Here is a 940036-nt window from a genome sequence, read left to right on the forward strand (position 1 = left end):
TGTCTTTTTTTTTTTTTTTTTTTTTTTATTCTACAGAAAGTTTCTAAAGGAATGGATTTAAAGTCAGACGATGGATCAAATATCCCTTATGCCCTGAGCTCTTGTCCCAAATAAAGAATCAACGATCATGCAGTGCGTCCATTTTTTGAGGACCTTCTCAACATTCTACTTTTTTGGGTGTAATACAGAAAATTTCCATCATTACGGCATGACGACTGCAGAAAATGATAAATTACCAATACGTGGGACCTAAGCTTATAACTAACTATTCTTGAGAAACATAACTTTATATAAAATAATGTGATCATTCTGTATTTTCTTGGCCTTTTCCTTTTTTTTTTTTTTTAAACTCAAGGTTCCTTGGGTAGCCATTTCTTTTTTTTTCCCCCTTTTCACTGGGCCTAACCGAGTTGACTCGAAGAAGGAAGTGAAACGGTCAAGTCAATGATATAACACCTAAGCAATAGAAAAAACGTATTTCAATTAAACACACAAACACAAAACTCTCAACAAGCCCAACAAAATAAATAAAAAAAAAAAAAAATTCTGCTCGGGGGAGGGGAGATAGAAACACACACTTTTTTTCCTCTTTAAAAAAGAAAAAAAGGTGACATCCATGCCATACAGTAACGATTCTCTTTTTACTAAAACCGGAAAAAGGATGTCCACCGTGATGAAAAGCCTAGAGATCTCGTCCATGAAACTTTGATAAAGACCAATGAAAAAAAAATGGCATTGAATAAGGGTTTAGGGGCTCGTGAAATGGATGCATGTGCGAATAAAAAACTAATTTGTATGTTGAAGTTTTTAGATTTGAATGTTTAGGGTTTTTAAAAAGGAATCCGATAGGAAGCATAAAAGAAAAAAATAATAAGTCTATCACTTTTCCCCGTGTCAACACTCAATTTCTGCCCCTCGCCTTTTGGTTTCTTTTTTTGCGTACACGTGATCTATTCGAGGATCACAGAGGCTCAGAGGTATGTACGCTGGATTGGCATGCGTTATCATTCTTGAAATTCATTCCAGAGACTTTATCCCATCTTTATCGAATCGTTTGACAATCTAACCACACTTGTAGTGTCCTAAAAGAGCAAGTGCATACTGATGCCGCGAGTGTTTTGCTTTTTTTGCACCTAGACATTATATATGCCTGCATCCTACAGTGACTCCATCACTCATGCTGAATAAGGTGAATGCCTGTAGAAGGGGTAAAAAGAACATTGTGAATGCCTTTCTGCTAACACACAGAAACAATTCAAAGTACGATGAAAGTACATCTCCTTTGTTGATGAAAGCCATCGATAGGGGCTGTACCTGATAGGATCATATATACATCAAAAAGCTCTTTTTCCCTTGAATCAAGTCACGTTCAATTAAAAAGCAAGACGTCCCAAAATTATGCAAAAAAAAACAAAAAAATAAAAAAATAAAATTAAAATAGTCTATACCAACCGCGCGACTCTTTCATTGTATTTAAATGCATCCCAACTTGAAAGCATAGAGTGCATACCCTACATTACCCTGATAAATATCTCTACAATATCCATTGATACTACAACTGATTTTATTCTGCATACACTATTTATTTATTTCCCCGTCTATTTGCTCAGATTTCATTCATTGACACGCCCCCATCATGACGACAACAACAACAGACATTACTAATGAGCAATGGATCGCTTTTTTAGAAAACAATCATATTGTTGAAACTCAGGAAGAGGCCTTGAAAAGGTGAGTCAGATACTACTGTTGTTTGAGAAAAGAGTTCTTTGTATTTATCAGTCGTCTTTCACGGACTCGCCCTCTCATAGGAGAAGGGTGATCAATTTATTGGAAAAGATATTGCCCAATTTCGTCGAGTCGGTTTTGATGGACAATCCAGACAACAAGTTCAACCCACCTACATGTCATCTGGCACCCTTTGGCTCTTACGCTTTAGGTGGCTATACGAGGAGCTCTGATATTGATTGTGTTTTACTCTGTCCTTGGTCCATTCGCAGACAGGATTTCTTTCAATATTTTCCTCGCCATCTTAAAAAAATGGCCACCGTCCTTGATGTAGAGGTAAGGAAACACAAATAGCTCTCTTCGTCCCCTTCCACCTGACTGATATTCCTTAATTTACTCTTCTGTCATGGGGGGTGGGGGGGAGGAATCCATAGCTAGTACGTCGAGCGACGGTTCCCATCATCAAATGCGTCATTGACAATATTTCTGTGGATATCTCCTTTGTTCGATTGAGATTACCGACCATTGTTAAAGACAACCTCGACCTTCTCGATGACAACCTCCTGGAAGGGATCGACCCCACTTGTGTCGCAAGTATGGACGGTCCTCGCGTTTGTCAATTCATCCAATCCCACATCAAACCAGAACACAGACTGCTTTTCAACTCGTGCTTGCAAATCATCAAACACTGGGCGAGTCAACGTCAAATCTACAACAAACCTTTAGGCTACTTGAATGGCAGCACCTGGACATTACTCCTGCTTAAAATATACATGACCCATCGGCAAGCACCCAATTTAGATATCTCGCAGTTATTGATTCGATTTTATGATACCTGGGCTGATTGGCCATGGCCAACGCCAGTCCTCTTTACAGACAAAATACCAGGACGTAACCAAAAGCTGGAATACAAAATGTTGAAAGAATTTGAGGAAGCTGTCATGCCGATAGTGTCCCCTTGTTATCCAGTGTCTAATGCAGCACCCTATGTGACTAAATCCACCAAAACCATCATGACGAGAGAATTCGAAAGAGGTATTGTATTTTATAGAGAAAAATGTGGCATTCACAAGTAGGCAGGAAAAAGGATATATCAATAGATAGATCTACTTACTGGTGTGTGTGTTGTTTTTTTTCTTTTACGTCATTCGTTGGCTAGCATCCATTATACTGAATACCCAAGTCAGTCCATTGAAAAAACTCAACAAATTTTTTAATGCAGTGAATTACTTTAAAAGATACCATCACTTTTTAACCATTACAACAAGTTGTACAACAGCGAATAACCATGAACATTGGTAAAAAATCATCTATTTTCAAGAGGACGGTCGTCTTCTTCTTACGATAGTAAAGCAAAACAGACAAACTAATTTTTTCGTTGCGTTGAAATGATGGGGGGCTACTTAGGATTAGACGCATGGCACATAATATACCAGTCTTTATCGGGTTATTGGAAAAATCACGATTTATCCGATTGATGCAACCTGCCAGCAAAGAAATAACCAGTATATATAATTACCGGACTCATTCAGAAAAGGAAGCCTTACGAAACAACTATACCATGGAAGAGGTCAAATCGTTACAGAACACAGGCATTTTCACACCAGGTACTCTGTATTTGACTTACTACTTTATCGGTATAGAAGTCGAGGAAGGCTGTAAATGTGTGGACTTGTCCGATATAGTAACGGCATTCCTTGATGTGCTGAAGAGCAAAAAGCAAAAGAATGAAGATGTACATTGGCATATACAGCATATGACGAAACGTAGGGTGGCTGCCATTTTAGGAGTGCCTACCGATGAACGAACAAACAACACCTCGAAAGAATAAACACAAACCTTTCCCTCCGTCTCTTTCAAATCAATGGCCTTTCTTTTCGAATTGTTTTTTACCTTCTCAACGTTTGTTTATTCATTTTTTCATCCTTTGACACGGTGTCAACAGTATCTATAAATCCAACCAAGATATATCTTTCTCCTTTCGTTATATCCACGCCACTATGTAAGACATGGGCATCATGATAAGCGCAATCCCCTTGCTTCAAATAAACAATGTCATCCATGTTTTTGAAATAAGTGCCTCCGCCTTCAAAATCATCTTCATGACTGATGAGTAACGTAATGGAAAACAAACATCCGTCTGTATGCAGTTTCAAGCCCCTTTGAGCACAAGCCGAGTATTTTACCAAGAAAATATCTCGAAATGCCAGGTCGGACGCCTTGAATCCATAATGGTCGGCAAGTTCATCAAATAAACGTGTCTTTACAAGATCTTCCAAGTGGCGTAACTGGTCATCATGACGGACGGGAATGTCAGTAGTAGGAAAAGCGGAATGACGATCGGTCGTCCACTGATGGCTATCGGCTTTCTGAGCTCTGCACACGTCAAGGACATGTTGACATTCTTGTCGTGAAAGTAATTGACGGTGCTGACCAGGTCGTGCAAACTTTTCCTCACGGACGTGATTAAAAATGAAGCGATTTTCACTCATCGATCGTTGCTTTGGATCTGCTGGCAAAGCAGCGATCTGTTTTTCAATATCGACATTAAATTGTTTTTTTCTATTGTCTAATTCTTGTTGCTCTTCAACAGTTATTTCTTCAAATAGATCGAAAGTAGTGGCAGTGGGCATATCGTTTTCTTCTTTTTTTGAATGATTTAAAAAAAAAAAAAAAAAAGAAAAATCCGCTTTGACATTTCTTTTATTGGATAACTAAGACCCTGAGATCATCTCGACCAACAGCGGCATAGGTACTTTGTGTAGCAAAAGAAAAGAATCAAAGACCCTTACCATCATCAACGGATTCCCCTTTTTTTATTTTTTTTCCTCATCTTTCTCTCATTCACTTTCAAACCATTGATTTCCAATGAGTGAGGAGCAAGAAAATTTGCTCTCCTCCTCTTTAGAACATAGAGACGACTGTATTATCGATAAAGACAGTGACAATGGGGCCGATACAGATTCAATCGAGCAAAACAACAGCCAACAACCAAAAAACTACAAGTTTGACATGCTGTTTTTCAGCAGACTCTTTTCTGTCTTGAAAATACTGTTCAAAAGCAACGCTATCTATCCTTGCTGGTCAACAAAAAAGAAAGCTCGACAAAATAGTTTATTCTGGCTTTATATTCTGTTCGTCACCCTGGCTGTACTTTACGAAATACTTGTTTATTTCGTGGGCATGATACCGAGCCAGTTTTATACTATACTTACTACCAAGGATAAAGCAAAATTTGGTACCTTCATCATCCCATGTCTGTTGCTTGTATTTGTGATTGCTATTGTAAAGAAACACTTTTTTATGAAGACCCATTTTCTATTGTCATGCTCACATTCAGAAAACAGAGACAAAATGACTGACACTTTGTATCCCCTTTCCACAACTCCCCCAATGCTTACGTTTTTTGAATAGTGCAAAAGTTTGTTGAATTTCATGGGAGGTTTGTTTGCTTTGAAAGCGAGAGAATTGCTCACGATCCATATCCAAAATCAATATCTACGATCCAAAGCCATGTATACCCTTTTGACAAAGTATAACAAGATTGATAATCCGTAAAGTGTGCAATCTACTTTTATAGATTTGTATCTTTTTTCTTCTCTAACCTACGCCCTCCCCCCCCACCCCCTATCTCAACGCCCTACGTGATAGAGATCAACGTATAACGCAAGATATAGAAAAGTTCTCCGAAACACTACGACAAATAGTTACCAACCTGATTATTGCGCCCATCATGGTCGTCTATTATACTTACAAGTGCACCATGGTCACGGGTATCTCTGGACCTTTATTCATCTACACCTATTTTGTTGTGGGTTCTTACCTAAGTCAAAAGTATATTCAACCTTTGGTCAATGCTGTCTTTTTTAAAGAACTACAAGAAGGAAACTTTAGATATTTGCACGTTCGATTAAGAGACTTTGTAGAATCCATTGCTTTTTGTGCAGGAGAAGACGATGAGAGGATGAGAGCGCAACAGAGTTTGGATACACTACTTGCCTATCAGAAAACCATTGTGAATAAAGAGTTCCCTTTGAAAGGTAAAAGACGATGTACACTTGTATTTCTATCCTGCGCTTCGTTCAGGAGGTCAGAATGCACAACCAATACATGATTATTTTTCATTAGTGGCAAATGAAAGTTTCTCTTATTTGGGGTCGGTGCTTAGTTATTTGATCATTTCTATTCCCCTATTCATGGGAGTGTTTGACGGAAAAGATGCTTCAGAATTGAGTTCGATCATCAGTGCAGTAAAACAAAAACTCTTTCGTTCACAATGGAAAAAGGAATAGGTACGGGTGACTGATCTCTTCATTTTTGCTCTTCTTTACCATACATCAGAATTCTTTCGTGGCCATGTATTTGATTTATCTATTTTCAACCATCCTGGAGCAATCAAGTAAAGTTTCTGATCTTGCAGGCTATACTGCTCGTATAAGTGAGCTTTTGGAAACACTGAATGAAATAAACGAAAAAGCAGATGAAGAATGCAGACAAAGTGAAAAATTGAGTACGAGTAGTGGTAGCAACAGGAATAGCATTCAAACTACAGCTCACACCAGCAACCATAGCAACGCACCTACGACGGCTGCTATTACCTTCAGAGACGTCTCTCTTTCTACACCTCATGAGCGTCGTCGTCGTCTCAAGAAGTTGATAGTACAACATTTCAATCTAACCATTCACGTGGGTGAAAGTGTGGCTATCGTTGGTCCAAATGGTTCTGGAAAAACGTCTCTTCTTCGTGCCTTAGCGAGTCTATGGCCTTGTGACGAAGGTTCTATAGAAATTTCTGGTGCTTCCGATGTAGGCAAGAATATCATCTATTTACCTCAAACGCCTTACTTGATTGTGGGCTCTTTGAGAGAACAACTCATATATCCTAGCAGTCCTACTGGCAACAATGGGCGATGTGATAGTAGCCGGATTTCATCTTCCACTGTGAAAAGTATGTTCCTACTCTTGAAGAATATAGACAACTTGACTAACACTATACGCATATACATACTTTTATGCGTTCTTTAGTTACAGACGAGGAAGTGCTTGAGCTCTTGGATAAAGTTCACCTACGTCACTTGTCAGGGCTTATTGAATCTTACGATACAATTTATGGTGAAGAATGGAATAGCTTGCTGTCTCCTGGCGAGAGGCAACGACTAGCGTTTGCTCGTATATTTTACTGGAAACCCCGTTTTACAGGTAGATCAGTGAAAATGAAATTGAGAGACAAATTATAGTCATGCCCCTCTCTCGCTTTCTATTAAATTACATCATTTTCTCATTCATATAGTGTTGGATGAAGCAACAAGTGCAGTAGATGCAGAAACCAGTGAATACTTTTACAATGCTTTGAAAACACTAGGAACTACAATTATTAGTGTCAGCCACGACCCTTCTATTGTAAATCTTCACGACACCATTGTGAGTTTAGAAGGCTTTGGTGAATATTCCATTCAGAGTAATACAGTGAATACGCCTTTAGTCACTGTGTAAAGCCGCTGATAGGTAACTAGTGATATTCTTCGTATATATACCACCCCCAAAAAAAAACCATAAAAATTCAATTTAATTTCATATTGGAAATTATAACAATCTATTATCGTTCAGTTTCATAGATATGTACAGTTGATGATTTAATGTAATATGAGGTCGTTAAATAAAAGCATTTGGCCAAACTTCTTCTATCATAGGATTGCTCATTAGTCCTTTAATAAAACCTCGCCATACAGCGCTTTTCGTTACTGTGCCGTCCCAAGCGGTAAATCGTGTTCCTTCAACGATCTGTGGCTCGTCTACCACTGCTATTGATTTTTTCCTCTCGGTACGATGACTACTTTCATCGTTATCATGGCTATTGCTGTTATTGATGTACAAGTCATTGAAGAACAGTTTTCCAAGCTTGCTGACTGTTTCATCTCTGTTCTGCATTAAAACCAAACAATCACTTGTAAATACACCAAGCGTCTGTCCTTGGAAGTATGACATGTTTTTTTCTGCACAATGATGAAGGCTCGACGGTAATACATCCTGTAGCAAGCATCTCAATAGATTGATACAGCTGTTATATCGATTGGCTGAGTATAATAAAGGTGTTGTGATAAGGCAAGAGCCCAATTCAGCTATATACGTCGATGTGTGAAAGAAGGCCAAGGAGTCGTGTTAGAGCCTCCGTCAGCAAGGGAAAGCTGTCTGAACTTTTTTAACTTTTTTTCTTTTTTCCTCACAAACATCTTTCATCCCATTCTCTCTTACCTGCTCTAGCAGCGCCTCCACTTCTCCCTGCTTCTAATACTTGATCTACAATCATATTGACAAACCAATGACCACCACCAATTTCTAGAGCGGTTTCAAATAAAGTCATATCCAAGCAATGAGAAACAACTTGCATTTTTGTAGGCGCTTGATCATCCCACAGGGCATTGGTGTCTGTATCTACATCACCCATGTACAACGAGCGACCGCTCTTCACAATATAGCGAAACATGGTAGATGCCTTTTCAAATAAGGTTGAGGGTATCACACCGGTCGTCACCGTTTCCACATGCATCATAGAATGGTCTTCTGTTAATTTATCCAATTTGTTGTCCGTATGAATATATTGCATAAGTTCAGACATGCCCTTTACCAATTGAATATCCTCCTCATTTTCTGTTGTCGAGAAAGCGGCCTCTTGACGCTTAAATTCTAATAAGGATTCTAGTGATCCCAAAACAGGATGGAGACTGATATCACGCGAAAGAGGCGAGCAGTTATTGTTCTCGTTATTACAACCCATAATGTACTGACGCAAGCATAAAAGAGCAATAGCAGATTGTCCGTTCAAAAGTTCTTCACAAAGGATATTGAAAATACCCGATAAAGTAAAGTCCAACACAGGCTTTTGGAAATAAGAAATGATACGGACAAACGTGTCATTGTCCATTTGCTTATTGCTATAAAGTAAAATAGCACGTTGGATAATGCTAGGGAAAATCTTCAGGAGAATTTGAGGGCTTGACGACTTGAGCAAATCTTCGGATAACTCGTCTCCTGCTGCGAGACCGCTCATCCAATTCTCAATATAGACTTCCATAGAATCATCCAAGATATCAATACCATAAATAGTTGGTCCCTCGGCAAAGTATGTATAGAGGAGGCCAGATTTATCGATGAAGACCTTATCTAAATCTCTATAAAGCTGAATAGATTTTTTCTTGACGTCAGAATATAGTTCGGGTTGGAGGAAAGAATAGGGACGAGGAGGGAGAGCATTCTTTCATGCTTTCTTACTTTGTTACCTTGAATCTTTTCACTACTGAAATTACAAAATTCCAGATTCTGCCGTATTTTTGATAGAGTAAGTGCCCTCCACTTAGTTTCTCCTTGCTTTCTTCAGTTGTTAGAATTGTTAATTCATCTATCATTTCTGTTTGGTAGCCATTGGGGTCCCAATTGTTGCAGATATTCTCTAAAGGGCTGAGCAATTCTTGCGGGGTATAAAGCTGAAGAATCAAATCGACGCTGCAAGGGCATTGTGCTAGAACATCACAAATTGTGGAAAGTGAATAGAAATCATTCGCAATAGATTTCTCTTTCAACAGAGCTAAAATGAAGTCAATAATCTTTCTCAGATGAATAGGTGATACTAATCCAATATGTATCAATTCCAGCAAAGCAGTAGATGACAATTTCTCTTTAATGCTTTTAAATCGCACATCGATATTCTGGGAAACACGCATGAAGAAAAGAGTTAGGAAGCTCCTTTCTTACAAGTTTCATCAATCTATTCTTCAATTCACCTGATCAACAGCAGCAACGGGAGTTAATTCCCCTAAATCATTATCGATGTCCATGCTATCATTTTGTTCTTTCACTTTTCTCTTTTGTAAAAGCTCTTCTACAACCTCTGACCGCACAAATCCATGTCTGTGACAAACAAGCACAATATTTGTGAATATGTCATTATTGCTTAAAGCATGCAAATACTTCAAAATTGGTCCATTCAAATCGTCAGCTGTAGAATCCATCTCATTGATCATATTCATGAAATCGTCTTCAGCCTCTAGATTTTCTGTTCCTTTTTCTCCCGCTATCATTTTATCCACAAGTGACGAGCACGTCGAATCTGGTGCATAATATTCCGTGCAGCATGCCGGGATGCTACAAGCATTGATAAGGCCAGTAAATGCTTCCAGTTTCATTAAGGCTGACTCAAAGGCATTATATGACTACAACAATGGTGTAAATAGCCTTGCTGGTCAAAAATAAGCCGCACCAAAACTATATCCTAGAAATGACTCACCTCATCAGTACCTGTCAGCTTAATGCCTTTATCTCGCTTTAAATGCTGTAATTTGTCCAACAAATCAGGCAACTAAAAAATCACATACTTCTTCAGTTAGACTCCCTAAAAAAATGACTATGCAATGCCTCGTTTGTTCTTCTGTTTTGTCTTTTTTACCTTGACTAAGACTATACTCTTCCATAGAAGTCTATTCGTAGCCACAACAGAGTTACAATTCTGGTTCGTGTTGCCTTTTGATATAATGTTCTCTTTCTCGATCATAGGGGGAATTTGGCAACTCGTATTCAACGATGCTTCTCGAAGGCCACCAAGGGCTGTTAGCCAAATCTCCAAGAAAAATGACTCATCAAAAGAACCTTTTATTGTCTGTAGCTTAACCAAGTGATCCAAAATATAATCATCGTCAAGAGAAGGCCTGATTTGCACCATATGATATAAAAGACCCATGACCCCCGCACTTGGCATGGCTCTTGCTGTGCCTTCATCTTCCAATTCATGATATTTCATATGTACAGCCATTCTTCGTTCTATATCCCTATCTGTCAATTTTTGTACTAACGTTAAAGCCCGTTGAATGATTGAGTTCTGAGAGGCTTCATTTGATCTGCACGCTTTGATAGCAGGGTTTTTGGGGTCTAATTTAATTTGGCATTCGATCCATGGTTCAAATGCATTACTGCTACCGTTGTTGTTGTCGTGCTGTGTGGTATCATTTGCACCTTCTATCCCTTCTTCTGTCTTTTGCTCTAGCTGTCGTTTTAGGTTATGTTGCAATTCGAAAATACGTTTGACATCTTTTTTTTCTATCAACATAATCATAATTTGCGCTGCTAGAACAGCATTCTCAATAACTGCTGAGTTCGTCTTACTAAGTTCTCTTCCTGCCTTGCTCTTCTGACTGTCGCTTTTGCCATCGGCCATACTCGGGTCCTTCTTTAGTCTGGCTTCGCCGCCGGTTTCTACTCCCTCGTTATTGTCCAGCATCACTATACCATCGTCTTCTATTTGAACCTGTGTATTATCGATATCGAGTGTCGCATCAATTCCTCCATCCCCCAAATCTATCGAAGTCTGAGACACAAATGAGAATTGAGAATCGAACGCAGGTTGTGTATTATTATTATTGTAATTTTCATTGTTTTGAAATGACATGGTAGCTGCAAGCGGCGCATTGGTGCTACCAGATATTCTATTAGTACTGTCAGTAGCCTTAATATACCAATCGTGATACAACCCCGTGGCAAGTATATGTGACAGAAGTTTGAAAACATCAATAAGGATCTCGACTAGCGAATTTTCTTTTCCTCTTTGCAAATCAACAATAATCCGATCGGAATCAAGCGGGGCTAGTATATATGATAAAAGTCTCAGTAAAAAGGTCCAATGGTGAGATTGTTCAAAGTTGCCGCTGGTTGTTGTAGATTCGAGGAATGGTAGCAGTTGAGTTATAAAAGTATCTATTTCAATAAGAGGCTTTATACTAGTATCCATGTCGCTCTGAAGATTATTATTGGCGGATAGCGTAGCGTTCGTTGAGTTTAGTGTTGCTCGCCCAATTATTGATATAGTTAAGTATTCCTCAATCAAAGCATCGGCAATTCGCGTTGTTGAAAACAAGAAAGTTAGCAGTAGATCTAAAGCCAAGGCCAATGAGCAACTGAGTACATTTATTGAATAAATCGATTTTTCTGTAAGGTTTACCGCATAGTTCTACAGTTGTGCTGCCAGCTTCAAGGCATTCTTTCGTCGGCTCTATCCACTTTATGCACGTTGGTAAATTGAAGCCAATCCAGACAACTTCAAATGATCTATTTTTCGTTTTACCTGTTCAGCTTTGCAACAGTGCAATAAGGCATATCGAAGAACAATTTCAAGTGTATTGGCCGAAGTCATTGGCGAGTTTGCTACTTCAGAAAGAAGTAGATCCTCCTTTTTCTTCCTTCTTCATTGTCCATGAAGAGGAAGCCGTGGCTGCAAATTAAAGTTCCGCAAAAATTGATCTGGTAACAAACGTGATACGTACTTATAAGACAAGATATACGGTACACATTATCATAACAGAAGCATAGGATTAGTATTGGTTCCATGGCTCGTCTTTTTTATTACGAGTTTATAAGATTAGTTCATGAAGTTTAAGTTTACGTAATAATAATAATACTGTAATCGCGTGTTCTAAGTTCTTAATTATTTCCTTCGTCGCTCAACATAGACCTTCATTCCTTCTTTCATAGGCAATGTTAAAGAGACTTGATAGGTAATGTTCTGTCCAGGAACTAGCGTTAGCTTGTAGTCTTTTACAATATAAGCAAGAGCTACCAAAGCTTCCAATGTAGCTAAATTCTGACCGAGACATACGCGAGGGCCGCCATGGAATGCTGGCCATTGACCCTGAGTTTCTCTTTTTAGTTCACCATTTGGCATAATCCATCTCTCTGGTTTAAATTGCTTTGCGTCTGGTCCCCAAACAATTTCAGACCGACCTTGAGCCCATGGACTCCACGTAACATAATCACCCTTCTGGATTTGTGTTCCATCAGGCCATACATCATTGTTCAAAGCATACTTCTGGTTATTTGGGACCGAAGGGAACAATCTCAAAACTTCATAAAAGCTGTATTGAGTGTTTAGCGAAGAAACAAAAAAGCGGTTAGATGGTGTGATAAGAACAACCGCAATAATAATCAACTTACATAGCATGGGCGTAATTCATTTTTTTTATCACATTATATAGTTCAGCAGGTTCGTTTTTCATGTCATGAGATATGCTAATATTAACTTCTTGCAGCAGCTTCTTCTCGATGCGTGGATGCAGCATAAGCATATAAAATGTCCAGGATAACGCTTGAGCTGTTGTGTCTCTTCCAGCAATGACAAAATTCAAGACTACATCTCTTAGTTCTTTATCATTGAGTAGTTCATTGTGCTCATTCCTTGCCTCCATGAATCTGGACAATAGGTCAAGATGGATTTCACCCTTTTCCAGCTGCTTTCGCCGAAGCTCAATTACTTCTCGAGCAAATTCATTCACCGTATGTAAGTGCTGACTGAGACTCTTCTTCCAAGGCTGTAGTAAATGTGCGAGAGGTTCTGTCAATTTCCAACTTGGGTTGACAAAGCGCTTGAAACTGTTTAATTGGCATTCGTCAAAAGAGGCTGCAAACGGAACTTTTTCTTTGCTACTTAAAGCATTTAGTTGTACACCGAAACCGATACTAGAGTTAAATGTTGAATATGAATGTCATTATTAGTCTGAAGGTAACTTGACGCTCCATTTTTCTCTTTACAGAATGAAGGAATCCAAGGTAAATTTGAACATGATATCGTGGAAATCAACGATCTGATTAGTGTCTGCTGCTTTATCCAGAATGCCTGCGCTCATGATATCCAGTTCTTCTACGAACACACTAAAATTAGAAAGATCACAGTTACTGCTTTATCCAAAGACAATGGCTGCAATGTAGTGTTTTGATGACCTACGCAGTGAAATGATCTCTAAAATTCTTCACATTAAAAATATGACTCGCTGTTTTTCTTTGATATTTCCATTTCTCTCCATTTGCATTAAATATACCATGGCCTAATAGATCTCCGGTTGCAGAATTCAACTGTGGACCTTTAACATAATTTTCAAAGTTGTCTAAAGAACAGAAAATGAAGGGCAGCACCTTGTCAATAATCAGATATTACTTGTCAGCATGAATATAATTTGCTGAGGTGTTATCTTATTTTTACATTTCAAAATATGCTCCACATTCCTGGGGTCGATCGTAAAAATGGATCGCGGTAAACCTAATGATGAAGCCGTCCTTCAATTTGATATAGAAGATTTATGTTAACAACCTTACATATTTGAGCAACAGTTCAGCTAGATGACTTTACCCAGTCAGCCTTTCTTTGAAGCCATCCAATAAGAATTCATGCAATTTTTCTGCATTAGATACGATGGCTGGCAGGCTACCAACAAGAGGCCATCCTTTGCGGTTATTGATTCCCTCACGATATTCATCAAAAATGGCTCGGTCAGGATATTTAAGTGCCAGCAATCCTGTAAGAAAGACTAATGAAACACTGATAGTTTGTGCAAAAGCGATAGGCGCTAGAGCGCTGTTGTTATTTGATGCAAACAGTCCTAGCGCTGGCATTAGTTATTGATCGATGATTATAAACAAATAGAGTTGATAGAGAAAAAAGAAAGATTTAGCAGCTTTTATATACCTGCATTCACATGCAACAAGAATGTGTAACTTATTTTTTTTTTCCCTATAGTTTGCCAACATAAGCATTGGGGAATGCATTTACTAGCTTATACAACAACCATTCTGCCCTTGATGCATATGGAAAATCGCAATTGTTTGCCAGGCAAAATACACCTTGAGTTGCTATAAATATGCATATTTCAATGACTAGCATATTTGAGCTATGTAGGTTATATTTCAATAAATATTATGAAAAGTGTGATCGTAAGATCAGTACGAGTAATGGATAGTACAAAGAAGTCTGTCATTGCTATTGTTCCAAATCAAGCTAATAAAATCTGAGCGTTGTATGTTGTACAGAGCGCATCAACAGACATACTGCCAACACTTAATATACTTCATCGATAATATTACAGTACTAGCTGTTACGTACTTGCTACTCAGACCTCAAAAATTCCGAACTACATAATCAGTTAATACGAAACCCCTGCCTTCTGCTTAAATCTGCTGATCATCAAAGTGTTAATCTTTCAAATCAATGTCCTGTACAGGCACTTGTAGTTTCAGTTCTATTTAAAAAAAACCTCAAAAGGCTTATTTGACAATCACAAAAACTAAAACAGAAATGGGGCATCCTTTTTTAATATGAAGAAACAGAAAGAGCCGATAACTCTGTTGATAGCACTTGGTCAATAATAACCCAAACATAATCTACTTCGTAAGGAAAATACTACTTTTTAAAGCATGCCCGGAACACTGTTTGTAGGGTTACTGCTCCTGAAATCAATTTACTCCATCTTTATAGAAGCTGGATTAATACATGCCATTGATTTGTGATGCACTGATAAAGCTGGCAAGTTTAGCCATTCAGTCAAGTAAGAAGTCTTGATTGCTGCATTTCTCTTCGCTTTTTGTTAGCAGAGGATTTCAACAGAATACAAAAGAAAGAGATAGATAAAGCAAAGTGAAGACGAGAAGAAAAACAGCTTCTCTGTGCGCAAAAGAAGGACTTTAAAATTCGTACTTTTTTTTTTATATTATGCTCTAATGCCGTCTTCGCGTGCTGTTGTACCTGTTTGTGTTTTGAAATGGAAAAAAGACCCCTATTTTGGACATTAACGAAAACAATATGCTTTTGCCTTTTTTAATAAATCCGAATTAAAACAAAAAAAAAAGGCCAGTTTTCTGCTTCCTCATCAACAAGCTATTTCCCTTTCCTTTCCTTCTTCTACAATCTGCTCAACTTTTCGTTTTCTATCGTTTTATATGACAAACACCAATACCAGCCATAATCAAAAAAGGAAGAAATACAGAAACCTATTTTCCAACTGGTTTTCAAAGTCAAAAAGTAACGACTTGTGTTTTCAAAATGATGTACCTGTGAAAGGTATGTAGAATGTACCTAAATAACCACAATCAACCGAGGCATTTGCTTAAACAGCGTTGGTTTCAGGCATCTTTGGAGTTCCATTATGTGACGCTTCGAAACTAGGTACCAAATTATGGGAATTGAAAGTACCCAGCCCTGTTGCTATTTGTTTCGAAGAGATAACAAAAAGAGGTATATATTCAAAAGAGTGCATGAACCAGAGTTTATGTATGATAGGTTGCTGATGCGTTTCTCTTCTTTTTTTTTTTTTCATTGTCTGAAAAGGCTTAACTACGGAAGGTATATTTCGGTTATCTGGATCAGCTTCAGAAGTAAATCTGCTCAAAGAAAAATTAGATACTGCACATGAACAGCAGGATATAAACTTCGACGCTTCACAATTTGATATCCATACTCTCGCTAGTCTCGTTAAAAAGTATTTACGTGAACTGCCTGAACCAGTTATACCTGTCACTTTCCACGATCAATTTCAATACCTCGTATCATTATCCTCCGCTTCTTCCATACTTGTAGACGAACAAAAATATCGTACCGCTATCAATGTAAAAGATTTAGTCAGTATAATCTTACAGCTACCATATTATCATCGACAGTTACTGCATGCGATCTTACTCATGACAGCTCAGGTACAACATCATGTCAAAGCCAACAAGATGTGTCCCGAGGCTTTGGCTACGGTATTAGCACCTGTTTGTACCGGCTTTGAGCAATCACTCCTGGATCATACAGCTACCACATTCCGTAAACGAAGGAAGAGAGGCAGTTCTAATAACAAAAAGATCAATATACTCGAGCAATCTTCTGCATTGATCGCTCAGCAAACTATCAAGAATAAACAATGGACTTTGATATGGAAAGCAATGATTGAACAGCATGAAAGCCTGATAGCTATTTTGGATAAGCATATGTATCAACAAGAACATCAACCTTACCAATTCTCTTACAACTCTCTACCTTCATTTCCGTCCCCTTTTTCAACCGGCAATAGTCATATGTTACCAACCCCAAATCAAATATTAATGGCCCAATTTTACCCAATTTCCAATGAAGAAGATAATATAAAGATTGCAAAGCAAACAGCTTCTCATAATGCTTTAACGTTACCTACTACTGCTGATGATTATATCCGTGGCGATAGTGACAATAACGACAGTAATGGCCATATGGAAGCGGATAAAGCGTCAGAGAAATCGTCTACATCAGCTGCATCATTCTTTTTTCAAAAGTCGAGTACGTTAAGACGGATTTTATCGGCAAGTACACTTAGTCGGTAATTGGACCCTTGCCTTCTGAGGCAATAAACCAAAAAAAAAAAAGAAAAAAAAAAAAGAATCAAGACAAAGGATTCTACTCCTTCTGTATACATCCAATGGTCACTTTTCTTTATCCATCTGTATGCCTCTCTTTTTCGCTCTCATTCCATTTCCTTTCTTCATAATGGTTCTGTACTTTACGTGAGATTGTATATTGTATAAATAACATTTACTAATTTATGTCCTTCATCATATGATTATCAGTTTCTATTTTTCTTTTTTTTTTATATGCATCTTCAAATAAAAGATTATTATTGTTAATTTATCATGCTTGAACGATACACGTTCTGTAATATGCTTATTGTTTGAACTGTACCTGAGAACCGAGAAAAAATAAATAATTGTGCAATGTGTATTTCACAGACATCTCGAACAAGAAATGAGGGCCAAGGGGCCGGCCAACATCTTATACTTTGCTATATAAGACTCTACTATCTCAGCTTTTTTAAATCTTTCCTTTCTTCTTTCCTTCTCTAACTTTTAACCTTTGAGATCACCCTAAAGCATCCCAATTTCTGAAACCTAATTGCACATAAACAATTACAATGAACTCTTGTTATCGTGTCTTTGCTATCCTTTTCGTTGGTTTTCTCTTTCTGGCCATAACTGTTTCAGCTTTGCCTTTGGCAAACCCTGATAACACAACATCAAACATTGCTTCCACTGACGCTGCATCAGATTCATCCGCTATCGGTACATTGCCTGCATTAAGATTACACAAAGGTTTACCATTCAAGGATGCTAAATTGGGTTTGGCAGATACTCGGCAAAATAACAGTAATACCAACGGAAAGCAGGACGCAAGCACTTAATAAGCAACAACAGCTGCAACAAACTCGTTTCCTTGGCTACTATATGCTTCTTACTGGTCAATGTAAGTGATATATATGAAATAATATATCACTTTTAAATAGAAGAACAGTAAAATTCCTTTCTTTATGAAACCTGTATCTATTTAATTGTTGACGAAATAAACTAATGGGATCTCAATTAAAAAAACTTTTCTCTTCTAACTGCTGAGACTACAATAATCTTCATTTCCTTACTTTCGTTTAAAAACAGTCTCTAATGAGATGTCAAGCAGGAATATACTGTGTAAAGTACAATAACAAATGACAGGTATTTGACCTAAACGCTTCCAGCAGTGAAATTCCATTGTTAGCGAATATATTACGGCTTTCGCTATATAAGCACGAAAACAGTTACTACATGTGTCCAATAGTTCTGGAATATATGTAAATGTTACCGATACCCGGTGCAGCTGGGTAACAATACCATGGAGTCGGATACTATAAAAATCTTGATCATTCAATCGGCTTGACGAAAGGCTCTCAAATTTCCATATGAGAAAGACCTTGTCATTAACCCGTGCATACCATAGGTGAGAGACATACACTTATAAGTAGTATAGCTGTATTGCAGACACCTTTACTACCATCATTATGCATATAGATGGTAGAGAAACGTCGATTGTTTCGATTATTTCGGCTTTCGCCAGATCAGTTAGAGAAAAGGATCACCTTGCCATAAGCGACGTCGAAATCTGTCTATTACTATAGATTCTCCTATTTCAGTCCATTGCTATTTTGAGCTTCAAATAAGTGCTTTAGCTGCATCACTCATTATTGTATTTCAATGGTTACTGTTATAATCGTAAGTTATATATGCTTGGAAAAAGAAAAAACGCCAACGTAAATGGTCACTAAATAATTCTTGGATCGATCTATTTTAGTTATACCGTACTTTATAAATCTTCCAGAATGACTGAAGTGTACTATTAGAATTATATAAGAGTGTGATCAAAAGGTATCAGTACTGGGATCATACTCAAGATTTAGACAGCTGAGCATATTTACATTCAATAAACTGCTTTTTATTTAGCAGCACATATTTGCTGGCTTTGATAGGCTGATTGCGTCTGGAACATATAAATTGTGCTTTGTTCGTTTTGTTTAGACTTTCTATCAATATGTTGCCCTATAAAATGACTTTAATACTAAAAAAGATAGCAGAGCTTCTTTAAGGGAGTGTATTTTTGTAGGAAATATACCTTTCAAAATGAAGAACAGGAGTTTTTAAAAACTTAGCGGACTGTAAGAGCTACTTCTCCAAGATCCTTTTTGAATAAGCGTTTCCAGCCTTATTGAGAAGCAACATAAAAGGATGATCCTTTGCAGGTCAAAGGTGCTGTTAAAAACCTAACAATTCTCCATTAGTCTCTTATTAGAAATTGTGCAAAAGTTCTTCAAAAGAGCACATATGTACAGTCAAGGAAGGATTGCATCAAATTTTATTGAAAAGAAATATGAATGACTGCGCGTAGATTGGTATGTTTGTAAGAGCGATTGCATTTTCTTTGATGAGGCAGTATCTCGTCGATAGCGTGGTCCAATCAAGGAACAAAAGCAGTAGTTTTTACTCTTGTAATTGAAGCTAGAGTTACACCTATTTTAGGAGCTATAGCACCCCATGGTATTGTCACTATAAAAGTCGGTGCTTTGCCTAGATAAGCATGAGCAATAAACCCATCACATAATTATGGATAATGCACTGATTTCATTTACATGAAGAATATCTAGACGCATTATTGTTCGCCGTGAATTACTGCTACGTCTATCTCCATCAATATTCACCAAAATTTAATCCAATCAAACAACTTGGAGCATTATTAAAAGTAAGTTCGAAGGCATAAGCTTTTTGACTAATGAAACTTTCACAAGTCGAATTTATAAAGCTTGCAATGCCATTCACAAAGGACCGCTATTTGGATTTCGAAGGTCTTGTCTGATTTTTGTTCCTCTCGGAATTATTTTTTCACTTTTGTGCCCAATTAAAATTTTGCAGAGTGTGTTAACTCGATTATGAAGATCGTGCCAAAAATTATGGGGAAATAGTGTCATTTTAACCGAAGAGATGGGCAATCTCTGCAATTACGGAATCTACGGAATAGCGAAATGATCACCAAAGGGCTTTAAAGCTGTAATTTTTAGATTATTACAGCTGTTGATTATGCTTAACAGAAATGTAATAGCAGCGATCGTTCGTCGGGATTATACATGCAATTGGCTGACGCCTCTTGTTCCTGGATCAAATATCGTGTGAAACCATCAGACGCAATATAGAGAATGCACAATTAAAAAAAAGGAAACAAAGTCAAAAGGTCATGTTTCAGCCGTATGGCTCTCAAAAAGATGAAAGTTGTGCTTATAACTTTAACAGCTAATATATAAGTTACACATGGAAGTCGCTCCTGGCATGTGACCCAAATCGAGAAGGAGTTGAATCTGATTGGATGGTAAACCTGATTTTCTAAATGTATATTTTTTCAGTGCTGCTATTTGCCATCTTTTTTTCTCTTTTCCATCTTTTTAGCCTTCCATAATTTGTTACTATACCCTTCTCCTTCTTGCCGTTTCATACTTTTGATACTTCTAGTGTCTTAGTTGAATAGTTCACATAATTATCAGACAGTGATGCCACCAAATACTTCTATTGGTCCAGCCGATACACCAAGCACTTTGGCGGAAGAAGAAAGCTTGAAGCAGCTGATCGAGACAACCCCATTCTTCGACGTTGAGATTTCAAAAGATGCACTTTTTGATGGAGCATTCAAAGTAGTTTCTTGCGTTTTTCCCCACTGGAAATATGAAGACATTCAATTTTTTCAGTGTAAAGACGGTATTACCAATCAATGTAAGGCGAGCAATCTATGACTCTGTTTTGTGCTAGTCAAATACATATTTGAGCCTGATTTCTGACACTATACTCTGCCTTATCATTAGTGGTTCGAGTAACATATATGCCCACTGCTTTTTCAGTGCTAGTACGCGCTTATGGCAAAGGTTCTGAGCGCTTAATTGACCGCAAACAGGAAATTATTGTATGTAACTTCTGTATTATAGCAATTGTTCTTGGTATTTATGATAGATCGAATCTCTGACCTTGAAGCAATTATTCTTTCCATTAGAATATCATCACCTTGGCTTCGCAGAATATGTGTCCACCACTATATGCTAGATTCAAAAATGGTCTTGTGTACGGTTTTATAAAAGGAAAGGTCTCCACAGTTGAAGAATTAGGGCAAGAAAAAACAGCCGAATGGATAGCTAAAAAGCTTGCAAAATGGCATAAAGTTAAACTACCTCAAACACAACATCATCCAGGGAGTGACAAGAAAGAACAGCAAAAATTATGGGCAACTATGTATAAATGGTTAGAACAAGGTATGTATGGATAGGGGCTACAACTTGGAAGTATATTCTTGGTTCACAAAGTCTTTATGTTGTTTTTATTTTTCAGTACCTGAAAAATATGAAAATGCAAGCACGCAGTCGATTTTTGAAACAAATTTCGACATGAAAAAGATTAGATCAGAGGTAAATTAGTCGTCGATATGAAGCCGTTTCACTTTCTGTTGACATGACTGACATAGATGACTCGCTTTTAGTTGGAGACGTTGATCGAATCATTAGAAACACTTGAGTCGCCTATTGTTTTCTCGCATAATGATTTACTATATGGAAACATTATTTTTGATGAAGAAAAGGGTACGGAAAAAAAAACAAACAAATTAAAAGCCTCTACTTCTGTTGGATTTCGAATAACATTTTTTGCCCATCCAATAGAGGAAGCCAACTTTATAGACTATGAATATGGCTGTTATGCTTTCCGTGGCTTCGATATTGGCAACCACTTCAATGAATTTGCTGGATTCGAGTGCGAATATTGGAGATACCCTTCAAAAGAATTTCAATTAAAATGGTTTGATTGGTATCTAACGGAATACAACAATGGAGGTACAGTCAATCGAAGCGCTTCACCATGATTTGCAATTTTTTGCGATTAATTTCTAACAACTTTTTTATTCTTTTCAAATTGCAGTTGAACCAACAAAAGAGGAAAAATTGAAATTATATAAAGAAGTAAACGGATTTGCATTAGCATCGCATTATTATTGGGGATTATGGGCAATGATACAAGCAATGGTTTCTGATATTGATTTCAACTATATGGAATATGCAGTGTTGAGATTTGAAGAGTACGAAAAACGCAAGAATGAAGTTCTATTGAAAAATCTGACTGTGTAAATGCATGCCTATATACATATATCCAGACAGCGGTTGTTACTAAGGTGGTAGAAGTACTAGTAGCAGCAGCAGTAGTAGTATAAGCTGTAGGAGTAATAACTCAAAATAACTATTTATAAAACCAGTTCTAATGTTTTGTATATGCTGGATTTTTCTTGAAAACATGATTTAAAATATCAATCAAATGCTGCAATGCATCCAACCATTCCTTCATCATCTTGGTGTTTTCTTCTGTTGTTACGTCAATTCTTTCATAAAAATCTTTTCTCCAAGGACATGCATTCATAGCGAGCTGTATTCCGGGACAGAAAAAAAGGGTTAGTTTGATATACAGATTTCTGTTTAGTTTAATGAAGAGTGGTACTTGCATTGAATATAGGTCGCACTAGAAAATTATGATGAGGTTTCAATGTCTTTTCATAGGCTTGTGAAAAGGATGTCTTCAACTCATCGTTAGGGTTTTGAAGACTGTGAAGTAAGGATTGTGATGTAAATTCAAGACCTCGCTTCAACCATAGTAAAGCTTCTGTAGCTGTTCTCTTTTTCAAATGAGCTTCTTTTGCCATTAGTTTCTCCAAGGTATCGTATTCAACAGGATTCTCCATAAATCGGGTTCTTATCTTTTTCACGTTGTTACGCATATCATTTTGAACCACACTAAAAGCAGCACTGCCGAATAAATCTATAGCGTAGTAGGTGCATCATTAACATTTGCCCTAAACATGATTGGCAAAAAGGATACACAGAATGCTTTTCTCCACTTACCAAACATTTTGATCAGGCCATCAGTCGCTTCTAAAAATTGATCAGTGTTGATGCCTTCATCGATCACTTCAACATCTATGAATGAGCGTGTAATAATTTTTTGAAAAGCTGGCAGTTCTGTAGTAGTCATAGCGAGCTTTGTGAATAGAAAGAAAGAAAATAATCAGCAAGCGAGCAAAAAGTTGGTGTTGCCTATATCATTGACTTTATTTCAAAATGCAGAAACGGGAAAATGCCTTAGTCAGCAAAGCGTTTTCTTAATTTGCAGCATGTTTGGGCATATAGTATATCGTCTAGTTCCACATGCAAGGCTTCCTTTCCTCCCTTACCATTAAGATACATGATTCTGCATCTAATGATTCTAATTTCGTTCACTGCGTTGCAATTTTGTATTATTTTTTGCCTTAAACAGATATATTATTGAAGCGACAATTCTTGCGCTAAAGATCAGAAAATGCCGTTTACCTACAATGGGTACACCTTTTTGGGGAGTGGACATCACCCTCTTCTTCAGCATTCTATAACTGGTATCCATTGTTTATAATCCAATATCTTTATCCGTTCTGACTTTACACGTTCGTTATCATGCATCCCCCAATTCACCTTACAAGAAAGTAGCCATCCCGCTGTCCTTGTTTCGCAGGGATGACGCTGCTTTGCGGATGTTGGCGTATGGTCAAGTGCAAGTTACCCCTCTCTTTTCCGATCATGAAAATTGATCACCTAACTTAGCTTCAGCAATTTTTGTAAAACATAAATGAGTGATAACTTGCACATTCATATACTAAAAATATGTTAAAGTAGGTGAAAATATGCTCAATGTAATCTTTTTGCCTTTAGTTCTATTCTTTTTCTTTCTTAGGCAACCGCTACCCTGCGAAGAAGAGGATTTAATAAAGATAAAGCAATGAAACTTTAACAAAAGATAGCACGTGAAATCAATCAATGCTGTTCTTTGTTCCTTTTCGAAAGTGTAATAGACTTTTTCAATTGTACTAGTAAGATTTGCACAAAGATAATTATATCTTTTTTTTCTCTTTTTTTTTTTCATTTACTATTTGAATTATAATATAAAAAAAAGGTGTTGATGTTCTAGCCTACTCTCTAGGAAAGTAGTTGCCCAGGCAGCCCCCACGAGGAGAGACATCAACATGGCTGCCCATGGGGCTGGTTGACATTAACCTTATGCTACCGGCTCACGAGGAACCGACAGACACCTATTTCAGGCAAGTGGTAACAACCAGCATTACACATGAATAGAAGGACCATTATGATACAATAGGAGTACTAGGCCCATCTACACAGAGGAAACCAGTTTAGAAATCAAAGCTACTGCAATATCTGTGCTGAGCTGATTTCTGAGTGAAGAAAAAAGAAGCGGAAATTCAGAAAAATGAGCGCCTTTATATACTTTTTGAAAACAATTGTAACTCCTTTTGAATGATTGCTATTTAAACCAATAGAAGTTATAATTTCTGTATCTCCTATTTAATATATTTTAATTCCGTGCAAACGGCTTTAAAAAGTTGATAACGATGAATTTTACCTTTTCGTAAGGATTGATGGTAGTTGTGGTGTCAGAGTTCATTTAGTTCTTCAAAATTCATCAAGAAAGATTGAGGACATAAAATTTGTGTTCTATAAAACTGATGCCATTGTTTGCTTTATTACACTTTTACGATATTGTCAATAAACCACTTTTATTTACGGATATGCTCACTACCCAGACCAATGTAACATTGAGATAGTAGGTCAACAAAGCGGAGTGAACGTCGTGGGCTCTTTTAGGCAGGAACAAACATCTACTCTTCTACTGATTTTTACTTGCGGAACAGCAGGGTTTCAGTCCATAATCTGCCACTGATGTCGTATTAGTTGAAGTTAAAAGGCAATCGCACGCAACTATGTTTGGTCCATAGGAAAATGTATTGTATCAAGTGAAAAGAAGGGGATACTGTAGTTCACAGAGCTCAAATTATCTGGTGCCATCTACGTTGTATCTCAGCTTGGTCTTCACAGCAGTTGAAATGATGTATCCATACTGTAGGGTAAACTACTCGTTTTCAAGGCACGGCAAAGACATATTTTACAGTCGAAACACAATAGTGTTCTTCTAGAGTACAATATAGGAATTGGCAATAAAGGCTATATAACAGAGGTTAGTAGCAGGGGTAGATAAAAAGTTTCTACAATAGTTACTCGCAAGGTTGATGATTTTATTTAAAAAGGAAAAAAAAGCCAGTATTTAGCCTGAATACATTAGTGACAGATAATTTATTTATCTTTTCAAGTGTGCATACGTTTAATAAACGCATCAAAGAAAGAATAACCATGCATGACGCATGCTATGGTACCATTTCTATTTCTAGAACGAGCATTGAGCTTTTGTCCTTTTGGTTAGAGCAGACGGACTGATGCTGATGAAAAGTTTCGAATGAAGGAATCGTTATAGGAAAACTGCCAAATGAAGAATCCACACATATCACGCCGTAGTTATAGCAGAGGCTTTATGCTGGATGACAGATTGACACTTTTCGCACATAAGCATCGCTTTCTCGTGGGCAACAACATGCTCCCTTTTTTAAGCACTTGTGAACAATGGTTGATACCAAATTCTGTTATTCATCATGTTAAGGAACCCATTTTTCTTAAAAAAATTCTTTCTTTGTAAGCTTTTCGTATTTTATCTTTTTTTATTATTGATTTCTCGATGGTAAATATCAGTCAAGATGGTTATTAAGCTTGTCAGTCCTTGTAAAAAGCCATCGTCTGGGCTTTGAGAGCCTCTCTCGGGTGGGTATGTCATATTCTTCTGGTTTTCTTCAAGTTCCTTTTTCGTTATACAGTGCGTGAAATCGATCAAGTTCATAGTGATTTGGTTCTGTGGGCTATTCTTATGCTGTTTATTTACAGTGGGTGACGGAGGTGATTTTGTTGTTGCGTTTGTCGGTTTAGAGAAATTAGTATGGGTACGTGTGGTAGTATTATAACTATTTACATTAAGTGCATCATATACAATCAATAGGCTTGAGCCATAGAATCGATAGCCAACCATTTTCTCAATTTCAACGTATAATTGCTGTAATTTTTCAATCAGAACGGGTATAAAATCGATCAACAATTCAATACCATTATGTAGGAAGTGATACACAGTATCTTGGAAAAATTCAGGCGTCAAGGTACGTCCCACGTATTTATCCTGAACACTGTAGGTGTGTACATCTAATTGATAGACCTATACGAAAGAAACCCACCCCCCATGATTTTAAGTAAACAAATTACTAAAATGATATAGGCTTCACGACAACTTTACCTGCATCCCACATACTCGAACGCCTAGCTGTTTACTTGTGGACTGCTCACATTTGAACTTTTGACTTGCCATCTTTTCAGGTGTCACATAAACACCATGTTGTCGAACACCCATCTTCAAGTCTAATATACACGGCTTCTTCAGACCGAGTGTTAAGTCGTCCATGACCATAAATGCTTCGCCTATGGCATCTGATTTGGTTGGTGTCGGATTCGCATCCACTGTCGTATTATGAAGTGTTGTCGGTGGCGTTGTGGGTGGAGAAGGTGATGGTGATGGAGACGGAGAAGGTGAAGGTGACGGCATCACAGGTTGTTGCTGCTGGAATTGACATAATCGTCGACGATCACTTTCCAGAGCAATCTCAGGACAACCTTGCTGGTTATAAGATACATGAATTACACCCATATATCTAGGTAGAAAAGCTTTTAATCCACCATGTCGTAAGAGATCCTTATAGAAAGCGTCTTCATTGGTTTTGATGGCCTTACATAAAGGCCCATTGGATAAACGAAACATGGCTACATGACCACCCGCTTTATGTTTTAAGGGTAAAAGTGTAAAATTGCTAATCTTTCCAGGGTCATTGTAAGAAGAGGATGTCTCATTCGAGTGGTTATTGTCATGAAAACCTTTCATTTCATTTTACTTTCACAATAGATGCTTCCTAAAGATTAAGGTCAAAAAAGAAAGAAAAGCAAAAAAAAAAAAAAGCAAAAAAATGACGCAGCTAAACTTTTTTTTTTTTTGTTTTTTGTTTGTCTTTTTTTCTGATTTTTCTGATTTTTGACATTATATATGAAACTTGTCGAATGAAATTCAAGCCATTGTAAAAGATTGACAGAAAAAAAAGTTTTCGTATAGTTTACAAAAAGGAACTATTATACTTCAACGACATTCAAACATGGTCTCAGGCCACATGACCACAGGTCCATAGGCTAGTCTCCACTGTAATCGATAACAGAAGAAAAAGTAGGATGAGGTGTATTGTTTGAGACCCTTTCTGGCCACTTTGCATATTTCCACTCCACTTTTTCAGACTCAAAAAAGGGAAAGTAAACAGTGCAACAAAAAAAAAAAAAAAAAAAAAAAGGCATTTCATTCCGTTTCCTATTTATCTACATTTTCTTTTTCGATCATGCTCTATTCAAAGCCATGTCATCGCTCTATATCAGCCATAAGACGACGAGCTTTTTCAGCAACAACAACCTGTTCCTATGCCAACCTTGTAAGATACCATTTTGACACATTCAAATTTGTCGAAAGACTAGAACAACAAAACTTTACAAGGCAGCAGAGTGAGGCTATTATGGCTTGCTTACGTAAAATCATGAACGAAAGCCTGACAGACATGGCCAAACCATTAGTAACAAAATCAGAACAAGAAAAAGTATGTATGGCACTTCTAAAAAGCGACCTTGACTTTCCGACATGCCCTCATTACGTACTGAATTAGATTTTATACATGTATAAAGTCGACTTTGCCAAGCTAAAAGCAGAAGTTCAATTGTTGGAAAAGAACGATTTTTCGACAATGAAATTAGAAAACGAGAGACTACAAGCACAAGTTGAGAAGTTGAAGCAAAAACTAAAGGATGAAATAAGCAAATCACAAGCGAGTGTGCGATTAGATCTTAATTTAGAGAAGGGACGTCTTCGCGATGAATCGAGTGCGCAAGAGATTAGAATGAAAGAAACTGTAACCAGAATCGAAAGCGAAATAGCTGGGTTAAGAACTCAAATGGAAGCAACTAAATTCCAGATCCTGCAATATCTCATTGCAACAGTAACAGGTACAGGCGCCTTATTCCTGGCTTATTTGAGAATGTTCCGGTAACGTTTAAGAGATATTTTATTACAATAAAATTTTACCCAATGAGCACACAGATAACTACTTACCAAAATTGGAGGTTCAAGGAAAAGTGTGAGGAGAATTGAAAAACTTTAGCGGGACAAAGGATAATCGTATTATACTGTTTTTTTCGCTTGACTTTTGCACGAAATGGCTTTTAAATTGAGACTATATTACAATTAAAAATCAGACTAATTTACAAATTATTTTGGATGAAAAGTATCATACCTTTTTTGTCAAAATGCTCAATGCCAAATGTGCGAACTACTCTTACTCAAACGGTAAATATACTGTGCCGAAGCACAGAATATCTACCCTGTGTGAGTGTGTAGTAGCTTCAAGCAGCAGTTAATAAAAACTTCAAAAACGTACAGTGAGAAATTTCACAAGATGGACTCACCTAAACGCGTACAGATCTTTAAGCCGTCGGTTCCAGAGAACCTGCGGCACCATTTTCGTTATGGCAATATCGACAGAAGATTTCGGGTCGACCATTGCTGTTCCATATGGAATTTGCAATATGAAGCATGTTCTTTGCTGCATTCACATCGCACTGCCATACGATACTGCAACAAATGCGTGCAAAAAGAGGCGGGCCTCAGATGTTTACTACAAGTGTCCAAATGTAAAAAGTAACTAGTCCGAAAATAATAACTTAAAATTTTCTGAATTAAATCAATAAAAATACCCAATTTTGTGTACAAAAAAGTCCAAAAATACTGTAGTAACAATTGGGGGGCTAGCCTCCGGTGGAGGTAGTTAGCACCTTGGCTTTCCAAACCAACGATTGTTGGTTCGATGCCTGTACGCCGCTGATATTTCTTCAGCTTTGATCCCTTTCTCTCTGCTTCCTAGGGTTTTTTAATGCCGCTATCAAGGTGGTTCTCCCTCGGTGTTGGTGTTTAAACAAATGATGAAGAATTGTGGTGCCCGCCCAAAGTCTTAGCCTACCAATTATAATGATGAGTTTAGCCCCTTCCCCTTCCCCCCACTTAGATAGTGTATGCTTTTTCGCCCACCACGGCACCCTGACCGACACTATGCATCGCTCTATTCTCAAATCGAGCTGCCCCGGGGCAATTTTCTGATATGTAGTTTATCTGTGTGCCCATTGGGATTAAAAAATTGTCAGTAATAAAAATCCTTGTTTAAAAGTAGTAAAGTCCCTTTTTTTCGGCCGAACTTGGAAAAATTCAAGCGAAAAAAGGGGAGCGCCATCACGAATAGCAATTTAGACTTTTGTAAAATTAATGCAGCTCAGGCAGGAAAAATAAAATGTACACTGTATTAAGCATCCCCCAGCAGGAAAGAAAAAAAAAAAAAATAAAAAAAAAAAAAGGCAGCAGATGATGACAATAATAGAATCGTCAATGGAATAATCTTTTTCTCAATTATTACAAACATTTTTTAATGGCATTACCGAAACGTAGTTGCCCTTTTTTTTCCCTTTTCTCTTGTTAATTGTTACTGCAAGAAAAAAAAAAAAGTCATTTGCTTTGACAATGATGAAGTCAACTACTACTTTTCATCCCATCGAGAGATATCCTTCTATGAATACTACTCTATCTCCTATCGACTGTTTTCAAGCGACTCATGCTGACAATAGTAATGGCAGTGCGAGCAAACATCATCAAACAGCTTCCACTCTATATGATTTATTCAAAGTTATCTATGAACAAGACGACAAAGACGAAGAACACCCTCACACATTGCAGAACTCTTCATCTCCATATCACTTACAACAGCAGCGAACTACGGATGATGCACTGCCTTCTTACTTACTGTTAATGAACGATAACCGCAGAAACTCATTCAATACATTCTCAAGTTTGGAAACCATTTACGAAGAAGAAGAACCTCAGAAATCGAATCAGCAATTATTTTGAAATCGATTTGAGATCAAAAAAAAAAAAAAAAATAAAAAAAAATATGCCCCTCCCCTTATTTATTGTTACTTGTATATGTATCCATTACTTATTTAAAAATTTTATTAATGTCTTGTCCTATTATGTTACCACGCTTTTTGTCTAGTTAATTCTCAGCATTTTATCAATCAATAAAAATGAAATGAATAACAAGATGTCTTTTTGCTTTCCTTTTTTTTTTTTTTTTTTTTTTTTTTTTTTGTTCCAAAAGGAAAATGCAAATGTATGTACACGTACCTACATTATGCGCTTTAATTTCATTCATGCTGAGAGTCGTATGCAAAGCGTCTGCCCCTGTGATGATTTGCATGTTTGCTATTAATAATTGACATGGATACAGATACAATAATGCATAAGAGAATATGACTTTCTTTTATTATCATTTTACAAATAAAAAGAAAAATAGTACGGAATGCCAATGTATGAAAGAATTAATATGTCGAGTGGATGTGGGTAGTAATAATAATAGTAATAGTACGAGTAATAAGATTAAGAAGAATACAAGTTATTTATCTTTTCATCTAATGCCCGGATGAAAAGGTTTGCTGTTGCGGAAGACTTGCAGCATCTGATGCGGGTCTATAAGCAAGCGAACTTAAAGCAGCCTTGACCGCTTCATCACAACTCCAATGGAAAAAGGGATATTTGTCTCTTGGTAAGGGTATAGAAGATCTCACTGTCTTCAAACTGCTGCCTGATTTGCCATCTGTCTCTACTCTTTCGTCTATGTGAGTATGGACGACCTCTCTATGCTCTGAAATCATCATGTCTGCTTCAATATCATTTGCCTTTTGTTGGTGGTAGTGAGATGGACGGCGGTTCAGATGAGAGTATTCAGGACCGTCTTGAGACGCTGGTACAATCGGCAAGATCTCTCTATGTTGCGTTGTAGCAGTAGCGGCACTGATGCTTTCTTTGTCATGAATGCCAGCACCCTCTTGTTCAATATCATGAGCACCGAGAGTATCATTGGGATCACCATCGCTGTCAAGTCCGGCTCGTGGCTGATTGGCAAATCCAGAGACAATAAGCGATCGTCTGATCGCAGGATGCAGGATATTGGCAAAGTGGAATTCGACGTGGTGACCAGAGTAACGATTCAGCGCATTCTGAGCATCCACGATAGCTTGCAGACCGCTGGAGTCCAAGCGGTTCACGCTGCTGAAATCAATAATCAAAGCATGCAGACGAGGAAACAAAGCAGCACGTTCAGCGTCTTTTTCCGCATTCGACGCATCGTTCCAGGCCCGATCTGCTTGACTGAGAACTGCAGACGACGATTGCTGACGGCGAGTACGTTCTTTACAATAGCTAATAATACGATCAGAGATAAAACCACTGTTGGGATACGTGAACGATTCGTCCACACGGCACATGAGAATACCAGCAGGAAGATCTTCCACAAGATCACGGAGAGAAGGATGGTTATGAGGAACGTAAAGGTAAGGTGTAGCTGCATCTTTTTCAAGAGGATGCTTCTCTTTCACAGCGGCAGCAGCACCACCAAAATCGTTCGACTTTTCTTTTGTAACACCACCACCACCACCACCACCACCACCAGCAGCAGCAGCAGCAAGAGGAATGCGTCCCAAGCCCCAGAATCGAGGACGAGCAATTCTGAACAAGAGAATGACAATGGATAACCCCACCGAGACATAAATACCATACTCCACCGTAGTGAAAAACGTGATGATGACACCTGCAACAAAGACGAACAGTTCCCAGACCGATACCTTGGCTAGTTTCTTCATATATTTAGGTCCGCTCACCAGATCAGACACAGCATGAATAACCACGGCTGCTAATGTACTGTCAGGAATGTAGTAAAATGCTGGTGTCAAAGCATACAAGGCCAAAACGACCACAAGGCCAGAAAAGATACCAGCAAGGGGTGTCTTCACTCCCGAACGCGCCTTGATGGCTGTTCTGGAAAAGGAACCTGTAGAAGGATAAGCACCAAAGAAGCTTGCCCATATATTGGTAAACCCAATAGCAATGATTTCTTGGTTGGGGTTAATGACATAGTCGTTAATACGCCCAAAGGACTTGGCAATAGCAACATGTTCCAGAATTAAAATGATTACGCCAGACGGAAGTGAACTAGCTACTGCTGAAATGGTGTCGGTCGTGACATGGGGCACAGACATGGCCTGAAAACCGGCTGGCACCGTTTTTAAAATGCTGATGGGGCTCGTTTGTTTGCCAATATTCATCAAAAAAGCGATAAGGGTGGCGAAAATGATGAGAATACCGTTACGCATGATGCTCATAAAGAAGAGATGGGTTGCGTATTTGGGATATCGTCTCGACAACCATTGGCATCCATAGCGCATGCCGTACAACCATAAGAGACCTGTAAGGCCAAAAGCAACGTCGAGCTTCGTATTAGGGAGATGCTTGAAAAAGTTACCAAAAATGAGATAGGAGCTGTCTTGAGTACTGACACCTTTGATACCAAACAGCTTAGGCCATTGACCAATACAGATAGTGATAGCTGAACCAGTCATAAAGCCGGCAATGGCTGGGCCGGGGATAAAATCGACGAGGATACCAAGACGTACGAGTCCAAGAAACATAGCAATTGCACCGGTGAGCAAACTTAGTGCTACAGCAATTTGTGGTCCGGTGATGGTAGAAAGCGGATCAGACGTGATTTTGGTAACGGTTTGACCAACTAATAAAGACATGACAGCTATTATGGTTTTTTCAATAAGGCATCAGTCATCATTGATTAGAATTTTCTTCTTCTACTCTACTGCTTGCATAAATACAATCACGAATGAATTACCTGTAGGACCAATACTGATATCCTTTGATGTAGCGAACAAACAATACACACAGAGACCTACGAATGCAGTGCTATTTGTTTCAGTTAGTTTCAATGTCGTTTTCTGGGTTTTTTGTTTCTATCATTTTGAACTACTTTACTATAAACCATACTGAGGTGGCAGCTCAGCAATTTTGGCATAACCCATAGATTGAGGCACAACTACAACACCAACAGTTAAGCCAGCAATTAAATCGCGAAACAACCATTGAAGATTATATCGATGGATCCATGTGCCAATAGGAAATAAACTGATAATATATTCTTGAATATAGTGAGGTAAGTGGTGAAGGAATTCTTGTGTTTGTTGACGATATGAATCCTGTTCGTAATCTATAATAATATCTTCAGTATGTCTGAAAATGGTACTGTTAGACGATCGTTTGTCTGCAGCTGAGGTAGTAGATGCCATGTATTTTGCAAATGATGAGGAGAGCAATATTAGTATTAATTCTTTATATGTTTGTCTAAATGATAAGTGAAGAAGGAACAGTGAAGGATTTGGGAGATGGAGAAAACGGACGAGTGGTGAAAAAATTGAACAAACAAGCTTGGCTTTTTATATGGAACAAGGTAAGATATTGCCTTATATTCTTACCATATTTGCCTAACACGTCAAGACCACTCAGTAAACTTCTTTCACTACGGTTTCTATGTGTAACAGCACACCACATATTGCGCAATCGATTTAACTAATCACATCTTTTTGTCAATTTACCGCGTAAATCTTGAGAGCTCTAACTACAACTTTCTGTTTAGAAACTAGACCAGTAGCTCTATTCTTTTAAATTATTTGAGAATATATTTGAGACAAACTAATTCTGTAGATCAACAAAGACTTTCGACAATTTACCAGTCAAATATAAAACTTATTGAAAGTAACCAGCGTCGATGCAGCGACGTATAATGGAATTCACTATATAGCCTGCCAAAAATGTTGATTCACCATCTTCCCAAGCAGCTCCATCGCCGTTTCTGCTGGCACTGATGTCCCTCTGCCGCTGTTGTTCAAATATTCTCATAGTCCGTATTGCTGATAGAGATAATCTTGTTCACGTTTAGCTGTATCTGACTTAACAGATCTGATACTTTTTTCAAATGCCCGTCTGTAGGCCTTTCCTTCAATCTCAATTTTAGCGTGGATGTTTCTTTGCATTCTGCAATTCATTATTAATCGCGTCAAAAAACCAGCACTTCATACAAAATGAATAAACAATTATATATACTCCTTGGGAGGAAATTCTGTTCCTTTAATGTTCTTTTTGCAAGGGCTTATGTGACAATTCAAGCACATCGCGTAACAAGGCTATTCTGAGGACAAGCAGATGTGAAATCTTTTACAAAAAGTCTTTTTACAAGAATTGGGTCTGAAAGAACGTCGTTGCTAGCTTTCTTTACTAAATGACTTGATCTTATTTACAACAACCATCGAAAGAATCTTGCAATATTTCTGAAAGCATTCAATTTTTTCTGAACAAGTATCCAAAAAATAAACTTTATTGTTTTATTCTTAGAATAAATTAAAAAAAAAAAAAAAAAAGACATTTACGAATGATACGTTTTCTGCTGTTGATTCAATTCCAAAAAGTACGAATTTATGTGAAGACCCACGTTATGGACTACATGTTTGAACCCTTCCAGATTCTTTGGCTACAAAGTCTATCAGCTCACAGCAAAAAACCACAGGGCATCATTTGTATTCAAAATGTCGTGATTATGTCATACTTCATTTTTGCACTTGTTGATTTGATTAGATCTTCAAGCTTGAAGGCTTATAATGGAAAAATTGTAAAGATTGATTTTTTTGGAATAAAGGACTAAATTGTTTGTTCAATCATATACTTCGATTTATGCTATATACAATGCAAGATCGACCACTCTTCGTTACCGTACAGATAAAATTTATGATTGGTAAATTCCTTTAATATTTTTTGTGTCGCTTTGTCCTGAACATATTTCCATGAGTAACCATATCTATCTCTTTTTTAATCTTTTCTTCGTTAGCGTTATCATTACTTTTTATATAAAAACTCAAATTGCTGGTTTTTTTTTGTAGCTTTTACCACTTATGGTAGTTGCTCTTTTTTAATCAGTAAAACGTTCAATATCATTTGTTGGTAAAATGAGCATCTACTGTATTACACGTATTTTTTACACGTAGTCCAGGTATTTTTTTGTGCACAAAAAAAGCATAAGTATTGACAGGTGACAATCAATTTCTTTGCACAGTCAAATCAAAGTTTCAAAATCTTGGCTGATAACAACAAGCGAATCCAATCATTTTGATAAATTTTTGTCGTGCTACACAAAGACCAACATATGAATTTTTGAAGATCTTTTCAGCCTATATACGATTGGTTGATCAGTGATTTGTTTAATACAGAAGTTGAGAAGTCGTATGAGTTTTACTTCTTAATGGTAGGACACATGGGTGGCTAAACGCCAAAATAGAATATGAACTTTGATTCTTAGTCGGGCCTAATTTTATTAGCCATCCTCAACCTCCCGAGAGGTATCTTCACACTTTTATGCTTTGAAAGCTGTTTAATATTTCCAAATGTAACCAACTTTGCAATTTATCAGACCCAGATAACTCTTGTAAAACCTCAACAGTCCATTTGTTTTTCTTAGTGGATACCGCACTTTCAATTCGTGATATCAATGGCGCCTCTTTCGAATAAATTGGCACAGAATATCTTCATTTAAAACGTTTTACTTGTCAGTGAAGGACATAGCTTTATGAAAAACATAAAACGATTGATTAAAGCATATCAGGAAGCTTATTTTTGAAAGCCCATTGACGTTGTTGTAGCACGGTACCTATGTATAGCTGTTGCTGTTTGTTAACCTGCTTCAATTAATGCTCAACTCATTTCTTTACTGACTCTCCTGCTTATATCGCTACATTTTTATCTATATTCTTTGGCAGTATTGTCCTACTTAACACTACACCTTTAGCCGCATCCAGTTCATTTCCAGGGTTGTTGGCTTGCTGAATCTCTTCGATCAAATTTTGCCAAAGTTCATCATCAAGGGCTCTCAAGAGTTTGTCTACGAAACTTCTTCTAAATTCGTCAGACGGGCATTTCGTACCTCAGGGCTTTCAAGTAGACTTTTCATTAATTTAAGAAGCTTCAATATGAAGAGTTGAGTTTTACTACGCATATTGTGCTTTAATCTGGTGATATTGAACGTTAAGCAATTTGTAAAGAGGTATTAGGATCAAAGAGAAATGCCTTGACGACTTTTTTTCACCTTGAGCATCGCCACCAACATATAATTATTTTTAAAGCTCTTCATTTTTTATCAATGCCTTCCCACTATTAACTCATTGCATTGGCATGGAACAACGAAACTTTCTTTATTAATCTCTTGGCCCTCTGTTGCAACTATCGATTAATAATTTTGGGACTTTCTTGCGTACTCCACAATGTTGCATCTCTCCCTCTCGAGATTTTGAACAAATAACTGTAAGTGAAGCGACTTATCCATTATTTTTGGCTGCATCTTATAAAAAACAGACCAATACAGTTAAACGTTATCTGACAAATATAATGCCCTTTTGCAACAAACGGTGAGCGTACGTTGACTTCTTGACTGTCACTACTTTTTCTTTTTAGATACTTACTGGCGATAAAGGTCTTTTTGTAGTTAATCAGTTATTTCCAAACCATTAGAAAGTATGTCGCTATTGGTTAAGGAAATGCATACAAAGACTTCTTTTCTCATCGGATCACTTTACAAGTATACTATGCTGATATTTTAAAAATAGGCATGTTGACTGTCTAACAGAAATGAATTAAAAAAGAAGGTATAGTCAAGAACCACCAGCTATCACCCATCATTATCAAACTGAACTTGTGTCTCACTGGAGGACATATCCATGAATACGGATTTACCTGAATATATATCTGACTCAATATAGTCAAGTTGTATTAATTATTTCTTCAGTGTTTTTTTTTTTTCCTTTTCTAAAAACACATAGTAAACCTAACCTTTACGTAACAATATTCTGCTTAGTGTTTATACCTATGTCAAACTTGGTTCCCGACTTACTATGCTAAATAGCTTTTATACTCGTCATACCCTTGGCAACAGAATATACATACTGCTCGTAAAGATAGGCATTTTGCAATACGACTAATGGAAAGCAAAGAAAGGAGAGGCCTTTCTTCCGTGTTGAACACTGTTAATCGTGCACGGGATATACGTTTGACATGCAACATCCTGTAGAATACTTCCTATTTACTTCTAAGCTCTGATTGGCTTAATTAATGGAGTTTTCCCTAGCAAGTTTTTTTCTTTAGTTTATCTGTCTTCACCAGTTTAACACTACAGATAACACGTATGAGTCAACAACAAGAACAGCATCAGGATAAGAGACAAAATAGTAGTAGGATTTTAAGCAACAATTCTTACATAGCCAGCAATAGCTCTATTCTCAGTCTACCTAACTCAACTGATATTGCTGCTTTGCCAAACGATCTATTTGACTTCTTATTTGAAGATAACTACACTAATTCGGTTTCTAATGCCACCTTCACCTTACCAACGAGCAGTTATGTCCCCATTGCGCCTGCAATTCAGGAAAATCAAACCCAATTTAATCGCCAACAACGGCAGCCAGTACAAACATTAACACACAAACAGCATTTTAGCCCTTCCGAAGATGACGAAGAGGGATTGGATGAGCAATCTTTGAAACAGCTACCCGTTAAAGAAAGAAGACAAATCAGGAACAAAATATCAGCAAGGAACTTTCGTAATCGAAGGAAAGGTAAGCATTCATATGCTATTCCTCTGTTTACCATACACCTGGAAGCAGGCTTTAATTTGGAAATCAAACTATGCCTGTAGAATACGTGACTAAATTGGAAGGTGAACTGGAGTCGTATAAGATACAAAATAGTCGTTTTGCAGTCGAAGTCCAATGGCTCAAAGAAATGATGGGCAAATTACAACAAGAAAATGATCGTTTACGTCTAGAACTTCTACTCTGTAAAAATGGTATTTCCATTGACAGTATTGATATGAACACATTCAATTCAACCTTGAATGCAACTATAACTGATGGTAGTAGTAGAAGTAGTAACAATAATAACAATAACAGCAGTAGCAGCAATGACAGTACATGTAGCACCCCGCCTTCCAACATTCAAAATAACAACTGTACAGCATCAGGAACAATCGTAGCTATACCCCTAACTGCCTCGCCTACAACGCCACCGAATCTTCCGATGAACCCAACCTCCACCACTGAGGATACTAATTCTCATCACGCAATAGAAACCATGGACATGATGACACCCCTTAGTCTGATTAATTCCTCTGTATCTTCATCTCGAGCGTCTGAGTCGCTTAGTAATACGGAGCAGCAGCAACTCTACATCTCGCATACAACTATTCCAGAGTGGGACTTTACAGACTTATATGATAACAAAAAGTTAAGCGACAAAACTGACATTATGGCAATAAATCTAGCGAAGGATATATTGAAAGAAGAAGTGCATGTACAAGATGGCGAGAATAAGTCAGCAAGTATTTTGATGCAAAAATATCCTTTACTTGTACCAGCCGTTATGTCTATTGTTATACATCAAATGATGATGATGATGGTGGTAATGGCAACAATGGCTTCAACTACGGTTATTGATGGAAAGAAGAAAAGCTTAACGACTACCTTGCCTGCCATTGGTCTGAAAAGCGGTGATCTTAAAGAGGCAGAAACAGAAGTTAAGCATGATACGCAATCAGTAAAAGGTACTACAACTGAAGATAATAAGGAAGATGAAGATTGCCCTCTCGAATGGTTGAGAAAATTCCTTTGTCAGTGCGTTATACTTCGTTCATTAGCACGATATCCCAAATTAGACAGAGTTGTGAGAACATATTATCCTCTTTGTAAAAAATATCGAACCGAAGTATAATTTAATTAGAAAAAAATGATAAATAAACTGGTATATTGTCATGCATGCAAGCTGATTTTAGTTCTGAGTGATCGTTATTTCATTTAGATTTTCCATCCATTCAGTGCTAGTACCGTCTCCATCGCCACCAAGCACAAAATCGTCATCATCAGCGTCACCACCGTTGCTATTCTTTTGTACGCCTTGTATACTAAGTTCCTTTTCATTGGCTAAGTGCAATAGACAGATGAAACAAAAAGGCACTGAGATATCTTTCATTGTCTTTGGCGAATAAAGCTTTTTTAGATTGTGAACAATATCAGTGAATTTCTGTACACCTTGAACTTTGTCCGTTCGAATAATTCGTTGTCGTTGTGGATGCTGCTCTGTTAGAGCGCTATCAGTGTCTTCCTTCTCACCACTGCTGGTTGTCACAGTGGTGGTAGTAAGCACTTTCCATAAGTTATCCTTCAATTTCTTTACGTCCACTCTCTTTGCTTGTCGCGCATAATTCACATACAAAGGTTTTGTTTTTTTCAAACTATGACTTGTAATCAATTCATCACCATAAAGTTTGGCACTTTCAGCATCTAATATATCGTCATCACCATTTTCGAACAAATTGAATCCTGACACTACATTAGCATCTGCTCCATGAGCAAAGGAAGTATCTTCAAAAGCGGTCAACATTGTTTGCGACATTTGTGTTCCCTCATCATCATAATTATCTGTAGGCATGTCTCCGTAGTCTATTTCATCACCATAATCCTGTCCCTGGTCAGCCCAAAAGTTGATATCAGGGTTGTTAGGGTCTCCATCCTCTGCTGGTGAGTTATTTTGTGAGGCTGATGATTGTGGGATATTGCATTTATCTGTGTCATGATTCGAGCGTTTTTTAGCTTTGTTCTAAATCAATTACATAGTTAATATATGCTACTTTCATTACCATGTAGGCATTAAAAAATAGTACTTACAGGGAAGGTTGGCTTCAATGAATATTGTAACAATAACTTGGACGAAAACTGAATATCATCTGGTAGTTGGTTATCGGCCATTTTCGCGATCATTTCTTTAGTAAGAGAAGGCTTTTTTGTCATTGGCTCGAAAGTATGTTCATCATCATCTACAGTCTCTGTACTGATTTCCATATCTTCGCCGTTAGTGTCTTTTTCAGCTTCGTCGTCGTCGTCCTTCTTCACTGCATTGAGTAGTTTATCAAACGGAATCGAAAAGTCAACAATTTTGGCTCTCTTCTTCGACTTTTCAACGGTTGCTGATGTGCCATCCGCAGTAGTTCTATCAGTGGGTGTTTTAACGGTTGAAGTAGTTACAGGTCTACGCAGCTTCCAATGCTCGGGGCCCGCCCAGTTCTTCTTTAAGGTAAAATCGAAATAGTCTAACATTTCTTTGTCTTCGCCATGTTGAATCAAAGCTGATAGAAAATCATATTCATTGGACTCAGCTACGTTGCCTTCTTTTTGTTGCTGTATTTGCTGACTATTGCCATCATTCTCATCGTCTGCATTTATATTGAAGTTAGCTTGTGTGTCAAAAGGATCAAGATTTGCATTCATATCGTCAAAGTCCATTCCGAATCCATCATCTGCTTCATCAAAATGGAACGCATCGTCGGCTATGTCAGTATAGTTATTATCAGATGGGGCAGGGTTCGCATTATTCTGCTGTAGCAAATCTTCTGCATCGTCTAGATCGTCCAAATCTGGTATTGTCATTTCATTATCATTGTCAGCAAAAAAGTTGTATCCTTTCAGAAAGGGAACAATATGAAAACTCGGTAGCGCATCAAATTTAGGTAATCTAGACTTGAGTCGTGCAATTTCAATAGGTTTAAGCCTGTCCTTATCCGATTCATTTTCTTCTTTTTGTTCCTCTTTATCCTTCTGTGTCTCCTCGACATCCAACTCCATAGCTTCCTGGTTCTTCTCCGCATTCTCATCTTCTGCTTCCATTGGGTCGTCTTTTGCTTGCTCATCAATGTCGTTATCCTCTTCCATTTTTTCTCCAGCATCTCCATTAGTTTCCATAATTTGATCCATATGAGCTACTATCGAATGTTCACCATCTAACTCATCTATATCTGCTTCTATAGTGGCGTCAGAGGCATCGAAGATGATTTTGCAATTTTGATCCAAACCTAGATGATTCAATAACAATCCTCTAGCGCCTCCTTCATCAAAATCGGCAGATGTCTTTTTAAATAAAGGATCAATGGCGAAATCTAGATCAAACTTTTTCAATGCAATTGATGAGAAGTCCTTTAATAAAGTAGCTTCAGATCGGTTGGTCTAAAAATATAAAATTACAGGTAATCAGTTTTCAAAATTGTTACAGGAAACCTAGAAAAAAAGTTGTTTTTATTGTGTAAAGGAATAGCGAAAGAAAAATACGTACTCTTTTTCTGGTTCGTCTTTCGCCTGGTTGTCTTCCATTTTCATCGTCTACATCGGCATCTACAAATAGAGCCAAGAAAATAAATATATCTTTGATTATGAAAATAATTCTTGAAAAAAAGATGAATGTAAGCTTACTTGTATTACTATCAGCTAAACCACTTAACAATTTGCCTGTTTCGTTTGCAACAGAATCGACACGCGAAGTATAAATTTTGACGCAACCATCCAAAGTACAAGAAGCTTTTTGGAAGTTGATTGAGTCGCCTTCTTTCAAAAATGTCATTTCATGAAAATAATCAATCAAAGCAAAGTTCCAAGTATTTGTAGAGTTTACTTTCTGTAATGACGTTCATAAGTATTGAGTTTTAGTTAATTTGCTACGATTCATTGTGTTAAAGAATCAGGGCCTATTTACATTATCAGTACACATCTTTATCCACTCTTCAAAATTAGAATACATCTGGGCTGGTGTCAAAGCAGGTACACTAGGCTGCATATTCATATTGACTGGTCGGTTACCAGTGGTGGGTGGGTGGTTGATGTTGTTATTAGTTCGTGAAATGGCGGGTATACTAGGTTGTACACCTAAAGTCTCATTCGACGTTAGGTGTCGCTTATTGACAGATCGAGGATCATATCGATTTGCATGAGATAAATCACTATTCGAAGTGTCCACTATAGCATTGCTGGAGCGGCGCATGTGCGGTTCTCTGACCATTAGGATTGTTTTCGAAAGAAGGGGAAAAGTAAAGGGCGACAAATGAAAAATGTCAAATGAGTCGCGGCTATTTGTACCCGATCAAAATAAAAAAAAAAAAAAAAAATAATAAAAAAAGAAATTCTGATCGTGTCTTATACACGTCAAATTTTGCTTTTTAGACAAAACACCTTGGATCCTCGAATTTCATTTTAGCATATTCAAGCATGTTCAAAGATAATCTCTTACCAAATTACCAAATTATAAATGATAACTGCTCCTCAAAGTTCCTTTTAGAATTGTGAATTTTTATATCGTAACATTATTAGCTACATTTATGAACTTCCAGATTAAGCACTTTATAGTTTCAGTATCAATTTTTCGCAGACTAACTCGTAATTCAAATCCGAAGGATGACCTTATACGTTAAGGTTCTCTGACAATTTATATATATTTGCTTGGTAAATCAACTCATCCGTTAGACTTGAATGATTCACCTTAAATGAACGTTCTGACTCAATTGCTTTTTAATCCAACCATGCTGCAATTCATTGGACGTTTAAAGCTGCTTTAACTCAACGAAGAAGGCTTCAAAGTTGAGCATATAACAGTTTGGCATATTGATGACCTTCTATGAAGACCTTCTATGATGACTAAAATATTCAGGAAAACACTTCTCATACGGTTTGGACGTTGAAAATTACTGCTATTCTCAGTTATACACAACGTACATTGGCTATTTCGGTCAAACGGAATAAACAACTTGAGAAGCACTGAAGAGAGTACCGAACAAAAAATGAACTTTTGAACAATATTATATATTTTACGATTGACACTATAGCTTTCCATTCTGTTTTTGAAATTTGGTTATTGTTTCTTACAGTCTTAATTACTTTGGCCAGCTTCTAACATTAAATTATAGTTCAACCTTTTTATGTAGCTGCAGTAAGTAAGGAAAGATCTTTACAGAATGTTTACTGTTACTATACAATTACTTCTTCAAGAATCGTCCTTATGTCAAAAACATTAGACAAAACCGTTCCTTTTTCGAAAGCAAATGTAGCTTTTGAATGCTTTGAACAGAAAACCAGAACAATCACATCACATCAAAGGTACTGAAGTCACCACATAAGCATGAGACGTTTCTAAATTGACAAAAAGGAAAAATGGAGACACCGGGGTTTGAACCCGGGGCCTTTCGCATGCAAAGCGAATGTGATAGCCACTACACCATGTCCCCTGATATTTTGATTTTAAAATTTGCTTGAATATCATGTAAAATATTCACATGCAACATGTGACTGTGCAAGACGATTCAAAAGCTGGCCGACGCGGAGGAAGGGGTTAGGGTTTTTTTCCCCTTACTTTCAAAATACATGATTTAATACACGAATTCATGTGTACTGTTTACTGTTGCAAGCATTTTAGATCATTTAACTTTCGGAACGAATAATTATAGCGACTTTCTTTTGGAACGGTTCAAGTTATTCAAAAAACTATAAGAGTTTAGGTACTTTTGCAATCATTGACCAATTAAGTGCTACAGCGTGGATGTACCTTTTCTGCAATATTGTAGAACTATGTGTCTGGCTGTTTATTTGGTAGTAATGCATTGTAGGCGCAAGAATAAATTAGATAGCAATGAAGTATCTTAAAAGAGAATTTTAAAGAGCATGTATGCTTTCGTTAAGCAGTGTATATATCTTTCTGTTCGCCAAGTGTCATCAATTTGAATGGTTATTGTTTACTTTAAATTTTTAATGCGGGTTTGTTCTCCCCTTTTTTTATCTTTTACCTCTTCAGTTTCCGCATAAATAGGCTTTTGCCCATCTTCTTTCATCATCAGAAGTTTTGTGTCTTAAAATGTTTGGGGAATTGCGTCGAATGAACATGCGACAGGTACTTACCTCTCGAATATCATAATATCGATAATCCGCTTAGTCTTGACATATTGACGCGTGAATGTACCGTCTTTTCTAATTCGATCGGACATTAGGTCGCATCGCAAGTGCTGAATATTTTAACCATCGCAGCTTCAGCACTTATGATATGGAAAGGACTATCGATTATTACGAATACAGAAAGCCCGGTTGTTGTTGTTCTGAGGTAAAAATAAATGAAAAAAGATATGTATGTAGACTTCTATAACATTATTCTTTTTAATTGTTATTTTTTCAACAGTGGAAGCATGGAGCCAGCCTTCCACCGTGGTGATTTATTATTCTTAACTCTTCCTAAAGATGCACCCATTCAAATCAATGATATTACTGTATTCAAACTGCCAGAAAGAAGCATTCCTATTGTCCATAGAGTGATAAAAATACATGAAGAGTAAGTCCTTCAGCAAGCAAAAAATACGTTACTAAATTCTCGACAATTAGAGTTACGTTAACTAAAAGCAACTTACTGCTACAATGTATTGAATGCTGTTAGTGCTAATACCGGAAAAGAATATATACTTACAAAGGGCGATCATAATAGCAGAGATGATCGTGTCTTATACAATAGAGGACAAATGTGGATTCACAGGGAGCATATCGTTGGCAAAGTCAGAGGGTAAGATATACCTGAACAATTATATACTCTTGTAAAGCTCGACCATCTCATTCGTATTTCTCTGTTATTAGTTTCTTACCCTATCTTGGTATGGTAACTATTGTTATGAATGATTACCCTTGGGTGAAATTTGCATTATTAGGCGTATTGGGCCTTTTTGTATTGATTCACAGGGAATAATCCATACATTGAAGAGATAAGCATTGTATTAAACTTCTAAACTCTTTATCGTTTTGCATACTTGTCTAAATTTTACATAAAACCATAAAACATTGCGATAGCTGTATTTAAGTTCGAAGTTACGAATCTCAGGACCTGGTTTTGGTTGTTGTTTTTTTTTTTTTCTTTCTGTTTTTGTTTTTTCTTATCAAGAAGAAAAAGCGCCAAAGATGTGGCATAGCGGTTTATTCATGTATTAAAAAAAGAAAGGAGGTTTCAAGTAAGAGTGGTAGTAGTAGTGGCAGTCGGAGCAATACCACTAATGTCATAAGTGTAGTTGAGATGATGGGGACTCGTGATGGTAGCCGCCCACGAATTCCTACATCTGTTATTCTGCTTGCCGACGCTGCTGTTAGAAGTTCTTGTAGCGATAAGTGCCGACCTAGGCCTTGCCCTTTCGTTCATATTGTGAATAGACGAAGGATAATGCTGTGATAATTGAAGAGGTTTTCTGCTATTTAAATCAACACTTTGTAATGATCTTCGAATATCCTCCAAGCAAACATTTTCATCGTGGTCATCATCATTTCTGCTACCACTGTCACTGCTGTTGAGTTCAATATATTTTTCATGCTTAGCTTCTTCTGTAGTGTTATAAGTGTAATTTACGTTCTTTCTCAAGCATTCTAACGGTTGGTGATGGTCTTTTGGAGAAGCTTGCTGCCTTTGATTAATATGCAGTGGAAGGCTATCGATAGGGATTGTAGGTGCGGTCAAAAATTGATAGTTAGATGTACTGTTACGTATAATTTTGACAGGGTGTGCTCGGAATGAGTTATGGTATTTAAGTGAATGCTTTGCAATTTCTTTCTTTATGAAGCGATTTCCTATTTTTATACTGTTATTATTGTTCACAATAGATAGATTTAACTTGAGATTGGTGGCATTAGTATCAACACTAGCAACATTAGCAGCTGTGTTAGTAGTTGATTCATCGGTTTGTACAGTATTGGCGTCTTGAAAAAAATCAATGTATCTGTCATCATTAATTTTAGCGATGAGATTACCAGCAGAAGCAGATCGGGGATAGCTCTTTCTATTGTTGCTCTTTCTACTTTCAGCTTTCAGTGATTTAATACTTGTGGAAGAAGGCGCCTGTGTAAGTACTGTTTGCTGATTTGCGTGCCGAGAAGGAATAGCTGTACTAGGCTGTACGGGTATAATGTGTCTGCGCTTTACGGATTCGCTTCGTTGACGAATGGATGGAGAGCGCTGATGAACGGCACGGTATCGTAGTGAAGATTTCCTGATACTTTGTTGTGGGACAGATGTACTTCTCTTTTGCTTTTCAACATTATGAATACTGGGCACAGGGCTACTTAGTTCTGTCATATAATCCAATTCTTCTGCTTTACGCGTCTGCAATGCTGCTAAAGATTTTACCCACTCCTCAATCCACAGCGTTTTTTCCCTTGAGAGCATTATATGTTTGTTATTGCTATGGCTACTTTCCGTTGTTGCTTCATTCATCTGGTTCTTTTGGTAAAAGCGACTTATATCACTTTTTGCAGTATAAAAGCAATCTTTTTTCCTCTCTGTTGCTATTATATTGTCCAGATCTAGAGGGAAGCTGTTTACACTTTCGTTTAAGCTCATAGAGAGCCTAGCTGTGGGTGAAAGCTGAGGATCTGATGACGTGGATGGGTGGTATTGCGGTGTTAGTGATACAGATATTGCTGGCTCTGTATGGTGATACATGTGGCGTGCAGCTTGAGCGAATCTCCACATTTTCGCCAGAACAAAGACCCATCTTTCAAAATCTCTCTGTTTGTGGGCTCTTAAATTGTAACATTTCCCGTCGTACGTACAAATGGAGAAGCATTTTAATTTAGTTTGGGATGCAGTATGTTTGTGGAGACTATTGCTAATATTACTGATGGGTAGCAATGTATGTTTAAGGCTCTTTACTCGTATAGTCGCCGTTGGTTTGATCTGGTTCGGTTTCAAAATTGATATTGAAGAAACATTGATCATTTGGACTGTCCATTTCGGCAATTGATAGTAGCTTGCCACGGGTGCTGTGCAGAGATTGTTTTTATTGTTTGCTGGAGTGGTAATTCTAGCTGATTTGTCCTTTAGTGTTGCATACAAAGGTGATGTGAGAGAGGTAGTTGATGTATTTTGACTCAAGAAACTCAAATGCTGACGTTCGTTATTGGTGGGGATTGTAACAGCTGGTGCATCTAAAAGGGTATGAGGCGGTAATTTATACTTCTTCGACGATAGGCAAGTCAAGCATAAACCGTCAAATCGAAATAGTCTCCATAACCATTTGTTCGTGTTATCGTCCTTTAGATAGAGGTAGCCTTCAAATATATGCGCTGCAATTGGCAGACTATCACTGATGGTGGCTTCAATTTTGTTACTCCCGTTAATATTTTTCATCGTTGTAAATACGTTTGCTTTTTTTCTAAATAAAAAAAAAAAAAAAGAATGTTGCAGGAAAAGAAAAAGGAAAAGGAAAGGAAGAAACTCACTCAACAAACAGCAGAGATGTGAAAAAAAGCTGATAAATCTATTCTTAGAAACGCTTAATAGCGTCGTCGTCAAGAATCTTTGCAGAGGAATGTTTTTGTTCTGCTGCAAAAGTTGCTTTGTTTTTGTGTGGAAGTCATTGCACAACTGCTAAAAGGGGAAACTTGTCTCTTATTTTTTCCCTGAACAAACGGCTCGATTTCTGCACTTCTTTCGTCTTTTTCCTTTCGGTGTGTTAACAAAAACTCAGCCTGATTTTCTAACATACCACTACTATTATTACATTCTGGAGAAATTCACGTTCATAACGTTTTATGTATGTCCAAGTTGCTGTACGCGATTGGAATTAAAAGTTGTAACCATCTTTAGGGTTGACTAGCAATGTGCTACGTGTAATGAACTGTATCTCAGCGGAAAACTCTAACGAGCAAGTGAGGAACGAGAACAGAGTCTGAAGAATTAAGTTTGGGCATTTTGTGTCAAACTGACATCAGTACTCAGTGAACGTTTTCTTGAAGATCTAAAAAGATAATAGAGAACACGTGTTATTCGAGTCTCTCGTGCTGAAAGTAGGAATGTCGTTTTCCCATCAGCGAAATGGGAAGCTGTATTCCATACAAAGGAAAATGGAGTGTCTCCAGCTTTTCGAGAAACCAGTGTCAGTCTAGCAATTGTCTAAAGTGCTGAGAAGCTCTCATGGTTAATTGCATTGATCGTCGTATCCCATTTCTTCCGTTCTAGCCTTTGCTGTACAATCGTGCATGGTTTCAAATCAATATATCGTAGTCGCTAAATATAGTAGCAAAACTATTTGGAGCTAATTCGACTTGTCCTCTATCTTCATATCAAGAATTGAATAGAAACAAGGATATTCTATTGTTTTTTAAAAAAATACATAAGAAAAAAAAGAAAGGCATTGAAGAGACTACATATTTCTTTCTTAGTTTTTTAGTAGAAAGAAGTGTGTTCTATTTTTAGAAAATTTGAGTGCTAGGATTTTTTAAACCGCGACTGGAGGAAGTTTGTCCGATACTCAAAGAGACAACACTCGGTTGAAGCAGATGTTATCTTGCTGCCTGCTATAATGCAGATCATAACTCAAAATAAAAACATAAACAAAATAAGCAGAAAAAAAAAAGAGAGTACAGTTGTACGACATTGTCAAACGATAGAGAGTCTGCTTCTTCTTCAAATAAAAAACGGGGTGTAGCACTGCAACCATAGCAGCTCCTCTTCCATCATACTATTGCTGCTCTCTTACGACGATCTATATGTTTGTCTCTAGTAACGCTTTCGATGAAAAGAATATATATGTTTGCTCAGCTTTAGGAAGTGTTGGTACAGGAAAGTCGAGTCTTCTTAATGCCATTACTGGCGAATATGTATTTGAAGTTGGCGATGGAGTAGATGTAAAGATCTATAAAGCAATCTCTCAATTGTACAACTGCCAAAATTATGTAATACGACTCGTCATTTTTCTATATAGGCTAAAACGCAAACAGTCGAGGGAAAAATAATAGAATGGAAGTTTACACCATCAAAACAATATTGTCATTTAATAGATACTCCAGGCTTCGTCGATTCAAATATAGAAGATCGCCATACAATACATGAAATTACCAAATATTTCAAGTCTCTACAATATGGGGTCAGCGCATTTTTCTTGGTCTTTAACATTAATGATATCAGGTACAAACGAAGAAAGGATGAACACGAAAGTTATATAAGTCGAGAAACTGAAAAACAAAAACAATTTTTCAATTGAATGCCTAATAACAAGGTTGGATGCTTATACCCAAAATATGCTGATTTTATTCCACGAACTGCTTGGGAAAGACTTTTGGAATTTTGTAATTATCGTATTTACTCATGTGGATGAAGACGTTAGAGATGATTTAGAGGATAACATGGATGCAGTACTCGAGGACCACGGTAAAATGTTATATCCCAGAAATAGGTCTACGTTTTAATTATTAGTAACGCCTATTTATAATTCGATCTACTGATTATTCAGACGGGTTCGTTGCTGAGATCAGAAGGATCTACAAATTACCCAAATTATTCCAGCCTTCTGTCATATTCACGTCTACTCAAAATGTAAGATCAAGTAGCTACACACGGAGATATATAGTAGAATTATACCACGCAGTTGGCATGTGCGAGGCTCGTAATAATGGAAAACGGTTCACCTGTACATGGCTCCGACAGATTCTGATGATTACTAATGAAGAGCAAAAAACAAATTTTGTTAAAGAAAGCATTAGAGAAGCTTGGTCTTCCATGTCCAATGCTTGTCAAATACAGTAACGGAAAAATCGTTGTAGCTGTATATCCGAAAAAAGTTTAGGCGTTTAAAAGTTCAATGCTCGGTTTCAAAAAATAAAAAAAAAAAAAAAAAAAATAAATCGAAAAAAAAACCCGTTTTCTTTTTCACAATAGCTGACATAAACTCTCTCTTTTTCTTACTCTTTGCAAGGGAACAACCTGTCAAGCATTAACTAAGCTTTCGAACTGACACTTTATTTTTCATACAATGAAATTCGCCCATTCACTTGTGCTAAATGCTGTACCAGAATGGCTTGATCAATATGTCGAGTAAGCGTTTGTACACACAGAAATTGACATAAATACCCATTTATGGTAAAATTATGTTTTAAAAGTTTGGGCAATAATTTGCTTACACTATATCTTTCTGCTTCAACAACAGCTATGATCGCTTAAAAAAGATACTTTATCAGGCTGAGAGGCAGAAGATGGACCAGCGAAATCTCAATGCCAAGAGCCAAATGGACAAAGTTGAATCTGGTCTGAAAAGTGAGAAAGAAGCTATCAATATACAAGCATCCTCTTCCGAAAAGCAGCCTTTCAATATTACTGTTAATGCTGAAAACGAAGAGTTTATAAAAGAATTAGATACACAATTGGACAAAGTATCCAGCTTTTTTTTGATGAAAGAAGAAGAATTTTTGAGCGATGCTGAGGATTTATTTGAAGAATTTCAAACGTTCAATATTCCTTTACCGGATGAAAGTAAACAGCCTGTAATCGAAACCATTCCCACAAAAAGTGCATTGGAAAAGCTAGACTCTGGGTTTTCAGGACGTTTCCGTTCTAGAAGAGTTTCTAGAGATTCTTATACTACTATGTCCACCTCTATCGCTGAATCGGACAATGAAGATGAGGGTCAGAATCTTACAGCAAGAGAAAGGCAGTCATCCGCCGCTAATACTTCAACTGTCAGACAAAGCGGTTCAGAAACGTTACGTAATCAAAACCAACCAAATTATATACAATTAGACGATGATGATAGCGCGTCCAAAAAATCTGTACCTACTGGTACGTCAGTGTCACCGACAACACACCCTCCCGCACGGTCGAATACAGTGAGCGTCAGTAATTTGCGCTCGCGTCGTGGCTCTGCTATAGAAAGAACGCTAAGTCAGCACGAAAATATGCCGGCTTATGCAGAAGAATTACCACCCAAACCTCCCACCCGTATTATGCAAACGGTTGGGCTAAGATTTGGGCGTAGACGAGGCTCTCATGTCTCCATGGGGCAACCTGACACTGTCAGCGAATTTAATCAATATTACAACTTTCGCGTACGATGCGCAGCAACCTATATTTCTCTAACAGAACTTAAGCAGTATGCTAGCACAAACCGAACAGCTTTTGAGAAAATTTTGAAGAAATGGGACAAAGTAATGGAATCCAATCTTCGTGAAGCTTATTTTCAGAAAGTGGTTAAAACGACAGACGCATTTACTCCCGAAAACAAAGTACGCTTAGAAAATGCTTTGGAACAAGTCCTTGGAATGTATGCCGCTGTCTTCACCATGGGTAAAAAACATAACGCTGAAATTGAATTGAAAATGCATATGCGTGATCATATCCAATTTGAGCGAACATCGGTTTGGAAAGATATGGTGGGAAAGGAACGTCAAACGCTTGATGCGCATGCAGCCATTGTCCAAAAAGGTTTTCATATACCTTATATAAATTGTTTTGTTAGTCGAAAAACGATCCAGAATATTATTGGCTTTCTCATCAGTATTATATTATATATTGTCTTGATGTGCGTCGATACTATGGGTCAGTACGAAGCGAGTAAATGTCTGGCTCTTCTGATTTTTGCTGCCCTCATGTGGGCTTTTGAAGTAAGTGCTTCCCTTTTAATTTTTATTTTTTTCGTGTCATCATGTAACAGAAAGAGATCACATTGCTAATGTTACTTATCATGGTCTTAGTGTATTCCCTTGTTTGCTACAGCTTTTCTTATTCCCCTCATGATCGTTCCAATGCATATTATAAAGGATAGCAATGGAAATGTTTTACCTGCACCTACTGCTGCAGGGTTGGTGTTCAATCAAATGTTCAATGATACTATTATGGTTCTTCTCGGTGGCTTTGCTATCGCTGCTGCTCTCAGTAAACACGGTGTTGCCAAGGCATTCGCTTCCACGATTTTAAGTAAAGCTGGCTCTAGACCGCGCTGGGTCATCTTGACAAATATGTGTCTCGCCACTTTTCTGAGTATGTGGATCAGTAATGTTGCAACTCCCGTGCTATGTTTCTCTTTGGTTGATGTAAGTTTACAAAGATAACCCTAAAAAGTCGAGACCTTACTAACCGGAAGGTTTTTTGATTTGCGACATTATTTACTCTATGTATATAGCCTATTTTGAGAACACTGAAGCCAAACTCAAAGGTTGCGCCTTGCTTGCTCATGGGTATTGCCCTTGCTAGTTGTATCGGCGGTCTTTCCTCACCCATTTCTTCTCCTCAAAATATTGTCACTATCAACTTGATGAACCCTAACCCAGGATGGGGCATTTGGTTTGGTGGTGCTTTACCATGTGCTGTCGTCTGTATTCTGACCACCTGGCTGCTGCTTCTTCTTTATTTCCGTCCTGACCGCGATACACCTCATCTCAATGTCATCAAATCCCAAGGCTTTTCCAGACCTACTTATGCTCAAGTTTGGGTCTGTATCGTGTGTGCTGCTACTATTGCTTTATGGTGTGCTGAATCTTCCATTTCTGGTTTCTTTGGTAACAATGGTGTTATTGCTGCCATTCCTTTTGTATTGCTATTTGGTACCAACATGTTGAATAAAACCGACTTGAACAACTTTTTATGGTCCGTGGTTACTCTAGCGCAAGGTGGTATGGCTCTTGGTTATGCCGTTAGAACATCTGGTCTTTTGAATGTGATCGGTCATAATATTGCTTCCAACGTGAATCATCTCTCCGCTTTATCTGTCATATTTATTTTTGGCATGCTTGTTCTGGTTTTCGCCACATTCGTCAGTCATACGGTGGCGGCTTTGGTTATTTTACCTATTGTTCAGCAAGTGGGTCAAAACTTACCTGTTCCACGACCGAACTTAATGGTTATGGTTACTGGCCTCGTATCTTCTGTTGCAATGGGTTTGCCTGTCTCTGGGTATGCATTCATTTTTTTTTTGTTAGTTTTCCCACTAAAGCGAGTTCATACTAATGTTTTTTTATTATTATTATTTGCAGTTTCCCCAATATGAATGCTATTATGCTTGAGGACCCTACTGGTAAACCTTACCTCACAATCAAAGATTTCTTACTGTGTGGTGTTCCCTCATCCATTGTAGCTGCTGTCCTGACTATCTGCTTGGGCTATGGTATCGTCAGCGGTGTCGGCTATTAGATTCGTAAACGTTGTTTCTACCTTATCATTTTCATAAACTGTATTATTCATGTGTATATTATTATTATTCCTTTGTATATATCGCTTGTATACTATAAAGTTACTTTTCTTTTGTACTTGTTAATAAAGCAACTTTCAGGAATTTTGCTTTCAAACAATTGTATAGTATATTTTACAAAGATAAAGAAATGTTATAGATGTCTATTGGAAAATATGACATGTATAGGTTTTATGTAAATATGCTAATAAACGGAGGAACCTTTTTTCTTCTCCTTAAAATCAAATATGTCTAGTCTATAATGGGGTTGAATTTAATGCAGTTTAAAGATAATTGTACATAATCTAAGCAGTAAAGCTAGTGAATGGTTCATACTTAAACCCATTCAGTGATATCTTTTTCTTGCCAGGTGCTGGTATTGTATTTGATAATAAGTCTATCATCATCAGTGATATTAATAAGTCCCTTGACATGGTAACTGGTTTCTCCTCTCAATAATTTCTCTGCCTTAATTCTTGTCAAACGATATTGCTGAGCCAATTTCAAACGATCCATAGCATCTTCAGCGCCTGAAGCACTCGACTTGGCCCATTGCTGTGTTGCTGCTTCATACTCTTTAATCATATTATGGTATGCTTGCATACGAGGATCAGCTTCGTGTGGGGATAGACAACCAGGTTCTGCCTCACGTGGTGCTTTAAGATCATCCAATGCTGGTCTACTTTCATCGCCAGTAATGATAACAGGTAAGCAATCTTTGTCGATGTGCTTTTCGAGTTCGTTTACATCCTTTGTGAAGAGAATCTTGCTGGCAACAACAGGGTCCAAGATAGGAGTAATCAAATTCCAGACTAATAGAAAAAGAAAGTTATATGAGCCCATGCACATCTGTTATACATTAAATTTGATTTGAAAACCTACTCTTAGTGAAAACCCAAGGGGCTTTATGCACACAGCAAAGGCCTAATGTTTCTGGATAATAAGCTTGGAAGCAATTGACCAAGAACTTTACAACTTCAAAATCCTGAAAGGGTCGGGAGAAAAAAAAATAATTGTCGTAAGTTGTCAGCCTTCAATATTCTATCTCTTTTCTTTCATCCCTACCATATTGGCCATAGTGAAGTTTTCAAGGTTGAAGACAAGACAGACAGTATCCATAGGATAATCGCAAACGAGACGGGATGTTTCCATGATATAAACAGTCAACAATTTCATAATTTCCAAAGGTTGAGCATCTTTGTGATGTACTTGGACGTTAATAAAACTGTACAATTAAATACGACTAAATTTTAAGTGGAAAATATATTTTCATGATCTGTCACTCTCTTAACGACATACCAAACACCACGTGCGTCCTTATCAGGACCACCTAATGTAACCATTTTGAGCGCCAATTGCTTTTTAAAAGCATCACCTAGACCTTTCTTAGCTTTTTCTAATTCCTCATACAATCCATTTTCACCGAGAGAGATGATCTCGTTGACTCTCATCGAAATACGCCAGCGTAGAGTGTTTGCCAACATATCAAAAGCCGCATTGAGATCCCACTTTCTTGCGCGCAAAAATCTCAAAACAGTGGCATCAGGATTAGTGAGGTGCACCATTCCCCAAAAGGCTTCATGTAGCTTTTTGCCTGGAATCATAGGCAGAGCTTTATCTAACGGTTGACTTGTCCAACGAGGATCTGACGTAGCACCTAAGAAATAATCTTGGGCAGGTTCTTCTTTTTTTGCAGTGAAGGAACTGAAAAAACCGCCTTTCTTCTTTGGTTGTGCATCTTCTGCGTTACGATTTGGTAATTGCACAGGTTCGCCAGATTGCTCGAAGAGAGCCAAAAGACGTGACCACATCTGCTTCAACTTTTGTGTTTGTTCCTCTGTAAGATTACCGGCATGGCCTGATCTACGATTTTCGAGGTTGAGACTTGTTGGAAATACTACTGTCATCTTTTACTGCTGCCTAAATGAAAAGAAAAATAAGGGAAAAACGAATACTTTACACTTAAAGGAGATGCGAACAGACAATTCTAGCCGCAAATTACATTTGTTTCACTGAGTTCATAAGATTATGTTTTGAGTAAGGGGAGGAAGAACAATTACACTATTGTTCAATAGACATAGGGTGCTTTAAATTTACAAACAATGACAATGAATACGCCTCTTTTGTATACAATAGAACAATAGAGCAAATAGACCACCTGATGTATACAGCTCAGAAAATATATGCTATAAATATGTCGAGTGGATGGCTATTATCCTTTATGTTGTATGCTCAGCAGCTATCGTTGGTGGGCCTTACTCTCTTTTGTCAGCTACAATACCCAAAAAGAAAAAATAATATAATACTCAAGCGTGTTTCCGTCAAAGAAGCATGTATGAATGCACGAACAATGTGTATAACATCATGGCCCTCATCATCGCCACTAGAATTTTTAAAAATGTACACGCATCAAATTAACAATATTATCAAAGGGCTAGCAAAGTATACATACTTCATCATTCCCCAAAAAAAAAAAAAAAAATATCATGAAGAAAAAGGTATATTACTGTGTAAACGAACTTGTAGTTTAATTCATACAAATTTGAACACAAATTTGTCACTAGAAGCGTGCTGTTCATGTATGCAACTTTAACTAACACCGTATACTTTGGCAAGCTTTGTAATCACATTACTATCTAAAGACTGGCTATTTCTTAGTAAACCGAATAACGACCGTAAAACTAATAGTACAAGTGAAAGTTTGCGGTTAATTTGATGATCACAATAGCATCGCATTTCTCATAATATAACAAATTCTCACCTTGTTGATGCTTTTTCCCTAAAAACATAACCAGCATATCAATTCGTTTTACTTTTGAAAAGCCCTTCAGAACATCCATAATGTCTTCTGGCGTTTTCTCTTTAATATATTTTGTTTCCAGTAGCTCAAGAATCTTTTCAAATTGTTCTGATTCCAACGAGGATTTGAAAATATTAGCATAAGAAGAGGGTGGGATAATGAGGAAGTACTGGTATAAAATATCGTCGCCCCTAGCTTTATACGTTTTCCAGTCCCTTTCAAATTCGAAATTTGTAATAGGACATTTGAATGTTGGAAGTGCTGCTATAGCAGTTTTTTGTTTTTTCGCTGTAGATGTATGTGCTTTTACATTATCGGTCACTTCCACTTTTTCTTTGTTGTTAAGAGAGCTGTTTGAGACTTCAATTTGCTGTGATGATTGCTGCTTTTCTGCGTCCATAGTTGGCTTCTCAATAACTTTGTCGAAGTCCGTCTTCTTCGGTTTGTTAAAAGTTGGCTTTTCTGTCAATTCAACTGTTTGTATTTTGTTCGCATCTATATATTCTTCATCCAATACATGAATGGGTAATCTTTTCTTAGTTTCCTTAGAAGGCGTATGTTTCTGTCGATTAACCGCCGTTTCTGAATTTGAGCTAGTCTTCTTAGTAGCATCCGGTTGCTTCAGTACTGGTAATTTCTCCAACTCCTCCAGCACAGCTTTATTGTTCGGTTCAATCTTCAAAGCAGACTCAAAATCTAGAAAGGTATGATTAAGAGTAACCTCGTTATTTATCAACAGTAACTGAGGAAGAAATAGTAGCTTTACACTTTACCTTTTCGAGCTTCATTCATTCGACCTAGTTCTTTCAATGCAATACCCCTTCTCCAAAAGGCTTTGACGTTGTTAGGTTGTAGTTGAATACCTCTTGTGCAATCTCTTTCTGCTTCTAAAAAGCTGCCGTGTGGATTTATTGATAGATAAAGTCAGTTTTCAAATGCTCTATCATGGTCTAAAAATCGATCTTTCTGTACCAATTTGTTTTCAGAAAAGCCATTGCACGATTGACAAAGTATACAGGCTTTGTCGGATCCATTTCAATAGCCTTTCCATAGTGTAATATAGCATTTTTATAATCCTTCTTGGCGAAATATACGTTGCCCTGGAAATACATAATTCACTTTAATATTACCCACAAAAATTGTTTACTGTTGATGGAAAATATTACTTTTGCTTTCTCTGCTTCGGCTTTCTCTGCTCGCGATAAAGTTGTCGTTTTGTTTGGTGAGACAGTGTGTGTTGTAGCTCCTGTCTATATATACATCAGTTAGATAAAACCACCACATGTCCGGACTATCTTTTATGGTGCTATTGTAAGCTGTCATACCTTTTGCTTACTGTATAACTTTTGTAAACCAGTTGCTTCAGCCTCGTCTAGTAGGATGTCGGCTGATTTTTGAACAGGCGGTAAAACCTTTGAGCATTAGAATGAGTTCAGTGGGATGCAATCTTTATGACATGGTGAGACTATAACGTAAGTAGCAGGTACAATTAAAAGCTACCTGGTCGTGCATGAGCTTTCTTTTTGATAAACTCTCGTCTTTTTTACTAATTTCTTTCTCCCATTCAACAAGATCGTCCCATATTTTGGATAGATCTGCTGAAGTCGCCATTTTGAAAGTGAAAGGTTTGAAAGAAGAAAAAAAAAAACACAGCATAAAAATTTCTCGAATTGCCAATTTATGCCATACACAACGGAATGAAAAATATCTATTATAACAGCTTTACAGGATTAGTCCCTTCTACACATATACAGTAGTGGCATTTAACGGCAGTATGTTCTATGTCTCGTCTCTGATAGACTTTTAACGAGCGACTATCTCAAGACAATAGTATATGAAAAAGAATGGTTGGAAGAGTCTGATTATTTCTTTTTCCAAATAGCTATCTTTTCCATGCCAAACCTTTCAGCGTGTCCGATAGCGTCGTTGATGTACATTAACTCAAAATTATCGGCCAATAGATCGTGGTAACTAGAAGGAACAGATAATGATCAGAAATTGCTATGGACGAGCCAGGTGCAATCATTACTAAATGTGCTTACATTTCTTCGCTCAGGGGAAACGGAGGAGGTCCGCCTTCTTCTTCTTGACCGTTTACTGGGTACATTAGAGTAATCAAAACACCATCTTTAGCAATAATTTCATTCATTCTCTTAGCCCATTGAGGACGCAAATAGGGCTCCATCGCACACAAAAACCTATTTCATATCCATCAGTTACATTCTTTTCATTAAAGATGACAAGAAGTTCAACATACGTGTAATCATAAACTAAGTTGTATTTCTGCTCAGGTACTTCAAAATCGAAAAAATCAGCACATATAAAGTCAAAATTCTCTTCTTTTGCATTGGGGTATTTCTATCAAAAATTCAAATTAGCCTACTGCTATCCAACCTCACGTTTGCTTACGTACCTGATTTAGCAGGTCAACGCATGTTTGGCTAATTTCTAAGCCTCTCATATGTCTCTTTTCACTGGCAAAAAACTCGACGTCGTAACCTGTTTGTGCGTATATGTAAGGGTTCCATGGGTAAATCAATGGATTATTACTTCATTGTAGTGTTTGCCAATTTTTTGCTTATGTTTACCATGACCACAGCCCGGAACCAAGCCCAATCCACTGGCCGGTATCAGTACCCTCGCTTCTTCAGTTTGCAGTAAAGTTACAAGAGCTGGACTTGGTTGACCATAGTCCCACCTAGAACGACCTTGTTGCCATTTCTTTTCCCAATCTGCTAAGAGATAAATTGTTAAAAGCGCATGTCATAATTTGCAAACCTACTTTTTTACTCCTGCCTATATTTGTTCGTAACTGATCTTCCGACATGGCTGTACAAATTTGTGAGTGGTACGGGGCAGAAAAAGAAAAAAGGTTTGACAACAAACTTTTTCGGTTAATTTGTTCTAGAAGTCTAAAAGCTTTATTTTAGCCAATGATGCGGAGCGAAAAATTTAAGCCTACTTCGCAGTAACAGATTTGGGGCATGGCATTGGAATTGAAAAGGGGGATGGCTACCATTATTAGCAGGAAAAGATACATCAAACCTACACGCGCATAGTATGTTCCAATGATGAATTGGAGTAGAAGTTATTTGAACCGAGGACATCGATTTGTTCTCTTGATTTGTGTACAACTACCAAAGCTTGATAAATAGCGACTTAATGTTCATCGTTCTCCCATTTTTAAAGAAGTGTAAATGGAAGGAAGTTGTAACAATATGAAAAACGGTCTCCTCAGAATGAAATGTAGTACACATAACATCAGCGCATTTTACTTAACGAAATACAGATATTTTGATGCACTTTGCTATTCCTTCGATCTTGTGCTGTATTTTTTTTTGGCTTGAAAATAAGGTGGTAGTACACTTTCCGTACTAATAAGTTGTACCTATACGCTTCTGAGTTTGCTATTGAGTCTTTTCTTGTAAAAAACGTACATGATGCTGTATGCATTATATTGCATTTCACTCCGCGTTAGTGAAGCTATTCAAAAGTAACATCCAGACAGGCTTAAATCAATTTTAAAAAAAGTATAATCTCCATTTCGAGAGCTAAAGTTCAGATATCAAAATCACCGCTTTGTATTGACTAAGAGACATTAAAAAACATGCAGTCGAGAAACAACTATTGAATATGCCCTCTTTTCTCTTTTGCTAAATTAGGAAGAGTTTGCTTTTTTCCATTGCGTATTCATTGCCATTGCAGAAGATACCACACTATTGAAAGGCCATCAAATGAGTCCCAAATAGTTCGAAGAAAGCATAAGTAAATGGTAAAATGTGGGTAACTTACCCGGCAATTCCAATAGCTGCCTCATTCAGCTTGAGCCATTTTAAACTTCCTACTGGTATACATATGTCAAAGAAATCTTGACACAATTGATAACGGACAGCATCTATTTGTCTACACGAAAGATCAAAAGATGGCTCGTTAGCATTTTGTATTTACCATGGACGTTCAATCAACTGTTTTTACTTTTTCATCTTTTTCTGCTCAAGTTTGGAGTCTCCTTTGTCGTCTAATGTTTTTCTATCGTCTACACGAACAGAAAGTTTTCTAAGTTGGTATAGTCCGGATAAAATAGATGCTATCAAGGAAATAAGCCAGCACTTGAGGCCTAATCGATTGATTCTTTTGATGTTTCTCAATTTAAGAAAGTTGACAGTATCCACCTATTCGTAGAAATCAGTAAGCCAACTTTAGCAACCAGCTGAGTTCCAGCTTTAGGGTCTTCATTCAATATCATGCTATTACCAAACTCAAGGCTTCAAGATTGAAATAAAAGAAATTGCTTGCAAACTTGATAAAATGTAGCATTCTAAGTACAGGATCTTCTAACGAAAGGCTTTTAATACTTGATTGCGCAAGCTCCAAGGGCTTTAAAAGTCGAAACAATTTACGGCCTGTGGCCAAATGTGTTTTCAAATCTGTCCATTGTTGTATAGTCTTTTGAGAAGCGCCTTTTTGCAGTAAATAAAAAGCATAAAATCGTGCAAAATATTGAACAAGTCTGCATAATTTTTCTCGACCATTGGTTACACTAAGGTATTTGTTCAAAGCCGTAATTTGACTGTCTGAAATCATCCTGTGGCAGTTGGACTCGTTCTAGCACAATTACGCGAAAAATCAATTATACCAGAAGAAAGAAGCCTCTTTGAATACCTAACCCAAAATGGTTCTGGAAAAAAGGCTAAGTGATAAAGGTGACTACTGTTTATTGTTCAATTTATGATCCGATTACATAAGCAATAGTTTCATGAATACTTGGAAATCGATACGGTAGGTTATAAAGAATGGCTTCTTTTCAATTCACAAAGAACAACAAAAGCCGTTTATAATTGATGTAGCTCTTGATTTTGTCTGGGTATTTTGACTGTGTAAGTCGCAAAGTGGCCGTTAATAAGAGTGGTAAAAGTTAAATAACCGTCTTCCGTAGAACATATATCTGAGGAGGAAATGAGTGAGCTGGGTTCTTTCTTGTGTGTCGTGGTTTTTCTACACTGAGTGTAATGTCTGAGCTGTTTAGATCCGGTAGTAATGTTACTTACAGTAGAGTTTATATCTGATGAGGAGCGAATACTGCTATCAAGGCCTCCAGTTACCATTTGCTGTTTTGATAAAGCCCTGCGGGTGCGATTTTTTGGCCTACCACTAAGCTGCTGTTTTTCGACTTTTTCTCTATTGTTATTTTGCAGACTGTTTACCGAACCGCTTTGACTCATTGCCCAGTCTTCATAACGTTTTGTGGATCTTTGGCAAATCTCAGTATGATTCAGCCGTGTCTCTGTATATCTTCGCTTCTTCTCTTTGATGCGCTTTTGTTTAGCATCTTCTAGTTGCATTATATCCGCCCAACTGCAATCCAACCTACTATCGAAAACTGATGAGGTGCTTTGGATATTGGCCACCTCAGTGTTTACAATCCCATCCAGTGGAAAGCTCTTTTCTTTGCTTAAAGTTTCAGTTTCTCCATCAGTATCTGTGCTTATAGATCCAACTGGCGTTGATAGCGAGCTATCCGAAGAAATATGCAAGGGTGAAATCACATCTTCCCGATCGCACTCTGTCTTCGCTGTCGTTTTCAGGTTTTCAAGAAATTGTGTCGCAAAATCTGAAAATTCCCTCTTCTGATCTTCCCATACTTTTCGTAAAGCATCTGTGTGTAACTGGAAAAGCTCAGCTCGAAGTTGGTCGAAGTACTGCTTAAGCTTGAACTCAACCATGTTATCTATTTTTTTGAGCAATTGCTGGTGCATGTCTTCAATAATAAAAGAGGCATTCTTTTCTTCCGCTAAAGTCTGTTGCTGTTGGTAGCATGCGTTGGATTGAACATTAGCAAACTGTGAAGGTAACTATGCATATTTCAAATAGAATTTAGAAACAAAATTCTTAACACGACTTGCGTTTGTACAATCATCAATACCTACAACTGAAACGTCGCTTAGTTTTCGAAACGCCATGAACCTGGGACTAACAGCACTGTGATAAAGGTCTGAATTTGATAGACTGCGCACAAATGAAGCTTTTCTCTTACTACCACTTCCATTGTCAAGAGAAGGTTCAGTATCACTTGTTGAATGCTGTATGTGGGGCACACTCACGTTTGTAGCAAAACTGAAACCGCTGCTGATCGGTTTTCTTGAAAGTCTTCTTGTTTTCTGAATATGCGAAGGAGGGCATAAAGCGTTTGGCGTCATTATTTCTTGATGCAGCGACAAGTTTACGACTTTTTCATTCATATGCTGGCTACTCCTTGTTAACGTCTCTTCATCATTACCATTCGGGCTTGATTCTAATTGAGCTATTAGTTGGTCAATCTTTGTCAGAGTCTTAGCGTTTCAGCTATTTGATCTCTCAAACCTCCTTTTGCATTCGCTGTTGCAGCGTTTATCTCATCAAATAGGATGTGTGGAGGATAAAGGTATTTATCAGACACTTCATCGCTCTATGTATACCCATCAGCATTCATAAATAAATATGAGAAGTCTGTTAAACTTTCATCAAAGTACAAAAAATGGCATTACTTTGTTCACAAGTGTTTCACGCTGTTTGCTTCTTGAGGGTGACTATTGTTGAGAGAGACGTTAGATTGAACAGTTGACGTATCATTAATTCACTGTACGTTTACCATCAACGGACTATCAGTAAAAGGTACATTATTATTTTCGCACGTCTTAACAATTGCAGGCATGCTTTTTTATTTTTTTTTTTGCTTTGGTTGTGTGCGATTCGTCAAAGTTAGAAATATGAAGTTCTCGAGCAGTTAAAAAGAAGAAGCAGGAAAAAGAAAAGCCTCTCTACATTGTTGTTTATAATGTCAAAGAAGCAGAATCATGTATGACAGATCTGTCACAATAAACTCTACATAATCAGCCCACACATCAAATATCTGTATGAAAACCAAAACGAAAAACGTGGCAAATATAATCGGTTACGCAAATGCAATTTGCTCATCCAAAAAAAAAAAGCTGAACTGCAGTATTAGTACGTCTAATATCCGTGTTGTACTCGAGCCTCTGTGTACTCAATCACAATTACACTAGAACACGCTAAATAATGAAAAAAAGGAAAGCCTAAAGTAGATGGCTGCCAAAATAAACCATGACCTGTGCATAATTGATTTTATATCTTCCGAGTCATGGTGTGCAATAAGTGTTCTCGTCAATTAAGGTCAACCACTGTATCTTTTTCTATCTCACTGTAAGCAGGGGGCGGTATATCAGATTCTTCAAATGGATTTCTTGACGAGTACCTGTCGTCGGTGACTACAATGAAAGTAATATGATATGAAATAAGCACTTATGTAGGAATAATGATGAAGTGTGGTATCCCTACCGTTAAATGAAGACTGCTGCGCTTGCTCTGTATGATATCTTAGATGTTGCCGTCTCTCTGGAAATGGTGGCGGTAACGGAGTTATTATAGTTGTAGATGTTGGTAGAAATGGGTTTGTGGTACCTGATAAGTGGATCAGTCAGTAATGACACAGATCAGGATGTGCAACTATTCAACTTACTGAGCTCGTGCTGGGGAATCGACTGGTTTTGACTTCTTGGTGGCAAATCAGGTAATGGTCGTCTTCTTAATGGTTCTGTTGGGTGATGAAGGCTGTTATTGAGGGTGAGAGTATTGTCGTCGTTTTGATCTATAATAACGTAATCACATTAGCAATCTGTAGGTTTTACAATACTAAGCAGCATGAATAAAGCTTTACTTCTTGAAGAGAGGGTTGCAGTCGGCACATTCCTAATATTTGATCTGTTTATACTTCTGCGCCCTACACCTGAGCATGTCAATTTGCGTTTACTTCATCAATAAATAAATGCTGAACGTACCTCGACTAAACAATCCTCTGATACCTTCTTGAGTTTCGTCTGCTTTTCAATTATTTTATTTTTTTTTGCAAGTGTTACACATTGTCACATAACGTAAAAAAGAGTCAACCTGTACGCTTAGCAGATACTTACAGTTATTTCTACTGACTATAGCTGGAGTAGACACAGTAGTTCTAATTGCGTTCATTGTTGGCCTTCGTTGTTGTGCTATGCTTTCTCGTTGAAGTTCTTGGCGCCACCGAATCAATTCTTCTCGTACTGTCAACGGCTTGCCGTTCTATTGGAAGTCGAATAGGATTTTTCTCAGCAGCCAGAAATAAACAACAAATCTCTTTGCAATTGTCCTTTTGATAACTTACCGTAAAAGGATTAGTAGAGACGGATCCTGCCATGTGGTTATCAATTCCTTTGTGGGGTAGAGTTCGTACTGTCTAGAGTGGGATTTTACTCAAGATTTATCAACATGGTTGATGATGATTGATTGCAAACCTACCTGTACGATAGCCCTACGATCGCGGTTGTCAATAATAGGAGTATGTGGTAACGATCTCGATGTGGGTATACTGCTTTGCTGATGTATAGATTGATTGAAGCCAGTGGTAATGGTGTGTTGTTCTTGACTCATACTTAAAAGCAAGTCCAACACATCACTTAGGTCATCTTTATCTGTAGACCAAACTATATCCTCTATTACAGCAGCATCAATCTCAGGAAATGCTTCTTTCAAGACTTCTATGGTTGTCGTTGTTGTCTGATTCGAAGAATGCTGCATCAATAGAAAAATTGAAAACGAAAGAAAAAGGAAACGCTTAAACGTCAATAAAAACACTTTTATTATTTCAAGTCAGCTTATTGCCTCAAGACAATCTATTTTTACTTTTATGCAAAAGTTGAAAATCTGTAAATAATTTAGCCGTAACGAACGCCTACATAAAAACCAACCAAGAAAGTTGACTTGAATTGGATGTTGTTTGTTAAGAAGTTGACAAAACCTTGCCATTTCGTATGAATATCACGTCTGGTGACTCTGCCGTCCTTGTCAAGATCTAATGTCTTATTGTATCCGCTTTCCAATCTGTCCCAATGAATTGTGACATAACCTTGTTGTGACAAATACTATAGTAAAGGATTCATATTTAGTGCTGTGCCCTTTTAATTTCGTCAATGGATAAAAAGCGTGTTCCAAATACCTGTAAAAATATAAAACCTGTACCAACAAAGGCAGCAAAGACCTTGCCTACTTTCTTAACCAAATAGCCTGTACATAGTCCAAGGAAAGTGCCAAATGTAAGTTCGCCTCGACGCAATAGACGTTCCTGGTCTTTGGTTGATACTTTGGTGTCAAGAGGTGGTGTGGTGGTAGCAGTAGCAACCGAAGAACGAGCAAAGGCAGCTATTGTCCGTATAATTCTCCGAATTTAGTTCAGTCTTGTTATTAAACGAAGGCAAATTTCAATTACCTTCACAATGAACAGGTGCCTTATAAAGCAAGGGTGTAGCAAAAGTTGTAGTAGCTGCAGCCACAGCGAGTATTTTAGATGGCTTTGGTGTGAATTGAATAAAGGTTGGCTTAATAGGCTTGGCAAATGCGTCTAGTGTGAAGGAAAAGGGTATATTAAGCTACAAAACCAAATAAGCCTTTATTTTTGATACACAAATTAAATTCAAACCTTTGTTAAAAACTTTGCTAGCTATTGAATATTGTCTTGCTGGAGGAGAGCGAAGTGCATTATTTAAATTTTGCCGACTGCAGAGCTTAACAGCATCATTATGAATAATACGTGTTGTATAACGAAGCATGACTATAAAAATTGATAGAAAATGAGTGAAAAAGAAAAGGCCATTCTTTCTAACAATTTCGCATAAAACGGACGATCCAAAAGCGGGGGGAACGACCAGTTCGAAAAGCTACAATTTCATTGGACATAATCGAGCAGCGAACGTTTGACATTTCGTCATTGTGTAAATTTTTTATTTATAAGCTTTCTGCTGCAATATGATATAGTGATACTTGTTTGATTCGAGAAAATTTGAAACGACAAAAAAGAAAAAAAAAAAAAGGAAAAAAAAAAAGAGAAAAGGCAGAAAGAAATAGGGCTATTCTTTAATATTTATGTAAAATAAACGATGAGTGTGCTATTTCAGTAGATTTGCTTAAGAAGTCATGTAAGAGTTGATATCAACTTCCTCAGGTAATGATTCAATATTGACTTCGAATCGGCCTTGTACATCATTCAAAATACCTGTATCCCTTTCGTCAGAAATGAAGGTGATACCTAAACCTTTGGTACCAAAACGACCGGCACGACCCACTCTGTGGAGATAGGTATCAGCACTATCGGGCATATCATAATTGATAACGATATTGACACGTTCAATATCGATACCACGACCAAAGATATCAGTAGCAACCATAATACGCTTTTCGAAATCCTTGAAGGATTTATAGCGCTTGATACGTTCTTCTTGGCTCATTTGAGAGTGAATACAGATACTGGGGAAGTTACAGTCAGTCAAAATACGGTTCAGTTCATTGGCACGAGACACAGAACGGACAAAGATACAGACTTGATTGAATTCTAGAGTATCGAGTAAATCATTCAATTTGCGGTTCTTTTCTCTTTCTTCTAACTTGATGTAAAATTGTTGGAGACCATGAAGAGTCAACTTGGCTTCATCATCAACATAAATTTCAAGAGGATTTTGCATGAATTTCTTGCAGACAGGACGCATTGCTTTAGCCAAAGTAGCAGAGAACATCATGACTTGCTTGTGATGCGGCGTAGAGCGGAAAATATCTTGAACATCACGACGCATGTCTAATTGTTCCAACATTTTATCACATTCATCCAAAACAAAGTGTTTAACGTTGGCTAGCTTAAGACTATTATCACGGATTAAAGCGAGAACACGGCCGGGAGTACCCACAAGGATATGAGGGCACTTATTTTTATCCTTCAAGATTTCAACGTCTTTTGCCATAGGAACACCACCATAAAAGACTTCCGTACGAATATCAGGAAGGTATTTAGAGAAACGAGCGTATTCGTTTTTGATTTGGAAAGCTAATTCACGAGTATGACAGAGGACAATAACGGATACTTCACCGTTGACAGGTTCGAGTTGTTGAAGAGTGGCAAGAACGAACACAGCTGTCTTACCCATACCAGACTTGGCTTGACATAGGACGTCCATACCCAAGATAGATTGAGGAATACATTCTTGTTGAACTGTTGAGTTAAAAATAGCGATGTGGTTAACAAAATATCCTTGGGCTTTCTATTGACTTTTGATAGTGATTTGTACCTTCTGAAGGGTGTTCAAAACCACAGTCAACGATACTTCTCAACAATTCGGGCTTCAATAAGAAATCACGGAAACCGGTAGAATGAATACCGACGTAAGAACCCTTTTTATCTTTTTTGTCATCATCTTCGTTTAAGGAATCAACTTGCTGGGCAGCAGCAGTTTCCTGTTGAAGAGTTTGTTCATCTTCTTCTTCGTAATCAATGAGGTCATCGGCATGGTCGGTAGTAGACATGTTGTGATACTGATGAGACGATAAGGAGAAGAATAGGGTTGTGTGAGTAAAGTCAATTCAAAAACGATTTTACAAATCAAAGCAACTATAAGTAGCGGCTTCTTTTGGCTGGCTGTTCTCGACGTTTTACTACTCCAACGATCCATTTGAAGTGGATATTTTCTCCATATTGAATGGCTTTTGATTCTCGGATAATTTTTCCTTTTTATGTTCCTATTGAGAATCATCTTGAACTGCAAAGATCAACACAGAGTCGTCAATGTAATGAAAAGATGGAGTCTATCTACAAAAGGGGATCTATTCTAAGGGAATATTCGTTGCTGTAGCGTAAAATAACGTAAACAGTGTATAGCCGCGATAGAATATATCGAAGTATATCTGAATACAGAACAGTAGTTTTGTAGCTATTTTGATTGTGTGTTGTGTTGTATTTCCCGAAAAAAACAAACAATATACGGAACACCAGCTGGTTTATAACTGACTGGAAACCTTCTACTAATTTTGTATCCAATCCGCAGAACCAAAGTTGTGAAAATGGGTAAACTTAAAATGATGGCAAAGCGAAAACGAGAAGGAAAAGTGTGCATTTCGTGTATAATTATAGGTTTTTAAGTGTGTCTTTTCATTAACATTTCCAAGCCATGTGTTGAACTTGTTTCAACTGCTATTGTCGTTGATCTTTGTTTTCAATTTGCCATTTTAACGTTCTTCATCCGAAATTTTGGAGATGACGCGTCACCTTTCAACTTTTTGCTTGCAATTTACATACAAAAACACCGAAGCCAATTGAAATCGAAGGAGACGTGTAGAGCGATACGCACGAGCCAGTTGCCAAAGAGTTCGACAACATACCTTTTAAATACTTTGTTGGATGGAGTTGTAAGAGTTGAAAAGAAGCCGTAGAGGGTCTTTTTTATAAGAAAGGAAAATGGATGGATGTGGTCGAAAATGAAAGAAAAAGAGAAAAAAGAGCGTTAAATTGTTTATCTCAACATAACCCACACACTACCCCCCCTGTCTGATTGTCCGTTTGCATTCTTGACATTTCCGACCCGAAAGTTTCAAGTTACCGAGGCGTCGGGATTTTGTCGGACAAACGTTGATGACATTTGGATCAATCCTACGTAGTACATAGGTAAGAACTAAACCAAAAGGAGAGATCGAAACCATCAAAACTTTAAGTTAGAAACCTGGGAAAGCCTTCTAACTTCCTTTGCTTTTTCCTTCTTTATTTTTGTTTACAGAGTAAAAATTTTAAAGACAACACGACAATGGCGAACAAAATTATCATACTTGGTATGAAAATCATATCAGAATTGCTAAACATATATGCTAATTAGCACGAGTGGTCTGATCCTTATTGCAGGCGGTGGTGTTACTGGCTTAACTACTGCTATTTGTCTTTTGAAAAACGGTTATAGAGATGTGTTGGTACTGGCTAAACTTTTACCAGGCGATTTGACAACCGAGTATACATCGCCTTGGGCTGGTGCAGCAATGGTTACAGCTGCTGAGCCAAACGATATCAGACTCCAAGGTTAGTAATTGCTTTACAGTATGCCACAGCTTACCACAACCATAAAATTTGACAAATTTACTTCTCACGACAGAAATGGACATGCACTCAATAAAAGAATTTGAACGGCTCGCTAATACCGAAGCAGATGCTCATGTTATGCATTGTCCCGGCGTGCAATATGTTCAGGCACCTAATGGTGGTATGAGCCCTGATGAGGACGTCTACTGGGCTCGCAAGCTCTACTCAAATTTCAAGGTGATCCCAAAGGAAAAGTTAGTTTCGAAAACCGATTATGGTTACACATTTGATTCCTGTAAGACCCTGCTTCTGATTTTCTCAAGCTTACTTTGCTACTAATTTTCTGTAAACGGATCAACTTGCCTATACTCAATAGTCACAGTTAATGTACCAAAGTACTTAAAATGGCTTTTAAAAACAGTTCAAAGCCTTGGTGGATGTGTAGAAAGGAAGAGTTTCAATAGCATTCAGCAAATAGTGGATGAATATCCTGAGTATGATACAGTTGTCAACTGCACTGCTTTGGGCTCTAAATATCTTGAAGATGTCAAAGATCAAAGCCTGTATCCTGTACGTGGGCAAACTATTCTTGTTCGCGCTCCTCATATTAAGGTTGGTTTGGTTGTAGAGAAAAAACAATTTTTGATTTGGATAAGGAACTCAAGTGCTATTTTATTTACTTTACAATGTAATGATAAGACACAACAATTTATTGACTGCCCAGATTCCTGGACGTATGTCATTCCCAGAGATGATGGCACTGTTATTTGCGGTGGAACTGTAGACAGAGAAAACAGCCAAAGCCAACCGGATGAAGCTATTACCAAAGATATTTTGGAACGCGTTTACCGCCTGTGTCCTGAAATAACACACAACAAAAAGGGCATACAGAATTTTGATATTGTTTCCATCAATGTTGGTTTCAGGCCAGCCCGCCAAAACGGTATACGCCTCGAAAAAGAATACAAGTGTAAGTATAACAACATTTCAAAGAAGAATATTTGCATTGTGGAATTTTTCCTTTGAAAGCCACGTTCCTCAACAAAGTATATCCTTAAACCGATTTAGACCGATCTAATGGACAAAAGATAACGGTGTGTCATAATTATGGCCATGGATCTTATGGTGAGTAAACGAGAAAACTTCCATTACCCAACCATTCTTTTTCCTTCCTTGAAAGGGTACTGAAAAAAAAAAACCAAAACATTTAGGCTACCAAACAAGCTGGGGATCAAGTATGAAGTTGGTGGAATTACTTTCTAATGATCATGTCAGTAAGCTTTGAACAACTGATGAATATCAGAGCAGAGATCTGTGATAAACAAATTCTAAGAAAGATACACCACAATATTGTATATTTTGTATTTTTGATATCGTTTAAATAAAGCAGGATGAATGCAATATCATTTAATTTATAAAGCAACAAGGTAATATACCACTATACTATCTATATAAAAGTAGAAATCCCATCCATTCACTGAACTGTTAGATATGATGATGTGCATTGGAAGTTGTTGAACCATCCGATAAAGAAATGCGCGTAACTGCTGCGGTAATACTTCCGTTACGAGTAATTGCTCTGGCAGCCATTGTTGACGTACGTCGACGAAGTGCATTAGCTTCCTCCTCTTCGGGGGTGATGCCCAACATACGATGCTCACGAACCATAGCTTTTTCGAATAATAAATCTGGAAGAGTACAGGTGCCGAGTGCACGACGCATTTGCGTAGTAAGATAGCTAAGGCCGACTTGGTAAGATGCATTCATCCATCCAAAGCCTTCGCGAGGGACACACTTGAAATCTGTACCTACATTTCCATACTCGACTTCTACCTTATGTGATAAGCTGACGACATCAAATTTCTCAGGTACTACACCATTGAAATCAACAAAGCCTTTGGTGATACTAGTAAAAGAAGGTAGAAAAAAGGTTAAGCCTCCTATTACCTCACGGAGATTAATCCATTATTACCAAATGTGCTTACGTGAATAGCCATCGGTAAGCCAATCTGGCCGCTGTATCTCTCATACCATATCTATCTAATCCAACCCACGCCAACATTTGATGAGGTGCCCAGCCAAAAGGAAAATCCCATTGCCGGTTAGGTCTTTCCAAAGAAATAGTGCCGCGTGACGCTTCGGTACCCGAAACGAGGCCCCCTAACACTTCAAACTTGGGTAGCGAATGCTTCACCATTTCCTGTGCTTGATGATCACTAGCAACGCCAGCCCATAGAGCCCAAAACGAAGTAACACTTTCATACGTCGTTTGCTCTTCTTTGACAGTATCATAGTCAAAGTATAAGGACTCTCTTTCATTCCACAAATACTTATCCATACGCTCACGTCTTTGCTTGGCTCTTTCCAACCATTCTTCGGCGTTCTGCTTGACACCGTCAAAATCCTCCAAATCGCCATCTAAAAGATCACGTATAGCGCCTGCAATGTCAATCTCGTATTTGTATAGCAAACAGTTCAAATCAACAGTAGCAAGGTTTGCACAGACTTTCTCGAATCGGTAAGTAGTATCATGGCCTGATTCACGGACAGCACGATCATGCAAAAAATATTCATCGAGTTCTGGTTCTTTGATATCACCATCATTGTATTTTTGATTGAACTCTTCGACCGAAATGTTGTGTTTTGCGGCAAAGGGTTCGATAATATGAACAAAGTGAGAAGCTTCTGTTTCTGGAGGAATGCCCGATCCATCTGGACGATACCTCGAAAGCATGGTCTTTTTATCTAACCTAGGCTCACTCATCCACACTTCCCAATACTCCTTAATTGCTGATTTTAATATCCTTCTGAGCCAAGCTTTGTTTTCTTGTTCATCGTCAGGGTGAAGCCTTTCGTAAACCTTTATTGCCATATCCGTTAAAAAGGGAGGCTGAGAACGGGCGAGATAATACGAACGGTTTGCATTCAAGATTTTTCCATAATGCTTGATTTGGTATGCAAAATTTTCTATCATACTTCTCACCAATCCGATACGTCTATCTTCCAACAAGCCTAATGCTGAAAAGTAAGAGTCCCACCCATACATTTCGTTGAAGCGACCACCAGGAACGACGAAAGGCTCGCCTGTTAATGTCATTTCACCAGCCATCTCATTTTTTACTTTTTTCATGGCCAAGGTGAGTAAGCCAGGCCGCTCATTAATGCTTTTCACATATTCAGCAGTGATTTCCTTTGGTAAATATTCCACCTCCAAATTCATATGCTTCCGTTTTTCTGCTACTTCTTTGTAAAATGTATATGCCTCTACATCACCAAAAGGGACATAGATACGAGGATTTTTGTTGCTGGAACGATTCTTTGGATCTGGGCAAATGACCTCCAAAGAATCGGCACTAATGCTCCGTGTCAGACCGTCCCAGAAATTATGACGTATCATACGAGATAATCTATCTACTGGGTTTTCATTCAATCTTGCTTCATCCAATACAATGTGCTTTCTTCCGTAATCATTCGCAAGCGCTAATTCTTGTAACAGATTGGACAGCATATAAGTTCCTCGAATGTCTATTTTACGGTAGCCACCAGAGTCAGCTGTACCAAGGGCCATCGTTTTAGGGCCCAAATCATTAATGGTAATTTGGAAGTCACCGTCCGTATCTTCTTGTTCAAGAATTTTCCTTTGTGTCTCCTCCACGTCAATCAAAAAACGACGAGCTTTACTCTTATCATCTATAAATTTGTAGACTCGGTTGGTTTGCTTCACATCCCTTGAGTGTATGAACCTATTGAAAAAGACCAAGCTACTTACCATGCGATGCACGTCGTTTACGAAACCCTTCAATATTGCTTCCACCGACTGGTATATTGCCATGGCTTCTCTAAAACGGATAACAAAGAAAAGAAGAGAATTAAACATAAAGAAGGAATATTACAGTGTTGAACTTCTTTATAGGGCATATCCACGATTGATACAGCTAGCTGCCTTTACATTGTAGGTTCTTGTTCTATGCCTTGCATTGTCGCCTGTAGTATAGTAAGTTGATGCAGGAGCGTGAGCATCGACACTTGGGCTCACTTCAAAGGTTGGTAGCTTTGTCATCTTGATAGAAGATTAAAAGAGGGAGAAGGAAAAGACGAAAAGAAAGAAAAACCAAAACAAACAAAAAGAGGCATTGTTAGAAATTTAAATAGGCTTTCTTTATAAATGCAGAGGGACAGCAGTGAGTTGCAAAAAAGGGGATATCTCGTTCGAGCAGGAAATTTCTCAGCGGATAATCCTATCCTAATGGGAAGAAGGAACCTATGATGTAAAGTTGTCATATCCCAATATTGAGTTTTTATTTTGTTTTTTTTTCCTCTTCACCTTTTTTTTTTTTTTTTTTTTGTTTTTCTTTTGTCTTTTAACAAATGCTTTGAACATTTAGGTTTATGATTCCTGATTAGTATGTCCAGCATCACTACAATTGTTGGCAGCAAATAAATAAGCGATTAGAGTGCCATCAAGTCTCTTGTTGAAAAACTTGAAAAGAAATCCCATTTTTAACTTTATAAAATTGCTCCAGTGCAAACGAACAGAAGTCTAGGTGCCCTTAAATACTCAAAATTGAATTGCCTCGAATACTATCTATTAAACATAACTTCTTCAGAGGCTATTCTACATTCTTAGATTTGGTAACTCTTTAAGTAAGCTTAGTCTGAGCAAGAACAGTACATGCAGTTGTCAAATTGTATAACCAGTGAACATTTGCATTAAAAAACAGTAGTGAGTTGGATCTGTTACTATATATAGCGGGTTTGTGAACCTTGAGTCTTAAATGCAGACTAAGAAGTGCGTTTAATCGTTTTTGAATATGAATAAAGCATAGCGGCAGACATCTATGCTTAAAGAGGTCATATTCCTCTAAACAATAATCAAAGAAGTACTAAAGTACACAGACAAGTAATAAGTAGTGGTGGAAAGTAAGAAGAGAAGCAACAGGCAGGTAAGAGCATGCTTCTCTTAAATGCTTGTGTAAACAGTCAAATTACTGAAACACCCCAAACTATGCAGGCATACGTTTTGACTATAACATGGCCGAAAAGAAACAGGGACGTCCCTTTTTAGGTCATGTAAGCCACTCTCAATTGGCTGGCTAATTACTTACACTTGCGATTAAAACCTTAGTATCCGTCGTAAAACTCTCTCCTATTTATGCCCGCATACTCCTCATAAGCTTGAAATTTTCTTAGCGAGCGACTGGTCAGATGTTCAAATTTCAAAAGCTGGATAGTAGTTTATTTCTTTTGAGGACCAGAGTCATCTAACCATATATGATATAATTCAGAAAGTAGTTTAAATGACTACGACAACGAAACAAAATAGCAATACAATAAATATCGAAAACGCTATTGCGAACTGCCTTATCTGATAGATGACAAATAACTTACCCGGACTCGCTGCCGACGTTAAAATCCGTAGAAATACAATTTTTCAATTTTTTCTGCGCCCTTCTTTTTCTATTTTGTTTGTTTGTTTCTTCAAACCTATCTTGCACATTGGCCCTTTCTACTTTTTCTTAGTGCAAGAACAATCTGTACCTATTATATAAAATATATGTTGCTCAGCCTATCTTCAACTTTGTAACATCTGCAATTCACAGTCAATCGGTTCCAACAATTATACAATCAAACTGGCCCATTCAACAAAAAGAATTTTTATAGATCTGAGACCTTTGGATTTAAGGTACCCACCTGATGCTGAATATTGCACCATACATAGCAAAAGTAAGGAACAACCAAATCTTTCTCGGAACATTCAGTCTCTTACTGGGAACCTTAACAACTAATTGCTTTGTAAAAAAAGTATATACGATCATTACATGCGCGCAATGATACTTTAGAAATCCCTTATACTCAAACTCAATTCGGCGTCGTGTTGATGGTTGACGTAGTTGGTAAATAATATGAAAAAGCAATAATCTCACTTTCTAGCGCCTATATACCTAAATAATTTGCTAACTTGACTATTATAACTGTATATCTTAGGCTTCAGTTCTGTATGTATGCTACATTAATATATATTCAAATTACGATAATTTTGGAAGGCTGAACCATAGTATTTTTTCGCTTTCTTGCATATTCTGTAGCTGACCACCTTAGCAGGCGAAAAGGGCGATTCTGGTGCCGAAGCGATAGCACTGGAAATTGGTTGCTATATGGGAGAGGTACGGTATAAGCGGTATTGTAAGCTTCCTCATTCTTAATAACCAACATATCTAAATAATTATTAGTGTATTGAGATCATCGAACATTTTGGGGGAGATGTCGTCAAAGTGAGTAAATCAGTTGAAGTATTGCTATTCCATTCCATTTGTATTTACAAATATGTCATTATTACAATAGTTTCTCGGAGATGCAGTTTTGGTCAGTTTCCAGCCCAATAATTTTGACGATGACCAAATGGATATCAGCAACGATCCTACAGCCAAAGACAAACTTGCCAGGCAGAAAAATTTATTAGTGAGACGAGCTGTGGAATGTGGTCTACAATTACTAGCTAGACAATCACATTATCGAGTTTATTTAACAGCCGAGGAACGAACAAAGCATAGGTCATCATTGACCGGCGAAATTGACCGAAGAGGATCGGCTGCAAAAAATCAACGTTTTTTTCTATTTGATGGAGGCAGTGCTAATACTGCAGATAGTGAAGCGTCTACCTCGAGAGATAGTCTGCATTTATCACCAGTCCCTGATCTAGACCATAGTTACCCAGAGGAATACTCAACATCATTCAATTTTTGGAACCTTATATCTTTGCTATTCAGTAAAAACAAAAATAACAAAGTGCATACAGCTAGAAGGGCTTGCGGTGACGCGTTAGAATCTTCTGCAAATCAAGAGAAGCCAAACGCCATTGATTTAGATTTGCATATAGCACTTTCATGTGGGGACGTTACCAACATTGTTATAGGGGAAGCCAACGTTTCACTTGAAAGCCATGCAAGACGGAATAGTACTTATATGAAAGAGAGTAATGTGGAAAGTTTGACAATTTATCCTTTGGAATATACTGGACGACTCGAATATGCCATTTGTGGACCTGCCGTCGAATCTTTGGAAGATGCGTTATCGGCAGCCAAAGCGGGCGAAATGAGTATCACACCTGAAGCTTACGAATTATTTCAAAACCAAACAATGAGTTTAGTATGCGAGAAGCGTAACCAGTTTTACGTAGTAAAAAGTTCTGAAACAACAACCATATCAAAACGAGGAGGAGCAATTGGAGGCGTGGCAAGCCGACAATTTCACTCTTCATCCCATCAAAAAACACCATCTATACCCAATGCCACCTATCTGGCCGATCGACCAGGATTAAAAACACGAGCTGCAACACTTAATATTGAACCCTTGATACCACGTACTAGAGAGATGAATTATTGGAAAGCTGAGTCTGATCCAAATCCGAATTATTTTAAATACATCAATCACAGTGCACTTTATCGATTACAACATAGCCCAGATGATAATTTTCCTGCTCAATTTCGTGATGCAACAGTCATGTTTATTAGTCTGGGCAAGTTGAATCCTGCAACACCAGAAGGCTTAAGTATTGCACAGAAAGCTACTTATACAACTATACGAATATTGATAAAATATGAAGGTTAGTTATTCTAGGCAGCTTAAAAATTAAATATCTACTTCGTTACTTACAAAATTATGGAATCAATTGGGAATATTCAATCATTGGTTCTATTAGGAATTCTACAACAATTTGCAGTGGATGATAAAGGTAAAAAAAAAAAATTGATTGAGCTTCGTCGAATCCATTTATGGCCATATTGACCGTTTTTAAATTTCATTTTACTCCAGGCGCTACTTTGCTGGCTGTTTTTGGACTTCCACCACTCTCTCACGAAAGAGAAGCAGTATTTGCAGCAAAAGCTGCTATCGAGCTTCGTGATGACTTCAAGGATTTTTTGGATGATTTTGCTATTTCTTTATCCACAGGTGTCATTTTTAATTCTGTTCTACCTCAAGGCAATCCTTATCGTCGTGATCCTGCCATTGCTGGTGATACGATTATTTTGGCTGTTCGTATGCTCAAATTCCCGTTTTCACAAAAGGGTATTGTTTGTGATTTTGCTACCAAGCAACAAATAGGTCGAACTTGTGAATTTGTAGATTTTGGCGAGAAATTTGTTAAGGGTAAAGTAAAGCCGGTCTCCATCTACGGCATTGTTCGGTTTGCAGCAGTAAAGGCAAAGCGAATTTCTGCTCAAAGCCAGGAAAAAATATCTGATTTTATCGGGTACAAATCGGAAATGGCAGCTGCAACGGACTGCGTCGATGAATGGGGTGAAGTGCCTAATCATCATTTGTTGGTTATTTCTGGTCCGTCGGGTGTTGGTAAAAGTTTCTTCTGCCACGCTCTCAGTAAGAAAATAAGTTCGCGAAGTACCACCTGTTGTTGGTCGTCGTCTACAGAAGGTAAAAGATGATTTGAAGAAAGAAGGACTATCGTGAAGAAACACCAATAACCGTCCTCGTTTCTTTTATATAGTGGAGAAAAGCTCAAAATATTATCTGGTCAAGAATATTTTGATGGCACTTTTTGAAATAGTTGAATCAGATCAGGTTCCGCAAAATGTACGACGAAAAGCACCTCATTTAAGTGGATCAAGTACAGGCATACATTTTCATAGTTCTTCCAATCGGTCCAACTCTACAGCGACAGAAAACTCAACCACTAACTCGTCACAATCTTCCGTTGTACCTTCTCCCACCACTACAACTCGAGATACTATCAGCCATCCTAGTTTTCAAAACACAACGGCTACCGTCGCCACAGGTACTACCACGACTACCACGACTGCAACCTTTGAACATGTACAACAATTCGTATCAAATTCTACCACATCTAGATCCTCGGGAGGCTATCGATCTAACGATCACAGTGATGGTTCGAATGAGTTGGCTGAATTGATCACTCGGTGTTTGAGAAAATGTGGTGAAGAAGAAGGGTTATTGCCTTTGTTCAAAGTAGTGTTCGCAAATTTGGGTGATATCGAGGATAATAGGTACACTCTTCGACTAGACGGTCGTGCCAGAGATATTTTATTGTCGGGTATCATCACGCGTATGATCAAATATGTGTCCGAACACGTTTCACTCGTTTTTATATCAGATGATTGTCAATGTAAGTAAAAAGGATTACGTCGCTTTATGTAGCGACTAATATTACATTTAAACTAATGATCTCTTCTTCATCTTATTTAGGGGCCGATTCTGCGTCCATTCGTCTGTTGCAGCATATTCACGAGCAATGTCAGAGAGTTTTGCTTGTACTCGCTACTCGTCCGGTCAAAGACTATAATGTTACTTTTATTGATGATTTCAAAACAACTGGTGTCTCTGAAGAGATTCAACTAAATGGCTTGGGTGCCAAAGAAATTGGGGAAATTATCCTGCAGACTTTTCAAACAGCCGGTGTAACAAGTGTAAGCCCTGAAATTGTACGAGTGATTCAAAAGCGTACTGCTGGTAATCCACTCTACGTCAAGTAAGTCATCACCTTCATTGCTATTAATGGTTTAGACTACTGGACGGATTGCTAACTGCACCTATTCTTTTCAGAAATATGGCTATCGTGCTTAAAGATTTCAACCACGTTTCTGTGGTCGAAAGTGTACTTGTACCTAGTAGCAATCAATTCGATCTGGAAGACCTATTGGGCAATTTTGACTACAAGCGTATCATCAAAATGCAATTCGATCGGGTTGAAGCTAGTTTTCAAGAATTCTTAACCGTAGCCAGTTGCTTAGATCAGTATTTCACAATAGAAGAGGTGCAAGCTGTTATTAAAGATAACAATTCAGACTTTAAATATGCCGATGATAAAGCTGTTATTGAAAAGATCAAGAAGTACGATGTTTATCACTTTATTCAAAGGGTTGAAGATTACAGTAACACCACTGCAGCGTTTATTAGCAATACAGAAACACCCAGAGAAACGTTTACTTTTACTCATATTACTATCCCACAAAGTATCTACGACATGGTATCTTACGAAAGCCGTATATTACTTCATCGAATGCTTGCTAAATACTACGAAAGTCAATTGACGCGAGAAAATTACACGGATCTACTCGGCAAAGTGACTCGTCATTACTTACAGACAGATTGGCTTGACAAGCAACTGTATTATTTGGAAGCGCTCGCTGATTTAAATATGAGATCCTACTTATTACCGGAAGCAACTGTTAATCTAGAACAAGTTGTAAAAATCCTCAATGAGAACCAAGACCTTGCTGCTCAATTCGGCCGTATCCATCTGAGCGATATCTACCGCCGTCTAGGCATGTGCTTTACGATGCGTACAAAATTGAAAGAAGGTGAAAAGTTCTTGTTTCAAGCGCTAGAGTGTTTAGGAGAACCGTGGCCTCAAAGCGAGCCCGAATTTCTCTACAAGTTTTGGGTCAATCGTCTCACTCAATTCCGTCATCGCAAAATACAAATGCTTCGCAAAGCTGACAAGTACCTTCTAAAAAAAGAAATCAGTAAACGTGTCGTTGAAATTATGGCCCAGCTCTCCAATATCTACTTTTATACAGGAAAGGGCCGTTCCTTTGTATATACTTGCCTTGTCGGGTTGAACGCTTGTGAACGCTTAAATGAAGTAGGCCCTAATTATACCCTGTTCCTAGCACGAAACTCCTTGTTGAGCTGGCTCAACGACGATAAAGAACAAAGTATCTTTTACATTACAAAGGCTTTACGGTATATGGACGAAAAGAATGATGCAGATACGCTGACAATATGTTCTCATTTGTGTTTTGCTGCTGGAAAGTTCAAAAATGCAAGAGATCTGTTGTATCAATCGATCGAAGCGGTGAAAACGCTAGGTGTAATTACAGATTGTCAAGCATTTTATCGGTCAGTTGGCATGGTGATAACAATGCGTATTTTCGAAGGCACTTTGGATAATTCACCTAATGACTTGATTTTGTTGAAGCAAATGGCAAATACAGCGCATAGTAACTGTGATTTTGAAGCAGAGATTTGGTTGAGTGTGTATAATATTGGCAATGCTTTAATTATGGATCGACTACGCGAATGTGAGCCATTCGTCGCGTTGTTAGAAACTCATTTGAAACAGTCAGCTGATTACAACCGAATTGCCATACATGGTACTTTGATCTGTTATTACGCCAGAATCAGGAACTATGAGTTCGCAAGAAGACATACTCGAAGCTTAGTGGCCATTTTACCTTTATTAACAGTTACACGTAAGTTTATTTTTCTTCATCTGAAGACTCTGACTTCTTTTTGTTCTAACGGCAACTCTATTTGTTATATAATAGCCAATATATTTCCTATTTTTGGGCTTATTTTTGCTACCATGGGTATGTACTGTATGATTGAGGATGAACAAGTGGACTTTGTGTCGACAGGCGATTCCAAAAACTACGATCGATTTATACTGGGTGTTTCACGTATCAATCACGCCTTCCAACAAGTGAAGTTCTGGGAATTTACTCAACCTTGTCTCTATCTAGCGAGAGCTTTACCCTATATCAGTACAGGAAGAACTGTAGAAGGTTTCATGGTTTTACAGCACGGTGTGATGGAAATGCGATTCATCCAAGAGATTCGATTCCTGAAAGCATACTACTGGGCAAATCTCGGCAAATACGCGTTTACGCCTAGTGATCGTATTGAATGGACTGAAAGAGCGAAAATGGATTTAGAAAGTCTCAAGATACCAGCACATGTGTATTGTAATCCTGATCCAGCCAATTCGTATTTGCGTAATATCCCTTCTGATGCTATAGTTTAATCATTGTATTATTTCAATCATCCAGCATTCCTAATTTTGTAAATAGCTTCATTTTCACGATTACTTCTACTACTATTACTCTTATTCTCATTTGTTACATCATTATTTTAATTCCATATCCCTTTTTCTGTTTTGTTTTTCAACTTGTATTTTTTTTTATCCATTTTCGTTATATGTAAATTTGTGTATGTGTATGTGTCCTTAATGTTCTTAAAGATTTTCTTCTCATTTTTAGACTATCATCGATCTGTTATGTATCAATAAAGAGGGTTACTCTCCGTTTATAGGGGCTGCTGGAAGTTTTTTAGACGCCAAGAACTCCAGTTAGAAGCAATATATTAGTTCCAGCTTTACTTTACATTAGACTGTATCCATGTGTTGTATTGGAAAATAAAATAAAATAATATAGAATTGCTCATTCGAAGTCGTTATTTGATCTTGCAGACGAACCACCCAATAAACAGAACAAAATCGGTTCGGAAAATGCCTGCCGTTTGGAAAAAATTGCTCACACGTAGTAAAGTACCAACTAATTCTTTGTTCGATTGCTTTTTTTGGTTTCTTCGACGGTATCAACAGTATTAAGTCAAGTAGCAAATTGGTACACATTTATACAAATATATCTAAGCGATAAACTTGCTCTTTTTAATCGACTTACCCACCGAGGCTAAATCAATTAACTTTCCAGATGGATTTCAAAGGAAGTATACCAGGCCCATCGTCTTTGGACCACTTGGATTATATGTCAGAATTGAAGCACCAACTCAGAAACGCTCCAAGGGTAGTCAACGCTGCTTAAAAACATTTTAAAGGCACGGCCGTCTCTACAGAATACAGGCATAATTGTATTTTTATTTTTTTTTTTTGCATACTTTCACGATGATTTTTAAAAGCAGAAGAAACCAACGGCATACTAGAGAGCAGGCTTAGTAACAGATATTGCTGAATAGTATGGATAAAGCGGCACCCAAATTGCGTTGAATAACTTCACAAACAAGCTTTCTACGCGTATAGATCACAGTAGATATATATTTTTTGTTAAAAGACTAGATTTTATTGACAGAGAGGCCGAGAGAGCTGGCGTCTTTCATGCAGCATTTCATTGACAAGTTATACTTTTTTGGCACTGTTAAGTTCATCGAAAATTAGGGTTCTGCAGGTTTCCCGACCCAAATTAGGGCATTCATTTCTTTTTTCTTCAAATTCCGTCTCTGCCCATCAAAGAAGCATTGTTCGAAAGGCAGACTGTAGACGCTGTATAACACCATGTGTGCTCGATACGACATTATAATAGATGTATACAACGGAATTGTCATATAGAAATCTTAATACGGAAAGCCAATACTTGGCGAAATCGGGCAGATAACAGTGCGTCATGCACACCGCGTGGCAATCAGCGGGTGTGGAAATTGTGTGCACTGGTGCGTGCTTGGGCCACATGAACTGTTGGAAAAATAAAAATAAAAACTCCACCCAATCCGTCTCTTCATCAATCATTAACCAATACCAGCATAATTGCATCTAATTACTGAATTTTTCAATAAGAGAAAGGCAAAGGAAGGGCTTACCAATGTCATTTAGAAAAGCAGATGGCTCATCCATAACTATACGGCTGACCTTTCCCGATCATAAAAAAAAAGGAAAAAATTTTCAGAGGCCACAAAAACAACTATGCCGTAGCCGTTGAAACCCAACAAAAAAAAAGCCTAATGAGAAAGAAAATATCCATAGTCAGCAGAGAAAATGAAAAAGTTACTAACAACGGTACTGTCAGGATTTATTCGGATATCATTTTTCAATGAGTATCACATATGTGATGAGAATTTTCTTCTCTTATTCTTCTGTTATAAGGATAGCTCTTTTCGTTTTTGTAAAAGTGGAATGTGATATAAAATGATATGTATAATATAGGATAAACATAGGGATATTGGATAATTCTCTGGGTCATAATTGTAATATTGTCATCATAGTGATAGGTACTCGTATGAAGAGCCTATTGCCAAAATCTACAATGCTTTTTATCGCTAATACTGCTACTGCTGCTTGCACTGGAACTGTTTAAATGATCGAATTTTCTTTTCAATGAGTAATAACGTACAGGCGAAATTTGAGTGATGGGAGTTTGAGGAGTAGGTGATGATGATAATGAACGGAGAGAAGAGAGAGAGTGATTGGGTATGATAGACAATGGTGAACATTGAGAACATGAACAATAATTATTGCATACAGTAGTGGTGACAGTTGTTGTCGTAGTAGTAGTAGCAGCGGCAGCAGCAGCAACAGGCGGTGTGGATGCAGCCATTGAAGTTGTAGCTGTATTTATAGTGGATAAGGATAAAGGAGAGGAATAGTAAAAAACTGTAGCTGGTTTATCAGTTGAAATGTTTATATTTGTAATAGGTGATATTGAGGAAGAATAAGAGTGAACTAATGTTGGTGTTGATGGTTCACTTGTACTGTTGGTATTGGTATTGATACTTGGGTATGCCATATTTAGGGTAGGGGTAATTGGAGTAATAGAAGTAGAATCAGTGAAAGTAGTTGCTGTTGCCATGATATCATTGTTTGGACATGGCGCAAAAGATAAACAAGTCGAAAGATCAAGAACTGAAATTGGTATATTATGCATTCTTGCTTGCGTTCTAAGATGTAACAGTCGATGCCAACGATCAAAAATAGGTAGGTCAATATAGAGTCTGTAATCCAATAAAGACAAGAAATAACGTTCGGCTGTGTTAATCTCGTTCACGGATAATCCTGCAATTTTTGCCCAGGCTGAATTACGATATGTTTTATCTTGAACGAATTTGGAAGCAACCACAAGACTTGCAAGAAACATACGTCTTCCACAACTGATGTAAGCATTGCATTGCCAGTCGCAATCATGGCTCCTTTTCTTTTGTTGTTGTTGTTGTTGCTGCTGCTGCTGCTGCAAATGTTGTACAATAATAGGTCTTGAACGAAATAAATAAAATAATGCAGTTTGTAAAGTGGAGTAAGTCGTTCGAGATCGCTTGAGGACCTCTTGTATAAAAGTCCGCAATGGCACAACCGGCGATATTCGGGAATCTTTCTGCGTCGATAAAGTGGTTGTAGATAGGGTTGCAGTTTTTGGGTACCAAATAGACTCGATTACTACTGCATTAATATCTTTTAAGAGACCATATTTAGTATACTCAATTAATAGAGACGCTTCAACAATTGCCTACCAACTTACCAACCAACGCTTCTACATAAGCTAATCTATTCGTACTCACGAGTTGATTCGGACGAAGTGGTGGAGGTGGTGGAGTCATTGGCTCCGTTGTTGCGACTGTTTGTTGCTGCTGTTGTGCCTGGTATATTTTCTTGTTGTAATTATTGTACATTGAATTATATAGGAAGTATTGTTCATTTTGGTTGCTATGGTGGTTGCTATAGTAATGTTGGTGATATCTTTTTTTGCTTAATGCATAAAGGTTCGGATCGGTGTTGGCTGTTGCTGGAGTTGCCATGGTAACGTAATTGGTATCCATGATATGGGGTTGTTGTAGATGAGTCGTAACATCAGTGTAAGTTTGATTCATTAGCAAATGTCTCGATAGTTGACGTTAAATAAGAAAATAAATAAGTTTCTCCAACTGAAAACCCCGAGAAGGAAGAAAATCCAAAAGAAAAAAAGTCGAAAGGAAGAAGAATGGAAAAAGTAAGTAGAAGAAAAGAAAAAGGTTAAAATAATAGAAAAGGAAAAAAGATTATAAAAAGAAACGAGGAAGGGGGAAGGGGTTTCAAAATATAGAGGGGCAAGCTGCAAAAACTCATGCTGGTGTGGTTTAATGGCGTGTGTATGTGTGTGCCGTATGTGTGTGTATCCAGGAAGGCGTGTTTCGGGTTGGAGAAAAATGCGTGTTTTTCTTCTACGGAGTGTGTGGGTGAAAAAAGAAAAAAAGCGTGGTGACACTAAAAATTTTTTCAAATCCGTTTAGAGTCGGGGAATAAAAAGGAAGTGAGACAATTTTCAGCCCACATACAGAATTACATAAAAGAGTATGCTAGTACATGACACTGTTCATCATTTAAACTGTATTAGAAATAGCAAGCACACTTATTCTGAAAAAAAAGCAAGCTTATTTTTGATCTTCAAATCCCCTTTTCCGGATTTTTTATATCCCCTTTGAATCTATTTAAGATTCGGTTAGGAGTATATTGCGTTTAACCCAGTGTAATTTTCAAACACAAAAAGAACATGTGAGGTAGAACAACTGTATTTATCATAACATTATTATGTGCGTGGCTATTATATTCTATCATATTTCTATACAATGCACTCTCAAATGTATTATTTTTATTGAGAAATAAAAATGGTAATTTGTAACAACTCACGTGTGTTTAAATTCGTATTTGAATGCTAAAAAAGGCGGTTTATTTTTGGGCTGGCATTCACAAATATTCCAGATACACGGCTTCTTTCACTTATTCTAATAACATAATGACATATAAGCATGGGATAAACATGAGGGAATAACATAAACAAAGAAAAGAAAAAGGTTATCTTTCATCTGTTATAATTTTTGTTCTTTCTATTTAAAGTGACAGGAAAAATAGTATGTATTTCTGAAAATATAGATAGATATATCTGTTGTTTATTTTTTTTAAGTTGGACATTATATCATAAAAATTAACTAATAAACGCGTAAAAATTGATATAATTGATGCACTTGCCTTTAGAGTGTTTATATCAGAAGTTTATACAATCAGAATAATAAAACTGTTCTTTCTTTAAAAAAGAGCGTCGTGTAAGTTTGTGAGCGGAACAGCGATGATTTAACGCCAGTCATTTTTTCTTTTTTACAAATAACAAATGGTTAATCATAACGGCGGCTTCTTACTGGTGAGCGAGAACGGGATCTACGATCATCATAGTAATCGCGACGAGATGTTCTTCTACTGTAACGATCTAATTCACCGGAGAAATCATCATCAGTTGAGGTATGTGTTTGAGCAGCCGGGGCTGGTGGGGGTGGCAAATCCTTACGATCACGACTACGGTGATAATGTTGACGCTGGTCATATCTACTACCGCCTTCCCTGCTATATCCTCTGTTATCATTACTGTAACGTCGATAATCTCTATGCCTACCTCCATCACGGCGATCATAATCATAACGTTGACGTGAATAAGATTGATTATCTCTGCCGTCTCTATGACTATGGCTTGATTGGCGACTTTGCTGTAATATTACAAAGAAATCAGTCTCAAATTCATTACTACTCCAAAGATCTTTAAAGTCCTGACACAAATATACTTACTCTCATTTTTTCAATGGTTTCCCGGATTTTCAGATAGCCTTGATGTTGTTTACCTTGATAATGAGCCTCTAATCTATCAGAAGAATCGTTGGTTACCAAAAAAGCGCCACAAACATCGCATACCTCCATTCTTTTTTCTCGGATATTATCAGCGTTCTACGATAAAATCAAATTGTGAGCTATTGAACTACAACCAAGTAGGGTAGCCAACGTGAAATATTTACCTCTTTGAACTGTTCTAATTCTTCCTGCAGCTTATCTACTTGAGCTTGTAAATCAGTGGCTTCCTGAACACGGCCTTCTTCGCCTGCCTCTTCCACTTTTTGTAATAGTTCCTTAATCTTGACATCCAACAATACCATCTTTTCTTCTCGTTCTTCTTTACGTAATTCCGCAGCTTTATCATCTGCTTGTATGTTTAAGCGACCCATGCCTTGGCGAATTTTTCGAGATAGATCGGAAATGAGTTTGTTGAGATAGTCATAAAAGTCTTCTTCGTAAGGATAATTGTGTTTATCAGGAGACTTTTGATAACGTTCCTTCAAACGATCATTATGAATTTTATCACAGCCGCCTATAGATGTGCGCATGTTAGATGCAGTTCAATAAAGTATACTATGACCATCACATGTCAAAAACAATAACTTTACCGAGATCGGACTTGGTGTTGGTAAATAATTGAGAAGGACAAAAGGCAACAAGATAATGCTTACACACCTGTACATGTATAAGACAATATAAAATGGTTCATAGCTAAGGTTAGCAAAGGCACATTATTATTACTGGCATTCACATAGTAGACTAACTTACACTGTCATCCCAAAAGTCTTTGTTGTCAACGTCTACATATTGAGACATGAGCTCTTCCAGCATCGCCTTTTGATAGTCTTTAATAAATAGGACATTTAGTATGCTATTGTAGTAAAGAATAGGATAATAGTTTATCATTACCCATTTCGCCGTTTAAGTATGAAAAAAGTGTAAAAGAGGGAATTGATATCTTTTTCTTTTCGTTTGCTACGGCCTCAAAATGACGCGGAATAAATCACTTTTTTATTTTGTAAGCCAATCAAAATTTTCTGAAAAATTCGTTCTTCTTCGATGTTGAAGCCCTTATTAACGCGATCTGGCCGGTAACTTAAATGACCTTTTCATATGAAGCCTTTTTGACACTCTACAGAATTTGTATGCTCAAATCGCGGCTTAATATGCCTAGGATAACATTTAGCAGACTTACATCCATATAAATGTTTGGTACGACTTATTCAAGCGATTGCATGAGTAGCGTGCCTAGGAGGTGGTTACCTATTCTATTCACGATCATTGATCATAAAAACTTCAATATGTCTTTAGTCAATAAAGCTAGTGAACGGTATGCATACTAATATACTGATCGAGTCCGGTTCATCTCACTTTATAACTCAGTGGTAAAAATTCAGAAACATGACAGCATTATTGCATAATATGCAAGGATTTGCGTATAAAATGTTAGAGGGTTAGGCGACAATGGTTGCTGCTTTCTTTTTGTTAATACTGTATTTTGTGTACAATCTACAGCCACTCTAAATCTCACGTTTCCAAATCAGCTTATATCGTACATAATGAAAAAAACCTACAGAATAGGATTAGGAAATACATTAGCCATCGGCTTTATCGCAGGTGCTGTTGGTGTAGGCGTAATGACATTCTCTGAAAAAATAGAACAATTCTTCACAGGCAGACCCAACTCTTACGTCCCTGCTCATACATTGGAACGCATTTTACGCTTACCTTATAGGCCAGATTCAGAGAGAGTGTGTCTGAATCTTGGTATGCATTATGGTCAAGGCGCTGCTGCTGGTTGTATAAGAGCTCTTATGGCAACATATGGCGTGATAGGTCCATTCTCTTCCTTCATTTTCACATTCATTCGCTTAGCAATTGACCAAACATTGGAGAATGCCACTGGCGTCGGTGCTCCACCTTGGACGTGGCCTTTTAAAGAGCAAGTGATTGATATTTTGCACAAGTTTGTTTATGCCTTCACTACAGGAGCTATTGCTGACTATATAATTACTAAAAAGTTTATCAAATACGATTAATAAAGTACTGTTACAAAATTTATTCCAAACAGAATTGTAAAAAAGAGGTAGGGATGGTAGAAATGGTAGAAGTAGCTACTCTTCTTTCTTTTTTCGAATGAAATGTTTCCAATTTACATTTGAAGAGATACTTTACATTTATCTACATCATTCCCTTTGTTCTTCAATTTCACATTTTGGCTGCTTCTTTTTAACTCGGGTGTGCAGCTTTCCGATTTTGTTATATACCCAACATGTATTCAGCAAAAAATGGTTTTCGACAGACGATTCTTTGTAACGATCTGTTCTAAACCATGACTAAATACTGTGAGAGAGGAAATTAAGCGTAAGTGGTTACTACGAGGTAGCTTATTCTTCGAATTTTAAAAGATGGTTTCGTTAGGTATACTTTCTAACTCGGAAGTTCCGCGATCATATGCAGTTTTTCTTTTATTTTTATTTTTATTATTATTTTTTTTCTTTTTCTTTTTCTTTTGAAATAGCAAAACAATCAGAAAGCATGAAACATCAACAACGTTTATAAAATCAAATTTTGAAAATACCAGAGCTACATTATTGAACAATTTTGAAACTGCTTCTGGCGATCTATAGTGGGTCAAGCCAATAAATCTTTTAGAGTCTGAGTTTTATTACTGCCATGTTGCTTTTGTGTGTTTTGAACTGTTGCCTGATGTGGGGAAGCTTCTTCCCAGTCGGCTTTTATCCATTGTCAACAGATAAAAGCATATTTTAAAGCATATTTTGGAAAAATAATGCTACTTCTACAGAGACAAATAAATAGATCCGCACTATGCTGTCACTACCTTCTGCAAACTGCAAAGTATTCGACAGTGCCAAAAGTTGCGGCGGGAAGCTTCACAAGTAATAAACTGATCAACTCATCACGGAATGACGATTTCAATAATGTTCAAAGAACACTAGTATATATAGGTTGGCTATAAAAATATATAAATCTTACAACTATACTTAACTAATTTTGACAATTTTCATTGACTGTACTAAGGGCCTTTGTCTGAGACGCTAAAAAGATATAAACTGACAGCTTCTTTTTTTGGCATCTGTGGCTGTATTGCTGTGCCTGCATTATTATTTTCAGGGCATGCACCACCACTCAGTATAGCACTTGGTAATAATAAAAAAAAAAACTCTCCAAAGGTACTGTAAAATTGATGGTAGTTACATACTTTTATATTTTAATAGCCGGTGTGTCAGCTGTTGCTCCTTCCTTGTTTGTCCATTTCTATACGAAAGGCTACGTGACAAAATTGATCGTTTATGATGATATCAAAAATGTCGAAAAGGAAAGGAAACAACCAAAAACGATAAAAGACAAATTCATCAGTTTGGAGACGATATCCTTTCTTGGCAGGTCAAAGCAGGAGACCATGTGGTTATCACAGCTTGCATATGTATCTAGTGTAAAAGCGCTTATTTGGAAACAGAAAGTTGGGGCAAGACACACCTTCACATTAGAGAGACCGGTCATGGAAGCAGATGCTTACCTAAGAGCTCTAGTGAAACGAGTGCAAAGTCGAGAGGTAGCCTGAAAACCTGTACATGTACAGATCCTAACCTTATTTCACAGTTCATTTTAATTTTAAAATTCATGGTGGTGCAAACCAATGACTCTTAATAAAATGATTTGGATGCCACTATTGCTGTAAAATCTTTTCTCTTCTCTTTCCCTGCTGTAACTTTTTTCTCGAATCGTCCCTATTTTGGTTGCGTCCTTTATGCTTCAGATATCTTCCAAAAGCACTTCCGATAGAGCCAGTGATATAACGATAAAATGTAAACCTTCTCGTTTAAACCTTTCCACTTCCAAGTTAGCATATAAGAATGATAGCAGTAGGGTCGCTTCCAATGAATCGATAGCGTCTTCAACATCGCCGGCAGCAGGGCTTTTGTCACCTCGTTCGCCTAAATCAATAACAAAAACACGACGGTCTTCAGTTACAACAGACCATCATTTAAACGCACCACAAAGTTTTGTGGTCCAACAACAAGATTTTCGATCAAAATCTCAACGTAATAGCATGGTACATGTAACACCACAGCAAATGCCTTCCTCTCCAACAGCTACTTTGTCCGAAAAATTAGAGACCTTTAATTTTAATTACAAGCATAAAAATCATTCTTCTTCTTCTTCAAATACAATAGAAAATAGCGGGAGTAGTAATCGTAGTAACGCTACAGATAGTCGTAGTACCCGATCTTCTTCCTCCAAAAGCTCTTCAGAGTCTGTTACAGAAAATTTCATCATCAATCCTTTAGCTATACAAGCCATTAATAGTTTAAATGGACATTCGTCTTCTACAGTGCACAAAAATAAATCAACACGTTCAGCCAAAAAATTAGACCAGTTTTTTGTAAAACATCAGCAATCGACAAAGGAAATACTATGTTTAGAAGAAATTAAAAAAAGAGGTTTAAAAGCCATATTAGAATCAAAAGCACCTTTGTGTTATTTTTTGTACCATTCTTTAGAAGAATACAACAGTGAGAATTTGGTAAGCAATAACATTTTTTTGAATAGTTTCTTATCAGAAAACTGAGGTGCTTTTATCAATGTGACATTACAATATATAATTAGTTTTTCTACTTAGAATTACGACAGTATGAATTGTTTACTTACTCTTCTTTGGGTCAACAAACGGCTACAGCAAAACATATATTCGATACATATTTGACAAATAACAGCTTCTTAGAAGTGAATTTGGACGACGATATTCGCGTTACCATATTTAAATTGATCGAAAAGCGACAGCCAACTCTTTGCTTTGATACTGCGAAGGGTGCCATTTTTAATTTGTTAGAGTCAAGTTACATGCGATTTCAGAATACAGAAACATTTCAAGAAATGCTACATTATTGCTGCTGTGGTAAAATTAGTTCGTAATCAATCTGCTAACGTAAAACAAGATTATAACATGAGCATTATTCTCTGTTGCTTCATATAGACTGCGAAACAGCGGTAACAACGGCCTCCACATCCTCATCTTCTTCGTACTGTAGTGGCAGTAGTAATCATCATCATCACCATCATCGCCATCCTAACGAGAATAAGGCGGTAAAGGTTGCAATAAAAAAGCTGAAAAGTTACATAGAATTTGAGCATCGACGTATTTTTGCAGAGAAAGCGGTTTTGACCATGCCAGCCATCAGAAAGACAATGCTAAAGAGACATGAGCTGTTGAAATCGATGATAGTCGAGTTTTGTAAAAGCTTCATGGGAACAGAAATCTCAATAAAATGAATCAGGCATGTGGTCCCCGTTAAGAAATCAATGCCTCTTGTATCCTCTGTCTCATGTATTTTCATGCCAAAGAAAGGTAACTTTACCATAGACTTGCTCTCAAGAAAAAGGTCACATTCAGGCGCATATCACTAGCCCCATACGATGCGTATTGATCAACATGTTGACTTATCGGATAATTCTTCCTTTTTGGATGTTATGATGATCTCTACATTCATTTTCTCTCCTCTCTCTGTCATTTTTGAGCATATAACCTTACAATAAATATTCAGTAATGTTTGGAAAACATTAAATACTATATGGCCACAATAGATAATGCTGGATATATTGAACCGCTCATTACAAATATTGTATTTGATGAAGATGGACTGATTGTTTTGCTTTTTTAAAAATGACACAGAAAATGTGCGCTTTTTAACAGTTATCCTAAAAATGAGAAAAGCAGAAGAAGATGGAGCCTGATACGAAACATAAAGAAAGCTTTTAATACATTTTAAGAAGATTATGCGTGATGACAGATAACAATATGATGTATGTCTATAAGGCAATTAATGGTAACTATTTCAAAAATTGAAATTGCTTTCGCTACCAACGCAAACAGCGGGGTATTGAACAGAATATTGTAAACAATTGAACGGATTGCCTCCAAGAAAAAAAAAAGGACAGCAATACTGTAATGCAAGTATCATTGGAGGCGAATATCGAAGCTATGGATGTACTTTTGTTGTCCGGTCTCAGGGATAAGAATATATCTTTTTCATAATGTTTGAAAAAACAAAAAGAAAGATGGGTGAATTCTAGCATCTGTAAATAGCTGTGGTCCAGCACATGCGCGCGGTCTGTATTTATGCTTGTTACTCCTCAGTTAAAGGAAACAGTTCGTTTGTGTCAAAAATATCAACATGATTAGGTGGTGGAAAGTAAGGTTGTAATGGCACGCCATGCTGCTGTTGACGACGGCTCGATTGAAGTGAATACGTTGTTGTACTAGCTGAAACTGCTTTTTCTATTGAATCCAAGTTTTCAGCTACTGCATTATACGTTTCTTTAACTTTATTAATAATGCCCTACAAAAGGTGGATGTTATAATGATATTTGTCTTCTTGGGCTTCTTCTCCAAAAGTAATATTCTATACCTCTATGCGATCAATTTGATCAAAGACTGCTTCAAGCTGGTCTTGTTTTTCAATCAAAGCTTTTAATAGTTCGCTCAACTTCTCGTCTTTTTTGACAACCTGTAGCGTAACAAAACCTCAGTTACGTATTGACTCTTTTGCCGTCTATTTTAAATAGTAATTTACTACCTCATCTGTTTGTCGTTTTTTAACTTCAACTCTGTCGGAAAAGCCTTCAATCTTCTTGTTGATTGAGGCAACCTATGATTGACAATTTAGAAAGGAGGATGAACTGACTATATACTGATATGACAGGCTATTTAGAACCTACTGCTGTCGAGAAAACTGTATCTACAGAAAGACGATTGGCCAATTCCGCTGAAGATTCGCTGACAAGCGAATCCATTTCTATGTCTATTATTGCTTATTATAGAGCAGGAAAAAAGTTGAATTATTTCTTTAAAATTGCTGATGTGCAGAAAGCAAAAAAAAAGCAGACAACCAATCAAATGCTAGGCTTTCATTTATTAACACGTTTTAAGATTGCTTCACCGTTCATATTGTAACTTTCGTTTCTCTAACTCGCAGATTAACGTATAAGCAAGGGATAGATGGGTTCTTCAGATCTTAATTTAAAGAAATCGTGGCATCCCGCTACGTTCAAGAATCAGGAAAGAGTATGGAAAGAAGAACAGAAGAAAAAGGAAGAGGATCGTAAGATCGAGCAAATGAGGAAGGAGTTAGCTGAAGAGAAGCAGTTACAAGAATTGCAACGAATGCAGGAAGAAGCAGGCACAAAGTAAGAACAGTATCAATTCTGTAAGGTTCCTTTGAAATGACATAACCGCCTAACCTCTTTGTAGGAAACGATCAAATAAGTTAGATTGGATGTATGCTTCACCCAACGCTAATTTGAGTGGAAATGCAAACAATAGTATGGAGGAGTTTCTCCTCGGAAAAAAGAATGTAGATGATCTATTGCGTCAGAAGCAAAAAGAACAAGTGGTAACCAGTGATTGAAAGATAATCATTATTATAACGGAGTTATTAACAATAAGTTTCATTACCTTAGCAAGCAGCCACAGCAGCTGAAGAAGCACGATTTACTTTATCCAACTCAAATGCTAATACGGAGCGAGATATTCAAGCTAAAATTCGTGAAGATCCGCTGCTTATGATTAAAAAACGAGAGCAAATGGCATTAAAAGCAATTGTAGAAAATCCACTAAAATTGAAAGAACTCAAGAAAAAAGACAAGAAGGATAAAAAGGATAAAACGAAGAAAAGCAGCAATGGTAACAGTAGTTCGGAACATAAACATCGACACCATCATCATAGTCCCAGCAGTAGAAACAGGGATCGTAGCAAAGACCATCATCGAAGCCGCTCAAGTCGATACGATCACGATACAAGTAGACATTATAGTCCTGAGTCACGATCAAGGCGTAGAAGTCGTAGTAGAGATGATTCTTATGATAGAAAGAGACGAAGACGAAGCAGATCACCACGTCGCTATTAATAGCAAAAACAATCTTAGTAAATGAGAGCACTGGTGCATTAGCGCTGTTTAAGTTTTATTGTCGTTTATGTACAAATGGAGGTTCATTAAAGAAAGGTGAATAATACAGGATTTTTTTGTTATGCTTTCTGAGGGAGTAATTTTACAGCACTTTGTGGTTCACATGCTCAATGTTTAATGATGTTTGGTAGATGAGAGCCAGGTCTTTAAGAGTTGAATCTGCTTCAATACGGAAGATTTTGCTGTACCGCCGGGTGTATCACGATTTTCGATTGAGGTCTCAAAGTTCCAAACGGACTTCACATCTTCTTCGAAAGACGAATGAATTGATTTGAGATCGTCAAGTGTAAGTTCGCTTATAGAAGAGTTTTGATCTTCTGCCATTTTTACAGCAGCACCAGAGATATGATGCGTTTCACGGAATGGCACACCCTTTCTAACTAGATATTCTGCCAGATCCGTTGCCAACAAGTCTGCACTTAAACTAGCACGCATCTTTTCTGGGAAAATTTGCATGGTATTGACAACACCAGCTGTGATTTGCAATGAGCCCGACAAAATGTGTGCAGCATCAAACATAGGCACTTTGTCTTCTTGCAGATCTTTGTTGTAAGTGCTGGGAAGCTTTGAATACATACACATAAACCCAGTCATCTAGTAGTTATCCAAAGTTGTTTTTCAGTAAAATGATAACAAGTAAACCTTCTTTGCCATATCTGATAAAATACTTACATCACCAAAAACAGTTCCGCATTTACCACGCAATAATTCTAAGCTATCAGGGTTTTTCTTTTGAGGCATCAAACTAGACCCTGTACTGTATGCATCTGCCAATTTGACAAATCCAAACTCACTTGTAGAATAGATAATCAAATCTTCAGAGAGACGAGAGATATGAACCATGGTCATGTTGGCCCAGAACAAAAACTCTGCAATGAAATCACGATCGCTCACCGCATACATCGAATTATGAATAATATCGCGGAATCCTAATTCTTTCGCCAAAAATTCACGGTCTATTTTGAAAGCATGACCTGCTAAAGCACCACAACCCAATGGTAAGACGTTCAAACGATCAAGTAACTGCTCTAACCTTTGGGCATCTGATTGCAAGGACCAAGCATAGGAACATAAGAAGTGAGACCATCGGATGGGTTGTGCTCGTTGTAAATGGGTATAACCAGGCATAATCACGTCTATTTCCTTTTCGGCACGAGCTATTACAACAGCAATTAATTCCTTCAGATGGGCCAACAATTGAGTGGCGGTTTCACGCAACCAAAGTCGCATATCCGTGGCTACTTGATCATTTCGAGAACGACCTGTATGCAACTTTCCAGCAATATGGGTGCCGATGATCTCTCCTAGACGACGTTCGTTGGCTGTATGTATATCTTCATCACCAGGCTGTATCTTGAATTGTCCCTGAGACCACTCTTCCATGACTTGAGTTAAACCACGAACCAGTTCGTCACGTTCATGTTCAGTGAGAATGTTATTCTTGGCAAGAGCTTTGGCATAAGCAATAGATCCAATGCAGTCGGCTTCATACATGCACTTGTCGAATTTGATAGAAGCATTAAATTCGTCCATGAGAGGATCCACAGCTCCAGAAAATCGACCTCCCCAAAGCTTTTTCGGTGTGTTGGTATTGTTGGTCATAGTACTATCTTTTAATTTTTAGAGAAGAAAGTGCAAAAGAAGATGCTTTTCGATATTGAAAAAACGAGTCTACTTAAACTCGGTTTTTATCCAAAATTTCGACAGATGACTCACATTTCATAACAGGTTTGTAACTCAATTTTTTCAAACTCCTCATAATGTGGGGTAAAGAAGGAACGAAAGATAGCAGAAAAAAATTTATCACAAAGATACGACTTGATAAACATATAAATACAAAGTAGATTAATAAACGTATAGTACAAGCAAACGAAATTCTAAAGATCTATCTACAGAAATAAAATAATGTTATATAGCTTAAAGAGAGCGAAAGAGAAAATTAAGAGAAGGTGCTCTTCTATTTACGTAAAAATCACCATAGGAGTTACTGTTTCACGGAAGACGGATCCTAGCATGTTTTCGTTTTTCAGGTATTCTAAAGGGAATTGAACAAGATGCCCGCGAATTTTAAATAATTTTTGTCGAATATCACGCCCATGTAACTCGGTATCAGCAATATGGCCATGAGGAACTATGGTAGGGTCTGGTAAAAATTTACGATGTTGTTCAAAAGTGTGAACAGTATCATCTGGAACACAGCGAAACAGTTCTCTATAAATAAGTGTATTACTCTTTGCTGTTCCATCCCAAATGGTGTTGAAAAAGTGAGAGTCCAATGGGTCTAAAGCTTTTGCTGCCATGAGTTGCACATGCCCTTCAGCACCGTTGTTGACATTACCAAAGTCATCTTCATGGTCATTTTTACTTTTGTTGACATGGATAGGATAGTGGGTGCCTGATCTCCGTTGGTGTTCTAATACTTTGTTAGGTCCTAATGATTCAACTGCACGAATTTCCTCTTCTGTTACTTTCTCATTGGTATGATGCGTTTCAATTGGTTTATCAACGTCAATGTTAGGCTTCAACCGTGCTTTGTCCTCGATAAGGTCTTCCCAATTGTCAAAATCCAAAAGGCCTAAATGCTCTTTAAATAGTTGCATACGTAGAGACAAGGCGAATTTAGCTGCTTTAAATTCTTTACCATTCATGTAAGAAGGCACCATATCAGTATCTTCAATTATCATAGCAATCTCTGAATCACGATTGCCAAGCATGGATCGGTCATTGATATTAGCTGAGCCAACAATTACTATACGATCGTCAACAATCATGATTTTATCATGTATATAGACCAAGTCGCACACATAATATTCCTTATCATCATCGTCCCCAATCGATTTTTCAGAAGGTGCTTTGACTGAAGGTTGCGAAGCGGCTGAATGGGTATCGTTTAAAGAGCTATCATGTAATTTTGTTGATGAGTTGGTATTACAACCGCTATTGTTGCTATCGGGGCTATTATCGTTGTGCTGATTTATCCACTGGGTAGGGTTCAGTTTGGTAGTTGCAGATGCGCCTCCTTCACCTATTCCTCCAGCGGCAGCAGCGGCAGCCACACCAGCAATCATAGACGAGGAAGCTCGACTCGTTGTTCTCGGAACAGTGGTTGGTTTATCACTACCTGAAGTCATTGACTTTTTCCGAGGGATCAATTTATCCCAATTACGCAAACTGTACCAATGAATGTAGTCGGAAGCTTTAATTCCGGCTTCTTGCAACTTCTCTATGATAGACCTACCACCACGACAAATAGTCATATATTGAAAGTGCATTACATTTCGAGCTGCTGCTGCGTCTTTCGAAGCCAAATCACCTTCAAATGCTGGAATCAACGGCATGAGCACTATAACTTTGAAATTTTCTCCTTTTTCATGTGCTTTCTTGATACGTTCCACGATCGCCTGTGCAAGTTTGTTACGCAGCAATCTGTCTTGGCCTGTTGCACTAACTATGGATGGAGAGGGTATGAATATACAGTTATCAAACTAAGAAAAAGAATTCATCGAGGCCCATAAACTTACTGAAGAATTGATTTTCAATGTAAATGAAATGCTTTGCTTTTGTTATGCATTCCATATAAGCGTTGTAAATTGAATGCTCGCGTTCGATGCCTGAGCTCCACTGTGCTGAACTACGTAGAATTTGCACACGACAAGTGCCTTTGAATGCAGACTCATCACGGGCAGCTACATACTCACCCTTAGGCATCAAAAATGGGACTGAAGGTCGATGCATACCTTTACTTGCTTTTAAGAAATTCCAACGCTGAATGAAGTGCCGAGCTACATCTCTAGCAACTGGTCCTACCATACCAACATTCATATCATGCCACGGTAAGCGTGGTGTTACGTTTCTATCAATGAGGGTCAGGTCATATTGAGCAACTATAAAACAACATGTTAGATTTAAATGCTAAGAACGCATAAACAGTATAAAGCATAGGCATGAATGCTTCTATGTCTTACCGCTGATAAAGTCTTTAACGCGAGGGTTTGAGTAATCTTGACCTGGAAACACTTCATCCGTATGTCCTTCTGCAGGATAATCAGTTAAGCGATGCTTTTGTGAATCATAACGACTATAAGTGGATGTGAGAAAAAAATATGAGGCTTTCGCTGTTTGTTGGTTCTTTGATATGGACGTACCCCCAGCAAAGATCAAGGCCGCCAAGGAAAGCTAATCGATTATCTACCACCACAATTTTCTATTTAAAAATTCATACTACAAGGTTTAGCATACATAAATCAAACTTTGAGCTAAAATCCGAATTTCTGGAATGAAAGTTTATACCTCATGATGTGACCAAAAGAGGACATTATTGTCAATTGAACGATGATCTGGATGTCGTACAACTATAAAATCAAAGAGTAAGTTGCGTTGATCTACATATGTTATGTAGATCGTTTTCAATAAACTGGTATCTTACCGACAATATTTTTATGCAGGCTTTGAAGCCAAGACTTTGTGTGGGCAGAATTTATACTAAGTGCAACCGACATTTCTTTGTAAATGATAATATAGACTTTTACACCTTCTTCTGCTTTACGTTGCAATAATCGATCCAATCTAAACTCCTGGTTCTTTTCTGGTGGTCTGCGTAAATACTAGATTAGATAGAGCATATAGTCAGCGTTAAAATTACATAAGAATTCGTACACCTTTATCAGCTTGACATTGTTACCAACTCAGGTGATAGCCACCAATCACAGATATAAATTTCAGATTTTGCTGACAAAATAGCTTCGCCGATCGCATTAAAATGATCTTCACCATCAATAAACCATCTAATTTTTGAATTATGCCTTACAGGAGCAAAGGAGCCGAAACGGTGATTTTTAAGCCAAGGACTGTTGTTCAAAACGCGCTGTATACTTTCCATCCACTCCTCCACCTCTCTTCGTCCACCCTTGATTTCGATACGTCTGAATCGATTTGCTAATGTAATGTGATTATGGTATTTGCCCAGAAGTCCTGGCTTCTTATTCTGCACAACTAACGATTTATCAAATAGAAACACATCATTGACTGTTGTTGATGCTATATCCGATATAAAGGCAATATAAGAATCACGCAATAGCACCCATTGTGTGTTCCAAAAGTGAGGCTTTAAAACATGGCATAACCGTGGCACGACAAAATTGACCTTGTTTTCTAAAAACCCTTCCTTGCCTTTCCATCCCATATCCTCAACAATACTGACAGCGGATATTTCCAAGAATTCACAAAGATCGTAGTTGGGCATCATGTGTGATCTGAGCAAGAGTTGACGTAGATATTTTGTTAATGCTTTTCGACGTCGTAAGGCCACTTCGTATTTCTCTCTTTCTAAGTCAGAATCTCTCTTTTCACCGGCATGGGCTGCTGTGGTAGTAACATCAGCATGGTTTTGCTGAAGGATCGAGCCTTTGGCACTTGTTAGCCAAGCTTGTAGCTGATTTGGAAAATTAGGTGGACTTGGTACGGTATCTCTAAGCCTGGATTTGAATTTAAGCGTATAATGGAGACTGACAAAATCGGCAATGGTGCGCTTGATCACCCATTTTATATCGCCATACTGTAATTCGATACGAAAAACCCATTGATTTATACCCTGGGTGAGTAATTCCGAATCTGTAACTGCCAACTATTTCAAATACGGATGTATCAATGAGATTTTTGTTACTGGCGTTGAGAATAGAACAATGATGTAATCGTACCTTTAGAAATGGAAGTAAAACAGCTGGCTGATAGAGACGTAAGCAATTTATCAAAAAGAGAGTAGTTTGTTCGTTAATTGGAAAAGATCCTCGCGATACAAAAGAGTCGCCTTTTCTATCTTTCTATTCTAATAGTAATTTCTTACCCAAGGTTTTTCATGTTGGTCTTCGCCAAAAGCAATGAATATCGGATCAAATAATGGTGGGTAAAAAGGAATCAGTGCTGAAGATGATACTGTGGGCTGTTCAATTTGATGAGGTAACGTATGAAGATTAGCAATTAACCGAACTTTGTCTAACGTCTTTCCCCAATGCTTTTTGGCTGCTCTCAAACTGCTTCCTCTTGTTGGTGGTTGTGGTCTATTTTCAATATTTGAGGCAGGTAGAACAGCTTGATCTTCTTCATTTACTACATCTGTAGATGGCGCTGTAGTATCATGAAGATGAACTTCACTTTCTCTCCTTTTCCGTAATTCGTTTAATTTTTTCTTGAGTAGTTTCGATTTGCTTTTATCGCCTCTTTCTTCAACGTTAGTAGCTGCCACGGTGGCAGGTTCCAGTGTAGGTGTGGCAGGACCGGAGCTCTCAGCAGTTGAAATTGTTTCATTTAAATTTGGCGAAGAAGTTTCAAAGGGTTTGGTGAAATAACTTGGTTCCTCCTGCTGTTGGTCTGTTGGTTCTCCTATGTCATCCTGCTGAGTTGTCCTGGTTGTCTGTTGATGCAAATCAGATGTGTCTGGTAAAATATCGTCTTCATTTTCCATACCGTAAGGCTGAGTCGTCATCTCGTACGATTCACCGCTTGTCTTGCTACCAGCATTGACAAGCTTTTGTCGAAGACGGCGTCGAAAATCATGCAAACGACTATCATTGTCGAATTGACTAGTATCGTCTGTAGCTGATTCATACGCATCAGAGTCTTCGTCTTCACTACTACTTCTTACCCTACTATGACGGTTATGTCGATGATGACCGTGTACACTAGGTAAACGATTCAATACTTTCTTCCACTGCTGTTTAGGATCAAAATCGGTTGGGTTATGCTGTTGATGCTGTTGGGAGAATGGCCGACGGCTATATTTTACAGAGCCGGGCGACTTGCGGCCATTCGATGAGGAGGAAGCATCGTAATCGCCCTTTTGCGTGGTGATTCCTGGATTAGGATCGAGCTTCTGCTGTCGTGCTCTTTCAGCAAAATACTCTTGTGAATCAGCAATGGGGTTCGACATGAATCGTCCAAATGTCGCTTATTGAAAAAAACTGAACGTGGGCTTCCGTCTGCAAACGGTCTCTGAAAAGGACGATAAACAAAAGAGATGGATGAAATGTAGAGTAATGAAAATAACAGGTTTTTTACAATAAAAATGACATTTAAAAAAAAAAAAAGTAAACAAAAGTTCAACAACTGAGTTTGACCCAAAAAATACCAAAAAAGAGGGCACAAGACCCTTTTTTCCATTTATGGCAACCGCTTTTTTGCATTATTTTCTTTTTCTTACAAACAAAGCAATAAAAATAGCCTTTTGTGTGTATATGTTAGAGCAATTACAGCAAAAAAAGAGATCAAATGCATATCAATGTCTATTTTTGTCGACTGATTTTTCTCGTGATATTGATGAGATCATGATTTTGCTGTTACACCCTTTTAGTTGCACAATTAAATGCATGAACGGGCAGAAAATTCAATACAATATTTTAGCTCGTATTTTAGATGATTTACAATTCTTAATGGACAATTACATTTAAATTTAAATTTATTAAAATAAATTTTAGAATAAAGTTTATAGTATTTTGGATATCGAATTTGGATAATCAATTATTCAGTGATATCCAAGCAGCATTAAGGATGTCATACAATCGAACCCTAGAAATGAGTCTCTATCAGTAAGAAAGTTGCCAATAATGGTTTTATTGACGTTATCTTGCAATAGATTGAACTACAAAAAGCTTGACAACTTTTTCATGATATGATGATGTGTTCCAACAAAGGTTTGATTCAACCTCAAAGAATACTATTTGTGTGAGAAGTGTCAGGAAGTGGAGGCTTGAGAAGTACTCGGAATCACTCAGAATGGTACCACTGATTGTGTTTGGTGCTGGTATGTTTGGCAAAGATGCAGTGAAGTTGAAAGGGCAAAGATGCGGTGTTGTCGGTAAACCTTTTGCAACTCTGAGGAAACGTGAAGCTAAAGGTCAATTGATGGTTGTCACAATCGATGAATTTAAAACCTCTAAAACATGCAGCCTCTGTTTCTATGATGATATGCAAATTGTTGATACTCCTGGATTCAAAGGTACCGGCGTTCTTCATTACAAACAATGTCTAAAACTATGGCAGAGAAACATTAACGCCGCTATCAATATGATGACTATATCTCAAGCAGTTTGGTCTGGAGCGGGAAGACCCGACGTTTTCAATCCAGCGAACAAGAAGAATGTATCGCCGTAATAAACACGGTTTCCTTATATTTTAAGGATTTAGATCATTACAGGTGAGGAATAGTACCCTTTTTTTTTTCCTGTTTCGCATTACTGACAAGTTTTTGAATTTGAATCATTGTTTGAACGGTTTATATTTTCGTCTACAACACAATTTCAACTTGTCTAAAATGAAAATATTAATCGTCCAAAAAAAAAAGTATTTTAAAATACAGTTTTTGCGTTGCCAACACTACTCAATTGAAATACAGCTTTCGAATTATGCTATGCCAACATTCAATATGGCTTTAACATCTTGAATAGTATATGATCATTTGCTGCAGAAATGGTTACATTATAACCGGTAATCATACTGCAAGCAAGTCAGGCATAAATAAATGATATAATTTTTTGATACAGTATCCATGTTAACTTTTAAAATCCAATGTCATTTCAGCTGTTCAGTTTATTAAAAAGAACAGGGCAGCATTCAGAAATAGTGATTAGTTCAGTAGCTTTAAGAAGCAGACATACTACTCGAACCAATCTATGTACAATCTAACGTGGTCTCGAAGGCTACCAAAGTGGCGGTTGTTCTGTTGATTGCGGCTGGATTATTGTATGTTGATGTTGTGGAAGGAATGGATTGTGCGATGTAGTTGAAATGATAGGTAGAGTGCTGGCTCGGATGGGCCCGTTATGCCTAGAATCAGAATATAAATGTTGTTGCTGGGTATTAACGCTGTTATTGCTTGATACAGCTATTGAAAGGAAAAGTGAATAATACAAATCAGCATCCACGAAAAGAACTGGGCTTCATTACTTTTCGTTTTCACTCACCATTATCAACAAGGTCTTGCGACGATGTGTGTGCATATGATCTAAAAGGATTGTTGTTATTGAAGGTGCTATGAGCATTGTTATTGCTACTGTTCACTAAAATATTAAATGGATTTGCAGGGTTCAAAGTAGTAGGCATTGTGGCTGAGCGAGAATAATACTTTGTAGGTGATTGCTGTTCTACTGTTGTAGAAGTACTAGGGAGCTGCGACTGTGACGATGAATATAAAGATATACTAGGGGGAGGCACCTGATGTTGTTGCGTCGATGATAGTTGTCGTCCTTGTGGTACGGGTGAAGATATTTCAGAACTCTCTGTGCTACTTAATGTTGGCGTCGGTACAATATGCTCTTCTGTTATTTCAAGTTGCTCTTGGAATAGCTTCTTTTCCCATTTATCTCTTATAAACTTCTCCATTAATCTAATAGATGTGTAAATACATTAGAACTTTAAGCTTTTCAGTAGATGGATCGTGCTCTGTAAAACATCAAACTGTACAAATCATCATCCGTTGTCAGGGGCAATTTTGCTTTGAAGTTGACATGCTTATTGACTGCCTGGTTTCCGCCGAGCGCTTCTATATTCTGTGGTGACAAAACAGAAAAATTAAATGAAAGTAATAAAAAAAAAAGCTCATTTCGGAAGAACCGTATACCTGAATCTCTTGCAATGTCCAACAGTCCATACTCACTGACTTTACTTTAGAGATATGTGTACCCATTTTCCTATGTAGACTAGCACATCGTACGCATAAGAGCACACCTAACGAGTAAGATGCCCAGCGTGGATCTTTTTATATTGGTCAGTTGAATTCCATTTATGAGGGCTCTTGTGGACCTCTACACAAATCTTACTTCTCGCTCCACAGTCAGCACAACGATCATTTCCCGGTAATTTGAAAAGCTTGTCGAGTTCTCTTTCGACTCTTATTTGGTAAGCTTTAGATTGTTTTTGGTGCATTTCAGTGTATTTTATAAAATTACTAACGAAATAGAAAAGAAAAACGATGATCCCCACCATTCTTTGGCAAAAATGGAATTTTGTTTGTTGCACATCATTGAGTTTGAAATAGAATGTGAAAACGAGATAATTTTGCATTTTCATAAGAAATATTACTGCTTGTCCTCTCCCTTTATTATCATTACTATAAGAATTAAAACAGCAAATGCATGCTAGAAATAAAATGCCCTTGTCAGGTATCAATGTCTTTGAAATGGCAGGCCTTGCACCAGCTCCTTTTGCTGGCTTGATTTTAGCTGATTTTGGTGCAAACGTTATTCGTATTGACAAGACGGAAAGTTTCAATGCAGACGTTTTAAACAGGTGATAGCAGAGAATCAAGGTTTCAGAACAAAGCACTCCATTTCTCAACATGTATTGGGTATTCTATAGGAACAAGCGTTCCATTGCTCTAGATTTGAAAAACAAACTATCCATTGAGACGTTGTTAGAGCTTTTCAAAAAAGCAGATGTTTTGTTAGATCCATACCGTCCTGGTGTCATGGAGAAACTAGGACTTGGCCCTGACACTCTTCTCAAAAATAATCCCCGCTTGATCTATGCAAGGTTAAGTGGATATGGACAGTCTGGATCAACAGCAGCAGGGCACGATATCAATTATTTGGCAATTTCTGGTGCCTTGAGCGTAAGTATCAGTGAAATTTTCTGTGTGTTGACCAAAAGGTCCATCCATACTTGGAGCTCAATGTACCACGTAGTTTATGGGTAGGAAGAGTGAAGCTCCCTTCTTTCCAGCGAACATGTTGGCGGATTTCGCAGGCGGGGGACTTATGTGCGTAATGGGTATCTTGATGGCTCTTTTTGAGCGTACACGGTCGGGTTTAGGTCAGGTGATTGATGCCAATCTAGTAAGTCTGACTTTCATGCGATTTCAATTTACTTAATGAGTTTGTGCCATGTGTAAATCTTATGAATAAATAAGACTGCAGGCACGGCCTATTTGGCTACGTTCCCATATCTGATGCAGAAATTTGGTTTAATCTGGGAGGGTAAAAGAGGAAGCAATATGCTGGATGGCGGCGCACACTTTTACGAGACTTATCAAACAAAAGATGGCCTTTATATGGCAGTGTAAGTGTAATTAGAAACTTTATATATATATATATATGTATATCATGTCTGGCGATTGAGAGTCTCTAATAATAACCAAACCCTATTGCACAGAATAGTGGTGCAATAGAACCACAATTTTACGCCGCCCTAATTGGCAAACTTGGATTAGATCAAGCTACCTTACCGAATCAAATGGATAGAGAAACATGGCCCTCAATGAAAAAGCGTTTCCAAGACATCTTTTTGACAAAGACGCAAAGCGAATGGACTTCTATCTTTGAGGGATCGGATGCATGCGTAACACCGGTCTTATCCTTCAACGATACGAAAGACCACAGTCATACTACTACCAAGCTTAATGACAATAGTCAGCAATGGCCGAGGCAAGCTGCACCACCGCAACCTGCACCCATTCTACATCGAACGCCTGCCATCAAAAGCACTTCAGCCGATACGGATCTCGATCATGCGTTTCTTGAGCCTGGAAAGAATTCTATGGAAGTGCTACTGGAATTCAAGATTGAAGAAAATCTGATAAGAAGACTTCTTGCATCAGGTGCCTTGAAAAGCAAGTCAATGCTGTAGCGATGAACAGGGGGCGAAGTAGATGGTTAAGGAAATCTGATAAACTTTTCTAGACCCTTTTTATCATGCAACCTTAATCGGTAATCGTTTAATTCTCAGCAGGAATATCACTCCATTCCGTAATAAAAAGAGCGGTTCTTTTTGTCCTCAGATAGATTATGAAAACCCAAAGCTATGACAGGATCTGCTAAGCGCAGATGATACTCAACGACTATCATCTCCGGTTTTTCAATCAGTCTTGATACCCAATTTGATACATAGGATTGCTTGGCATTATCACTGCTAAAGCTGTAGCTTCCTTATCCGAGCAAATATGAAACGTGGCACTAAAATTAATGCCGTCATTGTTTGGTTCCTGCCATATCTAACACATTGAAATTGTTCAGAATAATTTTTCTTGGTGTTTTTACATGAGCTTACTTTATTTTTTCCCTTTTTCCTTTTATCCAACGACATTCACCTAGCCATACCTCATTAGCAAATGAGTGAAAATCGACATTCACCACCGACAGATCAGCCGCCGGGTTCACCGCCTCCTCCTGAATTACCTCCAAGAAGAACCACACCACAATCGTCTTTTATTGAGGAAGAAAAGGCAACTCCTGAACCTCCTCAACGCCCACAGAAACAACCACAGTTATCTTCTTTACCTACAGTCGATGAGCAGCCTACCATCCCTCCTGCTCTACCACAACGCCATTCTATCACGCCTACTACAAATTTGCCTACCTCAATTGATACAGCTACCCTTACAACAGCAATACCTCCCGCATCCATCACTGCACCAAACGAACTACGACATCGACAGCAACAGCAAAAAACAGTCATAGCTGATATTGTACCTGATTTACATGGAATAGCACCGAGTCAAGGTCTCTCTACAGACATCCACACACATGATGCGAGCGATACACGGCAAACCATTAAAGTAGCAGAGCGAAAATCAGTGCCTCCGTTTCCAGGCACTTATCAGACACAGCAAAACTCGCGCCGCCCAGATTGGTACCGTATAGGTTGGAATGCAGCAAATAAAAAACGTCGCAGAAAAAATGGAGGAGGGGCAAAATACGATGCTTTGGACGAATGGCTGCCTGACTTTTTTTATGGAGCATGGTACCATCACGGTATAGCACTCTATCTCACGGCTTTCGTTGCTTTCTTCCTGGCAAAATTCAATGCAGGAATAGGGTCTTTAATCTTGTTCTGCTTATGCATAGGTAATTGAAAAAAAGTGTCGTTGTTTTCTGTTCCAAGCACGCAACAAAGTCCTAAACCCGTCCCACCCCCCAACCCCTTTCTTTTTTCTTTTTTAAAAGCCAATTACTATAGAACGAGTATAAGACGATTTCGTGCAAATGCTCGTGACGATATACAAAGAGAAATATCGAAATACAGAATGGAATCAGACGAAGAAACCGTCGAATGGATGAACAATTTTATCGAAAAATTCTGGCTGATATTTGAGCCAGTCTTGAGTGCACTGGTTGTTGAAAACTTGGACAACTATATCACGGACTATTTACCATCATTTTTGGATTCCATTCGCTTGTCAACATTTACTTTGGGCTCAAAGCCGTTCCGAGTTGAAACAATCAAAACCTACGCCGACGCTGAGCCGGACACTGTGGTAAGATAAATAGGAAAGGGGAACAACCTTTGTGAATCAGGTCAGCAGCAATTATCTAATGTGCTTATCCTAGTCTATGGACTGTAAAGTATCATTTATTTCGCATGATCTAAGTGATTTATCTTCTGAAGAATTGAATAGCAAAGTGAACCCTAAAATTATAATGCAGGTGCGTTTCGGAGGTCGACGTGTTGGTGCAGGATTTCCTGTCCTATTGGAGGATTTAACCTTTGCAGGCCATTTAAGGGTCAAAATCAAGCTTATGAGTCGATACCCCTTCATGAAAACACTTGAAGTTAGCTTTTTGGATAAACCCGAATTTGACTACGTTTTAAAACCTCTGGGAACAGATACCTTTGGATTGGATGTCAACTTTATCCCAGGTTTGCAGAGCTTCATTCGTGAGCAAGTGCATAACATTCTAGGTCCTTTGATGTACGCGCCTAACGTTCTTACTGTCGATGCTGAAAAAGTTTTAGCTGGTGATTTCGATTTTTGTAAGTGATATTCATTGATTATTAGCCGGGCACTTTTCCAATTGTAATGACAATATTCATTCGCCATTGTAGCTTCTGCAAACGGACTGCTCGCAGTAACAGTTTACTCAGCTGAACGCATAAAAAATATTGATGATCTTGTCGATGAAGCACCCAACCCTTACGTTCGATTTTATTTGGACCATGGACAAGAGTTGGATCGCACTTCAGTCTGCGAAAATACTTATTCACCCGTTTGGAATGAGACACGGTATCTCAAGCTGAATAACTTGAATTCTCTTTTATCTATGGAATTGAAAACTTCTCGAAACGGATTCAAAGATAGACGTTTGGCGACAGCTAATTTCGATCTGTCTCAGCTGGATGATGAAAGTCAGGCTGAACAGGAGGGATTGTGAGTATCCAAGCATTACAATTTTGGTGTCCATCGTTGTATATGCGAGATATTGATGGATCTTTTTGAAATAGGAACCTATTGTTATTGCGTAATGGCAAGCATGTGAGTGATCTTCGCGTGGATATTCGCTATTTGCCTATTTCCAAATCTACGAAACGGGATGACGGTACTATTGAGCCTGCTGTTGATTCTAGTAAGTAAATCCTTGCGTACGCGATAAGCCTTGAGAAGAGCCCCTACTGACTTTTTAACTATTTCCAATAAGACTCTGGTGTTCTTCGCTTAGTCATTCATGAATGCCGTGATCTCCAGTCACTTCATGGCAGTATCAGCCCCTTTGTTCGTATCATTGTCAATGGAGTTGAAAAAAAGAAAACAGCTGTTATGAAAAACAAACGAGATCCTAAATACGAAGAACCTTACGAAATTGTGGTTTTGGACAAAACAAGCTTTTTTATACGAGCTGAGATTATAGATCATGCTAACAATGACAAGTTATTGGGCACTTTCACTTCTTACTTATCAGATATGATGCAACTACAAACAACAAACTCCAGTTGGTGGAAGCTCATGCATGAGGACAAACAAGTTGGAGAGTTGCGGTTAAGCGCAGAATGGAAGCCAGTGATGATGACAGGTCTTTCAGATATCGCTAATATTCATGGCTTTGATCGTAAGTAGTGATTTTATTCATTGAGAGTTTTCAAGTACTTACTGATTCCAACAACCTTAATCAAAATTCAAAGAAGCACCTATTGGTGCTATACGCTTCACCTTTTGGGAAGCTCGCGACCTGCGTAATGCTGGTATGGGAGGCAAGAGTGATCCCTATATTCGTGTGTTATCCGGCTCCCAAATAAGAGCTCGTACTGAAGTTGTTGAAAATAATCTTAATCCAGAATGGGGTGCAAGTCTATATGTACCTGTCCATTCTCTCAAGGAGATTTTTGTACTCGAAGCCATGGACTGGAATGCAAAGTCGAAGGATAAATCATTGGGTATGACGGAATTTAAGGCGTCTGAAATTATTCAACAACAAATAGGCAACCAAAGTGTCAACCCTGATGTATGGTATGAAGCGAACGCAGCCAACTTTAACAAGTAAGAAATATCTGATTTTTTTCACGCAATTTTGACAGAGTGAAATGTACCTTTAAACTGTTTTGTTTCTTTATTGCAGATGGCAGCGTCTTCGTTCCATTGATAGGCGTAGTACTAAAGGCGAGCTTCACTTTTCTGCCGAGTTCTTCCCAGTACTTACTTTACCAAAGTCTGTCGAAGAAATTAGCTCGATAAATAATCAGGCTTCTTCTCGCATAGAAAATTCAACAAGCACCAACGATACCCATAATGTTGCAACTGTATCTGCAATGCCTTTGCGAGGACTTCACGGTTCTTATATTCGATATACACCTGATGACTTGGTAGATCTTGGTTCCTATAATTCAGGTGTTCTGAAAATTAAGATAATGGACGTACAACTCTCCAGCACTGCCTATTGTTATTGTCAGGTTATTGTGGACTCGCTTATGCCTTGTTACAAAACTGCCAAGCTACGTGGTTTTGATTTAAAATTCGATGAATATGCCGATGCCTTTATCAAAGAGGCTGACTTTTCGCGAATTGCTATTGAGGTTAAACCTGCGCATTCTACTGAAAAAGATATTCATAAGTTAGGTCATTGGATAGATTCTGGATCGGCTATCATCCGTCGTATCATGAAACGCAAACGTTTAGGATTAGCTGATGACGATGAAGGCACTTGGTTCAATTTAATAGGAACAGATGGCCCAGCCAGAATTAAGCTTAGTTTTAGATATGATCCCATGGAAAGCTTCGTGCTAAACCCCGATGAGAGCTTAGACAGTAAGTTAAACGCAAGCTATCATTCAGATGCATTGGATTGGAGTCGCTCATAAGTTATTGACTGTATCTTTTGTTGCGAACCTCAGATCAAGGTAATTTGACGGTGGATCTTCTCAGCGCTAAAAATCTTATGGCTGCCGATAAGTCGGGTACAAGTGACCCTTATGTTGTCTTTACGGTCAACGGCGAAAAAGTGCATAAAAGTGAAACCATAAAGAAAACTCTAAACCCTAAATGGCGTAACGAACGGTTTACCGTCCCTATTGTAAGTAACAATTGTGCTGTATGACACAAAACCAATGAAATGGCTAAACATAATCTACTATTTTTTTTTTCTAAACGATAGCAATCGAGAGTTACCGCAAGTATTAGAATCGAAGTATTTGATTGGAACCAAGTCAAGGGCCATACAAGCATCGGCTCTGGTGGTATCACTCTGCGCGGTGACGCTGTTGAATCCTTTGGTTCACGTCTAGTTGATATACCCCTCGATGGTATTGCAGGTGTTTCAGGCACTGTGCAGGTTCGTTTTACATGGCAGCCACAATTGTTAGCTTCTAATAAGCGGCAGAAAACATCGGTACTAGCAACAACACGTACTTACCTTCATGACGATGTTAATCTTGAAGCATCAGGTCCACTTATCCGTGATTCTCGATTGACAGTTGGTACAGTCGGAAGCAGCGGTATTTCATCCACAATTGAAAGCGAGGGGGGTGGAATAATCACTTCGCCAAGGTCGTCCTACGAGGAATCTAATCAATCACGAGCAAGTTTCGATGATAATGCATCTATAAGTGCACTCAGCTTTGCTGACACAGCAGCCTTAAGTGACGCCACTGGTAAACCAGGTATTGTAACGATAACACTTATCGAAGCTCGTGGTTTACGTGGCGTCGATAGAAGCGGAACAAGCGATCCTTACGTCCGTGTCTCAACAAATCGTGGACAAATATACAAGACAAAAATCATTCCCAAAACATTAGCTCCAGTGTGGTAAGTAGAGACTCTCTCTTTCAATACGCCAAAGAAGACGATAGTAATGATTTACCCTTACGTTAGGAATGAAACATTCAATCACGGAGTAGGTGGAGAGCCTTTCGTTTTTGATTTTAAGGTCAAGGACCATAACAAATTTAAATCATCCGTCGATCTTGGTCATAGCACGATCAATATTTGGGATTTGATTAAGCCGGATCTACCTGGCGGTGATACCTTTAGTCAATGGTTACCATTATTCCCTCCTGGAAGCGGTGAGATTGCGGTACATGTTCAGTTTAAACCAACTATGTGAAACTTTTAACATAGAGGTTGACCTCTCTTTTCTTAAGGTAATGCTATGCTTCGGTTTAATTCTAATAGTTGGGCTTTTATTATTATATCTAATCGATGTGAGCAAAGGTATAAAATTTTGGAGGAGGGAGAAAATACTTAGATGTTAAATACTATATATATACATATATAAAAACTGCACGTGGAATGTAAAACAATCCACATACTTTTAAAAGTGTCATTTCTATTTACAAAAGTGATGCTTATTTCAAGTTATTCACGCGTCGATATTTGAATGCAGTCTTCTTCGGATCCCTGCGGCAAAGCTGCAGTAACTTTTCTTTCGCTTCTTCATCTTCTAATTGTATTGTTTTATTGTATGCTGGCAATATTTCGCTTAATAAAGGAAGATTCATTGCACAGCGATTTATTTCAGTTGACAAAATACTGATTGCATTCTTTAGGTTATCCGCTCTACGAAGAGTTTGTTTGGTTAGTTTCGTCTTAATTATTAGCAGAAATTGATCTTACCTCGCTAAAGTGTTTGTCATCAAAACAGCCATCTTCTGCTGCTGTTCTGGAGTCCACCCTTCGCTGAATGCAAGCGCATATTGCTTGGCTTCGACCGCTTTTTTGTTGATTAAACTTTGATCCTCATCGCTGTCATCTTTGATCCTCTTTTCCAAGAATTCTTGGTAGTCCTCCCAAACCTTCCAAGCCATTATGGTATCCTTCTGCTTATAACAATAATCGAGCATATGGAAAAAGGTGAATGCATTACGTTCAACATCATACTTGTCAAAAAGATCGTCATAAATATGGATGATTTTACGTGCTGGTTGTTTCTGGGAGATATGTACAGTAAGATAGGCGGTTAATAGTGGTGTTGTAACCAAACTCTTATCTATAATTTGGTTGAAAAGCCATTCGGCTTCTTTGACCACTAGAGATCGCTTATGGGGCATATCCACAGGTAAAATATGCCGTTCTGTTGATATAGCTGTATTCATATTGTCTATATTTTTCTGTTTCTTCTGCTGTGGAATGGGTCGATAGCTAGCATAGCACCAGAACATATTAGTATATGTATGACTATCTGGAACCAACAGAGATTGCTCTTCTCTTTTTTTTTCCACATCTTTTAACATGGCTTCTAAAATTTTCCTTGCTTGTTTTAAGTCCTTATTTCTTGCACAAGCAGTTAACAAAGTGTTGAAAGTGAATTTATCCGGTTTGAATCCGTAAGTAAGTTGCATTTGATGCAATAGGTTGAATGCTTCGTGATAGTAATCAGGGCGTTTTGCGCAGGCGTGAATGAGCGTATTAAATGTGACTTCGGTTGGATACAGATTATAACCAGCCATATCTTCGAACAAGTTTAATGCACGTTCTATTTCTCCTCTTTTTGCGCAAGCATGTAGCATCAAAGTGAAGCTGACCTCGTCGGGCTGATGGTATGAAAGTCTCATTGCGTCAAATATATCCCAAGCTTTATCAATATTATTTACTTTTAAGTATCCACTGATCAGAGTAGAGAAGATAGGCTAAAAGTGATTTTTGCAAAAGGTTAATGTTATAGAAAGATCTTTTGATTATAATGAATTCACATTTACCTGAGTCGGAACAACAGAGGATTTTTTGATTTGTTCAAAAACTACCATAGCATCGTCCATTCGCTTGTTTGCTACGAATGCCTTAATCAATATGCCATAACTATATACATCTGGTTTCAAATTGAACTCTTTCAACCTTTTAAAGATAGCAATTGTCTGGTTCAAATCATTGGTATTTGCATAAGCATCCATTAAATGGTTAACAGATTTAACACTTGGACTGATATTGTAATCCTAAAGGAACATTGTGAGGAAGTTGCTGATGCGATTAATTGCAAGGTATATAGTAAATAGCCATACCTTCATCAGTTCGAACGCTTTTTCTGCTTCTGCGGGTCGTTTAGCGAGTGAATTCACATAGATCAATTGCTCGAAATCTTGGAGACTATATTCCTGCATACTATTTTCTCCTCCAGGGCATGCTGTTTTATTAGCATCTTCGTCATTGATTTTGAGCTGTTGTTGGAACAATGCCGCTGAAGAAGGTAGCTGAGCAGGTGCTGTAGTTCTATCTATCTGATTTGACCGAGTATCCAAAAATCGAATTCTTAGCTTTTCCAAATAATCAGTGTTTATCTTTGGTCGAACACCAATTGGTGCGGACACTTCTTTATAAATTTCTGCTATATCTTTGTCATTGATCGGCTGTAAATTTGTTGCTCTCTTGTGAAAGCCAAAACGTACAAGAACAGTGAGTTATATTGTGGTGTTTTTTTTTTTTTTTTTTTTTTTGACTTTCTGATATAAAGTACTTTACAGACTTTGTCTTCGTCTCCAAATCGTATTCTAGTTTTTTGATTTCTTCTATCACCTTTTTGGTTCGATCATCTGTGAGTCCTGATCTAACAATTAAAGAATGTCAACGATTAAGTCAGCCAAGCTTCCCTCTTATCAGACCCACCTCGTTGAAAATACTCGCGTTAATCTGTTCAATGGTGTATGACGAAAGGTAAATGTATTTTTCAGCAGACAATTTCTAAAAGACATCTTATGTGAAGATTAAAAAAAAAGCAAAAAAAAAAAGCTTAATGTGTCAACTACCCCTAGTTTTAAAGGAACAGACTATGTAGGCATAAATTTTGACCGGCTCCGGAAGCGGGGGAAAACAAGACTGCAGTTTAAAATTTGACAGAAAAAGAAATTTATTCGTACATTTCAATGATGGCCTCCATCCTTTTCACCTATTACATTCCATATATACTTGATACTGTTCCACAGGTAACTAAAGGGTTTATGACATGCCTAGACCGTATCTCATAGCCGTTCATTAGCTTCTTATCCTGTTTGTGAAAAGTGTTAATGACGACGAAGTTGTATACTGAACAACGACTTCAAGATAGATGGACAACGATTTGAGAATACATGGTCCTAATACCGCGTTGTAAATTGCTGTGGCATTTAAGACATTTCCCGCTATTTGTTTGCATGGTTATGTTGTTGTTGCTGTAAGCTTGCTTCATATTCGTTCTTCTTTTTTATTAGTAAAGCCAGACGCTCTTCCTAAATCGACATACTCAATTAATCATGGGTTTCAATATTTTGGTATTATTGTTTTTTGGAGTACCTTTGATCGTATTTTGTACATTTCCAAAAAGTAAAAACCGGCAGCTCCACCTGCTAACGCCCCAAAAGAAACTGATAAAGCTTTACCAATATTCGCCATATGTAACTATCTTGCTCGATATAGGTTGAATGATGAGATAATGAGAAGAATCAGCAAACAAAATCTAAGATAAGCAAGAAACGTGGGGTTAACCAACTCATTCTGAAAGTAAATGGCAATGGGCGTCACTTCCTACTCCGATTTTTCATTTTCCGAACTGTTTGCTGGAAGCGGTTTAGATTTAGAAGTACGAAGCTGTTTACATAAAGTAGCAAGCGTATTCAGTACGCTTCCTCTGTTCTGTTGAATTTCCAGTAGTATTTAACTAATCTATCACTACCTATATTAAGCGGATATTTGAAGGTTCGTCTTAATGCCATTCAATAACTTTTCCCCCCTCTTTCTGCCAACTGGAAATCGTGTTATATGCAGGAGCTCAACTTATCGGCTGCAAAAAGCAAATGAGAAAGTCATTCCTAAACTAGCTTTCAAGAAGAGAATATAACCTTTTTAAACGAAAAATAGTCAAAAATTTTGATCTTAAAAAAGCTTCTCTTTTGGGCTGGCTAAAGACCTCTATATAAAAGTTCTCTTTACTGAAAGGGCAAGCTGCAACTAATAAAGTCATATGTACAAATTTCATGAAATTTTGAGAGATTAAGAAGAGCTGGAAAGCTTCTTTCATATGACGCTGTAAATGAATATTACTCTCACAGTTCCCTTCCTCAATGTTTCTTTTCGGTTGCCTTCGAAGCCGTGGAATCCAAACGACCCATATGCATTTCATAGCGGTATCCAACTATACATTCTCTGCTGTTGGAGTGGTTTAACAACAATCTATTTCACTTCAGGAATCATTGGGTTGCAACCATTCATCATCTAACTGTTAGGTCCCTGAATTTTGTGCATTGACAAAAATAGTTAACCGTCGTCTATACAATGTTTGAGCAACCTTGCTACATCATTATAAAAATGATGATGTAGTAGCTAATACTACTATATGTTATACTTAGTCACAATTTCGTATTGACATGCACATACACTTATTAACGAAGATCTAGAATTTGAAGTCTTGTCCTATCCAAGTATATGCGTATGTATCTCCAAAATATCATCTCAAAACTTGATTATCCGGATTGATTATCACTAACAAAATCTATATAAAATTTGCAGTTATCGATGGTCACAGTATTGTATATTATGCGGCAATAGTTAGTATGAAGTGTCTATTTGTTATAGACTCGGAATGGATTCAAGCAATTCATAAAACATCAATATGTCTGCTATTCAATTATCTATATCTACTACATCCAGTTTTCATTAAAATAGTGAAATCTATCTCTAAAGGTAGCATTCCCTTTTTCTTCCCAATTTGAGATGTCTTCTAAAATAGTTTTGCCATTCAGCAGGCCTTCCAGCTCCACTCCAGCCGCGATAGTCAATAATCGATTATCATGTTTATTCCTACTTTTTGAACGTGGAATCGAGTCAACAAATTGTCGTTCAGCCGAAGTTAAATCTGTTCTATTTGTCATATTGTTCAGAACATCGTTGACATTGTCAAACGTAAGGTAGGAAGGTGTCAGATTATTAGGAAGCACGTCATGGTATTGACTGCTGTGTGCATTAGAAAGCAAACCCTTCTTCTCAACCTGGCGTGGCGGTGGGGATAATTCCACTGGGTATAATGGTTGTGTATTTTTTTTGTACTGGGTGGACTCCTCAAACACTGGCAATGCTGTATTCTTCCTTATACGGAAAGGTGGATTTCGAGTAAAGGTCGATTTAACAACACTTTCGTTGTTTCTCAACTCTTTCGTAATAGATGTACTATCATTAATGGGTTCTTCATCTTTTTCTATCTGTCTTTCCAACAAACATGTGCCATCTATTGTTCCCGTCTCGCTGTGCTTTGGAATTCGAGGCACATCTCCGCTTGTTTCATCAGAAATGGGACTCATGAATTTTCCTCTTTCTACAATCTTTGATCTTGCTAAATTAGATACAAGTTTTTTCGGCCCTTCTCCCAAGGTTTTCTTCCTCGTTGCTGATGACCATGATGAAAAACTAGGTAAAGAGTCAAATTCTCGCTTACGTTCTTTACTTCGTTGTAGGTCAGCAATAGAAATACTAATGACACGTTTCATTTGTATTGGATGATGATTGTCGAACGCCGTGCCTTCGCCAAAACTATTCGACCGTTTGCGGCGAAACATAGTAGATGTGAGGCCTACGGTATCAAAGCGGCTCGTTTTTCGATGCTGTTGCTGTTGTGGTATTGAAAATTTTTCTTGAGTTGATGCCCTTCCTTCCTCTAAGGATTCTAAACTAGGTGTAGAGGCTGGTAGAGAAGTCTGGGGCTCCAATTGCAATGGATGGGTCGCAGTTGTACTAGGCCGCGAAATTGCCAAAGAACTATTTTGACGTTGCTGTTGTTGTATAATAGGAGAAACTGGGTCTGGAGCATCTGTATAGTCATGGAAATGACGTTGATTTATTGCCCCTGTTCCAGTACTTTGTTCTGTAGTGGTATTTTCTCCTTCGCGGCTGCATAATGGTGTTACTTTAAATATCGTTACAAGCATCCAATGTATGAAACAAGCTATACGAGGTTTTCCGTAAGGAACCAACGTTTCTACGTTGTCCATATTTTTTGAATAACTGTCAAAACGTTGGTATGGTCCAACAAAACGATCAGAGCCCCTTGACGGATCCTCTGATTTCATCATTTCGGGCTGAATTTCTTGGTCCAAGCGTCTCATTGGGATGATTAAATACTGTGTTCCTTTCTTGCGTTTTTTCTTACTCTCAGTAGTATTATTCGAATCATCATCGACAACTTTGGGTACGAATTCATTACCTTTGGCAGATCTGACATATATTATTGTTAATTGTCTCGACTGTAATGAATCGTGTGTCTTTTTTTTCCCCTCTTCTATGTCCAAAGTCATTTTGGGCAAATGCGCTATCGAAGGATCATTTCTGGACGGCCGTTCCCTCAAGGGCATTATACTTTGCTGCATACTGAGAGGTGATATTTCTAAGGGGTTTAATAGTAGGTTTTCCTCCTTCAAAACTGGCGTGTGAGTTGCCACACTATGCTTTGGTATAAGTTTGGAGGTTGAGGAGCGAGAACTTGGAGCAATTTTAACAATTCTCGGTAATTGACAATCAGGTTCACTGTCAAATCCTTCTCCGGGTAGCATTTTCAACGTGAAATAATCATAAACATACCGCTTCTTCAATGACTCTAGACCGCCTTTAAAGACTGCTTCAATGGCTGGATCGGTAAAATAAATAACGCTAACCATCAGACCTAGCAGAACAGTAACAATATGGAGAGATAAACTCGACATTATTACTCATTGTGAATCAAATGGTTTCCAAGGAATATAAACCTCATACCGATAGAACTGGCAAATAATCGATCCAAAACAAAAATGGCGTAAGGTATAGGGGCATTCAATGTTGCTGCAATTTCAATGCTCACTCCCCAGGATTTTGATATTAAAGGAACTATTATGACGAAAGAGAAAGATGGGCATAATGAACAAGCTCTTCATATCGCAAAATTACTTGATTACCTAAAGGATAACAGACGCATCTTTTTGCAATTTTTCTGAAGACATCCGTGTTATCATTTGCATACCTTCGTAAAATAGCCATAGTCACCTGATCTTTCTTTGAAGCTTTACTAGTGAACATATCCATTGCTCCTGCAAAATTTTCATGTCTTTTCCTGATGAATTTAATTGATACAATGGCGCAAACTGCAGCAAATGCTAATGAGAACAGTAGCCAGCTGTAGTACCATAGCTATTTTTCACACAAGACAATATTAATAGAAGAAATACATGAAAGCAATATAGTTTCAGAATTGTTACCCAATTGAATATGTTCTGCCGGCGTCCGTAATGATAATAGTACCTATAAGTAGTATGACTTTTGTAAGTACGGGAAAGTATCATTATAAGGTATTTTCTTCCTGTAAGATTTTACCAGCATTTAGACGGATCGTCTGGCTCCGATGGCCCAAATGTCTTTTCGCCACTTACTAGCGAAACGATTGCCACCAGAATACCCGACGCTGCCACTATGAGATAATATAGTAACTCCAACTTCAAGCTGCGCGATACTTTGACGACAAATACCATGACCAAGCTGAGACCCACCATAGCTAAACACATACACGACATCACATCCGTTGCTGATAGGACATAAGTTAGTCGATGACATTGAATATTCGTGCCCAATATATGATATGTCACCGATTGACATGCATTATAGACTATATTTAGTACACATGAGCAAACAATCATACGTAATGACAAACGGCTGACAATATTTGGTCGATACCACATAATGGAAAAGTGTACAATTATAACGCATATATTGGCGGCAAATGAGATTGTTGCAGCAACTGAGCCACTAACTACTAGACCCGTCCATTCGCTACTTGTAAACTCCCAGTCAGTATACCCAATATTTTCGTCAGGTGGCATTGTTTATTATACACATAATTGTTCTTTAAAGATCAAACGACTTGTTAGAAACCAAGAGGAGTAAACAAAGTTTAAATATCCACATCCCCAATTTCGCTTTAGTAGTCTCAGGTTCATCTGCGTGAAACCAATTCTAAAATCCAAACAATAGGAAATTTTTTTTTTATTATGCAACTTCCCATCAATGAGAGACAATTCAAAGTGTAATGAACGGTCTGAAATTCAATTATAGAGGGATTGTAGAGACAGTTGTGGGAATCGTGAGACAGAAGACAATTATTCGTTTATCTCAATATCTTTCCAATTTCGCGTTTGGTTGATTGATCCAGAGTAAGCAATATCGAGCTATAATCTAGAGTCAAATTGACTTACATTAGCAATTCAGTGTATACCTTTAATTTGAAAGGTTTCTTTGGGATACTTTTGCTGCCCTTGGGCTAATGACTCATGAATTAATTATTTCAAACATTTTGCATTTATACATAGCTATATTTTCAAAAATATCTAGTACATAGTCATTATTATCTCCCTACGCTTTCCACGGACATACAACAATCATTTGAATAGTAGGCTCATTCGTGTCTCCATTTTTGCATGCATATACTTCCAGGTTATGTCTCAGTTTTCTTTAAAGAGTGGAGTAGTCAAGATGTGGATACATCACCACCATGAAAGAACGCTCCTTCATCCTACAAGCTAGGTTCCTATTACGCTCTACCTCACTGCCTACTGATACTTTAATTTCAATACTACTCCCATATATAGGTCAGCAACAGAGTAAATCGGTATATTGCAAGCTTGCTTGTTCTCCAATCTGGTAAGATTACACTTCTTCTCCACTCAATCAACGGTCCGAATCAGCTGCTCTGCGACGCTGTATCGCTAACTTCCGTACTAGCTCCTTCACATGCAGTAATCGAACTGTCCCAAGTACAAGCTTGGATTTTTCAATGGCCCTTACTTTGTCACATTTTGCTTGAACTCGATTATTTACACTTCTCCCAAGAGCCGTCTTCAACTCCTCTGTTAGGGCATCCATTGCTCGACTGGTTATCCTCTTCTCCCTCGCCTTCTAATATATCATAATCCTTTTTACCCTTGAGCTCTAAGGGGTTTTTAGATACCAGTGAGCCTTTGGAGCTGCCCCGAACAATTTGGATATGTTTCATATCTCGTGTCCGTGTTTTACAAGATTCCAACAGCTGGAATTCAAAAATCTCGAGAAGCTTTTTGCTTGAAGAAAGGAAGTACACTTTAGACGATCTGATCTGATTAAAATCAAGGAATTAAATGCAACATCTTCGTCAGCTGGAGTTTTATTCAGGGATTGGCGGTATGGTAAATACATACTGACAACATTCAATGTGGATGACTTTTGAGTTAACGGCTCTTTCAAACAGCATTATGCCGCCGAGCTTGCCGATTGGAACGTTGAGATCGTCAAAGCTTTTGACATTAACACAGTAGCGAATGAGGTACGCTGACAAACAACTTGCTTTATTATTTATTTGTACTAAAATATTCCTGACATATAGATTTATAAACACAATTTCAACCCAAAAATCGTTGGACAGGTTTGACTTACCCTTTCAACTGTTGGTACATCAAGTTACGGTTGTAGCTCACGTATGTCATAGAATCTTATAGAGACTTTATCAACAAAGTACTATGACGATATTGCAGCTGATGTTTGGACCATGTCGCCACCTTGTCAACCTTACACAAGAGTCGGTTTACAGCAGGGCAGTGAGGATGCTCGTGCAAAAAGTTTTTTGCACTTATTAAAAGTGCTTACGGAAATGAAGAATAAGCCCAAGTACATTTTACTTGAAAATGTGAAAGGGTTTGAGGTAAAACACAAAAATGCTTAGTTCTTCGTAGTCTGGTTAATTAGACATTCTTTTATCTCGACCTTTAGGAATCTGATTCACACGATCTGTTACTTGAGACCCTAAATCAATGCGGTTACGACTATCAAGAGTTCCTATTGACACCACTGCAACTAGGTATCCCAAATTCTAGAATGAGATATTATCTGCTAGCAAAATTGAAGCCATTACAATTTGCACATCCTGTGACGAAGGATATCATCAATTACATTCCTTTATCAGAAAATCTGTCAAAAGAATTTGTAGATTCCAGAAATTTGAATGATGAAGAAAAGCTCGCATGTAAAGCAGCAAGTAGTATCGATCCTTTGTCGAAATTTCTGGAGCATGAGATCCATTTTGAGAAGTACCTTGTGCCTGATAAAGTTTTGTTGAAAAATAGCCATGTTTTCGATATTGTCAAACCTGACGGGTATCGCAGCTGTTGTTTCACAAAAGGTTATTATCATTATGCTCAAGGGACTGGATCTATCTTGCAGATGAATATGGATGTCAATGTAAGTTTGTTCGCGCTATACTACAATTCGCTATGGACGTACAGGTGTTCATATGAGAACTCTTTTGCATAAATAGACGGAAGAGACATTTAGTAGGGCAAACGAATATAAAGGAATCGATGACGAGAAACAGCTAAGGTTACTACGTGGGCTCAAACTAAGATATTTTAGTCCTAGGGAGGTTGCTAACCTTATGGGATTTCCTGAAAAGTTTGAGTTTCCTGCTTCTAGTAGTATTAAACAAAGATATCGAACTCTGGGTAATAGTATAAATGTTAAGGTGGTATCAGAATTGATGCGATATCTTGTAAAAGAGAATCATTCTAGTATGTAATAAAGGATTCTATTTTAATCCCTTTTAAAAGTTTCAAAGGTAGCTATTACTTGCTAAACAGCAGCCTGCAAAATACCAGGATCTCGTTACGGACAGATCAGAGTCTTGGGTCTTTCTCTTTTTTGTGGTTTGCCACTTTCAAATTCAGCTAGTAGCAGCTGTCAAAAATTATGAACAGAATGCTTGCTTTTTCTCATTGCTTCTCAGTTTATACGACGAAAAGCTATTTTATAAAAAATGAAGTGTGTTCGCGTCAATATTGATAATTTTGATGAAGAAACCCGCAAAGCCGTTGAAACGAAGCAACCTGTTTTCGTTCTCTTCTTCGGTACGGAGGATCCCGAAACTTCTGAATCATGGTGCCCTGATTGTGTCATTGCCGATCCTCGTATTCGTAAGGCCGTCTCTACTGTTGAGAATTCTATTTTACTAGAAGCGCCGGTTGGTGGCCGTAACGATTGGAAGGGAAACGCTGATCACCCTTATCGTGTCCGTTTCAATGTCCCTGCAATTCCTACTTTATTTAAATGGACAGCTGTAAGTTTCTCGTAAACATACCCCGAATGTACTACGAACCGGAGTAGAAGTATAAAGACTTTACTGATGTTAACTTTTTCCACATCACACTGAATTTAGGCTGGTCCTGGCGATAAGTTGGTCGAAGAAGAATGTGCAGATGATGATAAATTATATAAGTTTGTATCCGTTTGAAACTTAGAATATCAACAATAAAGACATGCAAATAGAATTTTTAAAAAGAACTTTTATCAGTTATTGAGGTTTTTTGGAAGCCAAATCTTTTTAAATTGTTAATGATGAGACATTTTCCTCGACAAGTGTCACAATCAAGATATAACCTAGTATCATTAGGGAGTCTCAGCGTTTGAAAGTGTAGTGGTGCATTTGCTAAAGCCTATTATTGCGCTTGAAGGAATCTGTGGGGACAAACCAAATGAAGAGAATGGATACGTCTGCTATAATTCGTTTAGTGACTTGATTTCCGCTCTGAATTTTTAGAAAAAAAAATTAGTTTTCCCCTTTGCCTGGCTTTTTTCTTACCTTCCCTTAAAAATATTGAAAATGGCTGATAACACCAACACTGCTGCCACTGATAAGAAGAAGCCTGCTGAAACTGTCCTTGACGTTTCTGACAGCAATGTTCAATCCAAATATAAGGATGCTGGCAAGATCGCTGACGGTAAATAGTCAAAGATCAATGTTGAAATGAAGACCTCGTTTTATTACGCGTTCTGTTTAGCTTTGCACTTCATTGACATTCGTGGCTCATCAGTTTATTTCCGTTTCAACAGATGTTCTTGATAAAGTTATTAAGCTTTGCGTTCCTGGTGCCAAAATTCTTGATGTATGTATTGAAGGTGATAAGCTTATTACAGCTGCTACTGGTGCCATTTATAATAAGAAGAAGATGTCCAAGGGTAAAAGCAGAAATACAGAGCATGAATTTGGTGGCTGAGTTGCATTGTTTATTGATTCATTTTCAATCATAAATATAGGTATCGGTTTCCCCACATCTATTTCTGTCAACAACTGTGTTGCCCACTTCTCACCTCTTCCCTCAGATCCCGAAGCCTTTGCTACTTTGAAAGAAGGTGATGTTGCTAAGATGTAAGTTTAATAGTTGGAAGCTTTTTGTACGAAAGGTGAATGACAAATAAACTCACTTATACATTTGTGATAGTCAATTGGGTGCTCAATTTGATGGTTACTGTTCGACTGTTGCTACTACTATCGTTGTTGGTGCTAAGGAGCCCGTCACTGGCCCTAAGGCTGATGTTATCAAGGCTGCTGAGACTGCTTTAGAAGCCGCTATCCGTATGATCCGTCCTGGAAACAAGGTAAACAGAATCATGAGAAGAGAAACAGAGCTTTGGGAGTTGAAGAGCGAGCTAACAGTAATAATCTGCTGGTTTTTCCTTTATAGAACATGGATATTACTAAAACTGTCGATCAAATTGCCGAAGATTTCGGTGTTAAGGCAGTTGAAGGTATGCTCTCTCACAACCAACTCAAGGATAAGACTGATGGTGAAAAGCAAATTATCCTCAACCCTACCGAAGCTCAACTCCGTGACTTCAAGCGTTGTGAATTTGCTGAAAATGAAGTCTATGCCATCGACATCCTCATTTCTACTGGTGAAGGTAAGGTGCGCCCCTTGAAGACCCGTACCACCATCTACAAGAAGACCGGTGTTCGTTATCAACTCAAGATGGCCGCTTCTCGTGCCGTCTTCTCTGAAATTCAAACCAAGGCCGGTGCTTTCCCTTTCACTTTGCGTTCTCTTGAGGATGAACGTAAGGCTCGTATGGGTATTGTCGAAGCTGCCAAACATCAAACTGTCTTGCCTTATGATGTCGTCTATGAACGTGATGATGCTGTTGTTGCTCAATACTTGGCTACTATCATGGTCACAAAGAACGGTAATACTTTGTTGACAAACCCTCGTTTCGATGCTGTTCAAGTTCAAACTGACAAGAAGGTCAAGGATGAAGAAATCAACAAGCTTCTTGCTAGTTCTTATGCCCCTCCCAAGAAGGAAAAGAAATAAATTACGAGCCTCGCATCAATTTAAACATTCATTAACAAGTTGTTTAAGCAAGCAATTGGAAGAGATATCTCACTCTTATATCTTTCAGCTTTTTTCCAACCTTTGTATTCTTAATACTATTTTGTCAATTTAGTTTCGGTTTCCTTTTTACATATGGTAGAATGAAAGAAAATAAAATAATCGTTGAAAAAGGATGTTGTTTATCGTAACAAGTGGATAATGGACGAAAATATAGAATGTTTTTTCATGGTATATGTATAATAGATGTTAATATATTATTCAATTTAAATCTTTGTATCGATGTGAAAAGTTCAAGAGTGACCTAATGCAATGCATATATAACAAGAAAATTGTATTTAGAATTGGTATATATACATCACATTATCATCCTTCGCTTACATTCTAGATGTTCCTTGATTAAACTTCGATAGGAAGGCCTCTTCTAGAGCGGATTGAGTGATAGAAGAATCAGATAAGTCACTGAAAGAGGATCCGATTGAATTTAACGCACTTTCATTGCTTGTTGAACCGGGAGCAGTTGATATTGTTGCTGCGACGGCAGTAGCTGCATTGTTAATCATTGTAGAAGAATGCGAAGAAACAGGCTGTAGATCAGGTTGTGATAGTTGCTGTAGTGTATATGGAGAAGGCGTTGAAGAAGTCAGAGCAGCGTTTGCCGGTGTATTATCATATACAGCGTTGAGTGTAACAGAGGAATTATTGTCGGTCGTTTTGAACGAAGTTTGAGATGTGGAGGATGGCGAACGACTGGTGGATACAGATGACGTATTTGTAGGATTAGCTAACGATAGATTAATATTGTTACTGTTTCTTCTCAGGCTTTGTATTGACATAGATAGCTGTTGTCGACTGTTACGTAAATTGTGGGAGGAAGAAGAAGATGATAATGTGTGCTGAGGTAAGAAGGCTGGCTCTTCTATTTGTAATTTCATTCTTTCGAAATGGTTACTGAACTCTTCTTCCCCTTCAATAGATTTTTCTTGTTGCTGTAGGTCTTTGTGCTGTGGTTTCACTTCATCTATACTGCTGCCATTATCTTCAGCATCGCTGAAGCCATCTTCAATGCTTCTGTATTTTTTTATACTGTCGTGTGTGCTTTTTTTAGTGCTGACTGTATCATTCTTATGTTTAAATTGTTGTGATTGCGATTCTTCTGCGTTTACAGTTGCTGTCAAGGGATAATTTGCGTAATCTCGAGTTTTGACCGTGGTATTACTATTATTACTATTAGCAGGATTGGACATCATCGTTGAGCTTTTGCACACACTGCTGTGATTTGATAGTGAAGATTTTGCTGATTTGTTATCGATTGTTTGCAAACATGAGGAAGATACAGTATTGGAGTGTTGTAGTAAGCTACTATTGCTATCTACTGATTGTTGCTGTAGCTGCTGTTGTGGTTGCTGAGATAGATAACTTTGAGAACTTTTGGAAGAGTAACGTATAGACGCTAGAAAGGAAAAGAAATTAGTGGATCCTCACCAGGTACTAGAATCTTTCATTTATGAAAACAATACTTCTTGTTTTCAGTGAAGCTGTAGGGCTCTTTGTGTTTCTGCTATTTAGACTGATATTGTTTGTATTTATCCTCAATTGTTGATGAATGCCTCGCAATTGTGTTTCATAGATGAAAGCAGCATGTCTAACCACGTACGTTGTAGGCACACCCAACTGTTCCGCAATGCTGTTCCCTGACGACATGTAAAAAATTACAGTGCTTCAGTAGAGCTTCTTTCACAATAAAATGCTTGCTATGGCCTTTTTTTTGCTTTCGCTTTACAATCTCTGTTCTTTTGGCTCATATACTGCCAAAGTTGATGCTCCATTTCGTCAGTCCATATTATCTAATGTACGTCAATGCAAAGGCATTTTGATGAGAAAAATATACTTGTCAAACGAACTAAAGTGTTCCTCTTTTTACCGAGGGTGGCTCTATGAACCCTTCAGGTCTTTTGAAAGGAAGCCTGATAACAACATGATAAGTATCGTCTTCAATTCCCATTGCAGTACCTTTTGCGGGGAAGGAAGAAAGACAAAAAAAGAATTGTCACTTTCGGTCATTAACCGCCGAAACTGGTAGAGCGGGGAAGTCCCCCAAAAAAAAAAAAAAAAAAAAAAAAAAGAAAGAAAAAAAAGCATGCACTTATTGGTGTACCTGAATCAGCATACTTACAATACTTAGTTCTAGCATTTCAGTAGGAAACAATCCCATGATGGAGGAATCGATACAATAAAGAAACACCATTGAATCCTACAATGAAAATCTTAAAGAACCTCTGGCTGGCGACTTTCCATTTATAATCATAGACAGTCATGCAAGCAATGTATCCAGTCTATTAAACAGCAGACGTGCATATGTTCTCCTGCAATCCTTCATATCATTTCTGCCATACAGAACTCGCTTTCGTTGGGCAGGGAAGCTTCCAAAACGGAGTATGTGGGGCAATCGGACACAAACCTTAAAATTTACCAATCAAGGGTCTCTTAAACTTCTGGAAAGCTTATAAAGACCACTAGGTATTGAAATTAGTCTTCTCTTTTTCTTTCAACTTATCATTAAACTGCCCCAATGTCAGCTCTCCCTTCTATCGATCAACTTAATCGTGAAACTAATCCTGATGACTTCGTCCAAGTCGTCAATACTCTTTTCGAGGCCGCACCACCTCTTGCCAAAAAGCTTTTGGATGCTCGCCCCTTCACTTCTTATAACCAGCTCATCGATTATGCCGAGAAAGTGTGCTTATCCCCCGATGATTTGACTGAAGCCGAGAAGCTTGAAGTTATGAACGCCCACCCTCGCATCGGTGCTGCCAAAACTGGTTTATCCGCTAATTCAATGAAGGAACAAGGTTATTCTTCCACTTCTCAATTGAGCGCTGAAGACGAAAAGGTCAATGCTGAATTGGCCAAGTTAAATAAGGAATATGAGGATAAGTATGGATTCAAGTTTGTCGTATTTGTTAATGGTCGTCCGCGTCATCAAATAATTCCTGTTATTAAAGAAAGAATTGCGTCTGGAGATAAGGAAAAGGAATTCCATACTGGTATTACAGATATGATGTTGATTGCTAGAGATCGTTTGAAGAAGGCAACCGTTAGCAAGATCTAAAGTAGAAGCTGCTAATAGCGATACAATTCTAAAACTCAACGAGGACAAGTAGTAGACTATCTTGTATCTCATTTTCTTTGTATATTAAAGTGTAGACTTAGTATTTACATGTTTATTGTAACTGTATATTAAATCAATAAAATATACCTTTTCTGTTAGCTGTGGGGTATATTTGTATTGAAAATGTTACAATGCAAAAAACAATTTAAAGCCCGCTGAGCACGGACTTGGGTCGACAATGACAGAAGCAACTTAAAGGGTCAAGTAGTATGTATTAAGTTATTTATTAAATTGGTTGTTCTACTTAAAAAGAAATTGTACTATTATTTGAAGGGTTATCCTATGCAGCTAGTTTGAAATTATTGTTATGAGAAATTGTGGTCGTATTATTATTGTTTGAACTCATCATATTCATCTTAGTAGCTCGTTTGTACATCAGTCTTTCCGTCCTGTATTGTTCGTAATGTCGTTCAACTGTGTCTAACTGTAAAAATCGTCTATGAGAAGATAATAAAATATGCTTCAACTTCATGAAATCGCTGTATTTATCATCAAGACAATCAATTGTTCCCCAGCCAAAATCGCGACCCAGCTGTATCTTATGTACAGTCATATCAACAGGTTGTCCGTTTTGAGGATTTTCTTCGTAAGCAATAAAAGTAAAAGGCACTGTATACAAATAGTCAAGTATGCTTTGGGTTTCCTTGTCTTCATTGTTGTAGTCGTATTCTGATAGAAATTGCTCTAATGTTTCTCTTTTCTTTTCTGCTGCAGACGATTTCTTACTGTTCTTTCTATCTACTTTTTGTTCATTGCCAACATCCTCAGTCTTTTCGTCATCTATATCTTCGTTGTCATCTTCATCTTCAGGCATACCGTAAATAGGGATTTTGAATGTAGTGTAGATGTCTTTTAAAATTGCTGGCTTTAATCTGTTCCTTTGCGCTATGGTTAATTGATCTGCTTTTCCAATGATAGGTATAACATTCACGCGATTTGCTAATTTCTTGAGAATGTGAATATCAAATTCATCCAGACTGGCCTTCCTTGGGTCAATAAAATATAAACAGCAATGAACTTGAGTATCGACAGCTCGAGGATTACGTTTTACTTTTGATTCCTAATCATCAAGACTATATCAGTGAGTCTATTGTACGTAGTTTGTGCAGTTTTGAAGATCTCACCTCTGCTAGTGTCAGATCAAATTGATGCTCAATGTATTTTAGTATATCATGCAGTTGCCTATCAACTAGATATTCTGCCGAAAAACCTGGGGTATCGATTAACGTCAAAAGTACTTTATTCTCTTTTTTATCCACCACTTCCACTTCTCTAGAGATTGTATAAGGTTGTAATGTCTTTTCAATAGGTCCTTCTAGCGCATGTTCATCATGGTAATACTGACTGCCGATATTATTGTTACTTTTGGACGAGTGTTCACTTATGAATGAATCACGCCTACTATTACTCTTCTTATTGTTGCTGCTATTGTTATCATCTATCTGCTGTTTCTCACTGACCGTATTCTCATTAGCTATTATGCTTGTATCATTGCCTGCTCTTCTTTTTTCTTCAATAGAAAGAGTTTCCAACAGTGTTCTGACAAAGGCGGTTTTGCCAACACCAGTAAACCCTACTACCATAATATTAAGATTAGACACATGGCTTTTTCTTGGTCGGGGAACCATGATAAGTTAGTGAACGCAAATTGTCGTATATTGAAAGTGGAGTTAAACGTTATGTTAGAGAGGAAAAGAGAACAAAAGAAAAAATAGTTCGGATAAAAATGGAAAGAATAAAGCAACTAAAAAGGTGAAATCAACAAACAAGTCTTCTTTCTTTGTTACTTTAGGATCTGATATTGCAACAAGAACACACATTTAATATTTTTTATGTACTACCGTAGAATTTTAAACTTTTTAAATTGTGGGTGTTGTGTATTCAAGGAAAAATCAGTGTTAAATATTAGGTTACATGAATTTTATTGTGATTTAATGAGAAAGAGGTTAAAGTTCACTGACATTGACATCACAGTTTTCAAATAAACCAAGGTAGTCCTCGGTTAATTTTTGTTGCCTGTGCCATTTAAACCAATTGTTTGTTGCTTAACTACTTCAGCCCGTATCGAGACAAAAACAATTAAAGTGACACAGATCAAATTCATGGTAAAAACGCATATTGTTTCGAGATATGTATGGCTGCTGTAGAATTAAAACAATTTGAGCATAACTGTTAAGATACGTTGACCAAATTAAAGCTGCTCAAGCCAAATGAATCGCAGGAATTTCATAGAATAAGTTCTACGGTCAAAACTGTCATGTATCTAGCAGTAGTATGAAAAATATCCCATCATCCCATTCACGAAAATAGACATTCCAAAATCGGTAGTCATTCAATAAGGAATTCTTGGGCAATCGGTTCCTAAAGATCGCATGTGCTAACCAGATCATATTAGTTCAGCTTCCTCAATAGATACTTACAAAAAGAGGAGAAATACAGTATTCGTGGATCGCTTGCATGTATTTCCAGCGATTACCGATAGTAAATGAAAAAAGAGTTCCGACTCAAGGCAAGGTTCCCACTTCATGGTTATGAAGAAAAGTATTGTATAATTCAGGTTTCAGAGTAAATATAGACGTTTAATAGAATATTTAATGAATTTAGATACTGAACACATGCGTTGATCAAATGTATGAATAATATCCTTAGATCAATATAGTTGAACAGAGGATACTCAAATAGGTTCTTAAACATGTTCTTCCAGTGTCGTATATAATGTCCGTTCGTTATGTCGCACTGAAAAACATGACAGGAAAGATCTGATATAGATAAGTTTCATACAATATTTTATGGTAATAGTAGAGGATTGAGCGAAGAAGATGCCATAGATTGTAATTTTGTGATATAACGCATTGGAGGATACAAAGTGAATTAAGCTACAATCTTTCTTAAGCTGCTCTTGAATGGACATACAACGAAGAATCTTTATACAACCAAAAGTTCGTTTATTTGTATATCATCGTCTGTTAGCAAGCAAGCATTGAAATACATCTTTTTGGAGAGGATATATAATTGCCTTCTGGTGGTAATTTATTCACATGAAGATGTGAGAAATACGATGATCTTGAAACGGAAAAACTTAGCCCTAACTCGGAAGTAAGATGAAATTTATCATGCTTTTTCAAGGCGCGTGGGTGAACGAAGATGATCTGGTAAGGCTGCACGGTAATTAGAATAGAAGCACTGTCTTCTCTAGATATCAATTCAACTTTGACTACGTTAAAAGTTCGTAACATTGCTCATCTTTTGATCACTGATAACAACGTTCAGAAAGAAAGAAAAAAAAAGGTAATGAGCGCAAGATGTCTAGGTTTATGGCAAGTGGAATATATGAAAAATAATGTCAAAAGACTTGAGGCTATAAAATATAGTGCTTTATTAAGCTGTTTGTATGTATAATAATGGTAAAGAATAGTCATAATAGAACCACAGGATATAGTATGTATAGTTAGAGGATATAGATGCCGGAAAGAAAGAAATTTTATGGTTATTCTGAAATACAAATAAGAATAAATAAGGGGGCTATATGAAGAAATATTGCATTAAAAGAACAAGTATGTCTTGTATGTCAAACTTGATCATTTGATTAAAAATCCATGAGTATTTCCTATAGGTACATCGCGCTTAGATTATTAGTAGGTGAATGATAATCAATAGGCGAGGCTGAGGGTGGAGGTGTTGGTAAACCAACTTGAGGGTAATAATAGTAAATATTCTGCTGTTGCTGCTGTTGTTGCTGTTGTTGTGGATTAATTTCATTGTTTGGTACGAAAGGTGGGGCATGAATTGAAGTCATCGATATTCTACGAATGTTATCACTTCCATTACTGACGGTGTTATTACTACTTTTGCAAATAGTTCCTTCAGTGTATCGTTGCTGTTGCTGCTGTTGGTTATAGCTATAGAGGCCTTTATACTGATTATGCGTATTACTGCAGCCTTGCGTTAGGTTAACATTTGACCTTGAATACCTTTTATCGTAATTCGCTGTTGAAGAAGGTCTATTGTCTTTCAGGCTGCTTGTACTTGTCATTCGGCGTAAGGAAGGTTGCTGCTGTTGTTGTGATTGATTGTGAGAATAATAATGACTATTACTATGTCTCTTAAAGTTATTACTATTGTGTCTAGGATGGGAATATTGCTGTTGTTGATAATATTGTTGGCCATGACCATCCAGTGACATACGCTGTGTTAACTCGCAAACTCGTTCCATATCATTTTTACGTGCCACATCAAATGAACTGGATCGGCTATGCCGAAAAGCTGCAGGTTTCCTCATCTCCTGAATATATCCAACCTTTAATAATTGATCTCCATACTTTTGCAATTCGCTTATAGGTACTGTCAAGTTATAGCCGTTCAATTTTAAGAACTCTATTTCGAGACTGTTTAGTTCGTTAACAGGCAATCCACCAACCTATGAAGAACATTTGGTAAATAAAATATATAAATAACCATTCATAATATATTGATGTCTCCTTTTTTTATGTTCCATTTTAACTTACTTTAGCATATCTAGTGTTTGTATAAAATACATCACTGAAAAATTTACTAGATACCATTACTCCGGCTATGATGAGTCGATGTATATTAAAAGAGTCGATTGTGAACGGTTTTCCTGTTAACACCATAGAATTTTTTGACATACGATCGAAGTACACCAATAGGCTTAAAAAGCACTCGTTCGCACACGGACAGTACTTTAAAATACGAGACAAATAAGAGTAGATATCGATGGAAGGGACAAGTCTAGCGTGAAATCGAGTGTAAACCGGTACTAAAGAGTTTCGTCTGTTAGACGTCTGTGTAGAGGATGAGCACTGATGTTGCTGTTTACTCAACAAGTCGTTAGCAATGGTCATCCTTTCAAGTAATGCTGCTAATAAACGAATGGTGTCGATCGTTGGATATTTTGCCAAATCGAAGGTGATGGGCAACATCTCAGAAATGAACTTTCGAAACAATGATAAAAAAAGGAGCGGGTGTAAATGATCAATGTGCTTTACAATTACTTTGATGCTGTTCTCTCTCGTTGAAATTCGTACTGGAAGAGTTTAGGTGCTGTCAATAAAAAGAAAAAAAAAACAAGGAAAGAAAAAGTGATTTAAAGAAAAGATAGATGCACGGAGAACGCTTTGATTTTTGCTGCTGCCTTCAATATTGAATTTTCCCCCTCAAAAACAATTGAAAAATCATGGTCATTGAATAGCACGTGGCTCAAACAAACTGTTATGAAGTTACACATTTCTTTTTTTTGTACTCCAAATATACAATGTTTTTAATTTATAAGATTTCTGGCGTATTCTATTAACGATCTCGTGGGACGGCCTAAGATTTCAAACAGGTAATGTTATGTCAGTTCCTTGTCAATCCTGCTATAATATATACAGTTTATCCCTTACCGCTCATGCCTTTAATGTTGTAACCAATTGTCGACGAACTTTCCATCACACCGGCAATATCGATGTGTGCCCAAGCCGTCTTGTTAACATCAGCAACAAACTCTTTCAAAAAGGCTGCAGCTGAACAAGCACCACCTGATCTACCTTTACCTAAATTGTTCAAATCAGCTACAAGCGAGTCTTTCATCTCTTCTACGTATCCATCATCTAGTGGCATTCTCCAGAAGGGATCCGATGTCTGCTTGCCAGCTTTCTCCAAACTATTCCATAACTTGTCACAGTTAGTGAATACACCTGCGTATACATCACCTAATGCAACATCCATAGCGCCAGTCAATGTAGCAAGATCAATCATACTTTCTGGCGAGTATTCTGAACTCAAGTAGTACAATGCATCGGCCTAAATGAAATATATAATCATTTGAGTCTATGATAATCGAAGCGGTCGGCTTTTCGTTTTACCAATACTAAGCGGCCTTCTGCATCTGTGTCTAAGATTTCGATAGATTTTCCATTCATGGCTTTAATGACATCCCCCGGCTTACTTGCTTTACCGGAAGGCATGTTTTCGCACAACGGAAGCATAGCAATCATATTGATGGGAAGTTGCAATTTACTAATACCATACAGCGCACCCGCTACTGTAGCCGCTCCTCCCATATCTCCTTTCATAAGAGCCAAACCATTAGAGGGCTTCAATGAAATACCTCCGCTGTCAAACGTGATGCCTTTTCCTACCAAACCATGGCACCTATCTCCTTCTTTACCCCCTTTATAATGAATCTCTAGCAACCTTAATGGTTCGTCACTATGCATGTAAGATAATGCATTAGTGTATGAATCGTATTGCATATTGGCAGTTGTAGTCAAATAATTTACCTGCCCCTAGCTACCGATAAGAAGGCATTCATATTTTTTCGCCTCACCCAATCCTCGTCCCTTACTATTACTTCTACGTTTTCCAAGCCTGCTAGTAGGTAGGCAATTTCCTCTGAAAACAGTTTCGGTGTCATTAAATTTGCAGGTGCAGTCATCAACATACGAGCGACATTTTGCGAGGCTCCATAGATTTGTCCAGTTTCCCAGTCTTTATTAATTGAAGAATTGGCTGAACCAGCAGCAGACACTGAAGCCCAAGGACCCATTTCTATATTATCTTCCTTTTCAATAGCAGTAGGAGACTTCAGCTTACTAAAGGAAAACTGTGACAACACGGAGCCTTCGGCTGCACCTTGAACATTCATAGAAACATCGACACCAACACGTTTAGCGCCTAGAGGTTTCAAAGCCTGCAATCCGAGGGCTGTCTATATGTTAGAAAAATTGGCAACTTATTGTGTCAATTGCAGGTTTTGGTTGAAGTGCTTCTTTTTCTGTACTGATTAGTAAGATACTTCACGGCTTTACGCGCTGCCTCCTGTTCCTCTGCAAGTGTTTTAGGCTGTTCTTCTCCAACTGATACAATAGTTACTCGAGAGACTCCGCCTACATTGTATATGGTACGAACGTCTCCTAGTTTCTTGAAATTGGAGATTCCTAGCTGCTCTTCAATAGCTTGCCGAGTGTTATTGGAAATGTCCTTTGACGAAGCGATTAAGCTAGGTTTACCGTTTTTGGGAGTATAAGCGTTCAAAATTAAACTATCATAATTATTAATATTGGAAAATAAACGCTTTGGTACAAATTGCTGTCGTTGGCGAAGGAAGCACTGTCTGTTCACAGCGCGATTTAGTCTGAACATGTCAAAGCGTCCAAGGATTGATAAGGAAGGAAATTTTTTAAATTTTCCAGATTTATTCGGGGGTATTCAATTCAGTTACCAGTAAACTTTATTTTACAAGTTATTATTTCATGCGATTTGAAGCATATTATATGTCTAAGCAATTTTTTTAATTAGTGAATTAACTGTACAAAGAGAAGAAAAAAAATTCCGCAGCGTGGATATAAACACAGTTGGATCATTTGTGTATGTTATGTGTACAAATATATTTTAGAAACTGTCACCAACCCATTGGCGAGCATTACAGAACATCCTCAACCAAGGACCTACTTGTCCCCAACTGTTATCTGTAGGATACCAAGAATTACTTTCCTTCAATACAACACGTTCAGGATGAGGCATCATGATTAAAACACGACCGTCTAATGAAGAAACACCAGCAATACCAAGAGGGGAGCCATTAGGATTGAAAGGATATTGCTGTGTCACTTTACCATAGTTGTCTACGTAAGCCGTAGCAATCATGGTATCTTTCTTTTCGAGAAATTGTTCAAAAGCCTTTTCATCTTTGAAAGTAGCTCGACCTTCTCCATGAGCTACAGCAATAGGTAAAATAGAGCCTTCCATACCCTTAAAAAATACAGAATTGGTTGTCGAAGAGATTTCGACAAGAGAGGTACGGCCTTCAAACTGTTCAGATTCATTACGAGCAAAGCGTGGCCAGTGAGCAGCACCAGGAATCAATTCAGCTAATTGACTTAAGAATTGGCAACCATTGCATACACCCAATGCAAATGTATTTTCCCGAGAAAAGAAGTTAGCAAATTCAGCACGGGCATGAGAGTTCAGCAGAATAGTGCGAGCCCAACCAGAACCGGCGCCTAGAACGTCACCATAAGAGAAGCCACCACAAGCGGCAATACCAATAAATTCATTTAATGCGACTTTCCCGGAAATAATGTCTGTCATATGAACATCCACGGATTCGAAGCCAGCCTCGTGGAAAGCAAAGGCCATTTCAATTTGCCCATTGACACCTTGATCACGGAGAATAGCTACCTTCGGGCGATTTTGTTGTTGCTTACTCAACGCAAATTCTTCGGCAGGGTTAAAAGTCAATCGGTATTGCAGCCCCGGATTGTTTGCGTCCAGAACAGCATCATACTCTTGCTGAGCGCAAATTGCATTGTCTCGAGATGATTGCATAAGGAAAGAGACTTCAGACCAAGCACGATAAAGGTCAATTCGGGAAGCACTATAAATTTCTTGATTATTTGAATTGAAAGAAACGATATCCTGAGCATCATGTTCCGTAACACAACCGATTTTATGAATAACACTAGAAGGAACACCAGTATTTTGCATGATGCTGAGGAATTCTTCGAAGCGGCAAGATTCAATTTGAATAACAGCACCCAATTCCTCATTGAAGAGGGCAGAGACAATGTCAGTATTAACATCAGATATCAAGCTATCCAACGTAATGCGTGCACCCACATGACCAGCAAAACACATTTCAGCCACTGTAGTAAACAAACCACCGTCTGAACGATCATGATAGGCTAATACGAGAGGATTCTTTTGTTCTTTTAGACGTTGCATAGCATTGAAAAAGTTTCTAAGAAGTTCAGCATCCTCAACATCCGGCACCTCGTGACCTATTTCCTTGAATACTTGGGCAATCGCTGAGCCACCCATGCGCTGTTTACCAGCAGCCAAATCAATCAAAACAAGTTCTGTAGCAGTTCGATTGACCAATTGTGGTGTCCAAGTGTTGTGATTGTTGGACACTGCACCAAAGGCTGTAATAATCAGAGACAAAGGTGCCGTCACTTCTTTATCTTCCCATTTCATTTTCATCGACATTGAGTCTTTACCAACTGGAATGGCAATACCCAATTTGGGGCAGAGATCAATACCAACTGCTTGAACAGCCTCATAAAGTCCAGCACCTTCACCAGGATGATCAGCTGCACACATCCAATTGGCCGACATGATAACATCCTTTATGTTCTTGATGTGGGCAGCTGCCAAGTTAGTCAATGCCTCACCAACAGCCATACGAGCAGAAGCGGCTTGAGATATAAGAGCAATAGGTGTACGTTCACCCATTGCCATGGCTTCACCTGTGACAATATCAAGACCGAGAGAGGAAGTCGTCACAGCTACGTCCGCAACAGGCACTTGCCATGGCCCTACAAATTGATCTCGAGCTACCATACCAGTAATAGAACGATCACCAATGGTTACCAAGAAAGATTTGGAGGCAACAGAAGGTAGATGAAGAACACGAGACACCGCTTCAGATAGAATAGCTCTCGTAGTCTTCACAGCAGTAGGTAAATATGATTTTAATGTGGTATCGAAAGGGCGCCTGTAAGGTTTCTGTGAAGTTGTTTTTCTAGACATTTTGGGTGGTTTGCCAAATAAGACAGGCATAGGTAAATCAATGGGTGTGTTGTTGAGGAGTGGGTCACGTACAACTAATCGTTTTTCAGTTGTGGCAGTACCAACAACCGCATAAGGACAGCGTTCACGAGCACAGAAGGCTTCAAATTGAGCCAATTTATCGGATGCTATCGCCAATACGTAGCGTTCTTGAGATTCATTGCACCAAATAGCCATTGGAGACATGGAAGCGTCGTCACAAGGAATTTTACGCAGATCGATCTCAGCACCCAAATCACTATCATGAACAATTTCTGGTAAAGCGTTAGAAAGACCACCAGCACCAACATCGTGAATAGACTGTATAGGCGTGTCTTCTCCAAGAGCTGTACAAGCATCAATGACTTGCTGAGCACGACGTTGCATTTCAGGATTCTCACGTTGAACGGAAGCAAAATCTAACTCAGCACTGGACTGGCCAGATGCCATAGATGAGGCAGCACCACCACCCAAACCAATGAGCATACCAGGGCCACCCAAGACAATTAAATAAGAACCAGGGGTAATTGGTTTTTTAAAGACATGAGTAGGACGAACGGTGCCAACGCCACCAGCAATCATGATGGGTTTATGGTAACCACGAACTTCTGTTGTACTTTCGGTCACATGAACAGTTTCGGCAAATGTACGGAAGTAACCTGTCAGCGCAGGACGACCAAATTCATTATTGAAGGCTGCTCCACCTAATGGAGCTTCCAACATGATGTCAAATGCAGAAGCAACATGGCCAGGCTTACCAAAGTCAGTTTCCCATGGCTGAATGTGTCCAGGAATCAATAAGTTGGAAGTTGTAAAGCCAACGAGGCCTGCCTTGGGTTTAGAGCCTTGTCCAACAGCCCCCTCATCACGAATTTCACCTCCTGAACCAGTGGATGCACCAGGAAAAGGTGATACCGCAGTAGGATGGTTGTGTGTTTCAACCTAAAACAAGCAGTCTGGTTTAGTTTTCACATTTTAATTATAGCAATGGTAGTTCCTCTTCTACTTTTTATCAAACCATGCCTTTGCAAGATAATGCACTTCTTCCTCGAAATGCTCGTAAATGTTCCCCTTTGTTGTATTTGGAGCAAATCGTGTTGCTTTGAATCCTTTGAGTACAGCTGCATTATCTGAATAAGCTGATAATGTTGCGTCCGGATGCAATTTATGTGTATTTCTAATCATCCCAAATAACGAATGAGGCTTCAATTCACCGTCAATAGTCCAATCGGCACCAAATATTTTGTGGCGACAATGTTCTGAATTCACTTGAGCAAACATAAACAGCTCCACATCTGTTGGATTACGCTGAAGCCCTTCTGATGATTCGCTCCCAACGAAAGCATCAATTAAATAGTCAATCTCATCTTCAGCTAAAGCCAGCCCTAACGTCTTATTTGCTTCCATTAATAAACCACGAGCTTCATCTGTAGTTCGACTTTTATCACTGCTGCCATCATTCCTCTTTTGTTTCTTGTTCATCATCAAATCCACAACTGTTAAAGGAGCTGGTTGGCCATGATGGAACACTGATTCAGGCTCAGGCAAACATAAATCTACAGATTGAGTCATACGATCATGGATTAAACTAGCGATGCGGGATATTTCTTCGCTGCTAAGTTGATGATCTTCCGTCACAATACGGTACGCAACGCCACGTTCAATACGTTCGACATAATCGAAAAGGTTACAAAGATGAGCAATATTGGTGGCTTTGGATGACCATGGCGAGATAGTACCAGCACGGGGTGAAACAACAATGATAGTGCTGTTTCCCTCTTTCTCCTGTGCATTGGATTTCAGGAAAGATTCGATCGACGTCTTCTCTTCAGCCTCAATAGAATAATAGCCATAGTTCAATAGATTGTGTAAAATTTGGCTGGGTTCGGTTGATGCCGTTTTCAAGACTTCTTTCTGACCTGAACGAGGTTGAACAAAATGAAGGAAAATGGCTGAGACTGATACTGCATTAGGAATCGACTTTTGAATAGACTTTAACAAGCTGTCGCTCTTGAAGGAGGAAAGAGCGGATGTCCCAGGAAGAACCAACATTTGCTTTTTTCGTTGGAAGAGTTAGAATAGAGAATTTAACGTTCTAACGAGAACAGAAGAAAGGAAGGAAGCAAATGAAAGGACAAGTTTTTGTAGTGTGTGGTTTTTTTTTTTTTGGTTTTTTTTTTTTTTTGATAGATGATGATGGGGTATTACTTTCTCGGAATCAAATCAGGTCGAATTTAGCTGTCTCCCCGCAAAATGACAAGAGAAAAGTAGTCCCAATGACTCAGTCGTAGAAAGATTTCTGATGTGGGGCAGGATTTTGACCGATTCGGAATTTTCCAGCAGAGCCAAAATGGCTAAGACGTACCTAACCATGAGCAACGCAAGTCATTAACGGACAAGTGCTTTGTTACTGTTAACCTTAAAGCGATAAACAATGGTAAGCGTCGAGGTTTTAACGAATAATAGTTGATAGTTTTCTTTTTTTTTTTCTTTTTTTTTCTCGGGTCATTATGCTGCAATTTTACCTTTTTTTTTTTAGCAACACAGTACGCTAACACCAAAGGATAATGTTGATAGAGACTCACTGTAGTCGTGATAAGACTTCAAGACTATATAAGCTTCTGAAACTGTTCTTTTGATAAGCTGGATTTTTCAAATGATACTTTTTATAAGGGATAGCTTATAAATCAAACTTCTGTTTTAATTGAACGAGAAGGAGTTTATTATGGACAATGTTCAGAAATTTGCGGAGTACATCATGATATCTTCATGCTAATACTGCTTCATTCTTTTTCTTATTTGTATATTTACATATAAATATAAAAATATAATTCTAGTTCATTCTTATTTAGCTCGAGCAGTTTCTTTAGGTGTTCGATTAGGTAAAATAGGTCCACCTTCAACAGCTTTTATTGTGAATGTAGAAATAATTTTTAATAAAGAATGTCCTGCAATTATATTAGCGCTTTAATTGTTATTGCTGGATCAATAACTTCATCCATAAGATAAAGTAATTTAAAACTAGGAAAAGCAATTAAAAGATTATTAACTTATAGTACAATTTCTCATGTAGGATTTTTATTATTAGTAATTGAGATAAGACAGTAATTTGGTACAGCAATATTGGGAGGATATTTACGTGTCGGATGAACTTTCCATAAGATTACCAATAGGTACAGATTTAAGCCTCTTATACATTCTCATTATTGTCATCCTGAACTTATACAGTATCGACTGCGATACGATTGGCCTTCCTCATACCAATATCCATTTCAAGTATCAATCTAACTCAAAGAAAATTAACGTTGAGAAATTACTAAATGAAATGATTGATCATGGTGTATAACAACTCCTAAAGGTTGCACCACTTTGTATAGTGCTGACCTGGGTTATTATAGTTTGAGTTTCCAATTGTAATGCTTGCATAGCGCCCAATATTTTCGCACCAAATACAACCATCGTCGCATGAGTATTTCCTCAATATTAATACACCCTGTGATAGCCTTGTTCTGATAGGTTTAGCATAGACTGATAGTATTATCGTACCGTGTATTAAACTAACATACTCTCATGAAGAGGTTGGTTACATATAACTCTCGGCTTTGCACGATATAAATACAGTACAATCCATTGACGAATTTTCTTTTCTTGCTAAACCGGCACTATTGCTTTTTATTGATTTTATGAATCTCTGTTTATTTTCTCTTGATTGCTGTATAATAAAATGTGGTCGATATAAATTTCAGGCACAATGAGTATATTGGCAGTAAAACACTTTATAAATCATATTCGCTGTGATGTTTTTCATCTGTCCCATGTAATGAGTGGTTGTTCCTATCAACGATGATATCGGTGGTAATAAGCTCGATAGCATCAATTCAATCAAGATTGAACATATACGTAACCTTCCAGTTTCTCGTACATATATATTGTTCATCTGCTCGTTTTCTCAGTTCTCGGTTCAATAATTGCTTTCGAGAGCCCTTCTCGCATAGAAAAAATTTTTTCTGGAGATCATTTAAAGGGATGATAATAAATCATCGTTGTTTTACTATAAGGCAAACGTCTTTATAAAAAAAAATCTATTAACAAAATAATATCGATGTTAAAACCTTATAAAAATGATTCTTTTTCTACTGTTCTAGATAGCAACTGATTAATTAGAGTAGCCATTCCTCTTTGAAGTTTTTGTTCCTCTTTACCGTCGAAACTGTAGCAAGGCCTCAAAATCCAATTTAAAGGAGTTTAAGCATTTGATAAACTGTCCAAACTCTAGATTGGGATGTTTAAAGATTTGTCAATAAAAATAAAAGGGAAGTGGCGAATTGCCTAGGAGTACAATATGCATAATGATGAAATGTTTTGGAAGGCAACAGACAGCAACCATGGCTGTATGGGAAAATAAGTAAAAAAGGCTATCTACCTTTTTGAATTCATTAATCTCTGTGGAAAAATGTAAGCATCCTTTGAGCTATGTATGCTACTATCACTTACTTCCTGAAAAGTTGAATTGTCAGTAAAAGGAAAAAGCATGGATCCGAAAAGTCAGACGTGTGTGCCCACATGGAGACAGGTTGATTTATCCTGATGAAGATAAGTGTGTAAATTACTCTCACAGTGAGGTTGATGATTGGCAGATTTTAAGCGTTTGTTCAAAAGATTTGTACGATGGGCAAAAAATTGTCCGTTATATAATCTTTGGAATTTGTTAGCAGCTGGTCCAGCTCAAAAAAAGAAAAGAATAAGGATTTGTATATTATCCAACCATTACTGTAATTATAATCGGATTTGTATCCAGGAAAAGTACAAGAAGAATGAAGAAGTTGCTATAGATAAATGTCCCTGAACTTTTCGTGAGTGTATTCAACATGCGATTGACACTGTATACAAAAATGTCAATCAACGACTTACACATCTGATAATCCTCATTCAATAATCACCGCAGAACATCATTTCTAATTTGACAGTTGTGTAACAACATGATACAGAAAGGGAAACGAAAAAGAATGCCAAAAGAAATTATGACATCCTTAAATGAATGAATGAAAAGCTTCTTTAAGAAACGTAAATGTTGAGTATCCAGGGATGATTGAGTAAAAACTGAAAAATCACTAGTATATTGGAGCGTATTATGCTATTAAAGTGAAGAGCTATGGGAATGTGCCTCTCCCTTTCAGCCATTTTCTTTAGTTGTGGTATATCAGGAACATTCTATTACGGAGTGAGTCTGTTCAGTAAATTTGCATTTATCTGAATTCACTAGCATAAGAACCTTATTAAAAGTTGCAAATCGATCAGCATGGAGTTAGAACAGAGCAATATGTAAGAGATATGCGCAGAAGACGAGGCGTAATACGGCTAATATAGCTCGTTATATTCTACCTTAAGTAGTAGTATTCAGGGGAAATTTGTCGAGGCGAAGTGATAACGAAACGATGTCGAATAAGTAATTTAGTTATATGTTAAGCTTACATGAGATTGGTAGATCGATGAGGAGGTAACTTATGAGCAAAGATTCCTAATGTTCAAAGAGAAATATATATTTTTTTACCACTTCCTAAAAAGGTTTTAGCAAAAAAAGAAAAACTCATGTTTGTATATTTGCGTGGAGGTGCGAGAAAAGTGCGAGAAACATACGCCAGACAAACAAACAATAGCAAAAATCGAAGAAATGCATGTATCTCTTCGATTCCAATAACTTGTTGCACAGTTTTAAAGAACAGTTTTGGACAGAAATATTCAAAGTTGTAAGGAAAGCTTAATATTGAAGTGTAACCAAAATGATTTAATTGAATAATTTGATTGTGGCCCTATCAGAGGTAATTGAACCGTTTCAAGCGTGAAAAAAAAAAAAAAAAAAAAAGTCTTTACATACAACCATTTCATTTTAAAGCAGAAGAGGATTTAGATTGTATAGCATCCTGCAGATCGATCTATCTTCTTAGACGGCCCTTTCTCCTATATTCAAGCTTAAAGTACTTAACCTTGGATTCCATTACATTGTTGTGAGTCTTTTTTACATAAGCGAAAGGCATGCACATACTCCGATATGCACATTGAACATTACACCAAATCCGTAAAACTTCAAAAAAACTTACCGTTGTCATGCTTTCAGAGATTAGCATACACATCCACTCTCCCCAACCCTCCCCCAATCTCCCACCCCCCATTAGACACCTCTCACCTCCCCCCCCCACCCCCAAGAACGAGAAGTTGTTAAAAATGTATATAAAATGGAGGCAAAATTTTTTTGATTCTTTCATTATCTTCATTCTCATTCAGCCTCAATTCTCTGCGCATCCATTGTCATCAATCTATTCATTACCTCTACGTCTTTGTTTCTAAGCTCTGTACTATTAGACTTTATATAACGGGTTATATAAGCTAATCTTACCTCAAGGAAAAAAGATCCTATCATATCCAGCATTCTATATACCAAGTATTTTCATATTTCATGCAACAAAAAGGTCCGACCTTCAATTCATCGTCAAATACTATTACTGAATCACCACAACAACATCAAATGACCTCTACTGTAGCCAGCAACATTCCTATGATCAATACTAATAACTACGCTACATACGGCATCGCGTTTCCTGACACGGTTCACAATATAGTAAGCGAGAGGTGATTATATTAAGGAATTGGTTAATGACAATGAATCGAACCCTTATTCTAATCTCCGTTTCCTTCTATAGGGACGAAACGGAACATGTCGACAAACGATCTGCTCATAACGCACTTGAACGCCAAAGAAGAGAAGGATTGAACAACAAATTACAAGAGCTTGCTCTTGCCTTGCCCGCTTTACAAGAGATTCGCAGACCAAGTAAAAGCATGATTGTTGGGAAATCTTTAGAATTCGGTGAGTATTCAGACTTGATTGGCAGTACCAGGACCGCTCTTTCTAAATATAGTCTTGTTCTAATGGTTCTTACTGATAATTATTTAGTAACTGACGCTGAAAAGAGAGAATTGAGGTTTAAGAGCCAAATCAATCAACTTCGTAGAGAACATCAGCAGCTGATTAGGCAAGCTAATCTCTCAAGAAAACGAATGAAGAAGCGTGCTGAACAACAACAAGATGATAAGCTCGCTACTACTAGCAATGGTAAGCAGCAGTCATTAACGACCAGCCCTTCAAACCAAACTGTTGTAAAGGTTTCCTCAAAGCTCAAGAAACGCCAAAAGAAGCAGTCATCAGCCTCTCCTCCTTCCTGTTCCACCAAACGTGAGCCCAGCCCTGGTGGGAGTGATTTCTCCAAAACAGCAACCAGAAAGAGACCCAGAGACTCTACCCCTCAAGTTCTTAATAGTTCTTCTGCTAAGCTTTTCGAAGATTTGACATTATCGCATAAGCAAGATATCGCTATTGGTTCTTCTATCACTACTGCAGGCGCAAGCAAGAGAAGGAAACGCCATTCTCCTATTATGGCATCGTCTCCTTCCTCTTCTGTTGGTGGTGATAATATTGCACCTGTTCGTAATGGATGTCTCATCCTGGACAACAGCAATTGTTACAACAGTGTTACCGCACGTATTGCTGCTGACAGTACGCATAGTGGTACAAGTGGAGATCAACCTTATTCTTCTTCAGTTCAAAAGCAAAATCCCCGCCAAAACCAACAGCAGTCATTACGCCGTCAATCTGTTGGTATTATTATTTCCCCTAGTACTAGTACAACAACCATCGACACGACATCAGCAGCTATTCCTACCACTACTCCCGTATCAACCTCTCTTCATATTATGTCACCCTCCACATCAACGTTTGATTCTTTTACAGAAGGTTTTATTATACCCACTCAAACAAATACAATCATACCCTCGTCTTTCGGTCATCAAGAACATATCTTTTATAATTCATCATTTGATATCATTAGTTCCGTTCCTGCTTTAGGAATTCCAACCACTGGCAACCTTCAACAACAACAATATCATCAGCAACAAAGCGCAAGCGCTGGAGTTGCTATTGATCCTATGCATCATTCACCTCATAGCCAACATCACTATTCTCATCCTCAAGACATTGATAATTTATTTAATTCCCTTATACAGCAACCGCAACGAACGACTACCAGTACTATCAGTACTGCTTCTTCACCTTTATCTAATGAGAGCTTGTACAGGTTTGCTTTTTAAGATTATGTTTGAATAGATCATAACATTCACAAAATTCTCTTATGTGTCCTTTCTAATGATTACATTTTTAACAAAAAAAAAAAAAAAAAAAAAAAAAAAAAAAACTCTTCTATGCCCTCATCTCCATATCATTTTTTTTAAAAAAAAAAGTGACAGAAGAGGCTTGCTTCTTAGTTACTTTATTCAGCAGAAAAACTATTTCACCTTTTATGTACTTTTACTCAGATTGTCCAATAAAGCAATAATCTTTTTTTAAGATAATATAAAGTAAACTATATTATGTCAAGATGTAGGCATTTTTTTTCCCTTTCTGATCTGAGTGTGCTGTCAACGTGGAGTGCATGTGGAACTAGTTTGGTAACAGCTGTCTCTTTCATGCTTTTTGCACTCAGAAAAACAGTCGGAGAGTGATGAAAACCGATTTTCCCTTCCTTCTCGTGCTTTTCCCTTTTATGGCAAAAACAAACAGAATCTGAGCAGTTGCTCATTTTGAAGTGTATGTGGTTGGCGGAAATAATTGCAAACGGTATGATAGAGTATTAAGAGTCTCGGTATATGTATGTAGCAGTAGGATAGTATTGTTTTGTGTTAAATTGAAAGCGGTAAAGATGTACTCTGAGCCATGAAGTAATCCTTAGACCACCAGTGGACACGTCTTAATCTTAGCAAGCGTATCTTCTCTGTATTATCACTATCTATCATTGTTGTTCCAGTATGAGTAGTGGTTTTCGATTTCCCCGTTTGATAGTCAAATAGAATATCAATAAGTATATTCTTCTGATTATTGTTCCTCTTACTGCCATTAGCGTTATGTATGCTTTCCATTATCATTTCGTCAGCTGCTTCTCTCTCTTCTTCTGCTTGCTCGTATTGCTGTTGAGTCAGTGAGTAGATATATTCAGTCAGTTGCTTACTTAATGGCACCTCAAGATCAGTAAATCCCAGTTTTTTTACTCGTTCAATACCCTTTGACGTTTGCTCGTCTAATTGTATCCAAGTCGTAGATGTGCTCTTTTCAGGGCATCCTGGATGCGCCACTGGCCATTCAATCTCGTAATAAGTTCTATGAGGAAGCAGCAGTCGCTTCAAACTAGCAGAAAGTTCTTTCTTGTCATGATAGTTTGGGTGGTCGTAGGTTGGTATTTGATGAATGGTAACAGAGGAAGTGTTATTGGTAAGGAAATCTGTGACTGATAAAGGTTTTTTGACAGCAGTAGTTTTCAATTTTTCTTCATCATCATCGCTGCTGCTGCTGCTGCTGCTGCTGCCCAAGCTGTAGGATGAGGATAGTAATGAAGAAGCAGTGGTGGTATAATTGGAGGTAATAATTGTAGATGAAACATCAGGGTATATATCGTTAGATTCTTCATTTTCATACAGTGTGGGTAAGCTTTGATTAGTCTATCATAGATCCATATCCACTTAGTTCATACGCATGATTTAGCGAATAAAATATTCCTAATAGTACTGTGTACCTTGCCATAATGAGAATACGGATGGGATTTCGCTAGGATATCCAATTGTGGTGGTTGTGTTTGATTATGTGGGAATGAAGAGGGCGGAAAGAGTACAGCGTCTACTTTCCGATACCATCTCTTTTCTTTCAACATTATTTGTCGACACTTAAAAATGGAGTTGTAAGATAAACAAAAGTTAAAGAAGAGAGTGGAAGTATTTATACTAATGACATTCGATTTTAGAGAAGCTGTCAAAATTGAGACAGCAAAAAAACAAACATTGATTCGCTGGTCTTACTCGAACTCTAAGCACTTCCGAGCTCGATCAAACGTATCGTTACTATTCAGAGTCTCTCTACAAAGACTCTTTATTTTGCTCCACATGGGTCACTAAGATTTTTAAGGCCAAGATGTAATGATTTCTACCAAAACTTTCTTATATTGTGAGAATGCATCTCAATGATATATCTTCCACTGCTGAATTAGTCCTTTTGTTTGTGATTATCCACTTCAAGCCAGTCACCTGTTATTGGAGAAGAAACATCTTTTTCAAAAAAAAAGGCGGAGCTGACAAGGCAGTATGTTTAGCCCTTTGCCTTTTTAGCCCTCTGCAGATTCAGTTCCTATCCTTGCTTGTTGCTAGAAATCCTCAAAACAAAGCGGCATACTTTTACACAAGACCTTTTCATTGCATTTTTCTTACAGTAACATAAAAAGTTTTGCCTCACTGCGAGCCACAATTTATGGCTCTTTACAGTTTCTCAATACATATCAAGAATACTGAAACTGAGTCTTAATTTTCTGGAACTCATTTGTCCCATACGTCCCGATAGAGTGTTCTTTATCTGACAGATCCACTTTGCAGATGGCTAAACGATCTTAATCGTAAAGATGACATTGCTCAAAAGCTTGGCTACACGCTTGTATACTCAAAGATGTATAGCTCTCATTTATAATTTTACCAAATAAAAGTATGGGCAGGGGATAAGGGGGTTCACTTCTTTTAACTGCATGTGTTTTATATAACAGCTCATACACCAGGGTCCTTCTCAATTTATATTCACTGGCCTTATTGTGAAAGGTACACTAAACGCAGTAAACAGAGATATCAGGGCACCTGAGTAAATTGACGAATTATATGACTCTGTTTCTCATTTTTGTCGTATTTCAGTAAATGCACTTATTGTAACTTTAATAAGTACGTTAATCCTCAACACCCTCCTCATGATCGTTTGATAAACGCCTATAAATCCGAACTTCAGTATTACTTTTCAAATGAAGCAAAATATAAGCTGAAAAAGCGAAAAGTACATTCGGTTTACTTTGGTGGCGGAACTCCTAGTAAGTTTTGGGACCATTATAGTATTGTTGTATACCTCAAATAAGCAGTCTTTTTACACGCTTAATGATGCAAAAAGGTCTTATGAAGCCCTCAGGAGTTCGAGCCATTCTGGAGACAATCGACCAGCGGCTAGGATTGAATAATGATATGGAAGTAACTTTGGAAGCCAACCCAACCGTAACTATAACAATCGTGTTCCAGAGAAAAAAACTGAATAGTCCATATTTACTAATAAGCTTGACGAAAAAGTCGATAGAATCATTCAAATTACGAGACTTTAAACGGGCCGGCATAAATAGAGTCTCTCTAGGAATTCAATCATTGATAACTGAAGATCTTAGATTATTGGGACGGGATCATTCAGGGCAAGAATCAATCAAAGCACTCTTATTGGCTAAAGAAATTTTTGGTGAGAAAAGAGTTACGTTTGATATGATCTATGGTCGTCCAGGGCAAACCGCAAAAGGTAGTAAAAACGCTATTGAATATTTATATAAATAATAGCAAGAAAGAGAACTGTTCTAATAGCAACTGCATAGGTTGGGTACAAGAATTGAAGGTATTGCAAATTTATTGCCAAAGGAAATTACGCTTTTTGTCCTAGCAATAAGATAGTAATAACGCATATTATGCCAGCAAGCACTTGAACTAGCAGGAGACCATGTATCTATATATCAGCTGACTGTTGAAAGGAGTACACCGTAAGAACATTTAAGTAGCTCTGACTATCGTTCATATAGACATTGACAGCTTTTCCGAAAACAAAAAGGTTGCATAAACAGTCGTTAAAGAAACAATTACCACATATACCAGATGTAGACACGGCAGCGGACATGTATGAAAAGACTGTACAAATAATGAAAGATTACGGCTATACACAGTATGAAGTCTCCAACTATGCTAAGCATCAAGAGGCTATCAGTCGACATAATTTTTCTTATTGGCAAGGCATGGACTATCTAGGGATAGGTCCTGGTGCTCATGGTCGCTTAGCAGATTTTGAGCTGAAACAAAAAGTTAGGACTTTTGGTGTAAGTCATACTAAAGAATAGTAGGTCTTTCGAAGCGAAAAGTATCGTTAAACATCTTTTTTTTTTTTAATTTCTGCTTCCAATTTTTACAGGAATTTCATCCAAACAAGTATATAAATTTATGTGAACAAGAAGGCGAAGGGTAAACAAAATAATTGTTGTTATGGCTCTTAAGGCTGATACAGGACTGATATTTTTCAATTACGATTAGACTTCGTAAAATAGAACCTGTTCCATTAACCATTTTGGCTGAGGTAAGTCTGAAGAGTTCTTTCTTTTTACTTCACTTATTTGATGAATCTTGGATGTGATTAAATTCTCGTATCTAGGAAATGATCATGTTTGGACTGCGTACACGTATGGGCATACCCAGAACACGATTCACCGATACAACTGGTATGGTTTTGGATAATGTACGATATAAAGCAATACACATTAATTGGTTCAGGAAGTTATCAAGGAAATATTTACTCAATTTTGACGATCATTCTTTATACCTTCTTTTTGTTATAGTTTCTCGACCGGGATGCTTTAAAAATGTTCATTGACTTAAAATTGCTGGTGGATGAAGCTACAATCATGGATAAAAAAATACATAACTACACGCCTAAGGAGCTTATACAGGAATGGAACACCTCGGGTGGTATACGACCTACAGATGCAGGCTTAGAAAAGATAGATTACATACTTCCCAGAATTTTAAAAACAAGAGAAGGATAAATTAAAGATAGAATGCTTTATTGAGGGGTTTTGACTATATGTAATGCGAAATGAAAAGAAAGATCTATAGTAACAATAAAAGAGAACATAGCGTATGCACTTGTTTATACATTAAAACATTTGTTTGGTAAGTAATGACTCAAGGAAGTTGGGGACGGGTATATTCCAAAGTTTGAGTTGTAATAAGAGCTTAAATATCAACTTGTACGCACGTTGAGTCAAATGTTCAACTGGTTTTACTGCTTCAGGTGCGTTATTTTTGTCAATGTACATCTTTCTGAATGTTTTGATAGAGTGAATACTTTCTGAGAATCTATTGAAAGTGTTGAATAGTGCAACAATTTCATTTCTTTCAAAAAGATCAGGATTCGTGACAGGACTACACGAAAAAAAAAGGCAAGATGATAACATTCAGTGCTTAGTTAAGATAATGCTATATATTAAGAAATTCTAATTTGTCAAACTTACTCTAATGATTTATCTTCATAAGAAAATAGGACCTTCAATGCGGTACCCAAACCAACAGTTTGCAATTTACCCCAGAGTCGACACTTTTCACAGCCAACGCAATCCATAATGCTAGACACATTACGGAAATGATCTCTGAATTCTTTCTTAAGCGCATATGCTCCAGGGCCCTTGAACATAGCATTCTCATCGAACGTAGAAGGACACGTATCAATGCTTTTCACAAGATTCTTGATCATCGATCGCGTTCTGTCATCTTCTTCTACGCTACCTGTACGCCATTCGTATGTCTCAAGGTAAGGTTCTACCTTTTGAACAGCTCTCAAGAGAAGGGCATAGGTAAAGTAAATATTCTGAAGACGTTCAGGGTGAGAACCGATTCTGTTGACAAAACAATCCAGGTTAGGGCCCTATCAATCGATTGCATACATCAATGGAGTTTATTAGTACATGCTTTTCTTTTTTCTCTTTCCTCAAGCTTGATAAATTTTTACCCAAAGATTTTTGTCCTTATAAAACCATTCGTTACAAATGTGGATTGAAATGGAAGAATGTAATCCAGAAATCAATCTGTAATAAACGCGCTTTTCCAAGCACACTTCATCTTTACTGTCCTCACCACCATCAGGCTCTTCTGCCAAATCATTCAAAAATTGCTTCAGTTCTGATCGCTTGGATGGTACTTCGGCAAATGGATTGGATGACTTTTTGACCACGGCCTGGTCAGCACTTCTAGCAGCTTCAGCACGTTGATTACCCAGATTCATAATGTTATTACAAGTCTCACATCCTTCTGTCATCTTGTGGACAATATCAAAACAATTTTCTTCGTATATAGCCTTCCATATTCTGCCGGATGATGGACCTGCATATCCAGTAAAACGTTCCGGATTCTCGGTTAAGTCTAAATAAATAACATTGTCTGAATCCAGTTGATCGTCTACGAGACAGAAATCCTGATCTTTGTAGGTACATTTATGTTGGAAAGGTTGAAATAGCTTTAAAATAATGAAAACAATTTCGGTATAAGTATAAAGCATGTATGACTGACTAGGAAACATAAGCAAGTAAGGAAAATGTATCAAGTATCACTTACAGATCCTTGAGGTGAGACCTGGACGGCACTTGCAGCCTTTCGCCAATCTGCTGGTAACATATTCTACTCACAATTAAAAGTGAGAAAACTTAATACAGGTTTCGTTCATCATTCACTTATTCTTTACTATTTACCTCGTCAGTGGTTGCGACCGAGCAATCGCGGTTAGTGCATAATGCCTCTTCATTCCAAAAAGGGCATTCCTTCCATAAGTTAGCCTACAAATACAATAGAGATGAATAACTGTCATCCGACGAAACGTGAAACATGTATAATTACCCTATAATAACGGAAGAATTTACTATGCACTAATTCTTGAATTTTGTCAAATACATCGTTTTGAATAGTTTCGATGCTCTGATAATCACAACAAGTATCCCTAATTTGACCTTGAGGCTAAAAGAGAGGTTAATAAAAACTAGCTATAAGGAAATACATGTTTCCTAAAAGTTGTTCTGAATTACATTGCAGTAGTCATTGCCATTAGTACTTGTCAAAATATTTTCTACAAAGTTGACAGGTTGGGGATCTTGTAAAGGGCGCTGAGGGCCTTTCACTACTGCTTCTTGGAAACTAGGGCATACAGCTATCGAAGCTAATGCTAAAGCAATGAAGGAACTTTTCATCCTCGTTCTTCTTTCTTCTTTTCTTTTTGCGTCAGTAAAAGCGACGATATAAAGTGGAAAAGAAGAGTAAACGCTTCGCAGCATCGTTTTTAATGAATTGTAATATTACAACGTCTGCCTTTTTTGGAAATGATTGTGTAATTATAACCCAGCGGGTTTCAAATGGTTGTCCATTACGTGTAATGCAGACAATCCTTAAAGCATTCTCCTAATTTTCACCGTCATTAGCCTAAATACTGCTGCATAAAAAATACAGCCTTTATAATATATGATGGTCATTATAGAGGTGCTTGCAAAATACAAACTGCGTGACTAAGCTGCTATGTGGGAACCTTCGTTGAAGTTATTATCAAGAAGCAGTAGTCATTACTAAGCAGTGCTTCTCCTTTAATTGAACCCACTTGTTAAGTAAAATCAAAGGCGTCTGTTTACGGATATAATAGTGTCTATACAATAGCGATATAAAATATAGTACTAAGTGGTATATGTGTAAAAGCAATGTACATTGATTATGAGTAATCTTGAATTCTAGCAGTATTAAAATGGTTGAAAGTAAGCCTTGCTTTTGCAATATTTGAAGTCATGCCTATAATTAAGTGAATACAGTTAGTTATACGGACGCTCCGTTTTACCAAATTTCCGTTGGGCTATTACATTACTTTTGGTGCATATATAACTGAGTTTTAAGAAATTCCATCTCTTCCTTCAAATTGTTCAACACTTGCTTCAAATATTCATTTTCTTTTGACATTCGCTCAGCTTTGTGCGCTAGTTTTTCCATCCATTCCTTTTTGCGCTGCCTACATTTAGAAGCTGATGCACAATTTTATGTTAAAACCTTACGAATAGCATAAAAACATTCTGATTTCTTACCAGCCAATCTGTTCCGTTCTAAATTCTTTTGTCGAAGTTCTTCTTCGTCCTCCAATGATTCGTCACCAGTTCCTGGCGAAGCAATAGTACCAGTGATATGACTAACCGTTAATTTGGCGGATTGTCTGGACATTTTTTTCTCATTCGACTTTTTTAAAGCAGTAGAATTCATGAAAGTATCAAAAGCTATGTCTTCAGGAACTGAAGACATACTCGAAGAAGAGGATAAATCGGAGATAGGCGATAAACACAGCCTGTCAATATAGTCTGCCTCTGTGCTAATGTCTGAAATTCCAGAATATACACCAAATCTGTAGCTGCTCTGGTCACCAGGAGTGACAGCAGTGCTAAATGGCTGCAGCAAGTTTAATTGATGCTGGGTCGAGGTAGAATATTGTTGTTGATCATTATAATTATTACTGTTGCCAAAGGGATCGGGCGTGATGGCAGTCTCTGAAGGGTAAACCATTCGATTAGAAGAAATAGCTGAATACTTCTTGTTTATATAGATCTGGTAAAATGATAATTCAGTAGTAACGAGGAAAAGAGAAAAGAAAGAGGTCGATAATGAATGGTTTGCATAAATATGAATTTGTTCCTTTTACAAAAAGCAGGGTAATCAAAATATCAAAGAGGCTTTAAGCGGCGTTTCCAAGCAGCAAATATGTTTCATAAGTTTTTTGCTTTCTTTGTTCTTAATTAAGAATGTGCAAACCAAACAAATAATTGAAAACTGACAAACAGCAACAAATAAAGCACTGGCTGGACAAAATGGAGGTAAATCCGCCCATACTTATCTGCTTTAGGAAGCTTACTAAAGCAATTAGTTAACAGCTTAATGCGTATTATGGAACGATACAAGATTGTAATTGCTTAAAAACTCAAACAAAAAAGAAAACCTTCAAAGAAGGGGGCCACTGATGCAATAAACAAACGCACCACTCCCAAACCATTTAGGTAAACGGTTCATGATTAAGGTATGTTTTCAACCGCATGCTGAAAACAATTCCTAAGAACTTAGAAGCAAACCTTTAACACTATATTTTGAGGGGTGGGGTGGTTTAGGGCGTTTTTATCGCTCTCTGACATTTCAAATTACCAATATCATTGTCATAAATAAGATGGCTGTAGATACGATTTTCTTTTTGCTTACTCAACAGATGCATTGAGAGAAGACGAAAACCACTCAAAACTGAAACAGTTTCTTGTTGCTTCACCTAAGAAAGTTGGTTCTTATGGTGTTCCTGGACATCTTAAATAAAATGAAACAGTTTGAATATATCACCCTATATCTGCCTTTCATGAATCATTCTATAGCAAAGCTTCTTAACCAATTATAAGCATTTTAATACCTTTACTCCCAACTCATGAATAGAATCATTGCAAAATGCTTGTATTCTAGAAACTCGATCCCAACGATTTGGTCTTGGACTAAGTACTGTACGGTTCGTCATTTTACCTGTCAATTATTAAAAAAATCAGCAATAGCACAAAGACGACTGATCAATAGCCAAATACACAACAATCATTCAAAAACAAATTTGTGATGGTTAGTTCATGTCTCAACGAAGGATTAATAACTGTTGAGACTACTTCAGTCAACGAACTCTATAATTGATTTTCTTTATTCGGTTAAGTGAAAAGCTGGGCCGGGACCAGTCTTTCGTAGTCCATTCAGCTTCCATCGCGTTGACCTTTACCAGAATTATTATAGGCTGACCACAAACGAACGCTAGAATCATCCAACAAACATCGACTTGAAAACTGTAAAGCTTGTTATACGGATACATTGCGGTATTCATGGTCATGAATCCAGCTACTATTAATCTCCCCACATCTGCTTTTATAATTGCTTCTGATATATAACTAAACCATGAGGCTTGAATTACGGTCATCAAGACAAGGAAAATGTGGAGGGTCAAAAACACCAACCCAGTAAGAACGAATTTCGTTCGAAACAAATTTACAGCGTTTTTGTAACGTAAATGTTAATCGGTAGAAGCAAATTAAGGAGTGTTAAAAGTACATATTCCTTTGTTCAACAAATTGAATATTGCCATAATAAAAGCTGTTATTGCGCAACGCCTCCATGCAACATACGTGACATAAATACACTAACAATATTAAAAAAGCCTTTGTGACAAATACAAAAGTCTGAATACGTGGCTGTTAGATTTCAGTTTTAGCTCACAAAGCAAACCAAATTTTAACTGCATAAATTATATAATAATAGCCTAAGAACAAGGATGAAGTAGAGAATACAACCAATTCAAATCTTGGGTACTCATAGCAGAGAATAGAACAGGAAATAACATTATGGCAAGCAAAGCACTACTTGCTATTCTTGCGGTATTGTATGCGAAAACCGACAGATGTATTTAAAGACACTTTCAATGCATAAGTCCGCTATTCTTTAAACATTTCCTTCAAATTTGATTATGTCTTCTGTGAACAATATTGGAGAGCCGGTTAATGCAAGGTTGTCGTCAACGGCAAATAGACAGCTGAACGCTATTTCAGTCTTTATGGATCATGTCAAGCAAGTATTTTCAACAACCCCACCCATAACGAGGTTTACACTTTATGCACCCGTCATCATGTACATTGTTGACAAGCTTATTCTTCCGTTAATACACGTACAACTCGATCTGTCATCATGGACATGCCTAAACTATAAAGACACCATAGCAAAATTCCAGAGTAAATTTTTTCGCGAAGTGCTGAAGTTTGAGTCTTGCACTCGAATGCCAAGATGACAGTAATTTGATCGATGTTTGAACTAACTTATTATTCATCAGTTTATAGATTTTTAACATACCCTATTTCTACCGTCCCTTTTGTTCAAATTTTCATTACGGCTTTATGGTTGATACCAGAAATGTTCAAACTCGAAAAAAGACAGGGTTCTCTTCGATTTTTATGGATCATGACAGTTGTTTTTACGTTATTGCCTGGTTTTATTTACGTAGCAAGCATGAAATTGCTCTTCTGGAGTTGGCCAAGTTATGGTAACACACGTGAGCAAGAATTTGCGTTTCGTGGTATGACAGGTTGGGTAGTAGGCTTGATCTTTTGGGCTTACTTGGGAGACGAAAATGATGGGCAACAAGAGCAACAAGATCGAATGTAAGCTGAAACGATGAAGAAAAAAGATAGATTACCTTTGTGAATTAACCGATATGTTTACAAAATGTAGGATAGCAGGTGCTATTCGCTTGCCGAACAGGTTGTGGCCAGCTTTAGTCTTCATTTTCTTCGTATTCCTAGGAACTGATTCATCCATCGTGCTCAACCTTGTAGCCTCGATCATCGGATTTCTCTGTAAGCAACAAGCATAAATAGCAGCCAGATTAAAACAACTTAAATACTAACTTTTTTTTGTTTTCGTTTTACAGACGCCAAAAAAAGGCTAAGCTTTTTGATACCATCAGATGAAAAATTCTTAGAATATGAAGGCAAGACATGGCTTCGAACTTTGACTAACTCTCCTAACTACGTCTCTATTGACTCTGCTGGTGAAGGTTATCTACCTATTTTCATACCCACAGCATACCCTCCAAACAGTTCGACAACATCGCATAACAGCAATAACTCACCGCGAACTCCTAATTCGAGTTTTCCTGGCCAAGGATATCGATTGGATAGTTAAAGGTGAAATTACTTTTACTTCAATATAATATATGCAAGAAAAAACTCCAAAAACCACAAAATACGGTTCCGTATATATAGTATAGAATATGTATTATAATTTATGTTTGCTTTTGTAAGTATATTTTATCTAAGCTAAATCGGCTTCCTCGGCCTGGCTTCTCTCTGCTTTCAATCTCTCAGCTACAGGATTCAAAGGAACGGTTACTTGGGTCAAAATATCCACTAAATTGTCTTGAGCTTCGAGAGCCTTCAATTCTTCGTCGGATTTACACAGCATCAAACCAGCAATAGCCAAAGAATTAAGTGAGAAATCGTATTTCTTTCCTTCATGCTCAATAGTAGCTACCTCTTTTAAACGAGGTACGAGCATCATAAAGTCTTGAGTCAATAAGAAATTGTAAGACATAGTCATTGGGCTGTCGTTTTCACGTAATTGCTGAATCATGGCATCCAAAAGGCCAAAGAAGGTTTCGGCCAAATAATCAGTGAGGGTTTCTTTAGTGTTAGCCTTGGTTTGAATAGTGTTGTGGTCAAGGGGGATAATAACGTGCACGAAAGGGAGTCTATTCAAGGCGTAAATTTGGCCAATTTGGCGGTCGCCGATGAGGTCGAAGAGGGCTTTAATTGGTGGTTGAGCACCTTCGTTCTTCAAAGGAATGACTTGAAGATGCTTGTGGCCTTGACTGTATATTGAGGTAAAATAAAAATGAGATGGTTATGACCGATTATAAGTAAACCCTGTGTTGATAAACATTATCAAAGCTTAGCTGAAATACCTTGCACCTGATTCAGAACCGCAGTTGTAAAATGCAAGAGAGGGTACTGAACCGAAGTTTTGAATGATTTTGAAAGCTTCATATATATCATTTGGTAAAAGAGGATCGGATTGCTTATGGAATTCTATGGTTGAGAGAAATATTTAGATGTGAGGATAGGTATAAGAGTACATTACTATGGCTGCAAATACTACCTTTCGTGGTAATGAGCAAATGGTTGGGTACAACTGAGAATTTATTCAAAAGAAGATTATGTTGATCAAGTTCCTTAACGAACAATTTAGGGTTGGGATTCAAAAAAGGATTGCTGTTTTCTTTGTCCTTATTCTTTTCTTTTTCCTCGTTCTTTTTTTGTGAAAGACCAGGTACTAAAGTGATTAAGAACTTGTGTAGTGTAGTAGCAAATGGCAGTTTGTTAATAATCGCGTGTAATGTACAGCGATCGGAACTGAAGCAGACTGGTCTGTACCTTGATTTTATCACATTCTTTCTCAACCTCTGTAGTATTGAAAGAGATCAAATCTTCGCTTTCTTTAGCAGCGTTAAACTTAGCTTCGACTTCTTGCAAAAATGACATTCTTCGTATGCTTACAACTGAATGATGCGATTAAAGCAGGATAAGAAAGTTTTGTGTAATGACCGGAGTGCCTTAATGGGAGGATTCTAGAAAAAAAAAAAATTAACACACTTGGTTTGGAAGCGGCGCTTCAAAACTACTGCATCGACTGTAAATGATCCCAGCCACTCATTATTGTTCATCATCTGTTTATACGCTATGTATCTTGTTATTTAATATGGATTACACGAAAGATAAATTAGATAGAAATACTATATTATACATTATTTAAGGATAGTTGTCAACAATTTCGTAGCCAAACCCTCCAATGATCTTGATTTCCTTAGTGTATTTTTCTTCTCCTTCGTAAAAACGCTATCTGAAATGACAAACTTGCTTTCTTGACAAGGAATGCAAGCTATATCATAAAATTTAACAGGATGGTTACTACTAGCAGCATTCAGTCCGTGAGAGAGTGGTGATGAGCTGTTGCTATCAAACGACCATGCTATTCCTCGCTGTACAGATACCATCATCGGCCCACTGATTTGTGATTGTTTGTACAGTGTAAGAATTTCATCCGCTGCAGTAGTGTCTTGTTTCGGTCCTGCTATTGATGTTTGCATTTGCTGACCGCTAGTGCCTTGCTGCTCCTGTTTTTGTTGTGAAGCAGCCATTGTAGCCGTGTTCTTAGAGAAAAGTAGAGCATACTGTCCATCCATTTTCAACTGATTCTTAACATCAAATGCAATCCAAGTTGAAGTTGTAGTAGTGGTACTAGTATTGGCTTCCTGTCGATACTGTGGTCTATAACACCATAGATACTGTCTTTTGCGTAACTCACTGGCTTTCCGGAAAAGTTTTAGTGAGGTTCGTCTTGAAAGTCGATTCAAATTGGCACTGCTCTCACTCAAGGGAGCAACATTTTCGGACGTAGTAAAAGAAGGATTCGACGTAGGCGAGAAGGTAGCAGCCTTGCTGATATCATCATTGCCTGAACTATTTTCAATACATGAAGTTGATGCAGTAGCAGCAACTTTTGTTGGAAGCTGTTCCCGTGATATATCCTCCTGATAGCCTACGTAATTGTTGTGGTTTGACGAATGGCCAGGCTGTAAAAGAGACATTGAAGAGAGAATATTTTCCATCACGGAACGCCTACGCTGTGGAATGCTGTTAGATGGGTGAGCAGCTGTGACAGATGATGTTAAATTTATACTTTCTGAAGAATTAACTGATGGAGAAGTGGAAGAATGTAGCCCTTCGACGGGTGTCTGCTCGTTGCTGGTATTAGGTTTGCTTGAGTTATCAGTTTTTTTTTCTATGACGGATGCTTGTGGCAGACCGAGGAAATTAGTAGGATTCAGAAACGCAGAAGGCAGTGTGAGTTCCTGCTGTGGTTGCTGTAGTAGGTTCAATGATGGCGAAGTGAAAAATTGCTGTGGAAATGCTGGGAAAGAAGTTGGTTGGTTGGACGTCATATTTAGAAAGCAGGGCTGATTCTGGATATGATGTGCAGAATGAAGTGGGTGTATAACGGAAACATTTTGCAAATGAGAAATCGGAGGTACTACCAAGTTGTTGTTGCCTGGCTTGCTCAAGGGGCTAGCCGCTGTCATGGGCATTTGGGGAGGAGAAAGCAGCCGTCCAGGCATGAGATCTGTTGTACAAATGCCTAAAATTTGCTGTTGATGTTGCTGGTAATGTGGTTGTGTCAGCACGGGATCAACTAGCATCATGGGTTGGGTGACATATACGGCAGATTGTGGCCAAGGCACTGCATCATCTTTACTTTTATGGTGAAGCCGCGAAACTTGTTGCATTTCTCGGGTTTGCCTTATATGAGGAATTGAAGCTAATCTTGTCATTTCTGGATACTGATCACTGTGATAAAACTTTCTGCTGCCATAATGGTTGGATGAATGTGGGTCATATTCACCTTCCTCAGCTTCCTCCTCAGAAAACAAGTAGGGGCTACCTTCGCCATAGTAATGCCTGTCATTATATCGACTATTGCCTATTGAAAAGGTGTAATTAACTGTTAGATTTTCTTTACATTAAATCAATTGTTAAAATTTATTGTACCTCTTGATTCAAATTTTCGTCTCATAATTGGGTGTTCATATCTATGCTTCCCGCTAACTGGATGCACAAAAGATTCCCTTAGCTTTACATTATCCATAGTATGGAATGATATTTTATGCGGATATGGATGCTGCCAGTAAGGATCGAAGTAGTTCGGGTATTGGCTTGTCGTTAAATAGTTAGTTTCATATATCATAATTCTGGGCTTATTTTAGAAGGATAAGAAATAGTGGTTTCTATTCTAACAGAAGTACAAGAAAAAGAGAAAGCTTAAGGATTTTTCGACGAAACGTTTAAAATTAACGCATTCAAAGCCGAAATAACATATCTCAATTTAACCTCATGGTTAATGCTGTACTACAGAATTCAAATCTTCTATCAAAAAAAAAAAAAAAAAAAAAAAAGAAGGGGTCATCTATTATTTGGTAGTCTCTGATCAGTTTATACGTTAATGAGATCTGAAGAATATGGATATACATACACAACTATTATAGACATACTGCGTATTTACTAGAAAGAAAAATGCCATATCATCCATTCGAATCATAGCTCTTATGGTAAAAGAGAGTATAAAAGTCAATAAGGCATGACGGGCTGTGTACAATTTTTAACGAGACAATAATGGTAATCTATTTGAGCAATAATGAAATATTATACCAAGCATCTTGGCATGGCTTAGTAGGTATCACGTCTATCTTCGTGTCTTAGCTTCATTCTTTTCAAAGGTTTGTTTCTAATTTCCAAATGATCCATTTCTTCTGGTTCAGTATCTTCCTCTTCCGCTTCCGATTGGACTCTGCTGTTTGCTCTACTACTTTCGGCGCTATCTGTAATTCCTCCTCTATTACGATTACGATATTTCCAGATCTTACCCACCATATCTTCTGTTGAGGCACCGAAGACTTTATTGAAGCCACGAATGAAGTCATGACTCTTATCTTCCCATAGCAGAAGCGTATCATTAATCGCTCCTTTAATATTCTTTTTGAAATCGTCGATCGATTTTTTGGTTTTGATTCTTCTTTCCTTTAAAAATGAAATATTGAGCTCTTTAGCAGTAACACCTCTTTCTAAGTTTCGTCGCAAGTAAGCGTCATAGTCTCGCACAATACGCGTGATCAAGTCGGACGTTGAAATACCGTCAGTGCGTTCTGTGGGGAAAAAGCGACCTTGATCTTTGACAAAAGCGTAGACATCACCTGATTCTTTACTTTGGTAAGGCTCAGCATCGTGAGCAACATAGTCGATTTCATGGCGATCAAGAAAATCCTGATCCACAAACCATGGTGCATCTTCAATTACTTTGTCCACCCATTTGCAATGTCTGACAGATTCATATCGTTCGGCTTCATTCATGACCGTTTTACCTTTACGTTTATGAGTTTCCGCATCACTACAGACTATTAATACATAATTTGTAGTCAGTTAATTTGTGGATTTGGCTTGATACAACAATAGGATGGTCGTTCTTACCGCCAACCATAAGATATACATTAGGAAATGCTTTTTTGGCTTGTTCGAGTGCTTTAGCATGACCAAAATGGAACATATCATAGATACCTGAAGAATGAGATATTTTAATAAACTAGAGCTCAAACGCTTTCAAGATCATGGACAAAATTCTCATTACCATCACAGTACATTCTTACGGGTCTACCAATTGGTGGCTAATATATAGAAATACTACTTGAGTTTTCGAACTTCAACAGATTATCTTCTTCAAGGGATTCTTCAACTTACAGGATTGATTTTAAAGCCATACTTCTTTTCTATTCCAACGGGTAAGCCAACAGCTGTAGTTGCTGAAGCATTATCTGTTTCTTCATCACTAGTGCTCGATATCATGGAAGAACTCATGGGTCGAGACCTTTTGACAGCTGTCGTGGTATCTGCCTTTGTTGTAAAAGAAGAAGGGTTGTTGACGCCGGAAATAGAAGTGTCCGTATTATCTTCATCTATTAGAACAACGTAGAGGGTACACTATTTAGTTGTTGAATAACAGTGGGTTCCAACAGTTTTTTCATCCATCTATTTTACCAGAGGCATCGCGTGATGTGGGTTGGTCAATTGTTCCAACATTTCTCTCTTCTTCTTCTTGTTCGTCTACATGTCTCTTCCTTTTTGTTAGACGACGACTCTCAGAGGGTGCAGTAAAGGTACTCATCGCTATTAGGAAATTGCTTGACAAGAGTCAAAAAGGAAACAACTTTGGGCAGGGACAAAAAAAAATGTCAGAATTAAAGCAGCTCACCAAAACGAAAAAAGTGTGGAAGAAAATCAGAAAAATTTGAAACCTTTTATTTTTAAACTATTTTTAATACGTTTGATCTCTAAACAGCTGTTAATATCACGGTCGCCATTTGCTAAAGACTACTACTTATATTTAAGAATAGAAAAAAAAAAAAAAAAAAGGTGAGTATAGAATGTAGAGATATGAATATTGTTTGTTGAATTATTGTTGTGTTAGGTGTTCATCTCCTTTCGTATTCAATGACAGTCTAAGATAAGCAATTTTTGAATCAGTTGCTGATCATTTGTAGAAAGTGCTCTACGAAGTTATCAATGTTCTCAATGCATCCACTTCTTTATTCATCCAAGCGCTTCTTTTCTTTTTTCTGAATCAAGTGTACGAATACTATCTCCGTTTGACGTTGGAGACCTTTCACGACGCGATGTGCTGCTACAACTGGCAAAGAGAGAGTTTTCGTAATCAAATTTTGGCATAACTCTTTCTGTTTGTGCAGATAGTAAAAGATCTTTTTTAATACGAAAATCTGTGATGGGCGGGATTTGGAGCGGGAGGAAGCAGAGCAAGTATTGTAAAAAATTGGTCAAATTACAAGTTAACCGTGGGCCTTTTTAATGTAAAAAGAGCTTGTTGATGCACTTGATCAGATCAGAGACGACAATAAGATTGTTTTATCTTTGCCAACCGAGAAGAAGCTCTTGACTGATCCATGAGATACAGCACTGAACTGACCGTAGTGTTGCTGTGTTACTGATTAATATACGTCTATAGTTTAAACCCTGGATGGAGCAGAAAATTAATGATATGACTTGGTCTTCAAGCATAATTCAATTAATAATCAATATATATGCAATCAGTTGCGAGTTTTATAGTGAAGTATGAGCTTACACATACCGCGCCATTTTCATGAGCATTTATTGAAATATTGCTATATTATACTTAGCAATTGCTAAGCATCCTTCATTTTTTCTATTTTCTTTATCAAACAATCTTCCTCGCGACTTTTATACTTAAAAGAAAAAGACTGTAGCTGATCGATATTCAATAAGTCGGAATCGAACCTTTTTTGAGCGAAACTGATTAAGTATCTGCAAAAGAGAAAGAAAATGTCATACGATAGCTTTTATCTCTATAGCTGATGTCTACCTTGTAGCTTTCTTGGGAACTTTAAAACCTTACAATAATAAAGACGGTTTGTTGATGTATGAGTTGAAATGAGCAATAAAGCACGTGTGTACACTATAAGGGTTACTGCCATATCATTGGATATGTAAACTTACAGTAGGACTTTCAAGAAATCATTCAATGACCAATTTTATAAGGGTAGAGAGTAAGGAACGACACTAGTCAGTTTAATGAATAAATAAGTCTACAATTGCTACCAAGTTTGCATGAAGATATGTAAAGTAACTTTTCTATGGATGAATCAGTGATCCTTGGAGAAAATATCAAATTTCTTTACTAGACTGTCGATCTGATCCGTAGTATACCCGCTACTAATGATATCTCTGGCTTCCTGAACCTTTCCAAAGACATTAAAGAGGACTAATCCTACTATTTTTTGATCCCGAGTATAAAAAACAAGACCTTTACCGAATTTTTCATCCTTAAAGATTACATCGTTCTTTTGAGTAGTTTCGGAAGCATCTTCAGTAGATGTATTAATGCTTGTAACATCCGTCTCGCCTGGAGCCAGGCGAGGACTACTAGTCTCAGTCGAAGCAGCAGCAGCAGCAGGTGTATCTTCTTTAGTAGCTTTAGCCCACACACTGACTGTTGATAATTGTGAATCAACTAAGCCTACCGCTTCATAGCCAATCTCAGGGCCTAAATCTGACCAAAACATGGACTGATGTTTATAAGCTCGATGTCCGCCCACCATATTTTCACCAGCATGACGACCACTGAGCACGGCATGATCATGATGCTCGATACGGCGACGTCCAAGTTGGATATCATGGAAAGAAACCATATCACCAGCGGCATAAACATCAGTACGTGCTTCAAGTTCAGCATTGACAACAACACCTGAATGTTTTTCGTCAATTTCGAGACCAGCATCGCGAGCTAAGTCCACACGAGGCTTAATACCAATGGCAATGATAACATGGTCCACTTCGACGGTTTCGCCATTACTGAGTTGAATAGTTGTCTTTTCATCCTTAGAAGAGTAAATGCTTTCTACGGAGCACTTCTCCTTAACGTTTACGCCCACTGTTTAACGGGTCAATTTCTAATTATAACATACTGTTCAATATCAGTTTCGAAACTTGAACTTACATTTACGGACACGACCTGTAGTCCATTTCGTTAGATAAGCTGGGAAAACCTTGGCCATATTTCCATCTGAGAAGTCGCAAAGCAATTTTGTGAATAAGGATATCTTCAATAATTATATTGCGAATACAGTAGATTCTATTACTATACCTTCAGGGAAGATTTGAGTCACCTTCAAATTTTCTTTGCCAGCTTTAATATATTAGGATGAACCATATTGCAGTACATTAGGATACATATTTAACAAAAAAAAAAAAAGTCTATACTTTTGAAGAATATTATACTTACCTCTATGTGCTAGAGCAACAGCTAGCTCTGAACCAAGGAAGCCACCGCCGATGACAGCAATATGAGCACCGTCTTTAGCAACCTTGTCCAATGTCTTGAAATCACTAATATTACGGAAGGTAGTAATATGCTTGCTGTCGGCTGCTGGTTGATTAGGTAAAGTCTTGGGTTCACCTCCAGTGGCCAATAAAACTTTGTTATAGTATATCATGCTCCCATCGTTTAAAGTGACAGTGTGATCATCAATGTTGAGTTTAGTGACGGATTTGTTGAGTAGCAATTTGATCTTATCATTGGTTTCGATATCTGAGCCAGAGGCGTCTGAAATTAGTTCATATTCAGAAATGTTTTGATAGATGGTACTACAAAATGATGGGTTAGTGTTTCCATCAGCAAAGAATACGCTTAATTATTGATTCAGTATATACGCACTTTCTCTCCTTTCCGGACCACTGTTAGTAATGTTTCAATTAGTAAGCGTTTTTTGCATGATGAACACAATCCATATTTCCTTTTGATCAACTTACATCTTTGAAAGTTAAATTCTCTACCTCAGGTTTTTCAGAAAACCAAAGCTCTTTTGATAGAGGAGGTCTATTACAATTACAATAACTTTACATTAGCGAAACGATACTGGATATAATGTAAGATGTATTATCAATTGGTAGCTGTTTTTACCTCATATAAGGTGCATAGGCTTCATCACCAATGATAATGACCTGTCATCGAAGCGTGAAAAAAATATGTTGATTCAATCCCTTCAAGCAGGCAGTTTCCTTTTTTTACTCTGAGAAACCACTTACATTGGCTTGAGGATCCTTCTCTTTTATGGCTTTGGCAGCAGCAAATGAAGCAGTACCTGCACCTATGAGAACGTAAGGCTTCTGGATTTTGCTCTTTTCAACTACACTTACAATAGGTGGTGTTTGTAGCCGATCATTCTCTCCAGCAGGCTTTTTATCAGCAGCAGCTTCGGCAGGTGAAACGTGTTGAGTAAGGTCGTGGTTGATAGCAGACCTTTTTTTGGAAGGTGGCGGAGAGGTCAACTTGAACAAAATAGGACCGAAAACAAGCAGTGAGCCGATGGCCCAGGGAATGTTGCTTCCACTGTCTTTGACATGAGGGGTAGGTGTGGAGTATAAGCGAACTTGTTGTCTAAAAAGTTGTCGTTGTTGTTGTTGCTGCAAGAAGCTTTTTGTTAAAGAACTTGAGCCTTTTCTTTGAAAGAAACGGGTTGAGCGACCTGTAACCTTTAAGCAGTTCATAATGGCTTTGTCTCTAAAATGTGAAAGAGACGAAAATTTAAACTTTTCTTTTACATAAACGTTAATTGACAATAGAGTTATGGTACCTGAGAGGGGGCAAAAAAGTGACGTCGGCGCCTTAATCAAAGCAGACTCAGAGATTAATAGTGGTTAACTTTATTTATATAATGTTGATAGGGAAAACGATATGTGTATAAATGTCGAAAAGAACGTTATTTTTCTTACTCCAAAAAAAGATATAATAAAATTATACGTAAGAAAAAGAGAGGGAGACGGAAGCATACTATAATAAAAATGATATACGAAGAAAAGTTTCTGTTTACAAAATAGTAAAAATAAGAGAGAGAGAGAGTGTGTGTGTGTGTTAAAAAGAGATATGTTACAGGAGTTTATACATATATACACCCACTCCTGTGGGATAAAACGTTCAAAAATTACAAAATATGGATTGGAATAAATATTGTAAGTCGTCCACGCGTCTAATGATTTTGAGCAACTACAAATTACTCTCTACATCACTGCCAGTGGTCATCTTTTCAACCTTTTCAATTACAGTATTGACTTTCTGTTGAACTTCAGTGTTACTCATGACACTCTCGACGTTTGATTGCGTATTCAATTCTTGTTGTTCTTGATTTTCATTCTCTTGCTTGTCAGACTCATTTGTAAGGGCTGGGTCCTGAAGGTTATATGTTAAACCCATCTTTTCTACTTCTATTGATTAAAAAGTTATGCTCAACGTTAGCTTTAAATCTCATTACCATGCATTCAGGGGATGGCTTACTCTGTATAAGATGTTTGCCGTAGGTATACTTCTTTAAAGAATGTAAATGAGGTCTAATTTTGTTGACAAGCATTTCACGTTGATTATCATCCACTACATCCAGCATTTTCTGAACAACGTAGTTTGCATATTGATCCTTCATCATAGTAATCAAAGGATAGGTTCTATAGATGTAAACAGCGCGCTTTTTAGTTTATCATCAAGCTTTCGATTTATGTTGACTAAATAGCCCGTTACCCATCAGGTTTAGTTTGAAGAACTTCTTCAATCAAAAGTTGTCTATCCCGTTTTGAACCAAAGTCGACGCATTTTTCCACTACATTGCTAGCAAATTTATGCTTACTCAAAGATAAGATTTGTCCGAAAATTTTCTCGACAATTTTGGCTTTATCTTCAAGACGACCTCTTTCTAAGATATGTTGAATTACATAATTACCATATTGATCTTGAACAAGCTGAGCAGTACATTGATGAAGTTCCTCTAAGAGTGGTCCTGTTTGTGCATCCGTGCAATGCTCAAACATACGTTGAATAACACGACATCCATATGGATGTGTTGCTAGATTATATACCTGTCCATGAAAGGCATCAATAATAAACTGGATGTGTTGCGCAGGCACGCGTTCGATTGCCTTTTGTATGACGTGATTGCCATTTTGATCTTTGATGCATTTCAGTACACACCCATCCAACTCGCCTACTAGTTTGGCTTGTTGTTCCGTCAAAACATGCTCTAATGCTTTTTGTACGACTCGACAGCCGTACATTTGAAGAGAAAGAGAAAGCACGTGGCCTTCCATTTGCTTGGCCAAGATGGACTTTTGCATTTGATTTCCATGTTCGAAAAATTTTTGTAAGACGTAGTTTCCAAATACATCCGTCATAAGCTGCAATGCATTAGGTAACACTTCTTCAAATACCAATTGCTTTTCTTCGCTGTTGGCGGTTTCGAGCTTCTGCTGAATAAATCGGGATCCATGCTGATCACCACTAAACTCAACAATATGACTAGCAATGTCCTTCAATTCGTATTTTTTGTTCTTGGAATTTCTGAATTCTTCCAAAAGAGGAGAACGGATACACAGAGTAAGGTCTTGAGCAGCAGTTGTTGACTTGACAGAGGGAGCGGCGTTTCCACTTCCCTGCTGTTGCTGTTGATGATGATGCTGGTTATGGTGCTGGTTTTGGCGAGAGCGATTGTTACCATTACTGTGATGGCTATTGCGCTGATGATGGCTATTGTGATGGTGGTTATTACTATGATTGTTACTATACCCACGTTGGTTATGATGCTGTTGCTGCTGTTGCTGCTGTTGAAGGATTAAATGTTGGCGTGCAGCCAATAATTGTTGTTGTTGCTGTCTGATCAATAGCTGCTGATGCTGAAGTTGTAATGCACGAAGCTTTTTATCTGTATTACTCAAACTATCGCCTATGGGAAAACCAACAGGGTCATAAGGGGCTGGTGCAGTTAAGGGTCCTCCTTGTTTGCTCATGCGCAAAAGATATGCATTGGCTGCTGCATCTTCACTTGACCATTTCCCATAAATGGATTCGTAATCGACGCCTCCTCTTGTTTCATTACTACCCATGCTTCCACCACCATCAAGGCCATTTGGCATGGAAGCCAAATCAAGAGCAGCATTTGAAAAGGAACGACTCAAAGGATGTTGCTGTACCTGTGGATCATCAAGCTGCAGTTGACTGTAATAAGGATACAGGGAAGTTGGAGCTTGTAGTTTTGCTTGCTGTTGTTGAGCACTGTAATGAAGATAATCATCATCATCCACCAAGCCGAATGAGCTCAGCTGTCTTAAAAGAGTAGTATCATCTTGTAACAATAAATCATTGCCACTACCAGCCGATGTCAAAGAAGTTGCTGCCACTGTGTTATCGTAACCATAATTACTACTATTGCTACTATTGCTGCTATTGATGTCCATTGGACGACATGTAGGAGGTGTAGAGTTTGAACGTGTAGGAGCAAACTGTGGGGATATGGCTAATCTAAGTGCATTGATCCTTGCAGGCAAAGCTGCGGTGCTACTGGTAGATAATGCTTGCAATTGCTGATGTTGGTGTTGCGATAACTGAGATTGTTTCAAAAAACTATCTTGCGTGGTAGTACCATTCACAATAATATCATTGGTCTTCAATTTATTAGGATTTATTTCAGCAGTACCATGATGCTGGAAAGGGTACATAGGTGAAGGGGTATGGGAAAACTCCTTAAAAACACACAGATACATGTTACATTAAGTTTATCGTTAGTTGTGCAACTTTTACTATACTATCGTTCATTATAATTCTTTTTTTTTTTTTTTATTCTTTTTTTAAACATCAACTTACTGGCTGAATGAAATCAACAAATTTTCCTTTAGAACGAAGTAAATCATTTGGATTTGTACTATCACCAATGCTGCCAGCTCTACTGGCGCTTGCTGATTGCTGAAATCCAGTAGGGTCGGGTGTAGCGAGGTCTTTATATGTTATATGAGTATGAATCCATACAAACTTGTATATAAATAAACGAAACTGTTCGTTTTCTCTCTTACCGTTGGTATCATTCCAAAATTTCCATGCCTGACTGGCATCATACACAGAAGGCGTAGACTGCTGAGAAGTTGCTGCAGCTACTGCAGAAGCAAACTTTACATCACGTGTTCTGTGCAAACCTTGAAGAGGAGGTGGTGCGCTGCTGGAACGGTCATCACCAGCGCCAGTAGGGAAAAGAGATGACGCGCTCGACCGACCACCACTAAATAAATTGTAGTCAAAGTCAGATTGCATAAAGGCTCCAGCCTATTCGTAAATGTCAGAAGGTCAAGGTATTTTAGTCAGAATTCAACAATTGAACAATTGAGAACCTTGAATTTAAAACGTACCTGACGCTCTTTAGGGGCATTGGTGGTTTGAGAGGTTTGTTGAATATTCTCATTCCTTCTTGGTGACAGAGGGTCACTCATTAAACCTGGTATCATTCTTCTATGTTTTCCTTCTCTTTGTTCCCGTTGTCTACTATTCACAAATGACAATGTATATCTCTTCCTTGAATAACTTAAATAGAAGAATAGCAATACTTATTTGGGAAAAATAAAGGAAAAAAAATTATTTACAAATTTACAGGAATTTACAAATGTACAAGAAGGAAGAGAATGTAAGGAAATTTATACAATGAAATAAAACGGAAGAAAAATAACGAGAAAGGGGAAAATTGAGAAATTTTGGTTTTTTTTCTTTTTTTTTTTTTTTTTTTTGGTGAGCAACGTTAGCTGGCTTAATTGGAGGACAATATGACATGCAGACGCTCCTCGTTCCAAGCGAGCTTTTGAGCTGACTCTCACACAGAGCGACCAGAGGTAGATGCAAGTCACTCTTCGGGAATTGTAGGTATGTGTGTTTTTAACAGTCATTGGCTCGAGCGCTCCCCATCATCGAGACAATAGATCTTGCATATGCGTCTTTCTCGGATCTTCTGCATTGAAACGCTTGGGTGCACAGTCGCATGCTTATCTTACCTAATAACTTAGCAGTAGCCAATGTTAACTTGATCTCATTATTATCTTCAAAAGCAGAAAAATGCTTTCTCACATGCTTATGAAGATCAAAGTGTCCCCAATGTTCAATGTGATTCATGGCGGTCAGCTACGCAGTTACGTCATATTTGTTGTGCAGATTATCCTTTCTAAAAGCCTTACGGCTACCTTCGTGTTTGTAGGCTGTTGTATAATGCCGCGTCCTTGTACAACAGTCTGCCTTTAAATGTAACGTTTTTTTACGTTGAAATTGCGCCTTTTGCTTTTCTTTTAATTTTCTCCTACTTTGGGCTTGTTCATTTGACTAGTTTAGACGCCCCTTTGTAACTTCTCTAACATAATGTTCCCAATAACAAGCATATTAAATGAACAGGGAGAATACATCAAGGGTATTCTCGTTGAGAAAACCCCAATAGCAGAAAACAATCGATTAGTCCTTCTCTTACATGGTGAACAGGGGCATAAAGATGCGCTTTATCAACCAGTTTTGGCCGAAAGATTACCATTCAGCAGCTTTCGCTTTGATTTTCATGGTTGTGGAGATAGTGAAGGAAAGCCTGATTATGGCAGAATTGCGGTAAGATTGATTTGTGATGAAAACATTTATCCATAGGTATATACTCCTTTAGAGACATCTCATCGTTCGCATTTTGCCCACTTCTATAGAGAGATGTTGATGATATTCGAGCTGTCGTAGCATATTTCGAAGGTTTAGGATATGAGATTTTTGCCATTATCGGCTATAGTAAAGGTAAGATATGATAAATATCCATACATGGTTCTTTGTCCCGCCTTTCATTCCTTTACAAATAAAAATCGAAAATTTATTAATCCTCATTATAGGGTCATTGAGCGGTTTAAAATATGCAACATCCTGTGAAAAGCCGTTATCTCATTACATTAACATTGCAGCACCCTATAATAACAAATCTGCCGTCAGAGCAGATGACAATCAAGTATGTATTCGTTGGTCCATTCGAGTGATTCCAACAACAAAAAAAACTATAATATACAGTAGGATGAAGCGAGATTTCCTCGTCTAACAGCAGGCCTATTTTTCTAGGAATGGAAGGTATACCGTGAAGGAGAGCTTATGACATATAATATCAGTTCGGAAGAGCTTGAACTATACCAAAGTTGGGACAATTCGCACGGTAAGCTTATTAGTGCATCAATCCGTCGGTACGCCACCATAAAATGGATCTGCTGATGCGAATTCGTTTTCATTCAAAAAAGTAATTCGAATGCCCTTGACAACGTGTGTACATACGATTCATGGGATTAAGGATACGGTATGCGCACATACGATATGAAAGTAAGTGTGCCAATTATCGTTCTAATTGAATCTATCCTCTATCTCCCTTTCCATAACCACATTAACAGGCAGTATCTGCATCACATGCTGCTGATTATGCCAACAGTATTTCGAACCATACATTAACTTTAATACCTGATGCGGATCACGAATTTACAGGTCAACAGAATGCGTTAATCACCACTATCGTTGAGCATTTTGAACAGCACGAGAGAGATGCTTATCAAAAGGCACTTTCTATGAGGCAGCACGTTAGTGTATGCATACCACGTTGGATTGATATACCAGGCGTAAAGAATTTTAGAGATATTGGAGGGTGGCCATTGAAAGATGGAAGTGGGTATATCAGAGAAAGAATTGTATTCAGATGTGGCCAGTACGCTTGAAGCTAGTATAAGCATTTTATTACAATTTCGAAAGTTTATCTACAGTAGCACTCAATGCAAAAATATATATTTGTAGCCTGGTCAACATCACAGACGAAGGCATTAGAAGGCTAAAGAGGCTGAACGTGATTGCAGCGTTTGATTTTCGCTCAGATCCTGAAATCGAAAAGCAAGGCATTATGCCGTAGGTGAAATTTTGACATGCAACAAATTACCCTATTAACACCGAATATCAACTTTGTAGTGAAATTGAAGGTATCATTCGCTACCCATCAGCTATGTTCACCAAAGCAGATTTCTCCCCTACTGCCTTAGCGTCTCGATGGATGGGCTACTTTGAAGGCCCCTCCGGTTTCCCAAAAGTTTATGCAGTAATATTGGAAAAGGCTGCAGTACAATATAGAAAGATATTTCTTCATTTAATTGAACATCACTCTGTTCTATCAACAAACAGTATCATTGTTCATTGCACAGCAGGAAAAGATCGAACAGGCATATTTGTAATGCTGCTATTAGGAATGTGCGGTGTGGATGAAGAAATCATAGCAAATGAGTACGCACTAAGTAATTTGGGATATTGGGGTAAATTTGATTGTTGTAGGCTTAGTACTGTTATAGGAATGAAGAACTGAAATACAACTATATTGTTATCTACATTGGCTTGTACTATCTATTGGACACATAGAACCTGAAGCAGAACTAGAAAAAAAAGCCAAGATGTTGAATGTTACAGTTGATGATATGCGAATGGTGATGTCAGCTCCGTAAGTTTGTTGGATTTATTTTCTTTGTTTGCAAAAATTAGTCTGTTAATAATTGTTATTTACACCAAATAATATCGCATCACCTTAGATATTTTGGTATGAAGGAAACGATCCGTCAAATGAAAGAAAAATATGGATCAATTGAAGGCTATATCCGCGACGAATGTAAGTTAACTACTGAAGAAATTCAGAAATTGAAAGACCTTATGATTGTACCTATCCGGTTTGAAGAAAGACAGTTGTATAGACCAAGAATTTAGATATCAGACTAGCTTTTTGTTCTCTCTCAAGATGATTATTTTTATCCAATTTGCATGTAATAAATTTTCCGGGTAAACATCTCTAGCTGTTTGTTTGTTTTTGAGCGTTTGGTCGTTCAAATAACTCACGAGAAATTAACCAATCTTGACGCACATTTGGTCACTTTTCAATAAATTTCGTTGGATTTTTACTTTGCCATATTATAAACGTGCCAAACATGTCCTAAAAAAACGATACCTTGATGCTTTTACCGTATTGGGGTGTAATTCCTCTACGGCTTGCTTCTTAATGTAGGGATCGAAGACTCTTCTGAATGCAGAAATCGCACAAAAGGGGCAAATAAAAAAAATATGACCAAATCAGGTTCAAGTGATCGGCCAATTAAAAGCTCGATTCTCTTGTAATTTTTGGGATGAACTAGCTGGTCTTGGAAGCACTGTTAATCTTGTAAGCAGTTACAGAAGTGAACAATGAAATGCTTTCTTGCACTATAGCATTCATATTAAAAAATAACAGTTGCTTGTATTAGAGACTACTTTTCCGAATTCATTGTTCGGTGGTATCAACCCTTAATATTTAAGTTCGTGGTAATTCATGAATTGTCCGTTGCGTTTCCTTAATATGTAACATATAGCATCTTTTCATTAGAAGAATGAATGGGAATAATAAAATCAACGACGGAAAAGAGAAAGCATATTAAGACAGAAAACTTCCGTGCATTTGTTTAATCTGATGTTTAAGAACAACTTGTTCTTTTTTCCTTTACTCTTTTCAAATTCTTTCCATCTCCTTCAAACTACCAGAAGCAACAGCTATACGCTCAGACATCCTACAATCGAATTGTATTCAAGCCCTATCATCGAGAACAATAATCAGCCTTTGTACAAAAATATATACTTAAAGTCATATTCTAGATTTATAACCGAACATGTTCAATGATAACATACAGCAGAATGAATCAGTAGAGAAGAAATCTAAAAGTGCCCACTTGGCTTTACAGCTTCCCGAAATCGTCGATCGTATCATGTACTTCTTAACAGTTCCCATTCATATGATAGACGAGCAGCACAAGCACAAATTGTATGAAAATATATACCCTTGCCTCTTTATAAACGGGCTATGGCATGATTGTGCTGTACGGTGGATATGGAAGCATGTTACTTTTGAAGATAGCAAATCAGAGTTCGATGCTTTGCTTAGATTCTGCTATACAGTTGGAGGAAATGACACGCAAGATTATGCACCGCCTCATCCCATGCGCTCTTCTTCAACAGCTGCCAATCTAGCTATTGCCAGTTCTCCAAACGTTTCGTTAGCACCATGCTCAAATATGGATAGCAGTATCAATAACGAGGGACTGCCATCGTCGTCTTCAGCCAGCAGTCTGACGCATCAATTTGTACAAAAATTGGAAAGACATCGATTTAAATACAAGCTAAATTTCAACTCTTACCAAGCGTTCAATAGCAATTCAAGTATCAATAGCATTTACAAAGGCATTGATAAAGAGAAAAATGAAGACCCGCTTTCAACAGGAAACATTACGGATTTAATAGATCAGCAGAACCAGCAGCAGCCTCAATCAAATATGAAAGAGACCAGTCGCAATAGAAACAACAGTGGTATTGATAATAGTACGATCCGATATTATCCCTCTTTCTATTCTCCTTACGCCCACTACACTCAACACAGAAAAGCGATTCGCTCTATCACATTACGTAAAATAAAAGACAAAGCGATCAACAAACCATTGATGCAAATAGGCCGCTATACCCAGCGACTAGAAAAGCTTGACATCTACATTTGTGACCATCTTGCAGACAGCTCAGTTCATACCTTTATCACTTACAACCACAATTCCCTTACCTTTCTTTCTCTCGCTGGCTGTAACCGTATCACTGACGAAGCCATTATCAGTGTTGCTCATCACTGCCCAAAATTGATGCACTTGGACCTGCGTGCATGTGGTTTAATCTCTGACGTATCCATCAAGGCTATTGCCACCCATTGCCCCAACCTCTTTCATCTGAACGTAGGTCGTGTCCGCGATCGAGAGAAAATCACCATGGCCTCTATTAATTTGGTCGCTCAACAAACGCAAGTGGGCGTCTTAGGGCTAGCTGGGTGCGATATCACAGATGAATGTTTGATTTTACTGGCACAGGCGAGGAACAAGGGACTGGAAAGAATTTCTGTTAACAATTGCTATCGGATCACCAATCGGTCGTTACGAGCATATGTCACTTATTGTCCAAACTTATCCGTATTTGAGATGAAGGAATGTCATAGAATCAATGACTGGAGTGCAGTGGCAGAGTTAGTGCAGCGTAAAGTGCTGCTGACCTTGTGTGAACAGCAAAATAAATCGTGCTTAGAATGGGCACGACAGAGAGGCAGGGTCTTAACAGTAAAGCCACCCATCAAATCACCCTGAAAAGACAAATAGAACGTTACACCCATCTTTCTGCTTTAAACCATTCCTTTGCAATTAAAAAATAGCAAACATAGATTAGAATAAACTCTTTAGATTCCATATTTCGGATTCACAATCAATTTCACTGTTCTCTTTTTTCCAACTGTTCAAAGTGCCTTCTGATGATGATTAACAATGGCGCTGTGGATATATATAGTGTATACATGCGCATCATTTTATTATTAGGTACAATAGGCAGAAATGTTGATGTGATGTATAGCTCCCAGCCATAATAAATATATACATAATTATGTTCATCTATTGCCATGCATGTTTTCCTAATTTACGTTTTTCTGCTTTTGCTTTCGCTATTTCTATTTTTTTCTCTTCCTTATCCATAACAGTCATTGCTTTGGCAATCTTTTGCTTTTGTTTCTTTGTCAATCCTTTCTTATTAGCTGCTTTCTTTATCTTACTGCTGCTATTATTACTACTATTATTCGTCTTTTTTAGATCTGTTATAGCTTGTTTCCGCACATGTAATAACCGTAGCTCATTTTGTATACGCTCCTTTGCTACAAAAAAAAGTGTTGTGTCGTCAGAAAGCAAATACTCCTCAAAGGACATGGTCAACTTTCTAAGTTTTTTTTTACCATTCTGAGGTTCATCGTTAATATCTGCTGGGTTGACTGTGGCCCATTTTGAAGCCTTAGCGCCGGTAACTATAAAATAATTGAAAATTAGGTTGATTTAATACAAGTATTCAATCACATCATTAGGGCCTGAGCTCTCATTACTTTTAGACATGTTAAAAGGCCTTAAGAAAATATAAAGATTGAATGTCAAACAATTTTAATGCAGCTGTCGAAAAAGTGGCTTGGGGTCTAAATTGTCGGGAATTGGATTTAAAGCAAGAAGAAAAAGCAAAGAGGGTAATTTTATTGGCATTAAAAATGTGAGTATTGAGCGGGCGTGATATATGGGGGGTGGGGTGTGTATAAAGCTAAAGGAGGGTAATAAGTAATAATTATCTCTATGTTATTATATATTATTCTTTATGTTTATTACTATTTACAGATGCTGGGTGATTTCTTTTTAGTGAACTGATAAAGGCATACGCCTGTATCATCCAAGATCGAAGTCTGTTCAAAGAAGGGGTGGTTACTGTTTCTGGGAGTTAGTTCACTAGCAAATGTCGATACTGTCATTTTTGTAATATTCATATACATGCGGCAGTCGTTGAAAAATAGATCCTCCTCGTTCTTTTTCAAACCTCTTGGTTTATAGCCCATAATGATGACAGTCTCTTTGTTCGATCTGCTGCTACAGTAAACGAGTTGACGGAAGGTGGCAACAAGGGCAGGAAAATCCATGGTGTTGTACAAAACATCTGAGATAAAGATATAATCAAAAGGTCGATCACCGATGATACGATGAATATCACTGCCGCTTCCCCATTTCAACTTTTTGACGTGAACATTACGGGTGATGCAGTTCAAGGTCTTGTTACTGTTTATTAGTGGAAGTGCATCCTCTAGATCTGTCATGACGATTTCTGGAGGGTTAGTGGTATTGTAGAGTCGACAGTTTTGAGCAATGGATAAACCCATAGTACCAGTTCTAGTAAAGTAATAGTGTCGATATGTTTAAGTTGCTTTTGCTCTCTTTTTCAAGTTGCTATTTCATCTCCTCCAACAATTACAAACAGCTACAATTACTACATACCCAGCACTCAAATCCAAGATACGCTTCCCTGAAAGAAAAGTCTTATCCAGCTGGAACATGATATTGAACAGGTTGATCATCACTAATGCTGAATCCCATAATTTTCCTGGTGTTCCATTATCCCAAATTTCTTGACAGATTAAATAACTGTTGGGTACAGCTAAGGGAAGGGCTCGATACATTTTGACAAGACTTTTGCTAGCGTACTCATCCCAGAGAAGTAAAGGCTGTCGAGCGTTGCATGTATCTGCTTTTTCTTCCTGCTCAACCAATTGAAAAGGCCCCAGACACAATGAAAGTGCCTTCTGTTGATTGTACTGACGTCCATTGCTACTATTGCATTCGGCTTTCCCTTGATCCTCTTGTTGTAACAAATGTTCTGCATTTTTGATTTTTTCGTTTTTAGGTTCAATTTGAATGTAAATATTGTCTGCAGTAAGACACTGTGAATTCAAACAAGTAATTCTATATTGAATCAAAATGTGATCATCCGCTTCTTGGGGTTTTTCATAGGTTATCTTCCACTGATCCTTCTCCACATACAAACGACATTCAATTTTCAGAGTGGAGGAAGTGATGAAGCGCTTAGCTGCAGATGAGCCATCTTTTCTACTATGCTGAAGTTGTAATATCTGACAAGTGATTGGTAGTTCTTCCATTTGATTATAAGGCAACATACCCTGAGGCGGTAAACCGAATTCAGTTACCAATTTCAGGTTCATGATATGCCATTTATTTAACGCCAGTTTGGAATAACGGATGTGTTCGCCTAGGATGATACGATAGATTTTTGAGTTGCGATACAAACCTTCCTTAAAGTTTTGAAAGTCATTCTTGCAATTATCGGCACGAAGGATAACGGTAGCGGCAGTGGCGCTGCTATGACGGTGAGGGTTCGATAGGTCGACAATGCTAGAATGAGATGTCGTCTGTAACATGACGAAAGGGTGAATGACTGCTGATAGGTAATGTGTCTTTGAAGAGGTTTATGAAAAGAAGAAAGAAGAAAAGAAAAGAAATAGTAAATTGAAATTAACGATAACGATGATTATTTTATTGGTTTAAGTATATCTATTGTAGTTACTTATGAAGCAAAAGCCACATGAATTTTGTCCTTATTGCACGCATAATCTTTCTCTTTGTTTGAGTTTCGAGCTGAGTTGGGCTGGTGTTGGCACCATAGTGCTCTTCTTTTTCCATTTTCTTCCTCCTTTCTCTTCCGGGAAGTCTACGTATAGTATTCATGAAGATACACATTTCTATGCTAGAACAATGGATTGATTAAGATTTGAACCAATAAATACATTAGCATCCAATGAGCAATGACAAATCCACGGAAATTATAATTATAATACTTTTGTTTTAAAATTTTACTATTCATTGTTCTCTTCTTAGAATTCTAACGCCCCTTTCTTGTTGATCATTATATTCAGGCAATCAATCACACATTCTCATGTTTCGTGTTTAAGATCAGTTTTATGAATTTGAAATTTCAATAGGCAACTATTTGCATAATGATTTAATTGTTCCAGTACGCGTATTTGTACCTGGATTTCGTCAATTCTCATTTTCGTATGCACAAAGAAAGAGGGGGGGAGCGCAACGCAGGATGCCCTTAAAATTTAAAAATTGAGAGACGCAAATTTCTCAAAACAGCTCTTTATCGCTCAAACACACTCCGCATGTGCTGTTTTTTGTGTAATATGTGTGTAATGCAATAAAAAATGCAGAATGAGTCAAATAAGCATAAAGAATTCCAACATAAGCTGCTTTTCACTTTTTAAAGCAACATGTAGCACAAATACCACATGTTGCTGACTTCCATTTTGATGACCAAAAACAGAAAATGCAGAACTTATAACGACCTTTTCATAGCCTTGCAATCCCTTTTCTTTTCTAGGTACTTCACGTTTCTATTTACTTTCTTTGAATTTCTTTTTCATTTAGCTAATAGAATTGACAAAATGTCAAATATATTTGATAACAACAGAACAGTACAACAAGTAGTAGTAGCAGGTGCTGCTGTTTCAGCCATACTTACTCTTTTGGCTGCCAAATACAATGATCGACCTATTGGCTATGAGCATCCAAAGGGTATTCCTTACAAAAGTGGTCTACCCTTACTGGGTAACTTACCGCTCTTGCTGAACAATAAGGAGCGTATCTACGATTTCCAATTGGACTTGCTAGAAGAACTTGACACGCTGACAATGTACCATTATTCTTCGTTGGAAACTAATAACGGATTATTCACGATGTTCGGCTTACTAAAGTCTTAATAATAACATTAGGACCTTACCTGTAGCTGGTAATCCTACAGCGGTATTAACAATTGATCCTCAAAATGTCAACTATTTTCTGAAAGGTACTAGTAGCCCCCAGATGGAAGATAAATCACGCAAATAGTAATCTCCCTCCCCCCCCCATGCATGATAAATGATATATAGAAAACTTTAAAAACTATTTGAAAGGTCCCAAATTCAAACAGTCCTTAGGTGAATTGCTCGGAAATGGTATTTTCAATGCTAATGGCGAGCAGTGGAGATACCAGCGCAAAACTGCCTCTCATATTTTCAATGTAAAAAATTTTAGGGATGACTTCACTGAGTAAGCCTCACCTATAGTTGTTCATAGAGAGATTGCTGTTGCTAACTTATCTTTGTTCAGTGTTTTTGTGAAAGAAATGTTGGTCATGTGCAGTCAAATCATGGATAAAGCAGCCAAGCAAAGAACTGTTATTGACTTTCATGATCTAATGTTTAAATTCACGTTAGACTCCTTTGTATAGTAAGTTTGAATCATGATGGATATCAAAGATATCATTGCGATTAAAATTCGTTCTTGTATGTCGTAAATAGCCTCGGTTTTGGTGTTCAATTAAACTCACTTCTTCAAGAAAACAAGGTTCCATTCGCAGTTTCTTTCGATCATCTACAGCGCTTGGGTGCTCTACGTTTTATTGATCCATTTCGACCACTCATTGAAACCGCTACTCGCTTTATTCCCTGGAAAATGTCGACACAGGACCATATCCGTGTTATCGACAAATTTGCAGCTGACGTTATCGCACAACGCAGGAAGGAGATCGCGGAAGGGAAGACCGACCACAAAGATCTTCTGTCACGCTTCATGAACACAGATAATGAAAATGGCGAAAAACTCAACGATGTTGAACTACGTGACACAGTGTTAAACTTTATCATTGCTGGTCGTGACACCACAGCCCAAGCACTTTCATGGTTATTCTACAACATTTCGTTGCAGCCCAGAATTGAACAAAAGATGTTGGAAGAAATCGAAAAAAATAACATTACGGACGAATTAGAAAAGGACTCACCAGCTTTATATGAGGTCATCAGTAATATGCATTACCTTCATGCTGTGTATGTTTCATATTTCTTCCTTTTTCCGCTTTTCAGAGCTGAAGTTATACATACTTTTATGGTACAAATCCCTAATCGACTCTTTTATATTTACAATGTTAGGTTTTACGAAACCCTCCGATTGCATCCTTCTGTCCCTTCTAATCAAAAATATGCTTTAGAAGACGATGTGTGGCCTGATGGAACCGTCATTAAAGCCGGTTATTATATTAATTGGACTCCTTATGCTCAAGGAAGAAGTACTAAGATTTGGGGTCCCAACGCGAAAGAATTTTATCCTGAGCGATGGATAGACGAAGAAGGTCATCTTCGTAGAGAAAACGCGGGCAAGTGGCCTGTTTTCCACGCTGGTCCACGCGTCTGCTTAGGTAAAATATGTGAAAACATTGCACTAAAGGTGTATTGATCATTTGTGAGCAATCGGCTAAACTCCTTTGTTTCTACTTTCTTCCCTTGTAGGACAAAACTTGGCAACGCTTGAAGCATTGGTTTGCGTCGCTATGTTATTGAAACGGTATAGTTTTGATATTGTAGCTGACCAAACAGTTACTTATGATCTATCCTTGACTCTGCCGATGAAGTATGGCTTGAAGCTTTATGTTCGAGAACGGTCTACATCTTCTACTACAGTTTAGGCCACATACCCTCACTTACCAGCATTAGTGCATAACGCTGTCTTTTCCATGAAGGAACTACGTCGTTCATCGTAATTCAAAAATTTTCACAATTTTGCATCGCTTAATAAACAATATCAGCCAATCCATACATTACTAGTTTCCTTTATTTATGTTGTACATGAACTGTTTCTATCACTGTCTTTTGTCGTATTACGACGTAAATATCTACCCAAAAACGCATGCTGCTAGTTTCTCTCAAGAATTACTATATGACTAAACCACAACAATCTCGCCATTAGCCACTCCTTCCATAGTTTTCTTGTGGGCAAGGTAAAGATTGAAATAATACGTGAATAGTGAAACAAGTGCAATACTAACGTAGCAAACAGTTCATCATCAGTCATTAACTTACAGTAAACATATTTAGCACGTGTACATTAATACAACTTACAAAGTACCGCTATTGCTTAAACTATCTTTTGCTTTGAAGGTTTTCCTAGAATTCAGAGTGCCCGTTAGACCAAAATAAGCAGCTATCCATGGAATCATCTTGAAACGGTGCTGTATACAGAACAGGAAAGACATTTATGATGCTTGATTAAATTTTCGCTTCAACATTAATTTTGCCAAGTATTATGTAATACATACTCTAAAAACAATACTACCCATAGCTTTAAAGAAGAGTAGAGTTTGCTCATCAGTTTCCCAAAGATGAAACATTAACAATTTGTTCAATATACTTACAAATGAAGGTAGCTATCATTTGTGAATAATCTTCTTCTTCTTCGTTTCTACGAGGAAAGTGAAAGGGCACAATAGCATCCTCGCGACGAGGATCTGAAGACTTTGTAGTTGACATTGGTATGATGGCTTAAATGAAGAAAGCTTCGGTTACCATTTATCACTATTGCCCTTCTTGTTTCTCCCGGCCAATCAAAATCTAAAACTCAGCTTCGTACTTTTTCCTTTTCGTGTGGCAGCTTTTTTGCATTCTTTCTTCTTTTCAAAAATACTAAACATACTCTAACAGCAATGTCGAAAAGGTATTTCTATATGTAAAGCTAGCAGTTTGTCTATTCAGAATATTAATATTTTTAAACTTGCACTTTTGCAGTAAATTTCATTCTGATTACATTTGTCGTGTTCGCTACCGCAATACTTTACCAGCATTGCCTCATGCACCAAAAATGCTTACGATTCCCTCCCTAATCAACAGACACGTTGCCTACAGCTCTAATAATCTTGTTGAAAAACTACCCTATCCATTAATAATGGATCCTGGTCAAACAATTCCAGCTGATCAGGCTATCGTTGACTATTTAGACGCTATGGAAACAAACCCTGATGATGGTATGCTTTCAATCTCTTTTCCATTTACAGTTCCCAATTAAACTCAACTCAATCTCTATTTTTTTTTTTTTTTTTTGCTCTTACTTTCTTGAAAAAGTTAATAATGCTATAGCAGAAGTAGCAGAAGAGGACAGAATTTTATTAACTCGACCCCGCGATGAGCAATCCAAAACCAGTAACGGCAGTAGCTCACTATATACCCATAAGAAACCCAATGTCACATGGCTTCGCCGCTCTGAGTACATTTCCGCCGCTCATGACACACGTTCAACACCCATTCGTAAAGAAGGTGTTGAAAACAAATTTGCGATGTCTGCAGCTGCAGCAAAGAAGCACAGTTATAATACGCGTCAAGCACAAATTGCTGGTATCGAAAATACTTTCAAACGTCCTGAAGTAGAAAACTTGCGACATCCTCAAACAAAAGCAAAAGCAGTCAAGACTACCCCTCTGTTGCCGGATATGGAGTGCTGGGAAAATATATATACAATTGGGCAGTTCAATACAGACCCTGCTGATGAGAAGAGGTTACAAAAGAGAAAAGCACCAGAGGAAGAGCAGAGCATCGAAGAGCAGAGCAATAAGAGAGCTCGTTGGTCAGAAAGAGATGCAACAGATCGTGGTATCTTAAGGCCTATGGTTAATCCTCATGATCCTGAAGATACATACTTAGTATGGTTCTTGCCTGACGAAGACAGCACAAAGAGATTAGTGAACCAAAAAGAATATCCATTAGATGGTCTATCTGAAGAAGTAAGTGAAATCGACGTTGCATAAAACCTGATGAAAAGATAACGACATGTTATTCAACAAAATTCTCTTTTGTTTTCAACAAAAATTAGCCTTTAACTTTCCATGCTGTGCGTGATTATGAATATCAAAACGATACTGGTCTTAATAATAAATACTTGATGATCGCCTCTCACTGTGACGATCTTGGCGAAAAGGCAACTTACTCTCCTATTAGAAGTAGAATGATTGTTCGTAAGAAGAGAGCATTGGTAAGAAGCTATTATTCATCTTTTAAAAAGAGAGAAGAAAAGCTTACTGACACGAATCTCTCTTGGATTGAACGTAAAATAGAGCTCTCGATACAAGTACTTGGACGACTATGAAAAGCCTAATATTTTAACGGTCACTTATCAAAAGGAATAGTTTAATTTGCTGTAAACTCAAAATATTATTATACCATAAAGATTCAGGGTAAAAGTACCGCCGAATTTAAATTGGGTTTTGGTAATCATGTTCAACTGTGGGGAAAACCAAATAAAGACAATTCACAGATTGAATGCGACTGACATACTCCTCCTTCCAACCTTATCTGACTCCTTGTTTTACTTATTTTTTACTATTTTTTTGAAACTATATCTCAAATGGCAATTTCTTTTCCTAAGCATTTAAAGCCTTTAGAGCCTTCAGGCACTGTTCTTTTACAAGAAGAACGTAAAAAAGCTACCTTTCAAACCGCTCAGCTCACAAACTTTATATATGGAACAGAATACCTTGAAAAGAAGAATCGTATACAAAGCATCATGGAGAATGACCCTATCCTTGCTGATAAATCACACCGCTATTACAGTGGAAGACTGGTTCGCTTCAGAAAGTCTTTGGCCGCGGCGAAGAGGCTTGTTGAATTGTTAAAGTAAGATTAGCTAAGCAAAACAAAAGAATGTAATACAAGCGAGAGGCTCAAAGACAATTCCTGCGTATAGAGAGCACAATTGGACGGATGAAGAATATGGGATTGCCGATCTTCTGTTTGACGAGTCGAGTGCTGTAAGTAGATACTATACGAGAGACGTAGATCTGACGGAAACAACAAGTGTTGCCAGTTTAACTAACATTTTGTTTATTGCAGTTTCGTCTACATCGAAGTATGTTCATGCCTACGATTTTAAATCAAGGTACTGAAGAGCAACAAAAAATGTACCTGGAACCTGCCAGACGATATGAGATTATTGGTTGCTATGCTCAAACAGAGGTAATGCCAGCAAAAAATTGATTCCCATTGCTAACAACGGGAACTGACTGTTATTGATATCTTTGAATTTAAATAGTTAGGTCATGGCTCAAACGTCAGAGGGCTCGAAACAACTGCTACATATCATCCAGTAACAGAAACCTTCGAACTTAACTCACCTACATTGACTTCCGCAAAATGGTGGATTGGTGGGTTGGGTGTCGCTGCAACTCATGCCATAGTTATGGCGCGTTTGATCAGCCAAGGTAAAGATTTCGGACCTCATCCTTTCATTGTGCAAATTAGAAACCTTGCGAACCATGAACCTTTAGAAGGTATCACAGTCGGTGACATAGGACCTAAATTTGGTTTTAATACCGTTGATAATGGGTTCATTTTATTTGATCATGTTCGGATTCCCCATTTTGCTATGTTGGCACGCTATGCTCGCATTGAGAAGAAGACAGGTGAATATATAACACCTCCTAATTCTAAATTAGCGTATGGTACTATGGTTTATGTTCGAGCCAATATCGTGCTAGGTAAAAGCATAGAAAAATTTAAATGACTTTCCTTCGATGTTGCTGTATTCTAATTCTAGACACCACGATAATTTACTGAATAAATAGAATCCCGTAATGTGATTGCTAGGGCAGCCACAGTAGCTGTTCGTTATTCAGCCGTTCGTATTCAAGGATCAGATGCCTCTAACCCCAAGAGAATAACAGCTGCTGATGGATCAGAAAAGATTGTCGAAACACCGGTTTTAGATTATACTATGCAACAGTTCAGATTATTTCCCATCATTGCTCAAGCATATGCTTGTCATTTCACAGGAAAAGAAATGCATCGTATGTATCATGAGAATCAGGAGCGAATGGCTCAAGGTGATTTCTCTTACTTGGCTGATTTGCATGCCTCTTCTTCTGGTCTGAAAAGTTTAGTAACTACTTTGGGAGTCAACGCTATTGAAGAGTGCCGCAGAGCATGCGGCGGACATGGTTATTCCCTCTTTTCAGGTCTTGGTCAATTCTATCAAGACTATCTTCCTAAGGCTACTGTAAGTACACTGTTACTATTAATCTTTCGTTGTTTTGGAAAACATCTCAAATTTCATTTATTTTAGTGGGAGGGTGACAACTATTTACTGACACAACAAACAGCCCGCCATTTGTTCAAGACTTTCCGCTCTGTTCGTGCTGGCAAGATTAACGACAAAAGCTCCACTTTCTCCTCAAAGTACATTGCAGAATACTTATCATTTCCTCAGGCGCAGCTCCCCGCCGCTTCCCCTCAAGACTTCAGTAATTCTGAGGTTCTGCTGTCGGCATTTAAATACCGCACTGCCTATTTGATAGCTAAGGCCATTCATGCTATCGATATAGAAAAAATAACTTGGAATGATATGTTGGTGGATATCTACCGTATTTCACGCGCTCACTGTCAGTTGCTAATGGTTTACAACTTTATCAATGCAACATTTAACCGCAGCAGCAATAATAATACAAATGCAGCCATCACGCCTCCTGTGAAAGAGGTGCTTCAACAAATGGCCATTTTATTCAGTCTATCGGTTTTAGACCAAGAAGCTGCTGATTTCTTAACTTCCGGATATATCTCATCAACGCAATTCACCATGGCGAGAAAGCAACTCATAACTGTTATCAAGTCTATAAGACCCAATGCTGTAGCTTTGGTTGATGCTTTTGATTTGCCTGATTATTTGCTTAATTCAGCACTAGGTGGGAGTAACGGTAATGTTTATGAAGTGATGACAGCGATGGCTGAACGAGAACCACTTAATCATAAAAAGGTGGCAGATGGTTATGACGAGTTCATTCGTCCACTAATCCATCAAGGAAAAGCTTGTTGGTCTGTGGATCAAAGGGGTGTTGCTCGCCTTTAACCGCGACTTCTACATAAGAATAATCAAAATCCTGAATATCCATGAATCATAGAAGACGGGGTTAGACAGGATCATTCAATCTAGTATAAGATAACAAAATTAGATCACTAACAATAAAGCTTAACAGTTTCAATTAAACGTACTTCATTATAAAAACGTTCTGCTTACAGAAAGCTTTCAATAATTGTTCAAAAATATGGCAATTAAAACAATTTTTGTTAATAATGAATTTGTTGAATCCTGTTGAGGGTTATAGTGCTAATTGGTATGGCTCAAAGATAGAGTAACGGTATCAGAATTCCTTTTATAGCGATAATCAGTTAAAGGCATTACATGGTGCTAGCCAACAATTAATATGGAGATAGTGAACATCAAGTTTTAAAGTAACAATGTTACAAATTTGACTAACACGAGATTGAAAGTAACAAGTCAATATATGAATTTATTGGGAGACTTTTATTCAAGAGAGTAAATCAAATGATTTCAAAGAAAAACAATCAAACCAGATTCACTGGAAGTAGACAATGAAATCTAAAGTATACTAAAACGAAATTTCAGTCTACGAACCAATTTAAATACTCAACCCATTGTTTATTCTTCACTAAAACGTGTTGATTGAAAATAAATAATAGATATGGAAGTGTCTATAATTCTACTTGAATGATAAGAAAATTTTCAAGAGTTGCAAATAGAGAAGCTTTCATCAGTAGTTGATGATTTGTAAACAACAGTATAATACAACAGCAACAGACAATTGTTGAAGGTTTTTACGCGAAAGAGAGCAAGGATGATAAAAAATGATATGTTTAACAAAAATAGGTCACATAAATGAGGTTGATAATGTCAAATTGTTACAAGGTTAGATGATTTACATATAAAATGTGAACTTTGAATGGATGAATCTCTATAATTTAAATGGCAATCCATTTTAACGAGGATAAAGGTGATTAAAATGAATAGAAACGATGTAGACTCGAATACTATGAGTACAGTGAACTAAGTGCTATCAAGTTAACAGGATGATATGGGGTGAGAAGTAGGAAAGGGATACAAAATAAATGATGACTTTTATATGAGAATAGCTACTTTATATAAGGTTGAGCAGGTTACCATTTTTTACTTATTTTACCATAACACATTCCTTTAAGGCGTTCGGTACGTAGTATAAGTAGTATCTGGACATGTAGCAATTATTACTTCAAGATTGAGGCATAGTAGGTTATAGGTTTTTTTCACTGCCTTAAGCATAAAGAAAGATTATAAGGCCACACCCTTAATTTTTTCTTTACGATATCTAACTCAAAACACCACGCACGAATGTTATTTTGTTATTTAGTACTACTTCCTGCAAGCAGTATTGCATGATAGCTAGTACAGGGAAATAGGATAGTTGCTGACTACGAGGTCAAATCATGAATGCTTTTACAAGCCCACCCTCTCTGGGTGGATGCGTAGACTTCACAAATGTATATTGTATTATTTTACGGTTGCGAAGACATATGTCTATCATCAATATATTAGCTCCGTTGACAGTTTAAAGGTTCTGATTTTTGCAGTAGATATCTTATCTAGTTATAGCTTGAATCGATAAAGTTTAGCAACAGGCTTTTGATTTCTTGAAACTTTTTGTAATGATTTCACCGTGCTATTTTGCCACCTGGCAAGTTGTCAAATATCACATTAATCCCTTTGAATACATTAATTGAAACAATACACAAGCTTCGAAGTTATCAACTAGAGACATTATATACGAAATCATGTGGTGCTCACTATTCTTTGAATAGCCAACTACTGGGTATTTCAATAACTCTCAGCTTTTCTTATTTTGACTCTCTGTTGTATACGATAAGATAAAGTATATGAAAAAAGGAAACAAAAGGAAATCAGTGAAGACCAAGTTATCTTCTTTTATTAAGTAGAATATTCTGATAAAGAACTCAAGACAAAAACCATGTAGGAAAAAAGTACTTCTATTTATATTTGTGGATATTGTAAAAAACTTTTTCTATCGAGACTCTTAGGTACAAGATGACCTGATGATAAAAGAAAAGACATACCCAATTGTTACTGCACGGTTCATCATGCTATAGCGGTGCCTTGACCGATTGGATCGGTGACAGGAGGTAAGTGGGTTGATCTAACTAAAGGTTCCTTTGACCTGTACTTCAGCAGTTTCAATATAACTAACGTGACGGACAGGATAAACTATTCCTTAATTCTGCCGGACGTCTACGTTTCAATCTTATTGAATTCTGTCCGAATGTAAAGGGTTAAAGTAAGGATCAACAAGTTAGATAATAGCTAGATTAGATTTATGTATTGTGGTTTGATGTGCTAAATAAAGTTATCTGATTTAATCAAATCCAAATACTATAATATCTTATTTCTAAATGAAGTCAATTACTCATCCAATGTTGTCTCGATATACAGATGAGATATTCTTCCGCAAAAGAAAAGAATTGTTCTAACAAATCTATCACTCTCGGTTATTCTAACCTTCATAAGGATCCGCAATCTCTTCTTTCAGTATTATGTAATAATCCAAGAGTAATATGCTGTTGGATACAACACTCTCGTCGTGGCTATTGCAATAAGTTTAGATTTTGTTTATAAACCTTTCAATGACTAGGATCTGCCAGAACAGCAAGGATCCTGACTTTACATTATATTCTTCATTTTGATAGCATCAGTACTGTTACATAATCTGCAAGCTCATAAATAACCCTGTAGCATAGCACGTATAAGGCTAAAAAGTTTGTGACGTGTCTTATAGTACTTGAAAAAAGAAAAATATAAACCGATGCCGATGGGACTCGAACCCACAATCTTTAGATTCGAAGTCTAATGCGTTATCCATTACGCTACGGCATCTGGTATGACTAAATTTTTTATTAGGATATGATTATGCGGTATAATATCACGTGACGTTTTCCCGCAATTTTTGTGAAATAAATGTATTCTCGAGTCGGATTCTTCTCTTACAGTTGTTTTGACACAACGACACTGTGGGAGTTTTGGCACTAAGGGCGGCTCGAAATTTTTTGGCATACAATCTCTTTATGTCAATTGCAAACATACCCGTCATCAACTTTGATGCTGAACGTAACGATGAGGTTATTAAAGAGCTTTATGAAATAAAGAGCAATTTACCAAAAGAGCTTCGATGTAAAGACTACATATTGGAAAACGGTCAGATCTGGACGAGTTGGACGGTACGCGAAAGCGTTTATAGAAAAAAATATGCATCTTTCCCAACCATGGCAAGAGGTCTCTTTACGCAAGTGACCAACGACGATCAGCAATACATTGTTGCACGTGGGTATGATAAGTTTTTCAATATATTGGAGACTGGATTTACGCAAGTATGGGCTTAACAAGTTTAACGGAGTGGACATACTATCCTATGCTGACAACATTGGTTATTTTCTTCATTGCTCATTTCTGTTTTATTGAATAAAAAAGTGGCCAGCGTTGTTTAAAGATACAGAAGGGCCATATGAGATTACAGCGAAAGAAAATGGATGTATCATATTCATTGCTGCCTTAACACCTGCAGAAGTAGTTGTAACTTCTAAACATGCAATTCCTGCTGTAAAAACAGATCCTACTGCCCACGGTGGTGTAGGCTACAATTGGTTGCTACGACACCTTTCTTTGGTTGGGAAAACTGAAAAGGATTTAGCAGAATGGCTATACGATAAACGAATTACTTTGATAGCAGAAGTATGGTCTAATGCTTCGATACACATGAATGGCTACAAATACTAATCAATGATTTTTTGCGAGTAGTTATGTGACGATGAGTTTGAACAGCATATCCTCCCTTATACCGGCAAAGATCGAGGATTATATCTTCATGGTATCAATTACAACACACACGATCTAAACACATTACCCGCTTCTACCGTTCAACAAGTTGCTATAGATTTCGGATTTCATACAATCGACTACCATCTGTTTGACAATATTTCTCAAGTTAAAGAATTTGGAGAAAATATGCAGCAAATAGGGTTATATAAGGAGAGAGAGGTGGAAGGTGTCGTTGTTCGATGTAAGCGGCAAGGGAAGGATTTCATGTTCAAGATAAAGAATGAAAAATACCTGCTATATCGAGAATATAGGGAAGTCACTAATGCCATGTTAGAAAGCAAGGATGGTGATGTTCGTATTATAGAACCGAAAAAAACTTTGAAATTAAATTATGAGAAAACACAGTATTATATTGAATGGCTACGGAAACGCGTTGTAAGTAATCCAGACTGGTTCAAGAATTATAAGGCTCAAAAAGGCATCATCTTCGTTCGCCAGGAGTTTGAAAAGTTCTGGAATGAAGGGAAAATTTCCGAAGAATAAAACATTAAAAGATTTCGATGCCTCTCAATCCTTTAAATTGAATCGATGATTTGAGAACTTACAAACGGTTGAACATGTCCATCGAAGATTTTAAAAGAGACAAAATAGAATCAGTACACAAACTATTAGGCTTATACCCAGGTTTTCAATTCGCTGAAAGTTTGACAGCTGCTTTTGTTGTGAAGGGTGAAAGAGAAGCTGGTACAGGAAGGCATCAACTGTCTAAAGCATAATCAAAATAAACTGAGTCTAAGTTATTTCCATAGTCCAGCCTATTTGGTTGAAGAAAACTGAACCCGAACGCCTTGAACCTGTTATAATATCCTTTTTATTATTGCTTGTATAAAAATCTAACTTGCTAAATGCCATCATGATTATCCTTAACTTTCAATATAAGTTGAGCAAGATCGAATCCGACCACACTTAACACAAACAAAAGAAACACCTGAATCTATAGTTAGACAGCGAAGCGACGTTTCTATGGAAGATGTCGGCGATCTATCTTCGCTATTGGAATCACTTCAATTGCTAACCGTTGCAAATAATTCACAGATTCAAAACCAAAACAAACTTACAGCCTTACGCAAACTGGCGAACTTGCCATATGCAAAGGTATTTACTTGCTTCAGAACAACTAGAATTGCATGTTGGCTGAATTTTACGGTATTATGCGGGTACTGTGTAGTTGGAAGCCATTGTAGCAGCTATAAAGTTCGAATCTTGGTCAGATGACTTAATTTCCGATCTTTTCAATGAAATAACTGACGGACAAGACGCGACGAGCATTACATCTATACTACTCGTTCATGCAGCAGCTTTTACTAAGGTTTCTATTTGAGGGTAGTCCTCAACGCTGTTTTATGTGGTCATACTAGTTCATTATTAACATAATACTTGTTATAGATAACTACTTTGACTTCTAGCGCATCAAGATTGCTCGTGAATAGTTTGATTCAAGTAGCCAAAAATAACGGAAGATGTGTTGTATTTGGCTTACTCCTTCCATTGTTATTTCAAAGTGAACTTAAAAAGCCTCAATCCGAATTGATTTCAAAAGTAGTATCTGAAGCATTGAATCCGTTGTATAAAACTACTATTCTTCAGTAAGTCTTTTTTTTCTCCATCTGATATCGCACTGTACGTATACTAATAGTAAAATTCAGAGCTATACTTTCGGATGGAGAGACTTATTTTACAAGCAATTTATTCGTGTTTACGCACCTAGAACGTAAATTCCTGAGACCATGGACTAATGAAGCGTTCCAAATTATTCATAGCTTATGCACTTCACAACCTTTGATCGTGTTTACAAAAAGTCTACTATTTGATCTTTTAAAATCGCTGCAAGTTATTGTACAGTCTAATCCCAAAGATAAACCATCCATGCAGTTATTGCTGGCACTTGCGAACAAACATCATCAAGCTGTTATGGAACCGGAAGCAATCAATTTGGTGGAGGCAATTTGTGAAGCAAGCACCATGTTCTTGAAACGAGCAGTATCGGCTCAATTGACATTGCTCAAAAAAAGAAACTGATAATTACCAGATTATTGATGTTATAACGCATGTAACTAATAGATGTAAACCAATCATCATGTATATATCATACAATCTCTATTTATTCAAAGGTTAGAGACACTCTTTTCTACATATATACCGCTTCTTTAGCCCCCCTTTTTTTTCTTTTTTCTTTTGCTGTGTATATTCAATAAATTTTAGCGATGAGATAAATCCTTAATGTGTCACATTTACAAACGATTGGATTTTGAATACGCAGGTGATTCACCCTTTTCATCCTTGAGGCCTGCCCCAAGTACGAATTTTGCCTCTTCTATCAGTAGTTATCAGTGTATTTTCTTTGAATGTTAACGATAGACATGGATCACTATGAATTGTTCTGACAGTGGTGGGTAATAAAATAGCTGCCTGACTCTTTTTCACGACAGGATGCATTACAGGCGCGTGCTGTTGAAAAGCATCGCCACTTAAAACTTCATCATGGTAGTCGTTGCCAGTATTATTGAATATGTTGCTGGATCTTGATGATCTCTTTCTGAACCGATTAAATGAAGAACCATTGCCGCTACTTGTACTAAAAAGAGGGTTGCTGCTATTAGTATTGCTGTCAGAGCTTGAAAATCCACGAAACAGTCTATGATTGCGTAAAGATTTTTTACGCTCCATTTGATTTGGAAATGTTGGCGAGGGTATAATAGCAGAAACGGGTGGTTCAGCTGTAGTTGCTGCCACTGGTGCGATTGTAGGCGGGGGTAAGGATTGAGCTGTGGATGTTGTTGGTATTGTTGTTCGAGGCTGTTCGAAGAGGATGTACATTTATGAGTATCCTTTCCGATCTAATTTCATGAAATGCGTGTTAACTTACATGCTTTGGCTTTTGAAGCGCACTATAAGAGAAATCCCACAGTACTAAATTGCAATCTTCTCCTACGCTACCAAAACGATAAGTCTCAGCATCACATCTCCACCGGTCAAAAGCGACTCCTGTAACCCATGATTTATGTCCTTGGCACCGTGCCACCATTTTCTTTTCATTAAACGACCATAATGTAACAAGATCATCCTCTCCACCTGTCTATATAATGAAGAGTACGTTTCAGAAAAAAAATAATTTAAGGTTCAATCGAGAAATCAAACTTACCAGAATATAGCGACCATCAGGACTCCAATCGACACAGCTTAATTTACCGTAATAGCTGCAAAATATGTCCGTTAATCTAAAATGAAAACAGTTTGAACGAAAGGGTGGATGAGTACTATTACTTTTTCACTCTTTCATCCTGTCAAAACCAACCTTTCGTTTCTGTAGTCAATGATACGTAATTGTCCATCAACACCTGTAATTGCTAAATGTACACCATCCGGCGCAAACGCTATATCCGTTAGACCTCGTTCACTGACTTTCCAGAAGGAAACAGGATTATATTTAGAGCTTCTATGAGGGCGAACAGCATGAAATCTAGAGAAAATGATACTCATTAGTCCTATCATGCTGCTTTCGCTCTTTTTTGTATAGTACTTGCGTCTGCAATGGTGGCAATGCCGGAAGCACTTACTCTGATTTTTCCCATGATGATGCTTCGGGTATAATGAAGGATTGATCATCTCTTTCTCTATCCATGATTAAAGCTGTACCATTGCTGAATATGGCGATGAATAAATCTTCCGATCCAGGAATCCATCTTATCATAGTGACAGGTGAGGCGACCATGGCACCGCCTTTGTTCAGTCTGACATACTTACAACTTGGAGGATCATACCATATGATATCACCTGTTGAGAAGCCAATGATGAAATCTAAATGATCTTCACAGCGTGTTGTTTCATTCATGTCATGGCAGATAGGATATGATTTGGAAAAGATAATTCTTGATAAAGGTTCCTTTGGTGAATTCTTAGCATCCATCCAAATAAAACTCGAGCCCATATTTAAAAATAAAAAATTATCGTCGGCTCCTTTTGTGGTCAATAGCTTCTGCAAATTCTCATGGATTAGAAACCTCAACACAAAGGTTGAATTAGTCTTCATTAAATGATTCTTGGGTTTACTGCCGCTGCTGCTACTGTTATTATAGCTGAAGCTGTTACCCATACTACGGGCTATCGACGATGATAATTGTGAAGTGGATTTGCTACTTATCATATTGGAACTTGTCACGTTAGTAGCTCTACCGAATAGTGATGAGATAGAGCTTACACTACCCGTTTGAGTGTGATGTGACTGTGCACTGTTATGGTTGATATTAAACGAAGTCGAAATGTGTGGCTCAGTATTGCCATGGCTTTGTTGGCTGACGGACAAGTCAGCAAACCCGCCTAAATCATGAGATGTGCTCAACATATATGATCCAGAAGCAAACTGCTGATGTGGTTGATAAGAATTGGCTACTTGATGTGATTGAGGGATATTCTGTAAGTGTGAGCCAGTGTTTGATGTTGCAGAGAAAGACGGCGAGAAAGGTGAGTAAGGACTTGCGCTGTTTCCATTCGAATTGTTCGGTATCATCAGCTTCTGCGGAGAGGTCAGTATTTGGAGTCCAGGATTATTTGTACGATTAAAACTGGTGCTAATAGAGTCAGAAGATGGTTGAACTGCTGTACGCGACATTTTGATTGTCGAAGCCGCATTGGGGATAGGGAGAGCTGCCGACTTGATAGGTGTTATGGAGAGCGATCCACCCATAATTAAGCCTTCATCTTCAGATGATTCCGTTGTCATTGTTCCATTGTACAGCTGATTCTCATCCTTTACTTTAACAACTGTTGCCCTTGTGCCAATATTATACTGTGGTGCAATTGTCTCATAAAAAGTTTCGTGTAACAAAGGATAAATGCCATCTGGGGTATGTATTTCCGTGCAACTGAAATCTTTGTTTGATGGAGGAAAGTGAGGCACGGTTCTGGTAACCTGAGCTACTGCGTTAGTGGCATTATTTCTGCTGATATTTTGCTGTAAACTATTAGCTACGAATGTCTAAGCACCCGTTTAGAATTTGAACAGCATTAAAGAGATTAAACACTTTAGCACAAACATAAATCTTGAAATTTAAGATGTGCATACCGATTGTAGGTAACCGTCCATGTAGATCTATTTGCATCCAAAGCACTCTTTTGATTTTTTCTAAAAAAAAAAGAAGTGGTAATAAAGCACACTGGAGGCTTGACGAATTAAGCGTTTTGTTTTGATGCAAAAGGAAGCCCAAGAAAAAAGTTTTTGTATTGATAAACCGTCTTTTATGTTGACTGTAGTAAAGGTAAGACAACACCCTTCGCACGCTGGTCTGTATGTTTCTGCATTGCCCGGAAATTGGTCGTCAAAAATTTAATTCCGCAAGTTTGAATGATGAAAAGAAGCCTAAAAGTCTTAAGCAGATATTTCGTTGATGGCATTTGTACATCCTTTTGGTATGGTGAGTTTGATCACGAACACCTTCTGACGATAAGCCTCTATAATTTCTACTGTAACTAGCTCTCAACTTAGTTGGCTTACATGATTAACCAGCCATATCAGCCTTTTGCCAGTCATTGTACAACAAATTTTTTAAAAGCATGTATAAAATGTAATGTTAGTGCTTTGTCAAGAGGAGAATAATCAAAACCCTACAGTAATAACCTATCAAAATCGTTAATTGGGTGTCATTTTGATAATGAAGTTGAGCATTATAGAGTTATAAAACCTTCAGTTGTAGTAAGGATATAATTGAAAATTGATATGGAACGACTTTCGTAAAATATCGATGTTGATCAATTACTGTGTCTGGGACACCCTCTTTTTTATCAGTTGCTTTTGAATACATGTAAAAGTCTCATTCAGCAGGATGATTTGAGGCGGAAGCTCCAATACTGTCTGTTTGGATAATTCTTCCATCGGAAGTTAATTTTCCCGAAATGTTTGCATCTTATAATTACACACAACTGTTCTGGCCATAACTCTTTTTTAATCAATGAGAGCGAGCTTGGGCAGTTATCCAGACATTACGTACCTTATGCCATTTTTGATCAGTCAACTGCAATTGTCAAGCCGCTAAAAAATCAGACAGGAGATGCTATGGATGTTATAAGACTCTTGTAATCTCTTTGTATATTGATAGTTCACAATATATTCATGATGAGACTGACCTCAACCACTCTTATTCTTTTAACAAAGATCCTTATGAGGCTACTGCCGTGTAGGGCTCTTTTAATGACGATATTGCACCACAGTATTTTTACATCAACGACAACGTAGTACAAAAAATTTTAACATAGGCACGTTACACTATATTCTATAGTTCAATTGCAAAAGAGTTTGTGGTATAATTTTACAGTGTTGAACATTGAAGTAAAGTTTACCTCACATATTCACAAATAAACATTGTATCATCATTCGGTAATGTGTATACTAATTGTAAAATGTGTATAGAGATGTTTTACTTCTCAAGTGAGTTATAACCATCTTGAAATATATTGTATGTATAACTTAATAATGGGAATTAAAGGAAAAAAAGAACGTAATAACATAATAAAAAATGTAGAATTTTGAAGAAAAGAATTATAAATTAATTAGAATAATGAATTTTCTTTTGTTTCTGTATTGATATGTAATATCAGATTTAAAGCAAAGCAGCGACAACGGCACCAGCAACAGCGGCAACGCCGACAGCAGCAGCGTTCTTGTTAGCAGCAGAGCTTTCTGTAGGGGAGGCAGCACCAGAGCTGGCAGCCTTAGTGGGAGTAGCAGCGGCAGAAGAAGCCTTTGAGTTGACAGAAGAGACAGCATCAGCAGCAGGGGTTCCGGCAGGCTTAGCAGCGGAAGGAGTAGCGGCAGCGGAAGGAGTAGCGGCAGCGGAAGAAGTGGCGGCAGCGGTAGCACCAGTGCCGGAGGCAGCAGCAGAACCAGAAGCAGAGGTGTTAGCGGAAGCACCACCTAAATGGTTACGGATAGTTAGTAACTTCGTACATTGGTTCAATTGTTATCAATTTGAACGCTTACCAGAAGCAGCTTGAATAGCGAAGAAGGGAGTGTAGCTGACATTGGGGCTTTGACCGAAAGAAAGTGCATCTATTGTAGAGAAAGATTTACGCTATTAATAAAGTTGACTAAAAGTTGTCTTGAGGTTGACTCAGTTCCTTCTTTTTCTTCCGGTTTTTCTGTCTATCATAATTTTTCGTTTGAAATTTGCGTCACTAAAGAACTTACAATCAGAGCCAGCAGCGATGGAAGTAGGGATGTTCCAAGCATAAGAACCGGTGCTAGCGGGAACGTTGGTTGCTACGTTTTGAACAAAAGTAAGGGCAGAAGCATCACCCTTGCGAAGATCAATGGTAGCAATAGTGCCTTCAACAGGATTCCAAACAATTTGAGCAGTAGTACCAGCAACGAGAACTTGGTTGGTGGTAGGTTGGCTGGTAACAATTTGCTGAGCAGAGACAACAGAGGCAGCAATGGCAGCGATGGCAGCGATAACAGACTTCATTTTGCTATAAATGTGCGTTTGTTGTAAATGAAAAGGAGAGAAAGAGATGAAAACAGAAATAAGCTGAAAAGTGAAAGAGAAAAGAAAGAGAAGATTGCAGCAAGATAAGAAGACGTTGTTGTTTATTTTTATATCAAAATAAAAGTAATACAAGCTTGATATCCTCATCTTTGGCTTTTTAACTGGGTACTCGGTGATCTGATGTAGAAAAAATATTTCCTGTCTCCAATGTGTCACGTAAAGCATTTTCCAAGTTGTCTAACAAAACCTAGATCAACCAATTAGAATAGATGATGAAGGAAAACTTTTTGCAAGATCGCCCACAAACTGTTATATGTGAAATAAGAGGGTGTGCGCACACACCTTTCTTAGTTCAACAGCATGAGACTTGCCTTTTTTCACAAGCAATGTATGACAATGGAAAAAGTTATTTATAAAAGCAAGGTGTACCATTCTATTGTTCTTCATTTACCTTCGAAAATAACGTGATGAAAACGTAATATACGAACAGTTGCAATTGCTACCTACTCTAGTGTTGTGTACTGAATGCAAAAAAACAGGAGTAGTGAATATCCAAAATATATAGAAAGACGTGTTATATTAGTCTATGCCAAGAGAAGTAACTTGGATCAAATGGCTGCCCAATTACAAAAATTCAAACCGACATCTAAATAAGCTTGCGACTCCACTTTGCCTCAGGGGAAATGTTCCACTCTTTTCCTATCATCTTCAGCTACTTAGAAACTAAGTATATATAAGCTTTAATTGTTAAATGCACTTGCACACACATTAAAAATTTCATTATCAATAGAAGGGAAAATTTTCCCAATTGTTCATAATCTTGCTCTTTTCTTTTTTTTTTTTTTTGTTTCACACCATTTGGTTATATCATCCGTTTTATCTTATCCTTATTACCCCTAGCATAATCAATTTAACAATACTAAATTGTAAGGCTTTAATTCTTTTTGAGATTTTTCATACCCTTTAGTTTCTCCGAAATCTTGAAAGTCCATTTCTAAGATTGCAATTAAGAGATGTCCGCTATAAATGGCGAAGTTAGTCTTGAAGCACAGTTGTGGGACGATGACCGTTCATGGGTAGAGCAGCAACCAGAAGCAAAAGAATTCACCGAAAAAGATGTTCTGCCTTTTTTGTTACAAGCACAAGATATCATTTCTAAGTTAGAATCCAGAGTGGTGGAACTGGAAAATGATTTGTCTGTAAGAGAAAGCAATATCAAACAATCTAGGGAAGTTTTGCTTACTGAAAAACCTTTTCTAACATTCCAGACTATCTACGGCAAATATGAACACGATAGAAAAGAATGGTTAACAGGCTTATCTCAAAAAGATGATTATATAACACATCTATCAAGTAGACTATCAAAAACAGAATTCAATAGCCGGGAAGCAATCACTTTACTAGGCGACTTATTAGGCGAAAATCATAATACTTTATCATCGACCAACACGGAGCATATACAGTCAACCATAAGATTATGCCTTCACTACCTGAGAATGCAACAAACATCACAATATGAATCTGTACTCTATCTGAACGAACTAAGCGAAGAAACAACAACAACAGCAATAACAAAGCACAACAACGATCATCCCAACCAATCATGTGATATCGCAGAGGAGGAGCTACTGCCTTATTCTTTAACCGCATCGTTTAGTACCACCACTGCTTCATCCTTCCAATCATCATCATTAAGACACTCTGAGGAGCAACATATGCAACTCTCTTCGATATACACAGAATCATCGTTTACCTTACCTTCTTCAAGTTCTATGTCCGTTCCAAAGGAGCTTGAGGAAGTGGTCGATGCCACCACAACAAGATCAGCACGGGTCAACTCCTTTTCTTCATTTTGCACGAATTGCAAACAATTATTATCTCAACTCGACGCTCAAGTGGAGAAGCAAGCCTTTCTCAAAAGGGATCTTGATTCTCTCGCTTCCGCCTTAAACGACGAAGAGCAAACTCGTCTATTGATCGAACAAGACAAATTGGAATTAGAGCATGATGTCGAAGTTATAACATGTTCACTGTTTACTTATCTGAACGAAATGCTAATGGACGAAATGAATAACAGGAAAGAGCTGATACAGTTGGACCGTGACTTAAAGGGGAAGTTGTTTCAAATGGTAGATGCATGGAATGTACGCGGAGAAAGACTTAAACAAATGAAGGAATTATTAGTAGAATTAGACTCCACAGTTCACCAGAGCTCCAACCTAACCAGTTGTGCATCTGTAAGACGTGCTTCTTTCCATCAGCGATATCATCAGCAGAAACGATCATCCTTTTCTTCGACATCAACTGCAGTCACGCAGTCTTCCTTATCTGACAGTAGCAGCAATACTAATAGGCATGATAGCTCTTTAGCATGGTACAGCAATGAATCAAACGCGACACAAACAAATGTCATACGACTGGACGGGATTATGCTGCAGGAGTTCAAAGACCATTTAAACACTTTATGTGATGCAAAGAATGACCTACTAATACCTTCTACACCCTTTGCCAAGCGAGTATTTTCAGAAGATGTCGAACCTTGTTTGTTTTTCAATTCAAGCAAGCAATTCTCACAGAAGAGCTGGTGGTGGGGATCGGGTTGGTTTAAAAGAAGACTCTTAGATGCCATTTTGAAGAACGAATGTGACATACAGTATTGGACCTATCATCGAAATTATTCTTATACGCAGACAGCTTCGGAATCCAGGACCAGTGATAATCCTTCTCCTTTAACGACTTCTATCGGTAATATGAATGCATTGAGAGAGCACGATGATGAGGTAAATTTTAAGGCACAACAACAACAACAACAGCCTCCAAAATTCAAGTGTGCATGTTGTAACATGTTAAGACCATGCGAGTTTAGGCTGAAGTTACCCAACATTATCAATGGTAACAGTAGCAGCAGGCAGCAGCAGCAGATAAAGCAACAAGAAGAGTATTGGTTGCCTATTGACCGGTTCTGTAGAGATCGTGTGGTGGCTGTCTGCAGCTATTACAGCTTCATGTCTCACTTGAAATTTACGGCTTTTGCATCAAATGCACCCAATATCATATTTCTATTCAAACAAGTGCTACATTTTCGTCGGAAAATGGCTGCGGCAAAAGTGGGATCAGTTGAGTTATTTGATTTGGACGAGAGAGAAGAGGAAGAAAAGACAAAGAGGTTAATTATACAGACAGAAGCTCTAAAGCGAAAGTCCAGCATATTTGTGCCAGCCACTAATACTAGCAGTATACATAAGAGATGGACTTTTCAGCAACAGCAAAGGCAAAGAGGTAATAAGCATAGTCATATCTCTAAACTGACAGACAATAGCAGTGCTACCAGTCATCATAATTCATCGACAACTTTAGTGGAGGTCGTAGGAAATCAACAATTCATTATTGTCAAGTAAGACGAAAAGTGGATAAGTACCGAAAGATTTCAGTATCCTGACCTTGGCAATGATGGAGTAAAAGGCGATTCATTGTCCTCAGTGTACACAACATGGCTTATTCAAATAGGCACACTTTCCATAAAAAATTGTTCTCCACGTATTTATGTTATACCATAATCGTTTCTCTCTAACCGTTCACCTCTCTTTTACCTTTGAAAACCAGAGGTGGCTTCTTTTAATGTTTTATTCTCCATCTATGGTTAGTATTAATTAAACACAGGTTTATACCAGTTTTTGACTTCTCTTATTCAAAGAAACGATAGCGTAACAATGTTAGGGAAAGAATGCCAGTTTAAAATTTTGGTCGTATTGACCTTTCACAAATGAAGGCTTCTCGCGAAATTTCATCCAAATGTTTTCTTATTTCACATGCTTCTTCCATTCCTTAAAAAATACAACTTTTAAAAAGGTTATTTTAATGAAAGCTTGTATGCTTATTGCTAAATGCACTGCATGCCATTGATAGCTTATGTTTACAACTTATTCCGAGAAAGTAAGCAGTCAGATATGAATTTTTTTTTTGTAACAATCCAAACAACCAAACTACAATTCCTGCCGATTTGAGTTAGTGGCGTATCGAAGGAGATTGAAATGGCTTTGTAGCATATAAAAGGGGCGACGAAGTAGAGTTGGAGATCATCGTTAAAAAAATCACAGGAGGATGTCTGCGAAAAGATGCTTAGCTTACCACGGGCTGACAGGTAGAATTATCCCTGTATAGCATCGAAAATTAAAACCAGTGTTGTATTTTGAGGACTTTTGCAATGAAAGCGTTCCATTGGATTACAGTTTTCTTAAATACAGTTTTCAGCGTTCGTCCAAAACTTGCTGTCATATGTTCAGTCACTACCAACATAATGGGTAGTCATTTATCAGCTTGATATGGACGATTGGACAACAATAATATGGAGAGGGACGTTGACTCTTTTATACCATTACTAAGCCAATGAATAAACCGATCATCAATAAAAACCAGCATTGTACAACTCCAGCGCAACTTTTAAAGGTAATTATGCATATATTTGAGTTTATAATCTATTGAAATAATAATAATCAATACTATGACAATTAAATCAGATCTGAGACGAACAATACAGTATCTTAATGAGTACGTTAAAGGCACTTCTCAATCAAGCATGGGTGATTTGAGGAACTCATATGGTAATCAAGTTAAAGTCATAATAGTAAAGGTAAATAATGTGAAGAGAAGGCCGTTTAGGCTAACTACAGAAATGTTTTGGAGTTCATATATGTTCTTTTATTGTCATCAGATAATCATCAATCCAACTACCTATCTAAGCCAAACGTTAAGTGCGGGCTGAAATAGTTTCACAAACCCTTACAGCAGCAGTATATCTTTTCAGAAAGCATTATTGATCCCTTGATATTAGTTGTTGTGAACTCTATATATTAGATATCAAGCCTCAGCTGCGACAAAAAGCAGGCTGATCAATTCAAAGGGTTGAGAGAAAGTTTGAACGACCAATGAAGGACACCTGGTGCTGCAATAAATGATATTCAATGAAGGTTTCTTCTTTCTCAATTGCCCGCTGCATGGAAGAGCTATTTGAGTATTGTTTTTAAACTGTCAGTGAACAGTGACGATACTGCTATTTGTTGTTATTGGTGTTGTAGGAAATCAGAGGGTCTGCCTTCCGTTGACTCTGAAAAGTTTATTGCGGTTGGTGGAGCGCGGATCTTTCTAATAAAAAAAAAGGTTACTGACATTTGAACCTTAACACGCTCAATGCTTGGATGATGCTAAAAGATCAGACGATTTGATCGTTTCCCTATTGCTTCTATTCTTTTAATGTGTTGTAAAAGCTGCCCATCTATCGCAACAATAACATCCTGCTTCGATAGTGAAGCTGTTGATGTGTAATTAATGATGTCTTTTGAAGTAAGGTAATTTAATGCTTGCTTCACCGTGATTCTTTTGGCGTAAGTGAGCCAGCACTACATAATTCATGCAAAGATTAGTGCCCTTTATTTTAGAACACTATTTTAATTGCTTTAAAGTATGTCGATTGAGTTAGACAATACAACAAATAAGCTTTCAAATTGCATAAATTGTTGGCTATGTTGGATAGACAGAGTTACTGTCGACTCTCATTGGCAATTTGGTTTACAAAAAACTGGGAATATCCTTTATTGCGTGTACTCCACTCATTCAAATGGTTCAATTCCGAAATGCAGAGACTGTCTATCAATAATTAAATAGGAGATACACATATTATGACTTCTATTGGTTAAATAGCAGTCATTTAAAAGGAGTTACAATTGTTTTTAAAAAGTATATAAAGACGCTCATTTTTCTGAATTTCCGCTTCTTTTTTCTTCACTCAGAAATCAGCTCAGCACAAATGTTGCAGTAGCTTTGATTTCTAAATTGGTTTCCTCTGTGTAGATGGGCCTAGTACTCCTATTGTATCATAATGGTCCTTCTATTCATGTGTAATGCTGGTTGTTGCCACTTGCCTGAAATAGGTGTCTGTCGGTTCCTCGTAAGCCGGTAGCATAAGGTTAATGTCAACCAGCCCCATGGGCAGCCATGTTGATGTCTCTCCTCGTGGGGGCTGCCTGGGCAACTTCTCTGCTAGAGAGTAGGCTAGAACATCAACACCTTTTTTTTATATTATAATTCAAATAGTAAATGAAAAAAAAAAGAGAAAAAAAAAGATATAATTATCTTTTGTGCAAATCTTACTAGTACAATTGAAAAAGTCTATTACACTTTCGAAAAGGAACAAATAACAGCAAGGCAGATATAGCCTTACTGTTGGTATGTAGATGCGCAATTTATCACACATTATGTTTTACGAAAAGTCCTAAAACTCAGTAAGGTGGTCAATTTTCTTGAATGGAAAGAGAGTGGAACTTGCACTTTACTATAAGCTATCATCCGCAAGGCAGCGTCATCCCTGCGAAACAAGTACAGAGGTATGGCTTCTTTAATACAAGTTAAATTGGAACAGTCTCGTAAAGAGTAAATTCAACAAACGTGATTTATGGTTTAGCTATGAACTGTGATGCTTTCTAGTTGTTGTTGATTTTGAACAAATAGTGGTTTTACCCCCAATGAGACAATATATATTTGATTTCATTATGAAAAGCCGCTGTATAGGTATTCATTTCGTGTCAGAAGAACCAGAATAGCAAGAATTATAGAAAGAGAGTAGTTAACGAAGCAATTAATTAAAGATGGAAACATTTTTAAAATGCAATGCAAAAAGAACAATCAGAATCGACGCTGACGCCTTGTGACAATATTACAGTTGTAATGTATTAGTTTTATCTTTACTTTCATCACGGTTACAATGTTTTGATGGTTGAACTGTTAAATATGGAATCATATATTTCCTCAAGAGTGATTCTTTCGTATATGTAAATCTTTTGCTTTACCAAGAGCTTTTCCAATCTATAATAGATTTATTGTTCTCATTACCCATCGAATAATTGTCGATAGTAGCCATCCATTCGCCATTTTCAAACTTTCAATATCGTGCTAGAAAATGCACTTGAGTTGGTATATCTACATGGATATAGCATGAAAAGTGCTTTTAGGATGGTATATATCAGAGGAATTTGAACAAATGCCATTGGGCGTTAATTAGCGAAGATATTAATGTAAAGATTAAATGTATATATATAATTGCTATCATTATTGTCGATGATATCTTATCAATAATTACAAATAAGTATTACGAACAGTAGTTGTCCATAGGAAGTACTAGTGTGTATTCAGCGTATACTTCTCAATCAATTCATCGAGTGGCCGACAAGTTGCTGATAGAATATTTCTTGGTAGAGGCAGATTTCATTATCCATGGATGCTTTAATGCTTCGTCTGGTCTCATACGTTGATCAGGATCCCATTGTAAGCATTTGTCCACAAAGTCGATGAAATCCTCATCACTCGCTTTTAAAGCGTGTGCCAATGGTTTCGTACCAGGCCTTCGTTTTCTTCCTTTGGAATTAGGCTGAATACGTGGATTATTTTGTGAGTCTAGGAGAAAAATAAATAGTCTCAGTTCTTACGTGTCATACACTATCTATTGGTGAAGCCACTTTCGCATTCTTACCGAAAAACAGTTTTCTTCGACTACTCTTCTCTATGATGTACATTTCTGGAATACCTTGTATTTCCATGATACATGCTAATTGATCTTGTTCGTTTTCGCCAGGAAACACGGGGTAACCAGTATGCAATTCACCTAAAATGCAGCCTAAACTCCACATATCAATAGGCAATCCATAGTTCATGCCCAGGATAACTTCTGGTGATCGATAAAAGCGACTTTGAATATAGGTGTAAACCTTTTCGTTTTCCAAGCAAGAGCTGCCAAAATCAATTACTTTTATTGCACTTTTTGTAGGATGCTTAAGGAGAATATTCTAATAGACATGATTTAAATGTTAGAGGTCTACAGTTCTTTTCTTTGCTTCGTGTGTTTATTACCTCTGGCTTTAGGTCGCAGTGTATCAACTTGTGCTTCTGTAACAATGTCAATGAGTTCAACAATTGTATAGCAAACCTAGCATGAGATTGAATGATTAATTACCAATTTGACTTATTTTTCTTTCTTTATATTTTCATTTCTATACCTTCTAATTAATCCCATGCTGAAACCTTGGAAATTATTACTCTTAATAAACTCATACAAATTCATACTGAGACACTCAAATACAATACACAAATGATTTCTAAACAAGAAATTTCCCGTCATTCTAACATTATGATAACGATCTTCAGGGTCCCAACATATCAGGTTCTCCAGAATTTTAACTTCCACCATTGCTTGAGCATGGAAACGTCGTTTATTACGGATCATCTTAACCGCAACTTTCTGACCCGTTCGATGATCGAAACATCGTAACACTTGACCAAAGCTGCCTTTACCCATTAATTCCAAAATTTCATAACGGTATTGCAGATGATCGCGTAGAGTGATATAATAATCGCCACGCTCATCGTCATAGCCATAATTGTTGGTAGGCGGTGTGGAACTACCCGATGCTGTCGCTGGTGCGTCAATGGGTCGTTTATTGGCATGGTGACCTACGAAATAAATTCGATCATAGGAAAATATTTCCTGCTTTTCATAAGCGGTAAGATTGAATTGATAGAGTTTAAGAGCAGCTTCTGGAGTCATGGCTACTCTCATCATGATTTTTCTACTCGGCGTTAATTGTTGGTGATGAAGATAACTGTTGCTGGTATCCATATTAGCGGGAGAAGTAGTCGAAGTAGCATTAGTAGAGGTTCCTTGACCTCGCAGGACAATTTTTTTGTCAGTGAATTGAGCTGTTCCGCTCTTGCCATTGTTACTGGAATATTTAGACTCTCTTTCCATCCATGTCTTATTGTTGCTTTCATCCACTAGTCCTTGCAAACGTTCTTGTAAAGTAGGAATCTTTTTCTTTGTTGTTATTGTTGACGAAGGAACTGTGAAAATTTAACCAGAGTATAAAAAGTGAGTGTAATGAAAAAAAAAAAAAAAATGATACAGCAGAGATAATACTTACCCAAACTTGATTTAATTGATTTCGAGTGCATATCATTACTACCAATCACTAAACCTCCTACAGAACCATTACTGTTTAACGCTGACTTATTATAGAGCGTATTAGTTGAAGTAGCAGTTGAGGAAGAAGACGAGATGGATGAGTTGGATGTTATTGATTTATGCCTTGATAAAATATGATTTTCATCTGCACTTTTGTTGGATCGACTAGCTTGTAGTTTGAAAGCCATAGGGCAGCCATTGTTATTCGTAATGGTTGAGTTGGATTTAGGTTTCCTTAAAGATCGTCGGTAATTTTTATTACTGAATAACGATGATTTGTCTTCTGTTATCATGTCCGATTTTTTGGTGCTAGTAGTCGAGGTATTAAATCTATGGGTAGTAGTAACGGAAAGAGTGCTGTTGCCATTGATGTTGGTAGTAGAAGATGGTAAAGGTATACGAGTAGGCGTTTTGGCGGTGTTTCTTGATAAAGTTGCTGCTGGTTTATTCACATACTGATGCGCGGCTGGGATATTCAACGGTTCCACTTTCATAGGTGGTAAGGATAAAGGTGCAATTGAAGAAGAAGAAGATGTGCATTGCAATGCTGCTGAACCACCTGTAAATGTCTATAATTTATATTTAGTCTTAGTTTTTCTCCTTTAGAACCCTTAAAGGTTTTATTTCGTAATTTTTGCTTTAATAGTTTCAACTACCTTTCCCCTTTTGCGCCTTGTTGCTGTTGCATTGTTAATAGCAGCAGTAGGAGCAGCGGTGGTCATACTACTATGGTTGGGATATATGGCGGTGGTCGGTGTATTCGACCCCGCTGCAGATATTGAAGAATGAAATAGATCTTGCTGGTTTGCCGTTTTAGTCGATATGCTCAAGTTTTTTTTATTACGTCTTTCTCCATCAGGCTGAGTATTCGTCGTTTTACCTAATGTGGAAGAGTATAGAGTTGTGCCTGATTTTTTAATTGCACTACTGCTACTAATGCTATTATGAGCAATGGCAGTGCTTGTAGATTTCTCGATTTGCTGCTCTTGCTTTTGACGGTTTTTTAACGACGCAAGTGTATTCAACTTTCTGCTTCGAACAGAGGATATGGATGTTTCTAAGCTTTGCTGACAATCGTTGTTAACTGTACTGGTTGTTGTAGATAGTTTCATAGGTTTCTTACGCAATTGTTGTTGCTGCGAAGTACGACGTGACGACGACACTGTGGAAGAGTTTGGTTTTGTGGGAGAGTGATTCGATTGTTTGGGTGTTGTAAATGCCACTAAATCATGATTGTGTTTGCTCCTTCTTAAGCTTCTTGACGGAATATTGGTCTCTGCAGTTTTTCGTTGGCTGGCCACTGTTACTGCATTAGAAGAAGTGACAATGGTGTTGGGTATAATGCTAGAGGAAGAGGATGATATACTAGACGCAGTTGGGGATATCGTTGCCAGCGAAGTGCTTGCAGTTGATGTAGAGGATAAATGGTTGGATAAAAAGTCATTTAAAGAAAAGGACGACAAGCTACTGGAGTTATTATGCTCTGTTGTGCTAGTCATTGTAGTAGCGGTTGCAGTTGGCGGTGTCAAAAGGGTGCTATTACTTTTTAATACGGTAGAGGAGGTGGAGGTAGATATAGGTTGATCTTTTTCGAAAATACTTTTTAGCCTAGAATAAGAAGACGTAGTACCGGGCTTTATTGTCCTTCTTTCCTTTTCTCTATTGTCTGCTACGACTACTTCTACTAAAGAAGTTGAGGAAGCGGCAGAGGGCGGAGAAGAGGATGCTGACGTCGATGGTGTCGTGGAAGACAGAAAATCTTTCCATTTATTGTCGCTTAATAACGTTGTTGTTGTACTGGAGGAAGATGGGTCATTTTGCTGCTGCTGAGATGATTTTTGGTTTCTTAATCGATAACTTGCCAATCTTTTTGCCGAAGCTGCAATAAGGTCTTCAAGATCTTCTAAAGTGGCATCTCCTAAATCTAATCTGCGTTCAGATTTGTATAAGGAATTTGATGTTGTTATTGCCTTAAAATTATAGCTGCTGCTTTCCTTAAAATTGTTAAAATTAGCTTTATTATCGTCGTTTTCTTTTTCTTTACAACTGTAACTGTTGTGACGAGTCGAAGTCATGTCTAGTTCTTCTTTTCTTCTAGCCGACAAATGCGTTGACTCAATTACTTGCTTTTCTAATTCTTTAAGCTGACGCATGCGTTCATTTTGTAAATGCTTTCTTTTCGCTATATAGCTTGTTTGTATTTTATTCCAAGAGCCGTTCTCCTGAGTAATAGGGGAAATGGATTCAGTAGCTGTAGTAATAGCTGTATGAGACGGTAAAGTCAAATCATCTTTATTTGTATTCACAAATAAGTCTGAAGAAGAAGACATTGAGGTAGAGTGTTGAAAGCCTATTATTGAGGCAAAGAGAATTTTATAACCAAGCAAATAGAGGTTAAGTTAATATTTAGTTGAAGTCGAAGAGTCAATCAATAGAAACGATAGCAATTATAAATTGTAACATGATAATGAAAGAAGAAAGACCAGTTTAGAATACAATGATCTTTTCGTTCTTTTTTATTATTTCATTTCTATATTCGGCAATATGCATAGCTTAAATTCTTTCACTTTACCCTGAAAAGTTGTGTAATAATGGTTATAGCTGTGAATATACTAGCAATGAAAATTGTTCATTCAAAGTGTTTATAGACGCTGTTGAAAAAATAGCGATTAATTTGAAAAGAGGGCAAATGAACAAAAGAGGAAATATTATGAACAAGAGAGGAAAAAGTGAAATCAGGAGAGTTTGCGAGTCCTGCCAATGATCAAAGCAAAAACGGAAACGCATTGCTGCACACATAACCACATTCACAGTGCAACAAACACATGTTTATACATTTTATATGGCGAGCTTGTGTACACGAAAAAGGTACTCCTGATGAGTGAATAGGCAGAGCCTTGTCTTCAGGAACAGTGCCCCTGATTTTATTGTTTGGTCTTCTGCATGTTTCTCAAAAAGGATGTCTTGCGCTAAGAGCACCAGTCCAGTAAAAAGGTATAAGGATCTGTTCATATGTGTGATACGTGCATATTTTTTTCTTGAAAAAGGAAGTTTATTTGTAACAAATAACAAAGCGGTAGCATAATCATAAAGATATCGGTATGACAAACGAACAAAAAGAAGGCATATTATGGTAGAAAGGACTTATTGTTGGGTATAAATTATTGTGAAAGATAAGCATACTTGGCATCTGCAAAGGAAAGCTGTTTTTCAATTACAGATAGAGAGCATAATAATGTGAAAGAATGTCACCAGACTTGTGGTTGTGAAATATGACGTTGTTTTCATTAAGCTTCCATTTGCTACTGCTGCTTTCTTGATGAAGAAAATAATGATAAATGAAATGTTTTTACATGCTTTCTCAATGACCTTGAGTGATAATACGCTTTGTCACAACCAGGTGCAGAGCATAAATAGTTACGTTGGTTAGAGTGCGTTCTCATATGTAACGTTAAAGAATCAGGTCTAGAGAAATTCTTATGGCAGCCTAATATTGTGAACTCAATTTTTAATCATCATTACATATGTTAAAAATAAAGATATGGTACTGTATACGCTACCTGAAACTTTGCATATGAAGGGCTTTTCACCAGTGTGCGTTCTGATATGATTATGTATCTTGTGTCTTTTCATAAATGGACGCAGCGAGCCTCGCTCGCAATTTCTCCATTCACAGGTATAGTAAGCTCTTCCGCTGCCAACGTGAACTTGACAAATATGACTCATGAGCTTCTCTAACGACGATTCTACGGCATTACACCCATGCCAATGACAGGAATAAGCAGGAGAAGGAAGCGAAGGAACAGCAGCGGTAGAGTTAATAGTCGTAGTATCTTTTTCTTCGTCTATTTCACTATCTTCTTTTATTTGTTCAACTTCGAACGTCGCCCGTTCTTTGTCATTTTCATTTATTTCGAGGCCTGGAATGGGTGTTTGATTAGGTGACACGTTGCTATTTTTCCTACTATAGCCTCGGTAATGCATCTTTTCTGATTCTAACTCGACTATACGTTGGATCAATTGCTTGCGTGATAATCGACAAAGATAACTGTAGTCATTTTCATGAATAATAGCAACGGCAGGAGAATCGGTAATATCTTTTTGGTAATAAGGTTGTTCTTGTACCTGCTGGAAATAGGTGAAATGACTATCCGAGAAATCTGCGGAATACCGTTTTTGTAATAACATCATCTGGTTCTATTATTTGTGTTGCAAAAAATCAGAAAAGGAGTAAGTTAATGTCAGTGCATCATCATTGGATGTTGATACATAAACAGGATTAAGACTTACCGAAGAAGTGCAAGAAGTACTCTGAGTGGGTGACGAAGGAAAAAGTGCAGGCATCATTAAGTTATCGTTAGACATGTTTATTGTCGACGTTATGGCAGTAGTAGTGGAGGGGCATATTTGTAAAAATTGCTGTTGAGTATCCGGTGTACGTATACCCAACGAAGATATTTCTGAAGTGTTCTCATTATTGACTTGATGCTGGTTTTGATAATGATACTGGTACTGATGATGATAATAAGAGGTTGTCAAGTCCGATGTAGGCTCTACTAAAATAGGCTGACATAGAGCCATTTTTAAGCTGCTGCTTGTAATGACAGAAGGAGGAGATATAACATCTAATATACAATTGTATAAGCGACTGCTATTATAGACGACCGAAAGATAACTCTGTACGATTTACCTGTATGCATTCGTTGCATCCTTATAGACGGGTGAACTTGGTTTGCTGCTGGTTGTTCGTGACGTGTTGGGTCAAAATGGAAGGAGGATATATTATCATAGTTCAGATAGACTGGGATGCTGCACATAGTGGTTTAAAAGAAATTAGACAATGGGTCCTAGGAATGTAAGTAATATTGAAGTAAAGAAAGCGAGAAGAAGAACAACGACTGAATTTATATAGCTTTATTTTATGGCAGTTTTGGAACGTCTCAAATCAGTTAGCAGAATTGATCATTACAAATAAATCTGCTCGTTGCTTCTTTTGTAGCTTAGTGGTATAATAGAATACTATGCGAATAAACTCCTTCTTTTTGTTGTAAAACCTACTCTTTTTGTCAATTGACATTTGATCAATACTTTATTGTGTCTGAACAACAAACAGGCACATGTAAGATTCTCGAGTGTAACTTTGTAACCTCAAAGAAATGCGGATGACATTAACTTGATACTCTTCTTTCTTAACTCCCCTAGAAAGTTCAGCATAAGTCCCTGTTTAAATCTTGTTCTCTTCACATGGAAATGTAAAGTAGACTTTCATTGCTAGAATAGGATCACAACCCGCGATCTTAGCATAGTAGGAAAGAGGGGTGATGATTCTACATGTATTTTTACCAGGTTTAGTACAGGATTTTTACGTCAGCGTTTTTTGTACAGGCACTCTAAACCACTATTTTAATTTTTTGAACGCCACAAGCATTCAGGATATCTGATTGTCCTATGGTTTATATTGCTTGTGTAATGCGCAATAGTTAAGAATCCAGCCTTTTCCTTCATCCACATTTTCAAAGGATAAATTTGGTAAAGAGCCGACATCATCATCTTACTGCCTTTAACTTTAAACAGCATTACGCTTATTGATTAGTGTAACTGTAAATCCCCTTTTCTTTGCTCATTCACTACTCCTCTTTACCGTCTGTGAAATACGACGCTGCACACCATCGCTCTGTTTCTGCTCGAGCGTACAGTATTCAAGAAAGCTCATACAACGAGAAGCGCACAAAATTTTATACCGAATTCATAGTCACCTTAAGCATTTCGTCTATTACAATTTCTAAACGAATATTTCTCATTTATGTCATTTTAAGAGAAACAAAGGCATTCCAGACTTCGTTTACATTTGTTCTTACCACGTTCTCTTAGGGTATTGTGTGATGCAGAGTATATTTGGACATCCTACTTCAACTACATATACTATACTTTTTTAGGAAGAATTAAAAATACGGATTAAAGCCTGTCACAGAATTATTCGCTAAGGCTACTATTACTGGCATAGGTAAAATGAGGGAGTAAGCTCACTTTCACATTCAGAAAATGGCAGCAGACGTACAACGTAAAAGTAGCACTCGTTCATACGGTCGCACCCTTCCATACTAGTTGTTACTTCCAACGTTACTGATAGGCTTCAATCTCTAAAGACCTCTGATTATAGAATTATGTTATTTAGTCAATCGAACTATTGGCGTTAAGTAGCCCAAAGGCCATACTGCTTTCTGTGGAAAACTCAAAGAACGCTTTCTGATTAATTCCAGCTCTAACCGGGTTATTTGTTCCAAGCCAACAAAATTTGTTGCATAATTATTATCTGAGGGTTGCTTTCTTTCCAGTAATTACATTTTTAGATTATTGAGAATAGATAAGATAAGGAAACATTTATCTAGCAATCTACCATTGTAAAGGTATCTCAAAGGACATTTCATACTTTAATCAAATTATCCATATATCCATATAGTCAAAAATCAGACTCTCAATTAAAACATCCATGAATGCTTTATAAAATTGTAGTACAATTAGCTTTTATACAAAGAAAGTTCAGACATATCCTTTTGTTTAAATTATAGATGAAGAAAGTATGACCTTTAGATATAGACCACTTGCTTTCTTAAGTTTCCTTCCACACCAATTTCATATAGAAAAATGGAGATTCATATAATAAAAATAATTAATTTTTTTTAAAAAAAAGGTTCTTCTCGTTAGTCTTAATGATTTAACTACCCTTTCTTTTAATTCTGAATAACACGATCCTTTTAAAGAGCAGATGCACCAGTAATAATATCAATCAATTCGTTGGTAATAACGGCTTGACGACCACGGTTGAAAGTCATTGTCAACTTTTGAATCATTTCACCAGCATTCTTTGTAGCGTTCTCCATAGCAGCACGCTTAGCACACATTTCAGCAGCATGGCCTTCTACCATAGCCCAATAGACACCATTGGCAAAAGTAAATTCTTGCAAGTTAGCCAACACATCATCTTCGATTTCATAAACAGAGAAGTTGGGTGAGGCCTTGAAGGTCTCTTCAGAGTAGACAGGAATGACATCAGCTTCATAAGAGACAACTGAGTTGAACTTGTTATAAATAATATTGACAGAGTCGAAGTCGACATCACCGTTGGCGCGAATAGTATCGACAACAGAACAGGCTTCTTCAAAGGTAGGAAGACCTTTGCCAATTTGATTGAAACTGTAAACGATATTGTTACGAAGAACACGGCTGAGTTGAGCCTTGGGCTTATCGCCAAGAATGACAAGAGGAGCAGTTTCAGAGGCAGGGTTTTCGCTGACAATACGACGAGTTGCTTTGGAAATGCTGGAATGAATACCACCGCAGAGACCACGATCAGAAGAAGAAGCAATGTAAAGGATCTTGCCATCAGTGGCTGCCTTAGTTTCAGCATTTTGGAAAAGAGCTATATAAACATTAATAGGGTGTTGTATGTATAAGCATAATATAAAGATAGAAAATTTGATTAGTTTATTTCTGATCTTTTCCATGGGAGAATTTTCCCCGCATTTTCTGTTTGAGAAAAGAATCCAGCCCCCTTCAAGCTTCACTAACTATAAACCTCATTCCAACAACGTATAGTGTTTTTATGTTTCAGTTGACACTTTACCGTTAGAAGATTCACCAAAAGTACGAGCTGATTCCATACCACGTTGAGCCTTGCTAACCTTAGTTGAAGCAATCATTTTCATAGATTTGGTGATCTTTTCAATATTTTGAACAGACTTCAAACGTTGCTGAACTACATTTGTACAAATTAAAATATAGGATGTATAGTGTTATGAGTTTTCTAAGTAACGTTCGATTGTTGTATTTTTTATGCTATATCTCATTGTGGGCTGACAGATTACTTTCTTTCAAGGTAGCCATGTTACGAGCTTGAATGGCCTTGCTAAAATGGAGTGAGCGGTAAGCTTGTTGCTAAATGTTAAATGACACAACCTTTTTTAATTCAGCTATATAGTACCTGACAGGAGCAGCTGCAGGGCGAGCAACACGAGAGATAGTGAACAACATGACACTGATATCTATAGTATTCTAAAGGTTGATTGAAAAAAAAAAAGAAAGCAATTCCAATATGTGTGCCTTTTTTCTTGTGCCTACTAGCTGACCTTATTTTAGGGCAATAAATCTTTCAGAAAAGGTACCTTTGACGAATCTGCCTGTGGGGCCATCCCCGGACTTAAGAAAATTCGCAGTCTACGTCATTTGGCTGTGGATTCTCTTTTTTGCTCAAACTGTCCACCTTCAAAGTACACTATGCAGGTTCTCCATCCATATAGTAAAGAACAGATGAGAAGACTCTAACTGCTTTTAGTAAGTAGAGCTACATCCTAATTTCAATTACAAGTTTACTATTCATATGTTTTATTTATCTAAAGTTTTTCCATACTTTTGACTCATAATATTTTTCACTTTTTGATATTCTCTGTCTAATTTCTGTTTTTCAGTCATGCCTTTTCTTTCCCTATTACGTTTCCTGCCGTCGCCCAGCTTAACGCCAAACTGAAAAGCACTTTTTGGGTGGATTTCTATTGAGTCTTTATACTTTTGCCACTCTTCTTCTGTATCAAAGTCCCACCGTGTTAACTGTGCTTTCTTATTGCGATTTGTACCTTGATCCATCATTTGTGTAGCACTATCATTTTCATTTTCTTCATCATTGTCACTACTGTCGCCTGACTCATAGGCAGCAACTGCTCTTTTGTGTTCTTCAAAGGAAGTTGGTAACGCAGAAGAACTTAAACCAAACATATCGATGTCCGCTTCATCTGCATCCATATTCAGTATTGACGTTGATGCAGATATTGGAGCGGAAACATCATTATCATGGCTATACTTCATTTTTTTTGTTGGTAATGTTCCTTCTTCGACCTCGTCTTCCTTTGCTTCTCCTCCTTCACTTAAGCCTTTTAAATTTATGCTTCTGATATTTGAACTTGTTGCTTTCGTAAGCAGTGCATTGACAGCATTATCCGTCGCTGCATCAGCAGCCTCAGCCATTTCATCATCGTCATTGTTTGCTAAGCCTTGGAAGTAACCGCCCCTTTCCATTTTCGTTGCTGGTGGTAATGTTTCTGATGTTTCAGTGGTACTGACATGACTCTCATCTAATTGATAATCTCGTCCTACGTCTGCAAAGATATCGCCATCAAATCCATCTTCACTCATAGCAACTGGCTCACTTATCAATTGCGTTGCTTTTGTCAGTGTTGCTGCTTGCTGATGTTTTGTCAGATTATCGCTCTTTCCTCTCAAGTCATTTATTGTTCTCTGTTTCTGCTGTTGCTGCATGCCGCGTTCACCTCGTCGCACTCCTGCCATTACCTGAGACACTTTTTCAATAACGAAGTCGGCCTCCGATTGATTCTCTTCTGACCATCCTCCTCTGGAAGATATCTTTGCCGCCATATCTGCTTTACTTCGGATAACAGACGTAGGAATCGCAAAAGGATCCGTATAATTGCCTACTTCATCAGCTAACTCAAAAACATATGCCATACGGCCTGATTCAAATAGGTCCGTCCTTTGCATTTGTTTATCATTCGCAGATTGTTGAACTGCTATTTCTACAATATTTCTAGCCATCACAGTACGAAAATTTCGTTTATCCATTAAGCCGAGAGTATCGTCTTGAGCATGCTCATCATTACGTATTGTCTCGCCTCGCTCAAATTTATCCAAAACATCGTCTAGTTCTTCGTCTTCATTATCATTTCCGTCTTCCATCTCTTCGTCAGTGTCTCGATTTTTTTCTTTATTTCTATGCTCTAAATCTTTCCTTACTTTCTGTAATAAAGCATAATCCAATCCTTTGACGAGATGAGTATGATCAACGTCACCACCCAAATATTTCGATTGTTCATAAAGTTGTTTTGCATCTAACTCCTGATCTCGCTCAGCTTGTGTTCTTTTTAAGAGTTCCTCAGTACTAAGTTGCGAGTAGTCGTCAGCTGCTTTAGCTACTGAGAAGCCTACAGGAGCTTCCGATTCTGCCGCTGCTAGCTCTTGCTGTCGTCTTTCTGCTGCTCTATCACGATATGGCGTTTGAGGAACAGTTTCAATTTCCTCTTCTTTTTTTGCCTTGTTGAAACTGGGAAGAGAGAATAATACAACGTGAATAAGTGCAATCAAATTGCGACGTCAAAAATGATCTTAGTCAATCAGAGTTCTACTTTACTTTTTCTTTCTCATCGATCGTGGTTGTGCAAATATTGCAGCACCGGCATTACGTCTATATTGAAAATAATAGTCTTTCAGGATCATCTGTTTAACGTTTATTATAATACAGCTATATAAATTTAGGAACTAACGGTGTTCGAGGTGCAGGCATCTTAAACTTGGGTGCTGTTATCGGTATGGCACTACCATCACTGTCATTATGACGAGGCGGTCGTGGGGTAGCTAAGAGTTTACGAAAGTCATCTTGATTCAGGCTATTCCGGTATAAGGTTGTCGTTGAGTCTTATAGTCAAATATCTCTTCAATGACAATTGCTAATTTACCCTTCACTCATTTTATCAACAATTTTACTCAACTTAGAGGAATGCACATGAACTTTGAAGGGACAAATTTGTTGGCTGAAATTCAAAAAAAAAGCCAGAAAGTTTATGCATCCGAAAAAAGCCCTTTTTCACTTTTCGCACATCCTGTGTATCTCATTCATCAATTGTTCCATCATGGCAGGCAGAACCGGGATTGACCTTTATAAACGAAAGCCGTGACTATGAGATGAGGGCTAAATGCAAAATCTTGATGCAGATGCGTCCTATAATCTATTATCTAGTAAGTGATAAGTATGCAACAGAAGTATTGGTATTAAAATTGTAGAATACACACAATTAGTCTTCTTCGTATCAACATATAATAGTATGAAAAGTGGTATTTGTTTTTATTAGTTGACTTTTGCTATCACGAATATGATCATTTTACTAAAAAATGATGAATTGACTATCTATGCTTTAAATGATCCTCTTCCTGACCTCTTCGTCTGTTAAAAAATTCTGTGTCACAAAGCTGATCAAACCATTATCCCAGGCAATAGCCAATAAAGCTCCCCCTTTGAATGTCGATGAATATGAAATATAGATAGGCTTTGTATCTTTCAAGGCTTTAATAGATAATAATTCAGTGCTGCAATCAATATTGGCTCCACGTATAAAACCGCTAGCAAATACATAGATGGGTGCTTGGTTAGTGATGAGCGATGTTCTGTAGCGTTTACAGTTTATACTTACAGTGATAATAGCATATCATGATCATGCATATTGGATGGAGTGATCTGCTTAACAGAGTATATTGCGATCAATTCTGAATTCTCAAATGCTACACTTAACCGTTGACCATTTCTAGGATCGATACACATATCGCGAATGACGCCACCTACTTCAGTAGGAGTACCAGATACGCTGTTGATGGTAGTTGCAGGCATGGATAAGATTTCGTTTTCTATAATGGTTGATTTAGCAGGAGTGCCTGTAATGTGCAATAAATGAATCGTACTTTTCCCGCTCATGGAGTAGAAAAGGGTTCGACTGTCCACTGACCAACAAGCAGCTTGGACCCATAGGCCTGCGGGATTATTGATAGGTCGCGAATCCCAGCTTCTTGTATCCCATAAGCGTGAAATGCCGCCCGATCCACCGACAAACAGCCATTCGCCACTTGGGCTCCATTGAAGAATGTGATTGCCCCCTCTACCGTAGCGTTTTAAGGGGATGGTACGGTTCAATAATAGATCATGAACAACGAGTGTACTCGAAGTGGCAGAGACAGTCGCTAGTAATTGACTGCCCGGTGTTGGGTCCCATGCGATGGAACTGATATAACTTTGGTTGTGGTACGTTAAATAGCGCATAGTAGCTGAAGGATGATATCTTATGGTTTGTTTTGGTTGTTGGTCGTCTGCCGTTGTCTTTGGTAATTTCCAGACGCAAACGCCTTCTTTACATCCAACAGCTAGAGTTCCGCCAGCATTCCTCTTCCATTCCATACATCGAATATGTTGCATTTTTTGATGAGATAATACTTGACATATCCAAAGATTGTTATCCAATTTTTCATAGACATAGACTTGATTATCGCCGTGTCCAACTGCCAGTCTATCTTGGTGAGGATGCCATGCTAGGCATTTTAATACATTGGTTTGTTCTCTTTCGAATTGAAGGTGCTCTTTCATAGCGTTATTTTCTTGAAGGTAGTTTTTGTAAACGTAATCGAATAGTTGCTTAGCTGGTTTATAAATCGGTAGACTTTCTAACATTGGGCGTCTATATTGACAAAATAACGTATATCTAAATCAGAGATAAAAGCTTTGTGAAAGTTTCTCAAAAATCTTTACCTTTCGTCCCATTGGCTGCGTAAAGCTGCTTTGATGTCCTTCACTGTAGCGTCATAAAAGTTACTGTCGACGTCCATTAAATGAGTATTGTCAAAGTCAGCAGGATCGTTTTTCAAAGGCGTGACACTGATAGAAGGGTATAAATGTGTCTGTAAATGAAAAAAAGAGAAACAGCATGTATGAGTATGTCAGAAAATTGTCTTTTGGAACAGAAAATGCTCCTTACACTGTTGTTTCTAAGCTCTTCCATTAACGGATTATGTTCATTCTCCACATGAACTAAAGGGTAGTAAAAGATTGAAAGAGACCTTTAAAACATTGTTCAGTAAAGTTATTGGATGCATCACTTTTCTATACCTAAGTTGCCGTTGAGTTCAGCGATGGTTCCATAGTTCGGGTCAGGTGTAGGTGTCAAAGCCTGCATTTAAGTTTTCTTTGATATTGAGACTGTTAGGGTTTGTCAAAAAAAGGAAAGTGCAAATGAAGAAAGTAGGAATGAACACGCGAGCGCGATTAGTGCCCCCCCCCAAGCCTCAAATCAGTGGTTAATGTGACTGATCAGTCGAGATTCATACTTCCCCGCCCAGAAAAAGGGAAGTTCATGCCCACCTTTTTTTAACGCAAAGCATTTTCTGTAAGGCAAAAAAAGATGCGGACAAAGAGCTTATAGATTACCCACAAAAAATACACAATGTTCGATAGAATGGGGCCTGCAGTTTTTACCTATGCGAATCATATTTGTCAGTTTGTGTAAGAACAACAACTACCTTTCCAAGAAGAAAGTTTTATTTGGATTTTTATCCACAGAAGCATCGGCTCAGAATCCAAAATATCTTTCCAAAAAATGACAAAATGAAGTAGAATGCTTCCTTCCCGCTTTTGTGAATTGCAGTGAACTCATTATATGAGCCTTGATTTTCGAAACAAAAAAAGTTCATTTGATATATGGTAAGTTTTGTATCCATCACTTTGAACAAAGTTCTTGGAATTCAAGGTCTTCGTATAGCGGCGTTATACATGATTGTGTTACACTGTTAAGTGTATCCATAATATCATGAATGAATGGCATGAATGCTCGTTTGCGCTTACCAGCCTTTGCATTTTTACGTTTTCCGCTTTCACTTTCTTCATTATTGTTTCTTTTCTTTATTCTACATCCCCTCACCAAAAATTGTGCGAAAACAACTTTTGTAGAATCTGCCAAATAATGTTCTGGATACTGAGTTTTTAAAAGTCTTTTGATCGCTTGGGAAAATGAATCTTGGGTTCAAAGTTGTTATTCAGTTGGGAACAAATAAGCGAGCTCAGTCACCTTCGGTACTCGAGACGAGATGAACCGCAAATTTGGATGTTGATCTCTTTTAGACATCCCCTTCGCTAGCTGCTGTTTAGTTGATGTCATCAAAGGGTCTCGAAACAAAAATAGTTCATGAAGTTTATCCTTCTACGACAAGGTTTTCGGCGAACTATTAAGTTGTATGTGCTCATTATTTGCAGCTATTACTTTCGTACTATTACAGTCTCTTTTTTTGTATTCTTAAATTCTTTTCTCTATGTAAAAGCAAGGTTTTGAGGTGAATGGCAAGACGCCTCCTGTATATCGAAATAGTTATACAAGTTGTTTTGTTCAAATAGGGAAGTAGCATTGTCATCCGGTTCAAAGCGTCAAGCGTTGATTAACACCCGTCTGTGAATGCTGCCTTGCAATTTGTTCATTCGTTGCCTTTTAAGCATGTCGATTGCCCAGACATAAGACAGATAATTCTAGTTTTTTTTTTTTTTTTTTTTTTTTTTAGTTTTTTCCGTTTGGCATCAATATTCATATGGCTATAATGGTGAATGAAACTCCCTGGTTGATGATATCTTTACTAATGATTCGGAAAACTATATTTTAAGCACTATCATTTTACCTTAACGTCCTGAACCCTACTGAAAAACAAAACAAAAAAATGCACTGCGTTGATTCAACCATTCGTTTTCACTGATAAAGAGAGGAAGTAAATTCCAAAAATTGTAATCCGTGTATCCTTTCAGCTTTGAGGACTCAGCAGCGCACTTTGAAGTTTGTGATAGTAATCTATGTATCTCCTCTTGCTCTTTACATGCCTCAACAGCTCATTGTTTTTCCTACGTTGTTGCACGGTCATAGCGAGCATCGGAACCCCTTTTTTACCGAAAAGCGCGATAAGAAGGATATACTCAGTGCGATGAGGGTGATGGTGACTGATAACAAAGAAGAATGACCTGTTAAACATAGGGAGGGTGTGATAGTTTTAGCACGTGCTCTGCTTGATCTTTTTACGATACACTACTATTGGCACTGTATGCAGCATCATAGTCACGAAGAAGCTATTCCACTTTTTCTAGGATGATCGTAACTATGGATAGATGTCATTCGGGTAACTTTATACCGATCATCCCATCTTCCTTTTTTGGTTTACTGAAGGGGTAAAGAGCTGTAAACGAGGCAGATACAAGTCTTGTGTTGCAGATACTGAGATAAAGCACTTGATAATTAGGTCAAACGGCAAAAACTTTCCAAAGACCCTGGATTTAGGTAGGAGAACAGAGGCTCGGAAATACGAATGCCAAAAGCTTCACCACGAAGCGATTTTGTGAAACGGACCTAAAAGATGGGAATCCCTATTTCCAAATGGAGTAATTGTAATGGAGTAGGTTCATAATCAAAAAAGGGTCCACTATAATAGAATAAGGATCTGGAAGTACAAGCCAAAAAAATATCCGCTTATTACTCATGTTTATCCGAAAGAGCTCATTCGATAGAGTGAAATGAGTGCCAAAGCGTTCTCTCCTTTCAGCTATGTAACATTCAACTATTTTTCGCATGCTACCGACAGACATCCACTCATTTCATCTGTCCTACCGATGGATCATTGCTGCACAGATGACAATAACAACCTTGGAAAGAACTGTCCTCTTTGGGTTGGTGAACCCATCGCATGTTCATGTCTGAGGAATAGCAGCTCTACACATCAGTGTCCGCCTAAAGGTTTTTGCGTAAATCCAATGTGAGAGGATGAAACAAAAAAAAAAAAAAAAAAAAAAAAAAAAAAGGCCCAAAAAACAAATCTTGAGCGGATTTATTGTTTCGGATTAATAAAAAAAAGGGTCGCTTTTTTTTTTTCGCTTATCTTTGTGAGCATGTAGAGCCAATGACACATTATTATTTTTTTTTTAACTACGTTTTTTATTTGTTTTCTCAATAAAGAAAATCGGATTGTCAAATAAAAGCTACAACTCATTTGAACTTTTCCTTTCTCATTGGAAATGATAAAAATAAATAGTTGAAAGAGCAGCAGAAACCTTGATGCGCAGGTGTGCGTTCTTCACAGATGGCGATCATGTTATGTTGATTGCACTCGACGTTCATTCAACCATCATTGGCGTTCTTGTGAAAGATGCGATGAGAGTATCGATTTCAATCTATTTCGTTATTTATCAACAAAAAACTCTAGGAAGCATACGCTCCTATTCTTTATTTACATTGCTTAATGATAACAGTGTGTATCTATGTACAGGATGCATGGGTTCGAAAATAGATAAGAGGATAGATATATAAAACAAATAAATAATCTGTAATGCTTGGATATAAAGGAAGGGTGTGGGAGGGGGGGGTATATAAAAATCAGTGATTACAACTTTTTTTACAGATTATTTTTTTGGAGGCTGTTCCATTATCTGTCAGCCGTTACTGTTGTTGTTGTTGTTGTTGTTGTTGTATGTACAGTATCATTGATGGGGCGGGTAGTGGTGCTGATATCTTCATAACTAGGTGGAAACTCACTGAATTTACGATCCAATCCAGTAGATTCAAGGCAGACATGTTGTTGTTGAGATGGAGATAGGCCGTACACAGCTTCATCAAAAGAGGGGGGAGCATCGTAGGTAGGCAACTTGAATGCTTCCAATTCGCCTACGGTCTCGTCTAGAATATCAATATGGGTTTGAAAGCTAAGCGTCTTTTGAACACGGCTGGATGTGAAGCGACCCGAGCCACCAGGAACAGATAAAGTGATAGAAATCAATAAGGTATGACTGATATTGAATTCGGAATACTCTTGGGTGGAGTGAGATAAGGCTTTGTTTTCAGGGATAGAATAATAGACGGTGCCTTCCCATGCATGGCCAGCGGTCAAAGCTGTGTTGAGAGGTAATACATCGCCACCGTTGAGTTGGTTGTTCGCTGAAGGTTGGATAGTGAAAATGGAATGGCTGGTATGTGGAGTTGAGTTACTTCTGAAAAGATCACGACGCTCTAGCATTTGTATTGACACGCGATCCATCGTCACTTCGTCTTCAGCATCGGCAGGCGTCAGTCGAAAAGTGATGGGTAAGTCAGAACCAAGAGCAACCGCCTTTTTGTTGATTAAAATCTGATAGTTCAGCCAGCGGGAGCGATGTGTACGCGAATCAATGGGGTCTGCCATGGAGTCACCGAGTAAGAGATTACAGTAAGGGAGACGAGCCACACGGATAGGCTGTTTGGCAAAGGCTTTAATGTAGCGACCGTTTTTATTGTTGTACGAGCCACGATTGTAAGTACGACCGAGTTGCTGCAAAAGAGTAGAGGCTGTTGAAGAGTTTCGGCTGTAGTATTCCAAGACGGCAGTGACATTGTAATTGACTTTGATATCAGAACACTCGATCGTTTCTGGAAGTTTGGAAGGGATTTGCATCTCGAAACCAAATTGAGTAAGACCTGCATTCATGACCAAAGGACGGTTGACGGTTTCCTCTGGCTGTCCGAGCAGGTTGGGATAAAGAACAAGTCGTTGACGAGCAAGCGGTTTACGTTGCGCATAAGCACCAGCTTCTACAGATGCAAACGTGTAACCTTTCGTTTCCATGACGCCATCGAAGCGAACAGAGATCGATTTAACAGTAGTCGTACGAGGCAAGTTAATGTTGACGGTACCACGAACGACATTGAAGTTATCGCTATTGGGTTCAATATAAATCGTGGGCTCTAATAAATTGACCGATACGTACGATGATTTTGGAAGCATCATGAGGTGAAAAGCGCTAAAACAAAATTAGGCAACAGGCCGGAAAATGAAACGTGCAAGAAATAGGGAAAATGACAGGCGTAAACGTCAGATAAATAGATAGAGACAAAGAAGAAAAAAAAAAAAACCAAAGGATTCTCAGAAATATAGGAAAAAACGAAATTGAATAGAACGAGAATGTGTTCCTATTTATATGAAAGCCATTTTAAAGTTTTATCTGTCAAACAAAGGTTTTTTCTTTTTTTTTTTTTTTTTTTTTTTTTTTAGTAGCGATAGATAACAATGGGGGAGTTTTTTTTTTTTTTTAGTCAAATTGAGCAAAGAAGGCAAGTTCGCAGAAATTCCAGGCACAGAAATTGATCAGTGGTGGTCAAGCAAACAACTCAAAAAATCTCTTGGCCTAAAATTTAAAAAACTGACCCAACTAATTTTTTTTTTTGTCCTAGATGATATCACCTTAATTTTTTTTGTGCTACTTCATTAAAACTTTGTATTTTTAAAGCTGAGATCGAAAAGTGATCCTGTCTGTTTTCGTGTCTAAATTAGCGCACGGGCTAAAGGTACAACTTTTTAGCAAATTTTTTGTTGAACATCAACAGTTTTGTTGGCCGGGAGTAAACATTGATTCTCCTATTTTGGGCAGGGAGTATTTAACTTCAGTTAGATAGCTTAACTGTATTTCCTTGAATATGACAAAAGATGATATAGCCCAGATTCACACCTACTATTTGATATTAGGTGATTATGAATAGTAGTGTTTCAATGAAACTTAAAAGCAGAAAGGTATTGTTCATACACCACTCATTGTCTACCTCGGAAAAGGTTGTCATGTACAATAACTTACCGCGGAAAACAAAAAATTTTAGTTAGCAAAATAATTAACTTTAAGGAGATAGCTCGTTTTTGTATAGGTCCCATAAAATGACGGACACAAAAAAAAAAAAAAAAAAAAAATAGTGTCAATAGTATGCGGGGAAGTGGGGGGGGGGAGGGATCAGCATAAATTCTGTAACAATACAGTAGATGATTATGCGTTGACATAATATTGTGGAACAACGATCTATAATCCAATAGGAGGATGATGTTCAATTTTCGTGGATTCCCGCATTACTGGAAAACTGACTGCTGGAATAAGGTTTACGATGGAATACACTATCATTTGTCAGTTTTCATACCAATGACCATGAAAAAGATGCCTCGTTCAAACCAAACCCATCCATACAACCAGCTTCAATCCAAAGGCTATCGATGACAAAGCTTAACGAGCTTTATATCAAGCTGGATGTTTGGTTTTTAGTGATTAGCGGTTGCTATGGATTGCTATTCTCAATCTCACAACAAAAAAGCATCTTGGATCCTCATGTGCTTACATAATAATCGCATCTTTTGTAGATAGAAATGCTCTACCGTTTCCTTTGAGATAGAACAAAACTGGGTAAACTTAACAAGAAAATATCAGATCGAAAGCTATAAAATTTAGCATTTACAGTTGAAACACTCGAAGGTTGAACGGATAAGCAGGCCTTAAGTTTAAACCGAAGAGGTGCAGCTACTTTTTCATAATCACGTAAATATATAAATAGAATAAAACCTACGCGGTGTACCGTATCTATTTTGTAAGCCAAAGACGAGTTGTTGTATGTGGTAATCACTTCAGTTTCTGGAGGGCACATTTGAAATTCATATTGCCAATTGTAAATAGCTTATAGACGAATCAAGTGAATAAATGCAGGGTTACCCAGCATATGGAGCTGCATAAAATCGAAGGCTGCGATAGATAGGGTAAATGCTGCCTTTATGGCGGACCTTTCGACAACACTTCAGCGTACCGATTCAGTTTTTTTTCTGTTGACAGTAAAAGAGGAGCATACGGTTAGATGTAGGAACATATAAGATCTGTGGTTTCTTAAATGTTTTTGATTCAGGTTCGTATCGGTTTCGCATAAGTGCTATTGTGTTACCTTCTTTTTGAGGAGAAAAAAAAGAAAAAGTTGGCCACTTTCAAGCTTCTAATGAGTCTATAATAGGCTGCTATTCGAACTTAATTTGGAAAGAGCTTACGAAAGATATATGCTTACGACAAAGAAAGCAATTTTTAAAGTTTATTTAACGCATCCAGACTTTGCAAGACAGACACTGTAAAATAGGTTCAGAAACAAAATGTACTGGTCTGGGGGGGGGAAGAAATTCTATCTTGACCTATTTGTATCAATCGCCGTGATCTTTTTTTTAAAAAAAACTATGTCTGTTTGAAAAGCAAGCCATAACATATACCGAATGAACTGATCGAATAAGGCAAGGCTATTAAAATATATACAAAGTCTTCTTGGGAATAGATCTACAGCGATGTGGTTATTCATATGCTATGAAAAGGGTGCCTTACCATAGAATTGGACTAGAAGAATAAAGAGACTACTAACGTATTAACCTCAATTTATGAGCCAGGAGGAGGTTGTAGGCATGAAAGACATTAAGACAAGCTTTTATTCTCTTTGATGATATAAATGCAACAGTTATGAACATGCGTCGAGACAAAATGATATTCAACGGATTTACTCTTTGTTATAATACAAACTAAACGCATCTAATGAAGTTGTAATGACTGCCACCAAGATTTCCATACCAATCAACCAAATAACAATCCATTCCAAGTGCTCACCTATAATGGAACACATAACGGATCAGTTAGTTTCCGTGTTATTTTTCTCTTTAGTAAAAAAAAAAAAAAAAAAAAAAAAAAAAAAACAAACAAACTTTTATATCCTACTTTACCATGGGAGCTATTCAAATGGTCCTTCAGCATCTCCAGCAGGTCACTGATGACTTCTACTCTCTGATTTAACAATTCTACACGCTGGGATATTTCCAAGTAGCCACGTATAGCACTATACAGTGGCTCCAACGTAGGCTCTGACCAGAAAATTTCTGGTGTGTCCAAGATATTCGACACTAAATTCACGTTGATTCTCATTATAAATAGTTGGCCAATCTTCTTTGTAATAGCCGTTCTAGGGAAAAAGACAGACATAGAAAAGGGGGAGATGAACTACCTATGCCATACGATCCATGACGAATAGGACTGTATTGACTTGCTTACCGTGACAGTTGAATGTTACCATCTTCAGCCATTACTTGAGGAATATATTTGGTTTCATTGATGGTATCATCAATCAATCTTTCAAAGAGCGTCATTTTCACACTTTGAGCAATGGCATGAGATATAGTCAATTTAATGAGATAATTCGAAGGGTGTCTTAATGTGATGATGTCGTTGTAGATACGAGGTTGATAAGATTCATTGTAGTAGTAATGGAACTCTTCTGTTTCAACATCGTCCACGTCTAGTTTTTCCTCTTCAAAAGGAACAAGTAGTTTCAAAACCCTCTGTTCCTCTTTCAATGTCATGCCCCAGAATACAATGACACCGTAATCAAATAAAAACATCTCAGGTATCTTTTGACTTGTCGCTGCCGACATAGGTGCCGAAGCTGTACTATTTGTACTCGTGTTATTATTGTTACTATCGGAGGTAGTTGTCTTGGTGTTGTTGCTGTTGTATGTATAGCTAGGTGGTGCCATTGGATAGGTAAATGAATAGGGTGTATATAAACACTCATCGAATCTCTTGGGCGCTGTGCCGTTGCTTTTCTTTTTGGATTGCAAGAACTTGACTAAATCATCCATGCGATAAGCTCTATTTTTTATGTTTAATGAACCCAGATTAAGTATTTTAAAAAGTCATCAGTTATCCGACCAAGGGAAAAAGCACTTACGAAGCTGTACAGTAAGCTGTCATTCTGTTGAGCTCACTACGATCCATCTTGTTCAATAATTTGGCTTCTTGTCTTGCTTTACCATGAGGAATCTTTGCAATCTGGTTATAAACATCGTTATCCAGTTCTTCCGACGATTCTTCATCTTCTTCTGAGGGTTCTGCAAATAGTTGTTCATCTTCAGGGAATAATTTTAATTTTTGTGATATTTTGGTCGTACGCATAGGCAATTTATTTCTAGCGGCAGCGGCAGCAGCATTGCTCTGTTGTTGATGACCAAACGTTGAATTAGTAGTAGACTGACCCGGTGGTAGAATATGCCCCACGATACGCTTTGGTGGAGGCTGTTGGGCTTGCTGCTGTTGTAAGAGAGCCTGTGTGTGCTGTTGTTTTTGTCTTTGTTGATATTGTTGCTGCTGCTGCTGTTCGATGAAGGTATTGTAATAGGAATGACTTTGAGGGAAAGACCGAGACGTATTGTACTTGGGTGATTTACTATAGGAACCAGCAGGTGTATTTGGAATGTCTCGATGGCCAACAAATGATTGACTAGCGGTTGAAGTATTATTCAACAAAGGTGTTGTCAAATCGTCATCATCCTCCCTTCTGGTATTGATTAAGCTGCTCTTTCTTTGTGGCGGCTGTGACATGAGGACTAGGTTTTATACACTTCTTTCTGTTGCACCAGAGGAAGACGCAAAACTGATAACAAAAATGGCTCGGGAAGAAAAAAAAAAAGCATGCTCCATATTACGCACAAAAAAAAAAAAAATGGTTTCGGAACAAGTTTGTTATTATTGTAACCCCGCACTCGCTTTTTTGAGTAATTGTCATCTTTCTTAAATTAGCATTAACAAAGTGGTGCATTTGACGCCCCAAATAATGCCATGCTATTGTCGATGTCCGAACAGTATATAGTAGAGGAAGAAAATTAGGAATGTAATAAAAGCGATCAGATAGACTAAAGCTTACTCTTTCCATTTTACTTGGAAACCCTTCAATACAAATGACAGTACCATTGTAGGATTGCAACAAGTAGGTTAACGGCACTTTGACAATCAAGCAGAAGCTACTCCCTTTGAGGCTTACATCACTACTAAGATGATCTGCCTATTATTATCTAAGGTGTGATCGATTTCTGCTTGTGATATCAAATCTATAAAACTCCACTTTGACTTTCCACTAACAGAACTCTCCAATTGCTTTTGTGAACAGACATTTTTCTTAAATTTTTTAAGTATCGATATCATCATGAAAAATCAATAGCGATGGAATTGGCGATAGACTCCATTTCTCCCATCCATTTGTTTCCTAACTTTATTGTTTCCTCTTTAGCATCTGTCGAATGCTCCTCATTGGGATATGCAATCAAACCTTGGAATGTGACACCTTTCTTATTGCTAGCGACGCCAAAGCCACTTTGTCCACAAGCTTGACCTCTTCCATATTGAGAGCAGATTTTGGATATCCGTTATTGCTGCCATTATTCATAAACAATTGTTTCTGCTTCGCGAGTAACATCACTCGATGCCTACGCCAAGTCTGCTCCAAGGCTAACTTTGCACTATCAGCATAGGAGGGCTCTTTGTTACCAGCTCAGAACAGTAAAGATGAAAAAAACCCACTGCTTCTAGGATTCAAGTAATCAATTTCTATACTCGAGCTCTAAACTCAGTTCAGAATCTTTTTTGAATAAACATTTCTATATGAGCGTTCCATCGCATCACTTGATTTACTAGTAACATTACTATTTGTTTTTCTCTTTCTTTGCCACATTTTGATTGGCACTGTACGAACCCAACTCCAAGTACATATTGTCCTTTAATTGCTGTTATATAGAGCGACTATTGTTTCCATCACTGTAACCTATTTGCAAAGTTCGGATTATATCAATATCTTTATGTAAAGCTATCTAAAAGCTTTATCCCAGATTCTTGAAATGGCTCTTTTGTTCCTACCACGATCATTGTCAACCGTCCGAGCATCATTTGCATTATTCTGTACCACAAACCTTATGCTGTTGACACAAATTCTCTTCCCCCGCTCCCTTCAGTGAATATTTTCACATCTTGGATTTTTTGATTGGTCAAAAAGGTCATATTTAATTTCAAATTCCGTTCTGGGCCTGTTTGCATAAATCATTTTTCGAAGGATTCCATTCTCTCCTTTTCTAAAAAAAAAAAAAATTAAATAAATCAAAGAACGACCTCTTATCTTTCAGAAGACAAAAAAAAAAAAAAAAAAACTGAAACGGAACTTCGTTTTGATATGTACAAGCAACAGCCTGGCTATACTGGTACAGAATCCATGATGACTTTGAGAACCAATTTAAATCAATATTCAAAGCAAGAACTGCGTCAAATCAGAGATAGGAATCTACAGTTGCTGAATAATAGGTCAATGGAAAACTAAAAAGAGACTGTTTTAGATAGCTTAGCTGACGTACAAACTGTATTACATATATAGCTTTATTATTGGCACCTTACCTGATAAAGGTGCTAAGTTAAAAGAAACTAATGAAATAATTGAAAAATTATTATTAAAACCGAATATTTATGATGATGATATTTGTGTTGAAAATACACATAGTCATTTAGAATGCCCTCTAACGAAAAAGTTGGAAGAGCTAACTGTACTCACGCCACGTCAGGGTGCAAGAAAGAGATCAGTTGACTTGGCTAATCAACAACAGGCTATTTATAACATTAGACCTGTGAAGCATAAGCAACATCATCATCCTTTGGTAAGTGCTCCTATTACTTCGCTACTGTAAAACGAAAAATAGTTACTAACATAGCAAAAATATGGCAGCCAAAGGTCAAAATGCTTAGCCTAAAAGAGTCTATGTTACTACAAACTGAGCAACAAACGTCAGTTCGAAAGGTATAAAAAATGAAAGCGATGCTCTACTTTAACAAATAAAAAACTCATACCAACTCACCTTTACTTAACGCATCCATATAGTCGGACGCTTCCTTCAATTATGACCAACCCAGCCAAGGAATATTACAATCACTCAAGTAGGTTTAGCACTAGGATTTATTCAAGGTTGATTTCTCTTACTAAAAAAGAAGACTTTTTTCTCTTTTTCTGTTTCATATCCTTTAGCCTTTCTTATCATGTCATCCGTGAAGCAAATCTGAACGATATTATGCTACCAATGACAGAAGAACTAGAAGAGGATGAAGAGGACGAATGCAGTATGTCTGATACAGTGGAGAGCATGATTTTAGACTAGGCCAATGTGAATATTTGCATTATACCTTAATCTCCTTGTAACCATATACCTCACCACCCCCTTTTCCTGAATAGTGGATACAATCCGGACAATTAGTTTATCCGTTGTAGATCCCTCTCTATCCTCAACCCAACCAGACATATGAAGATTCTCTCTTTTCTCTGTACATATTCGTTATCTTTTACACTTACTATTCCAAATTCCCTTCTTTCTTTTTTACGAACCCTCTTCAATTTCACTAATAATTACAAATATATGATCTTATTATTGCTCGGTTATTTGTGCTTGATTGGCTTATTTTACATCGAATATCGGTTCGAATCATCGCGACTTACCACAACATTACAAACGTCCGCCGATGACAGAGGCACCACCAGATTACTGATCCTCAGCTACTTCCTTTCTATATTTGTTGCACCTCTATGGCTCTTACTTTTTTCCACTTCTCTAGCCCCCAACTTTGCTATGGCTATCACTATGCCAACCTTTTTCGGTTGGTTGGGTCTCAGTGTGATGGTTCTTAGTCTAATTTTATTGTATTGGGCGACGTTCGTCAATCCATTCTATTTACGTGCACTAGCGACGACAGATGACCATTTTATTTGTACAGATGGTCCCTATCAGTACATTAGGCATCCGGGGTATCTAGCGTTTATGCTGGCATGGATTGGGTTTGCGTTTGTCACACAGAATTGGATCAGTTTTGGTATGATTACTGTATTAATGACCTGGGTTTATGTCTTAAGAATAAGAGCTGAGGAGCAAATGATGTTGGATCGATTTGGCGTAGATTATCAGCAGTATATAAATGAAACGAGAAGGTAACATGCTCAGCATGATGGGAAAAAAAATGAAGCCCAAGTTGAAAGCCCAAGTCCACTAACTCAATATCGTTTGTTGTTGCAATGATAGATTAATACCAGTTATTTATTAAATTAAGAAAAAGTGTATATACAAGCCCATTATATCCGTTGGCAACAGCAAAATTTTCTTGTTTCTTTTTTTCTTTTTCGTATACATGTGTAGAATAAAAATTTTGAATTGTTTGTTAAACCCATATAACTTATCATTTCGTGTCATTTTCCCAATAAATCCTTTCTTCGGTTCCTTGCAGAAGGCGCATTTTGATGCAACTTCCAGTCCGTTCGTCCATTTCTGTGCCTGTGGTATCTTTTTCATTTTCCTGGATAATAGCATGCTGCTCATTAAAGTAAGCACAAATCCTTTGAGCATCGTCAGCGGTATTCAATCGAATATGAACGCTAGCGAGTCCCTTTTTTTTCACTCCCATGAAAGGAATCTTTACATCAGCACGCGATTCTAGTAGTTTCAAAGCAATAGTTTTTGGACATTGAAGGTGTAAATTGTCGACAAACACGATAACACCTTTTGGATACTCATCAGTCTTGACTGCTTTCGACGAGGTGGTTTTATCAGTTTGAGAGCCATTTTTATACTTTTTGGTGGCAGGCACATCATCGTCTACAATACCATGAGGGCCCCGTTTTTGTGATACTCTGGCTTCTCGCTTATCACCATCATGTTGACTCTCTCCATTGTCTTCTTGTTGTTGCTCATTATTGTAATCATCCCAAAGTTTCTTAAAACCTGCTTTCTTCTCTGCCAATAACTCCACATATTCATCTCGCAATCTATTCCATTCTAATCTATAACAAGTAAAAGGATTACATTCAATTGCTAGGCATATCATCAACGCTGCACGTATCTTATTACTTTACTTGGATATCACTCGAAGATCCAGTTTTCTAAGAAGCTTTGCTTGATTTTCATCCAACATGACCTCATCTTCATTTTTGCGGTGAGCCTTACCGTCGTTACCCTTTTGTTCGCTAAACAAATGTATGGCTTTCTCTACATACATTTTATCGTCAAATTCAAGAAAGCAATAACCATAAAATGCCGTTGAGCCTTGTTGGTTCGGTGGAACAGAATAGAAAGAGACATGTCCACCCGTCAAGGTATGAAATAATTCTTTAATCTTGAATTCTTCATGATAAGGTTTTGTGAGCCCTTCAACGTAGATGGACCATTCATCAAGTACTTCTTTTTTGTTGGGCACATAAGGTCTGATTCGACCTATTTTTGTTTTATCTTCATTGAGCTATAGGATAAGACAGAGGAGACAGTTGAGTGAGGAGGTTTAATTGATTGCACAGGTGCTGATACATTGCATGCGTACTTTACTTGTAACCGCGTCAAGCTGTGCTTTTCTATATAGCTCAATAACTCTTCGTCTGTTACTTGAAATGAGCGCAACTTGGGTAACTTGACAAGCTCAGTGAGGGATACCACTACATATTCAATCCATACATGATCAATATTGAAAAATATTTGCCCGACAGATAAGGATAGACAAATGTGTTTTTGCTGACAGTTGAAACACACATACTTCCTTGAGGATTTGACATTATTTTTTGCTGCATAACTTTATCCCACAATAAAGAAGCATCACTGAAATAGGTCTCTAAGGCATTGATAATTCTACGTTCTCTGTCATCTGCTGCATCTACTGATGGTACACTGATTGAACTCATGACAAAACGATGATCTGTATGAAAAAAGAAGAAGAAGAAGAATAGTGTGGTATTTCCGAAAAGGAAAAAAGAAGTTTAATAAAGATTTAATGCAAGAACTATTTCAACACTTCTTTTTTTCTGTCATCTGTCAAAGGGTTATTTGTTACCAGCAAATGAACGATTCTGCCAATGATACAGTTCCTACTGAGCTATTAGTAGATCTTCATGTCAAATACATACAGTCATTAGATACTAGAAAAGATGAGCTTGAATATTGGTTAACTGAACATCTACGTCTGAATGGCATTTATTGGGGACTCAACGCGCTGGACTTGATGGGTCACATCGATGCTCTACCTCGGCAAAAAGTGATAGATTACGTATCCAGTCTTCAACACGCCAATGGCGGTTTTGGAGGCGATACTCATCACGATCCTCATCTCATATATACAGTATCAGCTGTACAAATCTTAGTTATGTTGGACGCTCTAGATGCCATCAACGTTGAGAAGGTTGTCGACTGTAAAGTTTATATAAAGAAAAAATGAACATGAATTCACCGTTTTGATGGCGAAGAACTCACCAAAACAGTATACCGACCTAATAGATGTTAAAGGGTTACAAAATGAAGATGGTTCTTTCAAAGGTGACGAATGGGGAGAAGTAGATACTCGATTCTCATATATTGCCCTCAATATCCTCTCTCTCCTTCACCGTCTTGATGCCATTAACATAGAAAAAACAGTAGAATGGATTTTATTATGCAAAAACTATGATGGAGGATTTGGAGCACGACCTGGCGCAGAGTCTCATGCAGGTCAAATCTTTTGTTGTGTAGCTGCATTAGCCATCGCCAACGCTCTTCACCACGTGGATAAAGATCTCTTATGCTGGTGGTTGTGTGAACGACAACTTAAAAATGGCGGATTGAACGGCCGGCCTGAAAAGTTGGAAGATGTGTGTTACAGTTGGTGGGTGCTTTCTGCCTTGGCGATATTGAGAAGAACACATTGGATTGACCGGGACAAATTGATAATGTTTATCCTGTCAGCGCAAGATCCCGAAAATGGAGGCATATCGGATCGACGAGGCGATATGGTGGATGTCTTTCATACTAATTTCGGAATTGCGGGTTTATCATTGTTGGGTTACAAAGGGTTAAAAAAAGTAGATCCAGTTTATTGCTTGCCAAGTTATGTTATTGATAGAATAGGTTTGCCAAGTAAATATGTATAAATTTATAGAAATATGAATGAGAAAAAAAAAAAAAAAAGAGGTATAGTTGCTTCTAGGCATCTGTAGAGAGCTTCAAAGCAATTGTGAAGGGAATAGGATATGTTTTGATCGCACTATGTGAGATAAATGAAAATTTTGCTAATCCTCGGATTCATCTTTGAACCAAGACAAATCGGTTACGCATGCTTGCTTTGCGGTTTTGAGAATTTCAAAAATGATATGCTTTAAAGACGTATGGTTATGGAACTGGTTACGATAAACCTTGGGAACTTGCGAAACCGGCGCTATGCGGTATTTTAGCAAATCAGAGTATTTAAAACTCATTTGTAACACATCAAATCCACCGGTTTCTTTGTTGGCACGAAAAACAGTGGCAGGAGTCAAAGTTTGTATGCTTTCGGGCGATATATGGCGACTTCTAATAATATCTAGCGCGTTTTTGTTATGAACAACAATATAACCAAATGTATTGCTGTTGAAGGAATCGTTTCCAGGTCTAGATTCGTATCTCAAATCAGGCCAATCTATACCCTGTTGTTCTTCAAGTATTTCCACCGCCTCGACTAGAATAAAGTTGTTAAATGGGTGACGTAAAGCTACTTCAGGCTCCGTAGCATCGATGGTTCCTATTGAATCCATGACAGGAGGTGAGGCTTCCAAGACGCGAGACGTTAACCTTTTCACCGCACATCTTGCCGCTCCTCTGGCATCTAATTTAACCAAATTGGAACAATGTTTTGCAAACAGCCAAATGATACGTGCAGTTACCCACTCACAGTGCCGTACTATCACTTCTTCTAAATGTGGGCAATTTTCGCCAAAAGACTGAATAGCCTCTTCAACATGTATCTTGATACATGTGAGTTCAGTTGCATTGCGACGAGGCAGTAAGCTTTCTCGAGAATCATTGAATATATGAGATCTCATTTTCGATCCACCAGTTCTCAAAATGCTATCCGTAATACTTCTGCGGGAGGAAGAATAATAAAACTCTCCTGTTTCAACGATATACCTATCTTGCAGCAAACTCGTAAAAGAGAGGTTCAAACAAGTAAGGTTTTTACAATTCCTTGACAATTGCAGTAAAGATGATGTGGTTAGAATAACAAAAGTGGGCGGATCTTCTTCATAAGTTGAAGTTGCTGACGATAAAGCTGGTGTTACTGTTATATTGCTTTCAACAGGCGGTAATGAGGATATAGGATGTCCTGTCATGTTCTGCTGTTCAGAAAATTCGTACGATGCTATACTAACGTAGTCGGTTTGCGTGTTCGCGTCTGTGTTCGAGTTGGCATCAATTATGTCGTACAATCCAGGCGTTGATGTTCTTGCATGAGATAATGAAGTTAGCCTTTTGCAGAAATTTTGAACCTTCATGTAGTCTATAAAGTAAAATCAATTGTTAAGATGATGAGATTTATTAACCTCCCTATAAACAGCTATGGCGTATTGTTCTTGAACGTTTTGTTGATTTACCCATGGAACATTCTTTGGAAATATCAATAGATTTCACAAAATCACCGTATATGAAGGATTTCTTTTTCCTTGTTAGTGCCAATATGAAGTTTGCCCAACTCAATGTATCTGTCATCTTTGGGTGACTATATAATATGGGTGTAGCGCAATAAAACCATTGCTTGCAGACAAGTGACATATTGTACAAGGTGGATTGACAATCAGAGACATACTTAAAAATTTCTAAGAGTATCTCTGCAGGAAGAGCGGTTTCATTGACAAAACTGGTATTGATGGAAGTAGTTGTGGTGGCAATAGGCTGTATTGTTGTTAATCTATCCCTTTTGGCGTTAGCGTCCATTTTAACGTCTTTATCAAAAGGACTGTAGAGGCTACCACAGTTGCCAATACCATTGCTTCGTTCGCTGGTATAGTAGTCGGTGCTAAGCTGTATAGGTCTTAAAGGAATTGGGCAATCCATACCAGCAGCGGAATAGTGTCAAAGAAGTTTGAAGCAAGAAAAACAGAAGTGCTTAAGAAGGGGAAGGAAGACAATAGGTCTCAACAGATAAATCGAATAAAAAGAATACGAAAAAAAAAAAAAAAAAACTTGAGAAACATTCTTGCATTGTGGGCAACTCCGCAGTGCTTCATACCACCAATGCAAACTACCTTAGAATGAACTTAATCTCTCATAAAATCAATTCAACGAGCAGCAAAGAATTTCTTGATATCTTTAATATTGTAGACGCAATAAAGATTATTTTCGGTGCAGTAACTGAGTACTCAAAAAAAACCCATCAAATAGCCAAAACGATAATATAGTTTTCTTTTCTTTCTATTTTCTAGCAGATATCGTAAAATTCACTCTAATTGGGCAATCTGTAGAGGTCCATCCATTTAAAGACTAGTCTCTCTCTTACTCCTGTCTTTATTAACCGAGAAACAAACCGTGTTTCATCAAAATATAGATTTGCTATTTAGGGAAATTCTGACAGCTCAATTCTTATTTTGTATGGTGAATACTTTATGTACTCGTATTGCAATTGTATTATATCAATCTGGTAACATTACTAATTTGTAGTAGAAAAGAAAAACCAAGTTTTTATCGTCTTTTATTAATAGATAAAGCAACTTATATATGTACAATGAATTAAAAAGGTATCTTCCTTCCAGATGCATTAACAGTATGAATTAAAGTAAATTCATGCTTATTCGTTCTAGAAGAATATATGGTATGAAAGAAAGTGGATATGTATATCTACAAAAATAATACAAGTGACTTTCGGTATTTTACATAATGAATCTGAAGAAAGAGATCCAGCTTAAAACACAAAGAACGAGATAAATCGAGCCATACAAGTAATTAGCCTTGATGGGTTTCACCACCCTATTCAGAGTCGATGCGTTTTGATGGCTCAAGTTGCCTAATTTGTTTTCATCTTGTTGTTTGTCTCGTAGATACATTTCTCTACCGGAACGATCCAAAACAGATCCATATACATGATGATCCATCAGGCAAAGGACAAGACCGGCAATGACCGCGAGAGTTGAAATTGTTATGAAGAAAACAATAACACTATCATAACCTTTGTTTGAATCATGATCCTGCAAATATCCCGTAGAAATATCAAATAGGGCTGCACCAATGTTAGTGCCCGATTTTATAAGACCCATACCAGTTCCAACCAAAGAGATAGGTAAGATAACAGGAACGGAAGAGACAAGGCCGACGGGGCCCAGAGAAAGACTGGCGCTGAACAGAAGCATACCAAACAAAGGAGAAATACGTGTGTACTCCAGAAAAACCATACTGAGTAGCATGCAGACACCACTACCGATCATCATCCACGTGCGCTTGCCAAATCTATCTACACAAACCCCTAGAAAAGGCATCAACACAATCGGCAAGATTTGTGCGACGCTAGCGGTTGCTGCTGCATTAGCATCACTATAATCAAACCTAAATTTGACGTATTCACTACATAAAATTGATTACAAAATTATATGTATTAGTATATCTCAAAGCATAGATTGACCAGGAAAAAAGGTCATTGTTACTGCTGATTATTTTTACCTATTTATATGAAGGAAGCATCCCCATCCACCGCCCAGTAAGAATTCCATAGAAGCAATAAGCCAGTATGAATGAGGGAGATACATTAACTTTGCCCAGCTAAATGATTTCTTGCGTTTCATCACTTCGAACGGTTTGCGACAATTAGCAGCTGCTTTAAACACAGTTTTTAACAATCCAATATATACAAAAGTGACAATCATAGAGAATATACATAAAATAGCGCAGAACTATGCTCAAACAAATAAATGTTAATGATGTGTTCTTATAACTGCAAACCTGCTGTTCGCAATCTTTACCCATAAACCATAACCGTACCAGCCGGTCCAATTAGCAATAGGTACAACAGTAGCCTGTGCACAGAAAGACGCCTAAGTAGCCAAGAGGTTCTTGTTAGTATTAACTATTTTTCTTTTGATCATATTCTAAGTAAAAAATAGAAAAAAATATCTACCAGCCGACTAACTGTTAGCATCAGTGCGACAACACCAGCAAGGCTTCTACCTCTGAACCATTGACTCAAGATGGTTTCTTGCACAATCACCACAGTGCCACTACCAATACCATAGAGTATACGTCCCAGAATCATCATATAAAGTGATGAATACGATGCGGATAGAGCCACCAACACATTGCCCGACGTGATGAGCAACGTAGTGATTAAAGCACCTGGAATGGTACCGAAAGCGTCGATAAATATACCACCTAGCACAGGTAAGATGGTATTGACAATAGCAACGCTGGATTGTATTACACCATATTGCGAATTGCTAATATTAAATTCACGTTTGATTGTGCTTTTCATTGCACCCAATGTATGGGCTGCAAAATGGCTACCGACTATATAAGTTGAATATGGATCAATAAAGGCAGTGCGATAATCAAGTCAAAGTACGTAAGCCATCGAGTTGAAAAGATGAAGGCATCAAAGGTTGATTTGATAGTAAGACAAACAGAAAATAGATCAGATAAGAATAAAATAATAGATTAGTTTCTGACAATAATCGAATTTAAATGAGTAATACTTACTGGCTAGTAAAATGGCACATGCTAGGGCTACTGCTTTATATTTCCATTTTTGATTTGCTAAAAAGCAGGAGACATCTTCAGCAGTACCGGTCTCACTTGTAGGCAAGATTGCTCCATGGTGCATCCGTCGATTGGCACAACAACCTGACGATTGACCGCGGCAAGAAGATTGAGCATGTGAATGGCTGTTTATAACTGTTTCGTCAAGTTTTTTTACGTCTACATTCTCTAGTAGCGGAGTACGCTCATCCATTTCTGCTGTAATCTGCGAATTATCCTGTAGCAGTAGAAGAGTGTATATTTCTTGACAGGATACAAAACAAAAAACAAAATAAAAAGATGAAAAAAGATGAAAATCACGGTGGGAGATTGCGACGTTGAATCAATTCTTTTGCCTTATTTATACAATAATGCTTAAACCGGGGTTGGAAAACCTTGATTATCACCATAGGCTCATTTGTTTCATCTCAGACGAGTTTTTATCGTTCGATTTTTCAGTGCTTTTTTTTCGCTTTAGCTCTTCAATTTACTAGCAGTGCGTCTATCAGAAACCAGGAACAACAGATGATAGAATGAAAAGAACCAGTAGTAATAAGAAACTCAAATTGAGAATATTTGAGTTTCATCATTGGAGCTTACATCCAATATTTTCATTCGTAATTATTCTGAGCAAATGATTTCCAAAATTTAAAGTTGAGCAATCTGATAACTATGTTCACGCCCCGTTGTCATGGCAACTTTGTCAAAGAATTACTGTTGACGCTGCTGTGCTTAAAAAAAAGTATAACAGTCGCAACGAAGATATTCAATCGACTCAGACATGCTACAAGAGCAATGGCATGTTTATTGCTATAGGAAGATACCGCTTGGCTGTTATCGAAAAATGGCCAATTCTGAAAGTGGTGAATCCATTTAAACGAAATTACGGGTTCGTTTTGCACAATATCAAGTGCCTTTAATAAAGGAATTCACTCAGAGTTTAAGAACATACGCATGTAATCAACGGAAAATATATTATTCGTTCAATGCTTGTGGTTTTTTTTTTCATTTATACAATCATTTACTGATAATCCACCCAATAAACTAAAATGAAGTATTCCGACGGATCATATATATGTCTATATAATGGAAACAGAACGAAGACAACCAAAAATGAGTTTCTCGGCGAGCTATTAGGTATGATATGCCTGGCACTATCTCTCAAAAAAGGTAAAACTACAATTTGATCCGAGTTATACATGTTTCAAGATGGTTAAACGTCTGAGGTGGTCACTAATTCTAGTAGTAATTTCGACCTACTTGTTAGAGTAAGTTTGAAAACGCGTTGGACTTTCAAAGGAGGAACAGATAAAAGCATTTAACCACAACTCAGGAACCGTGCCTGCGCTATAAAAAAGCTTACAGTATCAATTTGACGATCGCTTACTCGACACTGTACTATTTTATCGTAATGAGCTGATTGATTGCATAATTTAAACACATTATCAAATAGTCAGTTTTAAAAACTCTACAAAATGTTTCGAAACTATCGAATCAAAGAATAAGAAGCTGTAACCTGGGAACGTGCCCTTTCGGCTGTGCTGGGATGAAATTGATTATTCCTTATTCCACCAGCACAATTTGATGTCGGCATTACTATTCTTCTTCATAGCTGCCATGAATGTATACCTCTTCACTGTAAAACCTCTACCGGTTATTGCGTCTAATAGTAAATCGACATTATCGAAGTTTGTTCTCAACTTACTGTTTAGACTATAAGGATTACAATCAATTTTTGCTTTTTGTGTGCTCGACTTAATTGAGATCGTAGCAATGCTTCGTAAATAAAACATCCGTTTTGCATTTCTATAATGAATGGATAAAGAATAGGCTCATTCAAGTCTTGAAAAAGATTATTTTGCACTATATTGAAACTTGCAGTAGCAGTTAGAACTTTAAGTATCTTCGTGTTTTCTCATTGTAAGCTACTTCAGTCTAGCCAACCCTTATTAAACATTCGTATTCTCCAGCTCTCTATTTAATGGCGAGTTATATATTGCTTTAGGAAACATTTAATTGCGATTGCAACCTAAAGATTTACCGCAAAACGTTGTAAAGAAAGGTACTGCTTTAAAGGGTGATTTAATGCATATGAATAGATCGACTATTTATTATAGTATATCTGCCTCAAGCAGGATGAAAAGATCAGCGCGAAGTGAAGGAAAAGCGAATAGAAACAATTTCGCAATAGTTGTTATATACAAATACAATATGTACTCAAAGAGAGTTGATGCCGTGTAATTTCTACAAAAACGAATTTTCACTGTTTTCCCAGTATAAGGGAACGTTTTTGTGCAATATTTCACTGAATTTCTTAGCGACCTCCATAATTGTTCCGGCATTTTCGTCTGTACTGGCCAAGAAATCTCTTAACGTCCAGCTAGGGGCCTCTCCAATTCGTAATGTTAAGTTCTCCGCAAAACGGTTAACCCATGCCTCTTTGTATAAAGAAACCTTGAAGAGAATGCGGTGAGGGTCAACCAAACTGAGATCTAACGGCAACTCATGATCTGGTCTTTCGATTCTATTCATATCCCAAATCTCGTCCTGGCAGATCTCAATTACATAACCTTTCCAGTCGTACTTCCATTTTGTCTGCTGTGTGACAATTTTGGGTATATAATCGCTGGAGGTGAGCATAATTAATCTGTTATTTTTGCTCACTCGCAATAAATCAGCAAACTTTTCATGAGGGGATTCAATGTCATCAGTTGGTAATCTACGAGCATACTGTAGTCTAAGGTCCCATGAATAATTTCCTTCCAAATTCGTACAGTTAACATCGACCAAATTCGTACAGTCCGTCATTGTCACCCAAAGACGGCGTTGGCCCTTTTCGGTGAATGAAATATTCATGACAGTTTCCCACATATCGCCGCGAGGTGGTGCACGTTGACCAGGCATCCGTGGAGGTGCTGCTTGTGGATATTGATCTGCTGTGATGACAAAGGACGTTTGTGGATTATCCGAAAACTCGACTGCATTAGGGTCATCTCCAAGCGCTTCAAATAGGTTTTGAAGCCCTGCCCTTGTTTTACTGATACATGGTGCAAGAGCTGATTTGAACATTGGCTTTTTGAACATTTTTTCACTGACGTCTTCAATAGTCAAGAATTTGCCATCCTTTTTAGGATAATCAATGAGACAAATTTGGCCAAAACGAATCTTCATACGAATAGCCCAATCAATCAAACGTAAACTCTCCAAACCGTTGATGAGCGCAGACTCAATTTGCTCCTTGTTACGAGCATCTAATGTTTGCGCGCGTTCTGATGGTAAAGCGGCGCTCCCATCATCATTTAAGTTGATTAAGTCATAAAGATGAAGTGAGGGTAACGCACCACCAGTACTGAGGGCTTCCAGCATACGATGTTTTTCCAACATGTTTTGCTCTCTCTCTGGATCGGCATATTCATAAGTGATCAATCCTGGGGGTAACTTCCTGTATTTTATGACATAGTTTTGTTTGGGCTGCTGCAACAATCTTAAAGTAGCGCCTTGAGGTGTACGGCAACAGCGCAAATACCAATTTCGGACTCGAGTGGTTGCTGTTTTCACTGCTTCTTCCGTATCTGCTGCCACTCTTACCAGATTTCCCTTCTCAACATACCATATATAAGCTTTACAGTCTGCTCTGATTTGGTTCCAGAATGCTTCATTTTCCCCTGTCAGGCGAAGTAAAGGTAATCTAAAGTCTGGTAATGGAAGAGAAGCATTATAGTGCTGAGGAACCGCAGGTATACCGTGATACTTTTTCTCTTCTTCGATTTTCGCTTGTCTCTTTTCAGCTCGTCTTCTTTCTTTCTCTGTTAATTCTCGTTCTGGTCTGCCCCATTTCTTTGTCTTTCTTTGGAAACGTTCATGGCGCTCTTGAAGACGCTCAACAATCATATTAAGATAATCCTTGGTTTTTTGAATGGCTTCTGCATCGCCCCATATATCTATTTGATTTAATCCAGGATTAAATTCGATAAACGAGCCGGATGCTTTCTGAATCTCAGTAATGCGTGCTTGTTTCAGGCCTAATATGTCAGCTGATTTAAGATAAGCAGGAAGAACCCAATGATCATCGGCGTTGCGATGACTTGTATCAGGTGTGGCTGTAGAATCGATGTAAGAACTGCTCGCTGAATGATTATTGAGAGGGCTTAATGGAGACGAAGCTGACGTGATAGGGCTATAACTCAAAGTAGCAAAATTGGTAAAGTTGATAGACGTTGCATTTATAGGTGTTTCTTGCAAGGAAGGATCTCTCCATTCTCCATCGGAATCAGAGGAATCTTCTTGTGGGGTATATGGAATGTCTGGTTCGATCGACATTGCTTTTAATCATACAACACAGATAGAGATTAAGCAAGCAAGCAATGATTTGCAAAAAACTGGCTATTTCTAATCCGATTTTTGGTGCCCGCCAATCAAAATATTCAATTTTCTGTCGCTTTACTCTCTGAAATCAAATATCACGACCCCTAAATACATTTTTAAGAACATCTTTTAAAAGAGAACAGCTTTTTAGAAGAGCCTTGAATTTTTTCAGAGCATTCCAGATAGAAAGAGCAAATGTTTGTCAAGCTCTCATGAAATCTAAAATCAAATATTCAAACAGAACAGCCATATGTTCAAATATATGTCAAGGTTAAAAATTGCGTCAGTTACCTTATGATTATCAGTTTATTCGATTAAGATGATGAACAGTGGTGTGAATTTATCAGTCATCTACAAAGTTCCGTGTTTAAGGGATATAAAATTAAAGGCTACTACTACTTACTTCAGAACGCCTCCTAACAAGGCTCGTTGGAAGTTGTTGCAATTCTGAGCTTCGCGCGTTCGATTACGAGCAGATGCTGTTACGGAAACTTATACAAGCACAGACGTGATATCTGTGCAGTACAATATAACAGTATATACTCAATATATCATGAACTCGTAAATTTTGCCTTCCATCATGTCCTACTACTGCTACTACTATTGTTGTTGTTTAACTAACCCTCTATCAAGATAATTTTTTCAAAAAAAAATACTTCCTTTCATTCGTCACACACTCGCAGTCCTTCTCTTTCTTTCCTGACAAAATAATCATGTCCAATGCTCAAAGAAGAGGTTCAGTATTTCTAAAAGAAAATCGCTTGAAAAACAAGATAAAGCTTACAAAGGATAATACACGTGTTATACGTTTTATTAATCATTGTCTAACTGAAGTGGTATGCAATTGTAAACAGCCTACGCAGACGCGCTTCCTGAAGATTATAAGACTTGGGACAACAGTTATTGAAGCAATATGTAGATTTCAACGGTGCTTTCAGCGACAGCGTAAATAGAGAAAACGATGTGGTGACTTTTGCTTCATGTCGATGAATTTAGAACTTCAAAGATTTGGAAGTTAAATTTGTCTTATAGCCTACCTAATCATTTGGAAAATATAGGCAAGTCATTGTATAATAAATTGCCTTTCTCAGAAGCAAGCACAGAGTTGAATAGCTGTCTCGTCTGCCAAAGTTGTAGAATATTATGGCGACTTGATGTCAATGCCTCGAAAAACATTTTCGAAACCTCACTCGCTATAGTTAGTTGTCAAGGTCGTCCAAGCATTTTGCAGAAGCAAAGCAATGCTATTATTTTACATACATTGCCGTACCGACCACGGTTTATCTTTTCTAAAGAGATTTAAAGATTTACTTGTGCTCACTGCTTCCAAATTCTCTCTCATATTTACAGCGAAAACCCAGTAGCTAGCATCATTAAACTGTAATAATCCTTCTTAAAAGCATTCTGATTTGTGGATGGTTGTTTGGAAGAGTTACAAGAATTACTTTATTCACGATTTGTTCACTTGTAGTTTTAATCCTCCATTTCATCATCTGAAGATTCTTTCGCCAATGTCTCTGCTTCTAATTTTATATCCTTTGGTACGAATTGATGTCTGTAATTTGATTCTGCGCAAATCCAACTTAATTCCAACTCGAAATCTTTATCTTTTGCATCGTCATGGCATGTATAGATTCTATTAAAAAGTATACGGCGCTATGAGTATAAATATATAAACCCAAACGATATATTGTGACTATGACATTTTATAGTACTTTACATTCTTGTAATATGATTAACTGCTTCTCGAACTGTCATATTATCCAAATCGAGCTTTTCGATTTCTGTCTTGGCAACAGACTTTCCTTTTCCAATGGCGCATCCTCGGTAACCCTATATAACTCATACTGTTACAAAACGTTTACAAAACATATACAGCTATTCTAACATTTCATACCCAATATACACCAGAAGGCTCAATCATGTATAATGAAGGTCCTGCTTTTTCGGTCATTGTACCAACAATAGTGCTAGAGCCAAAAGGTCTGACACTTGAATATAATGTGTAAGCTGAAACATATTGTCCCAAACGATCAGCAATTGTCTTTCCTGGAATAGGTTGTTTGTAAATATCCCTCCAAGATTGAGCTTCATCACGAGCTCTGTTGATAATATGTCGACCATCAGCCAATAAACCAGCAGTAGCCTAATTATGCATTACATTTATATGGCAAAAAATGTCGAACAATAAGTTTGAAGGTTATCGAAATAAAGTTTTTCGATGGGATTGCTTAGTGCTGCTAATGATTATGTGATTTCATTTAACTTACAATACCGATGTGAAGGTCGGCGCTTTGAAGACGTCGATTAGCACCTTCTACTAAGAGCTTGGATTGAACGAGCTTTTCAACGCCCAAAACGATACCATCTTTCACACGAAGGCCAATAGCAGTACTTTCAAAATATATTAAAGCGTTAATGTCTGAGGAGGAGAGATTAGGACGGAAAAAGGTAGTTGCTCACTTTACCCACTGTTATCGACTGCTTTGTTGGCATACTCCACTTGAAAAACGCGTCCATCAGGAGAGTAAGTTGAGACAGATAAATCGTACTATTAAGTAGTTCATGGTTGGAAACTGTTATAAGATATATACGATCTTAACGGAAAGCTGACTTACTCCTGTACCGATGGATGTCATTTTTTTCTAATTAGACAAATTATTTGTAAAAAGGTATAACCTGAAAGGTTGCAGTTACGAAATGCGAAAAGATGAAGGCCGCGCGTTCGTCACTCTAAATTTTAACGCCAACAATTTTTCAAATTGGGGTGCAAATAAACAAGGAAGATTCAATACTACTTCCATTTCTTCACAATACTGTTCCCTCTTTTATTGCCAGTTCTGTTCGATTTGAATAATGTCTTCAGCCTATTACTATAATCAACAACAAACAGGATCAGTACCACCGCATATGGCACAGCAAAATTTAGCAGCACGAGGAATTCCAGGTCAAATTGGACTCAATCCTTTACAAGGTCAATACGTTCAGCAACAACAGCAGCCACAATATAGGAATCAGCCTTCTATGATGGACAGTAGAAAGCGAGGACATAGCAAAGTAGATAGTCAATAGTTGGAAGCAAATACCAAACATCTTACACTATACTCTCAATTTCATAGGCGACAAGACAGAACTTGCCAGTGCCGGAAGATGTCGATGAACCTTCTGGTGGTATGTTACAAAATTGTCGCGAAATGAATCAAGTAGATCTGGTCGTTAATACAGATTGAATGTGATTCCTTTAGATGAGTTGGATGACATTTCTGCTCGTGATATTGCGATGGCAAGATATAAACGTAACCATGATTATTTATCCGAAATATTCACTCCATACAATGCAGGTACATAAATCACAGTTTGAAAGGGTTTATTGAAGCGATGAAGCCTGACATTCCTCTTTAGAATTCATTGTATCACCGCCTTTAGATATTGTACAAACAAAAGAGGAACTTGAAAAGCAAATTGTAAGAAATATATTATTCATTTAGCAGTTTGGATAACACAGCTGGAGATGATAACATCAACAATTGTATAGGACGACTATAAGGAAAGAGCAGAAAAGAGAAAAAAGATATTTGAGGATAAGCTAGCATCGATTGAACAAGAGCAAAATAAGTATTGGGCATTATTGAGCAAATTGAACGAAGCGAAGGCCTTGCAGGTAGATCAGACATTGTACCCCCAATTCTACATCTCATAATCACTCACGAACGATTATCTATATCCTTGATTTACAGGATATTGACAAAAGCTCGGAAGATTTAGCGAAAGAATTGGGTGTCAAAATAGAACATACAAATAAAAGCATTAGAGTTCAATCAATACCCGGAATCGAAGAAGACCATCCTGCTGAGCCAATAGCAAACCAATCCTCATCGGCAGCATCTTACAAATTAGAAGAGCAGATTAACGCAGGCAGTAATAGCAACAATATTAATAATAACCAAGCTATGGGAACGAATAACGGCATTACAAATACCACACTTAATACTGGCAATGCAGACCATCAACAAAATATTGATGTCAACACCAATGATAACAGCAAGCCAGAAATGAATACTGACATTTCAGGTAGCAGTGACCCTAGTGGTGGCAATAACCTGTCGAAGCAAGACGAAGATACAAGCATGGACGATAGCTTCTTCAATGAGATGGTGAACGCAGAAGATGATTCAGCTGTCAATGAGTTTCTTAACACAGAATAATTTCTGTCCAATAAAAATCAATTACCTTTTTCTTTTTGCTGTTGTCCTGAGTCTGTTAGAGCTGCATCTTTTCTAAACTCTGATCAGCAAAAAGCATCTACATGTGTCCATATAGATTATAATATTTGTTATATAATATTTCATTGACAATACTTGTAAATACGATTAATATATAATAACAGTTGCTCATCAAATACAGCAGCCAGCATTTTGTTCAATCTTTACACAAAAAAAAAGACGCTCAGTCCATGGCACAGGTAACAACTGCTATTCTTGCTTTTGTGCCAAATACTATTACAGTTTACCAATTACTATTGTATAGACAATCATATTACCTTTTCTCCGGCAAAAAAAGTCTAAAAAAGCCAATTTAAACGTACCAAGTCGATATGAGTTACCGCTTTCAATAATACGATCTTTCAGCTTTTTGCCATCTCTATTCAATTTAGTGCATAACCTCAAGCAGCTCTCTCAATTATCGTACCCAGCTGTTAGCGATGTTAAGATACTCAGGACAGAAACTTATGTTGCATGTTTATGGGTACTTACAATTGCATATTACCACAAGAAATGCGACAATTGAAACTTACCTTCAATTTTTGTAATACAGTGCTTATTGTCAGGTTATTGGACTTGGACCCTAAGTAGGGCCATGTTAGATCGCTGGTTATATACCTATGAGGTAAAAAACGCTGCTACTCGACTTTTAGTATTCATCATTGTTACTGGATACGTTCTCAACCTCATCAGCTCATCATTCGTGGCCCAACAAAAACCACTACTTGGGCAATTAATAATCTGCTTCGCCTTACTCAGTTTCAACGTGTTAAAGCTTAAATTTACAACTGATTGGAAATATCAGAAAATGGAGGACGTTCTACCGACCAGCAAAAGAAAGTCTGACTTATCGTCAAGAAATAGCAGCAGCATCTACAATAATACTGCTGCCCGTGTTCTCTTGCTTCCTCTAGTGATAGTAATGGGATTATCCATATTGGTTCTATCAGATCAGGTTTATCTGAGTCATCACCGTAATGTTGCCCTTATAGATGACGAAAACTTCCTTCTTGATCATGATCTGGCCAGTGGTATCGAAGCAATAAGCACCGCTGGCGGTGCAGCCACTATCCTTGTGCTTATAATATCCTCATGGTCAAGCGAAGCGGCTCAAAGGCGACATGCGTTGAGAGAAACCACTATAAATTGGATAAATGCTAATAGACCAGATTCATCTAATATTATCTATCGCTTTGTAATCGGCCAGCCACCATCATACAGTGCGCAACGAGAAAGGGCAGCTGCTATTTTAAAAGAATCAGAAAAGTATCATGACATGTTGATGGTCCCTGCTTCAGACCTCCGTGTGGATAAAAGTCAAAAACTTTTCCAAGCGTTACGCTGGACATCTATTGCACAAATCAAATATGATTACTTGGTCAAGACGGATGATGATGTGTTCATACGATTTGATAAATTACGTGAAGAATATACAAAAGTTCAAGATAACCACTGGAGGGGATTTGTTTACAGGTATGGTTTCATAGCTTTTGATAGATCACTGATATAAATCTCATAAGGCTCACACTGCTTTTCACCAGAAATTTACCGACAACTTATTTCAGACCGAGCAAATTTGAAAGAGAGGTTGATTATACTCTGCCTATTTTACCCAAGTTCACTTCAGGAACATTTATTCTACTATCCAGCAACGTTGTTAAAATGATCATTGAAACCAACTATCCTCAGAAGTTTGTTGAGAAAGATGATGTTAACCTTTCCTTATGGTTGTTCGGTTTTAATGTCAACCCTACTCATGATAAACGTATACAAGATGATAGTGACGTATGTGAAGAGGACTTCTTAGCACAGCGCATGAGTTCTTTGCAGCAACTCAAAACAATGTACAGCAATATTATCAATCAAAAACCTCAATGCACTGGTTTGAATAGCCAAAATAAGTGTGCCTTGTGCTATTCCTGTTATGAGAAGGCGACTAATTGGCGTGCTGAAAATTTCCATTGTACTGATGAGCAAGGGGTTTCTTTTACATATCAGCCTGAATTTAAGAAAATCGCATCGCCTAATGTCAAAGATCCTGCCATACCTTCTATTATTGGAGTGAATGACGAATGGATAATAAAGGATGTTTTATCTGCGCGTACATCAGTCTACACAGAAGATGAGGAGAACTGGCATTTGCTTTACTGGGTCTGCTGGACAAGTGACCCCTCTACCTTTACTGATCGCCACTGGCGCGCTTTGGAAATGGTTTGGATACATGAACCAAATGCTGTCATATTCATGATTTCCAACTCTTTACCCCAGGATTTTTTCAACGACTACACTCGCCGTGGTTATCGAATTCATGTTGTTAACTTCAATAAGGAGAACCTATTACGATGGCATTGGTATTTTGGCGCTGGCACCTTAGATTGGATCAAAGATTGGGAAAAATGGGAAAACGGTAAATTCTTCTACTGGCATTTGACCGATTACATTCGCTGCCTATTATTGTACAATTACGGAGGCACTTATATGGATATGGATGCTCTTTGGATACGAGTCCCACCCAACAATCAACTGGAATTCATCGGGTCTGATTACTCCCAAATTTTGTCAGATCGTGCCTGGACTTTAAATGATAAGGGCCTTTACCTACCTCAGGGCGTTATGCGGTTCAAACGCGGGTGGAAATTATTCAGAGAAATGGCAGAGAATGCTTTTACAGCATACGCTTATGATCCTGATTGTTTCAATTGTGGCGGCCCCAAAGCTATCACATCTTACGTTCGTGATCGCCGTATGGTGCTCGAAGAAGCCGGATTCACCATTTTACCACCTGAGGTGCTTTATCCTATCAACTATCTTGATATTCACAAGCTTTTAGAGCCAGATCCTTTGGCAGAACAAGAGCTAAGGTCCTCTATTGCACCTTTCACTTGGAATATCCATTTGTTCGGTAAAATGACGAATCACTTGCCTATTCAGCCAGTTAGTGTGATTGACTACGTGTTTAAGAAATTTGACTTGGATATTCCTCACCGAGACACTACTACATCCAAATATATCTCCTCCACAGGTACTTCAGATGTACCTCTACGTCTAATGGGTCCTCGTGACTATATTTATCGAGCTATTTCTGAAACTATGCTTAAGGAAGATGAACAAAAAGGGAACTCACTGAAATTACAATCTGTTCCTGGTAAATTCCAAGGTTTGGATATAATTTACATACGAGGAGGCCCTGATCGTATCCCGAGATTAACTATCGAAGCGGAAGCAGCCGTTGCTAATTTGCATTTGAGTACTGATGTCAATAACAATAGCGGCTCTTATGAAAGACGCATCAGATATAATTTAGAAGATGTATCTATGCAAGAAGTCAATGCAGTTCTAAACTCTATTGAATATCGACCCACAAATCTTATGCTAGCGAACGGAGGGCGAGACCATATTACTGTGAAGATTATATTTGAAGATGAAAAAGGTGCCATACGTGAGCAGCAGCAGTTAGACATTTCCGTCGTTGTTATAGAGCCTGCAGAAGAGGATGTACTGCTAAATTCAGACATCGATATCGATATAGAAAATTAATCCAACAACTAGCTTTCATTATATCACAAAAGTACCTATATAGATGTTTGTTATAGAGTGTATATGAATAAATAATCATACAGTGTGGACTTCCAGATATTCTGCAATGGATGGAAAGCTGTGCGTCTTCAGGCCTGTTCTATGTGAATAATGTGACTAATGAACACCACATGTCTTTATGCTCAAATAATCATTGCGAAAAGCTACTTCTTGCTTATTATGTAAACTATTTCATCCAATATTTTCAACTTGAGAGATAAGCTCACGTCAGTCAAAAAATTATAGCTTAGGCAATCATTGTGTGAGAAGTTTGCAACATACATTATGATTTAAGTCCTGGTAAGCAGATTCATGGAGCATCTTTATGTACGATATAAATGATATAAGTTTATACGGGCTGTAAGTGTGTAAAATGTTTGTAAAATGGATTGGTATGTTTAAAGCAATAAAAATGGGGATAGCCATAACCGCTTACAGGACATCTATTTAGATGGATAAGGCAAAGCACCGGCAGATAATAAAGCTTGCTCTAGATCTTCCAAAAGATCTTCCACGTCTTCAATACCCACGCACAGACGAATCAAATCTTCGGGAAGAGCTCTTTCTGCGCGTACATGGGCTGGAATAGATGCGTGAGACATTCTACATGGCATACTGATCAAGGAATTGACACATCCAAATGACACACTAATACTCCAAAGTTTTGTTCCCTCTACAATTCTTTCTGAAATTCCAATGTCGCCCGTTTCAAAACTGAGTACAGCTCCTGGACCTGCTGATATAGATCGATGTAAATGATATTGAGGATGGGACAGGAGCCCAGGGAAATGTACTCTAAATCCTTGTGTTTCCAAATAATTGGCAATACGGATACAACTGGCTTGTTGCTTATCCATACGCACCGCTAAAGTTTTAACACCACGCAATAAAAGCCATGAGTCAAAGGGGCTTAATCCACATCCAGTTGCGTTGATTACATAGTATAACTGATCTCCCACGCTTGTATCTTTTACACCAATGACACCAGCCATCAAATCATGATGACCCGATAGGTATTTTGTACCAGAGTGGTAAGATATATCTGCTCCCAGTTCCAGAGGGCGTTGTAGGTAAGGTGACATCATAGTATTATCTACCACCACTAAAGCGTTGGGACATCGCTCATGAACATATTTGGCGATAGTAGGTATATCTGAAATTTTAATAAGAGGATTTGTAGGGGATTCAAGCAGTACCAAGCGAGTCTTGTCAGAAAGATAAGGAAGAACGGACTCGGCTTTTGTGGTATCGACATGATGGGTTTTCACATTTTGAGATTGTGCCAAAAAGCTTAGAAGACGATTGGTGCCACCGTAAAGATCATCGCCTGCTATAATTTCTTCTCCTGATCGAACTAGACGTGTAATAACATCTAAGGCCCCCATACCACTTGTAACGACCAATGCTCTTTCAGCTCCCATAATTTTTGCCAAATGATTCTCTATATTTTTGCGCGCAATACGTTAAGGTGCTGTTAGTAACGCTTTTTTACAATACTCTCGTATATATTATGTTCGAACATACCAACATGAGTCCGGGTAGGATTACCACTACGGGTATAATCATACTCTCCGGATGCAGTCGCACCCTTCTGTTTAAAGGTTGCACTCTGATAAATGGGCACTGAAGCAGCATTGTGCGGATCGTCTGAATTGTCTACTGTTACTACTTCAGTTGCAAAACGATATCGTCGAGTGCTAACAACGGAAGCAGCTGGTGAGCTTGGGAAGATATCTGTCATCTTTGGATTGCTTTTAAGATTTAGGCTAATAAGTTGTATAATTTAAACGGAAGAACCAGAACTAGGAGGCTTTAATATAAATAAGTTCAGTCAAGTTTTGTGAATCAACAAAAAAAAAAAAAAAAGAAAAAAAGAGATGATAGATGTAAAGTTTGATTTAAATAGAAGCACAGAGAGTGGGCCATTTTAGTGAGGGGTTGGATCTATCAATGGTGAGTTTTACCCAATTAGAATTGCTGAAGATGGCTAAATCATAATTGAAGCATGAAAAGTTGCACAAAGGGAAGATTGAAATTAACTGCATGTCAAAAAGCAACTACTTCGTGAGATACAGTTTTTTAACTGCGGGTTTAGACGCAGCTTAAAAATAACTGGATGGAATGACCAAAATTTTGAGACGATTGAGTTAGAGTTTGAAGATCGAACTACACTAAAATGGAGACGTTTACCTGTAAATATCAAGCCAGTTTCGTTCTGGCGATAATAAAAATCAAAAGACTAAGAAGTTGTCTTCCGGCTGAACTCCGTAGGACGTTCCTTGTCTTTCCATACCGAAATGCTGATGGCCATCATGTTTTTTGCTGCATTGACATCGCGGTTCCATAGTATCTTACAGGTTTTGCAAACAAGGATACTACAGCCACGCACGGTGTCTAATGCTTTCAATGTGTCTGAGCGACAACAATTGCATATGCGTGATGTCAAGTATTCATCAATTGTCACGGCAAGGAGATCACCAGCAGCCTCTCTTCGCTTCAATGCACGCCACAAAACACCAACGACACCAGTTCTAAGGCCTTTTAGATGAACGGCGGATTTATTGAACATGCCGTCACCAAATACAACCAGAGGAACTTTTTTGCGATCACTCAGCCTGAATTTCTCAGGGGCCCATCGTCTGTTGAAGGAAGACAGTAGATTGAGTATACACAAATTCAGTGGACAGTTAATCGCTACAGACTTACCGAACGTGGTTATCGCTCTTTGTCTCTTCTTCTTCCCGGATCTCCTTCTCATTCTCTTCTTCCTGTTTTACTTTCACTTTCTGTTTCGTCTTCTTTCTTCTTTTTTTATGCTTAATTTTGCCCTTCTTCTTTGGCCATTTCATCTGTTCTTCCTTTCTTTTCTTCCGTAATTCTTTGTCGTATTTGATCCCTCCATCGACAAGCATGTTCACCATCATGTCTGCAGCACGCTGTCTGCCTTGATGCAGACGGAACCTTGGTTCACCCATACCTGGCCCATAGAATGAGAACAGGATCTCTAAATGTTGTAGTATGTAAATAATATATCTCTTATACTGTTCAGGCGAGCCTGTTTTACTACTTGGTATATTGCTTTCTATCGCTTTTATCATACAACCGGCCTTTTTCCTTTCTAATTCTGCATTGACACGAGTACTACCCGTCATGTGATAATATTCTTTTGTCGAGCAGCGCCGTATCTCATGTCTGTTTGTTTCTAACCCGATTGCTGCTGTAAATACGGTCTTTCGGCCAGGATCAACAAATGTGGGTCTGTAGTTTGTCGTGATTTCTTCATAGGAGAAGTCTTCCAACGTCAAGTCATGATGATCAATGATGGCGTCTTCTTTTGGTTTCTTCTTACGACTAAATAGGAAGTCTACAGTGAAGCCATCAGATCGAATGAGATTCCTGAAGAGCATACTTGTGTTTGTCTTTAACTCAGCAATACTATGATATAAGTGAAAGAATAATCTTGAGAACAGAGTCTTTTAGCAGAGTGCTATTTACTTTACCTTCTGAAGCCTAACTTTTTGAAGTTGAACACTTTCCAAAATTGTTCAAGTTGATTCCAATAACCCTTTACAAGTCTTCCAGGAAATAAAAAAGGAGCAAGGGCATTTATGCTGATGGTAATGAAGCGCCATGATACTGAGGGTGTTGGAAAAGGGAAGAAGCGATGAGGTAATGGTAACCTACGAACATCGTAGGCAAGATGATTAGAATGCTCTTCTTCGTAGTAGTCTTGGATAAACCACAAGGGCTTGACAAATTTGACAGGATCGGCCGCCAATGATAAAAGTGTAACCTTTTCCTCCACAAGGTCTGCAAAGTTCTTGCACAAATTATCTATTCTTAATTTGTCATCACTGCTTAACTTGACTTTATCAGGCCATTCGGGTTCGCCTTTGCAAATCACTTGATAGCAGTATTTTGTTGCGATTTCGTCAACATCGCGCTTTACCATGCTCTAAAGAGAAAAGAATATTGAGTTTGCTGCTGTTTGGTTTAATGTAAAGTTATTCCTTACCGGGAACATATTCTGCAAGGTATAGTATAGATATTTGAGCATTCGCTGCTCAAAAAGCTCAACAATGCTGTTTGTATATGTGGTACTGAGCTCTTTACAAGCTTCTGTCAAGCATTGGCTATAGCCTTTGGTGAAGCTATAACTTACTTCGACAGCTGGATGCTTCTCTTTGAACTGCTTATAGAAGTTTTTCATGGAATCATTTATTGCTTTCTTGTTGGTTACTGTTTTACCTGTTACAAGTTGTCCAACCGAATACCAGAACTATTGGGTGAAAATTTCTTTTGGTGTGTCTTTCTTATTATGGATGAGATAAGCGTTAACAAATAGTTGCGAACGAAACACAATAGCCCTAATGTCATTGCAGCACGAAATGACTCTTTCTCTGAATTTCTCGCGGAAGGTTGGTAACACCGCACTGTCGATGGGAAGCTTTCTTGTGAATACAGTAGCATCATCACCAAGAACAGATGAAATGAGTTCTTCTTTTGAAGGCGTGTGTTTGAGGCATTGCGGCGAACGAGCAGTGGTATGGCCATCTTGTCCACAGCTGAGGCACTTTGCAGCTTGTGCGGTGGTCTTTTTCCGTTTAACTGCTTTCTTCTTCTCTTTCACTTGGTCACTCTGTTTTCTCTTTTTGCCACTGCTACCAACTTTTAGGAGGTTACTCACAAGCAATTAAGTGCTGTGTGTAAGATAGATTTAGGTTTATTGCTTACCATCATCAGCTTTTACGGCTTTGTAATACTTGCATTTGTAATAACGCTTGTCAAAATGACCTGGTTCATAGCAGTCTCGACACTTGGTATGTTCTAAAAAGTTGCAACAAATATCAAAATCCTTATATCTTGATCTGACGGTTCTCCTACAATTATCAAGCATTTTACCAAATGGGTTCCTTTTAACCTGGTTCTTATGCTTTTCTTTAATAGATCTAATCTTCTGTATAATGAAACTTTTGTACATGAATAGAGCTGTAAGTTACAAAAAGCGAAATACGGAAAAGAAGGGATCTTATTCTCGTTTAAAAGAACCTCTTCATTATAATTTAACTTTGACAACAAAACGCGAGAAAAGAAAGACACGTCTTTATCATTGGGCAAAGTTCCGAAAAAGGCACTGACGAACATCTGGTTGGGTCTTATAACACATCGTCATTTGACGAAAAAGTTGTCAAGCTTTTTGTAGCTCGTCCTATTGCAAAGTCACGCCAATAAGAGTTTTCTTAGCGACTTCCTTACTATGAAGACTCATTTTTAGGACTAGCTTGTACGCCATCCTTAATGCTGCTTGGATGATATTGGATAATCGATTATCAGCGAAATCGTCCAAGAATAATATACCGCTTCATCGTAAAATAATTGAAAGTTGTCTAAATTAAGATTTAATAGTGTCCAATAAAATTTGTGAAAAGTCTGAAATAGTAGTTAAAACACTGTATTTAGATCGTAAATCAAAAAGTCTCGAATACTATAAAATGTATAAAGTGAAATTAAATCCGAGTTGCCTTGTCTGGGGAATCGAGCTTTTCTTGAGTTACAGCATTCTTATTCAAAACTGGGATCGGTGGAATTGATGGATTTTCTACTGAATCTTCATCGTTAGGCGTAGGATGTATATTTGGTTGTTCTGCAGTGGTATCATTGTTTGTATCACTAGTGGATATAGTTGCTGTGGTATTGGTCTTCATGACTGATAATTCATCTAGTTCCGCCAAAGATTCTGATGTGAATTTAACATCAAAAATTTCCAAAATATATTTGCGAACAGTGCTTCTAAAGTGATAACTGCCCAGCAATTGGCATACTGAGTAATATAAATCGATTCTCTTGAATGATTCAGGGTATAAATGTCGCAATCTGTTTGGAAGAAAGAAAGAAATCTTTGTTACAAGGAGAAGCTTATACACTGTCGTTTCAAGAATTTAGTTGTTCTACCTTGCTAAATTTTTTGATGCTTCATTTGCAAGAATATGATTGCTCATGTCACCAGTATGCTTTAGTATATCTGAGGCTATTGCATCCGTAGTAGCAGACCGAGGTAACTGCGGGGATGCGGACAATGCTGGCTTATACGTCCAATTTTGGATCTGACGCAAGTTAGAGAGTAAGACGCAAGTCTAAAGTCAATATTACACATGAGATCATTACTTACTGTCAAAAAACGACACAGATTAATTGGTACACATAGTCCTTCAGGCTCCATATTTGAAGAGACAACGCTTTCCCATCCAAATTCACTTAATAATTCAACACCTTGCTGTGTTTTAGCTATTAGGCCCAAAACAAAGTAGCAAGTTCTATATTGTTTTTTAGTAAAGAGAAATCGAAGATAAACTACCGCTAGCAGTTGATTATTCACTCAATAAATACAAGAATCATACCCTTTTAATGACAAAATTTCGCTAGTCTCTGCCATTTCCACTATGTCCTTTATAACATTTTCCTCTTCTAAGAATGGTAAGCCGTTTTTTGTTGCACCTATGTTACCCAACGCCCACAACACCGCCTTCAGCTGGCTCAAGGAGGTGTCAGATTCTTTGAATTTGTTCGAGGAAGAATTTCGCACGTAGTCTGCAAACAGCCTGAAGTGACCCTTTTCTCTCAACAAGTTGCAGCCTTCTTCTGTTTTTGTCAGTTCACCGTAAAAGTGTGGTGGCGATAAACCATCTCCAGGTTGTCTAAATCGCAACATTAATACATCCGGTTAGTTGATTAATTTTTCTACTTAGCAAAAAAAAAAAAAAAAAAAAAAAAAAAAAAAAAAAAAAAAAAAATTACAGCATTTCAAAGTCGTTCTCACTATCTACACGCTCTTCGAATGGATTGAAAGCTTTCTTCTCAGGTGTGTTGGCTAAAGCCCTCGCCAGCGAGATCTCTAATTGTGTTACATAGTTTTGGTTACCTCTCTATTTTGAAGGTTGAAGATCAATAGATTGTTATGGTTGAGAGATAGCATTAATGGTGTGGTTACTAACCTCAAACCAATCATCCATCTCTTTTTGAACATAGCCCAAAGCATTAAGATATCGAAAACCAGTCGATGTTGACAAGAAGCGCAGTAGTAATGGGTTACCAATCTCACCTAAATGACCCAAACTAGGTCTATACCGTACCAATAACTCAAGGTTTGCTTGCTTTTGACATGCCTCATCCAACAACTGAACAGCCGTTTGACACACTTCTAGGTTAGTATCGTATAATTGTGTCACTAGTAATCGTATCACCCAATCATTGCATTCGGCTTCTGACTGTCGCATAATCACACCAATATGTTGTGTTGCAAATAAACGAATTGGGTTATAACCAGATGTCATGATCTTTGATAACAGCACTCGAGGATGACCGTCGAGAGTATAATCCAGGTTAGTTATCATTGCTACTTTTAGGTCTGTTCGATTTTTCAGTTCAGATATATGGTAAAAGCAACTGAAAATTTTGAAGCGTTCCATAATCCTAACCCCTTCCTTGTATTTAGAAATGGTGCCCAACAAAGCAAAATAACCGCACGTTAGAGTGTTTTCCATACGTTCTTTTGAAAATATAGGCTCTGTCTCCTTGCGCGTATCATCTCCACCACCGCTGCCTGCTGCTTTCGATGATAACGAACTTTGTTGCAGCATCAACAGAGGGTCTAATTCATTGAAAGCGTTCGCAATATCCTGCAGTAGTTTGTTTTCACTTAAATAGCGTACACCATCTGGGTTACTTAATATTATGGAAAGTAAAGTACAGCCTGTTTTAACATAACGATGAATAGTTCCTTTTGTTGCATTCATATCTGAAAACTGATGTTTAAAGGGTCGATAAAAAGCCAATAAGCGTTTAATGAATTTCTTGCCCCGCATAGCTTCTTCTAACCGTCGTGGATTCAGCAAAGGACCTTGTAGAAGCTCAATAATACTATCCCAGTTCCATTTGGTATGATCCTTCGTGTTAAGGACCTGTGAATCCATCAAAAGTTGTCTAAAGTGGGTATCGTCGATGGCATAGCCAATTTTGAGCTTGACTTCATGAACTTTCTCTTGCGTACGTTTTGGAGGTGCTGCAATAGTGTTAAGCAATCGCTCATTATTTCCACTGCTGCCTTTGTAAGCATTGATTATGAAAGAAGATGACGTTGATGAGGTAAGGGAAGGTGTTTCTCTGATAGAGGCCATATAACGTGCACGCGCTCTGGTAAGTCGATCTATATGCGCTAAGGCTGCAGTAGCATTATGTCGTACTTGCTCGTCCTCGAAATTAGAGGCTAAGGAGAAGAGTTTAGGTAATGATTGAACCTGGATTGCCATCATTATAGGTAAGTGACGAGTAGACAGCTGTAAAATCTCTCCGATAAGAAGAGTTGCCTTTCTCGACATATATATGTCGTCAGATTTAACCATATCCACGAGAGCCATTAGAATATCGGATTCAATAAAAATGATAATAATAATACTTAAATGGTGATCTAGCATTTTGAGCCTTTCAGAGTTACTTGCAGTAGTCGCGCCTCGTTGAGATGTGCATCTAGCATAAGAGTCGGGGTTAATACCGCCTGCCGTCATTAAGTTAGTCATCACTGGTCCATGCAACAGTGTCAAGGGACCAGAAGATGAGGATTTTTCAGGCTCCGTATGTGTTGCAGGTGCCATTTGGATTGTATGCTGTCTTCCTGATAAATAGCCCTGATGATCTTTGGGTAATTTGGTTCTGAAAATTTCAAAAAACATATCCAGCACCAGTTTTTGAGTTTCAGGAACGGGCATCCTTAACGCCTGTACGACGGATCTCGCCGCTCTCATATTATTGGCACTCATATAAAAGATACCTGCCCAATTTTTGATCAATGTAATGACCATTCTCGCACTATTTTTCAATCGTTCCTCATGGCTGGTCCCACTGCCGGGTTCGGTGAAAGGAGCAATTATGATTTCCAATTCTACGCCTGGCCGAAGATAGCATCGTTTGTCTGGTGTATCCAATACGTATAGAACAGCTTGAATTAGCACTTCAGATATACCTTGTTGACCATCAATTAATGCTTGTAATAAAACTCTTAAACCGCCTGATCTCACTGTCAATGCCACATTCAAAATAGCTACGCGTAACAAATTTAAAAATACAGCGTTTTAGTTCAAATATACCCTTTTCTTTCTATACATGTTCAAACCTACTCAATTCAGCTAAGGTTTCTAATGCAATATTCCTCAATCGTGCATCCTGCTGCTCTGCAATAGCAACTATAGATCTAACGATGTTTTGATTAAGATGCTTGACGCCTCCATACTCTATGAATGCTCTAATCAATTTGAGAGTTTGTTCCCTTTCTGGCTCAGACTTTTCCGGATCGCGTGCTAAGGCCCTTTTTACAATTAATCACACATCAATTATTTGCGTGTTAAAAGTTAGTTTACAACTTGACTGTTCCCCTACCTAACACAAAAAATATCTATTTGAAATGCCATTATTTGCTGTACATCGTTCGGGCCTTCCACTAATAATCTGAGTGCACGTAAGCCTTGTAATCTAATTTCTCGATAGGGACTAACTATGCACCGCCGTAAACTATTGAGAATAAGAAAACTTTCGGTTAAGCTGTCCTGCTTAGTGGAGAATTGTACTCTTGCTTGAAATGCTAGAGTACCCTTTGATCAAACTATTTTTCGAGCAATGTGCTTCAATGCCTGTTGTGTTCTTTAATATGCGAATTAATGTTTCGAGCTTTTCCAATTTCGTATCTTTGATCGAATCGAGAGTTTTTTGAGAGGGTTCACCGTTATCTTTTCCATCAATTATCTTCCATTCATCCACTTCAAGGTTCTCCAAAATATGTTTTAATCGCTGATCTAATGGCCAGGCATCTAATTTCGAGCAAACGCAATATCTCTTCAGCAATCTTCAGCTTTTAAGCATGTTTTACTTTGATCGTTTTTTTATTACCGTCGTATGGATAAGATACGTTCTCAATATTTGCATTTTCTTTTCCTTTTAAATGGTCCTTATTTGATCTTAATTTTGATCGCGTTTGCACAAGTGCTGAAGGTGTAATGGCATCAGAGAAACTTGTTCCGGTGTATTTGTAAGTTTTTAACAGTCGAGCTACTTCAATTATATTCGTGCCTGAATTAACTGCATAAATGGTTTGCTTAACTGATGCTCCTATGCACATATCAATCAATTCTATCCCACTTTGGATTTATTCTTACCAGCACTGGTTCGTATATGATCTATGCGTTTCGTAGTATGGTCAATTGCTGTATTATAGACATCGAGCTGTGCTTCTAATTCTTTAGTCCTCTTCTTATCTTTTATATAAACTTCTAACATATTCTCTACACCAGCTTTCATTTTGATTTCCTTATCGAGTCTAACTAACAGCTCTTCCAACTAATAAGAACATCAACAATAGGATAGACGAGAGTAAGCCGTTTATTTTGCTGATGACTTTCGTACTCCAAAGTGCATTTTAACAGATTATTACTCCAAACTCCATCCCTCGTATAGGAATCTTTTTTACCTCTTTCACTACGGCTGTATCCAATTTCTCAGATTTTGACGACGCCGTTTGGGATTGCTGTTGTGAAGTCGGCTGAGCTGTTCTGTCAATCGTTACATTAGCTGTTCTAGTTTGGGAGGTAGAAGAGTGATTATGTTGTACGGTTTGAAATTTGGAAACACTGTGTGTTTCGGCATTATTAAATGAAGGGCTATTATGGATAGATATTTGACTATCTGCATATTTGCTGGAAGAATGTGGTGAGGAGGATAATGTCGTTGAGGAAGGAGAAGGGCTCATTACATTCGGTTATAAAAAAACGATAAGTGTGAAGTTCAACAGTTGAAGAAAAAGTAAAGAAAACGGTAATGTGCCGTCTAAATGTAAAATGGAGCTTTTATACAAAAATGCTACCCTCCTAATGGGCTTTAATGATTAACAGAGGGTGCGTAGCAAAACGAACAAGTATTACTGTTGACTGAATCTGTATAGCAGAAAGAAGAGATTCCATAGACCGTCTTTCAAATACAGAGGGCTCAAAAATGAGACAGCCCCGCACGTGATATTCCGCTTTGCGCCCTCAATGAATTGACAATCGACTTCCAAGTCAAAAAGTGATAAACATAAGCAAAATTAGGCAATTGAAGGTTAATGAGGATTTGTATTATCTGAAGCATGATATTCCACATCACACTATAAGAAAATTGTGTAAGCAATTACGCAAAATTTCTTGCTATTGAAGCGTTATTTATTGGTGGAAAGCTGGTTTTCCCCTATATATTTGTCCAGAATAAGACGAATATGCTTTTTGAGATGCAATGCAAGAGATTTACTGCCTACAAACTGATTAAACTAGTTGAAAACATTTGGCAACTCTCAGGACCCAATATCAGGAATTAGTATAAAGTTTACTTATGTTTGCTTGATTAACCTCCACAATAACGAGTAAAAATATTTTGGTAGCGGTTTAATGTTCTACCGCAGTGGTAATAGTACAAAATAAAGTATTGAATAGATGAGTTACTGAACTGGTTGATAGTTAGGCTTGCCTTTTCCTATTATATATTTTTAATGTTAGCTCATTAGTCCAAATTCAAGCTGTCATCAAAGAACAACTTACTTGCACGGAATTCAGCGATATCTTTCTGGATTTCGACTGTTATTTCTTTGTAGAGCTCAGGACGATAGCCAAAGAAAAATAGGACTTCAAAAAAGACAAAGTAGGGTGCTGATACGAGTGCTACAACATTATGTGTGACACAAAGGAACACGTTATTTGAGTGGTTTTTACAATTTTATGGCATAAATTATAAATGATAAAGTCATATACCTTGTACGAGATTATCAAACACTTTTGGGCGTCTTTTCTCGGCCACACCATGACCAATAAACTGAAAAATCCAGGAAGCAATATGGATGTAGAGAGCAATTCTATTAGCATTAGGAGTCGTTTGCAGAAATTTGGTGGCTGTATAGCTCATAAGCAAGAGAATAGGAGAGGCTAATGACTGTATCAAGCACAGTAAGTCCCAGTGTTTCCAAATTATCATCTTTAGGATCTCAGAGTTACAATTACTTACTGCAGCAATAGGATCCAAAATTGCATAATAAATCGAATAGAAAACAATCGTGAAGAATGCGAGATTCGGGCCGAATGGTTTTAAAGAACTAAATACAGTACCGTCAACATTGATGAGAGGACCAGTATTTGAAACGAGGACGAGCGCTATTCATTTAAAGAAAAATATTAAATGACTGCTTGCTAAGAGTATATGAATTCTCTTTATCGTACCGGTCCAAAGGATAGTTGGGACAAATATCATATGAATCGCTACGTTTATCTTATTATTATGGTGTGCCCCGTATATAATAAGTTGCTTCTTTAAACAGAAGATATCTGATGCCATTGTGAATAAAGTGTGCAAATAAAAAAAAATAAAAAAAAAAAAGAAAAAGAAAAGAAAAAGTTTAAAAACGCTGCATTAGGAAAAAATAAATCAAAATGAAGGCTGAAATGTGGTAAATGCTGTCAGAACCACGTTTTATTTTCAGGTTAAGTAAAGACTTTGGGGAAAAGGGACTTGGGAGCTACAATTCTATTCTTTAGTTGTGTGCAATTCAACTTTTTTCAAAAGGAGGGTCGTAATATCATACTTTAACAGATTTCTTATATGAATTGTTCGATTGTTCGGCTTTCGGTCAATTCTAAATTCCCGAATTTGAAAACTGTGTTCACTTACTGATGACGTCCAGGTTTTTATAAAGGGTTAATACGAAGAATTAAGTGAATGCTTTTTCAATCAGATTAACTTCTATATAAACTCTAAATTAAACATTACCTTGATAAGCTTCCTGTATATATGTTTTCTTTTAGCTTTTCTTTATCAATCTTTTATTGTGTTGTAACAGCTATTCCTATTAGTAGCCCAATACAACTTGCTATATCAAACACGCCATCTTATTCCCTTGGCTCTAACAAAGCTCAAGGTTGGAGAAAACTTATAGGTAACAGGCCGAACAATAGGAGGGTTAATATCATTTAGGTCTGCATCTAATTGATATGGTACAATGGCGTTCTGAACTCGATTTGCTGTTCACCTGTATACGCTAACACTCACGTTATGTAAATGAAAAAATAATCGAGAAGCCTTTTCACCATAATACTGATCACTACCGCATGTATTTTTATCTATCTGTTCCGCCAACTTTGAGCTTGCACATGTTCACTTCATCCATCATTTCTTTTTCAGCTACTTTAAACTTTTTATTCACCTAATATTCTTTGTATGAATCTCTCACACTGAATTGGTCCACCGTGGAAATGGTCATTGTCACGGTTAAAAGGAGATGCTGACGCTTAATTTGAAAATTTGAATGATGAACGATGAAAGATGCACACGACTTTGGCCCTTATGCGTACATAGAGTTCCTTAGGCGCTAATTAAGCACAGTGGAAATTAGCACCCAACGTCTATATTGCAACATCAATTGTCTGCTTCAGAATGTATTCGATTGAATGTCTCTCATAAAAATTTACCATACACTTAACGTATCTATATCGAAATGAAACAATGAAGGACAGAATTGTATCATGCAATGCACTATTTAGAGAGCTATTAGTCGGATATCTTTGCAAGTGACAGTGACTCTATTTGTAATAAAGTGTCCTTGTCTACTGTTTTCACACTTCATATTATTGGCATGTCTGTTTAGAAGTGTTTTTTTTGAAAAACTCAAGCGCTTTCTGCATTCTCTCATTTTTGTACAAATTCCATCTGATTCTTAAATAGCAATGATAATGGGTTTTATGAGTACCTGCAGTAGTTGTAGTAGTAGTAATGTGCATTTTGGTAATTATAGCAACTGCTGTCGAAACCAAGTTTAGATACTTTTGTACTTTAGCTTAGTGTAAAGATTTATATCAGACTAGATTTCAGAATAAGAAGCAAAGAGCTCGTTATTCAAGCCTACTTTAAATGCTGGATGTTCGTATAAAAGTACTCCTTGATACTGAATACTGAATCACTTTAATGTACCAGATGGTTTTTAGGTATAGACACTATAAATTTATATAGATGCCTGTAAGCAGTACCATATCAGTAAAGTTTCGTCTCGGATTACCGCGCTCCTTTATAAATAGAACTCACTATAGTGCTAAAACATGGCCTGTGCCTTTGTGAACAATAAAATTTATCAGCTTTTTTATTTTCCTTTTGCAGCAATATGAATCCATGATGATAAAAAGAAAAAAAAGGGGGTTTTTTCAAACTAAGACTGGATTTGAGATTCCTCTTTTCTTCATCGTCTCAGTTACAATAAGTGAGAGATGGGTAATTCACAGTCTATTGAAAAAGTTGGACAAGCTATCAAAACTGGTGTTGACATCTATAAAACTGTCAAGGGTCAGCAAGACAAACTTAATCATGAACAACAACAGTTTCATAACCCTAATAACCACGTAACTGCCAGTCACCATATTTCTTATGATGTGGACGACGATGAGGAATATATTCGACTGCGTGCCCTTGCACATGAAGAAGCAGAAAAAAGAAATAGTTGCTATGCTAAGAGCCAAGAAGCATACAAAAATGGTGATGGAGCAGAAGGTAATAATTGTCTATAGAGATAAAGAGCGGAATGTATGCATTGTTTAACCTGTTCTTCTTTTATCATATCACTACGAATAGCAAAGGAATTATCGAATAGGGGACATGAACACGATGCTCTAATGAAAAAGTATAATAAACAAGCTGCTGATCATATCTTTGCAGGTGAGAACGCCCAACAATTTCTTTGTGATGTGATGATCTGAAACTGATAATTTGATACTCTGTTGAATGTATATTACCATTACCATTAGTGAAAAATCAAGGCCGCCCAGCGAATGAAATTGATTTGCACGGCTTGTTTGTAAAGGAAGCATCGGATAAAGTTGAAGAGGCAATTCAACATTGTCAACAAATTGGCGCAAAGGACCTAATCATCATTGTAGGCAAAGGCTTACATAGTCCTGGGCAAATCGCTAAATTAAAGCCTGCCATCATTGAATTGGTTAAGAAGTACAAGGTGACTTGTCAGCCCAATATACCCAACCCGGGCTGTCTTTATGTTGAATTCGGTAAAGGTACCGGCGATCTTTCCTGGTTGGATCAAATCACTGACAAGTTGGATGACCAATGTGTTATTATGTAAAAAAGTATACGATTGACTGCATTCATTGTCAAAGCATTCGTAACTTATCATTGTTATCACTGTCACCGCTCCTTATTATCTTACACTCTCGCACCAGTTTTGTGAACATACCATGTCATTGCTAATTCGGTCCTTGTATTTCATATTCTTTGTATATATACATACTTGTAAATTTTTTTACAACTTTTTACAACTTTTTACAACTTTTTACAACTTTTTACAACTTCATCATTCAAGGTCATTTAGCGCACTGAGTTTACTAAGCTATAGTTACATAAAATGAAGGGATCATCAGACGCATTTTTTGATCTACGACCAGTCGAATTCCATTTGCAAATATCGATGACTGGGCTATAAATACTTAGGGGTTGAATTGCAAATAGAGAATTATATATATGTATATACATAGGTAAATCATAAAGAGTAGGCTTTTGAATTAGTTGATTTGCTATAAGTTTTCAGCAATAAATGGAATGAGTAAAGTGTTCTACCAGCTCTCATCAAACAGTCCAGGAATCACCAAGGCTTCTGACAACTCAGGAAGAGTGTTACTCCTTGCCACACGTGTTAGATAAATTATTTTCTCTTTACGCTCTTTGCGTATTTCTATTTGCGCAGGTATTGTTGGAATGCTAAAGTAGTTTGGTGGATCGTCCCGCGGTGTTGATGTTAACAAAGCTGCTTGAATTGACCCCATCAACTCACTAGGTAATGCGGTTTGTTCTGGCGGTTCGTCTAATGTGGGATCAAAGAATAACGGTAACTCTTTGTTATTTTTGTAAAAGGCAATAGACGTCAAGCCTGGAATTCGTAAAAGTTGATCGTAAGGTAAATTCGCGACGGTGATAGGCACAGCAAAATCGTATGTATGAGTCGTCTTTATGAACCCCCCGTGTTCTATGAAAACCTGGAAATATATATCGTAATAGACTCTAGTATGATGGGAGATGAATGATGGAGAAACAAGTCGCGTAGGAATATCAAATGCGATATCCTCTTGGAAGGTCGTTTCGCTGCTCGTTACAGGTATTTGTCCTTGTAACACGATTCGAATGTGTTCTTTAAAGGCTGTGCCCTTCTGCACTAGCATTTTACCCTCATGGTGTTTCCTAAATTTGAATATCACGTTTGTAATTCGAGAATCTGGCTGACATAAATTGATATTGAGACTCATTAAAAACGGCTCATCTATTTGTTTGCCAAAAGGGGGTTAAGCCCACATCTCATCCATTCTGCACCCATTTATGATATTATATACTTGCTCATTTACCAGGGCAGTAAGATTGTTTAAGTAGTTTTCCTTCCACTTCAGCAACTACTGTCTTTCTATCTTTCAATAATTTTGTTTTGTAATCCCATTGACGGTCTATTTGTACAGCAAAATGTCAACGTACGGGCTTCAACTCCTTGCCTTTGATTCGTCCCAATGCATGTATACCTGGTGTAGACACAATTATCGGTCTATATGGTGTGAGATATTCTCTACTTTTTAGTCCAGTTTGTAAAGCTGGGCCGTCTACTTGTGCAGTCCATGCATATCTGATACTGAATCCCTTAGGTTCTTCCATTGACGGTGGGTAATTGACATTGGGAAACTATCGTCGATCGTTACTACGGCAGTACATCTTTTGTATACTATCTTTTTCTTTACCTTTAAGGCGAATGGAAATTCATATTTGCCCGGCTTCAATTCATCCCATGCAGCCTGTGAATAGGCTACTATACTCATGAGTCTCAAAGACACAGTTATCCGTGTAGTTGTTCCGTCTCGTTCATATACGTTACCTTCATTACTATTACCCCATAACTTCCAATCCGTTTCAAAAAATGTGGTGATAGTTTCATGCAAGCGGTCTCCACTTTTATTATCTCCTCCTTCATCAATTTTAACCAATGCAATTTCCTCAGCGCGAAACTGTCATTGGATGTTTATTTTAGTAACACAAAAATTCTTGCGTGAGTATGAAGTTATTTGAATTACCTTGATTCGAACTCTAGTGACATAAATGCGTTCAACCACTGTCAGAGTAACCTTGCCTATTCAGGAAAGAGCATTTACTTCATTGTGTTTTAACTTTTTCAAACTGTCCAAAAACATGTATACCTCGAATGATACGGTTAGGTCTAACAATAACGTGGTTTCCTCCTTCAAACTCTATAATTATATTGTTGGAAGGTCCATCTAAAGGACTTAGGTTGACTTGTGAATTGCGACGATGAGCTAGATTGGACAATGAGCTACTATTATGAAGAGACCCACTGTTTGTAGGATTGATTCCTTGCAGATGCGAAGAATGATTAGGAGCGCTATGAGAATACTCGGCTGACATGCGGTGGATTTGCTGTTGGTCCAAACTGGGAACATTTGTATGTTGAGGCGGCTGTGGTATAGGTAAAGAGGCCATGCTACCGTTTGTGCGTCCCACAGAGGCATTGCTGTTGCTATGACGTGTTGTGGCAGCACGGGCCAAATTGCCTATGTTTGTTTCCAGACTGTCGGCCAAACCTGATAATGTATTTGGCATTTATTTCGAAGGAGGAGAAATGAAAAAGAGACAGGAAGAAGGTAGTAATGCAACTCAAACATGGGACTTGAGATATTTTATTTATTTTTTGCTGCTGAAAAGAAAAAAAAAAAAAAAAAAAAAAAAAAAAAAAAATCCAGAAAGATGGGTTTTGTCCGACCAATCCTGTCGTATGTACAAAACTTTTTTTTTCTTTATAAGTTTATTACATTTAAAAGTCGAGAGGAGAGGGGCTAACGTTGCAGCAGAAACGGTTATACCACAAATTTTTCGTGTTTGTACAAAACTTGATCTAGCATGTGTAAACCAAGTCCTTCATCACCTACTCTCTTGATCTGTGTATAGCCTTTTGTAAGATTCTCTATCGTTTTTAACTTGTACCTCAAATGCTTGCCTCTGTCATTAATGGGGTGTTAAGAACAAAGCATGGCTTCCACACATAAGCAAAAGTAGTGCTAGCTAAAGACTTACTTTAAAATGTGACGTAAATGAGAATCTTCGTTATTGATGGCCAGGTGTGTCAACATTATCAACGATTTATTTACATCTTTTTCAAGGGATAAACAGGTTTCAATTGCATTCGAAACTGATTGCCAATCATTCTATGTGATAAAATAGATGAGTAACGTGATGATTCGTACATTTACTTGGTTAAAAAATGTATTATTTGTATTGAAGTAACTATTTATACCAAAGGTTGAGGAATCGAACCAATAATGCATACGCCGCCTCTCGTTATTTGATAATCAATCAAGTATCGTGCCATTTCACCCTCATGTTCTGCCCGTTCAAGGAAATACTTTACAAAACCCTTTTTATGATGAACGTTATTGCTTATTAGAGCGTTTCTTAGGATCTATATGGAACATGGGGAAAATGAAAGACGTCGAGCTTACAGGTAATGCCACATCCGCCTTGTCAAAATAAGCTGCTGCTGCTAGATATGTCTGTTGAGATAGCTGATACATTTGAATCTGTTGGTTCAATGCCTCTTCGATAGTGCTTTGAAAATTCTGTCGTGCCAAAGATGGAATCATCCTATTCATTTTGAAAAAAATTGCAACTGATGTAGTTACTGTTCGATAGTTGGATGAGAGTAAAAAAGTAGAGAGGAAAGGAATAACAGAACGAAAGCCTGATATTGAGATTTAAGGCATGAAGTTGTGTAACTTTAAGTGAACTGCACTTTTGAAGGCTTTAAAAATACCCGGATCCCAAAGTCTTTATGCATAAAGAAGCCTCTGCTAATCAGTATGAGACAGTCTTGCCATAAGCGTAGCAACATTTTTTTATTTTGCTGTAATCAAGTAATAATGGGCGCTGCTTTTCTTAGTTTTACAAGAAATGCAGTATGGCCCTTTACGTCAAAATTCTTTGGGCGGCAAACCCATGCATCTGTAGGCAAGCCTGCTGTAATATCCATATCTTCTGTAGAAATGTTATTCTCCATGCGCTCCCTCAGCTTACTCCTGATATGAGTTGCTCTCACTTCCCATTCCTTCCATTCTGTTTCGATGCAATCCTCCAACACAAGTGGCAAGTCTATTATACATTTGGCTAACGAAAGCACCTGCGTTATGTTTGGCAAATAACATACAATAAATCGATCGTTTTTCAAATAAGGCAAGAGTCGTGGTATTTCCGCATTGGGTTCTGGCATATCTAGCGCAACAGCATCATATTGTTCGTTAGGCATCATCATTTCTGAAAGCTTGTCGGCCACGGAACCTATATGAAGCGAAATGATTGAGCTATATCGTCGTCGAGCATAGCGTTCAATATGTTTTTTGGCGGTTTTTGAATGGTTCTCCCGCACATCGAAACTGTCAATTCGACCGCTGCTATCGCTCTCTTCTCCCTTGCCTGCTACAGCTCTTGCCATGTATAAGCTGAGCGAGCCATTGCCTGTCCCTGCTTCTATCACTTTATGTCCTGGTTCTAAATCCAACAGTTGAACCTAAATAAATTGGCCAAATGGACTTTTTGATTTATCTCGCTGCTGAAACAAAAAGTCGAGAATAAGAACTTACAATAGCTGAGGCATCTTTGGGGTATATGGGTGTACAAGCTCTAGGAACGTTCACCACATATCTAGAAAATTACAAATACTTTGACCTAAGTTATCTGCTTTTCTCTAAAGTTCAGTATATTTTCGAAACTGTATCTTTACTCGTCCAAGGTGGGAAAGTGAAGCATATATCGCTGTCTTTCTATTAAAAACCCATGAGTTTGGGATTCCTTCATACATCATTTCTAGTATAAAAATCTATTTCTCCATTTGATACCTTTTACCGTCGTCAACACAGTTCGAGGTCTTTTGCCAACTATCTCGTCGTGGTATACAGGGACACCTTTGATACTTTTTTGATTTCCTGCTTCTAGTGGGCCAACAAAGTAAGTCTTATTTGACTTTGTTTGTCGCAACATACAAAAGTCTCCATACTGGAAGCTGCTGTAGTTACGAATGAATTTTTTTAGATGAGTTAGCGATTTCTTCGTGCAGATCAGGAATGTCATTGATGAGAATAGATCAAACTTGAATGGAGGAGTGCTAGCTCAGTCGCCTTGAAACTCCACACCCCCGCCCCTCCCCTCACCTCTCTTTTCGAGAAAGAATTTAGCACACAATCACCAACAGAATGTCTGCATAAATTATTATCCTTTTTTTTATTTCGTGGTTATTGAGACAAATGAACCGCTTTACGGATGATTATGAGACAAATGACGACATTATACGGGGAACCAATGACGATGCAACAGTTAGTAGACTGTAAATGTGCTGTAGAAAAGACGGAAAAAGAAGCATTCCTCATTTATGCTTACTAAAACGTTCGCAAATTAAAAGATCCGCTGTCGATGTCGGTTATTTGGAGGATCCTTTTGTCAAGCTATTCGTAAAACGACCTGATCGACGATCGCCTATCATCAATAGAGGTAAGGGTCTATAGTTCTTGTAAGCAGCAGCTTTTTGTTCTTTTTGATTAATAATAATAAAAATCAAAAGGGAGCTTTATTCGTAGCTATGCCATAAACTCGCTCGTGTCTCAGTTTTTAACGCTTTCAGGATGCGATAAAAAGCAAATTGTTGCTTTAGGTGCAGGTTTTGATACAAGATATTTCAATATTAAGGTAGATTCAATCGTTTAGTGAGGTTTTGCTAAGGTTTAATAAGCCTACCAGGAATTCTGCTTTCTAATAATGCTACATGTTGTTTCAACGCGTCAAACAAACAAAAAAGGCGAATGTTTTGGATAAAGAAGGACGCAGCAATCTTTCAAAACATTTATTAAGATATTATGAAATAGACTTTCCAGAGATTACAATGAAAAAAGCCATGACTATAAAGCGACAAAAAGTGTTCAGCCAGCTATTAGCAGGAGATGTTAAATTGGAAAGGGGAGGCATGGATTTAAAATGTTCTGATTACTGCCTATTGGGAGGTGATTTGAGGAATTGGCATGAAATTGTACGAAAACTCGAAGAAGCTGGATTGGACAAAAAGTAAGCCCGAGTTAATTTCAAAGCGACACGCTCAAAGGCTATGGCAGAAATGGATTAATAAGTTCTATTTATGCGATGTAGCGCACCCACATTATTTCTGTCAGAATGTGTATTCATCTATATCTCCCCAGACGCATCAAGTACCATTCTTGAATGGATTACACAAAATATGACAAACACAATGTTTGCACTGTACGAACAAATACGACCTAACGATGCCTTTGGTAAAATGATGATTCGCAATTTGAAGACGCGTCATATAGAACTAAAGGGATTACAGGCTTTCCCCGACCTAGCAGATCAAGAAGAAAGGTTCAAAAACCTTGGTTGGCAGACGGCAAAAGCCGTAGATATCAATACTATTCATGATGACTATCTTAGCAAATCCGAATTGGCGAGGTAAGGGCTCTAGAAGAGTACAAGACAGATCGCATAAACAGGACTTGACTTTTGTTTCTGATTTGCTTATCAAAGGTTGGCAAGATTAGAAATTCTAGACGAATTTGAAGAATGGCACCTTTTAGCAGCACATTACTGTGTCGTCTGGGCTACTAAAAGTAAAGTTTACGGAAAGGAAATGGAACAAATATCACTGTAATGGCAAATTCAAGCAATAGTGAACAGAAAAAATTGAAAGTATCAGCGACATTCCTAGGGCAAATGTCGTAATCATGTTCTTATGTCAGCATTTAGGGTTAAATTTTGGACGTTTAAAAAACCCTGATGTTATTTGAAAATTTATTACATAATGCATGGCCTTGGAGGGGATTTTCGGAACTGTTTAAAACCATCAGTTCAGTGCTCAGTTGCAACTGTTCTTCGGGTCATGATGCTGTATGACAATCATATTCAATAAATATTTTAGATAATTGACGAAAAAGAAACAAACGACGCGATTTTTTGTAATTCATGATGTGTGAAGAAACAACCGGGTAAGGGTTTATGCCTGCCATTGACAGGTCCGCGGTTGATGGTCTTTCCCGCTATTTACCATTCCACAAATCTGTATAGAATAGCTCCGAGACACACTCTTTTTGCAATAATGCAGAACGACAAAGATTTCCCCGCATTGCTGTAAATAGCGGGGAAATCATCCAATAAGTTGGAATGGTGTAAACCCCATACTTCTCTAGCAGCATGATGTTTTTCAAAGTTTTCCTATCTTGCGCGCTTTTTAACGTTTAGACGCTGATTTCATTCATCGTGAAGAAGAACGCTTGTAAAAGAAATAGCAATCTATTGTCATAGTAATATTTTTCAGTTTTTGCCTGTGCCGTTTCGCTTATTATCGAAATGAATTCATGGGTACAAATTAACGCTATGTTACAAAACAAAGATTGATTTGCTATTCCCCTAACTTATTCGCATGTTTGAGACAATTGAATAGCCCCTCTCAATGTTTTCTTTTGAGGTTTTTGGACGGATCTTGGTTACCAATCTGGTGATTTGGGGGAGAGCCTATTTTATGCTCAATGTCCCATCAGATAATTTCCTATTGGAAGGCTTAAAACGACGCCCATTAGTAAACTTATATGCAATTTATATTTTCAAAACCATAGTATGGAAAGGTAGCTGAAAGAACTTTTTGGATTGACCTTATATAAAGTGGAAACTGTTTTCGATACTTTAGCTTCTCTTCTTTTTAGTTTTTCTATCAGTTTATATACATATTCCATTATCCATTTTTACACTTCCCGCGATGTCCAAAGAAGCGAATAATCTTTCTCAGGACAGTATGGAAAATTCAACGGCTGTTCCTGATCAGCCAGAAATTATCGAGATCGATCCTAAAGTGCAGAAGCGGTTATTAAGAAAGCTTGATCTTCGCCTGATCTCTTTTGCCTTCTTTTCTTATTTCACCAGTAATCTTGTTCGTAATAATATGCGTAAGTTATTCCGTGCACAACTGGATGCAGCGCAAAGTTATCGTTGTCATTTTGTCTAACTTGGTTTTTTTTTTTTTTTTTCTTTAGAAAACGCGTATACCAATGGTATGGACAGAGATGTCAATATCACCTCCGAAGCATACAATTGGTGTGTTACGTTTTTCTTCATCGGTTATATTATTCCACAGATTCCTACAAACATGGTTGTTGCTCGACTTTTACCGCGCTATTTCCTTCCAACTGCTGAACTTATTTGGGGTGCTGTCACCTGCTTCATTGCCCTTGTCAAAACTGCTAATGGCGTTTGGGGCCTTCGATTTATTCAAGGTTTAGCTCAAGCTACCTTCGTGCCTTCCATGGTGTTTATCATTGGTTCCTGGTATACCAGTAAAGAACTTGCTACACGTACTGCTATTTTTATGGCAGGTAATCAACTCTCAGGCGCTATCGGTGGAATTATTGCTGCTGGTATCAATTCCCATTTGAATGGTGCAGGTGGACTCGCTAGCTGGCAGTGGCTTTTTATCATCGAAGGTTTAATGTCTGTTGCTGTTGGTGTTGTTGGATATTGGCTTTTACCCAACTACCCCCATAATACTAGCTGGATCAAAGGCGAAGAAAAAGAATGCGCTATTGCTCGATTAAAAAGTCAAGGCAAACAAATCAAGTCGGAAAAATACACCTGGGAAACTTTCTTGAATGTTTTGGCAACCCCTTATGCTTACATTCTGACTTTGGATTTTATTTGCCTGAACATTGGCAATCAATTTATTTTGAATTTCTCCATCATTTTGAAGGGCATGGGATGGAGCAAAGAACTTGCCAACTATTTGGTGTCACCTATCTATGGCTGGGCTGCTCTTACTGTCGTTGGTTTCGGTAAACTATCTGATCATCTTGGTGAACGTGCCTGGATTATCATCATCGTGCAAATCATTGTATCTGTTTTTTATCTGTTATTGTTCGCAATCAACCATGGTGCTACACCTTTCTGGCTCGTTATGCTTTCCGGCTTTGTCATTGTTAACAATATCTCCATGTTCTCCATTGTCTTTACTTTCATCAATGAGATCTTCGCTTTGGACGCGAACACTCGTGCTTTGGCCATTGCTTGTATCAACTGTATCGGTAACTTGATCCCAAACTTTATCAGTGTGGGGGCTTGGGTCGTTAGCGACGCCCCTAACTTCTACAAAGGCAAAATTGTTAACTTTGCACTATCCGTTGCCTCTATATTGCTCACCTTCGGTTGCTGGTGGTGTCTCAAGAAACAGTACCATCTTCCTGGCTCACATAGAAAAGCGCAAGCTTTTGAAGTTACGGATGTTGAGGAAAAGGCTGACTACGAGAATAAAAAAGATGAGGAGTAATTACGCCTTTTGTCTGTCAAGCTTAAATCATTCTAATTTTATCAACACGGACCAAAGCTACTGTTATAACGTTCGTATCTTTATCAATATCTGTAAGCCTAGCTAATAGCAAAATTTCCTGGCTTTTGTCAGTAATTAATGTATTATAGTATTTATGTGCTTTTTTTATTTCCTTTTATTATGTATTTCTCTTTTAAAAGGATGAATAAAATCCAGTTTTTTTGAATAAAAAAGAAATCATGCCACAATTCTGTCTTTGACAAGGCAAATCAGACTTGCGTGATAATTTGTTCATCCCCGCCCCCCAAAAGCTTAAATTAACGCACGCTATATAATGATTGAAGTGAGTATTTAAGCAAAAGGAACGCACCATTTGCTTCATCTCATACACGATCGAAGTCAAAAGACTACAGCTCCAATGACTATTGCGGTGAAATGTTGGCTAAAAGTAAAACGCTAGCGTGGTAAAATATGCAACCCGGCCGGAAAATCTGCGCGGTTCTAAATGCCATGGATAGTCACGTGCTCCTCTTGATTTATTTGCAATATAAATTAATTTACTAGTTTAAAAAAATATAAAGCAACATGGCGCAGCAGGAAGCGCGCAGGGCTCATAACCCTGAGGTCGTCTGATCGAAACGGACTGTTGCTATCTTTTTTTTATTTGTGCGTTATTTCGTTGTACGTTTCCAATATAGCGTCCAGTTTACCTCCAGTCAATTAGATGGATTTCTCTCCACTATTATGCTTACCTTTCTTTTTTTTTTGGGCCTATCATTACTTAGTGTATAACAATAGATACTTTTGCTCTTTTACGGGTTCTATCGTGCTATAAAAAGATAGATATCACTCTGACCGTTTTGTCATATATGAACATTTTGTATATGTATATGAATAGTCCAGGTTTCCAAAAGAGAGTTCTCTTCGATTGAGTATTGGTCTCTACCTACATAAATTATAAGCTCGGCCTCAACCATCGTTCAGGACAACATGGTTTGAATATAAGTAGGTAGGATAACTTTTAGTAATGAATATTAGGGACAGGTGTTATGAACTGTTCGCTTGCAAGCGTCACCATATCGATGTAAGTGTTTGAGATTCGTTACGATTGGTCTGCTTCAACAAGTCTAGTTTTGAACATGTATATTAAATAGTATTATTCCCACTTTAATCTCACTGAAGAATACTCTGAGGTTTTCATCATCTACCTATTCAATCATATTCATTCTTCTTACCCAAATTATCTCTTTTTAACGACCACGAGAATGTTTCTTTATTAGTGTAATCTAAAAGATATGATATTATACACTTGACTAAACCTCTTTTTGTCATACTACTAGTCAAACCGTATTTCGGATGATATCATATGGTTGGATGTTCTGATACTAGATTAAACAGAAAGGAAGATACAAGAATATCAAACGGAACGATACCTTTGAGCCAATGAATTACCTGAAATCTACCCATTATCTACATTTTCCTTATTTTGAACTGATTGCTTCCCCTGTATTATTATCGTTAAGACTGAAACGTCGATTCTGTGGTTTTCTATTATCTCTCTATTTTCATCTCTCTTTATTATTTCATTCATATCTATTTATACGATTCGCTATCTCATACGTAGTGTTCAATACTCTCAATTGAAAAACCCCCCAAGTAACCTATCACGTTAGACCTAGTCAAATATACCTTAACCACATCAGCAGAAACTTAACCCACAACAACGATATAGAAAATATTACAATCTGTGAATCACTGCCAGAATTCTTTCATCTGTCGGATGTAGTCCTTTGTAATTATGGCGTAACCGCAGAGACGGCTTCCTATAATGAATTTTTCAAAACCATGCGTTTACAAGGTAACTTTATCAAAAAGCATTACGTATACAATGTGTTATTGCATACAGTATCCTTAGTGTATATACTATATGTATCAATAAAGATCTTTCACCATTTAACAACATTCAATGTTTACTTTATAGTCCATGTGGTACAGTTATTATCAAATGTCGTCTCTGATGCTTTATAACAAATTCTTCTCCAAGATAGAGTTAGAAAAGGAGTTTTACGGTGTCCTACCTACAGAAAGTCTTGCAAAAGCTTCAATTGACCTTGGAAATAACTTTGTCTCTGGTTGAGGTACTCCATTTTATCATTAATGTAGTGCTCTAACTCTTTCTTCTTATCTTCAATAGACCTGAGAAAAGAGATCTCAGCACGTTAAAACATTATCTGCTATTTTCAAAAAACAAAAACACCATCAAAGTTATATTTACTGTTTGATTTGTCTATGTTCCTCCATGAATATCTGGAATTCATCAGCGAGGCTTTGAGAAGCTATAAAGTTTTCTCGGTTATTCAACCCTGTTTTCTCTTCTCTATGCTATATAGAGATAGTAAAATGATATTACCACGATTAAGAGAAGTACACTTGTGTTCATCAACGGTCTGCAGCTGATGATTCCCATTTTTGCTTTGCGGATGAGTGACAGTGACAAGAACATTCTTACAGTCATTGTTGTCACTAGTAACACTCGCAGTAGAACTTTTTTCAGGCCTCACATTATCAAGTTGCATCAATTCCTCTTCAGAAAAGTCGAGGATATTCTCATCTTCTTTGCTGACTTTTTGTAAAGACTGGCATTTTTGATCTTTCTGGTTTAAAAGTTCATTGTTATTAGACTCAGATGTTAATTGCTCTTGAGAGTCCTTTTGATGGTAAGCTTCAGTGCCTTTGAGCGTGGCAGCAGTTGTTGTACCATTCATCATATTATGATTGACTTCAACCGTATTGTGAATGGCTTGCTGTTGTTGCTGTTGTTGTTGTTGTTGTTGAGGAGGAAGAATGTGAGTAGAAGGATGTTGAGAAGGCGGAGACGCTGGCTGATACTGAATTTGGTATTGTGGATCAAACTCTGGTTGAACAGAACCCGAGCCATTGACAACAGATGCACCTATTGTATTGTCCTTCGTTCCACCTTCTACTCCAAGGGTGCTATTGTCGTTCATTATCGAAGAGCAGATGGAGAATGTGGAGGGTGCCGCAGTATTATTTTCGGTTATCAAATCGAAACTGTTGTCATGGATGTTATTCATCCTGTTTCTAAGACCAAGAGAAGCTAAAGCAGCAGCAGCAGCAGCAGGCACATGAGTACTATCATTGTTGTGATGTAAGGTGAATATCGTTGGTTTATTTCTTTTGCTAATCTTTGAACGTGTCAGCCAACTTCCGGGTAACGAATCAGGAAGTATAAGAGAAGGAGTCTTTGGCATTGATTCAGATTGGCACGTTGAAAAGAAAAAAGCGTTAAAACGGAAAAGAAAAAAAGACACTAATGTAAGTCAATCGAACAAACACCGTTTTCAACAAGGCTAGTAAACTGAATGCTTGATGCTGGCCTTGTCAGGGCTGAGATAGAATAGGCACTCTTTCTTCTTTTCTATTCTCATTATGCAGCAACATTTCAGGCTGAACAGGGCCCAAACGACGGTGAAAGGTGTGACACACCAAACAACGGTTCGCTTTTTAATAGGTTGGAGGCAGTAGCAATCATAGAGAGGAATGTCTTTTTTTTTTTTTTTTTATTTTCGAACCAAATTTGGGTTTTGCTCTTTTTAGCCTCATTAACAGAACATTTTTTTTTTTTTTTTTTTTTTTTTTTTTTTGCTGCATGAATTTCTTCGCATTGAGAAACTTTAATTCGTTCGTTCTTTCCTTTCTTTTCCCACTATCCTTAACATAACTTTCACATTTTTCTTTCGACATTCAGTCGATTTACCAACAAGCCTGAATTTCAAATGAGTAAACAACGAAGAAATTCTACCGATCACCGTCATCTCTACAAACGCAATAGTATCTCAAGAAGCCCCGATGAGACTATTAAGCGACGTGTAGCTTTAAATGAGACTTTGCGTAGGAAACATAGGGAGCAGTTAATTACTGCAAAACGTTTCCGCAATTTGACTCGCCAAGAAGAATACGAGAGTACAGGTGAAGAAGAGCCTGAAGATGAAAAGAATGAAAATGATGGTAACAAGAAAGAGATAGCATTACAAAAAATGCGGGGGGGGGTTAACACTCGTAAATTGAAATATTATGTTTTCTTTCAGAGGACATTAGTCCCTATTACAGACTCACGAAAGCCCAAGTAGAAGGCCTTTCAAAAGACTTGAATAGCGATCAACGCAACGTCCGTGTGTTTGCTGCACAGCATATCAGCAAATTCGTATTAGAGCCTGCTCAAGCTCTCATCAAATTTATTACAGAAGGCAACTGCATTGAGGCATTAACTGTAAAGTATTCGAGCATGATTGGTTGAATAGCAGGCAATTCCATAGAATTAGGCTCAACCATGTCTTTAATGCTTGTACTTTGTCTTGTTTTAGCGAATGCTGTCCAGTGCAGACATAGAAGAAAAAATCGAAGCCGCGCAAACTATTTCCAGTGAGTCGGCATAAAAAAAAGGCTGGTTGAGGTTTACTTGCTTTTCTGATCAATGACACATGCTTTATATGCTTTAGATATTGCTGCAGGTCCCTATGATCTCTGGATAAAATCAACATCGACTGTGCCTTACCTCATTTCTCTTCTTAACTCTGATAATATGGTAAGAAGAGAAACATTTTTTTTTACAAAAAAAGCGGAGACGGCCCTTCTATTCCCCATAGTTTTGCTGGGATAACTGATGGGTCCTTTTCATTCCTTCTTCTTTTGAATGGTCGTGTTACGTACACATTGTCTGTATTTAGAATCTGAGGGAAATAGCAGCTGGTGCGCTAGGTAATATGGCAGCCGAAGACCTAGGGGATATGAACGACGAGGATGACAAGGTTCGCGAAACTATTCGTAATAACGGAGCCATTAAACCGTTGATTCGTATGCTTGATTCCAATGATACACGTCTTGTTACTTCTGCCTGCTTTGCATTAGCCAACCTGGCTCGGGGTGAAGAAGCGCAGTTGAAAGATTTCTTTACAACGAAAATTTCGGATAAATTACTGAAGAATCTAGAGAACGAGGAAACTGCCACCGAGGTTTGCTGGGTCATCAGTTATTTGACAGCTGGAAGTGAAAGCTTTCGCCGAGAAATAATGCAGAAAGAATTTGCCGCGCCTTTAGTGAAGAGTTTGGCTCTTCTAGCTGAACAAGGACCTGTCGTTTTGCCGGTTCTCCGAACTTTGGGTAATTTAGTGGCAACGGACGAGTATCTGGAAACCATAGCAGAACATGATGACTTTTTGCCTAACGTGCTCAAATTAGTGCGATCGGATCAAAGGTGAGTTGAATGAAAGAATAAACTATAAAAGAACAGAGGGGGCGTCTTTGATTCATATACTCTACATTTTTTTATTTTTTTTTCCCCTCCACATATTGTCTAACAAAGTAGGGCCTTGAAGAAAGAAGCATTGTGGGTTCTGTCAAATGTTACTTCAACGTGAGTTTTTATACCTACTATCCATGCTGGCATTTGTTTCAATTTGCTAACGGGTCTCGTAGGTCAAATAATCGTATCATCGAAAAATTGCAAGAACTAGATGCTATTAAAAGCCTATCGGAGCTTGTGCTTCGAGGAGCGTTTGATATTCGTAAAGGTGTAAGTAAACATTAAAAAACATCACCACAGCTAGCATCTATTAGTAACATACCGTCCATACCATTGATAGGCCGCATACTGTATCATGAACATTGCAAACCATGGAGCCGAATATCTAAGCAAATTAAAACATAAAGAACTACTCCCAGCCTTCTTGGAGCTGCTAAAATCGCAAGATGCTGATATGATGAGATTAGCTCTTGGATATATTGAATTGCTTTTGACTCAATTGCCAAATGTAAGATAGACTAAATGATGTTGAACGCAGGGATTACAGAATTTTCTTACACTAGTCATCATTTCTTAATCTGAAGGGAAAGGAAATCATTGAAAATGTACCTGATTGTATGGAGGCTTTGGCAGCTGTTGCTCCAGCACCGGATCCAGAATTATATGATTTTGCGAACCGACTCGTTGATCAATACTATAATGAGTCCCCAGATATGCAAGAGTAAGAATAAGAAAACATGAAGCAGTAGGTATAGTATCAGTAGAATTTCATGTAGATCGTATATGTAAAAAAAACCTTACCTTAGCTAGCTCATGAGATTTTTTTCAATAAGTCATCATTCTTACATAAGCGAAATATTGAATAAAAAACATACCAACTTCAAAATACAACACTCTTAGAAGACTTTCACATAGGGTAAATTGATAGTGTTGAAAGAAGCAGCATTGATAATTCTAATGAAAGGCCCGCAAATGCGGTTATTTACCTGTAGTAGTACTACGGGCACAGCGTAAGGCAAAGGCTTAAAAGGGCTCAAAGCCTACTTATCTTTGTTGAAGTAATTGCTTTTATGACATGATTTTAACAAAAAAAACGGATGAAGAGCTCGGCTGTATAGTTGAACTTGTCTTTGGTTACAGCCTTATAAAGCAGGCTCAGCCTCTGTCTCGCATTGCTGCTCAAAATCGAAATATATATAACCTTTATAAAGAGAACCTGTACTATCATCTACATGCTGTATTTACAGTTCCTTGACTCCGCAATTTCTTTTCTGTCTTTTTGATCAAGAATTGTCACAAGCTGCGACTTTTGCATAACTTTGTTGAAATAGAGGATGGAGAACAGTGAAAAATTCCCCATTCAAAATAAACAAGCAGCTATCACTCTCAATGGAGTTCATACAGAGATCTTTCTAACGGGATTTGCAGACAAGATCTTTGTTGTAATCACTCAGTATGGAAAGATTGGCAGTCTTGTAAGAACTATTCACCTCAAAATTAAAAAAGATCAAGTAAAAAATGCCACTAATTACGCTTTTGCAAATACTCAATGTAATACATAAGATTCAAACATCTCTAGACATTGCACCTCAGTTAGCAGCTAATCCTTCTGCGATACCTACGACAAGTCAAGTGCTCATGGGTGAATCAATTGGCGAGCAGTGCGACCTATATATGTTGTATTCCACTTCAATTATTCAAGCTATTGCAGCCATGAATCCACAAGAAAAGCGACCGCTATTGTTGGGAATTGCATTAAAACCAGTAGATGACATAAAGCAACGAAAAGAGATTTTTAACGCCATCATTGATCAAGTGATTGCTCATCCAGTGTGGTAGATTTCGCTGATTCCTATCTTAGCTAATCCTATGTACAGATCCTTTATTATACATAATATATAAATGTAAGAACGCGTAAAACTGCAATGTTAAAAAAACTATAATACATAAATCATCTTCAATAACAGTATGGACTTATTCATCAAACATCTCATCAAATGTGTCTTTATCTAATTTGCCCTTTTTAACCTTTTTGAACATTCTTTCTTCTTTAGCCAACTCTTCCCATTCATCCACGTCTTCTTCCATTTGTCGCTTTTTGTTCTCTGCTTCTTCTTCTGCTTTTCTTTTCAGATACTCTTTCTTTGCTTGCTTCTTCTCTTTTCGTACTTGCTTTCGTTTTTGTGCTTCCTGCTTCTCCGACCAAGCGACAGACTTCTTTTTCGGCTGATGACTGTTAGCTTTCTGTTGAGGTCCTTTTTCCTGATACTCTTTCAATTCTCTCAAACGTTTCGCTTCTCTCTGTTTATCGAGATACTTAAATGTATCCCAGTTGATCTCTTCTTCCACAAACTTATTCGTCGCGCCCTCCGACGACAACTGTGTCTTAAGTTCAGGCATTTTGGGCAGCTTTAACAGACCGAACCCCATTGCCAATTGACACAGATCAATATCTTTAATTCTAAAGATATAGCTGGCTTCATGTTTTGAGTAGGAACGAGCCCAAGATACAAATGCTTTCAACGATCGATCGCTGATATCTCTATCTGTTTTGACAATCGCTCGTATGGATTGAATGAATGGCATCACTTCCTCATCTTCGACCTTTACTGAAGTTGCCTTTTCGTCCACTTCCATCTCATGCTTACTATTGTCACGCTGCACGCTATTGTCAAAGACCGTCAAATCAGGCATGATGTATGGTTTGCGTTGTATGGGTATTTTTCTCAGTTTTAACAAATCAATGTAAAGCTCTTCTCTTCCTCTCACTAAAATCACTGTAGCATGACCCTTTCGTCCTGCACGTCCTGCACGCCCACAGCGATGAGAGAAAGCCTTGGGGTCTTGTGGTGGGTCGACTTGTATCACATAGTCTAAATCTGAAATATCCAATCCTCTCGAAGCGACATCTGTGCATAATAGAACGGCAGGTATGGCAGGCGATAATTCCGTAAAACTGGTGTAGGTCAGTGATCGACGCTTGGTGTCCATTTGTCCATGTAATGAGTGAAAGGAGAAGGGTTTGAGTTGTGGTAATCTACTGAGAATTTTATAAAAGTAATCGACCATGGCACACGTGGCGAAATAGACAATAAATTTACGAGCTCCATCTTCTTCATTTTGTAATTCACTTAATAAGATACGTGTCATTTGTAATAGTTTCTGATCAGCATCGCAGACAACATAATCAATATCCAGAGTCGTAGGTGTACGTTGTACTTCTCCTTTGTTTGCCAAATCCTCTACTTTCACCACAATACGTACAGGATTACGAAGGCCTGCACGTACCAACTCTGAAATAGCATCTGTCATTGTAGCAGAAAAGAGACCCGTACGTCGCTGTTTGGGAAGCTGTGCAATAATGCTGTTAAGCTGCTTTGAAAATCCCATATCCAACAGCCGATCGGCCTCGTCCATCACTAAAACTTCCAACTCTTTTGTATTGACCAAGTGTTGTCCAGCTCTTAGTAATTCGTCCAAACGACCAGGCGTACCGATCAAAATACGTGGATGCTGTTCCTTGAATGATTTGATATCGTCGATAATTGAGTTGGATCCACCAATAAATAGTCCAGATTGAATCTCTTCTTGCTTTTCATCGTCAAACTCATCGACAAAAGTCTGGCAAACAGAATGAATTTGCTGTGCCAACTCTCGAGTAGGTGTAATGATGATAGCGCCAATTTCATAGTTCTTAAGAGGTTCTTCTCGTCTCAATAGCTTTTCAAGAATCGGAATAACGAAGGAGAGTGTTTTACCGGAACCTGTTACAGCTTCGACAACAACATCCTTATTTTTCATAAACAGCGGAATAGCGCCCGCTTGAACAGGTGTCATGGTTTCAAAGCCCATATTATCTAAAGTGGCTAAACTACAAAAATGGAAGCAGATCGAATTAGCTCATCGATCAACAAAACCCACAGACTAAGATGAACCATGCTCTCTTATTACATTGTGTCATTCAAAGGTATTTCTAAGGATCGCCAGGATCCAGCATGATTAGGAACTGCAGACATGGTATAAACTAAGTTTGTGAAGAATCAAGTATAAATGGCGGATCTTGACCAGTAATTTATTGTTGTAGTGCATTATATAAGCCACTGCTTCTGGGTTTATTAACAAAAAAGGGATGCATAAAATCGGTAAATAGCAGACGGCAGAATAATTCGTCTTTGATTCGAATTCAAACCTGCGTGAATAGTGTCCTGACAGGACCTTTGCAATTCATTTAATCTCTCCACGAACTTACTCACAGTACTCACAAAATTTACTACATCTAATCGATTTAATCCGTTCTTATCCATTGCTTGATATAGAATATAAATCTGTTCTAATAGTGTATTCACGATGGCCATTTCTTCGAGCTGATATTGCTGTAGTTGCTTTGTGATCTCTTGCTGCTGATAGCTGCTATGTATTTGTTGTTCCCGCTGATGATGTTGTTGCTGACTTATTTGGGCACATTGACAAATATATTGAGCCTCACCAAAAATCATAAAAAAATACTCGCTAAAAGGGCCATTGAATTCCGTCATATGTGCAATGGCAGGCGGTCCTACGGGTGTCGTGGCGGTACTAATGTTATCGTTATATGCTGAAGCAGTAGGTGCCATTACGGGCGTCGTTGAAGGTATTGTACCTGTAGCTACAGAAACAGTAGCAGTAGAAGAGCCCGTGGGTGTCGGTTCTAAAAGGTTTTCTTCGAGCATTGAGTATTCAGGCTCTACTGCTGCGGAAGGGCTTGCCATCCATGAGTCTGATAGATAGTCATATAATAAAAAACCATCAATCCTTCTCTTCTTGCCACGCAAAACAAGTGCCGAAGAGGATGGTGATGCGTATCTCTGATGTTGAGGGGCCAAATGAAAGGAGCTGACTTTAATATAGTATGGTAAACCTGCTGTAGCAGGAGCCAGAAAAACGCCTTTGAGGCGTATTAAATCCCCAGTACGAATCTGATTTCGATGGATATAGTCAATGTTTTCCGGACGATGTACTTGGCATTGGATCGAAAGGTTTGATAGAGCAATATTAAAAATGGCAGTATTCTTATCGTCATAAACAGGATCGGAAGTAAGGTGAGTTTCTGTATAAATAACAGTCATAATAAGTTGAGTACTACTGACAGGACACTGACAGAATTGTGGCAGAAATACTTGAAGAAAAGATGTTAAGGATCAAAGGTTGAAAAAACTGGTTTAAAAAAAGAAACAAACCATAGATTTTGTTTAATAAAACTTTGTGTCAAGGGACAATGGAGCCATATTTACCGTTCATTGGCTCCCATCTCTTTTATCAACGGTCTTTTGCAAAAAGGAAAACAATAAATAAATAAGCCTTTCTGTATTGTTTCCCATTATTATCACTTCCTGGCAGTATCTGAATTGTTTAAATCGGTATCTGATGCAAAGAAGACGAATACGGTAAGGGTAAATTATAGAAAAGAAAAGTTATTGATCTTTTTTCATTGTTTATGTCGTTCTATTTAAATCAGACAACTGTTCGAAACGGGCTTGTAACTTGGGTATTTCCAGTAGCTTTGCTTCAATCTGTCAGAAAAAAATTACAACGTTACTAAGCATAATTATACTAAAAGTTGTTTCACACCCGCCATATTATCTTATTCCTCTTACTTGATTCCTTTCTTCTTGCAGTGCTAATCTCTTTTCCGCATCCAATCGAGTAAAGACATATCCACCTTGACCATCATACTGTAAAATAAAGTTATGATACTTCCATAAAGAAGGACGGTGAGATACTGTCAATAACGAAATACCCAACGATGTAGCGTGCGTATACATGATCTTCTCTATGTCCATGCTGACAGCACTTGTACATTCATCCAGGATGGCATAACGAGGAGCATGATAAAAAAGCCTAGCCATAGCAATCTAATGGTAACCATATTAAGGGTAACACTCAGTACTCGTGCTTTCCTATCTGGTCAGATATTAATAACCTACACGCTGCTTATCACCACCTGAAAGAGCCAATCCCCACTCCTTTTCAGCATCCCAACCACCTTCTCTTTCAACGATATGTTCAATATGAACAATTTTAAGAATATCTAGCAAGGCTTGATCTGACACATTTTTCTCTTTCATTTCTTTGACAGTATCAGGATATAAAATTCTATTTGGCAGTAAAATAAAATAGTCAAGAAACAAATGATGCAATCCCCGAGGGTAGGTAACTACCCTTGATTTTATGCTACTTACTGGTCTCTCAATGTACCCAATGATAAATAGGGTCTTTGAGGTATGTAAAAAATGTCTCTATGATCAGGCTTATGGACTGTACCGCCGTAAATAGGCCATAAACCTCCGAGGATACGAAATAGAGAGGATTTACCACAACCGTTTGGACCAACAATTAGCAAATGCATCTATTTGAAGTTCAAAATTCATCACTAAAAAGTTCGAAATGCATAATTGTTCGCGACTTCACTTACTCCTGGCTTCACATGAAAAGTTAACTTCGGTACGAGTATATCTCCATTGGGACTGATGATAGGAACATCAATAAATTCAATATTGTCACTCATAACAATTCTTCCACGACCATCAAGTGCACCTACACCGTGCTCTCTTTCTCCATGGAATTGCTTGGCTGATTTATTGGAGGAAGAAACCAAGTTCTTTTGATATTGGCCCTTTTTCACATCATCAAAAACTTGCAGCAAATCGTGAACTCTTGCGGTGTAACCTGCCAACTCGGTAATCTCTTTATAGGCATACATGATACGGCCGACTGCATCAGATGAACTCATCAATAAGCGACGGTTGGTAACAAAACCTTCTGTTCTTCCGCCCACATCATCGAGTGTCTGCTTCGTTGATGAAATTGCAGTATATTTATTCAAACCGGGAACATCGAAGAATACAGGTACTGAACATAATACCAACCCGCAAGCGCCCCAGAAATACTTAATGACAAAATCCTCCAGCATACCATGCGGTACTCTTAATTTGAATACACGATTCACATGACGTATCAACTTCAAATATGAATGATCAAGCTCATGCTTCTCAATTGTTTGACCATTCAAAAATGATATCTCTTCGGCATTGTCGATCAGACGAGAATGGCGAAACCGGAATTCACCTTCTAACTTTTGTTCATCAGCTACCATAGAACCGAAGCTAGGTGTGTATTTTCGCATTAAGATTGATGACAGATGAATTATCAACGACCCTAGAAACACTGCTTCGAAACCTACATTGCGTGCCAATTGGAAATTGTAGATATACACATCCAAAATAGGTTTAGCAAGGTTAGAATATAGCTCAGCCAAAGAAGTAGAGAATTTGGATATATCAACAGTAATACACTGATCCACATTTTTTATGCGATCATCCAGATTACCCACGGCGTAAAATGTCATGTCGCTTAAGTATTTGTTGTGAATATAAGTAGTGAGACGAGTGCGGAACTGAATAGCTAGTTTACTTTGCATATAGGTCAACTGATGATATCAGCGTGTTTAGACGTCAACGTTGATCGAGAATATGAAGTTCTTATGATTACTTACCATACTATTTGTATAGGTTGCAGGAATTGCTACGATCATCCACCATGCGATACCTAGCATAAATTCTTTTAAATGTCCTCGAACCAGTGCGCTAACAATTCTGCCATCCAAAGAAGCTATATACACTGACAAGACTGTTCTAAAAACTAGAAAGATAAAATGATTTTGCTGGTGAACCAGTGCCAAAAAAAAATGGGAGCGTGTGCTAAAAAGCCTTATATGAAACTTACTCAAGAAGCCTGAGTGAATAATCAGCATCCAAAATTCTTTCGATCTGATACCAGGCATAGCTATTTTCAAAATTCTGTAGAGCTGTTTAAAGAAAATTATATCAACCTAGCATATTGTTCACAAGTTACGCACTTGTAAGGTTATAATTTCTTTGATTCCTTGTATAATATTCTATTTCTATTTATCTCTTTACTTCAACTTTTCTTTTCTCTTTATCGTTGAATTCCCTGCCTTTTCTTTGGTTTGCCTTTGCTGAAGAAAATTGGTTTGTAGCCTTCGTTTTCTCATCGTCTGTAAGATCTTTAAGTTTTCGCAACTGCTGAATGAGCTTCTTTAAGGACAGAAAGGATCGGACCAATAAGTATAATAATATAGACCGCCGTATAAGTATTCTATTGTTCGAATAGAGCTTAAATAATTTGTTTAAGGAAGGCGACGAATCCACCCAGTGTTGAAAATCAGCCAACTTTGATAATACACCTGGCATTGAGACGATAGCAACTGGTTTCTTATATTTTTTAAAAAGGAGAATGAAAAAGACAGATAAACCGAAAATGTAGAGAACCTTTTATCACTGTTTGCTGATTATGTTCTTTATTTATTGAACTGCATATTTATTTACACGTGAAAATTTTGTTCACTTGATTTTGATATTCTACGGGTATCCACTCCAACAGCTGGCTTAAGGTCTCCTTGATCTATTACAGTAAATCAAGCGCTAAGCATTAAATTGGAAATTCGATGTCGCTGCTTTAAAAAAAAAGTGAAAGTACGCTACCTGCTTTTTCAGCTGTTCTTTATATTTAATTTCGTTGAAGCTTCCTTGCTCATCATCCTTCAATAAACGGTCCCAGGCTTTCAAAATAGCCGAAACAATGGACGTCAGTTGGTCACCATACTGTTCAGGAAGTTTAGGCGTGCTTAATGCTAGACATGCATTAATTCTCACTTTGTAGTTTTTACAGTTTAACAGTGCATCCATTAATGATGAAAAAACCATATGCGTCCATGGGTATACACTCCTTGTATCAGTTTGATAACCAATAGGGAACTGTAAATTCATTAATACATTACTGGTGGCATGACAAGCATTCCACCGTACTTTAAGAGAGGAGCCACCTTCAATATTCTTGACCAAGGCTTGGATGGCTCTCTTAACAAGAGACATGATTCGTGTATTTTCAAAGTACTCTTTGGGAGTAATTCTTAAAAGACTACCTATTGAGCGAGCAGAATTGGATTTCAATTTCTCATTATCCAAAGCACCATTAGTCGCCATATCAATGATATTAATCCATTCTGTAATGGTCATGTATTCACGCAAAGCAAACTCTTCTTTTTCACTAAGTAAATGAAAAATTAAGTTCAATGATTGTTTTGAAAATGTGCGGCATATCTTCTTTACCTTTCGAGCACAAGTGCATCGCATAAGTTTGCCATAGCCCAACTTGCTCTGACTCTAATTAAAACAGTCTTCTCATCTTTCTGACTCAAAAGAGACTTGATCATCTCTGATACAAAAAGTGGATCTTCCCGTAATGATGGAAATAATATAAAGATACCAAGCGTCCGATAAGCTGCTGCTCTCACGTATTTATTCATGTCTGCTGCCAAAGAGAATAATAAAGTAATAGCCAGTCGCTGAAACCTAACAGACAGGCCTTCAAATACTTCTTGAGACAAAGCTGCAAAACAATCACATGCAGCGGACCGTATTTCTTGTTCTTCGCGACGTTCACCGTTTTTTTCGATGCTTTTATCACTCTTAGCCTCGATTTTTGTCGCTGTTTCCTGTATTTCTGTTACCGAGATTTCAGAAGAGGTTGCAGAACATGCTTTTGCAAGGTAGCCAGCCAATACCTTCTGCCACCAAATTACTTGATTGTCAAGCGGCTCATTATACTCGTTCATAGCGACAGCATAAGTTTCCAAAAATTTGATACTTGAAGATGAGAATAAGCTTTCAGTTGTAGTTACAGTTACTGCTTGCTGCGCTTGTTTTCCTTCTTGCGGACTCTTTGGTAGATAGCGATGTTCCAGTAAATTCCATAAAGCTGGCATACATTCCTTATAATAAACGCTTGTTAGCGTATTACATAATTGCCATACGTGCTCTTGATTAGTATACTGTCTGTTCTCCATAGCCACCACAATGATTGAATCATTTCCGCGGATAAAGTCCCTGTCAATATATTCAACCAGGTTGTATTGATAAATACTGAAAATCGACTTAAAAGCTTTGAGCATTGCTGCCTGATACTGTTGCTGTTGCATATTAGTGACTTTTTCTTTTAGCGATTGATTAACTTTCCAATATGGTAGAATAGCAGTATACATCCACGGTAAGTACTCTTTTGAGAGTTTATCGAATGTACAATTATCAATGAACACACTAATGGCTTGCATAATCCATGTCAACACTTGTTGATTGCTAGGATCAGTTGATGATAACACATAGTAGAAGGCTTGAAATATATCGTGAACAATAGATCCTAGTTTGGTAGAGAGAGAGGTGAATGAAGTAGAAGATGATGGCTTCTGATTGCTGTTGGTACTCTCATCTACTGCTAGACTTAGGTATTGTTTCGAGCCTTGAAAAAAAGTCATAAGCGTATTACAAACGGCTACCTGTACATGAGGATTAGGATCATAAAGTAAGATGGTAAATAGAGAATAAGGCTGATTATCTGATTTCAGAGTTGATGATAGTGTAAAAGCAGTGTCTCTATTGTCTTTATCATTTTGCCGTTTTGCACTAATACTGTTGTTTAAAAGAAAAATGGAAAACGTATCTGGCAAGAATTTATGCCAATGAGGGTATAGTTCTTTAGGAGCAACCTACATTATTAAAGTCAAAAAGATCAGCTACTATATTCTTTTTCAAGCCAGCATTAGCAAGACACCTTACAGTAGCTATAGCCGACAAACATAATAAAGCATTTATACGGATTTTGGACAAATCTCTTTGTCTTCGTGGAGATAATTCTAAGTTACTTGTGGCATCTGATAGTTCAGATTCTGAACTCGTAACTATTGAAGACGATCGATAATGATGCATTGGTTTCCATAAAGAAGGATATAGAGATTGCCGGGTATTGGATGATATGGTGGAGAATGATGCTAATGATGATTTTGATACTCGTTTGGTTAGGTTTGACAATTTCAGTGCTGTAGCTGAAGTGGAGGAAGAAATAATGCTGCTGGCAGTTGAAATAGAGTAAGATTGTACGTTGACATGCATAAAAATGAATGTATGTACAATTTGCACAATATCACAAAGTGTGTTCATTACTAGTGATTTATCTTGTAACAATAAGTAGGACAGAGCTCTCAAAGTAGAGCTAGCTACTTTACGTACATTTGCATCGTTCAAATCTAATGTTGCCAATGGGGCACCGTCTATGGTAGCTGCAGTTACCATTAGAGTGCCTTGATCTGTACGACGTACTTCGCAGATATTACTTAGTAAGCAAGCATACAATTCTTCGAAATAGGGCTGTATCCTATTACCACTACCAGTAGCATTGTTATTATTTGTTGAAGAAGTTGATGTGCTAGCTACTGACGTATTCGTGGCGCATAAATTGCCAATGCAGTTGATGGCCATGCGACGTACTTCGACTGAACTATTTTGTGCAGGATCGGCTAGAGTCAGTAAAATAGATGATAACCTTTTGATGGAGCGTTGAGTATGATGCATGTTATCAAATAAAAGAGCTGAAAGTGCACGTAATAAGTCAACTTTATACTGGCAGTCAATGTTGCTTGTAACGCTATTATTGTTCGCTAATCTTTTTGCGGACTCAATGCCGTCCATTAAGTAGTTGATACATATGTCAAACTGATTCGATCGAAAACTACCTGTCCGAATCTTACAAATTGAATTAAATTACTCGAAGCATTGCCAAGGTAGTGAGTCAAGTATTGTCCTTACTTGTTTGGTGAACTTTTTATACATGAAGAGACAGAATGATCGTGCAAGCGTAGCATTTTGTTCGTGGCTAATTCCTTTACAACCTTGAACGATAACATCAACTACAAGCTATCGTAAAGTTATAGAGTTACTTTTATACGTTTCTTTATCGGAAAAATACGATAAATGGCCTGATCTTTGATTACCTGATCAGGGATCGATTTCACTTGATCAACGGTTTGTAGTAAATCCAACGTTTTGACAGGACTGTCCTCTATATTGGTCAATTCAGGAAAAACAGACTGCTTGTATTCATCAAGTAGTGAATAAAAATGTTCCAATTTCTTCTTCTTCTCTTGAGCCATTTTTTGCTCTACTTTATATTATTGACAATACACGGCAAGATAAAAAGATCAGATGCCAAGTCCATAGTAAATCACTTTGCCTTTCCGTCAATTTTTCACAGACAGCATTTATTAACAAATTGAGTCTCCTCAGACATCGAACTTCTGGAAGTTCCATTACGCTGGCAATTAGCTACGTCCCATTGATAAACACAGAACTAACCAAGGCATGCTTTAGCAGTTCTAGCCTCCTGTTTTGTCAAATATACTCGGTCTTCATTGCTTTGATACGATATAGCAGAAAAATGCATTCGGCGGAGTTGTTTCCTCCTTAACAACACCTCTTGCATAAATTGGACGATCCAGATAGAAAAGATATTAAATGCTTGCTAATAAACAACTGATCAGAAAAGCTCAAGGCAGACACTAACGAAAGCTACATGAACTATATTAGATAGATATCTTTATCATATACATACCACATGCTAATCAACCGAGCAAGAAAAAGTCATAAAATGACCTTGATACAGTCACGGGCTATTATATTTGGAACAAATTATCCATAATTTGGATTCTCTTTTTTTTTCCCCACATAGATATTTTTTGTTCAACTGCAAAAGTTCTCATTGCATAATTCACATGGAACGATCGTTACCCAACTTTGCAAGAGAAACCATATCAACGTTGAAGAATAGTTTCCTTTTCCAAGGAAGAGGAGGTTACTATGCACAAATGGATCAAGAATCAGATAACGAAGAAGACGACGACAACAACAATAATACTATATCTCATAGCTTATTCTATTCTGTGCGACAAAATGATACAGACATCAATGAAGATAGCATACCTTTAACTCTCTCAAACGCCTACTCTGATAGAAGCCAGCTATTGTTCGATCAAGAGCAAGAGGAAGAAGCTGTAGCAGCAGCCACATCCAGAGTTGATATACCTCAACACTCATACGTTTCTCAAAATCAATATGCCAATGATGTCGAGAGCCTGGTAAGGGTTTTCTGTGCTATTCTCAGCAAGCAGTTATGATAGCTTAATTGTAAATGATGTTTTTAGAAACCATCATCCATATATCTCGATGAACCACTTTCAGCGGAACCTTCTCAGGGAATCATTTACCCAAACCCTTTATCGGAATCATTGCTACCTACTTCAGCATCAGTAAGTATATTTTTACATTATATTCAGTAGGACAAAGGCTTGACAAATCTGACACCTTTGGTAGATACCACGGAAAATCACAAACAGGTGCAACGATAGGAAACTGAGAGATCCATTTTTCGCAGTATTATACGCTTTATGCTTTTCAATATTCACTCTATCAGGAATTATCATCTTATTCACCACCGACGTAAGCAAGGAAACTTCAAATACAGCATATAATGACGAGATAAATGATTATGTACATTTTTCTTTTTGGTAGAGTCATGCAATTGAAAAGTATCTTAAAGGGACAACGTTTGAAACGATTAAAGGCAGTGCAGGTAAGATTCATAGTGTTACCATTTGGTAGAAGCCACAGTTGAATTGAACTTTCCATTGAACATAAAATAGGCTTTTTAACAGTTACCATATCACTCGCATTGATTGCTGGCGTACTTTGTTTGTACGTGCTACGAACCTTCACGAAGGTATTGTGATTAAACAAAACAAGCTTTAAATGACAATATCTTGTAATGAACTCACTTACTCCATTATTTTCGATAGACGTTTGTATGGAGCTCTATAGTGCTTGTTCCAGTGGCTTTAGTTAGTGTATTTATATGGTCTTTAGTAGAATCCTTGCAAAAAAATTATGTAGTGGAGGACGGGAAGCGATTATCAGCAACAGACAAAGGGTACAGTGGACAAAAGCTCATTTATAGTGATTCTCTCATCTTACTCATGTGCTTTTTTTGTTAGATTGACACTTATGTCCTTCATACCATTTATGCTGAACCTTATCTATCTGAAAGTTGTTTTTGACAATAAATCGAGGATTAACAGAACCATTACAGTAATCGAGGTAAGTTTTCGTTTACTTTTAGTAGGAAAATGGTTGACTTATACTATTTTACGGCATCTTGATTTTTTTAGCTTGCATGCGATGTGGTACGATTCAACCCCGGCCTATTTCTGGTGTTGGTGCTATTATTAGGTGTCTTTATAGGCTTTTCAATTATTTGGCTTGTACTGTTCAATCGGTTATGGCTAATTGGCCACCTCAGTGATAAATCATCTGCAACAGGTAAGAGTAGAGAGTGATAAAACTTTGCTTATGCTTACATTGTTTATTGAATTGTCTTAAACAGGGGCCACGTGGATTGTCAACAACTATGTTTACTCCATTGCAGCTTTTTATGTATTTATATTCATGTGGACAGCCAAATTACTAGTATATATGGAGAGGTTAGTAGGTTGAAGAATATTAAAAAAAAACTTTTCATGTTGCAGTCCTACTAATAAGTATATAATGAATCAGGTTCGCAGTATCAGCCATAGCAGCACAATGGTATTTTCATCGCAATGAGCCCTCTAGTGACTCTGATGTTAATCCACCTTGGAAGGCAGCTATTGTACGTGCATCGACCACTTCTTTTGGTACGCTCGCGTTAGGAAGTTTGATTTTAGCAATAATACAATTTTTGCAGTTCACTGTTAGACTACTGAAGAAGGTAATGCTTACTATTACAGCAAAGAAATCGTATATTTCAATGTTACTAATCTTCAATTAAAACAGTACTCTAAAACAGCTCGACCTTTTTCTGCAATAGCCGCTGTTATTTTGAGATTTATTCAGGTTCTTGTCAGTACTTTTAGCAATTATACCATCACTCTAGCTGGAATTACTGGTGATGGCTTTTTTTCGGCAGCCTCAACGGCTACCAAAATTTTCAGACGTAATTTGTTGACAGGTTTATTTGGAGGTATTATCTTCAGAAAAAGAAAGGTAGATTGAGTGATAAGTTGACTTATACGAGTTCTATAATTGTCTGGTGCTGTTTTAGATCTCTTAACCCAGGTTATTCTGTACATTGGCACAGGTGTTGTTGCAGTGTCGTCAGGTTTAGGTGCTTATATATACGCTACACACAATCTTCATTCACCTCATGGGTTTGTCGTTGGCCTTGTCGGTACATTGTTGCCCTGGTACCTATCCCAGTTTTTCTCCTACCTTTTAATGAGCATGTAAGAAATTGTAATGTTTTAGTCAGTATTTTACTATGTGCGATTACTAACTCAGGATGTCGCTTTATGTTTAGAATTGATGCGGTGTTTATTTGCTACGCTATTGATCTTGACACAGGCACAATTCATTTGTCGGCAGCACATACAGCATTTTCAAGTTTTGAATAGAGAGGCATAGCAACTATCAAACCTGCATGGAACATATTCAATACGAGCATAGATGCTTTTGACAGAAGCGTATTTGTCATTCTTCATGAATTCATTCTTTCATACATATTTATTTTTTTACTTAATTTTCATCGAGCTTTATTACCCACAATTAATACCTTGTATAAATAATTTTTCCTTTTTAACATTCTCCTTTCATTTGTGTAGTCAGTACTAGTTTTATTATGTGTCTGGCAGCATAGTGATAAAGAGTCCTGAGCTATTTACACATGGACTTTTCAATTACGGATTAATAGCTTATATATACTTTAAGTGAATAGTAGGATGAAGGGAAAAAGATACTAGATTTTGCTGTCAGCCAGCTTCGTAAATGTACAATACAATTTCTGCTTTCTCGAAGTAAGCAGAGTAAAATTTTTCTTTGGGGAAATAGTGGGCATGTTCTATGTTTACAGAGTCTTTTTTAGACGTTCTACTGGGCGCTTTTTTGCAAGGTAAGAGTGTACAGGACCAATTATAACAACCTTTTCCCAAAGAAGTGCTGTGAAAAGATTGGCAACACATAGACCCCACAGCTTCCATCTAAAGTCCCGAGGCATTACATTGTGTCCAGTCGGTGAGTTGTAGGGCATAACATAAGACGAAGGTGAATGATAGCCAATCTGCTCTAACACTTCACGCGTCCCGCAGTTGAAACGGAACAGACAACCAAAGGAATTGGGATCAGCTAGGGTCCAATAAGAACAAATAACTAGATAAGCAACCCATAGCACGCAGAGGATGTAATTTCTGCAGAAACTGCGTCTAAATTTGTAACCGAAATTGAAGACAGCGGCGTTGTTGATGAATTGGAAAAGGCACACGATAGCCAATACCTCGCCTTCGAAATTGTCGGCCAAGAGATACCATTTGGACATATCAGCAGCACGTGCATCATGTTCGTGACAAAGAAACCAATCTAATTCGCAAATCATACAAAAGAAGGCTGGTTAGTGAATGGATTCATATGAGTATAGAAGATAAAGTGTATGACTCTTTGTTTCTTTCCATTCAAAAGAGAAAATACATTACTTTGTTTGTAAAGCATAACAAAAGCAGCAATTAAATATAACCAATTGATAGCCACCAAGCCCATGGCAGAAGCTAATGTTTGAGGGCCTAACAGCCTCGCAGTGGGACGTTGTGGCGCGAGTTTATCAGCAGCCTTCGATTGAGAAACAGCCCACGTCAAGAGTACTGTAATAAACACATCAATGAAAATCCAAATGTTTTGAGGTACTGAAATATCAAAGTAAAAGTTGAAGATCTTGAGAGCCATCATCACCTGACCGTACATAATGAGATATTTGTAATTTGTAATAGAAGTAGCCAAAGCGCCACGACCTTCTCTGATCAATTCAACACAAGAGCGAACACTGCGAACGCTGGTACTGAAGGGAGACACAATAGATGCTTCCGCATCTGACATTGCAAGGCCGACGTGAGCAGCACGGAGGGCGCCACAATCATTTCCACCATCACCTGTCATTGCTGTGATTCCGCGCTCCATATGAAGTTGCACGCATTCGACCTTACCTTGAGGTGTCATACGAGCAAAAACACGGATGTACAGCAAATATTTACGTATCATGTTATTGTCAACGAGCCATTGGAAAGCCTTTCCAGTTACTGCCAACTCCACCGGCGAGTGGTCGTGGTTCATTAAGTGCTCGTCAACGTTGACGTCAGAGAAGGTCTCAGGATCATCGACATCGCTCCAAACAACACGGCCTAATTGACTATCCAGATCACCCAACAAAACTTTATTCGTAGGGGAGATAGTCATACCGCATTGGCGAGCAATAAAAACGCCCGTCAAGGCTGTATCGCCGGTAATCATAATCGTACGAGTATCACCGCGCTTCAATTCATAGATATGTTCAGCTGTATCGGGCTTCAACTGGTTCTTGAAAATGATAAGACCCAGAAAATTGATACTCTCTTCCATCTGGTCACGAGTCCAGTGATTGAACTCGTCAAGACCATGTGACAATCCATTCAAGCTGATTTCACGATGAGCTAATGCAAGTACATAACAGCCTTGTCGTGCCTTATCTGAAGTTATACGATCGTAGTCAGCAGGAATAGAACTTGGGTTGGACAAGTCTTTGATTTTTTCGTAAGCACCCTTAACAAATATATGAACCTTGTTGGTGCTCGTATCCAAAACAGCAACAGACATAGACATTCTAGCATGAACAAACTCGAAGCGTTTCAAAACATGTATAGCAGCAGGGTTGGGTGTACTTTCAGGTGGTGTTAGGGTATCGACGTAGTCAGAGGTGTCATTCAAGTGCCATTGGGAAGCCTTGAACATTTCAATATCAACTGGATTACCGATAAATTGGCCGTTCAAAATTGTTACAGCATGACAAGTGGCAATACCTATCTGCATTAAACGAGGAATTTTTTCGATATCTCGTTCATGTTTATCAAATTCTGGGATAGGTTGTTTCTCTGGTATCGTTTTTTGTGCTTCGTCATAGTTAGAAATCGTCTGCGCACCGAAAAATTCAAGACCCTCTTTCGTTAAGGTGCCGGTTTTGTCAAAGCAGAAGAGTTGAACTACAGCAGGTGGAGTAAATACGCGGTTGAAAGATCAATTTGATTCTACGCAATTGCCAGTTGTAATACTTACTCTTTCCTGCCATTAAAATACGAGGCAAATCAACACTAAAGATGTTCTTTTTCCTTAACCGACTAGCAGCAACAGATTGACCGACCACCAAACCAGCTGGTAGCAAAGGAGAAATCAATTGACAAATTACAAACATTGCATAGAACCAAGCACCTAATATACACATCAAACGAAGCGGTGGGGGTTAAGTCATTTGTCATGTTTTTCGTACGTTCTGTGGCCTTGCTCCATGGAATGAACAGCTACTTACTAGTGCCTTTCGCATACATCCATATGGCTAAAGCCAAACAAACCATTGCACAACACAGCAGAATCAAAATAACAATTTTAATTTGCTGGTTGAAGATGAATGATACCTGGGTAGGAAACAAAATCTTCTTTACCAATTCTCCCTTATCAGTAGCTGTACCGATATGGGTTACTAAAGCTGTGACCTTACTATGCTTCTCTGTAGGCTGAGCTTGAGAAATAAAAGTGCCGGAGAAAATAGTAAAAGTTTTACCACTACCCATACGATCATAAGTAACATCAACATCATCTCTACGCAAGGGGAATTTACGAATAGGTAAGGGTTCACCAGTAAGAGAGCTTTCATCTGCCACAATATTGCCGGATAAAACAATGGCATCACAAGGTGCTGTTATACCTTCAGTGACTTCAAAAATATCACCCGGTAAAAGATCAGCAGTGGACTTGTCAACCCATTTGCCATCGCGATATATTTGAACACGGTCAGTGAACTCTGCCATTTCTTTTATACGTCTCTCCGAACGGAGTCGTACAACCACCTTGACCAACGCAGAAAGAAGAATAACACAAGTATCAGCAATACCCACTTGCCCTATAATGTTCCATAAAGAAAAAAAAAGTGTGTGTTGGTGTATGTGCGTCAATAAGAAATAGTCTTGAGAATGTGCTCTTTGTTCAATTTGAAATGGACTTACAATAGGCAAAGTAGTAGAAAAGCCAAAGGACGGTAAATTGATAAATGTAAAAAAAGGAAGAAAATTCTTGGAACAGTGCGACCAAAAAGTTGGGAACGTACACTTCGATAAAATTGGGACCGATCAGTTCTTCTCTTCGTCTTGCTTCATCTGTTGTTAAGCCTTGATCCAAAGCGGCCAATTGTCCGATGGTGCCACCCAAATCAATTTGGTGAGGGGTGAAGAAATCTGTTTCAGCGTGATAGATATAGCGGGTGCATTGATAGATGAAATATTTGGTGCCGCTCGACGTTTGTTTCAAGGGTGCACTGTTCACTACAACATCCAAACCAAGAATATGTTTCGCCTTCTTTTCCAATCTGCGAACCAAATTCATGACCCCATCAGACTCATCGTCTAAAAAGATCATAGCAGCTTCTTTGCGTTCAACTTGTACGTAGTGGCCTTGAGAATAAAGGCAACGAATTCTGAAGAAATTGGGAATTCGGTGACGGAAAATCGTCAAACTGGCAAACCAAAAGAATAGAATATACCACATCCCCATGAAGGTACTAGCTTGGATTTCTCCATAACCGCGGAAGAGAGCATAATTCATGTAGTAATCTTTCACCATCATGATCATGTAACAAATTTGGCCAAGGGTTTGTATACTAAAGATAACTGCAGCACATATTCCAAACCGGTCTCGTTTATAAGCGTGAATGGTCATCTCTTCTTCTTCTTCCTCAACAGAAGACATATCATCATCATCTGTACTACTGGATTGGCTCACAGTATCTTTATGATCTAACTTTTCAAAGTCATTCTTCTTTGAGAGAACAATATCATTATTTTTGTTGATGTATTCATCATTGTGGAATTCCTTGGCTTTGTTCAAATTGGCTTTCACGGACTACATAGAACATGGAGGAAAAAAGGGGGTGAGGAGAGGAAAGAGAAGAGGAGAGAGGAGATACGGCATAAGGATGGTTAGATGATTTGACGGACAGGAATTTATTTGGCTTTACATTTCGGTTGTACAACTTCTCCCTTACCTTTTCGCGATAGAGTTTGTATAAAGTCCATACTGCCAATAATACAAAGCAGGAACCATAATATGCATACAAAGCAAGGAATACTGGCTCTGTAAATGTCAACGCACCATAATCAGGCGTCGGACATTCATGCCACATAGCAGACTCAGGATTAGGTATCCAATTAGGAATCTTGCCTTGCAGATTGGCAGCTCTTGCACATGCTTCTGCACTTTGGTTGTTTTTGTTCTCGACCACAAAATTCTCAATGTTAGTGTGTATAGTAGCAGTACCGCATGAATAGATATTACCAACTAATGCAGGGGCGCCAGGACAACTGCAAGCAGAGATCAAGTTAGAAGGACATGTTTCACGACAGTGGCCATCTACACAATAAGTCGTACCAGCAGGGCAAGGGGCAGGTCTATAATTGTGTGGACACATAGAAATATCACGAACGCAAAGCTTGGGACACGGATAAGCGTAATACGTAGGCAAAGGGCATTTATTTCCATACGCATCATAATCATTCACTGAAAAAAAAAAGGGAGTTGGATGTTACCAATGCGCGCACTTTTGGCATAATTGCATTTGCAGGTCTTTTCAGTTACCAGTATGAAATTGCGGAGATGCCAGCGAATTTGTTGTAAACCAGGCAAGTATTAGTAAAGGTATGTACATTGTAGCAGCGGCTGTTAAAGTATATGGCATCCGTTTGATGAAAGGACTCATCATGCAAGAGGTTCAACCTGTAAGATAGGTTTTGTATGTATGAACAAAAGAAAAAGGCCAACAAACAAATCTCAAAGGAGGCAGAGAATAAAGACAATTAAAAGAAAAAATCCACAGAATATTCAGAAGAGCATTGCAACGATGAACTCAAAGAAGTCGATTTATATCCTAACATTTCAAGCATAATGAAGATCAAAAACAAGGTTTTTGCTTTATGAATTTGCATCTGGGTTTCAACTGATAAGATAATTTAGCTTGCTTTGACCTAGTACCGACGCCTCGCTTAATCAACTACTTATAAATTTGATTGCCCGGTGCTTGCATTTTTTCAATCAACTTGATTGCGTTTGGTCCTCGGTTTGGTCCTCCAAAAAGAAAAGCATAAAAATGGTACTTTTTCTGTAGTTTAAAAGCTTCTACAGTTTTATAACATATATAAGTATATATTTTTTGAATTATATTGAAATCTATATATTCGTTTATATGTGAGAACGATAGTTCATTTTTTTTGCCTGTAGAGAATTTCTTTTTAAAGCTGTTTTTTTCTCTTTTCCCCACATTTTTGTTCGTTGTCTGCGATCTGATTTCTTTGTTCCTGAAATGATTCATTCAAAGTTTTCCGGGTACCTCTGTCTATCTCTATCTCACTCTTATTGCTTACATAATTGCTATTGAAGTTTATCATATTTCTCCAATACGTTTCTCCTGTAACGTCATTTTGTAACATTAGCTTGTACTCACATTATGAGCTAGAAACTTGAGAAACCGAACTGTATTTTTTTTTTTTTATTTATTGACTGCTGCAATTTTGTTCATGGAGTGTGGTTGAAAGAAGGATGTCTGGTATGCATGTACATTCTTTGGCCAAAGACAAGCATTAGATAAGATTGTCAAATTTACTGTCTGAGACTCAATTAATCTTGTCATTTGGCTCTGAGGCATTATCTGTCCAACAAAACTCAATCACACTATGAAACTCTATTTCATTGATTCTAACATGGTCATTGATGAAGCCTACTACGCTTCTCACTACTGATACGAAGTATAATTGTGTTGAAGGTTATTTGAGGTTATCTTGTACTATATAAGCGTGTCAGATGTACAGTCTTTTTTCTCATTGCTAGCGTTGTATCTCATTTCGTGGTGAAACGTCGTAACCTTTTACATCAATGATGCAGCCAAAACTCATTTGTTGCTATCGGCTTTGTTGAAAAAGCCGTTATCTCCATCTATTACCCGCTATCTAAATTAGGAAAAGAAGTCCAAACCCTTTGAAAGCAAATTCATGATAATTGTTTAAATTCCTTTCTCAGATTCGATGGAAAGGCTTTTCATAGAAGTTAGACTAAGCTTTTATCGTGTAGAAAGCAAAAGAAATGATTATTTTTGTTTAGTAAAAAAAATGCACCTCTACAAGCTTAAGAGCCGTAACAGGTTAGTACACGCATAGAACGAATCATACTAATCATCAAAGATAATATACTCATCCTTACGCATGGATAAATGGAAGTATTACATTAGAAAGATCATTAGTACAGAATGAGTGTATCTTTCTCAATACAATTTTAGCGAACAACAGCGAAAATACGCACTATGTATACAGATGAAAGCGGCTTCTTCGGAAACAGAACAAATCTAGCAAAACCATCTTTGTTATGTTATATAAGTACAATGTAAAATTAGTTTATTGTATATTTAGTTTTACAGCTTAAAATCTGCGTTTGGCAGCTCTTCTAGCAGCAGCAGCGGCTTGTTGTCTTTCACGAAGAGCACGGTCTTTTTCCTTCTTTTCATACAATTTTGTTTGCTCTTTGAAATTGTCCATGAATGATTTTGGTTTACCTAATGCTTCTTTAGGCTTCAAGGCTAATTTTGGAATATTCAAAGCTGAACGAATAGCAGGGTTTTTTAATGCAATCATTTGTCCCATAGAATAGATATTTGATGTGATCCAATAGACGAATACACCCTATACAAAAAAAGAAAAAAAAAAAAAGGCATTTAGTAAATCTCCTATCATCTTCTCTGTCATCAAGCTTGTATGCAACAATTGCCATCTAAATATTTACACTGGGCATCCAATAAGTAAAAGGCACCGTCAAAAGAGCCATACCACGGAAGAACTTCTTCATGCTGGCACCCTGAGGATTCACAGCACCTGCATCAGCGCCTGTTTCCAGCACAGCCAACATCGAAGCGGCACTTAGAGCCGGTAAAATGTAATAGGGGTCCTGTTGTGACAAATTTTGAAACCAAAACAGACCTTGATTCTCCAATCCAGGTACAGGAATCTCTGCCATACCACGAATGGCCATGAAGAAAGAAATCATCACGGGCATTTGCATGAAGGGTAATCCCAAGGATTTCATCGGATGGCATTTGTTCTTTTTGAACAAGTTTTGCACCTCCATTGAGTACTTTTGAGTAGCCAAGGTATCGCCGCTGGCCTGAGCCGTCTTAATATTGTTCATGAGACGAGTGACATCTGGGTTAATATTCATCAGGATAGCGTTATTGCGCTGAATTTTGATCATAAGTGGAAGGAGAGCGGTACGAACAAGGACAGTGGCAAGGGCAATGGTGCCCCACCAAGGAAGACCGCTGTACACATGAATGTACTCAAACATAGCCTCCAGCGCACCGACAGGCGTATAATTGCAAAGTCCTAACGCACTAAAGTCACCAATCTGAGGTGCCAGATGGGATAAGACTTCACTGGCAGAACTCACAACGGCATCGGGTGTCGTCTGACTGGCTTGTTCTAATATTTGTTCGCTTTGGTCTAATAGTGTAGGTTCTACAGGGTGTAATGGTTGCTGTACTTCTGGGATTGTCTCAGTATGTGTGGTGTTGGTTGGAGGGGTTGTCGATGTGGTTGTCGATGTGGTTGTTGCAGGTGTGTCTTCATTACTATTGAGTGTCGTTGTTGTTGTTGGTGGTGGTGGTGGTGAATTTACATTCTGTTCAGAGCTCAGAAACCGTTTCATACCCATATTAAAGCCCACTTTGGATAATTGGTTTGGTGTCATAGCTCTTTGTGCAATCAATCCTAGCGATAGGGGTATCGTTCTCTGGCTGCTTTGCGGCATACGCAATGATGATAACTAAGCAGTTGAATAACCCTTTTTTCAGTCACGTATTCCTTTATCTATCACCCTGCTGTCTCATATTCGGGCTTCATTAGAATATCTTACCATTCGACGACTACAAGATATGGTATTTGCACTATAAACATAAAATTGATATACATCCTTTATTATCAATATAACAGTCTCTTTGTTAATAATGCAAATATGCACCACTTTTTCTTACTTTTTATGAATGAGCCTAGTAGTGATTCGGAACATATTGTTGTTGAAAAGAAGGTGGGGTTTTTTCAAAAAAGCTAAAAGAGCTAGGGTGGAGAAGATCCAAAAGAATGAAAGATCAAAAAAAAATTAGGGTAAGGGACTTTGACAGCAGCCCACTAAAAAGTCACGGACCTTAACTTCTATTCCCAAGTTTGCATTTGTGCTGGGCCCTTTTTTTTTCTTATTTCCCGTGCTCAATTCAATTGAACTGAATTGCATACCATTCATAAGCAAACAATGCTCTCCAATATCTCGAGACAAGTTCTAAGAAACACTTATAACCAAAAAAAACGTTGGTCACAACCTATTGTTCAGCTCAATCGTAATGCTACAGTCTACAACAATGGTAACTGAACGACTAAAAAACTTTCCTCAAAAATCTGGGGTAGAAAATAGGCTAAAAATAAAATTGGGTGGCATAATAGTGCACTTTAAGTTTTATACAGCCCAGGTCAAAGCAACGGTTGACTTTGAAGCTAAATATGCCGATAAGATCAAGAAAATAGCTCAAAAGTAAAGAAGAGTTTACTCTAGAAGCAGAAATAGCTAGGAATTAAACTTTCAAATGCCTGTTGTCTTTTTATTAGAGAAGGGCTCACCGTGGAGCAATTAAAGCAAAAGATTAAAGATGAAGCGGCCAAGAAATTGAAAGCCGCAAAGCCTAAGAAAGTTGTAAATCCAATAGCAAAAGAAACAAGCAACAACAGTCATGTGAGCGCTGCGTCCACAATGCCAGGAAAAACACAGATGCCATACGACTCCTCTGCTCCTGTATGTAGACAAGAAAAAAAAGGAATGATAATCAGCTTTCAAGCTCACTGAATCTTTTCTTGCTGTTTTGCGCGTCATCCATAGACGTTGGATAAATTAGTCAAGCTGGATCTACTGGAAAAAGAAACACCTGAAAATATAGCCAAGATTTGGAATGCAGGTCATGCCAATCAAGACTGTATCACTGCTGTTATTCCTAGTGAGACATACGATACACTTTATAAACGAGGACAAGAGTATCCAATGGTAAACAGAAAACAGAACACATCCTCTCTATACTACAAATCATTTTTAGTTCTAATAGGACAAATTACGGTTGTTTTGTGTAGTTCGTCGTTCCTATGCCTAGAGAGCAGGGTGTCGAGTTCTTCTTTTTACAATTCAACTACAACCAATGCAACTTCACATCTCTACTGGAGTATAAAACAAAAGGCACGGAAGCTCGACCTTTCTTGACACTCACACATTTTCCAGAACTTCAGCAATCCAAGGGTATCGTGTTGATGAAGGGCGAAATCAATAAGGATCCAAAGATGCTGGACACCGCCAATGCTCAATTCTTAGCTTTTGCCTTACAGCACTTTTATGTTACAGGTGGAGACGAAAAATTCAAGTTGGTAGAAAAGTTTCACAAGTCGCCCGGTGATTTTGATTTCAATGAATTGATCAAAGCCGTTGAAACACTCGTCTAGAATAATAAAAGAGGAAGCCCTATTTGTTCAGAGCTAGTTCCTTTGATTTCGTGTAAGAAAGCTTTGATCTTTGCGTAAGTGCGTGTTTCCTAAGTCGGTATGTAGAGTGTTGGTGGGAAGTCTGTGCGTTGAATTGTCACTGGCCAGAGACCCCTGACAGTTGCATTATATAGATATATACTGTTTATATGCATAAATACGTATATACACACATGTACATATGTACATTTATGTATAAAGCCAAGACTTTTTGAATTTGAACTGTAGGAGGGAACGTTTCTTCTTTTTATTTCTGGAGATACAGAGTCTTTCTGCATGCATGCAGATAGAAATTTTTTTTAAAAAAATGGTATAAGATAAATAGAAGAAGAAAAAAGCCGGACCCTTTTTTCCCGAAACGAATATATCTACATGTAAGAACGCATTTAATAAATAACCATTAGACGACTGCTTTCGATGAAGACGACGTCGTTTGTTGTTGTTGCTTCAATATTTTCTTCTTGTTAGCGCCTCGTTTCGCTGTAAGATCGCGCCAAACAAAACAAAAGTTGCCTGCCAATTGTACTTTGGGTCTTCTGCCTCGCTTTTTTGTTGGTATTAAATCTAGCGTCGTCGTGTTCATATCAGCATGACTAATTTGTGCCGGTTGTTTTGATGGCTGTGAGGGTAAAGAGGAAGCGTGCATAGTCGTAAAAGGAGATGGTGGAGAAGATGAAGACGACGAAGAAGAAGCTGGCCAATCGTTTGTATTTATAGAGTGGGTAGCTGTATTACCGCTACCGCTGGAGGGTGAGGGGGGAGGTACTTCCTTGCCTTTCACATTCCAAACAGTGGGTGTCAAAAAAGTAAGTTGATTTCCCCCGTTCTGCTGCTGTCCAGGAAGATGGGTTTCTATAAAATGATGACCTTGTTGTGGTGGCTGATAGGTTTGCTGTTGTTGTTGCTGGTGATGTGAAGAGGATACTGGCAACAGAGAAGGTGATGTCTGGAATAAACTGGTATTAGGAGGTCTTCCTCTCTTTCTTTTGATATAAGGCGTTGTACTCGTCATGGCTAGTTTTGTTTTCGAATGACTCTTATTCACTTTCATTGAAGATGGTGACACAGGAAGAGCTGTCGAAGTAGTTGTACTAGTACTGTGATTGCTGGTATAGGATTCAATAGTTGAAAAGGAACAAGTAGAGACTGAAGATGCATTTGAGAGTGATCTGGATCTGCGGCTGTTCGTAGGAGGAGGCAGCAATAATAGCTGACTATGCGAAGGATGTGGTGACGTTTGCGGTGAGAGTAAAGGCTGTTGCTGATAATTTCCTCTGGTGGAGTTGCTCGCAGTAGCAATAGGAGAAGAAGAAGAAATAGTAGTAGTAGTAGTAGTAGTAGTAGAAGTGTTGGAGGTAGTTGGAGACGTAGTCTCTATCAATGAGAGTGCGCCAAAAAAAGGTGATAAAGAAGAAGGTGATGTCACTGCCGTTGTATGGTTCTGATGATGATGAGGGTTATTGCTGTTTTCATAACCAGAACTTATATCTAATGGCTCAGGTTCGAGTATTACTGAGTTTCTTGAAGAAGAGATCGATGGTGAAGGTAAAGAAATAAGCGGTAAATCACTAGTCAAGACTGATCTGCTATCATTTTCGCCATCTGTTGCGTACGACAATAAAGAACTGATAGAGGGTAACTTAGTAATGCAACAGCTAGGACTATCATGATGAAAAGTTGTGTCTGCATTGTTTAGAGACTCTTTGGTTTGTACAGGGGATGGCGGATGTACGTAAAATTCTATCTGTTGCGCTGTCATATCTGTTTTGTTATTAACTATGAAAAATAGGGGATGATGAAAAAAAAAAAAAAAAAAGAATGAAAAGAACCAGAAAAAAAATAGTGATTTTCCCTATTTAAATACACATACTCACCTTTTTCCCTTTTTTAATTTGTATTTTTGGACAAATTTTACCTCTTTTGGTATTTTGAAATTGAAAAGAATTTAAGGAAACTTCTATCCATATTCTTTTCTGTTTTGAATGATCACAAAGGCATCAGTGAACCAACTCAAATTCACGCCCCTCACCATATCTTTTTATCATTCAGAAATAACAGAGCCGCAGACATCATTTTCATTCAAAAAATTTCTGTGTGCCTGATAAGAAATAAACTGCTTTATTTTCAATTCAAGTAAACGCCTTTCATTTCGGGCCGCTAAATTTCATACTAGTCGAAAGAAAGTAAAGTAATTCTTTCTACATCATATTTTCCTTTGCTTTCATTTTTCAAATGTACGATCCATCTATGTAAGACTAGGAAACAGCTACTTTCCCTTTCTATTTCTACCATCACGACACTGATATGAAAATGTAAAAGACCTTATTTATTTAAAGATAGTGATGTTCTTGAAAAAGAACTACAGGCAAGAAACGACTTGAAGACGGATCAGTCCTTGATGAATTCAACATGTGAATATTTGAGTCAAGATCTGAATAGATTAAAAAAATTTGGCACCATCTTGCTGCATCACATTCTGTCTCCTAAAGTTGATTTCGATATTGTCACCAAGTTGAAGTTTATAGATACTTATTTTGTGCCCTCCACAACAGAAAGCGAACAAAGGAACACCCAAACCAAAAGATTGAAGCAACAACAAGCGATGAAGCAGGCTTTTACAGATGACAACAACAAAACCGACGACGATCACTTTCCAACAAGGTTTCTCCACGTGATTTTTTCTTTCTGTTTAAAGGTCCGGTAATAACATAATTTACCTATTTTTGGAAAAAAACGGACACAACTCTCATTCTCTTTAATAGATACGCGACAGTGGACAGGATCTATCCAATATCGAGGTTTATCAATTGTTATACTCTGTATTAGATCAGTGCGCGCCCTTCATACCGCTCAATGCTTGGAGAACTGAGCTTGAGTCTCTGTCAATGGAAAGAGAAAGGAAAATGTACATTTTCAAGCGTAGAAGAACCTTTAAAATAATAAGGGACGTAAGGTATTCACATATTTGTTTGTTCTTTTATCGTAGATTAGCAGACTGTGACAATAAGATAGACGAATATATCTCTTCTCCAGCCTTATATCCACAAGGTCTTCATATAAAAGAGTATTGCAAAGAATTCGGCTATAACAAAAATATTGAAAAGATTTTGAGTGTCAAGTAAACTATGTGCACAATAGGCTCATTTTCGTGTCGATAGTTACTCACCTTTCGCAAATAACATAGGATCGCATTATACAATATTCTATATGAAGAAGAACTATCGCCCATCAGCTTACAGAACCATTTTGCGTTTTCTGAAGCTTGGGTTTCTTTTTTACAAACAATTCGTACATCGCTTTCTACCAAAATGTTCACATTACATGCAGAATCAATAGAAAATGATTTATTCTCGTTTCCAGCAAAAGCAGAAAAAGAGCTGCATATGATACCCTTTAGAAAGGATGTGACCAATATGTTCTGCTTCAATTTTGAAAATCAGCAAACATTGGAGACCACCTTTAAAGAATGCATACAATCTTTAAAATATGCACACACAAAATACATAACAACTTTAGTTTATGCCCTTTATCAGTTAATATTGTACGCTTTTAAGGGCGATATGCATGCAACTGCACAGGTAAAAAAAAAGTAAACCATGGATTTTTGGCTGAAATGGTACCTAATAACCCAAAAACCCTAATTTGTCCAACTTCTCGTTTACTCCCTCAAATCTCTGTATGTAAAATAGAAGGACCCCCTGCGCTTCGACCTACTGAGAATAAGTCAAAGTACCGTTTGGTTTGAACTCTATGAGGATGTATTAAAGCAAATCGTTTTTGAATCAAAGCCGTACAAAGAGTCTCCTTACATCCAAAAGTTAATCAAATTGGCCGCTTGCTACCTGCAATTTCGCTTTATGCTTAAGACAGACAATATTTGTCAACAACAGGAAGATGATAGAATCCTTTTGAAGGCTGTCTGGGATCATTACTACCTACAAAGGTCTGTCTTTCTGAAATCAATCAAAGATGAGCAATTACAACTCGAGAAACAGACGGAATTACGATGGGTGGAGAAAATCGTTTTCACAAGTGCTTGCTCGCCAGTTTGATATATATCTTGACACTGTTCACGCTACCTCACATCTTTTTTCTTTTTTTTTTCCTCCTTTTTGCCAAGAGAAAGGTACATCAAATGAGTATAATGTAAGGAATATACAGACTTTTTCTATTTAAAGAAAAGGGCACAGATAGTTTAGTTGTACTTCTGAAACACATAATTAAATAAACCTGTTATTCGAATATTTCTATATGCCTTTACCGTAACTAAATCAGTGCATTTGCTAAATTGCAATACACATCAGGATTCTCCCAGCATATACCGCTATACTGCTTAAACCACAATACAATCTTTCCATCGCCAAATGGAGACAGTTTGAGCGAACAAATTTGAAAAAAAAAATGAAAGTAGGAATGTCTGAAGGAGACAATTTTATTTATGTACGTTCATTTATGAAGCCTTTTTGATGTCCAGTTATTTTACAACATTGACAAAAGACCCAGCTCAAAAACTACTTGCTTTTGAAAACGTGTTTTTTACAACCATGCGTTACGACGCTATAAATATAACAATTGGTACTAGTGAATATGTGATGGCTAGTCGACCATAGACTATTTCTGAATTGGTTAGAATATACACCAGTAAGTACTGTTCAATGGAAAATTATAACGATAACGCTTTCACTCGAAGTTCTCTATTCAATTATAAAGGGGCACAAATGACTCTTTTTGTTTCAATTCATATTACTCTTGAGTGGCGCTGAAAGCACCGCGTTAAGAGCCTCAGGGTCATTTATGACTCATCCCTAGGGCTGTCACATGACTCCATTAAGGGCATCTTGAGCGATCGCATTCGTTAAGAAGCCTTTATCAACGCCTACAGCAATATAAAAGTAAATAGGTGTGTTAATAGTGGGATTCAATTGTGCGCTCCGTAAACTATGACAGTAATTTGGAAATCTCTATCGATGTATAAGCAATCCCATCTTCTATTCTTCAGCTTCTTCCAGCCATTGACTCACCATATTAACAGCATTTTCTTTTGTTATTTGCGAGCCTTGATGATTTTTTACCTGTTTTCTGCTGTTCAATATTCCTGAAGAACTTTCTCCCCACGGCAATTCATGCGTGCATATATATTTACTCAACGAAATAACGATAGTCTATGACAGTCAAGGCTTCTGTATGCGATGTATGTGTTTCTAAATCTTTACCACCGTTTCTTTATTTTTTAACTTGTGTTCCTGCGCTGAGATTGGAAGAACCAGAACTATTAGCACTCACTCTGGAACATTCGGAAGATGATTTCTGTTTCGGAGGAAACATGATACTCAACTACACGATAGGAACCGCTTGGGATAGTGCGAAATAAGTATCAATTTTTCTGTTGTGAAATTTGACAAGCTAAGTTCAATCGCGCTATAAAGGTTTTGAGGGAGATACCTGGGTAAGTGCCCATGGTTTCGGGCATAGTATGACAAATCACACAGACTTGGCTTAGGAATTAATTCAATCCGTACTGCATTGTTTTGAATCAAATACTTTTACAGCAGCGCCGTGATGATTAGTATCGATATGTTTTATACTTAAGCTGGGTTAGACGTCTATTGAGAGAGAAGTTTCATATTTTTTTTTGGGGTTTATTTTTGGCCACCTCATAATCTTTGCTTCCGAGAAAAGTACATCTTTATGAGCAGAATTGCAGCTTCTCGATGAACAGTTACCAAAAGATTTGAAAAAAACAAGGATTTCGAGACTAAGATGTCTTCAGTTTCAGTTAGTGAGTGTTTTTATCGAGACGTCTGACTGGTCCCAAATCCTCAAAACTTGACATAGCAAAGAATAAGTTAGATTATGAAGTGCTAATTTTTCTGAGTTCATTTGATTAAGCCCTCTGCAGCCTGTCTCTGATGTTGTCTAACTTGAACAATCAACGCTTCTTTTTATATCGCAAACGAAAACATCACCCACACCATTAATGGTCTTTAGGTGACCAAACTGCTCAAGAGGTGCATAAAGTGAAGGAGCTCAAAATTATGATTACGATATTTGTTTTCATATGCCAAGTTGTCGAATACATTGTTTGTAATAAGTGATAATGAGCTTCGCTTGATTGCAACTTCTTCAAAGGATCTCAGTTTCTTGAGTATTCTAATCAAGGCTATTTACAAATATCCACTAACCTTCATCAATGCCTTTAAAGGCATTCATTTTTTTTTTTTCTAATTTTATGAATGATCGGCTGTGTTGCAGTAAAATTGAAAAGGAGATGGACATGTGATGAACACGACTAAAGGAAGCGCACGGTGATATACATATGCAGGACTGCCTAAATAACAAAAATAGGTAAAATTCCATAAGAAATATGCAAATCTCTTAGTCTTCTTCTGTAAGCAGCAGTTCTGCTTGTTTCGGTCTCTTAACAACCTTTTTCACATTCAATTACTGCATGTTAAGCAGTGAATTCTGCTTCTCTTCCGACCTGTAACAATTCTTATGCTTTTAAAATAATCATCACTTACTATCATCAAATTAGATTCCATTTATCATGCTGTTTGGTATGATAAATGGATAGTTTTGTTACTTGATGATGTTTTATCTTTCAACTTGCGCCCAAACGAGTTCAATGATAGCCAACACGATTCCTCTCTAGTAAAATTGTCAAAATATGGAGTTGTTTCGTACGCTACGTCTTTGAAGCTGCAGAAATAACAATCGCTGAATTGTATAAAAAAGTCAGCAGTGATCCTATATGAATAAATAACTTTAATACTCTAAGGGTAGTTTTTGAGATAATTGCAAACTGGCTTGAGCTTTGTCTCGTCCAATATGCGAAAAGAGATCTCCTCGTGCCCTAGTTTAGAACTTCAGGACGCGGAGTGTCATCCAACTAATGTTTGGGCTGATTCAAATTTTTCCATAAAAGTTCCTGAGCTGTGACCAGCTTTAAAACCCCAGGTTTTCGATCTTCCTTTTTCTTAAATTTTGACATGATCGTCACCTTTAGCAGCAATTCTTAAACGATCGAAAAGCAGTAAATGAAATTACCATTCGGTTTAAAGAAGCCTTCAAAAGGCACAGTAATCTTCAGTGGTATAGCTGGCGCTGTTAGTGGAATTGTTTACGTCAGTAATAAGAAAGCCGAAGAAGCCAGAAAAATCAATGCTTCAAAAGTATCATTTCTTGCTGATAGACCTTGTGGGGTGCACGTGAGTTAGCCTTTTTCAAAACCATTTAATACGATTTGTATTAAAACACTCAAACATGTCTGCGTATTACATTAGGAAATGCCTAGGAAAGTATTGGTTTTCATATCTCCTCCACCTGGAGATAGTATTGAGAAGAGTAGAAACTGGTTCCGCGAATATGTCAAGGTACACAGAAGTCAACATCGTGAGTGAATGAATGTGTACATCGTTATTAACACATAATGTATGATAGCCAGTACTTGTTGCTGGGGCAGTGGATTATGAAGTCAAAGAAGCAAAAGAACCAGGGCAGATTGAAAATTCAGTGATTGAGGAAATTGTTAAGCGCCGACGTGAAGATAGGGCATCCATAGTTGATAATACGACGCTAGATAATAGTAATGGAAATTTTAAGGAAACAACCACACCAACTACAGCAATGTCGGTCAATCTCGTACCTGAAGTTTCTTTGAAAAAAGAAATTTATTATGATGGTATCTTAGCAATAGGCAGAAATGCATATAAGGAAGTTTTAAGCGGCTTTGCTAAAGGATGTGATGCCAGTCTTACTGTGACCGAGAACAAGTCCACAGGTGATTCATCAGCAGCAGCTACGGATTTAAAGGAGATAAGCAATTCTTCTTCAGAATCGACTGATAATGGTAGTGACGGAGCAGAAGAAGTTAGCAACGAACCATTACCTGTCATCAAGAACGAAGACGTTCTGCAAGAATCGCATGATTTAATAGAAGACGAAATAAGCTTCTCCCTTCCCTCTAAGTTCTCACCAGTAATGTATATTCCACATGTCAATATTATTGGTTGGTCAAACATACCCTTCAGGCTGTATATGTGGTATGCAGACTATAAACGGATTCAGGACGTTGGTAAATATGTTGTGGCTGCAGTGTTGAATCAAACAAGGCCTATTGAGCCCAGAGACGCAGACTTAGGTCAAAACGAAAAGAAGTATTGGATCGGCGATGATGAAGTTAAAGAGTTAAAAGAGAATGATAAACCAATTGTTATAGATGAAAGAATTAGAGATAAATTGACTACCTATACAAGTGATGAACTACCGTAATTTTCAATACATCAGTCATCAACAGTAAGCATCAGACTGGGATTTTTATTCTCAGCGTTAAAGTGCAAAATAAAAAGTTTGTAAAGGACGTCCACATTCACTTTTCTCTTGTTCATTCGTCTTCGGACAACATGGCTCGTGGTGCTCAAAAAGAACAAGCTAGGTAAATTAGTCTGAGTCATAGCAGCCTTAGTTTTTTAGTGAGCTTCCGTAAATGCTAACTGCCGAAAATTACTCTCCTTAGACAAAAGGCTCAAAAAGAAGCTGCCAAACGTAATAAGGCCGGTTCACAATTAGCTGCTCGTGCTGCTGGTCTTCAGGTATGCCTAATCCGCAAAGTCAGTATATATACCCCTTTCCATAGAACTTACCAGCTTTCAACTTGAAATAGATCAAATGCCCCAAGTGCTTCATTGCTCTTGCAAACTATAAATTACTGGTTCAACATTTCGATGTATGTTTACTTACATTATACGTTTTTTGGCATCTCGATCGTTTTTGACATTTGTTTCCTTTGTTTTTTCTTCTTCCAGGCAAAGCATCCAAAGGATTCTGTTCCTCCTGAAAGCGACTTCGCTGCCAAATAAGGTTCAACTTTCCTATTATGATAGACAAATTGATTTTACAATCAATGATAAAGGTTTATACCTATAGACTTCAATTTCCCAAAGGAAATAAAAACATTAAACGCAGTTAGAACAATAAGATGAAGGGCTTTGGCTTTGTTTTATGCCTGCTAATTGGCATGCGTGAGACAGTGCCTTTTATACGGATGGCTATAATCATAATAGACACGCGCTCTTCACGAAACACAATGGATGCCAATACATGACAATGATCAAATTAGAAGTACAGTGCGGGTAACACATCTTTTGGAAAAAACTGAGAAAGGTGCCACATGGACTCATGATAACACTTTTTAACTGAATAATTGTGACCGAGAATAAGCTTTTTTATCCCATTATTTCGCATGTTTTGTTGCTGCCCGCCAGTAGTGCAAGAAAAGATTTGCGTTTTTTGCACCATAAAAGCCTCTATTGAAACCAGAATAGTAGCAGAGGTACTACATTAGGGGAATATATGTATTATTTTTGATTTTAGCTCATATGAAAGTTGCTGGTTGTTTATTTCAGACAGATGATCTATTGGCTTTCAAAGATCGATCGCCCTCAGCAAATGTTCATTTGCTCATCATACCCAAACACCATATAGGAACAGTTAGAAACCTTACTCAAGACGATATACCCTTATGTAATTATATGTTAATCGTAACAGTTTCCATTCAATAAATGTGATACATTATAGCACTAACCCTTTAAAAATCAAACAGTAGAAAAAATGCTAATCTTAGGCAAGCAATTACTGCGTGAACAAGGCTATGATGTAGAAAATATGTCTCAAATTAGGTAATCTTGCCTGTCGTTTAATGCATTTCGCTGTGTGTTATCGACTAACGATAAGGAATATTCTGTGGTGCTGCCATAATCAAAAAATCAAAAAAAAAAAATTAGACTCGGTTTCCATGTTCCGCCTTTCAATTCAGTAAATCATTTGCACATGCATGCCATAGGTTTGCCATTCATAAATGGACTTAGAAAGTGCAAATATCAGCCAAGAACTATTTGGTATGCGGATGCGAAGACTGTGTTAGAACGTCTCAAAGAGAGGATGAAACCAATTTGAATGATATCATCCATGTCTAAGGTGCCGAGAATTATTCATATTTGTTGCGAATCATACCGGGCAGTAAAAGGGATAGCCTGAACCCTGTCCCCGCGTCCTTACTTTTTATTTGATTTTAGCATAATTCATGCATCCACATGGTGCGCGCACAAACACAAACAAAGGAAATTTTCGAAGCCTAAGTTTAAAATGTTTAGGGTTATCGTATTTCTAGCTTAATAGAATAAAGTACCGCTTTTCGTGCTTTCTTTCTTTTTATCAGTACTAGTATTTTGATATTTACCAAATAATCTTTTATTGATAAAGACCTTCGTTATTGGAGCTTATCTAATGCCATAGTAGTAATCTAATATGCCCATATTGAACCAAATCAAAAAAATATTTCGCAATTCGGCCTCTCAAAAAGCAGATATGGATCTTTTAGACGACGATGAAAGGGAGGCTTTCTGAAAGTTAGAGTTGCCTCGCTATGATGCTTTGGCTAAGCAATATATCGTAGTCAAGAAATTGGGAGCGTATGTTGGGAAACACTAAACAGCATTATTCGGAAAAAGATCATTAATCCCCTTTGTATGTATGATAGTGGTGCATTCTCTCAGGTCTACAAGGCTATCGATAAAAAAACTGGTCAACGTGTCGCAATAAAAGTAGTTAGAAAGTATGAAATGAATTTATTAAAGGTTGGATAGTGTTTATGCTCAAAAAGATCACGGGTACTTATCGTACAACAGTACAACCGTATCACTTATATTATTTTCTTATTTCCATACCATGTAGAGGACCAGCGTGCAGAAAGAAGCTGAGATATTGCGTAGCCTGGATCATCCTTGTATTACCAAGTTACTCGCATTTGAAGAAACCAAAGACGTAAGATATATAGTATCCTTTTTCTGAAGGAAACGCGTTTTTGATTCTGACGCGAACTACCTTCAACATTCATGCGCTGGTCCATAAATATTTTTGTTTCGGCATCACGAAACAGTACTTTTTCTTAGTTATAGAATTGCTGAATGGTGGTGGTGAAATATTTCAAGAAATTGTTCGCCTGACTTATTTCAGTGAGAATCTTGCTCGGCATTGTATACAACAAGTAGCGGAAGCTATTCGCTACCTTCACGAAGAAAGAGGAGTTGTACACCGAGACATTAAGCCAGAGAATATTTTATTTGAATTTATTCCATCTTCCATATTCCATACAAGGGCTTCGGTACCTTCAGCGGCAGTCGAAGCATACAACAAGACGGATGGTGAGTATGCCAACAAAAGAGATGAAGCCCTATGTTCCTTGGGTATAGGTTGTGGAAGTATTGGCAAGGTTAAACTTGCTGATTTCGGCTTATCAAAAGTTATTTGGAACGAACAAACCATGACTCCTTGTGGTACAGTTGGCTATACAGCACCCGAAATCTTATTAGAAAGTTGCTATTCCAAATCGGTCGATATGTGGGCTCTTGGTTGTGTACTTTACTCGATGTTGTGTGGTTTCCCACCTTTTTACGATGAGAGTGTACCTGTCTTGACTCAGAAAGTCGCCTCTGGACGTTATACTTTTATGAGCCCCTGGTGGGATGATGTGTCACTAGAAGCCAAAGATCTCATCAGCCATCTTTTGGAAACTAACTCAAAAAAACGGTATACAATCAGTCAAGTTCTACGTCATCCTTGGATGAACAAGCAAGTAAGCATTGTTTTGGAATAACTTTCACTTTAGATACATAAGGTACTTTTATGACACTAACTAGATAACAACTGCCATTCTATCTATTTTACAAGAACATATCATTTCAATCGCAGCCTACAACTATTGATTCCTCATCGAACAACTTGGATACAATCATAAGTAGAGCAAGTAAAGGAAATGCAGAACTACAACAACTGGAAAAGAACATTTTGCAAGCAGGCAGATATTCTGTGAAAAGCCGCTCTGCTGATTCAGTGCACTCTATTCCATCCTTTCCAGTCACTACTTCCACACCTACCTTAGCGGAAGATACCATGACCACGAGTACGAATACAACAGCAGCAAACTATATAGTAAACCCACCACCTATGGTGCCCTTAGTTCATTCATTACCTAGAGACATCCCAGGTACGACGTTTCGGAAGATGGATGACTACCATTATAATTTTCTTCCTAGTAGTCCAGTGGCAATGAAAGAATCATTTAGCATTTCTTATAATGTTCGTCGAATGGAGGAAGAGCGAGTGCAACAAGTAATCAACAGAAATGGGTTACGGAATTTTGCAGTTGATAATCTCAGAGCCTTCCAAACCTCGTCGTCTTTTCTTTCAGTCAATGAAAAGAATGAAGATGACAGCAGTTATAGTGTCTGTAGCATGCAACATGATGAGAATTTACGTCAAAAAAGTGGAGCAAGTGACCAGCTACCACAACAAACGCAGGCTTATCTACATGATGATATGTCCACTGAAGAAATTGTGTTAAGCAACGGCTTTCTACAGATGGGGCTTACTGCTAACCCCAACAAAACACATAAGCATATAGTGTTGAAGAGCTTGACTGCTGAAAAAAATCAAGCAGCTAATGCAATGAACCGAACAATGAAAGCTACTTTCGATCTGAACTTGAAGGATTCAACACTGTTTGATCGGCGAAAGAAGAGTTCATCTATTATATGAGCAAGATACTAATTTTGTTAAAGAATACAAGCATTCGAACAAATGCATATTGTTCAGAAATGTTCTAAATATGACAAATGGCCTTCCATAGCAAAGTTTTACGAACAATGTCGTAACTGTTTTGGTTTAGGAATTTTACTTTACTTATTCTTTACACGCAAAAAAGCCTCTTGATCAAAATGAAGATGGGCACTCTTCTGATTGACAAAAGTGAAAAGCCTTATTGCCACGGACCAAGTGCTGGTATTAATAAATGGTAACAGTTTATGAATTTGAATTTGAATTTGAATTTCCTTTTTTCTTTTTTTGTTCGAAAGTGTCCTTCACTTTTTCTGTATACATGTATGTGTGTGTTTGTATATATCTGTGTATTGTGAACAGCGAATATAGACTATAGTATCTAGTTGAACAAAGCTAATTTCAGGAGTACTCCGTCCTCGAAATCTTAAAAATTGTTCTTCCAATACTTCGCTGCGGTAATTTAGCAAACATTTTCTTGACCAGAAGCTTTGGTGTTGAGGATCAAAGCAACGATAAGACCATAAAGGCCTAAAACTTCGGCGAAAATCAAGATCAAGACCTATACACATATGTACAGTTAAGCAATTGAATTAGCTACCACAAATGCTCATAGATTAGTGCACTCGCGTCAATGTTCTTCTCTGATTTACCATGCCGACGAACATTCTGGGTTGCTGAGCGGTAGCACGGACACCAGCATCACCCGTAATACCAATAGCGATACCAGCTAATATAAATTTCCAACACATCAGTTCAGCAATGCTGAGGTATCCCATATACATAAGTAAAAAAGAACATCTTACCAGCAAGACATGAAAGACCAACAGAAAGACCAGCAGCCATTTGAATAAAACCAGTAAAAAGCGTTTGCTTCATAGCAACTAGATTCGAAACAAATGTAAATAAATGTGTTGAAACACTCAAGGGTGAGAAAGACGATACTCACGACCACCAGACAAAAGGACAGAAACAACGACACCATAAATACCCAAGATACCAGCCATGACAACAGGAATAATACACTTCAATACTAAATCAGGACGTAAAACACCCATAGCGGAAAGACCAACACCAGATTTAGCTGTACCATAAGCGGCACCGAGACCTATAAAAAAGACAGCATGGATTCGTTTTTAAAAATTTAGGTTAACATGAGTGTCACCCAAAATGACTAGGCTAAAAAAAATAACTCTCATTGTCTTTAAGAATATATGTAAAGTCAACAGTAAAAAACGGCAGTTAGAGTCAACAAGTGTCCCGCAGAAATAATGGACATGAAAAGTATTGACTTCAGAATTGTTTACACGCGTATATAATTTAATACGTGATTGTGGAGCATTCCGCTTCGGGATGCTTCAACTGCCCCTTTTCTGTTTCTTCTTTACTGATGCAAGATGTCAAATAACTTACAGCTGAAAACAATTGCAGCAGCACAACCCATAGTACCAAAGAAAGGTGCGTAAACAGGACTTGAAAAAAAAGTATAAAAGAAGTTTCTTTAGCTTTCAATGATGCAGATGAAACAAAAAAGTTAAGTGTTGTGAAATGTCAGAACTTACCAGTATTCACTCATTTTATATGTATTATATCTAGGCACTGTGTGGTAAAAATAAAAATTTTATAGATATGAATTCACTTAGTCCTAACTTTACATTAAAAGCTCAACTCACAGAAACTGTAACGTTGCTAAAAGCTGTGTTGTCAAGATGCGTTTAAAGTTGAAGAAGAAAAAGAAGAAGGGAAAAAATTTGGAACACTCATCTTTATCGCACTTTCAACCCACATATTGACGTCGTCGCTGCTGCAGTTTTGATTGTTTGAATCTCCGTTACGTTTGCATTCCATTGCTAAGGATGCCTGTTCGTCGAGTAGATAACCACAGCGCAAAACAAAAAAAAGGTAAGGCCGAGAACTTCAAGCCATATAAACTAAGGTAAGCTCTATAAAGCGAAAACTTTACTTAATATGTATTGCTTTCTACTGAGCTAGTCTACGGGTATTATAAGCATATTATATTACAATTGAGATTATAGATATTTCAACTATAGTGCAGGAGCGCTATTAATGATGTAAATAATGATTATGGGTTTTGAAAATTAATAAAGATGGAGAAATAAATTGAACTTTGCTGATATGAAAAGGAAATCACTTGTTCACTAAGACTTTTGACTGTGGAAGTCTCTGTTCAAGGCCTCAATTGATGAAATAGTGCCAAAAATTAAACCAACCACGCCGATCAATATGGTCAAAACCGCCAACACGTAGTCCCACCAAGCCTTGCCGCGGATACCTGTAAGCTTATAATAAAAGATTACAGGAAGCAGGAATACTACTGCACAGTTCGCAAACGCACCTAAAAGAGACATAAAATCACCAAAGAAGGGTACAAAAACAGCGATGACGCAGATTGCGACTATAAGACAGCCACGGAGCAGGAAACGTAGACCCCATTCTACGAAAAAAGAGCGATGTTCAGGGTTGATTTTCAACATCTTTTCAACATCAATTGAGAAGGAGGTGAGTAAAATAGGTGTAGTCAGAATCAGATGAATGGTGATGATAATGATAGAGGCGAATTTTGGGGCTTTGTAGGTGTTGGAAAGTGAGTCGTAAATAGGTGATTTGGCTGCGACACCGTATACGTAATAGCCTGGAACAGCAGCTAGAAAATAGATAAGAAGACAGAAACTAAGGCTGGCAGTGATAGTCCAAAACCAATGATGACGATTACGCATGCTGCCTTCAATATGAGGATACACAGGGTTGCCACCAAAACTGAAAGAGATAGAACTAAGAGCAATTGGGAACATGTTCCAGATAACATTATCGTGATGCACGCCTACATGATCTGGCGCTTCTTGAACTGCTACGCCCAAAACAATCAAAATAACCACAACAGTAGACAACATACCAAATATGCCTAGTAAACTGATCTCTTTCAAATTTCTGAAAAATAAATAGGGTGCTGCGCAAATAGCTGTACAAATAATCGTCCAAATGGGAAAGGTCAACTCTGCTGATGTGCCTTGCGCTACTGTATGTAAATTTTGCCCGGAAAGTAGAAGATAGAGTACAGGTACACCGACCAAAATAATCGAGGTAAAGAAGAACGATAGCCAGCCGCCAATCTTTCCGAAAGCCTCTTCAGCAATTTCTTGATAGGAACCCAAACGCTTCTGTCCATCATAATACATGGAACGTACCAAAATAAGGGCGGTATCTATTTTTTTTTTTTTTTTTTTTTTTTTGTATGAGTAAAAAAAAGTAAAAACTTTCCCTTAATCTTTGGTTGCCTTACAAATTGCTAAGATCCAACTAAGAACCAAAATGAAAAGACCGATCCAACCTCCTAGAGCTAATGCGTAAGGCAGACCAAGAGCACCTGTACCGGCAACAACACAGACAATGTTGAAAAATGCTGCAAAACTGGAACCTTGATTTGATCTATCAATACCAAATTCTACATTGCCGTTAACAGTCGCTGAATCTTCATCTGTTATCACTTCTTCTAGCACAGAAATCAAGAATTGGAAAAAAAAAATTTATTGTTATTCATGGTTAAGCCCTTCATCATCTTAGATACAAGCTTAATAAACCATACCCGCTGATTGGTACTCATTGATGTTTTGTTCATCTTTGTCCTTTATCGGTGACGAGAAACTCGCTTTCTTTTCTGTTATAAAGCCTCTCAATCTGTTCATGTATTTGTAAGTTGTACCGATCAGAGATAGTGGAATCTGACGCTTGCTGCGATTGTTATGTGATTTACAAGAATTGAAAAAGAATAAAAAGCAATGAGAGAGAGAAAATCTACAAAGATATATTAACAATATAGTTGAGAAGATAAGAAAAAAAAAGAAAAAAAAAGAATAATACTGAAGAGAAGGGCCCTAATTCAAATATGACATGTAGTTGACAATTATAGGCGGAGAGAGCGGCAATTCACTCCTGCTCTCCTGTAAAACCTGTAACTGTCTGAGACAAACGAGAGAGGCAGCAACTGTTTGGTAAAAAAAAATTTTTAACTTCTGGAGACCGAAACATGAAGAGTCATGATGATTCTGCTTTTAAATTTTTTTAAAATGTATTATAAACAAAACAAGTAATGTCAACGTATCAAGGATCCGTTTTTGTAAGTTATCTGATCTAGTCTTTTTCATTTGCTGCTTCATTTCTTGATCCATGGATTGACGTGATTGTACGCCATATTGCCTTTTCACCGTCCAGACCACGAACCTTATCCAATTGTCATACCAAACATTATTATCTTTCTCACGAGTCAAAAATAAAATTGCTGTGCAGGTAAATCCCTCACTCTGTCGCCTGCATGCGTTTAAAATTTAAAATACGCACGAGTTCGGTTACAATGGCTTTTGCTGGACTTCTGAGCGTGCAACGAAGATGCTCTTTTGTGATATACAAATGCCAACGTATCGGCAAATTTTCAGTCTATACTAACGTATGTTAAGATAGGCATTCCTTTTCCTCCAAATATATATCTGTCATGAATGTTGTTTCGTGTATGAACGGATTTGTTGCAAAAGCTGCCGTCTCTTCTGAGAGACTATGTTTCATTTGCAACAATGCTTGCTTACTACTAATCTAACTGATTGAATAATTCGGGAAGCCAGTAATCCGACATTTATTGAAGGAATCCCGACCCGAGTAATTTTCCATTAATAATGTTCTCTGAACGTTCGTTATTGCATGTACAAGGAATAGAGAGGTGGCTGCTGTTTGATAATTATAGAACTTCAGTACCACTTTATGGTAGCCTCAAATCTCATTTTTGGTACTTATCGAAAACCGTATTAAACCGAAGCATAATGATGCATTAACCAGAAATGACTTTTATTATAACCAAAGAACTAGAGATAATGATAAGCAAGTATTACAAGAGGGTTGGTTTTTCCGTTTTTCTATTGTATAATTATGAAAGACTATTATCAAGGAGACTAATGGTACTGGGAATAAAATGACGTAGCTACTGGAGTGGTCGAACGTTGTTGTTGATGGTATTGGTAAGAGCTATGATACTGTTGGTTGTTGGACGGCAACTCACTTCCAGGCCTGCTATTCATGGAGAACGCCTGTTGTGGTGATGGTGACATCATATACGTATTACCATTACTATTATTCATGTAAGGCATTTGATACAAGCCATTACCATTCCCTGCAGTGATGCTCATAGTAGGTGGCTGTTGTTGGTAATAATAATCGTATAGCGGGTAACTGTCGTTGCCCAATAGCATCTGTTGTTGTTGAGTAGCTGCAGCCATTTGTTGTTGAAACTGCTGTTGCTCCTTTTTATACTTTTTCATTTGCTCTTCATGCTGTTGTTGTACTTGCTGGAAGTTAATATTGTGAGTACCCTGTTGAGGTAATCTGCTCAACAAACCGCCTTCGAATTTAGCTTCCATTTGAGCTGGATTCATTAATCGTGGTAATTTATTGTTCTGTCTTTTTGCGTCAGCTTTTTCTTGTTCCCTTTGCTTGATAAGGTCCATACCAGATAAAGCGCGCATCTGTTGTTGATGATGCTGATAATGCTGATGATGTTTCTTTTGCTGTTGCAGTTGGGGCGTTGCGCTAGTATTGGTCGAAGTTGTGCCATTTGGATGATGGTGATGATGATGATGTTGGAAGTAATGTGAAGGATAAAAAGAATGTTGCTGCTGCTGCATAGAGAGGTGCATTTTAGGGGATGAATGAGAAGATGAAGAAGCGGCGGAAGAAGCTATCTGCTGTCTACTAGTCAAAGTGTGGTCCTCCTCGCCCCCATCGCCTCCTTCTGCGCCTCCACCTCCTCTGCGACTATGACTACTGCTGTTGCTGCCACTGCTAATTCCTCTGTTACCATAGATATTGTATCTGCTCAAGTCTTCTGTAGAGATCGATCGATTTCCTAGCATGATTTGAGGTATACTGCTACTACTATTTGTTACTGCTGCAGTATGATGGTAATTTATTTGCTTATAATGGCTGCTATCACTGGAGTGGCGTTGCTGTTGTGGTTTCTGTGGTTGAGTTTGATATGCTTGTTGTGCCAAAGTGGGTGCAGATTTGTTGAAAGGCAGCATTAGATTCAATCCGTTGCTTACAAGCTGGGGTGCGGCTAATTGCAAAGATCGATTTTTGTTCAAAGTATTGTTGAGCTTTACAGAGAGTAGGATATCATTGTCGTCGTCATCGTCTTCTTCTTCATCCTCTTCATGATCTTCCAATTCGTCGTCTATATTAAGAAAGGGATTTTAAAATAAGTTTAAAGTTTAGCTATATTTGCAATTCTATAAGAGAAGATGATAAATTAGGATAGAAAAAAATACAAATGGATAGAAGGAGATGTGAACGCGGCTTGTCTATCTTTGTACACATAAAAAGGGGATGACAATAAACAACCTTTTGGTTGTTGACATAATGAATTACCTGTGCTGACTTCATCATCGCTTGGTAAGGGCACCTTGGACCTCTTATTTGTTGCCACTTCATTTACTAATTTCTTTGTCTTGTTGTTGAAGTTTGCTTTCAAGCGAGCCTTTTCAAATGCTTCCTCTAGTACTTCGTCTTCTTCATTATCAGAGCTTTGGTAAACGTCCTGTTCGTCTTCGTCTTCTTCATCTTCACTCGGTACACATTGCGTGTTACGACTACGAGGCCTATATGAATCTAGACGTTTACAGCTGTCAGTAAATATGGTTAGAAATCAGTCGGATCGGATGCTGGAAAATTTTACCTCCTCTAGGTAACGAATTTGTAGTATTAGCAGGGTTGTTGGTAGTCGTAGAATCAGCATCAAAACGGATATGATGGAACGCTTCTATCAAAGTCTGGTCAATGACAGTAGAAGACATTTACCACTTTAGTGAGTTAGGGATTGGAAGCGAAAGAAAAAAAAAAAAAGAAAAAAAGGGCAAGGGTATCAGGAATAAGAAAATAAAAAAAGATGAAAGAATTTAAGGTTATTAGACAAAAATAGCAAATTTATATGTTTGCACAGAAGGGTGGAATATCAACGCAGCCATAGAAAATGAGAAATGCATGCTTGCTTAACATGAGGTCTCGTTTTTTGACACTGTTTTAAGTGCCAAACTCCCCCTTTTTATGTAAATAACCTACAAGTAATCCATTCGTTCAATTTGTGGGGTTACACATACATCACAGAGCAGCAGCAGCAACAGCATGCATGTTAAAAAAATGAAATGTCGCACACGACTTTCTCTTTTGATACAGTACTTTGCTTCCAATACTCAAATTTTTGTTGCGGATTTCATCTTGTTAGCCATAGTGATCTGTCGACCAGTTTATTGATTCTATATTAATATTGCCTCCATCTTCATACATTGCTAAAGGATTTTTTTGAGTGGCGAATCCATCTCTTACAGTTTTCCGCTATAACCATTTTAGCTGCGTCTTCGATACTGTCGGATTCATATTGCGAACTTCCCTCAAACATTCTATAACGGGTTTCAGCATGGGTGAGTATGGCGGTAATAATAATGCATCGTGGCCATAATGCGTATTGCTTAATCTACTCGTATGTTATTGGGAACTGTTGCATTATTAATTACATTATACATATTATGCAACCTCAATTTGTTCAACACGACTGCCATTTCTCACATAAAACCAAAACTTTTACCTTAACTGGCCCCATGGAAGAGGCCCCTTTTATCAATGGCTACCTTCTGCTTTTTGCAACCTTTGAGAATTGGCTCTCACACCACAATGGAACCTTAGACGGACAGGCATTAGAATGGTCGAGTTCGAACCTTCAAGTTGGGTGATTCTTTCTTCAACCATGCGGACGCAGCAGTTAATTTTGCCAAATAGTGTAAAGCAGTGAAACGCATTACCTATCATAAACAATGCTATTTTCCTGTAGAACGCTTTTTATCACTAGAATGTTTAGCTGATATGGAACTTACCGGTTATGTAGCGATGAACAGTAAATTGAGTAACTAGAGAGTGTTCTTTCTTGATCTGAATATTGTCTCTTTTTCCTGACTATGTTATCGTTACCTTCCTTATTCATTATTGAATTTCTAAGCCATGGAATATTCAATTCTAACCTGTAGCAGCTTTAAAACGCTTTCATATTCCTGTTTAGTTAAAGAAATGAACTGAACGATCTTCGATAGTTTGTACGTGCAGACCATATCTGAGTAGTACTTGGCTTAGATTACGTCCATCCCATATCTCAGTATATGCAAGTAAACCGTGTTTTAGTGTCACTAATGGCTTTAATATTTGTTCTAGAACCAGCAGCTTTATTCATTATTTTTATTCTGTGTAACTAATGAAATATACAAAGATCTTTACTAATTAGTTCATTCTATAATTTGACGTTTGGGTCACTTTTCAGTATGCCAAAGAGAGAAAGAGCTAATTACTGACAGTGAAAATTGTATACAAAGCTTAGGGAGCGTCTCTTAAACGGCACATGACCACCAGCTGTGTATAAGGGACATATAAGTAACTTCTTGAGCACCTTCTTAATTAAGTCAGCAAAACGGACGAGACATAACAAAAAGTTTACTTACCTAAAGTGTTGGCAGTGACTCTGTATTGTGTGAAAACGAGCATAATAACTGGTGTTATATCATTCATACAGCTGAGCAATAACCTTTGACTGAGGAAAAAAGATCGTAGTAATAAGCGGGCATCAAAACAAATGTGCTTCAGATCATGAAGTTACTGAGGTCGTTCTATAGTTAGTTTGCTGTAGCATTTCGAATACAGCATGCAGATAACATTACTGGTATTGAAAAACTGAAAAAGTTCTATTAACCACAATCAAGCTGTTCAAACAGTAAGAGCAAAAAATTTTCGAGAATGTTCAATTAATATTAGTTTGTGTCTTGAATTAATTAAGAAGTAAAAAGCATTTTCAAAAAGAAAGCAGTATTCGGCATAAATCTCTCCAGGCTTCTGTGGAGAATAGGATGAATGGGCTAAGAATGACATCAGCTAAAGAGAAGTACAAGCAATTGCTATAGAACCATAAAATTCTTTAAAATGATGTTTATAAGGATGTATGGCTGCTCATTAGGGTAAATTTTCTTTAAAGAGGTAAACTGTTTACTATGCATAATGTTTTGATCCAAGTTAGATTGAATTCGGGGGGTATCGCAAGTCTCATTCTGAGCTTGTTCAGTACTCCATCACAAGCGAAACGTGATGTCAAGACGTAAATAGTGTATGGGTTGAATATAGAGTTTGGTATATACAAATCTCTTGACTATTTCAATTATTTAGTAGATGAGCTTGGAAGATTCACAACAATGTTCGATTGTTCAGTGAAAGTGAATACAGAGGCACAACGGCCCACGTTTTCGGTCCAGTACTCAAAAACTATCGCTCCATTAGCTACGCTAAACCCATTTGGTCACAATTGAGTCAGATTTTACATTGGAAATATTAGATTTTATTCAACTAAAGCATTTGAAATTAAATGGATTTTGTACAATAGCTAAAAGTAGCTTACAAATATCTTTCACAAAAGTTTCTGTCAAACAATCAGTCCAACGTGGGACACAGTTCGCAGGTGGCACTATGTAGTTCTTGACGGACTGCCTTCTGGTTAGCCTACCTTATTTATGGTATTGATATCATGGAAAACAGATCTGATTGTTGAAATGGGAAAAAAGAATACCAGGAATATATCAACTACGTTAGGTTATCTGTCTCTACACTTAATTGACTCAACGTAGGCAAATACTTCTTACAATGCAACGCAACAAGAATCTATCAACTTGCAAGAGCATGCTGTCAAATATTGCTTGTTTTACCTCTCGGAACAAGATTGATCTTTGTGAGTAAGCTCACTTTGTTTTATCACATTTGATAATGTTTCTCTCAACCGATGTATTCTCTGGATCTTTTAAAATACTTTTTCAATTTTGCTATCTGAATAAGGCCGTATTTGGTACAAGAGTTGCTGATATTTATGCATCTAATAATAAAAAAGATATGGATGATATCCGAAGGTGTGTTTTAACAAATGCATTATTAATAATTGAACTATCCAACTTTCCACAGTTATATTGTCAAGCAGGCAAAGGGACCAGAAGGAGACTAATTGCAACTCCTGAGCAAAAATACACACCAAACTTGTCGTTTATTTTGAGTGCTAAAATATGCTTATAAATGTGATAGAAATTATCAACTTTCTATCTATCAACTGTAAACAGCAACACCTTATCTTTCGTCATAATAGCTGGCTACAATTGGAAGAAGATATAGAGTGTTCAATGAAACTTAAAAGTTGACACCTGAGTAATTTGGCTTTAGATTTGAAAGTTCTGTTAGTGAGGCATTTATATGAAGCTGGTTTTTTTTTTTTTTGGTATATGATGGAAGTAATAAATGAGGGAGAACAAAATTGCAAGAGAAGGGGACTATAGAGACTGGCTATATGAAATACTGTAACAACTACTAAGAATGTTAATCTTGGCCAGATAAGTAAGAAGTAAGCGCTCAGAGTAGCGGTTGAGAGGAATAGTGGCTTCGAAAGCATACTTTCACTAACAATTCCAAAATTGGGTCGTAAACATAACTAACATGAACGTAGCAGGGTTGGGGACGATAGATTGCAAAGAAAGATCGATCAGAGTACAGTCGACAATTTTACGTAAATCTGAAGCCATGGAATTTGCAGCACGTTGGACCAGAATGTACCATTCTTTAAAACGATCAAAATCGTCGTAATTCTTCTGCAATTAAGTAACAAAGAAAACAGACAGTATTGGTTATGACGTGGTATAGAACCAAAACGTTCAAGGACGGGCCATATCGTGTAATAATGTGATAGCAGATTGTGCAGTCTTGATGATACACTGGAATATACGAAGGCAATAGATCATATATTGCTTTGCTAGTAGCTTTGTTAGTAAGCTACCTGCTAAATATAGTTCGAACGTGCTTTTAATACAGAGAAGGCGTAAGCTTCGTCCATTTGTTTCGTCGGCGAGTGGTAGCAGCGAGTTGGCATACAATCCTGGGTATCTTTGTATTTTTTATTTTTTTTTTCAAAAGCATAGACACTATCGTTGAGAAAGCCTTTTCATTGAAAGGTAATAAATCTGCAAGTTGCACTTTTGAGACACAGAATGAACAGCCGAAGGAAAAGAATGAGGACCAAATATTGAAATTAGATTGGAGAAGGATCGCGATAGCTATCATTTTTATGGTAAAAAGTGACATAGTTGGTGGTTTTGTTGGGTACAATGTTAAGTTAGATATTCTGTATTCAATTGTATAACATTGATATATTGAATAACAGGATCAACGAAGAAGAAAAAGAAAAAGGAAAAAAAAACAACTTATGCTTATAAAGCTGTAGCTGGCACGCAAGAGAATACATTTACTAAGAGGATAAAGGATGGTTATTTACCAGTGTATGAAGCTGTCCTTAAAGGAGTAATCTGTGGGTATGTTGATAAATCTTCTTATCGGGAAGCTGAAGAATCTTATCGGATACTGATGTAATTTACTTGTAGGCTGCGAAGATCAATCATTCATGAGCCACGGGATAACAAGAGAATTTAGCATATATACGAAATTTGAGAATTGTATGATTTTGTACGGGAATTGACTGACGGAATATATCGCGTCTATAGAGTTGAGATATGATCGATCAAATCAAGAGTGGCCAGCAGCATATCACATATGGGCCAAATTTGGGAAGCTGTAGTAGAAAAAATTACAAGTAGAATGATTCGGCCATTTTCTAATTATAAGGCAACCACCTGTGAATAGGAGTCTGGCCACTTTACCGGGAGTATACTTTAATGATTGAGTGGCTGCAATTTGATTACTATTTCAACTTTACTTTCTATCTTGAGGTTACGTTGTTGATATTTTTTGGTTATAGATAATGTACCCTTTGATAACAATTTTTGCACTGGAGGATGGCATAGTATAATATGTGGCCTATCAAATTGTTAAAACAATACTATAAGAGGATAAGATAGACATAGGGTCTATAACCTAATGCAATGATAAGCTTTTCCTATCCCAAATCTCGGATAGAAGGCAGTTAATTCGACAAAAAATTGCATCTCCGTATTGAAATGACTCTGTGTTTGTAAATGGGACATAAGCCACGGCGTGCCTGTTGGTGGACTGAGATAGCCAATCAGTTTTAGATTTGATTTGTTCATTACAGATAAAACTATACTACCAGTAGCTTTATAAAAAGCTTACAAATACTACAAGAGTTAAGCATATGATAGTAATAGATAAGCAATTTATGCATAGAATGATATAATTTAGAGAAAAAATAGGTAATGGGTATATTCAAAAGATTCACGCAGCACGTTCTTGAGCCTGTATTTTATTGCCATGCTTTTAAAGTCACTGTATACTATAGATATTGCTGAAATATGATGGGATCAATTAAAGGTCATCCTATCACAATCCAATCATTCATTAGACGGGCATGTTTGTATCACAGCTTATTTGGCTGATTGTAATTCCCAGTTGCCTTAAAAGGTTATTTTTACTTTTGAATTTCTAACATTAGTGTATATAGCAAAAGGTGAAGAAATCAAGTGCACATTTGCAGCTTTTTTAGAAGTGATGAGGCTCTCATACAGTTGTGTATCAAACAACTGCCGCCGCTATTACATAATTTACTGGTAAGAAAGTTCAAGGCGGGTAATTCAGATCAAATAAGGGCAATAATTTCAATCCTGAAACGTGGAAAAAAAAAGGTCTAAATCAGGGCTTTAAAAAGCGGGGTAAAAATTAAAACTCCACGTAACAAACCCAGGAGATGACACACAGGGCATGTGTTAATTTCCACCAAACAAAACTGAAATATACCATTAGGAGTAAGGAAAATATATTCAGATCCAACAATACAGTTTTTTTTCCTAATACGTTTTATTTATTAGGGCCCTTTTCCTTTCCTTCTTTTTTTTTTTTCTTTATAGTTTTACGCTAATATACTATGTTTTTGTCAACACGAATCTCAACCTCGATGAGCAATGCCATCCGACATGGTCAAAGATTATGTCGTCGTCATTATGGTTTACCTGCTTCAGCTATTAGTATGGGATCTGATCCCCGAAAAGATAAAAATGTACAACTGACTCCTTTGAGAGGCGTCAACGTCTTACACGATCCCTTACTCTCAAAAGGTAGGTAGCACTTAAGTGGCTCCAATGAACAATCCTTATCTTAACGTACCTCATCTGCATCAACTCAGGTACGGCTTTTAGCTTGGCCGAGAGAGAACGTCTTTCAATTCGTGGATTGGTTCCTCCTCGCTGTCAAGAAATGGATAAACAGCTTTTACGAATTAAACGTAATTTGGATGCTTTGGGCACACCGTTGGCCAAATTTGTTTTCTTGACTGCCCTTCAGGATCGTAACGAAACACTATTTTACAAGCTATTGATAACCTACTTGGATGAATTAGCCAGTGTCATTTATACCCCTACAGGTAAAGTAAGAAAAAAATTTTTATTTTTTTCTGTTTCTAATTAGAGTAACACTAGCTTTACTCGAAATTTTTCGTTATGATTATCCTAACTTTCATGATCTACATCGAAATAGTGGGCGAAGCATGTTTAATGTCACATTCTATATATCGTCGTCCCCGTGGTATGTATTTCTCGTCCCAAGATAGAGGTGTTATGTCCGCCATGGTACACAACTGGCCCCATGATGAAGTTGATGTCATCGTCGTTACAGATGGTTCTCGTGTATTGGGCTTGGGTGATTTAGGTGCCAATGGTATGCAGATCCCCATTGGTAAACTAAGTTTGGTAAGTCTGCATGAATAAGATGAGGAGTATAGAGACTACATTTGCTAAACAAATATGTTTCGCAAATCAAAAGTACGTTGCTGCAGGTGGTATTCGTCCTCGTTCAGTCCTTCCTGTTGTTTTGGATGTAGGTACCAGCAATGAAAAACTCTTAAACGATCCTTTATATCTTGGTATGGGACATCCTCGACTAGAAGGCGATGATTATTACTCTTTTGTTGATGAATGGGTGACGGCTATTCAAAGCAGATGGCCCAGTAAGTATTACTTATAATTCACAACTATGAAATGGATATAGATTACCAATAAGTTTTACTGATGAACTTTCTTTTTGATGATAAAAATAGATGCACTTATTCAATTTGAGGATTTCAAGTACCCTCATGCTTACAACTTGTTGAACAAATGTAAGTTCTTGCTTGCATAATTGTGACACTTAAACACAAAAATACGTTTATAGAATTGAACAGCTGCTAATCTCTATTTTTTTTAATTTCAATCGATGGACTTTTTAATTATTCTTCAATAGATCAAGATAAGATTACTTGTTTCAATGACGACATCCAATCTACTTCTGCTATTACATTAGCTGGTATTTTGGCTTCTCTTAAAGCTCGTGGCCGCCCTGCGGAAGCCTTGAATGAAGAACGTATTGTTTGTGTTGGAGCAGGCTCCGCTGGTGTCGGTGTGTGTGAAGGCATTATCGATGCTATGGTATCTCAAGGAAAGGTTAAATCACGAGAAGAAGCCTATTCACGTATCTATATGTTGGATCAACATGGCCTTTTGGGCAACCCTGCGTTGGCTAGAGATGAAGGGGAAGAGCAATCCATTGTAGGTCATGGTGAGCGCCAATTAGATGAACGTCAACGTTGTTACGTTAAAGCCAATTTAAGCGATCGTTTAAGTCTTGAGCAAGTCATTGAAAAAGTGAAGCCTACTGTTATTTTGGGCTTGACCGGTGTTCCTGGTGTATTTTCTGAAAAGGCTATTCGTACTATGGCAAAATACCAAGAAAAACCCGTTGTCTTCCCTTTGAGTAATCCTGATACCCGTGCTGAATGCACAGCTGAACAAGCTTTTAAATGGACAGATGGTCGCGCTATCTTTGCTTCTGGTAGTCCTTTCGCTGATGTTCCTTTACCTAGTGGTCGAATTGGAAGAACCAATCAATGTAACAACTCTTATAGTTTCCCCGGCCTCGGATTGGGTGTCACTGTTTCAAGAGCCACTCGCGTAACCCCTAACATGTTCTTGGAAACTGCCAAGACCATTGCTAACATGGCCACTCCTGACCAATTGAAAGAAGGTACATTATTCCCTGGTGTTCGCCAATTACGTGATGTTGCTTTGGCTGTTGCTACACGTGTATGCGAGGTTGCTTATGAGGAAAATGTCGCTACGGCACGTTTGAAAGAAGGCGAAATTTTGACAGATGTCGTCCAGAGTTCCATGTTTGTTCCTGAATATGTTCCTTTGGTCCATTCTCCCAACACTCATTAAAATCATCAAGAACAATCATCCAACAGCTATAGTTGCTGACATTCATGACATTCTCCCTGTCTTGTAACACTATACTCGATTTGGGGGCGTTTATTGCTAGATGAATAACATTTTATCAACAAATGCTATCTCCTTACCATTATATATAGATATTCATATTGTTAATCATAATTCCATAGACATATTTATACAATAATAAATTTTCGATCAAGTCATTCTAAGCATATAAACTCAAATTTTCCCTTATTGCATGAACAGTCAATGACGTCGCAAAACCTTACCCCTTCTCAACACCACTAATGTATTTGGCAACATACCCCCCCACCCCTCATCCATTACGCCACCCTTCAAAAAATATAGTACGGGGCCCTCCATCTGCACATTTACTGATGCATTTAATGATTTGGAATTGAGTGTTCCTTTTTGATAAATTATGTATGCGTAAAGAAGCTTCTTTTCTAAATATATATATATAAAATTACAAATTTTTTCCACAAGCAAAATTATCTTGTCTACGCTAGCTACTACGTATAGCCACTGTTTCCATTTTCTTTTACTCAGGAGCGTGAGAGAAAAGATAAGAGACTGATTCACCATTATGTGTTCTACGGATAGCTTCCGCAAGTGTAGGTGAGATGTCAATAACATCAAGTTTGGGACATAAGGCCTAGGTAAGAAGAACAACAGTAAGCACATATTACCAAAATCAAATCGAAAATCCTTTCTAAAATACTTACCATTTTGTCTTGGTGAGGAATGGTATTTGTAACAACCAATTTTTCGATGACAGATTCATTAATCACCTTAATAGCCTTGCCAGAAAGAATACCGTGGGCAACAATGGCGTAGACCTTAGTAGCACCGTTTTCAACAAGTGTTTTAGCGGCTAAACCAAGTGTACCGCAAGTATCGGCCATATCATCAACCAAGATGGCGATCTTACCAGAAACGTCACCAACCAAAACCATACGAGAGACTTCATTGGCACGCTTACGTTCTTTATGAATTAAAGCAAAATCGAGTTCGAGACGATCCGCAATTGAAGTAGCACTGATAAAGAATATTTAAATTAGTACAAACCACAACTCCCTTTGTTCTAATACGAGGGAAAGGAGACCCGGTAGTTAATATCTTACCGCTTGGCGCCACCAGCATCTGGGGAAACAATAATTGCATTTGTCCAGTCAGGGATTTGTGTTCTAATGTATTTGACCATAGATGGCTCACAATACAAATTGTCAACAGGGATATTGAAGAAACCTTGAATTTGAGAGGCATGCAAATCCATGGTAATCACATGATTAGCGCCAGCCACCGTCAACATATTGGCGGTCAACTTGGCAGTGATAGGAGCACGACTCTTGTCCTTTTTATCTTGACGAGCATAAGGAAAACAAGGAATGACGGCCGTGATGCGACGAGCAGAAGCAGTCTTACAGGCATTGATCAAAATCAAAAGTTCCATCAAATTATCGTTGATTTCACCACAACCAGATTGGATAATAAAGACGTCTTCGTCACGAACAGATTCACCGACAGTGACAGACGTTTCCTGATTGGAGTATTTCATTACAACAGCCTTGGCCAATTCAATACCAATACGTTTAGCAACGAGCTTGGCTAACTCAGGATGAGAGTTGCCGGTGAAAACTTTGATAGCGTTATCAGACATGATTTGTTTTTGTTAAATGAATGCTAGCTAGTTGGAAAGTAAGGTGCGAGAAGAAACTGAATTCTTTCGATAAAATGTGTTTGCTTTAAAGAAATTGGGAACTGCTGATGAGAGCGAGATATAAACTCGTTTTTCGTCTTCCCTTTTCGCTTTCGAAGGCTGTTAGTTGACGTTTTATTGTAAGAAAAATAGAAAGGAAAAAAAAAAAATTGTTCCAACAGCTGAAAAGGCTATAAAGAAAAAAAAAAAAAAACCCAAAAAAAAACAAGTCATGCGATTCAAACTCAACCAGATCATGGAATGCCTTTGTCATTGTTCCTACCACAATACTTTTTTGTTTTACATATCAAAGACTTTATTTTAGATAGCAATAAATTACAGTATTGAATGACAGAGGATACAAGTGTGAATGATATATAAAATTCTAACAAAAATGAGAAGTCTGTGGATTGACAGACCTTTCGGTAAAGTAAGCTTTTAAATCGATATATCATAAGTGATCCCTACTTGACGGAGACGATCAATCAAATCAGTTTGCCAAAATGCTGTGGCAGGAGTAAGTACACCATTTGGTATTGTGTTTTCCGATTTTTGGTTATATAATATTGTCAAGGCACATTGCAATACAATTCTTGGAGTTGCGACGTACCCTAATTCCGGACCACGCACTACGACCTTAAACGAGCGATTAGGCGGAACGTTATATTTAGGGGTCAAAGAGTGATCGTAACCTTTTGAACGAAGAATAATCTCAAATGACGTTTGTTCCAGCTGATTTTTTGTGGGATGGTTTCTTGAGAATATACCATATGAGAAGAATTCAGGATTTTTGAGTAACAGATTGCGTCCCCATGGACGACTAGCCAAAAATGAAAAGATGTAGCCGAAAACGGTAAATAAGATAACGGCCCATAATGAAGGTAGCAGAAGATAGGCAGCAAATTGAACTGGAGGTGGGACGGCATTCTGTGATTTATGGCTGTCTGTGAACGCTAGGTTATTGTAGAAGATTTGTTGTGATAAACGGACAATGGAGGGATCAGCGAAAAAGAAGGGAACGTGGTAACCAAATTCCTTATCGTAATGAACACCCTTATGGAATACAAGCTTTTGTCCGTCTGGATGAGGCAGTGGCTTCATCACGGAGGCTTTTCTTATTTCTTTGAGAAGCTTTGCTGAGCCAAACCCATGAACCGCTGATTCGAATGTCGCAAAGCCTCCTCGTAAGCCAGCAGGTCCTGTATGTATCTTGAGAAACATTTCAATCTGATTAGGCTTCCAGCCGTGCTTTGTATAGAGGCTCTTTGTATAGAGCACACCTATATCGGTTGGGACCTGCGTGCAAGAAAATAACCATATTGACGTTTGGATTAGCTTGGCATTCTAAACAAAGTTGTTCGTAGTCTTTAAAAATTGATGCTTTACACTATCAAATCCACAAGAATGAACAATGGTAACTTTATTAGCTTTGGCTTTATCTTGATATGTACGCTGCATACGTTCAACAAATTCTGGTTCTCCTATTAACCGAAAGCAGTTGTTCAGAATTTTGGATGGTTCCTTCTGACCAATAACCCGCGCTATCGCTTTTCTACTGCTTCCTTATCCCTTACCTGTGACATCAACATAATGACAGCCGTTTTCTACACATGCTCGAACAACATATTCGCCCATAAAGCGGAAGGGGCCAACTGCATTAATTAATACTTTGGTTTGACGGGTCATATCATTCAATTGTTCTCTTTGCGTCACATTGACGATGAGGATACTAGGACGTGAAACACTAGCATTCGGAAATAGTTGCTCCATCTCTTCAATGACTTGCTCAAGTCCATGCTTGTTTCTTCCCGCAATGGCCCAACGAAATGAAGCACCACTGTTGTCAGGAGCGTTAGCTGCTTTGTAAAATTCAGGTTTATTGAGTGAAAGTTCGTAGATATGTTTGACAATATTTTTGCCAGTAAGCCCAGTAGCACCGAACACAGTTATATCAAATGCTTTATTCATGAGAGGAGTATGATGGTAAGGACAGAATACAGAAAAAAAAAAAAAAAAAAAAAAAAAAAAAAAAAAAAAGCAAGATGGAGTTTAAATACTTCAACTGCTGCCATCTGAAGTACGGAAATATTGTTATGTCGGTATCTGGCCTTGTGAAAGCCAGGATTAGGAGGCTCCTAACGTTTTACCGTAGAATGTCTTTTAAGTCTTATGATGAATGCATATATTGTTGGTGAAAGTGTATCCTATGAACTTTGAATTATTGGATCGGTGGCAATCTGTTTTTTCATACTACGGCTTTCCGTTTGAATGGTTCCATTGTTTGACACTGTATCGACATTGTTAATCCTCGATGGCTTATTCTTCTTCTCCCATTTATTCGGGTCTACGGTCTTATTTTTATTCTTTTTCTTGGGCTTCTTAATCAATTCACTTTGGCAAAGTAATTCAAGGCCTTGATTTTTGGTCCACATGGGGTACACTTCTTTTTCTAACTTTTCTATTTCCTCTGCTGTAAATTTGCCAAGTACGAACGCTGCTACTACCTCATAAGAGCGATCATCTATTTCCGGTGGGGGGCGACCAATACCAATTCTGACTCGCTTAAAAGCGTCTGTTTTCAGGTTGTCCATGACTGATTTGATACCATTATGTCCAGCTGCTGAACCACCATATTTTAACTGTACTTTTCCCAAGTCTCGTTGCATGTCGTCATGAAAGACATATAAATTGTTCAATGAAACACCCAGTTCCAGAGCTATAAGCAACATTTAGCCAGAAAACTCCTGTGTAATTTCTATTTGAAAATTGTCCTTTTACCTGCTTGAGCTACACAGGACCCACTGATATTCATTAATTTTCTCGGTTTCAACAAGGTGATGTGGTATTCCTGCGTTACATTGTCTTTGGTAGGTACTGTAATGACGGTATCTGTTATGTCCGATTTCCACCCACGTCGTTGAGTCCAGCTCAAGTTGAGATGTTTGGCAATGGCGTCGACAGTCATCATACCGACATTATGTCGAGTGCCTGGTAATGTCTTATTACCTAAACCAACAAGCTTGCTTTTACAATTTGCTCTTAAATTCATGTGTAAGCTATCTTCATTTTTGTGCACTATACTCATTACTTACCAAAATCCTGATCATCACTCAACAATATGATGCTTTAAAAAAGGAAAAGAGGATCGCTATGAAATACTACTGTAAGATCGGTAATATGTAGCTGTTTTTTAATTGGAAGGTGGGGGGGGGGAGGAAATAAAGAAACTGACAGAAGGAAATTTTAAAAAAATCAGGAGAACAGAGCAGGCAGAAAACGCGCTTTCCGAAAAGCAAGAAAAGTTTTAAATCGACTCTTTTCACCTTTATCTTACTTTTTCTCGAAACAAAGAAACAAAATGCAGGCACCTGTTCTTGTTATGAGTATGTTTTTTGTTCGATCGTGCTTTAACGGTTCACTTTTTTAAGTGGATGTTAGGAATCAGTAGTATTAAATGACTTACAAACTCTTTGCAATTGAAATTTTTAATGGTAGATACAAATATGGAACGTGAGTCAGGGCGTAAAGCTCAACTCTCCAACATTACAGCTGCAAAGGTATTCAGACATTGATTCAAGAAAATAGCCGAACTTGATCAACTAACAATAAGTGCTTTTTCGCAACATAACTCACTTAACAGACAGTTGCCGACGTTATCCGTACTTGCCTTGGTCCTCGATCTATGCTTAAAATGCTACTCGATCCAATGGGTGGTATTTTATTAACTAACGACGGAAATGCTATTCTTCGAGAAATTGAAGTAGATCATCCTGCTGCAAAGAGTATGATTGAGTTGTCTAGAACGCAAGATGAAGAAGTAGGGGATGGTACCACCAGTGTTATTATTCTCGGTAAGTTTGACAGGCAGTCGATGACTCGATAAACAGATGCATTCCTAAGAAATTCATTTGCATTATTGGGCATTTATACACACTTCATTTATGTCAAACAGCTGGTGAAGTCTTAGCTGGAGCTTTACCTCATATTCAAAACAATATTCACCCTATCGTCATCATCAGTGCGTTCAAAAAAGCGCTTGAGGATGCTTTGAAGATTATTGAAGAAATTTCCAATCCTGTGGATGTGAGCAATACCGAAGAGATGATGTCTCTCATTAAATCTTCTATTGGAACAAAATTTGTCAATACTTGGAGTGATTTGATGTGTAAATTGGCTCTGGATGCTGTTCGTTGTGTAGCTATTGAAGAAGAAAACACTGGTAAAATGGAAGTGGACTTGAAAAGATATGCCCGTGTTGAAAAGGTAAAGAACTGTTGGATTTCGCAAAGAAAAGCAAAAGGGATTTCTCACTTTCCTATTACTTTTGCTTTCTTTCAATATCAACATTAGATTCCTGGTGGTGAGATCGAACAATCCAAGGTTTTGGATGGTATTATTTTGAATAAGGATGTTACTCACCCAAAGATGCGTCGTCGTATCGAAAATCCTCGAGTTATTTTATTGGATTGCCCTCTTGAATACAAAAAGGGCGAATCACAAACAAACATTGAAATAACGAAGGAGGCTGACTGGAATCGTATCCTTCAGATCGAAGAAGAACAAGTGAAAGCTATGTGTGATAAGATCATCGAATTGAAGCCAGACTTGGTCTTTACCGAGAAGGGCGTTTCAGGTAAAGGATATATGTATAGTTAGGGCAACGCGGGGAAGTCATTGGGAAGCTTTACAGTATCATAAAATATAGATGGCAAAAGGGCTGTATTCAGTGGCTAATTCATTTATTATGTTTGTAATAGATCTTGCTCAGCATTATTTTGTCAAGGCTAATATCACAGCTATCCGTCGTGTTCGTAAGACAGACAATAACCGTATTGCCCGTGCTGTAGGGGCCACGATTGTCAACCGTGTTGATGATCTCCGCGAATCAGATGTTGGCACCAAATGTGGTTTATTTAACATTGAAAAAATCGGTGACGAGTACTTTACCTTCTTAACGCAATGCGAAGACCCTAAGGCATGTTCCATTATCTTACGTGGACCTAGTAAAGATATTATCAATGAAATAGAGCGAAATTTACAAGATGCCATGTGTGTAGCTCGTAATGTTTTCTACAGTGCCAAGTTAGCCCCTGGAGGTGGTGCTACAGAAATGGCTGTGTCAGTGGGCTTGGAAGAGAAGGCAAAGTTGATTGAAGGCGTGGAACAATGGCCTTATCGTGCTGTGGCAGAGGCCATGGAAGTCATCCCTCGTACATTAGTGCAAAACTGTGGTGGCAATGCCATTAAAATATTAACCCAATTGAGAGCCAAGCATGCTCAAGGGGAACATTCATATGGTATTGATGGTGAAGCTGGTAAAGTAGTTGATATGAAGGACTATGGCGTTTGGGAACCAACAGCTGTTAAAGTACAAACTGTCAAGACTGCTATTGAGGTAAGCGTTTTTTCTTATAGAATTTCGGATTGCTTTTAGCAATTATAGAGAAGCAGAAATAGCATCAACTGATATTTTCAAATTTGTTGAACTGTTAGTCTGCATGTCTGTTATTACGAGTCGATGATATTGTTTCTGGTCTCTCAAAGAATAAGAACGCCGGTCAAAGCGGTGCGCCAGAAGTAGTAAGTTGATTACAGACCTGCCGCCTCAGGAATGACAGTGATTAACTGACTAAAACATTGCTTTTACGTACTTAGATGGAACACTAAGTTAATTGATTGTAAATTTGTCTTTTTCTTTTTACTTTTCAGCAATTAGAATATCTATATATCTTTTTGAAACCAACAATAAATGAAAAACTAAGCAATATCATAGTGCTTTGTTGTGAACAAAAAAGTGCTTCATTTTTCATCAGCTAGCATCAGTGTTTTCTGTGTGTTGTCTGCGTTTGAATCAGAAGTAGATGCTTTTGTCTGCAAGAGCATTTTTATTTTGGGGTTAGATTGACAGTGCAAAAGGCCCTCAAGGATAATAGGCACAAACTGCAGATAAACTTGACGTACGGTTTTTGGAGATTATCCTGCACGAAAGCAAGAAAAAATAATTTTTCCGTATGTCGTAAAGTGAAGGACCTTCAGCAGCTCACTTACTTTCCATACAGTATTGACGAAAGCGATGACTGATGAGTTTGAAAATATCTTCCATGCATGAAATACCGTGGCATATCAAAGCCTTTTGACTTTTCAGTCATTGTCTAGAACAGTGCGGATATTCTAAAAAAACCAAAAAAAAACCATGTTTCTCGATAAAAACAGTGCTCCGTTAAGAATCGGCCTTCTTTATCAAGGCATTTTCTGAGGGAGGAATTATCGATTGTCCAAAACTTAACATGCGATAAAATGTAAGCACAGCAATGCTAATTAGCATAAGAACAGACAGAATAGTAATCATAAAATTGACAGGTCAAGCACAGATAAAAGTTTAGTGAGCCATTTGACTCTAGCTCCTTTCTATAATTGGCACCGCTCTGAGGGTTATTTGCAAATTTTCCTAGTTTATCTGCCTTCTTTTTTCATTGAAAATGGCACAACCATTTCTAAACGACGGTGTTATCATAATGTATGGTTTTCTGTTGGGTTCTCATTGTCTCCGCACTAATCATAACAAAAAAAAAGCATGTACTCTCCCAGAAGCTTAACGCTTGAAAAGACAAACGTAGGCTCTGCACTGTGAACAGGCCAGCAGGCAGCTTGTACATTGCCTGTTTGATGCGTATAACTATTCCTTTGGGCTTTCTCCTGCTTGGCATTTGTTGATATGATATACACGTGTTTATTGTAACGCAAATGAGCGAATAGGTAAACGATAACTGTCGCGTTGACAATTGAATATACATGAAGCAGGATCCTATTTCCCTTTCTCTTTATCTTCAGCGCCTCCACTTTGGGTTCTATAGTAATAGAATTCAGTCATGGGTTCTTTCTGTGACCAAAAATCACTTCGTTTGTCCCAAGCTACACTTGAGAAATCGTCCTTCCTTTTTATTTATTTAGAAAAAAATTATGACGGTACGCGTTATTTGGCTGAACACTTTCCTTGATTTTTGTTTTTTTGACTTTCTGGGCTTCATTTGAATTGTTTCATTTTGATGTTTATGTTCTTTTCTCAAAAGTTTACCTTGGTCTAGAAAATGTAAGTGTCGATGCTGGTTTGACACTGTCTGGGTCGACTCTAGGATTCCAAAAAGTTGGGGTACTTTTTCCCGACATTTTCTTCACAATTAGTGAATTGCTGGCAGTAGATATCGTTATCTCGAGAAAGAGGTTGAAGAGGAAAGAAAAGAAATATTAGGATAAAAGTATTCTAAATACATGCTACGGTGATCCCATGATCAACATCCAACGTTCCAATGGGTACCATGGTTACACTACGTCATTCGGGCTTTTGGTGTTTCCTTCATTGAATTGAACTCTTTATTATCCATCAACAGAAGAAGGAACTAAAAACCCTACCAAACATTTTTCCAAGAGGAAATCGACGTTTACCCATGAATGTGTCAGCACTGTAAAAGAAGCGAAAAGGCAAAAACTTTTAACATGATGTTTCGTTAAAAGTCATCAGGTAAATCAATACTTTACTGAATAGCTTCGTGCCATCCCTGCCTGCACAACGCATCAAATCTCTTACTCCACCAGGATGAAATTTTAAATAAGGTGTGATATTGTAAACTTTTCCGTGAATGGCTGTCCAAGCATCGTCTTCTGTTTTATGTTTTTTTAGATCGTCTAATGTATATCTGCTTAGTTGCGTTACTCCCTAGATTGAAAGAATATCAGTTTTGATATCAATATCATTATCAAAGTTCGTTTCATGATGCTTCTTTGCTTACTCTGAGATCTTTCCCTGAGGAGCATAACTTGGCCCAGTCTAGTGGTGAATGACCTGGCTCTAATCTAACTTTTTGTCGATTTTTTGGTTGTTTTGTTGCCGCTGCTACTAATCGTTGAGGGCCATCACGAGCTGGGAATATAGGAACATCAAGTGTTGTTTGATCTATCAATCAAAATGTTATTTATGGAATCTCAGGAATAATTGTTCTCAAAGGTCTATTGTGGTATAACGCTGTCAAAATCAACATGTTGGGATAAAACAATTACTTTGTGGGTTTGTAAGATTGAGTTTTGGTGGGTTTGTATCTTCATCGTCAGCAAGAGTCACCATGATAGCTTACTGTTGTAGTGATACAACAAAAAAGTAAATGGAAAAGTAAAGGAAAAGAAAAAACTTTTTTTTTTTTCGTTTCGCACAAATACACTGACAGGGACAATAGCAGATTCTTACTTTCTTAAGAATTATCATCAGCATTATTATTAGTGGTAATAGTAGTAGTAGCAGTAGTGATAATAATAGTAGTAGCGCTTCTTATGGAAGCAGACACTGTGCAGTTGGGCATTAAGAATAGGCACTCCAATCAATAGATGGTTTGTCAACAAGTCCCAAGCATAGTTCAATATGAGTAGAAGTGGGTTTTGTGATAACATCACGAATAGGTCGATCTAAGGGATAGATTCTTTCTGACGAAAGATCGGATATCACAATACGTTTTCCCGGTGGGGGAGGTGAGCCTTGGATATCGACTTCAGCCAACAAATCACGGAATGTAAAGTTATCTGTGATGGCTAGATTACGAAAATAATACCGAGCATTGTAATTGTTATCATCTGTAGTAGCTGCCGTTGCTGCTGATCCCACTGCTGCAGTGTAAGGGCTTGTGGGGTTTGGATGAGGTGGCAAGCTAGGTCTGAGCGAGACTGTCTCAATTATCAGCCTATCATTGTCCTCTTCGTGCTTGCTTGACTTACTATGGCTACTATTCGGTCTATTGATCGTGGGACCCATAGAAACATTGTTGACACTGCTCGTACTGTCATGGCTTTTTGGACTTGTTGCGATAACATCTTCGCTTTCGTGCTGTTGGGAATGAACTTGGCTATGCTTGCTATTGTTTGCTGCAGTGCCACTAAATGAATAGGGTGAAGAAGACAGTTGAGGATGCTGCATGATAGAAATGGAAGATGGAGGTATCATGGATGGTGAGGGTAGAGTGTGACTCATGCTACTAACACAGGAAGTAGCATTAGCAGTGGGATATGGCTGTACCAGTGAATAATGAGGTTGGATAGGTACAGGTTGATGTATTTGTTCCGATGACTTGGCCGATGTTGTTGCTGTGATCTTATTATTGTTCTTATCGCTGAAATGATGGGATGTTTGCAACGGAGGTAACTGAGAGGAAGAAAAACGGTCTAATAAATACTGCTGAGAAGGTATGGTATGTACAGGCGGGGTAATATTGTTATCAGTAGCGTTCATAGTAGAATTAGGAGTAGAGGTATTGTTGTGGTGTGGCTGCGGCTTTTTTATAAATAAATGATTACGTGTCAAGGCGTTAGAGGGGTGCCTATCCCCATTGTAAATAGATGTTGACTGATGAGGGGAGAGTTTTGGCTGATTGTGATGTTGAGCTTGTACTATAAAACTTGTGTTTATCTTATTCGGTGATTGTGTACGATGATGTTGGTAAGCCGCTCTTTTACGTTTGTGGCTCAAGCTCGTGTTCATGTCACCCATAATTGTATTCGTATCGGAAGACTGAAACGTTGATGGTATCATTCTCATTAAAGAATATTCACTTGATGTGGACAGTGGCTGATGTGGTAAGTGATTACCCATACGCGGTAGAGTTGCTTTGACAGCTGATACGCTGCTGTCCTCCTCCATATTCGTATGTTGAGGACAACTGTCTGCAGGAGAAACTGGTGTTTGTGGTTGCACTATGGTCGCCGTTACTTCCGTTGACGCAAATTCATTATTGCTATCAGCGCTCGTATGATGGATATCTTCTTCCTTATTCCTTTCGTGCCTCTTTTTTGCTCTATACAGCGTACTAGAATGTGCCTTACAGAGGGAAACCTCCGAGAGATCTCGTAAGCCAACCACTTCATTGTGTTTGTTGCGGTACATAGGATGAGCATTTTCACTGATCCATTGAATAGAGAACTCGTAGTCCTGACGGTCTTCACGGTGTAGCTTTTTAGCTCTAGAGTCGAGCCCGCCTTCGGGCAGGTTTTTGCCTCTTCTCGGTTGAACTTCAGGACATTGACAATCAATACCATAGAACTTTTGGAGAAGGGGAAAGAAGGAACAAAAGAAAAAGGTCAGCGGTTTCCGCCCGGAAAAAAAGAGGATAGATATCAAACTTACTTTTGCGCAAGTGAAACAAATACTGCATACAACACAAGCATTCTAGAAAGAGATAATAAAGAGCAAAGCATGGTTAGAAAATGTCGTGAAGAGCGCTTATCAATTTCGCGTCTTCTACCTTTCGAATTTTCATATCTATCAGCTCGGGTTTATTTTGCAGCATGGTGGTTTTTGTTTGATTTTTCTGCTGAGGAGCAATAATGGGATGTGAGGTAGGTGGTGGATGAGGTTGGGCTGTGACGGACTCTGTCACAGAAGTAGGCGTGGGTGTAGGAAATTGCGTTTGCTGGCCCGCAGGTGAGGATGGCGTAAGTAAAGAAGCAGTCTGTGACGCGTTAGGTTGCTGTTGCTGTTGCTGTCGGCCAACAGAAATAGTGGTAGAGATCAAAGGAGGTAAGGAAGGAGATGTAGGAGTTGGTGGCGGCAACTGATACTGATACTTTTGCTGTGGTTCTTTTTCAGATAGATTGTTGTTCTCTTCTATCTTTACATCAGATGTTATTCGTTTGATTTGAAAAGGGTTAAATTCGGCCATAACAACATCAAAGATGACGTGGAAATCAGCAAAATACAAGCAAAAACACGTTGAATAAAATAGCTAAGAATAAAGAAAGAAAGAAGGCAAGAAACCGAAAATGACTTTATTTATTGTCTGTAGCCAAAAGAACAGCCTTTTCTGTTAACATAAATTGGCATTTTTGGGTGGTTTTCTTTTCATGAATTTTTTTTTGGGACTTTTTGCAACACCCACACGTCTGATGGCAATCTTGCTTAGGCCAACAAAAAAAAAAGAATGCTGTTGTTTCTGAAACCCTTTTTTTTTCCCTACTCCCGTAGCACTTTTTTTTATACACACGTTCCTGCCATCAGTTTACTGTTCTGATTTGTGATAATGACTACTGTGGTGCGCGATGTGCCAAATAAGGTGAGCTACCGCTACTGTCTCTAGCGTTCGGTCTTTCAGGACCACATTCATTTTTAGCTTTGAAGGTGAATTCTCACTGTCTTGATCTCCTTGTTCAGGTAAGCAGAACTCGGTGGAAGCTGCGATCAATCCTCTTGCTTTCTTTTTGAACTGGCGCCAAAGAAAAGAAAAAGTTGAGTATTTCATGTTTGATCTTTGCATTTTCCTTATGAAAACAGACCCGTCTCACTTTATTTGATCTGAACCAAATAAAAAAAAAAAAAAAAAAAAAAAATCATATGAACTTACATCAATTTTCAATGAGACCAAATCTGTATCTGATATATCGTCCTTTAAGCTGCTCAATAAAGCCAATTCACCCACAGATTCGGCAAATGTAGCAAGTGCTGTAGCATGAAGGCTAAAATGGCAGTTATAAACTAATGAGTATCCACCTGATTTCTGACAATAGCCCTTTATTAGTAAACAAACCTTTTAAACGGATTTCGATTGACTTGTCTGTCCTAGAATAATTTTTTTCAGACAGGTTTTTACGTGAGCCTCGAATTTAATGAAACATTAGAAAACTTACCCGCATAAATCCTGTGCAAAATCCTTTGGATAACGTTGTGATAGTCATATCTATAAAAACAGAAACTCACTTGTCATTGAATACAATTTCATATTTTTCTGCTAGGACAAATACGGACGAACTTTACCAATGGATGTTGTATATGGATTCATGCCGCCTAATAGAAAAGCAAATAATCTCGGTCGGAACAGCTTGATGATGGGCTTATTCAACTTCTCCCAAATCACAAGTGGTCTACGAGTGTGTCGAAGAGTAAACATCAAATACACAATAGACAAGAAAGTGGCTACTACCACTCCCACTGTAAACCGAGTAAACACCGTCCATTCCAGTGCCAAAGCTACTTTTGTCAGTTGCACAGTAGCTTGCACGTGTTGATAAAATGCATCTTTCAAAAGCGTTGTATTTGCACTTTCAGGTAAGTGAGGTAAATTATTATTAAGCAGGTTCGTCGTCATCTTTTCTGTGTATGAACCGGATAAAGAAACAAATAAAACAAATGTGGGGGAGAAAGAATCGGAAAAAATATAGGAAAAAAGTTTAAATGGCTTTGAATTTATTGTGCTTCAAAAATAGATAAACTCATCATCATCGAACGAATCTGTAGCTTGATGCGAATATTCAACTTTGTAGCTTTTCACAGGACTGAAAAAGTAAGGTTTCAGCAATTTCAAATCATATTCGTGATACTTATATCTCTCATCTTCATCAACGTCATCAATGTCTTCAAATGTGTTGTTGTCTTCCATGCCATACGTTGAGATACTATAGTACTTATTCCAAACCAGCTTATTATGTTTTCCTCTATGGGTTGTTTTGATTTTCAGCTTTAGATAGAACATTTCTTGTGGCAAAGTTGAATCCTTCATTTGTATCGCTATGTTTTCATCACTCTTTTGTTCATATCGACCACGAAACACTTGTTTTGTTCGAAATCCTCTCTGTAGTAGCTTCACAACATGCTTCGGCTCTTCCGTGTTGACATGCTTCAAAATTGTTCCATCCGGGAAAAATCTTAGATATCGATAATAGGTGACAAAATGTATTGGCTGATTGCTCCATGATGTATCCGATGTACCTGGTCGAATATAATGACAAGTGGATATATACACGCCATCAAACCTGATGCGCGGCCGATCGATGAACATCTTTAACCAATTGCCTGCAAATTGTCGATAAACATGTTCTGTCTGTACTTTCTTGGATTGTTCTAAAGACATGTCGGGACGTTTAAACAGTTGTACACAGCCATACTGCCAAATGGAAGGATCACGGGTAAGTAGAAAGAACTTTTTGCACACAAGGGCAAAATACGGTATGGTTGAGACAGAATGCAGAACCAAGTATTTCAATATGTAAAGTAAAATCTCACTAGGTAATTTCGCAATATGCACTGGTTTATAGTCTACTTTCGGTATATACTCTAAGCTCTCTTCACTATGCAGGAACTGTTCTATTAGATCGGATAATGTATCCTTTTCTATGTCTTTTCTATCTACATTTTTGGGCGGCGTGTATTCTCTACCAATAGGTACAAAATGCTTAAACTCGTCGTGTTCTTTGATAGGCACATTTTCTTTATCGCTCTGTTGAATAGCTGGTAATATATTGTTCTGAAAATGTTTTTTGTATTTAAAATCGATATTAGGATCCAATTTAAAGGCTCGGCGATAACTATCCAATGCTTATTTAAAGTATTTTAGGAGCTCATTCTCTGTCTTCTTTTGACCCCAACATTCTCTATTTTCATTACCTTTGCCTAGTTTTCCCTGTCGTTCGTTATCAACAGCTATCACATAATGGTCCATTGCTGTCACAGGCTGCTTGACGTCTCCAGATTCTTGTGTTGCAAGTGCTTCGGTAGCGTCAATCAACTCTTGAACACTTTTTTCCTCTGTATCAGCTCTATTTAATGAATGTAGAGGCTGTCTAATGGAATGCCGCCTTTTTCCATCGATAACTACACTTTGTCTGCGAAGTGATTGCTGTTGCTGCTCCAACGCTGGCTGCGACGATTGCAATGGATGCTGTTTTTGCTGAACTTCTTTCTTCCAAGCATTTCTAAAATCTTCCAACTCTTTTTCTTGTTCTGTTCTATTCACATCACCACTGCTCATTATAGTATCAAAAAATATTCAACTTCGAAGAAAAAAAAAGCCTCTAATTGTCACAAAAGGCGCAAAGAGTGCTTTTCTCCTCATATATTTTTCCTACCTTTCATGCAATCCTTTTTTTTTTCTGTACTCCGAAATGCCTGTGTAAAGTTTTTAAACTTGTGCTGTTGTTTATAAACTCTACAGTGTTTTTTACTCGTGGTGGAGACGGGTAAAAATATTACACTACAGACTAGGGAAGATTTTGGTGTTTAGAATTCCGTAGCAAAATTACGAGCCGCCAGTACAATTTTCTGAACTTAGGGTCTACCTGTAGAAATCGGACCAGTTTCGTGCTGGCGATTAGTAGGATGCTGTTAAGCGGTCGATGCGGGTTAGTAGGTCATCCCGACGGTTAAGCATGCGGGGTCTTTTAAAATCGCATAAAAGCAGCAACCAACGTCAGGAACAATACTTAACCCTGGGTATTCCTAAGCACTCAAAATTTCACACCTGATTTCAAAAAATATGTATGCAACAGGATATCATCCGATGAGTTTCAAGGAAGAAGGGTGTTTTTTGGTCAAAAGCCTTTCTGAAAAGAAACAGATAGAACATCATCTCTATCGGCATTTGGATGACCATTATGATTTTGACACACAGGTTTTCGATAAGCATAAGCTGAAGATAATGGAGGTACACACAATAATACCAGTTACAGCTAAATACCAATTTTCTTCAACAATATCAAGTATTCGTTTTCAAAATTTAAATGATGCTCCTTATACTGACTTTTTTGATTATCGTTAAGCAGTGTTTGTTTGAACAGTCAGTGGAAAAGGGGGTCATTCTCAACCATAATATGTTTCATTTATAATGTCTTTACCTAAAGAATAGCGCTGCTGTTGAAGGTCAAGCAACAAGGAATAAGCCCATCAAAATTTTAATACGGCATCGCGATTAAGTTAGAAGTAAAGTATTATTTTCAAGTTAAACATAAAACAACAACCCCTTCCCTCTCCCACGCAAACACACAAAAACAGTTATTTTCACGTGAAAACATTTGAAAACAGTAGCAGAAATAAGACCATGACAAAAAGGAATATGTAAATGATAGCATTGAGTTAGCTTATCCCAGGACTCGAACCTGAATAAGAGTAAAAATAATTACTCTTGTTTTAACCATTTAAACTAGATAAGCAAATATGGGAATCTTGGCCTGAGGTTTCCTCATAATCCTTAAAAAATGTAACACTTGCTCAAAAGAAAGAAAACTATGGAACGTGGAGAGGCTTGGATTATAAAAGTTGAAGTCCTAAGCTAGGTCATAAAAAGTACTCTGCCAAAAAAGCAGGTGTTCGGTTTGCTCCCCTCGCCAAGCGCTTCGCGATTATGATTAAAGCTTCAGACAGACAAAACAACTCTTGATAACCAAGTGGCATATAAGGGGAAACATAAAAAGGGGAAGGTGTGAAGGCAATAACAAACAATCTACCGCCGTCCTTCAGTGTTAGGATCCCAGAACACGACAGATGACCGCTCAACCCCAACACTAGCGACAGAGGGATTTACAAGGCCCAGTGAAACTGTCCTATGGTCTGCCGGTGTCAATTAAGAACAAGATCAATGGGAATAAAGAACAGAGTTTGTAGTAGACTGCCACCAAAGCCGAGGAGCAAGCGTTACAGAGGATATAAGTAAACGAAGGCCGTTAATGTATGAAAAAAGAAGAGAAGAAAAGAGACCTCCAAAGAGAAAACATGGGGGCTTTTTATAAGAAAATTTTCTTCTTGTCACGCGACGTCCAAACAGTCAACGATACAAGCCTCCCTATTCTTATGTAAGTAGTCTCTTCTTAACGAGTACCTATGCCTACAAATTATCGTGGGATACTTTTGAACTGAAATTCGGTTACAAAATTCTGACTGATATTGGCGCTATTCAACTAACTGACCAGGCTGAAGAAGATGTGACGCTATGTGAATACCTATATATTAATCAAACGTGATGTTATTCAGTTGCATTTTCTTATTCTGATTTCGACATAACACTTTTTCAGTATTGTACCAACAACTTTATATATGCATCTTCTTTTGAAGATGTCGTCAAACGAAGTACACCTACAATGCTCTCTGCAATTTATACATTGTTTCTATTCATAATGCAAGTTCTATCTTTAATGCCCCTCCCCCAAACGATCATATCAGCACAAATAAAACCCCCAAGAATCGCATATGGTGTTGATTATGGTCTTGGTTTTGACTATGATCTCAATACTCAATGTTTAAAGAAGAGGTTGATATCCAGTTCTCATATGATTCCAACGTACGACCATCGAGCGTATGTCCAGCAAAAACCAGTATATACCAAAAATTTGATAATTTGGAATGTAGTTAACGCCCCAAGTAGTTGTTGAACCCTTAAGCAGTGTTGACACACCGGCTCCAAAGTACCGAGCAGGTTTTGCACGCAAGGATACTTTGGCCGAGAAGAGCCTTCAATGCTTCAACAGTGTCGTAACTGTAATTGTTGCATATTCGAGAGGTTAGGTATTCATCAATAGTTATAGCGAGTAAATCAAAGAACTCCAATAACATCATTTTTGTGGCCTTTGATGAGCGCAGCAGATTTCCCGAAAATGCCACTACCAAACAATATGAGGGATCTTTCTAGCGTCGCCTACACTGGAAGGATCAGGCCTCCACTTGATCTTTACGGAATTACTGTGGAAAACATGTATTCTATCAATATTTTCTGCAGATAGTGGATAATGTGCTCGTCATTTGAAAACCTTTCCTATCTTTATTTGCAATAACTTTGTTTAATTCTCTCACTTCGTCTTTTTCTTCTTTCTGCATTTAGAAGAAACCATTCTGTCGGTATTATTCTCTGGCCATTTGCCTCAATCCTGCCACCGATTAATTTTTAGCGAGATTGTGGCTTTGTACATTGATAAGTAATAGCTAACAAAATGAAGTAGAAAGTGTGGAAGAAAGTCAAAGTACAACAACCATTATCTACAAGCGGAAGAACTCGTTTGGGATCCGTTTTACGCGTAGATTAATTCATTGATCCTCTTTGCTGGAAGGACCTTAAATAAAGTCTTTTAAACCTCAACTCTGTGTCTATTGCTAATAAGATTTGTGTGCTGCTTACATGTTCAGTGCGTCTCGTATATTTAGACGTAGTATCCCCATCGTTTAAAAAATGTTTACTGACCCTCATCAAATAAAGTGTTTTGAACTCCGTTAGAGCCGTCCCTATCTCCGATTAGGTATAGCACTCTTAAAGGAGTTTTTCATGTACCTTACAATCGAATCTGCCTATCTCATGTCCATAGATCTTTTTTAAAACTGAAAAAAAGAAATAAGATTTTTTACAATAAGATCTCTTTCTACAAATGAAAACTTCCAAATGTCTTTAAAAACCACTGCGAAACCGTATAAGTAACTGGTTTTCCTTAGAAAATGAGAGGCACTTTAGGCTTTTGTACTTTTTAGATTAAAGTGTTCCCTGCAGAACCGTATAAATGATTGGGTTTCCTAGAGAACAATAAGGTTACTTAAAGGGGGTGTCGCAGTTTTGCAAACAATTATATAAATGGAAATGTAATACTTGAAGAAGTCTTTTCTATTTCAGGACACGGGACGGATCTTGGCGCTGGTTTTATTTTAAATTGCAAATCTTTGTTCCTTTTACGAGTGTGCTAGTAACAATAATAATTTGTTGTCTTTACATATAAGGTCTTTAGTAGATTGTTAGGTGAAATATTTGGATTAAAATTGATTAGATGACCTACTCTTCAACTCCTCCACCGCTTCCAGCTCACAACTTCAACAATAGACAAAGTCAAGACAATTACCATCATGCAAATTATTATTACAAAACAGCTGAAAATGAAGCACAGATACCGCTAAATGAAAGATACACTGCCTCACCATTACAATCTCGTCAACAATATTTCCAAAATTCTACTCCTTCAACACCGGGACATCCGCATCAATCGTTAAGTGTTCAACATCCCTTCCATGCTGGATACGATTATAGCCAGAATTACCATTATGCTCCGGAACAAACATCACCACCACATCGATTTCAAGGAAACGAACGTATAGGTACAAATTGGGTAAAGGAAGACGACGATCGAGCATTCAACAGAAGATATGGCGGGGAGAAACAACGAAATCCCATTACAAGCTTTCTTATTGGACCTGTTAGAGTCCCAATTTTCAGCTACGTATCGGCTACAGTGATGGTAGCCATGCTCATATACGAATTCGTACGATATCATCAACTAACAGGCGGAGTCATTGAACAAAACCCCTTTAACCCTATGATCGGACCAAGTTTTCAGGTATTAGAATAAATATGGCAACATCATTCTTTTATCCACCTCGCTTAAAATAAAAATACTTATCAACAATTAGGTACTGGTAAATACAGGTGCTCGATTTACGCCATGTATACGAAGTGTTCCAAGCCTACCGAGCAACACTACAATTGGAAACTGTTACCGAACCGCTCAGGACGTCTGCACGTTAGAGGAACTATGTGGATTCAACGAGCAAACCGGACAGAGCTTTCGATTCGTATTGCCGATCATTATGCATGCAGGCGTTATTCACTTTTTACTCAATATGTTGACGCATTTACGGTTGGGAGTGGATTTAGAAAGAGCACTGGGTACAGTTCGATATTTTGTATTGTATGCTTGCGCTGGAATCTACGGCTTTATTTTATCGGCAATGCTTTCGCAGAACTTGACAGCGTCTACAGGCTGTTCGGGAGCCTTGTTTGGTTTAATTGGTTACATGTTTATTGATGTGCTCGTCAATTGGAAGTTTTTGCCGCATCCTATAAGAGATTTGATGGGCTTACTAATATCTACCATTATATCATTGGTATTGGGATTATTGCCTGGTTTGGATAATTTTGCACATGTTGGTGGGTTTGCAGTTGGTATATTTATGGGTATGCTGATTGCGCCTATGCGTCCTATGGCTACAAGGAGAGTAATGGTCTTTACTTGGATGATGCGAATCATAGCTTTAGTTGTTATTATCGTATTATTCACAGTATCCCTAAAGCAATTCTATTCTGCCGAGGATCCCAGCAAGGTAAGTTCAGAGAATATAAATGAAGACTTTAATTTCTGTGATTTATTAAACATTTCTCATTTCATTTCCTACTAGATCTGTCCCAATTGTAAATATCTATCCTGCCTACCAGTGAATGGCTGGTGTGATGTATGAAGTGAGAATTTGGAGAGATGAAACTATTTTTACACCTATACTATATAACTACCATAACCATGTAACAATTATGCAATATACCAATTGTAAAAAATAATACAATACACCTTACTGTTTAGCTGCATTAAATAACTCTCTTGTTTTATTCATGTAAATCGTACAATTGGGCGCTCAATGAATTAATCTTTATTATGTTGGTGGCTGATTTGCTTCATTACTACACACCTTCAAGATATATTCGCTCAATATCCTATAAGCAACCAATATATACATAATGACTGATCATGAAAACTGTTTCGATAGCGAAGGATTTTAGAACTTTTTATTGACTTCATTAAAAATCTATTGTCGTTCTACTTGCTGTGATCGAAATGGGTTATTGATATTATGAGATACATATTGCTCGTTGTTGTTACTGCTGATGTTACTTGTGTCAAGATTTACATAGTGGCTAGGCGGTGTTGGAGGTTGCGGAAATGCCGGCGGATGCTGTGAATCAGGAAGATTAGTTGAAGTAGTAGTAGAGAGAATAGTAGGAGTTATATTATCGAGTGTAAATGAAGTACTGACATTGGTATCGGGACTATATATATGTCTAGTACTGTTTGTATTATTGTAATCGTGACGGTTTGCCACTGGTGACAAACTTGATGATGCTGTTTCAGCTATTGGATCACTTATTGAAAGATTAGAAAAAGACGACAGAGGAGTCATATCTTGTGGGATAACGGGCAAATGCTGATTTTGTTGATGTTCTGGATGATCTATTGACTGCTGGTGCTGTTGGTGCTGTCCATCAGAAGGTACAGTGGGAGCTTCATACATAGGTGGAGGTGGTAGGTCGCTGATTTCATTTTGATAACTGCTGGAAAGTATATCGGGTATAGGAGCAGCCAAGGTTGAGGGTTCCGCTGCTCTTGCTGCTGTTGTCTGATCTAAATTATTATAATTATACAATACAGTTTCAATGATCCTTTGTCGTTCTGCGAACAGTGACTTTTTTACATCCTCGACAGCTTTTTCCAAACGGATCAATGCCCCTTGCGCATACTCTTTATACTGCTTTACCCAATTGATTGAGTTCTGCGTATTTTTATAAACTGTAGCCAATAAACCGAAACACTGAGTAGCTTTGGCTATAAATTGATGAAAAGAGAGCTTAATGCTAATCTTGGTCTTTTTCGTCAATACTACCAGAATTATCTTACCTCTCCATGCACTGTCTATATAGTTGGCGTTCAAGTGCATTTGTAATAAAGGATTATTCGTCACTACATCCAACGTTTGCGGGTATGGTATCTCTGGTAAAACTGTTCGTGCCTTATTCAATAAACGTTGGACTTCCCATGTCCTTTTTCGAGCAGCTTCAATCAAATTGAATCCCAGAACAAAAGAAATTAACTTAGAGCTCTATTTATCGATAAATCAGATATTTCCAATTGATATCTTACCTTCTAGGTAAGTTACTTGTTCTTCATCAATGATTGGGCCAGCAAAAAGCTCAAATGGTACATAATGAACAACCTCATCTATCAATCTAATCGCTTTTTTAACATCTACTAAGGCTTTTGCAAGCGCATTTTCTGCTTCCCGAAATCTTTCATTGTCACGATTTGCCTAATAGTGGATCAATGTCGCTCAGTAAAAGGTATAATGTATAGAGATTTCCTACTTATTTATCACATTTACCAATCTTTTCTGTTCTTTGTAATTGACCAACTCAGCTTTCAAGCGTGGTTCCGAAGGGAAATCAGGATCTTCAGAAACAAAAATCTTCCATTGTGCGATAGAAGAAAACAATAAATCAGTAAGTGATAAGAGCAGGGTAAGATACTACCCTTGTAAGCAACTGGAAACAATCTAGTTTACCTGTTCCAAAAGTGATTCAAATTTGCTTCGACCATCCTTGAATTGACTTCTTTGTCGACTTAGTGTTTCTTCTTTCAGAAGTAGAGCCTGGTAACTAGCCGTTAATTTGTCCAACTCTCTCTTCGACCGTTGCTCGTTTTCAAAGGCTAATTGATATTTGGCTTCTTTTTTGGCCTTCTTTTCTTTTTTTTTGCCTGATAATGTGGCTGCAGCTGATCGTATAGATAAATGTCTCATATCTCGTACATCACGGTATTCCTTTTTACTTTCAATTTCATTATATATACATTTTAGTAACACAATCCTAAAATTTTCAACGGTGACTTATAGCACTTTACGAGTTCTCTTCCAGAGCGATAATTTCAGCTTTCTTGATACGAATCTGATTTTCTAATTCTTGTCTATGTGCTCTCACTTGTACAAGTTCATTTTCAATATTTTTTTCGCTATCAAGTTCAATTTTTAATTTTCTATAGTAAGCTGACTGATCTAAAATACTTTGTACAAGTGCCATAGAAGTAATAAAACGTTGATTATCGTTTTCAATCACTCAAAACCGAGAGAATGAAAAGAAAGAAGTGCTGTAATGGCGAACATTCTCTTAATTTTTTTTATTTTTTTTTTGTTTACCTGTTTGCAGGAATTTGAAAATTTTTAACTCCAGTGGTTTTTGTGAAGCATGTTCATTTGTGAAGTTCAAGTTCTTTTGTATTTGCAAAGGATCACCAAATCGTTAAAAAGTTAAATATCGTTTAGAAATACACGAAAGAGTATGAGAGCAACTACATTTCTGAAAGATATAGCAACAACCACAATCTTTCTATATTTTAAACACGGGCCTGCTGCTGCTATCTATCGATGTAAATCAACTTCCAATTACATGCGACCATCAATTTTTGTGCGTAAAGTCATAGTGGATAAACTCTACTTAAAATGAACTACATTCACTTCGTTCGATGGTGCTTAGATCTCCAAGCAACCCATGTTTATTTTACACGAGATAATATGATGTACTCTTCATGTCATTAATGTTTTCTGTACGAAAGAAGAAAAGGAAAGTGGTAATATAGTGGTTAGGAGAAACTGGGTCTAAAGCAACCATAAGCGAAAAAGCTCACAGAAAAGAAGGCAGGAAAAGGAAAAGGCCAAAGCCAAAGTCAAAAGATCTTTTAACAGAAGATCTAGCGCGATCTCTACCATCAAATCATCTAAAAAATATCGCGATAAATGGAAACACGGGCTACAAAGTTGATGTACGGAACCATGTGTTATAAAATGAGCGTAAAAAGCTGCGAACATATATCTCTTGCTTGCAACTGCTATAGCATACCAAACAGTACAAGTCTCAAAACAATACATATACGGCAGCAGAGGTGCTCTTATGGGTTGCAATCTCCCAAACATTTCAGCCTTCAAGACAAAGCCATTGAAACTCGCGCTTACATTTTGGGCCATGCTATTGCTAAGTTAAGGTTATCTAATCCTGTTCTTTGATTCGACCTTCCCAATTTCTTACGGATCTTATCCATCAATTGAAATCAAATCATTTAAAAAGAGGCGTCAATTTCTTAGAAAGAGGGTGAGAAGCAATAGCAATGCTGTTATTAGGGCTGCAGATTTCAAAAGGATAATTATAGAACCTTTATTTTGTGACTGTATCTTCATGGTACACGTTTGAGTTCCCCCAAACTAATTTCTTTGGCTTTACAATTATCAAACATTTCAATGTCTCACCAAAGCGGTATTCAAGGTAGAAGGATGAAGTCTATCTCATGATATATATGAAAGCAGTTGAGGCTGATAATAAATTGTACGAAATATTATAGTTTCGGAGGAACTCTCTAAAGCCTTCACAGATGCTGTTTCTAATGGCAATGTTCGTGTTATTCGTGTTTCTATTGACAATGGTAACCGCTTAAAAGCCAGACTATAAAGGCAAACATTGAATACTTACTGCATAACTCATTTACAATATAAGAATCACTTGTCCCAAGTGGTATATCGTCCGTTCAAAGTGATTTCGAAAGCGGTAATCCGTTGTGTGCATTCAGCAGCTGACTGTTGAGAATACCTCTTTATTAACCCTTATCGCACGACTTATTTCAGACTACAAAAGTTATGTTAGTGACTATCTTGAAACAACTACACCCGCTTATATATTTGTTCGTTTGGACGAGAGAACAACTTCCACTGGAGAATACAAGTGGCTTTTTCTCTGTTACGTACCTGATAATGCTAAAGTCAGAGATAAAATGCTCTATGCTTCCACAAGGGCTACTTTAACTAAGGAATTAGGTGATTATAGATTTGTTGACAATATTTATGGTACGGAAAAGGTGAGGAAAAGGATAAAGAATAGAAATGTGGGGCCATGAGAAAAGGCTAAATGTAAGAAAAACAATCCCTAAATGTTAAAAAATTGTTAAGGCTGAGTTCACATGGGAAGGCTACAAAAGGCACTTGGCTCACAAAGCGGCAGAAGCACCATTGACAAGACGAGAACAAGAGCTTGCAGAAATCAAAGCTGAAGAGGTATGAGAAACCATAAACTGTCAAAAAGACGAAGGAAGCCTTTTAATAACCCAAATTGCCAAAAAAAAAAGGCGAAAACAGTATCTAGTTATCAGGGAACAAGTACCAGAAAGAGCTATGCTCCAGGAGTTGCCTTTCCATTGACTGAAAAAGCTATTGAAGCTCTTTGTTCATTGCAAGCCGAAAAAGAGCATCGATCTCACAACTTCGTCTCATTGGTAAGAATGGCTCAAGACTTACGAAACTATTAATTTAGCAGTTCTAATGCATTAAAATAGTGTTTAGATAATGAAAGGATAGACTTGGTCGACGTGCAGAATATTGGAATTGACGATTTGAGTAAAACTATTTCTCAAAACTCTCCTAGATTTACCTTCTATAACTATGATAATGGAGCAGAAGAAACAATAGGTAGATAGGAGAACATCAAATAGCTGAACGGGAATCAGTTGTGCCTTGGTTTGGAACTTATACGGGTGTTATATTTCTTGTAGTGTTCATTTATACATGCCCTTCACAATCAAAAATCAGAGAACGCATGTTGTATTCGTCATCGAAATCAAATGTTATCGCAGCAGCAGAAAACAATGCTTCTATTCACGTTTGTAAAAAGGTAATTGGAAATTGAAGGAACATTCACAAAAATAAGATCCGCTGCGTGTTTGCTAAGGACTTTTACATAATCAGTTTGAAACAAGCGATCTGGAAGACTTAACCAAAGCTTATTTTGAAGAAGAATTGAAGATTGGCGCCAGTAAGTCATCCGGTTTCGATTCACCACACTCCACTGGTAGTATTGTAGGAAATAGAATTCAAATGCTTGGAGGAGCAAGGCAGGGTTTTAAGAGACCTGTTGCGCCTGGCAGAAGAAGACCAGCTTCAACTAATTCAGCCAACTCTAATACGACTTCAAGCTTAAGCTAGGGCGGAAGAATTAACACTACCTTTCTTTGACCAAACTGTACTGCAGAGCACCATTGATGTTCAAAAATTACAATTTTCTTGTTTTAAATCGGGCTTGTTGAATATAGTACAATACGAATAAAAGGGATTCTAGAACAATAGATAACAAATACGTCTTGTGAAAACGTTTCATGATCAATTATGTTAAGAGACAATACTGATGGTTGGCAGCAAATTGTCAATAGAGAGTCAAATAAAATTTCATGGTCGTAAATATGAATTCCAAGCTGCATTTTTATTCCCAAGACTGACACTTTAAATCGAATAAACGACAATTATTTGTGTGTTTTCTTCTTCTTCTTTGCATGACCTTTTGTTTGCTCATCGTGTAAGTTCTATTTTGAAATGGAACAAAATTCGAATTATGCACACGCAGTGGAAGGTTGCAATTTTGAAATCCTTACCATACTGGCCACACGCTTAGCTGCTGTTACTTCTGACAATTTTTCTAGGATTTCATTCTCATCCACATCATATTTTTCCATTTGTTTACCTAAACAGAATGATGGAATGAAGAAGCAAAATGTTTAGCATCTAACCTGAACTCCCACACTTAAAAAAGAGCAGCCAAGCTTACCTATACGAGCTTCAATAGCTTGTACTAGTTGGATATCTTTCTCGGCTACAATTGATATAGCTTTACCACCTCGACCAGCACGAGCTGTACGACCGACACGATGAATATAGTCTGTAGGATCTCGGGGTATATCATAATTCAAAACACATTCGACGGAAGGAATATCCAGACCACTAGTAATATAGACTACTGTCAGTTATCTTCAATTGCCAGTGTATCTAATGCTTCGACTTTACCGAGAGCCAACATCTGTTGAAATTAGGATCTTTATCACTTCAGCTCTGAATTTTCCTAGAGAATTTAATCGCTCCTGCTGTGTCATTTCCGAGTGAAGAGCTGTACACCTAATGCCAAGTTCTTTCAAAGTATCTGTCATTAATTGTGCTGTCGAGCATCTGCCGCAAAAGATAATCACTGATTTTTCCTTCAGGTCGTCAGTACGCAGCAGATGTGCTAAATAAACCATCTTCACTTGTGAAGGGACAAAGATGTAATACTGATCTAATGTGGCAACAGTCGATACCGACATGTCACAGACATGAACAAATGGCTTTTTTTTAGGATCTTCTTCAGCATCTCTCAGAGCTAATATAGATTCTGTCATAGTAGCTGTGAATAATAAAGTCTGTCGTTGTTTGGGTAATAAAGGTAATATCACTTCTAATTCGGAAACGAATGTTGGTGACAGCATACGATCTGCTTCGTCCATGACCAAAAATTTACATCGTCTTAAATCTACTGCCCCTGAACTGCTTCTGATATGATCTCGAAGCCGCCCTGGTGTTGCAATAATAACATGTGGTTTTTTGGACAGCTCTAAAGCTTGCTTCATCATATCTAATATGGAACATGAAAATTTTGAGCATACGACCATATTACACCAAAGAAAGATACAATGACAGTTGAAATACATTAGCCTTAACTTACCCATGCCACCTACAACAACACATTCTTTCACTCCAACTCCTTTTCCCAACACTCTGAACTGTTCAGCAATTTGAAAAGCCAACTCTCTCGTTGGAGTGAGTACCAATGCAAACGGTCCATAAGGATCATCCGATAGTTTTTGTAAGATCGGCAAGGCAAATGCTGCTGTTTTACCGGAACCGGTCTTTGCACCACCAATAACGTCCTTGCCGGCAAGAATGGGAGGAATACATTCTCTTTGAATTTCTGTAGGCTCCTTAATTGCCATTGCTTTCAGTGTGTCACATAACCAATCGTCGAGTCCAAGATCGCTAAAGCTGGTTTTTTTTTCGACAAACGACTTTGATATATTCTTCCCAGAAGCTAATCCTTTTTTTTGCGATGCTGCAACTCTACTGAGGGTTCGGGTTTCTGTCATTGTAACTATTGAGATCAGATCTTGCTGAGAACAATGGCATAATTAGAAGCCACAGCGGACTAAATTTTAAACTGTTCGGTTTACTGAAGCTTGTCTCGTACAACAGAATGATCCGGCATCCCACAAAAATTGGACGCTGATTGACCAGCGGCTGTTCATTCATTAATAACTCCGTTTCGAGCTACCCGAACAGGATCAAGGGCTACTTCTGATCACGTGAGCTAACTCTTATCATTACCACGACAATTATTTACTATTAAATTAATTTAAATAGTCGCTTTGGCGGAGTGGTTAACGCGGCAGCCTGCTAAGCTGTTTCCTTCCAGGAGCGCAGGTTCGAATCCTGCAGGCGACGTTTTTGCCTTGACGTTTATGTAGTGTCTGTAGCGTTTTATTTTATTTTATTTTTCTTTCAGGGAAAATGTTGCCTACTAAAGATCACAATAACATGTCGCGCACTGAGTTAACAATATAACAAGGGTACTCTTATAATAAACACTAAGTTTTAGAAAGGAGATAAAAGATGATTCTTTATTCTCTTAAGACAGCTATGTTCCTTTTATACTGTATAATAAATCACCGTTATAACACGACAAAAGCACTTGAATTAAACAAAAAAAAAAAAAAAAAAACTACTACAGGGAACACTGGCAAGTTATTTTGTAGGAGTTACCTTTAGCATTCTCTTTTCCTGTAAATTGTTCAATTTGTCAACAGTTCTTGTACCATTTTCGAAGTCGTAGGTTTATTCAACTAAAATGCTTTATTTGCCCCTTTTTATCAATACCGATATGGAGGCTTTTCAAAAACGGATGGCTTCAGAATAAGACAAGTAACTCTCGTTTCAAGCAGCTAATTGCCACTTCAAAGCACGACTACGGGAATGCGACCTTAAAATTGAACATTATTTTTAAGAGGTCGATGGTATCTGCTAAAACGTGACAGCAGCGGCTAATTGACGACAGTCAAAACCACCCACGGCTGCAAGCGGTAAATATATGATTTTTCTCCGGGTTTAAAGCACAACGAGACAAATTAGTTTCTTTCTGATAACATACCCACTTCTTCTATACTCCATATTGTTTATAACAAACCATATTGATGTCTGACATGCTTTTGTATAAATTGACAGCTATCATAAATTCGTTATATTTCTTAATCTCTCCCAAACGCCAGTTCGTGCACTTCTGTCGCATAATGTAAGGATTGAGTGACCTATAAAGGCAGTTCATCATGTCGTGACGCCAAGGAATTGAAGATATTGAGAATAAAGAAAATAATTTTAGAGAGATGCCTTCCCTTTCTCATTCTTGAGTTAGCGGTGATCATCCTTATGCAAAATTACAATTTTGCAAACATATCTTCTTGTATTCTCAAAGAGGTTTTCGTGGATTATAGTCTTAATGCCTTTTTTATTTTACATAACTATATAGAGCCATGTACTACTACCGGAAGGGTCTTTTCTTTGTATCCTTAACCCTTGTTTCCGTTTTATTATTTGCAACGTGGGCACGTAGTGTAGACCTGACTTTTCTTTGAACATTGTTTAAGAATAAACTGCTAAAGTAAGCTTAGCAAAAGATGTGAATAAGTAGGCATAGAAAGTTTGAAATCTTTCTCTTATAACCACTTTTATGAGAATAATCATCATATATGATTTTTATAACAATATTCAACTTCGTTTTTCTGATGGTCTTTTTTTTTTTTTTTTTTTTTTTTTTGAACATTTAATTGTGTCTGATTCTAAAGCAAGAAGTCTATTTTTTTTATTTTTTTTTTTATGCAGCAACTGTGAACTTGCGACAATAGATCTCTTTTACGATCCACGAGCGATGAATTCTGAAAACTTTGGCTTTCCTTTTGAACCTTATAACATTCAATATGATTTCATGAAGGAGCTATATGAGACACTTTCCGCCGGCAAGATCGGCATCTTCGAAAGCCCTACAGGAACTGTAATATACCAGAGCCAACTTCTTCTCAACGTGCTTCCGAAATATTCAATGTAACAACCGCTTTTCTTAGGGTAAATCACTTAGTTTGATATGTGGATCTTTAAAATGGTTAAAAGACGATGATGAAAAACAATCTCAACCGACGAAAACAACAATCACTTCGAAAGGTAGATCTACCATATAGGCGATTTTAAATGATCCATTCGCGGACTGATGTTCTATGTTCATAATGTTATGACATAGCCGAACAACCTTCCTGGATCGCTGCACTGAAAGGACAAACAGAAGAAGTTATAGCGCAAGAAGAACTAAGGAAACAGAAATCTGATTTGAAGGAGCGCGTTGAAAGAGCGAGACTCCTTAAGAGAAATAAAGACCTTTACTATGTTACCATACACAAAGACAGCAAAAAACGAAGAAATGTCAAAACAGAAAATGCAATTATTGACGAGTTTCTTCTGGATGATTACGACAGTGATCAGGAAGATACTTCCTCCAGCGGTAGTCGTAAACCTAAAGCAGAAGTTGACAGCAATTTATCTAAGGAGGTTCAAGCTCTTCTGGCAAAGTAATGGCTACGATAAGTCTAAATAAATGTTAATTCTTGATGCTCTTTAGTCATTATGGCTCATGCAGCGTATTCACTAGGCTGGAAACCAAGTCGAAGCCAACAGTTGCTTACGATAAAGATGAGAATAACGATGAGAATATCGAACTCGAAAACGAAACGAAAATATTTTACGCATCAAGAACTCATTCTCAGTTATCACAATTCGTTCATGAAGTCAGAAAAACTGTTTATGCATCCGATGTCTTTGAGGTATCACTTGCCTCCAGAAATCATCTTTGTATAAATGAAGAGGTCAGACAGTTGGGCAATGTGCAAAAAATCAATGAAGCTTGTTTGGATCTACAAAAGAAAGGTGAGTTATAACGGTAGACGAACAGTAGGGAAAGAATGATCATGCTGAGCAGTTTGTTCAGCATCAAAGAAAGGGCCGTGCCCTTATTTATTAGCAGTGGACAATACATCAAAGTGGAATGAATTCCGAGATCATGCCTTGGTAAGGTAGACAATTTATGAAAACGGCAACGATAATCGTCCACTGATGCAGCTCAATAGGCTGAGGTTGGGGACATTGAAGATTTGGCTGCAGTTGGTGAGAGGCTTCAAATTTGCCCTTACTACGGAACTAGACATACGGTGAAGACAGCTAGAGTAAGGATCTCCAATAAAATAATGACTCCAGGCGCGAGATGGCTCTATGACCTTAAGAGCCACTATCCTTCCGCAGAGTTAGATATGTTCTTTTCAATTCAACAAGTACAACGCGAGCAGGAAATCTCATCCATATCTTAATTTAGTTAATAGTGCTACCTTATCAAAATCTGCTTCATGCAAATACTCGTGAATCGTTGGGTATATCTTTAAAGAACAACGTTGTTATCCTTGATGAGGCGCATAATTTGATGGAAACCATAACCTCGCTTCATACTGTACAGTTATCATTATCACAGATAACACTGGCGGGTAATCAATTGAAACTGTACGTTGAGAAATACAGAGCAAGACTCGCAGGTAAAAACGTAGTCTACATTAGACAAATCTTGCTCATCATCCGAGCTCTAGTGAACCATTTGAGTCCGAAAGATGTGATGCAGAGAAAAGACAGTGTTTTACGTGTAAATGACTTCTTGCATGCGCTTTCTATCGATCACATCAATATGTTTAAAATTCAACGTTATCTTGAAGTCAGCAGCCTTTCGCGCAAGCTGAATGGGTTTCTTGATATGGCCCGTGAGAAAGAAGAAGAAGAAAGGCAAAAACAGCTTCTGAAAGATCCTAAAGCCGATTTAACACCACCCACAGAGGTCTTGAAAACCTCTACTTTGACTCTTACACAAATTGAGGCATTTTTGATGACCTTAACCAATTCAGACAAAGATGGCCGTATTGTGACGACCTTTGGTGACGCTGAAAGTTCGATACCTGCTGTGAAATACATGCTGTTAAATCCTGCTGATGCGTTCAGCCCAATAGTAGAAGAAGCGAGGAGCGTCATTTTAGCAGGCGGTACAATGGAACCAGTACGTGAATTGCTAAAACGTGGTATAAAATGACACTGCCTCTTGAATAACAACATGACAATTTTTGACACGTTCATAGATTACGGACTTCATGAACTACTTATTCCCTTCTGTGCCAAAAGATAGGATAACCCATTTTTCTTGTGGGCATATTATTCCGCCTACAAACCTGTTAACCGTTAGTCTAGAGCATGGTCCGACAGGAAAACCGCTACTGTTCAATTTTGAGAGTAGGCAAGATGTTAAACTGGTAAGCCCTTTGATTCATAATGATATTGAACGCGGGCCATTTACTAAAACAACTAAAACAGATAGATGAAGCAGGTCTGTCGATAGCCAATTTATGTAACATTATACCTGATGGCGTTGTATGCTTCTTCCCTAGCTTCACATTCTTAGAACAAGCCTACAAACGTTGGCTATCGGTTGAAAGTGGCAATATTCTATCTAGAGTGAAACAGAAGAAAAAGGTCTTCATAGAGCCGAGAGAAAGCAAGAAAGTTGATTCTACATTGAGAGATTATACTTTACAAATCGAATCAACGGACAACAACTTGGGAGCACTGTTGTTGTGTGTCGTAAATGGTAAAATGTCGGAAGGTATTAATTTCTCGGATAGACTGGGAAGGTAAGAAAGAAAAGAACCCTAAGAAATTGTCGCTTTACGTTCCATAATTTAAAATTTTTATTCAACTCTGTACAGAGGGGTTATCATGGTAGGGCTTCCTTTCGCTAACCGAGGTTCCGTGGAATTAATCGAAAAAATCAAGTTTGCACAACAGAGCACGGTAAGCTGGACAATTTATTGCATGTCTGTGATGAATAAACTGTAAAAATAGATCTTTAATATACTCTACATCGATAGAAGGATGAAAATATCAACGCTGGAAAGGAGTATTACGAAAATCTCTGTATGCGAGGTGTCAACCAATCTATCGGTAGAGCTATTCGTCATCGTGGAGATTATGCTACTATTATTTTACTAGATAAACGATATTCAACTATGCGCATCCAAAAAAAATTACCCAAATGGATTGGTAGCCATATAGAGCATTCAGACAAATTTGGTAAGGTTATGAACAAAGTGTCGACATTCTTTCGAGGGAAGAGAAATATGTAGGCTCAAGAACCAAAAAAAAAAAAAAAACGAAAAAAATCAACAAAAAAAATAAGTAATGGCAAGAAACATCTTGTATGCAGAACTTTTATAGCAAGCATCCCTTATGGATTCTAGCACACTATTCGTGATTGTACCTGGATTTTACGATTTAGGACAGATACCAATTTTCAACTAAAATAATAAATTCGTAACCACTACAATTTATTGCTTACTTAATTAGTGATGAAAATTGTCAAATGCGTTAAGACATGTGTCTAGTGAGAGAGCCGCAATGACAATATCTAAGGATGTAACCACATTTTGATATGTGGTGTGCCAGCTTCTTCGAACACTTGATCTTGGCCTTCTTTGGCAGAAAAGCCGCATTTTTCATAAAATCCACGTCTAGGGTATTGTGAATGCAAGACAATGGTATGGAAACCGTTCTCTTTACAGTAAGCAATGAAGGCATCGACTAACTTTTTGCCAATACTGAGGCCTCTGCCGCATGGTAGAACTGCAAGGCGTCCTAATTTTGCAACACCTTCTTCCTTAGGTATTAAGCGGACCACCCCAATATCAAAATTGTGCTCGATTGTCCCGTCTTCATTAATTTTATCACAAGTAGCTACCCAATGTTGTGCTGTATCATCTTGACTGATAGAATGGGTATAATATTTTAGCAACACGTCGATCCGATTTTATTACTTCAAATAAAACGAATAAATACATTTTGAGCATACCCATCAAGTTCTATTTCCATAGAATAGCCCTGTTCAACATGAAAAACTTGTTTCCGTATACGTAAAGCTCTATCAAGCTCCTCCGGGTTTTTCAGATGAACTACAGATATATTGATATAATTTGGCATATCTCGATTACGCTGTTTGCAAGGAGGAAATATCTGTGACATTTTCCCTCCCAAATCATCGATCTTTTTATCTCAGAAATATGCGTGACTGGATAGTAAGCATAGAATTGGTGACAAGGAAGCTGTGGTTTTTAATATATTGTATCCGCTTCTTTTGATGGTTGTGAAAAGATACGCTACGGTATTTTGAGTATTGGTAGACTATTTGCCTGGAATTTTTCATGCACACCTTCAAGGATCAAGAAAGCATTATAAAATAGCCGCGTATTTGATAGAGTAGAACAGTTATAGTACGTTTGCAACTTGATTTTATGGACAATATTATTTTCACCCGATGGGCACACAAAAAGTTACACTAGAAACTGTTTGAACAGTTCATAAAGGAAGATTGGATTTGAGAAAAAGCTTTTATGGAAACGAAATGGGAAAATTGTATGGTATCACCGTGCAGGCCAGGTGATAATGGATTGAGTATTGGGGGGGCGCAAAAAGCAAATCTAATAGGCGCCGCGCAACGTTTTCTGACGGGGAAGGGGGCGTTTTCTCACGTTGAAAATAGTTGGCCTCGTGAAGTAAGAGCAACGATGAGCCATGCTGTGCTCTAAGAGACCGAAGCCGCGGTACTATGTTTAATATGTCAGGTCCGGAGCTTCTTCAACAGATGAAAAATTGTGTCAGAACAGTGCGTTGCAGCTGACGGCGGTTATGCATATTTAAAAATTGAATGGTAAAATTTTTTGTGAGAATGCGTGTGGGATATCGCTGTATTCACTTGAGTGGTTGTTTGGAAGCTAACCTAATTGCCATCTAAGGCGGCGGCTACGCTCGGTAAATGTCGTTGGAAGCAAAATAATTGGGTCAAAACAGATTGTTGATCGGCACTGCTTGATCAAGTTGGAGTGTGTGGTTGAGGTTAAGGCAACCAGATCGTTTTGAGGGTATGCTTAATGGCTATGCGCAGAGTTTTACTAACGCCGACTAGCTGTTCCAAATTGGATTGAACAGGACATTTGGAACCATAGGGATTCACTTTCAGGTTGGATAATTTTCGGGATAAGGTATTTCAGCAGGGCTTTATCGGATACTGTTTGGAGACGAAGCAGAAGCTTGTATTTAAGAATATGTCCGTTCTCGCGCAATCGGTTACTTCAGCAGTTGGCACATGATGGTTACTGAACCATCAAAGGTTCTACGAAGGCAGTTATTTTCAACTTTCCAAGGTGATCAATGACAGAATTTCTATTTATGATAGCTAAACCGTATTCCAGTAAAGAATCAAATGATATGCGTATTTGTCCGCTTTCTTTTGTTTTTGCAGAAACGGGCAGTTAATAGTCATCACTATACGTGTCTGATAAAAAAAAGACTGTACTCTTACAATTCTGACTGTTAAAACTCAAAAGTTAATCAATGCTGCCCGAATTATCAATAGGTCCTTTTATTGCAAACAAACAAATACGGCATAAGAGCGATGTCCTACGAATCGGTCAATACAGAAATCGTTGACGATGAAATAGACGCAGTAGTTACTACTGATACAGAAAGCTCAACGACATTCAACCTCGAACATTTACCCGTGTCCTTTAAAACATTTCTGGAAAAGAATCAGATCGATCCTAAAATTTATACAATCAAAGAGCTTCCTCGATTTGTTCGAGTAAACACTCACTTGCCCTTGAATCGAAGACCATCCGTTGAAGATCTTCGTTCTCAGTTAAAAACCGATAAAGTCTATCCAGTCGAAGGCTTGGAAGATTTCTTCAGCATTTATTTGAACGACACCAAACAGCGAATCTCTGATATTCCAGCGTACGTGTTTTAAAGCAAATCAAATACACAACCACACGCAGTTGCTATAATTCATTTACTCAGTATAAACCTAAAGTTATAAAGAACGTTCTATATTTGGTATAGATGTTAGTTCAGCCATTGCTGTGAAAGCTCTTCAAATAGAGAAAGATGACCAGATACTTGATATGTGCTGTGCACCCGGTGCTAAATTGTGTATGATTGCCAATTTACTTGGAAGGGACGGCACTGGCACTGCTACTGGAGTGGATATAGCACACCACCGCCTTTCGACTTGTAGATCTCTGATAAAAAAATACAAGGTAGGCGAGAAGTTGAGATTATTCGAAGCGGATAGTACAACTTTTGCCATACGACCGCCTTCGAGACTCGGCAACAGAATTATTGAATATGACTCATTGACCGAAGGCAGCAATAAACCATGTGATGATGAGACTGATGATGACAGCTTGATTAAGAAGAAACGTCAAAAAACTGAGTATTTAAAACCATTCTACGCATCCAAAATGCTGAGATTTGACGATCAACAAATGATGAGTGAAAAGCAATTGTATAATAAAGTTTTAGTAGATGCTGAATGTACTCATGATGGCAGTATTTTGCATATTCTGAAGGTAAATACTACTAATGTTGTCAAATATATCCAACTCAGACTTTTAAAGACTTTTTGTGCTTTCTATAGTATGAGAAATGGGGATGGGACAAGTTTGAAGAGAACTTCATGGATCCAAAAAGATTATCAAATATAGTTAACCTACAGGTACTGAATATTTGGCCAACTTTATTTCGAATACAGTGATTCATAAAACTAATATATTGTCTAGCGTAAATTGATGGAGCAAGGATGGTTGATGTTGAAAGAAGGTGGTATAATGGTATACAGTACGTGCTCTTTGTCAATCTCGCAAAATGAAGAGAACGTCGCTTGGTTTCTGAAGAATTTTACAAACGCAAAGCTGGAAAATATACCCAATTTCAATATCAAGCCTGCTAAAATTAAAACACAAAGTATCGATAGGAGGCTGCAGAATGATATAGCCACTTACTGCCTACGATTTGATCCAATCCATAGCCGTACAAGCGGTTTTTTTGTAGCTCGTTTCAAGAAGCTTTATTAAATGATAAAGTATGCAGTCTTATTTACAATTACTTAATTTTTTTTTTTTTTTTTTTTTTTTTTTTATTATGTGAAGTTTTCATTCAAAATTTCCATTATGTGACTCCTCGTCACACACTTCATTCATCATATCCCATTCTTTGTCCAGTAATTTTGATTCAGCTATTGAGGCACTGACTGGGTTCGTTGACGCACTATGATGAAAGCTGTCATCCGGGCCAGCTTCAAAGATTTTTGATTCAATCGTTTCTGCTTGTTTGTTACCTTCTATTAAGGTAACGCTTTCTTTAAGCTGCTCACGTTCCTGTCGTTGTATTTCCTCGCTATTCTTTGCCATTTCCGCCTCTTCAGCCTCCTCCTTTCGTAAGGCCTCATCAAGAATACCCAAGGCAACTTCCTTATTCAAATCCTTCAGGAAGCGTTCAATGCGCCGATAATTCCCAAATAACATATTGAAAGTACGAACCATTGGTTGTTTGATAACACCTTGTTCTGTAATCTTCAAAACTACAGCTCTTTCTTCTTCTTCCACAGGCTTAAGAACGAATGTCCATGAACCGCTAAACGTTGTATTTGCTTTACTAGTTGATTCAGTTTCACCTGGCATAATATACGGTCGCTCTTCCACAACTCTCAACAACTTTCTTCCGGGTTCTTGTTCAATGTTAATCACAGTGGTGCGCTTGTTTTTCCGTGTATATTCTGTGAATGTTACGCGGCGTTCGTCCTCATACTTATTGATATCATTTTCATAATCATCTTGTCTTACAACTATTTTGCTAATATTTGACCGCCAGGCTGGGTAATCTTCTATACTTGTCAAAATGGTCCACAAGATTCCAGCAGTTGTATTGTATTTGAAAGAGCGTGAGACGATATGGCTCTCAGGCAGTAGACGACCAATGGCATATAATACCAATGGTATGGTGGGTATCAAAATTAAGCAGGTTATGATTGCCGCAAATGTACTGACCATCACGTAAAAAAGTGTATAAAATGAGGTAATGAGCAACAGAAAGAAGAAACAAGATAAACGGCGGGGGAAAAATCAATATTGAAAATGGAAAATCTCAAATTAAGTTAATACAAGAGGTTTGAAACCGTTCAGGTCCAAATCCGCCCTTATTCTTCTACCAACATCAAAATACCAGGTACAAAAGAAAAATACTTATATAACAGTTATTATAGTATAACTAACTCTATAAGCTCTTTTAGGAATGGACCCGTATATTGTTCATATTTTGACAGGTAATAGATCATTATCAATGCATGATTTTATCCGTCTGGAAACTGACAGAATACTGTAATAGTCAGTGACACGGCTTCTCAAGACGGACGTGCTGATAAAAGTGGGCCTCTGTTAAAGAAAATACTAGAGGCTAGCGGCAGATTCAATGTCAAAAAGGACTCTATCCTTCCGGACGATCTGGAGTCGATACGGTCAATCATTCAGAATTGGGCTGAACACGATCAGCCAAATCTCATTCTCACAACTGGAGGAACTGGCTTTGCTGAGCGCGATGTCACACCCGAAGCGATCAAACCTGTATTAGACCGAGAAACGTTAGGGCTTACGCATCTTTTATTATCGTCATCTATATCAATCACACCGTTTGCTGCTTTGTCTCGCCCTGTTACGGGAATTCTTAAAAAGACATTGATTGTTACTTTACCTGGCAGTCCGAAGGCCTGTGAAGAGAATTTGGGAGCCATTATGCCGGTACTACCCCATGCTCTTGATCTGTTACTGGCACGTGAGACTGTTAAAAAGCAACATAGTGAGATACAAGATCGGCAAATCAGTGGTGTTTCGAACGTCCGTGCAGCTGCTAAAATTCAATCTTCATCAGGACAGCATACCTGTTCACACCATGAACATGATTTACATTCGGATGAAGCAGATATACCACAATCAGGCCTTTCGACGCCGCTAGAAACTCCAGGTAATACAGCATAGCTGCTAAATAGTTCAGAAGATGTTAAATTAACTTGTTCTATTATGTAAAGTCTCAAGACGCGCTCGTAAATCGCCTTACCCGGTAATATCTGTAGAGAGAGCCAAAGAAATCATTGAAGAGAACATCAAGACATTAAATATCATTAGTTTGCCAGTATCGCAGTACTTGCTTAATTATATCCTCGCGGAAGATGTCTTCGCTATGGAACCAGTACCTGGCTACCGAGCATCTGTAGTTGACGGGTATGCTGTTCATGGTATGTGAAATGAAGCCAATTGTACTTTAGCTAATTATGCTAACGATAATAAAAATATACTCTTTACTGAACAGCGGAAGATGGAATTGGTATATATCCCGTTGAATCAGTTTCGCTCGCAAATGTTGGCATAAGAGGGAAAGAATTAAATAAAGGAAAAATTACTCGTATAACAACGGGTGGTATGGTTCCAGAAGGTGCCAATGCAGTCATTATGGTTGAGGATACCAAACTTATCAAAGCTTCGCCAACCAATAAGAATGAGGAGCTAGAAATTGAAATTTTGGCTCAGGCTCGATTTGGTGATAATATTCGCGAAGTAGGTGTGGATTGCCAGGTAGGCGAATTGGTAGCAAAAAAAGGACACAGGATTAGCACCGAAGATATAGGTTTACTAGCTTCAGTGGGAGTGCGTCATGTCAAAGTTTACCGTAAACCACGTGTCGGTGTATTGTCAACAGGAAATGAAGTTGTAGACCATATCCATACAGATACCTTAAAACCTGGCCAAATTCGAGATACCAATCGTATCACTTTATTGTCAGCTGTGCAATCCGCAGGTTTCGAAGCCGTTGATTTGGGTATTGTTGGTGACAAAGTAGATGAAATGACAGAATGCTTGGAAGAAGCCCTAGATCAGGTTGATGTTCTTATTACTACAGGTGGAGTGTCGATGGGAGAGGCTGATTTTGTTAAGCCTATATTAGAGCAAAAATTAGGAGCTACTCTCCACTTCGGTCGCATTCTGATGAAGCCCGGAAAACCCACAACTTTTGCAACACTTCAGTTGGGTCCTGAAAATAAAAGACCGCCTAAAATAATATTTGCTTTACCTGGCAACCCTGTATCTGCTAGCGTGGGGCTTTATCTCTTTGTTGTTCCAAGTCTACGTCGTATGGCAGGATGGACAGGTCCTAGTCATACAACAGTTCCTGTCAAGATAAAGCATGATATATACTTGGATAGTCGTCCTGAATACCACCGTGTACAAGTATGTGTCGATTCAGAGGATGGGACACTAACCGCTCAGTCCACCGGTAATCAACAGAGTAGTCGCATGCTGAGTATGGTTAATGCCAATGGTCTGTTGGCATTACCATCAAAGAAGCCAGATCTGACAGTATTGACTGAAGGTGCTACAGTTCCTTGTATTTTGATTGGCCCTTTGGTAAATGAAATAAACTAACAGCTCAGTCAACTTCCTCCCATGGCAAAATTTATATAACATCCTTTTCAAAAATTCCGCTTGCTACTCATAGTATGTAATATACTTTTTCTCAGAGAAATTAGAATCGTGGCATAAGGCTTATCAAAATTTAACAGTAATAACCACGCTTGTCTTTTGGTCAGTTTTTGCATTATAGCTATAATTATCATTCAATCTTGTTGCTCAACAATGAACCAATAAGCAGTATCAAATGATTGGGGTTAGACTTTCACTAGGCCTTATAGCCTGTCTGGTCGAAGATTAGCTTTGGTTAGATTGATAAACCTGGTTAGCCAGCTGCCTGGTCAGTCATCAAAAAGCATCTTTTCACTTATTGATGTTCATTGCTTTGCTTTACGCTGGAAAAAGGCTTATGTTGACCTGCTAATACCATCTGACTTTGCTAGAACTCAAAAAAAAAAAGACACGGTTTTGCGACCACAATCGATGCTAACAATGACCTTTTAACATCTCTTCCCCTCCCCCCCATTTTCAGTTGGCGAGGGTAAGGGTGATGGTGGTTAAATCTATTCTTGTCAATCATTTGCGTCATAGCAATGATTGTTTCAACAAAAAGAGATGTTCTTCATATATTTGAAGCGCACGAGCTGAAAACAAATCAAAGACCATTCATAGTCGCAAAAATGTGTACAAGCCATTAATTTAATTTAATGATCTTCGTTCCTGAAACTCTATGTACGCGGCATACTATATTCCATTTTTTGCCAATAATCATAACAACAAATGGTCCGTCAAGAGCAAGCCGGGAGAATAGTAAAAATTATCGAGACAGGCTTAAAGCAAGGACATAATGGAAGTGAAAAACTACTCTTCTTTTAGTAACAAAAGAAGAAAAATAAGTACTCTCATGCTAAGAGACGAAGCGTTCATTCGCATCAACAAAAAAGTATTAAATAAGCACTGGTGAAATAGGTATTGTTCTTTCAAACACATACAAAGTATAAAAAGCAAGAATACTTCAAATTGGATTCCTATAATGACTGTCATATCTTTCCATTGAAGCTATTTACGTAAAAACTCTTCTGTTGATGATTTACTTTCATTCATATTTACACTGATAATGATAAGCTGGTATTGATAACTGTCGGCCTGAAATCATACTATTTTTCTCTCCCCTGAGCCCTTTGAGTTAAATTACATGATGCTTTTAAGATTATATCGAACTATCATTGTTATTGTTAATTGCTCTCATAGAATTGCCACAAGTGATGTTCAAATTATAGGCAAATGGAGCAATACATTGGATGACTTTCTACTGCCATGAGTTTTGCATATTGGATCATCCTTGAGGAGTCCCGCGGGCCCATCCTCACATACGGGTATCGGTCGGCAGCGCCGGCCTAGCCATGCAGCTTCTATTGAATAAAGCGTATCTTACCGCAGTTTAATGAAATAACATGAAAACGAAAGCGCCTAAATCTTTAGGATCATAGCAATAAGAAGAAGATATAGATTACTTTTATACACCACTGAATTGTACTTGATCGTCATATCTCATTGCCGATGATATCATAAACGTGAAGTAGGAAAAGTATAAGAAATAAGTAATGACTCTTACAAGGGATCAGCTACCTCGCTTAGGATTGCACAGGCTGTCATTTAGGATGTATAGTTTACTTATTTTACTAGGATACAATGCTATTATAACATTGTCTATAGCAGTTGTATGGGTATGTAGAAATTATTAACTCAACCTCAAGATATACCAGAAAAAGATCATAAAGACTGTTCACTGCCTTTGTATATAGAATGGTTACAAGGTAGTGAGATTTGATCATCCTTCACATAACTGTTTACTAACCTCAAATCCACATACGAATGTGATTTTTTTCATCGAAAATAATTCTTGTAAGTACTGCTGCATGATGGGTAGACTCCACAAGGGATAGTCCTATTCTTTGGCGGTTGAAAAGACATAATTCTTCAATAAGTAGAATCTCAGCTGTCAGCTTTTATAATCCGGTAATATGAAGAAGATATTGAACTTTTTCTAGTAACTATTTTTCTTTCTTTTTAGTTACAACTTGATTAAATAAAGTTTTACCTAGTCTGGTCTTGTTGAGCTCTTTGTAGTAATTTCACGTGCTGCTACATACCACCTCGTCAAATATCCAGTAACAAGTACATTGGTCATTGTCAACAAATGTTATTCTTGTTGTATACAGCACAAAAAAAAAATAGTAAGAGCACATGCACTAGTTTATCAGTCTTGAAGAGTTGACAACTCAACAGGCCAAATTGAAAAGGCCATTTTACTGTTATACTCGACTAACCACAACATATAATTAGAAGAGTGCTAACAATTTGCAATTTTATTGTACGCTTCCATATTAATTTACATATACTTTTCTATTCTATTATTTCATTATTCCCCAAGACCTCTTCTATTTTTGAACATTATTGGAAACAACTAGGCTAGAGGCTGGAAAAATCAGGAACAATTCGATCTTGCCGTTAAGCCTCAGTGCTTATAGGCACATTTTTTGAGGTATTACGCTGACCGGTCAATTCCGATCCGGAAAAATTTTAATTCGAAAGGTGATACTGCTTGCTGTCGCTGCGTATCAGCAAAGCGCTTGCATGTAACCGTGTTATTCTTTCTCTTTTGGCATACAGTTGAATCAACATGGTATGTGTCCATCCATTCGACCTATCCATAGTAGAAAACGATATATCCGTTCAAAGATTGGAGGGTAGATTACATCCTTGAAAAAACCTCGCTTTACAACACATCGAATGATATTGGCAGATAGAAGATCTTAGCAGTCTAGAATGTGCTTACAATTACAGCATCATTTGTATAGACTTTATTTTGTCCATTTCACATTGATGCGACTCCTGCAACAATTAACAAAAAAAAAAAAGAAAATCATATTCTCCAATCTTTGAACGTCATCAACGAAAAACCAGTTTACATTCAAACGTTTGCTTATTTTAATCTTTACTTTTTTCTGTTATTGAACAGGTCAATATTCCTAAGACCCGTAACACCTTCTGTAAGGGCTCCAAGTGTAGAAAGCACACTCCTCACAAGGTCACTCAATACAAGGCTGGTAAGGCTTCTCTCTTTGCCCAAGGTAAGAGACGTTACGACCGTAAGCAATCCGGTTATGGTGGTCAAACCAAGCCCGTTTTCCACAAGAAGGCCAAGACTACCAAGAAGATCGTTCTTCGTCTTGAATGTACTGGTAAGTATATTTTTAGTGAAAGATGTCTCTTAAATTTATTATGAGTTGAAAGTGGTTTACTAATGATACTGTCTGCTAATCTTAGCTTGTAAGTACAAGATGCAACTTGCTATCAAGAGATGTAAGCATTTCGAATTGGGTGGTGACAAGAAGACCAAGGGTGCTGCTCTTGTTTTCTAAATTATTCAGCTTATATTATGCATGTAATAAAAGATATGAATTATGATGTCCTCTTTCTGCTCTCTTGAATCCCGTATTATGAAGTTTGGAGAGTTTATATCTTGTCGAATATGTAATGTCGAAGTTTGAATATACGAACAATTACGGTAAAGTCGAGGGAATTCATGTGCATGGATCGGTATTAGAACGCTTTTGAAAGCCAACATTTTCTGTTTGCCATGATGAAGAAGGTTTCTCCTGGTTTTATTTTTTTTTTTCTTCAAACCAATGGAAGTTAGATCATAGGTTAAAATCTTTAGCGATTATTATTTTGAAAAAGGTCAACTTTGAATTTCTCACAAGTTGAGCCGTAATGGTTGTCGAACTAGGTCATCTTTGATAACCAAGGTCTCCATACTCTAGCAGAAGATGAGATCATTTCACTTTCTATACAAGTGTTTGCAAACATCATAACAGAAGAAGCACTATTGCTATCAAAAAACTCTTTGCTTCACTATACTGATACTCAGTTGAGTACTCCATCATTTCTGTTAAGAGAGTATACCATGATTATATATCAAGCGGGAATGTTTGGTTGAATCATAGCTCAAGTAAGTGACCGGAACACGATGAATATCTCACAAAGCAGAGGAAAAAAAATCTTAATTTGTAGAGTCGTTTAAATATAATTATTGTCATCTAAATTATTTAAACCTACTTGCTTTTATCACACTTCCAAATGCATACAATGATCATAACAACATATTCTATAGTCAATAAGCCGTTATCATTTCCTAGAAAATCTAATAAATCACAGCAATAACGGATTGAAGCCAAGGATAACTGCGATGAACTATAAATCACAGAAGTGTTAGTTGGATTGTCTTTTCTTTTCCTCTTCACTTTATCGCATAACAGTGCTCGTCGCATATTTCATCTCTCTACTCTCTCCTAGCGCCAGCGTTAAACCTGCGACAGTTGAACGTACGCGTATAATAGATTTTCTTACGTATCTCAAACTTACTAACAGTGTAGTAGTAAAGCATTGATTTGCCACTTCGTTCAAGGAAGGGCAATGTGAGTTGTTTTGATTGCCCACTGTTGAATAGTATGCAGCACAGCCGATTTTGACTTACAATCGTAGATTCTTACCGTTTTACTATCCAGTAGCCATACTTTCAAAATTTTCATACTGTTGATTGCTGCATCCTTTTGTTTCTCAACGACTGAGCCAATCGTTTTCTTTGAATCATTGTGCATAATCAGCTCCAAAAGCAACCATTTATTGTTTTTTCCGGAATATCAGCAAAGATTTAGGACGCTTAACAAAACAATTTGACCTTCCTTACCCAATTTATACAGTATAACTGAAGTCAGTACTTGTAACAAAATTGTTACGAAATTCCTTGAAAAAATGAAAGGTCTCTTGATAGACTGTATTTGTCATAATATAGGCTGCTTTTGTAAGCACATATTTTACTGAAATGTGTTGAAAAAGCACCATTATTTCTCGAAGGGAAAGCTGCCAGTCCTTTCTATACGATGCAGCAATCAGCAGCAATACTTTGTAGCAAGACGAAGGTATTCAGGTTGGCAAAAATATCAAAAACGCGAACAGGCCATTGGACAAAAACTGCAACAGCCGTAGAGTATTTGACGATATGCTTACATAAATTACTTTACTGCTGGTGAAAGCTTTGAAAAGAAAGAACTACTTGGTAAAACTAAGCATTATAAATTCTGTAAACATTCACAGTCCGATAGAACGCAAGCTGAACAAATTTTGTCCGGAAAACCTAGGCTAAAAATATATAAATTGTTTTTTGAATTACTGTAACCAAGTTATTGAAAAATAAATAAATTATATGATATGAGCGTTCTAGAGTTTCTGACTATGCTGTCCGTATGTCAATTCTGTTTCAAATGTTACTCTTCCTCCATCATCTGGCTTTGAAATGCAAATAGGTATTTTTCAATTGGACTAAATTTCGAAATTGAGGGGCAGCTCAGTTGTCAAAAAACTAGGGTTGACAATCATCTGTCCCTTTGAATAACTTCATCGAATAATGCCAGCAACCAATACACAAATATACCTTCAAACTAGATTGTGTACAAGATATGTGCCAGCTAAATTATATAAGCATGCAACAAGGCATTATGCAACTGCTCGTCATACATCGTCTGTCAATTTTGCTGCAATCGAAAGCAAGTGGAGAGATCGATGGCAACAGAAAAACGACCTTGCTAAATCTCAACTAATTGAGTCCCACTCCAGTAAACCAAATTTCTACGCCCTATCCATGTTTCCATATCCGAGCGGTATGCTTCACATGGGGCATGTGAGAGTCTACACTATTAGTGACTCAATTCAGCGTGCTCGCAAAATGATGGGATATAATGTGATACATCCAATGGGTTGGGACGCGTTTGGCTTGCCGGCTGAAAATGCTGCTATTGAGAGAGGAATACACCCAGCAGTTTGGACAACGAAGAATATTGCAGCTATGAAAGAACAAATGGCGAAATTATGTATTGACTTTGACTGGTCTAGAGTAAAAATTTCATATTGTTGACGAGAAGCTGTATGAGATTGAGTGAGCTAAACACAAAGTCACTTTTCCATTTTCTGATTGATAAAAAGGAAGTGACGACATGTGCTCCTGATTATTACAAATGGACGCAGTATATATTTTTGGAATTGTATAATGCTGGATTAGCATATCAGAAAGAGGCTGTCGTTAATTGGGATCCTGTCGATAAGACCGTTTTAGCCAATGAACAAGTGGATCACGAAGGGAAATCATGGCGGTCAGGAGCACTTGTTGAGAGAAAAAAGCTAAAACAATGGTTTTTCAAAGTAACAGAATTTGCTGATGTAGGTTCTGTAATTAACTTCCTACTATGTGATATAATCGACCCAAGCAAACCTAATCAAACATGAATCTGATAGGAACTTTTGAAAGATATCGAGAAATTAGATAACTGGCCTGAGAGAGTAAAGCAGATGCAACGTAACTGGATCGGAAAATCGATAGGTGCAGAGTTCGATTTTCAAATTGTAAGTTGATGCCTAAAAGTTAAAGAGAAAATGCTTTCTTTCATGCAAAATTTTTGATTTATGATCTGCATCTTCATATTAGAACTCAGCTTCTGCGATTCAATCTTTGAAAGTTTTCACTAGTAGACCTGACACTATCTATGGCGTCCAATACTTAGTAGTTGCACCAGAGCACCCCCTTATAACAAGAGAGTAAATAATATCATTCTTATTTACCATTTCCTAAATTACCAACTATTATTTATTTATACAGGAATCTGCCGGAGAAACAGTCTGATGCTGTTCTAAACTTCGTCAAAGAATTGAATAAAAAGCAAAATATGGATGCAGCAGAGCAAAGCAAGCAAGGTAAAAAGAAAGTATACATTAATTGTAGGTTATCGGCTTTTTAAAACTGAGAACATGCAACGAAAATAATATATAGGAGCTTTCACTGGACTCTACGCTGAGAATCCTTTTACAAAGGAAAATATACCCATATATGTTGCACCTTACGTGCTTTCAGACTACGGCACTGGAGCCGTCATGGGAGTACCAGCACATGATAAACGTGATTTTGAGTTTTGTAAAATAAACAAAATAGTAGACAACGTTAAATTTGTGGTTGAGCCTGCCATCAAGGAGATGAACGAACCAATAGATCATACCACAGCATATACAGCAGAAGGAATTTTGAATGAATTATCAGGCCCTTATGCAGGATTGAAGTCTGAAGAAGCCAGCAAAGCTATTATTCAGGAGGCGACCAAGCTAGGATTTGGTCGTCAGGCAGTTCAAGTATTTGACAATATTAAATCAATATCTTAATTATATATCGAGGCATCTTGAAAAGGTTGACAGGACATTATTTCTTTCTAGTATCGATTAAGAGATTGGCTACTATCTAGACAGAGATACTGGGGTGCACCTATACCTATTATCCATTGCCCAACTTGTAAGGTAAGGTATCAAATATTGATGTTGTCTATCAACTGTCAGCAAAAGGGAAATTCTGAAGCTACGTATTATCTGAACAATGTAGGCGGTTCCTGTGCCCAAGGAAGAGCTCCCAGTTTTATTGCCGTTGGAAGTTGAATTTACTGGCAAAGGGATGTCACCATTGGCAAATAAAGAGAATTGGGTGAACTGCACCTGCCCAAAGTATATTGATAATAAACAGTTGTATTAATGAATAGATTAAACAACTTACATCTAGCATCTAAAATTTTAGATGTCAAGGTCCTGCAAAGCGTGAGACAGATACTATGGACACATTTGTAGACTCTTCGTGGTACTTTATGCGCTATACAGATCCTACAAACGCGTTATTGTAAGTTAAAACCCTGAAAAAAAAAATTCTATTTTTCAAATATCAATACTGAAAGCTTGATGTATCTCCTTTGTCTATGTACAGACCATTTGATTCCGAAAAAGCTTCTGCATTATTGCCCGTGGATATCTATATTGGTGGCGTAGAACATGCTATACTCCATTTGCTATATTCCCGCTTTATTTCAAAAGCACTCCTTAAACAAGGTCTTTTCAACGAGCGTGAAAATAGCAAACCCGGGAACGGAGAACCATTCAATACGTTATTAACACAAGTAAAGAACTTCATGGTATTAATTTTGATGACATTACGAGCTCAAAGTTTTAAATAGTAAGATCTTTCATAGGGGATGGTACATGGAAAAACTTTTAAAGATCCAAATACTCAAAGATTCCTTAAACCTGAGGAGGTTGACGTATCAGGTACGGATATACATGCACGCTTAGATCAAAGGGGGGTTATAGAAAGCTTAAATCCTTCATACTTCTCTATTTTGACTAGACCCTGCAGCTCCAAAAATAATTGCGACAGGAGACACACCTTTGATAAGTTTTGAAAAAATGTCAAAGAGTAAATACAACGGAATTGATCCTAGCGTACGTATATACATTATAACAATGATAGTTTCTCTTAATATGAAGCACATTTAGGAGTTAGCTAATCGTAACTTATTTTCCTGCATAGACTGTCATAGAAAAATGTGGCGTTGACCCCACACGATTGCATATATTGTATAAAGCACCCCCTTCCGAAGTACTCGAATGGGAAGATTCTAGTATAATTGGGATGCAAAGATGGCTTGCTAAAGTACTCAAACTATCACAAAATTTGCCTAAACCTGCATGTACATTACCTTCCACAATAAATCAGATTACCAAGGAAGAAAAAGAAATGTATCGATTCACTCATCAAACAATCAAGCAGGTGACAGAAGCCATGACATCAACATACTCCTTCAATACCGCAATTTCCGATCTCATCAAGCTATCGAATCATATCAGTTCCGCAAAAGTAAAACCAGATTCCTCAGTATATCATTTTGCTCTAACATCGCTGATAAAAATGATGGCACCCATGGCACCATCTACCAGTGAAGAATGCTGGGAATCTATTTCTACAAAAACAAACTGTCAAAGTAGCATATTTGAGCAAACATGGCCCATCGTTGATCCTCAAGCACTGGAGACTGATGAGATAAAATGCATCATTCAGGTAAAAGGACGGGAATAGCTGCTTTTATTCGTTACAAATGTTCTTGACATTTTTTATGACTTTTAAAATGTTTATCAAAGGTCAATGGGAAAACAAGAATGACTATAATGATGCCAAAAGATTTGGCGGAAAATTCGGAGGAAATTGAAAGACGTTTCCGAGATTCAGAAACTGGGCGTAAATGGCTCGGTGCTAAACCTCTCAAGAGATTGATTATTGCAAAGAAAGGCGAACTTGCAAATTTCGTAGTATAGGAATTTATGTACCTTTTTTTTATTGTATTTTTAATAATGCATACTATTATAACACACTCAAAATTGAGAACAACAACTCTTGGTTAGATGGTATAGATTCTATCTAAAAATGCATGCTTTGATTTTTTGACGACCGCCTTCGTAGTGCTTGAAGAAGATGATTTCAAGAATATTAATTTCATTGAAGGGTATCTTTTAATTTGGGAAGTTATGATACCTATATTTTCAATGTGTACCGTTTAGAGACAATTCTTTATGAAATAGTTCTTTTTTTTTCGATATAACACTTTACCATAAAACCAGAATAAGTGCAACGGGAAGACCGCTACTGCCAGTAACCACAGTATCTCCAAACGATGATTTCTCTTCAAAGCAAAGATCATGTAGGAGTGAAATACGAGTCTTAAAACAAAGAAAGTTGAAGCAAACAATAAATCACATCGCCAGCGCTCTCTGAAAGAACCCAGTGCTAATATTAAGGTAGGTAGCTCAAGCAAACAGCTAGTTGTGAAGAAGGAGGATGATCTACACCGCAGCAGCCAAAATAAGATACCGATGTAAAGAGGATGATGAACCCAACCTGTTAGCACTGTAATGCGATCTTTATAGTACAAAGAACCGAGAGACAGATCAAGTGTCAAATAGCTGATGAAAAAGCATACCATAGCGATATGGAGATTGGAATCAGTGCTTAGAAGATTCATATCGAAGTCGTGTAAGCAAAATTGAGCAAAATAAGGAATTGACACCACTGTACATACTAAGCTACTGGCAAAGGTTAAAATCCAACTGATCTGTTTGTCTGTTTTCGTGAACCCGGTCTTGATACAGAAGAAAAAGAACCCAATAAGACTAATAAAGCTAACTGCGAACGAGACAGGTACAATTGGTTGTAGAAAGACTTGACCGATGCTTAGTTTCATCATCTTTTCTTTGTATGGAAATATTAAAAAGACAATCGAGCGTAATTGTTGACGTGGGGTAATTGTAGCAGAAGTGAGCGTACTGAGAAGTATAAGATGCGAGAGAGAAACGAAGACAAAGTGCCGAGTAAAGGATAATTAAGAACTACTTATATATACAGGATAGACAGAGCAGCCAACATATAAAAAGATGGTATACGCAAGTGTTTATGTAAGGCGATGTCCATATTTTCTGGTGTGTTCAGGGGAAAACCATCAAAATGGAACTAGATGCATAATCTGTAAAAAGAAATCTACTCCATAAAACGCGCGTATTTGTTCTCCTATCTACAAAAGAATAGCTCTTTTTTGAAAGTTGATTTTCCCCTTCCTGTGGGTGAGTGGCAAAATAGAGAACACATTATTGACAAATGGTTGACTTGAACTGATAATTTAGATTCCAAATTGCAGTTGCTTCTCTTCCTTATTGTCAAATTTCGAGTCATGTGCGTTTAATTTGTTTTCTTTATGCTTGTTAACCTGTCCAAAAAATAATGTCTAATGGCTAACGAGAAATACTGGTTTAGTTTTACTGTCGACCTTAGATGCAATACTCCCCTTGTTTATAGTTGTACGGTACTGGGCACCATACAAATACTTCTCCTCAAAATAAAAAAAGAAATTAGTGACTACAACAACTTTCCCTTTCATTAAAGGGATTTCTTTCACTCTACTTCATTATAGCTCTTAGAGTAATAATAACCAAAGAATTCTTAAGTTAAGCACTGCCGCTTTCGTCACAATGACCATCGTTGTTCTTCTGAATTATACACGAATTATGTTTCACCTAGCATTCATATAGCTACTAATTGCATATATAAAAAATCTATTACCATAATATACTCATCTCTTGAAACAGTGAATGGTATATTGAGTAAAGCCCAACTATGTTAAACTAAGAGCAAATTTCGAGCTACTAAATTTAAGCGCAAAGCAACAATGGCGATATTGCTTGTATTTCCAAAATGTGACAAAGAATTTTGCCATAAAATGTATATATCAACTTTCCTTTCTATATAAAATGTTCACTTCCTCCTTCGCATTGTTTCATAGCCTCATGTAGCAGATATCCGTTTTGCTGATTGATCAATCTGAAGAAACGAGGATGGATCAATGAAGCGGTTTACTGTAATTTTCGTATTCAAATTCCGAAAGTGCGTACAGAAGAAAACAAAGCACAAAGTGGCATAAAAATTGCGTTTTTTTTTGTCAACGTTCACGAAGAATTGTTTTGAATTAACAAATAAAATAACGCAAAGTCATGGACAGCTTGTGGACCGAAGTTCAGCATATATGTGATACGGATTTGAATAAAGTATCACCGGTCTCTTCACTTTGTTGGGATCCTTACCATGAACTTTTGTGGGTTGGCAATGACGCTGTAAATATCAATATCATACAAATACTCAATGCAACGTTTTGAAATGGACACCATTTCACAATGAAGTAAAAAAAAGTGTCAACAATAGCCGTCCAAAGTTTATGAATATGCTTTTTTATTTGCTTGAATTTGAATTAGGGTCGAGTATGCTCATATTATGGAAAAGGATTACAAAAATACACTTCTTGGAAAGCACATAAAGACGAGCAAGTTCGGCAAATAAGAGTGACGGACAGAGGAGTTATCAGTGTCAGTTCAAAAAGTATACATATGAGAGATAGGCGAGGATTAGTAAATTGGAATATAAGGTAAGCATGCGCCGAATAAGCATTACGTTATTAAATAAGCAGGTTATATAGATCATAATTACCTTTCTCTCGAATAGCAATGAATCAACAAAAAATTTGCATTGCATGACATCAACGACTCTAGCCAATGGGGAAATTTTAGTTGCTGGGCAACAAGATGATATGTTGGTTGTGAGTACAGCTAGAGGCGCCATTACCAGAAAAATTGCAGGTGCATCCAACATTGTAGTCATGAAAAGTCTATCAAGATCCATTTGTGCTGGCTCGTTATTAGGCGAAGTTACCTTAAGAGATACGAGAACAATGAAAGTAGAACAGCGAGTCCAGGCACATACAGCTACATTATCCGATTTAGATGTGTCAGGCAATCTATTACTAACTTGTGGATTTTCACAAAGGTATGTGACAATTAGCAATTCACCAGTCCCATTACAGGTATATAATATTGTATCTTTATAGGCAAGGATCTCTAATTATGGACCCACTGGTTAAAGTTTACGACATAAGAATGGCAGTGAGAACATTAGCGCCTATTCCATTTCCTAGCGGGCCAATGTTTTTGAAAATGCACCCAACTCTCAGCACTACTTGCCTTGTAGCATCACAAACAGGACAGTTCCAAATGTGTGATGTATCGAGTCTCGTCATGGGCTCTTATGCTGCACCTGCTCAATTTCATCAAATTCAAACGCAAACATATATTACAGCCATGGATATATCAGCTTCAGCTCAAACATTAGCGTTTGCAGATGGAGCAAGTTTTGTCTATCAATATGCAGACCGTGAAGAATTCGCTGTGAACCCTTACTCTCTACCTATTGTCACACCTGATCCACCCATTGCTGATAGTTCAAATCAATTGATCATTGATGATAATGCATCTCTTTCATCAGTAGGTTTGCCATACTATACTGAACAACTTCTATCTGTTTGGCCTAGCAACAAAGTGTACGAAGTTGGAGCAAAGCCTATAGCAATTGATGACGATATCTTGAAAAACATGAAAACCATTGATTTTGTAGGTTATGCACGAAACCCAGGGAACATTCACCGTAACCAAGTCCCCCGTAAGAAAAAAACTCTTACAAAAAAGTCCGGCCCCAAATTCAGATCAGAGCAGGAAAGAGAACTTTTGCTGCAACAGCAGCAAGGAACAGGAAGTATTGACAGCAGTACCAGCTTTGCTCTACATAACGAAGAAGGAAGTCTTCAGAGCGGTGATGGACAACTGCCTTATTTTGTCGGCACTTCGTCTTCGTTTGGCTCAACAAATAACAGACGATCCTCATCTATTGGCGACCTACAGCTCGCTGCTGTTGATCCAGCCGTCATTAATATGCCAAGATATTATCAGCGTGTGGAAATTCAATATAGTAAATTTGGCGTGGATGATTTCGACTTTGGATATTATAATGCAACTTGTTATGGAGGTTTAGAAACACATATACGAAACTCGTACTGTAATTCATTTTTACAGGTCCTTTATTTCATTTTACCGTTACGAAAATATGCGAAATACCATATAAAGGTCGCGTGTCCTAAAGATAATTGTCTGCTATGCGAATTGGGTTTCTTGTTTCGTATGTTGGAAGACTCAAAGGGTCAAAACTGCCAGGCTACCAACTTTTTACGTGCTTTCAGCACAATCCCTCAGGGTAAGCTACTATTTATTGAGTAAATTGATAGTTTGAATAATGCACATTCAAAGTGATTTACGAACGTTATATAGCGGCAGCACTAGGATTATTCGAGCCAGAAACACCCGGCCGTAATTTATCTTTTTCTACCCTTATGCAAAACTTTACGAGATTTATTATGGAGCAATTGCACCAGGAATCGAATTCAGCATCAGGAAATCCACTACTTTCGAAAGTTTTACGAAGAGATATCAATATGAATCAAAAGACGAACATTAATAGTAAAAACAACAAGAAAAATAACAGCACAGATGAAGTTATTGAAGAAAATGAAAAAGATAACACGACTGCCGAGGAAAAGAGCTCATCTACGACGTTGCCTACATTAGAAGTGCCCTCTCCAATGCAGCAATTATTCGGCCTACAGACTCTTAGCCAAAGTAAGTGTGGTATTTGTAAGCAAGATGTTTCGCGTATTACCTACCCCTTTGTCGTCGATTTGTTATATCCGAAAAAGAATGATCGTAAATTTCGCAAGCGATCCTTTACAAATATTTTGAAAGCAAGCATGTACCGTGAAAATCAAACAAAAGCCTGGTGCGCCCATTGTAAACAGTATACACCTACAACTACAAAAAAAATTATTTGTGGCCTACCAGGGATCATGTTGATTAACTCAGGCGCAGCTAATCGAGATGAGTCTTTCTTATGGAAACAAAATGGTCCGAACAGCCCCAAACAGACAGTTAACCAGCATGAAGGAGGCGCGTCGACAGAAAATAGTGACCAAGGATCTGCAAATGAAGACACAACACCAACTGTGAATACATATGCTTCCTGGTTGCCCGAGAGGCGAGTTAAAGATACTAAACAATCGATAGGAAAAGCGCAGAATAGTAATGCCTTCTTTTTTCTTCATGTATATCCAGGTTTGGTATATATATCAATGGTACAGAATTGGTGATCAAAGCATTACCAAATGGCAAGGAAATTCCTCCCGAGTTCAAAGGATCACCCGAAACATGTGCTATATACGAACTATCGTCCACTATTCTACAAATTCAAGCTGACGAAGAAGAGACAACACACTTAGTGTCGCAAATCAAAAGTATGTTTACAAAAAAAGAAAAAAAAGAATTAAGGAGTCTGAAGGCGAAGCACGTCAGCTCACTCTATCTTTGGCAATAGTTCCTGAAACAGAATTGTCAGAATCAGATAATAAGACATCACCCAATTGGTATCTATTCAACGATTTTCTTGTGCGAAAAATTCGACCTGAAGAAGTTTTCTCATTCAAGGGTACATGGAAAACACCTGCTGTCCTTCAGTACAGCCGCGTCGATTTAGACAAACTATTGGATTTGACCATCCTTCCCTCCGAAGTTGATTACTCACTCTTGTTTGATGATATATCTGTTGCTCATCATCCCAATAACCATCCTCGTCACAAAATTCTCACTGAAGAAGAAATGCCAAAACCAGGCACGTTAGTGGCCATTGACGCTGAGTTCGTAGCTTTACAACAAGAAGAAACAGAAATTCGTAGCGATGGCACAAAATCGCTGATTAGACCAAGTACTCTAACCTTAGCTCGTGTCAGCGTGCTGAGAGGCGATGATGGACCTAAGGAAGGCATACCGTTCATTGATGATTATATTGCCACAAACGAGCCTATTGTAGATTACCTGACAGAATACAGCGGTATTATGAAGGGTGATCTCGACCGAGCTCAGTCTAAATATACACTAGTACCGCTAAAGGTGGCTTACAAGAAACTGAGGTTGTTAGTAGATTTGGGATGCATATTTATTGGTCATGGTTTAAACAAAGATTTTAGAATTATCAGTAAGTTACTCGGAGTTGGTTGCAATGGTTTATTAGTCTAATAACTCTTTCGTTCTTTTTGTAGATATTCTGGTGCCTCCAGAACAGATTATTGATACTGTGGACATTTACCATATTCGAAATAGGCAAAGAAAGATCTCACTGCGATTTTTAGCTTGGCATCTATTGAACCAGGATATTCAATCGGAAACTCACGATAGTATCGAAGATGCGCGAACAGTAAGAATAATTCTTTTGGTAAAAGACGATTCTTTAAGTTACTTAAAACACGTTTTTTGTATTTTATTTAGGCTCTTGTGCTATACAAGAAATATTTAGAATTTAAAAATAATGGTACATTCGGACAAGTATTAGAAGATGTTTACGAAGCAGGTCATAAAGCGAATTGGCTAAAGGGCACAAAAGAGTCACTATCAAGAATTTCAAGCCAACAGCAAATGAATAATTTAATTAATGTTACTGCCATCAACACTAGTGCTAATGCTACCAACTCTTTATTTACTACCGGACGATCCATCTCTTAGTGAATATTGGATGTAGACAATCTTAGAAAATAACCAAAAATGTCAAAAAAAAATTCATATAAAACGCTGAAGAATACGATATGTTTTGCCATGCCTTCACATTGGTATAGAGAATGTGCTCCATAAAATAATGCTCTCATAGTGTTGAAAAATAGACAGTTCAATTGCTGTGGTTGCTTAAACATATAACCTGTTCGAAACACGCTTTTGATATGACATTTAACAGCGTCCCAAACCTATAGATTCGAGGCATTATTACAAATTATTTCAGCAGGTTTTTCTTCCTGCTTTATTCATGCTATTATACAATACCAAGTATCGAATCCCATTAGATTACTGATACAGAAAGGGGGCCGCTACACATCCTTTTGCTGAGAATTTAACATATTCAGGTAAAGTACTGAAACCGGCTAATACAAGATAGGCTAATGCGTTCATAAATAAACGGATAGCTGGCAGTTATGCATATGGTGTCAGAATATATGCTTCTATTGTACTCATAATGATTTAACTCCTCCCAAAGCAACGCCTGATATGTACCAGCTTAACTGTGGTTGGTTTATGGTCAAATGAGAGGCAAGTGGGCGGGATTTTCTTTTAATTTCGCACTATTCAGTTTCGGTTTTTTGAAGCTGCTGTAAGGCAGTTCAAGAGCACTGGAAGTGTCTATATAAAGTGACATTAGAATGATCCAAAAGAGTTGGTGGCTATGGTTTTTCTTTGATCGTTTATTTGAAAGCTTTTATTGTAAATGGTGGTATGGTGTACTTGTTCACGGTGCATTGACTGCTCTGTGCAGTAACTTCAACAAATTCACATTTTGATATTAGTAACGATTGATATTACTTGGCTCAAAAAAGATCTTACTTATTAGAATGGTACAGAAGTTTAAAGTACGTGTAAGAGGACGGAATATGGAGTCTATACTCTGTAAGCATGTTTATCTCAAAGAAGAATGAACATACGCTTCACAACTCTTTTTACTTTTCTTTAGGAAAAGGTTTTTGACAACTGAGGTAGATTGAAGGCCCGATGTTAAATATTGATAAGGAAAATCTTCATTTTTTCAAAGTGGTTTTCCAACATTGCATCCTGCCACGATGTCCAGTGAAACTCAAAACAAGAACAAAAGGCGAAAAGTGGAATATAAATGCCAGTTTTGTGATAAAACGTACAGGAAGCCCAGTAAAGTGATTGAACATGAGAGATCTCACACAGGAGAGGTTTGATTTCACCAAAAGAGTATTTGTAAACACTGCGAATATGTTTTGATTGCTTATTTTTGTATCCACCGTTTCTTCAGAGACCGTACATTTGCAATTATCCTGGCTGTGGCAAATCTTATATGAGATCAACTCACTTAAGTATTCATCAGCAAACACATAAAAATGTTAAGGAATTTGTATGTTCATATGAAAACTGCACAAAAGCTTATACCCTCAAACAACATTTACAACGTCATGAAAAAACTCATATCTCACCTTTACTTGAAGTAAGCCAAACATTCTTTAGATCACTTAATCATATATTTTTATCAACTGGTTCTTCATAACTCAATATAGTGCGATTATCCTGGTTGTGAAGCAAAATTTGCAAAACGTTATCAGTTACGTTGGCATAAAGCTTCACATGAAAAAGGCAATTATATTTGCGATGTATGCCAAGCAGCTTTAAATTCTTTGCCAGCTTTGGAAAAGCATAAGAGCAGAATGCATGAGAGTAAGTTCAAGAATTTGTTATAATGATAATGAATAAAACAATTTAACGTTGCCTTTTATCTTTCATTATACATAGATCCGGTAATATACAACTGTAGCAGCTGTGAAATGGATTTCAACAAATGGTCAGATTTAAGAAAGCATATTCACGATGAACACCCAGCCAAATGTACTATATGCGATAAGACATTCTCTAGGACAGCGAATTTGAAACAACATATCAGAGAAAAACATACCGATCTTTACCAAATCAAATGCGATTGGCCTGGCTGTAAAGCTACACTCAATAATAAACGTAGTTATAAAACTCACGTCGCCTTAGTGCATGAACAAGACATTCGATATAAATGTGATGTTTGTGAAAAAGGGTTCCCTTATAAATCTCAGCTTGAAAGACACATGGAATCTCATACGTTGGTAAGTTTCATTTCGTATATTGCAACTTCGAAAGGACAACATCATTCTAATTTGTTTGCTTGTACAAACCATCAGAAATTAAAGAAGCCAAAATCACCAAAACGACAAAAGTCTATCATAGAAGAGATCACTGGCCACAATTACTATGCTAAAGCTGATACTAAATATGAATGCCCTATTCCAAACTGCCAATTTAAATTCACCAATACTTATTTATTGCAACGCCATCTTGAAGGTAGCCTACATAAAGATGATATAAAAGCACTCAAAATAGCCAAAGCTTCGAATGTATCACCCCAATGATGGCCTTGAAAAAGAGCATTAACTGAAGCCCGCCTTGCAAACTGTACATAGTATTTATAGTAAACAAAATTGTAATTTTAGACTTATTGCTGCATCACTTCAGCAGGATTTTGGATAACTATCAGTAAATATTCATGATCTATGAATATAAACGCAAATGAATTAGTTAGCACATGACTGCCCTTATCTCTTTCTTTAAACGGTTTCTTTACCGGGAGCAATCATAATTTCATGCTTCTTGGTTCTAACTCTCAAAAAGGTCAATTCATTCTAAAGACAAAGTTTGTATTAGGTGATCTGCTACCTTTGACTATTATCTATTCTATGTGCTTATCTGTATTGACTACCTGCTCATCAAGAGCCAGTACTGTCGTTTTCGCTTGTTCCACGAGTTTGGATATTAATTGACCGTATTGTTTTGCTAAATCACGATCTAGAGTGGATCGAATAGATTGACCCTCACTGTTTAAAATGACAACACCCTTTACACCTTTTTTGTTGGAGATTCTTTTCAGCGTTTCATCAACATCAATGGTCTACATTACACTCTAAAAATCAATATATCTCTTCTTTTCATTACGTTTCCTTCTAACTGCAATACAGTACCATCTCTGTGGGGGGTATATCTGGGAAGTAAAGATAAAGCAAAAGAGAGCGAAATTTGAAAAGGATAGCATTGGTTGGTGACTTTTTATGCAATTTTGCTAAAGCATAATTTCCCAAATTTAGTGGGAATAACACACAATGAGCTATATGAAAGGAAGATCAAAAATAAACTGAAACTGCATGCATAGAAAAATGTACCTTTTTCCCTTTCGTCTACACCCCCCCCCTATATATATTTTATTGCAAAAGAACCATAAATTAGAGATATTTGCTTTCGGTATTCTTGATTATTTAGATTAACATAACATACAGCTCGTTCAATCAAGAAATGGTTGACCAAAGTGAATCTGCATATCGCCATTTAGTTATTATTGTTTCTGGAGTAGATCTATAGTTCTTCCATTACGATTAAGGGTAACCATATGAACTCTTTGCCGTTTCTGCCTTCAGTTTCATGCTGGTTAACGAGATATTTGTCAAAGTAAATAATAATAGAATAGAATACAATACATACGAGTGAAGGGTGCAATGATATAATAAGTTCCAAACATTTTTCGGATATGTTTACTTCCTTATGCTAGCCCGACTCAAACAGATGGTCTGGTCATACAGCCAGAAGTCAGAAAAATGACAGACTGCAGGTTTTTTTATACTTAATGCTAGAAAGTATCTTTTAATAAATTTCGTTCTTCACACAACAGATTCTTTATAACAAAATATTATGAAAAGACTATGTCGCATAAATGATTGTTTATCAGATAGGACGGCCTGTAAGGCAGTTATCTTTAATGACTGGGGAACTTGCTTTCTGGCATCTGCAATTATTCGAGGAGGATAGGTTGAATAAGCTTCAACCTATCTAATTCTATACAGCGCGCAAAGCCTCGGTTCTCAGCATAAAAAAGCCCTTTCCCCTTTGCCCTCGTTTCATAACTATAATTATACAGACATATACTATAGAATAAAAACAAAAGTGTAATTATTGCGGAGGAGTGGGAACCGTAACAAAACAGAGAATATAAAATTATGTGTATTTTGTCTTTGTTTTCACTTTCTTAGAATTATGAGGGAGCAATATAGTTCAAGTTTAACAAAGACTGATATGGTTCAGGACACTATTTAGCTGTAGGTTTGAAGTCCCTCATGTGCATTGCCTCTTTATCATTCGCAAATAATTGGCGAGTACAGAAAGCTAAGATCTAGTACGTGGTTCAAGATAATACACAAATCATTCATTGAACTATTTGAAGTGTTCTTTCTTACGAAGTAGAATCGTTGTGGAACACATACTTATTTTTTAGCCACGTATTACTATGAAAATAGATAAAGAATTATATATTTATACGAGCATAGAACAATTTCAATGTGAAAAGATGTAATGTGAAGAGTATAATAGCTGACCGATGAAGCGGCATCTGTCTGAATATCATTCCTGTGCCGTCCTTTATCGATTTTACTTAAAGTTGAACAACTCGGGCCTTAAGTTTTGTTTTCATCCACCATGTTTTTTATGTTCGCTCTCGATATGTAGATGCTAAGAGAAACTTCTAAGTTTGTACGCGTATTAAAGAGGTATTTATTTAAAGTAAATAATATACTACTAGCGTGAAAGTAATACAGATGAGTATATTATTACACAGTTGTATTATAGAAATACTTAAGCAATATATTGTAAGTTAAGAAAGCCCAAACTAAGAAAGTGCAGCATATAACAAGACACAAGCGTTTTATAAGAATCACACATCAAACATCTGAACCTGAAATTAGTGTCTAGCATACGCGTACTCAATCTAATATAATTCCCATCCAGACCTTGCATAGTAAGAATCGTGCTACTTCATCCAAAGAATAATATAAACACCAAGTGCATAGTCATCGACTTGTAACAATTATCAGTTATCTCAACTAATCCCCTGGATTGAAAAATGGGTATCATCTTGTCAATCCAGAAGATTCGCTCATGCTTCGGTTCAAATAGTTGTGGTCGATTGCATAAACTGCAAAGTCCGTCAAGGTAAATTGAATTATTTTGATTCTCTGTTCCTCTTCCATGTCTGTGAGTATTGACTGACTCTATAGGTACTTAGGTAGAGAGTCTCTAGATTTTTCTAAAGCACTCTTTAGCAAATCAAAAGCATTTTTGAGAAATTTCAAAGATGCCAACGAGGCTTGTTCAGTCAAATTCTCTTCCGATTTAAGTCTGAGGTTGCTACTGATATTACGGTTGTAACCTGCAGAAATTGTAACCAAAGGTTGCAAGATTTTGATCGTTTCTGCTGCCAATTTTGGTTGATGTGAAGCATGGAGATTATCAGCCACCGTAAATACAATGATGTTCGTGCAGTGAGGACTGATATATTATCAGTGCAAGCTTTTTTTTCGGCGATTCTCTGGTTCAAGGTCACTGTGTGATTTCTTTTACTACTATAATGCTGGGCTTCAACGTGTTTCTTAAGGTCTTCTTTTAGTTCTGAGCTATATAGACAAGACGGGCAACATTTGGATGATTCAGCCTTTGAGAAATGTACATAATTTCATTTATATCCTTATGTTTCAGTCTAATGTTGCGGCTAGGCATTATAGGTTGTGGAATCTGAGATGATGCTTCCTCAAGTTTTGCCCGGGTATTACAGTCTATTTCAGGACAAATGAAACAACTATTTCTAAGTGACACTAGTTGAGCTGGTGGTAGAGGAAATGTCATGTGTGAGTGGTTATGGTAAAGTGGGAGTCTCAGGTTCTCACTTTTTTATTTTGGTTGTTTTTGAGATATTTGATTAGTTGAAGTTGATAACTGTTATAAGTCGATAACTATGAACTTAGCGTCTTTATTATTCTTCAAAGGAACAAGAAGAAAAAGAAAGATTGTTGCTAGTGGGAATTTATATTATTGTGGGGACGCGTATGCTAGTCACTAATTTCAGGTTTAGATGCTTCTTGCGTAACTGTTAATACTTGCAATCCTCTATCTTGGTATATACTTGTACATAACCTGTATTAGTTGCAATATAGATAGATCGTAATAGAAACTACTTGGTTGTACGTAATCGAGTATTGTAGTTGTCATCTCATCAAACATTTCAGTTTTCTGTGTAATAGCATAACAGCTTTTGCTCAAAGTAATGAAAATGACGTTAGTCGTTTTGTTTTCAGTGTTTATTGTGAGGACTTGAAATAATAAATTTATAATTTTCATTATTTAACAGCTAAGGAAATTGGAGGGGCTCATTGTAACAACATAAAGTTACGTAATATATATTTCAAATACTACGTATAGGCAAAACCCTTTGTGCTCTTTAAAGTTATATAGGTTGTGCCTACACAGCCTATCCAACTTTCACTTAAAAAAACCAGCTTGTCCAGTCATCTTTTGATGACTGCCTTGCAGGCTGGCCTATTTGATAAACAATTATGCATTGCGATATTTTTTTCAAATTGCGACACTTTTATCTTTTTTTTTTTTTTTTTTTTTTTTTTTTTTTTTTTGCGACATCATTTTGGCAAAGGTGTGTATCCTGATCAAGCGTTTACAAATGAGTGCTCAGCAAACAAATGACGGCTTTGCCAAACCTTTTGCAATGCCTGTCAAGCGAACAAAAGAATTGACATCGCAGCAAAATTCCGACAACAACAACACTAGGAAAGAAGCAGTACCTCCTCATATACCCAAATTACCATACGAAAAGCCTTCTTGGAGCGCCAAACCTACTTTCAATTACTCTTTGGAGGTATTGAAAAATGGTGCCAGCATTGAAACAATCAAAGGGTCAGAAAATAAAGAATTTGTTACTATCGGGCGATTACCTATTTGCGATATTTTAATGGAGCATCCTGTACGTGTAATTTATAAGATGGTTTGAAGTCAACCGGAGCGAGTGAGAAACAGAAAACTGAACGAAGCGCTTGTTTCTAACCTCAGCTTCTGATTTTCCGGGTAATATACAGTCAATCTCTCGTTATCATGCTGTTATTCAATTTGATCGAGATGGTGAAGCTTATTTGTACGATATGGGCAGTGCGCATGGAACCAAAATCAACAAACAGGAAATTCCTAAACGAGAGTATCGTCCATTGAAGCCTGGTGATCAGATTCGATTTGGCGAAAGTACGCGTATTTACATTTTCGATTCAGGTAAACCGTATGACCCCGAACAAGAAGCCTTGGAACGAAGGGAGAAAATGTTGAAAGAAAGAATAGCGAGGGCAACCCGTGGGGAACCTATGTCAGGTACAAAGAACTCTATTGAGGATCACGTCAAAAATAATGATGAAGAAGATGATGGTGTCTCTTGGGGTTTTGGTGAAGATGCAGTAGAAGAGGAAGAGGATGAGGAGGAGAATAATAATCCAGAGAGCAGCAAAAAGTATTTGGAAGAGGCATTAAATATATCATCAACGTCGGGCGATGCAGATTTATTAAGCGTCGAAGCACAGAAACAAGCTTTCGAGGATGCCAAAAGACGACGGGAGGATTTGGAAATCATGTATGGTGAAGATAGCGACGAAGAGCTATATGATAAAACAGGTATGGGGATGTATGGGCTTATTTGACAAGCGATGATTTATAGAACGCTCTATATTGAAATACCTCTTTGTTGTTTAACGCAGCCCGGAAGAAGAGCAAAAAGATAACAGATAAGGCTCTGACATACGATGATTTGCTTCAACAGCAGAACGAAACTGAAGCAAAACTGAAGGTGGTAGAAAAGAAATTAGAGGAAAAACGACTTAGAGAACAAGAAGAAGCCAGTCAAGCCAAGGATGAAGATGAAGATCTGGATGCATATATGAAGAATTTATCAAGAAAACCATTAGAAGATGACAAGTCTATATTCTCGCTTCAGAAAGAATTGGCACAATTAAAAAAGGTAAAATACAGTACATGGATGCGGTTGGTAGTGATAGGAGTGCGCAGTGGATTAACCAGCTTCTTTCACTCTGTTTTAAGGATTACGAACGTCTTGTAAAATTAGTAAAGCTCACCAAGCCGTCTGATGTGCTATAACTTGATTTTCAAAGCAAATTCTGCTCTTTCAAATACTCTAATGCCATCCAGCTTGTTTGCACAGAAGGCAGCATCATTTCTGCTCTTGTGATTATATTTCTTAGTTCATCTACAGCGACGTCATGTACCACTTCCATATATTCTTCCGCATCTCTTGCCATTGGAGTGTCGTCTTTTACGGGATCCAAACATAGAAATGGAATAAAGCGGTTCTTACCCCATTTTAACTCACTGATACCATCAGGAGAATGCGTTTTTGGCAGTAGGTTGATATAAGTACCGCCTTTTAACCTTGCTTCTTCAGAAAGTTCATGTTCCACAGTTTCTTCGATATACCGATGCTTTCTACGGTCATAAGAACCTGCCACACAAGTATATTTCTTCATAGGACACCCTTAGTCTAACTTTTGCCGAAATTCTTTGTTTAAACAGTAAAAAGTGACTTACTATCTCATTTGTGCCTTGTACATATTCTTTTAATAAACAAGTAGTTTTCTATTTTACCCAAATTCTGATGTTAAATAGTAGCGCTTGGCAGAGTGATATGCTCATGAATTTTTTTGTGTCAAACATTACGGTCTTTGTGTTATAGGTGAACACAACTACAAAAGTTGGATAAGGTGAATCGTGCCCGACAATATCCCATTGAATGATCCGACCATCATCAAATTGCGTTGTGCGATCCCAAACTGTAATGTACCTGAAAATTGAGATTGAGTAGGCAGAATAAAAGTAGTGTCTCGTCTTTTCTTTTTACCTTTTGTGCGCAACTCTTTCAGAAAGAATCGTGGCTGCTGTTCCTTCAGTATTAATATTAAGTGACATGGTTCGGAGGAGAGGATGAGCTTTTAAAACTATATATGGCACTTACGGCAATTTTTACCTTTGTTGTGTCTTACAAGCGCCCGCTCCTCAACAATTTTAGCGATACAATTCTTTATTTTTTTATTTTTTTTGACAGCGGCTATAGATTTTAAGCGCTAATTTCATAAAATGGGGTTTATTTGGTATTTGTAATATGTCATAATATACGTTATATACACATTTATCTAACAACAAAAATATATTTGTGAACTCAGGTAAATATCTATGATGAGGAGGATGGCGGTGGCGACGGCGGTGGTACTAGCTGTTGCCGAGGTATGAAGGTATTTGTGGGAGCGGTAGTGTTAGCAGCATGGATCATGATACTACTACTATTATTATTGATATTAACTTTATTGGTGTGGTTGTTTGCGGGTGTCCCAAATGAACCTATCCGGAAAACATTTGTCTGTGGTTGCAAGTTGTTCTTATTTCCTATCGAGTGTCTTCTTTGTCTTTTCAGTGAATTATTCATACTGCTGCTACTGCTATTCATGGCATGACTGTTACTTGTAGAATTCCAACGGGATGTAGTAAAGGCTGGTATTGGTATAGTTGGCTTCTGATGTGAAAATTGTGTTGTGGAGGAGGGTGATGGGGTACCCGTTGTAGTAATTGCTGTGGCATTCGTCGTAGTAGCGTGGAAAGGTGCAATGCCAATCATATGGGTTGTAGTCATGGATTGTCTTTTATTATTGTTGAAGGTAGTGGACGAGGTGGCGGGTAGTGTCATTGCCTGCGCCTCTTGTGGTAATTGCTGCTGATGATTCATGTTCTTATTGGCATTATTAATATTGTTGGTATTATTACCACCGTTACGATTCCGCTTTTTGATAACATCTGTTTTGAGACTCAAGGGACGAACAACACCATGCAGTTTTAAGAATAAACCACAGGCATTACATAAGGGTTGCCCTTCAGGATTACGGCGCCATAAAGGTGTAGTGGTCGTCCCACAGTTCGTACATTTGGTATTAGAATTAGCACCCTCTTTTTTGCTCGACTTGGCGGTAGTAGTCGTCGTCGTCGTCGTCGTCGTCGTGTTCGTCTTACTCGCCGTGCTCGCCGTGCTCGTTGCGGAAGTGGTCGGAGCCATGGAAGACGAAGAGTTATTATTATTGCTGCCTTTTTGTTCGGTAGTATGGTTGTCTTGAGTTGTACTACTGCTGCTATTATTATTTACAAAGGGAACAATTCGACTATTCGTCTTTGGTGAACTGACTGCAGATGATTGCTGCTGAACTTGTAGATAGGTAGCCGTATTCAGCGTGTGGCCACTCAAAGATGTACCTAACGGCGATGCACTGACAGGAGATTGACCATGACCAGAGACCGTACCTTTGGATATTTAAAGAAATTATTCAGTATCAACCTCAATGACTTTAAATGCTCGCAAGATAATGAACTCAATTTACCTTGAGAGTGTGGCAAAGAAAAAGACAATTGAGGAATCAAGGATCGAGCATGTCGATTGCTCATCGCTTCATTCTTATCACTCATGCTTTCTGTACTATTACTATTTCCCATCACAATATCCATAGAAGCTGTTGTATCGTTATTATTATTGCTGGTACCGATATTGATAGGTGACGTGCCCGTCATGGCTACAGCGGCAGCTGCGGCAGCCGCCGCGGCAGCCGGATTGTTATGGCCGCCGTTCACGTAATACATGGCTAATAATTCTTCAAAACTCATTGCACCTGCGTTCAGACCTGCTGGCGAAGGCGTATTTTCGTTAGGTGTAGAAGGAAAGAAAGCGGGCTGCTGCTGCTGCTGTTGTTGATTGTTATTGGTGTTGCTGTTCGTTGACGGTAAAGAGGAAGCAAGTTGCGGAAAGAGGCCAAGACCCTGTTGTATACTAGACTCACCCGGGCTTATTGCTGTTGTAGCATTTCCTGTGGTTGTTGCTGTGGTTGTATTCGACGTTGTATGGCTAGTATAATTATAGCTTGATACAGACTGACTAAAATAATTGTTGAATGCTTGATTTTGATTGGTAGTGGACTCTAAAGAGGTGGAAGGCTGGAAGGTAGAAGTGGCTGACAACGGAGAGACAGTGTCATCTCTTGGTTGTTGTGAGTCATGTTGAAAATCTTCGGTTATATCCATATCCACAGGAATTGTAATACTGTTTGTTCCATAAATATTAGCAGAAAATGGTGGTTGTTGTTGTTGGTGTTGTTGTTGTTGTTGTTGTTGGTGTTGACTTGTCTGACTAGCACTACTACCAGTGCTATGACTAATGTTAATGTGTCCAGTGTTACCAGCGTTAGCCGTTCCGTTACTCGTATTGTTATCAGTGGTATAGCCTCTTGAGATGTTTGTCATGAAAATGTTGGCAGGTGTAGTTGCTTTAGCAGAGCCATAAATCATGACATTTCTCTTCTGTTGTTGCTGAATTTGCTCAAAAGGTGAACTTGATTGTAAAGGATAATGTTGCTGAAGAAATTGCTGTTGCTGTTGTTGCTGCAGCAGTTGAAGATGATGTTGCCGAGATTGCTGTTGTTGATAAGCCGTCATGTTCAACATTACATTAGCATTGTCAGGATTGTTGAAATCAAATGTATAAGGAGGAGCGGAAGATGATAAAAAGGTCGTAGTGTCATCGGGCGGCGGCGGAGACGAAGGACGAGATGTAGCAGGTGTATTGGATAAATCCATGACACTATCTTCATCTACTGCTTCGCTTTTGACGGCTGTTTCTGTTGCTGCTGCTGCTGCTGCTGCTGCTGCTTGCTGTTGTTCTTCAGCTTTCTTCTTTTTATTTAAAGTCATGGCCATCATACGCCAAGTCAAATTTTCTAATCTTGAGCCATTGGGTAAAGTGTCTTTTGCTTTTGTATACAGTCTCCAGACTTGGGTTGCTAAAGGGTCTTCTTTCCGACTCTTATTCTCCTCATCGTCGTCTTCGTCCTCCTCGCTACCAGAGGTATTACTATCATCCATATCGTTTGAACTGGTTTTCATTTTGTTGGATTTCGGTTTTCTAGGAGGAAATAAGGAATCTGATAAAAGAGCAGCTGTTACGGCAGGTGGTGTTTTTGGAGAAAGTGCTTCTGTGAGAGCACTCTTACTGCTATTCTTTTTTTTCTGAGCAATCAAACCATTCAATCGAACATTGTCGTTATTGCTACTACTACTGTTCTTATTACTGTTGCTACTGTAGTTATTTACTGTTGTTGTAAATGGACTTGGTTGCATGTCACCTCCAATTGCTGTTGAAGGTTGGAGAGAAAAGCTTCCAAAAGAATGATGTGAAAAAAAGTAAAGGAGAAAAAGGGGTGTAAAAAGTGAGGGGTTGGGTTTACTATTTGAGATTTGTCAGTATTGTGACTTGAGATCTATTGATGTTAACTTTTTTCAAATTCGGGTTTTTTGTTAAAGTTGCTGATATGGGATGATTTCAATATATTTTTGGGATAAATTTCTATATTATAACAAATGTATTTATTTATATTAGCAGCAGTGAAAGACGGTATGAAGGTTCAAAGGTAAGTTTGAAAAATAAAAAAAAGGGAAATCTTAAAAAAGATGCTGGTGAGCGAAAACGATCTCTTTTTTTTTTCTTGTCTGGCTGATCATAGGGAAACTGAGCCATTTCAAAAGGAGAAAGAAAAATCACACGCAAGAAACATCATTTGAACCAATCATTGAAGGCGGATTGAATTTAACAAAATTGACAATTATGGAAAATGGATGGAAATCATTTCCCGCATATCATTAAGAGGGGATTGTCCTTTCTCGAAACACCTGCTGGTTTCAGCGGGAAAGGATCCTCCTCCGTCCCCTCCCCCCATCTTTGTCATCAGTCCCTGAAGTCCCCATTGAACATGACCCTAAAGTAATTACATAATGCTTTTGCGACTTTTTTTTTCATTTCGCGAATTATTCCGTAGGTACCTATAAGAAAGATGTTGAAACTTTATAAAAGACATCCACACATAAGGTGACATTGCGGAGTCTTGTTTGATTCAAGTCAACCACGATATCAGTGAACAAAAATATTATTGAAAGCAAAAATGCATACATCATAGATACTATAGAGGTAAATGTGTACAGATAAATGTACATATAAATGTATATATGTAAATGTATATATGTATATGTTTGTGTTTTGTGCAAACTGTAGTAGAGTCGTCTCTCCCTAGCTTTAACTGCAATGTCGGATAAGATTGACCAGCTGTGACCACGCCATACGTTCAGCTTCCTTCTTTCGCCTTGCCATACCGTAGCAGCGGATGAAATAGGCAGGATGCTTATTGTACTTTACCACGACCTCAGAGCTGAATAAGGGACAGTGAGCGTCACCTATTTGATCCACCTTTGACTCAACATCCACTTTGTCATTGTACTTCATGATTAAAGTGCGAAAGACAGACTGGAAATCAACTTCACGCGTTTGGTTCAAGAGTTTACGATCAGACATGAAAATTCTAGCAAACAGTTGGATCACTTTGTCGGCAATTTCTGGCGAATAAAACTGCGGTTGCTGTAAAGAAGACGTAGGCTGTTGTTGCTGTTGTTGTAGTGGTTGATTCACCTGTTGACCAGGCGTCAAAGGAGCCGTTGAATAGGTATTTAGCGAAGCAGCTGTATTGAAAGCACCCGTGTTGAGAATGCTTTCTTGCTCTGCTTCTATTTTGACTTGTGGTTCTAGTAGGCTCGTTGTACATGGTTCTTCCTTCATGGGAACAATGGGATCAGAAACCGTTGGCGCAGATGCAACATTGCTGGTTCGTAGTCGTTTGTTATTCTGATTCATCTCTTCCATGTCTACATCACTCGTTTTATTTGCGATGCTCATAGCAGAACCACTCACTGATAAAGTGCCATTTCCCAAGATAAGTTCAGACATGAGTCGAATGGTTTCTTCATCACTCGTGTCATTGATATGAAATCGATTGTTGCTAAAGTCGCCTTGCCAGTCACTGGTCTTTAATTGAACATGATCGGAACATGTCGAAGCTGGTATAAAAGGAAGGGTAGTCTGATCTGTGGACATACTCTCTGGTTCAGTCTTGACGAAGCTTGGGATAGTAGAATCTTGTTGCGTCACAGGCATGGCCATTGCAGAAGGCAGTGTAAAAACAACCTGTTGATCCTCGGGATGAGCAGGTTTTTCCAGTTCATTCAATATGTCAGGTTGCTGGTGTAGTAGATCCAAAATCTGCTGAGCTGCACTAGACTTAGACTCGTGTTTATTCTTGCCCATTGCTTGATGGCTGTAGATACGAGAATTAGGTGTTAACTGAAATCTGAGTTCACATCGCCAGTTTCCGTTGGGAAGTAGACTATAGACAGGGTCCATCCGACCTCGGTATCTCTGTAAAAGGATATGAAATTTCGAGATGGCATTCAACTCTCGATTCAAGATAGCATGTTTAAGTTTGTAAGGTAAGTTCTGATTGAGTTCTTTTTCAGCATGCGTGATGACACTATCATACAATATACACTCTATTGCTTTATTCCCATAATGGATATAAAGCACACTAAGAAAAATTTACATGTGAGGCATTTGAAAAAACCAAGGAGGACTTCGTGAGGAAAAAGAAAAAGAAAAAAGCTTACCCCATGAGGGCATTCATTGTTTCCACAAGATCGAAATGAGCTTTTAACAAGGATGATATATTGAGCTGCTTTCTGACCAATTTATATGGCTGAGAGAGGTTGCCTTGCTGTTTTTTCGTTAATGCTCTTAATATACTGTCGTCGATATCAGGGTACTTTTTGTGTAGAATACAAGGAATAGCAAATTGGGCTGCTGCTTCACCTAAAAATTTGTATCTCTTATGGTTTAAGGGAAACGTCAGTTTCTACTTAGATCGGTGCCTCTTTTCCACACATTTGTCAACGATTGAAGCTTACTCTAATGCGACTATCCACAGTGGCCGTGGATATCACGAACTTTAAATCGGGCAATGCTGATCTGACATCGAGCTTCAAACCATTCTCATCTTTGACATTAGAAATTGATTCAATCAGAATTTGGTCCACTTCTTGTTCGCTAAACGTAACTCTCGATGGTGACGTTGGTGACGGTTGCATAGTTGGCTGCATGGATGCTGCTATGGATGTTGGAGCTGACGCAGTTGCCGATATCATGTGTTGAATGGTGTTATAGTAACCCAAAACGGAATGGTATTGTTTACTAGCGAAGGGGAGAAGAAAGAAAAGAGAAAGAGAGACAGATACTTGGATACAGACAATTTCCTTAATGGGCGGGGAATGTTGCATACATTTTTTTCTTTTTTGGATTCACGAAAAATTCAAGTTTTGCTTTACAACTTGTGAAGAAGAACAGCCCTGCTTTCCTTATATTCCCTATTGAACACATTACGTAAAGAGGCAGTTGTGTTAACGTACCGTAATAGTATGGTATGCAGTTTTGCTCTGACAGGATGAAAGCTTCTTTCCCTATGGACATAGATGCGTATATATTGTCAAACACGAAGTTTCGTCATTTATCGTCAAAGATATACGAGGTCCATAATGGATGGATGTAAGCTGATAAATCAGTGATGAACTGATATCCCAATGTTTGTACTAGTGGTATATTTACTTTTTCGGTTCTTGAACAGATATATGACGTTTTCAACTCTAGAGTACGTCTTTATAGTAGATCCTCTCGCCTTTTCTATATTACATTCCACCCAGCCATTTCATTGGACGGAGAACAAAAAACCGTAAAATACGCATAAATGCAAAAAAAAAAAAAAAAGCATCGAACAGTGTCATTCGGGGAAAGCAAGTTTTTGCACAATACAATTAAACGCTTTTCCCTTTCTTTTCCGTCCTTCCCCTTCCTTTTTCATTTTCGTAATTTTTTTTCGTTTTTAAAGACCACCGTTTATTAAATATTGGAACAGTCAGTCAATGTCGAGACCATTCGGATCGTCCAAAAAAGAGCATTCTCAACATGCCACACAACCGCCTGCCAATCCAGCCGATCCCTCTAACTGGGGCGATATTGAATACAACAGAATCATAGATGCTGTAAAGAAAGTCTACAGACAGAAAATCAAACCTTTAGAAACCACTTATAATTTTGAAGGTAGCACTTCTATACGAAAACCTTCGAAATAGTATTCAAATTTAATGCGTGTCCTTCCTGTCCTTTTTATGAAATAGGCTTTCATTCTGCTCCTTTGACAGACTCAGATATTGAAGCTAAGCCGATGGTCCTCTTAATTGGTCAATATTCTACCGTAAAGCATCCCCTCCCCCCCCCCTTCGCATGACAATGTCGATTCAGTGGCACAAGAATAGAAATCCTGTCATCTTTAACGATTTTTTCCTTCTATTCTCGTAGGGTAAAACTACTTTCGTACGTTATTTGTTAGATAAACGCTATCCAGGTGAACATATCGGTGTCGAACCTACCACGGATAGATTTTTGGCTGTCATGAACGGCCCTGAGGACCGTGTCATTCCTGGTAATGCAGCTGCTGTAAACCAAGAGTTACCTTTCCGTGGTTTGAATGCTTTCGGCCAAGCTTTTCTGTCCAGATTTCAGGTAAATTAAAGAAAGGAGGGCTGAGTCTTGCAACATGGATAGGCTGGGAGAGGAAGGGTCCTTTATCGACTGACCTTGACACCGCCCCCTCGTCGTTTCATTTTGAATATAGGTGTCGCAAACTCCTTCACCTGTATTAGAAAACATGACCATTATTGACACACCTGGTATTCTTGCCGGCGACAAACAAAGAATTGAACGTGGTTACGATTTCATCCAAGTCACTGAATGGTTTGCTCAGCGTGCCGACCTTATTTTATTGATGTTTGATTCTTATAAATTGGATATCTCCAATGAATTCAAGATGGCCATTCAATGTTTAAGAGGCCAAGAAGAAAAGATTCGCGTCATTCTGAATAAGAGTGATATGGTTAGCCAGCAACAATTGATGCGTGTTTATGGTGCTATGATGTGGTCTTTGGGTAAAGTCGTGCAAACTCCAGAAGTGATGCGAGTCTATTTAAGTTCCTTCTGGACAGAAAAGCCCCCGAACAGTTTCGAAGATTGCCGTGATTTGATCGAAGCCGAATCGAAGGATTTATTAAGAGATTTGAAAGAATTGCGAAGAAATGCAGCTATTAGAAAAGTGAATGAGATTGTAAAAAGAGCGCGTTTGGCAAAGGTAAAAAAACGAAAAAATACACCCTCCTGCTCCATTTATTCATATGAATGCGTACCACGGTCATTTTTTGCCTTTGTGATTGTAACACAATATCGAAACGCTAAACGTATACAAATGATTAGGTTCATGCATTGATCATCAGTCATCTCAAGAAAGAAATGCCTTCCATGTTTGGTAAGAAGAAGGCACAAGGAAAGTTACTCGCTAATTTGCCCCAAGAATTTATCAAAATTCAAAACAAGTACCATTTGCCCGCTGGAGACTTTCCTAATCCTGAACGATTCCGTCAAAATCTTGCACTTTACGACATGGATAAGTTCAAATCTCTCAAAGAAGATCTATTAGCAAACGTGGAGGAAGCTTTGTCCGTGGATCTGCCCAAGATATTGTCGAGATTTCCTACCTCGAATCCCGAACTCGCCAAAACGCAACTCAACCCTTTCGACAATATGCAAGACACCAGCCCTGATCAAGTCATCAACGGTCAGCTACCACCTTCCTTCTGGGATTACAATAATTTGGACAAAAACTCTTTCCTGCCTCAGTTTATGAGTTTGCATCCTCGTGACGGTTTAGTATCGGGTGCTCAGATCAAGCCTATTCTCATGAAGAGTGGCCTACCCAATGATATGCTGGCTCAAATTTGGCGTTTGGCTGATTGGGACAATGATGGCTATATGGATATTGATCAATTTGGCGTTGCCTTACATTTGATTAAGGCTGTGGAATTGGGTGCTCAACTACCCGAAAAACTACCCCCTTCTATCATTCCTAATCGTAAAATCTAAGTCATTTGAGGGGGCCCACAATTTTTTTTTTTTGTTTTAACACATTTGCATCAAGTTCTTTCCATCTTTCCCATCTACAATTATTTTACAACTATTTACAATTTACAGAAATGTCCTTTTATTCTTGTTATTTAATAGAAATGACAAAACATGTTGAAAAAAATCTATCTTACTACTATTCTGTTGATGATAAAGATGAAGGTGATGATTGTTGCTTTATGAAATGACAACTAACCACGTTATCACGAAATAAAACAAAACAAGTGGATAGACCTATATATATAAAACCATCGTATTTTATATCAGCACATGTGGTCGCCTGTTACTAACCGATCAAAAATACACTCTTACCGCCAATGCACGTCTATTTTGTAGATGAATCTGCGATTCTGACATAAAGGCAACGGATGCCCAAGTCGACCAAACAAATGTCACAATAGACACAGGTACTCGTACCCAAATATAATCGATACACGTTGCAACAATCGCTGCCACCACAATAGGGAATAAACAATAGCCCATCACACAGACGGATTGAAAGAAACTGACAGCGCCGCCGAGCATTTTGGCATTCAAGGTGACTACAGCAGCACCTATCCATACTATCACAAAAACTCCCGTAAAAATAGGTACGGCTTGATGTTCAGGAGCTCTTATACTTAATACACTATTGTTTATAAAAAAGAAAAATCATCAGTCCCTCTCTGTCTAGTTTCAACATAATTGGGTGAGGAAAGAGCTTACATGGCTAATGTAAGGCATAGGATGAGTGGGCCCCAAAGATCCCCTATGAAACGTAAACAATATCAAACGGTTGAGTATGATACTTTCTTTCATCCGCCCCTTCTTTTTTGACAAACCCCTACAATCTCTGAGTACGTGTCGATCGCCCTTTGGATGCAAAACTTGTAATAACTTATTGCCCACCTTTTTCAAATCGCGCATCTATAACAAAACAATGAGCTCAATCTACAAGGTCCATCGGCAAGCAATCGAAAACCTTTTTTCTTACAATGGTCACTGTAACTGGTTCGTCCAAGGTGTCCTGACCTGAATAGCTATTATAGGAACTTTGGTTATTGCTGCTCTGTTGCTGACTGATGTTGGTTCCTGATAACAAGGCTTCTTCCTCTTCTTCTCTTTGCGAGGTCAAAGGTGGTACTGGTGGGGAAGGTGCATGTTGCTGTGTTTGAGTTGATTGACCCGTCAAATCGACATCCGGTTCAATATAACTGTCCTCAAAAGGATTCAAAAGGGCTGCATCCTCAAAAGGTTTATCATACCGGTCGCTCCCGCTTCGACCTAAACCAGTGGAAGGCATCATTGTTTCGTTTTACAAGTGGTATTTGAGTACAATAGAGACGCTTTATGAAGATACAAAAAAAAAGAGAGGAAGTTTCGGCTGCATTAAAATTGATCAGATAATTGCCAGTTCACCTGGATGCACTTTCACAACCGACAAAGTCAAATTTCGTACTGACCCGGTAACACACTGTTTATCTTGACTTTCTATCACCCCCAAATACCACAACCCCACCATGTCCAATCCCACGCATCATAATGAGTCCAACATAGTCAATACAAAGCTTATCAACAGTAGTCTGGACGATAGCAGCAATCCTAATCACTTTGTGAGCGAAACTTGCATGGATCTATTTCTGATAGAAATGGTGGACACCATTTGTCGAACAACTATTGCTGAAGAAACGGATGACGGTAACAGTGACGCGATCTATTACAAGTTAGAATCGATAGGCTATGCAGTGGGGCAACGCTTAGTGGAACGCTTTACAAAAGATAGACCACGATTTGTCGATACTTTGGATGTAGTCAAGTTTATTTGTAAAGATTTATGGACCATCATGTTTAAGAAACAGATTGACAATTTAAAGACAAACCACAGAGTGAGTCGATTACTGAGAGAGAGAGAGAGAGAGGATGTGGAAATATATGTTATTCGATGGATGACTTGATTCATACTAACTTTCTATCCCAAAATGATTCATGATTTGTGCGGAACTGACTGTAGGGAATATACGTGTTGCAGGATAACGGATTTCGTTGGTTCATGCGGATGTCAACCGATATTGGAGGAGCTGATTCAGCAAAAAAAGCTATGCCAGTAGAGTATAAGAGTAGAAAGGATCATACAATGTTTGAATGGGGGTATTTAACCGTTTGCTACATATCATTTATTTAGTATGTTTGGTTTCCTTGCGGTCTTATAAGGGGCGCTCTTGCTAATTTAGGCGTGCCAACAGTAGTTGTGGCCGAAACAACAAATCTACCTCAATGTAAGCATTTAGTAGCTATATCAAACACCAGTTTTGCGTATCGTACTGATTTGTGCACATTTATTGGTCTATTTTCTTTCAGGTACATTCCAAATCAAGATTGTAAAGCAACAATAAAAAATACCTCCGGATTCTTTTTTTTTTTTTTTTTTTTTTTTTTTTTCTTTTGTCTTCAACTCTCCAACTCTTTGGACGAGAGAGATGGAGCCGTTATAAAGTGATATGTTTTCGTATACATTTTAATAGATGGTATTATACGTGGTATCAATAAGTCTATTTTGAGTAATGCTAACGTCTTTCAAAGAGTTAGAACAAACCTTAATGATGTGGTTTCTTTAGACTAGCCCCTGATATACTTGTTGTAGCTTGTCTCCAAAATGAAGACACATGAGACCTTGCTTGGGCAGCCGCTGTAGTAGAACTGGCGGAAGGCATTGTGTAAGAGTGATTAGGACTGCTGTTTGGAAAATACAAAGTTGAATTAGAGGGTGTGACTCTGGGCGACGGTGATATGGACGATAAAGGGAATGGATGTTGTAGATCGTAATTGTGTTGTTCAGAATGGCTACGACTACTATATTGGAGAGCAACTTGCTGAGCTGCCGATAGTTGTCTCATCCGAAAATTAGGAAGCTTTATTGTGGCACCACTATTCTTTGTTGCTGTTCCAGCAGGGTTATTCGACATGACATCAAACGCCGATCCCGACTGCTGCAGTTGTTGTTGTAACATATAGCTAGCATGGTTGGATTGTTGAAATTGTGTCTGTGAAATATTTGGAGTATTTGAACGTGTACTTTCTCTTGAGGATGAAGTGGACGATGTTAGCTTCAATTCTTGAATCAGTCTGTTGCTATTGGATGGGGTAGGCAAAATGGCACTCGAGTTGACTAAAGAAGAAGAAGGGGCCACCGTATTCAGGGACGCTTCAGCACTACTGTTTTGTTGCACCTGCAGCAGTTGATGGCTATTGTTATCATGGATCAATATCGTTTGCTGCTGATTTTGTCTCTCTAATATTTTTTGTCTCTGCATCATTTTTTTCGCATTGATCATTACTCTCAGAGCACGAATTTGCAACGAAACGGTATCGGAAAGTGCTGCTGATTCGTAAATCATTGCCGCTGTCTGGATGTTCAGCATTTGATGCAAAGCATGTGTAGTAAGTGCCTTCAATCGAGGTATATCGAATAAATTTGAAATAAACAGTAGCCTTGTCAAAATTTGTGGTTGATGCTGCTGAGCAGTGACTAGATGGTCTGTGTAAATGAACTGCAAAAAAGCAACAAGTACAACGTATGTGTCCGGGAACAGTAGCTCTCGTTTTTCCATGTCTAGTAAGTCAATCTTTTCCACCCTAGGCGAAAGAATAGGTCCCAATAGTCTATTGACAGAGGGCCATCGTTGCGACAACACGGCTGAATTGACCAAAATATGTTGTTGATCCGTCGATGTAATCTTCAAGTCGGCCAACACAGGATCTTTTAATAAAGCCAATCCCAGTCCTTGCGCAAACCCACTGAATGTAGATGGCGGTGGTTTATATATACCAAAAATCTCCATGTCCACACATGCAAAGTGAGTAAAACTCTGTACACGGTCCCTATAATCTTGCTGCATTGATCTATCCGGATGGCCGAATACAATGAATTTGTTACAATAATCACATAGAAGACCCTTTAACCATGACCCTCGTGCCAGTAATTGTCCCGCTTCAATTTTAGTCCACTGAAAAGTTGTCATGTCTAATGCCCAGATTTGAAATTGCTGATAAGTGGCTGTAATGTGTGGTCCTGCCAAAATAAAATGCTGGCCTAACAAAAATGCTGAAGGAAACTTGAGGGGTGGTGGAGATGGAATAGTTGTTCCTGCTCGTATGATACTTCCTGATAAATCTTGTACTTCGATGAGCTTATTGGCTGCCTCACGATTATTGTTAAATTTCCAGGTATGAAATGTACGTTGTTGATGATATTGCTGCTGTTGTTGTTGCTGTTGCTCTTGTTGTTGTTGCTGTTGCTCTTGTTGTTGTTGTTGTTGTTGTTGTTGTTGTTGTTGTTGTACAGCTATTGGATTAATGGTGTTATGAAAGTTTGAATAGACATGAATATAGAATTCAGTAGGTGAAATGGTATCTTTTGAAAGTTGTAATGCATCCTCTTCATCCTCCAAATCCATAGCTAAAGGAGAATATTGTTGGAAGTCCAAGGCAGGCGCTGAAGGTGGTATAAATTCAGCTGGCGAAACAGCCACAGCAGCTGATCTATAAGCTCCATACTGATGCTGTTTTGAAGATATGGGTGAAGCGCACCATTCCTTTCGCTTAATATCAAAAATGTGAATTTCTTCCACATAGCGATTTTGTGCATCCTGCCCTCCAAGAATGGTCAGTTGGTCATTCACCAAGGTAGAAAGGTGCGCATAACGAGGTTTAGGTAAGCTTTGATGCAGAAGGCTGGGGTATTCCCAAGACATATTTTTGAGATCTAGAAAGACAATATCGTTTAGAGCTGTTGTCGTATAGACCTCTGTTACTGGATCAGTAAATTGCTGTCTTTTCCTTTCTTTGATTACACCCATGCCACCAAAGTAGATAATATGGTAATTACCATATTGGTTGGCAGAATGAAAATATCGAGGAGCAGGTGGTTTATTCTGCGGTTGGAGATGTCTCCACGCTTTCGTCTCCAGGTCTAAAATATAGACTTTATTGGACAATTGCCGAGTAGACTGAAGACGACCACCAAACACATAAATATGTTGCCCAGCCAGGGTGGCTGTTGCCCCAATAAGTGGTGGTGGTATATCACCGATAGTTTTGTGAAAATCGGTGATAAGTTCAGCAATTGAGTGGGTACCTTGCTGTGACCTATTGTTACTACTACTTGCAGTTGCAGTAATAACCATGTATATGAATTTTCGATTGCACTTATATCTGGGTTATTTAATGATGGAAGGATTGAAAGGGCAACAAATTTGTAATGGCCATATAAAATCTACAGTTGGACAATATAAGACGAGAGAAAGCAAGTAAATTTATGACTATTGAAAACGACTGCTGTAGAAAAATGGTGTACTAAAGGATGTGCAACCTGAACCTAATGTTGTGTTACAAATTGGCGTTTGAAACCTCACCACACCATTTTTAATTATTTTATTTTTCCATTTATGACTACAACAACAGTGACGTCTCCTCGTTGAGAGTTATAACGTTTTGCACACTAGTCAACTGTTGAATAAGCATTGCTTAGTATTGGTCCTGTTACTGCATCAGATTAAATCCTTAAGTTAACATCTATTCTTTGTACATTATTAATATAAAATAAAATGTATATGATCGTATATCTGTACACAGAAAATAGGCATCATTTATTATACTTGGATTCTTCTACCCTGATAAGTAATCGAGGGCGAGTTGATTTAAAAAAGCACAGTGTAGAATTGTAACTATACATACGATTGCACATGTCGAAAGCAAGCCGGAAAGAACAGCAAACAATTGTGCTCAATCAGTACGAAATATCCAGGTTGCTGATGATGTGCTTGCTCAGTACATGATTTTCAGCTGCTTTGTACAATGGCGTCAGTACAGGTGCTATAAAAGTACATTTGTGTAGTAACTATTAAAGGGTTCTAAATGCATGAGCGTCATAACCAGCCAAAGTCAATTCAAGTCATGAAGTAAAGATGCGAAACTGAATTCTGTAATACAAAGACCTGCTCATCTTTGTGTAATATACATGATCATCCATTAATGTTAAATTTGATCAAAAAAGAACCACTATATCTGCCGTTATAAATACCCTTACTCTAAGTACAGTTATACTTTATGACAGGTGCCTTTTAAGCGTCGCTGCATATAATATTTTCAATTTCAGGTGCGGTAAAGACGTACAAATGCAAGAGTTGAATTCTCTTTTTTGATAATACATGTAAAACCACAGCAGCCGTGATGGATCTTCAAATATCGAACTACAGTTGTCCTATCGGACCTCCTATATTGTTTTCGAAAGATAATATTTTGTCTCCTTGTTACTGTTTGTGATCAGCATTTAAGGGACTTTCTTTTGTGACTTATTGTAATGCATATACATGGTAAGACGAGGTGTCTGTGATTCTACATGCATCTTCATGTATACACGTAAACTCTATTGTACCTGATGAATGGTCTTCCATAAAAAATGAAACGCTCAAAAAAGAATATGTTCTGAAAGATATGCTATATAATGATTAAACTGTATTGTCGTGATGTAATCAAGAGAGATACTGCTGCTTTTGAAGACCCATTAGAAGGTCTGTGCGTAAATGAAAAAGGTTCGAACTATTAAATACTCTTTGATTATAATAATTACAGATGGTAGCTTACAAGCTGCTATTCTTGAGATTCCTTCTTCATGGTCTTGATTCCTTAAACAATAGTAGTTTCTACTTTTGGAGTTTAGGGCGGCGCGTCAAAAAAAGATCTCCATACCATTTTTTCCCTTTTCATGTCTGTATAAAAAAGGATTTTTCTTCCCCCAAAATCTATCTTTGCTTTTTCGAAGTTTCTTGTTCTTATTGTCATATTAAATGTGCTTGAAAAAGTGAACTCATGAATAAATATTTGCATCAAGTGGTCACATATTTCAGGACGCTAGGAAGGTTCATTGGACCTGGGTTCATGATAGCCGTTGGATAGTAAACATCAGCCATTTTACAAACTACCATTAAGTTACTTACCATTCCCTTGTTTTCTTTTTTTTTAAAAAAAACGCGTTTGATTAAAGTTTGGATCCAGGCAATTGGGCAACAGATATGGAGGGTGGCTCTTCGTTTGGATATAGACTCTTATTCATTATCTTAATATCAAACTTGATTGCTGTCTTTTTACAAAATTTGACCATTCGTTTGGGAACGGTTTCAAATATGGATCTCGCCAGTGCGTCAAGGAAACTTCTACCCCGCTGGTTAAACCTGTTTCTGTACTTTTTGGCGGAAATAGCGATTATTGCATGTGACCTTGCGGAAGTTATTGGATCCGCCATCGCTCTCAATTTGCTATTCCCAGCTCTCCCACTTCCTGCCGGCGTTGCTATTACAGCCGTAGATGTCTTTATCATTCTTCTGTTTTACAACGAAGAGGAACAGCAAGATCAGGCTACAAATACCCATGAAGAATCTCATAGTCAGAAAACAGTTCGCTTTTTTGAAATGTTTGTCATGCTGCTTGTTGTAGCAGTTGGTATTTGTTTCATTATAGAGTTGGCATACTCAGATATAGTAGCCGTGGATGTATTCAAAGGATTTTTACCTACAAAAGAAATCTTTACACAGCCCGATATATTGTATGTGGCTATTGGTATTATAGGCGCTACAGGTAACATGCAGTTAGATCAATATATTTATGTGTGTGCCTAGGTACCTCCAGGCTAATCAGCCTTTTTATTACTTGCTTTCACAGTTATGCCACACAATTTATACCTACACAGTTTTGTTGTACAAGCGCGTTGTAAACAATGGCGCCAGCATCGTCCCAAGGTTATCAAAACAGATTCAGCTTGGGTTGTGAAAAGAAACCCACTACATGAAAAGGAAGAGCTCGTACTCAACCATTTCGAAACAGTACCTACAGAAACAGAGAATCATAAACAGTCCAATGTTTGTGACACATCACCAACTTTTAACGACTCACGGCAATGCCATACAAATGTGACCATTGATGATTCGGTTATTGACGACGTGGATCACTGTACTATAACAACTATAACTACAAGGCATATGACGAATGAAGAAGGACCCCTTGATTTCAATAGAATTTCCAAGTATCTTGACTCGTCTGTAAAGCACCATCTACATTATGGATTAGTCGACTTGGTCGTTGCTTTGACATTTGCCTTTTTCGTAAATTGTGCTATTCTTATTGTTGCTTCCGCTAATTTTTATTATGGGCCCAAAAGCAGCGACAACGAGTCTGCTGTCGTTCAAGACCTATTTAGTGCTCATGCATTACTAATGCAATATCTTGGACCACCAGCAGCTATAACTTTCGCACTCGCTCTATTATGTGCTGGTCAGTCAAGTACATTGACTGCGACATTGGCAGGTCAAGGTAACTCCTTTTTTTTCTTACTTTTTTGGAACTATTTTAACCATTGACACATTCTCTAATCTATTTATTTTTGGTCAATATTAATAGTTGTGATGAGTGGTTTTTTGGGTATGACGACTCGACCTTGGGTGCGGCGAATAGTGACACGTTTGATTGCAATCACTCCAGCGATGGTTGCGGCCTGCGTTGCTGGTAGAGATGGATTGAGCAATATGCTTGTTGCAAGTCAAGTGGTTCTCAGTATACAATTACCTTTTGCAGTTGTTCCTTTGGTTTACTTCACTTCTACAAAAAAAGCAATGAAACTTGACTTGGTTGTGGAAACAACAGTAAATACGCCAAAGGAAAACTCAGAAAAAACAGTCCTTCATCATCATCGTCAACAACAACAGCAGAAGCCTTTGACTTTTTTCGATCGTATTTTACTAAAATTGAAGCAGAAGCAAATACAAGAACAGCATCAACAGCAGCCATTATGCGGTCAAAAGGGCTTCTTTTCCGACTGGCGATCATTAAAATGGATGAACTTGAAAACGATAAAGAATTATTGTTTTAGGTCTTACCATGATACCCCAGCAGCAATGAACATTCATAGCAGCACCAGTCCGTCAACTATCCAAAACCTGAGCTTAGACGGTTTAGATATACAATCTATGGAAGAGTTGGACAGCTGGCCTGAACCTTTGACTTACCCCAATAATCTATGCGTTAAAGTTGTTGCTGTGGCTATTTCACTTTTACTCATTGGTCTAAACGGTTATTTAGTTGTTTCCTTATTCTTACAAATCTAAATTCTTTTGCCAATGTATATGTACATGTTAGATATCATTATTTATAGATACCCTTTTCTTTGGTTTATAGTTACATTGTATTGATTTTTCCGCGATTTCACGCGATTCCCTATATCTCTAGCTGACAATAATAAAGTATTATCATACATGCTGTTTTGCTCACATTTACTGAGAATACTGTTCCTGCTTGTACGTCGGCCTTCCAACATCCGAATAAATGAGTTTGAATTTTTCGTTTTTGGCAAAAGCAGGTGTCTGATTTTTTTTAGACTTCCCATTCTTTCCATTTGCACCTCCCTTTCTTCCCTTCCCTCATTTTTTCCTATTTTGAGAGTGTTGAGAGGAACGAAGCTGACTACGTCTTTCTACTTATAACTATTTAATATTCTAAAATGTCAGCAGCAGAGTATAAGAAGAAGCTTTACGATATTCAAAGAACTGGAGAGAACAAGAACTGCTTTGACTGTGGGGCTCCCAACCCTCAGTGGGCCAGTATATCGTACGGTATCTTTATTTGTTTGGATTGTTCAGGTATACATCGTTCTTTCGGTGTACATATCAGGTAGAGTTGAACTTTGTTACTTATATAGAATCAACAGAAAATAAATAAATAAATAAATAAGCAAAGAATACTGATGACGCTATTTGCGGTATAAAATAGTTTTGTACGGTCCATCACCATGGATAAGTGGTTTGATGATCAATTGAAGAAGATGGAGGTAAATGAAATTTTGGTACAAAAAAGGGAAAGATTGAGAAAATCAAAATTAAAAGATACGTCTATCAAAAAGATTGGAGGAAATGAAAAGGCAAGAATTTTCTTTGAGTCCCAACCTGATTATTCACCAAATATGTCCACACAAGAAAAATATCATACGCATTGCGCAGAATTATATCGCGATAAGGTACTATCAATGAACTCAACTCATTTCAAGGAAAAACTCAAGGGCAGCGAGCTAAAATTTCATTTAACAGTTATCAGCCGAGGCTGAAGGTCGCCCTTGGACTCCTACACCTTCGGCACGATCTGCTAACAAATCTCCCGTCACAAATGCATCAGCAAACAAAACGAGAATAGCTAACGGCGCCACACGCTCCTTAAACAGTCAGGGCAGCCGTTTTGGTTCCGCTAGTCATTTGACAAATCAACGCTCAAACTCATCCGTTTCAGTATCGGGTGGTTTTGGAAATGATATCAATAACAGTGACAATTATACCGATGGAAGATCAAATGGCCTTGACAGTGGTGATGGCGATATGAATAGAAAGGCTCGTAATGAGCATTATTTTGCACAACTTGGTCAAGCCAACGAAAGTAGACCAGAGTAAGTTATAGGGAAAAAAGGATACGTCTAAGAAGGATACTTTTCAAAATACTGACTGATATGTTCGAATTCGTGTATGTACAGTCATATACCACCTAATCAGGGCGGCAAATTTACCGGTTTTGGTAATCCTCAATGTAAGTAGTTTCAGATGTACATTGTTGTGTATTTTCTTGGTACTGTGGCTGGGTTGACTTTTAACGCGCTTGTCTCCAACGAAAGTCGAAAATGAATATAGAAGGAATGCCTCTAACGATTTCGGAGCTAATTTGGGAGATCTTCGAGAAGTGATTAATGACCCAAAAGTGGCTATTGAAAAGGGTTTATCCCTTTTGTCATACGTTGGTAAAGCTGCTGTGGAATTTGGTCGTTATGCTAACAATAATTATGTGAAACCTGCTGCTGCTCAGTTAGCCGATCCCAATTTTAGAGAGCATCTTCGTGAAAACGTCAACAGTTATGTCAGTTCTTTCACTCAACCTAGAGTAAGTCAGGAATGTAAAGAAAGGGGGAGGAGGAAAAAACCAAGTAAAAATCTGGCAATTGGTATTAACCTATTCGCTTTTTATAGTCATCATCCTCTTCGCCTTATGGTTATCAAAGCTATAGTAATGGTGGATCAGGGTCCTCCACTCCTACTTCATTACGTTATTCTACATTAAACTCATCCACTCATACATCCGCCAAAGATATCCAAGATGACGAAGACTTTTTCAATTCACATCTCAACAATTTACATATTTCAGATAATAACAATAACAGCCCTAGATATTCACCTACCACAAGCAGCACGCCACCCGCCAAGATGAATAGCAGTACCAGAAGTCCATCTTCAACAATAACCAACGTGCGTGCTAGAGCCAATTCTGGAGCTAACAGAAAGAAAGCACATACAACAAATTCTGACGATGAATGGGGAGCTTGGTAACCTAAGTTATAGGACAGATCTGAATATGATTGAAAAAAGGATCAATTAGATTTTAGAAAGTTAAACATATTTACCAATATTGCAGTCAAAAAGTATCAGAGACACGCGCTTGTAGTTCTAATCTATCAACATATTAACGATTTTATAAAGTATTTTACATGCATTTTTCTTTTTAAAAAAAAAATTCTCCTTTGTACCTCGCTTTTTTACTGGTTTTTTTTTTTTGCTTGACCTTCAATGAATGGCTATCAAATTGAGACTATCTTACAATCAAAATTCAGACTAATCCAAAGAATTATTTTGGATGACAAGTATAATTTTTGGGATCATACCTTTTCTGTCAAAACGCTCAATGCCAAATGTGCGAACTACTACTACTCAAACAAGATAAATATACTGCGCCAAAGCACAGAATACCTACCCTTTGTGAGTATGTAGTAACGTCAAGCAGCAGTTGATAAAACCTCAGGAATGTACGGTGAGAAATTTCACAAGATGAACTCACCTAAACGCGTAAAATCTTTAAGCCGTCGGTTTGGAACCTGCAGCACCATTTTTGTTATGGCGATGGCGAGAGAAAATTTCGAGGGCGGCCATTGTGTTCCAATATGAAGTTTGCAATAGTAAGCATATTTTTTGCCGCATTGACATCTCGTTGCCATATTACACCACAGGTTTTGCAGGCCTTGGTATCATAGACGCTGGAGCCGTCCGCAATTTGTATTTTTTTCATTTCGACACCATTACAATTGTTACAGACCTATGAAAATGACGTTACTTCTAGAGATGGGCGATAAATTTGGCAATTGGGGACCCACCTTTGAGGTTTTGAACTCGTTGATGTCGACCACCGCAGCAAGGAAGCAGCGCTGTCTTCTTAAGAGAGTACGATATCTGTGACGCCGGATGAATGCCCTTTAAATCGGACATTATCTTTGTTGCGCATACCGTCACCGAAAACAATAAGAGGGAGTTTGGTGAAGTTTTCAGAAAACGTTGCGACAGTCCGTCTGTTGGCCTTTTTTGATTTGTACCTAAATATGACATATCGAGTGAATGACATAAATGCAGAGTTGAGATACAGGTATTTGTGACTCACCTTTGGCTTGAGATTTGTGGTTTCTTTGCCTTCTTCTGCGACTCCCCCTGCGACTCTTTCCGCGCTCGCGCTTTCGCAGCTTTATCTACCCTTACCTTGCTTCTTACTGCTTTTTGTCCTTTTGGACGCTTTCTTTTTCTACGTTTGTTCTCGTTGATCTTTTTCCGCTTACTTATGTTATCTTTTTTCCTCCACAAATTAAGCATATTGGTCATTTGCTCATTGGCTCTTAGGCGGCCTTGGTAATTATTGAAGTTAAATTTAGCGGACTTAAGCCATAGAAGTCATGAAGAGCCTAGAGACGTTGCAAAACGTTTGAGAGGTGTAGTTGGATCGACGAGACACATTGACGAACCGCTCATCATTGTCGGACTTTTAACCCTCTAACTTATGGTAATTTAATGCCGTGTTAATGTGTAGATCAAGAGGCCGAATATCATGATGCCGCTTCAGTATTGATTGGCTAAATAACTGTGGGCTACGTTGTAAAATACCTCACTTTGATCAGTATAACCATCAACTTCTGTGATTTATATTTTTGCCAGCAGCACCTACATTGTCACTTTGACGTCAATCTCCGTCTTTGCAAATAAGTACATAAATTACAATCTTCAAAAGTCGAACCGCCAATGAAACATTCAGATTTTTCCAATTGATCGAACTTTTTTTGTTTCTTGTTTCTCCCTTTTTATAACCATATCCTACACTTCCTCATAAATCATATTCAATTACCCTTCAAGCATCCAACAACGAAGAGACAATATGTTATCTTTTTGGAAGAAAAGAACGGTACCAGAATTACCGGAAAGAGACCAAATAGTGCTAGATGAATATACGCGCAAAATGAAGAAATATGAGGAAATGATTAAAATCTGCTGTTGTTGGATAGGTTATGATGTATTATTCGGTAATGCTAATCAGTAAACGGTAGATTTAGATGATATGCATAGAAGCAAAGTTTTCTTTAGCATCTAACAGGGCTAGATGTCTATAGAGTTTATTCCTGTGGTTGGCAAAGTGATATCTTTAGGATTTGCTATATCAATGTTCCGTCTAGCTTGTCAATGCGAGTTACCTACATCCGTCAAACGTAGGATGTTATACCATATTACTGTTGATTTTCTAGTAAGAGTATCCAGCTACTAATCTTGTCGCATCAGGACAATAATATTGATATGCATTTTCTATCCCAACAAATCTACACCCTGCCCCAATAGATCGGACTCATCCCTATATTGGGATTTTTTCTTACAATGTTATATCGAGCGCACAGTAAGAACGCACGTATTTTAAGAAAATTTCTTTATGAAAGAGCAAGACAAGGTGCAGCAAAGGCAGAGAAAGAAGCGTTGAAGATTGGTCATGGAAATGAGCATATACCACTTTCAGAACCTACGGATAAAATCATGGAAAGGGATGAGCTTGAGCCTTTACCTCAACGTCCTAGTGCCATAAAAAAAGGAGAAGAGGTCATTGCCTTGACAGAGTCACAAAGAAGTGTCAATGTCTTTAAAAAGGAAAATGAAAATAGGTACGGGCCTGTTTCACAGCCGGTACAGCAACAACTACAGCAGAAGACAGAATATGACGCTACAGTGTCTCGCAACAACAAACTCGAATAAAATATGCAACTAAATATTCAATCTGTGGAAGCAGGAATACATTTTTTTGTATTTTGCATTGTGATGTGCAAATGCCTCTATTGCTGCTAAATTTTAAGGCTGCCTCTAACAAATTGAGATATAAGCACATCTTTCTTTCGCCATTATACAGTAAATATTATCGCAGTTGAGATCAATTATTCGACTATATCATCACATTAATTTAATATGAGAACCGGTGCTCCGATTTTTTGACAGATTAGAGATGCCTGTAACCCACGATCACTTTCTAAACTAATTACTCAGTTCCAGTTGTTCTCGAAACGAGCGTCGCGATTTTTTGGCTCAGAAATGAATGTCCAAATACAGGTCTCAATAATGAGAGTATGGAAACGAGAATGAACAAGCCGAAGAGAGCTATCGAAGCCGTATATACCACTTAAAGGAGTGAGTATACGACAAACATAACAAAATTGTGTCTGGCTGAACAATACGTAAAAGTGTCAAATTGTATAAACAGCACAGATCAAATTTCTGCAAATTATGAACTCAAGGGGATACAAAGTTGTACTTTCAGAACCGGAAAAAAAAAAAAGGATTTTTAGGTTTTTGAGGTTAACCAATTTAAGGATTCGGATTGCACGTTCTATTTACCAGTTTTTTTGTAATTCACTCGCTCATTTACAGTAGTAAAGTCTGGTAAAGCTTCACTATTTATGACAGGAAAACATTCGTATACTTCATTTGTTTGCAAAGGCTAATGATACTGCATTCCGGTTCAAAAAGACGTTTATTCTTCCACGACTATGAATAGTGCCCTTGTCGACAGAAAAAGCGAAGAGAATACCTTTGATGATGTTACAAATGGTTCAATCCAAACTGCTACAGCAGGAATAAACGATACAAGTGTAGGCAAGAGCAACTTGGTAGCTGAACAGCAAAAACCACAGCAACAAACTCAAGCACCAATATCGCCAACTTCAATGAAGGAAACTACTGCTGACGAGAATAGATCTGTTGTGGCCAATCCTACACTCAGTAATCCAACTACATCGAACCGTCACTACACTAATATGCTAGTAGCTGAGATTAATCAAAAAAAGCGAATGATTCAGCAACTGGATGAAGAGATTTTCTATTATCGTCACGTTAATTCAGAGTTAACTGAAAGAGTGAACGGCACGCAAGAACGTATGCTTATGAGACAGAAGGATCAAAGGCAACTGTTGGACAATTACAATGAACATGTACGCTCTCGAAGAGCTACAAATGATGATGTGGCGTCTATTCACAAAAAGCTATTAGAGCTCAAATACAATATCAAGCAATTAAGTGCAGCATTAGTACGAAATAATGACTACGACCCCATGTTGACTACACAAGCCATCAGCAAATTTTGGGTCAATCTTCACGACGCTATCAAAAGATTAGGTGAACCATTACCACCGCATCGGATTCAAATGCTGATCGAAAAGTTTTTGATGGATGTGCTTGTACAAAATATGAACTACAATGCTTTTACTGGTCTCAAGATTTCTCAACCCTATACCCAGTTACAAATGTGGTTTGAACGATATGACCCTAGTTTTTGCACACGTTTGAGACAAGAAATAGCCAAGGTGGTTGTTCTTCATGATGTTCCTGGCTCTGATGTGGCACAAGAGATTCAGAAGCTAAACAAGCGTATGTATACATCTTTGTATACATCACTGCTGAAGGCCTTTCCCTCAATTGAAAAGAATGACCAACAGTTACAACAGCAGCAGCAACAAAAATTGGACATGAATGAGAATAAACAACAACAACATCAGTATTCGATCATGCTCCGATCAATGGTAGAACAAGCATCACACATTGGTTATGCTATGCGTGGACAAGAAGTCGAGATAGCTGCCGCTGCTGTTGGAGAAGGAACAGAGATTTTTGATTCAAAAACAATGATCGATGAAGACGGGCAAACTTCAGGCATTATACAATTTTGCATATGTCCGCCATTCATCTTATATGCTAATCGCGTAGAACTATTAGAGAAAGCTCGCGTCTTATGCTTTACTCCAGTATCTTCCAAATAACCGAAGAGCGGGAAATTGGTAGTGTTAATGAATAAGCCCCTACATACCATCCTTATATACGATACACTTAACTTATTTATTGAGCAATAAAGGGAGCATATATTGCTCGACTATCTACATACAATACAGGTTTTTTCTTAAAAAAAGTTGACTTAATTAAGATTACTACAATAGTGGTCGATTTACAATTTCAAACAGTTTCAAAGATGTACAGAAGGTTTGAATATTCACATTTTTGTACGTTCGCCAGTCCCGAAAAACTTTCTAATATTTCCTTTATATTCGTACGGTAAGAATGGTGGCTCACGTATTGTGAAAACTTCATCCAGCTTCAAATTCTTGGGCAACCAGATTCTGAAGCTTGCATTTTCAAACATGCCGCTTAATGCTACCCAGCCAATACCTGCAAAACTAAAATCGACTGAAGCATGAGATGGATGCACTCCTCTTACTTTCACAATTTCGTTTAAAGGAGTCAATAGACTTGTCTTCAGAATGCTTTCATTATTTAGTTGTCGCGGATGCTGTGCCGGCTGCTGATCGTAATATGCTGATGGAAGTTTTTCAGTTTTTGTCAAATGTGGTGCTAATGGACTGAACAATGTCATTAAAACAGGGTTGCTTGCTTCTATTAGATCGATGCGTACAAGAGGCTTTAATAGAAATGATTTTCCCGGTTCTAAACGGAAAGTAATAGGCTTCATTTCCCTTTGAGCGGCCAACTTTTTTTGTTCTTCATAAGATAATAAGTGAAATAGTTGTTGATCGTTAATTAGCCCTGGTGTATCTATAAGATATCGGTTTCGAGTGACTAAACGATTTCCTTTTCTACTCGCTTCTATCTCTTCTGGTGTAAGCATGCCTAAAGCGTACAATGGTATTTTGATGCGTCCCATTGTTGTACCAGGTGCCGCAGAACTGGTGATTTTGTATTGTGCTTTCAGATCTTCCTTTAGCCGTTTACCTTGCTCGTCTAATGAACCTCTTATTTGAGTCATGAATTTATTGATAATCGCAGACTTTCCAACGTTTGTGCAGCCCACCATATATACATCATCTACAGGTCGTCGCTCCTGGTCGATTTTGCGCATCAAAGCAGATATACCCCAACCTTTTTTTGCACTTACCATAGTTACGGAGAGAATTTGTTTAGTTGAAATGCCGACTGATTTCATATGCTGTATGATCCAATCTCGAATACGATTTTCATGATGTCTCGCTTTTGCTGGTAATATGTCGAACTTATTGGCAGCAAGTATTAGACGAGCACTGGGATTCTTTTGAATCAGTTGTGGTAATTTTCCTAACGAGCCAGGCAGATCAGTGATATCAAATACAGCGACAATAAGTGGTGAGTTTTTTGTTTTAAGAAAGTCAAGAGAGCCATACTGCTGTGATTGTCTAAGAAATTGAGGCGTAGATTCTGTAATGGGATTGTTATGATATTGAAGTTGATAACAACGCTGACATATTATACGGTCTGCTTTCTTTACTTTATCTGATTCTGCTGTGCCTTGCGCAAAATTGTTTGTGTCGACATTCTCAAATTCATTTTCTTTTGGTTGCATATCATCTCTACCTGTATTATCAGCACACTGTAGAGACTCATCTTCTTCTGCTCCATTCAATAATGCTTGAAGTTCTGGATCATTACGAAGCATGTTTTCGTACTCCTCATTAGTTATCTCCTTTGTGTTGGATTTCTTTAGGTAGTCGCTTTTTGGCTTAGCAGGCTTCCTTTCAACGTAATAACCTGGTTGCTTAGGATCAGACGTCTGGAAAGGAGCACCACATCCAGGACAATCTCCCACTGGTATATTTTGCCGTTCTTTTGTTACTGCAGTACTGTATAGCACTTTAAACGGCGAGCCGAATGCCCTTGTGACAATCTGCTGATGTGCAACTTCGCGATTGACAATCAAGGGTTGCAAAGCTGATCTAAAAGTTGGTAAAGCATATCTCGCTTGGAAAACGTTTTTGAATGTATAGTAATTTTTCAATACAGGAAGTTTGGTGGAAGATCGACGCATTAAGAAGTTGATCGATCGCTATATTTTCTATTGATGAAAGAACCAGGGACATCAATACTCTGGAGATATCGATAGCAGCGAATTGATTGGAACTCCTCCTGCGCTCATGCATAAATTTCCGATTTCCATTAGAAAAAAGCTCCAATAGTAGTAACTAGAATATGCAGGTCCATCAGAACAGGACCAAGTTTCTAGATGAATACTGCAAAAGTTTTCAAAGTTCAAACTACTTGGTTTTTTTATTGAGAAAAATTAACGACGAAATGTCTCGTGCTAATATTCAGTAAACCAGCTACAGCAGTAAAGGATATATTAGACATGCAGGTTATCTATTGTTCTAGCTAAGCTTGGATACGTGAACTCCCAAAAGGTAGCAGATACAACATTAGGATAGTGATTGCTAGTGTATTTGATAAAAGCGGAAAAAACTAAAAGATTTATTTACAATTATATCATTGTAGTACTATTATACTGTTGAAATCAAAAAATAATGATATAGTATATTATGTATTATGCGTCAGTTGGCATCACTGTAGGAGTACTACTGGCTTCTATCTGCTGTCTTTCCTCCCAAGCTACGATTTTACCACTTTTCAATCTTTCGATTGCTTTCCCAACATTCTCTATATGCATTTCTAGCGGCAACGTATCTGGGATAAGTATAGGTGCTACTACCTGTGATCGTAGTTCCTCTAAATCCATTTGGAACGCTTCCATTCTGTCTAGCATTACCATCAACTGCTGTGCAGCTTGACTTCTTTGCATATCAAAATTTACCAACAAATCCAGATTTTCCTTTACTAAAGGGCGACGCATTCCCTTTCCTCTGACCATATTGACGACATCACCAAGAATATGTGGTTTTTCAGATTGTTGATATGATTTCTCTTGGACGCAAATCTCATGTATCGCATACAGATCTTCTTCCAATTCGTCCAACGAGCTCTGGGCCTTCTCGATCGATAATATTAATCGCTTTGCTTCTTTCTCCACCAGGCTCATAGCATGCTCATAAATCACTCGAAGATCCTGTCGGCTTGCTTTTTTACTTTCGACATCTGATAATTTTTTAAATGTGAACGTATTGTAGGTTATAAGGTTGTCAATAACACCCTTAGTCTGTGCTTGCAAACTCTGTATATCCTTTCCAAATCGTCTAGAGCGCACCAAATAGTCACCTAGTTTTGAATTAAGCAATTCATGGCTTTGTAGGTTGGAAAACTTAACCATAGCTTGTAAATCGCGAGTGGCCAATTCAACTTTTTTGAGTTCAAGTGCTGAAATTGCTTCTTCCCCAACTGATTGCGAGAGCATGCCATCGTATAAATTTTCTTGAATCTTTACCAAGTGTGTGAAATCAGGTATATTAGGTATATAATTATTGCAAATTGGTAAATATGAGCTCAAAAGTGGTATCGGGCATATCGTATCAAGCACCAAGTCCTGGCATTTACGATATCCGTAATTGAAAATGCCGATCATTATAGCTCCTGCTCCCAGCAAGATGACGATCGGTTTGATGACAATAAGTGATCCCATGAAAACCTCTTAAGTGAATGTGTTATATAGCAAAAGAAAAGATTGGACAAAAAAAATAATAGAAGAATTAGTTATTATCAGAACAAAAACTATGATTTGATGCTTCTTCTGCTGGTAGGTTACCTAGCAAATACCGAAAGAAAAAGAGGATATAGTTTGGTGATTCGCTCACTCTTTCTGATTCTGGGGCGCCATCGTTGGCCGCTGTCTTCCGTTTACGATGCGTATTTGCTACTGATTTAAAGTTTCGTTTCTTACGAGATGGAATCATGGTTTCGAAAGTGTAATTAATGTGAAAGAATTATCTTTCGAGCGGTTCAAACACATTTTTCGAGAAAAATGGTCAGTTTAACTGTTTCTGAGCGTCTCGAAAAGGGAACTCTCATATCTCACGACTTTCATCATCATTCTTGGTTTCAGAGATGTAATAGTTTCTAACAAAGAAGTGTTAGTGGGTTATCCCAGCATTTCAAAAGTACGTGAAAGCGTTACATCGGAAAGGTCGCCAATAACTAACTTAGCACTTCTGCTATGGTTTGCTCTTGGACACAGCATTTCCCTTCCACTCATGCAGCTTTGTTTTCAGCCAATGAAACAAAAAATTTTGTAAATACAAAACATTGCTATGGCAAATCACACTGGCAAAAAGTATTGCAGTTATTAATTATATTTTTTAGTTACAGGTTCGCTCATCTTTTATTTTGAAGGCAGAAATACAGTGTCGCAGGTATAAAATAAATTGTACTAAGAGAATAGGGAGCTACAAGAAAGATAATACACATTTAACAGTTTGGAAGAAAAGAGCAGAAAGGAGGAAACGTTCTAAAATGGCGGATCACGTAAATTGCACAATAGAATTACAAACAATTTAAACAGCAGATGTGCCACTGAAACGTAAATAGAAGTTGATAACGATGGCACCCACCAATAGAACACAAAGAACAGCAGGACCCCAAAGATCATCATATCGACCGTCAATACGACGATTGATCATCCTATATACAAAAACCAATCCAGATCGGTTAATGATTACATTAAGATAAAAAAGTAGATTAAGGGACATACCATGCACGCTTTTCGAATCGGTACAGCGCATAGATAGCGATAGCAGCCGCCAAACCAATAAAGATACCACCTACAATACGAGATACTTGATCACCAAAGTTTAACAAGTTCAATGCTACCGACAACAGTAAGGCACAGAATTGTAACCATGAAATGAAAGTACGTTCATTGGCAAAAAATGTCTTGGGTTCAACTTTCACCTTCGTTTTGAATTTTTTATCTCCTCCTTTGCCTTCTTCTAAGTCTCCTAAAACACATGGTTCAACTGGTATACCGATATTTTGCTGTTGTAGTCGTCGCTCTTTCTGCTGTTCTGCTTTTGTCAATTTTTTGTTGTTGGCCAAAAGATGGTTCGTACTGCTATCAATATCACCATCGACAACTGGGTAGAATTTATTAATGGGGGTATTAGGAGATGTGTTTTTGCTATCATACATACTATCACTGCGTCTAAAATGCCCTGCATCAAATTTGTTGGTTGTTGGCAGAGGGCTTTTTGGCATATTCAGGCTTAAATTAGGAGCGGAATTGAGATCAATCAGGGTATATTCTTCTCTCTTCGAATTATCTGTATTGGTGGTGGCAGGAGTCATGTTTCTGTTGGCAGTAGGCCTCAATGCAGCGGCCGCCTTATCGTCCAATTCTACTGACCTTCGCCTGTTCAGCTCTTGTGCAGCGCCTTTTTTGCTTGCTTCAGATTCTTCTTGAATCACAGCTTCTTTATTTGCACGCTCTTTTTCTTCAATCATAGCACGTCTGTATCGACCGTCGATCAATGGTTTGAAACTCTTTGAACGGGTAAGGCCAAGGTTCTGTGCGCGTGGTTTACGAATATCGACGTTCATTTCGGAGAGCCACCACGGAAGTAAAGGAAGCCTGTCCTGAAAGAAATGGCAAGCACCATGGAGGTACTTTGAGAAGCGAGGTACTTCATGTACCAAAGGGCCTTCGATCAAGGCTGTTAGCCATGCGGGCGGTTCTTGACCCAAATGAGTTTGTAGCTTGGTTTCCAAAATAGCATAAGGAAAACGTAAAATCTCATTATCTTGCAAATACGAGAAAGGAGTATCAATGCCTATATCATTGCGCCGCCAATTGTTGTTCCAACGTCTTTGAACGCCATCCAAATGGTCTTCGCGAATAAAAGTAAGATCAGTATCCAATGAAATACGCACTTTTTGAGAGTCTGGTAGTTGAAAGGCTGTACGGTTGTAAAAGACGCGAAGGACTGGCTCTAACTGTTTTTCTTTGAATGATGTTTGCACACCGGTGGCGATGAAATGTGTATCTTTGATCATGCTTTCTTCTGTGCCTTTGTTGCGTAGCTCGTTGGCAATTTGATCCGCTGTGTAGTCGCCATTTACAAAAGAATTGACACGATCTTCGTTAATTCGGAAGCGATCTTTGACAGAGGCACCATCTAACCAAACAGCATGATGTGTTTTTCTTTCAATAAAAACATTTTTTGACGAAGTAGGTCCGTACCTAAAAAGTATATTAGAAATGAAGGGGGTGTGCAGGGTCAGCTTTGGGTAAATTCTTTATCAATTAAGGTTATCATAATTGACAGTTTTCATTTTTCATTGCTTCCAAAAGCTTGGATTCCAACTTGTTCCCTTTCTCATTTTTTCCCTTCAACCCCGTACGTTCAAATAAACGTTGATTCACTCTTCTGGTATAAAAAGCCCCTTGCATGAACAGTAAAAAGTTCGAAATGAACATTTAAATGCCCATCAAAATCCGTGAAAATAGAAAAATATTTACCATCTGAATCGAATAGCTTCAGCCATTTCATCTCTTTGAAGACGACCATTGTACAAATCAAAATTGGAATTGTCAAAGTATATACTTGATACAGCTGAGTCTGATGCTTCATATTTTTTGCTGGTATCGAAAACCAGCACTGGCAAATGAAGCATAATGATGGCTTTGACTTCCGTAACATTGTCAGGATGAATCCAATACTTAGCAGTAGCTCTTTCAAATGCATTTTGATCGCCACCAGAAGCACTGTTACCAGGTGACTTTTTTCCTCTGTTTCTGCAAATATCATGAAGGGCTGAGATATAAACGATAGCGACATCAAAACGCTGTTTGTCCAAAGGTTTTTCTCTAAGCTTCGCAACGTAGGATTGCTTCAAATTGAGTCCAGTCCATCGATCATGCTTTTTTAAAATCTTTTGGATAGCAGTAAAGTTGATGCGAGTAAATTTTGATAAGTCATTGACATCGAATAGGATATCAGTAAGTGCTTCGTCCATTATACTATAATTAGCATCTGAATTCATTGTGGCATTCTTTTGTAATGTTTGAATTGTTCTCTCGCAATAGAGTATTCTAGCATCAATTTCTGCGAGTTTGGCATTGATGAAATCGTAGACTTTGGTGAGTTCGTTGTCTAAAAGATGCACGAAATCGGCTTCATCTTTGTTGGTCCATCCATGATCTAACTGTCTTGTCTTCAATTCCTGCTTTAAAATATCGTAAGCTACGTAGGATAATCTCCAGGGAGGAAAGATGTTTTCTTGCAATTCAAGACCGTATTTCATGCTGTAAGAACAGTAATATTGCTAATGGTTACGAATGAAAATAGTTAGGAGAACAGTAAATAGCAATAGAATGAGAAAAAGAAAAAGAAAAGAAGAATGTTACAAAAATGCTTTAGAAGGAAGAGGAAAGAAAGCTTAAAAGATGGTGGATCCCAATGATGTATTACAAAAGGTAATAAAGACTTTCTTAAAAAAAGCGGGTTTAGGGGTATCTGATATGGTGTGAAGGGCTATTTATAACTTTTTTAAGAAGGGAAGTAGAGAAATTCTTAAATGGGAAAGGCAAGAGACAAGCTCGATTGATCATCCACAGCACTGTTTGTTTCCATTTATCCATTAAGTAACAGATGCTTTATGCTTTATTTACTCATTGTTAATCTGGTAGAGTTCTTTCATTATCAATAGGAGAGGATCACTACATGAAGAATGCTGATGTAATCATTGCAATTCTAGTTTGTTCCTTTACTGCTGCTAAGCCTTCTGTCTTGAACGCTAAGCAATATGTATCTCAATTTCTCAATACACATCATTTTGATAGCATCAAACCTAACCAATTCTATAGTCTACTATTTTAAGGTTCAACAAATGTAACAATAAAGTGTTATTGTTTGTACAATTGTTGGTTGGTAACAATCATTGTAGCACACAAGCATAGCTTGTACATCGGCACCGGACCTCACGTCTATTTGAATCTTCGAATAAAATGAAGAAAACAGTGGTTCCACAGTTACACATATTATCATTGATAGAAGTCCTATATATACACAGGTCCAAGGTTTTTTTGGAATTGATGGAAATGGGAATTACTTAGCCACAACTACATCTGTTATCTTTCATTATGAACAAATCTCGTATAAACATAAGATGAAACATGAACAGCTGTGCTTATTTGGTAGATCAGCCTCGGATATTTTGAATAGATTGGCATTGCTTCTTGAGTGAATTGATATGGTCAAAGCACAACATGTATCTGTATGCCTTGCTCTTCAGCTGTAAACGAAGCATAATCTTCCCAACTGTAAACTATTTAATTGTCATTTCCATTACTTCTATAGATACACAAAAAAACTTGAACCTTTTAACTGTACGTATACAAGGAAGGTATATTTCATCAAGGACTATTTGGATCGTCTTCCTCTTCCAATGGAACTACATGTCCATGTTTATCTAACTTTGTTAATGTCGCTATAGCTTGTTGACCATTATTACCATTACTATAAGTAGCAGCAGCGGTCGTGGTCGGTGTTGGCGTCGCTGCCAATTTCCTGTTATTGCTATCTGTAATGTCCTCTGTTCTGGAAGGTACCAACGGCTTATTATCTTGGATAATACCCAGGCTATCTGCAGTGTTGTCTGTTGTTGTATTGTAAGAAAATAGACTAGGACTGGTTGGCAGTGGTTGACTTACACGTAAGCCAAGATTAATAAATAAAGCCAGCACAATCACCAAACATAAAACAGCTGGTCCGAGCATATCATCAAATCGTGCATTACTCCGGAATTTAATCTGCCATGCTCTATATTGATACCTCAGTTGAGCATAACCTGCCATGATGATAGACACAATGATGAAAAAGGCTCCGCTGCCCTTCGAAACATTATCACCGAAATTCATAAGGCCAAGGGATACAGCAAGCAGAAGGGCACAGAATTGAAGCCAATTGATGAACGTGCGCTCATTGGCGAAATGTATCTTCGGTTCTATCTTGCTCTTTTTGTTACCATTGGATTTTTCACCTCTACCAGTGATTGTATTTTTTGACATGGTTGTCTGAGATGGATTTTCCATACTGTTCAAGTTGGTAGCAGAAGACGCTTGGCTCAGTAAGATAGATTCATTGTTTGTGAATTTTGCATAAAGCCAAGTCATCATACTTATATTATTGGCATCATTGTTTTTTGAATGGTGATTTCCGTGATATATTTCCCTTAGCAGTTTTATTTTGCTTACAATGGGATTTGCTAACAATGAACCGACTGCTTTGTTATTATAGCCATTTTGGCTATTTTTGTTATATCTAATGCCTCCTTCAATGAATGCATTGCTACTATGACCTAATAAATCAACCTGACTGTTTTCTGTCGCTGTACAGGATGTTTGATGATGCATAAGCATTTTTTCCTCATCATCTATGGGCGCTCTTGAGAATTGGTGATTGTCATTGTTGAAATACCCATTATTGGAAGGAAGAAATGATCCCACGTTTATGTTTTGTTGCTGTTGCTGCTGTAGTGGAAGGATTTGCCTTTGAAAATTTTGCGATGGTTGAATAGTGATTATAGGTGTGTTTGGCACTTTGCGTCTTATATCTTTATCCAGCTCGTGTAGCCACCAAGGAAGCATAGCCAAGCGGTTGCGATAAAAGTGGGATGCCCCATGAAGGTATTTTGAGAAGTAAGGAATCTCATAGACGAGTGAACTTGCTAATAGCTTTTCAAGCCAGGTGGGTAATGGACCATTTGAGAGAGTTTTGGTCTCAAGTACAGCATAAGGGAAGATATAAACATCATTTGAATTGAGATGGTCGAATGGATAAGTATCATCACCGATATCGCTTCGTCTCCAATCAGGACCTATTTCCTTTACGAAGGCTATTTTTGTATCAAGAGAAACGCAGAAGTTGTGATCTTTTTGATAAGTAGTACGGTGCTGATAGCACCGCAAAACTGATTTCAGTTCGAGATTTTGTATATCGTCTTTGAAAATAGAATTGGCGATTTCCTTTTGTGGACCGAGATATTCACCATCGGATAAGTAGTTACGAACTAGAGGATGCTTCATGTCGATCCTTTCCCTTTGGTACATATCCTTGTTATTTACCCAAGAATCTGAGTATATCATTCGCTCGATATAGACGTCCGAAATGAAGCCATGCCTGACATACGCACGATCGATGTTACTGGTTAGCGATAAACACAACCTAATAAAAGTCAAGAATTTAGCTTACCATCTGGCACGTACAAGCCGTGCTGCTTCTTTTCTTTGTAATAATTCTGAATACAACTGGAACCTATTCAAGTCTTCAAAATAGATGGTATTCATTATATTGCTTCCTGGGCTATTGGCATTGTTGTTCACAACGGGGAGATGAAAATGAAGTATTGCCTGTACTTCATTCAAGTTGTCAGGATGGATCCAATATTTGGATGTTGTTACTTTTTTGCCGATGCTACTGGTGCTTCCTGACGAAGTGCCACTATTGGCACTATTTTGTCTACTATGGTAATCTGTTATTGCCTTTCCTATTATTTCTGCTAATGGTGGTGATTTTTGCAGCAGCAAATCGTTTAACTGAGAAATAAAAGTGTCCTCAAATTGCTGTTGAATACGATGGAATTGCAAAGATTCTTGCAAGTGTATCTTGGTCCATTTATCATGCTTTTTAATAATCTTGCTAAATCCAGTTGCATTCAATTTGATAAAGTTCGTGAGGTCAGTGACCTTCATTGATATGTCTTCCGGAGATTCTTGGTCTAATAGTGATTGTATTTGGTTGATTTTCCATTGAATAAACTTTTTCACTCTGTCTAGCTCTGGTTTTAGAAAATTCTCGAGAAAGTACACTTCATCCATCTGTGTCCAGTTGCCTTTACATATTTGGGTGTCTTTCAAAAACACCTTCATCTGATCGTATTGAAGATATTCATTTTTCCAAGGCGGAAATTGGTGTTGATAGAGATACAAGCCGAATTTCATTGTTAAAGAGAAGTCTATAATTAATATATTGAGGAATGAAAGACTTAAGACAAAGTTAACGATGAATTAAATGAATGAAAGCTATAGAAATGGAAAGAACAAGAAAAGAAAAAGCGAAAATAAAGAAAACGAAAATCATCATGCCCTTTTCTTTCCTATCCAAACTAATTCTATTGCATTAAATCGTTCATATTAAGCTCTCTTTTATGCTCCTTCAAAATAAAGATTGTGATCTACTTTTTGGTCAACTCCTATTTTGGCTGCAGTAGCTTTTTTTCTTACCGACCAATTTGGAGTTTTTGGCTCCTTACGGAGCTCTCTTCTAAGAAGTATAATAAAAATCATTTGCGTCAAATTTTTAAACTTGCTTTAACGTGAACTAGGATCAAAATTCAGAATGCCAGTTCATTTCTGATAATCGACTGCATTTATATTGGTAAGTATTTATTGGATATGGTTAATAAAAGCTCTCGACCATTGACAGGCTCTATGTCAAAAGGATGAATATCCTTTGTTTCTTAAATCAGCTGCCCGTTCACGACCAAACTGTGGACTTGATTTCTAGTTTTTCTTATTTTTATGAGCAGATTGACCAGCAATAAAACGCTGTTAGAAGTTTCAGTAATCACATAACTCATTTAAAAAAAATAAAGGTATAATATCTATATCTCAAAGAATAGGTATCAAAATCATATAGTGAGGTAAAAGTGTTAGAGGCACACATTTCACAAGTCTGCGAAATGCCAAGCTGATATCGATGTTTTCTCCGAGCGGTATCAATAAGCTATAAAGGTCCTTTAGAAGCGCAATTGTCAATTTATGTGTTGATGATAGTCTCCTATTTGAAGAGCAATAGAAGATAGAATTTTACTTATTCAAGTTTTCATGATTGGATACTATATACTGATCATTGAAGGCTTCCTTTGATTTTGTTTCAAGGCTAATCAGCTACAAACAGCCTTTTAGGATGAGATAATAACTGGAAGAAAAGCAACTTTACATAAGGAAAGAGGTTTAAGGGATAGCGGTTTTATGAAATACGCATCTATGCATGTCAAAATGCCGAATGTTAACCATTTTTCAAAGTTCAAAGCAGCTAAAGAAGCGCCTTATGTAGATAGAAAACGCACAAATTTAGTAAAAATCTAAAGCGAAGGAGACGAACATTATTTATTTCTAATTTTACACACTATGTTCATTCATGGATTACCATATTTGATTCTATAGATAAATTACCCAAATAAGCATAGTGAGTATTTAATGGATTATCCTTTTCGCTATTGTTGCGGAAGCAAATGTAGCCCATATTATTCTTGAGCGGCTCCCCATCGGTAAAGAATTTGCGCCATGTCTGAAAGATCTAACAATACCCAATTTGATGGGCCCTACAGCTTTAAATGGAGTCAGATATCGCCATTACCCAAATTGGCTTCTCAATTATTATTATGTCTAGCAGCAGATCAGTGTTTCATAAAGCAGCAAGAAATATCAACATCAACAGAGACGTTGACGCCTTTGCTGCTGAATATTAGCATCGAAGACGAGACGCCTCAATAAAACAAGCGTACTACACTACACGTTGTGGTTACCAGACAGCATTTTGAACGGTAAGCATGATATGTATCATGTATTTCACTGAAACGATGAGTTTATACTTCCCAAACATGTAGTCTTAGTAAAGTCGTATTTTAGCGCAAGCAAACGTCTCTGAAGAAAACAGATAGAACCAGAAAGTGACTTATTTGTATCACAAAGGGAATCAACAAATACTTTTCAGCATAATGATACATATTTGCTCTTCAGACTCTGATTGCTTTTTCAAGTTAAGAAGCTAATGCCGGAATATGGGTTGCTCTTACTTTTAGGCTAGCCCAGGTAAGCGAATCGCTTCTACATTGTTAAAGTTAGCATGCAGATTCATTCGAACTGAAAAACTTTTTAGCTTGGCTCCGGCATATCGTAACTCACATCTCGCACGAAATTCTGATCATCTGACTTTTTAAGCATCTAGAAGCTGGTGGTGAAAATAAATAATTCATATGTGCATACATAATCGTACATACTCATCTTAGAGCACACTTGCGACTGCACTAAATAAGTTTGATTTGGCAGGCGGTAAAACAAGAATATGAATTAACATAGCATAGAAATAAAGCCTCTATCACGCAGATATTTCTAGCCTTTCGCCTGCAGTGCTTCAAGTCGTTTTGAAAAAGCCCCCTCTCAGGCATGAATTAGAACAGTGTTGCCAAGACGAAAAGAAAGGATAACAGTGGATAGAAAAGGGATGTAGCCGAGATGACTAACGACGGCAAAGGACTCAGGAGGATAGACTAGTGTAGTTGATGTAAAACCAGCTTCCAGAGATACACCAACTGCTTAACTAATTAAGTTTGTAGAGAGCTCCTTAATATTATGGATGAGGATAAATCATTCAAGGACAGTTATTTAATAATGGATAATGGAGTATTCACAAGTCGAAATCAACGATTTGAAAATTGAGGCCAGAGGTTATCCGCTCGAATTAGTGATGCATGTGATGACTACCATTTAGTGATCTTTATGGCTTTTATCTTCATTTCAAATAGCAAATTTATGATTTGCTTCACACGAGCTCCATTTTTTTTCAAGTCTTTCGTTGAATAATATCTACTAACTTAAGCTACATATCAATGAAGTGTAACGATTACTAAAACATTAAATTCTCACAATTAAAATATGGTTAAGCGCTATGAATTAAACTTAACAGCATCTTTTCTTCATGTAACGGTACGATACGGTACGCTTTCTTTTGTTTATTATTAAGGTACTGTAGCATTTGACGACTACTTAGGAGTAGATAGCATGTGAGATTAAAACCAAAGCTTAATGAGATCAAATTAGTTAAAACTTTATCTATTCAGGTAATCTAGATAAGAAAGATATCTACTGCAAAAATTTAGAACTAGGAACTGAGAGCTAAGTTATACTGCTCAATGAAGATGTGCGTCTTCTCATCTATGAAAGATTAAGATCCCCCCCCCCTCCCTTGGGGAACACATCTACTAAAAAGCGGATGAACTTGTGAAAGTATTCACGGCTTGATCTGATGATCATGCAACTAACCTATTTTCCCGTACTGACTATTACACAGCATGGTATGCAGAAACTAGTATTAATTAGGAAATATGCCGAAGGCAGTGAACAGTACTTATTACCTCTTATATCCTTGGGTGTTGGATCAACGTATTCAGCATTTCTATACATTTATTCTACTATGTATCAAGATCATATCGTAATGTAATATTTAAAATAAGTAAACAATAAACTGTTCAATTCTATACGAGGTAGCCAGTCTCGTAGTAAAACCATACTCCACTTTTACCATTTAAGCAATAATGAGGTGTGATGCTCTCGTACAACTTGTGTAGGACATCATTGCATCTCATATGATGCTGTCAACCAAATACAACACTTGATTCCTGATACTCATATTTTAGAATTTACATAGTTTACATTCATTTTCTGGTCTGTAATATTGCGTAATTCGTCTTTATTCTGAATAAAGGTGAGTAATCGCCAATATTAAGTTTATCATCTACGCTCAAATATGATAGAGATTTTATACTACTTGGATTTGAGTACATCAGATAACTTTTATTTTGCAGATCAAACCATAAAATACAAATCTATCTTACTTGAGCTATTGGATAAACTTGTTGAACATAACCTTAACTCTTAATGCATTCTGACAGAATTCATAAGACCTGAATGAGATATTCTATTCATGCTGAACAAGAGTCGAGGAATAGTTTATCCTGTTTCTCGCATCATTCTTAATGGGGTCTGCTAGAAATGTTGGTTAAAGGAACCTTCAGTCAGATTAGCTTACCCATCTTATCTTGTGTCTCCATATGCATCACCGCTTACGTATATATCATCCTCAATTTTCGTTTCATGGTCCCATGTTCTTAACCAGCTCCCTACTCGCCTCTTTGTCATGGACAATTTAGCTAAGCTTCAAAATCCCCTCTTCATCGAGTGCTATACATTATCTCTATTTGTATTAAACATTTTGCTTAAACGTATATAATGTGATAGAAATTTTGGTATATGATTTCAAAACTCTATGTATACTTGCTAATCCGATACGCTGCTGTTTTTACCTGCCTTCAGAACGGTTTTATTGAGAAGTTTTGAGACGATTATCGTCTTGAAGGCCGGTTCTTTCAATATCTTCTCTCGTGCCGGCGACCGATAACATGATACTAATTAACCGTGGCATAAATTCCAGTTTTCTGTTGAAGAAGCAGCCACAGAGTTTCGGGCAAAGGTACTTCAACTGATATTTATACGTACCATTTCTGCCAGCTACCTTTGTATAGAAGAGTCAAAATGGTGGGCAATGATACCTTAGCTCGGATAAAAAATACCCTCCGAGGTATAACTTACTTGAAGCGGCAATCCAATACAATTAATTTTTACTTTTCGTGCAGGAAAACGAGTACTCTTGGCTGATTTTTGTCAATGCATAATGCTTTTCCTTTGAGTTTATCACACTTTTCCATTCGGCAGTAGCTACTATAAACAATTCGCTTAAGCTTCCTTAAAATTTTGTTATTTGTTTTTGGCTGAAGAGTATGTTGGACTTGTAGTCGGTCCAAGTGACAATGACAACCCATGCTAATTCAAAAAGTCTGACATTTCCCCACACATAGTCATTTCAATACATTTCGAGAAACAATCCTACTATTGATACATCCCTAAAGATAACTTTTTTCCAAAAAGATTATGAGCACTTCAATGAAACTAACAGGACGTCGAGAAGATACAGATATAGTGTTAACAGAGCAAATTGCAAGTGCGGTATGTAGGGTCAATTTCTAACTTGTACGCTATACGTGTTCTCTGGTATTGTTTTTTCATTGACAGATACGATTATTTCCTGCACTATTAGCTAAAAGCGGAATTACCACGACGTTATCGATTGGCGCCAGAAATGACCCTGCTTTACAGTATTGATCAGCATGGTATAAGTCTGCACTCTCTGTATAGATTAGCGAAGAATAATAAAGGCCCGTGTGTTCTATCGATTAAAGATGCCAATAATAACGTAGGATGCAGAGAAGGGTATAAAGAGAGGAGAAAAAGCATCTAGCTGAAAAATATTATTCTCATGGTCAATGTCTGCTTTTGATTAGATATTTGGAGCCTTTTTGAACGAGACATTAAAACCGGGGACACGATATTACGGAACAGGAGAAAGGTAAAATATTCTACGCATGTAGCCAAGCCAAGTTTATAACAGCTTCTAATGGTATCAACTCGTAATCTAGTTTTTTATGGAAATGGAGCAAAGCAGAATCCAAACTAATAACCTATAAATGGACCGGTAAAAACGATTATATCATTTTGTCAGACATGGAGTTTATCGCAGTGGGTGGAGGGTAAGGCAAAAGAACAAAACTGTCAAAGCCGGGAGACGATAACTACAGGAGCTAATTGACTGCTGCGTTTGATGTTACAAATAGTGAAGGCGTATTTGGACTATGGATCAATTCCGAGCTGGAAAAAGGTTATAGTCAAACATGTCCTACATTTGATAACGAACAGCTGTCCAAGAACCCAGAGTTCGAGTGTGTAGAATTGGAAATTTGGGGATTCAAATTGTAAATATCAATAAATTAGTAAGACTATTGCAGTTTTGAGCGAGCCTTTTTCAAAAACAAAAAAAGAAAACTAGCTATAGCTGTTTAAAGCTCGTCCATCCTACAGCTTGAAAGAAAAAAAAATTGGATGGTAGACACATTTATAATGTTTACTTGTATAACTGGATCTTTTAGTGAAGTGGGAAATGCACAGTCTGTCCCATCCAATGAAAATGAAGAAAGCAAGCTGTCTGGTGAACAGTTTAAAAAATGCTCAAAATATTGATTGCTATGAGAAACATACGATGGTACAATTATTTACCGCTATAATGCAGTGGAAAATCTGACATCCAAAACCCCCCCCCCCTCTCCACCCATTGAGTGATGAAGTCTCATTTTCAATTGGTGCATGAAAGAGCGTTACATAATGCTTGATAAACGAAATGAGAAAAATGGGCTTTTTATGGCAGTCAAGATTGATAAGATTAACTCTAACTGACCTCCAGACTTTGCAACTGAATGCAAAAAGAAAGGAAAGGGAAGCTTAAATCTGGTGATACGCAGCATTCTTGTGAATCTTTTCTTGCAATTGATTACTCATCCTTTCCAAACAAGAGAGTAACTTGTCTCATATCTATACATTTAAATTTATCTCTCTCTCTCTCTCTCTCTCTCTGTCATTAAAGGAAGTAATACGCGTCAGAGAATTGTCTTGTTTATGAACATCAATGACATTGCTTAGAGCCTGTCTTTTACTCTGTTATGAATCGAACATTATCTTAGTGCATAGTAGGTTTAGTGTAACTGTTTAACAAAAGAGTGATTGTAAACAAGAGTTTTTTGTTTCGCTTGCTGGCTTATCTTTGCCCACGTCAACTCTTGGTCTGTAAAGCAGAACATAAGGTTGTGATCATACCTCTTTTTTCCTCAAAGTATGACCAGCCTCTTTCAAGCAATTGCTTTTTGTTCTTTATATAACGCTTAGTATATTGTCTTTTTCGATTTTACCCCACGGGTGGACATAAGGAGCCCTTCAAGATGGGAGGACTGAAAAGTGAAAATAGAGCAGAGTCGCCCATGACGTCTTCCCAGTCATTAATAAGCAATTTTGAAATAGCGAAAGCAATGCAAATTGCCTCATTCATTTTTTTTTTTCATGATGGACTCTGCTTTCTGCGCGCTGCCTCGATTTACTGGGCTTTTTTTTTTTTTTTTTTTTTTCGAGAAAAGTGAGGAGCTTATAAATAGAAATGGAAACTTACTAAATTTTTTTTTTTTTCACTCTTTCTTCCCTTCTCTTTTCACGGGTAAAAGATCAACTCTTTTTTATATCCTTTTCTTCCTTTCTATCTATCGCAACACACTATGGCTACTGCTGTTCAATATCTTCGTGATCAAGTAACCAAAGAACTTCAAGGTTCTGTCACCATCGTTGGTAAGTGGAAGGAGTTGTTTCCGATTTTACAGTGCCAGACAAAGAAAATTCATGCATGCAACTTTAAAACATGATGAAGTAATGATTTGATTTTAGTTCGTCTACTAACTTCATATACTCGCTCGTTTTAACATAGTGCTCGGTGCTTCGGGTGACCTTGCCAAGAAAAAAACCTATCCCGCTTTATTTGGACTTTATCGTAATGGCTTCTTACCCGAGAATGTGCACATTACTGGTTATGCACGTACCAAAATGGAACATGAAGAATACATCAATCGTGTGACTCAATTCATCAAGTTGAGAAAGAATGAAGAAGAAGAAGATCGAAAGAAGTTAGAAGAGTTTAAAAAGATCACCAATTACATCTCTGGACAATACGACCAAGATGCTTCTTATCAAACGTTAAGGGAGTATATTGAAAAGTGTGAAAATGAACGAGGTGTGAAAGACGGTCAAAGAAATCGTGTATTTTACATGGCCCTTCCTCCTTCCGTTTTTATCCCTGTCGCTCAAGGCTTAAAACGTAATGTATACACAACCGAAGGTAGTGTGCGTTTAATTGTCGAAAAACCTTTCGGTAAAGATACAGACAGCTCCAACCATTTGGCCCACGAATTGGGTAAACTCTTCAAAGAAAATGAGGTGAGTCTATTAATAACAAGTGTGAGTCAAGACCCCCCCCCCACTTTCCTAACCTAAGCCTGATGGAAAAACCTACTATAGATCTATCGTATCGATCATTATCTCGGTAAAGAAATGGTCAAAAACATTATGAATTTACGTTTTGCCAATGTGCTCTTTGGACATGCTTGGAACCGTACCTATATCGACAACGTACAAATCACTTTCAAAGAACCTTTCGGCACAGAAGGTCGTGGTGGTTATTTCGACGAGTTTGGTATCATTCGTGATGTTATTCAGAACCGTAAAGTCTTTCTCTCTTCAGCCTCTACAGGAACTTGAAAACGAATATTGTCTAATATCCACCTTTCCTTCTTTTTTCCCGAATTGCATAGATTTGCTTCAAGTCTTAACCTTGGTTGCTATGGAGAGACCTATCTCTACAGATGCGGAAGCTATTCGCGACGAGAAGGTAAAGGTTTTAAAGTGCATTGAACCTATTCGTATTGAAAACACGTTGTTGGGTCAATACGTCGGTGATGGTGATAAGCCCGGATATAAAGACGATGAATCCTTGAAGGATAAGGACAGTTTGACTCCTACTTTTGCTGCTGTTGCTTGCTTCATTAACAATGAGCGCTGGGAAGGTGTTCCTTTCATCTTGAAAGCAGGTAAAGCCCTCAATGAAGCCAAGGTCGAGGTCCGTTTACAATTCCACCGTGTCGCTGGTAACCTCTTTGGCAGTTCCGCACGTAACGAGCTTGTCATTCGTATTCAGCCTAACGAAGCTGTGTATATGAAATTCAACAACAAACAACCTGGTTTATCTTATCAAACAATCACAACAGATTTAGATTTGTCTTACCATGAGCGTTATACAGATTTGGCTATCCCCGATGCTTACGAATCTTTGATTTTAGACGTTTTGCGTAACGACCATTCCAACTTTGTTCGTGATGATGAGTTGGAAAGAGCTTGGAAGATCTTTACACCATTACTTCATAAGATTGATAACAGAGAATCAGATGTCGAGATTAAACATTATCGCTATGGTTCAAGAGGTCCTAAGGAATTGGATGATTTCGTCAAGAAATTCGGATATCATCGTGAAAATGCCAACTACGAATGGCCTCGTCAAAATGTCAATCCTGCTTCTAACAAGCTTTAAAAGAGAAATTTCGAAATACATACGCACACTACAATACACACACACATACACATACAACATACTCTCTGTCTCTTCTCTCTCTTTTTCTTTTTCAATACCTTGTAAAAAAACTTGTCTCTATTCCTATCTCATGAAGCATACATCATTTCATTTTTGCTGTACACATTTTTAAAATCTCGCAACTCGGCTTTATAGCACCATATCATCTAATTTGAAACAGAAGGATTGTCATGCTGATCCCTATTTTTTATATAAAGGTTTTTTTTTTACTTTCAGCATATTGTTTACGATTTCTCATTTTATTAATAAGTGTGGCAGATGAACTTTGGAATGCATTATAAACTTAAAATGAGCATTTTTATTGGATAAGCTGTTTAAACCAATGAACAGCATCTAACTCCATGCTACGTTAATTTCGGTTTGAAAAAATTAAACGAAGAAGTAAGTGGCAGCCTGAAAGGTTTTGAAAACAAAAATCGATGCCACTTGTTATATGTGGTGATGGTATGTATGGGAAGGATACTGTACAAATGAGGGGACATATCACTGGAGTCACCGGTATATTGTATAAAGAGCTATTGAGGAGACAACGGACGTTTCTAACTGCTGTTGTTGGTATTGCCGAATTTCGCACATCAAAAGTAAGTATGCTGGACTGACTATTACTACATATTTGATAAGTAACTTGATAGTCTTCCTTATTAGATTTGTTACAACTGCAAGAGTGACGATATGGAAGACGTAAAAATCCAAGATGGCTCAAGACTCTACAGTACTAAAATGTGTAAAACTTGCCAAGTGCTGTGACAACATAATGTTAATGCCTGAAAAAACACTATCACCATTGTCAAGGCCATCTGGATTGGACAGGAAAGACTTGGCCCTTACAACAGAGGTCGCCGTACCCGAAGGCGGTGCTGTCAGCTCTTCGAAACAGACAGCTTAAAGATATTTACATGTTTAGGTGAGTTCATCTTGTATGAATTACTACTGTGTATTTTTTACAGTTTTATTAATTGATGCTTGGAATTCCTAAAAGCACAGTATATTTTATCTTGTCTAAGTATGAGTAAGCCGCACATTTGGCATTGAGCATTTTGACAGAAAAGGGATAAGCCCAAAAACTAAGCTTTTCATCCCAAAATCTTGTTGATAAATCTAATTTAAATAGTAAAAATGTTTTTCAATTTTTTAACCATTTTGTGCGAAAGTCAAGCGAAAAAAACAGTACTTTAATTTCGTCAATGCGACTCTCCTTTATTTCTTCACACATAACAGATATAATATTCAGAATGCGCATTCTTTACTTTAACACTGACAAAAAAGAGAATCATGACCCTTTCACCCTTCTATACGACAGTAATAACACTTCTATGTCACACTTCATTTCGCCGTCTCGGTCTCTTGACTTTCCACCTGAGATCATTCAAAAGATCGTCCACTTTATTCCGCGATCCAGTTTGACCGCTGCCGTCAGCGTCAACCGCACATGGTACTCATTAGCTATGCCCATTCTTTATCGCCATCTTTACGTACGAACGCTACCGCATTGGCTTTTACTCATGCGCACTTTTTCAGATTCAGCGTTTGCAGCTCAATTCGGGCCGCATGTCAGATCACTTGTATTGAAACCTTCCCCACCTTTAATATCTTCTCAATTAACGAGCTATATAAACCACCGTGTCATAGAAAATGACGATAACTTACAACCCTCATTGAGAGGTTATGTAAGGCTTGAGCGCGTAAACTTCAATCATACTGGATTAGAAGGGGTAGAGACACCCATGTTCGACGATAAGGACGACAACAGCGTTACTTTTAGCCGTCCAGATGAGCAACGACACGATGCAGCTGCAGCAGACAGAGAAGACGAACAAGTCGGAAGACTGCATGAAAATTACCAAGAAATGGACACTACTCAAAAAGAAGCAGAATGGTTATCTTTTGTTACAGACGCACAAGTCAACTCCATCTTGGATTATGCACCACAGATAGAATACCTCAACTTATCAGGCTGTGAAAATATCACAGAAGAGATTTTAATACATATGGCTTCCATAAAGAGAGCGGCAACAGCCACCAAAGCTAGGCCCTTAAAAGGACTGTGGTTGAGTTTGTTGAGAAATATGACTGCACGCGCTCTGGAGAGTGTGATGCAGGCTGAAATCGACCTTTTCCCTACAGCATCCACAAACCAAAGACAGCTAAAGCATTTGGATTTAGGATTTCAGGTCAATATAACAGATGAAACAATCTATAAACTTGTGCAATGCTGGGGTTCTTCTTTGACTCATTTACGTCTCAATTCCATGTACGAACTTACAGATGCCGCTGTGCATTCAATAAGTACCTATTGCCCGAATTTACGATTATTACATTTGGTGCGATGCTGGAAAATTAATAATGACTCACTCCAGTTGCTGTCTAGAAACTGTAAGCACCTCACTTATATTTCTATTGCTTTCTTGAGCCGAACAGATGAAGAAGGTATCAAACATTTAATCTATTCCTGCCCTGAATTAAGGTGGTTGGACGTGACAAATTGTGGAATCTCAACCTTCTTTAAAAATGTTATTTTGGAGGCATGGCATAATTATCGACGAGATCATGGTTTATCACCTGTAAAAATTCTGGATCGCACTATGTTTCTCCTATAAAACAATAAAATAATCTTGCCATTTGGTCTTTTTTCCATCTCACGTTGAAAGACGAATATTGATCTGCTGCTGATGGTGGGGTTATCTGAGTGTTTCATTTGATACTCCGCCAAGGTTCATTTGCGCGTGTGTTTTTCAATGGCTCTTTTCCATTTTCTGTAAACTGCTTTTTTCTTGACATTGAGTACCTGAAGACAACTGAGCAGTCCTTCCTGTCCCTGAAAACTTTGTATAAAAACAGTTCAATATGGCTTCAGCAAGTAGGTTTTTGTTCTATGAAAATGGATGGCCTGTTACCTCTTTTTGCGTCAACAGTTATAGTTATACCTTCATCATCTGTTTATAATAGTCTTCATACTTGACCTTAAAGGAAAGGTTCTAATTTCTCGTAACTACAGAGGAGACATACCAATGAGTGCAGTAGAAAAATTCATGCCTCTTGTAAGGATAAAAAGCAGCTTTACGAAACTTACAACAACAACTTCAACAACAACGATGACAGTTCCCCACTGATGCACTCAACTATGACACTTTTCATATTATAGATTTCAGAAGCAGAAGATGAGCAAATTCCTTTACCTTGCTTCACACACGACGGCATCAATTATTTATACCTCAAGCATAGTAACCTTTACCGTAAGCGCTCTATCTATTTATTCTGGCATACAATAGTAGCGAGCTTCTTTTTAACATTATGTGATCCTTTTTTGGGGGCGGGGGTAACAAATACAAATTAGTCTTAGCGTTAACGAGGAAGAATACAAATGCAGCTTCTATCATGCTTTACCTCCATAAACTGACAGAAGTCTTTTCAGAATACTTTAAAGAGCTAGAGGAAGAATCCATTCGAGATAACTTTGTTATAGTATATGAATTATTGGATGAAATGATGGATTTTGGATATCCTCAAACGACAGAAACAAAAATTTTGCAAGAATATATCACACAAGATGCACACAAGCTGGAAGTGCAAGTGCGTCCGCCTATGGCTGTTACAAATGCTGTTTCATGGCGTTCAGAAGGTATCAAGTACAAGAAGAATGAAGTCTTCTTGGATGTGATTGAAAGCGTGAATTTATTGGTAAGTAATCATGTAGCAGTCGATACACAAGCTGTTTGCATAAGTGATCAATCAAGCTATACTGATCTGCATAATCCGTACGTTGTTAATATAGGTTAACTCTAACGGTAATGTGTTGAGAAGTGAAGTCTTGGGCGCTGTCAAGATGAGGTGTTATTTGTCCGGTATGCCTGAACTTCGTTTAGGTCTAAACGATAAAGTAATGTTTGAAGCTACTGGCAGAGGTAAATGGACGTTGAGATGATCGAATCAGAGAACAAGAAAAAGAGGAGAGAAGAGATGGCTTACATTATCTGATGTTTTGATTCAGGTAACTCTTCAACAAAGGCAATTGAAATGGAAGACGTCAAATTTCATCAGTGTGTGCGTTTATCAAGATTTGAAAATGATCGTACAATTAGTTTTATTCCACCTGATGGTGATTTCGAACTCATGAGTTACCGTTTACAAACCAGCGTGAAGCCTTTGATTTGGGTTGAGGCAGTGGTTGAATCATATGCAGGCTCACGCGTAGAATATCTCGTAAAAGCTAAAGCACAATTTAAGCGTAAAAGTACAGCGAATAATGTAGAAATTGAAGTACCAGTACCGGACGATGCAGATACACCTAAATTTAAGAGTAGTAATGGTTCTGTCTCCTACAAACCCGAGCGATCATGCTTAGTCTGGAAGATCAAGCAATTTCAAGGTGGAAAAGAGTTTATCATGCGTGCACATTTCGGTTTGCCCTCAGTTCAAGCAGGTAAAGTAGACCCTGTTTCTAGCAATATCCTCATCACAATGCTGATGTTTACATGTTTGTTATTCTAGCCGAGGAAACGGACAAAAAGCCACCTATTAACATTAGATTTGAAATACCTTACTTCACTGTATCCGGTATCCAAGTCAGATACTTGAAGATTGTTGAAAAGAGCGGATACCAAGCATTACCTTGGGTCAGATACATCACACAGAATGGAGGTAAAGTATCAATAGAAAATTTTTCTTCTCATTCGCCTTAATTGCCAAAACTGAATACGCTATTTTAATGCATCTCCCTCTAAATTATAGATTATCAAATGAGAATGCCTGAGTCAATTAAGGCTTCTAAACATACTGCTACGAATGATTACTGATCCATGATATAAATGCCATTATTTCAACCTGATGGCACACCCAACCTCATCTTCATCCTAATGTTCTATATATAAATAATTCAAAACAGAAGACTATTGTAAAACTTGCCAGACTGCACAAACACCCCCTTTTTATCTTTTTTGGACCTTATTAACATTATACACCTTTCCTGCCCTTTTCGTATGCATGAAATCTTTACATTTCCAAACCCATCTCTTTAAATAAAGGCATAATTGTTATTGTTAGGAAAGTGACAAAAAGAAATAAGAAAAAAGTCACTCTATAAGATTTGGCTCTTACTATAATGCACTAATAAAACATCTCAAAGCGAGAGATTACATTTCTTTTTCATCTCTTTTAAACTTTTGGACCCTTCGTTGCTTGTCTCGTTTCTTATTTTCCGTACGATATTTTCCGTTACACGCACATTGTAAAATTTAGGTACGGGCAGATCAAATATGATATTGAGAACCAGCAAAAAATTCCCTAACATTTCAAAAAGCCATTCTCACATAGAAGAATAAGAGTATTATGACAAACATAACACAGACTCATCTAGAATATGGTCTTGAAACAAAAGAAGCACTCAGCCAATATCAGGATCAGCAGCTAAAACACTCAGAAACAGATATACCATCAACGCAGAAATTATCATTGACAGACTTTCTATCAAAGAGGAAAAAACACCTAATATTTTTCACTATTGCAACTGTGCTCATTGTAATAGTTGCTATTGCTGTCCCATTATCACTTATACAAGCTCGAAATCAACATCTTCATGACGGTAGTGCACTCTCCAGTATTAGTAGTAAATCCGTTATGGATCCTGATAACGAGAATAGCGCGACTAACAGTACATCTAATACTTCTTCTCAATCTCCCACACCCTCTCCACCTTATCCATCAATAGATACAGAAAGCCTTGACAACAGAAATAGAACTAACAATGGCACTGTACCTTACAGAGAATTCACTACCCTTATTACATTGCCTGATGAACAGCAACAAAGTCTCCACCCTCCTCATTACGCTCATCCTATCTCGCCGTACGCTAACCTCATCCGTATAAAACAGCTTTATCCTGCCACTAACAGTCGTATTTTTATCATGGGCGATATTCACGGCTGCTTAACAGAAATGAACAAACTCCTAGACAAAGTTCATTTCCAACCCAACTCGAAGGATATTTTGATCATTGCGGGGGATCTCGTGTTCAGAGGCGAGGATTCGATTGGTGTGATTCGTAAGGCTCGGGAATTAGGCGCGTACTGCGTTCGTGGCAATCATGACGATAAAGTTGTCCGATTGAAGACGTACGAGATGCAACACAGTGCAAGCGAAATGGCAGTACATCCAGCAGAAGACGTCTTACCTGAGGGCAATGTGCATGATCCACTTAAATTCGGTAACAAGCATTTACAGATTGCGAAGTAAGTATTGCTGCTGCTGCTGCTGTTATTGTTGTTATTGTTGTTGTTGTGAAGAAAGCAAGATCACTTTATGTTATTTTTCCCTGATGCAGTTCTTACAATGCATTTTATCTGATTTTATTGAGTTCCCCGTCCTAATTTTTTCATCTACAATGAACATTACTTTGCTTGGGTTTGACCAGCAAAAATGCAGCCCCCTTTTACCGAATTTTTAGTACGTCAGCACTGAACCATATGTATCAACATGTTGTTACTTTTTTTAGACACTTGCTTATTTGTTTACTGCATTCAACATCATAGACTAACTTTTAAATCTATTATGCAAAAAAAGGAATATGAACGTGGACGATTATAATTATCTGGCTGGTTGCCCTTTGGTTCTCGACATACCTGATTTAAATGCACGTATAGTTCACGGTGGTGTTGATCCCTCAATTCCCAATGTCGTTGACAATGATCCCTGGGCAGTAATGAATATGCGCGAGTTCGATGAACATAATGAACCTTCCAAACTAAAATTATCCAAGCATGCGTCAGAAAATAGTTCTGTTAAACATTGGACAACTGTCTACGATCAATACTTTCACAACTCCCAGGCTACAAAACAAAGACAACAATTTGGAACAGCAGCAGAGGGTGGCTTAAATCATACAACTAACAGTATCACTGATATATCCTCTGCAAACGGAACCATTACTGCTATTGCTAATACAACCAATACTACAACCATTAATATTACTAATACGACCGATGCTACCATTCCTGTAAATAATTCAACCATTACAACTATTTATTATGGTCATGATGCTTCTCGTGGCTTTCAAATTGGAAATGATACAGTGGGCCTAGATAGTGGTTGTGTTTATGGTCGTCAGCTTACCACGATTGAAATCAAGTCAAAGAATGTCACACAAATCGATTGTACAGGAAGAACGTATAAAAAGAAGAAGCACGGTGATAATGATGACGACGATGACAGCGATGACAAGAAAGATGATGGTCATACTGAAGAGAATAAGAGTGCAATTCAAGAGCCATCAAATGATAAGAAACAGCACAGCGGCGATAGTGATGGTAATAATAACAATAACTCTTGATTTATTAAACCCCACCCCAACCCATCTAAGCAATCGTTTAAACTAATTTAAATCATATTTCAATGTTAGCCATATAAAATAAATCCTTTTGTTATTTGATTTTCCTATCATAATTATGTTCTTCGTAAGGCACTGCTAGGCAATTTGCTTGTTCCTGGGACACACCGTACCTTTTAAAGCATTTGCTTCGTTTTCAAATAAGGGCTGTTTCTGCACGAGGCGATTTTTAAGCCAACTTATAAGTGGAAAGCTAAATCATAGTTCTTCTGTTCTTCTTTGCCACATCAGGGATAGGGGAGGAAGGGGAGGCAGGTGTAAAAAGTGGCTAATTGATATTTGGGACAGTCTGATCTGTAAAAGAACGATAAACTAAAAAGATATCATGTAGTATAGTATTTCGACAGTTAACCAAGAAAGTCTTTGCCGTCATAGGCAAAAACATTATATTTTGTTGAAAGGTATATATGAGATTTCATGTAAAATATATCGTAACATTTACGTTTTACTGTTATGGCATAATGACAAGATTTTCGATGATACGGGAACAAAGGTTTACGAACCAAGGAGAGTGTATCAAAACCATTTGACTTCACCAAACAATAAAAAAACTTTGTAAGATTTGTGCGTCCAGAATCTCGGGACCTTTTTGGCAGATAATTATTAACATTATGGCTGAAAGTGGAAGATCATAAATCAATATGGATTGGTTGACGATCTAGAAAGCTTGTACTTTTGTGTCCAAAGTATTGATCAAGAAATACTCGTCTATCTACATATGGAGGAGAGTTTGTTATATTTGCATGAATCTGAAAATCTTGGTAAAGCAGCATTAAGGTTCTAGAATCCATTGCTTAGAACTCATCATTACAAACAACTAGTGGCACGTTGAAGAGCAGTATCAGTTGTGCTCAAAAGTGTGTATCAGTGAATATAAATAAATGCACTCATTGTAGTGTTACTGTAGCCATTGACAAAAGCTAATATAACATCTTCTGCACTGTCTCTCTGAAGCAATTGTCCTTAGATCATGATATAAGTATAACCTTTGGCTCTTCTTCGTGTGTTGGCTGCTGCTGTGGATCCTCACCTTCTGCTTGGTCGAGTTCTTCAACGTAGACATTGCTGTAAGTTTAAACAAATTCTTTAAACAAATTTCATGGATTTGCGTAACCATCAAGCGAATACAAAACTCTTCACACTTTAGATTTGATTGGAGTAGACTCATCATAACATTTTAAAGACCATTAAGATACGATTTTTTGACAGCCGTATCTTTTTTAATTTGGTTCCTTTCTTTCTCTTGGTCTACATTATCTTGAGAACATGCTTCTTACACAAACTAGCATCAAGCATTTACGATACAAATTAGCAGGTAACAAGCTTTATGAAACATTTACATACAATACAATTCGTATTAAATCTTTTCAAAGGCTCTATAACGAAGAGATCAATAGAGTCGAGTGTTTTAAAGCCCTTGACTGGTATACGAGTGCTTGAACTTGGGCAGGTAAAGTCTTATATGTGCAAATAAGTTTATTTCGGTAGCAGCTCAAGCTTCCCCTCATATATTTAATTGACCTCTCAAAGCTTATTGCCGGCCCTTTCTGTGGGTCTATCCTTGGGTAAAGCAAGGAAACAGTATCACATTCATGTACTAGCAGATATCTCACATTTTCCACCCTTCTTATTTTAAAACTCTCAAAACAGCTATTACGGTGCAGGTAAGAAAAAAAACCAGAAGCCAATTTATTGAAGAAATTTGCTTTTTTAAAAGGTTATCTTTTCTCTGATTGTTTGCATCTAGAGGTGGTAAGAATTAAAAATATTGATCAATGCGCCTAAACAATAAAAGCTGGATATTGAAAGCTATTTAGATTAAAATAGAACCACCAAAAGTAGGCGATCCTCTTCGCCAATGGCGGCATTTAGATGTGGATGGGCAAAGCCCTTGGTTTCGGTCCATGGCAAGGAATAAAAAATCGGTGTGTATAGATTTGAAGACACAGGAAGGACGAAGGTATGCTTTTCTTTTTCGTTTTTCTTGTTATCTCTACTGATTGGTATAATCTTTTAACCTCTACATTGTATATTAGTTTAGTGAAGCGTTTAGCAGATCAGTCAGATGTGTTATTGGAGAATTTTAAACCAGGGACTATGGAAAAATGGGGTTTGGGCCCAGGTCAGCATTAGGAACTGTGTGTGTATATGTGCAAATACATTACTGATGAACAATATTATTAAACCTGTAGAGGACATGTATTCATCCAACCCAAAACTAATCTATACGCGCATTTCGGGATATGGACAAACAGGGCCTTATTCTAAAAAACCTGGCTACGCTTCGGTTTGTGAGGGAATTGGAGGATTCCGATTTGTTAATGGGCATCCAGGTCAACCGCCAGTACGACCAAATATCAGTCTGGGCGATTCATTAGCAGGATTACATGCAGCACTTGGTGTGCTTTTAGGTCTAATAGCAAGGGATAAAATTAAGAAAGGAGCAGCGGATGCTATTAGAAAGACAGGACAAGTAGTGGACGTGGCTATTTATGAAAGTGTCCTGAATATGATGGAGAGTATTATACCTGAATATGACAGGTTCAAGCAGGTAGGGTCAAAGTCAATATACCAGACACGCTCGTAGCTGTAGCTGTTCTAGCAATCAACTACTTAAAACCAGATTAGGGAACCGTCTGGAACTACAGTAACAGGCATTGTGCCTACGAACACGTATCCTTGTAAAGATGGAAAGCATGTAATAATTGGAGGCAATGGCGACAGCATATATATTAGACTCATGAATGCAATAGGCCGTAGTGACTTGGTAAGTAAAGTATAGTGCTGGAAAGTTCTTTTGCTTTGATATGTTATTGAATGAATTGTGGTAGACGGGCGACAACTATAAAGACAACATAGCCAGGGTAAGGTGCCAAACAGAAATTGATGAAGCTATCTGTAAGTAATTATGGTAAATGCGGTCGCCTTATTATAACTAAAGTTGTAAAAAATTTATTGCATTTATGCGTTTTTGCAGCTGACTGGACCTCCAAAAATACGGCAGACGAAGTTCTGTCCGTCCTACAACAAGTTTCTGTACCCGTGGGGAAAATCTACGACGCCAAAGATATAGTTGAAGATGAACATATCAACGCCAGAGGAATGATCGAGGAAGTCCGTGTAGGAACAGAACGTGAAGATGGAGGGTGGACGGTGAAGGTAAGCATTTAATTACAATGCTGCAACTGAATTCTCAGTAAACAGTGATGCTTTTATTGATCAATTAGGTGCCGGGGATGTCACCGATCCTCGAAACAACACCAGGATCAACTGAATGGGCAGGTAAGTTAAGATTTTTCCAAAAATATGATTTTCGTTGCTTACACTAGCATTTATTGTCCAAAGGTCCTGATTTAGGCGTACATACACAAGAAGTGCTACAAGGTATTCTCCATTTGTCCGATGAAGAGATTTTTAGTTTAGACAGCAAAGGAGTTATAAAAAAGGCTGCTATTTAAAGTACTTTGTTTCGAGAAGTCACGAGTAATAAAGGTGAAATTGTACGATTGCATCAGAAGAAAGAGCGGATTGACAATACATAGTGTTCAGTTATTATAACTTTCCCAACATTTACATGCTAAGGGTACATGAACGGTTATATCGATGACTTAGATGAAAATCCTCCAGCAAGAACTATTAAAATGGAGAACAAAGAAAGAAAAAACTTAGAATAAGATCAAGTCAATATGACTGTTTAGAGCGAGGAAACGTATGGTTTTTCCCTCAATAAGTGTAAGCGCAACTACATCAATTGTAGTTTTGACAAATTTGAAAAACTGTGTACTGCGTACGCCTTTTTCAAATTTGTAATTTCTAACAGGTTATAATGAAGGTAGTACTAGGCGAACCTTAGTAGCAATTTGAACTAGCTAGAGGGGCAGGCATAAATTGTGGTGATAACATTAAAGTTCAAAAACTTCGTCAGTAATTTTGTGAAGAACTCATCTGTAACATAAAGCAACGAAGAAAAAGGATAAGTAGATATAAATTGTCTCATACTATATTGTTGGCTGAGTGTGCAATTTCCAAAGCCAGGGAAAGAAATAATAGAATATGTTTGTTTTGAAGAAAGAAGTTCATCTATTCGAAAAAGCATCAGAAATAGATATCATGTCATTTATTCATTTGTAGAACACAGAACGATAAATTTCACATTACTTGAATCAAGCTAACAACGGATAAACCGTACGTTTTCTTACCGACTTTTTTTGACTGTGTTTAAGAAGAATTGTACTTTATGCAGGATAACACCACTTAAAATCCTTGATTATAGAAACTACAGTAGATTGCTTGATAAAATGAGCAGCTGATTATTGATTTAAGTGTTATGTCAAAAATGTGGCTTGAGGCTGTTTAAAATATTACCATAAGACTCCACTTGTACTTGTAATTATATTTCCTTTATACATCTCTCATTGCAGTGCTTGCGGCCTCAGTTGGCTGCTTCTGATTTTCCGGTAGTGGTATCTAAGAATTCATTTTGCGTATTGTTAAGATTCAACTGGCGTAATTGAAATTTCCAAATAGCAAGTTAAGCTTATCAATTGGCGTTCTACAATTTCAATTAATTATGCCTATTTGAAAAGAAAACTCACGTATTGTAGAAGACTTATAAGACGTGAGCAATTGACAGCCTTCAAAAGTAGTTGAAAGCTGGGCTTAGTAAAACAAGACAACCAGATATAAACAAGCCAGCGTAGTTAAATTTAAACGATCATATCAAGCTCGCTTCTAAAGGATTTCTGCTACGGACTACCGCGGATAAATATATTTCTTGCCAACATTTCGAACACGTTAATTAACTAAAAGGAATGATCTCCAAAAGATAGAATGAAAGCCTAGTTTGTATTGTATGACTACTTCAATTATAGTAGCTCGATTCTACCAAGTCCAGTTTAGGAATTTCCCAAAGGCTGTATTTGTCAAAAGCAATTTGAACGCTTTGTGCTCTCATCTAGTCTTGAGCGATCATTCAATCACATCAGACCGCTCTTTAAAAGAAAATAGGAAAAAGAGGTTCTCATACATGATTTTCAATACATGTTTTAATGAAAAATTTCAAATGGTCAAAAATTACACATACTAAATGTATATTTTGGGCAATAAAATTATAAAGAGGTTAAGAGTGTTTGCTTAGATGATAAATGTACAGAGGGGAATATTTCAGCAAAGGATTTATATGATGAAGGGGGGTGGTGAGTAAGAAGAAAATCTTGGAATATGATTACGCTTATAGGTTAGAAAAGAGAAGGCATAATTTGTTCTTCAGTGGGTTTGTCTGCTTTAGTAGGCTTTTCATCTTCAGAAACAGTAGTAGGCTCTTCCTTGTGGGTTTTGTGAGTTGAACTGAGGTAAACCTTGGTCGAAGTAGACTCCTCTACAGTAGTAGTAGGCTTGTCATCGTCGAAAACAGAGGTAGCAGGATCGTCGTTGTCGATTTTGTGAGTTGAACTGTGGTGAACCTTGGTCGAGGTAGACTCCTCTACAGTAGTAGTAGGCTTGTCACCTTCGGAAACAGAAGTAGTAGGATCGTCTTCGTGTGCTTCATGAACAGAGCTTGGCAGTGTGTCCTTGGTGGCAGTTTCAGTTTCACGAGAAATAGTATCTGAGAGAACCTTGGTCGAAGTAGCAGTTGGCTCAACCTTGGAAGCGGTTTCACTCTTGGTTATAGATATGGGCTTTACCTTGGTAGCAGTTTCTGTGGATTGAGAAGAGGTACCGGGTAGAGTCTTAATCAAGGAAGCAGTAGGCTTGATATCATAAGTAGATTCACTTTTAGAGAGAGAGGTAGGCTTGATCTTAGTGGCAGACTTGCTCACAGATGTAGGCGTGGCAGTAGTAGCTGATTTACTAGAGTGTGAATTAGCGCCAGTGAGAGTCTTGGTCCAAGTTTCAGAAAGTGTCTCTTTGATAGCAGTTTCAGTTTGATGAGAGATACTGCCCTTAGGAGCCTTTGTCCATGTGTCAGGAAAACTTTCCTTTGTAGCCGTAGGGTGACGAGTAGAATCTGAACGAGTATTTGTCCACGTATCAGTGGGCTTAATCTTGGAAGAAGTAGGTTGAAGCCTGGATGAAGATTTTGTGGAAGTGATATGTTTAACAGTAGTGGCAGACGAAGTAGGCTCATCGGAAATTGTAGTGAGAAAGGTAGGCTTGGCTGTGGTGATAGGCTCAACATAGGTTGTGGTATGTCGAGGCTTGACAGATGTTCGAATGTTACCATCCTTGGTTATAGTAACAGTCTTTGGAGGCTCAATGACAGTAACAGTTGAAACAGGATAAGCTTGAGTCTTTGTTTTAGTGCTTTTAGGCTTTATGCTGGTGGAGGTTTTGTGGTCATTTGTAACGGTAACAGTTTGAGCAGGCTCAATGATGATAACTGTTTGAATGTTATCGTGCTTGCCATGGTGTTTTCCGTGATGCCAGCCGTGACTGAGGGTCTTGGTGATAGGCTTTCTAGATTTAGTCTTAGTCTTAGTCTTGCTACTACTTGTCTGGGACTGGGATTCGGATTTAGACTTTGAAATAAACTTAGAAGCAGACTTTGAAGAGGCAGATTTCTTTGGGACTAAACCCTTAGTGACAGTGACGGTGGTTGTAACGGTAGCCTTGGGTTTCTCATTGTATACAGTGGTTGTAACGGCAGCCTTAGTTTTCCTGTTGTAGACAGTTTTCGTAATGGTTGCCTTGTGTTTCTTTCTGTAGACAGTTTCTGTCACAGTTGCGGTTGGTTTACATTGGCGTTCTAATTCGGCAGCAAAATTGTGGGTGTTATTTTGGTTTATATTTGAGGAGACAGTTAAGTCAGAATGAGCTGTGACAGGATTGGCTAATGCAGCAGAACAAAAGGCTGATAAACCTAACAAAACAATAGCAGGAATACGAGCCATTGTATTTATTTCTTCAACTGAAATAAAAGAGTATGATAATCGAGTTCTCTCGTTGCTAGTTACGGCGAATATTTATATATGTTTATGATCATGTAATTGGCTTATTTAAAATGTTGATTACATTATATTGACATTAATTTGTTGATCCTCAAATTTTTGCTGATACTCAGCAAAAGTTGTCGATTTGAAATAATAAACATTCGTAGTAAGGAAGTCCAGTGAAACCAATAATGAATCAAAATGATAACTGACAAAATTACGTCAAAAATTACAGTAAAATAGCTTCGACATATATGTTATTGATATGTAAGTCAGTTATTCTACTCTTGATATAGAAAGGTCTCATTTTAGTACGCGCTTTACCAATATACCAAATGAAGAAAAATCCGCTTGAGTGTAAAAATTGTATTGTCTGTCGGAGGCATTAATTTATTTGTGGTCCCTGCTTGCTTGCAAATGTTCCATAGACGGAACTGACAGACTAAAATGAAACCCCAAGGGCAATATTATTAGATGCTGCTAAAACCGAATTTATTTTCGTTTCAAGCCTTCCAGAGTGCTTCTTCGCAAAAGTTCTAGATATAATACCAAGGCGTTCCAAGAAATGATCAAATGGTGCAAAATTTTCAACTGTATTTTCCCACTACATACTGTTTTTCTCGCTTGACTTTCGCACGAAATGGCTATTAAATTGAGATTATCTTACAATTAAATTCAGACTAATTTAAAAAATTATTTAGATGAAATGTATAGTTTTTTCAGATCATACCTTTTCTGTCCAAATGCTCAATGCCAAATGCATGGCTCTTCCCAACTCCCAACATTTTTCTTGGTCAGCGGAGTCCAACTCGGCCTCCAAGCCCAAAAATCATTCTAAACGCTCCTATGCCCAAGTGGTCACGGCGTCTAAACGTGTTTCGCTGATGCATAAAGGCATCGAAGCTCCTGATATTGATAAAGGCACGACTTATGCGACCTGAACAACTTTATCAGTTTTAGAAATAATTAACGACCAATTTGTATCGGAAATTAACATTTTGCGGCAATTGAAAAAGCACCATCATTCGAATAACCTTCGTTTTCAAGGAACAACATAAGACAGCGGATTTGCCACTTAATGTAAAATTGTGGATAAATACAAAAAGCTATTAGGAGAACAAATACTGTACGCTATAAGTGTATTATACAATTCTTTAATAATAGCGGCTAAAGAACAACTAGTATTAGCAGACTTCATTTTTAAATTAGAAGTGCAACTCTAGACATTTTGTTGGCTGACGGCATACAATCTTTTCCAGAGCCGGCATAATTTCGTATTAAGCGTACTTGCTTAAATTATAAGTTTCACATTGGAAGGCTCAAATGTGGAAGGCAGCAATTTAGAGAGAAAAAAAAAAAAGCACTTTGAAACTCTAATTCAAAGCGACGACGGCACATTGGCCATTTTTGAGCTTCGCAGAAATAGCTTACATGGAATAGCAGGGAAAAACCCTGAACCATTTTATAAAATATACGCTATTATGTAGTAACTATAAATATATTGTAAACTGGCTTTACATTTGATGTGTAGAATTTGATTGCGGCTACAGACGAATATATTTGAATACATCACTTATCAGCATCAATGCTCACAGTTTATTAATGATAAGCACTTTTAATTCTGTCAGATCTTTTAGAGAAAAGAATTAGGATGGTTAATTTAAACACATTACTGCAATAAGTGCTAGTAGAACAGTGATCATGGATCCATTCGTTAGGGAAGCATCACTTGTATGTAATAGGACCGGACGCGATCTAAGCCTGAGCCCCTCTTTATAGAAGGCAGTTTCAGCAGTCTCAGTTACAGTCAACCAGAAAGTTTTGTTTAAACCATGTGGAACAGACCAAGTATAAGTATCGTTCAAAAGGAACGCCAAATGAACACCAGTTGAATTGCCCGATTTAATTCCATGATCTATTGCTATATTCGAGATAGGGATTGTGACGGCAGCATCTTGCCACAACTGAATGTCGACCGTGTAATTCCCTTTACCCATATTTTGATAACGATACACTATATCAACTTTGCCTCCAGCTGGTACAGTTCCATTCTGTTCTGGTGAAATAATCTGTGGTCCAAGCTGTGCAGCAATCAATGAAATGTTGCTGAAAAATAAGATCAACAAAACGAAATAAGCAGCTGCTTTATTATTGGTGCACATAATATGATCTAGATTAATTGATCCGGTAAAATTAGTTGTACATGTATTTAAGGAATGGATAGTTGTTAGGTTATGCGTGTAATATACGCAGTAATGAGTTGAGAGAAGCAGTAAAGAGAGAAAAGATGGAGAAAGAACCCATTTGATGGTGATTTCGACCAACGTCAACACATGTGGACTGATGGTTTGAGCAAAAGTACAATTGTAGTACAGCGTAACATGAAGTGTTCATCTATCTATAGGCCCTAATACCACTGTCAAGGTGTCTTTGTACAATGTCTTACAGAAAGTCTAGAAGTCAATCTAAGAAGACATTTTTTTTGCCCCCCCCTTCATTTAAAACTGTTGTTTGTTACGGCAGCTTCATCTAAGCTCCCCACCACCGTAAACAAATACTATGAATGCGAAGTCTCAATCTTATCACTTAAGAAACGTTTAGAACACTTGCAGATCCACAATGTATTTGCACATCGCAAATTTATGGGGATTTCAAAGAAGAACAACGAGCAATATACCTCTGAGAAGTATGTAAACGGCCACGTTCTGATTAAAGCACACTGAGATATTTGCTTGTTTTATTGGTAGCTGTAGCGGGTCGATAACTGTAAACTTAATGTCTTTATTACTCTTCACAAGAGGTGGAAGATTCTTTACCCTGTACATTCTGACGGCAATTATCTTATTATAAAGACGCGTATGCTAATCACTAATTTCAGGTTCAGCCCAGTCCATATGTAATTATTTATACTGGGGCCCTCTAACTTTTTGAATATTGTACGTAAGCCATATTAGTTGCAATATGGATAGATCGTGATAAAATATATACTTAATCTAAGTCTACATACTTGAGTATTGTAATTGTTATCTCACTAAACAGGTCATATACGCCGATACCCAGCTTGTTCCGCGCATTATGCAGACTAAAAGAATTGAAAGACCATTTACAAATTTGTTATCATCGATCTTTAGCTGATCGACCCCAGCTTCCAAAATCGCAGTCGACAGCACAACAGCAGCAGAACAACGGTCGAAATCAGGAGCCATCGTCATTACGACAATGAGAGGAAAGCAGCCACTAATGGCCTGGCTGAGTTAGTTAAACTTACCTCGGGTGCCAGTTGAAGAGGATGTGAACGCATCCAAGCCTAATACCCGAGTCGTAGATCTGTTTTTATGTGGCCTGATCGATGATCGCGAAAGAAGGGTGTTTCCTGTTGGGCCTTAGAAGCATGAAAAAACGAAACCTTGTGAACTTGTCGTGCCGATCTTACCATAGCAAAGCTTGAGTAGGTGTCAAATGACCGGCCAGCCGCAGATATAGCGAATTTTGGAACAATACGTCCGTGCGCCAAGTACATCTCCCAAAAAAAGGCCAACTCAACACTTATTTGAACAATGAACTCGCATGATTGGCTGCGAATGTCGGCCAGCTGGAAAACTGAAACACTTATACTGCCCTGTTTTTCATTGTTAATTTTTTTTTTTTTTTTTTTTTGGTTTTGATTTTTTTTATTAAACTACGCGAGAAATGATTTATAACTTAGAAGGAGAATTTTTTATGTCCAGAAGCATCCAGAATACCATAATGGGATTCAACACTATCGCCTTTCCAAGACGAATCTTGCCATTCAAAAAAGTAATAAGGTATACCTGATTCGGCCATTGCAGAAGCCAAAGCTGCTTCAGCTTCAACACTAGGATGAGCAGGCCCAATATCATTACCACTGGTTGGCCAGCCAACCTCAGCAATGAGGACTTCTTTGCCTTCAGCCTTTTCCTGCAAGGCTTCATAGCGAGCACGTACATTAGCCATTGCTTCTTCAGCGCTTACTGGAGCATAAAAAGGTTGTATGTTAACGGCAACGAAATCACTGGCATCTATCAAGTCCTGTGAGTAAAGCTCGGGAATATCAACTGTTCCAACTGGAATACCATTTGCAATTGATTTGACTGCATTTATCTTTTCTGCCAAAGCTCCAGAGGACAACCAACCATTGTAGAGAACTTCATTACCAACGACTATACCATTAATAGCACCTGTATTATCTGCTGTTTCCAATACATGTTTGAGTTTAGTAATTTCACTTTCATCATTAGAAGAACCTTGCACCCAGACCGCAGCCAGTACGGTCATGTCGACACCAAGAGATTTGATGGATGTTAATATGGTAGCAAGTGTGTCGCAATCTTGAGCATAGGTGCGGACACGTCGAATACCGTTCTGACTCATTAACTTGATTGTATTCTTGATTTCATCATATGACTGACAGGAGCCATCAGGGTTACGAAAATTGAAAGCAATACCGCTCACACTTGCTTCAGTACGACGTTGAAGTGGAAATGCTTGGACAAAAGTAGCGAGTGTAAGAACAAATGTAAAGTAGGGTAGCAATTGCATTTTGAACGCGTCTTTTTTAATGAAATGTGGAAAGACTACAGGTAAAAAAAGTATCGTAACTGAAAAACAGGGTAAAGACGAGGAGAAAAAAGAAAGAAACAGATACGGCAAGACTAGTCTGTGATGATAGTGAAAAGTTCTTTCTGACAATAAAAGACGGGTACAGATTTTAATAGACGATACTGTCATTGAACCTATTTATATACCTGAAACTGACAACGGGCCCCACCAGTAAGTTGAAAAACAGTACATTGCGAAGATTCTGAAAGTGGAACGTTGAGCCAATGAATCTCTGAGCATTGTCTTCAAACAGCATGGAAAAACTGGACTATGAATCGATAGCACTTCATGTATAGCAAAATGTCGATTTTAACTTACTTTAACAGTGAGTAGATATGACCGTGTTGTTATGAACAAAAAATAAGTTGGATCCGGTTCATGGTGCCCAGAAATATAATTGCATAGGTTTCAGGTCCCATTCCCTGATTTTTAAAGTAAATTGGAAACGCGAAAAATTTTCTGCAGATCTTTTGTTTGCTGTATACGAATATAATCGAAAACGATGAGTAGAGCAGTTTATTATATATAAAGAGCGAGGAACCAATAACCAGGTTGTTTGCTTGGAAAATGAGACTTTATTCGAAAGTTATTGCAGCACAGCACACAAGTCCATGTGTCCGGTCCTATTATCGGGTTTGTTTTCTCGATTTATTATGAAATATCATATATAAAAGTACGGTGAGTCACTGCGAAAATAAATGAGCAGTAAGAAAAACGATTAAAAATTAAGAAATGATAAAGTAAAATTAAATTTAACGGGTATAGTAGGCAGATGGTTGCCGTTGTAGCTTTTGGACATTGTAGAGTTCATTTTTTCTTCTTTCTTGAATGGAAGCTAAAACTTTCTTGGCCGACTCGGTAACGTACTCAGCGCTAAGTTTTCGACTTAAACGTTTTGCACTGGTGTTTGCCCGACTGTCTGTAGCATAGCGATCGTAAAGCGGTCGGCTAGGTGCATCATAACGGTGTGCTGGAACGGCTGGAGGCAATGGATATTCTGCTATTGCTGAGGATCTCATTGGATTACGGTACCCGTCACTTGTAGTAACAGTTGAGTGATTCAGATGGGGCGCAGTTGAATGATATTTTGTTGATGAGGGGTCATAGCCCTCTACTTGTGACTTATTTTTATTATAAGTTTGACCGTCGTCTGCTATAACACGGTGCCGACGAGGCAGAGTGTTGTAAACAACACCAATATCCTCTGAAGCTGCAGGGATGGGCCGGTGCTGTCTCCGAGGTAAAGTATGGTAAAAAACAGGTGAAGTGGCATCGTAATTGTTGTAAACCTCTTCTTCCTCCTCTGGATGGTAACCCACCTCGTCACTTTGGTGGTCCTGTGTACCAAAGAAAGCTGGCGGAGGAGACAAGTTAAGAATGTCATAAACATCGCTATAACCATCTGAGGATGGTGCTGTGTTAACTTCTGAAATACGACCTAAGTGACGATTGTAACGGTGATGATCAAATTTGTTGCTGTTTGAATACAGTTGCTGTACAGGGATATCATTTGAATCCATTAACGGCATAGAATTCCTTTTAATATAAGCAGGGGTAGACGTAATAAGAGCTGCATGTGTAGGTGGAGTTGGTGGATCCCGATAAACCCCTCCTCCGCCTCCGTCTCCTCTGCCGCTCGTATAAGAAGAGGAAGAGGCGGTAGAGTTAGAAAAGCCACTGCTACTTTCGGATGGAAGTAAGTGAAGGTCGTTCGATTGTTGATTTTCATTGTTATTCAATACTGAAAACCGACCAACTTGCGGAGGATCAAATCTGGAGGATAATAAAGTTGTTGTTGCATGTTGCGATGGCTCAATCATGGATTTTCGGTACCTGATAGTTGAAGAAGAAGGTTCTGCTGCTGCTGTTTTATCAAAGGGCATTGAAGTAGGGCGGTTTTCTACGGCGTTTTTTAATTGTAAGTTAGAATGACTCCCAGGAACGGATAAGGCTCTTTGGCGTCGCTGGTGTTGTTGTGTAACGGTAGATGTAGTAACCTCCTTTTTAATGATCGGCCGAAAGGAAAAGTGATGTTGATGTCGGGCAGAGGGTTCAACTATTGGAGTTCTATTATCATAAGTAGCTGTTCCCTGAAATGATAATCGCTTCGAACGTTTATCTAGCAATGTTGGATAGTTGTTTGAAGGAGGCGTGGTAGTCAAAATGCTATTCTCTGTTTCTGCCAATGGAAAAGAGTTACGCTCTTTTTGTGTGGTATTAAAGCGAACGGTATGACGCCGTTGAAGCTTCCTCTCATTTTCCGATTGAATTACTGTTTCTGATACCACTGCATTCTTATTTTGCTGATTATGCTCCTGCTGCTTGAATAAAAGATAACCGTGAATGGATGCTCTCTTTTTTACGGCCGCAGTTGGCATATCAGTCTTATTCAGTAAGGCGATTCTTTGGTTATACTGATCGATATCTTCTTGTGTGCGTTCTCGTTCATTGGTAGAATCAACGTTGTTTTTATGTAGCAGAGAAGCCAATAATTTTGGCTTATCCGATTTTAAAGAAGACATTCGCTTAACTGCTACTTTTATAGGTTTTTTGGTTGCTGTGGTAACAGTATTATGAGTTGGCTTCGTAGGAGTAGCTGTATTAATCGCGTTGTTACGTCTTGGTACTTGTACTGATGTTGATTGTTCCGCTAGGTTCAAAGACGCTAATCTATTGATAACTGGTGCTTCCATTTGTCTACTACCGCCCTGTTCGGGAATATAACTGCTCCAGCGCCTTTTATCAGTTTGTTGTTTGGTCATATTATCAGTTCTAGAAGGAACATTTTTGATTGCTTTATAAGCTGCTACAGGGCGTGGTTTATTGGTGGTTACTGCTATTGAAGTGTCCAATGGCTTTAATACAAAGCTTGAAGTTAAGCGCTTTACGTTACTTGCTTTCTGCTGCTGTTGTTGAAGTTTTGATAGACCATCTGCATCAATACTGTATCTGTTTGTTGCAGGCCTTTTAGTAGATTGGTCTCGTGGTGCATTAATACTTGCTGACGGAACAGGTTGCTTCTGTATGTTATTGCTTTGTGGAACCCTATTTGTGTAATTATAACTATTGCAAAATATTTAGTATACTTTGTATTGTAAGTTACGAGCTAAAAAAAAAGCTTACCTTGATGTATTCTGGTCATTGGAATTTTCTTGGTGTAGAAGCGTGACATCATCTTCTAAATCAATGTTCTTCATTATTTCATCAAGATTTGTATAAGCAAAATCAAGAATATTGTTATCTGAACAAAAAAAGAAAATATATTTAATGTTATGGTTGGCTTTGTTTCATGTCATTCATGCCGGTGCTTTTTTTTTCATTTTTTTTTTATTTTGCAAGTTTTTCATGTTCAGTTGTAGTACCTTGATCACTCAAATTTCTGAATAAAGCAATGCTCTCAGCATAGCATGAGTTAGTAGGACTTTTTAAAAAGGAATGAAATTCGGGCGAAGCAGTTTGCTTGGATGCAGATGATCTTTGAGGAACAGGAGTCACTAGTGAGCGACGAATTCTTTCTGCCTCGTGTGTATCTATGCTTTTCAAGCTGATTTTGTTATATTCAGGTGTAGCATTCAACGATCGCAATTCTTCTTCAAGCAAAGCTGTATTTAGGTCAATAAACTCATCGGTATTGATTGTTAGAGAGGAGTCATCGAAATGAAGGTTGTTCATTCCGTTCTTTTTTGTCAAAATGAGTTTCAGTAAATTTAGGAAAGGAGAAAAGGAAGAAAGAAGAAAGAAAGAATGAAAGGAGATGAAAGTTTACTGACAAAAGTAAGGGGTAGGGTGTCGAATTTTGCAGTTTTCCTGCTGCTGTGTGTTTGTGTGTATGGTTGGTCTGATCTCTTAGGCTTTCCACTGTGTTGCAAACGGGGAAAAAAAACTTTTCGTGTGGTTACAGTTACTTTTTACGGAAAAGACAACAACAAGAGCACAGAGTGATCTGATGCATTTGAAATTCAGAAATGCACTGTCCTTTTGGAGTAACATTGTGTCTGATTTCATTGTTTATTGTTGCCTTGAAAAGTTAAAACAGTTTTCGAAATCGGGGCTGTTAATCAAAGCCGCTTCAAAATGATAATTAGCATATTTTTGTATTAAGCCGTGCATTTTATCCCTCCTTCGATCTCTTTGATTTTTTTTTTTTCTTTGCTGCTGCAATAAATGCACTGTCTGCATTATTGTGTGCAGTTTTGTATACTTGAGCTTTGTTCAATGGTAATTATCAACTGAAGATTGTTCCAATTCTGTCTAAACATAATTTACAAAGGGTAAATCAATAACCGTGATCCGTAAAATGATGACGGCAAGTTTTTTAGTCTTAAATTTTCATTGGGCGGTATAGTTCTTTCCCTTTGCACTGTGTGTTTTTTCCAACCAAAATGTCAGTAATCGAACTCCTAAACAACATCGCAAACGATGAACAAAACTTGACAAATGACTACTGGTATCTCATTGCGGTAGTATATCAGTTAACAACGTAGTGTTTGAAAAATGAGAAAGCAAAGGGACTATTGTATTGTATTGATGCCGTCCCCTTTTGGAATAGGCTATCGTTATGAGTTCAGTGAATAAGCCAGAAGATATTCAGTATATATATCAAACGATTGAAGCTAAAATAGATAATCTATCGCAGCAGAATGAAAGTAAGAAAAATAATATTCTGTCAAGCATAGTACTGAGGCTAAGGGAAGCCGTCTTAAAGAGTCACGTTATCATTGGTTTTCCGAAGGTGTTGTATAAGATAACTTTGACTATTTTTTTGATTGCTTCTGAAAAAGCTAATAAAGCCATCTTTGTTGCAGACAATCAACACGTTACAGCAGTTGTCGATCGTGACGCCTGATCATGTGAAAGCGCTGTTGCCAAAAAAACCGTTAAGGTAATGACAATAAAATAAGCATTGGCTGTCTTGAAGCATTCTAAAACATGTTTATTTTTGGGGACTTAAAATACCAGAAATGAGGAAAAGTGGGCCGATGTTCAATTTCAGAGACAGAGGGGAAAAGCCTTATTCAACAAAATATACGATCGACACGCCGAAAAAGTTATGAATAACATGTACCAAACTCATCCAGATTTAGCGCAGACAGCCCTACATCATCTTTACGGTCCCACTCTGAGTGAAACGAGCATATTAGATGCAAAGGAAACCAGCTTGATAACAGTGGCAGGTTTAATGATACAAAATATACCTTTACAATTGAAAGGGCATAGCTATGGTGCACTTCATAACGGTGCGACGGAGGATGACCTTCGACGCGTACAGTCCATAGTAACCATACTGAGTGAACATTACCAATGTACCATTGCGAAATTGTAGGACATAATGATATATTAAAACCCTTTATCGATTTTGTATGTTATATGTATAAATAAAATAGAATTGTAACATTAAAGTGAAGCGAAAATTTCTCATCTGACTCGAAGACAAACTTTTATCATTTTAGAGCAAACTGCTCAATTAATTTTAGGTCTTGGAGCGGAAAAAAGAACAAAATGCCTGCAAAATTAGACTGAAACCGTGAATAGAATCTACTTAGGATGAAACATTATACTGCAGAAAAGCTATGAAGCATTATGTCAGTAAAGAGGGCTAGAAACGACAACTGATGGCTGGAAAGATGCTTAAAAGCACCGATTTGCTAGCAGCAATTAATACACACGATACACAGCGGCATTCACTATTAAAAATGATTGTTTTTCCTTTATTCCTCTCATTGTAAAGCATTTTCATGTTCATTTACTGATTCCTATAAAAGAAAAAAGTAATCTATTTGGAACGTGCCAAAACAAGCACTGTCAAAAGTGTGAGTCCCGAATAGAATTCTAAACGATTGGATAACTCTTACATAACAGCTATATACTAACTTAGCAAGCCAGCCTCATTTCTATGCTTTCTTCATCAACCTGTCTTACACTTTTTAAAGTCCTTCAATTTTGACAAATCTGTCACTCACTTGTTTTAACAAACAAATAAACGTCAATTACAAACAAATGAAGATAAAAAACCAAAATTAGATGCGCACAAACGATCCAGTAGCAAAAGAAAGTTATCAGGAAGGATGTAAGTTTCGCCTATTATCTCTGCCGTATATTGGACGATCGTTTAATGTCTAGAGCGAACAAAGAGCATGTAACATAGATGATTCGCCCTGAATAAATTTTTGGGGCTACAATCCTTCTGACAAACAAATCTTAGGAAAGCGATATCAAATTGACGTGATAATTCATTTACTATCTTTAGCCATATTCCGCAACGCTTAATATGGGCAAAGAGCATTACAACAGCGGAAAAGATTGCCATTGTTCTATCTTGTTCGACAGGTTTCGGTTATCAGCTATAACAGAAAAAAAAAAAAAGACGGCAGAATAAATAGTTCGGTGTTCGGTTGACATATTGTATTATTAAGAGGTAATTGCCCTGTTTAAAGAAAATATGCGGCCCAGGCGTAGACACTCATAAGTATGCTAACAGTACTAATTATTTACTACTATCAAAATCACAAATATTGTATTATATTGTCAGCATTTACTTTCTCTTGTTCACATTTCACTCTGATAGTGTAGTGTGTTGATTTAAAGTGTATCTGTTAGCTTCAGAGCCGGCGAGTAAAAAGAATACAGTTTTTGTTGGCTTTCTTTTCTTTTTTTCGGTTTCCTCTTTTGTTTTTCGAAATTCATCTCAGTTTTGATGCCTCTAATTCTGATACGATTTTGCTATTGTTTCTTGGGTGTATATTCTATCCGTCGGGTTTATGGCTCTGTTACTTCTTTCCTTCTATCTCTCTTTCTTTTTTTCTTTTTCCTTTTCGTTTAATACTGTGCCTGTGAGGCCATTTCATTCGCCTCTCCATCAGTCATAATCAAGTCAATTTTTAGAAACGCCCTTTCATGCCATTAAGATGCATGAGCTGCATCAAGCGTTAGGCGGTGAACCGACAGAGCCAATCTTCGATTACACTAGAGATCAATTGGTCTCACTGAAACACGCCACAATAATAACTTCATCCATGTCACTCGTCTCTTCATGTCTGATTATCATTGTCTATTTTTATATGCTTATCTATCATCGTAAAGAGGCAAATCAAGTTTCCCTTCGCTGTGTCTTTTTATTTTGTCTTTCCGATACGCTCAACTCCATCCTCAACATTATCATTACCTTTGAAAGGGGCGATATTGGACTATGTCGAGCTGCTGGCGTGCTGATTGGGTTCTCTGTCGTTTACAGTACATCGTTATTGACAATAGTAGGGATCAATTTAATCTTGATCTTCGTTATAAATGTGAAACGCCGAGATCGCCTTGAACGAATTTATTATACCGCCGCATTCCTATATTCCACGATCAGCATATCTGTTTCAATTTATAATCAAGCTACGGCTGACTCTAATTCATATTCAAAGCTAACATGTTGGTATCTAAGATACATTCAGGACAGAACTTACAGTATGTTTGCTTGGGTAAGTAGCAGCACGAAAGCGGACCAATAGCCATCGTCTCTATTTCTTTTTCTAACTTGGTGAATTTTATAGATGTGGTTCTACGCGTTCATATTTTTTGCAAATTTAACTGCTATCGTCTGTTCAATAGCAGCAATGACCAAATTGGTCCTGGAGCAAAGAATGCTTGCTATTAGCATGCAACACATTAACAAAGACTCAATTATCATCAATCGGACTCCTCAAGATAATAGCTTCAAAAAAAAGATGACTAAGGTGCTGACAAAGGTTGTTTTGCGTTGTATCGCGTATCCACTAGGTAAAAGCAAAAAGTTAGGATCTCTGTTACGCAAAACCAGAAAAGCATTTAACTTTTCTAAAAATGTATCATCCACCTCAAACTAGTTCCTTTTCTTGCGAATATTTTCGGCTTCACTTTACAGATGATTATTACGACGACTACAACAATGACACCTCCATTTGCATTCGTTATGCTGGATACTGTTTTTTCTTGCTCGGGTGGAGTTTTTATTACTGTTGTCTTTTTCACAGATCCAGTTATAGCGAACGTCTTGAGCTCTACCTACAAAGGATGGTACACAAAATATGTAGAAGAATATACACTTATACCTGCGGATGGTTGTGTGCCCCTCCAAAACGATAGATTCATGACTGCAAACTCTACAAGTTCTTCCCTCGTCTTTGAAAATGAAATGCCCTTCATACTTACAAACAGCATGCCCAAGTGTTCCTTGAAGGAGCATACAGGCGGTGCTATGCCTCATGTAGGTCTACTAACAACTGCTGAATTCACGAGCGACAGCAAAAATCAATTTAGACACGCGACAAAAATGACACCCATGCGGAAGTTTCGTCTTTTACATCGTGATTTTACAGACAATTCGCAAAGAAATCGATTAAATTCAACAGTAGTATCAACTATTATACCTCCACGCGCAATCATAGCCAGAAACGGTCGCCACTTTCAACGACATCAGCAACAAATGCACTCTTTAATACCTTTGATGTCACCCGACCTCCACAATATCTATATACCCTACAGATTTCCTTCGATCGCAACATATATACATAATGTATTAGTAGCATTGGATCGGTTTCGAACATTTAAATTGAGAAAAAGAGAAGAGCACTTTGCAACTGACCAAAGCAATAGAAACCGAGAATCGCAATTTAGAGATAACCGCCAGAAACATCCGAACCAACATTATTCACTATCTAAAGATCGTCAAGAGTCTAATATTACTCTATGTATCAACCCTACTGAGTGCACCACTGCTACAGAAACTGTTAGTAATAATAATCTTGATCAGACGCTCACTAATATACCCTTAGTTATGTATAACAATTTGCATACTTCAGCAATTACTTCACCTCTTATTGATGTTAATTATAATCGTAATAACGACCGTTGTTCGGTTGACTCTATGACTGAGTCAATCTAACTTGATCAATTAAACGGCAACCATAGAACTAATGTGTAATACCATCTATGATACCAAGCCTCTTCCTACTGAGAAATAAAGGCAACACTAGTTATTTTCTTCCTTACAAACAAAAATTGTTTTCGCCGTCAAGCCGAGGTTTAGAGAAGAAGCTCACCAAGGTTTTTTTTTCTTTCCTTTTATCTTTTCTTAATGTTGCAGAGTAGCATTTTTTCGTCGTAACCCACTAACCAAAAACAAGAAAGTCAATTATGGATGAAAAATGAAGGAAACAACTTAAACAATGGATAGACACTGTCGACGTAATACTTATCAATACAGATTGATATGGCGGTATAGCTTCTGGGGGTCTATCTCATTAAAAGTGAGCTAGTGCAAATAATACCGAATCGAAAGGGTGGACTGTTATTGCTTGCAATCAAGATCTAAAGTGAAAGAACGATCTTGCACATACATCGACTTCTGGCTGTGTCTTTTAGTTCTATTGTTCAACCTTCAAGCTTTCTGCTTCTTCACCCGCTTGAAGCTACCATTTGAAGTTTACTGGTTGTCAGGTTTCACAGGCACAGTTTCAAAGGTCATTTTTTTTAAACCTAAAACAGAGAGACCTACTGTCAACTTGTGAAAGTAAAAGTCTTAAAGGGAACTTCGTTTCCCACCCATTTTTGTTCTTGCTTATCCTCAAGTTACAATAAAGAACAATGTCCACTTCGACGCTAGGAGAAGGTAGATCAGAAGTCTTCTATATTCCTGATTTTACGTTGGAACAAAAGAGGGTCTTATTTGAGAAGATAAACAATACAATCTGGCCGAATGAACTAGAAAAAATTTATGGATGGAGCCTCGGTGCACCCACATGGGCAGTCAAACCATTAGTAGAGCAGTGGGTGAATACATATAATTGGGAAGCGACTAAAACTGAATTAGACCGTTGGCATCATTATCGAATACAAATTGAAGGCTTGAAATTACACTATATTCATGAAGAATCTACACAGACCAACGCTATACCAATTGTTTTACTTCATGGATGGCCTTCAACGTTTTATGAGTTCCACAAATTGATTGAACCGCTGCGTGATGGTGCCAATCAAGGCCAGGTAAAGAAAACAAATGTTCAAATAGCATGCAAGGATACTAATACTATCAATCCGTGTGTATACCGCTAATTGCCCTCCTGCTCTCATAAATGTTTTGCCTTTTCAGCCATTTCATGTAGTTGTGCCAAGTTTACCTGGATTCGGTTTTTCAGAAGCACCAAAAGAGAAGGGCTACGGTGTTGAAAAAGTGGCTAAAATGATAAACGCACTTATGGTCCACCTTGGCTATGAAAAATACAGTAAGCTTTTATTAAAAGAAGCAGGAAACAAGGTTACGACGCGACTATATTCATGAAACCATGCATTTTCTATCAATAAGTGTACCATGGAGGAGATTGGGGAGCCATCATAGGTAAATGGATTGCCACTAGGCATAACGCTAATTGCAAAGCCTATCATACGAACCTTCCAATGTCAATTCCACCACTGCCAACACTACGCAACTTGATTTTCCATCCGCTCAAGGTGGCTAAATTTTTAACAAGCTTAGTATTGGGGTTTGATGCGGTTTATGGTGTAGGTAAAACAGTTATTGGCGGTGCTACGTTCGCAAATGCAGAGTTGAATAAAGAATGCGGTTATCGTGCCATTCAAGGTACAAAACCGTATACTCTAGCTTTTGGCCTGACGGATAGTCCTGTGGGATTATTAGGTAGGAGAGTTAAAAGGAAATCTGTCCGAATTTAAATCTTTTTTTCGGATCCGACCAAAACTAAACATACGTGCTTCTATCATCATCAATAGGCTGGATGTTGGAAAAATATCACGATTGGTCATACCTTCCAGATGATGTAAGGGCTGCCCAAGCATTACCAGATACCATTAGTTCAAAGGAGTTCTTGACCCAAGTGACTATCTATTGGTTAACGAACACCATGTCTTCTTCGATTCGATTATATTATGAATGCCTACACCAAAAGGAAATGTTGAAGGTGGTTTTGCCGCGCGTCAAGATTCCAGTCGCAGTTTGTGCATTCGCGCATGATATTTTCAAGGTAAATTAATCCTGTTTTAATTATCAAAATAATTAGGAATAATTGAAGCATTATTGTTACGGATTCGCTATAAGATGCCAAAGGAATGGTTAGAAACATCAACTGATCTTCATCAGTTTAGTGAAATGCCATCAGTACGTTCAAAATATCAATTTTTTTTTCCATTCACATTACTTATATTCATTATACTATAAATGAAAGGGTGGGCATTTTCCTGCATTGGAAGAACCTCAATTGTTGTTGAATGATTTGCAAGCTTTCGGCAAAATGATCAAACATTCGAAGATTTTGGATTGATCAATGCGTGTTAGATTTTCAACAGCCCTTGACTTCTGTTTTTATAGGCATAAAGTTGGGATAAATCACGTAGCTAAACCTTTGTATCGCCCTCAGAATTCTCCCCCTATTATATTGTCTATTTATACCTTTATTATTGTTGCATTTCGAATTTAAAAGAGACAGATGATGATTATGAGATAGAAACGCGACTCTCGCTACGAGTAATAAAGGATGAATATGAAATGGTCTGTACTTTGGACTCTTACAGCTGCACTATCTGAGGAGGGTCTAAGACTAGTTACCTCACAACTCGTTTTATGATACCTCTCATTGATAGCGATCTCTGTTAGGCTTAAATATATTCGCAGGAAACGCAAAGGGTGCGTGAATATGCATGTTGAGGCGTTCGGTCAAGAGAGAATACTCTGAATGTAAAGTGCTCCATGTTGACGAACTGAAGTTGTTACTTTTTTTTTTTTTTTGTTTAGAGAGTAGAGTTTGTTTGTTTTTTGTTTAAATTCAGGTTACAATTTTATTATTTGATATGAATCCAAAAGGGCAGTAGATAAATAGTTAAGTGTTTAAATGTAAGAAAGGAAACGTTAAGGTGAAGTAGTACACATACGGTATATAAAGTTTCAGCAAGACAGCTAGCCTGTAACTTGCTGGGGTAGAGGCTCTCCACTTTGTAGAGTGATCTTAAGGGTAACCGAGGACTGAAGCCGTTGTAAAGCGTTGTCAGTAGACCAGGATCCGACACTAACGATCGTGTACCAGTGATATTTCCATAGAGTTTCCAATATGCTGCCTATCAATTCTAGTCCGACACTATGCATCGCTCTATTCTCAAAAAATGGAGCTGCCCCGGGCAATTTAGATAAGCTTTAATATCTCGTGTCCATTGGGCTTAAAAATGTCAGTAATAAAAATCCTTGTTTAAACGTATTGAAGACAATTTCCAGATACTCTTCTGAGTATGAAATTCTGCATTGTCGGCAGGAGAGACATCAGTTTTCATGCTTCACACACTGTTGAGGCCTAAATCGAACTTTTTTCCTTAAAGCGATTCATTCCTTTAATTAGTCATTCCTTCATCCGTGATGTCCTCTTGCCTTCCTTGCGTAAAAGTTAAACATCGAACATATGTCAACAATTGCTATCCTCCGTTAAAAGACAATAATACACAACCTCGATCCTCTGAATTAAGTTACCTTACGTTTTATGCGAGTTCAAGACCTGCCAAATTGACGAAAGTGGGATCCTATTTACAAAAAAAAGTAGAAAAAGACATAAGAAAAGGTCGAAAGACGTAAGTCTATGTGCTTTGATAATGTCTTTTTTCATTACATATTTTCTGACAGTTGTAATTGGTTTCTGGTTCTTTTACGACCTTCAAAGACAGAATTTAGTATCTCTCAGAATCATTAAAGAATTAATACAAACCTGTCACCGAAATTTGAACATATTCTCGAAAAATGTTGTAAGGATATTAAATGAAATGCTCGATACAAGAGATATAGAGCTGCTCGACTTCACTTGTGAAACTGTGAGTATTTCTAGGTGGTTTTTCCGTTTGCCACATTGGCGTTTAAGTTGCAGTTAGATTCACCATTATGCACATATATGTTTAATGGATAGTTTATCACTTTATGTCGCTACCTTGACTGCACTTCAATGGCCGTTGATTCAGATTTCATGAACGATTATCAAAGATTGATAGGAAGTTTTGCCGGTTTCTGCAATTATTCGACCAAGGACAATTCATTGGACTTGAAGTAAAGTCAATCAAAGTTAGATGTCTTTTTTAAGTGATAATTACTGATTAAAGTCTGTGATTAATCAACCAGGATGCGTTATATCGGTCATCGTGCTCTCCAAGCAGCCGTGACATCAAATGGTCTTCAGGCATCCAATTTTAAATCACAATTGAGCATACTACTACCTCCCTTGATGAATACATTAGCTTCCACGCGACATTCTGTGAATTTTACTCATCTGGGGTAATTTTTCAGCTATCTTTCTATCGAGCCCCTTCATTTTGTCTAATGAGGTAATTTCTTCTAGTGATGGAACAGTAGTGGACATTGAAGAATCAGCGTTGGATAATGAAAAGATCAACCTTCAAGCTATCGAGTCAATAGCAGCACATACAGTTTCACTCCTATTCAGTAAAGTAACGGGACCATTTGTTCGACGTTCTCTAACTCCTTTGTTTAGGTAAGGAGAGAAGGTTGGAATTTTAGAAAATCAGAATTCTATAAATGAGTCAACAATTTCTAATTACATAATAGTTACCTGGACGAAAATAAGAAGTGGTGGCCTCCTTATCTCGCTATCAATATTCTTAAGTTAGTGTTGGAATCACTCCAGGTAACCGGACTATCTGTATTTAGTGTATGTCGATGGTTTTCTCATTCATCTCTTCCAACAATAGCCTCAATATAGATATCTATTGGTCTCTGAAGTTTTACAGCAATTGGATGATAGCGCTGATAATACTAACAGTAATATTGTGAACGATAAGCACACAGCACTTGTTTGTGTATTAGATACAATTTTGAATGCAAACGTGTCTTTGGTCGGCATCTCAGTTTTGGAGATCCTCAACTATCTCTTTTCATTTTTGATCAAGACCACTAAACACAATGTGTTCGAACCAGACGCAGACATAGATCACGAAAGCAGCAATGAAATCCATAATTCGAACGACTTAGAAAAGTACAATCGAGAACATGCCAACATAATGCAGCATAAATTGATCCATTCGATTGGAGGACTAGCGACCCAAATTTATTATAGCAATCAATTAAATGATATGTTTAATTATCTAACTTCAAAATTAAGGACAAATACGACTTTGGACGAAGTTGACAATTTACCCATTCATGACTATCGTTTGATTGTCTTGACATGTATGGAAAGTATTATTCATAGTTCAGCGAAAGATATCGATTCATTGAACGCTTCAAGCAGTGAATCAGCTACTGACCAGGTTATGATTAAGTCTTCAACCATTTCTTCGGAAACATGGAACTCTGCACTTGGGTTATTACAAGACAATGATCCAAGAACAAGAAATAACTGTAGCAGATGCCTTTGTGAATATCTGCAGACAAAACCCTCTGTCAAGCGAATTGATGGCCTTATGTAAGTGTGCGAAGACTTGATTTTTTATTCAACATCTCTACTAACACATATCCCCTTTTCTTCGTCCAAAAATCAGTAAACGTCCTTTAACGGCCGACCCTTCGGAGTTGATTTTCATGGAGCGTCTTGTGTACACTATGTATGATTGGGCTATGCTGCCTCAGTTCAACCAAGCAGACCTTAGATACTTTTATTCCTTTTTATGTTTGCTCAACTACAAATTTGGCATTGATGCGACTCTCCTTATTATACCTTTGGTGTTCAAAATACAGCAATGTATTCAGGACAACAGAATTACGATAAATACAAGACAAAAAGCCCTTCAAAGCGCTCTAGTTGCTTGGTTTAAATCAACTGCTGAATTCTACAATATAGAATCACTACACAATTACGTAACAACATTGGAAGATGAAGGAGCAGAGGCCAAGTTAGATTTGCCGGATATCAAGAATGAAAGTGAAAAAATGATTGCAAATTATCCAAATGATATGTTTGAAGAAAATGATGATATCAATATGGATGATGTCGGATTGATCGACCGTAGCGTTATTGTGGAATTGATGTCGAACGACGGCAATCTGCGCGATGAAATAGATACTTACGGATTAGACCTAGAAGCAAAGCTATTTGCTGAATGGGGATCAGATGCTTACCTAGCAAGAAGGATTAACCATGGCCAGTTCAGAAATATCCACAGCAGGCTATTACAAGATACAGACGAGGATGTATCAATACCAGTTGTAGGGATAAATAAGTTGAAACCTAAGTTAGTTAGCCCATGGCTTTATAAGAACGATGACTATCTATCGCCAACCAGATCTTCGCTGCTTAATTCTTCAGCTGAAGATAAGCAACCGCAGTGCAGCAAAGGGGATGACATTAGGGTTTCAACGCTTAAGGATGCATTGGTGAGACAGCAGGCTCCTCCGACGGATGATGATTCATTGAGCGGTACTCAATCAAACAGCAACAGAAACAATCATTCAAAAGCGACTTCTTTATCTAGAGACATTGATGATATATTGAACGAGCTGCACTTGGATCAAAAGACGACTACTACTATGTCGTTGGTCAACCCACCATATCAATCCATATTGAGTTAAGCTTGGCCATAAATCATTATTTATAACCAATACATATAATTTTAATTTTACTTAATAGTGAACAATAAATATAGCTTTATTTTATACTTGCTACAGCATGGAAAGACTGCTTTATACAGCGTATTTTTGCTGAAATCGAAAGACCTTGTTCAGTAATTACATAGATAATAAGTAATCTATAGCTGCTTGGACATTTCCTCCTGTAGCTAATAAAGCACGAATATTGGTACTTTTTTCTGAGAAACCCATTTCCTCTAACTGCGCTAATTGATCTCTAAATCGTACTTCAGGAGGCTCTGCTGGAATTTGAGACTGCTGTTGCTGCTGTTGTCGCTGTGGTGGTATAAAAGCAGGAAAGCTAAAACACAACATAAAGATAACAATTATTGAGTAACGAGTATACAAAAGCACCAAAAAACAATAAGCCATTTTACCCTCCTGATCCTTGTCCCATACCGCCCATTCCCATCAGCATTTGTTCAAAAAAATTGGTATTAGTGGCTGGTGCTGTTGTATTAGTATTAGTAGCACTGGTGGAGGAAGTATTATTGGTAGTGGTATTATTATCATTGTTTTGATTTTGTGCTCCCATCATCGCTTGCTGTAATCTCATGCTTGCTTGAATGAAATTGGGATCTAACCAGAATGGTGTCTGTTGCTGTTGTTGCTGCTGCTGCTGTTGCTGCTGCTGCTGCTGCTGAGGCTGTCCAAAAGGAAAAATAGACCCAGAATTAGAACCACCAGATCCCCCAAACAGAGTTGCAAACGGGTTGGTAGCAGCGGCAGTTGTGGCTGTATCACTATTACTAGCTGCGTTAAGGTTATTTCTGGTAGTATTGCTATTCGCATTGCTATTGTTGTTGACAGCCCAAGGATTCGGTAATGCTTGTGTATTCAACGTATTCTCAGGCACACTTTCTACATTGAGCTGTCTGGCTAAGCGCTCATTATCAGCCTCATCACCACTTCTTCCTCCTGCATTTCCTGAAAATGCACTTTCCATTGGGCTTTGAAAATTGTGATACATTCGACGTAAATGGTTGAATCCACCAGGAATTGCCTCAATATTGGACAGTGCACGGTCGTTATTTCGTTGCATTTCACGCATTAATTCAGGGTTACGCATCATTTCCATCGACTGTCTGATGAATGAAGGGTCACTGATAACATGGCCAAGTTCAGGGTTTTCTTCGACGAGTCTTTTCATTTGAGGGTTGCTCATAATGATAGAGCGAACAAAATCTAAAAGAAAAACAAATGTTTTCCTTCAACTGTCTACAAATTGCTCACAATTGTAACTGTGCTTAAGTTTGACACGTTCTGTTATATACCTGTATTGTTCATTAAACTTTGCATAAAAGGTGAGTCCATCATTTGACGCATGACCTCGGGATCTAACTCAGGCATCTGCATGTTATCACCAAAAGGTGAAGATCCGACGTTATTAAGAGAAAAGAGATTTGATGCGGAAGGCGCAACTGGATTGGTTGTATTAGTAAAGGTCGCTGGTGTAGAGGCTGATGATGCTGTTACTGTTGCTGTCGCTGACGGATCAGTGGTGTTACTAACCCCAGAAGTGTTGATTTGGCTGCTACACGACTTTGGAGCTTTATTAGCTCCTGAACGAACAACATGAACTGTGCAACCTGTAACAATTTCTAGAAGGATAAATCATGGAATTGCATTAAGAACCTGAACTTATTAATAACACAGGGTTTTCTTTTCAATCATACTGCTAGTATTAATTATATCTTCGTTCTTCAGAATCCTTCCAGAAAAAACAAGCTTTAAAGTAGATGGGGCGATGTCGCCCATTTGCTTAGCAATAATTTCCTTCAGTTCCTGAACTGTGCTTTCATCGTTAATGTCGACTTTAAACGTTTCGCCAGTGGAAGGTCTGATATTGATTGTAATGTTTGGCATTTGCTTCTAGCTGACCAATTACTTTTTTTTGGTGTAAGTGAAATGCTCTCAGAAAAGTATTCGCTGATTCAAGGTAATGTTACCTATTAGTGCAGTATAGCGTTTTTTTTGGAATAGTAGAAGAACCAACTAGGAATTGTATAAAGCGAACCAAAATTTGTGATTTCTTTCAAGTGACGTTATTTGGCTGTGAATCATTTTTGTGTTATACAAAATCAGAAGTACATTTAGTATTTGTGTGGTGATGCGCACAAAAAGGATAATCTCACTTGTCCCAATGTTTTGATCTGGTCAGCCAAAATAGGAATTTATACGGAAGTACATCCAACAGATTTATGAAGAACTGTCTAATTGAGCAAACATATTACTTTTTGCTCTTGATTGTTATTGAACTTGACTAATTTCTAAACTATCGCAAAGATGACTGATTTACCCCCGCCACCACAACCAAAACCAGCCAATATGCCGCCTATGACAGACGCAGATAAAGTTAGACTAGGGATTGCGGGAGGATACAGTAACGGACACGCTGCATCACCACCGCCAATGATAGTAGGTGCTCCCATGGGTTACCCTCCAATGGTGGGTGGTATGGGTCCTAATTTAGTCTTCAATTTCTACCAACCTTATGGAATGATGCCAATGATGCCACCACCACCGGAAGCAGGTGAAGAAGAAGAAAAACCGAAAGAAGAGAAATGCAAAGTAATTACTGTACAAGCTAATCCGACTTGGCGAGACCCACGAATGCCTGTCAAAAAGGGACAACCACTGAAGAGTGATCCATGTGTTATTATGTAACTTATTTGAAGCACATGTCAACAACTAACTTTAATTTGCCTAACTTTGAGATTAATGAATACCCCCGAGAATATTATATTCGAACCCTATTTATTTTATTCAAAATCATTAAATAAGGATGATAGTTGTTGTTCCTCCAGAAAAGGTCATTGAAAAGGTCTCTACATTACTGATATACTTGCTGTATAAAAATTCATATAATCCACGACTGCAATTCTTAGTAGATACCTGAAAAAACCCATTTCGTTTGGTATCTCTTTGAACATAATATAAGAGTCGACTTTGTCTGTACGCTTAAGTTCCAATGTAGCGTAATTTTCATTGATAACAGCTGCATGTTTGTTTTAGCAAGGTAATGAGATTAATCAACTTAATTTGCACTCGTAGAGCCTAATCATCAATAGTTAATACTTACACATCACTTGCTCAGGCGTGGGATATTTGATGTTTTTCTTTGCTTGCCATTTATCGATGGCAGGCTTGAAGTGGTTACAAATCAACTGTATATTATAAAATTCATTCGCTGTGATCGTCATTGGTCCTCTTTCTTTTTCTACTGATTTTTCGTAATTAACTGAAAATAAAAATTGCCAACGTCTCAGTCATGTGGTGAGGATGCTATGTTGGTTTCAAATAGGCTCGCGAACTTACCGTATTCAGCGATCGAGACGAAGAAATTGGTTGATCTAATCACTTCATAGTAAAGCCGATCGTAACTTTTAGTATCTGATAAGAACGTTTCGCCATATGTAAGACATATATTAAACACGCTGATAAACTTGATAACAGATTCATCGAATTGTCGTAAGTAAAATTGCGAGCTGCAGTAAAACATATTTTGAATTGAGATTGGTTTGATACTACATACCGAGAGAAGATAGAGACTACACTCTCCTCTATTTTTTAATTCATCCAAATGTGATGCAGTAAACTGTACGATAGACGTGAGCGTAGTCCACAGTTCTACCCAGTGATAATCCAGTCTAAGATTATGCTTATTTAAATAGCAAAGTACTTTGTAAATGACCGAAAATGCATATCTATGAATGTTATGAATAGGTTAAAATGACACTATGTAAAGGTTTTACGGTTAGCAGCAAAAAAACACTCAATAGGAACGCTCACCTGTAGGAAACCAAGTCTAGCTTATTCTTAATGTTATGCCTGATGAACAATAACATCGTATCTAGAACGGCGCAAAATAGAGATTGTATTTTTGATGTAGTAGAAGGCAATAGAGGCGGGCGTTGTCGGCATAATCTAATAGATGTTGCTGATCTTTCTTTGGCAAAATAATCCATAACATCACTTTCTGTTGTTATTATCAGTAAAATGATGAGCAGTAATCTGGAGTAAATGTTGGCTCTTTCTGTACGATTGTTTTGGAATAAATAGGATGAGAATGATAGTAATGAGGTGATGATGGTTACTTTCTGTTGTTCATTATCGTCTGTTACTTTCAAATCAGTTTGAGTACATGTATCAACCATTATTTTAATGAAGTTTGGATTATTTAGAAAATCGTAAAAAGGCAATAGCAGTGCTGCTTGTGCAGAGGGTCTACAGCCAATAATGTTTTAGTAAAAGCTCATAAACTTCGAAGAATGTTCAAAATACACCACATACTTACAATCCAGCAAACAACTCGGACTTTTCATCGGTTGGTGAGGAAACGAAAGAGTCTTCTTTTTTTGATGACAAATCTTTAGAGGAACCAAACCATTTTGACATAAAGGATATAATTGAAGTTGAAATCGTCTCATTCTCATTATTCACATTGATGTATCGATCGGTAAGGCTGTGTAGGGTTTTCGTGTACATATACATAATGTTCTTTAGCAAAAATAAATTTTAAGTTTAAATTTTTGTTCATTTGACATTGATGCTTTGATATCACAGTTGCGAATACCTTGAATACATTTAAATTTTGTAACGTTCTGATCTTTGACAAGTAGATATTCTTTGTTTCGTATCTGTTGTAATTTGACAGGATACCCAAAAGCATTGCAATATCCTGAAAATCATTCTCATTGAGCTGATTTTCTTCATTTATTATCTTTTGATTTGATTAGAATATTGCAATGATAGAAAACTAAGGCGAAGGATCTTTGACAACTTACATTGACTAGTGTACTGAAAATATCACTGCTCATGAAGTAGCCATTCAAACCGTTTTCATTCACATTATCATTACCACAGACCAAAATCAAGGTCAACTGCAAAGTTTTGGATCTCAATGCGTTATTATTGAACAAAAGTAAACTTTCTACAGCCTTTAACAAACGCTTAAATAAGACATGTGCGTCATCAATCTGCTCTTTTGTCAAGATGGACAGTAGGTTGAAATGATTTAGACGCTTCTTCAAGAATAAACTACGGAACAATACGGTTAATATGGTGATAGCATTTCGCTGGCGAACTATTTCATTGGAGTTCGATGGCTGTTGCTGCTGTAGATCCTCATTGCTTTGCTGCTGCTGTAGATCTAGTTTATTCAGGCACATTACAAAAAGTGTGCTCAAATTTTTTTTCAAATTCAAGAGACTTTCTTCAGTTTGATCTAATATTAAACGCGTTAAGCATTTGGTGTTAACTGGTAAGAGGAAGTAGTCGTCCCAAAATGAATCTGTGATGGGTAAGATGGAACTGTCCTAATGCATTATTAAATTACATTAACGTTTAGTAAAAGAAACCTAAAAATTCAATGTTGTTCTGGCTACCTTGAAAATCTCTTCTGATAGCTCAACAAATTTTTCTTTGAATTCGGGCCGCTTCATTGCTATTGTCATAGACGACTTGCAGCTTCAAAGAAAGCGATAGTGATTGATAGACAGGAACCAGTTGTGTAACTGAAACAAATGAAATTTTATGCCAATTGTTGAGCTAATTTTTCAGAGGGCAGTTTGTAAATAAGCTTAATCAAATGGATGGAAAGTCTCTACTTAGTACGATATTCATAAGAACTGTTTAAAGACCAAAAAAAAATAAAAATAGAAAATAACTGGAAACATCTTTCTGTTATGCTTTTCAGTCCCGAAAGACTTGGCAACAGCGTTTATCATTAACATTAAATAACTTAGTACAGTAAAAGGATTTACTCTACAACGGCAAATGTCCGTATGGTTACCGCTTTCCCAAGCGAGTTCGAGCATAATTTCAATATCAGCTCTGATTTTGAAAAACAATTAATGATCGTGTCTGTGCTAAATGATGAACGAATTTAATTGTTTGGAGATGGCAAAGGACTAAAAATACATTTAAAAATAAAATAAAATATAATATCAAGGGATCATACTCATGTTACTATCTATTGTCTCTTTTCAGCTTCTTCAAGTTCCTTCATACGTCTACGCTTGATCATTGTGTTCATGTAGGTTCCGAAAACTAGAATTATAAATAAACAAGCCAAATTAATAAACCTCTGCTTCCTCTCAACTCGGACAATTATAAACGTTCTTACGGAAAGCAATGAAATTGAAAAAGGGGACCCAGGTAGTAGGCGCTAAAAAGTTTTGAGCAAAGATCATGCTGCAGGGAGACATAACCCAAGAAATCTTTTGCATGCGCAAAAGGCCCTGCTTAAGATTAGCCTTCAACTTGGCAGGTGAGGTGACACCTGCGATAACAGCCATGGCAGTCAAGTAAACTAGAATGTAAAAAACGTTGCTTAGAGCCAATGAACTTTCCTCTTCCCGCAAAACACTTATCAATAATCCGCTAATCAAAAACTGTACCTGAGTTCATCGTAGGCGAAATGATCAAATTAGCGAACAATAATTGAGCAATCTTGAGACCTTTCCCTGGTGGTTTGCCAGCAAACAACCTGCCCAGAATTGCATTCATAAGTTCATACAGATAATGATTCAATGGTCCAGAGATGAATAAGCCTAGCAGAACAAAGAAGAAAATCGTTATATATGTGTAAACGCTCTCCTTCATCAGTTTTGCTGTTATTTACCATATGCAGCCATTTGAATGATTCTTTTATCGAACTTCTTCGCTCCTGATAATTTTTGCGCTGTTAATTCCTGTAAACCTGACAAGAAACCCGATGTACATGCTTTTGTACGAAGAGGAGCTGCAGCCAAATTGGATAAATACCAAGCGAGTGCTAATTTTGCGTTACTGGACATATCTGATACGAACTTAGTGTAAGCTGAAAGAAACGGAGGGCAATAGAATAGTGGGATTAAAAAGAAAAAAAGATATAGTATAAGAAAAAGAGAAGATAGGTTACTCACGTTATCTAATTGAATCACAAAATAAGACCCGCAGATATAGCTTTACCCCAGACTTAATATATTTTTTTTTCTTTTTTCTTAGCGGAGAACAATCTTATTTTTTGCACACACAATTGGGAATGCTTTATAAAAATGACAATGTGAGAAATTGGCACAGCAATGGTTTGGGTTACACCTTTTTACTCTTTTTTTATTTTTTTTTATTTCTTTTTGTACAGGCGAATAAAATATCTCATATTTTGAACATCTATGGGATATTTTAAATTGTCTGGATGTCTAGGAAAATGTGGCATTGATATAGTGAGAAATGAGGAAAAACGGCACTTATATTTAACCTTTCAAACTTACCTATACCACCGTGAATCTTCCCCAACTACCAATTCCAAATCCTGAATAGCATCCAATAACGTGTATACCATGTATGTTTTGTTTCCAACCTTTAAATGAGAAAATGAACCAGCAGATTCTACCACCTGACAGGAAAAATCCCAGAGTATGTTAGTAAATATTCCCTTTTGGTCGCAAAAGGTCCATCCTTTATTCTTACCAACAAGTGCGCTCCTCTTTTCATTGTTCTCACAATTCTCTGTATTAATGCTAATGCTGCTGCTTTTTTGACAAAGAGTTCGTTCATAACAAACATGAAGGTAATCAGATCCGACTCTGCTAGCCTTTTGTCAATAAGCTCATTGCTGCTGTCAAGGATATCACCTTGCTCGTAACTACATTGCAGCTGCTCTTGTGTTAAAAGCCACTTTTCACGAATTGTTTGTTCTATTGAAGCCAAAACTGACTGGTAATCACCAATATCCTGCATTACTAGGTTCACTTTCTGACGTTCTGCTGGTAGTCGAGTCATAGCAGCGGCAATAGCTGTCAATTCTGATCCTGATCCAGAACCGACACAATATAAATTACTGCGCTTTGCTAGGATTTTGAGCAGCTGTGGTCTTTTAGTAAAAATTTCATAATAGCAAAGAGCTCTCCCAGGAATGTAAGCTGCTGTGTAGACTGCCAAGTTGATAGGATCTGTAAATATGCCTTCATAATCGCGTTGTACAAAGCTCTGCTTAATACTGGATAAAATGCTGAAAAAATCCTCTCTAGCGAACGTTTCCATACATGCTTTACGAATCATCGATAGTATATCTATGATGGTAGTATATCATTTTTCATGAGTATCCAACTTTTCCAAAAGTCAATCAGCTACATCAACCCACTTTGTTCAGGATCTGCTCCTAACAGCTTCCACCGTTCTCTCAAAGCAGCCTTATCGAACTTGGGTTTATCATTATCTGAGGTTTCATTGTTTTTCTCTTTCACCGTGAGTTTTTTTAGTGGCTCTGTAAGTTGTTCAATAGAGCTCATTTGCTTATAAAGTTGAAATGCGATGTTACTTAAGCTGAGGGTGTGAAATTGCAAGATAAGCCACTCTATGCGATCTTTTCCTCCATTACTTCCTTATTAGGCGCACCAACTTTACGGACGTTGAATCCATTTTAACGTCAACAAAGAAACTTTTACTTTTTAAATCTCTTTTGGTCCCTTTGAATAAACCACCTTTTTGGCAAATGCCCGAAATAGCCGAAGTAAGCATGGAGAACATCAGTTTTCTTTTTTCTTTTTTTTTCATTACTTACAGATCCTTGGCTAAAATGAAAAATTCAGGTTGAGAGGGCTCGTTTACGCATTCACAGACAGTGCATAAATCATAAGATTACACATGTAGAAGTGGTAAAAGCTTGCTTTTGATTATTCCCAAAGCACAACAAAGTACTGATTTGTTATTGAGCTAGGCAGATGACACAATTGTATACAAAGACATTAAACCAGACGAGTTTGCTAAGTCAGTATTGAATAAAACACTTGTTGATACTAAAAGATATGGAAAATACTTCATTCTGAGTAAATTATGCAAGCTCAACAAGTCTGAGTAAAAAGGGAAAATCAGGAATTAACGTTACACGTTATTTGGCAGTGCTTGATGATGGTGAAGGCCCTCATATAGTTGCTCATTTTGGAATGACGGGGGCTATCCGTGTAAGTTTGAACTGCAGGTTTTTAAACTGACAATCAGTAAAGTAAAAATCGTATTACTAATTGAGAGATATGGCAGTTTAAACACGAAGAAAGCGAGTGGCCACCTCGCTTTTATAAGCTATTAATCACCTTTACAGATCCAAAAACAAATGAAAATGTTCATTTTGGTTTCAGAGACCCACGTCGCCTAGCTAGATTACGACTTGTCAAAGCAATGGATCCACTTCAGCTACCCCCACTTAACAAGTTGGGATTCGACCCTGTACTAAGTCTGCCCAAGTTTGAGCACTTCAGACAGTTAGTGGTCAAACGTGCTGTGCCTCTGAAAGCCCTTCTTTTGGATCAAGCATTTTCTGCCGGCGTCGGAAACTGGGTTGCGGACGAAGTGTTATATCAATCAAGGATACATCCTGCTCAATATTCAAATACATTGACCGACGATGAACTGCAACGGTTGTATGCCAATCTAAGATACGTTTGTGAGACAGCTGTGCGTTTAGAAGCCAATGAAGAAAAGTTTCCAAAAGATTGGCTTATGAAGCATCGATGGCATAAAGGAAAGAAAAACCAATTAGAAGGCTGCTTACCCAATGGGACCATTTTACAGTTTGAGACGGTAATTGGAAGAGGTGATGAAAGAAGGAACGTATCCAGAACAGTCGTGATTAATGCCCATGATTTACATTGTATATTTTAGATTGGTGGAAGAACCACAGCATTTGCACCCGCATTGCAAAAATTAAGAGTTACTGAAACTACTACTACCACTACTTCGACGACGACAACAGTAACCACAAAGAAAACTGTGAAAAAAAGAAAAAAAGGACTTGTTAAGAATGAAAGCGAAGCTGAGGATGCTGGTTCAGACAAGGAAATACCTGTAAAGAAGACGGCTATTAAAAAAGCAATAAAACGAGTGAAGAAAGAGGCAATGATTAAGACTGAAGTTGAAGATGACCAACTCGAGAAAAAAATCTTGGAGAAACCGACACGTACAGTGTCTTCCAGATATAACTTTAGAAGGCCATAAGTACGATTACAATAAACCCTATATACATCATCCTTAATTTGGTCGGATGCGGACTTTGACATTTTTTGATTGTGCGTATACCAAATCAGGGCGAAATATATCCATTTTACTCTACTGTGAACAACTTTAAGCTAAATCTGACTATGCAAAAGGAAGCTATTGCTCTAATCGCGGGCTTGATCATAAGCCATTACATATTCAAAGAAAAGCCTAATCGCAAACGGAACATTCAACCAAATCAAGAACGTGTTGTCATCGTCGGCTGCTCTTCCGGCATTGGAAGAGAATGCGCTTTGCAGTACGCTAAGCGAGGAGCAAAACTTGTTTTATTCGCTCGTCGTAAAGAATTACTAGAAAGCTTGAAGAAAGAATGTCTCAACTTGGGCTCTTCGAATGTTGAAATTGTTGTTGGCGATGTCACGCTGCAGACAGATTTGACTCGTTTAGCAACTGTGAGCAGAGAGACCTTTCACAGTAACAATTCGGTTGAACAAACAGGTGGTGTTGATACTGTTATATATTGTGCAGGCATGATTTCGGTTAGACCATTTTTAGAAGCTTGTGGACACAAACTCATCACGGACAATAAGGGAAACGCTACAACTATAGAAAAGCATAAGGACGACGATACCAGCTTCACTAATAACGATATGAGCATAGCATTACAAAAGATTACTACAGTCAATTATTTCGCAGCCATCGAAGTAGCTCGTTTATTCATACCACTCTTGAAAGGTGATTCAGTAGCACCGAATTTTTTGATCGTCTCGTCCATGGCAGGCAAAGTAGGTGCGCCGACACGAGCATTATATGCCGGATCAAAACATGCATTGCATGGATTTTTTGACTCTTTAAGAATAGAAGTAGCTCCATTAAATATCCATATTGGCTTGATCTGTCCTGCAACGGTTGAAACGGATTTAAGATTATCAGCTGTCGATATGAATATGGGCGGAAGTGGCTCTGAAATAGCAGGATCGAACAAAAACAAGTTGAGACCAGAGCAGGTAGCCAAATGTATTATTAAGGCTTCAGATTTAAGGGAACGAGAAGTGTACATACCGGCATTATTTGGTTACAGTGCATTATGGGCAAAACTTTTAGCAAGTCGATTGGTGGACTATTTTGCTATGAAGAAATATAAAGTTTAAACTTTCTCTGCTGTTTACACGTGCCTGAATTTTATTTCTTTTGAAAAAAAGGAATCATGTAAAAAAGAAAATAGATAACAAAACAAAAAAAATAAAATAAAGCACGTGCATTTATTAGGAAAACTGTTTAAAAAGACAACTTAGCTCTTTCTTTTCTTCCCCACTTCTTTAACATTTCAGCGCTTATTAGATATCTTCTATTACGAAAATGGTTCCATCAAGGAATGAGCTATTTAACCCTTCTTCTATATCAGCAATGGATGCAGACATTTCGGAAAAGCGTACTTTTCCGCATAGTTCACATTTCAATCACAGTTCAGGCAGCTCAGAACATAGCTCTCCTTCTCCTACCTTCAGTAAACCACAGTCTCCTGCTTTCGATTTACAGAGACCCACCATTAGCTTGCTTCAACAGCACTGTTCGATTAATCGACGAGAGTCTCTTCCTTCTATCTCATATATCACTCAACCTCTGATCAGTCAGAAAAACAACGGTCGTCGGCATTCAATTGCCAGTCGCGAGATTTCCGTATCCTTTTTCTCGTCAACGTTAACAGACAACAGGCTGTCGCTGCAGAATAAAAGCGACTGTAGGCTTCATTATGGAAGTACCAACGGATCCAGTGTCTATACGCGTTCACCGGAATTGAAAATCAGTCATAAATTAGCAGAAAGAAAGAGGCGTAAAGAGATGAAGAACCTCTTCGATGACTTGAGAGATGCATTATTCATTGATAAGAATATAAAAGTGAGTAAGTGGGAAATACTCAGTAGAGGTAAGTGTTGGGTCAACTTTATCAACTTCTCAGGCCAAAAGGAATAGATCGATTTGACTGACTTATTTTGCCATACAGCGGTTAAACATATTGATCATTTAAAGAAAAGGGAAGCGCAGCATTTGGTTGAAAAAGAGCAAATGCAGAAAGAAATCAAAGAAATGAAGCATGTTTATCACCAATGATTATTTCCGATAACAGTACTTCCGACGACTTTTCTCAGTAAGGGCTATTTTTATTATTTTATCCCCTTTTTGACGGGTGTACACCTCCTTTGTTTTCTATGAAGTCGCAGCGTTTGCCTCCTCCAACTCTCTATTTAACCCCAATTCTTTATTCCTTGGCCCTCTTCACATCCTCTCTTTTTTTTCCATTTCCTTTTCAACGCACATGATCTGATAAGGTCAAACAATAACGAAATACAGCAACATTTACTTATATATATCCACAGCTCTGAAAAGAAATGCGTCTCTATACCCGCCTTATCATCTTTACTTTTCTACAATATTGCATACTTTGTGAAGCTCAAGAAAACGAAAACACTGACATAACCAACTTTATACCAACACCAACCACTACTTTTTCAACATCAGTAAACAATACAGGAGATGCAAGCAGCACTATCAGTAGCACAACTACTGTAGAAGTTTTGCCAACGAACTCTGGAAGCGACGGTAGCGGCAGTACAGCAACTAGTACGAATGAGACCTCAGCAAATTTTTCCACACCCGTCTCATTTACAGCTTCTCCCACGTCATCTGTACTCACCTATTTCCCTTTTCCTACGCGTACAGGCTCAAGTACTTCCATTATTTCCAGCGGTAGGCCTTCGCCTTCTGCGCCTTTCCCTGATGATACTGTTGGTAAAAATGGGAGGTTGCACGTATCCAAGGCTTCAACTGCATTGCAAATTCCTGGTTATACTTACTACTGCAATATTATTACTTTTTGCCTAATACTTTTAACTACTTCACTCGTATTACTCTCTTTTTGATATCAATAAAAAGTTATTGCTTTGTTTTCCTCTAACATTATTTTTGAAATACCTCGTATAGGTCATAATGGCACTAATGAAAAAGAAAGACCCAATATATTATTAAAAAAAAAGGCTTTTCGGCGATAATTAACAATAGTGGTAACTCAATTCGACAATATAAAACTAATAGCTGCTTGCTGTTAAAGTATCTTGGGAAATGATAATGCTTATTGAAGCTTGTCATGAGTTTCTTTATAATATAGATAAGTTTTCAGCCCACGTAAAGTATAAATTCTTATACCAATTTCAATGTTTGTGCACCATTTGTGCTTGCCCTAAGTTGAGTTGTTCAATGAAAATGCCTGTAATAAGTTATTAGCCAATAACTACAATGGTCTTTCACAATATTATGCTCTTCGATTGACGGAGTATTATTATCGCATTTCCGACTACCCCTCGTAAATGCTCTATATGTTATACATTGCCTTGCTTATGGTCAATGGATCTCTGATTCTTCAATATTGAGCATCCAAATTTGTCGTGCGGACGAACATCGCACGGCAGAATCGTTCTTAGAAAAGTAAGGATGAAGGTGAGTGTAGAATACTGTTATCACGTCGTATAAATTGTTAGTGATAAATGCTGTTAACTCAGTACGGAACTCACTGTTCATTCCTACATTATACTCTTCGAATCTGCCAAATATCTTATGGTTAGGGTTTTATTGTTACTCTTACTGCTTGGTATACTGACAAAACTTGCTCATACTTTATTTACATGGAAATGAAACCAAAAGATCGGTAACTCTGGATGAACTCTCCAACTCATTTGGGTTTACAACAAAAATTATATACAGATTCGACGGGCAAGCTCCTTAGTCCAAAAGTCATCATAAGTGAAATTATTACGAAAAAATACCACTAATGACCAGTTGTGAGTTTCTCTTCGTTCTCCTACCTATAGCTTGGCAGGCTGACTTCTGTATTCTCATAGATTCTGTGCGGATGAAACGAAATTCAAATAACACTCGTCAGCACTATGGATTTATCTTGATAGTCTAATTATAATAGTTATATGTAATCCGAAATTCACGTCCACCCTTTGTTGATAAACATAAGTTGCGTTGACAAGCAGCAGATGTCACACGTAACAGAACTTCAGAAATACGGTGTACGATGCGATCACTAACAACTTTCGAACAGAGATAACTAATAAGGTTGCCGGTGCAGCCGATTGAATTATCTTCGTACAAGAATAATCAGCCCTGCCTTTGAAGAATTTCTTATTTCTGTGAGCCTAACTTGATAATAACGGCCACGTGTTCAGTATCAAATCTATGCCAAGTTATAGGCTTGGAATGCAAACAATCGTCCTATAATCGGGACTAACGTTTAATTGTTTATTGCTTGCATCTGCATCCGCTTGGTTGCGCATGAAGAGTAGTGTCAACAAATGATCCATTTTATTGATGTTATAATGGTATACACCAATGGCGGGGTATATTTTTGCACAAGATGATGCCAAAGCCACAGATAGAGTCATGAATCTGACAAAGTTTGAACGACTAATGCCGATAAAATGTACGTAATGTAAATGAGGAACAGGAATAGGGGGATGCACATGTTTGGTTTTTTTTTTCCAAATGGAAGTGTTGATATTTATCCCAAAGCCCGATCTACGTCAACAAGCGAAATGATAATTGTAAATTGTTCGCTTCGAGATTGCGTCACTGTCAAAAACTTTTGCCGGAACTGATTGACAGGAAATTGAGCTTTTTGGCAGTAGAGACCGAATAGTTTGGTGCACAGCTCAACCTTTTTTTTTTTTCCCTTTTTATTTCTTTTCTGTGTTGCTTTGCATTTAAGTCCTGTATTTCATAAATTTCTTGAAAAAGGAAACAGCAGACCCTTATTTACTTAATTGTTATCAAAGAGGTACCCTTTGTTTTCAATAAATTGTTTTGACATTGAGATATATTGCTAACAATAGAATCAACAATAATTTAAGGATTTGTTGCTCTTTTTTGATATTTTAAACGGGCTGTTTACGAGGACTAGTTATCAGTGAAGAACAACCAAATATCAGTAGGTTTTTTAAGGCACTTCTCAATCAGCAAGGAAGAACTCGAAAAACTCTCATACAAACGTAACCCTTATGGACGACTGGTCACTGAGGGAAAACAGTGACTCCCATGTTGGGGTCAACGGCTATGTCGATAATATGCAATTTTTATGGAAGTTTCAGCCTTTGATTCCAGCGAATGAAGGCGATGCTTCACAATCCTTTGCCGATCTCAATACATCTAATTCTACGACAGATCTTCCAGACGAAAATGATGATTTAGTAGATAAGCTGTTTCGAGAGAGCTTGGCTATGCAAAGTGAGGATCAAAAAAAAAAAAAAAAGAAACAATTGCTTACGAAGTATATTAAAGTTGATCTATTTTTTATGACTTTTTTTTTCTCTTTTGTTTTTATTGATGGAAACAGACATACAAGAACCTGAGGCAACGGATTTGAACAGTCATAATCACCAGCAACAAGTACAACAGCCACAACAATCCCAGCAATCACAGAACAATACACTCCAGATGCTGTTGTCCTCCCCTCCTCATCCTATTCATATGGATTTGAATTCAACGCCCGAGAAAATTAATGATACGGCATCTGTTATCGGTAGCAAACGTCCAAGGTCTCCCGTGCTGATGGATGAATATCCATTTACTCGTAACCCGCTACCAGCTGTCTCGTCGCAATCGATACCACAGCCACCGCAATCTGTACCAGCACAGACAGCGATGCGAACACGGGGCTCTATAGAGCCCTTATCTCATCCACAGCAAAATCACTTCCTTCAAAATCAAACGACAGAAACGTTCTCTCCATTTAGTCAACATAAACCCAATACAGGATATAATTCAATATCGCCCATGCAACACCATCTACCTGCTGTTCAAGCGTCTTCTTCTACACCGACTGCAGGAATTACAGCTACAAAAGTAATGGATGCAACGGCTACTAACACATCAGCCGCTGCTTCTTCAATTAGTAGTAACTATAATCAGAAACAATCAGATGGAACCTATAATAACACTATCGTAAACACCTCACCTGTGAACCCTTCATACCAGCAGTTAACATTGAACCCTCCATCGCCTCACACACCAGTTAATTATAATTCTCCTACAGTATCGTATCGAAACAACCATGTACCAACAACTCTCGCTGAAACGAGCACCGTATCACAATTCCCTTTTTCTGCTTCTAATGGAGGCTCAATGAATACAGTAGTATCTCCTTCATCTCCACCACCAATTTCCTCGGGCACAACAAAATCTATGGCAGCACAACCATATATTTTACAAAATCAGCATCACCAGCAGCAGCAGCAATATCAACAGCAACAGCAACAGCAACAGCAACAGCAACCGCAACCGCAACAGCAACCGCAACCGCAACCGCAACAGCAACCGCAACAGCAACCGCACCAGCAGCCCCAGCAACCGCACCAGCAGCCCCAGCAACCGCACCAACAATATCAGCAACGGCCACAGCAGCAACAGTTTTTGCAAAAACCACAAGCACAGCAGTATCAACAAACTCTGCAACAGCAACAATTAAAGCATAATCAGTCTTTTCAACAACAACAGCCTCAGCAACCAGCACAACTGACACAACCGCAATTGTCACAGCCATCACAACAACCGATGCCACAAACTTCGGCTTACATCCCACAACATATACCACAGCGACCCACGCAGCAGGCTTCGCAGCAGACAGCACAGCAATCCTCACAGCAATTTTCGCAGCAGTCAACGCAGCCTTTGCAATCGCCACTTTTACGGATCCAGCAACAACCATTACCTTCACCGCAACCAGTGATACCTCCTAGACCACAGTTGCGTTTACATTTGAAGAAACAGGATCCATTTGATTCAGCTAACTTTGATGAAAACAAAGACCCAATGAAACCTGATCTTGATGTAACAAATTTGCGTCGTTTAACGATAGCCACGCTTCGCAGCCTGGGAGTTTCTGTTTCCTTTGACGAACTACCCAATGTGGAAATCGAAGATGCTTCACCTACCGACTCGCATCAAGTGTTGCCAGCAGCAGCTATGCACCTTATCACTACCATGGTGCTGGGTACCTCGGGTGATAAGGACGTATCGCAAACATTGGGGTCACAAATATCCAATGGTGATTTAGTAGCATTACAGCGTATGATAGTTGCTGGTTTACGCAGCAAAAACATTGTTATTCACACTGTCTTGACCGAACAGCAAAATACAAATGAGGCATCGAGTCAAGAATATGTTCCAAGAGCAGCAAAAGCGGATGATACGCTCATTGATCTGTCTAATGTCAAATATGAGCCGCCTCATAATGTAACCCGCCTTTTTTTACGACTATACCGATTCATCATCAACATGCTATTGTCTACACCGGATTGTTGGCCATTTATTCAGCCTGTTCCGGAGACAGCCTTCCTTTATCACCAGGAAATAAAAAACCCAATGGATTTACAAACAATCGAAGAGAATGTGTGGTGTGGAAAATACACAAAATTTGCTAGGTTTGAACGGGATATGCAGCTTATTTGGAAGAATGCGAGGACATTTCATCGAAATACAGGCACGATTCCTAAACATGCTGATAATCTACAAAAACTCTTTGTCAAAATTGTGAGAGACATAAAGAAACAAATCAGGTAAAATAGATTCTATCATGATTTTTAGAAGAATCTGACTCTATTGTAGACTATGTGTATAACTTTGCTTACCATTTGATTGCTTTTTCTTGTTCCAGACCGAAACAGCAGCCCTCAGGCTCTCATGATTTCAAATTCGATCCAACATATACCCTACCAGAAGAATCTGATTTCTCCTATCCACCCATTGAACAAGTCTTTTCCGAACAAAGCACAGTATATGCTATATCTGCTCTGTCACCTTATGAGCCCAAGGGTCGTAAGCCTAAAGGTCTTACAAACGAAAAATTACTTTATTTACAATTGAATGGACCATTTTTTCAGGCAGTCGAAAGGATGAAATCTGATTTGGATGGCAACCACTCTATAGTTCCCCGATTTTACATTGCTAAAAATCGTACTCTTCTTCGTCAGATACGTTCACAAGGTGTCCTGGCTATTTTCTATAACACTAAAACCACTCGCATACGTTTCAGCAAGATGATGAATATTGAGACAGACATGATAATAGCTTATCCAGCCAGTGATCTTTTTGATATTGATCAAATCAATGAATGTACAGACGATTTCGCACCAAAAGCTTGGATACATCTGCGGCCTTTGCGTGTCGTGAATAAGATTGTTTTTGAAGTGAACGAGCCTATCGAACGTGATTACTTTAAAAGGATGTTCGCAACGTCAAAGATGGCCATCGATGACAAGAACACACACCATAATTCAGACACGAAGAGACTATTGCGAAAAGTAGTAAGAAAGATCTTATGCTTATCTGAAGTAAGCGGTACCAAAGATCAAGGCGACATTTCCTCGGCTTCAATGCCGACTGGTGCTGCTGTTAAAAGAGAGATCAATGAAGAAAAGCACAGACCAGTACATCAGCAACGGCTCCCTAGAACGAAAGAAGACGAAGCTATGGAAGTGGATAAGGGATCCGACGATGAGAAGCTTACACCAAGATCCACAGCAGGGAGTAGCGAGAAAATGGAAGTAGATGTGAAAGCTGAAATAGCTAACTCGTCAAATGCTGAGAGATTAGGCAAGAAAGAAATTGATCATGAAATTTGGAAGAAATTGTTTAATGTGTGCAGAAGCAAAGGGATTGAAATCAAAAATATAACTTCGCATGGCAATATCAATTGGAACTCGCCTAATTCTGAAGGTTTCTTCAAGCGCGTTTATTTCTTTGAGAATATTGTAGTACAAGCTTTTCGACAGATGACGATGTATCAGAGAATTACTGAAGTCGCTTGCCTTATGTAAGTATATATTCTTCAACAGCTACGGTTTAATGATGAAAGTGTGACAAGAAAGCTAATACGAGGTATTCACTAATGAAGGAAATTGAGAAATTTGCCACATATGGCACAAATGAAGGAAGTACTATTCAATGATAATGGGGATGTAGCCGGTCTATCTATGGAAAGGTGAGTGCTTTTATGTAACTCATGGCCCTTTTAAGCAGCAATCAAGTACTTATTCTGGATTATGGCACCTTATTTTAGATATCAAACAACATTGAAACAATATGCACATGCACATTCACATCATCGTTTGTCAGCTTACCAAAAATATGATGTGATACAGCAAATGCTGATCTGCATGAAAACAATTCACGAGGCTGGCCTTGCTCACAGAGATCTATCGGAAGTCAACATTATGGTTGACGTCGTACAAGGTCAACATTTGGAAGATGGAAGTGAAAAAGTATGTTTATATTTAATCGATTTTGGTAAAGCCGTATTTTGCCGGGCAGATGATGTTCGCGACTGGTTTGTGGATGTGCCCCGTGCTGAATGGGAATATGATGGAGATGTTGTCCCAGAAACAAAAGAAGAGCTAGAGGCTTGGTGTGAATCTTTGCCTTGGGTTAAAGGTAAACCTGATCATGGTTACCGAATGTATAGGTAATTAGTGTTTTGAATGCATATTCGATCACGTTTGTAACAAACTTGAAATTGATTCTAATCATAACTTGTTAAAGGTCAATTCAAACGCTTCCGAAAACCAGATCTGATAATCAGATACTTCCTTGGTTGATTCATCCCCAAGCTGAAGATATGTATTCCATCGGTGTCATGATATGGAAAGTGTTTACGGATACAGAACCATGGAGAGGGATCTTAGATACAGATTTACAAGGCTTACGATATGTAGCTGAAGATGATTATCGTATTCAACGCGCATTGGAAGGTGAAGTCCACGGTGAACTTAGTCGTCAATTATTACTAAAGTGCCTCAGGACGCGACCACAAGATAGAGAAACTGCCAAAGATTTGCTGGAGTGGATCAGTCAACAGCACGTGCGCGATGGTTTGATTGGAGAATGGAAGATGTATTCTTCAGATACAAGAGCCTCTCGTAGAGCTAAGACATATTATGGATTTGAGGATGATGAAGATGAGAAAAAGAAACCGAGAAAACGAACCAACACAGGAGGTACCAAAACTAGAGGTAGACCTAAAACTGTGAAAGAGCCACCAGCACCAGCTCAAGCTCAAACACAACCTCAAGCTCAAGCTCAAGCACAAGCACAAGCACAAGCACAAGCACAAGCACAGAGTCAAACGCAACAGCGGCCGTTGCAGGCGGAACAATTGCAATCGCAGCTTCAGCTCCAATCGCAACAGCACGGTATCATAAATAACAACTACAAATTCTTTTAATTCAAAAAAAAAAAGCACTAGCAAAGCACTAATATAAACCTTGTAAGAAATTTCCCCCTTTTCATGCATTCTATATTTCTATTTACCACTACATAATTCAATCATAAGTATTCCCCCCCCAACCCAATTTTCGAATCACCATTTCATTTGTACATAAACTAATACAGAAGCCTTTTTGTCTTTCACATTCTGATGTTAACAAAATGTATGCTTCAGTGTTGCAGAGAGACTTAAAAGGATTGACCCTCGATGCATGACTGTAAAAGAGGGACAGCATTTAGATTGAGTATACACGCTATAGAGTGGAAGACATCCAATCGATCCTATACATTGAAGGCAATGATGATCGTTTATAAAGCAGCTAATAAGAGGAACACTTGTTAGGCTGCTACTGGCATCTTTACCCTCGCTTCCTTTGTTTATTTTCTTTTGTTCCTTTTTGAGCGCTTTGTTATAAAAAATGGAGATGAACTATCAAGATACGCTTTCCGCTCATCTACCAATGCTGTGTGTCAATGGAAGAATATTGATAATTTGGCCCTGAGCATCGACTTTTCATTGGGTTTCAGCAACAACGCTGTTTCTCACTGGATTGATAAACTTCATATATACGGACATCATATTATGGATCTGGATTACGCAGAAGAAGGGCGTGCCTTTCAGTATATGACCGCACTGACATTCACTGGGTTACATACTTACCAAATCGTGATATACTTAAGAGATGCATTAACTTACCAAATTCGAGAATATAATAATAGCAACTGTATATGTGAACATTTCGTTTCATCTTTTTCAATGAAAACGGTTACTGTTTATACCGTATAAATTTGCAGTCAGTGACCTATTGCAGTTGTATGGTATCTTTCAATTATAGGCATTGGAGTGTTTGGAATGGTCCAAACACACAGATTTCGAAATCATATCTGCTATGGCACTATACAAGGAATTAATGATGATAGTAATGAAGCTACTGATGAAGGCTCAAGCAATGACTTTCAAAAGAATGATATCTCTACCAAAGCTTCTAACAGGATCGAAGCGGTATAATATTAATGACTTGATATTTTAATTCATGTAATTTAAACTGTTTAGAAAAAAAATGATTACTATTAACAAAAAGTGGTAGGGGATGTTCTGGATAATTATATAATAAATAAACTATCAATTAGCCCTTCTCAGTCCTTCTTCTTAGGCTGCGGTTTAGGACGTACAAATGCATCCTCAGAACCAACGATATAATACATATGATAAGAGCTTTGATCGATCTTATATTGTAGTTTGGAGCGAACTAAGATCTTGTTTAAATGCTCATCTTGTGGCCTCAGATTACTACATATAGCAAGGAATAATGGTTCAGTTGCTTACGATTTTGAAAGTTATACAGAAAAACGCCAAAAGACTTACCGTGTTAAAAAGGTTGGCGTCATGTTTGAAGTATCCACACCTTCTGTAGTGTTCACCCAATCCATGTAGCTTGCAACGTAATCCTCGTACTTATCCTCTGCTGTTGGTTCCATCATGTAATCATCGGAACCGATCAGTTGGATAGTCATCACTTTGAGTTCATTGTTCTGCAAATAAAAAAAGATTGATTGTGAGCTTTTTTTAACTCCAATGACCTAACGATCAACCCATTCCATGTACTACTTACAAAGTTTATTCTGTATAAATTTTCCTCAGAACCAACAATATCTTCAGCTTTTAAACGGTAAACGGATAAAATCCTGGGTGACATGGCCTCTAAAGCTTTATCACTGCGGAATAATCGAATCAGCTCGACCGACTTGGGATCAACTGTAATGGCTTGAATCTATTGTTTGCAAAATTATTTATCAGTTAGGAAAGGGGCTCATACAAATACAGAGAGAGTTCCATGATCTGTTTTACCTGCTTAATCATCGAATGAACAAGTTTATCAATTGTGAAAATAAGGTAGGCGTCAGTTGTAAATATGTAACGAGAATATTCTTCAAAAACTTGCTGATCAACATCATTATCAAAGAAACGATCAATAAGTTCCAGAATGAAGTTGTAATATCCTTTTGATACGTCAACATCATCAAAACGACTACTGTATAAACCAAGATCGCGAGCCACTTTGTTGACGCGTTTGCCCATATTAGGGTCTTGCTTCATCTTTTCATTAAGAGAATGAAGCCTTGCAAGTCTTGAATAGAGCATCTAAAGAAAAACAAGAAATGAATCGCTCAATGAGAACTTGTCTTTTCCATTCGACTAAACATGCTCATCTTATCCCACCTCATAGTGTCTAAAAAAACAATAGAAGGTTGTATTACAGAAGAAGCTATATAATGTTCTTTCCTTCACTCCAGGTGCAATAGCTGCAGCTGCGACTGCTAATAAGTCTTTGCCGGCTGGCTCGGTGTTAGTTGCAGTGCTGGAGGCTGCATAGGATGAAGAAGCTGAAGCTTCCATCATGTCGGCATCCTCATTCATTTTCGCCGCGAGAGCATTATTCGATTCATCTTCCTCGGCCTTGACCTGTGTTTCTTCGATTTGCTTACTAGTAGAGTCTGCATTAGAAGCAGGCGTTGGTGATCTTGAACGAGCACCGGATAGGATTGTTTTTTCGTCAATAGCATTTTGATTTTTTGTCAAAACGTCGCGCAACAAATCCATGGTGTGTTCCTCGTCGGCTTGTGAGCGGTTACTTCTACCCGATCGGCGACGAGAGGGTGACCGGCTTCGTTTACTGGGTGAACGTCCCATGTCAGATTCAGAATCGTTTGTGTCAGTCGAATTGTTATCATCGTCGTCCTCTGCTACTTCATCCTCATCCATATCTTCATAGTTTGGCAATCCCTCTGGCACAACGTTATCAATTTGGAAACAAAGTGGAATGAAGGATTTAATGAAGGTTCTTATCTTTTCGCGGTCCTGACCACTAAAACCAGACTGCCGATCGATATAAGAATAAATAACACGGGTAACGTCTTTGAAAACTTCGGTATTTTCGAAGGGAAATTTGAACTGGTAATTTTCGGTGGTGGGCAGAGCTTTACAGGAAAGGAAGCTGTTGTCTTTCATCTTTTTTTCTTCTTGAAGACTTTCAATTTCGCTCACAAGCGCTTTGGGTGCCATGGCCTTACGATCGGTACTCTTGAAGGTAATACCTTGGTAATCTAAGGCTCTGTAAAAGTTCTTGGCATCCATTTCGCGCCATATCTTGTTCCATTCGCGCTAATGAAGGAAGCAGGGGAAGGTGAGACACCATCTTTCATCCGTTCAAATAATCATTTATTTTTCTTTTCTTACCTGAGCTTTCTTCCACTCCTCATCCTTTATCTTCAAACGTCTCAATAAAATGGGTATAACTTGAGCAGGATTTGTATATAACATTTCAATAATCTTACTTCCACGTTCCTTATCATATATTTTTTTGATGATACGCTCATAAATAGTGACGGTTTGACCACCCAATCCTGGTTTGAGAGTGAAATTAGCACGTTCTTCAGGTGTCATCATCTCAATTTTCTGGTTGATAGGTTCCAACAGAGCAATGACATTCAAATTAGCGTCAATATGCATATTATAGTCATAACGTTCTTCCTCACAACGATGCATCGCCTCTTCATATTGACTCTTTTTGGAGGCGACGAAACCGTCATCTTCACTCGCCCAGATGGGATGGGACACATATTCATCATTGAGTACTTCCCAGGCAATTTGATCCCTTCCAGAGCAAGGTTGTGTTTGCCACTAGAGAAGAAAAGTGAGGTGAATATTCAACAAAGACCTTAATCTGTAGATGGATAAGTGGGTTTACCTCCTTGGGTACAATACGGTAACTAGGACTCTCTAGTGTTGCTTTGCAATGAGCAAGGTCTGGCTTTGGTACAGGATTAGCAGGTTTCTCTATAGGATGCTCCTTGGGCTCATAACCCACGATGGCTTTAAACCAATCATACAGTTCCTTATTGTTTCCAATAAAAATGCCTACTTGCTGCACCAAAGTATTCAAGTCCAAGATTTGCTCTGTATACAGGTTCAATGTCTTTAAAAATTCCTCATAAGAAGGCTTATTGCCGATGTGTTTGCGAATGCGATCAAAGAGCTCAATTTCTTCTGATGAAACGGAGGGTCGAACAGGATCGAAAGGCGAACTGGGATAGCTATAAGGATCACGCATAGCTACATCAGCATTCACCCCAGGACCATGTCCACCCACGACACTACCACCTTGTGCCACTTCTTTTTGATATAATTTGGATTTCTTTGTATTTCCCTTAAAAAGCAACTGCTATTTTAGAATAGCGTTAAAAAAAATATAATTGGCCAAAAACTATCTTACATGTGTGGTTCTCTTTTTCTTTCCAGGAGGAAGTATACCATTTGCTGGAGGCAGTTCAGCACCACGTTTATTACCCGCAGTGGTTGTAGCCGTGTTATTATAAAAGTTGGGAGATGACATGGTATCGAATAATACGCTGGGTGATTGTCCAGTGATATCGGGCAAAAACTGCTTAAACTCATCCAACAAATCCGGCGCTCCATTAAAAAGATATTGAACATGAGCATATACGTCTTGAATAGGTTTAGAATCCTTTTGATATGTTTGTAATATTTCAAGGAATTGTTTGTAGACTTCTGGCTCATTCGCAAATCGATTTTTGATTTTGTTGACATAGTTGATGGCCTGATTGAATTCAATGGGAGAACGCTTCTCGGAGATGGTGGATGGGGTTGGACTGCTCACAACACCGCCGTGGTGAGAAATGGTTGGGGGTGGAGGCTGTGGATGGCCGATAGAAGCAGGTTGCTGCTGTTGCTGTTGCTGTTGCTGTTGTTGTTGTTGTTGTTGTTGTTGTTGTGTATGCTGTGCACGGAGGGGCGGGGGCGGGTGTTGCGGTTGGTGTTGCTGTGGATGATGATACAATGGTTGGCTCATCATAGACGGGTGAGGCGGAGGGGGCATAGAAGAGGGAGGAGGTTGCTGTTGTTGCTGAATGGGAGGTGGAGGTGGTGGTTGATGCATATGATGACTATAGGGATAGTACGATTGCGATGGAGGTGGCGGAGGTCCTTGATGTGGATGCTGATGATGTGAAGGGGGTGGAGGAGGGTGACCATGGTGATGGTGATGTTGATGGTTTGGAGGAGGAAGCCCTGCATGATGAGCCTGTGGAAGCGATGGTGGTGCAACATTGCTGTTTGAGGGCGGTAACGAGGGGTGTCCATGCATGGAGGAGTTCTCCATTGCTTCCATACGAAGTCGATTATTTCCTCCTCCTGTAGTTGTAGTTGTAACGCCATTGGGGGTTGTGACGGTGATCAAATCTGGTTCACGGGGATCTGTAGAGCATTCAATACGGTAGCCGGGTGGTAAAAAGGTATTAAAACCTGATATCAATGCAGGATGACCTTGGAACAACGTAGACACACGTTCAATAACACCAGGTGTATCAATACTGCAGCGAACAAAAAAAAAAAGAAAAAAAAAAAAGAAAAAGTTATCATACAAAGTTTAAAGTCAAACCAAATAAAAAGCAGCTTTCATCACTTACGCCTGACTTTTGAAATCTTTCATTATATCCAAAAAGCGGTTGTAAACATCTGGTTGATCTGAGAATCGAACTTTGACTTGATCAAGGTAGGTCAAAGCATCTCTGACATTCAGGGGACGGTAATTACCCTCTGCAGCAACAGAAGCAGCATTAGCGCTATTCGTATTCGCAGCAGGCATCATGGGTTGCGTTGGAGGCGCGGGAACTGCGATTGCAGGTGCTGGAGAAGACCGCTGTTGCTGTGGTTGAACTTGTGGATGGGGTGATGAAGAGGATGGAGATGAGTTCGATGGTGGTGGCGGTGGTGGTGGTTGGATAGAGGAAGGTGGAGGTGGATGGACGATACTTGATCTACGCTCAGTATAGGGGGAGGTTGAAGAATTACGTGGCGAGATAGGTGGTAATACAGGATTACTACTACTATTGGGTGCATTATGGCCACCTTTACTGGGAAGCTGCTGCTCAGTAGAAAATGAGCTAGCAGGAGGTAAAGACGGATGTTGACGATGCTGTTGTTGCTGTGAGAGATATGAAGGCGAAGTACCACGTGGTGAAGAAGAAGATAATAGAGAGGGAAGTTCAGTAACTCTTGAAGGAGGAGGTAGTGAAACATTACTACTGGTGGTATTTGGCTGCTGGCTTGTAGGCGGCTGACTAGTTGCCATTGGTAAATTAGGTGGCGTAAGGTGATGAGCATAGGGAGATGGTAATGCATTAGCGTTAGGTTGAGAAATAGGTGGTTGCGATGAGACAGAAGGTGACCTAGTAAAATAAAGCAATGTTGAAAAGGAGTGATGAGTAAAACATATTTGTTAACGTAAAGAAAAGAGAACCTTATGGGCGATACTACCGCATGTTTGGTGGAGGTGGTTGAAGAGGAGAAGACATTTGAACTATATGTTTTCCTTGCTCTAATTCTTAAGCTGCTTGAATACGGTATACACAGTGTGTATAGACTGTAATTATGGATGTCGTTTTATTCAATATCCTACGGAAAAAAAAAAAAGGGAAAGAGAAAAGAGTAAACAAAAGGGTTGCCGAAATGCACTTTTTCCCAGTTCCTCGCTTTTGAACATCTCCAGAGTTTCTTCTCGACTGCTGCTGAAGGTGAATTTGAAGGGAGTATGAATCTCCGAAAAACATCGGAAGAAGCCACTTACAATGAAATACAGGACATGATGACTGCCTTTACTGCAGGTATGCCGCAAAAACAGCATCTGTATCAGACAAGGGCTCATTCAAATAATTTCTTTGGTTTAGAGATACAAGGGCTGTATCGATAGGTTTTTACATCAAAATATATCAAAAAGGGTTTGCTCATAGATTCTGAAAGAGACTTCATTCTTGTATTGAAGAAGCTCATCAAGTTCGGGATTAGAAATACACGTAATAAAAAAAAAAAAGAAAGACTTTTTTATCTCCAACAGGACATTATTGCTTACTTAGTAGATTTTTGATATTATATCTTTATGGAAAAAAAAATCAATACAATACTATGGGTATGCTTTGCAAGATATCGTGAGCATTCATTGTTGAATTGTGTAACTTATTTGTAGTAAATTCAAATGCGTTTCATTGAACAATAATAAATTGATAAGTACTTCTTTGCCAGACACATACACATTTTGGCGTTGATTCAAAGGTTAATCATAACAAAAATGGACATTTTGTGATACAATTAGTGCTGCAGAGATTATGAAAAGGGACGCTTAATTGAATCAAGAAAAGCAACAGTCGAAAAGAAGGATCTAAGCTTGTTCTTTTCTTGGTTTTTTTTTTTTTTTTTTTTTTTTTGATATAGCTCTTTGTCTCAATATTGTTTCAAGTCACGATCAGAAGGTCAAAAGATATCCAGAACTGATAAGCATGTGGTTTTTTTTTGGTTTTTTTGTTGAGGCTACTTCTTTTTCTGGTTCATTTCTTCTCCGTCTCCCCTTTCTGTACCTCTCACTGTCAGTTTTCGTCTTATAAAATGTCATCAGCACAACAACGGCTATTAGAACCTACATCAGGCAAAAGAATTGCATTACCAGTGAGGATAGAGCCAAAAGTGTTTTTCGCCAATGAGCGAACTTTCTTATCGTGGCTCAACTTTACTGTCGTTCTTGGTGGATTGGCAGTAGGGTTACTCAATTTTGGTGACCGTATCAGTCGAATGTCAGCCGTCCTGTTTACATTAACAGCTATGTTTGTGATGTTGTACGCATTATATACTTTTCATTGGAGAGCCAATAAGATTAGGAGCAGGGAAGCAGCTGCTTACGATGATCGAGTAGGTCCAACTGTTTTATGTATATTTCTGATCATTGCAGTAGCCTATAACTTTTATTGTAAGCTCAGAATTTCCGTAAAGTAGATGAATAAAGATAACATTACTAACGTCCCACTTTACTATTCTCTATCTATGCATAGTACGTATGACCCTGAATCCAGAGCCATAATGTCATCTTTGTAAAACGATCCTATCTATGAAATCGTTGACTTCTAAACATATACATACCTAATAAAGCTATACTCATAATTTGTATAATGTACATGCAAAAAGAAAAAGACGTTTGGGAAGAGGAAATTTATTTTTTTTCCCTTTCTTTCATATTAGAAAGACGTTTTGTGAGGATATATGGAGAGAAGGAAAAAATGACTCACTCTTTATCGTCTCCATTGGATGACACTAAAAATGACAGCAAATCCATCTTCATCATCATTTAAAATTCCGACGCTTGAATGAGACAAAAAGTGGAGTAAGAAGGCCCCTTTCTTTGATTTCATTCTAGGTTCTATCACTATTCGTTCCAATTCATTCTTTCCTCTCTTTTTCTATCCAACTCTCCTGTTCAACAAAGAAAATAAAGACATGAAAGCAATTCTTAAAAAATTAATACACACGCCAGATCAATTTTCAGGCAAGGACGCAGAAGAAGCTGTGCATGAAATAATGAAAGGCACAGCGACACCCAGCCAGATCTCGGCCTTCCTCATTTCACTTCGGTTGCAAGACAAAGATCGCGACCCACACATTGTAGCGTCTTGTGCGAAAGCGATGCGTACTCATGCCAAAAGAATTGAATATACAGGTTATGAACATTTATGTCAACATGTCGTCGATATTGTGGGGACGGGCGGAGATGGACATGATACGTATAATGTGTCGACCACTGCATCTATCGTAGCAGCGGGAGCAGGAGCAAAAGTAGCCAAGGTAAGGCAGGTGGTGAACAAAGAAGGGATCAAGAAGCAATTCACTGCAGAGAGGGATGTTTTCATTTGTGTATTGACGTTTTCATTACTTTGTGTTGTCTGTCATAGCATGGTAACCGAGCTTCTTCTTCAAAATCAGGATCGGCGGACCTCATGGAAGCACACGGCTGTCAGATTGCTCTTGTTCAACCAGACCAAGTGGCAGGGATTTTAGAACGAACCAATTTCTGCTTTTTGTTTTCACAAATCTATCATCCTGCCATGAAGCATGTGGCGTCCATTCGGAAAGAAATTGCGGTCCCTACTGTATTTAATATGCTGGGACCAATGTCAAACCCTGCAAAACCAGCACGGATGGTTGTAGGTGTTCATTCACCGGAAATTGGTGAATTAATGGCTCAAGCTTTGAAATTGACGGGTGTCCAAGATGCTTTAGTTGTTTGCGGATCGGAAAAATTAGATGAAATCAGTCCTTCAGGTGAAACAAATGTAAGGATGATGCCCCGTTTTTTTGGTTGTTTTTTTTTGGCTTTATTGGCTTTGCATGTGCTAATTAATTTTTATTATTGATAGTACTGGAGAGTACGAGGGACAAATGAAGAATTGATCAGTGGTACACTTCATCCTACACGTGATTTTGGTTTAAAGACACATCCCTTAACTGAGGTAAAAGGAGGCGATTGCTACGACAATGCAGAAATATTACAACAATTACTTAATGATGAATTACACGAAGACCATCCCATATTGGATTTTGTTCTGTTGAACGCGTCCGCTTTATTAGTAGTCGCGGGTATCGCAAAGGACTTTAGAGAAGGTGTAGTGAAGGCACGCGAATCTATCAAGCAAGGAAAAGCGAAAGAAGTCTTGGAGACGTTTAGAAAAGAGAGTTTGCTATTTCACTTGCCACAATCACCACCTCAAGAAGAGTCTGCTAAAAATTGAGCTAAATCTGTTGCAACAGCTATTCTACGTTGAGCATTATTCCCCCGAGTTACACCGAGTTGAGCGATCAGTTGCATCATTTTGTCATGGCAACTCTCGCCCATGATAGTTACCATGCCAACGTTACCTTCATCTGCATTCTCTTTTAGCGTGCATTTATGTAGCATTCCAAGTATTACATTTCTGGATAACCCGAATAGATCAAATATATGATCATTTGCACTGTTGCAGACTAATAATAAAGAAGCATCTTCGTTTGAAAAAATCGAGTCACTTAATTGGGTACAGAATGTCTAATAGTGCAGAATTAAATTTAGAGGGTCGTGCAAAAAAAAAAAAGAAAAAAAAAATTAGTGCCTTTTGCGCGGTCATTAGCATTAGCATAAACTTCACCTTGATAAATCGTATAAATGTTGGTCGTATCACTTTTATCTTTAGATAATGTGAAAAATAGACTCGTAAGGCCTCGTTTGATGTGAGAAGCATTGGATTGGTTCCTAAAGGATGGTTGTTTGTATTTAGAAAAATGCCATTTTCTTCGTAGTTTTTACTGCTGCACCAAATATAGTCAGAAAAGAAATCAAAAATGACGTTTTTTTTCGGTACTTTACTTATCATTTCTAAATTATGGCGTTGTATTAAGAGCGGGGCATCATTAGCAGTATTAAATCTCCATTCAACTGAATATGATTCTGATATCCTCCCAAAAGATGACTGCTGTGGTCCTTCCGAAAGCTGGTATTGACAAGCAATGCGTAAATTGTTTGTCAAATCATACAGACTGATATCAGGTAATAAGGTGAACTGTATATAGAAACTCAATAAATCGTCGCTGTTGTCTTTTGGAGCAGTGATCGCCGCTGTATTATAATGGACAGTTTCGGGCAGAAATTTGTTGGGTAAGCAAGAAAGACGTGCTTGGGTTACGCTCACCACAACTTTCTTATCATCATGAAGACGTTGACTTTTCAGATAAAAGACAGAAAAAAGTTAGCTTTTCAGCATGAAGGCAGATGTCTTGCCTTTTTTTTTTTGGGTATAGGAAGGCATAGGACGTTTCATTATCTATTTCAAGATGACCTAGGAAAAAAAAAAAAAAATACTTACATCATCACTCTGCCTCGCGCTTGAATCCAAATTTTGTCTTTATCATAAACCCAGCCTTGACAATCCACTAATTCTATTAGCACATCATCGTTACTGTCTGTCTTTCTATCGTTATTGAGTTGAATTTTTCTCTTTTCGTTTGCATTTTCATATAAAGCTTCTTTTAGATCCTTTTGAAGAATAAATTGAGATTCTTTCAGCAATGCTTTTTTTGTCGACATCTAGACTCATTTTAAAGGCATGCGAGAAACATAGTATAGAGATGGTCAACATGAAACGAAATGAGCAAAAAAAAAAAATAAAAAAATATATAGAACAAGTGCATATGGACTGTTGCCAAGAATTTCCAACTTTAAAAAAATAAAAAACCTTTACTTTTCTTAGAACATCATTTTTCTCATCTTGACACTGAGCAAGTTTATCTTGCAGTATAGTCAAAGTGTTTAATAGTTCTTTGGTGCCATTGGCTGTATTTGGGAATAATGATGTTGATGATGTCGCCATTTGATAATGTTAAGCAATAGAAAATGTCTTGCATTTATTTTGGGGGGAGCAGAAAAAAAAAGATCTACAAGTTCCTCACATTAAATGAACCTATGCAAAAAGGAAATGTGACACACACCTTTGAGTTCTAAAGATAGAAAGGAAAGTGGTGTAGTGACAGTTTCTGATTGGCTGGTAACAGAATTAAGGTCGGTTTCAGGAAAAAAAGGCCTGTGCTACAGCGATTATGTTTTGTTGCTTTTTGGGCGAATGTTGAATTTTTTTCGTTTCTTTTTTGTTTACTTTGCTTTAGAGGCGTATAAAACAGACACATATCATTTTCTACTCTTTTCTTCTCCTTTCCTTTCTTTTCCCTTCTTTATTTCTTTGACTTATTCAACACACCCTATTTCTTTCTTTTTTTTTCCTATTTATTCTTAATAATGAAAGCTCTTATTCTCGTTGGTGGTAAGTGGACGACAACAACCTTGAGACTTTTTAGTTGAAAAGAAAACGGCATCGTTGACTGGGTCTTTTTTTTTGGACACATTGGCTCTATCTCGTTTTCTAGGTTTCGGTACTCGTCTTAGACCTCTTACTCTTACCCTTCCTAAACCACTTGTTGAATTTGCCAACAGACCTATGATTCTGCACCAAATTGAAAATCTTGCCAAGGTAGGATGAGTAAGACGAATAAACTAAATTCGTTAGCGCCCTCAAATTAAATAGTAACTTCTCAATAGGCCGGTGTCACTGATATTGTCTTGGCAGTCAACTACAGACCTGAAATCATGGTCTCTGTCTTGAAAGAATATGAAAAAGAATATGGTGTTAATATTACTTTCTCTGTCGAAACTGAACCTTTGGGCACTGCTGGTCCTTTGGCCTTGGCTAGAGAAATCCTTGCCAAGGACGATTCCCCTTTTTTCGTATTGAACAGTGATGTCATTTGTGATTATCCTTTTGAACAAGTGAGAGACTTTCACAACTCTCATGGTAACGAAGGTACCATCATCGTTACCAAGGTAGATGATCCTTCCAAGTACGGTGTTGTCGTCAACTATCCTGACTCCACCAAGATTGAGCGTTTTGTTGAAAAGCCTCAACAATTTATCTCCAACAAGATTAATGCTGGTATTTATCTGTTCAATCCTAGTGTTTTGGATCGTATTGAGGTATCGTATTATTATATATGACGTGCGCGTAATTTGATGTTTACAGAATAGTGTGAGTGACGTGTTTCGCTAAAACCAAAAAAAAAAAAAAAAATCTGTGTCGATCTTTTTTTTGCCTTTGCTAGTTGAAACCTACTTCCATTGAAAAGGAAATCTTTCCTGGCATTGCCAAGGACGGTGAACTTCACACATTCGATTTAGATGGTTTTTGGATGGATGTAGGTCAACCCAAGGATTATTTGACGGGTACTTGCCTCTACCTTTCTCATTTGGCCAAGAACAAACCACAGGATTTAGCCAATCCTTCATGCGAATATGTTCATAAGGGTAACGTCATGGTTCATCCTACAGCAAAGATCGGTAAGGGCTGTCGTATTGGTCCCAACGTCGTTGTTGGCCCCAACGTTGTCATCGGTGACGGTGTGAGACTTCAACGCTGTGTTATTATGGAAGGCGCCAAGGTGAAAGACTATGCCTGGGTTCAATCCAGCATTGTTGGCTGGCATTCCTCTGTGGGTCGTTGGTCTAGATTAGAAGGTTGCTCTGTCTTGGGTGATGATGTTTCTATCGCTGACGAAATCTATGTCAATGGTGGTTCCATCTTACCTCATAAATCCATCTCCTCAAACATTACTGAACCCCAAATTATCATGTAAATAATTTTTTCCTTATTCATTTTTGTCTTGATCATTCTCCCGTTTACACATGTCACCTCTCTCCTATACACACACCCTCTCTCTCTCTCTTTCTCTATCTCTCTACCGTAAAGCATTTCTTCTTTTTAAACTAATCTAATACGCTTATTATTTCATTATTTTAACTATTTTCCCTCTATTATAATATATATCTATATATACGCATACACGCAACTTATTTCTATGCCTTGCTTTTACAAGACACACACAAAAAAAAAAGAAACAAGTTTTTAAAAAAAAATATGACAATCCTAGATCCCCAATTAATTTACACGAGGAAAGATTGGATCCATGGATCATATTCTATGGCCGACATGGGTATGCGTGCAGAAGGATCTCGTTGTAACAATTTCAACATAAATTCTTTGGCTCCTGAGCTCAGATCGTCAGGGAATTGAATTTGGGCTTCCACAATACGTTGGTACACTCTTTCAGGATTGACAAAATCTTCTCTCAAGTTTGCCACGTCTTCAAAAGGAGCTATACCCACTAAGAGTTCATAACAAATAACGCCTAAAGCCCACACATCAACGGCTTGACCATAAGCTTTACGTTGGATCATTTCAGGCGGTAGATAATCTAATGTACCACAAAATGTACGCCTTCTATTAACATTTTTTCCATTAATTTCCGAGCCCCTCCAACGCGTTATCATTCTTAAGCGTACGTTTTCATACTTTACCTTGGATTGGGATCGTAAACGGCCCAGCCAAAATCTGCTATTTTTAGATTGCCATCTTTACTAATCAGGACTTTTGTTTTTTTTTTTTGGGAAAGAAACGGGTGATCAATTTGTGATGTAACAAAAAGGGAAATGGCCTACCAAAAGGAAAAAAGACATTGTTTCATTAAGTAGCTTACCGTTTTCTAATTTGAGATCCCGATGGATCACTCCCAAACCATGCATATAGACCAACGCATCCGCAATCTCGACAATAAACTGCGTGCAAACATAAAAAAAAAGAAAAAAAGAATAGCTCTATTCAATCATCCACTTGATCTCTACAAATACAATAAAAAGATGCTTTTTACATTGGCCGCTTCAGCTTCGGTAAATCGTTTATGTGTTGATAAACAGGTGTATAAATCACTATCGCCACCGTATTCCATGACAAGAACGACGGTGTCCCTGTTGTGAAAATATCCAAATAGCTTTGCAATGTTGGGATGACTGCAGTACATAGGAAAAAAAGGACATTAACATGGAAAGCTCATCATCCATCATTGTGAATATACTCACTCTAGATGATATTGGATCTCTATTTCTCTTTTGAGGAATTGTATCACCGATGCCTCTTCCAACTCTTTCTTCTTCATGATTTTCAAGGCTACAATTTGCCCTGACCTTTTCTCTCGCGCTTTGTATACTGTACCAAATTTTCCTGTACCAAGGTTTTCACCCACTATAAAGTCATGAATGCTCCAATCTTCTCTTCTAGATTTATCGCGAAAGCAAGAGCGGATGGATATTCGCAAATGAAACCATACAATCTCTAACCCTGTACATCCAGTGAGCCTTACCTTTCCATGGACTTCTTTCCTGATGTCAGAGCATTGTTCCATGCCTCCACATCCACGACGCGTTCATTGACTCCAAAATGCCTTCTCACAGCCGGTGAATCCATCACATTCATCCCTTCTTCCAAGTAACTTTGATCTTCTGTTGCTGCCAACTGCTGGTATAATAGAGTCCTTTTCTCTCTCGCAAAAGTAAGTTGGTTGGATATCATGTTTTTCTCGCTTGTGGTATAATCATCATAGATAGTATCGTTGTGGTCGTCATAATGATAGTTGAACGGGGTTCCTCCTGCTGAACTTTGTCCCTTCAAATAAGCGGGCGTTCTCATACCCACTCGTCTTGGTGTGTAGTCAACGTAATTTATATCTTTGGCATTGCTGTCAATGGCTGATGTGTACATTGGGTTCATCATGGAGATTCCAACATGCAGACGGTTGGTTTTTTTTCTTCCCTAACACACTCTTCTCCCTTGATTCAGATACTACGCCTTTCAAGAGAATGTTGAAACAATGAAACAAGATACGCAAATGACCAAAGGCTGCGCAAAGTGGGTGGAAAACGGTGCTTGTTTATTTGCAAAAAGAAAAAAAAAAACCAAAAAACCCCCCCCACTAAAACGGCATGATTTGAAACGCGAAATGACTATAGAACGTGTTTTTTTAATTCGTATATCGCGTACTGAAAGAGCATTATGCAACAGGAATCCTTAAAAGATAGTGTTTTTCAATCACATCACTCATTCCCAATTCTTTGAAAAAAAAAATACGCACTCTATTCTTTTGGCAAACTCGTCTCATGGAACTCATGTAATAAACTGTTGTCTATTTCCTTGAAAAGACAACAAGAAAAGCTCCTCAAAAAGCACTTTATGCCCAATAACTGTTATCCACCCCTTAACAATGCAGTTTATTGATGCTTTAGCAACGTCTTATTCATTAAGCCTATTCTGATCGTCGTCTCTTTCCTTTTGCGTCGAGCCTTTTTCTTTTTCGTAATGAGGCAACGACCGATCGTATGATCCATAGAGTGCACAAAACAACAATCAAGAATGTACCGATAAACACAAGAGAACGATCCTTTCCTCTGCCCACAGGTACATATAATTCAAGTGGCGGTGTTGAAGACACGCTATTTGTCAGCGCTGTAAAACGAGCTGTTGTTGTCGCTGCTGTCAAAGGCAGATCGGCTAAAAGTGAATACTTTTCTCGAAGGGGTGTGGGGTAACTACTTTCATTGCTATCACCACCGCAGGTCCAGCCTGCATAAGGTGCTTGTATTGTAATCGATTGACTTTCTTTGTTATTCGAAGGTTGTTGGTATCTGAGATGAAGTGGTAATTCTAAATGTATAGCTGGCTTGACATGATGTTGCCGTAAAAACACAATGCTTCCTCTTTCGTCTTTGATTTTTTCGAGAGGCAATTCTAGGTCATGTTCGCCGATAACGGTGGCGGTTCCTATTGTGGAAACGAGATCGCGTAATTGATACGGATCGACAAATACGCTGGGAGGCAAAACGTAAACTATGTCTAGGTGGCAATCGAGGAACGGATCAAGCTCATCCTTTTTGTTGAACTGTAAATAAGTTGTTATTTTAGGATGAAGACTGTCTGCCTGCACAATTTTCGACGCTATTTGTACCATGTCCTACAATTATTATACGACGAGTAAGCTGTATAATTCTCTCAATGGAACAGAAAAGACAAAAGAGTCAGAGAGACTTGTTCTTCCAAAGCGTGTATTGCGGCATTTGAATGAAAGGGGAAATGGGTAGCAAAAAGCGTCAACATCACCGACTGTCAGAATAATGGATGCCAAGAGGGCATAAAAACAAAGCTTTTCAAAATTTGAAAAAGACAATAAAGAAAACAGAATGGTTTAACAAACGTTGATGTAGGAACTAGAGTGGTCTCGATCTTCTTTGTAATGGTTGTTATTGTTGTCTTTTTTATAGCTTCTTCAGCGCACCGCTTTTTCATCCAACCAGAAAAGTCTTAATGTGGGTGGGAGCGGGGGAGTCACAGCAACCGCTGTGATTGGTCTATATTTGTCATCGCCCATGCTTTCTTTTTCAACCCCTCCAAAGTCTGGTTGGAAAGCTGGCAGACATTCATCTTTTTTTTTTTTTTTTTTTTTTTTTCCTACTTCCCTTATCAAAAACTTTATACTACAATTTATTACAATGGCACAAATTCTTGGAACAATAGCTAAGTGGGCAATCCCTGTTGGTCTCGCTGCTGGTGGTATTCAATCTGCCATGTACGATGGTAAGCAAAATGAGGAACAATTGTAACAGCATGGGCGTAAAAAAAAACCTTGCAAAGCAACGATCTTGACATGTGCTGCTTTTTTATGATTTAGTTCAGGGGGGTTACAGAGCTGTCATTTTCGATCGTATTCAAGGTGTTAAACCTGCTTCTGTTGGTGAAGGTACTCACTTCTTAGTTCCTTGGCTTCAACGTGCTGTTTTATTTGATGTTCGTACCAGACCTCGTAATATCTCCACCACCACCGGTTCAAAGGATATGCAAATGGTTTCTTTGACATTGCGTGTTTTACATCGCCCAGAAATCAGAAACTTGCCTCAAATTTATCAAAACTTGGGTTTGGATTATGACGAAAGAGTGTTGCCATCCATTGGTAACGAAGTTTTGAAGGCTGTTGTTGCTCAATTTGATGCTTCCGAATTGATTACTCAAAGAGAAGTCGTTTCTGCAAAGATCCGTGAAGAATTATATAAGCGTGCCAAGGACTTCAACTTGGCATTGGAAGATGTTTCTATTGTAAATGAAGAGCCTTATGTGACAAAAAAAAAAAGAAAGAGTCAATTTGGAAAAGAATTGTTTCGTTAACCCAATCTATCTATCTTGCCCTTGTCTTTTCTTATAGACCCATATGACTTTCGGTAAAGAGTTTACTAACGCCGTTGAACAAAAGCAAATTGCTCAACAAGAAGCTGAACGTGCCAGATTTGTTGTCGAACGTGCTGAACAAGAAAAGCAAGCTGCCATCATTCGTGCTGAAGGTGATGCAGAAGCTGCCGAAATGATTTCTGCTGCTTTGGCCAAGGCTGGTGAAGGGTAAAGGATTGAATGAAATGCTGGAGTCATTTGCAACATGATCAAACACTAAAACAAATCGCTTCTTTTATTGTAAAAAATAGTCTTATTGCTTTCCGTAGAATCGAAGCCAGTAAAGACATCGCTCAAACACTCTCTCAAGCCCGCAATGTCACTTATTTACCAAGCAGTGCTAACGGTGGCAGTAACCTTCTTTTGGGTATCAATGGTGCTTAAACGTTCACTTGTATTATAATGTAATAGATTAAAATGTACTTCTTCCTTTTCCTTTTTTTTACCCTCGGTCGTTTGTAGGCATCACGAACCACGTATTTAAATATTAACTCTAATAAAAACTTTGAATAAATGCATTGAGATCCAAACGATTGAATAAACTATGGCATTTTTGCCATATGATAATGATCTGTTACAAGTAAAAAAAAGGAGGAAAACCTCAACCGCAAGATCATCAACATCCACGAAATCCTTTCAACACTGCTGTTGTTTTCTCGTCGAAAGCACCTGTCTAGTTTGTCTTTTTGACCTATTACCTCCATATTTAAAAAAACTTGGCCCTGAGTATTAACTTGACTCACTCGCAAAAGCTATAATTGAATTAGCTACCCATCCTAATATAACTTGGCGCATCATTCATTGGTCCACCCTTTGACTTTAAACATGGCACGCAAACGGGATGTAATGAACGAAGGGGCGATTGTATACAGAAAGATATTACAGAAATTCATCGGGACCTTTATGGGGATAGACAAGACAGTGCTATAAACCATTGCTATTAGGCTGCTCATCAATAAGCACTTATTCAATGATCTAAGGTAGTGTTTAAAGCCAATGGCTGAGAAATACAATATACCATGCTTAGGCATCATTTTCATGGGCAATATTCAAAATGCGCTTTGTTTGTTAGGATTATGTACGATTCATATGCCGCAGCAGTGATAGAACACTTGTATGTTTGTGGTTCATTGTTCGTCACTTGGGTGTTTTCATTCTCTCTCAATGTTTAACGGTGCACGAATTCGTAGGAAATGCGTTTCAAAAATAAGATGCTTCATTACTTTTTTTTTTTCTCTTTTGATCTGATTTGGCCCCGCCAAATTCGACAAAATACCTTGTTATAGTTTAGTTCAAAAACTATACAAACAGTAATCAAAAGGCAATTTTAACCTATATGGCAGTTTTTCCCTCTCTTTCACAACTAAAAACTAAGGCCTAATAACTGCAAAAAAAACATATAGAACGATAATTGTACCTTTAAGTAAGTATTATCATAGAAGTAACTCATAATTAATCTCTACTAACATTTTCAATAAAAGTTGTCTTTAAACAAGAAAAGAAATAGTTTTTGTTGATTGAAATTCAGATCTACGATTATCGGACTATGAAATTCGATCCGCGAACTCGGGCAAAAATCGTACGAGAAACGTCGCAATGTAAAAGTTTATACAAACGTATGCGAAATCAAGTAATAATTTCCCAATGTTAAGAGAGAGAAAAATGCCCAATGAACAGGGCCAGAATGGCTAATATTCACGCTAGTTTCAAAAATAAGTATGCGCTCGACTGCTCACTATTTTTATCCTATTGACGAGTTTAGTTTGAACTAGTGTTTGCTTCGTAACCGGGATTCATTTGAAAAAGTCACTGTATCTTATAAAAATACCAGACAAAAAAAAAAAAAAAAAAAAAAGAAAAAAAGAAATAGAGATGCAGCCTCCAATAGTTTAATGTAGGTTTCAAAGGTGCCTGTCAGGTCAGCCGACGTGGTTGTTTAGAAACCAATTTTTATAGTTCAGCCCAGGAACCCCATTTCTTGTTCAGTTTTAATACGTGGAAGTTAGCGTACTTCACCTTGAACATCAAGAATGAGCTCATAAATAAGTATTTGCTATTATAAAGCTCCTGTTTTATACAGCCTACTTTTGTAAAGAGCTATGCTCGATTAGATACACCGTTCCTGTAATACAACACGACAGGTCTGTCAATGAGGGACACGTCAATTTCTACTCAACCCATATGTGTAACTATATTCGTCTTATCATTTCAGGACTGGCATCATAATCTATTGCAGTTTAAACGAAAAGCAATTCACTGTGAAATGTAAATTTCAATACCCTTTTCCATTGGCTTTTGCTTGTATTATAACTGGACGCAGACGACCGGATGGCCAAGGCGTTCAGTTACACATAATATGCGAACTTTAAATCTGCATTGAAGAAATCTTTAAATCTGCTATCAATTACAGTATACGACATAAGTTTTGATATGGGGAATAGTAACCAAGTAATGAAGCCTGCTGCTCGTTATCAAAAAAGAACCCCTTTTTCTGAGCAGTCGGTCATCCAAAAAATCCTAATGTTTCTGATGCCATAAAAATTTTCTTTTGACGTTTCTGTCAACTTTTGGGGAGTCTAACGATTGATCGCTTTAAATCAACTTTTTTTTGGCCTGACAGCTCTTCATTCCTTTGTACATCTTTTTGCCTAACATCTACGAAAACGCCCTTTACAATCTTTATTGGGGAATAAAGCTTTGTATATACAATTATTATTAACGGGCGTGTCTTTTTCATCTTTACCGTTTATATCTCTTTTTTAATTCTTTGATACCATCTTGCATTTTTGTTTTATTCTTAATTTGTTTCTGTTTGAAAACCAAAAAAGGTATTAGCAAAAGAAGGAATAAAGCGTGTATTTTACGTGTACATACATCTAAACTTCCCTTTGCCATCAGCTTCTAAAGCATACATAATATTAGGCAATGTCATCTATTGAAGAATCAGTTCGTCCTGTGTCATTTAAACATGGAGAGACAGAGATTACTCTCCTTGTGCCAGACAACCTCGCTGGATTTACTGAACAACTCAAAAAGGATCTCTCTCTTGAAGACGCCATCGAAATATCAAATGAAATTGACCTTATGGCCGAATTTTTAACATTAGCTGCCAACCGTGCTATCCATGAGCCAGTTTATTATAAGATCACTTCGCATCTCTTCAACTACTTCTGCGAACATTATGTCAAAGAGGACAATGTGCATGCTATCACTCGTGATTTGACAATTGATTCGAGAAAGTCCATCATCAAATCGTATTATTCAACACTTTCATTACTGCAAACAAAAGGCATGGAAGCACTTGAACATAGATCGACCAAAAAATCAGCATTGTACGAGGCAGCAATAGCAGGGAAAGCTGATTTGTTTGCTATATTCGGTGGACAGGGCAATGTTGAAGAATATTTTGACGAACTAGTAGAGATTTGGGACACATATAGGCCTATTGTGAAGGACGTGGTAAAAAGAATGTCAGCTGTCTTACACGAAGAAGCACGCACACTTGAGGCTAAAGATGCCCACCCGAAAGGCTTTGACTTATTACAGTGGTTGGAGAATGCTGAAGTCAGGCCTGATGTACAATACCTTCTTTGTGCACCTGTCAGTTTGCCGTTGATTGGACTGATTCAACTCTTACATTATTATATTATGACACGGGTCATGGATATTGATTTTGATGAGCTCAGGAGCTTATGGAAAGGTGAGTACTTTTTTCTTTCTTTTATTTTTAATCCTCATCAATGACCGGCAGTGAACATAATAGCTGATCTGTTATTCCTCATGGAAAAAAAAAGGTACAAGCGGTCATAGTCAAGGCATTATTAGCTCTATTGTTATTTCTGCCTCATGCTCCGAAAAGCAGTTTATAGACAATGTAGAGAAAGCTATCCGTCTCCTCTTCTGGGTGGGCACCAGAGCACAACAAGAATATCCCATTTTCACCTTGAGCCCAACCATCATTGAAGACTCTGCTAGCAATAATGAAGGCAATCCTACACCTATGCTTGTTGTCACAGGTCTGAAAGAAGATCAATTAATCAAATTCGTCAATGAAACCAATTCTCACTTAGAAACTGATCGTCAAATCGAAGTTGCTTTACGCAATGGCCCTGTTTCTTTTGTCTGTACTGGCCCTCCTCAATCTTTGTATGGCTTAAATCTTGGACTGCGTAAGATCAAGGCCCCCTCTGGCCTTGATCAATCCCGCGTTCCTCACTCCCAGCGCAAGCTTAAATTCTCTTCTCGCTTTTTGCCTATCACTGCTCGATTCCACAGTGTCTACTTAAAATCAACTGTCAACATTATTATGGAGGATGTTCAAAAGAATGGCTTGATGTTTGACTCTGCTGATTTGAAAATCCCCGTTTTTTCTATGAATTCAGGTAGGAGCGTGAATTCTTGCAAAGTGGGGCTTTGGGGGCGGGATGGGGAAGAGACCAGAGAACTAGAAAGGAGTGATACAGATACTAAACAATTTTACATCGTGAATGTAGGAAATGATTTGAGGGGCATCAGTAATCTTACTAAAGAATTAGTCGAGTTGATCTGTGTACAACATGTCGACTGGGAAAAAGCAATTCCCATAAAGAATTTAACTCATATTGTCGATTTCGGACCTGGTGGAGTTTCTGGCATTGGAAGCTTAACACACCGCAATAAAGAGGGTACAGGTGTACAAGTGGTATTGGCAGGCGTTTTGGAAGGAGCCAATGATGATTTATCCTACAAAGCTGATCTTTTCGATACCAACGCTCAATCGATTAAATATTCACCTAACTGGGCCAACCTTTACCAACCTAAACTGGTCGAGACCAGCAGGTAAAATTGATCATTTTATTCTTCACAAAAATAGCTAGTAGTAAAGTGAATAAGAAGAGTCCTAAACTCCTCTCCTCCCCCGCCTTCAATTTATAGTGGCCGTATCCATATCGATACGAAGATGTCTCGTTTGTTGGGCAAACCACCGCTCATGGTAGCTGGTATGACTCCTAGTACGGTAAATGAAAAATTTGTCTCTGCCGTTATGAATGCAGGCTATCATGTAGAACTTGCTGGTGGTGGACATTTCAACGAAAAGGTTCTCCGTGACAAGGTGGATAAGATTATGCAGCTAACACGCCCTGGAGAAGGTATCACATTAAACATTATCTTTTTGAACGTTCTTCAGTGGGGCTTCCAATATCCTCTTGTGCAGGTTATGCGTAAAGAGGGCTTACCCATGGAAGGCCTCTGTATTGCTGCAGGTGTTCCCAGTATTGATAATGCGAATGAAATTATTGCTAACCTTCAGTCTGCTGGTATTCGTCATGTTGCGTTCAAGCCTGGTAGTATCGATGCTATCCGCCAAGTGATTGCTATTGCAGTTGCCAATCCCACGATGCCAATTATGTTGCAGTGGACTGGTGGTCGTGCAGGTGGCCATCATGGTTTTGAAGATTTCCATCAACCTATTCTCGAAACCTATGCCGCTATTCGTCGTCAATCCAATATTATCCTTGTTGGTGGTTCTGGTTTCGGTGGTGCTGAGGACACTTTACCTTACATGAATGGTGACTGGTCTGTAGCATTTGGTTATCCTCCTATGCCTTTTGATGGTATTCTCTTTGGTTCACGTATGATGGTTGCTAAGGAAGGATTAGCTTCTACCGCAGCTAAACAAGCCATGGTGGATGCCCCTGGTGTCTCTGATAGCGAATGGGAAAAAAGTTATAAGGGGCCTGCTGGTGGTGTTATTACCGTTCTTTCTGAAATGGGCGAACCTATTCATAAAATAGCTACTCGTGGCGTTAAATTATGGAAAGAGCTTGATGACACCATTTTCAGTTTACCCAAAGAAAAACGTCTACCTGCTTTACTGAAGAAGAAGGATTACCTTATCAGGCGATTAAACAGTGATTTTCAGAAAGTTTGGTTTGGTCAGAAAAAGACAGGAGAAGCAGCCGATTTGGAAGATATGACATATTCAGAAGTAATCCATAGATTGATCAGCCTACTTTATGTGAAACAAGAATGCCGTTGGATCGATATCACTCTAAGAGACTTGGTTGGCGATTTCATCTTGAGGGCTGAAGAGCGTTTCTGCAACAGTTCGAAACCGTCTATCCTCCAAAACTACGAACAATTAGACAAACCTATGACATTTGTGGAAAAATTCACTGAAGAATACCCAGAGAGTGAGGATCAACTTCTCACGTCTGAAGATGTTATGTACTTCCTCTCATTATGTAAGCGTCCAAATCAGAAGCCTGTACCTTTCATTCCCATCATGGACAATGATTTTGAAGTATGGTTCAAGAAGGACTCTTTGTGGCAGTCCGAAGATCTTGCTGCTGTAGTTGACCAAGATATTCAACGTTGTTGCATTCTTCACGGGCCTGTCGCTGCTAAGCATGTCAATGCCGTTGATCAACCTGTTGGTGAAATTTTGGATGATATATATGAAAGCCATATTCATAGCATTAAGGAAAAGTTCTACAAGAATAAGCCAATTCCCAAAGCAGAGTATCTTAGCTGTGTACCTATCAAAGCAACAGCCATTCAGCCCACAATTTCAACGGAAACTGAAAGAGTTTATGATGTTCAATCTGACGATTTACCGTCTGAGGACGAATGGATAGAAGCCATTGCTGGACCTCACTACAATTGGTTGCGTGCTTTGTTAACCTCACCCTTCATTGTACAGTACAAAAAGTTCTCGGACAATATTGTTAGACATGTCTGTAGACCTCGACATGGACAAAAAGTCATTGTTTCATCATCAAAGTCGAATGGTGATATTATTTCTGTAGATATTCAAGATAGACGTGCTTGGAGCAGCAACGGACCCAGCACACAGTATGAAACATCTATCAAAATCATAGCCGAGGGTGACAGAATCAGTATGACTTTGCTCGAACAATGCAAAGGCCATACTCTACCCTTACGTTTTGAGTATCTTTACAAGCCTGAGATCGGTTATGCACCCATTCATGAAATTATGGATGGTAGAAATCTACGAATCAAACAGTTCTACTTTAAACTTTGGTACGGTTTTGATAATGATGAAGACTTCATCAATATGGATGTTGATAAGAAGATTGTTTACAGAAACGAAGTGGTCAAATATGAAGATATTGCAGAATTCTGCCGAGCGGTTGGAAATCAAGCCGAACTTTATGGACACCGCGACCATGACATTGTAAGAGCGCCAATGGATTTTGCAGTTGTTTTTGGTTGGAAGGCTATCATGAAGAGTCTTTTCCCTAGAATTGCTGAGGGCGATCTATTAAAACTTGTTCATTCTGGTTTTAATTTCCGTATGATGGAAGGTGAAGATCTCCTTAAAGTTGGTGATGTTGTTGATATTGAAGCAAACATCATTGCTGTAGTGAATACACAATCTGGAAAACTCGTTAAATCCAAGGGTATGATTATTCGCGATGGCAAACCTGTCATGGAAATTGCTAGTCAATCCCTCTATCGTGGCAAATTCACTGATTACGAGACAACTTTTGAGAATAAGGCGGAAGCTCCGATGGAATATCATATTCAAGGAAAGAAGGAATTGGCCATTCTCAAATCCAAGGACTGGATTCATTGGACTGATGCAGCTGAAAAGCATAATGTTGGTCCTGGAAATTCTTTAATTTTCCGTTTGGAAAGCAAACTCAAGTACAAGAATAGCAATATGTACTCATCTGTAAAGACATTCGGCTCTGTCACAATGCAAGTCTCCACCAAGGAATTTGTTGAGGTGGCTCGTATAGAATACGAATCCGGAGAAAGTTACGGTAATCCAGTCATTGAATTCTTGAAACGTCATGCGAAGGAAATCGAACAGGCAAACTACTTTGCAAATGGCGGCTATTCCATCACCCCTGATCGCTCCATTTATCAGTCTGTCGTTCATGCACCTGTTTCCAATGAACCCTATGCCAACATCTCCAGAGACTTCAATCCTATCCATGTTAACCCTTACTTTGCTGATATTGGCCGTTTCCCCAGCACAATTACTCATGGCATGTGGACTAGTGCCGCTGCTCGTAAATTCGTGGAAATCTTTGCTGCTGATAATGTCCCTCGTCGTGTCGTATCGTATGATGTCAAATTTGTTGGTATGGTCTTCCCTAACGATACTCTTGAAACCAAACTATCACATATTGGTATGAAGAACGGCCGTAAAATAATCAAGGTAGAAACAATAAATCAGAGCGGTGAAAAGGTTCTCGAAGGTATTTCTGAAGTCGAACAACCGATCACTGCTTATGTCTTTACTGGTCAAGGCTCCCAAGAAAAAGGGATGGGTATGGAATTGTATGAACGCTCTCCTATCGCCAAAGCTATTTGGGATCAAGCTGATGAACACTTTTTGGAGAATTATGGATTCTCTATTATTGATATTGTAAAAAATAATCCTAAAGAAAAGGTCATTTATTTCGGTGGACCAAAGGGCGAAAAGGTGCGTCAGAATTATATGAGCATGGTTCACGATGTCATTGCAGATGACGGTACAGTTCAAAGCAAGCGTTTGTTCCCTGAAATCGATGAATACACACCATTTTATAAGTTTATTTCCTCCAACGGTTTGCTCAATTCCACCCAATTTACTCAGCCTGCCTTGACATTAATGGAGACAGCTGCTTTTGAGGATATGCGTTCTAAAGAATTGATTCAAAAAGATTGTGCCTTTGCCGGTCACTCTCTTGGCGAATACTCTGCTTTAGCTGCTGTTGCGAAGATTCTACCAATCAATACCTTGGTCGATGTCGTCTTTTATCGTGGTATGGCTATGCAATCCGCAGTTAAACGAGATGAGTTAAGTCGTTCTGATTATAGTATGGTTGCTGTCAATCCCTCTCGTGTGTCTAAGTCATTTGATGATGCTACTCTCCGATTTGTTGTAGACTGCATTGCTAGCCGTAATGGTGGCCTTTTGGAAATTGTCAACTACAATGTTGAAAACTGGCAATACGTTGCAGCCGGAGATCTTACAAACTTGGATACTCTTGCAAATGTATTGAATCAAATCAGTAGCAGTAAGATTGATGTACAACAAATGCTCAGCATTGAACCTGCAGAAACAGTTAAGAATAAGCTTAACAATGTAATTGATACTGCTCTCCAAAAGACAAAGCTGAAGCAAACCGATGGCTTCATTCATCTCGAACGTGGTAAAGCTACTATCCCACTTTCTGGTATTGATGTTCCTTTCCACTCCAGGTTTTTAATTAATGGTGTCAATCCTTATCGTAAGATCCTGCTTCAGAAGTTTGATCCTTCCAATATTGACGTTTCTCAATTGAAGTCAAAATTCATCCCAAATCTGGTTGCTCAGCCATTTGATATTAGTAAGGAATACATTGAAAATGTCTACCGCTTAACTTCTAGCTCTCGCCTTGGTGACATCCTTAATAACTGGTCTGAGGAAAAGTACGCTACTCCTGTACAACAACAACAACTGGGCTATATACTTTTGATTGAGTTACTTGCCTATCAGTTCGCTTCACCAGTTCGTTGGATTGAAACTCAAGATATCTTTTTCAAACAGTTCAATATTGAACGCTTGGTGGAAGTTGGTCCAGCTCCAGTCCTTAAGGGTATGGCTAACCGTACCTTGGCTCTCAAATATCAATCTTATGACACTGCTCTAAATTATCAGCGCCAACTCCTTTGTACATCAAAAGATTCCAAGGATATTTACTACGACTTTGAAGACGTGGCTGAAATGAAGGATGAACCTTCTACTTCAGCGTCAACACCGGCTCCTGTAGCAATTCCTACACTTGCACCAACGCCAGCGGCAATCATTGCACCTGTTCCGGCTGCGCCAATTGCACCAGCTACATCAGTAGTAGACGTTCCAATTACTACTGCGGAAGTCTTATGTTCTGTTGTTGCTCAGAAATTGAAGAAACCCATCAATGATGTTTCTATGGCCTCCAGCATCAAGGATTTGGTTAGTGGTAAATCTACTCTTCAAAATGAAATTCTAGGTGATCTTCAAAAAGAATTCAACAATACTGTTCCTGAGAAAGCTGAGGAAGTATCTTTGCAAGACCTTTCCGTTGCTTTGAACGGCACCTTCTCTGGAGGTTTGGGTAAACATACTGGAAGCATGATAGCTAAAATGATCAGTTCTAAAATGCCTGGTGGTTTTACATTGAATACAGCAAAGAATTATCTGAGTACTGCTTATGGCTTAGGTTCTGGTCGTACGGATGGTGCACTTTTGGTTGCTGTTACTATGGAACCTCCTGCTCGATTGGCATCCGAAGCTGAAGCTAAATCATGGTTGGATACAGTAGCAACAACTTATGCTGCAAACTCTGGTATTACCCTCTCTGCAACTAATGCCGCCCCTGCTCCGGCTACTTCAGCTGTTGTTGCAGCAGCACCTGCAACGTCAAGTCCTGTTAGCGCTGTTAGTGATATTCCTGTTACTGCTAGTGAGGTAATTCATGCCATTGTTGCTCAAAAATTGAAGAAGTCCATATCAGAAGTTCCTCTTTCCAAATCAGTGAAGGATCTTGTAAGTGGCAAATCTACTCTTCAAAACGAAATCATTGGTGATATGCAAAAGGAATTCAACAACGCTGTTCCTGAAAAGGCTGAAGAAAGCACTTTAGAAGAATTGGGCTCTGCGTTGAGCAGTGTATTCAATGGCAATCTTGGTAAACATACTAGCAGTCTCGTTGCTAAGTTAATTGGCTCTAAGATGCCTGGCGGATTTACTTTGAACAATGCCAAAACGTACCTCAACATGACCTACGGTTTGGGTAGTGGAAGAACAGATGCGGCTCTCCTTGTAGGTGTGACAATGGAACCTACTAACCGTCTTGGTTCTGAAGCTGATGCTAAGGCCTGGTTGGATTCAGTGGCTTCTGCATATGCCTCCAAGTCGGGCATCTCTCTCTCAAGCTCAGGTGCAAATTCCGCGAACGGTCCTGCTGTAACTACTGCTGGTGCTGTTACTATGATTAATAATGCCGATCTTGAAGCATTGAAAGCCAAACAAGATAGTTTGATTTATCAACAGCTTAATCTATATGCCAAATACCTTCAGTTAGATCTACGTGAAGGTGCGAAGAAATACGAAGAAGAGAAGCTAATCAATAAAAAATTACAAGCTGAACTCGACGTATGGTTAACAGAACACGGTGATATTTATTCAGAAGGTATCAAACCCTCTTTCTCTCCCTTAAAGGCTCGCCATTATGATTCCTACTGGAATTGGGCTCGCCAAGATGCGTTAGAATTGTGGTACGACTTGGTTTTCGATAAATTAGCTGTTGTTGATCGTGAGGTTACCGCGAAGTGTATCAGCATAATGAATCGTGCTCACCCCAAAATGATCGATTTTATTCGTTATAAAATCGAAAATTCAGCTGGTGATAAGAGCAAGACTTACGACATTGCTAAAGATTTCTGTCAAGCTTTGATTGAACAATGCGCTGAAGTTTTGCTTGAAAAGCCCCGCTTTAAGGGTGTTGCTACTCCTACTTGCCCAAAGACTACTGTCACCGAGAAGGGTGGTATTCAATACACTGAAACTCCCCGTCCTAACGAAGAAAACCTCGCTGATTATGTCAAAGATATGACTGCAGGCTCAGAAATCTCTAAATACTCAAACTATCAACAAATCCAACGTAATCTTGGCCGTATTTATGAAATAATTCAGAGACAAAATAATGCAACTGAAGATGACAAGAAGCTCATGGAAAACGCCTATGGTGATATTCTTCGTGCCATGTCTATGTCCAGCAATGTGTTGAATCAAAATGCAGCCTTCAGCGCTGAAAACCAAGCTGAGAATTTGAAGGAAACCATTCCATTCTTGCACCTCAAGAGAAAGAGTCTTACAGTTCCTGGCAATGGATGGGAGTTCAGCAAGAAGCTTACCTCTGTTTATCTTGATGCATTGAGAGAGATGTCTGGAAAGGGCATTACCTTCTCAGATAAATTTGTACTGTTAACTGGTGCAGGAAGAGACTCTATTGGTTCTGAAGTTTTGAAAGGTCTCCTTTCTGGTGGTGCCAAGGTTATTGTCACCACTTCTCGTTTTAGTCTTCAAGTGACTCAATATTTCCAAGATATTTACAAGACCTTTGGTGCTAAGGGTTCAAAACTCGTTTTAGTTCCTTTCAATCAGGGCGCTAAGAAGGATGTAGATGCCTTGGTAGAATATATTTATAGTCCCAATGGTCTTAACTGGGATCTCGATTATGTCATTCCCTTCGCAGCCATTTCAGAAAACGGCCGCGAATTGGACAGTATTGACTCTAAATCTGAACTTGCTCATCGTATTATGCTGACCAACCTTCTGCGTATTTTGGGTAATATTAAGACTCACAAGCAAAAGAATGGATATACCGCACGACCCGCTCAAGTGATATTACCATTATCTCCCAACCATGGAACATTCGGTGGTGACGGTCTCTATGGTGAATCTAAGATCTCCTTGGAGACACTTTTCGAACGCTGGTATTCTGAAAGTTGGGCGAACTATCTCTGTATCACTGGTGCAGTTATCGGCTGGACCAGAGGTACTGGTTTGATGAATGCCAGTAATATTGTTGCCGAAGGTGTTGAGAAACTTGGTGTCAGAACTTTCTCTACTGTAGAAATGGCCTTTAATATTCTTGGCTTGATGCATCCCACAATTACGAAAATTTGTCAAAGCGAGCCAGTCTATGCTGATCTCAATGGTGGTCTTCAGTTCATCCCCAATCTCAAAGAAGTAACCAACAAGCTTCGTGCTGAGATACGCGAGACTGCTGAGATCCGTAAGTCCATTGATGCTGAAAATTCTCTTGATTATAAGACGATCTTTGGTGAAGACGCAGAACGTAAATATTTACCGCGTACTGTTGCTCCCCGTTCCAACATGAAATTTGCTTTTCCCAGGTTGAAGCCATATGATGATATGAAGCACGTCAATTACCTGAAGGGTATGCTGGATCTTGATAAGGTCATTGTTGTTGCAGGTTTTGGTGAAGTCTCACCTTGGGGTAATGCTAGAACTCGATGGGAGATGGAGGCTTACGGTAAATTCTCTCTCGAAGGTTGTATTGAGCTTGCATGGATGATGGGTTATATAAAACATTCAAATGTTCGATTGAAGAATGGCAAGGAATATACTGGTTGGGTTGACACTGCTACAGGTGAACCTGTTGAGGATAAAGATATAAAGGCTAAGTATGAGAAGAAGATTTTGGAGCATACTGGTGTTCGTCTCATCGGTAAGTAGACGTTTTATAAAATGCAAAGCACGTAAGAACTGTCATTTGTCTTACTTTCATACTATTTATTTCGTAGAATCCGAAATTATGGATGGCTATGATCCCAATAAGAAAATGCTATTGCAGGAAGTTGTTGTTGATCACGATCTTGAGCCTTTTGAATGTTCCGCAGAAGAGGCTGAACATTTCAAACATCAACAAGGTGATAAGGCTGACATTTACGAATCCGGAAATGGCAGTTGGTTTGTTCGCATTCATAAGGGTGCTACTTTATTTATTCCCAAGGCACTTCGTTTCGATCGACTTGTTGCTGGTCAAATTCCTACTGGTTGGAATGCGGCTCGCTACGGTGTTCCCAAGGATATTATTGATCAAGTTGATCCTGTCACTGTTTATAATATTGTTTCAACTGTTGAAGCTTTTGTCTCAGCCGGTATAACCGATCCCTATGAATTCTTCAAGTATATTCATGTTTCTGAAATGGGTAATACCATTGGTTCTGGCGTGGGTGGCCAATCTTCAATTAGGGGTTTCTATCGTGATCGTTTCTTGGACAGGCCAGTTCAAAGTGACATTCTCCAAGAATCTCAAATCAACACTATGCCCGCTTGGATCAACATGTTGTTAATTTCATCGTCTGGCCCTATCAAGACACCTGTTAATGCCTGTGCTACTGCTGCTGTCTCAGTTGAAATGGCATGTGAATCTCTTTTGGCTGGAAAGGCCAAAATCATGGTTGCTGGTTCATCTGAAGAAACCACTGAAGAATCCAGTTATGAATTTGCCAATATGAAGGCCACCTCTAATGCCGTTGATGAAATTGCTAGGGGTCGTGATCCTTCGGAAATTTCCCGTCCAACCACCTCAACTAGGAATGGTTTTACTGAATCCCATGGTTCCGGTACTCTTATCTTGATGACAGCCACAACTGCTTTTGAAATTGGTTGTCCTATTTACGGTATCATTGCTTCTAGCAGTACAGCGACAGATAAAGAAGGCCGTTCTGTTCCAGCTCCCGGTGCTGGTATTTTGACAACTGCTCGTGAAAGCAAGTCTACTGGTGCCTCACATATGCTCAATTTTAATTACCGTGCCAAGCAAATCAACCGTCGACGTGCTCAAATCAAGGCCTGGGTTGAATGTGAATATGAGGACCTGAGAGAGGAATTGCAAGAACTCAAGGATGCAGGCGAGATAGCCGAAGAAAACATTAAAGCATGGCTTGAAGAGCGCACTGAACTTATTCACAAGCAAGCCAAACGTCAAGAAAAGGAAGCATTAGCTACTTTCCAACACCAATTTTATCAAAATGATTCAAGCATCTCTCCTTTACGTGGTGCACTTGCTGTTTTTGGCCTCACAATTGACGATGTTGGCGTTGTCTCTTTCCATGGTACTTCCACCAAGGCAAATGATAAGAATGAAACGCGTGTCATTAATACCCAAATGAAGCATCTCGGTCGTACTGAAGGTAATGCTCTCTTAGCTATTTGTCAAAAGTATCTTACTGGTCATCCCAAGGGCCCTGCTGCTGCTTGGATGGCGAATGGTATGATGCAATGCTTAAATAGCGGTATTGTTCCCGGAAATCGTAACGCTGATAATATCGATGCACTACTTGAAGACAATGACTATATTGTTTATCCCTGTCATACAATTCAAACTGATGGTTTGAAGGCCGGTCTTCTAAAGTCTTTCGGTTTCGGTCAAGCAGGTGGTGAAATCTTGATTCTTCATCCTGACTATGTTCTCGGTGCTCTTGATGAAAACCAATACAATGAGTATAAGGCCAAGAATAACCAGCGTAATGCCAAGGCTTACCGCTATTTTCATGATACTCTCACTGGTGTTCATGACTTTGTTCAATTGAAGAATGAACCTCCATATTCCGAGGATTTAGAATACACAGTTTACCTAAACCCTAATGCTCGCACGGAATACTCTAAAGAAAAGAAATCATGGCACTTTACTGAGAGCTCTGCTTCTCAGCCTGCTCCTACTTTTGGTGAAGTTGGAGCAACAGAAAATATTCTTGCTTCTCTTACAGAACAACAAGCTGGAAAAAAGGGTATGGGTGTTGACGTTGAACTCACCAGTGCTATCAACGTTGATAATACTACCTTCATTGAACGTAATTTCACACCTACTGAAATTGCTTATTGCCAAAGCCGTCCCGATCCCCAAGCAAGTTTTAGTGGACGTTGGTCTGCTAAAGAAGCAATCTTTAAGGCTATTTCTTCTTACGGCAAGATACCATCCTCGGGTGCTGGTGCTCCTTTGTTGGACATTGAGGTTGCTAATGATAGTGTAGGCGCGCCACAAGTTAATTTGCATGGTAAACTTAAAGCAGCAGCAGTCTCCGCAGGTATAAAAAGCATAAGTGTTTCTATTAGTCATAGTGGGGCTTATAGCGTTGCTGTTGCCATGGCTCAATAACTTATATCTCATATTCTTTTCATACATACTATTCATCATGATATTGATTGATCATCCCTTACTTCATTATTCTAATAATTTACTCCCGCCTTTAGGCAAAAGATGTGTACATACAATAAATATATATCCCTTCTCCCCAGTATGACGATGAATTGTCTCAACTCTTTCTTAGTATGCAGGCATTGGCTTGCTTTCAAGCAGCGAAGTAAGACTGATGACACCTGATAAATTTAGACTCCAACTTGGACTTAATCTTTAGAGAGTTTACAGACTGTACCTTGTTGATTTTTTTTTTAAATCTCAGGCTATTCTGTCCTCTGCCTTGTCAATTTTGACCTGAGGCTTATCTCAACAATGGCTATTAGGACTGGAGAGCGTACAGCATGCATGTTCTCAAAAATGTTACGGACAATCTAAGCTGCCGATTCTTAACACATGTCGAAATTTGCTACAGACGATCCCTGTAAAACCAATTTTGTGCAATCGAAGTTGAAATTTTCGTAAGCTCTGGTGTTCTCAGTATCCTGCCTTACTAAAGAGCAAAATAAACCAGCTCCCAGTTAAATAATGGCTTTGATATTTTGTTTCTTAATAAAGCTAAATTGATCCTAAGGCTTTCATCTCAACTTCTTTTCGAGCAAGATAGAGAACAGGATAACCTGAGATTAAAAAATAACAGGACAAGCATTTCCAGCAATGATCAAAATTTTCTACTGCTTGACAATTTCAGAATTTTATAGCTAAATAAAAAATTTTGTTTTCTTGACCAACGCAAAATCACTGTATTTCTTACCGACTTTACACTCACCCAAACATTACATTATCTTATCAGTTGAATCCGACTATTGAATGGGCTTACCACTTTGGAAACCAAGAGAAATAGAAGATGAAGAGCTCAATCAATTGAATAAATTGGAATTAAAGCGTTTGAATGATTCTCAGCAGTTATCTCAACGACGGCATCATCAGCGCCTTCATAATATCAGTTTTCGATCGAATAACAACACTAGCAATTTAAATGAGATTTCTGCTCCGTTTCAGCCTCGTATAAGGCCAAGAGTATCAACAGCCAGAAGACATAGTGCAGCAAGCGCAACAACAATGGAAAGACGAGGAAGTTTACGGCCTGACCCATCCTCCTCTGTTGAGGAAAGCTTTGCTGAAAGAATGAGAAGGGCGGAAAGACAAAGAGCAGAAAGAAGAATGGCAGCACGATTGAGAATAGCACAACAGGAGCGAATGGATAGAAGGTTAGCTGAGCAACATAGAAGAGAGAGAGAGGCGGCAGCAGAAGCACTGCAAAATACTAGGCCGCCATCTCCATTAACAGGGCGAGATGTATTCAGGCAACAATTAGATCAACGTTTACAACAGCGACTATCCTACAAAGAGGATCTTCTACAACAACTCAGAGCTACAATTGCTTTGTTGGATCAGTTTTTGTTAGCTGGAGCAGCAGTAGGATCTGAAATTGTAGTTCTACCATCTTTCATTTTGTCAGGTAAAAGCCATTGGAACAATTTTTTCCCTTTAAATTCTAGCCTATCCTAACCTTTAGCTTAATATGGTGCTCCTTTCATTTTTTTTTTTTTTTAGCGTTGCCTGATGTAATTGAATCAGCTTGTTCTTTAGCAGACATGACGACAGTTCTTCTTTCACCCAATCGTGAGGTAACAGCAGCAACAGCAGAAGAAAGCAATGATTCTCTAGCGCTTCATGATATGGTCAATCGCTTGCTACAAATTCCACCTTACTCGACTTTAAATCAGAATATAGATAATAATATTCTTTCCGCCCATCGGCGTATTAGAGAGCAATTAGAGCAATTCGCTAACATTGGGTTCAATATTTCTGCACGACAGCAAGACAACAATATTAATCCTTAATTTACAATGATCAATTTTCTTTTCAAATATACCAATGAATCCTCATGATTACTATCTATTTACTGTGTCGAGCCTTTTCTTTTTCAGTAACATGCAACTTTATTATCATATATATACCAGAGAAATAATGTAATATATACAAATATATATATATATATACATGTATATATAAAATGAAGTTATAACAAATTGCGACAGTATTTAATCCTTTTCAGGTTATACAACTCATGTTCGTAAGTAGGTGGTTTTTTTTATTTTATTTAATCCTAATAAAGTTACAAAATACACAAGAACAATCTTTAAAGAAAAGGAACATGATACAGATATGGAGAAAAAGAGATCTACATTGTTAAAAGGGTTCCTCTAAGTTCCCAGGGAGTTAAATAGAGAAATTCGCTGAATTCAATGATGAAAAATTAACCATACGGTTATTACCATGACACCCAGTCATTCTTATGGCTACTATAAGGAGCAGTAGTAGCAGTACTTGAGGAAGTGTCCTGGTTAGATTCATCTTGCCATTGTTGAGTGGTAGCAGCAGCATTGTTGTGTTGGGTATTTTCAGAATGACTAGATGTCCAAGCACTATTTGTGTGGTCACTCTGGAGTAGATTCACTTCATCGGGAATATAGTTGGGATGATCGTTTGTAGACCATTCTCGAATGTTGGAAACAGTATCTGCATTAGAGTGCAGAGGGTTGGACACCCATCCATTCGAGTTGGTATGATCACTATTCAGAAGCTCAATTTCTTCAAGTGCCCAATCAGCCGCGGCATTGCTATGTTGTTCTTGAGTCGACGGTGATGTAGTGACCCAGTTGGCCAAGTTAATATGAGGGGTATTTTTACTGTCTTCAGATGTCCATTCAACATCATTGTGATGATAAGTGGAGTGCTCTTCCGCAGAATGCTCAACATCTTCGGACTCCCATTCGGCAGCATTGTTATGAATGCTGTTGTTGTCTTCGTTTGAAAACCACTCCGCCTTGTTAATGTGATAGTTCGGATGAGATTTTTCTTCGGTAGTCCACCCATTCTCTATGGTAATAGAAGCAGCGTTGCTGTGTTGGTTATTGTTGTTATCCTCAGAGACCCATTCCACAGTATTTTGGTGATAGTTGGCATGATCCTCCTTAGACAAAGGTGTATCTTCTGAATTCCATTCAGTGGCATTATCATGTAAAGCATGATCAACATTGTCAGCTTCTGTTTCCCACTCGGTATCATTGCTATGATAATTGTTGTGGTTTGCGGCAACAGCATCAGTAGAAACAGCATCTTCAGAGAGCCATTCGGCCTTGTTAATATGGTAGTTAGGGTGGACTTCTGCGGCAAGGTCAGTATCCTTACTTTCCCAACCAGTGGCATCGGTGTGTTCGTTATCGCTTTCTTCAGAAACCCATTCGACGTCATTGAGATGGTAATTGTGATGTTCTTCAGCTGTAACCTCTGTATCATCAGATGTCCAACCAGCGGCATTCGTATGACTATTATTACTGTTTTCAGAAATCCATTCAACATCATTGATGTGATAGTTCTGGTGTTCTTCAGCAGTAAGTTCTGCCTCTTCAGATTCCCATTCAGAGTCATTACGATGGTAGTTGTTATTTTCAGCACTAATAACATCGATATCGTTTGACTCCCACTCAGCACCATTGCTATGCTGAGCAGCTGAGCTGGCTTCTTCTCCGTCACCGGTCCATTCAGCAAAATTGGCATGAGAAAGCTTGAATTCTTCATCAACTTCTTCCGAGACCCATTCTGAATCATTCTGATGATAGTTGGCATGTATGGGTTCGACATCAATTTCATCAGAGGTCCAGCCGTTGGTGTGCGTGTCGTCGTCTTCAGATTGCCACTCAGAGTCGTTAATATGAGACGAGTTCCATTCATCGTTATTTAAATGGTCATCAGCTTCAAGAAGATGGTCTTCAGAAGTCCAGCCATTCATATGTTGTTGGGGCTCATCATTGCTTTCTTCAGCAATCCATTCAGTATCATTTTGGTGCGTCTGAGAGGCATTGGAAGTTTGGTATTCATTGGTAAAGTAATTATCGGCATCGTTAGAATGCCAAGTTTTTGTACTTTTGTCGTTGGGAAGAGATGAAGCAGCATCATCAGAATGCCACGTGTTTTCAACAGCAGCATTTTTATGCTTTGTTGTACGGTCTTCATTAGTAAAATAAAGACTACTAGCGTCATCCGAATGCCATGTTTTTTCAACTTTATTGCTATGTTGGCTTGTACGATCTTCATTGGTGAAATACGGATTGGCGCCTAAATCGTTTTTATGGGTAACGGCCACATTTTCAGTCTCTTTGTTTTTATGGATATACTTTCTATAATCTTGATCAAGGCTATTGATATAATCAAAGAACGACTGACCTTTGTCTGTGGGAGTAGAAGTTGAAGTAGTGGCATCATTTTGATGCTGTTGTTTTCCGGATGAATCCCGAGTGAAAGAGGCTACATTATCTAGAGCATCATTCCACGTTGTATCATCATTATGAGGATTGCTGCTATCGCTGGCTGAGCTATTAGCTTGGATATTCTCAAGTATATGGTTGACTTCTTCATCATTTAAAGCCGAACCAGAAGATGACGCTTCAGTTTCCGCCTGTAGTTGACGTTTATTAATTTGAAATGTGGATGAATCAGCTTCACAAAAACTACTGTCACCAAGACCAGCAAGATGAAAATGGAATTCACCAGCGTCCTGATTTTTAAGTGATAAAGTTACTTCTTCTGTTGCTCCACGGTTGGCGTCTATTAAAGATGGGGTCAGTTCGTCGGACTATGGACGTAAAATTTTGTGTTCAATTTGTTTCTGATTTTACCGTAAGTGCCAATATACGCTTGGTTAGATGGGTTGGCATTATCAACCATGGTAATATTAACTTGTTTCATTCCTTTAGGTGCTTGCCAAGCAATGACATGCTTACTATTGTCTTCAAAAGAAATATCTGTAGATCCGAAAATATTATACCCAGTTAATAAATAGAGTCGATTGTTAGGCAGAACATTAAATGTTTTTTCTATTTTTATTACCGCTATTTGAAGGAAAAGTGACCCTGAAATCTACAAATACCAAGTGTGTCTGGATCAGTATCATCAATATACTACGTTCTGACTTTATACGTACCTTGACAATTGGGATTTAATGAGGCATCGTTGTTGTGAGTAGAGGATGTGGCGGGTACGCTGAAAAAAGGTGTTGCAGTTACAAAACTACCAGTTTGCAACAATAAAGTAGCAGTTATTGACAAACTGGCCAAGTTGGAGATCAACTTCATATTTTTCCTCTTTTTTATTGCGTTGTATTGTTAAGGCTGAGAAGCTGGTATACGTAAAACGAATGTAAAAAGCAAGGAAAAAAATTGGGAGTAAGAGAGAGAAGAAAAAGCGACGGGAAACACAAAGTTAATAAATGAAAATAAAGTTCATTAGCCTTTTAAAGTCTGTTTTCGCTACAAATCGCAGCCTATTTTTGTCAGTATTGCTTTTTGTTACACATTGCAAATTGATTGTTAAACCCGCCATTTCTTCGTCCAAACAAGCCTGCTCTTCTATAGGTGCGAAGGGCTAAAATTGCAAACTCAAGCAAATGACCGTTCATTCACTTGAGACGGAGGCTTTTTGAATTATTAAGCTACATGTAAAGTTACTATGTAGGCCTAATGTTACAAAAAAAAAAAAACTCTACAATTGTTCCAAGTTCCTGAAAAGGGAAACTCATAGTGAACAAAAGCCATTATTTTTAGCCATCCACTAGTGCTGTGCTCGATAAAGGGTATCACATACCGCATTTGGGCTTTACTCCTTCATTGGTGTCATTGACTATCTCTGAGTCTGGAAATGTACTAGTATGGCAGCAATTCATTTGCTTCATGCACCATTTTTGCCTTTATCGTTCAGTCTTCGGGATTAATAATGCAGCATTCGGATCCTTTCCCAGTTCTCGACGCATGTAAAATGTAGAAAGAGCGGATTCATATATTTAGATTACGGTGTACAATTTTTTTTAAACAACGGGCGGTCAGTCTTGCTTTAAACAACAATAACAATATCACGTCCTCCTGCAGCGAACAAGCAGCAGCTACTTAATTAGAAATTATGTCATTTCGTGGCTGCAACTGCTTGGCCGAAATCTCGAACAATTCTTCGCAAACGAGACTCTCACTATTATCATATCTTTAAATTGTAATAAATTAATGGAAAATGAGAAAATTCTGCTGCTATTAATGGAAGTAGGCAGGATCATCAAAAAAAAAAAAATTATAACTGCGAATTTTAATGAAGCCTCTCCATAGCCGCCAATTGTAACGCGAACAGAGAATGAAATATGCACAATGTATATCAACATTTGCTATGATATATTGATATGCAAGATATGACCAGTATAGTTATCTCCAATGCTGAAGAGAGTAATCGCAGCGTATAAGCTTGTTATTATAGAACCGAGCATCCACATTAAAATTAGTTTGGCTATACATCTTCGTACTGGTAACAAATATTAACATCAATGGGAAAACTAAAAACGCGTGCTTTTAATCTCGATTACTATACTGCATCTTCATTATGGTTAAGAAAAAAAAACAATTTGCAAAATTATATGGGAAGTTCTTGTTATTTTCTTCAAGAACCATGATCAACGCTCTCTTCTTTCGTTTCTCTTTTCCCGCACCTCTGAATTAAATCATTCAGTTAGTGACAGGGTTTATTTCAACCTGTATTTGATACTTTATTAAGGATGAACTCAGAACAACTAGAAAAAGCGCTCAGAGACCTTCCTCCTCAATCGCTAATTACTGAGATTCCAGAGATTCAAAATGCCATTGCTCATCTGCTGACATCTAACCAAGAAATGCGAGAGTTTGATCCAGAAAAGAAAGATCCTGATTTCACTCAAGCAATAAAAGAGAACTTAGAACTGATAAAAAGAAAAGAGGAGCAAATTGACATAACACTCAAAGTAATACGCGAAAAACTGGGTGAAGCAGCTTGGCGTGAAATGGGAAGCAACGTGCGAGAGTTCAGACAAATACACTCAAAGCAGCTCGAAGAACAGCTACAAAAGCAGCAGGAAGAAGAAGGAATCTTCCTTTGAAAGAAGAATAAAACAAACTTCTTGTTTTCATTCAAATATTTCATATGTAAACTAGTACAATAGCAATTTGCTGTAAAACTGGAATTGTTTGCTGTGCTAATAAAGCAGGTATAAAAGAAGTATTAATAAGCGTATAGAGTAAGAATGTAGTTAGTACATATATCCAATAAAAAAAGCATAATATCAGATCTCATAGGAATAGCGTAAGTGCAACAATATATACATTGTATACAAAGGGAATGATAGATTTGAGTTTTTTTGAATTTCCATACAATTAATTTCCAACTGGTTGACCAGGCCAAGCTGGTTTCTCGGAGCCATCGAATTCGCCATAAAAGCGATTAGACTGAAGCACCTTGTGCTGGGTGCCACCAATCGGTGCATCACATTCCGGACACTTTGAAATCTGTGTTGCTCCACCGCAATCACCAACAAAATAAGGATGTTGATTTTCACAGACAAACCAGCGGCCACCGACAATGTTGTGGTTAATCTGTTGCGCAGTTTCTTCATTCATTGCTTTGATAATTTGCTGTCGTTCATGGTGTGTTAATTGGTTTCTTTCTTGCTCTATTCTCAGCTTTATCTTATTGACAAGCGCAATCTCCGTCTTAATATATTGATTATAGCGAAGGGCCCTGTATATTGTCTTTCCACATGTAGGGCATCCCCAAAGTTTGATAGCCGTATGCTCCCCGTTTTTAGCCTGATTTTCAAAGTATAAATCCAAATTTTCAACAGAGAAGACTACATTGTATATACGTTAATGGAGCATTTATAACACTACAGTATGATCACTTTAGCTTAGAACAATTAACTTACCACATCCACATTCTGGTAACATATACAAGCGTTCACCTTCGTCAAATTCAGACAGAAAACGAAGGGAAATAGAGCATTCATGTTTATTACCCTCACAAATAACGCATGGGGGACAGGGCTCACCGCACAAACCGGCACAAGGATGCTTACAATGGAGAATTTTTCGACATGGAAAGTTACATGGTGGTCTATCACATTTCTGTTTAAGCAATACTTAGGTTACTAAAACAAATGTTACAAGCAAATCATCGAAAAGATAGGAAAGACGTTACCTCATAGCATTTTCTAGTGCACTTGTAATGTTCACAGCGATAAGGGCATTCACTTACACAGCGGGTACAGTCTCTCCAGCATTCTCTGCTACATTTATACCCATGTGAGCATACGTAGCGACACTTTTCCATACATCTTTCAGTATGGTTATCTGGATTAGCGCAACCATTAGCACAATAATGTCCACAAATAAGTTGCTTTGGACAATTCGCAACGCATGAACTACGTTTATGATCATGGTATACACCACACTATGGAATACAGTCGCTTTAGTAAATATTCAAAATTGTGCTCAAAAGCCGTTTGGTTCCAAAAATAAGTTGTACGTACCATCTCTGGGCATTTATGGCCACATTCCAAATTCTTAGGGCACATTTCTGAACAAATGGGTTTAACACCACATGTTGTTTCTACTGCATGACCACAAACCAGCTGCACTTTGCACTTTTCCTTACATTGCAAATTTGCGTTTCTATCGGAGCAGGCAACAGTAATGGTATGCCCACATGGCAAACTAACATCTACAGATTCTTCGCACCTCACATTTTCGATATCCTGAAGCTCATGACAAATTCCCTCTTTTATATGGCCACAATTCAACGTTATTGATAACTGTTCTTGACATGGGGGACAAGCACCTTGTTTAGAGCATTCGAAGCATTTCCTTTTACAAGCATGGGTACAGTTACGGGGTCTTGGTCGATTGCACGGTTCTTGGCATTTGACTTCTTCATGAGACAAGAAATGGCAATCTTCTTTGCAAGCATGGCCCTCAGCCATGAGAGAGCCACAAGGGCGTTGGCAGCCGCCATTCTTCACCTTATCGAAGTCATTAGCCTGCTTTGCGGCAATTTGATCACCATGAGTCGTGCAAGTTAAAAGTAAGGAATGACCATACAGTTCGCGTTCCTCCATGTATTTTGCAAATTTTTGCCAACTTGGATGAACTTTGTCAGTTTCAGGTTTACCTATGATGTATAAACCATACCTGGCACGAGTTACCGCGCGAGAAACATTGTCGTATTGGAGAGCAGAAGTAGATCCGGGTGTCGCTGTAGAAATAATCACATAATCATACTCTCTTCCTCCTTGGAAATCGACCATTTCAAGGTGTAATTTTTTTAGCTGGCTCGTAAAGCAGGTACGAGTAGGAACCTCTTCACGTAAAATATGTCTGATCATAGCCTTTTGGAGCGGTGATAAAGTTATTATACCAATGCTTGTCTTCATGTATGGTTGTTGAGACAAATAAACGGCTAAAAATGAAACATAGCGAGCTTCATCCACATTTGACTGTGTGATAGGTAAGCGAAACTTCTCGGTATACACTTCATCAAGACCGTCATCGTCGAATTCACTTTTGTAATGTATGTAGTAAGCTCTTTCAGTGACGCCATGGAGCTTTTCTTGGACCGCATTTTTACCGTCGACCCTATTTTCATTACAGGAGGCAACAGGTGCGGTAATCAATAATGTTGATGGAGTATGTTTATTGTTGCGCGAACCGTTAAATTGATCATGGATTGTGGCCACGCCTGAGTGCATGCGCCATTGCTCTTCAAGTAAAACTATTTCACCCGTAGAAGCTTTCCAGCGTTCAAATAAAGATACATCAAAGTTTCGAGGCTCACCAACCAAGGAGGGATTTGTTAAAGGGACTCGAGAGACACTGTCACCAGTACCAAGAAGTATAACATGTTCCGTACGAAATCCCGAAATGCTAGGCGCCAAAGTTGTTTCAAGAATTTCTGACGCTTCGTCGACGATAACAGTGCGTGGCCATAAATTGGAGACCCATCTGTTATTCGCTGCTGCGAAATCAGCTGTCATGCCGATCACATTTTTGAATCTACATAAATATGTCAACTTTTGAATTAGCATATCATCGATAGTACGACCAATTTCAGATTGCTCTTGAAGCAAGCTTTGAATCTCTTCATCAACAAAGCGTAACAAAGTGTCTTCTAAATTTTCTGCAATCTTTTTTCTATCGGTAACTGGAATCTCCCAAACCTGATCAGAAGGCAGCTGATTCCAGACGAGATTCAAAGCATATCGAACGTCCGTAGCGCGACGAGCAGAACTGTCAAAGGGCCAATGATGAGCTGTACCAATCGGTTGTATAGGTGTAAAGGTATTGCGTGAATGGTTGAAACGACTCTTAACAGTATTGCTATCTAATAGAGGCATAATACCTCGGCCACCGATTCGCAAATGTAAGTCTTCAATTTCAGCTTGGATGGTTTTTGCTTCATTGTAATTATTTTCAAGCTGCTGAGCATAATCAGGCAAATTTTCGGGGTTTGCTGAGTCATCATCAAGCCAAAGGGACCAAACAGTAGAAAGATTAGCAGATGCATTGTTGTAGTATGTGTAACCTTTCTGAAGGGCTCCGAGATATTTAGGTGCGGCAGCAGAGCAAATAACTCTGGGATCATGATTTACAATCTGATTTCGATATTTCAATAAGGTTTCCAAATGACATTGATTCTTGTTCAGTCGCCTGTCAAGACTGATGAATTGACGGTAATTGCTGTCGGTAGAATTAGGTAAACAAAGACTTGTTGCTTGACTGCTCTTCAAAGATTCCGAAACGGATGGAGGCCCAAAGCGTACTATATCTTTTACAGATTGAGCCACATTAAGAAGGATACTATCCAAGCATTCTTGTGATTTGCTAATCACAAGAACCGGCTGATGGAATTGTCCTTGCACAAGTGCACGGCTTGTAATGATTGCGAGTTTAGCTGCCAAGTATGTTTTACCAGTACCTGCTGCACCAGAAATGGCAGCTATACGATGGGTCAGTGCAAACTGCACGGCTTTTATTTGACTGGACGATAGGTTGTATATAGGAATACGTTTAGAAGGAGCCACATGTTCCCAACCACTTGCGTAACGGGGCCATAAATTTTGGCCTGGCCTTGCCGTTTGTGGAGCATTTTTGTACGTTATGCAAGAAATATCGATTTCAGCATCCGCCAGATATTCAGGAACAGAACGGCCATTGGCAGCAGGATTTTGATTATGCTTTCCTTCGGCCCATGAAATTAATTGATTCTCCATAAGCTTGTTCTGAGCTGTCAAAATTCTAGGTGTTAGGACAGCTGAAAAACGTGTAATGTCTGACCTGTTAAATTCTTCAAAAAGCCAAGATAAGGTTGACAAGACAGAACGGGCGTTGATTTTCGAGGAGATTAATGTGTACTTATCTGACCAACGTAACCTGCTAACATCGTCGTTAAGGATATGAACAGAGATCAAACGGACAAGATCACCAGCAGAATTAATTGTGCGGTAGGTCCGAATGACCTGCGCCAACATGCACTGGTTAGCGGCACCTTCTAAAATCATATCGTCCAGTTCCTTTGCAGAGTGGTTGTACGAATGCTTTAAACCATTATCAACAACATCTTCAGACATAAGCATGACAAAAGAGCCTTCAGTTAAGTGATATGCGATGTCGTTACGCATCAGTTCAATATTTGCAGAATCGTAGTCAAATTGAAATATTATGCCTGGTTCAGATGTAACCATCGACAACGTAGTATATTTAGGAACACAGCTGCCATAAATAGCACAATCAGGTAAAGAATTCTCATTGCCATCCCCGCAATACAAGCTTTTGATAATGCTTTTTATAGGTTCGGTCAACTCTTGCCGTAACAAAAAATAATGTGTCGAAAGATACTTCTGCAGATCACAATTAGGCCAAGGACTATATATTTGATTTGTAATAGTACTTCCAGACTTGGATTCATATATTTGTAAAGGATTGATTTTCTCGACTATTTCCATTACGATATCTTTGGCAGTGGGTATTTCTGGCAGAAGAGTTGCCGGCATATTATTGGTTTCTTCAATATTTTGTTCTTCAAATGTGTAGCCAGTAATCATACTCAGCGACTTTTGGCAAGCATGTAAGATATCAGGAGGCATATGAGGTTTCATTCGTCTATACACCACTACAAGGTTCTGCAAGAGCTCATTATCAATAAGTTTAGGAAAGAAATCTGTAAGGTCAATTGTAAAGCGTAGAACGTTTTGAAAATCATCAAATGATGCCATCCAATAATTGATATAACGGTGAAGAGCAAGCTTGAAGGTAGTCCAATAAGTATAAATTTTGCGCGGTGTATCTGCCAAAGAATGATTCTTTTCGTAGTCCATAGTATCAACAATTGCATTTAATAAATGATGAAATTGGCCATCCGCTAATCTAAGTAGATCATTTTGCAATATATGCTCTAGTTTTTTTTGAAAGGTATACAAAGTGCAAGACATACTTTTTTTTTGTCGAACGGAAATAAGGTAATTTATTAATTCATAATCTGGAAATCGCTTAATAGCTGGTATATACTCATCAGACGTTGTTTTATTACTGAATGAGGTTGAAGCTGGATCATATACTGTCTGTTTAAACTGAGGCAATTGAGTCATATCGTTGTCTGCAAAAGATGATCCCCGGTTATATGTTCGATCAGAAGTATCTTTGACTAAGTGAGTAGGTCCTTCCTCCACAGCCCAAGCCGGTGTATTTGAATCGACAATTTGAGCGTAAGTTTGCCTAGCTGTGTTAAGACTGCTAGCTGGTTCAGAAGTTGAACTTGATTGAGGCATACATGATTCATTGTACTGCTGGGCATGATAGTTGGGATTGAAAATAGAAGTTGATGGATTTGTTCCTTCTTGTTGCTTTACAGATTTGAGGTTTTCAAAGTCACTGAGAGACATCCATTCCGCCTTCTTCTTCGCTTGTTTAGTTTCCAGCTGGACGTCAACGCCAGCTGTCCAAGAATTAACAGCTTCTGTTTTGACATCATCAAATGCAGTAGTGGTAGATGCAATTTTGATGAAAGACGAAAGGCTACTCGTGTTGTTACGATTCGACGTTGAGGATTCAAAGTCTTCCAAAGAATCGCAATCTTCCACTGAACCATTCTCTCCTTTTTTTATGTTCTCTGTGGCTTTTGTACAATATTCTGTATCTTCACTTTTAAGGAAACAAGATTGATAAGTTTCGCATATCATAGATCAGCGTCTAACAATTAGTCCTGATAATTTATCCTACCTGTTTTCATTGGGAATGTAAATACTTGCTGGACTATCCAAAAGACCAGAAGTTTTACTGATACCGATTGTCAGGGAAAAAAAATCTCAGTCAATAAGTTAACCCGATTCTCAACAGCATAACTTCGTACCTGTTGGCAATACTTTGCCAAGAACTATTTGCTGTCCGAGTCGTGGAAACGTCATAGTTGGATTCAAAGGAAATATTTTCAAGGTTATCGGAACGTGTTGCTACATTCGAATTTGAGATCTGATCATAAGCCGAGATCGGACTATGCACTGAAGCTTTTGTAGTTTGGCCTCTTTCACTTAGTAGTTGCCTATATATTTTTGACCTTCTTTGGCCTATTCTCTCAATAGAATCAATATTCAGAAACATTGAACGAGACAACTTAAGAATAGTCACTTCAATGGAAAAGATTTCTAAAAATAAAGCAAAAAAGGTAAAGCGGAAAAAGGAGTACACTTCATTTCTGGAACTCTTGCTTTGCTGAAGTCGCTTGTTAAATCCTGCAAAAAAAACATGAGACACATGAAGCCACTCCCACAGCATTTCTGTTTTCATGCTTACTTATTAAAAGCAGCAAAAGGATGACAGACGCATAGAAACGTACGTCAATATATATGACTACATATTTAGTTTTACTTCAAAGAAAAAAGAAAGCATGGATTAAGAACGTTAAGTGAAGAAATGTTTTTACTTATACGTATGATGACCATGCTTCACCAACAACTAAAAGTGAGAACGGTTCAAAATGTTACTTCTATCGGCAATAATGTTGATAATTAAGCCTGAACAGTCTGAAATTGCGTGCTATACCTACAGAAGATTTTTCATGCTGTATAGCTTTTTAGAAAATTCTATCAATTGTATCCACACCAGTTGTTCGAGTACACTACGCTCAATCAATTTTTTTTTTACTTTCAAAAAACTGTACCCAACATCGGATCCTGACTTGCTCATAAAGTTCAATGAAAGAAAAAGTTCTTTCTATAGCATCCAATGTTATATATTCGGTAATACCATATCTTTGATTTAAAGTAATCCGCTGCACAATAGTCAAGCCTTGTAGCAGGTACGTCATAGAATTATTATCGAGGCTTGAAATTAATGACAAAAGACATATAGCTAATACACAGAGTGATGGCGAGAAGAGGTTAACACTATAGAAGGAGAAAGCCGCCGGAACAACCTTTCGCTGCAGTCGCTCAATTGTATGGGTGATTCGCTAACCTACATTGATTAAAGAGGAAACTTGTTCATCAAAAAAAAAAAAAAAAAAAAAAAAAAAAAAAATTCAAAGCGCCTGTGGTTCACAGGTAGAACTGCAATAAGAGGCAAATTTTAGTAGAGTGCTTGAGGTTTGCGCAACAGATTTATTCCCATTATATCACTGATAATATGAAGTGACAACTATAAATCATTAACGCATAGAAAATTCAGAATTTTCTTCCATTTGCTGCTCATAAAGGATACTCATGACTTAAGTATCTTAAAGAAATCAAAGAGGCACAAGAGAAACATAGCTGTATTTCTTGATACGAACAAGAGGGAGAGGCTTCTTTAACAATAGAAGCACCCCGAAACCGCACAAAATGCGGTTATATTACTGTTGTTAAAATCACGTACTAGAAATGTAACAATCTAACTTTGAACAATCTTCCCTCCCAAATAAGTGCTAATCTGGTACGGTAAATAGCAATAGGGATAGTTTTTGCCATGTAAAAAAAAAATAATTGGAAAATAAGCATATAAGATGGAGGTTAAAGAGTCTTATAAAATATTGCAAAAAAATAGGTTCACATAGCACATACATCACTTAAATATGTGTTAACGCTGGTATGATTAGCCTCGGATGATACTGGCAAGATTTCTCCACTTTGTGCATCGACATTGAACCATTTTCTTTAAATACGATCTTTATGGATATTATAGCATGGACCTTGATGTATACAAAAAAAAAAATTGAAAAATGAAAAAAAGCGTGGATAAAAGAGACGAGATTGACCAATTAATAGCGGTGGTATGAATACATAGCCCCAACCAGACTAAATATGTGATAAGTCTTCGACATGGCAGACCACGGACCACACCTTCTGCCTATCTGATCTTCGAAATGGTACACAGAGGCAAAATACAGTTCAAAACCATTTTCGTTCCCAGACTACTCGCTCTTTTGTCAACTAACCTACAACGCCGACCTGTAAGACAAGATAGAAGTTCAATATACTTCTTTGGAAAGTAACTAACTTTTTATACGAATCATATTTGCTTGATTGCTGAGTGTCTAAATTTCATTTTTAATTTTTTTTTCCTCTAAAAGGTTTGACACGCAAAAGGGAACACTTCCTTAATTGTGAAGGCTTCCAAAGGTAACGAACTTATGTTCTGTGAAAGCAGCCCTAGTACTAATTGTGACGATAGGCAACAGGCATTTCCTTCTCCGTTCAGACTCGCATCATTGAAAAGTCAACAAAAGCTATTGTAGATGGTAAAGCGGGGCTGAAAAGTGAGGCATTCGTTGCTCCTTTCGTGTTAAGAAAAACCTTAAATAAAACTCCTCTGTTCCTTCTTTTCCCAAATCCTGTCCTGCTTTTTTATCATCAATTCTTTCCTTTTCATTTCAGTTCTGTATATCCCACTATTTTATATCCTCCTTTAGATTATCTTTCAAGCATACGATTCCCTTTATTCCATCACAATACTCAGATATACAATATAAATAATGGGTCAACAAGCCAGTAGAGAACATGCACCTTTAACTTTTGGTTATGTCAACCACGCCAATGATGACGAAACGGATACGAATACAATAGCCGATGACAAAGATACAGATGGAAGACATATATCTCAGGAACAAAACGATTTTATACTAGCAAATCCTCATCTGTATCGCCTTCAAGCAGTATGCGATAAATGCTCAAAGTCCTCTGACAGCAACGGTGGAGTTGTTGTATCAATTCTAGGGGAAGCATGTCCAAAATGCCTACAACAAAAAAGATTGTCTATAGTTAAAAAAGATTTAGCAGATGATCTCGAGTATATTGATCAGACGTATTATCCAGATTTAGTACATTATAACTATTATAATGATGATAATGGCAGAACACCAGCAGCAGCTCGCCAGCAACGTCCGGATCCCATGGAGGAAGAATTGATTCAGTTTGAAAAAGATGCTAACACCAACCAACAGCAATGGTCTAGATTAACAATTGGAGAAGCCACCACACCAGGAGGTACGAAAAGAAGACCAAGACGACTGACAGGACCATCTATGGCTGTGGATTTATCTGATAGATCACTGGTCAAGCTGAGTCCAAGCATTGGTTATTTGGATAGTCTGACTAAACTTAATCTGTAAGTATAAATCACTATTACAAAATTCACCAAAAATCAATAATACTTACGCTGTCCATGCCATATGACCCCTTCTTCTTATTATTGGGGTTATCATTAATACTGTCGACTCTTGTCATCGTTTGCAGCTCCAATAATCAAATGACGAGCCTACCTCAAGAATTAGGTTACCTCAAGAATCTTCGTGTATTGAATATATCCAATAATATATTGGAGGAGCTGCCCAAGACCATTGCGTATTTAACAAAATTAAAAGCTTTGAACGTCGCCCAGAATAGGCTTGTGGAACTCCCTGCTTCTATAGGACACTTACCAAAATTGGTTATTATTATTGCTAATGATAACTGCTTAGAAGCGTTGCCTCGAGATTTTGCTCAATTGACCAATTTGATTTCGCTCAATGTTTCCAACAACCCTCTCAAATCATTACCATCAGAAATTGCTGAACTTGGATCGCTCAGAAAGTTATTGACTGACGATTGCCCCTTCGAAGACGAATACAGCTATGATTTACGCCATGATCCTCCTTCTTTATTCGAATCTTGTGCACGTATTGCAGTGCGCCATCGTTTGAGAGCGAGTAGTGCTAGCAGTCAATTACCCGAACATATCCAACATTATCTCTCCAATCCTGACACTTGTTCTTATTGTAAAGGCCCCTTTTTTGAAAGCTCCCTTACACGTGTTCGATTCATCGAAAGGAGAGCCGGACAGCCGATGGCTCTACAGTACACTCTTTGCAAAGCGCATTGGTCAACAGAAGAGGATCGTTTGCTCGCTATGTTTTCTCAGCCTTCACATATTCCAAATACGTTATCTAACAAAGGAATTGATACCAATGGCTTGGACACAGACTTAAGAGCTCCTAATAATACGAGTTACAATAGACATCGTGCTTACAGTGATAGTACGACAGTCTTGTTATCGCCCAATTCATCTTCTCTTTCACGAAGAGGGACCAACAACGTTAATTTATTGATAACAGAGCACCAGCATAGCGATTATTTCTCAGCCCCAATGTCATCATCGTCAACAAATACTACTCCTAACCTATCATTAGCAAAGAACAATACTCTTCTTGAATTGCCGCCGCTTCCAAATTATTCCTCTTCATCATCCATCAACAATAATGGAAGAAGTAATAATAATAGGCCACGAGCCTCCTCTGCAGCATCTGTCACAAAACGACTGACAGACTTTATTCGATCCAATAGTAGTAACAATATGAACAACGGACGTCTCAAAAATCGAGATAGAAGTTACAGCAGCTCATCTCTACGATTGCAGCATAATCTTACCAACAATACCCCTTCAACCTCATCTCCTTTAACAACGCCTATGCCTCAAGAGCAACAAATTCCGCGAAACTTGAACACAAATAATGAGTTCCGGCCACAGTTACAGAGAGATTTATACAGTTGGGCAGAAACTATACAAAGGGCAACAGCTGCAGCTGCAGAAACAATTGGTACAGAAGAACAACAGAATCAAATCGAGCATTTTATATCTACAAGTCAAAATACTTCTGCTATTTCTCATAATTGAAGGGTAGATAGTACATTTACGAAAAGTTGACCTTAATCACTGTTGTATTTTTATACGCTTGTTCTTCCCTATTTCTGATACAGCCCGTTTGCTATATCACAATACCCTTCGCTTTTCATTTCCTTTCTTTTGTTCAGTGATAATAACTGGACATTATATTGTCATGAATTAAGCACAAATGTAGCTGCTATTGTTCAAACCTTTGCATGATTAGATAAACTTGAAATCAAAAGGCATAGTTATGAGCTATTAAATCTAGGTTTCCCAGTTTGACGACTGTATAATGCTATTGTAATAAAGAGTAAAGTAACGATGAACTAAACTCTTCGAAACAATAAGAAACCAATCATCTAGTCTCGGAATTCTGCCATTGAATAAGCGCTACGCATAACAACACAAACCATAGATGGAAAGGATAAGTTGTGTCAGTTACAATGATTTGAGAAATGAATTTATTATACAGAGAATACTATCAACGTAAAGATTCTATTAAATTATACTATCATCGCGTTAGCATTATAAATATACGGATTTTTTTTTTTTTGTTGTGCCAACTTACTATTACATATACATCATAATAATGCTAGGAAGGAATCAACACAAGTACATCATCTTCACCTCGAAATATATCTAAAAGTCGCTTGCTCATTTGTTTAGGGCTGATAGGAATGGTTACTTTTCCATTATTCCTGGAAACACTAAATGCTTCTGGTAAGGCATCCAATTCATCTTTGATCTGCTTTATGACGGCATCCATGCTTTCGTTTCGTAAAAAGACAGAACCAATTAAATTATCATCTGATCGTTCGTTTAGATAAACCAAAACCTCTTTCTCATTAACGGTGTTATGAACATCTATTCTACTGTGTTGTGGCGCTGATGTTGTTGACTGTTTCGTTGTACTGTCATTCGCCAATGCTTCGGCTGCTTTTTCTCTCCTCACCACATTTTCAATCTTGTTTTCAGAGAATTCGTCCGGCATTAACCAAGTCTTTTCCAAATCAGGGTTTTTTATATAAGTAGGTACAATAGGTAATGCTGGCTCAGGTCCTACAGATACTTTAGCTTGGTCTCCCATTGCTAATTTCAAAATTTTTGTTACAGGTTCGTACTTGACAGCCAAGTCCAACGCGGTTTGTCCTTTATTCGTTTTGAGAAAGGGATCAGCCCCACTTCTCAACAACGCTGTAACAACGTGCTCATGGCCTCTATGAGCTGCCCAATGTAAAGCTGACCTGTTGGGAAAAGGGATTGAGGGTAATTGTGAGCTTCCAACACATGGGGTTTCATCATTAATGAGACCCTCTTACCAGCCATTCATTGCATTTTGAGAATTGATGTTAACGCCCGAATGAGCTAGGTGAAGTGTTGCTTTTATATTGCCTAAAGCAGCTACTTCTCTTAGGGTATGCTCTCTTTCGTCACCCAAGGGCATTTCAACAACTAGCTATAGAACAATTTTATATGGTTATTTGAACACAAAAGAACTTCTTTCCGATAAGAATTGCTCGATCTTTTTTTTTTTCTTTTTTTTTTTTTTGTTGAGAATCTGCTGAGGTTTACTGATATTTAGAAGAAATAGTACTTTTGAGAGCTTGAAAATCTTCCTTTTTTTGAAATCGTGTAAGAGATTAAGTGAGTCATTTCCTATAGAAGACGAATGTTCACGAGCTATACGAATAAACAGTTTCTAATCTAGAGTGCGAGTAAATGATATTGATGAATGATATGATGAATGAAGGGTATTTTCGTATAAAATTGATGTTGACGTCTGAGCTTCAATTAACAATATATTGATGGCTTTTGGTTAAGAGTCATAACATGACCAGTTTCTGCCTTTAACTGAAATTAAGAATTGTTAGGGTTGTGGTGAACAGTCTCTCTTCTACCCTTCCATTTAGTTTTGAGAAGCAAATTAAAGCTCTTAGGAAGATCAATGCATCTATATTCTCTTTTAGCTATGTTTTCGACTATTTTTAAGTATTGACAAAAGGTAGATTGTTCGCAACTATGTATTGAACAAACAGCACAAGAAGGTAAACTAGTTCATCCACGGGTTTTTTTAGGAGATTCAATAACGCTTAAGAGTAACTTAATTATTACCTGTCAGTGTATTCCTTTTCGCGACTTTTTCCTTTTAAAATGCTTCGATACCTACCACTTCTTGCTGTTTTTAAGGTTTCAGTCATTAACACAATCAATAAAAGTGAAAGACACCCTGTGCCGTACGAGGCGTCGGGCTTATGAGAGAAGTCCCTAATTGGCGCCGTGCCTTAACGTTTATTTACTTGCATACTGACAAAATAAAGTTCCCCTTTACTCTAAACTTGAACCAACCGAGACTGCACTCACTTATCAAGAGATAATAAAAGTTCTTTTTCTTTTTTTTTTAAGCGACAGTCGAACGCGCTTGTGGGTTATTAATGAAAATCATAAGGTGAGCTTTATACGTTTAATCAATTGAGGCTCAAGCTTCCGAGGATCCCCACCTTTTACTCTTTCAAAGTCATTCGACCGATCTTTGTGCCCTTCTCTCATTGACACTACCTACTAAACGACCAAGTCAATTGTACTGAACAACTTTATTCTATGAAAACATGCAAAAAGAAATTTGATCATTTAGGTTTTTATTGTAGTACCTGATCTGTTATCATTGTGCCTGAAATTCTGTAATGCTCGCACTCAACTTCCCATCAGTAAATGCTTGTCCCTCTCCTTGTATTCAATAATATTATAAATGCAAGCTTCAGTTGTAGTTGCCAAATTAAAAAAAAAAAAAAACAATTTACCACATCCTAACTTATGACATCGTCCTCATCTTGATACACGACCTCTCCTTTAATTCTATCAGAAAAAACGAGTACGTAGATGAAAGTTTTTAATAGAAAGCTTCTATTAAGTTAGAGTGTGGAATAAAAACCGTACTATGATTGTTGAGCGGTTATATAGTCGTACAAAAGCCCAGACGAGAATATAGAGTTTGTGAATCGTATGATTATTGATCTTTCAATTAAAAGCACTGCATGCGAAGGAACGTATGCTTGATTTTTTGTATCACATTGAATAACAACGGAAAGGCACGTCCTTGTCAATTTACGATACCTTGTTGGAAAATCAGAAGTCTGTGAACAAAATTGCCGATTTCAAAAGCCTCTTTTTTAAGAAATCAAGTTGTTATTTCTCGTTGGAAGCAAAAGAATCATTTATAAAAAGTAAAATAGGTCTGTCTCTGAGTTCATTTTTCTTTTTATTTTGCCCTCCTTATTTTTTCATATTTCTTCTTTTGCTTTTTACGTTGAGTCATATCCATATCTTTATCTTACGTAATTGTAAATATTAGTTCCGTTCATTATTATATTCTTAGCTATTCTCATAAAGATCACAGTACATAAAAAAAAGAAAAAAACAATGCCCAAAACCGATACTAATTTCTCGACTTACACCTCCATGATGAGAGTAACTAAAGGAGGGAGACCATATACAAAGGTATGTCTCCTACAGTCTGTAACTGAAGACTTTGAAAAAGTATAATGAAATCTATACCTCAAACTTCTTATATTAATGGCGCAAACAATAGGATTTATACGATATGTTTGCAGCTGTTCTATTGCAAATAAACCTTAAGGATCATCGAGTAATGTTCCGTACTTACCCGTTTACATTTACAACAGATGAAGCTGCTAAAGTTATGTCTTGCCTAACATTCATTTACATCCACCGTAAACCTGATCCTATTGATCCCACCAGACAAATTGCTACAAGAACAACCACCACTTTTAGCATGGATGTGACCACAGCTAAAAACATACTTCAGCTCTTCTTATCTGCTCGACTTATATGCAGTGCAACTGATCCAACAAACTGGTCTATTAGAGATAAAGGGCTATGGTGCCCTACAATGAAAGGCAAATATGTAATGGAGGAGTTTGCAGATACAACCCAAGTTGAAATGTCAGCAACGTTAATAGCAGCCTTGAACGCCCCCTATATGGCTCTTAATACATCTTGCGGTAGTAGTACAGGGAGCCGTATCATTACACTAGATCGTTTAATAGAAAATGATGATCAAATTACTTTTTCCCGGCCGAACATGACAGCTGTGTTTAAAGCCATGATGAGCAGTTTGCCTCGAGATACACTGCTAGTCGATGATGTTCCGGGCATCGATAAGAAAAGCCTTGATAAATACGAGTACACGTTTGTGGGTACGTACTGTATTGAATGGCTTTGTGAACGGTTAACAATCAATTCTGAACAAGAAGCAGAGAGTGTTGCTGCACAATTTGTTCTGTTCGGTTGGATTGCGCAAATACAAGACAGATCGAATAAGTCTCATAGTGATTTGGACGAGAGTGTTATATTCAAAACAGGACGTTACATTTTTTACTATGTCACAGAGAGAGGATGCTTGATTCTTGGTTGGAAGCTACCCAAACAAATTAGCGAACCGGTCATACACTCAAGTACTCATAGTATCAGTAGCGGATTCTCGCTTGAATCGGATAACAGTAGTCTCAATAAAACGTCAAAAAAACCGGTCCTTTATAAGCCGTTATCAAAGCCTGGAACAGATACAGCTTCGAAATTTACGCAACAAGCCACGCCACCATCATCAATAGAATTAAGCCCACCGGCAGACAGGCCAGCACCTGAACCTCCTGGAGTCAGTACTACGCAGATGATGCGCCAAGATTCTGGAGCAATGCTATTTGGACAGGTACATTCTCAATCCTCAATTTCACAAGATAGTTCGTGTGCCGAAATTAACATACCAACACAAGAACGACATCACACATCTCCACGCCCTCCAAGCATGTCGATTACCGACTCTGCTTTGTCACACACCAGCTCCAATTCTGCATCCAACAATAACTATCATCAACACACCAACAAAGATAATTCTAATTGGAACAAGCTTACACAGATACTAGAATCACCTTTGATTCGTATGTACTTCAGAAACTTCTTAAGAGAGAACTATGCTGCTGAAAACATCAATTTTTGGGTCGAGCATGATAAACTACTACGCAATTTTAAGCAAAACAACCGGTCCCTACAAGAACAACTAGCTGAATGCTATACAATATACGACACCTACTTAGGGCCTAACGCCACAACAGATGTCAATATAGACCATTCCTTACATCAAGAAATCATTAAATTCGTCGCTACTGTCTTTACTACTATGTCCACGAAACCACCGCCACCCACTCCTACCAATAGCTCCTCATCACTCAGTGACGATACGACTAATGAACCCTTTTACTTTACGGTCCCTTCAAATCTTGTTCTTAATGCTTCACTAAACAAGCCAAGTAATTCAATAGCGTCATCGAACCGCCTGCTATTGATGCCGCCTCAAACGGTTGCTGCTGATTTGAAGCAACGTATCATTCGTGTCCGCGGAATACCTCCGGAAAAGTGTCTCATAAAAATGCTTAGATTGCTCAGTAAAGTCAATGATCACTTGTGTCGAATGATGGCGGAAGATTCTGTTCCTAAATTCATCAAAACTGAAAAGTATAAAGAACTTATGGAAGCACAAAGACAGCAAAAAGACAAAGTCGACGAAGCAGAATTGAGTGACGATGAATTGTCTTTTGAAGATAGCAGTGATGATGAGAAAGAAAGAAGAAGACTTCGTTTCACAACAGCTTTATCGGCTCAAAGGTCTGTTATGGATCACCAAAGACATAAATCAACTGCTACTACCACCACATAACGAAGAATAACAATTGAACACTTTTGCGTGGCAGCAGCACCTTGTCTACGGTGATTGTTTCCTCCTCCCATCCCCTTTCTTCTTGCAGAAGTTAGGCTTACGAAAAAGATTGCTTCAACTTACAGCCATTTCGGCTTTAACCTTTATCTTGTACAATTCTCTCCTTCAAAATTTTTTTTCTCGTACCTGTATAACGCATATGCTTTATTTGATTTCATGTAACCATACCACCTCCCGCAAAAGAAAAAGAATTCTAAATTGTTATTATGTTTGTCCCCATTCCAAGCCTGCCATTTTTAACTAACCCTTTATTGTTTTAACTGTATACCTAATCACTCACATATATCCCTTCATTGATAACATCAATAAACTGTATTGCTACATTTTTACTATGATTGAAAAAATGACGGTTAAGGACACTAATTTAAGGATTCGTCGGTAATAATTGTATTGCATTTGTAGGAAATAAAATACATCTGGCGTGTATTATTGACAAATTAGTTATGTGCACTGCGCGAAAAGATAGACCATGTTTTCCAGGCACAACGCGTTAGAAATAACTATCTTCCTCGGAAAAGACGGCTTACTGTATAAAACGATAGAGTTGTTGTAGAAGCCCAATCTAGTGGCTGGCGTCGTTTTCTCTCCATCCCCTACTTTTTCTGAGTTCTCTGCCTTGTCTTACTCTCCTTTTCACACGAGTTATTCATTTACCCTTTTGCAAAAAATCAAAGACAAATACAGTTAGCGGACGATGAATGGTCGGCGATACTGACTCTGTCACAATAAGGCAACTTGATATTTTTTACCAGCAAATAAATGAAATATAGCTGATGCGACCAGCCTAAAATAATGCGAAAACGGATTCCGCTTGTTATACTATCGTTTGCCTCTGTATACATTATAAGATGAATGCCTTTGTTAGTGATTGGACGGTTTGTTATTAATTGATGACATTTCTTGCTCAATGAACAGCTTGTTTTAGTTATGAATGATAGGAAAAGGGTCAAAATCGCACCAAAGAATTTGATAAATAGTGTTCCCTTGCATTGATGTTAAATGATGACCAGAATGCTTACTGTTAAAATATCGTTCCAAGCTAGAGCACTTAGAGCAAAGTAGCCGTATGATGAGTAAGGCGCTAAATAGCGTTAGAGTGCTTTCTTTGGGCTCAACATATCAAAAAGAATCTTTTAAAAACGCCTATTCTTCTTGACGTGTCACACATATCAATTGAGAAGAAAGATGCAACCACATGACATCATTTGTGGGCCTCATGGTCTTTCAAATAGAGTCCGTTCTCGACGAGCAAAAAAAAAAAAAAAAAAAAAAAAAAAAAAAAAAAAAAAGTGTGTATGGAGTGGGGAGGAAGGGAGGACGCAAAAGTCAAAATATTAAAGCAGAAAGAAGCCATTACATAATCTCTATCTGCTGACTTATTTAATAGAACGTTTGCCATTTTAAACAGAGCATGTGACAAGTTTTAGGGCTGGATTTACTGAAGAATTGTCAATATAAGTCGAATAGCAGGACTGTTAAACCTTTGGAATGCACACATATATTGCTTCTGACTGTTGTAGAAATATGTAATAGAGTGTTTCTATAGTTGGTAATCTACACCGTATACGATAAATCATACATAGATTACACGTTATGAAACCCAAGTGGTATACCAATGGTTGGTCTATCACGTAATTATTGCAAATGAAAATAGATTTAATGTCGGTGTATAATATCTGATGATAATAGCATATTTCGTTGTACGTTTTCGCGGAGATAGCAGAGGGATTTGTTGACGATTTCTGCCCACTGATACATGCATATGTCATCTCTAACACTCACTGCTAACAGTGCTCTTAAAGCAATATAGACGGATTTGAGACAGATTGTTGAAAAAGGTAGCTACTCCTTTTCGCTGGATGGATTAGACTAGAGAGATTAAACCTGCGTAGGTCTTTGAGACGAACATTAGTAGGGATCCAGTTGCAGTAGAAGTCATTGCCAAGAAAGTGGGGTTCAATAATAAACAGAAAAACAGAAACATAGAGAAAGATCTTATGGCCCTTGTACAGCTTAAAAAAACACCAACAAATATCGACGCGATTACACCCCAGATAACAGTAACACTTGAACCTGATGGTACTTATATGGGAATATAGAGATTACTGTCGCTGAAGCTTTTCTTAATAAGCATTAGCTCTTTCTGAAGCAAAAGAGAAAGCATATCAGGTTACAACGAGTATTAAGCCTCTGATGCTGCTGCTACTTTGTGTGTCGAAATCCAATACAAGAACCAGGTGAAAGTCGCATTAAGGAAGCACTTCCATTGATAATAGAACCTTATATGAGATCTATTGCGGTATATCAAAGTAAAAAGGGCTTCTGCGAACACAGCAAAGCATACACCTAACCGACAGATGATAAGAAAAAGCAGCTATTCAATCTTTTGCTAACTGGTTTCCGGTGAACAGTGCAATTGAAGATGAGTCAAAAGTTAGAGACTAATGCTTGTTTAATTTGTTTGGGTTTGAGTGCACAGATTAGCATGAAGATAGCCTACAGAGCTGATAAAGGCATCTTAACGAAACCTATTTTTCGACGTTCCGAAGTATAAACTCTCGTCTCATCATATCAGAGTAATAACTCTGTTTAATCTTCTTTTCTATGGTATATCGTATATCATATCACAACGTATGCTTCAGAAAAGGGTTGTTTTTTTTTTGTTTTTTTTTTTGTCAAACCGGGTTAGGTCGTGCATATGAGGCGAACAACGATTACCAATTGTTATTCAATTACTTGAACTTACTGGTATTCAACATCTTTTAATACTTCATGTGGCTATTATTGTCTGATTTAGAGCATTGCCACGCTAAAGGGGGAGAGAAAAACTGACAAAGCTGACACCAACTTCAAGTTTATATACAGTTGCATAGTAGATGTAACTGTTCTTTATCCATTGGCAATTACATTTGCTATAAGATCCGGAAAAGACTACATTATGAACTATGGTTGGAGGTATACACTATATATAGCAAGCTGGCATCTTCTGACATATTCTTTACAAAACTATGAATTATACACATTGATGTGTCTGACTAAATCTAAGGAGCAAGCATAAAGAATCTACCCTTTATTCTAAAAGCATACGCCTCAACTAATAGACTTTGTTCATGCTTGTGGAAGATCTTCCACGTGTTTGAGAAGGATACAGTGACTGATGGCGCTATGATTCAGCCAATGCAAAAATTAAACTCTTTTTTTTTGCCCTGCACAATGCAGGCTTCAGTACTATGCGTTGTAAGAAGTAATACCCCTGAATCAATTTGCAAATGGTTTTATTGCGGCTACTAAATATACGGGAATAAGCAAAGGGTATGGATAAGATAATTGTAGGCATAATTACACTGTATTACATATAATGGTAAATGGTATTCATAAAAGGTATAAGAGTTTAAAAAATGGTATATAAGCTATAATGTAAGGGTATGTTATTCAATAAATATATGTATAGTTGATGGATAGACCACTTTAATGTTATGGGTGGAATGCCAAATGCAATAGGTTGTGTAAGGATAAGTGAACTGTATCAATACTGCTACTACTTTCCTTTGGAATGTAACTATGGATAAGCTGTTGCTTTTCGTGCTTTTTGCCGCCTATGTCTAGCATAGTTACCCGCAGCGAGGGCACATGTTGAAAGGCTAATGAGGACTGCAGTATTAGTGTAAGATTTTGTTGTACTATTATCCTCGGCAGCGGGGATTCCCAATAACTTTTGTAACGTTGTGTAATATTCAGGTGTGTATCTGCTGATTAGATGATCGGTTGGAGGCGTAGTAACGATGTCATTTTCATTAATGTGATCATCAACTTTGTCATTATCATAGTTAACACAGTGCTGTATGTTCTCCAAGTCTGTAAACGAAGGGTCTTCAGGATAGATAAAGCTCACTAGAGCTGTACCAGGTGAGAATAGAGTATCAGTCGTAGTTGCAGTGGATAAGCTTGTCAATGAAGGCTGACGTTGAGTATTATCATTCATATCGTGTGCGCTAAAGCAATCTTCAATGGCAGCGTACTTTTCATTGTTTCTGCAGCTCATCAGTTCTAATGGAGCAGAGATAACGGTGGCTGTGCTGGGTAATGTGAAGTGTTTCTTTCTGCCGAAACCGTAACGAACTTTATTGAGTTTATCAGAGGTGTAACGCTTGCAAGTAGTGGACAAGCTTTGTGATTTCGTTGTCTCTGTCACTGGTTGGACTTTGGTTGGTCCAAAAGTGTATTGTAAACTGCAAGTCATGGCTTTATAGCTCTAAGCAAAAGTGAAAATGAAAAAGATCAACAAAGAAAAAAACAAGTATAGCGCCAGTTGCTTTTTATACAGAAACTGATTGACAACAAAAACGAAAAAAAGTTGTCAATGGCCTTAAAAAGGTAATTTATGGCATTGTTCCTACTTTAAATTTCTTGTTCGACTTTTATTAGCTGCGGAAGAGCTCCTTTCCCCTTAAATGACACAAATTCATTCGCCCAGATTTCGCCTCTTATTGACACGGGCCGCTTCTTTCGGATTCATTTAAAATCAAACATACAATGAATAATGAAGCACGGTCATAGTGTTGTAGATGATAATAGAAAAGTCTGTATCGTTGTGTTTGGAGCTATGCTAAGGAACAGAAAAAGTTGTTTAAAGTAAGGTTTATTATTGACTTCTAAATGTTTCAGATGGTTGCTGTGTATGTATACGCTCTCCCTAAAAAGAATAAATCCCCATTTTGCTGCAAACTATTGGGGGGTTTTACACCCAGTTGATTTGCTTCTCTATCTACACACTGTTAATAAAGCCCACTGTATAATTTGAGGCATTCAAAAAGACGGAACTGTTTATAAAAGGCGACCTGCTATGAACAATTCTTTCACCAATGTTGGCTTCAAAGTACATCATTTGAGGTTCCCTAGATACGTCTTGCAGTACGATAACCGAAGAATGATAGTGGTTATGGTAATATGCTAATGGAGCTTAGGCATAGTATTTCTTTGAAGCAAAGCCTTGCGTTGGTATAGAGCCCTTTACCCAATCATGAAGCATAGTTATAAGAGTATATTTGGAAATGAAGCACGCTTAAAGAAAATGTTAGGGATGTTCCATGTGTTTAAGTTTAGATAAACATTGATCACCGCCCTTCTCAGTTGTATGACCATCTAAATGTAAACATGCGTATAGTTGGTAACATATCAAGGTATGTCTGGCAGAAAAGATGACAGAGGTAAAAAAAAAAAAAAAAAAAAAAAAAAAAAAAAAAAAAAGTACACTGTGAGGGCGCCAACTGTAGCTGTTTTCTGTGATCGATGCGTATGATTGTATAGTGGCGTAATATTGGCTACAGAAAGGGATGTTAAAATTGTCCATTAACCTTATATACTCCCTAAAAGTTCATGAGCATTGAACACAGACCAGGGAGTTCAAATCTCGCATGTATTATGTTGATCAGAAAGGTCAGTGATTTCACTATGATTCACCTTCGCTTTAAAACGTATGACTGCTTAAAGATCTCTCAAACGCCAATTCAAATACAAAGGAGATCTCTTTTCTTTGAGAGGAAACGCCATTATCACGTCATTTGTCAATGGTATATCACAGGGCAAACTTTGATGCCAAGACGCCAAAATTTTGAAGGACTATTATAATAATAGCGATAATTTATTTGTCAAATGTCTGTAAGAAAAACATTGTAAAAAGATTGGAACAGTAAGAACAGAGGTACGGCAGTAACGCAACTATCTCGCTGATAATAAAGGCGTTATTTCTGCTGCTATGGTGGATTTTAAAGCAATATCACGTTTACATATAGGACACTATATGTGGAAAAGGAGGTTAGCGTAAAAGCAAAGTCTATTACCCAATTATAGCGTATTTTTCCAAAAGTAAAAACTTACAAATCTCTTTTGCGTAGTGAGCCAGGTATCTACACACGATAGGTGAAAAGCGTGCTTACATGGCAGCACTCTAAGCATGTCATTTTCTCGGTAACTTTCTAAACATATTGAGCACTCTTCTTCATCATCGTAGCCGGTTACATTTTCAGCTGATGACTTTTTTTCGCGACGAAAGCATCTTTTATCCAAGTTTGCAATATCTTCTGACGAAGCTATCTCTTGTCTTCGCATTTTCTTTTGTTTTACGAGCCAAGAATATAATACAAACATCATCACTATGCTGGGTGATACGAATATGATGAGTAGCAAATCAAGCAATGGCCTGTTTAAAGATCAAGGGTTGCGAAAAGACTTATGTAGTCAGCAATTTGATGCTACTCAATTGTCGTTTAATACGTGAGGATTAAAGTAGACATACCATGTCATGAATCCATCTGCTTGTAATATAACCATCAAAGGCATGTCTTCCGCCATCTTTGACAAATAATGCAGCGTGGTATATTCCTTCTTAGTGATGAAAAGACTAGGAATTTTGATATCAGAGGTATTATCTAGGAAGTTCATACAATTTTGCATGTAAAACAAAAAGGCAAAACGGATAAATTGGTGAATGGAATCCAGCATCCTGTTGCTTACGAAAAATGTTTACATGGCTGTAAACTAACCTGGTGTATACATTGTCACCCAACCCGAACGGTTTTCGGGATCGCCCACGACAACGGCAATAGCGCCAGACTCTTGCATCTTCCTAACCTTCGTTACGAACGAGCATCCCCCTCTTCTTACCAACGCAATCCAATCTGTAGAGATAGGCGGGTACACTAGATTACAGCCTGTACGGTCAGAGGAAGGCTCTACAAGGTATCCTACCTTGCCATTTTCGGATAAGCGGGGTCCAAACGCTGCTGCACGATCGGCATAAGTTTCATTACTTCCCTAAACGATAGAAATTTCTGTTAAATGGGTTTTTACTGGGCTTCAAAGACTTACAGTTTATACCAAACTGCTACTAACAATGACGAGTATCGAAGCTTGCACGACACTCTTTATATAAAGATTTGCAATGATAAGTGACCAAAACCAGAAGTACAAAATCATATATTTGTATATATCCGATAACTTTTAGAGGTAAAAGTATTAAAGAGGGCAAAGAAAAAAGTAGCTCATCGGGATGTGAGTGGTAAATAAGGGGATAAAAATGCCCAAAGGAGGATTAATCCAAATTCTTAACGTCTTTGGCTGAGCGAAAAAAAAAAAATGAACTCTATCAACTGCGCTTGTTTCTGTTACATTCCTTTTCTCTTGATACTGTTCAAAACATTTTTTTTTTTTGTTTCGCCGATTCATAAATTGTACTTTCAATCTTTGTCGATTGCTCATCAGCAGACAACTACAAACAACCAGAAAAGTGAAACCCAAGTCTTTTTTTTCCTTGCAAAATACGAAACCTCTCGAAACGTTTCAGTAATATAGAACAGTAATGACAACTGAGCTGCCTTATCATTTAAGAAACGGCACGTCAAAGGTTATCGTGACAAAGACATTGGTTAAATCTTACGATCCGCAAACAGGCAATAAACTCATTAACAACTACATGCTTTTGAACGAAATTGGAAGAGGCGTTCATGGTAAAGTCAAATTAGCACAAAATATTCAAACTGGGGAACTGGTTGTAAGACATATAATTCTATCTACAAGTTTATAAAAGAATCCTATTGTTCATCTATTCATTTTCATTCACTGAATCAAATTGCTTCTATTTCCATTTATTTCTCGTTTAGGCACTGAAAATAGTCGATAAAAGGAATCGAAAAAGACAAATGGGATATGGTTTGTTAAGGGGAAGCCATCATCAAAATGGGTCAGATAACAACGCACCAAAAGAGTATGAGCAGAAGATTATAAGGGAGATATTGATTTTACAAAAATGCCTTCACCCAAACGTGGTGCGACTTTATGAGGTCATTGATATACCAGAAAATAGAAAAATATATATGGCCTTAGAATATACCGAAAATGGAGAGATTGAATGGAGAGATGATAATGATAAACCAATCATGTCGAGTGAGCAATCTAGAAAGATATTTCGGGATATTGTGAACGGTCTGGACTACTGTAAGCTATTACCTGCTCTGCTTAGCGTTACATTAAGAAGTAGATGATTGACATATCAGTTTATTTTACGATGATTCAGTACATTATCAGGGAGTGCTTCATAGAGATATTAAACCAGCCAACCTACTGTTGACACAAGATGGGACGGCCAAGATTTCTGATTTTGGTGTATCTTACTATAATGAATTGTTAGCAGCCTATAACAAAAGAACGCCAACTCCAAATGAATTGTCAAAGATGGAAAAGGAGCTATCTGAAACTGTGGGGACGCCTGCATTTTTCGCTCCTGAACTATGCTCCGCTGTAGACAACTTCAGCACACATACTGCAGGAACACTACGAATATCAAAGCCAATAGATGTTTGGGCATTGGGCGTGACACTTTACTGCTTTATTTTTGGGCGTTGTCCCTTTTTGGCCTCAACAGAGTTTGAGTTATTCGACACAATACCCACACAACCTTTAAGATTTCCTAAAAAAGAAGATGTCGGATTTGAAATTGGAAAAGATCTAGAAGATTTACTTTTGCGGTTATTAACAAAAAATCCTGAAGATCGGATCACATTAGATCAAGTCAAGGTAGTTAAGTTCATTCTGAGCGAAAATTTACTTTGAGCTGTTAGATTTAATACTTGAAATTCACAATGTGGCTTTATCATTGTAGGTTCAACCTTGGGTCACGGAAGATTTGGAAAATCCTCAAGAATGGCTCATCAGAACACAACCGCAAAATTATTCAGCTGGGCAAATAGTTCAGACACCTACACTATTGAGCGAAACTGACAATGCGGGCATTATGGAACGATTAAGGCAGTCAATTAAAAGACTTTCTATCTTTGGAAACAAACGCAAAAGTATAAAACAGTTAATCCCTTCATCATCTCAATTACCGCTACCAACTACTAGTGCAGCTGCTATTTCATCATCTTCTTTTCAAACCAATGATGAAAGTGCTATAACCAATGATACCTATGCCTCTTCCCTACCTCGTTATTCTCAATCCTATATTAGCAGGCATCAACCCCTTCATTCGCAGATAACAACGTCTGTGACACCAGCAACTTCATTAATAACTGAAGCTACAACAGCTACGGGTGGCTCGCAATTACTGCCGATAAACAATGGTATATCTCATTCTAGAATGCGACAATCGATATTGTCAAATGTCTCAGTTCGAGAAGGAAGTTGTTTGGATGATGACAGAAGCCTAGAAGATTTTAACGCATCGATACCCTCTTCTTTCAAACGACCCCAGATAAGTCGACAAACTTCCTCTGCTTCCTCAGCATCTTCAGGGATGGGCTTAACCTTTGGCAACTATCGCAATAGAATGACACCAATTTCATAACAGCTATGAAGATGGTTCTTACTTATTAACATTGAAAAATTCTGCTTATTCTACAAACTATACCTATTCTTTTTATCTTCACAAGAATCATTTGTCACGATGGCAAAACGTAAATAAATCAATTAACGCCACAGTTGTTTTGGGGGTTTTTTTTTTCAACAAAAAAAAACCTGGTTTTACTTCTACTTGTATGAACTATGTACAATACTTTTAAAATGATCACAAAATATTACAAAATCTGATCTGACCCATTATTTTCGCTTTAAAAGACAATAATCTCCCCATTCAATACCGGGAGCACCTGGGACCCAGAAGGCTCTTAAATAAGGATGCGAGTTTTCTGCATCCATGAATGGATAACAATCTAACACTTCCCAATGCTTTGTATCTTCAATATAACGAGGTTCGAGATCAGACTCAGGACGGAGGGGGAAGTTGGTGTCTACCAGGTAATCACATTCTTCCTCGCTGACATAGACGCTAGGATCTTCCAGATTCAAATCGTTGAATCCTTCTGGTGCTTTACGAGCACCATACCAGCCATAAACACGACGTCTATAAAAACTCTCCTCTCCATCCACTTCATAGGTGGCAACTTTGATATCTTCCTCAAATGTTTTGGGTAATTGACCTTCAAAATTTGTCTTTAAAAATTGAAGACGCGTATCACTTGGCAAAAAGAATTGTGAGGGGAAGCGATACCATTCCTTACCCACACATACGTTCTTTGTTTTGAGGTCAACATCGTTAGGAAACTCTTCTTGGATGTAGTTGCGGTTGACAAGTTGATCAGGAGCTTGTTCCTTCCAAATTGAGCTGTAGACGTCGAAGGGAGCACGATAACGGGTCAAAGTGGCCAAAATACGAGAGACGGATAAAGAGGCAAAGACGGCAAGAATAAGGGCGGCAGTGTACTGGAAGACAAGGACACGAACCTTGGGACTGGCACCCATGTATCCGGTGAATCGACTGATCCAACTACGGATTAAGTAGATAGAGATACCAGCATTTAAAGCAAGAACAGGATAAGCAACGTACATGAAGCGTTCTTCTTTGTGAGCTTGTAAGGAAAATACAACAAACCAGAGATAAAAGGGGATGAGTTTTAGACCTAATGTAATATAGGGCCATACTTGATCCATTTTAGTTTTTCCTGGTACACGTTTACGATCAATGTAGGCAGTGATAAGCTGTGGAAATAGCATAAAGTTGAATACAAAAGGAACCATTATTTCGCTGATTCAACGTAAGCTACTTGAGTTGGACTTACCACACAAACTACTGAACCCAAAGCTAACAAGAATGCAATATTGAAGTTCAAGACACCATTCAATATATAGTAATACCATGGCTCTGTACCATAGAGTTCAGGTCCACGACCTTCGGCTGCAGAAAAAATATTATATTTGATAATATTCCAAGCAACAACAGTATATTGACGGTAAAACATTTGATCCATGAGCATGACAATAAAAGCAATGCCCACCCCGCAAATAACTGTAGCTTCCATTAAACGGACAAGTCGTCTTAAACGCCAGTTTTTACTTGCGATAGAACGAACGATAGTACCGTCTTCTTTCTTCATTGTATCACGGCCAAAAATAAGTAATTCTTCAATGGCGAAGGGAACACCGATCAACGCAGCAAATGGCCAGCCACCGATAGCACCTAATCCAATCCAAAAAATTGTTTTGTATGTACGAGAATTATCCACATCAGAGACTGGTCTCAAAGCATAAGAGAATGCCATGAATACACAGTACATGGCAAACGTCGATGGCAAGTAAGCTATGCAATTAAATTTGTATTTGCGTCAGACTTTCCTGGCCAAAAAAAGTATCAACGATGCTTTCATACAGTAACAGATTGTTACTTACCTGTGGAAGCATTGAACATGCCTGCACTGAAGAATAAAATGGCGTAAACGTAGTGTCCCACATGTGGGTTGATCTCCTCTGTAATTGTTCGATAAAATCTGGCTTCAACATATGAGCAAATCGCTGCCAAGAATAGACGGATAAGGTAAAACACTTGTAGCTATAGAGCAGATCATTTCTTATTGAGTTATTGGCTGCTATTATTGCATAGTTCACTTTCTTTCCCTATTTAATCTCTTTCTACCTTTGTGGAGGCGATCACTCTGGACACGGCTCCAATAACTGCGTTCACAAATACGAATGCCCAACTTCTGATCTTATAGTCTGTTGAATACTCCCATGTCTCACGTCCATAACCGTATAGTAGATAGTGTGTAGGTTCCCAATAATTATATACTTCGTCACAATCATCGATAATTCTGAATAGTGCAGAGCAACAACGGATGATAAATAAGATACGGAATGCCGATAATAGTGATAGTGTAAAAGTTCCTTGTTCACTCAAGAATGATTGCGCTTCTCTATCCAAAGAAGAGAACTATTTAGAAAGCTTTTTCTTTACAATACATATAAAGAAAGAAACACTAAGGCTTCAGTAAGAAAATAGTTCATTGGTTTTACCTAACAGCCTTAATTTCTGAAGGTGACGGTTTGGGGACAGTGGTCTCGCTAACAGGAGCTGCATTTGCTGAGGGCTTCTGCGCTGCTGTATCTTTCTTCGCTTTCTTATTATTCGTTGAACGCGATCGTACGTTCGATGTTGCCATGATGTACGGATGAGTTTTGGCACAAAAAGAAAGAAAAAAAATTAAAATAATAATAAATAATTAAGCGAAAAGATGACAGGCAAGTGTCAAATAAACACGTAAATATTCCGCTATTGAAAGTTTAAAATTTTCCTTCGGTAAAAGGTTTTGGAGCCTTGGATAATACCTCCCGAAAAGAATTATGTCACGAGTGGTCTCCACATGAAGTGGTGGTATACCTTGAAACTCTGCGTGATGAGCTACCAGTCATACACAACCTAGGATTCTCGTACTAAAATATTCTTTATTGATGATGACTCAATTTTGAGCAGTATTCCAAGTAAAAAGCTTATTGTTTTAGAATAAATTGAATACGTTCACTAACTGAACCATCAAATAATAATTACAGGCAATTCCTTTTCTCAGTGCTGCCGTAACAGTAAGGTTTTTGAATTTTGGTGAACATTAAATCGAGGCGTGTATTATATTACTTGGAGCACATCCTTTCTTTTAAATTTCATATTTAGGAGGTATAAACCTGGTTTATTTGTTTATTGTGCTTTATTTATAAAGCACCCTGTTAGCTTGGAATAAGACGTTGGTTCAATCCTTCTTGTGCTGATTTACCACGTTGTGATTATCATGATAAACACTTAGAGTGGCTTGCGTTTAAATGAAAACGAAAGTGTGTTGTCCGCTACCCGTTAAGACGATGTACTGATTGTTTTGAATTTTCTGTATACTCTCCCATAGCTGTATTTAAAAGCGAAAAGCACTGAAAAACAACGAACTCTGGAGATTAAGGTCATACATGTAGGGACACAACAAATAAAAAGAGATTGCCAGTTTCATTTAACAAGGTTATTCATCTCATTTATATCTTTTTTCAGCCGTTGTGATATTGACCTTATTTTGCACTTGTCCATTTTCTTGCGTAGTTAAACTGAACATCGATCGAATTTGCTGATGGTTGCTATATTGTTAATGTCTTACTCTTTACAGTACACTTGATAGTTATGTGCTGGTTAAACATCAAATACTTAAACTCACCATTGAAATGAATAATGAACACTAATTGACGATACGTGAAGTCAGTCTTCCAACTGTTGCCCTTTTGATATATACATTGTTCGGTTTAGAGTACTGATGTACCGAATAAACCAAAAATGGCTCGATCCACGGCAATAGTATCATCTTCCATGATAGCTATTGCCATTATAGGAACATGAGAAACTTCTTAGTAACAACTTGATGACAAGAATGCAGCAACAAAGATGCCAGAAATGGTATTTGATGGCTATGTAAGTCTTAAGAATAGGCATTGATGAGACTCCTCCGAGCAGTTGGAACCCTTCCGTGATTAGTGTTCTGCAATGATTTGATCAGAATACTTTCCATGACTGTTGAATTTTTACGCATACACTAAACAAATAAAAATGGAAGAACTCTTCACTGCGAATGGAAGTGAAATGTGCTGAATATTATAAGTTGCGTATACTGTATGTAGGAGAGTAATAGGAAGCTACTCGTAAATTATAGACGCGAGAACTGTTGTAGTCTACCCACCCACTAACAGCGTATCAACTGTTTGGTTGTAACAGTAAAAAGGCGGAATAAAGTTATGTGTTCCATCTGTAAACATGCTTCTGAAAAAAAAAGACACGCTCGGGCAGTACAAGGAAAGCAATCATGTACTACTGAGTATCTTTTGATCCTGACTGTCAACAAGTGTTCCAGCGATCAAAAGTGGCAGAAATGCATTGGTTGCGCATTCATCTTGATTATGAAAGAATTGAGATAAATGCTGTTGGTTTGTGATGAACCCCATCTGTAAATCATTTTAATAAATGGGGTCTAAGCCTATGAAATCTTACGATAGGTCATTAAGATGATTTTCCTCAATGCTTGTACATTCAAAGGAGTGCATTCACATTGTGTAATTTTCCGCAGAGGTGTTGAACCAATCACTTTCTGAAAGCAATAGGGTCATTGCGCTGAATCGGTGTGGTGCAGGCGTAAAATCATTTCCTTTTCTCATTTTGAGATCAAAACGACAATATAAGCTGGTGTGGAAAATAACACACTTACAAATTCTACTTGCGTATAAGGTAAGCCCTGTGGGCAATTCCCACGACTAACATAGCAAAATACCATATAAAAAATGACAGCTTCTACTCACTCCTTTTCCATTTTTACTTTTTACAACACTTACATTAGCCAAAAACTCTCTTTGCTTTATTACTTTTATTGTACATTAGATAAAAAATGCTGTCAAGATTCTCCCGGCCCTCAGTTATAAATCGTGTCAATTATATGGCAGTAAACCATATACGCGCTCGAACACTTGCATCTGTCAAGTCTTCTTTCTTTCCAGATGAACCTACAAAACCAGTTGTCAAAACTGCTATACCTGGGCCTAAATCTAAAGAGCTGTTGACCAAGTTAGACCAATACCAAGATACACGTACTGCCTTTTTTGTAGCAGGTAAGGGATAGTTGTATTACTTGGAATAAAGCGATCCGAGACGAGAGCAATGAACAACTTATGCATTGCGATTTTGGGTGCTCTTATTGTATTCTATAGACTTTGCAAACTCCAAAGGAAACTATATTACTGATGCTGATGGAAATGTTTTGCTCGACGTCTTTGCTCAAATTGCATCCATTCCAGTTGGCTACAATAATCCTGCATTCTTATCCTTATCACAAAATCAAGCTTTTCAAACAGCTTTGGCAAACAGGTAAAATATAAAAGAGTCTTGGCCTACATTCAAGCAAAAAGGATGAAAAATAATAATTGTGTGGTCATCAAAACATAGAGCCGCTCTTGGTGTAAATCCTAACGTCGATTGGGTGGATTCCCTTGAAAAAGCTTTCATGGCTGTCGCTCCTAAAGGAATGACGAATGTATTTACCGTCATGTGCGGTTCTTGCGCCAACGAGAACGCCTTTAAAACAGCATTCATGTACAAAGCAGCTCAACGTCGCGGTCAACGCGACTTCAACCCTGAAGAACTCAACTCGTGCATGCGCAACCAAGCACCAGGATCACCTGATGATATGTCCATTTTGAGTTTTACACAAGCATTCCATGGTCGTCTATTTGGCTCTTTGACAGCAACTGCTAGTAAAGCAATCCATAAGGTTGACATACCCGCCTTTGATTGGCCCAAAGCACCTTTCCCTCAACTGAAATACCCATTGAATGAAAACGTAGAATATAACAAACAAGTTGAAAAGGAATCATTAGATCAGGTGGAGGATTTAATTGTGAATGCTAAGAAGCCTGTAGCTGCTGTTATAGTTGAACCTGTTCAATCAGAAGGCGGTGATAATCATGGTAAGTGCGCGAGTAGTAAAATTGAAGAATCGTTAGATTCGGTAAAATGAGGATAAAACGATGGATAGTCATATTTACTAACGTTTAATAAAAAAAATTAGCCTCTCCTGAATATTTCAGAAAATTACAAGCTATCTGTCAAAAGAATGATGTATTGTTCATTGTAGACGAAGTTCAAACTGGTGTAGGTGCTACTGGTACCTTCTGGGCACATGAGGCATGGAATTTACCTTCTTCACCCGATATGGTCACTTTCTCAAAGAAATTCCAAGCTGCTGGCTTCTATCTCAGTCCCAAATTACGTCCCTCGCATCCTTACCGTTTGTACAACACTTGGATGGGCGACCCAGTCCGTGCCATGCAAGCAGCTGCTATTGTCAATGAAATTAAAGATAAGAATTTGTTGGATAATGTGAAAGATGTGGGTCAATACTTGCAGGACAATTTAGCCAAAATGCAATCAACAACACCTATAAAGAATGTTCGCGGTCAGGGTACTTTTATCGCTTTCGATCTGCCTGACGGTGCTAAACGTGACAAATTCTTAGTTGACATGCGCCAACGAGGAGTTAATATTGGTGGCTCTGGTGATCGAACTGTGCGTCTTCGTCCTATGCTGACTTTCCAACGTCATCATGCTGATATTCTACTTGATACTATGAAAGATACCTTTGCTGCTACTGCTTAACAAAAAGAAAAAAAAAAAAAAAAAAAAAAAGTGATTTTCACTAATAAAATGAACTGGAATGAGTGTGATAATAGCATTTAGAACTCACATTCAAAAATCTGCCATCGATCTGAAGCCATGATACAAGGAGCTTTTTTCATTTCCTTTAGCGGTGTTGAAATATATTAATTAAAAAAAGTTGAGACCTGATGTTACCAAAACGCAATTTCAATCCATTTCCTGTTGTGGAGATGTACTCATTTTTTTGGATTGAACGGGTTTTCTTTTGGGGATTTCAGTGTTTCTTTTTCATATTTCATTCGCGAAACTTGGAAGAAGTGCATACTCTCTTTCTTTCCTCTCAAACATAATGTCGGATATGGAAGTGAGGCAAAGAAAACTGGCTGGTATACCGACAAAAGAAGGCAGCTCCCATAATTATGCGGAAGAGGAAGATGATAAAGTGAAGAAATCATTTAGACATCGAGACAACAAGCAGGACTTCTCCATAGTAGCTATCCTTTTTGCAGCAGCAGCATTTTTGCGCTTTAGAGGCATAAGTACACCAAGTGAAGCTGTGTAAGTTCTGACTGTAGACATTCACACTTCTTTTGACAATGCGTTCTGACATGAGTGATCTTGCCATATTCCCTTTTGTTCTTTTTTTTTTGGGGGGGGAATAAAATGCAGATTCGACGAAGTTCATTTTGGTGAATTTGCCGCTCAGTATATCAAAAGAAGCTTTTTCTTCGATGTGCATCCTCCTGTAAGCTATCTAATTTTTATAATCAAACTAGGATAGCTTGGAACGCAGACATGTTCAAACAAAGGTTCTTCTTTTGTTATACTGTAGCTAGCAAAAATGCTAATTGCATTTGTTGGCTGGATATTTGGGTTCAATGGAGATTATGTTTTTCCAGACATCGGCAGGTATGTTTGTGTTGGAGACGTGAAAGCGTAGTTGATATGTGTGGGTTAACAGTAAAAACAGTGAAATACCCAAAGATGTGCCTTATACAGCTATGCGCGGATTTGGAGCATTTTTAGGTTCCATGATAATACCTCTATCTTATTTAACACTTCGGACTGCTGGACATTCACGAACTGCTGCCATTTTTACAGCGTTGACACTTTGCTTTGGTAATACAGGATCTGCAAAATGAATGAGACCGACGTTTTTAACATAGTTTTCTAAACTAAACATTCCTACTAGAAAATGGATTAGTTACAAATAATCGTTTGGTTATGTTGGACTCATACCTCTTATTCTTCACTGCACTATCAATATACTTTTGGCTACAATCTTCACGTCAAAGGTAAAACAAATGACATTATTGGATTACTTCGTTGTATGCTTGTTTTTTTCCACTAAAGCAGTCTTTGATGTCACTCTGAGACAGGACTTTTAGCCAAGGATGGTGGTGTTGGCTTGTATTGACAGGTTTGGCATTGGGATGCACAGTCAGCACAAAGTGGGTTGGTTTATTTACTATTGCTACAATCGGCTTACCTATGCTGATAAACCTTTGGACTACACTTGGAAATATTTATATTGCTAAGGTAAAGGTTAAAAAATCCTACTGCGCGTGATATCAATGATAAGTCTTACAAAACTATTTAATTCATAGCGCACGTATGCTATTCTTTTCACAGCAAAGATATTCTGTATCTTTATTATCCCTGTCATTGTTTATGTTGCTTCGTTTTTTGTTCATTTCAAGATTTTGTCACATTCTGGCTCAGGTGATAGTTTTATGGCCTTTGAAACGCAAAATGAGTTGAAGGGTGAGGACCCCATAGATACACCATTGCGTAAGTACAGGATGATAGAAAGTGAGACAGGAGAGAGGGAGTTAAATAGAGAAAAGAAACGGATAAAGTGCTCAACCATTACATTTTATAGCCATCACGTACGGCTCAGTTTTAACCATTCGACATCTTGCCACCAGAGGAGGATATCTACACTCTCATTATGCATACTATCCTGAAGGATCCAATCAACAGCAGGTTACTTTATATCCTTTCAAAGACCAGAATAATTGGTGGAGAATTCTCAAGGCGAATGTGAATGTAACAGACGAACTAGAATCGTCAGGCGACTTGTTGGGAAACGATAATAATACTTGGTTGGAATATGTGCGTAATGGCGATTTTATTCGTCTAGAACATGTTACAACATCACCAAGAAAACTTCATAGCCATAACTTTCCAGCACCTGTTACTGAAACGGATTATCATTATGAAGTCAGGTAAAGTTTGAGAATCAAAGCGAGGGAAATCGTTGGGATGTAGCCACCTTTTCTTTAACGAAAAGAAACATATATCTGTAGTGGCTATGGTTTTCCTGATTTTGATGGCGATTCAAATGACTTTTGGCAAGTACAAATCGAACCCAACAACAAGAAGTCTCCCGAAGCAGGTGATATTTTGCAGGCTCGTCATAGCAAGTTCCGATTATATCATCGAAACATGAACTGCCATTTATTTTCTAAAGAGGAAAATTTACCTGACTGGGGATTTAACCAACAAGAAGTATCATGTATTGAAGAAGGTCTTAAACCAAAAACACTCTGGATGGTGGATGAGCAAGATAATCCATTATTACCCGCTGACGTACCCATCGTGCACGAAGATAGACCCGGTTTCCTAAGCAAATTGATCACACTTAACAAGGTGATGTGGGATGCAAACAAGGAAATGACGGAAGAGCATGATTATGGATCGCGCCCCGAAACATGGCCCGTACTTCACACCAGCATTCCATTCTGGGTTTCGCGACCTTTACAAATTGTCTTACTGGGCAATCCTCTCGTCTTCTGGGGCTCTACCGTCAGCGTGTTTACCTACTTTATTCTTTGGAGCGTTTTCCAAATCCTTGATAAGCGTGGCATTAGCTATAACTTCGATGGTATGCGTTCTACGTATGAGAAAACGGCTGGATTTTTTGTGATCGGTTGGGCATTCCATTACTTTCCTTTTTTCTTTATGCATCGTCAGCTCTTCCTTCATCATTATATGGTTTCCCTGTATTTTGCTGTCTTGGTCATGGGTGTGGGTGTCGAGTTTGTCACGAAACGCTTCCCTCCTCAGAACAGGCTCGTGTTTTGTTTCGTTTTGATGGCATGCATTGTATTTACCTACTACGTTTACAGTCCCATTACATACGGTGAAAAGTGGTCTTTGGCTGCATGCCAAAATGCTAGGTTATCAAAAGCTTGGGAATTCAGTTGCTCGATTTACGATGAATCATCATTTAACAAAGTAAAACCAAACCAGGCGAGAGTAAATACTGTGCAAAACGACATGGAAGACGGAATAGCAAATATCCTTTATGAGGATGCTAATGATAACCATGATGTTGATACCAAATTCGCTTCCTATTCTGGGGGATCACCTGAGCCTTTTGATGAAGATTATTTGGAAGACGAAGAAGGTCCTATGGATGAGCCTACTGAAGAGCCTATCTATGAAGAACCTGGGCCCGAATTTGTTGATGGTAAGGAGGTATACGGAGAAGACGACGAAGATGAAGACGACTGGCCCAAGACGATTTACGGAGAGGATCCTAACGCTGAGGATGATGCTGAGGCAGATCCCTCGCCTTTGAAACCTAAGGATATTCCCGCAACAGTACATCATTAGACTGTTTTCATCACATTACTTTCCCTTTCATAGACCTCCTTTTTTTCATTTTCTCAACCTCTTTCTTCATGTATATATGTGTACATTTAAAATAAATTGCCTACATAGATTGTATTCATGTTTTACATAAAGTGAAAGGCACGAAACAGTTGCTTTGCCTCAGTCGCAGGTACATTCTTCGAGTTCTGCAGTTGTACTGTAGCCATACCCACTGATCTGGATCATAACCTGTCGCCTTGAAAATAAAGCATCATTTTAACTTCAGCACGCTGTCCACTCAGAGAAAAGTGAAGAAGGGGCGAGTCATGGAGGCACCAAAAAAAAAGAGGACTTTTTCTCAATTGCAATAAATACAATAAGAGATGGAATCAACAAAATCGAGAGAAGTCAAAGAGACAATTGATAGTAAATGAGTCAGCTTATATATAGGGGAGTGGTTTGTATTTGGACGCTTTCATACTGACGTTGTCTTTCAGTTCTGCTCGATATGGCAACAATGCTGAATACAGGCTTAGACAGAGATACGTTAAGTTTATGTATATCCTTATGTGAGAAAGGTGTCAATCCCGAAGCATTAGCAGTGAGTATGATTAGGTTATTTCAGAATCGTTTGACAAAGAAAAAAACTAAACAGCATTGCTTAGACCGTCATCAAGGAGTTACGTCAGTTGCGAAATACAAACAGTCAATAACCAGAAAAAAAGAAAACTGCATTAATTTCACCTTTGCCTACTAATCGCTCTGTATACCCGTCCCCGCTTCCCCTCCGCCTTTTCTCTTTTTACTAAATATACTATTCATTCCATCAAGATCGGATAAACATCAATCGCTTATGAAACGAGAAGGATCGTCAGTACCCACGAATGACAATAAAAAACTCAAAAAAGGTTGACTATCGAAGTTTATATTTTGTTCTTTCTTTTTTCATTTGTTCCTTTGACGTTGATCACTCATTCTGATACATCATTGTTATCGATCCTCAAAGAACACCCTTTTTTCAACATGAAAGCCAAAAAACCAATTGAATGGATGAATGTTCTCAATAGTGTTTTGATAGCACGAAGTAAAGATGTTGCAAAGAACAAGATCGCTGCCTTTGATCTGGTACTTTTTCGAGCTAAAAAAATGATCCGTCAAGTTTTTGATACTTATACAGATTTCTCTATCAGGACGGTACGTTAATTGCTACCAAAAGTGGACGCGTTTTTCCTAAAGACGAATACGACTGGCGATGGTGGGATCCATGCATACCCAAGTGCCTCGAGAAATTGCATAGTGAAGGGTAAAAAGAACGGAGAAGAATAAAGGAATAAAAAAGCCCCAAGCCTAATTAGAACCAACAACAACGAATTGTTGTATCATTCTCTTAGTTATAAGCTTGTCATTATTTCCAATCAAAATGGTTTAAACAGTGAAAAGAAGATTAAAAGTTTCAAGACGAAAATAGAAGCCATATTGAATCAAATAGAGCCCCCCATCTTACTTTTGGCTGCTATGGAAAAGGATCGATATAGAAAGCCTATGACAGGAATGTGGGACTGGTTAATGAAGAATAACAGCAACTTAGAAGTGAACAAAAGTCAGTGCTTTTACGTGGGTGATGCGGCTGGACGAGGCGACGGTTGGAAGCTGAAGAGAAAGAAGGATCACTCTTGCTCAGATCGTAAATTTGCAGATAACGTGCAGATCAAGTTTTATACACCCGAGGAATACTTTTTGAAAGAAGCGCCAGCCAAATTCACCTGGGGAGGCTTCAATGCGAAGGAACATTTGGCTTTAGCGTGTAAGATCTGCGACATCTTGTAAAAGACAAAGACACAAGTGATCTAAAACTTTTCCATTCCTCATAGTACCGCAGTACAGTGCTGAAGATACACCACTTGTCCCTGTGGATGCGAGACAAGAACTGGTTGTTTGTGTAGGCTATCCAGCGTCGGGCAAAAGTAGCTTTGTTAAAAGGTACTTGGTGCCCAAGGGTTACATTTACGTCAATCAAGATTCTTTAAAATCGAGAGAGAAATGTGTGACGGCCTGCCAGGTAGCCATATCAGGAAAGAAATCTGTTGTAGTGGACAATACCAATCCAGACAGGGCGACGCGCGCTGTATATATCAAACTCGCCCAAAATGCTGGTGTACCGGTGCGCTGTTTCTACTTTGGTGACAATGAAGATCTGGCGCTACACAATAATTTTTATAGAGCTATTCATAGACCAGATGAGAAAAGAGATGTACTAAGTACTATTGCTTTCCGCACATTTAAATCAAAACTTCAAGAACCTACTACGATGGAAGGATTTAGTGAAGTGAAGAAGATTAACTTTGTATTTGAAGGAACGGAACAAGATAAAGAAGCCTGGCAAAAGTGGTGGCATTGATTCCAATGGAATAGTTAAAGGGCTGATGGCAGATCCCTTCATCCGTCCTTCAAAACAGGAAGTTTGTGCCACGTTTAAATGGGTAACAAGTAAAGAGAAAACGGCTCTCAGAACCAATAAATGGTTCATGCGAATTTCTTATTAATAAAAAGCAAGGTACTTAAAGATTCTGTCATACTAAGTAATACTGCCCCTGTGTCAATTTTGTATGTGGGGTTAAACAAAATATATATACTCATCTTTGATTGGGAAATGCTGACTCGTGGGTTAGCATTTGGAAGATGGCGTCAACCCAAGTGGGTCGCCCTTGATTAACGTCTGGGTGTTTTTTTGCATAGAGAATGGTTAAGAAATCAAACATACATCTGTTGTACATTGCATTGATGGTTATGACCGCTCTTTCTCTTTACCAAAAGAAAAAGTAAAGGTAAATTCGGTTAAATTTTTGGTCGTTCATTGTCGGGAAAAATGAAACTGTTTTTACCAGGCCCATTCTCTAATCCGATAATATCCTTAGTAATAAAACATCACATTACAGCCCGTGAAGGATTTCGAATTGTGAGATCCAGGGCAAAAAGGTACCATCTGCATTATATCGTTTGACAACGTGCCCTGAATTCATCATCTGCAGGTTATGCATAGTCAAGCAATCAATTTTACCCGCCCTAAAACTGTTAAGATTTGGGTTTATAAGCGACCTTTGCAAAAGTTAATCCGCAAGTTCCGTTCATTATTCTTTAGCGAATTCTCTACAGTCATACGTCACAAAGTAAGAATTGCCTTTTTTGTAATCCCTTAAAAAAAACTGATTTTACCTTTTTACACACTCACTCTTCGTTTGTTTTTTACCCCACACATTAACTAATTTCACCACCCTTCTCTTTATTTATTTTTTTTTTTGAAATTTTTGATTTTTATTCAAAAAAATGTATCGATTATCAGCACTCAATAGAGTGTCGAGTGTCGTTCGACCTACTATTAGAAGACATGCCAGCATTGCGAATGCAGTAACTCGTTCCTCATTACTGCGTCCAACCAGCAGCTTGGCCAGTTTCCACACAACAGCAAGAAGCTCAGCTGCCGCACCTCCTGAATCAACCGACGCCTTTTTACAAGGCAACGCTGCTAATTATATCGAAGAAATGTACGAAGCCTGGTTGAAGGATCCTTCTTCGGTACATTTATCATGGCAAGTTTACTTTAAAAACATGAGCAACGGTGTTCCTCCCGGTCAAGCCTATACTCCACCCCCGACCATTGTTCCCTCAGCCAGTGCTCGTTTGCCCGTGTTGCCTGGTGACGGCATTTTGGGTGGCAAAGCAGGTGGAGCCTCTTCAGAAGTCATTGATCACATGAAGATCCAATTGTTAACAAGAGCTTATCAAGTGAGAGGACATCATATTGCTAATTTGGATCCTCTGGGTATTCAACACGCTGGGCTCAACTCCTCAACACCACCTGAATTAGAACACACTTACTATGGATTTAAGGACAGTGATTTGGACAGAACTTTCACCATTGGTCCTGGTATCTTGCCAGCCTTTGCAAAGAATGGAGGAACTTTGACTTTACGTGAAATCATCTCTCATCTTAAGAAAATCTACTGTAAGTGCTTACTTTTAATGTGACGGGATCAGAGGAGGGCCAACTTTTACTATTTGAATGTGCGATCATGTGCCTTTGAGAGAATAAGGAGCTCTGATTTGCTAATGAAATCAATGAATTTTAAATATAGGCGGCTCCATTGGTGTAGAGTATATTCATATTCCTGATCGTGCTCAATGTGATTGGATTCGTGAACGTATCGAAACCCCACAACCTTACAAATATTCTGCTGATGAAAAGCGTGTCATTTTTGATCGTTTGACTTGGTCTGACAGTTTTGAAAGATTCGTTGCTTCTAAATATCCTTCAGAAAAGCGTTTTGGTTTAGAAGGTGGTGAAACGTTGATTCCTGGTATGAAAGCAATGGTAAGTGAATAGATGAGATAAAAAAAACAAAAAAAAATAAAAAAAAGAGGGCCAGCGGAAAAAAAACAAAGCGAAAATGGGCTTAGAGACACTGACTGATGGTTGTTGTTTATAAAAATGATAGATTGATCGCTCCGTTGATTTGGGTGTTGAATCTATTGTCATTGGTATGCCTCACCGTGGTCGTCTCAATGTCCTTTCTAATGTGGTTCGTAAGCCCAATGAATCCATCTTTTGTGAATTCAGTGGATCTCTTGAACCTTCCGAAGAAGGTTCCGGTGATGTCAAATACCATCTTGGTATGAACTATGTCCGTCCTACTCCTTCTGGTAAGCGTGTCCACCTTTCACTGGTTGCCAATCCTTCTCATTTAGAAGCTGTAAACCCTGTTGTTTTGGGTAAGACACATGCTCTTCAATTCTATGGTAAGGATACCAACGGCGACCATGCTATGGCTGTTTTGATCCATGGTGATGCTGCTTTCGCTGGTCAAGGTATCGTTTACGAAACCATGGGCTTCCATGACCTGCCTTCTTATTCTACTGGCGGTACGATCCATGTTGTTGTCAACAACCAAATTGGTTTCACGACCGATCCTCGTTATGGTCGATCCACACCCTACTGTACGGATATTGCCAAGTCCATCAACGCTCCTATCTTCCATGTCAACGGCGATGATGCTGAAGCAGTTACTTATGTGATGCAGCTCGCCGCTGAATGGCGTCAAACATTCCACAAGGATGTCGTTATTGATTTAGTGTGCTACCGTAAGCATGGCCACAATGAAACGGATCAGCCCATGTTCACTCAACCCCGTATGTACGAAGCAATTGCCAAGCAAAAGCCCGTTGCCAAAATTTATGAAGAACAACTGAAGAAGGAAGGTTCTCTTACCGACAGCGAAATCACTGAGAATAAGAAGCGTGTCTGGGATATTTTAGAAGAAAGCTATGCTCGTAGTAAGAATTACAAGCCCACCTCGAGTGAATGGCTATCGAGCTCATGGCCTGGTTTCAAATCACCCAAGGAATTGGCTGAAGAAAACCTGCCCCACTATCCCACCGGTCTCCCCTTGGAGACGCTTCAAAATGTGGGTAAGGCTCTCAATACCCTCCCCCACAACTTCAACATTCATCGTAACTTGAAGCGTATCCTTCAAAACCGCGAAAAGGCCCTGGTCGAAGGTAAGGACATTGACTGGTCTACTGCCGAAGCTTTAGCTTGGGGTTCTTTGCTTGTGGAAGGTAGACACGTTCGTGTGTCTGGTCAAGATGTAGAACGTGGTACTTTCTCCCAACGTCACGCTGTTCTTCACGACCAAAAGGACGGTAGCCGCTATACCCTTTTGAATCACATCAATCCTGAGCAAGGCGTGCTGTCAATCTCCAACTCTTCCTTGTCAGAATATGGTGTTCTTGGTTTCGAATTAGGTTACTCTCTCGTCAATCCTGAATCTTTGGTGATGTGGGAAGCTCAATTTGGTGACTTTGCCAACACGGCCCAAGTGATCATTGATCAATTTTTAGCTGCTGGCGAACAGAAATGGCTCCAACGTTCTGGTCTTGTCCTATCGCTTCCTCATGGCTACGATGGCCAAGGACCTGAGCACTCTTCTGCCAGAATTGAACGTTACCTCCAACTCTGCGATGATAACCCATACATTTACCCCAGTGAAGAAAAACTGTCCCGCCAACACCAAGACTGCAACATGCAAGTGGTGTACGCCTCCACACCTTCTCAATACTTCCATGTCTTACGTCGCCAAATCCACCGTCAGTTCCGTAAGCCATTGATTCTTCCTTTCTCGAAATCCTTACTTCGCCACCCGTTAGCTAAATCCTCTCTTGAGGAAATGACGGGAGACAGCCACTTCCAATTGTATCTTCCTGAATCACATCCTGAACATTTGGTAGCTCCTGAAAAGATTACCAAGCACATCTTCTGTTCTGGACAAGTCTACTATGCTTTATTGAAAGCGCGCGAACAAAACAAGATGAATGATATTGCCATTTCTCGTATTGAACAACTAAATCCTTTCCCCTATGAGCAGATCAAGGAGCATGCGGATAAATACCCTCATGCGGAGATTGTTTGGTGCCAAGAAGAACCCTTGAATATGGGTCCATGGCAACATGTGCAACCTCGTATTGCTACTTCTTTGTCTCAAACACAACATCATGCTGGTAAATCACCTCGTTATGCAGGTCGTCCACCTTCTGCCTCTGTTGCCACTGGTAATAAGAAGAAGCATTACCAAGAAGAATATGGTCTCTTGAGCGAAGCTTTAACAGGAGATCATTTACAACCCAAAGAAATCGCTCAAGGTGTACCTATTTGGTGAAAAACAAAAAACAAAAAAACAAAATAAATCAAAATAAAACTAATTTAGATGATCATTTCTTTTTTATGGTGATAAATAAAAAAGCTTTGTTAAACGGGGAATACAACTTTTCGTTAAAAATAAATTGTTCGTACACTTCGGTAGGATTGAATTACACAGAAGCATCTGCTGTGTTTGGGAGAGTTTCGTTTTGTGCAAAGATTCTCCTGGATATTGCGGATCTGCTCTGAAGCGAGTAGTATGTCTCGCTGTGACTTTCTTATTAGACCCTTTCCCAATTATACAATCAACTTATCCCCAAAAAAGAACCAAGAATGTTTCTTAAAGGGAAAGCTTTGTCCTTTTATTTGATTTTATCATACCATATTTCACTTTACGATTTCAAACTTCTTTATAAAATGCAGACATCGTGGTCATCTAAGCAGCCATTATATGCAACCAATACATCGGATCAGTTATCATGACATGGTACTGTTTGTATGAAGAGTTAGCCTACATTTGTGTGCTCTTTCGATTGGTTTTTTTTTTTCTTAAAAAACCGACCCTGCATCACTGATGGAGTTCTTTGTTAGAGTCCACAAGCCGTCCTTCAGAATAGAAAAAAAATTCCAAAACCCGCCCTTTGTGTGAAAATTCATTAGCCGCCCTTACGGTGTTGGAACGACTGCATGAATGTATGTGCGTGCATGGTGTGCAAAGAACAGTAGTTGTACATTGCTTATTCCATGAACACGAGATGTACTCTCTGTTTGGAGGGTGTGCACACTTCTTCTTATTTCTTAAGAAAAGGGGGGAGGGTTGGGATGAGGCACTGATTTTACTTTGCAGCAGCCGTGGAATAGAAGCCCCTTTTCTAAGAAGAAAAAAAAAAGAAAATTGCCATGAAAAACTGCTGTATTCCGGGTAATTCTGTCGATGATTGCATATTTGAAGAAGAGCAGCAAAAACTGAATAAGAACACAAAATCTATACATTTGGAGCCAAGTTGCACAAAATGACGATAAAGCTACAAAGTCATAAATAAGAAAATTGGTCTCGGGCTTTTTTTTTGATACTATAAAGCCGTGAAATTGAATCAGTGGGCTTTTTTTTTTGTCTCAAAGGATGGTCCAGTAGAAAGCATAGAGTGATAAGTTGAGCTTAGTGGACGGAAACGATTCTTTTCAAAGAGTAAAAATAGCCATAAGAACAAAGGAAACAAAGGAAAAAAAGAAAAAAGTAATGTGACGGGAAAAAAAGGAAGTTTAACGGATTTTTATAGTTTCCCTTCATCAGACAAAGTGTAAAGCAGACAGAAAAAGAGAGACATAGTGAGAGAGGGACAGGACACAGCGACAGAGAGCACAGGTGAACTTTATATAACACATTTTAAATGTTTAAAGTCATTTTTTTCTTTCCTTTTCTTCTTTTTTTTTATTTTTATTTCTCTTTCTAACCTATCTGGTTTTTTATTATAAAATGGTAAAATTCAAACTTTTTGCAGCCTTTTCTGAAGCAACACTTTACTGAGCATTTGTTTCCTTTTAGACTGGCTCTGCTCTTACTGACGCTGAAATCAACCATTTACATGCTAAATTCGAATCACTTACCAGAGGCCATGGATTCACTGTCGATAGTCTAAGAGAAGTGTATAAGCTTGCTAAAGTGAATGTCACCGAAGCCGAGCTTCAAGCTCAGGTAATTTTCCTTTCTAAATAAAGTACAATTGACATAGTAGTTGCCTTCTAACACAAACAGCCTCGTGCATAGATCCATGCTGCCGACTCTAAAAACCATGGTAAAGTCGATTTTGACGATTTTCTATCAGTGATGACCAAGGTAAAAAGGAAGACGGCCACTCCTTTGATTTTTTTTTTTTCTATCTTTTCCACATCCTGTTACTCCTCATCCCTTGTTACCTTTATATGATGTCTTCCCCCAAGCTTCTTTTTCTGACGTACTTTTACTTATTGATATTAGCAACACGACGTCAATGCTGAAGAAGGTGTTTCCAAAGTGTTTGAATTACTTGATACTGACAACGACGGACAACTTACAGGCGACGATTTGAAGAGGGGCGTTTCTTTATTCGGTAATATATCTACCCTTTATAAAGGGGTGGGCTAGCGGTCTATGGAAGAGGGCAAGAGAAGAGAAGGACCCTCACCGATTTTACTAATATTTCATTTTGAACGTTTATCTCCCTTGACTCGATTTCATCATTAGGCAATTCCATTACTGAAGCCGATGTCGAAGAAATGATGTTTTCTGCAGATGTTGATGGTGATGGCTATATCAATTATGAAGAATTCTTAAAGATCATGGTAAGAATATTGATAGTTATTGCTATAGAGTCTGCCAACAATCTCTTTCTTTCTATTTTTTTTGCTAATATTTCAATATTATCTTCTACAGACTCCTTCCAAGGTCAATGGACAAACTACTTTCTAAGCCCAATCATAAAAGATTAAAGATCAACGATACTATCATAACCATTATATTTATACTAGTTACCTTTTCAATACAATACAAATAAATCCACTTTTTGATATTTCTTTTCTTTTTTTTTTCCTTTTTGCATTTGGGAACACCTTACTGCACTTGTATAGATCGCTTTTTGAATTCAGACTGCTTGCCTAACTTTTTGATGGTGCGGTACCGAACCTTATTGCGATCAGCGGCAGAGTAACGATCTTATTCATTGGCATATGATAAGTGTCATTTAACCATTCCAGAAGAAGGATTGTACGTTTGTCTCATACTATTACCAACGCTGCTGACGACGCTAGCTATACCCACCACCTCCATGAACGCTTCTAGATTATCTATTTTTACTGTGAAATTAAAATGTTTCTCGATCTACAGTTGGTTAAAACACACCCTCATAAATGGATATGCCTATGAGCAAACCATCATCATTCCGCATCAATTTTATCTCTCTCTCTTTTTCCACAAAAAAAAGAAAAAGAAAAAAACAACAAAACACATAAAAAAGCAGTAATGTTCACACTCAACGTAATAACTTTGTAAGCTCTATATACTTTATCTTGGAACGAAGACAAACTGGGTTATTCGACAGACGAGCACAAAAGAAAAACCCCCTCCCATAATGTCAGAAGTCAATAGATATTGGTCAGAAGAGTGTTATACAGTATGTAAGCGAATCTGTTGCTTAAGGTCAAGTCGTAAATCAAGATGTGTTTGCTTCACATCCTTTACTATTTGGGCAATATCTTGTACAAAATATCAATATCAAACTTAGAAAAATATTATTTATGACGGATATGTGTGTTCCCTAGTTTATCTTGAATATATTCCACTTCTGAATCATTGCCATTTTCATCAGCTATGTCACTATCCGAATGCTGTTCGGAGCTGGTGTCGTCTTCGTCGCTACTCTCTTCCTCCTCTTCGTCATTACTATCATCTTCATCATCGTCAAATACGGTGAATGCATTATTTCTGTTTGTATTTTTAAACAACATGTCATCATCGTCACTATCTCCTTCTTCGGCTTGAACCGCATTCTCCTGTTTTTGACGTTCATCTTCTTCCAATTTAGCCAAATACTCGTTTTGCACAGCTATAACTTCAGTCGAGTCTTTACATTTTGCATAGCGTGACAATAACCCACTGTGAGAAAGAGAAAAAGGACAGTCTCAGACACTCATCATTTATGTATCTACCCAACCAACCAACCCATTTGTTCTTGCAAATACCTTACCCGTTTACTTTTGCAAATGCATGTCCCCATTTAAACTTTGCCAAGAGAGCTTCTCCATGTTCAGGATACCCTGTAATATAAAAGATCGCCGCTAATGCCTCTGCACAATTCAATCTCCAAGGTTTACCATAATTCACTGGGTTCGTAGCCACTAAATAAGGTAATAGCCGATCCGTAGGCCCTCTAATTTTAGTAAAGGGAACTTCATCTACACGAGCCCAGGAGCAATCCACAACAGCTGCACCATACATTTCAACAATCTTTCTATCTGCTGGTGAAACTGCTTTTTCTCCTATAGGACTTTATGTGTATATATTGTTGATAAGTCAAGGACTATGTTTGTGATGTCCTTAAGAAAAAAAAAAAAATCTTGATCTTTTTACCTTGCTACAATGCCACGGAAACGTTGTGTTAATTTGAGTGTTTTCAACATATTACAACGAGCCAATTTGACACCTGAACAACGCTTAGGATCACAGTGCTTAAAGTCCTTTTATGAAATAGAAAATGATATGGATTGTTGTTATGTTTTTTTCTTCTTGCCTTAATGTGACAGGTATATTGAAAACGTTACCCACATAGCTACTGGCATAGGAATGGTTGAAGCATTCTCTGTAAACGTTTCAAACAGTAAAGATTGAGTGTCGACTTTATCTATTATGTTGAAAAGATTTTTTTTTTCCTTTTTACCCTCATTGTTCTGAACTTCGTCTTCACCAAAAGGTGTATTAGTGTAGCGATCATATCGAGAACCTTTCCCACTTTATTATTTCAAGCGATAAAGCTTAAGCATTAGATCACTCAAGATTATTGATCTGTGAGCACATAATTTGTCTCTATACCTCGATGGATGAGATTTGCTGTGTGATTTTGTTGATTTATGACTGTGCGATTTTGAAGATGATCGGCTATAGTCCTCAGAGTTCTTTTTACCCATGATGGATGTATTCTATTTGAAAAATCTCGTGAAAAATAACCAAAAGAACAATTCCTTTCAGCAAAAAAAAAAAAAAAAAAAAAAAAAAGATAATTATATTTGAGGCTCAAATTTGTGTGTGGATCCTCCGCAAAACAAAAATCAACTCGTTTTAACTCGTTTTTATTGATTAAATTGTGGTGTTGTATTTTCAGACCACCAGTCAGGTATAAAAGGTTTGAGACGAATAGACTCATTATTAGGAATCATAAAAGAGGTATTCTTTTGAGATTCCTCCTCGTTCTCTCCAGAAGTAACAGACTTTACATGCTCTAAACGCATCAGAGCTAACCCGATATTATGTATGCCTGAGCACAGCTTGCCAATACTACGAGTCTTTGTCGTAGCTTCCTCTGTAGATGCGCCATCCAATTTGATATCGGTCTGCGGTGGTAGTATATCGGATGGGAAGGAGTGGTTTCGATCCACACTTAGGCTTTCAGGCACACTAAATGATTAAACAAAAATAGGGTCGCGGGGGTATGCTCAGTCTTTTCTTCTTTTTTATATATCACAGAAATGCTCATGGATACTTTTTGGAGATACTTACGCTTCGTCTTTCTTGTAAATCTGTACAGGCACTATACGTTTACGCACAACGCCTGTGTGATAGGTTCGAATGGTCAACTCTTGGCCAACATAACAGCCCTTACGGAAATCAACTGTTACAAGAGACAAAGAGAGAAAGAAGAGTTGGTTAGTATTACGCACTTTTTTTTTTTTTTGTTGAAAAAGATGGCGATTCATTCTCTCTTCTGCTTATTACCTCCATTCATATAATCAAGATTTGACTCTAACGGTAACGAAGATTCTGGCCAAAAGTCATCCACACCCTCTGGCACACCATGTAGAATACGTCTAATTGTATACTCATCCGAGTCCAACTTTGTAAAGTCTCCAGAGGATGGTAAAATGTTTTCAATATCTACGGTATAGATCGTAAGAATAAGAAAAGACATTTTAAAAGCAAAAGAGAAGGCTTCATAAGCATCTCTCTTACCTTCATTCGCTTTTACAAGTGCCCTATAGCCAAATCCAGGTACTCTCGGATCAAAACAACCAATATCTGTCAATCGTCTATCCTTTTTGATTAAAATAGGATCGCCATCGGACAAAGGACCACTACCGCTACTATGGCCACTAATACTACTACTACTACTATTAAGGCTGCTCGTATCCATCAATAATCTCTTATTCTTATCGGACCAAATATTCCAAAGTGTGTATTCCTCAGAACAATCTCTCACTTTTACTTTTGCTCTTAAAATATACCGCTTTATATGTCGAATGAAGTTTGCTTTGCTGGCAGTAGGGCATTCAATGATAAATCGAGGATGAGGAAAATTGACACCGACATTGACGGGATAAATAAAGGTATCATACAACATTCTACCCTATTGCATTAGTAAGAACGGGAAAAAAAAAGGGATGAGCTTCTTGTCTTTTTATATTATCAGTCTTGATACCATCGAAAAGATGCAATTTACAGTGGGTGTCAGAAAGGCAGCATAAAATCCATCTCCTCCAACTGATATTTTTGGCATATGATTAGTTATCAAACCTTGTAAAAATTTGGCTGTATCCGGTCCTTCCAATTCTACATAGCTGCGATGAGGAACAGCGCAGTAATGGTCGCCTTCGTGAAATTTATCTTTTTCTTGAAATTGAAGAGTAGGTGTAGTTGAAACACACCTATGTATACAGCTTGCTAAAAATAGTCAAAAAAAGGTGGAGGAATGAGGAACAAGATCAGGCAATGAACGTTTTTGCGCTCATATAAAGATGGCGCAAAAGACAAAAAGTAGGAGGAAGGGTTAATGGATTACATTTTGAGAAGCGTGCGCTTAATAAAAGTGTTGCGCTTTTAGTTGTTAAGCGTCTTGTCAACATGTTGTATGTAACTGAGAGGTGTTCAGGAAAGAAAGAGAGATTCACTGCAAAATAAGCTTTTCTAACACCCCACGTTTTTCCCTCTTAAAATTTCCAATTGAGCGAACCAAAATTGCGTTTTCAAATACAGCCAAAGGACAATGCTTAATCATACTTTTGCTTAGCAGCATGTTAACAAACTTACTAACTCGATGATAGTTACTGATGTCAACGGCTCTCAACTAAAATATAGCCGATACAGATATCTATATACAAACAAGAAGCATGTGAGTACCTTCACTAGGGGAGTCACAGACACACATACAAGCACACACACACGCATACACACACAGGGCCAGGAAAAAAAAAAGCGGGGTTGAACCGCATTAGGGTTTTTTTTTTAATTTTTTGACATCCCAGGGTCGAGTTTTCAAAAAAGTTGTTCATACGTTACATAGTATTGACCTTATTATTTAAAGAATGCATCACGGCAAACATTACCGACGTTTAAATCGTACATCATCACACAGACAAGCTCTACTTCGTAACCTGGTCTCTTCACTTATCGAACATGGTCGAATTGAAACAACCATTGCCAAAGCTAAAACCATTCAACCCATTGCTGAAGCCATGATCACCCTAGGCAAAAAAGGAGATGCCGAAGCCAAAAAGAAAGCTATTGCCTTTTTAAATGTAAGCTATTTGTCAGAAATAATAGTCCTATAATTGATGATTAGCTTCAATATTGATCTTGCTCGCTCAAAAATGATATAGTCAAGAGATATCACATTGCCTAAATTATTCGATGAATATGCAAAGCGTTTTGCCAATAGACAAGGTGGTTATACTCGCATTCAGAGAATCGGTAGCAGAACGGGCGATAAAGCGCCTATGGCTGTTATTGAATATATCGATGGACCTACAGACCTTAAAAAGGAAACAGTGACCAATGTCCTAGCACGAGCTTTTCGAGACCGCACTACAGCAACCGGATCATCATCATCATCGATACCGTCAGTAAAACAACTATTGGAAAATGAAAAGGCTATAGAAGAATTAGGCTTACCCAAAAAGGTGATACGTGATTTGAAAAAGGTCCAATTTTCAAATTCTGTAGCTATCATTGATAAAGTGATTCAGGAAAAGATGGCCAACTTGAAAGTTTAAAAACTGATATAAAAAGACTTTACTCTGAAACTATAAAATTTCAATAGATGTGTGATTATGGAAAAAAGAAAAAAGGGAAGACATGATGAAGCCATATGTGTAAAAATCAATAGTGTTACTTTTTTTTAAATGATTTTCTGTTTAAAAGCTATGAGATTTCCCCCTCCCCCAGGATATCACCGACTTGGGAAGTATGTAATTATACGAAAAATTTAAGAAACAGTAGTAGGTTCAGTATTCGTTGTCGTATTGGCAGGATTGCTTGGTCTTCTGCTCCCACTACCAATTTCAGGTACCATTAAGTGTCCGCTTGCATCTTGAATTGAGCTATCGTAATTTATTGTACCATTACGACCACTGAAAAGAGTATTATCGTCCTCATCCATATCCACCTCATCATCGTTCAATCGGAATGAATTGGAAGGCGAAACAGAATAAGGACGGTCCAATGTAGGATAGTTGACAGGACTTGGTACAGGCGATTCGATGTTAGGTATAAACGTAGGCAGTTCAACTTCATCCGTCGACATTGCCGCTTCAGTCGCTGCTATTGTACCTTCTTCTGTTGCAATAGTGACACCTATTGGAAACTCCGGTGGCACAGTGGTAATTTTGACGGGTAGTTTGATGAGCGAGGCAGCGGCAGCAGCAGCAATACCTGCACCATGTTGATCACTGCCGCTCACAGTGTTATTGGGGGTAAAGAAATGAAGCGACGACTGTTGATTTAAAGCAGGAATAGTGATAACGACTTCATACTTTATCTCCAGATGTCTTCCTACCATGTTACTCGTGAATGTAGGTACAATATAACGCGGTAAATCGAATTTAAAAATATCATGATGGCCCTCATTGATGTCTTTACTATTGCTAGGAAAAGTCAAGTAAAAAGTGTCAGAGAAGAGGGTATGGCGTTGGTGTTGCATTTGGTCGAGTGAGGGTGTAAGAGTTGACATGATTTCAACAAACGAAATTTGGACATGTTTAATTTTGGTAGCGCGAGACATATTGTTTATCATCATTTTGACCGTACAAACATCGCCTAACATCATGCATGTGCATTAGCATAAAATCCATCGATAAATAGAGAAAGTTTATAAAGGGGATGTGAGAAGGTTTTTTTTTCCTTACCAGGACAATAGGAAGCCTTGACTAACTCTGCCGTTACTTTGATTTTTTTACCATTATTCTCAAAAGTACGTCGTTGTTGCGTAACATAGGATGTATTATTGTCACAAACAATTAAAGGCAAGTATAAGATAGGCACAGTCTCTGTAAAAATAGGTTTGGTTGCTGCTGAAGCCGGCTCTATGACTCCTGTCAATGTATAATTTATACGGCGGCCGAAAATTGAATGGTGCATTGAGGGCGGATAGTTTACCTGGGGTAGTCGAATAGCAAATAAGAACATATGACTACCCTTTGATAAAAGTACCGCACTATCACCAGCACGACCTCCGTTTTGATTAGTAATGCTGCAGAGAGTCGTGGCTACAGAAAACAAAACGGTAGAATTATTTTTGGCACTTTCTTCAATGCATTTGAAGACAACACGGATGCTACTATAAGATTCCAAGATAGGTTTATCTAGTGTTATCATCAATGAACCTATGGAATTTGTTTTTAGTTGATACACCACTCCATCTGATAATGACAGCATTTCTTCCCCGGATGGTTTCAGATTAATCTTTTGTTTTTTACCATTAATAATCGAGCCTGGCCCATAAGCAATTGGGCTATCTTGAACACCTGAACTCGTGCTGATATGGAAGTTTCTTATCGATAAGGAATCTGGATTTTTTTGAAAAAACATTTTTTTTCCTGCCCTCGTATAACTATAACTGTATAAAATGGATTGACAAAAGCGGGGAAAAGTACTGAGTTGAAAGATAATCCTTATCAGATTTCGATAATTTCTACAATTGTAAAAGATGAAAGAGGGGAGAGAAAATTAAGAGAAGAGACGTAATTATATAGGAAGATTTATTTAGAATTCTTGGCGTGATGAGGAAAAAGTGCCATGTGTAAATACCGAAGATAAACAACAGTAAATATTGATATCGCACATCGCCTGCTGCTTGCCCCGTGATCAAAATGATAGAAAGTCCTGGTCTAACTAGCTCGCCACTTCATTTGAGAAACTAAGCCGTCCGTTTACGTAATAATTCCGTTTTATCTATTTTTTCCCCTCCTCCTCCCTTTTTTAACTCATTGTCCAAATGCGAGCTTAACGATTGGATAAAGCTGACTCATTGAACAGTGAAGAAATTTTTTTTTTTTTGGCTCAGGGCTTGGAAATCAAAAAAAAAAGACAGCTCGGTTTTTATATAAAAACGGATGTGTCAAAAAATTGAGTGTCTCTTCTTTCTCTCTATAGCCAAAAACTTTTAAAAAGCTTTCCTTTTCTTGTACGTCTTCTTTATTTACGGAATACGCTCATTTCATCATTAATAGCCATGTATCCTCGCTTCCTACGTTCCCTTGCTACAAAGAAGACTGCCTACTCTCTGGCTGCTGGTTCTGCTGTTTTTTTATATGCACAAGAATGCAAGAATGATGTGATCTACTTTGTCAAATCCACTAAATGATTATAAATCAACAAATAACTAAGATCTTCTCTGTCGATTCTCAATACCTCAATTAATTTTGTACAAACTACGCGCTAGCTAATAGAAACAAGTAGAACTACGATCCACTTTATAGATAGTTCACTATTAATCTTTTCACACCTCATTTACATCCTCTGTCATAATTTATTTGCTTCGTTAATATGTATTTTTTTCATTGCATTTTAATTGATTCGCTCTGTATATTATTGCACTACCATTGCAATTCCTAATTTGCATCTATGAATAAACGAAATGTTATTCTCTCACTATTATTAGAATAACTGTTATAATAAGAAAGTCTTTCGTCAATTTCAAAATTACACTTCTTGAAATCATCTTCTACATTCTGTCACTAAAACATTCTTTTTACATGCGCAACTTTTCTTTTTGTATTTACTTTTTTTTTTTTTTTTTTGGCCGTACGAGTATGCGTTCCTTTGCTTAAACTTGTGCATCCTACAAATTAACGTAAGGCTGAAAATCAGGTTATTTTCTCAATTTTTTAATGATTGTCATATGTTGACCCATATGAAATCCTGTGCACAATTGTACAACAATGCCAAAAATAGTATAATAGATATCTTTTTCTTTTATCTTCCTGACTCACCATGGCTTGTCATACCAAATATTCCACGCTTCTTCTATTTTGGGACGCTAGTGAAAGATGTACAGTGCAAACGGTAAACTTTGTTACTTTTGAGAAAATTAAATGTCCTTTTGAACTAAAAGAAATTTCACAATAAGTGGAATCAAGTTGACCCAAAATGGATATGTATTTTTGACTTCAAAACAAATAGAATGGCGTTTTATTGTAACATTGAATGATTTGTCGTTTTGATTGACAGGTAAAGTTGTATGAATTTTCAGCAGTCATGGCATTACATGCCTCAGTCAACAGTTTGTGGCGTTTCAATTTTCCTCTTAAGGTTGCCTATTCAATTGGGTTTAATTCAGGGGAATATGGATGTAGACATATCAGATTATAGCCATGACTTTCGGTTTTCCTCATCATCGGTTTGATTTATGTATAGTGCAGTTATCCGTCACCAAGTAATTAAGATCCAAGACACAAAGCAGAACATTCATGGATTTGAAAAAGTGTGCAGTTGTCGTACCTTTTGACATCGATTCTGTACTACGTTGTGCATTGCTCTCGTTATTATCATCTACATACTCTGTAGCTGGTTCTTCTATAATAAACTCATCTGTAGTATATTTTTTGTCCTTTACTACTATTCTAAAAAAAGTCCTCGTTCCTTAATTTCTCAGCCAGTAATAATGCAGCATTATATATGCGCATCTTTAGAAATACAAGATGGCGTGTACAAGTGTTATTATGATTCTATGATCATGATAACGAGTCAAATGCTTGAAGGTGTGTCTAATTCGTCTTTACATATTATAGGAGGTATGAAAATACCACAGAAGCCATGCTTCTGACACTCTTCTTTTGGATTTTGAATGTATTTTATAAGCTGTGTTTCCAATTGAAGGGTTGATGAGGTGGGTGAGACCAGTGGGATGCTTGAGGATGGTGAGATAGGTGATATGGGTGAGATGGCGGGTGATAGTAAAGACATTGATGAGTTAGAAGAGACTGATGTCACTTCATTCTAAAACAGGATGTCTTTCTTATCAATATATCGTTTAGATCAGATTACGAAAGTCCTGATACTGTACCTGTCTTTGAGCATCTCTTAAATTCGAACTGATAAAGTCGGATTGAACGTTGCATGCTTGATATAAAATCTCTGCACCCTTCTTTAGTGTTTTTCCTGTCGTGTATTTGTATACTTGGTAGAACTTTCGCTTCAGCGCTGCTGTTGCTTCCTTGTAGTCTGTGTAAAATTCGAACCATGTTGCAATCATCTTTCTGTGGCCATCGATTTGAACAAGCCCGTGAATGTGGATTTTGCTTTACGCTGTTCGCAATACTCTTTCAATGCTATGTACACAAATAGTCAAATTATCGAGATATAGTATATGTAATACGTGCGTGCTTACCTTTTGTCAAACCAGACATGAAGAATAAATAAAGATGAGAACAGTCAGGATGAGAACAACGCGTAATTTTTTATTTTTTTTTTTTGTTATTTGTAAGTATTATATTTCAAATTAAGACAAGTTGCAATTGTGTTGTAGACGAAAATATAAACCGTTCAAACAATGATTCAAATTCAATAACTTGTCAGTAGTGCGAAATAAAACAAACAAAAAAAACCGTACTATTCCTCACCTGTAATGATCTAAATCCTTAAAATATAAGGAAAACCGTGTTTATTACGGCGATACTTTCTTCTTCTTCGCTGGCATGAAAACGTCGGGTCTTCCGGCTCCATACCAAACTGCTCGAGATAGGGTCATCCTATTGATAGCGGCGTTAACGTCTCTCTGCCATAGCTTTAGATATTACTTGCAATGAAGAACGCCTGTACCCTTGAATCCAGGAGTATCCATAGAAACGAAGGCTGCAAGTTTTAGAGGTTTTAAATTCATCGATTGTGACAACCATCAATTGACCTTTAGCTTCACGTTTCTTCAGAGTTGCAAAAGGTTTACCGACAACACCACATCGTTGCCCTTCCAACTTGACTACATCTTTGCCAAACATTCCAGCACCAGACACAATCAGTGGTACCCTTCTAGGGAATTCGAGTACTTATCAGCCTTCCACTTCTGAACGCATCGATTTATGTCCTGGCTGTTTGCATTTGGTACAACATGCATTGTCTTTATCTGGTTCTTCATTCTTCTCTTTCCTTGCTTTTTTCTTTTCTTTCTTGATTTCAAAGTTCTGTTTGCGTTTTCTGCCTTTCTAACCAACTATAGGTACAATAAGGTCGCGTACTAATGATGAATTTACCAACTTTTAAAGCCACATGAGGTGCTTACCTTGATCTGCAGTTTCCGGCTCATATAATTCACATTTAAAGTAATGTTTGGTGTAATGACTCCCTTTACCGCAATCAATACACGTTACATCTAACAGTACACGATGATTAATCTATACGTATATATATGATTAGGTAGATAGGCTTTCAAAAGGCAAGTTACCATTAACAGCACTTGATTTTTTCTTTTCAAAAATTTGCTTTTTCTTTTCATAAATTATTGTTTTGAACATGGGTCATAGTATGTATCATAAAACGTGAAATAGAAGCGAAAGAGACAACATTTGAGTATAAGAAAGCAATATATTTTATAATGCTTATCTTTGAAAGTCACCCATGAACGCACACAAAAACATTGACAACAGATAATATAACCATCCCATTCCGCTATGGTATCTTTATACTATGGCCCTCAGCCCTCTATCAATGGTTTGATGTCAATCAATTCAAAGTTGACCTTTTTTGGAACTCTGTGAAAACTGCAGCCCCACTAAACTTCGGAAATGGCTCAAGTCCCCGCATTGAATGTAATTTTCAGGCAAAACCGGATTTAACCTTATATTTTTCTTTCTTCAATTTCCCGTAGGATGTACCGCACCTTAATAAACCGCCCATTCCTCCACCCGCGTATATTTTCTTCTTTACATAATCCTTGATGGTATAATCATAATTCTACGAGAAGGATCGTTCAAAGTTCTTGCATAAAAAGTAGGCTTACGTTATCACTAAGACTGTCGCCCTTCCGAAAAAGGGCGCATTTCTTTTGGAATACAATTTTTTAGCTTATATTTTAGTTATAATTTTTAATGGACAATATGTATTTTTAATTTAGATTTAGTTTAAACATTTTTAGAATAAGAGTTCATAGTATTTTGGATTTAGATACTCAATTATTCAGTGATATCCAACAGCATTAAGGATGACATACAATCGAACCCAAGAAATGAGTCTCTATCAGTAAGAAAGTCGCCAATAATGGTCTTACTGACGTTATCTTGCAATAGGCCAAATTACAAACAACTTGACAACTTTTTTATTCAATAACGATGTGTTCCGGGACCAACCAGATATTAGTCGGTGCCTTTTTTTTTGACAAGCCAAGGCATATGAAAATTGAAGGGGTAACATTACACGACACTTAAAGCTGCTTTGGGCCATTAATAACCTGTTTTTGCCGTTCGATTTAGCATTTTTCATAGTATGACAAACTTACATAAGCGTATGAATAGAAAACTCAATCTATCAAAACAGCGTAGGTACTACTGAAGGATTTCGATATAGTACGTTACATTTAGAAGTCTGTGAGGACATGACAAAGCTCAATTGAATGCATCATGTACTTAAATGACAACCAAAGGTTTGGTGGATTTCCACGGGACAACCAACATTTTCCTTAGCGACCATCAACAAGCTGAAATAACAAACTTACTTGAATATCGTTTGAAATTTGCAACTTCAAATAAGGAAGTTTGCGAATAGATTCGAGTTTTTCTTAAAAAAAAGGAAAAAAAAAAAAGAGAATTGTCTAGAAGTATTTTATTTACTTGAATAATCATATTGTGTGTATATCATGCTTTATGGATAAAAAACGGGGATGATTGTGAATGTAAGGAAGAAACAGAAGGCGCTAATTATTATATCTACTTCCCTACGAAAAGGTGTCTTGAGATGTATTTTTTTTCTTTTTTTTTTTTTTTCGCTCTTTGTTTTCTTTCTCTAATGAAAATATACATAGAGTGGAGAAGATCAATAAATTCTTATATGTATAAAAAGTGAGGGAATTTGAAAAAAGACATATAAGCCATATATGGAAAGGTCTGAAAGATATACTGTAAATGAAGAAAACAAAAATGACGTTGAAAACCGGAATTTCACAAAGCATGTTGATCACCAAGGATGTCTGCTACTTGCTATGTCAGTTGCTGCAGTGGCAGTTGTGTTATGAAGGTCAGTTGACTGTTGTCCATTGACGCTTGCCGCTGTTGTTATGACAGAAGCAGTAACATTATCTTCGCTCGTATCATGTGATATGGAGTTTCGGTGATAAGATTGTAAGGTAGATATGATACTGCCAGTATTAGGACCAGATGTATTATCATTGGTATACTGAGAAGTGGAATGCTGACTCTGATGATGCAATCTACTAGGAGATAACATGTAAGGATGATGGCGAGGAGGGCTCATTATTCTGTTCGTTGATGTTGCTGGCATCCTCGAAATTTGTCTTCGTTCAACTACCTGATTATAATTGCTCGCTGCAGTGTAATTGGTACTGTAACCTCCTTCTCCATCACCTCCTCCAGTAGTGCTCGCAGTCATAGTAGAATGAGAGCCACGCGAGGATGGTAATGGATGGTACGAATTTGCAGTTGAAGTTTTTTCTAAATGATATTGAGTGATTATCAATTTACGTTTGCCACATATACAGTATATGGTTCGGGAACAAAATGAGTACCTGCTTCAGAAAGTGTAGGTGAAGAAAAAACGGCATTACCAGAAAGTGTAGGCTTAGGCACTAATAGACGCCATGAAGCATATATGTTAAAGTATGAACAGTAACTTAGTGATTTTGTAGGCGGGGGGGGGGCTGTATACTTACCATATATCGTATTATGCAAGGGCTCTGTTTTTGAAGCATTATTGCCGTCGTTAATCAAACTTTCAGTGAAAAACCCACGATGCGATTGTGTTGGGGTATTTGCGCCCATAGTGCCATAACTAACGAGACTATGACTCTTACCGTTACTGCCATAATCTGCTTGAGAAGATAATAGGAAGGAATCATCTTGATGGGGATGAGTCTGAGCGCTATGAGAAGTAGGATTTATATATGGACCAGTATGATATCCTGCGCTTCTATTCGAGTAATCTAAGTAATTATGATTTTTGTCATATAAGGAGTAACGGATTGAAAAAAAAAGGGAGCAATTAATGATCGTATACGTTTAACGTGATTTAACTTTTTGACGGTATATAGCTTTACTGGGATCATTCAACCGACTCCAGCCAGTAGCAGTCGTATTATTATTATGATAAGGGCTTCTAAAATTGTTAAATCGATTACTTGCTGTAGTCATTAAGCCGCCCGCGTGTAGAGAAGCTGCTGCTGTACTATAAAGAAAAACACTTGGATCATCTACAAATAGAGGGTAGAGAATATCTTGAATCTTATGTTGGGCAGCTAATAATTTTGCTCGGGCAAATGTTATCCTATAATTAACATATACGTTTGAAATTATATTATTATACATTCCTTTCTAAAACAAAGTAGAGTGATATTATAAAAGCTTTACCATACGCCTTTTAAATGCATCGCTCCGACTTTTACTACGACACGACCTTTTTCATTTTTTAAAATGCCATCACGTTTGCCACGAGACATGCCGGCAACATTCAACAACTTTGTTCCATTGATCATATCATTATCTATATACATACATGTGTTTAAGTTTTATTCAATCGTAAGTATGAAAATGACGTTTCTCATTTTACAACACAAGCTTTTTTTTAATTTTTTTCTGTTTACCTTGACGTCTTGCTACACAAATGCCATTGGCATCTACTTGGTAACAAATGGTTCCTTCATCTTCCCATAAGGTTGTGGTTAGCTTTGGTCTTGCTACTAGATTATGACGTGGTAGATTATTCGTAGTGCTGACTGTCGTTGTCGGCGAACTCGCTGCCGTAGAGGAGGAAGAGGTCATACCATATGCTGAGTAACCACCCGGTGCTGCATGCTGATTATGATTCTGTTGATGATACTGGTAGACTTTATTGGGAAAAGTGCCTCTATGAGAAGCCATGTCAAATAGTATTTACAGTTGTTGATCATCTTACCTGATGCTGCTGTACCTGTCGTGCTCGTGTTCGTTACTGCTGCTGCTGTAGGAGACACATAGTAGGTTGGCGAATTGTATATGGTCGATATCAGGCTGTTATTGTTAGAAGAAGGCGGAGCAGTAACTGAGTTATTGTTTGGTGTAGTAGCTGTGCCGGTAGTGTTTAAAATAGGTGAAGTGACTGAATTCAACGAAATACAGTTATTATGATTAGCATTAGAATAATGCTTATCTATAGAAGGCAATAAGTCCTGCATTGTTGAAGAATGATGTGGATCCATAGTTATCGCTGCTTGTATTTGTTGTTGCTGTCGTTGTTCTGCGATATTATGACCTGTCAATGAAAAGTAAAGTATTGAAATTTTGTAAAAAGAAAAAAAAAAAAAAGTGAAATTAGCAATAACCTTTAAATGATATAGCTTTTTCTAGTGTAAGGCCAGTACCATCATTGCTGCCCATATTCTCAATTGACTGTTGACTATTATTACGATTCCAACTGCTGGTACTGCTGCTGGTTTTTATACCGTGATAATGATTGGTGGGCTGCCAATGATTGGCATTATAAGTAGTGGTTGAAGTACTGGCAGTTGTCATGGTTTTATAATTAATAGCATCATCACTGTTACTAGCGCTTGTGGCAAAAGACGAGCCATCTAAGCTTGATCTGTGATGATTATGATGTGAATGATCAGCCGCAAAATCATGATTGATTAATTTGCTATTATTATTTTTGTATAATGATGGCATAGATAAATGTTTCTGTCGTTTCTGTGGCTGTTGTTGTGGGCTAGTGGCATTATCTGAGTTAGTGTCATGATGGGAATACATTATACAATATCAATTATATAATGCAATTCCTTGTTTCTCTAAGAGCGGATGCAAAAGAGAAAATAAAGTAAAAGCTCTTACACAATATCTTAATTGTAGACGGAAAAACTGAAAGGGAACTTTGATACATTTTACGTTAATGCTAGACAGTGAATAGAAGACAGTCTTTATCAAGGAAAAAAAAAATAGGAGGCGTTTGTTCCTTTTCCATTTTCTTTGTTCTTCCAAGGACTTCATGTTTTGTTTTCTTTGCATTTTTATTATGATTTAACTTTAAAATCTCTCAAAACTGTGTAGACATGCTCTTGCCCTAATGAGAATGACCACAGATACTCGGCTAGAAAACCAATAAACGCAAAAAACGAACATCAATAGTTCAAGATGTGATTGTAAGGAGAAATTGTATTTATACGATTTCGATTTGCATATTATGTAAGTAGTTCATATAAACCCAACATAGCATTAACACTAGAAAAAGGGGGAAGGGGGAGGGAAAACTACATGAAAAAGTTAAAACTCAATAGGCATCAGTCGAGAAGTTCTTTACATACATAGAAGGAGTAAAGGAAAGGGGTTCAAAGTGAGGGGCGATAGTGGTACTACCAAGCTAAATCTAATCGCGTTTATCAATAACAACATGAAGAAAGATCTAATGATTGTTTTTGCTAGAGCTGAGCAAAGCTTAGCGAATATCTTCCATTTTTCATATTGCAAATCTGAATTATGACGTTGCAAAAAGTGAAATGCGTGCTTCTACTTACTTCATTCAATTTATAAAGTCGATCGAAAGATAATGTTATTGTAAATCTTATTGATACAGTTACAGAATTAATGTGACCCTAAAATGTCAAGGAATAAAAGCGTGCATACTATAGCATAGCAAAACTTTAAGCGGCTTATCTATAGATGATTTTCTTTATTTAGGAGAGTTATTACACGAAATTAAAAAAAAAAGGTCCTTTGGACTATGTCGTACTGTGAAGCCATTTGATGAAAATAGAATGGTTTGCGCCAGTGGGACATGGTTTTAGAACTGTTGAGTATACAATAGAAGAAAAAAAAATACTAGTTCTGCTTAACAATAAGGATAAAGTCTTCTAAAGAATAAGTATACTACATTATGACCCATAAAGTTCTTCCTTGATAAAGAACACACATCGAAGAAAAAGGTCTTCTACTAAAGATGTAGTATATTTCCTCGTTTCTTTTATCAAGTTTGGCATAGGCTTTTTTCTACTGCTTGGATCTCGCTGTTTATACAATTTTATCACTGGTTATGACTTGTAGATGAAGTACAGCATCTTACTGATGAGATAAATCGGTAGATTGTAGCGAGGTCTTCTATTCAATCGAACGGCGTTTACTGAAATAGGTTTGGCATTTCTTAGTATTACTGCTGCAGTCATTGTTGAGCAGACTGCGAACCTTATCGACTTGTAGTTGTTATTCCTTGAGGATTTTTGAAAAAAAATAAAAGGGTTTGATATGATGCTCAACAGACAATAGGAGCTGCTGTGTAGATAAAAGAGTTGCATACCCTCCAAAGGGTAACTTGATATTGAAAGAGCTGACGTGCTAGGTCTACTCTGATTTCCACTTTTGAATGACTAACAGAATAGCCGCGGAGAAGCAATATCAAACTGAGAAGGTTCAAATTCGTTCCCTAATTCTGTCTTTTTACGATGAACGTCTTAGTTTCTTTTTATCTTCTGAACTCTTAGATTTTAAACATGACAAGCGTAAACAAACAGGAGTTCAATAATCTATCTCTGGGTCAATTATTCAACCTAGGGCAGTCAATTGCATCTGAAATAGAAAATTCGACATTATCAAGTACTGATCCAGAATATCAACAAAAAGTAACTCAGGGTTTATCATACCTACAACGCGCTGATGACTTGATTTCAAAACTTCATATATTTAGTGACAACGAACTAATTGATGAGATGAGCCCCAGCGAGATAAAATTTATGTTGGTACCAGCATACTTAGGCGATCTCACTTTAAAAAAGACAACAGACCCTTCCAAACGAGCAGCAGTGCTTATGGAAGCAAAAGTAAAGATGGATTGTACACACATTTTATATATTCATAATCATAACTAAAGTGTTGCTTCTTATCAAACGTCAAACACATTTATAGGAATATATACAACGTTTTATTAATCAATGTCAAGATTACCAACTTGTATCCAAACAAGATCTTATTGTCAAAGACCAACTGACCAACACGGTCAAATCTTCTATTTCGGCTAGTCAGCAAAGAGAACAGAAAATTGCCAGATATAAACGTGAAAAGGCTGTTAAAGAGAACATTAAGGAATTAAAAGAAAAGCTGAATTATATTGGTGCCAAATCCGAAGAAGAGAAAGATAGAGACATGGAAGACACAGAACGTGAATTGGCAGAGGCATTGATTGATTTAGAAATATTGAAAGCTTTTGAGAGCTGGCATTCTATAGAGCAAGAGTTAGTGATGGTGAAAGAAATGGAGGAGATGCGAGAAATGATGGAAAGAAAAGGACACATAAGTGGTGATACAGTAGAACGAGTACAGGCTAATAGTCGACAAAATTGGGGCAGGAATAAACCACTACTGAACAAACAAGGAAGGCCTCTTCAGCCATTTGTGATTCTGAGCAAGCGGGAGCAATTAAAGAATCAAGTATTTGGATATTCTCATAATTTACCAACAATGACAATTGATGATTATCTTGAACAAGAAAGAGAAAGAGGAAATATCATTGAAGGCGGAGGCAAAGAGCCTGAAGAAAAACCACCTATTGACGATAATGACTATGACGCTCAAGATGCGGAAACAATGAAGCAAAGGGAGTGGGACGAATTTGTGGAGGCGAATCCTAGAGGTGCAGGCAACCGTATGAACAAAGGATAAAGTTCTTCAAGTAATGGTGCCTGTAATCTTACGTAATCAACAGATCGAAACCAGTCACTAAATAAATTAAAACCTTTCTTCAAATAAAGTTTTTCTTTCCTTTCTTCCCTTCACCGTATACATACAACTGAACTATGAGCAACCACGATATTGAACGCATTAAAAATCTGCTAGGCACACATGTTGATTTCCCCAAAAAGGTTTTGTCTTTTTTTTTTGTCTTGATGGTTCTTTGCTTAGATAGCTGTGGCTAAACAATGAAAAACAATAGGGCATTGTTTTTAAGGATATGTTTCCTGTCTTCCAGGATCCTACTGCTGTTGAAGCCCTTATCTCTAACATTGTTCATCATATTAACTCAACCTATAAAGAGAAGATTGATGCAGTTGTTGGTATGTTCCATGCAGCCCTGGTTATATTCTTTATCAGTATTAATTAACCTATCATGTACTATCTAGGTCTTGATGCTCGTGGTTTCTTATTCGGTCCTTTAGTTGCTCTTCGTCTGGGTGCTGCTTTTATTCCCGTGCGTAAGCAAGGTAAATTACCCGGTGAGTGTGTGCAAGCAACCTACGTTAAAGAATACGGAGAGGTATTATCGAGAACAAAGTAGATATGGAAGATAGGGTATAGATCAGGTATTAAGCCCCCCCAATTTCAAATTGTTCTTGGTGTATAGGATGTCTTTGAATTACAAAAAAATGCACTCAAAGAAGGTCAACGTGTTATTGTTATTGATGATTTGATTGCTACTGGTGGTTCTGCTGCTGCAGCAGGCGAACTCGTTAAGAAATGCAATGCTATTACTGTTGAATATGTCTTTGTCATGGAACTCGATTTTTTGAAGGGATCTCAAAATCTAGATGCACCTGTCTATTCTTTGATTCATTTGTAATCGAATAACTTGCTATTCTACACTATATATGTATATTAAGTTTGATGCTGTATCATCATTATCACCATAACGTTGGCGATAGCTATTTGTCTGTATTGTTATATGATATCCCAGCTGTCAGAAAAACGCAAAAGTATTTGGGAAAGTGCATGGTGTAGACGCTTGTAGTTCACAAATAAAAACACTACAGAACTATTTAATTCGGATACGGACAAATTGAAGATCAATAGAGGGCAATTTCGAAAAGAAACAAATACATAGTAGCTTTAAACTAAAAGTTATGATTTTTTGAATTACAAATTACTTTATCATAAAGAAGATGACTGCAATCACGTGTAGAGTACATTGAGCAAACACCTTTATAATATATCAATTGACAAATAACGAATGTTTATCAGTAAACAAGCGTTCATGTGCATAGATAAGGCTTATCCGGGCATTTATGGATGTATATTTGACATTTATGCTCGATCATACACTTTTCGCTATTTTCCCCCTTCTCTTTTGCTACTGTTTAAATACTTTCTGTATGTTTACGCTTTTCAATAAGATTTTGTCCTTTGCCTCAAATGACGCGCAACAGCCAACAAAAACCAACGGACACGATAATAATCGAGTACATCATGACTTCAATGATCTGCCCACAGAAATGATGGAAGCACCCACAACTTATCATGAACAGCCAATTTTGACGACAGTCTCTCCAAACATTAATTCCAATACTACTTCAGCCTTTACAGATAACGGCATCAATCAATTCAGCCGGGGAAATATCACTTTTTACCATAACAAACAAATGTCTACAGAGCTATTACCTGTTGTAACAGACTATTGCACTGAATCTCCACAACAGACGATCCTACATCAGCAACGGCTCGTTAATAGTAGTCGTCCATACTTGCCGCAGGCAGGTATTGCTCCAATGCAATATTCGAATCCAAATATGACAGCAAGCACAAGTTCGGTTGGCTCCCAAGAGGAAAATGCCAAGAAGTTGGGCTTGTCGTCCTCTTCTTTAGCATCATCTCCACCACCTTCCTACACAAAACAAATAAAGAACAAAGTGTCTTCAATGTTGGGTTATTCCAACGAAAATAAGGAGCAACGGCCTAATATTGATAAGGAAGGTCTTTTAAGAGCTGTTGAACTGGCTGGTATTGCCGTTGATGAGTTTGAAGAGGGAAATGAAGCTACTGGACTTGATATTTACTTGATAGCATTTGATAAAATGATTATGGCTATTCCGAGTAAGTAGCTCTTCTCTTTGAATGAACATTGGACTATTTTAACAAATACTTTAATCTTCAATAAGAGCTACAAGATGAAAACTCGAAGCAAGCTTTAGCTGATAAATTGAAGGGGTATGTTATACGTTGTATAATTTTGTTTTTGATAATGATGTTGCTTGACGGCCTGAAATTCCTTTTCCACCTCGCCTTTGTTTTACACTATATATAGGTTAGGTCAGCAATTCGATTTTATGCTATCTGATAAACAGAACAGCAATGATGAAATTACTAGTAAATTGACATATACAGCTATGGAAAAGGTATATTCTCTGATAAAAAGCTTTGGGATGTTTACTTTACAAATATGATTTCAACTTCTAACGTTTTCCTAAATGACGAACAGGAAGAAGGTGACGAAAGTAGTAGAAGGACAACTGAAGTTGTACTTCATCAATATAAAACTTTAGGTTTATATTTGACCAACGTAATCTCACAGTGGGTTGTCAGATTTAAGCAATCACGTATACCGGGTACGTGCATGGTCATAAGTTAGGTAATTAAGCCCATAAGCTCACAACGAATCACTCACTACCCTCGTTTTGTGTATTAGGGCTGTTGTATATGTTCTTTACGTTAATCATGCACTCGCTTCTGTCTTTGAATCAACACCTACATTTGACAGAAATGGCCAAAAACTTAATAATTTACTGTACCAAGACTTGTCTCAAGTTGGACGACAAATACAAGTTGCATGAGTTTTTGACAGAAGCCACGTTCACGATTATCAAGTGCACATTGGATACAGTAGTGGCTTATTTGGAAGCGCCATCGTATGCAGAAACTAGAAAAGCTGCAAAGGAGAGAATTGAGCAAGAGCATTAAAATGTTCAATTGTAGAGGTACTATTAAGATAGTTCCAAAACAATGAATATGCATCCCTAATAGGATGATTACCATACATCAGCAAAAACAAAAAAAAGGTAAAAGAAGATTCCCCTTATTGCTATAGCAACATTGCGATCGAGTTACGTTTGTCACTTGTTCTTCATGTCCAATAAACGTTTTTACAGTGATGAAACCAACCTCAACACTCTTTTGCTTTAACTAGTCGATGCCGTTTGTAAAGGTTTCGTTCTTCCTGAGGTGCGTTTTCTGTTTCTCATTCTAAGTTTGGTCATGTCTACTCCACAGATGCTGCTTGGTGAAGAGAGGGCACTTTTCCCCTTCATTGATTGCTGCCTTAATTTTCAAGCCTACTCGACATTTATGACTAATCTACATACAAGCTCACTTTTAAAAATAAATACAGAAGCACAGTTTATTCATAATTTTAGGCAGATCTATTGAGAAAAACGGCTATAATTCTTTCAATTCAAAATTAATATGTTAGTATTTGACATTCCCAATTGAGCCGATTACTTGTCGTTACGTCTATGAGTAAGAACTCTTTTGCTCAAACTATGCTTTCAAGGGGTTATTTTTGAAAAAAGTTCCCCAGACTCATACAAATTTTCAGGAACATTTGGGCATATTCAATCAACAGTTGGCCGGTTTTCCAGTAAATCAATCGGTCCCTTTGATCAAATTCGATCTTCTTCTTTTAATTGAATAGGCTATCTTGACTTGGAAAAGTATAATTCACATCTCAATTTATCCAAATTCGTAAGGTAACAACGGTTTCAACATAGTGCTTATTTTTTAAGCACATGTCAATAACTCTGCAAGAACTGAACAATTGAAATATCTAGCTGGCATTTTATTCCATGCCCACAATTGCTAATGCTATTTACAAAAGAAAAAAAAAATGAAAAGGGTGGGGATGGGGTGTTGCCAAGCCATAAAGAGTTCTTTTCTTCATTTTACGGAATACGACTTTTGACCATAGAGAAACGGTCCACATTTTCTAATGTATATTTTGTAGGTTTTACACCCAATATATGATCCCCCGGTTTGCTCAGATATTCGCGTATTTTAGTAGTTTGTTCGGTTTCATCCTTATGAAGCGCTTTCAATTCTTCGTCTTTCTTTGCTTCCCGTTCATCCCTTTCCTCCATGCTGGAATAACGTTTATAAGCGAATCCTAACAAATTAACACCGACTACCACCTTCAAAGCTAGTAAACTGTATCCATTCAATAATCAAAATTAGTCATACTGTGGAACTGATTCAACAACATAAAATAACCTAAGGATTATAACAATATGACTTACATGATGGCCAGAGCAGCTATGACAAGCACACAGGTAACGAAGCTGAATAATTTGTCCAAAACGGTTTCCAGCCAAACACCTTTCACTAAAGATAGCACAACCAGTTGAATTCTTGCTGGAATTAGTTGATTGATAAGATCCTGATGACGAATCAGATAATCGGAAAAGGTGCTGATAACAAATGAGGCTGCTGCGTTGGTGTCAGTAGGCTCTTGTTGACCATGCGACATGAATATCATTGGAAGAATTTGCTGCATCATGCGGATATACTATTGAAAAAATTGTCAACACCTGCTTTTGATAAGCGTTGCAATATTATTCTTACCAAACAAGCTAAAGGTAACACTGGGAATCCAATTCTTCTTGATACAACAGGCGATTGATCCACAAAAGCATGATTATTCTTGCCTGAAAGAATTCGACCAGGACTACCAATGACAAGATCTTTACATAGAATATCAATATATTTGCCATAAATCGAGGGTCGAATTTGATTAAACTTTGTGAGAAAGGCATGCTTAAGCCAGTCAACCATCAGTTCCGACGTGATAACCATAAAAACTGGTGTCATCAGTGAGTTGAGTGAAGTGGAAGCAGGCAACTTAAACAAAGGAACAAAGGTGGATGGTAAAACAGAAGAGGGTCCTGTTTCAGAAATTTCAATAATGTTACGTAAGGTGATGATGAACAGGAATGCGATTTGGTGGAATCGTTCAACGATATCTGCACAGGTGAGTTGAAATAAATTCTCTTTCTCAAATCGTTTGAATACAGAAGATTTGATTTCGACGAATTGGTTGGAAATTAACAGTGATAGCAGGGCATTGGAATAAAAGTTAATAGCTACGTTAAGAGTGATCATTTGAAAGAATAGCACCCCAGTATGAAGAACTATAATGATGAATTTAGTATTAAAACATTTCCCAACCAACAAGACTTTTCAATATAAGAATTGTACATACCCATGTATAGCACAGCTAATAAAAATAAGGTGATGGGCTTCAATTGTCGTTTTGCATAAGCAATTCCTCTAACATCGCCTTGTGGACTTCCTAAGGTTGATTTGGAAAATAAGGCATCTAAAATATCCACGCCTAAGGCACAGCACAACTTGTCGACAATTTCTAAAACATTGAACAGCACATAAAGCTTAATCACAGCTTGTCCACGAATAGCGTGGTAAATACGCGAAGGATCCAGTGATAGCATAACAATGTAAGTGATAAGAAGTAAAAATCCTTTGAGCAGATCACATTTTTGGAAAGATTTTAGACGAACATAGCTAAAAAGGAACACATTTGTTCATTAATTGCATAACCTCTAATTTGATGACTTGTTCTTGTTCTTACCTTTCTCTTCGCCCTAATAGAGCTTGCACGTTTTTTATGAAGTAATTGACATAGTGATATAAGGCAAAAAGGAATCTGAGGGGTAATATGGTGAACGTGTACAAAAATGAATCTAAGCAAACAAAAAAACCAAAAAGCATCAACTATAGATATAATCTGATAGTTAATCTTATCGACATCCTTCGGTTCGTTTCAGCGTTTCAACATCCATCTACAAAAACTATTTTACCTTCTCTATAGAGGCAGGAACTCTGATAAAGTTGGTCACTCGTTCCCTTTTCAATTCTTGAGCACTATCGAAGTCAGCTACCGTCAGCTCATCTTTCAGGTAATCTAAGAACGACATTTGACTAAGCGCAGCTTTATCATTGTTGTTATTCGTGACTCCTGTTTCAGTCAACGTTGTTAGTGAGGAACTCGGTTCAGATGATCGTTGAATTGGTTGTGGTAGGTCGAGTGTCGTTGATGTAATGGGAGTTTGGACTGGGGTCGAAGTTACAGGCACAATTTTAAGAGGTGTTGTATTGTTTTTGTCTTCATTAATGATATCAGCAATGGTTGGCGTTTTAGTAATAGGAATAATGTCGTTTTGGGGTATCTCATTAATTAAAGGTGAATGCTGCTTATTTACTTGATTCGCATGGTTACTTTTTCTTTTTTTCTGTCTTTTCCTACTCGACGAGGGAGATGGTGACAGGCTTGTCGATGTTATAATGTTGTTATGGGTCGTAATGACGGCCTGGTCAAAAGGTAAGCTGTTGTTATTACTATTGCCATGTGAAATGGTGGGTGACAATAGATCAAAATGGTTATAGCTTTGTAAAGTCGGAGTAGTAGGTACAGATGCTGCTCTTCTCATACTGTTAACTTCGGGTGATCTATTTCGGTATTTCAGTTTGGGTGTTTCTACCCAGCCACCCTCATCTATAGGAAATAAACGTTGTTTCCCCCGGGCCATATTGTTTTGAATGAAAAGAGAGAAATAATATAAAACTCAAAAGAAAAAAGAACAAAGTTCATGCTAAAACCAACACAATCCCCGCTTTCATTTTCCAGCAATTACGCTGTCATCAAATGAAAATGAGTATAATGAAATCTCAGATAGAATTGCTTACAGTTTTACAGTTGAGTAATATAACAAAGCCTACTCTCTGCCCTTCAGACGAATTGAGCATGTATGGTTGCAATACATAGTCGTCATTGAAGTTATCGACCAAGTGAGTGAGGGAAAGGGGGTCGTTTGTACTTGAGTATAACCAGACGTGTGGTATCCTTGGCAGTTAGATTATTACTGCTGAGTTTATACAGAAGGTAGAGAGGCAAATGCGAGCAAAACAGAGACGTTTAAAAGTTAATTGTGTTAGTTGCATTAACTCATTAACTGTAGGATCAGAATAATTTACAGTTACGGAACGCATAAATGCCCCAAAAATTATCTTTTGAAATTCCAAAATCAAAATCCAAAATTTATGCTAAGATTTACCAGGCTTTATCTCAAGACAATATGTTTGAAAAACTTTAGCCAACTGCGATCATGGCTTCGTCATGAAACGCAACATAATAAATGAAAAAAAAAAACCAAAAAACCTTCAAATGGACAAGTAGATTCTAATAAATGATCATTATTTACAAGCCAAAAAGCCTAAAAATGCCGTTGTTTTTCAAACATAATCATTGAGAATTAACCTGTATCATTTTACCCATCGCACTTTGCTACGTTGGCTATTCAGTTCATTTTTTTCAAAAGGAAGTGAAAGTAAATTACTATTTCAGCAACTTCAGAAATAAAATGTCGCCTTCAGTTTGGAATAAACATTTATTGTACCTGGGCCACTTTCAAAATATTGAATGGCACAAGTTGATAAGTAACGAAAAGTTTTAGTTTTTTTTAAAAAAAATTTTGATTAGCTCAGGACATTTTCTAGTTTTTTAGATAAAATGAAATTTGTATCTAAACTTTGTTGCAAATATTTTCTAGGCAAAAATAGGCAATCTTTTAAATCAATATCAGCCATACTTTTAGGTTCCTCTTTTTGATCAAAAAAGGTGATTTACAATGCTTGAGACGTGTCTTTCAGCAGCAGTTTTCTTGCGTTTTTGTTGTTATTATTATAAATTATAAAGAAGAGGTATTTTTAAACGGGGAAAAGATCCTTTCATTTTTTGTATTTCCTTTTGTAAGTTTTAGTCCTATCCATGTACAATAATCTTTTAAACTCAAAATTAAATCTGTTAAAGAAAAGCATAAAGAATTGGGATTAATTTGGCAAAATGCTTGATTGAGAAGCATCAGGTCAAGATACAAGGGTTCTGATCTTGTTGTAATCTTCCAAAGCATATCGTGTGTCGAGAGTGCTATGAAGTCGGTAATACTCGTGCCGTTGCAGAAGTGGAAAGGGTTTGGTAAGCCTTGTAGCAATTAACTGTCAACCAAATTCATGTATATACTCCTTCGACAAGACGATGGGCTCCGGAAAAATTCAGGTTGAGTGATAGGAAAAAGGGCCCTCTCGCCGTATTTGGTGACGGCATGTTGAACAATTCTACCGTTTATCTAAAAAGCTTTGGAACTGATGTAGTAGGCATTTTCTGACGTGCCTTAAAAAGAAGAGAAGCAGCTGGTGGTCTCCTTGCTATAACAGTTGATGAATATCGAACATCGCAAATATGCGATTGTTGTTGCTCGGACACATTAGAAGCATTAGAAACCGTCCGTGACTGTAGTCCTGTTTACAAAACTTGTAGGATACGTTAGAACCGCGATGTTAATGCAGCAAAAAACATGATGGCTTTCAGCATTTCGGTTGGAAGAACAAAGAACGTCTAACAGACTTTAGCTAAAAGACAACATCTTAGTTCTTTTCATATTACCGCCATAACTAAACGGGCTCGATTTTTACAGGTAAACGTCTCCATTTTAGTGTAGTTCAGTCCTCAAACTCCAATTCAAACGTCTCAAAAATCCGTTTTGTTCTGTCCAATCATATCGCAGTTTTTGTCTAAACCGGAAGCAAAACTGTAATTGTAATTGTTCTTCTGAGAGGAGTAAAAAAGCAATCAAGTTTAAAAAATGTCGCTGAAAATAGTCTTCGTGTTCCAGTGATGTTCTTTTGTGGGGATGAATTCAGCAAGCTTTTTACTTTTCTTTTTCCAAGAAGTCCTTTCTTCCAAAAGTAAAAGCAGTATTCTCGTAAACAATGGATCCGCCTAGAAATAATCTTTATTATTCTTATCCTCAGCAGCCACCTCAGCAGTCTTCACAAGAAGCACCATCAATGATGTCTAATATTACCAGCAAAGAAATTTATCAATATGATGCACCTTGGGCAACGTATGCTCTAGACTGGTGTACATCACCTTCAGAAAAAAAAAACTTTCGACTTGCCATTGGTAGCTTTATAGAAGACAGTAGTAATAAAGTAAATAGCACGATCTCATTGATGGCTTTCCTTCATCCTTCTAAACTAATCTCATTGTCATGTAGCTTCAAATAATTGCACGTACAGATTTACTGGATCATAGTGAACCACCGTTCTTGGACCAGCAGAAAAATTTGAATGATTTCACGCCTGTAGCTGAAGCTGACTCTTATTATCCTATTACAAAAGTCCTCTGGGAGCCGCGTAAGGTAGTCAAAATATTCTCTATAAGAGTTCCTAACATATAACAAATTCCTTATTTGGTAACCTTCTGTAATAAACACAAAAAGATCGATCCTAGAAGCAACCATGATCTCTTAGCAACAACAGGCGATATATTAAGAATCTGGGAAATAATTGACGATCCTCGTTACGGACAGAACCTTAGCCATAGCCTTCATCAAAATAATAGCCAAGTATTGATGCAGCAGCAATTAGTAAAGAAAGCAGAGCTTGTCAACATGAAGCAGTCTGATTTTTGTGCGCCTCTGACATCGTTTGATTGGAACGAAACTGATCCGTCACTAATCGTTACCTCTAGCATTGATACAACATGTACTGTGTGGAATGTTGAAACAAATCAAGCGAAAACTCAACTTATTGCTCATGATAGTGATGTGTACGACGTAGCATTTATGCATGGCTCGGCCGATACATTTGCAAGTGTGGGCGCTGATGGATCCGTTAGACTGTTTGATTTACGCTCACTGGAGCATTCAACTATATTATACGAGGCGCCACCCGCTGCTAATAGTACTAGTTCGAGCAATGCAAATACTTCAACCACGACTATTCCTCTTTTGAGGCTTCAATTCAACCGGATGAATTCAAATTATCTTGCTACTTTCCACATGGATTCTTCGGCAGTACAAATATTAGATATCCGTTACCCTAGTGCGCCTATAGCAGAATTATCAAAAAGCCATAGTGGTAGCATTAATTGTTTATGCTGGTCTCCTACAGATGCCAATCAGATAGCTACAGGAGGGGATGATTCACAAGTACTTGTGTGGAATATAAATAATCAAAATGGTAACAATAATCAGCAGCCAATGACAGCACCAAGAAGTATTACAGATCCTACATTAGCCTACGTGGCCGACGCAGAAGTAAATGCTATTACTTGGAGTAGATCAGCGCCAGAATGGATTGGCATAGGATTTGGAAAGACGATCCAAGCTTTAAGGGTATAGAATTCTATACATAGATGCAACTATATTCAAGCATGATTATTCCCATTGTTATACTACAAACTATATATTTATATCATTTTTTATTTTTCGAAATAAAATTATTGCCATGCAAGAAAGCCTGCAAGAATGAATGTCACCAACAGAACTGTTAAGGAATAATGAATGATTTAGTTCATGAAGCAGAAACTGATTGAAGAAAATTGAATGTAATATGATGATACTCACTTGAGAAAAGGCCCCAATCTCTTATTCCGGACCATATTTCGTGCCTTTTATAAGCTAGCTTAATCCTCGTGTCTAATTCTCTAAATCGTTCTTCCAAATCAATTTGTTTCTTGCTGTTACTGTTGTTATAATATCTCCTCTCGAACCGCGCTAAACTTGATTCGTTACATTTTCTGTATAATTGGATCTTGAGAGTATTTTCAGTAATTATCTTTTCTCGAATATCTCTCATTTCCTGTAACAAAGGTGCCGCTTGCTGTAAAAGCGTCTGATCATAGAGTTGCTCTGATAAGTTTTCCTGATATAAGACATTCAAACTATTTGAATAATGAAGTATGGATTCTCGATATAACCGAATATTGGACAGTTCCTTTTCAATTTGGTCCTGTAGTCGCTCGATGTAGTGTTTTGTTTGTTGAATGGCTGTGTCAAATACGATAAATGGTTGACTGCTACCATCCTTACGGCCAAATTCATTGATGTCGTTAACAAAATCTTTGTTACTCACCATAAACATTAAGTCGCTGCTATCAATTGGTGTAAGAGAGCCTATAAGTTGTTGTTGATTTGCATCTTCATTGATGTGTACCTTCTTTAATTCTTTCTTCTTGATTTCATTTTGCTGCTCGTCAGTACACTTGACTATATCAATATCAATCTTTGGCTGTGTATTCACGTGCCGGATATTGATGGAGTCAATAATACGCACATCAGCTACATATTTAAAGAAGATTTTTGTTGATACATTCAGTGTTTGGTGTAGTTAACGGGAGCAAAAGAATATCTTTCTCCTACACTTACCATTGTTTTCAGCTGGATGATTGTCTTTCTCCTCACCCAGCAAACGCTTATAGTCCCTTGCAAATTTTGCCATACTTGATTGATGTTTCACTTTATGTACGAAATCTGATAAAGTAGGTTTTCTCGTAACTGTTGGTTTACTTTTGTTTTCTTTGGCATCGAAGTTTGTCGTAGAAGCGGTAGCAGAAGTAGATGGTAAATTATACAGTAGAGGCTGGTGATAAAGATAAGTATTGAGCACTTCATCTTCTGTATGGTTAAGATTCCTTATTTGTTTCTTATGTTGTAAAAATCTATTGACTTCATCGAATTCCATTATTGATTAAAAGAAAAAAGTGAGATATTCGAATCAAGGTATTGGAAAGAGGAGAACCGAGTTGTTGTACAGCGACTAAAATTTATTCTTTTTTCAAAATGTGAGCCTTTTTAGGCTTCAAATTACTCACGTGGTACTTAAGGTCTGTGGATAAGCATGAATGTGTAGACATATATAAAGGAGGTAGAGGTATTTTTTTACATATCTTTGACAGCTCTTATTGTATCATCATCCAGTATAATATCCGTTCGCACTGCCCAGTCTTGATAAATCCAAACAATATCATCCCATTTAAAGTCTGCTAGACCTGCTGCATCCTTATCATCTTCTGTTGGTGCTGTCGCCATCCATGCTGCAAATTTGTCTGCATTACCGCCTTTCTGTATCGTTTCTTGTAAACGATTTTCTAGACCAGCAACGTCCTTTTCAAACCTTCTCCTCACAAAATCAATATTATTCTTCCACCGTGAGTTTTTAACGATATGTATTGCTCGTTGCATAGACAAATTGGCTAGATGATAACGCATTTCGTTTTGTACTACTACTGTCGACGTTGAAGATGCAGATTTCATAAAAATGTCTGCCATTATGGCCCAAACTCTATAATCTAACTTCCTTTCCTTATGATAACAGATACATGCAACCATTGCCTCTGTATATCTACCCACTAAAAGGAAGAATTTGGCTCTTAATAAGAAAAGCCCTGTATCTTGTACATTCTATAAGGTTGTCGCATCTACGTTCAGTATATTTTGTGTATACATAGATATGGTACTTGAGACTTACTGGGTCATAATCCAACAATTCATTCAAAAGATCCAGTTTGTTTAATTTGGCTGCACAATGCATGGCAATATCAGTGATTTCCTTCAACCCTGTCACTTTACATTTTTCGTCGTATTTCGCAACTCTAATAAAAGCAAGTGCTGATGACAAAGCTCGATCATAGTTCTTGTAAAAATAATCGTGTTCGATAGAGCTTCTTATTTGATTCGGTCCATGTTGTTCCAACATGACATCGTCAATACTATTATTGCCATACTCATGGAACCACTAGATCAAATATATAAAACAAGCGTCAATCGATCAAAAAGAGCCAAAGTGAAGAATAACGATCAACGCAATTACAAAAGCTATCTTACCCCATCTGTTTCTATTTTAGGCTGATAACCGTCAGGCATAAATTTGACAGTTTGTCTTTCTTTAGTTTCAAAATCGTCATCACTAAAGTCAAATCCGAATAGATCGCTATTTCCGGTTGTCATGATCTGTGAGTTTGTCTTTTGACACTGGAAAGTTTTATGTGCAGAAGAGGGAACGGGAAAAATATACATTTCGATCCGATTTTCTGCAGTAGCTTCAGCTACTGAGTTATGATTGGCTTACAATTTATGAGAGTTTCAACAGATCCTTACTTGCTTTTATGAGAAGGCTGATATATTGGTGCCATGATAATGTACTGAAGCAGACTCAATTCACTTTAACATAGAGAGAAAAAGCCAACTCTAGGTACGGTAAATAAAGGTGAGAGTGCTATTATGTAGTGTGAAGACTGTATATCCTCCGACGACTGTGTATTTCAATTGATGTTCAAATGATTGACTGTAAAACTCAGCCTAGATGAATCGTTTTCATTAACTACACTCTTTCTAGCCACTTCCCTGTTACGGATTTCAAAAACCTGAGCTTGAGTATGTAAGTTCAGAATTTGTTTAGACCCTTCCTAACAGCACATCGTAATGCACTGCAACTGAATGCATCTAGCAGAGACCTTTCAACTACTATCGTCGGCCAATTTCAAAGGCAAGAGCTTTGCAGGAAAGCATTTGTTTGGAGGCGTCTAAAGCGTTAATTTGGATGTTATTCGAATATAAGGAACAAAACCGGTAGCCTGAAGTTGTTAGACTTGTAGGCGAGCTTCGCTAGAAATGATGCCCACTGTGTGGTCTTAGTGATCCGGTTCTGCTGCATTATTGCTTGGATTGAAGAATCATACTATTGATATACGTGTACTTATAGATACAAAACATCTACACAGGAAGCGAATAAACAGGGGTTTATTTTTGCTCTTTTGTACTCGTGCACTATCTCAGTTGCGCTATTCTTCTTAAAGCCCACTCCTAAAGAATCTCTCATTGGCTTCGCCGCCTTTTCCGTGCTGCAGTACAGCTTCATTTTATATTGTTGTTGAAACACACTTTTTCCGTATCTGCAAAAACCAAGACTGCTGCAAAAAGTGTGTTATTTATACAAAGGAGTTACATCGATAGAAATTGATGAAAAAGCGGATACATACATTATAGTATTCCCAAATTTGGTATTTGCCAGATATGGGCTACGTAGTCCCTACGCCTTTCGCCAAATTCAAATGTTAAGATAAAAATTCTACCTAAATTGGTCGAATCACTTAATGCATCAAATAAACAGTTAATAAAACTCAGGTTTAAATGTGGCCAAGACGGGGCGTCATCCATATTGAAATATCATTTTTGATGAGTAAAATGGAAAACGAACCGATAGATCAGAGGAATCTGTATGAAAATGGTTGATTTCTGTACGCTACTCAAATTATTCCAAGACATTAATATTGCTATTGTTTTTGATAAGGAAATTTCTTATACAGCTTAGAAAAAATTCGATCTTTTTTATTGTTTGAAACTAAGAAGACCAAAAGGATTTCTTAATGTAGGACATGTACGTTTTTTAAAATTACACGTGTCAATCGAGTACTAAATAGTCTGATTCAGGGGCGGCTCTTTTCGAAGTATACAGTGAGATTTGAAGTCAAGGCAACAAGCATTATGAAAAAGAAGAGAGTAGGGCTAATTAAGTGGTCGAAGTAATGTCTAGAGCTGGAAAATGAAAGTTTTTTCTTCATAAATGAATAGTGAAATTAAAGAAAATTAAGGATACGCTGAAAAGGAAATCGTGTAACTCAAGTATTGTTTTCATTCCTTTAAAGCTACAACTATATTGCTTCAGTAAGCACTCAAGTTAATTTTTTACACTTTTTTCCTTTCTTTTTCTTTCGACTCTTCCTCATCGTTTAAGCTATCTTATACGTATTTCTAACTTCTTGTAGTACAATTCCGCTCCCTCACTCATTTATCATCGATTATGTTCAAAAGTAAAAAGAAGAAATTGCTGCAAAAAGCCAAAGCGGAAGCCTTAGTTGCTGCCATGGCCAAGACGACTGATACTCCTGTCACCAGTAATACTGAGCATCCCATTTATTCTACGGACAAAAACACTACTACTACAAACTCTGTTATGACAACTATGCCTTGTAAAAAGAAAGAAGAAGAGCAGCAACAGCAGCAATTGAAATATAGTCTCCTATTAGATGATTTTCCTCAGCATGATTTCCGATCTTCAGTTATTCTCCCTCAGCTCAATAACCGACTCACTTACCAACATTATGATAACTATACATCACCTCCTTTATCACCGCCGCCGTCAACCAAATCCTCAGACTATCAAAAGAGCCGTTCTTCTGATAGTTCTTACGAAAGTGTGGATGGCACAAAGCATTATCGGGACCTGATGGCATGGAGACATCAAAGAAATCAGAATAGATACTCAAATAGTTTATTTGGTGGTAAACAGAGGAATCGACCCAAACCTCGTCCTCTACGAACAACAACCATTTCAGTGAAAAGAACGACTTCCGTTAGCAGCAAACAAAGAAGGAAGCGCTCCACTCATATGGACGAAGATCAATCATCCAACCCTTTTGATATGGAACAGGAAGCTGAAAAACAGAAGGAAATCACACAATTATTTTTACAGAAGCAAGAGCATCAGAAGGCTCAGAAGCAAAATGGATATATAAAAGACGAGGGGGTAGAAGAAGAAGAGGTAATAAACCACATTTGGACCTGATACAAGAGATAGCCCTGATCATTAGCCTCCCTATGCTCCCCTTGCTCATTTTATTGTTTACTATGCTTTTTTATAGAATGCACTAGCTCTTTCCGATACTTCCATTATTACCCCACCTGCAAGTACTACGACTGAAGTACGCGATAATTTAGCGAAGGCATCAGATTTTGATGACTCTGAAAAAGAGTCATTTTCCGACGATTTGGACAGCGAACATAACCCTGATGTTGAAGACTACGAACTCGATTCAGACATAGAAGAAAACTATTTCTTCAAAGACTTTTCAGCAAACGAAAAGCAAGCAAAAAGACAATCAAAAGTAGCAGCAGTGACACAAAAAAGGGCAACCAAAACTATAAGTCGATTCGACTTATCTTCTTTTGCTAAAGATCTCCATAGTAATCGTCTGTCTGTCGTCCAACAGCAACAAATGCGTGAAAGCAGAGTATCGATAACTGAAGAGGATGAATTAGAATTAGAGAAGTTAATGCAGAGCCAAAATGGAAGATTGTCTTACATAATGCTAAAAAATAACAACAACGAAAATGCAACAGGAGCAAGCTTGGCTAAGGAGATTTCGCAGCTGCCACCTGTACCTAAATTGAATAAAGAGTATTACAATGAATTAATATCAAACAAGCAACAACAACAACAACAACAAATGGCTGAAAATAAAAATAATACAATTGTAGATCATAAAATCAATGTGCAGCCTGAGACCTTATTACAAGGTAAAGAAGAGTTAGAAGATGAAAAGGAAGAAGAAGCTTACCCTGTTGATGGCGCCAGCGACAGCAACAAAATAGCCTTGGATGACGGTAATGCAGTATATACAAGGCTAATAAATTGTCATAATTATATCTGACCGAATTTGAATTACTTCTATTAGATATTGAAATTCCACCAACATTCAAGACAAATAACATATTACCAAAAGTATCTATTACTGCTCTTCCAACCATTTCAACTATTGACAGCAGTATCAAACAATCGTTAAAAAAAACCGAATCTGCTAAATCTCCAACCATTGCTGCTACACCATTGGATCTCCCTCTCTCTTCCTTGTCAGTTACAACAGCAACAACACCCTTATTACCGTTGGCTAGCTCTGAGTCTAATATAAAGAAAGCTCTAAAAGCTCCCAGAAAACCCTTCAAGAAGGAGGATATCCGTTTGATCGGGTTAGTTGAAGAAGACCATTACAAAGAAAATGAACACATCCAAACAGCAAAACCTTCGTTGCAAAATGAATGCAGCAAGAGTGCAACTGCTTCAAAACAGGACGATGACGTTAAAAAGAGGAAAAAAGAAGATGGTAAGAAGTCAAAGAAGGAAATAACAGCATCTACTGGAGGAATTATGTCCAGAGGACTTTTCGGAAGTTTGCGTCAAGTGAATCGAAATCAGAGTAAATCCGTTTCATCCACCTCGATACCGGTTATATCTTCTCCAATAGCAGTATCATCGCAACTACAACAAAGTTCATCAAGCACAAGTTCTAGTTCGAATACGCTTAAAGGTCTTGCCAGAACGCTTAGCACCAGTAGTGTTAGTAACACTACAAATCACAATAGTGGTAGCGGTCAACAACAAGTTATCAATAAATTATCAAATAACGGCATTTCGAGAGCTGCTATGGCAGTTATTCAACATAACGTGACGAAACATGAATTAAAACAAGACAATGAAAACGAAGCAGTCTCAGTAGACGCATCCAGAAGGGATATGAAAAGAGTTATTAACTTGAAGAGTTTATCCAACCTCCAACGTGCCAAATCAGATACATCAGGTCCTCCGCGATTGATTTCGCAATTGATAGCTAGAACGTCTTCGACTAGAAAAGCTCCACCCACCAAAATTATTAACATGGATAATGGAAATACTGATGACTGCTTAGATTCTGCTGCTGCGAGAAAAGAAAGGGCTCAAGTTATCCGTAAAACCATCATCTATGTTCAGCCTAATTCTTTGCACAATCTTTTAAAGAATGGTGGTGAAGGTAGTACTATCAAGCTCCCAACCTCTTCATCACCTTTATCCGATTTAAATCCCGTTCAACAACAAGCGTCATTATCACCACTGTGTCGTCAAGATACTGTAGCATCTTCGGGTTCATCTACCATTTCTTCCGATGGACAGACACAGCATCAGCAATCGCAACAACAACAGCGTGAGTATTTCACAGCTACCAAAGTCAGTAGACAAATTTCGGTAAAGAAGCGCATTGTAGATACGAGTAAGGAGATGGATGACAACAAACCCTCATTATTGAGTAATAACAATGATAACCATGATCACCATTCCTCGCCACAACAACGTCACTTGAACCGATGGCAGGTTCAAAGTTTCTCAAGTGATGATGAAACTAATAGCAACGATAACAGCAGGCCTGAAAAAGACAACAAAGCGAATAATACAGCTAAACAACTGTATATGGAAGGTGTAGAATTTAGAGAAATGAGCGATGGTTCTGTCATTTGGGGCCTTGTCAAAAAGCAAGGCAATCGAAAGAGTTTTTACGCACCTAAACAGCAAAGCCTAGACTCACAACAGCTGGAGTTTGAGCATCTTGAAGACGAAGAATTAACAGACGAAATAAGCATTGCAGCTGCAACAAACAGTGAGCAAACACTGCGACAACAATCTCAACATAATACCAACAATAATGGCATACCCTCGTTAAATAATACCAGTAGCATAAATGGAACATCTCAGCATATTAATGCAAACGTATACTCGTATACTCCCCCTACGTCGCTTTCTCCTCCTCCTCCTATACCTAAGCGGTCCCCGCGCAGACCACCTGTGCATCCTAAAAAAGACATAGCCACAACAAATATCTATTATTCGGATCAAGTAACTTTGCCCTCTTTACTATCAAAAATGATAAACCGGCAAGATGATATATCGTTCAGCAAAAGGGGCATTGCTTCTAGCATCACTAATACAACATCCTCATCTTCAGTATCCTCAAATGATAACTATCCTGGTGATAATTATGATGATGATATGAGCTACTATGGCAGCAAATATACCACTGATGATGATGAGCATGCTTGTGCAGAAAATGACAAAAAGATGTACTTTATGAATAGTCAAACTGCCCTATCATCTGTTGATGATCAATTGGATGAAATGATGAGAATATTAACAAACCAGCAACAGAACGAACATGTTGTTTTATATTAGAATAAATAAATCCTCTTTTTGCATAGATACAATACGCTTTAATTTTTTATTTTCTCCCTTTTTTTTCTAACATGAAAGTCCCCTTTTCTGGATGTTCTTCCCTACTCGAACTCTGATTGTACGATCGGCAGCAGCAGATATAGAGTTCTCTTTTGTTCGGTTTTCTTCGTAGGATGTCTATCGGTTTAGGGTTGAACAGTAGGATATTAATCGATTGCTCGATATTCTGCACAAAACCTACCTCATGGACGGTATCGTATTGTTGATTGCTGGATATACAAGTGATAAAGTTTAGGAAATAAAGAAGCGGAAAGAGAAAGAGTACTCTAGATACTAGAAATGATGCAATGTCCTTGACTGATAGGCTTTTTTTTCTTTCGGAATATTTCTTCGATAAATTGCAATATCCACTATGACACTTTATGGAATATGTAACCATTTATTTGAATGATAGCAAGTGCACATTGTTTGGGATATGTGGATAATCATTGAGGGTTCGCAAGGATATTTATTGAATGAGAAGATACTACAAAAGCTAGTAACGATAAGGAAACTAGTGTCGATGAGCGAGCATCTAAGGCAACCAAATGTAAAAATTCGAACTGTTAACAAACATTTAAATGGACAAAGTTATGATAATTACCAAGACGCAAACTATTTATACAATTTTTATTTATCTACTCTTTCTTCCATTCCTTAGCAACATTAAGTTATACATTCCTTTTCTCTCCGCTCTTTTCTCTGTTCTCTTTTCATCTCAATAAACTAACAGCATATCTGTTTTGGAAGGTAAATCAAGTAGTCCCCTTGAACTAAGAGTTTTTTTGTTTCTTTTTTTGAGAAATAGAATACATAATTTCACTAACATATACAATTTACAAAATAACCCATGTCTCGATCTGTAAAACCTCTCAAAATAGCTATCTCACCGACTACTATTGATAAAATATGAAGTTCGGTGCTCATCTGGAGTCAAAAATATATGAGCCATGGCGTCAATCATATATTCAATACAATCAGATCAAGCTGGAAATGAAACGCCGGCAACTACAGGATCACGCTTGGAGCCAGAAAGACGAATCAGAATTTAAACAAAAAATAGCATCTGAACTAGCAAAGGTGTACAACTTTGTCGAAAAATCACTCGTGGATTTGAACAAACGAGTCGAAAATACTCAAGCATCACTCAGTAGTCTAACAGCATTACCTGCAACACAAAGCAAAGGTTACAGAAAGAAATACGATGCTTTGGCCGATGTCCTGACAGAAATTCTGTTTGACGTCAACGACCTTGCCAAATTCCATCATCTCAATTGCGCTGGTTTTCGTAAAATGATAAAAAAACACGATAAACACACAAAGTTGGACTTGAAAAGTGTCTACTCTACTCAAATGACATACCAATGGCCGTTAGAAAAGTTAGCCATGCGATTTGACGTTTTAATTATTAAAATTTCCGAACTTCATGATGTTTGTCATTTGTATGGAAACCCTCGATCGAAACAGGAAGCTTACGCTTTAGGTGGTGATCAAACGGCTTTTGAGCGAGCGACGGCGAAATATTGGATCCATCCCGATAATATTACAGAAGTCAAGTCTATTATTTTGTTCCATTTACCGGTACATGTGTATAATAAGAAAAAGCAATATGAAGAATCGGATATGGCTATTTCGAGCGTTTACTTTGATAACGATCAGTTTGATCTTTATGGTGAACGTTTGAGCCGCAGTGAAGGTGCAGAAGCTATCCGATTACGTTGGTATGGTCCTCTTACAGAAGAGAACGACAACATATACGTTGAACGCAAAACCCACAAAGCAGCATGGTTAGACGGGAAATCCGTCAAGGACAGATTTAGATTGAAAGAGCAGCAAGTCAATGCATTTTTATCGGGTGTCTATTCGGCAGATCAATTTGCTATCGATCTTCGCGCCAAAATTTCCAAGGACGGTAAAAAGAAATACTCAGAAGATACAATTGAAGAAAATCATTTCATAGCATCGGGTGTTCAAACGTCGATCAAGGAACGTCGCCTGAATCCCATGTGCCGTGTTTTTTACAACCGTACAGCATTCCAGTTACCAGGAGACCAACGTTTACGTATCAGTCTCGACTCAAATTTGACTTTTATTAGAGAGGACGGTCCGGAACGACGCGAAAGAATAGCAAACACTTTAAATTGTTACCATTGGAAAAGAAATGATATCGACATCAACTATCCATTTCAAAATATACCAGAAAAAGACATCAGTCGGTTCCCCTATGCAGTTTTGGAAACCAAGTTACAGACGCATCTCGGTCAACAATGTCCTGCTTGGCTTGCCTCTTTGATTGACTCCCACTTGGTGCATGAAGTCCCGCGATTCTCTAAATATCTGCATGGTGCCTCTATCTTGTTTCCCAATGACGTTCCTTTCTTCCCTTATTGGCTAGAGCAATTTGAGACTTTGGATATCAGAAAACCAGCCGTAGCAAATATTGGTCTGACAAGATCCATGAGTTTCAAGCCTTTAGTAAATGGACATCACCGACAATCATTGATGAAGTTGTATGAACAAGAAATGCAAAATATGGATCAAATAGCAAGAGACGCAGCAAATAATGAAGTTAGGAAAAAAAGAAGCTTCCATGACCTCCGTGGAATAACAAGCAACCTTTTCAATCGATATAACCATAGAAATAAACAACACCAGCAAAATGAAAGCAGAATACCTCATTTATCGATCAATTTGATCGATAATGGAGATAATGATAAGCGTCATCCACGATCACCAGAGGAAGAAGGTGATTACGAAAAGCTATCCCGCAAGCCAATCGTCGGGCGTATTTGGTACTCTGGAGCACCTTTCGTGACACGTTTCTCTTCATTCAAGAAACCCAAGAAAGAAGACAATGACCCTGTACAGCAGCAGCAACAATCAAGATTTTCACGTCGAGGGCCGCAAAAGAAGATAGAACCTAAAACCCATTTTGCTAATGAACGTACTTTCATCTCTTGGTTACAATTTTGTGCTCTATTGCTGACTGTGGCGCTTAATCTATTAAACAATGGTGATCGTATATCTCGCATTATTGGTGCTGTGTTCATTATTCTTTCATCTTTATTATCCATGTAAGTTGGTTTTTTTTTTTCTTCTCCGAAAGCCTGCTCTTCCTCGAATACTTATTGACTTATGTTTTTGTTGATGCATAGTTATGCGCTTGTAAGATTCCAAATGAGGTCTTATTATCTGAGAGTGAATAGAGGAGGCAACGTTCGCTACGATGATATTTGGGGTCCAACCGTTCTATGTATTTCGATTGTGACCGCTCTTTGTGTCAATTTCTACTTGAGAGCTGACATTTTGTTTGCGAGCCATTATGAAAACCAAGTTCCTACTATTGATACTACTGCTACTGCTAATACTACACCTAATTCTAACTAATTTATTGCCACTAAACAATAGAAAATCGATCTAAAGAATAAAAATACACCGTCTTACCATCAGCCTGTTGCTATTGTCATGAACTCTCAAACAAATATATAAACTCAGATTCTTATGCTTACTGTGGTTTTTCTTCACTTTTTTCCTTTGCAAGTTATAGAGGCATCACTTGAACTGAATATAATGCAACTTACTGTTTGATTACTGTCCGGCTGGTGGCTATTGTCGGTAGGGAAAGAGTTATTGGCCAAAAAGTAGACTAGCCCTAAATGAAAGCAGCAAAAAGATAACCCAAAAGATGCTCAATTTATTGTCATTAGCATGGTATTTGAGACATGGGGTCTCTTTCTAGTTAGAATTGTAGCTTAGTAGAAAGTTTGGATGTTTTCCCAAAAGCATCCGAATTTCAAGAATAAGTATTCTGAAACACTCACTCGAGCCATCTGAATCTTACGGTGGTCGGAATCTGAACTGAAAATGTTGCAGTGAGAAAGACTCGGAACGTCACAAGGCTGACTGTTAAAAAAAAAAGAACACAGTCAAACAATTCACTGCTTTACCTATAATTTGCATACAGCCCGCGTACTTTACCTCCTTGAGCTGGACAGGATGGGAAATCAAATTTAATCGTTAATAAGGAAAAAAATTCAGGAGAACTTTTATGATATTTGAGCATCAGACAGGCCGATGTGCACTTTGTTAACGAAAGAATGGGCAAGTCATCCAAACATGTTTTTATTCCAATAACAGACGATAAACAGTAATAGTTTGAAAATAGATAAATATGGGGTAGCCGCAATTATAGCAGGAAACAGAGGGGTTATATAAGATGTGTGAAATATCGGGAACTATTTACAAAAGAGAAAAAGAGAGAGAGAGATAAAGATAGAGAGAGAGAGGGAGGGTAGAGAAATAGTATTTGATCGACTTATATCAATAGTTTAATACCATTGATCAATTGCCATTTCACTCCAACAGTTAAGCGGGATTTGGTCTTGTTGTTGTTGCTGCTGCTGGTGTTGCTTTGCTTGCTGTTGTGACAGTTCGAATTGTTGCTGTTGCAATTTAGCATACGAAGGTGTTAACAATGCAGCATCATCTTCAGAGTCATCCTCGGTCATAGGAGAATTGGCATTCACAGGCTGCAACCAGAGTGGTGTTTCAGTAGGTGGAGGAGGTCTATAATCTGGTGAAGCGTAGGTGATAGCGGGCAATACCTTTTGAACAGGTTGATCCGGCGAGAATTGAGTGTTCAAATCAAAATAACGTTTGGCGATAACAGGCTATTCACAACAAGACTGCAAGTTAATATTCAATGTCTAAAGGTTGAATTTGCTGCATCGCTATGAACGTACCTCTTCTTCATCTTCATTTATTCTGCGCTTACAAGCACGTCTTTCATTGAGCGGTTGAAGTGTAGTAGCTAGAGTAGACCAAACATAATAGATTGGCATGAGTATGTGTCATCTGATCCTCTCTGTATTGTAAAAAATAAGAGCTTACAGTTATGATTGAAGTGACAATCCATGACAATGCAATTGATTTTTGAATATGTTTGGTTATCGGTTATTGGGTTGTTTTTTTTTTTTTTAATAAAAATAGGTTGTTTAAATAATCAAGATAGCTTCTTCCGGTGGATCACTTTGTTTGTGTTAAACAGTGGGGCTTTTTTTTTTCTCCGAGCCGCAGAACAAAGAAAGCGAGAAGGAATAAATAATCAAAAGATGGCTGCAGTCTTCAGAAGAAGTGAATGAGAGACAATTAAGAGGTTTTTCCTTGGTGTCTTTATATAACTTTTTTAACGACAAAAAATTTTATTGCCGATGGAACAAAACTAGCACACATTCGTTTTGTGCTAAGATCGAATGAAAGCTTTTGAGCAAGTCACCTTTTTTGACGCACTTCAAAGCTTTACTTCCCTCTCCGCTTAATCCATTTACGGCAAACTCCTAAATTGATCAGCCAATTATGAAATGACGGAAAATAGAAAGGGGCACCCACAGAGAGTGAGTTTGTTATTGGATGTAGTGAGAGTGCTTTTACGCTAACGATACACCATCCTTTTTTTTTATTTTCAGTCTCAGGTGTTTTTGTTATGATGATCAGACTGCTTGCTTTTGCGTGAGAATACATTTTCCAAAGTCTAAAGTCCGTAAAAAAAGTCCCTGCCGTAGCACCACGTAACAATGAATGACGTTCCTTTCCCATCCGCCTTTTGTTTCAATAGACAATAGCAGCACCTTTTTTTTTTTTTGGTCTTGCTTCTAAGTGTATCACAACGTCAGAATCTTTTTGCTGCGTTTTCTTGTAGAGAAGTCATCGTTAAAAAGTGGAACGATGATCTGTGTAGCTGGGCTTTCTTTTTTTGGTATGTCAACTTTTCTCTTATTTTCATTCGGTGATTGCGGGGGAGGACAATTTGATTGATGGGTTCCAGAATCTGAACAAATAAAAAAAAAAAATCCATTAAATTTTCTCTTTTTGTGGTGGTAACGGGGGAGGTCATATTTCAGACAGACAGAAACCTTTCAAGCATGATTCGCTAGAAATTTGAACCCATGGTGCCATACATGTCTCTGTCAGGAGCATACAATAGGAGCATTCTGGCTACTTGGTTATGAATTCAGCATGAACGATAAGATACCACATACTGTAAATGATAATCAATCGAAATAAACAAAGTAAATGCTGATCTCCTTTTAGGGAATGTATTGGATTGAAGAGGAGATTTTGGCGATACAAGCTACCTACAAGTTTGATAAATACAAGCCTTGGGCAGCAAGTTATTTGCGTCCTCAAATTTACATGAAATGCTGTCTTTGTTATTCTGGCTTTCATATTACAGTTTTTGAATGTTATTTCTTTATAACTGGTCGTAGAATATATAAAAGTACCATCTACGCAGCTTTGCCATACTTGCCTTTTAGCCAATAGCCTTACAATTAAGAACAGCAAATAGTTGCTCAGTACAAGATTATAAAAATGGTTAAAAAGGAAAGCGCAGTCATCCTATGGCTCCGTATGCACAGGTTATCAAGTACAAAACAGAAAGAATGAATAAGCACAAACTCCTTCCACTGGTATATACAGAGATATGCCCAATGTATCTTTTTCAAATGATGAAAATATCACAATGTACAGAGGCTTCAGTTGTTAATGTCATATCCAACGTCAAGGTAGGAAGCTGGGGAGCGTAAATATACTAACAGAATAAACCGATCGACCAGATAGACTTGTGTACAATTTTTGAAATATTAAAAGCACCAGTTATGTTACGAAAGTATCAATTTTCTAAACAGCAAATTTCGTAAAGTACTTGAAAGTGTTGCGTTGTAGTTCGAATAGGACTTGGCGCATGAATAAGGCTATTTGTATAGAGACATAGTCTATTGTTGGTCAAAAATGAATGTTGGAGATTGATTGGCTACAGTGTTTAGGCTACTGTAGCAGCAACTGATTCAGTGTGGACAAAACATCAGATGGATAGTCTCCCCTAAGCATTGAAGGTTAACTTTCCAATAGACATGAACGGTTCAAAGAAGTTTGGCTTTTATCTTTTGACCACGCATACAATGACAATTATAGAAGTCGCATAGAATTTTTCGAAAATATAGTTAACCCTACACTTATCGACCAAAACGTTTAGGGAGACGATTGCAGTTTAAGTGAAAAAGGGAGCGATGCGTGAAGTTTATTTGTACCATTCAAACTCAACGGTTTGAAAATTAGCCATTTTGAACTTCTTGGTGATTGTCAAAATACTCATTTTTCATTGTAGCATTCGAATATCAACAATTCATTACATAAATTTGTAGTGAGAAGGGAATTGCTCACACTGTCAAGCAGAGATTAAAGTCGCTCGAACTCTTCCAAAATTAAGGCATCAATAACATCTAAAAGTAGATGCACGTTAACAATATGAAGGTAGTACGGACTATCTTAGTCACTCACGTGTAGATGTACCTCTGCAACTCTTAGAAATCATTTAATACATTTGAGCTAACCCAATTATATGAGCGGATGGCAAAATCTGAGAAACTTCAATCATGAAAAGGTACTATTAATATCTATATACACCCAAGCAAGTAGATCGTAGGTCAGTATGCGACAAAAGGCATATCCAATGTTATGGTTGATAATCATGTCCCTAATCGAAGACTTTGAATCAAAAAGTTAAAATAGGTACGCTATCAGTTCCTTAATAAATGTTGTGTTACAGTCATTTCAAACTTCATTGCCTTCTGAAAGCTAAAGCCCTCTTTCTACTTTTGTAATTGTGTATCCCTAGAGAACAAAGTTTGTTTTTTGTTTTTTTTTTTTGGTTCTTTTTTTCCTGCTTAAAAAGGTCTTTCCTATCTTAATTTTAACCTTTTTTTTTTTGGTTTCTCTGATTTTTTTTTTTTTTCTAGACTGTATACAATATATCAACTCTTCTTATTACTTGATCTGAAAATATGGCGAAAAAAGGAAATAAAAGAAAATCTCACAAGAAGAACAAGAGACCAGCATCTCATAATAACAAAATCAATAGTAACAACAGTAACATATCCAAGGTGGAAGAGGCCGTTGAGCCTACCATGACTTCTGATCTTGCTCAGTCAGACGCGCCGTCACCCTCAACCTCCTCATCTATCAATTCGACAACAAATAAGGAGGAAATCAAGCATTCAGAAGAGCAAGGACAGGAGAAAGAAAAGGATGTCAATAATTCCATAAACACAGCCACCATCGACGAAGACACTCTAGGATCACTTCTGGTGGGCGGTGTCATTGTGAAAACAATATCGTTAAACCAACAAGACGATGCAAAGGAAAATTCCCGTTTTGCAAAGGAGTGTTTAGAGTCAAATACAGCAGATCATCGTGCAGCAGAGACAAGAACCCCTGACGAATCAATGGCGACCTCGGAGTCAACTTGTCCATCTGAAGCATTGGGTACTAACAATCAAGAAGAAATCCGTACGACAAGCGTTTCAGAAAATCAGGTAAACAACTCAAAGACAATGATGAAGGTGAAAAATGATGAAGCACACGTCCAAAAGGATGCTGCCATAGGTGATAAGAAAGCTGGATCGCAAGGCCTTAACACTCCTTCTGCTGGCACAGTAATTCCTGCTAAAGAACGAGAAGAAGAAAATCCATCTGTCACTGCTGATCATCAAGAACAACAGGAAGCCAATCTCGGCACAAATGCGTCTAAGCTAAATATTAGCGTTTCCGATGACGTTGAGCAATTCGACACATCACTAACAGCAGCCGCTACAGCCGCAGCAGCAGCACTTGAAGAAATAGATAACCTTTTTAGCGTTTCGCAAGCTGCTGTAGAACAAAAGCCTGATGTTGATAGTAATCCTGCAAATTCAACCTATCCTTCCGCAGAGAGTAAAGTAAAGGTCTCCGACGCGACAACTGAGAACACTTCAACGCTAGATGAAGAGAGCTTTCAAAACGCAGCAGTTAACTCATTTGCAAAGACAACTCCCACCATTAGCATAACGGAACCGGTATCGACTCCAACAGTAGAAGAACCAGAAAGAGAAGAGGAAAACATAAAAAGTGACAAGAGTGGGGCTAACAGTGTTCAAGAATATGACGTGGCAAATCACTCAACAACAACAACAACAACAACAACAGCAGGAACTATAGTAACAACAAAAACATCTGTAGAAAAGCCCGCCTGTACAAAGGAAAAAGAAGAAAAAGCGGAGGCTACTAATACGACTGAAAAGGAAGGTAAAGCTAACTCTCTCAGTACTCTCGAGAGAAATAAGCAAGGAGTAGACGAAGGTGATCAACAGGAACAGCAGCAGCCAATTGAGCGACATGAATCAGTAACCGAAGAAACTTTAACTGTTGGATCACAAAGTGAACAGTCTGTGAACACTGCAGTAGCTGAAGTTGCTGCAATAGCAAAGGAAAGCAAAACATCATCCACTTTTCTACGTAAGAGTTCAAGTGTGTTTTTACGTAAAGAGTCCGGAAACAAAGAAGACAAAGCTGTAACCAAACGAAAATCCCAGATCATCAGTTTGTTTAAACGTACCGAGAAGGTTTGTTACTTACTTTTATCGTTAAATGAAAAGTATTTTCTTTCTTACTAATTCTTCATTTTTTCTTTTTCCTCAATCTAGACACCTTCTTCACCTTTAACGCAAACAGAAAAAGATAAAGGATATAAAAAGAAAACGGACGATACGCAAAAACCTGAAGAGAAGCTGAAAAAGCGACGTTCTTGGCTGTTTTGGAAGTCTTCTTCAACGAAGAACGCAAAAACTGTGCAACAGCATTGATTACTGAAATTAACTGCTTAATACAAATGTTTTATTCACTTTACCTTATAGCTCGTTACTGCTCTAATAATTAATTTCGTGCGAATTTATAACATTCAATAATCAACAATAAATAGTGTCATCTCTATATGTCTTGCTTTGAATAACAGTAGCTCATCATACTCTATTTGAAAGAAAATTACAAAGATACATGAGAGTTGCTGACAAACTTATTAAGAATGATAAAGTTTGCAGTCCAGTTTCATCGGCACCAACGTTCTTTGATCTTCCGAGGGTATTATAAAGCAAGAATAACTGACTGCATAGATCCGTAGAAGTCCCAAAATGTCGTTTCTGTTAAGAAGTCTTGTGCATGAAAGCATACTGAACTTTTAGTTCCATTAAAGTAAGATTTCGAAACACCACGTCCATAAAATCGGCTACTAAAAGAGCATTTCGTCTACCTTGTTGATCCTTTGAGCGCAGCGAAAGCAAAGCACAAAATCCAATTATCTGGTTGCGGGTGGAGAAACACGGTATTTTTGATCGCGGACTTTCGCTTTCACTGTTTGTGTCTCTCCCACATTGAGATTGTAATCTTTACTACAACAAGGGGTAGGCGGTCACAGTTTTCTCAGTTACATGAACGTATTATTAACTTGTATTCAGCTTGTCTTTGTTCAATTCACACCACTTTTTCCATTGACCCATTCAAACGATACCAATGTTCCGACTACAACTACAATGCCGTATACCAATCCTGAGTCGCAGGGTCACATTAAATTGCGCCAAACAATCCCTTCAAACTTTCAATAAAGGGCTTCTATTGAACAGAACTTTTGCGCTCACTCGAAAACAACCAATGTCATCCAACGCAAAGTAAATTGAACCTGCTATTTTTTGGTTGAGTGCATATACAATTGCACATACTATGCGGTATGCTGAGCTGTTACTACTCTTATAGAAATGCTCTTCTACTCAGTACAAAAAGGTTGAGAACTCTTCTACCGATACAGCGTTCGATTCTATCCATTACAAAAACACGATTATTTAGGAGTGAGGAGAAGGATGACCAACCAACAGAGAAGACTGTGAGTTAGAGCAGTATTGTAGGATGAATTACTAAGTTTAATATTGAAGTCCCTCTTTCTTTTCAGCAGGAACTGAAAGAAAATATATATACAATCCCGAATGTTTTGACATTTAGCCGACTTGTTGCAGCGCCTTGTATAGGTTATTTGATTTTGAATCACAACTATGATAGTGCTTTAGGTCTATTTGCGTTAGCAGGATTTACGGATTTGGTAAACTTCATGGAATCTTCCACATTTTTCAAGTCGCATACAAAACTAATTGAAGACTTGGATAACTATGCTTAGTTGGATGGGTATATTGCAAGAAAGTATAATATGAAGACGTTACTTGGGACGATTATTGATCCATTCGCCGATAAAGTTTTAATGACTATTTTGACAGTAACTTTAACTATGGAAGGAACACTACCGAGTAAGTAGTGGTAAATCAACACAGCCAGCCATATCGAAATATAGCTAACGATAAGTGTTAATTGCTAGTGCCTTTGTCAGCAATTATTCTAGGAAGAGATGCTGGCTTAATTCTATCTGCCTTTTATTATCGATATGTATCATTACCGGAACCAGTAAGCATGCATTATCTATTTTAGATTTGTGCTCCTCCATGCGCGTTCGTCATACTTAAAAAGCATAATTGAATAGAAAACACTTTCTAGGTACATTAATTGCACAATCCCCTCCGCTGAAGTCAGACCAACTCAAATCAGCAAGATCAATACCGCTTTACAACTAGCCTTGATGGGCCTATCATTGACTACACTTAGCGTAGGATTTCCTCCTTCTGAATTCATGACGGGGTTGCAGTAAGTTTGAATCCCAACATTCTTAACCTGCTCTGCAAAAAAGAAAACAAGCAGAAAGGAGACTAACAATAAAAAATTTTAAACAATAGATGGGTCGTCGGTGGCACAACAATATGGTCAGGAGCAAGTTATGTGTTTTCAAAAGACGCTGTGCAAATCTTGAAACGATGAGAAGAAGATGCTTGATGTATATCTGCCTGAACAAAACTTACCCAATTTATTTATTTGAAACAAGCAAACAACTACTATATCTTTGAGATGACTAATAAATGCCATTAATGAAATTATCAAAGTTTGCAGCATGCGAACAATGAAAAAATAAGAAGAGACGGTCCCAAGCTGAGATTTGGTTTTTATTCTTCGTTTTAACAAAAAAAAAAAAAAAAAAAAAAAAAAATACAAATCAGGTAAAAACGGAGAAAGCACCGTCAGTTTGTTGACGTTTGCTCTTTGACCATTAGTATATAATTGACGTTTCTTCTTTCTTTCTCTTTCTTTTGATTTGTCTTTTTCTAATCAAATTGTAATGCGATCCGAGCAGGCTTAACTTTTTATCCTCACTTGACGATTATTAAGTTAACGTGTATTATTGAATCGTATAAATCCTGCCTTTATTCATGATTCTATCTACTGGTGAACAGGAAGAGAGCTTCTTCGGTTCGGGTAAGAAGTCTAATGATGCCTGTCTTTCTTTTTCTTTCCCTTTCTGGCTGACAAAAAATCGTCTTTAATTTAGTTTTGCAAATACTACCCCTTGATAAACAGCATGATCTGACAAATAATGAAATTGAATTAGATCTATTTTCGGAGCAATGCATTCAGCTCTCTGCAGAAAAGTCCACTTTCTACTTTGATCTTATTCTCGATGCTGATAAGCAACCAGAATTACATCATCATTGGTTGTATGAACGTTTTCCACGAGCTATCACTCATTTCGTCTTGCTGGGTAAGTAGTTGAAAGCGAGACGTAGACGTTACTAAATTGAAGATGCTTAAATTCCCGACCTAAATTTTGTAATTCGCTTCAATTACAGGGCTTGATTATAACATAGTATACAATGTAAGCCTATTGATGTTTAAACTCGTCTCTACTTAATGCTTATTACAATGACGAAGTAACTTTTCGTTTTAGGGAACCAGTTCATCAATTCACAGAATGGACATTAACACTGTGCTGTCACTTGTCAGCGCTGCAATATCTACGGATTATCAAGTCTATATCAGCCTGACAGAGACAGCAAACATTCAAACTGGAAGTACCTTAAGCTCATCTGAAGAATATCATATCAATAACGCTGAACTCCTGAAAAAGTAATATATTTAACACTTAGTTTTGATCTACATTTCAGTCATAGCAGACTAAAAGTTAGCATCCTATCATTTTTTTTGCTAGGTATTATCATAAATGGTTACAACAAAGTGCAGCTTGTAATTTTATTCCGTTGTTTTCTGTAACTTTAAAGCGCAACCATATCAAGTACTCTCAGTTGAATATATATGATGCGAGCAAAATTGATATTAGTCAATTGACCCAGCTTCAACATGCTTTGGTATACAATCGCGCAACACCCTATCTGTTTCTAACATCGATTTCTGTAAATGAATCTATAGAGACTATTCGAGCGAGACTTTCCTTTGCTGAGAAATTTAGTAAAATTAACAGCAACTACACACTATCTGCGAAATCAGTTGAAGTGGAAGAAACAGAAGGTCCTGAAAACCTCAAACAAATTATTGCCAACCTCACGAACCAAGTAACGACTCTACGATCATCTTTACGTTCTAGTGCACAAGGTACTGCATTCTCCACTACCTTTTCCTCTTCGCAGCAATCGACTTCTCTTTTTTCGTCTATTTCAAATTCTACTGTCGCTACTTCCCTTCATCATCCTAACGGCAACATGGAAGATCAAAAAATGGTAGCCGCAGCAGCAGATCTTTACCGACAAATAGAAGAACTTGAAAATCAAATCACAGTTACACGCGAACGTAATACACACGTCGAACACGAGCTACATGAAACTAATCATACGAATTTAACATTGTGGCAGCTTATACAGAAACAAGATATGATGATACGATACTTGGAGGAAAAACAAATCGAGACAGAAAATCATATAACGCAAGGCATAGAACAGCTAGCAGTTGAACGACAGGAATTGGGTGAATTGCTCGATACTCTAGAAAGTAAAATCAAACATGGCGATCAAAAAATCAATAAAGCCATTGATAAGATGACACTAGTAACGGCAATCATGCTGAAAGAGGAGGATCATGCTATTTTGAAGAAGCGAACGGAGGAGTTGGAGAATCAAGTGATGACATTAGACAACATTGTAGAGCAATTGCAGCTAACGGCTGACATTGACTTGGTTGGAACAGCTTCAGCTCAACAACAGCAACAGCAGCAAGCAAGTAGGATAAAAGAGTTAGAGGCTGCACTTGTAAATTCAAACGAGCAAGTGAAAGATTATTCACGAGTAAAGCAATCGTTAGAAATGCTGCAAGAAGAATATAACATGCTGCAGAAACGCAAGCGACCCTCTTTTTATCGTACGAGCAGAATTGGTAAATATCACCAAGTGCTTGATTGGATGGATGAGAACATGCGTGACAAACCTGAGATTATTGAGGAAGTGGCTAATATGGTTTATGATGTCTCAGAAATGACTAATATCATACACAATTTAAATGATCAATTATGCATTGAGCGACAGCAAACAAAGGAACGATTAAAATTGTTGGAGGCTGATATATTAAATCTCACAGTAATGAATCACCATCTACAGCAACAGAAAAAGCCATGCGAGAGTCTTTCAAGAATGGAAAGCGGACGACGGTCATTGTCACCAGCACATACAGCACAGAGTAATAATTTGAGCAAAGTCGATGAAAACCAACGAATCTCGAGCGCAACCAATTTGTCAGAGCTATCATCCACTGTTCCCTCAAGGACTCAGCCACTTCCGCCAAGAAGTCATACGATGTCCAGCAACACACAGCCTCAAGTCATGGAGCCACTACCAATACAACCACGATACACTCCTTTGTCACCTCGACTTATGCCACGCCCATCTCCACCTTTGAACCCACCACCACGGCAGCCTCTTCCTCAAACTCCCGCTCCGCCCCCTCCCATACATGATTTTGAACAAATTATCAAGAATTACCAACAAAAACTCATCATAGCAGAAAACGAAAACCACGTTCATCAACAAACGATAAGAGCGCTAGAGGAAAAACTTACAACTGTTTCTACTCAACGACGACAATCGTTGGAAAATCTAAAATATTTAATAGACAGTGAACGAAAACAAAAGCTAAAGGCAGAAAAGTCGCAGGCCCTACTTGAGCAAAGGCTGTTGGAACTACAGCTACAAACAAAAAAGAAAAAATTTCTCTGCTTTTAGATCTATTTTCCTTACTTACAAACATACTCCATCGTATCAATTGTATATACTTCCATAATTAATTTTTAGGTGCAATTACATTTTGTAAATAGATTATTTTATCGTTGTTAGATAAATGAATAAGTTAACTCTCTATTAATACATATCTAATATTCATTTGGGATAATGAGCGTTTCTCTAACCCGTCACTACTTGGCTGGCAAAGCCTTATTTTGAGCATTATTAAATTGACGAATAACCAGCCTACACTCTGTCTCTTTACAGAGATCGGGTATCTTATTTTTATCCACAGGACTTTGTTTAAAGAACGTAAGGCCTGTGCCTCTTTCTACTGCATCCAAGGGTACTTGGAACGCTGTGATAGGTGTAGCGTCCGAAATGCGTGCGTTAGGCAGTACGAATGCACCTACACTATAACGTCCTTGGTGGTGCGTCAAAATAACCTTGTAAAAGTGAGTGGGAACTGCCACATTGGGTGGGTTTCCAATCACCTGGTATTTGACATAAAATTTTCCATCCGCTTCTTGGTGCGGCAAATACATTGGCCCCGTAAATACATAAACATCAGAGAATTGCTTAGTCAATTGTCTACAAAAGTGTTCAAGGTGTGCCCAATCTAGGAAAGGTGAATAATATCAGCCTGCTTTGTTTTCTTTTCTACCGTTAAGCAAACACGACCTATAGAAAGTGCAGTCACTTACAGTCTCTGTTGAAACCTTCTCCAACTTGAGGAGCGATATTCGTCAGATAAAACGTTTCATCCATAGACACTTGGCTATTTTTCACGTCGGCAGCAGGTACCATATGCCCGCGATCAAATCCACTGCGGAAATAATCACTCAATTTGGCCCTGAATTTAGCGGGAATATGTTCATCCTCTTTGAAAGTAGATTTGGAACGATCAACGTCCTCTCCTCTTTTTAATTTAGCTGCCGTTAGATGTTCAGCGACCCAGTTAGGATTACGATCGCGACGATTATAACTGGTAACATAAGCACTTCGATAAACAATGTCGTTGACAGGGCCAGGAAAGCCGAATGGAAGGATTTCTTTAGATATTTCGAAATTGGAAACGGGGATTACTGGAGATTGATTTTGGGTGGGTCGGTGTTGCTGTTGGGTAGAAGGTGGTGATGGTAGATTTTGTGGTGGTAATGGTTGGATAGACCGAGGGTTAGGTTTTTGTGTGAGCTTTTGATAAGCTGCCAAAGAAACAGCACCAAGAGCTGCACCGCCTATTATCAAAGTTGCCTTTTGAGACGCCATTGCAGTCAGTCCTGTTTTTAGTTCAAAAAGCTAAAGTAGACAAAAGAGATTGAAGCAAGCACGAAAATAAAAAAAAAAAACCAAAAAACAGTGGCTTGCTTTTGTTTATCAATTTGCAGAAGATAACAGTGAGGAATGAGGTACAATGAAGTTTTATGTTTGGTTCGCTGCAGCTCAATTCAATTTAAGGTTCCTGGAAATTGAATGTGCGTTATTTGAATTTTGATTTCACTTATGAATATACGATAAAGCTTCAACAACTAGCTGCAATAGCAGTATATGTAGTAGTTTATTATTATACTATTAGTTAGATACTACTAGAAAAGCGTTTTATCATCATTATTAAAATATTCAATAAACCATAGAAAAGGCTATTATGGCTAATCCAAGTAAAACCAATGGTTGAATGGCTGGCAGCTGGCGAATACCTGCATTCACATGAAGCAGAACGGCTCTTGAGCGCATACTTAATTCTTCCTTGGAGTAAGACAACTTTGGCTTTGTTGTTACTGTCAGGTATACAGTTTTATTTAACCCATGAGGAACTGACCAGCTATAGGTTGCATTCAAATAGAATTGAAGATGTGTACCGGTAGAGTTACCAGGTGGCACATCAACGTCTTGAGCAATATTTTTGGCAAGCGTAGTCAAAGTGTTATCTTGCCAAAGATCAATGACGACACTGTACGATCCATTACCCATGTTTTGATAGCCGTAAGCGATATCAATTTTCTGACCAGGTTGAATGGTGTCATTGAATGCAGGATAATTGATTTGGGTGCCGAGTTGAGCGAAAATGCAGGAAACAAAGAAGCCGAGAATGGCGACAAAAAAGAACGGTATCCTCGTTTGCATTACTTTTTCTTTTTGAAGTGGAAAGTGAATGGACTGGGTGTGAAGGCTATAGAATTTACTACTAAGTTAAAAAGTACTGATGCTGGACGTAAAGGAGGAAAAGCAGAAAGTCGTTGTAATTATCATAAAAATGGGCAAGTCTTGTAAGCAAAATGCTCACTGTATCACTATTCATTTACACTTGGGATTACACAAAAGCAGGTCGCATCATATGAATTACCCAGGTACAAGAGGTTCGAATGTCAAAGGGAAGTTTACATTGTATTCTAAAAAAAAAAGAAAGATTAAAGCTATGTACAAAAAAGGATATAAATCAGTACAGCTATATAATTTATATAATTATATTTATGCGAAAGGTCTATCTACAGGTTAAACATGCATGTCTGAAAAGAAGAGAAGTAGTAACGTCTGAAAGATGTATGAATAGCATTGAACCCAGCTACTATCTCTTATATTATGTGAAGTTAATAGTCGACATATCCGGTACAGCTCCATGATCTACTAATATCTGGATCATTTCCCATAGATTTTTCTGTACGCATGCCTTTAAGGTCTCTTTATCTGGCTTCAGATGCAATTCATCCAAAAAGTAATTGACCATAGCTCGATTATTTCTGGCCGCACATACTCTTAATGCCATCTGGTTCTTAATAGTTGGATCTGCACCGTAACTTATCAGCAATTTTACTCTGTCCATATTTCCTACTTGTGCTGATTTGATTAATGGATACCCTTTCGGCCGATCTGGTGAAGCTCCCTTTTTCAATAAAGCCACAATTAATTGATCTCTCTCTTCGTTCGGTTCTAATAGGAACAATCGACTAGGTATTTTTTTGTTTTTAAAGTGTATGTTACAATCCATCCTTTCGAAGCGTTGCATCAACTCTGAGTTGAAGAAATTGAATTTGACAGCTTCCTCAAATGCTTTTTGAAGGTTCTGATTTGAGCGATTTAAAAGAAATGCTATCTTAATGGTATCATGGCAATAATAAAGATGATGATAGAGATGCCGACAGGTAACGGGAAGTGCAGGGTTGCTGGATAAGATGAAAATATGAGAGAGGATTTCAAAGGGCAGCTGGAATAAACCACAAGGTTTATGAGTCCTTTTACGGCCAAAACTTCTGCTGCTTTTCTGTTCGATATCCTCATCTTCGGAAGAGGATGAAGAGGAAGTAGAAGAAAGACCCCAATCTTCATCCATTAGCTATTGTCGTTTGGAGATGACGTTGGACAAGAGATCGCTGGCAGAAAGAAAAGAACAAAAAAGAAAAATAAACCAAGCGAATAAAAAATTGAAGTCACCGTGCCCGAAAACGCGAATGTAATAGCACTTATCAAAAATGAATTTTTTTTATTAGTCCGTCAGTGATCGTCGCCAAGGTTCCTTTTATTTAGAATAGTTTACTGAGAATAAGATTATATAAAAAGATATTTCCCCAGTGTCCTTCTTCTGTATTTATATCTTTCCAACATTTGATAGAAGTACTGCGGCTTTCCTGCAGTTTACTGCGGTTTAATTCTATGGGTAATTGACCTACTGCGGTAGTCCGTGTAGCCACTTGCTATTTGAATATCGGATAGCAATATTGCTACGGGGTTCATGACAAAATTTTCTTAGCGAGTTTAAGCAATCTTTTATTTTTTCAAAAAATGCAGGTTTCTCGTTGTGAGTAAGGAACGTACAGTTATATACCTCTATATAATTCCAATTAAAAGTCTACTTTGAACCAAAATAAACCGTTTTGTCTGCTTCTCAGAGCAACAGTTTAGCGCCAAATGATAGGCATGAGTCGGCATTTGCAATAAATACCTCCAAATCTAGGCTGCCTTTCAGAATTTTTGTATCAACAGTTTGGATAAATGAAGGGCGAACAAAATTTTGTCTTCCAACAAACTAAAACCTAAAACCGCAAAAATGTACTCTTACTCGATGCACAGGCATGTCTTATACAATCAACTTGGGTTATTGCCAACGGTTCAATCATTTTCCAATAATGCAATTATTACCTCGTGTGATGAATTTTACTTGCTTACATCTATCAAAAAGTTATAGTTGACTTCAAGCAGGATATGTATGTATATTTGATAGACGCCTAAGAAATGAGCGGCTTATCATAGATAGATACTTTCTGTTATCGTGACTCCAATAGAACAAAACTTTGCATTGATGCACTCACCAGCAATCTATTGGTGACATTAATAATCTGAACCTAAGAACTTCAGCTCTACCGACCAATGCAAATTGCTCGTTCGCTTTATAATCAATATGGTAATCGTGGATTAACACAATAACAGAAGCATTTGTGAGAGTATAAAGGAAAGCTAGCAATTTTATCGTAACAGATGAGCCGGAAGTATATACGTATGGAAAATCAAACGAATAAGTGTTTATTAAGAAAAGTTAATAACCGTCAATTTGATATGGTTGATAATTCTAGTAATCTAGACAACTTAGATCAACTTTCATTTATTCACATATACGTCTGTCATTTTCGGTACATTGTGTATTATCTGCTTTTAACACTTTGCTAACGTACCGTATCATACCCAAAAAGCGTACCATAATTCCTACAACAATAGACCCACATCCGTTTTTGTTATCCCAAACGTTTCCGTTGATCACTATTTAGATTATCAATAATGATGTGATGCCTAAACCCAAAGATAATAGCTTTGAACGACCTGGATAACAGTTGCAAGATAAAGCTGTAAAGTTTACCAGTTGCAACTATTAACAATATGAAGTAAAACCATTGCTTATGACTTTGGCTCATGCGATGGTCACATATCCATTCAAATTACTAATACAGCGATGATCAATATTTGAATAAAATATCGTGGAAATATCTCTCTATATGATAATTTAGTATACCGTCTCTATAGTAAATGTTCCTATAATTCATCATATGCCGTATATTTGATTTATCTGAATATCCATGACTAGCGAATTGATTTCCAAAACCAACAAATGCACATACAGTATCAGTTTGGAAAGATATAAACGATGTCCATCTATATATTTTGTACTCACAAGTATAATTGTAGCATATTGATTATAGGGCTATATATATAGTTTGCTCGACTTCGCTCAACATACTTCCATAACGCTTAAACGAGTTCCAAATATTCGTATTAATCTTAGTTGTTCTTATTTTTTTGATGAATGGCAGAAACCTTTTTTGTTAGACTTGAAAGAAATTAAAGCTAAGTTTTCAGAAACTCTTCAATTGAACATGTAGTGTCATAATTGCTTCGCATAGCTACGACTGTAACGTATAAAGAAAATATCGTCTGATTCTACTTTCAAAATGCTTGTTCAAGATGGCTTCCACATAGACAACCGGTTGTAATTTCCTTTTTTGGATTGGTTTCGTACCTCAAATCTGCAGGAACTTGGCAAATTGACTGCTTGTTCCGCAAGTGGCTTTGAATATGCTGTTTCTATTAGAGTCACTTTAAAACCACTTCTGTACGATTAACTTTTATCCAACTACCATTAAAAAAGCACAACCATGGCAACAGAAAAACGTCCTCAAAACAGTGAACAATCAGATAATGAACCCAAACGTATTCGCGTGGGTGCAACAAGAGATAACGTCGACGTACATATGATACCTCAAGCACCAAAAGTTCCAAAGACCAAAATTGAAAAAGAGAATGCTCGTCGACTTATCGTTATTCTAGAAGAGGCTACTCTGGAAACAGTCAAAATCGGCAAAAATAAAGAGGGACATTATCAATTACTCAACGTTGATGACCACTTGCACATTCTTAAGAAGAATAACCGGGAAACATATGAAGCACGTCCTGATATTACACATCAGGTATTGCAGAATCCAAATGGGCCATAATCATAAGTTAGTAGAACGTTAACGACTGGTTAGGCTAACATCATATCTTTCGCATAGTGTCTCTTAACACTCTTAGATAGCCCTTTGAATAAGGCTGGTTTATTACAAGTTTACATCCATACCCATAAGAATGTATTGATTGAAGTGAATCCACATATTCGTATTCCCAGAACCTTCAAACGGTTCGCTGGTTTGATGGTTCAACTACTCCATAAATTGAGTATACGTGCTGTAAACGGCAATGAAAAGCTTTTAAGAATTATTGAAAACCCAATCGAAAAGCATTTGCCCACTAATAGCCATAAAATAGGTCAGTGGACAAAATCAACTTACAATTTGGAAGTGCAAAGGAACTAATTTTTTTTCTTGAATTGTAATAGCCTTATCTTGGGATGCACCTACAGTAAAACTATCAGAATACATGCCAACAATTCCCGAAGATAAAAATATTGTGATTGCTATCGGTTCAATGGCTCACGGTACAGATGATTTTGCAGACTCATATGTTGATGATAAAATCAGTATCTCAGATTATTCATTATCAGCATCAGTAGCATGTGGCAAGATAGCCTGTGCAGTTGAAGAAATGTGGGGTATTTTATAGAGCGGGACAGCTCCACATCATAAGTTAGATATTCAAATTAATTTAATAGATGTTGAGGAAAACTAGGATGGGTAATATCTCGCTCTTGCTACATTTTCAGCGGTAATTTTCTCATCCTGCGTTAGGTCACGATGCCAGCGTTGGTTCAGCCATTCTTGCCATTTTGAATTCAATCTTCGTCGGTTATCACTATCATTATTCTTGGCATCTGTCGTTTTTACCGCTTTCGGCAAGCCATTATTATTATATCGAATAAACACATCCTCCGTACCGATAATGTAAAACATATGATAGGTATCTCGGCATATCTTATATTGCATTCCAGAACGTACTCTGACGTTGTTTGATTGATTCGCTTTGCATTTCAAATTTCTAAAGTATAATAATTTTGGTGAACTGCTTTTCTGTAAAGCATATACTTTCAGATAACTTACCTCTTTAAGAATCGTGGGGTTAACGTTGCGACATTTATGCCTTTTGTTTCTTTGGACCAATCAATATAATTCTTCACATAATCATCATAATCAATCTCCGTACCGTCCAAAGTTCCATCTTTTAGAAATCTCATACGCAGCTTTCGAGTACTTGTTGACTAAATAATACGAATCTGATATGAGGTTTGGAATATGCTACCTTTGAATTTGATCTGATTACTTACAAACGTAATATAATAAATATTATTTGGCTTGACAATTCTGATGACCTTTTCTAAATAAGGGTTCGGGTCATTCTGCCCTTTTTCATATTCTTTCAAAAATAAGTCGCATAATTCTTGTGATTGATTATCAGCAACAATAATGTGAATCTAATGGACAGAAACAGTAAATACCGTGTATGTTATACAGCAAAAAAGTTGAAGACTTACATGACGAACAATGGCTAAGACCAACTTATCAATTGTGAACATTATATACGCATCTGCACCAAATACGTAGCGCACGCATTCCTCAAATGTTTGCTGATCAATATCACCCTCAAATAGTTTATCGATCAAGCATAGCAAAATATTATAGTATCCACGTTTAGTATCCATTTGCAAGGCTAATAACGCAAAATATATAAGTATTTTTTTGTCGTTGCAAAACTGATAATACAGATTTCCGTAAATTTGAATCAGATTTATATTCACCTTTAAACCTCTTAGGTGTAATGCCTAAATCGTGCGCTTCTACGCGTGCTTTTTCAGCTTTTCGAGGATTATTTCGAAACTCGGTATCTAATGATTTCATCTTGTAGAGACGCTCATATAAAATTTGGTATAGTCGAAAGAAACAATAAAATCCGTTGTCGCCAAAAAAGCGGTGTATGGCTTGCTCATCATCATTGTCCGTTGTGAATGAAGCAATATCAGACATAGATTTCTGAGATTGACTTCGTTGCTGTTGTTGTTGTAGTTGTTGCTGCTCAATCAAAGAAGCTAAAGTATTAATTTTGAGATGAGTTGGTTTCCGACTGTTCTCCCTGCTACCAATATTGCTGCTGGTATTAGAGCTACTATTAATATTATTATTGACGAGCTTCTGCTTAAACGGAGCCTGTTGCGCAGAAACTTGAGAAGAGCTTTCACTCGATGTTGTTTCATCATCTTCTTTTTGACTGTTTTCAAAAGACTGACGCTGTAGAGCATCGCTCATTTCTTCGTCCTCCTTTTCTACTGCCTGAGTTTGCTCATTATCACCATCATCAATCTCAGTTGCACTACTTTCATCGTCATCTTCCAGAATAGCAGTAGAAGGCTTTTTCTTTGTGTTTATGTTACGTTTTAAAACGTCTTTGAGAAGTCCATCGTCATCATTATTATTTGCTGGCCGACCTCTTCTGGTTCTTCTCGTTGTTGACGAATTACTTCGCACGTTATTGTTGGGTTTTGTATTATATTCTTCTGAGGATTGTGAAGAAGAGCCATTATCATCCTCATCTTCATCCTCGTCTTCAACTACAACATCGTCACCCATAAGAATTTCTATACTATCGATAGTCGAAGGTGCGACATCCACTACGTCAAAGAATATAGGTATTATGGTATCCATGAAGTTACGCATTGAAGCACAGTCTTCTGAGTTGTAAATAGGTTGTTTGTCCAAATAAAAGTAGATTAACCTTGATATGTCTTTAAATATAGATGAATCCGAGATTGTGAGTTCAAACGACATTGCTGATGAAGTGGCCTGTGCTATTAAGGATCGCGTAGTGATGGCTTTGCGATCACTAATTTTGAAAGAAATGCCTTGATAATCCAATGATTTCCAATAATTCTTGGCCTCGACTTCGCGCCATATTTTATTCCATTCACGTTGTGCTCTTTTCCATTCCTCATCCTTCTGCTTTAATCGTTTTAATACAATAGGTACCGCCTGTGCTGGATTATTATGCAGTAAATCCATCATCTCTAACGCTCTGTGTGCGTATATTTTCTTCATAATACGTTGATATACTGTTCGGGACGGATCTGCCAATCCAGATGTGAGTTTAAAATTTGCTTTCTCCTCTGGCGTCATTATACTGATCTTTTTCGCGATAGGTTCTAATAAAGCAATAGTGTTCAAGTTGGCTTCAATATTCGAATCGTAATCATACCGCTCCTCTTCTACTCGATGCAGAGCTTCTTCGTACTGATTTTTTTTGGCTGCTACAAAGCCCGTATCTTCTGAAGGACAAGTCGGTTGCGAGACATAACTGTCGTTAAGGACATCCCAGCACAATGCATCCCGACCTCCACAACTGCGGTTTTTCATACTTTTCCTGATACGTCGATAGCTCGGCCCGTATTCTTTCTTCTGATCCTTTCTATTTGTTGATGTTGAATGATGGGGGAATAAAACTGTATCAGGAGATAGATAATCAATTTCATCGTAGCCTACTAATCGCTTAAACCAATTAAAGAGCTTTAGGTTGCCGCCAATAAAGCTTTCCACTCGGTTAACGAGAACATTTTGATCAACAATTTGTTGACTGAAAAGGTTAAGCACTTTAAGAAAAGCATTGTAAGTTGCTTTATTCCCTATATACGTTTTGACGTTCTCGAAGAATTCTGCTTCCTCAGCCGAAAAAGTAGGCCTTATACCGGAATGCACGGGCTCTTGGTTCTGGGTAAGAGGGAGATTGGATCTCACATTGGATACTTGAATTTCATTTTCCTACAAGAAATGCAAAAAGGGGTTAACTTTAAAATACTGTGGAATACTATCCTGTTAAGTCCTTCCTCTTACAATCAAAGGGGGTATATACTGTGCGTTTGATGGCTGTTGATTTGGTTTTGGTAGAAAGTGCTTGAATTCGTCGAGTAATTCATTGGCACCTTCAAACAGAATTGTAATCTCTGCATAGACCTACATAAGTAAAATATCAGACCAAAAGCTCTATTATCGTATTATTACTTTTCTTACTTCCTGAATGGATCTCTGATCCTTTTGATAAGTCTGTAATATCTCTAGAAATCTTTTATAAATATCAGGTTGCGTCAAAAAACGATTTTTGACTTTATTGACATAACTGATGGCCTGATTAAACTCTAAGGGCGGTTGGTGTTGCTGTTGTGATTGTGACATTTGACCATTCTCAGCTGTATTTGATTTACTCTGTTCAAACGGTTCACTTTCCAGAATAGAAAAAGTACCTGTAGGGGCTGTCACTTTTATTATATTACGGTTATCGTCGTCGGCTGTACATTCAATATGATATCCTGTTGGCAAAAAAGTACTGAAGCCTGATATCAAATCCCGTTTACCACGGAATAAAGTAGAGACCCGTTCAATTACACCGGGCGTATCGATTCTACGGTTACAGAATGTCTAATAAGAACCCAAGGCTTCCCTAACTTCCAGCCATATTTGGTCGTAGTAACAATCTAAACTTACAGCTGACCCTTGAAATCTTTCATTATATCTAGGAAACGAGTATACACTTCCGGTTGAGAACTAAACTTGGATTTTACTTTATCCAAATACGTCAGGGCATCTTTAACGTTAAGTGGTCGAGGTTCTTCTACGTTGGGCTGCATTACTTCATCTGAATGTGCTGCGTATAGGTCTGTTGAGCTATGATTGACGCTATTTTCAGTTTGTGGATTATAAGTTGGATTGATGTGGTTTGTGGGCCTTTTTATTTTATCAGCGCGTTATTGATACGAAATGAATGATCAGCATTGCCCGAGAGATGAAAACAGTTAGATAGACTTTTACTGTATGAAAAACAAACCATCTACAGTACCTATTGTTCTCAGTGATTTGCATTGAAGAAAAGAAGAAGCAATATAGAAGTAAGTGTCGTTATGAATAAACGGAATCCATGCAAAAAGTGTGAAATTAAGTGCCTTTTGAAGTTGAATTTTTTTAATACTTTTTTTTGATGCATTATTTTGAATTTTTTAAAGCATTAAAGTGTATTTTTGGGAAACAATTCAAAATAAGCGTTTGCTGACAACTTAACACTAAACATCTGATCTTTCATTGTTTAATTATTATTATCATAGTACTTTACTCCTCTTCATTTTCTTAATAGTAGGCATGTAAAGTATGAAAATCCATTACTGTTGGCAGGTTATGAAATAAATAGAAGTTAAGAACAATCTGAGCACTCTTTTTCTCCCTTCTACTTTGATTCCTTGAACTTCTTTTCCATTTCATAAATCTTTATTACTCATACTAGTGATTAATCTTCAAAAAATATCCAAAAAAATTATTATAGGCTCTAGAAAGTAGTAAAAAAGGCGAAATATGTTGGATTAACATAAAAGAAAATTCTCTGCAGAGAATAGCAGTAATGTAGAAAAAGAGACGGAATGGAAGTGAAACAGATCAGCAGCAGTGGCTACAAAGAAAGTAGCAGTAATGTTGTAGATATAAGTTTTTTAGGCACTACGTCCAAGAAGAGGTTCACATCGACGGTTATGTATGCGCTAGATTCGGACAGAACGTAAGTTCTCGTTTATACCGCTCCTGCAGTAGCAAATATGCCAGACCGACAGCACTCCGGAAACTCAGAGGCTTATGAATACAAACACATCAACACCTGTTTGAGCATAGGTACCCAAGGCCTTGCGTTCTCTCGGATAGATCGGACGTCCCGAAGGTCTCATCCATCCCAGGTAGTGGGGTAACCCCTAACCTCTCCCTTGATTTCTGCGGCTAGGGCTGCAGCCCCTGACCATATCGTCAGGCGTCGACTTCAGATGTATCTATCTATCCTTCACCCCTAGTTCCCGGAACAGCAACGCTAGCCCATAGTTTCCCCATATGAATTCCCATTACCGTGGCATAAAAAGTAGCCCGACATCGGACGACGTCTGGTTCTTTTCATGAAGGCTGGGTTGACAGAGAGTGTTGCTCCCATGGCGAACATCACGAATCCCCTCTACAAAATACTAACTGATCAACCTGAAATCTGAAAGAGTATGGAAATCCTGATAGTCTAAATAGATGATAAAATGGGTCAATTTCAGCAGATATTAAGAACGCTCTGAACCGAATAATGCGATAAGAAAAACAGATGAGGCTGAAAAATGAAAAGAACGAGAATAATTATATAGAGGAGGATAAGAAAAATAAAGCATACTTAACAAGCACTGCACAGAATACAAAAATAGACAATGTATTGCTATAAGAAAAACGGCAGTTGTATAAAGAAACAATCCAGCTTTTCTAGTGGCTAATGAAGGAGGATCTTGTCAACCTATTCTAATAGTTATGAAAATTGCAAAATTCGGTTTACTATGGCTGTTAAATTAGCATAGAATAGCATAAGCTTCAAATTTCATCCTTTGTAACATTTGACGACGATTGATACAACTACTATTCACCACAATTTTATCTACGAAGAGAGTTCTGAAGAACCTTATTGAAGTCTGAAATTTCCTCTATCGACAAGTCTAGGTTCAAGCTAAAATATGGCTTTCAAGGAAGTAACTAGAACCATCAAGAAATATTACAAACAGATGAGGTAGGCTTTCCAATTGTCAAACAGAACTTTGTTTCTAGCTCTGGTAGTATGAAAAAAAAAGTAGCATTGCTAATTGGTAAACCGTTGAACGATTGAAGATCGTTTCGTTTTAAACACAAGTTGTTCGTGATAGGATCGTATTTTAATTGATGTCAGTACTTACTTATGCAATGAGCAGGGACAGTGATGTTTACACTGAATAAGTATATCATGTAGTAGCAACCGTAAGAAAGTGAAATCGAAATAGAAAGCTTAGTAATGTAAAAATATATGGATAACCATAGAATAATATATGTGCAAAATATACTATTGAAGTAGGTTACTTCAATAAATTGATAGCGGATTATACTCACATCCCCTATGGATTTGCAGTAGTATTACTTATGATGGAGTATTATGGTAACGATGGTAACTGCTATATTCCTAGAGAAACGCATTGAACAGGCGATAGGCTCCTCAGCCAAGAACTGAGCTTGATTTTTATGCTCAAGAGCTCTATACTTTGTATCTCATCCGTTATGAAACCTTGACGATCCGATATCCTCTCACTTCTGAACACGCTTTTGTAAAGTTATGGGTTTATAAGAACCTTGATAGCGTATACAATAGCTATATAAAATCTCAAAAGTTAAGGTCTTTTGTCGCGATTTTCGGCTGAACGCTGTAAATTAATGTTCAAATATTATACTGCCTGTTGTAGTTGTGTTTGCAAAGTGGCTGAGCTCAGTAGTTGTGAGTGCTGCTGAAAAAGATGCTACTGTAGATGCAAAAGCGACAGCCATCAAAGCTTTTACTACCTTTTAATTGGCTTCCAAAAGGGTGCATTCAATTTTTTGTTTAAAGCTGCTCAGGTGGCTCCAATGTCAACTATAAAATACACAATGTTACTTTAGAATCGCTCCTTTTGCGGACTATATTTGTTCACCAAAGCATCATGAAAGACGCTTAGAATGTCGGCTGCTTAAACAAACAACAACTCCTGGTATTGTTTAATCTTCAATGTTTCCTACTTCAACTTGTTGGTGGAATTGAGCGTTCACATGCTTTTGGCATTTTTTTAATGACTTGATAAAGTGTCTCAACCAGTAGTTTTGTACTTTATATCTTTTAGATGTTTGACTAGTTGGGGGCCCCTGTCAAAATCTTCATAAAGCACTCTTCTCTGTATAGGTATTGATGTAGTTGTGCCCTTTTCGCTCAAATTTCTTTCTGTCTTCTTATCATGATATCCATGCTCTAACAGAGAATTAACAAGATAAAACGGATAATAGATAAATTGTACAATCACCCATGGTTTGGCTTTCTCTTAACAGTGATAAACATTTCTTCTGAGTACGTCAAGCATCAAAATGCATAATTCACTTTTTAAACTACCGCAAAATTGTTCGAGTAACGTACAAATTTAAAAAAATTGGAGGTTTTGCACTCTTTTTCGTTTCCATCTGCTTTTTCGGAATTATAATTCCAACGTTAAGCATTGAGCCAGTGTAAAACATGAAAGAAATAGGAACAGATTATCCTTACAGAGCAACCCTACAATGCTTTTTGGATACTTTAAAGCTTCCCTTTCCATACTACGATTTGACTCAACCAAACAACCTCATAGATCTCTATACGAGCACAGATCCGTTCGCATTTGCCATGCGGTTAGTTTCTGTCCTTACACTTATCCACTATGTAGTATCAGAAATTACCAAAAATTACAGTCAAGTTGGTAAATACTACTTTAATTTTAAATACCTTGTTCTTGCATGCTTATGTTTTAATTTTCAATTTATGCTTATCTTATAGATAAGTCGTGGTCGATATTGCCAGTGGTTTATGCATGGCATTTCACATTACATCATTATTTCAACCATGGATACTTTCATCCACGACTTTTATTAGCCACTATATTAATCACTCTATGGGGAAGCCGCCTTACTTATAATTTTGCTCGGTAAAAGGATAATGAAGTATATTGATATTGCAACTAACTGCTTGGAATAATCTGCTTTCATGCCTGCTATAACTCTCACACTATTGTTATGTATATCATTTAGGAAAGGAGGCTACCGCTGGTCAGGTCAAGATTACAGATATCCATATCTGCTTGAAAAACTAGGCAAAACTAAATTTGCTCTACTCAATTTGACACTCATCGCACCTTTCCAAGATTTCCTTCTCTTATTCATGGTTTCTCCATTGTACATCATTTACCAGTTTGACGCGTTTACTCTCACAATGTCAGATATTGTAGTCACGATAGTCTTTCTGGGGTTTCTATTATTGGAAACAGTAGCGGATGAACAGCAATATGTTTTTCAAACTGAGAAGCATGCTTTATTAAATCATGTTGAATCAAAAAACCAACTGAAAGGCGATTACAAGCTTGGTTTCTTATGGCATTCTGGCATATTTCAATACAGCAGGCATGCTAACTTCTTTGCAGAGCAGTGTATGTGGTGGACCATCTATCTGTTCTCCCTTGTAGCGACGACTCAGTATGAAGGAAAGAGTTTTCTTACTGTTCAGCATTGGATGAATTGGTCGATCGTAGGTCCGTTTGTACTGACCCTACTATTTCAAGGCAGTACATGGCTTACGGAGGTAATAATAAACGAAAATCATTGTATTTTTACATGGTCAACCCTAAAGCAGAATTTCTTCCTATTTCCCGTATGTAATTTCTTGATCTTAAATGACAACAGAAAATTTCTTCCGAGAAATATCCAGAATACGCGGCCTACTGTAAGGCTGTGAATAGGTTCGTGCCTTGGTTTCCTGAGTCCCACTCGCAGAACGGAAATACTAGTAGCAAGAAAAATATTTAATCGGTTAATATATCTTTAACCTCGTGCAAAAATATACGTAACTCTGTTTCTATTTAACACATTTCCGGTTTAGAGTATCACTCTTAACAATTCAAATACTCCGTTTAGTTCTGTATAAGAACAATAACAATGACTGATTAATCAACCACAAAGAGAAGATTGATAAAATATGCATTTAGGTTTCCTTGTACTTAATCTCGTCATCATTTTAGTTCCTCTCCTATTCTCGTACAAAAACTTTATATTAAAAGCAAATGCTTCTTGAACAACTCTTGAAAGGAAAACCTAGGTTTCTCTCAATTTAATGAGACACATCTTGCCAAAAAGGTATACTAGCTGTAGTAAATTGCTGGGCATTTATGGTTGCAGACGTGTAAGATGACACGCATGGTATAAAAATTAGAATAATATTGTAATTTACGGCAATCGCACAAATAACCCGCTTCTTTCACGTCCCCTGCCAATTTGGATAGATGTCAAGATTAAATTTTCTTTTTTTAAAATCGAATTATACGTTTATCCTTTGGTTACTTTTGGCTGCAATATCTGAGATGTTCATCTAGAAACAATAACATGCATGCCATCGTAGTTCTTACTGTTTGCCTGGTATATTATATTGACGAGGGAATTGTCGCGTTAGACCTTCTGGCAATACTACGTATACAAACGTGAAAATGGTTGTCTAAAAAACGAAGGAACTCTCGAAAATATATTTTTGGTCAACTGGGAGAAAATGGAAGTATTGAAAGGGATATAAAAGATCAAATTAAAATGTGAGTATTTTTTAGAGGTGTTGAAAGGGGCAAAATACACATCGAAAACTATGACTAATATTAAGGAGTGAAGGGCATATCTGGAAAATACAGCAATATCCATGTCTACTTTTTTGCTTGGTTTACACATGAAAGCTTTGTAAAAGATAAATATCAACACTAAAACCGATATAATTACATTATTTAGCTATACGATATAGCATTATACACATACACATACATACATACATCCATTAAGTGCATATACAGTGTGATGTTTTAAGCAATAAAATAAAAATACTTCACCCACCATTCTGCGGCAACATTGGTATATAAGTGCTGTTACTATTAGACGCCACACGCCACTTTTTGCACAGAAGGTGGTTCTGCTAGTAAGGTCGGCGACGATGACAAAGAAGAGTTATCTAATGTCATCTGTAACTGAACTCCAGGCGGGGGGCTCTCTCCAAAGCCTTTGTTACTATTTCCATTGTGTAATAGAGCGGGATTGTGCGCAACGGTAGAGGCTGAGGATGACAATGTAGTTGACGTTATCGAGGAGAATTTACTGCTGTATGCAGATTCCGGTGTAGTAAGTATCCACTTGTCAATGGCATTAGCGGTTATTTGAGTGGTATAGGCTGATGAATGATAGGGATAAATATTATGCGGATTGTGGTGTTGATCATACAGTCGATTGTTATTATTATTCCATTCAACTTCTGCTTCTTGAAGCTCCTTGTGCCTCTTCTCAAAAGACAAAGATTGTTCTGAACGTTTTAGTCGTCCAATACGATTCTCTGTAACTTTTCGCCTGATACGATTACAATTAAGGATAAGGCAAATAACTATCAATAGCAGCACCACTGTTACGATGGTAAAAGAACCCCAAGTGCTCGTTGGTATCCGCTCTGATGTTGCACGCCCTAATCCCAGGGTCAAATTTGACTCTGCTTTGGCTGCTGTTGTGTGATTCTTTGAATTGAATCCAGCGACTTTATGCGATGCAGTTTTAATATGCTGAGTAGGGTCATCCGATACAGCAAACTTATCTTGTGGCAATGACATTATTACACTCGAGGGATTTAGTGATTACTGGTTTGATTTTTCAACGCCAAGATTTATGATTGCTAAAAGGAAGAGGGAAGAAGATTAAAGAAGGATTCTTAGTATACCAACAGGAATGAAACCTTTTTCTTCAATTATATACTATTGCATTAAATAGGGGCGAGAAGATACAGTGTTTTATATCGTCGGTACCTGAATCTGTAATCGTGTCTTCGCAAAACACTTTAGATATAAGCTACAGATTGAGGGGTCAAATATGGAGATAGCTATCATGATAAGCAAAGGGCATTTTTCAACGCCTGCATTGACTGAAAACCAGTCATTCATTCCTGAAGGTAATTGGAATTACGAAGTAATTGCTATAAAGCTCGTATTTTCTTTGTATAGTTACTAACAGAGATCTCAAACATCTAAATCGGAAAAAAAAACTTTTATTTATTCATAAAGATCATAGGTAACAGTAAAATCTGTATGAGAAAGGGGGAGGGGACGGAAAAGTTGTTCTTTTTGATCATCGCATAGTAGGCATAGATACAGAAGCCCGTGAATGGGAGGAGTCACTTTCCTTCCATAAAGATGTAACGGTTTTAGGCTTAGTATAGAAGTGCAAACCACTCTTACCATAGAAGTTCATATCTCCTAGGATAGAGCCTCTACTACCTGTGAAAGAGAAAGGTGGAACAGGGACAGGAATAGGAACGTTGATACCGACTTGTCCAACATCGATCTCATGTTCAAATTTACGAGCAGAAGGACCGGAATTGGTGAAAACAGCTGTGCCATTACCATAAGGATTCTTATTGATCAATTCTATCGCTTCATCCAATGTGTCAACGTTCAAACAGACCAAAACAGGGCCAAAGATCTCCTCACGATAACATTCCATATGTGTCTTTACATCTGTCAATAAAGTAGGACCGACAAAGTTACCCTTTTCATAACCCTTCACAGTAACACCACGGCCATCTAGTAGTAAGTTAGCGCCTTCATTGGCACCACTTTGAATGAGTCTCTCCACACGTTCCTTTGACTGGACGGTAATGAGAGGACCAACGTCTGTATCAGGATCCATACCATAGCCCACCTTCAAGTTACGAGCACGTTCCGCTAACTCAGGTAACCAATCTTTTGTCTCGCCAACACAAATGAGGGTACTAAGAGCCATACATCTTTGACCAGCAGCACCGAAAGCAGCGCCAGCAATTGCATTCAGAGCAGCCTGTTTGTTGGCATCAGGAAGCAAAACAGCATGGTTTTTAGCACCCAAGTTTGCTTGAACACGCTTACCATTAGCGCTACCACGGCTGTAAATATGTTCACCTGCACGATCAGAACCGACGAAAGAGATAGCTTTGATCTGAGGCTCATCACAAATATAGTTGACGCAGTCAACAGAACCATGAACAACGTTCAAAACACCATCAGGAATACCGGCTTCAGCAGCAATCTTTGCCAGCATCATCATGGCTCCAGGGTCACGTTCAGAAGGCTTCATGATAATGGAGTTACCGGCAGCAATAGCCAAAGGGAACATCCAAAGAGGGATCATCGCAGGGAAATTGAATGGACAGATACCAGCAACTACACCTAAGGGCTCACGGTACATATCTATTATTGGATGGCCACTTGGTCAGTATATATCCACGTATGAAAAACGCTCGATGTCTGCCCGTTTTGCACCTTTCTCTCTTTTTATCCCTCTTTATTTTTGGGTTACGTACAAGTTTCCATATCCTTAGCTACAGTTAATTTCTCGCCCATCAAATGTGTGGTAAGTGCACATGCTTGTTCAACAACTTGAAGGCCACGGAAAACATCACCCTTAGCGTCCGCAAATGTTTTACCCTGTTCTTGAACAATGTTTTCTGCAATCTTGTCTTGATTTAAGCGGATCAAATATTGCAGGTCCATCATAACTCTCTGACGAGCTAACACAGTTGTTTGTCTCCATTTTTTAGCTGCAGCCGCGGCAGTTTCAGTAGCTTCTTTTAATTCATCTTGTGTAGTTTCAGGAACGTAACCGATCAATTCTTGGGTAGCCTATTATCAAATCACAAGAATTTAAATTGTTAACAGAAACTGCTCTCTTCACTTTACGACTCTAAAAGTTAGGCGCTGCATCTCGATAACCCATATCTCATTAGTAGGCAATGCCAGTGACTTACAGGATTACGAAGTTCAATCCAGTCATTTGTTTTTGAGTCTGTAAATTTGCCATTGATATAGTTTTTGACAGTTTCAACACCAGATACTCTTTGCAAAAGTGGTAACTGAGTGCTGAAGGTTCGTCGAGCGAACGGTGCTGTTCTAAAATCAGAGTAAACACGTTGTTAACATCCTTATTATGTATAATTTCTTTCCCAAAGGGCCTGTCAATAGTAATACCTCTTCAAATATGTAGACGAGTTCTTTAAAGAGGCTGAAAGCATCCTTTGCAAATATAAGAAAGTAAGATAAAGTGTGAGAAAAACTGGATTTTTAATAACGAAAAGCCCGTTTTATATGAGAACAATCGAGTTTTCGTTCCTGTTATTCGGAACCTTAAAAAACTGCTGTTGTTCAAACAGATTGTAAGCATTACATGCGTACAGTATGTATGAACAACAGTGGAAAGTATTATTATCTACATGCGTTCCGATTGACGAGTTGGAGCGACATGTCATTGCAGTATATGGTAAGCTTTTGTCCAGTGTGAATGTGCTCCATTTAGACATGATTTATAACGGTCCTTTTTCCATTATACATATACGGCTGAAGCAGGCTTGCCTGGTGGGAAAAGAAACTTTGATCAATCATTTTTTGCATTACAAACTTCAAACGAAGCGACACAAATTTCAATTGCGGGCGATCGTGACCGCCTCGGAATAAACATAGGGAGTTGGTCTTCCAAAGTTGGCAGTTTTTTCATTTTCAGTAGTTATCTCTTAAGAAGGGATTGTCTGTATCACTTGTTGTTACAGGGATAAAAAAAATAGAAAGTTTACATTCGACGCTTCCTAGGGCAAAAACAACTTCTTTAAGTAAAGATCTTCCAGACTTGTTTACATGGTCTTGAAAAGAAAAGCGAGGGGATAATTCTACGTACCTAGGATGGGCACTCGCAATGTGTGATAATCGTATGAATCATACTGACAAAGGAGCTGCTACTATTAGTTATAAGAACGTCAGAAGATCTGCTATTGATGCGTTAGCCTTTTCTTTCTTTACAAGATGAAAGATTTTAAATGTGCTTTTCTTCAATTTTCAGCAAAATACCCTCTGTCGAAAAGGTTTGAAGACTGATAAAGGATATGTTACCTTATCAGCGAATTTGCTTACAAGACACGATGTAATCCAATTTGTAAGCTTTCGATATACGTGCAGTAAATAGTACTTAAGAACTTAAGCACTTTAACGTACTCAGTCTACCCTTTGAGATCAAGCCATCTCCCAAGTTTTAAGGCTGCTTTGCTGTAATTTATCGTATGCAAAAATCACCGCGCTAGGAACTGCAATTAGGATATGTAGAAGCCAATGCTCACCTATCACAAAAAATGTCGCACCGCATTATCAACAGCACAACAAGTGTTACAGAACTCCAGCAGCATTTGGAAGCATCACTTTTTAATAGTTATGGAGACATGGCGGTTTAAGATTGAGCGGCATAAATACATTCTTTGATCAATTGAAAGTCGCCTGCTCCTACTCTTGTTAGCAAGTCCGATATTCAATCAATGGAGTGGGCGGGGGAGCGTTCTTCAAATTCATGAGTGAGTCTCGTATATTGTGGGATATTTTCCCCACAAAGCTAAAGAGTTATAACATGTATAAGAGAAAAACTAGAGAATGAAGATAATGATAATGCTAATGTTTGAATGTTCAATGGAAATAGATTGCTTTTTTCCAAGCGAAATATGGCTGCATATATATAAAATTGTTATTCATGAGTAGTATCAATATGCAAAATGAATGTTTATTATTTTGGGGAGAGGAGAGGAGCAAGATATGGGTATTGCTAACTAGTAAGCAGAAAGACCGATGGGGGTATTGTTAATGAGGAATGAAGAGCTCACATCGTTAGAGGTAGAAGTATGCAGCATGCATATATTTAAAATTGTTGTTAATTTCAGCTTTAAACGGTCAATCTGTCAGTATTGATTTTCAGGCTTTCTGCCTAAGGTTTTGTTTGTTCTCTTTATTCGCCTTAACCATTTATCAGCCTTCATCATGCATAATAGCTTTTCATGCGTCTGCTTAACATGTTCCACCATTTAATACTGGGGTTTTTTTTCCCGTTTGGCGATTGAAAGGGTCCAAGCTATTTGACAAGAATACTTCATCGTTTAAACGTATACAAAGTATTTTAAATGAATTCTTTCAGAAATTAATGAAAGGTATTCCAGTTATTGGAAATCAAAGCAGGCATCAATTTGATTCGTAACTATCATTTTGTGAAGACGTGGAATTGATATTAAGAATGCTATTTGAGAGCAATCCGATAGTAATAATGATGATGTAAAAGCTCTAGTATACACAATTGAAAACTTGAGCGGATAAAGAAGCAGTGAAGCGCGAAAAGAACAGCAAACGAACATGGCCAATACCATCAGCAATTCGATAGTGCCAGTATCCGTATCACTTTATTCTGCCCCTCTTCCTTCCCTTTTTTTCTTTTTTATAAATTACATAAAATGGCATGAAAGACTTTCTTTGTTCCCCCATATCTATACTGTTAATATAAACATTCGTATGATTAGAAACAAAAGGAAAATATCCTGTAAATATTCTCACTTTCGTTAAGGCAGAAAAAAGGGAGATGCCTGCTGACAAAAATGATATATATTGATACATATTTGGCTTGTAAAAACCAAGGAAAAAGGAAAGTAGTGTACGATAGTAATACTCGGAGGCTGGTGAATAACAAAGGTACTGTTCCAAATAATATTTTGGAAATTGGGAATATGTGTTATTATTATCCTACATTCTTCAATCATTGTATTCACCCGTTTGCTCCATATCAACGCCAAATTGTTCATAAGTAACCTTATAACGTAGGCGTAATTGTTCCTAAAGAAGAAGATGTATCAGTGCAATCAGATTTAGCTTCTTGCATCTTTTTGACTTGTATCTTACCCTTTTAGGATTATCAATAGTAATAGATTGAGTAACTGTTTTATCTGATTTCGGTGGAACAGACATAGCAGAGACTGGACCCATCTTCAAATGCATTGACTATAATAAAAAGACTTTTTTGGTATTGCAGCTTTAAAACTTTTATAAACTTTGTGATTTACCTTTCTAGCTGCAAGAAGTAGAACCATTTTATCCATGGGTGCAGTAGATTTATTTGAATAATAAGCTGTCATTTTCCACACATCACCCATTGAATGAACGACCAATTGTACATTAAGCCCATTCTTATTGATAAGTTCAACTGTTATTGTTATGAGAATTTCCTTCTATTAGAATAGAGACGATGATAAATGTTTATGAAGGGCACTTACTGGTCTTTAGAATTTTATCCTGTACTAATGATGTATGAGAAGCTGAAACGGGGCTATTCTGGTAATTAGAAACTGTAGGACTAGGACTAGCAGCAGAGGATGCCACCTTATTGTTATTGGATTGTGCTGGAGCAGATAGTAATTCGAAAGGATCAGTCGAAGTTGTTCCAATTGCCATGACCGTGTCTTTAGCGTTGGCAGATGGTTGATTCTTTGAGATATTTGCTTTTTCTCCAAAGATATCATTTAATTCATCCAAAGCGTTCTTTTGTGCAGAAGAGTATCCAATAGCAGATCCAGATGAAGATGGTTCTGGTGAATTGTTAAAGTCATCCAAGTCAATCAAACTGATCGCTTGAGGAGGCAAATCCTTTTCTGGCATCATTGGATTGTTGGCTTCAGTGAGGTACTTTCCACTGACATCATACTTCGTATCATATCTGCCTTGCTTCACATCGTGATATTTTAACATGACGCCTTTCACGATCGACTTGACTTCGTTCAATTCTTCAATCTTTTCACTGTCCTCTTCCTCCTTTAACAAGTTTTTGATCTTTGATAACGCGCTCTCACAAGCATTTCTTAATTCTTCCATAGTACCCTCTTCCTCAATCACATCTCCTTCCTTCATGTTATCTAACATTTCATACAGTAAGCGTGCCTTATTCTGTATCTTATGTAATTCCTCTGCGAATTTCTCTTTGAAGTTTGTCTGGTGTTTCTTATCCTAATCATTGAATTATTTTTTGTTAATCATACTGATACAAGGCACTTCTAAAGTTTATGAAGAGTTATAATTCCTACATAACCCGTCATTATCTTCATCAACTTATTTGCTTCCACGAGATCTTGTGGTCTTCCTCTTCTGATCAACTCTTGTAATTTCTAGAATAGTATTGACCAATGTGAGTATGCATATAAAATATGTTCGATCCATCACTGATCTTACTGCAGATTTTGCTTGTCTATCTTCTTCTTCTAATTCTTGTTCAGACTTCAGCGTCTGATTATAGAATGCCAAATTAATCACTCAACAACTTTGAATGGATTATTACATTTTTCTTCTTCAAAGACTTACTTCTGGTGGCGCTAAAGCAGCAATGGATGATTCACGAATCTCGGGGAATTGATACCCTTTGTATTTCAGCAATCGATACATATCTTTTATGTGCACCATATCTTCGCGATATCTTGATAATTCTGCTAATGCTACTTTCCACTCCTTAATCAAATAGAGTATACGATCAATGACTGGGTTGGCCATAAATTGTTGAGGCGGCACATAGTCAAAGTGATTCCATTGATTTTCTGGAGCTGATTGAACAGGATTGGGCGCATAACGAGCAGGTGGGCGCTCGGGAAATCGGCGCACAAGCGCATTCAAGAATTCTTTCGATGCAATTTGTAAGTGAAATGGATACCCACAATTCTTTACACAATTATCCAATAACTGCATGAAAACATGATTAACAAAAAATTGAAAGTGAGATTCTGCTCTTCAGGCGAGAAGACTTCTTTCCTTTGTCAATTTACAGTGAGCGCCAACATAGCCTGGTTCATCTTTGTGCTATTGACGAGTCGAACTATGTTTTGTGCTGCTGCACGTGGCCTGAATATGAAGCAGTGGCGTTAATTGAAACCTTTCATACAGAATATTTGATTAAGCATGTTATCTTTGTGCTTGCACTGTAAGACTGAAATCAATACATACGCAGTCCCCTGTTTCTTATTGATCGTCTCGCATATCTCAAGATTAAGCGCAAGATTTGGATCATATCGAGAAGGACTACAAGCTCTTTCTGAAGAGATAAATGCGAATCGTGCTTTAATAATCTTATCAAAGTTTTTGAAAGTGTAAAGTTCAGTTTTTCAAAGATTACCAATTAAACCGTTCAAAGAATAACCCATCCTCTTAAAATATACGTGATGATTTCGCCCAGAAGATAAATGATAAGATACTCAGGCAAAGACAGGAAAGAAAACAGAAAAGGATGAAAAACAGGTCAACAAAATAAAAAAAAAAAAAAAAAAGAAAAACTTCAAATTTCCAGAAATCGTTTCCGGGGATCTTTCGGTGCGATTGGCTGGCAAAAGAACAGAATTGCCCAAAAATTAGTCTGCATAGTTTCATGGTGCAAAGCACATGATGTTCAGTGATACACTTTCTTTTTTTTTTGTTTTTTTTTGCTGTGTATCTACAGGTATTTTCACATGTGACAGTAACAATTTAACCGCAATATCCTGCTAATTTTCCACCATAAAATCCATCTTCTTTCTCGAGGAAATATATAGCAATAAGAAATGTCTTCCGCTGGAAAGCTATTCTTTGCCAAAAGTTGACCTAGCAATAGCCCAGCAATTGCCCAACGGCAAATATGCAAAGTGACGTATGCTTATATCGTTCAGAAAAGTTAGCAGTGAATTTGTCCGTTATACATCGCATCCACTTATTTCACCCGCCCTAAAGTGTCTATCCACTGAGCCGCCAACACTAAAATGTCCAAAAATTAAATCAGTCACAAAATTTAAAGAAAAGGTGGAAGCTTCGCACCTTTTCAGTTAAGCAAGTCAGCGAAGGAGTTTGTAATAAGTGCTCTGTGTTGAATTGATTGATTCTAAGGGAGTTGAACGCAGGCATCGCTGAAGCAAATAATGTATATGAGAGCCCTAATATACCGATTGTTTAGACGCCCAGGCCATCACAAGACTTGGTAGTTTGCCCATATTAACGGAGACGCAATTTAGTTTACGGAACGAAGAAGCCTTTGATAGCTTTCTATTATATTTATCCTTCAATCGTTAGACTTGTGTAGGGTTGGCAAGTTTAACTAGCAAAACATAGAGAGAGGTCGCGTTCCGTTCGTGTTTATGCTTAACGTATTCATATATCCTCTGCTCTAATGAAACCTTTCATTCTTTGGAGTCCAATACCTGTACCTCTACCACTAATGAACAGCAACGGTGGAGCATCTGCTCCTTCTTTTTATTCATATCGTTCGATCATAGCTTTCCAATTAGATCTTGCATTGCTCTCGAATAATAGCGTAAGACATTTTCATGATCATAAAGGATGGCAAAAGTCTTACATCAAGTATTAGATAGTGTAAGTCAGCTATATCTCTCTTAGTGTTGAGCCGAAATATCTTATAAATACCAATGTGATAACTCAGGTAAAAAACCTGAACGCCTATAGTGATGGTATCAAGATGATTCAAGCCATCAATATCTTAAAAAAAAAAATGTTCGATTCTATGTGGAATAGATAACCTTTTTTGAGAATTTCTATTATTCGAAATCAAATCCTTAACCTTACCATATATCCGCGGCATTGAACAATGGTCAATTCAGAGTAAGGTTATCTAAATTAGAAGATAATGCTTAATAACAAATTTAAGCGCAACACTTAATTCATAAGTCAGACATTATATTCCCGACTTCTAGGATAAGTTTATATTCGATATGCCATCTTGAGACGGAAGGGGAAATCTAGAGTGATTTATAGCTATCTCGCTATTACAATTACCCTCAAATGTTACAAAGGATCCATAATTTCTCCTCCTTGAATTCACCATGACATACGTTTTCGAAAAAGAAATTTACCTCCACGCATCGTATTGTAGCTTAACAATTCTCATTGTAACAGTCGATAATCTAAAAACTCGTTATTTATCGAGTATGCTATAATATTTTAGCTATTGTTTACTACCCTTATATTGTTTTGCAAAATGACAACGATTTCCTTTAGCATCAAAAATAAAGGATTGATGAGACGCATTCCAAAAATTTGCCATTGAGGCTCGAAAGATATTTACTGCAAATCGGATATCGAAAAGCTTACATAAGAAATAAAGCTAAAAAGCAATTGCCGGAATTGCACTTTTCACCGTCCTTTCACTCATTGCTATTATTTGGTTTCGTATACGAAAAATAATGGAAAGTGACGAGGAGTTTCATGACACAATTGACTTACATATAAGGTGGTCAGACAGACAAGACTTGGTGCTTCATGTTTCACCCGAAAGTACCATACATGATATAAAAGAAAAAGTAATTTGAAAAAACGAAGAGTACTAAGTTGACAACTAAAACTGATCGCCATTGTCTTGCTTTGACATCGCTGCCTTGCTCTCAGATCCGACAGTCTTCACCTACGATAGAAAGAAAATATATTCGATTAATTCATAATGGTCGAGTTTTGGAAGACTATAAATCTTTGAAAGAATACGGAGTAGGGAAGATAATTCGATCTGATTCTAAAGCTAAACTAGAACCGCCTTCACCAGTCTATTTTCACTGTTCCTTATCCGATTATAAACCAACTATACAAAATTCACAGAACGTAGGTAGATTTTCTTAGTTACGATGTATGAAGCAGCTTTCATGTGTTTGCCTAATTCTATAAATTGATTTAGAATTATCCTCAAATTATACCACCTACTGGCTTTGACAGATTAAGAGAAGCAGGATTTTCAGAGGAAGATATTCAAAACTTCAGAACACAGTTTCACAGATTTAATGGCACTGCGTTGGATGAATTACCAACAGAAGAAGCAAGAAATTTAGAAGAGCAGTGGATGGACAACACAGGAGAAACTTTACCTGATGGGAGTAAGTATTCTCTATAGTGAGTTTGATTCATAACATCTCCCCGTTTTGTTAATGCATAAATATTGTACGATTTTTCGTATAGCTGTGCAAGGAACATATAAAGAGATGATGTGGGGTTTAATGTTAGGGTTCTTTTTAGGCATTTTATGCCTATTTTGGTTTAAAGAATCGGTTTTTTCAAGACGCCATCAAATGGGCATTATAGCGGGCATCTTAATCAATATATCCTTTGGCGTACTTCATGTTTATTATTAATGTCAAACATTTGCATCTAATTGTAAATTTAAACCATTGTAAGGAAATAAAACAATAAAATACCTGTACATAAGAGCTATCATTGACTATTTGTATAGGAGAAGAAAAAACCATCACTTCGCTGACAATATGAAAACATATTCCGAATGTATACGCACACCTTCCCAAATCCAATTTCCTGAACTTTTTTCCTTTTCTTGCTGTATGTATTTAATAGTTTTTACGTGCGTTTGTTTACTCATACTTACGCTGCTCAGTATAGCTGCTCAACAGTTACATGAACTACAAGCATCAGTATTATCTTATGGAAAACTCAACTTACATAATCAAAAGAAGCCGAGAACCTTGTGGGCTGATCAGCTGTCAAAATTAACCTTACCGAAGTACTACTTTTGCCATTTTTACGTGATTGGTTTAGCAACGTCTGTCATCTGTCTGATCGAAATGCTAGCATGGACACAGTACAATAAACCGCTTTTATTGATCAGCTTACTACAGCGATTTGACAACGATGTTGGAAGTCGACATTTATCCTTACGCCAATGTACAGTGGGGTTTACCTTAATGACAATTCACCTCATACGACGTGTTTATGAGTCATTTTTGGTTGAAAGGCCTTCGAAAACTGCCACTATGCATTTTTCTCATTATTTAATAGGAGTAGGATTTTATGGTGCTATGGTGTTGGGCACGTGGTTAGAAGGCGCCTCCAATTTTGAAATATGGTCGCATCAATCGGCCAGATATGATAATGAGAGCCAACGTGATGGTTCTTTTGAGAATATAACCATGGTATTTTCCATTTTACTATTTCTCTATGCCACATACCACCAATATCGATGTCATTCTATCCTCGCCTCACTTCGTCAAAAATCCTCCGCATCTACGGAAACTACTGCCATCTCAAAAAACGGTTATTCTATCCCTAAAGGTGATTGGTTTGATATACTTGTCACCCCACATTATTTTGCAGACATCTTAATCTATGTTTCTCTCAATATCCTTTACCATTTCAACAATTACATATTTCTCTGTGGGCTTATCTGGACGATTGTCAATCTCTCCATCACAGCCAATGAAACCAAGCAATGGTATGTCAGACACTTCCAAAATGCATTTCCGAAAGACAGATATAGGATTATACCCGGCTGTTATTGATGGTTTTTGTCTCTTTTATTCCTAACTTCTATATTACAAAATTTTGGGTCTTCTTCATTGATACATAAAATCACACATTAACATTAATTGATAAAGAGCAACCTAATTGTGTGGAGAAAATTTCGTAATGGTGCCTGTAATGGTATCGCTTTTGCTTTTGGTTGTTTATTTGTTCTTTGTGAATCTGTAGTTGAATCGTTTTCTTGTGAATGAGAATTCGCCGAGTTTATGACCAATCATCTCTTCTGTCACTAATACTGGCATATATTCTTTTCCATTGTGTACTAAAAACTTCAAACCAACGAAGGAAGGTAGGATCGTGCAACTACGAGCTATGAACAGGTGTTGGAAAAGTTGAGATCAGACAGGCAAAGTAGAATTGTGTAAGTGAAAGAATGTCAGTCTAACCTTGTGTAGCAATGGGAGTGCCATTGGCAATAGCTTGCTTTAAACCAGGGAATGCTACAAAAAAAGGACCTTTCCAGGCTGATCGGGGCATTTGTTGTAAAAGATTGGTATATGTTAAGACGAAGCACGAAGTAAAATGGGAAAAAATGAGGGGTACAACAGTTAAGGCACCACACATGATTTTCTCTGCTGGAAATTATGTGTCAAACCCCGGCTTCTTGAATTTGAGCTTCTGATCAAAATCGCTCAAAAAGAAAAAGAAACTCTAGGAAATCCCTCTTTATTATCTATGCAGTGTAATAGAGTTGCTAGGCGGAATTATTAGGGCTGTTGTCAGTTATATAGCATTGTGATTTGTTTTTGCACACGGAGAAATAGGTTTCTATGATAGCTAAGGCATTCTCAAGTATACGGCTGAAAGCTCATGCGGTGATGCATGTCTAGTGAGCGAACAGAAGGAATAGAGAGGAAAATTGGTGTTCCGCATTTGCGCAAAGACTTCTAGATCTATGTAACTGCAACTTTCTTTTTCTTCTACTCACCTTTTTACAAGTGTAAGCTACACTCTTCTACTCTATAAAGTAATGAACTCATTGTATAATAATGCATTAAAACAGACACACGCTTTACAAAGAGACTTGGACAGTAAGGTTCAGGATTTTTTTTTTTCTGCAGTAGTGTCAGTACTGCAAAGTAAGGGCGCAACTAATCTCTCATCTACTTTAGAGTTTCAATCAGGTCAAGATGCTTCAGCAGGATTGCAAGGTAAAATAAGATAAAATACCGCTGTATGTTTCTTTCGTCCATCATATTCAAGACAGCAATCTGGAAAATACTTGTTATATATTGCTGGTATCATCTGCTAGGTCAAATATCTGCCTCTTTTAATAGTTTACAAAGGTCTATAGAAGATTATGAAAATATTGCAAAGCGAGAGCTCATTCCAGTCAAAAAGGAAACAGCCTTAACGTAGGTCGAAACAATTTTTAGGGTAAAGGTTTAATGTATATTCAACCATTTCTCCACCTCGTTGACCTGCCAAAAAACTTAGACGAGTTGCAAAGTTCAGGCATGATTTGCAGGAAATGAAAACACGTTTTGAGGCAATAAAAAAGCAACAAGAGAATTTGAAAAATGAACAAAATCGAGATAACTTATTGAGAAGAGCTAACAGAGGCAGTGGCGGCAACAATATTGTAGGTTACATTTATACTGTTGGGGCGGCATGAGGATTTTAAGCGAGACTCGAGAAATAGTACACGTTGAAGGGAACAATTTATACGAACTATACTTGATTTTTGTTCTATTTAGCCTGAACATCCATATCAACCTTTATCAAGAGATGAATTTGCTTTTCGTGAACAAAATTTTGTCAGAAACACAGATTCACAATTGGACGAATTCATTGGCCAGGCACAAAGTTTGCTAGAGAACTTAACAGATCAGCATAATATATTGAAGGTAAACACAGAAGTAAAATCATCAAGTATATAGAGAGAAGAATATTTATATGAAGGTTTGGATTGTAGAAAACACAAAAGAAAATATTGGATACAGCCAATTATTTAGGGTTATCCCAGAATGCCATTCGATTCATTGAAAGAAGGACATCTCAGGATAAATGGATCTTTTATGGAGGCATGGTATTCACTGTTTTTTGCATCTGGGCCATTATTCATTACATTGCATAAATAAAGGAACCGCTGTACCCTCTATTGCATAATCCAACCTAAGCTGTTGAAAGGTAAAAGAGAGCGCTCACATGTCGGTGGCCCTTTAGTGACAACGGCAAGCCTAGAATGTGAGCTTATTTTTCTAACTTCATAGCTATCTCCCCGCATTGATAACCATTTGATTTTTTTATTACATTATATTATTTTGTGAAATTTATTTTAGGACGTAAACACTTCACTTTTTTCGAATAGTTGATTGGCTTTTTTTCTCCTCTATGGTGAACTTAGTTAACTATATCTTCTGTACTTTTCTTATGTCAAACTACCTTGCTATACTTTTGTCTTTACCATTAAAAGTGTAGTATTAGCAAAGTAACCCAACTCATACAGAACTTGATACAAGACTGCAAGCAGCTTTTCTAATGGATGCCTTACCAATACGAGCGTGGAGTAAATAGTACAATTTATAATGTGTTAGATAAAGACAAGTGAATAAAGTTGTTTTCGTAATATTTATCCATCAGAATGTTACTTATATGCCATCGGTATGAAGACTACGGTCTTACATTGCATACACGAGCTGGAAGCAATTACCCAGACACTGAAAGAGGAAATAGTCTTTTACGCCGAATAATGGGTTTACTTGATTTCTACACGATACTGTGCATTTACTAATGTTGGTATTAGTGCAAGTAACCTATCTGTTATCCATTCATTGTATTATATAACAACGACATTCGAATATAGCACATAGCTAATTTATCTTATCTTTACAAGTACAGGAGATTTTGTCACAGAGACTGTTTCAAACGCCACCACTAGCTTTTAGTTGAATTACTTCAAAATTGCAAGCGATCCAATAAATCTGAACCACAGTAGGTTTAAACCCTACTCCATTATTGAGACAAATATGCTACACTGCAGATGCTTACTTGGGACAATATGTAGGGGCATTTCATTTTAAGCTTCTCTAAGTTGTTATGATATAAGGATATGTAGAGATGTAATTTAGCAAAAACTCAGGTCCGCTTTGGTATAAGTACATTTCGAACTAATGATTCTTTGAGTAATCACTTGGTACTGAAAAACTTCGAAAGAGGGCTTACAAAAAAAAAGATACATGTTATTCGAATTGTCAATTCTGATACTGAATAAGTCGACTATTTTAAGTAAAATCGATCAATAATTGTGTCTTCTTTGTATATGTTGAATAATAAACCAAATTAATGAATTTGTAAAGGAACACTATGCTTGTTGTCCTTTTGAAGCTAGTTCTACTCAAGTACTGCTAGTGCTCGTATAGGTTTTACAGCTCACAAAAAATTCATATACATAAGATAATAGTAGTAGCTACTTATCGAAATGAGTAATTGGTCATGACCACATGTTATTTAACAGTTAAAAGATTATGTTATACAAAACTATAATTGCGTACAAAGATCAGCACCCATAACTGAGCAAAAGCGTACACTTTGTGATGGCTATATTGATCTATACAATAGTTCTGGTACGAGACACTCTTTTCCTTTCTTTCTTTTTTAACCTTCTTTTTTTGTTTTCCTGGTTTTTTGACGGCCGGTGTATGAGTACATTCCTTTCCACCCTCGTGGTGACGCTAAGAGTGTTTTCAACGTCTAATTCACCACTTGAACATAATGATATCACATTTTTCATATTACTTTCTGCTGATCGATAACGAAATACTTCGATAACAAAATAGGGGAATTCTTCAGTCTAATAGATGACAAGCAAAACAGCAACAGTAAAGGAAGATACTATATTAGACTTCTCTCTCTGTAATGTTTCATACATTTGTAGGACCATCATTGAGCGTATACGTGTTCATCTAATATTGTCTATATACATAGTATCGCAGTAGTGGTGTATACCAAAAGCAGCTGAAATCGGAGTATATAGTTACCTCAGTACTCGGATCTCGTTGAGGTTTTATACATTTACTTGGCGCGATTCAAGAAAATTTTTATCCCACGATAATTTGTAGGCATACGTTCTAGTAAGAAAGGATTACTTACATAAGAATAAGGAGGCTTTTATCGTTAGACTGTTTGGAGGTCGCGTGACAAGAAGAAAATTTTCTTATAAAAAGCCCCCATGTTTTCTCTTTGGAGGTCTCTTTTCTTCTCTTCTTTTTTCATACATTAACGGCCTTCGTTTACTTATATCCTCTGTAACGCTTGCTCCTCGGCTTTGGCGGCAGTCTACTACAAACTCTGTTCTTTATTCCCATTGATCTTGTTCTTAATTGACACCGGCAGACCATAGGACAGTTTCACTGGGCCTTGTAAATCCCTCTGCCGCTAGTGTTGGGGTTGAGCGGTCATCTGTCGTGTTCTGGGATCCTAACACTGAAGAACGGCGGTAGATTGTTTGTCATTGCCTTCACACCTTCCCCTTTTTTATGTTTCCCCTCATGTACCACTTGGTTATCAAGAGTTGTTTTGTCTGTCTGAAGCTTTAATCATAATCGCGAAGCGCTTGGCGAGGGGAGCAAACCGAACACCTGCTTTTTTGCAGAGTACCTTTTATGACCTAGCTTAGGACTTCAACTTTTATAATCCAAGCCTCTCCACGTTCCATAGTTTTCTTTCTTTTGAGCAAGTGTTACATTTTTTAAGGATTATGAGGAAACCTCAGGCCAAGATTCCCATATTTGCTTATCTAGTTTAAATGGTTAAAACAAGAGTAATTAATTTTACTCTTATTCAGGTTCGAGTCCTGGGATAAGCTAACTCAATGCTATCATTTACATATTCCTTTTTGTCATGGTCTTATTTCTGCTACTGTTTTCAAATGCTTTCACGTGAAAATAACTGTTTTTGTGTGTTTGCGTGGGAGAGGGAAGGTGTTGTTGGTTTTTCCATACTTTGGCCAAAAGCAAGCTACATAAAGATTCTTGAAATAAAAAGGTCAAAGAAAATTTGATAGATTATCTTTCTATAGTTTGCCCATGCCCCTTTTACTGGTTAAAGCGGTCTAAGCACTCAAGTGCAATGGTGTATATTTATCTCCCTGCGTCTACTTTTTTTTTAAATGTAGTTAATAGTATACTTAAGCAGAATCAATATCCGTTAACACCCTACTTTAACAGGGTCTTTGAAAAGTTATCTTTCTGTTCGCTATATTGTTTATGGAACCTGTTCAGTGACATTATCGATCATGCTCAGACTGTATCTGAGTTTTAGGAAAGACGTCCTTCGACAATGAAATGAAATTTGTATCTGTGGCTTATCATTCCCACCACAAAATTTTTTTACCATAATTTACTAGCAGCAGCAGAAATTATTGCTGCCTCCTCTTTTTCGCTTTAGTCGATTTTAAAAATGTAATCGTCAACTTGTCAATATTAACCTACTGATAAAAATAAACTAGTATATTAACAACAACTTCGTTTGAATTGAACAGGGTCAGTTTGGTTGTCCAAAAGCGTCTCGCTGCCTCCGTCCTCAAGTGTGGTAAGAGAAAGATCTGGCTCGATCCCAATGAAGTTAACGAAATCTCCAATGCCAACTCTCGTAAGTACATCACCCAACCTTCATTCTCGGTAGTCAGCAGCACTGTATTTTCAGTGTGCGAAACTGATAGTGGTACAATAAGCAGAAGATTAAGTTGTGCTGACATAAAACTTTGCATTTTTGAAAAGGTGCTAACATCCGTAAGCTCGTTAAGGACGGTTTGATCATCCGTAAGCCCGAAATTGCTCAATCTCGTTTCCGTGTCAAGGAACGTAACGCCGCCAAGCGTAACGGTCGTCACATGGGTCACGGTAAGAGAAAGGGTACTGCCAACGCTCGTATGTCCAGCCAAGTTATCTGGATGCGCCGTATGCGTGTCCTCCGTCGTCTCCTTGCCAAGTACAGAGAAGCCGGTAAGATCGATAAGCACTTGTACCACCAACTCTACCTCAAGTCCAAGGGTAACGGTTTCAAGAACAAGCGTGTCTTGATGGAACACATCCACAAGGCCAAGGCCGAAAAGACTCGTGCTAAGACTCTCGCTGAACAAGCTGATGTCCTCCGTGCCAAGAACAAGGCTCTCCGTGAACGTCGTTCCAACAAGAAGGCTGAGAAGGTCGAAGCTTAAATAACATTTTATTCCTTATTGATTGCTCTTTCTCATCACTTTATAAACGAATGAAGTCAGTTATACAGAAACAAACTCACTGACCACACTGAAATTTTAGTCGATTGTTATTCTGTTTCACGATTGAGTTTGGCACAAATTGTTGATAATGGATAAGTGAAGTGGATGGTTATTTTCAAAGCGATCTGTTTTTTCAGTGACGATATAATACAATGATCTTTGTTGTAATTGAAGGTCACTGTATAATAGGATATATCGACAGAAATTTTGACAAAAAGAATGAATCGTTTTGAGAAGATTTTTCCTTTTTTTCCCTGCTAAACCTAAAATAAGTGTTTGCATTTGTGTCTTAGGACTTCAAGTGATTTATACCTTGTCTTCTATAAATTTTCCTTTCTCTTTTTTGTCAATTTTGAAACCTGCAAAACAATGAAAGTCTTCTTTACACTTCCAGTTGTCGCTACGATATATTTTTGGGCTGCAGCTGTAGTAACAGCCATATCAACTCAGCAGCAAAGAGCCTTCATGGCCCCCGATAGTCATGGTGACATTTGGTCGTTATGCGATAATCCCTCTACACATCAGCTGATTGGATATGAAGATGGAGTTTATATATTCCCAGAACAACCTCAAACTGGCGAAAATATAAATGTTCGAGTGAAAGGCAATCTCAGTAAGTGATTTAGCAGTTGTAAAGGCTACCTAATGTTTGTCTAATTCGTGCTGTATATTGCTCTTTTTTTTAACGAATTGTAGTGAAGGATGTAACCGGTGGAAAAGTGGATATTGATTTAAATATAATGGGCATGATCAAAATCAAAAAGCAACTTGAGCTTTGTAGTGTCCTTTCGTCTGAAGTAATGAATCATAAAGCATGCCCATTAAAAGCTGGTGATACGGCTTTGGAAGCTACAGGTAGATAAACGAATCATTGCTTCTTTGAAATAGCGAACACTATGATGTTCATTGGAGTACTCACTATATTATCTTGTCTAAATGTCATAGCCTGGATCCCTAAAGAGTTACCAAAGTTACCACTTTCCGGTAATGTGCGTATATCAGATCAAGATGGACAAACAGTTACATGCATTCATTTGGACTTTAAATTACAATAATGATATTGTTATCTCTACCAACTGCCTTAATGCTATTTATTCTATTTAATTTACAACAAATACACTCTATTCATCGATTACAGCTTATGATAAAGCAGCTATTACATTGTTTTGTGAAATAGAATTGGAAAGTAACTTTGAGACAAGAAACAGTACCATCGTATCGGTTTGTTTCAGCAATTGAAAAGCAGTATATGTTTTCATAACTGCATGCCTGCCGTTACTGTACCATATTATCGATGACAGTGATGGCTCAAGATACTGAACTGCTTTCTTAATGTCACGAACTTTAGGGGTATATAAACAGGCATCTAATATGTCATCTTGGGCTTTTCAGCAATGATGTATTTTTGATTGACACCCAATAAGGAGGATATCACTTTCAGCTTATTCTTCATTTTGTCTCTCAGACCGAACAAGTCAACTTCATGGTCATTATAAGTAGGAAAATCTTCAATTTGCCTTTTTAGGGTTTCGATCTGTTTCATAGCTCTGCAGTCCATTATAGCGAACGGTAAAGAAGGTTGCTTAGTAATTGCAAAATCTGAACATTTGCTTTACTTTTTCTTTTTACCGTGCTGGTACTTTCTCGGGATGTACATTATGTAGCTCAGTCCACATTTCCACGCATCCTGCATAGAATCCAATCTCACGACCCAATTCGAAAGCCTTTTCGCAGCCTACAATACGTCCTTCCAGTTCGCCAGATATTTCGCCATCCTTAAAGCCATCGTCATATCCATATTCTTGGAACCTACAATGGGTCTCTCAGAACGCATATTCACTAATTAAGTATCCATATTAGATGGGCATTACATTGTTTCTAAATAACATAAAGATTCCAAATCTTGGTTAGGTGGAGGACGAGCTTTGTTTTCTGCCATGGTGTATTGAATAGAGTAAAATAGAAATGAAAAGAAATACGAAAAAAGACTGCACTCTATTTTCATAGAAATGCGAGTCAGATCAATGGCTATTGAAACTCAGTTTTTTTTTGTGCTGTCACTGGTTTCAAGGAAAGAGATAATGAATCAATAGTGGAGTGCGATATCTGTACATGTAGATAGGCCCATATATTATAAATAGGTCAATTATATTTTTTGTACAAGTGGGAGAATGATACGTGTTATATTTCAACGCTATAACGTTTATTCAAATTTAACCTTTTTTTCAACTTCGGTTGCCGACGCTTTTGTGTCTTCAGTGGCGCTGCCAGTTGTAGGCAATCCAACAGCTACTTTGACACCATCAAAGATCAGCCACTGAAGAGCGGTCAATGTACCGATCATTACTATACGCGGTCCTAAACCCGTCCATAAACCACGCATACCCAAATCTTTCATAACGTCCATTGCGCCCTTTTGCGTCTCACCAGCAGCCACCTTTGGCAAATAGTTTAGTTTTGAAACTAAAACATCTGCAGGATGGGAAACCACGGCACAAAAGACACCAGCAATATACCCGCCCGCAAAACTTACACCTAGTTGTTCCATCTTGTTGTATTCTGCTTTTGGCTTACTCATAAACGTCTTGTACAAGATTTCCACTGTTTTTTCAAAGGTGGCGAATTTAACCATGGTATAAGGTACTTGACGAGCCCAAAGGGGTACAAGCCCTTTATAAAATCCATTTAAGCCTTCCGCCGCCATAATCTTGCGGAAGCCCTCGCTTGTTGTTTTGGCATATGGCGGAATGCTGGTTTGCATACGTACTTTAAGGGCTTCCATAGGACATAAAAAGATATCAGCAATGAATTCCGCTGAGGCAGAAGCTGTAAGGTAAACTAAGGTACGATATTTATGGGCATTTTCTTCTCCAACAAGTTTGCCATATTGGTATTTGAAGACTTCGTAGAAACCATATTTTCCAGCACCTTGCAATGAATAACCGATGAAAGTAGGACCTACACCGGTGAAGACGCCACGGAAGCCTTCAGCCTTAGCAATCGTTTTCCAGCCATTAAAAACGCCTTTATACAATCCGGGTTTGACCTACAACCATTGAAAAGACGCGAATCATGTCAATTCGATTACGGACACCGTTCAATGCAAAACGATAGGCAGTATGATATATTATGAATATGCGCGCTTACCTGGTTACGGCATTTAACCAAATCCAAAGGTGTCACAAGTGAATGTGTCGGTCTATTGAAAGGCAGTTAATGGATTCTTACTTTAGATAACATTGTTCCGTACATTCAATTAGTTATTGTGTTACCCGCAAGCAAGAATACCGGCGAGAGCACTAGCCAAGAAATATTTGCCCGAGTATAATGGAATTGTGTTCTTATCTGACATGATGAACAGTGGATGATGTAAGTTGAAGAAGGATGTTTTGTAAATAATGAAGAAAGAGAAACAAACGGCTTTTTTTTTTCAGTTCTCCACTGTCTCATTTTAAAATGGGGGGAAAATCCCGACTAATCGTTTGCATGACCAGGAAAATTCGTTTATCCATCCTTTGATGTGTTTGAGGCCATAGCTCTGTTAAAGAAAAGATAGAGAAACTATTCTAAATAACATACATGTGGTGTAATTCTTGATTTGTTGGCCTAGTTCTTTTTTTCTGCTGATATGGCTCGTTGAACCATTCGTAGATACGACCAAAGTGTCAAGTACAGAGTCTGAATTAAACATTTCCCCGGATTTCGTCCTCATATATAGCAATGGAACAATTACATCAGAACCAGGGGAGTATACCAAATTACTGCAATAATAGGTAAACGAATTTAGCCGTCTTCCCGGAAACCTCTTTATGATTCATATGTACTGATTTTACGCTTATAAACACAAATGAACCGGGGTCGTATCACATAGTGAGTATCCGCAGCACATGATCAAAAAGTAATAAAAAATATGAAGTGTACGCATTAACACCCAAAAAATAGCAGCCAACAATAGGTTAATTGATCATGGTACTAGAAAAATTCGAAGCATATGGGTATGCTAACATTGCCTTGGAAACAACTCAACGGGAGAAATTTCATAGCAAAGTACATAGCTTTGCAGAGACTCTGATTTACAGGATATATATGTGTTAGTAACAGAATAGAAATAACATGAAGAAGTGGCATAGCATGTTGAATTCATAGGATAGTCGCTCTACAACATGCTTAGAGCAGCCTATGATCGATGACCGCATTTCTCTTCACAGAGGCTTATAAAGGAGCGTGCAAAATTTGGATTTTTCTTTATGATTAGTATCATATACAATTTTGTCATTGATAGTCGATTGAAGACAGAGTGTAGCTATAGCAATAGCAAGCTTTCGATACAGAATAGTTCATAGCAATATTTTGTTCAAATAAGCATGTCCAAGGTTTTCCTTGATAACCCGCGTGGCTTAAAGTTAATGACTGACTGCTTTTCTTGTTTTTTCTTAAAGCTGAGCTTGGGAAATCAGGAAGTTTCCAGCTTTAAAAAAAAATAGAAGCACTTTTTACTTTTCAGTTCAACACAAAAGTCAACTTCTTTCAACCTGTGTTCACCAAGGACCGTTTTCACCTTTAGAATATGAATATTTCAGTTCCTATTGGTACAGAGGTTGACTCTGTTTCTTTCTCTCTTTATGAGCCGAATGAAATTAGAAAGATCTCTGTCAAGCAAATCGTTAATCCCGTCCTTTTTGACACATTAGGCCACCCTACGAAAGGTGGTCTTTACGATCCTGCACTTGGTCCATATCAAAAGACTCAAATGTATACTGTTTTTCCTTAAATTTTTTCTTCTTGTCTGGTTACGTCTGATACTTGAAAAGAAAATTTACTGACGTTGTACTATTTTATGCTTGCATATAGTTGTGCCACTTGTTCACAAAACCACTTTAACTGTCCGGGACACTATGGTCATATTGAAATACCTATCCCTGCTTACAATCCTATGTTTTTCGATAACTTATACGCCATCCTTCGTGGTATGTGTGTTTATTGTAATCATTTCCGCATCTCTAGAGCTTTGGTATGTTTGTTTCTTATGTCAGCTGCAAGAAAATAGAAGATTGCATGGAAGAGATTGTATCAATTTATCCTAACATATTTTATTTTCTGACATTGCATGTACAGATGAAGAAATATACCGCACAATTACAGCTATTAGAAAATGGTATGGTCAATGAAGCTCAAGATTTAGATGAAATACTCTTCAACAATAAGAAATCGTCCAAGAAAGATGAAGATAACTTGGAAGATAAGATGGAGGAAGAGAGCCAATTATTAGCAAATGTGGAAGAATATATGGATCACATTGACGAATATGTTAAGAAATGCTTGGCTGATGATGAAGCTCGCAAATTTGCAGCCAAGAATTATAAGGTTACTGTCATCAACGATGTCCGTAAAAGACTCATGTCCGACTTTATGAAAGCCTGTGTGCATCAAAAGAAATGTCTCAACTGTCAAGGTATTTCACCTGCCATCCGACGTGATGGTGCAGCAAAACTTTTCCAACTTGCACTTACTAAAAAAGAACAAACTCATATGGATCGTATCAAAAGTAACATTGGATTTACCGACGAAGTGAAAGGCTTCAACAGTAATGGTCAACGTTTCATGACAAATTATGAGGTTAGAAAACTTGTTCAAGCTTTGTTTGAAAAGGAAGGAGAAGCTACCACATTATTATTCGGTGCACGCGATCCCCGTACACCAACTCATATTAAGACGGCCTCATATCACATGTTTTTCATCGAGACACTTGCTGTTGCTCCCACTCGTTTCCGTCCCCCCTCTGTTATGGGTGATAAAGTGTTTGAGTCCCCTCAGAACGAACTTTTATCAGGTATTTTAAAAGGCTGTCATCTCGTTCGTGATTTCTCCGAAGATTTAAAACAAGCCTCCAATGAAGATCCCGTGGATAAAGCTAAATTGGAACGTATCCGTAATAATTTTGTCGAATCCATCATCAACTTACAACACGCAGTCAACTCTTTCATTGATTCTACCAAAAATCCTGCTCAAGTCCAGCAAGGTAAGACCAACCCTCCTGGTATTCGTCAGGCCTTAGAAAAGAAGGAAGGTCTGTTCAGAAAACATATGATGGGTAAGCGTGTCAATTATGCTGCTCGTTCTGTCATTTCACCCGATCCCTTCATCGAAACCTCTGAAATTGGTATTCCTCCCGTATTTGCCACCAATCTCACTTACCCCGAACCTGTCACTCCTCACAATATTAAGGAAATGAGACAAGCTGTTATCAACGGTCCTTACAAGTGGCCTGGTGCTACTCACGTTCAAAACGAAGATCAGTCGATTGATGTGTTGGCCGATTTAAGTATTGAATCTCGTATCGCGCTCGCCAATTCACTTTTGGCTTCTCAAAGCACACATACTGCTCAGACGGGAAATAACCCCTACCCTACCCGTACTCAAACAGTCAATAAGAAGGTTTTCAGACATTTGCGTAATGGTGATATGCTTTTGCTCAATCGTCAGCCTACACTTCACAAGCCTTCTATCATGGCTCACAAAGCTCGTATTTTGCCGGGAGAAAAGACAATTCGTATGCACTATGCCAATTGTAACACTTACAACGCAGATTTTGATGGTGATGAAATGAATATTCACTTTCCTCAAAATGAAGTGGCTCGTGCCGAAGCAGCTTTCATTGCTAATACAGATAACCAATACCTGGTACCTACCAGTGGTGATCCTTTACGTGGTCTTATTCAGGATAACGTTGATTCCGGTGTATGGATGACAGCCCGTGATACATTCTTTACCAAAGACGAATATCAGCAACTGTTGTACGGTTCACTTCGTCCTGAAGTTGACGGTACAGGCGGTGGTAAGATCCGTACGTTGCCTCCTACTATTTTCAAACCTCAAGCTTTATGGACCGGTAAACAAGTTATCTCTACGATTCTCATGAACTTGACTTGGGGTAAAGCCCAACTCAATTTAACTTCCAAGAGTAAAGTACCTGCTCGATTCTGGGGTCCTGACGCTAAGGAAGAAGAAGTCGTTAATGTCATGGAAGGCCAATTGATCCATGGTATTCTTGATAAATCTCAATTCGGTGCCTCTTCTTATGGTCTTGTTCACTCCGTCTATGAAATTTATGGCGCTGAATCTGCTGGCATCCTTCTCAGTATTTTGGGTCGTTTGTTCATCAAGTTTATTCAGAGTCATGGTTTCACTTGTCGTATGGATGATTTGATTTTAACAAAGGAAGGTGATCAATGGCGCAGGGATTTGCTGAACGAAGGTAAGGGGCTCGGTGATGAAGCTCATCTCGAATTCCTTGGTTTAGCTGAAACTGCCAAGACGGCAACACCCGAGGTGCTCAAGAAAGAATTCAAACTTCGTATGAATGAAGTCGTTCGTGATGACAATAAATTAGCTGGTCTGGATAATGCCATGAAAGCTAAGGTCAACAAATTGACCTCCTCTATTACCACCAAATGTCTTCCCAATGGTTTGGTTCGTCCTTTCCCAAAGAACAACATGCAAATGATGACTGTGTCTGGTGCTAAGGGTTCAAATGTCAACGCTACTCAAATTTCATGTTTGCTTGGTCAGCAAGAACTGGAAGGTCGTCGTGTCCCTCTCATGGTCTCTGGTAGATCGCTTCCTTCTTTCCGTCCCTTCGATACAAGTGCACGTGCTGGTGGTTTCGTCACGGGTCGTTTCTTGACGGGTATTCGTCCTCAAGAATACTACTTCCATTGTATGGCAGGTCGTGAAGGTTTGATTGATACTGCTGTCAAGACATCGCGTTCTGGTTATTTGCAACGTTGTCTTATTAAACATCTCGAAGGTCTTCGTGTCCATTACGATCATACTGTTCGTGACTCTGATGGCTCTGTCTTGCAATTCCATTACGGTGAAGATTCTTTGGATGTCATCAAAGCGAAGCATATCAATCAATTCAGTTTCTCAGCTCATAACTTTGAAGCGCTCTCTCAAAAATACAATCCTAAAGCTGCTTTGGCTTCTCTTGAAACCAAGAAAGGTGAAGAATATGCCAAGAAAGCTCTCAAGAAGCCCAGCAAATATGATCCTGCGTTGTCTGTCTATAATCCTGGTACTCACTTGGGTGTCGTTTCCGAACGGTTCGCTATCGCTATGAAAGAATATATGGATAAGAATCCTGATAAGATGCCATTTGAAAAGGGTGCTGAAGTGCCAAAGAACACTGCCCGTTATGCTGGCTTAACGAAGAGCAAGTTCAAGGCATTGATGAATTTGAAATACCTTCACAGTTTGGTGGAACCTGGTGAAGCAGTGGGTCTTTTAGCCGCTCAAGGTGTGGGTGAACCTTCTACTCAGATGACGTTGAACACTTTCCATTTTGCTGGTTATGGTGCGGCTAACGTTACCTTGGGTATTCCACGTCTTCGTGAAATTATTATGACGGCTGCTCGTAAGATCAAGACACCAACCATGCTGTTGCCTCTTCGTCCTGAGATAAACGCCAAGAAGGCTTCTAATTTCTGTAAGGCTGTATCAAGATTGACTTTAGCGCAATTGGTGGATAATGTCACAGTATCGGAAAAGACAACTTCGAAGACGGCTGAAACCAATTATCGCAGATCAAAGACCTATTCTATTCGTCTCAACTTGTTCAGTGAAAAGGAATACAAGGAAGAATACCGTGTGACGGCTAGTAAGGTAAAGGAAGTGCTGGCAACAGCGTTCTTGAAGGATTTAGAAGAATTGATTCGCAGAGATATCAAAGATACCAAGAAGATGGAAGATATCGGTAAAGGACATAAAATCTCAGATGCTATGAATGATGAAAACGTGGACGAGACTATTGGCGACAATGTTGCACAGAATGCCTATGATTCAGATGCGGAAATGGAGGAAGATGCAAAGACATCGAGAGTAGCTGATAAGAATAAAGAACGAACCAGTTACGACGATCCAGACGAAGATGATATGCCAGAAGATGAAGAAAAGACTTTGGAAGACGAAGAAGCCGAGCTTGAAGAAGCAGCTTTAGCAGGCGAAGATGATGAAGAGGACGAGCCCAAGGCACCAACGATGGGTGACTACGAAAAGAACGCTGTTTCTAAGAGCAAATACTGCACCAAGTTTGTGTTTGACAATAAAGAGGGCGCTTATTGTCAAATCGATATGGAATTCCCTGCTGATACCAAGAAGATTTTGATGGTCAGTTTGATCGAAAAGTCATGCTCTCGTGTTGTCGTACATGAAGTAAAGGGCATTCAGACATGTTTCGAGTACATCAACCCTACCGAAAACGATACTTCTAAACGTCTTCAAACAGAAGGTGTCAACCTTAGAGGCATGTGGCCGTATGCCGATCTGATTGATGTCAACTATATTGATACCAATGACATTGCAGCCATTTTGAATACTTATGGTGTTGAAGCTGCTAGAAATGCTATCATTAAGGAAGTCGCAGCTGTCTTTGGTGTGTACGGTATTAAGGTCGATCGTCGTCATTTGACTGTCATTGCTGATTACATGACTTTCGAAGGTGGTTATAAGCCATTCTCTCGTATTGGTATTGGATCCAATGTTGCACCTTTCCTTAAGATGAGTTTCGAATCAACATGTAAATTTTTGACTGAAGCAACATTGTAAGTATACTGGTTTTTTTTTGGTTTTTTTTTTTTTTTTTTGTTGCAAGGGAACAGATGATTTTTGTGGACCTTTTTAATAATGCTTTTTTTTTTCTTCTGTAATAGACATGGTGATTATGATACTCTGGAATCACCCTCTTCAAGAATTGTCGTTGGTCGTGTCGTTGAAGGCGGTACTGGCTCTTTCGATATTCTACAACCCCTCACCACTGAAGCATAGATTAATATTGAATTGATATCTCTGTAAATAAATCATCCAACTATGTATTTTGAATAAATATTTTTACTTTTCATGCACCTTTTAGATCTTTGATCTTGTAATTATTACAATAAGTACCTATTCATAATTTGATTTGAAAGCTACCGCTTGCTTAGCTGTTAGGCCTAATTACTAAATGACTTTACTATAGGTTGTGGGGGCGGGGGTGGGGGGCGGAACACGTAAGTATACTTTCCAAGCACCCGACTCACGAGCCACGATTAGTGATATCATAACTCAGTTAAAGTGAGACAATGCAAATTAACACCGGCTTAAGTTCCCTTTTTCCACGTTATGGAATTCATCCGAATTATAGACGCGCTTCTAATTATATTAGGATTTGAGAGTAATATGTGGTTTATATAATGTATATATATAGTGGTTTAAGAACAGTCATATGAGAGGAGTTGTATTATTGTGTGCGCGCAGTTCATCTATAAAATCTTTTTTATTAACGTCCTCTGTTCGAAAGAGGCAAAAGGGAAAGAAAAAGTGGCATAGAATTTGTAAAAGAGTTCCAATCGCTGGACAGTCAATTTAACATCAACAGTACTTTAAATCCTTATAGAATAGAGGTTGTTTTCAATGCGTTAGCATGGCTGTTGCTGCTTTAGGAAACAGCGAATAGAGAGTAATAGCCTATAATTAATAGAAGCAGAAAAGACGAGAGTCTCCTTTATCAAATGTACTGTGCTGTCTTGAAGAGTAGTAAATAGGTTCTCATTTTGCACTTTCTTTTAACATATGTTTCATGTACTATTGAGAGTGAAAAGAACTTGGAGAACTTCCCTTTTGTCGAAAACTCGTGAACAGAAAAACCCGAGATGAAACCAAATTAACCATTTTTTGTTAAGAAAAAAAAAGTGGAGGTGAGGCGGTGCGATTTCGCAGAATCGGATCAGAATTTAGGCTTGCTTACCAATCAGAAAGAGGAAGCATAGCTCATACATTTCATACCGTTTATCTGGGTGCACTACAATTGAGATATTCACATGCTGTGATAAAGAATGTTAGCAAAGTTGCACAAATTGCTTTTTTTTCCTGAACCTTTCTAGACAATTCTGGTAGCTTAATTTTTAATGCACCATTACAGGTCTTTTTAGCGTTTTTCAAACAAAAATGGACATTTGGCTACCAGCAAACAAAAATCCCTCTACCCCATCCTAGAATCGTTCTGTTACCTTTCCGAAACAGACTGTATAAAGTGTATGTTTCCTGAAGTCTGGTAGTCCAATCAATAAGATGCCTGTTGTAGCTTGCATTCTGTTGATTAAGTTCATTAATAAAAGAAGAACCTTTCTTTTTTGTTACATAGACTTTACGCCTAATATTTACCTATTTATTCAATTTGTCAGAATACGCGTGGTTCTAGCTTAGCAAGAACCACGACAGTCCTTTCCTTTTTCTTATGTTTGATTTTCCATCAGCCACTACAAAGGCATAACCTCTTCCCGCAAGAAAAATTTGCCCGTGCACGTTTCGAAACATAAACTGATTAGGTCATACATATCAAAAAGCCAAAGAAATTGAGTTCCAATGCCCTTCCTTGCTAAGTACAACTGGTTGATATAACAGATCAAACAAACAAAAAATTATCAAAACCTTATTTTGTAGTAGTACAAACAGTTCCAAATGGATGGCTCCTTCTCAACAAAAATGGAATATCCATGGCAACGAAAAAGTTTCATTTATTTGATTGGCCTATATATTTGATCTTCAGTTGCCTTGGTTACGAAGTTCATCGTGCCTTAAACCATTTAGAATTGCTCCGCCACGAATACGTAGCCATGGGCAACGTATAGAAAAGCAACATAGCAATGCCGAAGGTATATCTCAAGATGGAGTCTTTTTAACTGAGTTTGCATTTTTTTTTTTTTTTTTTATATTACAAGGTTATACAGGACGCACAACTTATTACATTCTACAAACAGGTACAAGTTCCTTCTTCAGACTTATTCGTTTGCAATCTCTTGTTTTGGCTTCCCACCCCCCTCCAACCCCTCCGGCATCTAATTGACAGCCTTAAATGAAATAGCAAACTTTTGTGTAATTACGATTTTATTTAGAATAATGTCTAAAATAGATAAAAGATACGTACTACTGTCTTTGAACCAGAAAAAGCAATCTTCCCTTACGGCTAAAGAGGCATAAGAATACCTTACCTTGACATGTGATACAAGATAATTTGGGACACAAAGGCACCAAACAAAATTTGGCTTTTGGCTCTGTGCATCCTTTTCAAAGTGGCTTATTGTTCTCTTTCTGAAAACTAAGTAGAATTTGATACAAAAGTAAGATAGATTGAGACGTCGTCATGGTCTATTAGTGTAGAATGGAACATTTTTGAAGATAATGGTTCTTTTAGCTTTTATTTTCTATTTAATTTTTTTTTTTTTACTTATATCAGACTTCATTCTATTGGAGCAAAATATTAAGCTTCATTAAGAAGGCTTCACTTTTTTAAATTGGAGAAAAAGGCAATAATCCCAAAAAAAATAAAGCCTAGTTTTTGTTGACGCGACAAAAGTAGATAAAACTGAAATCCACTGAAACGAAGGAAAAGCTTAGAGAAAAGTCCTACTATTTTCTAACAGAGACACAGTATCAAAGAAGACTATCTGTAAATTCTTTCTCCTCCTTCTAAGAGACAGTCATATATCGGTTATGTATTTCATTGTACCCTCATTCATTTCTATTTTCTTTTGTCGGATCAACGATAACACAAGTCAGGTACAAAAGCAATTACTTGCAAAATGGTGATTGGCAGAAATAATCTTCAATTTGGATAGCTAAACCTTGTTTTTGTACGCTAACGATGACTTTTCGTCTTTTGATTTTTTTCTACCCCTTTCTTTCAAAAGTGTGAACGGTGTCAGGTAGTGATGATGTACCTCATCATTCAATTATACTACGCATTTTGTCACTTAAAACGTGATGAAAAAAGCCATTGCTGCTAAATTTAGGACTTTTTTCTGGAAACAATAAGATCACCATAGCGGACTTTCACAAAATAATGGTCTGTAACTGGAAATCAAACAAATCTGGATATTATGGAATAAAGACAAAGTATATTAGAAAATTTATTAGTCATATATCAAAAGGGAAAAAACCATTCGATGTGTTAAAAGAAAAAGAAGATGAAAAAACCTTTTTAGCAAAAGTAAATAGTAAAAAGGGTCTGTTCACGTTGACGGGTTTTCTTCGGTTTTTTGTAGTTTATTTTATTTTATTTTTTGCATATAAAAAGGCAACCTGTATTTTCGTGATTTGACCGGTTTTCATCTTCATAATATCATCTACTTTTCTTTTTGATTACCAATGCGTTCAAATCATACCCTTTTTACAATACTATTTACACTCTGTTGGGCATTTGTAGCAACTGTCTCGGCTAAGAAAGCGAAGAAATCGACTACAGAAAATATTTATGGCAAGCATAGATTAATCACTTACATTGTTGATTGGGAAGTGCCAAAAGATATCAGTTGGGATAAATTTGATCATGTCGCCTACGCTTTCGCTGAACCTGATAAAGATGGCAAGCTCCAATCTTTTACGTCAAGCAATTTGAAGTCTGGTAAATAATGATTAGTCCTTTACAATATTCACGGATTACGAAAGAAACTGACTCGACATCCATTTGGTTAGTTGTTAGCAAAGCTCATGATAATAAAATCGGTGTCAGTATTAGCGTTGGCGGGTAAGCTTTATCCATGACTTTATATATTCTAGTCATGCTACTTTGAATAAAAGAAATTAGATTTATGTATGTGTGTACTGACTCGGCTTTCTACGTCCGTAGCTGGAGCGGTTCTAGGTATTTCAGTTCATTGGTTGCTTCTGATTCTAAACGCAAGACTCTAGTGAACAATATTGTTTCCATGGTCGATGAGTATGGTTTGGATGGTGTCAATTTAGATTGGGGTAAGAATACAAATGGTTATTCTAAACAATAGGCGGAAAGGTTTTTAACCCATTTTTCATACGTCCTTCTCTTACCGTTAGAATATCCGAACAATCCTGATGGCTTATCATGTAACGAAAGGTAACCATGCAAGCTTTCATTACTGAGCGTAGGTTACTCAGATATTCCTTTTTTTACCAACCTATCCTCTTGTTTTCTACTTAAACCATAGAAATGCTAAGGATACTGCCAATTATTTGCAAATGGTCAAGGACTTGCGTAAATCCCTCAATACCAAATTTCCCAAGGTACACAAGTTGATTACTATTGCTGTCGGTACCTCACCTTTTAATGATGAAAATGAAAAGCCTATAAAATCTCTCGACAATGAATGGGCCACTCAAGTTGACTCTTACTATCTTATGGTAAGTACTGTGCAATGTATTGCGACAATGATGAGAGCTTTCTCTGCCGTTGATGGTGTAAACTTACCCTTTTTGTTTTTTTTTTTTCTTCTCAAACAACTCACTTTAGACTTATGATATTAGCGGCGACTGGAACGAATACACTGGACCTAATTCACCTCTCAAGCCTGGTAAATGGGATTCAAGTGTTCAACAAGCTGTTCAAGCTTGGAACGAAGCCGGTATTCCGAAGGATCAACTCGTTGTTGGTGTCCCTTTCTATGGCACTGCTATGAAGACAAGCCAGCCCGTGACTGGTTCTTCCATTACTGTCAAATTGGCCAAGAAGAGCAGCATCAAGGGCGACAAATATGACGAACGATCCGCTGATGAATGTACTGGTGCGACTGTTTCTTCCTCAGGTAGCTACCAATGGCGTTCCATCAAAGACGCTGGTATAATGAAGAACGAGAATGGTTGGAAGGTCTTCTGGGACAAAACCTCTGTTACCCCTTATGCTTACCATGCTAAGGACAAAAAGTTCCTCACTTTTGACAATGCTAAATCCATCAAGAAGAAGGCTGACTACGTTGTCGATCAACACCTCGGTGGCGCCATGATCTGGTCTTTGGAAATGGATGATTCCAAGAATACTCTCCTTTCTTCACTCCAAACTGTTAGAAACTAAGATATACACACCATGAAGCTATTCATACCTTTGTTTTTTAACCGATGATTCCCCCTCAGCTTTCTGTAAAATATATACATTTCCCGTTTATATATCTCTTATATACATATATTACACCATCTTATAAAGATATTCACTGTTATCAACATCTATATAATAAATATCCACACTTGTAACAAAGCTCGTAAATTCGTTTGGAAAGAAGAAGAAGGACGCAGCGAAGTTTATTGAGGAATTATATTTGTATACTATGGATGCTGAGAAAGGAAAAGGATGAGACGAAGATTTAAACCATTTCTGTTATATCCAAAGGTTGCCAACCATCACTACCGAAATCAAGAATAACACGGCCTTCTGGCGTAAATTGAATCATGCCTTTGGCTTGATACCTTGTAGGGCCTCTTATATCCAGTTCTGCTCTAATACGTGCTAATCGATACTGTGTTGCAAGTGCCCGACGCATATTGAAATTATCACCATCCACAGATTTGGTCTTGATCCAGTCAGCGGTTTCGATCTGGTGTTCTTTGATCATCTCTTGATAGTCATTAAATGCTGCTGTGTCTGGTTTCTTCAAGGTACCAGGAGCCACAGGGTCAATGTCGACAGCCTCATCTAGTGTTTTCTTATCCTTTTCACCGGTAATATTTCCTGGTAAAGATGGAATGTCAACATAGTGTGTCAACTCTTTCAAGTCCTTTGTGAAATGGATTTTGGTAGCGACTACAGGATCCAAAAGAGGTTGAATCAAAGTCCATACTGTAGAAAATACCCATGGTGCTTTGTGAATACATAGACAGCCCAGCGTTTCCGGATAGTATGCCTCAAAACAAGACACCAAGAATTTGACAAAGTCAAAATCCTGTGGATGATGATGCAACATGCTTCAGTTGAGACAGAAATTCAATAGAAAACGCTGCTTCTCGTAATGCCTTACCATATTTTTCAGGGTAAATCCATCCATATTGAACACTATACAAGCAGTATCCACTGGTTGATGGACAATAGCTCGTGAGGTTTCCATAATGTACATTGTCAACAACTTTATCACTTCAGCAGGTTGATCTTCTTTATGGTGATAGCTAACATTAATGAAGCTATAACACCATAATGTTCTTAGTTACTTTTTTTTTTTCTACATAAGACACATCTGTATTTACCATATACCACGACCTTCTTTATCAGGTCCACCCAAAAATGTTTTACCAGCATTCAATTGAGAGACAAAACAATCACCCATACCAGGCTTTAGCCTGTTCAATTCGTCACGCAATCCATTCTCTCCCAAGGCTGTCAAATCATCCAAGCGATACACGATTCGCCAGCGAAGCGCATTGGTAAGCATATCATAAGCTGCCACTAGGTCCCACTTACGAGCACGTAAAAACCTCAACACAACAGCATCTGGATTATCCGTAGCCACCATATTCCAGAAGGTGTTCCGCAAGACCTCGCCAGGAATCAATGGTAAAGCCTTTTCAAGCGGTAATGTGATGAGTGTTGGCTCTGTAGTAGCACCGATAAAAAGATCCTTCTCGCTCGTCTCTTTCTTGGAAGAAAACCACCCTCCTTTCTTACTTGAAGTAGTAGAAGAAGCATTGTCCTCTTGCTGTTTTGGCCTGATCTGCGTCCCCTTTTGTTCAAATAGTTTCAAAAGTCGGCCCCATAATTGCTTGAGCATGGCATTTTCCTTTGCTGTTAAATTACCAATATGACCTGGTAAGAGTTCGGTTGCTGTAGATGTTGTTTTAGAGGAAGGTGCTGGTGAAACAGTCATTATAGTTGTTCTGATTGAAATGAGGGTGAGTTTATGTTATTGTATGAATGTTTTACTTCCACTACAAGTTTTATATATATATATATATATACACGCACTATGTTGTATTTTTCTTTTTTTGTAAACAAGTACCTTTATATACAGAGAAAAAGGAAACAAAATTAAAAGAAGAAGCATTCATTTAAGCTGTTAGAAACGAATGTCCTACAAGAATGACAAAAAGAGTACATTTGTGATGAGTGTAGTAACTTACTTCCAATTTTAGAGAAGGAGGACAGTTAATAACGTTCCAAATGTGCATATTTCTCTTAATGTCTAATTGACTTGCATCTATTTTGCATCCTTTTTGTAAAACCACTTACACAAATTTCCCGCGTGAAAGTCCTTTCTGAGGGAGAAACACATCATCCCATGGCTAGCAAAAAATAAGGCTTTCTGTTGAAGCTAATACTTCTTCTTTTTGTTCGTCTTTTTTGATTTCCCACAGTGTTTTCATGTGGTATCTTATTGAACCATTGGAAGGGATTCTGTGAGAAAAGCATTTGTTACTGGGATCACAAAATTTACTTTCAAGTAACAACAAGTAGAAGTCGAATCGGCCACTGTTTGTTCAAAAGTCAATGGATTTTCGTTTATATTTTGTTTCTCTGTGGGCGAAACTCACACTATTCTTCCGTGTAAAACTTCATTATTTATATACTAAAGCTGAAATAATTTATATGCTTCTCAATGTTGAACAAAGGAAGTTAATCAATTAAAAAGTGTGCACAGACTTTTGTACTCTACTATTTCATTAAGCACATGACTTTACATTGTTCAGCTTAAAAATGCTATTTTTGGTGGAATTTGTTTGGGAAAGCAGTAGTCAGTAATATTTAGTGATGGGGTTGTCTGCAAACAATGTATTCGAAATTTTGAAAATGCAAGAATGAAACGCGAAAAACCTGGAAGGAAAAAAATCTTTCTATGCTAACCTAGTAACACATGAACAAAAAGCAAAGATGCACTCACTGCACTGGGGCATTATTTTTTTTTTATCCAAAGCGCGCATCAATATACACACTCTAAAAAAACACGCTTAGACCATTGACGTGCCCCTTGGCTGTGGCAAATTAATAGTAAAAAAAAAAAAAGGGATACAATTAGTGTTGCTGTAAATCAATAATAAACAAATGACAGAGTAAAAATACGTCATTACAACAGCAATAATATTTATAACTTTTCCTTTAGTTTGATCGCTGTCTTCTAATCATCATGATAACATAAGCAACAGAAAATAGGGAGCAACTTTAGCGAATCAAAATGAGTTACTTTGATGTCATTCTTTGGACGGAAGTTGAAAGTTTTGTTTAGTTTCCGTCACTGTAAATCCAGAACAAAGCCTGAAATTAATTAAAAACTTTCCATTCAATGACTTCTTCTCTAAATGGTTTGAAACTTCTACAAGCAGACTGAATTGTTATTGTTAAAAAAGCTTGCTACAGACACTTTTCAAAATTCCATGTTGTTCAAAAGACATTGTCCATTGTTTGCACACTCGGATAAGAAAGACTACAGATTATCTATGAATCATCGGATTTCGAATATCTAATACTTAATTTGTGCTTATCGACTTCTATAAATGACATTCATGCAAAACCGTCTGAAGTACAAATTTTCATTTTAAGCTGTCAAAAATCAAGCTGCATGTCTAACACATGGGTGTGTTTGAAAATTAAGAAAAAAAAAATTGTAAAAAAGGAAAGAAACACTAAAGGAATTTAACAAAAGTTTCTTTTCCATTCTATTCTTTCAAAACTTGACAGTTTAATAGACAACAGAATGATGGATAACAGACGCGAATCAGTTGACCCTACTGCGCCCCCTTCAACTTATTATACCAGTGGCAGAAATGGACCTCGACATAGAACACGAACTTATACCGTGAGTATGGAAAGAACGAATGGTCTATTCGTTGATTTTTGGTTTTTTTTTTGAGTTTATGATTTTTGACATATTACATTTAGAGAACCGGCTATCGAAGCTTCAATGCAGGTGATTCCCGTGATATAGCAAATTCAGGCATACAGCGTCGTGCCTCGCATGGTAAGTTATTTACTTGTCCCTTCATATGGCTACAGTAAGGCAGAGATTAATCTATATGCATTTATTTTGATGCTTGCTGTTATGTGTGGCAAAAAAACAGAGGATAAAGGAAAGAAGCGTCGTTTTCTTATCGATGTCGAATCTACATTGAAACAAATTTTGGAACAAGAAGATACAGATGGGGATTTCCAGATCACTGTCAACGATATGGGGCCTAAAACACTTTCGCTTGGAACAGCTGATTCTGGTGGATACAAGCGCTTTCAAATCAGAGGTAACTACATGCTGTCCAATTTATTGCAAGAATTAGCCCTCGCCAAGGATTATGGCCGAAGATATGTTGTGCTCGACGAATCCCGCTTGAACGAAAATCCCGTCCACCGATTATCGCGGATGATTCGCCATCTTTTCTGGGACGGGCTTACACGTTGCATTGACGGCGATGGTCTTGAATCTATCTGTGCTGATCCAAAAAATAGATCAAAGGATGTTGCACCGCGAATCTATATTCCTTACGATGAGCATGAAATCTATGATTACTACAAAAAAGTCGCCAATGAAAAGTCTCACCTCAATCTCGATGTTCAGTATTTACCCAAGGAAATTACGCCTGAATACGTCAAGAGCATTAACGATAAACCTGGCATTTTGGCTTTGGCCATGAGAAAAATTGTGAAAGACGATGGTACGGCCGATTTCAAAGGTATCCCTTTCATCGTCCCTGGCGGTCGCTTCAATGAAATGTATGGCTGGGATACCTATTTTGCATCCCTTGGCCTGTTGGCGGATGGAAGAATCGATCTTGTCAAAGGAATGGTCGAAAATTTTGCGTATGAGATCAAACATTACGGCAAGATTCTGAATGCCAACCGATCGTATTATCTCTGTCGTTCGCAACCTCCATTTTTGACCGACATGGCCATAAAGGTGTATGAACAGCTGGATCCCAACAAGGAAGAAGAAAACAAAGCTTGGCTGCGTGAGGTCCTAAAATCAGCCATCAAAGAATACCATACCGTTTGGATGGCAGAGCCTCGACTCGACAAAAAGACCATGCTATCTCGTTATTGGCCCGACGGTGTAGGGGTGCCTCCTGAGACAGAAGCCTCTCATTTTGACCATATTTTGAGTCATTATGCTCTACAGCATAATGTTACCATTGCTGAATTCATACAATTGTACAATGACGGCGAAGTCAAAGAACCTGAATTGGATGAATACTTTTTGCACGATCGTGCTGTTAGAGAGTCAGGACATGATACCACTTATAGATTTGATGGCATTTGCGCCAATCTGGCCACTGTCGACTTGAACGCATTATTATACAAGTACGAAACGGATCTAGCCGACTGTATTAGAGATTTTTTAGATGATGACTTGGAAGATTTCGATGGAAATAAGCAGAAGGCAGAAGATTGGTCAGACAGAGCCTCTATTAGACGACAACGCATCGATCGATATTTGTGGAATGAAAAGGAGGATCTTTATTTTGATTATGACACCAAGAAGCAGGAAATGACAACGTACGAAAGTGCCACCGCTTATTGGATGTTGTGGGCTGGTTGTGCATCTGACGAACAAGCACAAAAATTAGCAAAGAGTCTCTACAAATTTGAAGTGAAGGGTGGTTTAGTTTCCGGTACAGAACAATCCAGAGGCCCGATTTCTATCGACCGTCCTAATCGTCAATGGGACTTTCCTTTCGGTTGGGCACCTCATCAAATCATGGCTTGGGTCGGCTTTGACAATTATGGCATGTCCGACATTGCTGGTCGTTTAGCCTATCGTTTCCTTTACACGTAAGTTGCAACCTACAATTATCAAAAAAGAGTAAGGGATCTATTCTCTTTATACTGATTTTTTTTTTTTTCCTGCGAATGGCCTTTTACGAACAGAATAACAAAATCATTCGTAGACTTTAATGGTGTGGTTCCTGAAAAGTTTGATGTTGTTAATTTATCTCATCAGGTTCAAGTAGAATATGGTAATGTTGGTGTTGATTTCAAATATGTTCCTCGAGAAGGTTTTGGTTGGATGAATGCTTCCTTCGAAGTGGGCTTGACGTTCTTGAGTGTCCAACAACGAAGAGCGTTAGGCACCTTGACCGATCCTGACACGCTATTCAAGAGGATGCTCGAGATTGAAGAAGCCAAACTTTCAGAAGCCGAAAGACGCGAAGCTTTGTCTCGTCGTCGTGTATCTACTATTGCCGCTCGTGAGATCCTTCGTAAAGAATCAGATGCTGTCGTGACAAGAATCAATACAGAGGATATCATGAGACAATCATTCAGTGTACCCAAATCTCCTGAAGTTTTCCAGAACTTCTTGACCGCACCTGCTGACACTATTCAAGAGGAAGACGCAAAGTTATTTCCTGTCTCTAATGAAAGTGATTATCTGGAGCCTCCTGCACCTGTCCATATGTAGACTATTAATTTCATTATTTCTTCTCAACCTTTTCTCAAAGTCATTTATTACTATATATAAACGTAAATCTTTCATCTACGTTCTAGAACAGGGGGGAAAAAAGCAACATAAACGGCTATTGTTATCTTGTAATACTTAATTATATCTGCAAAAATAAATTACATATGGTCCTTTTTTTTCACTTTCTGTCAAAAATCTGCTCTCTTATCAAACAATGTCTGCGTCGTTCTGCTTGTGTTCTGCTTGGAAGGATTACAATTTAAAAATTGTTATTCCCTGGAATGAAAGAGGGCTTCTTAATAGCCCAACAGCAGGAATAACCTGTCATTGTGTGAGGGAATAAAAAACAAGCTCAATCCTAGCAAAGCATCATTTTGTAGACAAGCTGTCTGATAAGTCGATGTATCTGTAACGTAAACTAGCTGGTATTACCTAAAGAGAACAGAAGGTAGATTGTTGCATCCGCCCAGCTCTGAGTGCTTCCAGTCATGTGGTACGCGGATTTCGTGGCATGTGCTTTTGTCGTATTGCTACCTATCTGCATTGTACACAATATCTCATCTATGAAATACCAAATTTAAAATACATTATAAATAAAATAATTTAAAGAGAATTACAAATTATGTACAAAGGTACACTTTTCTCAACATCTCTCTTCTTTTTATTATTTTCGCACTTGCAACTTGGTAAACATGAGTTACATCAGCTCCAGCGTAGTGTCACAGCTTCCTACAGAAATAATAAAGGAAATTTTACGACATCTTTTGCAAAGACAGTCCACGACCTTTTTTGGCTCAAATATCAACTGTTCTCCTGATAACCTATGTAGCTGTCGATATTTCACGTCCTCTTCTACTCAAAATAGAGGAAACGATGAGTGCGAGTCTTGTGTGTGCTGGCAATTAGATCTTTTAAGCGCATCAATGGTATGTAAATCGTGGTACTATATAGGCCTTGAAATGATGAGAATTATGCAAACGAAACATAAAAATAGACGCACACATGCTCTGGAGACCTGGACATCCTTAATAAATCAACCCACGCATCACCGTACCTACCCATTCAGAGCTAAGCTTATACCATTACTCAAGGAATCATGCTTGGCAAGGCTAGCATTTCACAAGCAAGTGCATCATTTGGTAATCGATTTTGCGTCATTTGACACTATACGACAAGAAAGATCGAAGCATAGTGGTGATGCCATAGTCAAGAAAATAGGTAGGGATTTGAATCAGAAAAAATAACCCTATTTTACAAGAGATAGCTTTTTTTTTCCCCTCCTTTCTTTTCTTTTTGAAATGTTGAGTAAGATCTTTTGCTATACATAGTTCACAATGCAGCCGCACTAAGAGAATTAACAGACCTTTTGAATCTGTGCACAAATGTTAATCGGCTGGACATTGTTTATGATGCTAAATTTACAGTGCTGACATCCACAGGAACTCGTGACAAACAGCACCTACAAAAGCAAAATATTGCAGATGACAGTAACAGAAATTGCATATTGTCCACTTCGCTTGTCCTACAACAATTCTTTACACAACATCCTCAAATAGCACAACGGATAAAATGTCTGAATTTCGTGGGATTTAATCCTAACCAGCGTTGTCCTTGCTGTGCAGGGAAGGAGTGGGATCAATACTTATGGCCGCTTTTAGGTTCTTTGACTTCAATAGAAACGATAACCCTCCGGAACGCTTTACCGACAAGTCAAGTTTTTCAAACGTTATGCGAAAACCCAATGCTGAAGAAAATCATTTTTCATAAAACAATGGTCACTCTACCTTTGCGAAGGAAAAAAAGAAAGATAATACAGACAGATGATACGACATATTCATCTTCCGTGTTCAACTCCAATACCACTAGCGAAATCGTAAATAGCATTCATGTCAGACCTGGGATCACCGTTAGCCAACAGGAAGATGAATATGTTACGTCGATACAGCAAATTCCTTCTCAACTATGGTTACAAGTGAAATCCATAGAGATCTACGAGGATATAGACGATGTCACCATTCCAAAAAGTAGAAAATATCTCGATGAGCTTGCATTGAATGTTGGATCTCAGCTTGAAGAGTTTATTTTGCAGTTTGGATCTGAAGAAGATTGCACCTATGGCAAGGAAATGGCTGCAGTAGAAACAACAGCAAATGATCAGTATGATAGTAAGATTGGTATTCCAGATATTACTGTTCCATCATTAGATCCAAACTCGCCTTTGCTCAAGCTCAAGAACAAATGTAAAGATTCATTGAAGCATATTTTACTCATCAATGTTCCTGAATTCTAAACTCTGCGGGGAACGGCGGGGGGGGCCACACTAGCATCCGTGCTTCTCGTGTAACTCTAACTCTCAATTCATAAGGTTTAATAAAAAGTGATCAGTAAAACCATTCTTTATTCACTACAAGCTTACACCCAAAAAAAAAAGGTTCAAACACTCGGAGGTTTGTCAGCAAACCAATAATCGATACTTTCATTGTCTTTTCGTCCCAAGAGAGCTCTTAACAGAGAGTCTTTGTGGCTAGTTTATTTCTACATATCGTCAACTCCTTTTCTCCGCAAGCCACCACTGGCTGGATTGGGATTCAGGTGCAAAAAAAAAAAACCCAAAGAGGATCTTCCCAGAAATAGGATTTGTCGCGTGAAAACGGTAAATTTTGCCATTTTGAATATAATTGAATGTCTAGTATGCCTTGTAGATCATAATAGACCACAACATCTTACCAAGGTGCGTACTAATTCATAAATTGTAAGGAGCATTATGCAAATACGACACATGGATTTAACAAATCTATTCAGACAATACCAGCGTAAAATTGCAATGAACATAGCGACTTGAAAGTTTAAGCTTTTGATGCTAGATTGTCGACTCTCGATGTCATGTACTTAGCTTTCCAAGCAAAAGTACTTGATTTGACAACATTGTGGGTGATATGATGCTAGGAAAGAAACTGACCATTGAGGCCCAACTGGAATCATTCGTAAAGCCGAAAACATGCGTCCCGTCAAAACAGCTGCTGTACATGGTATTGCAAATCTGTAAGTTTACATATATTAAAGCGGGAGGGACGACGGGGAAGGAAGTAAAAAAGCAAAAAATTGACTATCAATTACTGAGGCTCCTGGATATCGTTTTTTCGGGTATAGACAACATCAAGATTTGTATATTATGGTGGATGTTGCGTCACTCATTTTCGCTACCTCCTTGAAAATCCTTGGTGCATTGACAACTAAGAAGAATCTATGCATATTGGCGTAAGCCAGTTCCTCGTTTTGGAACAACAGTATGTACGTCCCCCTCACCTCGCTTGCCTATCTACTTCAAAGCGAGTCATTGACAAGTTCCAAGAGTAGTTGTACAGTATCCCGTTATTAATGTTCTCAAGACAACTTTCTTTTCATTTTAATCAATACTTGGAAATAAAACCATCAGAACGTTTACTCTAGTATTAGTTTCCAGTGTTTGTCCCCTCCTATACACAGTCTTTTATTGTGATAGATAACTTTTGCTAGATGCTTATGAGCAAGGGGCACAGCGAGTTAATTTTTCTGAAGAGTTTATGGAGTTTTCTATTTTCAGAATGCAACTTATTTATCACCTAATAAGCAAAATGCTTGCAACGGCTTAAAAACCCACGTTTGAACCTGAAGTTAGAAATTTCTGCTAATAATCAATAACAACGTCTGAAAGGTTTTTTTGAGGCATGTAATGCTGTATCTGCTGGAAATCATAAAACTTCGCTAGAAGTACTCAAACGACAGATCATTTATTGTTTCAACGGAACTCCATTCTAAAGTCTAATGTGATGTAAATAAGCGTTAATTTTCATGACAATTTTATTTTATCTATTATGACCTTTCTACGTTTAAAAAGGACAAATTGTCTGCGTACAACGAGATAATTAGTTTCAATTGAATGACATATATTGTTGGCTAAAGGACAACTAGTTTTTTACCAAAAGTGATAAGAACGAGTTCACTGTACTGCATTTTTAAGAAGAATATGTCAATTTTTTGGGATAAAAAATGGAACAAATCGTTAATGTAGGAAAACCTGTCGACATAGTGCTGACAGAAAGACATTTGCAATGCAATATCTAACATGTAAATATGTACAAGCCACCTAAATCTCCCGGCTCCTCCTTTTACGGTAATACATGATGGACCATCAACTATTTTTTTTTTTATTTTTTTTTGTATATGTATTAAGAACATGTTGGCTCAGTATTAATATTAACGCTCTTCAGAATTTTATAATTGCAGTTGCTGTGTGCTTATTAATAAGAACATTCAAATGCTTATGCACATGTATCTCGCTTTGCCCGAACAGACCATATCAAATACTTGTGAATTAGACTCATCGAATCAATAACCGCTTTTACCCGTGCTTCCTTTGACCATTGTGGTAATTGTACTTAAAATACTAGTGAAGCCAGAAACCTACTCTTCGCTTGTACAGAATTGTTTTCATGCATTTCGGTTCCGAATAGGACGAGTGGCACGAGTCTACGGTTTCCATGACATTTTCGAGAGCGCTAATTTTTGTTTCGCTCAACTGTATACATAAAATAGAAATATTTTTTTGGTGGTTGAAGACACCTCATAAATTGTTATTGAGCAATAACACTCGCTTTCTTTTGTATACCATCCTATTTTTTTCTCTTTTCGCGTCTTCTGGTTTTTTTTTTTTCCTTTCTGAAATTTTTGCCTGTAGTTCAAACATAGCGGTATCATTTTTCGCATATCTTCCAGCTCCTTCAATAAGCACATGAACAAATAGGGTCCTCAATGGTTGAATTTTGCTACTTGACATTTTTATTGAGTCCAGTCTTAGTGTTCTTTCCTGTCAAATCATAGATCATGTTTTTTTTAAAAAAAAGGATATGAGTATGTTTTCAAAAAATCTATTTTTCAAATCTCTCAAAATTTTAAGGCTTTTGTCTCCTGTCTGTAAACGGTCTTGCATTAAATTGGAAACAAAAAATTCTCCCATATTTTTTTTTATGCTGACTTGTCGTAGCTACAGCTCTTTATTTTATTTTTTTGATTTTTTATTTTTTTAACTTCAAATATGCCGATTCTCTCAGTTACATCATCCGTTAATGCAACCAATCAAAATCAAATTGATAACACACAAAATATATCCATTCCTGTTGAAAAGCCTCAGCAATCCAGTTGTAATGGAGAAGATCCGTCCAGTAGTAGTATGAAAAAAGACAAAAGCACTAATCTCAGTAATGGGGGCCTTGACAACGGTCAAGAAGCTGATACAACACAGTCCTCTACCAATGTGTATATGGCTACCGTTGAATATAATACTGGAAAGAGAAAGAAGATCACTTCCTTGATCTCTCGAAGTGAGGATAACTATCCGGTAGATATATCAGATAGACGGTTTAGAAACTCTAGCTTAGGGGCATTGTACGCAGGTTCACGTTTTAAAGGCGTGCAAAAATGCGGCATCAGTAAATATAATGTTTTAGTAGCCATACAGGTAAAAAAAACCACGCGAAACAGGAGTACTTCTTGGTGAAGCGGCTCAATTGATCATATTGTGTGCATCTTTTCATTGATTATAGCATGTTAATATTGAAGAAAGCAAAATTTGTGGATATCTAAATATTGAAGGATTAACAAATGAATGCCCAGAATTAACTGTAAGCTTCTATTGCTATACGAGAGGAATAGTATTCGCTGCTTCATACCACTGACCTTCTCTCCTTTACTAAATAGACATTCTTTGAAGGTGAAATCATTGGTCCCCATTATTCATTTTTGACTAGAAAATGGCAAGCACAACAATATATTGATGCATTACATTGGGTAAGTTAATGCAAGTAGATTGCGATTCAGCCTTTAAACCTTTCTAATTTAGTGAACCTATATGAAAAAAAGGGCAAGTTTCCTTCATTTGAACCGTATCTTCACAATTTCAATGACGATGATTTTACATACGACCCACTGGAGAATGACTTTATTTATATGCGTTGGAAGGAGCATTTTTTAGTACCTGATCATTGTGTTAATAACATCGAAGGAGCTAGTTTTGCTGGATTCTATTATATCTGTTATCAACGATCAACAAACAAAATCAAAGGATTCTACTTCTATCACAACAATCCAGAGTGGTTTCAACAGTTACTTCTCGAACATGATGAAGATCATTCTTTTGCTACGTTCGAATTCCGTTAAAAAGCATTCAGCAAAAGTTCCTTTCGCAGATGCTGCGACTGTTAAACATCAAGACTTACAGACTTGCTTTTATACCTTCTTTTCTGTACATATATAATATGTCTTCCACTGACCTTTTTTGCAACTCAAAGGAAACTTACGCTATATTATCGTACACAAATCATATCCCTCCGATCCCTTGCAGCCATTTTGTTCAGCGTATTGAATTCATTCGTTTATTATTATTTAACTTATCGTATAACTTTTCATCCGAAGCTGTTTCATCTTACATAAAACTATCAAGATGGAGACACTCAACTGAACCAATTTGATGAATGATGTTTTTACACTCTTGGGTGCAGGGATGCTTAGAAGGATATACTAGGTAAGATTAGCACATGCTTAGGTGCAAAGGCATGGAAAGTTTTGGAAGTTATCTGTGCGTTCGTGATTCGTCTGTGTGCATATGTGTAACAATAATTGGTTAGCTTTGAACGAGATAGCTTAAAAAAAGCTTCTACATGTCTGCATTCTTTGAACAGTACTAAACAACCAATGCAGGGTAGCACCATTGCTTACCGTATGATATGATGCTACGCTCTTTCAAGGTTTTGAAATCCATTTATAACAAGCCAGTACCAGACCTGACATTAACCTGGAGGATGGCTTTTCACATTATTGTTTAGTTTTTTCTTCTTGGCTTGTTCCCATGACCTGATTCCAGGCAACACAGGCAAATACAATTTTTAGAGGTATTAAAATCTCGAACTTTCATATGTTTGGTGAAGGATTCTTTGGTCTATGCTTCGGGAAGATGCGGTGGCCCAAACTTGACAAAAGGTAGAGACGATAACCGCGTCATATGAGCTTCCCCCTTAAACTTTGTGTTTCAACGTTTGAATGTCATTTAAGAGGATACTTTTATATAATGATTCTCGCTTACAATCCTCATTATTCTCCTACTTTCTCTACTTTTGCTTTCTTTTTTTCTCCCTCCAAATCACATATTTGAATTGCTTATTACTTATAGTGGGTGCATCATAATGGGCCAAGCAGCTTCAATCACATTAAGCAATAAATCTAATTTGTTGGTCGATATGGACGACTTTTCCAACCGCTTTCATAAAGCGACCGTATCAACAATAACCGTCCCTATGGTCATTATCGCTTTTCCTCTTTTGAATGCATACAAATTTAGCGAAACTGAATATACAGGTGTAAAAATCGTTGACAGTGCTATAGGTGGTTTATTAGGCGTTGTAGGATGTAAAGTATAATTAAAATTGTATCAGGCATCATGTACTCTTCTTGCATTGCATTATCATTGATTATACCTACTCCCTTTTTTTTTTGCAGGGCCATTATCACCTTTCGTTGCATTCTGGTCTGTATACCAAAACTTATTTATAGAAGAACCTAGCAAGTCTTCCGAAGTATCTTCAGAGATGAAGAGCAAAGTTAGAAGAGCAATGGGAATGGATTGCGATAACTTTTACAATATTGCCGTGGTGGGTGCAGCAGGAACGGGAAAGGTTAGACAACTTCAGTATGTCCATTATTGAAGTAACAGAAGATAATGTTTTTCTTTCTCTCACAACAATAGAGTTCTGTGGTGAACGGGATCTTAGGCTACCCGGATACGGATCGATATGCTGCTGCGACGCATGAAAGTGACAACATCAACTATGCACATAGCCAAGAGCCGAGAGGTTATCGTCATCCTGAATTAAGGAGGATGATCTTGTGGGATATGCCAGGTGCAGGTACCACGGACAACAATGAAACTACGTATTTTGACGATTACTATCTAAAAGCATTTGACTCTTTGATCATTGTCACAGCAGAACGGTAAGTTTACTTTGTAGACCAAATTCTGTGTTTAGCCAAATTTGGCGAAACCGAAATTACTTGTGTTCAGCATGTATTTGGAAAAGCACGGAGAATGACTTATTGTTTATACGTAGATTGCAGACGATTGATTTAAATATAGCAGCGAAGGCGCAACAATACAGCATACCTGTCCTATTCGTCAGAAATAAATGTGATCAGGTACAGCATACTTCTTTTTGCTATTCCGTCAATTTCTTCGTTTTAACCAAGTTTGTTGATGTGATATGAACAGTCCGTTGCTTCTAAAATAGTTAGGTATCAACAACAATCCGATACAGTCACTAGTATCAATACACTATGGGCTAAAGCAGTCGGTGAGCTAGTAAAAGAAGTTCGAAAAACCATTTATAAACAGCTGAAAGAGAATAAAATCAGTGCAAAAAAGCTCTTTCTGCTATCTGCTTGGACATTGAGAGAATTGATGGCAACCGTGAATCACCCAGAGTATCTGCAAAATGATATCCGCGTTATCGATGAGCAGCGTTTTGTCCAGGCACTTATGGATGCAGTTCTGAGAAAAAGAAGGAAGCCGTCTCCAGATACAGTTAAATTTCAACAGACTGAGTCGTCCACTAGCAACGAGATGAATAATCCGGTTGACAGTGGCATTTCGATACATGATAATCCGCACACACGGAAAAAAATCGCTACAGTGTAGACCTTATTGTCTATTGTATATTGTTATCCATCTTTCCTCCAATATAAAACTTTGTATATACCCTATTGCAGACAAAACAACTATTCATAAGCTGATTCTTTTGAAAAGCCCACACCAGCAAATAAATAAACATTGCAAGTATGGATCCTCTTTTTCCCTTTTTTTTTGTTAGCATCCTCCTCGATCATACATAGCCGCTGCTTCTTTTGTACAAAAAACCTAATTTGCACTTGTAACCATGTTTTGCAACCGGCATACTGAAATTAATAGTGTGTACAATAACATCAATAAATTTGTTCGCTTATGAAAGACAATTCTTTTTATTCATCAAGTGGTAATAAAGCCGCTGCTACTCTCCTTCCTTCTTCCGCTAACACATTGTACGTTGCAGCTGCATGTTTCTACATAAACAGATGGCAAAATTTGCTTGTAACTAAAACCGTCTCTTCCATCATCTTTTTTTAAATTGCATTAAACTTACTGTATTCATTTGATCAACTTGGATGCCCAGTTTGAAAAAAAATTGGCGAATATGTTCTGGAATAGGGGCCATATCTCTACCTGTGCCGAACATAATCAATTCGGGTTTGGGCGAAACCAACTCAAATATTTTGAAGGCATCCAAGCTCCAATCTTTCATAGGCATATGTGTATTCTCTGACCGAGGCGGTGTTCTCCACAAAAATGGTGTTCCGTTTATTAAGATGAGAGGTTGCTCGACTTTTATATTATTCGATAAAACAAAGCCTTTCTTTGTGATAATCTCAAAACCAACATTGGCTCCTCTATCAAACATGTTGTTAAAGTCTGCCAGCATGCTGTGTGGAATAGCGTTGTTGGCGACAGGCTTTGGAGTTGCCTGATTCGCAATTTTAGAGGGATCTACCTCGGCCTGAGTCCATGCTTCATCAATGTCACTACCTGATTGTTTGTCCTTAAACAGAATGAGGGCTGAGCTGAAGTTGCTCTTTTGTAAAAGACAGGTACTTTGCTTGCTTTTGCGAAGGTTGTTTATGAAAATTGAACGCAACATTACAAACAATTTAGAATAGTAAATATAAAAAATCTGGGGTAAAGTTAAAAAAAAAAAAAAAAACCACAATTGTTGGCGAGGGAGTTCTAATGCTATTCCTACTACAGCCCAGATCAAAGAACTTATTTATTATACATCATTACACGTCCTTTTTAGCATCTAATAGCTTTTCAACTAATCCCTCCTTCGGAAAGGTACCGATCTTAACTTCTTCAGTATCTTCTTCTATATCATCTATGCGGAAAATGCTTCGTCTTGATCGTAGTTGCTTGTCACTCTCCTCGCTGATTTTTTCGGTTATCTCGCCATTCGCAGTATGATTTTGATGGACTGTAGTTGAATGGTTAGGCATACTTGTCATTGCCTCAACTTTGATAAATCCCTCATTGCTTCCAATGCTACTAATACTATTGGAACGGCTTCTATTGCGAGAAGATTCACCGCCACTTATGGAGCCACTACGACTACGTCCACTTATATTATTATAGAATTTGTCCAAAAAGAAGAACACATCGTCAGCCATGTCCGAGTCATCTGTTCTGGTCCAGTTGAAGATGTTCTTATCATCTAACCAATTCATACGTGTCACTTGCTGGAAGAAACCGCTAGCAATTTTAGGTAATTTGCTTGGGGCCGAAGTCCAAGATAAACTACCAGTGCTGGTGGTACGACTGGAAGCAGTGATTGTAGTCGGTGATATTTCGATGGATCTTGAGATATAATTGGCTGCATTATAAAGATGCAAAATAAATGGTTAGCATTGTTAAAATTCTTATTAGATTATGTTGTGCAATTAAGTCATCTTGATACACAAAATAGTATTACATTGCCCTTACCGTCAAAATCGGGAAATACCTTGGGCCCATACTCATTGATCAGTTCCGTTATACTGACTGAAAGTTTTTCACGGCTTTGCCGAAGGGTTTCCGCTCCTTGCGGGTCCATGAGTGCCATTATTGTTGGCTTTATTGATCTACAAAAGTCAATCATTGTGTCAATATGAAATGAGGGTAGGTATTGAAAGAAGCCCGATTGAAAAGATAGCTTACTTGAATATGTCGTGGCCGATTTCTCCAAACTTCATACTCGCATAGGAAACAAATGGCAAACAACACCAAACAGCAAATGGAATGAGTAACTTCCATTTAAATGCTAGATCAGTTTGTAGTACAACGACGAACATGACCAAACTATAGGTTGCATATAATGTGGGTATTAATACTAAGCCAACCAACAATTTCCAAGTTGCTAACACATCACGTCCTGCGATCTTGACTGTTGAGCTTTTCAAGGCAGCTGTTGAATTTAGGGTGGAATTTGCGTGAGCGATTCTTCAATAATAAATGCAAATAATTATTTGATATTGCGTTACCTTTTGCCTTTTTTTCGCTGATGAGCTTAGCAACAATAACAACGGGAAGATTCAAAATAGCGCCAGGAAAGGACCATAAACCCAAAAAGATGAGAATCGAGATACGCTTCATTAATAGATACAAGAGTCGACCATTATTCTCCGTTGTCGTTTTGTTCACCTGATGATCTTTGATGCCGTAGTATTTCAACAACTGATTGTAAGCCATCACTTTTTGTTCCAAGTCATTCACCTTGGGATCGTCTTTAAAGACATTATATCCGATCAAGAATCTTCTGTTTAAATCCACTACTTGTGATAAGTGTAACTTTGTATGGGCTGGTTTATACAATCGTCTAGCAGCTTGTATCAACTACGCGATAGAATATAAATGAATGAATTGATATGATGGCATAGAATTTTCTTCTTGCTCCTACCATAAGTGTCTCATAACTTCCCGCATTAATTGTAACTGTTTTCAAAGCATTATAAATATTGTCCAGTAACGTAGAGCAGGCTTCTCTCTTCGACGCGCCTCCTGCTTTAAATTTCTGTACGAGTTCAGAAGAAACGGTGATTGGACTTCCAAATTCAATAACAGCACGAGATCGAAAGCGATGAGCATGAAAGTAATTCAAACCTTAATACATAGAAAGGAATTGAAAACAAAAAAAAGAAAAAAAAAAATTAGCTTTTCTTTGATCTGTCTGTTCGCAAATCAAAATTATTTTTTACCGCAAGGAACAATTTTGACGTCCAAACCGTCATATTTCGCCATGGCGCCTAAGGCCATCAATGTGACACCGGCTGATAATGTTTGCATCAATCCCCAACAACAATAGCAAATAAAGTTGTATTTGTTATTGTCTTGGATAAATACATTCGTCCGCTGATTTTCGAAGAATATGTCATCTTACCTTTCAATGGCAACATGGCAGCTCTATCATGGCTTCCGCCTTCAGGAAAAATGGTGATACACCCGCCATCGTTCAATTCTTTATGGACCGCTTTGTATACCTTGTCTTGCTCGACGTGGGGCATGCATTTATAAGCTGTTCCTTCTGACCTAGTCAATACTTCCAAAGCTTTCAATTCTTTGAATTCTCGTTTAATCAAAACTTCAGTGTCTGAAATAACCTTGTCTATTTCAGAAACACCTACACCTTTAGGTAAAACAATTGAATCCTTGGGCCGTAATTGTTTGGTGAATTGGGTATCAATGCCTGTGATTCGAAGAGGATCTGTTTTACGATTCAATAATTGGATTCGGCCTTGCCCTGGTTTTGCTAAATCTTGTGGACGTATTACAGGAACTAGATAGGGAAGAATGTGAGTCAAGATATAGGAGCAAGACAGATGGCAGAATAAATGATAAAAAGACTCCCTTACTTGCACCAATCATTCTGGCAAAGGTCCCTATACCTTTTTCATGCATTGATTTTTCCGCTATCAAAAATGAAGCACTTCTTCGGCATTCTCTCATAAGGATAATAGGATCGACGAACTTTGGTTCGAAGAGTTCGGATCAGTACGCCATAAACTACACGGGAAAACATTTGAAATGTCAAAACTCACTTGATTTGCATGGGGAGCAGCAACGAATATAACTGGCCCTTCTTTGGGTATCTTGTGTGAGCCTCTTGATCTCACTTCTCTGAAGAAAATAGTCAACATAATGTTGAAAATCCACAGAGCTAGGTTATAGGTGAATCTTTGTACAAACGACTTCATCAGTGTATTCTTTTATTATAACATTTACAAAAAAAAAAAAGGAAAAGGTAGGAAGGGAATCGAATAAAAGATGATGAAAAAGTTGAGAAATAGAAAGAAAGAAAGGTAGTCAGGGCAAAAGGGAAACAAGAATTTAAAAAATCCTGGATTGTGGTTACAATATAGCCTACACTGCTATTATAAGCTTTTTAGTAGCAGTTTGCACAGCTGTATATTTTTCTGAGTACATTTAGCTCAGTTTCAACCTTATTAAGTTGTACCATCACCATCACATAATGTTCCTTAAAACACGTCAACGTATATTTGAAGGCATTCCGTCACAACTAAAAAGCATCTCACTAGGGGGTTATTTACGTTTATTTCGAGCAAACCATATACACATTAAGTGGAGAGAAGGTATCTCATTGTATTTTAAGCATTTGGAATGAAACAAGAATCAAACCTGTAGCCCTTCAGTGGCATGATGCTTTTCTATTTAATTGTTAACATGTCAATGTAGGGAAAGCTGTGTATATAAATAGCTGTCTTATTGTGAAGGTGATAAGTAAGCTTTTCTTGCTTAAAATTGAATGTTGTTATTGATATGAAAGGTTAATGTACAAAATTATTTTAGTGTTTAAACGGATTGGTTTTGCCATCCATGATCAGTGAACCTAGGGTTCCTTCTTTACAACATCCATCTCTTGTAAAACCCTTAGCCACTCAGTACCTGCTTCCTTCCTCATCGCTTCAATTCGTTTTCTAAACGCCTCTGAAGAGTTTGTCGAAGAACCATTTGTCGTCGCTAAATTACCGTTGGACGCATGGTCCGAAGAACCGAGAAGTGAGGATTTTTCAGCTGTTTTAGTGTTCTTTTTACTCTTCCGTGATTGAACAGAAGTTGCTTTGTTTGCCACCTTAGCATCGTATTGAACTGCATCTTCCAAATCTGCTAATCGGTGTACATGTTTCTTGTTGCTGCTGCTCTCTTCCGAATTTGCAAAAGCAGCTTCAGGTATTCCGTTGGTTTTAGCCTGTCCCAACCGAACCTGCCGTTTGTTATTCTTTGTTTTGGCTCTGACTAATTTGTTTGCTTTTGCAGATGAATCGACAGATTTGTCTTCTAACGTAGTTTGTGGTGTTGGCCATTTCGTGGCAGTAGTTGCTGTACTCGTCGTTGTAACATCGTCCGGTTTTCTTACAATATTGACCGCAGCAGTATTGGATGATGCGCTGGGAGAGGGTGCTGGTGTTTTGATACGGCGCCGTTCAGCAAATGTTGGTTTTGTACCGTCTAGTTGAATGTCAAGGTCATTCTTTTTGAATACATTGAATATTTCAATTCTATAGTCATCCTAATACAGTATCGAAAAGCGAAACATGTGAGCAATAGGATTACTTTCTCATTTAAACAAAAAGAGGGTGGGAGGGTGGGAGTCCTTATTTGGTTTACCTGCAATTTGGTAAAGGGATTTCCTTCCACCCATATATCATGGATATTAGGTAATGGAGTTAATCTGCCAACCTCAGCACTGTCCTCGATACGGTTATCCCGTATGTCGAGCCTTTCTAAAGCCCATAAACGATCTAAGCCAGCCAATACTGTTAACCGATTTCCTCTCAGATCCAATTCTTGAATATTCCCTAGCACTGTATTAATGCCCGTTATAAATGATATCATGTTGTGCGATAAATTCAAGGATGTTAAATTGAAGAGTAGGGATAATGCAGATGGTATATCAATTAATAAGTTGCTAGACAAATTCAGATGCGTTACACTTCGAATATGCTGGACGAGCTCATCATCGATTGTGGTTAAGCTGTTATCTTGGAGGGATAGCATTTTAAGATTCGGCCACAAAGAAGAGAGTGTGCTTTGTTTATCAGAAGCTATGGTTGCTTCAGATGGTGAAACGGGTGCTGCTGGTACCTTTATTATATCTATTGCGTTATCAACTGATCCTGATTTGATAATTAAGCTTGTCAACTGTGGTCGTACACTATCCAAATCAACACAACGAGGACTCGTGTTGGATAGTTCTAGGAACTTTAAGCTTTTAAAACAATGTAAAGGCAGGACGATGGAGCCATCTTGCGATAAAGGTTGTTCATAGCCACGAATGGTGCGCTGACTGGTGACACGTTTTCCCTGAGTATCTGCCATTAAATTCATATGTAATCGAAGTGATGTAACTTTGCTTAGGTAACGGTGAATATAAATAATATCCTCGTGTAAAGGGCGTTCTGCTGCTAATGCTGATTTTTTATTAGACCAAAATTGCCAGCCGGTAGAAAGAGACAGTGTCGACATAACTGACCCTACAGACATTATCGATGGAGGCTTTCTATCTACATGAGCATTTTCAGTCATATTTGATGTTGTTTCAGTTTCAACGAGACCGTTCGCTGGGACAGGTAAAGGAGATTCTCCTCCCTCTTCTAATCCCAATTGTTCAAATTGCACAAGTAAGAAATATAAATAGTGGATATCCAAAGTCAAACATGAGCGTTGCGGTATGTAGGGTATATTGGCGATAGCCGTTGTTTCAGGCGAAGCCGCGCCTAACAACGACATATATGGAAAGGGTATAGTGTTTAAAGGGTTCGACCGTTGTCGTGCACTGTTATTATAAGCGTCATTCATTGATGATGACGAGACTGAACGCGCCGAAAGTGATCTGTTGTCTGATGCATTAGAAGACCAAAGTGAGGTGAAGGCTCGAATTAGACTTGGAGAATCCTCGACAGACTCTCTCACAACAACAGGAGGTGGAGGTTGAGACAAATTCAATGTTGATTGAGGCAACAAAAGTCGTCCCTCGTTTGCCTCTAAATACTGCCTCAAAGTCCTGATAAACTGTTCACCTGGAACGGAAAGTGTCATCTTTTCGCGAGAAGATGCAACTTTGCTAAGTTGAGGGGTGATGCTTGAACAAAAAAAAAATCAAAAGTTGCAGAAAGCATTGTTCATAATACATAAAGCAGCAGGACAAAAAAATGGCGGTAATTCAATATGATGTAATGTCTGTTCTTTTGAGAACGTACATTGCTCAAAGAGCTACTACACAATCTTTTCAAAGCAATTCATCTGCGCCGCATATGACTTGGAAGATGCTTAGATTGGGTATGATTTTCTATGCCGTGTCTTCTGTTGAATACACCGATGGCAAGACGCCCCATAAACCTCTTTAATTATTCACGATTTTCTCTTCCAGAAAACAATCAGAAAAGGAAGCACGATATCTCAAAAGCTCCAGTGTATAAATACACTTGACGATATTGTCTTATACGCAGATACAGTTAGAACTTACTATTTTTGGCACAGCCATCATCGATCCTCAATGTTCTTGTACGCGAATAGAAAAAATAATAAAAGAAAAGCTCCATTCCGCTTCGTAACACTGTAAAAAAGTCTCAATCTGTCCAACACTAGCTAGTGGTCATTTAATCTATGCATCTGTTAGAATTTGATTCGAACTGAAAGTGTTTCATAAGAATAGTTTATTTCTTCAATTGTGTAGAAATATAACGAATGCGTCCCACTTTATTCTTCGTCAGCAGCAGCGGCCTTCTTTTCATCGCCAGTAGCACGAGCTATAGCAAAAAAAGGGTTAACGACCACAGTCTAAGAACAAAATAATGAAATAAAGAAAAAGTATGTACTTACTGTAGATGATTTGAGCGTGGTGACGAGAGACGGGTTTAATCAAACCTTGAGCTTCGAGTTCACGAATAGCAAGACGAGCCAAAGAACCGTTCAACTTGAGACGATCGACCAAGACGGATTGAGAGATGAGCTTGTAGGTGGGAACTTCCTTCATCATACGTTCGTAGGTAGGCTTGTCGAGCATGACAATGTTGTTGGCCTTATCCTTGACCTTCTTGGCGGACCACTTCTTCTTAGCCTTCTTACCACCAGATGAGGAGCTGGGCTTACCGGCAACGTCTTTCTTAGCCTAAATTACGAATCAGTGCAGTAGCATTGAGAAAATGCAAGAAGGTCAGTTTCCATAAATTCAATCAGTTGGTGACCCATCCCATTATTCATCCGTTTTTTTTTTATTTATCATCCGTTCATCCATCCATTTCTATTTAAACGATCGATCCATCCATCATCTTCCATTCGTAGATGTCTCCCTTTTAGTGTGATATTGGCATGCACATTACCATTTGAATTTATTGAGGAAGATTTCAAAATAGGTTCTCCAGAAATGCTAATTCATATACTCCATCCCACTCCTTCTTCGCCCAGTTCGCTGTGTGCTGGGTTGGTTTTTGCTTCTCAGGGCTTCTCCGAACACTTTTTGATTTCCCGCTTTTTTCTTTTTTCCTCTTTGTAATTGAAAGATTTCGTTGTGTTCCCCTTTTCATGAATATCAAATTTCAGTGCTCACTGAATGGAAATAAGCGAAGAAGAATACAAACTAGCAAAAGAGGCACATGTAGCCAACTGCACCGGTGGGAGCATATTAGAAATTAACATGCTTTGTGGCTGCTTCGTGGTAATAATCTAAGCTGTACAACGGCTCAAGTTGCGGACAATGCAGATACTTATCATTTTTTTAGAGTTCGCATATGCTTTGGATCTCTCTATTACAATCGAACAAGATAAAGCCAAACATGTTTACAGTACAGTTTTTGATTTATGCTCTGCCCATATTATTGTGTATGACTATAGCATCAAATTACGTGTCCTATATTACAATTGGAATCGCTACACTAGCTATCATTATCAAGGCTTTGTCCACATCAACACCGGCGGAGGAGGCAAAAGAAAAGAAAAAAAGCGTGACTCCTGTTAACCAGCATAAGCCTTATTTAACGGTTTATCGCGGTGCTTTGATGATTATGACATGCATTGCTATATTGGCTGTTGATTTTCAATTTTTTCCACGACGATTTGCCAAAGTCGAAACGTTCGGGACATCATTGGTAACATAATATGAGAAGTGAAAGCATGCCAGAGAGAGAGAGAGAGAGACTAAAAGAGAAAAGAACTGGTCCGCCTACTAGATGGACATAGGTGTCGGCTCGTTTGTCTTCTCTTCGGGCGTCGTAGCCTCAAAAGCCTATGTCAACCGACACAATTCATTTTACAAAAGTTTTTTGAATTCGTTCCGATCGGCTCTGCCTATTTTAGCGCTCGGTTTTGCACGATTGTTTTTAACGAAAAGCGTGAATTATCAAGAACACACCTCAGAATATGGACTACACTGGAATTTTTTCTTCACGTTGGGATTTTTACCACCGTTTGTCACTGTACTTGGGTTCCTTAGGAAATTTGCACCCTTCTCAGTGTTGGGAGTTCTGATTGCTACTTTATATCAGTGGGCATTGACTTTCTTCAGATTGCAAGATTGGATATTGAACGCGGCGCGAACAGATTTGTTGAGTGCCAACAAAGAAGGCATTTGCAGCTTTTTGGGCTATCTCTCCATCTTTTTATTTGGGTTACAATGTGGTGTAATCCTATTCCAAGAAAACATCTCAGTATCCGGGTTGTCTAAAGTTCTTTACGTGCAGAAGAAGGGTGATCTGCACCAAAAGTTAACTCACTTAACCGTATACAGTTTGCTTATGTGGTTAAGCTTCTTTTCATATGTGTTCCTCATGCCTAATGATTACGTATCAAGAAGAATGGTAAAGTATTTCGAGGCTGCTCATTCGATTTTTTTTTTCTTTAAAAGTTCGATGATGGGCATCAACGCGTGGTACTCAGTAGTTTTTTATTTATTTTTTCTGAGTGGGAGGGATGGAAAGGAAAGGAGAAGGGAGGGTTCAAAGAATGTTTCGATCCCAACTTTTCATACTCACTACCCTTTGTTCGTTTTATGTAGGCAAACCTACCCTATATCTTTTGGGTTATCGCCTTCAATTTGACACTGTTAAGCTGTATTATTGTGGTAGAATTAAAAATGAACGCTAGTACTCTGAAGCCACCCTTTTTGGATGCTATTAACATGAACGGGCTATTTACTTTCCTGCTGGTAAGAAGCATTCATGTGAAATAGAATAGTATGGGCATGTTCTCATTTTCTTCTTTCAAAAGGCTAACGTGCTAACTGGTGCCATCAACTTGAGTATCAGAACACTCTATATGGACGACTTTTCAGCTTTGCTTATTAATGTGTGTTACTTGATCGTTATCACTCTTGTGCCTTGGGTTCTATGGAGGCGATACAACATCAGGGTGAAGATCTGACTGAGTTTATAAAGAATGAACAATAGCGAAAAATAAAAAAAAAAAAAAAATACAGCAGTCATCAAATTTTGGTTTTTTTCATTTTTTCTTCAACTTCGCTCTCTTTTTTTGTATCTATTTTTTTTTTTTAACTTGTGTGTGTAGAGAAAAAAAAAAGTGCTTACTTTTCTTTGCCTTATATCTAACACAGTGAAGTCTTCTAATTTATTAATTCTATTTATCACTTATTAACGTCTCAGTTAGCCTAAGTAAAGGTGTACATTCTTCCATTATACGCGTTTCCTATATCTATTTATTTTTTACAAGCGGAACCCAGTTCTCTTATTCCTTGTGATATTTTTACCAGCATTGATACTTTCATTTCTATCTTAACTGAAAAAAGAAAGAGTTTTTCAGCATGAACCATTATGCGAGCAACAATATCTTTACAGATACAGAATCAGAATCGGATGATGTGATTATAAATAGAGCACCCAACGGCGAAACATCAGTAGATATCCATTTAATGGACGATACAACGGACGATGAAAATGCTTTGAGTCCACAAAGCTCACCCTCAAATCTATCAGTTACATCAGAAGAAGCAGACCTGAGTAGCTTGAACAACGATAGTACTGAACAGCAAAACGACAACATTGCAGACGATACCTACCTAGACCCTGAGTTGTACTGCCTAAGACGCTCAGCGAGACAAAAACAACGCAAAAGTATCACTGTAAAGTATAGAAAAAAATAAAAATTCATCTTACATAATACGTTGAATCCAAAATTCTAAAAAATAACAAATGATTTTACCCCTCTTTTATAATTTCAGCCTGCTCAATCCTTTGATTCAGAAGATACAACCTATACAACAACAGATGAAGATGAAATACCAGACAATGACTCTGATGACGATGATTACGGTGGACCAGCCATCAAACGAAAACCAGTCAATAACAGTAGCAGAAAATCAACAAGACGTTCAACTGTAGCTCAAAAACAAGGTAAGGTGTGAACATTTTAGACTGTTGCTAATATTCCGTGTAACCCACACTCTTTTGTTTGTTTGTTGTTTTTCTTTTTTGCGTTTTTTTTATTGTTAGTAACAGAAATCGATGCAAGTGAAGAAGAGTCAGTCACTGAAGAAGAATCCGATGATGAATGGGGAGCGTCTGTAAATAGAAAGCGCAGACTAAAGCGTAGAAATCGATCCTTAAAGCAAACTCATAATACCAAACGTAAGTCTCAAAGAAATAAGCAAAATAGATGAGAACGTTTTGTCTGTCTTTTATTCATTCCTCTTTTCTATTGACCAGGTTCTATCTCACCCAGCGATTATTCAAGGCATTCAACACGTACGCGTAAAGTTACAAATTACAATGAAGATAGTCTATGGGGCTTGTCCGATGAGGACGAGGAAGAACTCACACAAGCCTACACGCCCGCTGCTACTGAAGAAGAAGAGGGCGAAGTCATTGAAGCTGTTTTAGATCACCGTAGAAAAGACGGCTATGGTAAATATCCCTCTCCCTCCTCATGCTCACTTATTTGTACTGACATTGCTTCACATCTCTTGCGTAGAAGACGGCCCTGATGTGCCAGAAGAAAATATAGAATACCTAATCAAATGGAAAACATGGTCCCATTTGCATGATACCTGGGATGATTATAGGTTCCTGAGTTCTTTCAAAGGCTTCAGGAAAGTTGAAAACTATATCAACAAGATGCACGAAGAGCAGTCATTCCGTTCACACAGCGAAACAACCAAAGAAGAAATTGAACAGCAGGATATCAACCTCTCACGACTGCGTGATGAGATCAAAGACTGGCAGACCGTGGAGCGTATTATCGCTATGCGAGGCTCTCCACCTGACATCCAATACTTTGTGAAATGGAAGCGACTTCATTACAACGAATGCACCTGGGAAGATTCTGATGTTATCTCCAACGATTATCAATCTGAAATTGATGACTTTTTAGACCGAGAACAGAACGTTCATATTCCACACCGTTCAAAAACATACCCGAAAGGTCAAAGACCAGCTTATGCACGCTTCACAACCCAGCCGTCGTTCATCACGGGAGGCGAACTTCGTGATTACCAGCTGCATGGTGTGAACTGGATGTACTGGCTCTGGTGTCGAAATGAAAATGGCATCTTGGCGGACGAGATGGGACTTGGTAAAACTGTGCAAACGATCAGTTTCTTAAACACGCTGTATCACTCCTGCGAACTGTATGGCCCTTTCTTGATTGTCGTGCCTCTATCGACTTCTGACAATTGGATGCAAGAATTCAAGCAATGGGCTCCTCAAATGAACGTGATTGCTTACCTTGGCAATAAGGCGGCGAGAGAGGTGATTCGTAACAACGAATTTTACATTCCTGGCACCAAACGCATCAAATTGAATGTTATTATCACCACGTACGAGATTGTCCTGAAAGATAAAGACTTTTTGGGTTCGATTCGTTGGCAGTACTTGGCTGTGGACGAAGCACATCGTCTGAAAAACGCCGACTCTCAGTTATATGAAGTGCTGTCGAGCTTCCACACGGTCAACCGCTTGCTGATCACGGGTACGCCTCTGCAAAACAATATCAAGGAACTCCTGGCGCTGGTGCGTTTCTTAATGCCCAGTATGGATCTGAGCGAATACAACTTTGACCTGGATATACAAGATGCCAACCAGGAAGAGAAAATCAAGGCACTTCATTCGAGCATTAACAGGATCATGTTGCGTCGTTTGAAAAAGGATGTTGAAAAGTCACTGCCTAGCAAGACCGAGCGCATTCTCCGGGTAGAGATGAGCGAACTACAAAAGACATACTATAAACACATTCTGGCCAAGAACTTTGAACTGCTTTCAGCCGGTGCAGATGGTGCGAAAAAGCAATGGTTGAACATTGCGATTGAATTGAAAAAGGCTAGTAACCACCCTTTCCTGTTCCCAGATGCTGAAACACCCTCCAATAGTCGCATAACTCAACTGAAAGGGATTGTTGAAAACTCTGGAAAGATGGTCTTGCTGGACAAGTTGTTGGCACGTTTGAAAACGGATGGTCATCGTGTGCTTATCTTTTCGCAATTGGTGATGATGCTGGACATTCTCTCTGATTACATGTCGTTACGAGGCCACCCTTTTCAACGTCTCGATGGTTCGATGAAGCCAGAAGATCGCAATAAGGCGATTGAACATTTCAACGCACCGAATAGTCCTGACTTTGTCTTTTTGCTGTCCACGCGAGCGGGTGGTATGGGTATCAATTTAGTAACAGCGGATACGGTGATTATCTTTGATTCGGATTGGAACCCTCAGAACGATTTGCAAGCCATGTCGCGTGCCCATCGTATTGGACAGACGAAATCTGTCAACGTGTATCGGTTTGTGACCAAAGGCACGATGGAGGAAGACATCATTGAACGCGCCAAACGAAAGATGGTGCTCGAATACTGTGTCATCAAACAGATGGATACGTCTGGGCTTTCCCTTTTGGAACAGCAGACGTTGACGACAGCGACAGGCAAAAACCGAGAGCTCCCTTTCAACAAAGCCGAGATGTCGGCTGTTTTGAAATTTGGTGCGAAAAACATGTTTGAGTCGACGGGCAATACAGAAACGATGAAAGAGATGGATTTGGATGATATTTTAGCTCGTGCTGAGCAGACAGAAACACTCAATGACCAAGACAGCAGCGCGCTTGGCTCAGAAGACTTTTTAGCACAGTTCCGAATTACAGATTATGCGGCCGAGAACTTGACGTGGGATGAGATTATTCCAGCGGAAGAGCGTGCTAAGATAGAAGAAGAAAAAGCCAAAGAAGACCAGCTTGGTTTACTTGAACGGGCTGCTAAAAAGGGCCGCATTCAGTACAACGAAGATGCCGGTGACATCAACGACGACGAAGGCTCACAAACGAATGGTGGCAAACGCAAGCGTGGTCATGGCTCGGGCTCAGGCAGCAGTCGTAAGCGACAGAATACGGGCAAACGCAACGAGCTTACCGAACGTGACCGACGAGCCGTTGTCCGCGCCGTTCTCAAATATGGCGACGTGGGTGCGCGCTACGATGAAGTGGCGAAAGATTTTGATCTGCAGCAGCATGATAAGCAGGTGATCATTGACTTTAGTAATGAGCTTATTGACGAATGCAGGACGCAGGTACGTGAACAAGCGCTCGCGAGCCACGCGTTCCCTGTGGAAGACGGCGAGATTACAGAAGATATGCTGATTGGCGAGCTTCGTCATACGAAGCAGAAGGCCATCTTGTTCACATGGCGTGATATACAGAGCGTCAATGCGGGACAGATTCTGCAACGTCAGCATGATATGAAGATATTGGCGCGTCGTCTGAATGCCCTACCTGACCGACTCAAATTCCGTGTTTCACTTGGAGCAAAACGTGTTCAGGGGTGGTCTTGTGCTTGGGGACCTAAAGAGGATGCCATGTTACTGGTGGGTGTGCATACGCATGGTTTTGGTTCTTGGCCAGCGATTCAGAAGGATACTCCGTTAGGCTTATCGGATAAATTCTTCATCAATAACAATGAGGAAGAGGAGAAAAAGACGCCTAAAGCAATTCATCTTGTACGTAGAGCAGAACAGATGATGAAGATCTTGGCTGAGGAAGAGAAAATGAGAGAGAAGAAGAAGAAGACCTCTTCTTCTTCTTCTTCCTCGGCCTCCATCTCACTCACCGCCTCTCTGAAGAAAGGCCCCCATGCGAAACAACAGCAAAAGCAGCCATCGCTGCATGCCAAATCCGATGGAAATTCAGCTCACGCAATAAAGGACAAATCATCGCCTATGAAGAGAACAAAGAGTTTAACAAAGCAGCAGCCAAGTCGTTCGACATCGATCCGTTCGGAAAGTAGTGTTAGTCCGAGTGCCATTAGAAAACGCAAGTCTCGTGATGAAGAGGAGGAGGAGGAGGAAAGCATGGAAAGCAGAAAACCAGAAAAAGAAAACAAGATACCAAAGAAAAATCACGAGGACTTTGAAGAGTTGATGGCGTATGCATTGATGCGACCCGTCAAGCCAGAATTACAACGTCTGAAAAACGATTCGAGTAAAGCAGAAGGTACAGAAAAAACAAAGATTATCAAAGAATGCATGTTGACCATCGGCCATCATATCAAGAAACAATTGGCAAAACATCCTCAACATCCCCACCTGCAACGTGAGCTGTGGATCTATACGACACGATTCTGGCCGGGCCTCAATGTGACGTATAAGGACTTGATGAATGTGTATGACAAATTAGTCGTTGCCATCGATGGTCAGCAGGCAGAGACACATCATCACACGAAGCAAGCAAGCACCAGCCCTGATACGCCTTCACCTCCATCCAAGCATGCAGCAGGCTATCGGGCTGATCCATCCCCCTCCTCCTCTCGTCGGCGGCGCGATTCTCCATCCCCCTCGTCGACGACAAAGCATGCGAGCAGCCGCCGTCGTCATCACTCACGCTCCGTGTCTCCTTCTTCGTCAAGGCGTTCAGGACATCATCATCATCATCATAAGCATCATCATTATCGCACGCATCATCAGCACTCACGCTCTCGTTCTCGCTCGGCTTCGAGGCATAGTCATAGTCGTCGACGCCAACGTTCTCGATCGCCCTCCATGACTGTGTCAAGGCATTCTGGACGTCGTCCTCATCACTCTCGGTCTCCCTCGAAACACGGCCATCGTCGACGATCGCATCACTCGCGGTCTCCCACCAAGCACACGACGCAACACAACAACAGCAGTAGCAGCAGCCACCACCATGCGACGCCTGTTCCGTCCCCCACGGATCGTCCTCATGCACACCATGGCAATGGTAGCACGAGTACGAGTCAACAACAGACGCGCTCACCTCCCTCGCCTTTGCACCCTCACTCCTCTCATCCCAAGTCCACCTCTACCTCCTCCTCCTCCCATCGCCGCCGTTCTTCGGGTAGTAGTAGTCATAGTAGTAGCAGCAACAGTCATAGCAGTAGGCAACGATCGAGTTCTCGGTCGCGGCGAGAAGAGGATCGACGTCGTTGATGGATGGGGTTGTAAATAGGTAGAAAAAGTAGAAATGAAGAAAAAAAGCAAATCATGATTTGTTTGTTACATACATCTCTTCTTTTCATGATGTGTTTGTTTCAATACATATATCTCTCTCTCTTTTCTTTTTCAAAAAAAAAAAAGAAAAAAAAAGCAAATCTATTTTTGTTTGTAATAAAAGACTCTTTTGTTTTGTACTTTATATTGAGGAAAAACGCAATGATGTGGACACTTTTGTCTCTTTTTATAATGTGTCCGTTTGAAGAGAATGTATGACATTGTTGTCCTTTCAATGAGGGGAAGCATTTCTTTAGAGTTGAAAAAAAGAGAAAAGCCGGTGCCTTTCTTTTATGTAAATGATGTGAAAAAAGAGACAATACCAAGTAAGGCAGAACCAAGAAAAAGTGGCTCTTGTTTTGTTTATAGGCGTCTTTTGAAAGAAGCCAAGAAAGAAAGAAAGAAAGAAAAAAAGTAGATCATTGATGGTTATAGAAAACGGTTTTCATCAGTTCTGTCAACTCGTACATTTTGCGCAGAATCTCACCGGAAATGCGATAGTGCTGCCTATCGATGACGCGAGGTGGGCTTTTGCTGCGATTTTTAGAATAATGGGCCTCTTGTTCTTGGTCTTGCATGTCTTGTTCTTCGTCGTCGTCGTCGTTGTCGTCGGCGGCGGCCGCCGCAGCGAGATGAAATTTGGCTTTGGAGGTGGAGGGAGCCTTCTTTTTGATGGTGGCTTCAATTTTAGCCCGTTTGTCTTCCACGACATCCTCCCCTTCCAAACGTAGGTACAATTCATGCGCCTCCTCATAGTGGACGAGGATCAAATCGACATCGCGCTCACAACAATAAGGACAGAAAGGACAGCCATATTGCGGCTCAAAAGCCTCTGCGTGCACATTTTCGGCCTTCAGTTCCAAATCGATATTGTGTCTTTTTTCGTAATGATGGAGGATTTGCGAAGGGTTATCACAAATGTAGTTGCACGCCAAACAGGGGTATTCTACATGAGGCACCATGATGGAATTTTTATAAGTCATTCAAAAGGGTAAAAAAAAGCAGAAATGTTGGGAATCGTTTGGATCAAAAAAGAAATAGAGAAAAGAGGCATTCAATCAGTGTTTTTGAATACTATACTGTGTTTTGTTATAGAAACATGATGTGCAATGCGTTGATATATTATATCCGTGATTATTTTTTCATGCACCCAGTTTAACGAGTGTCTCTGTAAGAGAGAGAGAGAGCACGGGTTTGAGTTTTTCTTTAGGCATCGTCTAGAGATCAGCCCAGACAATGGTTGAGAAAGAAGATCTATTGTAGAAAGCAGTTTGGGCATGTCTTGTGAACCTGGCAAAAGTTCTCCATCGCTCTTTACGCGTCCTTCTTCATTGCCAGTGCTCACCGCCCCCCCCCCCAATGAGAATCTTTATCCCGCGCTTATCAACATGATCGAACGATCTACGAGTCACCTTTTGTTGCCTGTGGAAAGAGTGCAGGGTAAGCACCTGGGCATTCTCTCTATCCATGTCTGTGGGTCTTTGAGGCACTCCTCGTCATCTTGTAGTAGAAAAGAAAGCTTACATGGAGAATGGATGCCCATTCTATCTCTATCAAGAAAAAGAAAAAATGCCCGCTTTACTCTTTTCTTTTTTTTTTTTTCTTTTTTGTATGTTTCATTTCTCTCGGGCTATCATTCATCGATCAAAATATTTTTTTTTCAACCCCGTTTTTAGGTAGCACAAATGGTTGGAAGCATAAAGTTTTTCAAAGTTTAGCGTGTTTCCGAACGAAAAAAAAAGAAAAGAAATCACAGCATGAAACAAGAAATTTTTTTCTTACTATGACATAGATATGAACATTAGATATCAACAAGCACATCAAGTATAACAATACTACTGATTTTATGTTACAGATTGAAACAAAAAAAAGAACAGAAGAAAGGATTCTGCTCTCTTTTTTTTATTGATATGAAGCTTTATTTATATATATACATATATATATTGGATGAATTTAATTATATGCACAGAGGATTAAAGAAAATGATGATTTAAATGAGGTTCAAGTTATTTAAAGAGCACCATCAACCTTGGCAGCGTGGACAAGGAGATCGACGACACGGTTGGAGTAACCGTATTCGTTATCGTACCAAGAGACGAGCTTGACGAAGGTGGGGGTGAGTTGGATACCGGCAGCAGCATCGAAGACGGAAGAGCACTTTTCACCGTAGAAGTCAGAGGAGACGACAGCATCTTCAGTGTAACCGAGGACACCCTTCATTTCGTTTTCAGAGGCCTTCTTGACGGCAGCCTTGATTTCTTCGTAGGTGGTTTCCTTTTCGAGGTTGACAGTAAGATCAACAACGGAGACATCGAGAGTAGGGACACGGAAAGCCATACCAGTGAGCTTACCGTTGAGAGAAGGAATGACCTTACCGACAGCCTTGGCAGCACCAGTGGAAGAGGGGATGATGTTACCGGCAGCGGCACGACCACCACGCCAGTCCTTTTGAGAGGGACCGTCAACAGTCTTTTGGGTAGCAGTGGTAGCGTGGACAGTGGTCATCAAACCTTCCTTGATACCAAAGTTATCGTTGATAACCTTGGCAAGAGGGGCCAAACAGTTGGTGGTACAAGAGGCGTTGGAGATGATTTGGTATTCAGACTTGTAGGCATCCAAGTTGACACCACAGACGAACATAGGGGCATCAGCAGAGGGAGCAGAGATGATGACCTTCTTGGCACCACCCTTCAAGTGAGCAGAGGCACCTTCGATCTTGGTGAAGACACTGTAGGAATAAACAAGACAAATAGGATACATTAGAGAAAAAAAAACACGTCAAACGATGCCATCCCCAATAACACGGATATCTTTAAACTTACCCAGTGGATTCAACAACGTAGTCAGCACCATCCTTGGCCCAAGGAATGTTGGAGGGATCACGTTCGGTGTGGACGGAGATTTCGTTACCGTTGACAACGAGCTTACCGTTCTTGACTTCAACGGAACCGGGGAAACGACCGTGGACGGTATCGTACTTCAACATGTAGACCATGTATTCAAGAGGGATGAAAGGATCGTTGATGGCAGTGACTTGGACATTCTTGTTGTCCATGGAGGCACGGAGGACAATACGACCAATACGACCGAAACCGTTAATACCGACTTTGACAACCATTGTGAATTAATAAATATATAGAATTTATCTGAAGGAAAAACAGAAAAAGAAGAAAAAGAAAACTTTTGGGTTGCTCAAAAATATCGACCTTTATATAATTTTCCACTCAAATTTCATGGGTATTTTCGCGGTTAAATTGGGTTTTGGAATTGGGCATTTCGGATCCAATAAAAGAGAAAATTTGTGACCTGATTTGGGATAAAGGCCAAAAGGGAAAAAAATGGACTCAGTCAGACATATTTTTTTTTATTTTTTTTTCATCAGTCCAAGACAAGCAAAGCAAGATACAGAGAGATATAGCTTTGATAACGTGTCATTGATTGTCCGCTTTTTAAAGTTTTTTTTTTTTTTTCCTCTTGGTTTCTTGTTTCGAGATAACCACATTAAAAAGAATAGACAGATACTCTTGGTTGATATATTTATTCAGTTATTTGACGTCATGGTTTTCAATAGAGGACGTTATCTACAACCTAGTGCCCTGATTGACGTGACGTATGTGTCATTGTTTAAAAAATGGCTTCTTCTTGACACTGATATAATGTAACGGCGGGGAGTGTTTAGACATCTGTTGAAGCACATAAAGTCTCTTATGCTCCAACAACAAACGCGTAGTCCATTAGAAAAAAATAATACTTGTGCAACACTAACGTAAAAGCATGAAAAAAAAAAAAAAAATAGCATAAAGACGCTTCCCGATCCTTTTCTTTTTTTTATTCAAAATGGTTCATCCGTTGTTCGTAAGCTATGTCATCGATTTCTGGTATGCTATTCAACAACGCTCTCTCTCTCTCTCTCTCGCTCTTTGATTTAGAAAGATCGATAAATGGATGTGTTAGTACAATCAGTGGTGCTTCAGAGATCTTTTTTGCAGATCTGCGGGATTTTATTCATTATAAAGAAATGATAAAAATGATGGTGGAGGATGAAAAAAATTGGACAAGTTTTTAAAGTTTAGCCTATATGTTGTATCTTTATAAAAAAATAAAAAAAAATAAGGAATTTTGCAAAGAGTATTCAATAAGCCAACTTGCAATGGATCCGTCTTTACCATCAGCGATACAGATGACCCCTTCACCTCATAATTCTAAATAGCGTGGCATGATGACGAGACCATTTTTACAAAAATACACTGCGGATTAAATTTTCGAGGGGAGAGGGCAACATTGTCTCACCCTCTTTTTTAGCCAATTTATTATCAGATAGACTACGCAGAGGTCGATACCCTCCAGTATTCGTGTTCAATGGCGGTCCCCGTGACAAGCAAAGTGATAGAAGAGACAGCCAAAGTTCTTTCTTCAGAATCAATGAAAGGGTCCATCCTGAATGTCATACATTTTGCCAGAAGGTTCTTTCTTTTGATTACTATGTTTCCCAGTTTCGCCTTTTGGGTTTGAATCTGCTCCGGTTAAAAAAGATAAATAGATTATTTCATCAAATAAACAATCACGTTCCATAAATTCAAAGATGCTATCAGATACACAAAAATAAAGATAAATTGATATAGCAGATAAAAAAAAAAAAAAAAAAAAAAAAAAAAAAAAATCAGGCAAAAAAAAATGCATGGACCCTCTTTCTTTAACGTACAATGTATTCTTTTTTTCCCTTCTTTTTCATCTTTCCACATTCGAAAGGGCGCCATGAAAAAACATATCGTATGGACGGTAACAAGAGTACATTTTGAAAAGTTTGCGGGGTAACCATTATTCATGGCTGTGTAAGGGACCATAGAATATCTCCTTTTCCTCTTTTTAGCTGAGCTGTGGCATCTGGCTCGAACGACGCTCATGGGGCTCGATCATCGTTCAAATGCATTGTCACGCGAACAAACAACAGAAAGCGCGCCCTTTTATCTATCCTTGGATTTGAATGTATCTCTGTCGGTTTTGAGGATGGGGATAAACAAAGATGCACTCGACTTGATATGCAAATGGAAGCAAACCTCGTTCCATGCACAGACGTTCTGTCTCGAACCCAATGGTGGAGGACATGGTTGCACGGCTCGATGTGTCACCATCGGAAGGGGACGACGCACAGCAGCCATTCGCACACCGAATGCATGGTTGTAAGAGAACAGGATAGAGAGTATCAGTGAAATAAAGGGTGTTCCATGAGAGCGCAAACAAGCAGTGATAGTACGGTTGAGAGAAGAGGTGCGTTTTTCAACGATTGTAGAGTAATTCGGATGGGAGCGGCGTACGTTCACTTGGACCTTCCACAGGCTGCTTTCGTCACAAAAATTAAGGTCTGTGACGGAGGTGAGTGTGAGAAAAGAATGTCGCATTGTTCTTTTACTATTAGATTTGAGTTTTCCCGGATGCGTTTCTTTTCCTTCACGATCAACGCCGAAAATCTCAACCATCATGGTTTGACAAAAAAAGAGTTACTACGCTGAATTAGTCCAGTTTTAAGAGAATGTTTTTTACATTGCATTATCCAGACAACCCTTTCTGACGTTAGTAAAGGCTCGCAAACCATTTTTTAAATAAACATGGAGCTAAAACCGTCCAGTTTTAATGAATCTATGCCACTTTGGGTTTTTTGCATAAACGCACATTCCACGAAATAGGGATAAATTTCAGAGTCAGGTTCTCTCCCAGTGTTGAAAAGAAAAGAAAAAAAAAAAAAAAAAAAAATTTATAAATAAACAAATATATTCGTCGTTGACCAAATAAGGCAAGTCATCAAAAAAGATGTGTGGTGATCGTAGACTATTGTTCAACGGAGGGATGAACAGTGTGTATTTTCATTCGAGTTGTCGTTGTCGTTCGTCATTCAGGATGACCTAAGCGTTCTTTTATTTGATTGTAATGGAATCTATCTATAGGAAACAGTTTAGACAGCATTGAACGGAAAGACTGTGTGCTTTCATAATAGAAGTAGATACGAATTACATAGTCATCATTGTTTCAACCCTCTTTTGAGCGACAAAAAGGAGGGCCGACGCATGCCAAGAAGCTAAGATCGTGTTGAGCTCTACTTTCACCCTGACCTTCATGAGCAAACGTGTTGGCTGACTTTAGCAGTCATTCGCCATCATGCTATGAGTGATAGAAAGAGACATGTGGAGAATGGGCTTCATTCTTCTTCCTCTCAGAAGAAAGGAAAACTTTGCTAAGAACCCAAATTAAGAAAGGTTGGCAACTTTTTTTAACCATCCTAATGGAAACAGCTTGCTTCTTTTTGAAACGAATATGACAAGAGGGTTATAAATAGGTAAACCTATAGGTTTCTCATTCTTTCCGTTCACCTCTCTTTTACCATGACCACCAAAACCAGACTGTACATTGCGTCTACCTGCATCGAATGCCGCAACACTTTCAACCGTCCGCAAGCCCTGATACTTCACATGGAGAGGATACACGGTATCTACCTCCCGAGTAGAAGGCCTGGTACGAGCCGTCCTCCGTCACAGCAGTATGTTTACGAAAAAGCACCGCTAGAACCTGGATCTTGTATTGTTCACCATGGTTGTCCTTCCTGCTGGGAGCATACAGATGATCTTTCTCGCTTGAAGGAACATATCATCGATGAACATTTGCAAACTTCCATGAGTGACTATGAAGAGCAACAAAGCGCTGAAAGACAGCGACGTACACATGATCCAACAACATCCTCTATCTATCGATCACAGGAACGTGGTAATGCACGCAAAAGTGTGCCTACTGCAAGCAAATCAAATGTGAAGCCATCTACGCGTCAACAACAACCCAATACCAACAACTCAGCCTTCTCAAGCCAACAAGCACAAACTGAATTATTCAGTGTGTTGGACGATCTCGTCAACAATTTCAAAAGGTTGTTTTCATCTTCCACGTCTACCTCGTCGTCCTCCTCGTCCGCCTCCTCTTCGCAGAACAACACAGCCACCGCTTCTGCAGCTGCTGGTCGTGAGGATGAAGGAATACATGTTGATCACCACCACCATCACCCCTCCTCCCTCACTGCCACCGCACCTGATAGCAGCAGCCATTCTCAATCTCTCTAATTCAGCCCGTCTAGAATGAATAAAATAAAAACCAACAAAAATAAACAAGCTTTTTCTCTCTTTTTTTCTATATGAATACATTGTGCGCCCCCGCCCCCCCTCCCCCATGGATCACTTGAACCTAAACAGGGTCAATTCAAGTGGATAGAAATGTTGTCAAGTGTTAGGCTTGTTTTTTGACTTTATTCGTATGTCGAGTGAGCAAAACGTCTCTTTTCTTTTCTCTCTTTCTTTCCCTCTCCCTTGACTTTTTTTTTCCCTCAAAAAAGTCTTCACGCACTACTCGTCCATCCACCTCCCCCCCCCATCACCCATCCTTGCCTCGCGATGGTTCAGGCACTCGCCCCCACAGAAAAAAAGACGCTTTTACTCGTTTACCCTTGCTATCTTTGTGATGGCGATGGGCCTACCTACCAGAAAGCAGCCAGACTCATCATGCATATCCGTGATCAGCATGGTTTCCTTCTCCCCAGCCGACACACCGGTGTCAGACGTCCGGCGAATCGTCATTACAATTATCAAACAGATATGAAAATAAAATGGGACGAACAGCAAAACGCTTGTCCCAGCTGTTGGTATCATACAGACGCCCTGGAAGAATTGAGCCTTCATATCTCAAAAGAACACGATCCCCCCGCTTGCGAACCTCTGTCACAGCACAACGATGCTTCTTCGCGGCGAGGTACCAGAAGGAGGTCTGCTGGGTCGAATGCAAGCCCATTTGTCTACGATGGCAGCAAGTACGAGAAAAAGACGGTGAATACGATTTTCAAGCAGATGAATGAAATAACCACTTTATTCAAAGATATATTAAGAATGGATTAGCCTGAATAAGCAGGCAGGCAGGCTGGCAGGCAGTCAGTCAGTCATGATAAGAATAATAATAATAATAATAAACTACTCTAGGGGTTCTCTTTTTATTTCTGTTGTTGCTGAGTGGCTAATAATTCTTGCATACGTTGCTGTGTTTTGGACGTCAAATAATGAAAAACGGCTTCTTTCACCCAAGGCTGCTTGTAGAATTCGCTTTGTCGCACTTCTTCCAAGTTGACATGGGTTTGTCCAAGACTGATTTCTAATTCATACGCCTGGCTTGTGATCCATTTATGGATGAACTGCACAGGCGATGTGGCAAACTGCTGAAGAAAATCGCACTTTTGTTTACTGTTGTTGATACTCTGCGTACACTGCACAATCTTGTCATCTAAACTTAGGATTTCCTTCTGAGATGGACTGCTCGACGCGACGGTATTCAGCATTTTCTGACGCAGAAGGCTATCCAACTCCACTTCCATATCATACGCAAACACAGGAGGATGGAATTGGCGGCCATCTTCTACTTGAATGGTATAATCAATCACAATAGGGTCTGGCATAGCTATATGACAGTGTTCGATAAAGAGCAAGTGGGGCAAATCTTTGAATTCTACCACTTCCAATCCATCCAACAGTCCTTTTAAAGCATCGTTGCAGTTGATTTTCCGCTTATCTGTTTCGTCCTGAAGGTGGTTTAACTAAAAGGCAAGAGGGGGTTCCTACTTAGAATCGATGGCTTAAACCCATGTGAACTCTCTTCCCCCATCTCATTTTTACCCTGATATAGTGATTCAATTCAGCCAAGATCTGCGCCTTCGTAGCCAAATGGAGCTTGATGATATTCGCCAACGCTTTACTTGTCTTGTATTTTTGTGGAGTAAAATCGGGGACCAGTATAATCTTTGCATTCACATCCTTATCTCCCTTCCGTTTCAACTCGACTCCATCCACATCAACCATAGACGGTTGTTTATGCCACTACAAAAAGACAAAAAAAAAAAAAAGGGGGGACGGGGGGGGTTATCATCCTACCTTCACCATGAGCCATGGGGCCTCTTTATTTTATACCTCTGTCAGATTGCCTTCTGGATATTGCTCTGGATCACGATCTAATTGTATAATGATGGATTTGAAAAAGGACGAGAATTTCTGTACAGGTTGCGCTTTTTTCGTAGGGATCAAAGGCTAATCGTCCAATAGATAATAAAATACAAAAAGTTAGACATGCGGGACAGACAGACAGACAGATACGATCTGATTACTCCTCAGTTTACATCCAGTAATCTTCCTTCTACTCGTAAAATCCACGAGGGTGAGTTATCCTCATTCGACTCAAATGGGTTGGCTTCATCGGCTTGCAGATTCGATTGATCGGCGGCTGTGTTGGAAACAAAGATACGCAGTGTACGCTTCACCTAAATGAATACAGTTTCCATATCAATAAACCCCTCCTCCTACTCTTCGTTTTCCACATGATCCTACTTTGTTTGGTTTTCCCAACGCCTCTTGTATACTGAGACGCTTTTGCATAATCGCTCTGTCTAATTTTCTTTCCAATTCACATAGTTCTGTATACAGTTGCGATTCGGGTATATAAGCTTCAATCTATTCAACAGAATGCAAAGTGAACAAGCAAGCTTAGACAAACCCCACATGGATATAAAACAAAACATTTACTCGAGGAGGAGCGAAACGGTCAATAGGCCTCTTTTTTCTTTTACAAACAAACAATCAAAAAAAAAAAAAGTTGGAATGTTAGGTTGGACTATCGAAAGAGGAAGAGGGGATCCATCCAGTCAGTTTACTTTATGTGTTTGGAGACAGAATCTGCTTCTGCTGGTCTTTTTCTAAAGTGAACTTCAGGTGTGATGACGCTTTGTTGTTGCTGCTGATCTACTGTTGGATGTGTTGGTTGACTCATAATCTATTGAATGAGAGGTTCCCAAAGTACAATCAAAGAAAAAAGAAAAAAAAAGCTGTAAAAAAAAAAGCGGAAAAGAAAAAAGCGGACATCTTTTTTTTTTTTTTTTTTTTTTTCTTTCTTTATTTTGCATCTTAAAAAAATGTCATTAAAGCAAAACAAGCATAAAATAAGCCAACCGGGTAAGCTACCAACACCCTCTGTTCGTTCAAATGCAATACACTGGTAAACATGCCTGAACTGGAAAAGGTACACCATAGAATACTGATAACCGTCAAAGCTGTACCGATAATGTTATTCAATTCTAATACCACACTGAATCCACTCAACATCACCATCGGTATCAAACAATATCCTAACACGCTTGCTGTTCTTGACCAATCAATGCCATTCTCACTCATCAGATTCAAAATCATATGGATACTGACAACGCCCATCACACCAACACCATAAATGTATCCAAAGTGCGCCTTTCGAGACAAAAGTAGAAACGTACCGAATAAAAAGAGGAATATTAAAGGCCCTGCTAGATCAGCATCATCCATAATGGTATCAGGCACTTTACGGAAAGGATTCAAAACGGTCAAGCTCTGGGATAGTTTTACATGAAAGAAAAATATAATTAATTCTCTTGAAAGAAGAACCTCGTTATGACCCTTCCTACTGTACCTTTGTCTTGATATGTCCGAAATTAATCCCTAATTCTTCCAGCAGTGGTGGTTCGTCTGCGTATCCTCCTGTACCAAACGCGCTCCAGAATGAATACGTCGTTGTGCCCGACATGTAATCGTAATTCGCTCCTCCCGGTCCTCCTCCACGCATATCCCCTGTTGTTCCGCTGTGGTAATAGTTGTTGGTTGATGAGCCCGTTGGTGTATATTGATCACTGTAATTCGATGAATAAAATTGTAGACCATCTCCTGCTGATGTGCTCGTTGTAGGGTTGTAATATTGATTGCTTGTGTCTTGACTATTGTCAAACAAAACGGAATGGGCAGGTTGCTTCGTCGTCATGTTTTTGTTTTGTTTTTTTCTCTCTTTGTACAATGACCGTTGGATGGACAGATGTTCCCAAAAAAACTAAAAAAGTTAAAAAAGAGAACTTCACCTACAACATGAACTGTATACACACTTCCACGTCTCACTGAAAATTGGAACAAAAATGCTGAAAACAAACAACAGTATCTGATTGGCTATTTACTTTTGACCAATTTTTCTTTATAAAAAAATAAATAAATAAATGAGAAAGAAGGTATAGAGGACGTTCAACGGCGGGTGGGAAGGAGTTGTTCATTATACGTTTGAAATCCTTTCTTGTACTTGCGCCTCTCCAGAGCCCACGACGGATGGCTGTTCTTCCAAAATAAAACCATCATCTTCATCGATAAGTTTGTCCGCCAATTGCGAATCCTCTGATGTGATATACACAGCCGGCTTTTCTTGATTGACTACTTTCCTGTCAATAATCACTTGCTTGATACAAGAAGCAGGGGCATCAAACATGGGATCCAACAATAAGTTTTCCTGTATTCCAAAAATTAAAGAGGAAAAAATGTGAGGATATGAAAATAGCTGCTCATCTATCTGTCAAAGTGGAACTCACCATAATTCTACGTAATCCTCGGGCGCCTGTCTTTTTTTCTAAAGCCTGGCTAGCGATGCTCTCCAAAGCTTTCTCACTGAACCTTAAACGAACATTGTATAATCGAAACAAGCCTTCGTATTGCTTCAGCAATGAGTTTTTCGGTTCCTTCAAAACACGCACAAGATCTTCGACTCTGAGTTCATTCACAGAGGCAACAACGGGTATACGGCCGATGAATTCAGGGATAAAACCGAATTTCACAAGATCCACAGGCTCGACTTGTTGCAAAGGGTTAGGGTGGTTGTTGTTGTTGCCATTCTTGAAGAAACTGTCATCGTCTGTCGGCTTTAAGTGGGCATCAAAACCAATCGACTAGAGTTCGAGTACACACACACACACACACACACATGAGAAACATAACTTTATCGAAAAAAAAACAAAATAAAAAAAAAAAATAAAAGACTACTTACTCCTTTCGCTACACGATGATGAATGATTTTGTCCAAACCAATAAAGGCTCCACTGAGAATAAACAGAATGTTACTGGTATCGACAGAGTAGGTTTCGCCTTTTCCACTAGGCGGAGAGCTCATCATCAGCCCGCCTGGACTGTTCAAAGGACTACTATTGCTACCTGCAAAACTATGTCCTCTCCTACTCAAGAGGCCGCCGCTGTTGCCATTGCTGCTGCTGCTGCTGCTGCTGCTGCTACTACTGCTGCCATGACTGGGATGGTGATGGCCGCTAGCGTGACTATGGCTTCCTCCTGATTTATCTGTCACATTGACAATGGTCCCTTCCAACATCCTTAACAGCGATTGTTGCACTCCCTCTCCTGACACATCTCTCGACGCACTTCCACCTGCGCTGTCCGTTCTTCTTGCAATTTTATCCACCTCATCAATAAACACAATGCCTGTTTCGGCTTTACGCACGTCAAAATCACACGACTGCAATAGACGGTGAATCACAAGTTCGACATCTTCACCGACATAGCCGGCTTGCGTGAACGGTGTAGCGTCTGACATCGAGAAGGGCACTTGGAGAATTTGTGCCAGTGTTTTGGCCAGTAACGTTTTGCCAGAGCCGGTAGGACCAATGAGCAGAACATTACTTTTATCATGCACCGTCCATTCATCCTCGTCTTCTACTTCTTCCTCCTCCAACTCTTCTCCTTCGAGTCCAAACAGAGCGGGGGAGGGCGGCGAGGAAGACGGGGGTGAGGGGGGTGGTGGCGATGGCTGTTGATTATTTTGAAATAGATAGTTATCGGAGGAGGAGGAGGAGGAAGAGGAAGAGGAGAAATTTCCATCCGTAGGTTGATTTAACCATGCACGGCGTTGTTGTTGTGAAGAAGAACTACTCTTGCTATCACTTCCGCTGGCAGATTCAACATGGTTCGCTGTAGCTTTACTGCTATTTCGAGCGTCGAAACCATGGATGTATTCCGACGAACCAGGTGAAGCGGGTATCGAAGAAGAGTAATAGGCCTTGGATCCTTTCTGCTGCGGCTGCTGCTGTGGCTGCGATGACGATGGTATATTATTGTTGCTGGTCGGTTGGTAATGGTGATGATATTGTTGTTGTTGTTGTTGTTGTTGCTGCTGCTGCTGCTGCTGCTGCTGCTGCTGCTGTTCCGCTAACATTCTCTCATCTATGAGGACATTCGAACGATGCTCACGTATCATTTTTTGCCTTTGTCTTCTTAAATTGGCTCTGACTCGGTTGTAATGGTTAAAAATAGCGACAGCGAGTGTTTTCTTTGCCCGTTCTTGTCCAATAATATAGTCATTCAGATGTTGGACAATCTGCGACATGCCAACAAAAAAGTACTTTAATAACTCACAGCCTATTTTATACCCCCCATTGTCTTTTCATGAAGTGTACTTTACTGTGCGTGGGTCGGTCATCTGTGTTAACTCTAAATGAGAGTAAGACATCTCATTAGGTGGAGGTATCGGACTACGGTCATTGTTGAAGAAGCTACTACCACTTCCCCCTCCACCTCGTCCATAGCCGTCGTTACCGCTGCCTCCGCTGCCTCCGTAGTCGCTACCTCGGTTGTTGCTACTCGTCTTGGTAGAGTCTTTGCCTAATAAACCACCACTACTGAAATCGGCACTGTGGTAATGTGTTCGTTGATGATGGATGCTGCATACAATAGGCTTGACGAAAGCACAATGGGACACTTGTGTTGCTATTCTTCGGAATAACAGCGGTTTATAATAATAAACAGTTTGCATTTTGGTGAACATAGAATGATGCGATAGTGTTCAATAAAGAAAAAAAGTATAAACAATAGAAAAAACCAAAAACTAATGCTTCTTTTTTCTTTTTCTCCACAAAATCGTATACAAAGGTTTCAAAACACAATTGCATAACGGGAGGAATAAACCCCACTCTTTAACTCCGCTGCTGGAAGAAAGGTATTACGAGCACCTGAGAAAGCTAATTTACCATGTCAACTGACTGTCGGCGGGCAAGCGACAGACAGAAACGGACGATAGAAATAGGTTATTTTCGGTATCATTAGAGATAGTAAGAATAGTAAAGTAGGGGATCGACGCTGAAAACGTATAATGAAGCGGATAACTCGCAAGCTTAGTAAATGATGACATCAAAAAAAAAAAAAAGAAAAAGAAAAAGCAAAATGAATCATTTACTGATACTCGGCGAGTCGCATACGAAGAGGTAATCATGTGTTTTGATTTTATCAGTGCTTGAATAAATGATGGGAAGCTGTATCACAGATAGATTGACTGATGTGGAAACAGCAATAAATATCAATTGGGTTTCGATAGGTTTGCTACCAACTGTACTGCTTATTTGCTCCCCTCATTTAAGCCTGGAATAACTGAAAATTATTCTTTGACCAATAGTGATCGTTAGACAGTACAAAGATGGCCCAGCGATTGTTTAAAATCCTGCGTCTTCCAAAAAGCTTTTCAATGCATGATGATAGGTACAGGTCTACTTATTCATATAAGACTCATCAACATTATGGCTGGGCAAATACTCTTTGCTTCATATTCTCATGTCTTTATCTATCAAATAAAGCTCCTGTTTCTTTAAAAAAAGAATCGACAAATATCAATGTTGGGTCACCCCGAACTCAGATCCACCTGCCCATCTTTAAACATGATCGAAGGATTTTGATAAAGTGCTGGTGTCTCGATCTTTGTCAAGTTTCACGAATTGTTTTTAATGATGCCAGATTATCTTATTTACAAAAAAATATACATAGACAGCGCATAAGGAGGAAAATAATAATAATATAATGCTCGTGCTTCCACTTAAAAAGTGGTATGTTGTGAGCTGGATCTGTTGTTATTGAATCCACCATTATTAAATCCACCTCTTCCACCGCCATTATTAAATCCACCTCTTCCACCGCCATTATTGAATCCACCTCGTCCACCGCCATTATTGAATCCACCTCTTCCACCGCCATTATTGAATCCATCTCTTCCACCACCACGTCCTCCTCTACCACCGGTAGCTCCTACGCGAAAAAAAAACCCCAAGAAATGATATGTTAAAGGTTACTCATTTCATCATTTCTAATCCGATAATGTCTTTTACCTCCACGGAAGCCACCTCTGCTACCGCCTCTTCCTCCACCACGGCTTCCTCCGCGGCCACCACGGGCACCACCTCTACCGCCAAAACCAGCATCGAAGGACTTTTGTTTCTTTTCAACCAATCCTTGCAAACCGGTGGGTTTGGAGACTAAAAATGATGATAGAAAGATTCATGAATACCTTCAATTCGTATCCCTTCTTTGTGCTAGTTGTCATTGTGAAAAAAATGGATCGTCTGTTATTTCGTACCTTTGCCAACTACTTTAGGTTTTGGTAAAAATCTTTCCATAGGCAAAAGTTTATCGGTTGAAATATACACCTTATCATCTTTTTTAAATTGATTTGCTGTATTGCCATCTTGCATTTTGACAGTGAAATAAGAATCAGTGAGAGACCCCAAAATCTCATCAAGTTTGCCAATCATAGTTTTGTCTTTCAAGTAGATAGGAGCGTTGAAAAAGGGCACTTTGGGATTATCCAACTTGCAGACCATTTCACCTTCACAGGCGCTTATGAAGCTACCAACAGCTATACCGTTGTAAAATTTCTGTCAATATACTGCATTCAATCATTCTACTACCATCATGTTATATCTGCTGTAAAACTTACCTACGACTTCTGAAGGGGGACCTTGTTGGAATCCACCACTACGACCTATATTTCGACCGATCGCCCATGATGAAAGTTCAGAAAAAATCTGTTATAATATAAAAAAGCTCTCCTATGGCCGGAGCACATTACCTCCACGACCACCTCCGCGACCACCGCGCCTTTCACCAAATCCACCTTTTCCCATATTGAAGTGTCTGTTATTGTTAAAAAGGCTGTGTGTAAAGCTCTAAAACAGAAAGCCAAACTTATCCATCATGTCAAATTTTTTTTTATTACTTGAATTGGAAATTACCTAATAGCTTGTCACGTTCGGAATCTCTTTGCGTCATCACACACACAACCATTTTGGGTTTTTTTTTTGCACAGGAAAAAAAAGAAACCTCCTTAAAACATTCATTATCCCATTTTCTTTTCTCTTCGTTCGAATCCTTCAATAATTCACAATGGGATTTGCGGATTGGTCAGATGATGAAGGGACGTCACGGAATCATGGCCGTGATAAATTTCGTCACGAACGAAGTTTAGAACGTGATAGATATACTGATGATTACGATCGTTATGGTGATGGTAGAAAAAAACGTGGTCGTCGCAGTCCAACTCCACCAGAAGGTATATATCTCTCTTACTTCAACGAACAATAGTCGGAAGAAGGTGGCATGGACGATAAGGATGCTCCTTTGGTTCTGCCGTATGGAAAAGTGCAAACCATGGAGGATCCTTTCTCGGCATCGCCGTCCTCTTTTTCTTTAGCTTTTCTTTTTATATTCTTCTCTTTCTTATATTCTTATGTTTCTCTTTCTATCTCTCTACTCCTTTATACTTTTCTCTCTCTCTCTCTCTCTCTCTCTCTCTTGATTGCATTTTATTACCTTCATCTCGACATTGATATGGACATTATCAACATTCATCTCAACCCACCAACGTTTAAAAGAACGCCGACATAAACGAAGACCTTCTTATTCACCTCCCCCCATGAGGAGAAACCATAGAAATATGGATTTTGATGATTACTACAGTTCACCTTATGACCATCGTGACGGTGGTTATGGTTCAAGATATGGTAGCCGTCATCATCATCCACCATACCATTCTCACCATCATAAACCAGAATCTCCTATTGGTCCAGGGCCTTTTAACTATCCAATGATGGGTAAAAACATTTAAAGTTTTATACTACCAGCTCAAAGGTAAAAAAAAAAAAGGCTGATCAAACTGAATGAATATTAGACATGATGAACCCTTCTATGATGAATCATGGTTGGAACGGTCCCATGAACAGATATCCTTTAGTGGACCCCTTACAACTCGATTATCAAGTTTCCTTTAAACAATTTGCCGAGTACATGAAAAGAACTTCTAATAACCAGCGTATTGACGACGAAGAATTACAGAAAAGATTTGCCGTTTATAGAGAAAAGTTCGCTGCTCGTCAGTTGACTACCTTCTTCAACGCCAACAAAGAGAAAGAATGGTTTCAAGAAAAATACCATCCAACTCTGTCCATTCCTCGACAGGAGGACGTGAAGATGCTAAGACGCCGCTATCTGCAAGAATTTTTAGTTGAACTAGAAAAAGGAGAGTTTGACAATGTTAATTTTGATAAAAAAGATGAAGCAGACACGGATGTATTTGTTAAAATTGAAGAGGGAAACGCAGCAGCAGCAGCAGCAGCAGCAGCAACAGGAGAGACAGATGTTGAAAATAAGGATAACAAAATGAATGTCGATTCAGCAGCAGAGGATGCTAATGCTGAATATGAATCAAGATTAGTTATCAAAACTGTACCACCTACTATTGCCAGAAAGAAAATTAAAGAGGTATGTTTACTTTATTTTCATTTCTGAAATGATGGATTCTTTTACTTATCCCCCCCCCATTTCTTCGTAAGATGTGTTGCAAAGTAGAGGGTTTTGATTATTTGGCTCTTTCTGAACCAAGCCCTAATAAAAAATTCCATCGTGTGGGTTGGATTCAATTCAAAGAAGGAACTGATATGAAAAAGGTATTTGAGCAACTTGATGGACAGAAGGTAGATGATTTCATCTTCCATCTGGCTATGAATCGTAAAGATAGTAATAATGCTATGCAACAAAATCGCACACATCGTACAACACCGGATGTTGCCGATACAACAGAGAGATTACAGAAAGATCTCGAACAAGCCAAAGAGATCTGTATTGCGTTCGAAACCATGCTTGGTGAAGATACGCCTGAAGGATTGAAAGCAGTTGAGTCGCGTATTGAAAAAATGTCAGGAAATGGTGCGATGGCAGACAATGAACCTGCTTCAGATATCGTCAATGACGATAAAAACTCAGAAGAAAGACGTAAATTAAAGAAGTCTTTGGATTTGATCATTGCTTATTTGAGAAGAGTACATATGTATTGCTACTATTGTGCACTTGAGTGTGATTCACTCGACGATTTAAATAGAAGATGTTGTAATCCTCATTACCGTACTGTGTTAAGTAGTCCTGCTGCTAACAGTACCGCTGCTAACAACGAAGAAACAACAGATCCCAAGCAAGCAGCTAAGACTGAAAGACAAACTCAGCAGTGGTTAAAGAATTTGGATCAAAGAATTTCACTCAAAATCCATACACCTGATGACCATGAACTTTCAAGATTAGGAGGAAGAGTTTTACAAACGTAAGTTTTTTTTTTTTTGAAAAAAAAAAGCCAACAGTAGGCTATTTTTTTTTGTTCTTTTTCTAAAATGTTTGTTACGTCTATTATTCGACATAGTGAGCTTGACGAATTTGTTAAGAAACACGTATTGAAAGAGCATGAGTCCAAATATAAGTGTCAAGTAGGCGAGTGCTCTAAGGCTTTCAAGGGCTATGATTATGTTGAGAAGCATATTCTCTCTAAGCACCCTGAAGAAACCGATAAGATTAAACAAGAAGTAGACTACTATAATAATTATGTTTGTGATCCCAACCATATTGTTCCACCTAGTAATAACAATAATGCAAATGGACCTGGCGGTGCTGCTAACGGCAATCCTGCTGCTGCCGCTGCTATGATGGGAATGGGTATGCCATTTGGGCAACCTTTCATGATGCATCCTCGTATGGGTATGCCTCCTGCTTGGGACCAAATTCCACGTATTGGTTTTGGTTCTGGCGGTGATCCTGGTGCTTGGGGCCGCGGACCCAGTGGTGGTAGAGGCGGAGGCCTACATATGAGAGGTACTGGTGCAGGTCCTGCTGGTAGTGCTATGATGGACCTTGATGGCCCTATGCCTAGAGATCCCCGTCAAGTAAAATCGTACGTTGACTTAGATGCTCCTGCCGAAGGTGACTCTAACATTTCATTCTTTTGATCAAGACATTGTGTTTTGTTTTTTTTTCTCTTTTGCTTTTTTCTATCTCTTTTTTCCTCCTTTTCTATATAACAATACATATTCTATAAGTATTCCTCGTTCTCTTCTTTTTTGTAGTTGAGAGAATAAAAACGTCCCACTGACATGAGGAAAAGAGGTTATATGTGCCTAGAACAAATACTCATTTTGATACAGTGAAGCTAGAAATTAAGCTCAGATATGTCATCCGTTTTCATCATTTAGTAGATCACGGTACATATTAAAGGAAATGGTATAGTTGATAAGTGCTGTTATCGTAACAAAAAGTATGTTTGAAGTATAAAATATGTTGACGCCTTTAGGATTGAACGATATAGCTATGTACAGTTTTTCATTGTGTCGCTCCTAAGGCAATTATTAATCTCTAATTAAGCGTTAAAATGATTATGTAAATTATAAGGATGTTTGGAACGACCACTACTTGAATATTTCCGTTGCAAATATCAATCAGAATGTCGGTACTTGTTAAGGTCGCCATTATAATGTGGTGTATCAACCAAAATTTTGGTGAGTTCGTTCGCAAATCTGTGACAGGGATCTGCATTGCACATGTTGACTCTATTCTTCACGGTACTTCTTCATTTGTTCTCTATCTGCCTTGTGCTATCAGAAATATAAGATCTCTCAGTGAGATAATTCGCACGTAGACGGTTTTCTTTTATATAAGAGAAGTTTACCTGTATCATCGCTCTTTCTCTTGCGCTTACACCATCAGGCAAAATTCTTGTTGGCTTTGGACGCTAAGGAATAAGAAAAAAGAACTTTAATATAGATCTTGATGAGATTTTCTAAAGTGCAACACTTTACCAATGGTGCAGCCCATTTTCGATTTTTTATAAACAGGGAGGAATCAGGGGCAGGCCTGCTGCTGGTGCGAGGAGGTAAGGGATATGGACCTCGACCACGAGATGATGGAGCCACGGGTGGTAATCCCCTTGCTTTCCTATACTCTTCTAAGCTCAACTTTTTATGCGGTGGTATGGTGCGTTTATTTGCTGCTGATGGAAGCGATGTAGCACTATTCGACACCTGTCCAGCTGCTACTTCTCCTTTCATGGACAATAATTTTTGTTCTCTAACTTTTTCAATGAAGGACTTATTACTATCGCTGCTACTGGCAACCTCTTGTGCTTCAGTCATAATGGTATCCTTGTCGTTCATAGTATCCAATTTACGTCGGGTATTGCTTCGGGCAGAAGGATCTTCCGGGGTATAGGTGAATGGACGCTTTCTATTTGAAGTTCTCATACGTTCGTCTTCAGTAACTGAGTTACGCATAGAGCGACTGGAGCTAGGAAATGAGTCAAAGATGCCAGGTGCAGTAATTTTTACAGGTCCGGATCTGATGGGCGTTGCAGGCTTAGCTGTTTTCGCCGAAGTTAATGGCTTTTCAAATAGGTTGCGCGGGATAGGAGCCCCATCCAATCTATGCTTGAAATATGGATATTTACACTGTAAGGTGGAAAATAAGTAGAGATTAGTTAACTGTGAATAAAGATCAATTGAAAGTGAATTTTTGTCCCTTACGTCTTCAATTAGTGACCTTTGTTCAGCGTCACGTACCAAATCACCCCAATAGTCACTGTTGGATAAAGAGTGGGCATGGCCTAAAACAAACAGTGAGCATTTGGCACGGGTTAAGCCAACATTCATACGACGTTTATCGGCCAAGAAACCAATTCCTTTTCCTTGGCCAGCTCGGACACACGAGAAGATGATAATTTCCTTTTCTTGTCCTTGGAAGCCATCAACAGTGTTAAAGTCGATCACGTCAAGAATATTATTTCCAAAACGCTTTTGAAACCTTGATTTCAGTTGGCCCACTTGCTGTTTATAGGGCGTAATAACTCCAATTCTTGAAGCAAACTAGAAGAATTTAAGCCGCATCAGTAAAAAGATTAAATAATAGAGGACACTAAAATTCTCTATTTTTACCTTAACAGTAGGCATTCTAGCACACAACTTATCCACCAAAGCAACCGCCGCATCCGCTTCGGCTACGTTGTAAATTGATTTGCCACGACCAATTTTTTCTTGACCATCCATAATATTGAAGAAGCGATAAGGAGGGAATTCAGGCTGAGAGTGCCATACTGCAGAAGACATCTTAGCCATATCGGGTCCATCCAGAAGACGAGATTGGTAGAACATCTTACTAGGGAAACGGCTGATGTCTGGGTGCATACGATACTGAATACTATGGAAATGATGAGCGAAAATCAAAAATCTAAGCAGTAGTTCTTTCTCCAAAAAAAAAAAGGCCAACAAACTTTTTATGCGAGCATATTACCTAAGAAGGTTGACTTCCTTCGCCATTGTATATTCTAACCGTAGAAAAAGACTTTGTTGGTAATCAAACCTGGCAGCTAAAGGTGACATGACGGTTGGAGGAAGCTGATTTGGATCTATTGGAAATGAAGTTTACAACGGTTAATTTCATTAAGTGTCTAGCACTTCATAAGAGCAGAATACACTCACCGCCAACAAGAATACATCGTTGCGTGTCAAACTTCAAGGGAATAAGCGAACTGATCTCAATTGACTGCGCTGCTTCGTCTACAATGACTGTTTCAAATGTAATACCCATGCTGGTCAACATATCATGACCACTGCCACTTAGCGTGGCACACACAACATCTGCATTCGAAAGCACCTTTTGACGAGCACGAATTCGCGATACTTCCATTTCTCTACCATAATTCTTCTGGTCTTGATGTGTATCTTTCAACAAAATCCTTGCCTTTGTTAATTTTTGGGCCAGGGTTTTTCTCTTGTCGCGCAACAATGACATTTGAACCATATCACTACCCGACTGAGTAATTTCACGATCTACTTGATCTAATTGAATCTGTATATTACGAATATCTTGATGTATTTCATCTAGTTTCGCACTCCATTTAGTTCCACCGCCACCATTTTCATCGCTGTCGAATGAGTTCATCTCATCTTCAATGAGCTTGTCGAGAATTCTATCTTTAACGCTAGCATTCACTGAATCAGATACACCAACACGTACAACGTTCGGTTTGAGTGTTCCACGAGATGTAACTATTCCATCATTCAAACGTTTCGCTATTTCATCTACTGCAGCGTTACTAGGAGCACACACGAGTAGCTTGCTGGCACCGAAAGGATGATCCGTCGATGCACTAGTGCGCTGTTCGAGCAAGGACACAATTAAAGCCAAAATTGTCTTGGTTTTACCTGTGCCAGGAGGACTAGTAAGTCGTTATAATTTCAAGAAATGTAAATTAGTACAATATCCCTCAATATTAGAGTGTATTTGCGACAGTAACTTAATTGACGTACCCTTGAATCAGGGAAAACCCGTTCTTTTTCTGCATAGCAGACAGAATAGCAACAGCTTGAGGCTCATTGACATAGTATCGCTGACAGTACTGTTTAATTAGCGAATCATCGAGTTTTGGCAAAGGTGTCCGTTTAGGTTGTATGATATCCATGCCCAAATCGTAATATTCTAAGGCCTCCAATGCAGCATATTCTCGCATGCCTGTTGTCAAACTAAAGAACAGCCTGTTAGACAAAAAAGTATATAAAAAAGCAATTTTCTCTTGGTTAGCTTTACCTCATTATTTTCAGTATGTTCCAAGAAGTTTTAGGTGAAATTGAATTGAGCAAACTAATTCTGTCAGCGGCAAAATAACATCTTACGACTACTTCACCTATATTTTTCTTCTGATTGATAGACATTACTTTACCAAGGAAGGCTTTTCCTTTCCAAGTACTACCAACGTTTTCATCGGTCTGGAAGAACTGGGGCCCAAAATGGTTAGCAACACAGACAAGATCGTCCGTAGTCAGGTTGTTCATAATTAAGCTCATCCGAAGTTGAAATGTCACATCCACAAAATCATTTGTGTGACACCGTCCTTCTACGATACAGTTTTCAAGTATATCATTTTGACTCAATTGTTCTTTCGCACGAACTAATTGACACCATGTTTCAAGTATTAAAAGGGGTTCAAAAATAGAACGATATTCTTCAAATGATTTGAAGGTAGCAGGCACCTTGGAATACATATGCTCGTTCGTATTTGGTGGAATTTCGCGTGCTGTCTCTGTTATTTCCCAAGACAAAACAGCTTTAAATAAACGATCAAGATTGGGAGCTATCTTCTTCTGGCGTGCTATTTCACGCGTTTTGGCTTTCATTTTTCTGTCCAGGTATGGGTTGGAGATAGGGGTGGCTATCAACTTGATGGTACGCTTCGGCTTCGTATCGAACAATGCCTTCATACTTGCGCTCTCTGCTTTTGCGCTGGCCTTTTTGTTCTTTAATTCTACATGCTTTGAAGCCTCTGTATCATCTAAATCGTGAATTAAACCTAACAAACCAGAATCGTCGTCTCCTTCGTCCGAATCAGATGAATTCGATGAGTCAGTAGAGTTATCTTGAGAATCATGGCCATATCGTTTTCGAAGGATATTGGCAGCTGAAGGCGATTTTGCAGTAGCAATTAAGCGGCGTTCAGCACGATGTTGATCTCTAAGCGCTTTTAGCTTTGACGGGAAACCCATAGAAGGTGGACGCAGCTTTCGACCACGAGAGGTTACGGCATACGTAGGAACTTTGTTCACAGAAGGGTAAAAAGATGGGGTATTCTTGGGTTTTGCAGATCCTGTAATATTTATCGCGTTTGCTGATCTTTTATTTGTTTCTTTTATTGTTTCTTGGGATTCTGTATCTATATCCATATTTCCATTTTGTCCGAAATACGTTTGTTTTTCCACTGTCGTGGGTGTGGTCGATGTGGTGGTCGCTTGCAGCCATTCATCTGGTACTTGACTATAGTCGAAATCGGCAAACTCCTCTTCTAGTTCAGAGTCAGATATCTCGTGCGGCTCTTCTGCAGTAGCAGCAAAATACTTTGAGATTCGAGCATCTTTCAATGGTGCTGTGGCTGGAGCAGAAGTGGGACGTGGAGGACTATCAATCGAAACATTCGAGAAACTCTGATCCAACGTAAGTTGGCGTTTCTTGACGTTTTTATTGGCAGGTGTGGTTGTCGAAACGTTATTGATTGAGACAGTAGAAGGACTGTTGGCATCAACTGAGGTAATAGACTGCCACTCTACGTCTTCATCGTCACTGTCGTCGTTAAGAAAAATGAAATTGTTGGGTTCATGAGCACTGAGGGCCATAAACAGATCTTCTCTCTCCTTATCTGATAGTTTGCTGGTGTTCACACCTGTTGCTGCTGTCATGAGTCGATCGTATGCTTCCACTGAAATCTTTAATTCTGCTCTTTTTAGTATATTTAAGATATTGATGGCAAGAGGAACCAATTTTGATATCAGCTCTATCCTGGTGACGTAGATCCAGTGTGATAAAGAATCTACAATAGTTATTAAGTGATCGTTGCTGATGATAACAGTACCGCCATTTTTTGAAGCTTTCATAGCTTTTTCGAAATTTTGCTTCGTACTAATCAACTGAGTCGCTATATCGAGGATTGATAAAATCAAGCTAACGACAGTTGATGGCCGATACTGTGTTGCCCATTGCAAAGCTTTGTCTAGCACTGTGTTGAGTGCTCGCCAGCAAACACTCCAAAATTCGTCTATTGTTCCATCTTCATCTTCATTCATATTTGAGAGATTAACGACGTACGACTTTACTAAATCGACTTGGTATGACAAGAATGAAATGGTATCGGGAGCCAGATTGAAAATATCGATCGTAGGACACTTGAGTAAAGATATAAATTCTCTCAGCATAGAGTTATAAGCATCTATTAATTTTAAAGGCTTAAATCTTTTGAACATGATCTCCAAAATCCTCCGTTGATTGAGTTCACTTGATGTTTCTTGGAATAGTTCGAAAATGTAGCTTTTGATATCGGGATAGGGGGACTTTAACAGTTGAATGAGTGATTTTAACAGATCTGGTGATGCTAAAATGGTTTCTCTCGATTGCTGGTCTGTTGCTTTCAGCATTTTGAGTACATGAGAGGTTGATTGGTGTAGATCAGCAATTCTTCGAATAACATATTTGTCATTGTCCTGGCTAAGAATATTGGGTATATCAAAAGATGCAATGTTTCCATAAGCTTTAAGAATAGAGGAAGCAAGCCAAATCGAGCCTGTCAAGTCCTTATTGAGACAAGTTTTTACAGATATCCATATCGGTTCGAATGGTGAGCTTTCAGGGTCTTGGACAGCAGCATCATCATAAGCTATTTCACCCATTACATCATCAATTTTATAAACTGTGCTGAAAATTTTCTGTAAATGCATTGATTCTTTATCCAAAAGATCTGACAGAATTTCTCTTGCCAAGTTAGGCATATGCTTTACTAGGTTGGGTAAAGAGGCTGAATCAAGTTTCGCAAAATCAATAATTTTAAAGATGTATTCGTTGATTTTATGCATGGGAAGCGACTCATCCGTTAGACACTGATTGATCACTTGTAAGCCCAGCTCTGCACAATACGCTTTGCTCATGATGCCCCAGATATCCAATTGGAAATATCCAAATACTGTATCCAAAACTCTGCCTGTAATTTCCTTCTCGACTGGTGTAGCTCGCAGCGACGACCAGAATGGATATAACCATTCCAGCATATTCTTAATTTTTGCCATGAGTTTATCATCAGGATAGGGTGTTCCATCCCGTTGTAAAATCCTGCCTGCGTTTCCCCCTCGAGCGATTTTCATGGCAGACTGAAAAACCTGATGTTCGCAAATTTTTTTTATAATGTCGTAGTATATAGCACTGTCGCTAGAAATCGTACCCCAGAAACTTGTCTGCATTTTTAACAGCATACTTGTCATTGTCTTCAGTATTTCACCCAGCCATTCTACTGAAGCTCCTAGCTGCGTCTGTATTACTTCGAGCATCGTGGTGCTGGATTCTGCTATAGAGTCTGTCAACATGGATGGTGATGATAATCCAACTATAAGCCTAAATGCTTTCCAAAACTCTCCCAAATCGTGAGTTATTTCTATCTGACAATAATCCTCTATTCTGCTGAAGCTGCCAACTGATGTAAAACTCTGCAGTATCCCAAAGATAAAATCCTTTATATATAAGAAATCAGCATCGTTTAAAGAATATTGATCTGTATTGATAAATTTTTCCAATAGTTTCCTCGCCCAAAATCTAACAACCCTTTGATGATGAAGTGTCATACGAACAATATAGGGGGCTGTAGCTGTGTCGAATGTTGGGAATGAGCCCGCTTTTTGAATTGCTTCAAACGTTTTGGCAAACTTTCCGTCACAATCTTCTAACATTTGAGGTGCACATATCACCTCGAGAATGGCACAGATAATCTCAGTTGTCATATTAAATTCTTCTGATTGCGCAGTTAAAGACGAGCTCACTCGATCAATGTCAAATTTTTCTATAGTTTTGAAAAAATCGTCTACGGTACTTTTAGGAAATTGTTCTTCATATCTAGAGAGATAAAAGCTCGTTTGAATAATCTTATCGGAAAAATAAATAGAGCCGGAACGCTTGTTTGCCAAGTACAATAAAAAAAGGTTGCTACCTTTGCTTAACAAACTGCTTAGAGTTTTGGTACACTTGTACACAGGAAGTACAAGTCATCAACTGATTATTAAGCTTCTTTTTATACTGTAAAATTGGGTTATGTTCTGGAAGTGAGAAGAGCCATAGTGACTCTCGGGCAATTGGTAAGATGTTTTGATCACACCACCAGTGATCAGACAACAGAAGGAATTCTAATCCCTCGTTGAAAAATCTCGTTTCAACATCAGTGTTGTTCGGATCCTTCTGCTTGCTTTCCAGTAGAGCTAATACTCCTTGTAATTTCGGAGCATTGCTATGATCTACCATAGTGATCACTTATTTATAGAAGTAGTTAGAATTTTTAAGTTGATTGAAGCAGAAAATTACAAAGAAAAAAAAAATGAGAATGAGCATGAATTTGACTTTTCAGTGACTTCAAACTCAAAACCGTGTCAAACCGCGTTTTCCAAGTCGTGAATTGCTTGATGCATTTGAACTTTACGACTTTCCGTCTGTAGTCATTAGTAATAATAACTGAAAGATATTAGGTTAAAAAAGTATGTACAGAGAAGTGACGTTCGTGGATGATTGTCTGTTTTGGCATAAAATGCAAAATGATGAATGCAATTTTATTTTCCAGATTAGTAATGATGTACAAAAAGGATATATTTACACAGGGATTAAATATGAGTGCGGATAGGAGATAATAGTAAATTAAATAAAACAGTTTAAGCCTTGTTCAAAGCCATCCAAACACCCAAACCACCAGCAATGACACCCACAATAACAGAAAAGATATTAAGATCAAAGAAGTTACTCTTTTGGGCAGCCTTGGTCATAGCCTCTTCAGCAGCATGTTTCTTTTGCATCTGTTCATTGAAATAAGGGTTCATATAATACTTGGCATAATAATCGTTTTGAACCCACATCAACTTGGTGAAAGCATCTAAAGCAGCCTTTTCGACCTCACGATCCAAATTTAGGGAGCAGATACTATTCACAATCCCAGCAGAGACGAAACCCATCAATGCATTGACGTGGATATAGTCGACGTTGATTTTGCTTGCCTTTTCAGGGGTATCAGTGTGAATCTTGGCGACCCAATCAAGGTATTTGAGGAATCGTTCATCGTAAGGACCTCTAAGGATACGGTACAGATACTTGGCCAAAAAATGCTTACGGAATTTAATTTGAGGGTGATCCAGAGTTAAATCATCGATTGAGTCAGCAACTTGGCCATTGAAGCCTTCATTCTTGGGCAAGAAATATTTCTTGGTCACGTCAAAGTCAAATTGCTTCACATAGACGGCATCCACGAGCGCGGGAACAAGGGGTTCCATCTTTTCAGCGACGTTTTGAATGGCTTGAAGATCCTTTTCGCCAAAACCGATGTAAGCAGCAATATAATCGTAACGGTACTTGTCATCCGTATAAAGCTTCTTCTCGTCAATATGTTCCGTGGGCATAATTGCTATTGTGACTAAGGTAGGAGTCCTTAAAAAAAAACAAAGTATAAAAAACAAATAAACATTGATTCACTGTTATATTTAACAAACGTTCATTTAAACAAACAAATGGAGTTTTAAGATGAAGTTTATTTTCGCGGTTTATCGGAAACGGATGGGATTGCAGAAGAGACAATTTGTAATCTAGTCCAAACAATAAAAGACAATGAAAACAATATATATTGGAAACACATCCAATGAAATAGAAGGATTGAAGTAATTGATTGAAGACATTGGCATTTCCTTTGAATCATGCCAGGAGGACGTGACACCGGTATTGTGGTTAAATAATAGTACACAAATAAAAATTCCTAAAACGTGGTACTGATGATCACTTTGAGGGGAAGATAATAGGGTAAACGATTATGTATGATATGTTCAAACGGAAAAAATGAAAAAGCGTCTGCCGCTATCAAAAAATTTATCGTATTCATTTTTTTTTTTTTTTTTTTTTTTTTGGTTTTGTATCTCTAACCTAATGGCTTTTGCTGAGTGGTATCATAGACGCGAATCAGCTTTGCCTGGTCACTGTCATTCTGTGAAAAGGCGTAACCACGGTTTCTTTTTAGACGCTGGATACGACGCACTTTGTTCACGGCTTGTCTGAAACGATCCATACGGGGTCTATAATCTGGTAAATTGTACTTTTGTATTTCTTGTACATAATGGTACGAAAGCGGGCGATACATTCTCTTCAAACTATTGATACAAGCAATTACAATGAGTACCTTAAGCTACTATAATGCTTTAAAGAGTTATTCAATAACTTACTATTTCCAAACAAAATCTCTCAGATTGCAAACGAATGGTACCAGCAATACGAACAACCAGAAATTCACATTGCCCCAGAGAGCAGGTACAATGCCATAATATTCGGGAAAGATATCAACAGAGATAGCGGGCCCTATAAAAGCGACGACAGGCAAATAGATAAACCAAATTATCATCGATCCTGGAATAGCAATAAAAGCATACTTTGTCCACACACTATATTTATTGTTACGGTTTAATATTCATTAGATTCTCTGCAAACTCTCTTTTATCCGAGGCATTGGTAAACTTACTCTGTGATCAAAGCACCTTTCCAAAGAATGCAACCTAAAACAGCAGTGAAAACAGCGGTACCTGCCCACCACTGCCCACCGACTATCCCATTGGAGAAGACGCCATCTGTACTGAGCATTCCTACACCCAAAAAGAATAAAACCTGTAATTTTTTTTTTAATAAAAAATAATAGACAGCCAATAAGCTTACAATTCGAAATTTTTGATTCAATTACAAAATGTTTACAAATGTTTACCAAAGAATGAAACACTGCATTGCCAAACCAACCCCAGAATTTTTTTTGATTGAAAAATTCATTTTTCTGTCCAAGCATATACATTTGAGGATATTTGTCAAGCATTCTTGCTGTAACAAATTGGTCAAATATACCAATGCATAATGGTGGTAAGAAAGTGAATATGACATTAAAGCATGACATTGTCCATGATTCATACAAAGTTGAGCCTGAGAAACCATTATAAAACGCGTACTATTTGATTTGAAGAACCGAAATTTAACATTTATGAGCTCAAATTAAAGCACTTTTTTTTTGTTATTATTTGAACTCACCCAAAATTGCGTCAAATACATCGCGACATTCTTGTAAAAGTAGTAAAAGATCATCTTACTCAACCTCTGATAAGCCCATGCACCGTGTACCAGTAGCAACTTTTTCAAGTAACGGAACTGAGAGATAGCAAAATCAGCACTTCGAGCCGCTTGGAGACCTTCCACACCGCTGATACCTACTCCAACGTGCGCCGCTTGAATCATAGAAACATCATTAGCACCATCTCCAATGGCCAAAAGAATGGATTTGTCATATTTTTTAACCAATTTGACGACAAGAGCTTTTTGTAACGGGGAGACTCGGCAGCAGATCACTGCCTTACATAACACTGTTAAATCAAATAAGAGCTTTTCTATATCTTTTTCTAAAGCAAATGTTAGTGCTTTGCCATCAATAATGAATGCCAATGGCTATGGAAAACATTTTAGTAATGAATCATATGAACAATAACAGGAACGATGTGAATTTTATGAAAACAGGCTTCTAGGCTGTTTTGCTCTGTTTTTTTATTACAATACTTTACCTCTAACTCTTCTCCTTTTTCCATAGCGCTTGTTACATCTTTTAATTTTGATTCAAGAAAGATCTTTGTTTCCCAATGACTCTCCACGTTACATATAATTAAGCTCATTTCCTCATTTAGTAATTTACAGGAATACCCAATGTTAATGGCTGTTTCTTGTCGATCTCCAGTTAAAACCCAGACGTTGATACCTGCTTCTTGTAGCGTTTGAATTGTGTCAGGCACACCGTCTTGTAGCTTGTCTTCGATGGCTGTTGCACCAAGCAAGAACAGATTTTGCTCGATCATTTCAGCAGCCTTATCCAGTTCATCTGCACGATTCACAAGGGTAGTGGCTGCCCTGTCGTAGATCTGAGACCAACGAGCATATTCATCTTCAGGGATTTCTCTCATAGCGATACATAATGTACGAAGCCCTTCGGAAGCGAAATCTTCCAAATGAAGTAATGTATTTTCCACAAAAGGATTATTCTCTGCAAGCCGTTCCAAAATCACGGTATCTGCGCCTTTGCAATAAAGTTTTATTTTGCCATCAGGTGCACGGATAATCGCTGACATCCGTTTACGCGTTGAATTGAACTCGCAAACGTTCAACACTTGGTATTCATATTCCACACCTAATTGTGAGCAAGCAATTGAATTTGGTTTTCGTGTCTAGAAAAAAGAAAACAGAAATAGATGAATATGGATTAGGTGCACATAGAAAAATGAGTGTTTTCTAATTGGAAGCAAATGATACAACGGTTGTCTTTCTTTTTTTTTTTTTTTTTGTTTTTTTTTGAAAAAAATGAACGTTACATGGAACTTAAAGGCTAAATCACTAGCACCTTTCACAAGAGCACCTTCGTCTGGTGAGGAAGCCTGGTACTTTTTTTCGTCTGTGCCTTCTTGAGCCTCTGGAATGACTGTGTGGCAAGTGGCCAGCAGTGTTAAAAACTCATTGATCACATTGGCCGTTGGATGTGATGTGAGGTGTTCCTTGAGTTGGGTAAAGTTGTATTGTAAGGTGGGATCATCCACGCCATCGCGAGCTTGCTTATCGGCATCCACTTTCTCGGCATAAGAAATCCCAGCAATAGAACATTCTCTAAACTGCATTTCATTACAGGTAAGCGTACCTGTTTTATCCGAGAATACAAATTTCACCTGTCCTAGTTCTTCAATCAAACTACTACTGCGTGCTACTGCTGGCGTATCTGTTTTATCGTAATACATATCCAGGTCGGATTGAATCAGATAAGACTGAACAAATTTAACAATTTCCATAGTGACCATTAAACTGATAGGGATGAAACTGTTGAACAAAATGAGAAAGGTAAGGATATCGTAGCCGAATGCTTGTGCTCGGGAATTTTGCGCTTCTAGCTGTAAGTATCCATCTACGTAACCACTTTTTGTAATCTATACAGATAATGTAATAAAAGAGTGTATGGTTGAGTTGTATGCCCTCGAGGGGGGAAATTCATCAACATCCCTCTCTTGGTCCTTACTGAAAACACTAGACCGCCGATAGAACATGCAACGCTCATCACGACGAGAATAGCAAATAAATACAAGATATTACGGTTTGTGATACGCGTAACATTGGATACTTTGGAAGGTTTTTTGCTACAAGGGTATAAAATAAGATGAGTACAAATGAAACCCGCACAAAAATTCAAATTTGCTAAACCATGTGCACAAGCTGGTATGAAAAAAGTATACCTAGAGTTCAGCATGAGCTTTGTTTCGTGACCTGTAAAGACAACGATACCATAAATCCACAAGGTGTTGCGTAGCTGCGCGCCACGTAACAAAAGTTGTGTAGGATCCAATGCATATTCTTTGATCTTTCCTGCAACATGATTGTTTTCATCCGAAAAGGAAGTGCTTGCCGAAAGGACGCCGTCATAATTATACAGGCGATTATTGGGTTGCTCTGATTTAATGACGCCTTCTAAGCGACTCATAGCCACTGGATCCAAAATGGTTGCTGTTTGTGGCAGAGCCTGTTTGATTTTTAAATTCACTTCACCATCCAAATTGCTTGTTTCTATATAACACAAGCCCTCTGGCTCAGAGCTGCTCACCAAAATCAAATCTGCAGGAAAATTCTCTCCACTTTCAACACGTAATATGTCTCCCACTTTAACATCACGCCAAGTCTTTTCGACAAACTGCGAGCCCACCAGTACTTTACATTTTCGAGCATTCAATTCTGCATCTGAACGATGAACACCCTGTATACAAAAGACACAATTTTGGCTGTTAGATATGATGTCTATAGCATGGACGTGTCGAAATAGGCGGAAAGCGCTTACCCAATCCTCAATCACTTCTTTTACGGCGGTGATAAGTAATACAATGACAAGCGGCACAAGTGTTGTATATCTCGAAGTCGGTGAAATGCCAGGAATTTGCTATTACCCAATAAAATTGTCAATGGACATTGATAACATCTGGCTTCCACTTCTTTAACGAGCTTACCTGTATACCAGAAATAAATAAAAAGAAGAGATTGGCATATTTTGAGAATTCTTCGTACAGAAATTTTGGCAAAAATGTAATGACGGTATATTTTGCAGTGAAAACACGGTTGTGCAAAAACTTTTGCTCATCATTGAGATGATTATTGTTGATATGAATGATGCGCTCACCATTTTCACCAGCTGTGCCTGAAGCGGTCTGATTTTTACTGAATAGATTTTTCAAGTACTCTTTTACGTTGAAGGACTGTCGTTGTTTGTACTTTTTTGTCGATGAAAATGGCTTCGATAGGCCTCGGCCTAAAGTGCCTTTATTAGCAGATGTGGCTGAAGTAGTGGATTGAGGCTGCAACGGTTGCTTTGCACGACCAGCAATATCACCTCTATTGGTTAACAGTTGTAAATTGTCATCATCGTCTTGCATCAGCAGATTATCGTCATACAGAGAACCTAGAATAGATGGATAGCGAAAGCGTCAGTTGTATTATGTGAATTGTTCCTCCCCCTTGGAAAGCTTAAGGTTTTGATCTGATCTTTTTTTTTTTTTTTTTTTTTCAGGTCTCAGGTCGTTTTCTCCGACATTGCCCTGACCCTTCCTTCTTATAATGGTGCATTTACCTTCATCTAATGCAAATGAGGAATCAGCTCTTTTCAGCTGTTGATGACTATAAGCTGGTGTTGGTATCGGATGATACTGCTGTTCTTGTTGTTGTGTATGTGACGAAGAATCAGCATTCGGAATGTAGGGGCTATATTGTTGCTGACTTTGATCCAATTGGTTTTGCTGTGGATCGATTCGTTGTTGAGGATGGTTGTTACCATGAGAGGTAGCAGTAGGCCGGCTGGAGGGGTTGTATTCATTTCCATTCAAATCTAGTTCAGAAGTATCTTCGAAAGGGTTTGAATAGTTCATATTCTATTATCCTTACGTACGAATATTCGGAAAGAGACGCTTCTATTGAAATGTAGTTTTTATTATATGCAAATGGGCAGAACTCTTGTAAATATTGTAATATATATATTCTGAATAGAGGAAAGAAAGGAAACAAGAGAAAGAATAGACTGAAGCGACCAAGTCTAGCTTATAAGCTCGTTACCCCTTTTTAGGCCTTTATTTCTAGGAGATTGATTTGTATCATAAAAATGGGTCGTGTAACGTAAATTATATTGCCAAGTACTGTTTCTTTATCAAGACATGAAGGCTGTAATCACTGTTAAGCATGACATGATAAAGATAAAGCCAATGATAACAAGGACAGGTGACAAGAGTCCATAAGTGGACCAAAATGTTATACTCAAGCCGGTAAACGAAAGGATGGTGGATAGAGTTGCAATTTGTATATATTGTCTGGTCGTAGGATTTTGCTGCCAATTTCTGTATTCAACCTTTTTCAGTTGCAGAATAGTAAATACGCTACTGACACCAATACCCGCTAACACTGACAAATAAAATAGTGTACCACTAAATTTGGGATAAATCCATACTCGGATAAGACAACTTTTATTTTATTTTTCTTTATCATTGTTGCCGTTTACCTCAACACTTCAGGTTTCGGCGGAATGGCAGCAAGTGTGAAAAGAAGAATGGCGGCCGAAATGGCAAGTTGAGGAAATGTGTTGACAAGTTGTTGGATTGGGTTTCTCGTACGAAGACGTTTCGCTTTACTATTATCTGGAATTGAGTTCATTTCAGGTTGTCTTGTACGATATCCGTTTCTGCAGATGCTCGCGTTATCCTCGTAAAAAAAAAAACTGCCTTCAAAGTGATACTTGAAAAAGGGTGTATCCTATCGACCCAAAACAAATTTGTCGGAGTGGCAATCATTCAACATTGATGCTAAGCATAGCGTCAAAAAGCAGCTAGAAAGTTAAAAGATAGAAGCTATGTATACCGAATAAAAAGCAAAAGCATATAACAGTCGCTATTCTTTCAATGCAGAATGCCCAAATAGCGTCGAAAACAATTCTAGAATGTTTGGATAGTGCTAAACTCATTTATATAACTCTATTATGAGACAAATGGAAAAGCATATTTATTTGTTTCATCCATTTCCCCGTATTGTGACAAAAGCCTTTTCATCTTACTGAGGAAGACTATCTGCTTGCTATTGGAATCTTCTTAACAGACCCATGAGTTTTCAATTTGCTGCTACTTTTCTCTTTTCCTAGTATAACATTCATTGACATATGAGTTCGATAGGGATGCACATTGTGATGGAATATCTGAATTCAGAAGAGTAAGTTTTGAACCTGCATTCCAAAGTTTACGTTCTATTCTATGCTGAAATGATACTGCTTGTTAAAAGAGCTCTTTAGACGATCCATCAAAGATGAAGATAAAAAAAAGGTTGAATGATTCTCAAACAGTGTTCTATCGATCGTAGCAATGCTTACAGCTCTTGTTGCCCTTTCGTGTCTGTTCACCATTCAAACCGCTCAAGTAAAGCCCTATTGCACCCAATGAATTTGTAATCGAAACAAAAAACTAGTTTTTAAATTGCATGGGAGATGCCTATGATCATTGTATTTAGCCATAGTCGGTGTTTTGGTTTGTGATGATTTGGATTCCCTCGAACACATTAAAAAAAGAAACATGACGTTAGCAACAAGCCCATTGTATTTTTGTGTGTATCACAAAAAGTTGAATAGAACATAATTAAGCATTATATTAGTAGTAGGACGGTAGTGGTATGATAGCCTACATAAGAGAGAATAGTATACAAAAGTTTAAATAAAGGGGAATTTTGTCATAACACCATCAAGGTGTATGACTGTAATGAAAAAAAAAAACTTAGGCTTTGTTAGACTGCATGTTATAGATTTGCGTCCTGCGCTTATCTAATAATTGGCTGTTGTTAGAGTGGCTATTATTTTGGTTATTTTTTCCGAGTTGTCGTTGTATATGCTCTTCACAGTAGATTCTGTTTTCAAATACATAATAGGTATCACCGAGTCGTTGCTGGCATACTTCGCAAGTAAAGCAGCTGGGGTGAAATCGCCATCCTTCAGCGGTAAGAGCACAAAGGTTTTCGATTCCTTCATGACATCGGCTGCAAAGAGAATTGTTCAATAGATGATAGTGCTTCTTGCAATAGGGCTGATGATCAAATACATAGAATGTGTTATCAGGGAAGGGCTCATGGCATATCTAGACAGATGAGAAGAAATGAAAAATCGGGACGTTTTAAAAGAGTGCGCTTCTAGAACCAATCGTTGGCAGAAAAAAATAAAATAATAATGTACCTGGCAATTGAAACATGCCATATGCCATTTTCCTTCCAACTTGCCGTCCATCGCTGAAACAGCTTCATTTTCTACCGGTTGATGACAGGAACGACACTTTGGTGCAAATAACTGAACGAAATCATCATGGCAATAAATGCGATTCTTGTACGTCTTGAAAGCCTCTCCCTCTTTGAGTTCTCTTTTGCAATGAAAGCACATTTTTGGCATGGTTTTGTTTTTCAACGCTCTATGGACGACACGCATTCAGATACCATGAGTTTCGTTATGCCATCGAGCGATAGTGATCACAGTGTAGGGATGAGAGAGTGTACTTTACCTTGCGTTCATGACTTGATAATCTCTGGGGCAGAAAAGCTTATTGTTGAATTCACAGGCAGATGCACTTGACAGTGGAATACGACACAAAGTGCAGCAGAAGCATGATTTGTGATAGAGTTTTCTAGACTTGAGATCTTTGACTGACTCGTCGTTCATTGAGATAATCTGATAACATAATGAGCACATGTCTTCTTTCATGTTCATTGTTAAAAGTAGTTCGCTGTAGATATCGTCTAGTTCATTTTTTTTCTTGCTATTGTCAGCAAAAAGCTCTTTGTTTCTTCCTTTATTAGGAAATTTTGAATTAATTGACAGAACGTCAAACACACATTTTAAGCTTCCCCCTTTTGCAAGATTTGGTTTGTTCTTTTTACTTTACCTTGCAATTTGAAATAATTGAAATCTATAGGTGTTTCATAGATAATAAGAAATGAAGAATGAGGTAGTCAGGGAGAGTGTTGCATTTTCTGATTTTTTTTTTTTTTTTTTTTTTTTTTTACCTGGATCATATCGGTCAGAGAAATGGCTGTCATATCGATAGCAATTGTCATTATTTGATGATCTATAGAATGCATAGAATTGTTAAGCATGAGTCAGCAGCTGGACGTTGAGTGGATGTGTCTAGTTTCTCTTTTTTTTTTCTTTTTTTTTTTTACCTAGGAGTTGTCACGGAAGAGGTTGAAGCAGTAGACATTGTAAACGTGGATAATGTAGGTGATAGTCGACTAGACAAGAAAGAGGCTGCTGTATCTCTATCATTGATAGTGAGGCAAGGCTCTTGGTGCTCATTGCCTTTCATTTTTTGCAGTATCTTTTTCATGCCGATATTGAATGCATTGGTGCCGGCCTTTTCTTTCAATCTCCTCTGAATCGTCGTATGCTCGATATCCGTCTTGTCGTTTCGTCTAATACTACCGCCGCCATGGCCAGCTTTTCTACTGTTGAATACAGGAATTTTTGCTATAGATGAATTGGACTTTGTCAGCATGATACAGCTTTTTCAATAACTTGTCAAAATAGAATCATCTTACATTTTTCGCATTGATGATTATTCAAGGTACGAATATCGATATATAAATTACAGTCAGAGCATTTGATGGTATGAAGAAAGGGCTCGCTTATGTCTGTCATTCTGTGATTCAGAGTCAAAGAAGGAAAAGAAGAAGAAGAAGAAGAAGAAGAAGAAGAAGAAAGGGAAATGCTTGTGATATATAGGCAATTTAATAGTCATTTTGATCCATTAATTGAAAAAAAAAAAAACCAGGACAATGACAGCCGTCGTTTCAATGCATTTTTTGGTTCGACAGGATCCAACCAAAAAAAAACTCAGTTACAATTATTTTCTGTTACATAAACTACACAGAGAGACACGCTTCAATATCCCAGTTTTTTTGGTTTTTTTTTTTAATCAACAATTGGCAATTTCAACATGGCAGATACAAAGGCTGTTATTTTAGTGGGTGGACCTTCAAGAGGTACACGCTTCCGTCCTCTTTCCCTCAACTGTCCCAAACCACTTTTCCCAGTAGCCGGTCGACCTCTTATTTCTCATCACTTGGACGCCCTTTCCAAAGTCAAAGGTTTAAAGGAAGTGTTGATTATCGGCTTATTTGAAGATAAAGTCTTTGCACCTTACATTGACAATGCTGCCGTTGAATTTCCTAAATTAAACATTCGGTAAGCTCGCCTCATGGGACAATGCCATTCACAAAGGAACCCCCCCCCATCTCAAGTTTTCAATGCACTCACCTCCATCTTTCTGCCCTGCACAAACCCACCAGTTACCTTCACGAATACCAAGCTTTGGGAACAGCAGGCGGTATTTATCATTTCCGTGATGAGATTTTGAGAGGACAAACAAAGCACTTTTTTGTTATGCATATTGATATTGCTTGTTCCTTCCCGTTGAATGATATGATGGACGCCCATATGCGTCATCGTGGTATTTGTACTATGCTAGGAACCAAGGTAAACGTGAGCCTTCTGAACCGAGCCCGTGCCTCAGAGCTCTTTCTGATGGGGGGTCATTGATATTTTTAGGTACCTTTCAGTGAAGTCACCAAGTATGGCTGTCTCGTCGCGGATGAAAAAACGAATCAAGTGCTTCACTACGTCGAGAAACCCGACACTTTCATCTCAGACCTCATCTCTTGTGGTGTCTTTTTGTTCGATGTTGCTGTCTTTTCTGAAATGAAAAAGGCGCTCGATAAGAAAGAAGGACAAGAACCCACTGAATTTGTTGCTTATTCCAACCGAGATGAATTACGTTTAGAACAAGATATTTTGAGACCTTTGACAGAAAACAACAATTTATATGTTCACGTGACAAAGCAATTCTGGAGACAAGTCAAAACAGCAGGGTAAAATGAACGTCCATGAGAAAAAGGTCATCGATCGAAACTATTCTTTTGCTCATTGCTCATAGACTGCGCCTACAAATCTAGATCGGCTATTTCAGCAAATGCCCTTTATCTTGAAGCTGAAGCTCATGAAAATTCAAACAGACTTGCTCAAAATACACCAGAAGGACCAGAGATCATGGGTGCTGTCTATATTCATCCTTCTGCTCATGTGGATCCTACAGCCAAGGTAAGCAAAAAAATAAAAAATAAAAATAAAAATAAAAATAAAATAAAAAAGCAGAACATCAAGAAAGACGCGTGTTGTAAGAACATGCCATTCGGAGGAGGAGGCTCAACACATTATTTTTTCTTTTTTCGTAGATTGGCCCTAATGTATCCATTGGTCCTCGTGTCAATATCATGCCTGGTGTTCGTATCAAGGACTCTATTATTCTCGATAGTGTTCACATCGGTGTAAGTACAGTTAGCAGTCCCTTCTTTTTGACTCGCCCACATTGTTTTGTTCACCTATTTTGTTTTGTTGAATAGACCGGAAGCTGTGTTCTTCATTCCATTATTGGTTGGAACAGTCGTATAGGTATGTGGGCACGTGTGGAAGGATGTCCTGTGCCTAGTGAAGAAGACACCTCGATGATGAAGAATGGTCGCAAGAGTCAAAGCATTACCATTCTAGGCAAGTAGTGCGCGGGCATACCTACATGAATTGGAGAGGGCTCGATACTAACGCTGGTATTTGAATTAGGTAAAGATGTGTCTGTCATGGATGAAACCATTATTCGCAACTGTATCGTATTACCGCACAAGGAATTAAAGTCTTGCTACCATAATGAAATCCTTATGTAAACGAAAGGGATACGGATAAGAGGGAAAGAGAGCAAAATGATATCCAAAAAGCTTGAGAAATAAAAAAAAAAGAAAAAAAGTTTAGTTGTCGGGTCGAGAGAAAAAGAAAATTCCTGTTCTTTTATTGGCAGCCCAGTTTCTGGATCGCCGTGTTACAAATGATAAACTCTAAAAACCTTAAACTTTTTTATGTGGGGGGCGGGGAAATGAGGTTGTTGGTCCCTTTACGAAAAAAAAAAAAACATTCTGTATTCATTTCTTTTTGGGAGAAAAATGCAATTTATACATCAACTTCTAATGGGATGATCTCCCTGAGGATGAAGCGTATTGATGGAGAAAGACAAAAAAAATTAGTATAGATGACATAAAAATAAACGAGAAAAAAGTGATTCTACTGTACAATACAAATGATATATATATAAAAGAAGCAAACTAGATAGATGTTAGAGATTTGAGTGGGGAGGAATCCTATGCATGGGGATTGTCCCAAGGAAATTAAGCAGTGTCTGTGATGGAAATATCGGTGGCTGCCGGTGAAGTACTAACGACCACGGCAGGTTCAGCTACATCGCCTGTCATTCTTCCTTTCAATTCTTTCCAAATCAATGCGCGCTCTACATTCACAGCACCCAACACGGAAGCATTTTCCTGAGCACGGCGGAGTAAGTAAGGGATGACTTCATCAATCATACCGTAGGGTAAGTATTTGTACACAGCAAAGCCATGATGGCCTAGCGTGTAGGATAATTGGTCTTGCATGCCGTAAAGTTGACCAAACTGAACCACGTTCGAGTGAGGCGAAATGTTGTTCTTTTCCATTTCGTCAATCGTCAAGATGACACTATCACGATTATGGCTGGCGACCATAAACACAATAGGAGAATTGGAGGCTGTTAAAGGTTGGCATTCTTCGTTGCTGTCTTTTGCCGTGAGAAGCTTTTGTTCTTGATGTTGCTTGATTTTGCCGAGTAAGTAGCGGACACCGCTGTTATAGGACGCGTGTGTATCCTCGATGGTATCATGGATCGGGGAAGGGTAGTTCATGTCTTTAGCGCGCTGACGTTCCGACACCATGTAAGCACCCCGGACTAACTTGGCTGCAAATCGAAAGTTTTCCCGTTCGGAACGTTCAACATCTAATTTGAGTTTTCCACCTGCTGCTTTGGTATACATTTGATCTATAGTAAAAAAAAGGGGATAATGTATGTAGGATGTATAAGAGTGAGGTCCCTCTCCTTTCTTCATCCGGGAAAAGCTTCATCATCATGTACACTTACAAGTATTGTAAACAGTGGGTCGCTTATTCTGTTCTTGATTGTACTTTCTTTGAAGATTAATGGCCACATAGTCAATGGCTTCTTGAAAGTAAGACTGTTCAGCATCAATCATGACACCCACATTGGCCTCGTGCGCCATACCACAAATCTCATCCAAACGGCTTTCCATACGATCCAAAGCTTCTAAATCCTCCATCGTAAGGCTTACTTTAGCTGCATCCGTTTGACGTGTGCGCCACCAGATGTCACGGCCGGTGCCTTGCAAATCAAACAGCTTGCGATATTCAATGACATCCAACAGAATGCCTTTCTGTCTCAGTTGATCAAAGATCATATCACGTTGCTTCTGCTGTTCTTCTGTTTCAGCCTCGGGCAACACCGTCTCTGCCACCTGCTGAATACCATCGGCATCAATATATCCGTTCTTTTGGCGACTCACAAAGCCTTGGTCCAGCGAGCTAAGGACTTGATTCAAACGAAGCAAGAGTTCGGGGGGAGACAAAGCGGTGACCTTGAGCGCAACCATGGAACGGGTGGTGGGTTTACCGCCTTGAGCAGCTGTGGCAACACATGTCTTGAGCATCTTGAGAATAACATCGGCATGTTGATCGTCTCGATAGTATTTACCGCCTTCTTTGGATGGATCTTGAGCTTGGCTGCTCTCCAGATGCAAATCGGCCTCCACAGAGAGATCCAGGATACAGTTGATACCAGAAAGCGCTAGTTTATCCATACTGGAGATGCATTCCTCAGGTGTTTGCCCTCCGCAAAAATGACGAAAGAAGGTGTGCTGAACAAACCAATAGATAGGAGCTTCGAGCCCAAATTTCTGAGCAGCAGTGATCATATGCGGCGCCGCATCGACTAACCAAGGCAGTGCACATAGTTGATAGACAAACAAAGCCATCGCTAGCTCTTCCGTACTTTTGGTATGCACTGCAATTCTGTTTTGATCATTTTGTAAGTCAGAGAGGATAGACGAGAGAGCCTCCTTGCGAGAGAGAGGAGGAGAGGCGGATGAGTGATCAAGGGAAGATTCTGCATGAGCAATGTTGGTTTTTTGAGACACATAATAGAGGGAAGAAGCCAACAGGATACTTGCAGAAAGAGCCTTGAGATAGGATGACTTGTTGCTATTGCTGCAGTGAATGTTGTTGTTAATGATGGAAGAGGAGGAAGAGGTAGAGAATAGCTTAGAAGGTGTGCTTAATGATTTCCTGCCAAAGCCAATGCTGGTCTTATTTACAACAGCAGCAGCAGTAGTATGATAAGTAGTGGGATGAATGCTCGGTAAAGATACCCGAGAAGTATAAGGTCTTATGAATGACGTAGCAGTAGGAACTCTGAAAGATGAACGCAGTAAGAAAGTACGATTGTAACAAGCACCGTGAGCGAGATAGCGCATTCAATTAGGGATATTAACGTCAAAGAATTTAAGTAAGTGATTGAAGTATAAAAAGGCGTAAAGATACAAAGAATACAACAAAAAAAAAGATGAAAAAAAGAAGAGAAAAGAAGAAAGGGAATGACGGAGGATTTTATTACAAATTCAAGACCTTCCAAGGGCTTCTTTATAACGTAGCTTGCCTATCTATTGCAACAAACAACAACTGGTTCCGAAGAGGGGGAGTGCAAGAGATTCGATAGAAAAAATTAGGGTGACACTATGTGGGGGTTCTGTTAAGTTTTTTTATTTTAGTAATTTCCCACAATATGAACCAATCATAGCCTTGTATTACTATTTTGTGTCTAATGTCCTTTTTTTGACAGCCCAGAAGCCGAAAATTATGGTTTACCCACCTCCCTTTTTTCCAACCAGCCCATCGTATATTTCCGGATTGAAATTAAAAAAGAAAAAAAGATATCAAAAAAGGCCTCGTTGTATAACGAAAAGCTTTCCTTTTGACTACTCACAGATTACGTGAGCAAAGCAACCAAAGATGGTTTCTCTATCCTTTCCTATCCTAAAATGAGCGTTCTATCTACTCAAGTTCTATTGCACGGCATTGGATTGTATGGATGAATAAAAAAAAAAAAAAAAAAAAAAAAAAAAAACGCGTTATGCACTGTTTCCTTAGCTGTTTTCAATTACGGCCACAGGAGAATATCCTTTTTTCGATTATTTTTAACCTTTAGCCTTTGGTGCTACCATGAGAAAATGCCTGATCTCCCGGTTGTGCCGTGGTTACAAAAGGGTCTCTTTCAAATAACTTTCTTCCTGTGCAAGGGTTGCTCAAGTAAAATGATCAAAGTTGTTGCACACTGTCCTATTACTCAATGGATTCATGGTTTATCAAGCAGTAGACATTTGTCTATTTCCTTTTCATTATCCACACTGGGAGAGAATAAGACCTTTATTAGGCAGTGGAGGAGGGGTGATATCGGTAGCCGGCCCGTTGAAATACGATGGTGGCCCCAAGACAGATGCTGTCTCATAAAAAAGCAGTAAAGCACAATTTTTATTGAGAACAAATCCATGTTCATGGTGAACATCGTTGTCTATGTTTTTTTTTTTTTTCATTTATACTTCTTCTTTAGCTGTTCGATTATAAAAGTGGTTGAAGCTTAATCGTATCAACAAGTCTCGTGCAAAGTTATCCAAGCCTTCTTTTGCCTCATTTCTACAATACAAATCGACAAACATTGGATGGCTATGGCTGCCCTTGCCGTCTGTCTCACTTAAAATATTGGCCAAACTTCCTGATCCTTTCGCTTCCATGATACTTAGTATCTCCACAAACACTTGCACATTGGCTTGAAACTGTTTAAAAATACGTTCGCACCCCAATGCAAAGTCTTTTTCTGGACCCGCTGAATGGGTCGTCGTCGTCGTTTTTGCAACTACATTGTAATAGTCATCTATCCTTCTTCCAAATGAAATGATATCTTGCAGGATAGGATGTAACACATTCAGAATACGTCTCTGATTCGCTTTTAAAAAGCATTGTATCAAAATTCTGTCAAGAATGTGTTCATGATAACTACGAAAAGCATAGGGTTCCATAATAGCCAATGTGTAATCTGTTAACCCTCCTTGTGGTTGCCCCCTATCGTTGCCGTTGTCGTCGCTATCGTATTCAGCTGTCGCACCCACTTGTCGTTGTTGTTCCTGGATCATCCTCGAGACATTCCGCTCAAACGATGTCCAAGTATTTTCTATGGCTGTGCCATGGACATAGTTTTCTATAGCGTTTACAAATTGATCCATTTGAAAACACATTTGAAATAGTTTTCCGCGCGTTTGATTGCTTTGCCAATCGATCCTTCTTAACATCGTGTAGCATAATTTGGTAACTGTGCTTGTCCTTAGTAGTCGCAAAAGGAAAGTAAAGATACGATTGTATTTGTGGATAATAGTCGGTGTCATGACCATAGGAAGAGAATATTTTGCACAATAATTCGCTTTTAAAAAATCGAGTGCTTCCACGGCTAAATAGAGAAAGGCGAAATGAATAACTGCACTGTAGACAGTATTTTATCAAGATACATTTACCATGGGGGTCCATCCAACGACAACGGGTTGTATCTGATGGTTTTCGTATAGTAAACGTGAGTATATCATCTTCCAGCTCATTGTTTATCTTGTTCTCCAGCAACAGATTTCTTAAAGCCATATTCAGTTCTATTGCTTTGGGTGGCCATCGATTTCCTCTATAATCTAAGCGAACGCAATCTTGAGTGGGAAAGAAGATTCTTTTTAAACCTGCTGCGAATGTTCCATGTTTGAGAAAGAACACGTCGCTGAGCAGTGAGAGGTGATGCTGAAGTTTGTATTGCTTCAAAAATGACAGCATAAACGATTCGTTCAGCAGTAAGCACCACTGTTTCAATGGCTGAATGTAACTGTATCGCGTGATGGTATTCAGTGTAGGTATATAAGTGTCTGTGTATTTCGTACACGTCGCAGATGCTTCTTCATTTTCGTTCTGATGATGATGATGTTGTTGTTGTTGTTGCTGCTGTTGGGAAAGCAAATCGTTCAAACAAGTCATAAACTCGCTTGAAAGGCGAATGCTTTCATCTAATAACGGTAGTAGGGGTATATTTTGCAGCAGGGTATCATTATCGGATGTACCATCCCTAGACGATGATGTCAGACCTTCTTGCTCTTCTTGTTGTTCTGTTTGCGGAGAGTGTTGCTGTTCATCCACCCTTTCATAATGATCCACGTTGATCACGTCACCACGGTTGTATGATTGAATGAAATGACATAGATGGTCGTGATTCGTTTTATATCTATGTATTCAGTACAATTAGAATACTCAACTGTTCATGTCGTCAAAAGAGTGGGGGAGAAAGACAGAATTCACTATAACTTACTCTGAATACTCTACGTTACTGAGGACGTATTTCAAGGAGAAGGAATCCTGCAAGTGGAACAACGGATGGTCTGGCTTGATTCTCTTCAACATTCGCTGAGAAATTCCTGAGCGTAATATGTACTGAGCCAACTTTTCGTCGATGAAATGAGGAAGGATGACTTCTGATCGTACCTTTACGAGAAAAACGATATCCAAAGAAAAACAAAACAAAGAAGCGATGGCTTGTGAGAACCCCCATCTATTCATTTTTAACAAGGACGCTAGCTACCAACCTGAAATTGTTCCATCACGTCCTTCTGACAAGTTGCTACTTGCTCAATAAAAAACTCGCCGTAAGGGTCCCAATGATCCAAACTCATGTCAGAGGATGATCTGTCGGATAGATGTAACCATTCACTAAGCATATGCAAATAAGGCACACTGGTATATTTCAGAAAAACCAAACATATATTTTTATAAATGGATAGATCCCCATGTAACGCCAAATCATATTGCTGCACTTGTGCATGTAACAAATTTAACCATTGCGCACCAAAAGGTAGGGAGAAGGATGGAGGTGCTGCTGCTGTTGTTGTTGTTGTTGCTATATCTATTTGACATCTGCATAACTCACTGCATAATTTATGGACGATCGTTGAGAGTTGGTGTGTATATTGATGTAGTTTGATAATCGATAATCGAAAGTAATCACTGGGAGTTTCAGAAAATGTGTTCATCATCGAATAATGAATATTCATGTGCACTTCAGCTAAGCAGCAGCCAAAGGCCATACCAGTGAGTCCATACTTTTCCGGCTGAGATTTGCATGTATTTGCTATGCGTTCCAGTGCTCGTAATTGTGTACCAAATAGAAGTATATCATCTATCATAGGTTGCAGTGCCGATTGGCTAACGCCCAAGATACGAATCGAATGGTTGACGCGTGATCTGAGGCTTTCCTGTTCGTCCCAATAAAAATAGGCGGAAGGTATTCCCTCCATTGCTTGTAAAAGAGCTTTCACAAGTGCTATCTCATAGACAACCTTGGTGGTAGTATTCGAGGCTGCTGCTGCCGTGTTTGCATTGCTGAGCGTCGTATTGTTGAAACGGTCTATTAAAGGATCGAAAAAACTCAGTGGTGCTTCTGTAAGAAACGGTGTACCAACATTTCTTTTCGCAAGTTTCTTTTGTTCATAGGTAGGAAACTGAGAATTCCTCGTATCCCATGATAATGCTTTGTGGGTTCGTGGCTCAGAGCGCTGACTAACCCAAATGTCCTCATCGGGACTGGAGTGATCTGAGGGCACATCGTCCATATCAATCTCGGAATCCCATAGTGACTCTGGAGGAGCCGTGGGGTTTCCTGCTTGATGATCAGTGCTTAACTTAGTAGACGCACTAGTAGCTTGTTCGGAGGATTCTTCTGCGCTGAGGCCTGAAAATAGATCGAAAGGTTGATCAGGAAGTGGTTTAAGTCTAAGATCGCTAAACTCTATTAAAAAGAACTCTAGGTTATGATCAAAGATGGTATGACCAAACATATTTCATATACGGTAAACTGCTGTTATTACCCGCTGTATCGTCATTCCATTGGAAGAAGTTTAACTGCGTGTCATCAATCTCGAACATTAAGAAATCATTTATCACTTACAAATAGTCTAGCAAGGAGTAATTGATTTTTTTTTAAAACAAAAGAAAAAGGAAAAAGAAAAGAAATGGAAACATTACAAAATTCTATGAGCGAAAGGCTCGATGCTGTCTAATTGTCAATCTCAGGTACAGTTATCTTCATAACACTTCTCCGCGCTCGAATCACAGCGCAAACGCCTTTGTATCAACGTAATTTTTCAAGCCCAAAGCCTATGTTCTGTAGAGTATGGCGTTTATGGCTGCTTATATATCTATATCGTCCAACTCAGATCAAAAAAGTACGTGTTCCATCAACAAGCTACGCTCAATTGCATTTTTTTTTTTTACAGAAATTAATATCTTCTTTAAAGAAAGTGGGTGTGATCTTTTCGTGCTCAAGACGCTCTATCTACTTGATCTTTGGGATAACATGCTGCTTTAAACAATACTGGCTGTTCTAATGATAGCATAAATAGAAACGAATAGAAAGATACATGTATTGATAATCATATAATACAAAAGGAAGGTGACCCTTTACAGTTGACAAAAAACAATAAAACAAAACGACTGTTACTTCTTATCAACAAATGAGCAAAGAGCAGTTGTTGCAGCATTTGATGCTCATAATCAAGTTGCGTGCTTGTATTCCCTGGAGAAAAACAACCAGCTGCACTCACATTTGTCAAATCGGGACTCATACTTGGGGCTGGAACCACTTGATGATGGCAAGTCTTTCTGCCCAGCGGGGAAGCGATCAAACGTAAGATTAACTTTTTGCTTTGCGTTTATTTGAAGAACGCTGTGAAGAATTTAATAGCAAATTAGACTAAAATGCAAGGTATAAAAAGTGTAGTACAAGATGTTTAGATTGAAAGTTTAATGTGAAAGTAAATATCGCTAACGTAGCAAATATACGTTCTATAATGACGAAGCACGATGTGGTTTTTTTTTTACAAAATACAAAAAGAGATCATAAGAGAAAAGGAATTTTTGGTTGCCCATTCAGATATCCTGTCTTGTTCCCTGGAACAAAAGCAATGGTGGCGGTCTTTGGATCAACCTCATGGCTGCATCTCAAAGTGGATTTTTATATGAACTTCACCACTTCCTTCTGGTTCCAAAGGTAACCATTTATCCAACGATGTCACCACAGGAGGCCTGATGAGATCCCACAGGGAGCTTGACCAACTGCCAATCTCATTGGAAGACCCGAATGTATGAGCGTCCGTAAGTTTAACATCCAATTGAACATCCTCTTTATCGTTGTGCAATACTCGACTGAATTGTTCGTTCCTTAATAATTAAAAATAGCAAACAATGAGCCAACTACACTTTTAACAGCTACACATTCAATCATCGTACTTACCAGAATGGGTTTAAAGTTTTTTTCAATTTTTTGGTTTTGATACCCTGCGCTTTGGCACTAGTGCCACTGGTTAACGTTAGCGTAGCTACTGGGTTTACTTTGCTTTCATCACCCTTCAGTCCCCTTGCTTCAATCAACTCAATACGAACTGTTCCTTTATTGACCAATTCGTTCACCACAGGTGCTCTTGTTATGGTTGATTCATGGTCCTTACTGGGTGATGCAATGCCACTGTTTTCCTCATTCTTTTTGGTGGTGGCCGGACGACTCCAATTGAACGCTACCGTACCTAACTTTGTTGTGCCTGTATTAATGCTACTGCCTGTTGTCGTTTTACGCGTTATACCCATGAACGTGCTGGCTTTTCGATGCATCAACAGTTGAGGTTCCCATTTTAGTCTCACTCTTACTGCACCTGTATCTCCTGCTTGTCCGTCTAACGGTATATCGACCTCATGAGCCGCGAAGCTCTCCACCATATCCCCTCGTAATGTGATTCCTCCAGATCCTATGGTTTTACGGTTCCGCGAAAGTTTTAAAATTTTTGAAAAATGCAAATGACGCAGGAAAGATAGATGAGGAAAACACTTACCCAAGGGCACATCAATTTGTACAGAATTATGATCAAAGACCTCAATTCTAAAGCTAGCTGTCACTCGAGAAATCTAAAAAGACGTGACACGAATATGGTTAGTAAGGGAAAAAGAATACGATTCTTACTTTTGAGCCCTTTCCAACCCGGAATGACTCTAGCCAGTACTTACAATAGGAACCTGGAATGTTTCATCCTTCCAGATCGGATTACATGTCTTTTTTACATAGGAGCTTTTATGAACTACCTCTCCATTGACGGTGAATTTCACATAAGGATCACTGGTACCGGATTTATCAGCTGCTTTTAAGCCGACAGCACGTATTAAGGTGACGGTGAGGATACCTTGATTTTCTACACTTTCGTCAGGATGAATGGTATAATTGGGTAGAGGAGTATAACCGAAACTTAAACGAATTTGAGTTCCAGCAGCAGTAGTTGCTGTTGCCCCTGTTGGTTGAATGACATTATACCAGTCTCCTTCATCATCCTCTGCATGCCTCAACATATCACATAATTGATAATTCTTTGCTCTAGCTTTGCGCTGAATCGTACGAATAATACGGTCACTACTTTCGTACCAATAGCCTAGAGTATGTTGATCACTGGTATCATAATCTTTCTCGCTAGATTTGGCTGGCTTTAAAGCAATGGCAACACGAGAAAAGCCTGCATCTTTAATAAAAGCATCTGTTGTTTCGTTGAATGTAAGTAACCGTCCCTTGATAACGCTAGTTTTATGTTGAGGTGTCAGCGAATCGACCATTATTTGGCAGTAGCATTCTGTAACAATAGGCGATTTAACTTCGTGAATCTTCACAGTAAGAACGCCGCTTCCATAGGATGAGATATCAATGACATCGTCTGGTGTATAACGGATAGGTAGATTATGAAGATCCATTTTGGGCAAGGATGAAGTGATAGAATGGGATGACATCTTCTCTATCTCCCGTTGCTGTTGCTGCTCCATCGCATGGGAGGCATCTGTTACTGCATTTAGTGGCAGAGTGGCTACTTCTTCTGCGATATTATCGTTTTCATTTTCAGGTAAAGCCATTGTAGGGTAGAATTCTGCGGTGTATATTAATGTTCCTTTTTTTACTCCTCCGGCCATCAATGGCGCTTCCCTAAATAATCAAAAATCAGTGATGAGTGGAAGATTGTCTAACCCCCCCATAATAGTCTGACCCTTACCTGTCAATTTTAACAGCTTTAGCTTGGTAATATATGGTATCAGTTGCTTCGTCTTTGCACTGTTGAACCAATTCTTTAATAGGGAATACTGTCGAACCCATCGGTTTATCCTTGTTGGAGGAAGATAAACCACCGCCAGGCGTTGAGGTGCTTGGATTCCAACTCATCACCTCCAATACCAAGTCTTCATACAAGTTATGCACAGGTATATAGTGGAACTCGCCCCATTCTGGCCAATCGGTACTGTTAATGATCTCTGTTCTGGCTCGTACTTGTTTGCCCGACTTGATACGAACATACATGTCATATTTACTGCTCTTCGCCAGGTTTTTAGCTGACCAAATGGAGAAGCGAACAACGCCTACAGGCGGAGCTATGAACAAGTAGAAAAAGAAACAGAAGCTGCATTTAACAGCTGATATAAAGAGAAAGTAAACCATACAAAAATAGCAAGCTTACAATAAATGCCAACGCCACCCATCTTTGCCAAACCAGTCATCACCACAGGCTTCCACTGTACGCTGAAGCGAATACGAGCATTTATTTCCTGTCCTCGTTTTCTTAAATTCCACCAATATTCCCTTTCCTCTTGCTGTTGCATGATATCAGTTAAATAAGCATCCCAGCTGCCTAGTGATTCATCCTCAGCAAAGTCAATGCGATCTGTCAAGCTAACGCGGATATAGACATTTGATATATCTAAGACGAGCAGTTCGAACGGACGTTCAAATTTGGGGTTAGACGTGCGTTTGAAAGTAGGTGTAGTAAAGCGATCGATGCCATTTATTTTGATAGATGCATATGGGTTGCATTTGTTGGATCCCAAGTGTTTTGCCTCATGCATAGTGATACGAAGGACGCCCGAATCTAATTACATTTGAGTTAGACCAAATACTTTAAAAGGTATGATTTCGAACAGCAATTAAGAAACTCACTTGATGGTTCAGCTTCGATATATGTACCGTCAGGATTCTGAATTGGCTTAGAAACCGGAAAGTATCGCATATCAACATTCAAATCGGTAATGAAGCGGCCATGACGAAACATTGGTAAAACCCTAACCAAGGTGTTCATGTATGAGTACATTCGAAATATATTATATGAAAGAGAGGGACGCAGTATAAGCACTTACTTATTGTCCATTTCCATATCTTCTTCATCACGTAGATCCTTCAAGTCGAAATGAGCTCTGGCCAACCTTTTACCAGCTTTTTTTGTGTTATTGGTCGTCCTTAGCTCCATTGTCAATATCGATTCCAAGTTGTTCAGTAACAAGAATTTAGTCTCATTCCAATGGGGTGTATTTGTGTTTTCTAAAACAGAGGTCTTTTCAAGTTCTTGAGCTTTATCCAAGAAGAATCGAATAAAAGGATTCAGCGTGCCGTCAGTGCCACCAATGGTGGTGCATGAGTGAACAGTGACAGCTAGAATACCGTTCGCTTGACCTGTTCATTGAAACAGAATTGAGTTAGAAAATCATCCATCCTTCTTAATGCGTAGTAGTAATTTGCCTGTTTCATCACATTACTTATATCCAATTCACCGCTGAAGAATTTTTCGACGTCATAAGAAAAAACATTCGGATAGTATAACATTGGGCCAAGAATAGCATGTGCTTGGTCACGTACAAAGCTTTGAAGGCCTGGAATCTGTTATATTGGTTAAAAGAACACTCGAACGTCACATTGGAGGCCTTCTATCAATTATGAACACTTACATTATTCACATCAAAGCCGAATGTCTCTCCACCCAACGGCTTCAGGACATAATCAAATGTTGGCTTTTCCATGAAGCAGGCTTCCACAATTTTAACGTGAGGCATTTTACTCATCATTTGTAATTTAATCCTCATACGGCCCTTGAAACTCATGTCTTCCACAAGCACAGATAAGGCAGTGCCTACAAATCCTTTGCCCAGGCGAATATTCAATACTACCTTCGGATTGACTTTTTTAGCCAATTGTTCTTTGGTTAGGCCATTTGTATCATTGGGTACAAAAGAGACCACCCAATCCATGCACTATTTACATCACCTATCAGTTTAGGACTGTGCTGTTGTATACGAAGTTTGATAGGTAACTCTGTTTAAGCTTACCACTGTGTTAGGCTCCTCATCTGTCAATGTCTTTACGCTTTCAATTCGGAAAGGCTTTGTTCCCAATGTGAACGTTGTTAATCTCACTGAGTCCAAAAACCCAGGTAGATAGTCAACCAAGTAGGTATCAATGTTCTCAATAACATAGGCACTGATGACAGGTTCAAGTATGAGCCAGAATCTTGTTACCAAATTATTCAACCATTCAACGTCTTCAAAGTCCGAGTTTTGAATTGCAATGGCTGCCAATTCTCTTTTGATATCATCCGATGTTTGTAGGGTGAACCGTTTATAATTAATTTTATAGTAGGTTGCTACATTTGTAAGTATTGTAGGGTTTTAGTAAACCTCCATTCGATTTACACGCTAATTTATCAATAGCACAAGAGTTTGAACACTACCTACGCAAAATAGTCCGAAAATGAAGGATCCTATGCCGCCACCGGGCAAATAGGCGCCAATTTTGCCAATGATGTAAAACCCGAATCCCACAAAGAAAATAACGCAGAAGTCGTTTACGAATGTTTCTTTTACATTCCAGTCCGTATCATCTGCTTTCTCGTGAGGCTTCTTTTCTAATGCCATAATGTTTAATGAACCACCAGGATTGGGTTTGTCTGAAAAGGATGTCCATCCAATTCTTGAGTCGTCTGGCAAAGCATGGCTGACACGATAGCCAGCAATTGTGTTGATAACGGGTTGTTGTTTTACTAAACGTCTTGTTAGCGTTTTCTGTCTTCCTGAAAGAGACGACGAAACTGTAGTTGACCTAGACAATGAGGCATTTTGTTGCTGTTGTCGCTGTTGCTGTTGTTGTTGTTGTTGTTGTTGTTGTTGCTGTAGTTGTCGTTGGAGTGAAGCTGCTCCACCTGAAGAAGCTGCATTCAGAATGACTTGCTTAATCTCGTCAGCATCGCTAGACCCGATCTCAGTTGCGAAACCTTGCTGATTTCGACCCAAACTTCGAAGGTCTGGAATAAATTGTTTCGAGATATTTTGTTGATTGTCGTCAATTTCTTCTCCATTTGATATAGGTTCAGGTGACGGCTCGTTTATGACATTGGGTTCCATTGGAGTGCACTATGAAAAGAGAATAGCAAAAGAAAGAAGCAAGTGGGTATATTTCTTTTTCAAAGGAAGAAAAGAAGACAAGAAATCCGGATAAAGAGGATCCGATAAAGGCTAATCAAGGTTGACTTTAAAAAACACGAGACAATGATGGTGAATATATGCCGTTTCTCAACCAAGCTTTCGACTGGTCAATGAAAGAACAAAAATTTGAGACGCTTGGTTCATTGTCTATATTGTAGTTTCTATTACTCATCAGATTGTTAAGATTATTATGGCTGCTTACTATTGTCAACCGTGCCCTGACATAAAAGCATTTCCTTGCATAAATTATCCTTTGAAAAGTGACAGGTTCGGCAGCTCCCATTCGCTGGATAAAATTCTGCTCCTTAATTGCTGTTCATGCACACAGTAAAATAGAAAATGAAATAGGAAAGATACAGTGATCGGTAGCTCACGCTTATCCTCTATTATATTGTCCAACTTTGACGTTTGATACAGTAATGCGCTATATATAGTTTTGAATCCAACAGCATTAGATATTGTAAGTAAAAGAATAAGTATGGAATATGTCCCCATAAGATTACGGTTATTCATGTTTACAATCTACTGAAATCTATACAGAGGCAAACCATGAAAAGGCTCAAATTTCAGCAGTCTTTTCGACTATTCAACCTTATAGAAAACGGCAATGAGCAAAATAATTTATTGGAGGTTTGATTTAGTAACAAAGTTTCTATTGAACTTTAACCTATGGCTTTATGGTATTTTTAACGTAAAACATACTATCAGACAGAATAATGCCATGTATAAATAGTCTTTGGAATATAAATAAAAAGGAAGCAGTGACGTGGTTAACAATCACGTTTAAAAAGAAGAGCCAGGTTGAAGTCTCCTCTTTGTGGTATTAATAAGGGTATCAAGTGTTGCCCAGTTTCTTTCGTCAGAAACAAAGGCAGCGTGCTTTGGTTCTTTGCAATGCTGTTAATGAAAAAAAAAAAAAAAAAGAATTAGAAGCGTTAGCAGGGTTACAGTTTAAAGAGTCAAAGTAAGAAAAGAAGTACCTCTTCGTAAGATTCAAATAATTTGCTACAGATTTCGCAGAATTTGAAGTTTTTCTTTCCGGCTTCTTTCTTTATTTTGTGATGACCTTGCTGTCGTGGTTGAAGACGTCGACGATCATGTTTATCTCGTTGCTTTCTGAGTATATTTTCTTTATTGGTGCGTGAGACTGCTGGTGATACGGATTGTAAATGACTAGGCTGAGTCTTACTAGGTGTGGGAGCGACAAATAATCTAGGCACTTCAACCATACGTCTCGTAAATTGTTGCACAGCAGGGTCATTTAGAGATTTTTTCATGTGATTCTTTTCAGGATTATGAGTGTGAGTAGTAGTAGTGCTTGACACAGGAGGAAGAGTTTGGGTGGTTGTATTGGCTCTTGTTGTAACTGTAGATAACTGTTGTGTAGACATAGCATACCTAGTATGGTCGTAGATAGTGTTGCCTTGATTGCTTTTATACGTGTTAGTATAGTGCATTGCTTGTATTTTAGGAACAGCTTGTTTTTGTTCAGGTAGGACTTGCTTTTGTTCAGTTAAAACTTGCTTTTGTTCAGTTAAAACTTGGTTTTGTTCAGGTAAGGCTTGGTTTTGTTCAGGTAAGGCTTGGTTTTGTTCAGGTAAGGCTTGGTTTTGTTCAGGTAGGGCTTGGACATCACATGCTTTTGTCTCTTCATTTTTTCCCATAGGGGCTTTGCGCGACTTGTTTGCAGCTTCTTGCACTTGCTGATCACCTTGCTGCTGCTCCTTAACCGCCGCTTCCTTTGGAGCACCTTCTGCTGCTGGTTTCTGAGAGTCGGAAACCCGTGGAGTAAAAGGCGACTTGTGGTTGTGGGTATTCTTAATGTAGGGCCAAGGATAGTCAGGTTGCTTTTCTGTGAACAGTTCTTGAGTATAAATTTTGAGGACAGGAGGGCGGAAAATTTGCTGTACGTCTTGTACCATAATATAATGGCCCGTAAATGGTTTAAACTTTAATTTCTTTGGAGGACTTTGCTTTGGAACAGTATGGGAGCCATAGAGTTTTTCTTCTTTGAGCATCGCGTCCAGCTTTCGTTTTGGTGGCGCTGGGGGTGGGTGATGCGTGATTCTGCCTCTTTGAGAATGTAATAGGAACTCGACCGTCTTCAACATGACTAGTTAGAAGTAATTATATGGCATTTAGACTTTACTAAGTATCTTCATACTATCTGAAACAAATAAATCAGAATATTTTACCATCCGTGGACCACAAAGTTTTTCCCCATTCAATAGCCTTCTCAATCATAGCATCACGCGGTGCGTTTTTGTATCTTTCAGGATCAGGGCAATTATGAACGTTATCAAGGAAATTAATATACTCAGGTATAGGCTTATTTGTTATAATATGAGTGCATTGGTTAGAAAAGAAAGCTTCAATAGACTATGGAAAGCGGGGAAGTTATGTGTACAAAATAGTGAATGAGTAATTTATAGCTTCTTATACTATCATAACTAAATTTCTGATGACTTACTGCTCCGAGAAGTTTGATTCCACGTTCAATACGTTTCAATGAACCACTGTCCAAATTATCCAAATAAAATGTGTAAGATGCGAAACATCTTCTTTTAAGAATTAGATCACCAGATCTTAGCGCTTCTTCAAAAGCTGCGGTAGCTTCGGTATCTGCAACTTTAGGGTAAATGTGCTTGGCTTCAGCGTTACTCATGCGAAATCAGATTGAAGGAACTAACAAGATATAAGAAAGGAGGAAAGGGAAAAGAGGGGTAACTCAGGTTCAAAAAGAGAGAGAAAAAAAAAAATAAAGGAATCAAATCTTTTCGCGATTTAAATAGGCGAACATAGATCACGTTCCGCCAAGCAAATAGTAGCTCGTCTAAACAATACATGGAAAGATCTCATGAAAGCAATAGAACGAACACGCTTCCGTGTTTCCATGTGTTGTTGAGCTTAAAGCAATATTGTGTGATTAAAGACATAAACGAGGCATGTATAAATATATTAGTGCAAAGTAAAGGAGTCATTACTTTTCGTTCTACAATATGAAACGCGGCTTCTTCAGACTTAGTGGAAGGAAAAAGTCTGAAATGCATGCACCAAATTCTATTATAAAAACCATGGATCATTTGGTGACATTGTCAATTTCGAAAGGAAGAGTAAACTTATGCTTAGTTTCTTATAACCGCCTCATATATTCTTGATGCATAATAGTGGACTTTGTTTGCTTTATATTCTCAACGAAAGCTATTATTTCATCACGCAACCATTCACGCTCACCAAACTGTATCAACATCGGTGGTATTTTCAAAATACTCAACAGAAAGAGGCTACATATAGGAATGACTGATCATATCTATGTTATTCACATAGAGTTTGGAAGGGTTCATAATGGAAATTTCGGTAGGATTTGAAGGTAAGTAACTATAGAAGGAAACCTCTAGCCTATTTGGGGGTAAGAATAAGTAGGATCTATCCAAGACTATCGGGAAGAAATGGCATATAACTTAGTCTCTAACGCTATAAGTAGGATTAGTAAACTTACTGCTAGCAGTACAGCAGCTCTTGATATGGTTGTCAAGCATAAACCTCCTGCCTGCTGAATCACCCACGATAATAATATTCTCAGGTTTAGATTTATGCTTCTCATTTACATCAATTAAATGTAAACAAGTCTGTACAGCATCAAGAGCGTACCGGGAAATATAGTCTCTGAAGCCAAACAATAGTTGACAGCTATCGCAGAAGTAGTTATCCAGTTAACGATCTTTTGACGACGGGTTGTTCAAAATAGATATTTACCCAAAAGACTGTCCAAGTTGCGTATTCCTTTCGTTAATTCATGTACTACTTTTAATGCTAACGGTGTCCATCCTATACGCAGTATATCAAGTATAACTAGTATAGGATACCAAAATTTAAGACTGTACTGATCCTCATGAACTGTACAAATGCCATAGAACGATAGTCTGTATATCCCAGCTTGGTTTTTTTTTGTTGGGCTGGTGTTCCATGTTCACCCCAATGGCATATGTTAATCGGAAGACCACACTATTAGGAATTCATAAGCATTTTTGGATAACTTTTTTTATCTTACATTAAGTGATAACAGAGGGCAGAATAGAGTAGCAGATATAATTCCCCTGTGGCTCGTACTGGCATTAACTCTTTTTGCTATAAGAGGTGGATTATTATCTGATGTCAATTTGTTGCTATTGCTATTGATACTGACTGATAAGTGCGCATTCCCAATAGCTCTTCGTAATGACGGTAAAACAGAGCAGTCTCTACTTTTCTTTGTTTTATTGTAAGATAGAAAATCGTAGTATGCCACAAAAAAATAAATAGAAATAGCCAAAAAAGAAGAAGAAAGTATAAATAAAAATACAAAATAGTATAACTGCTACTCTCAGGACTATAGCTGCAGAAGATACAACGATATCTTTCTGGTTTTTCTTCAAGGGAAAATTCATAGGATTTGTTGTACGTTTTCTGCGTAAATTTGCTTGTGCTGCTCATTCACTTTATAAGCATAGCGAAATAAACTATAAGCGCATTTGACATATCTACTTAACATACTTCGTCGTTGTCGTCTAGTCTTCTTATCGCTTTAAGAGGATAAATATTGTACAATATTGTCGTGTTTCCACAAACCAGCTATTTAAAAAGGATAGACACAAAGTCTCCATGTGAGTGAAGAATCAGTTAAAGGTTACATGAACAAACAAATACCTAAATCCTTTGCTGTCCTTCCTTGTTTATCCTTCTGGTATGTTTCGACTTTAATAACCTCTACCAAATACCTTACGACTTCCTCATGTCCTTCCTTCGCTGCATGCATCAAAGGAGTCCAAGAGTCCCATGTATCCGTTGCATTCCATTGTAGTTCTCCTTCGATTTTACTTAGCAATTTCAAAACATCCAAATGCCCCATTATGGCAGCATGATGCATCATCGTTCGGCCCAACGAGTCAATATCATTGGCATCAGCTCCTCCTTGGTTCAACAGAAACTGCAATAATTCTAAATTTTGTGATACAGTAGCATCAAGCAAAATATCTCGGCCTGATTTATCACGATGTCCTATCAAGCTATTGCTGCCATCGTCATTGATTGTAAGACCAGATGAATGAGACAGTAAATAGCGAGTTATTTCATAGCCTTCTTTTGACAAAGGTGAGGACAAAGCAGCGGCCGCTTGCGTGGGTAAACGACCTGAATTTGTCTCTATCAACAATGCTTTTGGGTATTGATCCGTCAAATATTCAACAACATCAACATGCCCTTTTCAGATTTTAAACAAAAAAAAAGGGTTATAACTGTGCCCAAATTTTGATAATCAATGAAGGCATATCTACTAAAGTTGTTACCTTCTTGCACAGCTAAATATAAAGCTGTTCTGCCATCTTTAGTTTGTCTGTCCAAAAGAGCACCTGACTCCACCAACATCTGAACAATTTCCAAGTTTCCTTTCATTGCTTGTAATGCAAACAAATTGCATATGAGTCTCCGTATCTCTCACTTTTTTAGCGAACATCTTCCTAATCCTGTTTGCTTTATTTACCTGCAATCATAACAGGCGTCCAATCTCCTCTTTTCATAGCATTCACATCCACTTTACATTCTTTCACCAAATATCGAACGCAATCTATATTATCAATTGCTTCGTGTAGAGGACGTCTACCGTGTTCATTTACTGCCTCAGTGTCAGCCTTATACGTCTCCACCAGTAACTTGACAACGGGTAACTGGTGCGCTCTAGCTGCAAAATGAAGTAGAGAATCTCCATGCTCATCTTTCTCATTGATGATCTCGGGCACGTTCGAAGTGGATTTTAAAAAACCTTCCAAATCTTGTTCATCTTCGATAAGTTTAAGCGCTTTGTGTATAAAAGTCTGAGCCATGATAGTTCATGAGTATATAAGAGTTAGGTTTGTCGATTAACAATGTAAGTGAAGATAAAAGCCAACTTTTACGTACCATATCAATGCAGTCTTGAAAACAAAAAAAAAAAAAAAAATTAATAAAAATTGACAGCTGCATTACATCAAGAATCCAAATTAGGCAAGACTGTGTCATTTCGTGAAGCTCTAGCAAAAGTATATCTTTTTAATGTGTAGGCAAACAATGAAAATTGAAACTCCATATTTCTGAACGTAGATGCGCCTTTTATACAATAATGTAGCCTTCGAACGTGCCAGATCAGACTAGAAAAGAAAAGATGCAATGGCCAATCCTAATCATATATCAGGGTTTCTTAAACAGGCTGTTCGATAAACAGTTGTATGCAAAAAAACAACAACAAAAAACAGCAACAACTTTTATTTAACGAGATTACTGCAAACATGCTGATGTATTCATTTCTTGATTTTCCTTAACGGCGGCCACCAGTTCTCACTTCAGGGAATTTGAGAGGAACAATTAAAGTGGCTTTCTTTGCTGCTTTATTGTTGGTCTGTCGAATTTCCTCAGCGCTTGCTTTATCGATTTTGCAACCCAAGCTCTTGAATAATGTCACAACTTTGCTAGGCTTTAAGAAAAGATCTTTTCCAATATCATCAATCAAAACACTGTATCCAGATATCGAAAGAATGAGGGTGAACATGTATAATAGAATCTTATCGTTCATAAGTGCTGTGCGGCTGTAATGAAAAATAATGATTAGAGTTCAACATTGTGCTAAAAAACTGTTGTAAGCAAATACTTACTGGTTAGCTTCGGTATATCTCTCGGTTAGTCCATCCAGAACAATGCTCGAAGGTGATTTTAAAGCAGCTTCCACCTTTCTACGATTTTTCAGATCACCAGGGCGAACACGGACATAGTATGCCATGAGTAAATTGATATACATAAGGACACGCACTCTTTTACGATCCTTCTTGCCTGAAGAACCTAAAATGGCCATTAAGCGATCATTGACAAATTTGGATTCATGGAAAGCAAGTAGCTTCTTAACATCATCCAATGATGTCTGTTTCAACAATTCCTTGTAATTCATTGTATTCAACTCTTCGTCAGTGACAATAGATTTGAGATCGTAAACTTCCTCTGGTGAATCAGCATTAATGTTATAGCTGGGTACAGGCAAAGCATTTTCCAAATCCTTCCTCATCTCTTCCTTCTTTGGTATGTTGGCCGTGGCTTTACCAATTTCTGCGTGCAAATCATCCATTTCTTCCATAATATCTTCACCCTTTACAAGATTACGTTCATCACTCTTCAATTGTTGCTTAGCCTTAGCTGTACCGAAGGCTAAGCCTAGAGCGGCTCGAGCAACCTGTCCTCTAGCGATAGTACTACTGCTGCTGTTTTGTGAGCTCAAGGCTTTGATAGTACGGTTCATTTTCATGACAGGTGCGTTGGTGATATTCAAAGTGTTTTCTTTTTTAGAATAGACACCTACAATATATCTGACAATAATCAAATTTTGTCACAAGTATCGTTAGCGAGTGCACTGAGCAGTGCATTATCAGTAAGGTCGAGACATACTTGCACTGCATATTACGCAGGGAATCAGGCCCGTAGTTACTTGCTGAAAAAGTAACTTTATCAGTTTCTCCACTTATGAAGCGATTTTGGGCTTTCTTTATGGAAGCATTAGGACTTTTGTATGCTGTAAAAATTACGTCTGAAGGAGGCTTTATACCAGGGAAAGTAGCTAATAATCGTAAATCGACGTAAAACTGTTAATATTCTAAAACTTGATCGATCGATAGTTGACATATATAAGCAATTCTCACCCAAATAAGGTGTTTCGACATCGTTTAATTTCTCAACAATTTCGACCTTGACAGGACGTTTTGAAGAAGAGTGTTCTTCAGAATTCTTTCTTTTGCCCATCGTCCGAGTTATATTTGTGAGTAAGTTGACAGAATTGGTGAGTGCTGCTCTTTAAAAGCGATCGTTTTGCTTTCAAGAAAGTAAAACGGGTGGCTTGAAGAGAAAAGTAAAAAAAGTCAGTAAAGCCCGCTAACTTAGAAGATCATGCAGAATCAGTGTTCCACACTCAGGTACAGAATTTTAATGAGTATTCGAAGATCATGCCTTTACAATTGTTAAAAGGCCGAATCACTTTCATATAGTAAACTTGTATCTTACTAGCTTTGAAAGATCAGTTTAATTAAACAGCTCACAATGAGATTTCAGCATATAAATGATAGAAAAAGTCCGTAATGCACAGCACTACCTCTCCTTTTTCTTCTAATAAAAAGCGTGATTCAGCTTGTAGGAAGAATATTGATTTCTATCAGTGATTTTCGTGAGAAAACCTCCGTTAAAAAACCGATGTATACCTTACCTTTCGTCTTTATAATGAAATTGATCCGAAACAATAAAACACTTTGATGACCTCAGATTGTTTTTTACGCTTTATAATATTTCTCTTTTTTCAAACTTCAAGAATGCATGTTTTAGGACCGTAGAAGATCTTCTTTTTTTATTCTGTACCATTACAACCCATTTTCACTGTGGTTAGGCTACTAGAACTATTTATCATGGAAAACAAAACGACAGAGATAGATGGCATCAATCAGCTGCTTACCGGACATCAATCAGGACAGCAGAATCAAATAGATGACGATGTTTACAAGAAACCCTCTATTGCTAGCGGCATATCGAAACCTCCCAGTTATGAACGGACAATGAGAACACAGCCGCCCCCGCCTAGCTACAAACAATCTACAAGACTATACTATAATAATCAGCCGTACATAAAAGATAATGAGTTTATGTTTTGTACGCATTGCCACTTTAACCGTTACAACTACTCTGACATGGAAACGAATACTCACTGTACTGCTAACACTAGCAACGGAGATTTCTCTGATGATGATTTGACTATAGCAACTACTAAAAGAATGAGATCATGCATTTTTTCTTGGTACACGACATTACGCGACGCAAAACTAGTTTTTTTCGCCTTTTTTGTCATTTTTACATTGGTAATTTTGGGGCTAGTGATCCCTTTCGTTAGATATCCTCATATAGCGGCGAATAGTTAAAGGCGGCTATAATGAATAAAGAAGTATAAAGGTACATTGCCCATCATCTTTACTTTATTTATCCTATGGCTTATTTTTTCTTACTGAGTGTCAAAGTAGTGAGTATAAATCTCTCGAAGCTGCATTTGACGGTCTCAACCGATAACACTGCATGGTCTCAAGTTACTTCAATCGATCAATGTCTAAGTTCCTATAGTATATTCTTGGAACACATGTAAAGAGTTCATTTTCCATTTGTCAAAAACAGAAGACTCTTTCAATCTGTTAGTTATTTTTTTTTTTAAAAAAAATTGTCTCGTTGTGCTTTATTGTGAATAAACTCTTTGATCCGCCATTTTAAAGCCCATAGCAATGATTCTTTAACCGGAGTTTCTCCCTTATATTGGAAAGAAAAATGTAATAATTTGTATTTCTTTGAAGTTTCAACATGTCAAACAATTCGGGTCCTAGTGTGCACGCTTCAGTTCTCCAATTTCTGATCAATCATGGTTATAAAGAGACTATAGCGGCGTTTAGACGAGAAGCCAGACAGCACCTTGACTTAAGTTCCTCAGAAGACATTTCAGAGAGTCAGTTAGTTGCTGATTTGTCGAAATTGCAGATTCAAAGGTACATGTCATGGCGTATTGTTATTATCTACTTTATGCCTCCGTTCACTGTCTTGTTTTGCTTGTAAAAAATTAGTTCTTATTTTCAGTTTTAATGTAGGTACTCTGACGATTTGATAGACGGCGATGGCAATTATTTTTCAAAGCTGACCTATGATTTTGATGATATACACTATAACAATATATTAGCTGTTGCTGTCAACCCCCATACACATGCTGTCGCAACAAGCTCAGTAGATAAAACGGTCAAAGTTAGTACTATGCTTTGCAAAACAGATGCAGGCATAAGTCAAAGAACTTATCGTCATCACACCGCGCCTGTATTAAGCATAGATTTTCATCCTTCTGTACCGCATTTGTTATTGACTACATCGATGGACGGTTCAGCTGTGCTGGTTGATACTGCCTTTGAAGCAGATTTTGGTGAAGATGTTGAGAAGTCAGGCATCCATCAAATGTTTAAGGATCATAAAAAATATGTTGTACGCGGTCTGTTCTCGCCGAATCAAGGAAAATTTATCGCTACTGCCTCTTATGATCGTACGGTTTGCATTTATGCTGTGGATGACAGAGACAATGCTCAAGAAGATTCACTGCCAAACTATAAGCTGATAAAACAGTTGGGTCCCTTCATTGGCAATGTCGAAACCATTTGTTTTGTCAATGAAACAACACTGGTGATAGGTGTTCGTGATGATAATTATCTCCATTATATCAATTTAGAAAATTGGCAAACAATACGCGTCAATATGAATGCAACAGGCGATGATTGGGTATCATTTTCTCCCCTTTGCTTATCCGTCTCTCCTGATGGTAGTAAGCTGCTATGTACAACAGATCATCAAAGTGGCAGAACAATCCTTTTTCAAGTTGGCGAAGCTAAGCAATTGAAAAATTACTACATCAATTCGACTGACAATAAGTTTGCCACAAAAAAGCATGTATGGCATCCTTCTGGCCTCTACTTTTATGCTTCAGGCAATGATGACAACTCAATATCAGTTGTTGAAATCAAAACAGGACGTATCGTAGCTACCTTATCGGGCCATAAAGCTATGATTCGTTCATTGACCCTCAGCAATGATATCGGCCTAATAAGTACTGGCTTTGATAATACACTCAAAGTATGGTCTAAACCGATGGAATTGATCCGTTAAGAATCTCATCACGATTTAATAATTGTTATATATCCCCCCGGCTCTTGTTCTTGGGTTTTGAATGTATGTTATGCCTCACAATGGTTCTCGTGTCAAAAAAAAAAAAAAAAGTATACGAACGATTTAACCGTTTATTCGTAACTAAATAAAATCTACGCAGCAGAAGTTGATGAACACGTTTTTGTGATCTCATTAACCAAGTCTTCAAATTTTGACTTGTGTACAAATAAAAGTTTTCGGCCAGGTGCAATACCGAATTCTGAAAATGCACGCCTTGAATCAGCTGCCTGTTCCTTTTCACTGTTAGTGAATTTGTAGTCGTATTGATAATCAGCATATTTTGCAATAATTTCGTCCTCTGACTGGAAATAAAATGTTTCAGTATCCACTCTTCCAGTCTTTGCCTTCTTACGTGATGGACCTGATGGTTCATTATCTGCTTCCTCTTCCTCATCTAATGTTGATTCTACTTCTTTATATGTTTTTGAGATGAACATATACCATTCAAAATCATAGGGTTCTTTCTATAACATTGAAAAAAAGAGTTAATAAGTTGTTTTAGCATCAAGATTGTGCATTCATTTCATCTATAATTGTTCAATATACCTTTGCAACGACATTTTTCAGCTCTTCTGTCAGCATATTATACATAGGAGCCATGATTTCAACAGGCATGTTGATGAACCTTTCAGAAATAATCCATCCAATATGCTTATCGGTAGACTCTAATGATAACATTTCTTTCACAGCAGTGTATAATTTCTCATCTTTCTTAGGGCATTTATTCGCCAGATACGTGCATAGCTGCTTAACACCTTCTTTGTCCTATCCATGAGGTAATTTACAGCTTAATTATGTGTGTAATTTTAGTCGTCAAAACTCTGACCTACCTTCTGGTGATTCAAGTTGATGACACTCAAAACAGCATAAGGATCTGATTGCTGATCGTCCACTTTGACAGTTGTACCAATATGGTTTTCTTCAATAATTATATCAGCCAAGTCGCCCAAGTTTATCAAATCCGAATCCGTTGAAAAGAGTTGCGTTAATAATTTTTTCAAAGCTTGGAAATCGATTTCATCAGGATTATAAAAGTCGAAATCAACGTCGACAATTTCCTACGGAGGCAGAAATTACAATAAGCAATTCGTGAAAAGTAAGTAAAGGCAGAAAAGACAGAAATTTAGGTACTTGAAGGTTATCGTCAGACTCCTCACTGTCAGATCCTCTCGCGTTAGAGGCGGCTCTTTTCAAAGCCTTATCTTCGTCCTCTTCGGGTGCTTTTCTTTTTAAATTAGGGCTCATCGCTACTGTCTTTTCAAGTATATGCTCGTGTGGAAAGCGTAATCTGTTTTGAGAGGAAACGCCAAAATATTGTGGCTTGTGGAGGACTTTTTTCCAGTGTTCATGCAGCTCTATTCTGAGTTATAGAATGATGGTTGTTGGAGAGGCGGCGGTGCCTGAGAAAATGAAGTGGTTTAGTGAAGGCCAAAATACAAATCTTTTCAGCATTGGAACGTTGTGGTTTTTGTACTCGCAACATATTATAGATTTCTGATATTACATAATGAAAGTTCATCTCTGTTTTTGCTCATTTAAAATTGTTTGATCCTGCAATGTAAATTAAACGCACAAATTGTTCTAAAAGACTTTTGTGCAAGAAATAAATATCTGCTGTAAAGCCAGCAAGTTGAATAGATCAGCTGATAATACGCTTGTTATTATACAAAACAATTGCATATTGAGCCTGAATGGCGTTAAGCGTAGCAAAAATCGCATTGCCAAACTTTTTCACATGGCAAGATTTACACTTTACTCATCTTCAACAAGTCATAATATTTGATCTACGCTAGCCTTTTTACTCAAAGTAAAAAACAAAAAAACAAAAACTGTTCCGTGAGTTATCTATTAGAATATATTTTATTCAAACAAATGTGCTAATTTGTGTACATAGCAACCGACATTTTTTGCATGAATTCCATCATCCCAAAATGAGAATCTCCGCTATTTTTGTGTTCAGATGTTCCGGGCTTATGGGATTTTTTTGTAAGTTGACAAAAACAAAAAGTGAAAATGCCCGACCTCTTTTGTTCATTCCCCAAATCTCAATTTAACAAGGCAAAATGGGTAAATAAATACTAACAAGCTGCAGCCATCCATCCAAAATATATGCACGAAAATGATGGATACTGTTATATCGAAATGGATGTATGAGATGTCTAACAATATTTTCATCTTATTCATGTTTAACCTACTATACCTAAATGCTCTATAGTCGTAAGTTGATGTGATGAACTCATAGCCTTTGTCAATTTCGCCTCATTTATGCATGTTATTCACCTCATCAATTCTCATTTTTAGAATTTCACTATTGAAGAGATTCGTGGTTTGATGGACAAGGTTACCAATGTCCGTAACATGTCCGTCATTGCTCACGTCGATCACGGTAAATCCACCTTATCTGACTCTTTGGTCTCCAAGGCCGGTATTATTTCTTCTGGTCGTGCTGGTGAAGCCCGTTTCATGGATACCCGTAAGGATGAACAAGAACGTGGTATTACCATCAAGTCTACTGCCATTTCCATGTATTTCAAGTTGGAAAATGAAGAAGATATCAAGGAAATCAAGGGTCAAAAGACTGACGGTGCTGCTTTCTTGATTAACTTGATTGATTCACCTGGTCACGTCGATTTCTCTTCTGAAGTTACTGCTGCTCTTCGTGTCACTGATGGTGCTCTCGTTGTTGTCGATTGTATTGATGGTGTCTGTGTCCAAACTGAAACTGTCTTGCGTCAAGCTTTGAACGAACGTATCAAGCCTGTTGTCTGTCTTAACAAGATGGATCGTGCTCTTCTTGAACTCCAATTGGATAAGGAAGAACTCTACAACGTATGTATTTGAACTAATAGAATTATAGTTACTTGATAGGGAGTGCGAAATGGAATGAAGGATTTTTGGGCCGACTATCAATTAGAGGAAAAGTCACTTATCAGCTTTCATTTATACATCTCTTTATAGTCTTTCGCTCGTACCATTGAATCTATCAACGTTATTATCTCCACCTACGTTGATGAAGCTCTCGGTGATTGTCAAGTCTATCCTGAAAAGGGTACCGTTGCTTTCGCCTCCGGTCTCCACGGTTGGGGTTTCACTCTTCGTCAATTCGCTATCCGTTATGCTAAGAAGTTCGGTGTCGATAAGGAAAAGATGATGAACAAGCTTTGGGGTGAAAACTACTTCAACCCTAAGACCAAGAAGTGGACCACCAAGAGCACTGATGCCAGCGGTGCTCAACTCGAACGTGCCTTCAACATGTTCGTTTTGGACCCTATCTACCGTCTTTTCGATTCCATCATGAACTTCAAGAAGGACCAAACCAAGGTTCTCTTGGAAAAGTTGGAAATCACTCTTGCTTCTGATGAAAAGGATTTGGAAGGTAAGGCCCTCCTCAAGGTCGTCATGCGTAAGTTCTTGCCTGCTGGTGATGCTCTTTTGGAAATGATCTGTATCCATCTTCCTTCCCCTGTCACCTCTCAAGCCTATCGTGTTGGTCACCTTTACGAAGGTCCTGCTGACGATGAATGTGCTGTTGGTATCCGTAACTGTGATCCTAATGGTCCTCTTATGCTTTACGTTTCCAAGATGGTTCCTACCTCTGATAAGGGTCGTTTCTATGCTTTCGGTCGTGTCTTCTCTGGTACCGTCCGTGCTGGTATGAAGGTCCGTATTCAAGGTCCCAACTACCTTCCTGGTAGCAAGAACGATCTTTCCGTCAAGTCTATTCAACGTACTGTTCTTATGATGGGTCGTAATGTTGAAGCCATTGAAGACTGTCCTGCTGGTAACATTATCGGTCTTGTTGGTGTTGATCAATTCTTGGTCAAGACCGGTACCATTACTACTTCCGAAGTTGCTCACAACATGAAGGTCATGAAGTTCTCTGTCTCTCCTGTCGTCCAAGTTGCTGTCGAAGTCAAGAACGCCAACGATCTTCCCAAGCTCGTTGAAGGTCTTAAGCGTCTTGCCAAGTCCGATCCTTGTGTCTTGACCTACACTTCCGACTCTGGTGAACACATTGTTGCCGGTGCTGGTGAACTTCACTTGGAAATTTGTTTGAAGGATCTTGAAGAAGATCACGCTCAAGTCCCCATCAAGACTGGTGACCCCGTCGTCCAATACCGTGAAACTGTCACTGCCGAATCCAGCATTGACTGTCTTTCCAAGTCTCCCAACAAGCACAACCGTATCTACATGCGTGCCGTTCCCATGAACGACGAATTGGCTGATGAAATTGAAGAAGGTAAGATCTCTGCCAAGGATGATTTCAAGGCTCGTGCTCGTATCCTTGCCGACAAATATGAATGGGATGTTTCTGAAGCTCGTAAGATCTGGTGTTTCGGTCCCGACGGTACTGGCCCCAACGTTATGGTTGATATCACTAAGCAAGTCCAATACCTCAATGAAATCAAGGATTCTTGTGTTGCTGCTTTCCAATGGGCTACCAAGGAAGGTCCTATTGCTGACGAAAACCTCCGTGGTTGTCGTTTCAACATTCTTGATGTCACTCTTCACGCTGATGCTATCCATCGTGGTGGTGGTCAAATCATCCCTACTTGTCGTCGTGTCGTCTACGCTTCCGTTCTTACTGCCTCTCCTGGTATTCAAGAACCTGTTTACCTCGTCGAAATCCAATGTCCTGACTCTGCTATCGGTGGTATCTACTCTTGTCTTAACAGACGTCGTGGTCAAGTCTTCTCTGAAGAACAAAAGCCTGGTACTCCTATGATGAACGTCAAGGCTTACTTGCCCGTTAACGAATCTTTCGGTTTCACTGCCGATCTTCGTGCTGCCACTGGTGGTCAAGCCTTCCCTCAAGCTGTCTTCGATCACTGGCAACTCATGTCCGGTGACCCATTGGAAGCCGGTAACAAGGTCTACGATATCATCCGTGCCGTTCGTAAGAGAAAGGGTCTTACTGAAGATATTCCCGGTCTTGACAAGTACTATGATAAGCTTTAAATGGTCTATCAGTAATTTTATATCAAGAACAAATTTGAAGATGGAGTCGAGTTTATTTTATAAATTTTATTGCCATTTTGTTAAAAGATTTATCAGCCTTTTATAATTTACTTGCTGTTTATACATATAATAAAGTAAAGCATTTTGCATTTTTATCAGAGAAATACATAGACTCAGCATTGCTAAAATGCTGCCAAAGAAAATTTTAAAATGATGTCTCCAGTCACAGTTGTGTCTGAAAATCTAAAGTTTTTTGCATGTTCCTGGTTGTTTCTCTTTTTTATTTCTTATGACAAGTATTTCTTAAATTGTTGGATATGCTTAAATATGGAAGACTAATACTTGCAAGGACATCGAGAGAAAGCAGAAAGTTTTCGACATGCCCAACTCTGCGAAAAAAAGTTTCCAAGCATACTTTAAGTGAATTAGTAGAGTCGCAGCCAAAACCTGAAATACACGCAAAATTAGACAGAGCTGGTGTATCAACTGGCTCTATCGTCTTGGATACAGTACGACATTATACAAAAAAATACCCTTTGTGCGTTTTACTAGTTCAAGTTGGAGACTTTTACGAGGTATACACAGATATATACATATAGCTTGAATTATAATTGTAGTATCAGGGGACAATCAGCTTTAACGACAAACCTCGTCCTGCTTCACAAACATAACAACAGCTATATGAGTCGCATGCAAGACAATATGCTTCACAACTTGATCTGAAATTGACCAAGAAAATGATCACATCGAACAATACAGTGGATTTCGCTGGTTTCCCGTCTCGATCGTTGGATAGGTATCTTGATATTCTTGTCAATCGTCTTCAATGCAAAGTAGCCTTATGTGAACAATTAGGTGCTGTTTCTCAGGAGGATAAAACTGTAGTCGGAATGGACCGCCGAGTTACTAGAATAATTACTCCTGGAACAGTTATCGAAGAGCGTTTCTTGGCTTCAAATCAATACAATTACCTTTTATCAATATATCCAAAAGACGGTAAGATTGGATTGGCATGGGTTGATATATCAGTTGGTGAATTTATTATGCAAGAAACGAATTTAACGAGCCTCAAGGATGATCTGGCTAGAATTCGTCCAAGAGAGGTGATTTTACCTGATTCCATGCGACTGAAAAACCCCGCGTTAGATGAAGAATCTGTTTGTCAGGAAACGTATGATCCAGTCACTAAGTTGTTAATCAATGATTCTAATATTGTCGTCAGTTATATGCCGGATCAGCAATACGATGCCCAACTTGCCGGCCGTACATTTAATGAGCTTTTTAACCAAATTACCCATACTTTGGAGTTTAGCCAGTATGAGTTGGCAGCTGGCATGGCATTGGTCATGTATGTAAATGAGACTCACCTGGATAGAAAGCCAAAATGGCAAAAACCCATCCGTTTTGATATACAAGATTCAGTTTGCATCGACAGCGCAGCTATGAACTCCTTAGAGCTTGTGACGAACCTACAAGGTAAAAGGGCTGATAGCTTATTAGGATCGATTGATTGTACGTCAACCAGTGCAGGCTCCAGACTTTTGACGCGTTGGGTCTCGTCTCCACCCACTTCCATCGAAGAGATAAAAAAACGGCAAGATATTGTGAGCTTTTTTGTTGATGATTCATTCTTGTTGGACGATATACGCTTATTACTACGTCAAAGCACAGATGCTCAAAGAGCTCTGCAAAGACTTGCTTTGAAAAGAGGTCAGCATTCAGACATATTGGAGATATATTATACTCTTGATATCATGAAAAGAATTCATGAACGACTGTGCAATTTTACTGAGGTGACAGAATTACTTGAACAAATTAATCCGCACCATCATATAGCATCAAAAATTAAGGATACGCTTAATTTTGAGAAGGTGGAAGCGAAAGAAGTCAAAAACTGGGGGTATATACGTTACGAATCCCATCCAGAACTAGCCCGATTACATACAGAATTGCAGAGTCTGGATGATGAGCGGTTACAACTGCAAGATAATTTACGAAGTTTATGTGGGAATTCAGTATCGTTACATACGGAAGGGTCTTTAAAGCATGTAATTGAAGTGAATGCAAGGCAAGCGAGTCAGCTTTTGATGAGATTTCCCAACGCAATCCCTCTGAACCAGACGAAAAGCAAAAAGCGATTTCAGGTTCAAGAATGGATGGATATCTCTGTACGTTTGGAAGATATACAATCACAAATTGGCGACCTTGAAAAAAAGATATTTGAGGAAATGGTCGAAAGTGTATTAGACGACAGCACAACAATTTTACGAAGCTGTAGAAAACTTGCCGAGTTGGATGTTCTTAGTTCATTTGCGTATGCTGCAAACAAGTATAATTATGTGCGTCCACGCTTGATGAAGTCCAGTCGGACTTTAATCAAAGGTGGAAGGCATCCCGTTGTAGAGATCAATTTAGCAAAGAAAGGGCGGTCATTTGTGAACAATAACTGTGATGTAGGTGGAGATCAAAAAATTTGGCTATTGACAGGGCCGAACATGGGCGGCAAAAGTACTTTTATAAGACAACATGCTATCATTGTTCTTATGGCTCATATGGGCTGCTTCGTTCCAGCGGATAGCGCTTGGATTGGAATAACGGATAAAATATTCAGTCGTGTTGGTGCAGCGGACAATCTAGCACAGAACCAGTCGACTTTCATGGTGGAAATGTCGGAAGTGTCAACCATACTACAGCAAGCGACTTCAAAATCAACAGTCATCATGGATGAAGTTGGGAGAGGTACTTCGACAAAAGACGGCTTCTCTATAGCATTTGGAATTCTCGACCATTTGCATAACAAGATAAAGTGTCGAACACTTTTTGCAACTCATTATCATGAATTGGCAGATGTTACGAAGGATTACAAACACATGAAGTGCTTCCATACGAGAATTGAAGAGAATCCCCAAGGTGGTTTCAGGTTCATTCATAAAGTCGAACCAGGAGTTTGCAGGCAATCGCATGGTTTGAAAGTGGCCAAAATAGCAGGTAAGAACAAGCACTCAGCAGCATCGCATCTAGAACTAACAGCATATTATTCTGTAGGACTTCCGTCAACCGTAATTGATAAAGCGGCGGCAATGCGGCAACAATTGGATACAGAACAGCAGTCCTCCAACGGCGTTTTTTTGTTAAACGCGAAGAACTCTCACTTATAAATTTGTTTACTTTCAAGGCATTCGCATGTTGTATTATTAAATAATTTTTTATATATACCCATATCAAATTCATCATGCGCTTGAAATTCAGAACACATTTTAACGATAGACGGCAGAATCAGCCAGTAGAAATTGCCCGGAAATAACGGCCATTTTAGTTTTGTAATGCTTACCAAAGTTTGTAAATATTCATTGTTTATTTTATCCAGTACAGTACATTATCAAAGACATAAGTGATAAGCCATCCACGTTCTGTTAAAATTGTCAACCTTCGCCTCTCTGGATAAAATGTCATTCAGGGCAAAAAATCACGCTATTGTTCTAGATTTAATGGCAGCAGCAAATGAGATTACGGATAGAATTTATTGTTACGGGCATGCCTGGCCTCATCGCGTTATGGGTAAGACAACGATAGTTAAGGTTTCTTGTTCCTGACATGGTTATAATAAACCAACAGCAATTAATACATTGAAAGGTTATCCCTGCATTTTGAAAGCGAAAGAAGAATAAATATACGATGTCAATCCGGATGAGAATACAGACTTTGCCGGCGGATGTGAATCCAGAGCTCAGAGGAGGACCGCACCTCCAGTGGTCTCATTAGAATTTTGTAGTTTTTTTTTTATTTTTGCGTAACAAAAATTTAAATTTCTTCTTGAATTTTCAACAAAAATTTCAGAACGTCCTCCTTCCTCATCATCTCATCTTTTCAACAAAGAAAATTTTGATCGCCATGACTACTGGAACCATTTCAGCTCAACATTCCGAAGACATTGCTTTTGCTCGTGCACTTCACGGTGAAAAGATTAAGACTGGTCTTTTGGCCAATCTAAAGTCAAAAAACGCGGACGTGCACAACGTTGCTACAGACACATATCTCAAGATGTGGAAAAACCCCGAGGTTGAAACCAAAGAAGACGAGGATAAGAGATTGAACAGTTATACATCACTTGTAAACTCATATTACAATTTGGCAACCGACTTTTATGAATATGGTAAACTATTTAGTTGTTGGTAGTGAAAAGCAACAGGGGAAAAGGAGCTGCATTCAACAACAGGCGAGGATGTTTGAAATATTAACAGTTCCGCGTTTTTCTTCCGTTAATGACTAGGTTGGGGCTCCAGCTTCCATTTCTGCCGTTTCCATATTGGTGAAGAGTTTTTCCGTGCTATTGCTCGTCATGAACACTATTTAGCTGCTAATACTGAAATTAAAAGCAATATGCGTGTTCTTGATGTTGGTTGTGGTGTTGGTGGACCTGCCCGTGAGATTGCTCATTTCACAGGCGCACATGTCACTGGTTTGAATAATAACGCTTATCAAGTGCAAAGAGCTACTCATTACGCTGCTAAGGAGTTGTTACAAGATCAAACTGAATTCGTCAAGGTAAGAAGAGAATTTGAACTTGTGGGAGCATATATTTTAATCTGCAAGAGAATGTCACGCTGACTTTTACGATTATAAATTGAATAGGGTAACTTTATGGAGATGCCTTTTGAAGATAACACTTTTGATGCAGTATATGCTATTGAAGCTACTTGCCACGCACCTGTTTTCGAAGGCGTCTATGGTGAAATTTTCCGTGTTTTGAAACCAGGAGGAAGCTTTGGTTGTTACGAATGGTGTATGACCGAACATTTTGATGAAAACAATCCTCAACATAGAGAAATTGCTCACAATATTGAAATCGGTAACGGTATTCCCAAAATGCGCAAAACATCTGAGTGTCTTCAAGCTTTAAAGAACGTTGGTTTTGATGTTGTTATGGAACAGGATCTTGCTAATATGGGTGATAGCGTGAAATGGTACTATCCTTTAGAAGGTGATCTCCGTAAATGTCAAACCATGAGAGACGTTTTGACAACGCTTGCTATGACGAAGGTTGGTCGTTTTACCACCACGAACTTTGTTCGCGTTTTAGAAAAGATTGGGTTGGCACCAAAGGGTACTGTGGAAACTCAGAAGTTTTTGGAAACTGCTGCAGATGCATTGGTGGCTGGTGCGCAACAGAACTTGTTTACGCCTATGTTCTTCTTCGTTGCTAAGAAGCCTGAGTAATCAAAGAACACCTAAAGCTAACTAAAACTACTTTTTACTTCTTTAATTTCCTTCTTCATTATTCATATTCATCCCTTCATGAAAAGAGCGCTTGATATAATGTTCAGACAATCCTACATACTTATATTTATTTGTCGCAGTAACGAGAGAAAAGCTATATCCTTTTTTTTTAATAGAATGATAGTTTTGTTTCATATTGGGTTGTACATAACAATTTTTCGAAGAAAGATTTGTTGCAATTATTGTTCTTATTTCTTTATTCTGCTCTTGAACTCAGTCTTTTTCAATTTATTGTTTGTCGTTCCTAACACAATCCTCGCTGCCTTCGCTTGCTATTCTGAATTGGTACAAGCTCTGAGCCAAGTTCCCTTTTTTCTCTAAATTTTGGTTTCCGATGATTCTTCAAATCAATAAACTTGCACAGCCAATCGTATAATATTTTTCAGGAAAATTGGAATCTAATCACCTGAGGGTAATCAATTACAAAAGGAAAACCAATGGTAACAAGAGCGAATATTTGATTAGCTCATATTAACAAAGCAACTACATTAATACAATAGAGCAGATGATGGATACTGGTAGAAATGTCTTCTAGGGACCAGAAAAAGGCCCGTAATCCAATCCAGACAAATATGATATCCATTACAATATTTAGTAGAGCATATCATCTACAAAACTCGACTCTCAATGTGTATAAGTCAGCAATATGCCAGTGTATTGCGGAATCCTGATCCTCAGCGACCTCCAATATCGAAGGGACCCATATTATACAATTTTTTTAAGCGAAGAAAAGTCAAACCGTCGTTTTGCCTTCGGAAAACAGTTTAGAAACTTGAGATATCAATATGTCGGTGGATTACATCCTTAAAGAATGTCACCAGCATTACAACTCAATCTGTGCAACCTACAATAGAATACTAGCTTACACTATGCTTGCGTACAGAACATGGAGATCTAAAAGCGACATTGGACGTATTCAACGTCGGGATGTATATCTGAAGTACGCTATGGTTAATCATCAGTTGGAAACAGTTACTATCATGTTCGCGAGCCAAAAGAGTCTCAAGCGAAATTTATAAACTTTGCTTTGCTGGCAGATCATATACAATAATTTTGTATGGTAACAACTTTGAAAAGTTCATTCAAACGACAGATTTCTTCCGTTAGCCTTATCTCATGACCATGATCTTTTCTTTACATACCTTCAAAATGAATAGAGCGACGAACAATCTACCAGCACATCACCGTCAACCATAGCCAACCGGATTTGAGGCCATATGAGGAAGGCGCAATACAAAATGATTACAAACCTCATTCAATTTGATCCACTGAAAAGGTAAAAGAGCATTGCTAATTAAGGCTTAAATACGTTTGAGAATTATTAATATAACCGTACTTTGAAACAACACTCTGGTACAGAAATCCAGAACTCAATGTTTACTACTGAAAACCATATCACTTCGGAGGTCGAAGCGAAATTTGTGGGGAAGAACAATTACTACATCTGTTGCTGAAGCGAAGAACAAAGAAGCGATACAGTCCCAGCGCTAATATCGAGCACCTCTTTAAAATTTCAATTGGAGTCTTACATGTAGCTTGCTTAAAATGTTAAGGTAAAAGGGGGTATATACTATTATTATTTGAAAATAAATTGGTGGTTCAGAGAGCTTTATACTACTTCTTCGTTCTTTGCATATAATCATTAAGAGTATGTTTATCTATTTGAAAGGCCAAGAATGCTGAAACTTGTATAACTAATTCGTATAGTAACTGAAAGGATTTGTTCAAATCAACAACATCTTAAACGCACATGGTTGTGAACTGCGGTAGGCGAGCAAATTTTCTTATCACATACTATCATTTACATTTATAAGGTATTGCTTAAAATTCATAATTCACATTATAAATTTATTAATCGTAAAAAATAGGCATTACAGATAAGATAAATCTTGGTATGGCTGGCATAACGGTAAGAATACATATACATCAATTCTTGAAAGATCATATAATTTGAGTATTGGGGTAGATATGGAACATAGCACGAGATGCAGATATATATTATATAAAATAATGGCATAAATTTGTGAGATGACTTAGTCGGCAAAAAAAAAAAAAAAGAAAGAAAAAGAGTCAGGGCAGCAGGGCAGCAGGGCATATAATAGGCAGCATTCCTTAAAACGGTATAAATTTGCTGGTAATTGTATTTTCTAGTTGTTATTGCATATTAGAGATCGTATTGTTGTAGTCATATTCACAAAAAATAAGGGGCAGGAACTCTCCGACTTCTACCGACATCTGTTTATCTTGATAAGAAAATTGGTCTTTTCGTAACTCATTAAATGATATTCTATCATAGAATGCTGCATCCAGAGCTGTAAACACAGTTGCAGGTGATGAGCTGACTGTATTATTTTCTGAAAAAGGGAGCCGAGGAGATTCTTGACATGAAGCAGCCTTGTCGGTTGCATGTAGAGGTGCACTGTAGCCAAGCATTAATGTGGTGGACAATGAGGAATAATGTTGATTCGCCTCAGCAAGCATACTGGTGAAGTCAAAGCTACTGCTGCTACTGCTTGCTGGAAGGCTTACTGAAGTAATACTTTGCAAGTTTGTAATAAGCGGAGGGCTTATGACATGTGCAGTAGTTGAGGCTGTGGGTAAGTCACTCATAGTAGAAGCACGTTTTCTCATATGTGATTTAATTCGAGTATCATTGATCTTTGTTACTGCAGATAAACGATTTCTGTTATGGATTCTCTTGTGCTGAGCCAGATTATCTGTTCTGGAGAATTGTTTTCCACACATGTCACAGGAGAAAGGACGTTCTAACGTATGTGTCCTGAAATGACGTTTAAGATGTTCTAGACGTTTGAAATTTCTTGCGCATTGTAATAGAGGGCAAGTGTAAGATTTATCATCCAAAGCACAACTATTACCATTATTCTCATGATCTATTCTGGCCTGTTGTTGTAATTGTTGGTTACGAAGCAAGTGAAATAGCTCTTGTGAGTCGATTGAAGTGTCGCCAACAAAATTACCAATGTCAGTTATTAATGGAATGCTTGAGAACGTTTTCCGTCTTTGCCGTTGTTTATACGTTGGGGATCCTTCAAATAAGGATAATGCGCCAAAGAGCTTTTTTTGTTCAGCCGATATGGCCTTCTGCTCTGCGGACTTAAGGATAAGTGGTGAATACCCCGCTGTAAAGCTATCATATGGAAGACCGGCGCATTGTAAATCAGAACCTTCTAAAAACATCGATGAAATCGATGACATTGAACGACTTGCTCTATGACCAGCTTTACTACTGGTGGGTGCAGATTGAGCATTATGAAATTGGACAGGTGACACTGACACATGCAGTGAATCGATGTCTAGACCGTAAAATTATATGGTTAAGACGTGCAATCGATCAAAGAGAAGAAACATGGAAGGGTTTTTTTTAGTCAAGGGAATTTCATCAATTTACTTTTGTTCTTCTTTTTTTGATGTTTATTGAGTAAAAGCAAAGATGGTGAACATCAATAATTACCTGCTGAAGCAGTCAATGAAATAGGAGAATTAGAAGAAGTGTTAGGATCGTTTATAGTATTGGACACGGTAGTTTTTTGCAGGCTTAGCAGATTTTCATCCATCGCTTGAGCTACAGCAACAGCAGATAGCGACATTGACTTTCTTAGCTGATCAAACATATCTTGAGAGGAGTCCAAAGTTAAAGAAGTGGCAGGTTGAGCGACGGAAATGCTTGTTGGCTCGAGACCCATCTTTTCTTTCTTCAAATCCCTTTCAAGTGCATCCAGAAATAACCTATCGTGAGGTACCGAAAACCAATAGAAAACTTTTTGCTTTTTTTGTGTGCGGATACAATTATTTTTGTATAGCATTTCAAGAAATTCTGATTTAGGCTCTTCCAAGGATGCATCCATTCCAGGTTTCAAGTTACGTAAATCACTGAAAATGCCTTCTTCAAATTTCTTCAAATTTGTCACTGGCCTACCGAATAAGTGAAACCGGTAGAGTAAGCATCTGACAATATCTGTACCCGTAATATGGAATAGCTCGTTCCAAAAAACACAAGATACGCTTTCTCCAGTTGGCAGAGGAAAAGTACGAACTGCTTGATTTGGGTCCCAATCGTTAGTGGCTGTGCATAGAAAATACTTGAGCTCATCAATTTTTCTCAGTCTTTCATCCGTGTTTTCGTGAGTAGGCTGCTCCAGTGGCTCTAATTTTATAGCTGTAGACGAAACGGTGTCAATTTGCGGAAGATCTTCCGTGGCAATTTCTTCATGTTGTACTGTCATAGATCAAAAGTCAAATCAAACGTAAATGGTTGTTTCTGTGATCAACTTAATTTAGTGGTGATTTTTGAAATATAGAAATTAATGCGAAAGAAAAGTTGCGAAATGAGGCAGGTCTATAAATCCAAATAAAATCTAGAAGTATTAAGAAAATTGTTGAAGACAAATTAGAAAGAGAAATAAGGGGTTTAGCAAATAAGGGAGATAAGATGGAAATTGTGTTATGTAAGTTTGTAAGTCTTAAGAGTATATTATTCTTTAAACATGCAATGGCCTATAAGCAATTTCATAGTATTGCATATTTACTCCTCACAGCTTGGTGATGACTGTGATCGAAACTGGTAACATCGTAGCTTGTCATTGCTCAATGATGGCCAAATGCATATTTGATTGTCTTAAAAGGGTGATGATAGAAGGAGATATTACTGAGCAATAGAAAATGAAAGCCCAGAGAGCATGATTTTGTGACGTCAAGTAATGAGCATGGTGAAGGCAGCTCTGCTCTCCTGGACCAGAATGATGTAATTCTCTCCTTACAGACAAAGAACGGAAAGTAGTTACTTCCAACAAATTTGTTGGTGTAGTTATGCGATGACAATATACAACAGCTTAATGCCTCTTAGACATCAGAATAGATACTTAACTAAAAAAAAAAATAAAAGAAAAGAAAAAATTACGTGATTCATAGTTTCTTGATTTTGTTCATTTGAGGCATGATAAAAGTGCAAAATGGTCCGCTGTTACTAAAAAGCGTTTCCTTCAAGTCTTCAGGTACGGTTGATCTGGAGTAATTTTATGGTCTTGAAATGAATAGAGTTTTGTAGCGTCACGGTTCACTTTAAATATACAATCAAGCTCCACTAAATAATTTCTCAAATAAAAATTTAAGGTCTGAAGACGTTATTAGTCCAATTATTTCCTTTTGTCCCTATACTTTAAACTGAATTTCAGCTATTTCTTTGATCTTCAGGGTCTTTAATTGAAGTTTTGGAATTTGTAAGCACACATGTCGCTTTTTTACTAATTTTGGAAGGTGACTGGGGCTGAAAGTTTTGCTCACTGTTGAGCGTTCAGTTTTGTAGCATTAAACTCGTCTGTCTCATACATATTCATTTTAATGACAACACCACATATTTTATCACTACCCTATGATGTAATAGAGAATATTAGTCAGCATCTAGACTTATGCTCAAATACAAGCTTAATGGATACTTGCAGGCATATGCGGTACTTATACTTATCGTCGCAATATATTTGGAGGAAAATTGTTCTCGATCCGGCACAAACTACGGATCTGCATAGAATTTACTCATCGCTCAGGAAACTAGGGGATGCGAACGGACTCAAACAGCTCATATATGAGGTGAAATCAATATTTACATTGCGATTGAGTATTACATATAACTTTTACTGAATAATTGATAAGATAGGTTGTAATGGATGGTATGGACGATGCGGATCTGTCACCCATTGTAATGCTGATAAAGTTCCCTAACCTGCGGAGGTTAAGTGCAAGATATAGGAAGAAGACAACAGATCTTGAAGTGGATGTCAAATTGTTGCAAGAAATGCTAAAGTTTGGCACAATCAAACCAAAATCGTTACCATTGACAGAAGTGAGAGTATACCATTTTAATATGGATTTTGAACCCCATTTGACAGCTTATCAGAAGACACTGAACAAAGTGTCAGTATTTCCAAAAGTTAAGCTTGACATCAGACCATGTGGATTTATACAAACTGTTGGTAATGGTTCTGGCTCAAATTTGAATCCTGCGGTGATGAATAATGACAGACAACTTCAGGGAGAGAATGATCAAAGGGAGCAATTATCCGACCTGCCACAAGACTCCATTGAAGAATGTCAGAGAATTATATCCAAGTCAGAGCAATGCTGGTCGTGTGGGTTTTTATTTCGTTATTGTTGGATATGTGTACCGGTTTGTGATAGCTGCAAAGTTAGAAGAGTTCCACCGTTAGCCAATGATAAACAGAGACTTAGTCGATCAAAACAGTGGGTTTCTGTGGCAAATGATGACGATTTTAAAGTTTTTGAATAGTGCTAAGTCGAACTACAGTATTTTAACTAATATTTTAGATGAAATACATTTTTTTTTGGACGATTAATATTTTCATTTTAGATGAGTTGCAATTGTGTTGTAGACCAAAATATAAACCGTTTAAACAATGATTCAAATTCCAAAAACTTGTTAGCAGTGCGAAACAAAAAAAAAAAAAAAAGAAAAAAAAACCGTACTATTCCTCACCTGTAATGATCTAAATCCTTGAAATACAAGGAAAACCGTGTTTATTACGGCGATTATTTCTTCTTCTTCGCTGGCTTGAAAATGTCGGGTCTTCCCGCTCCAGACCAAACTGCTTGGGATATAGTCATCATGTTGATAGCGGCGTTAATGTCTCTCTGCCATAGCTTTCGACATTGCTTGCAATGAAGAACGCCGGTACCCTTGAATCCAGGGGTATTAACAATTTGCATATCATCATAGAAACAGAGGCTGCATGTTTTAGAGGTTTTGAATTCATCGATTGTGACAACAATCAATTGACCTTCAGCTTCACGTTTCTTCAGAGTTGCAAAAAGTTTACCGACAACACCACATCTTTGCCCTTTCAATTTTACTACATCTTTTCCAAACATTCCAGCACCAAAGACAATCAATGGTACCCTTCTAGGGAATCCTGAGTACTTATCAGCCTTCCACTTCTTGTCACTTCTAAAAATTATCAATCAGCGCGTAAGCTAAACGATGAACATGTAATTCATTGATACTCACTTGATTGGCGGCTGTTTGTCAACATTCTTTCCTTTCTTCTTCTTCTTCTGCTGTTTTTTCCTCTTCCTTGCCTTGCTTCTCTTTTTGCGATTGTACTTGGCCGTTCCATGAGTCAACATGTTGGCCATAGTTTCGGGTGCTCTTTGCCTTCCTTGGTACAACGTAAACCGGTCCTTTGCTGTTTCATGTCCATAAAAACTAAAGAGAGCGTCTAAGTTATTGAGCATATAACTGGTGAACGCCTCATATACTCCTAGACGAGAGGTCTTTGACGAGGGGATTTGACTTTCTACTAGATCTATTCCTGTAACAGCTTTTATACTGTTCAATTTCTTACAATATTTCGTTGACCCTGCCATATGATAGTATTCGGATGTAGTGCATCTTCGCACTTGTCTGTTATATTCAAGGCCAATAGCAGCAGTAAAAACAGACTTTCTTCCGGGATCCAGGGTAATAGGTAAATAAGTATTGTCAACTTCATCCAGAGAGAAATCATCAAGAGTGAGGTCAAATTTTTGGAACGAGGCACCATGGCCAGATTGTTGTCTTTTATAAAAAAGAAAGTCAACTGAAAACCCATCCGTTCTGACAATATTACCAAAGAGCTCTTTGTTATCACCATTCGGTGTAAGTTCAGAGATACTACATGTGCCCAAGAAGTTAAACCTCATACATTATACTCGACTGCATACCGTATTAACTGTATGCTTACCTTTTGTACCTGAGTTTCTTGAAATCAAAGACATGGAAAAACAGCTCTAATTGGCTTTGGTAATTGCGGGGTAAAGAACGTTTCACAAAAGAAGACAGAGCGTTCACGCTCAAGGTAATGAACCTCCATTGAACGGAAACCTTTGGCAGTAAGGATAGCAATTTTGGAAGAGGACGTCGTCGTACGTCAAATGGTTTATGATCATCGTGTTCGCTCTCAAATTCTGCGTTCAAAGATAACAAAAAGGGTACGAAAGACCCAGGATCAGCAGATAATGTCTTCATGTTCACTTTCTTCCCCAGCTTCTTCTTCCAAGGTTCACAAAAGGTTTGGATCTTTGCTTTTATATCTTTGGTAAGGTAGTCATCAGTTGGCCATTTAGGTTTTCCTTGGCATATCTCTTGATAGCAGAAATCACTTGTGACCTTTTTGACAAGCTTCCAAGGCATACACTACGCAAGATGAGAGCTTTTTTTAAAATTCATGTAAGACCCCAAGTAATATTGAGTTGCAACTTACCACAAATGCCGTTTGTATTTTATATATCAAAAAATAGAGAAGTTTCTCCTCAAAATTTTCCACTATACTGTTCGTATAGGAAGTAGCAATTTCGGTGCATGCTTCTGTAATGGCTTGACTAAGTCCAGGAAAGAGCTTGACAGGGAAGACAATCTTAGGGTAAGTCGTTTTAAAAGAATCAAACGAGCTCAGTAATTGTTGTGATATCAGCCTACTATTTGTTGGTCTTTGTCCATTCACTAGCTGTATCATAGAGTACCAGAAATTTTGTGTAAAGATATATTTAATACACTTTGGCTCAGCAAGAGTGGCATTTTCCAAGACGTAATAATTCACAAAGAGCTTGGCTCTAAGAACCAAGTTTCGGATAACAGAACAAGCTTCAACAACTTTTGACTTGAATGTGTTGCGATAGTCACCAAAAACGCAGTTATCAAGAGGCAACCTTCTTGTAAACGCCTTGTAATTACTTCCCAAATGATGTTGAAAGACCTCTGCCTTTGATAATACATGTTGAGGACACAGAGGAGAACGCACCGATTTATGTCCTGGTTGCTTGCATTTGGTACAACAGGTATTGTCTTTATCCGGTTCTTCATTATTCTCTTTCCTTGCTTTCTTCTTTTCCTTCTTGATTTCAAAGTTCTGTTTGCGTTTTCTGCCTATCGAACCAACTATAGGTACAATGAGGTCGCTTACTAACGATGAATTTACCAACTTTTGAAGCCACATGAGGTGCTTACCTTGATCTGCAGTTTCTGTCTCATACAATTGACATTTAAAGTATTGTTGGGTGTAATGACCCCCTTTACCGCAATCAATACACGTTACATCTAACAGTACACGATGATTAATCTCTACGTATATATATGATCAGGTATATAGGCTTTCAAAAGGCAAGTTACCATTAACAGCACTTGATTTTTTCTTTTCAAAAATTTGCTTTTTCTTTTCATAAATTATTGTTTTGAACATGGGTCATAGTATGTATCTTAAAAACGTGAAATAAAAGTGAAAGAGACAACATTTGACTCTAAGAGAGCAATATATTTTATAGTGCTTATCTTTGAAAGTCACCCATGAACGCATACAAAAACATTGACAACAGTTAATATAACCATCCCATTCCGCTATGGTATCTGTTATACTATGGCCCTCAGCCCTCTATCTATGGTTTGATGTCAATCAATTCAAAGTTAACTTTTTTTGGAATTCTTGTCCAAAAAAGGCACCAACGAATATCTTGTTGGTCTCGGAACACATCGTCATTTAGTAAAAAAGTTGTCAAGCTTTTTGTAGTTTGTCCTATTGCAAGATAACATCAATAAAACCATTATTGGCGACTTTCTTACTGATAGAGACTAATTTCTAGGGTTCGATTGTATGTCATCCTTAATGCTGCTTGAATATCACTGAATAATTGAGTATCCAAATATCCAAATACTATGGACTTTTCTAAAAATATTTTTTAATAAATCTAAAATTAAAATGTATATTGTTCATTAAAAATTGTAAATCGTCTAAAATATAAGGTAAAATACTGTATTAAAAAGAATGAAAATAAAAATACATTTTACGGAGTGGCCTTTCCCGTCTCTGAGTTTTGTGTTTTTTAAAATGGGTTAAGTTTTTTCTTTTCAAACTCTACTTCTTTTTCAAACCTTTTTGCCAATTCAATTTCTACAACCCTAGGGCTTATGGTTGCTTTTATCAACCTTCTACTGTTGGGGTTATCACAGCTGTTTATACCCGCTTTCTGTTTATACAAGAACCAAGCGGGGAAATTTGACTGGTAGTCTATAGGGCCAAACGCACGCGTTACGGAAACCAAATCATAATCTAACATGCACATTTAATAGGCACCATACATGGGTAGGGCAACCGGAAGAGGCTGTCCAGTTGGACAGCAGACATATTGCAGTATACTCACATAGAAACGTTATAGCAAGCTTGGATACAGAGACAGGCGCAGTTGGTAACATAAAAGTTTATAAACTTGCTGATACCAAAGAAAATTAATGAAAATTGACGATGATACCACGCTAGAATGGAGACAAGTGCTGGACAACGAAATAGATCATTTTGCGGCCACTGATGGAGGTAATTAGAGCGCAAGAAGTATGGCAATATTACTTTATTACTAAGCAAGGATTTTATATATAGGTATATTAACAGTCTCCAGTAACCCTGAGCGAGCACAGTTTTGGAATAAAACAAATGGGCAGTTACTATGGGACCGCCCCTTAGTATCAGAAGTGTATGGCAATACAAAACCCATTACTTGGGATAATGGTGAAGTAGCGCTGTTTATTGAAAGAACAAAGCTTGTCAAGCTATCAAATGATGGTGAAGAGCTCTGGACTTGGACTCGACAAACGAATGAAAAGTAAAGTAGCAAAAGCTCGTAGTTACAATTCAAACACTTTGAGACTAAACGATCTATTATAGCCATATTTTTGAAAGAATGAAAACAATTAAAAGAGATGGTTTGATATATGTTATTGTGGAGCCAGATGACGAAGCTAGTTCACCATATTTCGTTGTAAACAAAATCAACAGCGATACAGGTGCAACTGTTGAGACTTTCCAAATCCCTTGTAAGTCGACATATGATGACATCTCGTATGTTGGCGATTATATATTATGGACTGAAGAGGATACGATCAATTGGAATCCTATATTTAAAAAAGAAATCAGAAAAACCCCCATCAAGGTAGACGTATAGTATTCAACGGCTAAAGTCTTCATTGACTTTTTCTAATCCAACTATATCAATAGTCTCTTGTTGGCTCATTACCTACTGCCGATAAATTTATTGCTACCAAGCTCAGTATAATAGGCAGCACAGACCATCAGCTCGAGTCATTTGTACTTCTGACTGAATATGAGGAGGAAGAGAAATATAAAGTTGCATCTGCAATGATCAATATCAAGGACAATGCATTGTCATTGAGCAAATACTTTGGAGAGCAAAACTCTTTCGGCGCAACTGATGTATTAGATCAAACAGTCATTCGCGTGATGGCAACTTCAGCAAATGAGCTTACTGTTCATATCATGCCTGACGATAAAGAAATCAAAGTTGCACATGACTTCTCGTTGACAGGAAAAATATACTACGTCAAAGTGATAAATCTTACTCCATTCCAGATGTTTATGGTCACAGAAGGCTCTTCTGTCTTCTACTACGATGAATCTTCGATTCGTTGGTCGCGGGAAGAAGCCTTGAGCAGTATCAGCGCATCAGAATTTTTGGAACTTCCTGAGTCAAAAATGTGGACTCAAATGGCAGACGAACTTGCTGAAACAGAAGTGGAGCAAGCTGAAGAATCCCCCTTCACAAGATATATACATCGCTTTGCAACACACTGGTTAGAGCTTCGTAAGTTGCCGACATGGGTCATATCTCACTTCATTGGCATGACCTCTTCACCCTCTTTGACAGAAGGGAATGATGCAATCTCCACATTGGCAGCCCAATCTTGCTGGATGAATGAAACCCGTCCTGATATGGTCTATCGAGACAACTTCGGTTTCAGAAAGCTGTTAATATCTGTCACTCGCAGCGGCAAGATTATAGCTCAAGATACAACTCGCAAAGGCAAAGTTGTATGGAGCCGTTATGTAGAGAATTTCTCTTTTACGCATGTCTTTGTCGTTCGTTCTGCATCTGTCAAGTTGCCACCTGTTGTCGTGGCAATTGCACAAACGTACAATGAGTTTGGTGGGCCCGCCACAGGGTTTGTACGCGTCAATGCCTTCAATGGTGAAGACTATGTATCAAGCAACCCTGAGGTCGATAGCTTTTTTGAGCCCCTTGTTGCAACGGATGTCGGCGTTAGCAAAGTCATGCTATTACCCGTTGAAGAAGCCGAGGAACATACTCATCTATTGTCTATTTTCGATGATCAATCAGGCCGTATCTATATATATCCCGATCATGAGGGTGCCCGACGAAAATTTGTTGCTGACTTCCTTCCAAGATTTTATTTTACTCATCAAGATAGACAAGGGAATATTCAAGGTTATAAAGTTGTGGAAGGATATCGCGGAAGCTTAAAGGCTGAGCCTGTTTGGCAATTTGTCATGCCTGAAAATGAATTACCAGTTTCCGTGAGCCATCGACAGCCATATGAAAAAGTTGCCTCACTTGGCCGTGCACTGGGTAACAGAAACGTATTATACAAATACCTCAACCCTAATATGTTTGCAATGATTTCTCAGAACCCCAATAAGCAAAGTATAAAAATTCGCCTCATGGATGCAGTTAAGGGCACTGTGTTTTATGAAGCTATGCATGAGAATGTTGATGTTGAGAAGAACAAGGTGCACATAATCCAGTCCGAAAATTGGTTCGTTTATCACTTCTGGAGTAACGATGATAATGCTAAAGGTTATCAAGCAGTTGTCCTCGAACTTTTTGAAGGAAAGGATGAAAATGAGCGCATTAAAAGGTAATCATAAAACTTGTCAGTCTAATACCGCACAGTAAGTAATACAGTCTCACTCCTTTCTTAGTGATACATTCTCTTCATTTGATGATATCCAACCTTCCGTCCTTTCGGCGGCCTTTGCTTTCCCATATCCTGTAACATGCATGGGCATTACAACAACGAGAAATGGTATCTCAACGAAAGAAATATTATTCGGTTTGCCCAGCCATCAAATTATGGGTGTCAATAAGCGTTTCTTGGATCCTCGTCGCCCCAGAGACAAGCCTACCAAAGAAGAACAGGAAGAATTTCTTTTCCCATATGCTCCTATTCCTGAAGACAGGCGTTTATTCTTGACCTATAATTTGGATGTTGCTGGCGTCAAATCTATTAATACTAGTCCTTCGCTTCTTGAATCAACTTCTTTGGTATTTGCTTATGGTTTAGATACCTTTTTCACCAGATCATCACCTAGCCAGCAGTTTGATGTGTTATCAGAAGATTTCTCCAAAGCTCAGCTTTTACTGACCATAGCAGGTCTAGCTATTGCTATTTATCTTACCGGGCCTATGGTGCGAAGAAAGCGTGTAAATGCTTTATGGAAATAATTTGAACTGTATATATTTTAATAAAGAACCATTGATCTAAACTTAATCACTCCTACTTTCTTACTGAACGAAGACAGCAAAAAGTGCTTTGGGGTTGAGCGTAAAAGGGCTGCTTAATTTCCTTAAAAAAAATCATCTATAATTCTCTCTCAGCTACCTTTCTTAAAGCAATTATACTAGAACAGCTGTTTCATTGACAAAATGAAGATTCCGGGAATTAATACTGAGCGCCTTGGTGCCGTTTTCTCAATCAAATCAAAAATACAGCAATCCAACGACTGTTTTACTGTAAAAGGTATTGCCAATAGAACGAAGGTCAACCGAGTCGCCATAATATCTGGCAAGAAAAAACTGGGCAAGTCAGCTGTTTACCGCAATCGTGCAGATCGTCGAATCCGCGCAGCAGTAAGAACAGTATACCCCGAACTGAAATTGAAAGGTAAGCAATTGCTTGTTGATCAAACCAGGAAAAACCATATTCTCTTCTAATACCTGGGCGTGTAATAGGGTATGATTTCATCTTTCATCTACAGCCATTAGTTATCACAGCACCCTGGACATATGTTTTAGATAAAGTGGCGAGTTCGTTCAAGTCGTTGGAAGACCAAGCAAGAATCACAAAGCAAAAGTTTGGCAAAAAGTGAAAAGAATTACTTCTCAAACTCGAACATACGACGATGTAAAACCTCTACAAACCAATCCTTAAAATCGCTAGCTGATAGTAGTTCCCCATTCAATATGCTTAACTGAACTTTATCCACTGCTAAGCATGATACAAATATTGATGACTAAGACGAAATAGCTTTCTTAGCGAGAAAGTTCTGGTGGTTGATTTATGTGGATGGGATACGGAAGTGGCAGTCTTGATGTCTCTTTCGAAGCAACATCCGTTTCAAATTCAAAAGGAGCACGAGATAAGTCCTTTGTAACGATTATAAATCTGATAGCATCTCTTTATGAGGGCTAGCTTTATCCTCATTTGAGTAGGTCGTATTTATTCTAAGGAAACCCTATCAGCAAACTCCAAATAAATCTGTTAATTATATACCTGACGTCTCATATTTTCTTTACCACGATCCTAATTGGTTTCAGCTGTTCTATCAGCTTAAAAAGCTACACTCTGTCGCGCATAACGGCATCATTAAAAGTCTAACATAGTAGATAAGGAGAGATATTATGATTTCAGCACGTTAAACATATTATTTCGTCGCTCACATTTTATCCACCAGTCTTATGTTCGTGCATAAGTAGGCAACGTGTAATGTGCGAAGAAACCTCCTGGTAATTGAACAGCATAATGCAAGCATGCCTTGTTGGGTATTACTGGTGTGCCTCTCCATTTTACAGCTTGGAATATGCATAATCTTGCAGCAAAGCGGCTGTAAAAACATGATAATTGGCTATCCTTTTAAATTGCTTCTGAGCTGTCTATTACAGAATGGGTCCATCAGTCTCATTAAGTTGCAGTAATTCGAAAGCTGCATATAAAAGCGTTAAATGATAAGACAATAGTGCCATTCTCAGAACAAGTGATATGCCAAAGAGCATCTATATCTTTCAACTTATTTCCCAATAAAATCGAACAAACACTTCGTTGCAGAAATACAATGTCTCTTTTACTGCCTTGCGAATTCAAGCTGCAATTCTATAAAGCTGCATGTGCAAAGTTTATAATGTGCTTAATTATTGTTCGAAGACAGGAAGAAGCAGATATGTTCAAGCTTTAACAAGCAATGTCCAATAATTGTTAGCTTGGTTATAGACACGATTCTGGCACCTGCTGCTTTCAAGACTATAGCGAAAATTAAGAGGATAAACAGGGGAAGGGAGGGAAAAGCTTAGAATTGATTTAGTCTATGCGCGTTCAGAATCCCTCTTTATTTAAAAGACAAATTCGCAATGAATCAGATGATTGACAAGCGTCTATGTACTATCCTTGAGAAGCGGCGCACACAAGTAGTAGATTGGCTATTGTAGTTCCATACAGTTGTTCGGCATAGGAATCCAAGTTCAAAGACAAATTGTGTAACCCAAGTAAAATAATTAAAAATGGACGGATTAGAAATTTCACATGTTACTTCATCACTGCTTTTTTTAAGGCTGTCAGCAAAGGAATAAAAAATAGAAAGCAAACAGTTCCCACCTGCTTCTTTCCGTAAGCCTTCTTTTCTCTCCTTCATAAACCCCTTATATTCTTCTTTACTTGCAATGCCGGAAATAAAGGTATTTTCTAGAGCTGAAGTAGCCAAACATAATACTGAAGACGATTGCTGGATTATTATTGATGGTGCTGTCTACGATGTATCCACTTTTGCCCAACTCCACCCTGGAGGAAGTCAAATATTGATAGAACTAGGCGGCAAAGACGTTACAGGTAGGTTAAGCTTCTCTAAGTGATCTTTTCATTTCCTCATAATGAAACAAAAATGTTCATTGATAATATGTTCTTCTTAGAGGACTTCTATGGCCTCCATCGACAGGAAATATTGATAAAGTATGCGCCCCGTCTCAAGATCGGTACCATCGAGAATGAAGTAGCACAAGTGACTATGCCTGTTCCTGGTGATCTTTCAACTGTTCCATTCGGTGAACCCAGCTATTGGATGGGCTTTAAGAGTGCATATTTTAAGTAAGAATCATTACTTATTAGCGGCATAAAATATTTCTTATCATTATTGATTTTTCTATCTACTTCTCTAGTGAAAGCCACACTCGTTTCAGAAAAGCAGTGCGTGCTATTTACGATGAAATCAAGCCAGATGCCATTTTAGCAGAAGATCAAGGCACATATCCTTCAAAGGAACTCTATATGAAATTGGGAGAAGCTGGTATACTTGCCTCGCAAATCGGCCCTGGACCATGGTTAAAAGGTTTAAAGTTGCCTGCCGATATTAAACCTGAAGACTTTGACTATTTCCATGAACTCATTGCTCATCAAGAGACTGCACGCCTTGGTACACCTGGTTTTGCAGATAGCATTTCCTCAGGTTATAGCATTGGACTTCCTCCCATTTTCAACTTTGGTAGTCCTGCTTTGAAAGCTAAAGTCGTACCAGAAGTATTATTGGGCAAAAAACGTATTTGTTTAGCCATTACTGAACCTTATGCAGGTTCTGACGTTGCTCGTATCCGCACGACAGCAACTCGTACCGCAGATGGAAAACATTTTATTCTGAACGGTGTCAAGAAATGGATTACCAATGGTGCCTTTGCCGATTACTTTACCGTAGCTGCTAGAACTGAAAAGGGTATTACTATGTTCTTCGTAGAACGCGATGACAATATTGAAACGAAGCAGATTAAAACATCGTACTCTCCTGCTGCTGGCACTGCTTACATTACGCTTGAGAATGTGAAGGTGCCAGCCGAGAACATTCTTGGAAAAGAAGGACAAGGTTTTCAGGTGATCATGTACAATTTTAATCATGAAAGATGGTATATTTGTGGTGCAATGACGGGTGCTACACGTGTTGTCATTGAAGAATGCTTCAAGTGGGCTAATCAACGAAAGGTATTCGGAAAACGTCTGATTGATCAGCCTGTCATTCGAAATAAACTTGCTGCCATGGTATCCCAGTTGGAAGCTGTAGAGAACTGGTTGGAGAACATCACGTATCAAATGTGCAATATGTCTTACGAAGAGCAATCTGTTAGGTTAGCTGGTCCCATTGCACTATTGAAATACCAATGTACTCGTGTTGCGCATAACGTATCTGATGATGCTTGCCAAATCTTTGGTGGAAGAGGTATAACTAAGACTGGTATGGGCCGTAATATTGAAGCGTTCCAAAGAACTTATAAAGTAAGTATAGCTAAAATAGTGTAGTTTATTGTAATGTTTTGATGAATTAATCCAACTCTTTCTTATTCAGTTCGGTGCCATTTTGGGTGGCTCTGAAGAGATTATGGCCGACTTGGGTATCAGACAGGCAATGAAGTTTTTCCCTAAAGGTGCCAAACTTTGAGCTCAGTTAACTTTTGATTATAATCCAGACATACTTAAAATAGTAAAGCCTAGTTAAGTAAAACATTCGATGCGCACATTTTTCAATGCTTGCCTTAAACACAACTGAATGCTACAGTATTTTCGGTTTTAATTTAGACCTTCTTGTATACAAAATTGGATATTTTGATTGACTTATTTCAGAAAATTTAAGTTATTATTTTCGGACTAGTTACTTTTTACATTTGGACACTTGTAGTAAACATCTGAGGCCCGCCTCTTTTTGCACGCATTTGTTGCAGTAAGTTTCGTTGTTTGATCGGCCCAGAAGAATTACCTACTTAGCTGCCATTTGAACTGGTTGTCCAGTTGTATTCTATGTAAATGACTCACAATCCTGTATTTTCATTGACTGCTCAGCATCTCTCTTGATCTAAAATCGTGTCACTTTAGTGTCATTTTTCCCTTAAAGAAAGCAATAACAATAGGTGATTGTATAAATTAAGTTAAGCGCCTGTTTCTTGTCAGTAACTGATGAAGTGATAAATAAACGTGTCTTGATTAATAAACGTGTCTCGATTTGGTGTCAAAATTTAGCGCGTCTAAAGAAATCTGTCTAGATTGTTTTCGTTGTCAAAACTTTCTTTGTTGTCCAAATATAACATTCTAACAAAAAGTTTCAGTTTATAAAAAAATAAAAAGTTGGTACCTTTTCCCTTTTTTTATCAGAGTCTAGTTGGATATTCTTTAAAAAATCATTAAAGAAGTGTTAACAGTGGATCATCAGGTAGATTAAAATAAGATCTCATCACGACCTACTCACAACGACTGCACTGTACATATTTTGTTTGTAACTGAGTGTTTGTATCTTTTGAGTAGCTTTATTATCATGCCGTCAAGAGAAGCAAAAGTTTACCTTGAAGCAAAGTTGAAGAAAAAGCAGCAAGAAAATAAAGAAAGTCAGTTCATTATTGCTGTATTTTGTTTACTATTCGTTTATGTACTCAATTAGAATCGTTGAACCATTAATTTCTAGAAACATGTTCTGATTGCGGCCGGGAAGGACATGCCCATAAGGGCTCATACTTGTGTCCAGAATATAATGGTAACAGATAGCTGAAGAGGTAGTATTTCCTGTTCATTTTCACTGATATTCTATTCATACGCTTTTCTAGCCAAGAAACGAAAGTCCGGAAAGGACGACTACGAAACAAAGCAAGCTAAAGATAAAGGCAAAAAGAGAAGGCTAGAAGCAAAAAAAACATCGCCATCGAATACCGTCATATGCAAGCATTGTGGTCTAAGTGGTCACTCAACTAAAGCTTCCTTTGCTTGCCAACAACATATTACTACTAAAGCGGAGCTCCTTCGAACAAACTATTCAGATAAGTATGAGCTTTACGCTCGGAAACTGCCCCTTGTAACCTACGTGGACGGTGTTTTTGATGCTGAGCGCAGTATCTTACGGAAAGAGCATGAAGGATTCCAGCAAAAAGTGATTAAGCTGTGCAGATTTATACGGGACGTCACAACCAGAGCGCAGCTTTTCATGAATTACTACATTATTAAGAACCGTAATTTAACTGTTCAGGAATACATTTATGAACAAAACTTTTGGTACTGCATCTGTAAGCTAGTCTTGGGCTAAAAAATTACCAACAAAGCCTACATTAACCACACTGTGGCTCTGACGTTCGATGACGTTGCTACTGACGATCCATCCATTATATCCCCCTTCAAGGATCAAAAAATCAAAGGTTATAGTGATGCTATGACGGCTGCATGCGAGAGTATAGCAACCACTTACATGAACCACATGGTGGAAAACTTCACTAAACGTATCAGATATTACTTGTATTGGGCATTGAAGCCTACTTTCCAGGTAAAATGTTTGACTTATATCTTCATAGAGAAGATTTTAATTGCCCAATTCATTGTCAAATAATAGGAAACAAAGAACAATGTGATTTACGGACTCATTGACTCATATTGCCTTCCTAAAATTTTGAATGATATGGATACTTGTAAATGGTTGGAGGATGTTGATATAACAAAACAACCCGAAGTCGATGCAACATGCCAATCATTGATGAAAAAGATGCCATCAACTCCAACAATCGAAAATATCACAGCAGCACCATCAACGTTTCTACCACCTTTGGCGTTCATGCTGCAGTTGATCGAAACGAAAGCCCTTACCGCTGGTCCGAATGACAAAAAACCCAAATTATTCTCATTAACTCCCACTGTGTCATTCAAATGGAAGCATGTCAGCATCAATGAAAAGGCCCTATGCTGTTTGTCCAGACAGTCCATTGGCAACGGATCCTATGCTAATAATCTTGAGATCTTCTTTAATGTTTTTAATTTTGCAAAATTCGGATATGAAACGTAAGGAGAAAACTATACTTTGCTTTAGAACCTAATAACATTAACAAGCATCTGTTGCTCAAATAGCCTACAAGACCTTGTCAGAGCTCCAGCCAACTCTAAGGACATGTTCAATTGTGTAATACACACAGATGGCTTTGCTGTAACCTTTTTGTTTGTCCGTTCCCGTCAAGAAAAAAGTGCAACAGCTACACTCACTCTTGAGGATTATACTCCTGCTGAAATCAACAAGTATTTCATGCCGATAGCTGTAGATCCAGGGCGTAATGAGATATTCACAGCTGTAGTTGGTTACAACACAGATATGCATCAAATTCGCGCATGTAGCAAAGAGGAGCGCGCTCAAATTGCTGGATATAACAGACGTGCAAGGGTCGTAGATGAAAAGAAGGTTGCAACTGGTATTAAAGAAATTGAGACCAATCTACCGACGTGCAAGACTGTTCACTCCGAAATACAATATAAGCTGTACCTTTCTTATGTATTGAGACATATCCAAAGCTTACATGAATTTTATGGCTTCAACTCTGCCAAATTCATATTTAACGACTATCAAGGCCGTCAAAGAGCTGACGAAGAGCTCGCTAACATGCTTCTGGATGGAGGCAAAAAGTATAACCCCAGAAAAAGAAAAAAAACCAACAAGAATAAACGGCGTAAAAGAAAGTTGCCGAGAGGAAGCAAGACAGCGAAGAGTAAGGTACATGCAAGAAAAGCACAGAGGGCTGCAGAAAGGAAGGAAGGACAAGAGAAGAAGTTAACGATTAATGTAGAAGCAGCTGTGCAAAAAAGGTACGCATTCATTACTACTGATTCAACAGTAACTGGTAACTATATAAATACATTAACCTGTCCTTTGCAGATACAAAACAAAGACTGTTAGGAAATGGACCGCTGCTCCATTCTTTGAAGACCGCAAGAAAATCCCATTAGTCATTTTTGGTGACGGGATGAAGAACAAGGATTGTGTTTCATTTAAAGGCCACCCAGCAGGTGTGACAGGAAAGTTGTATCGTACTCTCCTGAAAAGACAGCGCTGCTTTCTTGCTGCGGTGGTGGACATCAACGAGTTTAAAACCTCAAAGGTGGGTCCCAAATTGCCAAATCAAGTGCCTTTCTCTAGAAGTAATGTCATTTTCGTAGGTTTGTAATAATTGTAATGGTGTCGAAATGAAAGAAGTACGAATTTCGGACGGCTCCAGCGTCTATGGTACCAAGGCCTGCAAAACCTGTGGTATGATATGGCAAAGAGACGTCAATGCGGCCAAAAATATGCTTACTATTGCAAATTCCGTATGGGAACACAATGGCCGCCCCGACATTTTCTCTCGCCATCGCCATAACGAAAATGGTGCTGCAGGTTCTATACCGACGGCTTAAAGATTTTTACGCGTTTAGGTAAGTTCATCTTGTGAAATTTGTCACTGTACATTTCTGGGGTTTTATTAACTGCTGCTTGACGTTACTACATACTCAAACAGGGTAGGTATTCTGTGCTTTGGCACAGTATATTTACCTTGTTTGAGTAATAGTAGTTCGCACATTTGGCATTGATTTTTTTTTTTTTTGTAGATTATTTTATTTAAAATAATAAATTAGTCACACATCGCTGAGGGGTGGGACATGGAGAGGAAAGGAAGATTTCTATGACAAGTAAATTTAGTCGAAAGCAGCCGCTTCCCGCATGAGCTGCGAGGAAGACAGGCTCAAAGAAATTATGTTGTATGCTTTACTAGAGACGGATGGGGGATGAAAAGGAATATCATGGAATATCATTTGAAAAAATGACGTCCAGATAGCCCAATGGATACTGAAGCAGACGGTGAAAAAGCGAGATTGCTCGGACGAAGGTAGTGATGGTGGCGATTGTAATCTTAGGGCGGCGGAGATGCTTTGAGGATCAAAGTCGAAGGATGGGAAATATATCGCGAGGCCTTCTTGCCATATCTGCCAGCGTGGTGGACAACTGGTTGTAAAATGTTCGAACGTATCAATATCATGATTACAGAGTCTGCAGGTAGCAGATGAAACTACCCCTGCGGCTTGTAAGACTGATAAGCATGGTAATTTTTTCAAAATGGTGCGATAGCCTAGGTCACGAGCCGGAAGAAACAAAGGAAGGGACCAGAACAGGGTGAACATCCGTTTGGGGATCACCCCTATACCTGATGCTTGCTGCATTTGGATGTGATGATGAAGTCTAAACGTTGAAGCCGAATAATGACGCCAAAGGTTACTGTTGGCCAATCGTCGTAGTAGTGTAATTTCCAATGACTTATCTGGGTCGTCGGTAGTGATAGAAGAGCCTGCCGGCACCCTGTGGATATACGGGTGAAGTTGAACTGTAGCATCGGTGAGCAATTGGCCCAAGAGATGTGAAAGCAACCGCGGTTTCACATTATATTCACCTGGTCGTTTCATTATGAGGCGGTTAGTGGACTGGTCGTAGCGGAAAAAGGCGCTGGCAAGCATCTTGGGATGGCGTTCTAGCCAGTGCGACTCTGGTAAACGTGTAAACAACGAATGTAATGGGAAGAGTAACAAGCTCTTGAGTGGAATATCCTCCAATGGGAGGGTAACATTCAAATGATCAAACGCTGTGAACATAATCGGTATAACCGAGGTTGGATGACAAAGATGAGGAGAACGATGAATAGCGCAAAAGAAAGGAAGTATGGGACTAGTAAATGTGATGCCCATCAACCGGAAATGATGGCGAAGGAGTACTTGAACTAGGGAAGGCTGTGGTGAGAATAACATTATTAACCATTTCATTTGCAGGATTAAATGTTGCATCGCAACATTTAACAGACCAACTCCTCCTAAGTGTCTGGGCATTAGAAGTCGAGCATAGGAAACTAATGGGAATTTTTTTCGCCATACAAACTGATAGCTAAGTTTCTGTAAGGCTTTGATAAATGTTTTGGTAGGATGAAATATACGAAGACAGTACCAAACTTTGGACAATATAAGTGTATTCATTATCGTTACCCGACCACGTAATGATAATTGTCTCGGTGAATAAATTGCCACTTGCTTTTGAACAGATTCTAATAACATATCTTGGACATAATTTCGTTGGTGAGTCGTATAAGGTAAATAGAAGCCTAAATACCGGAGAGGGGAAGGAGAAAACTTAGTATAGAAAACAGAGATATTATGCGACTGTAATAAGGATGTCCAAGACATGGATTTATCCCCTGATAGAGAAAAGGCTTCCGTCTTGTGTTGGTTGAACTGAGCGTTAGAAACTTCTGCGTAGCGTTGAAGGTGCTGATTTAACAGTTGAAAATCATTCGCATCTTTAACAAATGCGCAGATGTCGTCTGCATAAGCGAGACATTTGAGTCGCTGTGGTGATCCTTGAACATACGAGTAATAACCCTGAAATGATTGATCCTGTTGGATAGATAGAAGCAGTGGTTCAAGTACGAGGTTAAAAAGTTGAGGGGACAATGGATCCCCTTGTCTCAGTCCCCGGGTCTGGGCAATACCATCGGTGAAAAACCCGTTACATTTGGCATTGAGCATTTTGACAGAAAAGGTATGATCCCAAAAACTATACTTTTATCCAAAATAATTTTTAAATTAGTCTGAATTTTAATTGTAAAGTAGTCTCAATTTAATAGCCATTTCGTGCGAAAGTCAAGCGGAAAAACAGTACTGAAATACACTTTCTCCATTTGAGGTTAATTAAGGTCGAAAAATCACCCAATTAAATTTAGAGGTCTTACAATGATGGCTGTATATGAATTTGTATGAGCAATTTTTGGGTTTCCCCCGTTTTTTCTTTTTTTCTTCGCTTTCTTCTCTTCTATTTGCACACTATTCCAGTTCGTTCGCTCAAATGACAGACAATTTGGGAACAGATCAAAAAGCTCAACCATCTAGTGAAGGCGCTCCAAGTAATGAGCCCTCCCCAATGGCTGTTGATACACCAGCAACTGATCAAAGTAAAATGGAACTTGATGGAGAGCAGGCGGCTCAAGTTCAAAAATTCTTAGCTGCGCCAGTTAATTGCAAATTATTTGTTGAAAAGATTACTGTTATCAAAGGAGTGAAAGATTCTGAATACAGAATGGCAGAAGTCTTATCTTCACGCGATACTCCAGCTCATGGATTAGAATACTACGTGCATTACACAGAATTCAATAAGCGTTTAGATGAGTGGGTTTCAATCAATCGACTCGATTTTACCAGACCCATTGAATTTCCTGCAAAAAAGAATCTAAAACTTGATGGACCGAAAAAAGGAAGAGCAGGCACACCTTCAGGAGGATCCAGGAAGGGTTTAAAAAGAAAAAACACAGCAAATGATCAAGAGCAGGAAGTGGATAAAGTCGTATTAGGCGACGAAGAAGAACATGGCCAAACAGTTGAAATGGACGAACAGGATGCTGACGAGGAACCACATACTTTTTCAAAAGAACAGGAAATTGAGAAGCTAAGGACATCTGGATCTATGACACAAAGTGTGCAAGAAATTGCAAGAGTTAAGAATTTAAACAAAATCCAGATGGGACGACATGAAGTAGAAGCTTGGTATTTTTCGCCATATCCTGTGGAATATGCCTATTGCGATACATTGTACATCTGCGAATTCTGCTTATGTTATTATGTATCTCATAAGCAATTAGAAAGACATCGAGCGAGGTGTCAACTGCATCACCCACCAGGCAACGAGATATATAGACATGGCGAAATTTCCTTTTTTGAGATTGACGGTAGAAAGCAGAAAACCTATTGTCGAAACTTGTGTCTGCTGTCAAAATTATTCTTGGATCATAAAACGCTATACTATGATGTCGACCCCTTCTTGTTCTACTGTATGACGGAAAGAGATGACAAAGGCTATCACTTGATCGGTTATTTCTCAAAAGAAAAAGAATCCTCAGAAAACTATAATGTTGCGTGTATTTTGACACTTCCTCAGTATCAACGTCTCGGTTATGGCAGATTATTGATTGCATTTTCATATGAGTTATCCAAGGCAGAAGGTCGTACCGGGTCACCTGAAAAGCCACTATCTGACTTGGGTCTGTTATCTTACCGAGCATATTGGACAGAAACAATAGTGGAATTCTTATTGCATGCTTCAGATGAAATCACGATTGAAGAAATTTCCCAAAGGACTTCTATTACAACGCAGGATATTTTACATACGCTTCAGAATATTGGCGCTCTGAAATACTACCGTGGCCAACATATCATTTGTTTAGGAGACAAAGTAATTGAACAATGGGAACGAAACCATGAAAAGAAGATTCGCAACAAACGTATCATTGTTCCAGAGAAACTCAATTGGAAGCCAATTCATTTTACACCAGCTCAATTAAGATTCCTATAACTACATCAGTTGTTGTCTTAACTTGAGCATTTAATACCCTAATTTCCTTGATATTATTCTTTTTTTTTTTTTTTTTTTTTTTCTTTCTCATGTAAATACTTTTATTATTGACTGAAGATCCTAACCAAAGCTTAATTATTTTTTACGCTCGCAACATTATACACGGAATTTTTCAATGTGTCGTATAATTTGATTTAATTGAATGAATCATCTTTAAAAAATGTAGAAATGGGTATAGTAGGTATGAAATATTTTTTCTTCTGCTCATGATAACTTGATTCATCACCATGACAATAATAAACCCATCCGAAACTTCATCAACTATGGATGCATTCAAGCTAGATAAAGGTTCAATCGAAACAGAAAGGCCTGCATATGATCTGCTATGTTACTTACGTTGTTATCTTCCTGTACAAAATTAACAGATGTAGATACGACTGATCTTTTGCCTGGCTTTCTTAAGGCTTTGCCAAATCCTATGCAACCACGTACTATCTATTGCGAAGCTGGCTGCTACCGTTCAAAGGAAACAGCAAATATAACATCCACAGATAGTTTAACGAATATGCAAAACCTAACACTAGTTGATCTTCGGCCGCCATACCTACGAGCATTTTCAACCTTATCAACGCCTCGTAATACATCATCCACAAACTTAACGGAATCATCTGTGTGTTCTTTTTCTGCTGCTAGTGATTATTCTTCATCATATGAAGACTTTGACAAAGACTTTTATGATTCACCATCAGCTTATTATAACCACTCCCTCTATCCTTCGTCAGCGCCAGCTTTGAAAAAAAGCAACAGCCTTAATAGGTCTAGCAGTATCCGCATGTTGTTGAACCCACTAATTTCACAGAACAACCATTCTGCGTTTGGTCAGTCATATCCATTAAATGTTACGCCACCCCTCACTTCGTCTTCTTCGCCTTTACCTCGCACGGCTACTGACATGCCCAAAAGAGCCATTGCATATCCATATCAATGTAATTACTGTCAAAAGGCATTTATTAGACCTTCGTCGTTGAAGGTACATATTTATTCACATACAGGTGAAAAACCATTCAGTTGTAGTTTTCCAGGCTGTAAAAGAAGATTTAGTGTACACAGCAACATGAAAAGGCATTTGAGGATCCATTCATCCTGATAAGAATGCTTATCATCTCAAATAAACACTGTTTTGAATAAGTTTTGATTTCTTTAAACTTTGATCTTATTAGTTATGCGGGGATATATTTAACGAAATTGATAGTATGATATCTCCTTGACAATGTAAAAACTGTGTATTTTAAAAAGTTGAAACAACATTTTGGAGGGCCATCTGCAGAATATATTATTTTGTAAAAACTGAGGAATATGTATGAGTTGGCTTGTTGGGCTGCCACTCTCTCTGTAAAATAGAATAGTCGCACGTTTACTTATTTGTTTGTATTTCATTAAATTCAACGGTAAGAATTTAAGCCTCTTACAAACAAAACGTATTAGATTGGCATTTTATGCTGAATTATAACAATAAACTTTTGATTTACCAGGTGCCTGAAATCATCACTTTGGCATTAAAGCTGACAAAGTGCAATACTTCCGATTTCCCATCAGACTGTTGAGCTCCGCAAGAGTCACAAGTGCTTTGCCTGCTTTTATCATATTCAACTGATAACAAAAAAAAAAAAAAAAGCGCTTGAGTCAGCATTTTCACTTTGAAACGTTAGAGTTTTCAATTTTATTTTTACTCCTTTCTTCCCTTGTTTTTCTCTGTAAACATTTGATTCTTCCAAATGGCTGCCGTAACAAAGGAGAATTTTCCACCTATCGGCCATGCTGTATCTGGTTCAGCTGGTGCAATGTTTGCGTCTACTTTAGTATATCCTCTTGACATGTGAGGCATCAAATCGAAATTCTATACAAAAATTTTTTCATTGTCTAATTTTTAAGCGGTTTTTGATCTTGGTCTTATTCAATATCACCAATCATGTATTCATTGAAGCATAAAAACAAGGATACAAGTACAGCAAAGGAATAAAAAAGTGTCCGATTTCAGCAGCAGCATGGAAGACGAACATTATGCCTCAGCTATGGATGGTATTACACAAATCCTGCAAAGAGAAGGACTCTCCGGTCTTTATGCCGGTTTAGGCTCTTCTTTGATTGGAACGGCGTCTACAAATTTTACCTACTTCTACTGTTATTCGTTTTTAAGAGAAAACTATAACAAACGATTTAACCCACGAGGAGGTACGCTATCAACAACTTTGGAATTGGTTTTGGGCGCTGCAGCCGGAGCCCTTACTACGTTGATCACCACACCTGTTTCAGTCATTACTACTCGTCAACAAACATTACCGCCAAATGAAAGACAGGGTATAGTGGAAACAACTAAGACTATCATCAAAGAAGAAGGGATACAAGGTTTGTGGAGAGGAATTCAACCCTCTCTTGTCTTGTGTATCAATCCTGCCATCACATACGGAAGCTTTGAGAAAATCAAGCAGTTTGTACTTGGAGTTTTGAAATTACCATTGACGCCATGGGTCAACTTTTTGGTAGGTGCCTTATCAAAAACACTGGCCACAGTGGTCACCTATCCTTATATTATGGCTAAGGTTCGACTTCAATGGCGCCCATCGAGAGAAATGAAGGATAAAGTGATTGCATATAAAGGATCTTTTGATGTGCTTGCTCGTGTGTTACAAACTGACGGATTCTTTGGCTGGTATAAAGTAAGGTTACAAATTTTAATTGCAGAATCAGTTGTGTTAAGGTATCGTTTCAATAACTTCTTTTTCTGCTTTCCTCAACAGGGTATGAGCACGCAAATCACAAAGGCTGTCTTACAACAAGCGTTACTATTCATGATGAAAGATATCTTTACAAACTATACCGTTTTTGCATTTGCACTCATTAAAGCTGCTCAAAAGAACAAGTCTGCCTAAGAATATGTCATAATAAACTGCTTGGTAGAATTATGCTCTCGTATTTCAATTTTCTTAACACCTCGCAGTTAAAAGTAGTAGTAGCAACAATAGCTTTCATAGCTATTGAGTCTCAAATACACGAAAAAAGGCGAACGATGCCAAGCTTTTCCTTTTGGATTTTCGTTCGTGAGACTAAGATCATCGGATGGAGAAAAGCAGAAAAAGTCTATCTTAAATAGAACTACTGATCAGTATATTTGACATCAGATACAGGAATTTAATGGGGGGGGGGTTTTTTTGCGCGAGTCACCAAGTTGAGAAACATTCGCTTGGCTCAAGTAGTAATAGTTGATGTGAGTTGTATCATGTCTTTTCTGAACCCGCCTGCAATGTTACCCTCAAGCCATTTATGCACATGCTTATTAAACCGATTGACTTCAAATAAACATGTCTTACTGTTGTAAAGAACGGGAAAAATTTGATTCCAAGCAAGGTGTTTACAATATATACGTCAATAATGTGCATCCAGCGATCACTGCTACGATATTTTGATTATATCATTTGTAGATTCCGCTGGTGTTAAAAATAGGTATAATCCATATGATGAATTAGTTCAAGAGGCTTAAAGCGAAAAACCGACAGATATGACGATCATCTTTTCCTTGTGCTGGACTAAAATATTTGTACAACGAAACAAACTTCTTTAAGTCATCCTACACATTTTGCTGTCCGACGGCGCTATATTAGAAAGTAGAAAGTCCTTTGATACCGCAAAAATAGTTCTTGATTAGTATAGTGGATTCTATTTCGATTGTTTATATTATGGTAAGCATGAGTCAGGTGTTATGAGAACGAATCTATTTTTGGCTTTATTCTGTTACATTTATGCCTTAATTGTTATGCTGGCTACGGTTATATGCATAGTCCTGACCAATACGAGAAAGCATCCTGAAGAGAATGAAAGCGAAACTAAAGGTCCAGATCGTCTGCAGTTTACCGAGGATATTCATAGGAAACAATAAATTTAGCTGATGATGGATTCCTTTAGAAACTTATTGAACCGTCTAATAGCATAGTAGCACAAAAAAGATTTGGATGTCTGTGAAGGGGCTCAAAATAGAATGTTCGTTTCCCTGTAGATGAAAAAGTATTTTTGGCATTTGCTTGGCTCTTCCCAAAAAGTATATAGCGTAAACCAAATGTAGGTATCTACTTGCGTCAAAATAAAGGAGACATTTCTACTGATATGCTATAATCCGCCTGGACCATGGTCAAAAAGTTTAAGGAAGCTGGAGAAAAGGATAACTTCCTTACTTCGTTTACTTCTACGTTCAGCCCAGGTAAGTTACGTTCGACTTCTAATTATAGATAATGAAGTGAAGGTTCAGTGCACTGAAGTCTCACAGACTGATATGAGAAGCAGCCAATCAGTTTCTGTGATTACACCTTTTACACAGACAAAAGTAAATGTCAGCTAATAGATGTAACATTTTAATTTTATTGCCAGGTGCGGTAAAGTTTGATTCAGATCATCATTTCGGTGGATCCCCTATTATTATAATAAAGGTTTGTACGAGAGTGACTCCACCTTTCCCCCTACAAATAGAAATACATAAATACCCGTCTCTTTCTTCTCTTTCTATTTGTGTTCCTTTTCAATATATTACCCTCCTTTCTTTTGGGCTCTTTGCGACAAACGTTTCCCTCTTTTGATCCCACTTCTTGTAATATTCATTATAGTCAGTTTTGTTGAAAATGTGGAAGTATCAAGCGTTTCTTGTCTCGCTAGCAAGCACAGCCGTTTTTGCTTCAGTCGATATATCGAAATTCCCTACTAAAACAGATCCTACTCAAGTCACCATACCTAAAATTCCCCAGACAACATCGTATGACGTTGCAACAGAATGCACTTACTACCAGTCTAATTTCACTATCGATAGAACGCAATGGCCCACGATTTGGGATATTGCAACCTCCAACGGCATGAACACTTCAGCTGAATTTATGGCAGTTTACAATTCAATTGATTGGACCAAAGCTCCTACTGCTCCCGTCCGAAAACTTACACCTGCAGGAGGTCTTGATCTGACTGGTTATGATACCGTCAATGATCCTGACTGTTGGTGGTCTGCTACCCAATGTGTTAAGCCAAAGAAAGCCGGTATTAACGCTGATATCTATCAATGTCCAGAACCTAACACTTGGGGTTTGGTAAGTTCAAGTAGAGTATCGATTTTTGCGTATTTCATTGTTACTGATTATCATTTTCTTCTTTCTTCTTCTTCTGCCTTGTCTCCTGAAACTTTCATTTGTATCTGTTCTGCTATCTCCTTTACCTTCATCCTGAATTTATTTTTCTTTGTTCGAATCTTCCCTTTACCCCCTTAAATGCTACCTTATGTTCATAGACTTTCGATGACGGACCTAACTGTTCACACAATGCGTTCTATGACTATCTGCAAACCAACAATCAAAAAGCCTCCATGTTCTATATTGGTTCCAACGTTCTCAACTGGCCTTATGGTGCTCTACGTGGTTTAAAGGATGGTCACCATCTTTGTGGCCACACTTGGTCCCATAAAATGATGACAACCTTAACAAATCAAGAAGTCCTCGCTGAGCTCTATTATACTGCTAAAGCTGTCAAATACGTTACAGGTGTTACTCCTTTGCACTGGCGTCCTGTAGGTTCTTTTTTTTTTTTTTTTTTTTTTGAGCTACCAAATGTCAAATGTCTTGGGCTAAACATCCCTAATTTTCCTTTTATAAATGATAGGCTTTAGGTGACCTTGATGACCGTGTTCGCTGGATCGCTACACAACTCAACATGACTGCTATTCTCTGGAATCTTGATACTGACGATTGGGCTGCTGGAGTTACTCCTGGTATTACAACCGATACTGTAAATCAGAGGTACCTCGATTTCATCCAAATGGGTAAAAATGGTTCTTTTGCAAACTCCGGAAACATTGTGCTCTCTCATGAAATCAACAATATGACTATGGAATTCTTCGTGAAGCATTATCCCGAAATCAAGAAAAACTATAAACATGTTATTGATGTCGCTACCTGCCAAAATATTGCCCACCCTTATCTAGAGAAAGTCATCACATTCCCCAGCTTCGAAGCAAGCACTTCAAAGAATGCAAGCGCCGCCACTGGTTCTGGCGTAGTTCCTGCTGCTACAGGTATCTCTGGTGCTGGTCGCACTGCTTCCAATAATTATAATGGTCCTCTTTTCATCGCTGCTCTATTCGGTTTGCTTTTGGTTGTTGTATAGAACAGAAATGGATTCATCTTAAAAGAAGAGTCACGCTTGAGAAAACGCAAAGATAGTTGTAGTAACTGTTTATTTATAAGGCTTTTAATTCTATCTACCATTATTACCTTTTAATTTATATACATACACACCATTATTCACCCTCATTATATACAATCACAAAAACTCACCACCTTGGCACGTGCCAAAAAAAAAAGTTATATTCCAAATTATAGCTTACCATCTTCATTTTCATGAATTAGATTTTTTTTTCCCCAAAACAATTAATCATTATACAGTAAAAACGCTAAAGTGTTATCTGAATAAAGATTTGATTGTTACAAACTTAGAGGAATTTTTCAATGTCGTGTTTGGAAAAACTATCTTTTACAGTAAAATATAGAAGCGACGGCTTATATCTTCTACAAAGATGGTAAAGTTGGAATCTTGGCGAACCTTTTTTATTCAGAGACAAGAACCAGAGTAATAATCGATCGTCAAGGACTCGATTACAAGAAGCTGAATATTGTGAGTAGTTTAGTGAGGAGATTGCACTTTTTGGCTACCTCAACAGAGTGTAATCGAAGAAATGACACACTTTTATACATCTATGCATAAAGCCCATTAATACTGCGAGAAAACAAGTAAAAGGCTAAATTACTTCTAGAGTCTTTATAACACCGTTCTTATAAGTCAGGAAATAAGTGGATATTGAACAAGTCTGTGATTAGGCATAATTTGAGGATATGTATTCATGTCATATAACTTATATCTTACCGGTTAAATTGAGTAGGAGTATTTGTATGTTTTCAAGAGTAGCTCTCTGATAATAAAGAATAAAATGATCATGCTTAATGGTATGACTAGGTTTTGGTACAAGATATAAACGAAGCTTCAAGCCGTAGCACAGATTTTCGTAAAGTCAACGTACACTGGATTTCAGAAAAATATGAAGTACATGAATAATGTAGATACATTTTGCAATATCAGGTGAGCATTGTTAATTGTAATGAACTTCGACTAGATTTTTGCTATTTTGACCGGGTTTGAGCTACTCGAAATGTTTGTTATACGTCAGAGAAACACGGTTTTGCAGTTTTGGGATATACTTACGGCTCCAAAGCATAAAAAAATCATAGAAAAGAGTTGCTGATGTACAGATTTATCTGTCAAGTAAATATTATTGCATACGAATTGATATTTGCTATCCCGTAAAGGCCTCTTTTGTAAATGATTTCATTAAAGGTGCAGAATAATCTATAATTGAGGTTGTCGTTTAGAACTACGCACTTTGGTCTTAATTTGAGAGTTTCGCTTTCTTACATTGATAAGTATCAATCAATAGACATTTTCATACCTCATAAGCCGTTACGTATTGTAGAATTCAAGCCCTATCGTAGCCTTAACTTATAACTTAAAACTAAGAAATAATTGATTTTTTTCATTTACACAGATTTGTAAATGAACCAAAATTGAAACAACCTTTATCTTTGGCCCTCCTAAGCTAAGTTATGTATAAACAGACAACCATACTCTTTTCCACATCATACATTCGAGTATGTTACTCCCAAAGTCACAGTATTGAAATTATAACACGATCTTCAACTTGAAGCGGCTAAAGAACAGCTATGATAGGTCAATTGAAAGTCCCTCTAAGGTGTTTCTGTTTGATTGGGCAATTATGTGCTTCAAGTTGATTGGCCTAACAAACATACCCTCAAGTCGGCTTCCTTTACACGTAAAAAATTAGATTCCCTTCCTTTCCTACCCTTTCCCATCTTATTGTTAATCTCGACCACCTTCTTTTTTTATTTCCCCTTTTAATACCACTTATATACATATAATCAAAGAAAAGAATGGGTCGTAAGTATATGAGAGTCAAGACAGCCGATAAACAGGGATAACTGGACTAACGTACAACTTTACACCTCAACAGTCAGGATTCTACATCTTGTTCAGCCATTCATGGCTATTCTTCCGGAAATTGCGGCCCCTGATCGCAAGGTAATATTTGAGTCTAGAGCTGCCAAAGTTTTCTGAAATAATCATTTTAGTGATATGGAGAGTTACTTTGGAATGAAAATAAAGGAGCGATGGCAAACGCGCATATGTCAGTGGCCTGAACAATAAGCTTACATGAATATTTTATGACGAATAGGTCCCATTCAATCAAAAAGTTATGTGGACTGCAGTTACATTATTTATTTTCTTGGTCATGTCACAAGTACCTCTTTACGGTATTATGTCTTCTGATTCAGCAGATCCTCTTTTTTGGATGAGAGTTATTCTCGCATCCAATCGTGGTACACTTATGGAATTGGGTATTACGCCCATTGTTACTTCTGGTATGATCATGCAACTTCTTTCCGGTGCAAATATTATTGAAGTGGATTACAGTTTAAAGGAAGATAGAGCTTTATTCAGTGGCGCGCAAAAATGTAAGGACATTTATGCTCGATATGATCTAGGTAGAAGGTTTAAGAAAAGAATTAACTGAGATTGTCATATAATTTTGCTATAATAGTGTTTGCTATGATTATTGCTTTCGGCCATGCTACTGTTTCCGTTTTGACAGGCCTCTATGGTAATCCTAAAGATATAGGCGCTGGTGTTTGTTTGATTTTGATTATCCAACTTGTCGTTGCTTCTTTGATTACCTTATTATTGGATGAATTATTACAAAAGGGCTATGGTCTTGGTTCTGGTATTAACCTTTTTATTGCCACCAACATTTGCGAAAATATCTTCTGGAAGGCTCTTTCTCCTACTACCATGGATACTGGTCGTGGCGATGAATTTGAAGGTGCTCTTATTGCTTTGATTCATCTTTTGATGACACGAAAAGATAAGACTCGTGCTCTTAAAGAAGCCTTTTACCGTACCAACATGCCCAACGTTATGAGTCTGTTATCTACTGCTTCCATTTTCTTGCTCGTTATTTACCTTCAAGGCTTCCGTGTCGAAATACCTGTCAAATCGAATCGTCTTCGTGGTCAACGTGGCTCTTACCCTGTTAAGCTCTTTTATACCTCCAACATGCCCATTATGCTTCAATCTACTTTAACCTCCAACATCTTTATGATCTCTCAAATGCTTTACAAACGTTTTACTGACAACTTCCTTGTTCGTTTGTTGGGTACTTGGGAGAATTTAGATGGAACTTCTCAATTAAATGCTGTCAGCGGTATCGCTTATTACCTTTCTGCTCCCCGTAGTTTCACCGCTGCTCTGTTGGACCCTATCCATACTGTTGTTTATGTTTCTATTATGTTGACTACCACTGCTCTTTTGTCCAAAACATGGATCGAAATCTCCGGTGCTTCCCCTCGTGATGTGGCTCGTCAACTGAAGGATCAAGGTCTCGTCATTGCGGGTTATCGTGATACCTCCATGTATAAGGAATTAAAACGAGTCATTCCTGTCGCCGCTTCTTTCGGTGGTGCCTGCCTTGGTGCTCTGTCTGTTTTTGCTGATATGATCGGTGCTATTGGATCAGGTACTGGTATCCTTCTGTGTGTTTCTATTATTTTCCAATATTTTGAAATGTTTGCTAAGGAACAGATGGATGGTGGAATGAATTTAGAAGGCATGATGGCTCAATAGTTTATAGCCGTTTTTGTTTGTTTTCTCACCTTCGTTAATAGCTATTGTACAATTAAGTGCATGTTATAAACCATTTTTTATATAGTTATTTTTCTCTCTTTCATTTTACTATTATTATTTTTATTATGAAAAATAAAAAAGTTCTAAAAGATTAAAGTGTATAATGTTTCATATCAGTTCTTAAGAGAATACTAATCAAATCATTCTTTTATACATTTGTTCAAAGTCGAGCCGTAGCGGGATTTTTTTAGTTTCTCTTCCAATGATCATTATACTTGCTATGAATCCGATACTTAAAGTAGTGGCAAGACCCTTCTGTATCCAGTTCTTCGTTGACGATGAATTCGACAAGGGCACTCCTGATGCTAATGTGGAAGAGCCTGACTTGTATAGTTTTTCTGGCGATTGTTGGTTACTCTTACTCTTCCTTCGTCTGAAAAGATAGCTGAGCCCGCTTACAAAATGATAAGAAGCTGCTATCCCTAATGTTGTGTGTAATGTATATGTGAATATAGGTTTATTTTGCAATCCCCAAGCGATGTATCCAAAATCGATGAACGAGGAATCCCCATAGTATTGTAATGGTATAGAACGAACGAGGTAGTAGTGAATTCCTACCAGAGGTATTAGTACATAACCAGTCCATCGATGATAAGGCAAGGTATTTGTTGATAATTGTGCAGACGAAGAGTTTTTCTCTGTTGCTTTATCAGTTGATGCTGCTTCTGCTGATGGTGCAGATAACTTTCGGCGTCGCCAATAATAACGTATAGTCAGCTTACTCAAACTAGTAACAACATGAACTACGGCTGATCCTGTCACTAACAAGCCTTCTAAGTGCTCATCTTGGTAAAATGGTCGGCCTAGAATGATCCAACGATTAGCCGATCGCGTGCCGCCAACGTTAGCGACTAACACTTGGGCTCCGTGAATGACGGCAAAAGTAGAAAAAGCAACAGCTGAAGCGTTCTGCGCTTTTGTCAGTAATCTATAGGTCTTCGTTAACAACGAAACAGTCCCTTGTGTAGAGTCGAACAAGCGTTTATCTGGCATAATTCTTCAAAAGAGGTGTATAGGTGCTTCAATGGGTTGTTGAACAAAACAAAAAACAGAAAAAAGCCCGTAAATTGACAATTTACCCCACAGTTTTGTCCGATTTAAGTTCCCTGTAACAAATCTAACTACCAGTTTATGTTGATGCAGCTAGTAACTCAAAAGATTCCTCAATTATTACTAGGTTCAGGCGACTATTTGTATACACTTCCATTATGTTTTCTACCTATTGTTGCCTTATCGTTACGAAATTGGAACTTCCTTGCGTAAGAGTAAATCTGAAAGTATCTGCACTTGTACGTGTCATTCCTAAGGCACTCATTCATGCGTCATACGATATTCAAGTATTTTTAGAGGTTAAGGGATAAAAGACTGCTATCAGGCAATAAAAGTTTTATATTGCGTTTCAAAATTTACAATAATGAGTATCCCATTTTGCTCCCATTTTTAGTTAAGCTCAAGTTGTGAGTTGATTATAAGTTTGCCCTGCTATTTTATCAGATTGTAAGTCCTCCTGTAGTATAGAAGATAAAAAATGGCTTCTGTAGTTGCTTCAAATAGGCGTTTCAAACCGCGTAAACTACTTACAGTTGTCCGACAAAATGCCACTCAGTTTATCGGTCAGAAAGATGCTATAACTGATTGATACTAACAAAAAATATAGCAACAGAGACAACTACAAAAGTAATAATACTACATACAGTACTATCCCTTCTTTGTTGAAGATATATACCACTATTTGAAAACAGTTTCATAAAAACAATCAGCAGCAGCAGCAGCTAATGTGATTTCGTTCACCGCACCAAACCAGCCAGCAGCATTAAAGATTTTAGGGGACGCGTGTTCCGCGAGTAACTCACAGACATAAGTTCTTGAGGAACTTTTATTTTCTTTTCCTTCTATACGTAATCGTTAACAGATTGGCAAATATATTAAATCATGGCAAGAAGATACGATTCCAGAACGACCATCTTTTCACCTGAAGGTTCGCCTTTGTTCAGCTTACTTGAAATGACAGAAAGAGTGATGATTAGTTACTAAAAACTTGCATTCCAACACCATTTTTTCAGGTCGCTTATACCAGGTTGAATATGCTATGGAAGCTATTTCACTCGCTGGCATCACGATTGGTATCCTTGCCAAAGATGGTGTTGTTATTGCTGCAGAGAAGAAGGTTACTTCAAAGCTATTAGAAAAGTCAGTGACAGCCGAGAAGATTTACAAACTCAACGAGTAAGTTAAGGGACTAAATTTACTTAACCTTCTCACAAGAATGGAACATTCACCAATGCTGCGACCCGATTACTGTTAAATCTTTTTAGCAACATTATATGTGGTGTAGCTGGTATCACTTCAGACGCCAACATTTTGATCAATTGGGTCAGAGCCAGTGCACAACGTTATCTATTTTCTTATAATGAAGAAATTCCTGTTGAACAACTAGTTCAAGGAGTCTGTGATTTAAAGCAAGGTTATACACAATACGGTGGTCTACGTCCTTTTGGTGTGAGTTTCATATTTGCAGGTTATGATGAGCATTACGGATTCCAGCTTTATCATTCAGATCCTTCTGGTAATTACGGTGGCTGGAAGGCCACCTGTATTGGTAATAATAACGCAACCGCTCAAAGTATCCTAAAGCAAGACTATAAGGATGGTATGACATTGGAAGAAGCGAAGGCATTGGTGATCAAGGCATTGAGTAAAACTATGGATAGCACAACACTAACAAGCGAAAAACGTAAGTCATAAAAAGAAAATGATACAGTGAATATTGTAAATGCATACTGAGGAACGTTCTTTTATATAGTCGAATTCGCAACTATTCGTTTAGTTGATGGTAAAGTTAAATACGAGCTTTATGAGGCTGATCAAATTGACAAATTATTGGAAGAACAAAAGAACGCTGGAAACACTACAACCGCTGGACCTACAACAATCAGTACTGTCACATCTACTACTATGGAGGAGTAAATAATTAACGTATCATTAAAAAAAAAAAAAAGATATCGAAATAAATATAAACATCATATAGTACATGGCAGACAAACATGATATAATTGAAGTGGTTTAAGCAAGATTTGTTATTGGATTGGGTACAGTTTATAAGCCGCGTATGCGCTTGCGGCAGTGATAATGAAAGAAGACAGCATATTTACTTGATGGTTATCCAATAGAGGAATACCGCTAATGACATTGACATGAGCACTACTTTTATCGTTTACAATTTTCTTTTTGTCCTCTGAATATAGACTTTCTTGTACCGTAGCGCCCAATATAGAATCAACCTGTTGAATAAAATATAGCGTATATGTGTTAGATTCGCAAAACTATAATTACGAGCAACTGTGATCTTACCAGCGAGCCAATCATTCCAGCCATAGAACCGAGAATAATGTACTCGTAAGCAAACCCAAAACAGCTTCTTTGTTCTAGGTATAATGTGAGAGACGTCGCCGCGCCGACGAAAGCTCCACCTGCCAAAGAAGCAATGAACCCCAAGACAGAAACACCGCCGTTTGTTCCTGGTGGTACCTTCTTCAATTTTGTAATAAGAATCGGCCAGGACTTATTTAAGATGCCCAATTCACTGGCCCACTATAAGTATCGAATTATCTTTTACTTAATAGAAAGCAATAATTTTTACCAGTCTCGGTCTGAGCACTTACAGTATCACCTGCACAGCAACCATAATGTCCCACATAAGCCCACAAAAGAATTTTGGTCCATCGATCATTATTCAACTGTAAGCATTTTTCCAAACTGGAAGTATGTTCGTTACTGGTGTTTGAATAATACAAGTATTGGAAAGCTGCAACGGCCAATCCACCCATTAAACCGTTTGCAATTACTTGAATGGCACTTCTTTCGCTTGACTGCTCGTAATCAGCTTCTAGTTGTCTTTTCCTTACCGCTTTGAACTTTGTCAATTTCGAACTGGCTAGAAAAAATGCTAGTAAAACTACTGAAAATACCCAAAGTGGGGCTGAGAACGTTATCATGCCTAGTAAGAAAGCAGTGGCAGCGCCATTGGGGCTTAATGACTTTTTGCGTCTTGCATGAATGACCATGAGACTGGACAAGCCCAACGCAAACAGAATCCGTCCAGTAACAGCGCTTAGCGACATGTCTATTCTTGTACTTTTATATTGTGTGGTAGAAAGGATTTGTCTAGTTGGCAGTGCGACACACTTGTTGAGGCATCTTCGCACTGAATATTTCAGGAACCAGCATTTGAATATTACAAATTTCAAACTGAGACACTGAGTCTCAAGGTTAAGCCATCATCAGGAGCTAGTGGATTGCTATACAAATACTACAAAATAATTCTTTGGATGGAACATTTCATTTTCACTGCTCTGTCAAAGTTACTAAATATGTTATTCTTGAGGTATTTTAAAACAATTACATAGCACGATCGACAAGCTTCCATGGCTTGGATAGCATGCAGCCCGTTTCTTTCCATCCCTCAAACCATTCAGATTTTACCCTCCCGAACATACAACTATTCTTCGACTACACCTAATAACATGATGCGCTTTCAAATAAGTATCAGTTGTAACCATCAGATCATTTGTATCGGACAAAGAAGCAAATAGAAGGGTTATCTCAAAAATGAAAAAAAAGGGAATAGATTATTTTTTTATTTTTTGATACTTCAGTTCGAATGCCTCTTTGTCAAGCACTTCTTTACAAGCTCTAGTATATATATGTTTTGCTTTGAGGAATTTCTTCTGGGAAAGAAGATAACTGAGGTATCCAAGATAAGCACTGTCTTTATCACCATCATCTATGGATATCATTCTGTCGAATATGTATTCTACATTCTCTTGTCCTTGCTTATCACCTGTGCCATATTGATTTTCTATTTCGATACATTTCTGGAAGAAAGCGTAGGTTGGGTAAAAGTTCTTGATAACTTTTTTCATTACTTGTCTGGCTTTCTCAATATTTCCACTACTCGAAGCGGCCCAATCCAGGTAAGCACATTGTATTAAATCTTTGATTGCGTTACGGTCCTCAGTTTGCTGAGTTACAGAAGGCAATAGATATGTCACTTGCTGGCATGCTTTATCAAACATCTCGTCTATTTCTTCTGGTTCTTCTTGCTGTTGTAGATTAGTGATGTAGTCTTTATAAGATGTCCATAATAAGAGTGAATCAGGTATGTTATTCAAAGCTGTATTATACACTTGTAACTTTTCGTCTGAAAGGTTGTCCGGTATTAAAGAGATGCGATCCAACCAAAGTTGAGCTGATGATGATGGGTACACTTTTAAAGCTTCGGTTATTGTTTCCAGTATTGCCTTATTATCGTTCTCTTCTTTCAGAGTCGATTCTATCAAAAACTTTACCCACATTTCGTACAATTTCACTGATAGTTTCTTTTCTTTTCTACAGCGTTTGAATGTCTTTTCAATCAATTTTGAGAGGTACAGTTTGAAATTAGGTTCGCTGACTAAATCGTACCATCCTTTCAAGAACTGTACGTAAGCAAGATATAAGTGACAGTTCACTTCACTTTCCATTGTTGATGTCAAAGCACTTTCAATTTCCATGACACATTTCCTAAAGGCTGGAATAAAGGCTGGATCAGAGAGAGTGAAGTCTTCCAGATGTCGCTTCGCTAAAAATACATAGGCTTCAGCGGCCACCGTTGCATCCTTGAAGGTCTGATTACTGAGATCGGCTTGAATCGTTTCATACACATGTTCAATAAGGGGTGCTGTATCTGAAAAATGTCGGTACAAATCGATGAATTTTTTACGGAATGCCATATCGTCAGGAATAGCCTGAATAGCATTATCATAAACAATTTTTGTCAACAGGCCCTGTAAAATGGGATTGTCCTCTAATTTACTCATTTCCTGATCTGAGAGTTTTTTGTTGTTGGCTTGATCTTTGTTCCAAGCTTCCACGTCTTCACCGGTCACAGCCGGTAAATTAATGGTGCCATCCTCGTCTTCCTCCACATCGTTCTGGCTTGTTGGCTCTTGATTTTTTTGTTGCTCAATACCCAAAACACGTCTTCTTAACTTGATCTTTTCGACATAGACAAGCTCTAACTTGAAATACTGTATCCATAATTGCTGATTTTCTGGCATAAGTCGAATGGCACGTTGTAACAAAATTCGAGCGGCAGCTACATTGGAGTTATGTTCGTATTCCCACATTGCGGCCATAATCCATAGTGATGCATTCGTAGGATGGTACTGAATAGCTCTAATAAGCGAAGCAGTGTTCATCAGCATCATTCAACAAGCGCCGCTCACACACACATTTAAGAATACTTACTGTACAAATACTTGGGATACGATATTGTTGGCATTATGCTGTCGCGCATAGTCGATATATTGTAGCCATAAAGATACGTCGTGTCGGAATCTGATAGTGGCACGTTTGAACAAGTCGTAAATTCTCTTTTGAATAGAGTACCGCAGTTTGCCAAAGCTATCTTGAATGCCTAGTAGTATACAAGGGAAAATGAAAGAGCAAAAGTCAATAAATAAAAGTAACAGATCTGGTAGTGTGTCATTGCTTAATGAGGTACCTAAATCTACAATTCTGATTTGAAGGCTTTTGTCTAAACCCATTTCATATTCGAGGTATCGTAGAAAATCAATCTTTCTTGTAGGTCTTGACTTTAAAGCCTGTTCAAAGCCATCTCTCTTCTTGATGATTTTTTTGATTTCAGCCTACACAAAATAAAAGATGCACAACGAATTAAAAAAACATCCATTCATCGATGAGACTTTCAAAAAAGAGATTCTCATACATGATCAAAAACTTGTTTCTCCCGAAGCTTTTCGAGGTCATCTATCATACGCTCGCGGAAATATTCAATTTGTTCAGCCATTTTGTTATTATGTGATTCACTCTTGTTTGAACAGAAAGTTAGACTGAAGACGGATACAATAAATTAAATGCCCATTATTTTATCGTGACTCCACGGACTAAGCCACTCGAGGTATATATCTATTGCATGAATTTAATGTTATAAAAGAAAAAAAAAAAAAAAAAAGGCCCAACAGGCCTTTCTCTCTTTGAGGGAGTTGTTGAACTATAAAGATAATAGTGAAATACTGATTAAACTAATCCTAATCTCTTTCCAAAATGGAGACAAACAGCGGTATATATGGCCATTCCTGCCAAAATCCACCAAAAATAGCTGTCATCCGAATGGCCTTTGCCAGGCACATAAACATTCATGCCCCACAAACTGCCAATGATGGTTAAGGGAATAAAGACTGTTGCTAGAAATGTTAAGCGGTTCATCACACTGTTTGTTCGATTGTACGTCTCAATCAATTCCAAGTTGACTTGCGCCAGATAATTGGTATGAGCTCTATGAAGGATCCGATCGTAGTGGTTGATATTTTGTATCATGGTCACGACGTGGTCTTGAATGTCGCTCAGATAAAGTAAGACATCTGAGAAGGGGAACTGCTCAAGGAGTTGTTGATACTGCAATTGTAAGTCAAGGTCAGATTGCTGATGTTGCTGTGCTAACTGTTGCTGTTGTATCTTTTGCTCTTTGATCTTTTCCTGATATCTCTTTTTCAGACTCTTAATGACATCTATTTTCGATCCCAACAATCTTGCTACTTGAGTGGATTTTTTACGACATCGACTAATACGTTTCAACATATCCGCTCGATCTGCCTTTCGTAAAACTAACGATAACTCGTCAATGCTTACTGCTTCCATTTCGACTTCCAATATAATCGGGGCAAAACTATCCGTGATCGCATCAATCAACGCATAATTCATCCAGTCCGGCGTCATATCCATATAGCTTTTGAGCTGATCGCATCGCTCCCGTACCGTATCACAATGAGGGGAGGGTTGAAAATGAAAGGTGACAAGACCTTCTTTGAAAATCAAAATGTAAAAGTTGAAAGGTTTGATCAATTCGGAAATAGGGTCGACGTCAAAGGCTCGAAAACAAACGAATGTGTAGTGAGGGAAGAGTTCTACTTTCTCTCGCTGTTCCTGTACTTGAATATCTTCAGTGGTCAGGGGATGGATGCGGAATGTTTTACTAATGACTTCCAGCTCTTTTGGTGTAGGATTCGAGCAATCCATCCACCAGCAGCCTGTCTTTGTAATAGCCGTGGTGGCAGTAGCCGTCGTCGTCGTCGCCGTGTTGGGGTGACTCTCAGGTGAGGAGGCAGCAGAAAGGGATACATCTTCGATCAATAACCCTTGCTGCTTTAGCAATTGCTCTCGCCGTTCACTTTCTTGCTTTTTCTTCTTACTGGTAGTCGTGGTTTGCCCAATGATAGTTTCTAATGCTTTTTGACCCTCTTCGTTCAACAGTTCATCCAATTGGATCAAACCAAGTTCAGAGGAAAACAATTGAAAACGCTTCGTTTTGGAGGTGGGCGGCAGTAAACTCGTCGGTCGCTTTGTTGTGAGGGTTTCCGATGGAAGAACAGGAGAAAGAGGTGTGAAGGGTGGTGGAAGTGGCATGGAGGGAGGCCTTGCGCCATCATAGTCTAACAGACTTGTTGCACTGATCATAGGCTTTGGTTGCTGTTGCTGTTGGGAAACCCCTTGAATGCCAGATGAGCTGCTGACAAATTGTCCAAATGTCTCAAAGTCAACCTGATCACTGTCTGTTCCATTCGTAGCGGTTTTTCTCGTGTTTTCGGCCGTAAAGGGAAAGTTTCGAGGATAAAGAACATCACTTTGTATTTCATTGGCATCCGCAGGATGCTGGCCATCGATGTGTTCTCGTAAAGAGTCTTCTGTAAAGAAACTATGATAACTACTTTTTCGTCTGTGTAAGTCGTGGGCTGTGGCGGCAGTGTTAGGAAGTTGAGAGCCAGTGGCAGTAGCAGAAGGTGCTCCTGAGCGATGAGAGCTGGTTGTGGAGGAGATGCGATAAAGGGGTAGATAGTTGGGATGTTCTTGGATATCGGGTGTCGAAGCGAAGTAGTTATTGTTGTCGTTATGAGAGTCAGCAGGGTTAGATGTAAGACCCGTTAATGAACGTATGGATGGAAGGGTGCCTCTTCGGCGAACAGATGACATTTCTTTCACTGACTTTTTAGTATGTGTATGGTAGATGGGGATATATAGATAGTATATGAAAGGAAGACAGGGCTAATACCATTGGATGTTAAGGATTCAAGTGGCTGGATCACGAAATGAACAAAATGATATTGGAGTTTGTCGGTTTTATTATTTCGATCCATATCCCCCATTTTTTTCTTTTTTTTTTTTCTATTTTTTTTCTTTTTTGCTTTTTAAGAATTAAAATGCAACGCGTGGTTTTCCCGCACTTGTTTCTCTGCTACTCCATTCATTTTGCTTCAATAAAAAAAAATGGCTGAAGAGGAAGCTTTCCAACCTTTGAAAAGGAAAAGGATCACAACCGACATTTTGTCAACCGGATCCATCAACTTTGCAGGACCTCATCAACGTGAAGGTAGCCACTTTTTTTAACAGTTCCAATAGTGTAATGAGCTCTTTTCTAATGGCCTAGTAATACTCATTTTGCTCTACAAGATAAAATAAAAAAGTTGGAGGAACTTGTAGAGAAAGTCAAGCATGAAAACTTGATCTTAAAAACAGACTTGGAAGCGAAAGAAATCAGCTATAAATTGGATTTGGAGTTCAAAGGAAAAGAAATTGATAAGCTTCTCCACAACAACAGAGTAATCTATCCTTGAGCGAAAGCAGATAACTGAACATACGCTTCATAAGCTAATTGAGCTGTGTTCTTTTTTTTCTCAGTATCTCGAAGAGCAGTTAGTGCTCCAAAGCAGTCGGTATGACGAAGCCAAAGAGACTTTAGCTAAATTTAAAGAAAAGCATATCGATGAAATGGTATGTTTGAAAAAAACGAGCAACAAAGTGGTGATATCGATTTATTTTGTTGAACACATGTGTAATACTTTTCTCTTCATGGTTTGAATGAGTAGAAAAATGTGACCGACGCCTTGGGGCAAGAAAGAGATAAAATAGCAAAGCTTGAACGAACAGTGAAAGAGCAAACATTGATGCTACAAACGACCCAGGATGAATTTACCGCAACAAAAAACGAACTAAATAGCAATATGGAACTATTAGAGAAGAGCAATGCTGATTTAAACAAATCTGTAAGGTTTCGATCCCACTAATTTGTTGCTTTCTGATCTAGTACAGCGAGAGTAACCGTTATCATGAATTCATATTATAGCTTGAAGAAAAGTCAAAGAAAGTCATCGAGACGCTTCAACATGAGCAACAGTTACTGGAGGAAATCCGTGCGCTAAAGAGAAAAATACATGATCGAGACGATAGATACCCTTACGCTAGCAGCAGTAATAGTAGTACTAGCAGTAGCCATAATGACAATGATAACGAAGCAAAGGTGAAAATGATTATGCAAGATTATTATCGTAAGTTTGCAACGATCAGAGTAGAGTAGGGTCGTCCAAAAAATGCCATGCCAACACAGTTCTACCCTTCCCCCCCCCCTTCGTAGATGTCTCTGCTCGTTTGATGAAGATCGAAGATGAAAAGAAAAAGTTGGAGAAAGACTTGAATTACTATAAACGTATCAACCAGAATATTGAATTACTTCGAGAGGAAAAACAAAGCCTTGCTCACAGAGTGAAAGAGATGGACACGATCCGTGAGCGTAACTTTGTACTAGAAACCGAAAACATGAAATTAAAAGCTGAGCATGATGCATGGGCCTGTTATCTTGCCAACAGTAACAATACAACCTACAATGCGCGAACACCTGAAAGTATCATTTATCAACTGACGAAAGAAATAGAGGAGTACAAGTACTATCAATTAGTGGCTGAGCAATACAAAGAGGAATTAAAGGATCAGCTCAATGCTGTCCATACAATGGAGCAACATCTGGACGAGATGAAGCAAAAAATGCTGGAATACCAACAGTTACGTGCAAAAGATGAAGCCGCTCAGCATCTTTGGAAACAGAATGAAGATACCCTGAAGACGCATATTCAAATTCTGGAAAGTCAGCTAAAGATGTATGACAGTGCTACTTCATTAGAAGCAACTACAGACCAACAGCAGGACAGTAGTACTACCTTCGATGACCTCAAAACAAAGCGAATTCAGGAACTCGAAGCACTTCTCAAGCAATTAGAGGACAAATTGACCACTCAAACGCAACAATTTTCTGAACAGATATTACAAGTCGCCAGTAATGATACCACTACCGCTATGCCAGGGCCTTACGAATCTCTGGCTTCAGGCGCACGTCTGACAGAAGTGTTGACTCAACTTCAAAAGAAAGAAGAAGCTCGTTTGATAGAATTGAAAGAGACTCAAACCCAACAGAAACTATTGGAAAAGAAATACAAAGCAACAAAGGAACAACTAGACGAGCTACATAGAACAATTGAGAAGAGAAAACAATTGGAAGCTTTCACAGCGGCTCCTGCTGTTGCGACTGCTGCTGCTGCTGCTGCTGCTGCGACTGGAAAAGAAGAGAGTGCTGAACAGCAAGTTACCTTTGAGGATAAGGAGATTGACCCAGATACCCAAGGATTCAAGACTGTAAAAATCATGTATTGTAAGGATAGCCCTTCAGCACAATTGAAAGCGATTCGTCATAGTACATTGGAACGATTAAGAAAGGAGAATAAGGATCTTTTGGTACAAATTCTTCAGCAACAAGAGCAACAGCAGCAAGGGCATGAGCAAGAGTGTGAGACAATTTCTATTCCTCAAAGTACTTTGGCGAACCTTCAAAAAGACATTGATGAACTTCAACAAATGATACAAAAGAAAGATAAACGACTTGCTCGTGTCCAAAGTGTATGGGCGAGTCGATTGGAAGACGTCCGTCAGCTTGTGAGTAAACTTTTAGGTTACGACATTGTGATTCTTGGTGAAGCCTACAATCTGGTCAAATTGATTCCTATCAGCCCTTGTATCCACAGTGCGTCCGAATTACATTTCGCCATTAAACGAGAAAGAAAAGACAATGCGTCGATCGCTACAGCAGGTCATCCACAACAGCGAAAGCACGTTGAGGGTACGATTGAAGACGAGCATTATCGTTACATTCTGCGCATTGTAGGAACCGAAAAGGAGAAATGGATGAATCACAATTTGAGGAATCTTTTCACGCGTTTTATTGCTGAACAGCGGAATATTCCCGTCTTCTTGAGTCATGTCACGAATGAGCTGGCAGTGGAAGCGCGACTTTTGGAGGACACAGAAGGAGACTATGATCCTGAGTTAGAAGACGAAGACATGGACCATGGCACATCATTCTTAGAACAAGCACAGGATGGTTATCAGTACGACCAAGATATGCTGGAAAACGAGGTGACTGAAATGTACCAAGACCAACAAGATCAAGCTCTAGAGGAGGAGGAGGAGAATAGGATGGATAAGGAAGAAAGCAACAACGAAGCTTATACAGAAGGCTATGAAAACAACAACGGATTGTATTTGAATGCAGAACAGCAACAACAGCTGAACCAATTACAACAGCAGCTTCAACAATTCAATCAACAAGGCCTGCAGAGTCATGGTCCGGAACAATCTCAATTGAGTGGATTTGGACAAACAGAGAACACGGAAGTAGTAGAAGAGGAGGACTATGATTACGATGAGAACAATGAATATGATCGTGTTCAAGAAGATGCTTATGATGAAAATGAATATATCAATCAAGAAACAGAGTATATGGAGGACAATGAAGACCATACGATGGAAGAAAGTTATGATGAAGAAGAAAGCTATGCCAGTTATGACGAAGAGGGGGATAATGATCGACATTACGAACAATCTCAGAACCGTGTTCAGGGCGGACATAGTCATGATGAACCCTTATTGATTGATGATTCTTCTGATGACGGAATGAACGAACAGGAAGAAGCACAAGAAGCACAAGAAGAAGAAGAAGAAGCAAAAGAGGATCAAGAAGAAAGCTTTCTTATTGTGAATGAGAGTGATGACAATAATGAAGAGAACGAAGATCAAGTCCATTCTGCAGAAGAAGAAGAAGAGTCGGAAACAGAATATGGACAACTCACAGAAGAGGGCTATCTTCGACAAGATGAACCTGTCATTGCAGGAGATCCCTCCGATGTGAGCAGTGATCACGACGGAAACGAGGATGAAGAAGAGGAGGGTGAAGGACAACAGCATGAACATAACGAAAAAACGTCTATTACTGAAAGTGACTTGGTGACTGAAAATGATGACGAAGGTGAAGATGAGTTAGAAGAGGATATGGCAGAGGAATCAGCGATAGATGAGAATGAGCACGAACAGGCACCTTCGCAAGAAACACATACAGACGTTACTGAAATAGCTAGTCATGAAGATGTTGAAGAAGAAGCGATAGAAACACCCATGGAAGAAGATGATGGTCAACCTGAACAAATTCAGGAATCACCAAGCGATACAAATGAAGTGATGGAGGAGAAGGAGGAAAACAGTGATATTTCTAGAATAGTAGATGTCGTTTCTCATGGTATTGCGGCATACCATAAGCAGAATGAAGAAAAAGCTGCGGCTGCGGCTGCTGCTTCAGATACGATCAAGGATGAGAGCGCTGATCTAGATGCTATTGATGATCCTGCGAGCGATGAATCTACTGTAAAGCAAGCCATTTTTGGCAATGATAACGATACAGTGATGATGGATGAAAGTGACGTTCCTCACGACAATACATCACCTGTTATAATTGACAAAGAAGAAGTATCTGCCAGCACGACCATCACAACTACCATTACCGTCACTGAAGAGAGCACAGTGGAATCATCCTCTAAGGATCACAGCAACGATGTTGTTGTTGATGATGATGATGATGATGATGATGATGATGATAATGCATCTGTAAAACCAGACGAAACTGTAAATAACCCTGTCGTAGTTATTCATAAGGAAGCAAGAGCCGTAGAGAGTCTTGCAGAAGATCCTAATGAAGCCCAGTCAGAAGCTATGGAATAAGACTATTCTCTGTATATTTTACAAAATTCTTTGGATGCTGAAAAGACGTTATTGAGTTTATGCTCTATTATTTATTCCTATACTCACTCATTCATGCATTTTTTAATTGTTCAGTGTATAAAACATAACGAAAATTGTGTAACATGTCACGTATCGAAAAGATAGATTTGCACCATCTTTTTTAAGGTGATTTATTGGGTTAGTTTTTTCTTTTTTAGATCAAAACAGAGCTAAAACATTTTCTGCGAACTTTGCAGTGGCTCATAATGATTTTTTACTTGATTCATGCAAATCAGAAAAAGTATAAAGAAAGCCCCCACCTTCTGATTTCAGACACAGCAATGAAAGGGTGCAGTTTCGACCTTGATTTCAAAAAATGACCAGTAGAAAACACGTTTGAGAAAACCTGTTTAAACGATGAACAAGCTTTATGGTTGCTTTTCTCTATGTGTAATCTTACAACTTCAAATTCGACATGTCACAGGGCCATTTTTGTTGTAATGCAAAGTTTTTGAAAAGAGTATTCTTTATCCGATTGGATTTGGAGGGTAATAAGGATTCTGAACCCTATGATTGGTTACTTTCTCGACCTTGAACGTACACAAAACAACTCCTTTTTTTTAGCATTGTCGTTTTTTATTGTAACCTGAAAAAAAAAAGCCAATTCTTTTAGCTGCCTTTTTTTTTTTACTCTTTTCTACGCTTTTATCAGTGCTCTTTTTTTTCGGTCGTCTTAACCGCTACTATTTTTTTTATATATATACAGTTTTGTTTCTTTTTTGAACGCATAGGTGCATAGTATATACATGACTACTTCTTTTACTACGAATGGCATGAGTGGGGCTGGTTCCTCACTCTTGCTAGAGACGACACAACGATTTCTCGAGCAAGACAATAGGAGTCTTGTCAGCAAACGACACAGTCGATCGTTGGACCTTCCTGACACCCTGAGGACAGTTGCCACTGGCTCACGTACAAGTGCGATGATACCGTCTTCAACTCCGCCTATGTGCACGACGCCTTTGACGAGTGGATCAAGTACGATGAAACATCAACGATCAGCTTCAGAGAGTGACTTTAAAAACCATATGAAGAAATCAGGACAGCAGGATCCGAACAGTCATAGTATGGCTAGTCCTTCTCCTAGCACGACCACTGTACCTCCTCTTCCTTTAGCCTCTCCGCCTACTGACAGCCATCATTATAATAATATCTTTAAAAGTTATCGTAAAAAGTTGGCAAGGACTTCTATTGGTTCCGCTTTTTCGATCAATTTTAATATGAAACAGCAAAATGCCAACAAATATGCCAATCATGGTACGTCTTGAGTACCATTTTGCCAGTGTCGCATTTCACTGAATCTATTTTTTTTTTTTTTTTTTGGGTAGGTTTAGAAACGAGTAGTTCAATAGGCATTATTGAAGAAAAGGAGGAGCATCGACCATCACGAAAACAACAACAACAACAACAACAACAACAGCAGCAATGTAAACAACAACAAAAGAGCAGCAATCTTCTGCAGGAACAGAAGAATAATACGAGTTTAGAAAAGTAAGCATACAAACATGCATATCCATATATGTGTTTATCCTTCGCACCTACCCCTCTCCTTCCCCGTATACAATATACATATTATGTATTTATAGACAAACCTCCTATAAACTCGTGGTTTGATGGAATCATTGATTGATTTATTTATTTACATTTCATTTAGACGATCTCTACCGACCAATCTTAAAGACGATATCAACCAATTTGCCATTGAAGGATTCGCTCGAAAATATTTTGCAACGCATAAAAAGGGGCTGTTATTATTTAAGCGTACGATACCCAGAAATGAACTGTTATGTTGGACAAAGGACAACCTCAAACAGCCCCTCATTCTTAACCCGACGGTTTCCAACAGCCATAAAAAGGATGCTTTGAGATGCTTCAAGATTCTGCAAATGCTCATGAAAGACCGACCTCGACCGCGGCAATTTAACGCTATCACCAGCTGTCAAGAATTGCTCAACTACGGTATCACGAGGGGTCCATTACGAGACGAGATTTATGTTCAAATATGTCGGCAGCTCAACCATAATCCTCGTCCAGAGAGTCGTCGATTAGGCTGGGTGATCTTCTGCGTCCTTTGTATTAGCTTTCCGCCTTCCAAGAATTTGGAGAGCTATCTGTATCGATTCGTTGAGCAGCAACAAAAGGAACAGCGCCACCACGAGGACGACAACGACAACGACAACGACAACGACAACGACAACAACAACGACGGCGTTGGCGACGGCGTTGGCAACGGCGACCACGATGATAACAGCAAAAAGGAAAATGATATTGTGATTTTGACAGAATATGTACAACACAAACTGAAGAGAATATGCGAACGAGGAGCACGAGGCAAAGTACTGGCGGAAGCAGAGATTGAAAGGGCCATGATAGCTCCTTTCAAACCGTCTGTTTTCGGTGAATCTTTGGACACCATTATGGAATTAAACGCGCCATGGCAAGACCTTAAGATACCCAAAATTGTTCATTTTCTGACAGAAAGCGTCTATGAGTTCAATGGTATTATGACAGAAGGCATTTTTCGTATACCTGGTGATGCAGACGCCGTCACTGATTTGGTAAAGTGGGACATCTCTTCCCCCCCCCCTTTTTTTTATGGTCACATAAGTGGGGACGATGCCAGTACTAAAGTTTGATTTTTTTGGTTTGTATCCCATCCTTTAGCGTATTCGTATTGAAAATGGTCACTATGACGCTACCGGTGTTCATGATCCTCACGTTCCTGCTTCTTTATTGAAATTCTGGCTACGAGATTTGGCAGAGCCTTTGATTCCCTCTGAATATTACCATGATTGTATTGAATTTGCGCAAAACAAGGATAAATTGTTGGATTTGGTAAATTCCTTACCCGATATCAATCGACGCATCACCTTGTATATGATTCGATTTCTGCAGGTATGGATCATGGAGCGGGGCATGATGAAAAGGATGCCATAGACAGAGAAACAAAGCAGTGGAAAAAACTAATTGAATTGCCATGTGTAGGATTTTGCTGAAGCGGAGGTCATTGAAAAGACACGTATGAACGTATTTAATCTGGCTATGGTATTTGCTCCCAACTTTTTAAGATGTCCTTCAGCGAACTTGACAACGATTTTCGAGAATTCAAAATATGAACAAGCCTTTTTGAAAACACTGATCACGGTTCTCGATATTGATAAACAGCAATGCCTCTACCATAGTGATGAAGTGTATGCCAAACTGAAGAAGCAATAATGATAGAGGAGCGGGGCCTTTCTTACTATCATGGTATCCATTTCGTTCATTTTTACAATCTACCATCCAGTCATTTTCTTTTTTTTTTTTTTCCTCTACTACTATCTTTCGACCTACATACAGACATATATACTTTACAAACTTACTTACTTACTTACATAGCGTTACCTTATATTCTATTCTATTATATCCTATCCTATTCCAATTGCATCTTTGTCTTTTTCTAATTATATTATCGTTCTTTCTGTCAGTTATCCTCTTTCTATTTCCAACAAGTCGAAACAAAAGAAAGAAAAATTTCTAAATGCACAATAGCTTGTTTGAATTGAATAGTGGGGTTGTTGAATGAGCATGGCCCATCAATGAATTTTGGTTTTGTGTTCCCACAACGTCTCGCTCTCCCTCATCCGCGGGATAGGAGCTTCTTTTCTAAGAGGAAAAAAAGGGGAATTCAATTTTGATTGTTCGTCCCGCGGGGCGTCTCTATATAAGAAAAAGTTCTCCCTTTTCTCTTTGGCCCTTTCTTTATTTTTTCTCCAAAGTATAGCTTGAATATGACTTTTCCATCCGATCTCACTCTTTTTGACGACTCCTTGCTGGACCCTCAAGTACAGGCAGCCTTACCTGATGGTTATACGTTGAGAGCTTTACGTTCAAAGGATTATGAAAGAGGCTTTCTTGACGTATTAAAGGTTTTGACAGAAGTGGGACATCAAACAGAGCAGGAATTTTTAGGTAAAAAAGAGCCAAAGAAATGGGAAACGTTGCTTTCTATCCTGTTGTGACCCTTTCTAAATGAAATAATAAAACAGACCGTTTTATGTACATGTACAAGCATAATGATCAATGTAAGGCAGCATTTTTGCGTTTTTTTGTTTTTTTTTTTCTTTTATTTATAAACAGGATACCTTCCAACATCGGGCTAACCCTCTCTTCATGGATTAGACCATACGATCACCATCTCTGACAAGAACGATAAAATCGTTGCTGTCGGCACCATTCTCGTCGAGAGAAAGTTTGTTCACCATAATGGCTTGGTAGGTCATATTGAAGATATAGCCGTGGATCAACATCAACAAGGCAAGAAATTAGGACTAAGAATCATCCAAGCTCTTAAATACATTGGTGCTCGACGTGGATGCTACAAAGGTAATTTTAAAATCATCTCGGCAATGTTACACGGCGCAAACAGAGGAATTCCATGCGTTGCTGATGCCTTCTTTCTTTTTTTTTCAAAAAAAGTCATCTTGGATTGTTCAGAAAAGAATGTACCGTTTTACCAAAAGTGTGGATTTCAACAAAAGGAGGTTGAAATGGCATGGTATGTGCCTCAAGAAAAGGCACGCTTATAATCTCTGCTGTAGTGTTATCCATCCTCATACTGTTGTAGTCATGTAGAATAAATAAACATACCCCGCTATACTATTGTGAAACGTAATGACATCGACGTTTCTGCATAAACTCATATCTACACTCTTCATTGATAGACCATGATCTTTTGAGAGACATAGCGGACCCGGTTTCTTTAGAACGCGGGTCACGCATTTCTTAAAATCCATATCACAGGAGATCGATTGGCCATAAAAAAGAAACGCGGTAACTGATGGGGATGTTTATTTCATTAAAAAAAAAGTAAATAGTAGAGTGAATGTCTATGGTGTTCTCATGGATAAGATACCTTGCTCAGTTGATCTAAAATAATGGGATACGTAGTGATATGATTATCATGGCCCCAAATGGTATCCATGTGTTCATATCCTTCTAATCTCTCGACATGAACTAAATCTAACATAGGGAAGGGGTTACATGTTTGAACCTTCTCCACAAATTTTTGGCCATCTACTAAATAGTCTGCCGTTCCATAGAAAACCACTAAAGGCAATTTTCTCTTGCTACCCACTGCTGACAAAGGTAATGGCATGCTGGAGACAGTGGTCGTCGTCATCGATGTGGCCCTGTAGCCATCTTGTTGTTGTTGTGGTGGTGGTGGTGGTGGTGGTGATTGAACATATAATAGTACGCCTTGACGTCCCCATCCAGAAATCCAATCTGAAATCAGGCGGACACTCACCGGCCGCGGGGTAAACTGAAAATACTTGGCTTTTCTTCTACGTAACCAATGATGGTCCCACCAATTGAACAAATACGAAAACATGCTGTAAGCCATAAAGCAGAAAATCTTGGGTCCTATGATCTGTTGAGCCACCGACATGATGGGTAAAAAGCAACCGTTGCCTAACGAAGTGAAAAAGGGTTTTAGACACACACATGCACACACACACACACACACACACCCTAAGCTTTTCATTTTCTTACCAAATAATAACGTATAAAACCAATCGTTCAACCCGATAAGTAAACTTAGAGGAAAGTTTCTAAAATGCACAAAAAAAAATAAAAGTAAAATGAGCCTCTCTCTTCCTTCTCACATCCATTTTCTGTCCATACTTTACTTGACAAGTTCTCCGGCATACACAGCAGGCGCTAAAGCGATGAAACAACTCAGGCTATCTGCAATTTCAGGACACAACGAAAGAGCAACAAAAGCCTGAGCATTTCCCTGAGAATGGCCGATATACGCGACCTTGTCCACTTGACTATGCACCTTGACGTGGTCCACCATGGAGCAAAAGTCGTACACACCCAATTCTTTGAGGCCCCAATTCCAATATTCATGGTCTTTATGGGAGAGTGAGATATGGCCGAATCCTGCAATCGAACGGTTGTTCCCCACCCAGACGTCATAGCCTGCATCCACAAGCATAAAGGCAAGTGATTTTTCTTCGTTTAACACAAATGCGCCTGAGCATTGGAATAAACCATGACCAAGAAGTACAGGAGGTTTTTTCTTGGTATCCTTTGCACCTATTCCATAGGAGTGAATTTAGCCTCTCGCTCTCTTTTTCTAAACTCACTAAATTCTTGATAAAAAAAAAAAAAATGGCATGCCTTGAAAAAGTTTCGAGATTTACCTTGAGAAGGCTCTGGTGGACCTTTTTTATAGATGCGATGCATTTTCAATATATATCCATCGGGTGTCAAGACTTGATGTGTATCACATGCATAGCCCCAGCGTCGAATATAGTAGGTTTCGTCCTGTGATAAGAGCTCATCGAGCGCCTCTTTTTTCTCGTCCATCGAATGATGTCGTTGATCGCCTGATGATTGTAGGTGAAGCACCGTGGTTTTATAGATGGCTACACTGACAAGAAGAGCGAGTATCGGTAAAGAGAGTAAGCTAGAGATAAAAGATCGCATCGTAAGCAGGAATTTGTCCACAAGCCTTCTTTGGATACGCTTGACGCTAGGGTTTTCGATGTCGTGAGGGACCGTGGTGGTGGCGAATGCCTGTGTTCGATAGGCATCTTTGAGATCGAAGCATGGTGGCAAAGGCTTGCTGTTGCTGCTGTTGCTGCTGTTGCTGCTGCTGTTATGTTTACTACTGTCATTGTAACCAAGATGATTGGCAGAAGTGGCAGTATATTGTGCTGTATAGATGATATCCTTGAAAAGCTTGTTATTGTCAATTAAGCATGATGTAACATCGTCTGTTAGAGCCATGTTGCTCACAGTGAATTAGCAAAAAGCAAAGAATTGGAAAAGAAGCCTTCAAATGGTAAGCTGCAAAAGAAAATATGTATACTGTTGGGAAAAAAAAAAAAAAAGTTGCGAAAATTGCGATTTTTTTTTTTTCTTGATCTGATTCAAGTGAGCAGAAACACCAACACGCATTGACAGAAAAACTAGGTTGGAGGATTCCATTTTTAGAAACTTAGAACCCCGCACAAAAGCTACTGTACAATGTCGATTGAAACCCCGATGGTTGGGATGAACCAAGGATCACATTTGAGATTCCACAAATCAAAAATCAAGCCTTTCCAATGACTTATTTGTATGGACATTTTTAAAAAATAAACAACCTTGTATGAGAGCCTTCCATTTGTCAAAGCGTCCGAGAGAGCTACAGCATAACAATGGCCAAGCTCTCATGATATCAAAAAAGAACGTGACAAAACCGAACATAGGCTAAAACGAGGAATGGATGAGGCGTCGTATTGTTTCCTCTTTCACTGAGCTGATGAACAGCAGTGTGGAGCTATCAGTTATCTGTAGAATGCAGTACTAGTATATGAGAACGCCTTTTGAACAAACGCTTCAAATTTATCGCTGCCACGCGTTCAGTTACAAGCAGGTAATGTTATTTTTCGCCGTATTGAACACGGTTTCTCTTTTCTAAAGAGATTGAGATAGTTACAGGTAACCAACCTTGATTTCGGCACTCACTCTTTCTAGGTTTTTTTGTTTCTCCTTCCCGATAGGCTAAAAATAAATTCTTTCAATTCATCCGGAAAAATTGTCCCAAATTATAAGCTTAAAAATGGTGATTTGGAGCTTATGTAAATCTTTTTTTCTTTTAATTATAAAGTAAAAAAAGGACCTTCCCCTTTTCTTTTCTTTTTTTTTTTTTTTTTCGTTATCCACCATGACGCCTACTGACAGTTACTCGCCTACCTCTTTACCAGCACCTGGCAAAATTATTATACATGACTACCGTTCAAAAGATACACCTGTTGTTATTCCCGACTCGTTAAAGATCTTACAGTGGAATGTAGAACGGAATTATGGTAACTGATGATGCTTTTCCCTCAAAGTATTAGAGAAAACATGAGAAAAAAAATTGGCAATCGAGAACCTGGTCACTCACATTGAATTTTTCCCGCACGCGTTTGCCTTTTTTTTTTCCAACAAAACATAGAGTCAGAAGCCATCATCAAGACCATACAAGATTTAGATCCGGATGTGATTCTATTGCAAGAAGTAGATATATTTGTGAAACGATCAGGCCATCGAGATCATATGAAAGAGCTATGTCAGTCATTAAAGTTATTGGGAGGATTTGTTTGTGAATTTCATGAATTGGATAGTCCTGTCCGTAGGCTACGGGATGCTGTAAGTTTAGGGGCGGGTTGTCTTTAAAAACAAAAAACAAACAAACAAACAAACCCCATGGTTGCGAAGGAGAACGACGGTAATGACATTGATTCCTATCGCATGGTTTATAGGGCGGTGGAATGCATGGCAATGCCATCTTGTCAAAATACGACGTGGATTTTAGAGTGCTGAAACATAGTAAAAAGGCTTTTGATTGGGAAAAACATGGATCATGGTTGAAGGAACCAAGAAAAGGAGAGTAAGTAAAAGGGGGAAAGCTTTTTTTTTTAAAAGAAGGCAAACAAGGTTGTTAAGCGATTCTTGTGTTCATGCTCTATGATTTAGACGATACACATTAGTAGGAACAATAAAAGCACCCAAATTGCCACCTATTCTATGTTACTGTGTGCATTTAGAGGTCTTTACAGGCATCATTGACCGGATCAACAACTTTGCCGATGTGTTTGAAGATGCTGCTGTACGGATAGAGGAGTATCCTCACCAGATTATCAGCGGGGATTTGAATACAATGGCCCATTCTATTGCTCGTCTATCACGAACCTATGCACGCGACCGCTACCGATGGATGTCGTTGGGGGATACAGAGAGTAATTGGTTTGACCGGCATGTGATGGCCGTGTTCCGCAACGACCAAGACGAACAATACGCGTACAACCTAAGATTAGCAGCTGGCGGATTTCCTTTCTCGATGCTTCCTGTTCGTATCATTAAACATTTACCCCTAGGGCTGCTGACGTTCGTGAGCGGATTCGAAAAAGAGACACTGAAGAAGGCCCGCAATCCAGGATTCTACGATCCGTGGGATCCTGACGAGATCACGTTGCATAATCCTCGCTATTTCGGCTTATTCAAAGCGAAATTAGACTGGACCATGGTACGGTGTATGGAAGTGAAGCAGAAATGGATAGGCAACAGAGATTACAGTGCGAGCGATCACGCCTATTTGATGGTGAAAGTGACACCGGACTCGAGCGACAAAATGGAAAATCTAAAAGAGACATGGAAGGTGCGACGTCAGCAATGGCAGTTGAACAAATCAGCACCGAAGAGAAGAGCAACGATTGGCTTGACAATACTTGGTTTAGCCATTGCATTCATTGTACAGTTTTACTTTTATTTAACACAAAACCGCATGTTATTCTAACAATAAAAAAAGTAACCCTTTCCCGCCGGGCCCCTTTCTTTGATTCAAAACAAGGATGCTGTCGGGACCCGAATGATATGAAAAGATCCCTTCTATAGAAAAGAAAGTTGGTATCAAATCAACGTTTTATCGCGTTGATAAAATGAGGCTTTCTATGCACAAAGCAAATAGAACTTTCCTTTTATAATACTGCCATGAGCTGCCGACGGGAGAGGAAGCTTAGATGCCGGTTTCGTAAACTGCAGGATTGTTAAAGTTCTCCGCTGACATCTAAAACTCAAAGCACACGAAAGTATGCTTTCAAATGAGCCATCCTACCTTCTATAAAAAGCGTGCATGGTTGAGTTAGTATCTACTTTTTATTTTTTTCAAAGACGAAGCGTGATCTTTGGTTTCATGAACATAACAAAAAAAAAAATGTTATGCCAAAGAAGAGCAACCTTTTGTACACTTGGAGAAGCTTTATCCGTTTTCCGGAAAATATCTATATTTTAAACCAGTACGATGAAGGTCATCCTTATTCTATTGAAATTCCACTCTCAGGCATACAATCCTCCTTGTTGACCAGCATCATTGATTGGATCAACCTATCGATTCACAACAATTTGCTGGCAAGTTATTTCTCTACCTCTTGCCCAAGTTGTGTATGTATAACGTGAGCTCCAATGCTCACCGGTTGTTTATTCACGAGCATCATGGTGAGCACAGTCATTGAAAAAGATATCAGGGGATAGTATTCATACTGTCCGGAAATAATATCAGTCAACATGGACCACAGTCCTGTAGTATTTTTTTCTTTTTTTATTATCAGAAGGAAATAACAACGGAAACTGCTCGATAGAATCGAACCACCGTCTCCATTTCCAGAAAAGACGGCTGCAGTAAAGGGCACTCATCTATCTATAGTGGCTGTCAACAAAAAAATGGATCGGGATCTATCTATGTGTGTTGTGGTTATTCGTCGATTTTAACTGTGAAATGAAAGAGTGAGGAATAAGACAAGAGAAAGTAAACACGAAAGCTTAGCGAAATCAAATCACCCTCTTTATTTCTCTTTCAAATAACAAACCAAAGAAAACTAAAGTTACTGCTATCCATCAAGAGTTGTACTGTTTGCTGTTTACGAAATGTGTATATCAAGATTCTATCGCTGACGCCGATGTATGTATTAGGATCAGATAATACTCAGTGAGTCAAAAGGGTTTCCGTAAAATAATAGGTTTTCTCCTTTACTTGTCTATTCCAGAGCAGGGACTGATTTGTAACTTGTTATCCCGGTAGATCCAGGGTGACCATGCAGTTACATCTATCCTTCAATATCTATCGGCCACCCGTTGCGTAGCTCAAATAGTGTGGGGGAGTGATGATAGATATTGGCTTGGAAGAGATATCGTGCGTCGTGTTCTTTTGATTTCGTGAACAGTTGTTGTATTGTTAAAGAGTGATTTGAGCCTTTTCTGTAATTCCAACCCTACTTTATGCCCAGGGAGCAGTAACATGACCTACTATGTTTTGGTTGTTGAATCAAACTATCCTATGAGTACATAGATCAATCCTGCTATTTACGTAAATATCCTATAGTCATAGATAATCCGAGTAAAAAACATATTTCAGAAAGATAACCTGTTCAATTCTTAATCTATATTCTTTTCTTATTTTATCTTTGGTTACTATACATAGCATCTAAGGTTCAAATGTATGCAATCGAACACACCGCTTACCTAACGGGAACGAAGATATGAGCAGTACTCATATCTGAGATCAAGTTTTATTTCACATTTCGTTAGACGTTTTGAATGATCTACTCATATAATATTGCCATCGTGCCTCAAATACGACAGAGGGGTCGTATTTTTATGTCCGTCCGTCTTTTCAGTCTCACATGCTTTCGCTACAGGATCCTCTGTGCTTTCAGCTGGGACCATCAGGTATCTTTGATGGGCTTGGGAAAAGAAGAATGGTATAGGAACAGTATATGAAGGGGAGGATGGCCCTTTGCTCTAAGTCAAAGACTTGCTTGGGCGATAGAGCGATGGTTCGCTATCGACCTTTGTGTTCGGACCGGAGGTAATGGGGGATCCACTGTGAATGTTATCTAAAAAAGGAAAAAAACTTTTTTTTACGTTTTTTTTGTTTGCCAATCAGAGTCTATGGATAAAGTTGGATACTGTTGGCACCAACACAAAACCTTTTTTTTTTGCATGAAATGAAGGTATTGTTATTCTTAAACTGATATCCCCTCCATTCGCGTAAAGTACCATCGTGTTTAGCTTCTTTATTTTTCCGGTGTAGTGTTTGAAGGCTTTGACACTTTTTTTTTTTTTTTGGAGTCTTTTTTTTTTTTTTTTTTTTTTTTTTTTTACTAGAACTCCATTTTGTGTATTACGTGAGTTTCAGTTTAGAGTGTTTGTCATGTTCATCAACGCTTTGAGTTAGGCATATATATTAAAGATAGCAAGTATAATTCAACAAAAGGTTTGACTTTCCCTACGGCTCATGCTCTTGCATTAAAAAACGACACTATAACAAGAACGAAACGGTGAGAAAACTCTAACCATATACAATGGCGTATATCTTGATCCCTTTCACAGAAAATCAAGAGCCCCCAAGTTTGGCCGGTGTGGGTAAATTATCTCCATTATAGTTGGTACACGAGGAATACCAAGTATTTTTTTTAGTCATATGTGTACACACACCCAACACACATACCTACATATACACACTATATACATGTATAATGTATATAGGTGTCATCGTGCCATGAAACAGAGTACCGAACCCACTTTACTGGGTAAAAAAAAGTCAAAATGCACATGCTTACGTTGGTAACAATGGCATAGTTAATACAAATAATTAGGGTTTATCTGAAAACGAGATGTATATAGTATTTCTTGTAACCGTTACTCTTTTAACCCCACATTATTATATTTTAAAGTTTTATCAAAGAAAGATAATATGACATTTCCTATAACCGGTAATTTTCTTTTTATCTTTTTTTCTCTTTGTCATATGTTGGACACTGTTGGAGAATATGTCAATTTTTAACTGTCTTTTTTTTCCTTTTTGTTGGGTGTCTGTGAAAATCAGTTGGCATCTTCAATGCAAAAACTTGCTTTTTGGCTGACGTACAAAGGCCCACGTCCAACTCAGTGATATGATCCTGTTACTGCTCTCTTTGACTATTGCCGTTTTATCAGGTTCGCTACTACGGTACATACCTACTCAATGAAAATTGAGTCAAGAATGTGTATGAATGGATTCGACACAATCACCGTCCTTTTTTTCATTCGATTTCTGATTTCGGTTTTTTTTTTTTTTTTTTGCGCCTATTTTCATGTTGCACTAGAGTGATTTATGATGTATCTTTTTCTTTATTTAGTGTTGCGATTAATAAGAGAATTTCTGTCACCGCACGCGCGCGCGCGCGCGCGCAGTAGTTTTATCTCTAGTTTCTAGTTTTTTTTTTTTTTTACATGGCCCACTTATCTCACCTTGACTTTGAATCATTGTGTGTTTAAACTAGTCTGCGATTGTTACTGGGTGACGATCCTGTCGCATTTTCTTTTAGCCTTCGACGACGCTCATTAGCACATAATTAGCCAAGCATGACAGTTCATTTTTTTTCTTCTCCCCGCCCCGCCACCCCTGCTCAAACCCTCACATGTCGCCCCCGTTGCCCTTTTGTTTATCAAGACAATCCACATCATGGTGTGAAATGAACACGATGAGAATTATAGCCAACAACAATGGTTTTTTGAGAAAATTTCCTTTTGTTTGGGTGTGTGTGTGTTTTTTTTTTTTTTGTTAAACTGGGGGAAGATGTGGAGACAGCCTTCCTTTGCTTCTACCGAAACTGTGATACTACTTTTACCGTTCAAAGAGTAAATAAAAGTCATTTTTCCAAGCAGTCTAATTTTCTCTGACGGTCTGTCGATGTGTGTGTGTGCTCGGTTTTTTTTTTTTTTTTTTTTTTATGGGAATTATAACACAGGCAACAGAGAGGATTGCCCTTTTTGACTTGATGAACACCAAATAATGTAAAGAGAGACCAAAGAGAAAAAGGCAGCGGTCTTTTTTAGGCACCTGTTGTACCGGTATAATTCACACGCGAGCAACTTTTTTCGCTTGCACGCCACTGAAATGATTGACCTCTTTGCTGTGCGGTGCCAAAAAAAGCAAATCATGGGCTTTTTTTCACCATGAGCTTCCAGATTTTTTTTTTCTCATTTTTTTTGCAACTCATACAGTGAAATGGTTTAGCCCCCTTTGAGATTTTTTACTCGCTTGTGAATTTTCCATCAGTTATACCCTTACATTTTCCAGATCGTGGTTTTTTTTTTGGTTTTTTTTTTTTTTTTGGTTGCTAAAATGAAAACAGGAAGCACGAGAGAATGATACGCCCGCAACCTATTCCTTTTTGCAACCTGTTCTATTTTGTCATGTAGCGCGCGTCCTTTTTTCTCCTCATCCCCTTTGTCAAGAGAAAATACAGAAAAGAAATTGGATGACAGAATCATGAAATCGTCATCTTTTTTTTTTTTTTTTTTTTTTTTTTTTTTTTTTTTTTTTTTGCTCAGTTCCAATACACGGTAAATTGATTGTCTAAAGGTGTGTTGTACCTGTGATGATGAATTGGATTTTTTTTTAAAGTTGGATCTCAGAAAGAAATAGCTCTTACCAAATAATGTACAAGGACAGACGAATTAACACGACGAATCAAAAAAGTGAGAGTTCTGGATGTAACTTTTTGTGGGGTATAATACTTGCCAAAATAGGCAATCGTCTCGACAGAGGCTCACTTTTTTTTTTGAGGTAACCATCATAAGCAACAGACAAGACAGAAAGGAACAAAAAAGTTATATAAAAAGAACCACTTTTTCATCCGTTTATTTTAGTTTTTTTTTTTTATTCATAGGCAACAAAAAACCAAAAGCTTTTCTTCTTCGTTTTTGTTTGTTCTTTCTTCAATTTATCTTTTTTTTTTTTTTAAATTCTTTTCATTTTTTGTTTTTGACAACACCCACTTTTTTTGTTCTTTTTTTTTTCATTTGAATCAAGGAGGAAAAAAAGAAAAAGCACACCAGAAAAAGCAGATATCATCCACTTGACAAAAAAAGAAAAATTATCCAGTCAACAGTGAAATAATACCGACAATTACAACAAACAGTTTAAATTATGTCCACAGTTAAAAAGTCACAGGATTTGGCCTTTCCAGCTTATATGACAGCTTGTGCTGTCTTGGCAGCTCTCTCCGGTTTCAACGTCGGTTGGCATATTAGTAAAGTTATCGTTCATCTATTATGACATTCTTGACAGCAAATCAAAAAAATTGACACATATTTATTTTTTCTTTAAAAAAAAAAAAAGGTGTACCTAATATGCCTGAAAGAGTCATTATGGGTGTCATTGAAGAAGATGGCTCTTATCATTGTTTACCCGGCACTCCCGATGGTGTATTACCTGGCTGTATGCCAATGAATTTCGACGTTTGGTAAAGATTTTGCACTTAGTAACAAAAAAAAGCTTTTTTTTTTTTTTTTTTTTCTCCTCGAGACTAACCCAAAAAAAACTCTTTAGGGGCTATACCATTGGTGCTTATGCTGTCGGTGGTTTCTTTGGTAGTATTGCTAGTAAATACTTCAATGTCTGGTTTGGTCGTCGTGATAACATTATGATGTCTTGCGGTTGGATGATTGCAGGTGGTATTTTATCGGCTTGTGCAGTCAACTTGACCATGTACGCTTTTGGTCGTGCTTTGGTCGGTATCGCAGCTGGTATGTGTGGTTCTTCTGTTGCTATCTACGTTTCTGAAATCTCTACCAACAAATCGCGCGGGGCGCTTGGTTCTCTTTTCGAATTGTTCTTGAATCTGGGTATTCTCTTGACACAGATCGCCGGTCGTTCCATGGCTTATGCTCCTGCCTGGCGTGCACTCTGGGCTATTCCTACCATCATTGCTGCTATTCAATTGGCCTGTATGTTCTTCTTGACCGTCGAATGTCCTCGTCGTCTCTGTGCCAATCAAAAATACGACGAAGCCTATGCTGCTTTGCAAAGATTGCGTGGCAAAGATGTCGATATTGAAGAAGAATACCAAGGCATGCTCGCTGCTCGTCAACGTGAATTGGACAGCCAACAAAAGCAAATGACCATCTGGGATATCATCTCCTGCAAGGACAGACACGTGAGCTGGAACACAGTGATTGTCATGGTCATTCAAGCCTTCAACCAAGTCGGTGGTATCGGTCCCATGTCCGTCTACTCTGTTGGTTTCTTTACTCAAATCTTTGGTGATGCTACGCTTGCCTCCAACATCTCCTTGGCCGATGCTGCTGTCAATATCGGCGCTACCTTGGTTTCTGTCGTCTTCATGCACAAGGTGGGTCGTAAGGGTTTCATGATGATTTCCACCGGTGGTACCTGTATTGCCTGTATCTTCATGGTCCTTGGTTCTAGCTTGAAGAACTCCAGCGGAGGTCAAGGTATTGGTGGTTTGGCCATTGCTGCTGCCATTATCTTTACCGGTTCCTACAGTATGGGTTGTGGTGTCATTCCTTGGATGATTGCTCCTGAATTATTGCCCATGCACGCTTTGGCCTCTGGTTCTGCTTTGGGTGGTGCTTCTAACTGGTTCTTTAACTTCCTTATCAACACGATCTGGCCTCAAATGAATGCTGGTTTGGGTACTTACTCTTTCATTGTGTTTGTCGCCATCAACTTGTTTGGTTTCCTCTTTGTCACTTTCTTCATGCCCGAAACTACCGGTAAGGATCTTGATGATCACGATAAGAAGAAGACAGAGGATGTTGAAGATGGTACTGGCAGTAGCTCTGATGCTAGTCATCAAGGAGACAATAAGGACGAAGAAAAGAGCCATCATTATTCTCACATTGAAGTAGCTCAATAAATCTATCTCCTCTTCAACCCAAACTTACTCTATTTACTACTCTATTACTCTTAATGCTGCTGGTTACTACTACTACTACTGCTGCTATTCTTTTTCTACTCAGCCGCGCTCTCCCCCCACCCCCTCCTATACTTTATTATTTTACTAGTATCTTATCATCACCTTTTGTCTCGCGCAACCCTCTCTTCTCCCAGCTTGGTCAAATCCCCTATCTTGTCATCTTTCAACATGTTACTACCTCGCTTCTCTTTCTCTATACCTTCCGAATGTACTATATCAAATAGCATATTTCCTCATTTCTCTTTTTATTTATTTCTATCATCCCCCCTGCTCCCCTCTTCTCTCTCTCTCTCTCTCTCTCTCTCTCTCTCTCTCTCCCCGTTTTTTCGCAACAAGTCATTTTCTTTTTATCTGATCAATTCCAAATAAACGACGAACACCCTTTTTAAACAAATTTCTATTTTTAACATCTTGAGTGTGTTGAAAAAAGCTTTTATTAGTGTTTAATAGAACGCCACGTGAACTGCGATTCAATAGGAATGTTTATTATTTCAAAGCCATGTTAAGATCTTTGTCAAGATTTAGTGCAAATTCCAGGAACCAACCAACAATGAATTTTAAAATTTTTCCTTTTTTTTTTTTTGCGGCTATGGACGGAGAGTCAATGCCTCCATCATTTTAAATTGTTCTGTACCACCACCACCACCATCGGTCATCGGCTGCACGGACATATAGACGAGTGATGAGAGCGTTTGAACATAAAAGCAGACATGCATGCACTCACTCATTGCAGGTGAATGAGCGCTCATACATACGGGTTCTCCGCAGAAAAAAACCTAATGGATTCGACATGGGTTGCCTATCGAGCAATGAAAATGCAGATTTCTGTTCCATTCATTAGATACTTTATATACTTGCATGGCATGCATCCATGTATAAGAATAATAAAAATAAACTAGAGTTCGGATCGAATGGGCAAAAAAAGCAGAAAAAAAAAAAAAAAAAAGCCAGAGATAAACATTTACTTAAAAAAGGTGCTCTCTCTCTACCTACATCACTGTCGTTGTCAAGGTAAATTTGTTTCACTTTTTTTTTATATTTTTTTCGGACAGTAACCCAAAATAAATCCAATGTTGGTATCTCGATTCAAAGGGCCATTTTTTCGTCATACAATAACAATAATAGTATCCTGTTCCTATTGTTCATTATTACTAATTACCCAATAAATAGCTACAATGGCTGCTCTATTTTATATTTCATTTCTTATATAAAAAAAAAAAAGGAGTCGTCGTCATCAATCATTATCATTATCAATCAAATACTCAACATTGAATGCTTGGGAAAAGTGGCGTAATAGCAGCTCTCAATTTGCATAAAGACAAAAGGGAAAAAGCTAACAAAAAACGAAAGGGAAAAGGAGGCAGGATTTAATTAAGGATCTTTCATGTGATTGGTCAACCTAATTACTGTACATAAACGGTTGTTTTAAACTTTTTTTTTTTTTTTTTTTTATTTTTTGAAAAAAATATAGAAGTGATGGATGGATCCTTTCTTTTCTCTTTCCTTTAGCTTTGCAAAAAAAGAAAAAAAAAAAAAAAAGTAAACAAACTTATACCAATTCAGACCGATCATGATTTACACAGCTACTTCTACTTCTTTCAGTATGCGCAACAGCAGAAAACACAACAGCAAGAATCTCTCTTTGTGCCTGCCAAAAACGCCTTCACCAGAGTCTTCCTCCACCTCTACTTGTTCATCCTCCTCGTCATCGGCTTCTCTCTCGGCCATTACATCACCGCCGCCTCACACAGCTTCCTTTGCTACCACACCTTCTTCCTCTTCTTTTACTACATCACCGTCTTTATGCCCTACGCAATATCCATTGCTTCATGAACCTCGTTACGATAACAAAAATGCTTATCCAAAGGGACCTTCCCATATCATGCCCTATTTATACCTTGGTTCAGAAAAGAACGCACTCGATACCACCCTCTTAGCTCAATTCGATATTTCCGTCATTTTGAACGTCGCTGCGGAAGTGACCATTACCACCCCACCCCATCAGTATCATCAAAACATGACCCTCATGAAACTACCTTGGTATCATGGCAGCGATATTGATCTCGACAGGGCCATCGACATTATAGACCAGGCCAGGGCACGGCAGCAGTCCATCCTTGTTCATTGTCAGTGCGGTATTGCTCGTTCCGCCACCGTCATCATTGGCTACATTATGAAATTACTTCAATTGCCTCTCCAAGAAGCCTATCACTATGCAAAAAAACTAGCGCCACCTATCAATCCAAACCTCAACTTGTTATTTCAGTTACGAGAGTATGAGCAAAAGTTGCTGATTTTACAAAGGCTGAATCCATGTGAAGACACCCTACTGCTCCTCTCTGAGTCTGTGGGGTCTGCTACGACGGCTAGAGCCGCTACCGATACAGTCACCGTCTCTGCTCCAGAGGCATCGACTCCTCGTCTTCCTTCTTCTAATTCTACAACAACAGCTACTACTACTACTACTACTACTACTACTACTACTACTACCACAACAACAACAACAGATGCCTCACCCTCCAAAAATAACACGAATTGGTCTCTCATTAAAAAAACGGCTCCTGTTTGCTGTTGAACAGATAAAACCATGACAATGCATCTAGAAAACTATACCTACATCTTTAAGCTGTAAATAATTCATTCTTTCCTCCTATTGTGTATAAAAAAATTGTATTCCTCCTTCCCTGCCCCCCCCCTCCCTTTTTTTTTTTTTCTTTATTATTATCATCATGCACATCCTATTGCCCTCCCTCACCGCCCCCTCCCCCTTTTTTTCTTTATTTATTGTATTGATTATAACGAATAAAAAAAAAAAGAAAACTTTATATCTACTCTTCATTAAGGCGCAGCTATGTTATACAGGACGCGTCCATAGGTGATGCGAGCTTATTCTTCGTGTTGAAAAATCAGAAAAAAAAATCCAAAAAAAAAAAAAAGAATTTGAAATAAATAAATTAATAAGTGTTATTTGATGAATAATATATAATATAATAAATGTGTGATTCTCTTTCTTATCCATCTAAAACTCGTGCATTTGATAGAATGCATGTCTTTTTTGTCTGCGTCGATATCGGCGGAAGAGCCAAATGCCCACCACGATACAAAAGAATCCAAACACAATCGACCCTACAGAGATGCCTGCTTTCGCACTCACACTGCTGCCCGCTTTGCGCACCATCGTCCGGCGGTTGGCATTGCTTTGAATCGTGCATCTGGATTGGTCAAAAGCAACAGAGGCCATCATACGGTTATGGCAGCTACCCTCGTCTTTCTCTGTCACCGCTGTCCTTCCCTCGAAGCCCGTGATCCATACAGGAAATGTCTGTGTTGTCTCTATCACATACTCAGGATGTAGCCAATGGATCATGTCCAGCAAGGCCACATCAGGACGTGCGTGGGACCTTTGATACCAGTCTATGATGTAGACATAAAAAGCATACTACATAAGCACTCTTTGTATGTCTGCCTGCCTGCCTGCCTGTCTGTCTGTCTGCCTAGCTCCCTTTCCGTAGCGTTAACCCTACCTGAATTTCCATTTTTCTGTAATCGATGGACTGTATACACTTGCTTGTTGGTAATAGCCGCTATTGTTTGAATGGGAGGACGATCGCTCTGTGAAAAAAACTCGGCATTGCCAGCGACCCAAGCCGAATAGTCCACACGGACAGCACTCTGGTCCACAATGACCTCCGCCCCTCGTAGCGCAATCGCCAGCCCAAGTCGATCCCTCGTCTCCTTGGCGTTGAAGGTATCGTCTTGTGCTGCATTCGTAGCCACCAGACGGCCCCCCGCATCTTGCACCAACTGCTGGTAGTAAGCGTCACTGTGCACCGTGTACACAGAACGAGAAGGCGCATAGTCTGTCCATGCCACAGGCACAGCCGCCTTGTCCGTCGACTGCATCAAACCCAACACATTGTCTCGGTGGCAATGGTAATTGTTGGCCAATTGATGATAGATCGAATACGCCTTGACCTCCACATCAAAAAACGCCGCCACGTACATCAACCAGCTGGCTTTCTGAAGCGGTGAAAGCCTATCGTCATGCCCGGAAAAGCTGACGTACTTGGCTCCATACACATCTTGTTGAGAAAACACCATGTCCGGTACCGTCGTCGCCGTGGTATCGAGGCTGTGGCTGCTATCCACCATACAGGGTGAGGTGATATTCGTCGTATCGGTTTTAATAATCGTGTTTCGTAAATCCAACAACTATCGATCCCGCCCCCACACACACCCCCAAAATAAAAATAAAAACAACAGATATTACAATCAAACCAACATGTAGACGCATCCTTAAAAAAGAGAACTGTCACTTGCCTCAAGAAAGGGAATCACAGCATACGTATCTGTCTCGACGCTGATGTTTTGGACAGGAATAGAAACGCTCGTAAAAGAGGCACATTCTTCCGGTGTGGATTGATCAAAGCCCACGAGACAATACACCTTGGAGGTGATGGTATTGGTCACAATTTTATAGTAATTTTTATATTCAATGGTGAATCCGTCATGCATGTCTGCAGTTATCGTCGTCTTGAAATCATAGCGATCGACACGTTGGTCAAACGTACTCGTATCAGTGTCTTGTTGTTGCTGACATGTGACACTTGACAGGAAACGAGTGGCAGCTAGAAAGAAAAAAAAGGAGTGCTTATTTATCAACATCAAAACGAGGAATGAATGAATGAAAGGAAAGAGAACAAAGCTGTTGATTATTTCACTAGAGAGAGAGGCCTGATCTCTTTTATCAACAATTAAAAAAAGGACACACGGACAAATGCCTCTATCGTTGTGCAACCCACATTGTGCATTGACTTTTTCGTCCATTCCAAGAAAATGGGTCATATGCAGTTGCCATTCATGAGGTACAACAGAATTTTTTTTTATCAGAGTGCGCATGGGTACGTTTGAACATACAATCGCGACTTGCATAGTCACTTCGGTAGCTTTGTCCAGGCAATGCTTCCATCCATACTGCACACGCAGAAAATGGTATAAATACATTGTCCCTTAGAAAGTATAAATACGTATTCCTAGATAGCAAACGTTGATGAATACGACTGTATTTAATCAAAAGCATGCTTGCTTCCAGACAGAAATAACTTTTTTTTTTTTTTTGGATCGCCTTTTTCTTTTTCGTGATAAATATCGACTCTACAGCGTTTGTTCAAAACTTTCGAAAAGTTGGATTTTTCAAAGAGTCAGATGAGGCACAAGTTGGACCCTTCCATTATTTAAATGCTAGCTTGTTGAAACAAAATCGAGTTTTCTTTACAAAACGTCACAACACAACACAACACAACACAACGCAAAACAACACAAACATGAAAAGCTCTATCTCTATCATCTTCCTGGGTCTCTTCGCTAGCCTCCTTCAACTCGTTTCGGCTGCTGATATCGCTCAGGAAGCAGGCAACAAGGACGTCGTTCACGAACAGCAATTGGGTCTGGTACCGATGCCTCTTCCACCCCTCCAACCTGTCCCACCCGTTACCCCTAATGTTCCTGTACCTATCCCACCTACTATTTGGCTGCCTATCTGGAACCCAGAACCTGCTCGTCCTGTCCTTCCCATTCCACCCGTACCTTCCTTGCCATTGCCTCCTGTAACTCCCATCAGTCCCATGCCTCCCATGCCTGCCATGCCTCCTATGCCTCCCTTGATTCCCATGCCTCCCATGAGCCCTATGGTTCCTCTTCCACCTTTGCCTCCCATGCCCCCTATGCCTCCCATGATACCTTACTTGTAACTTTACTTCTACCCTTATACTACCGAACCGCTTTACAATCACCATAGTTTTTGTTTTTGGCGCTTCAAGTCATTTCTTTTTGTCCTTGCATTCAAGTCTTTGTTTTCCTTTTCTTGCTCGCCCCCTTCCGTTAGGTCCTCCTCGCTTTCATCCTTTCATTCTCTTTCCTTTTTTTTTTTTTTTTTTTCCATGGTTACATTCCAAGAATAAAATGCATCTTGTTTTTTTGTTGGTAGCCTCATTCTTTTTGATTCATTTCATTTGCTGACCTAAAGGACCAAAAACCTTCAACATGATGGATGGCTAGGTCCACTACCGTTTCAAATGTCTTTTCGCGTCCCTTTTTTGATCCCATTTGAATGACCACTCTGCGAACTTCGTCAACAGTACAGACTCCGCCATAAAAGTAAATGTCCAATTTGCTTTCATGTTGTTTTACTGTTTTGCTCTTTTCCCCAACCTAATGAGTACTTGTGTAGAATGCGGTGCGTCAGTAGCCAATCTCTACACACAGTACAGTAAAGACAATATTCGGTTAACCACTTGTGTAAGCAATGGACTGCATCATTCTTTGCCTTTCGTTCTTCTGCTCATCATTCAACCTATCCCTTCCGCGCATAGGATAATTGTAACCAGTTTGCAGACAAGTACATTGAACACGACTTTGTCATCATCTTTATCGACATGCTGCTTCACAAACCACAAGTGTACCGACATTTACTCTTTAACCGAATCACAGAACAAAAAGGAGTGGAGGTTTGCATACGAAATAATAGAAATCGAGAAATAATAAAAAAAAAAGCAGGATATCATAAAAAAGCGGATGGTGTTTTCTGAGACATTGATTTTTGGTTAGCCTCATGTCGTTCGCTTTGCTATATTATTGATTTTGTTTGAAGTCTGTGAGTTGAAAAAAAAAAAAAAACATTGTGTCGTTTTTTCTCGCTTTTTTGTTGAAGGCTGACATTTCTGTGCTATGGCGAACACCAGACATTAAATGGTTTCGATTGGAGCGATACAATACAATGGAAGCGTCCTCCTCTTTTTTTCACCAGCCACTGTATTTTCAATATCTGTATATCCTTACACTATGTATCTTGGAGTTTATCGTTTTTCATTTTACCATCCATATGGTCATAAGATGGTATTTTCGCAAAACGAAGCATAGGATAAGGTAAACATAGAAAAAAAAAAAAAAAAGAAAAAAAAAAGAAAACGAGAGGATGTCTTTCTGTATCGTCCATTAATGATGATGTTTAGATATAATTATATTTCTATGGCGTTAATTATATCCAGCTTTGGTAAAATGTTACTGATACTGATGGTGATTTGGGATTACAAGCAGTTGGAATATTCTTGGCTTGTGAGTATCCTTGTGTTGGCATCCAATACGGAAGCATTATCAGGTAAGGACACGCATCGCACCGCATCCCAACAAAAGAGGACCCTTTTGGACTCAACCCAACGCACTCTTCACGTTGTTAGTTTATTCAAATATACCCTACTTCCAAACCCTCTGTATCATCTTGTTTGGCATATTTTGCCGAATCGTATCACAATTTCTGTTTTTCTATACCACCTCATTAACATCCACCACGAGTACAGCATTCACTGATGTCTCCAACTCGATTTGGATCAATATTTAGAAATAGTGTGATTGGCGAAAAAGATGGCAGCAGTAATAAAACGGACAAAAAAGTGGGCTCCTTCTTTGGATACAAAAGAAGAGGCGCGGTATTTCGGCTTGGAAGTGAAATGCATAAAGTGGATGATTTATTCTAGAGATGTAACATGCAAAAAATAGTAGTAAAAAAAAAGAAAGAAACAATAAAGAAAGAGAGAGAGAGAGAATGTAATGGTATGCTTCATAGTGAGTAAGGCAAAAAGGAACTACATTAGGATCCTACGAGGGATCCTTCAAGGGAACACTCCTTTAAAGAGTGGAAAACATTTCGTGATATTTGGGTAATGGCCAGTATTTATCAGCCACAAGGCGCTCCACTTTATCACACAATTCACGCGCCTTCTCGATAGCAGGAGAGATCTTATAACAAGCATGTTCAGCCGCCTTTTCAGGATCTTCGATGGGTGCTTGCTCGTTCAACAACTGATCCAATTCCTCGGAAATATCCTCCAAATCACTGCACAGTGGGCTCAACTGAGCCAACCATTTCATCTCAGGGGCGGCTTCCGCTCCAATCTGTTTCAAAGCAGCCGCTGATTCGGAAAGTTCACGACGATAACTGAAAGCAGCAGGGAGAACGTGCTGTACTAAAAGGCCCCACAAAGTTTGTGCCTCGATGATGATCTCCTTGGCATACTTTTCATTCATAATATGGAAACGAGATTCCAGCTCGGCCTGGGTAAAGACACCCAAACGTGTCAACATCTCAGCATTGTTGGGTGCAAGGATACGCTTGAATGCTTCGGGACTCTTGACAATGTTGGGGAGACCTCTCTTTTCTGCTTCCTTGACCCATTCTTCAGCATAGTTGTCGCCTTCGAAACGCACCTTTTTGGTCAGGGTGATGTATTTGCGGATGACGGCCAGGATGTCCTCTTCACTGGCGACGGCCTTGTCGCCCATTTGCTTCAAAAGATCCTCCTTGATCTCCAAAAGAGCAGAAGCAACAGCCGAATTGAGGACCGTGACGGGGAAAGCAGGCGATTGTTTGGAGCCCACAGCACGGAATTCAAACTTGTTGCCAGTGAAAGCAAAAGGAGAAGTACGGTTACGATCGGTCATATCACGGTTCAACTTGGGCAAGGTGGCCACTTTCAAGTCCAGGGTAGTGCCTTGCACACGCATTTGTGTTGTCGTTGTACCAGCCACCGCTCTATCCACAGCACGGTTCTCCTCAATCGCATCCAGGACTTCTGTCAATTCAGAGCCCAAGAAGACAGAGATAATAGCAGGAGGAGCTTCTTGAGCGCCCAGACGATGATCATTGGAGGAGGAAGCCGCTGTGGTACGCAAGAGATCGCCATGGTCCATCACACCTTTCAACACAGCGACCAAGAAGAGCAAGAAGCGATAGTTCGTCTCGGGTGTCGAAGAAGGGCTCAATAAGTTCTCGCCACGATCCGTCGAAAGACTCCAGTTACAATGCTTACCCGAACCATTGACGCCCTTGAATGGCTTTTCGTGGAAAAGACATTTCAGCTTGTATTTGTGGGCCACGCGGTGCATCACATCCATGGTAATGAGGTTGTGGTCGACGGCGAGCATCGCCTCTTCAAATATAGGTGCAGCTTCGAACTGACAAGGAGCCACTTCGTTATGACGTGTCTTGATCGGCACACCCAATTTGGCCAGTTCCAATTCAACTTCACTCATGGCAGCCAACACACGAGTGGGTATTTTACCAAAGTAGTGATCTTCGAGCTGTTGATGACGAGCTGGAAGACTGCCAATTAAAGTACGACCTGTCGTCTTTAAATCGGGTCGCAGAGCGTAGAGTCCTCTGTCGACCAAGAAATATTCTTGTTCCGTACCAAGCGTTGTATAAATATTTTGAGCACGAGGATGATCTATAGACACATCATGACATATCATAGAAGAACAATAAATGCGTCTGCGTCAATGGCTGATCGGTAAGAGAAAAAGACCTTTTTTTTTTTTTTTTTTCCTTCTCATTACCTTCGCTGGCAGGTTCAATAAGATTAAGAATATCTAAAGCAGCTTTGGAGATAACCGATGATGAACGTAAGAGAACAGTTTTCTCGTCAAGAGCCTCACCGTTGTATGAAATAAATACTGAAGGAACATAAAGGACTCTTGTACCATGAGGACCGTCTTGAATAAACATAGGGCTAAGATTCAAGATGAAATAAGATAAATATGCGTTTTTGTTCATTTATCGATGCACTATCTCTTCTTGTTCCAACACACACACTCATATACATATAACCGCTGATCAATTTTTTAATCCCTTTTTTGTTTTTCAAAAAAAAAAAAAAAAAAAAAAATTAAAAATTTTTTTTACCTCTTTGTATCCCATACTGTATATCCACGAGCTTCAAAAGTTGTACGCATGCCACCTGAAGGGAAGGAAGAAGCATCAGGTTCTGACTGACATAATTCTGATCCAGAGAAGGTCTCGAGTGCGGATATCTGAAAATAACGACATTCTTATTAAAACACGGCTGTGCTGAACGTGTAAAGAAGAAGAGCAAACTTACTTCAGCAAGTCCATTGTCAAATGTAGTCTTCAATGATAAGAAGGAATCGTGCTTTTCGGCAGTAGTATCATTTAAGGGTTGAAACCAATGAGTGAAATGAGTAGCATTATGCTCAAGAGCCCATACTTTAGCAGCATGAGCAATAGCATCGGCTGTCACCTTGTCTAACGTGTGGCCACCTTTTAATTGTTGACGGAAATTTTCAAATACAGGCTTGGGAAGGCTCTTGGCCATCTTTTTGATACTAAAGACATTGGTGCCAAAGATGTCTGACATAGATTCGTGTTTGCCGGAAGCATTCTTGGGAAATTCAATTTTACGGTTGGCTCTTCCATAGGCACCACTTATAACATCAATACGTGCTTGTTGAGACATCTTTTGTTCTATTCTCCAAATGTCAGATTTAGTTAAATTAAAAGTGAAGAAGAATAATAATAAAAAAGTAACGTTCCACACGTTTTTTTTTTTTTTTTGTTCTTTTTATTTATTTTTTCGGGGATTCATTTTTTCTTTTACGTGTAAAAAATTCCCCTATCATGGCTTATATAATAAAGCTTGTAAATAGAGTTGACATTTGTCTACATCAAAGAAATACAAACCATTTAACCATTTCCGAAATATACTACAAACCAACCTTTGATACAGCTTTTTTCTTTTTTTTTTTTTTTTTTTTCTTTGGATGAACTCGTATATGGTATACTTTGCTAACGGGAGACGTATCTATTAATCATTCGGTTATCGTCAAAGTAGCAAGCAGATAAAGTCATTTGCAAGGTTTTTCCTCTGCGGAAGATCTATTAGTCCACAATGGAAGTACTTCAGGCACTATACGCATTTATTCCTGATCGGGCAGGCAGATTTTACCCCTTTTCATCAGCCATTTCGCTTAGTCAGCTCAAACAAACGTTTAAGAAATAAAGCCTGACAAGCGATCCTTTAAGCCTTTCATATCGCGTCCGTCTGTGAATTGTAAGTAGTAGTACGTAGCAAAAATGGAAGGAAAACATGAATGGTATTGAATAGTAAACCACTACCATAATCCACGAAGCAATATTATTCCTCCATTTGGATAGCTTTGAATACGAAGGATGTGTGTTGTTAACAACACGTTTTGCACCTTAAAATAAATGAATAATAAGCTCCAAGACGGGCAAAATAAAACAGGCTGCTAAAAGTATCAAACCCTTTAAAGAGAAACTTCAGTTTGCATGAATCGCATCATGGGCTTATCAAGATATTGAGGGGCGAAAACCATGGAAGTGCATCATCCCTTTATATTAATTTCCGCGGGTCAAACGCGGTAGCAATCCATTCAGTCATACTGATGCCACTAACCCCACTCGCTACTCGACCCATTCTCTCAAATTGGCATCATTACAACACCTTTACAGTCCCGACTGGTTTCTCTATGAAAGAGCGAAATAGGGAACGCCAAGAAAAAATAAGACATTAAAGTACTGTTATATCTCCACAAAAAAAGTACATACATATCATTAAGCTAGCCAATCTACTAAGCTCGTTGAAGTTTTAATATTGGGATAGAATATGCCATAAATATAAGAATGAGAAAAGTCAAACAACAAATGTTAGCATTACAATTTAAATGTGAGGGGGTATACGAAATGATGAGCAGATGTCGAAGGCAGTTTCTATTTTACAAACAACGAATAGTCTGCTGGTGCTTTATATCTGTAACCGTAGTTCGCTTTTTGCTTGGTTCTACTTAATACAATCTTCCTGAGGAATTACTATAAGCGTAATTATTGTTCCACGTTCCTGGCGCGAAAGGCTGTGGTGTAGTTGGGAAAAACGGCTGGGGCGCGAATGAATCACGTGGATCAGTAAAAAATTGCTGCTGATAGTATGGGTTTTGGACATCTACTGCTTCAAACTTCATTGCTGGTGACAGCCTTTTCGGACTATCATAAGAAGACTTGTCATCTTCCTCGGAATCGTGTAAAGCAGCCGAATCAACTCTATTGTGACTATATTGCGGTTGTGAACGAGGCACGCGCATAGACATCATACGGCTCTTTTGTTGAGCATTTTCCATTTTCTCCCAGGGCTGTCTCGCGCGTCTTTCCTCCCTTGCTCTTCGCAGTGTCTTTTGTCGACTCCAACAGAGAACATAGAAAATATAGCCTATCAAGAGAGCGCCCACTACACTACCAATGACAGCACCTGCTATGTGTCCACCATCGAGTCGATGATCGTTCTTACTGAAATGACGTACAGATGCCGATGCTGATGCCGTGATCTGCGAAGAAGACGTTGTCCATGGCATGAGGGTTGTTCGTGTGATTTCATTGGGTGCTCGCGATGTCAGTTTTGAAAAATGTTTAGGCAAGTCTGCATTATCGTTATTGTTGGTGTTAACAGCAGTGTTACTATTGTCTGTGGAAACAGTAGCTGTTTGCTCAGCAGTGGTCGTGGTTGGGAATAGCTTCAAGGTTACACCATCTGGTGGTTCAGTGTTGCGACTGTCACTGGTCGAGCTGGTAGGTAGTGGTGTGTAAATATGGGGTAATGTAAAAGTTGCTGGTTTAAAGGTCGAACTTGTCGCTGTTGACATTCTTACTATGAACGAATGAACTATTGGAATTGTGAAAGGCAGTTGACATGACACTTGAGGGCGTAATTTAATTGGAAAAACAATTCACGCGATTAACATGTGTTTATTACAATTTAACTACAGTCTTCCGCTCTACCAACTGAGCTAATGCCGGGGACTGTAACAATGTTAACTATTTTGGATGAACCTGAATCAGATTTTGGAATTTCAAAATATCTTTTTTGGATGGGACAAGAAACAAAAACTAGACAGACTGAGTGCAGGGATCATGGGATTTCAAAATACTTTTACCATGATCACTCCTGCTTTGTAACGGGTGGATGCCTGTTCTTTAAGATTTCTTTGCCCAAATAATGTGTTCAATTGACAAAGACGACGACATCAATGCCTTTCACCATGCATGTGCTGCTTTCAAAACTGCGTGATTTCAATTCCAACAAGATGCCACCATACAATTTCTGTAGCTCTATGAAATGTATCCTATACTTGAGCCATTTTAAAAAAAAAAAGGTACACATATAACGGCCAAAAGGGTCCGTGCGTTCAGTTCTGTTCTAGAACGTGAAAAAAAGGAATGGATACGCCTGAAGCCTTTTGAAATGTTATGACGTGCAAGTATTTAATAGAAGCTCTGAGTCTGACGGCGTACAGCATTACTTCAATTTAATGAGCAACCATGTTTTGAATTTTTAGCGCTCATACTGAGCAAAACGTCAAATTCTCTGAGAATATATGTTATAAATACGGGTATATGAGTTGTGCTCCCTGTTTGTTATGAACGCTTTTTGCCTTTCTTCTTTCTGCTTTGTTTTGGGCGCGGCGCTACTTCCACACTTCCGCCTTCCAAATTAGGATCATCTTGTACTTTCTGTCTTGCCTCTAAAAAGAAGGTCATATCTCTTATTTGCTCTTTTAAATTGTCAATCATACTATCTTGTTCTGTAAGCAACCTTAATGCTTCGTCATTTTTGGCAACAAGTGTGTTTGTTTTTTCTTTCTCCAAGTCTAACTTTTCTTTAGCCGCATCATACTTTTGTTTCCATGCTTCAACGTCGTTTTCTTCAACGTCTATCTGTCGAGTCATAGTTTCCGACTGCTTCTCCATCTCGACGATACCCGTTTCAAGTACCCGATTTTCCTTTACGAGCATGTCACTTTCTGTAGACAATGAAGAAAGCAGGCTTTCCATATCTGCTATTTTAGTCTCAAAATCGTCTATTTGCGTTTCATAATACATACGTTGAGAATCAAGCTGTGATGTCAATAAATAACTGTACTCAATAGACAACGCCTCTAATTTCTCATTGTCAGAAACTTGGCAACCATTCTCTCCGTCAGCTGGAACCTCCACTAATTTTCCATCTACGGCATTTTGGATTAACCGGTGTACGTAACCATCACCTGCGTAGTCCCAGACGCGTTGTGTTTCGATTTCCAAGGAGTAAATATGCTTCGTCTGCTGATAATGCTCATAAGCGTGCGCATTTTCATATCTTCCACAGCCAATATACCCACAGATTAAACAGATCCACAAGTGCTGCGATGTATTGCATATTGAGCATACGTTGGCTGTAGTTTGTGTGGCTGATAAGAGCGGTAAAGGGGGTCGTTGTTGCTGGGCTAGTTGCGTTGGTAATTTGTCTAATGCTGCAGTTGCTGTATCAATACTGTGATTCATCAACACAATAGAAGCTTTGCCGTTATTGTTATAGGAATATCGGCAGACAGGACAACTTCCATCATTCCACTTGGACAAACAGTGGCAATGAAACGTATGTTGGCATAGAATGGTTAATAAACTGGTGGTTTTCTCGTCCATAGGCTCTAAACAGACTGGACAATTGCATTCATCGTATGTTTGTTTTTTCTTGGTATTCGAAGCTGTTTGCTGTTCCTCGAGTAGAGCAAAAGAATAAGAGGGTATAATGATAGAATCAATCTCTATGGTTTCGATGTAGACTATCTGGCATTTTTCGGGCTAACATTGCAAATTGAGTTAAGAAAGAGGTACCGTTGACCGAGAAATATCAGTATAACAACGCTGATCATTTTACCTCCATTGAGCTAAAGAGTCGGTTGTTATATTGTTTGAAATAGTTGTCTGCTGAATAAGGATCGCGAAATTTCATCAAAATCATATAGAAATCGGGCCTAGTATTATCACAACTAAGAAAAACTGGATAAGTGGAATTGCAAACTGGTTATTGTCCTCTTCTGCTGTCCTTTCTTACACTTCGATATACCGCATGACTCTGTAATGGCTCACAAACGGATCCACAGCTGCTACAAACTCGAGAAATTCAGAAATGGCCAAGTGAGATGGGATGCTGTAAGTACATAAGATAGTCTTTGGTTGATCTCCAAATATTGTCAGCGCAGTAACAGCATCAGCCGAACTTGGGTTCTTTTGCGTCGAATGAGAAGTAGGATTTCCAACGTCTTTGTCATTTCCGTCAGCAGCATCAGTATCTATACTATGTTTCACCTTAAGTATCGCATAGGGATGATCACCCTTTGTAACCGTGGGGGAGATTAAAGCCACAGGCGGTCCTTTGTGCGTTGACATACTATTTGGAAAATAAGAATCCCAACAATTCATGCATTTTTTACTTTGAAATCTTTTTTATTTTTCGAACTCCTGTGAAAAGCACACTGCCCTCAGCTTTTCTTTTTCGAGCCAGCTACGTGAGTAGATTATATCTTATTTAGCAACTGTATTTTGTTGAGAGGGACTCATGCGTTGAGCTACAGTAGTGTGATTTACTAAAATGGCAAAATCCGCTTATAACTTTTGCGGGATGACACTATCATGGCTTTTGAGGAGTATTAATAGATAAAGTCTGTACTTTGCCAAGAAATTTACCTCGATAGCCTTTATACACGGGGAAGGGCAATCATTTTGAAACATTACAATTTTCCTTTCAACAGCACCAAAAAGAATATAGAGAAGGACGAGGAACAGTCAGGAAGCGTCTTTCGGCGCAATATATCTTGACTGAACTGGCAGCAATATTATAGACTGTCACGATACTTAACGCTCACTTGTTCTAACTGGCCGATCAAGATGCCCGACCGCTACAGAATATACACCATTCTCCAGATAGAGCAATTAAAAATGGCATAGCTTCTTCCTATCGTCTTTATGTCTTTCAAAGCAGCAGCATGTCATACAAGGTTAAAGACAGCCTGCAGTGATGGTAACCATTCGCCGCAATGGCTATACCACGATAGCAATTAGTTGAGCGAATTACAAATTTAGAGAAAGAAATAGTTGATCTGACGAATTAGTATGTTGATATTTTCGTGCTGATCAAAAGTACTTCAACGTATTTGGAAATATAATTGATTTGATGGCTGAAAGACGAATAATTTCGCGTTATGGGCTTGACTGGAAATTAGTTGAATCAGTGAGAAACTCCTTATATGCTGTGTTTATTTTAGTATATTTGTAATGCTTTGATAGTGATGATTTTACAGTAAAGAGATATGGTCAAGAGATACAGTTTTGTTCAAGTAGAGTGAAATTATACAGTTTCTGGTTTATTCAGCATATTTAGATTATGGTGACAAAAAAAAAAGTCTAGTAATGGCAATACCAAGTATGCTCCTACTTTAGTTGTTGATACTGATACTATGCTTTAAAGTAAGAAATGATATAGGTATGTCATCATCATCATTCTCTATATGTCGAGTTTGCAATTGCTCCTTCACTTTTTCTTTGTATTTATCAGCAACAGCCTTATGAAAATCGCGGTCATCTAAGCCTACTTCTTTTTCTTTATTAAGAATGCCATTAAAAGGCGACGATGGTGTTGATTCTTGACTGGCAGATGATGGTTTTAAAAAGCCTATTGGAATATTATCGTCGTTATATGTGCCTCCGTTATTCTTTTTGAATTTCTTCGCGGACGTTCGTTCGAGCCGTGCCTTTTCTGATGATATATTGAACTTGTGAGAAATTGAAGGCAACGGCTCTTCTTGCGCTCTTCTTCGTAATTCATCTTGTTGAAGTCTGGTGGCTTTCCTTAAATCATGTGCAGAAGCGAATTTTCGTATCCCGTTACTGTGGCCATTGTTATTGCTGCTCATGCCTAAGCGTGGTACAGACGGTACTTGGGCATTTCGCTGATTCGTTGAAGCAGAAGCTGAAAATGCAGGTTTGAATGGTTTGCTTTTACTGCTGCCGCTGCTACTACTGCTATAAGAGGGTGAAAGTAATGGTAAAGAATCGGTCAATGAAGTCAAGGGTGAATTGCCACATAATTTATTCAGTGCTTGTTCTCTCTCTTCCAGTAGCCGCGTTGTTGAACAATTTGGATCACGATTTACTGATTTTGATCTACCCCGATTAGCACTCCTGCTACTGCTCTTTCCATGCTGATTCACTTGCCGTTTCGCTAGCCGTGGTTGTTCATTATTAGAGCTAGGGTAATAATGTTGTGGCGGTAATGGCGCCTTTCTGAGGATGTGATGTGTATTATTGGGTGCCGTTGTGTTAAGAGGGAGAGGCACAATACTCGCATGCGTTGAATGTGAATAAGGGTTAAAATGCGTATCGTTCAGCATAGAATTTGCAGGAATGACTGCAGATGAACCAGACCCTAACTGATGATATTGCTGAGGGTGGATCAAAGGCTCAGGTTTATTTTTGCGAAATAATTTCAATAACGGCTTGGGCTTTTTCGCTAATGCGTCTGCTTGGTCAATAGGACTGTAAGCTGCTACAATTGATGTCATTTTAAATATGATGTATGGTTCTATCAGTAAGGAACAACGTTAAAGAAGATAAAAGGAAAGAAAGAGAAGCAGTTACACAACACTAAAATATATAGCATTGATACAGAATAATTTAATAAATTTCGTTCTTATTGTTCTTCTTGGAAGAGAAAGGGAGAAGGGGGATGTATCCATTTTGTATTTATTTTGTGTATGCCTTGAAATACATGCTTCGTTACTCTTTATTGGCAGGTAGTAATGTTAATTCTTTTTAATTTATGTAATTGATAACCTTATTATTACACTTGAGTTAGCTAATACATCACTGCAATTCCCATTACTGTTATTAGTAGAAGGAAGATTATTTTCGCGACTCCAACCAAAGCAAACTTTCTACGTTGCGCGCATTTTGTTTCGTTAAAAATTATGAAAGAATTCCCGAATATCCCTTACTTTTCTGTGTTTCTCAACATGATAAAAAGGAAATTACACACAGTAATAGTACACATGGCATCATTCAGAATGCAAACTAAAGCTTATTTGATAAGGTTTTGGCGGTTTTAGGTCTTGACGCAGCAACGGCACTATTTGGCGGATCAAAGAATTAGCGTTCGATAATTATGTTTATTCCCAGAAGATTGATCAGCGGCTATAGCAGTGTAGTAACATTGACAGCGGTCTATGCTATTGCATAGGCCGACGTATCGCTAGTTATGACTGAATCTTATGGACTATGGTGATTTATCGTTACCTTAAAAGTGTAAAGGTTATATAGATTGTTACCGTCTATTATCCTTTTTTTTATTGAATTGAATTCATTTTCTCAGCTTTAAAAGGAATGCTGCGCTTCTTTTATGGTTTACCATTATACAAAGGAGATAAGTAAGAAAGCCTATCGATGACATTTCGTCCAACTGCTGAATGACCTGTTTCTCTTCTGTCTCCTTATTTCTTGATATGTAGTTTCGGACAAGAATTGAAGAAATTCTACCACATTTTGTTTAAAAGTTAGGGTATAACTACAGAATAATACGTCTTTTGCTCTTTCAAAGTTGCATATGTTCCCATACGACTAAAAGACGTGGCTCGCTTTCTTGGTGATACACTCAATTTCTTTTTTAAGTCCTATTCTGTCTGGTGCCTGAGTTAAACTAGCCAATCAAATGTTGGTTACTGAAAGTATTCACTTTCCCGGAGACTCTTTAAAGAAGAATTAGGGGCACTGGGGCGTTTGCAGAGAACCTTTCTAATGACTAACTTATACATATTATTGCTGCTGTGTACTTATAACCTTAATAGTTAGCTTCTTGTCCTTCAAACAGCGTAGCAAATCCAGTGTCCCACTTTTTACACTAATCAACTTTTCCCGCATTCTCTTCTTTTCATTACTAAAGGATGGGAGAGCAATTACTTCCTTACGAAATTCTCCATTGCTCCAGTTGGGATGACAATTTTGGGCCCGATCAGTTATCAAAGGGAAGCAGCAACACTTCCTCAATGTTGGCTACTTCGAATAGTGCGCCGACCAAACTTGTAGGCTGGCAAACAGCACGGTAAAATTTTCATTCATGTTGTTATATTTTAAAACACAAATAACCAAAGCACTTTATGTCATAGGTTCCCTGAATATCCTCAGGATCTAATAATTCAGATTCTTTCGGGAGTCTCTTTCGTTTCTAAAATTCAAATATTGTCTCATCAATTTAAAATCGCAACCAAGGTTGATATTTACATTGGTCTGTTAAAAGACGGGCATGATCTATTACTGCAGCAAACCAATGGTAATTCTATTGGCTTGACAACAGAAAGTAACCATATTAGTGATGAGAATGATGATGAAGAGGATGTTGATAATATGGTAATTGAATTTACAAGACTAGGGTAGGAATATATACAATATTCGTCATTCACTCTAATTTTATGAATGCTCTTTGTTGTCTAATTCTTTTTTCGCGTTCTTTCGGCAGGCATATTTACTTTGATAACAATGCCAAGGCTCAATTTCGTGCAAGAGAGCTTAAGACGATTAAAATCAATATGAAAGCGGAATATATCCGTTTGGTGATACGAAATTCTCATAAAAATAGCTTGAATACGTACAATCAGGTAATAATAGTAAAAGAGGAGCATCCTTTTCGAAGAGGATTTATATTGTGATATTGACATGTATACATGCATTTAGGTTGGAATGCTCAATTTAGATATTATTGGGACCTCGATTGCTCAAGAGCTGCAACAGGAAATGGTAGCAGCAGAGAATTCCAATACTACACAGGTAAATATTATACATTGTGGAAATTCTGGTGTATGCGTTCAATTGCCGAGGTAGCTCTTCTTTATGATTTTTTGGTTATATTTATGCCAATTTATTGCATTAGCCAAATCTTATGGATAACAATAGCATCCTCAGCTCTTCTACTCGACGTACCAGTATCTCCAGTAGTCAAAGCCAATGTAATGCTCGCAATATGCATACGTGCAGCAATATTGAAAGAGAGTTCCAGCACTGGTATACAGCTTTATCAATTGCAGAAGAGGAAGCTGTGAAAGGAGAGTGCTATCAGGAAGCAAAGCTTTACAAAGAGCTGAACGATAAGTTAGAAACTCTCAGAAGAATTCTGTCTGATTTAGAAATAGGAAAACGACACGCTGTGGAAACAAAGGATTATGATGAGGCAGAAAAAATCAAGGTTAGTAATATCTTTTAATTGCTATCTTCACAATGATAAAATTGAAGAAGTGTTCAAACAGTGCTTGTTTCTTTTTTTAGGACGATATAAAAGTAATGAAGCAAAGTTTTGAAGGAATGTTAGCGTCTGCTAATATTCATATAACGGAAGAAGGACAAGTTGTGCACAATGTAGCAATTGCTAAGCCAAAAGATGCTGCTGATCAAAATGATCTATTGCTGTCTGCATCTTCCTTGGCAATAGTCGACAATACTGGTATGGTATGCGAATCTGAAACAGCAACACTATTAAACAAGCAACAGCAACAGAGCTCTTATATCAATGATTTGATGCCATGTTCTGGCGATGATTGCATACTACCCGCAGATATAGTGGAGCGTATCGGGGAGGAGGACCGCGCCACTTACACCCTACCCATCAAAGTATTTGGTGAGGACCTTGTATCCTGCATATTGAGCTTCAAGGCTAGTACCCGACTTCAAGGCCTGTCCGTTATAGAAGCTTTATTAAACAACGACAACTTCATCAGCAAAGAAAAAGATAACGATGACTTTATTGATGCTACTTATATGTTAATCAAAGAAGCCATTTTAGACTCAAGGGAATCCGTAATTACACTGACTTTAAGGATTTGGCAACAATTATTGCAGCAGAAAAAGCAGCAACGATCGACTTTAAGTGATCAAGTCACATCCCGAGCATTCATGAGTCTTTTGAATCGTTATACCTCTACTGTATCAGCAACGAGCGATATCAATAGCAATTCAATAATTCGACAGATGATCGCAGATTTCGTGATCACGTTTGTCCGTTTTCATCCTGACTACCTAGCGAAAGTCATTAAAAAACCGAATCGTATCGTACATTCTTATAGAGAAGCTAAACTACGTGTAGAATTAGTCAAATCAATAGTTATGGCATTAGGTGTATCTACACCTTTTGACAAAACTACTATGATTGGTACAAACAAAAACGACGGAGCACAAAGTAGCAAAAAAGGCTTGCAACTGCATAAACAGATGGTCCCTTTAAAACCGTTGACGGATTTTTTCATGGCATACCTTAGGCATGAGCATGACGTTGTCAAGCAAGCAGTTTTGAGCCTAATTGTAATCGTTTGTAGCGAAGTAAAAGCTGAAGCCGTAGCTCACACTTTGGACGACTCTGCAAAAGCGAATTTGACGGAGGTATGTTTTTGAGTAATGACAAAAGAGCATCCTATATGTAATAACGTTTTCTTTTTCTTTTTTGGTTCCCTTCACTGTAGGTTCTCAAAAAATATGAAAAGGAATTTTCATATCGAAACAGCAACGCTGAAAAGAATATTGAGATGTTGAGCAAAAAAGATAGAGAAGTATTAGAGGAATTACGGTCTCTCACTATGCCTGGAGGAGTGAAGAGATTGGCAGTTGCGAAACGCAAAGAAACAACGACAGTCAAAAAGGCTACACCGTCAGTTGCATCAACGAATAAGCCATCGACAACAACAGTGGCAAAAAAGTCACTTGTAAGAAAGAAAACAGGTACGGCTGTTCTGAAAGAAGAAAAGAAAAACAAAAAGGTCGTCCAAACAGAACAGCCTCAACAAATGCAAGCCGAACAAGATATCAACAACAGTAATTTATGCATATTCTGTGAAGAAATCAATCCTAAATTCAATGAGGAGTCCCTAATTAAGCATTATTATAACGAATGCCCGGCTCTCATTAACTGTACATTATGTCAAATGGTAATCTCAATTACAAAACTGGAAATAGAAGGACTTGATTCTAACGTGCCACTTTCGTTTACAACTTTTTTTAACAAAAAAAAAAAAAAAAAAAAATAGATTACAGAAATATCAACTTTGAAAGAGCATATGCTTTTGGATTGCGAAAAACGCCATTTGGTGAAAGAGTGTCTTCGATGCTGGCAAGCGATCCCAATTGATAATTGGGAGCATCATGCGAACAAAAATGATTGTCCAGGTAAATAAGTGTACTAACATCAATATCTGCCTAATGCTAAAATAATTTCCATTCCCTTATTAACAATTGAACAATTATCACTATAGTCTGCGATGCTGATAAGTTTTACTGCCCACTTTGTTTGATGATCATTGAGCCGTCAAATGATGCAGGTTGGAAAGACCATTTGTTGATTGAAGGTTGTTCGGAAGTGAAAAAGATAAAAAGAGGATTGAAATAAAAAGCTTTTGCAAGCATTTCGTAAGTAATTATATCTGATAAATGGAGCCACTCCAAATACTGTAAGTTTTAAAATTGTATAGCAAGAGGAAAGGCTTACTAGTGGCCGAAGTTACTATATTCACAACTCTGTACGTACAGTAAAATACCATAGTTCCCTTGTGAGGTTCTTGCCTTAGTTCTTAACGTCTGTTATAATGCGAGATCGAAGTATTATCTTTGTCTATGTAATCGTACGACATTGAGCTTGTTTTCTGAATTTACATAGTTTGCTTTGAGAGGCCCCTAAGTTTGTCGTCGCTTGAAGTCTATACTATAGTTTTTTCATATTTTTCACTTAAAAATTGTGCATTTAGTAAAGCAACGCAGACCACGTTAAGATTGTTGGGAATCTTTTGAAAAAACTACAGTATACATAATCAAGAGCCATAGGAGCTATGAGACTTTTTTCTTCAATTAAAGCACAGGACAATGAGTCTTTAAGCTGCAGCTCGTCTGGATTGAAAACGAGGTTCAAGAATCCCCCACAGATGCAATATCGGCGTATATTTAGTAAGTGCTCAGCCTTTAGTGTATGCGGTTTAGATGTTTGTAATAATTGAACGCAATTTAATTGGAAAGATATACAGTAAAATAACCTATAACTATCCGAAGCACCGGTAAAATAGGCAGCATTTATTGGTGGTGCAGCGAACTAAATAAAATTACGGATAATCAATCTTGACATTCAAAGTAAAAATGATAAGGGTTAAGATGCATCCTTAAGGACGATTACTCGAAAGGTTCAAGTATCTTTTGAACGCAATTGCAGGACTCTTTTGTTGAAGTAATAGATTAGTCGCGGACAGTTTAGACTTTGGAAACATTGATCTAGAACTTTAAGGGTCTAGAATTTCCAGAACCCAACGATCTGACGGTCTCAGTAACCTAATTCTCATTGCTTTAAAGTCTCAAAGCTCAACTGAGATCACAATATTTCTCTATCTTCTCCAACTAGGATTATACTGTTATTATATGAACATAAGATATCAAGGTATAGCAATTTGATTTTGGCTTATTGGGATCTTAATGGATATTGTAATATTAGAGTATACTATTCAAAGCACGTGTTGAGAGGGTACTACTTGTCGAAGCAAATCCTCAACTGTTGAAAACACAACTATCTTTTTCAAGATGCCTTAATAAATACAGTAATCCATTACTTTTAACGAGCCTATATTTCTGTAAAACGTCTCCACTTTTACAATTACTATGAAACTAGTTCGACAATGTGTAAATTTTGTCAGCTATTTCAACTGAAAGCAAAAGTGTCCACTGACAAAATCCGAGAAAAAATTCATGCGATTTTATGCCCTGAATATATTGATCGTATTGTAACTGTCAAAAGCTGAAAATAACCTTTCGCTCAGTAAGAACTACGTCAAACATGAAGATCATTCCGATAATTCCGTAAACAAGCTGTTGTACTGCTATTTCTTGTCCAAGTGACAACCACTAAAACAAAACAAAGACCTCGTCTCACATAGTTTTCTGCGAGGAAGATATGTCGAAAACGTTAGGGTTATAATCTCAACGAAATGAACCAGCAACGTGGGGTGGGGGAGTGGAAAGTGTAATGTTCGTTGAAAAACAGCAAAGCATCGATTAATTATAAGCGCTGGTGTTAGGTTACAGTGATAAAGTCATATTTTTTTTCACCCATTTGTCAACCTTTCGTATGGTTCTGCTTTGACTAGTCTTTACCTCTTCCACTATGTGTTTATCTGAGCTGTAAGCGATCAGCCTGTGGCGACAAGTATCGTGCTACCTTCTAATAGATTAGATATGACTGAGTATATACAGATTAAAGGTTTTTTTGGTTTTTTTTTTGGTTTACTTCCAAATGACAATTTATTATTTGATGTGAAAAAAGACCTCGAATAGTTAAGTGTTTAGATGCGAGAAAAGAAGAACTGTGGTCTAGTTCGCAAGTGATGCAAGAATTTTGACGCAAGGCACTTAGCTTGTGTCTTGGTGGGATAACGGTCCTGTACTTTCACAGCAACTCTCCTCTCTAAACCGTTGTATTATCCTTGCTTTGTGCATGACACTTTTGTTTTTGTTTGAATTTAGGTACGAGTTAATCAACGATAATATGAAAACAGAAATGTATGGGAGTGCTTCCCAACACTCTTCAAACTGATAATAAGCGGGAGATTAAAGACATTGCAGCACATGTTAGCTTTTTTTGTTAATTACAGTATACAGTGACATTTCCAAAGCCTTTCAAAATAGTTCCCACCAATTCTAGAGTGTAAAGCCAGCCGCTGAGGTATCTACAGATTGAGCAGGATGTGCCAAACAATTTTAAAACACCTTAAATAACCAGAAAGTAAAAGTGACCCTACACAAAAGACTAAGAAGACCATTGTGAAGGGCAACCAACGACAAATTGAAGGACGTAAATGGGTAACAAATGACAGAGGCCAACACTAACTAGCAAAACGTTAACGTCGGCTGCTACATGCACTACTAAGCTCTATATTGCAAAAATGATTCCGTCCGGATTCGAACCGGAGACCGCCTGTGTGTTAGACAGGCGTGATAACCAACTACACCACGGAATCTGGTATATTTTAATAAGCTTAAAAATAAATGACATAGCAGTAGTAATTAAAAGTCCATCACGTTATCTGTTGAGTCGGAAGTGCAAGTGCGGGTCGATCATGTGTGTACCCGGAGATTATATTCATTCAAATTAATTCTAATTAAGTATTTAAAGGAACTAGATCTGAATAAATAAACGAGACCTTTTCCTGATCAACTAAAAAGCACTATAAGTTTTGTTAGAGAATTTATACAACCCTTTCACGATATTGAGCATACCAATTTTGTTATGCCCATATAGGATGTCCTGTTAAGATAGTTTAAACGCAGTCACACGACTTTATTACATAAGCAGGCTATGATAAGTAGCTCATGAGCAAAATCGGACGTTGAATAATTTATGTGGAGGAGTATATAAATCTGATTAGAGGTGAAATGATGATCGAGGCCTTTTCCGGACATAATAAATTGTACTATTGAAATACATTTATATTCCAAGTGACTGGAAAATGTTGAAATAATAATGAGTTAACAATGCAGCATTCGGTCAAAGATGCCATTTATTGTTGTAAGTATTTATCCAGTTGGAGTCTGTCAGAGCTTCATGAATTGGCTGATACTTTCATCGAAATAGTTCATGGTAAACATCAAATAAAAGGACTGTTCCGGACCAATTGTTCAACAAAAAGAAGACATGATGATGAAAGTTTTATAAAAAAAAAAAAAGAAAAGCTAATAATGGGTTGTATTAATATAAAGGGAGGGAAAAGGCGAAGGGAAATATATTCTGTGTGTACCGCGAATTACGATGCAAGGTCGCGTTTATCTGTTTTAAAAAATTTCAGTTCCAAGTGCGCATAGTCATGTAAAAGGTAGTTAGAAATTGAAACCTCCTTGTGGCACATCTTGCTGGAAACTAAACTGTCCTTGTTGTTGAGGTTGTTGTAGCTCGTCCGTCATTTCCTCGCCATCTTCCTCATTGAAATAACGATCAATAATATGGTAGGCTTTCTTGTATACTTCTTCATTTTGATGTTGTTGCAATTGATGGATCAACTCCATACCTCCACATTCTTCGATATATAAGGCATAACGGTTCATACCCTCAGGATCATTGGGACGCTCTTGCTCACCGATTTTCAGAATATTATCTAACCCATCCAAAGCCACTTGAACTATTCTATTATCCATACCGGTCAGCACATCACACAATGGCTTAATACAGCCTGCGGCAACCATGTAATGAATCTGTTCAGGCTTGTTGATACCGCCACTGGTGGCATTCACAATAGCCCAACAGGCTTCTTTACGTGTTTTGATATCAGCTGTAGCCAAAATATGGATCAAAGGGGGGATGATACCTGATTCAATCACAGCATCAATTTGTTGTGTGTTACCGGCTGTGATGTTAGAAATGGTCCAACAAGCTTCTTTACGAATTGCTTCTTTGTTACTGCTTAAGAGAGAGTTCAAGGCAGGCAATACACCGCAGTTGATGATAACTTGAGTCTGTAAATCGTCACCTGTAACAATATTACCTACGGAACGTAAAGCGGGTGTTTGGACACTAGTAGAAGGGTGCATCAGCAATTCCACTAAACGACGGCAGACGCCAGACTCAATCACAGCTTGAATACGATCATTCAGACCATCAGATAAGTAAGAGATTGCCCAACAAGCATCAATCAACACTTCTTCATCGGTGGAGTAGATCAACTTGGCTAAAATCGGAAGAGCAGGGCTAACCATTTCCCAAGCAGGTTGAGGATTCTTACCACGACATAAGTTGGACAAGGTCCAGGTGGCATTACGTAGCATGCTTAGCTTGTGCTGTTCGTTCAAAATGACCAATAAAGGGACTAGAGCGCCTTGATCCAAAACATAATCACGGCACATAGCACTATCACCAGCAATATTACCTAAAGCCCAAACAGCCTGATAAAATAGGTGAAAATTTCAATTTCTGTTTTCTACTATTATCCAACCATTATCCTCTCAATACATACCTGCTCTTTAACATCAAGAATGCTGCTGCTAAGTAATTCAATAAAAATAGGAACAGCGCCAGCTTCGATAACTTTTTCTGTTTGATCCGAGGAACCAGAAGCTATATTTGTCAAAGCCCAAGCGGCCTCAAACTAATTAAAAAAACAAAAGTCTAATTGTCAAAAATACGCAATTTAAAACACGGTAGATAACGTCTTTTGAATGTTACCTGTAATAAAGGATGGTTTGATCTCAAAAAGTTAACGAATTTGGGGACTACGCCTGTAGCAATGACTTCCTTAATGGGTGGGTTTCTTTCTTTTGAAAGTAATTTTCTGAATTTTGTGGTGGCATCGTATTGTTTTTCAACGTCGTGCGAATTGACGTTATTGATAAGTTCCATCAACGTAACTTGTAACTGCAAATGCGAATAATAATTGAGTGTTAGCGCAATTGAGGGATTTGATAGCCAACCGTCAAGCGTTTTCCTTTTATGCCTTCGTCTACTACATTGACACACTTACGTTATCATCGTCTTCTACCTCAATGTCATCCTCGCTGTCTGACATGGACGCGGCAGTAAGGTTCAAATTACGACGCTTGGAGAGATTTTCTTCACGCTTTTGCTTTCTGATTTCAACTTGGTGCTTCTGTCGACGGTTTCTGACAGATTCGGCACCGAAAGTGTCCTTGTTTTTGAAAGCACTTTTTCTTTCTGCTGCTGTTTTATCCATATTTTAATCTTTTATTTGTCTGGAAACGACTTTGACTATTGTACAAAAAGAAAGTAATGAATAGAAAAAAGAAAGAAAAGCTCAAAGAAAGAGAAAAAAAAAAAAAAAAATTATTTTCACTGGGAACGAAAAAGGCACGACTACCGCCAAAATCAGAGTCTGAAAAAAAAAGAGCCCTTCTATAGTTGATTGGATTGCTGTGTTCCTTTTTGTATTTGGCTGCGCATACGTCACTTATTTAAATGAGTGACAAGATTCCTATAAGGCAGCATAAGCAACTATACATATTGGGGTCAGTAAAGCTATCTATTATTATTTTCTGAAGGACAGTTTGTGAAGTTGCTATTTCAAAATTGACCTTAAAAACACGAAAAGCTGCATGAATTTCTTACGTGGCTGAGTCAAATAAGCGCATTTGTTATGCTTCGACCTTGAGTTCGGTCAGGCAACACTCTTTTTCTTACATTGTGCCGCTCATTACTCCATACATAATTCTCTCTTTTTCTCTTCGAGCTGATTAGTCCCGAATGTTGGAATTTCAGAAGCAAATCCTCACAGAAATTGTATCTGAGGATGGTCTACTTATATTATCACCGGGTTTAGGCCTGTTCACGTTATTATCTACACTTGCACAGGTCTACGCGAATGGTCAGCACTTGGTTATTTTGATTAATACTACTAAGGAACAAGATGATATATTACAGGAACATTTACAAGGTCAACTGAAGCGTATTGAATACAACGTACCAGCAGAAAGAAGAAGCAGCATGTATCGTCAAGGCGGTATCTTTTCAATAACCTCAAGAATTTTAGCAGTAGATATGTTGCTGAATAGGATCCCTGTAGAGCTTATCAATGGCATTATTGTATATAATGCGCACAGGTAAGGGATAGGTGGAGCTTTGCGCAAGCAAGTGTTTGAAAATTCACAGTCATCTCATTTATATGTAAAATCTCTTTACTAGAGTCAAATTAAATTCAATCGAAGAGCTTATTTTGAGGATATACAGGGAAAAGAATGAAGTAAAATTAGTATACTATTCATGCACTGCTATAGGCCGGATAAGCTTATTTGTTATCTCTCGATATATGGCTTCTATAGGAGGGATTCATAAAGGCTTTTTCCGATAGACCAGATCAATTTGTTTCAGGATTTGCACCTTTGCAGAATACATTGAAATCACTCAATTTACGTAAAGTACATCTTTGGCCTCGTTTTCACATGCTTGTTTCCGACAATTTGAGCAACACAAACAACAATGTGATAGAATTACGGCAGCCTATGACAGAGTCTATGAATATCATTCAACAAAGTCTAGTGGAATGTATGGAAGAAACTTTATCTGATTTAAGAAGGAACAATTCTAGTTTGATCGATATTGAAGAGATCAAAGTCGAAAATGCTTTTTTCAAGTCGTTTGATCAAATTGTACGTCGGCAATTAGATCCAATATGGCACAGAGTATCTACAGCCTCAAAACAGTTGGTAGGCGACTTGAAGATATTAAGGCAATTGCTGACCTATTTGACAGCATATGACTGTGTCTCGTTTTACAGCTTCATTGAAACAGTGCTTGCAGCCAATACTCCGCAGCAAGATGGTCGACAAGTGATACAATCTCAATGGTTATTAACAGATGCCGGCAATAGAGCTGTGATGGTAAAACAAAGAAGGAATTTAAAGCAGTAGGGGACGATATTTTCTCTAATGGGATGTACTTTGATTGCTATTGACTATAGGAAGCAAGAAAAAGAGTATACATCAAACAAGGGGATCCAGAATATGATGAATTACCTGAACAATCTCATCAACAAGAACAGCGGCCAGACGTACTTTTTCCAAAACATATCAAGCTTGTGTTGGAAGAACAACCAAAATGGAATTTGCTAAAGACAATTTTAAAAGAAATCGAAGACGACTCTGAGAATTTAGATGATGCTCCTGTGTTGATTATGGTTTCTGAACGAAGAACTTGTTCTCAGTTAAAAGAGTACATTACGTGTCATGCGCAAGAAGGTAAATTGTTTCTTACAACAATAGCACAGAGGTTCTTCTCGTGGCGGGTCAATATGCATCGATTGCAAATGGGAAATAGGAAAGGTATAACTCAACAACAGCAACAGAATCAACAACAACAACAACAACAACAACAGCCAACATTTCGCGGAAGACCGCCTCCTAATAAAAGAAGAAGAGTAAGAGGAGGTTTATCGCAATCTCCATCAAACCGTCAGCAACAAACATTAGCACAAACGTTCCAACAGGACGTTTTGGATACAGTAGCAGCGTGAGTCGCCTTTTTTGTATGCTCTTGAATCAATATTTGAAATCTAATTTATTCTCAATCTAGGCTTGACGAAGAAATCAATGACGAGGATGAGGACGACGACGATACACTTTTTAAAGGGATTATTGGCCCTTTAACGGATGCTGAAGAGATCAAAAATCAACATTTAAAATATAGGGACACTAACAGCAGCAACATGGATGTTTCTGAGGATGATGCAAACAAAGATACCATTTTACCTTCTTTTGAAGAAATACCTAGTACATCACTTATTACAATCCAATGCTATGAAGAAGATACCAATGATCAGATATTAGAAGATACTCAGCCACGGTTCGTTATTTTATACGACCCTCACCCTACATTCATCCGCCAGCTGGAAGTTTATCGTGCAGCGCATCCCTCCGTTAATATACGCGTCTATTTTATGTTATATGAAAACTCGGTCGAAGAACAGAACTATCTGAATTTGATTAAGAAAGAAAAAGAATGCTTCGAAAAGCTTATTCACGAGAAGTCTATAATGGCAATACCTTTGGCAGATAAACCCAAAGGCAACCGAGATGAACTTATTTTGCAGCGTAGAGTGACAGACAATACAAGAGTAGCAGGTGGACAATTGAAAGCCGTATTGGAACCTCATATCGTTACAGTGGACATGCGAGAGTTTCGAAGTTCACTGCCACCCATTCTCTATGCCGAGGGAATACAGATCGAGCCTTATACTTTGCAGATTGGTGATTACATTCTGAGCCCTGATATGTGTGTTGAAAGGAAATCTTTATCCGATCTAATTCAATCATTTAATTCTGGCAGATTGTAAGCGTGCTGATAGCCTTCTTTTGTTTGGCAAGAATGAGAATGAATGATTTTAAAGATAATCTCCTCTCTCCTACCAAATTGGCGATATAGGTATACCCAATGTGAAAGCATGTCTCTACATTACAAGATACCTATCTTGCTGATTGAATTTGAAGAAAATAAGTCATTCTCTTTACAAGCTTTAAGTGACATAAGGGAAAACATAAGATTGAATGATCTATCATCCAAATTGGTGATTCTAACGTTAGCCTTCCCCAAATTGAGAATTATCTGGTCTTCCAATCCGCATGAAACAGCCAAAATTTTTATGGAATTGAAAAGAACAGAAGAGGAGCCTGACTCCAAAACAGCGGCTGCCATAGGTGCCGAAGGAGTAGAGGATGGCGAAACAATTTACAATATGACAGCACAGGTAAAAAAAGAGATAATCGAATATTATCCTTCGATTTACGCTCATGTCTTACGATAATCATAACAGGAAATGCTGAGAAGCATGCCAGGGATCACGTCCAAGAACTATCACGTAATCATGAACGAGTTTGAAGACTTGGATGAGCTTGTAAATGCCAATGAAAAGCGGATTGCTGAATTGATTGGTGAAGAAAATGCACGGAAATTGTACAGATTTATACACAAAAGAAATTAGAACGGGCCTTTTTGTGCAACAAGCTCACTGTGTGGCAGAAAAAGGAAAGACATTTAGTTCATATAGTTGGAAGCTTTTTTTACTATCCCTTCTTCCCGGCTTCAAAATACTTGGCAAACTATAATAAAGCAACAAATGTCCAAGAGGAAAATTACACTGGCTGAGCAAAAACTAGCAAAGCTTGTAGAATTGAATCAAACACTTAAGCAGACATTGGATATTCCTCGGGTTCCTGTATCCGAAGCTAGTCAGTCGTAAAGTATATTCTGCTCAACTTGACGCTTTTTCACTTTTTCGCTATCTGTCATCTAACCCTGAATGCCATTGCTTAGACTCATCGACTTTTGTCAATCGACTGAAGATCTTATGATTCCCTCTGTATGGGGAGAGAAGCATTCAGATCCATTTGCTGAACCTGTTCATGGTTGCGGTAGTTGTCAAATTATGTAATCTGAAATGAAATATGCCTACACCGGCCGGCCTTTCGAATACCCCCACATTTCTGTCGCTCGTCCATTCTTTCCTTGCTGCTGCTGCTTTTTAACTCACAATCGATTTTCTTTTAGAATCAAAATAAATCTTTCCTTTTTTGTATCTGATCATCTCATCTGTTCAGTTGGGGAATATCCCCGCCATTGACAATCTTTAATACACGATTTGAATGCTTTAAGTTGCAATACTGTGTTCCTATCTATTCTTTTCCTCTCTATTCTTAACAAACTAAAATGGCTTCTCAAGTTCTTCGTCGTTCTCTCTCTACAGCTTCTACTCAATCCACGCTTAAAATCGGTTTGATCCCTGCCGACGGTATTGGACGAGAAGGTAACAACAAATTTAAGCTCAAGATGCTAAACAGCTGGCATTCTATATTGAGGAACTGTATGAATAACCTCTTTCAATAGTGATTCCTGTAGTGTATATAGATTTTTTTTCAATATAATAAGTCTGTCATCGTTGAATAAAAATTGACTTGACTTTATACTTTGGATAGGCCGCTCGTCAAGTTTTAGAAGCTTTGAAATCTGGACCTCAATTCGAATTTGTTGACTTAGATGCAGGTTTTGAATACTTCCAAAAGACCGGTACTTCTTTACCACAAAAAACCATTGATACTTTGAAGAGCGAGTGTCATGGAGCTCTCTTTGGTGCTGTCAGGTAAAGAGAGAGAGAGAGAGAGTGTGTGTGTGTGTGTGCTGTATCATATAGTGTGGAGAATGACAGTTTCTCACTTTGTCTATTTGTGCCTTTAAAAGTTCGCCTTCTCACAAGGTAGCTGGTTACTCCTCTCCTATTGTCGCTTTACGTAAGCATCTGGATTTATATGCCAACGTTCGCCCCGTCAAGTCAGTAGAGTCACCCGCTTTTCCCAGTCAGAAATTGTTGGATATGTTGATTATCCGTGAAAACACAGAATGTTTGGTAAGTGGAATGAGTGTAAAGTAGGACGGTCGTACTTTTCAAGAAGAGTGAATATAAAGAGAGTAGATAGAATTAAGTGCTTACAAGTAGAGAAGGGGCAAGAGAGGTGGAGCAGTCCCACAGTCTCATTTTACTTCATTCAAACTGACAGACGGTAAATTGCGATTATCCATTTAGTATATTAAATCTGAAAGAGAAGAGGTAGATCCCAAGACCGGTCTTCGAGTCGCCTGGGCTGATCGTAAAATTACCGAATTCGCCTCCCGTCGAATTGGTGATATGGCTTTCCGCATGGCTTTGACTCGTCAAAAATTACGTTCAGAAATACCTGTCGCCAACCGTTTCTGGAAGCATAATCCTAAAGTCACCATCGTTCACAAATCTAATGTTCTCTCTGTAACCGATGGTTTATGGCGTGAGACTGTTCGTGGTACGCAACTCCCTGGTGTGGATATGGAAGAACAACTTGTCGATTCCATGGTCTACCGTATGTTCCGCGAGCCCGAAGCTTTTGATGTTGTTGTCGCTCCCAATTTGTACGGTGACATTTTATCAGATGGTGCTGCTGCTCTTGTCGGTTCCCTAGGTGTTGTTCCTTCCGCTAACGTCGGTGACAATTTTGTCATGGGCGAGCCTGTACATGGATCTGCACCCGATATTGCTGGAAAGGGCATCGCTAATCCTATCGCTTCCATCCGATCTGCTGGTATGTTGTTAGAGCATATGGGCTATACTTCTCAAGCCTTAAAGATCTACGAGGCTGTGGATCAAGTGCTGGCTGATGCTACGGTATTGACACCTGATTTGGGTGGTAAGAGCTCTACTCAGGATGTAACAGATGCTGTTCTCAAAAATTTGTAGGGTATATGCCTATATTCTAAACTGTATCTATATTGACCAAAAGAAAAGATGTATATAAATAGTCGCGCTCACCGGTATTTTCTCGCTTTTGCTGAAACTATACGTATACGCTGTAATTCTAAAGTATAATCCATAACAAATAATGATGTAACTATCATTCAGCTTAAATAATAAATAAGCTTATGCACTTGTAAGTTCTTATATATTGCTTTCTATATCTTTCTTAACGTAAAGGAAGGTGTGATTTTAGAGTAGAGAGTAGCGTTCTCTGCTATTGTTAAGCATAGACTTACTGACGTTAACGATTGACTGGTTCCATGTATTTAGAGGTTTAGACGCTTCTAAACTGTTTCTTTTTTGATATTTTTGTACAATCTGATTTTCTTTATTTAGCGGGCGGTTCTAGTGCAACCAAAGCATTATCTGGATAAATCCTTGTATATTTTTTGTTTCATTTTTTATTGCAGTTCTTCAATTATATACATAAAGTTTCCCTATCAAATCTTAGTTCTTTGTGAATATCTTAGTTATAACCTATCACAAATCAATCAATTCTTTTATGACGCATTATTTTCTTTTTTATATCCTGATCTGTGATTTTGTTACTACGAAAGTAGAGGAACAACATCACTCATTGGTAATTTCTTCCCTCAAATGGTAACATTCTTATAACTGTTTAAGCACTGATACCGCAAAGTTGGGTCAATCTCCCGACTTTTCATAGGAGAACAAAGATAATGGTAAAGTTAAATGCTCAGACATTGGCCTCTTGTTACACTGCAGTTAGCAAATGTAAAACGAAAAAAGGAAATCATTAACGCAGTACATTGCCCGATTTCAAATTCTTGATCTGGCTGTTAAAATCGTTCATAGATCCGTTCAAACTACCACTTCACACAAATCCTTCGCTTACGACAGAATTGAAAGAGAAAAAGTCATTGATATCTACAATGGGTTTTGTTATGTGGAAGGAAGGACTTTGTGAGTAGTTGCTCGAGATTTCTTATCAGTATATCATGAATTGCTCTTTCAGCGACATAATTGTATGTTCGACTCATTGTGGTGCTATTAACCTCCGGTGAGGGAGGCATATCAGGTGGATAACAGCTTTATATTATTTAAATAGTTGGTAGTGCCCACATAAAGCCGTGTAAACTGAGGCAGGAGAGGAAAAATGAGTTATACCAACACACTACTTACTAACCTCACTTTACATCACAAGGATTGTGTTCGTTTAATGTTTAACGAAGAACTCAACATTCTCTATATATTTTTCCAAGTATCCATGGGCAACGTACCGATAACAGCTATCAGTAAACAAATCATCATGCGATTGCAATAATGTTCCAGTAATGAAGTTATTGCTACTTACCGATTCACTATCATTTCTGCTGCTCTATCAAGTCTTAGTAGCATTAGCAAGAATGAACGTGGTACTGTTATAGAGTTTATTCCTGCTGTACTTTCCGCAGCTTTAGCTTCTTATTGTGTGGTAACATCTATCTAAATCACTTGTAACATTGACGCTTAAAGCTTATAAGGCAATTTTTTTCCTTACGGATCAAGCACAATGCCTATTCCTGATGCCATCGCTTTTGAAAGCAGGCGCATATTAGTGCTATAGATAGCCATATCAGCATGTCTTTGAGAAAGGCCAACATTTTCGTATATTTCTATATCAATAGACATGTTGAGGCAGGCTATTGCATTTCCAGCATTACTGTTGAACACTACAGAGAAAGGATTTCGATGAGTAATGCGGATTTTTTCGTCTGATTGCTATCCATATAGTTTTTGCTTGTGACCGTAGCGCGTAACTCGAGTGTCACCTCTGTGGTTATTTTTTTCCCGTCTATAAAAACGAACAATTTACAAGTTATATATAAGTATTGACGTGGGCCCGTTCATATCTGTTCTTTGTTTCTTTTATACCTTTTCTTTCGATTGGATAATTGTTATAGACGCAATATGTTTAAATTCCTAATCCTTCAATTATGCGTTTTGATCGCCTTTGTCAGTGCTGGCAAAACCGAGCAAAAGAATGCAGTTGATATTGAATCGCCTTTTCCTGGTGATGTGTTCGTTGCTGGTTCTTCTATGCCTGTTATACTTAATTTCAACTTCCTAGCGACAGCTCTTAGTAAGTTTTCATTCGAGTCATCTATATTGGCTATAGACATTGAATACTGACACTCTGATTTTACAGAAATGGATGTGTCCATATACTTTAAGAACCTCACCATGAATCTTGAAATAGCAAAATCGGTGGATACCAGAAGTACCGGCAGAAAACAAATCGACGTAAGTCTATTTTTTTACGCGTATAGAAAAGATAGCCCCAAAGAGGGGGAAGGGATGGTTGGGAAGAAGCGGCACAAATCAATGAAGTGCTTCCTACCGCTGAACAAAAACTGTTTACTGATATTCTCGCTTGTTGGGGACGGATGGTTGGACGGCGTGACTGTATATCGATAGTTTGTTATTCCTAACACTGTATCATCAGGGGACTACCGGGTTTGTATACACAGACAAATATAAAAGTAATTCAAGGAGATGTTTGATGAGTATTCTTAACATATGATTTGTCTTTTTTTCAGGTTGAATTCGTCGATGCCGTAAATAAACTCAACTTTGATATTCCTATTCTTGTTCTTGAGGCGGCTGAACCATCATCTGCAAACCCAACTGGTGGAAAAGATGCTGCTGTAGCTGCTGCCAACACTGCCAATGAAGCAAATCATAAAGCCTTAGGTGCTGCGCCAAGTCTCTCCGCAGTTAGTGCCATCAAAATTGCTCTTTCTGTTTCATTGCTTGTTGCTTATATGCAGTTTTAAAAAGATCCGAAAAGTAGCGTTCTGACTTTTTTGAAATACAATAATATGTAAAAGGAAGGGTACAACTGATTTACAGAATAAATAAATCCCTGGTAATTACGCTCTTTTGGTTTCTAAAAACGTTGACAAGTCTGGCACACAGACAACACAGTACTACATTTCTCAAATCTGACGAGTACAAGATGTCGTGAAGAAAAGGCGTCACTCTACAGGGTCATGTGTAACACAATTGATGCTGCAATATTCATTTCTGTGCAACCATTACTCATTGATAACCACACGTTCTTTCCCTCAAATTTGTCGACTGCATTACAGAGTTTTAACGATTCCAATTTTATTACGTAAATGAATATTTTATTAAAGACAGCAATTACAGGAATAGCAAAGACGTGGAGAATGCAACAAATGATGGAATCAGAGATAGTCACAATCGACGTACGATATAATGTTGAGCCGACCACGTTTTTCCTTGATTCTAGCCTTCTTATTCCTATTCTATGTCTTCGGGCACTATCTTAACGTGTGTCCCTTTAATATCCAATTGCGCAATTTCTGCTAAAAACTTTTTCTATTGATTTTTTGATACGCAAAAGGCAATCTATTTGGCTTCATTGAAACAATATTATTCAAATATCATGGTAAATTTGAGCAGCGGATAACTAATTTGACGAGGAACAATCGCCATTGCACCACTAGACATGTCTATATCTCACAGCCAACTGAGGAGTGAGAAGTCAAAAGGAAGACATTGACGAATAGAGCATATTTGGTTTACTGTTTTATGGCTTTACTTCTTTTTGTTTGTCCGTCACTACCCATGCAGCTGCTCTTACATGACAGTGTCGACTGAGGGTCGTCTTTCTTTGACTGTCATCATGTCTGTCATTGGCTAATGCTCAATAGGATCTGATAATACAATGCGTACAGATGTAAGTCTTTTGTCAGCGCTCATATTTGATATTGCTTCAGTTCTATGTGGCAAGTAATTTTACTGCTTCACAATGACCCATACAATGTCAACGTTATGTAAGCTGTTTAATTTTAGTTTTCACGTTCTGAACATTGATCTTCCTGTAGACAGAATTCTAAGGTAGCGTTAAGTTTACTCAAATATCGAAGCAAGTTAAAATGAAAGAGGTCTCTCTTTTTTTTTGTATAGTCTACGATGACTGTTCTATATTGATATTGCGAGACACGAACATCATTATTATCATCATCTGCTTTTTTAGATGTAATTCTATTGCAGGCCGTTCACACATGGAGAACTTAATAGCTGGGTAAGGAAGATGCTAGCTTTTCTCAAGCGTTGATGTCATTCAACATCATTTGAAAAAGGCTATTGCTTTTACTCTGAAAGGATAATTCTTCATGACGACACATATACGGAGAGCATCAAGTTCTATAGAGAAAAATACCTCCCTCCAAATGCCAGCAATGTTGATATACTTGTCAAGTTTGGGAAGTCGATGCATGGGGATTACAGCTTTTACTGTCGATATTGACTAGATAAAAAGTAAGGAACAGACATTATGGATAGACAAACAACATTCTATTCCGCAGAATATTGACATTAAAAAGAGGAAGGGAGCTTGTGTTAGTAAGGGGGAGGGGAGGGACGGGTCTGCGGTGATGTGTATGCGTGTGTGAAGACAAAGAAGACATTCCTCTGACAAATACGAAATTTGACTGACTTTTTCATATTTTATCAGTTTATTTATTCACTGATACTTTGATCTTTTTTTTTTTTTTTTTTTTTCATTGTTCTTTGGTCTCCTGTTGATCGGGAATAAATAACACGACTTTATTGTTCCCTTTTCAGTAGGATAAAGATTACACGCATAATAATAATAATCCTCCATTGTATTTTTTTCCCCTTTTTCTATTTTTTAAATTAAAAAAAAAAAAAAAATACAAGAATTTTTGTTTGTAGTAGGGATTTCTTTAGAATAACCAAAAAAAAAAGAGAACATACATTTTATCGGTTATTTATTCTCATAGCTTTGTTTCTTCTTCTTTCCTATACATTCATTCTGACTAAAAACAATCAATACAAAAGATGGATACCTACACTAAGATAACCTCTCCAAACAGTGATGCTGCTTCTCCAATGATCGAGCAACAACGTTATGCGAATGATGCCTTCCAGAAGCAGCAACTGCAACAGCAACAGCAAGAGATCAATGCTACTGTTTCTGATCGAGCTCTTAGAAACCATCTGCTCAACCCTTCTTTTCTAAGAAAATATACGCTGGGCCATCAAGAATTGGGCCACGGTGGTTTTGGATTCGTTGTCACTTGTTTTGAAAAACTGACGGGAATAGAAAGAGCTGTCAAATTTATTGTCAAAGATAAACTACCTTCTGTCAACTGGGTCCAGTGCCCTTTAACGGGAAATGTGCTACCGCTAGAGATATATGCGTTGAAATCAGTGAAGCACCCTAATATAATTCAGTTTCTTGATTATTATGAGGACCCTATCTACTTTTATCTGGTGATGGAAATACATGGCTCACAATGGCAGCACCAAGAAGTAGAATCGATAACTACAACTAGCTCTTCCGAGACAAATGTCTCTTACGCTACAACATCAGACTTGTCTGACCATCCTCCACCACCTGAATTATCTGAATCAAAATCGACTACCACCATGGCCAGTGGCCGGAGCAGCAATAGTAGCAGCAGTATGATTAGCAGCAGCAGCAGCAGCAACAGTGACAATGATGATTTTGATGAATTTGAAGCAAAAGATAATGAGAGTGATGAAATGAGTAACAACCACATGCATTACAAAGCAAAGTCAGATACGATAAATCGTTCGCCCATGACTTCTTCCGTTCGACAGTTTGTAAGACGCACTTCTTGCGACTTATTTGAATGTATTGAACAGCATAAACAATTTGAAGAGCCCTTAGCCAAATACATCTTTAAGCAAGTAGTGGACTGTGTTGCCTATTTAGAGTATGTAGGTTTGTGTCATCGAGATATTAAAGACGAGAACATTGTTATAGACAAAGATTACAAGGTAAAAGAAAAGCTATTTAAAGTCCCCACACTACTACACCCATGGACACAACCATTCTGATGTTTGTTGGTTGGTTTGTGCCCTATCCTAGGTCAAATTGATCGATTTCGGTTCAGCTGTTCTACTACCTAAGGAGTACACCGACGCTCGTCATTATTTCACTCGCTTCTATGGCACACTTTCATTTGCTTCACCCGAGATTCTTTTATCGCAACCCTACAAAGCAGAACCTGCAGAGATTTGGTCGCTGGGCATCTTACTGTTCACATTGATCTTTGGCGAGATACCCTTCCCGGACACGCAATCCGCTTTGAGGGGTTGTATGATTCAACCGCGTTCTGCATCCACAGCATCCCCACCCTTAGTTGAGACTATCTCTCTAGAATGCCAGCACTTGATACAACTTTTATTGCAAAGGGATCCAGAGAAAAGACCTACCATCCATCAAGTATTAAATCACCCTTGGTTCAAAAGACATTAACAGAGAACACCGGTGTGCTGCTTGTCGATGAACAACTATGCGAAGAGCCTATTATACCATTATTTATATACTTTTTTTTTTTGTTTTCAGGAACTACCCATGCTTCAAGTTTTCTTTGCAATAATAGAATACCCTTTCATGCAAATTGTTTCATTCTTTGTCAAGATCCAAATCAATTTCTTCATATCACACTCTAATAATAACTCTTTATTGATTTTACGCAAAAGAATATCCATGTTCTATACATACTATCCATTCTATGTACGTAATAATATCAACAATAATAATATGATTTTTTTTTTCTTTTCTTTTGAGGCTTTGCATTACATAGTCATATCTGTCATCAATGGTGCGCGACTTGGAATAGTCCAGAAAATTAGAGCATGACTCGGAGGACATTTCAACACTCACTCAATTATTATTTAATTTCGACCCGACGTTGCAACTTCTTTAAAAGTCAAAGCGCGTTTATTTTTATTGTTCGCCGATTGTGGTGTAACAACTGCTGTAAAGCTACGTTACTCCCTCCATTGTAACAGGATAAACAAACAAGTCAGTTTCTAGGATACAGAAGGTGCAAGTCTATGACATAGAGCACTTTTATTAATAATATTTATAATAAAAGCAGTGTTATTTATTTTTGATACGGGCAAAATTGCATTATTGTAGTTAGTCTTTAATCCCGCGGAAAGGTTGTGCTCTGATTTCATTTCTTCTGAAGAAAGCACAAATTTCGTTGGCTCAAACAGAGACAGCAGCAGCAGCGGCAGCAGATTTTGACAGTGATACAAAATCACGTTTTTTATGCTATTTCTATAAAAGAAGGAAAGAAGACTGGTAAACCACGGGTTAATTTTCGTGCTCAAAAAAGGACGCCTTTATGCAACAGAATAGATAGTGGACCAGCACAGCTTTGGATCCGCTGATGAACTTTTAAATAGGCCTACTTTTCCATTGACTCTGCAGAGTTGTGTATGCTTGGTCTTTTCGTAGTTCACTGGAAAGGCAGTGCTGCTTGTTTATCAATGGCGTGAGAGGCCACGGCCTTAACCGAAGCATCTCTTCTGTCGTTGTGCGATTCCATAATTCCGCGGATAGGCTAATCGTCAAACCCACGTATAACATTTCACACTGTGTCTGATGACGCCTTCATTATACACAAGCAAGAGAAACAAAGTTTGATTATTTGTTTCACATAGACCATAGCGAAGCAATTCATACTTTTGTATAGAACAAACCACTAGATCAGACCGAGTAATCTATCTGAACCGTATACCCGGATAGGTTGGTTTTCTGTACAGTATATACGCTTTCAAAAACGAGTCCGGATGGATGCATATTAATGAAATAGCCAGTATTCCTATGACATTCATCATTTACGGTAGCAGTGGCGTTTTTTCAAAGGGGTTACAGAACCTGTTTGCTCAGTAAGCTATTCACATTCTATGTTGGGGCCGTAAAGTTTAAAACGTTGCCCTGTCAATGACAGCATCCTACATCAATACATCGCGGCTTGTTTCTTTTTTTAACAAGGTCTATCAAGAGAACCCTCCTCATTGTCAATTCTTTAGATCAAACAGGTTGCTTATTTTAGTAACCCCTTTTCACTTCGTTCATCCTTCGTTGTTGTCTGATGTCTCTCAATGTTGTTTGATAGCTGTTTAACTACAGACTAGCAGAAAAGGCCAATGTCGCAAATGCTTGGACTTCTAAAACAGTGATAGTAAGCCCCAACAAATAAACAATGCCTCAAGCTCGTTGAACTGCGACTAAAGGACATACACGATATTGAAATTATCGAGTCGAGTTACACAGATTAAATTATCATGCAATATTTTCAGTCCGTCAAATATATCATGATCGTCATTCTTACAAGCATTGTCCATTCTGTCATAGCGACATAGCAAAAACTTGGTCTTGGTATTTGTTTTTTTATTTTGGGTAGAAATTAAAAAAAGAAAAAAATAAGGGGAGGGAGGAAGGTTATATAGCGTGTTAGTGTATGGAAGATAATGAGTTCATGAAAAAAGCAAGGGACATTGAATATATAAATAGGAATGCAGTCAACGAAAGAGAAAATAAGGTATATTCAAGCATAGGTGAGCTATGTCTTGTGTGTGTGTGTGTGTGTGCAAGAAAAGAAGGGGGTGTATATAGTGTATGTTGGGTGGTGGATTGGGTATTATGTACAATTTCTTTCTTTGTCGACTTTTTTTTCTTTTTTTTTTTTTTTTTTTTTTTTTTTTTTTTTTGCAAAAAACTGTTGACGTAAAGTTTTGACGCAGGAGGCTTAAATACAGATTTCTTGTTGTTGATGATGGGTATGGATGACAGTGCTAGCGCTATTTTCATTATTCATCGTTGTAGATGTTGTAGTTGGTGTAGTCGCTGTCGTCGTTGCAGAACTGGACCCTTCTAAAGCAGTTCTCTCGGCCATCATTCTTTCCATGTCTCTTCTCCACTGTGATTTCATCGTCAACAGTTCCAGCATATCTTTATATGTCAGTTTAGCTACTTCTTGCGCTGTACGATCTAGGCATTTTAAAAAATATATACTTTTTAGCATTTTGAGCGCACCTCTTTTTTTTTTTATTTTTGCGCGCGCGGAAAAGTCTATTTACCATATTCGTCGTTTGCAAAAGTGGAAATAAAGTCGACTTGAAGAGAAAATTGCACTTTTTTGCACATGTTTGATATAAAGCTTGCAAATTGATTAGAAGGGGTTTTCACAGAAATATTGAGACACTCTATTATGGTATTGGGTTGAAAGAAATAAAGAATAAACGAGCAGAAAATAGATACAAAAATGTTGTTGTTACTTCAATTTATACTTTTTTTCGATTACTGCTTGTATTCCGCGGAAAAGAACGAAGAAAATGGGGGATAAGATAAAAGAGGGGGCCACAAGAAATTTGAGATATTTCCCAATTTGGACTTTGTAGTGGTATTAACCTTTTCTTTTTTAATTTTTTAATCACCAGCAAAAAAAAAAAAAAAAAAAGAAAGAGTTGTTTGCTCTGAAACACGTTTAATTTTGTACCAATTTATTGTCGTGATATCCCAAATCAGAAAGAGACTATTTGCCTCCTCCTTTCTTTTCTTTTTTTTTTTTTTGGCCTGGCCTTGACTTTTATTCTTTTTCTATGCCCTTATCTGTAGTGACACGGTTGCATCGTTCAAGCAGTAGCTATTTATAGCATATTCAGTATATCAACTGCAATCACAAGAACAGGTGTGTCAAGCTACCATTTAAGTACCCGCCGTGTGTCTCTCGGTTCCTGAATCAATTTTAGCAAGATTAGATTTATCAATGATTGTGAAATGGTACAAGTAGAGACCTTGGCCTCTAACCCAAAAAAAAAAGAAAAAAAAAAAGTCGACAAAGAAAGACGTTCTCTGCCGTCAGTAGGGGGCCTCCCTAGAATATAATTTATTCAAAAGTAAAGAAAAAGATGATAGCTTACCATGGAAATGTGCATTCTTCCATACCCATTCACACATAGAACAACTTATGGGCATAAAACAGCAAAACACGGCTTCAGAAAAGCTACCGAATTGCTGCATGTACGCTTACGAGTTGATATCTGGAGATCTTTTGATGATAGATGAGTGTTGCAGATAAAGAGCAGAATCAAAGGTACGATCTTAAAATGAATGCTTTATAAAATCTATGTTCATCTGTAGCCATCTTCTCTTAAACAAAGGTAATCATTTCTTTTCGCTTCTTGATAGCTCAGATGGACAGAAGAAAGTAATATCTGGAGAACCCATGTAGGGGTGGGCAGGCAGTAGGACCTTTCGAAATAATAGCGCCGCTGGATGTAGCAGCAGTCTCACTTTTCAATACACTTTCATGAGCAACCGTTTCTTTAGACATATTGAAGGGTATTTGCCAAACAGTTTCAGTTTAAGCAATACCGATCCTTCCGTAAATCCTAAGAGAAGCGAGGTCCCGATGACGTATGTATATTAAAAAAAGTCTTCCATAATAAGAAAGCCCACGAACAACCGTATAAGAATTTGGAGCTGCAGGTTCAAAAATTCCCAAAATCCAAGCATAACATGCTTCCGTCTGTAGCAAAATTTGCACTGAGAGATGAATGGTCTCAGCAAACTGATTCCTCTATTCGACATCTCAGTAATGAGTCTCAAGCGCTACTCTGGATCGATTCATGTTCAATAATAGTTTACATATGAGTTTTATTTAAGAAAAAAAAATGGACGAATAATATAGACAAACAGTAACAGTATATCAAAATGCATTTCATGGGTAAAATAACATACGCTCTAATTCATTTCAGCAACCAGCTGATTGATATCATCTTGCTCGGCACTGCCCCTCTTGCTCTCCGCTTCATTTTCTTCATCGTCTTCTCTGTTCAGGATTTCCTTCAATTTCTTCTGTCTCCAACCTCTCACAGGGTCGTTTAATTGGAAAGGTAATAAAAACTTATTGACAGTGTTGAATGTCTCTTCATTCTCGTGATTCCAGATTTCATGAACAATATCCTCCAAGCAAATGACGCCCACATTGCCGAGCTGTTCCTCAATCATTGTATTATCAGACAAAGGTGTTCTCACTCCCTTGATCATTGTTGCACCTCGTTTCATAATTAAATCACGCACTGTCTTTAAAGTGGGTCGGCCATAAGTGACGAATGGTTCAATTTTGCGCAGATCCTTCATTATCTCAGTTTTACATACAATAAATACACCAGAATTCATCTTCAACAAACGGAATTGAGTCAATAATTTTTTGATCTTGGGATGAATAGAAGTTTGTGTTTTGATACGAGCGACAAATAGCAACTCTCCAGCATCCTTTGGCTTTTTAGTGCTATTTGTTCCTTTCATTTTTCCTGAAGAAACGGCGTTGAGTCTTCGTGCTTGCTTCTCGTTCAACATGTGTTGGCGAATGAACTCATCGGCTCTTTTGAATTGCTGTTTCCTGAGCTTTTTCTGAGACTTTTTTTTTTCAATTCTTTCCCGAGCTTTGATAGCTGCGTTCTTTTCATTCAACTTTCTCTTCTTTAATAGAGTTTCTGAAACGTAAGTGGGGTTTGGAATAGCTCTATCAACATTGTTAAAGTTAAACAAAATGACAGTCAGCATGTTGCTGCACCAAAAGCATAAAAAAAAAAGCTAATTTCTTTCCACATTGTAAGGGATGACTTACGGTTCAGACATTTTGTTTCGTTTAAATAACTTGATCCGATGGTAACAGATCTAATCAAAAAGAAGGGAAAGGTAGAAAAATAATCTTATTAAAGCGTAAATAAAATTTTGATGGCTTGTCCGTCTATTATTTCGAGTGACTTGCATTTCTTAATACGGCTCCATCTTGGGGCTACAAAAAGAGAACCCCGTTCATTGGCCTGAATTGACGAGTGACAACCATAAACGGTTCAGAAAGAGTAGCTCATTTATTATTAGTCTCTAAATTGCATTGAATGATTTCGCATAATAAGCGTTGAGTAGCATGTATCTTCGTTATCTTATCAATTAAAAATGAGCCTTTGCATACTTCCCCTAGCTTTTAATTTGTTAACCTACAATGACAAGGCAACATCTCTGGCGTAAATGAAACACTGTTCATATGTTGATAAATAGGTGTTCACTTACTTCTTATGCTGCTGTGTGCTGTATAGCATTAAATACAGCAAAATTACTTTTGAGCGCTTCACTATCTTAGTCTTTTTCCTATTGGACGAAATGTGATTCCAAGACGTACAAAAAAACTCAGGGCTTTTTCCAGCAAATTTTTTTAGATTCTCGTCGCCGCTTACCTTTTCTATCCCAACACAAATTCTCTGTGTGTATTAGTTTTTTTTTTTTTTTTTCTTTCTTTTCTTTTCTCCGGGTTTACATCTGTTTGCTTTAACATCACTTTTTACTTTAATCAACAAAGATGGGCTTGAGTTTCTCCAAGTTGTTCAACGACCTTTTTGGCAAAAAGGAAATGCGTATTCTTATGGTCGGTCTTGATGCCGCCGGTAAAACTACCATCTTGTATAAGCTTAAATTGGGTGAAATTGTCACCACCATTCCTACTATTGGTAAGTCTGCTTTGTATTTATCATGAAGAAGAAACACGGGAGGCAAGAGCACAGAGAATGTATCATGTTCAAGGAAAAAAGAAAAAAAAGAAGAAAGGTTCTCGTTTGCGTAGCTGAGCGTTTGTTATTCATCTCTTTTACAAAAAAAAAAAAGATGAGTTACGACACCATCTTGTTCATCTCTGCTCTTCTCGTGCGCGCGTTAGTTACAGTGACAATTAACGCTTTTCTTTCATTTCCTATTATTAATTGATATGCATAGGTTTCAACGTCGAAACTGTTGAATATAAAAACATTTCCTTCACTGTTTGGGATGTAGGAGGACAAGATAAGATTCGTCCCCTTTGGAGACACTGTAAGCTTCATTTATATGCATTTTCAGTGTACCGATGGACTCACACTCGTACTGTTTTAACTTTTTATCACCCAGACTTCCAAAACACTCAAGGTATCATCTTCGTCGTCGACTCTAACGATCGTGACCGTATTTCAGAAGCTCGTGACGAACTCCAACGTATGTTGAATGAAGACGAACTTCGTGACGCACTCTTATTGGTCTTTGCCAACAAACAAGATTTACCTAATGCTATGAACGCTGCTGAAATTACCGATAAGCTTGGTCTTCATTCTCTTCGTAACAGACGTTGGTACATTCAAACCACTTGTGCTACTAGCGGTAAGTTGGTTTTTTTTTTGGTTTTTTCTTTTGAGACATTTTTTTGGGAATTCCTAATTTGTCTGATTGTCTTTTCTATTTTTTTCTTTCTTTTTTTAAAACAAAAAAAAAAAAAAATAGGTGATGGTCTTTACGAAGGTTTGGAATGGTTATCTACCAACTTGAAGAAGGCGTAAATAAGATAGCATATATATATCATTAATATATAAACAACTCTGTATCCGGAAAAAAAAAAACGCACACCCTTTCACACTCATACAACAATAAAAAGGATAGACGGGATAATACAGCGAGTATTCAGAAATTAAAGGATTTGAGATCACCTTTTTTCTTAATTCTTTTGCTTTATTTTGTCATATCTTTTTGCAATTCTGGAATAGCAGTAATATGAACTGAAAAAAAAAGAATCATATTCAAAGAAAAATCAGAAGGAAAAAGCCCACGATTTGCATTATCTTCTTTTGGATGATTTCGTAATGACTAATACACCCAATGTAAGAGGGTTATACAAGTGTAAGATGCACGGACATTTCATTTTCGCACACAACCCATTCAATAAGCTCATCCTACGGTGGCTCAAGTGATTATAAGGTCCTGCCTTTTTGCAATTCCTTATTCTTTTTTTCCAATTTTAAACACTACCAAACTTATCACTGGCGATGAAGGACCAGCAAGCAGTCTCTTCTTTATCGAAAAAGATTGATTTGGCTCGCTGTAAAGGGCAATGGCCGGCTGTTTTACAACTTTCGAAGGAGTACCAGAAAACGAATCAGCACTATTCAGCCGTTCATGATACTGTCAGATATGAAGCCGAATTCTATCAAACGCTAACAAATCTGAAGGGCCACGATAATAATGGGTCGCAAGAAATACATTTGAACGACACACCTCTCCAACTCCATCTAACTTTGACTCCACAGAAAGCAAAGTCGAACACATATATTCAAGCATTAACTCATAAGGTGGAGCGTATACTCGAGAAGAGTACAAAGGCCAATGACTTCGCGGAGGGTGAAGAATATTGGCAACTACAGGTAACTTTTTAATGTTTCGTTGCATCCAATGCAAATATCTGACCCTTTCCCCTTTCTCTCTTAAATTCAGTTTGCTAAAATAATACTGGCTAGATTTCACTTTGAATTAAATCATTTTGATACGGCATTGAAATTGTTACAGGATCTGGCTATACGAGTGCCTGCGACGACAAGTACTTCTTCCATTTTAAAGAATAGCGAGAATCAACTCTATAGCTTGGTACTTTTGGTTCAAGCCAGAGCAATGAAAGGTGTCTGTTTATTACTTTTGCAACCCACGTCTTCGACTGCTTCTGCTGAATGTAATGACAGCGATGCAGAAGCCTTGAAGGCATTCGAGGCTGGATGGTCCGCCGTTCGAGACTATACCCCATCGTTTATTCGACAATACCCCATCCTTTCGTACTGGAGCGAAGAATGTCTCTACTACAGCTGTTTATTACAACTTAAAGCAAAGATGGTTAGCAAACAAAAAAGAACGGGTGGTACCGATAACATTCTAGAGCTTTTTCGCGCTTATGCAAAACTAGTGTCTACAGCCTCTCCACAACACCATCGTCGCGTCTTCAAGCATTGGACGATTTTTAAACACTATATTCAGTATTTACTGGAGATCTTAGAAGCAGAAAAATTCCATACGGAACATCATGTTGTACTCGAGGAATTGATATCCGTTTTAGCTCAATGTAGAGTCCTCTTCGAAAGCGTGCTCTTGCATTTATCTCTATCTGATAAGCAACGCTCCTATGCACTTCAGACCTGCGAATTGATGATGCGGGCCTACAATAAGATTTGGGATCATCGCCTTTCCACTTCTTCATTGAAACAGCTATTTCAGAAACAAAAAGTGCTGGAACGAGCTTTACAGGTATAAGTAAAAGGCTGAAAAGAAAAGCAGGCTTCAATTGTTTACTGAAAGGGACCTTTTTTTTTTTTAATAGTTTCTCAACTTGGCTAAGCGGTTTATAGCGTCTCACTGTCCTACTATTGCACGTTATATATTCTTTATTTTGATAAAGTTAAGCTATCAAAATAGTGCTTACAGAGAGGAAGCTCGGCTAGCGCTACTGCGTTACCTCGAAACTATGAATATCCCTATTCACTGCACTAACATGGATGTATCGTTTGATGTTAAAAGCATCATAGCAAATAGTAAAGGAGAAGCAGTTTCTGATATCTTAGATGTTATTTCCCTAGGTGTCTATCTCTGTGGCCATATATTAACCAATACGAAGAAACAGCAAAGTGCTTCTTTTAACCATGCAAAATTTGCTTTCCGAATGGCAGATATCGGTAACGAGATCATGCTGTTAGCAAATATCTCGCATAATGAGATGCAACGTATGTATATGTCAGTCCAATGCTTAAGAGTACCGATATTTCCTTCAGCCAACCACAGCAATGGTCGTACAATCCCTATCAACGCAGAACAACTACTCAATGATCTTCTTCTTGCCTATGATGAGAGAAAGCAGCAGCCACAGCAGCTGAAGCCTGTGCTTACCGATGGGCAACATGATTGGAGAAATTTGTACATCTCCTCACTGTATTATGCTATCCATCTTCGTGACATAAATAAATCAATTCAACAAGCTGAACGCTCACTTGCACAAAACCCACATCACATTCACTCCTGGCACTTATTAGCTTTGTTGTATTCTTGCCCAGTCTCAGAATCAAGCGCAACAGCGTCGTTGACACAAGCCGTAGAAACGGTTAGAGTTGGTATAGCCAAATGTGTATCCCAATTAACATCATCCTTGCTATCAGACAGTAACGTAGAAAGCCTCAAGCAAGCTTCTGAAGCGTTGATAGATATGAAAATGACTGAGGCCCTTTTGCTCATGAAAATAGAAGGTGCAGAGCAAGCCTTAACAGCTTTTCAGCAAGCTTTTGGTGCATATGCTCAACTGTCAGACTTGATTGAATCCTACAATAGTCTAAACCAGGCTAGTAATAGTGGCAGTCGGAGTAACAGTTTAGGCTCTCCCGTATCTTCATCTGGTACTATTACAACGATAGGTACTCTCAACAAAGGAGGAATTTCTTCCCGTATTTATGATCGTCAACGAACAACTTCCTCGCCATCGGGTGCTGCAACTGTTTACAATAATGTGTCTACTTCCCCAAAAGCCCGTTCTACCAGAAGTGTGTCCATTTCAAATACCACCAAGACTCTCTCCGTGGCGCCTGAGACGGAAACGATAAACGATGATACTGCAATGAAACAACATCATCCTCTTCATCGAGATCGCCGTCGTCGGTTATTCAGACGCAAGAGCCACAAACGTAATTCGAATCAGCATTCTCTTCCACTATCGCCCTCATCGTTTTCTTTCTTGGAAACCACGAGTGATATAGTAACCGGAAACCAGCAACAGCAACAGCATCAGCGTCGTCCTTCCATACGTTCAACTTTGTCTGCATCATACCAGAAAGATCTTACTGATCCAGAACATACTACACCAAAACGAAGTTATTCTGCTACCATGACTACCTCTGCTGTTACACATCCGTTGTTTGCGAGCCATAGTAAGAGTAGCGATAGCCTTCGTCATTATAGCAGTGATAGTAGTACTACCCATAGCAGTAACAGTACCTATCGCAAAGCTTTGTTTCAAGCAAAGACAGCAAAGACTAGCAATCAGAATGAGAAAAGTCTTTTACGTTGGCGTAAACTCTTAATCTCTCTATGGCTTATGGTTTTCCGAATCTATGCTACTTGCTCTATGCATCAAGAGCAGTATACGGAACAGCAAGATTTTTTAAGAGAAGCTTACAGGGCACTTAGTGAAGCCGAACAAGTTGATCCGAATGATGGCGATCTTTGTTATTATCTAGGTTGCTTAAATCTACTCAGTAGTAGTAGTAATAACAGTAAAAAAGAGGAGATGAAGCAAGTCAGTTTTGATGCTTTTTCGAAAGCTGCCTTTGTCTTTCAGCATGATCTCAGCCAGCGTGCTTTATCGTCTTCCACAAAATATGAATTTGAGTGCTATATCATGGAAACATTTTTTAAACAACAATGCTATGATGTATATGATGATGCTGATGTGTGGTATCAATACGCACAGTTCTTGGCCGAAGCAACAGGAGACAGAGATAACATGACCGATAATGAAAGACTTATGGAAAAGAAATGTTTGCTACATGCTTTGGAACTATATGAGACAATGCCTGCACGTCGTTTCAACGATATACAATCTTTGCCCGTATTCCTGTTGTAAATTCGCTGAAATTATTTTGTTGCCTACCCTTCATCATTCATCTCCTTACATCATGACACACCATCAGCCTTATAACCAAGAACAACGATAATTAAACAATCACTTACATACATAGCAACCCTGTTCAAGACACAGTCTTTCTCATTTTTTTTTTTTTACTTTTTTTTATACAAAAAAAAAAAAGAGTCAAATCAAAGAAAGCCGCTATTATGCTGAGAGTAATACCGTAGAGAGTTTTATGACGTGTTTCCTTTAGTCGCAACCTGCAAGCTTGATTGAAAGTAAATTAACTCGGTACTGCATTTAATGTGGCAGCAATTAACGTTTTGTTTGTGCTATTGTCTGTAATTCGAGAAAAACGTTATTACTTCAGATGCTTAAGCGAGCACGTAGGAAGTCTTTATTTGCGTACTCTACGAATACTATATATAATAATATTGCAGGCATCAACATTACTATGCTAACAGTCGATCTTTTCAAATAACTAAATACATGGGATCATAACAACATGTATTATGACCACTATTATGTTGCTATTCCTTGGAAATATACAATGCGAGATCTTTTTCTAATGTTTTTATTCATGACCTTACGATAACATCGACCAATAACTCTTTATGTAAAAAAAGAAACAACGAGCAAAGGTTGAAGGTAATAGTATGGCCAATTCTTTAATATACTATTTTCTTTATCTCTACCACTCCTCATCAGTTGCAAGGAGATTAAGTACAGTAAACCTCAGTGGTAACGCCTTATATCAAATCTCAATAGCTATAATTATCCCCGGAATGACTTATTAATATTGTTTCAGCAAGACCAAGGTGCTGCATCATGCTCCGTAGTAGATACGTCTATTTCAAAAGTTTTCATGAAACCTGAGGATCTTTCATTGTTTTTGGAAAAAGTCCTTTGCTGAATCCATCGGCTCTTTTCATTTTTTTTAAAAAAAAAAAAAAAAAAAAAGCATTGACAGGCATCCCTTCGTTATTAAGAACCAAAAATGATTTCATAATAGGGAGATTGGGCTTTTGAGGTTACAACTCAAGCAGTCATTGAAAAGCGTGATGAGGAGATTTGTGGTTCATAAAGAGGTCAAGGCAGTATGATTCGATCAAACATCACCGAAACCAAAAAATTTTGAACCGAAAAGGGCCAAAAGAACAAGAATGATCCATGCCTTAGGACAGCTACCGTAATTCAAATATATTGGCGAAAGCTGTAATGTGTCAGAAGGAAAAATTATTGCTGCTGCCATATTGACAGCACAAGCTAAGGCAGCTGTGCAAATTTGAAGTCAATGCAAACCGAAAAAGTGCGCCTAAGCAGATGTTATTAAGTAGATTGTGGAGCCGAAAATGATTTATTACCATGCCAATAACGGTTAGTCTCTGTCAGGAGGCATCAATATCATTTTATATGTACAGAATTGATACCAATTATTGAATGGTTCCAATAATGCAGACATCGGATGGTTACTGCGAGCGAATAGATTTTCTGACTTACATCTTTTCTTGCTATTTTAAAAGTGATCGATGGGATTCAACCGCGGCTACTACAGATTTTTTCTAAGAGAAAGGTCAGAATGGTGAATGGTAACGATATAAATCCAAAGAATGTTACAGCAGTCAGCAAATGGATCTTATTTCAGTTGCAAAAACCGTTTATAGTTGCAGAAAAATGCAGTCGCTTACTATACGTTAGTCACACCACTTAAGAAACAAAATCAATCAAAAATGAGCTCCAAAAAAGACTATGTAGGCAAACACCAGCAGAACGCTGTTTTGTGATTGCGAAAGAAGGTTTTCAATCAAGTGTAGTTAAATACGTTTTAAGTTATTGACGCGTTTAGCGCTACATAGTAAGCGGATTGGCCAATCAGCCAATTTGGAGCTAAAACTGTCGTGGCTACCGGTGAAAGAGGGAAACACCGCGATATCGGAGACGTGGAGCAAAAATCTCTTGAAAAATTCTGAAATATCCTCATTGAAGAACACCGTATGTCAAGCTTCCGTATGTTTTGCTTTACGAACAAGAGTAATCTCAAGATAAAAGTTGTTGCTGATGTTAAAGAAAAAGCATGTAAAAGGTGTAATAGTTTGTATTAGCCAGAATCGTCCTTTGTCCTTCACAATAAACCATCAAGTCTCACTTTCTGCAATATCTAATAGTCTAAAATCTCTCATATACATATACAATACTAGTCAAAATTGTTCCCTTTCTGATAACTTTGCAGCATTAACCTTTCCGTAATTCTAAAGTGCCAGTTGTCCGCACTCATAGTATTTCTCCCACGGAAATAAAAATGATGGACATTAAAAAAGTCAGTGAGATTGTGCCTTTCCTTTTTTAATGGCAGTTTCTTTTAGATTTTCACTCCTTTTCTTGTTAAGAAAAATTACTGTTCACGGCCACTACTCACTGAATTTCATCCATTCTATTTCAAAATAAACAGAGATTGTCTTCATCGCTTCATTCATAATGAGAAAGAGTCAAAGAGTGGATACTATTATGGTAAGGCGTACACTACTTGTAGATCCGGTCAATCATCTAAAGGCAGTAGCCTTAACAAAACCCTTTCATACGTTCCCTAATACAGAAGCGTGATAGAGAAGACGACATAAGTAATCCAAGCACTACAAGAAGTATTTTTAACAAAAAAAGAAAAGCGAACGCCGTAGCAATACCCATCGCAATTCCTGTACGTAGTCAATGACAACATTTAGTTTTGTTTCTATATTTTGCGTGATTTATTCATTTGTTTAATCTCCATTAGGGTCAACACAATACTTCGAGAATAGGTATTACTCATACACTATCATTATAAATGACGCTATAGCTCGATTCAATTCGAGAAAAAAAAAGGCAGGATAGTTGATTTACTGTTGATTTATCTTCAATAGCGGGAATGCATACCAGTCAGCAAAGCAGTACCTGCTACAGGAATAGAGGAAGCATCAACGGACCTCTTACGACTGTCTTGAATCGTAGTGACCCTTTATCTACAGTACGTGAACAATCTACTTATACACAGTCTACATCAGCTATTTCTTCCAACAGTTCTACTACGATTCTGAAAAATGAACAGATCAAAAAACGACGCTTACGGCGAAGAGAAGTTGATTCACCTTCCACTAACCGCTTACAACAGCGGTCAGCTGCGAAAGAAGTGATAGAAATTGATGACTCGGATGAAGACAACAACAATGACGAAGAAGTGGATGATGAGATAATGCTCGTTAAAGAACCTACTGTGGTAATCCCAATTGAAGGCAATCGAAAAAGTGTCGATACCTCTTCGTCTGCAATCAACAAGTTCAAATCATCCTCTGACATATTGCCGTCATATTCTCCAATCTCTAATACAACAACATCAGCAGATTCTGATGCGGCTGCAAATGATAAACAAACCAAGCCTATATCTAATGCAAAAAGCAGTAATAACGATATTATATCAGCCATGGCAAAGATGACAGGCCCTAAACAATCGACAATCTTTACGAAATTCAGTTCTACTACTAAAAAGGAAAAAGCGGTATTGCTGCAGCAACAAAAGCAAAAACAAAAACCACAATCAAGTAATATTATAACCTCTAATAGTGACAGTAATTCTGTTAAGTTGAATGCTGGCAATCAGTTATATGCTCCGGCGAAGAGGAACTCCACTCGGCAATCCTCATTCGAAGCCTCGCATGTCCAATTATCGCAAAATAATACAGAGAAAATAATTGGAAATGAATTACACCAACCTTCTTTACAGCTACCTCGGGCTAACAATGCGGTTAAGCGACAAACCTTCTTTGCCAATACAAAGATTAATAGCAATGCAATATCTGCCGCTTCATTAGCCTCGAAAGCAGTCGCCGGTGGAGTTAGCAAAGAAAGTGATTACAGCCTTTGCTTATCTCCGTCCCCACTTACAGGGCCTTTATCACTTGAACAGTCATCCTCGCTCATTCTTCAAAACCGACCTTCTTCATACACATCAAAACCAAGTTTAGGTAGTGAAAATAGCAAAAGTACAACAGCGGCTGCACATACGGCACAACAAAATAGTGTGCCTGAATATACATCCAATATGTATAAGAAGTTTTTGAACCAAAAACGAAGCAGATCATCCCTACAAGATGATGACGTAGCATCAGCATTAAAGAAAACCAATGAATTATTATTGAGGTCCAGGACTTTCAAGAAAAACCTCACCGACTCTAAAATTGCATACAGTACCAATGCCGTTAGTAGTAAGAAGTACAAAATAGCATCTTCCTCCACAATAGAACATTCGAGGAGCCATGAGGTGTCACTAAAGAGGCAGAAAGTCAAATCTGATAGACTTTCTTCAGCGATAGGCACGTCTTCACTATCCTTACCATCCGTAGAAGTTGCTGCCGAAAGTGGAAATGATAGAAAGAAGGATGTCAACAACATGCAGAGTAATAAAGAAGAAGAAGAAATTACTTCTGATTCATCGGATAAAGGGTACAGTACGGCACCTCCCTCACCTCAGTCAGTAAAAGCCTCACCTCCAAGATCTTTGTCACCTCCTACAAGATCAAAAATTTCAAAAATTCAAGTAAAACGAATCGAATATGATCCCATTGATGACTACAAGATTGAACCGATCGGAGCGGATGAGCATTATTTATCATATCCTTTTACTAAAAAGAAAGCCATCACAGTATTTGAATGCGATTACGAGCGTTTAAACGAAGATAATTACTTGAATGATACCCTGATTGATATCTTCCCAAAGATTTGGCATGATGATTACCCTCAGAACTCTGACGATATACATACTTTTAGCTCCTTTTTTTTTACAAAATTACATACGCGATACGGTCAGATTGATTATGATAAGGTTCGCCGATGGACTTCTGAATTGGATATTTTCAAAAAGCGTCTATTAGTAGTCCCCATCAACCAAAATAACCACTGGTTTTTAATCGTTGTCCTAAATCCTGGCTATTGTATTCGCAGTAAGAAAGAGTCGACAGATTGTATTGCCGTTGAAATGGACGAAAATCATAATGAAAGAACAACAACAATAGCAAAATCAGCACACAGAAAATATTTGACCGCTGGACAACCCTTAGATCGAAGAAAGTAAGTCTTAATTGTACACCACTTTCTTCTCATTTAATATTTACTCATCGTTACTCTAATAATGAACATAATGAATATAGACCATATATACTGACATTAGATCCTCTTAGTCTCAATAAGCAAGCTACAGCGCGTGCTGTTTGCACCTACCTTAAGCTAGAAGCGAAAAGTAAACTAGGCCTAGATGTAGAAGATTTTCTTGAACCGCAGTATGTCATGGTCTCATGTCCCGGCCAAAAAAATTACACAGATTGTGGCGTATTCTGCTTACACTATATTGAAGCATTATACGCTCGAACAGACAGAATGATTGAGGCGTTATACGTAAGTGCTATTTGTAGACACACTCTTTGCAAAGCCCCGTTTAATTTGTATTTGTATATTTCAGGAAAATCCTCGTAAATACAGTGAAGTTTGGGACGAAGAAGGAACTTTGATGTTTTTCAGGGAACAGTTGAAGAGAATTTTGAAAAGGAAAATGCAAAAATACAGGGATTATTTGCTTCAGAGTATGTCTGCAGAGACATAGCAACATCAATTGGAAAAGTGACGTGAACTTTTGCTGAACTTTTCTATAATTGGTGATTTATATAATTTATGAACAGTTCCAGCTGTAATAGTAGTATACCCCTTTCTGTAAATACTAACCATACGTCAACTTATTTGCAATATTATGACACTGTAAATACAAAAGTAATATGAGAAATGACGTCAACGCATAGCCTTTCCGCTGCTGCTATTCTCTTACAACTGCTGATGAACAGTTAACATTCTGTTGAACTACTGCTAGATTTTAAAAAAGACTGCTTGACATAAAAGAAATAATAGACAAAGTAGGATAACTCTGAATATAAATTCATAGTACACCACGCTCGTTGGTATACGGATTGTAACTTTAGAGAACAGATGTTTACTTTCTTAATTTACAACAAAATCCTCTGTCTTATGCAAGCTTTGTTGGCAAAACCGCTTTTAGAAAAACATAGAGTGCAAAATATACAGAGTTTGAATAACTTCTTGAATTTTATGTTTATTCGATTTTCACAGTTGAACGAAAAAGTGCAAAGCCATAGAAGTTTGATCGCGTGCTGCATTGTGTACTACGGTAGGGATTGATGTATTTAAGTTATAGCCTTAACAAATAGGCATATATTTTCAAGAGTAGGAAGCATGGCTCACCCCACTAATCCTTCCCGCCTGCATACAACTTCTTCATCACAAATTTCATTATTCGTCTGTATATTTATTTTGAGGGCATGCTAGTCATTATATCTAGATGCAGATCCTCCCTCTGTAAATATATATACTTAGGTTTCTATCTTGTTATATACTGTATTTAAGATAGCCAATATATGAGATGTAATATAGATAGACCGTAGTACAATGTATTCTTTATCTCATTTTTAAGTATTGTAATTGTTATCTCAACAAACGCATCAATGATTGCTGCTCACACTTGTGTTGTCTTGGAGGCTACAAAATTATAAGCATTTTCAAGAGTCTCTACTTTTTTCTTTTTTTTTTTTTTTTTTTTTTTTTGGTTTAGGAACCTGTCCATATAAAGAGACTCGGTAAATAGACATTCAACGCTCGGTTGCCACGAATATTCTTGCCTGTGACAGCAAAGATGAAATTGATGACGATCATTGCAGCAGGCCAAAGTTTTGGTCTTTTTCAACTTGATGATCAGCTTCAGGCTACGAAGAATATTGCCTCTTGCATATCGTACCTAACGGGAATTTGAGGTGCTTTTTTTTTCATTTATTTCTCCATCGTGTTCCTAATGGCATCACAGTACCACTTCAGTTTGTTAACTTCTTTTCAACAATACTCTAAGTGACAAGCCCTGCGCCTCTTGTTATATATCAACCTGCTTATCTTTGTGAGCACGCTTAAATTTTTAGAAGATACCCAAATCAGTTTTAGTCGAAAGCGAGTTACTCACATTCTAGAACTGTACAGCGGGAGACACATAAAAATGCCTGGCTTTACGTCAGAAGAAGGCAAATCATTAGCTACAATATCCGCTTTATGGTCACAAGCAGACTTACTAGCAATAATATCGATGTCTCTTAATAGAGGCTTCAATTTGGTTTTGAACGATGATGAAAGTAATGCTCGGGCATCACAAGGGAGCTTCGACAACAAAACTCCAATTCTTCTTTATTTAAAGTGGCCAATTTCATTGTCAAACTCAGTGTAATGGCAAGTGATCTACGGAGCTAACTATCAGTTCTTAGCCTAAGGCGATACACAACAGGAGTGTTGTATCCAAGATACAACTATACGTCTTAAACTACAGAACGACTTCAGTACCTGCTTGACAATCTGATACACATCTACTTTGACACCCGCTTGCGGCTAAGATCTTATCATTCTCATGATAGGTTTAGTTCAGTTGTATTAATAGTTGAATACCCGTTAATAACCCCGTTTCTCATATAAAAGTATCATTCTCAACAAACTTGAATAAAGGGTATCTTTGTTGTGTCTGGTCATTTTACTGTCTTATTTTATTTTTATAAGTCTTTTAAAGTAACTGGATATATCAGTCCACTTTCCTTTGTGCTTAATACATTCTTTAATACGCTTTGGCATGCTGTCAATTACTTTTCTACACTCCGCAACGTCAATTTTGTTATACCAAATCTCAATAACACGTTCGTTGTTGAGTTCATTCATACCCTGCCTTAGGTGCCGTTTCATACTCAATTAACCTCCTCTTTAAAATAGATCACATATTTTCTATGGGATTCAAGTTGGGAGATTGCGCCGGCCACTGCATAGTCTGGTATGACGATGAGTAATCTTTGCCCCCAAATTGGAAGTATGCTTAGGGTCATTGTCCTGCTGGAAAATCATCTGGTCACGTCGTAGGTGCAATTCTCGCGCGCCCATTCCAAAGTCTTGTCTAAATCATCTTGAAAAATCTCCTTATACAATGTTTTGTCCTTGTTACCATCAATCTTGCAGAAATAACCAACTCCGGCGTACAGTATAAGAAAGGAAGAATGACGTAATCATACAGTATGTTGTTACACAAAGCTGCAAATAAGAAATACTTGATTTTGGGCTAAATGCAAAATGATACAAATATGATTCAGTGTACTCTATTTTAGCGTACCTGATGCAATGATAACGCATCATTATCATGTAGAGAAGCTGAAAAATATATACAGTAAAGGCGACATTTTTACACAGTTTTCCCCATTACACTCTCACTTTTACCTCTCACAACTACTTCTCTACAATGCCATATAAACTCAGTAACGACAAACGAAGTGACGTCATTTCAATGATCAAGGCCGGAAAGGGTACTAAGGACATTGTACAAGCCACTGGAGTGTCTAAAGCCCAAGTTGTTCGCATGAAAAAAGAACATGATCCTGATCGCATTAAATCTCGTGGTGGTAGAGTCAGTATTGTGTCCAATTACACAAAACGAGTCATATCTTTTAGAGTCCGAAAAGGTTTCTTATTATCAGCAAAGGATGTCCAAAGATATCTGTGGTCTCTTGGTTACAAATTATACTACTCTTCCACAACAAGACTCATGAGATCCCTTGGCCTTAATTCTCTATATAAAAAAAAGAAGCCTTTAATCAAGAGAATCCACCAGAAAAAGCGATTGCAATGGGCCAGAAAACACCGTAACTGGACTGTAGAGGACTGGAACCGTTTCCATCCAGCTACTGGTGTATTGCAAGGTTCCATTCTCTCCCCGTTTCTGTACTCGCAGTACATCAATGGATTACCACGAACATTGAGAACAAAGGAAATTTCCGACAACTCTAGTCCTCTACAGCTTGCCTCTGCACTTAACTGCCTCCTATATGCCGATGATGTTGTCCTGATAGCCTCTCAAGACGAAATGTTGTGCAACCTACTTAGCCAATGTGAACGTTACAGCTTTGAGCTTGGATTCAGATGGAACCCCTAAAAATGTGTGATTGTTGTGTACGGGTAAGATATAATAGTGGAAAGAATAGAAAGACAAAGAGAAAGTCTGTGAAAACTTGTGGTAGGTTTATTAAGAGTCGATTAAGACAAAGACTCGTTCTACACTTCAACTTGGGATCATATTTATACTTTTCAGGAACTTGATCTGAGAATGAGATGTACCTTGCGGAGTTCTAGAATTGTAAAACCTGGAAATTTCTAGGAAATCAGAACAGTAACATGAGACATGTTTAATCATCCATATCATTGATATCAGTTGATACGACTATGTGGAAGAATACAATTGGATATTCATAGGCGGATATAGATATGTTAAGAGAATATGGAAATTGCTGGAATAGACATGATCTTTCTGGATAATGTCTGGGTCTATATGTAATGAGTGAATACTTTTCATTAGAGAGGTTTCATTCGATAAATATATCAATATGGCCTGCTCTCAATTCATAATATTTTAGTGATTTTTATCTGTTTTTCCTGTATATTATACTTTTCTCTTGTTTAATAAAAAGTAGTCTAGCTTATCTTTGATGTATCCACATCAATGTTGTATATATGAGCCAGAGTTATTACATAATGATCGGAGTTATGACATTAGGAGTAACCATATAGCCAAAATATGAGATTATACTTCTTCTAGAATCTTGCACAGTTGAAATACAGCGACTGATATTAATTATGATCTACAAATGCTACATATGAGGTTAACAGATCCATAGTACATAGTACTTCAATAATTATTCACTCTTTCACGATGATCTGTCAGAAAGCGGACATTGGTTAGTGGTCTTATCATTCTATTTATATATTCGTCATCCAATTGCTTACAGTCCGATCCACTAACCTCTCAATGAGTAAGTACCCGCGCTCAACCATGGTGAAGGTACCCGTGTCTTTGATGAAACAACAGTCTATATGACACCGGCTAAACCCGCTCTATTCAGCCCAACACATCATCCTATAAAAGATAGAAAATTTTTCATAATCTAGATATGTTTTTCTTTTGTACGATTTTCACTGAATAAAGAGTATAACAAGTTCTCACAGAATTCTAACTCTTTTTAATTAACCTTATTCTTTGAAGATCAACAATCAATGCTTTAACTAATCCACTCTTTAAAGAAAACTGAGACATAACCACTATGATCTAAGACAAATTATTATAAAATAACAACGCTCTTCTCATTTAATAAAACGGTATCTTTTAAGCTCGTTTAATACTTTTGTTATTGCAACGGATAAATCATTTTTTTTAAACGAAAAGAAAAGACTACTGTTATTACACAAAACTAACAAATTACAAACAATACTATGACTGGCACTACTCGCAGAAACACTAGAAATGCTAACACCAGCTCTGTTAGCAATGATAACGCTAACAACAATCAACAAGCTACTAATACAGCAGCTTATACAGCTATGGACATTGACAGAGAGTTTCCATCTCTCCAGGCAAACAATGCCATCAATCCGAATGACCAGGCCGATATACCTCGTATATCAATCGACAATTCTGTCCCAATTGAGGACAATGAAAAGGCCGTTCTGGAGCAGACAATTGGACTCTGCCGTAGACGTGCTGCTAGAGCAGCATTGAAAGCTACACAATGCGAACCTAGCGATCCTAATTACCAGCATTATGCTGAAGAAAGTAGAATTGCTGAACAGCAATACAATTCTGCCAGAGAAAGCTACCAGCTTCTCTACGGCAATGTTAGCAGTGGCATTAACAATGCAACCAATGTGGCTATTGCCCATACTGTTCGAGAAGCTCCTGTAGTTCCCAAGGAATTACCATTCTTACAATGGGATGGTGAAATTTTCGACCGCAAATCGAAGATTTTTGACACCCCAGAGGACTGTCTGGACCATTTTGAGTCAGTGATGGAGGATTTCAATCTGACACCAATAGACGATTATTGGAAGGGTGTTATTAAATCACACATGTCCCCAATGATGCGTCGATGGTACGTCGAACTTACTAAAACAGTACCCATCGAGACATGGTCACAATTCCGCCAAGCGATGAATGACCGTTATGGCCTCACAGCTGAGGAACAACGGAAGCAGGCGAGACAGCGTCTCTTAAACATATATTTCAAAAAGCATGAAAATATGTCTGCATTCCTCGATCGGTTTAACCAGTACAAAAATCGTGCAAGGGTTTCAGATGAAGAATTCCTGCAGGATTTATTGATCCAAGCAATGCCTGCTGACATTTACAGGGATGTGCAGAAAGCCATTGATATGAAACTAGAAAATGGTGGTGAAGTAACAATGCAGTTCATTGAAAAACAACTGCACAGCTCATATAAAATCCTTCGACAAGATAAGGTCTTACAAGCAAAATTGGCAAAAGACAAAATACTTCGCCATCCACATAAGACCTTCCATCGTACACGCAAAGACAACCACAGAGTTACGAAGAATTATCATAATTTTCATAGTAATAGACCTCACAACAGGGCATATTGTGACAACCACCACAAGTACGGTCACTCGACAGACGCGTGTAGAATCACTTTACGACGTCAGAAGAAGCAAGGCAACTTGAGCAGCAGAAAATGTTTTAGATGCGGTGAACCTGGGTGGAGCAAAGACCATGTCTGTAAACCAGCTAAAGGTTACAAAAACAGTAGTAGGAGAAGTTCCTACAAGAACAGACTACCAACCTCGAAACAGCATAGAAGGAAATCAGAGAAAATGGATATTGATGATTCAAACCGTTCCTCTGACGATGTACCTTCCTCATCTTCGTCATCCTCGGATGAAGATATGCCTTTTGCTGCGGCTGGAGCCACCAATGTTACTACTGGTGGGTCACTTCCAAAACCTGCAAAAGAGAAAGCTGACTGTAAGTATGATACTGCATACTTCAAGCAATTACCTGATTCGTCATTTACTGACATGTTTATCTACCTACCTGTCATTATTGAAAATGTTAGGACCTGGGCTTTGTTGGACACTGGATGTTCCTTCTCGGCGATATCGCCATCATTAGCCACATTCCTACATTTACAATAAATATTGATAACAATAAAGGTTCCATTAAATTGATTAATGATGATACAATTGACAGAATAGGAATCACTTGTGATGAACTTGAGATAGTTTATAACTGCAAAGTATATTATTCCAAATTTGAAGTTTTCCATTTATTCAATAATGTGCATGTTTGTATCGGTATGCATTTGATTTTCACTTTGAATATTCAAATATCCAACATCGCTATGGATTGGGAACATAAGGTTGGCGATAAAATTCCTTTGATTGACCCTACTCCGAATGAACCCAATAATGATTTCCGTGGTACTCCAGAGCAGAAACAATATATAATGAATCAACTGCAACCATATATAGAGGCTAATACTAAAGTACCTCCCCATGCATACTGTACCATCAAGGGTAGTGAAATCAAATTACCCATGAAAGATGATATTCACTCCGCCTATAGGAGACAATATCCTATCGATGAATGTTACCGAGAAGCTGTTGAAAAACAGATTCAGAAGTGGAAGGATAATGACATTATTGCACCATCTCCACCGAATAATCCCTTCAACTCGCCATTACTCGCAGTTAGGAAGAAGAATATCGTAACAGGAGAGTATACAGGTGACATACTGTAAGAGTCGTCATCGACTGCCGTCTAGTGAATCGAAATCTCGATTTATCCAAAATAGACAGATTCCCTTTACCTGTTATCAGCAACCTACATAGGAAAATGAACCACTATTCCCTATTCACTACGATTGATCTGTCTCAATGTTTTCATTCATTCCGCATCAGAAAATGTGATACAGTGCTGCTATTAACCGGCTCACAAAAATATAAAATGATCTGTACAGTGCAATAATTACGTCAGAGCTACGAAATAAAGACCACTAGATAGCCCAAACGTCATAGTATAAGAAAGGAAGAATGACGTAATCATATGTGGTTACACAAAGCTGCAAATAAAAAAAGCTTGATTTTGGGCTAAATGCAAAATGATACAAATATGATTCAGTGTACCTTAAACTCTATTTTAGCGTACCTGATGCAATGATAACGTATCATTATGATGTAGAGAAGCTGAAAAATATATAAAGGCGACATTTTTACACAGTTTTCCCCATTACACTCTCACTTTTACCTCTCACAACTACTTCTCTACAATGCCATATAAACTCAGTAACGACAAACGAAATGACGTCATTTCAATGATCAAGGCCGGAAAGGGTACTAAGGACATTGTACAAGCCACTGGAGTGTCTAAAGCCCAAGTTGTTCGCATGAAAAAAGAACATGATCCTGATCGCATTAAATCTCGTGGTGGTAGAGTCAGTATTGTGTCCAATTACACAAAGCGAGTCATATCTTTAGAGTCCGAAAAGGATTCTTATTATCAGCAAAGGATGTCCAAAGATATCTGTGGTCTCTTGGTTACAAATTTCAATACTCTTCCACAACAAGACTCATGAGATCCCTTGGCCTTAATTCTCTGTATAAAAAAAAGAAGCCTTTCATCAAGAGAATCAACCAGAAAAAGCGATTGCAATGGGCCAAAAAACACCGTGACTGGACTGTAGAGGACTGGAACAAGGTTATATTTTCCGACGAAACCAAAATTAATAGATGGGGATCAGATGGAGCTCAGATTACATGGAAGCATAAGGACGACCCACTTCGACCCCATAATTATCAGACTCAATTAAAAGGTGGCGGAGGCTCAATGATGGTTTGGGGATGCATGACATCATTAGGAGTAGGTTACGCATGCCGTATTATCGAGTATCCTATGAAATCAGAACTGTACACCCATATCTTGGCTACTTCGTATAAGGATACACTTGAGTACTTTGGTCTTATCAACAAGGAAGTCATCTTTCAACAGGACGGAGACTCAAAACACACCTCGCAATACACAAAAAAATGGCTTGCAGACAATGGAATAAGGTATATTGAAGACTGGCCACCAAATAGTCCCGATTTAAATCCGATTGAACACCTTTGGCACCATGTCAAGTTGAAGTTAGATGCATACGACACTAAGCCCAGAAATATGAATGAATTGTGGGATAGATTCGATAAAGAATGGAATAAATTCACTAAAGATGACATGAAGAAGTATTACGAAAGCATGCCCAAAAGAATCGAAGAAGTCATCAAGGCTAAAGGTGGATATACTAAGCGCTAATGTTTTGTAGCCTGATTGATTTTACAGTCATTTTTACATTTTTTCATATTCCGCCCAAATTTCCTAAATAGTATTTTATAAAATTTTGTTCAATCAAACTATGTTACTTAAGCAATATTCACTCAAAATTTGAAGAGTCTAGCTTCATTTCTGCAGAAGTTATCTTAAATTATATTTTTGTGAGCCGGTTAATAGCAGCACTGTAGAAAAGCAACTGCTTTTACTGATCTGAATGGCCGTCAATGGATATTCAAACATTGCCCATTTGGTTTAACTCCCATTTCCTCAGTTGTACAAAGATGTTTAACATCATTATTTGCCGACTTGAACTACGTTGTTAGTTTCATCGATGATATCACTGTTTGTACTGCAAATGACTATAACTTGCATGTCAAATGTGTTCAAACTGTACTGGAAAGATTAACCGCACATAATTTACGCATCAATCCTGATAAACTGCATGTAGCTCAAAGTTCTATTTACATTCTTGGGTACTGTTTATCTGAGCAAGGGTTAATCTTGGATCAGCGTAAAGTTGCTAATATTCTACAATGGCCAGACACTGTAAAAAATTCAAAAGAATTGAGTCATCGTTTGGGCGTAATCAATTATTTCCATGACCATATTCCTAATCTTCCTAGATTAACCGCTCCATTGAACAAAATCAAAAATCATCCAAATATTCAGGAAGTGTGGACAGATGAACATTCCCAACTATTGAGAAAGTTACAGAATGCACTAGTGAATGCTCCTATCATTCAAACTCCCAACTTAAAATATGCTCTGTGTCTTGTAACAGATAGTAGCGCTTACGGTATAGGCGGTTGTTTGTACCAAGTTATCCATGACAAATACCGTTATATTAGTTTCAATGCGCGTACATTATCTCCCGCAGAACAGAAGTATGGCTCAAGTCGACGCGAACTTTTAGCAGTAGTATATTGCTTTACGAAATGGCGTCAGTGGTTACGAGGTCGTAAATTCCATTTATTTGTGGATAACAAGGGGTTGCTGACCATGCACTCCAAAGAACGAATCAACAGAATGATAGAGAACTGGTATGAAACCATCTACGAAATGAACTTCGACATTACGTACTGTGCTGGAGTAAAGAATGTACTGGCCGATAATCTATCTCGCCTTCTCTACCCAGATGTAGACGAAAGGCTGGCCAAGGGTGAAGCTCGGCATAAAGCAGTTGAAGCTAATTCCGTGAACAAGACCACGAAGGAAAAGAAAAAGAATAAAGGAAAAGGCAAAGTGAAAGAGCTCTCCCCTGCCAATAATACGCCACAGTCCGATCCTATGTTTGCCGCTGCTGTACCTAACAATTATTCCAATTCCGACACTGATAACAGTGATCGAGAAGATCAAATAACGCAACATAAACATACATATTTCAATACTCCTAATTCTGAGGAAGAAAAGCAAGATATAATACGAAAATGCCATCTATAGGTCATTATGGTATTAACAGTACAGAAAGGGCAATTAAAGAAGAACATGGTATGAACTGGACGAACCTACGACAAGATGTTACAAAATTTATAAAGAACTGCCAATCGTGTAGTCGCTTCAACTTAGCAAAGCATATCTACCACTTGCCAAAGAGTGATTGTCCCAATGGCATCTGGGATAAAGTGGCAATTGACCTAGGAACGTTTGATGTCACTTCTCCTAGAGGAAATAACTACTGTATGTACTAGTTATTGTAGATATATATAGCAGATTTGTAATTCTCAGAGCACTACAGACAAAATCAGCTTTAAACGTCGCTAGTAAGGAATTGATTAGCGTGTTCTCCTTATTCGGCTATCCTAAATGCATACAACATGATAGAGGTACCGAATTCTATAATGAATTAATCAAAACATTCAAAGAACATATGGGTATGGACAGTGCTATTTCTTTACCGTACCATCCGGCGGGTAATTTGGAAACACATGTCAAAACCGCAAAAGGAATTATCTTAAAAATGCTCAATGGCTATACCGAATCTTGGGATCTTTATTTGGACGGTGCCACATACAGTATGCGATTAATCAACATATTGCTAGACTACACCATCTAAAGCCATTCAAGGTGATGTTCAATAGAGAAGCTAATGACCTAAAAGATTACACTTCCACCATGAATATAGAGTTTTCCGAAAACTCAATGGATACTGATGAACTACGAAAGAACATCGAAAGATTCAATGCATATACACTACCTGAGATCAAAGAACAAATACTGGCTACCCAAAAGAAAGATAATGCATACTTTGTAAAAAAACATAATATTCGAAAAGAACAATTACCTATTGGGACAAAAGTCATGATCAAGAACGTAGACGAAAAGAAAGCTAAACCTAATGAGAATTTCAAAGGTCCTTACTTCGTCAGCGGATATACAGAACACGGTAGTTATATACTTAAGAACAAAATCAACCAAGATGCACCTAGAAATTACCCTATAGACCAACTCAAAATTATTGATGTAAATCCTACTGATTCAGTTGAAGAGGAGAAAGACACTTACGAAGTGGATAGGATTATCGACCACAGAGGCAGAGGAGCAAATATTGAATACCTGACTACTTGGGTTGGATATCCTGATGAACAAACTTGGTTGAAACCCACAGATTTTGACAGTAATACAGTCATCAATGAATATTGGACTCGTAGGAGAAAAGAAAGCAAAAAGCAAAAGGAAGCAGCAAATACTTCTCAAATGAAGCGTAGATCCACAAACAGACACAATGACAAGAAGAGCAAGAAATTCAAACGTACTTAGATCCATTTCTATACGGTTGGAGGGTCTTTTCCTCGTTCATTTCATTTTTCCTTATTTAAGGTTTTGGGGATGAAAAGGTTTTTAACGACATCAACCACAGCACAAACTATGTCCATGTATGCTATACACAAGGGCACTAATTCGAATCGTATTTGTCCCGCGCAATAAGTCATTATGCAATACCCGATTTCAATGTTGAGAAGGGGTGGTGATGTATCCACATCAATGCTTTAACTAATCCACTCTTTAAAGAAAACTGAGACATAACCACTATGATCTAAGACAAATTATTATAAAATAACAACGCTCTTCTCATTTAATAAAACGGTATCTTTTAAGCTCGTTTAATACTTTTGTTATTGCAACGGATAAATCAATCTTGTTGTACCTTCTGTTCAGAGTTGTAAGTAACACCAACCTCCAGTCGGATCATCGCCTCCTGCCTCTTTACACTATACCTGATACAAGTGGTGTTGCTGAGCCAGAGATCTTTTATCCGACCTTCAGGTCTCTGCTGCGCCATTCATATCATGAATACCTCAGTCTATTATGTCCATTGGATCTATCTTAATATTATCTGGCTTAGGATAAAAATATGTATGGAACATGCTATAGCATTGGACTCTATTATTATAATAATATTATCTCATAATGCACAGACAATAAAGAATATATCATTTATCCATATGTAATCTCAACAGTGAATGATTAAGTACCAGAAGAGACTAATGTCATATTATGGGATAGTCACATAGCAAGTATTGCAGGATTTATTTGTCTCTGTCAATATCTATATACAGACTTATGCCTCAATGTCATGTCCCGACCACTGTCTACAGTATCGAAACACGAGTGAGAATTAATTAATTTAAACACAGCATAAACGGCTGTCATCTTAGACTTGAATTGTCGATTAAGCAATTGTTCACAAGTCAAACTGGTATCAGATCCATAACAGTGTTAGAACACGCCTTCACTAATCTCTCATTAGATCCATTAGTACTCATTGGTTGTAACTACATCTTCCTAACATCCTCTATAAGCTCAGCTAACTCTCTGAAAAATATATAAAGCCTTCATGTTCTCAAAATTGAAATAAAGATTATCTGACTTTTTCGGTCTCGTTCTATCTTGGTCTACAAAATTACTTAAGAATATCTCATTTTTTTGAACGAATTCCTCTATCTATAACATATTATTATCAATCATGTCTATCCCTACTCAAGAAAAACACATTGAAGTAAGTGCTCCTGGTAACCATGCCTCCCCTCAGCTCGGTGATGCCTCTCTACCCATCGTTGGCTCTCCCTCTACTTCTTCCGATGTTGAACGCACTGAAGCCGATAATGGTATTACTATGCATGATGTACCCATGCAGGAATCTGATCCCTCATCTCAGGATATCGCTCCCGAGGAAGCACTAGAATCTCTTCGTATTAAATTGCACTCTCTCCTTGGTCAAATTGCTAATGGCGTCTGCTCCAATCAACAAGACAGCGAATTGGCTATCCTGCGTGACGAAGCTACACGTATCAAGAATTATATCAAGTTTCTTGAAGATATCTACTCTGTCTCCAAACCCACACCTCTCTCATCCCATCCTGGTACCTGCCCTTCTGAGCAAGCAGATGCGCCCTGGTCCAAAAAGAACCATCTGATTCCTTCAGATTTGCCTTACTGGCAGTGGCAAGGAAACGTGTGGAAGGCTGACGCAGTGGTACATGAGTCGGTAGAAGACCGGCTTATTGTAACTTTACTGCCGTCGGGATTTAAAATCCAAAATAGGAAATGTTCTCGAATATTCCATTTTGGTCACGTGATAAGAGATCATTGCAACGGCCTATCAGGTTGATTAGAAATTAAGCAGATGATGATTCGAAATAGCGGTGTGGTTAAGGCTCTGCGCTACCATACTGCAGATCGCAGGTTCAAATCCTCGTGTGCTCCTTTTTTTTCCTAGATTATTTTCGTGAGACGTTTCTACTATTTATCAAATACCTACTTTGTGTTTTAAATTTTAGATATTTATTTAAAGTAGGTACATATGAATAGAGTTAAGTTATATATAATGAATCAATTTTATTTAATTTTTTCAAGCTGACGGTTCGACTTCAGTAAACCAAGCAGGATTTCTTTGGCTGCGGTTGAAGCTAACGTCCCTTAGGGTGGTCAGAATACCTTTCCAAATGTCGCCATGGTGCTTTCTACGCCAGATGAACTCGATAAGCATCCATGGCATCATTTTCTTCGTTCTTAATTTGGCAGCCACGTTGATTTTGATGCCTGCCCACGTTCCTAACGTAAAAAAAAAGCGGTTATTAATTGATGAATATAGTTGAACCTGATATATTACATACCTTCAATCGTGTTAGTACAGACATCACCATCACGAAAAGTGACAGAATGGTTCACCGTGCGATGTTCCAAGTCCATTCCAAGATTCACCATATTCTGATATGCACTCCAGCAATATTCTGATATGCACTCCAGCAATCAGTATATACTAGCGAGCCTGGTTTGACGAAACGTTCGATGATACTGGAGAGGGTTACTTCGTTTCTGTTCTCAACGACAATAAGGAAACACTTCCTTTCTTCAGTTCTTTCCACCCCTCCAACGACCCAAACGCCTTCAACGCGATGACCTCTCCAATATTTCACCTTGCCAAACTTGCTTTCATCAATTTCGACAATTATCCGGTTGCCATGAGAATCATATCCACCAACTTTGCAATCATCGAGTTTGATATCCTCCTGCAAAAGCTGGTACCAGTCATTTATTACTGCTCTTACCGTCGCAGGAGATACTTCAGCCAGACCGGCTATATGCATCCGGTCAACGTTATGAGCCCAGTAGAATAATATCGTCATCGTGATCGAATTTTCAATATTGCGATTGTAAAAAAACGAATCCACTCGGATAGTTCGTGAAGAGCCATTACAACATCTGGCGCCATCTTCTTTAAGGACACCATGGCATCTCCAACGTTGTTGGTGCTCATAATAACGCATGGCAGAGCCACCGGAGCAACGGATCATCTCTTGTTCTGGCCCATAGAAAATGCCATTTGATCTCAACAACCTAACAAAAGAAAAGATCAATAGATAGCCTATTACACACTTATTCTGTCTATAACTTACTCATTGCATGCTTCTTCTGTAGGAATAATATCCCTATGAAACTTTCTTGACGAAGGAAGAGGGTTGACAATATGTTTAGACCAATAACTGTTCAAGTCACTGAGATTCGTATCATTTTCTTGTTCAGAGGTATGTTGCTCGTCTTCTGTTGCTACTAAGCCGTTATTATTGGACTGTTAATACCATGAATCAATGTAAAAACGATTGTTTTTGTCATATTGAGCGTTGTTGACTATATACAACCTTCGTTTTCACTTTGTTCTAAATGATTTTCATTTTCTTGGTTAACTGTTTCTTCCTCATCAGATGAAATTTCAATGACATTTCTTTGTTCTTGACGATTATTTTGTGACAAAATATACTGTTGTTCATCGACAGGTGACATATTCAAATCAAAAACAAAGTTGGACATCGCAGAAATGGTTGTTTGTATAGTTAAAAGTATGTTAGTTATCGTAAAAATGTGATAAAAGTTGGAAAAGGAAGAGAAAACAAAAAAAAAGTTCAATTGAAAAGAAAAAAAAACTTTTTCAGTGGCTTACATAGCGTTACTACTTATCCTTTACGAAAGCTGCACAGTATATAGAAACGTCTCACGATAATACCGATACATAAAAAAAAGAACAGCATCAGGATTCGAACCCGCGACCTGCAGCGTGGGAGCTCAGAGCCTTAACCACACCACTATTTCGAATCATCATCATGATTAATTTCTAACCAACCTGATAGGCTATTGCAATTAGCTCTTGTCACGTGACCAGAATAGAGCATTTCCTATTTTGGATTTAAAACCCCGACGGCAACAAAGTTACAGTCCTCCAGAAGACCTGCTGGAAATCTTTTATATCACTATTGACTCCAATGGTCTCAACGTTGATCAAAGCTGGTCAAGACTCATGCCTATCCGAATGAACCGTGATCAACGATCATGGTTCTACTCCAATTTGAAGGGTCGTTCTCTCTCCTGGTCTCAAGTCCGGTCCATCGTTATTGATACCTATGCCGCCCAGGATGTTGCGCACGAATTAGATAACATGGACAAGCTGTTATCCCTCAGGATGAACCCTTCCGAAGCTGTTGAATCGTTTACGGATCGCTTCCAGCGTATTAGAAGAGCAGCAAAATGGGAAGATGATATGAGAACTGCAACCATTTTCAAGCGTGCCTTACCTGAGTCTCTACGCCGTGAAGTTGCTCGTTCCCTCTTGAACTTACCACGCAATGAACAGGATTCCGTTGGCAAAGTAGCTGCCAAAGCTCGCTTGGTTCTCTCCTCAAAAATTTGTTTTAATTCTTCTGCTGGTGTCTCCGATACCTCCGCTGACAAAAAAGGCAATACTACTCCTCTCCCTTTTGCTCGTTCCGCTTCCGTCAAGAATGATTCACGTGGTAATCAACCTTCTCCTTCCGCTGCCAATCTCGGGATGTCAAAGTCTTCTTCTGCTGCTGGTATTTCCAAAAACAAACAATATCACTGCAAGATTCACGGACGTTGTAACCATCCTACAGATAAATGTCAGAGGTACAAGGAAATCTTTGGCAATACCGCCCCTGCTACTACTGCTACCACAAACACAGCATCCATTAAACCTGCTCCCACTACCATATCAACATCGTCCATATGCAGAAACTGTTCAGCTAATGTTCCTTGGTCAAGGGCACATGCTGCAGTCTGTACACGCGATAAACGATATGCAAGCAGACAGCAACCTTCCAATGGTGCTTTCCGCACACTCCATCCGTCTCGCGGCACCGCTGCATCTCGCTGGAGTAAGGCAGCATCACTTGGAGAACTACAAGAAGCTGGTGACCATGAAATGGCCGAAGCCCCTACCATCGCCTCCGATGAACGCGGTTATCCCATTAGCCATGAATGTAAGCCAATCTTTTCTACTATTAGCAAACAACAGAATGAACTTGATCTTAATAACCATTCTTTAATTGTTCCTATCACTATAGAAAACGTCAATACCTTCGCTTTGGTTGACACCGGCGCGTCGTTTAGCTCTATAGATATACAATTTGCTAATAATAATAACATTCATATTAATAAAAATGTTTTTGGCACTTTTGATCTTGCTACCTCAGACACGAAAATTGATCGTATTGGTACTACTCTTAAACCCCTAAACATTGTATACGGTGATAACGATAAGAACATTATCCACACATCACATATTTTCGAAGTTTTACCTCTTTCATTGGGCACTAAAGTTGTTCTTGGTCTTGATTTGCTTCCCAAGTTGAATATTTTGATTACCAACTTAGCTATTAAACACCCATACAATGGACCTATTATTGACAAAGAGATTATTGATGACACACCAGAACCTAATAATTCTCCTTACGGTTCTGAAAAGCAACAACAGGATTTCATGGCTTCAATCACTCCATTTCTCGAGAAAAATGCCGCCATTCCTAAAAATTCTTTCTGTACTGTACCCGAATCCATCATTCGTTTAGACACAGAACCAGGAAAAACTGCTTATCGCGCACCTTATAGACTTCCCCTTCGAATTCAACCAATTATGCAAGAATGCATTGATACTTGGTTAAAAGATGGAGTCATCGAAAGAGCATCCCCAAATGCTGACTGGAATTCCCCATTGACGGTTGCACCCAAAAAAGATCTGCTGGGTAATCTTACAGGTCATCGCCCTTGTTTAGATCCTCGTCTACTCAATTCCATTTTAACTGTAAATGATCGTCATCCTATTCCAAAAGTTGATGAAATCTTTGATCGTCTATAGCTGGTTCCACTATATTCACTACTCTGGATCTCCGTCAAGCTTTCCATCGGTTTCAAATCTATGAGCCTCATCGTGTCAAGACTACTTTTACCTTTGAAGGCCAACAATACCAATTTCGAGGTTGTCCTTTTGGTTTACGACACATTGCTTCTCGGTACCAACGTGTAATCAATATTGTACTTCGTGATGTTAACTTCGCACAAGCTTTTGTGGATGATATTATCATCTATTCCAAGACTTATGAAGAGCACATTCATCATGTACAACAAGTCATTGACAAGCTGACCAAAGTTAATCTGATTCTTAACCCAGACAAGTGCCACTTCGCTCAAACTTGCGTTCATTTACTTGGTTTCTGTGTTGACGCCTCTGGTACTCGACTTGATCCTCGTAAAGTATCCAACGCTTTATCATGGCCCAAACCCACATCTGGAAAAGATATTCAGCGTTTCCTAGGTCTTGTCAACTACTTTCGTCGTTATCTGCCAAAACTTTCTGAAATAACTGCTCCCTTGGACAAACTCAGACTTGCAGGCAAACTCAATGACAAATTATGGACCACTGAACACGATACTGCCTTTCTAAAAATCCGACAACTGCTAATGTCTGCACCTATCTTGCATCATCCCGATATGCGCTACCCTTTCTACGTGGCCACTGATGCTAGTAACTATGCAATTGGCGCTGTTCTCTACCAATTCATCGATAGTAAATACAGATACATCGGTTTTATGGCTCGTTCCCTCACTGCTGCAGAAAAAAACTACTCTGTCACTAAACGGGAATTACTTGGTATCATTTTCGCACTAAAGAAGTTTCATCCATTTCTATGGGGTCGTCCTTTCACTCTCTATACAGATCACAAGGCACTTACCTACATCCATACTCAGCCAGTCGCTAATGCTATGATCATTAATTGGCTTGATACTATACTGGATTATGACTTCAAAGTGATTCATCGACCTGGTATCCAAAATGTACTACCAGACCTTTTATCGCGTCTTTTCGAACCTGAAAACACGCTGGCCGGGGCAAGTTCTCCACCTAATCAGATGGCACATACCAACATTGCTACACCTATAATGACTAGCCGCATGTTGTCACCTTCTGATACAGTTACGCCAAATCAGGAACAAAGACAAGAACTACTTCTTAAAACCCATCTTGAAGGTCATAGAGGTGCACAAGCTATCGTTACAGCTTTACACAGTGATGGAATCCACTGGAAAAACCTCAAACAGCATGCATTAGAAACTGTTAATTCTTGTCCTGACTGTCAAAGTTATAATCGGGCAAAACACGGTTACCATCCTCTTAGGTCAATCTACGCTGATGCTCCTTGGGACCACATCTGTATTGACACAGCTGGCCCACTTACACCTTCTATCAATGGAGACAACAAGTATATTCTAGTTATAGTCGACGTATTTTCCAGATTCTGCGTCCTTAGAGCTATGCCTGACAAAAGCGCCTTAACAATCGCTCTTACGTTAAGAAATGTATTTTCATTATTCGGTCGTCCTAAAATCATCCAAAGTGATAACGGGACAGAATATGTCAATAAACTTGTCGATCTCTATATTGAAAACTCTGGCATTGATCATCGCTTGATTACACCTTATCACCCGCAAGCTAACGGTTTAGCTGAACGTTGGGTAGGTAAAACCAAGTCATTAATCTTCAAACGTATGCAAGGCAGAAGTGACATTTGGGATTTATACCTTGACAGCACTCAAGAAGCCCTGAATAATACTATCTCACCCCTTCATGGCTGTAGACCATTTGACGTCATGTTTTGCAGACGCTCAATTGATAACAAAGACTATGCCAACGTTTCTGATAAGACCAAGACCTCTGCTGCCAGAAAACAACATGAAGCACAACTCGAGGATTTCAACAAAAGAATTTTACCTGCTATACGTGAAAAAATCAAAACTTCACAACAAGCTGCTCAAGATAAGTTCAACAGCACTCATAGGATCATCGATATACCTTTAGGAAGCCAAGTCAAGATTAAGAATGTGAACAAGACTGCAAAAGAACAACCTACTTATGTCGGCAACTATACTGTCAAGGCTAAGACAAGAGGTGGTAGTTATACCTTGGTTGATGGTACTGGTGCACTCGCTGCTCGTGATGTCCCACCTGATCAAATAAAGATTATCTCAAGAGAAGTACCTTTCGAATCACATCAAGACACCTACGAAATCGAAGCCGTAATTGACCATGAAGAAGTTAAGCCTGGTGAATTCATATATCGTGTCAGATGGGCTGGCTATGATGAAGCTGATGATACTTGGGAACCTGCCTCACACTTCGACGATATCAACACTATTAGAAAATACTGGGCTCGTCGTCAAGTGAAATAAACAAACAAACAAACAAAGGCTGTCCTGAAAAATCGCTCATGCTACTGCTTGAATCACAAGTAAAAGCTCTGCCAATGTCCACTACCGATCGATGCAGCCATTGCAATCTTCTCACAAGTTACGTTGAAAAAAGCAAACTTTTTATCCAAGTTTGTTTCTTCAGCAACAACTTTGCCATCATACAATGCAGTCACAAATTTCGCAATTTCAAACACTTGCATTTTTCACTCCTTGACATTTCACTTCTCCACCATTTCGAGATCTACCATCGACATCTCCAGAAAGATTAGTTCCAACCTGGAAGGGGGTAATGTCATGTCCCGACCACTGTCTACAGTATCGAAACACGAGTGAGAATTAATTAATTTAAACACAGCATAAACGGCTGTCATCTTAGACTTGAATTGTCGATTAAGCAATTGTTCACAAGTCAAACTGGTATCAGATCCATAACAGTGTTAGAACACGCCTTCACTAATCTCTCATTAGATCCATTAGTACTCATTGGTTGTAACTACATCTTCCTAACATCCTCTATAAGCTCAGCTAACTCTCTGAAAAATATATAAAGCCTTCATGTTCTCAAAATTGAAATAAAGATTATCTGACTTTTTCGGTCTCGTTCTATCTTGGTCTACAAAATTACTTAAGAATATCTCACTCAATATACTGTACAACAGTGATCTTGGACAGCACTATTGGTGAAGCGGCTTACAAACTCTGTGATCAAGTGATACCGTACGCCTCCACTTTTCCGTATTTTTTGGGTGTCCCCTTTAAGCCTGGTGGTCTTATCGATGATAAGCAATTAGCAACCCAGAACGCACTGAAGGCTCTCCAAACTCTGAATCAACTGACTGCGATAGGTGTCAACCCCAATGGTTTTAGTCGACTGCTCGCTGCTCGTTCCTATGCTCAAATTGTCCGCCCTCAACTGGAATACGGCCTTGCTCTCGTCAAGTACAAAAAGTCAGTTATCGACCACATGGAAAAGGCCCAGAAAACCTGCATCCTTTGACTCTTTGGTGGCTCCTCCACCTCCTCAGTGACTATTATGCTCCACCTATTGAAGTTCCCGACGATACGAGAAAGACTGCACATTATTCTTCAGGCAAAATTTCTGCTACGATCGTACCGACTGCCTGAAAATGCTCTACTTCACTGTCTTCTACCCCATATCACCCGAGCTGACAGTCGCTCCCTATGGTACCAACTGTCAATGGCGAATCCAATCTGGAAGTGCAACCCGTCCATCAACGATAGCCGAACGCTACGACAGGCCATCGATGCATACCGTCAAGATAATCTCAATGCAGCACGCTCCGCGCCTCACTCAAAATTGATTAAATGCTGCCGTCTAACCATCTCTCTTGACCCTATTCTTTGGCTTCCCATGCCTTTTATTGAACGTAGTCGCTGCCTTAGATATACTGTAGGCTGGGCTGGCTTCCAAACAACTATTCCGCCCATTGCCTGCATCACCCATCACGCACTCTCACGAAAGACCATGCCAACGAATGCTTCAATATGCACAACCATCTACAGCTGCCACACGTCATCTCTGATCCCATTTCTCACCTGTTGAACCAGCTTCCAACCCAACCAATAAAACAGCGCGCCAATGCTCCCGTCAACTGGAGCATAGTCTGGCCAATTGTCCAACTGCTACTTTTTGAAGTCGATTACCTTCAACATGAGAAAATGCCTCCCACCCCGTCAGAAACATTAGGACAGCTTTTCCTAGATTGGCCCTATGCGCCCACAACCACCAATACTTAAGGGTCCCATTATCTCCTAGTCTGCTTCAAGAACCACTGCCTTTTTTTCCCCTTGCACCTTTAAGGGTTTTTTAATTCTTATTCCATTTTTTGTTCTGCCCAGGGCAATTTTGATATGTAGTTTATCTGTGTGCCCATTGGGTTTAAAAATATTTTGTCAATAAAATCTATTTTAAACGTAGAGAGGACTGGAACAAGGTTATATTTTCCGACGAAACCAAAATTAATAGATGGGGATCAGATGGAGCTCAGATTACGTGGAAGCATAAGGACGACCCACTTCGACCCCATAATTATCAGACTCAATTAAAAGGTGGCTGAGGCTCAATGATAGTTTGGGGATGCATGACATCATTAGGAGTAGGTTACGCATGCCGTATTATCGAGTATCCTATGAATTCAGAACTGTACACCCATATCTTGGCTACTTCGTACAGTAGTCAAGTTGTGGGTCGCGTTTTATACCGAAATCTGGAAATTTTGATTTGCTCTCAAAACTGTCCGCATGCACTGCTTGACTTTAATGTGCTCCTTTGACTGTCACAGACTCTAATCGCTGTTTAAACTCATTCAGTTGCATTCAAAAACATTTTATCTTTCGTTTGGTATATAACTTGATGGTGTTTAAACCACTTCTATACCTCTCTAATGAAGGATAAAGTAAAAGTTACAAAACATGCGGACAGTTTTGTGAGTGTATCTCGCCTATCAATCAACAATTCTGTCCTAATTAAGGACAATGAAAAGGCCATTCGGGAGCAGACGGTCGGACTCTGCCGTAGACATGCTGCTAGAGCAGCATTAAAAGCTACACAATGTGAACCTAGTGATACTAATTACCAGCATTATGCTGAAGAGATTAGAATTGCTGAACAGCAGCAATACAATTCTGCCAGAGAAAGCTATCAACTTTGATATATCTAGTTACTTTGAAAGACTTATAAAAATAAAATAAGACAGTAAAATGACCAGACACAACAAAGATACTCTTTATTCAAGTTTGTTGAGAATGATACTTTTATATGAGAAACGGGGTTATTAACGGGTATTCAACTATGAATACAACTGAACTAAAACTATCATGAGAATGATAAGATCTTAGTCGCAAGCGGGTGTCAAAAAAGTAGATGTGTATCAGATTGTCAAGCAGGTACTGAAGTCGTTCTGTAGTTTAAGACGTATAGTTGTATCTTGGATACAACAAACTTCTCTACGACAATGTTAGCAGCGGCAATAACAATGCAATCAATGTGGCTATTGCCCATACTGTTCGGGAAGCAGCTCGTGTTGTTCCCAAGGTATTACCCTTTTTACAATGGGATGGTGAACTTTTCGATCGCAAGTCGAAGATTTTTGACACCCCAGAAAGGTTAAAGTTTTCATTGTTCTTTTCTGAAACATGTAACTGTACCTTGTTATTACGGCGATTGTTTTGCTTGATCAAATACTGCTTGTATTTATCACTATGCAAATAATCGATGCAACGTTTCAAGTGCTCATAGGAGAATGCCTCCTTTTTGCAATAATTGCAAAGGTTTTTAGCAGTACCGGGAGCGGGACGTTGCTTTTTCTGAAAGTCGTTTTCAGAACCGGTTTGTTTTCTTTTAAGGCCACTATGGCTCGTCTCAGCTTTCTTTTTCGGCGAAACGTCGGTAGCCAAAGCATGGTAGAGGCTTCCTGGATAGGACCGTAATAAACTTCAATATGCTTATACAGTAACAATAGCATTAACATTAATGCCCCTGAGTTGAATGGTCATAATTTGACTATCATTTCAAACGATGTCTTGATCGCACGGTATAAGACTCAAATCAACCAGTTGCACTTAAAATGTTCGACGACTTCTGATGCTTCCGAAGTTCAGAACATGCGCAACACTATCAATGAGCTTCGTCAATTGATGGAGGATTTGATTAACGAGGGTAAGCCACCTCATAAAAATTTTTCAAACCACGGCACTGCGCAATCAAAGTATGCGCACCCGCACATTCCTCTCAGGGAAATTCCTCTGTTTCAGTTGGTAGACGACGCGCCTGAGGTTAAAACCGAAGGTAGGATCTCGTACGAGAACGCTGAGTCATTCACTACGGCCTTTGAAACAATTTTACAAAGCCATGATTGTGATCTGAATGCATGCTGGCGTAGGTATTTACTGTACACTAGTATCGTCATTCTTGGTTAGTAAAAATAGTACAGTATTTACAGCCGTTGGTATGAAATTAATATCAACCCTAGGCCTGCAAAGACGAACTGGTCAAGCATTAAAGAAGCCATCATTGAGCGCTTTGGGTACCTTTCAACACCCAGTAACAAAATAGAAAATTTTGTTATGATGCGCCAATCGAAAACTGAGCTTCTGCGCGACTACGTGGATCGCTATAGACAAGCCATTCACCGTCTTCCTGACGTCCCTCTCCCCAACTCTGTTGTTGCTGCTGCTTTGTTCGTCGAGTCTCTTTTGCCTATGACGAAAAAAGAGGTTAAAAAATCGTTGAAGAAACACAACGATAAGGGCCCCAAAGCGACTTATTACCCTGAAATGCTAGAGGATGTATACCTGTATTATGATGCGAATTAGTTTCATTGCCAACATCATTATATGCAAATTTATTTGCAGAAGTGGAAGGGTGCATGCTTTCTGCATATCCCATGGTTTTATGAACCGTCTGTTGGGACGATCCACCAGAAGCAGAGGAAGCGGAAGGGGCAGAAAGAACAGCGGTATCATGCATCTCTGTGTCTTCGGACAGAGAGCTGTCGTAATCGAAGAGGTCGGCAGGAGAAGGAGAAGAAGGTTCGTAGTTGCTTGCAGTAGACATTTTGACATTACAGTAAGGTTCTTCGTTAAAAAAATTGTAGTATTTGACGACTTGTAGAGTTATATAACTGATACAAGTGGTGTTGCTGAGCCAGAGAACTTTTATCCGACCTTCAGGTCTCTGCTACGCCATTCATATCATGAATACCTCAGTCTATTAAGTCCGTTGGATCTATCTTAATATTATCTGGCTTAGGATAAGAATATGTATGGAACATGCTCTAGCATTGGACTCTACTATACAGCACATACCTGACGATAACAATTTGAAATTACAAATTCTACGACAATGCCATGACGACCCTACTACAGGCCATTTTGGAAGAGCAAAAACATTTGAAATCCTCACGCATGATTATTTTTGGCCTGGCGCTCGACAGTTCACAAATAGGTACAGTATGTTGGAAATTGCCCAACCTGTTTCCGCGGTAAACCATCTCGCAGACAAATTCAAGGCCATTTACAACCCCTCCAAATACCAGAAAGCCCATGGTCGTCAATCAGTATAGACTTTATCACGAAATTACCAACATCAAAAGGATACAACACCATTTGGGTGATAGTCGATCGTTTAACAAAAATGGCTCACTTTGTATCTTGCAAAGGAAAATTAACAGCAAAAGATTTAGCGAAACTGTTTATTGACAAAATATTCAAACATCATGGTCTACCTACCGAAATCGTATCTGATCGCGATGTTTGGCCAAATGGCATTATAGGGACACCGCTCTGATATGAAAGATATAAAAATTCTAAGCTCAACCATACTAGTCTCGCGTCATAGGACCAACCTATGTTGGAGAAATCGTTGTTCAAAGTCACAAAAAATGATACAAGTACATAAGTAACTAAATAATATTTTGCTGTTTTGGTGCTTGCTTTTAGTGTAGTGGTATTTTTGCTACTTACGTTACTTTTGACGCAGGTTCGAATCCTGCCAGGGGATTTTTTTTTTAAATGTTAAGCGTTGTTAGACGAAAAATGATCACAGCAATTTACAAATTTTTAAGCGGTGATGGAATTTAAAAACCATGCATCGTATAAAAATGATCTAACTCTGTTATGTGCAAGAAATCATCTTTTGTCTAACATCAATAAGCTTTTTATTTTTATAAGTGTATCCCCACTTTGCCATTAGCTCAATGCGCGGACAATTGTTATCAATAGCGCTCTTTGATAGCTTTAAGGGTTCCTTCGAAAAGAAAAAAGAAAAAGAAAAAAACGGATATTGATTATTCAGAAGAAGTTTGAAATTGAAGAAAGAGTTGAAGCAGTAGTAATAACGTCTGATAAACAAGAATCTTTATAAATCATTATTGTCTTACCTGACAATAGGATAGTAATAGCAGCTGTTCAAGTAACCAGACACAAAATAAAATTGAACTTCATTGAAATGTGAATTCAAAGTGTATTCATATTAGCTTACATAAACGTAAACGATAAACTAGTGATAAATCTGTATTTATAAACAAATATTCGTTTACTCTGGTATAAGAAATGCGACAGATCAGAACACAAGTACACAAGAAACTTAGAGAAAATCCTTTAAATTTGTTACCATCTCGGCTCTTGTTTATATTGTAATTAGATTCAAAATGTATTATATGATGTCGTTGATAGAAAGTCGATGTTAGTATCACAAATACAACAAAGAAAAACAACAAAACGAGAACATATTATCAAACAAAATGAAAGTTGAGCCAAAAAAAAAAAAACCAGTGTTTAAATAATCCCCCTAAAAGATTTAAGAAGAGATTTATAGAAATAACAAATATAATCAAATCAAATAGAGTTGAATAAGGAAAACAACGATACTTATATAACTCGACCAAACATCAATGTTTTTTTGTTATTACAGTATTTAGAGTAGAGCTCAAACAATTGCAAAATTATTTTTTATTTTATAATGGCTTATCTTTAGGCTAAAGTAAAGTATATGGCCACCGCCTGAAAATGCGTTTTCTCGAGGAGTTGAAACCTTCCTAAAAAGGAAGGTGTCGGAGTTTGGAGTTCAAAATGTTTGTGTAACGTTGGGGTTTTAGTATCTTGAGTACTTTGCAAATAGAATGCGCCCTATATGGAGGCTGTGCGATGCATATACATGGAGATATGCCTTAACAAATTAAAGAACGTTTGAAAATGAACTCTCTTTGTTC

The 940036-nt window shown here is 38.1% G+C and overlaps 359 protein-coding genes, 5 non-coding genes and 2 pseudogenes across 366 annotated transcripts; 174 read left to right on the forward strand and 192 right to left on the reverse strand.

Annotated features, from left to right (window-relative positions):
• Nucleotides 1-1636: 1636 nt before the first annotated feature.
• On the forward strand, nucleotides 1637-3559 carry BDF20DRAFT_904612 (Poly(A) polymerase central domain-containing protein; the record flags this gene model as incomplete). Its single annotated transcript, XM_053083054.1, has 5 exons — nucleotides 1637-1731; nucleotides 1812-2064; nucleotides 2163-2763; nucleotides 2888-3026; nucleotides 3136-3559. The coding sequence occupies 5 exons, from the start codon at nucleotides 1637-1639 to the stop codon at nucleotides 3557-3559; spliced, it is 1512 nt and encodes a 503-aa protein (XP_052938942.1).
• Nucleotides 3560-3617: 58 nt separating this feature from the next.
• On the reverse strand, nucleotides 3618-4361 carry BDF20DRAFT_814367 (uncharacterized protein; the record flags this gene model as incomplete). The annotated part of the gene is made up of 1 exon (XM_053076969.1): nucleotides 3618-4361. The coding sequence occupies one exon, from the start codon at nucleotides 4359-4361 to the stop codon at nucleotides 3618-3620; it is 744 nt and encodes a 247-aa protein (XP_052938943.1).
• A 5-nt stretch (nucleotides 4362-4366) lies between these two features.
• Nucleotides 4367-7324, forward strand: BDF20DRAFT_850997 (ATP-binding cassette sub-family D member 4). The gene is made up of 7 exons (XM_053079996.1): nucleotides 4367-5013; nucleotides 5143-5282; nucleotides 5380-5768; nucleotides 5857-5978; nucleotides 6070-6676; nucleotides 6754-6927; nucleotides 7019-7324. The coding sequence occupies exons 1-7, from the start codon at nucleotides 4597-4599 to the stop codon at nucleotides 7219-7221; spliced, it is 2052 nt and encodes a 683-aa protein (XP_052938944.1). The 5' UTR covers nucleotides 4367-4596; the 3' UTR covers nucleotides 7222-7324.
• BDF20DRAFT_851010 (uncharacterized protein) lies at nucleotides 7325-11933 on the reverse strand. The gene is made up of 8 exons (XM_053079997.1): nucleotides 11837-11933; nucleotides 11714-11771; nucleotides 10169-11646; nucleotides 10010-10081; nucleotides 9507-9935; nucleotides 9006-9431; nucleotides 7981-8905; nucleotides 7325-7847 (listed from the first exon to the last, which is right to left on the reverse strand). Exons 1-8 carry the CDS (start codon nucleotides 11903-11905, stop codon nucleotides 7381-7383), a joined length of 3924 nt encoding a protein of 1307 aa, XP_052938945.1. The 5' UTR covers nucleotides 11906-11933; the 3' UTR covers nucleotides 7325-7380.
• On the reverse strand, nucleotides 11934-14187 carry BDF20DRAFT_851014 (cytochrome P450). The gene is made up of 6 exons (XM_053079998.1): nucleotides 13892-14187; nucleotides 13745-13818; nucleotides 13490-13649; nucleotides 13297-13416; nucleotides 12703-13224; nucleotides 11934-12623 (listed from the first exon to the last, which is right to left on the reverse strand). Exons 1-6 carry the CDS (start codon nucleotides 14152-14154, stop codon nucleotides 12197-12199), a joined length of 1566 nt encoding a protein of 521 aa, XP_052938946.1. The 5' UTR covers nucleotides 14155-14187; the 3' UTR covers nucleotides 11934-12196.
• Nucleotides 14188-15271: 1084 nt separating this feature from the next.
• Nucleotides 15272-17182, forward strand: BDF20DRAFT_275671 (Rho GTPase activation protein). Its single transcript, XM_053075061.1, has 3 exons — nucleotides 15272-15556; nucleotides 15662-15769; nucleotides 15863-17182. Exons 1-3 carry the CDS (start codon nucleotides 15475-15477, stop codon nucleotides 16870-16872), a joined length of 1200 nt encoding a protein of 399 aa, XP_052938947.1. The 5' UTR covers nucleotides 15272-15474; the 3' UTR covers nucleotides 16873-17182.
• Nucleotides 17183-20384: 3202 nt separating this feature from the next.
• On the forward strand, nucleotides 20385-21998 carry BDF20DRAFT_832496 (kinase-like domain-containing protein; the record flags this gene model as incomplete). The annotated part of the gene is made up of 6 exons (XM_053078545.1): nucleotides 20385-20604; nucleotides 20694-20791; nucleotides 20879-21134; nucleotides 21211-21287; nucleotides 21359-21707; nucleotides 21793-21998. The coding sequence occupies 6 exons, from the start codon at nucleotides 20385-20387 to the stop codon at nucleotides 21996-21998; spliced, it is 1206 nt and encodes a 401-aa protein (XP_052938948.1).
• A 127-nt stretch (nucleotides 21999-22125) lies between these two features.
• On the reverse strand, nucleotides 22126-22893 carry BDF20DRAFT_910172 (glycolipid transfer protein domain-containing protein; the record flags this gene model as incomplete). Its single annotated transcript, XM_053083681.1, has 3 exons — nucleotides 22126-22290; nucleotides 22385-22680; nucleotides 22764-22893. The coding sequence occupies 3 exons, from the start codon at nucleotides 22891-22893 to the stop codon at nucleotides 22126-22128; spliced, it is 591 nt and encodes a 196-aa protein (XP_052938949.1).
• A 2543-nt stretch (nucleotides 22894-25436) lies between these two features.
• BDF20DRAFT_851032 (uncharacterized protein) lies at nucleotides 25437-26855 on the reverse strand. Its single transcript, XM_053079999.1, has 2 exons — nucleotides 26077-26855; nucleotides 25437-25998 (listed from the first exon to the last, which is right to left on the reverse strand). The coding sequence occupies exons 1-2, from the start codon at nucleotides 26713-26715 to the stop codon at nucleotides 25447-25449; spliced, it is 1191 nt and encodes a 396-aa protein (XP_052938950.1). The 5' UTR covers nucleotides 26716-26855; the 3' UTR covers nucleotides 25437-25446.
• Nucleotides 26856-27145: 290 nt separating this feature from the next.
• Nucleotides 27146-28026, forward strand: BDF20DRAFT_851036 (mitochondrion protein). The gene is made up of 2 exons (XM_053080000.1): nucleotides 27146-27466; nucleotides 27533-28026. Exons 1-2 carry the CDS (start codon nucleotides 27215-27217, stop codon nucleotides 27911-27913), a joined length of 633 nt encoding a protein of 210 aa, XP_052938951.1. The 5' UTR covers nucleotides 27146-27214; the 3' UTR covers nucleotides 27914-28026.
• Nucleotides 28027-30060: 2034 nt separating this feature from the next.
• BDF20DRAFT_993120 (sulfate transporter family-domain-containing protein) lies at nucleotides 30061-33220 on the reverse strand. Its single transcript, XM_053085383.1, has 5 exons — nucleotides 32782-33220; nucleotides 32642-32712; nucleotides 31412-32545; nucleotides 30788-31333; nucleotides 30061-30607 (listed from the first exon to the last, which is right to left on the reverse strand). The coding sequence occupies exons 1-5, from the start codon at nucleotides 33090-33092 to the stop codon at nucleotides 30375-30377; spliced, it is 2295 nt and encodes a 764-aa protein (XP_052938952.1). The 5' UTR covers nucleotides 33093-33220; the 3' UTR covers nucleotides 30061-30374.
• A 3014-nt stretch (nucleotides 33221-36234) lies between these two features.
• On the forward strand, nucleotides 36235-38607 carry BDF20DRAFT_985026 (uncharacterized protein; the record flags this gene model as incomplete). The annotated part of the gene is made up of 3 exons (XM_053085183.1): nucleotides 36235-36254; nucleotides 36988-37457; nucleotides 37538-38607. 3 exons carry the CDS (start codon nucleotides 36235-36237, stop codon nucleotides 38605-38607), a joined length of 1560 nt encoding a protein of 519 aa, XP_052938953.1.
• Nucleotides 38608-38635: 28 nt separating this feature from the next.
• On the reverse strand, nucleotides 38636-41784 carry BDF20DRAFT_276023 (condensin complex subunit 2/barren). The gene is made up of 5 exons (XM_053075062.1): nucleotides 41416-41784; nucleotides 41136-41337; nucleotides 40999-41087; nucleotides 39561-40892; nucleotides 38636-39492 (listed from the first exon to the last, which is right to left on the reverse strand). Exons 1-5 carry the CDS (start codon nucleotides 41716-41718, stop codon nucleotides 38665-38667), a joined length of 2754 nt encoding a protein of 917 aa, XP_052938954.1. The 5' UTR covers nucleotides 41719-41784; the 3' UTR covers nucleotides 38636-38664.
• A 1080-nt stretch (nucleotides 41785-42864) lies between these two features.
• Nucleotides 42865-42937, reverse strand: BDF20DRAFT_t37. The gene has a single exon. It is a non-coding gene; the product is annotated as a tRNA-Ala (tRNA).
• Nucleotides 42938-43281: 344 nt separating this feature from the next.
• BDF20DRAFT_851048 (signal peptidase I) lies at nucleotides 43282-44625 on the forward strand. Its single transcript, XM_053080001.1, has 5 exons — nucleotides 43282-43596; nucleotides 43694-43803; nucleotides 43879-44028; nucleotides 44131-44253; nucleotides 44325-44625. The coding sequence occupies exons 1-5, from the start codon at nucleotides 43561-43563 to the stop codon at nucleotides 44431-44433; spliced, it is 528 nt and encodes a 175-aa protein (XP_052938955.1). The 5' UTR covers nucleotides 43282-43560; the 3' UTR covers nucleotides 44434-44625.
• Nucleotides 44585-46906, reverse strand: BDF20DRAFT_851056 (uncharacterized protein). The gene has a single exon (XM_053080002.1). The coding sequence runs from the start codon at nucleotides 46855-46857 to the stop codon at nucleotides 44689-44691; it is 2169 nt and encodes a 722-aa protein (XP_052938956.1). The 5' UTR covers nucleotides 46858-46906; the 3' UTR covers nucleotides 44585-44688.
• A 1312-nt stretch (nucleotides 46907-48218) lies between these two features.
• Nucleotides 48219-49254, forward strand: BDF20DRAFT_814651 (P-loop containing nucleoside triphosphate hydrolase protein; the record flags this gene model as incomplete). The annotated part of the gene is made up of 4 exons (XM_053077000.1): nucleotides 48219-48356; nucleotides 48476-48636; nucleotides 48728-48879; nucleotides 48962-49254. The coding sequence occupies 4 exons, from the start codon at nucleotides 48219-48221 to the stop codon at nucleotides 49252-49254; spliced, it is 744 nt and encodes a 247-aa protein (XP_052938957.1).
• Nucleotides 49255-49480: 226 nt separating this feature from the next.
• BDF20DRAFT_832508 (SPX domain-containing protein) lies at nucleotides 49481-52629 on the forward strand (the record flags this gene model as incomplete). Its single annotated transcript, XM_053078546.1, has 5 exons — nucleotides 49481-49542; nucleotides 49655-51104; nucleotides 51195-51533; nucleotides 51623-52392; nucleotides 52473-52629. 5 exons carry the CDS (start codon nucleotides 49481-49483, stop codon nucleotides 52627-52629), a joined length of 2778 nt encoding a protein of 925 aa, XP_052938958.1.
• Nucleotides 52630-53002: 373 nt separating this feature from the next.
• BDF20DRAFT_904623 (CRAL-TRIO domain-containing protein) lies at nucleotides 53003-54573 on the reverse strand (the record flags this gene model as incomplete). The annotated part of the gene is made up of 4 exons (XM_053083055.1): nucleotides 53003-53478; nucleotides 53549-53651; nucleotides 53732-53891; nucleotides 53966-54573. The coding sequence occupies 4 exons, from the start codon at nucleotides 54571-54573 to the stop codon at nucleotides 53003-53005; spliced, it is 1347 nt and encodes a 448-aa protein (XP_052938959.1).
• A 202-nt stretch (nucleotides 54574-54775) lies between these two features.
• BDF20DRAFT_277394 (uncharacterized protein) lies at nucleotides 54776-57225 on the reverse strand. The gene is made up of 7 exons (XM_053075067.1): nucleotides 56967-57225; nucleotides 56792-56878; nucleotides 56633-56716; nucleotides 56439-56566; nucleotides 56240-56361; nucleotides 55428-56162; nucleotides 54776-55347 (listed from the first exon to the last, which is right to left on the reverse strand). Exons 1-7 carry the CDS (start codon nucleotides 57120-57122, stop codon nucleotides 55256-55258), a joined length of 1404 nt encoding a protein of 467 aa, XP_052938960.1. The 5' UTR covers nucleotides 57123-57225; the 3' UTR covers nucleotides 54776-55255.
• On the reverse strand, nucleotides 57226-58510 carry BDF20DRAFT_276078 (S-adenosyl-L-methionine-dependent methyltransferase). The gene is made up of 6 exons (XM_053075063.1): nucleotides 58263-58510; nucleotides 58055-58198; nucleotides 57880-57965; nucleotides 57724-57824; nucleotides 57509-57664; nucleotides 57226-57437 (listed from the first exon to the last, which is right to left on the reverse strand). The coding sequence occupies exons 1-6, from the start codon at nucleotides 58291-58293 to the stop codon at nucleotides 57329-57331; spliced, it is 627 nt and encodes a 208-aa protein (XP_052938961.1). The 5' UTR covers nucleotides 58294-58510; the 3' UTR covers nucleotides 57226-57328.
• A 511-nt stretch (nucleotides 58511-59021) lies between these two features.
• On the reverse strand, nucleotides 59022-60142 carry BDF20DRAFT_276521 (peroxisomal biogenesis factor 11). The gene is made up of 4 exons (XM_053075066.1): nucleotides 59721-60142; nucleotides 59442-59638; nucleotides 59259-59369; nucleotides 59022-59182 (listed from the first exon to the last, which is right to left on the reverse strand). The coding sequence occupies exons 1-4, from the start codon at nucleotides 60048-60050 to the stop codon at nucleotides 59125-59127; spliced, it is 696 nt and encodes a 231-aa protein (XP_052938962.1). The 5' UTR covers nucleotides 60051-60142; the 3' UTR covers nucleotides 59022-59124.
• On the reverse strand, nucleotides 60143-61396 carry BDF20DRAFT_276520 (uncharacterized protein). The gene is made up of 3 exons (XM_053075065.1): nucleotides 61390-61396; nucleotides 60208-61318; nucleotides 60143-60144 (listed from the first exon to the last, which is right to left on the reverse strand). Exon 2 carries the CDS (start codon nucleotides 61220-61222, stop codon nucleotides 60299-60301), a length of 924 nt encoding a protein of 307 aa, XP_052938963.1. The 5' UTR covers nucleotides 61223-61318; nucleotides 61390-61396; the 3' UTR covers nucleotides 60143-60144; nucleotides 60208-60298.
• A 721-nt stretch (nucleotides 61397-62117) lies between these two features.
• On the reverse strand, nucleotides 62118-64105 carry BDF20DRAFT_276337 (uncharacterized protein). The gene is made up of 7 exons (XM_053075064.1): nucleotides 63795-64105; nucleotides 63661-63732; nucleotides 63434-63578; nucleotides 62983-63111; nucleotides 62802-62858; nucleotides 62666-62731; nucleotides 62118-62594 (listed from the first exon to the last, which is right to left on the reverse strand). The coding sequence occupies exons 1-7, from the start codon at nucleotides 64071-64073 to the stop codon at nucleotides 62506-62508; spliced, it is 837 nt and encodes a 278-aa protein (XP_052938964.1). The 5' UTR covers nucleotides 64074-64105; the 3' UTR covers nucleotides 62118-62505.
• Nucleotides 64106-64110: 5 nt separating this feature from the next.
• Nucleotides 64111-65354, reverse strand: BDF20DRAFT_851102 (FUN14 family-domain-containing protein). The gene is made up of 4 exons (XM_053080003.1): nucleotides 64972-65354; nucleotides 64762-64893; nucleotides 64492-64694; nucleotides 64111-64417 (listed from the first exon to the last, which is right to left on the reverse strand). Exons 1-4 carry the CDS (start codon nucleotides 65099-65101, stop codon nucleotides 64211-64213), a joined length of 672 nt encoding a protein of 223 aa, XP_052938965.1. The 5' UTR covers nucleotides 65102-65354; the 3' UTR covers nucleotides 64111-64210.
• Nucleotides 65355-65455: 101 nt separating this feature from the next.
• On the reverse strand, nucleotides 65456-66842 carry BDF20DRAFT_832513 (ATP-dependent RNA helicase uap56; the record flags this gene model as incomplete). The annotated part of the gene is made up of 2 exons (XM_053078547.1): nucleotides 65456-66531; nucleotides 66608-66842. 2 exons carry the CDS (start codon nucleotides 66840-66842, stop codon nucleotides 65456-65458), a joined length of 1311 nt encoding a protein of 436 aa, XP_052938966.1.
• A 1081-nt stretch (nucleotides 66843-67923) lies between these two features.
• BDF20DRAFT_278005 (uncharacterized protein) lies at nucleotides 67924-68754 on the forward strand. The gene is made up of 3 exons (XM_053075069.1): nucleotides 67924-67977; nucleotides 68087-68379; nucleotides 68453-68754. The coding sequence occupies exons 2-3, from the start codon at nucleotides 68172-68174 to the stop codon at nucleotides 68716-68718; spliced, it is 474 nt and encodes a 157-aa protein (XP_052938967.1). The 5' UTR covers nucleotides 67924-67977; nucleotides 68087-68171; the 3' UTR covers nucleotides 68719-68754.
• A 306-nt stretch (nucleotides 68755-69060) lies between these two features.
• On the reverse strand, nucleotides 69061-72439 carry BDF20DRAFT_904637 (trehalase-domain-containing protein; the record flags this gene model as incomplete). Its single annotated transcript, XM_053083056.1, has 5 exons — nucleotides 69061-69330; nucleotides 70045-70285; nucleotides 70365-72069; nucleotides 72149-72218; nucleotides 72329-72439. 5 exons carry the CDS (start codon nucleotides 72437-72439, stop codon nucleotides 69061-69063), a joined length of 2397 nt encoding a protein of 798 aa, XP_052938968.1.
• Nucleotides 72440-74182: 1743 nt separating this feature from the next.
• On the forward strand, nucleotides 74183-80338 carry BDF20DRAFT_277734 (uncharacterized protein). Its single transcript, XM_053075068.1, has 11 exons — nucleotides 74183-74273; nucleotides 74365-74379; nucleotides 74466-74543; nucleotides 74610-74651; nucleotides 74722-75982; nucleotides 76079-76111; nucleotides 76192-76809; nucleotides 76883-77518; nucleotides 77599-77881; nucleotides 77956-79607; nucleotides 79683-80338. The coding sequence occupies exons 3-11, from the start codon at nucleotides 74535-74537 to the stop codon at nucleotides 80156-80158; spliced, it is 5010 nt and encodes a 1669-aa protein (XP_052938969.1). The 5' UTR covers nucleotides 74183-74273; nucleotides 74365-74379; nucleotides 74466-74534; the 3' UTR covers nucleotides 80159-80338.
• A 1813-nt stretch (nucleotides 80339-82151) lies between these two features.
• On the reverse strand, nucleotides 82152-83724 carry BDF20DRAFT_910191 (uncharacterized protein; the record flags this gene model as incomplete). Its single annotated transcript, XM_053083682.1, has 2 exons — nucleotides 82152-83308; nucleotides 83376-83724. The coding sequence occupies 2 exons, from the start codon at nucleotides 83722-83724 to the stop codon at nucleotides 82152-82154; spliced, it is 1506 nt and encodes a 501-aa protein (XP_052938970.1).
• A 1278-nt stretch (nucleotides 83725-85002) lies between these two features.
• BDF20DRAFT_813217 (uncharacterized protein) lies at nucleotides 85003-86395 on the reverse strand (the record flags this gene model as incomplete). Its single annotated transcript, XM_053076864.1, has 5 exons — nucleotides 85003-85368; nucleotides 85448-85603; nucleotides 85672-86021; nucleotides 86098-86164; nucleotides 86258-86395. 5 exons carry the CDS (start codon nucleotides 86393-86395, stop codon nucleotides 85003-85005), a joined length of 1077 nt encoding a protein of 358 aa, XP_052938971.1.
• A 534-nt stretch (nucleotides 86396-86929) lies between these two features.
• BDF20DRAFT_851139 (uncharacterized protein) lies at nucleotides 86930-87558 on the forward strand. Its single transcript, XM_053080004.1, has one exon. The coding sequence runs from the start codon at nucleotides 87049-87051 to the stop codon at nucleotides 87526-87528; it is 480 nt and encodes a 159-aa protein (XP_052938972.1). The 5' UTR covers nucleotides 86930-87048; the 3' UTR covers nucleotides 87529-87558.
• A 450-nt stretch (nucleotides 87559-88008) lies between these two features.
• BDF20DRAFT_851140 (uncharacterized protein) lies at nucleotides 88009-89187 on the forward strand. The gene is made up of 3 exons (XM_053080005.1): nucleotides 88009-88458; nucleotides 88532-88654; nucleotides 88729-89187. Exons 1-3 carry the CDS (start codon nucleotides 88281-88283, stop codon nucleotides 89073-89075), a joined length of 648 nt encoding a protein of 215 aa, XP_052938973.1. The 5' UTR covers nucleotides 88009-88280; the 3' UTR covers nucleotides 89076-89187.
• Nucleotides 89188-89588: 401 nt separating this feature from the next.
• BDF20DRAFT_815305 (RGS domain-containing protein) lies at nucleotides 89589-90427 on the forward strand (the record flags this gene model as incomplete). Its single annotated transcript, XM_053077070.1, has 2 exons — nucleotides 89589-90038; nucleotides 90122-90427. The coding sequence occupies 2 exons, from the start codon at nucleotides 89589-89591 to the stop codon at nucleotides 90425-90427; spliced, it is 756 nt and encodes a 251-aa protein (XP_052938974.1).
• Nucleotides 90428-91469: 1042 nt separating this feature from the next.
• Nucleotides 91470-92305, reverse strand: BDF20DRAFT_832522 (uncharacterized protein; the record flags this gene model as incomplete). The annotated part of the gene is made up of 5 exons (XM_053078548.1): nucleotides 91470-91536; nucleotides 91643-91851; nucleotides 91921-92019; nucleotides 92086-92160; nucleotides 92231-92305. 5 exons carry the CDS (start codon nucleotides 92303-92305, stop codon nucleotides 91470-91472), a joined length of 525 nt encoding a protein of 174 aa, XP_052938975.1.
• A 205-nt stretch (nucleotides 92306-92510) lies between these two features.
• Nucleotides 92511-92919, forward strand: BDF20DRAFT_813725 (N-terminal domain of CBF1 interacting co-repressor CIR-domain-containing protein; the record flags this gene model as incomplete). The annotated part of the gene is made up of 2 exons (XM_053076906.1): nucleotides 92511-92698; nucleotides 92763-92919. The coding sequence occupies 2 exons, from the start codon at nucleotides 92511-92513 to the stop codon at nucleotides 92917-92919; spliced, it is 345 nt and encodes a 114-aa protein (XP_052938976.1).
• Nucleotides 92920-93536: 617 nt separating this feature from the next.
• Nucleotides 93537-95122, reverse strand: BDF20DRAFT_969402 (argininosuccinate lyase). The gene is made up of 2 exons (XM_053085003.1): nucleotides 94151-95122; nucleotides 93537-94072 (listed from the first exon to the last, which is right to left on the reverse strand). The coding sequence occupies exons 1-2, from the start codon at nucleotides 95078-95080 to the stop codon at nucleotides 93593-93595; spliced, it is 1410 nt and encodes a 469-aa protein (XP_052938977.1). The 5' UTR covers nucleotides 95081-95122; the 3' UTR covers nucleotides 93537-93592.
• Nucleotides 95123-95439: 317 nt separating this feature from the next.
• BDF20DRAFT_832525 (uncharacterized protein) lies at nucleotides 95440-100403 on the reverse strand (the record flags this gene model as incomplete). Its single annotated transcript, XM_053078549.1, has 8 exons — nucleotides 95440-96926; nucleotides 97000-97362; nucleotides 97444-97556; nucleotides 97624-97682; nucleotides 97769-97830; nucleotides 97905-98082; nucleotides 98160-99101; nucleotides 99321-100403. 8 exons carry the CDS (start codon nucleotides 100401-100403, stop codon nucleotides 95440-95442), a joined length of 4287 nt encoding a protein of 1428 aa, XP_052938978.1.
• Nucleotides 100404-101242: 839 nt separating this feature from the next.
• Nucleotides 101243-101545, forward strand: BDF20DRAFT_851159 (uncharacterized protein; the record flags this gene model as incomplete). Its single annotated transcript, XM_053080006.1, has 1 exon — nucleotides 101243-101545. A coding segment is annotated over exon 1 (226 nt), but the record flags the coding sequence as incomplete, so codon positions are not given.
• A 353-nt stretch (nucleotides 101546-101898) lies between these two features.
• Nucleotides 101899-103547, reverse strand: BDF20DRAFT_851171 (uncharacterized protein). The gene is made up of 5 exons (XM_053080007.1): nucleotides 103288-103547; nucleotides 103089-103222; nucleotides 102932-103017; nucleotides 102433-102854; nucleotides 101899-102353 (listed from the first exon to the last, which is right to left on the reverse strand). The coding sequence occupies exons 1-5, from the start codon at nucleotides 103535-103537 to the stop codon at nucleotides 102169-102171; spliced, it is 1077 nt and encodes a 358-aa protein (XP_052938980.1). The 5' UTR covers nucleotides 103538-103547; the 3' UTR covers nucleotides 101899-102168.
• Nucleotides 103548-103616: 69 nt separating this feature from the next.
• BDF20DRAFT_814876 (CoA-transferase family III domain-containing protein) lies at nucleotides 103617-105091 on the forward strand (the record flags this gene model as incomplete). The annotated part of the gene is made up of 6 exons (XM_053077029.1): nucleotides 103617-103756; nucleotides 103826-104078; nucleotides 104152-104301; nucleotides 104376-104524; nucleotides 104623-104843; nucleotides 104895-105091. The coding sequence occupies 6 exons, from the start codon at nucleotides 103617-103619 to the stop codon at nucleotides 105089-105091; spliced, it is 1110 nt and encodes a 369-aa protein (XP_052938981.1).
• Nucleotides 105092-105452: 361 nt separating this feature from the next.
• Nucleotides 105453-106621, forward strand: BDF20DRAFT_278465 (uncharacterized protein). Its single transcript, XM_053075071.1, has 3 exons — nucleotides 105453-106093; nucleotides 106273-106308; nucleotides 106408-106621. The coding sequence occupies exons 1-3, from the start codon at nucleotides 105573-105575 to the stop codon at nucleotides 106418-106420; spliced, it is 570 nt and encodes a 189-aa protein (XP_052938982.1). The 5' UTR covers nucleotides 105453-105572; the 3' UTR covers nucleotides 106421-106621.
• Nucleotides 106518-110772, forward strand: BDF20DRAFT_815616 (C2 domain-containing protein; the record flags this gene model as incomplete). The annotated part of the gene is made up of 12 exons (XM_053077097.1): nucleotides 106518-106718; nucleotides 106792-107215; nucleotides 107288-107609; nucleotides 107684-107805; nucleotides 107878-108285; nucleotides 108359-108713; nucleotides 108820-108882; nucleotides 108946-109478; nucleotides 109565-109743; nucleotides 109825-110151; nucleotides 110230-110373; nucleotides 110575-110772. 12 exons carry the CDS (start codon nucleotides 106518-106520, stop codon nucleotides 110770-110772), a joined length of 3276 nt encoding a protein of 1091 aa, XP_052938983.1.
• A 241-nt stretch (nucleotides 110773-111013) lies between these two features.
• On the reverse strand, nucleotides 111014-113350 carry BDF20DRAFT_832530 (uncharacterized protein; the record flags this gene model as incomplete). Its single annotated transcript, XM_053078550.1, has 6 exons — nucleotides 111014-111224; nucleotides 111282-112294; nucleotides 112364-112597; nucleotides 112664-113026; nucleotides 113121-113205; nucleotides 113265-113350. The coding sequence occupies 6 exons, from the start codon at nucleotides 113348-113350 to the stop codon at nucleotides 111014-111016; spliced, it is 1992 nt and encodes a 663-aa protein (XP_052938984.1).
• Nucleotides 113351-115011: 1661 nt separating this feature from the next.
• BDF20DRAFT_279070 (uncharacterized protein) lies at nucleotides 115012-118524 on the reverse strand. The gene is made up of 5 exons (XM_053075072.1): nucleotides 117966-118524; nucleotides 117851-117893; nucleotides 117551-117782; nucleotides 117372-117482; nucleotides 115012-117282 (listed from the first exon to the last, which is right to left on the reverse strand). Exons 1-5 carry the CDS (start codon nucleotides 118466-118468, stop codon nucleotides 115271-115273), a joined length of 2901 nt encoding a protein of 966 aa, XP_052938985.1. The 5' UTR covers nucleotides 118469-118524; the 3' UTR covers nucleotides 115012-115270.
• Nucleotides 118525-119702: 1178 nt separating this feature from the next.
• Nucleotides 119703-121307, forward strand: BDF20DRAFT_279174 (S-adenosyl-L-methionine-dependent methyltransferase). The gene is made up of 5 exons (XM_053075075.1): nucleotides 119703-119801; nucleotides 119869-119943; nucleotides 120004-120318; nucleotides 120387-120854; nucleotides 120931-121307. The coding sequence occupies exons 3-5, from the start codon at nucleotides 120166-120168 to the stop codon at nucleotides 121186-121188; spliced, it is 879 nt and encodes a 292-aa protein (XP_052938986.1). The 5' UTR covers nucleotides 119703-119801; nucleotides 119869-119943; nucleotides 120004-120165; the 3' UTR covers nucleotides 121189-121307.
• A 118-nt stretch (nucleotides 121308-121425) lies between these two features.
• Nucleotides 121426-121899, forward strand: BDF20DRAFT_814340 (uncharacterized protein; the record flags this gene model as incomplete). Its single annotated transcript, XM_053076966.1, has 2 exons — nucleotides 121426-121725; nucleotides 121825-121899. 2 exons carry the CDS (start codon nucleotides 121426-121428, stop codon nucleotides 121897-121899), a joined length of 375 nt encoding a protein of 124 aa, XP_052938987.1.
• Nucleotides 121900-122084: 185 nt separating this feature from the next.
• Nucleotides 122085-123952, forward strand: BDF20DRAFT_279131 (peptidase M24, structural domain-containing protein). Its single transcript, XM_053075073.1, has 5 exons — nucleotides 122085-122386; nucleotides 122499-122624; nucleotides 122703-122814; nucleotides 122888-123044; nucleotides 123131-123952. Exons 1-5 carry the CDS (start codon nucleotides 122269-122271, stop codon nucleotides 123752-123754), a joined length of 1137 nt encoding a protein of 378 aa, XP_052938988.1. The 5' UTR covers nucleotides 122085-122268; the 3' UTR covers nucleotides 123755-123952.
• Nucleotides 123953-124033: 81 nt separating this feature from the next.
• Nucleotides 124034-125777, reverse strand: BDF20DRAFT_910206 (uncharacterized protein; the record flags this gene model as incomplete). Its single annotated transcript, XM_053083683.1, has 5 exons — nucleotides 124034-124076; nucleotides 124154-125225; nucleotides 125293-125466; nucleotides 125556-125619; nucleotides 125697-125777. 5 exons carry the CDS (start codon nucleotides 125775-125777, stop codon nucleotides 124034-124036), a joined length of 1434 nt encoding a protein of 477 aa, XP_052938989.1.
• A 547-nt stretch (nucleotides 125778-126324) lies between these two features.
• On the forward strand, nucleotides 126325-127366 carry BDF20DRAFT_851281 (Oxo-4-hydroxy-4-carboxy-5-ureidoimidazoline decarboxylase). Its single transcript, XM_053080008.1, has 2 exons — nucleotides 126325-127151; nucleotides 127308-127366. Exon 1 carries the CDS (start codon nucleotides 126345-126347, stop codon nucleotides 126882-126884), a length of 540 nt encoding a protein of 179 aa, XP_052938990.1. The 5' UTR covers nucleotides 126325-126344; the 3' UTR covers nucleotides 126885-127151; nucleotides 127308-127366.
• BDF20DRAFT_832536 (Septin-domain-containing protein) lies at nucleotides 127225-128572 on the reverse strand (the record flags this gene model as incomplete). Its single annotated transcript, XM_053078551.1, has 2 exons — nucleotides 127225-128004; nucleotides 128069-128572. The coding sequence occupies 2 exons, from the start codon at nucleotides 128570-128572 to the stop codon at nucleotides 127225-127227; spliced, it is 1284 nt and encodes a 427-aa protein (XP_052938991.1).
• Nucleotides 128573-130239: 1667 nt separating this feature from the next.
• BDF20DRAFT_851284 (cyclin-domain-containing protein) lies at nucleotides 130240-132200 on the reverse strand. Its single transcript, XM_053080009.1, has 2 exons — nucleotides 131450-132200; nucleotides 130240-131361 (listed from the first exon to the last, which is right to left on the reverse strand). The coding sequence occupies exons 1-2, from the start codon at nucleotides 131882-131884 to the stop codon at nucleotides 130552-130554; spliced, it is 1245 nt and encodes a 414-aa protein (XP_052938992.1). The 5' UTR covers nucleotides 131885-132200; the 3' UTR covers nucleotides 130240-130551.
• BDF20DRAFT_279609 (cytosol aminopeptidase family, catalytic domain-containing protein) lies at nucleotides 132037-134128 on the reverse strand. The gene is made up of 5 exons (XM_053075076.1): nucleotides 133746-134128; nucleotides 133226-133653; nucleotides 132809-133154; nucleotides 132347-132746; nucleotides 132037-132272 (listed from the first exon to the last, which is right to left on the reverse strand). Exons 1-5 carry the CDS (start codon nucleotides 134085-134087, stop codon nucleotides 132223-132225), a joined length of 1566 nt encoding a protein of 521 aa, XP_052938993.1. The 5' UTR covers nucleotides 134088-134128; the 3' UTR covers nucleotides 132037-132222.
• Nucleotides 134129-134132: 4 nt separating this feature from the next.
• On the reverse strand, nucleotides 134133-138673 carry BDF20DRAFT_851289 (phosphoribosylformylglycinamidine synthase). Its single transcript, XM_053080010.1, has 2 exons — nucleotides 137517-138673; nucleotides 134133-137435 (listed from the first exon to the last, which is right to left on the reverse strand). Exons 1-2 carry the CDS (start codon nucleotides 138543-138545, stop codon nucleotides 134337-134339), a joined length of 4128 nt encoding a protein of 1375 aa, XP_052938994.1. The 5' UTR covers nucleotides 138546-138673; the 3' UTR covers nucleotides 134133-134336.
• A 4028-nt stretch (nucleotides 138674-142701) lies between these two features.
• BDF20DRAFT_851301 (uncharacterized protein) lies at nucleotides 142702-144739 on the forward strand. The gene is made up of 3 exons (XM_053080011.1): nucleotides 142702-143120; nucleotides 143192-143358; nucleotides 143446-144739. The coding sequence occupies exons 1-3, from the start codon at nucleotides 142948-142950 to the stop codon at nucleotides 144633-144635; spliced, it is 1530 nt and encodes a 509-aa protein (XP_052938995.1). The 5' UTR covers nucleotides 142702-142947; the 3' UTR covers nucleotides 144636-144739.
• Nucleotides 144740-145223: 484 nt separating this feature from the next.
• On the reverse strand, nucleotides 145224-146245 carry BDF20DRAFT_832540 (uncharacterized protein; the record flags this gene model as incomplete). Its single annotated transcript, XM_053078552.1, has 2 exons — nucleotides 145224-146036; nucleotides 146111-146245. 2 exons carry the CDS (start codon nucleotides 146243-146245, stop codon nucleotides 145224-145226), a joined length of 948 nt encoding a protein of 315 aa, XP_052938996.1.
• Nucleotides 146246-146558: 313 nt separating this feature from the next.
• Nucleotides 146559-149194, forward strand: BDF20DRAFT_851312 (uncharacterized protein). Its single transcript, XM_053080012.1, has 13 exons — nucleotides 146559-146796; nucleotides 146926-147029; nucleotides 147122-147173; nucleotides 147264-147433; nucleotides 147511-147611; nucleotides 147684-147900; nucleotides 147974-147993; nucleotides 148071-148135; nucleotides 148204-148465; nucleotides 148558-148607; nucleotides 148677-148719; nucleotides 148795-148878; nucleotides 148979-149194. The coding sequence occupies exons 2-13, from the start codon at nucleotides 146984-146986 to the stop codon at nucleotides 149183-149185; spliced, it is 1317 nt and encodes a 438-aa protein (XP_052938997.1). The 5' UTR covers nucleotides 146559-146796; nucleotides 146926-146983; the 3' UTR covers nucleotides 149186-149194.
• BDF20DRAFT_952170 (endoplasmic reticulum Oxidoreductin 1-domain-containing protein) lies at nucleotides 149195-151437 on the reverse strand. Its single transcript, XM_053084879.1, has 7 exons — nucleotides 151214-151437; nucleotides 151029-151145; nucleotides 150884-150967; nucleotides 150750-150812; nucleotides 150148-150651; nucleotides 149654-150063; nucleotides 149195-149564 (listed from the first exon to the last, which is right to left on the reverse strand). Exons 1-7 carry the CDS (start codon nucleotides 151373-151375, stop codon nucleotides 149297-149299), a joined length of 1608 nt encoding a protein of 535 aa, XP_052938998.1. The 5' UTR covers nucleotides 151376-151437; the 3' UTR covers nucleotides 149195-149296.
• A 165-nt stretch (nucleotides 151438-151602) lies between these two features.
• On the reverse strand, nucleotides 151603-152634 carry BDF20DRAFT_851333 (uncharacterized protein). Its single transcript, XM_053080013.1, has 2 exons — nucleotides 152249-152634; nucleotides 151603-152188 (listed from the first exon to the last, which is right to left on the reverse strand). Exons 1-2 carry the CDS (start codon nucleotides 152457-152459, stop codon nucleotides 152031-152033), a joined length of 369 nt encoding a protein of 122 aa, XP_052938999.1. The 5' UTR covers nucleotides 152460-152634; the 3' UTR covers nucleotides 151603-152030.
• A 2588-nt stretch (nucleotides 152635-155222) lies between these two features.
• BDF20DRAFT_904646 (uncharacterized protein) lies at nucleotides 155223-155897 on the forward strand (the record flags this gene model as incomplete). The annotated part of the gene is made up of 3 exons (XM_053083057.1): nucleotides 155223-155374; nucleotides 155445-155569; nucleotides 155644-155897. The coding sequence occupies 3 exons, from the start codon at nucleotides 155223-155225 to the stop codon at nucleotides 155895-155897; spliced, it is 531 nt and encodes a 176-aa protein (XP_052939000.1).
• A 129-nt stretch (nucleotides 155898-156026) lies between these two features.
• On the reverse strand, nucleotides 156027-157252 carry BDF20DRAFT_910216 (ATP adenylyltransferase-domain-containing protein; the record flags this gene model as incomplete). The annotated part of the gene is made up of 4 exons (XM_053083684.1): nucleotides 156027-156582; nucleotides 156676-156799; nucleotides 156870-157059; nucleotides 157145-157252. The coding sequence occupies 4 exons, from the start codon at nucleotides 157250-157252 to the stop codon at nucleotides 156027-156029; spliced, it is 978 nt and encodes a 325-aa protein (XP_052939001.1).
• Nucleotides 157253-158117: 865 nt separating this feature from the next.
• BDF20DRAFT_280135 (uncharacterized protein) lies at nucleotides 158118-159806 on the reverse strand. Its single transcript, XM_053075077.1, has 4 exons — nucleotides 159798-159806; nucleotides 159317-159688; nucleotides 158467-159248; nucleotides 158118-158389 (listed from the first exon to the last, which is right to left on the reverse strand). Exons 2-4 carry the CDS (start codon nucleotides 159510-159512, stop codon nucleotides 158237-158239), a joined length of 1131 nt encoding a protein of 376 aa, XP_052939002.1. The 5' UTR covers nucleotides 159513-159688; nucleotides 159798-159806; the 3' UTR covers nucleotides 158118-158236.
• Nucleotides 159807-159810: 4 nt separating this feature from the next.
• On the reverse strand, nucleotides 159811-161727 carry BDF20DRAFT_851347 (uncharacterized protein). Its single transcript, XM_053080014.1, has 5 exons — nucleotides 161354-161727; nucleotides 161057-161271; nucleotides 160947-160983; nucleotides 160790-160876; nucleotides 159811-160716 (listed from the first exon to the last, which is right to left on the reverse strand). The coding sequence occupies exons 1-5, from the start codon at nucleotides 161478-161480 to the stop codon at nucleotides 159992-159994; spliced, it is 1191 nt and encodes a 396-aa protein (XP_052939003.1). The 5' UTR covers nucleotides 161481-161727; the 3' UTR covers nucleotides 159811-159991.
• A 1263-nt stretch (nucleotides 161728-162990) lies between these two features.
• On the reverse strand, nucleotides 162991-165394 carry BDF20DRAFT_815096 (apoptosis-inducing factor, mitochondrion-associated, C-term-domain-containing protein; the record flags this gene model as incomplete). Its single annotated transcript, XM_053077044.1, has 8 exons — nucleotides 162991-163778; nucleotides 163845-163910; nucleotides 163992-164033; nucleotides 164130-164491; nucleotides 164562-164581; nucleotides 164657-164723; nucleotides 164808-164848; nucleotides 164933-165394. The coding sequence occupies 8 exons, from the start codon at nucleotides 165392-165394 to the stop codon at nucleotides 162991-162993; spliced, it is 1848 nt and encodes a 615-aa protein (XP_052939004.1).
• A 92-nt stretch (nucleotides 165395-165486) lies between these two features.
• BDF20DRAFT_851351 (armadillo-type protein) lies at nucleotides 165487-169364 on the reverse strand. The gene is made up of 6 exons (XM_053080015.1): nucleotides 169064-169364; nucleotides 168734-168980; nucleotides 168528-168658; nucleotides 166416-168406; nucleotides 166179-166342; nucleotides 165487-166108 (listed from the first exon to the last, which is right to left on the reverse strand). The coding sequence occupies exons 1-6, from the start codon at nucleotides 169157-169159 to the stop codon at nucleotides 165891-165893; spliced, it is 2847 nt and encodes a 948-aa protein (XP_052939005.1). The 5' UTR covers nucleotides 169160-169364; the 3' UTR covers nucleotides 165487-165890.
• Nucleotides 169365-169923: 559 nt separating this feature from the next.
• BDF20DRAFT_851365 (protein-tyrosine phosphatase-like protein) lies at nucleotides 169924-172637 on the forward strand. Its single transcript, XM_053080016.1, has 10 exons — nucleotides 169924-170291; nucleotides 170381-170465; nucleotides 170558-170670; nucleotides 170778-170868; nucleotides 170951-171006; nucleotides 171098-171405; nucleotides 171492-171599; nucleotides 171660-171997; nucleotides 172101-172179; nucleotides 172268-172637. Exons 1-10 carry the CDS (start codon nucleotides 170055-170057, stop codon nucleotides 172437-172439), a joined length of 1587 nt encoding a protein of 528 aa, XP_052939006.1. The 5' UTR covers nucleotides 169924-170054; the 3' UTR covers nucleotides 172440-172637.
• Nucleotides 172638-173368: 731 nt separating this feature from the next.
• On the forward strand, nucleotides 173369-174874 carry BDF20DRAFT_904650 (uncharacterized protein; the record flags this gene model as incomplete). The annotated part of the gene is made up of 2 exons (XM_053083058.1): nucleotides 173369-173751; nucleotides 174076-174874. 2 exons carry the CDS (start codon nucleotides 173369-173371, stop codon nucleotides 174872-174874), a joined length of 1182 nt encoding a protein of 393 aa, XP_052939007.1.
• A 162-nt stretch (nucleotides 174875-175036) lies between these two features.
• On the forward strand, nucleotides 175037-175779 carry BDF20DRAFT_851370 (uncharacterized protein). The gene has a single exon (XM_053080017.1). The coding sequence runs from the start codon at nucleotides 175164-175166 to the stop codon at nucleotides 175512-175514; it is 351 nt and encodes a 116-aa protein (XP_052939008.1). The 5' UTR covers nucleotides 175037-175163; the 3' UTR covers nucleotides 175515-175779.
• A 141-nt stretch (nucleotides 175780-175920) lies between these two features.
• Nucleotides 175921-177516, reverse strand: BDF20DRAFT_813202 (putative methyltransferase-domain-containing protein; the record flags this gene model as incomplete). Its single annotated transcript, XM_053076861.1, has 3 exons — nucleotides 175921-176473; nucleotides 176579-176738; nucleotides 177036-177516. The coding sequence occupies 3 exons, from the start codon at nucleotides 177514-177516 to the stop codon at nucleotides 175921-175923; spliced, it is 1194 nt and encodes a 397-aa protein (XP_052939009.1).
• Nucleotides 177517-178465: 949 nt separating this feature from the next.
• BDF20DRAFT_851375 (cytochrome P450) lies at nucleotides 178466-180725 on the forward strand. Its single transcript, XM_053080018.1, has 7 exons — nucleotides 178466-178790; nucleotides 178870-178943; nucleotides 179026-179185; nucleotides 179246-179365; nucleotides 179437-179961; nucleotides 180064-180329; nucleotides 180421-180725. The coding sequence occupies exons 1-7, from the start codon at nucleotides 178543-178545 to the stop codon at nucleotides 180594-180596; spliced, it is 1569 nt and encodes a 522-aa protein (XP_052939010.1). The 5' UTR covers nucleotides 178466-178542; the 3' UTR covers nucleotides 180597-180725.
• BDF20DRAFT_851377 (uncharacterized protein) lies at nucleotides 180704-181508 on the reverse strand. The gene is made up of 4 exons (XM_053080019.1): nucleotides 181323-181508; nucleotides 181227-181249; nucleotides 181030-181139; nucleotides 180704-180951 (listed from the first exon to the last, which is right to left on the reverse strand). The coding sequence occupies exons 1-4, from the start codon at nucleotides 181435-181437 to the stop codon at nucleotides 180852-180854; spliced, it is 348 nt and encodes a 115-aa protein (XP_052939011.1). The 5' UTR covers nucleotides 181438-181508; the 3' UTR covers nucleotides 180704-180851.
• A 102-nt stretch (nucleotides 181509-181610) lies between these two features.
• Nucleotides 181611-183083, forward strand: BDF20DRAFT_910225 (RNA polymerase II-associated; the record flags this gene model as incomplete). Its single annotated transcript, XM_053083685.1, has 5 exons — nucleotides 181611-181621; nucleotides 181693-181928; nucleotides 182026-182681; nucleotides 182771-182929; nucleotides 183012-183083. The coding sequence occupies 5 exons, from the start codon at nucleotides 181611-181613 to the stop codon at nucleotides 183081-183083; spliced, it is 1134 nt and encodes a 377-aa protein (XP_052939012.1).
• A 218-nt stretch (nucleotides 183084-183301) lies between these two features.
• Nucleotides 183302-185794, forward strand: BDF20DRAFT_813587 (acyl-CoA dehydrogenase/oxidase; the record flags this gene model as incomplete). The annotated part of the gene is made up of 6 exons (XM_053076892.1): nucleotides 183302-183570; nucleotides 183641-183704; nucleotides 183787-183909; nucleotides 183986-184430; nucleotides 184518-184948; nucleotides 185015-185794. 6 exons carry the CDS (start codon nucleotides 183302-183304, stop codon nucleotides 185792-185794), a joined length of 2112 nt encoding a protein of 703 aa, XP_052939013.1.
• A 2798-nt stretch (nucleotides 185795-188592) lies between these two features.
• BDF20DRAFT_t36 lies at nucleotides 188593-188665 on the reverse strand. The gene has a single exon. It is a non-coding gene; the product is annotated as a tRNA-Arg (tRNA).
• Nucleotides 188666-188853: 188 nt separating this feature from the next.
• Nucleotides 188854-190147, forward strand: BDF20DRAFT_904655 (RNA ligase-domain-containing protein; the record flags this gene model as incomplete). Its single annotated transcript, XM_053083059.1, has 4 exons — nucleotides 188854-189156; nucleotides 189257-189517; nucleotides 189584-189845; nucleotides 189921-190147. The coding sequence occupies 4 exons, from the start codon at nucleotides 188854-188856 to the stop codon at nucleotides 190145-190147; spliced, it is 1053 nt and encodes a 350-aa protein (XP_052939014.1).
• On the forward strand, nucleotides 189974-191757 carry BDF20DRAFT_851423 (uncharacterized protein). Its single transcript, XM_053080020.1, has 6 exons — nucleotides 189974-190348; nucleotides 190414-190467; nucleotides 190545-190759; nucleotides 190833-190973; nucleotides 191051-191250; nucleotides 191311-191757. Exons 1-6 carry the CDS (start codon nucleotides 190222-190224, stop codon nucleotides 191681-191683), a joined length of 1110 nt encoding a protein of 369 aa, XP_052939015.1. The 5' UTR covers nucleotides 189974-190221; the 3' UTR covers nucleotides 191684-191757.
• A 181-nt stretch (nucleotides 191758-191938) lies between these two features.
• On the reverse strand, nucleotides 191939-193355 carry BDF20DRAFT_904657 (WD40-repeat-containing domain protein; the record flags this gene model as incomplete). The annotated part of the gene is made up of 5 exons (XM_053083060.1): nucleotides 191939-192460; nucleotides 192531-192740; nucleotides 192807-192882; nucleotides 192960-193124; nucleotides 193222-193355. 5 exons carry the CDS (start codon nucleotides 193353-193355, stop codon nucleotides 191939-191941), a joined length of 1107 nt encoding a protein of 368 aa, XP_052939016.1.
• A 744-nt stretch (nucleotides 193356-194099) lies between these two features.
• BDF20DRAFT_798484 (uncharacterized protein) lies at nucleotides 194100-194747 on the reverse strand (the record flags this gene model as incomplete). Its single annotated transcript, XM_053076318.1, has 2 exons — nucleotides 194100-194639; nucleotides 194727-194747. Coding segments are annotated over 2 exons (561 nt in total), but the record flags the coding sequence as incomplete, so codon positions are not given.
• A 1726-nt stretch (nucleotides 194748-196473) lies between these two features.
• Nucleotides 196474-197283, reverse strand: BDF20DRAFT_851434 (uncharacterized protein). Its single transcript, XM_053080021.1, has 2 exons — nucleotides 196845-197283; nucleotides 196474-196706 (listed from the first exon to the last, which is right to left on the reverse strand). Exons 1-2 carry the CDS (start codon nucleotides 197119-197121, stop codon nucleotides 196621-196623), a joined length of 363 nt encoding a protein of 120 aa, XP_052939018.1. The 5' UTR covers nucleotides 197122-197283; the 3' UTR covers nucleotides 196474-196620.
• An 872-nt stretch (nucleotides 197284-198155) lies between these two features.
• Nucleotides 198156-200540, forward strand: BDF20DRAFT_910231 (uncharacterized protein; the record flags this gene model as incomplete). The annotated part of the gene is made up of 2 exons (XM_053083686.1): nucleotides 198156-198341; nucleotides 198411-200540. The coding sequence occupies 2 exons, from the start codon at nucleotides 198156-198158 to the stop codon at nucleotides 200538-200540; spliced, it is 2316 nt and encodes a 771-aa protein (XP_052939019.1).
• A 3806-nt stretch (nucleotides 200541-204346) lies between these two features.
• On the reverse strand, nucleotides 204347-205735 carry BDF20DRAFT_815512 (kinase-like domain-containing protein; the record flags this gene model as incomplete). The annotated part of the gene is made up of 4 exons (XM_053077085.1): nucleotides 204347-204588; nucleotides 204665-204977; nucleotides 205042-205117; nucleotides 205188-205735. The coding sequence occupies 4 exons, from the start codon at nucleotides 205733-205735 to the stop codon at nucleotides 204347-204349; spliced, it is 1179 nt and encodes a 392-aa protein (XP_052939020.1).
• Nucleotides 205736-209451: 3716 nt separating this feature from the next.
• BDF20DRAFT_813533 (uncharacterized protein) lies at nucleotides 209452-209875 on the reverse strand (the record flags this gene model as incomplete). The annotated part of the gene is made up of 2 exons (XM_053076887.1): nucleotides 209452-209636; nucleotides 209710-209875. 2 exons carry the CDS (start codon nucleotides 209873-209875, stop codon nucleotides 209452-209454), a joined length of 351 nt encoding a protein of 116 aa, XP_052939021.1.
• Nucleotides 209876-212904: 3029 nt separating this feature from the next.
• On the reverse strand, nucleotides 212905-214180 carry BDF20DRAFT_904659 (ATP synthase F1, gamma subunit; the record flags this gene model as incomplete). The annotated part of the gene is made up of 4 exons (XM_053083061.1): nucleotides 212905-213569; nucleotides 213774-213905; nucleotides 214015-214055; nucleotides 214131-214180. The coding sequence occupies 4 exons, from the start codon at nucleotides 214178-214180 to the stop codon at nucleotides 212905-212907; spliced, it is 888 nt and encodes a 295-aa protein (XP_052939022.1).
• A 351-nt stretch (nucleotides 214181-214531) lies between these two features.
• On the reverse strand, nucleotides 214532-216599 carry BDF20DRAFT_814506 (RED-like protein N-terminal region-domain-containing protein; the record flags this gene model as incomplete). Its single annotated transcript, XM_053076985.1, has 6 exons — nucleotides 214532-215028; nucleotides 215104-215415; nucleotides 215470-215806; nucleotides 215852-216257; nucleotides 216345-216398; nucleotides 216505-216599. Coding segments are annotated over 6 exons (1701 nt in total), but the record flags the coding sequence as incomplete, so codon positions are not given.
• Nucleotides 216600-217125: 526 nt separating this feature from the next.
• On the reverse strand, nucleotides 217126-218928 carry BDF20DRAFT_832565 (WD40-repeat-containing domain protein; the record flags this gene model as incomplete). The annotated part of the gene is made up of 5 exons (XM_053078553.1): nucleotides 217126-217375; nucleotides 217402-218433; nucleotides 218505-218653; nucleotides 218731-218783; nucleotides 218862-218928. The coding sequence occupies 5 exons, from the start codon at nucleotides 218926-218928 to the stop codon at nucleotides 217126-217128; spliced, it is 1551 nt and encodes a 516-aa protein (XP_052939024.1).
• Nucleotides 218929-222155: 3227 nt separating this feature from the next.
• BDF20DRAFT_851507 (uncharacterized protein) lies at nucleotides 222156-223657 on the reverse strand. The gene has a single exon (XM_053080022.1). The coding sequence runs from the start codon at nucleotides 223532-223534 to the stop codon at nucleotides 222200-222202; it is 1335 nt and encodes a 444-aa protein (XP_052939025.1). The 5' UTR covers nucleotides 223535-223657; the 3' UTR covers nucleotides 222156-222199.
• Nucleotides 223658-225754: 2097 nt separating this feature from the next.
• Nucleotides 225755-228073, reverse strand: BDF20DRAFT_851511 (uncharacterized protein). Its single transcript, XM_053080023.1, has 4 exons — nucleotides 227305-228073; nucleotides 226629-227225; nucleotides 226304-226539; nucleotides 225755-226190 (listed from the first exon to the last, which is right to left on the reverse strand). The coding sequence occupies exons 1-4, from the start codon at nucleotides 227952-227954 to the stop codon at nucleotides 226084-226086; spliced, it is 1590 nt and encodes a 529-aa protein (XP_052939026.1). The 5' UTR covers nucleotides 227955-228073; the 3' UTR covers nucleotides 225755-226083.
• Nucleotides 228074-229768: 1695 nt separating this feature from the next.
• BDF20DRAFT_813849 (uncharacterized protein) lies at nucleotides 229769-230077 on the forward strand (the record flags this gene model as incomplete). The annotated part of the gene is made up of 1 exon (XM_053076915.1): nucleotides 229769-230077. A coding segment is annotated over one exon (309 nt), but the record flags the coding sequence as incomplete, so codon positions are not given.
• Nucleotides 230078-230289: 212 nt separating this feature from the next.
• On the forward strand, nucleotides 230290-231542 carry BDF20DRAFT_281514 (uncharacterized protein). Its single transcript, XM_053075078.1, has 4 exons — nucleotides 230290-230324; nucleotides 230413-230548; nucleotides 230617-231363; nucleotides 231455-231542. Exons 3-4 carry the CDS (start codon nucleotides 230684-230686, stop codon nucleotides 231474-231476), a joined length of 702 nt encoding a protein of 233 aa, XP_052939028.1. The 5' UTR covers nucleotides 230290-230324; nucleotides 230413-230548; nucleotides 230617-230683; the 3' UTR covers nucleotides 231477-231542.
• A 66-nt stretch (nucleotides 231543-231608) lies between these two features.
• On the reverse strand, nucleotides 231609-233097 carry BDF20DRAFT_832571 (uncharacterized protein; the record flags this gene model as incomplete). The annotated part of the gene is made up of 4 exons (XM_053078554.1): nucleotides 231609-232209; nucleotides 232282-232664; nucleotides 232748-232854; nucleotides 232953-233097. The coding sequence occupies 4 exons, from the start codon at nucleotides 233095-233097 to the stop codon at nucleotides 231609-231611; spliced, it is 1236 nt and encodes a 411-aa protein (XP_052939029.1).
• On the forward strand, nucleotides 233089-234352 carry BDF20DRAFT_851539 (terpenoid cyclases/protein prenyltransferase alpha-alpha toroid). Its single transcript, XM_053080024.1, has 2 exons — nucleotides 233089-233601; nucleotides 233687-234352. The coding sequence occupies exons 1-2, from the start codon at nucleotides 233187-233189 to the stop codon at nucleotides 234313-234315; spliced, it is 1044 nt and encodes a 347-aa protein (XP_052939030.1). The 5' UTR covers nucleotides 233089-233186; the 3' UTR covers nucleotides 234316-234352.
• BDF20DRAFT_851540 (uncharacterized protein) lies at nucleotides 234337-235364 on the reverse strand. Its single transcript, XM_053080025.1, has one exon. The coding sequence runs from the start codon at nucleotides 235240-235242 to the stop codon at nucleotides 234454-234456; it is 789 nt and encodes a 262-aa protein (XP_052939031.1). The 5' UTR covers nucleotides 235243-235364; the 3' UTR covers nucleotides 234337-234453.
• Nucleotides 235340-236383, reverse strand: BDF20DRAFT_851541 (uncharacterized protein). The gene has a single exon (XM_053080026.1). The coding sequence runs from the start codon at nucleotides 236249-236251 to the stop codon at nucleotides 235745-235747; it is 507 nt and encodes a 168-aa protein (XP_052939032.1). The 5' UTR covers nucleotides 236252-236383; the 3' UTR covers nucleotides 235340-235744.
• A 421-nt stretch (nucleotides 236384-236804) lies between these two features.
• BDF20DRAFT_851545 (major facilitator superfamily domain-containing protein) lies at nucleotides 236805-239272 on the reverse strand. The gene is made up of 7 exons (XM_053080027.1): nucleotides 239100-239272; nucleotides 238877-239020; nucleotides 238302-238687; nucleotides 238147-238218; nucleotides 237848-238077; nucleotides 237232-237751; nucleotides 236805-237132 (listed from the first exon to the last, which is right to left on the reverse strand). Exons 2-7 carry the CDS (start codon nucleotides 238998-239000, stop codon nucleotides 237064-237066), a joined length of 1401 nt encoding a protein of 466 aa, XP_052939033.1. The 5' UTR covers nucleotides 239001-239020; nucleotides 239100-239272; the 3' UTR covers nucleotides 236805-237063.
• Nucleotides 239273-240990: 1718 nt separating this feature from the next.
• BDF20DRAFT_851556 (uncharacterized protein) lies at nucleotides 240991-243346 on the reverse strand. The gene has a single exon (XM_053080028.1). The coding sequence runs from the start codon at nucleotides 243233-243235 to the stop codon at nucleotides 241160-241162; it is 2076 nt and encodes a 691-aa protein (XP_052939034.1). The 5' UTR covers nucleotides 243236-243346; the 3' UTR covers nucleotides 240991-241159.
• Nucleotides 243347-244523: 1177 nt separating this feature from the next.
• BDF20DRAFT_282028 (nucleophile aminohydrolase) lies at nucleotides 244524-246337 on the reverse strand. Its single transcript, XM_053075079.1, has 6 exons — nucleotides 245899-246337; nucleotides 245749-245831; nucleotides 245551-245674; nucleotides 245178-245426; nucleotides 245001-245113; nucleotides 244524-244916 (listed from the first exon to the last, which is right to left on the reverse strand). Exons 1-6 carry the CDS (start codon nucleotides 245917-245919, stop codon nucleotides 244754-244756), a joined length of 753 nt encoding a protein of 250 aa, XP_052939035.1. The 5' UTR covers nucleotides 245920-246337; the 3' UTR covers nucleotides 244524-244753.
• Nucleotides 246137-247485, forward strand: BDF20DRAFT_910243 (uncharacterized protein; the record flags this gene model as incomplete). Its single annotated transcript, XM_053083687.1, has 6 exons — nucleotides 246137-246337; nucleotides 246400-246451; nucleotides 246526-246621; nucleotides 246683-246744; nucleotides 246816-246941; nucleotides 247018-247485. 6 exons carry the CDS (start codon nucleotides 246137-246139, stop codon nucleotides 247483-247485), a joined length of 1005 nt encoding a protein of 334 aa, XP_052939036.1.
• A 248-nt stretch (nucleotides 247486-247733) lies between these two features.
• On the forward strand, nucleotides 247734-251079 carry BDF20DRAFT_832578 (galactosyltransferase-domain-containing protein; the record flags this gene model as incomplete). Its single annotated transcript, XM_053078555.1, has 4 exons — nucleotides 247734-247742; nucleotides 247808-248026; nucleotides 248096-249015; nucleotides 249084-251079. The coding sequence occupies 4 exons, from the start codon at nucleotides 247734-247736 to the stop codon at nucleotides 251077-251079; spliced, it is 3144 nt and encodes a 1047-aa protein (XP_052939037.1).
• A 104-nt stretch (nucleotides 251080-251183) lies between these two features.
• Nucleotides 251184-252959, reverse strand: BDF20DRAFT_969498 (cystathionine beta-lyase). Its single transcript, XM_053085004.1, has 3 exons — nucleotides 252643-252959; nucleotides 251401-252559; nucleotides 251184-251327 (listed from the first exon to the last, which is right to left on the reverse strand). The coding sequence occupies exons 1-2, from the start codon at nucleotides 252857-252859 to the stop codon at nucleotides 251562-251564; spliced, it is 1215 nt and encodes a 404-aa protein (XP_052939038.1). The 5' UTR covers nucleotides 252860-252959; the 3' UTR covers nucleotides 251184-251327; nucleotides 251401-251561.
• Nucleotides 252960-253946: 987 nt separating this feature from the next.
• Nucleotides 253947-254534, reverse strand: BDF20DRAFT_805656 (uncharacterized protein; the record flags this gene model as incomplete). Its single annotated transcript, XM_053076503.1, has 1 exon — nucleotides 253947-254534. A coding segment is annotated over one exon (588 nt), but the record flags the coding sequence as incomplete, so codon positions are not given.
• Nucleotides 254535-255031: 497 nt separating this feature from the next.
• On the reverse strand, nucleotides 255032-255879 carry BDF20DRAFT_851576 (uncharacterized protein). Its single transcript, XM_053080029.1, has 2 exons — nucleotides 255853-255879; nucleotides 255032-255779 (listed from the first exon to the last, which is right to left on the reverse strand). The coding sequence occupies exon 2, from the start codon at nucleotides 255670-255672 to the stop codon at nucleotides 255370-255372; it is 303 nt and encodes a 100-aa protein (XP_052939040.1). The 5' UTR covers nucleotides 255673-255779; nucleotides 255853-255879; the 3' UTR covers nucleotides 255032-255369.
• A 618-nt stretch (nucleotides 255880-256497) lies between these two features.
• On the reverse strand, nucleotides 256498-262124 carry BDF20DRAFT_851594 (Rapamycin-insensitive companion of mTOR, N-term-domain-containing protein). Its single transcript, XM_053080030.1, has 12 exons — nucleotides 261632-262124; nucleotides 261321-261501; nucleotides 261055-261243; nucleotides 260759-260975; nucleotides 260548-260679; nucleotides 260289-260476; nucleotides 258111-260212; nucleotides 257914-258041; nucleotides 257517-257813; nucleotides 257288-257432; nucleotides 257071-257222; nucleotides 256498-256992 (listed from the first exon to the last, which is right to left on the reverse strand). The coding sequence occupies exons 1-12, from the start codon at nucleotides 261908-261910 to the stop codon at nucleotides 256626-256628; spliced, it is 4377 nt and encodes a 1458-aa protein (XP_052939041.1). The 5' UTR covers nucleotides 261911-262124; the 3' UTR covers nucleotides 256498-256625.
• An 18-nt stretch (nucleotides 262125-262142) lies between these two features.
• On the reverse strand, nucleotides 262143-263531 carry BDF20DRAFT_282099 (uncharacterized protein). Its single transcript, XM_053075080.1, has 5 exons — nucleotides 263403-263531; nucleotides 263191-263336; nucleotides 262941-263118; nucleotides 262731-262850; nucleotides 262143-262665 (listed from the first exon to the last, which is right to left on the reverse strand). Exons 1-5 carry the CDS (start codon nucleotides 263515-263517, stop codon nucleotides 262631-262633), a joined length of 594 nt encoding a protein of 197 aa, XP_052939042.1. The 5' UTR covers nucleotides 263518-263531; the 3' UTR covers nucleotides 262143-262630.
• A 1905-nt stretch (nucleotides 263532-265436) lies between these two features.
• Nucleotides 265437-266302, forward strand: BDF20DRAFT_814986 (uncharacterized protein; the record flags this gene model as incomplete). The annotated part of the gene is made up of 3 exons (XM_053077036.1): nucleotides 265437-265716; nucleotides 265798-265881; nucleotides 265971-266302. 3 exons carry the CDS (start codon nucleotides 265437-265439, stop codon nucleotides 266300-266302), a joined length of 696 nt encoding a protein of 231 aa, XP_052939043.1.
• A 174-nt stretch (nucleotides 266303-266476) lies between these two features.
• On the reverse strand, nucleotides 266477-268907 carry BDF20DRAFT_851601 (uncharacterized protein). Its single transcript, XM_053080031.1, has 7 exons — nucleotides 268407-268907; nucleotides 268284-268339; nucleotides 268088-268217; nucleotides 267954-268018; nucleotides 267741-267897; nucleotides 267573-267668; nucleotides 266477-267490 (listed from the first exon to the last, which is right to left on the reverse strand). Exons 1-7 carry the CDS (start codon nucleotides 268825-268827, stop codon nucleotides 266790-266792), a joined length of 1626 nt encoding a protein of 541 aa, XP_052939044.1. The 5' UTR covers nucleotides 268828-268907; the 3' UTR covers nucleotides 266477-266789.
• A 57-nt stretch (nucleotides 268908-268964) lies between these two features.
• BDF20DRAFT_851608 (ferritin-like superfamily) lies at nucleotides 268965-269924 on the reverse strand. The gene is made up of 4 exons (XM_053080032.1): nucleotides 269724-269924; nucleotides 269519-269638; nucleotides 269299-269429; nucleotides 268965-269223 (listed from the first exon to the last, which is right to left on the reverse strand). The coding sequence occupies exons 1-4, from the start codon at nucleotides 269871-269873 to the stop codon at nucleotides 269082-269084; spliced, it is 543 nt and encodes a 180-aa protein (XP_052939045.1). The 5' UTR covers nucleotides 269874-269924; the 3' UTR covers nucleotides 268965-269081.
• Nucleotides 269925-270130: 206 nt separating this feature from the next.
• Nucleotides 270131-271344, reverse strand: BDF20DRAFT_832586 (S-adenosyl-L-methionine-dependent methyltransferase; the record flags this gene model as incomplete). Its single annotated transcript, XM_053078556.1, has 4 exons — nucleotides 270131-270784; nucleotides 270858-270918; nucleotides 270998-271065; nucleotides 271120-271344. The coding sequence occupies 4 exons, from the start codon at nucleotides 271342-271344 to the stop codon at nucleotides 270131-270133; spliced, it is 1008 nt and encodes a 335-aa protein (XP_052939046.1).
• A 173-nt stretch (nucleotides 271345-271517) lies between these two features.
• On the forward strand, nucleotides 271518-272926 carry BDF20DRAFT_910253 (S-adenosyl-L-methionine-dependent methyltransferase; the record flags this gene model as incomplete). Its single annotated transcript, XM_053083688.1, has 6 exons — nucleotides 271518-271597; nucleotides 271673-271761; nucleotides 271832-271956; nucleotides 272066-272328; nucleotides 272410-272727; nucleotides 272803-272926. 6 exons carry the CDS (start codon nucleotides 271518-271520, stop codon nucleotides 272924-272926), a joined length of 999 nt encoding a protein of 332 aa, XP_052939047.1.
• A 1352-nt stretch (nucleotides 272927-274278) lies between these two features.
• On the forward strand, nucleotides 274279-276032 carry BDF20DRAFT_851625 (major facilitator superfamily domain-containing protein). The gene has a single exon (XM_053080033.1). It carries the CDS (start codon nucleotides 274322-274324, stop codon nucleotides 275582-275584), a length of 1263 nt encoding a protein of 420 aa, XP_052939048.1. The 5' UTR covers nucleotides 274279-274321; the 3' UTR covers nucleotides 275585-276032.
• Nucleotides 276033-276163: 131 nt separating this feature from the next.
• On the forward strand, nucleotides 276164-276236 carry BDF20DRAFT_t25. Its single transcript has one exon. It is a non-coding gene; the product is annotated as a tRNA-Met (tRNA).
• A 1081-nt stretch (nucleotides 276237-277317) lies between these two features.
• Nucleotides 277318-279130, reverse strand: BDF20DRAFT_282625 (uncharacterized protein). Its single transcript, XM_053075081.1, has 3 exons — nucleotides 277995-279130; nucleotides 277860-277920; nucleotides 277318-277780 (listed from the first exon to the last, which is right to left on the reverse strand). The coding sequence occupies exons 1-3, from the start codon at nucleotides 278854-278856 to the stop codon at nucleotides 277663-277665; spliced, it is 1041 nt and encodes a 346-aa protein (XP_052939049.1). The 5' UTR covers nucleotides 278857-279130; the 3' UTR covers nucleotides 277318-277662.
• A 170-nt stretch (nucleotides 279131-279300) lies between these two features.
• BDF20DRAFT_851651 (armadillo-type protein) lies at nucleotides 279301-281823 on the forward strand. The gene is made up of 9 exons (XM_053080034.1): nucleotides 279301-279613; nucleotides 279694-279875; nucleotides 279970-280027; nucleotides 280105-280190; nucleotides 280333-280859; nucleotides 280968-281018; nucleotides 281081-281177; nucleotides 281248-281415; nucleotides 281492-281823. The coding sequence occupies exons 1-9, from the start codon at nucleotides 279382-279384 to the stop codon at nucleotides 281630-281632; spliced, it is 1542 nt and encodes a 513-aa protein (XP_052939050.1). The 5' UTR covers nucleotides 279301-279381; the 3' UTR covers nucleotides 281633-281823.
• A 602-nt stretch (nucleotides 281824-282425) lies between these two features.
• Nucleotides 282426-282746, forward strand: BDF20DRAFT_815066 (uncharacterized protein; the record flags this gene model as incomplete). The annotated part of the gene is made up of 1 exon (XM_053077042.1): nucleotides 282426-282746. The coding sequence occupies one exon, from the start codon at nucleotides 282426-282428 to the stop codon at nucleotides 282744-282746; it is 321 nt and encodes a 106-aa protein (XP_052939051.1).
• BDF20DRAFT_283036 (P-loop containing nucleoside triphosphate hydrolase protein) lies at nucleotides 282522-284986 on the reverse strand. The gene is made up of 2 exons (XM_053075082.1): nucleotides 284859-284986; nucleotides 282522-284778 (listed from the first exon to the last, which is right to left on the reverse strand). Exons 1-2 carry the CDS (start codon nucleotides 284921-284923, stop codon nucleotides 282882-282884), a joined length of 1962 nt encoding a protein of 653 aa, XP_052939052.1. The 5' UTR covers nucleotides 284924-284986; the 3' UTR covers nucleotides 282522-282881.
• Nucleotides 284987-286378: 1392 nt separating this feature from the next.
• Nucleotides 286379-289156, reverse strand: BDF20DRAFT_904674 (uncharacterized protein; the record flags this gene model as incomplete). The annotated part of the gene is made up of 9 exons (XM_053083062.1): nucleotides 286379-286456; nucleotides 286541-286798; nucleotides 286871-287039; nucleotides 287126-287292; nucleotides 287359-288122; nucleotides 288273-288339; nucleotides 288439-288584; nucleotides 288669-288774; nucleotides 288863-289156. The coding sequence occupies 9 exons, from the start codon at nucleotides 289154-289156 to the stop codon at nucleotides 286379-286381; spliced, it is 2049 nt and encodes a 682-aa protein (XP_052939053.1).
• A 75-nt stretch (nucleotides 289157-289231) lies between these two features.
• On the reverse strand, nucleotides 289232-292983 carry BDF20DRAFT_851672 (armadillo-type protein). Its single transcript, XM_053080035.1, has 5 exons — nucleotides 292789-292983; nucleotides 292604-292711; nucleotides 291578-292540; nucleotides 290075-291507; nucleotides 289232-290012 (listed from the first exon to the last, which is right to left on the reverse strand). The coding sequence occupies exons 1-5, from the start codon at nucleotides 292945-292947 to the stop codon at nucleotides 289388-289390; spliced, it is 3288 nt and encodes a 1095-aa protein (XP_052939054.1). The 5' UTR covers nucleotides 292948-292983; the 3' UTR covers nucleotides 289232-289387.
• A 582-nt stretch (nucleotides 292984-293565) lies between these two features.
• BDF20DRAFT_815346 (plasma-membrane choline transporter-domain-containing protein) lies at nucleotides 293566-296110 on the forward strand (the record flags this gene model as incomplete). Its single annotated transcript, XM_053077075.1, has 10 exons — nucleotides 293566-293844; nucleotides 293995-294099; nucleotides 294362-294434; nucleotides 294668-294776; nucleotides 294841-294943; nucleotides 295015-295165; nucleotides 295230-295326; nucleotides 295400-295592; nucleotides 295658-295844; nucleotides 295926-296110. The coding sequence occupies 10 exons, from the start codon at nucleotides 293566-293568 to the stop codon at nucleotides 296108-296110; spliced, it is 1482 nt and encodes a 493-aa protein (XP_052939055.1).
• A 613-nt stretch (nucleotides 296111-296723) lies between these two features.
• On the reverse strand, nucleotides 296724-301460 carry BDF20DRAFT_815326 (uncharacterized protein; the record flags this gene model as incomplete). The annotated part of the gene is made up of 6 exons (XM_053077072.1): nucleotides 296724-297232; nucleotides 297346-298878; nucleotides 298952-299104; nucleotides 299202-299792; nucleotides 299896-300787; nucleotides 300930-301460. Coding segments are annotated over 6 exons (4209 nt in total), but the record flags the coding sequence as incomplete, so codon positions are not given.
• A 1888-nt stretch (nucleotides 301461-303348) lies between these two features.
• BDF20DRAFT_815519 (60Kd inner membrane protein-domain-containing protein) lies at nucleotides 303349-304627 on the reverse strand (the record flags this gene model as incomplete). The annotated part of the gene is made up of 2 exons (XM_053077087.1): nucleotides 303349-303609; nucleotides 303710-304627. 2 exons carry the CDS (start codon nucleotides 304625-304627, stop codon nucleotides 303349-303351), a joined length of 1179 nt encoding a protein of 392 aa, XP_052939057.1.
• Nucleotides 304628-305333: 706 nt separating this feature from the next.
• BDF20DRAFT_813809 (ATP11 protein-domain-containing protein) lies at nucleotides 305334-306453 on the forward strand (the record flags this gene model as incomplete). Its single annotated transcript, XM_053076913.1, has 4 exons — nucleotides 305334-305503; nucleotides 305578-305761; nucleotides 305846-306007; nucleotides 306091-306453. 4 exons carry the CDS (start codon nucleotides 305334-305336, stop codon nucleotides 306451-306453), a joined length of 879 nt encoding a protein of 292 aa, XP_052939058.1.
• Nucleotides 306454-306892: 439 nt separating this feature from the next.
• Nucleotides 306893-308457, reverse strand: BDF20DRAFT_832599 (uncharacterized protein; the record flags this gene model as incomplete). Its single annotated transcript, XM_053078557.1, has 3 exons — nucleotides 306893-308268; nucleotides 308367-308374; nucleotides 308408-308457. The coding sequence occupies 3 exons, from the start codon at nucleotides 308455-308457 to the stop codon at nucleotides 306893-306895; spliced, it is 1434 nt and encodes a 477-aa protein (XP_052939059.1).
• Nucleotides 308458-308490: 33 nt separating this feature from the next.
• BDF20DRAFT_851720 (uncharacterized protein) lies at nucleotides 308491-310748 on the forward strand. The gene is made up of 5 exons (XM_053080036.1): nucleotides 308491-309187; nucleotides 309255-309397; nucleotides 309479-309610; nucleotides 309677-310070; nucleotides 310182-310748. The coding sequence occupies exons 1-5, from the start codon at nucleotides 308891-308893 to the stop codon at nucleotides 310542-310544; spliced, it is 1329 nt and encodes a 442-aa protein (XP_052939060.1). The 5' UTR covers nucleotides 308491-308890; the 3' UTR covers nucleotides 310545-310748.
• Nucleotides 310749-313529: 2781 nt separating this feature from the next.
• Nucleotides 313530-314763, forward strand: BDF20DRAFT_832601 (mitochondrial import inner membrane translocase subunit Tim54; the record flags this gene model as incomplete). The annotated part of the gene is made up of 3 exons (XM_053078558.1): nucleotides 313530-313700; nucleotides 313776-313865; nucleotides 313933-314763. 3 exons carry the CDS (start codon nucleotides 313530-313532, stop codon nucleotides 314761-314763), a joined length of 1092 nt encoding a protein of 363 aa, XP_052939061.1.
• Nucleotides 314764-314894: 131 nt separating this feature from the next.
• Nucleotides 314895-315350, forward strand: BDF20DRAFT_813421 (uncharacterized protein; the record flags this gene model as incomplete). The annotated part of the gene is made up of 3 exons (XM_053076875.1): nucleotides 314895-314926; nucleotides 315008-315083; nucleotides 315297-315350. The coding sequence occupies 3 exons, from the start codon at nucleotides 314895-314897 to the stop codon at nucleotides 315348-315350; spliced, it is 162 nt and encodes a 53-aa protein (XP_052939062.1).
• A 519-nt stretch (nucleotides 315351-315869) lies between these two features.
• Nucleotides 315870-319086, forward strand: BDF20DRAFT_910267 (kinase-like domain-containing protein; the record flags this gene model as incomplete). The annotated part of the gene is made up of 6 exons (XM_053083689.1): nucleotides 315870-316014; nucleotides 316094-316169; nucleotides 317030-317126; nucleotides 317224-317313; nucleotides 317429-318124; nucleotides 318241-319086. The coding sequence occupies 6 exons, from the start codon at nucleotides 315870-315872 to the stop codon at nucleotides 319084-319086; spliced, it is 1950 nt and encodes a 649-aa protein (XP_052939063.1).
• A 144-nt stretch (nucleotides 319087-319230) lies between these two features.
• BDF20DRAFT_851738 (uncharacterized protein) lies at nucleotides 319231-320638 on the reverse strand. The gene is made up of 4 exons (XM_053080037.1): nucleotides 320518-320638; nucleotides 320054-320212; nucleotides 319911-319988; nucleotides 319231-319834 (listed from the first exon to the last, which is right to left on the reverse strand). The coding sequence occupies exons 1-4, from the start codon at nucleotides 320546-320548 to the stop codon at nucleotides 319722-319724; spliced, it is 381 nt and encodes a 126-aa protein (XP_052939064.1). The 5' UTR covers nucleotides 320549-320638; the 3' UTR covers nucleotides 319231-319721.
• A 625-nt stretch (nucleotides 320639-321263) lies between these two features.
• On the reverse strand, nucleotides 321264-322808 carry BDF20DRAFT_904678 (transmembrane amino acid transporter protein-domain-containing protein; the record flags this gene model as incomplete). Its single annotated transcript, XM_053083063.1, has 3 exons — nucleotides 321264-322327; nucleotides 322445-322567; nucleotides 322709-322808. 3 exons carry the CDS (start codon nucleotides 322806-322808, stop codon nucleotides 321264-321266), a joined length of 1287 nt encoding a protein of 428 aa, XP_052939065.1.
• Nucleotides 322809-323860: 1052 nt separating this feature from the next.
• Nucleotides 323861-326017, reverse strand: BDF20DRAFT_851752 (uncharacterized protein). The gene is made up of 3 exons (XM_053080038.1): nucleotides 325841-326017; nucleotides 325534-325773; nucleotides 323861-325339 (listed from the first exon to the last, which is right to left on the reverse strand). Exons 1-3 carry the CDS (start codon nucleotides 325956-325958, stop codon nucleotides 324063-324065), a joined length of 1635 nt encoding a protein of 544 aa, XP_052939066.1. The 5' UTR covers nucleotides 325959-326017; the 3' UTR covers nucleotides 323861-324062.
• A 6072-nt stretch (nucleotides 326018-332089) lies between these two features.
• BDF20DRAFT_910271 (uncharacterized protein) lies at nucleotides 332090-334382 on the forward strand (the record flags this gene model as incomplete). Its single annotated transcript, XM_053083690.1, has 6 exons — nucleotides 332090-332249; nucleotides 332318-332554; nucleotides 332668-332879; nucleotides 332953-333136; nucleotides 333227-333286; nucleotides 333409-334382. The coding sequence occupies 6 exons, from the start codon at nucleotides 332090-332092 to the stop codon at nucleotides 334380-334382; spliced, it is 1827 nt and encodes a 608-aa protein (XP_052939067.1).
• Nucleotides 334383-334722: 340 nt separating this feature from the next.
• On the reverse strand, nucleotides 334723-336233 carry BDF20DRAFT_985127 (ribose-phosphate pyrophosphokinase 3). Its single transcript, XM_053085184.1, has 3 exons — nucleotides 335519-336233; nucleotides 335120-335432; nucleotides 334723-335049 (listed from the first exon to the last, which is right to left on the reverse strand). Exons 1-3 carry the CDS (start codon nucleotides 336052-336054, stop codon nucleotides 334936-334938), a joined length of 963 nt encoding a protein of 320 aa, XP_052939068.1. The 5' UTR covers nucleotides 336055-336233; the 3' UTR covers nucleotides 334723-334935.
• A 298-nt stretch (nucleotides 336234-336531) lies between these two features.
• On the reverse strand, nucleotides 336532-338061 carry BDF20DRAFT_832611 (saccharopine dehydrogenase; the record flags this gene model as incomplete). The annotated part of the gene is made up of 3 exons (XM_053078559.1): nucleotides 336532-337437; nucleotides 337480-337574; nucleotides 337668-338061. 3 exons carry the CDS (start codon nucleotides 338059-338061, stop codon nucleotides 336532-336534), a joined length of 1395 nt encoding a protein of 464 aa, XP_052939069.1.
• Nucleotides 338062-338297: 236 nt separating this feature from the next.
• On the reverse strand, nucleotides 338298-339142 carry BDF20DRAFT_813578 (peptidyl-tRNA hydrolase; the record flags this gene model as incomplete). Its single annotated transcript, XM_053076890.1, has 3 exons — nucleotides 338298-338665; nucleotides 338723-338809; nucleotides 338872-339142. 3 exons carry the CDS (start codon nucleotides 339140-339142, stop codon nucleotides 338298-338300), a joined length of 726 nt encoding a protein of 241 aa, XP_052939070.1.
• A 454-nt stretch (nucleotides 339143-339596) lies between these two features.
• BDF20DRAFT_814146 (T-complex protein 1 subunit gamma) lies at nucleotides 339597-341682 on the forward strand (the record flags this gene model as incomplete). The annotated part of the gene is made up of 6 exons (XM_053076948.1): nucleotides 339597-339650; nucleotides 339734-339944; nucleotides 340046-340356; nucleotides 340444-340726; nucleotides 340851-341488; nucleotides 341587-341682. The coding sequence occupies 6 exons, from the start codon at nucleotides 339597-339599 to the stop codon at nucleotides 341680-341682; spliced, it is 1593 nt and encodes a 530-aa protein (XP_052939071.1).
• A 1785-nt stretch (nucleotides 341683-343467) lies between these two features.
• BDF20DRAFT_998290 (cytochrome b5-like heme/steroid binding domain-containing protein) lies at nucleotides 343468-344212 on the reverse strand (the record flags this gene model as incomplete). The annotated part of the gene is made up of 4 exons (XM_053085453.1): nucleotides 343468-343553; nucleotides 343630-343807; nucleotides 343881-344044; nucleotides 344149-344212. The coding sequence occupies 4 exons, from the start codon at nucleotides 344210-344212 to the stop codon at nucleotides 343468-343470; spliced, it is 492 nt and encodes a 163-aa protein (XP_052939072.1).
• A 71-nt stretch (nucleotides 344213-344283) lies between these two features.
• On the reverse strand, nucleotides 344284-346184 carry BDF20DRAFT_284846 (uncharacterized protein). The gene has a single exon (XM_053075084.1). The coding sequence runs from the start codon at nucleotides 346013-346015 to the stop codon at nucleotides 344444-344446; it is 1572 nt and encodes a 523-aa protein (XP_052939073.1). The 5' UTR covers nucleotides 346016-346184; the 3' UTR covers nucleotides 344284-344443.
• BDF20DRAFT_285471 (uncharacterized protein) lies at nucleotides 346130-346857 on the reverse strand. Its single transcript, XM_053075086.1, has 2 exons — nucleotides 346256-346857; nucleotides 346130-346171 (listed from the first exon to the last, which is right to left on the reverse strand). Exon 1 carries the CDS (start codon nucleotides 346788-346790, stop codon nucleotides 346329-346331), a length of 462 nt encoding a protein of 153 aa, XP_052939074.1. The 5' UTR covers nucleotides 346791-346857; the 3' UTR covers nucleotides 346130-346171; nucleotides 346256-346328.
• A 269-nt stretch (nucleotides 346858-347126) lies between these two features.
• Nucleotides 347127-348209, reverse strand: BDF20DRAFT_815624 (uncharacterized protein; the record flags this gene model as incomplete). The annotated part of the gene is made up of 4 exons (XM_053077099.1): nucleotides 347127-347330; nucleotides 347469-347599; nucleotides 347748-347801; nucleotides 347879-348209. The coding sequence occupies 4 exons, from the start codon at nucleotides 348207-348209 to the stop codon at nucleotides 347127-347129; spliced, it is 720 nt and encodes a 239-aa protein (XP_052939075.1).
• A 108-nt stretch (nucleotides 348210-348317) lies between these two features.
• BDF20DRAFT_832617 (uncharacterized protein) lies at nucleotides 348318-349868 on the reverse strand (the record flags this gene model as incomplete). The annotated part of the gene is made up of 2 exons (XM_053078560.1): nucleotides 348318-349435; nucleotides 349505-349868. 2 exons carry the CDS (start codon nucleotides 349866-349868, stop codon nucleotides 348318-348320), a joined length of 1482 nt encoding a protein of 493 aa, XP_052939076.1.
• A 1102-nt stretch (nucleotides 349869-350970) lies between these two features.
• Nucleotides 350971-351045, reverse strand: BDF20DRAFT_t35 (annotated as a pseudogene). Its single transcript has one exon. The product of its transcript is annotated as a tRNA-OTHER (tRNA).
• A 1094-nt stretch (nucleotides 351046-352139) lies between these two features.
• Nucleotides 352140-352458, reverse strand: BDF20DRAFT_851816 (uncharacterized protein). Its single transcript, XM_053080039.1, has one exon. It carries the CDS (start codon nucleotides 352442-352444, stop codon nucleotides 352265-352267), a length of 180 nt encoding a protein of 59 aa, XP_052939077.1. The 5' UTR covers nucleotides 352445-352458; the 3' UTR covers nucleotides 352140-352264.
• Nucleotides 352459-353634: 1176 nt separating this feature from the next.
• On the forward strand, nucleotides 353635-355096 carry BDF20DRAFT_815124 (rhomboid family-domain-containing protein; the record flags this gene model as incomplete). The annotated part of the gene is made up of 3 exons (XM_053077050.1): nucleotides 353635-354198; nucleotides 354272-354961; nucleotides 355037-355096. 3 exons carry the CDS (start codon nucleotides 353635-353637, stop codon nucleotides 355094-355096), a joined length of 1314 nt encoding a protein of 437 aa, XP_052939078.1.
• Nucleotides 355097-355237: 141 nt separating this feature from the next.
• On the reverse strand, nucleotides 355238-357528 carry BDF20DRAFT_284890 (uncharacterized protein). The gene is made up of 5 exons (XM_053075085.1): nucleotides 357304-357528; nucleotides 356966-357230; nucleotides 356786-356869; nucleotides 356548-356713; nucleotides 355238-356460 (listed from the first exon to the last, which is right to left on the reverse strand). Exons 1-5 carry the CDS (start codon nucleotides 357477-357479, stop codon nucleotides 355439-355441), a joined length of 1713 nt encoding a protein of 570 aa, XP_052939079.1. The 5' UTR covers nucleotides 357480-357528; the 3' UTR covers nucleotides 355238-355438.
• Nucleotides 357529-358054: 526 nt separating this feature from the next.
• BDF20DRAFT_832621 (uncharacterized protein) lies at nucleotides 358055-358420 on the reverse strand (the record flags this gene model as incomplete). Its single annotated transcript, XM_053078561.1, has 1 exon — nucleotides 358055-358420. One exon carries the CDS (start codon nucleotides 358418-358420, stop codon nucleotides 358055-358057), a length of 366 nt encoding a protein of 121 aa, XP_052939080.1.
• Nucleotides 358421-358690: 270 nt separating this feature from the next.
• Nucleotides 358691-360421, forward strand: BDF20DRAFT_904685 (uncharacterized protein; the record flags this gene model as incomplete). Its single annotated transcript, XM_053083064.1, has 8 exons — nucleotides 358691-358715; nucleotides 358792-358872; nucleotides 359072-359301; nucleotides 359393-359497; nucleotides 359569-359715; nucleotides 359776-359908; nucleotides 359992-360110; nucleotides 360185-360421. 8 exons carry the CDS (start codon nucleotides 358691-358693, stop codon nucleotides 360419-360421), a joined length of 1077 nt encoding a protein of 358 aa, XP_052939081.1.
• A 120-nt stretch (nucleotides 360422-360541) lies between these two features.
• Nucleotides 360542-362480, reverse strand: BDF20DRAFT_285622 (P-loop containing nucleoside triphosphate hydrolase protein). Its single transcript, XM_053075087.1, has 3 exons — nucleotides 361274-362480; nucleotides 361038-361210; nucleotides 360542-360953 (listed from the first exon to the last, which is right to left on the reverse strand). Exons 1-3 carry the CDS (start codon nucleotides 362380-362382, stop codon nucleotides 360823-360825), a joined length of 1413 nt encoding a protein of 470 aa, XP_052939082.1. The 5' UTR covers nucleotides 362383-362480; the 3' UTR covers nucleotides 360542-360822.
• A 175-nt stretch (nucleotides 362481-362655) lies between these two features.
• BDF20DRAFT_t26 lies at nucleotides 362656-362737 on the forward strand. The gene has a single exon. It is a non-coding gene; the product is annotated as a tRNA-Ser (tRNA).
• Nucleotides 362738-363435: 698 nt separating this feature from the next.
• BDF20DRAFT_285647 (uncharacterized protein) lies at nucleotides 363436-364070 on the forward strand. The gene is made up of 2 exons (XM_053075088.1): nucleotides 363436-363581; nucleotides 363816-364070. The coding sequence occupies exons 1-2, from the start codon at nucleotides 363484-363486 to the stop codon at nucleotides 363919-363921; spliced, it is 204 nt and encodes a 67-aa protein (XP_052939083.1). The 5' UTR covers nucleotides 363436-363483; the 3' UTR covers nucleotides 363922-364070.
• Nucleotides 364071-364144: 74 nt separating this feature from the next.
• BDF20DRAFT_851852 (helicase C-terminal domain-containing protein) lies at nucleotides 364145-367597 on the forward strand. Its single transcript, XM_053080040.1, has 11 exons — nucleotides 364145-364337; nucleotides 364408-364504; nucleotides 364581-364905; nucleotides 364986-365260; nucleotides 365322-365401; nucleotides 365461-365556; nucleotides 365703-366425; nucleotides 366505-366675; nucleotides 366737-367053; nucleotides 367129-367213; nucleotides 367291-367597. The coding sequence occupies exons 1-11, from the start codon at nucleotides 364215-364217 to the stop codon at nucleotides 367543-367545; spliced, it is 2547 nt and encodes an 848-aa protein (XP_052939084.1). The 5' UTR covers nucleotides 364145-364214; the 3' UTR covers nucleotides 367546-367597.
• A 229-nt stretch (nucleotides 367598-367826) lies between these two features.
• BDF20DRAFT_904696 (acyl-CoA N-acyltransferase) lies at nucleotides 367827-368395 on the reverse strand (the record flags this gene model as incomplete). Its single annotated transcript, XM_053083068.1, has 2 exons — nucleotides 367827-368181; nucleotides 368268-368395. The coding sequence occupies 2 exons, from the start codon at nucleotides 368393-368395 to the stop codon at nucleotides 367827-367829; spliced, it is 483 nt and encodes a 160-aa protein (XP_052939085.1).
• Nucleotides 368396-369866: 1471 nt separating this feature from the next.
• On the forward strand, nucleotides 369867-370953 carry BDF20DRAFT_813881 (S-adenosyl-L-methionine-dependent methyltransferase; the record flags this gene model as incomplete). Its single annotated transcript, XM_053076922.1, has 2 exons — nucleotides 369867-370204; nucleotides 370281-370953. The coding sequence occupies 2 exons, from the start codon at nucleotides 369867-369869 to the stop codon at nucleotides 370951-370953; spliced, it is 1011 nt and encodes a 336-aa protein (XP_052939086.1).
• BDF20DRAFT_851870 (uncharacterized protein) lies at nucleotides 370796-371381 on the forward strand. Its single transcript, XM_053080041.1, has 2 exons — nucleotides 370796-370818; nucleotides 370887-371381. The coding sequence occupies exon 2, from the start codon at nucleotides 371038-371040 to the stop codon at nucleotides 371320-371322; it is 285 nt and encodes a 94-aa protein (XP_052939087.1). The 5' UTR covers nucleotides 370796-370818; nucleotides 370887-371037; the 3' UTR covers nucleotides 371323-371381.
• Nucleotides 371382-371400: 19 nt separating this feature from the next.
• Nucleotides 371401-372297, reverse strand: BDF20DRAFT_814285 (uncharacterized protein; the record flags this gene model as incomplete). The annotated part of the gene is made up of 2 exons (XM_053076959.1): nucleotides 371401-371498; nucleotides 371622-372297. The coding sequence occupies 2 exons, from the start codon at nucleotides 372295-372297 to the stop codon at nucleotides 371401-371403; spliced, it is 774 nt and encodes a 257-aa protein (XP_052939088.1).
• An 80-nt stretch (nucleotides 372298-372377) lies between these two features.
• BDF20DRAFT_285905 (uncharacterized protein) lies at nucleotides 372378-374862 on the forward strand. The gene is made up of 5 exons (XM_053075089.1): nucleotides 372378-372472; nucleotides 372537-372569; nucleotides 372632-373264; nucleotides 373329-373535; nucleotides 373610-374862. Exons 2-5 carry the CDS (start codon nucleotides 372539-372541, stop codon nucleotides 374719-374721), a joined length of 1983 nt encoding a protein of 660 aa, XP_052939089.1. The 5' UTR covers nucleotides 372378-372472; nucleotides 372537-372538; the 3' UTR covers nucleotides 374722-374862.
• Nucleotides 374863-377389: 2527 nt separating this feature from the next.
• BDF20DRAFT_904689 (60S ribosomal protein L44) lies at nucleotides 377390-378131 on the forward strand (the record flags this gene model as incomplete). Its single annotated transcript, XM_053083065.1, has 3 exons — nucleotides 377390-377392; nucleotides 377729-377951; nucleotides 378037-378131. 3 exons carry the CDS (start codon nucleotides 377390-377392, stop codon nucleotides 378129-378131), a joined length of 321 nt encoding a protein of 106 aa, XP_052939090.1.
• A 2003-nt stretch (nucleotides 378132-380134) lies between these two features.
• On the forward strand, nucleotides 380135-383998 carry BDF20DRAFT_851897 (leucyl-tRNA synthetase). The gene is made up of 13 exons (XM_053080042.1): nucleotides 380135-380662; nucleotides 380752-380985; nucleotides 381061-381168; nucleotides 381251-381360; nucleotides 381422-381516; nucleotides 381593-381945; nucleotides 382027-382107; nucleotides 382190-382308; nucleotides 382379-382477; nucleotides 382562-382751; nucleotides 382824-382899; nucleotides 382979-383073; nucleotides 383162-383998. Exons 1-13 carry the CDS (start codon nucleotides 380177-380179, stop codon nucleotides 383705-383707), a joined length of 2592 nt encoding a protein of 863 aa, XP_052939091.1. The 5' UTR covers nucleotides 380135-380176; the 3' UTR covers nucleotides 383708-383998.
• On the reverse strand, nucleotides 383989-385088 carry BDF20DRAFT_851910 (uncharacterized protein). The gene has a single exon (XM_053080043.1). It carries the CDS (start codon nucleotides 384867-384869, stop codon nucleotides 384183-384185), a length of 687 nt encoding a protein of 228 aa, XP_052939092.1. The 5' UTR covers nucleotides 384870-385088; the 3' UTR covers nucleotides 383989-384182.
• A 2152-nt stretch (nucleotides 385089-387240) lies between these two features.
• On the forward strand, nucleotides 387241-390600 carry BDF20DRAFT_904691 (ubiquitin carboxyl-terminal hydrolase-domain-containing protein; the record flags this gene model as incomplete). Its single annotated transcript, XM_053083066.1, has 6 exons — nucleotides 387241-388249; nucleotides 388324-389083; nucleotides 389161-389339; nucleotides 389420-390076; nucleotides 390141-390295; nucleotides 390367-390600. The coding sequence occupies 6 exons, from the start codon at nucleotides 387241-387243 to the stop codon at nucleotides 390598-390600; spliced, it is 2994 nt and encodes a 997-aa protein (XP_052939093.1).
• Nucleotides 390601-391243: 643 nt separating this feature from the next.
• BDF20DRAFT_286254 (uncharacterized protein) lies at nucleotides 391244-393154 on the forward strand. The gene is made up of 5 exons (XM_053075090.1): nucleotides 391244-391823; nucleotides 391904-392092; nucleotides 392163-392319; nucleotides 392395-392735; nucleotides 392811-393154. The coding sequence occupies exons 1-5, from the start codon at nucleotides 391701-391703 to the stop codon at nucleotides 393036-393038; spliced, it is 1038 nt and encodes a 345-aa protein (XP_052939094.1). The 5' UTR covers nucleotides 391244-391700; the 3' UTR covers nucleotides 393039-393154.
• Nucleotides 393122-393647, reverse strand: BDF20DRAFT_904692 (uncharacterized protein; the record flags this gene model as incomplete). The annotated part of the gene is made up of 4 exons (XM_053083067.1): nucleotides 393122-393177; nucleotides 393251-393308; nucleotides 393386-393574; nucleotides 393645-393647. The coding sequence occupies 4 exons, from the start codon at nucleotides 393645-393647 to the stop codon at nucleotides 393122-393124; spliced, it is 306 nt and encodes a 101-aa protein (XP_052939095.1).
• Nucleotides 393648-395717: 2070 nt separating this feature from the next.
• Nucleotides 395718-396348, reverse strand: BDF20DRAFT_832636 (uncharacterized protein; the record flags this gene model as incomplete). The annotated part of the gene is made up of 2 exons (XM_053078562.1): nucleotides 395718-395994; nucleotides 396173-396348. The coding sequence occupies 2 exons, from the start codon at nucleotides 396346-396348 to the stop codon at nucleotides 395718-395720; spliced, it is 453 nt and encodes a 150-aa protein (XP_052939096.1).
• An 874-nt stretch (nucleotides 396349-397222) lies between these two features.
• BDF20DRAFT_813683 (SMAD/FHA domain-containing protein) lies at nucleotides 397223-398611 on the forward strand (the record flags this gene model as incomplete). The annotated part of the gene is made up of 3 exons (XM_053076902.1): nucleotides 397223-397477; nucleotides 397590-398066; nucleotides 398273-398611. The coding sequence occupies 3 exons, from the start codon at nucleotides 397223-397225 to the stop codon at nucleotides 398609-398611; spliced, it is 1071 nt and encodes a 356-aa protein (XP_052939097.1).
• Nucleotides 398612-398657: 46 nt separating this feature from the next.
• On the reverse strand, nucleotides 398658-399474 carry BDF20DRAFT_910293 (uncharacterized protein; the record flags this gene model as incomplete). Its single annotated transcript, XM_053083691.1, has 4 exons — nucleotides 398658-399029; nucleotides 399097-399144; nucleotides 399226-399349; nucleotides 399407-399474. 4 exons carry the CDS (start codon nucleotides 399472-399474, stop codon nucleotides 398658-398660), a joined length of 612 nt encoding a protein of 203 aa, XP_052939098.1.
• A 1232-nt stretch (nucleotides 399475-400706) lies between these two features.
• On the reverse strand, nucleotides 400707-402923 carry BDF20DRAFT_286403 (uncharacterized protein). The gene has a single exon (XM_053075091.1). The coding sequence runs from the start codon at nucleotides 402712-402714 to the stop codon at nucleotides 400804-400806; it is 1911 nt and encodes a 636-aa protein (XP_052939099.1). The 5' UTR covers nucleotides 402715-402923; the 3' UTR covers nucleotides 400707-400803.
• A 353-nt stretch (nucleotides 402924-403276) lies between these two features.
• On the reverse strand, nucleotides 403277-405836 carry BDF20DRAFT_998307 (uncharacterized protein). The gene is made up of 3 exons (XM_053085454.1): nucleotides 405379-405836; nucleotides 405082-405299; nucleotides 403277-405002 (listed from the first exon to the last, which is right to left on the reverse strand). Exons 1-3 carry the CDS (start codon nucleotides 405745-405747, stop codon nucleotides 403664-403666), a joined length of 1926 nt encoding a protein of 641 aa, XP_052939100.1. The 5' UTR covers nucleotides 405748-405836; the 3' UTR covers nucleotides 403277-403663.
• Nucleotides 405837-406386: 550 nt separating this feature from the next.
• BDF20DRAFT_813941 (P-loop containing nucleoside triphosphate hydrolase protein) lies at nucleotides 406387-408436 on the forward strand (the record flags this gene model as incomplete). The annotated part of the gene is made up of 5 exons (XM_053076927.1): nucleotides 406387-406564; nucleotides 406642-406718; nucleotides 406823-407026; nucleotides 407139-407648; nucleotides 407771-408436. The coding sequence occupies 5 exons, from the start codon at nucleotides 406387-406389 to the stop codon at nucleotides 408434-408436; spliced, it is 1635 nt and encodes a 544-aa protein (XP_052939101.1).
• Nucleotides 408437-408658: 222 nt separating this feature from the next.
• On the reverse strand, nucleotides 408659-409490 carry BDF20DRAFT_789768 (Yip1 domain-containing protein; the record flags this gene model as incomplete). The annotated part of the gene is made up of 5 exons (XM_053076172.1): nucleotides 408659-408709; nucleotides 408788-409103; nucleotides 409181-409223; nucleotides 409303-409381; nucleotides 409449-409490. Coding segments are annotated over 5 exons (531 nt in total), but the record flags the coding sequence as incomplete, so codon positions are not given.
• A 484-nt stretch (nucleotides 409491-409974) lies between these two features.
• On the forward strand, nucleotides 409975-410847 carry BDF20DRAFT_910298 (BET3 family protein; the record flags this gene model as incomplete). The annotated part of the gene is made up of 4 exons (XM_053083692.1): nucleotides 409975-410340; nucleotides 410484-410558; nucleotides 410637-410730; nucleotides 410813-410847. The coding sequence occupies 4 exons, from the start codon at nucleotides 409975-409977 to the stop codon at nucleotides 410845-410847; spliced, it is 570 nt and encodes a 189-aa protein (XP_052939103.1).
• A 14-nt stretch (nucleotides 410848-410861) lies between these two features.
• BDF20DRAFT_851972 (uncharacterized protein) lies at nucleotides 410862-412791 on the reverse strand. Its single transcript, XM_053080044.1, has one exon. It carries the CDS (start codon nucleotides 412471-412473, stop codon nucleotides 411049-411051), a length of 1425 nt encoding a protein of 474 aa, XP_052939104.1. The 5' UTR covers nucleotides 412474-412791; the 3' UTR covers nucleotides 410862-411048.
• Nucleotides 412792-413236: 445 nt separating this feature from the next.
• BDF20DRAFT_985156 (uncharacterized protein) lies at nucleotides 413237-413751 on the reverse strand (the record flags this gene model as incomplete). Its single annotated transcript, XM_053085185.1, has 2 exons — nucleotides 413340-413751; nucleotides 413237-413258 (listed from the first exon to the last, which is right to left on the reverse strand). Coding segments are annotated over exons 1-2 (318 nt in total), but the record flags the coding sequence as incomplete, so codon positions are not given.
• A 1376-nt stretch (nucleotides 413752-415127) lies between these two features.
• On the forward strand, nucleotides 415128-417772 carry BDF20DRAFT_851975 (natural resistance-associated macrophage protein-domain-containing protein). Its single transcript, XM_053080045.1, has 4 exons — nucleotides 415128-415407; nucleotides 415497-416086; nucleotides 416171-416818; nucleotides 416906-417772. Exons 1-4 carry the CDS (start codon nucleotides 415322-415324, stop codon nucleotides 417607-417609), a joined length of 2028 nt encoding a protein of 675 aa, XP_052939106.1. The 5' UTR covers nucleotides 415128-415321; the 3' UTR covers nucleotides 417610-417772.
• A 129-nt stretch (nucleotides 417773-417901) lies between these two features.
• On the forward strand, nucleotides 417902-420062 carry BDF20DRAFT_851977 (uncharacterized protein). Its single transcript, XM_053080046.1, has 7 exons — nucleotides 417902-418171; nucleotides 418271-418328; nucleotides 418401-418514; nucleotides 418585-418934; nucleotides 419019-419071; nucleotides 419157-419419; nucleotides 419506-420062. Exons 1-7 carry the CDS (start codon nucleotides 418002-418004, stop codon nucleotides 419860-419862), a joined length of 1365 nt encoding a protein of 454 aa, XP_052939107.1. The 5' UTR covers nucleotides 417902-418001; the 3' UTR covers nucleotides 419863-420062.
• Nucleotides 420063-420381: 319 nt separating this feature from the next.
• Nucleotides 420382-420635, reverse strand: BDF20DRAFT_851980 (uncharacterized protein). Its single transcript, XM_053080047.1, has one exon. The coding sequence runs from the start codon at nucleotides 420593-420595 to the stop codon at nucleotides 420422-420424; it is 174 nt and encodes a 57-aa protein (XP_052939108.1). The 5' UTR covers nucleotides 420596-420635; the 3' UTR covers nucleotides 420382-420421.
• A 741-nt stretch (nucleotides 420636-421376) lies between these two features.
• On the forward strand, nucleotides 421377-422932 carry BDF20DRAFT_286790 (uncharacterized protein). The gene is made up of 4 exons (XM_053075093.1): nucleotides 421377-421554; nucleotides 421702-421868; nucleotides 421956-422086; nucleotides 422179-422932. Exons 2-4 carry the CDS (start codon nucleotides 421724-421726, stop codon nucleotides 422581-422583), a joined length of 681 nt encoding a protein of 226 aa, XP_052939109.1. The 5' UTR covers nucleotides 421377-421554; nucleotides 421702-421723; the 3' UTR covers nucleotides 422584-422932.
• Nucleotides 422933-423635: 703 nt separating this feature from the next.
• On the forward strand, nucleotides 423636-424634 carry BDF20DRAFT_815436 (uncharacterized protein; the record flags this gene model as incomplete). Its single annotated transcript, XM_053077081.1, has 1 exon — nucleotides 423636-424634. The coding sequence occupies one exon, from the start codon at nucleotides 423636-423638 to the stop codon at nucleotides 424632-424634; it is 999 nt and encodes a 332-aa protein (XP_052939110.1).
• Nucleotides 424635-424734: 100 nt separating this feature from the next.
• Nucleotides 424735-426744, reverse strand: BDF20DRAFT_851994 (uncharacterized protein). Its single transcript, XM_053080048.1, has one exon. It carries the CDS (start codon nucleotides 426662-426664, stop codon nucleotides 424862-424864), a length of 1803 nt encoding a protein of 600 aa, XP_052939111.1. The 5' UTR covers nucleotides 426665-426744; the 3' UTR covers nucleotides 424735-424861.
• Nucleotides 426745-427067: 323 nt separating this feature from the next.
• On the reverse strand, nucleotides 427068-428431 carry BDF20DRAFT_286834 (uncharacterized protein). Its single transcript, XM_053075094.1, has 2 exons — nucleotides 428327-428431; nucleotides 427068-428209 (listed from the first exon to the last, which is right to left on the reverse strand). The coding sequence occupies exon 2, from the start codon at nucleotides 428201-428203 to the stop codon at nucleotides 427175-427177; it is 1029 nt and encodes a 342-aa protein (XP_052939112.1). The 5' UTR covers nucleotides 428204-428209; nucleotides 428327-428431; the 3' UTR covers nucleotides 427068-427174.
• Nucleotides 428432-429086: 655 nt separating this feature from the next.
• Nucleotides 429087-429489, reverse strand: BDF20DRAFT_803245 (uncharacterized protein; the record flags this gene model as incomplete). The annotated part of the gene is made up of 2 exons (XM_053076432.1): nucleotides 429087-429198; nucleotides 429269-429489. Coding segments are annotated over 2 exons (333 nt in total), but the record flags the coding sequence as incomplete, so codon positions are not given.
• BDF20DRAFT_286740 (VTC domain-containing protein) lies at nucleotides 429326-432007 on the reverse strand. Its single transcript, XM_053075092.1, has 5 exons — nucleotides 431921-432007; nucleotides 431033-431838; nucleotides 429708-430753; nucleotides 429469-429628; nucleotides 429326-429383 (listed from the first exon to the last, which is right to left on the reverse strand). Exons 2-4 carry the CDS (start codon nucleotides 431815-431817, stop codon nucleotides 429591-429593), a joined length of 1869 nt encoding a protein of 622 aa, XP_052939114.1. The 5' UTR covers nucleotides 431818-431838; nucleotides 431921-432007; the 3' UTR covers nucleotides 429326-429383; nucleotides 429469-429590.
• Nucleotides 432008-432928: 921 nt separating this feature from the next.
• On the reverse strand, nucleotides 432929-435514 carry BDF20DRAFT_910307 (VTC domain-containing protein; the record flags this gene model as incomplete). Its single annotated transcript, XM_053083693.1, has 2 exons — nucleotides 432929-434693; nucleotides 434766-435514. 2 exons carry the CDS (start codon nucleotides 435512-435514, stop codon nucleotides 432929-432931), a joined length of 2514 nt encoding a protein of 837 aa, XP_052939115.1.
• A 3648-nt stretch (nucleotides 435515-439162) lies between these two features.
• Nucleotides 439163-440015, forward strand: BDF20DRAFT_852016 (uncharacterized protein). The gene is made up of 3 exons (XM_053080049.1): nucleotides 439163-439339; nucleotides 439424-439868; nucleotides 439946-440015. Exons 1-2 carry the CDS (start codon nucleotides 439281-439283, stop codon nucleotides 439584-439586), a joined length of 222 nt encoding a protein of 73 aa, XP_052939116.1. The 5' UTR covers nucleotides 439163-439280; the 3' UTR covers nucleotides 439587-439868; nucleotides 439946-440015.
• Nucleotides 440016-441863, forward strand: BDF20DRAFT_852029 (TLD-domain-containing protein). The gene is made up of 6 exons (XM_053080050.1): nucleotides 440016-440359; nucleotides 440451-440606; nucleotides 440695-440759; nucleotides 440830-440940; nucleotides 441025-441162; nucleotides 441337-441863. Exons 1-6 carry the CDS (start codon nucleotides 440285-440287, stop codon nucleotides 441425-441427), a joined length of 636 nt encoding a protein of 211 aa, XP_052939117.1. The 5' UTR covers nucleotides 440016-440284; the 3' UTR covers nucleotides 441428-441863.
• A 548-nt stretch (nucleotides 441864-442411) lies between these two features.
• BDF20DRAFT_852033 (glucose-6-phosphate dehydrogenase) lies at nucleotides 442412-444719 on the forward strand. Its single transcript, XM_053080051.1, has 3 exons — nucleotides 442412-443218; nucleotides 443300-443501; nucleotides 443593-444719. The coding sequence occupies exons 1-3, from the start codon at nucleotides 442829-442831 to the stop codon at nucleotides 444363-444365; spliced, it is 1365 nt and encodes a 454-aa protein (XP_052939118.1). The 5' UTR covers nucleotides 442412-442828; the 3' UTR covers nucleotides 444366-444719.
• Nucleotides 444720-444844: 125 nt separating this feature from the next.
• On the forward strand, nucleotides 444845-445459 carry BDF20DRAFT_998322 (uncharacterized protein; the record flags this gene model as incomplete). Its single annotated transcript, XM_053085455.1, has 3 exons — nucleotides 444845-445006; nucleotides 445071-445329; nucleotides 445410-445459. The coding sequence occupies 2 exons, from the start codon at nucleotides 444845-444847 to the stop codon at nucleotides 445170-445172; spliced, it is 264 nt and encodes an 87-aa protein (XP_052939119.1). The 3' UTR covers nucleotides 445173-445329; nucleotides 445410-445459.
• Nucleotides 445460-445482: 23 nt separating this feature from the next.
• BDF20DRAFT_852038 (uncharacterized protein) lies at nucleotides 445483-447187 on the forward strand. The gene has a single exon (XM_053080052.1). The coding sequence runs from the start codon at nucleotides 445610-445612 to the stop codon at nucleotides 447020-447022; it is 1413 nt and encodes a 470-aa protein (XP_052939120.1). The 5' UTR covers nucleotides 445483-445609; the 3' UTR covers nucleotides 447023-447187.
• On the forward strand, nucleotides 447188-449563 carry BDF20DRAFT_852045 (AP-1 complex subunit MU-1). The gene is made up of 8 exons (XM_053080053.1): nucleotides 447188-447282; nucleotides 447372-447463; nucleotides 447568-447658; nucleotides 447760-448103; nucleotides 448198-448327; nucleotides 448414-448845; nucleotides 448914-449063; nucleotides 449154-449563. Exons 1-8 carry the CDS (start codon nucleotides 447270-447272, stop codon nucleotides 449216-449218), a joined length of 1317 nt encoding a protein of 438 aa, XP_052939121.1. The 5' UTR covers nucleotides 447188-447269; the 3' UTR covers nucleotides 449219-449563.
• Nucleotides 449564-449589: 26 nt separating this feature from the next.
• BDF20DRAFT_852046 (Metallo-dependent phosphatase-like protein) lies at nucleotides 449590-451817 on the forward strand. The gene is made up of 3 exons (XM_053080054.1): nucleotides 449590-449660; nucleotides 449722-450649; nucleotides 450981-451817. Exons 2-3 carry the CDS (start codon nucleotides 449751-449753, stop codon nucleotides 451744-451746), a joined length of 1665 nt encoding a protein of 554 aa, XP_052939122.1. The 5' UTR covers nucleotides 449590-449660; nucleotides 449722-449750; the 3' UTR covers nucleotides 451747-451817.
• Nucleotides 451818-453230: 1413 nt separating this feature from the next.
• On the forward strand, nucleotides 453231-455169 carry BDF20DRAFT_852075 (CoA-transferase family III domain-containing protein). Its single transcript, XM_053080055.1, has 8 exons — nucleotides 453231-453555; nucleotides 453621-453763; nucleotides 453840-453925; nucleotides 453996-454354; nucleotides 454427-454570; nucleotides 454635-454701; nucleotides 454781-454962; nucleotides 455031-455169. The coding sequence occupies exons 2-8, from the start codon at nucleotides 453708-453710 to the stop codon at nucleotides 455130-455132; spliced, it is 996 nt and encodes a 331-aa protein (XP_052939123.1). The 5' UTR covers nucleotides 453231-453555; nucleotides 453621-453707; the 3' UTR covers nucleotides 455133-455169.
• Nucleotides 455170-460355: 5186 nt separating this feature from the next.
• On the reverse strand, nucleotides 460356-461003 carry BDF20DRAFT_852086 (uncharacterized protein; the record flags this gene model as incomplete). The annotated part of the gene is made up of 1 exon (XM_053080056.1): nucleotides 460356-461003. A coding segment is annotated over exon 1 (502 nt), but the record flags the coding sequence as incomplete, so codon positions are not given.
• Nucleotides 461004-462414: 1411 nt separating this feature from the next.
• BDF20DRAFT_852087 (glycoside hydrolase superfamily) lies at nucleotides 462415-463372 on the reverse strand. Its single transcript, XM_053080057.1, has one exon. It carries the CDS (start codon nucleotides 463290-463292, stop codon nucleotides 462435-462437), a length of 858 nt encoding a protein of 285 aa, XP_052939125.1. The 5' UTR covers nucleotides 463293-463372; the 3' UTR covers nucleotides 462415-462434.
• Nucleotides 463373-464063: 691 nt separating this feature from the next.
• On the reverse strand, nucleotides 464064-467192 carry BDF20DRAFT_287527 (uncharacterized protein). The gene is made up of 3 exons (XM_053075096.1): nucleotides 466715-467192; nucleotides 466476-466593; nucleotides 464064-466415 (listed from the first exon to the last, which is right to left on the reverse strand). Exons 1-3 carry the CDS (start codon nucleotides 467022-467024, stop codon nucleotides 464105-464107), a joined length of 2739 nt encoding a protein of 912 aa, XP_052939126.1. The 5' UTR covers nucleotides 467025-467192; the 3' UTR covers nucleotides 464064-464104.
• A 542-nt stretch (nucleotides 467193-467734) lies between these two features.
• BDF20DRAFT_952377 (AhpD-like protein) lies at nucleotides 467735-469025 on the forward strand (the record flags this gene model as incomplete). Its single annotated transcript, XM_053084880.1, has 5 exons — nucleotides 467735-467815; nucleotides 467902-468084; nucleotides 468158-468234; nucleotides 468312-468710; nucleotides 468803-469025. The coding sequence occupies 4 exons, from the start codon at nucleotides 467735-467737 to the stop codon at nucleotides 468673-468675; spliced, it is 705 nt and encodes a 234-aa protein (XP_052939127.1). The 3' UTR covers nucleotides 468676-468710; nucleotides 468803-469025.
• A 2234-nt stretch (nucleotides 469026-471259) lies between these two features.
• Nucleotides 471260-472343, forward strand: BDF20DRAFT_852097 (uncharacterized protein; the record flags this gene model as incomplete). The annotated part of the gene is made up of 1 exon (XM_053080058.1): nucleotides 471260-472343. A coding segment is annotated over one exon (998 nt), but the record flags the coding sequence as incomplete, so codon positions are not given.
• Nucleotides 472344-472884: 541 nt separating this feature from the next.
• Nucleotides 472885-474879, forward strand: BDF20DRAFT_852099 (Alpha/Beta hydrolase protein). Its single transcript, XM_053080059.1, has 6 exons — nucleotides 472885-473357; nucleotides 473464-473596; nucleotides 473677-474009; nucleotides 474102-474352; nucleotides 474427-474486; nucleotides 474554-474879. The coding sequence occupies exons 1-6, from the start codon at nucleotides 472959-472961 to the stop codon at nucleotides 474647-474649; spliced, it is 1272 nt and encodes a 423-aa protein (XP_052939129.1). The 5' UTR covers nucleotides 472885-472958; the 3' UTR covers nucleotides 474650-474879.
• An 807-nt stretch (nucleotides 474880-475686) lies between these two features.
• On the forward strand, nucleotides 475687-479192 carry BDF20DRAFT_852105 (uncharacterized protein). Its single transcript, XM_053080060.1, has 8 exons — nucleotides 475687-475891; nucleotides 475978-476177; nucleotides 476270-476406; nucleotides 476479-476631; nucleotides 476696-476848; nucleotides 476923-477001; nucleotides 477066-477778; nucleotides 477855-479192. The coding sequence occupies exons 1-8, from the start codon at nucleotides 475732-475734 to the stop codon at nucleotides 478879-478881; spliced, it is 2622 nt and encodes an 873-aa protein (XP_052939130.1). The 5' UTR covers nucleotides 475687-475731; the 3' UTR covers nucleotides 478882-479192.
• On the reverse strand, nucleotides 479038-480804 carry BDF20DRAFT_910323 (uncharacterized protein; the record flags this gene model as incomplete). The annotated part of the gene is made up of 4 exons (XM_053083694.1): nucleotides 479038-479239; nucleotides 479316-480123; nucleotides 480213-480539; nucleotides 480615-480804. The coding sequence occupies 4 exons, from the start codon at nucleotides 480802-480804 to the stop codon at nucleotides 479038-479040; spliced, it is 1527 nt and encodes a 508-aa protein (XP_052939131.1).
• Nucleotides 480805-480999: 195 nt separating this feature from the next.
• Nucleotides 481000-481720, forward strand: BDF20DRAFT_852111 (uncharacterized protein). The gene has a single exon (XM_053080061.1). The coding sequence runs from the start codon at nucleotides 481225-481227 to the stop codon at nucleotides 481603-481605; it is 381 nt and encodes a 126-aa protein (XP_052939132.1). The 5' UTR covers nucleotides 481000-481224; the 3' UTR covers nucleotides 481606-481720.
• On the reverse strand, nucleotides 481721-484795 carry BDF20DRAFT_985180 (uncharacterized protein). The gene is made up of 8 exons (XM_053085186.1): nucleotides 484326-484795; nucleotides 483726-484256; nucleotides 483515-483661; nucleotides 483236-483438; nucleotides 482731-483165; nucleotides 482257-482645; nucleotides 482021-482179; nucleotides 481721-481936 (listed from the first exon to the last, which is right to left on the reverse strand). The coding sequence occupies exons 1-8, from the start codon at nucleotides 484392-484394 to the stop codon at nucleotides 481767-481769; spliced, it is 2103 nt and encodes a 700-aa protein (XP_052939133.1). The 5' UTR covers nucleotides 484395-484795; the 3' UTR covers nucleotides 481721-481766.
• Nucleotides 484796-485985, reverse strand: BDF20DRAFT_852117 (uncharacterized protein). The gene is made up of 4 exons (XM_053080062.1): nucleotides 485564-485985; nucleotides 485340-485492; nucleotides 485066-485251; nucleotides 484796-484989 (listed from the first exon to the last, which is right to left on the reverse strand). The coding sequence occupies exons 1-4, from the start codon at nucleotides 485736-485738 to the stop codon at nucleotides 484913-484915; spliced, it is 591 nt and encodes a 196-aa protein (XP_052939134.1). The 5' UTR covers nucleotides 485739-485985; the 3' UTR covers nucleotides 484796-484912.
• BDF20DRAFT_852122 (uncharacterized protein) lies at nucleotides 485986-487390 on the reverse strand. The gene is made up of 2 exons (XM_053080063.1): nucleotides 487067-487390; nucleotides 485986-486995 (listed from the first exon to the last, which is right to left on the reverse strand). The coding sequence occupies exons 1-2, from the start codon at nucleotides 487212-487214 to the stop codon at nucleotides 486313-486315; spliced, it is 831 nt and encodes a 276-aa protein (XP_052939135.1). The 5' UTR covers nucleotides 487215-487390; the 3' UTR covers nucleotides 485986-486312.
• Nucleotides 487391-490067, forward strand: BDF20DRAFT_969645 (uncharacterized protein; the record flags this gene model as incomplete). Its single annotated transcript, XM_053085005.1, has 7 exons — nucleotides 487391-487435; nucleotides 487515-487580; nucleotides 487643-487751; nucleotides 487825-487886; nucleotides 487963-488502; nucleotides 488584-488832; nucleotides 489126-490067. Exons 1-7 carry the CDS (start codon nucleotides 487418-487420, stop codon nucleotides 490065-490067), a joined length of 1986 nt encoding a protein of 661 aa, XP_052939136.1. The 5' UTR covers nucleotides 487391-487417.
• Nucleotides 490068-490126: 59 nt separating this feature from the next.
• On the forward strand, nucleotides 490127-491388 carry BDF20DRAFT_287765 (uncharacterized protein). The gene is made up of 3 exons (XM_053075097.1): nucleotides 490127-490843; nucleotides 490922-491065; nucleotides 491269-491388. Exons 1-2 carry the CDS (start codon nucleotides 490276-490278, stop codon nucleotides 491026-491028), a joined length of 675 nt encoding a protein of 224 aa, XP_052939137.1. The 5' UTR covers nucleotides 490127-490275; the 3' UTR covers nucleotides 491029-491065; nucleotides 491269-491388.
• Nucleotides 491307-492281, forward strand: BDF20DRAFT_910331 (uncharacterized protein; the record flags this gene model as incomplete). The annotated part of the gene is made up of 2 exons (XM_053083695.1): nucleotides 491307-491706; nucleotides 492160-492281. The coding sequence occupies 2 exons, from the start codon at nucleotides 491307-491309 to the stop codon at nucleotides 492279-492281; spliced, it is 522 nt and encodes a 173-aa protein (XP_052939138.1).
• A 1441-nt stretch (nucleotides 492282-493722) lies between these two features.
• BDF20DRAFT_288173 (uncharacterized protein) lies at nucleotides 493723-495677 on the forward strand. Its single transcript, XM_053075098.1, has 4 exons — nucleotides 493723-493753; nucleotides 493827-494199; nucleotides 494309-495284; nucleotides 495340-495677. The coding sequence occupies exons 2-4, from the start codon at nucleotides 493974-493976 to the stop codon at nucleotides 495437-495439; spliced, it is 1302 nt and encodes a 433-aa protein (XP_052939139.1). The 5' UTR covers nucleotides 493723-493753; nucleotides 493827-493973; the 3' UTR covers nucleotides 495440-495677.
• BDF20DRAFT_852136 (uncharacterized protein) lies at nucleotides 495295-499418 on the forward strand. Its single transcript, XM_053080064.1, has 5 exons — nucleotides 495295-496529; nucleotides 496628-497785; nucleotides 497867-497953; nucleotides 498032-498433; nucleotides 498511-499418. The coding sequence occupies exons 1-5, from the start codon at nucleotides 495526-495528 to the stop codon at nucleotides 499190-499192; spliced, it is 3333 nt and encodes a 1110-aa protein (XP_052939140.1). The 5' UTR covers nucleotides 495295-495525; the 3' UTR covers nucleotides 499193-499418.
• Nucleotides 499419-500213: 795 nt separating this feature from the next.
• BDF20DRAFT_288297 (uncharacterized protein) lies at nucleotides 500214-505738 on the reverse strand. Its single transcript, XM_053075099.1, has 9 exons — nucleotides 504721-505738; nucleotides 503508-504624; nucleotides 502983-503456; nucleotides 502472-502915; nucleotides 501455-502396; nucleotides 501083-501376; nucleotides 500847-501005; nucleotides 500600-500766; nucleotides 500214-500524 (listed from the first exon to the last, which is right to left on the reverse strand). Exons 1-9 carry the CDS (start codon nucleotides 505383-505385, stop codon nucleotides 500371-500373), a joined length of 4416 nt encoding a protein of 1471 aa, XP_052939141.1. The 5' UTR covers nucleotides 505386-505738; the 3' UTR covers nucleotides 500214-500370.
• Nucleotides 505739-506491: 753 nt separating this feature from the next.
• On the forward strand, nucleotides 506492-507343 carry BDF20DRAFT_852145 (vacuolar transporter chaperone 1). The gene is made up of 2 exons (XM_053080065.1): nucleotides 506492-507050; nucleotides 507133-507343. Exons 1-2 carry the CDS (start codon nucleotides 506693-506695, stop codon nucleotides 507159-507161), a joined length of 387 nt encoding a protein of 128 aa, XP_052939142.1. The 5' UTR covers nucleotides 506492-506692; the 3' UTR covers nucleotides 507162-507343.
• Nucleotides 507344-507655: 312 nt separating this feature from the next.
• On the forward strand, nucleotides 507656-508863 carry BDF20DRAFT_815037 (anthranilate phosphoribosyltransferase; the record flags this gene model as incomplete). The annotated part of the gene is made up of 3 exons (XM_053077039.1): nucleotides 507656-507919; nucleotides 508027-508407; nucleotides 508492-508863. 3 exons carry the CDS (start codon nucleotides 507656-507658, stop codon nucleotides 508861-508863), a joined length of 1017 nt encoding a protein of 338 aa, XP_052939143.1.
• On the reverse strand, nucleotides 508482-510598 carry BDF20DRAFT_288859 (uncharacterized protein). Its single transcript, XM_053075102.1, has 5 exons — nucleotides 510346-510598; nucleotides 509971-510191; nucleotides 509257-509827; nucleotides 508977-509156; nucleotides 508482-508887 (listed from the first exon to the last, which is right to left on the reverse strand). The coding sequence occupies exons 1-5, from the start codon at nucleotides 510472-510474 to the stop codon at nucleotides 508831-508833; spliced, it is 1158 nt and encodes a 385-aa protein (XP_052939144.1). The 5' UTR covers nucleotides 510475-510598; the 3' UTR covers nucleotides 508482-508830.
• A 298-nt stretch (nucleotides 510599-510896) lies between these two features.
• BDF20DRAFT_930723 (mannose-1-phosphate guanyltransferase) lies at nucleotides 510897-512496 on the forward strand (the record flags this gene model as incomplete). The annotated part of the gene is made up of 4 exons (XM_053084737.1): nucleotides 510897-510921; nucleotides 511025-511128; nucleotides 511197-511628; nucleotides 511754-512496. The coding sequence occupies 4 exons, from the start codon at nucleotides 510897-510899 to the stop codon at nucleotides 512282-512284; spliced, it is 1092 nt and encodes a 363-aa protein (XP_052939145.1). The 3' UTR covers nucleotides 512285-512496.
• A 95-nt stretch (nucleotides 512497-512591) lies between these two features.
• BDF20DRAFT_813740 (kinase-like domain-containing protein) lies at nucleotides 512592-513886 on the reverse strand (the record flags this gene model as incomplete). Its single annotated transcript, XM_053076907.1, has 5 exons — nucleotides 512592-512928; nucleotides 513006-513075; nucleotides 513185-513263; nucleotides 513356-513494; nucleotides 513564-513886. The coding sequence occupies 5 exons, from the start codon at nucleotides 513884-513886 to the stop codon at nucleotides 512592-512594; spliced, it is 948 nt and encodes a 315-aa protein (XP_052939146.1).
• A 632-nt stretch (nucleotides 513887-514518) lies between these two features.
• On the reverse strand, nucleotides 514519-515692 carry BDF20DRAFT_288637 (PIG-X). Its single transcript, XM_053075101.1, has 2 exons — nucleotides 515483-515692; nucleotides 514519-515416 (listed from the first exon to the last, which is right to left on the reverse strand). Exons 1-2 carry the CDS (start codon nucleotides 515483-515485, stop codon nucleotides 514784-514786), a joined length of 636 nt encoding a protein of 211 aa, XP_052939147.1. The 5' UTR covers nucleotides 515486-515692; the 3' UTR covers nucleotides 514519-514783.
• A 331-nt stretch (nucleotides 515693-516023) lies between these two features.
• Nucleotides 516024-517137, forward strand: BDF20DRAFT_814921 (prohibitin-1; the record flags this gene model as incomplete). The annotated part of the gene is made up of 4 exons (XM_053077032.1): nucleotides 516024-516108; nucleotides 516203-516624; nucleotides 516731-516921; nucleotides 517005-517137. The coding sequence occupies 4 exons, from the start codon at nucleotides 516024-516026 to the stop codon at nucleotides 517135-517137; spliced, it is 831 nt and encodes a 276-aa protein (XP_052939148.1).
• A 2541-nt stretch (nucleotides 517138-519678) lies between these two features.
• On the forward strand, nucleotides 519679-532406 carry BDF20DRAFT_910341 (fatty acid synthase; the record flags this gene model as incomplete). The annotated part of the gene is made up of 5 exons (XM_053083696.1): nucleotides 519679-520453; nucleotides 520548-521135; nucleotides 521247-521571; nucleotides 521668-529970; nucleotides 530047-532406. 5 exons carry the CDS (start codon nucleotides 519679-519681, stop codon nucleotides 532404-532406), a joined length of 12351 nt encoding a protein of 4116 aa, XP_052939149.1.
• An 849-nt stretch (nucleotides 532407-533255) lies between these two features.
• Nucleotides 533256-534292, forward strand: BDF20DRAFT_910342 (uncharacterized protein; the record flags this gene model as incomplete). The annotated part of the gene is made up of 2 exons (XM_053083697.1): nucleotides 533256-533907; nucleotides 534003-534292. 2 exons carry the CDS (start codon nucleotides 533256-533258, stop codon nucleotides 534290-534292), a joined length of 942 nt encoding a protein of 313 aa, XP_052939150.1.
• A 207-nt stretch (nucleotides 534293-534499) lies between these two features.
• BDF20DRAFT_289231 (uncharacterized protein) lies at nucleotides 534500-537332 on the reverse strand. Its single transcript, XM_053075103.1, has 3 exons — nucleotides 537131-537332; nucleotides 536679-537059; nucleotides 534500-536570 (listed from the first exon to the last, which is right to left on the reverse strand). Exons 1-3 carry the CDS (start codon nucleotides 537198-537200, stop codon nucleotides 534724-534726), a joined length of 2298 nt encoding a protein of 765 aa, XP_052939151.1. The 5' UTR covers nucleotides 537201-537332; the 3' UTR covers nucleotides 534500-534723.
• A 1711-nt stretch (nucleotides 537333-539043) lies between these two features.
• Nucleotides 539044-539400, forward strand: BDF20DRAFT_904716 (uncharacterized protein; the record flags this gene model as incomplete). The annotated part of the gene is made up of 1 exon (XM_053083069.1): nucleotides 539044-539400. One exon carries the CDS (start codon nucleotides 539044-539046, stop codon nucleotides 539398-539400), a length of 357 nt encoding a protein of 118 aa, XP_052939152.1.
• A 137-nt stretch (nucleotides 539401-539537) lies between these two features.
• Nucleotides 539538-545403, reverse strand: BDF20DRAFT_289333 (uncharacterized protein). The gene is made up of 4 exons (XM_053075104.1): nucleotides 540826-545403; nucleotides 540495-540746; nucleotides 540223-540421; nucleotides 539538-540147 (listed from the first exon to the last, which is right to left on the reverse strand). Exons 1-4 carry the CDS (start codon nucleotides 545227-545229, stop codon nucleotides 539675-539677), a joined length of 5328 nt encoding a protein of 1775 aa, XP_052939153.1. The 5' UTR covers nucleotides 545230-545403; the 3' UTR covers nucleotides 539538-539674.
• A 2753-nt stretch (nucleotides 545404-548156) lies between these two features.
• BDF20DRAFT_952412 (uncharacterized protein) lies at nucleotides 548157-550891 on the forward strand. Its single transcript, XM_053084881.1, has 2 exons — nucleotides 548157-548923; nucleotides 549052-550891. Exons 1-2 carry the CDS (start codon nucleotides 548292-548294, stop codon nucleotides 550466-550468), a joined length of 2049 nt encoding a protein of 682 aa, XP_052939154.1. The 5' UTR covers nucleotides 548157-548291; the 3' UTR covers nucleotides 550469-550891.
• Nucleotides 550892-552008, reverse strand: BDF20DRAFT_852200 (uncharacterized protein). The gene is made up of 3 exons (XM_053080066.1): nucleotides 551779-552008; nucleotides 551028-551703; nucleotides 550892-550954 (listed from the first exon to the last, which is right to left on the reverse strand). Exons 1-2 carry the CDS (start codon nucleotides 551901-551903, stop codon nucleotides 551052-551054), a joined length of 777 nt encoding a protein of 258 aa, XP_052939155.1. The 5' UTR covers nucleotides 551904-552008; the 3' UTR covers nucleotides 550892-550954; nucleotides 551028-551051.
• A 2049-nt stretch (nucleotides 552009-554057) lies between these two features.
• On the forward strand, nucleotides 554058-557611 carry BDF20DRAFT_904718 (uncharacterized protein; the record flags this gene model as incomplete). The annotated part of the gene is made up of 3 exons (XM_053083070.1): nucleotides 554058-554841; nucleotides 554866-556080; nucleotides 557541-557611. The coding sequence occupies 3 exons, from the start codon at nucleotides 554058-554060 to the stop codon at nucleotides 557609-557611; spliced, it is 2070 nt and encodes a 689-aa protein (XP_052939156.1).
• Nucleotides 557612-558247: 636 nt separating this feature from the next.
• Nucleotides 558248-559541, forward strand: BDF20DRAFT_832694 (uncharacterized protein; the record flags this gene model as incomplete). The annotated part of the gene is made up of 5 exons (XM_053078563.1): nucleotides 558248-558329; nucleotides 558482-558559; nucleotides 558662-558798; nucleotides 559048-559205; nucleotides 559352-559541. The coding sequence occupies 5 exons, from the start codon at nucleotides 558248-558250 to the stop codon at nucleotides 559539-559541; spliced, it is 645 nt and encodes a 214-aa protein (XP_052939157.1).
• A 268-nt stretch (nucleotides 559542-559809) lies between these two features.
• Nucleotides 559810-560490, reverse strand: BDF20DRAFT_832695 (uncharacterized protein; the record flags this gene model as incomplete). Its single annotated transcript, XM_053078564.1, has 1 exon — nucleotides 559810-560490. The coding sequence occupies one exon, from the start codon at nucleotides 560488-560490 to the stop codon at nucleotides 559810-559812; it is 681 nt and encodes a 226-aa protein (XP_052939158.1).
• A 300-nt stretch (nucleotides 560491-560790) lies between these two features.
• On the forward strand, nucleotides 560791-561878 carry BDF20DRAFT_832696 (uncharacterized protein; the record flags this gene model as incomplete). Its single annotated transcript, XM_053078565.1, has 5 exons — nucleotides 560791-560882; nucleotides 561084-561192; nucleotides 561354-561398; nucleotides 561431-561457; nucleotides 561624-561878. The coding sequence occupies 5 exons, from the start codon at nucleotides 560791-560793 to the stop codon at nucleotides 561876-561878; spliced, it is 528 nt and encodes a 175-aa protein (XP_052939159.1).
• A 45-nt stretch (nucleotides 561879-561923) lies between these two features.
• On the reverse strand, nucleotides 561924-563586 carry BDF20DRAFT_289648 (uncharacterized protein). Its single transcript, XM_053075105.1, has 5 exons — nucleotides 563142-563586; nucleotides 562793-563063; nucleotides 562546-562678; nucleotides 562128-562449; nucleotides 561924-562046 (listed from the first exon to the last, which is right to left on the reverse strand). Exons 1-5 carry the CDS (start codon nucleotides 563223-563225, stop codon nucleotides 561969-561971), a joined length of 888 nt encoding a protein of 295 aa, XP_052939160.1. The 5' UTR covers nucleotides 563226-563586; the 3' UTR covers nucleotides 561924-561968.
• Nucleotides 563587-563607: 21 nt separating this feature from the next.
• Nucleotides 563608-565590, forward strand: BDF20DRAFT_815200 (kinase-like domain-containing protein; the record flags this gene model as incomplete). Its single annotated transcript, XM_053077055.1, has 5 exons — nucleotides 563608-563799; nucleotides 563909-564242; nucleotides 564322-564821; nucleotides 564907-565096; nucleotides 565154-565590. 5 exons carry the CDS (start codon nucleotides 563608-563610, stop codon nucleotides 565588-565590), a joined length of 1653 nt encoding a protein of 550 aa, XP_052939161.1.
• A 165-nt stretch (nucleotides 565591-565755) lies between these two features.
• BDF20DRAFT_852247 (Alg9-like mannosyltransferase family-domain-containing protein) lies at nucleotides 565756-568286 on the reverse strand. The gene is made up of 5 exons (XM_053080067.1): nucleotides 568089-568286; nucleotides 567712-567988; nucleotides 567468-567627; nucleotides 566861-567378; nucleotides 565756-566780 (listed from the first exon to the last, which is right to left on the reverse strand). Exons 1-5 carry the CDS (start codon nucleotides 568232-568234, stop codon nucleotides 565842-565844), a joined length of 2040 nt encoding a protein of 679 aa, XP_052939162.1. The 5' UTR covers nucleotides 568235-568286; the 3' UTR covers nucleotides 565756-565841.
• Nucleotides 568287-570526: 2240 nt separating this feature from the next.
• BDF20DRAFT_904721 (4-aminobutyrate aminotransferase) lies at nucleotides 570527-572241 on the forward strand (the record flags this gene model as incomplete). The annotated part of the gene is made up of 4 exons (XM_053083071.1): nucleotides 570527-570698; nucleotides 570798-570954; nucleotides 571033-571553; nucleotides 571655-572241. The coding sequence occupies 4 exons, from the start codon at nucleotides 570527-570529 to the stop codon at nucleotides 572239-572241; spliced, it is 1437 nt and encodes a 478-aa protein (XP_052939163.1).
• A 349-nt stretch (nucleotides 572242-572590) lies between these two features.
• Nucleotides 572591-575862, forward strand: BDF20DRAFT_910354 (Dolichyl-phosphate-mannose-protein mannosyltransferase-domain-containing protein; the record flags this gene model as incomplete). The annotated part of the gene is made up of 9 exons (XM_053083698.1): nucleotides 572591-572799; nucleotides 572911-572986; nucleotides 573074-573150; nucleotides 573212-573360; nucleotides 573434-573536; nucleotides 573621-573780; nucleotides 573849-574032; nucleotides 574124-574469; nucleotides 574551-575862. The coding sequence occupies 9 exons, from the start codon at nucleotides 572591-572593 to the stop codon at nucleotides 575860-575862; spliced, it is 2616 nt and encodes an 871-aa protein (XP_052939164.1).
• Nucleotides 575863-576189: 327 nt separating this feature from the next.
• On the forward strand, nucleotides 576190-576749 carry BDF20DRAFT_852293 (mitotic-spindle organizing gamma-tubulin ring associated-domain-containing protein). The gene is made up of 2 exons (XM_053080068.1): nucleotides 576190-576267; nucleotides 576339-576749. Exons 1-2 carry the CDS (start codon nucleotides 576225-576227, stop codon nucleotides 576596-576598), a joined length of 303 nt encoding a protein of 100 aa, XP_052939165.1. The 5' UTR covers nucleotides 576190-576224; the 3' UTR covers nucleotides 576599-576749.
• A 115-nt stretch (nucleotides 576750-576864) lies between these two features.
• On the forward strand, nucleotides 576865-578239 carry BDF20DRAFT_904723 (polynucleotide kinase 3 phosphatase-domain-containing protein; the record flags this gene model as incomplete). The annotated part of the gene is made up of 4 exons (XM_053083072.1): nucleotides 576865-576966; nucleotides 577032-577144; nucleotides 577233-577645; nucleotides 577713-578239. 4 exons carry the CDS (start codon nucleotides 576865-576867, stop codon nucleotides 578237-578239), a joined length of 1155 nt encoding a protein of 384 aa, XP_052939166.1.
• Nucleotides 578240-579165: 926 nt separating this feature from the next.
• On the forward strand, nucleotides 579166-582551 carry BDF20DRAFT_815339 (oxoglutarate dehydrogenase, E1 component; the record flags this gene model as incomplete). Its single annotated transcript, XM_053077074.1, has 3 exons — nucleotides 579166-579844; nucleotides 579975-580210; nucleotides 580335-582551. The coding sequence occupies 3 exons, from the start codon at nucleotides 579166-579168 to the stop codon at nucleotides 582549-582551; spliced, it is 3132 nt and encodes a 1043-aa protein (XP_052939167.1).
• A 1269-nt stretch (nucleotides 582552-583820) lies between these two features.
• BDF20DRAFT_852307 (uncharacterized protein) lies at nucleotides 583821-585085 on the forward strand. Its single transcript, XM_053080069.1, has 6 exons — nucleotides 583821-584012; nucleotides 584079-584228; nucleotides 584301-584369; nucleotides 584511-584622; nucleotides 584757-584854; nucleotides 584946-585085. The coding sequence occupies exons 1-6, from the start codon at nucleotides 584010-584012 to the stop codon at nucleotides 584979-584981; spliced, it is 468 nt and encodes a 155-aa protein (XP_052939168.1). The 5' UTR covers nucleotides 583821-584009; the 3' UTR covers nucleotides 584982-585085.
• A 373-nt stretch (nucleotides 585086-585458) lies between these two features.
• On the reverse strand, nucleotides 585459-587248 carry BDF20DRAFT_998367 (uncharacterized protein). The gene is made up of 6 exons (XM_053085456.1): nucleotides 587097-587248; nucleotides 586945-587015; nucleotides 586829-586866; nucleotides 586638-586744; nucleotides 586255-586554; nucleotides 585459-586163 (listed from the first exon to the last, which is right to left on the reverse strand). Exons 1-6 carry the CDS (start codon nucleotides 587189-587191, stop codon nucleotides 585800-585802), a joined length of 975 nt encoding a protein of 324 aa, XP_052939169.1. The 5' UTR covers nucleotides 587192-587248; the 3' UTR covers nucleotides 585459-585799.
• A 105-nt stretch (nucleotides 587249-587353) lies between these two features.
• BDF20DRAFT_910358 (uncharacterized protein) lies at nucleotides 587354-589120 on the reverse strand (the record flags this gene model as incomplete). Its single annotated transcript, XM_053083699.1, has 6 exons — nucleotides 587354-587678; nucleotides 587781-587892; nucleotides 587997-588155; nucleotides 588231-588624; nucleotides 588718-588938; nucleotides 589057-589120. 6 exons carry the CDS (start codon nucleotides 589118-589120, stop codon nucleotides 587354-587356), a joined length of 1275 nt encoding a protein of 424 aa, XP_052939170.1.
• A 459-nt stretch (nucleotides 589121-589579) lies between these two features.
• Nucleotides 589580-590266, forward strand: BDF20DRAFT_904727 (ribosomal protein L17; the record flags this gene model as incomplete). The annotated part of the gene is made up of 2 exons (XM_053083073.1): nucleotides 589580-589792; nucleotides 589874-590266. 2 exons carry the CDS (start codon nucleotides 589580-589582, stop codon nucleotides 590264-590266), a joined length of 606 nt encoding a protein of 201 aa, XP_052939171.1.
• A 212-nt stretch (nucleotides 590267-590478) lies between these two features.
• Nucleotides 590479-592079, reverse strand: BDF20DRAFT_910360 (uncharacterized protein; the record flags this gene model as incomplete). Its single annotated transcript, XM_053083700.1, has 2 exons — nucleotides 590479-591308; nucleotides 591398-592079. 2 exons carry the CDS (start codon nucleotides 592077-592079, stop codon nucleotides 590479-590481), a joined length of 1512 nt encoding a protein of 503 aa, XP_052939172.1.
• A 2919-nt stretch (nucleotides 592080-594998) lies between these two features.
• BDF20DRAFT_998371 (uncharacterized protein) lies at nucleotides 594999-595486 on the reverse strand (the record flags this gene model as incomplete). The annotated part of the gene is made up of 2 exons (XM_053085457.1): nucleotides 594999-595240; nucleotides 595311-595486. 2 exons carry the CDS (start codon nucleotides 595484-595486, stop codon nucleotides 595156-595158), a joined length of 261 nt encoding a protein of 86 aa, XP_052939173.1. The 3' UTR covers nucleotides 594999-595155.
• A 497-nt stretch (nucleotides 595487-595983) lies between these two features.
• On the reverse strand, nucleotides 595984-596151 carry BDF20DRAFT_852334 (uncharacterized protein; the record flags this gene model as incomplete). Its single annotated transcript, XM_053080070.1, has 1 exon — nucleotides 595984-596151. A coding segment is annotated over one exon (168 nt), but the record flags the coding sequence as incomplete, so codon positions are not given.
• Nucleotides 596152-597754: 1603 nt separating this feature from the next.
• BDF20DRAFT_290617 (uncharacterized protein) lies at nucleotides 597755-598679 on the reverse strand. The gene is made up of 4 exons (XM_053075108.1): nucleotides 598366-598679; nucleotides 598222-598281; nucleotides 598005-598147; nucleotides 597755-597906 (listed from the first exon to the last, which is right to left on the reverse strand). The coding sequence occupies exons 1-4, from the start codon at nucleotides 598472-598474 to the stop codon at nucleotides 597862-597864; spliced, it is 357 nt and encodes a 118-aa protein (XP_052939175.1). The 5' UTR covers nucleotides 598475-598679; the 3' UTR covers nucleotides 597755-597861.
• A 32-nt stretch (nucleotides 598680-598711) lies between these two features.
• BDF20DRAFT_814480 (transcription regulator HTH, apses-type DNA-binding domain-containing protein) lies at nucleotides 598712-599470 on the reverse strand (the record flags this gene model as incomplete). Its single annotated transcript, XM_053076982.1, has 3 exons — nucleotides 598712-598976; nucleotides 599060-599192; nucleotides 599293-599470. The coding sequence occupies 3 exons, from the start codon at nucleotides 599468-599470 to the stop codon at nucleotides 598712-598714; spliced, it is 576 nt and encodes a 191-aa protein (XP_052939176.1).
• Nucleotides 599186-600388, reverse strand: BDF20DRAFT_290614 (uncharacterized protein). The gene is made up of 3 exons (XM_053075107.1): nucleotides 600049-600388; nucleotides 599293-599939; nucleotides 599186-599192 (listed from the first exon to the last, which is right to left on the reverse strand). Exons 1-2 carry the CDS (start codon nucleotides 600350-600352, stop codon nucleotides 599467-599469), a joined length of 777 nt encoding a protein of 258 aa, XP_052939177.1. The 5' UTR covers nucleotides 600353-600388; the 3' UTR covers nucleotides 599186-599192; nucleotides 599293-599466.
• A 1725-nt stretch (nucleotides 600389-602113) lies between these two features.
• Nucleotides 602114-603441, forward strand: BDF20DRAFT_852342 (TAP42-like protein). The gene is made up of 2 exons (XM_053080071.1): nucleotides 602114-602490; nucleotides 602576-603441. The coding sequence occupies exons 1-2, from the start codon at nucleotides 602164-602166 to the stop codon at nucleotides 603326-603328; spliced, it is 1080 nt and encodes a 359-aa protein (XP_052939178.1). The 5' UTR covers nucleotides 602114-602163; the 3' UTR covers nucleotides 603329-603441.
• BDF20DRAFT_952450 (adenine phosphoribosyltransferase) lies at nucleotides 603442-604709 on the forward strand. Its single transcript, XM_053084882.1, has 4 exons — nucleotides 603442-603528; nucleotides 603600-603720; nucleotides 603787-603920; nucleotides 604008-604709. Exons 1-4 carry the CDS (start codon nucleotides 603463-603465, stop codon nucleotides 604221-604223), a joined length of 537 nt encoding a protein of 178 aa, XP_052939179.1. The 5' UTR covers nucleotides 603442-603462; the 3' UTR covers nucleotides 604224-604709.
• A 27-nt stretch (nucleotides 604710-604736) lies between these two features.
• On the forward strand, nucleotides 604737-606767 carry BDF20DRAFT_852346 (uncharacterized protein). Its single transcript, XM_053080072.1, has 5 exons — nucleotides 604737-605470; nucleotides 605536-605584; nucleotides 605682-605772; nucleotides 605856-605982; nucleotides 606063-606767. Exons 1-5 carry the CDS (start codon nucleotides 604753-604755, stop codon nucleotides 606332-606334), a joined length of 1257 nt encoding a protein of 418 aa, XP_052939180.1. The 5' UTR covers nucleotides 604737-604752; the 3' UTR covers nucleotides 606335-606767.
• A 288-nt stretch (nucleotides 606768-607055) lies between these two features.
• BDF20DRAFT_290706 (eukaryotic membrane protein family-domain-containing protein) lies at nucleotides 607056-610015 on the reverse strand. The gene is made up of 6 exons (XM_053075109.1): nucleotides 609241-610015; nucleotides 609012-609154; nucleotides 608625-608944; nucleotides 607988-608553; nucleotides 607663-607931; nucleotides 607056-607573 (listed from the first exon to the last, which is right to left on the reverse strand). The coding sequence occupies exons 1-6, from the start codon at nucleotides 609967-609969 to the stop codon at nucleotides 607312-607314; spliced, it is 2289 nt and encodes a 762-aa protein (XP_052939181.1). The 5' UTR covers nucleotides 609970-610015; the 3' UTR covers nucleotides 607056-607311.
• Nucleotides 610016-612289: 2274 nt separating this feature from the next.
• On the forward strand, nucleotides 612290-613623 carry BDF20DRAFT_815112 (WD40-repeat-containing domain protein; the record flags this gene model as incomplete). Its single annotated transcript, XM_053077047.1, has 3 exons — nucleotides 612290-612430; nucleotides 612496-612663; nucleotides 612721-613623. The coding sequence occupies 3 exons, from the start codon at nucleotides 612290-612292 to the stop codon at nucleotides 613621-613623; spliced, it is 1212 nt and encodes a 403-aa protein (XP_052939182.1).
• A 49-nt stretch (nucleotides 613624-613672) lies between these two features.
• Nucleotides 613673-615063, reverse strand: BDF20DRAFT_290837 (uncharacterized protein). The gene is made up of 3 exons (XM_053075110.1): nucleotides 614650-615063; nucleotides 613849-614562; nucleotides 613673-613768 (listed from the first exon to the last, which is right to left on the reverse strand). Exons 1-3 carry the CDS (start codon nucleotides 614963-614965, stop codon nucleotides 613722-613724), a joined length of 1077 nt encoding a protein of 358 aa, XP_052939183.1. The 5' UTR covers nucleotides 614966-615063; the 3' UTR covers nucleotides 613673-613721.
• Nucleotides 615013-616638, reverse strand: BDF20DRAFT_290842 (uncharacterized protein). The gene is made up of 3 exons (XM_053075111.1): nucleotides 616108-616638; nucleotides 615706-616018; nucleotides 615013-615632 (listed from the first exon to the last, which is right to left on the reverse strand). Exons 1-3 carry the CDS (start codon nucleotides 616297-616299, stop codon nucleotides 615163-615165), a joined length of 975 nt encoding a protein of 324 aa, XP_052939184.1. The 5' UTR covers nucleotides 616300-616638; the 3' UTR covers nucleotides 615013-615162.
• A 1309-nt stretch (nucleotides 616639-617947) lies between these two features.
• On the forward strand, nucleotides 617948-619639 carry BDF20DRAFT_852364 (uncharacterized protein). Its single transcript, XM_053080073.1, has 4 exons — nucleotides 617948-618821; nucleotides 618922-619302; nucleotides 619365-619443; nucleotides 619620-619639. The coding sequence occupies exons 1-3, from the start codon at nucleotides 618083-618085 to the stop codon at nucleotides 619379-619381; spliced, it is 1137 nt and encodes a 378-aa protein (XP_052939185.1). The 5' UTR covers nucleotides 617948-618082; the 3' UTR covers nucleotides 619382-619443; nucleotides 619620-619639.
• A 3077-nt stretch (nucleotides 619640-622716) lies between these two features.
• On the forward strand, nucleotides 622717-625854 carry BDF20DRAFT_852371 (VTC domain-containing protein). Its single transcript, XM_053080074.1, has 3 exons — nucleotides 622717-625149; nucleotides 625231-625492; nucleotides 625585-625854. The coding sequence occupies exons 1-2, from the start codon at nucleotides 622985-622987 to the stop codon at nucleotides 625460-625462; spliced, it is 2397 nt and encodes a 798-aa protein (XP_052939186.1). The 5' UTR covers nucleotides 622717-622984; the 3' UTR covers nucleotides 625463-625492; nucleotides 625585-625854.
• A 537-nt stretch (nucleotides 625855-626391) lies between these two features.
• Nucleotides 626392-627103, reverse strand: BDF20DRAFT_852376 (uncharacterized protein). Its single transcript, XM_053080075.1, has 2 exons — nucleotides 626818-627103; nucleotides 626392-626745 (listed from the first exon to the last, which is right to left on the reverse strand). The coding sequence occupies exons 1-2, from the start codon at nucleotides 626914-626916 to the stop codon at nucleotides 626404-626406; spliced, it is 441 nt and encodes a 146-aa protein (XP_052939187.1). The 5' UTR covers nucleotides 626917-627103; the 3' UTR covers nucleotides 626392-626403.
• A 2392-nt stretch (nucleotides 627104-629495) lies between these two features.
• Nucleotides 629496-632077, forward strand: BDF20DRAFT_290924 (uncharacterized protein). Its single transcript, XM_053075112.1, has 3 exons — nucleotides 629496-629516; nucleotides 629872-631512; nucleotides 631594-632077. The coding sequence occupies exons 2-3, from the start codon at nucleotides 629917-629919 to the stop codon at nucleotides 631750-631752; spliced, it is 1755 nt and encodes a 584-aa protein (XP_052939188.1). The 5' UTR covers nucleotides 629496-629516; nucleotides 629872-629916; the 3' UTR covers nucleotides 631753-632077.
• A 112-nt stretch (nucleotides 632078-632189) lies between these two features.
• On the forward strand, nucleotides 632190-633972 carry BDF20DRAFT_852413 (CDP-alcohol phosphatidyltransferase-domain-containing protein). Its single transcript, XM_053080076.1, has 8 exons — nucleotides 632190-632346; nucleotides 632401-632610; nucleotides 632696-632822; nucleotides 632889-633035; nucleotides 633111-633237; nucleotides 633306-633391; nucleotides 633468-633628; nucleotides 633718-633972. Exons 2-8 carry the CDS (start codon nucleotides 632456-632458, stop codon nucleotides 633797-633799), a joined length of 885 nt encoding a protein of 294 aa, XP_052939189.1. The 5' UTR covers nucleotides 632190-632346; nucleotides 632401-632455; the 3' UTR covers nucleotides 633800-633972.
• Nucleotides 633973-635385: 1413 nt separating this feature from the next.
• BDF20DRAFT_291414 (uncharacterized protein) lies at nucleotides 635386-637416 on the forward strand. The gene is made up of 2 exons (XM_053075114.1): nucleotides 635386-636954; nucleotides 636987-637416. The coding sequence occupies exons 1-2, from the start codon at nucleotides 635530-635532 to the stop codon at nucleotides 637098-637100; spliced, it is 1539 nt and encodes a 512-aa protein (XP_052939190.1). The 5' UTR covers nucleotides 635386-635529; the 3' UTR covers nucleotides 637101-637416.
• Nucleotides 637227-638304, reverse strand: BDF20DRAFT_904734 (uncharacterized protein; the record flags this gene model as incomplete). Its single annotated transcript, XM_053083074.1, has 2 exons — nucleotides 637227-637654; nucleotides 637740-638304. 2 exons carry the CDS (start codon nucleotides 638302-638304, stop codon nucleotides 637227-637229), a joined length of 993 nt encoding a protein of 330 aa, XP_052939191.1.
• Nucleotides 638305-638479: 175 nt separating this feature from the next.
• Nucleotides 638480-639386, reverse strand: BDF20DRAFT_291201 (uncharacterized protein). Its single transcript, XM_053075113.1, has one exon. It carries the CDS (start codon nucleotides 639157-639159, stop codon nucleotides 638656-638658), a length of 504 nt encoding a protein of 167 aa, XP_052939192.1. The 5' UTR covers nucleotides 639160-639386; the 3' UTR covers nucleotides 638480-638655.
• Nucleotides 639387-639613: 227 nt separating this feature from the next.
• BDF20DRAFT_832726 (uncharacterized protein) lies at nucleotides 639614-640363 on the reverse strand (the record flags this gene model as incomplete). The annotated part of the gene is made up of 1 exon (XM_053078566.1): nucleotides 639614-640363. The coding sequence occupies one exon, from the start codon at nucleotides 640361-640363 to the stop codon at nucleotides 639614-639616; it is 750 nt and encodes a 249-aa protein (XP_052939193.1).
• Nucleotides 640364-642674: 2311 nt separating this feature from the next.
• BDF20DRAFT_832727 (Alpha/beta knot methyltransferase) lies at nucleotides 642675-643617 on the forward strand (the record flags this gene model as incomplete). Its single annotated transcript, XM_053078567.1, has 3 exons — nucleotides 642675-642986; nucleotides 643071-643323; nucleotides 643394-643617. The coding sequence occupies 3 exons, from the start codon at nucleotides 642675-642677 to the stop codon at nucleotides 643615-643617; spliced, it is 789 nt and encodes a 262-aa protein (XP_052939194.1).
• Nucleotides 643618-643679: 62 nt separating this feature from the next.
• BDF20DRAFT_832728 (uncharacterized protein) lies at nucleotides 643680-647617 on the reverse strand (the record flags this gene model as incomplete). Its single annotated transcript, XM_053078568.1, has 8 exons — nucleotides 643680-643989; nucleotides 644052-644209; nucleotides 644276-644422; nucleotides 644483-644658; nucleotides 644747-646754; nucleotides 646827-646946; nucleotides 647004-647391; nucleotides 647475-647617. 8 exons carry the CDS (start codon nucleotides 647615-647617, stop codon nucleotides 643680-643682), a joined length of 3450 nt encoding a protein of 1149 aa, XP_052939195.1.
• Nucleotides 647618-650969: 3352 nt separating this feature from the next.
• Nucleotides 650970-652794, forward strand: BDF20DRAFT_852438 (uncharacterized protein). Its single transcript, XM_053080077.1, has 3 exons — nucleotides 650970-651268; nucleotides 651346-651493; nucleotides 651597-652794. Exons 1-3 carry the CDS (start codon nucleotides 651049-651051, stop codon nucleotides 652294-652296), a joined length of 1068 nt encoding a protein of 355 aa, XP_052939196.1. The 5' UTR covers nucleotides 650970-651048; the 3' UTR covers nucleotides 652297-652794.
• Nucleotides 652795-653467: 673 nt separating this feature from the next.
• Nucleotides 653468-654187, reverse strand: BDF20DRAFT_832730 (uncharacterized protein; the record flags this gene model as incomplete). The annotated part of the gene is made up of 1 exon (XM_053078569.1): nucleotides 653468-654187. The coding sequence occupies one exon, from the start codon at nucleotides 654185-654187 to the stop codon at nucleotides 653468-653470; it is 720 nt and encodes a 239-aa protein (XP_052939197.1).
• A 484-nt stretch (nucleotides 654188-654671) lies between these two features.
• Nucleotides 654672-657151, reverse strand: BDF20DRAFT_291508 (methylmalonate-semialdehyde dehydrogenase). Its single transcript, XM_053075115.1, has 5 exons — nucleotides 656815-657151; nucleotides 656573-656617; nucleotides 656353-656494; nucleotides 655909-656227; nucleotides 654672-655795 (listed from the first exon to the last, which is right to left on the reverse strand). Coding segments are annotated over exons 1-5 (1605 nt in total). The 5' UTR covers nucleotides 656817-657151; the 3' UTR covers nucleotides 654672-654698.
• Nucleotides 657152-659377: 2226 nt separating this feature from the next.
• BDF20DRAFT_852459 (uncharacterized protein) lies at nucleotides 659378-661693 on the reverse strand. The gene is made up of 8 exons (XM_053080078.1): nucleotides 661551-661693; nucleotides 661382-661469; nucleotides 661204-661279; nucleotides 660749-661120; nucleotides 660620-660673; nucleotides 660475-660555; nucleotides 659671-660397; nucleotides 659378-659600 (listed from the first exon to the last, which is right to left on the reverse strand). The coding sequence occupies exons 1-8, from the start codon at nucleotides 661576-661578 to the stop codon at nucleotides 659386-659388; spliced, it is 1641 nt and encodes a 546-aa protein (XP_052939199.1). The 5' UTR covers nucleotides 661579-661693; the 3' UTR covers nucleotides 659378-659385.
• Nucleotides 661694-663600: 1907 nt separating this feature from the next.
• On the forward strand, nucleotides 663601-664295 carry BDF20DRAFT_814200 (uncharacterized protein; the record flags this gene model as incomplete). Its single annotated transcript, XM_053076951.1, has 3 exons — nucleotides 663601-663717; nucleotides 663803-664009; nucleotides 664083-664295. The coding sequence occupies 3 exons, from the start codon at nucleotides 663601-663603 to the stop codon at nucleotides 664293-664295; spliced, it is 537 nt and encodes a 178-aa protein (XP_052939200.1).
• A 136-nt stretch (nucleotides 664296-664431) lies between these two features.
• Nucleotides 664432-665901, forward strand: BDF20DRAFT_291639 (3-oxo-5-alpha-steroid 4-dehydrogenase-domain-containing protein). Its single transcript, XM_053075116.1, has 2 exons — nucleotides 664432-664735; nucleotides 664796-665901. The coding sequence occupies exons 1-2, from the start codon at nucleotides 664663-664665 to the stop codon at nucleotides 665689-665691; spliced, it is 969 nt and encodes a 322-aa protein (XP_052939201.1). The 5' UTR covers nucleotides 664432-664662; the 3' UTR covers nucleotides 665692-665901.
• On the reverse strand, nucleotides 665698-666317 carry BDF20DRAFT_852475 (uncharacterized protein). Its single transcript, XM_053080079.1, has 2 exons — nucleotides 666100-666317; nucleotides 665698-666023 (listed from the first exon to the last, which is right to left on the reverse strand). The coding sequence occupies exons 1-2, from the start codon at nucleotides 666275-666277 to the stop codon at nucleotides 665857-665859; spliced, it is 345 nt and encodes a 114-aa protein (XP_052939202.1). The 5' UTR covers nucleotides 666278-666317; the 3' UTR covers nucleotides 665698-665856.
• A 290-nt stretch (nucleotides 666318-666607) lies between these two features.
• BDF20DRAFT_852479 (uncharacterized protein) lies at nucleotides 666608-668261 on the forward strand. The gene is made up of 6 exons (XM_053080080.1): nucleotides 666608-666744; nucleotides 666826-666864; nucleotides 666966-667068; nucleotides 667151-667295; nucleotides 667411-667560; nucleotides 667629-668261. Exons 1-6 carry the CDS (start codon nucleotides 666684-666686, stop codon nucleotides 667788-667790), a joined length of 660 nt encoding a protein of 219 aa, XP_052939203.1. The 5' UTR covers nucleotides 666608-666683; the 3' UTR covers nucleotides 667791-668261.
• A 692-nt stretch (nucleotides 668262-668953) lies between these two features.
• Nucleotides 668954-669819, forward strand: BDF20DRAFT_852489 (uncharacterized protein). The gene is made up of 2 exons (XM_053080081.1): nucleotides 668954-669568; nucleotides 669641-669819. The coding sequence occupies exon 1, from the start codon at nucleotides 669250-669252 to the stop codon at nucleotides 669466-669468; it is 219 nt and encodes a 72-aa protein (XP_052939204.1). The 5' UTR covers nucleotides 668954-669249; the 3' UTR covers nucleotides 669469-669568; nucleotides 669641-669819.
• Nucleotides 669820-670445: 626 nt separating this feature from the next.
• Nucleotides 670446-670520, forward strand: BDF20DRAFT_t27 (annotated as a pseudogene). The gene has a single exon. The product of its transcript is annotated as a tRNA-OTHER (tRNA).
• Nucleotides 670521-671094: 574 nt separating this feature from the next.
• On the forward strand, nucleotides 671095-672199 carry BDF20DRAFT_852495 (60S ribosomal protein L19-B). The gene is made up of 3 exons (XM_053080082.1): nucleotides 671095-671115; nucleotides 671196-671305; nucleotides 671434-672199. Coding segments are annotated over exons 1-3 (552 nt in total). The 5' UTR covers nucleotides 671095-671113; the 3' UTR covers nucleotides 671874-672199.
• Nucleotides 672200-673095, forward strand: BDF20DRAFT_852496 (uncharacterized protein). Its single transcript, XM_053080083.1, has 3 exons — nucleotides 672200-672546; nucleotides 672630-672788; nucleotides 672879-673095. The coding sequence occupies exons 1-3, from the start codon at nucleotides 672303-672305 to the stop codon at nucleotides 672986-672988; spliced, it is 513 nt and encodes a 170-aa protein (XP_052939206.1). The 5' UTR covers nucleotides 672200-672302; the 3' UTR covers nucleotides 672989-673095.
• Nucleotides 673096-673299: 204 nt separating this feature from the next.
• On the reverse strand, nucleotides 673300-673872 carry BDF20DRAFT_832737 (uncharacterized protein; the record flags this gene model as incomplete). Its single annotated transcript, XM_053078570.1, has 3 exons — nucleotides 673300-673480; nucleotides 673563-673742; nucleotides 673805-673872. The coding sequence occupies 3 exons, from the start codon at nucleotides 673870-673872 to the stop codon at nucleotides 673300-673302; spliced, it is 429 nt and encodes a 142-aa protein (XP_052939207.1).
• A 264-nt stretch (nucleotides 673873-674136) lies between these two features.
• Nucleotides 674137-674979, reverse strand: BDF20DRAFT_813743 (mitochondrial carrier domain-containing protein; the record flags this gene model as incomplete). Its single annotated transcript, XM_053076908.1, has 1 exon — nucleotides 674137-674979. A coding segment is annotated over one exon (843 nt), but the record flags the coding sequence as incomplete, so codon positions are not given.
• On the reverse strand, nucleotides 674867-675841 carry BDF20DRAFT_292076 (uncharacterized protein). The gene is made up of 3 exons (XM_053075117.1): nucleotides 675513-675841; nucleotides 675206-675353; nucleotides 674867-675132 (listed from the first exon to the last, which is right to left on the reverse strand). Exons 1-3 carry the CDS (start codon nucleotides 675643-675645, stop codon nucleotides 675018-675020), a joined length of 396 nt encoding a protein of 131 aa, XP_052939209.1. The 5' UTR covers nucleotides 675646-675841; the 3' UTR covers nucleotides 674867-675017.
• Nucleotides 675842-676500: 659 nt separating this feature from the next.
• On the forward strand, nucleotides 676501-681755 carry BDF20DRAFT_814125 (uncharacterized protein; the record flags this gene model as incomplete). Its single annotated transcript, XM_053076946.1, has 4 exons — nucleotides 676501-676685; nucleotides 676785-676944; nucleotides 677049-681532; nucleotides 681641-681755. The coding sequence occupies 4 exons, from the start codon at nucleotides 676501-676503 to the stop codon at nucleotides 681753-681755; spliced, it is 4944 nt and encodes a 1647-aa protein (XP_052939210.1).
• Nucleotides 681756-685049: 3294 nt separating this feature from the next.
• On the forward strand, nucleotides 685050-686955 carry BDF20DRAFT_852510 (glycoside hydrolase). The gene is made up of 6 exons (XM_053080084.1): nucleotides 685050-685368; nucleotides 685440-685491; nucleotides 685594-685715; nucleotides 685797-685836; nucleotides 685928-686120; nucleotides 686230-686955. Exons 1-6 carry the CDS (start codon nucleotides 685113-685115, stop codon nucleotides 686785-686787), a joined length of 1221 nt encoding a protein of 406 aa, XP_052939211.1. The 5' UTR covers nucleotides 685050-685112; the 3' UTR covers nucleotides 686788-686955.
• Nucleotides 686956-687073: 118 nt separating this feature from the next.
• Nucleotides 687074-688564, reverse strand: BDF20DRAFT_814018 (CRAL-TRIO domain-containing protein; the record flags this gene model as incomplete). Its single annotated transcript, XM_053076933.1, has 3 exons — nucleotides 687074-687649; nucleotides 687725-687884; nucleotides 687948-688564. 3 exons carry the CDS (start codon nucleotides 688562-688564, stop codon nucleotides 687074-687076), a joined length of 1353 nt encoding a protein of 450 aa, XP_052939212.1.
• Nucleotides 688565-689988: 1424 nt separating this feature from the next.
• BDF20DRAFT_852529 (neutral trehalase) lies at nucleotides 689989-693300 on the forward strand. The gene is made up of 5 exons (XM_053080085.1): nucleotides 689989-690265; nucleotides 690370-690487; nucleotides 690571-690649; nucleotides 690750-692448; nucleotides 692545-693300. The coding sequence occupies exons 2-5, from the start codon at nucleotides 690386-690388 to the stop codon at nucleotides 693074-693076; spliced, it is 2412 nt and encodes an 803-aa protein (XP_052939213.1). The 5' UTR covers nucleotides 689989-690265; nucleotides 690370-690385; the 3' UTR covers nucleotides 693077-693300.
• Nucleotides 693301-694131: 831 nt separating this feature from the next.
• BDF20DRAFT_805811 (uncharacterized protein) lies at nucleotides 694132-695126 on the forward strand (the record flags this gene model as incomplete). Its single annotated transcript, XM_053076509.1, has 4 exons — nucleotides 694132-694270; nucleotides 694429-694563; nucleotides 694633-694919; nucleotides 695022-695126. Coding segments are annotated over 4 exons (666 nt in total), but the record flags the coding sequence as incomplete, so codon positions are not given.
• A 3249-nt stretch (nucleotides 695127-698375) lies between these two features.
• BDF20DRAFT_813350 (vacuolar import and degradation protein-domain-containing protein) lies at nucleotides 698376-699271 on the forward strand (the record flags this gene model as incomplete). Its single annotated transcript, XM_053076868.1, has 4 exons — nucleotides 698376-698573; nucleotides 698659-698736; nucleotides 698813-698902; nucleotides 698975-699271. The coding sequence occupies 4 exons, from the start codon at nucleotides 698376-698378 to the stop codon at nucleotides 699269-699271; spliced, it is 663 nt and encodes a 220-aa protein (XP_052939215.1).
• A 1076-nt stretch (nucleotides 699272-700347) lies between these two features.
• BDF20DRAFT_814605 (uncharacterized protein) lies at nucleotides 700348-701102 on the forward strand (the record flags this gene model as incomplete). Its single annotated transcript, XM_053076993.1, has 3 exons — nucleotides 700348-700516; nucleotides 700607-700782; nucleotides 700854-701102. 3 exons carry the CDS (start codon nucleotides 700348-700350, stop codon nucleotides 701100-701102), a joined length of 594 nt encoding a protein of 197 aa, XP_052939216.1.
• A 1016-nt stretch (nucleotides 701103-702118) lies between these two features.
• On the reverse strand, nucleotides 702119-702594 carry BDF20DRAFT_904749 (NADH dehydrogenase 1 alpha subcomplex assembly factor 3; the record flags this gene model as incomplete). Its single annotated transcript, XM_053083075.1, has 2 exons — nucleotides 702119-702199; nucleotides 702280-702594. 2 exons carry the CDS (start codon nucleotides 702592-702594, stop codon nucleotides 702119-702121), a joined length of 396 nt encoding a protein of 131 aa, XP_052939217.1.
• Nucleotides 702595-702970: 376 nt separating this feature from the next.
• BDF20DRAFT_904750 (uncharacterized protein) lies at nucleotides 702971-708776 on the reverse strand (the record flags this gene model as incomplete). Its single annotated transcript, XM_053083076.1, has 12 exons — nucleotides 702971-703161; nucleotides 703186-703557; nucleotides 703668-703804; nucleotides 703881-704127; nucleotides 704204-704555; nucleotides 704620-704822; nucleotides 704918-704989; nucleotides 705100-705495; nucleotides 705572-705686; nucleotides 705758-705922; nucleotides 706585-707247; nucleotides 707346-708776. The coding sequence occupies 12 exons, from the start codon at nucleotides 708774-708776 to the stop codon at nucleotides 702971-702973; spliced, it is 4344 nt and encodes a 1447-aa protein (XP_052939218.1).
• A 582-nt stretch (nucleotides 708777-709358) lies between these two features.
• Nucleotides 709359-709933, reverse strand: BDF20DRAFT_998407 (ribosomal protein S25; the record flags this gene model as incomplete). Its single annotated transcript, XM_053085458.1, has 3 exons — nucleotides 709359-709486; nucleotides 709560-709848; nucleotides 709925-709933. 3 exons carry the CDS (start codon nucleotides 709931-709933, stop codon nucleotides 709437-709439), a joined length of 348 nt encoding a protein of 115 aa, XP_052939219.1. The 3' UTR covers nucleotides 709359-709436.
• Nucleotides 709934-710088: 155 nt separating this feature from the next.
• Nucleotides 710089-712122, forward strand: BDF20DRAFT_292612 (GWT1-domain-containing protein). Its single transcript, XM_053075118.1, has 5 exons — nucleotides 710089-710394; nucleotides 710459-710824; nucleotides 710906-711532; nucleotides 711730-711879; nucleotides 711942-712122. Exons 1-5 carry the CDS (start codon nucleotides 710290-710292, stop codon nucleotides 712092-712094), a joined length of 1401 nt encoding a protein of 466 aa, XP_052939220.1. The 5' UTR covers nucleotides 710089-710289; the 3' UTR covers nucleotides 712095-712122.
• A 74-nt stretch (nucleotides 712123-712196) lies between these two features.
• On the forward strand, nucleotides 712197-718287 carry BDF20DRAFT_952515 (SNF2 family N-terminal domain-containing protein). The gene is made up of 5 exons (XM_053084883.1): nucleotides 712197-712809; nucleotides 712909-713080; nucleotides 713180-713314; nucleotides 713393-713590; nucleotides 713658-718287. The coding sequence occupies exons 1-5, from the start codon at nucleotides 712492-712494 to the stop codon at nucleotides 718106-718108; spliced, it is 5274 nt and encodes a 1757-aa protein (XP_052939221.1). The 5' UTR covers nucleotides 712197-712491; the 3' UTR covers nucleotides 718109-718287.
• A 215-nt stretch (nucleotides 718288-718502) lies between these two features.
• BDF20DRAFT_292671 (uncharacterized protein) lies at nucleotides 718503-719298 on the reverse strand. Its single transcript, XM_053075119.1, has one exon. The coding sequence runs from the start codon at nucleotides 719149-719151 to the stop codon at nucleotides 718588-718590; it is 564 nt and encodes a 187-aa protein (XP_052939222.1). The 5' UTR covers nucleotides 719152-719298; the 3' UTR covers nucleotides 718503-718587.
• A 719-nt stretch (nucleotides 719299-720017) lies between these two features.
• Nucleotides 720018-721321, reverse strand: BDF20DRAFT_952519 (glyceraldehyde-3-phosphate dehydrogenase 1). The gene is made up of 2 exons (XM_053084884.1): nucleotides 720991-721321; nucleotides 720018-720896 (listed from the first exon to the last, which is right to left on the reverse strand). The coding sequence occupies exons 1-2, from the start codon at nucleotides 721284-721286 to the stop codon at nucleotides 720179-720181; spliced, it is 1014 nt and encodes a 337-aa protein (XP_052939223.1). The 5' UTR covers nucleotides 721287-721321; the 3' UTR covers nucleotides 720018-720178.
• A 1343-nt stretch (nucleotides 721322-722664) lies between these two features.
• On the reverse strand, nucleotides 722665-723883 carry BDF20DRAFT_292749 (uncharacterized protein). Its single transcript, XM_053075120.1, has 2 exons — nucleotides 722871-723883; nucleotides 722665-722753 (listed from the first exon to the last, which is right to left on the reverse strand). The coding sequence occupies exon 1, from the start codon at nucleotides 723646-723648 to the stop codon at nucleotides 723133-723135; it is 516 nt and encodes a 171-aa protein (XP_052939224.1). The 5' UTR covers nucleotides 723649-723883; the 3' UTR covers nucleotides 722665-722753; nucleotides 722871-723132.
• Nucleotides 723884-724337: 454 nt separating this feature from the next.
• BDF20DRAFT_292858 (uncharacterized protein) lies at nucleotides 724338-725435 on the forward strand. The gene has a single exon (XM_053075122.1). The coding sequence runs from the start codon at nucleotides 724546-724548 to the stop codon at nucleotides 725269-725271; it is 726 nt and encodes a 241-aa protein (XP_052939225.1). The 5' UTR covers nucleotides 724338-724545; the 3' UTR covers nucleotides 725272-725435.
• Nucleotides 725436-725598: 163 nt separating this feature from the next.
• On the forward strand, nucleotides 725599-726096 carry BDF20DRAFT_910407 (uncharacterized protein; the record flags this gene model as incomplete). Its single annotated transcript, XM_053083701.1, has 1 exon — nucleotides 725599-726096. One exon carries the CDS (start codon nucleotides 725599-725601, stop codon nucleotides 726094-726096), a length of 498 nt encoding a protein of 165 aa, XP_052939226.1.
• Nucleotides 726097-726142: 46 nt separating this feature from the next.
• On the reverse strand, nucleotides 726143-728098 carry BDF20DRAFT_292780 (uncharacterized protein). The gene is made up of 7 exons (XM_053075121.1): nucleotides 727893-728098; nucleotides 727765-727801; nucleotides 727570-727692; nucleotides 727362-727496; nucleotides 727156-727272; nucleotides 726865-727065; nucleotides 726143-726785 (listed from the first exon to the last, which is right to left on the reverse strand). The coding sequence occupies exons 1-7, from the start codon at nucleotides 728006-728008 to the stop codon at nucleotides 726189-726191; spliced, it is 1326 nt and encodes a 441-aa protein (XP_052939227.1). The 5' UTR covers nucleotides 728009-728098; the 3' UTR covers nucleotides 726143-726188.
• Nucleotides 728099-728142: 44 nt separating this feature from the next.
• On the reverse strand, nucleotides 728143-729022 carry BDF20DRAFT_814874 (uncharacterized protein; the record flags this gene model as incomplete). The annotated part of the gene is made up of 2 exons (XM_053077027.1): nucleotides 728143-728598; nucleotides 728678-729022. 2 exons carry the CDS (start codon nucleotides 729020-729022, stop codon nucleotides 728143-728145), a joined length of 801 nt encoding a protein of 266 aa, XP_052939228.1.
• Nucleotides 729023-729181: 159 nt separating this feature from the next.
• On the reverse strand, nucleotides 729182-731962 carry BDF20DRAFT_292883 (P-loop containing nucleoside triphosphate hydrolase protein). Its single transcript, XM_053075123.1, has 4 exons — nucleotides 731486-731962; nucleotides 730064-731401; nucleotides 729612-729965; nucleotides 729182-729532 (listed from the first exon to the last, which is right to left on the reverse strand). The coding sequence occupies exons 1-4, from the start codon at nucleotides 731846-731848 to the stop codon at nucleotides 729302-729304; spliced, it is 2286 nt and encodes a 761-aa protein (XP_052939229.1). The 5' UTR covers nucleotides 731849-731962; the 3' UTR covers nucleotides 729182-729301.
• A 924-nt stretch (nucleotides 731963-732886) lies between these two features.
• On the reverse strand, nucleotides 732887-733970 carry BDF20DRAFT_815167 (Gar1/Naf1 RNA binding region-domain-containing protein; the record flags this gene model as incomplete). The annotated part of the gene is made up of 5 exons (XM_053077053.1): nucleotides 732887-733092; nucleotides 733176-733322; nucleotides 733424-733702; nucleotides 733784-733871; nucleotides 733911-733970. The coding sequence occupies 5 exons, from the start codon at nucleotides 733968-733970 to the stop codon at nucleotides 732887-732889; spliced, it is 780 nt and encodes a 259-aa protein (XP_052939230.1).
• A 1036-nt stretch (nucleotides 733971-735006) lies between these two features.
• BDF20DRAFT_814138 (arsenite-resistance protein 2-domain-containing protein) lies at nucleotides 735007-737111 on the forward strand (the record flags this gene model as incomplete). The annotated part of the gene is made up of 5 exons (XM_053076947.1): nucleotides 735007-735411; nucleotides 735493-735603; nucleotides 735675-736435; nucleotides 736532-736914; nucleotides 736990-737111. Coding segments are annotated over 5 exons (1782 nt in total), but the record flags the coding sequence as incomplete, so codon positions are not given.
• A 597-nt stretch (nucleotides 737112-737708) lies between these two features.
• On the reverse strand, nucleotides 737709-744972 carry BDF20DRAFT_910411 (uncharacterized protein; the record flags this gene model as incomplete). Its single annotated transcript, XM_053083702.1, has 10 exons — nucleotides 737709-737753; nucleotides 737828-737890; nucleotides 737958-738602; nucleotides 738678-739016; nucleotides 739086-739347; nucleotides 739441-739555; nucleotides 739629-740368; nucleotides 740460-740672; nucleotides 740737-744570; nucleotides 744665-744972. The coding sequence occupies 10 exons, from the start codon at nucleotides 744970-744972 to the stop codon at nucleotides 737709-737711; spliced, it is 6564 nt and encodes a 2187-aa protein (XP_052939232.1).
• Nucleotides 744973-745210: 238 nt separating this feature from the next.
• BDF20DRAFT_852606 (Protoglobin-domain-containing protein) lies at nucleotides 745211-746219 on the reverse strand. Its single transcript, XM_053080086.1, has one exon. The coding sequence runs from the start codon at nucleotides 746109-746111 to the stop codon at nucleotides 745374-745376; it is 738 nt and encodes a 245-aa protein (XP_052939233.1). The 5' UTR covers nucleotides 746112-746219; the 3' UTR covers nucleotides 745211-745373.
• A 401-nt stretch (nucleotides 746220-746620) lies between these two features.
• On the reverse strand, nucleotides 746621-751178 carry BDF20DRAFT_813789 (uncharacterized protein; the record flags this gene model as incomplete). Its single annotated transcript, XM_053076912.1, has 11 exons — nucleotides 746621-746849; nucleotides 746922-747137; nucleotides 747215-747357; nucleotides 747452-747685; nucleotides 747766-748176; nucleotides 748290-748943; nucleotides 749088-749690; nucleotides 749780-749897; nucleotides 749994-750508; nucleotides 750590-750688; nucleotides 750756-751178. The coding sequence occupies 11 exons, from the start codon at nucleotides 751176-751178 to the stop codon at nucleotides 746621-746623; spliced, it is 3645 nt and encodes a 1214-aa protein (XP_052939234.1).
• A 764-nt stretch (nucleotides 751179-751942) lies between these two features.
• On the reverse strand, nucleotides 751943-752442 carry BDF20DRAFT_910414 (uncharacterized protein; the record flags this gene model as incomplete). Its single annotated transcript, XM_053083703.1, has 2 exons — nucleotides 751943-752216; nucleotides 752291-752442. The coding sequence occupies 2 exons, from the start codon at nucleotides 752440-752442 to the stop codon at nucleotides 751943-751945; spliced, it is 426 nt and encodes a 141-aa protein (XP_052939235.1).
• Nucleotides 752443-753545: 1103 nt separating this feature from the next.
• BDF20DRAFT_814878 (uncharacterized protein) lies at nucleotides 753546-754198 on the reverse strand (the record flags this gene model as incomplete). Its single annotated transcript, XM_053077030.1, has 2 exons — nucleotides 753546-753902; nucleotides 753998-754198. 2 exons carry the CDS (start codon nucleotides 754196-754198, stop codon nucleotides 753546-753548), a joined length of 558 nt encoding a protein of 185 aa, XP_052939236.1.
• BDF20DRAFT_293406 (uncharacterized protein) lies at nucleotides 754102-755446 on the reverse strand. Its single transcript, XM_053075124.1, has 4 exons — nucleotides 754975-755446; nucleotides 754819-754880; nucleotides 754698-754721; nucleotides 754102-754602 (listed from the first exon to the last, which is right to left on the reverse strand). The coding sequence occupies exons 1-4, from the start codon at nucleotides 755304-755306 to the stop codon at nucleotides 754313-754315; spliced, it is 708 nt and encodes a 235-aa protein (XP_052939237.1). The 5' UTR covers nucleotides 755307-755446; the 3' UTR covers nucleotides 754102-754312.
• Nucleotides 755447-755687: 241 nt separating this feature from the next.
• Nucleotides 755688-757623, forward strand: BDF20DRAFT_852632 (nucleotide-diphospho-sugar transferase). Its single transcript, XM_053080087.1, has 7 exons — nucleotides 755688-755995; nucleotides 756100-756286; nucleotides 756359-756678; nucleotides 756763-756907; nucleotides 757042-757134; nucleotides 757210-757354; nucleotides 757424-757623. Exons 1-7 carry the CDS (start codon nucleotides 755748-755750, stop codon nucleotides 757522-757524), a joined length of 1239 nt encoding a protein of 412 aa, XP_052939238.1. The 5' UTR covers nucleotides 755688-755747; the 3' UTR covers nucleotides 757525-757623.
• Nucleotides 757624-757724: 101 nt separating this feature from the next.
• BDF20DRAFT_852639 (FAD-linked oxidoreductase-like protein) lies at nucleotides 757725-760327 on the reverse strand. The gene is made up of 2 exons (XM_053080088.1): nucleotides 758802-760327; nucleotides 757725-758702 (listed from the first exon to the last, which is right to left on the reverse strand). The coding sequence occupies exons 1-2, from the start codon at nucleotides 760204-760206 to the stop codon at nucleotides 758020-758022; spliced, it is 2088 nt and encodes a 695-aa protein (XP_052939239.1). The 5' UTR covers nucleotides 760207-760327; the 3' UTR covers nucleotides 757725-758019.
• Nucleotides 760328-761322: 995 nt separating this feature from the next.
• BDF20DRAFT_910418 (Spc98 family-domain-containing protein) lies at nucleotides 761323-764643 on the reverse strand (the record flags this gene model as incomplete). The annotated part of the gene is made up of 4 exons (XM_053083704.1): nucleotides 761323-762230; nucleotides 762295-763037; nucleotides 763122-763294; nucleotides 763396-764643. The coding sequence occupies 4 exons, from the start codon at nucleotides 764641-764643 to the stop codon at nucleotides 761323-761325; spliced, it is 3072 nt and encodes a 1023-aa protein (XP_052939240.1).
• Nucleotides 764644-765424: 781 nt separating this feature from the next.
• On the reverse strand, nucleotides 765425-771131 carry BDF20DRAFT_852647 (C2 domain-containing protein). The gene is made up of 12 exons (XM_053080089.1): nucleotides 770380-771131; nucleotides 769979-770292; nucleotides 769601-769903; nucleotides 769412-769532; nucleotides 769016-769328; nucleotides 768819-768940; nucleotides 768343-768750; nucleotides 767884-768256; nucleotides 766862-767816; nucleotides 766690-766762; nucleotides 766098-766605; nucleotides 765425-766024 (listed from the first exon to the last, which is right to left on the reverse strand). The coding sequence occupies exons 1-12, from the start codon at nucleotides 771047-771049 to the stop codon at nucleotides 765793-765795; spliced, it is 4392 nt and encodes a 1463-aa protein (XP_052939241.1). The 5' UTR covers nucleotides 771050-771131; the 3' UTR covers nucleotides 765425-765792.
• A 782-nt stretch (nucleotides 771132-771913) lies between these two features.
• Nucleotides 771914-773795, reverse strand: BDF20DRAFT_910420 (uncharacterized protein; the record flags this gene model as incomplete). The annotated part of the gene is made up of 4 exons (XM_053083705.1): nucleotides 771914-772027; nucleotides 772111-773243; nucleotides 773326-773509; nucleotides 773601-773795. 4 exons carry the CDS (start codon nucleotides 773793-773795, stop codon nucleotides 771914-771916), a joined length of 1626 nt encoding a protein of 541 aa, XP_052939242.1.
• Nucleotides 773796-775796: 2001 nt separating this feature from the next.
• On the reverse strand, nucleotides 775797-776560 carry BDF20DRAFT_814491 (ankyrin repeat-containing domain protein; the record flags this gene model as incomplete). The annotated part of the gene is made up of 2 exons (XM_053076984.1): nucleotides 775797-776368; nucleotides 776455-776560. 2 exons carry the CDS (start codon nucleotides 776558-776560, stop codon nucleotides 775797-775799), a joined length of 678 nt encoding a protein of 225 aa, XP_052939243.1.
• Nucleotides 776561-777251: 691 nt separating this feature from the next.
• On the reverse strand, nucleotides 777252-779094 carry BDF20DRAFT_852656 (RNA polymerase I associated factor, A49-like protein). The gene is made up of 4 exons (XM_053080090.1): nucleotides 778825-779094; nucleotides 778574-778742; nucleotides 777793-778494; nucleotides 777252-777726 (listed from the first exon to the last, which is right to left on the reverse strand). The coding sequence occupies exons 1-4, from the start codon at nucleotides 778922-778924 to the stop codon at nucleotides 777459-777461; spliced, it is 1239 nt and encodes a 412-aa protein (XP_052939244.1). The 5' UTR covers nucleotides 778925-779094; the 3' UTR covers nucleotides 777252-777458.
• A 483-nt stretch (nucleotides 779095-779577) lies between these two features.
• BDF20DRAFT_832768 (uncharacterized protein) lies at nucleotides 779578-780084 on the forward strand (the record flags this gene model as incomplete). The annotated part of the gene is made up of 1 exon (XM_053078571.1): nucleotides 779578-780084. One exon carries the CDS (start codon nucleotides 779578-779580, stop codon nucleotides 780082-780084), a length of 507 nt encoding a protein of 168 aa, XP_052939245.1.
• A 427-nt stretch (nucleotides 780085-780511) lies between these two features.
• Nucleotides 780512-781849, forward strand: BDF20DRAFT_910423 (WD40-repeat-containing domain protein; the record flags this gene model as incomplete). The annotated part of the gene is made up of 2 exons (XM_053083706.1): nucleotides 780512-780693; nucleotides 780793-781849. The coding sequence occupies 2 exons, from the start codon at nucleotides 780512-780514 to the stop codon at nucleotides 781847-781849; spliced, it is 1239 nt and encodes a 412-aa protein (XP_052939246.1).
• Nucleotides 781850-782001: 152 nt separating this feature from the next.
• BDF20DRAFT_814734 (p21-C-terminal region-binding protein-domain-containing protein) lies at nucleotides 782002-783154 on the reverse strand (the record flags this gene model as incomplete). The annotated part of the gene is made up of 5 exons (XM_053077010.1): nucleotides 782002-782237; nucleotides 782271-782373; nucleotides 782456-782656; nucleotides 782740-782967; nucleotides 783041-783154. 5 exons carry the CDS (start codon nucleotides 783152-783154, stop codon nucleotides 782002-782004), a joined length of 882 nt encoding a protein of 293 aa, XP_052939247.1.
• A 689-nt stretch (nucleotides 783155-783843) lies between these two features.
• BDF20DRAFT_852666 (elongation factor 2) lies at nucleotides 783844-787032 on the forward strand. The gene is made up of 4 exons (XM_053080091.1): nucleotides 783844-783976; nucleotides 784005-784006; nucleotides 784211-784738; nucleotides 784868-787032. The coding sequence occupies exons 1-4, from the start codon at nucleotides 783973-783975 to the stop codon at nucleotides 786866-786868; spliced, it is 2535 nt and encodes an 844-aa protein (XP_052939248.1). The 5' UTR covers nucleotides 783844-783972; the 3' UTR covers nucleotides 786869-787032.
• Nucleotides 787033-787185: 153 nt separating this feature from the next.
• Nucleotides 787186-790026, forward strand: BDF20DRAFT_814036 (DNA mismatch repair protein MutS; the record flags this gene model as incomplete). The annotated part of the gene is made up of 3 exons (XM_053076935.1): nucleotides 787186-787443; nucleotides 787546-789856; nucleotides 789914-790026. The coding sequence occupies 3 exons, from the start codon at nucleotides 787186-787188 to the stop codon at nucleotides 790024-790026; spliced, it is 2682 nt and encodes an 893-aa protein (XP_052939249.1).
• Nucleotides 790027-790654: 628 nt separating this feature from the next.
• On the forward strand, nucleotides 790655-792287 carry BDF20DRAFT_952560 (sterol 24-C-methyltransferase). The gene is made up of 3 exons (XM_053084885.1): nucleotides 790655-791021; nucleotides 791139-791413; nucleotides 791501-792287. The coding sequence occupies exons 1-3, from the start codon at nucleotides 790760-790762 to the stop codon at nucleotides 792083-792085; spliced, it is 1122 nt and encodes a 373-aa protein (XP_052939250.1). The 5' UTR covers nucleotides 790655-790759; the 3' UTR covers nucleotides 792086-792287.
• Nucleotides 792288-794299: 2012 nt separating this feature from the next.
• Nucleotides 794300-796389, reverse strand: BDF20DRAFT_910428 (STE like transcription factor-domain-containing protein; the record flags this gene model as incomplete). The annotated part of the gene is made up of 2 exons (XM_053083707.1): nucleotides 794300-795459; nucleotides 795618-796389. The coding sequence occupies 2 exons, from the start codon at nucleotides 796387-796389 to the stop codon at nucleotides 794300-794302; spliced, it is 1932 nt and encodes a 643-aa protein (XP_052939251.1).
• A 651-nt stretch (nucleotides 796390-797040) lies between these two features.
• BDF20DRAFT_852683 (uncharacterized protein) lies at nucleotides 797041-798549 on the forward strand. Its single transcript, XM_053080092.1, has 3 exons — nucleotides 797041-797246; nucleotides 797321-797747; nucleotides 797815-798549. Exons 2-3 carry the CDS (start codon nucleotides 797504-797506, stop codon nucleotides 798444-798446), a joined length of 876 nt encoding a protein of 291 aa, XP_052939252.1. The 5' UTR covers nucleotides 797041-797246; nucleotides 797321-797503; the 3' UTR covers nucleotides 798447-798549.
• A 226-nt stretch (nucleotides 798550-798775) lies between these two features.
• BDF20DRAFT_852695 (uncharacterized protein) lies at nucleotides 798776-799083 on the reverse strand (the record flags this gene model as incomplete). Its single annotated transcript, XM_053080093.1, has 1 exon — nucleotides 798776-799083. A coding segment is annotated over exon 1 (225 nt), but the record flags the coding sequence as incomplete, so codon positions are not given.
• Nucleotides 799083-799855, reverse strand: BDF20DRAFT_930969 (uncharacterized protein; the record flags this gene model as incomplete). Its single annotated transcript, XM_053084738.1, has 1 exon — nucleotides 799083-799855. The coding sequence occupies one exon, from the start codon at nucleotides 799853-799855 to the stop codon at nucleotides 799178-799180; it is 678 nt and encodes a 225-aa protein (XP_052939254.1). The 3' UTR covers nucleotides 799083-799177.
• Nucleotides 799856-800096: 241 nt separating this feature from the next.
• Nucleotides 800097-800865, reverse strand: BDF20DRAFT_800382 (uncharacterized protein; the record flags this gene model as incomplete). The annotated part of the gene is made up of 2 exons (XM_053076361.1): nucleotides 800097-800348; nucleotides 800416-800865. Coding segments are annotated over 2 exons (702 nt in total), but the record flags the coding sequence as incomplete, so codon positions are not given.
• Nucleotides 800866-801031: 166 nt separating this feature from the next.
• Nucleotides 801032-801401, reverse strand: BDF20DRAFT_852710 (uncharacterized protein; the record flags this gene model as incomplete). Its single annotated transcript, XM_053080094.1, has 2 exons — nucleotides 801321-801401; nucleotides 801032-801248 (listed from the first exon to the last, which is right to left on the reverse strand). Coding segments are annotated over exons 1-2 (174 nt in total), but the record flags the coding sequence as incomplete, so codon positions are not given.
• Nucleotides 801388-801597, reverse strand: BDF20DRAFT_852714 (uncharacterized protein; the record flags this gene model as incomplete). The annotated part of the gene is made up of 1 exon (XM_053080095.1): nucleotides 801388-801597. A coding segment is annotated over one exon (156 nt), but the record flags the coding sequence as incomplete, so codon positions are not given.
• A 515-nt stretch (nucleotides 801598-802112) lies between these two features.
• On the forward strand, nucleotides 802113-805456 carry BDF20DRAFT_904770 (uncharacterized protein; the record flags this gene model as incomplete). Its single annotated transcript, XM_053083077.1, has 7 exons — nucleotides 802113-802207; nucleotides 802275-802390; nucleotides 802462-802515; nucleotides 802579-802801; nucleotides 802864-803128; nucleotides 803194-804869; nucleotides 804934-805456. The coding sequence occupies 7 exons, from the start codon at nucleotides 802113-802115 to the stop codon at nucleotides 805454-805456; spliced, it is 2952 nt and encodes a 983-aa protein (XP_052939258.1).
• Nucleotides 805457-805657: 201 nt separating this feature from the next.
• BDF20DRAFT_910432 (uncharacterized protein) lies at nucleotides 805658-806100 on the forward strand (the record flags this gene model as incomplete). Its single annotated transcript, XM_053083708.1, has 2 exons — nucleotides 805658-805895; nucleotides 805964-806100. The coding sequence occupies 2 exons, from the start codon at nucleotides 805658-805660 to the stop codon at nucleotides 806098-806100; spliced, it is 375 nt and encodes a 124-aa protein (XP_052939259.1).
• Nucleotides 806101-807664: 1564 nt separating this feature from the next.
• Nucleotides 807665-809421, forward strand: BDF20DRAFT_813869 (acyl-CoA dehydrogenase/oxidase; the record flags this gene model as incomplete). The annotated part of the gene is made up of 4 exons (XM_053076917.1): nucleotides 807665-807830; nucleotides 807911-808085; nucleotides 808157-809258; nucleotides 809329-809421. The coding sequence occupies 4 exons, from the start codon at nucleotides 807665-807667 to the stop codon at nucleotides 809419-809421; spliced, it is 1536 nt and encodes a 511-aa protein (XP_052939260.1).
• Nucleotides 809422-810574: 1153 nt separating this feature from the next.
• On the forward strand, nucleotides 810575-812810 carry BDF20DRAFT_852726 (uncharacterized protein). Its single transcript, XM_053080096.1, has 4 exons — nucleotides 810575-811027; nucleotides 811064-811281; nucleotides 811348-811790; nucleotides 811857-812810. The coding sequence occupies exons 1-4, from the start codon at nucleotides 810949-810951 to the stop codon at nucleotides 812671-812673; spliced, it is 1557 nt and encodes a 518-aa protein (XP_052939261.1). The 5' UTR covers nucleotides 810575-810948; the 3' UTR covers nucleotides 812674-812810.
• A 108-nt stretch (nucleotides 812811-812918) lies between these two features.
• BDF20DRAFT_852730 (uncharacterized protein) lies at nucleotides 812919-813188 on the forward strand. Its single transcript, XM_053080097.1, has one exon. It carries the CDS (start codon nucleotides 812961-812963, stop codon nucleotides 813168-813170), a length of 210 nt encoding a protein of 69 aa, XP_052939262.1. The 5' UTR covers nucleotides 812919-812960; the 3' UTR covers nucleotides 813171-813188.
• A 2408-nt stretch (nucleotides 813189-815596) lies between these two features.
• Nucleotides 815597-817196, forward strand: BDF20DRAFT_852737 (acyl-CoA N-acyltransferase). Its single transcript, XM_053080098.1, has one exon. The coding sequence runs from the start codon at nucleotides 815638-815640 to the stop codon at nucleotides 817135-817137; it is 1500 nt and encodes a 499-aa protein (XP_052939263.1). The 5' UTR covers nucleotides 815597-815637; the 3' UTR covers nucleotides 817138-817196.
• Nucleotides 817197-818089: 893 nt separating this feature from the next.
• On the forward strand, nucleotides 818090-818284 carry BDF20DRAFT_813947 (uncharacterized protein; the record flags this gene model as incomplete). The annotated part of the gene is made up of 1 exon (XM_053076928.1): nucleotides 818090-818284. The coding sequence occupies one exon, from the start codon at nucleotides 818090-818092 to the stop codon at nucleotides 818282-818284; it is 195 nt and encodes a 64-aa protein (XP_052939264.1).
• Nucleotides 818285-818912: 628 nt separating this feature from the next.
• BDF20DRAFT_904773 (mitochondrial carrier domain-containing protein) lies at nucleotides 818913-820067 on the forward strand (the record flags this gene model as incomplete). The annotated part of the gene is made up of 3 exons (XM_053083078.1): nucleotides 818913-819013; nucleotides 819152-819854; nucleotides 819936-820067. 3 exons carry the CDS (start codon nucleotides 818913-818915, stop codon nucleotides 820065-820067), a joined length of 936 nt encoding a protein of 311 aa, XP_052939265.1.
• Nucleotides 820068-821804: 1737 nt separating this feature from the next.
• On the forward strand, nucleotides 821805-823329 carry BDF20DRAFT_814343 (uncharacterized protein; the record flags this gene model as incomplete). The annotated part of the gene is made up of 3 exons (XM_053076967.1): nucleotides 821805-822260; nucleotides 822458-822733; nucleotides 822826-823329. The coding sequence occupies 3 exons, from the start codon at nucleotides 821805-821807 to the stop codon at nucleotides 823327-823329; spliced, it is 1236 nt and encodes a 411-aa protein (XP_052939266.1).
• A 1742-nt stretch (nucleotides 823330-825071) lies between these two features.
• Nucleotides 825072-827068, forward strand: BDF20DRAFT_852790 (SecY subunit domain-containing protein). The gene is made up of 4 exons (XM_053080099.1): nucleotides 825072-825171; nucleotides 825245-825312; nucleotides 825467-825746; nucleotides 825833-827068. The coding sequence occupies exons 1-4, from the start codon at nucleotides 825165-825167 to the stop codon at nucleotides 826909-826911; spliced, it is 1434 nt and encodes a 477-aa protein (XP_052939267.1). The 5' UTR covers nucleotides 825072-825164; the 3' UTR covers nucleotides 826912-827068.
• On the reverse strand, nucleotides 827069-828335 carry BDF20DRAFT_998444 (uncharacterized protein). The gene is made up of 2 exons (XM_053085459.1): nucleotides 828191-828335; nucleotides 827069-828114 (listed from the first exon to the last, which is right to left on the reverse strand). Exon 2 carries the CDS (start codon nucleotides 827962-827964, stop codon nucleotides 827107-827109), a length of 858 nt encoding a protein of 285 aa, XP_052939268.1. The 5' UTR covers nucleotides 827965-828114; nucleotides 828191-828335; the 3' UTR covers nucleotides 827069-827106.
• Nucleotides 828336-828839: 504 nt separating this feature from the next.
• BDF20DRAFT_852795 (proteasome subunit alpha type-4) lies at nucleotides 828840-829992 on the forward strand. Its single transcript, XM_053080100.1, has 4 exons — nucleotides 828840-828949; nucleotides 829035-829197; nucleotides 829287-829705; nucleotides 829775-829992. The coding sequence occupies exons 1-4, from the start codon at nucleotides 828904-828906 to the stop codon at nucleotides 829936-829938; spliced, it is 792 nt and encodes a 263-aa protein (XP_052939269.1). The 5' UTR covers nucleotides 828840-828903; the 3' UTR covers nucleotides 829939-829992.
• BDF20DRAFT_952599 (integral membrane protein DUF92-domain-containing protein) lies at nucleotides 829993-831176 on the reverse strand. Its single transcript, XM_053084886.1, has 3 exons — nucleotides 830634-831176; nucleotides 830323-830562; nucleotides 829993-830252 (listed from the first exon to the last, which is right to left on the reverse strand). The coding sequence occupies exons 1-3, from the start codon at nucleotides 831090-831092 to the stop codon at nucleotides 830049-830051; spliced, it is 903 nt and encodes a 300-aa protein (XP_052939270.1). The 5' UTR covers nucleotides 831093-831176; the 3' UTR covers nucleotides 829993-830048.
• Nucleotides 831177-831599: 423 nt separating this feature from the next.
• Nucleotides 831600-833821, reverse strand: BDF20DRAFT_904777 (U3 small nucleolar RNA-associated protein 6-domain-containing protein; the record flags this gene model as incomplete). The annotated part of the gene is made up of 5 exons (XM_053083079.1): nucleotides 831600-831875; nucleotides 831897-833187; nucleotides 833260-833428; nucleotides 833516-833660; nucleotides 833741-833821. The coding sequence occupies 5 exons, from the start codon at nucleotides 833819-833821 to the stop codon at nucleotides 831600-831602; spliced, it is 1962 nt and encodes a 653-aa protein (XP_052939271.1).
• A 230-nt stretch (nucleotides 833822-834051) lies between these two features.
• Nucleotides 834052-835437, reverse strand: BDF20DRAFT_814687 (uncharacterized protein; the record flags this gene model as incomplete). Its single annotated transcript, XM_053077005.1, has 1 exon — nucleotides 834052-835437. One exon carries the CDS (start codon nucleotides 835435-835437, stop codon nucleotides 834052-834054), a length of 1386 nt encoding a protein of 461 aa, XP_052939272.1.
• A 1470-nt stretch (nucleotides 835438-836907) lies between these two features.
• On the forward strand, nucleotides 836908-840954 carry BDF20DRAFT_295336 (uncharacterized protein). The gene is made up of 3 exons (XM_053075126.1): nucleotides 836908-837076; nucleotides 837152-837353; nucleotides 837440-840954. Exons 2-3 carry the CDS (start codon nucleotides 837332-837334, stop codon nucleotides 840901-840903), a joined length of 3486 nt encoding a protein of 1161 aa, XP_052939273.1. The 5' UTR covers nucleotides 836908-837076; nucleotides 837152-837331; the 3' UTR covers nucleotides 840904-840954.
• Nucleotides 840955-841612: 658 nt separating this feature from the next.
• On the forward strand, nucleotides 841613-844294 carry BDF20DRAFT_985289 (uncharacterized protein). The gene is made up of 5 exons (XM_053085187.1): nucleotides 841613-842220; nucleotides 842292-842454; nucleotides 842618-843521; nucleotides 843628-843858; nucleotides 843949-844294. Exons 1-5 carry the CDS (start codon nucleotides 841710-841712, stop codon nucleotides 844177-844179), a joined length of 2040 nt encoding a protein of 679 aa, XP_052939274.1. The 5' UTR covers nucleotides 841613-841709; the 3' UTR covers nucleotides 844180-844294.
• Nucleotides 844295-844628: 334 nt separating this feature from the next.
• Nucleotides 844629-845738, forward strand: BDF20DRAFT_852805 (acyl-CoA N-acyltransferase). The gene is made up of 4 exons (XM_053080101.1): nucleotides 844629-844914; nucleotides 844992-845027; nucleotides 845125-845328; nucleotides 845422-845738. The coding sequence occupies exons 1-4, from the start codon at nucleotides 844734-844736 to the stop codon at nucleotides 845529-845531; spliced, it is 531 nt and encodes a 176-aa protein (XP_052939275.1). The 5' UTR covers nucleotides 844629-844733; the 3' UTR covers nucleotides 845532-845738.
• Nucleotides 845739-845772: 34 nt separating this feature from the next.
• On the reverse strand, nucleotides 845773-847817 carry BDF20DRAFT_852809 (Alpha/Beta hydrolase protein). The gene is made up of 4 exons (XM_053080102.1): nucleotides 847152-847817; nucleotides 846633-847044; nucleotides 846496-846554; nucleotides 845773-846414 (listed from the first exon to the last, which is right to left on the reverse strand). Exons 1-4 carry the CDS (start codon nucleotides 847738-847740, stop codon nucleotides 845843-845845), a joined length of 1632 nt encoding a protein of 543 aa, XP_052939276.1. The 5' UTR covers nucleotides 847741-847817; the 3' UTR covers nucleotides 845773-845842.
• A 1390-nt stretch (nucleotides 847818-849207) lies between these two features.
• Nucleotides 849208-850339, forward strand: BDF20DRAFT_295386 (uncharacterized protein). The gene is made up of 2 exons (XM_053075127.1): nucleotides 849208-849370; nucleotides 849457-850339. Exons 1-2 carry the CDS (start codon nucleotides 849252-849254, stop codon nucleotides 850274-850276), a joined length of 939 nt encoding a protein of 312 aa, XP_052939277.1. The 5' UTR covers nucleotides 849208-849251; the 3' UTR covers nucleotides 850277-850339.
• A 5315-nt stretch (nucleotides 850340-855654) lies between these two features.
• On the forward strand, nucleotides 855655-857183 carry BDF20DRAFT_815039 (general substrate transporter; the record flags this gene model as incomplete). The annotated part of the gene is made up of 2 exons (XM_053077040.1): nucleotides 855655-855767; nucleotides 855854-857183. 2 exons carry the CDS (start codon nucleotides 855655-855657, stop codon nucleotides 857181-857183), a joined length of 1443 nt encoding a protein of 480 aa, XP_052939278.1.
• A 1558-nt stretch (nucleotides 857184-858741) lies between these two features.
• BDF20DRAFT_852818 (protein-tyrosine phosphatase-like protein) lies at nucleotides 858742-859943 on the forward strand. The gene has a single exon (XM_053080103.1). It carries the CDS (start codon nucleotides 858814-858816, stop codon nucleotides 859816-859818), a length of 1005 nt encoding a protein of 334 aa, XP_052939279.1. The 5' UTR covers nucleotides 858742-858813; the 3' UTR covers nucleotides 859819-859943.
• Nucleotides 859944-860153: 210 nt separating this feature from the next.
• On the reverse strand, nucleotides 860154-862542 carry BDF20DRAFT_852824 (uncharacterized protein). Its single transcript, XM_053080104.1, has 3 exons — nucleotides 861564-862542; nucleotides 860768-861455; nucleotides 860154-860657 (listed from the first exon to the last, which is right to left on the reverse strand). The coding sequence occupies exons 1-3, from the start codon at nucleotides 862245-862247 to the stop codon at nucleotides 860263-860265; spliced, it is 1767 nt and encodes a 588-aa protein (XP_052939280.1). The 5' UTR covers nucleotides 862248-862542; the 3' UTR covers nucleotides 860154-860262.
• Nucleotides 862363-863229, reverse strand: BDF20DRAFT_295434 (uncharacterized protein). The gene has a single exon (XM_053075128.1). It carries the CDS (start codon nucleotides 863036-863038, stop codon nucleotides 862478-862480), a length of 561 nt encoding a protein of 186 aa, XP_052939281.1. The 5' UTR covers nucleotides 863039-863229; the 3' UTR covers nucleotides 862363-862477.
• Nucleotides 863230-863445: 216 nt separating this feature from the next.
• Nucleotides 863446-864903, forward strand: BDF20DRAFT_852831 (Arv1-like family-domain-containing protein). Its single transcript, XM_053080105.1, has 6 exons — nucleotides 863446-863540; nucleotides 863615-863749; nucleotides 863850-863895; nucleotides 863984-864167; nucleotides 864254-864399; nucleotides 864479-864903. The coding sequence occupies exons 1-6, from the start codon at nucleotides 863457-863459 to the stop codon at nucleotides 864637-864639; spliced, it is 756 nt and encodes a 251-aa protein (XP_052939282.1). The 5' UTR covers nucleotides 863446-863456; the 3' UTR covers nucleotides 864640-864903.
• On the reverse strand, nucleotides 864760-867622 carry BDF20DRAFT_852838 (uncharacterized protein). Its single transcript, XM_053080106.1, has 4 exons — nucleotides 867176-867622; nucleotides 866980-867107; nucleotides 866634-866806; nucleotides 864760-866524 (listed from the first exon to the last, which is right to left on the reverse strand). Exons 1-4 carry the CDS (start codon nucleotides 867548-867550, stop codon nucleotides 864927-864929), a joined length of 2274 nt encoding a protein of 757 aa, XP_052939283.1. The 5' UTR covers nucleotides 867551-867622; the 3' UTR covers nucleotides 864760-864926.
• Nucleotides 867623-868898: 1276 nt separating this feature from the next.
• BDF20DRAFT_832802 (uncharacterized protein) lies at nucleotides 868899-869747 on the reverse strand (the record flags this gene model as incomplete). Its single annotated transcript, XM_053078572.1, has 1 exon — nucleotides 868899-869747. The coding sequence occupies one exon, from the start codon at nucleotides 869745-869747 to the stop codon at nucleotides 868899-868901; it is 849 nt and encodes a 282-aa protein (XP_052939284.1).
• Nucleotides 869748-870133: 386 nt separating this feature from the next.
• Nucleotides 870134-872657, reverse strand: BDF20DRAFT_295627 (uncharacterized protein). The gene is made up of 3 exons (XM_053075129.1): nucleotides 871991-872657; nucleotides 871802-871913; nucleotides 870134-871725 (listed from the first exon to the last, which is right to left on the reverse strand). Exons 1-3 carry the CDS (start codon nucleotides 872344-872346, stop codon nucleotides 870520-870522), a joined length of 1674 nt encoding a protein of 557 aa, XP_052939285.1. The 5' UTR covers nucleotides 872347-872657; the 3' UTR covers nucleotides 870134-870519.
• Nucleotides 872658-873359: 702 nt separating this feature from the next.
• On the reverse strand, nucleotides 873360-874484 carry BDF20DRAFT_832804 (uncharacterized protein; the record flags this gene model as incomplete). The annotated part of the gene is made up of 1 exon (XM_053078573.1): nucleotides 873360-874484. One exon carries the CDS (start codon nucleotides 874482-874484, stop codon nucleotides 873360-873362), a length of 1125 nt encoding a protein of 374 aa, XP_052939286.1.
• Nucleotides 874485-875858: 1374 nt separating this feature from the next.
• Nucleotides 875859-879340, forward strand: BDF20DRAFT_910460 (uncharacterized protein; the record flags this gene model as incomplete). The annotated part of the gene is made up of 9 exons (XM_053083709.1): nucleotides 875859-876016; nucleotides 876081-876344; nucleotides 876431-876569; nucleotides 876646-876738; nucleotides 876842-877153; nucleotides 877234-878340; nucleotides 878421-878882; nucleotides 878982-879120; nucleotides 879207-879340. 9 exons carry the CDS (start codon nucleotides 875859-875861, stop codon nucleotides 879338-879340), a joined length of 2808 nt encoding a protein of 935 aa, XP_052939287.1.
• Nucleotides 879341-881871: 2531 nt separating this feature from the next.
• Nucleotides 881872-881945, reverse strand: BDF20DRAFT_t34. Its single transcript has one exon. It is a non-coding gene; the product is annotated as a tRNA-Val (tRNA).
• Nucleotides 881946-882633: 688 nt separating this feature from the next.
• Nucleotides 882634-884716, reverse strand: BDF20DRAFT_952626 (armadillo-type protein). Its single transcript, XM_053084887.1, has 4 exons — nucleotides 884436-884716; nucleotides 884141-884329; nucleotides 883932-884063; nucleotides 882634-883860 (listed from the first exon to the last, which is right to left on the reverse strand). The coding sequence occupies exons 1-4, from the start codon at nucleotides 884643-884645 to the stop codon at nucleotides 882802-882804; spliced, it is 1590 nt and encodes a 529-aa protein (XP_052939288.1). The 5' UTR covers nucleotides 884646-884716; the 3' UTR covers nucleotides 882634-882801.
• Nucleotides 884717-885172: 456 nt separating this feature from the next.
• Nucleotides 885173-888851, forward strand: BDF20DRAFT_832807 (uncharacterized protein; the record flags this gene model as incomplete). Its single annotated transcript, XM_053078574.1, has 10 exons — nucleotides 885173-885528; nucleotides 885611-885668; nucleotides 885748-886305; nucleotides 886386-886662; nucleotides 886687-886933; nucleotides 886997-887752; nucleotides 887846-888167; nucleotides 888234-888373; nucleotides 888548-888655; nucleotides 888734-888851. The coding sequence occupies 10 exons, from the start codon at nucleotides 885173-885175 to the stop codon at nucleotides 888849-888851; spliced, it is 2940 nt and encodes a 979-aa protein (XP_052939289.1).
• A 138-nt stretch (nucleotides 888852-888989) lies between these two features.
• BDF20DRAFT_295854 (uncharacterized protein) lies at nucleotides 888990-890869 on the forward strand. The gene is made up of 5 exons (XM_053075130.1): nucleotides 888990-889223; nucleotides 889304-889311; nucleotides 889393-889556; nucleotides 889655-889820; nucleotides 889998-890869. Exons 1-5 carry the CDS (start codon nucleotides 889127-889129, stop codon nucleotides 890679-890681), a joined length of 1119 nt encoding a protein of 372 aa, XP_052939290.1. The 5' UTR covers nucleotides 888990-889126; the 3' UTR covers nucleotides 890682-890869.
• Nucleotides 890870-892649: 1780 nt separating this feature from the next.
• On the forward strand, nucleotides 892650-893645 carry BDF20DRAFT_998468 (uncharacterized protein; the record flags this gene model as incomplete). Its single annotated transcript, XM_053085460.1, has 4 exons — nucleotides 892650-892821; nucleotides 892888-892982; nucleotides 893157-893195; nucleotides 893279-893645. The coding sequence occupies 4 exons, from the start codon at nucleotides 892650-892652 to the stop codon at nucleotides 893513-893515; spliced, it is 543 nt and encodes a 180-aa protein (XP_052939291.1). The 3' UTR covers nucleotides 893516-893645.
• Nucleotides 893646-895418: 1773 nt separating this feature from the next.
• On the forward strand, nucleotides 895419-897075 carry BDF20DRAFT_852874 (kinase-like domain-containing protein). Its single transcript, XM_053080107.1, has 3 exons — nucleotides 895419-895444; nucleotides 895572-896537; nucleotides 896629-897075. The coding sequence occupies exons 2-3, from the start codon at nucleotides 895572-895574 to the stop codon at nucleotides 897016-897018; spliced, it is 1356 nt and encodes a 451-aa protein (XP_052939292.1). The 5' UTR covers nucleotides 895419-895444; the 3' UTR covers nucleotides 897019-897075.
• Nucleotides 897076-897077: 2 nt separating this feature from the next.
• On the forward strand, nucleotides 897078-897627 carry BDF20DRAFT_295946 (uncharacterized protein). Its single transcript, XM_053075131.1, has one exon. It carries the CDS (start codon nucleotides 897118-897120, stop codon nucleotides 897403-897405), a length of 288 nt encoding a protein of 95 aa, XP_052939293.1. The 5' UTR covers nucleotides 897078-897117; the 3' UTR covers nucleotides 897406-897627.
• A 1600-nt stretch (nucleotides 897628-899227) lies between these two features.
• BDF20DRAFT_852881 (uncharacterized protein) lies at nucleotides 899228-900000 on the reverse strand. The gene is made up of 2 exons (XM_053080108.1): nucleotides 899640-900000; nucleotides 899228-899550 (listed from the first exon to the last, which is right to left on the reverse strand). Exons 1-2 carry the CDS (start codon nucleotides 899704-899706, stop codon nucleotides 899309-899311), a joined length of 309 nt encoding a protein of 102 aa, XP_052939294.1. The 5' UTR covers nucleotides 899707-900000; the 3' UTR covers nucleotides 899228-899308.
• Nucleotides 900001-901305: 1305 nt separating this feature from the next.
• Nucleotides 901306-902205, reverse strand: BDF20DRAFT_910468 (60S ribosomal protein L7; the record flags this gene model as incomplete). The annotated part of the gene is made up of 2 exons (XM_053083710.1): nucleotides 901306-902089; nucleotides 902195-902205. 2 exons carry the CDS (start codon nucleotides 902203-902205, stop codon nucleotides 901306-901308), a joined length of 795 nt encoding a protein of 264 aa, XP_052939295.1.
• A 721-nt stretch (nucleotides 902206-902926) lies between these two features.
• Nucleotides 902927-903926, forward strand: BDF20DRAFT_815080 (ADP-ribosylation factor; the record flags this gene model as incomplete). The annotated part of the gene is made up of 4 exons (XM_053077043.1): nucleotides 902927-903074; nucleotides 903337-903429; nucleotides 903505-903750; nucleotides 903871-903926. The coding sequence occupies 4 exons, from the start codon at nucleotides 902927-902929 to the stop codon at nucleotides 903924-903926; spliced, it is 543 nt and encodes a 180-aa protein (XP_052939296.1).
• Nucleotides 903927-904161: 235 nt separating this feature from the next.
• BDF20DRAFT_295955 (uncharacterized protein) lies at nucleotides 904162-904834 on the forward strand. The gene has a single exon (XM_053075132.1). It carries the CDS (start codon nucleotides 904410-904412, stop codon nucleotides 904794-904796), a length of 387 nt encoding a protein of 128 aa, XP_052939297.1. The 5' UTR covers nucleotides 904162-904409; the 3' UTR covers nucleotides 904797-904834.
• A 7804-nt stretch (nucleotides 904835-912638) lies between these two features.
• BDF20DRAFT_796387 (uncharacterized protein) lies at nucleotides 912639-912932 on the forward strand (the record flags this gene model as incomplete). Its single annotated transcript, XM_053076276.1, has 1 exon — nucleotides 912639-912932. A coding segment is annotated over one exon (294 nt), but the record flags the coding sequence as incomplete, so codon positions are not given.
• An 11403-nt stretch (nucleotides 912933-924335) lies between these two features.
• On the forward strand, nucleotides 924336-925025 carry BDF20DRAFT_814801 (uncharacterized protein; the record flags this gene model as incomplete). Its single annotated transcript, XM_053077015.1, has 1 exon — nucleotides 924336-925025. The coding sequence occupies one exon, from the start codon at nucleotides 924336-924338 to the stop codon at nucleotides 925023-925025; it is 690 nt and encodes a 229-aa protein (XP_052939299.1).
• A 3136-nt stretch (nucleotides 925026-928161) lies between these two features.
• Nucleotides 928162-928577, reverse strand: BDF20DRAFT_832820 (uncharacterized protein; the record flags this gene model as incomplete). The annotated part of the gene is made up of 2 exons (XM_053078575.1): nucleotides 928162-928316; nucleotides 928406-928577. The coding sequence occupies 2 exons, from the start codon at nucleotides 928575-928577 to the stop codon at nucleotides 928162-928164; spliced, it is 327 nt and encodes a 108-aa protein (XP_052939300.1).
• Between the last annotated feature and the right edge of the window lie 11459 nt (nucleotides 928578-940036).

This window comes from Mycotypha africana (genome assembly GCF_025528875.1).
Source record: "Mycotypha africana strain NRRL 2978 chromosome Unknown BDF20scaffold_2, whole genome shotgun sequence".
Classification (NCBI taxonomy): Eukaryota; Fungi; Mucoromycota; class Mucoromycetes; order Mucorales; family Mycotyphaceae; genus Mycotypha; species Mycotypha africana.

Bases quoted from the DNA above. Each gene is read 5' to 3' on its own strand.
- BDF20DRAFT_852529 (XM_053080085.1), top strand. From the start codon at position 690,386: ATGATGGATAACAGACGCGAATCAGTTGACCCTACTGCGCCCCCTTCA. The intron at 690,650-690,749 runs GTAAGTTATTTA...GCAAAAAAACAG, and splicing joins ACAGCGTCGTGCCTCGCATG to AGGATAAAGGAAAGAAGCGT. The intron at 692,449-692,544 runs GTAAGTTGCAAC...TTTTACGAACAG, and splicing joins GCCTATCGTTTCCTTTACAC to AATAACAAAATCATTCGTAG.
- BDF20DRAFT_851032 (XM_053079999.1), bottom strand. From the start codon at position 26,715: ATGAAAGGTTTTCATGACAATAACCACTCGAATGAGACATCCTCTTCT. The intron at 25,999-26,076 runs GTAAAGTTGTCG...TCTTTCGTATAG, and splicing joins TTCGAGTATGTGGGATGCAG to GTCTATCAATTAGATGTACA.
- BDF20DRAFT_282099 (XM_053075080.1), bottom strand. From the start codon at position 263,517: ATGGCATCAGATATCTTCTGTTTAAAGAAGCAACTTATTATATACGGG. The intron at 263,337-263,402 runs GTACGATAAAGA...TTAAATGAATAG, and splicing joins CCCAACTATCCTTTGGACCG to CGCTCGTCCTCGTTTCAAAT. The intron at 262,851-262,940 runs GTATATGACTTT...ATAATGTTGTAG, and splicing joins GTTTGATAATCTCGTACAAG to CACTCGTATCAGCACCCTAC.
- BDF20DRAFT_952515 (XM_053084883.1), top strand. From the start codon at position 712,492: ATGAACCATTATGCGAGCAACAATATCTTTACAGATACAGAATCAGAA. The intron at 713,081-713,179 runs GTAAGGTGTGAA...TTTTATTGTTAG, and splicing joins AACTGTAGCTCAAAAACAAG to TAACAGAAATCGATGCAAGT. The intron at 713,315-713,392 runs GTAAGTCTCAAA...TCTATTGACCAG, and splicing joins GCAAACTCATAATACCAAAC to GTTCTATCTCACCCAGCGAT.
- BDF20DRAFT_852489 (XM_053080081.1), top strand. From the start codon at position 669,250: ATGGCTATATTGATCTATACAATAGTTCTGGTACGAGACACTCTTTTC.
- BDF20DRAFT_952170 (XM_053084879.1), bottom strand. From the start codon at position 151,375: ATGAAAAGTTCCTTCATTGCTTTAGCATTAGCTTCGATAGCTGTATGC. The intron at 150,064-150,147 runs GTAAAAATTTAT...ATCGATTGATAG, and splicing joins ATAAGGACAAAAATCTTTGG to GGCCCTAACCTGGATTGTTT. The intron at 149,565-149,653 runs GTAAGTTTGACA...TTTTTCGTGTAG, and splicing joins TATGAAGATAAATCATTAGA to TCCTGTCACGAATCCTGATC.
- BDF20DRAFT_852293 (XM_053080068.1), top strand. From the start codon at position 576,225: ATGGAATCAACAAAATCGAGAGAAGTCAAAGAGACAATTGATA. The intron at 576,268-576,338 runs GTAAATGAGTCA...GTTGTCTTTCAG, and splicing joins AGTCAAAGAGACAATTGATA to TTCTGCTCGATATGGCAACA.
- BDF20DRAFT_969402 (XM_053085003.1), bottom strand. From the start codon at position 95,080: ATGACCAACAATACCAACACACCGAAAAAGCTTTGGGGAGGTCGATTT. The intron at 94,073-94,150 runs GTAAGTATTTTA...GATAACTACTAG, and splicing joins GCGGAACTGTTTTTGGTGAT to ATGACTGGGTTTATGTGTAT.
- BDF20DRAFT_852029 (XM_053080050.1), top strand. From the start codon at position 440,285: ATGAGCACTTCAATGAAACTAACAGGACGTCGAGAAGATACAGATATA. The intron at 440,360-440,450 runs GTATGTAGGGTC...CTGCACTATTAG, and splicing joins CAGAGCAAATTGCAAGTGCG to CTAAAAGCGGAATTACCACG. The intron at 440,941-441,024 runs GTAAGGCAAAAG...TGTTACAAATAG, and splicing joins TTTATCGCAGTGGGTGGAGG to TGAAGGCGTATTTGGACTAT.
- BDF20DRAFT_290837 (XM_053075110.1), bottom strand. From the start codon at position 614,965: ATGGAATTCGATGAAGTCAATAGATTTTTACAACATAAGAAACAAATA. The intron at 614,563-614,649 runs GTAAGTGTAGGA...TTAAATATGTAG, and splicing joins TCATCCAGCTGAAAACAATG to CTGATGTGCGTATTATTGAC. The intron at 613,769-613,848 runs GTGAGTATCATC...ATTCCTTAACAG, and splicing joins AGATTGGGGCCTTTTCTCAA to TTCTGTTGGTGACATTCATT.
- BDF20DRAFT_851608 (XM_053080032.1), bottom strand. From the start codon at position 269,873: ATGAATAGGATGATTCCATCTTTGGCACGACAGAATTTTCAAAGCACT. The intron at 269,639-269,723 runs GTAAGCTCGACG...CATCATAAAAAG, and splicing joins AGGCGGATGTGGCATTACCT to GGTTTTGTAAAGTATTTCCT. The intron at 269,224-269,298 runs GTAAGTCTTTAG...CATTAATGACAG, and splicing joins CATTTACGTCACATTTTAAA to AGGCAAGCATTTGAGGTACA.
- BDF20DRAFT_295434 (XM_053075128.1), bottom strand. From the start codon at position 863,038: ATGGTGATTGTAAAGCGGTTCGGTAGTATAAGGGTAGAAGTAAAGTTA.
- BDF20DRAFT_851720 (XM_053080036.1), top strand. From the start codon at position 308,891: ATGAATTCAACATGTGAATATTTGAGTCAAGATCTGAATAGATTAAAA. The intron at 309,398-309,478 runs GTACATTTTCAA...CTTTTATCGTAG, and splicing joins ATGGAAAGAGAAAGGAAAAT to ATTAGCAGACTGTGACAATA. The intron at 309,611-309,676 runs GTAAACTATGTG...CAAATAACATAG, and splicing joins GAAAAGATTTTGAGTGTCAA to GATCGCATTATACAATATTC.
- BDF20DRAFT_277394 (XM_053075067.1), bottom strand. From the start codon at position 57,122: ATGCTGTGTTTTTTTTTTTCTTCTTTCAAACCTTTCACTTTCAAAATG. The intron at 56,567-56,632 runs GTAATATTTTCC...ATGTATTTCCAG, and splicing joins CCGAAGCAGAGAAAGCAAAA to GGCAACGTATATTTCGCCAA. The intron at 56,362-56,438 runs GTACAGAAAGAT...TCCACACGGCAG, and splicing joins GCTTTTCTGAAAACAAATTG to CTTTTTAGAAGCAGAAAGAG.
- BDF20DRAFT_851139 (XM_053080004.1), top strand. From the start codon at position 87,049: ATGAAAAAAACCTACAGAATAGGATTAGGAAATACATTAGCCATCGGC.
- BDF20DRAFT_292749 (XM_053075120.1), bottom strand. From the start codon at position 723,648: ATGATGGTTGAGATTTTCGGCGTTGATCGTGAAGGAAAAGAAACGCAT.
- BDF20DRAFT_851507 (XM_053080022.1), bottom strand. From the start codon at position 223,534: ATGATGCTTCCAAAATCATCGTACGTATCGGTCAATTTATTAGAGCCC.
- BDF20DRAFT_851010 (XM_053079997.1), bottom strand. From the start codon at position 11,905: ATGACTTCGGCCAATACACTTGAAATTGTTCTTCGATATGCCTTATTG. The intron at 10,082-10,168 runs GTAAAAAAGACA...GTGATTTTTTAG, and splicing joins AGAGTATAGTCTTAGTCAAG to TTGCCTGATTTGTTGGACAA. The intron at 9,432-9,506 runs GTGAATTGAAGA...CGTGTTTCCCAG, and splicing joins CCGTTGCTGCTGTTGATCAG to AATATCGATGTGCGATTTAA.
- BDF20DRAFT_295627 (XM_053075129.1), bottom strand. From the start codon at position 872,346: ATGAATTGTTGGGATTCTTATTTTCCAAATAGTATGTCAACGCACAAA. The intron at 871,914-871,990 runs GTATATCGAAGT...AGTTTTTCTTAG, and splicing joins AGCCATTACAGAGTCATGCG to TTGTGATAATACTAGGCCCG. The intron at 871,726-871,801 runs GTAAAATGATCA...TTGCAATGTTAG, and splicing joins GACTCTTTAGCTCAATGGAG to CCCGAAAAATGCCAGATAGT.
- BDF20DRAFT_282028 (XM_053075079.1), bottom strand. From the start codon at position 245,919: ATGACATCCATCGGTACAGGA. The intron at 245,832-245,898 runs GTAAGTCAGCTT...ACTACTTAATAG, and splicing joins TGACATCCATCGGTACAGGA to TACGATTTATCTGTCTCAAC. The intron at 245,427-245,550 runs GTAAGTTAAATG...ATGCATAATTAG, and splicing joins CCGACCTTCACATCGGTATT to GCTACTGCTGGTTTATTGGC.
- BDF20DRAFT_851289 (XM_053080010.1), bottom strand. From the start codon at position 138,545: ATGTTGGTTCTTCCTGGGACATCCGCTCTTTCCTCCTTCAAGAGCGAC. The intron at 137,436-137,516 runs GCATGGTTTGAT...TGCTTGTTTTAG, and splicing joins AAGTGCATTATCTTGCAAAG to GTTGAAACACACAACCATCC.
- BDF20DRAFT_276078 (XM_053075063.1), bottom strand. From the start codon at position 58,293: ATGTCGGAAGATCAGTTACGAACAAATATAG. The intron at 57,966-58,054 runs GTAAACATAAGC...ACGCACAAACAG, and splicing joins GGTTCCGGGCTGTGGTCATG to GTTACGACGTCGAGTTTTTT. The intron at 57,438-57,508 runs GTAAGCACATTT...TGTTCCTTCTAG, and splicing joins TTTCCCCTGAGCGAAGAAAT to TTACCACGATCTATTGGCCG.
- BDF20DRAFT_851556 (XM_053080028.1), bottom strand. From the start codon at position 243,235: ATGTCGATCGAACCAGACATTCCATATACCCCACAAGAAGATTCCTCT.
- BDF20DRAFT_852145 (XM_053080065.1), top strand. From the start codon at position 506,693: ATGTCATCAGCACAACAACGGCTATTAGAACCTACATCAGGCAAAAGA. The intron at 507,051-507,132 runs GTAAGCTCAGAA...ATCTATGCATAG, and splicing joins AGTAGCCTATAACTTTTATT to TACGTATGACCCTGAATCCA.
- BDF20DRAFT_851511 (XM_053080023.1), bottom strand. From the start codon at position 227,954: ATGTCACAGCCGCCACAAAGAAAGAGCAGCTTAATCAATACCAGAAGG. The intron at 227,226-227,304 runs GTAAGTGCTTTT...CATAAAAAATAG, and splicing joins ACAGCTTACTGTACAGCTTC to AGCTTATCGCATGGATGATT. The intron at 226,540-226,628 runs GTAAGCAAGTCA...CTTTTTCCCTAG, and splicing joins GGTAACATTCAACTGTCACG to AACGGCTATTACAAAGAAGA.
- BDF20DRAFT_852033 (XM_053080051.1), top strand. From the start codon at position 442,829: ATGGAACATGAAGAATACATCAATCGTGTGACTCAATTCATCAAGTTG. The intron at 443,219-443,299 runs GTGAGTCTATTA...AACCTACTATAG, and splicing joins AACTCTTCAAAGAAAATGAG to ATCTATCGTATCGATCATTA. The intron at 443,502-443,592 runs GTAAAGTCTTTC...CGAATTGCATAG, and splicing joins TCGTGATGTTATTCAGAACC to ATTTGCTTCAAGTCTTAACC.
- BDF20DRAFT_852606 (XM_053080086.1), bottom strand. From the start codon at position 746,111: ATGCCCACGGAACATATTGACGAGAAGAAGCTTTATACGGATGACAAG.
- BDF20DRAFT_283036 (XM_053075082.1), bottom strand. From the start codon at position 284,923: ATGTCTGCAGTTCCTAATCATGCTGGATCCTGGCGATCCTTAGAAATA. The intron at 284,779-284,858 runs GTAATAAGAGAG...CCATTTTTGTAG, and splicing joins ATACCTTTGAATGACACAAT to TTTAGCCACTTTAGATAATA.
- BDF20DRAFT_852046 (XM_053080054.1), top strand. From the start codon at position 449,751: ATGACAAACATAACACAGACTCATCTAGAATATGGTCTTGAAACAAAA. The intron at 450,650-450,980 runs GTAAGTATTGCT...ATGCAAAAAAAG, and splicing joins AAGCATTTACAGATTGCGAA to GAATATGAACGTGGACGATT.
- BDF20DRAFT_292671 (XM_053075119.1), bottom strand. From the start codon at position 719,151: ATGACTTATAAAAATTCCATCATGGTGCCTCATGTAGAATACCCCTGT.
- BDF20DRAFT_952599 (XM_053084886.1), bottom strand. From the start codon at position 831,092: ATGTCGCTAAGCGCTGTTACTGGACGGATTCTGTTTGCGTTGGGCTTG. The intron at 830,563-830,633 runs GTAAGTGCTCAG...CGATACTTATAG, and splicing joins GTTGCTGTGCAGGTGATACT to TGGGCCAGTGAATTGGGCAT. The intron at 830,253-830,322 runs GTAAGATCACAG...TTTATTCAACAG, and splicing joins CTGGAATGATTGGCTCGCTG to GTTGATTCTATATTGGGCGC.
- BDF20DRAFT_852639 (XM_053080088.1), bottom strand. From the start codon at position 760,206: ATGCGCTATCTCGCTCACGGTGCTTGTTACAATCGTACTTTCTTACTG. The intron at 758,703-758,801 runs GTAAGTGTACAT...TTTTTACTATAG, and splicing joins ACCCACTGTTTACAATACTT to ATCAAATGTATACCAAAGCA.
- BDF20DRAFT_852730 (XM_053080097.1), top strand. From the start codon at position 812,961: ATGAAAGAAGTACGAATTTCGGACGGCTCCAGCGTCTATGGTACCAAG.
- BDF20DRAFT_290842 (XM_053075111.1), bottom strand. From the start codon at position 616,299: ATGTATATTTTTCCCGTTCCCTCTTCTGCACATAAAACTTTCCAGTGT. The intron at 616,019-616,107 runs GTAAGATAGCTT...TATTTGATCTAG, and splicing joins CTAAAATAGAAACAGATGGG to TGGTTCCATGAGTATGGCAA. The intron at 615,633-615,705 runs GTAGATGCGACA...TCTTCCTTTTAG, and splicing joins ATACACAAAATATACTGAAC to TGGGTAGATATACAGAGGCA.
- BDF20DRAFT_851972 (XM_053080044.1), bottom strand. From the start codon at position 412,473: ATGACAACTTTTCAGTGGACTAAAATTGAAGCGGGACAATTACTGGCA.
- BDF20DRAFT_851651 (XM_053080034.1), top strand. From the start codon at position 279,382: ATGAGTAAACAACGAAGAAATTCTACCGATCACCGTCATCTCTACAAA. The intron at 281,019-281,080 runs GTGAGTTTTTAT...CGGGTCTCGTAG, and splicing joins CTGTCAAATGTTACTTCAAC to GTCAAATAATCGTATCATCG. The intron at 281,178-281,247 runs GTAAGTAAACAT...TACCATTGATAG, and splicing joins CGTTTGATATTCGTAAAGGT to GCCGCATACTGTATCATGAA.
- BDF20DRAFT_852666 (XM_053080091.1), top strand. The intron at 784,739-784,867 runs GTATGTATTTGA...ATCTCTTTATAG, and splicing joins ATAAGGAAGAACTCTACAAC to TCTTTCGCTCGTACCATTGA.
- BDF20DRAFT_852809 (XM_053080102.1), bottom strand. From the start codon at position 847,740: ATGGCTCTAACAGACGATGTTACATCATGCTTAATTGACAATAACAAG. The intron at 846,555-846,632 runs GTAAAGTATGGA...TGTGCATTTTAG, and splicing joins TATGCCGGAGAACTTGTCAA to AAACTTTCCTCTAAGTTTAC. The intron at 846,415-846,495 runs GTAAGAAAATGA...TCACTTCGTTAG, and splicing joins GTTTTATACGTTATTATTTG to GCAACGGTTGCTTTTTACCC.
- BDF20DRAFT_295336 (XM_053075126.1), top strand. From the start codon at position 837,332: ATGATTATGCAAGATTATTATC. The intron at 837,354-837,439 runs GTAAGTTTGCAA...CCCCCTTCGTAG, and splicing joins GATTATGCAAGATTATTATC to ATGTCTCTGCTCGTTTGATG.
- BDF20DRAFT_851434 (XM_053080021.1), bottom strand. From the start codon at position 197,121: ATGAAGTCTGTTATCGCTGCCATCGCTGCCATTGCTGCCTCTGTTGTC. The intron at 196,707-196,844 runs GTAAGTTCTTTA...TCTCTACAATAG, and splicing joins CATCGCTGCTGGCTCTGATT to ATGCACTTTCTTTCGGTCAA.
- BDF20DRAFT_852795 (XM_053080100.1), top strand. From the start codon at position 828,904: ATGGCAAGAAGATACGATTCCAGAACGACCATCTTTTCACCTGAAG. The intron at 829,198-829,286 runs GTAAGTTAAGGG...AAATCTTTTTAG, and splicing joins AAGATTTACAAACTCAACGA to CAACATTATATGTGGTGTAG. The intron at 829,706-829,774 runs GTAAGTCATAAA...TCTTTTATATAG, and splicing joins AACACTAACAAGCGAAAAAC to TCGAATTCGCAACTATTCGT.
- BDF20DRAFT_852200 (XM_053080066.1), bottom strand. From the start codon at position 551,903: ATGCCCTTGGGTGACGAAAGAGAGCATACCCTAAGAGAAGTAGCTGCT. The intron at 551,704-551,778 runs GTAAGAGGGTCT...TTTTCCCAACAG, and splicing joins CAAAATGCAATGAATGGCTG to GTCAGCTTTACATTGGGCAG.
- BDF20DRAFT_852656 (XM_053080090.1), bottom strand. From the start codon at position 778,924: ATGGGCAAAAGAAAGAATTCTGAAGAACACTCTTCTTCAAAACGTCCT. The intron at 778,743-778,824 runs GTGAGAATTGCT...TACGATTATTAG, and splicing joins TGTCGAAACACCTTATTTGG to CTACTTTCCCTGGTATAAAG. The intron at 778,495-778,573 runs GTATGTCTCGAC...GATTATTGTCAG, and splicing joins CTGCGTAATATGCAGTGCAA to ATATATTGTAGGTGTCTATT.
- BDF20DRAFT_851738 (XM_053080037.1), bottom strand. From the start codon at position 320,548: ATGGGTTGTGCTGCTGCAATTGTTTTCAGCT. The intron at 320,213-320,517 runs GTAAGTTATTTG...TCTTTTTTATAG, and splicing joins TGCTGCAATTGTTTTCAGCT to GTCTCGGTGCCGCTTATGGT. The intron at 319,835-319,910 runs GTAAGATGTTCT...AATTTATATTAG, and splicing joins TGGTCTTTCATGTCTTGCTG to CTGGTATCGCTATTGGTATT.
- BDF20DRAFT_275671 (XM_053075061.1), top strand. From the start codon at position 15,475: ATGACAAACACCAATACCAGCCATAATCAAAAAAGGAAGAAATACAGA. The intron at 15,557-15,661 runs GTAACGACTTGT...CGTTGGTTTCAG, and splicing joins CTGGTTTTCAAAGTCAAAAA to GCATCTTTGGAGTTCCATTA. The intron at 15,770-15,862 runs GTATATATTCAA...TTGTCTGAAAAG, and splicing joins CGAAGAGATAACAAAAAGAG to GCTTAACTACGGAAGGTATA.
- BDF20DRAFT_851852 (XM_053080040.1), top strand. From the start codon at position 364,215: ATGAATTCTGAAAACTTTGGCTTTCCTTTTGAACCTTATAACATTCAA. The intron at 365,557-365,702 runs GTAAGGATCTCC...ATCTTAATTTAG, and splicing joins ATACGGTGAAGACAGCTAGA to TTAATAGTGCTACCTTATCA. The intron at 367,054-367,128 runs GTAAGAAAGAAA...AACTCTGTACAG, and splicing joins TTCTCGGATAGACTGGGAAG to AGGGGTTATCATGGTAGGGC.
- BDF20DRAFT_851601 (XM_053080031.1), bottom strand. From the start codon at position 268,827: ATGCCAAATACATTATCAGGTTTGGCCGACAGTCTGGAAACAAACATA. The intron at 268,218-268,283 runs GTAATTCAAATA...ATCCAATGACAG, and splicing joins TCACTAGAGTTCGAATCAAG to TTTCGCGCTGAGGAAATTGC. The intron at 267,669-267,740 runs GTATACATGCAT...CTGTACAAATAG, and splicing joins GATAATTGTGTCTACACCAG to ACCGTCAATGGGATTACAAA.
- BDF20DRAFT_851752 (XM_053080038.1), bottom strand. From the start codon at position 325,958: ATGTCTTCTACTGTCATTGACCAGACTTTGATAGAAGCGTTCCATCAT. The intron at 325,774-325,840 runs GTAAAATTTTCC...GTAAACGTCTAG, and splicing joins AAATTCGTTACCTAGAGGAG to ATTCATATAGGCCTCGTAGT. The intron at 325,340-325,533 runs GTAATTCATTAT...TTCTTAATATAG, and splicing joins CGATGATGAAGTCAGCACAG to ACGACGAATTGGAAGATCAT.
- BDF20DRAFT_852111 (XM_053080061.1), top strand. From the start codon at position 481,225: ATGACTGATTTACCCCCGCCACCACAACCAAAACCAGCCAATATGCCG.
- BDF20DRAFT_852479 (XM_053080080.1), top strand. From the start codon at position 666,684: ATGAACTCATTGTATAATAATGCATTAAAACAGACACACGCTTTACAA. The intron at 666,745-666,825 runs GTAAGGTTCAGG...CATCTACTTTAG, and splicing joins TTTACAAAGAGACTTGGACA to AGTTTCAATCAGGTCAAGAT. The intron at 667,561-667,628 runs GTAAACACAGAA...TTTGGATTGTAG, and splicing joins ATCAGCATAATATATTGAAG to AAAACACAAAAGAAAATATT.
- BDF20DRAFT_287765 (XM_053075097.1), top strand. From the start codon at position 490,276: ATGGTTCCATCAAGGAATGAGCTATTTAACCCTTCTTCTATATCAGCA. The intron at 490,844-490,921 runs GTAAGTGTTGGG...TTTGCCATACAG, and splicing joins GTGGGAAATACTCAGTAGAG to CGGTTAAACATATTGATCAT.
- BDF20DRAFT_851594 (XM_053080030.1), bottom strand. From the start codon at position 261,910: ATGAGCCCTTCTCCTTCCTCAACGACATTATCCTCCTCACCACATTCT. The intron at 261,502-261,631 runs GTAAAAAAGATT...TGTTCTTATTAG, and splicing joins ATACAGCCGTAGTGAAAGAG to TTGGAAGAGCTGTTAGTTAG. The intron at 256,993-257,070 runs GTAGAACAACTA...TCTTCCAAACAG, and splicing joins GCATCAAAAAATTTAGCAAG to ATTGCGACATTTATACCCTG.
- BDF20DRAFT_952412 (XM_053084881.1), top strand. From the start codon at position 548,292: ATGGGTCAACAAGCCAGTAGAGAACATGCACCTTTAACTTTTGGTTAT. The intron at 548,924-549,051 runs GTAAGTATAAAT...CATCGTTTGCAG, and splicing joins AGTCTGACTAAACTTAATCT to CTCCAATAATCAAATGACGA.
- BDF20DRAFT_852016 (XM_053080049.1), top strand. From the start codon at position 439,281: ATGCTGAACAAGAGTCGAGGAATAGTTTATCCTGTTTCTCGCATCATT. The intron at 439,340-439,423 runs CTGCTAGAAATG...ATCACCGCTTAC, and splicing joins CGCATCATTCTTAATGGGGT to GTATATATCATCCTCAATTT.
- BDF20DRAFT_851540 (XM_053080025.1), bottom strand. From the start codon at position 235,242: ATGAGATCTCATATATTCAATGATTCTCGAGAAAGCTTACTGCCTCGT.
- BDF20DRAFT_852838 (XM_053080106.1), bottom strand. From the start codon at position 867,550: ATGTCTCAACAAGCACGTATTGATGTTATAAGTGGTGCCTATGGAAGA. The intron at 867,108-867,175 runs GTAAGTTTGCTC...CGTTATTTTCAG, and splicing joins TTGACAATGGACTTGCTGAA to ATATCCGCACTCGAGACCTT. The intron at 866,525-866,633 runs GTAATGAGAAGG...ATGTGTCTATAG, and splicing joins TATTGAACCTGCCAGCGAAG to ATCATCCTCGTGCTCAAAAT.
- BDF20DRAFT_993120 (XM_053085383.1), bottom strand. From the start codon at position 33,092: ATGGCATCTACTACCTCAGCTGCAGACAAACGATCGTCTAACAGTACC. The intron at 32,546-32,641 runs GTAATTCATTCG...AAACCATAATAG, and splicing joins TATCAGTATTGGTCCTACAG to CTGTCATGTCTTTATTAGTT. The intron at 30,608-30,787 runs GTGCTGGCATTC...TGATGATTTCAG, and splicing joins TCATGATATTGAACAAGAGG to AGCATAGAGAGGTCGTCCAT.
- BDF20DRAFT_852459 (XM_053080078.1), bottom strand. From the start codon at position 661,578: ATGGGTTATTCTTTGAACGGTTTAATTG. The intron at 661,280-661,381 runs GTATGTATTGAT...CTTCATATTCAG, and splicing joins AATAAGAAACAGGGGACTGC to GCCACGTGCAGCAGCACAAA. The intron at 660,674-660,748 runs GTAAGTCTTTGA...TTCTATAATCAG, and splicing joins CTGCTTTAGCGCCACCAGAA to ACGCTGAAGTCTGAACAAGA.
- BDF20DRAFT_852683 (XM_053080092.1), top strand. From the start codon at position 797,504: ATGACAACACCACATATTTTATCACTACCCTATGATGTAATAGAGAAT. The intron at 797,748-797,814 runs AGGTGAAATCAA...AATTGATAAGAT, and splicing joins ACTCAAACAGCTCATATATG to AGGTTGTAATGGATGGTATG.
- BDF20DRAFT_952450 (XM_053084882.1), top strand. From the start codon at position 603,463: ATGAGCAACCACGATATTGAACGCATTAAAAATCTGCTAGGCACACAT. The intron at 603,529-603,599 runs GTTTTGTCTTTT...GAAAAACAATAG, and splicing joins ATGTTGATTTCCCCAAAAAG to GGCATTGTTTTTAAGGATAT. The intron at 603,921-604,007 runs GTATTATCGAGA...CTTGGTGTATAG, and splicing joins ACGTTAAAGAATACGGAGAG to GATGTCTTTGAATTACAAAA.
- BDF20DRAFT_851056 (XM_053080002.1), bottom strand. From the start codon at position 46,857: ATGAAAAATATTAACGGGAGTAACAAAATTGAAGCCACCATCAGTGAT.
- BDF20DRAFT_852342 (XM_053080071.1), top strand. From the start codon at position 602,164: ATGACAAGCGTAAACAAACAGGAGTTCAATAATCTATCTCTGGGTCAA. The intron at 602,491-602,575 runs GTAAAGATGGAT...ACACATTTATAG, and splicing joins CAGTGCTTATGGAAGCAAAA to GAATATATACAACGTTTTAT.
- BDF20DRAFT_278465 (XM_053075071.1), top strand. From the start codon at position 105,573: ATGAGTGAAAATCGACATTCACCACCGACAGATCAGCCGCCGGGTTCA. The intron at 106,094-106,272 runs GTACCGTATAGG...AATTCAATGCAG, and splicing joins AACTCGCGCCGCCCAGATTG to GAATAGGGTCTTTAATCTTG.
- BDF20DRAFT_291201 (XM_053075113.1), bottom strand. From the start codon at position 639,159: ATGCAAACGAGGATACCGTTCTTTTTTGTCGCCATTCTCGGCTTCTTT.
- BDF20DRAFT_852122 (XM_053080063.1), bottom strand. From the start codon at position 487,214: ATGAGCTCTATTGAACAACTTACAGAGCCACTAAAAAAACTCACGGTG. The intron at 486,996-487,066 runs GTGGGTTGATGT...CTACCATCATAG, and splicing joins AGGAGCAGATCCTGAACAAA to ATATACTATCGATGATTCGT.
- BDF20DRAFT_276521 (XM_053075066.1), bottom strand. From the start codon at position 60,050: ATGATTTCAGACAGTCAAATTACGGCTTTGAACAAATACCTTAGTGTA. The intron at 59,639-59,720 runs GTAATAGCATGA...TTCTACGAATAG, and splicing joins ATCTTGAAGCCTTGAGTTTG to GTGGATACTGTCAACTTTCT. The intron at 59,370-59,441 runs GTAAAAACAGTT...TCTTTCGTGTAG, and splicing joins GAGCAGAAAAAGATGAAAAA to ACAAATAGATGCTGTCCGTT.
- BDF20DRAFT_852824 (XM_053080104.1), bottom strand. From the start codon at position 862,247: ATGTATTTATACCATTTTCTGCGTGTGCAGTATGGATGGAAGCATTGC. The intron at 861,456-861,563 runs GCAAGTGACAGT...CGGGATCGATAG, and splicing joins CTGTGATTCCCTTTCTTGAG to TTGTTGGATTTACGAAACAC. The intron at 860,658-860,767 runs GTAGGGTTAACG...TCTACATCATAG, and splicing joins ACAGAAAAATGGAAATTCAG to ACTGGTATCAAAGGTCCCAC.
- BDF20DRAFT_851541 (XM_053080026.1), bottom strand. From the start codon at position 236,251: ATGGATTGCCCAATTCCTTTAAGACCTATACAGCTTAGCACCGACTAC.
- BDF20DRAFT_285647 (XM_053075088.1), top strand. From the start codon at position 363,484: ATGTCTGACATGCTTTTGTATAAATTGACAGCTATCATAAATTCGTTA. The intron at 363,582-363,815 runs GTAAGGATTGAG...ATAACTATATAG, and splicing joins GTGCACTTCTGTCGCATAAT to AGCCATGTACTACTACCGGA.
- BDF20DRAFT_852831 (XM_053080105.1), top strand. From the start codon at position 863,457: ATGAGTACTTGTGTAGAATGCGGTGCGTCAGTAGCCAATCTCTACACA. The intron at 863,541-863,614 runs GTAAGCAATGGA...TTCCGCGCATAG, and splicing joins ATATTCGGTTAACCACTTGT to GATAATTGTAACCAGTTTGC. The intron at 863,896-863,983 runs GTGAGTTGAAAA...GGCGAACACCAG, and splicing joins ATTGATTTTGTTTGAAGTCT to ACATTAAATGGTTTCGATTG.
- BDF20DRAFT_852726 (XM_053080096.1), top strand. From the start codon at position 810,949: ATGAATTACTACATTATTAAGAACCGTAATTTAACTGTTCAGGAATAC. The intron at 811,028-811,063 runs GTAAGCTAGTCT...TTACCAACAAAG, and splicing joins AAACTTTTGGTACTGCATCT to CCTACATTAACCACACTGTG. The intron at 811,282-811,347 runs GTAAAATGTTTG...GTCAAATAATAG, and splicing joins CATTGAAGCCTACTTTCCAG to GAAACAAAGAACAATGTGAT.
- BDF20DRAFT_852376 (XM_053080075.1), bottom strand. From the start codon at position 626,916: ATGCCAATCTATTATGTTTGGTCTACTCTAGCTACTACACTTCAACCG. The intron at 626,746-626,817 runs GTACGTTCATAG...TGTTGTGAATAG, and splicing joins TAAATGAAGATGAAGAAGAG to CCTGTTATCGCCAAACGTTA.
- BDF20DRAFT_290706 (XM_053075109.1), bottom strand. From the start codon at position 609,969: ATGGCCCGGGGGAAACAACGTTTATTTCCTATAGATGAGGGTGGCTGG. The intron at 609,155-609,240 runs GTAAAATAGTTT...TTATATCTATAG, and splicing joins TTCCTGCCTCTATAGAGAAG to TTGATGCTTTTTGGTTTTTT. The intron at 608,945-609,011 runs GTAAGAACAAGA...GTTCCTTTTTAG, and splicing joins CTATTAGGGCGAAGAGAAAG to CTATGTTCGTCTAAAATCTT.
- BDF20DRAFT_285905 (XM_053075089.1), top strand. From the start codon at position 372,539: ATGGACCCGTATATTGTTCATATTTTGACAG. The intron at 372,570-372,631 runs GTAATAGATCAT...ATACTGTAATAG, and splicing joins TATTGTTCATATTTTGACAG to TCAGTGACACGGCTTCTCAA. The intron at 373,265-373,328 runs GTAATACAGCAT...TATTATGTAAAG, and splicing joins GACGCCGCTAGAAACTCCAG to TCTCAAGACGCGCTCGTAAA.
- BDF20DRAFT_852881 (XM_053080108.1), bottom strand. From the start codon at position 899,706: ATGTGCAAAAAAGTGCAATTTTCTCTTCAAGTCGACTTTATTTCCACT. The intron at 899,551-899,639 runs GTAAATAGACTT...TAAAATGCCTAG, and splicing joins TTTTGCAAACGACGAATATG to ATCGTACAGCGCAAGAAGTA.
- BDF20DRAFT_851375 (XM_053080018.1), top strand. From the start codon at position 178,543: ATGTCAAATATATTTGATAACAACAGAACAGTACAACAAGTAGTAGTA. The intron at 178,944-179,025 runs GTACTAGTAGCC...AATGATATATAG, and splicing joins TGTCAACTATTTTCTGAAAG to AAAACTTTAAAAACTATTTG. The intron at 179,962-180,063 runs GTATGTTTCATA...TTACAATGTTAG, and splicing joins ATGCATTACCTTCATGCTGT to GTTTTACGAAACCCTCCGAT.
- BDF20DRAFT_279131 (XM_053075073.1), top strand. From the start codon at position 122,269: ATGGCTGATAACACCAACACTGCTGCCACTGATAAGAAGAAGCCTGCT. The intron at 122,815-122,887 runs GTAAGTTTAATA...CATTTGTGATAG, and splicing joins GAAGGTGATGTTGCTAAGAT to TCAATTGGGTGCTCAATTTG. The intron at 123,045-123,130 runs GTAAACAGAATC...TTTCCTTTATAG, and splicing joins TGATCCGTCCTGGAAACAAG to AACATGGATATTACTAAAAC.
- BDF20DRAFT_851377 (XM_053080019.1), bottom strand. From the start codon at position 181,437: ATGTCAACTACAAAGTCTTCAGATCCTCGTCGCGAGGATGCTATTGTG. The intron at 181,250-181,322 runs GTAAGTATATTG...TCTTCTTTAAAG, and splicing joins AATGATAGCTACCTTCATTT to CTATGGGTAGTATTGTTTTT. The intron at 181,140-181,226 runs GTATGTATTACA...TTCTGTATACAG, and splicing joins TGGGTAGTATTGTTTTTAGA to CACCGTTTCAAGATGATTCC.
- BDF20DRAFT_851102 (XM_053080003.1), bottom strand. From the start codon at position 65,101: ATGCTTCGTTATACAACACGTATTATTCATAATGATGCTGTTAAGCTC. The intron at 64,695-64,761 runs GTAATTGAAATT...TACGGACAATAG, and splicing joins GGCACCTGTTCATTGTGAAG to CTGCCTTTGCTCGTTCTTCG. The intron at 64,418-64,491 runs GTATTTGGAACA...CCTTTACTATAG, and splicing joins CAGGTTTTATATTTTTACAG to TATTTGTCACAACAAGGTTA.
- BDF20DRAFT_851281 (XM_053080008.1), top strand. From the start codon at position 126,345: ATGTCAGCTCTCCCTTCTATCGATCAACTTAATCGTGAAACTAATCCT.
- BDF20DRAFT_851365 (XM_053080016.1), top strand. From the start codon at position 170,055: ATGTTCCCAATAACAAGCATATTAAATGAACAGGGAGAATACATCAAG. The intron at 170,466-170,557 runs GTAAGATATGAT...TCCTCATTATAG, and splicing joins CATTATCGGCTATAGTAAAG to GGTCATTGAGCGGTTTAAAA. The intron at 172,180-172,267 runs GTAAGTTTGTTG...GCATCACCTTAG, and splicing joins CGAATGGTGATGTCAGCTCC to ATATTTTGGTATGAAGGAAA.
- BDF20DRAFT_295854 (XM_053075130.1), top strand. From the start codon at position 889,127: ATGGCTTCTCAAGTTCTTCGTCGTTCTCTCTCTACAGCTTCTACTCAA. The intron at 889,557-889,654 runs GTAAAGAGAGAG...TGCCTTTAAAAG, and splicing joins GCTCTCTTTGGTGCTGTCAG to TTCGCCTTCTCACAAGGTAG. The intron at 889,821-889,997 runs GTAAGTGGAATG...TTATCCATTTAG, and splicing joins GTGAAAACACAGAATGTTTG to TATATTAAATCTGAAAGAGA.
- BDF20DRAFT_280135 (XM_053075077.1), bottom strand. From the start codon at position 159,512: ATGATATATGAAACTAACTATTTAACGACAAGCCAATACCCGAACTAC. The intron at 159,249-159,316 runs GTACAATAAATT...CCTTTTCAATAG, and splicing joins ACGAAAATTTGAATCAAGAG to GCAATAGTCGATATAATGAC. The intron at 158,390-158,466 runs GTTAATTCTTCA...TCCACAGCGTAG, and splicing joins ATTCTTCCACTTCTCCATCA to GCGTTCCGTGATGGAAAATA.
- BDF20DRAFT_284890 (XM_053075085.1), bottom strand. From the start codon at position 357,479: ATGGCACTTGTACAAAGTATTTTAGATCAGTCAGCTTACTATAGAAAA. The intron at 356,870-356,965 runs GTAAACTAGATT...GCACAATGGAAG, and splicing joins TTGAATCACTTTTGGAACAG to ATTTTTGTTTCTGAAGATCC. The intron at 356,714-356,785 runs GTAAATGTGATA...ATCCACTATTAG, and splicing joins ACAAAGAACAGAAAAGATTG to GCAAATCGTGACAATGAAAG.
- BDF20DRAFT_851816 (XM_053080039.1), bottom strand. From the start codon at position 352,444: ATGATGTTATTGGAGTTCTTTGATTTACTCGCTATAACTATTGATGAA.
- BDF20DRAFT_852247 (XM_053080067.1), bottom strand. From the start codon at position 568,234: ATGGCAACATCGAACGTACGATCGCGTTCAACGAATAATAAGAAAGCG. The intron at 567,379-567,467 runs GTAAGTAACAAT...TTAATTGCATAG, and splicing joins CATGTTCAATGCTTCCACAG to CTTACTTGCCATCGACGTTT. The intron at 566,781-566,860 runs GTAAGTCCAACT...CTATTTCCACAG, and splicing joins TGGGTTCAGTAGTTTGTGTG to CTTATCACTGCCTACATTGA.
- BDF20DRAFT_852818 (XM_053080103.1), top strand. From the start codon at position 858,814: ATGATTTACACAGCTACTTCTACTTCTTTCAGTATGCGCAACAGCAGA.
- BDF20DRAFT_851347 (XM_053080014.1), bottom strand. From the start codon at position 161,480: ATGAGTACCTTTACTGCACCCTCTGAGAGTCGTCGTCTAACAAAAAGG. The intron at 160,984-161,056 runs GTAAGTTGAAGA...TCTATATATTAG, and splicing joins ATGGCTTTAAAATCAATCCT to CCACCAATTGGTAGACCCGT. The intron at 160,877-160,946 runs GTAATGAGAATT...CTCATTCTTCAG, and splicing joins CGTAAGAATGTACTGTGATG to GTATCTATGATATGTTCCAT.
- BDF20DRAFT_276337 (XM_053075064.1), bottom strand. From the start codon at position 64,073: ATGCAGCATTCTTCGAATCAGACAACAACGACAACCATAGAAGTCTTG. The intron at 62,859-62,982 runs GTAAGTTGAATA...CACCATTTCCAG, and splicing joins GATTCCCCAGCACGAGCTCA to AGAGACGGCAACATCTAAGA. The intron at 62,595-62,665 runs GTGAGATAGAAA...ATGACTCGGAAG, and splicing joins TATACCGCCCCCTGCTTACA to ATATAAAATCAATTATGCAC.
- BDF20DRAFT_286254 (XM_053075090.1), top strand. From the start codon at position 391,701: ATGTCCAGTGAAACTCAAAACAAGAACAAAAGGCGAAAAGTGGAATAT. The intron at 391,824-391,903 runs GTTTGATTTCAC...CCGTTTCTTCAG, and splicing joins AGAGATCTCACACAGGAGAG to AGACCGTACATTTGCAATTA. The intron at 392,736-392,810 runs GTAAGTTTCATT...ACAAACCATCAG, and splicing joins ACATGGAATCTCATACGTTG to AAATTAAAGAAGCCAAAATC.
- BDF20DRAFT_952519 (XM_053084884.1), bottom strand. From the start codon at position 721,286: ATGGTTGTCAAAGTCGGTATTAACGGTTTCGGTCGTATTGGTCGTATT. The intron at 720,897-720,990 runs GTAAGTTTAAAG...TTATTCCTACAG, and splicing joins TACGTTGTTGAATCCACTGG to TGTCTTCACCAAGATCGAAG.
- BDF20DRAFT_286740 (XM_053075092.1), bottom strand. From the start codon at position 431,817: ATGAAATACGGTCTTGAATTGCAAGAAAACATCTTTCCTCCCTGGAGA. The intron at 430,754-431,032 runs GTAAATATTTTT...TATACTTTTTAG, and splicing joins GAAGCTATTCGATTCAGATG to GTACGGACCTACTTCGTCAA. The intron at 429,629-429,707 runs GTATGTATGATA...TGATATTGATAG, and splicing joins GCATTTTAGACGCAGTGATA to CAGTACGAACCATCTTTTGG.
- BDF20DRAFT_277734 (XM_053075068.1), top strand. The intron at 75,983-76,078 runs GTTAGTTATTCT...TGGTTCTATTAG, and splicing joins AATATTGATAAAATATGAAG to GAATTCTACAACAATTTGCA. The intron at 76,112-76,191 runs GTAAAAAAAAAA...ATTTTACTCCAG, and splicing joins ATTTGCAGTGGATGATAAAG to GCGCTACTTTGCTGGCTGTT.
- BDF20DRAFT_292883 (XM_053075123.1), bottom strand. From the start codon at position 731,848: ATGTTCACCAAAATGCAAACTGTTTATTATTATAAACCGCTGTTATTC. The intron at 729,966-730,063 runs GTAAGTAGTCTT...CTCGAACTCTAG, and splicing joins ATCATCGTGTAGCGAAAGGA to TCGATTGGTTTTGATGCCCA. The intron at 729,533-729,611 runs GTGAGTTCCACT...TTTGGAATACAG, and splicing joins GAGGATTACGTAGAATTATG to GAAAACTTATTGTTGGATCC.
- BDF20DRAFT_852496 (XM_053080083.1), top strand. From the start codon at position 672,303: ATGAAAGTCTTCTTTACACTTCCAGTTGTCGCTACGATATATTTTTGG. The intron at 672,547-672,629 runs GTAAGTGATTTA...AACGAATTGTAG, and splicing joins TCGAGTGAAAGGCAATCTCA to TGAAGGATGTAACCGGTGGA. The intron at 672,789-672,878 runs GTAGATAAACGA...TAAATGTCATAG, and splicing joins TACGGCTTTGGAAGCTACAG to CCTGGATCCCTAAAGAGTTA.
- BDF20DRAFT_278005 (XM_053075069.1), top strand. From the start codon at position 68,172: ATGCTAATTAGCACGAGTGGTCTGATCCTTATTGCAGGCGGTGGTGTT. The intron at 68,380-68,452 runs GTTAGTAATTGC...TTCTCACGACAG, and splicing joins AAACGATATCAGACTCCAAG to AAATGGACATGCACTCAATA.
- BDF20DRAFT_290617 (XM_053075108.1), bottom strand. From the start codon at position 598,474: ATGGGCGCAAATACCCCAACACAATCGCATCGTGGGTTTTTCACTGAA. The intron at 598,282-598,365 runs GTAAGTATACAG...GGCGTCTATTAG, and splicing joins CTTGCATAATACGATATATG to TGCCTAAGCCTACACTTTCT. The intron at 598,148-598,221 runs GTACTCATTTTG...AATATCATTTAG, and splicing joins ACCTACACTTTCTGAAGCAG to AAAAAACTTCAACTGCAAAT.
- BDF20DRAFT_289648 (XM_053075105.1), bottom strand. From the start codon at position 563,225: ATGATTTTGTACTTCTGGTTTTGGTCACTTATCATTGCAAATCTTTAT. The intron at 562,679-562,792 runs GTTAGTTTACAG...TGAACTTCCTAG, and splicing joins GGTGACAATGTATACACCAG to ATAATACCTCTGATATCAAA. The intron at 562,047-562,127 runs GTAAGTTTTTAC...TTCCACATATAG, and splicing joins TCACTACGCAAAAGAGATTT to TGTCCTATATGTAAACGTGA.
- BDF20DRAFT_851014 (XM_053079998.1), bottom strand. From the start codon at position 14,154: ATGCCAGCGCTAGGACTGTTTGCATCAAATAACAACAGCGCTCTAGCG. The intron at 13,650-13,744 runs GTAAAAATAAGA...TCTGTTCTTTAG, and splicing joins TGTGGAGCATATTTTGAAAT to ACAACTTTGAAAATTATGTT. The intron at 13,417-13,489 runs GTAGGTCATCAA...TTCTAATTTTAG, and splicing joins TTTAGAGATCATTTCACTGC to TGTGTTCGTAGAAGAACTGG.
- BDF20DRAFT_292076 (XM_053075117.1), bottom strand. From the start codon at position 675,645: ATGAGGACGAAATCCGGGGAAATGTTTAATTCAGACTCTGTACTTGAC. The intron at 675,354-675,512 runs GTATGTTATTTA...GAAAAAAAAAAG, and splicing joins AATCAAGAATTACACCACAT to CCGTTTGTTTCTCTTTCTTC. The intron at 675,133-675,205 runs GTAACACAATAA...GCCTTTCAATAG, and splicing joins GCCGGTATTCTTGCTTGCGG to ACCGACACATTCACTTGTGA.
- BDF20DRAFT_852105 (XM_053080060.1), top strand. From the start codon at position 475,732: ATGTCCTCTTGCCTTCCTTGCGTAAAAGTTAAACATCGAACATATGTC. The intron at 476,178-476,269 runs GTGAGTATTTCT...TTTAATGGATAG, and splicing joins TCGACTTCACTTGTGAAACT to TTTATCACTTTATGTCGCTA. The intron at 477,779-477,854 runs GTAAGTGTGCGA...TCCAAAAATCAG, and splicing joins AAGCGAATTGATGGCCTTAT to TAAACGTCCTTTAACGGCCG.
- BDF20DRAFT_852632 (XM_053080087.1), top strand. From the start codon at position 755,748: ATGGCAGATACAAAGGCTGTTATTTTAGTGGGTGGACCTTCAAGAGGT. The intron at 756,908-757,041 runs GTAAGCAAAAAA...CTTTTTTCGTAG, and splicing joins ATGTGGATCCTACAGCCAAG to ATTGGCCCTAATGTATCCAT. The intron at 757,355-757,423 runs GCAAGTAGTGCG...TATTTGAATTAG, and splicing joins TCAAAGCATTACCATTCTAG to GTAAAGATGTGTCTGTCATG.
- BDF20DRAFT_851036 (XM_053080000.1), top strand. From the start codon at position 27,215: ATGCTCTATTCAAAGCCATGTCATCGCTCTATATCAGCCATAAGACGA. The intron at 27,467-27,532 runs GTATGTATGGCA...GTACTGAATTAG, and splicing joins CAAAATCAGAACAAGAAAAA to ATTTTATACATGTATAAAGT.
- BDF20DRAFT_852346 (XM_053080072.1), top strand. From the start codon at position 604,753: ATGTTTACGCTTTTCAATAAGATTTTGTCCTTTGCCTCAAATGACGCG. The intron at 605,471-605,535 runs GTAAGTAGCTCT...ATCTTCAATAAG, and splicing joins AATGATTATGGCTATTCCGA to AGCTACAAGATGAAAACTCG. The intron at 605,773-605,855 runs GTATATTCTCTG...AATGACGAACAG, and splicing joins CATATACAGCTATGGAAAAG to GAAGAAGGTGACGAAAGTAG.
- BDF20DRAFT_289231 (XM_053075103.1), bottom strand. From the start codon at position 537,200: ATGAAACAAGTTAATATTACCATGGTTGATAATGCCAACCCATCTAAC. The intron at 537,060-537,130 runs GTAAAATCAGAA...CATCTTTAATAG, and splicing joins AGCGTATATTGGCACTTACG to ACGCCAACCGTGGAGCAACA. The intron at 536,571-536,678 runs GTCAGTCGTTCT...AAAACGATTTAG, and splicing joins TTCTACTCCCACAGACAAAG to GCGCCAATCCGTATTTCACC.
- BDF20DRAFT_998367 (XM_053085456.1), bottom strand. From the start codon at position 587,191: ATGGGTAAAAAGAACTCTGAGGACTATAGCCGATCATCTTCAAAATCG. The intron at 586,867-586,944 runs GTAAAAAGGAAA...AAACGTTTACAG, and splicing joins CGAAGTTCAGAACAATGAGG to AGAATGCTTCAACCATTCCT. The intron at 586,164-586,254 runs GTAAGGTATTTG...TCTTTCTCACAG, and splicing joins GCATTTGCAAAAGTAAACGG to TGGGTTATTGTCACGCTATG.
- BDF20DRAFT_292612 (XM_053075118.1), top strand. From the start codon at position 710,290: ATGGAAATAAGCGAAGAAGAATACAAACTAGCAAAAGAGGCACATGTA. The intron at 711,533-711,729 runs GTAAAGTATTTC...CGTTTTATGTAG, and splicing joins ATTACGTATCAAGAAGAATG to GCAAACCTACCCTATATCTT. The intron at 711,880-711,941 runs GTAAGAAGCATT...TTCTTTCAAAAG, and splicing joins GGCTATTTACTTTCCTGCTG to GCTAACGTGCTAACTGGTGC.
- BDF20DRAFT_998307 (XM_053085454.1), bottom strand. From the start codon at position 405,747: ATGCAACATTCCCCGCCCATTAAGGAAATTGTCTGTATCCAAGTATCT. The intron at 405,300-405,378 runs GTAAGCTTCAAT...TTAAACCATAAG, and splicing joins CTGTGGATAGTCGCATTAGA to AGATACAAATTTTTAGGTGA. The intron at 405,003-405,081 runs GTAAGCTTTTTT...AATTTTTCTTAG, and splicing joins ACAATGAATGCCCTCATGGG to TGTGCTTTATATCCATTATG.
- BDF20DRAFT_292780 (XM_053075121.1), bottom strand. From the start codon at position 728,008: ATGAGTCAACCAACACATCCAACAGTAGATCAGCAGCAACAACAAAGC. The intron at 727,497-727,569 runs GTAGGATCATGT...ATTTAGGTGAAG, and splicing joins CGTTGGGAAAACCAAACAAA to CGTACACTGCGTATCTTTGT. The intron at 726,786-726,864 runs GTAAAAATGAGA...CTTGCCTTTTAG, and splicing joins AATTGAATCACTATATCAGG to TTAAACCACCTTCAGGACGA.
- BDF20DRAFT_852117 (XM_053080062.1), bottom strand. From the start codon at position 485,738: ATGTCCAGTAACGCAAAATTAGCACTCGCTTGGTATTTATCCAATTTG. The intron at 485,252-485,339 runs GTACAGTTTTTG...TTTACATTCTAG, and splicing joins TTCGCCTACGATGAACTCAG to TTTACTTGACTGCCATGGCT. The intron at 484,990-485,065 runs GTAAGAACGTTT...TTATAATTCTAG, and splicing joins TTTCAATTTCATTGCTTTCC to TTTTCGGAACCTACATGAAC.
- BDF20DRAFT_293406 (XM_053075124.1), bottom strand. From the start codon at position 755,306: ATGCTGACAAAGTCCAATTCATCTATAGCAAAAATTCCTGTATTCAAC. The intron at 754,722-754,818 runs GTAAAAAAAAAA...AAACACCTATAG, and splicing joins CTCTGACCGATATGATCCAG to ATTTCAATTATTTCAAATTG. The intron at 754,603-754,697 runs GTAAAGTAAAAA...TTCCTAATAAAG, and splicing joins CAATTATTTCAAATTGCAAG to GAAGAAACAAAGAGCTTTTT.
- BDF20DRAFT_851171 (XM_053080007.1), bottom strand. From the start codon at position 103,537: ATGAAAATGCAAAATTATCTCGTTTTCACATTCTATTTCAAACTCAAT. The intron at 103,018-103,088 runs GTATACGGTTCT...TTGTCACCACAG, and splicing joins GGACATTGCAAGAGATTCAG to AATATAGAAGCGCTCGGCGG. The intron at 102,855-102,931 runs GTACAGTTTGAT...CACATCTATTAG, and splicing joins CTGACAACGGATGATGATTT to ATTAATGGAGAAGTTTATAA.
- BDF20DRAFT_282625 (XM_053075081.1), bottom strand. From the start codon at position 278,856: ATGCCAAAGACTCCTTCTCTTATACTTCCTGATTCGTTACCCGGAAGT. The intron at 277,921-277,994 runs GTAATATCATTT...AAAACTTTATAG, and splicing joins GTGTACTTCTCTTAATCGTG to CTTCTCAAAGCCTCGCTGAT. The intron at 277,781-277,859 runs GTAAATATAACT...CTCTTTTCTCAG, and splicing joins GAACATAGACAAATCAAACA to GTCTATTGAAGATAAGAAGA.
- BDF20DRAFT_281514 (XM_053075078.1), top strand. From the start codon at position 230,684: ATGAAGATTCTCTCTTTTCTCTGTACATATTCGTTATCTTTTACACTT. The intron at 231,364-231,454 runs GTAACATGCTCA...TTGCAATGATAG, and splicing joins TATATAAATGAAACGAGAAG to ATTAATACCAGTTATTTATT.
- BDF20DRAFT_852475 (XM_053080079.1), bottom strand. From the start codon at position 666,277: ATGTGTGGTGCCTTAACTGTTGTACCCCTCATTTTTTCCCATTTTACT. The intron at 666,024-666,099 runs GTTAGACTGACA...ACCTGTTCATAG, and splicing joins CACTCCCATTGCTACACAAG to CTCGTAGTTGCACGATCCTA.
- BDF20DRAFT_851284 (XM_053080009.1), bottom strand. From the start codon at position 131,884: ATGTTGCCCATCACCTTCGATTTGGCAAAATATCCAACGATCGACACC. The intron at 131,362-131,449 runs GTAAGTTAAAAT...TGTTCTTCATAG, and splicing joins CAAACACTAGATATGCTAAA to GTTGGTGGATTGCCTGTTAA.
- BDF20DRAFT_851977 (XM_053080046.1), top strand. From the start codon at position 418,002: ATGTCAGCAGCAGAGTATAAGAAGAAGCTTTACGATATTCAAAGAACT. The intron at 418,172-418,270 runs GTAGAGTTGAAC...GGTATAAAATAG, and splicing joins TCTTTCGGTGTACATATCAG to TTTTGTACGGTCCATCACCA. The intron at 419,072-419,156 runs GTAAGTAGTTTC...CTCCAACGAAAG, and splicing joins CGGTTTTGGTAATCCTCAAT to TCGAAAATGAATATAGAAGG.
- BDF20DRAFT_279609 (XM_053075076.1), bottom strand. From the start codon at position 134,087: ATGTTCAGACTAAATCGCGCTGTGAACAGACAGTGCTTCCTTCGCCAA. The intron at 133,654-133,745 runs GTGAAGTATCTT...TCTAACATATAG, and splicing joins AGGAGGCAGCGCGTAAAGCC to ACAGCCCTCGGATTGCAGGC. The intron at 132,273-132,346 runs GTAAGGGATAAA...TTGAAATCTTAG, and splicing joins CAACATTAAAGGCATGAGCG to GCCGTCCCACGAGATCGTTA.
- BDF20DRAFT_852790 (XM_053080099.1), top strand. The intron at 825,313-825,466 runs GTAATATTTGAG...TATGACGAATAG, and splicing joins TTGCGGCCCCTGATCGCAAG to GTCCCATTCAATCAAAAAGT. The intron at 825,747-825,832 runs GTAAGGACATTT...TTGCTATAATAG, and splicing joins ATTCAGTGGCGCGCAAAAAT to TGTTTGCTATGATTATTGCT.
- BDF20DRAFT_852307 (XM_053080069.1), top strand. The intron at 584,229-584,300 runs GTAATTTTCCTT...CCTCGTGCATAG, and splicing joins AAGCCGAGCTTCAAGCTCAG to ATCCATGCTGCCGACTCTAA. The intron at 584,623-584,756 runs GTAATATATCTA...TTTCATCATTAG, and splicing joins GAGGGGCGTTTCTTTATTCG to GCAATTCCATTACTGAAGCC.
- BDF20DRAFT_852038 (XM_053080052.1), top strand. From the start codon at position 445,610: ATGCGACTCTCCTTTATTTCTTCACACATAACAGATATAATATTCAGA.
- BDF20DRAFT_290614 (XM_053075107.1), bottom strand. From the start codon at position 600,352: ATGCCATCATTATACAAAAATAATAATAGCAAATTAATCAATCATGAT. The intron at 599,940-600,048 runs GTACTGGCCTTA...TTTCATTGACAG, and splicing joins GAATATGGGCAGCAATGATG to GTCATAATATCGCAGAACAA.
- BDF20DRAFT_295386 (XM_053075127.1), top strand. From the start codon at position 849,252: ATGCATGGCAATGCCATCTTGTCAAAATACGACGTGGATTTTAGAGTG. The intron at 849,371-849,456 runs GTAAGTAAAAGG...TCTATGATTTAG, and splicing joins AAGGAACCAAGAAAAGGAGA to ACGATACACATTAGTAGGAA.
- BDF20DRAFT_851975 (XM_053080045.1), top strand. From the start codon at position 415,322: ATGAATAAATATTTGCATCAAGTGGTCACATATTTCAGGACGCTAGGA. The intron at 416,087-416,170 runs GTAACATGCAGT...TTGCTTTCACAG, and splicing joins TGGTATTATAGGCGCTACAG to TTATGCCACACAATTTATAC. The intron at 416,819-416,905 runs GTAACTCCTTTT...CAATATTAATAG, and splicing joins TGCGACATTGGCAGGTCAAG to TTGTGATGAGTGGTTTTTTG.
- BDF20DRAFT_285471 (XM_053075086.1), bottom strand. From the start codon at position 346,790: ATGGCCGAATTTAACCCTTTTCAAATCAAACGAATAACATCTGATGTA.
- BDF20DRAFT_998444 (XM_053085459.1), bottom strand. From the start codon at position 827,964: ATGCCAGATAAACGCTTGTTCGACTCTACACAAGGGACTGTTTCGTTG.
- BDF20DRAFT_852510 (XM_053080084.1), top strand. From the start codon at position 685,113: ATGCGTTCAAATCATACCCTTTTTACAATACTATTTACACTCTGTTGG. The intron at 685,492-685,593 runs GTAAGCTTTATC...CTACGTCCGTAG, and splicing joins GTCAGTATTAGCGTTGGCGG to CTGGAGCGGTTCTAGGTATT. The intron at 686,121-686,229 runs GTAAGTACTGTG...AACTCACTTTAG, and splicing joins TTGACTCTTACTATCTTATG to ACTTATGATATTAGCGGCGA.
- BDF20DRAFT_852075 (XM_053080055.1), top strand. From the start codon at position 453,708: ATGGCAAGGAATAAAAAATCGGTGTGTATAGATTTGAAGACACAGGAA. The intron at 453,764-453,839 runs GTATGCTTTTCT...ATTGTATATTAG, and splicing joins AAGACACAGGAAGGACGAAG to TTTAGTGAAGCGTTTAGCAG. The intron at 453,926-453,995 runs GTCAGCATTAGG...TTAAACCTGTAG, and splicing joins AAAATGGGGTTTGGGCCCAG to AGGACATGTATTCATCCAAC.
- BDF20DRAFT_852045 (XM_053080053.1), top strand. The intron at 448,328-448,413 runs GTAAATGGACGT...GTTTTGATTCAG, and splicing joins GTTTGAAGCTACTGGCAGAG to GTAACTCTTCAACAAAGGCA. The intron at 449,064-449,153 runs GTAAAGTATCAA...TCTAAATTATAG, and splicing joins ATACATCACACAGAATGGAG to ATTATCAAATGAGAATGCCT.
- BDF20DRAFT_851672 (XM_053080035.1), bottom strand. From the start codon at position 292,947: ATGGCTCAAGAGAAGAAGAAGAAATTGGAACATTTTTATTCACTACTT. The intron at 292,541-292,603 runs GTAAGGACAATA...TCAATTTGTAAG, and splicing joins ATAAAAAGTTCACCAAACAA to ATTCGGACAGGTAGTTTTCG. The intron at 291,508-291,577 runs GTAAGGTGTCTT...TTAATAATGTAG, and splicing joins GTTTGTCGGCTATAGCTACT to GTTGCTCCTAAAGAACTATA.
- BDF20DRAFT_985289 (XM_053085187.1), top strand. From the start codon at position 841,710: ATGACTACTTCTTTTACTACGAATGGCATGAGTGGGGCTGGTTCCTCA. The intron at 842,221-842,291 runs GTACGTCTTGAG...TTTTTTGGGTAG, and splicing joins CAACAAATATGCCAATCATG to GTTTAGAAACGAGTAGTTCA. The intron at 842,455-842,617 runs GTAAGCATACAA...CATTTCATTTAG, and splicing joins AATAATACGAGTTTAGAAAA to ACGATCTCTACCGACCAATC.
- BDF20DRAFT_291639 (XM_053075116.1), top strand. From the start codon at position 664,663: ATGAAAACATATTCCGAATGTATACGCACACCTTCCCAAATCCAATTT. The intron at 664,736-664,795 runs GTATGTATTTAA...TGCTCAGTATAG, and splicing joins ACTTTTTTCCTTTTCTTGCT to CTGCTCAACAGTTACATGAA.
- BDF20DRAFT_290924 (XM_053075112.1), top strand. From the start codon at position 629,917: ATGGCGAAAAAAGGAAATAAAAGAAAATCTCACAAGAAGAACAAGAGA. The intron at 631,513-631,593 runs GTTTGTTACTTA...TCCTCAATCTAG, and splicing joins TGTTTAAACGTACCGAGAAG to ACACCTTCTTCACCTTTAAC.
- BDF20DRAFT_851351 (XM_053080015.1), bottom strand. From the start codon at position 169,159: ATGATACCAGGTTTAATGAGTGACCCTCTGTCACCAAGAAGGAATGAG. The intron at 168,659-168,733 runs GTAAGAGAGAAA...TAACATATAAAG, and splicing joins ATTTTGGAATGATACCAACG to ACCTCGCTACACCCGACCCT. The intron at 168,407-168,527 runs GTAAGTTGATGT...TGTGTTTTTAAG, and splicing joins TTGTTGATTTCATTCAGCCA to GAGTTTTCCCATACCCCTTC.
- BDF20DRAFT_852364 (XM_053080073.1), top strand. From the start codon at position 618,083: ATGTTCAAAAGTAAAAAGAAGAAATTGCTGCAAAAAGCCAAAGCGGAA. The intron at 618,822-618,921 runs AGGTAATAAACC...ATGCTTTTTTAT, and splicing joins CGAGGGGGTAGAAGAAGAAG to AGAATGCACTAGCTCTTTCC.
- BDF20DRAFT_851545 (XM_053080027.1), bottom strand. From the start codon at position 239,000: ATGCACCATGGAGCAATCTTGCCTACAAGTGAGACCGGTACTGCTGAA. The intron at 238,078-238,146 runs GTAAAGATTGCG...GTTTGAGCATAG, and splicing joins GGTACGGTTATGGTTTATGG to TTCTGCGCTATTTTATGTAT. The intron at 237,133-237,231 runs CTACGAGACAAA...AAGGCTAATTAC, and splicing joins GTTCCGGTAGAGAAATGTAT to TTGTATGGCTCGATTTATCT.
- BDF20DRAFT_295955 (XM_053075132.1), top strand. From the start codon at position 904,410: ATGAAGGACCAGCAAGCAGTCTCTTCTTTATCGAAAAAGATTGATTTG.
- BDF20DRAFT_852371 (XM_053080074.1), top strand. From the start codon at position 622,985: ATGAAGTTCGGTGCTCATCTGGAGTCAAAAATATATGAGCCATGGCGT. The intron at 625,150-625,230 runs GTAAGTTGGTTT...GTTGATGCATAG, and splicing joins CTTTCATCTTTATTATCCAT to TTATGCGCTTGTAAGATTCC.
- BDF20DRAFT_851301 (XM_053080011.1), top strand. From the start codon at position 142,948: ATGCAACAAAAAGGTCCGACCTTCAATTCATCGTCAAATACTATTACT. The intron at 143,121-143,191 runs GTGATTATATTA...TTCCTTCTATAG, and splicing joins CACAATATAGTAAGCGAGAG to GGACGAAACGGAACATGTCG. The intron at 143,359-143,445 runs GTGAGTATTCAG...ATAATTATTTAG, and splicing joins TGGGAAATCTTTAGAATTCG to TAACTGACGCTGAAAAGAGA.
- BDF20DRAFT_851048 (XM_053080001.1), top strand. From the start codon at position 43,561: ATGTTTGGGGAATTGCGTCGAATGAACATGCGACAG. The intron at 43,597-43,693 runs GTACTTACCTCT...ATCGGACATTAG, and splicing joins GTCGAATGAACATGCGACAG to GTCGCATCGCAAGTGCTGAA. The intron at 44,029-44,130 runs GTAAGTCCTTCA...GAATGCTGTTAG, and splicing joins GTGATAAAAATACATGAAGA to TGCTAATACCGGAAAAGAAT.
- BDF20DRAFT_291414 (XM_053075114.1), top strand. From the start codon at position 635,530: ATGGAAGATCAAAAAATGGTAGCCGCAGCAGCAGATCTTTACCGACAA. The intron at 636,955-636,986 runs GCAGAAAAGTCG...ACTTGAGCAAAG, and splicing joins AACGAAAACAAAAGCTAAAG to GCTGTTGGAACTACAGCTAC.
- BDF20DRAFT_851897 (XM_053080042.1), top strand. From the start codon at position 380,177: ATGCCAGCAACCAATACACAAATATACCTTCAAACTAGATTGTGTACA. The intron at 380,663-380,751 runs GTAAAAATTTCA...ATTGATAAAAAG, and splicing joins TTGACTTTGACTGGTCTAGA to GAAGTGACGACATGTGCTCC. The intron at 383,074-383,161 runs GTACGTATATAC...TTTCCTGCATAG, and splicing joins ACAACGGAATTGATCCTAGC to ACTGTCATAGAAAAATGTGG.
- BDF20DRAFT_291508 (XM_053075115.1), bottom strand. The intron at 656,228-656,352 runs GTAAGTCACTGG...ATTTGATAATAG, and splicing joins GGATTGAACTTCGTAATCCT to GCTACCCAAGAATTGATCGG. The intron at 655,796-655,908 runs GTACGTAACCCA...ATCCAATAATAG, and splicing joins AGCTAAGGATATGGAAACTT to ATATGTACCGTGAGCCCTTA.
- BDF20DRAFT_851370 (XM_053080017.1), top strand. From the start codon at position 175,164: ATGTTCATCTATTGCCATGCATGTTTTCCTAATTTACGTTTTTCTGCT.
- BDF20DRAFT_279070 (XM_053075072.1), bottom strand. From the start codon at position 118,468: ATGCCACCTGACGAAAATATTGGGTATACTGACTGGGAGTTTACAAGT. The intron at 117,483-117,550 runs GTAATCAAGTAA...TCGTCATAATAG, and splicing joins ATGCGTCTGTTATCCTTTAG to TTCCTTTAATATCAAAATCC. The intron at 117,283-117,371 runs GTATGAGGTTTA...CTGTTCTGCTAG, and splicing joins ATTATTTGCCAGTTCTATCG to GTCTGATGGTTAGCGTTATT.
- BDF20DRAFT_285622 (XM_053075087.1), bottom strand. From the start codon at position 362,382: ATGACAGAAACCCGAACCCTCAGTAGAGTTGCAGCATCGCAAAAAAAA. The intron at 361,211-361,273 runs GTAAAGTCGAAG...CTATATTACTAG, and splicing joins TCAACAGATGTTGGCTCTCG to TGGTCTGGATATTCCTTCCG. The intron at 360,954-361,037 runs GTAAGCTTGGCT...CATTCTGTTTAG, and splicing joins AGCTATTGAAGCTCGTATAG to GTAAACAAATGGAAAAATAT.
- BDF20DRAFT_851910 (XM_053080043.1), bottom strand. From the start codon at position 384,869: ATGATGAAACTAAGCATCGGTCAAGTCTTTCTACAACCAATTGTACCT.
- BDF20DRAFT_289333 (XM_053075104.1), bottom strand. From the start codon at position 545,229: ATGTCTCTCAGTGACTTTGAAAACCTCAAATCTGTAAAGCAACAAGAA. The intron at 540,422-540,494 runs GTAACGTCTTTC...TTGCTTAAACAG, and splicing joins GCACTAGAAAATGCTATGAG to AAATGTGATAGACCACCATG. The intron at 540,148-540,222 runs GTAAGTTAATTG...TATACAATGTAG, and splicing joins GTTACCAGAATGTGGATGTG to TCTTCTCTGTTGAAAATTTG.
- BDF20DRAFT_276520 (XM_053075065.1), bottom strand. From the start codon at position 61,222: ATGCACCAGCAATTGCTCAAAAAAATAGATAACATGGTTGAGTTCAAG.
- BDF20DRAFT_851576 (XM_053080029.1), bottom strand. From the start codon at position 255,672: ATGGCCATACCACTGCTCGTTCGCCGCAATGCCTCAAACACACGCCTT.
- BDF20DRAFT_852874 (XM_053080107.1), top strand. From the start codon at position 895,572: ATGGATACCTACACTAAGATAACCTCTCCAAACAGTGATGCTGCTTCT. The intron at 896,538-896,628 runs GTAAAAGAAAAG...GCCCTATCCTAG, and splicing joins TTATAGACAAAGATTACAAG to GTCAAATTGATCGATTTCGG.
- BDF20DRAFT_851140 (XM_053080005.1), top strand. From the start codon at position 88,281: ATGCTACTTCTACAGAGACAAATAAATAGATCCGCACTATGCTGTCAC. The intron at 88,459-88,531 runs GTTGGCTATAAA...GACTGTACTAAG, and splicing joins AAGAACACTAGTATATATAG to GGCCTTTGTCTGAGACGCTA. The intron at 88,655-88,728 runs GTAATAATAAAA...ATATTTTAATAG, and splicing joins ACCACTCAGTATAGCACTTG to CCGGTGTGTCAGCTGTTGCT.
- BDF20DRAFT_850997 (XM_053079996.1), top strand. From the start codon at position 4,597: ATGAGTGAGGAGCAAGAAAATTTGCTCTCCTCCTCTTTAGAACATAGA. The intron at 5,283-5,379 runs GTAAAGTGTGCA...CCTACGTGATAG, and splicing joins TATAACAAGATTGATAATCC to AGATCAACGTATAACGCAAG. The intron at 5,979-6,069 runs GTAAAACAAAAA...ACCATACATCAG, and splicing joins TGAGTTCGATCATCAGTGCA to AATTCTTTCGTGGCCATGTA.
- BDF20DRAFT_286834 (XM_053075094.1), bottom strand. From the start codon at position 428,203: ATGGGATCACTTATTGTCATCAAACCGATCGTCATCTTGCTGGGAGCA.
- BDF20DRAFT_851980 (XM_053080047.1), bottom strand. From the start codon at position 420,595: ATGAAAAAAATACAAATTGCGGACGGCTCCAGCGTCTATGATACCAAG.
- BDF20DRAFT_985180 (XM_053085186.1), bottom strand. From the start codon at position 484,394: ATGACAATAGCAATGAAGCGGCCCGAATTCAAAGAAAAATTTGTTGAG. The intron at 484,257-484,325 runs GTAGCCAGAACA...ATAATGCATTAG, and splicing joins TATCAGAAGAGATTTTCAAG to GACAGTTCCATCTTACCCAT. The intron at 482,646-482,730 runs GTGAGCGTTCCT...TAACATTCATAG, and splicing joins CTAGACTTGGTTTCCTACAG to ATATGCATTTTCGGTCATTT.
- BDF20DRAFT_851423 (XM_053080020.1), top strand. From the start codon at position 190,222: ATGTCCATCGAAGATTTTAAAAGAGACAAAATAGAATCAGTACACAAA. The intron at 190,974-191,050 runs GTTTCTATTTGA...TACTTGTTATAG, and splicing joins ATGCAGCAGCTTTTACTAAG to ATAACTACTTTGACTTCTAG. The intron at 191,251-191,310 runs GTAAGTCTTTTT...AGTAAAATTCAG, and splicing joins TATAAAACTACTATTCTTCA to AGCTATACTTTCGGATGGAG.
- BDF20DRAFT_276023 (XM_053075062.1), bottom strand. From the start codon at position 41,718: ATGGTCAGAGAACCGCACATGCGCCGCTCCAGCAATGCTATAGTGGAC. The intron at 41,338-41,415 runs GTAAATAGGCCC...ACGTCATTACAG, and splicing joins TAAAGATGTGTACTGATAAT to AAAGTAAACTCTACAAATAC. The intron at 39,493-39,560 runs GTAAGTACTATT...TAATTGATTTAG, and splicing joins CATTGAAGCCAACCTTCCCT to AACAAAGCTAAAAAACGCTC.
- BDF20DRAFT_287527 (XM_053075096.1), bottom strand. From the start codon at position 467,024: ATGAACAACCTTCATTTCGATGACTCCTCTCTAACAATCAATACCGAT. The intron at 466,594-466,714 runs GTACTACAACTG...TTTTTTGTTCAG, and splicing joins CAGAAATTTGAGTGATCAAG to ATAACAATATTCTTGATTTT. The intron at 466,416-466,475 runs GTAAGCTTTTTT...ATTTTGCAATAG, and splicing joins AATGACCAGAATACATCAAG to TTATAATTACACAAATAGGG.
- BDF20DRAFT_284846 (XM_053075084.1), bottom strand. From the start codon at position 346,015: ATGTACCGCAACAAACACAATGAAGTGGTTGGCTTACGAGATCTCTCG.
- BDF20DRAFT_969498 (XM_053085004.1), bottom strand. From the start codon at position 252,859: ATGACAGATATCTTCCCAAGCTCACCAGCTGCTTCCGTTGTTAGCACT. The intron at 252,560-252,642 runs GTATGTTCGAAC...GCAAAAATATAG, and splicing joins TCCTACCCGGACTCATGTTG to AGAATCATTTGGCAAAAATT.
- BDF20DRAFT_985127 (XM_053085184.1), bottom strand. From the start codon at position 336,054: ATGTCTGATAACGCTATCAAAGTTTTCACCGGCAACTCTCATCCTGAG. The intron at 335,433-335,518 runs GTAAGATATTAA...ATTCTTTATCAG, and splicing joins GATGCTGGTGGCGCCAAGCG to TGCTACTTCAATTGCGGATC. The intron at 335,050-335,119 runs GTAAGTATTTTA...CTTCTTACCTAG, and splicing joins TTCCTCACCAAGACAAAATG to GCCTTATGTCCCAAACTTGA.
- BDF20DRAFT_852438 (XM_053080077.1), top strand. From the start codon at position 651,049: ATGAAAGAAATAGGAACAGATTATCCTTACAGAGCAACCCTACAATGC. The intron at 651,269-651,345 runs GTAAATACTACT...CTTATCTTATAG, and splicing joins CAAAAATTACAGTCAAGTTG to ATAAGTCGTGGTCGATATTG. The intron at 651,494-651,596 runs GTAAAAGGATAA...TATATCATTTAG, and splicing joins CTTACTTATAATTTTGCTCG to GAAAGGAGGCTACCGCTGGT.
- BDF20DRAFT_286790 (XM_053075093.1), top strand. From the start codon at position 421,724: ATGTTATCTTTTTGGAAGAAAAGAACGGTACCAGAATTACCGGAAAGA. The intron at 421,869-421,955 runs GTAATGCTAATC...AGATGTCTATAG, and splicing joins AGGTTATGATGTATTATTCG to AGTTTATTCCTGTGGTTGGC. The intron at 422,087-422,178 runs GTAAGAGTATCC...CTGCCCCAATAG, and splicing joins ATATTACTGTTGATTTTCTA to ATCGGACTCATCCCTATATT.
- BDF20DRAFT_852495 (XM_053080082.1), top strand. The intron at 671,306-671,433 runs GTAAGTACATCA...ATTTTTGAAAAG, and splicing joins AATCTCCAATGCCAACTCTC to GTGCTAACATCCGTAAGCTC.
- BDF20DRAFT_852136 (XM_053080064.1), top strand. From the start codon at position 495,526: ATGCCACAAACTTCGGCTTACATCCCACAACATATACCACAGCGACCC. The intron at 496,530-496,627 runs GTAAAATAGATT...TTCTTGTTCCAG, and splicing joins GACATAAAGAAACAAATCAG to ACCGAAACAGCAGCCCTCAG. The intron at 497,786-497,866 runs GTAAGTATATAT...TCACTAATGAAG, and splicing joins ACTGAAGTCGCTTGCCTTAT to GAAATTGAGAAATTTGCCAC.
- BDF20DRAFT_279174 (XM_053075075.1), top strand. From the start codon at position 120,166: ATGTCGCCACCTTGTCAACCTTACACAAGAGTCGGTTTACAGCAGGGC. The intron at 120,319-120,386 runs GTAAAACACAAA...CTCGACCTTTAG, and splicing joins AAAATGTGAAAGGGTTTGAG to GAATCTGATTCACACGATCT. The intron at 120,855-120,930 runs GTAAGTTTGTTC...TTGCATAAATAG, and splicing joins AGATGAATATGGATGTCAAT to ACGGAAGAGACATTTAGTAG.
- BDF20DRAFT_852805 (XM_053080101.1), top strand. From the start codon at position 844,734: ATGACTTTTCCATCCGATCTCACTCTTTTTGACGACTCCTTGCTGGAC. The intron at 844,915-844,991 runs GTAAAAAAGAGC...ATAATAAAACAG, and splicing joins AACAGAGCAGGAATTTTTAG to ACCGTTTTATGTACATGTAC. The intron at 845,028-845,124 runs GTAAGGCAGCAT...TTCATGGATTAG, and splicing joins GTACAAGCATAATGATCAAT to ACCATACGATCACCATCTCT.
- BDF20DRAFT_952560 (XM_053084885.1), top strand. From the start codon at position 790,760: ATGACTACTGGAACCATTTCAGCTCAACATTCCGAAGACATTGCTTTT. The intron at 791,022-791,138 runs GTAAACTATTTA...GTTAATGACTAG, and splicing joins AACCGACTTTTATGAATATG to GTTGGGGCTCCAGCTTCCAT. The intron at 791,414-791,500 runs GTAAGAAGAGAA...TAAATTGAATAG, and splicing joins ATCAAACTGAATTCGTCAAG to GGTAACTTTATGGAGATGCC.
- BDF20DRAFT_851333 (XM_053080013.1), bottom strand. From the start codon at position 152,459: ATGTCTTCAGTTCCTGAAGACATAGCTTTTGATACTTTCATGAATTCT. The intron at 152,189-152,248 runs GTAAGAAATCAG...ATTGTGCATCAG, and splicing joins AGAACGGAACAGATTGGCTG to CTTCTAAATGTAGGCAGCGC.
- BDF20DRAFT_295946 (XM_053075131.1), top strand. From the start codon at position 897,118: ATGCTTCAAGTTTTCTTTGCAATAATAGAATACCCTTTCATGCAAATT.
- BDF20DRAFT_286403 (XM_053075091.1), bottom strand. From the start codon at position 402,714: ATGCAACCAAGTCCATTTACAACAACAGTAAATAACTACAGTAGCAAC.
- BDF20DRAFT_851870 (XM_053080041.1), top strand. From the start codon at position 371,038: ATGGAGCAAGGATGGTTGATGTTGAAAGAAGGTGGTATAATGGTATAC.
- BDF20DRAFT_852737 (XM_053080098.1), top strand. From the start codon at position 815,638: ATGACAGACAATTTGGGAACAGATCAAAAAGCTCAACCATCTAGTGAA.
- BDF20DRAFT_952626 (XM_053084887.1), bottom strand. From the start codon at position 884,645: ATGGATAAAACAGCAGCAGAAAGAAAAAGTGCTTTCAAAAACAAGGAC. The intron at 884,330-884,435 runs GTAAGTGTGTCA...TCGCATTTGCAG, and splicing joins AGGTAGAAGACGATGATAAC to TTACAAGTTACGTTGATGGA. The intron at 883,861-883,931 runs GTATGTATTGAG...CTATTTTATCAG, and splicing joins TTCTTGATGTTAAAGAGCAG to GCTGTTTGGGCTTTAGGTAA.
- BDF20DRAFT_288297 (XM_053075099.1), bottom strand. From the start codon at position 505,385: ATGGCAACTAGTCAGCCGCCTACAAGCCAGCAGCCAAATACCACCAGT. The intron at 502,397-502,471 runs GTAAGAAAAGAA...TTCCTTCATTAG, and splicing joins AGGAGTGGAAGAAAGCTCAG to CGCGAATGGAACAAGATATG. The intron at 500,525-500,599 runs GTAAGTCTTTTG...TGCTATATGTAG, and splicing joins ACGCCAACCTTTTTAACACG to TAATCTGAGGCCACAAGATG.
- BDF20DRAFT_851539 (XM_053080024.1), top strand. From the start codon at position 233,187: ATGCAAGAACTATTTCAACACTTCTTTTTTTCTGTCATCTGTCAAAGG. The intron at 233,602-233,686 runs GTAAAGTTTATA...CCGACCTAATAG, and splicing joins CGTTGAGAAGGTTGTCGACT to ATGTTAAAGGGTTACAAAAT.
- BDF20DRAFT_288859 (XM_053075102.1), bottom strand. From the start codon at position 510,474: ATGGCGACATCATCAACATCATTATTCCCAAATACAGCCAATGGCACC. The intron at 510,192-510,345 runs GTAAAGGTTTTT...AAATGAGTCTAG, and splicing joins AAAATGATGTTCTAAGAAAA to ATGTCGACAAAAAAAGCATT. The intron at 509,828-509,970 runs GTAAGTATTTTT...TTATCTGAAAAG, and splicing joins GCGCGAGGCAGAGTGATGAT to TCAACGTCTTCATGATGATA.
- BDF20DRAFT_852087 (XM_053080057.1), bottom strand. From the start codon at position 463,292: ATGCAATTGCTACCCTACTTTACATTTGTTCTTACACTCGCTACTTTT.
- BDF20DRAFT_852099 (XM_053080059.1), top strand. From the start codon at position 472,959: ATGTCCACTTCGACGCTAGGAGAAGGTAGATCAGAAGTCTTCTATATT. The intron at 473,358-473,463 runs GTAAAGAAAACA...TTGCCTTTTCAG, and splicing joins ATGGTGCCAATCAAGGCCAG to CCATTTCATGTAGTTGTGCC. The intron at 474,353-474,426 runs GTAAATTAATCC...ATTCGCTATAAG, and splicing joins TCGCGCATGATATTTTCAAG to ATGCCAAAGGAATGGTTAGA.
- BDF20DRAFT_851312 (XM_053080012.1), top strand. From the start codon at position 146,984: ATGACATTGCTCAAAAGCTTGGCTACACGCTTGTATACTCAAAGAT. The intron at 147,434-147,510 runs GTAAGTTTTGGG...TGATGCAAAAAG, and splicing joins CTTTGGTGGCGGAACTCCTA to GTCTTATGAAGCCCTCAGGA. The intron at 148,879-148,978 runs GTACGATATAAA...TTTTTGTTATAG, and splicing joins CTGGTATGGTTTTGGATAAT to TTTCTCGACCGGGATGCTTT.
- BDF20DRAFT_288173 (XM_053075098.1), top strand. From the start codon at position 493,974: ATGGACGACTGGTCACTGAGGGAAAACAGTGACTCCCATGTTGGGGTC. The intron at 494,200-494,308 runs GTGAGGATCAAA...TGATGGAAACAG, and splicing joins AGAGAGCTTGGCTATGCAAA to ACATACAAGAACCTGAGGCA. The intron at 495,285-495,339 runs GCAACCGCAACA...CAGCAGCCCCAG, and splicing joins CCGCAACCGCAACCGCAACA to CAACCGCACCAACAATATCA.
- BDF20DRAFT_851625 (XM_053080033.1), top strand. From the start codon at position 274,322: ATGGACAGAGATGTCAATATCACCTCCGAAGCATACAATTGGTGTGTT.
- BDF20DRAFT_852647 (XM_053080089.1), bottom strand. From the start codon at position 771,049: ATGGAACCCAATGTCATAAACGAGCCGTCACCTGAACCTATATCAAAT. The intron at 768,257-768,342 runs GTAAGCTTGCTA...ACTTGTTCATAG, and splicing joins GGGTGGCGTTGGCATTTATT to CTCCGCCTGTAGGCGTTGTT. The intron at 767,817-767,883 runs GTAAGGGTCAGA...TTGATTATTTAG, and splicing joins AAAGCTGTTAAAATTGACAG to GGAAGCGCCATTGATGGCCG.
- BDF20DRAFT_852413 (XM_053080076.1), top strand. From the start codon at position 632,456: ATGTTCCGACTACAACTACAATGCCGTATACCAATCCTGAGTCGCAGG. The intron at 632,611-632,695 runs GTAAATTGAACC...CTACTCTTATAG, and splicing joins CCAATGTCATCCAACGCAAA to AAATGCTCTTCTACTCAGTA. The intron at 633,629-633,717 runs GTAAGTTTGAAT...TTTAAACAATAG, and splicing joins GAATTCATGACGGGGTTGCA to ATGGGTCGTCGGTGGCACAA.
- BDF20DRAFT_851994 (XM_053080048.1), bottom strand. From the start codon at position 426,664: ATGCGTCGATCTTCCACCAAACTTCCTGTATTGAAAAATTACTATACA.
- BDF20DRAFT_292858 (XM_053075122.1), top strand. From the start codon at position 724,546: ATGACCACCAAAACCAGACTGTACATTGCGTCTACCTGCATCGAATGC.